The sequence below is a fragment of the Prionailurus bengalensis genome, chromosome D3 (genome assembly GCF_016509475.1).
Source record: "Prionailurus bengalensis isolate Pbe53 chromosome D3, Fcat_Pben_1.1_paternal_pri, whole genome shotgun sequence".
In the NCBI taxonomy this organism is placed as follows: Eukaryota; Metazoa; Chordata; class Mammalia; order Carnivora; family Felidae; genus Prionailurus; species Prionailurus bengalensis.
This window is the reverse complement of record NC_057356.1, coordinates 57,342,535-58,266,949: the sequence shown is the minus strand read 5'-3', so window position 1 is coordinate 58,266,949 and position 924,415 is coordinate 57,342,535. Positions and strand designations below refer to the sequence as shown.

The window sequence follows — 924,415 nt, the reverse complement described above, 5'->3', positions numbered from 1 at the left end:
TGGTCAAAGAGGGTAGTCAGAACCCAACAGAAGACTAGGATTTAAATGGAATGTGCCGAATCATCAGAGGATGCTGAAACTCGTGGGTAAAAGGTAGAAGGGAAACAATACCTACACAGTCTCAAAGTACGCCCCCCCTTCCCAGACTAATACGTTACAAAGGAAAGGTTAATAACTGTACAGTTGTACCTTAACCATGTGATTAACATTAATATGCCCTGGAATGAAGGAAATAGCTGTCATGGGCCTCCTGGTATGATGTGCTGAGAAGGACACAGCATTACCTACTCCTGCTGAAAACACGTCACCTGAATTTAATCATACGAAAACATCAGACAAACCCAAATTGGGGAACATTTTATGAAACAAGTGGATTGTAGGGATGCCTGGGGGCTCAGTCGGTTAAGTGGCTAACTCTTGATTTCGGCTCAGGTCATGATCTCACCGGTCACAAGTTCGAGCCCCGAGTTGGGCTCTGCGCTGACAGGGTGGAGGCTGCTTGGGATTCTCTCTCCACCTCTCTCTGCCCTTACCCTGCTTGCAATTTCTCTCAAAAATAAATAAGCTTAAAAAAAAAAAACAAACAAGTGGATCGTACTCAGAGAGACACAATAGCTAAATGCAACGTATGATTCTGAGCCAGCATTGTTTTTCCTTTGTTAAAAAGATATTTAAGGAAAGGAAACTGAGAAAGTTAATAAGGAAATCTGGCAACATGTCAATTAAGGTCTGTAGATTAGATAACGGCACTGTGTTAATGTTAACTTCCCGATTTTGATCACTGTACTGTGGTTATGTAAGAGAATGTCCTTGTTTTTAGGAAATACATGCCAAACTATTAGAGAGGATTATGTGTGCAACTTACTCTCAAATACTTCAGGAAAAAGGTAATAATAGATGTGTTTATTTACGTGTGGGAAAGAGTGAATGATGAAGCAAATGAGTTACCATGCTAACACTTGGGGAATATGGGTGAAGGGTATACAGGAATTCTTTGCGGTATTTCCAAAACTTCTCTAGAAGTCTGGCTTCAAAATAAAATGGAAAAAAAACAAAACCAAAACAGGTGGCCAGTTTGGAATTAGCTGGGTCAGCCTGAAGATAGCTGTCAGCCACTTGGACCGGGCATTGGAGGGGCCAATTTCCCTCTTCCTTCCCTATTAAGGAGGGATCTGGGAGCCCCAGCTGGGGAGGTGACAGGCAGCAGGGAAGCAGCGATAGTTGGAACCTATATGAGTGTCTTTCCGCTGGAGCCCACCACTCCTCTGACTTTGAACACCAGACCTAGCGTTCAACACTGTCCGCGTGAGCTTACTTTGGGGGTCTCTGTCTCCATGCCTTTGACACACTGCTCCTCCTCTGCCTGGAACACCCTCCTGTCCTTGCCCTGGCCCAGCAAAAGTGCCCTATCTCTGGGAAGATCCTGATGGAAGTCTCCCGCCCAGGGGCTGTTGTTCTGGCCTCTGGGAGCTCTTAACTGCAGCTCGAAGGAGCGCCTGTGTGCTGCTGGTGGTCAGAACCGATGTCATTGAACTTTGCCTAGTGCATAGTGGACGATCACAAAAGGCCTCAGAGCTTACTGAAGACCAATGTGTCCTGAACTTTGGGGATCTGATGAAAGGTATGAACCCTCTGGTCCAGGTGAGCATCCAGGTGAGGAGAGAGGTGGGAGACAGGTGAGGAGAGGGCCGTGTGCAGGGCCGCTCTCCACCCGGGACTGAAGGTTTTGGAAGACCAGGGGGCTTTTCCTTTCGGAGACCGCCCAGTCCGGCACCTCCCCCTGCGTAGGGTGGGACGGAAGCCCCGGGGCCCCTACCCATTTCTCTGCTCTTTTCCTAAGCTCAGGTGGGAGATTTGGGGGTCGCAGCCCTAGCTGGCCCTCCCCTGCTGGGGCTGCACCTGCTTCTCCTCCCAGCAGGTGCGTGGCAAGCAGAGAGGCAGGGAAAAGTTCTGCCTGGGGTCACTGCTCCCGAGACCCTTCTCACACTCATTGTTACTCAACCTTTTCCCCTCCATCGCAGTAAATCTCCTTCTCTTATTCTCCACGTTGATATAGTAAGTTGTGTCATTTTGAGAAGAAATACATAATAGTATATTAGAGGAATCATGGATCTCCTCATTCATGCTTAGAAAAAATTTATTACAATGTAAGAAAGTCTGAATAGCATGAATTTATTATAATGATTTAACACTTCTGCACTTGAGTTAAAAATGCCTCTCCATAAATAACTGTCCCTGGAAAACATAGCAAATTTACACAGTTTACCATTTCCCAATGTTATATAAATCCAACAAGCTTAAATCACCTCCAGCTGGGAGGAGGACACTGAAAGCCAGGGCTGGGGGGGGTTCATGGAGTCTCGGCTGGCAGCAACAAGAGGCGGGACAGCTGGCCTTCCCTTCTTCCAGCCCCTCGTCTCAGCACAGGGGAAGAGAAGGACAAAGAGCAGGGATACCAGGGTTTATAACTGCAGCACAGGTGAAGGACCGTGGGCCTTGGACATTCTGGTGGCGGTCAGGCCGGGGCTGTTGTCTGTGCGGTGGTGCCAGTGAGGTGCGGGCCAAGGCAGCCCAGCTATGGACCGCAGAGGAAGGGGAGGGAGGGGCCGGCGCCCATGCCTTGTGCAGATCTCAGACAGGACGGGACCTGGTCTCCCGGCCGAACGCCTCTTGTCTCCCGCACCCCAACACTGCTCTTTGTTCCTGGGACTTCTGGTCCCTACATTCCAGGGAGCCCCCTCTGCCTCCACTGGATACCCTGCCTCAGCCTCCTTGCATGGGCATCTTTGCCTAATCATTCTAGTTTTCCTCTGGGCTAGTTTTCCCAGGCTAGGTCAGCGTTCGAGGCACCAACTCATAGGGTAGGAATTACCACCCCCTTTTTATAAATGATTTTATAAATTACTGTATTTGAGGCTTAGAAATTATAATTGATAAAGTTTAACTTTATTTTTTTATTTGAAAGAGAGGCAACTAGCGAGTGCAAGTGGGGGAGAGGGGCAGAAGGAGAGAGAGAGAATTCTAAGCAGGCTCTAGGCTCACCACAGAGTCCCTACGTGGGGCTCAATCCCACAACCCTGGGATCATGACCTGAGCCGATATGAAGAGTCAGATGCTCAATGGACTGAGCCATCCACGTGCCCCTGTAAGGTTTAACTTTATAATAAAGTTTAAATTTATAAAGTATAACTTGCCTAAATGTGTACATCTCACAAGTGGTAGAGCTGAGTTGATTCCAAGGTCAATATTTGTCGTCTTTGGACACTCAGCATGCTAATAGGGAGACAAACAGTACACAAGACAATACAGCACAGTTTGAGGTGGGATAGGACAGAAGGTTCTCTGGAGCATTAGCAGAAGCAGAGAGTCTATAAGGATGCCCGGAGGGATCAGGAGAATATGGAAGCGGTGACAGCTGAGCTAGGTCTGAGAAAGTCATCCGTGAGACAGAGATGTGGAAAAGCCACACAGATGGCAAAGAGCAGCGTGTTTTTGGGAGGTGGCCAATAGCTGTGAGTTGGAAAGGTGAATAGAGCAGAGAGAGGAGGGAGGTGAGGTGGATGAGGGAGGTGGGGTCAGATGCTGAGTCCTGCCTGGTAGGTCACTCTAAAGTGCATGCTCCTTGCCCTGTAAGCATCATGGAGTCCTTTGGGTTTTTAAACAGGAAAAGTTGTTAAGTCTTAGATTTGTTTGGAGAGAAAATGTGAGTCAGTGTGGGAATAGAGAGGGAGCAATAGAATGTCCCCAGACCCCTCAGTACAGCCCTATCTTTCTCCCTGTGAGAGAGGTGTAAGCAGCCTGGAGTATTCAGGGTACTGAACTTTGGAGGCACACATCTGTTTAATTTCTTCCTTCTCTCCTTTCCTCCCTTCCACCCGTGCACCTACCTATCCATCTAACTGATAATGATGAGAGTCTGTAACGTGCCAGGAATCATGCTCCTTTCTTGGGACTGAGTGATGGCTAAGACCAACATCTTATTCTGGCCACCATGGGGCCTACCATCTAAAGGAGGGAACAGATAAACAGACAGTCCTAGCACAGTAAGTGTTGTGATAGAGGATATACAGAGAGCTAAGAAAGCTCATGAGAAGCTCGCGAGAAGGATATCACGCTGCCTTCAGTAACTAAGGAAGTTCACAGTGGTTGGAGCACAGAAGTCAAGAGAAAGAAACAGCAGGGAAACGAAGGGGCCAAACCATGAAGAGCCTCATGCATTAATGCTCAGAAGGCCACACTCCCACTTAAGTGCAATAGGAAAGGAAGTACTGGAACTTTCCAACGCTTTAAGCCAGGGCGTGACATGGCAAGATGACCGTGGTCGCTTCACGGGGAAAAATTAACAGGTAACCCTTAGGAGTGCTTATTTACCTGTGCTGAGTGCTCGACATGCTCGCTGCACCTTCACGACAATTCCGAGGTAGCCTCTGTCACGATCCCCATTTAAAGATAAGAGCGAGGCAAAGAGGGTTAAGTCACTCTTTCAAGGATGAGTCCAGGCCATCTAGCAGGGAGCCCAACACAGAGACTGTTGTCCTAGAGACGTGTCAGCAGAGAGGGCGGAGAGGGAAGATTGAGGAGTAGGAGGTGGACTCGTTACTACTCGGGTTTGACCGGAAGACGGGGGGGGGGGGGGGGGGGGAGAAGGGAGTAATGGCCCTCCCACCCCCAGATTCTGAGTTGGAATTCTATTCTTTACTGGCCGATGGCCTCAGTTAGGGTAGGTCAGGCCTCATGTTCGTTATCGGTGCACAAGATAACATGCTAACACTAGGCACGTGTACATGTTTCCCTGTCCTCGTTCCACAAAGAATTAAAGGTGGCTTACAAGAGACGCTTATATACTCAAATGGTTTTGTATTTTTATTATTTTTTTAAAGTTTATTTATTTTTAGAGAGCGAGCGAGCGAGCGGGGGAGAAGCACAGAGAGAATCCCAAGCAGGCTCCGCCCCATTGGCGCGGAGCCTGACATGGAGCTTGAACTCCCTTACTGTGAGATCGTGACCTGAGCCGAAATCAAGAGTCGGATGCTTAACCGACTGAGCCACCCAAGCGCCCCCCTGAAATGATTTTTTAAAAGTACAAATATCATAAGCATTGAACAAGATGACGCACAGGGCTCGGAGCTGGTTGAGTGAGGACTGTGGTCTTGCCACCTCCTCCTCTGAGGGATACCTGCAGTCCCCTTGATCAGGGGGAGGTGCCAGATTGACCTGGGGAAAAAGGGGCAGGATAGAGTCTCTGGCTGTTAATTGGATCCACGAGTCTGATCTCAAAACTGGGCATTTCAGGCACACAAGCCCTCCCCAGCATCTCTTAGCACCTAAAGCCACCTAGACAGGACCATTTTTCCTGTGTCCGAGTGCGGTGATAGTTCTTCCTTGCTGAACAATTTGGGTGACAGGCACGTGGAAGGGACTCAGGGGTGCACGTACATTGAAACTTCCTTTCCAGCAACCACACAGCCTAGAGGAGACTTGGGGTCCGTGATGGGAGTGGGTTGGAGTCAACCAGGAAAACCTAACAGTTTGTGGCAAACCGTTTCCTCTCTCTGAGCTGACCCACGCTCCTGATGTTTAACACATACTGAGGAAAACAACATTTTGATAACTTGTGGTGCTGCTCTTGCTTCCAAGCTACGCCTCACAGGTCTGAGGAGGGGTGTCGAAGGGATGATTCGATACCACAACCACATGAGGAGAATAGCCATGGAGCTAACTGATTAACTTAAAATCTCTCATGTATATGAACAGTTGCCCACATTAGAAACAATATGCACTGAGGGGAGGCTAAAGCACGAGCTGGGAGGAGTCTGCTGTAGCCTCTCCACCTCATTAATGACTGCAGACTTCATCCGGCTCTCTCCTTTAGGCCTATTGCTTCCCAGAGTCTCTGGCTAGCAAATCTCTCATAGGAGCCAGGTGCTGGGAGCTGGGCCAACAGCCAAGGGCAGCTCTGAAGGAGAGAGCCCCTCCTTCCTCGTGACGTTTGGGGTTTTCTAGAGAAGTCCCCACCATGGGGTCTGTTTGGATGAACACAAGTGTGCCTCCAGGAAGGATGACTGTCAGCAAAAGCTTTTTCTTGATTAACCTTAGTTTCCTAAATCAGGCACTTTGGGCCCTTGTAGGGAGCTCTGGTGGACATACTTTGCCTTTTCCCATTTTGCAAACACTGGTTGTTTTTTCTCTCACAGAATAGTGGGTAGCAGGGTAGGCAATGTTGTGGCCCTATGTGCAGCTCTCCTAATACGTATCCAGTCTTGCTTTGAGGAAGCAGCTGGAGGCAGTCACTTTGGGAGTACTTTACCAGGAAGAAAGCCTGACCCCTCTGTGTCTGCTCCTCTTTTCATACGATATCTGCAATTAGGTCAAGCGTCCAGGCTCTACAACAGCCTCGAAGTCCTACAAGAACCTTTTCATATATTATGTATCTCCACATATGTATCTCCAAGACAGAGTAAGATGTTAACATACACTGTTCAATTCATAAGGAAGATACTGGATTAGACACAAATTCACATCCTACTGCCCTGACACACGGGAAATGCCCACAGGATACAGAAAGGCAACTGGTGGGGGAATGTAGCATATGAAAAATACGTTGATTGATGCTCTGCTGAAAATTCATCTTGGCTCTTCCAAATTGCTCATGCAGGGGGAGGTAAAGAAGCAATTAAACTCCAATCTGTGGCATGTGATAGACTCACCCCAAAAGACCTCAGCTTAAATCTCACTTATGATTCTTCTAAAGGCAAACAAGCTTCTTAAAGAAATCATAATCCTTTTCTTGGTCCTTCTGGCACCCTCTTACTCTGGAGAGCTGTAAAGACACCGGCGTCCAAACGGGAGAGTGTTGTTATGGCTGATCCAAGGGGGGATGTACTTAAGGTACTCATGACACCTGGGGCAAGGAAAAGAAAGTTCTGGAAACTTAAATTTAATTGAGAAAATGGCTGAAGGCTCTCAGCTTCTACCCCTTCTGCCACACCAAAAGAAACTCCAAACACTTGTTGAAATGGGATGAAATGGACTCAGTTACTCTCACAGGGGTGAATTTTAAAAGAACATTGTAATTGGCAGTATTTTTTCAACCTTTCAGTTGAATGCCTAAACCTAGTTAATCTTGACCTTGAATTAAGGATATGGTATTGGTAGGTTCCATTCTTTTTTCCAAAGAGCAAAAAGACCCAGGTAAAGGAAGGCTGAGTAGAGATGATATGGCCTCAGCCTGAAGAGACAGTGAAATTGAGATCCATTCAGATGAGGACTCTGCTTAACAAGGCTTTTGTAGGCTTAAATAATCTAGTTTTGATAAGGCCATGCAGGCTCACTAAATGCAGTTTGCACTGGGTGGCCTGACTTTGGCTACCAACGCTCACTAACTGACAAAGACTCTTGGTCCTACTTCAAGCCTGGGACTGGTGAAAGGGAGAGAAAAAAAGCAACACATTCCAGATCAAATAAAGTCATTGAGCATACACATCTGGGGACACATTTTCCCCTTGCTTCCAATGACTGAGAAGTTTTAAACTCACTGGCTCTACCAGGCGCATCATGCTGCCGATCAGCATGAGTGCCCACCAGAGCCCATTGTAAGCTGAAGGACCCATCTCAAGAGCTCTGCTGAATAGGAGAACAGAGAGAAAACGAGGCCTCAAGTGTACTTCTTCCATAGGCCTTCTCGGGTCAAATGGAGGCCCAGTGGGAAAGATGGAGAGACTCTGCCTGGGGTGGTGAAGGAGAATCTGGCAAGTAGAGATGGTTCTTTGAGGTCATGAGACAGTGGGACAGTGATCCTGAGCAGAGCACATAAAAGGCCTGGTCACCAGGGCCTTTGATCCTCATAGGTAGGAGGGAGGCCCGGGGAGAGCCTATCAGCCTGTGGTAGCTGATGCCCCTCTCTAGCTCTGCCATCTTCCCCAGATACAGCCACGGGCAGTTCCGAAGAGTGAAGAATATAGACACGTGGGCCAATAAGACGTACTGAGATATTGCTCTTATTTATCCTGGGAAATGGGTGAACGGCAGGAAAAGCACTTTAGGCCTGTGCCTCCATTTTGTTTCCTGAGGGTAGTCACTCTGTTGTGTGATTTAATGCTGGTTTCCAAGGGTTGGGTGGGTCCCTCCCCCTAGCCCATTGTGCCCCTTGGTTGAGGGATGGGCAGCTGCTGGGCTGATGACTACTGATATTGGCTCACAATTAGTCCCCAGGGTTGCTTGTGAGCATAGGCACAGGAGCTCCAACTTTGGGATTCAATGGCTACGCGTACAAAGAGGCAGGCAGTGAGGGAACAGAGGTAAAGGAGAGGTAAAGGGTCTTTCTGAAACTGCTTATGTTACAAAGGGGCTACTTTGAAATCAGAGGGATCTTTCAGTGAAAACGTTTTCCTTGTATACGAAAGAAAGCCAACCTTTTCCAATAAAGTATTGAGAAGGAAACACTCTTGAAACCAGGCCGAATATGACAAGGCTTGGCCTAGAAAAGATACTACCCTCCACCCCCATAACCCCTTAATGTGTTACCTACTGATTGGTCTGACCAAAACCACTCCGGGTTCGTAGAATGATTTCTGTGTTCAATACACAACAGGATGCTAGTATGGGAGAGACACGGTTACTTTGCCATCAAATAATTTAACAGCCTAGATCAGTACATAAAGAAGCCCACACATTTCTGATGGAAATTTTGTAGCATGTGTTTCAATGTCAAATGAAAAAGATATCTTCCAGAATTTGATTCTCCTCCAGGTCTTCAGGGGTCCTGCCTGCCCCCACCTTGTTCCAGATTGATTTTCGAGGACTAAATCGGCAAGTACTGTGATTCCAGGCCCCAGCTTCTCTGGAGGGATGGGGCTGAGGTTTGGGAGCAGACTTTGGACTCAGAGATTGAACCAAATCCAACAGAGAGGTCTCATACCTGCAACACACACACAACCCAGACAGAAAATGATCAGACTGATGGAACATTAGAATCCAAGAAGCCTACAGAGTTGGGCTGCCTGGGGTGAGAATCAGATCACCTCTCACATCATTTCCAAGAGGGCCTTCTAGGGGAACTTTAGAAAGGTAAACAGCAGAAGGCTCCTGCTGTCTGTCTGTAAGCTCTTCTCTTCTTCTGATCGTTAACATTCTTTTCTAACCTGTGAAGGGAGACTGTGGAGTGGGCAAAGGAATTTGACAATAGTAATGACAGACATAGTAACATTTATTGCAAGCTTACTGTCAGGCACTGTTCTTAATGCTTTATATATATTCAACCTTCACTTAACCCTCTGAACAACCCAGTGAAGTAGGTATTATACTAGTCTGATCTCCACTATATACACAAGGAAACTGAGGCTCAGGAAGTAACTCATCCAACATGAAGCCATTATATGACCAAGTCAGGATTTGGACCCAGGTAGTTTGTCTCCAGTGCTCACATCCTGAGGCTCAGGAAGTAACTCATCCAACATGAAGCCATTATATGACCAAGTCAGGATTTGGACCCAGGTAGTTTGTCTCCAGTGCTCACATCCAGGACACTAAAGCTGCCTCTCAAAGTCTTTGTAGCCAGCCAGACCTGGTTTAGATCTCTGCTCTACCATTTGCAGGCTGTATGATCTTGGGAAAGTTCTTCAACCTCTCAGTTCAGTTTCTCATGCATAAAAGGCTGACAGAACTGCTGTTACAATTAAATTAATCGGTTGGTATAAAATAACATAATAAGTACTCGGTAAATACTAGTTCCCTTCCTGCTATCTTACTCCCACTCTCTCTAGAACCTTGGGAAAAGACACTCTCATGTGAATCCATAAAGAGCCCCCTCCAAAGAAAGTCTGCCTTGGTGTCTAGCATTTTCATCACAAAGGGTAAGTTTAGGGGCACCTGGATGATTCAGTCGGTTAAGTGTCTGACTCTTGATTTTGGCTCAGGTCTTGATCTCACGGTACATGAGATTGAGCCCCGCATCAGGCTCTATGCCGACAGCTAGGAACCTGCTTGGGATTCTCTTTTCCTCTCTCTCTGCCCCTCTCCTGCTCATGTGCGCACGCTCTCTCTCTCTAAATAAAAATAAAACAAAACAAAACAAAGGTAAGCTTAGGGCAGCATAGAGGCAGAGAAACTAGTGGTGGCCAATAATATGTATCCTCATCCACGGCCCATTTGTATGTATGTCCAGTATGGAACGTCAAAGGCATAAATGTATCTGCCTCCACATTCATTCATATGAGGGGCAAGCAATTTCTACAGATATGTCATGAAGCCTCAAACAGGGCATGTGTGACCTGTGCATCTGCACAGGGGCCTGGACTTGGCTTAATGCTCTTCTGTTGTGGTCTTGAAACTCTTGATTTTATCTTTGACCTTGTGTTTTTGAAGTCTGATGAGACCAGGGAGCAGGTGTGTTAGCAGAGGAGATGTGCTGGGTATGCATATGTGGGTTTGGACCCACAGGCACAGTGGGCAATGGGCAGTGCCTATGCCAAACAGCTAGCCTGCCTTCCTGGTGTGCACATTCATACCAGAAGCAGCCTGGGGCACTGCAGGGCACCAGGGGTGTGGCTGGGCTAGGACCTGGGCCCAGATTGGTTACGGTTATGGTGAAGGCAAGCAGCGGCAGCAGCGGTGAGAGACTGGCTTGCCTATCTTTTCCCAGATCCTGTCCCCAAGGCGAAACATTAGCTCTCTGGCCTGAGCGCGGAGATGGGAATGGTGGTGTTTAGGCAATAACACGTTAGTAAATTATTATAAAATAAAAGTATATACATGGACATTGCAATAAAGCATATCGAAGAAATATCAGAATTCTTTGAGGAGTTTAGAATCTGGTCTTAAAAACTGCTGCATCATTGCAAAGCAAATATCCACAGGTTCAGAAATAGCAATTAAATGTTAAAGACTGTCGCATCTGATGGAAAAGAACACTATTTTCACATGCAGCTTCAAATGAACTAGTGAGGAGGGCAGTTTTAAAATTAATTTTCCTACATCATGAAAGATACAGCAATAGAAAGCAAAAGTAGGAGTTTAGAATTATATACAAATCATTAAGTGACTTTTGGTTTCTTGTATGACCTCTACAAGTTATAGGAAAAGCCAGGGAAAAACAACACAGTACAAACTTATACTTAAAATTAGATTTTCTGACACACATAAAGCTAATGTGTATAAAGAATCGAATCTTTTTAGAAAAATTGCTCTGTGTCATCAGCTCAAGAGATACTGAAATTTATATTTTTAAATCATTTATCAGAAATCTATCCCAGTTTTGTCAGAGCCTTTAATATATCCCTAACACTTCCAGTGTCAGTAGTATCAGCAGAAATATTCTTCTCAAAATTAAAAATTGCCAGAAATTATGTGCGCTATTTCATTTGCCGAGAGTGACTGATTTGCTTTTAATTGTATCATTTAAAATAAACTTGCTAAATGAATCAATTTTGATGATCTAATAAATGAATTTAAAGAAAAGCCAGCCAGAAAAATCTTAGGATCAGTCAAGTTATCACATTAACAAAGTATTATTATTTGCTATATAAAATTATGACCACAAAAATATACATTTTTTTGCTATCTGCAGGTGTATGTTATTACTCACGAATCACCATTACTGGTTATGCTTTATACGTTTCTTCTTAAAAGAAAAAGCTTTGCATTTTAGGACCTTTAACTGCACATTTTCATCCTACTTTTTGAACAACGGACCCCACATTTTCACTTTGCGTTGGTTTCATAAGTTATGTACCTCGCCCTGCCCTCAAGTCCCAGGCAAAATCAGATTATATTTCATGCATGGAAATGTCATCATTTTCTATGATATGAAAAACTGTAAACTGAAATTCCTTTTAGCTGATTTTTTTTTGCAGTTTTTATTCTCACAGCATTAAGACACTGTTCAATACAATTATATCTGTCATTCAACACAGTGGTTTCTGTGTTCAACCAAAACATCTTAAAGTGTAAGCCAATGAGTTGGGTACTGCTTCCAAGAAAGTTTATCATAAAGACAGATCTACTTCATGCTCAAGGCATGGGCTTTGTTTGAATCTTCCTTGGAGACACCTGGCAATGGTAACATTCATCTCTTTATACGGACTGCCAAGACTTTTTTTAAAAGTTAGAAACAATGGAAAGCTGTACTTTTCTATACAATTTCATGCTTAAAACAGCTAGGGAGAGATACTCTGAATGAGGAAATAAACCAGCTACTTTCTCCATTAAAAAATTAGAGCCAAAATAATTGGGAATCAGAAAGTGTGTCAGAAATCAATCTTTCAGAGAAACAAGCTGAAACAGAGTAATGATAGGGATTTGTGTTTAAAGACTGATTTAATAGGTACCAACTTATTTAACCATTTGAAAAAAAGTTGTGGGCTTCAAATTCCTTCATAGTACTCTTATCCACATATAATAGAGTAAAAAAAAATCTCTAGAACATGGAAAGAGTGACCCACAAAACCATAGAAAGTTAGATCTGATGTGTTAGGATAAGTTAGGTTATGCACCAGGACAAATTAGCCTCAAAACTCCAATGGCTTAACATGACTCAAATCTATTTTATGCTTATGCCATATGCTTAAAGGAGGTCCAGGCAGAGAGTGGGTTCACTATCTTCTGGCTGCACCACCTGGAACACGGAAGCTTCCCTATTGTCTTGGCAGGCAGGGAAGCTGAAGAATTGTATATAGGTTGCTATAGCCGGGAAATGGCAAACACTTATCCTTATATATGATTGGCCAGAACTAGTCATGTGGCTCCAGAAGGGGAGGGGAACTGGATATTGGCAAACACTAATAATGCTTAGTCATGGAGGACTGGGTCTTAGACATCATTTGGAATAATTCTCTTATTTTACTGATGAGGAAACTGAGGTCCAGAGAGCTATACATGAACTGATTAGGGTCACACAGCAAGTGAGTGGCAGAGCCAAAGGGTTTTTAATCCAGGCAACTTGACTTCCTAGACTTGTGTTCTTTAGTCTCTCTGCCAAGATAAAGAAGATGTATAACTAAAGGAAAAGTGAAGAAAATGGTTGCTGTTTCCAATTACATTTTATTTGAAAAGTATAGTATGATTAGTTGTAACTCAGTGTGAACATATCCACATTTCTAATCAACTGGGCTATCTTTTTGCCAATAATTTAATTTACCCTAAAGTATAAATGCTTATCTTCATGGTTCTGCTGTTATCATATAGACTCCGTTTCTCTAGAAGCCATACTTAATCACGGATTACACTGTGGCAGAGAAATCAGAAAGGCTGTGGTAGACAAGGGCCTCGATTTCAGTGGCACCTCATAGCTGATTTCATTCAACAAATGTTTTTAACAGTACTTTTTCCATCAGGAAAGACCGCATAATTTGCAGATTAAAAAGCAACAAATTAATAAAGATCGTTTTAAATACCACAGCTTGAGAAATCACTCAATTTTATACCAGAATTATATAGCAGTAAAGCAAAATACAAAATGAATTCCTATAGCATTTTACACTAAATACAGCAAAGAGCACTGTTTAGTTATCAAACTGTGTTCTGTGAGCAGTGTGTCTTAAGTGTGCTGAGGTGACATATGACAGGAGATTAAAAAGTTGATTAGTTTGGCCTGGCCCTGATGGGAGTTTGGTATGCAGTTAATTTAAATGGATAAGTAACTAATTCACATCCATAAAATACCATCCCTTGAAAAACTCAGACTCTATTTTTAGCCATAGGCATTGACTATGTGGGCCTCTCTTGCCTCTGTACCTCACCGAGTTGGTAGTCAGGAGTTACCCTGGCACACAGGCTGACTTAACTAGCTTCCTTATGGAGAGGCGATAAGGTGAGAAGGCTTATTTGGTTTATTCTGCCACTCCCATCCAGGAAGCAATTTGAACTTGGCTGTACCGGCATTAATTGTGTCCCTCTAGAACTCTCGTTCCAGTGTTGGCTGCCTCCTGACCTAGCAGGATACTGAGACAACGCCCAGGGGAGGATGCAGCCTCTGGAGCTTTTCCCTCGCATTACCGGTTTTCATCTTTTGTGATTTCAGACCTCTCCTGATTACTCTCCTCTTCTCTTGCCTTTTAAATGATGGCATGTCCCAGGGCTCAATCCTTAGTTGTCATATCTTAGGTAGTTCCACTCATTCGTATGACTTTTAATATCCATATGTCAACAACTCCTAAATGTATAGCTCCAATATGAAGCTTGTTCTCTAGTCCCAGACTCACATGCCCAACCGCTGCCTGATTGGCATGTCAAATTATCCTAAACAGAATTCATTTTTTTTTTTCTTTAAGTCCTGGTCCTCTCCATCAATCCAGCTACCTCTGGGCCTGAGCATGTGCTGTATCCCCCGCTTAGGATGCTCTGCTGTCAGATCTCGCTTGCCCACTCTATTCATTAATGTCACGTCTTCAAAGAGCCCTTCCCTAAACGCTCTATCTGAAACAGCCATCATACCATGGTCACTTTATCTCATTATTGTGTTTTATTTTCTTTATATCACTCAATACTACCTAAAATACATGATTTATTGTTTATCTCTTTCACCAGTCATGGGCTCTGTGAGGGTAGGGTCATTATTGTGTTAACTGATATTATCTCCAGTGTCAAGAATGGTATCTGACACAAGGTAGGTAGGTGTTAAATATTGTTGGAAAAAAAAATGAATGGGCCAGTGGCTTAAATTTTAAATCTTAGTGCCTTCCTCCATAGGCATTTTTTTGACAGCTAGTCTTTTAAAAAATCACCATATATTTCAAACATTCTCAAAAGTATTACCCACCCACATACTCTTCTTCTCATCTTACAAAAAAGGTTACTACACATATGGTTTGTGTAAACTACTTTTTCATTTGGTATACTGGAACATTTTTTTCCATACTAATTTTTTTACAACATTATTTTTAACGAAGAGCACTTCGGTTAGGTGCAAGGTTTTTTGAGATGAAATCAACTATGTTTCTTATTCCTTCTCTCAATTGATCAATGCCCAAAGGTATTCCCCACTCCAATCCATCATAGGTTAGCAAACTACTGCTACCTTTATTATATTCTGTATTTTCTCTCTTTATTCCCACCCCTTCCTAAGGCCTTCAACACTTCTGGAGCTTTTGCTTCATGATATACTTGGCTATATTTGGTACTCTTCTTAGAGAACCTCCTTCAACTTTTATTTTAACTGAAACCTGGCTCTCTTGCTGAGGTCAATGCTTTCCCTCCATTCTTCTCAGTGGGCATTGTTTACGCTCAACATACCCTATGTATTTCATGGTCAAAGGGCAGTACTGGAATAATCACTGCTTCCATTATTGTTTTTTGATCACTATTCCCCCAGTACATTAAGTTCCTATTGCTCTGAGTATCCTGTCATCTGCTCTACCACTCTCAACCTTTCTTCATCTATATCATCTATTTACCCACTCACTCTCAGCCACTGAAGATGTTAACGCTTGGATCAGTCTTTTCTTTCAATTCACCTCTTGCCATCATTCCTGCTAATGTCAACATCACATGGATGACATTGGACCAACACTCTGACTTCTTGGTTCTTTGATATCTCAGGTCAAAGACTCTCTCAGCAAGCCCAACTCTTCATATCCTGTAACTTGCCATCAATTAACATGGCATCTTTTCTGAATTCAGTAATTCAAACATCCTACTACTTCCTGATGCCCACATCTTAACCACAAGCTTACTTTTTCAACTACTTCCACAGTCTCTGCCCATTGATCTCATCAGACCATTAATTCAAACAATTTTTGTTCTAAGAATGAAGATTAAAGTGGTGAACAAGATCACTAAAATTCTCTGTCCTGGTGGGACCATTAACAGCATACTTTCTTCCCAGCCCTTTATCCCTTATTCAACTTCAATTTCATGGTCCGGCATTCCAATCACTTACTTAACAATGCTCTTAATAATGTGTCCACTGTCTTTCTGTCCTCTCCCCTAAACCTGGCAAAAGCACAACAGTGCATGAATGTCTGCCTTTTCTATGAGTTAATAGCTGGGCAACTTAGTGTAAATAAAACAATGTTCAGAGAAACAAGCAAAGAGCAGATCCAATATAAATTCATAGTCACTAATCTTATGTAGGTGCTAAACATTTTCTGACAAAGCTACTGTATTTCTCTCATCAGTTGTTTTGTTCTCATTTCCCCCCTTCTCACTAGTTTCTTAAACAGATGGCCTCACTTCCCATTTCAGAGAAAACAGAGGTCATTAAAGAGAAATTGTCTTTACTCTATCAAGTTTACAAGTCTTTCAGCACTCATCATTTCTTCCTTTCACACTGAAGGAAGTGATCCTTCTTTTAGATAAGACTAACCACTCCATTTATGTTTCTTAGGAACGTTTTTGTATTGACTATCCACTCTAGAACCTTCAATCTTTTCCTGCTTACTGGTTAATCAAGAGTGCTTAAGAAGATCTCTCCTTTCATAACCAAACCATTTCTCAATTTATTACAATCTGGCTTTCATCTTCTACCACACCGCTGAAATTGAAATTGCCAAATTCATCAAAGACCTCCGTATTGTTAAATCAAATGGAATTTTTGTAGCCCTTATTTTACATAATGTCTCTGCAGCATTCAATGTGGCTGATTGCTTCTTTATAAACTTTAAACTGTTTTATTGAAATAAAAAATACATGCAGAAGTTACATGTATTTAAAGCATACAGCTCAGTGGTTTTTAGTTTATTAAGAAATAGGCAACTATTATAATTTAATTTGAAAACATTTTCATTGTCCCTGCCAAAGAAACCCTATACCTATTAGCAGTCACTTTCTATTTCTACCCCCTCTCCCAGCCCTAGACAACCACTATCTATTTCCATAAACTTACCTGGACATTTCATATAAATAAAACCATACAATATATGGCCTTTTGTGACTGTCTCTTTCATTTAGCATATGTTTTCAAGGTTCAGTCATGTTGTACCATGTATTACTACTTCATTCCTCTTTGTTGCCAAATAATATTCCACAGTATGGATATACCACATTTTGTTTATCCATGCATCACATGATAGACATTGGGTTGTTTCCACCTTGTGGCTAGTGTGAATAGTGCCTCATTGTACAGTCATGTGCAAATTTTAGCAGGGACATATGTTTTCATTTGTCTTAGGTAGATAAATAGGAGTGGGATTGCAAACTCTACATTTAACCTTTTTGGAAAGCAGTATGGCAGTTCTTTAAAAGGTTAAATGTAGAGTTTGCAATCCCACTCCTATCAGTATGTGGAGGTCTTTTTTTATGGGATTATAAAGCTTCTTCAGAGAAGAATCTTCCAATATTCTACATGGGAAGGATGTGTGGTATACTTCTGGGGCAGGGAGGGAGCCAACTTTCCCATTTGTAGACTTTGAATCTATCCTATTTTCAGCCCTTTCTGGCATCTCACCTTCCAAAGTATGACATTCCTTAATGTCTCTTCTCTGTTGAATCTCTCCATAGTTAATCTCCAGTCTTCTCTTTGGGACTAATATTCCATATATGGATGGTACTGTGGCAGAGGTACTGGGTTTTTAAATTATTACTTCAAATGTCCATTCCATAATATTTTTAGTCCCACCTCAAATCACTATTTTCCATTGTGCACATTGCTGCTAATTGCCAAACCTTTCCAAAGTTCTGACATCAATCTCTTTTTGTGTGAATACCTTTGTCAGTGCTTTCTATGTGGTAGCTTCTTCTATTCTATTTAGTGAGTTATTAATCCTCCATTCATTTTCCATTTTCCAAAAGTGTACATAAATCTCTGATATATTGATGACTTCTCTATTGCACTTATTTTTGTGACTTTATACCTTTAAAAACATTTACTTACTGTCATCTTATTGGTATCTCAAGAAATAGAAAAGATAAATATTATTTTGCAATTAATTAGCTAGGAAATACATTTTCAGAGAGGTTACATAAATTTATTTTAGGTTTATTATCAGGAATTCCCTAATATTTTTTAAAATAGCTAATGCTGGGGCACCTGGGTGGCTCAGTTGGTTGAGCATCCACTTCTTGGTTTAGGCTCAGGTCAGGATCTCATGGTTTGTGGGTCTGACCCTTGTGTTAGGCTCTGCACTGACAGCATGGAGCCTGCTTGGGATTCTCTGTCTCCCTCTCTTTCTACCCCTTCTCCACTCATGTGCCCATGTGCACATGCTCTCTCTCTCTCTCTCTCTCTCTCGTTCACTCTCAAAATAAATAAATAAACTTAAAAAATTATAAATATGCTGGTATGGAGATTTATAGTAATTAAGTTTTGTACATTATTGAACTCTCTCAATTTCCTTAGGTTATTGTTTCAGTTGATTTCTTATGGGTTTTACTGGTGAGCAATTATATTGAATATAAATAATGACAGGGTTTACGAGTTTTCTATTATTTGCATTATTTATTCTTATATTATTGTACTGGCTAACACTTTTAGGGAAATGCTACAACTATAGGGGTTTTTTTTAAGACTTTTAAAAATGTTTATTTATTTATGAGAGAGTGAGTGCAAGTGGGGGAAGGGCAGAGAGAGTGGGAGACAGAGAATCCCAAGCAGGCTCCATGCTGTTAGCACAGAGCCAGATGCAGGGCTCAAAATCATGAACTGTGAGATCATGACCTAAGCCGCAGCCAAGAGTTGGATACTTAACCGACTGAGTCACCCAAGGGCCCCTAAAACTGTTGGTTTAATAGGCACCTTTGTATAATGCTGATCTAACAGGAATTATCTATTGTTTCACGATTAAGTATCTGCCATCCAGATATTCTTTATTATGTTAGGTATTTCCTCTTTTGGCTTACTAAATTCAAGAATGAAAAATTAATTTTACTTAGTAACTTTTCAGTATATATTGAGGTGATAATAAACTTTTTCATCTTTGATATATTGTTAAGCAATATTCTGGTTTTGGCTTCCAAAATAGAAACCACATTCTAGTTCCTAGAATATATTCTACTTGGTTATATAGTATTATTCTTTACATGTACTATTAAATTAGATTCATCACAATTATTTTAGGGTTTAAAAAATCTGTATTTATAGAGAACATTTGTTTATAGTCTTTCTTTAAAATTTTTTTTCAATGTTTATTTATTTGAGAGAGAGAGAGAGAGAGAGAGAGAGAGAGAGAGAGAGAGACAAAGCGTGAGGGGGGAGGGGCAGAGAGAGAGAGGGAGATAAAGAATCCCTGAAGCAGGCTCCAGGCTCTGAGCTGTCAGCACAGAGCCCAATGCAGGGCTTGAGCTCAATAAATACAAGATCACGACCTGAGCCGAAGCCAGAAGTGTAAATGACTGACCCACCCAGGCACCCGTGTTTATAGTCTTTCTTATGGTTCTTTATATCCCTATATATTATCCTTACCTGGATGGAAGAAAAGTAATGGTACCATTTCAAGAAAATATGGCTTTATAAAGAAAGTAGAAGGATAACCAATTACCATACTGGGCCAGGAGTCCTCACATAGGTCTTCTCAGGAATCCTAAATAGCTTTTCTCAAAAGTTCTTTAATTGCTAAAGCAAACCTAGGCTGCCATTCAGATTTCTAAAGCACTTACAGAAGATATGACGTATTTTATAAGTGCTTTGCAATCACTTTCGAACATCAGCAAAAAGGCTAGTTAGAATAACAGGGTGGTCTTGAACCTGCCTAGGAAACTACAGATCTTATAGAAGAACCACTCATAGTGATAGAGAGAAATTCAGATGTGTGCAGACATTGGATTGAGGGTACTACTCAGAACCTGTGTCTTGCTCTCCAATCAACAGAAGTGCTATCATAACAGGACTTTATTAATTCTAATTTAACATATTTCTTCTTAAGGTGCTAATAAGCTGTAGAATGAACACTATACAAAGTCAGTGTACCTTGAAAGGAGCTTAAAGAATTTACCAGAAAGTCAATGAGTGTATGGAGGCAATAAAGAACAATTTTAATATAACACATTAAAAGACACAGCTAACAGAGTAAAATCTCTTACTCATGTTATAATTTATATTTTTCTGTAATCTTTACTTTTTCATCTAAGGCTCAGTTTCTTTTTTTAAAAAAATTTTGAAATGTTTATTTCTTTTTTGAGAGAGAGACAAAGAGCAAGCAGGGGAAGGGCAGAGAGAGAGAGGGAGACCCAGAATCTGAAACAGGATCCAGGCTCCGAGCTTAAGACTCAGTTTCTTATATGAGAAGGAAAAGGAACTAGAACAGCCACAACAATTATGAAGAAGAAAACAAAGTTGGAAAGCTCACATAACATGGTTTTAAGACTTACTGTAAAGCTATATTAATCAAACAATGTGGTGTCAATAAAGAATAGATAGACACAGATCAATAGAAAAAATAAGAGTCCAGAAATATACCAACACAAATATTAGCAATTGAGGTTTTTACAGATGTGTTAAGCTAATTCAGTAGAGAAATATAATCTTTTCAACAAATAATGTTGCAATAATTGGACACCCATATGAAGAAAGAGGAGGAGGAGGAGGAGAAGAGGAGGAAGTGGAGAAAAAGAGGAGGAAGAGGAAAAGAAGAACAGGAGGAGGAGGTGAAGGAGGAAGGGGGAGAGGAGGAAGAAGGAGGAGAAGGAGGAGAGGAAAGAGAAGAAGAAGGAGAGGAAAGAGAGGAAGAAGGAGAGGAAGGAGAGGAGTGGAAGAAGAGGAAGGAGAAGAGGAAGAAGAGGAAGAAGAGGAAGAAGAGGAAGGAGAGGAAGGAGAGGAAGGAGAAGAGGAAGAAGAAAAGGGGGAGAGGAAGGAGAGAAAGAAGGAGAAGGAGGAGAAGGAGAAGAAGGAGGAGAAGAAGGAGAGGAAGGAGAAGGAGAAGAAAGAGAAGAAGCAGAATTATTTCAGTATAAACCTCATACTTTATACAAAAATTAACTTTACATTCACTAGATAGGTCACATTTGGGGCTGTAACACACACCTTAACAAACTGAAAAGAATATAAATCATACTGATTGAAAAGAATAGAATGTCTACTCTTACCTCATAGTGGAATTAAGTTACAAATCAAAAATGGAAAGATACTTGGGAAATCCCAAAGTACATGGGGATTAAACAACATTACTTCTAAATAATACATGAAGCAAGGAATAAATCTAAAGATAAACTAAAAAATATTTTGAACTAAAGAAAAATGAAAATACAACTTAAGAAAGTTTGTGAGATACAGCAAAAGTAGTGCTTAGAGGGAAATTATATAGCAATAAATGCATATATCAGAAAAAAAGAAATGTAAAATCAGTCACCTGAGTATCCACTTTATGAAACTAGAAGAAAGAATATTAAATCTACAGTAAGAAGAAAATAAACAATAAGAGCAGAAACCAATGTAATGAAAATAAGAAATCAATAGAGAATCAATGAAACCAAAAGCTAGTTCTTTGAAAAGATCAATAATAAAATTGATAAGCTTTTAGCCAGGCTAACTAAGAAAAAAAACAGAGAGATATGACAGATATTACTAATATCAGAAATAAAAGAGGAGATGTCACCAAAGAGCCCATGAACATTGAAAGGATAATTGAAAAATACTATGAACAGCTATTGCCACAAATGTGATAACACAGATGAAACGAACCAACTCCTTGAAAGACACAACGGCCAAAAATCACACAAGAAGAAATAGATAATCTGAATAGGCCTATATCTACTAAGGAAATTGAATTGATAATTAATAATGTTACAAAACAGAAAGCTCAAGGCCCAGAGGGGTTCACTGGTGAATTCCACCAACATTTAAGGAATAAATTAGACCAATTCTCTATAATCTCTTTCAGAAGATGGAACGAGAGGGAATTATTCCTAACACATTTTATGAGGCCAGCATTACCCTAACACCAAAACCAGACAAAGAAACTACAAGAAAACTACAGACCAATATCTTTCATAAACATAGATGCAAAAATCCTCAACCAATTGGTATTTATCCCAGATATGCAAGGTTGATTCAACATTAGAAAAATCAATTAATGTAATCTATCACATCCACAGGCTGAAAAAGAAAAACACATGATCATATCAATAACCCATTAATGATAAAAATTCTCAGTAAACTAGGAATAAAGGGAACTTCTTCAACTGATAAAGAATATCTACAAAAAACCCAAAGCTACCATCATGCTATACTTAATAAGTTGAGAAACTTGCAGGTATGACACATGGATATTTTCTCACCACTTCATACTGACAAACCTAGTTACTGTAATAAGACAGAATGAGGAAATAAAAGGTGGGAATAAGGAAATAAAACTGTTTTTGTTCACTGATGACATGACTGTCCATGTAGACAATCCAAAAGAATCAACAAAAACTCCTGGAACTCATAAGTGATTACAGCCAAGGTTACAGGATACAAGGTTCATATACAAAAGTCAATCACTATATACTGTAATGAACGAGTACAATTTGAAATAAAAAAATACAATACTATTTATGCCAGCATCCCTCTAAGTGAAATACTTCATTATAAATATAACAAAAATATATACAAGATCTACATGAGGAAAACTACAAAACTCTGACGAACAAAATCAAAGAACTAAGTAAATGGAGAGATATTCCACATTCATGGATAGGAAGACTCAATATTGTCAAGATGTCAGTTCTTTGAAGATGATCTATAGATTAAATGCAATCAATCCAATGAAAATCCCAGCATGTTATTTTGTGGATACTGACAAACTGATTCTAAAACTTATATGGAGAGAAAAAAGATCAAGAATAACCAACACAATATTGAAGAATAAAGTTGGAGAGGACTGACACTATCTGACTTTAAGACTTACTATAAAGCTACAGTACTCAAGACAGTGTGGTATTGGTAAAATAACAGACAGATAAATCAATGGAACGAAATAGAAAGCCCTGAATTAGACCCACATTAAATAAAATCAACCGCTCTTTTGACAAAAGAAAAAAGGCAATATACTGGAGCAAAGACAGCCTTTTTAACAAATGTTCAAACATCGTCTGGGACAAATGGACATCCATATTTAAGAAAATAATTCTGGACACAGACCTTTCAACTTTCATACAAATTAACTGAAAATGGGCTATAGACTTGGTATGCCTGGGTGGCTCAGTTGGTTAAGCATCTGACTTCAGCTCAGGTCATGATCTCATGGTTTGTGGGTTCAAGCCCTAGGTTGGGCCCGCACTGAAAATGTGGAACCTGCTTGGGATTCTCTTTCTCTCCCTATCTCTCTGCCCCTCTTCCATTCACACTTTCTTTCTCTCAAAAATAAATAAATAAATCTTTAAAAATTAAAAAGAATAAAATAATAAAAATGGGCCACAGACCTAAAGGTAAAATACAAAACTAGAAAATCCCTGAAGATAAACAGGAGAAAAGCCAGAGAACATTGAGTATGGTGATTACTTATTAGATACAACACCAAAGGCACTATCCATAAAAGTAATAATTGATATGATGAACTTCATTAAAATTAAAAACTTCAGCTTTGCAAAAGAAAATGTCAAGAGAATGAGAAGGCAAGCCACAGACTGGGAGAAAATATTTGCAAAGGACACATCTGATAAGGACTATTATCCAAAATACATAAAGTACACTTAAAACCCAATAATAAAGGGGCATCTGGGTGGCTCAGTTGGTTAAGTGTCTGACTTCAGCTCAGGTCATGATCCTGCAGAGCCCCGCATCGGGCTCTGTGCTGACAGCCTGGAGCCTGAAGGCTGCTTCGAGTTCTGTGTCTCCTCTCTCTCTGCCCCTTCCTCACTCATGCTGTCTCTCCCTCTCTCTCAAAAATAATAAATAAATAAAAATAAAAAAAACCCAATAATAAAAAAACCAAACAACCCAGTTAAAAAATGGACCAAAGACCATATCAGATACCTTACTAGTGTGAAGAAATACAGATGGAAAATAAGCATATGAAAAGATGCTCCACATTTTATGTCGTCAGGGAAATGCAAACTAAAACAATAATAAGATACCACAACACACTTAACAGAAGGGCCAAAATCGGGAACACTGAAAACACTAAATGCTGGTGAGATATGGAGCATAGGAGCTTTCATACATTGCTAGGGGGAAGGCAAAATTGTATCACTTTGGAGAACAGTTTGGCAATTTCTTACAAGACTAAGCATATTCTTACCATATGATCCAGTAATTGTGCTCCTTGATATTTACCCAAAAGAGTTAAGAACATTTCTATACAAAAACCTGTACATGGATACTTATAGCTCCTTTATTCATAATAGCCAAAACTTGACAGCAACCAAGATGTCTTTCAGTAGGTGAATGGATAAGTGAACTGCGGTACATAAAGACAATGGAATATTATTCAGCACTAAAAAAAAAAAAAATCAAGCCATGAAATACATGGAGGGAACTTACATACATATTACTAAGATAAAGAAGCCAAGCTGTAAAGGCTACATACTGTATGATTCCAACCATATGACATTCTGGAAAAGGCAAAACTATGGAGACAAAAAAAAGATCACTGGTGCTGGGGGCTAGCAGGGGGGCAGTGCAAACACTCTGTATGACAATGTAATTGGTGGATATGTGTCATTATAAATCTGTCAAAACTTACAGAATGTAAAACATCATGAGTATACCATGTAAACTATGGACTTTGGCTGATTATGATGTGTCAATGTAGATTCACCAATTGTAATAAAATGTACCTCTCTGGTGGGGTGTGTTGATAATGAGGAAGCCTATGCATCTGTGAAGGTAGGGGATATATGAAAAATTTCTGTATCTTCCTCTTAATTTTACTATGAACCTAGAACTGCTCTAAAAAAAAAGTCTTTAAAAAAATCTAACTCTATAGCCATACTTATATCAGACAAACTAGACTTTAAATTAAAGGCTGTAACAAGAGATGAAGAAGGCTTTATATAATAATTACAGGGTCTATCCATCAGGAAGAGCTAACAATTATAAATGTCTATGCGCCAAATACGGGAGCCCCCAAATATATAAAACAATTAATCACAAACGTAAGCAACCTTATTGATAAGAATGTAGTAATTGCAGGGGACTTTAATACTCCACTTACAACACTGGATAGGTCATCTAGACATAGGATCAATAAAGAAACAAAGGCCTTGAATGATACACTGGATCAGATGGACTTGACAGATATATTTAGAACTCTGCATCCCAAAGCAACAGAATATACTTTCTTCTCGAGTGCACATGGAACCTTCTCCAAGATAGATCGATCACATACGGGGTCATAAAACAGCCCTTCATAAGTATATAAGAATTGAGATCATACCATGCATAGTTTCAGACCACAATGCGATAAAACTTGAAATCAAACACAAGAAAAAGTCTGGAAAACCTCCAAAAGCATGGAGGTTAAAGAACACCCTACTAAAGAACAAATGGGTCAACCAGGCAATTAGAGAAGAAATTAAAAAATATACGGAAACAAATGAAAATGAAAATACAACAATCCAAACACTTTGGGATGCAGCAAAGGCAGTCCTGAGAGGAAAATACACTGCAATCCAGGCCTATCTCAAGACACAAGAAAAATCCCAAATACAAAATCTAACAGCACACCTAAAGGAAATAGAAGCAGAACAGCAAAGACACCCCAAACCCAGCAGAAGAAGCGAAATAATGAAGATCAGAGCAGAAATAAACAATATAGAATTGAAAAAAACTGTAGAGCAGATCAATGAAACCAAGAGTTGGTTTTTTGAAAAAATAAACAAAATTGATAAACTTTTAGCCAGGCTTCTCAAAAAGAAAAGGGAGATGACCCAAACAGATAAAATCATGAATAAAAATGGAATTTTTACAACCAATCCCTCAGAAATACAAGCAATTATCAGGGAATACTATGAAAAATTATATGCCAACAAACTGGACAACCCGGAAGAAATGGACAAATTCCTAAACACTCACACACTTCCAAAACTCAAGCAGGAAGAAATAGAAAGCTTGAACAGACCCATAACCAGCGAAGAAATTGAATCAGTTATCAAAAATCTCCCAACAAATAAAGAGCCCAGGACCAGATGGCTTCCCAGGGGAATTCTACCAGACATTTAAAGCACAGATAATACCTATCCTTCTCAAGCTACTCCAAAAGATAGAAAGGGAAGGAAAACTTCCAGACTCATTTTATGAAGCCAGCATTACTTTAATTCCTAAACCAGACAGAGACCCAGTAAAAAAAGAGAACTACAGTCCAATATCCCTGATGAATATGTATGCAAAAATTCTCAATAAGATACTAGCCAATCGAATTCAACAGCATATAAAAAGAATTATTCACCATGATCAAGTGGGATTCATTCCTGGGATGCAGGGCTGGTTCAACATTCACAAATCAATCAATGTGATACATCACATTAATAAAAGAAAAGATAAGAACCATATGATCCTGTCAATCGATGCAGAAAAAGCATTTGACAAAATTCAGCATCATTTCTTAATAAAAACCCTCGAGAAAGTTGGGATAGAAGGAACATACTTAAGGGGCGCCTGGGTGGCTCAGTCGGTTGAGCGTCCGACTTTGGCTCAGGTCACGATCTTGAGGTCCGTGAGTTTGAGTCCCGCGTCAGGCTCTGGGCTGATGGCCCAGAGCCTGGAGCCTGCTTCGATTCTGTGTCTCCCTCTCTCTCTGCCCCTCACCCATTCATGCTCTCTCTCTCTGTCTCAAAAATAAATAAATGTTAAAAAAAAATAAGGAACATACTTAAACATCATAAAACCCATTTATGAAAAGCCCACAGCTAATATCATCCTCAACGGGGAAAAACTGAGAGCTTTCTCCCTGAGATCAGGAACACAACAGGGATGTCCACTCTCACCGCTGTTGTTTAACATAGTGTTGGAAGTTCTAGCATCAGCAATCAGACAACAAAAGGAAATCAAAGCATCAAAATTGGCAAAGATGAAGCTAAGCTTTCACTTTTTGCAGATGACATGATATTATACATGGAAAATCTGATAGACTCCACCAAAAGTCTGCTAGAACTGATACATGAATTCAGCAAAGTCGCAGGATACAAAATCAATGTACATAAATCAGGTGCATTCTTATACACTAACAACGAAGCAACAGAAACACAAATAAAGAAACTGATCCCATTCACAATTGCACCAAGAAGCATAAAATACCTAGGAATAAACCTAACCAAAGATGTAAAAGATCTGTATGCTGAAAACTATAGAAAGCTTATGAAGGAAATTGAAGAAGATATAAAGAAATGGAAAAACATTCCGTGCTCATGGGTTGGAAGAATAAATATTGTCAAAATGTCAATACTACCCAAAGCTATCTACACATTCAATGCAATCCCAATCAAAATTGCACCAGCATTCTTCTCGAAGCTAGAACAAGCAATCCTAAAATTCATATGGAATCACAAAAGGCCCCAAATACCCAAGGTAATTTTGAAGAAGAAGACCAAAAACAGAGGCATCACAATCCCAGACTTTAGCCTCTAGTACAAAGCTGTAATCATCAAGACAGAATGGTATTGGCACAAAAACAGACACATAGACCAATGGAATAGAATAGAAACCCCAGAACTAGACCCAGAAAAGTATGGCCAACTAATCTTTGACAAAGCAGGAAAGAATATCCAATGGAAAAAAGACAGTCTCTATAACAAATGGTGCCGGGAAAACTGGACAGCAACATGCAGAAGGATGAAACTAGACCACTTTCTTACACCATTCACAAAAACAAACTCAAAATGGATAAAGGACCTGAATGTGAGACAGGAAACCATCAAAACCCTAGAGGGGAAAGCAGGGAGAAACCTCTCTGACCTCAGCCGCAGCAATTTCTTACTCGACATATCCCCAAAGGCAAGGGAATTAAAAGCAAAAATGAACTACTGGGACCTTATGAAGATAAAAAGCTTCTGCACAGCAAAGGAAACAACCAACAAAACTAAAAGACAACCAATGGAATGGGAAAATATATTTGCAAATGACATATCAGACAAAGGGCTAGTATCCAAAATCTATAAAGAGCTCACCAAACTCCACACCCGAAAAACAAATAACCCAGTGAAGAAATGGGCAGAAAACATGAATAGACACTTCTCTAAAGAAGGCATCCGGATGGCCAACAGGCCCATGAAAAGATCAACGTCGCTCCTCATCAGGGAAATACAAATCAAAACCACACTCAGATATCACCTCACGCCAGTCAGAGTGGCCAAAATGAACAAATCAGGAGACTATAGATGCTGGAGAGGATGTGGAGAAATGGGAACCCTCTTGCACTGTTGGTGGGAATGCAAATTGGTGCAGCTGCTCTGGAAAACAGTGTGGAGGTAACTCAAAAAATTAAAAATAGACCTACCCTATGACCCAGCAGTAGCACTGCTAGGAATTTACCCAAGAGATACAGGAGTACTGATGCATAGGGGCACGTGTAGCCGAATGTTTACAGCAGCACTCTCAACAATAGCTAAATTATGGAAAGAGCCTAAATGGCCATCAACTGACGAATGGATAAAGAAATTGTGGTTTATATACACAATGGAATACTACGTGGCAATGAGAAAGAATGAAATATGGCCTTTTGTAGCAATGTGGATGGAACTGGAGAGTGTTATGCTAGGTGAAATAAGTCATACAGAGAAGGACAGATTCCACATGTTTTCACTCCTATGTTCTTCCTGAGAAACTTAACAGAAGATCGTGGGGGAGGGGAAGGAAAAAAATGGTTAGAGAGGGAGGGAGCCAAAACATAAGAGACTGCTAAAAACTGAGAACAAACTGAGGGTTTATGGGAGTGTTTATGGGAGAACAAACTGAGGGTTTATGGGTTTGAGGGAGAGGTGGGTGGGTGATGGGTATTGAGGAAGGCACCTGTTGGGATGTGCACTGGGTGTTGTATGGAAACAAATTTGACAATAAATTTCATATTAAAAAAAATCTAACTCTAAATGGATCATAGACTAAGTGTGAAACATCAACTGTAAAACTTTTAGAAGAAAATGTAGGAAAAAACAACTGTGGCTTGGAGTTAGGCAAAGAATTTTTAGATATGATATCAAGAGCCCAATGAATAAAATAAAAAATTGATAAATTAGACTTCCTCAAAATTAAAAACATTTATCTGTGAAAGACATTTTAAGAGAATGAAAAGACAAGTTCTACACTAGAAGAGAATATTTTCAAAATCACATGTCTAACAAAGGACTTCTATCCAGAATACGTAAAGAAGTCTCAAAATGATACAAGATGGAAATCTGCATGGACACAAAGTGGAGTTCATAACATATGTATGAGTTAAATGTACAATAACAGCATCAGGGCAGGGAAGGGGAAAGTAGAAGTATACTGTTGTATGGGATTTATACCATATATGAAGTGCATTAATATTAAATGTAGACGGTTGTAATTATTTGGAACTACTATAAATGGCACTTTTATTAATTTTGGTTTCTAATTGTTTATTGTTAGTGTACAGAAGTAGTAATAAATTTTGTGTTTTGCCTTTTATCCTACAACCCTTGTAAATTCATTTAGTTCTAGGAACTTTCTGCAGACTCCATGAGATTTTTTTATGTAGACAATCATTTTGCTTGTCAATAGGGACAGTTTTATTTATCCTTTTCCAATCCTTCATTTGTTGAGTTTTAACTTTTCTCTTAGATAAGCTCTGCTAGTGATGAATTCAATTTTCCTTCATTGGAGAATGTGTTCACTTCACCTTAATTCCTCAAAGACATTTTCATTGAATATGCAGTTCTGCGTTGACAGTTCCTTTCCATCAGCATTTAAAAAATATTGTGGCCTTTCCTTCTATGTCCTTGGTTTCTGATAAGGGATGCATATTCATTAGAATTGTTGTTCCCCTATATAATATACATCAAATTTCTGTGGCAACTTCCAGTATTTTTTTCTAGCTTCTAGTTTTCAGAAGTCTAATTGTGATGTGTTTGGAAGAGGATTTCTTAAGTGTTTCTCTTGCTTGGGATTTGCTGAGCTTATTCTTAAGTCTTCTTGTGTCTTTTACCAAATGTGAGAAATTTTCTTCTAATATTTTTCTACTTTATGTTCTTTCTCCCCTTTCTGGTGTTCTCATGAGGCTCTGTTTACATTTTTCAATCTTTTTTTCTTTCCATTGTCCAGACTGAATAAATTCTGATTTATCCACAAGCCTACTGACTTTCCTTTCATCTTTTATCCTGTTATTGAGCCCATCCAGTGGATTTAAAAGTTTCAGTTACTGTATTTCACTCTTTCAGTGCTAAAATATGCATTTGGTTCTTCATATCTTCTATTTCAATGCTGAGACATTTATCTTTCTATTTGAAGAGAGTTTCCCCTTCCTTCATGAAACACAGTTATATGCTCTAAAGTTGATTAACCCAACATCTGTGTCATCTCTGGTTTGGCATCTATTGACTGTCTTTTTTCTTGTGGGTTGAGATTTTCAATGTTCTTCATATGCTAAGTAATTCTGGACTGTATCCAGGACATTTTGAATGCTATGAGACTCCGGGTTTTATTTAAATTCTAAAGAGATTTTCAATTTTGTTTTGTTCTGTTGTAGCAAGCATTCAACCAGGATTAGTTCAGCACATAGTTCCAACCTGGTTTTTGTGAAGTGTTGTTATAATGTCAGTCAAGTTTCCAAAGTATTTGCAGTGCTATTTGGATCAGTACCACATGTACCCTACCCAGTAGACAGTGTAGGACCTGGGCAATGGTCAATCCTGTAGTACAAAGCCTGTGGTCTGCTATCAAGGGAAGGGGTCAGAAAAGTTCTTCTGTAAAGGGCCATATTTTAGGCTTTGTTGGCCAAGAGGCAACATCCATGAGAAGGTACTTTTACATAGCAAGGAAGAAAATAAATTCTACAATGCTTATTATTGACAAAATTTTAAATGGAATACTAATTGAGTAAACTTTTTTTTTAAATTCAGGTCTACTGATAAGAAGAATGGAATTCTTTTTGGGCAGATGCTAGAAAGATAATTTCACTTAATTAGGGTTCAAAGTTAATATTCTCTATCATCTAAATTGAAAATATTCATCTTGCAATGCTGATCTATAATGAATTTTAAAAATATATTTCATCTATAAAAATGTATTTTTACACAGATAGATATTGTTAAAGAGTGATAATAATCCATAAGCATGTGAGTTTAATTGAGAATATATAGAATTCTATTAGATTCTTAATATTTGCTTCTTAGCATTACATTACATTGAAGATTAATCAATCCAATTGATGGTTAGGCAGACTTGCACAATTAAAATGGATTTTACAATATAAAAATATCCTTTGTGTTTGCATCTAAGTAAGAAAAATTTTCCTGGAACTGTAGGTTAAGCTTAGAAAATATGTCCATTAGAGGAGCACCTGGGTAGCTCAGATGGTGAAACATCCAACTTTGGCTCAGGTGATGATCTCATGGTTCATTAGTTTGGCCCCACATCATGCTCTCTGCTGTCAGCACAGAGCCTGCTTTGGATACTCTGTCCCCCTCTTTCTCTGCTCCTCCCCCATTAGAGCTTAATCTCTCTCAAAAATAAGTAAACATTAAAACACACACACACACACACACACACACACACACACACACAATGTTTAAAGAAAATATATCCAGCATAAATTTGTGTGAGAACAGAGGTCTCACGTTTTTTTTAAAATTTTTTTTAACGTTTATTTATTTTTGAGACAGAGAGAGACAGAGCATGAACAGGGGAGGGGCAGAGAGAGAGGGAGACACAGAATCTGAAACGGGCTTCAGGCTCTGAGCTGTCAGCATAGAGCCCGACGTGGGGCTTGAACTCACAGACCGTGAGATCATGACCTGAGCCGAAGTCAGACGCTTAACTGACTGAGCCGCCCAGGCGCCCAAGGTCTCACTTCTTTATTTAACTTTTGATAGCATGGGAAGTATATAAAAGAACTTGATATTACCTGTGATTCAAACAAAGTTAGTTGTTACTGAAATTACTATCATAGTGTAAGTTTGTATATAAATATCTGTTTTGTCTTGTAATTTTTGGTTGAATTCATTAAGAAATATTGTCGGAGCATCTGGGTGGCTCAGTTGGTTAAACATCTGATTCTTGATTTTGGCTCAGGTCATGATCCCAGGGTTGTTGGATGGAGCCCTGTATCAGCTCTGTGCTGAGCATGGAGTCTGCTTAAGATTCTCTGTCTCTCTCTGCCCCTCACCCCAGCTCACACTCTCTCTCAAAAAAAAAAAAAAAAAAAAGAAATATTATCAAACATGTAGCAAAGGCTAATTTTGAAAGTGATTCAGTGTTCAATAATAGAGGTTGAAGAGGATATTTCTTATTCGGAAAAATTTCAATCTCAGTCCTCAAAAAAAAAAAAAACCACAAAACTCAGAAAACTCACAAAAATCACTTCTAAGCCACTGAACTATTGTGTAGCAAGTCAGGATATTTATTCTTTATGTCTGACAAAAGAAATCCATGGGACTGATGATGGTTAAGTCCATGAGAACAAATAAAGTTTACCATTGACACTAGTGGTTCAATAATAAATGACAATTTCCTCAGAGTAACTGTTGCTGAGTAACACAATGGATAACAAAAAGCTTTAAGTACCTTCTAAGCTTTGTAAATTTGGTTAATTAAGCCTTTTCCTGCTTCATACATAATTTTACCACCATCAGTTGTAATACATCTTAGCAGATTCCGCTTCAGGTTGTACTGAAATAGTATTTTCTCAACTTCTTTGAAAATATTGTTGCCTGTAATTGTTTTATACACACTATTCACAGAGGGTAATTCTTCAGTTACTGTCACTGAGTCAGCACTTGATGCTAACTTCAACTGAACAATATTTGTAACATCAGTCAGCTCATTAAGAGTAAAGGAAAACCACCTGAAATCATTTGCTTTATTTTTAAATCGACTATTGATGTGCCTCCCAATGTCAGTTCTTTAAGCAACTTCAGACACTCTATAGATGCCTGCAACTCTCTCCTATCCTGTTTCCTACTCTACCCTGCAAACACTAGCTACCTTGGCTTCCCTCAGATTTCCATCTGCTGCCTCCTCAAGTCAGTAAACGTGTTGGGCTCCACCAAGGTTCCCAAATTATGGTCCAGAAATGTAACTGTTAGGATAAGCTCATTTATTTCTCCTCTTTCAGGGATAAATGTCCTTGGTGTACAATATTTGAAAACAATTATGTCACATATTTTGTGTGTTTAGTTGTTTCAAGTGGGAGGAAAATCTTATCCCTGTTCCTCCATCTTGGTTGGAAGGGGAAGCACCCTGATAGGATCTTGACTTTAATTTCAAAAGCATGCTGTAAGAGTGGTTCCTGGGTGGCTCAGTTGCTTAAGTGTCCAACTACTGGTTTCAGCTCAGGTCATGATCTGTCAGTTGTGAGATGGAGCCTGGTAGTGAGATCGAGCCCTGATTGGGGCTTTGCTCTTGGCATGGAGCCTGCTTAAGATTCTCTGTCTCCCCCCTTTCGATCTCTCTCCCTCCCTCCCTCCCTCTCTCTCTCTCTCTCAAAAAAAAAAAAAAAGAATATGCCTTAAGAAGGTATCCTACTTCCTTATGGTGTTCCAATTTTGCCACTGGAGGTATTTAACTTTGCTTGAAAATGTTAATTATTTTGCTTAGGGTTTAGTAAAAGTTCTGTAAATAGACTTAGGATTTGCGTTCTGGAGGTGCCAGAAAATAACACATTTATTTCCCCAAATATCCAGATTAAAGCTACAAGAAGAAAGCTGCATGCTATTCATGTAATGCAATCCATACTTATAGTTTCTCAGGGAGAAAAAGGACAAGTAAGACATGTGTAGGATGAAACAGATCTCAGAGGCAAATAATCGAATTTTAAAAAGTGTGTATCATTGTGATTCAAATACACATCAAGGATTAACTAATAAGAAAGACAGAAGAGGCATCATTTGTATAACACATAGTATTTAGATTTGAAATGCCAGTAATCCTATTTTGTCCTTACATGTCAGTAACCATAAATTTTAGACCAAATTCTACCTTCATGCTTGATTTATATTGTCTCCTTAAGAGAGATCTCCATAGCAGACATGCAAATGGCAGGTTAATAAGAGCAAAGCAAAAAAGGGCATGATTATCCAATATGCCAATTTGGAAAGAGAATCCTTCTTTGTTGAGAATCAAGTTGAGATCTCAGGAAGAAAGAGAGAAAACACAGAAAAATAAAGTGGAACAAATTATTGATTTATCTTTTCATCAAAGAGATTAGACAGCTTTGAGGGATCTCTTTGAAAGATAACATGTCTAAGAAAAAAATTTTAGTTTCAGAGGCTCCAACAAAGCCATTGGTATTGCAGGAATTTTCAGTTACTTTTTTTTTTTAAGCTCTCATTAAACATAAAAGCAGAATTAAAACTTTTGCTCCTGTACTTCCTTCCACCAATTTCCCCAGCATCCTTGTTAGTGACCTTTCTGTACAGTTCATTAAAAAATATAAGCCACAGAGAACTATATTACTCTTCGGAGCACCAAACTACCAACTTCCATGCATCTGCATTCAACTTTTTTCTCCCCTCTGTTACAATGAAAGGGGTGGATGTCTCCTAACAAAAGCTGACTGTTCCTTATCTGCGTGGAGTTCCATCCCTTGTCACCTTCTTGGAGGGGACCTTCATCATTTAATCATCTCCTTTCTCTTCTTCAATATTACTTCTTCTCTCTCAACTGAATCACTACCATCAGCATTCAAACATGTTCTAGTATCTTCCAATATTAAAAAAAAAATCCTGAAAGTTCTTCTTTTCAGAAAAATCACAGCTAACAAATGAAGAGGGAATAACAATAGCACATTAATCATTTTGCAACCCCTAGTCAGTAATCACCAATGGCTGCTAAAACCTTAAATGGAAGATTGACAGGGACCTTTATAAAAGATGGTTCAAGAGGACATCATCTAATCATACTTATCCATCTTATAATCATGAAAAGTAGGACCATCAGTAATTATTTTCTTCTTTATCTGCTATAGAAGAAAGTACACAGCACCACCTATGAAGTATTCTTACTATAGAATAACTAAATTTTAACCTAATTTAGTCTCTAGACCTGACTGTCAATTCATATGAAATACAACGTATGGAGGCATAGTAAATGACACCATAAGGATATAACCATCCATGTTCCAGAATGTGTGAAATTCTACAAGACAAATGACTTAGTTACTTTGGCAAATAAATGACCTAACAAAAGAAGGGAAACCTGTTACAGATAAAAGATTTAAGAGATCAAGCAACCAAATGGAGTCTCTAGACTTCAACTGAATAGTGATTAAAAAAATAAATTATTTTTAAAGTACAAAACAGTTAACAAGGACAGTGTGACAGTTAATTTTATGTGTCAACTTGGCTAGGATATGCTGCCCAATTGTTTGGTCAACGACTATTCTAGATGTTGCTGTGAAAATATTTTTAGATGTGACTAACATTTTCAATCAATTGACTTTAAGTAAAGCAGATTATCCTCCAGAAGGTAGGTGGGCCTCATCCTATTAGTTGAAGGTCTTAGAAGCAAGGACTAAGGTTTCCCAAAGGAGAAGCAATTCTGCCCTAAGACTGCAACAGATACTCTGCCTGAGTTTCTAGACTGTTGGCCTGTCCCATGGATTTCAGAGTCAAGACTGCAAACATCAATTTTTACCCTGAATTTCCAGCCTTCTGGCTTGCCCTAAGAATTTCAGTCTTTCCAGGCCCCACAACTTATAAGCCAATTGCTTAAAATAATCATCCCTCCCTCCCTTCTTTCCCCTCCCCTTCCTTCACTCCATCTATGTATCTCCCATTGGTTCTGTTTCTATGGAGAACCCCGACTAATGTAGGCAACAAGACCCTGAATGTTCTGTCCCTGCCTGCTTCCCCTTTCTCATTTCACATGACTTTCTGCTTCAATCAGTATATTCCAGTATATAGTAGTCTTCTTTCTATTTCTGGAATGCACAAGTTGTTTCCCGCATTAAGACCTTCCTATTTACCATCACATGTGTTAGAAATGTTTTTTCCTCTCTCAATCTCTCTCCCTTTCTCTCTATCTCCCTTTTTAACCTTTTAACCAAAGAGAGTATATAGTATTTATGTATAGTTAAGAATAATAACAATATAAACACCTGAATATCAACCATCTACCTATTTTTCAAATATAAAGCTTCACTCATAAGAGAAACATTAGTTATAACTACAAGTAACCATGTTCACATCTCAGTCTGGCAAAGAACAAACTTTTTCTTATGCTCTTGAAGATGTAATAAAATAGGTACTTTCAAACATTGCAAGTGGAAGCAGAAGTTGTACAATCTCTATTGAAACTATTTAGTGATATCTTTCAAAATTCATAATGAACTTATGTATGACGAATAATTGAATTTCTAGGAATTTATCCTATAGATATCCTCACACATATATAAATGACATGTATAAGATTATTTATTGCAGCCTTGTTTACAATCACAAAAGACTCCAAATGACCCAATATCCATTGACTAGTGGGCTGGTTAAATGCATTATGGTACATCCATATAATGGCATACTGTATGGATTTAAAAGAATAAGGCAGTTCTACAGGCCACGTTAATATACGTAACCCAAACTGCACATGTATAATTATCCCTGAAAGGACACACACGAACCTGGTAGTGGTTACATCAAACAAAGGGGGGTACTTGGTTGACTAGGAGATAATATCCCTATGAGTTTGTGCTTCTTGAATAAGACAATAATTATAAAAACAATTTAGTTCAATTCTCTGTCTCTGACAAGTGGATATTGAACCCATCAGGATCTGAAATACCTTAATGGGTACCTCTTTGTAATATGTATAGCCTAGCTTCTAGGAGAACAATATGAGAAGATGATTTAGAGGATGGCAGAGACACTGCCTTTTGTAGAGATTCCTGGATTAGGAATAAATAAAAGGTCCAAGAGTGGTGATGTGGGCTTACAATCCTTACCTGTAATTCTGAAATCTTAAGAGTACTGAAAATTGAAAGTTTTTTCAACCTTTTTGGTAGCAACTTATCTGGTTGCAAAATCTGACTTGAGCTGATATGAGGCTATTTATACTTGTCATTTATTCCATTTAATATGAATGATCCTACATTATGCTGTTACTCACATGGTATGTACACCATGCTACCTTAAAAAGTTGTGAATTCTGAAATACATTTGGCTCTAATACTTGTGTGTGAGAGACTGTGGCCCTGTATCATTTCTCTTCTGGCTGTCAGTCTTGAGTTAAGTCTTCATGCAAAGATATCATCATGAACAGCAAGAGTCTTCTGAAGGCCACCAAATCTTCTTTAATAATGCCCACAATCCAAAGTTCATGAGATGCCTACTCCTGGCTTTTTGTTTTTGTTCTTTGGGAGTTTGGGTAAAAGACCCCAAACTGAAGCTGGGAGACTAGAACTGATGGTGACCAAGCTGAAACAGGAATGTGTTGTGCTATGCAAGCAATGTACTTGATCTCAGATTCTGATACGGAAAGCAAATTTTGGAAAATCTGATAATCTGTGCAACTATAAAAATGAAATTATTTACGCAGAATTTTTCTGTCTGTCATTGTAGCAGGAACTATATACAGATTTAAAAAAATCACCACTCCTGATATCCATGCCTGTGCTTTTAAGTATTGAGAAACTTTTTAAAAAATCTTAACTATTTTTAGCATCTTAATTACGTTACGAAATCAAGAGATTAGGTAATGTTCATTTAATATAAAATATTCTATTTTCTATGGATTTGTAACTTCCTACTAATTATGAATTAAAGCCTAATTTAGTATGGCTGGAAGCCACAATGACAAGTGAAATGTATAGACCTCAACCTTGGTTCTCTTGAGAGAAAAGCACTGTTAAGCTTGGAGTTGAAAAATGTTACCTGCTGGGCTCCAGCAGGAAAAGCAGTAAGCTGATTGTCAGAGAACATAATATAGAAACCAAAAGCAAGAGAAGTGCTTTCCTTATAAATTCTATCAGGCCAAAGTGATGGTAGGTTACCCTGTTTATTAGCATGCACTTTAGAAAAGTTCAGGGCACGTATGGATGTGCATTCATTCCATTTTATACTACACATTATTGAAAACACATTCCATAACATAAATAATTCATCACTGCGTTGTTTGAAATTTAAGATTACAAACTGAATGACAGTGTTCTCTGACCGTGTGTACTTTCAAAGAGAAAGACAATATGAATTGATGGACATTATAACCTTTATATGAACCTATTGGGGAGAACAACCTAGCAGAAAAGAAGTAACTCCCTCCTCTTACACACACACACACACACACACACACACACACACACACACACACAATTTCACTGTGTGTGTCACAGGCTGTTCTCTTTAGCTTAAGAGAAAGCAAGTGTTAAGGGCTGCTATAGAGGGGATGGAATGAACTGAAGAGGAATGTCTTCTGCTTGCTTTCAGGGCCACAGCTGAAGTTGGTAGACAAACTGTGAGCAAGCTGCAGCAGGAGGTTGTTGCAAGGAGAGGACTTGAGATTCTTCCAATTTCAGATAGATTATACTCCTCCAACCTCTGGTCACAAAGATGTTCTAGGTTGGCAGAGGGCAAAATCATGAAATAATAGAAACCAGTGAATATCTGGTTAAAGAGCTCACCCAGTTTATTGACAGGTATAGATAGCTCCAGAAGAGTCATTACTTAAATGGTTTGTTGGGATTTTGAACTCAGAGACTGTTTCCCTAATTCTGGATGTGGCTTCATGGAGAGGCATGTTTAGGTAATATGCCTCCCAACCAGCCATTCTATGACACCATAGATGAAAACTAGAGATGGGTGAATATCCAAACTTTTGGGGTAGATAAGCAAAACAGTACACTGTATCCTTAAAAAGGCAATTGCCCAGCTTCCCCGTTAAATGCAAAATGGGCCACCACAGATAAAGTAATTGATATGCTGTGAATGCAAGCCATGTCTGATTGCCATTATGGTAACCAGGGTGTTCTTCCAATGAATATACCTCTGACCTAGATCATGTCAAAAGATGTGATTAAAATGTACCTAATGTTCCTCTCATGTTACTTTGTTCCAGGGGTGGGGCTAGGAGGATAAGAAATAGTGCAAGAAACTATCTGATTTACTGTTTCAACTTCCTTTGATGAGCTTTGCTGATAGTAGGAAAATTAGAACAATTCAGTAGAAAGGAAGGAAAGGAAGGGGAGTCAACAGAGAAAACAAGGGAGCCACATAAGGTGAAAATATTTCAATCATAAACAAATAGAATGGAAAAGCAGAAATTGATGGGAAAGAAACCAGACTTTTTATAGAGCATTACCTAGATTGGGGAACCACTGAGGTTTCTCCCAGTGCTCTGGCCATAAAAAAAACCCCAGAAAGATCAATGATCTATCTCAGTTTGGAAGAATTTAGAAAATTGGATGATAGGGAAAAGCCCAATGAATTTGATACTGAAATACAAGAGGTGTCAATAAGAAAGACTGAATCTGATGAAAATTGACAGGGAGGCCAGGATCTCCTTCTGGCTCATTGTAGTTGGCACCGGGCCAGCATAGTAATTGAATCTGATATCCCTTGTTTGGGTCAAGATCAATGATAAGTGGAAGGAAGGAGGTAAAAGAATAAATAAATGGGGTATGCTGAGGTGAAAATGCGACACTATTTCGGTGTCTTATGAGAGGCTCAGAGCAAGAGAATAATATTATTTCTTAGTGCAAACTGAAGTGCCAAAAAGGTGAAGCAATATGGCTTATTAAAGCCATCTCTGTTCCTGAAAACTGACAAAGTAGAATGGCAACCAGCAAATTCGAGGGGCATTCTCCAGTAAACACCTTACTCCTAACCAGGAAGACTTGATTTAGTCATGCTTTCCTCTACAAAGAAATATATTCTAATTGCATGACTTAAACTTTAACGCATATTTCTCTCATCTCAAAGGCAGATGTAGGAGTTACATTTAGAATATACCATACCCTTTATAGCAGTGATTTATACTACAGATTAAATTTGTGTATAGATCCAATAGAGAAGAAAAAAAGGGAGAAGTTTTATTGGAAACACAATCACATTGTAGCATTCCTAAAGTAACTTATAAGAGAGGTAACTTATTCTTGTTCCAACAGTCAACCTCGCCAACAGGCCAATCTAGGCAGTTTTATTTAGCACTAATTCCCACTTATCTCTTTCTTATTTATGTATGGCTAACATAAAAGAAGTTTTTGGGTTTTTTTTTTCTTCCACATATGTCAGAATTTAGGAAAACAGTCTAAAGAAAGAGAAGTATAAAAAGCCAAAGAAAAAAGATTGGAAGGAAATATTAACAGTATTATATACAGTGTTAAAGTATATACAGTGGATGATAGGATTATAGGTAATATAAATGTTACTTTAAAAATCTATGTCACCACGGCAATTGTCCCAAATAAGCATAAGTGCTTGCTTAGGTGATTGCGGCCAAATCACTGGTGTCAGTTTCTTTAAAAACCTATCAGCAAACACATTCTTGAATGGATCTGTGGTAACTCTGCTGACTCCTATACACAGCCCTCTAAGAAGAGTTACAGTTGGTATTATAAGGGGATGAAAGCTGGGTGCCTATCTAATAGCCAATTGATCTTACTCAGCAGTATAAACCTGATTTTGAGACCAAAGGCTGGAGATGTGATGGCAAGAAAGGACATAGTTCATAGGCCGCACAGTATTTCATAATTCTGTACAGGCTAAATGCATATATTTCTTAGAAGTTAATGTTAAATAGCTTATGGTATTAAATTCTAATTCTAATTCTGTGGTGTTTTTTATCTTACACCTCTGATATGAAAACTTCCCTATATAAGCTTTTTATTTCATCCTTAAAATATTAATAATCAAATATCCAATTTAAATACTAAGTTCTGATTTGTTTCCACCATGTTTGCTTTAGCCAAATTCCAGACTTATCTTTATACTGACAGTTTTCTCTACTATAATGTTTCCTTCTGTCTTTCAAATAAACAGTTGTGTGAAGGAGAAATTTTGATTTTTTGGCCAGCAATAACTGATTAAAAAAAGAAGGTGCCCCCAGTCTGATTGTTTTTTACCCAAATGTTTGAGGATATCTTGTGTTTCAATCAGAAAATTCATAATAATCTGTACTAATGAAACAGAGAGTTTCCTCCCCCCCTTTTTTTGTGCCTTGAGGCCATACTCACCCATATGGAAAGCCATATTAGCTGATAAGAATTCTTTTCTCCTCTCTCTTATATAACAGCTTTTTGCCAACAGATTTTTACCTGTCTTTGTTTGGAGATCTCAAATGGATCAACTTTACTTTTTTTCAATCTAAAATGAACGTGACACAGGGATTTACCCTTTGTGCAACAACAGAACCAGAGAGAGCACACAAGACTATGAGGTTTGCAGGGCATGAAATTAAAGTTTTCACGCTGATGCAAAAACCTCCACTGAAGTAATGATACAATGCTGCAATCTTAGCATGAAACCTGGTTTGAATAAGAGTCATTGCCATGTGACCTATAGTTGCACATCAGTAGAAATATTTTGCTGCTCACAAAAATATGTATATCCAAAGGGAGAAGAGAAAAGAATCGGGGCAAGATGTGATGAAGCATAAACTTTCAGGAGGGTGAGGTTCTGGAAAAGTTACTCAGCTACAGCAGCACCTGAACAAGTGCAATCCTGGAGGGAGGTGGCTTACTGGGGAGCGCCACAGTAACCCCACTGGCTCCTAGCTCTCCTAGCGGTCTCCAGAGCGGTCAGTGTTCCCAGGCTTGCAGGGCCAGTTCCAGTCTTAGTTCTGCCACTACTTAGCTGGTTCCTTTGTAAATCGGTGGGTTATGTCTCTGTTATGATCCACCCAAGATGGTGTAACACCTCAGCTTTGCCCAGAATCTGGTCCTTCCACCACAGTCCATTTCTTTCCGAAACTCAGAAGACTGGAAGGAGTTGGCTGTGGGGTGTATCAACTGATCTACAGAGGAGTTTTATTTTGGGAGTAGTAACTTGCTCAGTCATGAGATGAAATTGTGAAGACAGCACACATGGGGCTGAATGGAATGAAAGGTCATTAAGTGAGGAGTCTCCTCTGAGCTAGCTGGCATAGTACTTCCAACTACCCATGCAGGGGGGTACGCTTCATTAATGGAGGACATTCAGAAGCATCCTAATCAAAGTCCACATAGAATGCCATTTATGGGAAATAGTCCAATCTGCATCTGGTAGGGCAGGTGTCCCAAGGCAACATACTTCTAGCCCTCATCAGGTTATACCAAGTACTAAGTACATGACCGTGGTGGCTTCTGATGGGCAGATTTCTTCCAGGGTGTAGGGAAGAGACAGCCTTCAACAAGAAATAAGTTTAATGTCCTCTCCCTCAGTATGGACTGGCTTGGTGTCTCAGCTCTGGCTTTCATCCTGGCTCTTGAAAGTGCCTCTGCAGGGTTACTCAGAGTCCCAGAAAGAAGAAAATCCCCAAGGTACAGCTCAGCATCTTTTTATGTACTTAATGCATAACATTTACAAATAATCCCACTATAAAATAATCCCCACTCGCTAGACATGCATTTTATCATATCTTCCTTATATATTACTATTATTAAACATAAACACTTAAACCCAGAATATTTTTAAATCATCAACATTTAGAAAGGATGAATTCTTCATGGATGTGAAGAAACACAAGTGTATACAAGAGTTTTATAAGATGTGCTATTGTACAGAAGGTTTGCCAGCTTTCTACCTTGCTGTTCTGATACTGGGTCAGAGACTTTCTTCTAGGCTCTAACAATGGGTTCTGGTTTTCTGTAGCCCATGTTCTGTGACACAGAATGTTAAGCAGGGTCCCTACTCTAATACAAACCGCAGCCCATCTCAGAATCTCCCAGCTCTCCCAAAGGAAGAAACAGCCTCTCACATATAAAACAATAGTCATTCTGCCCTTGCCTGTTAGGAGACTTAATGTTCCAACCAAGATGATGAGCTTTCAATCTCAGGAACAGTCTTACTTCAGTAGGCACCCATGACAAAAAAAAATGTCTTGATAAGTAAACAGGTAGTACATTTGCCAATTACTCTTGAGCTTCAAGATCAACTTGGAATATTCCTTCCTTGGGTAATAGTAGGATTTGTACACTAAATGTCTCCCTCATATGCTCTAAAAGGGTATACGAAGGATGTTTTGGTGAGATAATAGATTCACAAGTCTTAAGGCTAATAAAAATAACAATATTCATGTATATCCCTTTTACTCTTTCTAAAGAATTTTCATATATATCCAATTCTTAATATTTGTAAGCTCATAAAATGTTATAGAAAATATAAAAGATTAAAATGAATTTCTCCTCAATACATAAGGAAAAGGTAGGCTGAAAGAAAAAAGGAGGACTGTGATATCTTTTTGGGGGGGTCATAGTCCATCAATGTGAAAATATGAAAGGTGTTAAATATCAAAACCACAATGAGGGATCACCTTTTACCTGTCAGAATGGTTAAAATAAAAAAGACAAGAAATAACAAGTATTGGCGAGGATGTGGAGAAAAGGAACACTTGTGCACTGTTGGTGGGAATGTAAATTGGTACAGCCACTGTGGAAAAGAGTCTGGAGGTTCCTCAAAAAGTTCAAAATAGAAATACCATATGATCCAATAATTCCACTACTAGCTATTTACTCAAAGAAAATGAAAACACCAGTTTGAAAAGATATAGGCACCACAATGTGTATTGCAGCATTATTTACAATAGTCAAGATATGGAAGCAACCTAAGTGTCCATTCATAGATGAATGAATAAAGAAGATGTTTTGTACGTACACACACACACACACACACATACGAATATTATGTGACCATAAAAAAGGACGAGATCTTGCCATTTGCAACAACATAGGTGGAACTAGTGGGTATTATACTAAGTGAAATAAGTCTTACTAAGAGAAATACCACATGACTCATATGTGGAACCTAAAAAACAAAACAAATGAATAACCAAAGAAACAAACAGCAAAATCAGACCTATAAATACAGAGAACACACTGATGGTTTCCAGATGGAAGGGGTAGGGGCAGGAGGATGGGCAAAATGGGTGAAAGGGAATGGGAGAACTGGTTTCCAGTTATGAAATGAATAAGTCATGGGAATAAAAGGCACAGAATAAGGAATACAGCCAATGGTACTCTAATAGCATTGCATAGTGACTTGTGGTAAGCACAGCATTATATACAGAGAAATTGATTCACTCTGTTATACACCTGAAACACTGTGTGTCGACTATACTCAAATAAAAGAATAAAAAGAAAAAGTGTTAAATATATCAAAAGTGATAATATCCATGTATTTAAATATATAGTATGCAAAGATGTCCATCTGAGCTTAAGATACCGTAACCAATGACCATTAGCTACATTATTGTCTGTATTCTCCATTATAAGTATTCTTTTTTTGTTGTTTGTTTTTAAGAGAGAGAAAGTACAATCAAGGGAGGGGTAGATGGAGAGGGAGAGAAAGAATCCTAGGCAGGCTCCATGCCCTATGTGCGGTAAAAATCAAAATCGAAATCAAGAGTCGGATGCTTAACTGACTGAACCACCCAGGCATCCCATCCTTTGTAAGTATTCTTGCTGATAAAGTCTTTGATTTACTCAGTGGCATTTTTTGGCACTATCATGCACAATCCTGACCATTCTTTCCCTAAGGCAAAGCATGTAGCTTACACTAAAATATGGTCACCTCTTTCAATGTTATTAATGACCTCAATTTGGACTTTGATGGTGTTAACTTTTTTCCTGTTTTTCTCTGGGCATCCTCCCTAAAGTAAGATCTTCTGATGTTTTCCAGACATGGTTACATTTAAACATTAAAAAAGAAAACCCCTCAGTAAACACATCCTCACACAGCATAATCTCAGGAAATGTAAATTGTACCCAGTCCCCTGTCAACTGGGAAGGTCAGAAGATACTCAAGTAACGGCTCTGCACCACGCTGTGAATGACGCTGTACCAAGTTTGACTACTTAATGTTTCTAAACTACTGATCAGTGCAAAACCCAAAGATTTTGAAGGAAAGTTTTAAACATGTTATTAACATGTTATTGTGAAATCAATTATTTTTTAAAATGTTCATTTCCGATTTTATTCTCAAAATGTATAGACTACTCTGCAATCAAGAGGAAGATGCACATGATTTCACTTTGATTTTGTCTCTTAACAAAGGGTAAGGCTCAGGTATAGGATGGAAAGGTGGAGAACTAAAGTTCCATGTGGTCCAGAGACGCTGTCAAGGTTTTGCTGCTAGTTAGCTCTAGAGGCAGGATGGATCCAGGTCTATGGCCTTTGACTCTAATGCCCTTTCCGCTAAGCCATGCTGCCTGTCTGCAAGCAAGGATTTTTAGCTGACAAAACCAGAACAACAAAGTAGCCCAGTCCAAAGCAGAGGCTTACAAGAAGGTGTATGCTCTGGTTGGACATAAGCAAAGAAATGGCTAAGTGAAGAGAACCATGAGACACAATCTGAGCAACCAAATCCCAACGCAAAGAACATGCTGAAACTGCTCACTACTGAAAATCTGTTGCCAACCAGACTTGAAAACCTCCTGAGAGCCTAGATGGTTTCCAATTCTTATAAAATGGAAAAACCCTATTAAAATAGATGAAAATGGGAAGTAAAAGCAGCACAATTAAATGTATAAGCTGGGCACAAACCATGGCTCTTTTGTAGATGTGAAGAAGACAATGAAAAATAATTATCTATAGGACTACTATGAACAAGTAAATTTAAAAGGAAACAGGTCTTTTGTGATCATTCATTCATTCATTCTTTCTTATTGGATGTCTGTTATGTGCCAGGCCCTGCCCTGGTCTAAGACAGGGATATAGCAATGAATATAATAAAAGAAATCCTTGCCCTCATGAAGTTTACAATGTAGGTGGCACAGGAGAGGGGAAAAGGCAGACAATAAATAAAACACATTTTTAGTAGATTATACAGTATATTAGAAGGTGGTAAGTACTATGAAGAAGGATAAAACAGAGAAGGAAGAAAGAGGTAGAAAACGTAGGAATGATTTTCTCAGGAGTCCTTCTCTTGTTACTCAGAGGATGATGGTGCCATATAGGCATTTCATAGAGAAGACTGCCATCTACAATACCTCTTAGTGGTTAGACCCCAACCTCTACAGTTTAGATTGATAGGAGGAATTCTACAAGGTCTTCTTAATCATTTTTGTCAGTGTAGGCTTATTGATGTGTTCTGATAATACCCCCGGGGAGAGGATGACAATGGCTAAAAAAAATTGCTAATGGAAAAGAGAGGCCTGGGAGGGGGGTGGGCTGGGGGCAGAAGGAAGAAAGGGAGAACATCGGAATGCCAGGGTTATGTATTTGGGAGATGTACAGCTCCAGAGCAGGGGCTTCCAAATGTGTGTTTTTAAACCAAGTACATCAGAGTCAACTAGGAAAATAAACATACATTAACTGGGGCCCATTCCTGGCACTTCTGATGCAATTAATCTGGGTGAGGCCTGGAAATAGATACTTTAACAAAGATTTTGAAATGACTCCAATGTGGACAGATTTTACAAACACTGCTCTGAAGGGAATGAAACCCTTTCAGAAATTGTGCAAAGGGTTAATTATGGTAAGAAATCCATTAGCAGTAACTCCATTGAGGACTTGAGTGACCCTAGAAACAGAAGTTCTAGGAACACAACGTTAAATCCTAACTTGATCACTAGCCAAGAATTTTATTCCCCACCCTCGTCTGTTTAGAAAAAAAAACAAATGGAGGAAAAATCTCAAGACATGAAAAAAAGGTGCCAATGGTGCATAGGAAAAATACTTTGAATGCAGGGTCATTCACATTTGCTGTTAAGCCACATTTCTGCAGAGCACTGTCACTCAGTGGAGTGGAGTGCTAATATCATTTATATATACTGTTCTAGGTGCCTAAACAAGTCTTGTTGCCCTGAGCAGAGAAAGAAGTGAACACTGAGTGCACACTATGGCCCAGCACCAAACTACGGGCTTTGCATACCTAGTCAAAGTTAATACAGTGAGCAAATTTGCAAGGTGGCTATTAATGTTATTTTCACCGGAGGACTCAGACTTAGGTAATGTTTGCAAACACATTTGCATGGCAAATATGAAAACAACAACAACAACAGCAAAACAAGCCCTATTGCCTACCTTTGAGATGAACCTAATTCTATTCCTAACCTCTTGTCAGGGAATACACATAGAGTTTGGAATTAGAATAGCAAAGTCCAAATCCTAGTTCCTTATTGCATGTGTGATCTTGGGAAGTTCTAGTGACAACTATTATTTAGGTATATGCTGGGACTGTGCTAAGTACTTTATGTTCACTGCCTTATTTAGTTGTCATGACAAGCCTATGAGGAAGATATTAGTAGCCCCATTTTATAGATTAAACTAAATGACTTGTTCACAGCCACATAACTAGAATTCAAACCTAGGCCTATAAACCCAGGTGCCTCATTGAGCTTTACTTTCTCATGATTGTGAGGATTACATTAGGCAACATATATAAAAGAATTTTATAAAAGCATTAAACTGGGACGCCTGGGTGGCTCAGTCAGTTAAGAGTCTGACTTGACTTTGGCTCAGGTCATGATCTCATGGTTCGTGGGTTTAAGCCCCGTGTTGGACTCCATGCTATAGTTCAGAGCCTGTTTGGTTTTTCTCTCTCTGCCCTTCCCCTGCTCTCTCTCTCAAAATATAAATTTAAAAAAACTTAAAAAAAATTTTAAAAAGCATTTAACTGTCTAGAACACTGACACTCCACAACTGATCCTTAACACTGAAGTGAAGGGAATTTGGTGACCTTGGACCAAATGAACAACTCTAAAACAGCAGTCCATGAGACTAAAAACTGTGAAATAATAACAGGAACTGGCAATGCTGAACAGATGTCACTAATCATACCATTTTCCAGCATTCAGCACCCTGGAGAAGGCACACCAAGGAAGCATGATCCTCACCTACTGCTGGTTTAACAAAGAAATAACATTTATGTCGTATGTTCCAAGGTTAACCTTAGGGTTGTTGGAACTACTTGGAACTATAGAGTAAAAATTTTGAAATGGGTTTACCTCCTATAAATGTGTGCCCTTTGTTTTCTTTTTAAATATTGTTTTTAAAATTATGTAAATAATACATCATTGTAGAACATTTGGGAAATACAGAAAACTATGAATGATGAAGTAGCTCTTATAATCCCTTCACCCAGAACTTAGAAATAATTCCTGAAACTGAGGAATAGAATTCTAAGTGACTAGTAAAGATCAGCTGTTTTAATGTACATTTTCTTGGTGCAGTATGTTTTTCCTAAGGTAAAAATGTCTTAACAAGCTTCCTTAAGCTGAACTCATTTTCTGGAATTATGCTATCTCTTTAATATTTCTACTTGGCCTATTTGTTTCTGTTTTTTTTTTAAACTTATACACTGTATAAACAGTGTGTGTCAGAGTAGTATGGATGATTATATTACTGGCTTTTAACAGTGGGAATTACAGTTCCAACACAGTATCATGGCTTAATTAAAAGCAACATCTTTTCATCAAACACATAGGAATTTCCATGAGTTCAACTGTTCTTGGTAATAATGCACCTGCTGGCAGGGAATTTCAAGTCATCAACTGAACTTAAACAAAACACCATTAGAATGGCTGGATTTTCATCCTCTTTAGTAAAGATGGAAGGCAGGCACATCATACTTCATGTTTTCTTTTATGTACTCAACACATTCTTTTCTGAAGTTTTCAGATTATTCCTTTTTACTGTCATCATTTTATGTGCATCATTTCATTAGGTTTGTTTTTATTTTATTTACAATATACTCAAAATGGAAAAGTTACAGTAGATGCTACTCTGTGTATAGAGTGCAAAATTACTCTGAGGGCATGTAAAGCTAAAATGATAGTTCTTGGCCTAGTAGACCACATTTTAGGAAGTCATTTTTAAAAAAACCTAAAATGAAATTCTGTCTAATACTTTGCAATCAAGTTGTAATAGGCATTAAAGAGAGTTTTGCGACATGTAATTTATATGAACATACAGTAGAAATGGACATACCTGTACAGGCCCAGCACATTACCTGATATATAACAGACATTCAGTGAGTAGTGGCCAGTTTTGTCACATATGGTCATCACTCATATACCCAACTACATAAAAGCAACAAAGTCTGCTTTTCAAACCTACCACATAAACTCAAGTAGTGCCTGTCTGCTCTACTTTGGGGTTTGGGATTTTAGCGTAGCTTCCCTCTCTCTACCCTGGTAGAATAACACATTATTATATGCAGGCACATGAGGGAATCTAGCTGAGTACATAATAGCTGTGTGAATGTATAGGTGAGAAACAATTCTGATTAAAAATAATATTTGGTTACAGTTAGGATTCTAGGCACAAGTGCAAGAAATTGTTGCAATTTGGCTATTGCGTGCAATGGAAACATAGCACTTCCCTTTCTCTGAATGACTGCTTCTTCCTATCAGGTTATAAAAACAAATTCTAGGGGCACCTGGGTGACTCAGTTGATTGTGTCCGACTCCTGGTTTTGGCTCAGGTCATGATCTCATGGTTCGTGAGTTCAAGCCCCACATTGTGCTCTGCTCTGATGACACAGAACCTGCTTGGGAATCTCTGTTTCTCTCTCTTTCTCTGCCCCTCCCCCACTCACTCTCTATTTCCCTCTCTCTCAAAATAAGTAAACTTAAAAAAAATAAAAATGAATGAAAACAAATTTTAAGTCTTTTTTTTTAAGTTTATTTGTTTTGAGAGAGAGTGCGTGCAAGTGGGAGAGGAGCAGAGAGAGAGAGAGAGAGAGAGAGAGATAATCCCAAGTAGGCTTTGCACTGTCAATGCAGACCCTGAAGCGGGGCTCAAACTCATGAACAGCAAGATCATGACCTGAGCCAAAGTCAGATGCTCAACCCAGCCACCCAGGCGCCCTCAGATTTTAACTCTTAAAAGCAAGTTTGTCTCGGGGCACCTGAGTCGCTCAGTATGTTAAGCATCTGACGTCAGCTCAGGTCATGATCTCAGCTGTGAGTTGAAGTCCCTCACTGGGCTCTCTGCTGTCAGCACAGAGCCTGCTTCAGATCCTCTATCGCTCTCTCTTCCTGCTCCTCCCCTGCTGGTTCTCTCTCTCTCTCTCTCTCTCTCTCTCTCTCTCTCTCTCTCTCTCTCAAAAATAAATAAATAAATAAATAAATAAAATACTTTAAAGCAAGTTTGTCTTATTCCTACTCTAGACCAGAATTTTATCAGCTTAGTTCCCATACCTGAATTAAGTTCAAGTTTCAGGCAGAATGAAAAAACACTGAAATTTGGGATCAGAAGAACGATGTTCAGGACCTCTTTTCTGCTTCATGACTGTGTGACCACGGACAGTCTTCCAGTCTCGTTCAGTTCCCCTCTCTTCACTGTAAAATGGGATACTACTACGACTTATTTCACAGGGTGTGGGTGTAATTTGAATGAGACAATGCAGGTGAAAAGCATTCTGTTAACCCTAAGGTACTATGCCAGGGACTGTGAACAGGTAATTATAATTTTCAGCATTATATTTTTGTTACTAGTATGATAGATACATGTTGCTTATGTAGGTCTTGAATCCCTGGCTGCCGCCAATCCAGAATTTTGTTGCCAGAGATAAAACAGATCATTGCTACAATTGGGAACAGCATATTGACATGATTTTTCCTTCTGTGCAATCTAAATGGCTACTGGCAAATAGAGATGGGAAACTAAACAATGCTTGAACTGCCCAGGGGCTAAGGCCTTGGTTTATGACCCACGGAGAATAAAGAGGGACAAATGCAGAAATGTTTGTCTCTCTTCACGGCACAGCAAAGGACCAACATGCCAGTTGTAGTACTTTAAAGACTATATCATATCTGGAGCTGGAAGCAACTGGATTATCATGTCAAGTTACTTAAGGTGTAAATAAAGATTAAAAAAAACCCCACTTTTTAAAAGAAAGTTGAAATTGTTTAATGTATACAACATGATTTTTTGGAAGAGTTGTTCAATATTAGGACATTATTAATTATATATATAGTGAAATGATTACTAAAATCAAACCAATTAACATATCCATCTCTTCATATAATTACAATTTTGTGTGTGTGTGTGGTGAGAACACTTGAAATCTATTAGCAAATTTCCAATATTTAATACAGTGTTGTTAACTATCGCCATCATGCTGTACATTAGATTTCGAGATTTATTCACCCTAAATATTGCAACTTTGTACCCTTTAACCAACAGCTCCTCACTTCCTCCACCTCCCCACTCCTGGGCACCACCATTCTGCTCTGTGCTTCTATGCTTTGAACTTTTTAGGATACACATATAAGTGAGATCATGCAATACATCTGTTTCTGGCTTATTTCATTTCACATAATGTCCTCCAGGTTAATCCATGTTGTCATAAATGGCAGATCTCCTTTTTTAAAGGCTGAATAATATTCTAAAGTACATTCATCCACTGATGGACATTTAGATTGTTTCTACATCTTGGCTACTGTGAATAATGTTGCAGTGAACATGGGGGTGCAGATATCTCACTGTGGCACTGATCTTATTTTCTCTGAATATATACCCAGAAGAGGGACTGTTGGATGATAGGGTAGTTCTATTTTAATTTTTTTTTGAGGGATCTCCATACTGTTTTCCACAATAGCTGTACCGATTTATATTCTCACCAGTAGTATACTAGGGTTCCCTTTTCTCCACATTCTTGCCATTATGTACTTGTTATCGCTTATCTTTCTGAAAATAGCCATCCTAACATTTGTGAGGTGATACCTCATTGTGGTTTCAGTTTGCATTTCCCCGATGATTAATGGCATTGAGCATCTTTTCATATACCTGTTGGCAATCTGTATGTCTTCTTTGACAAGTTCAACATCCATTCCTGACAAAAACTCTTAACAAAATAGAGAAGAAAATTTCCTCAGCACAATAAAGGCCATTTATGAAAAGCCACAGCTAACATCATAATCAATGGGGAAAAACTGAAGGTTTTTCTTTTCCTCTATGATCTGGTGTAAGGCAAGGGGGCTCACTCTTGCCACTTCTGTTCCACAAAGTACTAGAAGTGCAAGCAAGAGCAATGAGTCAAGAAAAAGAAAAGCCATCCAAGTAGTTAATGAAGAAGTGAAATTATCTCTGCAAATGGCATGATTCTATATGTAGACAACCCTACAGACGCTATAAACTATCAAAAAATCCTGTTAGAACTAACAAATTCAGTAAAGTTCTAGGATACAAAATCAATATACAAAAATCAGATGAATCTCTTTATACTAACAATGATCTAATAAAAAAGGAAATTAAGAAAAATTTGAATTTATAATAGCATCAAAAGGAATAAAATACTTGGGAACAAATTTAATCAAGGCAGAGAAAGATTTGTACACTGAAAACTATAAAACACTGATGAAAAGAACAGAAGAAGGCATAAACAAATAGAAACATAGCCCATCTTCATGGATTCAAAGAGTTAATATTGTTAAAATGTCTATACTACCCAAAGTAATGTACAGACTCAGCAATCCCTACAAATATTCCAATGGCATTTTTCACAGAAATAGAAAAAACTATCTCAAAATTCATATGGAAACACAAAAGACTGTAAGTAGCTAAAATCTTGAGAAAAAAAAGTTGGAGGCATCATATTTCTGGCTTTCAAATTATATTACAAAGCTATAGTAATCAAATCAGTATGCTACTGGCATGAAAACAGATAGACAAAGCAATGGAGCATAATTAAAACCCTGAAATAAACCAAAGCATAAGTAGTCAATGAATTTTCAACAAGGATGCCAAGAATATACAAGTAGGAAAGGGTAGTGTCTTTAATAAATGGGGCTGTGAAAACTGGATATTCACATGCAGAAGAATGAACTCTTATCTTGGACTCTTATCTTACATGGTATAAGATTAAAAAAAACTCAAAATGGATTAAAGTCTTAAATGTACCATCTGGAATTGTAAAGTTCTGAGAAGAAAACAGGAAAAAAAGCTCTTTGACATTGGCCTTTGAAATGATATTTTGGATCCGATACCAAAAGGCAACAAAGGCAGAAGTAAACAAATGGGACTGCATCAAAGTATATAGGAAACAATCACAAACTGAAAGAAAATATTTGCAAACTATATATCTGAGAAGAGGTTATTATCCAAAAAAATATAAGGAACTCCTACAATTCAATAGCAAAAACAAAATCAAACCAAAAAACAGTCTGAATAAAAAATGGGCAAAGGACCTGAATAGACATTCTTCTAAAGAAGACGTAGGAAAATACTGTCTTTAAGACAGAGACAAGTTTAAGTTCTAGATTGCAGGGTATTTGAACACTTGCAGCCTGGGCTTAGTGTAATGAGGTCCCAGTTTTCCAGTATTGTCAGCCTGGTTCCTCAGTCTCAACTTCAATGGGCAAAAAGTCTCCACAAGCTTCAAATCAGCTGTGCACAAATAGTTGTCTGTGAGCATGATTGTGTGCAAGCACACTATAGACAGCTTATCAAGCCGTAAACTTACAGCAAATTTTTCAGGACAATTAAGCATAGGGTTTGACAGCAAAGAACCGCAGTCATAAAAAAAAAAGAACAAGTTTAGCTATTTTTGAGCTATTTTTTAAGAGCCCCCAAAGACGCTATTAAACCTTTGAAAATATGTACTCAAATATGTATTCCTACCCCCGCAACAAACAGTAAGCTCCACGAAACCACCCCTCTCCAACATATCTAAAACACAAACAAAACAAAATAAAAATGTTCAACTCTGTGTTGTGGTAAAAAACTAATTTCTTTGAAAAAAGCTGGAGTAGAGAGGTGAACAGTACTTCCTAGAAATAGGCCAACTATAGCTCCAGCTCCCCAAATTCAGTAATTGGGCATAGTTTGGTGAGATTTGCTTTTCTCTCTTCACATCACATCTCTCTCTCTCTCTCTCTCTCTCTCTCTCTCTCTCACACACACACACACACACACACACATGAGGGCAATAGTATCAGCCTTAAGTCTTATGAATCAGGACACAACAGAAAGAAGCCTTTTGATTATGGAGCATAAGGCAAGCTAACACCTCGCACAGCTCCCCTAGGTGGGATATGTGTGACATTCCTCAGGCACTCTTGGTGGCCCAAGACCAAAGGAAAGGGAGAAAACAATGGTTAACTGATAGAGATCACAGTCATGCAGGACATATGAGTCTCCATCAGTTTACAAACGTTTTAGTAAATTACAAGAAAAAGGCAATCTAATCAATAAATAGCGTAATCTCCAGAAATGTATAGACTCAGTTTCCTGGAGCCCCAAGTTAACAAAGGCAAGAAGGAAATGGCAGGTAAAATTAAATTTCCTTATAACTTGCAGCCCATTGACAAATACTTGAGACAGGCAGAGTATAACATTTCTCCAGAAATTCCCTACTGTCTTCATGTTAATGCCTTACTAGAGGGAAAAACAACCCTAGCCTGACAATAGCTAGGCCTCCAGTATTTTAGGAGTCTTCTTTAGCATATGAAAGTGCTTCTGGAAAACTCCCTTTTGCCTTGACCGCCCCCAACTCCATTGTATATAATCAGTCCCTCCTTACCAGCCCAGTGCAGCTCTTTCTGCCCAAGGGTCCTATCCCCATGCTTTAATAAAATCACCTTTTTGCAACAAAGACATTTCAAGAATTTTTTCTTGGCTCTGGACCCCCACCAACACTCCCCAAATCGCATCACTTTTACTTTTTACACCAGGGACTGAGAACGTAATCCTGGTATATGCCTCTGTTTATCAGTTTGGAACAATTACCAATGAGAGTTGTCATATGACTGAGAGAGAGAAACTTCGCTGGCATTTTAAAAAGCAACAAGATTTCTGTTTCACTGAACAATCCCACAAGATACTGTCTTCATTTTAATATAAAGTATATTAGATCTCCATACCTAGATAGAAAAATATACCCACATATAAAGAATATCCAGCTGTTAATATGCTTTTTCTCACTAAATTTGAAATAAAAAATTTGAAGATCCAAAGCTACATTAATGCAAATATCTGTCTGTTGCAAGTATACTTTTTGATTAAATTGGCATACATCAAGTACAATTAGAAAGGTTATTTATAACGAAGAAATACATAATTCTGCATCTTAATGGGGATGACAATTACAGCTGATGGTTGCTAATTAACATGACTTCTTTTGCTTTGGGTGTCAGATATTTCCTGAATGATCTTTCTTGGTGGCAATGGGCATACTTAATTCTGGAAGGCACAAAAGGGTTAATTATCAGTAACAGTTGTGCTCATAACAAATTGGTTGGTAACCTGACCAGCTCTGGTTTCACCTTGGAGACCAGAGAATCAAGTGGAATCTGTAAACTCTGACTCTGGGTCATGGCAGGAGAAGTATTTGTTGAACTCTCTGATCATAGGTGCACCCCCCACCAGGTGTTCAGAACAACAGGGAGGAAAGCCCTCTAGTCCTCTCTCCAGGGGAAGTGGGTTTGTGAGGTGTTACCTGTGCCAGTGAGGCAGAAATGCATGGCACTGTTTGGTGCCACAGCACCACGCTCTTGTGCCAAGATGACTGCCGCGCTCACTCTCGGACAGCTCAGGGGTGTGTGACCAATGCCGAAGGCCCGACAAAGAAGCACTGCAGCCCTCAGCACAGAAAACTATAAAGCCTCCTTTGCTTGTGCTGTAAATTACGTATTTATTTTGTTAGCATGAGATAGATGAATATTTCTACATATAAAGGTGCCCAGCTAAAATCAGGATAAGCGATATTAATGTCCTATGGTCAGTATTATTGAACCTTGAAAGCAATAAACTTTATGAGTCAATAAATATTACATTTGCAACATAGTTAACATTCCTTTACTGTCTCTAGCACTTATTACACATTGTAACCGCAAAGTCTACAATACATTATTCATATTTGGGGTGTCACCAAGTGATGGATTGCTGCAGGAGAGGCTGTCCTTTAAATAAATCAACAAATAAAAATGCAAATGTTAACATTTTCAGCCACAACTTTTTCCATCTTGAATGGGGAATGAAAATTTCACATTATATTGACAGGCAGCAGAAAGAACAATTAACAGCCCACATTGTGAATGAGAAAGATGACTGACTTTGCACGCCTGGTTTTATCACCTGCACATGGAACCATGTGGGACTCTTCTAGGTGTTAGTGCTTATCAGAGAATAAACAAGAACCTTTTTCCCACCAGCATCTGTCCCACCCTCATCCTCTTTTGCAAGTTTTGAAAATTCCCAGAATTAAGGGTGGACAGGCTTTTACTCTTGTTCTCAGTACCTTCAAAGGTTTGTTAGGATGAAGAACTGAGTTTTGTCTTATATTAAGAGTTTGTGTGTAACTGAAAAGTAGTCTATAAAAAATTCCTTTTCTATACTTTGAAATAAAAATAATTCAAATAATCCTGATTCTGAAGTCTGGAAAGCAACCACTGTGCCTTCCTGGTAACTGATTTTCATAGTACTGGATCTTTTTTTTTCAACTCTACGCTTTGTATAATAGACCTATGATATGCCATCATGCACTTCTAAGGATGAAGTCCAGTGTGTTGCACATCGTTTTTATGTAGCCAAGTACTCATTATTTAAGAAACCTTTGAGAAACTATATTCAGCTGATTTGCAGTATTAAGAACTAACAGAGAATCCTTTTTTTTTGGTGTGTAAATATGAGTCTTCACAGCAAATTTAACCTGGGCTTGTAAAATTGTACAAAGTTGATATGGTCCATTCAGAAAACGTGTGCTGAGAATGTTCTACAAAATTCTTACTGGGGAAATATTTTATTCTTTATTTTCATGCTTCTCTCTAAACTGAAATGCAATCATCAAAAACACATTAAAGTAGCATTAAGGATCTCACTTTAATCTTCAATAGGAAAATTCACTAAGATTGAAAATCCAGACCATTTCTTTTTTTATTTTTATTTCTGAGAGAGAGCATGCATGCACAAGCAGGGGAGAGAGGCAGAGAGAGAAAGGGAGACAGAGGATCCAAACTGGTGTCCGTGCGGACAGCAGAGAGCCCGACGGGTGGCTCGAACCCACAAACTGAGAGGTCGTGACCTGAGCCGTGAGATCATGACCTGAGCCGAAGTAGGACACTTAACCAACTGAGCCACCCAGGTGCCCCAGAAAATCTGGATCATTTCTCCTCTTTACCTGTACCTCCTCCAGAGGAAGCCTTCAAGGCAACTGAGATGGACCTTTGAGTACAAGCATTCAGCCACACTGCTAAGTGGTCCAAGGAGGGAGCCCTTGCAACATTTCAGAACGACAGCTCTCTGTGGGTACTTGGAAAATGCTAATAATGGCAGCATTAAAAATAAAAGAAAGGAGTAATGGACAAAGAATGTGGTAAACTGGTTAAATTTTCTTTCAATTGAGGGTCACCTTCAAAATAAGGAGGCTGTCGTTGTCAACAATTACAATATTTAAGATGATGGACTTTGGAGTCTGAAATGCTACTTCTACATCTTATTGGCTGGGTGACCTTAGACAAGTCACTCAGTCTCTTAGTTTCCTAATTTTAGAAATGAGGATGATAGCAGTACCTCTTTATAAAGCAGTGATGAAGATTAAATGAGATAATTCATAAAAAGTGCTGGGTACATAATAGATGCTAATAGATGGCAACCATTATTACTGTCTTCTACATTAGAGTTATTTCCCCAAAGTTCTTTATAATTAAAATGAAGTCTTAAAATCTATATTCATCTGATAAGATGCTGAGAATTTAAGGCTCAAACAATAGTATTACCAAGAAACCCTAAACTATGCCTTTTTGGTGTTGATCTTTATATATTCAGCTTTAAATGAATAATATGGCAGTTGGCTTACTGGATGTAAGAAATTTTAATACCCTATTTCTTTCCTGACTCCAGAAAAGGCTGATCAAACTACTAACTCTTCAGATGTTTCTAGTATCAGTAAATGTTGACAGACCCTTTAAAACTGTAATACAAAACCCACCATAATTTTCAGTATCAATTAATTCAATTAGTTAAACTTATAGTCAAAGTATATAACCATTCTGTGATAAATTGGGAAAGACCTACTGCTAAGCACATTTTCTGATGAATGATAGGATTAGCTTTGCATTTCTTTGGAAATCCTTGCCAATAACCAGTTTCAATCAAGGCAGGGCATGTATAAAGGAAAGGGCTCCATGAGTTCAACCTGGCCAAATCCAGATGCTTCCACATAAGGCCTTTCTTCTGAGTAATGGTTATTAAGAATTGTCAAGACTTTCCACTCCTTATTAAGTAGCTCCTCCCAAATGCTCTTACCTAAAGAATATTAAACCCCCTCTCTCAGCTCCTCCCCTGTTTGCACTCTCTCTCTCTCAAAATAAATAAATAAATAAATAAATAAATAAATAAATAAATAAACATTAAAAGAAAATAAACCACTTACCGGGAAGTGTCATGCTGCAGTGATGATGTGGTTGTGATTACAAGCTCCTTTTGGCTTCCTGTTGTCATAGGAGATGTGGACGCATCTTTTCTAATTCCTGCCAATGTCCCTGTACGAACAATAAAGGAATTAATTTGGGCTTTCACTAAAAGGAAATGGAAAAATCCATTTTGAGTGATATATTAAACATTACAAAAATCCCCAAGCTTGAAAAGTAAGCTATTTCTTTTCTCTGAAATGAAACAATGGCAGATGGAAAAACTCAGTGGGTTGTTTTGATTTTGTAAACATCAGAGATCCACAGTATCTTGTTTAAAAAAAGTACATCTGTGCGGTAACAGACTGGCTAGTGGTTTTGTTTTTAAACCTGATGGCCTGTCATCTTCCTGCTGATTTGAGTTTACTGTGAAAATGCCCAAGAAGGTAGATTGCTTTATTTTGTTCCCTTTCCCTATCCTAAGAAGAGATCTTTCTTCTCTTTGAGCCCAGGACTTTGTACCACCTAGGCCCCTAAGTTAAACCCAAAACATTCAAGGTAGGCATAAATCTTAAATATTTCTTTCAAAGAACTAGACACTGGGCTAAAACAAATGCCTGCTTGGAAGAGATGCTTACCTAACCATCCTAGGGCTGATCTGGTCTCTGTTCCTTTCTAATAAACAATGTTGAGTTGATAATTAGTTTTCTCCTCTGGAGTGCTCAATGAGATGGCATGGACAGAAAGGTTTTTCGTTTCTGTTTGTTTTCTAATTATTATTATTTCTAATAATAATTTTCTCCTTCTCCTTTTCCTTCGAAGACTGTTAGAATCTCATTCACAGTTTTTCTTCTGGTTCCTGGGTAACAATTGTGTAGGCTGCTTAAAGAACTTATATGGGAAGATGTACTTTTTCTTTGAGGGAAGCGTAACTATTCAAGTAAGACCAAGATAGCTTTGATGTGTAGGGAATACCAGACCCTCAAATGCCAAGAATACAGTATGATAATTCTGGGAATGGCACCGTTCAGGTGTGACCAGAGAAAATCAGGTCTAGAGAAAGCAAGAGTCTTCTATCTACAGAGATTAGCATCAAAACAATCACCGTGATCCTTGGTATTCAAAAGCTATACTCAATACTAACTGTTCTTTATTATGTACTGAGGTGAAGGATGAGCCACCTAAATGCACAATTCAGTCCTCTTTGTATACACAAGTTTGTGGGACCCTCAACCCAAACCAATACATTTTCATACTAGACATAAACTCCACCATTACCTATGGTGCATTCAGTCAGTAAATATTTAGCAAGTACCTAATCATGGGCAAGGGCTATTGCCAGGATTAAGCTCAGACTTAGTTTAGGGCAGGGGAAGGAAGGTGTGAGAGCAGGAACACGAGATACTCTAAACAATCTGGTAATCATAAATAACCCAAAGCAGTATAAGGTAATAACAGCTAACAGACACAACAATATGCTTAGTGTGTGCCTGGTACTTCTCTAGGCCTTTGCCATATATCATTTATCTTTTTTAAAAACAGCCTTATGGGGTGGCTCGGTGGCTCAGTTGAGCATCCAATTCTTGGTTTCAGCACCGGTCATGATCTCACGGTTCGTGGGTTTGAGCTCCGCATTGGACTCTGCACCCACAGCACAGAACCTGCTTGTGATTCTCTCTCTCTCTCCCTCCCTCTCTGTCCCTCCCCTGCTCATGCTCCAGCATGCACGCATAAATAAACAAATACACTTAAAACAAGCTTCATTATAATTTGAATGCCATAAAACTTAACCATCTTAAGCATACAGTTTGAGAAAGAGTAGATTTCTATAGCTTATGAAAGCATGGCCACAACCCAGTTTTAAAAATATTTGTCATGAGATTCACTTGTTTCTTTTTACAACCCAGGGTTAGAATATTTTCTCACAGGGGGCCTGGGTGGCTCAGTTGGTTGACAGGCGACTCTTGATTTCAGCTCAGGTTCTGAAATCACAGTTTGTGAGTTCAAGACCCACATCAGGCTCTTTGCTGACAGCACAGAGACTGCTTCAGATCCTCTGTCCCCCCTCTCTGCTCCTCCCCTGTTTGTGCTCTCTTTCTCTCAAAAAAATAAATAAACATTAAAAAAATGAACTTCTAACACATACTGTATAAAACTGAGTATTTCGTCACCCCTAAAAGTTCCCTTACGTGCATTTGTGGCCAGTCCCTTCTCCCTGTCTGTTCTGTTTGTATCCGCACTCTAGCTCTCTCTCTCTCTAGTTTTGCCGTTTCTACAAATTAGTTATATTGATCCTCATAAAAACCCTTTGCAATAGATACTCAGTTTTATATCTCATTTACAGATAGGCAAAATAAGCCATAGGGGACTTACGTGACCTGCCCAAGGCCACAAAGCTACTAAGTGAAGGAACCAATATTCATGTCCAGATAATCTGATCCCAGAGCTTTTCACCATTAAGCTCTTCCACCATAATAAACAGAAAAGTCTGAGGAATTAAGAAGTGGAAGAGATCACATATCGCTATAGGATTTAAAAAGATTTAATGCAGGCGGTGGTATTGTGATAGGAAGGAATAAGGAGCATGGAATCAGCAAAAGCATTAAATTAGAAACCTCAAGGCTAAATATTTAATGTATTCAGGAAGTATTTATTGAGCATCACTACGTCCTTGTACCTTGCTAATCACTTTAAATCACTTTACATGCATTATCTCACTATTCCTTACAACAGTCCTTAAATTATATTATTGCCCTCATTTTCTAGATAAGGAAGGTCAAGCCCCAGGTCCAGTATCACACAGCTAGTAAGAACAAGGCTGGGTTTTGATTTTGTATGGCAAACTGATCTTAAACATTGTGCTAGGTGGCTCAAAAGTAAAACACAGCAGCAACAAACACAATTAAAAAAAAAAAACAACAACCTGGTCTTTGGAGAGATTATTTTCGTGGCAGAACCTGGAATAGGTGGGACAGAGAGAAGGGAGGGAGGTAAAGCAGCTCACAACTCCTACAACTGTCTGGACAGAGTCCTGGGTGAGGTGAGGGGAGATTAATGGGCAAACAGGGATACGACCAACAGAAAGGGATTTGTGGGTGAGGTGAGAGGGAAGAAGAAATGCCCAGCAGTGAAAGAACATCATTATCTCTGTAATCACTACTATAGAAGACCTGAACATTATTTATTCTGTTTTGATATTTCTATCAAAAATTTGGTGGAGACAGGTGACATTTGATGGGGACAATTTAAAGAAGGAATTGTAACAGAGGGCCCAGGGACTTGCATGGCATCCATGGATACACTTTGGATTGTGAGTAACTTGTTCTGCAAGATGAGCAAACATTTCTAATACATTTTCACTTGATAAATGAGCGATGTCTTGCAATACAAGTAGTATGTGATGCCCAATGTCACATGATCACAACTGAACCAATGGTTCTTTTCTCTCTCTCGCTTCAGGATTGTGGGTGATCATCTGCTATGCTCAGATACTCAGTCTCAAGCAGTGGTGTTTGGCAAAAATCAGTGATTTTTCAGAATGTGGGAAGGTGCCCACAACTGGCACTAGTGTATTTTTTTGTCACTTCAAAGCACCTATGGACAGTCCTTTGCTTTTCCATACAAGAGTAAGCTTAGGAATGTTTTGCCTCATTCTAGGTCAGGCTGCCTGCAGATATAGACCTTTTCCTCTGCTGCCTTATTGCCAGTAACATTAAACATAGTATCTGACAAGAGTTTATTAATACTGTACTATAGTCAACATCCATTAGTGATAATGAAAGTCATTCTACATAACAACCCTCCTCTCTCTTGTCTCCTTCACACCAGCCACGAAGGTTTTCAAAGGTAAGTGCAGGTTAATTTGTTTATTTTTCTTTATATTTTGTATTTTCTTTATTATTTTATATTATATTACAATATTGTAATCATTTTTATATGAATATTTTTGGGTTGTGGAGCGAATCATCGGAGTTTCCATTATTTCTTATGGGGAAATTCACTTTGATATACGAATGCTTTGGATTACAAAGCATGTTCCTGGAATGAATTATGTTTGTAAGCCAAGGTTTTACTGTACTTCATGAATGTGAGACTCCGTCATAGCTGCAGGCACAATAATGTGTGTATATGTGCTCATTCATTTTTCTAAGGAAAAGAGCCATAGTCTTCATCAAATTCTAAAAGGATATGAGACTGCTAAAAGTTAAGAACGATTGCTCTAAGACATAGGACAAGCTTATTCCTTTTTCTTGATACTCTAAATTCTATTCCTTACTAAGTTTCTGGGAAGCTAAATATCAGCTTTTAATTATGTTCATTTCTTCTATACAATTTTATTTAATATTAAGCATATCAACAATTACATATAGTTATGCATATTCATAGAACTACACATCTCTAAATTTATACACACACACAAAGACAATACACATTTAAAAAATAAAAGTGCTGTTAAGAATATTATCCATTAGGCTGATAAGTTTCATAAATATGTTTGAATATGTAAATAAACACATACATATATTTTTGCACACACAGAACTGAACATAATGGAGCATATCTTATTTACATCTAGGGGGGTCTATGTCCATCCATCAGTCAATATCTCATGGTAAAATAACTTCTTAGAGTTCAACTTTGAGGAAAACGCTGTTTCTGGGCCCTTTGTTTTATTTTGCATTTTAAAAGTCCCTGAGTTATAGTATATATTCAGTTTCATTTAAAGAATAAATGATAGGGGCACTTGCATGGCTCAGTTGGCTAAGCACCCAACTCTTGGTTTCAGGTCAGGTCATAATCTCATGGTTTGTGAGATCAAGCCCCACGCTGGGCTCTACACTGACAGCATGGAGCCTGCTTGGGATTCTCTCTCTTTCCCTCTCTCTCTGTCCCTCCCCCGCTTGCATGGGTGCGTGTTCTCTCTTTCAAGATAAACTTAAAAAGAAAGACAGAATAAATGATAAAGAAAATACCAAAACAAACCCTTTGCAGATTAAGAAATAAAGTGGCAGCACTGCCACCTGGAAGCATCACTAACGTCCATCCCTGATTATAACCTCTTCTCACTTCCAGGAGCCAGCTACTATTGTCATAATTATTCCCTTTCTATTCTTTACAGTTTTACCACTACGGTTGCATTTCAAAAACGTGACTTAATTTTGCTGCTTTTGAACTTGATAAAAATAGAAATATACTAATATCTACTCTTTTGAAGACTTCTTTTGCTCAATATTAAGTCCATGAGATTTACCCATGTTAATGATTTATGTAGCTGCAGTTTGTTTTCTTTGCTATATAGTATTCCACTCTATGCATTATGACTTTTTATTCATTCTATTGATGGACATTTAGAGTATTTCTGGTTTGGGACTATTATGGAGAATGCTTGCTGTGGCAGAGGCTGCTAGTTACTCACCAAAATTCCCTTCTTCCTGGGCACCAGGTAGATTATATTTCCTTTAAAAAAAATTTTTTTTAATCTTTATTTATTTTGAGAGAGAGACAGAATGTGAGCAGGGGAGGAGCTGAGGGGAGGGAGACACAGAATCAGAAGCAGGCTCCAGGCCCTGAGCTGTCAGCACAGAGCCCGACACGGAGCTCAAACTCATGAACCGTGAGATCATGACCTGAGCTGAAGTCCGACGCTTAACCTACTAAGCCACCCAGGCACCCCGGTAGATTATATTTCCTTTCCCCTTATAATTATGTGTGGTTGAGTGGAAAACCAGTGGATGTGTTCTGTGCCATTTTAAGCCTGTCCTATAAAAACCTTCCACATGTACTCTTCATACCCTTCCTCTTCCTTGCTGACCTGGTATGGCAAGGCCAACAGTTTCCTGGAAGGGGCCGCAGAGTAAATATACCAGGCTTTGTGGGCCATTGAGCTCCTGTTGCAAATATTCAGTTCTGTTGCTGTAGTACGAAAGCATCCACAGACAATATGTAAAAATGGAAATCGTATTCTAATAGAACTTTATTTATGAACACAAGCAGCAGGGCAGAGGTGGCCATGAACAAAGTCCGCTAACCAGTGTTACTATAAAACTCAAGGTGATCTTGGAAGAAACTTCTTGTTCCTTAAGCCATTGATATTTTTTCTATTGGTTACCACAGTTTAGACTACCCAACTAAATACAGCTGCTATGAACATATATATTTGCTATAAATACATTTCTTTCAGAAAACAGAGGAGAGAAAACAATATTTTCTCATTTACTTTTTAAAAAATTGTGGAAAAATAACACATTTATCATTTTAACCATTTTAGGGTGTACAGTATTAGGCATTAGGTATAGTCACAATGTTGGGTAACCATCACACTATCTAGTTCCAGGACTTTTTCATCACTTCAAACAAAAAACCTTTAACAATTAAGCAGTCATTTTCCATTTTCCCATCTCCTAAGGCCCTGGTGACCACTAACCTGCTTTGTCCCTTCTGGATAGTTCATATAAATAGAATCATACAACATATAGCCTTTTGCGTCTGGCTTCTTTCACTTAGCATAATGTTTTCAAGTTCATTCATGTTAAGCACATATCAGAACTTCATTCCTTCTTATGGTTAAATTATATTCCATTGTACAGATATGCTGCTTTTTGTTTATCCATTCATCTGTTGATGGGCATTTGGGTATCCCTGCCTTTTGGTTACTGTAAATAAAGCTGCTATGAACATTTGTGTACAAAATTTTGTTCAAACACCTGTTGTCAGGCACCTGGGTGGGTTAGTCGGTTAAGCGTCCGGCTTCAGCTCAGGTCATGATCTCGTGGTTCATGAGTTGGAGCCCTGCATTGGGCTGTGCAATGACAGTCTGAACCTGGAGCCTGCTTCAGATTCTGTGTCTCCCTCTCTCTCTGCCCCTTCCCCACTCTCACTCTGTCTCCCTCTCTCTCAAAAATGAATGGACATTTAAAACATTAAAAATAAATAAAAGACAATTAAAAAACATAAACACCTGTTGTCGATTATTTTTCTGAGTACAACTGACGGGTCATATGACAATTCTATGTTTAACTTATTCAGGAATTACCAAACCATTCTCCATAGTGGTTCTATTATTTTAAATGAGGGTTCTGATTTTTCCACATCCTCTCCACCTTGTTATTTTCCATTTTTTAAATTATAATAATCTTAGTGGGTGTGAAGCAGTGTCTCATTGTGGTTTTGATTTGGATTTCCTAATAATTAGTGATGTTGCACATCTTTTCATGTGCCTACTAGCTATTTGAATATCTTCTTTAGAGAAATATTTATTCAAACCCTTTGCCCAGTTTTTAATTTAGTTGTTTGTTATTGCATTATAAAAGTTCTTTACATACCCTGGATACCAGACACATAGGATATAGGATTTGCAAATTTTTATCCCATTTTGTGGGGGTGTCTTTACATTCTATAGAAAGTGTTCTTTGACACAATTTTTAAAATAATTTTCATAAAGTCCAATGTATTTTTTCTTTGGTTGCTTGTGCTTTTGGTGTCATATCTAAGAAACCACCGTCTAATCTATGAAAAATGAAGACCTGCACCGATGTTTTCACCTAAGAGTTTTATAGTTTTCATTCTTATTTTTAGCTCTTTGATTAATTTTGAGTTAATTTTTGTGTATGGCCTGAGGTATATAAATGAAGAGTCCAGCTTCACTTTTTTGCATGTGAATATCCAATTAGTTGTCCCAGCACTATTTGTTGAAAAGACTATTCATTTGTTGAATTGTCTTGGCAACCCCTGTTGAAAATCAATTGGCCAGAAATGTATGGGTTACTTCTGGATTCTCAAGTCTATTCCATTGATCTGTGTGTGTGTGTGTGTGTGTGTGTGTACACACACACACACATACACACACACACACACACACACACACATATATCCTCATGCCAGGTATAGGTATAATTTCAATATAGTTTCGATTACTATAGCTTTGTAGTAAATTTCAAAATTAGGAAGTATGAGTACTTCAACTTTGCTCCTCTTTTTCAAGATTGTGTTGACTATCTGGGGACTCTTGAAATTCTGTATGAATTTTGGAATTGATTTTTCCATTTCTGCAAAATATGATATTGGGAGTTTGACAGGGATTGCATTCAATCTGTGGATCACTTTGGGGAATATTGACATCTCAACAGTATTAAATACTCAAATCCATGAACACAAAATGTCTTTCCATTTAGGTCTTCTTTAATTTGTTTCAGCAATGTTTTGTACTGTTCAGTGTACAAGTCTTATACTCTTGGTTAAATTTGTTGCTAGGTATTTTATTGTTTTGATGCTAATATAAATGGAATTGTTTTTTTTTTAATTTCAGTAGTTCATTACTAGTGTGTAGAAATGTAAGTGATTTTTGAGCATTGAATTTTAGACTGCCACTTTGGTGAATTCATTTATTAGCTCTAAGAGTTTTTTGTGCATCCTCTAGGATTTTCTATATGTAAAATAATCTCATTTGCTAAAAGTTTAACTTTTTCCTTTCCAATTTGGATATGTTTTATTTCTTTTCTTTTTTAAAAAATGTTTATTTATTTTTGAGAGAGAGCATGAGAGACAGTGCAGAGGAGGGACAGAAAGAGAGGGCAACAGAGGATCTGATCCATTCCAGGCTCTGCGCTGACAGCAGAGAGACTGATGTGGGGCTTGAACTCACAGATTATGAGATAATGACCTGAGCTGAAGACAAGAGCCAGACGCTTAACTGACTGAGCCACCCAGGCATTCCTATTTCTTTTTCTGGTCTAACTGCTCTGGCTAGAACTTCCAGTACAAGGTTGAACGGAAGTGGCAAAAACAGGGATACTTGTCTTATTTCTGATCTTGGGGGTAAACTTTCAGTCTATTACAATTGAGTATGATATTAGTATGATATTACGTTTTTCATATATGCCTTTTATCATGTTGAGGAAGTTCCCTTCTATCCTTACTTTGTTAATTGTTTTTATTATGAAAGAGTGTTGGATTTTGTCAAATGATTTTTCCATGTTGGTTTGATGTTTTTTTATTCCTTCATTCAATTTTGTTTGAATTAGCCTCCATGCCCAAGGTGGGGCTTGAACTCATGACACTCAGATTAAGAGTCACATGCTCTACCAACTGAGCCAGCCAGACACCCCTCCCCTTCACTCTATTCATATGATATATTGCACTGATTGGTTTTTGTATGTTCAACTACCTTTGCATTCCTGGGCTGAATCCCATTTGGTTAGGGTATGTAATTCTTTTAATATGCTGCTGCATTCAGTTTTGCTACTCTTTGATTGAGGATATTTTTATCTGTTTTCATGAGCGATATTGGCATATAGTTTTCTTGTGATGTCTTTCTCTGGCTTTGGCATCAGAATAATGCTGGCCTCTTGAAATGAGTGAAGTAGTGTTCCTTCTCTTTTATTCATTTATTTTTTTTAGAAGAGTTACAAAATGATTTGTGCTAATTCTTTAAATATTTGATAGAACTCAGCAGTGAAGTCATCTGATCCTGGGCTTGTCCTTTTTGGGAGGTTTTTGATTGCTGATTTAATCACTTTACTTGTTATGGGTCTACTCAGATTTCCTATTTTTCTTGAGTCAGTTTCGGTAATTTGTGTGTTTTTAGGAATTTGTCCATTTCATCTATGGTTGTCTAATTTGTTGGCTTTTGGTGTGTTTATTGTTTGTCTCACCTCTTACTTTTTTACTCCAGGAAGCAATGGTGTGTTCACTTTGCTTTTAATGTTTGCAAGGAATGTCCTACATGTAGTTTCTTCTGTTCTGAGAAAGTTCAGACTTAGGAAAAACAAAGACAGTCCCTTGGATGAACCCTTTAGGAAATAGACAGGTGCAAACAGACAAACACAATTCCTTGAGAACCAGATCTGCTCTGCTTCCTCTGGGACCAGGTGCTCATTCCTGGAACTCAGGATGTTGTCTTCAAGTGTGCTGCCATGCTGGGGATGGGGGTGGGACAACGCTAAATTGAAACTTCACAAAGTTCTCCTACCATGTTTCAGTGGCCTTTTTCCTGGCTAAGCATTTGCTTGCTTTTTGGTAATCTTTCACTATCTTCCAGAGTTCTGATAATGCTGATTTTGGCAGTTTTGCTAGGGTTTTCAGTAGTTCTGGGGGTTGGGGGAGCCTCTCTGCCATTTTTCTGACATCTTCCTGACTCATTAAGCATAACTCACTAGCATAATTCTGATACCAAACCCTGACAAGATCATTACCAAAAAAGGGTATTATATACCAATATCTTCCAATCAGTGTAAATAATCAAATTCACAGAATAAAGAAGAAAATTCATCTCAATAGGTACACGAAAAAGACTTGATGAAATTCAACACTCATTATGATAACAATTCCCAGCAAATGAGGAGGGAACTTTCTTAACCTGATAAAGAACATTTACAAAAAAAACCCGCTATAGCTAATAAAATCATACTAAATGGTGGAAGACTGCTTTCCCTGTAAGATCAGGACTTCCCTATGGAAGTTCACATTAACCATTTTATTTTACACTGTAAAAGAAGTCCTAGGAAGAATAATGAGTTAAGAAAAAAAAAGAAAAAGCATAAAGACTGGAAAGAAAGTAGTTGTTATGGACTGAATTGTGTTCCCCCACTTCATCCAAATTCATGTGTTTAAGTCCTAACCCTTAGTATACCTCAGAATGTGACTGTATTTGGAGATAGAAGCTTTAAAGATGTAATTAAGGCTAAATGAGGTCATATGGGTCGCCTTTAATTCAATATGACCCTTTGTCCTTAAAAGAAGAGAGAAATACACTAGGAATGCATGCTGCTAGTGAAAGGCCATGTGAGGATACAGAAGGCAGTCATGTGAAGACCAAGAGAGAGATTTTCAGGGGGGAATGACTGGAAAAGACCATGATGGAGCTCTCACGAAGAATGGAAAACTACTATATCCTAATTGTATGGATATATACAGTTGTCAAAGTTTATCAGACTGTACATTTGAGACCTATGCAATTTTACAGTATATAAATTAAATCTGAAATAGAGGTGTGCCTGGGTGGCTCAGTCGGTTGAGCGTCCGACTTCAGCTCAGGTTCATGAGTTTGAGCCCCGCGTCAGGCTCTGGGCTGATGGCTCAGAGCCTGGAGCCTGCTTCTGATTCTGTGTCTCCCTCTCTCTCTGCCCCTCCCCCATTCATGCTCTGTCTCTCTCTGTCTCAAAAATAAATAAACATTAAAAAAAAATTAAAAAAAATAAATCTGAAATAGAATAAAAGAAAACATTAAAAACCCTACAGTTTTCTTGATTCTTAAGGCAGTGCTGTTTTTTTTTAAATATATATTTTTGAGAGAGAGAGAGAAAGACAACACATGGGGAGGGGCAGAGATACAGGGAGATAGAGAATCCCAAGCAGGCTCCATGCCGCCAGAGAAGAGCCCAATGCAGGGCTTGAACTCATGGACCGTGAGATCATGACCTGAACTGAAATCAAGAGTTGATGCTTAACCAACTGAGCCATCCAGGCGCCCCAAAGCAGTGAGGTTTTTAAGACCACACTCCATTGATATCTCTTTGACATTGCCAATCATAAGGATTTTGAAGGGAGAAGAATATATATTTCTTAAATCACTAAATCACTGTAGGTACCGAGGATGAAAAAGCTAACTTATTAGATCTTAATGGCCGGGAAACAGGGCAAAGAAACAGAAAGATCTACCTACCTACCTACTTAATGTTATATTAATTCATACAACAAATATATAGTGAGCACCTACTACATGTTAAGCAATGTTCTCATGCGGACACAACTGTAAAATATGGAGTGTTCATAGTCTAGTGGGAGAAGATGTACAATATTCAAAAACAAGTAAATTATATAGTATTTTGAGATACTTCTTTCTGCTGTGGGCAATGGGAAATGTAGAGTCTCTGCTTTAAGTGACAATATTCCATATACAGCAACTTCAACTCTTAATCCTGGTCTCTTGCAGTTGAATTCCTTTTTTTTTTTTTAACGTTTATTTATTACCGAGAAACAGAGAGAGCATGAACATGGGAGGGGCAGAGAGAGGAGGAGACACAGAATCTGAAGCAGGCTCCAGGCTCTGAGCTGTTATCACAGAGCCCCATGCAGAGCTTGAACTCACAAACTGAGAGATCGTGACTTGAGCCGAAGTCAGACGCTTAACCGACTGAGCACCCCAGACGCCCCAGTTGAATTCCTTTTTTAAAGGGACTGAGCAGGACAATTTAATCTACATATCTGGGTTTATTCATACCCCTATATTATGGTTGTCTTCTGTGTTCTATTGATAAAGGCTTCAACTTTTAACAAATCTTTTAGCTCAGACTTCTGGGAATCAGAAGCAGTATCTTGTGATATACATTTCTAATGATTAAACATACAATAATGATGATGATGTTAATAATAAAAGAAATATAAATAAGTGTTCATTAGAGGCAAAATGGAAATGGCTTCTATACTTTGGATACTCCAACTTGTTTATTTCTTTAATCATGTCACCTATATTAATCTATCATGGACTACAAAGAACATTCACATCATTGCAAGCACAAGCTTACTTAGAGGAACACCTAGGAGCTCCAGAGATTATTCCTCACTTCAGATGAGTCTATAACAATTCTCTTTCAGTAAAAGAAAAATATGTTTGGGAGCCCCTCAGGGGCTGTCAACGAGTGATAGCTACTGTATATTATAGAGCCTAAAAAAGCCCAAAGACAAAATGAAGGGCACAGTCAATATCATCAGTTAAATCCAAATTACTTTAGGTTCAGCCTTTCTTGAAGTTTTAAGAAGATTCAGAGGTCCATGAAAAAGGAACAAACAGGAGGTAGCTCTAAATGCAGTAGGGGGCTTTGGGATGGCTTTACAGCCTCACTTAGAAATAGGTGATGCCAAGCCCTGAGGCCTAACATTTTGATTCTGGAACATGTCTGCTCAGTGGCCTCATGGCCTCTGATAGCCTGCCAACATAACAGAATGAAAATGCCCTCAGCTGGGAGGGCTCTTATGAAAGGGAATCAGTGATTGGTAAGAAAAGGGAGGTTCGAGGCAAGTTGGGAGAGGGAAAAAAACACTGCTGAGTAGGGAGGAAAAAAAGAGGAAAGAACAGTGTGTGTTTCCAGATTTGTGCCTTTGGCTGAAAAGTTCTTGACTCAAGTTCAGATTTTCCTAAGTAATGTCTCCTTGTTTCATATAGCTCAATAAAACTAAAATAGAATATTCCAATCATTGACAAGTGAAAAACAATTTATATTTTAAGTAATTCTGACAATACTGTATACATTGTTGTGATCCCCAGGCTGTTTCTTGAGAGAGACAACAGTGAGGTCTATACTTATATACATATACATATACATATACATATACATATACATATACATATACATGTATATGTATGTGTGTGTATGTGTGTGTATGTGTGTGTGTGTGGGGGGGGGTGTATTTAGTATCAAAAAAGTTGATGGAATGGTGAGGAGGATAGAAAATGTAAAGGGATAAGTGACTGATAATAAAGATTAATGGTCCTGAAATAAACATCCTATGTAGTAATTAATGATTAAAGACAACAAAGGAAACAAAGAAGAAAAGTTTGTTAAAAAATTTAGACACGTTAAGGAGGGGAAACCAATTAAAGAGACATTAAACCAAGCGGTATAACTTAAGCAATTAGTGCTAGGTCACTGGCCTTATGATAAACAGGGTGTCCAAACCCCTGGCAACACATCGTGAAAGGCCTGTCTCCCATCTGGCTGGGAGCCACCGTAAATACCAACTGCCCTACTCTGTGATCTATGCACGAGCTCCGCGATAAGCAGAAGGACCCAAAGAGGCAACGTCAGCTCCTCAATGATCAGGTGTACCGTAATTTTGCCAATGGCCTCATATAAGAATAAAAGAAGCAAAAAACACACGACAGTCCTTCTTATAAGAAGGAAAAAAAAAAGGTTAATTCCTGTGAATACTTTAAAACAAACTCTCTTAAAAAGATGAAAAAGGTTCTATTTTTTTTTTCACTGCAACACAACCTTTCCCCATTTAAAAAAAAAAAAAGGAAAAAAGCTAATGAAAAAACTAAAACCATGAGTGAACACTGTTCCTGAAAACTTTGCAGAATTGTAACAGCTTTCTCTTGGTTAAATTGATTGGTATAGCAACATTATAAAATGACTATTAGGATTCATTGTGCACCACAGAAAGTGCTGAAATGTCAGCAGACTATACAGCAAAAAGTAATGGGTTCTGAACCCCTGTTAGTCAAAAATGATTTTGTTTCAAATTAGAAATTGATTTTTTTTGGACACAAGCCCTTTCCAGGCTTACAGCTTCTGTAGCTGGGCCCAGGAGAGATTAACCTCCACCACTGGTAGGGCTGGCCTGATGGTACCTTTCTCAAAGTGCCTTTTCCACTGCAGCCCTAGAATGTGGCTGTGGTCTTAACCAATAACACAAGTCATTTGTCCCTTTGCTATTACACTATATTTTTCTCATTTTGCCATTTTATTTTAGTGCTGACACACAACACAAATTTGTTGACAAGTTAACAGAAAACTATGTTAAGCTTTCCCGTGTAACCACCACACCAGTTTTGATTGGTTCTCTATTCTCCAAAGTACAAGGGCTAAGAAAAGAGTGAAGGGTTTCCCATCTCTCAAGGACTAGCAGAGAAAGTAAAGAAGATTCTATCTCTGATATGAAGTCTCTTCAATTTCATTTCTGTTTCTGGTAGCAAAGTCTAACAAGACAAAAGTTGGTCTAAGTTGTCCTAACACAATGGAGGTCTGCAGAACTTCTGCCTTATGTCAAAGAAAATATACTTGTTTTTGTTTCAAATGTGGATACTTTTTCTTCTGAAGCTTGGACTAATTATCATCTCTCAATCATTTGGGAGAAGATTAAACTATTCCTGGATTAATCATAATTAAAACAAAAAATCATGACAAAGGTGGCAGGTGATAAGGGCACGCTATACAAGATCTAATAAAGCACTGCCCAGTTTTCAAATACATAAATGTAAGAGCGGCTAGAGAGATCATCAAAAGTTGGTTGCTTACTAGCAGAGATGGGCAAGTACCAGCTCAGTAAAAAAAAAGAGGTAAATAAGACAGAAGTCAGGGTTAATGGCTGTGAGCAGGAAAAAGAGATATCTTGAAAAGAGTGAGCAGAGGGGGCTCCAAGACTTTGTGGCCATTTCTTTCCTGTACATCTCCCTCTACAATGAAGCTTAGACTTGCTGCATTCTGCTATGAAGTCCTTCCCTTAATAATTTCATGAGAGGGGCGGCTGGGTGGCTCAGTTGGTTGAGCATCTGGCTCTATTTCAGCTTGGGTCATGATATCATGTGTTATGAGTTTGAGCACCATGTCGGGCTCTGTGCTGGCAGTGCAGAGCCTGCTTGGAATTCTCTCTCTGCCTCTCCCCTGCTCACACACTCTCTCACTCAAAATAAATAAACTTAAAAATTTTTTTTTCGGAGAGATTAAGAAAAAAGCTGCTCCAGAAACAATAGGGAAACATAATTAAATTTGACTGCTTCATTCAACGTTTCATACTGTTACTTTACAATTGATTTATTTAAAAATATCTGTCACATCTGGGGTGCCTGCCTGGCTCAGTTGGTGGAGCATGTGACTCTTGATCTTGGGGTTGTAAGTCAGGGCTCTACATTGGGTGTAGAGATTACTTAAAAATAAAATCTTAAAATATCTGTGACATCTAAAATAGGAAGAATTGCTGGCACTTAAAAGACTATTAGGTAATACATGCTTCAGACTTATGAGGTTTTGTTTTAGCCACAATGTAGAATTGTCCATGACCTCTCCTCCACCCTTCCTATATTTCTAGTTAATTGAGGATTAACTGTAATTGTTAGAGTTTACTCTCCCAGAAGAAATTTATATTCAATTTCCTGTCCTCTTTACTCACTTTGAACATTATTTTGTGTCTATGACCATACTTACTATTGAATCATCCTTATAGTTTGCTGCTTGCAGAGAGAGACAAACTGGACAGTTTCTCAGAAGAGTATTCTAAGAGAAAGGATGATGTGATTCAGTGATCTAGCAAATGTGCTACTTGTGGCCTTGAAGGCACATGTCAGTTTGTAACATACTTAACTCTTGCTCAGGGTTGTAGAAATCGTCTGGAGTTCATGGCTAGCACCCACTAGCAACCACTAGCCCTGGAACAGCTTCTTCTTTTGCTACTTATAAATGCTAAGCTTACCTCTTTGGGGTCGATATGCATCTTTCTTTTGACATGTCCATAGGGCATTATCTTCTGTTTGTGATTGAAACCCAACTGTCTTCTTCTCCCTTCTATTTTCACCACTGTTAGTAGACTCCTGGTACTTTTTGATGGATGATGATGCTCCCAGCAGCCAGTCAGAATATTTTGACTTCAATAAACTAAAAAGAATAAACAAGAATGGGCTGTATGTAGACAGCATACATGGGGGTGTGCGATCACATAAAGGCATATAAATTCAGCATGAGTTAAAATGCAATTCATGGCAGTAAGGACTTTCTTTTTCTTCTTATTTTTTATTGAAATATAATTTGAATAATTTATAGAAGGTCTGTTTTGTAACTTTCCACAATAATTTTGGAAAAGAAATGGTCTTTATCCTCAAAAAGCTTATATTTGGAGTTGGGGAAATGAGACTCAGACTCATGAAACTGCTAATAAAGCCACAGAGTATGACTAAGAACCAGAATATCTGTAGAAATAAAAAGTATGCTAAAACAAGACTTGCATAACTAAAATGTTTCCAAGTACTAAAATTGAACATTAGGGATTAAAATATCACCAATTTGCTTCAACATGCATTTGTGTTTCTCATTTTCAATTGTTACAGTATTTATTATGTGCCCAGAGTATGTAAGGAGCAGTACAATGGTGCATGTGGAATAACTGGTCTCTGTCCCCACATCATTTCATTCTAAAGTCAACAAGGCAAATATGGAGAAAAAGGAATTTTAATGAAAATAAACACATGTACATATGTTTTTCTCTCTAATAAACTGTGTTCTCACCATTAACACATTTCCTTACAACATTTTATTTTTTAGAAAGAAGTGTTAGAATGATGTATATTCATTACTATTCCACCAGCCTCTTCCTTCACACTTAAATTAACCACAGACTCATGACACTTTGGTATTGTCTTCCCCATGCCCATGAAGAATGTGAGTACTAAAGTGAAAAGAGAGAGAGAGAGAGAGAGAGGGAAGACTTTTACTCAAAAAGTAGAATCTAAATATTAAGACTAAACAAACTCTCCAGAAACAGAGGTAATCCCTAGATAGAAATAATTTGACCAGGATTATAATCATATAAACCTATCAAAGTCATTGGGTTTCTGGTTTACGTTGATCAGAATTTTTAATAATGTCTGCCCATATCAAATGTATTACTAAAACCAAGAAATTAAATAGCTTTATGTTTGGAGTGATATAAAGAAACAAAAACTATTAGTAGTATGGCTTTATATGAGCATAATGCAGCATATTAAATTTATACTCTTAAATTTTTTTTTTAACCAGAATTCAGAGATCACTTTCCCATGTGGATTCACCAGTGGCTATATATCTTAGCTCATATAACTTCTATTCATGAGACAGGAAAAAGAAGAGAATAAAACTATCTCACTGTGAATGTAAGATAAATTTACCTTAACCCAGAAGCTCCAAATGCAGGCAAATCCAAGGACTATATCTTTGCTTGTTCTCATATGAAAGTTAATGCGACCAAGACTACTGACTCCCCTAAATTCATTAATTCTCAACTCAGCTGAGTCCCCAATACTAGCCAATGTTTATCCCTCCCAAAGCTGATTGCTTCCTGCTTCTTCACCCCATTTTCCATACTCCGTTTCTACACCTTTATTCCAAACCCAATCCTGGTAATCCACTATCTCAACAGGGGACATGGCTTCTAATTTCTCTAAAATAAAGATGACTAGAAAAAAAAAATCTCTCCTTTCCTTTGTATTTATTTCCAGCTTTACCTATCTACTATTCCTCTATTAATGTCTCCAAAGAAAATCACACCTTTTATTCGTACTCTTGATATCAGTGACCTATGCCTTCTGTGACTATGGCCTATCAGTTTTCTCCTTTTCTTATAATTTACAAATTCCTCCTCTCAACTTAATTCTTTCTGAGGATTACAAACAAGATCAGACTTTCCATTAAAAACCAAACCCTAAATCTAAAACCAGAAACTCTTCCCATAAGTGGGAAAGTATAATACTCAGCGTCAGTGACAGTGAGGGGACAAGAGCATTTTAATACATTACTGGAGGAATTGTAAATTGGTATAGCCTTCTGGTGGGTGATTTGTCAACACAAAATAAAAATGCACCTACCTCCTAACAATTTTGCTTTTAAGAAGTTATTCTATAGAATTACATAAACAACAGTATGAGAATATTTGTTCAAGGATGATCACTGCAGAATACTTGTAATAGGAGAAAATTGAAGGCAAATATTCAATAGAAGAATGAGTGAAAAAAAACCCATGATACATCTATTATAAGGAACAATATTCAGTTATTAAAAGGAATGAAGTAGTTCTTTATACTACTGTGGAGAAACTTCATGACATAATATTAAGAAAGAAAGAAAGAAAGAAAGAAAAAGGAAAAAAGAAAGAAAGAAATAGAAAGAAAAGCAATTTGCAATAATAGAATGTATATAATGTGACCTAATTTTTGTAAAAACAAAAATACACAAAAAGTATTTTTAAACTTCTAGATGAATAGATACCAAACCTGTGGAAAGAAGCAGAAATAGAGTGACTTAGGGAATAGCTTTTATAATTTAGTTTATATATTTCTTCATATTTTCTTTTTAAAAAAAAATTTTTTTTCAACGTTTATTTATTTTTGGGACAGAGAGAGACAGAGCATGAACGGGGGAGGGGCAGAGAGAGAGGGAGACACAGAATCGGAAACAGGCTCCAGGCTCTGAGCCATCAGCCCAGAGCCTGACGCGGGGCTCGAACTCCCGGACCGCGAGACCGTGACCTGGCTGAAGTCGGACGCTTAACCGACTGCGCCACCCAGGCGCCCCTATATTTTCATTTCATCTAATAATCATGTACTTTTTAAATAAAAAGTACCATCTCCTCTCTTTTCCTTCTCTGCCAAACCTCTAGAAAACAATAATCAATTTTAAAGATATACCTACTAAAACTAATTTAAAATGTATTTATTTAAATTCAAGTTAGTTAAATACAGTGTGGTATTGGTTTCAGGAGTTGAACCCAGTGATTAATCATATAATACCTAGTGCTCATCCCAACAAGAGTCCTCCTTAATGCCCATTACACATTTAGCCCATCCCACCACCCAACACACCTCCAGAAACCCTCAGTTCATTCTCTGTATTTACGAGTCTTTTAATGGTTTGCCACTTCTGTTTTTATCTTATTTTTGCTTCCCTTACCTTATGTTCATCTGTTTTGTTTCTTAAATTCCACATATGACTGACTTATTGTGCTTAGCATAATAGACTGTAATTCCATCCACATTGTTGCAAATGGCAAGATTTCATTCTTTTTGATTGCTGAGTCATATTCCATTGTGGATATATACCACATCTTCTTTATCCATTCATCAATCAATGAATATTTGGGCTCCTTTAATAATTTAGCTATTGTTGATAGCACTGTTATAAACATTGGAGTGCATGTGCCCCCTTCAAATCTGCATTTTTGTATCCTTTGGATAAATATCTAGTAGTGCAATTTCTAGGTTGTAGAGTAATTCTGTTTTTAAGTTTTTGAGGAAAACTCAAAATTTCCACCCAGTTTGCATTCCCACCAACAGTGCAAAGGGTTCCCCTTTTTCTGAATCCTAGCTAACATCCGTTGTTGCCTGAGTTGTTCATTTTAGCCATTCTGACAGGTGTAAGGTGGTATCTCAGTCTGGATTTGAGTTGTGTTTGTCTGATGATGAGTGATATTGAGCATCTATTCATGTGTCTGTTAGCCATCTGGATGTTGTCATTGGAAAAGTGTCTCTTCATGTTTTCTGTCCATTTATTAACTGGATTATTTGTTTTTGGGTGTTGAGTTTGGTAAGTTCTTTATAGATTTTGGATACTAACCCTTTATATGATATGTCATTTGCAAATATCTTCTTCCATTCCATTGGTTGCTTTTTAGTTTTGTTGATTGTTTTGTTTGCTGTGCCTAAGTTTTTATCTTGATGAGGTCCCAATAGTTCACTTCTGTTTTTATTTCCCTTACCTTCGGAGACATGTCTAGTAAGAAGTTGCTGCAGCCGAGGTCAGAGAGGTTGCTGCCTGTTTTTTCTCATAGGATTTTTGATGGTTTCCTGTCACACATTTAGGTCTTTCATCCATTTAAAATTTATTTTTGTGTATGATGTAAGAAAGTGGCCCAGTTTCATTCTTCTGCATGTCACTGGCCTGTTCTCCCAGCACCATTTACTGAAGAGACTTTCTTTTTTCCATTGGATACTCTTTCCCACTTTGCTGAAGGTTTGTTGGCCAGATACTTGTGGGCCCATTCCTGGGTTCCCTGTTTTATTCCATTGATCTATGTGTCTGTTTTTGTACCAGACACATGTATCTTGATGATTATAGCTTTGTAATACAACTTGAAGTCGAGAATTGTGATGCTTCCAGTTTTGGTTGTCTTTTTCAACATTACTTTGGCTATTTGGGGTCTTTTTTGGTTCCATACAAATTTTAGGATTGTTTGTTCTAGCTCTGTGAAGAATGCTGGTGTTATTTTGATAGGGATTGCACTGAATGTGTAGATTGCTTTGGGTAGTATCGACATTTTAACAATATTTGTTCTTCCAATCCCTGAGCATGGAATATTTTTCCATTTCTTTGTGTCTTCTTCAATTTCTTTCATAAGCTTTCTTTGGTTTTCAGCATATAGATCTTTTACCTCTTTGGTTCGGTTTATTCCTAGGTATCTTATGGTTTTTGGTGCAACTGCAAATGTGTTCGATTCCTTGATTTCTATTTCTGCTGCTTCATTATTGATATATAGAGATGCAACTGATTTCTACATGTTGATCTTATATCCTGCAACTTTGCTGAATTCACATATTCATAGTTCTAGCCATCTACCATGCTAATGGAGGTCAAAAGAAAGCCAGAATAACCATACTTATATCAGACAAATTAGATTTCAAAACAAAGACTGTAACAATAGATGAAGAAGGGCATTATATCATAATTAAGGGGTCCATCCACCAAGAAGATCTAACAACTATAAATATTTACACTCCCAACTTGGGAGAACCAATATATATGCACATATATACATATATATTAATAACAAACATTAAAAAACTTATTGATAATTATACCATAACAGTAGGAGACTTTAATATCCCACTTATAGCAATGGAGAGATCATCTAAGCAGAAAATCAACAAGGAAACAATGGCTTTGAATGACACACTGGACCAGATGGACTTAACAAAAGTATTCAGAACATTTCATCCTAAAGCAGCAGGATATACATTGTTCTCCAGTGCACATGGAACACTCCATAGAATAGATCACATACTGGGTCACAAGTCAGTCCTCAACAGGTACAAAAAGATTGAGATCATATCATGCATATTTTCAGATCACATGCTATGAAACTTGAGATCAACCACAAGAAAAAATTTGGAAAGCCCTAAAACACATGGAGGTTAAAGAACATCCTACTACAGAATGAATGGGTTAACCAGGAAATTAAAGAAGACATTAAAAAATATATGGAAGTAAGTGAAAATGAAAACACAATAGTCCAAACGCTTTGGGATGCAGCAAAGGCAGTCCTAAGAGGAAAGTATATTGCGATTCAGGCCTATCTCAAGAAGCAAGAAAGGTCCCAAATATACAACCTAACCTAATACTTAAAGGAGCTAGAAAAGGAGTGACAAAGCCTAAAGACAGCAGAAGAAGGGAAATAATAAAGATTAGAGTAGAAATAAACAGTATGGAAACAACAACAAAAAAAACCCAGTAGAACAGATCAATGAAACTAAAAGCTGGTTTCTTGAAAGTGTAAATAAAACTGAAAAACCCCTAGCCAGACTTACCAAAAAAGAAAAGAGAGACGACCCAAAACTACTTTTTAAAGAGCAAATCTAGTGGTCTTTCCTCTTTCAACAGTCTTTTTAACAGGACACTTCAGAGCAGCTGACTCCTTTCTGAAAATTTTTTACCTGGGACTTCAGAATATATTATCATGACTGGTTTTCTAGTTTTAGGAGCCTTCTACTTCCTTTCCCTTAAATGCAGACATTCCTCAAGATTCTGTCTTTGTCTGTAATCTTCCCTCACTTAGCACTTTCTTAGTGATTCTTGTCACATCATTGTATTTTCAACGATGATTTCTAAACAGATTCATCTAGCCCCCATTGCTCTCTAAAACTACTGACCTGATCCACTAGCTACTAGAAAGTTGTGAAGGGAGGTCTTGCCATACCTCCCAAAGCAACTCATGTGAAAGCAATGGCATTACATTTATCCTGAAACTAGTTCCTCCATGCTTCCATTTGCATTTAATGACACTACCATTCTCTCACTTACATGAAAAACATCAGTTATCTCGAATTCTGCTTTCTTTGTGCCTGTTCAGTAAATTACTAAATCAATAATTCCTTTATATATTCATCAGATATTTGTTGAGGACACACTCTATAGGCCTGATAATGTGTTATGGAGCTAGAGTGGACAAAATTGAAAAACAAATATTTATTGAGTATATGAAATATGCTAGGTGCTAAGTATACAAACATGAGCAAGACCTGGTTTCTGTTTTCAAAGTGATTTTAGTGGTGAAAGAGACATTGAAACAGATCATTTTTAATACCATATGATACATGCTATGATTCAAGATACAAGGGTGTTAACGGGAGCATAAAGGCAGGACACCCATCTATATAACTGAAGGGAAATTCCAGAAGCATCCAAACTAAATTTTGGAGGATAAGCAGGGTATACGGAATGATATCCTAAGTAGAAAAAAACAGCATGAGCACATATACCAACAAGTAAAGCCAGACAGATAGGCTCAGCTCAGATCATGAAAGGCTTGCTTTCTCATATAAGGGGCTTAAGCTCTATTTTGTAGGCAAGGCAGAGTCACTGAAAGGTGCTAAGGGGAAAAAAACAGCATTATCCAACTTGAATTTATCAAAAATTATCCTGGCACCACGTAGACCTACAAAAGTGACTACAAGAAGCTGGATGAGTCAGAGAGCTGTTGTAACAGCTCTGGTGAGAGATGATGAGAGTCTGGAATGGAGAAGCAATCATAGGAAATGAAGAGAGATAATTTTAAAAACATATTTAGGATTTAAAATTGGTAGAGGGGCACCTGGGTGGCTCTACTGGTTAAGTGTCCAACTTCAGCCCCAGTTATGATCTCACAGTTCATGGGTTCAAGCCCATGTGCTGACAGCTCAGAGCCTGGAGCCTGCTTTGGATTCTGTGTTTCCCCCCACACCCCGCCCCTTCCCCACTCACACTCTGTCTCTTTCTCTCTCAAAAATAACATTAATTTTTTTTTAATTGGTAGAACTTGACAAGTGTTTGAATGTGAAAAGTGAGGAGAAAAGGGAGTGGGAATGGCAGCATTGGTGGGCATAAGCAATACAGAGAAAAGGACTGGGAGTGTGGGAGAAATTAAATGTAGCCTACGGTACTTATGAAACATCTGGGAAGGTATTTCAAGAAAGCAATTGGATCAATAAGTCCATAGCTTTTTGCTAGCTGGCTGACTGTTGTTAGGGTGGTGGGATTGAAACAGAGTTGAACAAATGTAGACTTCATTTTTAATTCTCTTGGGAAGGAGGAGGTAAATTCATTCTTGTGAGTGAAAGAAATGGGTATTGAGGAGAGAAGTGAGGATGTGGAGTATATACGTATTAAGGGAATTCAAGATAAAAATGATCAAGAACAAGGGAAAAACTATCCTGCAGTGTTGAAGGCCTAATAATTAGAAATCATAAATTTGTACCAAGGCTCAGGTGTACAGAAGTAAAAGAGAAAGCAGCCTCTGAGCTTGATTCAGGGTTAGGATTTTATTGGGAGAGTGCAGCACACTGAAGGTCAAGGTTCAAGTTCCAATACTAATACCATTCCCAGTATGAAAGCCCTCCCTACCCTGCACAAGCTCTGATATTCTGTGCCAAGCTGCCCTCCTCTGAAGATCATGCTCTAATACTCTATGATCACATCAGTTTTGAGGTATGATGTGAGGTAGGAATGAAGGGTCATTTTTTCCCTGTATCTATATCCAGTATATCCAGAATTATTTGTTTAAAAGACTCCTTTTTCCACAGACTTGATTGATACCTTTGTTAAAAAACAACTGAACATATGAGTGTGTGGGTCTATTTCTGGACTCTATTCTGTTCCACTGACCTATTTATCTATCTTAATGTGAATACCAACCTGTATTGATTACGTAACTTTAACATACGTGAAATTAGGAAGCACAAGTTTTTCAATTAATTTTTCTAAAACAGCAAAGACAGGGGCGCCTGGGTGGCTCAGTTGGTTAAGTGTCTGAATTCAGCTCAGGTCAATGAGTTTGAACCTCATATTGGGCTCTGCACTGACAGCACAGAGCCTGCTTGGGATTCTCTCTCCCTCTGTCTCTGTCACTCTCCTGCTCATGCTCTCTCTCTCTCTCTCTCAAAATAAATAAATAAATAAAAACAAAAATAAAAAAATAGAAAAGACTGTTTTTGCTATTCTAGGCCATTCATATTTCCATATACATTTCAGAATGTTTGCCAATTTCTATAATAGTAGCTGATATTTTGACTAAAATTAGTCATTTCACTTGTATTGAATCTAATCTTCAATTTGGGAAAAAATTGGTATCTTAACAATATTGAGTGTTACAATCTAAGAACATGGTATATCTTTCTTTCCATTTATTTAAGTTTTCCTGAATTTGTCTCAGCCATATATTATAGTGATCAACATAGAGTTTTTGTACACTTTTTGTTAAGTTATTCATAGTATTTGATGGCTTTTAATGTTGCTAAAAATGCTTCATTTCAGTTAATATTTTATTTGCTGCTTTACATGTATTTCTATATGACAGCTAATTGCATCATACAGAAATAAAATTGATTTTTGTATGTTGAACTCAAATTCTATGAATGTATTAAATCTACTTAATAATTCTAGTACTTGTTTCTGTAGGTTCTTTAGGATATTTCTTTCTACGTAGATAGTCATAGTATTTGAGAAAAACACCATTTTACTTATTTTTTTCCAATATTTTTCACGCATGATCACACTAGTTAGGACCTCCAGTACCATGTAAATATAAGTGATAAGTGTGGACATTCTTTCCTTATTCCTAAAAGAATTCATCACTAAACAGATACATCTTTGAGGCTCCTGGGTGGCTCAGTTGGTCGAGCATCTGACTCTTGATTTCAGCTCAGGTCATGATCTCATGGTTCATAGGATTGAGCCCTGCATTGGTTCTGTACTTATAGCATGGAGACTGCTTGGGATTCTCTCTCTCTGCCACTCCCCTGCTGAGGTGTGCACATGCACGCACTCTCGCTCTCTTTCTCTCAAAAATAACTTTAAACAAGAAAACTGAGAGAGATCTTTGTCCATACCCTCTATCAGATTTCTAGTTGGATAACAGGTTATCCCCCCCCACCCCGCCATACTCCTTTTTTAAAAAAAAAAATTATTTTTTAAAATTTGCATCTAAATTAATTAGGAAGAACAAATATTGTTAAAATGTCCATTCTACTCAAAGCAATCTACACATTCAATGCAATCCCTATCAAAATAACACCAGCATTCTTCCCAGAGCTAGAACAAACAATCCTAACATTTGTATGGAACCAGAAAAGACCCCAAATAGCCAAAGCAATCTTGAAAAAGAAAACCAAAGCAGGAGACATCACAATCCAAGACTTCAAGCTATACTACAAAGCTGTAATCATCAAGACAGTATGGTACTGGCACAAAAACAGACCCTCAGATCAATGGAACAGAATAGAGAACCCAGAAGTGGACCCACAAACACATGGCCAACTAATCTTTGACAAAGCAGGAAAGAATATCCAATGGAATAAAGAAAGTCTCTTCAGCAAGTGGTGCTGGGAAAACTGGACAGCGACCTGCAGAAAAGTGAACCTGGACCACTTTCTTACAGCATACACAAAAATAAATTCAAAATGGATGAAAGACCTCAATGTAAGATAGGAAGCCATCAAAATCCTCGAGGAGAAAGCAGGCGAAAACCTCTTGGATCTTGGCTGCAGCAACTTCTTACTCAACACATTTCTGGAGGCAAGGGAAACAAAAACAAAAATGAACTACTGGGACGTCATCAAAGTAAAAACCTTCTGCACAGCGAAGGAAACAATCAGCAAAACTAAAAGACAACTGACAGAATGGGAGAAGATATTTGCAAAAGACATATCAGATAAAGGGTTTGTATCCAAAATCTATAAAGAACTTATCAAACTCAAGACCCAAAACACAAATAATCCAGTGAAGAAATGGGCAAAAGACATGAATAGACACTTCTCCGTAAAAGACATCAAGATGGCCAACTGACACATGAAAAAATGCTCCACATCACTCATCATCAGGGAAATACAAATCAAAGCCACAATGAGATAACACCTCACATCTGTCAGAATGGCTAACATTAACAACTCAGGCAACAACAGATGTTGGCAAGAATGTGGAGAAAGAGGATTTCTTTTGCACTGTTGGTGGGAATGCAAACTGGTGCAGCCAATCTGGAAAACAGTATGGAGGTTCCTCAAAAATATAAAAATAGAACTACCCTACGACCCAGAAATTGCACTACTAGGTATTTATCCAAGGGATACAGGTGTGCTGTTTCGAAGGGACACATGCATCCCCATGTTTCTAGCAGCACTATCAACAATAGCCAAAGTATGGAAAGAGCCCAAATGTCCATCAATGGATGAATGGATAAAGAAGATGTGGTATATATACATATATATATATATATATATATATATATATATATACACACACACAATGGAGTATTATTCGGCAATCAGAAAGAATGAAATCTTGCCATTTGCAACTACGTGGATGGAACTGGAGGGTATTATGCTAAGCGAAATAAGTCAGAGAAAGACAAAAATCATATGACTTCACTCATATGAGAACTTTAAGAGACAAAACAGATGAACATAAGGGAAGGGAAGCAAAAATAATATAAAAACAGGGAGGAGGGCAAAACAGAAGAGACTCATAAATATGGAGAACAAACTGAGGGTTACTGGAGGGGTTGTGGGAGGGGGCATGGGCTAAATGGGTAAGGGGCACTAAGGAATCTACTCCTGAAATCATTGTTGTACTATATGCTAACTAATTTGGATGTAAATTTTAAAAAATAAAAAATAAAAGAAATTTAAAAATAAAAAATAAATAAAACATTAAAGAAATGAAAAAATATACAACAGAATAAAATAGAGTTTCAAAATACCAGAGTAAATTTGATAAAGCCAGAGGAAAAAGTAGAGGAATTCACAATCATATTTGGATATTGCAACATCCTCTTGTTACCAATTGATAGAAAAAAGAAAAATTCAGTAGGGTAAAGAAAAATTGAACATAATTAATTAATTTGATTTAACTGACATGTATAGAATATTATACTCCACAGCAGGATATGCATTTTTAAAATAAAAACCAAGATATCTAGAAATATGTCAAGTATTTGGAAGTTATGTAACATATTTCTAGATAATCCATAGGTCAAAAAGAATCACAAGTGAAATTAATAAATATTTTGAAACGAATGAAAATGAAAATATAACATATCAAGATTTGAGGGATACAGAAGCAGTGCATAGAGGGCACTTAAGTGCCCATATTATATAGGAAGAAAAGTTTAAAATCAATGAAATAATTAGCCATTTTATAAAGCTAGAAAAACAAACGAGCAAACTAGATATAAAAGTAAGTAGAAGAAAGGGAATAATAAAGAGTAAAAGTTCATGAAATAGAAAAATAGAAGAAATAAAATAGTTGACCCTTTGGAAATATTAATAAAATTTATAAATCTCTACCAAGACAAACTATGAAAAAGAGAAAACTCAGTTTATGAATGTTAGGAATCAGAAAGGGGATATTACTATGGATTCTACAGATAGTAACAGAATATTAAGGATATTTCATGAGCAACTTTATGCTACTATATTCAATAATTGAAATGGGATAAAATGCACACCTTTCTTGAAAAATATAACTTGTTAAAATTGACTCAAAAGAAACAGGAAATATGAATAGCCCTTTATTTATTAAAGAAATGAAATTCATAATCAAACATTCCCACAAAGAAAACTGACCAGATAGCTTCACTTGTAAATTTTATCATATTTAATGAAGATATATTACTAATATTACACAAGCTTTCTGTAAATAGGAGGGAAAACTTCTCAGCCCATTTTATATTACTGTGTGATATCAAAAGGTAATTAAATTATTAAGACAAAGGAATATTACAAACTACTATCACTCCAGAAGATAGAGACAAGAATCCTCAACAAAGGAATAGAAAATAATATCCAGCAATATATTAAAAGGTATACATCATGGCCAAATGAGTATTTTTCTAAAATGCAATGTTGGCTTCATTCAAAAATAAATCCACATAAAACCACATGATTATATCAATAAATGCAGAAAAAGCATTTGATAAAATTCTGATAAAAACTCTCAGCAAATCAGGAATTAAAGGGAACTTATTTAAATCTGATAAAGAGCATCTACCAAAAATCTATATTTAACATTATATTTATTGGTGAATTATTGAATGCCTTTTCCTTGAGAACAAAGCAAGGATGTCTTCTTTAAACACTTCTATTCAGTATTTTTTGGAAGTTCTAGCCAATGCAATTAGGCAAGAATAGGAAATAAAAGGCATAAAGGTTGGAAAGGCACACATAAAGCTGCAGTTATTCAGACAACGTGTCAGTGAACTTGAAAATCCTAAGGAATCTACCAAAAAAAACAAAACAAAACAAAACAAAACCAAAAACCAAAAACCAAAAATCCAAATCCAAACAAAAACTTTGCTAGAATATGTGCATTTAGCAAGAGTGTAGTATAAGGTAAATATTCAAAAATCAATACTCTTTCTACATACCACCAATAAGTTCAATGAATGGTGCAAAGGACTGGTACACTGAAAACTACATAGTATTACTAAGTTAAATTTAAAAATACCTAAATAAATGGAAGACATACACCATGTTCATGGATTAGAAAATTCAATGTTTTCCGGATGCCAATTCTCCCCCAAATTGATCTAATCAATAGAAATTGGTAGACTGAACCTAAAATGTAAACAAAAGAAGCTAGAATAGCCAAAGGGATTTTTAATAGAAATGCAAAGTTGAAGACATATAGTATCTGATTTCAAGATTCATTGCTTTTACTATAAAGCTAAATTAGTATGGACTGTGTGACATTGACATAAGAATGGACATTCTTTGTTTTTTTAATTTTTAATTTTAATTTCTTAAAAATGTTTATTTATAGAGGCACCTGGGAGGCTCAGTTGGTTAAGCATCCGACTTCAGCTCAGGTCATCATCTCTGGGGTTCGTGGATTCGAGCCCTGCATTGGGCTCTGTGCTGACAGCTCAGAGCCTGGAGCCTGCCCCTCTCTCTCTCTGCCCCTCCCATGCTCATGTTCTCTCTCTCTCTGTCTCTCAATAATAAATAAACATCAAAAAAAATTTTTTTAATGTTTATTTATTTTGGGAACAAGAGAGTGCAAGTAGGGGAGGAGCAGAGAGAGGGTGAGAGAAAATCTCAGGCAGGCTCCACAGTGTCAGTGCAGAGCTCCAAGTGGGGCTTGATTTCACCAACTCTGAGATCATGATGTGAGCTAAAATCAAGAATCAGATGCTTAACTCACTGAGACACCCAGGAGCCCTAGAATGGACATTCTTATCAATGGAATGATAGATCAATGGAATAGAAACTCACAAGTGTGTGTGTGTGTGTGTGTGTGTGTGTGTACATATCCAACTGACCTTTGAAAAGGCATCAGGCAATTCAATGAAGAAAAATTAGTTTTTTCACAAATGGTGCTAGAATAATTGGATATCTGAATAGGAAAAAAAATGAACCTTTGAGCCCTATCTTACACTACACATAAAAGTGTATTTGAAATAAGTCACAGACTTAAATGTAAAAATTAAAACTGTACAACCCCCATAAGAAAACACAGAAGAATACCTTTTTAACCTTCATTAATAAAAAGTCCTGTTCTTCAAAAACACCATTAAGGAAATAAAAAGGCAAGTAATACACTGGGAGAAAATATTCATAATATATAGTGATAAAGGATATGTATCCAAAATATACAAATAATTGTATGTTCAATACTTGGGTTGTTTACCTAATTAAAAATAGTCAAAAGATTTGAACAGGTACTTTTGAATGAATGGCCAATAAACAACATTAAAAGATGTATATCATCATTAGTTATCAGTATACACAAGATACCATTTTATATTCACTAAAATGATTAAGATGAAAAAATCTGACTATACCAAGTCTTGGCAATGACATGGAACAAAAATGACTCTGATATTTTTCTGGTGGGACTGTGAAGTTATATAATTTTGGAAAATAATTTGGTAGTTTCATGTACAGTTAAAAGTAAACTTACAATATGATATAGTAATTTTACTCCTAGATATTAAGAGAAAGAAAACAAGCCTACTAAGAGATTTCTATAGAAATGTTTATAGCAGCTCAGTCTCTCCCCACCCCCGTCAAATCTGGAAACAATCTAAGTGTCCATCAACAAATGAATTGATAAACAATTTACAGTATATTTATACAATAATCTACTACTCAGTAATAAAAAAGTAATGAACTAATGTAATATGAAGCAACATTCAAAAATACATAAAACATATGGTGAGCAAAAGATGTCAGATACATGCATATAGTATGATTTCATTTACATGAAGATTTAGAACATGGAAATCTATTTTAAGTGATAGAAATCAGAACACTGGTTGCCTGGGCCAGGGGTTTGTCCAGGGATTTACCGTAACGTGTTCCAAGTACATCCTGGGTGATGGATACTTCCTATGTTAATTGGGATGTTAGTTACACAAGTGTATCTATTTGTTAAAACACACCAAACTTGATGTGTGCATGTTGCTAAATGTAAATTATATTTCAATACAGTTGATTAAAAATCAAATTGAAAGAAACAGCAGAGAAATTTTTACCAAATAAACTTTTAGATATACTGAGATAGATTAAAATTAATAACTATATGTTATTTCCAGAACTACATAGACCCAGCTACTAAAAGAAGAAAGATTCACTGATTGTTACTTTCTACCATTTATTAACTGTGTGAGAGGCATCATAAAGTCAAAACCTAATTGTTAGATGATCATTGTTTCTTATCACTTCATGCAGTTCAGATGATGTGTACAAAATTCACTGAGGGGCTACGACTAATATAGGGCAACATTATTCACTGATATGATGAAATTAATAGGAATAGTTTCTGTTATTCATATTTAGCATCTGTTGGAGCTGTTAAGGTGATGGTAAAATGATCAAATTCAAGACAGCAGAAGAAAAGAGGTTAAACTCGTGGCATTTAGGACTGCCACACCATGTAAGTCACTTTTAAGTTACTAACATTTTATTGAACTATATCTCCATATTTTACTATTATAAAATAGTAGATGGGAAGCTGAGTAACCCTGACTTAGGATGGGGAAATGGAAAACATTTTCAGTTCTTCAAGTTCAATAAAATTCTAATAATCCGAAGCTTCCTTAACTGCGCTATTTTGCACAAACCTCCTATCGCGATAGTCTGTCTGAGCATGAATGGCAAATATTAAATGTCACTCAGGACCAACTGAATACCACTTGTATTTGCATTCCTTAAAAAGTAGAAAAACATTAACCTTTTGTTTTATTGAATTAAAATGCCACGGAAATGCTGATGTAGTCTTGGGAGACTGGAATACTTTTACAAAGAAGAATAGCTGTCATTTATTAAACACAAAGAACAATTACTTGATAGGATGCCTTCTGACAAAAAGCAGATTGGTATTCTCATCATAGAAAAGGCATTATAAAAAAAATCTAGCCCAGACCTCTGAGATTTGAATAATTTAAAGCTGCATTTGGTGCAATTTGAATTTTTCTTTAGGGAGGCAAAGTTAAATACCTTTAATTTGTTCTAATTATTTCAAATTTGCAAGTTAATTATGGCTGATCATTAAATAACAAAAAGGACTACCGTCTCCATAGAGTTTTACCTCCTACCCTCTGCATTACTTAAGCTAGATTTTAGTATGCATGAATTAACTTTCTAAATAATCACACGGTTTGACTAAATGGCTCAGTAAAATGAGCTCTGATCCTCAGAATAAGCATTAATGGACATTAGAAATGCTACTGGGACTCATGTTACTTACATTATAAGTATTTTTAATGGGGCCTTATTTACTAATCTTTATGTACTGTTCAAGTTAGAATACCATATAGATACATTATTCTGTTTTACTGGAGGAAAAGCCCAATCTTTGAGACAATAAAAACAATGTCCATTTAACACCAAATAAATTCATTTTGAAATTAATGCAGGGATATGATGATGGATTTTAACTTGTTTTAGCTGTTCATCTCAATGAATCAATCTAGCAAAAATGGTCTGCTTGGTCTGTAAATGGGGTATTATGGATTCACTGATGTGCTAAGTAATTCAAGTAGCAAAAGGAGGTCCTATGAGCTAGTATTTATTTTCCACCTGCTATTTTGAAAGAAAGAATTTATGGTTTCTTGTGTTGTGATATCCACTTCTGTGCATATTTGGCTACCAATGAATGTAAAGCCAGATGGCACATAACCCTTTTGCTTAGAACTCTTAAAAATAATTTTTCTAAATGTCCCAACTAGATCTTTATATTCCCCAGAGATGGACCTGTTAGTGAACAAAATATTCTGAAAAAGTGTAAGGAGTAAAATTTGAAAAATTAAATATTTCATATGCTCTTAGATCTTTTTGTTTTCCTTTCCAAAATCATCAATAGAAATTTTACTTCCATATATTCCATAAATATGATCTGAGAGCCTACTATGCATCAATTCTGTGTTTAGTAATAAGAGCACACAAACAAATAAGTGACTGTCTTCGAATAGTTACAGGTAAACCAGAAGAGCTAGCCAGCCCAACAGTGAATACATAATGTGAAAGGTGTTATGATGACAGTATATGCAAAGTGCTATAAGAAGTTGATAAATATAACAGGAAGCTTGCAAGAAGAGAATGGAAGATCATGAAGGGAATGAAGTAAGGAAATCAGTAAAAAAGAATGATAATTTACAAGCATATAGTATGCAAAAGGCACTGGCATAGTCCCTGGCTCCAAAAGATGTGACCATCCTAGTGAAGAATTGATCTATGGAAGTATGCCAAACCCCTTAGGTGTGCTAGGTAGAATAATGGTCCTGGGAAGACAATAGGTACTTCAGAGGCAGAAAAGACATAATTTACATGGGCATGGCACAAGGAAGAGAGTAGTCTAACCCCGAGGGGTAGTTAGGGCAGTTGTAGTAGTTTAGAATATTAGCTTTAGTGTCATACAGAACTGGGCACTGTATAGCTATTTATAAATTCTCAGAGATGTGATTTCTTTTTTTATTAAAAATTTTTTTTAATTTTTATTTGTTTTTAAAAGATATAGAGAGACACAGCAGAGAGAGAGGGAGACACAGATTCTGAAGCAGGTTCCAGGCTCTGAGCTGTCAGCACAGAGCCTGATACAGGGCTTGAACTTGTAAACTGTGAGATCATGACCTGAGCTGAGGTCAGATGCTTAACTGACTGAGCCACCCAGGCGCCCCAATAGATGTGATTTCTTAAGCAAGTTACTCAACCTCACTGGGCCTCATTTCTTCACTTATAAAGTGAGGTTAATAGTAGTATGTAACTCATAGGGTTGTTGTAAGAAATAAATGAATTAACATATGTAAGATATGTAAGAGTGTCCAACACATAAATACTATCTAAATGTTACCTTCTATTATTATCATTATTTTTATTACCATTAAATGACGCAACATTTAAAAGACAGAGCAATATGTAATACATAGTAAGTAGTAACAGACTAGCTGAATAGATGGATGGTATAATTTCTGAGAATTATAAAGAGTGGGTCATTGGCAAAGGGCTTGGGGGAGGTCATTGGTATGGATCTGAAAATCTTGAACTGAGGAACCTGTAAATCATTTGGGCTAGATACCATTATCATGAAGTTATAAGGACAGGTCTGGAAACCTCAGTAAGGAAAAGCTGAGACCTGAGATAAAGATTTTAGAGTTTTCAGCATAGAGATATGATCAAAAGCAACTGGAATGAGTTAAATTTCCCACAGAGAGAAGTCTATCAAAAAGAGGGAAAAGCATTTTTAATATTTAAACAGTAGGCAGAGGCAAAGGAAGCAGTAACAAACTTTGAGGAAGGGAAGCAAAAAGCAACAGGAAGAGAATCTCCCAATAGGGAGATAAGCAGAGAAAGAAGAAAGAATATTGTAAAAAACAAAAACAAAAACAAAAAAACAAAAAACAAAAAGCCAAAAAAAACCCCAAAAAACAAAAAACGAAGGAAATGAAAGAGATATCAGAAAGATTAGCTATGTAAACTGAGAAGTCAAGTAAGATGAGTAATGAAAAGAAAGAGAAAGATTCAGCAATAAGAAGGATACCTGTGACCATAGGTAGTATGGTTTTAGTTGAGTGATACAGTAGATGAGGAATGAAGAGAAGATGGGGAAGTGGAAGCAGAGAGCATAGATTATGCTCTGAAGTTTGGGAAAAAGAAAAGAAAGGGCAGCGATCTGATGGCAAGGCAAAATGGGTTTTTGGTTGTTGTTTTTTAAGGAGAAGGATCTTTGAGCATGTAGAAAAAGACCCTGAAGATGCATGAGAAGAGATATGGATGCAAAGAAATCGTTGGGAAAATAGGGAATATGAACAAGGTACTGATACAGGAGACATTGGACTTGAGACCTTTATGGGACCTCCAAGCAGTAATGCCTGATAGGCATTTGATTCATTTATGTTTTGTATTTATGATTGAAGAATATTGTTATTGAAGTATAGTTGACATAAAATATTATATTGGTTGCAGGTGTACAACACAGTGATTTGACAATTCTATACATGACTCAATGCTCACCATTATTAGTCACTATCTGTAACCTTATAATATTATTACAATATTCCCTATGCTGTACTTATAGCCTCTTTCACTTACTTATTTTATAACTCAAAGTTGGTGCCTCTTAATCCTCTTGATTTATTTCACCCTCCATTTTGATAAACACTAGTTTGTTCTCTGTATTGATGAGTCTGTTTCTGTTTTTTATTTGTTCATTTTTTCTGTTTAGATTCCATATATAAGAGATCATATGGTATTTGTCTTTATCTGACTTATTTCACTTAGCAGAATACCATCTAGATCCACCCATGTTCTCACAAATGACAAGATTTCATTCTTTTTTCATTCCTTTTTATGGCTGAGTAATATTTCATCATGTATATCCATCTCTAGCTAGATATATATAGATATGATTGATATCTTCTTTATTCATTCATCTTAACTTCCAGATATTGGCTATTGTAAATAAGACTGCAATAAACATAGGAGTTCATGTATCTTTTTGAATTCATGTTTTGGTTTTCTTTGGATAATGTACGGGGTAAGGGAAGGCTGCCCCAAGATGGGTCACTTTGGTATGAAGACTATTTTGAGTTAAACAAAATTAAAACCCAGAAGATTCAGAAAAATCTCTTTACTTTCCCCTCAACTGCATGCCTCTAACAGGAAGAGAGCTATTAACAGAGATTCCTCTTTATCTAAGAAATTTATTTGCATAATAGGGTAACCTTTGTTTCCTAAACATCTCCTCTCACCTTCCTGTTAATGCTCTTTCTCCCCTTTGTTTCCTCAGGCCCTAATCTCTCTTTAGCTCATATAAGAATCATACTGACTTGCTGTCTTTGGAATTTCCATGTCTGTGTGGATCCCCCATATGTACAATATTACATTTAATTTTCTCTGGTTAATCTGTTTCATGTCAATTTGATTCTTGGTCCAATTAGGAAGACACTGAAAGAGAAAATTCTTCCTCCTTGGCAGTAAATACACAGCATTGGAATTACTGTATCATATGGTAGCTCTACTTTTAATTTTTTGAGAAACTTCCATACTGTTTTCCATAGTGGTTATACCAATTTATATTTCCACAAACAGTGCACGAGGGTTCCCTTTTCTCCACATCCTTGCTAATGCTTGTTACTTCTTGCCTTTTTTTTTTTTTTTTTTTTTTTTGCCATTCTGACAGTTGTGAGGTGATACCTCACATGGTTTTGTTTTGCATTTCCCTGATGCTTAGTGATATTGGGCATCTTTTCATATGTCTGACGGCCACTGGTATGTCTTCTTTGGAAAACGGCTACTTAGGTCCTCTGCCCACTTTTAATCAGATTATTTATGTTTTTCTTTTTGTTGGATTGTGAAATTCTTTATGTATTTTGGATATTATCTCCTTATAGGATACATCGTTTATAAATATGTTTTCCCATTCAGTACATTGCCTTTTTGTATTGTTGATGGTTTCTTTTGCTGTGCAAATGCATTTTATTTTGGTGTAGTCTCAATAGTTTATTTTTGCTTTTGCTTCCCTTGCCTGAGGAGACATATCCATAAACATGTTTGCTAAGGCTTATGTCCAAGAGATTACTCCTTATGTTTTCTTTTAGGATTTTAATGCTTTCAGGTCTCACATTTAGGTCTTTGATCCACTTTGAGTTTATTTTTTATTTTTGTGTATGCCGTCAGAAAGTGGTCCAGTTTCATTCTTTCGTGTATAGCTGTCCAGTTTTTCCAATACCATTTATTGAAGAGACTGTCTTTTACCCACCATATATGCTTGGCTTCTTTGCTGTAGATTAACTGACCAAATAAGTGTGGGTTTATTTTCTGGGCTCTCTATCCTGTTCCATTGATCTATATATCTATTTCTGTGCTGACAGGCACTTTGAAATATAAACTCTAGAGAGAGGTCAGTGCTTTATGCAAAGATGTGACCCTCCCATGTAATTAGAAATTAGCACAGACTTCATTTAGCGAAGGTGCATTTTATACTTGAAGATGTCAGTAGATCTTAATTTGCTCCCTCGGCAAAGGAAATGTAGTTATAATTTCATTAATTAAAATATTTTTATTTAATTCTTCCCAGATGAGTAAACAACTGAGGGAGTGTTAAGAAAAAGAATGGTGATGGCAATCCCTATCAATATAATACCAGCATTCTTCACAGAGCTAGAAACAAACAATCCTAAAATTTGTAAGACCAGAAAAGACCCCAAATAGCCAAAGCAATCTTGAAAAAGAAAACCAAAGCAGGAGGCATCACAATCCCGGACTTTAAGCTGTATTACAAAGCTGTAATCAAGACAGTATGGTACTGGCACAAAAACAGACCCTCAGATCAATGGAACAGAATAGAGAACCCAGAAGTGGACCCACAAACACATGGCCAACTAATCTTTGACAAAGCAGGAAAGAATATCCAATGGAATAAAGAAAGTCTCTTCAGCAAGTGGTGCTGGGAAAACTGGACAGCGACCTGCAGAAAAGTGAACCTGGACCATTTTCTTACACCATACATAAAAATAAATTCAAAATGGATGAAAGACCTAAACATAAGGCAGGAAGCCATCAAAATCCTCAAGGAGAAAGCAGGTGAAAACCTCTTTGACCTTGGCTGCAGCAACTTCTTACTCAACACATTTCTGGAGGCAAGGGAAACAAAAGCAAAAATGAACTATTGGGACCTCATCAAAATAAAAAGCTTCTGCACAGTGAAGGAGACAATCAGCAAAACTAAAAGACAACTGACAGAATGGGAGAAGATATTTGCAAAAGACATATCAGATAAAGGGTTTGTATCCAAAATCTATAAAGAACTTATCAAACTCAATACCCAAAACACAAATAATCCAGTGAAGAAATGGGCAAAAGACATGAATAGACACTTCTCCATAAAAGACATCCAGATGGCCAACTGACACATGAAAAAATGCTCCACATCACTCATTATCAGGGAAATACAAATCAAAACCACAATGAGATAACACCTTACACCTATCAGAATGGCTAACATTAACAACTCAGGCAACAATAGATGTTGGCAAGAATGTGGAGAAAGAGGATTTCTTTTGCACTGTTGGTGGGAATGCAAACTGGTGCAGCCAATCTGGAAAACAGTATGGAGGTTCCTCAAAAATATAAAAATAGAACTACCCACGACCCAACAATTGCACTACTAGGTATTTATCCAAGGGATACAGGTGTGCTGTTTTGAAGGGACAGATGCATCCCCATGTTTCTAGCAGCACTATCAACAATAGCCAAAGTATGGAAAGAGCCCAAATGTCTATCAATGGATGAATGGATAAAGAAGATGTGGTATATATATACAATGGAGCATTACTTGGCAATCAAAAAGAATGAAATCTTGCCATTTGCAACTACGTGGATGGAACTGGAGGGTATTATGCTAAGTGAAATTAGTCAGTCAGAGAAAGAAAAATATCATGTGACTTCACTCATATGAGGACTTTAAGAGACAAACAGATGAATATAAGGGAAAGGAAGCAAAACTAATATAAAAACAGAGAGCGGGACAAAAGAGAGTCTTAAATAGAAAAAACAGAGGGTTGCTGGAGGGATTGTGGGAGTGGGGGGATGGGCTAAATGGGTAAGAGGCATTAAAGAATCTACTCCTGAAATCATTGTTGCACTATATGCTAACTAACTTGGATGTAAATTAAAAAACAAAACCAAACAAAAGAATGGTGATGAAGCTGTGCTAAATAAAACACTGCACTGCAGTTGTAACCAAACCACTAATTTGGGTTCTGTTGCTCTGATCCCAAAAATGCTTTCATAATTTCTCTATGTCTTCAACAGGGAAAATAGCTCTTTAAGTCAATTAATGTATATTTCAATGTAGAATAAGTACTTTAAAAGAAGGTTTACAGTTGGGAAGATGAAAATGTTAGTTCAATATAAACTAAGAAATACAAATGTAAACAAAGTATGAAGATTATCCACCAATCAGTTTCCTAAGGGCAGATATCATGCCCTGTCTTCTCTGAATCTCCAGTAATGCCTTCCATGTGGATGTACATAGAGAAAAGGCCTAATATACATCTACTGAAGAAATTATTACAATTCAGGAAGCATTTGTGGGATTAAAACAGAGAACTCTGAGTTAGTTAACTATTACCTCTTCCTTACATTGTGGACCATTCAGGGCCATTCCTAGATGTATAATCAATATTTCAATTTCATTGAAGCAAGCATTTGTGAAGCTTCAGAAATCTGGCATAAGATAAGAACGACCTTATGAGGTTATGTTTATATGCCAGAAGACATCTTGCAACTGAACTGTGAATATAATACAAAATTTTAGAACCAAGACTAATCCAATGCAAGGTACCAAAGACCTATAAGTTCATTTGAAATTCAGAAAACCAGGTAGCGGTCAGTTAAGGACTGTGGTTGAAAATCTTTCTAAAAAAAACAAGGCCCAATGATAAATCAACACACAGATAGAGTATCACTGACTATATGAGGTGAGGACCAGCCCATGTTGCTGCTGCTATCTCTATAGCAGTGGTTCTCACTAACATGTTGTCTTTTTAACTTTCATTCTCTCAGGAGTGAACAGTGAAATTTTCTAGGAGGTACATAACATGTGGCATCACAACAGACTGAATGCAGAGCAGTTGTGAGAAAATAGCTGTCTTCTGTTAAGCCAGACATAAAAGAGATTTGTGAAAATGTAAAGCAATGATGTTCTTCCCGCTAAATTTTCTTTATTTTGGAAAATATAGTTTTCATAAAAATACATTATTTGTTTCAATATGTAATGGGTTTACTATTATTTTTAAATAAATGTTTTAATATTTTACTATTATTTTTAAATAAATATTTATAAATTTCTGTTTTAATTCCTAATATATATAATAGATATAACCTACATTAAATAGATACACATAAAAGTTTTTTGGGGTCCTCAATAAAATTTAAGAGTAAAGGAGTCCTGAGATAAGAATGTTTGAGAACTGCTGCTGTTCTACATAGCATGATAAATGATGAGTGCATGGGAATAACTATCAACATGTTCTTTGGGAAAGTTAACGTGGCATCAATATGGAAGATTCCAGAGAATCAATGGTAGGGGAAAACTTTCATGTCAAGATTTTAATTAAAAAAAAAATTTAGAATATAGTAAAATTGACTTTTTTGGGGGGGTATATAGTTCTATGAATTTTAATACATCTATAGATTATTTTAACCATACCACAATCAAGACACAAAATAGTTCTATCACCCAAAAAACTCCTTCTACTCTTCTTGTGTAGTCACACCCTCCTCCCATACCTAACCCCTGGCAATCACTGATATGTTTGCCATCATGATAGCTCTGTCTTTTCCAGAATGATGTGTAAATGGAATCGAATAGGATTCTTTTTATTTTTATTTCTTTTTGAAATTGGCTTCTTTAAGCATAATATCTTTGAGATTCATCTAAGTTGTAGCACGTATCAATAGTTCATTCCTTTTAATGTCCGAATAGTATTCCATTGTATGGACTTACCACAGTTTATTTATCCATTCAGCTACTGAAGGACACATGCATAGTTTACAGGTTTGGGCTATTGCAAAGGAAGTTACTATGAACCTTCAAGTAAATAAAGGAAGCTCCTAAATTTGAGCCAGAGTGTAAAGTAGGAAGTCTTCTTGCTCTTACCACTGATAATAGCATGTATCAAAAGGAACCTTGTTCCTACATTCTCAACAAAAGTTTTGTGACAAACTTTAAAAATATCACCCAAAGTTTCTGAAATCAGACTATATCATTTACATTAAGGGAATGCATATTTCCCATTTATTTAAGAAAAGTCAACTAACCTTCAAGTAGACTCATGAGAATTTATCAGGAGTTACAATTCCAATTCACCCTTCTCCTCATACCCATCCAAGAAGCTCACATTAACCTCATATGATCAACAAGTATTTTTAAGAGTGTTTATTCATTTATTTTGAGAGAGAGAGAAAGAAAGAAAGGGAGAGCATGGGGGAGCAGCAAAGAGGGAGGGAGACAGAATCCCAAGCAGGCTCAGCACTGAGCCCAACACAGGGCTCAATCTCACAAACCATGAGACCATGACCTGAGATGAAGAGTTGTAAACTGACAGAGCCACCCAGGCGCTCTGTGATCAACAAGTATTAAAACTATAATCTATTTTCTGGCGTTTATAGAATCATGTGTTTTGGCATCTGATTGCTGAGTAAAACAATTAGCAAGAGGCCATCAATTGTGAGGGTGGTTCACTATTCACAAACCAATCAACACGATATACCACATTAATAAAAGGAAGGATAAGAACCATATGATCACTTCAGTAGATGCAAAAAAAAAGCATTTGACAAAGTACAACATCCATGCATGATAAAAATGCTCAACGAAGTAGGTTGAGAGGGAACATACCTCAACATAATAAAACCTATACATGAAAATCCCACAGGTAATATCATCCTCAATGTGGATGGACTACAGTCCAATGTGACTGTTCTACAGTCAGGAACAAGACAGGGATGTCCACTCTCACCACTGTAATTTAACACAATAATTGGAAGTTCTGGCCACAGCAATCAGACACAAGATATAAAAGGCATCCAAATCAGGAAGGAAGAAGTCAAACTGTTTTGCAGATGGCATGATAACTCTACAAAAAACCCTAAAGACCCCACCAAAAAAGTGCTACAACTGATTAATGAATTCAGTAAAATCACAGGATATAAAATCAATATGCTGAAATCTGTTGCATTTTTATACACTTATAATAAAGCACCAGAAAGAGATATTAAGAAAAAAATCCCATTTATAACTGCACCGAAAACATTAATATACCTATGTATAAACTTAACCAAAAAGGTGAAAGACCTGTACTTAGAAAACTAAAAAACTTTGTTGAAAGAAATTGAAGATGACACAAATAGAAAATATTCCATGCTCATGGATTGGAAAAACAAATATTGTTAAAATGCCCATACTACCCAAAGCACTTTACAGAATTAATGCAATCCCTGTCAGATTACCAACATTTTTCACAGAGCTAGAACAAAAATCCTAAAATTTGTATGGAACAAAAAAGACCCCAAATAGCCAAAGCAATCTTGGAAAAGAAAAGCAAAGCTGGAGGCATTGGAATTCTGGACTTCAAGTTATGTTACAAAGTTGTAGTGATTAAAACAGTACGGTACTGGCAAAAAAAAAAAAAAAAAAAAAAGATACATAGATCAACAGAACAGAGTAGAAAACCCAGAAATGAACCCACAACTATATGGTCAATTAATCTTTGACAAAGCAGGAAAGAATATCCAATGGGAAAAATTCCCTTCAACAAATGGTGTTGGGAAAACTGGACAGCAACATGCCAAAGAATGAAACTGGATAACTTTCTTATGCCAAACACAAAAATAAGTTCAAAATGGATTAAAGACCTAAATGTGAGACCTGAAACCATAAAAATCCTACAGGAGGGGCACCTGGGTGGCTCAGTCAGTTAAGTGTCCAACTCTTGATTTCAGCTTAGGTCATGATCTCACAGTTCGTGAGTTTGAGCCCTGCACTGACAGCACAGAGCCTGCTCAGGATTCTCACCACCCCCCCTGTCTCTCTGTCCTTCCCCTGATCATGTTCTGTCTCTCAAAATAAATAAACTTTAAAAAAAATCCTAAAGGAGAACACAGGCAGTAGCCTCTTTGACATCAGCTGTAGCAACTTCTTTCCAGATATGTCTCCTTAGGCAAGGGAAACAAAAGCAAAAATTAATTACTGGGACTTTATCAAAACAGAAAGCTTCTACACAGTGAAGGAAACAATCAACAAAACTAAAAGCCAACATACAGAATGGGAGGAGATATTTGTAAATGACATATCTGACGAAGGGTTAGTATCCAAAATACACATAGAACTTATAAAACTCAACTGAATAATCTAAAAAATGGGTGGAAGATATGAAGAGACATTTTTCCAAAGAAGATATCCGGATGGCCAACAGACATGCAAAGCTGTTCAACATCACTCATCATCAGGGAAATACAGGTCAAAACTACATTGAGTTAACACCTCACACCTGTAAAAATAGCTAAAATCAACAATATAAGAAACAACAGGTTTTAGCAACAATGTGGAGAAAAGGAAACTCTCTTACATTGTTGGTGGGAATGCCAACTGATATAGCCACTCTGGAAAACAATATGGAGGTTACTCAAAAAGTTAAAAATAGAACTACCTTACAATCTAGCAATTGCACTACTAGGTATTTACCCAAAGAACACAAAAATACTAATTCAAAGGGATACATGCACTCAGTGTTTATATTTATAGCAGCATTATCTACAATAGCCAAATTATGGAAAAAGTGTAAGTGTCCATCTATAAATGAATGGAAAAAGATGTGGTATACATATACAGTGGAATATTATTCAGCCATCAAAAGAACGAAATCTTACCATTTGCAACAACATGGATAGACCTAGAGAGTATTATGTAAGTGAAATAAGTCAGTCAGAGATAGACAAATGCCATATGATTTCACTCATATGTGGAATTTAAGCAAATGAGCAAAGGGGGGGAAAAGAGAGAGAGATGCAAACCAAGAAACAGACTTGTAAGTATAGAGAACAAACTGATGGTTACCAGAGAGGATGTGGGTGAGGGGATGGGTTAAATAGGTAATGGGGATTAAGGACGGCACTTGTGATGAGTGTTGGGTGTTATTTGGAAGTGTTGAATCACTATATTATACACCTGAAACTACCATTACACTGTATGTTAACTAACTGGAATTTAAATAAAAGCCTAAAAAAATAAAAAGAGACCATCAAGAACCTTCCTTTTCTTCTGGGACCAAACAGAGCAAAGAATCCCCCTCTAGGGCTCTGATTATTATATAGGGGACAACCAACCTGGTAACATAAGACTTAGAATCAATGAGCCTTCTATAAAAATCCTAGGCACACCAGCATGCTATAAGATCTTTCATATTTTCATATACTCAATATGACCATAGGTAGACATGCACCATTCTCCACCACAGAGGCCTTAGAACCAGTTCACAGCCATTGAGAGCACATAGCTTTGGAGGAAATGAACAGCAATTTTGAAATCTTTTTTTTTTCCTGCCAATAGGTCCTTTTCATAAAACCATCATCCACTGAAGTAAATGAGAATGTAATAGAAAACTGGGCAAAAAGAAAACACAACATTTAAGAGGGATTCAAAGAAAAACACTTAAAAGAACCCATAATTAAAGCAGTCAGCTTTGAGCTATAAAACTGTGTATTTCTTACAGTTTGTAAGGGCCATGCCCTGGCACCCATTTGACCCAGAACTCTCCAACAGTATGAAAAGCTCCCGAGTATAAGGATAAAATGAAAGCCTTTAATTACTCCAGTGTGAGTAGTTTAAAGGAAATCAATCATGCTACCTTAATGTTAATAGTTATATATAATTTACACAAAGACAGCCCTTTGCATGTTTTTCTCATATAACATTTGTTGCTATTGACATTACTGTATAGTTACCAAATGAACCATAGTTTTTAAAAATCTGCAATTTAAAATTGGTCTCTTTTGAGTTGTGCTGTTTTACAAAAAGGCTTCTGTGCAGTAAGTGTGTTTCATCAAAAATTTCACTGCGAGGTGTCACGCTGGATTGCTTCTTGGAGAAAAGTGAGAGGTAGGAGCAGAGAGTGACTAAGTATATAATAACCACCTGGCTGTGAAAAACAAATCATGACAGCATATTATGGCTATTAGTTCCTTCATTTAGAGATGCAAGCTCCTTTCACATTCCTCAAAGATTCTGCAAACACAGAAGAGAGGAATCAGAAACCATGGGGTTCTGAACAGCACTTCTCTGCCACCTTTGGCACATACCTACTCTGGAAAGCAATGGCGATTTTGGTACTACTTTGAATCTCCACTGACCATAAAAATATGCAAAAACTATCTGCTAAAGATAATGACAATGGCATTATAATAAAAGGCTTACCAAGCATCAGTTACATTATAGTGGGACATGTAAGACTTATAAATTAACTCTACATGCACAGCCTGAGCATAGAAAGGATCTTGTCTGTTGATCCCCAAACTAGACATTATCAGAATCACGTGGGAGCTTTCTAAAAATAAGATTTCTGGGCCTCATCCACAGAAACTGTGATTGAAAAGGTGGAGGTTAAATGTTCTGGGTTTCTCCCATTATTTCTCCTATAACATGGATTTCAGTTTCCATAGCTCCATGAAGGGACTCTAATCTAATCTCTATACACTCCTCTCTAAACCCTGACTTAGCTGCATCCCACAAGTTTTTATATGTTGTGTCTTCAGTTTGATTCAGTTCTATACTTTCAACTTTAACTGTAGAATCAGCTTGCTCTACAAAATAATTTATATTTTCACCAGATTATGCATTTTAATATTTTCCCTGCAGCCCTATAATAATGGTGTTATCACTCTTTAACTCTTGCCAATATGAAGAATGAGAAGTGACAGTTGATTGCTTTTCCTTAATGAATAAGAAGTCAGTCATGTAAGAATCTAGGGATAGACCATTCCAGGCAAAAGAAACTACAAGTACAGAGACTGGGATGAAATAAGCTTAGCATATTTGAGAAATTAAAAGGTGATTGTGGCTGAAATATCTTGAGAAAGAGTGACAGCACTGCACAAGGATGTCAGAGAGGTATGCATGGACCACATCATGTAGGGTCTTCTAAACTGGGGTAGAGTTTAGATTTGTGTTCCAAGAAGCCATTAGAGAGTTTTGTGCAGAGGTTTTAAACATGATTCTGACATGAATCACCTGGGGGTGCCTGGGTGGATCAGTTGGTTAAGCGTCCAACTCTTGATTTGGGCTCAGGTCATGATCTCACGGTCATGAAATCAAACCCTGCATTGGGCTCCACTCAGGGCATGGAGCCTGCTTGAGATTTCCTCTCTCTCTCTCTCTCTCTCTCTCTCTCTCTCTCTCTCTCTCTCTCTCTCTCTCCTTTTTAAAACATTTTACATGCAACTTATCCATCTTTAGCTCCCCAGTACCTCCACAGTTTCCCACAAATCCTCAATTTTATCAATAAAATTTTAATAGTCTTATCTATAGGAACTCTGACTTCCCTGAGACACAAATGAAGTAAGCTGTAAGAACTGAATTTGTATATCTATATCTATGTATATATGTATATACATGTGTATATCTGCATGTGCATAGATGTGTGTGTGTGTGTGTGTATTTTTTTTAATTTTTTTTTAACGTTTTATTTATTTTTGAGACAGAGAGAGACAGAGCATGAACGGGCGAGGGGCAGAGAGAGAGGGAGACACAGAATCGGAAACAGGCTCCAGGCTCTGAGCCATCAGCCCAGAGCCCGACGCGGGGCTCAAACTCACGGACCGCGAGATCGTGACCTGAGCTGAAGTCGGACGCTTAACCGACTGCGCCACCCAGGCGCCCCTGTGTGTGTATTTTAAAGTAGGCTTCATGCTCAGCACGGAGCCCAGTGCGGGGCTTAAACTCATGACCCTAAGATTAAGACCAAAGCTGAGATCAAAGGTTGGATGCTTAACTGACCAAGACTCCCAGGCACCCCTACATGTGTGTGTATGTATATTAAAAAAAAAATAAACTCACCTATCTTTTGCTTCAGTTTTCTTATACCAATGGTGTTCCACTCTTTCTAGACCAAAGGTCATTCATGTTGGGAGGAAAAATAACTGGGTAGTGTTTCATTCTCTTTGCCATGTATTAACAAATCACAGTTTCTAAATAATAAACTTACTCTTGGTTTGCTCTTAATCCTTTAAACAAAATGAAACAAAGGATGCCTGCGTGGATACTTAACCAACTGAGCCACCAAGGTGCCCCCCCAAAATCCTTTCTTAAGTCCTCAATTAATTTATGTTTACATGCTCAGAATTATACTCTTGATAGTTTCCTAGCTCTTTGGACTTTTACCCTTTTGGGTCTCAGATCAGAAAATTATGCTTCTTTTTCTTTCTTTCTTTCTTTCTTTCTTTCTTTCTTTCTTTCTTTCTTATTAATTTATTTATTTTATGTAGAGAGTGTAAGGGGGAGAGCAGCAGGGGGTTATGAAGGAAGGGAGGGAGAGAGGGAGGGGGAGGGGGAGGGGTGAGAGAGAGAGAGACAGAGACAGAGAGAGAGAGAGAGAGAGAGAGAGAGAGAGAGAGAGAGAATCTCAAGCAGGCTCCACACTCAGCACAAAGCCCAACACAAGGCTTGATCCCACCACCCTGGGATCATGACTTAAGTCAAAATGAAGAGTTGGACGCTCAATCTAATGAGACACCCAGGTGCCCCTCTGCCTTTCTTAAGTTTTGGTCACACATCTGATTACCACCAATTTTCATTTGTGATGAACTAGGCTGAACATGACAACTCTACTGGTTTCCTTCATCTCCTTTTAGGATATGAAGCTAACAATAGGCAGTCAAGAATTCTTAGAGTGGAATAAGATTTCCAGTTTCCCTTTCTCTTTGATTTTATACAAATGCTCTCCAGTAGAGCAGTAACACGTGAGAATGATTCCTCTCTTAAGTCTGACAACCACCTTATGTTTTCTTAAGAAAGGCTGGGGAAACCAAAGCTTAGCAAGGTTAAATGATTACCCAAGTCCGTACAACTCATAAGTGGGAGAGCTGAGATGTGATCTCAGGTCTCTTTACAGAGCTAGAGATATTAAATTATTGTACTACACTGCCTTGTAATCCATTTCCAGAATTATGAAATTCCACACTTCTGTATATTTTCCCTACATATATCGCCCCTTCAATGTTCTAAGAGACTTCTTTTTTTAATGTTTATTTATTTTTGAGAGAGAGACAGAGACAGAGCACGAGCAGGGGAGGGGTGGAGAGAGACAGAGACACAGAATTGAAAGCAGACTCCAGGCTCTGAGCAGTTAGCACAGAGCCTGACCCAGGGATTCAACTCATGACCCATGAGATCATGACCTGAGCTGAAGTTGGACACTTAACCAACTGAAACCACCCAGGTGCCCCGAGACTTAACTTTTCACAAAGGCAGTATAAATTCAGTACAGATCTTCCTCAACTTATGATGGGGTTATGTTTTGATAAACTCATCATAAGTTGAAAATATAGTACGTCAAAAAGCATTTAATACACCTTACCTATTGAACATCATAGCTTAGCCTAGCCTGCCTTAACAAGCTCAGAATGTTTCCATTAGCCTGCAGTAGGGCCAAATTATCTAAAACAAATACTAAAATAATAAAGTTATGAATATTTCATGTAATTTATTGATTTCTGTACTGAAAGTGAAAAACAGAATGGTTGTGAGGGTGTCCGTTGTTTACCCTTGTGACTGCATGGCGGACTGGGGGCTGCGGCTTGCTGCCCTTGTCCAGCACCACAAGAGAGGATCGTAGGATGTATCGGTAGCCTGGGAAAAGATCCAAATTCAAAATTCAAAGTACATTTTCTACTGAATTCATATGGCTTTCACAACATAAAAAAGAAAATCATAAGTTGAATTTTACATTTCTAAAGTCAGTTGAACATGCAGGGCCCCCAGATATCTTTTGTTTTCCTGGTTAGCTTTCTTTCCCTCTTTTAAGCTCTTGGTGGCAGCAATTTCAAGCCTCTTTTACTCTTCAAACCTTCCATCCCACTGCCACTCAGCCCTGTACCTTCCTCATGCTTCTACCACATTCAAGCAGATCATCTAACTTCCTGCCTCAGATGGAAAATTGAGAATACTACATAGGGACACCTTCAACTACCTGCTAACAAACCCGTGCATCATTTTATAAGGAAATAAATAAGGAAATAAAAACCAAAACACCTGACATTTAAGTGTCAGTGGGATTCAGTGCGACTAAATTCTGCTTAAAATCCCATCTTTTTGCTAAAGTAGTACAGCTCCCTTTAGATCACACTGTACAGATATTGAATAATTAATGTTGTAAAATCATGATTTATTTTTTAAAAACCTATGATTTCTCTGATTCATTTGCATAATACACTATACCTTCTTGTTTTTGAAAATATAGTTTCTATTTTGGAATAATTTTAGATTTTCAGGAAAGTTGCAAAGATATTACAGAGACGTTCATCATACTCTTCATCAAGCTTCCCCTAAAATTAACATTTTATAATAAATAGTATGATACATTTGTCAAAAGTAAGAAAACAACATTGGTACATTACTACTTTTTTTCACAATTTTTTTTCTTTTTCTTTATATTTATTATTATTTCTTTAATATGAAATTTATTGTCAAATTGGTTTCCATACAACACTCAGTGCTCATCCCAACAGGCGCCCTCCTCAATGCCCATCACCCACCCTCCCCTCCCTCCCACCCCCCCAGCAGCCCTCAGTTTGTTCTCAGTTTTTAAGAGTCTCTTATGGTTTGGCGCTCTCCCTTTTTTTTTTTCTTTTCTTTTTTTAAAATTTGAATCCAAGTTAGTTAACAAAGAGTGTAATAATGATTTCAGGAATAGAATTAAGTGATTCGTCACTTATATATAACACCCAGTGTTCATCCCAACAAGTGCCCTCCTTAATGCCCATCACCCATTTAGCCCATCTTCCCACCCAACAGCCTGCCAGCAACCCTCAGTTTGTTCTCTGTATTTAAGAGTCTCTTGGGGCACCTGGGTGGTTCAGTCGGTTAAGCATCTGACTTCAGCTCAGGTCATGATCTCATGGTTCGTGAGCTCAAGTCCCACATCGGGCTCTGTGCTGACAGCTTGGAGACTAGAGACTGCTTCACATTCTGTGTTTCCCTCTCTCTCTTTGCCCCTCCTCCACTTATGCTCTCTTTCCGTCTCTCAAAAATAAACATTAAAAAAAAAAAGAGTCTCATGGTTTGACTCCTTCTCTGTTTTTATCTTATTTTTGCTTCCCTTTCCCCATGTTCATCTGTTTTATTTCTTAAATTCTACATATGAGTGAAATCATATGATATGATATTTTTCTCTGACTGACTTACTTTGTCTAGCATAATACACTCAAGGTCCATCTATGTTGTTGCAAATGGCAAGACATCATTCTTTTTGATTGCTGAGTAATATTCCACTATATATATATATATATATATATACACACACACACACACACACACACACACACACACACACACATATACCACATCTTCTTTATCATTCTTCAGTCGATGGACATTTGGGCTCGATCCGTACTTCGGATATTGTCGATAGTGCTGCTATAAACATTGGGGTGATGTACCTCCTTTGAATCAGCATTTTTGTATCCTTTGGGTAAATATCTAGTGGTGCAATTGCTGGGTTGTAGGGTAGTTCTATTGTTAATTTTTTGAGGAACCACCATACTGTTTTCCAGAGTGGCTGCAGCAGTTTGCATTCCCACCAGCAGATCAAATATGTTCCTCTATCTCCACATCCTCACCAACATGAGTTGTTAATGTTAGCCATTCTGACAGGGACACATTACTATTTTTTTTTTAATTTTACTTTTAATTTTTTTTTTTAATTTACATCCAAATTAGTTAGCATATAGTGCAACAATGATTTCAGGAGTAGAATTCCTTAATGCCCCTTACCCATTTAGCCCATCCCCCCTCCCACAACCCCTCCAATAACCCTCAGGTTGTTCTCCATATTTGTGAGTCTCTTCTGTTTTGTCCACCTCCCTGTTTTTATATTATTTTTGTTTCCCTTCCCTTATGTTCATCTGTTCTGTCTCTTAAAGTCCTCATATGAGTGAAGTCATATGATTTTTGTCTTTCTCTGACTAATTTCACTTAGCATAATACCCTCCAGTTCCATCCACATAGTTGCAAATGGCAAGATTTCATTCTTTTTGATTGCTGAGTAATACTCCATTGTATATATATACACCACCTATTCTTTCTCCATTCATCCATCGATGGACATTTGGGCTCTTTCCATACCTTGGCTATTGTTGACAGTGCTGCTAGAAACATGGGGGTGCATGAGGACACATTACTATTAATTAAACTCTAGACTATTAGTGTTTAATCTGTTTTTACACTTATGCCTAAGTTGTTGTTGTTCCAGGATCTGTTCCAGGGTATCACACTGCCTTTAGTTACCATGTTTCCTCATGTGTGCTACCGTTGCTCAGTGTTTGTCTTTCATGACTATACCCGACCAGTTTTGAGGCCTGGTTAGGTATTTTGTACAATGTTCCTCAATTTGGATTTGCCTGTTGTTCTCCCCATGATTAGTACAACGTAAGTGTTTGGGAAGAATACTGCCGAGGTGAAGTTCCCTCCTTATCACATTATATCCAGGGTTACATGATATCAACACGACTAATCATTGGTGATGTTAACCTCAGTGATTAAGGTAGTGCTCACCATATTTATCTACTGTAAAGTGTGACTTTCCTTTTCCATATCCTATACCTTGGGTCTGAGCCACTAAGTCTAGCTCACACTCGAGTGGAGTGGGTACTAAGCTCTACCTCCTAGAAGGAGAAGTATTTCTTGGAATTCTTATGCAGGAACATTTGTCTCTTTTGTTCTATTTGTTTATTCATTCTATCATTTATTTATATTGATATGGACTCATTTGTACTTATTTTATATTTTGGGTTGTAACAGATCACACCATTATTTTGTTGCTCAAATTGTCGTGGGTTTGGCCATTGGAAGCTCTTTCAGGTTGGCTTCTCTGCCCCTTTGACATGTCCTCATCCTTTTGATTTTTGAGCACTTCTTCCTTTCGGCATCCAGGCTCATCTCTTTTTTCTTAGCCCCATCCCAATAATTAGCCATTTCTCTCAGAAGTCCTAGTTTCTTTTATTGGAGAATGGTATTTAGAAACTAAGATCTGGGTACTGAGTGGGCTTTGCCACTGGGGATCACCGTTCATAGGCCCTCTCGGCTGACATAGGTAGGGAATACATGTTATGTGTACTAACCTATATTTATACTTATTTTTGTATATATTCATAAGTGTATACATACACACAAATACTATGGACTGCATTATGTCCCCCCATTCATATGTTAAAGCCCTAACTCCCAATGTGATGGTATTTGTATTTGGAGATGGAGCCTTTGGGGGAGGTAATTAGGTTTTGAGGAGTCATGAGAGTGAGGCCATCATGATGGGATTAGTGTACTTATGAGAAGAGACACCAGAGAGCTTGCTTGTTCTCTGTCTCCACCATGTAAGGATGCAGGAGAAGGTGGCCATCTACAAGCTGAGAGCTCTCAACATAACCCAAACATTCTGGCACTCTGATTTCACATTTCCAGGCTTCAGAACTGTGAGAAAACAAATTTCTGTTGTTTAAGCCACCTGATCTTTGGTATTTGGTTTTGGCAGCCTGAGAGGATTAAGTAAATGAATATATACTAATGTCTCCAACGTTATTCTAGTGCCACACCATTCATTCTAGCCATATATTCTTTTCTTCACTTGACAGACTATAGGTATCTGCTTTTGGTGGCTGTCATGGAGCTGCAGATATATGGTCCTAGAATGAACATTTACTCTGGATATGGGTTTTCTTTATGTGCACACAATGCTTCTACCAAAATTACTATCCATGGACCTATAAAAGCCTTACCAACCCATGATGGTATTTTACACAGCATCACCTCTGATCAAGGAACTTACTTGATAGCAAATGAAATATGGCAATGGGCCCATGCTAATGGAAGTCATTGGTGTTGCCATATCCCCAATCATCCTGAAGCAGCTATCTTGGTAGTACAGCAAAATAGCCTAAAGTCTCAGCAATAGTGCCAGCTAGGAAGGAATACCTTGCAGGGCTGGGGAAATGTCTGCCAGGGTGCTCTAAATCAGTGCCCAATATGTGGTGCTATTTCTCCCATAGCTAGGATTCCTAAGTCCAAAAAATAAAGGTTGGAAATGGGAGTGGCTCTACTCATATTACCCTGAGTGATTTATTAGCAAAATTTTTGCTTCTGTTTCCCACGATCTTAGGATCTCTTGCTCTAGAGGTCTTAGTTCCAAAGGAGGAATACTTCTACGAGGAGATGTAACATGGATTCCACTGAACTGAAAGTTGATATGCCATGTGGCCACTTTGGGCTCTTTGTGGTTCTAAATTAACAACCAAAGAAGAGGGTTACTATACAGGGTGGGGTGATCCATCTGAGAGGAAAGTTGGTTGCTACTACATATGGAGATAAGGAAGAGTATGTCAGCAATATAAGAAATCCCTTAAGGTGTCTCTTAGTTAATATGTCCTATAATTAAAGTCAATGGGAAGCTACAACAATCCAATTCAGGCATGATGGTAATGGCCCTGCCCCCTCGGGAATGAAGGCATGGGTCATCTTACTGGACAAAGAACCATGACCTGCTTAAGTGTTTCCTGATAGCAAAGGGAATACGGAATGGGTAACAGAAAAAAATAGTTATAAATACCAGCTACAGCCATGTGGCCAGTTGCAGAGATGAAGACTAATATTTATGAGTATTTCTCCCTTACTTTGTTATGTTTGTATACGTATATTAAATTTTTTTTCTTTCCTCTAATCCCTTTATCATCTAACATAAGATGCATTAATAATATTTACCTTTGGGGTACCTGGGTGGCTTAGTTGGGTAAGCATCCCATTCCTGATTTGGCTCAGGTCATGATGTCACGGTTCACGAGATTGAGCCCCACGTCGAGCCCCCTGTGAGAATTCCTACTTGGGATTCTCTCTCTCCTCTCTCTCTGCCCCTCCCCCTGCTCATGCATGCACACACTCTCTCGCTAAATAGACTTTTAAAAAATATTGAAAAAATAAGAATTAACTTTACATCACAGCACTAAAATTACAGGATATCAAGAACAATGACCATTACCCAAAGACTTCACATCCTCCTCTAGGGGAGGGGTTAGCATGTTTTCAAGCTGTATGTGTGATAATTGTATCATGTTAGGTAGAAGTATGCCTTTCTAATTATCTTTATTTGGATATTAAGTATAGTTGACGGAGATGTGTATGGGTACTAAGTGGACACTAGGTGGGTTGTGGTGGTGGTCCTTTTGATGTGTCAACTTGGCTAGGCTACGTTACCCAGAAAACTAGTCAAATGCTAATGCAGGGATTGCTATGAAGGTATTTTGCAGATGTGATTAAAATCCATAATATCTTGGAGAATTTGGGCCTGATTCAATGTTTTTAAAAGTCATAAAGGCAGAGCTGAGGCTTTCCTGAAAAGAAGAAATCCCTCCTGTGGACAGCAGCTTCGGCCTGTACCTGAGAGTTCTAGCCTGATCTTCCTGACGGCCTGCCTTATGGACTTCAGACTTGCTTAGTTTTAAGCTAATTCCTTCCAATATATCTCGTAATATATACCTCCAATATATCTCCTACTGGTTCTGTTCTCTGGTTGACCCTGACTAATAAAGTCCTTCACCATGTCACATGATATAACAAAGAAAGATTCTCTTTCCATCAAATAGCTCAGGGCTCAGATTCAAGGTTAAAGGATTAAAGCCTGCACACACTGTTTACCAAAGGAGAAAATGCCAAATAGCAAAAGCAACACAGAAATCAACCCTCTTCACCACAGGAGCAATGTGAAAAACAAATGAGTTGAGTTCAATATGAAATTTTCTCTGTAGGATTATCAAAAATTAGCACTATTTCATATGTAATAGCCAGTCCTTCTGAGACAGGCGTCCACCCACAGCAAACCATGGGGTAATCAAGATCACAACCATATCCTCAGACACTTTATGATCAAAATGTATGCTCAGAAACACAGTCATTGTTTCTTTTCATCTGATCTTCAAACAAACCTCCAGTTACTCCATCTACCCAGGAAGTCCCTGCATACATACTTCTACAAATAAAAGAATGCACTTGTTTTTAAACCTTTGTGTTTGTATGGGATCATCCTTTGTGTATTCAATTGTCTTGAATCCAAAAATCAATTTTTTAACTATATCCAGGCAGTTAGAAAAGCCAGCCGAAGCTATTGCTAATTAAAAATAAAAACCGTTTACGGCAAGGCAATGAAAAACTGTATATCCTTTTAGAGAGAACTCTTAGGGCTTCTGAATACAAGAATAAAAAAAATTGACTTAATAATTACTAATCATAACCTTGCTGCCTCTACCCTTTTACAGTTATATAAAAGTCTTATATGCCGATGTGATATTTTTGGTAAATGTTTCTGGCTTCCATCCATTTTGTCTTAGTTCTTACTCCCTCTTGCCACTACAAAATATCTTATGTGCAACTACTTCAGTTGTATAAATGAAACACAGCAATGTTTGCAGATTCCTTCCAAAGAAAAATCTTACATACTTGTAGAAAGAAAAAAAGAATCAAGACTTAGACTTATCAATTAGGTCCAGAAACAGTCCTTTGGATACTACCAAAGATTTGATAGGACAACTAAAATTGCAGTTTTAGGCTTCAGACTAATCTGTATTTATTGGGGCTTGTAAAAATGATGCTAACAAATAAATTATACTTTTTAAAAGTTTATTTATTTATTTATTTATTTATTTATTTATTTATTTATTTAGAGGCAGAGAAGGAGGAGCAGAGAGAGGGAATCCCAAGCAGGTTCCATGCTGTCAGCACAGAGCCTGATATGGAACTCACAGTTTGTGAGATCATGACCTGAGCTGAAACCAAGAGTTGGACACTTCACTAACTGAGCCACCTAGGCATCCCTGATACTTTTTAACCAGCTAAACTTCCAAGACTATTGTTTTTCTCTATCTTCCAGGAAACAATGCAAGATGTTCAATATGCAAGATGTCACCCTTGTTCCATGTTGTGACAAGAACCCATATATATCAGATTGGAAAAGGATAGGCAGTCACTGTATTAATAGAAATCAAACTGCTCTTATTACAAATAAATCTTGGAATGAGGTTATCAAAGCAAGCTGACTCAAGTAGCAATGAAACTTCCAATTCCCCAATCCTACTAATGTTGTCTGGGTAGAAAATTACTTTTACAAAGATTTGTGTACATTTGTTAAAGTGAAGGGTAAAAACCACCACAACTTTATCCATTTGTGTGCAGCATATAAAATGTAAATGATTATACAATTTATTATCCAGCTCCTTGTATTTAACCAGTGGTAGCAGCAATATTCTTCAGGAAATTACTCTAATTTCTGTAGATGATTCTCGCTACCCCCTACCCCATATGCCTATAAATCAGACCCTAGGAAAATGATATGCAGCCAACTAATTTAACATCCTGAGAATCTATGAAATACCATTTTAGAAAATATTTATCCCACAAACTCACTACATATTAAGATGACAAATATAATTAAAAAATTATTTAGAGTCAAGAACATGTAGATATTACCCACAAAGAAGCTAATTCGAAGGACATGCTACATCACGTACAAGGGGACAGTAGGTTTGTCTTTTCCTATTTGAATTCCATCAATATGCAAAGTAACAAAGCATGCATAGACAATAGCTTGGGAGAACCTTAAGTAGCCTTATGTTTCAGTCTATTAGTTATTTAAAAACCAGTGTTTGTAGCAAGGGTAGAGAAAGGATGTACCCTACTATGGAATGTAAGAATGAAGCTTTGCTCTTAAAGACTAAACAAGGTCAAGTTCAGGCATGGACAGACTAGGCACCAGACTAGTGAAATGCTCCCTTCTTTATTGCTTAAAATGAAGAAAACTTGATTCCATAAATTATATTTATCACCAATTTATCTTTTCAAAATTGTTGGTTATATATGACTTTTAAAAATCAAATTATCAGGGCGCCTGGGTGGCTCAGTCGATTAAGCGTCAGACTTCAGCTCAGGTCATGATCTCATGGTCTGTGAGTTCGAGTCCTGCATCAGGCTCTGTGCTGACAGCTCAGAGCCTGGAGCCTACTTTGGATTCTGTATTTCCCTCTCTCCCTGCCCCTCCCCTGCTCATGCTTTGTCTCTCTCTGTCTCAGAAATAAATAAAAACATTAAAAAAAATCAAATTATCATTCACCAGGACACAGTTCTCATAAAAAGGATCTGAATATTTACTATTACTCGTCTCAGTATTGCATCTGTTATGAAGACATAATAGGATGTTAAGTTGGAGAATTAAGTTTAAAAAAGCAATTAGCAACTAGAGGAAGGTGTATGTAGGCAAAAAAACCTTGAGGAGGAAGAGAAGAAGGCTGATATGGTCTAAGAGCATGTGATACTTTGTAACATTTCTTTTGTTCTTAGCTGTATTTAATTTATTTTGAATACTGAACAGTACCAAAAATAGAGGGAAAAATTAAAAATTATAGTGAGATAAATTTATATACCACGAATTCACCCGTTTATGGTAATTCTTAGTGAGTTGAGACTTGTGCAACCATCGCCACAATCTAATTTTAGAATAATTCTAACACCCCCGAAAGGAACCTCATGCTCATTTGCAGTGGCCCCTCATTCCCCTCTCCCTGCACTAGACTATGACTCATTCACAGCTTGTATCTATAGATTTGCCATTTCTGAGCATGTCATACAAATGGAGGATATAATTCATGGTCTTCCGTGAGACCTTCTTTCAGTTAGCTTTTTTTTTTTAAGGTTCATCCATATTATAGCATGTGATAGTACTTCTTATTGCCAAATATCCCATTGTACGGATATATGGTGTTTTGCTTATCCATTCATCAGTTGCCAGACATTTGGGTTGTTTCTACTTTTTGGCTGGTATGAATAATATTGCTCTGAATTTTCACGCAGAAGTCTTGGTGTAGATGAAGGTTGCCTAGGAGTAGAATTGCTGGGTCATATGATAATTCTATGTTTAAGTGATGATTTTCCTATTTTTCAAAAAGGTAAATGATTAAAAGACTGAAATGTGGATCTAGAAGAAAGTACTAAAAGGAAACAGTTGTTTTTTGTGTTTTGTTTTGTTTTTTTAGTTATGGCTCAAAAGGATTTGAGAGATGATAGGAAGATCACTGTCCAATTCCTGAAATTTCCTCTATTATTGAAGCTGTGTGACATTCAATTAATAGCAAACATTTTTTTTTCATTTTACTTTAGTTATGCTTTATAATGGGATGTCTCTGAGCCCAATTTTACAATTTTATTGATGACTTCTAGGGTATCTATGATAGACAGCAGAGATCCCCACCCATGTGCATCAGTCAGGTTGTTAAAGAACTTTGACCTAGACACTGGAGAAATGTTCTCTTTTTACATGAACAATTCTTTAGGCCAAAAGGTTGTGAGTTTAAAAGAGGAAAGAAATGAAGTTAGAAGGTAGGGGTAGGTAATTAAAAGGGGAGTTGCTGTGTCAATTATCATCGATAATTAAAAATGATTGTAAAATGATATCACCAAATTGACCACCAACATGGTTCTAGCAATCCGCATCCCTAACAGGAGTGCATTAAAATATCTGTTTCTGCACTCTTGTTAACTCTTGATATTATTAAGTCTTTGAATTCTGCCTGTTTATTAATTTAAAAAGTGGTATCTTTTTGTTGCTTTTAATTTTTACTTTCCCAAGATTAGTTGTGAGAAGGTTTGATACATGTATTGGCTGCCTGTGTTTACTCTTCTGAGAGTTGCATCTTAGGGTAGTTTACCTGATCATTTTGAGTTATTTTTTTCTATTATGGATACAATACTTCTCATTCATCACCTTTTGATGACTTCTTATTAAACCTTCTCCTGAGATTATTCCAAGAATCTCTTTCCTCTTCCCAGACACTGTCTTTACTGCCACCTTTTGTAGTAGATGAACTCACTTCATACTTTACTGAGAAGACTGAGATTTTAAAAAATTCATTGCACCAATATTTTATGACCACATACTATAGGCTGAATATACAATATTCATAACATATAGAAGATGTGTTATAATATATCATATATAACAAGACATTTGTGATCCTTGCCCTCGTGAAGCTTAAAGTTGGGTGGTGGTAAATGAGACTTTGGAATTCTGGAATAGGGAACAATGACAGACACATGCTTCACATAAGGTGACTAGGGAAGTACCCTCTCAGGAGACAAAATTTAAGCTCTTATCTAAAAAAGTTAACACAAGGAAGAACAGAATTAAGAGTGCTAAAAACAGCTATAGGTATGATGCAGCATGTACTAGAAACTGAAAGAAGACCAAACCAATGCAGTTGGAACATAGGATTTAAGGAAGAAAGTGCAAAGTCAAGATAGAAAAGCATAAAGGCCATGGTAAGAAGTTTAAATTTTAAGTAAGGGTCACTAAATGTTTAAGAAGGAGAGTGGTATGAAATGAGCTAAGCAGAAGCCAGATCATGTAGAACATTCTAAGATAGCCAAGGAGTTGAGATTTTATTCTATATGCATCAAGGAGTCTTTGAAGAATTTTAGGCCAGGGAGCAGTAGACTGCTATTTTTGAATGATCTTTCCATCTGCTATGGAAAATAAATTGTATGAGGGTAAGAACAGAACTCTCTACAGAAGCCAAGGTTTGTACTATGGTGGGAGGAGTACATACATTTTGGAGGTAGAATAGAAATAAAAGAATATGCTTACAGATTGCTTGGGAGGGGAGAAAGAAGGAAGGAGAGAAGTGAAGGACACTTTTTGACTTGAGTAGCTAGCATTTACTGAAATAGAGTCTAGGATAGGGTGAATGTGGACTGGGGGGATTGGAAAAGGGAAATAAGATTTCTGTTTTAGCTTTGTTATCTGGGAGATGTCTATCAGACAGTTTAGTGGACAGGGTTTAACGGTTGGGGGTGGGGGGGAAGGTCAGGCCTGTAGAAACATTTGGGAGTCAGCAGCATACAGAGGATATTTAAAGCCAAGAGCTTAGATAAGGTCACATAGAAAGAATGTGTAGAAAAAAGAAACAAGGGGTGGGTGCAGGTACAAGCAGAGAAAGAGAAGTCTGTAACAAATAAGGGAGAAGTTGACCAGCGATAGAAATTGATCTCCCTATCTTATTCAGGACTGTGTTCCATCAATTATCCATTTCCTGCAATCTTTTCCTTTACTAGCCACTTCCCAGGATTATAAAAATTTTAGGTCATTCCTCTCCTCAAAATTATACTCTCTCAACCAAATTTCTTTCCAAGGTAACATTTCTGCTTTTCCTCTTTTATTTCCATGAACAGCACCAGCCCACTTTTTGAAAACTTTTCACATTGCCACTCTTGGTTTTTCTCAGGTTCCCATCTACACATTTTCTAAGGTTCTGTTTACATTTCTTTGAACTTTTTCTCAGAAATTAATACCCATTCCTATAGGGCCAACACCAATCTAGATGACTCCTAAGTCTAAACCTCTAACTTCAATTTCTCTTAGGAGGATTAGATTCAAATTTCTACTTATACACTAGGTAGGCTTGGCCTAGAAATCCAACCTGTTTAATAATTAGAGAAAAGAATGTTAGAGATGGAAGAAACCCAGTAAATATCCAGTTGAACTCTCCCATTCATAGGCAAGGAGACGGAGGAGCACAGCATTATCTGTAAAGTCACATGGTTAATTACTAGAAAGACTAAAACCTGGTATTCTGGACCCTCACTCCGATGGTCTTTAAAAGCAAATTAATCATCTTTATCACAACTCAGTTCTTTTTCCTGACTTGTTTATTGTTCGAATCACACAGGTCCAAAACCTTTGGCTTGATATTTAAACCTTTTCATAATCTAACCTAACTTACAAATTTAATCTTTAGTTTCACTTTCCCTTACTCTTCTGGTAAAACTAAAGTATACTTGCTACGGTGCCCTCACATACTGTGTGCTTTTCTTCCTTCACTCAGACTCTCTCCAAGTCTTCACCCACCTGAGACACACACACACATCCATAGATACCCCTAACCAATTAAAATTCTACCTTATGTTTTATAACTTATTTCAAATATTACCACTTCCAAAAACCTCTTCTTAATTTCTTTCTATTTCTTGTGTAGCCCTTATATTATCTAATAGATGATAAATATTGGTATATTTGCCTTACTCTACTATTAAAGTACCCGCTGGTAGGGGATTCTGTATATTTCCTGTAGTACTTTGCAAGCCAGTTTTTTTTAAATAATAATAGATGTTCAATAAAAAATTATTGCTCAGTATTATGTAAAAATACAAAAATGGTCAGATTTTTAGAAATCTGCACAATTACAGAACTAATGTTACTTCAAAAGGGTCATCTTTGCATAGCCAACAGACATCAAATTAACTAAAAAACAGACCAGAGAACATATAAGCAATCAGAGTTCTTGTGACTTTTTAAGTCGTTATCATCTTTCATGTGATAATTATCTTCCAATGGTTTGGCTCAGTTTGTGCCCTACTATTTGCTCTTGTTTGTCATTAAGGTTTCACGTATTATTTATTTTCATTCTATAGCATTTATGCAGGAGGCAGCAATGTAAGCTCCCTTGCCTGTGATTCTTCCCACAGATAATAGAAAATAAATTGCAATTAGATTTTGGTAATTGTATATAATTAACTCAAAATGAGTTGTTAATTATAAAAAAGATGTTTTTCACTTCCTCATTATCTCATTTATTTTAGTTTCAAATTCTTAATGCCTCACTTGAGTAAGTTTAATATTTTAAATGCACATTTTTAATACTAAGATAATCTAAATTTCCAAATAAACAAAATTTAGCTTAAAATTAAATTTTACCTAGGGAGTTCTACCAGCAAAAATCAAAGAGCCTGCAAGGTAGAAAGAAGGTCATTTCCCACAACAATTCTTGATTATATTTTGTGAAATCAACAGACATTTTGGTTTAAACAATTCTTCAAAGGCTGCTCAAGCTGTACGTATTTTCCCTTGCCCCATCTCTACCTCCTTCTGGGGTTAGTGGAGATAATATCATTTTCATAGTCAACTGAATCAAGGAGACAGATGAACTCATCACCTTTACTTCCTTGAATCTCACATTAGATTAAATAATTTAAACACTGTTGAGTAAGAATTCTTGGCTTTCCAAAGACAGTCAGACTTTGCAGGCAGTTGTCAGAGTTTATTCAAACTCTTACAATGTAGATTAACATTTTAAAAGGTCTATGGTATTATAAAACACATATTAGGAAATATTTTTTGGAAGTAGTGTATCGTCTTACCTTATTTTTGTCATCATTGGAATGTGGGACATGCATGCCCAGTGCACCTAAACTTTAAAAGTACATCCATCTCTTAGACTGCAGCACTAGTTTGTAAAGCATTCACTACCCTTACCTGAACAGCAGCGATGAAAACTGTCATAAATTACAAGCAGGAGTATGAATTGCTACAATCTTTTAGAAAATAAAATTGGCAGGGACTATTATAATTTGTAACTATAAATTATACCAAAATATCTTTATGTAAAAATAGCCTTTGACTTATTTATTTTGGGGAATTTATTCTTAAAATATACAAGTACTAAAACAGAAGAATATAAGTACAGTCATGCCTGCTGTAACCTTATGCATAGTAGTAAAGAACTTGAAACAACTTGAATGTCCAACAATAAAAGTGCTAGATAAGTTATAGTACATACAGAAACCACAGACTATTATGCCTTTATAAAAAACAAGTTTGTATTAGTTTTCTATTGCTGCTATAATGAATTAACAAATTTAGTGGCTTCAACAACATAGATGTGTTACTCTGTAGTTCTGTAGGTCAGGAGTCTGACACAGGTCTCACTGGGCGAACACTGAGGTAGAGGCCGGGCTATGTTCCTTTTTGGAGGCTCTAGGGGAGAATGTTACGTTGCTCATTTGTGTTGTTGGCAGAATTAGTTTCCTGGCAATTGGAGGCCCCCATTACTTTGCTGGCTGTCAGCTGAGGACTGTCCTAAGTTTCTAGAAGCTACTTACATTTCTTGGCTTGTGACCTCCTTCCTCCATCTTCAAAGATAGCAATGACAAGTTAAGTTACTCTTATGCTTGGAATCTCTTCTCCTTCCATCCCATCTCTCTGACCCAGAAAGAAAATATTCTCCACTTTTTAGGATTTGTGATTAGACTGGGCCCAACCACATAATCCAGGATAATCCCCCCATCTCAAAGTCTGTTCCCTTGAGCATATCTGCAAAGTCCTTTTGCCATGTAAGGTATCATACTGAGAGTTTCCAGGGATTAGAACACAGACATCTTTGGAGAGCAATTATTCTGCTTTCTACAGTTCTATATCTAAAAATCTGATAGATAACCATTAAGTACTGTTAAGTGTGTTTGGGGGGTAATTAACAAGCAATGTGTTCAGTTTTGTCTCAAATGTTTATTGATGTTATATATATATGATATAGATACAGATAGGCATAAAGAAAGATATAGAAGGATACACATCAGTGTGCTAGCACTAATTCAACCAGGATAGGATAGGGAACAGAATAAGGAATAAAAGATGACTAATTTTTTCTGATGTTTCTTTGGATGTTTTACTTTTTATGAGAAAAAATGTTTTTCTTTTGAAATTTAGCAAAGGATAACTAAAAATAAACTGGAATATGACACATTGGACCAGATGGACATAACAGATGTATTCAGAACATTCCATCCCAAAACAGCAGAATTCACATTCTTTTCAAGTGCACATGGAACATTTTCCAGAATAGATAATGTTACACCAAAAAACAAGTCTCAATAAATTAAAAAAATTGAAATCATATCTTGCATCTTTTCTGACCATAACAGTATGAAGTTAAAAATCAGTCACAAGAAAAAACTGGGAAAGAACACAAAACAAACACATGGAGGAAAAATAACAGGCTACTAAACAATGAATGGGTCAACCAGGAAATCAAATAGGAAATCAAAAAATACATGGAGACAAACGAAAATGAAACCACAATAGTCCAAAAGCTTTGGGATGTAGCTAAAGCTGTTCTAAGAGGGAATTTTGTAGCAATTAGGGCCAACCTGAAGAAACAAGAAAAATCTCACATAAACAACCTAATCTTACACCTTTGGAGCTAGAAAAATAAGAACAAACAAAACACAAAGCCAGTAGGAGGAAGGAAACTATAAAGCTAGAACATAAATAATTGAAATAGAGGCTAAAGAAACAATAGAACAGATGAGTGAAACCAGGAACTGGTTCTTTGAAAAGTTAAACAAAATTGATAAACCTTTAGTCAGAATCATCAAGAAAAAGAAGGAAGACTCAAATAAATAAAATCAAAAATGAAAGAGAAGTAACAATCAACACCACAAAAAATACAAAGGATTATAAGAGAATATTATGAAAAATTATATGCCAACAAGTTGGACAATTTAAAAGAAATAGATAAATTCCTAGAAACATATAACCTTTCAAAACTGAATCAGAAAGAAACAGAAAAATTGAAGAGACTGATTACTAGCAACGAAATTGAATCAGTAAACAAAAAACTTCCAAAAAACAAACTCCAGGACCAGATGGCTTCACAGGTGAATTCCACCAAACATTTAAAGAGTTAACACCTATTCTTCTCAAACTATTCCAAACAACAGAAGAGGAAGGAAAACTTCCAAATTCATTCTACGAGGCCAGCATTATCCCGATACCAAAACCAGATAAAGATACTACAAGAAACCAACCCATTGACCCCTGAAAACCAAAAACCAAAACCAAAACCAAAAAAATACAGGCCAATATCTCTGATAAACTTAGATGCAAAAATCCTCAACAAAATATTAGCAAACTGAATACAAACTACATTAAAAAAAATCATTCACCACTATCAAGTATGATTTATTCCAGAGATGCAAGCGTGGTTCAATATTCACAAATCAATCAATATGACACATCACATTAATAAGAGAGAGAATAAAAACTATATAATCATTTTATTAAAAGGATCACTACCTAAAATATATAAAGAACTTACAGAACTCAACACCAAAAAAACCAGATAATCTGATTAAAATTTGGGCTAGAGAACCTGAATACACATTTTTCCAAAGAAGACATACAGATGGCCAACAGACACATAAACGATGTTCAACAACACTAACCATCAGTGAAATGGAAATCAAAACCACAAGGAGATATCACCTTACACCTATCATAATGGCTAATATCAAAAACACAAGAAATAACAAGTATTGGCTAAATGGAGAAAAAGGAACCCTCATGCACCATTGGTGGGAATGCAAATTGGTGCAGCCACTGTAGAAAATAGTATTTAATATTTCTAGATATTAAAAATAGAATTACCATATGATCTAGTAATTCCACTACTGGGCATTTACCCAAAGAAAACAAAAACACCTGCTCAAAAAGACAGCATTATTTACTGCAGCATTTTTTACAATAGCCAAGATACAGAAGCAACCCAAATGTCCATCTATAGATGAATAGAAAAGAAGATTTGGTACATACATATACAGTGGAATATTACTCAGCCATAGAAAAGAATGAAATCTTGCCATCTGCAGCAACATGGATGGATCTAGAGAGTATCATGCTAAGTGAAATAAGTCAGGCAGAGAAAGAGAAATACCTTATGATTTCCTTAATATGTGGAATTTAAGAAACAAAACAAATGAAAAGGAAAAATAAAGAAAGAAACCCCCAAAGAGACCCTTAAGTATAGAGAAGAAACAGAGGGTTACCAGAAGGGAAGTGTGTGGGAGGATGGGTAAAATAGGTGAAAAGGATTAAGAGTACACTTATCTCGACAAGCACTGAATATTGTATAGGATTGTTGAATCACTGTATTGTATACCTGAAACTAATATAACACTGCATGTTAACTATATGGGAATTAAAATTTTTAAAAAGATGTAGTATGCATGTATGTATGTATGTGTGTGTGTGTGTGCATATATATATATATGTATATGTATATATATATATATATATATATATATATATATATAATGTAGTATATATACACAAGGGAATATTACTCAGCCATGAATAAGAATGAGATCTTGCCATTTGCAACAACACAAATGGACCTAGACAAATACCACATAATTTCACTCACATGTGAAATTTAAGAAATAAACCAAATCGGGGGGGGGGGGGGCACCTGGGTGGCTCAGTCGGTTAAGCGTCCAACTTTGGCTCACGTCATGATCTGGCAGTCCGTGGGTTCGAGCCTCGCATCGGGCTCTGTGCTAATAGCTCAGAGCCTGGAGCCTGCTTCTGATTCTGTGTCTCTTTCTGTCCCTCCCCCACTTGTGCTCTGTCTCTCTCTCTCAAAAATAAATAAACATTAAAAATAAAAGAAATAAACCAAATGAACAAAGGAAAAAAGAGACAAACAAACCAAAAAACCAGGCTCTTAAATATATAGAACAAATGAATGGTTACCAGAGGGGAGATGGGTGGGGGATGGGTGAAATAAAGGTGATTAAGAGTATTCTGATTTGATGAGCCCTGAGTGATGTATGAAATTGTTGAGTCATTATATTGTACACCTAAAATGAATATAATACTGTATATTACTTATGCTTCAATTTAAAAAAAGTAGAATATGAAACAAAATGTATAATATCAACACATCACTTACTCACTCATAAAGAAATGAGATCCAGAAGTTATATACTAAGATTGTCTTTAGATGATAAGATTATGGGTATGTGTTAATTTCTTCTTTTGGCTTATCAGCATTTTATATATTTTCTCCTACCATAAGCAAGCAAGTAAATATATAAGCAGGATTACAGAGGACCCCAGGAGGGATATCGTGAAAAAAAAAAAAAAAAAAAAAAGGAGGAAAGGAAGAAAGCAGAAAGAAGGGAATATAGCAACAAAAGAATGTAATGAAAATATGACAGAATAATTAATGTGTCTAAACATATTCAGAGAATTAAAGTTTCTGGTTAGGTTTGGGAATGACAAGACATGAGAATCTAAGTTACACAAGGTCAGAAATTTTTGTGTTTTGTGCACTGCTGTATCCCCCAAAGTTTAGGATGTATCTAACACCTGATGGGAAACTATAAATATTTGAGTGAACTAACAAATAAATTATTACAAAGAAAATTAAATAAGGCATTTCTAAGCTTTAGAGAAAACAATTATATAAAAATTAAATATTGTAATCATATAGTACATGACCCTGCTGTGTATAAAATATATACAGTCTGATTGTAAATATAATAGCTATACTGAGAGGACAGAAGGAAAAAGCATTATGTGTGGGTATGCACATTAGAGGCAGAAGGGGAAAAGGGAGAAGAGTGGAGAGAAGGAAGAAATGGAGGGAATGGTGAAAAAAGAGAGAGACAGCAAATAGATGGTTAACTATGAGAGCTAAATCATCATCTTTCATAGCAGACAGTCAATAACCAAGGCCCACATAAGTCTGTTATTCAGAAATAAGGATATAATGCTAGAAGAAACAGTTATAAGAAGAAACATCTAAAACAGTCAAAACTTCTCTCTAAGGAGTGAAAGTTGGGAGTACCGCTGCTCCAATGTACAGGCAGTTGCTATTTTGCAGAAGTCTTGTTGAACTGGTTGACTTTTTAAAAAATTTTTTAAATGTTTTTATTTATTTTTGAGACAGAGACAGAGCATGAGCAGGGGAGGGGCAGAGAGAGAGGGAGACACAGAATCCGAAGCAGGCTCCAGGCTCTGAGCTGTCTGCACAGAGCCTGACGCAGGGCTCGAACTCAAAGACTGTGAGATCATGACCTAAGCGGAAGTGGGACACCCAACCGACTGAGCCACCCAGGCGCCCCCTACTGGTTGACTTTTTAAAGTATGTGTATGCTTGCTATCAAAAACAATAAAAATTAAATAAAAAATAGATTATGGCACGTCACAAAGAGGCCAATACTATGTGATTCCACGTACGTGAGGTAACTAGAGTAATCAAACTTACAGAAACAGCAGAAAGGTGGTTGCCAGGTGCTGGCAGGGAGAGGAAACGTGCAGTAGTTTGATGGGTATAGAGTTTCAGTTTTGCAAGATAAAAAAGTTCTGGAGACTGGTTACATAACAATGTAAATATACTTAAAAATGGTTTATATGGTAAATTTTATATTATGTGTATTTTATCACAATTAAAAGATGGCAAAATTGTCTGAAATGAGAATTCTTTGGTTCTGCTTCTAATAACAGCTGAAGAGTTCTATAGGTCCCAAACTCCCATAGTTACTCCCATAGTTACATATTTCTCTATGTAAACAGAGAAAACAAACAGAACTGAAGCACTGACGAGTCACGGAAAACAAGCAGAAACTGGAAGAAGATCAGCACCTGAAGAATGCAGTGGCACTGGGAGGGTTCTCAATTTCTTTTTTAATGGCTTTCAGCGGAAGGCCGGTCTTAAAGACCCAGAGAATAGAATCTGAGCTGACCAAAGCACTTGAAAAGGGAAAAAAACCCTGGAGAGGGCAGAGAGAGAGAGAGAGAGAGAGAGAGAGAGAGAGAGAGAGAGAAGCCTCAAATTCTGTGTAACAACCCTGCCAGTTTGGGCTGACCGCTGAACTACACATGAATGAGGCCGACTCAAGCATCCATCCAAGTTAAAGTTCAAAGGGCTCGGCAGTGATTTTCACTGTTACGCGTGGGAGATAGGGCTTGGAATGTGAATTCAGTCAAGTTAAATGCTTGCTAACACACACAAAAAATTAACATTGTTTAGAGGACTAAAAGTGAATTCTAGAGTCATTCCCAGTACCAGGAAACAATAAAAAACTGCTAAATGTACAAAGGAAACCATGACCAATACTCAAGATTAAAGCTGACCAATGGAGAGAAGCCCCAAGATAAACCAGGTGTTAGAGAAAAGCATTTTAAAGGAAAATAATGAATAAAGGAATTGTAATGAATAAAATAGGAAATTTCAGTAGAGAAATAGAAATTTTAACAAAGATACAAATAGAAATTCTAAAACTGAAAAATCCAATATCTATTAAAAAAAAATCATTCTATGGGCTTAACAGCAGATTGGAAATAACAGAAGAGTTGATGAACTTGAGAACAGATCAATAGAAATTATCCACAATGAAGAAAAAGGAAAAAAAAAAGATTCTAAAAAATTAGGGACTTCAGTAAAGATCTAATATACTTGTAAATGAAATCCAGAGGGAAAGAAGAAAGAAAAAGGTAAAAAAAATTTTTTTTTAACAAATAATGGCCAAAAATTCTTCAAATTTCATGAAAAGAGAATTCTCAAACATAGCTTTGATGGTGAAAACTGATTTAACTTTTATGGAAAGCAACTGGGCCATGTGAATCAAGAATCTTAAAAGTATTGATATGCACTTTGAGTTTGTAGTTCTGTTTATAGGAATCCATACCAAAGACATGCGTAGAGATAAAGTAAAAAATTTATTCTAGCAATGCTCTTCAAGGCATAATTTATAATAGCAAAACCTTGTATTATCCAATAATAGGCTAATAGATAAATATTGAGCAATACTTGTCATACAATAATAGATATTTGTTGAATGAATTAATATCAAGTTTTCATAAAATAAATTATGACATCAGAAAATGTTACAGTGAAAAAGCAAAAATTAAAATTCAGCATAAGTATAATCTCTATTACTCAAAATAGAATATATTATTATAAAAGAAAGATAGAGGGAGAGGGCTCAAAGGATCATCTCTGAATGGTAGGATCATGAATGATTTTTATTTTTTACACATTTCTGTATTGTTAAAAATTTTATAGTGAGAATGTATTTATTTATATTATCAGAAAACTGGACCTATATAAAGCTGTAAAAACATACTAAACATATCCTTAATATCTTTGCCTTAATATCTGTATCCTACATGTTCTTGCTTTCACCCACCCATAACTCAGGTTTACCTTGGTCCAGAGTCATCCCCATTCATATCCAGATTGAGTTCTCGGGGTTTAGTAAACTCTTTAGCAGCAACGAGTTCTCTTGACTTAAATACAGCTTGATTTCTTAACCTGGAAAAAAAAAAATTAGAGGCTTTCTAATCCTGTGGAACCTAAGCAACTGAATGGTAACCCTTGCAGGACCAAATGCTTTCAGCTAGACCTCAAACAATTGTTTTCAAATTAAAACTTGATCTGTCAGAGCACCAGCATGGCTCAGTTGGTTGAAGAGTCCGACTGTGGCTCAGGTCATGAGTTTGAGCTCTTTGCTGGCAGCTCAGAGCCTGGAGCCTGCTTGGGATTCTGTGTCTCCCTCTCTCTCTGCCCCTTCTCAGCTCATGCTCTGTCTCTGTCTCTCTCTCTCTCTCTCAAAAATAAAACAAAACATTAAAAAAACCCAACAACCTCGATCTGTCAAAATAAATGGGCACTTCCTAAATACACACAGGATGTAAATAAAATAAACAAATATCAGTTTTACAGGAATTTCAATTTTCTTTATTTACAGAGGAGTTGGAGAACACTGAGTTGGTCAAAATATCATTTAAAACCTCAACACTATAGATGCTTTAAGAGTACTTTAAGTTTCTTCATTAGAAATTTCAAGTTTCTTTCTATTCACTCCTAAGCAAGTGTATTCTGATTATCAGAGTCTTAATGGGAATTCTAGTAACACTAAGTATCACTGACCATGCCCAATATATCCATAAAAGGCAAATATTTCTCATATTGTCAATTCAAAGAGCTGGGGCTATGTCTCACTGACCAATGTGTTTTCTTAAGATCATAGAAACTGAAAGAAATTCTATCCAGCAATGTTAACTAGCCCCATCCTCGATGTGCTGAGGAGGGAAGGCAGAGAAAGAAATTAGCATGTTCTACCAGAGTCTGGATGGCAATTAACCACTGGTACTTTTTCTACCCATATGTGACCTTTTCCACCCATTTTCTAAGTTTTTTTAGAAATATGCTCTGGCTCATTTTTAGAAATGAAATCTGTAGAAGTATATTCTTTAACTATGAAATAAAACCAGGAAGAGGGGAAAATATTATTAAAACAGCATTATCATTTCCATCATTGTCAAAGACATTCTTATAACTGCAACTAATTATGCACAGTAATAAATAAAGAAAAATATGTAGGGGGCGCCTGGATGGCTCAGTTGGCCAAGTGTCCAACTCTGGGTTTTAGCTCAGGTTATGATCTCAGTTTGTGAGATTGAGCCCCGCCTGGGGCTCTGAGCTGACAGCATGGAGCCTGCTTGGGATTCTCTCTCTCTCCCTCTCTCTCTGTCCCTCCCTCACTCTCTCTGTCTCAAAAATAAATAAACATTTACCAAAAAAAAAAAAAAAGTAGATTAATTACCCTCTAGGAACTTAGAATTTTATAATAATATTTGGTAGTGACACATACATAGGTAGGTAAATGCAGAGAGCAGGGAAGCTATACTTCTATCAGACAAAATAGACAAATCAAAAATTGTAAAAAGACACAAAGAAAATCACTATATAATAATAAAAACGTTGATGCATCAAGAGAATGTTAGCAATTGTACATATATGTGTATCTAACACAGCAACACCTAAATTTATTAAGCAAATACTAACATATCTGAAGGGAGAAACAGATAATTCAATAACAGCTTCAATACCCTACTTTCAACAATGGATAGATCATCCAGATGTTAAAGAAACACTGGACTTGAACTATGCTTTATATAAAATAGACCTAATAGACATATACAGAACATACCATCAAACAGCAGCAGAACACATATTCTTTTCAGGTATAAACAGAACATTTTCCAGGACAGATCATGTTAGGTCACAAAACAATTCTTAGCAAATTGAATAAGACTGAAATCATACCTTTTCCAAACATAATGTTATAAAACTAGAAGTCAGTAACGGGAGGAAATGGGAAAATTCACAATAAGTGGAAATTAAACAACACACTCCTGAACAACCAGTGAGTCAAAGAAGAAATCAACAGGGACACTAAAAAATATCTTGAAACAAATTAAAATAGAAACATAACATACCAAAATTTATAAAATGCAGCAAAAACAGTTCTAAGAGGTAAGTTTATAGTTTTAAATGTCTATATTAAGGAAAAAGAAAGATCTCGGGGTGCCTGGGTGACTCAGTCGGTTAAGCATCTGACTTTGGCTCAGGTCATGATCTCGTGGTTCGTGAATTTGAGCCCTGCATCAGGCTCTGTGCTGACAGTCAGAGCCTGGAGTCTGCTTGGGATTCTGTGTCTCCCTCTCTCTCTGCCCCTCCCCCACTCACAGTCTATCTATACATATCAAAATAAATAAACATTAAAAAAAATTTTTAAAAAGAAAAAAATTAAGATCTCTAATAAACAACCTATAATTACACCTCAAGGAACTATAAAAAGAAAAACAAACCAGGGCCAAAGTTAGCTGAAGGGAGGAAATAACAATGGCCAGAGCAAAAATAAGAGACTAGAAAAATAATCGAAAGGATTACTGAAACGAAAAGCTGGGTTTTTGAAAGGATAAACAAAATTAACAAACTTTTGTTTGTTAGAAGAAAGAGAGGACTCCCAAAAATAAGCAGAAATGAAAGAGAAGCCATTATAACTGATACCACAGAAACACAAAGGATCATAAGAGGCTACTATAAACAGTTACATGCCAAAATATTGGATAATCCAGAAGAAAGGGTAAATTCCTAGAAATATACAACCTTCCAAAACGGAATCATGAAGAAACAGAAAATCTTAACAGACCCAAAATGACTAAGGATTAGATTAAATCAGTGAGTAAAAATCTTATGACAAAGAAAAATCCAGGACTGGATAGTTTCACTGGTGAATTCTACCAAACATTTTAAGACGAATTAATACAAATCTTTCTAAAACTCTTCCAAAAGATTGAATAGGCAGGAACACACCCAAATTCATTGTATAAGGCAGCATTATACTGATACCAAAGCCAGGTAAGGACACCACAAGAAAATAAAATAGGTCAATAATTCCAATTAATATAGATGAAAAGAAATCTCAACAAAATACTGTCAAAGGGAATTTACTACATTAATAGAATAAAAAACAAAAATCATATGATCATTTCAATAAATGCAGAAAAAGCATTTGGCACAATCCAACATCCTTTCATGACAATAGCTCTCAAGAAATTGAGTATAGAAAGAACATAACATAATCAAGGGCCATATATCACAAGCCCACTACTAACATCATATTCAAAGGTGAAAGGTTGAAAACTTTTCCTTTAAGATCAGGGACAAGACAAGGATGTCCACTCTTGTCACTCTTCTTCTACATAATACTGAAAGTACCAGCCTGAGCAATTAGGCAAGAAAAGCAAATAAAAGATATCCCAATCAGAAAGAAAAGTAAAATTTTCTCTGTTTGCAGATGGCATAACCTTATGTATAAAAAACAATGAAGATGCCATCAAACAACTGTTAGAACTAAAGAAGAAATTCACTAAAATTGCAGGGTATAAAAATCAACATACAAAAATCGGACGCATTTCTATACACTAACAATGAACTACCTAAAAAATAAATTAATAAATCAATCCCATTTACAGTTGCATCAAAAACAATACACTTAGAATAAATTTAACCAAGGAGGTAAAAGATATGTACACTAAAACTGTAAGACACTGAGGAAATTGAGGAAAAAACAAATAATGGAAAAATGTCTTGTGTTCATGGATTAGAAGAATCAGTATTGTTAAAATGTCCATACTACCAACAGTAATCTACAGGTTGAATGCAATTCTTATCAATATTCCACTGGAATTTTTCACAGAATTAGAAAAAACAATTCTAAGATTTATATGGAACCAAAAAGACCCCAAATAGCCAAAGTAATCCTGAGAAAGAACAAAGCTGGAGGCTCCACACTTCCTAGTTTCAAACAATACAAAGCTATAGCAATCAAAACAGTGAAGGTATACAAATAGATATAAAGACAAACAGAACAGAATAAAAGCCCAGAAATAGACTTGAGCATATACGGTTGGTTACTCTTTGTTCAGCATACCAAGAATACACAATGGGGAAGGGATAGTCTCTTTCAATAAATGGTGTTGGGAAAATTGGATATCCACATGCAAAAGAATGAAAAATTAACTTGAACTGGATTAAAGACTTAAATGTAAGACCTAAAACTGTAAAACTACAAGAAGGAAATGTAGAAAAAAACTCCTTGACATTAGTCTTGGAAATTATTTTTTGGATTTGACACCAAAAGATCAGGCAAAACTAGTAAAAATAAGTGGGACCACATCAAGATAAAAGGCTTCTGTACAGCAAAGGAAATAAATTATAAAAATGAAATATATATATATATATATGTATACATATAATCTCTCTCTCTCTCTCTCTCTCTCTCTCTCTCTCACACACACACACACACACACACACATATGATAAAGGGTTAATATTCAAAATATATAAGGGACTTACACAACTTAATAGCAAAAAAAAAACCCCTAAATAATCCAATTAAAAAACTGGCAGAGTCACTGAGAAGACATTTTTCCAAAGAAGACATACAAGTTGACTCACAGGTACACAAAAAGTTACTTGACATCACTAATTGTCAGTGACATGCAAATCAAAACTACAGTGAGATATTGCCTCACACCTGTTAGATTGGCTTCGATCAAAAAGATAAAAAGATAACAAATGTTGGGCAGGATATGGAGAAAAGGGAATTCCTATACACAGGTGGTGCAAATGCAAATTGGTACAGCCATTATGAAAAACGGTATAGAGGTTTCTCAAACAAACCTTAAAAACAGAACCACCATATGATCCCACAATCCTACTTTTGGGTATCTGCACTCTCATGTTCATTGTCGCATTACTCATAATGGAAACAACCTAAGTGTCTGCTAACACATGAATGGGTAAAAAGATATATAAAAATATATATTATTCAGCCAGGAGAAAGAAGGAAATCCTGACTTTTGCAACACCATGGATGAACCTAGAGGAACATTACATGAAGTGAACACACCAACACACCAAAATATGTGAGTCATAGTTAAAACCGTGCTGAGAGGGAAATTTATAGCACTAAATGCTCCCACCAGAAAAGAAAAAAGTCTCCAAGTAATGATCTAAGCTCCCACCTTAAGAAATTTAAAAATACAAGAGCAGGACAAATCCTACACAAGCAGAAGGAAGAAAATATTAAGAAATGAATGAAACTAATAAATGAGACCAGGATTCCCTAGGTACCAAAGTTAGACAAAGACAGTACACACACACACACACACACACACACACACACACAGACCAAAATTCCTCATCAATACTGATGCAATGCCCTTAACAAACTCTTAGTAGATGGAATTTGGTAATATATAAAATGTATTTTACACTATGACCAAATGGGACTTATTCCAGGAATGCAACACTAGGTCAATATTTAAAAATTAATAAATACAATCCACCATATTAGCAGGCTAAATTAAAAAAAAAATCACATGATCACATTAACTGATGTATAAACAGGATTTGAGGAAATTTAACAAACATTCATGATAAAAACTTTATATAACCTATAAGGAGAAAATTTGATAAATTAAACCTTATCAAAATTAAAAAAAAAAACTTTTGCTCTGTGAAGGATCCTTTTAAGTAAGATGAAACAGACAATCCACAGAATAGGAGAAAATGTTTGCAATCCACCTATCTGAGAAAAGACATGTCTAGCATATATAAAAAGCTCTCAAAATTCAATAAATCTCAAGAAATCCAAATAGAATATAGACAAAAGACACTACGGAGACAATTTACCCAAAAAGATGGAAGAAAACAAACAAGCAAATGAAAAGATTTTCAACATCACTAGCCATTAGGGAAATGCAAGTTAAGACCACAGTGAAATATTACTACACACAGATTAGAATAGACAAAATAGAAATTTGTGACAATTCCAAACGCTGGTAAGGATGTGGAGAAACAATTTCTTATACATTGGTGGTGAAGACATATTTTATACTAAATATAGTATAAGCTAAGTATACGTTTAATTTTTAAAACTAAATATATACTTATCATATGATCTAGCAATCACATTCTTAACTTTAATTTGTAGAAATGAAAACCTTAGTCCACACAGAAACTTGTATAAAGATGTATGTAGCAGCTCTCCTCGTAATAGGCAAAGAACCAAGTTGTCCTTCAATAGATAATTGGTGAAACAGATCATGGTATAACCATATCATGGACTACTACTCCACAATCAAAAGGCACAACAGATGTTACAACCTAGATGAATCTCAAGAGCATTATACTGTGTGAAAAAAAGCCAACATCGAAAGTTTATACACTGTATAATCCCATTTATATAACAATCTCAAAATGCCAAAGTTATAGAAATAGACAACAGATTACTGGTTTCTAAGGGTTAAGGATGGTGGGGGCAGAAGAGGGTGGACAACTCAAATGGGGTAGTAAAAAGGAAACCCTGGTGTTGCTGAAATAGTTCTATAGTTTGATAGTTGTGATGGTTACACAAGTCCACACGTGGTAAAATGCATGGAACTAGACACACTGTACCAAAGTTGATTTATTAATTTTGATATTGTATTCTAGTTATGTAAGATATAGCCATTGGGAGAAACTGGGAGGACCTCTCTGTACTAGTTATGCAACTTCCTGTTAATCTATAATTATTTAATGAAAAGTTTATAAATCTCTATAAATATGTATAAGCTTTTACAATTTATGCATACACAAAACTTGCTGAAAAACTGTATTTCATAGCTCTCTCATCTAAGCTAGAATGATCAAGATAACAATAAAGACTTTATTGTCATTATGCAGTATTATTTTAATAAATAGAGCTGTTCAAATGAACACAATGTCTATTTATTGTCATTATTTCAAATAGCATTATTTCAGTAAACAGTGCTGTCCAAAGGAACATGAAACCTGTTTTAAAATTATGCAGTCTGCTGGACTATGCCCTCTTTAATGACCACATTGGATTCATTTCTCTATCCTAAGTGCCTATCATAGGCATTCAATAAATGTTAGTTAAATAAAGTTCTCGAGAGAGATTAGACATTAACTGGAGGATTAGAGATTGGGGTCATCAAACTGAAGCAATCTTTTGGCCTTTGGTGAAAATCTTGTTTTAAGAGCCTTCATTTTCAGTTATGTTAAGAGCCTCCAGCTTTCAACATTGAAGAACAGAACTGTCCGATCATGAATAAAGAGAAAGTGGCAGAGCACTTCTGGTTCCAAGCAAAGCATTACACTAAAGGAAAAATTCCAAGAAAGAACTCTCAAAGATATTAGAATCTAAAAAATATTGGCAGAATCTGTGAGTGAGAGACAATTAACTCTAAGAAGTAAAAGAAAATGACATTTGTACTAAGTTGTCTGTATAGGATGTATGTGTCTGCATAGAATGTATGAATGTGTACAAAGGGGAAATGGTAAGTTTGATCAAGAAGGAAATGGCAGAGATATATATACAAGCACTTCTCTCTGAAGACTTGTAATTTATTATTTATTTATTTATTTATTTATTTATTTATTTATTTATTTAAGTTTATTTATTTTGAGAGACAGAAGAGTTCAAATGTGGGTAAGTTTATAGGAATTGGTTATTGAACAGGTTATGTTTCATGATGAGAAAAGGTTGAATTTAGAAGGCTCTTATCATTTGTTACATTTTATATTATGGTGGATAGACATAAATATGGAATGATGACAGTTAATCACTCTGCTTCACAATCTGATTCCACATCCTGAAGTCTCAAATTTTTACTTAATGCCTAATAGTCTCCATAATGACCTCAAATAGCAGAAGATTTTATGTAACAATATCTGTTAAAAATATTCTCTTTAGAATCCAGCAAAAGTTACAATGGACTGCTCAGAGGTAGATATTCTAGGCTAACATTTGGGAAGATGGGGTAATGTTCTAAGTCTTCCAAAGAAGATCATAGAATTTACTTAGTCATCATAGTTAGTATGCATCTTGAGGAAGCCAAGACCCCAAGGAACCTCTGTGCCTTTGCAACTTTATATTAGTACAAGAGTCATTTTACACCGAGTTCTCCAAGCTAGACATTGCTGAGAGAACAGGTAAGACTCACCAATTATAATCCAGTCGAGACTGATGAAGCTGCTGCTGTTTCAGGAGAAGCTTTGTCTCCTGCTGGGTCAGCAGATGCTGAAGGCGCTCTTTTTCAATTTCCAGCTCCATTTTCTGAAGCATAAGTTGCTGCCTTCTATTTTCCGAGAGTTGCTTTCTGACATCAGTTTCACTAGCCTGCTGTGTTCCTTGACCATGCAGCAGGGATGCCCAGGAAAGCCCACAATTATTGCATGATTCCAGATGTGTTTTGGAATATTGAGGGGCCATGTGTGTAGGATGACTTTCATGAACATGATCTTCATTTTCAGAAAGTCTATGACCACAACACTGACTGGATGGAGAAGGCTTCAGGTGTTGGCATTGTTTCATCTTCAATTCCGCTGGTGGGGCTTTCTCTGTAGGGACTGCATCTACTAGTTTTCTCCCTGGGGATCCATAATCACATGTTCTGGTCTCTAATGGCACCCTGTCTTGGTCCTCTTTAGGACAATGAAAATCTGCTGGCTTCAAAGAATTATTCTTAAACTCCACAAGGGATTCTGAAGCGGAGGCTTGGATTCCAGACATAGGCCTCTGCTTGGTTTGATAGCAGGTTTGTGATTTGGCTACACTCAAGTAGGAGCCATCCAGTTCCATAGCTGAAGACCGAAGAGTGCTCTTCCTACTGGATACCTAAAAGGAACCACAAGATCATTTGTCAAATAAGAGCACACTGAAAGGAGTTCTTTTGACTTTTCAGAAATCAGTGATATATGTTTCTCAAAACAAAGCTCTTGTTCTGTCTTCTTAATAAATGATAGTATTCACATAGCTAAACAGACATGTGCCACAAAGCCAAACCCATTTTCAAACAATCTACATTTCAGTAAATCCAGAAGTAAGAGAAAAAGAAAGTACTTCTATTTGGTGTTTAAGCAAGATTCCAGGAGTTGGAAATAATGAGTTTTACATAGAATCAACTTTGAGAAGAGGCAAAAGCATTAAATGCTAAGGTCTTAAAATGTTTACTTTTAAATACTAAGCCAAGAAATCCACTCAGCCACCTTAAATACCCTTTGAAATGTCCTTTGTTTGTCCATTACACACAATGAGATTTGATGTAAAACAGTTCATCTTATACTGAATAGGATGTTAGTTACTGCCAGAAATTTGATGAGTTTTAATAAGTATCTTTAGAACACACAGATAAAACCAAGCACTTTCCAAAAAATATGATTCTAATCAAAAGCGGTTATTTAAATACAAAACATATTTAATTTCAGCTATAAACATAAGTGATTTTTCAGTTAAGCTATTCGAGTGATCATAGCCTGATAGAACTCAGGCAGAAAGGAAGCAGTTGCAAATTACCTTTGGCAGGCCAATAGCATGAGCTTTCCCAGCATTTTAGCCTCACGCCTGTTCTATCAGGGAGAGCAAAGCTTAGCTTATATCAGTGATTCTCTAACTTTAGCATGTATCAGAATCACCTGGATGAGGAGGAATTGTCAAATGTGAATTTCTGGGCTTCATTCTTAGGGTTTCCAATTCAGTAAGTATGGAGCAGAGTTAAGTGAAGCTGTGTTTTTAACAAGTTGCCAGATGATGCTGATGTTGCTAATCTGGCACCACACTTTGAGAACCACTGGTGTCACGGGACATCTGACTCCTCCTGTGTCCCTCTTATAGGACTGTTTTGGTAACACTGGCCTCATCCAGGTAATCCTAGATAATTCCCTCATCTCAAAATCCTTAAGTTAATCACATCTATAAAGTCTCTTGTCATACAAAATCCTTTGTGTCATATAAAGAGACTTTCACAGGTTCCAGGAATTAGGACATGGACATATTTGGGGGGCATTATTCAGTCTGCCACAACTTCTTTTTAAATTAGAACTAAATCATAAACAGTTGAGATGGGTACCTTATTCTAGAGACATGGAATAAATGAATAATTGAGATCCCTAGGAGAAGGGAGAAAAAAAAAATCCCACCAATTTACCTTGTAATAGTTGAGATGATCTGATTGGAAAAAAATGTCAACAGATATACAGCAACACCATGTTTCCTATATTCTTTTTTAAATACATTTTAAAAATGTTTATTTATTTATTTTGAGAGAGAAAGAGAGAGAGAGAAAGAGAATCTCGAGCAGGCCCCAAGCTTGGCTCAGGGCCCAACTCGGGTTCAATCCCACGACTGTGAGATCATGACCCAAGCCAAAACCAAGATACTTAACCGACTGAGCCACCCAGGCATCCTTGTTTCCTATCTTCCGATAAAAGAGGATTATCAGAATTATTATATTATTATAATATATTATATTATTATAATGATTCTTAAGACTTTGAGTTTCTAAAACAATACTAAAGGAGTTCTATTCAAATGAGAATGACCCATATCTAGGAAGGAGACTTGGTCCTCTTCAAAGAAGACACACAATCCTTTACACTGAGCAGGTGACACGGAGTAGATTGCAAGCTACAGAGAAGAAACTAGTCCTAGGGCAAAATTTATGATAAACTACCTCATAAAAAAAATTAACCTCATTTTACAACTAAAGGGAAACTCCAGTCCACATTAATCTCCCCTACTCTGAACTTCTGTAGCACTTACTGTCAAAACAAATATTTAACATTTATCATCTGCTACTCTGTATGGTAAGCTATCTTTTCATAGAATTATATTTAAAAATGACAGGTGAATTTTTTAAAGGTCTGGAAACTTAAATCCACTCTTTTACATTGTCCTATATTTCCTAATCCATGTGTTGGCAACTTAACAATGGCATGTATGTATTATTTTATATTCTTATTTTTGTTCCTCAGCATTATTTACATATGTGCATCTTTAGATATTGATATAGCTGATACTTATGTTAATGGTACTGATTATTAAATTACTCATAAATGTCACATATTTGGAATATTTAAAAATGTTTTTTTGGAAGTGTCAGGTATTTGGAATATTAAAAAAATACTTTTGTTGGTAGTTAACTTTTTATGTTTATGAGAAGCAGTTCAACTTAATGATTTTGATGCACACTTTGCTTAAAGAGAATACTCCTTTGCCAGTTACTGATGTGACTATGCATGTTGGTAGGCAGAATTCTAAGATGGTCCCCAAGATTCCTGTCCTCTTTGTGTGCCCATGTGGTATTATCTCCTCCCCTTGAATGTGGGTATAACTTGTGAACGTGATGAGATATTAATCCTATTATTATGTTAGAGTATATGACCAAAGGGACATTACAGATTAACTCAGGCTCTTCCTAATCAGTAGAGTTTGAATTAATAAAAAGGAGATTATCTTTTATGGGCCACACCTAATCAAGTAAGTCCTTTATAAAAGGGTCTTGTGCCCTCCCTAAGATCAGAGATTGGCTTTGAAGAAACAAGCTAACATGTTATGGGAGGACCAATGAAGGCGGTCATGTGGCAATGACCTCTGGAGCAGAAGGCAGTTTCCAGCCAACAGCTAGCAAAAAATGAGACATCAGGAAACTAAATTCTGCCAACAAGCACGTGAGCTTGGAAGGGGACCTAGAGCTCCAGATGAGAATGCAGCCCAGCTGTTACCCAGACTGCAGCTTTCTAAGACCCCAAGCAGAGGACCCAACCAACCTGCACCTGACTCATGACCCATAGAAATGGTGAGATAATAAATGTGTGTTGTATTAAACTAGTAAATTTGTAGTATTTTGTTGCACAGCAATAAAAAAATGAATAAAGCACCTTTTTCAACTTGCCTGACCCTCAGTTTTCTCATCAGTAAAACAGGGATCAAAGACAGCATCTACCTTAAAACTGAACATGGTGGACAGACAGATGGGCACTTATCAAGGTTGCCATTTCATAAGGGTACTGATTTACAAAAAGGAAAAAAAAACCCTTATATTTACCCAAACGTTTTTCAAGGAGAACCTTATGGGGTATGTGCCGGGGAGGGGCAGGGGGGAAGTGAGATTTCCAAGGGACATGTACAGTTAAAATGATTACCTTAAATTGTCTTCTAAAACAAATGAGTTTGGTTATCCAGCTTTATTTTGCTACAGTGAGGCTTGCAAGTTGGGTCAGTGTTGAAATGCTTTAGATAATAGACAGGTTCTTCATGTTTGTCCTCATTACAAAATATGTCTTACCCTGACATCTTGCCTTGCCTCTTAGGGCTATTGTGACGACTGGATGAGATCATTCACACAAAGTGCTTTGGATATTGCCAATCTACAGTCAGTATTCAAACAATGTTTCCTATTATAATTATTACTACTGTTACTAGCATTGACTTCTCTGCCCCAACAACTTTTGCAGTCAGGGTTCTATTTACTTCCGCTGTATGTATAGCACTGAGTTTTGCATATACTACATTCTCAATAACAAGGGGCTGACTGTATCAGATAAGAAGAAAAGTCAAGTTGGGGTATGCATCCCAGAAAATTAGAAATGAAAATCAGAATCCATGATTAGGCTGAATTATGTGCTACTAAGGAAAATGAAGAGAGGAGAAATAGAAAACTGCCTGTTAGGATCTGAATATAAGAAATTAAGTTATTTTATTAGTGAAGTGAAGACAAATATTGCCTCTGGGACACATGGAAGTCACAACGGGCCCAATGAAACAGATGTGTTTTTCTTTCTGGAGCTGCTGCACCATGCTTTCTATGAGATGTTTACAAATGTAACCTCTTTTAACTAAGGCTTAAACTAACAAATCCCAAACCGCTGTCTCTGGCATATGGGTTTGATATGAATTTTTCAGATACATCACACTAATTTAGGAACCAATAATTTTTTTAATGGAGGCATAATTTACATATACTAAAATGCACACATCTTAAGTGTACAGCTTGATGAATTTTTACATTTGCATATACCCATGTAATCATCATTACCCCAGAAAAGATCCCTGTGCCCTTTCTAGTCAAACCAACCTCCTCATACTCCCAGAGGTAACCATTATTCTCACTTCTATGACCATAGATTAGTTTTGCCTATGTTTAGCTTCACATAAATGGAATCATATGGCATGCTACTCTTTCGTGGCTGGCTTCTTAAGTTCAACATAATTTTGCATGTTTATTTTTGAGAAAGAGAGAGAGAGAGAGAAAGAGAAGGGGATGGGGCAGAGAGAGAGCACAGAGGATCCGAAGTGGGCACTGCACTGACAGCAGAGAGAATATTGTGGGGCTCCAACTCACCAACCCAGAGATCATGACCTGAGCCGAAGTCGGTCACTTAACCAACTGAGCCACCCAGGAGCCTCATTAAGTTCAACATAATTTTGAATTTCTTTTATGTTTCTGTGTGTATCAATAGTTCATTCTTTTATATTGCTGCATAGTATTTCATTGTATGAATGTAACAAAATTTGTTTATTCATTCTCTTATTGGATTAGGTTGTTTCTGGTTTAGGGCTACTGCGAATAAAACTGCTAGCAATATTCTTACACAAAGTCTTTTTTTGACATACATATTTATTTTTCTTGGGTGCCAGGTAGGCATATGTTTGACTTTATTAGAAACAGTCAGAGTGGTCCATCTGTTTTACATCTCCATCAGCAAAGTAAAAGAGTCCCAGTTGCTTCTCATTCACACTTACATTTGATACTATGTTTTTATTTTTAGCCAATCTGGTGTGTAGTGAAATCTTATTGTGATTTTATTTTTCATTTCCCTGATATGTAATGATAATTAATTAACATATGCTTATTGGCCATTTGGATATCTTGTTTTGTGGAGTGCTTGTTGAAACCAATACCCTTAAATAATTCAAAATAATTTTTAAAAATTTAAAAATAAATGTTTGTTTATTTTTGAGAGAGAAAGAATGTGAGTGGGGGAGGGACAGAGAGTGAGGGAGAGAGAATCCAAAGAAGGCTCTGAGCTATCAGCACAAAATCCAACTTGGGGCTCAAACCCATGAACCGTGAGATCGTGACCTGAGCTGAAGTTGGATGCTAAACTGACTGAGCCACCCAGACAACCCAAAATAACTTTTAAAGGACTGAGATGGGAAATGGAAAATGAAGGTCAGAGAAGATACCTTTATGCAAATTTTTACTGATGAGAGAACTGGGTTCTAAATATTCACCTTCACTGACCATTGAACTGAACTAAACATAGAGTTTACTATGTACTATGCTAAATGTCTTACATACTCAACCTATAATTCTTGATCACGACCTGAGCAAAAATCAAGAGTTGGGCGCTTAACTAACTGAGCCACCCAGGTGCCCCTCAGCCTGTAATTCTTAACAACTCTATAAGGTAGTTACTAGAGTTACCAATTTGCATATGAGATAATGAAGTGCACTGAAGCAACACAACTTTCCCAAGATCCCATCAACACTATATTTGAGATAAATGGGAATATGAATGACTCCAAATCTGTCTTCCATTTCTCCATAATGTAGCTTTTTTAAAGAAATTCGTTAATATGAAATGCTATTAAGCATAGAGAAGTTTAATCATCTCAGTGAATAATAATAAGTGAATAAGAAGAAGACAATGTCCACCCACATAACCACTATCCAAGAAACGGAAAGCCGTCTGTATGCAGAAGACCCTGCACAATCTCTACTCTCTACCTGTCCTGTCCAAGGGAATTACCGTCTTGACTTTTATGGGAATAACTTCTCTGCTTCATACTTCCCTACTTAAAAGTCCATACCGGAATTTGGTTTTACCTGTTTATTTTTAAAGTATAAATGGAATAACATGAAATACATTTTGTGTCTGACTTCTTTACCCAGCATTATAATTATGAAGTTCATACATGATATAGAATGTGGCTGTAATTTGTTTGTTTTCATCAAAGATTTGCAAAGGTTAGCAAACTTCTGTAAAGGGCCAGTTAATAGACCTTTTAGTTTGCAGTCCATATGGTCTTTGTCATAACTACTCAGTTCTGCTTTTGTAGTGTGAAAGCAAGAGACAATACATAAATGAAAGACTGGTCCAGTAAAACCTTATTTACAGACACTGAAATCTGAATTCCAGGTAGTTTTCCCATTTTATGAAATATTCTTCATCCCCCCAACCATTAAAAAAGTTAAAAACCATTCTTAACTCATGAGATTGGATTTGTCCTGCTATATTTTGCCATTTGAACCGGATGATTACATTGAGTGCTCCTCCCATTAAAGGATTCCATGAATATACTAAGATACGCTTAAAACCCATCACAATGACTTGTAAAGGGCTGTCAAGAATTATCTGTGCGATGAAAATTAGTTGAATGGAGTGCTTAATCAGAGATGAACAAAATGATATTTAGGAGAAAAGAAAAGCATGCAGAAAACAAATGGTATAAGTGAAAATGGTATATAAATGGTATAAATGAAAAAATAAGTTTAGACAGGATAATGATCTGTAGATCACAACAAATAAAGAAGTTGAGTTCAAGGGGCACCTGGTGGCTTAGTTGGTTGAGCATCCAACTCTTGATTTCAGCTCAGGTCATGATATCAGAGTCATGGGATCAAGTCCTGCGTTGGGCTCTGCTCTAAGCGTGGAGCCTGCTTAAGATTCTACTTCTCTCTCTGATCCTGCCCCACTCACTATCTCTCAAAAAAAACAAACAAAAAATTATTCTGTTAAAAAAATTGAGTTCAAAATGGTAGCATGTTAGGATTTGTATTATATAAAAGGTACCACAAACCTTGACTACACTTTAAGACTCTACAAGTGGCACAAATAAAGCCAATAAAGTCTTTGATGGGATATGATATGGGATCCATAGCACAAAAGAAAGATGAGGAGAAAATGCAGGCATTTTTGGCTTATGACATAATTGGAGTACAATGTCTTTTAACTTGGGTAGATACATACTTATGACAACATAAAAAAAATAAGTAACAGGAGACAAACAAAACATGAGAAGAGTATAAAAAAATGTTTAAAAAATGTGAGAGACTTAGCTTGGACACAATGAAGAATTTTCTGAGAGTGAAAGTTAGTAAATTTCTGAGCTGGAAGAGGGTTTTCTGAATCTTTAAGATACTTTCTTAAATATGCCATTAAAAAGACTTCATAGGAAACAAAGATGTCTCTAAACACTATGATGTGTCATCTTGTATACACATTCACATGTACAGCTATCATGTATGCACAAGCATATACACAAACACACACAATCACATACTATTCCTATGGTGATACAAAGCTTTTCAGTGTTCTCACATGTTAAAAAAAAATCTGCAGTATTGCTTTGTGAAATACAATCAACAAGTATATTTTGTAAGTTTCTGCAAATCATTTTTACAGGCCTGGCCAATCTCTCTGCTATGAAGCCATAAGAAAAGAGGTGAATTAAACTGCAGTAATTATTTCTTGCAACAGGTAGTTATTTTGCATGATTAGGAAGTGATTATTTATAATGCATTTGTGAATTGTTAACCACAGAATTAGTGGTTAACAATATCAATAAATATTATTGATCTATTTATGATATTCATGTCTCTAATGGCAAATAATAATAATTTACTATCCTGGCAAACACCCTATTAACAATCCTCACATTCTCACAGATAGCCTTATAAGAATGAAAATCTCAAATTTATAACTTCAAAATTTCCCCCTGTGCTCTTTATTTAATGAGGAGTCAGAAATTCAAGACCTATATTAAATATTTCTAAACCTAAATTACTGTGTGGGACAGGTCATTGCATTACCCAGAACATTTGGAATGAATGTGAAATAAGGCATAGAACGACATGCTGCATTTTTAAAGTTGGCCTTCCATGGACCAGTTGTCAAGCTGACAGAAGCTGTGTAATGCAACAGCTGCACTGTGTGGTTTGCCAAAGTCTCATCCCAAATAAATGTTCGTTCTCCCCAGTGCAATTAACTCTCCTATACTGGCAGGTTTCGCTAGAAGATCATCAAGGTAGATTACCTTCCAGCGTTATGAACTAAATACTTACAGGTGTTGTATCATCAGTTATAACTTACAAACTTTTGCATTTAGGAAGACATCCAGGCAAATGAATCATCTAATTTATGAATTATTTATAAGAAATTCACAGCATGCTCCTGGCATCATCCATGGCCTTTTCCAGGTCATATGACACCAATTAGAGCTGAATTTTAAATTATTCAATAACCTGAACTCTCTTGTCATTTAACATATAGATATCAATGCAGTAAACAAGTTAAATCTAATGGGCCCTAGAGGTTTAAGCTTCTCTGCTGCTCAGCAGCTGAAGCTGTAGGCTATCAATGGAAGAGAAAAATAACAGAATGCAGCAGTCAAATGCATTTGCAAGGCTCTAATGACTTATTCTAGTTCCCACAGGGATTGTGGCACAACCTAGGATTATTGAATCTAAAAGACATTAAAGTCAATAATTATGAGATTTAAAAGGATATAGATATAGACACATGATAATGTACAGATGACAGAATACTAGCAGCACATACCAAATGCACTACCAACTTTTAGGATGTGTACACCAGAAGTGTGCCCAAATTTCCAACTGTAACTACCAGACTCAGAAAAGGCTAAACCTCATAACATTTAATCATTTCTACCTTTCTTGAAAGTTGGAATGTGTTGATTTGCTGTAAAAATGAATGAGAGCACGGAAGAACTGACAGCATACTTGAGGTGAGGTCAAAAGACCTTGATTAGAATTTTAGTATGCCACTTAGGAGTTCTGTTATTTTTGGAAAGTCACTTTACATCTCTTAGGCAGTTTAGATGTTTGTAAAATAAGGGGCTGGGTTTGACAATTTCTAAAGCTTATGCTATCTTTAAGAGCTAGAAACCCAGGGATTTGATTGTTATACCCCAAGGAGATGAAAGAAAAGAAAAGGGTTAGATGAAAAATTATACCAATCAATAAAGCTTCAGCTATCAACTAACAGAATTACTGCAAAATACTGGATGTCCCTTGATTCTATTTCCCCTGACAAATTCTGTGGGTTGTTTTAGCAATTTTTAAAATGCTTATTCATTTATTTCGAGAAAGTGAGCAGAGGAGGTGCAGAGAGAGAGGGAGAGAGAGAGAATCCCAAGCAGGCTCTGCACTGTCAGTGCAAAGCATGATACTGGGCTCGAACCCATAAATGGTGAGATCATGCCTGAGCTGAAATCAAGAGTGGGATGCTTAACCGACTGAGCCACCAAGGTGCCCTGCAAATTCTGTGTTTTAACACTACTGCCTTATGTGATTTACACACTAGAAAACTTAAATCAGCCTCTTATCTGGTCATTAAATTTGAAAGAGATACAAATGAAGATTGAATAAGACAAATGTATAGTTGTGAAGATAGTCCCAGATACTTGGATGAGATTTAAATATTTTGAAGGGATAGGATAACCATTCACCACAGAAATATATAAGTGATACTGATTCAAATTGCTTTACCATATATGATTATAAATGGTAAAAGAAAAAAAAAGCAGATTTATACATGGTTTTCTAAATCTACCAAAGGAAACAGATGCACAAGGCTAGTTTTAACTCAATGAAGATCAGAAAGAAGATGAAATAATGTTATAGAGAAAATGAAACAAAGACAAATTAGAAGTGGTGAGGACAAACTTCACATGCATAAACATGAAAAGAAAACATACTGGATATTAAAGCCAACTGTACTTAGATTTGGTTACGGATGCAGCACAAGAAAATCATCCTTAAAAGTTCACACTAATTTTCCCGTGCCCCTCTTGGCTTTATGTTTATAGGGTGTATCCTGGGGCTCCAAGCAGAGCTCCCCCTGGTCTGTTTATGGTCCTCTCTTCTGTAGCTCCAGTGACAGCCTCAAGAATGGAAATAAGAAGTGAACGAAGGCAGTTCAATGTAGTTCATTTTAAAGGAAGCAAGCAAGATTAGTTTGTGTCAAATGAAAGGAATTCTTAATATACTTTCTAGAAAACATAAAGTTAACACCATGTGAACATAACCAACTGTCCCTGAAGGGGAGGTCAGGGTTAGAACTATGTTTATGTTGTTGGCTGAGGGAAAAAAGTATCTGTGTTGTATCTTTGAAACTAGCAAGTAAAAATAAACTCTGCTGAAAAAGAATATTTAAGAAATACCAAGAAATATAACCCCTGGTGTACTTGTAGGAAACAGGAGGGAGGGAGAACCAGCCTGTTGTTTATTACACCAAGATTTCCCGAAATGAATCACAGCCCTTTTACTAAAGATTAGAGTCTGCTATATCCTTTTTTCCCCTATATAAGCGGTTGCAGACCAGGGATATTGAAGAGATCTAATGAGAAGCATTTCTGAAAGCACAGGGAACTAGCAAACCAGAAAGATTTAAGGTAACCAACCTTAAAGGGCTAGCCCTTCCTTGGGGACTCAAGATTTATTTTAGAAATCTTAGTCCTTTAAATGCATACAGCTAAGTCCTGACTTTAAAAAATTTAGGACATTACTTATTAGCTAGTTTAGTGTACTACAAAAAAATCAAGAGAAGAGACTTCATTTAGAACTTAATAAAAAAATAAGTGATGCAATTTCCATGTGCTCAAATGCCCTGGCTCCTTTTTAGTCTTCCAAATGCAACTCCGAAATGCTTCCAGGCTGGTTTGGCCTGGTTTAGCACCACTTCCTGCTATTGTGGCTTCCCCACCCCCCAGCTCACCTTGGTTTTGCCTTCCCCAGGAGGATTTTGTTCCGCCCTTTATTGTTGTATTCATTTCATCCTGCTCTGTAACAGTTCAATGTTAGCTGTTTTCACATCTCGAAGTTTCCCTGTGATGTGTAAGTATTTACACTTTTTTAAAAATTTTTCTTAATGTTTATTTATTTTTGAGACGGAGAGAAACAGCATGAACGGGGAAGGGTCAGAGAGAGAGGGAGACACAGAATCCGAAGCAGGTTCCAGGCTCCAAGCTGTCAGCACAGAGCTGGACACGGGGCTCGAACTCACAAACTGTGAGATCATGACCTGAGCTGAAGTCAGACGCTCAACCGACTGAGCCACCCAGGCGCCCCAGTATTTACACTTCTTATGGAAACTATAAACTGTTTGAGAGCGGAGATATCAAAAGATACAGTTACTTTTGTTTATTGTTGTATCTCGATAAGAGATAGTAGGTGCTTAATAAATAATGAGGTTTTTTGCATACAGTTTGGTCCCACTCCAGGAAATACCAGGTGGAACTTCAGGAGAGAGGCAGTGTTACTTTCAACTTCATATTACAATGATACCAGTCTTTATAAATAAAAAATACTTAAATTAATGAACATGTGTTAAATGAACCAATAAACAGGAAGCAGGAGTATCAACAACTAAATGGCCTAGCTTGTATCCTAAGGAGCTTGATGGTAATTTATAGCAAAATGTATTTTACTTTTTTCAGGAGACACTTTTTCTACAAGTACTTTTTCTCAGAGTGTTTAAAGGTTAATAAGAGATTCCATAAATTCAAGAAAAATTCCAACTATACCTTTCAGGAGTCTCAATGCCTATTTAGTTTGGATCTGTGAAATAGTAAAATATAAGGGCACTGTCTCCTTCTGAGATGAGAATTTAAACTTAAAGCAGAACTTTATATTATTTTCTAGAATGCTCCATGGAAAGGTTTTCAAACAAGACACTATATTGAAAGACTGAAAAACATGCATGCTATATCAACATTGATAAGAATAGGCAAACAAGCTCAAAAATGTAATATCTGAAATAAAAGGCAACTGCTACAAAGTTTCCTACTTTGAGTTATTTTTAAAAATCAGCCTTAACATAACTGACTTTCATATTGTAAACAAGGCTGGAAGGTTTTGAGACCACCACATTATGTTCAGAAGAAAGATTTATAGACATTTTGGATAAGCAGGGCTTTTAAAATGTAAAGTTAATTGTGTTTTTCCCCAGAACATTTCTCGGTTAATGCTGTCATCCAATGTGTGTAAAGGATACTCCCAAATACAATCCTAAAACTATTTTTAAAAAATAAACTTGTTTCCCTTCTGTTCCCTGCTTTTGGGTGCTGCTCAGGTGCTAAATGTGAGAAGACATGGTTAGGATGCTAGAGATTGGGGAGGAATGATTAATTTTTTAATAAAGCCATGAAGTGTAAGATACATAGGAATGGATAAAACTTGTGCATCTAAAAGCCAAGTCTTCTATATTTGTCTAAAATATAAGGGAAGCATGTATATAAATAAAATACTATGGATAAACAGATTCAGCATTATAATCCTCCTCCTGTTCTGTAATTTACCCAAAGGTATAGGCTCCCACCTTGGAATGAGTAGGCAGGATAGGGATCTGGCAGTACCTGCCAGATGCTATGCTAGGAGGCAAGAATACAAAGCTTGATAAGAAAGTCCCAACCTTCCATGACCCTTGAATTTTAGCTAAGGGAAAAAAAAACCAAAAACATTTTATGTGATAAGGTCTACTAAGAATGTTATATGCAGAGTTGAAAAGCATTAGTGAGATTAGATTTGCTTCTAGTGGGGGTGGGGAAAGTTGGGAAGTTTTCACAGTAGAGAAGACATTTAAATTTTGGAAGACAGAATAGAGTTTATTAACGATAAAGGTGTGTGTGAGGGTGTGTAGTGTGTGTAGGATAAGACCTTTCGGACAAAACAAGGATTATGAAGATGAGTATGTATGGTAAACTCTAGTCTAGAGCATGGTGGACAGGGGGATGGGGAATGGATGAAGACAGGGAGATGCCAGATATAAATGGTGTGAATGCCATGCTAAAGAAGTTTCACTTTAAATTTTCTATGCCCACCTAATACAGGAGATGACCAATGAGCCAACTGGTAGGTAGATGGAAGGAAATAAAATAATAAAATGCAAGAGAATCTACTCAGTACCTGAAGGAACCAAGACATAAAGTTTATATGGGCGAGACAGAAAAAGACAAAGAAAGAAGGCAGGCCTATGTCAGATGAAAACACTAAAAGAATTACATTGAAATAATATAATTAAAATTAAAGTGTTCAGATCTATACACTATACTGAATGATCTTTGGAGAGTAAGGGTAGGTAGATCTAGGTAGAGGGTGGATGCCTAGCGAAGGCATAAAAAGGAATTATAGTAGAAGGAAGGCAGCAATGAACTTTCTACAATTTGTTGATTAAGTAACTCTATAGAATTTCTTCAGGGTCTAGTACTTCCAAATTCTCAAAAAGGTTGGGCAAAATCCATTGTGGATTAGTTTCTTTCAGTCAGTCTCCCGTCATGAATAAGTATGAGGACAAACTGTTTTAAAAAATCTGTTTGAAGGCACTGATGTGTTACCAAGGTAGTGAGGACATGAAGAGGCCAGGATCCCAGAGTGAAGGTAAACAAGAAAAGATAGCTTGACATTAGTTGTCACTTTTCTGTTCAAGACATTCTAAATTAGGATGCTGGCTGGGAAGCTGAGAAGAGCTGTAAGCGTCTCACAGGGCAGGAAACAAAATTTGGATTTCAGAGCCTGCCAAGAAAGAGGTCCTGTCAAAAAATCCAGGCTTTCCATTGAGACCCCTGAAAAGCTGGTAGTAAAAATGAAAAAGAAATAGAAAAGCCCATGTACATACTTAAGCTGAACTTCAAAATCCACTCAGTCCCAGACTGGGTTAAAGTAATTTGAATCAAAGCTAACTGCCTGCAAGAAGCAAAAGCAAATTCTCTTTGGGTAAAGATAACATCAGAGACCTATATTATAAATAATATATTCATAGACACTGTCTGGCATTCAATAAAAAATAAGCAAACATGCAAAAAGATAAAAATAATAAACCTGCAAGAGAAAAAAGACAATAGAAATAGAACCACAAGAGATTTATGTGTTGGCATTATCAAACATGGACTGTAAAGTAATTGTTATTTACAGTTAAGAAATTAAATAATATCATAGAAAATACTGCAGAGAACTGTCAACTAGAAAAAAAATCAAATGGAAATTTTAGGACTGAAAACATAACAATATAGTTGTACCTATAACAAATATAGTTAAAACTTTAATAGCAGATTAGATGTATCTGAGGAGACAATTAGTGAATTGGAGTAAACGTCAGAAGAAAATACCCAGACCAACATAGAGAGAAGGATGTACAAGGATGGAAATTTACAAAAGAATGTATGGTACCTGATGACAAAAGGCTAAAATAAATATAATATAGAAGGAGGGAAAAGAGGGAATGGGGAAGTAATATTTGAAAAGATAATGTAGAGAATTTTTCAAAATTGTTATCAAGCCACAGATTTAAGAAGCTGTGTGAATCTAAAGGAGATTAAATATAAAGAAAGCCACCCAAGGACAAAACATGCTCAAAAGCCAACCGATAAAATAAGCATCTTACCTTCCAGGAGACAATGAATAGACTTACTTTCAATTGAAAGTAATTCTATTACCTACTGAAAATATTGCTTAAAAATGAATGTGACAGATTTTGCTTCCAGACCCAAGGGAGTAAGTGGGTCAAAAATTAACCTCCAATCTTAAACAAGAAAAGCTGACAAAATGTAGGAAAAACCTATTTCAGACGGTAGGAAACAGGGAGCAGAGATTTTGATGTCCGAAAGAAAAAAAGAAAATCCAGTAAATCCTATGATAGCCTAAGCTTTCTGCCTGAAGGCAACTTCTGAATGGTAGCACAGAGGAGGAGGAACACAGATAGAGCCCAACATTTTCAACTGAACTGAGAAGTCAGAGATTAGAGTTGGAGGAAGCTGAAATGGGTAGAATTTGAAGGACTAAGTATCCAAGGGAAGGGAGCATGAGGGTCTCCCTGATTGTTTGGCTGACTACCAATCTGTACATATATAGGATGAAAACTCATGAGTAACTCCAGGGTAGGATCAATTACAGGGAAGCTCCAGAAAGAAAAATTCACAAAGTTCAAGACAGGGAGGTCACTCCAGCCATAGTAGAGAGGTTTCATTGAATATAAGGAGCATCCAAGATAGATTGCAAAGGAGTCACACCTTAGGTATGTGGCAAAATTACCCCTACAGTAAAGGCTAAATTAGAATCACTCAAAAACAGTTTAGAAATAGACCTTGAATGTATCAAACTAATCCAAAAGCAACTTTACTGCTGGCCAAAACAAACCCTGATATTTTGTAAAGAAACAACAAAATCCAGCACCTGACAATGGAAATTCACAATGTATGGCATTTACTTACTAGGCAAAGTTAGAAACAAAAATGTGACCTATAACCAGGAGAAAAATCAATCAACAGACATACAAAAATAACAGAAATGATGGAATTATCAGACAAAAACCTAAAATGAGTGAGTGATTAAAAATATGTTCAAAAACGTGTAAAACATGATGAAAGAGATGCAAAATATACATTTTTAAACATGGCACTTCTAGAGAAGGGAAATACAATGTCTGAAATGAAAATTTCACTTTATGAGATTAACAACACATTCGATAACTGCGGAAGGAAAGACAAGTTTTTATGAAGATATAGAATGACAAATTATCCAAAGTGAAGTAAAAGAGAGACAGCGAGAGGAAACATGAAAAAAGAAAGAGAAAAATAATATTGGTAATCTTTGTGAAATATTAAAAAATAATAACAAGTGTACAGCTTTTTTTCATGAAATAGAGGGAACAGAAATACCTGTAACTTAATTTATATGGCTAGCATCACCCTGATAGAAAAACCAAAGACATTACAAAAAAACAACAAACCAATATCCTTCATAAACATGGATGTAAAAATTCTCACCACAATATTAGCAAATTATATACAGCAATATAGAAAAAGGAAAAGATAAAATGGACAAATGGGGTTTATCCCAGAAAAGGTAAGTTGATCTAACAACTGAAAATCAATCCGTGTAATACACTATCTTACCAGAATAAAATATAATTATGTCATATTGATAGAAGAAAAATAACCCTTTGACAAAAACTCAATAACTAGTCAACAAATTATAAATAGTAAGAAGATTCCTCAACTAGATAATGGGTATTTACGCAAAACCTATAACCACCATCAGACTTAATGGTGAAAAGACAATGCATTTCATGTGAAATTGAAAAAGAGACAAAAATCCACTCTCAGCACATCTCTTCAGCATTATATTTGAGATCCTAGCCAGTGCAATAAGAAAGAAAGAAAGAAAGAAAGAAAGAAAGAAAGAAAGAAAGAAAGAAAGAAAGAAAGAAAGTAAAAGGCACAAAATGTGGAAACTGAGATATAAAACTGCCATTATATACAGATAATGTGATCATATGTGTAGAAAATCGTAAGGAATTTAGAATATCAAAATTACTTATTAAATTTAGCAAGGTCACAGGATATAAGGACAATACAGATAGCTCCTGACCTAGGATAGTTCAACCAACACTTCTTTCACTTACAATGGTGCAAAAGTGATACATATTCAGTAGAAACTATAGCTCAGTTGAGCTATAGCTCAAAGAGCTATAGCTCTTTGAATTTTGATCTTTTCCTGGGCTAGTGATATGCAGTACAATATTCTTTCATAATGCTGGGCAGTGACAGCAAGCCACAGCTCCCAGTCAGCCACATGATAAAGGGGACAACCGAATCACAATCATTTTGTACCCATACAGCCACTGTGTTTGTCACTTTCAGTATGGTATTCAGTCAACTACATAAAATAGTCAACACCTGATTATAAAATAGGTTTTGTGTTATATAATTTTGCCTAACTGTAGTCTAATGTAAGTGTTCTGAAAAAAGTTAAGGTAGGCTTGGTTAACCTATGATGTTTGGTAGGTTAGGTGTATTACATGTATTTCTGACTTATGATATGTTCAATTTATGATGGTTTTATTGGGACATAATTCCATTACAAGTCACAGAAGCTCTGTATATACAAATAAGGTATATTTTTGTATTGGTAAAGAGCAATTAGAAGTTGAAACAAAAATACTGTTTACAATAGCATCCCCAAACATGAAATATTTAGAGATAAATTCAACAAAATATGTGCACAATTGTACAATGAAAGTTAAAAAGTACTATGAAGAGAAACTGAAGAAGACCTGAATATATGGAGAGAGATACTGTGCCCATGGATCAAAGGGCTCAATATCATTAAGATGTCGAGGTTAGGTGTATCACATGTATTTCTGACTTATGGTATTTTCAATTTATGATGGTTTTATTGGGACATAATTCCATTACAAGTCACAGAAGCTTTATATATACAAATAAGGTATATTTGTATATTGGTAAAGAGCAATTAGAAGTTGAAACAAAAATACTGTTTACAATAGCATCCCCAAACATGAAATATTTAGAGATAAATTCAACAAAATATGTACATAATTGTATGATGAAAATTAAAAAGTACTATGGAGAGAAACTGAAGAAGACCTGAATATATGGAGAGAGATACTGTGCCCATGGATCAAAGGACTCAATATCGTTAAGATGTCAGTTTCCACCAAATTGATTTATAGTTTCAATGAAATCCCATTATATTCTTTTGTAGAAGTTGGCAAGCTCAATTTGAAATCTATATGAAAATTCAATGGAACTAGAATAGCAAAAATAATTTTGAAGACAAAGAATGAAGTTAAAGGACTTAACACTGTCTAATTTCAGAATATTATAAAGCTGTATAATGAAGACATTATTTCCCTGGCATTAGGATTACAGAAAGAGATAACTAGAAGAGAATAGAGTCCAGAAATGGACTCATATATATGTGATCAATTGTTTCTTGACAAAGGTAATACATTAGCTTTCTAATGCCGTGCAACAGAATACCACAAACTTAGAAGCTGAAAACATAAATTGTTGTTTACGGATCAGGATAAATATCCATGATCCTGCTCAGGATCTTACAAAGGCTGAAATCAAAATACTGACCATCATCAAATCTGAGGCTTAGGGCCCTCTCTTACTTAGTTGGCAGAATTCATTTCCTTGTAGTTGTAGAACTCATGAAGCCTTATTTCTTCAAGTCTAGTAAGAGATCTCCAGAGAGGGTCCCACGTGCTCTTCTTGTAATGCTTTTCCTTGATTAAGTCAGGTTTATTCAGGATCCCCTTTTTAATTAACTCAAACTCAACTGATGTGGGACGTGAATTACATTTGCAAAATTCCTTTACCTTTGTCATATCCTACTGGCTAGGTGCAAGTCACAAGTTCTGCTCCCATTCAAGGAGGAGAATTACACAAGGGCGTAACACATTGGGGGTCACCTTACTGTATGTCTGCTAAAGGTAGGAAGTAATTCAATGGGGGAAAAGATAGTCTGTTCAACAAATGATCCTGGACAACTGTATAGCCATAAGGAAAAAATAAATCTTTAACCCTTATGTCACTACACACAAAAAAATAACTCAAAAGGAATTATGGATCTAAACATAAAAACTAAAACTCTACAATCCTAGAAGAAAATACAAGAATCTTTGCAACTGTATGGTAGGCAAAGTAGGGTTTCCAAATTTAGCAAAGGAAAATATAGGATTCCAGTTAAATTTAAAATTCAGATAAACAATTAATAACTTTTTGGCATAAATATGTCCTAAATATTTCATAGAACATACCAGTATTTTTAAAAATTCATGGATTTGTTATCAGTGGACTTGTCTGGTTAAAGATACAGACTCTTTCAAGTGATGCTGAAATCATACAGTGAGTCCATGAGCTGCAAACTAATCTTGTACTGGAACCATGATACAATGCGTGATATTTTAAGAATAGCTTGTTATTTGTATCCTAAAATTACACTAAAATCTGAGAAAATGTTTTTTTAAAAATTACATTATGTTCACATGTAATAACTGTGTTACTGTATTAACACTTGAGATTATTAACCGAGCCTATTTTTAAAAAATTTTTATTAAAAAAAATACTTTAATGTTTATTTATTTTTGAGAGAGAGAGAGACAGAGTGCGAGTGGGGAGGGGGCAGAGAGAGAGGGAGACATAGAATCTGAAAAAGGCTCCAGGCTCTAAGCTGTCAGTACACAGCCTGACATGGGGCTCAAACTCAACAACCAGGAGATCATGACCTGAGCTGAAGTCGGGCACTTAACTGACTGAGCCACTCAGGCGCCTCTTAATCAAGCCTATTTTAAATTTGTGATTTAATGTTAAGTATGTTAGTTAGCAATATTTTAAAAAAATTTTTTTTAATGTTTATTTATTTTTGAGAGAGAGACAGAGCACAAGTGGGGAAGGAGCAGAGAGAGGGAAACACAGAATCTGAAGCAGGCTCCAGGCTCTGAGTTGTCAGCACAGAGCCTGACGTGGGGCTCCAACTTACAGACAGAGAGATCATGGCCTGAGCCAAAGTAGGACGCTTAACTGACTGAGCCACCAGGGTGCCCCAAGTTAGCAATAGTTTACTTATTTATTTTGTATCTCTATTTATACGTGGGGAAACAAACTTCACTAGATGTTTGGTCAAGAAAAGATATCCCTGTGGCACCTGGGTGGCTGAGTCAGTTAAGTGTCTACTCTTAATTTTGGCTCAGGTCATGATCTCATGGTTTGTGAGATGGAGTCCCACGCTGGGCTCTGTGATGACAGTGTGGCAACTGCTTGAGATTTTCTCTCACTCTCTGCCCCTTCCCTGCTCATGCTTACTCTCTCTCTCTCAAAATAAACAAAACAAAACCAAAAAAAAAGAAAAGAAAAGAAAAGACACCTCTTTGCTCAACACAGAAGTAGCTTATTACTATAAGCCAAATGATGACAATGGAAGTGATTCTGAAGAAATGAAGGCCAAGGGTTCATACTAGTTCTATTTCATACCAGTTTTACTTAAAGTGTGATCCCTCATATAAACTGAGTTCAGTTTTGTGTTCATAAGTGATGGGCGAGTGCCACAACTCCAGTGTGTTATTTATTCAGACATTCTGGCTAAAGAAGCAATGAAATTATCACAGTTAAGTAGCATTTACATACACACATAAAGAAATAAGTTAAAAACTAAAAGATGTTTTTGAAAGAGTTAAAAGAAAAATAGCCATAGCATAATTTCAGCAAACTAGCTTGGCTTTAAAATAATATTTTAGTGATATAATAACTTCCTTTCTCCTTTTATTTTATAATAACTATAGTGGCTCTTGATTGTTTTATTAATATACATTCCTAGAAAAAACATCCAGCATTTGATATAGGACAACAATCAAAATCACAAGACTTGAGGGTAGGAATTTTAGAATGGCAGAGTGCAGAGCTCAGTAAATCCTCTCCCACTAAAAACAATAAGAAAACCATATTAACTTGTGAAAAAAGAACAAAACATTTCAGGACAGTGGAGGCTGAATAAAGTCATACAACAAATCAAGAAGCATTTATTAAACTGAGCCTTGAGAAAGAACAGGGAGAGATGGTGACATTTTAGCCTGAGGCTCTGCTCTTGTGCCAGTTCCCGGCTAGCTGGGAAAGGTAAATCTACAAGGCGAAAAAGCAAGCCCTGAAAACTACCAGGGTAACTGGACGGTGCTGACTTGATCTGAAGGTCTCTGAGAGCTGTGGAAACAATACTGACCTTTGTGGCAATGAGGATAACCAATGTGGTAGCTAGCCTCAGGGTGCAAGCCTGGTTGGGGCAAACCACTGACTGGTAGAGAGGTCATAAATTTAATAAGAAAACAGGAGAATGCGACAGCAAGAGAGAGGCTTGATAAATTCTCCATATACCAGGTAGTAAGGAAGGCAGTATGCTGTGTGCACACTCAACAGAGACTAGACAGGGCTTTAACTATTTATTTACCTCTGTCTGAACTCGAGATTTTACACTCATGTGGAGAAGACACGGAAAAGCATGACAGAAAGTAAAGGCATTCCTCAGCTCGTGAACAGATCCATTGGTAAAGGATGGCAGCCAGACTAACTCAAAGTATTTGAGCACAACCTACTACCAATTGTTAGCTGTTTGCTAGTTAAGTGATGCTGACTCAGAGATGCATGTCTTCCTGAAGCTAGATTTAAACACATACAAAAAAGAAAAAAAAAACAACAAAAGAAAAAATGTTGAGTAGAGCATATCTGCGGACACACATTGCAGGGGAGATAAGTTCTACAGAATTAAGCCAAGAAAGTATTTAAACAAACAAAAGAAAGCAAGCAACAACAATAGCCTTCCAGAGAAGGGATCAGAAACCAGAGTTGCTATATTACATAAAATATCCATTTTTCAGTAAAAATTACAAGAAGTGCAAAGAAACAGGAGAGAGTGACCCAAATTAAGAAGAACAACTGACAGTCTCCAAGGTGTACCAAATACAGGAAAACCTTGCTTTGTGAGCATAATTCATTCTGGAAACATGCTTATAATCCAAAGCACTTGTATACCAAAGCAAATTTCCCCATAAGAAAGAACCGAAAATCAGATAATTCATTCCACAACCCAAAAATATTCCTATAAAAATGATTATAATACTGTAACATAATACAAAATAATAAAGAAAATACAAAATATAAAGAAAAAAATAAATTAACCTGCACTTACCCTTGAAAACCTTCATGGCTGGTGTGAAGGAGACAAGAAAAAGGAGGGTTATTATGTGGGATGACTTTCGCTATCACTAATGGAATCACTGCTATCTATTGGCTCGATGGAATCTTTTTCTGTATGGGGGCCATTGTATATACTCACACGGATGTTGATACAGTACAGTATTAATAAACTCTTGTCATATACTATATTTAATGTAAGTGGCAATAAAGCAGCAGAGGAAAGGGTCTATATCTGCAGGCAGCCTGACCTAGAGTGAAGCAAAGCATTCCTAAGCTTATTCTTGTACGGAAAAGCCAAAGATGATCCACAGATGCTTTGGAATGACAAAAAATACACTAGTGCCAGCTGTGGGCACCTTCTAATGTTCTGAAAAATCACTGTTTTCTGCCAAACGCTGCAGCCTGAGACCAAGCATCTGAGCATGGGAGATGATCATCCACAATCTTGCAGCAAGAGAGAGAAGGGCCGTTGGCTCAGTTGTGATCATGTGATGCTCAGCGTCACGTACTACTCGTATTACAAGACATCGCTTGTTTATCAAGTTAAAATTTATTAGAAATGTTTGCTAATCTTGCAGAACACTTGCAAAACAAGTTACTCACAGTCCAAGGTTTTACTGTATTGGCCTTAAAAAGGCCTCAAAGAAGCTATTATAAATATGCTAAAAGACCTAAAGAAAAATATATTTAAAGAATTTTTTTAAAGTACAATATTGACAACAAATGCAGAAGCTTAATAGAGAGGAAATATATATATACATATATATATTCTATATCATCTATATCTATAGTTATAGCTCTACCTATACTTATATCAAATCCTTATCTATATCCATATCTATATCATCCCTATCTGTATCTACAGACCCAAATGGAAATAGTGGAATTAAAGCACAGTAAATGAAAATAAAAATTTAGTCGAGTGACTCCTCAGCAGATGTGAAATAGTAGAAGATCAGTAAACCTAAAATGAGATCAATGGAGATGATCTAATCTGAAGAGCAGGAAAAAAAAAAAAAGAGGAAAATCTAACATTCTCCGAGACCTGCGGGACACCAGGCATATCCACATACATAAAATGAGAGTGCCAGAGGAAAGGAAAGGGACAAAGGGGCAGAAAAGTATTTGAACAAATAATAACTAAAAATATATTTTGATGGAAAATATTAATCCATACACTCAAGAAGCTCAATAAATCCCAAGAAGGATAAATATAAGAGATCCACACTTGGACAAGTAACAGTCAAAAATCCTGAAAGGAGCACAGGAAATGACTCATAACATGTAGGAAACAACAATACATTTAACAACTAACATCAGGAAAAGTGGAGCCCAAAGGAAGTGGGTAGCATAATCAGTGTCTTAAAAGAAAGAAATTGCTAGCCAAGAATTCAATATCCAGCTAACTTATCTTTCAAAAAATGAAGGCATGAAGATATTCCCATATTTAAAACTGAGGCAAAACAAAATGAAAAGACTAAAAGAATAGTTGCTGGTGACCTGACTTATAAGCAACATTAATGAAAATCTTGAAGCTAAAAGGAAATTAAACCGGTTACTTGAATCTACAGAAATAAACAGCAGAAAACATAATTTTAGACAAATATGAAAGAACTTGTGTGTGTACGCATTTGTATGTGCATTCTTAAACACTCTGTAAGACAGTTACATAAATCATAATGATAAAACAATATTGCTGGGCTTATAACATAAAAAATTATATATATGACAACAATAGCAGAGTGGAATGGGCAGAAATATAATGGAGCAAAGTTTATATTTCACTAGAATACTGTTATTATATACATCTTAAGGATATTGTTATAAGTTAAAATATGTATTGTAATTCCTAAGGCAATGATTAAAAAAAACATTGAAAAGAAAACCAAGGAATCAAATGTTTCCCTGGAAGATATTTAACACACACACACACACAAAAAGACAGCAAGGAAGGAGCAAAGAACAAAAAACATGAAATATACCAAAAATAAGAGAAAATGGAACACAAATCGAACCACATCGCAATTATATTTAATGCAAATGGATTAATCCTTCTAACTAAAAGGCAAAGATTGTCAAACTACATATAACAACAAGATCCAAATGAATGCTGTCTATAAGTGCCATACTTTAGAGTCATATTTAAATAGCTTCAAAGTCAAAAGAAGGAAAAAGATATACCATGCAAATAATAAACATATGGGAACTGAAGTAGTTATACCAATATCACACTTTAAGCCAAAAACATAACTAGAGATGAAGAGGGATGTTTCGTGATAAAATGAGCTGAAGAACTAAGTTTAATTTATGGCAATTCTCCCCAATTAGACTAAGATTCAATGCAATCCCTCTCAAAATCTTAGCACCTTTTTTTGGAGAAAGTGACAAGACAAAACTAAATTTTATATAGAAATGCAAAAGCCCCAAAATAACCAAAACAATTCTGAGAAACAACAATAATGTTGGAGAACTTACAGTTTTTAATTTAGAAACTTATAAAGATACAGTCAGACATTCATGATCAACTGGTATTTGACAAAAGCACCAAGGCAATTCAATGGGCATAAGAATGGTCCCTACAGCAAAAAATGGTGCCAGGATTATTGGGTGTCCACATGCCCAAAAAAACAAAATAAAAACAAAAAAACAAAACGAAGCAAAAAAGCCAAAAAAAACTCAACACTAATAAAGACCAACCCTCACAAAAAAACCCAAAAAAAGGAATTAAGACCCTTATTTATACCATACACAAAAGATAACAAATTAGATCAAAGCCTAAACATAAAAACTAAAATTACAAAAATTCTATTAAACATCTAGAAAAAACACACAGGAGAAAATTTTTGTGATTTTGGGGTTCATAGATTTTTCAGATATAATATCAAAAGTACAATCCATAAAAGAAAATATTGATGAATTTTAGCTCATCTACTTTATTTATTTTTTTTCTCAACTTTTATTTTTTTAATTTTTTTTATTTTTGGGACAGAGAGAGACAGAGCATGAACGGGGGAGGGGCAGAGAGAGAGAGGGAGACACAGAATCGGAAACAGGCTCCAGGCTCCGAGCCATCAGCCCAGAGCCCGATGGGGGGCTCGAACTCACCGACCGCGAGATCGTGACCTGGCTGAAGTCGGACACTTAACCAACTGTGCCACCCTGACGCCCCGTTTAGCTCATCTACTTTAAAATCTTTCACACCTCAAAAGATACCATTAAAACATGAAAAAAAAGGGGGGGGGCGCCTGAGTGGCTCAGTCGGTTGAGCGTTCAACTTCTGCTCAGGTCATGATCTCACAGTTTGTGAGTTCGAGCCCCGCATCAGACTCTGTGCTGACAGCTCGAAGCCTGGAGCCTGCTTCGGATTCTATGTTTCCCTCTCTCTCTGCCCCTCCCCTGCTCATGCTCTGTCTCTCTCTGTCAAAAATAAAAACATAAAAGAAAATGTATATTTAAAAAAATGTGAAAAAATAAGCTACAGCCTAGGAGAAAATATATACAAATTATTTTTCTGATTAAGGAACCTGTATTTAAAGTATATAAAAAACTCTTATAATTCAATAATAATAAGAAAAATAACCCAGTTTAAAAATGGGCCAATAAACAGGCAAAAGATATAGACATTTCATGAGTGAAGACATATAAACTGATGATAACCACATGAAAAGTTACTTAGCATCATTAATCATTAGGAAGCATAAAATGATTAGCATGTTAAAATTAAAAGGAAAAAGCACTTCACACCTGCTAAAATGGCAATAATAAAAAATATAGACAATGAGGATTTGGAGAAATTAGAATTCCCATGCACTGATGTTGAAAATGTAAAATGGGGGCACCTGGGTGGCTCAGTTGGTTGAACATCTGACTTCGGCTCAGGTCATGATCTCACAGTTCGTGGGTTCGAGCCCCACATCAGGCTCTGCACTGACAGCTCAGAGCCTGAAGCCTGCTTCAGATTCTGTGTCTCCCCCTCTCTCTGCTCCTCCCCTGCTCATGCTCTGTTTTTCTCTCAAAAATAAATAAACATTAAAAAAAAGAAAAAAAGAAAAGAAAATGTAAAATGGTATGGCCATTTGGGAAAATGTTCAGCAACTTCTTAAAAAAACAAACATAAAATTACCATACTACTCAGCAATTTCTCTCCTAGGTATCTATCCAAGAGAATTTAAAACCTATCTCCACAAAAACAACTGTATGCAAGTGTTCACAGCATCATTATCCATAGTAGTCAAAACCTAGAAACAATCCAAATATCTATTAATGGGTAAAGTGTGAAATAAGAAGTGGTATATCTATAAAATACAATACTATTCAGCAATCAGAAGGAACAGACTATAGATATATGCTACAATGTGGACGGACCTTAAAAACATGATGCTAAAGGGAAGAAAACCAAAGGCAAATGGCTATTACACGATCCCATTTCTATGAAATGTCCAGAACATGCAAATCTGTAGAGACAACAGATTAGTGGTTGTCTAGGGCTGGCAGTAGTAATAGGAATGACTGCAACTGGGCATGAGGGTCCTTCTGGGGTTATCAAAATGTTATGAAACTGGACAGTGATGATTTTCACCTAACTCAATGAATTTACCAAAATTCATCTAATTGGATACTTAAAGTGGGTAAATTTTATTTTTTAAAAAAAAGGCACCATTCATTCATTTACTATTACCTATCAAATGCATACCATATAGAAAGTACTGTTCTAGTTACTGTGGAATTGTCAGTGAATAGAAAGTCTGCTCTCCTTGACAATACTGGGCACCCCACCTCTTCATTTTCCTGAAGATCTGCCTCATCCAACACACCCTCGGTAGGAGTGCATCCAAGGCAGTGTCAAAAGCATGGCAGTGCTCAAGCAGCCCACTGGGAACCAGCACCACTCCACAGTGACCTCTACACCAGGGAGAGGTAACGATAACCGCACACACCAGTTCGACCGCAGCCCTAGCAGAGGGCTACGAGCAGCCAACTGGTGTGACTGCAGGTCCCAACCACCAATGAAATCTTTTCAGGGGACCATACAGGGAGGGCACCCTGCAGTTTAGTGCGACTACATCTCTGGCAAACAACTGGTCTGAACCAACCCGTGCCCAAGGCAGCCCAAGACTGGCTCCTTAATAACACTGGAACCAAACCCTGCCCACAACAGGCCAAGAGAGCCATTGCAGAAGACTGGACTGAAGGCCAATGCAGCTCAGCCACAACAGCGGGGCGCACAGGACACACATAGGAGATGCTCCTGAAGCACCAGGTTCTGGAGCACGAGGGGACACTGCACTGTAGCACACTGCAGGACCTCTTCTTCATAAGGCCACTATCTTCAAAAGCAGAAGATATAGCCGACTTTCCTAACACATAGAAACAGACACAGTGAGTTAGGCAGAATGAGGAGATGGAGGAATACCTCTCAAATGGAAGAACAGGACAAAAAGCATAGTAAGAGCACTAAACAAAATGGAGATAAATAATTTGCCTGATAGAAAACTTACGGTAATGGTCATAAAGATAGCCACTGAACTTGAGAAAAGAGTGGAGAATCTCAGTGAGACCATCAAGAAAGAGACAGAAAAAAACCATTAACAAAAAGATTAGAGATGATGAACTGAATCACTGAAATTAAAAATTCACTAAAAGGAATACATAGTACATTCAAGGAAGCAGAAGAATGGATTGGCTATTTGTAAAATTTTTTTTTTAACATTTATTTATTTTTGAGACAGAGAGAGACAGAGCATGAATGGGGGAGGGTCAGAGAGAGGGAGACACAGAATCTGAAACAGGCTCCAGGCTCTGAGCTGTCAGCACACAGCCCGACACAGGGCTCGAACTCACGGAGCACGAGATCATGACCTGAGGTGAAGTCGGCCGCTTAACCGACTGAGTCACCCAGGCGCCTCAGGATTGGCTATTTGCAGGATAGAGTAATGTAAAGTAATCTAGCTGAATAGAAGAAAGAAAAAAACAACAGATGAAGGGAACTCAGTGACACCATTAAGCATAATAACATTCATATTACAAGGATCCTAGGGGCACCTGGGTGGCTTAGTTGATTGAGGGGCCAACTTTGGCTCAGGTCATGATCTCATTGTTTGTGAGGTCGGTCCCCAAATAGGGCTCTGTGCTGACAGCTCAGAGCCTGGAGCCTGCTTTGCATTCTGTGCCTCCCTCTCTCTCTGCCCTCCCCGCCTCTCAAAAATAAATAAACATTTTTTTAAAAAGTTTAAAAAAAATCAGAGGGGTGCCTGGGCGGCTCAGTTGCTTAAGCGTCTGACTCTTGATTTTGGCTCAGGTCATGATATCCAGTTTGTGATTTTGAGCCCTATGTTGGGCTCTGTGCTGACAGCACGGAGCCTGCTTGGTATTTTGTCTCCCTTTTTCTCTGCTTCTTCTCTGCTTGCTCTCTATATCTTTCTCAAAATAAATAAAAATGAACTTAAAAAGAGAAAAAATCAGAAATAAACGAGGAAAAATAATTGATACCACAGAAATACAAAGGATCATGAAATAATATTATGAAAAATACAAATTGGACAACCTAGAAGAAATGCACAAATGCCTAGAAACATACAATCTCCCAAAACTGAACCAGGAAGAAATAGAAAAATTTTATAGACTGATTGCCAGCAATGAAATTGAGTGAGAAGTCAAAAACTTCCAACAAACAAAAGTCCAGGACTAGACAGCTTCACAGGTGAATTCTATCAAACATTTAAAGAAGAATTAATACCTATTCTTCTCAAAGTAATACAAAAAATAGAAGAGGAAGGAAACCTTCCAAATTCACTCTGTGAGGTCAGAATTACTCTGATACCAAAAACTAGATAAAGATACAACACACACACACACACACACACACACACACACACACAGAGAGAGAGAGAGAGAGAGGGAGGGAGGGAGGGAGGGAGGAAGAGGGAGAGGGAGAGGGAGAGGGAGAGGGAGAGAGAGAGAAAGGGAGAGAGAACTACAGGCCATCTCTGATGAACATGGATGTAAAATTCTCAAGAAAATATTAGCAAACTGAATCCAACAATACATTAAAAAAATAATTTGCCACGATCAAGTGGGATATATTCTTGGGATGCAAGCATGGTTCAATATTCACATATCAATAAACATAATACATCAATCATCAAGAGAAAGGATAAAAACTATATGATCATTTCAATAGATGCAGAAGAAGCATTTGACAATGCACAACAGCCATCCATGAAAAAACTCTCCACAAAGTAGGTTTAGAGGGAAGATACCTCAACATAATAAAGGCCATATATAAAACACCCATAGCTAACATCAACCTTAATGGGGAAAAACTAAGAGCTTTTCCACTAAGGTCAGGAACAAGACAAAGATGCCACTCTCACTTTCTTTCAACACATTATTGGAAGTCGTAACCACAGCAATCAGACAGGAAAAAGAAATAAAAGACATCCAAATTGGTAAAGAAGGACTAAAACTCCTACTATTTGAGGATGACATGATACTATACAGAGAAAACCTCAAAGACTGCAGCAAAATACTTACAAGAACTGATCCACGAATTCAGTAAGATTGCAGGACACAACATCAACATACAGAAATCAGTTGCATTTCTATACATTAATAATGAAGTAGCACAAGGAGAAATTAAGAAAACATTCCCATTTACAATTGCACCAAAAATAATAAAATACCTAGAAATAAACTTAACCAAATGGTGAAAGACCTGTACTCTAAAAACTATAAGATATTGGTGAAAGAAACTGAAGATGACACAAATAGAAAGATATTCCATTCTCATGGATCAGAAGAACAAATATAGTTAAAACATCCACACTGCCCAAAGCATTCTACAGATTTAATGTAATCCCTATCAAAATACCAACAGAATTTTTCACATAACCAGAACAAATAATTCTAAAATTTGTATGGAACCCCCGAAGACCCCAAATAGCCAAAGCGATCTTGAAAAAGAACAAATCTGCAGGTATCACAGTCCCAGTTTTCAAGATAAACTACAAAGCTGTAATCAAAACAGTATGGCACATAGATCAATGGAATAGAAAACAGAGCCCAGAAATATATATACAGTCAATAAGTCTATACGAAAGGTATAAGGATATGCAAGAGGAAAAAGAAAGTCTCTTCAACGAATGGTGTTGGGAAAGCTGGGTAGCTACATGCAGAAGAATGAAACTAGACCACTCTTTTACACCAAACACAAAAATAAACTCAAAAAGGATTAAAGACCATAAAAATCCCAGAAGAGAGCACAGGTAGTAATCTCTCTAACATTGGCTGTAGTAACGTTTTTTTCTAGATATGTCTAGGGAAACAAAAGCAAAAACAAACTCTTCAGACTATATCAAAATAAGAAGATTCTGCACAGCAAAGAAAGCAACCAACAAAACGAGATGACTTACTGAATCGGAGAAGATAGTTGCAAATGACTTATCTGATAAGAGGTTAGAACCATAATATATAAAGAATTTATATAACTCAATACCAGAAAACAAATAATGTAATTAAAAATGGGCAGAAGTCATGAACAGACATTTCTCCAAAGAGGACATACAGATGGCTAACAGGCATATGACAAGATGCTCAACATGACTCACCATCAGGGAAATGCAAATCAAAACCACAATGAGATATCACCTCACACCTGTGAGAATGGCTAAAATCAAAAATACAAAAAACAAGTGTTGGTGAGGATGTGGAGAAAAGGAACCTTTGTTCACTCTTGCAGGTAATGCAAACTGGTGCAGCCACTGGAGTGGTGCAGCCCCGTGGAAAACAGTATGGAGGTTCCTCAAAATATTAAAAATAGAATTAGCATATGATCCAGTAATTCCACTACTGGGGATTTGCCCCAAAGAATACAAAAAACACTAATTTGAAAAGATATATGCACTCCTATGTTTATTGCAGCATTATTTATAATAGCCGAATTATGGAAAGAACCCATGTCTATCAATAGATGAATGCAAAAAGAGGTGGCACGCGCACGCACACACACACACACACACACACACACACACACACACACACTGGAATACTACTCAGCCATAAAAAAGAATGAAAACTTACCATTTGCAATAACATGGATGGAATGTGAGGGTACCATGCTAAGTGAAATAAGTCAGTCAGAGAAAGAGAAATACCATATGATTTCACTCATATGTGGAATTTAAGAAACAAAACAAATGAACAAAGGAAAAAAAGACAAACAAAAAACCCAGATTCTTACATACAGAGAACAAATTGGTGGTTACCATAGAGGAGGCGGGGGGCAGGGGGAGGATAAATGAAAAGGTCAAGAGGATTAAGAGTACATTTATCATGATGAGCACTGAGTAATGTATAGAGATGTCAAATCACTATATTGTACACCTGAAACTAATATAACACTACCTTAATTATACTGAAATTTAAAAAATAAAAAATAAAAATTTTTAAGAGTCTGCTCTAATAAAAACCGATATTCTATTGGAAGACGAGTAAACAAGTTATGAGGTCATTTGCAGGTTGAATAAAGACTGTAAGAATAGGGCTATCTGTTGACTGATAATTGGGGTGAATGATAGAGACCAAATGAATCCCTTCTCCCTCTCTCTTTTACTTGCCTCAAGATTTCTTCTATGATAGGCAGAGTGTTATTAATATAGGAGATCCAGACTTTGTCTTGTTTGAGATGAGCCTTTAGAGCCTATTGGCTGAAAAGTAATTTGATTGGGCGTAAGATTTATGGCACAAAGCCCTGTATTGTTATGACAATACATAAGTAGAACAATACAGTTTGTAGGAAACAGGTAGAAAGAGGTAAAATGAACTATAATAGCAACAGACAATATTAGCACTTCAAATAGTGAGCCAGATGTTGCTTTCTTCACTGCTAAGAGGGAGGCATGATGGAAATTCAAATGAAAAACCACTACAATAATATTCATACTATATGGTTTCACTAGGGTCTGGAAATCATTATGAGGTATTGTATACTGTATAATTTGTGGACATATTTTAGCTGAGGTCATGATTAGGATGACTATTTAAGCTTTTTATTACTTGCAATGGCCTAAAGAGCACACAAAAATAAATTCACTCTTTAATCCAGAAATCTAGAAAGTAGGAGAAGCCTTGTTCATAGGAGACTGTCCTAAAATGCTACTGTGGAGAAGAGGGAAGGGGTTTGTGCGGAAACAACAACATAAACCCAAATTGTTATGGCACTTTTCTTGTGGGAAGGAGGGTGGGCTCAGGCATTTAAACTGGAGATCAGCCCAGGCAACGACTCCAAATAGAAAGAGCAGGTGCCTGTGAGCATGGACTCGCATATTGGCAGCAGTCTTCATGTTTCTGCATGTTTCAACAAGAACTCATCAACTCAAATTGTATGGAATATCTGTGCATGCCAAGATGTCAGCATCTGTTCAACATGGCTGATGTGTCCAAATGAATTGTATGTAAAAGACTTTCACCAGTCGATCTCACCTAGAAAGATTCGGCACAACTTCAACAGGCATAGACAGCACCCAGTCTGTCAGGCTTATTAGCTGAATCCTAATCATCTAGTGATTGAAATGACACGATAAGTCAGCATGAATTTGATTAATCTGTGAACAAAAACATTCTCTTACAAAAAGGAGGACAGGGCAATACACTTCTCAAGAAGTGTTGGAACCTGGAAATCTTGCCTCACTAATATAATATTAATCCTACAATCGTTGTTAGAATTCCTCTCCCAGGTAATTATACCTTTTTAGGTTGGTGCAGTGAGTGTCCACTGTACACTACAGTTGTGAATCCATCAGAGATTTACTACATTTCTTGGAAATATAAATCAACAATTATAAATGCTTACTGACTTGGCTATGGAAGTCTCCTAAATCAGCTTACTTCAGTGCACAAGAAAGGCGTTGCACCTAATGGTCACAAACAAGGTTATCGTTCAGTGCTCTCCAGAAGCCACTCTGGCCAAGTGTGGTCTCCTTCATGGAGCAGCTTTCTGAGGAAAGTTGCCAGGCAGTGCAAGCACTTGTGCAATCAGATGCTTATAAAACCAGGTGACGATGTTTTTGGCATTGTTGGGAAAACAGAAGCAGCCATTAACATTAGCCCTTCCTTATATTCGCGAGCTCAAATCTGACACAGAATCTGAAGGTACACTCTGAGGAAAAGGCATGGGGAGAGAGCTGTGGTGTCATGGAGAAGCAGAGAGGAACAGAGAGGAGACAGAGGAGTAGTGGAGGGAGGAAAGGAAGAGCAGACTTTTCAACCAGGAAAAGCTGTATTGAAAAAAAAATCACTTCAGTACATTTCAGTGTTTATTTATTTGTTTTGAGAGAGAGAGAGCAAGAGCAAGAGCGAGAGCAAGCGAGCAAGAAAGAATCCCAAGTAGACTGTGATGTCGGTGCAGTTGAACTCATGAACCATGAGATCATGACCTGAGCCAGAAGCAAGAGTCAGATACTTAACTGACTAAGCCACTCAAGTGCCACCCTAACTTCAGTACATTTCAAACTGGTTTTTAAAAACAATTTTAAGCTTAAAGGTTCATTTTTTGTGCTAAAAATAGCATTGGGTTATCTCTAGGCAGACATTAATATAAATTCTTTCATCAATAACACAGAAAAATTGCAGAGAAACATATCATGTAAGAATGGATGAAACTGATGACAAAGAAGAGACTTGTAAACCTGAGGATGGATTTTGTTCATTTCCTATCTCATAGACTCTTGTTTTCTAGCACTTGTGTGACTGAGCACACTGATCACATAGAAAATATGCCAAAGCTATCTGTACCAAGAAGATAATTTGGGGAAATGTGTTCATAAAACTGCACGGGATAGGACTCCTCAGAAGTCTGATCAACAGATGATGTTTATTTCCATTACTCTAGCACAAAGTTTCTCTAACTGTAGTGTTCATAGGAATCACCTGCAAGACTTGTTATAATACAGATTTCTGGACCCCCATGCTGGGATTTCTAATTCAGTAGGCTTGAGTCAGGGCCTGAGGATTTGCATTTTTTAAAAAGTGCCCAGGCAATGATGATGCCACTGATCTAGGGAACATATTTAGAGAATCACTGCACTGCAAATGCCTCTTGATTCACAGATAGGTTCTGTCTGGCTGTGGATAGTGTTCAGTTCAGATGTTTTCATTTCCTTATCTCACACGACGGGCTGCATACAATTTCCTTTCCCTCTCCAGCTTCCTCCCTTAAGTCTGGTCTATATCTAAACACCTACCACTGATCCTCCTTTTGTGAATACTGAAACAAATAATTATTTCCCATTATAGTAAGGATCCCCTGCCCACCAGTTATCTATTCCTTAAAGGTCTCTGATGGTGGGTCTCTACGGAACTAAAAAAAAAAAAAAATACATTTGGAGTTCTTTTACTTCTTTTGCTTTCCCCTCTATTCACATTTTATATCCTTTACTTTTCAAAGTATCTTTTAGTCCTGCACAGTACCAGATGTACCTCACTCAGCAATTTTGTTCAACAATGCTGATTAAATTTTCTGCTTCCTAGTTTATGTGAACTTGCTTTTATTTTAAAACCAAATGTATTTATGACAAGAGCACACATAAACCTTTGGGATGCTGGGGATTATTAACCTATCAGTAACTACATTTCACTTCTCTGTCTTTTCAGGGTATTAACAGATTTTTACAAAGCACTGCATCATAAAGAAGGTACATGAGATATACCTGAGGGCACCTTTTATTGGATGAAGTAAAGGTTTATTTTTATTAAGAGTTAAATCTAATTTATGTAAGGAAATGTGCATGAACCTAAAAGACTTGCCCAAAGTAACTGAAGCTAGGGACAAAATCATGGTGTTTGCTTCTCAGCCTGAAAGCCAAGACTTAAGGAAATGTCTCCATTTCTGCAGTTCTTATTTAAATCTTTATTCCCCTTTTATTACTTTGGGTCCGCAATATAAGTGCTCTTTATAAGATTCCTATTATACATCAATTTGGACTTCCTTTAATTACAAGTTACAATAAATCTGACAAAAATTCAGCTTCTCTTCCCTTAAATTTTCCCATTGAGTTTTTTTTTTTTTTTTTTTTTTTGGCCCATGAGGTGTTATTTTTACTTGCTTTAATTTTTTTTTTTATGTTTATTTACTTTTGAGGAGAGACAGAATGTGAGTGGGGTAGGAGCAGAGAGAGAGGGAGACACAGAATCTGAAGCAGGCTCCAGGCTCTGAGCTGTCAGCACAGAACCCGATGCGGGGCTTGAACTCAGGAACTATGTGATCATGACCTGAGCTGAAATCGAACACTTACCAACTGAGCCACCCAGGCGCCCCTATTTTAACTGCTTTAGAAGAGCAAAAACACATTCATTACTGTATCTTCTGTAAGTTTTTTTTTTTTACTGTGAATTTATCAAGCTCATGATACACCTTCTCCCTCCATAAAACCTCTTTGTTTTCCTAAGAATATCACTAAATTTGTATGCTAAAACCTAACAACCACATTTAAAATACACTTTCAATAAGAATTTGCATTTGAGGGTATTTAATACATTCACCTGCCTACCATAAACTAGAAAAGCAGACAAATATATAAAATAGACATTTTCAGACACTGGACAACAACTGGTGCAGGTATACGAATAAAGTAAACAAATGAGCCTACATTAGCCCTAGATTCCATTTGGACAAAAATTCCAGACTATGGTGCAGAGAAAGTAGTCCCAAGCAGAACACAAAAGTCTTGGGGGATTATGGAGACAGAGGTCAGAGTTCAGGGAGGTTGAGGCAGCCAGAAGTTTCAGTACAGAGTCTCAGGGAAGAGACACCTATGCAGAAAAACAATGAAATTTTTAAATAAACAACTGAAACAATTAAAATTTTCAATTGAAAAATTGAAAGGGAGATAGATATTTTCATGAAAACAAAAAAAAAAATTCATTGCCAGAAAACCTGTATGACCATAAAGAATCAGGGATAAACAGAATGATACTAGATGGAAACTTAAGTTTATACAAACAAATGTACACTTCCAGAAACAGAAATGTAAGTAATGTTTTTTCATATTAAATTTTACTTGACATATAATAAACTGTTTAATGCAATAATAACAAAAATGTGGACTTCCTAACATATGTTAAAATGTATGTTAAAGGTATGACAGCAATAGCAGGATGGAAGGGAGAAATGGAAGCATTTTGTTGTGAGATTATACATGGTAAATTATCATTTGAAAACAGACTTGTAAAGATGCATACTGAAAACCCTAGAGAAACTACAAAACAATAAAACAAAGAGCCCTAAATAGAGGTAATAAACACTAAAACTATTTAATTAATCCAAAGGCAGGAAAAACTGAAAAACTGCTGAAAACTACAAAAAAAAAGAAATGAGAGCAGGTTAAACCCAACCATGGTTATAACTGTACCAAGTGTAAAGGATCCAAATACCCCAGTAAACAGCCAGAGATTGTCAGATAGACTTTTAAATGAAAACCCAAATATATGCTATTTATGAGAACTATAATTAAATTATAAAGACAAAGGGTAAAAAAGGATGAAAACAGGATATACTCTAAAAATACAAATTACAGGAGTGCCTGGGTGGCTCAGTCAGTTGAGCCTCCAACTCTTGATTTTGGCTCAGGTCATGATCTCACAGTTCGTGGGTTCGAGCCCCACATTGGGCTCTGAACTAACAGTGCAGAGCTGGCTTGAAATTCTCTCTCTCCCTCTCTCTCGCTCCCTCAAAATAAATAATTAAACTTAAAAAATATTTAAAAATACAAATTACAAGAAAGTTGGAGTGGCCATATTAATATCATATAATGTATACTTCAGAACAAGTGATAATATCAGGGATAAAGAGGAATATTTCAAAATAAAAGAAGTTAATGCACCAAGAAGACATTACAATCCCAAATGTAAAGGCATCTAATAACTGGAATTCAAAATACACAAAGGAAAGATGGACAGAAATGATAGGAAAAATAAACCTATAATCATATTTGGAACTTAAAAATTTGTTGTTGTTGTTAACATTTATTTATTTTTGAGAGACAGAGAGAGACAGAGCATGAGCAGGGGAGGGGCAGAGAGAGAGAGGGAGACACAGAATATGGAAGCAGGCTCCAGGTTCCGAGCTGTCAGCACCAAGCCCGACGCGGGGCTCCAACTCAGGAATCGCGAGATCATGAGCTAGGCCGAAGTCAGACGTTTAACCGACCGAGCCACCCAGGCACCCCCATATTTGGAACTTTTAAGGTTCACTTTTAGTAACTGATTGAAAAAGTAGGCCAAAAAATCAACAGCTATGTAGATAAAATTATAAGCATATTGACCCTATTGATATATATGGAACACTTCATTCAATACTTGTAGATTACATTATTACTACATGTAGTTGAAAAATTTACCAACATAGGCCATATCACAGGATGTAGAACAAGTCTCAATAATTTTAAGGTGTTAAAATTGTGGAGAGTACATTTTCTGACTCAAGGGAATTAAATTAGAAATAAATAACAGACATCAAGACAGTATGGCACTGGCACAAAAACAGACACACAGATCAATGGAACAGAACAGAAAACTCAGAAATGGACCCACAATTGTATGGTCAGCTAATCTTTGACAAAGAAGGAAAGAATATCCAATGGAAAAAACAAGTGGTTTTTTTAGAGTACCACTCTAAAACAAGTGGTACTAGAAAACTGAACAGCAGCATGCAGAAGAATGAAACTGGACTACTTTCTTCAACCATACACAAAGATAAATTTAAAATGGATGAGAGACTTTCTTAAACCATACACAAAGATAAATTTAAAATGGATGAGAGACCCATATGTGACACATGAAACCATCAAACTCCTAGAGAACACAGGCAGCAACCTCTTTGACATTGGCTGTAGCAACTTCTTACTAGACATATCTCTGGAGGCAAGGAAAATAAGAGCAAACATGAACTATTAGTACCTCATCAAGATAAAAACCTTCTGCACAGCAAAGGAACAATCAACAAAACTAAAAGGTAGCCTACAGAACAGGAGAAGATATTTGCAAATGGCATATCTGATAAAGGATTGGTATCCAAAATCTATAAAGAACTTATCAAACTCAACATGCAAAAACCAAATAATCCAGTTAAGAAATGGGCAAAAGATATGAATAGACACTTTTCCATAGAAGGACTCCAGAGGGCCAACAGAGACATGAAAAGATGCTCTACATCACTCATCATCAGGGAAATACAAATCAAAACCATGATGAGGCACCACCTCACACCTGTCAGAATGGCTAACATTAACAACTCAGGCAACAACAGATGTTGCTGAGGATGCGGAGAGAGAGGATCTCTTTTGCATTGTTGGTGGGAATGCAAACTGGCGCGGCCACTATGGAAAACAGTATGGAGGTTCCTCAAAAAGTTAAAAATAGAATTACCCTAGGACACAGCAATGGCACTACTAGGTATTTACCCAAAGGATATAAAAATACTGACTCAAAGGGACATATGCACCCTAATGTTTAAAATAGCATTATCAACAATAGCCCAATCATACTAAGAATCCACATGTCATTGACTAATGAATGGATAAGGAAAATGTGGTATGGAATGTACAATGGAATATTACTCAGCCATCAAAAAGAATGAAATCTTGGGACACCTGTGTGATTCATCCCGTTAAGCATCTGACTCTCGATTTTGGCTCAGGTCATGATCTCACGATTGTCAGATCCAGCCCTGTATTGGGCTCTGTGCTGACAACATGGAGCCTGCTTGAGAGTCTCTCTCTCCCTCTCTCTCTATCCCTTTACTGCTTGCACTCTCTCTTTCAAAATAAATAAATAAGCATAAAAAACTTTAAAAATACCTATAAAAAAAAGAATGAAATCTTGCCACATGCAAAAACATGGATGGAACTAGAGTGGTAATAAGTGAAATAAGTCAGTCAGAGAAAGACAAATATATGATTTCACTCACATGTGGAATTTAAGACACAAAACAGATGAACATAGAGGAAGGGGAAAAAAAAGAGAGGGAAGCAAATCACAACAGACTCTTAGCTATAGAGAACAAACTGAGGGTTGGATGGAGAAAAGGTGTTGGGGAATGGGCTAAATAGTGATGGGTATTAAGGAGGGTACTTGTGCTGAGCACTGGGTGATATATGTAAATGATGAATCACTAAAGTCTACTACTGAAACCGATATTATACTACATGTTAACTAACTAGAATTTAAATAAAATTTTGAAAAAAAAAAGTGACAGAAAGCAATCTGAGAATGCAAACATTTGAAATTAAGAAAGAATCTTATAAATGTTTATCAACTATTCAAAGGGGAAATCACAAATTAGAAGACATTTTCAAATGAATAAAAACAAAAACAACATAAAAATTTATGGGATGCAGATAAAGGAGTTCTCAGAGGGAAATTTACAACTTTAAATGGCTATACAAAATTCCAAACCAGTGAGCTAAATACCATTCTTAGGAAGTTAGAAAAAAATGTAAAATAAACTGAAGTAAGTAGAAGGAAGGAAAAATAAACAGAAGGTGAGAAATAAATAATCCTGAAAACAAACAATAAAGAAAATCTAATAAAAGTTGCTTTGATTTTTAATTTTTTTAATGTTTATTTTAGAGGGAGAGAGAGAGAGAGACAGAGCATGAGCAGGGAAGAGCAGAGAGAGAGGAAGACACAGAATCGGAAGCAGGCTCCAGGCTCTGAGCTGTCAGCACAGAGCCCAACATGGGGATCAAACTCACGAACTGTGAGATCATGACCTTAGCCGAAGTCCGATGCTTAACCGACTGAGCCACCCCAGCACCCCAAAAGTTGCTTTGTTAAAGAAATCTATAAAATTGATCATAAAGAGACAATCATCAAAATAGAAAATGAAAAAGGAGCACATGGATACAATGCCACAGACATTAGCAAGTTAATAAAGTAATATTATAAACAACCTTATGCTATATATACGACAATTTAAATGAAATAGACAAATTCCTTGAAATACAGAAATTACCAAAACTCATTGAAGGCAAAAGAGAAAATTTTAACACCTCAATGTCAATGAAATTGACAATGAAATTGAAATAGTAATTAAAAACATCACCACAATGAAAACTCCATCCCTGATGGCTTCAGTAGTGAATTCTTTCAATGATTAAACAACAATAATGCAAAAATAGAAGAAAGAAAAGAAAAAACTTTCAGTCACTTAATGAAGCCAGAATTACTCTAATACCAAGATCAGACAAAACTATTACTAGAAAAGAAAATGACATATAAATATCCCTTATGAACATGCACAATTTTAAGATATTGGGGAAAAATTAAAAAGAAGAAAAAAAAATCACAGCAATAACAAAATGGTCAGTTGCTTCTTGTTACCTGCTGCCAAGGTGTCCACATTCAATCATTGTCAACTGTAGACCAATTACACACAATGCTTCATAGGTGTTCACAGACATAACACAAAAATAAATCTTCCTTCGGAAAGGTAACATTTAAAAGTTTTGAGGTAGAAATAAGAAAAAAACTAGAATCAAGTTTGCTGCTATCTTATGCCTCCCTCCAATGCAGATTTTAAGTAGTCTCCTACTGGTGTGAAAAAAAATATGAGAATCATCTTTATTTAAACCACAGGAGGAGAGTGTGACTATAAAATTTAGCAGTAGTATTCAGTGAGTGCAAAGCTCTCTGTTTCCTATTCAATATACTCAAATTATTTGCCTGATGGGCTATGGAAATTTTATCCTAAGCCAACAGAATATATATGATGGCTTAGGTTCATACATAGTTGTTCATCTTAACATAGCTCTCATCTCCCCAAACAACAATTTCTTAACAATTTAATGAGAATAAAGCCATAGTAAGATAATGTCTCTATTTCTTACATTCAGATTAGAAATATGAAGTGGCAGAAATAAAGGAGTAAATTTGGGACTCTGACTCATCTCCAGATTTCTTAAACGGCTACATGACAATACAAGGGACCAAGCAGAAGTATCCATAAAGTCTTTTTTAAGAGTTTTTCACTCGAAAGTGTATGCAATTTAACATCCCAAAGTCTTTAATCTCCATGGTGTATTATTAAATAGCAGCCTGTCTAAAGGCACATTGCTATCTAAAACAGCACTGAAACAAACTGCCAGCCTGTCTGTAGGCGTCCTAGACTACAATTCTGAGACTTTGGCCACCATGAATTTTAAAACCATCATTCTAAAATTTGGGTGTATAGTGGGTAATTGAGGGTCTACATCAGGGCTCTAATCCCAGTAAATTCTCATTAGGCGAGTTTTGAAACATTAATATCTATAAACTCATCTGAATATTCCTCATTTTTCATCCACTACACATTTTTCATTCTATACAATCAAAAACTCTATACGATCAGAAGACAAATAGGCAATTCTAATACTGCTGGTGTCACCAAAGCTCTGCCTTTCTTAAAATCCTCTCTGACTTCAATTGCAGTGAGGCACATGCTTGGGTCTCTGCCAGGTCAAGTGCCAACTAAATTCTTCATTAAAAAATCATTTAAGGAACAGTCATGTTTTTTTCTTAAATTTTTTTAACGTTTATTCATTTTTTGAGAGAGAGGGAGAGAGAAACAGAACGTCAGTAGGGGAGGGGCAGAGAGAGAGAGACAGACACAGAATCCCAAGCAGGCTCCAGGCTCTGAGCTGTCAGCACACAGCCTGATGTGGGGCTCGAACTCACGAACTGCGAGATCATGACTGAGCCACCCAGGAGCCCCAGGAACATTCATGTTCTAACTGCCACAAGGTAACTTTCAAGAAACTATCTTCTTAACACCAAAACAAACACAAAGAAATCCTACCAATACATTTTTGAAGCTGTGAGACGCCATCTCTGCAGTCAGAAGTTGGTAGTTGTGCTAAAGACATTTTTCCTCCTTAAAAAGAAAAGTTTTTATACAATAGGTTTCATTACAGGGATGTATTGATTGAAACTAGTTTCATTGCCACTAATGTTCTGCTTAATTTTAAAGATAACATAATATTGAACAGAATAATGTGTTCTATTAATAACATTTTATTGAAACGGTAAACTGATTTATTGCATTTGTTTGTCCACATAAGCACCCAGATCATTTGCCATAAATCTTCTTGAGTCTAAACACAACGCTGAGATGCGACTTGATAAAAATAAAAAGTTATCATAAAACATAATGAAAAATCCAATTGGAAAATTAAACAGTGCACCGCTCAGCTTCATGCTTTGTTTAGGGTGTGAAGCTTGAGAAGAAGATGAAGCAGCTACGGTGGTTACTTCAAGTGGCCATTGTGAGTCTTCCTGTGGGGAAAACTACAGAAATAATTAAAATCTGTTGGAGGAAGTCTGGCCATTTAGCTTCTGAGGCAATTTGCTCTAATCTCATTGTTTGTACATTTTCAAATAGTTTTTATTTCAAAATAGTTTTAAGGTGAACTTCATTTTGTGGGGCTGAGAGGGGACAGAACTTCACACAAGACTTGTGTTCATACACTACAATACTTCTCACAGCTTCCGTTTTACCCAAACCCATTTCTATGTGAGTACGTACATACAGGGGCATAGAAATGCACCAACTATTTTCGGCGGATGATACAGGAAAGGATGCTGTAAGGTCATTCGTCTTGGAGAGGTGACCCAAATACCATTTGGAAGGCAATGTTTGGACTTCATGGCCAAGCGGTAAGGTTACGTTCTACTATATATTTGCCCGTGGTTGTTTATCTGTAGCTGATTTCCCAGATACAGAAAACTGTTAAAGATCTCTTTTATATTATCTACCATTTAGAAAAATTCTTTTCTAAATTTACGTATGGCATTCTGGATATGACGAAGTCTAGTGCTGTAATCTTTCGGGCTAATTTTGCAAAAGAGAAGCAATTTAACTGTTTTCAAGAAATAGCAATGTTTGTAGCACACGTTTAAAAGCAGTATTACAGAAACCATAAGATAGATATTGGCTCAGGTATAAACTAGATTTAAGAGTTCAACATTTAAATAACCCAAATTTATTAACCAACACTCAAGAGTGCAATTATATCCCAGTTTACTGAATACTCACTACCTGGATAAACCCTTCACCTACTGCATAACAAACCCTAATTTATTCAGCAGTCTCTTATTGGTGGAAATTTCCATATTGTGCCGATTAATGAGGCATGGCTCACTCTACCCTCCACCTAATTATAAGATCTGGGAAGCTACAAATCATATTCCGCACTCCTTTGCAGCCATGGCTCTCGGTATCTTTGACGTTCTGCCTACTCCACATGATTTTGGAGGCCTCCTTTTGTTTGTCTCTGCTGGCAAGGACAAAGGAGAAAACATGAGAATTCTCCCCAGCAATAGCATCTCAGGGAATAATTTTTGGTTTTCTGGGTAAGCAGCAGCAGTTGTGGCAGCAGCAGAAGCACCAAGGATCTGCTGATCTGTCTTTCTAACCTCTAGATCTCAATGATGGGGGCCTATTCTGTAGTTTTCTGGCTGTCCACTGACCTCGGAAGCATAGCTCCAGTGATGGTCTCAGAGTATGACTCCCCAAATGTATTAATTTTATATTGCTGTGAAGTCACTGCTGGAATTCCAACACAAAACCTGCTTCTTCAGCCCTTTCAAAGCTTTTATTCCTGGTATTAAATTTCTTCTTGCTTAAAATACCTAGAGTGGTTTCTCTTCTCCACAGAGTTTTTTGCTATTATAGCTGACCCTTGAACAACATGTGTTTGAACCATGTGGGTCCACTTATATGTGGATATTTTTTTCCAACAAATACAACACAGCACAGTAAATGTATTTTCTCTTCTGATTTTCTTAATAACATGTTCTCTTTAGCTTACTTTATTGTAGGAATACAGTATGTAATACATATAACATAAAAAGGATGTGCTAATTGTCTGTTATTTGTAAGGCTTCTGGTCAAGAGTAGGCTATTCGTAATTAAGTTTGGGGGGGGACTCAAAAGTTACATTGCAGATTTCCAACTGTGTAGGGTGTTGGCACCCCTAACCGCCACATTGTGTAAGAGTCAGTTATACTGACAATGTATTAACTTTGTTTCCTTTTAAAAATTATTACAATTTATATACAATATGAATCACCCTTCTTAAGCATACAGCTCTTCAAGTTTTGAGAAATGAATGCAGTTGGGTAAAAATCATAATAATCAAGATAGTTCTATCATACCACAAAATTCTCCATGATCAGAGTCAAGCTTTCCCCCACCCTCAGACCCTGATTTATTTCTGACTCTAGTTTTCCTTTCCTAGAATGTTACAGTAATGCACTCATATACTATGTAGTCTTTTGAGTCTGGCTTCTTTCACTTAGCATAATGCATTTGAGGTTCATGTAGGTAGTGTGTACATCAATAGTCTGTTCCTTTCTTTTCTCTCTCTCTCTCTCTCTCTCTCTCTCTCTCTCTCTTTTTGCCAAGTAAGCTTATTTAGATTGCTGCTGGTTTTTAATGAATAGGAAAAAAGACACTGTAAGCATTCACATATAAGTGTCCATGTGAATATAAATTCACATTTCCCTTGGGTAAAAATCTAGAAGGCAATACAGGTAAAATATGGATCTGGCCTAGAGTGAAAGCAGTGAAGATTGTAAGAAAGGGTAGAAGTAAGTAATGGGCTGGATTTGGTAATGGATTGGATCTGGGGATGAGAGACAGAGAGAGAGAGAGATGTCAATGAGTCCGAAGATGTATTCCTGTGGGACAGAAAGAATGGGAGTGCCATTTACTGAGCTGGATAGATGAGGAAGTTACAGTTTCGAAGAGAAATCAAGAGTTCAGTTTTAGTCATACTAAATTTGAGATGTTAGTGGACAGATCAAGTATATGCCTACTGTTAGCTGCATTACACTGAAACCTTTTAAGGCAGAATCTATATCTTACTAATACGTAATTTCCTACGATCATAAAGGAATAGATTAGAAGATTTAAGGGTGTTTTTCACCCCTAAAATTCTGGAGTGACAATCAGGCTGCCACAGGTGCGAATGTACAGGTGCACTAAGCTTCCTGTATTCCACAAAAGGCTATTTGTAGGGTCCCCATAATTTCGATGAATATGGCATTGCTCTGCGAGAGCTAGGGTGAGCATGTATATAGCAAAGCAATACCAGTTTTGTGAGAGCATGAGGCAATTTCATGGTTAGGGATCTTTTTATGTTGAATTTTCCTTTTATTGTTTCTGTCAATTATTGCTATGCCTCTGCCCTTTTAGGTCAGAACAAAAAGTTTTAGTTCTTGAGCTCTTTCTGTGGCATAATCTCTAAAGACAGCATCATTTTAATTGAGTTCCAAGTCTGGACACAGTGTTTTAGCTTTGATGTTGCCCCATAATCAGAAACGTATCCCAAAGAGCTCTACCAACAGTACCTCTTATTCTTCCACAGAGTACACACTGCTGACCTATATCACTTTCTCTTTAGTGGATCTGCAACCCTAGGCAATGGAGACTAAAGCAGTTACATCCTATGTGATCCAAGGTAAACGCAGAACTAGTGGAAGTTAATGTGACCAAATCCGGGTGCCAGAATGAAATACATTACGGTAGTGGCTGAAAAGTGCTTCATTAAGGAAACCCACAAAATGGTATCAACTTCTTTTAAGATATCTTTAGTCTTCCAACAATTGGCAAATGTATGAGAATAGCCTAGTAATTCTGATGTCTGCCGATTTTATACTCCTCTACACACCAAGTATACTTCCTTCTAAATGTCTCTTTGCCCAGATATAACATGGTAAGTTTTTCCTTATTCTTTTCAAGGACTAAGACCTGCTCTTTAAAAAATATATATATTTTTAAGTAATCTCTACACCCAAAATGGGGCTCAAACTCACAACCTCAAGACCAAGAGTCATCTGCTTTACCGACTGAGCCAGCCAGGGGCCCCCTAAGACCTGCTCTTGAAACTAATAGTCTTAAGTATACTCTTGCAAAGGCTCTTAAGATTTTAAAAACAAATTTTACTCTGATTTGGGTCTTATCAAAGACTTATTCTTTTTGGTAGAGGCTGTTTTTCCCCTTATGAATTAGTTATTCTTTCCTCGTTCTTTGTATGTAATCTCTTATTCTTCCTTCTGGGACTCTGATGATATAAAAGTTAGGTCCTTAAGTCTCTGTTCATTTTTTTTTGTTTTGTTTTACCAACTTTTTTTTTCCTTTCTCTTAAGATTGACTAATTTTTACTGATCTATCTTCAAGTTTAGTGACTTTTCCTGTCACTCCATTATGCTGATGAGCCCACCCAGCAAATTTTTTTTATTTTAGATACTGTACTTTTAGGCTCTAAAATTTCTATTCAGTTCTATTTAATAGTTTCTATTTCTCCACTGAGACCTCCCATCCATTCATTCCAAGCATGTTTACCTTTATGTTATGGAGAATTGCTAGAATAGTTTTGTTACAGTCTTCACCTGGTAATTTCAATAATTGGGTTGACATCTGTTAACTGTCTTCTTCCTTGAGAAATGGTTATAATTTTCTTCTTCTTCTTCTTTTTTTGTAGGTAGCATTATTTTGAATTATATCATGGACATTTAAAATGTTATGTTGTGTTGGCTCTGAGTCCTGTGATCTGCTATAATCTGCTAGAGAATTTGTTTTAGTAGGCAATCAAGTAGGCAAATCAGTTAGGTTCAGACCACAGGTTCTTTCTGACCTTCTCTGAGCAGTGGTTCTAATTTAAGATCAGTTCTTGGAGTCTTTGGTATGCTGCTTTGGGTCTGCCTTATGATGCACAGTCGAGTTCTTACGCTGATCATATACAAAATGAGGGGGCACCCTTACCCAGATCTCTCTTTTCTGAGGTGTCTGTCATGCTCTTTGGCTCACAGGGACCCACCATTTCTCCTAGTTCTTCTGTCAACAAAGGCAGCGTTTCCCCTGCAGCTTAGCAACTGGATCTTTCTTTGGGACAAAGCGGGGAAAGGGGGAAAAAAACAAGGAATTCCCTCCATGTTCCTTAGACAGCTGGGCCCATTTCCTTGGATCTTCTCGCCAGAAAAATGAGGGTTCTATCAGAGTTTTAGTTGCCAGTGCCAAGCCTTGAGAGACAAGAAACAAATAAAAAACCAAAAAGTAGGAAACATCCCCAAACTGCCTCTCCAAGCTCGGAATTCTCATCGTCTTTTTCCTCTGCTTACTTATATAGTAGCTGCTCTTGCATTTTGTCCAGAGCTCTTAGTTCTAATTAGCAGAAAAGGTAAGCTATAAGGTTTTAACCCATGACAGAAGAAGTATAAACTTTCTAAATTATCTTTTATGAAAGTCTTAGAACTTTAAACTTCTATGGAAATCCTAGAAACTACCTGTACAAACCAAACCATAAAATCTTAAGAAGAAAACCGCCCCCCCCAACAGAGAAGAAAACATATCCCTTCCTAAATCATAAGTGTTAATATAAAGCCATCATCAAGATGAAAAGGGATTTTTCATAGCCAAGTGTCTGAAGTAATGAAGTCAGACTGCCAATTGGCCATGCTGTTATAGAGAAAAAGACCAAAATAATTCCTGAAGGATTTTTTGCTATTCTTTTTTTTTTTTAAGTAACTTTTTGTGTGAGGAGTGAAGAAAGAAGGGGACAAACATAAGAAGCAGCGAGGAGTTTAATACTGGAAAGTCAAAGCATCAACCAGGAGCCTCAGGGCGATTTCCTTCCATGTGAACATCTTGCAGTGTCACAGACACAGACAGGAAAGCAAATCCAACGTGTGTGTCCAAGTGAGACACAGTCAGCATTCTGACAGATCCAAATGTCTAGCCCTGCACATAAAGGATTTTCTCCTAAAACCTTGCCAAGATACTGTACCTTATCTTCAGTCTCCTGAAACAGTGAAGGCTAGGTGAAATACATATTATGATCTCTCCTGGAATTAGAAACAACATTAAAGGGTAAAGCAAAATAAAAAGGGCACTTCAGAGAAAATTCTTCAGCTTTCCTCAGTCTGCAAATGCTAATGTCAGAACTCCAGTCCAGAAACACAGAGCACTCCTCCTTTCCCATTCTGCTCCCCACCCTCCTCTCATTTAGTCACTCCTTCTTGATAAGGGCTGGTATACTAAGGGGGGTAAGATGATTCTCCCTCATACTATCTTCTCATAGCTTCCCAAGTGTGTATTTACTTTCTGTTTTTTAAGTTTAGAGCCCCTTTAACAGACTCCATAATCAATGAGAACACATAAACATTCTCATCTACTCTGATAACTAAACAACTATGTTAGGATCCCAGGTCTAGCCGTAAATAATTGATGTTGAGCAACTTAATCTACCTGACCTCCATAAAAGAGGGTAACCATGGTGTCTACCTCCTCAGGTTAAGGGGTAAGAATTAAATATGTCAATATAGGGGCGCCTGGGTGGCTGAGTCGGTTGAGCGTCCGACTTCGGCTCAGGTCATGATCTAGCAGTTCGTGAGTTCAAGCCCCACATCGGGGCTGACAGCTCAGAGCCTGGAGCCTGCTTCTGATTCTGTGTCTCCCTCTCTCTCTGTCCCTTCCCCGCTCATGCTCTGTCTCTCAAAAATGAATAAACATTAAAAAAATTTTAAAAAATAATTAAATATGTCAATATATATATGAAGAGTTTAAAATAGTATCTGCCACAGAGTAAGGGCTATGTAAATATCACCTATCATTGTTGCTGCTGTTATTATTAAAATAGCTATGAGGCTAACAAGGTAGAAAAGTAGAAAAAAGAATATATTTTAGAGTCAGAAGGTTTGATAGCGTGCCTGACACTAACAATGTAACCTTGTATAAGTTCCTTCGCCTTAGAAAAGCTATCTCATCATTTGTGAAAAGGAGACAAGAATACCTACTTATGGAATTTTGAGGACTAATAAAAGATAGTGTTTATAAAACAAATTACACAGAGAGAAGTAATCAATAAATAATAAATAACCATGATTATTATCAATACCATCACCCAGCTTCTCTCCAAACAATAAGGAATTCTTCTGCCCTCTGAAGAAGTCATACATTTTAATTTGAGTTCTTTAAGGGAAGCCAGAAAAATGCAAATTTAATTTCACTGCAAACCACTAGTCAAAGGAGAACTTTCCCATATCCATGAAAAGGAGAAATAGGAGAAAAGTACATTTATCTAACATTTTTCCAAATCAAATCCCTGGACAAAAGCACTTGGAATGATGATCTTGTTAGAGGTCTATGTAAGAACACATTAACAAGGCAGTTTTATTATATATGTACTGTTCATTTTAAGAGCAATCACCTCACTTTGTTGCTTTACTAATGTATCAGTGATTTGTCTGTACTAAAATAGTTTTTGAGACTTGTAAAAATAAAATCAGAGCTTTGATTAAAAGTGGTGGACTGAACAGTAAAGGAATGGTAGGAAAGGAATATAAAAAGGTACAGACACACAGCATTAAAAACATAGAAAATATAATCCTAACAAAACTTTGGATTTTGGAAAGTAGGTAGATGAATCGGTAACTGAGTTAGCACGAACAAAACAGAGTCCTAATTCAGAAGCAGACTGACTGGTATTATCCCAGGAATGGGAAACACTGATCATTACTAAAAATGAGGGTGGTACTGAGGCTGAAAAGAGAAGTGTTGATTCTAAGTCTCTTTAAGGAGACAAGAGGTTTTAGAGGAGATGAGTTTTTGAAAGAAAGAAAGCATATAAGCTAAAATAAGCAGAGTGAGAAGTCAGGAAAGCACTCTAGACTATGGAAACCACATGCAGCAGCAGAAATAAAGAGAGATGAAATTTTTTTCAAAAGTAGAGCATTAAAAATCACAAGATACTAGGAGTCAATCTATGCTCTGCCACTAATGAGCAACGTGAACCACAGTACCTGAGTTTCCACTTCTGTGAATGAAGGACCCAGGGTTCACAACAGTATCACCTGAGGACAGAATACCTTCTCAAAAATCATGTCTGTTGTCCCATCCACTGAAATTGGTTTCTGGCTATGTGTGTTATAGGAAAAGCCCCCCCATCACAGAAGAAGGTGCTCTCAAAAACTTATTTCTAATGTCAACACTTTAAACTTCAAAATAATGAAGAAGCATAACTATAATTAAGCTCACTCAACAGAAACCTACTGTGAGCTTTCCTTTACACAGTCTTTTTTTTTTTTTAATTTTTTTTTTTCAACATTTATTTATTTTTGGGACAGAGAGAGACAGAGCATGAACGGGGGAGGGGCAGAGAGAGAGGGAGACACAGACTCGGAAGCAGGCTCCAGGCTCCGAGCCATCAGCCCAGAGCCTGACGCGGGGCTCGAACTCACGGACCGCGAGATCGTGACCTGGCTGAAGTCGGACGCTTAACCGACTGCGCCACCCAGGCGCCCCTCCTTTACACAGTCTTGAAGCACACCAGGGACAGGCATAGAAGACTAACAATATGAATTCACTCCACTAATGATCACTTGTCAAATGAATGAATGTATCCACGGTAGTATTGTCACGAGTTTAATTTTATAACTTCAATTAAATACGTTCATTTCCAATAAACTCCTATAGGATACAAGCCTTCTTGATGTGGGAAGCTTATAAACGGGTTCATAAATGATATAACTAATATTCATAAGTCTATCCTAGATGTCCAGCTAACTGACTGCTTTTCCCACAGTTGTTTTAATTCTTCTGTCAGAGAATCCCAGCCTTAGCTTTTCTTTGTTTACTCTTCTTTTTACATTATTTGAAAGGTAATAAATGAACAGAGAAGTAAAAATGCAGTTAGAGGAGGAAGTGTCATGAAAAGCAAAAGCTTCTCTTTCCCCTACCAAGAAAATGCTTCTCTTTCTCCCAATCCATTGACAGAGGTAAACCCTTTTCCATTTCTGACTTTAGTTATTCTTGTGTAGCCTCCAAAACTTTACTATATATAGGCCTTTATTTCATCAATTAAGTTATGTATTCATTAAGGAGATTCAGCATTTCCTCACCATGAAAGAGGTAGAATTTAGCTCACTTATGCTACTACAATCTTTTAAATTTTTCCTAGCCATGTTTTTATCTTCAGTTCTCTACATTACCTTTCTAACTTGGAATGATAATTATGAGCTCGACTTGGCCATTCCTTTAGACTGTATCTCCTGACTCCCCAGTCTATAAAATGAGAAAGTTCGTATCCATATTTCCTTCTACCTCTATGCCTCCCCATCACTATCCAGCTTTTAACACAAAGCCATCTCTTTCACATCATCCAGGTTTTAGCACCTGTAATTCTCAGAAACAATGATTGGATCTTCCACACTTTGTTTACAGACTTATTATGAAAGTGGAAAGTCTACAAACAAAACATAGGTAAAGACCTGTCACAGCAGAGACAGCATATGTAATACGATTAATTAGAAGTAAGATGTCAGCATATGGTCACTAAACCAGATACTTGAAAGGGAGTGTTGTAAGTGTAGAGGTCAATGGCATTGCCTTGCTAACATTCAATTCCTCAGAATTACGCCTCATTTTGAACCATGACTTTCCTGCTCAGTTTTTCATTTTTACTACATTTCTAAGTAACTCCTTCTCCCAGTTGGTAAGAATACTTGCTGTTCCTTTTGCCTAAAACATTCTTCCTAGGCTCTATATGCTGGCTTGTAATGTTTGAGGTCCCAGCTCAAGTGCTATCTCCTCACCAAAGGAGTGCAGCTGTTTAATCATATTATTTGTAGAAATCCTCAATTAAATACTGATTTGCTCTTAAGTTGCTTCTTTTCAGAACTGCTGCATGGCTGTGCTCCAGCAAAATAAAAAAAAAAAAAAAAGGATCCAGGAAAGATGAACATACAGCGTGTAAGAAACACTGGAACTAATCCAAAAGTAAAAAGTGAAGAAAGGTCACATGTGGAAAAAAATGCAAGTGGACTCTTGCCTCACACCAATCCCCAAAATCAATTCCAGGTGAATTATAAAGCTGCATATCAAAGGCAGAACTATAAAACATTTAGAAGATGATGTACAAGAGTATTTTATGCCTTGGAGGAGAGAAGGACCCTAAAAGCACAAATCATAAAAGATGTTACATTCAACAATTTAAAAAAAATTTTTTTTTCAACGTTTTTTATTTATTTTTGGGACAGAGAGAGACAGAGCATGAACGGGGGAGGGGCAGAGAGAGAGGGAGACACAGAATCGGAAACAGGCTCCAGGCTCTGAGCCATCAGCCCAGAGCCTGATGCGGGGCTCGAACTCACGGACCGCGAGATCGTGACCTGACTGAAGTCGGACGCTTAACCGACTGCGCCACCCAGGCACCCCTAAATTCAACAATTTTAAAATTAGGAACTTCTATTTAGCACAAACACCAGAAAGACAGTGAACGATAAGCCACAAACTGGCCAAACATGTTTGTTAACACATACAGCCAACAGAGGAAAACATCCAGAGTATGTGAAGAACTTCTACAAATCAGTATGAGAAGACAAACTACCCAAAAGAGAGGTGGGCAAAACCTGAAAGGGTATTTCACTGAAAAGGAAAGCGACAGTATACGTATAGAAAGATGCTCCACTCCCCTAGAAGTCTGAGAAATACAAACGAAGGTGACTATGAGGTACCCTTTGCGCTAGTCTATTCCACAGGTGGCCCCAGAAAAACCATCCCTCCCAGCAGTCCCCTCCAGCCGACCCTGATCTGGCCCAGTCACTCACTTTACCCAACAGCAATATGCCAGTTGCTGTGGACCAAATCTGTAAAAAGACTTGACAGCTTCCATTCCCGCAAGAAGCCCCGAACCTGCGGTAAGAAGTCTAGCCACTTTGCTGATGAACCACAGGGAGAGGCTACCCGGGAAGAGGAAGAGAGACCCAGCCGTGCCAGCATCACAGCCACTAGGCCACTGGCATGCAGCCTCGTAGGTGACCGCAGACAAGGCTGGCAGAATAAATATGCAGCTGAACCTAGCTCAAATTGTTTGTCTAAGTTTGGGGGTGGTATGTTAAGCTGCAATAGATGGCTAAAACAAAAAGTCGTTTGACTGTTTTCATCTTCCAACAACCTGAAAGCTAAAAAAGCTGTCAAATATCCCGAGGAAAGGAATCCATTCAGGAGTCATAACACTTTTTGAGAGCATATACTAATAAGCAGTTGTGGTTAGTTAACTAAATTTCCAAATACTTATTAGATGCCTTTGGTATAGAGAAGAATTTATATGGAAGAAAAAAATGTCAAGATTCAAAATAATAAAAGACAGATTCTAAATCTTAACTGCCAACTATAATGAAATGATTCAACCATGTTACAGCCAATAGAACACTATGAAGACATTATGGAAAATGCCAAAATATAATGTTAAGAATCCAAAGTTGTAAGTACACAACAATTAGAATTATATTTTTCAAATACACAGATAAAATACACGGGGAAATCATAAGGATTATGACTTTTTTCTTAAGCTGGTTTCCAAATTTACTATAATATAGTTAAATTACTTTTATAATTAAAACCCTATATTTTTTAAATAAATGAAGGATCAATGAATGAATGGATAGAACAGATAAGAATGAGGATTAAGGGGAGCTATTAATTTTTTGAAGATCTAGAAATCACTATTAACTGTTAACACAAGGAGCTACCTCAATTGAGGGCAAAGCAAAGGCTACCATTCTTCAACATATCTACTATTAATATATGAGTTACTTTGTTCTTTCAGTAAGCACCCGTGATTTGTCAATATCTATCATTTCAAAACATAATTTTATATTCTTTGAACACATATTTACACTTCAGGGAATTTACCCAATAGAAACACTCAGAAACATATTCAAAACTGTATGTATAAGGAATGTTCACTGCAGTATTTTTTGTAATAGTAGCAAATTAGAAAGAACCCAAATATATATCAACAAGACTGATTAATTATGATACATCTATACACTAAAATACTGAATGGACTTTAAAAAGAATGCCATGAATACATATATGTACTCCCCTTGAAAGCATATGAAACATATTATTAAGGAAATAAAATGACAGAGATTGCATGTATAGAATTAATCTACTTTTCTAAAATTACAGTATTAGATCTGCAGAGAAAAAAATCTGGAATAGTATACATTAAAGTTAACGGTAGTTACTGCTGAGGAAGGAGAATACAGAGGACTTGGAATTAATATCCCATATATTTTTGAATTGCTTGAATATTCTAAGACCAAAATATGTTAGTATAACAATTACACAGAATAAACTATCTTAAAAAAATCTGTCTTTCCTGGCATGTGTTCACAATGATGAAATAATAATTCCTCAGCTTTTTCTGGAGTTCCTGGGGCTGAACCTCTTTTCTTAATGATTTAAAGAAACCAAAGAGCCATGTTTAGATGGGAAAAAAAGCAGAAAAAAATTGGGGGAGAAAAAGCTGAGTGGGGGCTTCTGTCAGTCCCCCCAAACTTACCCACGTTCCCTCCCTGGTGCCCCATCTAAGAGCAAATGCTAGTTTGGATGGACCACAGATCGGAGCTTAGGCAGCAATTCTGATGAACCCAGCAATCTATTTTATAGAATGCCCTTTTTCCTTGTGCTCTAAACCAAATGAACACTGGTGGTTACAAAAATTTTATTCTTAGAAGATGAAAAACCCTTTATTCACCAATCTCAATCTCATTCTCAAAGCACACAGTGCTGGTGACTACAGTACCTCAGGACTGACAGAAATGAAAACGAGGTGTGATAATCAATCCCTAAACTGACAGTACTTCAGGGTGAATGCTATAAGCACAAAAGGTGAATAATTAAGCACAGGGACATTCCCAAACAGATGATGTTTTTGGTTTTCACCAGAATCTACTCCACAATCTCAGAAAAAATCCATTCTAACAATAACAGTGATAACAGTTGGGAAGGGGCTGGATAGCATGTAGTGCATGCAAGGTAAAAATGTATTTGTTTTCCACTTATTAATTCATTCAATCTTGACAGATACCCTATAAGTTATATTCCCTTCATTTTCTGCATTTTACAGATGAGGAAATTGATGCTTGCTGATGTTAAGTAACTTGCCCAAGGTCACAGTAAGTGACAGAGCTTACTGTATAAAAACCTAAACATTCTAGCTCCAAAGTTCATGCTCTTTGCAGGCATTCAGAAGGAATCCTTGAGGAATGAGCAGAAAAATTCTTGTCTACCAAAAAGCAAGCCCTACAGCAAGACTATAACTATAAATCAATACCCCCAAATATAGCTTAAGGAAGTACAATGCTGTAGCTTGTCAAATGGTCACTTATAAAATCTTTCACACCCACAATATTTAAAAACCATGAATTGTAATCTAGGCTATAGCCGAATGCCTAACATTTCTAACTCATGGTGACGGCTGTCTATTCACTGGTCAGGAGAGTAGTAATTTATTGCAGAGTAAACCAATGAATGTGCACAATGTCTAGCCATATCCTGTTAACAGGCAAGGCAAAAAAGAAGAATTAAAACATGGAAGTTTCAGGTTTTATAGCTGTTTCTTCAGTATATATTCCCTTATATAAAGGTGTCATAGTTATACATTTAAAAGTCAAATTATCTGGAGAAAAGAGTCATATAAAATTTACTTTCAGAACTGATTCAGCCTATTGCCATCAGAGCTGATTGCTCTTATATGTAAACTTCAGTCAAGTTTCTGCCAGGCTGAAAATAAAAAGACTGACATTTAAAAAGTGTATAATGTGTCATTACAAAGAAATTAAAATGAGAGCATTTCTACTTGTCAGGAATACACAGTTTGTTAGGGTAATGACTATAGTAACTGCTTACAAGTTTCTTTTATGAGTACTAAATATATCACGTACCGTGGGAAGAGATAAAGCTGAACCAGGGCTGGAGAATTTACTTGGATCATAACAAGGCCAGGCAACTAGAACTTGAAAGGAAAATCATGCAGTTCTTCTTTTAAAAGACAGCTTTATTGAGGTATAACTGACATGTAATAAACTGTACATATTTAAATTGTACAAGTTGATCAGTGTTGGCATCTGTATATATCCAGGAACCACCACCACAATCAAGATAATGAACTCTATAATCTCCAAAAGTCTCTTTGTGTCCCTTTGTAACCTCTTGTACTTACTCCCTTACTCCTGCACCTGCCTAACTGGGCGAACACTAATCTACTTTCTGTCGTTAGAGATTATTTGGCTTTTTCTAGAGTTTTATATTAATGGAATTACACAGTTTGTAATTTTTAAGTCTGCATTCTTTAACTCAGCTTAATTATTTTGACCTTTATCCATGTTTTTGCATGTATTAGTAGTTCCTTTTTATTGCTGAGTAGTATTCCATTATATGGATGTGCCACAATTTATCAGTGCACTTGCTAATAATATGTGGGTTGTTTCAAGTTTGGGGCTATAAAAAATAAAGCTGCTGGGAACAATAGTATGCAGATGTATACTTCTATTTCTCTTGGGAAATAGTAAATAGTAAAATGGATGGATCATACAGTAGGTGTGTGTTTTTGCAAAGTTGTCACACACATTTTGCATTCCGATCAGCGGTGCAGGAGGCTTCCAGTTCCTCCACATCTTTGTTTCATGGGGTAAGCTTTTAAAATTTTGACCAATAGCCATGTTTCTTATAGTTGCGTAGTAGTACATTATTGTAGTTTTCATGTTCATTTCCCTAATTATTAATGACGTTGAGCATCTTTTTGGGTGCCTATTTGCCATCTATGCATCTTCTCTTGTGAAGCACCTGTCTTAATCTTTTGCCTGTTGTTTTAATTCAGTGGTTTGTTTTCTTGTTACTGAAGTTTGTTTTTTGGTTGTTTTTTGTTTGTTTGTTTATTTGTTTGTTTAGATCTTTTTATATTCTGGAGGAATTCTTTATCAGACCTTTGCATTCCAAATGTTTTCTCTCAGCCCGCAGTTTGTCTTTTCTTTCTTTTAACAGATTTTTTAAAAACAGAAGTTTTTAATTTTGATGAAATCCAATTTCTCAATTGTTTTTGTTGTTGTTTTACGGATAGTGTGTCTGACGTTGTAGCTAATGAATCTATGATTAACCCAAAGTTGCAAAGATTTTCCCCTGGAAGTTTTATAGTTTTTGGTTTTACATTTATGTTTATGATGATCCATAAGAGAAGATCTAGCCGGGATACTCAAATGCCCCATGAGTTAATTTTACCCCTCTGGCTGATAGGAGAAGGCACTATTCCTAATTGTTACTTTACTGATACTAATTCTGAAATGAAACAGATGCTTTCTTTGAAAAGTTCCCATCCCTTGCTCCTCACCAATTAGGTTTTCCTTGTTAGTCGGAATGAACTCCAAAATAACAGTACTTCCTACCACCTCTTTACCTTCATTTAGGCCAAACATCATTAGATATTTCAAATTTATAACAATAAGTCTTCTAGCATATGACCAGCATATTTGGAGTCCCTGTTACTGTCTTATTTCCATGGCAACCGTTACTCGGTTTTTAGGGTAGCATCATCTACTTCCTATTCTGTAGACTCCCACAGTGATATTACTGCCCCATCTTTTTCCTATTCCCTTAACCCAAATGCTTTTAACTGTGATTCTGCTTACAAAATAAAAAAGTTTCTTCATTCTCAAATTCTTAAATCAGTTGTAAGTGCGAGTTGACATTTAGACCTGATTTAAAGGCCCAATTTATTTCTCATTTGGCTTATATAATGCCTACAGTTTATATCTATGATAGGCATAAGAGCTTCTCAAAGGTGCTATAGTTCACCTCTAAGGTTTCTGAGATAGCATCCATGCTATCTTCTTTCAAGGCATTACTAGCGTGGAGCTGAGGGAGGAAGAAATCTGTGGTTAAAGGCTCAGATGCAGCTGTGATACCATACTCTTGGAGAACTGATGAAAGTAAATCCAAAAATAAAAAACAGTGACAAGGTTCTAGACTGACCTCTAAGGAAGAGAATATCCATTGTTGGTCACTTCATAAAAGAAACAACAGCAGGAAGGATTAAGAGGAAAGATTTGCTGCTCTATCCTACAAGAAGTTGACATAGCCCCATTAGGCAAAAGAGTAGATGTGCAGTTCAAGATATTTCTAGTAATCTCTAAGGAACACTAATGTTCAACGAAAAGAGAGTAAATAGACTAGACAAAAGGAAAGTTAAAATAGGTTAAAATTACCAAATCTGAATGTTGATTGAGGTATATCCAGATGTAGAAAAGAGTTATTAACACAGCAGGCCCAAGACTGCTATCCTTAGAAAACCCTGCTGGCAAGGCTGGCCCTTGACTGCCACTATGGGAACTTGGATTTGGGGAGGATTTTCACCATTCCCTAACTGATAATGTTATTTTACCATGCCCACATGGCTTACATAAACAATATCGCTTATGCTGGCCATTCGCTTTCCTTCTACAAGTCTGGAAATCAGTACATGCTCAGCAAAGGGAGCCTGCGTGACCAGCCCTCAATAAAAACCTCAAGCACCGAGTCTCTTATGAGCTTCCCTCATAGAGAGCACTTCCTATATGTTAAATGCAGAGAAATTAAGCATCTTATTAACTCCACTTGGACAATATTCTTACAAGATTGTATCTGATTTACTCCAAATTTCACCCCATGTACCTTTTCCTTTTGTTGATTTTGCTTTACATCCTTTCACTGTAAAAAATTAGCTGTGAATATGACTATATGCTGAGTCTTAGGGATTCTCTTAGTGAGTCACCAAACCACTCCCTAGTGGGGTGGTCATGGGAATGCCGATACACTCAGTTTCTGGGTTTAACAGATTAATATGGTCCCTTGTTTAAAAAAATGTGAAGTCAAGGTGGCATCAGTTCCAGCTGGGTGTTCACCTCTATGAGCCAGTGCTCTCAGTACTCGGGCAAATGCTCTGAAAGAAGAGGCACCAAGCAAGCAAGATTCATTTATGTAGCAGAGTGAGGATAGAGAAAAAACAGCAGGCACTCAACCTGTCAAGCATGCAGGCTTTCATCAAGTACTTATTTCATGCCCAAAGTAGAGCAGAATGCTTAAGCCTAAACATCTTTTGAGAACTCTTAACGCTGCACAAAGGTATAAGTCAAACAAAGAAACAGATTTATGAATCAACAGAGCATTAAACTGAAAAAGTTAGTGACTTGACTCAATCTGGAAGAACTGAAGTTATCAACATGGTTAGCTAACCAATGAGAATAGTATTACCTCCCAATATCAGTAAAAGGCTTTATTGGAGGAACAATGGACTGACGCTTCAATGCTAAAAAGTGCTGTATTCAGGGAGACACACAGGTTACCTTTTATGTTTATACTTCCTTCTGGCCTATTCTCTTAACATGCTGCCTCCATAAGTAGTATATTTATATGTGACTGATGAAAAAGCATGATTCTCACTCTTAAAAATACTATTAAAGTAACCAGGAAGGCACAACACTCTAAGGACTGTTTATCAGGGTTTTTTTTTTTTTTCTAAATCAATATTCTATTTCAAATGAAATAAATTGACTTAGAAAAGCAGAGATCACTCCTATGGCCTGGGAGATTAACATCATATAACAACAAAAGTCAAATGTTAAACTCCAATCCCTAAATTTACCTGACTGTTCCACTCAGAGATTTCCTCCAGTTCAGTATTCTTAAGATTTAGCATCACAAGATTTAGAGCTGGAAGGAACCTTACCATCAAATCTATTCCAATGTTTGACAAAAGAGACTTAATGTATCCCTCCTATGGCAGTTAAAATAGAATATCTTGCATTATTTTCTTTTCTATTTATCTATCCAACTACCCATCCTTCCTTCCTTTCTTTCCTCCTTTTCCTGTCCTTATATCCATTCTGTCTCTTTAATCAGAATAAGTCATTAAAAGAGAAGTCCTGCATCTAATTTGGGTTTTCAGTAGCTAATGTTGCAACCCATAAAAATCAGTCTTGCAGTAATTATATTTAATTGTGACACTGGAAATTTCATTGAGTTTGATTCACTATTATTTAACTATGAAATCTGCTACGAATGGAAAGGTAAAAACATATGCAATATACCATAGATTCTTTCTAAAAAGGACCGATCTCACTCAAGCTAACAAGCACAGCTATGACTAGTTCATCTCTTTAAATAGGAAACTTACTGATTATGGGAACTTATAAACTTCTCCTATTTGGGCATTAGTCATCACTTCAGAAGACCACTGTCCAATCTGGTAGTCAGTAGCCATGTGTGGCTATTAAAGTTAAAATTAATTAAAATTAAATGAAAAATTCAGTCTCATTAGCCCCATTTCGAGCGCTCATGTGTTCCCACACTGGACAATGCACACAGAGAAGAGTGCCATAGTCACAGATACCTCTACTGGACACCACTGCTCCAGGTGATATTCCACTAATAAGGTACTTAGATTCACAACTGTTTTGCTTATATTCCATGATGTGCCTAATCCAGGGGCTTTCTGTGAAGACAAACAGTAAGCGTATATCTAAGACACATATAGAAAATTATAGGTATAAAAGATAAACAACAGAGTTTTTAAAGTAGCCATGTAGTAGGACTTTAAAAATTATTTCTCTAAAAGACATAGATTTGGCCCTTAATTCTAACTGAAGGGGGAAAAAAGCTTTATTATTTTTTAAATTATTATTTTTTATTTGTAAAAGTTATTTAGAAACAAGATCAACTGGGTGAAGATGGTCAAAAGGTTTAACTTCCAGTTATAAGAAAATTAAATCCTGAAGATATAATGTACAACATGATGACTATAGTCATCAATGCAGTATTATATATTTGAAAGTTGCTAAGAGAGTAGATCCTAAAAGTTCTCATCCCACAGAAAAAAACATTTGTAAGTATTTGAGGTGATGCACAATAACTAAACTTAGAGTAATAATTTTGCAGCATATACATATCAAATCATTATGTTGCACATCTTAAACTTATGTAATGTTTTATGTCAGTTATATCTCAATAACACTAGAAAAAGAATATGAGTAAGCGAAAAAATGAGTAAGAGAAAAAAAAGAATACCAAACAATAAAAAATTCTAAAAGCAAAGTACATCAAAATTCACATGCCCTTTACCCAGATTTATACATTATCACATTATACCCCATTTTCTTCACCATTTGCATAGACATTTGTGAACACACACATATGCAACATTTTTCTGAATTACCTGAGAATAACTTACATACATCATGACTCTGTATCCTGAAATACTTCAGTGACCATTTCTTATGAATAGGAATATTCTCTTACATAACCACAGTACAGTTATTAATTCCATAAATTTTATGTAATCTACCAACAACATTCTGAATTTCTGATATTTCCACCAACATTAGAAGATATAGTCTAGGGTCAGATACTGCATTTGTCATACTCATTAAAAAACTTTTTTGGCGGGCGCGTGGGTGGCTCAATCAGTTAAGCGTCTGACTTTGGCTCAGGTCATGATCTCATAGCTCATGACTTCAAGCCCCATGTTGGGCTTTGTGCTGACAGCTCAGAGTCTGGAGCCTGCTTCGGATTCTGTGCCTCCCTCTCTCTCTGTCCCTCTCCCACTCATGCTACATGTCTCTCTCTCTCTCTCTCTCTCTCTCTCTCTCTCTCTCTCTCTCTCTCAAAAATGAATAAACATTAGTAAAAAAGTTTAAAAAATTTTTTTTAATGTTTAGTTATTTTTGAGAGAGAGAGAGAGAGAGAGAGAGACAGAAAGAGAGGGAGACAGAATCTGAAGCAGGCTCTGTGCTGTCAGTGCAAAGCCCGACATGGGGCTCTAATCCACGAACCATGAGATCATGATCTGAGCCAAAGTCGGATGCTCAACCAACTGAGCCACCCAGGTACCCTCAATTGTCAGATCTCTTAATTCTCCTTTTATCTGAAATATTTCCACAGATTTTGTCTTTTATGACATTTCCATTTTTGAAGTAGATAGTCCCCCATTTAGTAAAAAGGCTCATCATTTTGTGTTTGATGTTTCTTTGAGATTTAGATTCAGGTTATGTGTTCTCAGTGGGAACAATGAATAGATGATGTGTTTTCATGGTTTAACACAAGAGTCCACCAGGCATTCTTGGGATATGTTAATTTTGACTACTTGGACAATTTTTCCACACTGTATAATTACCAAGTGATTTTACCCTTCCAATTAATAAGCAATGTAAAGGGAGATATTTAAAGACCATGCAAATATCCTGATCTTCCTTCTCATTTGCCCCTAGACTGAGCAGCCATTGATGACTCTTGCTTGATTCAGTTTTTTCATGATGATTTCATAATAATAAGTTTTCAACTTTAGCACTTCATCCACATTTACCAGTTCACACTATATGGTAAATAAAAACCCTCCTTCCTCCACCATCCATGTATGTGTATGTATGTTTGTATGTTCGTATGTATGTTTTTATCTATCTATCTATCTATCTATCTATCTATCTATCTATCTATCTATCACGGGTATGGACCCATGATGTCTATTCCCCCCAATAGTGTATAATTCACTTCTGTTCTTCTGTTATTAATTATTTAGCTTATTTAAGTTATTATGTAAGACAGTTCCTATATTAGGTGATATTGTTTAAAAATGAGGTGATGACTGTGTTATTAACATAATCCCCAACTGGCTGGAATTGTAAGGCCTGGTCCCTAATGACAAGAAAGTGGGGGACAGGCAGAGAAGGGGACAGGGAATGTGGAAGACTGGATGGTGTGGATGTGTTCTCACATGAACATCAGACTCGTGAAAAGAAAGGACGTGGGGGCGCCTGGGTGGCGCAGTTGGTTAAGTGTCCGACTTCAGCCAGGTCACGATCTCGCGGTCCGTGAGTTCGAGCCCCGCGTGGGGCTCTGGGCTGATGGCTCAGAGCCTGGAGCCTGTTTCTGATTCTGTGTCTCCCTCTCTCTCTGCCCCTCCCCTGTTCATGCTCTGTCTCTCTCTGTCCCAAAAATAAATAAACGTTGAGAAAAAAAAATTAAAAAAAAAAAAAAAAAAAAAAAAAGAAAGGACCTGGAATGAATGCAGCCACATGCTTTCCAGCTATAGCTGTTAGCCACAAAGGGAAATGTCCTAATTTATGTTTTGAAAACTGGCTTCTATTTAAGGGACAACATATGGTTAATGAGCTAAGTTTCTGTGCAAGAAAATTCCTAAGAAATTACGATGCAAAGCAAAATGGGGCAAAAATAAATGTGAAAGAATAACAAAAGTGGCTGCATTAATTGCATATGAATAGAATCAGGACTATAGTTCAACACAAAGATATGTCATAGTAGTGTCTCAACTCCACCGTGACTTACTTTTTTCCTCACCCAAACTAAGAACTATGCAGGGATGTCTTGCATGCTCCCCTTCACCATCCAATTCAATCAGTGCTCAAAGGTTCTAAAGAAATGTGATTTTTTTCGACAATTCAGAGCCGCAGGAAAGGGCAGACTTGTCATGGAAGAACTACCCTCAAAAAGGAAAAATCTCATGAAGTAAAGACTGGTTTCTGCAGGTGAAAATTTAGAGGTAAAATTTCTAGTTAGGTATATTCAAGATGACACTCACAGAAATTAATTTCAGTTTCAGAGGATGGTGTGCTTTAAAGACAGAAAAAGTAGAATCAGACCGACAATCCCATTGCCTGGAAGACCAGAAAACAGAGCTGCTGTCAGCAAGGAAAGCTCACTGGGTGGTCTTCTGAGTATGTGAGGCACATGTGTCACTCTGCAGACACAACCTTCACACAACAAACCGTGACACATAAGGGGAGTTCACCGGTGGTCAAACGAAAACAAAGTAGAGGGGAGGACTGCACTAGGGACAGAGAAATGAAGGAGAATTGAAGGATAAGAAAACAGAAGTTGGAATGGAAACAACCTCAGAGGTCTTCCTTTTCCCCTCTGCTTCTCATCTTCTATCAAAGAAAGTGAAAGACCAAAGTAGTTAAATGATTTACCCAAGTGTACACAGTTGAATTACAGAAAGAGCAAAAATTAGGAGCCCAAACTAATTTTCAACCAGGTAGCTGAAGTATAACGGCAAGAACACCAACCTTGAGATCACAAAATCTGGGTTTGAATCTTCACTACCACTGGCTCATTCAATGGGATTGGGCAAGTCATGGCACTTTATTAACACTTTGAAAGAAACTCACTGGCAGTCTAAGAAAACTGAGTTACCAGAGCTTTCTGTGAGTAGAGACTAGGTTAGCATTAACGGCTGTAAGTTAATGTTAAGAGGTCCCTAAAGTAGAATTCTAAAATGTAAGTGGTAAGACCTATAGAAACCAGAGAGAACTTATTACCTCATTGTCCATGAGGGATAAAATTTCAAATGATACTGAGGATATAAACAGAGTAAATATACAGAAAAAAATACATTTGCATTATCTTCCCTGTTCTCTCTGCCCCAGAGTCTTTGAAACCCAACAATAAAAGTCTAGAAGTATTAAGGGACTAGACTCTTCAGGTAGAGTTTTGAGAGTTCTTCATATACTTCAGATACATTTCTTTAAGTTTATTTATTTATTTTGAGAGAGAGAGACAGAGAGACAGGGACAGAGAGAGGAGGGCGGATGGAGAATCTCAAGCAGGCTCCATGCTGGCAGTGCTGACGTGAAGCTCAAACTCACAAACTATGAGATCATGACCCGATCCAAATACTTAGATACAATTTTATCAGACATGCATTTTATGAATATTTTCCCAGAGTTTGTGATTTGAATTTTCATTCTCACATCAGTGTCTTTAAAAAACTAGTTATTAATTTTGATGAAGTACAATTTATCAGTTTTCCTTTTATGAATCATGCTTATAGTATTGATTCTAAGAATTTTTCCTTAGCCCAAAGTGAAAAGTTTTTTCTTTAATGTTTTCTTCTAGAAGTTTTATAGCTTTTATTGTTTTATATTTAAGTTTAGGTACAACTGACTATATATCAAGTCTAATTATGAATGCTATACTCTGTTCCATTGATCTATTTGTTTATCTTTACATTACTACAATACCTTTATTACTGTACTTTAAAAATAAGATCCTTCACATTTCAACATGAATATAAGAATCAATTTCTACCAAAAAAAAAAAGCCTTCTGGAATTTCAGCTGGTCAAATCTATAGGTTTGAGGAGGACTGACATATTAATATTGGTTTTCTTATCCATAGACATAGTATATCTTTCCATAGATATCCAAAGACATGGTATATCTTTCCATAGAAATTTGCAAGTTCTTTTGCAAAGCAGTTGTCAGAGTATAGGTCACATCTATCTCTGAATGTTTCATATATTTTGATTCTATTACCAAATAGTATTGTTTTTATTTAAAAACTTAAAATGTTTTAAAGTTTCAATGTTCTGGGGCGCCTGGGTGGCTCAGTCGGTTGGGCGACCAACTTCGGCTCAGGTCATGATCTCGCACTCTGTGAGTTCGAGTCCTGCATTGGGCTCTGTGCTGACAGCTCAGAGCCTGGAGCCTGTTTCAGATTCTGTGTCTCCCTCTCTCTCTGACCCTCCCCCATTCATGCTCTCTCTCTGTCTCAAAAATAAATAAACATTAAAAAAAATTTTTAAAGTTTCAATGTTTATTGCTAACATATATATAGTTGATCATAAAAAATTTTACTGTGGTAAAATACACATAAAATTTACTGTCTTAACTGTCTTTAAGTATGCAGTTCAGTGATATTAAATTAATAATACTGTGCAAACAGCACCATCATCCATCTTCCTAACTCTTTTCATTTTGTAAAACTGTAACTCTACACCCATTAAACAATAGCCCTCATTCCCCACCCTGCAGCTACTGGCAACAATTTTACTTTCTGTCTCTATGATTTTGATTATTCTAAGTAACTCATACAACTGTTATACAATTAATTTTTGTAAATTGATCTTGTACCTTGCAATCTTCCTAAACTCATACAACTTCTAGTAGCACTTTTGTTAATTAGTAAAAAGTCTCTGTGTACACTTACACTTTATGTAGACTTACATTTTGATCATGTTACGTTACTTTATAGTAAGCTTTAGTGCTTTTACAATCTGTTTGACTTTTTATTTCTTTTTGTATTGGCTAGAACTTACCATACAATGTTAAATAGAAGTGGGAGAAAATAACTATGGCTTATTCCTCATCTTTCACCATTAAAAGTATAATATTATCTATAAGTTTTTGTGAGATGCCCTTACTTGGGCTAAAGACATTCTCTCCTAAGTTTTTGGAATTTTGTCATGAATGGAATTGAGTTTTCTCCAGTTTTTATTTTTTACCTCAATGGAGATGAGTGTACTTTTCATTTTTTGACTAATAGGGTGAGTTACACTAATTGATTCTTGAGATAAACAATTTAGTTATAATGTATTATTTTTTATATTGTTGGATTGAAGTTATTAAAATTGTGTTAATTTTTGCATCTAATTTATGAGGAATATTTGTCTGCAATGTTCTTGTAATGTCTTTGGGCTTGTATCAGAGTAATGTAGGCCTCATATAATGAATTTATAAATATTATCTCTTGAATTTTTTGGGAAATGTATGTAGACTTAGTACTATTTCTGTCTTTTTAGTTATTATTGAAGTACAGTTGACATATAATGTTATATAGTCAGGTAAACAACACACTAATTATTTTTATGGTCACATTGGTATTTTTTATTTTGGAAAGATATATTATAGGTATATCATGTAATACATAACTTTAGATATAATTTCTTGCATGTGTATGGGCTGATAAATGTAAATTTTAAATACATAATGAAAAAATTAATAGATTGTTTTGTACCTGTGTAATGTTAATGGTCATAGCAGAGACTTTTACTAGCTACTGTAGACGACTTCTTCAGGTTTATATTGGACTAGAATTCAACAAAATGTACTTTACATCTTGACTTAGTACAAACATACATATATATGTAGCAGAAACCAATGCATAATACTCATGACCCAGTATAAATTTATTCCATTCCCCTTTAGTATGCCTTTTTTTTTTTTAATGCTGGTAATGGCTACTAATGGCCACAAAAGAATATTATGTCCAATGTGTTATTCTCCAAACAGAAGTCAGAGTTCAGCAGTTGCCCATTCTGTGCCTTGCCTTCCTTCACATGCCTAGTGGATTGATGGTGTAGGGGCCTCTTTTATAAGGATGCTTAATCCCATTCCTGAGGGCTCTACCTCAGGACCTAATCACCATTCCAAAGGCCTCATCTTGGATCCTGGGAAGATGGCGGCGTAGGAGGACGCTGGGCTCACCGCGTGTCCTGCTGATCACTTAGATTCCACCCACACCTGCCTAAATAACCCATAAAACCGCCAGAAGACTAGTAGAACGGAGTCTCTGGAGCCAAGTGCAGACGAGAGGCCCACAGAAGAGGGTAGGAAGGGCGGAGAGGCAGTGCGTGCTCTACGGGACTGGCGGGAGGGAGCCGGGGCGGAGGGGTGGCCCGCTGGCCAAGCAGAGCCCCCGAGTCTGGCTGGCAAAAGCGGAGGGGCCAGACGGGGTGTGTTCTGACAGCAAACGGGACTTGCCATCTGGAAGGTTATAAGCTAACAGCTCTGCTTGGAGAACAGGAGGGCTGGAGGACAACGGGAGGGAGAGTTGTTGAGCCCCGGACGACAGAGCTCAGCTTGGCAGGGAACAAAGGCGCTCCCCAGCACCATCTCCCTCGCCCATCCCCCAGCCAAAATCCCAAAGGGAACCAGTTCCTGCCAGGGAACTTGTTTGCACCACGAAAACACCCAATGCTGTGCTTCTGCGGATCCATCCCTCCGGCGGGACTGACTACCTCCCGGTGCCGCAGGGCCCCTCCCAAAGCAGATCACCAAAGGAAAAGCAAGCTGAGCCTGCCCCTCCTGCCCCTATGCACCTTGCCAATCCACCCCGGCTAATACGCCAGATCCCCAGCACCACAAGCCTGGCAGTGTGCAAATAGCCCAGACGGGCCATGCCACCCCACAGTGAATCCCACCACACACACTGCCACACACCAGAAGGCACACACCAGTCTGACTGTGGCCCCCAGCGGTGGGCTGGGGGCAGACATCAGGTCCGACTGCGGCTCCACCCACCAACTCAAGTTATTCAAGACGCACAGGGGAAGTGCCCCGAAGTTCCGCACCACTCCAGAGACCATCCAAAATGACGAAACGAAAGAATTCCCCTCAAAAAAACGTCCAGGAAATAACAACAGCTAACGAACTAATCAAAAACGATTTAAACAATATAGCAGAAAGTGAATTTAGAATAATAGTCATAGAATTAATCGCTGGGCTTGAAAACAGTATAAAGGACAGCAGAGAATCTACTGCTACAGAGATCAAGGGACTAAGGAACAGCCAGGAGGAGCTAAAAAATGCTATCAATGAGCTGCAAAATAAAATGGAGACAACCACGACTCGGATTGAAGAGGCAGAGGAGAGAATAGGTGAACTAGAAGATAAAATTATGGAAAAAGAAGAAGCTGAGAAAAAGAGAGATAAAAAAATCCAGGAGTATGAGGGGAAAATTAGAGAAATAAGTGATGCACTAAAGAGGAATAATATACGCATAATTGGTATTCCAGAGGAGGAAGAGAGAGGGAAAGGTGCTGAAGGTGTACTTGAAGAAATAATAGCTGAGAACTTCCCTGATCTAGGGAAGGAAAAAGGCATTGAAATCCAAGAGGCACAGAGAACTCCCTTCAGACGTAACTTGAATCGATCTTCTGCACGACATATCATAGTGAAACTGGCAAAATACAAGGATAAAGACAAAATTCTGAAAGCAGCTAGAGATAAACGTGCTCTAACATATAAAGGGAGACCTATAAGACTTGTGACCAATCTCTCTACTGAAACTTGGCAGGCCAGAAAGGAATGGCAGGAGATCTTCAATGTGATGAACAGAAAAAATATGCAGCTGAGAATCCTTTATCCAGCAGGTCTGTCATTTAGAATAGAAGGAGAGATAAAGGTCTTCCCAAACAAACAAAAACTGAAGGAATTCGTCACACTAAACCAGCCCTACAAGAGATCCTAAGGGGGATCCTGTGAGACAAAGTACCAGAGACATCGCTACAAGCATGAAACCTACGGACATCACAATGACTCTAAACCCATATCTTTCTATAATAACACTGAATGTAAATGTACTAAATGCACCAACCAGAAGACATAGGGTATCAAAATGGATAAAAAAACAAGACCCGTCTATTTACTATCTAAAAGAGACTCCTTTTAGACCTGAGGACACCTTCAGATTGAGAGTGAGGGGATGGAGAACTATTTATCATGCCACTGGAAGTCAAAAGAAAGCTGGAGTAGCCATACTTATATCAGACAAACTAGACTTTAAATTAAAGGCTGTAACAAGAGATGAAGAAGGGCATTATATAATAATCACAGGGTCTATCCATCAGGAAGAGCTAACAATTATAAATGTCTATGCGCCAAATACGGGAGCCCCCAAATATATAAAACAATTACTCACAAACATAAGCAACCCTATTGATAAGAATGTGGTAATTGCAGGGGACTTTAACACTCTACTTACAGAAATGGATAGGTCATCTAGACACACGGTCAATAAAGAAACAAGGGCCCTGAATGATACGTTGGATCAGATGGACTTGACAGATATATTTAGAACTCTGCATCTCAAAGCAACAGAATATACTTTCTTCTCCAGTGCACATGGAACATTCTCCAAGATAGATCACATACTGGGTCACAAAACAGCCCTTCATAAGTATACAAGAATTGAAATCATCCCATGCATACTTTCAGACCACAATGCTATGAAGCTTGAAATCAACCACAGGAAAAAGTCTGGAAAACCTCCAAAAGCATGGAGGTTAAAGAACACCCTACTAAAGAATGAATGGGTCAACCAGGCAATTAGAAGAAATTGAAAAATATATGGAAACAAACGAAAATGAAAATACAACAATCCAAACACTTTGGGATGCAGCGAAGGCAGTCCTGAGAGGAAAATACATTGCAATCCAGGCCTATCTCAAGAAACAAGAAAAATCCCAAATACAAAATCTAACAGCACACCTAAAGGAAATAGAAGCAGAACAGCAAAGACAGCCTAAATCCAGCAGAAGAAGAGAAATAATAAAGATCAGAGCAGAAATAAACAATATAGAATCTAAAAAAACTGTAGAGCAGATCAACGAAACCAAGAGTTGGTTTTTTGAAAAAATAAACAAAATTGATAAACCTCTAGCCAGGCTTCTCAAAAAGAAAAGGGAGAGGACCCAAATAGATAAAATCATGAATGAAAATGGAATTATTACAACCAATCCCTCAGAAATACAAGCAATTATCAGGGAATACTATGAAAAACTATATGCCAAAAAACTGGACAACCTGGAAGAAATGGACAAATTTCTAAACACCCACACGCTTCCAAAACTCAATCAGGAGGAAATAGAAAGCTTTAACAGACCTATAACCAGTGAAGAAATTGAATCAGTCATCAAAAATCTTCCAACAAATAGGAGTCCAGGACCAGATGGCTTCCCAGGGGAGTTCTACCAGACGTTTAAAGCAGAGATAACACCTATCCTTCTCAAGCTGTTCCAAAAAATAGAAAGGGAAGGAAAACTTCCAGACTCATTCTATGAAGCCAGTATTACTTTGATTCCTAAACCAGACAGAGACCCAGTAAAAAAAGAGAACTACAGGCCAATATCCCTGATGAATATGGATGCAAAAATTCTCAATAAGATACTAGCAAATCGAATTCAACAGCATATAAAAAGAATTATTCACCATGATCAAGTGGGATTCATTCCTGGGATGCAGGGCTGGTTCAACATTCGCAAATCAATCAACGTGATACATCACATTAATAAGAGGAAAGATAAGAACCATATGATCCTGTCAATCGATGCAGAAAAGGCATTTGACAAAATTCAGCAACGTTTCTTAATAAAACCCTCGAGAAAGTCGGGATAGAAGGAACATACTTAAACATCATAAAAGCCATTTATGAAAAGCCCACAGCTAACATCATCCTCAATGGGGAAAAACTGAGAGCTTTCTCCCTGAGATCAGGAACATGACAGGGATGCCCACTCTCACCGCTGTTGTTTAACATAGTGTTGGAAGTGCTAGCATCAGCAATCAGACAACAAAAGGAAATCAAAGGCATCAAAATTGGCAAAGATGAAGCTAAGCTTTCACTTTTTGCAGATGACATGATATTATACATGGAAAATCCGATAGACTCCACCAAAAGTCTGCTAGAACTGATACATGAATTCAGCAAAGTCGCAGGATACAAAATCAATGTACAGAAATCAGGTGCATTCTTATACACTAATAATGAAGCAACAGAAAGACAAATAAAGAAACTGATCCCATTCACAATTGCACCAAGAAGCATAAAATACCTAGGAATAAATCCAACCAAAGATGTAAAAGATCTGTATGCTGAAAACTATAGAAAGCTTATGAAGGAAATTGAAGAAGATATAAAGAAATGGAAAAACATTCCGTGCTCATGGATTGGAAGAATAAATATTGTCAAAATGTCAATACTACCCAAAGCTATCTACACATTCAATGCAATCCCAATCAAAATTGCACCAGCATTCTTCTCGAAACTAGAACAAGCAATCCTAGAATTCATATGGAACCACAAAAGGCCCCGAATAGCCAAAGTAATTTTGAAGAAGACCAAAGCAGGATCCATCACAATCCCAGACTTTAGCCTCTACTACAAAGCTATAATCATCAAGACAGAATGGTATTGGCACAAAAACAGACACATAGACCAATGGAATAGAATAGAAACCCCAGAACTAGACCCACAAACATATGGCCAACTAACCTTTGACAAAGCAGGAAAGAACATCCAACGGAAAAAAAGACAGTCTCTTTAACAATTGGTGCTTGGAGAACTGGACAGCAACATGCAGAAGATTGAAACTAGACCACTTTCTCACACCATTCACAAAAATAAACTCAAAATGGATAAAGGACCTAAATGTGAGACAGGAAACCATCAAAACCTTAGAGGAGAAAGCAGGAAAAGACCTCTCTGACCTCAGCCGTAGCAATCTCTTACTCGACACATCCCCAAAGGCAAGGGAATTAAAAGCAAAAATGAACTACTGGGACCTTATGAAGATAAAAAGCTTCTGCACAGCAAAGGAAACAACCAACAAAACTAAAAGGCAACCAATGGAATGGGAAAAGATATTTGCAAATGACATATCAGACAAAGGGCTAGTATCCAAAATCTATAAAGAGCTCACCAAACTCCACACCCGAAAAACAAATAACCCAGTGAAGAAATGGGCAGAAAACACGAATAGACACTTCTCTAAAGAAGACATCTGGATGGCCAACAGGCCCATGAAAAGATGCTCAACGTCACTCCTCATCAGGGAAATACAAATCAAAACCACACTCAGATATCACCTCACGCCAGTCAGTGTGGCCAAAATGAACAAAATCAGGAGACTATAGATGCTGGAGAGGATGTGGAGAAATGGGAACCCTTTTGCACTGTTGGTGGGAATGCAAATTGGTACAGCCGCCTGGAAAACAGTGTGGAGGTTCCTCAAAAAATTAAAAATAGACCTACCCTATGACCCAGCAATAGCACTGCTAGGAATTTACCCTAGGGATACAGGAGTACTGATGCATAGGGGCACTTGTACCCCAATGTTTATAGCAGCACTCTCAACAATAGCCAAATTATGGAAAGCGCCTAAATGGCCATCAACTGATGAATGGATAAAGAAATTGTGGTTTATATACACAATGGAGTATTACATGGCAATGAGAAAGAATGAAATATGGCCGTTTGTAGCAACATGGATGAACTGGAGAGTGTGATGCTAAGTGAAATAAGCCATACAGAGAAAGATAGATACCATATGTTTTCACTTTTATGTGGATCCTGAGAAACTTAACAGAAACCCATGGGGGGAGGGGAAGGAAAAAAAAAAGGTTAGAGTGAGAGAGAGCAAAAGCATAAGAGACTCTTAAAAACTGAGAACAAACAGGGTTGATGGGGGGTGGGAGGGAGGGGAGGGTGGGTGATGGGTATTGAGGAGGGAACCTTTTGGGATGAGCACTGGGTGTTGTATGGAAACCAATATGACAATAAACTTCATATATTGAAAAAAAAAAAACAAAGGCCTCATCTCCAAATAATATCACATTGAGGATCAGTTTCAACTTGCGAATTTTGGAAGTACACCAACATTCAATCTGTAGCTTAGTGTTTCATCTATTTCTCCTTACAGTTCTATCATTTGTTGCCTCAAGTAATTTGACATTCTTTTGACAAGCATATACTTATCAGAGATAACAACGCAGTAATTTTGTAATTCTTTTTTTTTTGTTTGTTTATTTTTGAGAGAGTGATAGAATGTAAGCAGGGGAGGGTCAGAGAGAGAGAGGGAGACACAGAATCTGAAGCAGGCTCCAAGCTTTGAGCTGTCAGCACAGAGCCCAATGCAGAGCTCGAAATCATGAACTGCAAGATCATGACCTAAGCCGAAGTCAGATGCTTAACCAACTGAGCCACCTAGGAGCCCCTATAATTCTTTACATTACTCAGTGCTCATCATAGTAAGTGTAGGCGCCACCTATCATCATACAACATTATTACATTATTACAATATTAACCATATTCCCTATGCTGTACTTTTCATTTCCATGAATGATTTATAACTAGAAGTTTATACCGCTTAATCCCTTTTACTTATTTAGCTCACCCCCTCTCACTTTGCCTCTGGCAATCACCAGTTTATTCTTTGTATTTAAGAATATTTTGGGAGGCACCTGGGTGGCTCAGTCAGTTAGGCATCTGACTTCTGCACAGGTCATGATCTCACGGTTCATGAGTTCGAGCCCCGTACCAGGCTCTCTGCTGTCATTGCAGAGCCCATTTCAAATCCTCTGACTCTCTCTCTCTTTGTACCTCCACCACTCTCATGTGTGCTCTCCCTCAAAAATAAATAAACATTAAAAAGGAGTACTTTTTGTTGTTCTTTTGTTTGTTTTGTTAGATTCTATATATAAGTGAAATCATATAGTATTTGTCTCTTTCTGACTTATTTCACTTAACATAATATCCTATAGGTCCAAATGGTAAGATCTCATTTTTTTATGGCTGAGTAATATTCCATTGTGTGTGTGTGTACCACATCTTCTTTGCCCATCTGTGTATCTATGAACATTTGGGTTGCTTCCATATCTTGACTATTGTAAACAATGCTGCAATAAAGAGGGGTGCATAAATCTTTTTGAACTAGTGTTTTCATTTTCTTTGGGTAAATACCCAGTAGAGGAATTATTGGATCATATGGTATTTCTATTTTTAATTCTTTGAGGAAAATCCATACTGTTTTCCAGAGTGACTGCATCAATTTACATTCCCACCAACAGTGCACAAAGGTTCTCTTTCCTCCACATCCTACCAATACTTGTTATTTTTTGTCTTTTTGACATCATTCTGGCTGGTGTTACGTAGATATCTCATTGTGGTTTTGATTTGCAGTTCCCTGATGATTTGTGATATTGAGCATCTTTTCATGTATCTGTTGGCCACTTGTATGTGTTCTTTGAAAAAATATCTATTCAGGTTCCCTGCCTATTTTTCAATTGGATTTTTTTTTAATGTTGAGTTGCATAAATTCCTTACATATCTTGGATATTAATCCCTTATCATTGCAAATATCTTCTCCCATTCAGTAGGCTGCCTTTTTGTTTGCTGACGGTTCCCTTTGCTGTGCAAAAGCTTTTTATTTTTGTAGGCCCAGTAGTTTATTTTTGCTTTTGTTTCCCTTGCCCGAGACAAATACATTGCTAAGACCAATGTCCAAGAAATTATTGCCTACGTATTCTTTAAGGAGTTTTACGGTTTTAGGTCTCACATAGGTCTTTAATCCATTTTGAGTTTATTTTTGTGTACGGTGTAAGAAAGTCTTCATTCTTTTGCATGTAGCTGTCCAGTTTTCTCAGCCCCATTTATTGAAAAGACTTTTCCCACATTGTATATTCTTGCTTTGTCATAGATTAATTGACCATAAGCATGGGTATATTTCCCTATCTTGTTCCACTGATCTATGTGTGCCAGTACCATACTGTTTTGATTATTAGAGCTTTGTAGCCTATCTTTCTATCTGAGATTGTGATAATGCCAGCTTTGCTCTTCTTTCTCAAGATTACATTGGCTATTCGAGGTCTTTTGTGGTTTCATACAAATTTTAGTATTGTGAAAAATGTTGTTGGAATTTTGATAGGGACTGCATTGAATCTGTAGATTGATTTTGGTAGTATAAACATTTTAACAGTATTAATTCTTCCAATCCATGAGCATAGTATATTTTTCCATTTGTTTGTATCAATTTCAGTTTCTGTCATCAATGTCTTACAGTTTTCAGAGTGTGGGTGTTTCACCTCCTTGGTTGAATGTATCCCTAGGTGTTTTATTCTTTTTGGTGCGATTGTAAATGAAAATTAGATTGTTTTCTTAATTTTTCTTTCTTATTTAGTGCATAGAAACACAACAGATTTCTGTATATTACTTTTGTATCTTACAACTTTACTGAAATTACTTATCAGTTCTAATAGTTTTTTTTTTAATGGAGTCTTTAGGGTTTTCTATATTCAGCATGTCATCTGGAAATAGTGACAATTTTACTTCTTTCTTACCAATTTGAATGCCTTTTCTTTTTCTTGTCTGACCACTCCAGCTAGGACTTCCAGTATTGTGTTGAATAAAAGTATTGTTCCTATGTTTTATATATGGCCTTTATTATGTTGAGGTATGTTCCTTCTAAACCCACTTTCTTGAGTTTTTATCATGAATGGATGTTGTATTTTGTCTGATGCTTTTTACCCTTCCTCTTGTTAATCTATCACATGGATTTGCAAACCTGAACTACCCTTGGAATTTATTCCCTGGAATAAATCCCACTTGATCATGGTGAATGATAATTTTAATGTATTGTTGAATTCAGTTTGCTGATATTTTGCTGAGGATTTCTGCATCTATGTCCATCAGGGACGTTGGCCTGTAGTTTTCTTTTCATAGTATTTATTTCTTAAATGAATAGTAACATTTGGTAGCATTTACCAGTGAGGCCATCTGAGCCTAATGTTTTATTTGTGGGAAGAGTTTAGCCTCAAATCAATTACTATTATAGGGCTATACAGGTTATCTATTTCTAGTTAAGTAAACTTTGGTAGTTTTTGTTTTTCAAGGAATTTGTCCTTTATATGAATTGGCAAATTTACCAACATAAAGATGTCCGTTAAACTACCTTGTTTTCCTTTCAACATCTGTAGAAACTGTAGTAATGCTATATATTCCATTCTCAGTTTTGATAATTGGTGGCTTCTCTCTTTTTTTTTTCTTGACCAGTCTGCTTAGAGGTTTACCAACTGTATGGATCTTCTCAAAGAACCATGTTTTGGTTTCAATGACTTTCTGTCTTTTTAGTTTTCTATTTCCTTGATTTCTGCTTCACTTTTTTCTTATTTTCTGTTTACTTTGGACTTAGTTTCTCTTTTTGTACTTTCTTAAGGCAGAAGCTGAGATAATTTATTTGAAACGTCTTTTTCTGATATAGACAATCTTATATGCTTCTAAGTACTGCTTTATCTGTATCCCACAAATTTTGATATTTGTGTCTTCACTTTGATTCAATATACATTATAATTCCTGTTTTATTTCTTCTAGGACCCATGGGTTATTTAGACATTTGTCATTTAGTTTACAAATACTTGGTGATATCAGAGACAAATTTCTGTTGTGAATTTCTAATTTAATCCCATTGTGGTCACAGAAGTACCCTGAATAAGTTGAATTATTTTAAACTTATTGTGACTTGTTCTATGATGCAGAATACAAATTATCTTATCAAACATCTGTGTATACTGGAAAAAACTGCATTAGACTATTGGGTGTTTTCTTTAAAAGTCACATCAAATTGGCTAATGTAATTTGTTCTTTAAATCCTTTAATAATTTTCTGCTAAATTTTTCTACCAATTATTGAAAGAAGGGTATAAAATATCTGAATAAAATTGTCAATGTATCCATTTCTCCTTGCAGTTTTATCATTTTTTGCTTCACATATTTTGAAACTGTTATTAAGTACATGAACATTTAGTATTATTATATTGCCTTGATGAATTGAATACTTTAGCATTATGAAATGACCTTTTTCTGAAATATTCTTTGCTCTGAAATGTAAATCATCTGATATTAACTTAGCGAGTCCAACTTTCTTTTTATTAATATTAGTATGGTACACCTTTTTTCCCCAACTTTTTACTTTTAATTTTGCTATGTGTTTCCTATTTGTCCCTTCGATTTTTTGTTCCCTTTTCCCTCTTCTTCTGACTCCTTTTGGATTACTTTTTTTGATTCCATTGAATCTACTCTGTTAATAGCTATAATTTTTTGTCATATTATTTTGGGGACTAATTTAGAGTTTATAGCAAGTACCTTTAACTTATCATAGTCTACTTTGAAAGGATATTTGTCTTTACAGATATTATTTAAGAAACCTTCCAATAGTATGTTAATTATCCTCACCTAGTCTTTACACTAGGTAAAGTGTAACTTTACACTGTTACACATTTTGCTTCTACATATTATAAACTCCATGGTATATTACCTTTCTTAAAAATATATATTTTACCCTTAAACATAATAAAACAAAGAATTCTTATACAAACTTACCCTTAATAATACAAAGAATGTTATTTTATATTTACTCACATAATTAGCATTTCTAGGATTCATTATTTTATATAAATCTATATTTCTATCTAATATTATTTCTTGTGGTTTGAAAGACTTCTTTTAACATTTCATGTAATGCAGGTTTGTGGATGAAGAATTTTTTTGAGCTTTCATTGTCCAAAAAGTCTTTATTTCACCTTCAGTTTTGAAAGATACTTTTTGTTCAGTATAGAATTCTAATGACAATTTTTTTTTCTTTCAGTAATTTCAAGATTTCATTCCACTGTCTTCTGGTTTGTATTATTTGACCAAAAACAAACAAACAAACAAAAACTGCTTTCATTTTCATCTTTCTCTTTATGTGCCATGTTTTTTTTTCCTCTTACTGCTTTTAAGAATTTTTCTTTATCACTGGTTTGGTTTTAAGTAATTTGATTATGATGTGACTTCATAGAGTCTTCTCCATCTATTTTGTGCTTTTAATTGACTGATCCTCTTAGATCTGTGGGTTTATAGTTTTCATAATACTGGAAAAATTGGGGGTCATTGTTTGTTCAAATATTTCTTTTCTACTCTGCCCCTCTCCCAGAGCCCATTTGGGAACTCAATTACACATATATTTGGCTGTCTGAAGTTCTACAGCTAACTTAGCCTCTGTTCCTTTTCTTTCAGTCTCTTCTTCTTGTTCTTCTTGTTCTCGTTCTTCTTGTTGTTGTTGTTGTTGTTGTTGTTCTTCTTCTTCTTCTTCTTCTTCTTCTTCTTCTTCTTCTTCTTCTTCTTCTATCTCTGTTTAATTGTCAGTAGTTTCCATTACTGTGTCCTTATTTTACTAATCTTTTCCTCTGCAATGTTAAATTCCCTGTTAATGCCTTCCCGTTTATTTTTCATTGCAGTTAGTCTCTACAAGTCTGATTTAAGACTTTAACAATATGTATTGCTTCTAGTTAACAAGCTCATGTTTCCTTAACTTCTTGAAAATATGTGTTGCAATACAGTAAAAATAACCTTAGGGTTGTTGTCTGTTAATTGTATAATCTGTGTCATTTCTGGGTTGGTTTTCATGGATTTTGTCTCACCTGGGGTTATACTTTCCCCCGTTATAGGGCCGGTAATTGTTGTTGTTGTTTTTTCAGTAATTTTTGACTGGAGGTTAAGCATTGTGAATTTTAACTTTTTGGTTGCTGGATATTTCGGTATTTATTCTTGAGTGATAAATACGCTTTATGCTTTATTTTCTGTGCAGTTAACTTGGAAATATGTCCTGCCAAATATTGTTTTTCAGCTTTTTTTTAGGGAAAACCACAGCATCCTTTAGTCTAGGGCTACTTTTGCCCTCTACTGAGAAAACACCCTCCTGAGTACTGATGTCATTTTGGCTGGTAGAAACAATATCAATTCACAGCCTTATGCAGTAAGTTCCAAGGATTTTTCCTCTTTTGGTGGTTCTTTTTCCCGACACATTAAGTTTTCTCATACTTATGCATTAATCATTATTTGGAGATGCCAAGCTGGTCTCATAAACTGTTCTCATGACCTGTTTATGTGCCTTTCCTCTTACTGAGTTTTATTCTTTCAACAAGCATGTTGTACCTCTATTTTTCTTTTTATATTATAATATTCTCAAAGGGCTCATCCATGTATGCCCTATCCACTCTATCACATAGCCTTGTTATTTTCTGAAATTTTAATTTCCTTTTCCTTGTTAAATTGTCTTTTGAGATTATATGATGCATGAGGGCAGGATCTATACCCAGAACACTCAAAACAGTAAGCACATAGGCATTCAATAGACATCTGCCAAATCAATAATTCCACCTTTACCTATCTGTTCCACTTATTTTTTTTTGATATGAGAAAGTTAATCTTTACACATTGACATGAGTCTTAACATTTCAATCAGATAATGAATGTTATTACTATAATGACAAGATTAACCAATGAAATAATGTACTAAGGCTCAAAATCACGTTAATTTGAAAGAAGCAGAAAACAGGTTAGCAAGGGTTCAACTAAAAAGTTAACAAGGGAAGAAATAACTTAATGTTCACGGAATAATAAAAAACTATAAAAATCAGGCAGCAGGGTGTTTGAAATATAGCTTAGTTAACAGGCACGTGCAGGAAGATAAGTTATGCGAAGGTCTGAGTCCATAAATAGGACAGCCAAATACTATACTTTTTGAAGTATTATCTGTTTACCTGGAGGGTGTGTCAAATATCCTTGTCAGTAACATTTGATATATAAATGTCAGTATTCCCATCCAAAATGGGGGAAAGGGTATTTAGGATTTCTTCCAGCTGGTACCTTGGTCATTTGAACAAAAGCCTAGCTCTGGCAGGGTGCAGATAGATAGTAGACTGATTATCAGTGTAGTAATAAAATGTGACCCAGTTGCCTCTCTCCTGCACTTAGACGTCGTATCTGAACGTGTTGATGCTAACTCTGCAAAATCATGTACTTCTATTCTGCAGTCAATGGAACTGGTTGCAGATCAAGACTTTCTGTTCCATGAGTAAAAATTCATTCAAACTTGGGCTGAGACAATCTATGTTTAATTGTAGTCAAACCACAAACAAAATTTAACCATCTTAACCATTTCTAAGGGTACAACACACTAGTGTTTATCATATACATTGTTGTAAAACAGAACTCTGGAATCTTTTCATGTTGGAAAAGTAAAACTCCGTATCCATTGAAAACTAACTCCCCTTCTCCCCACCTCACCCCCCAGCGCATCCATTATTCTACTTTCTGTTTACAATAGTTTGATTTTTTTATTTTAAAGTTTATTTTTGAAAGAGAGACAGAGAGAGAGAGGGATTCCCAAGCAGGCTCCACACTGAGCGTGGAGCCCAATGCAAAGCTTGATTCCACGAACCACAAGATTATGACCTGAACCAAAACCAAGAGTTGGACACTTAACCGACTGAGCCACTCAGGCACCCCAAGAATTTGCCTATTTTAAACACTTCATATAAGTGGAATCATGTAGTAATGAGACAATCTGTTTAGTATTAGATTCTCTTTCCTATTACATGCCCTATGACAGCTAGCACAGTCTTAGAGCCACTTGAAAGAAATTAAATAGACTTCTGAGATGTAGGACTGAGAAATAATGTCAAAAAGTCAGATACAAAGTAAAAATTGACTCCAAAAAGATTGATCATAAACCTAAGTTGTTCAACATATTTTGACCATGTATCCCAATCATATCTAATATAGAGAACATACAAAGTTTAACATTTTTAATAGTACATTATCAGTTTAAATACTTTTGAGATTTAATTTTGAATCTATAACCTACCAGTAGAAAGCCTATTTATTCAAGTTAATAGCCAAGTATTAATGTCTAGATTGCACTGAAAAATAGACTTTCTGGTTTGAAACTAATTGTGTAATATCCAAGTATGTGAAAGACTGTATACTCAGTACCAATTATAAAGCAATTTGATTTGAAAAAATTAACACAATAGTAAATATATGTCTTTCATGTTGATTTGGTTTTCAGTGTTTAAGAGACTTATAGTATATCACCAAGTAATTATTTATTATTATTCAATTTAGCCTGATTTGAAGATCTGATTTAGGTATGCAGGACTTTCAATGGAGTATATAAAGACTGATCTCTCCTCTCAAAATGGTAGGAAATGGTCTATAATAATTTGTATAGTTGTCTGAATAAATAATAAAAAGACCATAATAAATAATGGGCAAAACATACTGAAAAGTAAAATATTGTTCACAGTGGCACCAAAATTCAATCGGCACAGTCATCTTAGGATTCAAAATTCATGCACAGTAGGCCATATGCAGTCAACAAAGTTTGCCTGGACTTGAGACCTTCATTATCATTATGATTCATACCATTGGACCACACTTTAATATTAATTCCCCTCGAAGAGAGATTCTTTGCAACATATAATAATAGAAATTTATGAAGTTCACCTACCTGTCAAGGGTAGCATTTCTTATATTTTTCCTTGGCTATTAAAAGTATATATTTTATTGATGAGCATTATTTCTTGACTTAAGGTTACTACTGTTAAGGTGGATTTGGGAAGCAGCTCTAGAAGCACACTGAATTTACCAGCAAGAAACCCAGACATTTTGAAATGGTCTTAATATGGCTCTGAAAAGCACAGCTCTAGGTACTATTCTAGGATCTCTTGATTCTGTAGTCACTTGAATCTCAGAATATCTGCTAGATTTTTTCTTTCTTGTTAAGGATTTATGCACCATAAAAATAATAGTTTTATCCTCATTTAAAGACAATACTTCTACTTACTATTCATTACATAAGACTAAATGATATATTGTGCCAGTGTTCAAAAGTTCAGGTGCGTAAAATATGCATAAAAAACACTGCACCTAAAGAAACAAACAAACAAAAAAATGCCTGAAAATAATCACAGAACAGGAAGTAGTTCTATGCCCTATGCACAACAAAAACTCTTTTAACAAAACTATATTGACAACAATAGGAACTACCAAAAAACATTAAACATGTACTCAGTAATGATTTATCTTTCATATATTTCAAATTCTGTTTAGTACATGACCCAGATTCAAACTAAGAAACATGGAACAAGTCATCATGGACAAAATGGAAAAGTTATAAAAGGCCTTTTACCAGATCAGATCAGCAGAGATTCATTAATATCTATTGCCCTTGGCTGAAAAGTAATGATGAGTTTATCCATTTTATCGAAAAGGGGAAATCTCAAAAAGATACCAAATCTTCCTTTTTATATCTTTTTGACAAAAAAAGGAGAGGTAAAAAAAAAAAATAGTAAGGTAGGCTTGCATACCAACACTTTTGAATGACAGTGGGAGAAGCTACTCAAAATGCTGCCTAGGCTTTCTCTTACTTTAAAGAATACTTTAGAAATACTGCTATGTAACACTTCAAAAATGGTAGAGCCTGTCAAACACTCAATTGTGGTAAGAAAAGCTATATTCTAAAATGTACATTGGTCAAAACTATGGTTACTAGATCCTTCCACATCCAAGACCAAGGTTATATTGTGGGTAAGTATTATTTCTTAAGATAGGGAAATGGAATAACGGACACACATCAGTGAAATATCTTAATCTCAACAGAGCAAGTGAAAAACATTTCTAGAATCCATAATGAATCCAGGCTGAATGAATTAGAAAATTCATCTTTGAGGCACGGCAAGAAAGAGAATGAGGGAAAAACAAGGGAAAAAGTCACCTTGTAAATGGAGTAATCTCTTTTCAAGGAAATGGTAGAAATCAATGAAGAAAATCACAAGCTAGGGCATTCTTCTGAGAACTGTGGATTTAATAAAACTATAAGCAAAACCTATAATATGCAACCTGAGCCAGATGGCAAACAATGAAAGAAGAAACAGAATAAGTCTCTTAAAGTCAAGTAAATGCCTCATGTAAAATGAACTTCTGCCATCTCCATCACAAAATCTGGAGATTAGTTAAATAAAAAAAAAACCCCTTATTTTCAGAACGAATAAAATTTAATGTTTCCCTGATATTGTGGCTGTTCACAGTAAAAGCAAATAAAGAGTTTCCTACCATTTCTAGTATATTAGTGCTCTGATATTAAAAAAACGAATGTCAGGGGCACCTGGGTGGCTCAGTGGGTTAAGTGTCTGACTTCGGCTCAGGTCAGGATCTCACAGTTCGTGAGTTCAAGCCCTGTGTTGGGCTCTGTGCTGACAGCTTGGAGCCTGGAGCCTGCTTCAGATTCTGTGTCTCCCTCTCTCTCTCTCTTCTTCTCCCCCACCCCCAGCACTCTCTCTCAAAAATAAATAAACATTAGAAAACAAACAAACAAACAAACAAGATTTAATCATGGAAACAGGGGCATCTAAAGGGAATTTTCAACATTTTTTTTTTTTAGGTATCTCAAGTTTTTCTTGTCTTTCTTCAAGAAACTATGGATTCAGACTAGTTAGGTTCACACCTTGATTTGCCAACTTGTCACCTGCCTGACCTGGTAAGTCATCATTCTCTTCTCTGAATGAGTCTGAGCTTCTTCCTCTGTAAAGTAGGGCTCATTTCACTGGTTTATTATGAGGGCTACATGATTTACTATGTGTTCCGAGCTGAGAACTGGCACCCAATATGTACCATATAAGTATTTGTTAAATAAAAATTAAATGTTAAACCAAATGCTGTGATAGGTTCTGAATATATAAAGACCAATCCAATAGGATGCCTGTTTTTTTTAAAAAGCCTGATGAAGGAGAAGGGTAACTAAACAATGATTACAAAAGAACAAGAAAGGTGCTGTGATAAAGATGAGCAAAGCCTATTTGTGAGCACATCAAGGGGACATTTAACTTTACCACATCTTCATTCAGGCTCAGAGTCATCACAATGACGCCCCTCCTGACAGAAAATAAAACTGTTGACCAAAGTTACCCAATTCCCATGAGAGGGAATGACAAGGTGTTTACCTTCGTTCAGGTAAGAGAATCCTATCACAAAGAACAAAGCAGATACCATAAGAAGCAAGATGATAATCTCTACTCAGCATCCAAAAAGAAACTTATTTCCTCTCTAAAGTCAAATGGCAGAGCCTACAAGTGGCCTCAATTTCATTTTCGTTGCATATAAGACATAATGACTTAACTACCAGGCACTTCCAGAAAACATGGTTTTAAAATTTTCTCATGAGTAAGTCTAAATGAAAAGTCAAAATTTCTCTTTTTAGGATGCTCTCTGTAAATACTTGGCCAACATCTTCATTCTAGTGTTAGTGATTTTTTCAGTTTTGTTCCTCAAAGTTAAGGTTAGAGAGTCGGTGTTAATTATGATGGGTCTCTAGTGAAACCTCCAAGAATCACTAGCATAAACGTAAAACACTAGAACAGTAATACCTAAGAAAGTTTTATTTTCCCCCAATTTCAGAAGTAGATAAAAAGAGTGAGCCCTCCTTATCTAGAAGTCTTTAGAGCCCCATACATGTCTTTAGAGCCCTCTAGTGACTATTTCTTCACTCTCAGTCTATTTCCTCAAGGTCCTAAGACCTTAAACTCAGTCTATTTCCTTAAGGTCCTAAGACTCTAAACTGTCAATTAAAAAACCTTCCCTCCCCTCTAATACGCCTGCCAAATAGGTTGCCCTTCACTTTTGTGGCCCCTGACACTATGCCATGCAGCAGGAAGGAGTGGAAATACAAAAGCAAAGGTCAGAAATCTGATACTTTCTGCTACAATTTTCTCTAGCCCACCCAAAAACAATAGACAAGGACCACCTTTAAAACTGCCTTCCCTGGATGCCTGGGTGGCTCAGTGGGTTGAGCAGGCAGAGTGTGAGACTCTTGATTTAGGCTTTGGTCCTGATCCCAGGGTTCTGGGATCACCCATCCTGCCAGCTCCACACCGTGAGTGGAGCCTGCTTATGATTCTTTCTCTCTTTCTCTCTCTCTCTCTGTGTCTCTCTCTGTCTCTCTCTCTCTCTTCCTCTGCCCCTCTTCCCTGCCCGCTAAGAAACAAACAAACAAACAAAAAATCCTGTCTGCCCTGTTTTCCAAGTGGCAGGGAAAATCCAGATAGGATTTTCCAGATAGGATCCAGATATCAAGATTAGCTGCCACTTTCCTCTGCCTCATTTTACACTGTAGGTTTTTTAGAAAACAGAACAAAAGAAAATATTTCAAATTAGAATACAAATAAACCATTCATACTTTGGCCATTTCCTTTTTTTTTAAGTTTATTTATCTGTTTTTAGTAATCTCTAGGCCCAATGTGGGGTTCAAACTCACAATCCCAAGATCAATGCTCTACTGACTGAGCCAGCCGAGCAAGGCCATTTCTTATAAATGTTGTGACTTCAAAAAAAAGGATATGCCGAAAGTCTGAGCTACACAACATTCCAGCAAGTTATTACTATTATATTATTTTAACCTTTCCATATGTCTAAACTTAAGTTCATAACTGAAATTTTCTTGACCCCAATTTTTTTTGTATATATATTTTATCATCCAGTTAGCCAGCATACAGTGTATATGGTGTGCTCTTGGCTTCGGGAGTAGATTCCCATGATTCATTGCTTACATACAACACCCAGTGCTCATCCCAACAAGTGCCCTCCTCAATGCCCATCATCCATTTTCCCTGCCCCTCTGCCTCCCACCCCATCAATCCTCAGTTTGTTCTCTGTATTTAAGAGTCTCTTATGGTTTGCCTCCCTCTCTGTAAGTATTTTTATTTGTTTGTTTTTGTTCTTTTCATTCCTTTCCCCTCCATGATTGCATCCACATTATTGCAAATTCTTGGTCCAGTTCCGAACCTATCTGAGATCACTGTCTCTAGGCTGACCAGCAATGATGTTCCTTAAAAGAGTTGTAAGAAACCATTTACAGGATCTGATAGTATTCAAAGGGGAAGGTAACATGTTAGCACATTACCCAGGCTTTAATACTTAATAGCAATGGCCTGGACCCTACTGCAGTTTTTTCTGCGATGTTTCAGTGTGTAAGATTTATTGTCCTCTTCACTTGAAGGTTTAAACTCAGTTGGATATGAAAAGACAACAAGTATCACTGGCGAGAGGCTGAGAGCTTGTTTCACATCACAACTGGTAGGGTTCTGAAAAGTCATTTAATTGCACAATATACACCATTTGAGGATATGTATATATGTATATATAGATGTTTATATGTAAAGTCTCATCTATATTTATGTGATTTATACATATACACAAATATGAAATCATGCAAAATATTTCAATTTTCTACAATTTAAGATTTTATGAGTCACCAAGTCACTTCTATTATTCTAAAAACGTAAACATGAGTTAGGAAAGGCTCATCAGTGTTTTCTGTAAGGACAATGCATAACAGCCCACCTGATCTTCATTAAGCAACAGAGCAATGGGGTTTTCTTTACTATTCCTGCTGTACTTTCATATAACTAGGAGCTTCTCACTGACCCACAGCCTGCTTCAAGTAATCATTCCTGACCTCTGGGCCCCAGGAACAGGAGGTGAAAAAACAAAAAAGAAGTAAAGGACACTAACTCAATCCCATGCTATATTTGCATGTTTTAAGACAACGGTATATACTGGGACTCGATACAATAAAGGCAAATGACTTATGACATCTTGCTGATCCATTCAAGACAAGAAAAGGTAAGAATAAAGCTGCTTACCTGTGGTTCCTGCATTCCAGCAGCACCAAGTTCTGAGAGGGACATGGTGAGCTTCTCCTGCTGTTCTGATAGGTATTTCTGATAGAGACTGAGAAGTTCTTGGCATTCTCTATATTGTAGCTGAAGAGGTGAGATTGCAAATTAAGGGAAAAAAACGAATAAACTGACTCAAACTGCATCTATCAGTGCTGCTTTTCAGATTCCAGTAAACAAAACAGAGCCAAAAATGCAACCATATTTGGTGAGAGTGCAAGTAGACCAACACAGTACATATATCCACCAAAAAAAAAAAAAAAAAAAAAAAATGAAAGCAATAATTCACAAAGAGAGTAGCAATGGTCATCCCATTTGAGGAGAAATTTCTCTCTCAAATCTTTAAATTTGAATGAAAAAAAAAACATGCAAAAGAAGGAAGTTAGACTCCTATCTCACCCCATACACAAAAACTAACTGGATATGGATCATTGATCTAAATGTAAGAGCTAAAATGGTAAAACTCACAAAAGTAAATCTTTATGACCTTGGATTAGGGAATGGTCACCTGAAAGCACAGAAAACACAGAATAAATAAATAAATTGGACTTAAATTTTTGAAAAAGCATACACACAGAACAACTTTTGCTTCAAAGGAAACTATTAGGAAATTAAAAAAACAACCTCCAGGTTGACAGAAAATATTTGCAAATCATACAGATGATAAGGGACTGGTATTCAGAATACATAAAGACCTTGTATGATTCAACAGTAAGGAAATATCTAACCTAGTTAAACATGAGCAATGAACTTGAATAGACATTTCTCAAAAGAAAATATACGTATGTCCAAGCAGCACAAGAAAATATGCTCAACATCATTAAACATTTGGAAAATGAAGATCAAGACCACAATATGAGATGCCACTTTGCATCTACAAGGATGGCTATAATGAAAAGGACTAACAATGAAAAGCTTTGATAAAAATATAGAAAAATTACAACGCTCCTATATAGCCAAGGGGAATGTGACACGACACTGTTGCTTTGGAAATAATAATATTTTGTGCTCCCAAAAGTTAGACATTGAGCATATTCAGTGCTCCCAAAAGTTAGACATTGAGTTACAAGACTCAGCAATTCCATTCTTAGCAATAATCCCAAGAGAATAAAAAATATATGTCCACACAAAAACTCGTACATGAATATTCAGAGTAACATTCTTCATAACAGTGAAAAAGTAAAAACAACCCAAATCTCACCAAGTGATAAATGGATAAACTAAATGTGGTATATCTATACACAGTATACTACTCAGCCATAAAAAGAAATAAAGTATTGCTATATGCTATAATATGGATGAGCCTTGAATACATTATGCTCACAAAACCAGACACAAACGGCCACACGTATGATTTTTATATAACGTCGCTGTGGTGTTTTTTTTTTGTTAATTATTTTAAATACCTATTCTAATGAACTAGGGGAAAGAATACTCAGTTCTAAGTACATGGGATCACAAATAAAAGTTACATTCATCCATGTTCACTTCCTGTCCTCCAATTTTCTGAAAAATTACTTCAGATCCATACAGAGAGAAAGTACATTATTAGTGTGTGCCAGCAGCTGGGGGAGGGAAGTGCTAGTGGGTATCATTTCAGCAGGGGGGTGGGGAGTGGGTAGGTAATGAACATGATCTGGAATTAGATAGTTGTGCTTGTATAGCTTTGGGAATATTCTCACAACCACTGAATCGCACCCTTCAAATGGGTAAATTTTATTGTATGTGAGTTATATCTCAATAAAACTGCTACAAAAAATGCAGAGTAGAAGTGATAACACTTCTAATTACTGCCTAATTTAGGAAGAAAGTTCTAACCATATCAAACATAAAGGAATTATATTAGATTTTTGTCTTGTTTTTCTATAATGTCAGTTAAGTCAATGTTTCATTAATAAAACGGTCATCAGAGGGCGCCTGGGTGGCTCAGTCGGTTGAGCGTCCGACTTCAGCTCAGGTCACGATCTCACAGTCCGCGAGTTCGAGCCCCGCGTCGGGCTCTGGGCTGATGGCTCAGAGCCTGGAGCCTGCTTCCGATTCTGTGTCTCCCTCTCTCTCTGCCCCTCCCCCGTTCATGCTGTGTCTGTCTCAAAAATAAATAAACGTTAAAAAAAATTTAAAAAAAAATAAAAAAAAAAAAAAATAAAACGGTCATCAGGAAATTTTCTGCCCATATACTTCTCTACATTTTTCACAGTCCAAAATGGAGAACATAGCAATCTAACCAGGGTCCCACAGCTCCTCGAACTTGCAAAGTGCTCAAGACGAAAACCCTAAAGTGGAAAAGTCACCTAACTGCATAGATCAGGTGTTATGGGACACAGCTCTATCCAAGAGAGAGTTCTATTCCTTCTCATTTCCTCCCCAGGCCCACTTTTCTCTCAGATCATTTCCGAATCTCCCCCGTCACTTAATTATGTATGCTGTTGGTATAAAAATTACTGTCCAATAAGATTATCCTATATAAATACTTTTACAACTGGTCATCATGATTAAGGGTGGGAATAGTATTTCGTAAATGTCAAAAATGGTGACTGGTTTCAGTATTCCTTAACATTTTCATAACCTAATCATTGCCTCAGGGCAGGTTCCTGCTCTAATAACTTTTGCCAATCATGACTGCATAAATAACCAATTGCTTCGTTATTCTCATTATTAACCTTTAACAAAAAGAAAGGAGCCACAGATGGTTTATAGAAGGGGAACGGTTCATAATAAAAGGATAGGTTACTAAGCTTAAAGAATACATTAATTAGAAGAGCTTATTGAATCCTCGGTATCTTAAAAACAGTAACGATAGAATGAAGTGTTCTAAATAAGCTAATATTAATATCATTTCAAAGTCACTATATGTCAGACCAGGCTGGTTTTTACATTGCCATGCTTTTTGGCAGTAAGCTTCAAAAGGCGAGAATGATGTGTGGTGGTCCCAAGAGTCCCTGCCAGCTATGACGTATATAAAAAGAATGTTTGATACTGGTTGTTACCATAGGCAGTAATGTTTATAGTAGGTGGACGTATTAGCCTGGATGCAGAATATGAATTGTACTCTGGAGAAAGCCAGCACAATTATACAGCCTAAGAGGTAAATGTCAGCATTTGAAGACAAATTATAGGCAAATTCATTTAAACACACGCTATTCTGCAGAATATAAAAACAGGCAGTCCTATCTTTATCAATTTTTTATATCTGTCTTGATTCATCAGATTTTGCAATGCTCCCCTTTTCCTGGAAAATCCAAAATGTATGTCCAGGAAACACAGTAATTTTCCTTCCTCCCTAACACAATGAGACTTCAACCCTCCATCTGGAGAGAGAGATTTATGTAAGGAAAATGTGGGTAAAATGCTTTCTTCACTGATCTGGGGGAGGGAGTATAGTGAGGGAAAAAAAAGACACATTTAACTCAATCCTGGCCAAATGACAGAAAAGAATGCAACAGATGTACAAAATCCAATCTAAGGGAAGGTGTACATCCAACCATGACAGGAATCTAACACACAGGTAATCTGTCCAACCACCATTCAAGAACTGAAAGGAACGGCAGTCGTCACAACCTCATTAAAGAAAGAAATCTTCATAACATAAATAAGTATAAAGTAATATCACGCAAGATCATACTAAAACCTAAACATTAATTAGCCAAAATGGCTGTGGAAAATGGTCATTTTGCAAAGCTTAAAGCCTTAACTTCAAAATGCATTAATTCAGAAAAATAAAAGTAAAGGTCAAAGCAGAATGAATAGGGATATAGGGAGAAAGAAAAAAAAAAATCATGTGAGTCTCCTGACCAGAGACAGGATATATTGTTAGTATGCTGCCAAAGTAGAAAGTGATCGCCTTGAGCTGGAAGATTTCATCTGGCATAGCAAAGACTACCCTCTTACCCCATCTCACCCTTGCCTTGGATATTTGGGATACTGGGATCTGGTACTTAGTAATCCTGATTTAATACAGAACTCAGTGAAGGAAGGTCTCTATGGGAGGAGAAAAGGGAGAATCATTAAACTAAAAAAAAAAAAATTCTCTATTTTTTGAACAAAGACTCCTTGGAAAAATGGCTGATTCCCATTCTGGCATATGGAAAGTACAAAGTAAGCTATGCTCTAATGCAAAAAAGTGTGCAAAGAGAAGTAGATGGGCGGGGGGGGGGGGGTTGCCAAATGAATAAAAGCAACCCTGAAGGAGACTCTCAGTCAAATTTAGGACAATTTGAGCACTGGAAGGAGTGACTCTAATAGCAAATTGAGTAAATATTTACCAGTTCATGGTGATACTTCAAAACGACAAAAAAGAGTGAAAGGGGAACAAAAAGTAAAGCCCATCTTTATAGAAGAATCCTAGCTAACTATTTAGAAGGAATGGCCAAATTTTTTAAATTGCCATTTTATAACCCCCAATGAAATAACAAATCCAGGCAAGAATCATCAATGGAGACTGAAACCAGTAAGTGAAAGATTAATAAATAAGATATGCATAAAGTGTCAAGATTAGTTACTTAGAGCAAAGAAGAAAATGTACCTTTAAATGGTAAAACCTGGTAGTCATTTCCCAAAGTGAATTTAAGATCACTAACAGTGAAAAGAAAAACCCAGTAATTATATACCCCCTAATGTATAAAGTAGGCAACTTACCTATGAGATATTCTTGCCAAATGCTTTACTTGCATTTAATAAAACATGTAAACCTAACTCCCATTTCACAGAAATTAGAGTAAAAGAACAAGCTAAATTACAGCACAAAGAAACAAATCAGACAGTGTGGGAGATTTTGCAAAGCACTTGGCCTGAACTTGTCAAAAAGTTCATGTCACGGAGGGAGAGTGGGGTCAGAGGTCTATCCTAGTTTAAGAGATTGAAGACCCAAAGAAACGCAACCCATGGACCATGATTGGACCATGATTGGATGCTTGCTCAGGGAGAAAAATAGCTATAAAAGACATTCTCGGGACAACTAGAGAAACTGGGATATTGACTCAAAAGTTGATCTTATGGAATTACTGCTAATTTTATTAAATATCATAATGTGGTTTATAAAGAGAAATGCTCTTAATCTTAGGAGATGAATGTGAAGTATTTAGGGTGACAAATGACCCTTGGCTCAAGGAAAAAAATAAGTGAATAAATGTTTATATATGTAAGAAAATACATTTATTTATATCTATAATTATATACATATATATTTATGCAAATATGTAACAAAAATAAAAGCAAATATGTGAGAGGACACAGCAAATAGAGCAAAATGTAAACTATGAAATCTAGGTAGCATATATATGGTGGTTCTTTGCTTTATTCTATCAACTTTTCTATATATTTGAAAATTGCCATAATAAATAGTTGCAAAAACTTGTTTTTGGTTGTATTTTTTTGTGTCTTCTTTCTACTATTAGCTAGTCTCTTCTTGTCTTCCTACTTCCACCATAAATTATCTGGGGATAAGCAGAACTGGTAGCATTAGGTCAGACTCCCGAGAGCTCTAACTACGTGTATCCGTGGTCATTAAATCAGATGATAAACTGTTAGTATGATCTGATGATACACCAACAGAAACCCATCCCTTGAACCAAAGATAGGCATATGAAAGGTAGCAAAAGATCACTTTTTAAAAGCCTGTCGAGTTTTCTTCCAGTCACGTAATGAAGGCAGTAACGTAGAGTGATTAGCGCGCAGGCTTAGGTGTCACCCAACATTCTTGGCTGAAATCTTAATTCTGGTATTCAGTAATAATGTGCCTCTGGATGAGTAACTTCTCTGACATCCTCATCTGGAGATGATGATTCCTACCTCACCTTACAGGGCAACTATGACTATAAAATAAGCTAATAAATGAAAAGCGCTTAGTATAGTGCAGCACACAGAGCATACATTCAATAGATTTTCTGAAAAGAGATCAAGGGCACAAGAGATAAAAAGTGCTGGCAAGGATGTAGAGAAAAGGGAATCCTGGTACACTGCTGATGGGAATGTAAATTGGTACAGCCACTATGAAAAACAGTATGGAAGTTCCTAAAAAATCTAAAACTAGACTACTATATGGTTTAGCAATCCTATTACTGGGTACATATCTGAAGGAAATGAAATCACTATCATGAAGGGATATGTACACCCCTATGTTCATTGAAGCATTATTTACAACAGCCAAGACATGGAAGCAACCTAAGTGTCTGTCAAAAGATGGGAGTTAAAAATGTACACACACAAACACACACGGGAATATTATTTAGCTTTAAAAAAGAAAAGAATCTTCCCATTGGCAACAGTATGGATGAACCTTAAGGGCACTCTGCTAAGTGAAAAAAATCAGACTGAGAAAGATAAATACTATATTCTCTTAATTATATGTGGGGTCTACAAAGCTGAACTCATAAAAACAGAGGGTAGATTGGTGGTTGCTAATGGCTGAGGGTTTGGGGAAATGATGGTGGTGGTCAAAGGATATAAACTTCCAGTTTTAAGATGAATAAATTCTGGGGAACCCTAAGGGACAGCATGGTAGCAATAGTTAATGATAGGTACATATTGTATGCTTGAAAGTTACTATAAGAATAGATCTTAAATGTTCATACACACACACACACACACACACACACACACACACACAGGGAGGTAATGGATGTGCAAACTAACATTATGGTGTAATCGCTCTGCAATATACACGTATATGAAATCATCACGTTGTACACCTTAAACTTACAGTGTTATATGTCAAATATATATGATATCAAGGGGCTTAGAGAAAGAGATTTAAATAAATAAGAATACCATGTTCTAGGAGAGGCATTTAAACATAGGATACAGCGGAGTTTTTTTTTTTTAAGTGGGGGTAAGTGTTCACTTTAACAACACTGAAGAGGGACAGTCAGGAAAGACTCCAGAGCAGCTGTGACCCCAGAAATGAATTTTGGAAAAGGAGTATACTGATGCACTGGATAGGCAGGATGGGGGAGGTCCGTCAGCTGAAAGATCATCAGGAGCAAAGGCATGGAGAATGAAACTGATATGCACCCTAATGGAACTGCAAGTGGTACAGCACGGATGGGAAAGTGGTCATAGGTAGGGAGGTGTGACGAGGTGGTAGGGGCAAACAGGGGCCAGATCAGGAATGTTACACTAAGTTGCTGGACCTTATTTCTTTTTTAAAAAATTTTAAATGTTTATTTATTTGTTTTTGAGAGAGAGAGAGAGAGAGAGAGAGAGAGAGAGAGAGAGCAAGAACAGGGGAGGAGCAGGGAGAGAGGGAGAGAGAGAGAATCCTAAGCAGGAGCCTGACATGGGCTCAATCCCAGGAACAGTGAGATCATGACTTGAACTGAGACCAAGAGTCAAATGCTTAACCAACTGAGTCACCCAGGTGCCCCAGACTTTATTTCCGTACAACTCACTGACGGATGTCTTAAAATCAATTTGTGTTTTATAAAGATACCTTTGGTAGGCATATGAAGGATGGATTGGGAAGCTTAAGACCAGAATCAAAACAACTGATTAGAAAATTGCTACAATAGTCTAAATGAGAGACACAAGGGGTCTGAATTGAACAATGGTGGAAATTAGGGGGACTGGGGTAGGGAGGAAGATTTAAGACACTGTCAGCTTATGAACTGGAAGACAAGATGTATGACCAGATGCACAGTTGCCTTTACCAGGACACAGAGTGCACAGTAAAGAAAAGGTTTAGGGGAAGGGAAAGCACACTTTAGACACACTGAGTGGGGATGCTTGGGGAGCGTTCACTCAAGATGGCTAATACACGACACTTGGATCCTGGGCCTGGAATTCAGAAAAGAGGTCTCAGTAGAAATAGAGAATTTGGGAGTTAATCACTTTATATGTGGTGACTGAACACAAGAGTGTGTAACATTGTCCAGGGAATGTGTAGCTTCATTCATTCATTTGTTCATTCTTTCACCCATTCAATAAAAAGCTCCACAGAGCAGGAATATTCATGTTGTGTTTATTGCCAAATTCCTTAGCCTACATAATAGGTACTCAACAAATATTTACTGAATAAACACAATTTACTGAGTACATTAGCATTTGAGACTGTGCCAGACGCTAGACATACAGTGATGAACAACAGCAACACTGTCTCCTGCAGGGAGCTTATCATCCAGCAAGGCAGGCAGGTAATCAAGCACATACAATAACGAATGATGGAAATAATGGCAAGAACATTGTGTCGGGCTCTGCTAGCATGCCCTAAGGAAACAAGTGACTGAGGAACAAGGGAAAGCCACTTGGAGAAAGATATTTTCAAACTGAGAGAAGAGGGCCTATGTAACAATAACATAGAAAGGGCAGGCAAAGGAAGAGGAATCAATAATCAATCAAAGGAAGAAGAATCAATACAGTTGACTGTATCCGAAGCAGCAGAGACCATGCCAGTTAAAGACAGAGGGCTGAGAAGGCTACTGGTGACCCTTGCCAGAACACAAGTTTGACACTGCTTGGTTATTCACCATTTCTCCCACTGTTTTGGTGGATGACAGTTATGTTATTTTTCCACATCAAAGAGAGAAGCTTCTGGATAATAAGAGATGTTTTACTCAGGGTCACTTTGAGATAAAAACAAGTGACCGTGAGGCTCCAACTCTGATGCCATCCATTAGTCACAAGACTCCCAAGGAAATATGGGAACTCAAAGATGTTCACTAGAGCAGGTACGCCCTTCACTCTGAACACCGACACAGTGCATAATGTATACATATAAAGATAGCACATACCGCGTATCGTACTTAGAATGTTTTGCCTATCCTTATACCTACAAAATTCCTGTTTATCCTTTCAAATTTGCCCTTATGCCATTTCTTCCTCCATCTTTGAATTCCTAAGCAGAGTTAAGCACCTTTATTATAGTAAGTAGCATACTGCTAAAATTATTTTGTATCACTATCACCTGAAGTGGGCTATGTGTTCCTGGAAATAATAGTATATTAATCTGGCTATCTCTCTAGTACACAGCAGGCACTTCAAAAATGTTAGAGAAATGAATAAAAGAATAAAAGTAAAGGAGTGTCTACTGAATTTCGGGTTAGCTTTGGATTGGCAATTGAAACAAACTATAGATAGACCATATATTGTTTAAATTAGTCAAGAGGATAGCTAAAAATACTGATTCATTAAAATTTTAAATTGTTCTAACTTCATAATATTTTCCCACCTTGAAGCAAATGGCTTTTGACCATGTCATATTTCTCACAATCATTTCCTACCCCTCCCCCCTTCAAAAAACAGTACACATACATTGTCAGAGATAAACAGAGGTCCAAATTATATAACTAGTTTGGTACCCAATGATAATATATACAATTAAAAATGGATTGTTGGTAAAAGAAAAAGTGATACCAAGACGAATTGATTAGCAGAGCTAGACAAGAACTTCACATGACAATAACTTTACACCCTTATATTAAGTTGTGATCTGTGCTGGAGTACAACCTACTGATACAAGTCTGAAATTTTCCCTTTAATTATTTTATGGCAAATTCAGTGCAAGACCACAGTATTTTCCAATTTCCTGATGATACTAATCTGTTGGAGGAAAGGAACATATCTCCAAAACAAACAGGGGAAAACTCAACACTCTGGACGTTTACAAAAAAAGAGAAACGCTTCACCCAGTTTCTTCTGGATTCTACTTACTCTGTTTGAACAATGGCAACAAAAACAGGAGACATGTAAAGAGATCTAATTAGAGTAATTAACTAGCTTTTTTAGAGTTTTTGAAGCATCACAGTTTCTACCTTATTTTCTGCAGAGTTGCAAAACAGGATGGGGCACAACAGACTTGGCACTAAGACACTTGAGATTCTGTCTTTGCTCAGATCATCAGACCCTGAGATTTTCAGGAAACTAATCACACAATGGAGACCCAAGGTTTATTTCTCCAACCTTAAAGCAAGGACATGTATTCACAATTAAAAGTTCACATACAGATATCCTAAAAAACAGGCAATTAATGTGCCAGATTGACCAGAGTTTTTATTTCTTTATGATTTTCTGTTCATGTAACACTCTAATGATATACATTTACATTCGTGGTAGATATTAAAGACAAGGTTGCAAAAATATTTCTTTTGAAAGCCATGCATTTTCTCTTGCTTCTAACTTGCTTAAAAATGTATTTTTGGTTTAAAGGTTCCATGTATCAGCCAGACCCAAAGGAGAAGTATTTTCACCATTTGGAAGGCTGCTTTAAATCATTCAGCCTTTCTTGAGTTACAGGAACCAGTCTAGAATCGGAGAAAAAGAAGGTTGTTATCTCACCCCTCCCCCAACCATTTATAAGGTGAACTGTGGTAACAATGATTTAACACTTGAAAATTTCCAGTTTTAGAGAGGGTATATTCCTGACAATACAGACCACTGAAAACTGCACACTAAGTTTTCTAGACTCTGAAAGGCCAATAAGTGAAGTTGTACGTATAATGCTTTGTGAAGCAGAGCTAAACATCAAGCTGGGTGGGGTCTACTAGCTCAGCCATGAGGAACAGATTAAAAACTCCTTAGAAAGAACTTGTCTCATTCTGTTTCCTATCTTCAAACAGGAGAGTTTCATTCTTGTCATTAAATTAAAACCTTCCACAAACTATCAGTCTCAATATACATGATACTTCCCTTTCTTCATATTCTTCTATTTGTTTACTTGAACTATTTATGCTGCTGTGTAAGACCATTCATTTCCAAGTAGAAATGTACTCAGTTTAAGAGATCTCTTATTCTTCTCTAAACTAAGTAATCCAGTGGCATTATACTTTCCTCATACAGTTCCTCTTCTAGCTCTCCTAAGTTTTGTGTTTGTCATCTCTCACCTCTTTAGATTCCTCATTGGAGTTCTTGTATAGAGTCAGATACCAGCATTACCCAGCATGGAACTAAATGCTTCTTACCAGGAATAGGTACCTGAATTAGAGCATCTGTGCATGGCTGTACTTTGGGGCAGGGCACTTCTAAGTACTTTAAAGACATTATTGTACTTAGTTCTCCTCGAAAGGAAAAAAAAAAACCATTAGATACTATTATTACTCTCATTTTACAAATAAATTTGCTGCACAGAATGGTTAACAATTTACCTAAGGTCACTCTGCCATTGAGCTGGGATTTGGAGTAAAGTCATAGAACCATTAGCTCAGTGTGTTCTAGAAAGTAATGTATATAGGAATCACCTGTAATTCTTGCTAGAAAGCAGATACTGATTAAGTAGATCTGAGGTAGGGCCCAAGATTCTGTCTACGTTTCTAATAAGCTTCCTTCAAATGATCCTGATGGCTGATCTGGGGATCCCACTCTGAGTATGCATATCTAAGTCCCCTCCCTCTTCCTTGGTATCAGTGGGAAGGAAGCCTGTTCTCCTCCTTTATACTGAGGCATATAACACATTATCAGACTCCTTTGCTTCTTCTCTTTAATCCATCTTTAGAATATGATGGGTGTTTTTCCTCTCTTTTGATCAACTGTTTTTGTTTTGGAAAGAAGTATATAGAAAATAAAATAGGAGAGTGAAATAACCCATTTTCTTCTTTAGAAGGAAGCAGTATTCTAGATTTTTAAGCACTATACCATTTCCATTGTGACTGGCTGCTGAAGTAATAACAATTAGCAAACATTACCTGTAGGGCTAGAAAATTTATACTGGGGGAAGAGTCCATGGGAAAAGTAAACAACCACATTTTTCTCTTCTACTTTCAAAAAGATATTCAGCCTCTTACCTTGTCCAAGCACACTGTTAAGCCTATGTGTGCAGTATGGTTTCTGAATTCAGTCTAATTGTTGCTACACCATTCTCTATGGCCTTGGGGGACAGCACTTTTGCCACAGTTGCATACGCTTTTCCATGAAGGATGAAAACATGACCTAGTATAATAATTCTAAGTAAAAACCAAACAATGTCCATAAAATAGTATTCATAACTAGAGTGAAAAAGGAGATTTCTTATAGAATGGAATCATATCTAACATTTTAAGGTTAAATGGGAAAAAGTAGTAGGAATATCTCATTTCTGGCCTCTTTGAAAATGACTGAGGCTACTGCTCACAAATGTAAATTATTGCTCAGAGAAAAATTAAGTAACTTCTATGTGCAGGTTTATTATCTAAACTCAGCAAATGCTGCAAAGACTGAAGGTAATAAAGCATTTTATGAACAACTTTACTTCACTGGTTCCTAATATAATTGAGCTTATGTGGACTGTTTAGCAGAATGATATTTTAAACACTGGTAAAGAACCAGATTATTTGCTTGACCCTCCATTCCAGGAATGTTACAGAGAAGTAGCTGAAAACATTCAAGGAGAAAAGTTTTACAATGTCATTAAAATCATGGAGTTAGGTTTTGACTCAACTATTTTAACACTATTGACTACTAAATAAATCAACCAAGAGGCCACATTTAAAAGAACAATCTCTGAGACCTAAGTTTTTATCTATATATGCTTAACAATAGAGAACTGGATCTATCATAAAATTTAAAAGTAATGAACAGAATAGTTAAAGCCCATGATTTCCATTATATAGTTTTTACTATATTAAGCAGTTCCACTAGGAAGCAGAAACTTTCTACAGTTAGTCTCTGTCTACTAAAACAATTCACCCATGTCTGCACTGGGAGGATGGAAAATATCCTCTTCTGGACTAAGGTAAGACATCTAACTACAATAGGATGTCTTCAGAAAATTGAGTCAATGTCAGCAACCAAAAATATTCTTTTAAAGAAAAAAGTTAGTACAATGGGATTTCTGGTTCCAGATAAGATGGAATAAACATAATTTTCCCTATTCCTCTTACTAAGTACAATTAAAACTTTGGACTTTATATATAAAAAAAAACATAAGAAGACTGAAAATGGAGAGAAGATGGCAGAGGCTGGGGCCTCAGAACCTAGAGAACACAGTGATGAGTTGCCTAGTTTTGTTTTTGGTTCAAATACCTTGAACTGGGTGCTGGAGAAGTCAACAAACCAGAAATGCCAATGGACCCATATGTGTCCCCCCAAAAAAGAGGGAAAGGGATGCCTACCAAAATGGAAAACTTTTAGATAAGAACTGCTTTACTCTAGCCAAGCAGCACAGAAAACACTGCAACCCCAACCCTACCTCCATCAGCAAAAGCTAAATGAGAAGTCTGGACTTAGATGTTCCTCTACCACACACTCCCTTTCCACTGAGGTGTTATCCAAGAAGACTGAGTGAGGAGCCGGATTTTAATCCCTATCTGACAGTAATGACTTCTTCCTCCACCTCATTTATGACTTCAGTACAGGCCTCATAGGGAGCCTGGATTTCAGCTCCCAACTAGCTTTAATGAGGTGTCCCTCCCTAGTGGGGTGATGTGAAGAAGCTGAGTGGAAAGCCAAGACTTTCACAACACTACCAGCAGTAACAGCAGAGGCCATTTGGAAAGCTGGGTGGTATCAGCAGAGGTCTAGTGACGAACTTTCATCTCCACCTAAAATTAAACAGGGGAGGACTTATCTTTCCCCATGGGTATGATGTCAGAAAAGGTGTGCTAAAAGGGATGGCTTAAATAAGACTAGAACATAACACCCAAAATGTCTAGAATACAATTAAAAATCACTTGCCATACCAACAGCCAGGATAATCTCAATTTGAGTGAGAAAAGACAGTCAACAGATGCTAATACTGAAATGACACAGATGTGTGGATTTTAAAGCAGCCATCATGAGATGCTTCAATAAACAATTATAGACATGTTTGAATCAAATGAAAAAAAGTCTTATCAAAGAAACAGAAAATATGAAGAATGATCAGATGAGTTTTAGAACTGAAAAACACAATGGTCAGGATAAAAACAGACAACAACAGAATGGAGAGGACATAGAAAAGAATTAGAGAAGCTGAAGAGAGAACAATACACATTATCCAATCAGAACAAAAGAGAAAACAGACTGAAAAAGAAAAGGAACAGAGCCTCCGGGACATGTGGGACTATAACAAAAGATGCAGCATTCATGTCACTGGAATCCCAGAAAGAGAGCAGAAAGAGGTAAGAGTTGGAAAAAATATATGAAGAACTAATGCCTGAAAATTTCCCACATTTGGCAAGAGTCAAGAAGTTGAGAAAACCCTAAATGGGATAAACCCAAAGAAATCCATGCCAAGACACATCATAAACTTTTGAAAACTAAAGATGAAGAAAAACCTTGAAAGCAAGAGACAAGTGGCACTATTATTTAAAGGGAGGGAAATCGAATGATGATGTATTTTCATCACAGAACATGGGGGCCAGAAGGAAGTGGCACATTATTCAAATGCTAAAAGAACTGTCAACCCAGAATTCTATATCCAGCAAAAATATCCTTCAAAAATGCAGAAGAAATCAAGAAATTCTCAGAAGGACAACTAATGGAATGTAGATCTATTTTAAAAGAATGACAAAAGATTCTCTATAAAAGAAGGAAATGAAGGTAGGGATGCTGGAATATCAGGAAGGAAGAAAGAACATAACAAGGTACAAATATAAATAGGCTTTCCTTCTCTTAAATTTTCTAAATTATGTTTGATAGCTGAAACATAAGTTGTAACATTGTCTGATAGGGATAAAGAAGAAACTTAAAATGGAATAATTAGGGAGTAACAGCAAAAATTTTACCCATTTTTAAGTACAATCTGAAAGTATTTCTCTAAAACATGTATTTCATAATTATTTCATTAAAAAGACAGATGGCCAACATGACCTTGTTAAATATCCACAATTTCTTCACAACTCCCATCTCAATCCCTCAGGTCTGAACATTCAACAAATGTTGAATGAATGAGTGAAAGGAGTGAATGAGTGGATGCTTTCTCAGACAAATTTTTCCATCTGTGTTGCTGACTTCACTCCCTTCTAGGTTATCCAGATATTGTCATAGATATTATTTTATCTTTCTCATGATTTCAACAGCTCTTGGCTCCTTCTTATAACCCTTAAACTAAATGCATCCTACAAAAAGCCCTTCTCAGAGTGCCTTGGTGGCTCAGTTGGTTGAATAATCCGACTCTCGATTGGCTCAGGTTATGATCTCATAGTCATGAGATCAAGTCCCATGTTGGGCTCTGTGCTGAGCGTGGAGTCCACTTAAGACTCTCTCTTTCTCTCTCTCTCAAAAAAAAAAAAAAAAAGAAAGAAAAAGAAAAGCCCACTTCAAATAATATTTTCTTCTTAAGCTGCCAACATTTCTCTCTCTTCCCCATCATTATCAACACTCTAAAAGATTTATACTTTTTGTCTCAACTTCTAACATTTCCAATTTTTTTATTTTTTTTTTTAGAGAGAGAGTGTGTGCAAGCAAGTGGGTGAGGGCAGAGAAAGAGAGAGAGAATATCTTAAGCAGACTCCATGCTCAGTGCAGAGCCCAACAAAGGGCTTGATCCCACAACCCTGGGATCATGACCTGAACCGAAAGCAAGAGTCAGATGCTTAACCGATTGAGCCACCCAGGTGCCTCTTCATTTCCAATTTGATTTTTGGCCCAATACTGTTGGAGGACAAGATGCTGGAGGCACCATAAGAATGTCCTGAAGGAAAGGGACAGAGCAGCAAGAAACTGAATCAGTTTCATTCCAAGGACAGAAGGCCACCAGGACTGCTCTTTCTCTCCAAAAGGACATCATACGGGCACCAGGCCTGGGGATAAGAATGTTTTGTCTGGTGCCAGATGTACTCATGACCCAGTATGGAATACACTGCAGGTGCACAGCCCGTCAAGATGCCAAATACTATGTTGTATGTGCCTGCTGTTATCAGACAATTTGCAAAAATAAAAGAGGCTTGAGCCAGGGGACCAATGCTTTGGCTCCTGGACAGTCTAAACCCCTGCTTTCCAATTCTCTCGTCATCGCACCTTTAGGATGACCTCTCTACACAATACAATACGTTTTCCTGTCCTGTCACAGTTTTCACTGTATTCATGACAAATATCCTCTAATTTTATTAAGTACTAAATATTACAACCTGATTTGGGGTTTCCTCCTTTTTGCTGCCCATTTTCTCCCTCTTCAAAGGATCTCCTCTCCTGGTTTTTGAGTTACTGGCTCATTCTACCTTCTTACTCACTGCTCCTTTTTATTTATCTTTTCTTTTTTATTTTCTCAACAGTTTTTCAAAATTTTTTTTAATGTTTATTTATTTTTGAGAGACAGAGATAGAGACAGAGACAGTGAGCATGAGCAGGGGAGGGGCAGAGAAAAAGGGAGACACAGAAACAGAAGCAGGCTCGAGGCTCCGAGCTGTCAGCACAGAGCCCGATGCAGGGCTCGATCTCACCAGCCATGAGATCATGACCTAGGCGGAAGTCGGATGCCCAACCGATTGAGCCACCCAGGCGCCCCGATTGCTCCTTTTTTAATCTCTTTTACTGACTTTCCCCTTCCTTTACCCAGCATTAAATGCAGATATTCCCTAAGATAATGTCTTAGAACTTACTGTTTTCTCTTCCTCGTCCCATGACCTTATATTCAAGAAAAGCAGTGTAATGTGAGGTTCTACAGCAGTCCCGGAACAAACATGATCATTACCCGGAAGAGTACATATACATATTTGGCATTTATGTAGCATATAAAATGTCAATATGACAATTGTTAAAACTCCAGTTTCTCAAGTTGTTCTCAGTATTTTTAAATCATAACTGTTGGATTTTTACACTTAAATAACAAAAGTTACTGTTCCAAAAAGTTTTAACATCCTATTACTGTTTAGAGCACCATCATAATGTTGAATGATGTCACTTTATTATGAAGAAAGTGCTAATACACATCAGCTTCATTTGAAGGAAAACAAAATTTACTTTGCTAGAGAATATTGCATGATTAGTTCCTGACTTGATTACCCTCTGAAGTGGATCCAGAACGACATATGGTAAAATACAAAAGAATTAAGTTAGGATTACCTATATACTATAAAAAAAGTAATCACATTGAATATATTAAGGACTTGTTATTCATCACAATAAAATTTCTTCTCTTTTTCCAAGTGGCATCAAAAAGATTACAGTAGGGTTTAATTTTCTAACACCCAACCAAATTTTTTTCTAGTTCCATCTGTATCACTTGTATAATTGTTTAAATAAAACTTAAAAGCAATGAAAAATGCTAAATAGCTCCCCACACTAGTAAAATCACTGACATGAACTATTTATACCAACAGAATAAAGATTATAAGCACTACATTACTTTACTGGATTAATATTTTCAAAGATCAAGCAATTTATAAATATCTTTCACCTAGTTCAGGTAATGGCTCTGAAATATATAGATCATATAGAAATGACAGACTGTGTTTGAAGATAGGCAGATCACCATACAGGTATCAACAGGTATTAACGCTGAGCAAGTCAAGGAAAATATCTAAGGAAGGTTTAATAATGAAAATAGCTATGTAACTAAATATTGGGAAAAAAAATTTAGTCCCTTTACTCAAGGAAAATCTGTTCTTTTATAATAGATATGTATTCAGAGTTGAATCACAGTAACTTTCATAGATGTGTTAGGTACCAATGACCTGACACTCTCTTTGAATATACAAGTTCCAAACAAACAAGGCAGGCACTCTGCACATCTTTTCCCTGAAACGTTATTAGTTCCTTCAACTCAAAAAAGGACTTTATGTAAAGATGCCAATGGGCCATGATGCCTGTACCCAGCGAGCAGTCTGTGCAGCACTGCACCAAATCCTAACAGGACTTAGGGAAGTAAATTGGTTTTGGCAGCATTTCTAGGGATGCCTCCTGGAATAAAATTTGGGAATGTTATATTTCTAGGAAATGGTAGAGGATTTAAAAATGCACAGATTTATCAATCAAAATGCCAGTGAAATCTCCCTTTTACTAAGTAGTAGGAGTCACGATGATGTAGCTGAAAACATTCATTCCCCAGAATACAGACATAACCCCTCAGCTATATGTCCCAATGTCTATCGTACACAAGAGATCGATTAGAAATGAAATGCAAGCTCCACTGGGTGGCACAAGACTAAGCCACTGGAGAGTTACTTACTCCTAAAAATTATTTTGCCTTTTGTTTTCTCATTTAAAAAAATATATTTAGATTACAAAATTAAAACAAATAAAAGTAACACTGCATAATTTAGCTGTCATTTTCTACCAAATTGCTTATAACCGTAACCATAAAATGATAATAATCTACCATATGTGCAGCTGCAACACTAAGAAAAGCACTGGTCAGTGCTATTGCGAAACATGAACCTACTACTCCCCCTGGTGCCTGTGCAACTGAATTGCAATAAAATAAAAAGTTTCATTTCTCCAAGTGGGAAATTTCATATATGGTCAGTTCTGCTACAACATTTGTTTTGAAAACATATAAAATTTTAAGTGCATTTGATATATTGGAAATAATCTGAGCACAAGGTGAATATTACCCATGAGAAACACTAAATACAGGCAAAAAACAGCACCCAGCTGACCCCAGCCCAGTATGAATACACAAAACACACCCAAAAGCCACACACCTCAGACAACTACTAGCTAGGTAGTGCTAGGGGCCACACCCCCCTGCAGCTAGTGTTACAACTTTCCATCCAATCTCCTCAACCCTTCTCCTATATTTAATAGTAACTCACAAGCTGCTACACTTTCCATGTCTACTTACACAAGCATATTGCAGGTATTTTCAAGGTAAAGTACTGTATTGTAGTATTTATGCATATCTTAATTTCTTAATATATATAAAACTGTGCTATCATTTTTATTGGTTCCATTTTTATAAAAATGTTTCATTGATGAAGTTTTTGAGTGTACAGTCATTTTTCCCATAAGTCCTGTGGGGTTTTTTGGGGAATGATTTTGCATAGTATGATGACTTTTAAGAATGCATAGGACTGCTACAGCAGAACTAAGTGTATAATAAATAGTAAAACCTAAAATTCTCTACTATATTTGTGTATAAGGCAAGAGTAATTATAAATAATTATCTAATTTTGTAACTTAAAAGTATGTTTTATGTATCTACTTCCATGAGAATATTACTGACTCTGTTTTTAGAACAGCTCCACCCTCAGTTATAGACCTTTATAAAAATTCAGGAGGGAAAAAATACATATATATATATATATATATATATATATATATATATATATAGCTACTTTTCCCATTCAAGCTATTAATCATACCAAATAATTTGTGCCCCTGCTCTAATCTGACAACCAAATTCTTCCCAGAAGTCTGAGGTGAGAAAAGGTCCAAGGGACTCAAAAAAACACCTTGTTTTGCATTCATGTCATTCAAAACTTGAATAAGCCAAAAAGTTACATAAGAAAAATAAGCAATCCATTAAGGAGCCCAGAGTTCAAGGGAACACAAACATCCCAGAGAGATGCTGTCATCAAGATAAATGCAGTTTTCTTACAGGTTTTCCATACCAGCACTGCGTTTAGATAAGGGGAAGCCAGGATAAAACCTTCAGGAATTCACAATCCTTCACTTAGTTAACACTCTTGCTTACGACTAATATTTTACAATCACAGCAAGTTTCAGCAAGTGCATCCCTTCCTTATCAGAGTACATCTCAACAGCTGCAGTTGGTCTACACTGGGTTTCACTTTTCCACATTATCAACCTGCTGTATATAGAGAAAAACTTGCTGTTAGGCAGGAAGTCTAATAGTGTGGTCCATGGACACCAGCATCAGTATCACCTGGGACCTTACAAGTATTGCAAAATCCTGGGTCCCTTTCCAGATATGGATATCAGGGTCTACACTTTATTAAGCTGCCCGGGTGACGAATGTACATATTAAAGTCTGAGAACCACTGATCTAAACTACTGCGAGGAAGTTCCAGGCTCCATTTCTGCCCATCTTGCACTTCTACAGAGTTAAGAAAAATAGCTTTCCTGCCACCAAAGTCATGGCTCTTTTATAGCAAATTAATCAGAATTTTTTTTTTTAATATTTGCTGCTATTTTGTTAGTTTTTCTAACCTTGTTAGAACACAATCTGTTTGGATCACAATAAATAAGGATGGATAAAATGGATCACAAGAGGTATGTGGGATAAAACTGATTAAATATGACTAAATATTAATTTCTCAAAAGGCAAAATTTCCTATGTAAGTATATATAAAATATAAAACATGTTTTTTCACATATAGATGCAAAACATCAGACATCTGTGCAACAGAAACCTTAGCAATTCATGTTTATGTTACATGCCTAGGACATATTTCATTAATTCAAGAAACATTTTTAAAAACTAGAGAGAGTTGGTATTTTCTTCTTCAATTGGACATAACACCTGAGTGTCCTGGTTACAATGAATTAAAAATTATAGAAAAAAAGGTTTAATGATGACAGCTTTATAAGATTTGGTATGACGGGACTATCACAGAGTTTTACTAAAAACTATTATACACCTCATTAGAACATGCGTATTGTCATAAAATTTTAAATGCCAAACCAGAAATTCCCTAGTAACATGACCCTTATTCTCGCAAGCTATCTTCCCTGATCTCTTAACATGCACACACAGAGCATATACTTAACAGACTAGCCTGGCTGCTCTATTAGGACAGGGAGCTGCACAGGTGCTGAGGGATACACCCTCCACTCTCCTTTTTGTGGGTGTGCTTTATATAATTAAAATATGTTTGATGTATAACCCTGTGTAAATTTTTTATTGGAATATATTTGACATCTTATGCTCTGTCAGTTTAAGGTGTACAGCATGTTAACTTGATACATTTATATACTGCACCTCTATCACATCACATAATTATCATTACTAATTTGTGGGGGGAATAATTAAGATCTAGTCTCTTAGCAAGTTTGGTGATTATAATATCATGCTGTTGTCTATATTCACTGTTCATTAGATCTCCGGGACTTATGTATCTACTAGTTCTAAGTTTTCCTATCTCTTTGGTCTGTTTCTTACAAGTGGTTCTGTGTATGCTGCAGAATCCTTAGAAAGGATGAGCGCTCCCCCCAAAAAATCCCATATACAACAATAACAACAAAAGCAATGAAACAAAGTCTAACAGCAACCCAACCCAACCTAAACCAAGCCCCAAATCCTCACTAATGAACTACATGGTTCCGGATACCATCAGGTATTAGATGGCCATATGCTATCTGGGATGGTCAAGATGGCATTATCTGGGCAGCTTTTCATGAAAGAGGAAAACACCCTTTTCCTTAAGGTATAAACTGAAAAGCCTTACCAAAAGAGCTCCAGATTTGCTGTTTTATTAAATTACTTCAGGTCTGGGTAAATAGGGAAAGGAAAAAAGGGAAGAAAAGTGTAGAGTAAAGGAAAATAACGAGGAAGAAAATACGTATCCTCAGGTAAAAAGACTGACCGAAAAGATTAGAAACAAAAATGCAAAAATAAATTTCCTACTTCACTACTTTTCCTTTACTCAGAAAGCTAAAAATACAAAATCTTGAAGTGAAATGTTGAAATTCTGAACACAAGTATTCAAGATCAGAATCAGCAAGACAGGAAAAACAAAATCAACAACTGTGTTGGGTGATAAAAGCACAAAAATAGAGATGAGGACATAAAAGGGAGACCTGTTTTGATCTAGAGATCTTATTTTGGGTAGATGATTTCCACCCAAACTTTGCCAAACTTCTTCCTCTAAAGTGCCAGCTACTGTTTCCGTCTTGTGGGTCATATAGTCTCCTGCAAACTCTGTCATGCAATGTAAAAGTAGCCATAGACAATATATAACCAAACAAGCATGACTGTGTTCCAATAAAACTCTATTTACAAAAGTAGGCAGTATGCTGGATTTGTAGGCTGTACTTTGCAACCTCTGTTATAGCCTAGCTGAGAGCTAGAAAGACTATGGCTGTACCTTTCCTGGGGTTTTATGAAAAATAGATTTAAACGATAAGTGAGAATCACTTGACCTTCAGCAAGAAAGTGGTCTCTAAGAGCCACTCTAAGAGACTGGTTTTAAGAGAGATTAGCTCTTTGAAAACTAACCTCGACTAATTTTTAAATAAAAGCTCATATTATTACACAGCTTATTTTATCATATTGCAATGACATATAATTTTCCTCTCTAAGCTTCATCCTTGTTACTATCATTGATTTTTAAACAAAGAAACAATTCGCCACTGGAGTGCTACCCAGGGCAATTAAGCAAGAAAAAGAAATAAAAGGCATCCAAATAAGAAAGGAAGAAGTAAACTGTCTCTATTTGCAGATAACATATATAACTATATATAACTATATACATAGCTATATATATGTAGTTATATATATGCCTATAAGTTCCACTAAAACACTGTCTGAATAAACAAATTCAGTAAAGTTGAAGAATAAAAAAGTCATATATAAAAATCAGTTGCACTTCTAAACACCAACAAGAAACTATCAGAAAGATAAGTAAAACAGTCTCATTTCTGTAGCATCAAAAATAAAATATTTAAATATTTAGAAATAAATATAACCAAGGTGAAAAATATGTACACTGAAAACTGTAAGACAGTGATGAAAGAAGTTGAAGAGAACACAAATAAATGGAAAGATATTGTGAAAATACCCTTAACAGCCAAAACAATCTTGAAAAAGAACAAAGCTGGAGGCAGCATATTCCCTGATTTCAAACTGTGTTACAAAGCTATAGTAATCAAAACAGTATGGAATTGGCATAAAAACAGACACATAGATCTATGAAACAGAATAGAGAGCCCAGAAATAAACCCACACACATATAGTTGATTAATTTATGACAAAGGAGCCAAGGATATAAGGATATACAATGGGGAAAGGACAGCCTTTTCAATAAATGGTGATGGGAAGCTGGATAGCCACATGCAAAAGAAAGAAACTGAACCACCACCTTATACCTTACACAAAAGTCAACTCAAAATGGATTAAAGACTTGAACATAAGACCTAAGACCCTAAAACTCTTACAAGAAAATACAGGGGGTGAGCAACTTGACAGCCAGTCTTGGTGATAATGTTTTGGATTGAACATCAAAAGCAACGGTAATAAAAGCAAAAAATAAACAAGTGGGATTACATCAAACTAAAAAGCTTCTGCACAGCAAAAGAAATCATCAACAAAATAAAAAGGCACCTATGGAATGAAAGAAAATATTTGGAATTTGAAACCAGTTCCAATCTCATAGCAAGGTTTCATCTTCTAATTCTAGAAGCAAAAAGCACATAAATATGGAGAACCTCAATTGTGTTTCTTTGTTTCTTACCTCAGTGCAAATTTGCTGTTCCCATATGTGCTGCTGAATTTTGTTTCTCTTTCAGAGCTTTAGGTAATTATAGTAAATGCCAGTTACAGAAATACTTAAATAAAATATCAAACTTCCAATGCAAATCAAAGGGTTGATCATTGCAAATGTTCATGGTCACTGAGGTGGTCTGTGTCATAAATACAATAAAAATATCATCATATGCTTACTTTCAATAAACACTTACTTCTTTTGTTCATATTATATATTTTTTTCCTCTATGCTCCATTGAAGATGTAAAATAAACTGACAGAGGAGGTTGAATCACAGATAGAATGTAGAAAACCAGGCTATTACATTTAAGTGCACATGGCTTAAATCTTTTATAACTGCTTTTGTGAAATTATACATCACACTTTCTGTGTAACATAATATGCAAGGTGAAATTCTATGGAGCAAAAAACATTCTTATGGAGAATATATAAAAAATATAAATAAAATGTTAAATGTTAAAACAAAACTAACATTTAAGAAAATAAAATAGCTAGACTATTTTGGTAATCCTCAAAAATTTACACTGTAGCATATATTCCCTAGAGCAAAGAACAGCAAAAACATCACAAAATAGCAAATTACTGACTACTTTGTTTCTGGCTTAAAATAAAAGCTGGAAAATAAATTAATATTGCACAATTCTAAAAGTCAGAAAAAAACAAATCTTCAAATATGTGCTAGGGCAGTTATCTCAAGAGTGAGGCAACTAGAATGAGAAATCCTCACCACTTGCAAAGACAAAGGTCAGGATGCCTTGAACTATCTTCGTAAATACAACTCCTCCTTGAAGACTTCTTTATTGTTTGGAGATTTTGCCCATTTGTTTTTTCAAATGTTGGGTCAAAGGAAGAGAAATCCATGGTACTAACCTCCATGATAGCCCTAACTTGGGGGATAAATGCTACCAATGGAGAAATATACTAAATGGCATAAACATAAAGACATTATTATGCAGCAGAGCCTGGTAACTATGGCAAAGTGTAGGGCACTGTCCTGGGACATTTTTTTTTCTTTTTTTTTTTTTTTTTTTACTTTAACACTCACAATTATTGTGAGTTGCTATGGAATTATGTGGAATTGTTATAGCATCTAAGCTACACCATAATATTCTGATTAATTTTGAATGGCATACTCTTTATTCATCTTGTATTTAAAGTAGAAAAAGAATTAAGACAAAAATGAGTCGCCATTGCTTTGATCTGATTTAATCCAAAAGTAGAACGCTAATTAGAAAGTGGATTCTACAACTAAGTGCCGAGCACGGCAGGAGACCCATTTTTCTAACACTATAGAATCAAAGCATCTTGATGCACAACTAACTACATCACACAGCACACTTTATACCATCTCTCTGTGGTATGCAAAATGCCTATTAAAGAATATGTTCCACTCATTTCAGCATTGCTGCTTTTATTTTTTAAATTATTTTTAAAACTACTAGTTTAGGGGCGCCTGGGTGGCGCAGTCGGTTAAGCGTCCGACTTCAGCCAGGTCACGATCTCACGGTCCCTGAGTTCGAGCCCCGCGTCGGGCTCTGGGCTGATGGCTCAGAGCCTGGAGCCTGTTTCCGATTCTGTGTCTCCCTTTCTCTCTGCCCCTCCCCCGTTCATGCTCTGTCTCTCTCTGTCCCAAAAATAAATAAACGTTGAAAAAAAAAATTAAAAAAAAAATAAAATAAAATAAAACTACTAGTTTAAATGGTTGTTAAAACTACCACTACTTTAATTTAAAAAAATTTTTTTAATGTTTATTTATTTGTGAGAGAGAGAGAGACAGACAGACAGAGTGTGAGCGGGGGAGGGGCAGAGAGAGAGGGAGGCACAGAATCTGAAGCAGGCTCCAGGCTCTGAGCTGTCAGCACAGAGCCTGACGTGGGGCTCGAACTCACGAACTGTGAGATCATGATCTGAGCTGAAGTCAGAAGCTTAACCGACTGAGCCACCCAGGCAGGCACCCCTACTTTAAATTATTTTTAAACTAATACTATTAGATTCACAATGAGAAAAGGCAGTTCTACAGGGGATTATTTCTTCTTAGAACTATTTAACTCATGTGTAAAAGATACATCACGGTTAGAAGGGAGATCCACCCTGCCTAGAATGTAGAAAGTCTCTAGAGAATGTCACTCCCACACTAACAATGAGAAAGAGCCAGACAATCTCTAGGATATAGCTTTTGTGGGCCCATAAAAGTTTAGGTCACAAGACAATCAGGTGAACTGAATTCTAAGAGGTAACAAACCTCTCTAAGGAGACACAGGATACACAGGATACAGAGGATACACACAGGATACACAGGATACAGAGACACAGAGCCCAGAGGAAGCAGTGGTCATCATAAAAGGCAGCGAAGAAGAAAACACCTAACAATTGTAGCAAATTATTAAAGCCTGCGTGTGGGCTAGTGTGATAGTTTACACATTTCTGGGAACATCAGAGACAAGAAGAGTAGGCACTAACTCACTTATAAGAAATAATAACAGAGCTAGAGACCTAAGAGAATCCCATTAGTGGTGCAAACTGCTCACTTCTTGGATCCTTCTCTCATGGAAAGCAAAAGCTAGAAGCTTCTATGAGAAAGAAGGTCAGGAAACATTCCCAGGGACTAGGAACACTAGGAAAAGCCTGCCAGTACCCCAGAATCCACACCAAGTACAAGGTAGCAGAAGGCCACCACTGGAGACACTGAAGAGTGTGGTGCAGCAAGGAGAACTACAGTAAAAATAAAACCCACATCCAATTCAACTACTGGTGAGAATGACTCAAAGTGCACACTAGTTGCCTGCCTGACAGAGGAGAGAGGTGCCCAAGTCCGACGTAAATACTATTTATCTCAGTCTCTACTGTCCTTTAACTAAACACAGTGTCTAAGTAAGAAATAAAGAATCCCTTTTGATGACCTTACCAACAGACTGGATACAGCACAGGAAACAAGCAACTTGAAAATAAGGCAGCAGAAATTATCTGAAATGAAACACAAAGAAGATAAAAAGAACAAAGCATCCCCTATCTGTAGAGCCACATCAAACATGTATGATCAGAATCCCAGAGAGAGATTAAGAGAGAGAAGGGAGATGGAAGGAATATCCGAAGAGAAAACAAGTAAGAATTTTGCAAAATTAATGAAATACAGCAAACCATGGGCAAAGAAGCTCAAAGAACTCCAAGCAGGACACACACACACACACACACACACACACACACACACACACACTCCTAGACTTATCATAGTCAAACTGCTGAAAGCGAAAGCCAAAGAGAAAATCTTAAAGACAGCAGGAAAAAAAGCAAAAACATTTTTTAAAGTACTGAAACAAAAGCATATTACAATAGCAACAATTTCACATTTGTCACCTGATAATTACAAATAATAAAAACAGGTATAACTAACACTTACTGAGCACTTGTTACATGTGAGGCACTGTTCCTAAGTATCACAAAAACCTTATGAAATACAATTAACATTTTATTTTACAGATGAAGAAGCTGAGACACAAAGAGGTTAAGTATATTGCTCAGGATCACACAGTTAGAATCTGTGGGACCAGGGTTCAAACCAGGAGTGTGGCACCATGGTCCCTACTCTTAATCCCTACGCCCTTCTGTTTTGGTCAAGACTTTTATTTCCATCGCATTAGGGTACCACAAACAACAATAATTAACACGCCACCTCCATCACCATACTCGGCCTGCCCCATCTGTGCTCCTAAAAGAGAAAGCAACACCACTGTAAGAATAGAAACTTCCTCTGGCACTACTGGGTTGGCAGTGCATGGTATGTCGTTTTTACAACTCTTTCTGAATTAGATATTTCTAAGCAACAAAAAATCTAACTGTATCAGGTGAATATATTTTTGTGCTGAATTACACCTATTGTTCTTACGAGGGCACTCCCACTGAGAACCACTTCTCTCCTTTCTCTCCTTAAAGCACAGTGAACATAATCACATTACAGAAAAAGTTATTACTACTTCTAAATGGTCTCTGCTCACAGCAGGCAGTCTCCAGGCTACAGTTTTGTCACAGTGTTATGATTAATTAATTTATTTTTAATAAGTGTTTTATTTTAGAATAACTTCAGATTTACAGAGAAGTTGCAAAGCTACTACAGAGAGCTCCCACAGACCTCTCATCCAGCTTTCCCTATTGTTAATACTTTACATTCCAATGGTACATTTGTCACACCCAGGACACCAACGTCGTTACGCTGCTATTAACCCCACTCCAGACTTGGTTCAGATTTCACGAATTTTCCATTACGGTCCCTTTTCTGTTTCACAATCCAGCTGGCAGCGCATTCAGTTACTCTGTCAGTGTCCTCTGGCCTGTGACGCTTTCTCAGTCTTTCCTTGTTATTCATGACCTTGATAATTTAGAGGAATACCGTCCAGTATTTTTGTAGCATGCTTCTCCACTTAAGCTTGCCTGGTGTTTTTCTCAGGCCTAGAGCGGGCTGTGGATTTTTGAAGAGAACACCACGGAGGTGCCACTGTCATCTCCTCACAGCAGGGGCACGTGACAGCCACAAGACACCGCTGACACGAAGCCTGATCACTCGGTGAAGGTGGTGTGTACCAGGTTTCTCTGCTGTAAAGTCATTATCTTTCCCTCTCCACATGCTATTCTTTTAGTGTAAATAACTAAATATGGCCCACTCTCAGGAGTACAGATTGAGAGTGAAACTCCATCTTCTGAAAGGATAAATATGTATGTTTATTACTTGAATTTCTTCCATAAGAAAGAGTTGTCTCTTCTCCCTGATTTAACTAATTTATGTTGATGCTGTTGTTTAATATTAGGTGGACACAAAAGGGTCACGTAAATGTTTGTTGCTGAGATTTCACTCTCTCAAAGACAATAAACAAGTCCCTAGCCCACTCTTCAGCCCCCCTTGACTGAAAAGAAACAAATTTAAAGCATCTCAGTTGAGTAAACAATTTTGCCCAACGTATCTGCATAAAAGTAACCTTAGGAAAAGAAGCAAAGTTCATCCAAGGTATACTGTGAATGGAGGAACGTGGAACAGGACTTGGTCTTCGCATGTTCAACCAAAGTGTCTCTCTCTCTCTCTCTCTCTCTCTCTCTCTCTCTCTCTCTCTGTCTCTATCTCTGTCTGTCTCTCTCTCCATCCCTCTCCTCCTATCTCCCTCTGAGGTAGAAGGTGAGTGGTATGGAAGGAAGAAAACAAAATGAGTGAAATTAATGTTCTCCTTTCCTATTAGTAACACAAAGATGCCTGGTACTGTCATCTGCTATTAGAAATAACATCTCTAGGGGCCATGGAAGACATGATAACCAGATATGTTAAAAGACTTTCCAATTATTCTTGGTTAGGCTATAAATAATTTCTCATTTTCCAGATAATCTGTCCCCCATCCAATCAGCTCCCATGAAACTGAACCCCTTGAGCAGGGAGCTCACCTCATTAATTAGTTTGAACACATCTAAGGAACAGAGATCTATTTGTGCAGTACAAAAAAGGCCCCAAACTTATTTAATGTATTCTAGATCTACGCAGGAAGAAGGTATGTAACCAATGGCCTATAAAACACAGTATTCTATTTCTTTCCCTCATCTGGCCCAGCTCCTCCTCTTTCTTGGCTCATACCTCCACTGTTCATACAACTGTAATGTGTCCTCTGTAATCCCAATATTCTACCAAGATATGTCTTTATGTCTTTTGTCTTTAAAATCCTCTCTCCTGTTTGCTTATAGATTTCACTTAAAAGTAACCATAAGTCTCTAAACTTGAAGAAAAACTTTAGATTAAAAAAATATTTTTCTCTTATTCTCTCACTTGACTTTCATAATAATAAAAACACCATGGTGTGTTATCATTTACAAATAAGTAAGGGTCACTGACATGACTGAAGGCCATATCAGTTCTGGCACTCCCGAGGACCCTTTACAGATTCAACACAAATGAAGGTCTGAATTCACCTGGTAGTTCAGCAAATCGCAGTTCCTAAAGGTTCCCAATGACTTCTGTTCCACAAATCCAATATGTACTTTATGATCCTCTTATATGACTTCTCCGGATCTGTGACTTCCTTGAAGTACTATCTTCCTTCAGCTCTTTTGGCACAATTCTTTACTAATACTATTCCTTTTTTCCTAGCTATTCTTTCTCCTCCTCCTCCTTCTAAGGCCCTATCTTTCTACACTTCATAAATGTTAGGGTCTGTCTGTAGTTTTTCTCTTTCTGTGTTACACATTTTTCCTGGGCAATCTCATCCAAACTTTAAGCTTCACAAACCAATTATACTCCGGCGATTCCCAGAAACACATATTTGGTCCTGAATTTTATTCTCACCTCCAGACTCTATTAAATTGAGCCTATCTCCAAAGCGAATGTAGCCAAAACCAGTCACAATCCTTTTCTCTTTTTAAAACCTGTGTTTCCCTGTTTATGTCCTATACCATCTACTTAAATGACCAATCCAGAAATGACAGCCATCTAGTCTGCCTTTCAAGTCTGCCTTCATTCTATCCTCATGACCTCTGATTTAGCTCAGTCTTCAGCATCTTTCTCATCTGGACTGCTGATCTACTATACAATAAGCTTCTGAACACTAATTTCACCCTTTCAATCTACTTTTTGTCTTGCTGCTACAAAGATTCTTTAAAAACACTAATCAGATCAATTCATCAGCCCCTATCTTCAACAATCAAAACTAAACACTCCTTACCCCCACTCCCCAACCGCAGCCGGCTCAAATCTCACAGGGTGAGTCCAACCTCTTTGCCATGATTTGAACTAAGCTTACTCTTGCAGCATCATTTCCTTCCACCTGGCCTTTGCAACTTCCATGTCAACACCACAACCTACACTCGCAGTAAATCAGATTTCTGAAGTTTCCTAAACACATTATGACAGTGTTGTCCAACAGAACTTTCTGTGATGATGTAAATGTTCTATGCCCATTCTATACGATACCAGTCATAGGTGGGTAATTGGGAACTTAAAAGTTGGCAAATGTGACTAAGGTACTAAAGTTTTTATTTCATTCAATTCTAATTAATTTAAATTTAAATTTAAAATGTCACATGTAGTCGCTAGTGGCTACCATATTAAACAATGCAGCTCTATGCTCTCTGCATCTTGAAATATGTCCCCCTGTCTAGAATGTTCCTTTCTTTACCCTTTACTCACTGGCATGCATATCTACATTTATTACTTTAAATTCTTCTATAAGAAAGAGTTATCTCCTCTCCCTGATTTGACTAATTTATGCTAAAGCTATTGTTTAATATAAGGTGGGCACAAAAGGGTCACGTAAATGAATTTTCTATTCATCTTTCAAGTCTCAACTCATGACTATTTTATATAAAGTCTTCTTTGCCCCCATCAACTCCTACAACAGCTTATACATAAGGAAAAAAAAAGTTACCATTTATCATATTGTGGTCATTCTTTCAAGAAATATTTACCGAGGACCTGTTATCTATTAAATGCTGTCCAAGCCACTGATTCACAAAGAGGAAGTCACAATTTTGTAATAACAAATTTATTACTTATTAGGACAGCCATTGTGCATGAGGTGCTACCTGGAAGTATCTACCTAGACTGTTCTCTGAACAATGTTTTATATCTTGATGCTTTTTCACGTGCTTTCCCTTTTGTCTGGCACTCCCTTATTTGCCTTCAGTACTTGATTAATTCTTCTGTGGTTTATGATTCAGAGCTAAAGTCACTTCCTCTGAGAAGTCTTCCTTGATCCTTGGTTAACCTCTCCTCTGTGCTCTGAACTCTTACCCTACAAATATCTCTATCATACACTTATCATTCCGCATCATAAATATTTGTTTTGTTCCCCCATACAGTGTGTAAGCCAGTGACTAGTATAAAGCTAGCACTCAAAAACAGTTTGCAAAATATGTGTTATATAATAAACAGTAGAGATTATCAATTAACATTATTCTTTGACTTCTGTCAATAATATACATACAACTGTGACTTTTTACCTAAGCCTTATAAGCAAATTCATATTCTGAAAGACCTATATGCAAGTCAAAATGAGCACATCTAAACCTTATTTAACTTATCCAAGAAACTACCTGAGCCTTGTCCTGAGTCCCTGCCTCTTCAGGGGACCAATACCTACAAGGAAAAAAAAGGTTTTAAACATTTTGAAACCAGGTAGAATAATGTTACACATGGTTCACTTTTACTCAAAACACTATAATCCCCTACTGCTAGTAATCATGCACTATCTCTCCTCTTAAATCAAACTAAACAACTTAAGAATTATGTGATGGGCATTTTATAATTTAGAAATAAAATAAAATAAATGACAACAAAACAACAGAAAAAATTCCATAGGGGTAATAAAAGTGTCCCACAAAAAAAAAAAAAAAAAAAAAAAAAAAAGATTTGTTGCACTGAACTATTAAAGTTCTATACATGTATGAAAATAAAGAATCCTAAATCAGCCTAAAATCAGCCTAAAATGATTTAGAGTTATACTTCTAAAAGTTTTTTTTTATTTATTTTGAGAGAAAGAGAACATGAGTGGCGGTGGGGTGGAGAGAGAGAGAGGAGGGAGAGAGAGAGAATCCCAAGCAGGCTCCACACTGTCAGCATGGAGCCTGATGTGAGGCTTGAACTCATGAACCATGAGATCATGATCTGAGCTGAAATCAAGAGTTGGATGCTTAACCAACTGAGCCACCCAGGTGCCCCTAGACTTCTACTTCTAACTTGTAATCTTGCTTCAAATTTTAAGTGGAAAAGTATAATCTTCCTATTTAAGCATGAGGGTAAATACTTTGTAAATGCCCTAAAACAGGTTGATGAAATTCTATTCTATTTCTGGTTGCTAGAGAAAGTTGTAAGGAGGGGATATTACATTTTGTCATTGTTTTTCATCTTTTGAGATAATCGCATAGTTTTTTTTTGTATCAGTTAATATGGTGAATTACACTAACTGATTTTGAATGTTAAACCAATCTTGCATTTTAGAAAAATTTTGGTCGTGATATATGATGGACTTTTATATTTTTGGATTTGATTTGCAAATATTCTGTTGAGAATTACTGCATCTATATTAACAAGGGATACTGGATTGCAATTTATTTTTCTTGTAGTATCTTTGACAGGTTTTGCTATTAGGAAATGCACGTAATGAGTTATCTGTTCCTTTTCAATTTTCAGAAACAGTTTGTGTAGGACTATGTGCAAGATGGAGGCCTGATTCACTTAAAACTCGCACATTTCCAGAAGAGCCTGATTTTCTGACTGGCCCTTAGCTAGCTCTTGGGAACTGAAATCTTAGAATGTACCAATAAAAACTGTTTTGCACATGTGAACTGCACTTACCAATCTATCTGTCTACATACTTTGTGCAAGCAAGGTGAACACCTGCTTTTGGTAACTATAGTTGGCCATGCAGGCAGTATGTGACTGATCCCTAGTAAAAACCCTCAATTATTAGGCTCAAGAAAGTTTCTCTGTTAGACAACATTTACATGTATTGCTGTAATTCACTGCTGGTAAGTTAAGTGCATCCTCTGGGACACCAATGGGTGAGGACTCTTGGAAACTGATACCTGTTTTTTTCCATACTTTGTCTATAGGACCTCTTTCTCTTTTGTTGATTTTGCTGCATATCCTTTTGTTGTTAAAAAAAAAAATGTAGCTATGAGTAAAATGATTTCTGAGTCCTGTGGATCCTTCTAGCTAATCACTATCCCTGGAGATAGTCCTGGGGAGCCCCAACTCAGTGTGACACTGGGGACCATCAGTGAAGACCAGTATTATTTTTACTTAAATGCTTGGCATTATTCACCAATGGAGCCATCTGGGGTTGAAATTTTCTTTGAGGAAAGTTTTTTGTTTCCCCCTTAATTAACAGACTTTATTTGTTAGAGCAATTTTACATTTATAGAAAATTTGAGCATAAAGCATAGAGAGCTCCTGTATAGCATTGCCCCCCAACATCTCTCCCTATTGTTAATAACATGCACTAGTGTGGTACAGTTTTTACAATTCATGAGTGAATCTTGAAACATTATCACTAAGGTTGATAGTTTACATTAGGGTTCACTCTGTGTTGTCTGTGGGATTTGACAAATGCATAACATCAAGTACCCACCATTACAATATCATACAGAATTCTTTCACTGCCCTAAAAATGTGCTCAGAGCACCTAGTGGCTCAGTCAGCTAAGCATGCATCTCTTGATTTTGGCTCAGGTCAGGATCTCATGGTTTGTGAGTTCAAGTCCCGCATCGGGCTCTGCACTGACAATGTGGACCCTGCTTGGAATTCTCTCTCTCCTTCTCTCTCTGCCTTTCCCCTGCTCTCTCTCTCTCTCAAAATAAATAAATAAAGATTTTTAAAAATCCCCTTTGCTCTACCTATTCACCTTCTCCTCTTTCCCTCACTCCAAGTCTGCTGGCAACCACAAATCTTTTTACTATCTCTATAGTTTTGCCTTTTCCAGAACTCATGTACTTGGAATCAGACAATATGAAGCCTCTACAGATTGCCTTCTCACTTAGCAGTATTTATTTAAAGTTCCTCAATGTCTAAGGCCTGATAGCTCCTTTATCACTGAATAATATTCCACAGTATGGATGCATGACAATTTGTTTATCCATTCACCTATTAAAGGACATCTTCATTGCTTTCAGATTGTGGCAATTATGAATAAAGCTGTTATAAACATTTGTGCACAGGTTTTTGTACAGATATATTCTCAGTGCATTTGGATAAATAGCAAGCGGTAGGATTGTTGAATCATATTTTAAGACTGTTTAGCTTTTTAAGAACCTGCCAAACTGTTTTCCAAAGTGGCTGCACCAGTTTGCGCTCCACCGGCAAATTAGAGTTCCTGTTGCTCCACACCCTCATCAGCATACAGCATTGTCCGTGTTTTTTATTTTAGTCATTAAAATGTGTACAGCAGCATCTCATTGTTGTTTCAACCTGCAATTCCCTAGTAACATGTTATATTGAGCATCTTTCCATATGCTTATTTGCCATCAGTATTATCATCTTTGGTGAGGTGTCTGTTCATATCTTTTGCTCATTTTTAAAGAATTGGGCTGTTAGTTTTCTTATTATTGAGTTTTAAGAGTTCTTTGTATATTTTGGATATAAGTCCCCTACCAGAAAATGTGTTTTGCAAAGATTTTTCTCCCAGTCTATGGCCTAGCTCTTCCTTCTCCTAAGTGTTTTGCATAGAGAACTTTTCCATTTTAATGTTTATTTATTTTTGGGACAGAGAGAGACAGAGCATGAACGGGGGAGGGGCAGAGAGAGAGGGAGACACAGAATCGGAAACAGGCTCCAGGCTCTGAGCCATCAGCCCAGAGCCTGACGCGGGGCTCGAACTCCCGGACCGCGAGATCGTGACCTGGCTGAAGTCGGATGCTTAACCGACTGCGCCACCCAGGCGCCCCAGAGAACTTTTCCATTTTAATAAAATCCTACTTATTAATTTTTCTTTCATGGATTGTGCTATTGGTGTTCTATCTCAAAAATCACTACCAAACCCAAGGTTACCTAGACTTTCTCCTCTCTTCTAGAAGTGTTATAGTTTAGCATCTTATATTGAGGTCTATGATCCATTTGCAGTTAATTTTTAGGAAAGTGTAAAGTCTGTGTCTAGATTCATTGTTTTGTATGTGGATTATTGCATGTGGATTATCCAGTTATTCCAGTGCCATTTGTTGAAAAGAGTATCCTTTCTCCATTGAATTATATTTGCTCCTTTCTCAAAGATCAGTTCACTATATTTGTGTGGGTCTATTTCTGGGCTCTCTAATCAAGTTTTACTGATCTATTTTTCTTTTTACCAATATTGCACTGTCTTCATTACTGTAACTTCACTGTAAGTCTTGAAGTTGGGTAGCATCATCTCTCCTACTTTGTCCTTGTTCATTATTTTGTTGGCCCTTCTGGCTCTTTGGCTTTTCATATAAAGCTTATAATCAGCTTACCAATAACGACAAGTAACTTGCTGGGGTTCTGATTGGGATGGCATTAAATCTACAGATCAAACTAAGAAGAACTGACAACTTCAAAATATTAAGTCTTCATATCCATGAACACAGACTATCTCTCCATTTATTTAATCCTTTGATTTCATTCACCAGAGTTTTATAGTTTTCCTCATACAGATCTTACTCATATTTTGCTAGACTTACACCTAGTTCTGTATCTCCCTTCTTCTCTCTCTGTTGCTGTGAATGTAAATGATATTGTGTCTTTAATTTCAAATTCAGTTTCTCATCCCTAGTATACAGGAAAGCAACTAACTTTTGTATATTAACCTTGTATTCTGCAACCTTGACAGGATTATTTACTAGGTTCCAGGAGGTTTTGGTTATTCTTTAGGATTTTCTACAGAGACAGTTGTGTCAGCTGTGAACAAAGACAGCTTTATTCTTTCTTTCCCAATATGTACCTTCAATTCCTTTTTTTTTTTTTTTTTTTTGGTCTTACTGCATTAATAGGACTTTTACTAGGATGTTCCATAACAGCTTTTAACTACAAATTCAAGTTTAAAAATACATATATAGCTACTCAAATACCTATTTCTTCCAGAGTGAGCTTTGGTAGTCTATGTCTTTCAAAAAAATCTATCCCTTTCATTTAAGTTGTCATATTTTTTTTATTTTTTTTATTATTTATTTATTTATTTATTTATTTATTTATTTATTTATTTTGTGAAATTTATTGACAAATTGGTTTCCATACAACACCCAGTGCTCATCCCAAAAGGTGCCCTCCTCAATACCCATCACCCACCCTCTCCTCCCTCCCACCCCCCATCAACCCTCAGTTTGTTCTCAGTTTTTAACAGTCTCTTATGCTTTGGCTCTCTCCCATTCTAACCTCTTTTTTTTTTTTTTCCTTCCCCTCCCCCATGGGTTCCTGTTAAGTTTCTCAGGATCCACATAAGAGTGAAACCATATGGTATCTGTCTTTCTCTGTATGGCTTATTTCACTTAGCATCACACTCTCCAGTTCCATCCACGTTGCTACAAAAGGCCATATTTCATTTTTTCTCATTGCCACATAATATTCCATTGTGTATATAAACCACAATTTCTTTATCCATTCATCAGTTGATAGACATTTAGGCTCTTTCCATAATTTGGCTATTGTTGAGAGTGCTGCTATGAACATTGGGGTACAAGTGGCCCTATGCATCAGTACTCCTGTATCCCTTAGATAAATTCCTAGCAGTGCTATTGCTGGGTCATAGGGTAGGTCTATTTTTAATTTTCTGAGGAACCTCCACACTGCTTTCCAGAGCGGCTGCACCAATTTGCATTCCCACCAACAGTGCAAGAGGGTTCCCGTTTCTCCACATCCTCTCCAGCATCTAGAGTCTCCTGATTTGTTCATTTTGGCCACTCTGACTGGCGTGAGGTGATACCTGAGTGTGGTTTTGATTTGTATTTCCCTGATAAGGAGCGACGCTGAACATCTTTTCATGTGCCTGTTGGCCATCCGGATGTCTTCTTTAGAGAAGTGTCTATTCATGTTTTCTGCCCATTTCTTCACTGGGTTATTTGTTTTTCGGGTGTGGAGTCTGGTGAGCTCTTTATAGATTTTGGATACTAGCCCTTTGTCTGATATGTCATTTGCAAATATCTTTTCCCATTCCGTTGGTTGCCTTTTAGTTTTGTTGGTTGTTTCCTTTGCTGTGCAGAAGCTTTTTATCTTCATAAGTTCCCAGTAGTTCACTTTTGCTTTTAATTCCCTTGCCTTTGGGGATGTGTCGAGTAAGAGATTGCTACGGCTGAGGTCAGAGAGGTCTTTTCCTGCTTTCTCCTCTAAGGTTTTGATGGTTTCCTGTCTCACATTTAGGTCCTTTATCCATTTTGAGTTTATTTTTGTGAATGGTGTGAGAAAGTGGTCTAGTTTCAACCTTCTGCATGTTGCTGTCCAGTTCTCCCAGCACCATTTGTTAAAGAGGCTGTCTTTTTTCCATTGGATGTTCTTTCCTGCTTTGTCAAAGATGAGTTGGCCATACGTTTGTGGGTCTAGTTCTGGGGTTTCTATTCTATTCCATTGGTCTATGTGTCTGTTTTTGTGCCAATACCATGTTGTCTTGATGATGACAGCTTTGTAGTAGAGGCTAAAGTCTGGGATTGTGATGCCTCCTGCTTTGGTCTTCTTCTTCAAAATTACTTTGGCTATTCGGGGCCTTTTGTGGTTCCATATGAATTCTAGGATTGCTTGTTCTAGTTTCGAGAAGAATGCTGGTGCAATTTTGATTGGGATTGCATTGAATGTGTAGATAGCTTTGGGTAGTATTGACATTTTGACAATATTTATTTTTCTAATCCATGAGCAGGGAATGTCTTTCCATTTCTTTAAATCTTCTTCAATTTCCTTCATAAGCTTTCTATAGTTTTCAGCATACAGATCCTTTACATCTTTGGTTAGATTTATTCCTAGGTATTTTATGCTTCTTGGTGCAATTGTGAATGGGATCAGTTTCTTTATTTGTCTTTCTGTTGCTTCATTGTTAGTGTACAAGAATGCATAAGTTGTCATATTTATATACCTGGAGTTGTTCTTATTGTTCCTTTAACATAAAATCTGTAGAAATGAGATCTCGTTCCTGATTTGGTTATTTGTCTTCTCTTTTTTTGCCTGATCATCAGTATGCCTAGAGTTTTATCAATTTTATTACCTTTTCAAAGAACCAGATTGGCTTTGTAAATTTTTCTCTATTGTTTTTTGGTTTTATGTTTCATTGACTTAACTGATCTTTATTATATTCTTTTCCTGAACACTTCATATTTCATTTGTTTTTCTTTTTCTACTTTCTCAAGGTGAAAGCTGAGGTTATTAGTTTGAAACTTTCCTTCTTTTCTAATGTAGGTGTTCAGTCCTAAAAACTTCTAAGTACTGCTTTAGTAATTTTAATATGTTTTCCAAGTAATTTTAATATGTTGGGTTTTTGTTTTCATTAAGTTCAAAATACTTTGTAATTTCCACTTGAATCTCTTCTCTGACTCATGGGTACTTAGAAGTGGAAAGATAAAAGGAACTTGGTCATAAATGTCATTACTTTTTTTTCAGATATTTAAAACAATTTTATTATTTATTTTTGAGAGAGAGAAAGAGTGTGAGCAGGGGAGGGTTAGAGAGAGAGAGAGGGAAACACAGAATCCAAAGCAGACTCCAGGCTTCGAGCTGTCAGCACAGAGCCCAACATGGGGCTCGAATTCGCGAACCACGAGATCACGACCTAGGCCAAAGTCAGATGCCCAACTGACTGAGCCACCCAGGCACCCCGTCATTACTTCTTGACATGGAGACAGCACTATTTCTCCTAAAAAACAAGGCTAAGAATTATGTTCCAAGGCTTGGTATAGTTTCTTCCACTATAACAAAGCTTCTACATCCAAATATACATACACTTTAAACCAAGAGTGATCAAAACACCTGTACTAAATAACACTTAAAAAGTAAATAATTTGTAATAGGGGCAAATGGTTTCAGCAGGTAACATTGCAGACTAAAAGAAAGAGATAAAAGTGCAAAAATATCAGATGAGGTGCTCATCTCATCATGGGGTGGAAGAAGGGACATGACAAAAGGATATTCTTCCCAAATAAGTCACATAAAAGGTATAAGAATAAAAATGGGAATAAGCTAAATGTCCAGCAATCAATCTGTTAAATATAGTAAAGTATACCAATAAAACTGCAATACTATGCAAACATTATAAATGGTATAATAACAAACCCAAAGCTACCAAGACACTTCTTGGGGCAGTATGTAAAATGTCTCCCAAATAATCTCTGTCATGAGAAAAACATTCCCAAACTACATAACTTGAAGGATGAAACCTGAGTATCCTCATATGCTCATTAACTTAACATTTTTCTTCTCTATTAAATACTAGTTTACCTTGTTTAGACTTCTGTTGAGCTAAAAAAAAAGTTTTCTCTTTTATAAAGGCACTCATAAATGGAAAAAAATATTACCTTTAGAAGCCCAAATGTAAACATTTTAAGATATAACCAATTCTGAAGGGCATTCACAGGCCAGCCTACTAAATGCAAACCAATCAAAGAGCAGCCTAAGTCTTAACATGAAACCACATAGAACCACTGTGGCAAAATAAAATTTCTCAGTACCCAAATCAGAAGTACCTGTAACAAGATGTATTTTTAATGAATGATTTTCCATGATGATACTGACCCCAAATAGAAAATTTTCAATTACTGAAAACAAGCACATCAACTCCATGATTTACTTACAGAGGCAGGCCATGTTGACAACTGAGAGATGGGATTGGTGGAGGCGGGCAAACACGTTTGAACCAAATCAAAGCATGGAACCACACACAGGATAAAAAGAAAAGAAAGCAGATCCTGCCTCCTTAAGAACTACATGATCAGAAGGTAAGTAGATAATTATATTCAACACATAGCAAACAAAGACAATGGCATTGATACCCAGAAAAATCTGATAATGGTATTAAATGATACCCCAATTTTGCTGAAATCTATGTAATCAAAAAAAAAAAAAGGAAAGAAAAAGGAAGTACTATGACTTGACTAAGTGATACAATTCACTGTAAAAAAGTATTTTCAAAAATTTCCAAACCACTTAAGAAATAAATAATTACTTTGACAAAAATGTGAAAAAGGTAAAATGAGTACTAGGGAGTGGGTTCCTAGAATAATAATGCAACTGTAACTAGGAGCTTGTAAAAATCCAGTAATTTATATGAATCTTGGAAGATTCTAATAGTGATGAGAATGGACCAGGTTAAGTCATACTAAACCTGTAAGTTGGATATCTGTCAAACTTAAGAGCAGAAATGACCTAAAGTAAAACTGTATCTAGAATTTCATTCAACCTGAACCCAACCAAAAAAATCCTGTTGTAATCATGATCATAAAAACTGTCTTTTCAAAAGCTTCTGCTTCTGCTCATGGGGGATGAATTGGGACAAAAACTGCCCTCCTGTCATTCATAGTTGGAAAAATGGACAAAACATATGAAACAACTGTGTTCAGATGTTGAATAAAAGATATCACAAGATTACGCAGAGAAAAGAGAAGAAAAAGTTAGGTGAGCCCTACAATTACTCCAGCTTACTGCTTACACGAAGTTGCTAGGCTATAGCACAGTGAGAGGTAATCCAAGCGGGAGCTGGTAGGCTTGCTGAGTTATTCAGATACAGACTGACATATAGGGAGGCCACAGACACTAGTCTTTTCAAGGCTAGTACCACACAGGAAGGTGCTGTACAAAGAGAATGTTCAGGAGATCTGCAGAGGGATATAGTCTTTGGCTGAGTATTAATCTGCATACTCATGGAGTAAAACACCATCAAGTCAGTGAAAGAACCACCAGAAAGTAGAAGGCTGAATAACTGCCGGAGCTTGCACATGGATGAATACAGCATTGCCATCAGAGTAGAGAAACTACATAATACACAAGGTATTTGATAGGGTCCTCAGAGAGGTCGCACCTTAATAATGGGGCTAACTAATCCCTAGAATAAAAATTGATACAGACACATTCTAATAAAGCTTAAAAGCAAGATTCAAAAGATGAAAAATGGTTCCAAATAATTTGTAGCATCTGAACAAAGACCGAAACTTTTTATAATCTACACGAAGGTAAACAAATTAAGGTTCACAAAGTAGAGGGTAAATGCTAGTCTATTTTTACAAGTTTCCTTTAACAAGAAGGAGTATAATATTAACTTTAAGTAGATTTTAGTAATTTAAAGTGCATATGGTAATCCCTAAAGCAAACACTAAACAATAAACTGGCAGAACTAAAATTCCAATGGAGGAATCAATATAATATGCTGAATATTCAACTAACACAAAATAAGGAAGGAAAAGAATCTCAGAGACAAAGCACACATATGACCAACAGTAAACCAAGAGCGCAATGGGAGACCTAAATTCAACCATACCAATAATTAAATAAATGTAATAGACTCAGCATTCATGACTAAAATATAGATAATGTCACATTAGATTAAAAAAATACCCAACTATATGATGTATTTAAGAGATGCACTGGAAATAAAAGTAACAGGTTGCAAGTATAAAGAACAGAATGAAAAAATCACACAAACAGTATAAAGAATAGAACAGAAAGAATCACACAAACAGTAAGCATAAGAGAGTTGTTGTGACCATATTAATATAAAATAGACCTCAATAAAATAAGATAAAATAAAATAAAGCTTATCACAGATATAGAGGAAAACTTCATAATAATAAGAGTAAATATATCATGTACATATAACAATAATAATGGCAAAATACCTAGTAACACTATTTCAAATGATACAAACACCTTGATCCAATTAGTATTTAAATTTAGAAAATATTACCCCTCAAATTGTAAAATACACATTTTTTTTCCAAGTGCACACAGAATGTTCATCAAGATATACCACATATTAGGCTGTAATACAACTTTCATTAAATTTTAAAGGATAAAGTTATACAGAGTATGTTATCTAAGCATAAAGGAATTAAATTAGAAATCAACAATACCCTTCTAAATAGTTCATGTGTCAAAAAAGAAATTTCAAAAATTTCAAAAATATTTCAAACTGAATGACAATGCAAATACAGTATTTCACAATTTGTGGAATGTTGCTAAATTAGAGCTTAGATGGATATTTACATCTTTAAATGCTTATGGTAAAAATGAAGAAGGGTTTAAAAATAATAATCTCAGTTTCTGCCATAAGATGACAGAAAGTGATTAGCAAATCAAGCCCAAAGTAAGAGGAAGGAAAAAATTAATATAAGAGCAGAAATGAAGAAAACAAAAATCAGACATGAAAAAGAGTTAAGAATGCCAAAAGCTGACTTTTTGAAAATTGATAAAACTAATAGAACCTTTGCAAAACTAATAGAAAAGAGGAAAAACACTAATTACAAATATAAAAAATGAAAGAGAAAGTATCACTACAGTTGTGACACAAATCGAAAGGAAAATACAGGGAATTGCACTTCCTGTAATGTGAGTAGTTTGTTTTGAACCAACCTTCTCACAGTATAAAGCTCTAGACACAAAAACTCCAGATATAAAAAAACAACAATCGCAAAGCATCAGAGGTTGACCAGAAACAGGGAAAAATGGGAGGGGAGTTACCAACTGGAAGACTGTGTGAGCTTCCTGTTCTTATGGCTTTTTACCAAAGTGTAGGTTCCAATAGATGTAGAGCAGAATGGCTACATTTTGGAAGACTTACCTGTTGTTAAATCAGAGAAGGAAATAAAGGATGATAATGGCAGATGGAAACTGAGGAGAAATATTCCAGTAAGGAGAAAGGAAGAGGACAAATCCTATGTATTAAACTCTGCTTAAATCTCTGGGCTGACACTGGAACTAAATAGACACAGTCTCCAAGCAGCCCAGCTAGTACTAAATGAACTGAGCAAAGAGTTCAGCTACTATCCAATCTTGGAAAGGAGAATTTGGCATCTGAATCCAAGGAAAGCAAAACAAAACAAAATTCAAAAAAAACTCTTTAGAGAAATACAACAGACTACAAACACTCCACAACATGTCATTCATGACATAAAGAAGTTATTCCCAAAAGTCAATAAATGACCCATAAAGTCAAGCAATGAAGACTAACACTAAAATGACCCAGATGCTGGACTTATCCAACACAGATTTAAAAGATCTATTAATGGGGTGCCTGGGTGGCTCAGTCAGTTAGGCATCCAACTCTCGATTTCGGCTCAGGTCATGACCTCAGTATTCATGAGATCGAGCCCCACATCTGACTCTGTGCTGACAGGGCAGAGACTGTGATTCTCTCTCTCTCTCTCTCTCTCTCTCTCTCTCTCTGCCCCTCCCTCGCTCTGCTCTCAAAATAAATAAACAGGGGCGCCTGGGTGGCACAGTCGGTTAAGCGTCCGACTTCAGCCAGGTCACGATCTCGCGGTCCGTGAGTTCGAGCCCCGCGTCAGGCTCTGGGTTGATGGCTCAGAGCCTGGAGCCTGTTTCCGATTCTGTATCTCCCTCTCTCTCTGCCCCTTCCCCGTTCATGCTCTGTCTCTCTCTGTCCCAAAAATAAATAAACGTTGGAAAAAAATAAATAAATAAATAAATAAATAAACATTAAAAAAAATAAATATCTATTATAACTATGCTCATAATGAATAAACAGAAAAAAAATCTATCGATACAGAGGAAGAGAAACTATAAGAATTACAAAACAGATCTTTTAGAATTGAAAAATTCAATATGTGAAATGAAAGTTTCATTAAATGAGCTTTACAAAGCAAATTGGAGGTATCAGAAGGATGAGTCAGTGAGTTTCACGACAGATCAGTATGCATCATCTAATCTAAGTAGCAGAAAGAAAAAAGATTTTAAAATTAAACAGATTCAATGAACTTTGAGACAATATTAGGAGGTATACATACATGCAAGTGAAGTCCTAGAATAAGAAAAGTTTAGATAAAATATTTGAAAAAATGATGGCTGAAATTTTCCCACAGAGTTGAAAGATAATAAATGTAAATGTTCAAGAACTTTAGTGAACCCCATGCAGGAAAGAAAATCACACCTAGACACATTGTAACAAAATTACTTCGAAAAGAAGAAGAAAAACAACTTACTATACCCAAGTAAAAAATTATATGAATTAGAAGTTACTTCTTACCAGAAACTATGTAGGTCAGAAGAAAGTAGAATAACATCTTTAAAGTACTGAAACAAAAGAATAATGGAGTATTATGAACTTCTTATGCCAAAATATTCAACAACTTGGATAAATAGGAAACTCCTTGAAAAACACAACCAACAAAAGCTGAAATGATGAATTAGAAAATATAAATTTGTTATTAACAAAGACAACTTCAGTCTAAAAAGCTTCACTGGTGAATTCTATCAGTAATGCAATAAATGAACCAATCTTACACAAATTTTGGGGGGAAACAGAATGAAGAAACTTTCTGTACCCATTTTATTAGACCTCCATAACCCCTAATATCAAGACTTGAAAAAGATATTACAAGAAAGGAAAATTATAGAACAATATACCCCATAAATAGTAATAAAATAAGCCTGGGTAAACTGAATCCAGCCATATATAAAAAGATACTACACCACAATCAGATAAGGATTTTCCCAGAAATAAAAGGTTAATATTTGAAAGTCAATGAAATCCACCATATTAACCACATAAAGAAGACTGTATGATACTTTCAAATAAATGCAAAAAGGCACTTGACATGTTTCAGTATCCATTCCCAATAAGAATATTCAGAAAACTAGAATTGCAAGGTGGTTTAACCTGATAAGGAAATCTATGAAAAGCTTAAAGCTAACATCATATACAATATGGAAGACTGAATGTTTTCCTTAAGATGAAGAAAAAGGCCAAGAGGTCTATAATATTCAGTTGTACTGAAGGTCCTACCAGGAAAAAAAAATTATGAGAAAAACTAAAGGTATACAGATGAGAAAGGCAGAATTGCTTCTATTTGCAAATACATGATTATTTAAATAGAAAACAGCAAGGAATCAACAACAACAAAAAATCTGTTAGAACTATTAAATAAGCTGAGGAACATCTCAGTGTACAAAATCAGTGGACAAATATTAATTATGTTGCTATATATGAGGGATGCCTGGCTGGCTCAGTCACTTAAGCATCCAACTTCGGCTCAGGTCATGATCTCACAGTTCGTGAGTTTAAGCCCCGCGTCGGGCTCTGTGCTGACAGCTCAGTGCCTGGAGCCTGCTTCAGATTCTGTGTCTCCCTCTCTCTCTGCCCCTCCCCTGATCACGCTCTATCTCTCTCTCTCAAAAATAAATCAACATTTAAAAAAATTATGTTGCTATATGCTAGAGGTAAATTGAAAAATGAAATTTTAAACCATGTAAAGTAATGTCAAAAAACAAAGTACTTGGAAATATATCTAACAAAAAGTACACAAAACTTCTACACTGAAAACTTTAAAACACTGCCAAGAAAAATCAATGAATAACTAAATAGAGAGATGTAACATTTTCAGGGATTGGAAGACTCCTTATTATTAAGATGTCAATGTTCTACAGATTAATTTATGGATTCAATAACCTCTTAGTCATAATCCCAGGAAGTGTTTTTTTCTTTTTTAAATAGAAACTGACACCCTATTTCTTAATTTACATAGAAAAGCCAAAAACTAGAATAGCCAAAACAATCTGGACAAATATGAACAATGATGGAGGATTTATCTGAATTAGACATTTATGATAAAACCACCGTAATCAAGACAGCATTACATTGGCATAAAAGTTGAGAAATGAGTCACAAAGAGTCTAGAAATAGATATTATCAACAAAGATGACACAGCAACAATGGGTAAAGAAAAGCCGGTCAACAGATGGTGCTGAAACAAATAGTTACACGGAAAAAACTACTTCAACCCCTACCTCACAATATATATAATTTTAAATCAAGGTAAAAAACAAAACCTGAAACATAAAAGCCAAAGCTTTAAAACTTTTAGGGGAAAACACAGGAGAATATTTCTGTGACCAAAGGTAGGTAAACATTTCTTTGTGTAGAAACTAGGTTGTGTATCAGTAGCAAGTATGCCTGATCCTATGTATCTCACAGGGTCCACAAAATAAAAGGGTACGTTAAGTTTCCCAACTGAAACAAACCAAAAGATGCAGCCCGATTACATAATAGGACTAAGTAAAATTTAAAATCCACAATTATTTTTCACATAATTGAAAAATCAGTTGCCCAATTCATAAAAATTTTCAAAGATCACTTTGATCCTGATGTTGAAGACACTACTAAAAATGTAAATTCTCAATATAGTCCATGAAAAACAAGAACTAGTAATAGAAATGTGATGCCTGAAGTTGCCTAACATCATTGTTATAAACTATATTCATAGAACATATATAGTTATATGTTCAAACATTTCACATATCAAGTCCAGAGCTCCCTATTTAAAGTCATTTGCTGCTGCTTTTTTTTTTTTTTTATCCTTTGCTACGGTGAAAGGATTGAGCAATTCCATACTCATCTGAAGATTTATCTAAACTAATAGCTCATCTAGGAAGGGGGAACCTTTATTCAGTACATGAATGTTCTTTGTTATGCAAAACTCCATGTCCTTGAACTTAAAAAAAATTTTTTTTAATGTTTATTTATTCTTAAAATGAGAAAGAGAGAGAGAGAGAGAGAGAGAGAGAGAGAGAGAGGACAAGCAGGGGAGGGGCAGAGAGAGAAGACACAGAATCCAAAGCAGGCTCCAGGCTCTGAGCTGTCAGCACAGAACCCCCAACACAGGGCTTGAACCCACAAACCTCAAGATCATGACCTGAGTCAAAGTCAGACACTTAACCGACTGAGCCACCCAGGTGCCCCCATGTCCTTGAACTTTGTTTGAATCATGAAAATATCATGGATTAATCCTGCATTTGAGACTTATCCATGTTGTTGGGTATAACAACAGTTTGATCCTTTTTAGTGCAGAGTAAGCAGTATCATATCAAATGGATTTTCCAGTTTGTGTATTCATTCACTCATTGAAAGACATTTGAGTTGTTTCTGATTTTTGGCGATTAGGCATAGTGCTGCCATACTCATTTACATTCAGGATTTTGTGTGTAAGTTTTCATTTCTCTTGTTTCATTTAATTTCTCATAAATGCCTAGAAGTGGAATTGCTGAGTCATACAATAAATGAATGCTTAACTTTATAAGAAACTGCCAAATTTTTTTCTAACATGGATATGCCATTTTCATAGCCCCCAGAAATGTATGAGAATTCCAGTTTTTCCGCATCATTGACAACACTATTGTATTTTTTAAGGCTTTACCCATCATACGTGTGAAATGGTATTTCATTATGGCTTTAATCTGCATTTTCCAAATGAGTAAAAATGTTGAGCAGCTTTTCATGTTTACTTGCCATTTGTATACTGTCTTTTCGTGAAGTGTCTGATAGGCTTCAGGACACACTACTCCCAAACATGGCTGGCACCTTGGCATGCTGAATATTTCAAGCGGAAGGAAAATGAAATATGGAATGTGCACAAAGGACTTTCTGGACCTTCCTCTGAAGCAGGTTATAAAACCCTTATATGAGAGGTGACTTTCCTATACCCAGAGGAAAAGAACATCTTTATCTCCAAAGATGAAGGGACACAGTGGAATCTGAACAAACAGGCTTTGGTACAAATTTCTCCCAGTTTACTACACTTTGTTCAGGTTTGTCCTATCATACCTTTCCATGACTTTCCACTTTTCATCAAACCTAGCATACAAACACTCAGGTTGAACCATTTCTTCAGGTCTTCATTTCTTATGAAGGCTCCAGCGTCACATAAAACTTACACTAATTAAATTTGTATGCTCTTCTGTTGTTAATCTAGCCTTTGATACAGGGGTCCCAGTTGAGAACTCAAAAGGGTAGAGGAAGAAGATATTAATCTTCTCCTATATGTCAGTTCTAATATTTTCCCTTTTTGAAATGAGGATGTTTTCTTGTTTTGAGGCTTCTTTATATACTCCGAGTTTACATCCTTTGTTGGATATGTAATTTGCAAATGTTTATTCCCAGTCTGTGGTATATTTTTTTCGCTGTCTTTAATGGAGTCTTTCTTGCACATATGAAACTTTTATTCTGATACTGTCTAATTAGTTGTTAATTTTCTTTTATGGATCATTATTTTGGTGTCATATCAAAGAACTCTATCTCTAATTTAGGACACTATTGCACCTTTGTCAAAAACCAGAAGCCAAAACCAAAAACCAGTAGACAAACTTGTGTGGCTCCAGTTCAGTAATCTCTATTCTGTTCCATGAATCTATGGATCTGTCCTTTTGCCAATACTGCATTGGATTACTCTAGTGAAACTGAGTAGTGGGAGTCCTCCAACTTTTTATTTCCTTTAAATAACTGTTTTAGATATTCTGGCTTCCTTACCTTTACATATAAATTTTAGAATCGCCTTGACTATATCTTCAAAGAATCTTGCTGGAACTTTGATAGGGATTTACAATTCCAGGGTAATTAACACCTTCACTATGTTGAATCTTCCACTCTATGAACATGGCTGGTCTGTTCATTTACTTAGGTTTTCTCTAATTTCTTTTGTCAACATTTTGTGGCGTTTAGCCTTCAGATTCCGTATGTATTTAATACCTTATTGTTTCACTTGTGGGGGAGACAATGTAAACAGCAATTTTTTAAATTTCAGTTTCTAGTTCTTCATTGTGATAAATATTTGTACATTGATTTTTTTTTTCTTTTTTTTGTACCTTGATCTTCTATCCTGTAACATTTTAAACTCATTTAATAGCTCTGGGAGTTCTGTTTGTTTGTTTTTTAAGATTCTTTGGGATTTTTATGAACATAAAGTATTAGAGCTTAAAGTTAGTATCTAATCCTCTCTTCCACCACATCCAGGAGTTTTGCTGTCTCATCAAAAGGTCTTCCCCTGTAGAGCACGTGCTGATGTGCTTTGGCACACACACAAAAGAAACAGACTCAACTGAGCAGTCTTTGTTTCTTACATTCCTTTCCTATATCTGTATTATGAAGATATTATAGTAGGAAAATGAAAAGCTCAAGTGACTACACAAATCATCCTAAGAATCTGCGACCACGAAACTGCCTTCATATACATTTTCATCTAAAATTTATACTACCCAGGTGGTGCAAAATGATAATCTAAATTATAGAGATCACACTATATGACAGCACTTTGGGAAAAAACCCAAACCTACTTTGGAAAAACCTACTTCTATCACAAACCTCAAAGAATTCCCAGAGACAAAACTACAAAGCAAATAAGCAATTCACAGAAAAAAAAAAAAATCAGTATCTAGATAGCAACAAATACCATAAGTGAGAATCAGACGACACACAGCAGATACAGACCTACAAAGGTTTCACATTTTGGAATCATCTGTCATGGAAGATAAAATAATTATATTTAATATGCCCAATAAAAGAAAACAGAAGGATGAAAACATGAACAGAGGGTAGAAAACAATAAAGAATGCCCAAATAGATTTGAAGATCCAACTATAACTTTTTAGCTATATAAAAATATGGCTCAAATTTATTTTTAATTTTTTTTAATGTTTACTTATTTAAAACAATTTTTTTAACATTTATTTATTTTGAGAGACAGAGCATGAGCATGAGCAGGGGAGGGGCAGAGAGAGACGGAGGCACAGAATCTGAAGCAGGCTCCAGGCTCTGAGCTGTCAGCATAGAGCCCGATGTGGGGATTGAACCCACGAACGGTGAGATCATGACCTGAGCTAAAGTCGGATGCCTAGCCAAATGAGTCACACAGGTGCCCCAAAAATATGGCTGAAATTTAAAATTCCAATGGAAGCATTTAACACAGTAGCTTAGACAGAAATGAAAAGAGAGATTTTAAAGGAGACTTGAAAAAGCCAGAATGTTGCATAGAGAAACAAAGATAATATGAAAAGAGATGAAAAGTTATAAAGGATAAAATAAAGTGATCAAAAATATATCTACTCTGAGTTTCCTGAAGGCAACGAATGAGAGAAAGGGGCAACAGCAATACATAATAACTAAAAATTTCTCACTAGCAATGAAACACAAATCTACAGACTCAAGATAACAGATGACTCCTAAGCAGGGTAAACAGAAAGAAATTCATAACTAGAATCATCAGAATGAAACCACAGAACAAACCACATATAAAGAAGAGGACTGAGAAGTATGCAAACAGATGGCTCTAGAGAACAAAAATGAAAGCCAGAAGAGAGTAGAATGGTATGTCTTCAATGAGCTGGCAAAATGTAACCACCGACTTAGAATCTTAAGAATGAAGCGAAAACACAAACATTTTTAGACAAAAAGAAGTATAGATGAAACCCGGAAATCCTCACAAAAAGAAATGCTAAAGAATATACTTGAAAAAGAAGGTAAGTGATGCCAGGTAGAAGGTCTGAGATACAAGAAATAATCTGTGGTGTTTCTTTTTTTAAGCTAAACTCAAAGAGCTCTTTTAAAAACTCCTAATTTAAATACATAACAATGGCAACATATAAATTGGAGTAGTGCAGTTAATAGAATTAATGTGTTCTATGCATGAAGAGTAAAGATACTAACTTTAGACTTCGGTAAGTTAAACACGTATGTGAAAATTTACTGAGTAACCAGTAAAAGAAAAATATACACTTAAAAACAAAGTAGAGAAGTTTTCTCAGGGAAAGCTATTTAAAAGTACACACTATATAGTATAAATATTTATAAGTAATTAATAAAGAATTTTAAAATAAGGTAAAGGACATCTCCGAATAGGGTGAGTTACAAAAGATTAATTTCCTTAGCTAGCATTGGAGGAACTTAGCTTGATAGTGAAGACTGCTGTAGCACTGAAGATAGACAACAACATGAATAAATAAAAGGAAATGGAATGATTGAACTGAAGACAAGACTTGTTTTAGGATAAGATGGCTGTATAACACGGAGTCAGCTAATGCAAAGACAAATAGCCAGGTTGTGCATAAATAAAAATAAGCCAATAAAGTATTTGAAACTGTGTCAACTGACTTTTAACCTCTTAAATATATGAAGTGACTATTTGTACAAGTTGGAAAGATTATATATGGTGCTGTCGATATGGCAAAGACTGCCACTTAAACATTGATCTCTGCAATGATACTGGAAATTAGAGGAACCTTAAGCATATAAGCAAATTACCTGAGGCGTGAAAAACTACATATATTTATAAATCAATTAGGCCACCCTATTTCAATACAATACATAATTTATGTAACTTATTTTAGTTTTCGTCTCAAAACCAACTGCTTCTCTAGCATAAAAGTGTCACCGGTAATTGAATAGAGCTAGAACTTCAGGGATAGCAAGAGCTAGAACTTCAGGGATAGCAAGAGCTAGAACTTCAGGGATAGCTAGAACTTCAGGGACAGTTGTATCCAAACTGTTGGGACTACTTACTAATTGATGGACCAAGTTACACAACCTCCGTGAATTGCAGCTTTCTGAGCTATAAACATGAATATAGTAAGTCACTATTCTTTTCTACTTCACCATTATTTATTCTTATCATTACAGATCATCTTGATACATGGCTATTAAAAGAGCCTTATTAGGAGCACCTGGGTGGCTCAGTCGGTTAAACATCCGATTTGGACTCAGGTCATGATCTCACAGCTCGTGAATTCGGGCCCCGCTTCAGGCTCTGTGCTGACAGCTCACAGCCTGGAGCTTGCTTCGGATTCTGTCTGTCTGTTTGTCTGTCTGTCTGTCTGTCTGTCTCTCTCTGCCCCTCCCCTGCTTGCACATGCGTGCGTACTCTCACTCAAATATAAATAAACATGAAAAACAATAAAAATTAAAAAAAATAAAAGAGCCTTATTATACTTCCTTCTTTTCTCAAAATCACATCATAGAGATAACTAAATATATATCATCAATCTTTGGCGGAAACTACTAACAGAGGTGACACAGTGTTTACAACTATAAAAATGACAAATTGTTTCCCAATTCAGTGCATACAAAACTAAGAAACTGTTCTTAAAGTTTTTAGCATTAATGTATGTTTCTAAAAAATAATAATTAAAAAAATATAAAAAAATAATTGATGATACAACTTTACTGTGCCCCTTAAAAATTGTAACAACTCTCCCTAAAATCATTGCAGTGAACATCCACTACTGAATAACAACTTACAACTTCAAAATAAGATTAAAGACTGAAAATGCATTAGATACTGAAATGGTATTGAGTTTTAAAAACGTATTTCAGTGTTGATAATCAACAACGGAAAAAATGTCAAAAAATATCTATAAACTTCCTAGAATAACCAATGCTGAAGCACAAAAATACAAAAGAAAAAATATTCTGCCAGATATTTATAAAATAAGATGGATTTGAAGAGACCAATGGGAAGCTTCAGAACATTTGACAGTAATTTTGTACAATCTAATAAGATTTTGGAAAGTAATATTAGATGAAAATTAGATAAATTAAAACAAAATATAAAAGTGAGTCTGTCAATGAGAATTCATTCTACTGAGTACAGTACCAGATAAAACAAAAAGAAAGTTAAACTGAGACATGTCAAAATGACATTTTAAACTGAAGAGCCTAAAATGTAGTTAAATAAATCACATGTACCTCATGTAACTTATAAAAATGTTTTAAAACCAGATAATGCAAATGTATGCATAAATGACATAGGAAATGAGAAATATACCATTTAATTTAGATTAGAAGTACAGATGGCCTGACAGAAGTCATTTCTACTGTGTTAAAAACAAATTATAATTGGTCAGAAGCCCAAGATGATATATCCAAAATATGTGTATTTCCCTAACGAATAACAGTTACTGCAACACTATTTGGTTGCAAATACCTATATACATACATATGTGGGGGGGGGGGAGGAAGGAGTGTATTATTAGGGATGTACCTGAAATTAAAAAAAAAAAAATTCTTTGAAAAACAAGAACAATACTATGGTAGGCCTAATAATGCCCATCTCCACAAAGATGACCATATCTTAATCCCAAAAACCTGTGACTATGTTACCTTAAATAGCAAAGGGGACTTTGCCCTAAAACATGCTAGGCAACCTTTCCATAGTGCCTTGGGAAGATCAAAAAGTCAGAATACTCAAACACACAGAAGGATCTTGGAATAGATTAGGCATGTGACTCAGACTCCAGCCATTGAGGCAGAACCCAGATGCAGAGATGGGATCATTCAGGAAAGATTTATGAAGGAGCCCCTAGATAACAGAAGGAATCCCCAAGACATACATAGGAAACCCACAAGGTTCTGGAGAATGTTAAAAAACAAAACAAAACAAAACAAAACAAAACAACCAAAAAACAGAAACACTGTTAGCTCTGTTCCAGCTAGGGACAGAGAGAGGACAAAATAAAAGAGGACAAATACCATAAGCTGGAATCAGGCTGATGAAACTACTCAACTGTGAACACGTACTAGCCTTCATGAAAAAGGAAGAATGATTTAAAGAGCCATGAGTCTGTAAGAGTAGAACCTCACATCAGAGACTATCTTTCCCAGGTACTGAAACCTAATGGAGCTGGCCAGGCTGGGTTTCAAAATTGCCTGCCAGGAACTGGTAACTCCATTTTTCTCCCTTTTTGAATGAGAATGTTTGTAACTTGTATCTTACTCCTGTCCCACCACTGTCTTTTGGGAGCAGATAACTTGTTTCCTCAATTCCACAAGTTCACAGATGGATAGGATTTGTGCTTTAAGACAAATCATACCCAGAACCTCACCCATACCTCATCTAGATGATGAGATTTGAATTTTTGAGCTGAAAGGATTTAGAAAAAATTTTTAAAGTTGATATTGTAATGGGTTTAGACTTTTAGAATGTTGGGATGGGGTGAATGTATTTTACATGTGGGACAGGAATGAAGTTCTGGGGGCTGCAGGAAGGATGGTGGTAGGCAGAATAATGGTACACTCAAAGATTTCTATGTCCTTATCCCAAATTCCTGTGAATATGTCACATTACCTAGAAAAAGTGACTTTGTATATATGATTAAATTAAGGATCTTGAGATAGTAAGATTATCCTGGATTATTTGGGCATGCCCAATATATCCACAGGCGTCCTCATGGAAAGGAGTCAGAGCCAGAGAAAGATCTATGATGACAGAAAAAGAGGTTGAATTATCACTGGGCCAGAAGCCAAGGAATACTGGCAGACTCTAGAAACTAAGAAAGGTGGGGGAGGGTTCTCTCCTAGAACCTCCAAAGGATCTCAGCACTGCTGACACCGTAATTTTAGCCCACTGAGACTGATTTTTGAACTGACCTCCAGAACTATAAGATAATAAATCTGTGCCGTGTTACATTGCTAAGTCCATGACAATTTGTTGCAGTAGCTATAGAAAATGAATACTTCGAAAAAATTCATGTAAACAGACACATTTAACTAAAAGATTAACAGAGATATGAAGGGAAAAAAAACTGTTTCACAAGGTCATAGTAGTAATCTATAAGATATTAAATTCTAAAATTCATAAAGCATAGAAAGAGTATTTTTAATAAAGCCTTAAAATTGCTTAGATTTTCCTATTTCCAGTGAAATATTTAGTAACAGTAATAGGAGTAATTAACAATAATAATATCATCAAAGAGCTCTTTGTGAGTGTTTACTATGCACCAGGCACTATATTAAGTCTTTAAATGCATTTTTTATCACATATAACCTTCTTAATAATCACATGAGGTAAAATCTGTTACACAGATACACATACCACATAGGGGGTATATGAGGCTTAAAAAATAATTTGACCAAATTCATGCAGCTTAATTGGAACATATCCTAATGTTGAATCCAAATAGGTCTTACTTCTCTTTTCAACCACTATACTACACAGCTTCATGCAATTTCTTTCTTTGAGTCTGTGTTTCTTTCCTAGATGCTTTAAGAGCAGATGGCTTGCTTTGCAAAAAAAAAGAGCAATTTAAACAGTAGATAAAATACGTGTAAGGTTTTTGTACAAGGTCACAATAAAATAATAGAGAGTTAAAAAGAAAATAGGAATTCTGGTTGACAAATGACCAAAGCCATTTTTGGTTTAAACACTCACTACCAGTTTTAATAGAAAGTCTAACTCTTCTCTTCTGCCTTGGTAAGCTAAGTATTTTGAAAGAAGAATGCCATATCTCCTTAATGGCTAACAAGGATTCACGGCCACAATTCTAATTCCTAAATACAACATTGTCTTGAAAGAGGTAGGAAAACAGGCTAAAAATGCCAAGATCTTGGGACTTACACTGTAAATTTTCTTTTAACATTTACTTATTTTTGAGAGAGAGAGACAGAGCGTGAGCAGGGGAGGGGCAGAGAGAGAGGGAGACACAGAATCCGAAGCAGGCTCCAGGCTCCAAGTTGTCAGCACAGAGCCCTAACGTGGGGCTCAAACTCACGAACCGTGAGATCATGACCTGAGCCGAAGTTGGACACTTAACTGACTGAGCTACCCAGGAGTCCCGGGAATTATATTGTAAATTGATTCTAGCAATTTTTTATAAACTAAACTATTATAGAAAGCATTTTTTTAATATAAAATAGAATACAAAACCAGTGGAGCTTTTGGTAGATTTCTGAAGCCTCAACATGTTGATTTTCCCTCAAGATTTCTGCCAAACAACTGGGAATCTGCAAGGCAAGAGGGTAAAAAGTAAGCTACGGTTTATAAAAGCCACCACTGGTGGGGGGAGGTGGTAGTAATTGGAAGGAGCCACGAGGGGACTCTTCTAGGGTACTGATAACGCGTGATATATTCACCCTGGGCAATAAAGGGCAGACTGCTTCCAAAGACTTTTCATCCTCCTGAGAATGTTTCTCATGACAGTGACAGAAATGCAGTAAGAGAAAACATTCAAGGCCCATTTAAAAAAAAAAAAAGAGGGCGCCTGGGTGGCTCAGTCGGTTAAGCTCCTGACTTCGGCCCAGGTCATGATCCCACACTTCATGGGTTCAAGCCTCACGTCGGGCTCTGTGCTGACAGCTCAGAGCCTGGAGCCTGTTTCAGATTCTGTGTCTCCCTCTCTCTCTGCCCCTCCCTCACTCTGTCTCACTGTCTCCCCAAAATAAATAAACATTAAAACAATTTAAAAAAATTAAAAGAAAAAAAGAAAAGAAATATTTTATTAAGCAATCTCTATACCCAATGTGGGGCTCGAACTCACAACCTTGAGATCAAGAGTCACACGCTCTACCAACTAAGCCAGCCTGGTGCCCCTCAAGGCCGTTTTTTTCAATGACCAGGTTTGAAAATGGCATACTATCTTTCACTTTTGACTCATTCTATTTGATCATAATAATATGATTATATCCCAAATCAACAGGAAGGTAAATATATATAACTGTAAAGTCACATGGAAAGTGGATTTAGAAACGGGTAAAGAACTAGGGCCAAATCTACCACACACACAGACTCTGGTTCAGTCTATGTGGATAATAAAGTCTACTTCAATTTAGCTTTAGAAATAGGGATACTTTTTTGAACTTACACTGGCAATAAAGTTGATGTCACAATACTGTATAAAAAGGGAGAAGCTGCTCAATTTAAATCTAATATACTATTATAAATAATTGGCAATTTTTATATATAAATAATAATTAACCCACTATCCTGGATTCATACAGATGCAAATTCTGTCTTGTAATCTCATTTAATATATTCACAACTGACATACACTCTCCCAAGTCTGCAAAAATATGGTCAGAATCGGCTATAGAAAAGTATCTATGGTTTCCACACAAATTGTTTGTAAATTGATACAATAAATGAAAACAAATTACTTTGCTGTCTTAAGAACAACTGTCACTCTTAAGTTAAGCTATTAGGCTCAAGTTCAAGAAATGACAAACAGCAATTTCTCCATAAGGAGGAAACAACCATATTTTTTTGCACAACCCTTTTTAAGTATATTCCAAAGAGGAGGAAAGAAATTTGCTGACTTTATTCCAAATTAAAATGAACATAATTCAAAAAACCATTGATACTCAGTACTGTAATAGTCCAAATTCATGCATATAAATTTGAAAACATAGATGAGATGGACAAAATCCTTGAAAAACACAAACCATCAAAGCTTACTCAAAAAGAAATAGATAACCTGAATGGTCCCATGTTGATCAAACTTGAATTTGTAGTTGAAAATGTTCCTATCAGAAAGGAAAAACAACAACAACAACAACATCCACCACCAAACAAACAAAAACCACTTCAAGCTCAGATAACTTAATGAGTGAATTCTAACAGAAACTTAAGGGGAAAAAGAGTAAAACTCATTCTATACACTGTTGCAGGAACTAAAGTGAGGAACAGAAGTGTTTCCAGTTCATTCTTTAAGACCAGTATCACATTGATACTAAACCAGATGAAGACATTACAAGACAAAAACAAATAACTGCAGACCAGTATCTCTTATAAACAAAAATCTTGAATAATATATTAGCCAATAAAATCCAGCAACATATAAAAGTATAATACATCACACAACATGGGGTTCAGCCCAAAAATCCAAAACTGCTTCAACATTCAAAAATCAATATAACTCACCATATAGTAAATAAGAAACACTATATGATCATATCGCTTGACATAGAAAGAGCCTCCTACAAAATGCAACATCCATTTGTGATAAGAACTATCAGCAAACTAGAAATAGAGGGAAATTGCTTTAACCTAATGAAGGGTGTATATGTTAAACCTATAGCTTATGAAAGAAATTGAAGACCACACATACAAATGGAAAGAAATTCCATACTCATGGAATGGAAGAATATTATTAAAATGTCGATGCTACCTAAAGCAATGTATAGGTTCAATGCAATCCTTGTCAAAATTTCAACAGCATTTTTCAAAGAACTAGAACAAATAATCCTAAGATTTGTATGGAACCACAAAAGACCTCAAATAGCCGAAGTTATCTTGAGAAAGAAGAATAAAGCCAGAGGTATCACAATCTCAGATTTCAAAGTATACTACAAAGCTGTAATAATCAAAATAGTATGGTACTGGCACAAAAAAAATGACATATAGATGAATAGAACAAGATAAAGAGCCCAAAATTAAACCCATGCTTATATGGTCAATTAATCTACAACAAAGGAGACAAGAATAATCAATGGGGGAAAGACAATCACTTCAATAACTAATTCTGGGAAAAAACTGGACAGCTACATGCAGAAGAATGAAAACTGGACCACTTTCTTACATCATACAGAAAAATAACCTCAAAATGGATTAAGGACCTAAATGTACAACCTGAAACCATAAAAATCGTAGAAGAAAACATAGGCAGTAATTTTTTGGACAGTAATTCCTTTGACTTGAATAAACATTTCTCCAAAGAAGACATAAAGATGGCCAACAGACACATGAAAAGATGCTTAACATCATTAATCATCAGGGAAATACAAATCAAAATCATGATGAGATATCACCTCACACCTGTCAGAATGGCTAGAAGCAAAAAGATAGGAAATAACAAACGTTGGCAAGGATATGGAGCAAAAAGAACACTTGTGCATTCTTGGTGGGAATGTAAATTGGTGCAGCCACTCTGGAAAACAGTAAGGAGGTTCCTCAAAAAACTAAAAATAGACATACAATATGACCTAGTAATTCCACTACTGGGTATTTACCCACTCCCCACCGCCCCCCCCCCAACAAAAAAGGAAAGCACTAACTTGAAAAGACATATGCATCTTTATGTTTATTGCAGCATTATTTACAAAAGCCATGTACTGAAGCAACCTAAGTATCCATCAATAAATGAACAGATAGAAATGTGGTACACACACACACACACACACACACACAGGGGAATATTACTCAGCCACAAAAACATATGAGATCTTGCCATTTGCAACCACATGGATGAACCTAGAGGGTGTTATGCTAAGTAAGATAAATCAGAGTAAGGCAAATACCGTATGATTCCACTTACATGTGGAATCTAAAAAACAAAACCAACCAACCAGACAAAAAGCAGAAAGAGACTCATAAACACAGAAAACTAATGGTTTTAAGAGGGAGAGAAGTAGAGAGATGGGCAAAATGGGAGAGGAGGAGTGGGAGATACAGGCTTCCCTTAAGGCATGAAGAAGTCATGGGATAAAAAGTAGAGCATAGGGATGCCTGGGTGGCTCAGCTGATTAAGCAGGATGATGAGTTCAATCCCCATGTTTGGTTCCATGCTGGTCGTGCAGCCTACTTAAAAATAAAAGGCACTGCATAAAGGAATATAGTCAATAGTACTGTAATAGTGTTGTATGGTGACAGAAGGTAGCTACACTTGCAGTGAACATAGCACATAGACTTGTCACATCACTATGTTGTACATCCAAAACTAATGTAACATTCTGTGTCAACTCCACCTCAATAAAAAAAAAAAGAAAAGAAAAAAGTGCTATAGGTTAAATCATAATTAATGGTGAAAAACTAAAAGTTTTCCCACTAAGATCTGGAGAATGTAATAATGTCCTCCAGCACCACTTTTATTTAACATCATATTAGTGCAGTAAACCCAGTAAACTAGTTAGTGCAGTAAAGCAGGTAAAAGAAATAAAAAGTGTATCAAGAGAAAGTCAACATATCCTTCTTTTTAGACAATATGATTGCCAATGTGAAAAATTCCAAAGACTCTACCAAAAAAAAAAAAAAACATTCATAAACTGGTCAGTAAGTTTAGTAGTTACAGGACACAAGATCAACATACTGAAGTCCATCACATTCCTTTATACTAGCAATGAAAATGTAAAATCTGAAAATATTTTAAAAGTTAATACAAATTAGTACCAAAAAATTACTTAAGTAAAGTCTAACAAAACATGTGTAAGATCCGTAGGTGAAAACTACAAAACACTAAGAGGAAAAAAAAGAAAATCAGATCTAAATGAATTGAGAGATGTACCATGTTCATAAATTGGAAGATTCAATATTGTTAAGATCCGTATCCTTTCCAGTCTGATATATACATTCAACACAATCCCATCAAAATCCCAGTAAACTTTTTTTGTAAGTATCAATAAGATGATTCTAAACTGATGTGGAAAAAAGGGAACTAGAATGGCCAAAACAATTCTGAAAAATAACAAAGTTGGAGGACTCATCATAAGATTTTAATATTATAAACCTTCAGTAATCAAAACTGTGAATTGGTGAAAGAATCAACCCATAAATCAACAGAACAGAAAGAGAGCCTACAAACAGAATGACACAAATACAGTCAACTATTTTTTTTTAATGTTTATTTATTAAGATAGAGAGACAGACAGACAGAGCACAAGTTGGGGGAAGGGCAGAGAGAGGAGGAGACATAGGATCTGAAGCAGGCTTCAGGTTCCAAGCTGTCAGCACAGGGCCCAATGCGAGGCTCAAACTTACCAACTGCAAGATCATGACCTGAGCTGAAGCTGGACTCTCAACCAACTGAGCCACCCAGGTGTCCCTACATTCAACTAATTTTTAGCAAAGGGGCAAATGTAACTCACTAGTAAAAAGACAGCTTTGAGATCTCAACAAATGGCACTGAAACAAATGAATATCCATATGAAAAAAAAAAATTCAAAAACACAAAACTGAGTCAAGACAGACTTTAAACCTTAAAAAATTAACTCAAGGGGGATTATAAACCTAACTGTAAAACAAAGTGGCAAAACTTTTCAAAGAAAACATAGGAGAAAATATGCATAACCATGGATCTGATGATGAATTTCTAGATACATCAACAGGATGAACCATGAAAGAAAAAAAAAAATGGTAACAATGGATTTTAGCATAATTAGAAACACTTGTTCTGTGAAAGCCACTATTAAGGGAATGAAAAGACAGCCATAGACTGGACTGGGAGAAAACATTTGCAAATCAAATCAAATATCTGATAAAAGACTTGTATCCAGAATATATATAAAATGTTTTAAACTCAACAATAAGAAAACAAATAATCCAATTTAAAAATAGACAAAAGATATGAACAGATATTTCACCAAAGAACAAAAGACAGGTGGTCAATTAGCATATGAAAATATGACCAAAATCAAATGTCTTTAGAGAAAGGCAAATTAAAAATCACAATAAACCATTACTACATACCTATTAGATTGGCTAAAATCCAAAAAATTGATAATGATTACTGCTGGTGAGAATGCAGAGCAAGAAGGACTCTTATTCACTCCTGGTGGGAATGTAAAATCTTGTAGCCACTTTGGGAGAGGATTTAGCAGCACCTTGCAAATCTAAACACAGTTTTACCATACAACCCAGCAACCATTTTCCCGGGTATTTACCTAAATGATTTGAAACTTATGTCCACCCAAAACCTTTGCATGTGAATGTTTATAATGCTTTTTTTCAGAATTTCCCCAAACCAGAAGCAACCAAGATATCCTTTAATAAATGAGTAGATTAACAAACTGTGGTACATCCATATAATAGAGTGCTGTTAACTGATAAAGAGTAATGGAGTATCAAGCCCTGTGAAAACATAGATGAATACTTATCAACAATGATGAGATGTTATCTCACCTCTCACCTCATGGTTTGCATATACGAGATACAGTGAGTAAGCTGTGCCTATAGGTGAAAAGTAAGGTGTGAAGACTAAAGGCAACCATTGTTCTCAAGCAGAAATGACAGTGTGATGACGGTAGAGTGACATTTCTAAGTTACTGAAGGGAAAAAAAAAACTTCAAAAACTTTTTCATAAGTTCAAAAACAAAGAATCCAGGGGCACTTGGCTGGCTAAGTCAGTAGGGCATGTGACTCTTGATCTCAGGGTTGTGAGTTCAAGCCCCATGTTGGGCATGAAGCCTACTTAATTAAAAAAAATTAAAACAAAAACAAAGAATTCATAACCACAACTGTTACTGGAAGTCTGACGGACAAACGGATGTGGTAACAGAAATACAGACTTCATGAAGAGCATTGAAAGTGGTAACCACATGGTAAATATGTAAGATATTTTTATTGCTATTTAAATCTCCCTTAAAGATAACTGGTTATTTAACAAAAATAGTAAGGTGTGGGTATAAAATTAAGATGTATCTTGATAAGTAAACAAACATCAGGAAGAAATAAGACTATACTGTTCTAAGTCAGCTGAAGTGGTATTATAAATATCGCTCTAAGGTTGACTATTATTAAAGGTGAATATAAACACCTTGCAGCAACCATTACATACCAAAATAAAACTAGAGTGATAGCTAATAAGCCAACAAAAGAGATAGAAGATAAGTTTTTAAAGATTCAATTAATCCCAAAGAAGGCAGAAAAAAGGAAAAGAGGAGCAAAGATCAAATGGGACAAACTGCAAAATGATAAACTCACACTTAACTGAGTCAAGAATCACACAAATGTAGACTGTCTAAATACCCCAACGAAGAGATATGGATTTTAAATTGGATAAAAAAGCAGGATTCACCTATATGCTGGCTACAAGAAATGTGCTTTAAATAAAAAGAAACAATTGGGGTAAAAGTTAAAATATACAGAAAGATATGCCATGCTAACACTAATCAAAAGAAGCTGGAGTAGCTCAATAAACGTTAGGCAATGTAGAGTTTAGAGCAAACACTACCACCAGGGATAAAAAAAAAAAGTCATTTCATAACTATAAAGGGGTCAATTCATCAGAAAGAGGTAACAATCTCACATTTTCATACACTTAAAAACAGATCTTCCAAATACACAATGCAACAGCTAAAAGAATTCCCAGGAGAGATAGATCCACACTTTTACTCAGAGATTTCAATTTCCTTTTCTCAATAACTGATAGAACAGGCAGATGAAAAAATCAATATGGATACAGAAGCTTTGCATCACACATATGACACTGTAGGAAATCCATCTTATAGCAGAAGACAGGTTTACCGAATACACTCCTCTCACATACACATTCCATCCTATCTGAAGCTATATATTGAGAAGTGAGAACCTAGATGAGAGAATAAAAGCTCCACTGCCCATCTCTCTTACACAAAACACTCGTTTTGCAAGGAATTAGTACAAACAGTGCGTAATATACAGAGATCTTATTAAAATGCAGATTCTGAAAAAATAAAGTCTGGCACAAAGCCCAAGACTCTGCAAAGCCCAAGACTCTGCATTTCTGACAAGTCCTCCTGGGTGTTCCTAGTGATGTTGACAATACAAAACAATGGGGTGCCCTCAAAATGGCAAGGGACTAGAAGATGGGAATAAAGTGAGTAAAGGAAGCGAGGGTCTCCTTAGTTTTGCCTGCTTCTACAAAGTCAATAACAGATAAAAACATAACACTGTTTCTAGTGATTCTAATGTGGTCAGTCATGGTATACAAAGCATACAATACACATTATTTCATTTAATCTTCAAAATAACTTTTTGAAGTAAATACTATAATTATCTTAATTTTTAATTTTTCAGAGATGGAACTTGAAGTTTTGAGAAGTCGGTCATTTACACACATCCCAGGGCTATCTAACTAACTACCTGGCTTAGCAAAGCAGAGGTGTTCTAAGCACTAAATGAGCTCCATGAAAATTTTATTTTCCCAATATTTCATCTAAAATCACATAAATTCCAGATTTCTATTTCTTTTGAGTCCTCTCTCCCCTTCCTCACTGGAAAGACCTAAGCATAATCACAAAACTGAGCAGAGAACTTTCTCAAATACCATTAGACAACCAAACTGGCAAGTTATTACTATAAATAGATGCCATTCAACATCTTCTGGCTACTTTTCTGTTGTGTCTAAAAGAGATGTTTAATATTTTCACTTTTAAAGAGTATAATTAATTGATACAAAATTAAAGGCAAGAGAGCTGAAAATGCTAGCGTTCGTGGTGATGGTGATGTCAAATTAGACCTACTTGCATCCAGGTCGCTCCTCAAGCCATGAGGAAATGGTGACCTGCAAAGAGACAAATGGGATGTATACTGATGGTTTCAAGGAGCAAGCAATATTCTGAATCTTCCAAAATGTTTTATAAAGCACATGTACTGTTTTTAAAACCAGGAAAAAAAAAGGTAGACATCTATAATTGAATAAGGCATTAATTACCAACTATTCCCTTGGCTCTCCCTAGTTCCTCAAATGCTAGCACTAGTCATAGAGTTGAGGAAAGATTAACAGATACATATTTGTAACTATATCCAGAGGCTAGAGAATTCTAAAAGTGCTGTCCTAGCTAATGATGAAAAAATACAGAAAATCTATGTAGTGAGAAATCAAACACCCTAAATTAAAGTTTCTTTGAACAGGTGTCCCGCAGTGAATGCCCGAGAGTCCCTGCAGCTTTGCAGGACAGGTGGTGTTCAGGTGTCTCACATGCTTGGGGGTTATATCTAAGCACTTTCATCATCTCTAAAAGAGAGGTGGTAATGGTGTTCCCCAGCCACAAAGGAGAAAATAAGTATAAACAAACATATAATGTCTTCCCAACCACTTGGCACTTTATGGAAGATACCTGAATTTTCTGAAATTTTTAACTTTACAAGAAACCTACCAAAAACCTGTCCAAAACCAAAATTTAGAATTATTTTATCCTCTAAGTAGGGGTTGGAAACCAATCACAAGGCACTTAAAACACACTTCTTTTGCTGCCTTGAAGGTAGTAGAAGTTCTACTAGTTGTCAGATTAAATATTATGGCACTTTAAAACTGAAAAGGCAGATGAAATTTTCATCTCAACATTAAACCGCTTTCCAGAAAAGAAAGAAATGGGGACAAAGAGGAAAAGATAAATGGTATGTTTTGGCAACAGGGAATGTATTTCTAGTTTTATGGCAAACTGCACCCAACCAAAAAAATCTGTCACTGAAGAAGGTAATCACAAATAGTTTTATGAATAGCTGAAACTATTGCCTTGCTTATAATAAGTGAGGCTAAATTTTCAGCATTTTAAACAAATTTTCACATACATCCGTCTAGCAACAATGAAGGCTACATTTCCCCTGGATAGAAGGGTATGGCCAACGTTTTCAATACGATAGTTCAGAAGATCCCATCACGGTGAGAAGTACTAATCTCAGACTATTTAAGAGATGGTATAGAAAATTCATGAAGAAGTTAGGGTAAAAATGAATGGCTATGAAACTTCACCTCTGTTGTAGTTTTTTCACAATCCTTACCATATTTCTTCCTGGCAATCCCCCAAAGAACAGAAGTCCTTGCAAAAATTTCAGTTGCCTCTTGACCTGTTAAGCCAAATAACATTTCTATGCAAAAAATCCTTTTATGCTGTATCAGTTTTATGCTTTATCAGTTCTAATATATTTTTAGCAAGTAATTTGGGGCAAGAATACTCTTAAAGCTGCTTCTATACCCTATCTTGCCAGATTGCCAGCCTTGCATTTTGAACTTTGCAAAGTCAGCTCTGGCATAGCAGGTCCACTAAGAGTCCACAGCAAACGGCTGCTGCGAGCTGTCAGAACACAAGAAAAATAGGGGCTCCAAAAGACCAAAAAGTGGCGGTACCTTCGTAGTGGGCACCAAAAAGAACTGAGTCAACTCCCAAAACAATTCTTTGCTTTATTGATGATTTCAAATTTTCCAGCCATCTGATTGACAACATTCACAAAACCATCCACAAATGCTGCAGAAACAAAAGCCGACAGTACACATAGTCCAAAAGGCAAGGTTTTTTTATTTTTGTTTTTTTCCATAAAACCTATCCTTCCCTATTAGTTATGTTACCTCAATGACATGCTCTTGGCCTCCCATCCTGTACCCTTCCCCATCAAGTGACTCATTTTTTTTCACACTGGACATTTCCTAAATGCATACAAAAGCTTAGATACCCAAGAGCATTAATGTAACAGTTTCCACCATTGGTATTATGATCCAAGTTAAGAAACTAAAGGAACAAAATTGTAGAGAATACTTTCAGAGCTAACACTGTGGTCTGATAAATTCAAAGGCACCGAAAAACGTGCATCTCAAGATCAACACTGCAGAAGCAGAATTCTAAATATTCATAAGCAACAAGATCTTTACTAAGAATCATCTCCTCAGTCAGGACAACAAAACTAACCCTAGTCAGGTAGATAGCTATTTATAATGAACGACGCATTTTGAAGAGAAAACCAGATTATAACATTTAATCCTGAAAGTTTTATTTCGTAAACCTATTTATATGGAGACAGACTCTATATCTAAAAGTGCAGATTTTTTTAAAATTTCCTTCACCATTTGGGGGATGGAAAAGCATCCCTGATTTGTATATTAAAGCACAAGCATCTGTCCTACTGATGATATTCTAGGGAAGCACATTAGCATAAAATTTAACGATGTCAAATAAGTGGATGTGAAATAGGGACTGCGTAAAGACACTATTTCCAAGGCTGACAGAAACATCACTGTTTAGAAATGCAAATGAAACCATTATGTTCAATAATTATATGAAAATATGAACAGTTCAGCATGTTTTCCAGCCCTGATGGCGGTTAATGGGATGTACGCTTATGTAAATAACTACTATTAAAGCTAATGCTGAAAAAAACTAATAAATTCATACTAAAGCAACTGATTTAGTATGCTTTTAAACCCCAGCAGTGCTCACTTATTAGAAAAGAGTGCATTATTATGTTTAGAACTCATTACTGCTACAAGTCACTGCAACTCCATCAATTACCATGCATTAATGAAAATGGGACACATACAAAAAAAAATTATTGCCTCTCAGCAGTTTTCTTTAAAGACAAAATCTAGGGGTATTACCATCATGGGGCCTTGTGGGGAACTTATCCACACTATAATCTTTATTACTGAAACAGTACTCCCAACATCACCACCCTAGGGTATTTTGATAAGAAGAGCTAACCTGTATGTAAAAATATCAATGTTTTAAAAGACTGATCATTAAACATCAATAAGAAAATTTTTAATACTTAAATTGTGGCACCTGGTCCATTTTTTTTAAAGGGAGGTTAAGAGATGAAAATACACAGGGGTAGTCATACCAGTAGAGTGGACAGATGGTTTCATTCCAAGATGCTCTCTGATGAAGCAGATAAATCAGTTCGACATTTATGCCTCAGTGAATTCTGTGGAACTAAGGTATTGGATTTTTAAGAACAAACCTAAAATTTCCTTTTTGGCCACAAGATGGACTTTCTGGCGATATATTAAATATTTAGTACAAGAAATTAAGAAACTGGAAAAGCCTTGTAGTTTAAAATTCAAGTTTAGCTAGCACCTAACAGCAAGTAAATGCTGACAGGGCAGGAATACAAATTTGGAAATGCCTTTGCTCTCACTCTACTTGTGTCAACTTTCACAATTTATTCTATTTCTTTAACATATGTAATTAGAGTGATCCTTCATCCTTTTCTAGCATCCAGAAAAACATAAAACACTTTGGTACCTCCTACATGTGAAAAGATTTGCTAACTCTCAGACACAGTCTTGGTATATACAGTGAGTATATGTTTATTTCAACAGTGTAAGAGTCACATCAGTCCAAGCATTTGTGGTTTCGGCTCTCACATGTTTATTCATCTCCTAAGAAGCTTTTACTACAATTTAGATACAGTATCACTAGGTGGTGGTAGAGTGCTATGACTGTGCTGCTCCAGCAATGAAGTAGAAGTTTTCTCTCAAGAGTCTGATCCAGTAACTCAGGAATAACAATTCATTCATGTAACCATTATTTTTTGAGTACAGACTGAGTACCAGGTATTGTACTAGATTCTCAGTGTACAATAGTGTACAAGACAGGGGCGCCTGGGTGCCTCAGTTGGTTGAGTGTCTGTCTCTCGATTTTGGCTCTGGTCATGATCCCACGGTCATGGGATTGAGTCCCATGCTGGGCTCCACACTAAGCATGGAGCCTGCTTAAGATTCTCTCTCTCTCTCTCTCTCTCTCTCTCTCTCTCTCTCTCTTTCTCTCTCCCTCTGACCCTCTCTCCCACTCATGTGTCTCTCTCGAATAAAAAAATAAAAATAGTGCACAAGACAGAAATGATGTCCCATAAGGGAAATAGAAAATAAATAAATATGTAAGACTGTTCAAGTGCTAGGAATAATCAATGCCCATTCACGACTAAAAAAAGACAAAAAACAACTTCTTAGCAAACTAGGAAGAAAACAAAAATTATTCCTTGTGGTAAAAGGCATTTATTAAAAATCTATAGCTAATATCAATCTTAAGGATGAAATATATATTTCCCCCTAAGATATAAAACAAAGCAAGAATGTTCTTGGTCATCACTTCTATTAAATACCTAACCAGAGGTACTGCTATAAAGCAAGAAAAAGAATAAAAGGCATAAAGATTAGAAAGAACTAAAATTGTTTTTATTTGCAGATGGCACATTGTTTGAATTAAAAAACCCTAAGGAATCTGTAAAACAATTATTAAAATGAACAAGTGACAATTTAACAAGGTCAAAGGATACAAAATCGATATACAAAAAGCAATTGTATTTCTAACTCCAACAACTGAAAATTAAAACTAAAACTAAATTGAGTACAAACTTTTCAAAACTAGCGGACTCCTTCATGCTGACTAGAATGCCTACATGAGAGCTGAACTTGGAACATCAAGTTAACAAGTGTGGCTCCCTAAAACGTATGGAGTTGTCGTACCTGTCTAAAATTGCCCAAACTCAGATGTTCTTTTACATGAAAAATAAACAAATACATATCTTGTTTTGATTACCTTACTTTGAATTTTTTAAAAAATGTTTATTCATCTTTTTGAGAGAGACAGAACGTGAGCGGGGGAGGGACTGAGAGAGAGACACACACAGAATCTGAAGGAGGCTCCAGGCTCATAGCTGTCAGCACAGAGCCCAACGCAGGGCTCAAACTCACAAACCGTGAGATCATGATGCTTAACCGAATGAGCCACCCAAGAGCCCCTGGCATTTTAAATTTTTTTAATGTTTATTTATCTTTGAGAGATAGACAGCACAAGCAGGGAAGGGTTAGAGAGAGAGGGAGACAGAGAATCTGAAGCAGGCTTCAAGCTCTGAGCTGTCAGCACACAGCCCAACACAGGGCTTGAACCCACCAACTGCAAGATCATGATCTGAGCAGAAGTTGGACACTTAACCGACTGAGCCACCCAGGCGCCCCTGGCATTTTCTGTTATAGACAAAAAGGCTTAATACTGACCCAGATTCATAAAACACCCTTAACTACGCTCCATCCAGTCCTAGTCTTTTCAGCTTTGCTTCTGATTTCTTTTCCTTGAGATCTCTCCTATGCCTTGGAGATTCCTTAGCAATTCCTACCTGATTTCTCTTGGCAATAAGCTTTCTTAAAAGTGCTTTAAAATTTTTAAAGGATATTCCCTCATATAGCCAAAAACATTTTGCTTCAAAATATATATCGTCTCTTCAAAAATTAGAAACCTAGGGGCGCCTGGGTGGCACAGTCGGTTAAGCGTCCGACTTCAGCCAGGTCATGATCTCGCGGTCCGGGAGTTCGAGCCCTGCGTCAGGCTCTGGGCTGATGGCTCAGAGCCTGGAGCCTGTTTCCGATTCTGTGTCTCCCTCTCACTCTGCCCCTCCCCCGTTCATGCTCTGTCTCTCTCTGTCCCAAAAATAAATAAACGTTGAAAAAAAAAATTAAAAAAAAAAAAAAAAGAAACCTAGTTACTCTCTGGGCAACAGAAGTTTGAATACGGACTCTGAAAGGAAAAAAAAAAATCTTCAAATAGAAAATAATATCTGAAATAAAAGATAGTATTTGAAAGATTTGTCAACCATGGCTTTATATCCATTTATGTTGTAAACTTTTTCAGGGCAAGGAAATATTTTTGTAGACCTTATATTTTTATAGAACATTTATAGTTTTGAAAAAAAAATTTTGAAAAAAATTTGCTAAAATATGATCACTTCATGTGGTAAATAGTTCAGATATTATTCACATGTTATATCTGATGAAATTAAGACTTGCAGAGGTTTATCCAAGGCCAAACAACTACTTTAAGGCAAAATTAAGTCAAGATTTCAAGTTGTAGGATTCTAGTGCTCTTTCCAAAATACTACAGTGTTCCTGATACACACATTGAGATAAGTCATATTTGAGACTTCTGGTCTCTAATTAACTGAGAGTTTACAAAAAGGACTTTTCATATGATATTTTTTAAGAAAAAAAAGCTGCCATAGGAGCATAAAGCACTTCTCAGCTATCTCAAATTACTATATAGTACCATATGAAGAATATGCTGTGTTATCACCCAATGATTACACTCACCATCATATGGAAACTTCCTCTTATTTCCTTTGCCTCTATAGACTGCTTAACTAGTTCTTGTGCTTTTAACACTGATGCCTTGGAGTTATTAAGGTGAGGCAGAGGTGGCTATTTGGCAACTTTTCCCTGCATTAGACTAATAGCTATTCTGTCACCATAGCCATAGGTTCTTTTCTCTATTGTCAAACTGTCTCTATCGCAAATTTTCTCTAGGGCAATTACTATGTCTAACCTTTTCTGTTTGTTTCAGCTCTTATTTTCTCCTTTTCCTCTGGCCACTTTTCCTGTGTTTATCAGTTTTTGTACGGAAAAAGGTTTTATAGGCTATGGCCCCAAAATAAAATACACATATCATAAAAACTATTTGAAAAACTGACCAACATGGGGCACCTGGGTGGTTCACTCTGTTGAGCATCCGACTCTTGATTTTGGCTCAGGTCATGATCCCAGGGTTGTGGGATTGAGCCCCGTGTCCAGCTCTGTGCTGAGCAAGGAGCCTGCTTAAGATTCATTCTCTCTCTCTCTCTCTCTCTCTCTCTCCCCCCCCCCCCTGCTTCCCTCCCTTCCCCTCCCCTCCATTGAAGCATGCTCTCTCTAAAGTAAAAAAAAAAAAAAAAAAAAAAAAAGTAATTAAAAAAAAAAACCCTGATCAACAGGAACACAACAAATGTTATCTTTAGATATTTGGATTTTCTAGGCTACATTTATTTAGAAATTCGAGGACCAATTAAGACTGGACACAAAGAACTATTTCTCCATTTGGCTGTGCTCTTCACAAGCCTGAGGATTCAAAAAAATAGATCAACAGATTGGTATTTCTGTATTAGCAAAAGATAATAAAATTGAGAGAAAGCATCAATCCTCACCATCTTATCTATAGGGAGATCTATTTCAGATACTCAGTTAACTTCTGATCATTACATGATTATACAATAATTACTGCTATTACTTCTGAAAACTTAGAGCTGGAAATGCAGAATCTTAGGCATAACTATCAAAATAAAAAAGGAAATGTTACTGTATAAGTCTCTAACTGAAGTGAGGATATTTCCATCTGAATCATTTAAGCATTCATAAATGAAGGCCACACTGAAGAACACTAAGACACATTTGCTACTCCTTAATAATAAAGTCATTAATTACATTCTTCAAGTCTAAGGCAATTACTAACTGTAGTATGGCAAATGGATCTAGCTGAAGAGATTACGTCAGAATAGCCCTTCAAAGATCAGTAATGTAAAAGACTAAACAAAATAATGAACTCTCCCAAATAATAATAATTATGAGATTGATTTACTGAAAGTCTATTCTTCATTCAAGAACTACTGAAACTTCCCAAAGTAATTTTAAATGATGCTAGATTTAGTACTATTCATCCAGTGCAGAACTATCACCGAAAAAACTTTTTTAATTAAAGAGATGTAAATACATATATATATATACACATATATACATAAACATATATATACACGTATATACATTATATATATACATATATATAATATGTATATATGTATATACGTATATATATGTATATTGTATTTCAGTCCGCTAAGCTTATTTACCTGTGGGCATCAAAAACAAATGAATCCCTTAGTCTCAAGGGCAGCTTTCAAGCCCCAGTACACACTTGTTTGAATCATAGTGTTACTCACTATAAAGCAACAAAGCAGTTGCTCTCCAGGGTCCTAAGGCTCCACATCTGGAGCCTTCAACATGCCAAGGAAATAAAAACACTATCAAAATCAAACTGGGAAAGTAAAGCTTTTGTTTCATTATAAAATTGGTACACTACAGATACGAAAAGGATCTCAGACAATAATAAGGTAAAGAAATCCCTAAAAGCAAATATCATTAAAAAATAATACAAAATAATATTTTAAAAATTATTTTTCAAAGTGCATTAACGCCCAACCAGGGGAATAAAAATAAGGGAGAATGATTAGAGAATGATATCTGAAAACATAATAATGTTTAGAAACACTACTCTTGTACAGATACACTGAAAGGCCTTTTCACCTTATACTTTATAGAATAAAGAATAAAATTAGCAAAGAACTAAGTACATGTTAAGTACTGTCTAAATCTGCTTAGGCTGGAATGACAAAATATCACAAACTAAGTGGCTTAAACAATAGAGCTTTACTTTCTCACAGTTTGAGAGCCTGGCAAGTCCAATAAGGCCCTGCAGGGTTTGGTTTTTGGTGACAGCTCTCTTCTTGGCCACCTTCTTGCTGTATCCTCATAAGGTGCAGGGTGGGGGTAAGGGGGCCAGAGAGAAAGAGAGAGATCTCTCCTCCTCTTCTTATAAGGCCATAGTCCTATTGGATTAGGCCTGACCCGTATGACCTCATTTAACTTTACCTCCTAAAAACCCCATCTCCAGACACAGTCCCATTGATGGGGTTAGGACTTACATATATGAATGTTGGAGGGACACAGTTCTGTCCACAGCTAATACTAAAATATATACATACATAAACAAATGAACCTTGCTAAACCCAGAATAGAGGGCAAAGAGACTGAAAAGCACAATCTCATATCTCAATACCCCAAAGCATGTAAATTTAGCAAGTGGATAAATTTATCAGAATTTAAGATTTGTTTCATTTTCTCAGAACTAAAAATCAGAAAAGGTACTATAAGATGGAAAGCAGGTCTTAATCGTTTGCTGGCACATTTGTTTTGACACATAAATATGCTCAAAATTCTCTTCCAGCCTTAAAACAAACTAAAAAACATTCCTTCAAATTTAGATACCCCTTTGGCTGGACAACATCTCCTTTTATTCACAACTTTCACTTTCTCACCCCTACTCAGACTTAAGTCTTAGACTTAAAGTCATTGTAAAGTGCCCGATTCCCATAAAATGCCATTGAAATGCTCCTGCATTCAATGACTTGTATAAAGACACAAAGGTATAAAGTAGCTGATCCAAGACTCTGATGTAAACTTTCTTATTCAAAATCCAGTAGCACTGCAAGAACACCACAGTTGCTCAAAGAAGGATAAGATACACAAGTTAGGGCAGTTAGTACAGGTATGAATTCTTAAAGAATTCTAAAAGCCAAATACTATTAAAAAATTGTCAGAGAAAATGTCTTAAAGAGTTATTGAAGAAGAATCTGAGTAAAAGGAACAATGACACAGAAATAGAAATAACTAAAATAAAGAAAAAAAAAAAAACCCAATGAGGCTTTCCTAATATTTGGACCACACAAGGGAGTCAGAAAAATGAAGGTCACATATATTATGTGATATCAGTAACTGAGTGTTTAAACGTTAAAATTAAGAGCATGCCTTTGATACTTTGGGCCATAAGAAGCCATGGAAAGGGATTTGAAGGCAAGTGATGTAATAAAAATAGTCCTTAAGAAAGACTAGCCCAGCAGCAATGATGGGATGAAGTAGGGTAAAGGGCTGGAGAACAGAGACAGAAATGAAAGGATACTATAGAGTAATGGAGGAGGCACGCAGTGAAGCGTTCAAAACAACAGCAAAAAACAATGGATTCTCGGGGCGCCTGGGTGGCGCAGTCGGTTAAGCGTCCGACTTCAGCCAGGTCACGATCTCGCGGTCTGTGAGTTCGAGCCCCGCGTCAGGCTCTGGGCTGATGGCTCAGAGCCTGGAGCTTGTTTCCGATTCTGTGTCTCCCTCTCTCTCTGCCCCTCCCCCGTTCATGCTCTGTCTCTCTCTGTCCCAAAAATAAATAAATGTTGAAAAAAAAATTAAAAAAACAAAAAAAAACAATGGATTCAGAATTTCAGAAGGAAATGATAAAGGCTTGGTGACTGAACAGAAAAACCAAGACACAAGAAAATCTCAGGAACATTCTACATGTCTGGATTTCAGGATAATTTTAGGTTAAGTACCAAAAAACAACAACAACAAAAAAACTTAACCAACTTTGAAGAGCAAAGCACTGTAAAATGTATTACAAATTTTTGTAAAACTGTGCTTTAACTGCAAAGCAGGCTAGAAAAGCAAGGTTTGTTGATATTTGTATCATTCATTGCTGCAGAAATGATTTGGTGTAAGGGAAAGTCACGGGATGTCAAAAGATTTCACTCATAACTGCAATGGGCTGTTTCAATTACCTCTCCAGACCAGTATCTTTACCTGTAAAATGAGAATAAGAGTATCTGCCTCACCTAACTGTGTTATTGTGAAGATTAAAAAGTATACAAGAAAGTGCTCTGTAAATAGGAAACCAATATATAAAAGTTAGAGGTCTTACTAAAAGAAGTACTAGAAGTACTAAAAAGTAACAAGGGATAAAAGTAATTTAATGTTATTGTTTCGATGCCTCAGGATCATCACTATGAATGTTAACTACTGCCCTGCACTTAATTTATGAAGGCCTTGCGATATATCGAGGTGGAAAGAGTTCTGGACTGATACGCATTTTCAGTTCTTAGGTGGTTTTTAATAGTTTTCCCGTGGAGTCCCCTGTCAGCTTAAAGATTCTCACTGTAGCTCCAAACCTTACTTCTAATTTTCTGCTTTTAATCTGCACTGGACTTATAAACTAGACACCAGATAATGAGTTTATTATTATCCACATGACAGCTCATACAAGAGAAGTGCATACAAAGGGGACCACAGCAGGTGAGGAGTACTTATTATTTTTATTCTTGGATGAGTTCCAGACAAGTAAAGTGTAAATACAACTCACTACCACAGAGTAGCTTAACACCTAAAGGCTTACTGGAATGAAATTTAAATATATGGATAAAGTTTTATAATTTAAAAAAAAAAATTTTTTTTTAACGTTTATTTATTTTTGAGACAGAGCATGAACGGGGGAGGGGCAGAGAGAGAGGGAGACACAGAATCGGAAACAGGCTCCAGGCTCTGAGCCATCAGCCCAGAGCCCGACGCGGGGCTCGAACTCACGGACCGCGAGATCGTGACCTGGCTGAAGTCGGACGCTTAACCGACTGCGCCACCCAGGCGCCCCAATAATTTTTAAACATTCTGTAAACATTTATCCTCAATTCCTCTCTGTAGTCTGCATTAATATCCAAGTATTTTTAAGAGAACAAAATAATCTTTAAGAGCAGTTTAGGCAACAACAATGCTAGTAATAATCAGTTCTTTCCTTAAGCATGCTTATTTTTCTATAATACAAATAGAAAGAGTTATTTAATCTGTTATCATGATTTTAACGACATTCCAGGGCAATATACAATAATAATGGTCCAAAACCTGTTAACTTTATACAGCATCAGGGAGAAAATAAAATGGCCTCAAGAAGCACAACTTCCACAGTATTAGAGATAATTATTAGATTAGTAAAATAATACTGTCTAGGAATTGTTAACTTGAATACACTGACTTTATCCAAGTACACAGAATATATTCTGTCATCAGAGAATTCAATTTGTAAACATAAAAAACAAAAACTTGTCTTTTTTTATTTATTGAAAACAGTTTATTTATTGAAAACAATTTATTGAAAACAGAAAGGCCAAGATTCACCAGAGCTGATAAGGTGTATGGCAATGTACTTTACCTGTATTTGTATATGACACTACCAAACACCAAAGCACCCCCTCCTCTGCTATAATCCTCATTTTAAGGTTAGAATTTTTATCCTCCCAAAACCATTTCTAAGACTAGAGCATCTTCTGCCTTCTCTTATAATGGGCCAGAAAAGTCAATTAGAAAGGAGAAACTTGTCTTTCTTTTGAAACATATTTCCTTTCTCATGAAACTTCTTTCTACTATCCTTCCCTACCCTCCCTACCCACCCAACAGCACTGCACCCAGATCTAGGATAGAGCTTCCTACAGTACGGTTCCTATCCTTGGCAAAATCCAACAGATCACTATGGCAGATCATGCTAGTCTGGCTCCTGTAGTGGAGATGTATAATTAAATAGGAAGCTTTGAATACCTCTCAAGTATTACCATTATTCAAACCAGCGATTTCTTTTTAAATAATTAGATAAAATTCTTATGAATTTTCTCCAATCTATTTTCAGCACACACATACTAAGACCCTTGGCTCATTCTAAAACATTCCTCAAAAAAGTTAAGGTTAGTTATTTAAAAATCTTTTTTCCTACAGGGCGCCTGGGTGGCTCAGTCGGTTGGGCATCCAACTGCGACTCAGGTCGAGATCTCATGGTTTGTGGATTTGAGCTCTATGTCAGGCTCTGTGCTGACAGCTCAGAGCCTGGCACCTGCTTGGGATTCTGTCTCCGTCTCTCTCTGCCCTTCCCCCACTCGCTTGCGCACACGCGCGCGCTCTCTCTCTCTCTCTCTCTCAAAAATAAAACATTAAAAAAAAAAGTTAAAAAAAATTACTTCTTCCTAGAGCAAGGTTTCTAAGATGATCACCCATGCAATGGGCTCAAGGATCTGAGCTATAAAGACCTCTAAAGACCTCTTCAATTTACTAAGTCCTAATCGGAGAGATAATGGTAACAGGTCAGGAAGAGAAAAAAATTTCTGTCTGGTTTCTGGGAGAGGAAAATCAAACCTGGTTTCCTCCCAATGAGGACCCGACAGGTCTAAGTGGTACAGAGACATTACATCTTTCACAGACATTAGAAGATAAAGGAGAGAACAAATCACTGTCACTCTGCTAATAGGCCTCGAAACAGCCTAGACACTTGCATAACCTGATGAAAGCCATCGGAACCCCAGTGAAGAAGGACAAAGAAATGAGAAAGCATTATTAGCTATCCTATTATAGAAGGAAACAGAGACTCAGAACTGAGTTCAGTAGCTTTCCCAAGGTCAGACAGCTAACCAACACTAAAGCAGGATTTTGTCTCTAAAGCCACTGTGCTTTCTTCTCTATCACTTCCCTCGCTACACCAGTTAAAATAGCAAACATCAGATTTGACTTTCCTTCTGTAAGCTTTTGATATCATCCTGACCTGAAACATATGTTCTGAAAATATAATTAGCTCAGATATTAATCAACTTTTCTAATGCCTACATTCTCTATGTCTTATACTATTACGTGTTAACATGTGTCAGAACTATTCCTACTGGACATATTTCTCTCTAAATTTCAGATTTATCTCTCCCTTCATACCCATTTAGTGAGGCAGAAATCTACTAGGTTCATCAGGCTGCTTGACTTTGTAAATGGCATATTCATTTACACAGATAAGTTCTCAGGAAATAAGCTTTGTTCAAAGACTAAAAATTACAAAAATTTTTGTTTTAGTAATAAATTCTCTATTTACTATAAGAGCAAATCCTTCAAAAGCCTGGTCCAAATGCAAACATGTAAAATATCTTTTCTCTTTTTCACTAAGGGTCTGTGTTCATATAATGCCATAAATCAAGTTATTAGAACTTTTAAGACAAAAACCCTATAAATTTAGTAGAACACATTTTAAAACTCCAAAAATAAGAATTCATATAGTTCCTAACACAGAAACAGACTGCAAAATGATCTAAAATTATATGATTTCATGTATATGAAAGAGTCTGAATCATTCATGTATGATAGGTAAATGTATCTGTAGTTAAAATTATATTGTTTTAAGTTATAACCTTGTTTTATGTTTCTAAGTTTCATAGGGTTTTATGTACTGTAAAATTGTCCATATTAACCTTTGACAGGTTTATGCTAGTAAAGGAGATTTGGCGCCTGAGCAATCTACTTGGAATAAAAACCATGGGTGTCGCTGTTTTTAAATCCTATCTTCCCAAGTTAGTCAGTCAGAGAAAGACAAAAATCACATGACTTCACTCATATGAGGACTTTAAGAGACAAAACAGATGAACATAAGGGAAGGGAAACAAAAATAATATAAAACCAGGGAGGGGGACAAAACAGAAGAGACTCATAAATATGGAGAACAAACTGAGGGTTACTGGAGGGGCTGTGGGAGGGGGGAGGGGCTAAATGGGTAAGGGGCACTAAGGAATCTACTCCTGAAATCATTATTGCACCAAATGCTAACTAATTTGGATGCAAATTATAAAAAATAAAAAATAAAAAAATTTTAAAAACAAAGAGTATTAGTAAATAACATAAAACCTCAGGATATATGAAGGTCAAAATTTTCAAGGTCTTAAATTATCTCAACTTTTCATACTGAATTACCATGTATATGATGTTTCTTGTAATTCTTTCATCATTTTGTATTAAAACAAAACAAAACAAAACAATCATGTCTTCCTTTCTCCCTTCTTTGACAACTACAAATACCACCTTATCTTTTGGTGATTCAAAAAATCTTAAACCAATTATATTAACTAAACCATTTTGATTTTTGATAATGGTCTAACATTTGCTCCAATCTTCATTCGCAATAATAATAAATGCTCAAGTCAAATCCTTTTTATAGATCCAACTATGACATCCGTCTAAGTCTTGGACTTATTTACATGCCTTTTCCTTTCCTTTTTAGGTTATCAGACAGATCAGAGGTCAGCAAAATTTTTTTTTAAGTTTATTTATTTTGAGAGAAAGAGAGTGAGCAGGGGAGGGGCAGAGAAAGAGGGAGAGAAAGAGAATTCCTAGCAGTCTCTGCACTGACCCTGGGCTCAAACTCAGCAACCGCAAGATCATGACCTGGGCTGAAGTCAAGAGTCAGACACTCAACCGATTGAGCTACCCAGGTGCCCCAGCAAGCTTTTCTGTAGAGAACCAGAAATAAATATTTTAGGCTATGCGGGCCACAGGGTCTTCGTTGCACCCACCCAGCTTGCAGCTGGAGCCATAAGAGCAGCCATACATAATACATAAATGAATGGGCGGGGCTGGATTTAGCTGGCACCTACTGGATTTGGCCCATGGCAGTAGTTAACTGACCCCTGAGCTAGGTCATGGGAAAAATAGGACAAATTGTGCTACTACAATCACCTGAAGTATCTTACTACTTAGGCTGACGAAAAAAACCATTCATAGCCATTCTGAGTTTAGACGTAAGCACTAAATCCATTAATCTTGATCCAAAGAGTGCTAAAATATAATAGTCCACCAAAATTAGATTTTACTTTTCAGAAAGCCATACATTTGGTTAAGCATATTACCAGATAAATGTGGCCCTAACTGAGGTCAGGCTTTCAAACCTTCTCACCTTGATTCCCTTTCTCACCTTATTTCCCCAACTCACCCCAATTCCACTGGACACAATACTGATTTTGTTGTTGTTGTTGTTCCAGGAAGGCCAAGGCATCATCACCTCCCCCCTACTATATATAAAGTGGTTTCTGTTTCCCTTATTCTGTTACCAGATAGAGTTGAAGGCTGACTTCATGCCCAATTCCGCTTCTCCCTTGCTGCCTTTCACTCTATAAACTGGACAGGTTAAATGCTTACTTTCTCAGCCCTTCTCGCAGCTTAGCATGGCCATATAATAAAGTTCAGGACAATAAATATCTCATGAAAGACTGCCGGCGGTGGGGGCGGGAGGAGGGGGGGGGGGGGAGGGGGCACCAGGGGCAGTACCCTGAGAAAGATTTTACATTTTTTTAAAAAAGGAGCTGGAGTCACAACTGCCAGAATTCCTTCCTCCTCACTTTCTCCCTGCCTTAGAGCAACTCTGATATCTGGAATTAGAGCAAACATTCTACAAGCTGACATTCTGTAACCATTAGAAGAAGCTAAGAGAACTGTAGAGATCCAGTGCTGAGAATTTTAAGCCACTGAAACAATGCCAGAAGCCACTTATCTCCAGAGTGGTTACATGGGAAAAAATAGACCCTGTAAAGTGAATTTTTGTTACAAATGAAAATATTTCTAATCTACCTTTTCTTGGAAGTCCTGAGTCACTACTCCTTGCAAGAAGTGAAGGACCCAAAGTGGCTGAGCACAGTTTGTTATAAATTCTGACCATATGGCACTAACTTTAACCAGGGAGAGAAAAGTAGCAGGAGGAAAATCACAAAAGAGGGTCGAGCCTGAGTTGACAGCCTAGGTACAATAAAGTCAATGAAGGCAAAGAAAAGAGAAAAGCCAAGATGATTATGCAAATGCTAAAGAAACAGAAAATAAATAACTGGAAAAAGTATACCACTAGATTGTGGGGAAATAAACTTAAAAATGCTCTACTCAGCAAATCAAATCTGAAAATTCTGATTAATTTCTAATGATGTATTCCCACTGTTAGAAGAACAGAAGTTAAGAACTCAGCTTTTACAGTTACATTTTTATGCTTTTCCCCCAGTGAATTAATTTATCTTCACACTTCTATTTCCCTGGTATTCACAAGGGTATAGTTACTGTCCATATATGATTATTTTTGACACTTGAAGAGTCTTTGAAATAATTATTAATGATCAAGTTACTGATGATATTGACAGGAAGGACACTGGTCCCTTCAAGTAGTCATATACTAGGTTAGCTGGCTGATCCATCAGCCTAGTTTTAGGGACAGTCACTTCTCTTATATATCAACGCCACTGCAAAAACACCTAAAGATAAGTAATTCCACCCAGTCGAAAGAAACTTCAGAAATATGCTTATTTTAACTCACATATTCCCTAAAGTACAATTCTTAAGTTGAAAGTTATTTTAGTATCTTACAAATAATGCAGTATTTATATTACACACACACACACACACACACACACACACACACACACACCTCTCTCTAGTTCTAGACCCGATAGTCTTCTCCTCCATGAGAATTTTGATGATGTTATGCTGTAGTGTAAACACCTATCAATTATAACACCTACAAATTACAATGGATTTTTTTATCATTATTTATTATTTTTATGATTTCAGAGTAGAATTCCTTAGGGCTGCCAAAGCTTTAGCTGGAAAGAATACCAAACACAAAGAGGTTTCAGGCTCAATTGCAGTAGTGGAACAGAATTTAGGAAAGTTCCAACACTACATTTTAAAGCCCAAACATCTTATTGTCTTTTTTAGTTGACAAATCTGTGCTCCTCAGTGTAACAGCAGCAGCAGAACAGCTGGGTGGCCGTATCAAGCACAAAGGAAGCAACAGCACATGCTGTTAAGTGTCATTTTGATTGCCTAAAAATGGCAGCCCATGCAGATTTATTCCCTGTTATAAATTAGAACAATTATTTCTCTGGAGTTTTACGTTTTCTTCATGAAAGAGTCAAACTCTCTGCACATTAAAAAAGAGGACTTTCAAAAAGGATATCTTCCCTTTCTTTGATGATCAGTTCATTCTGTTCCTCCAACTGCCTGATCTTCTTCTCAAATGATTCCTGCTCAGCTCGGAGTCGTTCTTCTGTCACTTCCTTTTCTTCACTTACTCTGAAAGAAATACCAAAATGGAAAGAAAATGCCTGTGAGGATGAGATAAAATATGTGCATATAGCTGTCATTTACCAAAACTAGATTTCTTCCAGAAGTGTGCTGATTTCTTCAGGGATACTCTTCAGGGATACTCTTCAGTATCTTCAGGGATACTCTTTGCTTTTTCTTTTTTGTTTTTTTAAATTAACCTTTCATGAGGCAATCGTGCATACCTTTGTAATAAAATATGAACATGATTTTTATATCAAAAATGTTCCCAGTCATCAGAAGTATCTTAAATGTGGAAAGTCCTAAATAGAAAATAGGCTCCCAGTTGCAACCAGGACAGAAAAATATTCAATTTTTAAAACACTGTTTCATTTCTTATCAAAACAGGCACAATCACTTTATTTTGATTTGGATCTTTTTAATATTTTTATATAAATCCTGTCAATGAAATAAACAATCTATATATCTCTTAAACACTTCATTAAATATACATAGGCAATTTTACTCTTTTCCTTGGAACTGATACCTTGCATTCCTCAGTAGCATATAAATAACTAGACTGGAATAAAAAGAGGGTATTAACTTAAAAAAAAAAGGTTTACATTACAATTATTCTTAGTACAAAAAGAATTAAAAAGTGTTAAAAAAAAAAAAACTGACCAAAAAAAATCTGTATCCTTAATGTTTAACTGAAAAGTATTCCAACTCAATCCTACCAGAAAGAGGTGATGGTTTCTGACAAGAGCAGAGGGAGGAAATCATTTAAAAACCCCAATTAATCAGCAACAACATTAAAACTTATCTTAGTTTTTTTTTTAATGTTTGTTTATTTTTGAGAGAGAGAGACAGAGAGAGACAGAGCAGGAGTGGGGTAGGGGCAGAGGGAAAGAGAGAGACACAGAATCTGAAGTGGGCTCCAGGCTTTGAGCTGTCAGCACAGAGCTCGAGCACAGGGCTCGAACCCACAAACCTTGAGATCATGACCTGAGCAGAAGTTGGATGCTTAACCGACTGAGCCACCCAGGAACTGCCCCCACCCCCTTTTAAAAAAATTTTTTTTAAATGTTTATTTATTTTTGAGAGAGACACACACAGCAGGTGTGGAGAGGGGCAGTGAAAACTTATCTTAAAACGACAGCCCTAATTTTCATGTTACTCTGTGCACAGAGATGTTAGCCCTGAGTTCTGCTACTGGTGCTTATTCCTCCAAAACATTTATCCTACAAGATCATACAGCAATATGTGTAAGTGAGATCCACAGGGATTCCTTTGAGCTCCTAAATTTACTTCCTTCTAGACCCCCGCTCTACTTGAAATCAATGAGATAACAGAATGAAAATTAGAATTTTGAATGTTTGAGTTGATTGCATCTCATCTTTGAATAATTTGTGTGAAAGTGCACGACACACAATAGTGTACAAAAAAATAGGTTTATTTCTTCTTCCTCATCATGACATTAAAATCATTTTCCCAACTCCTATTATTCATGCTCAGCATACTATTGGGCCCATGAATGGGATTCAGGCCCTTCTTCTATGAGGGTAATCTCTAAAACTGATTACAAGTATAAGGAATCCAGACAACTAAACAAATATACACAAGATGACGATTTATCCTCTGGTCTCAGGTTAACTTGCCTCCATTGTTGCCATCCCTTTCCAGGGCCTTCCCCTTTGTTGTCATCACTGTCAAGCGCACTTGCACTATCTTTCACAGTAATCCTGCCACCTCTCAGTTTTTCTAGAATTGTCAAACATTTGAACCATTAACTATTTCTACCACCCAAATTTTCAATCTGTCAACCAGCTTCTGAAACATTTTTGTCAAAAAACGGTTCCAAATCAGGTAAACTCCCAAGGTATAAAGTAGAAAATCATGTATACATGGAGACATTGGAAAACTGTGCTTATTTCTCTGAACATCATTATTCTTCCTCATAAAGAAAAAAAGCTAGACTAGATCAGGCATTTTTTAAAATTCTCTTGAGCTAAAGTTCTATTATTTCCTTCGCTATACTCTAAATATCCTGATACTGTATATGTGTCCTTCATAAACATGGAGAGCATTTGTAAAGGAATAAGAAAGAAGTTCTCAAACATTTGGTCAAGGTACAAGGAATACAATACTATAATCTAGGCAAAAGTTATAGCCATAGGATGAGAGAAAGTAGATTAAGAGAAATATTAAAAAGTATAAACATGCAAAATTTGGCATAAGGATAGTGCAAAACATAAGAACTGATGAAACTGTAGGATTATGCATAAGATAAAGATGAGGGGCACCTGGCTGGCTCAGTTGGAAGAGCATGCAACTCTTGATCTCAGGATCATGAGTTTGAGCCCCACACTGGGTGTAGAGATTAAAAAATAAATAAACTTAAGAAAAAAAAGATGGATTAAATGATGCTATATACTGTAAGGAGAGAACAAAAACTGTCAAGGTGAGAAAATATGTAGCAAAATCTCTCCCTATTTAGATTGGTAAAATCTTAAACAAGACTAAAGAGGAAAATTCATAAGTAGATAAGCAAATATTTATTTTTTTACTTATTAAAAATTTACTCAAAGCCTACTATAGAAAAAAAAAATAATCAAAGTAACTTTAGCCAGTTACAGGGTACCCAAAAGAAACCTAACAATGGTTCTCTATCATTTCAAGACTATTCATAAAAGTCATACAAATATAAAGAACAGCCCAAAGATTTGTCTTTTCAGCAAGTAATGTACCAGAGTCATAAAAACAGTTAAAAAAAAAAAAAAAGGTAGAATGCCAAATTAACCTTAACATTAAACTAAACAAAGACATTATCTCTAGAGCCTGCCAGGTCAGAACATATAGGTATTTACCAACATTTACTTACTTCCTTTGTCAGATCTGAAGGAGATCCATGAAAAGTCTAAGGATCAGTAAGGGCAGAAATGCTTATACAGATGTCTCATAATGCCAGAGTCCACAATAAGCTTTCCCCAAAACTTAAGGTACTCTATGCAGAAAAATCACTCTTCGAAATTTAGGAGTATGTTTGATAAAATGTGTTGCTATACTACTTAAACAGGGCTTTTTCACTTTAATCTTTTCTGTTTGCTGCTATGATAAGACTACTCTTTAGCAATTATTATGCTCTGGAAGACTATACACTTAAGCTGTGTTAAGCACAAAGGACAACACTTCTTCTCTAGGCCTATCTAAAGATATGTACGGCTTCTTTGTGGCCTATTAGCCTAGTTAATACGAGCACATATATTAATACAACCTTTAAATGCAGAGGAATTACCAATAAAACAGCCTCCAGATTTGATACCCACTCTGAAATCTGTCTTCTTGTTTAATTTATGTTCAATAATATTTCCCTTGAGGAATACATACAAGAAAATATCTGGTATCATGATCTACATTTTTCATCAAAGCATTCACAGACCACAAAGTAACATAAAAAGACCTAATCCTTTATCTCATGTGGAGTATAGCAATAAGTTAATGAAGAAAATGTGAATCTAAACATAGGGAAGGGAAATATTTGACTAATAGGATTAAAAAGTTACAACTGGACAAGAGAATAGTCCCAGTGTGGTTTGTTAATTAACAAGGAGGACAACAGTCTGTTCATGAAGAAATCACCATTTTTGGCATTTATTTAACACCTCAGAGTATTCCTTAAAAACTTCCACAAAATAGGGGCACCTGGGTGGCTCAGTTGGTTAAGAGTCCAACTTCAGCTCAGGTCGTGATCTCACTATTCCTGAGTTCCAGCCCCACATCAGGCTGTGCTGACAGCCAGAGCCTGGAGCCTGTTTTGGCTTCTATGTCTCCCTCTCTCTCCCTCTCTCTGTGCCCCTCCCCTGTTCACACTCTATCTCTCTCTCTCACAAATAAATAAACATTAAAAAAAAATTTTTAAACCTCCACAAAATGTACTCTTATCTATCAATAGAAAATAATTTATATCCTTAGATAATGAAGGATATTCATTATCCTTCATATTCTTCACGGTTGAACTGAAAATTGTGCCAAAAGTACTTAATTTCTTCGAAGTCTTACATTTCAGCTTAAACATCGCTGCATATTTTGTATTTTCCCATATAAAACAATATTTTCTGTTTTAATATAAAAAGTTTTCCCACACTCATCTATTCTTCATTTTCTAAAAGCTGATTTTTTAGTAAAAGATTTATTTTATGGTTTTGCATAACCTTGATGTTCTTCCGTATTCTCCAGGAATGGGTACTTTTACACTAATGTGAAAGACAAGGTCAAGGCAGCAAAGCTTCTATTTTAAAGAGAATTACAGCTCATTGAATGGCCAATCAGATAAATTTCTTGCCCTGTTTAATGTCTTGTGTTTGGAAGCTGGGGATGTGGGTTCTAATTTATAAATTCTGTATATCATCAACCTGGTAAGCTTTAGAGAAGGAAAGAACAGATTTCATAGGACATCTGGCAAACAGAAAGAGACATAATGTTTTCAAACTGAAGTAAACACAAAGTGGGGAAAAAAACTATCATCATTAAAAATATTTCAGTGCAGGGGCGCCTGGGTGGCGCAGTCGGTTAAGCGTCCGACTTCAGCCAGGTCACGATCTCGCGGTCCGGGAGTTCGAGCCCCACGTCGGGCTCTGGGCTGATGGCTCAGAGCCTGGAGCCTGTTTCCGATTCTGTGTCTCCCTCTCTCTCTGCCCCTCCCCCGTCCATGCTCTGTCTCTCTCTGTCCCAAAAATAAATAAACGTTGAAAAAAAAATTAAAAAAAAAAAATATTTCAGTGCAATTACCTTAAGGCCATCCTTACAAATTTTAACATTTGGCTGTTATTTTATTTTTTTATTTATTAAAGTAATTTTTAAATGTTTACTTTTGAGAGGGGTGGGTGAGGAGGGGTTGAGAGAGAGGAGGATAGAAGATCCGAAGCAGGCTCCGCACTGTCAGTGCAGAGCTTGATGTGGGGCTCAAACTCATGAACCATGAGATCATGGCCTGAGCGGAAAGTGGACACTTAACCGACTGAGCCACTCAGGTACGTTGGCTGTTATTTTAAATGTATCGTCTGAAGGAACACAGGTGCTTTAAGAAATCAGAGACATACCAAGCTATGTCAAAAGGGCTCTGAGAACAACAGAGTAATATCAAATGAACATAGATGCACAAATCCTCAACAAAATACTAGCAAACAGAATCCAGAAACATAACAAAAAGATTATACATCGTGGCCAAATGGGATTGATCCCAGGAACTAAAAGTTGGTTTAACACTCAAATATCAATTAATTTAATACACCATATCAATACATTAAACAAAACCCACATGATTATCTAAGTAGATGTGGAAAAGTGCTCGAAAAAATCCAACCATGATTCATGATTAAAAAAATAATAACTCAAAAAACAGAAAGACAAGGGAACTTCCTCAACCTAAAAATATACTATTTGGGGCACCTGGGTGGCGCAGTCGGTTAAGCGTCCGACTTCAGTCAGGTCACGATCTCGCGGTCCGGGAGTTCGAGCCCCGCGTCAGGCTCTGGGCTGATGGCTCGGAGCCTGGAGCCTGTTTCCGATTCTGTGTCTCCCTCTCTCTCTGCTCCTCCCCCGTTCATGCTCTGTCTCTCTCTGTCCCCAAAAAAAGTAAATAAACGTTGAAAAAAAAAATTTAAAAATATACTATTTATGAAAAGCCCACATCTAATATACCATATCTAATTGGAAGAGACTGAATGCTTTCTCTCTATGATCATGAATAAGACAAAGATGTCTGGTCTCGCCACTTCAGTTCATGTTGTACTAGAGATTATAGCTAGGGAAATTAATTAGGAAAAAAGAAATAAAAAGCATCTAGATCCTAAAAGTAGTAAAACCATCTCTATTGCACATGACATGCTTCTAGATATAGAAAATCTAAGAAGTCCACTAAAACACTACAAAAATTAATGAAGGAGTTCAGCAGGGTTACAGGATACATGATCAATGTACAAAAATCAAATATATGTTTATATACTAGAAGTAAGTAACTCCCAAAAGAAATCAAGGAAATAATTCCGACTACATTTGCGTCAAGAAAAATCAAGTATAAAGGAATAAATTTAGCAGGATTTTTCAACACTTGTTCACTGAAAACTAAAAAACATTATTAAAATAAATTAAAGACCTAAATAAATGGAAAGGCATTCCATGTTCATGACTGGAAGACAATATTGTTAGGATTACCCTTCAGATTCAACTCAATCTTTTTCAAAATCTCGGCTGGCTTACTTGCAAAAATTGACAAGCTGACCCAACTACAGAAGTCATCTGGAAATGAAAGGGACCCAGAATATCTAAAATATTCCTGAAAAAGGAGAAAAACATGGAGAACCCATGTACTAAGTTTTAAAACTTAGTACAAAACTATAGTAATCATGACAGTGTAGTACTTGCATGAAGATGGACGTAGAGAACAATGGAATATAAATAAATATTCACCTTCAATATGGTACCTTGATTTTTCAACCAGGATACCAACAAAATCGAAGAGAAAGAACAGTCTTTTCAACAAATGGCGCTGGTACAACTTCCTATCCACACGCAAAAGAATAAAATTGGGCCCTTACCTCATGCCACATAAAAAAATTAACACTTCCTGAATCAAAGACTAAAATGTAAGAGCTAAAACTATAAACTCCTGGAAGAAAAAAAATGTATACATCTTTGTGATCTTGGATTAGGCAATGGCTTCTAAGATATGTAGGACATCAAAAAACAATCTACAAAAGAAAAACAGACTTTATCAAAATTAAAAACTTTTGTGTTTCAAATGACCCCATCAAAAAAGTGAAAAACAATGCACAGAATGGATAAAAATTTTCAAAATAATATATCTGATAAGGGACTTGAATACAGTATATAAAAAACTCCAAAAACTCAACACTAAAAAGACAACCCAATTTATTTTGAAAAAAACTTTTAATGTTTATTTATTTTTCAGAGAGAGACAGAGCATGAGTGGGGGAGGAGGAGAGAGAGAGACGGAGACACAGAATCCAAAGCAGGTTCCAGGCTCTGAGCTGTCAGCACAGAGCCTGACACAGGGCTCGAACCCACGAACCATGATATCATGACCTGAGCTGAAGTCGGATGCTTAACTGACTGAGCCACCCAGGCACCCCAAAAGACAACCCGATTTAAAGCATCTGAATAGACACTGCTTCAAAGAAGAAACACAAATAGCCAAAAAGGACATGAAAAGTTATTCAACATCATTAGCCGTTAGGTAAATGCAAATCAAAACAATTAGACAGCACTTCAAAACCACTACGAAAACATAATTGAAAAGACAGATAATAACAAATGTTGACAAAGCTGTGGAGAAACTGGAACCCTCATAGATTGCAGGTAGGAATGTAAAATGATGCAGCCACTTTGGAAAGTAGTCTGGCAGCTCCTCAAAAAGTTAAACATAGAGTTACCATATGACTCAGCAATTCCGCTCCTAATACATCCAAGAGAAATGAAAATACATGTTCACATAAAACTTTTATACAAATGTTTATAGCTATTATTCATAAGAGCCAGAAAATAGAAACAACCCAAATGTCTACATCAAGTGATAAATGGGTCAGCTAAATAATAAAAATGCATATTGTTTTTAAAACGCTAAGAATAAAACACATTTTCCAAGGAACAAAGCATAAAAGATAGTATAATTATATAATGCCTAAAATGGTGGGATATATGATCATTTATATTCATGTTTAAATGTGCACCTCAAAAAAGTTAGCATTCTAATAGTCATTTGTTACTTTTTTTTTAATGTTTATTCATTTATTTTGAGAGAACACTCGCGCACACACACACACACACACACACACGCGCGCGCGCGTGTGCACATACACACGTGAGCTAGGGAGGGGCAGAGAGAAGGAGAGAATCCCAAGCAGGCCCTGCACTGTCAGCGCAGAGCCCAAATGGGGGCCTATCTCACAAACCATGAGACCATGACCTGAGCTGAAATCAAGAGACAGCTTAACCAACAGCTACCCAGGCCCACCACTCACTAGTCACTTCTTTTTAGTTCAAGTATATACTCATTTCATGAAGTAGCTCTAATCTTAATACTAAAATCTGGCAAAGACATAGAAAACAAAAATTAGGGTCCAATCTATCTAATAAATATAGCTGAAAAAAAACCCAAAACAATTATTAGCAAAGCAAATCCAAAGATCCAGAAAGATAATACATCCAAGTAGAGTTTATCCCAGGAAAGCAAGACTTCTGTAAGAGTTGAAAATTGATGTAATTCACCATGTTAAGAGAATAAAGGAGAAATCTTAAATGCTCATCTATAAATGCAGGGAAGCACTTGTCAAAATTCAACCTATTCACAATAAAAATCTCTACAATCTAGGGACTGACGGAATTTCTTCAATCTAATAAAGAGCATCTATAAAAACCTATAGTTATTATAGCTATAAGGATGGAAAAAAGAACGCCATCCCTAACCTTGTACTTAAAACATGAATGTCAGCTATTACTCCTTCTATTTAATACTGACTGGAGCTCTTAGCCAGTCCAATAAGGTAAGAAAAGAAAGTAAAATGCAAAGAAAGAAAGAAGTAAATTTTTATGTGCAGATAATATGTATGTATGTATGTATGTATGTATGTACGTATGTATGTATGTGTGTATGTAGAAAATATTAAGGAATCTATGGAAAATATATTAGCACAAGTAAATTTAGGAAAATCACAATGTTATTATGGTAGCTAGCCTGTAAAATGGGTCCCAGTGATCCCATCTCCTGGTATTCATATCCTTGTTTAATCCCTTCCCCTTGAATGGACCTAGTGACTCTCAAAACTGACTGGATGTCACTTCTGAGATTAGATTACAAAAGATAGGGACTTCTGTCTTGATTACTCTTGCTCACTCTGGTAGAAGCCAGTTGCCTAGTCGTAAACTACCACATGGAGAAGACTTTGAAACAAGGAATGGAGGGAGGCCTTCGGCCAACAGCCAGTAAGGAACTGAAAAAAGCAGTGTCAGAAAGATATTACTGGAAATTGAAGAAAGGGGAAGCATTGCATATGGTAGTGTACCGACATTTTTAGTAATGTGGAAAGTAGGAAATGGGCCTAATGAAGTGGGCCACAAAAATATCCAAGGAGATTTCCAAGTGTTGAAGGTGCTGCCTAGTTTCTTCCTGGTGCTTGTGGTGAATTGGGAGGAGAAAAGATAAATTCAAGGCAAGACAATATTAAACCAAAATGAATCAGGATTTCTCAACCTTTCCAAATAGCAAACATGATAAAAGTAAGACACGTATTCAAAATAAATTTCAAATCCAAGACACTACCTGGAAAAACAAGCTGTAGAGATAAAGTCAGGGGTGTAACTTGTTAAGACCTTAGAAAGATCAAAATTGATGCAACAGAGTCATACAAAAGGCACTGTGAAAAGATTAAGACTGGGCCTAGCCAATCCTCTCAAACAATAGGGCCTCTATTTAAAAAAAAAAAAAAAGAAAGAAAGAAAGAAAGAAAAAAGATCTCTAGTATTTTAAATGGCTAATATTTTGTGATAATGTTAGGCAGCCATAGATAATACAGATTTTAACATATTAATCAGTTATTTTAAATTCCTCATCAGATCATTCCAACTGCATCTGCTTCTGTTGCTTTGCCTCTTTTCACATTTTCCCTGGTCTTTTCAAATGCTCATAATTTTATTGACATCTGGATATCTTGGAGAGGTCAGTAAAGACTGAGGCAAATAATTTCTATACTTGAAAATGGGCAGACCTTCCCTTTGGTTAGGTTTTCAGTGCAGGAATTGTTTATTTAATCAGAAGTTAGGCAGTTTTGATGTTTACTGTTGCAGTGGCTACCCTCCAAGCAGCAGAGGCTTCAAATTCCCCTAGGTATAACTTCTTTTCACGTGGACCAGATGTTTTTCTCAGTGTCTGCTGTACCCTTGGCTCTGTGTCTTCCATCCTAGGGGGTTTGTGTTTTGTGAGTTTCTTTCTCATCACTATTCAACTGTTACTTTTACTAGACACTGGTTAGCCTGTTGGTGGGGATCTGGGTTGGGGTGGAGTTCTCCATTATTCTAATTAGAGCTGTGCTAATCGGAATGTTAGCCGGTTTAAAAGTGTTCCTCTCTCTCCTCTATATTGTAGTTTTGAAACTGCAATTCTGAGATGTAACCCTGTAATCCCCTGAGGTTATTTTCCCCCACCCCCAGTTCAGTGGTTTCTACCAGTGCCCTAAGGACTACAGTTTATGGTACTCCCCCTTTCTGACCTTATGGGTTTTGCTACATAGGAGAGATACAAAAGCAGGACCTAGGACACATTTGTGTCCTTTCCATAGCAACCGTTGTTCCCCTCTCCCAGGCCTACACCAAGAGAAATGCTTTATCAGGGCTCTCATCAAGTAGGGCTTATGGAGAAAACGTCTGCAAGACAGTTCAAGCTCCATCTATATTTGATGCTCCAGAGGGCTCCCTACTCTCTCCTGCCCACATTTGCTCTCCATCAATTTGTTACCTATTGCAGCTGAAATGTCCTTACCCACTGCCAGCTGTGCCTGTCCCAGATAAGCTAGTGCTCACACTTCATCTTTCCCTGTACGCACATGTCTCTCTTGAGATTTCAGGTTATGGTTGCTTTGCAAATTGAGCTCTTTGATTGTTTCAAGAAATGTCCTGAGTTTGTTTCACATTGGTTTCACCTTTCTTGCTTTCTTTCCTTGCCTCTTCTTTTTTTCCTTTTATAATATAAGGTTAGGAGCAACATCCTCTACAGTCACTTAGACCTACCTACATAATCATTTATATGTACTTACATATTTATTTCATTTGCTTTTATTAAAATAATTCAACAGGAGGCAATTAGACTGAGGTGGCTTTAATGCCTTACAGGCCTAAGTAAGCAAACCAAAACTTACACCTATAATGCCTCAAGGTTAAGAAATCAAAACCTAAGAACAATCCATCTGGAACAGCCACCTAGCCATTCCCAAATAAGGCAATGGCTTATCTTAACGCCTGGCAAATACTTTCCCTGACTGCTTCCACTTGTTCTCTGTAAAAGTCTCTCCCCTAGCTCCTATTGGTGGAGGGTTCCTAATACTTCTGGTTCTAGGCTGCCTGATTTGAATTGATTTTTGCTAAAACTGAGTCTTAAAAATGTAGTATGCCTCAGTTTATTTTTTAATGCTCTTATTTTACTAACATGCCCTCCCAATTTTCAAAGATGGAAAAACTTTAACAACATAAATGACCACAGTATTAAATGATAACCCACAGAACTACTGTAATATTTATTAATGTTAAAAGATAAACTGATGCATATAACATTATGCCATGCATAAGGGGAAAGAATGCTATAGAAAAATTAACCTCTTTTAGGAAGCAGTATCTGGCCAGAAGAACCATTAAAAAGACTGTCGAGTGTATGCTAGTCACTTGAAAAAACATTCTTTGAATTGTAGAGTTCAGAATAGACAATGTGAAAATGAATTTTGGCATACCAACTGTTCTGCAGGGTCACGATACATTGAAGTTCAAAGACTGCCTTTCTACCTAAAGTGAAAAGTTCCTTATCTCGTCTGGAAACATTATACCATCCAACATAAATACTATTTATGCAGAAAAAAAAAAATTCACAGAGGCTTCAAACAGGAAAACATAAAAGCCCCTGAAAAATTAAAGTCTAATTTTCTTATTATACTGCAATGTACATTTAATTACGACCAAAAAATTATGATTAGTTTCAAAAAATAAAAGACCAGAATAAATATAAAATAATAATGATCTACTCATTTTACAATGGGAAACTAATGGCGCTACACTTTCTATTTTTCTTCTAAGAAATGGCAAGTAGAAATAGCAAACTGTCCTCTGGGAAAAATCAAAGTATCTGAGCTTAAAAAAGAACCCTGTCCTCAAATGAGTTAGTGCACAAGTATGCACTGGGGAACCATGCATTATTCGACACTGTAGGCATAGGACATGAAATAGAGGGGGGTTTTTTAGGCTTCTTAGAACATGGCTCATATACATCAAAAACTGCAATTGTAGCCAAGATTATTTTTAAACTTTTTTTTCCTTTAAAGACTATGGGACAGTGTAGTTTCTGCATTAGTCTATGGTACCCCTCCCCATCTTAAAAAGTTTCAATAAAAAAATGCATATCCATATATAAAGAACTGTCACCATCTTTCAGCAGAAACTACAATATTTTGCAAAGCCATTCATTTTTCAAGTCCCCATAAAATGACACTCCTTTTCCCATCTATGCAAACAATTCATTAATTCTACTGTAAAAGACTTTCTGAGGTCACTTAATTCAGCAATCTTGAACCAAAAAAATTCTCTCTTATCCTAATACCTCCTAGAAAGATCAATCAATATTCCACTTATCCTTCTGCAAATGTAAATCAATGCCGGACACCTCAGGGAAACCCCTTCATTTACTTGAAACCCATATATCAAGTCATGTCTTACACTCTCCTCCACAAACTAAATAATTCATAACACTCCTAATTTATCTCTGTGGTATCTATTTTCCGATAGCTTGTAAATTTGGATTTGTATTTTTATTCTATTCTTTTATCAGTGTACTTAACACAAGTGAAAAAGTTCCCTGTGCATATACAGATTATTAAGGACACATCTAAAGATTATTAAAAACTTACACCATTTTTTTCTCTTTTTTAATCTACTTCTTTCCTTGCCAAATAGCACAATATTGCTTGCTCATGTTCAGGTTAAATTTAACTATGAACCATGTATTTTTCTTTATGTACTGGGCCTAACCAGTGAGTCTGTCTCTAAAATGAATTTCTAATTTATTTTTATCCTTAGACATATAATAACCTGTACTTGTCACTACTGTCTTTTATCCTGTTTGAATGAATCCATTTTCCAACCTATTATGCCAACTCTGAATTTTATTTATATCTTCTATTAACATTTATTCTTGTTTAAAAATATCAATAAATCTAATAGGCATCTTTTTGATTCTTTCACCCATAGCACCAACAAAGATATTGACTATAAAGGACCTCACAGCTAGATTTTTAATGGATCCCTCCAAGATATAGATAAGCCAGTCTTGGAATTTAAACACATAGGATTTTCCACTAACATTTTTAAAGTTGAGGCCATGTGTTTATTAAAAAAAAAAAAAAAAAAAAAAAAAAAAGCCTATGCTTTTTAAAGGGTGCTTTTCACCTCAAAGGCACCATTTTAAAGAAGCTACAGTATCGTTTTACCTTTATATTGTATGTCACCTTGTAATTGAAAAACATGCTATTTGTTTTGTATATTGTGCTGAGAGCTAGTGAACGTGATTTTGAAAATATGCTGTTAATGATCAGTTTGAGGTGCTAAAACACTCTCAGTGACTTCTCCCCTAAGTTAACGTTAATAGATCTGCGTAATATCTGAAATTCTTTAAATATGCTATACTTAAATAGATCATAGGACTACATAAGGTTTTCCAAATCTTATGACACTTTCTGCATTTGGTTTGACCTTTATCACAACTGAAGCAATCTTCATTCTTTATACCTAATTTTTACTGGAAAACCTTGAATGAAAACAACTTTTAAAACTTCAGCCTCCTAATAATCCCCTATTAATACTCTTTAAATCATTTTCTATTTATTCAAAAGTCTCTTAGTTAAAAAAGCCATGTACCAGAGAAGGTACATAGGACAGAAAAGAAACAGATGTCATACCTTATATGACATGATTTGGAAAGCAAAGTATACAACAAATTTAAAACAGTGTGTTTATTTATGAACAAGGAAATATATCTAACTATCCTTTACTCAAAGAGAAAACTTTTTCTCTTCTCAAATGAAAGTTGAGCTTTAATTTTCCCTTTTTCTTCTTCATTTTCCACTTTCCTTCTTCTTCCTGAACAATTAATTGACGTGGGGCAGAGTCAGAATCAGAGTGAGATCCGGAGGACACAAGGATACACTGTGCACAAGGAGAACACACTGTGCACAAGGTCTGCCCAGTAGGATGTCAGTGGCCAAGCAGATTGAGAAGGGCGTCAACACATGACAGGTAGTCCAGCATGGGTGTTATAGCCTCAGTGAAATGAGAAGAGCATCTATGTGGAAGAGCTGCCAGGCATGGGTATAAGCATTTGAAGTGGGTATCCTTGTAAGATGGTAGGAAGGACCCCCATGGAGATTCAGAGCCCAAGTGTGGTGAGGAAGGGTCTATGCAGGGCTTGAGAGTAGGTGTTAGTATAGAATAGCCCACAAAGAGTGAAGAGAACACACAAAAACGGTGAACTTTTAGTAGATTATCAGGGTCCAAGGAAGATGAGGAAGACATACACTTATAGTATCGGAGCTCAGGCAGAACGAGAAGGGTTATCCTCAAGAAGGGGCAAGCTGGTAGAATGTCAGAGCCTGAGGGTGGGTGAGGAGGGTATCTACACAAGGGAGAAGACCAACATGGAGGTCAGAGCCAGAGAAGCGTTAGAAGAACATAACTGCAAAGGAGGAGCCTGGTGTGGGTGTCAAGGCCTAAGAAGATGAAACAGGATATCCAAATAGTGGGGACAGCCCAACATGAAGACTCAGAACCAGAATGGAGTGAGGAGGGCATTAAGGCAGAGTTTGGCCCAGACTGGTGTGCTAAAATATAAGCAGGGAGAAGAAGGCATCCATGAGAGGGGGACTGGTGAACTAGAATGGGGAGTAAGAGCTCAAGCAGGATAAAGAAGGCTTCTGTGCAGAATGAGTAGCAGCAGAGGGGGAGGATTAGTTACATGGAGGTAATTAAACAACAACAAAAAATTAAACATATTAAATATGAAATCAGATTGCCCAATGTCAGCTAGGAAAGTTATAATAACATTTTCTCAAGCACTCACAAACATTTATGAATATCAACCATACCTTGGGTCATGAAATAATTTTTTTTTCTAATTTAAAATTCTGGCCAGAATAGGACCAAACTAGAAATCAATAATAGAAAGATAAGAGGAAAATCTCCACTTGGAACACTTGGAAATTATAAAATCCTGTTCTAAATAAAGCCATGGGTCAAAAAGGAAGTCTCAAAGGTAATTTTTAAAATATATACATACTGAATGCAAATGAAAACAAAATCTATGTAGAATGCATATTCTGTAATGAGAGGGAAGATTATAGAACTACATGCTGACAGTAAAAGAGGAATGGTCTCTATATTCCTATGTTTATAGTTTAAGAACCTAGAAAAAGAACAAAATAGATCCAAAGCAACAAGAGAGAAGGAAATAAGAGCAAAAATCAATAAAATTGAAAACACGAAAAATAGATAAACTCAATGGAACATAATGCTGATTATCTAGACAAATATCAATAAAACTGATAAAGCTGGCCTGACCGACTAAAAGAGAAGGTACAAATCAGCACTATCACAAGTGAAGCACTATGCAGTCATTAAAAGGATAATAGAATAGAATACTACAAACAACTTTATGTTCATAAATTTGGCAACTCCAAAGAAACGGAACAATTCTGGAAAACTACAAGCCCCTAAAACTCAACTAAGATGAAACAGACAACCTAAATAATCTTGTAACCATTAAAGAAATTAAATTTGTAATTAAAAAACTCTTTAAAACTACACCTCCAAGCCTGGAAAGTTTCAATGGAGAATTCAATCAAATATTTAAAGAATAATTAACACCAATTTTATAGTTTCTTCTGGAAAACAGAAAGGGAGAGAATACTTAACTCATTTTATAAGGATAGTGTTACCATGATACTAAAGCCAGACTATGCCAGTAAAAAAAAAAGAAAGAAAGAAAGAAAGAAAGAAAGAGAAAAAAAGAAAGGAAAGAAAGCTACAGCCCAATGCGTCTCATGAACCTTGATGTAAAAATTCCAAACAAAATAATAGAAAAACAAACTAGAACTGGATAAAAACAAGGATAACAAGTAAGATTTATTACAGGTATGCAAAACAGGTTCACATTCAAATATCAATTAATAAGATCCACCCTATCAACAGCTAACTCTTCAAGAAAATTCATAGGAAATTAAATGTTTGACAAAAATCTAGCATGCAATCATAACAAAAATTCTTATAAAATGAGGAATAGAGGGGAATTTCCTCAAATTTATAAAGAATACCTACAAAAATTCTACACTTAACATTATACTTAATGACAGACTGAACGCCTTCCACCTAAAATCAGGAAGGATGTCTGCTCTTATCACTCCTATATACATAGCACTGCAATGTCCAACATAAGTGGTCATCAATGGTCATTAGAGGAATACAAATTAAAACCACAATGAGATAACATTAAATACCTCTAAGAATGACTAAAATAAAAATAATTATAACAAATGCTGGCAAGAATGCTGACGACTTAGATGTCCCTTGCATTGCTGGTGGGAAAGTACGATGGTAAACCACTTTTGAAGACAGTTTCTTACAAAACTAAATATGCATTTATTACACAAAATCCCAAAGAAATGAAAATGTTATACTCACACAAAAATCTAATTCATAGCAACTTCATTTGTAACAGTCAAAAACTAGAAAGAAGGGGCTCCTGGCTGGCTCAGTGGGTGGACCATGAGACTCCTGATCTCAGGGTTGTAAATTTGAGTCCCAGGTGGGGTGTAGAGATTATTTACAAAAAATTAAAATCTTCAAAAAACAACAAAAACAAAAAAACCCAGAAACTGGAAAGAAACCAAATATCCTTCAACAGGCAAATGGTTAAACTGTGGTACATCCCCCATGGAATATATTTAGCAATAAAAGGAACAAACTATTGATACATGCAAGAATGTGGATGGATCTAAAAGGAATTACGCTTAAGTGCGGGGGGTGGGGGGGGGAAGCTAATCTCAAAAGGTAGCATACTGTATGATCCCATTTTTATAGGGATTTTATATAGAATTTTATAGGGATTTTATATAGAGTTTTATATAGAATTTGAACACATTCTTGAAATGACAGCATTCTTGAAATGACAACATTATAGAGATGGAGAGTAAATTAGTGGTTGCTAAGGATTAGGGAAGGGTGGTGGGAAGACAAATTAGCTATGTCTATAAAAAGACAACATGAGTGGTTTTTGTAAACAAACCATTTTGTATCCTTATTCTGGTGATGGTACACAAACCTACATGTGATAAAATTACATAAAACTAACTACACACACAAGTGAGCACATGTGAAACCTATACAAGATTGATGGATCCTGTCAATGTCAATTTCTTGGTTGTAATATTGTGCTATGGTTAATCAAAATACTACCATTGGTGAAAACTGGAGAGGGGACATGGGCTTTCAGTCTGTATTATTTCTTACTACTACAGGTGAATCCACAATTACCTCCAAAAAACTCTTTGTTTCTTTTAGAAAATGCATCACCTTGCTATTCTATTTTTGTTTCTGTGAGTCCTGGACTAGAATAAAATAAATGTCCATGAATCTGATACTGATAAAAATAAACAACAAAATAAATACTGAAGTAAGTAAATAAATAAATATAGGAGAAGTGACAGCTCATCCTTAAAGAAGAATTATTCCAAGTAATAAATGAAAAACAAATAGGTTAAACATGAAGTAATCATTAGAACATCACAGCAATGATTGTTGCAGTGAAGTCCCTTTGATGGGTGCTTATAATAGTGGTTAAAAGTTTCAGGAAAAAACAAAAAACAAAAAAACCCAAAAAACAGTGGATTTCAATAGTCCCCATGGACCTCCTCCAATTTATTCATTAATTACAGAAAACAATGCAACTTTTCAGAGAAACCTAGTACACTCTACATCAACAACATTACCATAGTTAAAAGCACCAGCACCAACACATCAACATCATATACCCACACCATAATAAATCATAATGCAATCTATTATGAGAAAACATGAAAAAAAAAAACCCTGAAATCCTACAAAATATCTGAGGTCATGGGAAGCAAAGAAAAACTAAAGTATTGCCACAAATGGGAGGAGAATAAGGAAACATGAAAACTGAATATAAAATGTGATGCTGGAACAGGAAGAAAAAATTAGTAGGCAAGCTTAAGAAATCTGAATAAACTACAGTTAATTAATACTATTGTACCAATGTTAATTTGTGATCATAGCAATATAGTTATTCAAGATATTAAATTTATTTTTTTATAATTTATTTATTTTTTTCCAGAGAGAGAGCAAGTGCAAGCAGGGGAGAGAGGCAGAGTAAGAGAGAGAGATAATCTTAAGCAGGCTCCACACTGAGCATGGAGCCTGATGTGGGGCTCAATCCCACGACTTCAGGATCAAGACCTAAGTGAAAATCAAGAGTCAGATGCTCAACTGACTCAGCCACCCAGGTTAACTTTAAAGCTATCTAGATGAAATGTATTAGAACCCATCATAGATTTTTTTGAAGAGCTTTACTGAATATAAGTTACATATAACAAGGTAACCCACTTCAATGGCTTTTCATATATTCACAGAGTTTCTACAACTATCACCATAATCTAATTTTAAAACATTTTCAACTTTGCCATAAGAAACCTTGCATTCATTAGCAGTCACCACCCATTTCTCATTCCTCCAATACTGTACTATTTAGGCAAGTTTTCTGTAGGCCTAAAATTATTTCAAAATAATACAAAAGAATAATGATCATATTACATTGAATTAAAATGTATATAAATTAAATATATAAAAACATATATAAACATGTACAAAATTATGACACATTACAAATGGCACATAATCAAGAGAGGAAAATGATATTAAAGTTCTTAAGTTCTAAAGTTCTTGAACTGTTTAGAATAGCTAAAAATACCAATTAATATTAGATTGTGATTAGTCAAGAATGCATATTACAAATCCCCAGAATGACCACAGGTTCATTTAAACAGGAAAATGCAAACTATAACAGTACAACTAATAACCACAGCATCAAATATATAAGGAAAAAATTGACAAAACTAAGTAGTGAAATGCATAAGTTCCCAATCACAGTGTGACCTCATTTTACCTTAACAACCACTTTTAAAGGCCCCACCTTCAAATACAGTCACGCTCTGAGAACTGCGGGTTCTCATTTCAATATTCATTTCAATATGAATTTGGGTGGGGGGGGGGGTGTCACAATTTAGCCCAAAAGAAGCATACAATGCATAAAGATGTAATTGCTAAAAGTAACAACTTAAATATTGGGTAACACAGTTGTATAGAGATGGAATTTTTATGTATCACTTAAGCTAAGTTAGATGAATTCAAATTAAATTGTTACAAATTTAGGGTGTTAACTGTAATCCCCAAGGTAACCATTAAGAAAATAATTAAACATTTTACAAAAAAAAGAAACAAAAGACCCAGTCAAAATGGTGCGCGCGCGCGCACACACACACACACACACACACACAAACACACACAAGATCAAACAAAACAAAAAAAGCACCAATGGAGTAACAAGGAAACCAAAAACAGGAAGCATTTTTCACATACGTATTACATAGAAAACATATATGTACATAATGGCAAAATGGTACTTCATTATAAGAAATTACTTCAAATGTACATGGATTATGCTCACCAATGAAAGCAATTGGGAAGACGGATTTAAAAACAATTATTTTTAATATTTATTTTTGAGACAGAATGAGTGTGAGCAGGAGAGGGACAGAGAGAGAGGGGAACAGAATCCGAAACAGGTTCCACACCGTCAGTGCAAAGCCTGACGTTGGGTTTGAACACATGAACCATGAAATCATGACCTGAGCTGAAGCTGGATGCTCAACTGACTGAGCCACCCAGGCACCCCTAGAAAATGGATTTTTAAAATCCAACAGGGGCACCTGGAGGGCTCAGTTGGTTAAGTGACCAAGTCTTGATTTCAGCTCAGGTCATGATCTCATGGTTTGTGAGCTCAAGCCCCACACTGGACCGCATGCTGACAGTGCATAGCCTGCTTGGGATTCTCTCTCTCCCTCTCTCTGCCCCTACCCTGCTTTCACTCTGTCTCTCTCAAAATAAATAAATAAACTTACACACACACACACACACACACACACACGCACACACACACACACAATGTAACTATAAGTTGCCTCTAAGAGACTCATTTTAAATTAAAAGACATAAAAGATTGAAAGCTAAAATATGGAAAAAGATATTCCATGCAAGTATCTTTCAAATAGAAAGAGAGCTGAGTTGGCTATACTAATATCAAACAAAATAAGAGTTCAAAACAAAAAATGTTACAAGACAAAGAGATAGATGTCATATACTCATAAAAGGGTCAAGTCCTCAAGAGTATATTAAAATTATAAAAATGAACACACTAGAGTTACCAAATATATGAAGAAAGTACTGACACAACTGATGAGGAATATAGTTCACTAATAGTTGGAGACTTCAATAACCCACTATCAATAACAAATAGAACATCTAGATGCAAGATGATCAATAATAAAAAGAGGAACTTGAACAACACTATAAGTCAACTAGACTTAAAAGACATATAAAGAACATTCCACCAAACAACAGTTGAATCAACATTCTTCTCGAGTACACATGGAACATTCTCCAGAATAAATCATACATTAGCTCACAAAACAACTCTCAAAATATTTAAAAATACTCAAAGCATGCAAAGTACCTTTTCCACCGCAATGGAATAAAGCCCAAAGTCAATAAGGGAAAGAAAAGTGGAAAATTCATAAATACATGGAAATCAAACAACACACTCTTTTAAATGGATAAAAGGAAAAATCATAAGGAAAATTAGAAAGTACTTGAATGAAAATGAAAACACAACATATCAAAATCTATGGGGTCCATCAAAAGCAGTGCTCATACAAATTTGTGCTATAAATTATAGCACAAATGCCTACATTAAAAAACGAGAGAGATTTCAAGTCAGTAACAACTTTACACCTTAAGGACTAGAAACTAAAACTAAAACCTAGCAGAAGGCAGAAAATAATAAAGAGCAAAGATAAATATAATAGAGAATAGAAATATAATAGAGTGTCTATAAAACCAAAAGTTGGTTCTTTGAAAAGATCAACAAAATTTAAAAATTTTTAGCTTAGACTGATAAATGAAAGATGATGTAAATAAAATTAGAAATGAAAGTAGGGACATTACTTCTAACTATACAGAAATAAAAAGGATTGTAAGAGAACAGTACAAACAATTTTATGTCCTAGGCATTGGATAACCTATATAAAATTAACATTTCTAAAAACACAAAAATTACCAGCACTTACTCAAGAATAAATGTAGGATCTAAATAAACCTTTAACAAGTAAGGAGATATAAACAGTAATCAAAAACTACTCTACAAAGACAAGCTAAGAACCAGATAGCTTCGAGGATGAACTCTACCAAATATTTATTTTTTTCCTACCCAATATTTATTTATTTTTAATTCTTTTACTGTTTTACTTTATTTTTGAGAGAGATAGAGAGAGAGAAGGAGTCAGGGAGGGGCAGAGAGAGAGGGAGACACAGAACCAGAAGCAGGCTTCAGGCTCCAAGTTGTCAGCAAAGAGCCCAACATGGGGCTTGAATTCATGAACCGTGAAATCATGACCTTGGCCAAAGTCAAATGAGCCACCCAGGTGCCCTTCCTAGTCAATATTTAAAGAAGAATTAATACCAATCCTTCTCAAATTCATCCAAAGAACCACTGGTCTCAGAGAATGAGGTAAGTAGTACCTGATAACCTAAGCTAGACAAGGAAACTATGAGAAAATAAAACTACAGACCAAGATCCCCTATGAATAGAGACTCAAAAATGCTCAAAAAAAAAAAGTCAGCAAACCAAATCCAAAAATGTATTAAAAAGTTTATAAACATGACCAACTAACTGTTTATCCCAAAAATGCGAGGATGTTTTAACCTAAGACTATCAATCAGGTTTAACACAAATCTACCAACTGGGTGGCTCAGTCAGTTAAGTGGCCAACTCTTGGTTTTGGCTGAGGTCATGATCTTGTGGTTTCATGGGTTCAAGCCCTGCATTAGTCACTGCACTGACAGTGTGGAACCTGCTTGGGATTCTCTGTCTCCCTCTCTCTCGGTCCCTCCCCCACTCATGCTGTCTCTGTCTCTCTCAAAATAAATAAATAAACTTTAAAAAGAAAAGAAAATCAATCAACACATATTTGACAAACAAACCTACAAAAACATGTGTTCATATCAACTGACACAGAAAAAGCATTTGAAAAAATTCCCCCAAAACTCAAACTAGGAACGGAAGGAAATTTCCTTAACATGATAAAGGCAATCTAGGAAAAACTTACAGCTAACATGTTATCCCAATGATGAAAAACTGAAAGCTTTCCCACTAAGTTCAGGAACAAGACAAGAATGCCTGCTTCTACCGCTCTATTCAACAATATGCTGGAACTTCAAGCCAGAGGAAAAAGAAATAAGAGGCACCCAAACTGGAAAAGAAGTAGAACCATCTCTGTTTGTGGATGACATGATTGATTCTATATACAGAAAATCCACAGAGAACCCACAAAAAAACCTATTAGAGCTAATAAACAGGGTACAAGATTAACATGTAAACCTCTTGTATTTCTATACACAGCAACAAACAATCTGAAAGGAGTATTAAGAGAACAATTCTATTTATAAGAACACCTAAAACAAAATTCTTAAAAATAAATTTAAACAAAAAAGTGAAAGGCTTGTACAGTGAAAACTACAAAGCATTGCTAAAAGAAATTAAAGACTTAAATATTGAAAGTCATTTCATGTTTGTGGACTGGAACACTTAATATTGTTAACATGGCAATATTCCCCAAAGTGATCTACAGATTTAATATAATCCTATCAAAATCTCAAGTGCCTTTTTTTTTTTCCAGAAGTGGAAATGCTGATCTTGTAATTCATATGGAATTGTAAAGGACTCAGGACAGCTCAAGTCATCTTCAAAAGGAAGAACAAAGTTGGAGGTCTTGTATTTCATGCTTACTACAAAGATACACTAATTGAAACAGTGTGGTATTAGCATTAGAATAGACATATAGAGCAGTGAAAAAGTACTCAGAGTCCAGAAATAAACTGGTATACTTTTGGTCAGTCAAATTTTGACAGTTGTGCCAAGACCATCAAATGGGAAAAGAACAGTCTCTCCAACAAATAATGCTGGGACAAATGGATTTCCATATGCAAAAAAAGAAAAAAAAAAGTCGAAACACTACCCCTTACCATATACAAAAATTAAATAAAAATGGACCAAAGGCCCAAATATAAGAGCTAAAACCATAAAATGCATAGAAGAAAACATAGGGTTAAATCTTCATGATCTTTGATACAGCAATAATCCTTAGATATGACACTGAAAGCACAACTGACAAGAAAAAAAATAGAGAATTTAGACTTCATCGGTAGTAATATCTTTTGTGCTTTAGAGGACACAACCAAGGAAGTAAAAAAAAAACAAAACACCCACATAAGGAGAAATTATATGCAAATCATACATCTGTTAATTAAAGTAAATTAAACATTCAAAAACCAATCAATGTAATTTACTACATTAACAGTTAAAGAAAAAAAATATCATACTATTAGCTAATAAAGAAAAATCATTTGACAAAGTTCTACTCCTATTTATGATTAAAAAAACAAGTCTCAGCAAACTAGGAACAAAAATAAATTTCTTGGGCCTGATAAAGAACATCTACAAAAATCCTACAGCTTGGGGGCGCCTGGGTGACTCAGTCAGTTGAGTGTCCAACTTTGGCTCAGTTCATGCTCTTGAGGTTCATGGGTTTCAAGCCCCAGGTAGGGCTCTGTGCTGACAGCTCAGAGCCTGGAACCTGCTTCAGATTCTGTGTCTCCCTCTCTCTCTCTGCCCCTCCCTCACTCGCACTTTGTCTATCAGAAAAAATAAATAAATACTTAAAAAAATTTTTTTTTAAATCCTACAGCTTACATTAAAATTAATGATGAAAGACTTAAGATCAGGAACAAGAAGACAAAGACATCCATTTTCATTCAACATTGTAGCACAGGTTCTAGCCAATGCAAAAGGGCAAGAAAAAGAAAAAAAGTATCTACAAACAGAAAGGAAAAAATAAAATTGTTTTTATTTGTAGATGACATGATCCTGAATATAGAAAATCCAAAGTCTTATGCCAAAAAAAAACTATCTAAAAAATAAATTAAAAAGTCTGAAGGAGGGGGCACCTGGGTGGCTCAGTCAGTTAGGCATCTAACTCTGGATTTCGTCTCAGGTTACGATCACAGTTTGTGAGATGGAGCCCCCTGCGTCTGGCTCTGCACTGAACAGCACAGAGCCTCTCTCTCTTCGCCCCTACCTTGCTTGCGTGTGTGCACTTGCTCACTTGCTCTCTTTTTCAAAATAAACATTTAAAAAATTTTTGAAGGAGACCAAGTCAATATTTAAAACACTAATTCTAGTGTGCCTGGGTGGTTCAATTGATCTTTACACATCCAATTCTTGATTTTGGCTCAGGTCATGATCTCAAGGTTCCTCGGTTCCGGCTCCACGTGGGGCTCTGTGCTAACAGCAGAGCCTGCTTAGGATTCTCTCTCCTCTCTCTCTGTCCCTGCTCCTGTGTGTGTGTGCTCTCTCTCTTTCTCTCTCTCAGAATGAATAAACTTTAAAAGATTCTGTGTTATCATATAAGAAATTATATAAAATTAAAAATTAAATGTAAAATAAAAATTTTTAATTACAACATCTCCAATAGTATCAAAAACATAAAATACCTAAGGACAACATATGTGCATATATTATAACCTGTACCATGAAAACTACAAATCACTACAGAAAAAAATTAAGAAAATCCAAATTAATGGAGAAATATGACCTATCACAGACCGCAAGTCTCAATAACGTAAAGATGTCAATTTTCCTCAATTTGATCTACAAATCAATACACTCTAAACAAAATTTAGGAGGCAACTTTCTTTTAAAAATTGAAAAGCTAATTCTAAAATTTACAGTGAAATGCAAAGGACTTCAAAAAGCCAAACTAGTTTTCAAAAAGAATAAAACTGTAGGACTTACCTGATTTCAAGACTTACTATAAAATTACAGTAATCAAGTCAATTCGGTATTGGCATAAGCGCAACACAAAGATCAATGGAATGGAATGAAAAGCCCAGAACAGATCATGCATGTATGGTCAACTGATTTTTGACAAGGAGGCAGAGGTAATCCTGCAGAAAGGGTAGTCTTTTCTAACAAAGGAAAAAAATCATCTTGGGATGGGCAAGATCTTTTAGATAGAACACTAAAGACACGAACAACAAAAGAAAAAATTGATGAAATAAAAACTCTTCCTTTACAAAAGAAAACACTAAGAAAACCAGAAAGCAAAGTTGGGGAGAAAACTACATATTTGACAACTTGCATCCACAGTATATAAAGAACATATCAGTATCAAGAAGAGAATGGGGTGGGTCAAAAAAAACAGGCAAAAGATTTTAACAGACACCTGAAAGAAGAATAGTCAATGATACTATTAATCTTAGGACAACACAAATTAACTCCACAAGGAGAGATCACTATACTCATTAGAATGGCTAAAATTGAAAGAAATGACGATACCAACAGTTAGTAAATATGCTGAATGATGGAATTCTCATCAGTTGCTAGTGGAAGTGTTGAAATAACACAACCACATTAGAAAACTGACAATTTCTTATAAGGCTAAATGTACACTTAAGATATAACTGGGCAATTCTGTATGTAATTATTCACAGAAGAAAAGTTAAAACATCATATCCACACAAACACTTGTACGTGAATGTCATAGAAGCTTCATTCATAAAAGGCAAAAACTCAAACAACTCAAATGTGTATTAACAGATGAATAGCTAAGCAAATTAAAGTACAGGCCAGCAATGAAGACTACTCAATAAAAAAAAAAAAAAAAAAAAAAAAAAGTACTACTCCTGCACACAACAAATTGAAAAAAAAAAAAAAAAACCTCAAAAATATCACCCTCTGAAATAAGCCAGATATAAAAGGACAAATATTCTATGATTCCACTCGTAGAGTCAAATTCACAGACACACAAGGAACAGTGATTACCAAACAGTTGGGGTGAAGGGAGGGTGAGGAGTTATTTTTAATGGATACAGGGTTTGAATGATGAAAAAGTTCTGGAAATGGGATTGTGGAGATGACTGCACAACAATATGAATGTACTTAATACCACTACAGACTTAAAAATGGTTAAGCTGATAAATTTTATGTACATTTTACTATACACACAAAATCATCTCTCAGAAGGAAAAAAAAGCCAGAGAGAAGAGGGTACATACTGTCTGGCCATTTATGTGGCATGTCAGAACAAGTAAAACTAAGCAATGATGACAGAAATCACATTAATGGCTGCCTGGAAGGAAGAAACAGACTGTAAAAGGTCTCAACGTAACTTTTAAAAATGACCTTACAGGGGCGCCTGGGTGGCGCAGTCGGTTAAGCGTCTGACTTCAGCCAGGTCATGATCTCGCGGTCCGTGAGTTCGAGCCCCGCGTCAGGCTCTGGGCTGATGGCTCAGAGCCTGGAGCCTGCTTCCGATTCTGTGTCTCCCTCTCTCTCTGCCCCTCCCCCGTTCATGCTCTGTCTCTCTCTGTCCCAAAAATAAATAAAAACGTTGAAAAAAAATTTTTTTTTTAAAAATGACCTTACATTTGCTAAAACTCACTGAAATATACACTTAAAACGTATATGTATCAAAAAATGCATACATATTATTGAATATAAGTTGCACTTCTATACATTTTAAAATAAATAAATAAGCTTGAGGAGGGAATGAAATGCAACAGGTAGAAAATTATACTATAGACTAGGGGCACCTAGGCGGCTCAGTCAGTTAAGTATCCAACTTCTACTCAGGTCATGATCTCACAGTTCACAAGTTCAAGCCCCACGCAGGGCTCAGTGCTGACAGTTCAGAGCCTGATGTCTGCTTTGAATTCTGTGTCTCTGGTTCTCTCTGCCCCTCCCCCACTCACAGTCTTTCACTCTCTCTCTCTCAAAAATAAACATTAAAAATAAATAAATAAATAAATAAATAAATGAAAGAAAATAATACTACAGACTCTAGGAAGGAGGCTATGTTGTGGTGTACAATGAAGGTAGTAGCTGAAAGGAAATATGTGGTCAGAGGAGTATTTTATTTCTCAAGATGAAAGACAAATGATTGTATTTAATGACAACAGGAAACCAGTTATTTGAAACCAAGCTAAAAATCCAAAGATAAAAGAATACAGGGGCGCCTGGGTGGCGCAGTCGGTTAAGCGTCCGACTTCAGCCAGGTCACGATCTCGCGGTCCGTGAGTTCGAGCCCTGCATCAGGCTCTGGGCTGATGGCTCAGAGCCTGGAGCCTGTTTCCCATTCTGTGTCTCCCTCTCTCTGCCCCTCCCCCGTTCATGCTCTGTCTCTCTCTATCCCAAAAATAAATAAACGTTGAAAAAAAAAAAAAAAAAAAAAGAATACAAAAGGTAGGAATGTTTTGTTGCCAGTGTTTAAGGAATATGGCACTTCCCCACTTCAATATAAATGAGTCTTGTAAAAGCAAGTGAAAATGGTTTGGGCAGTATGAGTAGAAACAAGTAGACTGAAATATCCAATAGAGGAAACGTAGCAAACTCAAGAAACCTAGAACACGTTATTCCCATGTATCTGTACATTAATGGTAAATACAGTAATAATGGAGTTTTCTAGCAATATAAGCAAATTTATACTAATACCCTGTAGTAACATACTGACCCTCTACCAAGAAACCAGCATTTTCCTGGAAAGCAGAAGGTTGCTGAAACCAAAACAATATGCTCTAATATTTCAGGTATTCTCCAAGCCTGGCAACTGAAATAAAATGGATCACTAAGGGCGCGCCTGAGTGGCTCTGTCAGTTAAGCTTCTGACTTCGGCTCAGGTCATGATCTCATGGTTCATGGGTTCGAGCCCCGCGTCAGGCTCTGTGCTGACAGCTCAGAGCCTGGAGCCTGCTTCCGATTCTGTGTGTCTCTCTCTCCCTGCCCCTCTCCCACTCGCACTCTGTCTCTGTCTCTCAAAAATAAATAAATGTTAAAATGGATCACTTAGGACAACCATGGCAACTCAGGACCATTAATATATGGAATCAAACTAATGGTAATAGTTTTCAACGCCATCAAGTGTATGTAAGGATAGCCACAGCCATCTAAGTGGTAAAAAGTTTTGTGAAAAGGTCATTTGCAAGTATGGAGGGTAACTAATGGTTTCCCAACACAAAGAACACTATTTGAAGTTGATGAAAACTCTACTTGGGGGACTAAAACAGCCAAAGAACTCTAGTGAAAAAAATTACCGCTTATCTCAGGTGGGACATCAAATTCAGAGTAAGGTATGTACTCTGAATTCTCACACCCTATATCCTAGCCCCCAAAACATCACTGATGTTATCCTTTATAACTGCAATTACATGATTTGGTAAGGTAATTATTTTTTAAGTTTACTTATTTATTTTGAGAGAAAGAGAGAGGGGGGGGGAGAGAGAGAGAGAGAGAGAGAGAGAGAGAGAGAGACACAGCCAAGTGGGGGAGGGGCACAGAGGGAGAGAGAATCCCAAGCAGGCTCTGCACTGTCAGCACAGAGCCCGATGCAGGACTTGATCCCACAAAACACAAAATCATGACCTGAATCGAAACCAAGAGTCAGATGCTCAACCAACGAGCCAGCCAGGCACTCCTAGCAAGGTAATTTTTTAACTTCAGTCTTTTTAGAAAAGCTTCCACAAACATTATTTTATGGCCTTGACATTTTGAAACACTTCATACAGTCATCTTTAATTAAAAGTAAAGACGGAAAAGATCTATTTCCAAACATGCAATTCAAAGACAAAAATAGTACTATTTTAATCAATTTTTAGGTACAGCCTTTCCTTAAATTTGACTTTTACAATTTGTATTAATACATTCCTCTATATAGATTTTCATTTATTAAGTATTTTAAGACCCCCAAACTGGATGTGTGTGTTGACGACTAAGTCACTCCAAGTAGATATGCTTCATACATATCATTAATAAACTGAAATATTAAAACCGAATAGTTACAAACTATCATTCTCGAAATTCAAAATCCCTTACTTTGAATCCTGAAAGCATCAGGAGTTAGCAGAATGACCACAGATATTCTTGTGATGAACTACAGTAAAGTCAATGTTCATTTCTGGTCAAATGCTAAACCAAAACCAAAGGTAGTTGCTATGACACTGATTACAACATATCAACCTATATCAACAGCAGCGCTAAACTCCTACATTTTCCCTTGTGATAGAGGACCACTGCACATATGTGCACGAAACAATTTGGGAAATTAAATACACAAGAAAATGTAAGTTGGAAAGTGGTTTGTTCTGGTTTTTCTTTTTTTACTTTTTTCCTACTTTTCTTTTTTTGGGGCCACAGAATACCTTTTTTTCTAAGTCTTTGCTTTCATAAGATCAATGATACAATGACATCAAACCATATTTTCGGTTTCTATTTTCAAAAAATTGTCTTATATAATAATACATTTCATATAAGATTTTATCTCACCTGGCCAGTTCTTTAATTAAATTTGCAATGCGTCTTTTGTCTTCGAGACATAAATCCTTCAATGATGCACTCTTTATTCCTCCCTTGCAGAAATTCTAATACAAAACAGAAAAATCTTTTGGTTAAACTTTGGCTAAAAACAATTTTTAAGACTCTATGAGAAGTCTCTTAAAATTAGCCCAGGAGGTAAAAAATTTCTCATATATCTTTTCTTTGGCGGTACACTCATTACCTGTTTCATTCAAACCTACTATGAACTCAAAACAGGCTAAGGAACTGTCTGTCCAACAGGGGACATCATAATGTTTACACAGAAAAGCACACAGGAAGAACTCAAAAGGCAGAAATGTCCCTGCTTAAATATTAGGGAATATTAAGGAAACAATGTTCCCTTGGTGAATGTCACAAAACAAACACCTACTGGAAGTTACTGAGAACCTTTCCTACATCACAGCCCCTAGGCTGCTTGAAAGCACACTAAGGCTGGCAGCAGAGGCACCAGTTTCTAACCTCTCAGTATATCCTAAAGTTCATTGCACTGGGTACTAGACCAAAGAATAATAAAAGTAGCTAACACATACCTCGTGCTTACTGCATGTCACGAACACTGTAAGTATTTTACACTTACTAATCCATCTCACTTTCACAACAGTGCTATTAGGTAGGTATTATTTCTATTAACAGCGAGGGTACATGTCTTGCCTAGGATACCAACAGTTAAAGTAGCAGAATGAGTATGTGCTCTCAACCACTGAACTATCTCCTCCCTCTCTTGTGCTATAAGAAGTTCTCCCAGTACTTGAACATCAAGTACTTGCACGTGAACATCTTTAAAGCAATGAAACTTAGGGAACCACAAGGAAACTAGAGGTAACATGTAAATGGAAGGAAACTTTGGCATTTGGACAACCACAAAGTAGATTAGTCCAATTTCTTCAGGTAGCCAAGGGTAATCCAAGACCTCTAAAATGAATCCTGGAAATACTGATAGTCTCAGATGGGAAATACTGATAGTCATAGATGGGGAGAAAAAGGAAATTAGATCAAGGAGATGGTAAAAAAAAAAAATGAAATGAATTTGGTTTTGGTCAACTCAAGATGCCAGGAGGAGAGTCATACAGAAATGTTTAGGCAAGAAGTTGGAAATGTGGGTCTGGCTCTCAAGTCAGAGAAAAATATAAAAGATTTAAACTTCAGCCATACTGTGGGGGCGCCTGGGTGGCTCAGTTGATTAAGCGTCCAACTTCGGCTCAGGTCGTGATCTCGCAGTCCCTGAGGGTGAGCCTTATGTCAGGCTCTGCGCTGACAGCTCAGAGCCTGGAGCCTGCTTCAGATTCTGTGTCTCCCTCTCTCTCTGCCCCTCCCGTGCTTGCTCACGCACTCTCTTTCTCTCAAAAATTAATAAACATTAAAAAATTTTTTTAAAAACTTCAGCCATACTGTATTATGGATGATGTTTAGATTTTTATTATTTTCTTTATACTTTTCTATGTTCTAAATTTTCCTTAAAATTAAGAAAAAATATTAGTTTTAAAAAATTATCTACAAATCCAAGATAATAAATTAAAATTGGTATTTGAAAGGACAAGATGAGAATCAGAAGGATATAATATTGTGGGAGAAAAAGAAACGTTTCAAGAAGAGTTTGGGGATAAGAGTGGTAAGGAACAAAAAAACTACACAGAATGTGAAAGAAGTCACTCCATTTGGCAATGGAAGAAGTTGCTGAAAACACACGAGAAGACATCTGAGTAGCGGTGCTGTGAGTAGAATAAACAAGAGAAACCCCTGCACGTAGGCAAGAACCTCAGCAGCATTGTGTTTAAGGCACTTGAAAACACAAATGTTGTCAACTAAAGAATAAACTGTAGCATATGTATACAATGGAATTCCATAGGCACGGGTTGTTATACTATTAATTGGCTTCCATATTCAAACCCACCCTTCCAGGCTCTGCTTTGTGATGCTGAGGCTGAGACTCAGAAACCTTACTTCTTTGCCACATGGCTCTCTGTTAAAATCTGCGAACAGGAAGAACGAGAGGGAGACCAGAGGTTGTCAGAAGAAAAGACACTGTCGTCCCTATTGGCGTCCTGTTCCCACCCATGTTCTGCCCCGCCCCAGGCCCAGAGTGTACCCTGGCAGGCACAGCAGGCTGCGGTTCACAATTTTCCCAGCCCTGGCAGAACCAGCCTTTAGCATGTCTCCTCAGGAACAGCAGTACCACTGAGGCTGGTTCCCCCTCATCCGAAGTCCAGGTTCCAGCTCTCACGGGCCCCTCCGTCAAGCTTCTAGGTGTTAATAACTGCAACTTGCTCTGGCTGTTTTCCTAGCCCGAGAGATGGGAACTGTTTCTTGCAGTTACTGCCTACATGAAATCTTGATGAGGTCTGTTTGCCTTTGCAATTTTCCAGCACCAATTCAGCGGGTCTTTATATTAAACATGCTCAGTTAAAATAACTGACTAAACTCTGATTGAAATATCAGTGAAAATAAAGGACATAATTATATAACATAAGTAAATTTCATGAACATTAATATTAAGCAAAAAAAGCAAATGATGCAACATACTATTAGCTCATTTATATAAAGTTCCAAATACATATAACACTGAACGTTGTTTAAAAAACAATTATGTATTAGACTACATAGGACAAGGGTTGGTAAACTACAGCTGCAAGCCAAATCTGGTTCACTGCCTATTTTTGTAAATAAGGGTTTATTAGAACATAGCCATGTATGTTAATTTATACATTGACTCTCTTCACATTACAGTGGCAGAGTTGAGTAAGTGAGACAGAGACCACATGGCTCACAGAGGCTAAATATTTACCATCTGGCCCTTTACAGAAAAAGTTTGTCAACTCCTGACATAGAAAAACAAAAGAATAATGGGGCACCTGGGTCAATCAGTCAGTTAAATGTCCAACTCTTGATTTCACCTCAAGGGAACCAGGTTGGGATTCTCTCCCTGTCTCTCTGCCCTCCCCTGCTCACTCTCCCTCTCTCAAAAATAAATAAGTAAACTTTAAAAAGAAAAGAAAAGAAAAGAAAAGAAAAGAAAAGAAAAGAAAAGAAAAGAGAAGAATGATAAACACAAAGTCCAGAATAGGTATTACCAAAGAAGATGACAGAATACAGGAAGGACATACCTCTACAGCCGCGTGGTTTACAAAGGCATCACTGCAATGCAGTGGGGAGAAGAATGGTCTTCTCACTCATGGGTGCAGACCAATAGACTGTCGGTATGGAAAAATGAACTGACCTTAACACGATACACGTAATAATTCCCGATGAGTAGTGGATTTTACTGTGAAGAGTAAAACAATGTGGCTTCTCAAAGAGAGAGAGAACCTGCTGCAAACAGTACAGTTGGCTAAGTGCCTCACCTAACTCCTGCCACACCTTCAGATCCACTGTGGTGTTCACGCCAATGCCAATGACTGGGAATGGCAGAGATGCTAGAACTGAACCATTTCTGCCTGCGAGGGCATCCTTAAAGAACAACATGTGCTCTGGGGTTCCCCATTAGCCTGACAGACACTGCTTCACACTGCAAAGCATTACCAAGTCTGAGGTTTTTCCTAGTCAATATTTCTTCTTTCTTTGTTCTCTCACTGATGCCAGATGTAGAGTAAAATCCCAAGGCTCTCCTTGTGTATCCCTGTTCGCTTTACTCTCTATTCTATGTCAGCTTTTCCTCCACTGAGTCTCTGCCATTTCTACTTTCATCATAGCACCTACTTCCCAGAAGACTTGAACTGGCACCATTACCATTTTGAAACTGTTAATGAATTAAGGGCCTAGCTTTTGGACACCAAAGATCACGAGAACACATATAGAAAAACCACAAGCCGTCATGTTCTCCAAGGAAAAATGCACACATCTTCCTAGTTTTGAGGAAAAAAAAATGCATACACACGCACACACACACACACACACACATCATTTCTAGTTTTGAGACAAAAATACATCCCATACACTTACATTCCACCTTCCAGGCAAAAAGGAGTAACAGGAACCAACTTATTCCAATGCCTAAAACAACCAAAAAGTCTGACCAAATATATCAAAAAGCAGTTCTCAAACACTGGCTAGCAGGCAGCACAGGAAAGTGATCGCTGAAAGAGGGGAACCAAATAAGATGAGGCATACCATTATCTTAACTCAACTGCCTCTGGAGTTTCCAATGTGCAACGTGGGAAACCCAAACGAAGCCCAGCAATCTCCTCAAGTTGAGAACACAGAGCTAGGCATCCACGAAGGCCAAGGTGTCTAGCGTTTGCAGGGCCGAGTACTGGAGAAGACAGAGCTGCACAGAAAGTGAGCTCCAGGGATCTGCAGAGGGGTCCCTGCACATCAACCACTGAGTACTGATCAGCATACGTTTATGAGGGGACCCACCAAAATCCAGGGAAAGAACAACTCAATGTGAGAATAATTTTTGCAGCTAATACAGTGCCAGGAATAGCTCATGCTCCCACCAGCCAGAGTGGAAAACCTTATAATTCTTGCAAAAGCAAGAATACTCAGAAAGGTACTGCCTACAGTAGGCAAAATTAGCCCTATATTAAAAGCTGCTCTGGTGTCATCTTTAAAATCTTAAACCCAAGCTTCAGAAAGATCAAACTACTTCTAAATAACTTAACTCAGTCCCAGAAAAACAGCTCAAGATTATTTATAGAAACACAAAATATTCAAAACTCAAAAAAAGGTATGCTTCACTTTGTTTGGTGGTATCCAATAAAAAACAAGCAGGCAGGTAATGAGGCAGAAAAATACAATACATAATTCGAAAATGGACTCAGTTGAAATCTCCCCATAAAGGACTCAGATGACAGAACTATAAACAAGAACTTTAAAAGTTACTATATTCCATATGCTCAAGCAACTAGAAGACCAAGCCTGTTAAGTAGACATGAAATATATAAATAAAAACAAAAGACTCAGATTGAATTTCTAGAGATAAAAACATGGGCTTATATAAAAAATACACTGAATGAGATAAGTGGTAGATTAGACACTTCAGAAGTTGATTAATAAATTTGAAGACAAAGCAATATAAACTATACATAGATAAACACAGAACAATAGCAACAACAAACTGAAGGAAAAAATGAGCAGAAAGCTGTGGGGTAAGCTTAAGTGGCCTACTGGAGTCCTCATAAGGCGGGGGGGGGGGGCGGGGAGCGGGGGAGACACAGTAATATCTTAATATGTAATGGCTGAAAATTTTCCCAATTTTATGAAAACTATAAACTGTCAAATCGAAAAGGCCCAACAAACCACAACCAACAGACATATTTAGAAAATTAGTCAAGGTATACTATAATCAAATTGCTTGAAACCAGGGAGAAAACAAAAATCTTAAAAGTAGCCAGAGTTTAAACTCACACATATTAAATGCAGAAGAACAGAAGCAAGGGTGATGGCAGACTTCCCCCTCAAAAACAGTGCAAACCAGTAAATATATGCAATAATATTATTAAAGTACTGAAAGAAAGAAACTGGCAACTCAAATTCTATAACCAGTAAAAACGAAAGTGAAACACAATTGAAATAAAAGAAATCCAAACTGGAAAGGGAGATGTCAAACTAACTCTGTTCACAGATGGCATAATCACACATATAAAAAACTGTAAGAAATTCACCTTAAGAACTATTAGATTGAAATTAGTAAGTGAATTTAGAAAGGTTGCAGGATACAAAACCAAGAGACAAAATCAATTCTATTTCCATACACTAGCGACAAATAATCCAAAAATGAAATTAAGAAAATAATTCCATTAATAATAGGATCAAGGGGTGCCTGAGTGCCTCAGTCCATTTAACGCCTGACTCTTGATTTCAGCTCAGGTCGTGAACTCACGGTTTGTAAGACTGAGCCCCGTGTCAGGCTCCTGTGCTGGGTGTGGAGCCGGTTTAAGATTCTCCCTCTCCCTCTGCCTCTTCCGCCGCTCTCCCCAACTCCCCCCAAAAAATAGCATTAAAAAGTATGAAACACTTAATCTTTAGAAATAAATTTAACAAAAGGGATCTTTGGAAATAAATTTAACAATTTAACAAAAGATATGTACACTTTAAAACTGTAAAACATTGCTGAAAGACACTGAAGAACTAAATAAATGAAAAGGTATCTCACATACCATATTCAAGTACTAGAAGACTTGATATTAAGTTGAGAGTACTCTCCAAATTTATCTAAAGATTCATTGCAATTGCTATCAAAATTCAGGCTGACCTTAGTGCAGAAATTGCCAAATTGATTCTATGATCCCTACAGAAATTCAAGGGCCCAGAATAGCTAAAATCTTAAAAAAGAAGAACTCAGAGGACTTACATTTCCTGATTCCAATACATAATTCCAAACAGTAATTAGCTTGTATTGGCAGAAAAATAGAAATGTAAAGCAATGGAATAGAATTGAGAGTCCACAAATAAACACTTACATTTACATGGTAGGAGATTTTCACAAGGGTGCCAGGATGATCAGAGGGAAAAGAATAATCTTTTCAACAAATGATGCTGGGACAACTGGATATCCATATGCAACAGAATGAATGTGGGTCACTATATACAAAAATTAAATCAAAATGGATCAAAGACTAAATGTAGCATCTCAAATAATAAAACTCTTAGAAGAAAATATTGTTGTAAATCCTTGAGAACTTGGATTAGGTATTGATTTTTTAGATATGACAGGAAAGCACAGGAAACAAATGAAAACAAATGATAAACTGGACTTCAAAATTAAAACTTTCATGCTTCAAAGGTCACCAATAAGAAAATGAAAGAATGCACAGAATGGGAGAAACTATTTGTAGTTCATAGATGTACAAATAGGGACTTGAAGATGGAATTTATAAAGAACTCTTTTAACTTCCTCAGTAAAATGACAACCCAAATGAAAAGTTTCTGAATGGACATCTCTCTAAAGAACATACACAAATGGCCAAGAAGCATAAAGAAATGATTATTATTAGTCATTAGGGAAATACAAATCAAAACCACAATGAGATACCACTTCATACTCACTAGGAGGGTTGTAATAAAAAGAATAGCTATAAAATGTTGGCAAGAATATGAAGAGACTGTAATCCCCAAACATCATTGGTAGAATATAAAATGGTATAGCCACTTTGGCAGTTCATGCAAAGGTTAAACATAGAATTACGATTTGACCCAGCAATTTTACTTCTAGGTAAATACCCAAGAGAAGTGAAAACATATATCCACACAAAACCTTGTATGTGAATGTTCGTAGTAATGTTATTCATATAGCCAAAAAGCCTAACAGCCCAAAAGTCCTTCAACTGGTGAATGGATAAACAAAATATATATTCAGCCATAAAAAGTAATGAAGTAATAATACATGATACAGCATAGATAAACCTTGAAATCGTTATGCTAAGTGAATGTAGCCAGCCACAAAAGGTCACATATTATAGGATTCCATTTACATGAAATGCCCAGAATAGACAAATCTATAGAGACTAAAGTAGATTAGTGGTTGTTAGGGGCTAAGATGAATAGGGAATGGGAAGTGACTGCTAATACATAATGGAGTTTCTTTCTGGGATGATGAAAATGTTCCAGAATTAGACTGAGGTGATGGATCCACAACTCTGTAAATATACAAAAATGAAACAAAACAACAACAACAACAACAAAACACCCAAACACCCAATGAATTATACATTTTGAAAGGGTAAATTTTATGATATGTAAATTATATATCAATACAAAAAAAAAAAAAAGACCGCTGACTATTTAAGCAAAAGAAATAACAATGTATTGGGGGGTTTTACCTATAGAAGTAAAATGTATGACAATATCACAAAAGTCAGGACATAGACTGCTGAAAGGTCCTCAAACTTCTAGGTGAAGTGGAAACTATAACTTAAAATAGGCTGTGATAGGGGCACCTGGGTGGCTCAGTGGGTTAAGTGTCTGACTCTTGATTTTGGGTCAGGTCATGATCTCACAGTTCAAGAGATGGAGCCCTGCATAGGGCTCCATGCCGACAGTATGGAGCCTGCTTGGGATTCTCTTCCCCTCTCTCTCTGCCCTCCCCCACTTACACGTGTGCACACACAACATAAATAAATAAACATCAAAAAAAAAAAAAATAGGCTGTGCTAAGCTAAAGATGTATACTATAATTCCCAAAGCCAGTGAAATAGCCCAAAAAAGAATTATAGTTAATAAGCCCTCCCAAAATATGGACTTAATCCAAAAGCAGGCAATTGTTCAGTATAAAATGCACAAATCATCACATGAAAAAAACACTTTCAACTTTTAATAAGAACTTGCAAATTCAACTACTATTCACATCTCAGTGTAGAGTGGGTACAATGAGGATACAAGTAACACAATTAGGGCTTTTGGGCTCATCCCAGGTAAATCCTATAGATTTCTAAACATAACGATCAGCAACAAACTAGATATTGGAAATGTACTCAAGAACTGAACTGGGAACCCCTTCTCTAAAGGGGTTCAATAGGAAATATTTTGGCTTTGTGGGCAGACACTATGGTAGCAACTCTACCATTATAATACAAAAGGAGCAATAATATTAAAAGAATAAGTGCGTGTATTCCAATACACCTTTACTCACAAAATAGGCAGCAAGGAAATTAGGCCTATAGGTGATACATTGCCAAACCCTGACTTACCCTCTGGCTGGGGAGACAAAATGTAACAAAAAGTAAAATAAAATAAACCTATCAGGTAAGAGTCTACAGCAAAGGAATGTACAGATACTATTACAAAGGCAACGATGAAGGAGGAATCAATGACTGGGCTGTAAAGAGTCTTTATGATATTTTTAAAGTAAAGGAAATAATAATAATGTAGGGGAAATTTTCTTTTAACAAAATTTCTTTCTTATATATAGAGGTTTATCCACCATCACCTAACAAATTCACATGAACAAAAATATAAAGGACACTATTATTAATAAAAGAAAAATTAAATGTCAATTTGATTTACTAACTTCACATATATCAGGATGTAGGTCTTTTGAGACATACCAAGATAATAAATTTTACTTAAGTAAGCCTGAAGGCAAACCTAGACATTTTAGATCAAAACCTTTGAGTAATCTACATACTTTATATTCATACCATGTAAAGTATCCCAGAATCCTCTGTACCTTTTAAGATTGCTTGTAGATTATCTAACGTTCTTTCAAGGACTCTTCTACCCTTATCTATCAGATATTGGTCAGCATTTATAAAGATTGAAGAGTAAGGGAAAAAAAGGGAAATTACTGACCTGTTCATCTACCAAGTCTCCTGCACCTTTTAAAGACTCCATGGAGACTGAAGCAGCAGTAACCTTGGAAGTCTTAAGTTTGACATCAGCTTTTGGACTCAACTTGTGTCTTGATCTGGCATTTCCTTCCGTAGAAATTCCTAAGGATTTCCATCAAACAAGATACTAAAATTATACCTTATTCTCTTAAACTCGCCCCCCCCCCCCCCCAGTAAGCACTTCTCCAATATCCCTCCTTATGGGACCCCACAGGGAAAATTCTACTTTATAAACTTCATTTTAAACCTCTTAATAAATAATGAACCATGGAAAGATTATGTTTTGAATACATTTAAGGTTCAACTTAAATATTTTTAAAAGGTGATGTGGAAATTCATAAGTCACATTAAAACTTATAAATCTTAAGATACAGTCAATATATACCTTAATGTAGGGGAAATTAAAAATCTGATTTTTCACATAGTCAGAGTACCTTCAGTGGTTCAGTTTAACACTCATTTAGTAATAACCGGTAAGCTTTAAGGAGTCTATCACATAAACCCTGTATCAAGAAGTTTTCACATTTTTCTTTGAACTATAAAATTTAGTCTATTATTTGTAATATAAAAAAATAAGAATCTCTTGCTCTTTAAGAGATGAAATGAAATGTTCTACAAGTTCATCTAAAGCTTACTTGCCTGACCAGCCCATAAAATAAGGCAGTATTTCAAACCTTAGTAAGGTCAAACCAAGTTGTGTTTTTTTTTAATTACTTTCCAATGAATTGTTCTGCATCTAGTTATATCCGCAAAATGGTCCTACTGTTTTATTTTCTCCTAACACTTAAGAAGCAAAGGAAGCTTACAAAATTAGTACAGAAAACCATACCTGGAACATACACTACTGATTGCTCTTCATCAGAAACTGTGAAGAAGGACATGAAGGAAAATACTAAAAAAGATCGTCCAATATCCAAATGGTGCCTCTGTTCTGTACTTCTGTTATAATTTCTAATTTCTTTTGACCTGGGAATTTATAACTAGCTTTTAAAAACAAAATTAGAAAGCAATGCAACTGAAATAAAATGTAGTAAACTTAATCTTTTAAAGTTCATCTTTACATAGTCCCACTATATGTTTTGTGAAATTTTTGGGATGTCTTCTTCCATAAAACTTTCACCCATGCTTATTTCCAAGTGAGATATCTTGGAATAATAAATTCTGCTGTGAAGTTCCTTTCATTACCTTTCCTTTTGTAAGCAAGGAGTTAAATGCACCAGTTTGTTTATTATTGGAAAACGGACAAGTTATTTTAGGCATGAATAAATAATTTCAAAATGAGCTTTAGCTCTGAAGAACAAACACTGTTTGAGGGCAAGTCCATCATGCAAACACAAAAAGGTTTTACTCTTCTGCAGTGCATTCATGAAATGTCCCAGAAGCCCTATGATTTAACAAGTAGAAGAAACTGAAGACAAAAAGAACTATTTTGAATTTCAAAAGGAAAAATTTAGAAAGGCTAAGATCATAATAGTGTTATAGAACCAATATAATAAGAAAGCTTTCTTTAGGAAACAAAATCTTATTCAGAACTATATCTAAATCCAGATAAGTCCACAATTTGATAACCTTCGATTACACTTCCGGGAAGTAAGTGTGTAAACAATTTTTTCCAAATGACCTACAAAATTCCTGTTTTCTGTTCTTTCATAAAATGCTTTCTTCTCCGAGATTTCTAGACAAATCAATTATTAAAAATTTCCTTCCAGGCAAAGGCTGGAGTAAAATAGTAGATTTAACAACATGTTTAAAAAAGTCAATATACATCAGTTCAGGGTCACTCCTAGCTATGGAATCTTTTCAAGGAGGCTGATTGTTAAGTGCTCAGAATCCCCATAGGAATTTAGGAATACAAAAGGGGTGCTACTATGTGAGCCGCCAGGTGATTTCCAACAGCTCTCTGCAGCAGCACACAAATACTGCCACAGATTCAAGATTTGCGCTGATAACTAGTGCCTCTACACTTCAAATCCTCTCAGACATCAGGTATGGAGCTCAGAAAATGTTAAGGGGCACAGAAGACAAGTAAACAAACAAAATCAGACCCCACTAGTCTAAGGAAACTGACAGCAGCTAACACGGGAGCAGAGAAAAAATTTACAAATTCACTGACACCCAATCTAAAAAAAGCCTTACAAAATGAAATTATGCAGCCTCTTCAACAGCAAAAACCAAGTCGTTTTTTATATCCCTTGGGACTAGTGCACATAGTAGGTTCTCAATAAATAATCTGCTGTTAGAGATACCCACATGGGAAGGTACCCAAGGGAAAAATATTCAAGATGATTCAGGACAAGCTCCATTTGACAACGTCTTCAATTAGAAGATACAGTAATGATGAATTTGCAGAATATTCTCCAAAGACAACCTATGGAAAGACTAACATAACTGAATCCTGGGAAACACACTAGACTTTCCTAGAACATTCATGAAGAAGACTGCTCACAGCTGGAACAGACCAGCCACTGAGGAACCAGCTCAGCTGCATCATGATTTGGAAGCTCATCAAGTATCTTCTCTCAAACCTGATGCCACCTCCCACATCCTTACTCTGAGCTAATAACTTTGTTTCCTCTTTAGGAAAAGCAAACTGTAGAGATCTTTCATAAGATTTATTTGCAGATGACATATTACATATAGAAAACCCTAAGGACTACAAATAAAACCATAAGAATAAATGAATTCGACAAAGTTGCAAGATGCAAAATCAGTATAAAAAATCTGTCATGTTTCTCTACATGAATAGAAACAGAAAAAGAAGAAAACAATCCCATTTACAACGGCATCCAAAAAGAATACAATACCTAAGAATTTAAAATTTAAACAAGCAGGTGAAAGACCTATACACTGAACACTGTAAGACATTAAAGAAATTGAAGACACAAACAGAAACTTATTCCATGCTTATAAAGTGTAATAATTAATATTGTTAAAAATGTCTATACCAAAGCAATCTACAGATTCAGTGCAATCTCTATCAAAATTCCAATGTGATTTTTCATAGGAATAGAACAAACAATCCTAAAATTTCTATGGAACCGCAAAAGGCCCTAAACAGCGAAACCAATCTTAAGAAAACGAAGCTACGGACATCATGCTTTATGATTTCAAACTATATTACAAAGCTATAGTAATCAAAACAATGTGGTACTGGCATAAAATCAGACAAAAGATGCCCATGATAGCTACTCTTTTCCTGCTTTTTCTTTATATGTCACCTATAATCATTGGGCATACAACATGTTTTACTTATTCATGACCTCATCTCATCTCACAAAAACGTAAGCACCAAGTGGAGGAGGATTTTTCCCCTGGTTTTTGTTCAATGTTATATCCCCTAATGTCAAATGCCCAGCTCGTAGTGAATCGTCTATGAAAGAATTAAAGTGATATTTAACTCTATAAAGAACTAACAACTTTTCCGTGTTGTCTTTCTCCCTTTATCCTGTAGGGATTCAGAACTGATCACCCCAAATATCCACTTTGGCATGTGGATTATTTTGACCAGAAAACAATCAAGGCCCAAAAGACTCAGGAAGAATCCTTGTCCCTGCCACTAATTGCCTAAAAGAATTTAGATGTAGGACCTGCTCCCAGAAGAGAGAATCACCATAAATAACTATGTATAACATAAACTAGGAGTGGTAGATAGGAAGGAATTTAGCAAAGTCTGTTTGTTAAATTCCTTTCTATGTCCCATTGTTTCTATATGGCCCAGGAAACATTTGTTTACCAAACATTTATCCCTTTTCACCTTCCTGTGAATTGCTTTCCTTGCCTTTAAAGTCCCAGATCCCTATTCCCTTCCCCTTAGTTTGGGATGACATACATACCTCATTTCACTTGTCTTTGGAACCTCACACAGATATATAGATTCCCCATATATACGTAATTAAATTTGATTTTCTCCTCTTAATCTATCTCATGTCATTTTAATTCTTAGACCAGCCAGAATTACCTTGAAGGGTAGAGGAAAATGTCAAAATATGTAGGCAAAACCCATTAGCCACATTCATGCTAAATATCTTTTCAAATATAAAAATGCTAAATTAACCTTAACATGGGTTTTAAAAAAAATAAACATAAAAATATTTGAAATTGCCTCCATCCAACCTATCCTTTGTAATCATTGGTAATCTATCTTCATTCAAGAACCCAAATAACTTACTTTCTTCAAATACAAAGTCTGAAAAATATACAAACATATTTCACAGGAAAAGTCAAAGAGACACAGTATATACCAAATGTCTACTGGACCTCTTACTGGATTCTATGTGCCACCTCAGTTCTACCTCGGCTTCTTTGGAAGTTCTTATCTAAGACAAGTACAGCAAATTAATCCTTAATGCTAGTACCAAACTCCAAATCCCCAGAATTAAAGCAGTATTTAGAAACCAAAAGTACAGAGGAAGGAGCACATCTATTTCAGATCAACAAAAGCTGAAGAAAATAAACTTGGTGTTGCACAGCCTAATCTAACCTTTTTTAGTTTCACTTACCAGCAACACACGTATATGTATGTAATTATCATTGACCCAAATGACTTTCCGGGCTAGTATATTCTCTTAACATCAACATAAAGTCTCTATCTGTAATTGAATATTCAATGGCAGAGATTATAGCTACTGCAATGTTTTGACTAAGTCCTTTACAGTTCATATTTGTTAATATCAAGTTAAAAACACAGTTAATGAGGGGCGCCTGGGTGGCTCAGTCGGTTAAGCGTCCGACTTCAGCTCAGGTCATGATCTCGCTGTCCGTGAGTTCAAGCCCCGCATCGGGCTCTGTGCTGACAGCTCAGAGCCTGGAGTCTGTTTCAGATTCTGTGTCTCCCTCTCTCTCTCTGACCCTCCCCCGTTCATGCTCTGTCTCTCTCTGTCTCAAAAATAAATAAACGTTAAAAAAAAAAAATACAGTTAATGATAAAACACTGGAGTGTATTACCCAATCAAATTTAGATACTGCAGAAACATTAATTTCTTTTGACATTACCAGGAACTATACTGAAGAAAAACAGTTTATGGCTGAAGGGGCATATTTTACTCGTAGATTTAACCCATAAAAATGACAACATGGGATACTCACTGTTTACACAGTAGGTATAAAGACATACCTTGTGCCAAACATTACTGCTGAATCATACTGTGCAGGAGATGCAGAACTCATAAGAACAGTAAAAAAAAAAAAAAAAAAAAAAAAAAAGTGATGTTCAGTCACAGATGATCTGTCCTCACATGACAGAAACATCTAGGACCAGGAAATTTCCTAGTCACATTTCTCTAATTGTTTAGGCAAAGCATTGAAAAACTTTCTTTTAACGGTGTGAAAAGAATACCAGATTATACATACATTCTTTTTGTTTTTTTCTATTTAAACTTCTATATAAAGCCTATGAGGTGGTCTAGGAAGTCATTAGTGTAATAAAGATCCAAAGACACATGATTAAACCAAATGATTCATAACTATCCTTATACTTTTTAGCAAAGATTCAGTAGCAAATTTATATTTGACATTGCTTTTGTGTCCTATGAAGATTTAAAATGAAAACATCTGAGGCTGGATGATAACTGGGCATTTTATGCAATAGGTGAGGGAAATAGGTAATACTAGTAACCTTGCAATTCATTTCAAATTACGGAATTTCTATCAAATTGAATCACCACTATCTTGCCCATTTGATTTCTACTACTCACTTTGAATGAGAAGATAAGTATTTTACATTAATTTTCAGAGTAAGGGTGAAAAGAGAGAAAAGAGAGAATATAGGACTTCTATGTGAAATAAGGAATAATAACTATATGACTAAGTGAGCATACAGGGCTGCTTAGACCAAGAATACAGTTTGTTTATTTACCTATTAACTTAATTAGTGGCACAGCAATACACTGCCCCCCCCCCCCACTTATACCAATGAGGACAATTCCCTTGGTCATAGAGAAAGTTAAGGAATAACCACTGAAACCACATAAGTGGTTATGAAAATGACTACACTAAAAAAAGCACCTTAGAAGCTGCTAACCTTCAAGTATCCATTGCAGGCATAGTGTTTCATGAGAAAAGACTCATCCCAATTTCCTGACTTCCTAATTCAGCCCAGTTCCCAATGCACATATTCTCTTTGCATCCTTCCTGATAAGAAAAAAAAATATTTAATTTGCACAGTGCACTACTGTGTTTTCATCCACAGTATACGTGCATGATTTTACTTGTCACCCACCTATCAGAGACAAGTGGTAATTATGTTTACAAAGTATTAAACACTGAGCAAGGAATGCAAAAATATCCCTCTCTACACATGACACTGTAATCCTAGTTCTATAACTCAATCAGTAAAACTGATAATATAATTTTGTAAGTTTCACAGGGAGCTAAGTAGAACGTGCAGAAAATGATTCTGCCAAAGTTAACAGCAATGCCTCAAACAATGCTCTATCAATCCTAGCAAACAGACCAAAAGACTTGCCTCTGCAGGCACTCAGTACACGGACTGCCCTCTCTTCATGTAACACTTCTCGAACGTAATGTAACTTACTAGGACCAAAGATCAGGCGGGCACCGTCTATCCAAACCCAAGAAAGAATCAGTCTGTCACACGTCTCATCAGTTACTTAACTTGGAACACCACCACAGCGGTAAAGCTCCACAGCTTCTCCACCCCAAAACAACTCAAAAACTTCAATCCTGCCAGTGGGGACTCACAGTCCACATGAAAATCAACACTACTTCCAGCAGCAAAGACTTGCAACGTAACCAGTACCACCAGACCACGTCCAGCCCCAACCTCTCCGAAAATCCCAGCAACAAAGTAAATCATCACTGACAGGCCTTCGAAGTCCGACAAGGTCCTGACTTGCTCCTAACAACGCAGACCAAGGACAGTCCTAAACCAAGACAAAAAGGCTCCCTGTCCAGCCCACACCCTACCCCTCCTCCGCAGAGATTCAGCCGGCCCGAGGTCACCACGGTCAGAGGGACCCTCCCAGCCCCTGGCTGGACCAAGATTCTAGGCCATCTTTCCAAAGCTCACCGCCAAGGAGGGCTGGAAAACCTCAGTGCTGAGTGCTGGAGCTCCAGCCTGGAGACAGAATCTGGCTCCCAGCTACCTAACACCCAAGTCAGGGGGAAGCCCGGCACCTACACGACGGCCGGAAAGGACGGCCCCGCCCCCAGAGATAGCATCGAGCGTCGCCCCTCCACTCAGTCCCACGCGACCTCTCGCCGCGCGGTGGAGGGCGCCGGCGCCCCCTGCCAGGCGGGCAAAGGATACAGTCCCGGCTCCAGAACGCCGCCGCGCCGGGGCGGGAGGGGCCCGCCACGTCCGCCATCTTGAAACAACCGCCACTCGGGGCGTCGCGCCGGGGCCGCCCCGCCCCAGCCTCCAGGCCCAGGCCGGATTGGCCGCACGGCGCAGAGGCCCGCCCCCGCTTGCGCGACCGGCCCCGGCGGGGCGGAAGGGCCCGGGCGGAGGAGTCGCTCTGTCCAGGCGGCGTGGTGTGGCACGACCGCCGGGGCCGCGGGTACGAGCGCCGCACGGAACCACTACTCCCAGAGCAGCCGGGGCCCCCCATCTCCGCCTCGCCGCGCTCTCGGGCGCCGAGCACTACAACTCCCGGCGTGCCGTGAACTGGACGGCCGAGCTTCTGGGGCGGCGTCCAGCCGTCCCGCCCACCCCGCTCGCCCGCTGCGTCCCCGCTGCTGCCCGCAGCGCGCGGAGCCGGGACGCGAGTCATGGAGGAGACGCCGCCCCCAGGCTGCAGCAAGCCGCACCTGGAGAAGCTGACCCTGGGCATCACCCGCATTCTAGGTGAGTGGGGCTGGGTTCCGTGGGGGGCGACTGCGGGAACAGAGGATGTACACTAGAAGCAAGGAGGGGCGTCGCGACGCGGACCCTGTGTGCCAGTGGGCACCGCTGCTGTAACTTCCGTTGTTAAGGAGGAGAGGGGTCCCGGTGCGTGACTAGGCCAACGGAGCGTTTGCCGGTAGTGTGAGGACGCAGAGCTGGGAAGCTTGAAGGTTCCAACCCCCTCCCACTCCTCAACCCAGGGCCCGGGAAGGACGAGCAAAGGCGTGCAAAAGGGAGAGAGCGGGCACCTGACTGAGGGGCCGTTGGGTTTCCGGAGAGGCATTCTTGGCCAAGGAAGTATCCTTGAAACGCAAGCCCTTCCTCTGGTAGCAGAGAGCTGGGGAACTGTGCGTGCAGCCTTCCAGGGCAACAACTCCCGTGCGCCTCCGGGTACCGCACCCCAAGTGGTTGGAAGGAGTCAAGGCTTGTGCCACTGAAAGGGTTAGTTTTTCCTTTATGGAACCTTTACTTAGCACCCGCCACTGTGTTAGACTCAAGGATTACAAAGATGGGGGGTGGGGGGGGGAAGCAAAACACAACCTAGGTAAAAATCAACAGCCTAGGTACCCCTAGAAATGTGAGAGGCGGCCAGTAGTAACCTATTATTGCTCAGAAGTAGCACACAGGAGGAGGTGATTGACCTTACCTGGGGAGTTAAGAAATATGGCCTACAGGAGATGTTGCTAGATTTTGAAAGACAAATTGAAGCTGGCCAGATAACCAAGGAGGAAAAAGCCGAAGCAGGCCAAATGTTATGCTTTGATGCCTTCCCATCGCAGTTTTAATAAAATGCAAATTCTGTACTGTGACCCACAAGTCTGTTCTTGAGCTACTCTCCTCTCTTTCTGACCTTATTTTTACTCTTTCAGCCGCAGTGGCCTCCTTGTGTGTACCTTAAACTCACCAAGCTTGTTCCTGCTTCAAGGCCTCTTCTAGACCCTCCCCTTCTCCCTCCTGCCTCCCGCGCCCCCCCCCCCCCCTTATCTTCTTCTAAATGTCTTTCCCTCACTTCATTCAAATCGCATCAAATATCAGTACCTCAGAGAGGCCTTCCCTGAATGTAACTCTAGTAACGCCCTTCTCTATCATTGTCTTCCCTTATCTTTTATATATATATTTTTAATCCTTGTGGCTTTGTCACTACTTGGAATTGCTTACTTGGCTGCTTTTTTCATTTGCTGGTCTCTTCTTTAATAGAAGTCCACGAGTCTAGGAACTTTGTCTTGTTCTCCCTGGGGTTCCCCAGTGTCTGGTAAATGTGCAGTGAGACATGAAACACTATCATATGTTTGGGAGAAATGGTGAACTTTAGAAATGAAGTTGTAGAATTGGGCAAGGAGAGATCTAATCATCAAGCGCAACCATATCCTATCTCCTCATTTAAAAAGTTACTTTCTTTTGATTAATCTATTCAAGTCAGGCCGGCTAAATTTCCCTTAAGCTGTCAGTTCAGTTTATTTATTATTATTTTTTTTAATTTGTTTTTTTCAACGTTTTTTTATTTATTTTTGGGACAGAGAGAGACAGAGCATGAACGGGGGAGGGGCAGAGAGAGAGCGAGACACAGAATCGGAAACAGGCTCCAGGCTCTGAGCCATCAGCCCAGAGCCTGACGTGGGGCTCGAACTCACGGACCGCGAGATCGTGACCTGGCTGAAGTCGGACGCTTAACCGACTGCGCCACCCAGGCGCCCCTGTCAGTTCAGTTTAAAGCCCTAAATAATTAAGTAACTGTCAACATTTCAAGTTTAATTTCTACATTTAGTATATTCTATCTGTTATTAAGCATTTCAGATGTCTGACACATCTGGTAACACAAGGCAAAACCTACCTAAGGAATTAAACTACTCTGGTAATTAAATTTATAGTGAAGCCGGTCTCCCATCAACAGTGTAATGCTCTTTGTAAATTTAACCACAACCTCATAATTTCGGTTAATCACAAGTCAAATATCAATTATATTTTTATTTTTTCACATTTGGCTTTTGTTTTAAAAACATATTAAGAGGATTTTAAAAAAAAAAAGCTGGCTGACATCCGTGGTGGGTGTGAGGTAAGCAAAGTACCATACCAAAATCTGCTCCCTAAATGTTGTGTGAAATGTTGTCCATAACTATGACAATTCTATCCAGTTCCAAACCCAACATTATTTAAAGATAGAGAATGCCAAAAGTGCAAAATAACTATGAGTAAAAACAGAAAACAACAACAAATCCCAGCACTGTTCCAGTGCCAGTTGCTCATTGCTAGAAGATTCTGTGGCAAGCAAAGGCAGACCCAGAAAGGATGCCAGCAAAAGAGACTAGTTAGAAAGGATGCCAGCAAAAGAGGCTAGTTGGAACAACAGAAAGATTAAAACCTGCCCCAATCTGAAAGTGCAACAGTAACAAGTGGTAGAACAGAGTAGGGCTGCAGTAAAGTGACTTCAAAGTAGGCGCTATCTAAAGGGTTGGCCGTACAATTTAAAGGGACCGTATTCCAAGTGCATGTATTCTAGAGAAGAATATGTGCAAAATGGAAGAGTTTTTTTGACAATTGATAATAAGAGGACAAAGAAAAAGCTCACATCACTCCCCTGTACACAAAAAACCTGCTAAAATATCTGGACTTTGCTTCAACTGACTGGAAACTGTCATTAAAGTAGACATCTTTGTTAAACACCACAGTTTCACAAAATGGACAAGAGAAAAGTAGAACCCGTAGAGAATTAATGCTGAAGTCAGGAAATGAAATGCTAAACAATCAACTGAGGGAAAAAAATTTTTTTTATGATGACAAAATGTTTTCCTACTCAGTGGAACCTGGAGTAGGCAAATGTTACATTTGATAACAGATGATTATACGTACAGTGTGAAAAATGATCTGCATGAGATGCAACAAGATCAATTACAGCTGACCTTTAAACAACACAGATTTGAACTGTGTGGTTAATTTATACCTGGATTTTCTATAGTACAGTAGTTGAAATGTATTTTCTCTTTCTTATGATTTTCTTAACATTTTCTTTTTTCTAGTTTATTTTAAGAATACAGTATATAATACATATAACATACAAAATGTGTGTTAATTGACTTTATGTTATCAGTAAGGTTTCCCATAGTAGGCTATTAGTAGTTAAGTTTTTAGAGTCAAAGGTTATACACAGGTTTTCAACTTCGTGGGGGTGGGGGGGTGGTCAGCATCCCGACACCTAACCTCTGTGTTAACTCAAGGTTCATCTATATAATCTATATTTCTCCATCTTAAACTTCTCTACTTTTTTTTGTAATTCTTTTTTTATCATTTTATTTAATTTATTTACTTATGTTCATCATGATAAGTGTACTCTTTAATCCCCATGCCAATTTCCCCCATTCCCCTATCCACCTCCCACCTGGCAACCATAAGTTATTTCTCTATAGCTAACAGTCTGTTGGTTTGCCTCTTATTTTTCCCTTTTGCTTGTTTGTTTCTTAAATTCCACACATGGGTGAAATCATAGAGCATTTGTCTGTCTCTGACAAACTTATTTTCTTCTATCCATGTTGTTGCAAATGGCAGCGTTTCATTTTTTATGGCTAAATATTCCATTAGGTGTTTTATATGTATATATATATGTATATAAATATATATACACATATATATGTATATATATGTGTATATAAATATACATACACATATATACACATATATATGTATATATATGTATATAAATATATATACACATATATATATACACACATATATATACACATATGTATATCATGTCATCTCTATCCATTCATCAATGGATGGACAATCACTTGGGCTGCTTCCGTGTCTTGGCTATCGTAAATAATGCTTCAGTAAATGTGGAGGTGCATGTATCTCTTTGAATTAGCATTTTTGTATTTTTTGGGTAAATGCCCAGTAGTGCAATTACTGGATTGCAGGGTAGTTCAATTTTTAATTTTTTAAGGAACATACTGTTTTCCATACTGTCTGTACCAGATTGCATTCCCACAAACAGTGGAAGAGGGATCTTTTTTATCTACAGCTTCACCCACACCTTCTTTCTTTGTTGTCGATTTTAGCCATTCTGACAGGTATAAGGTGATACCTGATTGTAGTTTTGATTTGCATTTCCCTGATGATAAGTAATAATGAGCATCTTTTCATGTGTCTGTTGGCTATTTGTCTGTTGTCTTTAGTGAAATCTCTATTCATGTCTTCTGCCCATGATTGGATTGTTTTTGAGTATTGAGTTATATAAGTTATTTACATATTTTGGATATTGATCCTTTATCTGGTGTCATTTGCAAATATCCTCTTCTAGTCCATAGGTTGCCTTTTAGTTTTACTGATTGATTCCTTCACTGTGCAGAAACTTTTTATTTTGATGTAGTCCCAGTAGTTTGCTTTTGCTTTTATTTGCCTTACCTCAGGAGACATCTATAAAAATGTTGCCACAGCCTGTGTCAGAGAGATTATAGCCTGTGCTTTCTTCAAGGATTTTATAGTTTCAGGTCTCACATTTATTTTTTTTAATGTTTATTTATTTTTGAGAGAGCGAGAAAGTGTGAGTGGGAGAGGGGCAGAGAAAGAGGGAGACACAGAATCTGGAAGCGGGTTCCAGGCCCTAAGCTGTCAGCACAGAGTGTGATGTGGGGCTCAAACCCACGAACTGTGAGATTATGACCTGAGCCAAAGTTGGACACTTAACTGACTGAGCCACCCAGGTGCCCACGGGTCTCACATTTAGATCTTTCATCCATTTTGAGTTTATTCTTTTATGTGGTGAAAGAAAGTGGTCCGGTTTCATTCTTTTGCATGTTGTCCAGTTTTCCCAACACCATTTGTTCAAGAAACTGTCTTTTTCCCATTGTATATTCATTCCTCCTTTGTCAAAGATTAATTGACCATTTAATTGTGCATTTATTTCTGGGTTTTCTGTTCTCTTTCAACTGATACTTTTTCCCAAAAAACAAGTATGAAGCAGAAGAAAACAGCAAGTCTAAACTCCAGACAGAATTAAAATACATAAACAAGCATCTGAGGATATGAAAAACTACCCAGAATCAGACACTCAAAAACTAAGAACAGAAATAGAGGGGAAAAAAAGGAGGGAAAATGAAAAAAGAGTTGAATAAACTCAGACTATAATTTGAAGGAAACAAAGTTCTAAATAAAGGGTAAATTATAAGGTATCATAAGGAGACTAGATTGAAGTGAATTTAGTCTAGAGCATTGAAGAAAAATAGGAAAACAACCAAGAAAGCAACATAAAAAAGAAAAAGGGTCAAGAAGGAAGGGGAAATGGAAGATAAGCAAATAGGGAATGCAATTCATATTATTAGAGTCTGTGAAGAGCAAAAACAAAATAGTGGAACAGAAATAATATTTAAAATTATATTAAAAACTTTCCAAAAATGGGAAAAGATCTGATTCTGAAAGGGCTTCCTGAATACCTGGAAAAAATTAACCAAGAACTATCAACTTTTTTTTTTTTTTAACGTTTATTTATTTTTGAGACAGAGACAGAGCATGAACGGGGGAGGGGCAGAGAGAGAGGGAGACACAGAATCAGAAGCAGACTCCAGGCTCTGGGCCATCAGCCCAGAGCCCGATGCGGGGCTCAAACTCATGGACCGTGAGATCGTGACCTGAGCCGAAGTCAGATGTTTAACCGACTGAGCCACCCAGGTGCCCCAAGAACTATCAACTTTAAGACATACACTAGTAAAAGTAAGATCAGAAATAAAGATGAAATCCTCAAGTCCTCAAAGCAAAAACACAAATAACTTACAAAGTCAAAAGAATTAGACCAGCATCAGACCTCAAAAACCAGCATACCAAGCAAGGTAAGAATAAAACAGTGTTTTTAGGAAATTCAATGAAAGAAGATGTGAATCAAGGATTTTATAACCAGCCGAACTATCTTTCAGATAAAAGAACTTAGGTTTCTGTACCCATGTGCCCTTTCAGAGGAAGTTACTAGAGGGTGACTTTTATGAAATCACACATAGATAAGGAAAACCTAAGCAAAATGACTGATGGTGAGCAGCATTTTCATACACATGCAGACATACGTAAATACATACAAAGATAAAACAAAAGTGGGATGAGACCGAGAGATTAAGGTACCGATGATGATTATGACAAACTAAAGACTCAAATTCCAGGGGTTTTTGTTGGGGCTGGTCACATAGGCAAAACAATCAGCCACAGCTAGTGAAATTGTAGACTCCTAGAAAGATAGCGACGTTTAGTAGGTTAGCCAAAGGTGGGCAAACTAGCCTTGTCAATATTGAATACATCCAAAGGCCAAATTCCCAGGTACGACCAAAGTTGAACCCTGCAAGCTGATCCTTCTAAAGATATTTACATCACGTTGGCTGTTAATTTTTTTCTGTGCAATTAACCCCACCCTACTTCCCCGTGCTCCACACACCCTACCTTCAAGCCGTGGTTTCAGGTACATCCTTACCTTATTCTTTGATTTGCATAATAGATTAACACTCTTCAGTTATTCCCTTTGAATATTCGTATTTAGTCAGGGAGATTTCTGCATTATTTTTTCTCTTCTGGCTCTAAAGACCTTTAATGTCTAAAAAATAAAAGACCTTTATCATCACATCTTGGATTCCAGAATCTCTCATACTTCAGCTCTGTGGCCACAATTTTTAAGTCATGTAAATGACCACTTTCTCTGACCTGTACACCTTTGCCTCTATTGAAAAGTCACCTCTGAATCCACAAATGCAGACTGTGTGTCAGAGTTCTTGGTCGCAGACTATGGAATACACTCTGGCTAATTTAAGGCTAGAAAAACCCTTTAGCTAGTCGGGCAGCAGTGGATCGATGAAGGGACATTAGCTCACAAAATCACTGGGAGAGCTAACGGGAGTGGACTCCAGGTTGAGAACCATCCTGCAGAAGGGGGGTGCTAAGAGGGAAGTACCTACAGCTAGTGTGCTAACGAAGCTGCAGACTTGCGAAGTGCCTTTTGCAGCTCTGTTTGTGAGAAGATCCAATCTCACATTTGCCTTCTGCCTCTCCTCCTCCCAATCTGTAGGAGAGTGAGTTTCCGTGCAGGAATATGGGTCTCCTGAGGGAGCCTAGCTGCAGGGGAATCTGAGAAATCTAGCCTTTAGCTGTCAAATCTCTAAAATACAGGAAAGCACACTAGGAGGGAGCAGGAGTAGGTGTTCAGTGAGCCAGTCACTTTTTCAGTCTTTATCTACCTCCCTCTCTGTCTTTAACTCCTGAGGCCCTTAGGGTCTGTATCACTCAGTTTAACATATATATTGTCTTAAAGTTTTCACTTCCGTTTCATGTTCGTAATGTTTAGGCAGTATTTCTTGAGACAGTGTCTTCTACTTAAATTCCTAATCTCTGGCAGTAAGTCTCCCAAGCTGAGGACATAGCAGGTCCTCATTAATTACATCAGAGATGTTGGCTTAAAGATTTGTTTTCTGTTAGGGTGTGTGTCCCAGTTATCTATTGCTGGGTGGCAAACCACCCCAAAACAGCAATTTACTGTTTCTCCCAGTTGACTGGGCTCAGCTGAGATAGTTCTCATTTTGGGTTTCTCCAGTGGTTGCAATTAGATGGCAGCTGGGACTGGAATTATTTGAAAGTTCGGCTAGGCTGGAAGTCCAAGATGGCTTTTGCACTCATTTCTGGCCTCTCAATGCTTCTCAACATTCTCTCTTCAAAAGAGTAGCTTGGATTCATTGTGTGGTCCCTCAGGGCACAGAGAGGAAGAGAAAAACTGCCAGTCCTATCTAAGTCCAAACTGGCACAGCATCTCTTTGCTGTATTTTATTGCTCAAAGCCGTCACAGGCCAACCCCAAATTCAAGAAGGTAGAGAAATAGACTTCTCCTGGTATGGGCTGGCAGGAAAGGAAGGAACTGATAACACCCGGCTTTGGAATAAGCTACCACAGAGAGTTTTCATCTGTGGCATGTCACATAGTTACCTGGAGTGGACTATTGGGTCTGAAGACCTGAGTTTCATATGCATGCTGTTTAATATTTCCTACTCTGCCATACAGGTTATTCTAGCCAGGCTGCTCACAAATGCTTGCCATTGATCACAAAGGCCGGAGAGTGGGGATAACTGTGTCTCGTCAGATAGTACTTATCCTGTTACATCTTAATAGACCAAGGACAGCTTGTTATTGCTATTGCTTTCTAAACATCTTCATAGTGCTTTCAGCTATCTGTGATATTGTCATTTATAATAAGAAATACATATTTAGTCTTCCTGGTTCTAGCAGACTTTCTAAGACCTTTAGAATTTTCTAAGTGAGGAGAGTGATAAAAAGCTGTCCTTTGTTATGTTAATGTACCTTCTGGAAAGCCCCTAGGTAACCTAATAAGGATGGGGGCTGGTGGTCTGGGCAACCAACTATGATTAGAGGGTTAGAACTTTTGGTTCTGGTCCCTGATTTCCAGGGAAGGATGAGGGGCTAGAGATTGAATGAATTGCTAGTGGTCAGGGATTTCCTCATCATGCCCATGTAATGAAGCCTCCATAAAAGTCCAAAAGGAACAGGCTTGCAGAGCTTCCGGGCTAATGACCCAGAAGGCTTCCACTTGCCATTGTGTCGGGCCCCAGACACTTGAGGACAGAAGCTCCTGTGTTTGGGACCTTGCCTTATGCATTTCTTTATCTCACTGTTGATTTATAACATCCTTTGTAATCTGTTAAGAAAATAGGTTTCTTAAGTTCTATGAGTCGCTCTAGCAAAACTAATTGAACCAAAGAAGAGATTCAATAAGGGGGAACCTCTTATTTATAGTCAGTCAGAAGCACAAATAACAACTTGGCTTTGGAACTGGCATCTGAAGTGGAAGGCAGTTTTGTGGGACTGAGCACTTAGCCTATGGATGCTGTCTCTAGGTAGATGATGTCAGAATTGAGTTGAATTGTAGGAAACCCAGCTGATGTCTGAGAATTGCTTGGTGGTTTGGGGAAAGCTCCCTCCCATCCCATGTCGGAATTAGCTAAGACAACATGGTAGAAAAAGCATTAGGCTTCATGTTGCAGTTGTGGTTAGAGCTTTAGTTCTATGAAATTATTTAATGTTTCTCATCCTGTTTCCTTATCTTTAAAAAACATAATAATAAGAGTAGGGGCACCTGGGTGGCTCAGTCAGTTAAGTGTCCAACTCTTTGTTTTGGCTCAGGTCATGATCTTATGGTTTGTGGGTTCAAGAACCACATCAGGTTCTGCACTGTCAGTGTGGAGCCTGATTGGGATCTCTCCCTCTCTCTACACCCCACTCCCCACTCACTCACTCTCTCTCAAAAAAAAATAAATAAATAAAGAATAAAAGCATTTTAAAAAAATGAGAGTAATGATGCCTGCTTTACAAGATCATTGAAAGATTAAACGATAATTTATACTACTTCCCTGAAATAGAGCATTGTACAAATGAAATTTATTTTATATCCCTCTCTTCTCCATCCTCAGCACCTCCTCCCCACCAGTGCTGTTTGTATTGTATAACGAAGTCCCTACAGTGGGTACATCTTAAACAATTTATTATAGGATGGTTTCTAAAGCCAGCATATTGACCAATTGGCCTATCCTGGAGGTGTTTAAAGTATCATATGTCCTTTTTGGCCCTAAAAGTAAAACAGCCAGTTATTTTATCAGCAAAATGATTTTTTGGGAGGGAGGGGGAATAGCAGAGAATTTCAATTCTAGACATACAAGCTGTGGCAAACAGGAGGCAAGTGTAGAAATGAAAGACGAGAAACAGAGAAAAAGGAAGGAATTGAAGGGGCTGCTTTGAAGGTAGTTCATTGGCGGACAGTGAGAGTTCAGAGTAGTGATGGTTTTTCATTGGCTGGGTTGTTGCTGGGCAAGGAGAAATTCTTTCCTCCTACTAGAGTAACAAAGGCTTCTTGGGAATGCAGGGTACTTCTCTTCCTGCTGAAGTGTGAAGTTGACAGAGTGGTAGACCTTGCAGGCTCCCGCTTTTGGCCTCCTGACTCCATTTTAAATGAAGTTTCTTTTATTCAGTTTCATACCCTCATCTGTAATAGCATCACAGCAGTTCTGTTTAAGCCTTGTAGACCCTGAACCTGAACCTGTTACCCACTGAATCATTGTGTGCTTGTCTGTCTCAACCTATTCATAGTGATGCTATCGGCTAGGAATGCCTCAGGCACTCACCTGGGCATGTAGGATTGGTGATGAGCCCCCACATTTTCCTGACTGGAGCCAGTGTTAATGTTGCACCTGGACTGGCACCTGTGGTTCTTACTATGCTTGCAAGCTGCACCTCAGCGACAACAGTTAGGGAACTTTGAAGAAAGGATTTATTGTGCACAGGTCCTAGAGGGCACATGCCAGGCCTGAGGGCCACACAGCCCGATGGCGGGGATGAGGAGCAGACCTGTATCTTTTATTGGGGCCCAAGGGTGGGGAGGCCAGGGTTTCACAGAATCCCTCTTTATTGGTGAATTTAAAATTTAGGTGTGGGAATTTGGGCATGGGAGGAGAAAGGCAAGGTCAGTCAAACCATCAGTTACCCCAGTTACTCAGGGCTTTTTAAAAGGGGAACTTAATGAGTGGGGTGCCCTGGTTCCTGATTGTTTAGATTGTAGCTGTGTCATATAGCTGGCAATTCGTTTATTTAAGATGAATGTATTTGAAATGGGTGGGTTGGCAATCAAAAGCTTAATGTCAGGTGCTTATACTGGTTTATATGAAATATGTGTCCTCCAGCAACCCTACGCACTAGACTGCCTCCTGGGTGTAGTTAGATGACATCATTATGCAACCAGTGGATTGTTGACAAAGAATTCTGTATTGTGCTGTTTTACTGCAGTTGGAGTAATAGGCTGCTAAGACTGATTAAAGCTAGAGTCTGTATTTGCATAGGTTAATTGCTAAAGGGCTTTGCTAAGGGGCACACAATGAGGTTTGTACATAAACTCTTAACTAGACCCATACATGGAGTCAGCCTAGCCACTTGGAGTGGCCTGTCCTCACCCTCTTGTCCTCGCTATAAAGTGTCAGTAATAACATTTATTTTTCACTGTCTTACCTTTGGTGGGAACATTACCAAATGGGCCACCCCTGAAGGGCGAGACAGCATCTTCCATCCTAATCAGTCAGGGGCATAGCAAGGACTTAGCCCAAGTGTAACGGCTTAAAGCTCACAGTGTTTTTCCACCTTAGTACTGTGCTTCACAGTATCTTAGAACATTGACCGGAAAGCAGAAAAAAAAAATTGTGTATATGGTAGTTTTTATGTTTCCAAAGCACCATTATCTCTGCTTCTTCAGCTTCCATTATCAAGGGAAATATTCTTATAAGTCTTGTCTCTCCGAATGCTAAGAAAAGTGAAGACTCATCTAAGGTCACACAAGTGGTGAATGTATAAAGCAAGACTAGAGTATGTGGAGTCCAGCATTCTCAGCCTCCTTTATTGGGCTGTTGCTGTATCCCAAGATTTGAACTTTGTGACAACTTGGAGGAAACTATGATGCATAGAAAGGGCACTAGCATAATTACAGAATCAGTGAACCACATTGTGATATGCTGACTTATAAGAAATATATATTTGCTCACTCAGGTGAAAGCTTGAACAAAGCGGGATTAGGGCTCCTCAGTCCTCCACCCCCAACAGTGCAGTAAAACATCTGCATATAACTTTAACTCCACAAAAAATGTAACTAGTAGCCTACAGTTCACCAGAAATCTTACCGATAACATAAACAATTAACACGTATTTTGTATGTTGTGTGTATTGTATTCTGTACTTTAAAGTAAGCTATAAAAAAAAGTTAAAAAAATCATAAGGAAAAGAAAATACATTTATAGTACCATATTGTATTTATTCAAAAAAGTAAGTGTTCAGGTGGACCGATGCAGTTCAAACCCATATTGGTCCAGGGTCACCTGTATATTTTGTCTTAGTCCACAGTTCCTGGTTTACAGCTCCTAAAACCCTTGTAATTTCATAAGTGTTAAGAGTGGTAAAGATTTTTCGTTATGTTAATGAGGTGACTTTTGGAAAGCACTTAAGGATGAGCACTAGTTACCAGTGGATCCAAACATGGAATTAGAGGATTGGCATTTTCAGTCCCATCCCCTGACCTTCAGGCAGTGAGCAGCCCTAATCCTGCTTTGTTCAAGGGTCAGCTGTCATCTGAGTGAGCAAATATATATTTCTTAGAGGTCAGAATATCACAGTGTGGTTCACTGATTCTGTAATTATGCTAGTACCCTTTCTATGCATCATAGTTTCCTCTAAGTTGTCACAAAGTTCATATCTTGGGATACAGCAACAGCCAATGATGTAATCATGCCTGTGTAATGAAGCCTCCATAAAAACCCGAAACTTCCAGGTTGGTGAACACCTGGAGATTTGGAGACAGTGGCCTGCCTGGAGAAGGCATGGAACTCTGTGACCCTTCCCACATACCTTGTCCTAAGCATCTCTTCATCTGGCTGTTCCTGGGTTATATCCTTTTATAATAAACCAGGAATCTAGTAAGGAAAATGTTTCTCTGAGTTCTGTGAGCCACTGTAGCAAATTAATGCAACTTGAGGAGGGGGTCTGAGGAACCTCCTGATTTATAGCTAGTCTGGGCTTTTGACTGGTGTCTGAAGTATGAGAAGAGGGGGTCATGAGAACCCCCAGTCTTTTGCAGATCAGTCAGAAGCACAGGTGACAACCTGAACTTGTGTCTGGTGTCTGAAGTGGGGAAGGGGAAGGTCTTACAGACTGAACCCATAAGCATTGGGATCTGATGCCATCTCCTTGTGGGACATCGGGGTATCAAGAATTGCTTCTTGGTATGAGAAAGTCTCCCCACAAAAATGTCGGAGGGATTGGGTCCAGGAACCATTTTACACATTAAACTAGTTTAGAAGTCTCTGTCATATTCTTAGAAATTTTAAAAATTAATTTGAATACATTCCCTGATTACAGTATTTACTCCTAGTAAATAACCAAGATATGGCTCAAAATAGAATATACTTAAGTATAAACATATGTGACCCCAACCCTGCATGTGATGGGTTAGGATATCAGGGAAAAAAAAGCATCCGAAATGGTTTCATGGAGAAGGTGGAACTTCAGCATGGCCTTGGAGTGTGAGTAGGACTTGCGTAGGTGGAGAGACACATGGACATATTTGGGTGTGTATAACAGGAAAGGGATACAGCATAATCAAAGATGAGTGCAGATGTAGTTTGTGGGGTGGGGGACAGAGGGGTGGAGGCAATGAGGGAACTGACCCAACTGGAACAGAGGGTTTGGACTAGAGGGTGGAAGGAGATAAGACCAGAGCAGTATAGTAAGGGCCTTATCCTTCAGATCACAGGGAGAACTGAAAAGATCAGATAAGAAGCAAGCCGAGGTATGGACAAGGTCCTTTGGTGGTATGCTGAGGGTGGCTCAGGCACACAGAGTTTGTGGCTTTGATTGCGTCTACACTTGCAGTGTCCGTGGCCTAAAATACTGGTGACATTGGGGACAATCTGTGCAGTATGGCAAAGAGAAAAGAGTAGAGGCTTTGTTCGCTAGGGCTGTCATAAAAGTACCACAAAGCAGGTAGCTTAGAACAAGAAATTCTCACAATTCTGGAGGCCAAAAGCCTGAACCCAAAGAGTTGGCAGTGTCATGCTCATTCTGAAGCCTGGAGGGGAAGAACTCGTTTTGCCTCTTTCTAGCTTCTGCTGGTTTGCTGGCCGTCCTCAGTGTTCCGTGTATTATGGATGTGTCACTCCAATTCTCCACCTTCATGTGGCCCTCTTCCCTCTGTGTGTCTCTCCACAAAGCATTCTTTTTATAAGGACATCATCATACTGGATTTGGGATCCACCCTACTCCAGTGGGACCTCATCTTAACTAATCACGTAGTCAATGACCTCATATCCAAATAAAGTCATGGTCTGAGGTACTGGCGATTAGGACTTCAAAAGTGTATTTTTTTGTAAGGAACACAGTTCCACTGATAAAAGATTTTGTGTCTGAGATTAAGGACTTAAAGATCCTGAGTATGGGTAAATACAGACAAGTGGAGAATGTAGGAGGTCTTAAAATCTGTTGTATTCCAACTCAGGTGGCTTCTCTTTTACCTCAGAATGAATGATGGAACATATCTCCACAAAGAGATTTAAAGACCTTTTCCTGCTTTAAAGATGTAGAGACATGATTTATTTGGCTTTCAGTATATTTCTGGATAGAGTCCATTTTCCATAATGTTAGCCTAAACTTCTAAACCCTGGATCTCATAGAGTAGAAGATGAGTTTTATTTGGAAGAAAAATTAGCAAACAAGTGTTGTATCTTGTAAAAGTTTATTGGGGTGCTTTTCCTTATTCCTTTTGACCATGTCATAAGTGCATAAATTCAGCTCACTGAGATATTCAGTATGAAATCACTAGGAACATAGAATCTCTGATTTTTGTTCAACAGCTGAATTACTAAGCTGTGACTGGGTGTAGGGGGTATTCGATGATGTCCTTTCGGCCAGGTTGACTCCATGGTCCTAGGTTGTGGGACTGAGTGCCTTCAAAAGACTGAGCAGTTCTTCCTGTTTTGTTTTTTGTGTTCTTAAGTTTATTTATTTATTTTGAGAGAGAGAGAGAGAGAGAACCCAAGAGGGGCAGAGAGAGAGGGAGAGAGAATCCCATGCTGACAGCGCAGAGTCCAATGTGGTGCTCAAACACGTGAACTGTGAGATCATGACCTGAGCTGAAACCAAGAGTCAAATGCTTAACCGATTAAGCCACCCAAGCACCCCTCTTCCTGTTTTTATCACATGGGTAATAAATGCTGCTCAGAGGAATCTGATATTCCTAGAGTACTCATCAACAGTTAGTCAGCCTCTAGTATTGAAATATATAAGAGCGGGCCTATTGCAGCTCTACAGACTCTTTTTCCTCTTCCAGAATCTTCCCCAGGTGTGACAGACGTGACTATCATAGAAAAGCCTCCTGCTGAACGTCATATGATTTCCTCATGGGAACAAGTAAGTGTTGCCCTTTTGAATCCTTACATCCCCACAAAGAGAGGTCAACTTCAGTGACCCTAAAGAAGGAAAAATTAGGGCAGGAAACCTGTTCTTATCTCAGGCCACAGCTGCCTTCAAGGAAGAGTTCAATTTTCTCTTTTATGTTCAGGCCATTTAACATTCCTTTCAGTTCCATACCATTTCCTCAGCCTGGAGCATCTCCTGTGAGCCTCACTATCATTTGGAGGCAGTGGAACATTCATAGTTGTATACAACAAAGCTAAAAATTCAGGAAGGAAAGGAAAAATTAAATATTAATAAGCATGCTGAGCAGAATGTGGATAAGTGTTACAGGGAAGTACTTAACCAGATTAATAGCTACTGCTTCTCCAACCCTCCTCTGAACTTTTATTCATTTGTTCAGTAGAAGTTTTAAGCTCCTAAACTGGGCCAGGCATTGTGGTTGGTGTTGATTCCTGGGGATTCAGTGGTAATCAAAAAACGGTTCCTTACCTCTTAATGTTACTGTGTAAGACATAGTGTAGATCGTTATGAATATAATTACCAAGCAGACTTAGCACAGTAGAGAGAGAGGTAAAGGGAGCATTGTCAGGAGGACTGACCTAGTTTGAGGTTAAGAAAGGTTTTTCCGAAAGAAGTTATGTGGAGTTGTTAACCAGACAGATGGGCTCTGAGAAGGGACTTTCAACCTGTGGGAAGGCTTTGAAATGGGAAGGATTAAATTTTCTAAGAGCATAAAGAAGGTCCCTGTGGCTGGTGCACAAGAGAGCAAGGGAGAGAGATTGGTAAGGACCAGGACATGCAGGCTTCTTAAATCATCATGAGTTTGTGCTTTATTTTTCTTTTTAAGTTTTAATTTTAATTCCAGTTAGTTGACATACAATGTTATATTAATTGCAGGTGTACAATGTAGTAATTGAACAGTTCCATACATCATCACCCTGCTCATCATGACAAGTGCACTTTTTAATCCTCATCACCTATTTAACCCATTCCCCCAGCTCCCTCCCCTCTGGTAGCCATCAGTTCTCTATAATTAAGACTATTTCTTTCTCTCTCTCTCTCTCTCTCTCTCTCTCTCTCTCTCCCTCCCTCTCCCTCCCTCCCTCCCTCCCTCCCTCCCTCCCTCTCCCTCCCTCTCTCCCCCCCCTCATATTTCCCTTTGCTTCTTTATTTTGTTTCTTGAATTCCATATATGAGTGAAATCATATGGTATTTGTCTTTCTCTGACTCACTTATTTCACTTCGCATGATACTCTAGCTACATCCGTGTCCTTGCAAATGGCAAGATTTCATCTTTTTTATGGCCAAATAATATTCCATTGTATTTATATACCACATCTTCTTTATCCATTCATCAGTCCATGGAGACTTGGACTGCTTCCATATCTTGGCTGTTGTAAATAATGCTGCTGTATAAACATAGGGTTGCATGTGTCCCTTTGCATTAGTGTTTGTGCATTCTTTGAGTAAATACCCAGTAGTGCGATGGCTGGGTCACAGGCTAGTGCTATTTTTAACTTTTTGAGGAACTTCCGTACTGTTTTCCACCATGGCTGCACCAGTATACATTCCCACCACCAGTACCCAAGTGTTCCTTTCTGTCCACACCCTCCCCTGCACCTCTTCGTTTCTTGTGTTGTGTTATTGATTTTAGCCATACTGAGGAGTGAGACTGTCATAGTGATGATTTGAGTATCTTTTCATGTTTTGGTGACCATGTCTGTACATGTCTTCTACCCATTTTTCTAATTGGATTATTGGTTTTTTGGGTATTGAATTTTATAAGTTCTTTATATATTTGGGATATTAACCTTTTATTAGATACGTCATTTACAAATATTTTCTCCCATTTTGTCAATTGCCTTTTAGTTTGGTGATCGTTTCCTTTGCGGTGTAGGAAGCATTTTATTTTCATGTAGTCCCGATAGGTTATTTTTCTTTTATTTCCCTTGCTTCAAGAGACATATCTAGAAAAAAGTTGCTATGACTGATGTCAAAGATGTTACTTTACTTACTATGTTCTCTTCTGAGATTTTTAGGTTTCACATCTCACACTTAGGTCTTTAATACGTTTTGAATTTATTTTTGTGTATAGTATAAGAAAGTGGTGCAGTTTTTTCTTTGACACGTTGCCAACCAGTTTTTTCAGAACCATTCATTGAAGAGACTGTCTTTTTTGCATTGGATATTCTTTCCTACTTTGTTGAAGATTTATTCACCATACAGTTGTGCGTTTATTTCTGGGTTCTCTGTTCTGTTGATATATGTGCCTATTTTTGTGCCAGTACCATACTGTTTTGATTACTACAGCTTTGCAATATAACTTGAAGACCAGAATTATGATGCCTCCAGCTTCACTCTTTTTTAAGACTGCTTTGACTACTCAGGGTCTTTTGTAGTTCTCTATGAATTTTAGGATTGTTTGTTCTAGTTCTGTGAAAAATGCTGTTGGTATTTTGATATGATTGCATTAAATCTGTAGATTGCTTTGGGTAGTATAGACATTTTAACAATATTTGTTTTTCCAATCCATGAGCATGGACTGTCTTTCTATTTGTGTTGTCTTCATTTCTTTTATTAGTGTTTTATACTTTTTGGACTACAGGTTTTTTCACCTCTTTGGTTAGGTTTGTTCCTAGGTATCTTATTATTTTGGGTGCAGTTGGAAATGGTATTTTTTAATTAATTTCTCTTTCTGCTGCTTCATTATTGGTATATAGAAATGCAACAGAATTCTGTGCATTGATTTTGTGTCCTGTGGCTTTACTGAATTATCAGTTGTAGAAGTTTTTTTGCTGTCATCTTTTGGGTTTTATATATGGAGTATCAGGTTATCTGCAAATAGTGATTTTACTACTTTACCAATTTGGATGCCTTGTATTTCTTTTTGTTGTCAGATTACTTGGCTAGAACTTCCAGTACTATGTAGAATAAAAGTGGTGAGAGTAGACATCTTTGTCTTCTTCCTGACCTTAGGGGAAAACTCTTTTTTCCCATTAAGGATGATGTTAGCTGTGGAGTTTTCATATGTGACCTTTGTTATGTTGAGGTATATTCCCTCTAAACCTACTTTGTTGAGGGTTTTTATCATGAATGGATGTTTGGCTTTGTCAAATACTACTTCTGTGTCTTTCAAAATGATCATATGGTTCTTATCCTTTCTCTTAATGATGTAATGTATCAGGTTGATTGATTTGCAAACATTGCAAACTACTCTTGCAATCCAGGGATAAATTCTACCTGATCCTAGTGAATGATTTTTTTAATGTATTGCTGGATTGCTTTGCTAATATTTCTTTGAGTATTTTTGCATCTATGTTAATCAGGGATGTTGGCCTGTAGTTCTCTTTTTTCAGTGGTGTCTCTATCTGGTTTGGATGTCAGGATAATGCTGGCCTCATAAGATGAATTTGAAAGTTTTCCTTTCTTTTCTGTTTTTTGCAATAGTTTGAGAGGAATGGGTATTAAGTGTTTAAATGGTAGAATTCACTTGTGAAACCCTCTGGTCCTGGAATTTTGATTATTGGGAGTTTTTTGATTACTGATTCAGTTTCTTTGCTGGTCTGTTCAAATTTTCTATTCCTGTTTCAGTGTTGGTAGTTTATATGTTTCTAGAAATTTATCCACTTCTTTTAGGTCATCCAATTTGTTAGTATATGGTTTTTCATTTTATTCTCTTATGATTGTATTTCTGTGGGATTGGTTGTTATTTCCCCTCCCTTGTTTGTGATTTGAGTCCTTTCTCTTTTTTTTTTCCTGATAAACCTGAATACAGGTTTGTCAGTTTTATTGATTTTCTTCAAAGAAATAGCTCTTGATTTCTTTGATCTGTCTTACTGGGTTTTTTTGTTTTGTTTTGTTTTGTTTTAGTTTGTTTGTTTACCTTCTATATCATTTATTTCTGCTCTAGTATTTATTTCCTTCTGCTAGTTTTAGGTTTTGTTAGAGTGTTTAATATAAACACTTTCATAAAGTTAGAGTGTTTATTTGGGCTTTTTCCTGCTTCTTGAGGTAAGCCTGTATTGCTATAAACTTCCCTCTTAGAACCGCTTTTGCTGCATCCAGAGGTTTTGGACCATTATGTTTTCATTTTCATTTGTTCCCATGTACTTACCTCTTCTTTCATTTCCTGGTTGACCAATTCATTGTTCAGTAGCATGTCTTTTAACCTTTATGTATTTGTGGTTTCTCCAGATTTTTTCTTGTGGTCGACTTCTAGTTTCATAGCATTGTGGTCAGGAAATATGCATGGTATGATTTTCATCTTCTTGAATTTGTTGAGGTTTATTTCCTAGACCAATGTGATCTATTCTGGAGAATGATCTGTGTGCACTTGAAAAGAATGTGTATTCTGCTGTTTTAGGATGGAATGTTCTGAATGTATCTGTTAAATCCATCTGTTCTAGTGTGTCATTCAAAGCCATTGTTTCCTTGTTGATTTTATGTTTAGATGATCTGTCCATTGTTGTAAGTGGGACGTGAAAGTCTGCTACTGTTATTATTATTGATTACTTCCTTTAAGTTTGTAATTAGCTCTTTTATGTATTTGGTTGTTTCTCTGTTGGGTGCATAAATATTTACAATTGTTACATCTTCTTGTTGGGTTGTCTTCTTTATGATTATATAGTGTCTTTCTTTGTCTCTTGTTACAGTCTTTGTTTTAAAGTCTATTTTGTCCGATGTAAGTATTGCTAGTGTGGCTATCTTTTGACATCCACTTGCGTGATAGATGTTTTTCCATATCCTCACTTTGAATCTGCAAGTGTCTTTAAGTCTAAAACGAGTCTCTTGCAGATAGCATATAGATGGATCTTGGTTTTTAATCCATTCTGTCACCCTGTGTCTTTTGATTGGAGTGTTTAGTCAATTTACATTCAAAGTAATTATTGATAGAAATGTATTTATTGACATTTTCTGAAGATTTTCTGTGTTTGTTTCTGAAGATTTTCTCTTATCCTTTCTTTCATGGTTTGATGATTTTCTTTAATGATATATTTGGATTTCTTTGTCTTTATTCTTTGCGGATTTATCAGTGTTTTTTTATAGATGATTACCATGGGGTTTATATATAACCTCTTCTGCCTATAGCAGTCTGTTTTAAGTTGATGGTCGTTCAAGTTTGAACCCATTCTTTTCTCCTCTCCTCCCTACATTTTCAATACATATTATTATATTTTATAACCTTTTTTGTGAGTTCCTTGACTGATTTTTTTTATAGCAATATCCATTTTTACTGCTTTTTTATTTCCTACTTCTATACTATCACTTTTGGTCTTTCCATTCAAAGGAGTTTGCTCTTTATTAAGAGAGCAAAGGAGAGCCATTGAAATGTTTTAAGTACGGAACTGGGAAGTTCAGATTTCTGCTTTGGAAAAGTCACTGTGTCTGAGGAATAGCAAATGGATTTGACCAGGGGAGAAAAATTAACCTACCATTTAATAAGTGCCTACTAACACACATCATATAATTTATTTTAGTTAATCCTCATAATAACCCTGCAGGGTAGATATTGATATCTTCATGTTACCAATGAAGAAAGTGAGGTCCGTGCAGGTTAAAGAGTTTGTCCTGGATCACAGAGCTACCAAGTGGCAGAGCCTGAATTTGAACTTAGAGTTACCTGCCTTATCTAAGCGTGACCATGTCTGCTCTGGCAGACTGCCCTCATAATGGAGGGCACCACTATGGCAGCCTTCCCCTGGGCAGCAGAGCATCCCACGGTATGTGTGCATGTTCAGTCTCTGCCAGCAGGGCTCACCCTCCATGGACTGAGCCAGTGGCACCTTCTTTGGCAGCTCAGTAACTGGTAGTTAAAGTTTCTAGGACCTCCGCTCAGTCAGCACTCCCAACTTCTCATGGGCTCACTTAGCCCCAACCCCCATTTCCACTCATAGTTCACAACAGAAAAGGAAATTTAGAACAGTGTATATCTGCTGAACTCTTGCTGGCTGATCAGGGAGAGCCTGCTTCTGGTGCAACTGTGCCAGCCTGGCCTTGTTGACATTGTTTCAGCCCTCTGATCCTTTATAGGCCTAAGTCAGCCCTTTAGGGAGTGCTTCAGAGTGCTTTTTTGTGAGTGAGATCCTGGTGTTTTCCTGTCTGCCAAAGAGAAGGAGATTCCTGGCTTGGAAGCCTGAGTTCGTTGACCTGGATGGGAGGATGAGAGGGCAGGAATGCCTTGTCCTAGGTGGAACACCATTGAGGTGGTATCATATTGTGTCACTTATTTAATGAAGTAATTTCTGAGGCATATTCTTCCTTGTGTCTTATACCAGATATTCTTCAGAACTCTCTAAGACGACTATTCATTTGTCCTAGTTTAACTTATGCTGTACTTTATTCATTGGGAGCATGCCTTCCATGGCTGCTTTTTAGGTCTGGAGTCTATAGCTGATCTCATTTAGATTTAATTTGCCCCCCTGGACAATGCATCTTTATTGGGTTCCCTTGAGCTTAGAGTGACATTAAGGGGAATGGATAAATCGCCCTCGGAGATCTGAAAGGCATAATGGGTAAGCATGAGAGAAAGAGATTTTTAGCTAACTGAGACAGTCAATGGAACATTTTCTTCAAACATACTCAATTGAGGTAATTTCTGTGAAAGCACCTGGAATAATAAGATACAGTGATTTGGAATTTTCCATTGAGTGCTTTACTTGAAATATCCTAGACTTAATTATGGTAAAATATGCCATATGTAAAGTACAAACAGTGTTAGGATCAGCAGCATAGAAATTCACTTGTGCAGTTCCATGGCTGAGCTTTCTGGAGGCTTGTTGGGTAGATACTTAAAAGCTAATGTATGGACACAGACAATAGAAGAGTTTTGGGTATGTGCTTTTGTTTTTAAGATTCTGTTTTTGTCTAGCACATTTTTTTTTTCTGGTTGTGCTGGACAAAACATGGTCACTATAGAACATTTGGAAATTAAAAAAAGATAAAAAATGAAAAGTCCTCTACGACTTTACCACATAGAGATAATCACTATTACTATACTTTTAGTTGTGTGGGTGGGTGGAGGTGAGCAATGAATAGTATGGTCTAGGGACCCCCTAAGAGTCCAAAAATGGGAATTGGGACTTCTTGAAATGTATGTCAAATTTACTAATGTGTACCTTTTTCTGCAGAGCTGTGTCTTCCAATTCTGAAAGGGATTCATAACCCTAAAAAGTGTAAGAACAGGTTTTTGTAATAATTTTTTTTTTGAAGCATAGTTGACATACAATGTACATTAGTTTCAGGTGTACAACATAGTGATTCGACAAGTTGGTACATTAGGCTATGCTCACCACACATGTACCTACTATCTGTCACCATACAAGGCTATTACAATACCACTGACTGTATTCTCTGCTGTACTTTTCATCCCCATGACTTACTCATTCCATAACTGGGAGTCTGTACCTCCTTCTCCCCGTAACCACTTTTGCTCATACCTTGCCCACTCCCAGCAACCATCAGTTTGTTCTTTGCGTTTATGGGTCTGTTTTTACTTTTTCTTTGCTTGTTTTATTTTTTAGATTCCCCATATAAGTGAAATGATATGGTATTTATCTTTTGTGACTTATTTCACTTAATACAATAACCTTCAAGGTCCATGTGTGTTGTCGCAAATGGCATGATCTCATTCTTTTTTCATTCTTTTTATATGGCTGAGTCATACTCCATTGTGCATATATACTACATCTTCTTCATCCGTTCATTTTTTTAATGTTTATTTATTTTGAGAGAGATAGCACGCATGTGCAAGTGGGGGAAGGACAGAGAGAGGAGAAAGAGAGAATCCCAAGCAGGCTCTGCGCCATCAGCAGAGAACCTAAAAGGGGGTTCAGTCTCACAAACCATGCTATCATGACCTGAACCAAAATCGAGATTCGGACACTTAACCAACTGAGCCACCCAGGCACCCCTTCATTCATCTTGGCTTTCATATCTTGGCTATTTTAAATAATCCTTCAACAAACATGGGTGCCTATATCTTTTTTAATTAGTGTTTTCATTTTCTTTGGGTAAATACCCAGTTGTGGGTTTAGTGGATTGTTGGGTGGTTCCATTTTAATTTTGTGAGGACTCTCCATACTGTTCCACAGTGGCTGTACGAATTTACATTCCTACCAACAGTGCACCAAGGGAGGGTTCCTTTTTCTCCACATCCTCACCAACACTTGTTGTTTCTTGTGTTTTTGATTCTAGCCATTCTGACAGGTGTGAGGTGATTATCTGATCATAGTGTTGATTTGCATGTCTCTGATGGTTAGTGATGTTGGGCATCTTTTCATGTCTGTTGGCCAACCGTACGTCTTTGGGAAAGTGTCTTTTCAGGTTCTTTGCCTGTTTTGTAATTGGATTGTTTGTGTTTTTGATGTTGTATAAGTACTTTATATATTTTGGATGTTAACCCCTTATTTGGTATACCATTTATGAATAAGCTCTCCCATTCAGTAGGTTGCCTTTTTGTTTTGTTGATGGCTTTCTTTGCTGTGCAAAACCATTTTATGCTGGTGTAGATGATAGTTTATTTTTGCTTTTGTTTCCCTTGTCTGAGGCGACATATCTAGAAACGTAATAATTTATTCATTCAAAATAGACACAGTGCTTTATGTGTTATTTGTTGATACCTACTTTTGTCATTTAAGCAGTGGAGGGCAGAAGTCTTGAGCGGATCTGAAACTCCCTTACCCCACTTATTTACCCAAGTGGTTACTGAAGAGCATTTTTCCACAGGATCAGGCTTGGCAGGGCCCCCTGACTTGTGCCTGCTCCAGAAAGTGCCTATACCCGAGGAGTGGGAGAGCCCTCAAGGGCTGATAGTTTCCACTTCTCTGGGGGACTGACTCTAGAGACTTACCTGCTTAGAGACACCCCAGCCAGGGCCCAACTGCCACGCAGTAGACCTGCTGTCCATAGCTGCGTGAATATACGGGGGCCGTAGAGGCCCCCCAAGAAGAGGCTCCCTACAGCTGCCCTGCCCCTCTGGGCAAATGCAGTCCTCGGGGGAAGCCCCTGGAGATAAGATACAGGAGTAAGGCTGTGGAGGCACTGACTAGGCAAAAACAGCCTGAAGTAGAAAGGAGTCTCATAGCCGCGCTAGGCCCTTGGCTAGATAATACACTTTCTCTGGGTCTCATATTCATCATGTATAAGTGTTTTGAAATAAGTGTTATTGAAGGACTCATCCAGTTCTAATATTTTGTGATTCTTTGGTGAAAACACAGGAGGAAAAGGCTGAAAACTAAAACTTAAATGACCACATACCTGTGGCAGTCTCCTCAGGTTAGAGGAATAGGAAAACCACCTCTTTCTGTTTTAATGTATTGCACCCGTTTTTGTTCCTTAAAAAGCAGTTTCAATCTGCCTGGTTTGTGTAGTTATATGATTCATGTTCACCGTGTGTGCTGCCTGCCTTCTGTAATGATGGTAGTTAGTAAGACCTAATGTCTGTACTGGGCTTTTCATCTCTCAGGCCTGTGAAAGCACCTGCCTCCTGATACTCACAGCATCCTGGTGTCAGGAGACTTCTATTATTAAGTATTCCGGTGACATTTCATAGTTGCAGAGTGCTTTACAATTCTTGATTGGTTAGACTTTCCAATCCCCAGATAAAAATTCAATTTACTGGTGGTGAAACTATGGCCCACAGAGACCAAATGATTTGGCAGAATATCTCCTCTCCTTTTAGGCTCGCTTTTTCTACAGTCTACAGAGAGTGGGTTCTGAACCTTCTTGCGGATCTGTCCCTCACATGCCCTGCTATGAATCTATTGTAAGCATCCCTGGTGGGAGGGAGCAGGCTGTGACACCTTGTCACCAGGGAGCCCCTCACCTCATGCCCCCTCTCCGCCCTGGGAGCCCCTCTGTGTTCTCTGTGGGTTAGTCTGTCCCTTTCCAGTGCTTCACTTTCCTGCTGCACTGGCAGCTCTCCTGGAGGGCCTTCCCATCTCTTTAAAATTAAAAACAAAACCTGTAACCTTGTGTCTTCCTCTGGCTACTTGGCTATTTGTTCCTTTGTTTGCACAGCCAAGCATATAGAAAAATTGTCTAAATCAGGGGTCAGCATGTGTGTGTGTGTGTGTGTGTGTGTGTGTGTTTAAGGATCTAATAGTAACTATTTTAGATTCTGGGGCTGTATTCTGCCTCAACTATTCATCTTTGCCATGGTAGCACTAAAAGCAGCCATGGGCAGTGCTGAAATGCACAGGTGTGACTGGGTCCCAATAAAACATTTACAAAAACGGGTGGCAGGGTGGAGATATTCAGGGGGCCACAATTTGCTAACCCCTGGTCTAAATTACTATCCCCGTCCTTCACTTTCCAGTCAATCTTCACACTTCCACAGCCTGTATTTCTCCACCACCATTCCCTGGACACCGCTCTCACAAATCACCAGGGACCCCTGCGCTGCTAAACCCATATTCCTCTCATGTGACATCTCCTGCATTTCTGTCCGTCCACCACTCCGTTGTCTACCCAGCTGTCTCTGTAGAGTCTGTGGCACCACCCTCTACCCCTCTGTCTCCACAACACTTACCTGTTACGTATTTGTCTCTGCAGAAATTAGAAATATGTTTGGCTCACGGAAATATAATACTAAACTAAGAACAGCTTAAACACGTAGGAATTAATATTTCTTGCATAACAAGACCTGAGATGGACAGTTACAGTAGGTTCATCAGCCTTAACATGTTAAGCCATTATCACTAATTCAGCCTGTTCCTTTATGCAGCCAAATGACTGCTGCAGCCACACCTGCCACCTGTAGGCTCAGGGCAGGAAGATGAGGTAAGGGAGGTTCCAGCCACATCTGTCACCTTTTAACAGGGGAAGGAAAGTTTTCCTAGAACCTCCCTCATTGGACTTGGGCTTACAGTTAATGCCCCACACTTGTTGCGGAGGAGGGCCTTAAGTCCTGAGCCGGGCACGTGGCCATCTTAGACAAAGTCAGGGCTTGTCACAGAGGAAGATGGATTTGAATCAGCAGCCTATGTATCTGCCACAGCTGCCTCTGTACCTGGCCTTATTCCTTTCTGTTTTTAGTGCCCAGCACAGTATTTATTCCATAACACTTAATAAAAATGCGGAATGAGTGAATTAGATTTAAAAAAAAAAAAAAAAGGTTACAAAGACTATAGAGCCTCCCCAAGGTGACCTGTCGCCTTTTCCATAAGCCCTGAGAGTCCAGCTGCTGCAGCCAACATCTCAGAAGCAAGGAGGCCTCAGGTGCAGGGGCTTCCCCCACAAATGCCTCCATCTGTAGAAACCTGCTGACTTGTTAAGCTGGGGGCATTGCCATTTGAAAGTTGTGTTGGCTGATGTCTTACCTTATACAGAGCTTCACCAAAACGTGGTGCCCCAGACAGGTTGATATTTAGGTATCTTTTTCATTGCATGTCTTTAGAGGAACACTTGATGGTTGTATGTGGAAAGGGTTTGGGGAAGAATATGTTGCTTCTCCTCTGAGTTTTAAGCAACTCAGACCCAACCTTTCATACACCACCCACCAAGACAAAAGATTCCAGTTCACCAGGCCCTCCCACTCTCTTTAGGCAGGGTGTTGAGAATATATTTGAGAATTCTCCTGCAGGCCTCGCCCTATCCCTCCACAGCCCCAACAGATACTCCTTTGACTACATGGGACATCCTTCCTGAGAAGAGTTTCTGTTAGATGCAGCTGTCCTCATTGCCTCAGGTTTCCAGTTTGATTTTAGCACGATGGACCTCCCGGGCAATTCTTCCTCTGCTGAGGTTGCAGACGGGCGCGGAGAGCCTGCCCAGGATGGACAGGCACCTGCAGAAACATTAATTTCTGGCCCTCGCCCCTTTGCCTGCCTCATCCTGCATCTGCTGCCCAGCCCGCTTCCCCGGTAAAGTGGCCTCTGAAAGGGAGGGAGCAGAGGGGTACAAGATTCCCACAGTAGAGAAGGTGAGCAGGAGAAAGTGGACAGCTCTTACTAGCCCTTCCCTCAAGGTTCCAGGCAGTGCTCAGGAACGAAAATGAAGCTCTGGGAAAGAAGCTGATAGTTCCCCAAATAGCGGAGCGCCTCAAGTCCTTCAACTGATAAAGCAGTGATACCGCTTGTGGTAGCCTCTTTCTGGCATAGCCTAAAGAGGCTACTACAGAGAGCCTCCTCTGGAGAAGAAAAGAAGAATGAAAACCAGGAACCATGTGACAGAATCAGCCTTGGGGTACACAGAGTAGCAGTACCACACTGATGCCACCTGATAATTTCAGACACTGATCAGCAGTATGATTCTCCTTTCTTGACTTTCTCCCCAAATCCTTCCAATCCTCATACCTCCCCCTTTTACATTCACTTTCTGCCAATCTTCTTCCTCCCTGCCGCGCCCCACAAAATAAGACACATGAACCTGGTGTGGAGAAGCCCTCTGAAGTTGGCAGATTGTTACCTAAAGAAGAGCCGTCTCTTTCCAGATTGGGCAGGAGAGAAATTGAAATGTCAGTAGCTCTGAGTTGCTGGTCAGGGTAGAGGATCCACATAAAAGTGGCACCCTGACAGCCCTGCTCAGAAGGAAGGGAGTGAAGAGCTTCAGGACCAGCCACAGTGCGGGCTTCCTGGTGGTGACGTCTGCAGCAAGGACGCAGCAGAGCCAGGACCCACGGTGATTCATGGACGGATGTCAGTGTGGGCTTAAGATTTTCATGAACACTACTTGACATTTTGTAGGTTTATGTTAATATCTGAATGTAGTAAATACTTGATTTCACTGATTTTAATGTTTATGAATCCTGAATAATTTTTTAAATGATGGTATAAAATAATACCAAAATTTCTTCCTTGAGCAAAAATAAATATTATAATAAATGTTATAATCATTACTAGTGGAATTCTCCAGCCTAACTTAAAGATGGGCTTGGATTCCTTGGGATCTCCATTAGGTCAGATAGACAGTAGTTTCCACATTTCCACCACTAGATGGCACTAGTGACCAAAATCTCAGAGTAGATGCTGGACTTTGGGGGTGACAGAAGGAACAAGGATTTTGTCAGAAACCTGACAACTGTAGACTTCCTGTGCTAGGGTTCTGGGGATGGAAGAAAGGCATTCTGTGTGCATGCTTTTCCTGAGAGCACATAGGATGTGCCATTCAGGAGGCACTGGGAGGAAGCCCTAATTCCAGACAGCTTACTAAGTATGAAAATAAGTAAGTTAGCCAAGGAGTCAGAGAATCCCTTAGGTTACACATCTGTGAGACTGGGAACTAGATGGTGAAGAGATCAAACAAAAACTGATCACAATGCATATTTTAGTTGTTAGATCAGGAAAATGAAAAACCCATTTCATTAAAATGACAGCTGTTGTGCATTTAATAATTTAAAAATACTGCTTAAAATTACCGGCAAGGTTGAAATTTGCTCCTCACCTATGGTTGTTGAAGATGTTATGTCCTAAAATTTTAATTACCTAGTCTTCTCTCTTCCTGCCAAGCTTACACCCTCTCCTGCCTCTGGTGTCTTTTAGACTCTCTTGGAGCTTATTCTTGAACCTGGGTTCACAGAGTTTAAGTGACACTCAGAGTTACTTAGCTAGTGGCAGAATTGGGAAGTAAACTGATTGTCCTGCTAGACTCTAATTTGCCCACACATCACCTGCCTAAAGTAACCAGCAACATGACTTATAAGAAGTGTTCAGTATCACATCTCAGAGGGGTCTAAAAAGCAAAAAGTTTTGGATAGAGTTGCTAATATATTGCCCCTCTATGTAACGATGACGAGAAGTCTGCCTGAGGGCACCAGGAAAGGAACTGAACCCATCCTTCTGTACACTCCGAGGGCTTGATTGGCTAGAGAAGACTGGTCCGTCATGTGCACAGATGTGAGTTACTTAGAATTTAGGGCATGTTCCTAATACCTCCTGAAAAGATACTAAGCTATTCCTTTGTTCTTTCCACCACCAGACTAGATGATTTGCTGTCCATATGAAGTACTTGTTCATGTCTTGTTATACATTTTTACTTTCCAAGAACTTTCAGAATCATTAGGTTCATTACATTAAGTGTTCTAGAAGTATATACTCTTCACTTTGAAGATGTTCTCATTTATCCAATGATTTGTTTCAGAAAATAATTTATGAGAATGGGTCTGGAATTTATGCCAGGGATTATTTTCCTCCAGCACCATCAGAACTTTGCTTAGAACCTCCTCTCACACTTTGTTTCCCTAAGCCGCCGCCTCAGCTTCTTCTTCTGCCCCTTCCCCCTACCTCTCCACCAAGGCAGTCACAGCAGAGCAGACACTACTCTGCCTTACCTGGTGAGGCAAAAAAGAGATCAAACTGGTAACTCTGCTCTGCAGACTGCCTAATAGAATTGTTTTTGTTTTCAGTGTTATTGAGATATAACTGACATATGACATTGTATTGGTTTTAGGTGTATAATATAATGGTTTGATATATGTGTATATTTTGAATGATTGCCGCAGCAAATTTACTTAACATCCATCACCATACATAATTTTAAGTTTTATTTTCTTACGATGAGAACTTTTAAGATTTACTCTACGAGCAACTTGCAAATACACAGTACAGTATTGTTATAGTCACCTTGCTGTATATTATATCCCCAAGACTTATTTATAACTGGGAATTTGTACTTTTGAACCCACTTTTGCCCACTCCTAACCCCTGCCTCTGGCAACCACCAGTCTGTACTTCGTAGCTCTGAGCTTGGTTGGTTGGTTGTTTAGATTCCACATAAAAGTGAAATCAGGGGCGCCTGGGTGGCGCAGTCGGTTAAGCGTCCGACTTCAGCCAGGTCACGATCTCGCGGTCCGTGAGTTCGAGCCCCGCGTCAGGCTCTGGGCTGATGGCTCAGAGCCTGGAGCCTGTTTCCGATTCTGTGTCTCCCTCTCTCTCTGCCCCTCCCCCGTTCATGCTCTGTCTCTCTCTGTCCCAAAAATAAATAAACATTGAAAAAAAAAAAGTGAAATCATACAGTATTTGGCTTATTTCACTTATCATAATGTCCTTGAGGCCCATCCATGTTGTCACAGATGGCAAAATTTCATTCTTTTTATGGACAAATAGTATTCCATTATGTGTGTGTGTGTGTGTGTGTGTGTGCATGCATGTGTGTGTTTACCATTCTTTATTCATCCATTGGGGGACACTTGGGTTTTTTCCATATCTTGGCTAGTGTAAATAGTGCTATAGTGAAACAGGGATGCATAGATCTTTTTGAATTAGTGTTTTTGTTTTCTTTATTTAAATACCCAGAAATGGAATTGCTGCATCATATGGTAGTTCCTATTTTTAATTTTTTGAGGAGCCTCCACGGTTTTCCATAGTGACTGCACCAATTTATATTTCCACCAGCAGTGCACAAGCATCCCCTTTTCCCCACATCCTCACCAACACTTGTCTTTTTTTTTTTTTTTAATGTTTATTTATTTTTGAGAGAGAGAGCGAGTGAGACCTGGGGAGGGGCAGAGAGAGGGAGACAGGATCTGAAGTGGGCTGTGTGCTGACAGCAATGAGCCTGATGTGGGGCTTGAACTCATGAGCCATGACATCATGACCTGAGCTGAAGATGCTTAACAGACTGAGCCACCCATGTGCCTCTTGTCTTTTTTGATAATGGCCATTCTAACAGGTATGAGGTGATACCTCATTGTGGTTTCAATTTGCATTTCCTTCATGATTAATGATGTTGAGCACCTTTTCATATACTTTTGCTCATTTGTGTTTTTTGGGAAAATGTCTATGTAATTTCTAAACCCATTTGTAAATTGGATTGTTTTTTCTGTTGAGTTTTATGAGTTCTTTATAGATTTTAGATTTTGACCGCTTATCAGGTAAATGATTTGCAAATATTTTCTCCCATTTACTAGGTTACCTTTTCATTGTGTTGGTGGTTTTCTTTGCTGTACATAACAAGTGATCTATCCCACTTATTTATTTATTTTTGCTTTTCTTGCCTTTGATTCTGGTGCCAAAGAGGAAAAAAAATTGCTAACACTAATGTCAAGGGGTTCACCCTATATGGTTTGTTCTAGGAGTTTTATGGTTTTCAGGTCTTACATTCAACTCTGTAATCTTTGTTGAGTTGATTATTGTGTATGTTTTAAGATAGTGACCGAATTTTGGGGCATCTGGGTTGCTCAGTCAGTTAAGCATCCGACTCTTGATTTTGGCTCATGTCATGATGTCGCAGTTCATGAGATTGAGCCCCCATTGGGCTCTGTGCTGACAGCATGGAACCTGTTGGGATTCTCTCTGATTCTCTCTCTCTCTCTCTCTCTCTCTCTCTCTCTCTCTCTCTCTCTCTCTCTGTGTGTGTGTGTGTGTGTGTGTGTGTGTGTTCCTCCCCTGCTAGCTCATGAGTGCTCTTTCTCTTAGTAAATAAATATTAAAAAGAAAGAATTAACCAGTTTTCCTAACACCATTTATTGAAGAAACTATCCTTTCTGCATTGTATTTTCTTGGCTCCTTTGTCAGAAATTAATTGACCATGTATGCATGGGTTTATTTCTGGGCTCTCTATTGTGCTCAATCTATGTGTTTGTTTTCATGCTAATACCACACAGTTTTAATTATAATAGCTTTGTAGTGCAGCTTCAAATCAGGAATTGTAATGCCTTTAGCTTTGTTCTTAAGATTGCTTTGGCTCCTTGGGGTCTTTTGTGATTCTCCTTAAGACTTTAGGTTTGATTGTTTATACTGTTTCTTTGGAAAACACCATTGGAATTTGGTAGGGATTACATTGAATCTGTAGATTTCTTTGAATAGTATAGACATTTTAATACTGTTCTTCCAATCCATGAACACAATATCTTTTCATTTGTTTGCATTTTCTTTTGTTTCTTTCATCAGTGTCTTAAAATTTTCAGTGTATAGGTCTCACCTCCTTGGTTAAATTTATCCTAGGTATTTTATTCTTTTTGATATAGTTGTAAATAAGTTTGTTTTAATTTCTCTTTCTGATAGTTGGTTATTAGTGTATAGAAACACAACAGGTTTTTGTATATTGATTTTGCATCCTGCAAGTTTACTGAATTTGTTTTTTAGTTCAAAGAGGTTTTTTTGGTGGAGTCTTTAGAGTTTTCTCTAAATAATAGGTCATCTGTAAATAGAGACTTTTGTTTCTTCCTTTCTGATTTGGATGCCTTTTATTGTTTTTTCTTGCCTGATTTTTCTGGCTGTGACTTCGAGCACTGTATCAAGAGTGGCCATCATTATCTTGTTCCTGATCTTAAAGGGAAAGCTTTTAGCTTCTCTTTGAGTATGATATTTGCTGTGGGTATCCAGTTTGTTGAAAGTTTTTGCCATGAGTATATATTAAATTTTGTCAAATGCCTTTTCTGCATCCTTTGAGATGGTTGTATGATTTTTATCCTCATTTTGTTAATATGGTGTATCACATTGAGTGGTGAATGTTGAACCATCCTTGCATCAGTGGAATAATCCCACTTCATCATGGTGTATGGTCATTTCAAGAATGTTGAACCATCCTTGCATCAGTGGAATAATCCCACTTCATCACGGTGTATGGTCATTTTCATGTATTGTTAATTTCAATTTGCTAACATTTTGTTGAGGATTTTTGCATCAATGTTCATCATGGTTATTGGCCTGTAATTTTTTTTAAGTTTATTTATTTTGAGAGAGCGTGAGTGAGCAGGGGAGGGGCAGAGAGAGGGAGAGAGAGAATCCCAAGCAGATTCTGTGCTGTCAGTGTGGAGCCCTACATGGGGTTGAACTCACAAACCATGAGATCATGACCTGAGCCAAAATCGAGAGCTGGATGCTTAATCAACTGAGCCACTGAGGGGCACCTATAATTTTCTTTTCTTATAGTGCTTGTGTCTAGTTTTGGTATCAAGGTAATTCCAGCCTCATAATACGAGTTTTGAAGTGTTTCTTTCTCATATGTTTTGGAAGAGTTTGAGAAAGATTCATATTAATAATTAGTTAAATGTTTGGTAGAACTCAATTATGAAGCCATCTGGCCCCAGACTTTTGTTTGGAAGTTTTTAATTGCTGATTCAATTTCCATACTAGTAATTTGCTTATTCAGATTTTCTATTTCTTCATGATTCAGTCTTGGTAGGTTGTATGTTTCTAGCAATTTGTTCATTTCTTCTACGTTTTCCAATTTGTTGGTATATAATTGTTTGCATTAGTTTTTCTAATTTCTGTGGTATCTCTTGTAACGTCTTCTTTTTCAATTCTGATTTGTTCTCTCTTTTTCTTGGGGAATCTAGCTAAAGGCTTATCTATTTTGTTTACTTTAAAAAAAATAGCTCTTAGTTTCACTGATCTTTTGTCTTTTTAGTCTTTATTTCATTTATTTCTGCTCTGATCTGTGTTATTTCCTTCTTTTAATTTTGGTTTAGTTCTTATTTTTCCAGTTCCTTGAGATGTAAAGTTTGATTGCCTATTTGAGGACTTTCTTATTTCATAATGTAGGGATTTATCACTACGAACTTCCCTCATAGTACCTCTTGTGCTAAGTAGGGGCACCTGGGTGGCTTAGTTGGTTAAGCGCTGAACTTCACCTCAGGCCATGATCTCACGGTTCGTGGGTTTGAGCCCCACATCAGTTTCTGCACTGATAGTGGGCTTCTCTCTCTCTCCTCTCTCTCTTTGCCCCTCCCCCATTGTATGTGCTCTCTCATTGTCTCTCAAAAATAAATAAAACTTTAAAAAAAAAAAGAACTTTTTGTGCTAAATCCCTAAATTTGGGCATCTTGTATTTCCAATTTCATTTGTCTTAAGATATTTTTTATTTCTCTTTTGAGTATCCCTTTTGAGCTATTGGTGGTTCTGACCAAGTTGTTTAATCTCTACATATTTGTGAATTTTCCAGTTTTCTTTTTCTAATTGATTTCTAGTTTCATACCATTGTGATTAGAAAGATACTTGATATGATTTCAATCTTCTTAAATTTATTAAGACTTGTTTTGGGGCTAACATATGATCTGTCCTGAAGAATGTTCCATGTGTGCTTGAGAAAAATGTGTATTCTGCTTTTGGATGGAATTTTCTGTGTCTGTTGTTCATCTGGTCTAATGTTCATTTAAATCCATTGTCTTTATTGATTTTCTGTCTGCATAATCTATCCATCAATAAAAGTAGGGTATTGAAGCCCCCATATTATTATTTGTATTTCTGTCTACTCCCTTTAGTTCTGTTAATAATTTGATTCATATATTTAAGTGCTCCTTTATTTGGTCCATAAATATTTATAAATGTGATATCCTCTTGTTGGATTGACCCCTTTGTCATTAAATAATGATCTTCTTTGGGGTGCCTGGGTGGCTCAGTCGGTTGAGCATCTGACTTCAGCTCAGGTCATGATCTCATGGCTCGTGAGTTCAAGCCCTGCAGCAGGCTCTGTGCTGACAGCTTGGAGCCTGGAGCTTGCTTCAGATTCAGTGTCTCCCTCTCTCTGCCCATCCCCGCTCATGCTCTGTCTGTCTGTCTGTCTGTCTCTCTCTCTCTCTCTCAAAAATGAATAAACATTAAAAAAAATTTTTTTGTAATAAAAACAAAAATAATGATCTTCTTTGTCTCCTATTACAATCTCTGTCTTAAAGTGTGTTTTAGTCTGATACAGCTACTCCTGCTTTTTTTGGTTCCCATTTTCATGAACTGTCTTTTTCCATCCCTTCAGTTTCAGTCTGTATGTGTCCTTAAAGCTGAAGTTAGTCTCATATAGGCAGCATATAGTCGGGTCTTGTTTCTTAACCCACTCAGCCATTTTTTTTTTCTTTAATAGCTGACAAACAGCATTATGTTAGTTTAAGGTGTACAATGCAGTGATTTGAAATTTATATACATTTACGAGATGATCACCACAATAAGTCCTTTTACCATCTGTCACCATAAAAAGTTACTACAGTGTTACTGACTATATTCTCTTGCTGTGTTTTACATCCCTGTGATTTATTTATGTTACACCTGGAAGTTGTACTTCTTAATCTCTCTCACCTGTTTTATACATCCCTCACTTCCCTCCCCTCTGGCAACTACCAGTTGTCCTCTGTATTTAGGATCTGTTTCTGTTTTGTTTGTTCATTTTGTTTTATTTTTTTAGATTCCATATGTAAGTGAAATCATATGGCATTTGTCTTTCTCTGATTTATTTTCACTTAATATAATTACTCTCTAGGTCTGTCTATTCAAAATGGTAAGATTTCATTCTTTGCTGTGGCTGAATAATATTCCATTGTATAGGGGCGCCTGCGTGGCTCAGTCTGTTAGACATCTGACTTTGGCACATGTCATGATCTCATGGTTTGTGAGTTCGAGCCCTGCACCATCTGTCAGCACAGAGCCTGCTTCAGATCCTCTGTCTGGCTCTTTCCCTGTCCCTACCCTGCTCACACTCTCTCTCTCTCAAAAATAAACATTAAAAAAAGTATTCCATTGTGCGTGGTGTGTGTGTGTGTGTCTGTGTGTGTGTGTGTGTGCGCGCACACACACACACACACACCACATCTTTATCCATTCGTCTACTGATTAACACTTAGGGTGCTTCTATGTGTTGACTGCTGTGAACTTACGAGTTTTGCATTAGGGTCTTCATTTTCTTCAGCTAAATACCCAGAAGAGGAATTGCTGGATCATATTATAGTTCTGTTTTTAATTTTTTGAGGAACCTTCATACTGTTTTCCGACTACACTAGTGTTCATTTTCACGAACATTGCACAGGGGCTCTTTTTTTTCCACGTCCTCACCAACATGTTTTATCTTTTTTATACTGGCCATTCTGACTAGTGTGAGGTGATCTCATTGTGGTTTCGATTTGCAGTTCTCTGATGATTAGTGATGTTGAGCATCTTTTTATGTGTCTGTTGGCCATCTGTATGTCTACTTTGGAGAAATGTCTATTTAGGTCTTCTGCCCATTTTTAATTGGATTATTTGGGAGGTTTTGGTGTTTATTGTGTGAATTTTTTTTAATAGATTTTGGATATTAACCCCATTTTAGATGTATCATATGCAAATATTATCTCCTAGTCAGTATGTTGCCTTTTTTTGCTGATGTTTTCCCTTGTTGTGCAAATGCTTTTTAGTTTGATGGAGTCTTGTTTATTTTTGCTCTTTCTGCTCTTGCCTGAGGAGACAGATCCAAAAAATTATGGCTGAGAACGATGTCCAAGAGTTTTACTACATGTGTTTTCTTTTAGGAGTTTTATGGCTTCAGGTCTTATATTTAAGTCTTTAATCCATTTTGAGGTAAATTTTTTGTATGGTGTAAGAAAGTGGTTCAGTTTCATTCTTTTGCCTATAGCTGTTAGTTTTCCCAACACCATTTATTGAAGAGACTGTCTTTTCCCCATTGTATATTCTTGCCTCCTTTGTTGTAGATTAATTGACCATACAGGAATTGGTCTATTTCTGGGCTCTCTGTTCTGTTCTGTTGGTCTATATGTGTGTTTCTTGACTGTACAATATTGTTTTGATTACTGTAGCTTTGTAGCATAGTTTGAAATCAAGGAGTGTGATACCTCCAACTTTGTTATTTCTCAAGATTGCTGTGGCTCTTTGGGGTTTTTGTGGTTCCATACAAATTTTAGGATTGTTTGTTTTAGTTCTGTAAAATGCCATTGGTGTTTTTATAGAGATTGCACTGAATCTGTAGGTTTCTTTGGGTAGTATGGACATTTTAACAATATTAATTCTTCTAATCCATTAGCCTGGTATGTCTTTCCATTAATTTGTGTCATCTTCAGTTTTTTAAATCAGTGTTACATAGTTTTCAGAGTACAGATCTTTCACCTCCTTTGTTAAATTTATTTTTAGGTATTCTTTTTTACATAATTGTAGATGGGATTGTTTTCTCAATTTCTCTTTCTGATAGATTGGTAGTAGTGTATAGAAAAACAACACTTTTTTTTTGTTAATTTTGTATTTTGTAATCTTACTGAATTAATTGTTTCTAATAGTTTTTTAGGTGCAGTCTTTGGGGTTTTGTATGGAGTATCATGTCGTTTGCAAATAGTTCAGTTTTACTTAGTTCTTCCCAATTTAGATGCTTTTTATTTCTTCTATTGTCAGATTTCAAGAATTATGTTGAATAAAAGTGGCAAGAATTGGCATTCTCGTCTCATTCCTGAGTTTACAGGAAAAGCTTTCAGCTTTTTCCTGCTTAGTATGATATTTGCTGTGCATTTGTTATATATGGCCATTTCATTGAGAATTTGTATCATAAATGAATATTGAATTATGTCAAGGGCTGCTTCTGCAAATATTGAGATGATCATATGAGTTTTATCCTTCATTTTGTTAATGTGGTATATATAACTCATTGGTTGATTTATGGATACCAAACTATCCTTTCATCCCTGGAATAAATTCTATATGATGGTGGTATATGATCCTTTACACGATCATGGTATATGATCCTTTAAATATATTGTTGAATTCAGTTTGCTTATATTTTGTCAAGGATTTTTGCATCTATGCTCATCAGGGATTTTATATGATTTAGGTGTCAGGGTCTTGTAGAATGAGTTAGGAAGTGTTCTTTTTCATGTTTTTGGAATAGTTTGAGAAGGATAGGTATTAAGTATTAACTCTTCTTTGAGTGTTCTCATTCACCTGCAAAGCCATCTGGTCTGGGATTTTTGTTTATGGTGAGGATTTTTGTTACTGATTCAAGTTTATTGCTAGTAATTGTTTAGATTTTCTGTCTTCCTGATTCAGTCTAGGAAGATTGTATGTTCCTAGGAATATATCCATTTCTTCTAGATTGTCCAATTTGCTGGCATATAATTTTTTGTAGCAGTACTTTATAATCCTTTGCATTTCTGTGGTGTCAGTTGTAATTTTTTTTATTGTTGTTTTTATTTGAGCCCTCTCTCTTTTTTCTTGATGAGTCTCACTAAAAGTTTATCAATTTTATTTATCTTTTCAAAGAATTAGGTCTTAGTTTCATTTATCTTTTTTATTTTTTTCTTTTTAGCCTATTTCATTAATTTCAGCTTTGATCTTCATTATTTCCTTCCTTCTACTAACTTTGGCCTTCATTTGTTCTGCTTATTCTAGTTCCTTTAGGTGTAAAGTTAGACTGTTTATTAGAGATTTTTTTCTTGTCTCCTGAGTTAGGTCTATATCACTATAAACTGCCTTCTAAGAGCAACTTTAGCTACATCATATATTTTGGAATGTTGTGTATTCATTTTTATTAGTCACAGTATTTTTTGATTTCCTCTTTGAGTTCTTTATTGACCCATTGGTTGTTTAGTAGCTTGTTGTTTAGCCTTCCTCATGTTTGTGGGGTTTTTTTTCCAGTTTTTTTTCCTTACTATTACTAGTTTCATACCACAGTTGTTTGAAAAGATGCTCGATAGGATTTCAGCCTTCCTAAATTTATTGAGATTTGTTTCATGGCTTAACATGTGATCTGTCCTGAAGAATGGTCCATATGCATTGAAAAGAATGTGTATTCTCCTGTTTTTAGATGGAATGTTCTGTATATATATCTATTAAATCAATCGGGTCTAATGTGTCATTGAAGGCCACTGTTTTATTGATTTTCTGTCTGGATGATGTATCCACTGATATATGTGGGTGTTAAAATCCCTAATATTACTGTATTTTTGTCCATTTTTCCTTTTAGCTGTGTTAATATTTGCTTGACATGTTTAGTTGCTCCTATTCTGGGCACTTAGGTATTTACGATTGTTAGATCTTCATGTTGTATTGACCCCTTTATCATTACGTAATCCTTCTTTGTCTCTTTTTCCAGTCTGTTTTAAAGTCTGTTTTCTCTCATACAAGTATTGCTACCTCAACTTTTATTTTCACTTCCATTGATTTGGAATATCTTTTCCCATCCCTTCACTTTCAGCCTGTGGGTGTCCTTAGGTCTGAAATAAGTCTCGTGTAGGCAGCATATACATGAGTCCTTTTTTTTTTTTTTTTTTAATCCTTTCAGCTACCGTGTCTTTTACTTGAAACATTTAGTTCATTTATATTTAAAGTAATTATTTTGTAAAGGTTTTATTTTAATTCCAGTTAGTTAACATACGGTGTTACATTGGTTTCAAGTGTATAATATAGTGGTTGAACAATTCCATACATCACCCATTGTTCCTCACAGGTGCACTCCTTAATCCTCATCACCTGTTTAACCCATCATCCCATCTCACTCCCCTCTGGTAACCATCAGTTTGTTCTATAAATAAGAATCTTTTTCTTGATTTGTCTCTTTTTTCCCCCTTTGCTCATTTGTTTTGTTTGTTAAATTCCACATATAAGTGAAATCATATGGTATTTGTCTTTCTTGGACTCATTTGGCTTAGCATGATACTCTCTGTTCTCTAACTCTACTTATGTTGTTGCATATGGAAAGATTTTGTGTTTTTTTGTGGCTGAATAATATTACTGTACATTACATCTTCTTTATCCATTCATCAACTGATGGACACTTGGGGCTGCTATGTCTTAGCTATTATAATAACGCTGCTTTAAACATAGGGGTGCATGTATCCCTTTGAGTTAGTGTTTTTGTATTCTTTAGGTAAATGTGCAGCAGTATGATTGCTAGATTGTAGGTTAGTTCTGTTTTAACTTTTTGAGGAAACTCCATACTATTTTCCACAGTCCACAGTGGCTGTACCAGTTTGCATTCCCAAGTGCGCAAGGGTTCCTTTTTCCTCGCCAACACTTCTTGTTTCTTGTGTTGTTGATTTTAGCTATTCTGACGCTTATAAGGTGATATGTCCTTGTGGAGTTTTTTGGGGTTTCGTTTGTTTGTTTGTTTGTTTGTTTGTTTGTTTGTTTGTTTTGAAAGTAGGCTTCATGCCCGGCACACAGCCCAACGTGGGACTTGAACTCATGACCCTGAGATCAAGACCTGAGCTGAAATGACTAAGCCACTGAGGCGCCGATCTCCTTGTAGTGTTTTTTGGGTGTTAAGTTTTATAAATTCTTTATATATTAGGGATACTAACCCATTATTGAATATATCATTTGCAAATATTTTCTCCCATTCTGTAGGTAGCCTTTTAGTTTTGTTGATTGTTTCCTTTGCTGTGCAGATGCTTTTTACTCTGATGCAGTCCCAATAATTTGTTTTTGTTTTTATTTCCCTTGCCTCGGGAGACAATAAAAATTGCTATGGCCTATGTCAGAGAGATTACTGCCTTTGTTCTCTTCTAGGATTTTTTTTTATGGTTTCAGATCTCACTTTTAGGTCTTTAATCCATTTTGAATTTGTTCTTGTGTATGGTGTAAGAAAGTGGTCCAGTTTTTTTTTTTTTTCCTTTCACATGTTGCTGTCCAATTTTCCCATCACCATTTGTTGAAGAGACTTTTTCTCATTGGATATTTTTTCCTGCTTTGTTGAAGATTTATTGACTGTATAGTTGTAGATTTATTTCTGGATTTTCTGTTCTATTGATCTATGTGTCTATTTCCATAACACTACCATGCTGTTTTGAACCCTACAGCTTTGTAATAATAACACTTGAGGTCTGGAATTATGATGCCTCCAGGTTTGCTTTTTCTTTTTCAGGATTGTTTGGCTCTTCGGGGCCTTTTGTAGCTATGTTCAAATCTTACGATTGTTCTAGTTCTGTGAAAAATGCTGCTGGTGTTTTGATAGGGATTGCATTAAATGTGTAGATTGTTCGGGGTGATACAGGTATTAACAATATTTGTTCCTCTAATCTGTGAGCATGGAATCTTTTTCCATTTCTTTGTGTTGCCTGCAGTTTCTTTCATCGGTGTTTTTAGTTTTCAGAGTACAGGTCTTTCACTTCATTGGTTAGGTTTACTCTTCAGTATCTTGCTATTTTTTGGTGCAATTGGAAATAGGATTGTTTTCTTAATTTCTCTTTCTGCTGTTTCATTATTGGTGTACAGAAATGCAACAGAATTCTACGCGTTGATTTTGTATCCTGTGACTTTATTGAATTCATTTATGAGTTCTAGCAGTTTTTTGATGGAGTCGTTCAGGTTTTCTCTATGGAGTATCATGTTATCTGCAAATAGTGAAAGTTTTACTTCTTCCTTACCAATTTGGATGACCTTTATTTATTGTTGTTGTCTGATTTCTGTGGCTAGGACTTCCAGTACTATGCTGAATAAAAGTGGTGAGAGTGGACATCTTGTCTTGTTCCTGACCTTAGGGGGAAAGCTCTCAGTTTTCCCATTAAGGATGATGTTAGCTGTGGAGTTTTCATATATGCTCTTTATTATATTGAGGTATGTTCCCTCTAAATCTGCTTTGTTGAGTGTTTTTATCATATGATTGGATGTTTTACTTTGTCATATACTTTTTTCTGTGTCTTTTGAAATGACCATATGGTTCTTATCCTTTCTCTGACTGATATATCAGGTTGATTGATGTGCAAATATTGAACCACCTTTTTAGCCCAGGTTAAATCTTATTTGAGATGGTGTATCACTTTTTTTTTTTTTTTAATTCTTTTTAGTGTTTATTTTTGAGAGAGAGACAGAATGCGAGTGGGTTGGGGCAGAGAGAGAGGGAGGCACAGAATCTGAAGCAGGCTCCAGTCTCTGAGCTGTCAGCACAGAGCCTGATGCAGGGCTCGAACTCACAAGCTGTGAGATCATGACCTGAGCTGAAGTCAGACGCTCAACCAGCTGAGCTACCCAAGCACCCCTCACTTTTTTTTTTTTTAATATTTTGTTGGATTTGGTTTGCTAGTATTTTATTGAGGATTTTTGCATCTATGTTCATCAGGGATGTTGACCTGTAGTTCTTTTTTTTAGTGATGTCTTTATTTGGTTTTGATATGAGGGTAATGTTGGCTTTGAGAATGAATTTAGAAGTTTTCTTTCTTTTCTGTTTTTTGGTATGGTTTGAATAGAATAGGTATTAACTGTTCTTTAAATGTTTTAAATGTTTGGTAGAATTCACTGTGAAGCCCTCTGGTCCTGGACTTTTGATTATTGGAAATTTTTTTGATTACAGATTCAATTGCTTTGCTGGTTATTGGTCTGTTTAAATTTTCTGTTCCTTCCCATGTTAGTTTTGATAGTTTATGTGTTTCTAGAAGATTATCCATTTCTTCTGGGTTGTCCAGTTTGTTGGCATGTACTTTTTCATAATATTCTATTATGATTGGGTTGTTAATTTCTCTTCTCTCATTTGTGATTTTATTTATTTGAGTCTTTCTTTTTTGATGGGTTGTCAATTATATTGATGTTTTTCAAAGAAACAGCTCCTGGTTTCTTTGTTCTATTGTTATTTTAAATTTCTATATCATTTATTTCTTCTCTAGTCTTTATTATTTCCTTCCTTCTGCTGGTTTTAGGTTTTGTTTGTTCTTTTTCTAGTTCCTTTAGGTGTAGGGTTAGGGTGTTTATTTGGGATTTTTCTTGCCTCGTGAGGTAGACCTGTATTGCTATAAGCTTCCCTCTTGGAATTGCTTTTGCTGCATCCAGGGGTTTTGGACTGTTGTGTTTTCATTTTCATTTATTTCCATGTATTTTTTCATTTCTTCTTGATTTCTTTGTTGACCCATTCGTTGTTTAGTAGCATGTTTTTAACCTACATATATCTGTCTGTGGTCTTTCCTTTTGTTTTTTTTTGTGATTGATCTCTGTATTCATAGCGTTGTGGTCAGAAAATATGCATGGTATGATTTCGATCTTCTTGAATTTGTTGAGGTCGTTTTGTGGACTAATAATGTGATCTATTCTGGAGAATGATCCATGTGCATTTGAAAAGTATGTGTTTTCTGCTGTTTTTCGATGGAATGTTCTGACTATATGTGCTAAATCCATCTGTTCTAGAGTGTCATTCAAAGCCATTGTTTCCTTGTTGATTTTCTGTTTAGATGATCTGTCCATTGATGTAAGTAGGGTGTTAAAATCCTCTACAATTGTTGTATTATTATTGATTAGTTCCTTTATGTTTGTTATTAACTGTGTGTTCCAGTAGTGGATGCATATTTGTAACTGTTTTAGCTTCTTATTTTGTTTTGTGGTTTCTGAAGATTTTCTCTGATCCTTGTCTTTCTTTTGTTTTTGGTTCATTTTCTTTACTGATATATTTGGATATCTTTCTCTTTGTGCTTTGCATTCTTTGTCTTTGTGCTTTGATACATGGTTACCATTGGGTTTATATGTAATCTCTTCTGCATATACCAGTGTATATTAAGTTGATGGTTGTTTACGTTTGAACCCATTCTTTACTCTTCTCCTCCCCATGTTTTAGGTATATGTCATTGTATTTTACATCCTTTTATCTTGTGAATTCCTTGAATGATTTTTTTTATAGCAATATTCATTTTTACTGCTGTGTTTTCTACCTTTATACTGTCACTTTGGTCTCTCCTTTCCACTCAAAGAGTCCCCTTTAATATTTCTTGCAGGGCTGGTTTGGTGGTCAGGAACTCCTTTAGTTTTTATTTGTCTGGGAAGCTATGCTTCTGTTCTGAATAATAGCCTCACTGGACCAACTATTCTTGGCTGCAGATTTTTCCTATTCAGCACTTCCAATGCCAGTCCTTTCCTTCTTGGAAAGTTTCTGCTGAAAACTTCCCTCCTAGACTTATGTGTTTTCCTTTATATGTTAACTGTCTTTTGTGGACTAATACGCTTTTTTTTTTTCCTTTCTTTATCATTATATTTTGCTAATTTAATTATGTCTTGTTGGGTAACTGTTTTTGTTGATCTTGATGGGGGTTTTCTCTGCCTCCTGAATCTGGATATTTGTTTCCTTCCCCAGATTAGGGAAGTTTTTAGATGTTATTTCTTCAAAAAAAAATTATCTTCCCCTTTTTCTCTGTCTTCTTCAAGGACTCCTGTAATACTAATGTTATTACTTGTGATTGAGTCACAGAGCTCTCTATTCTTGTTTTGCGTTTTTTTCTCATTTGTTTAGGTTACTTTTCATTACTCTGTGTCCTCGGTCATTAATTTATTTCTCTGCTTCTTCCAGCCTGCTGTTCATTTGTCAAGTATATTTCTCATTTTGTTTATCGAGCCCTTTATCTCTGCAATGTTGTTCCTTATCTCTGTGTTAAGGGTCTCACTTATATCCTCCACTCTTTTCCCAAGTCCAGTGAGAATCCTTATGACCATTGCTTTAAATTCTCTGATACTTATATCTATTTCACTATATCACAGAATGATACTTATATCTATTTCACTTAGATCTCTGGCCATGGCCTTGTGTTGTTCTTTCATTTGGGTTACATTTCTCTTTCTCCTCATTTTATCTGCTTTTCTGTGTCTGTTTCTGTGTATTAAGAAGGTCAGCTATGTCTTTTGCTTTTGAAAGTAGTGACTTTATGAAGAAGAGGTCCTGGAGCGTCCTGCAGTGTTCTCTGTGCTGTTCATCTGATCTTGGCACTTCAAGAGAGTGTCCTATGTGTGTTGCTTATCTCCTGCAGTTGTGTCTTCATCACTTTTCCTTATAGTACAGTCATCTACACTGACTCTCTGCCTGTTGTGGGCTGTGCTGAGGTCACTGTGGTGTTACCAAAGTTTGCGCTGGGCCACTAGTTTTACGCCAGATTTGTACAAGCACTGTGGCAGCTAGGACCTGCATGCCTGGTCAGCTTGGGGCCTGAAGCTGGGCGCAGTGCCTGAGGATGGCTGGGTGCAGCCTGGTGAGTGACACTCACCTGGTGAGTGACAGTAGCTGGGGGTGTGCAGAACTGGGTGGGGTGTATGGTGGCAGCTGTGAACCCAGCAGCTTGGTGGGGCATGAACAAGTTTTACAAACTTTGCCCTGAGCACAGGGCCAACGGTAGCAGGCTTAGAGTGGGCAAGTCCTCAGGAGAACTCATTGGCATGGTGCACCGCTTACAGGTTAGGTAGCTAGTGTGTAGCTAGTGTCTGTGCAGCCCTGCCTCCCACAGATGGCCCTGTGTTTATGCTGGGGAAGGGGGGAGAAAAATGGCACCTGCCAGTTCCCTCGTTTTCGTAGAAGTCCCCCAACGCACTCTGAAATCCCTATGAACAGATATGTCTCCCATTTTCCCCTGGTGTTGCATTAACTGCTGTCTTTATATTGCCTGTCTGTGCTGGCTGCTGTGTCTTTAAGGGCAGGAACCCAGCTGTCACTTGCCTTTGTGTCTCCACTCCCCCAATGCTGAGTCAGCTGATTTCTAAAGCTCTGGGCTCCAAATCCTGCTGGTTATACAAACTCACACAATTCAGCCTCTCTCGTTTTCAAAGCCAAATAAATGTTAAGAGGATTTGTCTTCCCCTATGAGCTCCCTGGTACATGGGCCCACAGCTCCCTCTCCCTTGTCAACATCCCTTGCCCATCTCACCTTCCTAACCTTTCAGATGCAGCTTTTTTTGTTTTGGAGTTTGTTCTGCCAGCCTTTGAATTGCTCTCTAGTTTAATGACTTACATGTGGATGATACCTAGTTGTAAACGTGGGAAGGGTGAGCTCAGGGTCCTCCTACTCCACCATCTTCCCAAGTTCCTCTACAGTAATTGTTGATAGGTGTTTTCTTATTGCCACACTTTTCTGATTGTTTTATAATTCTATTTTGTTCCTTTCCTGTTCTTGTGATATGATGATTTTCTTCAGTATTATGTTCGGATTTCTATCTCTTTATTTTTTATATATCAAAGGTTTTTAGTTTGTGGTTATCGTGAGGCTCCTGTTTAATACCCTCTGTATCTAGCAGTCTGTTTTAAGTTGATGGTTACTTAAATTCAAACACATTCTACAAGCATTGCATCTTTACAATCCCCCCCCACATTGTATATTTTTTATGTCATATTTCACAATATTTTGTTTATCCTTTAGTTATTGTAGATATAGTTGCTTTTACTACTGTTGCTTTTTAACCTTCATACTAGCTTTATAAGTAGTTGATGTACTATCTTCAGTATATGGTTGCTGATACCAGTGAGATTTTTTTTCTTTCATACTTCTCATTGTGGCTTTTCCACTTAAGGATGTCTCTTTAAAATTTCTTTTTTTTTTTAATGTTTATTTATTTTTGAGAGAGAGACAGAGCATGAGTGGGAGAGGGGCAGAGAGAGAGGGAGACACAGAATCTGAAACAGGCTCTAGACTCCAAGCTGTCAGCAAAGAGCCCTACAACGGGGCTTGAACTCACAAACTGTGAGATCGTGACCTGAGCTGAAGTCGGACACACTCAACCGATTGAGCCACCCAGGCACCCCATCTCTTTAACGTTTCTTGTAAGGCCAGTGTAGTGGTGGTGAATGCCTATAGCTTTTGCTAGTCTGGAAAATTTTTTATCTCTACTTAAATTCTGAAGAATAGTTTTGCTGGATAGAGTATTCTTGGTAGGCAGTTTCTTTCTTTCAGCACTTAGAATGTATTGTGCCACTCCATTCTGGCCTGCAAAGTTTTTGCTGAGAAAATCTCATAGTCTTTTGTAGGGTTCCCTTGTATGTTAAAAACTTATTTTTCGCTTGGTGCCTTTTTTTTTTTTTTTTTTTTTTGCCCCAGCGAGGGAGGGGCAGAGAAAGAGGGGGACAGAAGATATGAAACAGGCTCTGTGCTCATAGCAGAGAGCCCAACACAGGGCTCGAACCATGAACTATGATGAGATCATGACCTGAGCTAAAGTCAGAAGAAGCTTAACCAACTGAGCTACCCAGGTGCCCCTTCTCTTGCTACCTTTAAGATGCTGCTTTTCCTTAGACAATTATTTGTCTTGGGGTGGGGCTCTGGATTCAACTTATTTGGAACTCTGCACTTCCTGGATTTATGATGTGTTTCCTTCTCCAGGTTGGAGAAGTTTTCAGCCATTATTTCTTCAAGTAATTTTTCTTCCGCATTCTCTCTCTCTCCTCCTCCCAGGACCCTTTTGTCTAATACTAGTCTGCTCTGTGTTCTTTCATAAGTCCTTTAAGGTATCTTCACTCTTTTAAATGTTTTTTTTTCTTTCTTTCTTTCTCCCCACCCCCACCCTCCACCCTTTTGCTGCTCTGATTAAATGAGTTCCACTACTCTGTCTTTGAGCTCACTGTCCCTTCTTGCACTTCACTTAGTCTGCTGTGGAACCTCACTAGTGTATTTTTTGATTCAATCATTGTATTCCTCAGCTCTGTGACTTTCATGTGTTACTTTTTTTTCTAATTTTTTTTTTTAATGTTTATTTATTTTTGAGACAGAGGGAGACAGAGCGCGAGTGGGGGAGGGGCAGAGAGAGAGGAAGACACAGAATCTGAAACAGGTTCCAAGCTCTGAGCTGTCAACACAGAGCCCAATGCGGGGCTCGAACCCATGAACTGTGAGATCATGACCCGAGCCGAAGTCGGATGCTTAACCGACTGAGCCACCCAGGCGCCCCATCATGTGTTACTTTTATATTGTACAACTCTTTGTTGAAATTTTCACTTTGTTCATGCATTCCTCTTTTGAGCTCAAAGTGAACATATTTATGAGTGTTATTTTGAACTGTTAGGTAAATCGCTTATCTCCATTTCATTATGGTCTTTCTGAGGTCTTATGTTCTTTTGTTTGGAATGTATTATTCCTCTCTTCTTTTTTTCTTCCTTGGTTTCTGTGTATTAGGTAAAACAGCCACCTCTTCCAGTCTTAAAGGCAAGGTCTAACGTAGAAGATGAACTTTGTTGTTCTACTGTGCCCTTGTTCTTTGTTGTCTCCCAAACCTGATGTGATTGTGTAGGCAGGCTTCTTTGTCCTTAATAACTCCCAATGGTTCAGGGTTTGCCCAGACTTGTAGTGTTCCAAAGGGGAGGATCTCTCTCAACACCTAGATAAAGCTGATTGGAAGCTGGGCCCTCAGGCAGCAGCTTTTAAAGTATGTAAATACAGTTGACCCTTGAACAATGAGGGGGTTAAGAGTACCAACCTGTCTGCAAAGTGGAAAATCTACATATAATTTGACTCCCCAAAACTGTTGAGAAGAAGCCTTATTGAAAACATACAGTCAATTAACATATATTTTTGTGTGTTTTATGTATTATACACTGTATTCCTACAATAAAGCTAAAGAAAAAAATCTTATTTAAGAAATTAGAAAATACATTTACAGTACTGTATCGGAGAAAAAAGTCTATATACGTGGACCTGCACATTTGAAACCTGTGTTTAAGGGTCAACTGTATACATCCTTCAGGGAAAGAGTATAAACTGGCTGTTTTTCTCTGTTCCCTCTACACTGCGCCCTGGGTGGATAGCCAGTCATAAACTGTTTGCTTACCATCCCATTGAACCCATAAGCACAAGCCCTGCTGGCTACCAGAGCCAGGCTATTGAGTACTGTGCCCTTTGGGCGACAGCCAAAATAGCTGGGGTGCCATACGTATACATAGGTGCTTTCACGGAGACACTGGTGACCTGGAGCATGGCAGAGGGGTAGTGCATGCGAACATGGTGCCCGCTGGCATCCCAAGTCTGTGCAGAGGAGAGACCCTTAGGCCACGGTTTTTGGAGATCGACAAATCGGCGTCTTTCATGGAAAGACTGGGCTTTTCAGTGTGCTGCCTCTATACTGTACCATGGTGGGATAGCCGATTCAGAACGGTTTCTTTGTTGCGGTCCTGTGAGACCTGGAAACCTAAGTCCCTTGGGCAGTCAGTGCAAAAGCCACTGCATCAGTTGGATGCATAAGCTCTTTCTGGGAGATACTGCTGACCTGGAGCAAGGCAGAGAACATGAAGATGGTGACAGCCAGCCACCCCATTCTCTAGAGAGTATTTTTGTCAGCCCCTAGATGTGTGCTAAATTAGGTAACTGCCACTCAGGCTGATGCTGTCAGATAAGCAAATAAGCCTCTTACACAGAAAGACTGGAAGTCTGGGTACTTTTCAGTCGACTGCCTCTGCGCTAGGCCCTGGGTTGGTAAACCCGCATGCATGAGCCCTTGGACAACTGTTTCTCAGTTTCTGTAGCCTTGTGGGTCTTGTGGAGCAAGCCCTTTGGCTTACAAAGCTAGATGTTGGGGAGTTCACCTCTCACATGCAGACCTTAAAAGTTGGTGTGCCAGATATGGAGTTCAAACCTGTCACTCTTTAGAGGGAAGATCGGGTTCTCTCCTGATTGTGTGTTGCTGCACCAGTGGTGGGGTTTATGGTGAATTGTGTCTCAGCCTCTTACGCATTTCCATGTGGGGTTTTTCTCATTCACCCAGTGTGTAGGAGTTGCTAAGTCAATTTCTGATTTTCTTTCAGAGGAAGTTGTTCAATAAGTAGCTGTGGGTTTGGTGTGTCTATGGGAGAGGGTGAGTTCAGGGCCTCTGGTGTTGCCATCTTGAACTCAGTAATCGAGTTTGTAGATAATTATCAGAATCTTCCTATTTGGGGTATCTGAAACATGGTAAGTAGTATCCCCATTTGCTTTGGGGTATAGCCTTGTGCCCTTTTTCTGCCCTAACACTCAGCTGCTTTGTGATTCTAGAAAAATAACTGCATGCTACCTGAGGATGTGAAGAATTTTTACCTAATGACCAACGGCTTCCACATGACATGGAGTGTAAAGCTGGATGGTGAGACAACCTTCTTGCTATAGGGTAACATTTCCCTGGCTGAGAGATTGGGTATCTCGATAGTTTTCGGGAGTTCTCTGAAAGTGTGATGTCCAGAATCTAGGATTCTCTCCCAAAGCCAATACATATCATCGTTTCACCCACCACCCACTATGCCAGAGTCTAGCTGGTACTTAACTGGAAACTCAATCTAGAGGCTTCCTTTTGGTACGAGCAGGTGAAAAACATTAATCACTACACAAAATTCTTGTACTACTTCAAACTTAAGGTCTCTGAAGGCTGCACCTCAGAGCAGTCTCCTCCAGAGTGAGGGAAGGAACAGCCACTGATGGTCCTAAGATGGGCAACTCCCTGGGGCACATGGGTGGCTCAGTCAGTTAAATGTCCAACTTTAAATCTCAGCTCAGGTAATGATCTCAGCACGTTACTTAAGATTCTCTCCCTCCATCTTCCCTCTCAAAAAAAAAAAAAAAAGATGAAATAAGAGGGGCAATTTCCTTCATTCCCAGATTGGCAATGATCTCAAGAGCTATGTCCCTCACACCAGATCTTAAACTTCTCTCCACATCTCCTCAGCATAAGTTGCCAACCACCTTACTTCTCTAGTTGTCATCCTAAGTATTAAATGTGTCTAGGACAGACATTCGTGTTGTAGATGTGGGAACTCATAACTTAGTAGTACAGATACTACGTACACATGAAAGGCGATGACGCACATTAAGTGACGACTCCTGTAAAATTTCATAAGCCAGGAAACCCTGTTCTAGCCATTCCTTCCACAGACTTTCCTGGCCAGAAGAGGCCTTTATTGCCTCTGGACTCCAACCACCTCCCCATATCTACTTTCATCCTCAGGAAGCATCCTGCACCTCCCCGTGCTGTCACTAAGAATGCAGAATTTTTATTGCACAGCGGATCTTCAGACCTGACTTCTGTCCTTCGTTTCCTCCACCTCCTGAGTTCCTTTTGGTGATTCTCAGAGCTGTCTCTCTCTCTTTCTCTCTCTCTCACCTGACCAGAGGCACTTTTTATAGCTTATTATTGAGCAGTTAACATGAACTTTTAGCTTTGAATTATTTCCTCCATTGACCTGAAACCATTCTTGTCACCAGCATCAGAGCCCTTCTTTGTAGCATGGCCATGGCCTTTGCAGTCTGGAGTAAGAGAGAGAATGGACAGAGACTAGACCGACGGACAGATTTTCCCTTGCCCACATCATGAAGACAGACTAGCCCCTTCACAAGTGCCCTCGGACAAAAGTTTCATGAAGTTTTCATGAACAAGTCCCTGTTCATTATTCTAATATCTAATTTAATTCTCCTAATCCCAGTCGTCTTATGCGATCCCCAGTTCTGTCCCCATTTCTGTCCTTTCCTGGAGAGCTAAAGTCAACAACAGGGAAGGCAGCAGAGGCAGCTTCTGAGGTTTACCTCTTGGTCTGTCCTGCTTGGACTTTCCGTGGTCTGTATACCAGCTGTTCTACGGCCTTCAGTTTTTTCAGCAGTCAGATTTCTAGGTCTTCGTGTGCCATCCAGTGTCTAGTATCCTATATGACGAGGATGCTGTATAATTGTTAAGGAAGATATGTGTTTGCCTGTTTCTTATTTATAGCCTAATCCCAGAAGACTAGAATCAGGCAAGAATGCCACCAAGTTCTCTGCAATAAGTAAGGAAAAATGACACATAAAGAGCTATCTTCCATTGTGGAAAGCTTAGAAGAAGAGAAGTAACCCTTCATGCAAGGGAAAGAGAGAGCAAAAACCTTTTTAGGTCCTTTGCTCTTCAAACAGGGTCCCTAGCCCAGATTTCCGAGTTCTTTTTGAGCGTCCCCTTTGTAAATTCCTTTAATACTCTGTTCCAATGTGTGGAGTGGGGGTCTCTTCACCCATGATCTGTTGCCTTTTTTTTTTTTTTTGCATGAAAGGTTGTTGCTCTGGGGCATATAGTCCACTGATCCTCTTGCTTCCTTTCCATCAGATTCCTCAGCCCTGGAATCAAACAACAGTTGGGCTTAAGTTACTCAAGCAGAAGTCCTTATGATGATACGGTAACAAGGCTTTTTCTCTTTGCTAATGTTTCCCTAGAGCACACCATTCCACTGGGCAGTATGGTTATTAACAGCATCTCAAAACTGACTCAACTCAACCAGTCTTCTGTGTATTCACTCCCTAATGCACCAACTCTGGCAGACCTGGAGGATGATGCACTTGAAGGTACCTGAAGGAACCTCTGCTCTGAGTTAGAAATTAACGTGTTTGTTTCCTTCTATAATGTTGAAAACGGTAGGAAGACGCTGTGGCATTATAGTACTCTCCCCAAACCAAAACCTTTCCCCTGTGTGACTTCTTAGGACCATGGGAGTGAGGTAAGAAAACAGCCTGTATCAACAAAGGAAATTTTCCTGAAGAAATGTCAGGGTTGAGATTTTTGTTTTGTTTCCAGCACTCGCTTCAGTGACTGGCACAGAGTTGGCATTTAATGTATGCCTAGTAAATGAATGAATGTTAAAGATCAACTTCACTCAACATTTCTGTGTCAGGAGCTTTCAGGGAACATGGAATCTAAATGCAGCTCCCTTCCTCCCCAGGCTCTTTGCCATTCCTGATTTAAATTGCTGCTAAAAGCTAGGAGCAACTGGGCATAAGTGAGAACTTTATCAGAATCGATTTGGCTGCATGTATCAGAGACCCCTTACAGCATCTAAACTAAATAGGAGTTTATTTTTTTCATAACAAGAAATCTGGAACTAGGCTGGTGCAGCTGTTTGAGAAAGTCAATGATAAAGTCTCCCTGTGGCTTCTTCCACCCACCTTTGGATATGGCTTTCATCCTCATCATTGGGGAATGTGGGCTCTACTTCCTAGCTTCCAGTCTATGTTCCAGACAGGAAAAAAAAAAGTAAAAAGCAAAGCAACAACTAAAACTGTCTTTTGGCAGAATCTCTCTCGTTTTATCAGGAAAACAGTAGTTTTCTCAGAATCTCCTGAAGCCACTGGCTAGAAGAGAGTCAAAATGTTATCCATAGTTGCAAGGGAATCTGAGGAAGTGAGTATGTTTACCTGTTCAGCATTGTCTCCTCAAACAGAATTGGAGTTTAAGGAAGAGAGGGAGAATGAATATTGAGCAGGTAACTAGTGTCTCCAATGCCAAGGACTTGGGTGCATTTAAGGCCATTCTCTCACTAGAAAACCGATGCAAGGCTTTCTGCAACAACTGCATTGGCAGTTGGACACTAGCATAGGCATCCCTAGGAGATCCCACGGGTGCACAGTTCCAGACTGTTTCAGTTTCTTAAACATTAAAACTTGAAATGACTTCTTGATCCATGCGTTGCAATATGGATGTTGTGTTAGCAAGCATGAGAACATTAATCTCATGGTACATCTCCATCAGATGGACCAAGTGCATTGTCCATAAACAGTGATATTTTGAGAGTAATCTTTTTTTCTGAACAGTTGGTCTCAACAATGGGGTTAAAATATTCAATAAACCATGTTGTTAGCAGATGTACTGTCATCCAAGCTTTGTTGTTCTATTTTTAGAGCAAGGCAGAGATGATTTAGCATAATTCTTAAGGGCCCTAGGATTTTCAGAATGGTCAGTGAGCATTGGCTTCCACCAAGTCACCAGCTACAGTAGTCCTTTCAAAGAGAGTAAGCCTGTCCTTTGAGGCTTTGAAGGTCCTAGGTGGTGTCTTCTTCTAATAGAAGGATGTTTGGTCTACATTGAAAACCTGCTATTTAGCCAGCACCTTCATTAATTATCTTAGCTAGATCTGGATAACTTGCTATTTTGCCTTGCACTTTTATGTTATAGAGACAGCTTCTTTCCTCAGACCTCATGAACTAACCTCTGCTAGCTTCAGACTTTTCTTCTGCAGCTTCCTCACCTCTCAGCCATAGAATTAAAGAGAGTTAACGTCTTGATCTGGATTAGACTTTGCCTTAAGAGAATGTGATGGCTGGTTTGATCTTCTATCTAGATCACTAAAACTTTCTCCGTATCAGCAATAAGCTGTTTTACTTCCTTATCATTCAGGTGTTCACCAGAGTAGTACTTTTAATTTCCTTCGCACTTATGACTGGGCTGTTTGGCAGAAGAAGCCTAGCATTCGGCCTGTCTTGGCTTTCAACATGCCTTCCTCACAAAGCTTAATCATTTCTAGCATCTGATTTAAAGTGAGAGTCATGCGACTCTTCCTTTCACTTGAACCTTCAAAGGCCATTCACTGTAGGGTTACTGATTGGTCTAATTTCATTATTGTTGTGTCTCACAGAACAGAGAAGCCTGAGGAGAGGAAGAGAGATGGGGGAATAATAGCCAGTGGTACAGTCAGAACACATACGTTAATCGTTTGCTGCCTTCTGCAGGTGTGTTTCATAACAATTACAATAATAACATCAAAATCAGTGCAAACCTCACCAGCACTGTATCTCCCCATCCCTGCATTTTGCAGGGCCTCTGTCTCTGCAGCAGCGACTATGACAGCAGCTGCAGCAGGCCCTGCAGAAGGCTGAGGGGTGCCTTGTTAAGGCTGAGTGCCCCGCCCATGCACACTTGGCAGAGAAGCAGTAGCAGCAGGTCTCATTTTGCAAGCAGACTGGTGCATACCTTGTTAAAACACACCTCTACCCTGGCTGGAGACCAAACACTGCCCACAGTAGGCCAAGAGAGCTTCTGCAGATGACTGCACTGAAGGAAAAGGTACCTAGGACACCACAGGACACACACAACACATACAAGAAACATACCTGAAGTGCCAGGTCCTGGTGAACAGGGGACACTGTACTGTAGGGCACTGCAGGAATGTTTCTTCATAATGCCATTACTTTGAAGAGCAAGAGACATAGCTGACTTTCCTAACACACAGAAACAGATACAGAGTTAGACAAAATGAGACCGAGGAATATGTCCCCAGTGAAAGAGACCAAAGTGAAACAGATATAAGTAATATGCCTAATAGAGAATTTAAAGTAATGGTCATAAAGATACTTACTGGAGTTGAGAAAGGAGTGAAGAACATCAGTGAGACCCTTAACACAAAGATAAAAAAGAATCAGAGATGAAGAACACAGTGAAATTTAAAATGCACTTAATGGAATGAATAGACTAGAGGAAGCAAAGGAATTAATTACCTGGAAGACAGAGTAAAGGAAAGCCATCAGGCTAAACAATGATATAAAAAAGAATTATGCAAAGTGAGAATAGACTTAGGGAACTCAGTGACTCCATCAAGTTGTAAGAACATTCATGTTATAGAGATCCAACAAGAAGGAGAGAGAGAAAAGGGAGCAGAAAATTTATTTGAAGAAATTGTAGCTGAAAACTTCCCTTGTCTAGGGAAGGAAACAGATATTCAGATCCAGGAAGCACAGAGATCTCCCCCAGAAATCAACCCAAGGAGATCCACACCAAGACACATAGTAATTAAAATGGCAAAAGTAGTTATAAAGAAAAAACAATTTTTTGAGAGAGAGAGAGCATGAGCAGGAAAGGGGCAGAGAAGGAAAGAGAAAAAATCTTAAGCAGGCTTCCCGCCCAGCATGGAGCCCGATCCGTGGGGCTCAATCTCATGACCGTGAGAAAATCAAGAGTCGTTCGCTTATCCATCTGAGCCACCTAGCCATCCTGATAAAGAAAATATTTTAAAAGCAGCAAGAGAAAAGAAAACAGTTCCATATAAGAAAAACCCCACAATGCTATATGCAGATTATTCAGCAGAAACTTTGCAGACCAGTATGGAGTGGCATCGTATATTCAAAGTGCTGAAAGGATAAAATGTGCAGCCAAGAATACTCTCACCAGCAAGGCTATCATTCAGAATAGAAGGAGAGAAAAAGACTTTCTCATATAGACAAAAACAAAAGGCGTTCGTGACCATTAAACCAGCCCTACAAGAAATATTAAAGGACACTCTTTGGGAAGGAAAGAATAAGTAAAAAATATGAGAAGTAAAAACACAATAGCAATAAAAGTAACATACCCATAAAAATCAGTCAAGGATTCACAGAATAAAACAATGTAAAACATGACCCCATATACCTAGAATGTGCGGGGAGGAAGGAGTAAGAATGGGTTCAGACTTTAAAAGTCACTGATCAAAGATCATCATAACAAATATAATAATACAAAAGATTGAAATATCGCACAAATTACCAAAATGTAACACAGACACAAAGTGAACAAGTGCTGTTTGAAAAATGATAACAGTAGACTTGCTCAACAGGTTGCCACAAATGTTCAAAGCACAACAAAGCAATTTATGCCTGTACTAGAGGAATTCAGGAGCAAAAACTGGGAAGAGCCTGCCACTCAAGAGATGTATGTAGTTCTCAAGAGAGGAAAGGTCACGTCTCCTTCTTATGTGTACTGGGGCTTTGAACCCCTGAAGGCAAAGAAGTTGTTAAATAAGTAGACTGAGTCTTCCCCGCCTTTGAAGTTGGAAGAATAGAGGTGAACTGGATACCAGAGAGGATCTCAAGAGCCCTCAGCAAAGGACACAGCTAGGGAGAGAGACCACATTGTCCTACATACCCATAGAGATAGGGTATGTCCTACATACCCAGTTGGCGTTGGGGCACCTTCTAGGTTCACGCCTTTTAGGATAGTCCAGCGGTTAGAGCCAAGTCTTATTTAAAACAAACAAACAAAATTAATGTTTATTACTTTTGAGACAGAGCTGGAGAACATGTGGGGGAGGGGCAGAGAGAGGGAGACAGAGGATCCCAAATGGGCTTCATGTTGAGAGCAGAATGTGGGGCTTGAACTCATGAGCCATGAGATCATGACCTGAGCCAAAGTCAGATGCTTAACTGACTGAGCCACCAGGCTCCCCTAGACCTAAGTCTAATTGGAGGAGTGCCTGGGTGGCTCAGTCAGTTAAAATCCAACTTGTGATTTCAGCTCAGATCATGATCTCATGACCATGAGCTCGAGCCCCACATCAGGCTCTGTGCTGAGCTGTGGAGATTTCTTAAGATTCTTTCTCTCCCTCTTCTCCCTTGCTTGTGCTCACTCATGTGTGCGTTCTCTCACTCACTCTCATAAACAAATAAATAAATACTTACAATGAGGTAAGATTAGAAAAACAAAAAACCTAATTGGAAAAATACTGACTCTTTTCAGGGTACTTAGTATTCAGAAAGAGGCCAGTCAGAAAGAAAGATATATTGGGAAATACAACCAGAGAAATAAAACTGCTAGAGGATACAGATGAAAACCTAAGTAAAAACAGGAATCAGAATAAAGACATTAAGACAGTACAAAGGGGGCACCTGGGTGGCTCAGTCGGTTAAGCGTCTGACTTCAGCTCAGGTCACGCTCTCGCGGTCTGTGGGTTCGAGCCCCGCGTCGGGCTCTGGGCTGATGGCTCAGAGCCTGGAGCCTGCTTCCGATTCTGTGTCTCCCTCTCTCTCTGCCCCTCCCCCGTTCATGCTCTGTCTCTCCCTGTCTCAAAAATAAATAAACGTTAAAAAAAATTAAAAAAAAAAAAAAAAGCACAAAGGATTCCTATAGAAGAACAGTAAAGATTCTCAAACAATTGATGAATTGAAGAATATAAACATTATTGAGATTTGAGTTAATAGCATGATAAACCGAGTACAAGATGTATTTAAAAGGGGAAAATTATGAAGAAAACGGTGGAAGGGTAAGAGAAGTAGAAAATAGCTCCAGAAGACCTTCCATTGGTATTACAGATGCTCAAGAAAGAGAAAAACACTAGATAGAAAGCCAGTAAACACTGACACAAGAAAATTTCTCTGCAGATTGAAAGGGCTCTCTGAGAGTGAAATTGAATTCATGAGAAAAGAGACACCTAGGCGTTACATAATATGGGAAAGAATTATAGGCTTCTAGGCAAAAAATTTAAGGTACTTATGAAGAAATAATAATCAGACTGACATCAGACTTCTTGCAGCAGTGGAAAGTAGAGAAAGCATATACGGGTTACAGAGAGACAAGGAGTAAAAATCAAAAGGCCCACATATATAGACCAAACATGTAAGGATGTGTAAAACTTCAGAGACATCAGTACTCTAACCAAAAGACAAATGCAACTGAATGGAGGTCCCAAGATACGGATATAAAAAGGGAAGGAAACAAGGGATCAGCAAACCTCCTCTGAAAGAGGTGTCTAGGAATCTTAATGTCTAGGAATGTGTTCCATAGCTCTTACGTAAGAACTCTTGGAAAAGGGGACAGACGCAGTGCAAGGAATATTGTAAAACCTATAGTTGATATTTGAGCAATGCAGAAGCTTAGGGGCCGTGACCCTCCATATAGTCAAAATCCCCTTATAACTTTTGACTCCCCCAAAACTTAATTACTAATAGCCTACTGTTGACTGGAAGCCTTACCAATAACAATCAGTAAATACATGTTTTGTATGTTATTTGTAAATGTACTCCTATAATAAATTAAGCTAGAGAAGAGTAAATATTAAGGAAATCACAAGGAAGAGAAAATACATTTATAGTACTGTAAAAAATCCATGTATAGGTGGACGCATGAAGTTCAGATCGTTTTCAAGGGTCAACTGTGTACTGTCTCAGCTAAACCTAAAAGAAAGGAAAGAGGAAAGATGTAACAGTGTTACAGGTTAAATTATGCCCCCCCAAATTCATACTGAATTCCTAACTCCTAGTTCAGAACGTGACATTGTTTGGAAATAGGGTTATTACAGATCTAAGTAGTTAAGATGAGGTTGTATGGGAGTAGGGTGGACCCCAATTCAATATGACTGGTGTCCTTGAAGACATAGGAAGAATGCCATTTGAAGATGAAGGCAGAGTTGGGGTAGTATTTCCACACACTAAGGAAAGCTAAATTGCCAGTAAACTACCATAAGCTAGGGGAGAAACATGGAACAGATTCTTCCCCCATAGCCATCAAAAGGAACCAACTCTGCCAACACCTTGATCTTGAACTTGTGGCCTTCAGAATTGTGAGACTACAAATATCTGTTGTTTAAGCCATTCACTTTGGTACTTAGTTACAGCAGCCCTAGCAATTAATATAGAGAATGTTCCTGAGGTCCCTACTAGTAGAAAATGTAAGACAAAGGAGGAAAAGAAGCAGAAAGTAGATGGTATCCTCCTACTATAGGGAAGAAATAGTACACCTTGCTGGGGAAAACAAGAGTGTCTTGATGTTTGAATTTTCTATTTTTGTATAATAGATTATTATCTAACAGTTTCATGAATCAAGAATTCATAAGAGAACACGTAAGTAGAGTTCTCTACTTAGGGTCTTACTTACCAGGCTAAAATCAAGATGTCAGCTGGTGCTGTGATCTCATTTATGGCACAGTGACCTCTTCCAAGCCCCACTAGTGGTTGGCCGTACTTAGTTTCTTACAGCTGTGGGACTCAGGTCCCTGTTTGTTGCTGGCTGTTAGCCAGGGATCACTCTCAACTCTGTTAGGCTGCCCTCAGATTATAGCCACATGACCCTCTCAAAACATGGCAGTTTACTTCTCAGCTAGCAGGAAAATGTCTCTCCAGTCTGCTACAACAGTCTCCTATCTTGTAACATAATCAAGGGAACGGCTACAACATAGTCACAGGTCCTGACTATACTCAAGGGCAGAAAGTCATGAAAGGTCTGTATATTAAGGAGCAGGAATCCTGGGAGCCATCTTGGAATTCTGCATACCACACTTGATTAGGGGAGATAATGGTCTATTTTCAAATAAGGGTAGAGTCCTATGAATCTAATAATACAAACAAGTGAAAATAAGGAAAGTAATATAGAAATAAAAATGTATAGTAATATCACCAACCTAATAATATTGAATTACATGAGTAAAAATGAGGGAAAAGAAGAAACATAAATTAGGAAACAAAACATTAAGAGAAATAAAAGAAGACAGATCAATCACGATATTAAATGTTCTGGGATTGTTTCCCTTTTTTTTTTATGTTCATTTATTTATTTTTGAGCAAGAGAGAGCACAAGTGGGGGTGAGGAGGGGGGCAAAGAGAGATTGGGAGACACAGAATCCGAAACAGGCTCCAGGCTCTGAGATGTCAGCACAGAGCCCGACACAGGGCTTAAACTCACAAACTGTGAGATCATGACCTGAGCCGAAGTCAGATACTTAACCATCTGAGCCACCCAGGTGCCCCTAAATTTCTCTTTTGAAAACCAAAGGCCGTCAATATAAAAAGCAAAGCTCATCTATGTTATTTTTAGGAGCAGAGCTAAACTGATGAAAAGACTTCCTCTTCTGGTAATGGCAGACAGGTAATTCACAAGAGCCTTCCTGCTAAAGACAACTGAGAAGTCAGGCCAAAATACAAAAACCATCTTCCTAAAATGTTTACCAGAGAGCTAACAAGATGATGAGGTAATGTCAGATCAACATCCAGAAGACAGAAATCCAGGGAAGAGATGCAGCATTTGGAGTTGCTTTTGCCTGGGGTACATTGCCCTTTTCAAACAGGCACTGAGGATGCTGGAAAGCTGTGAATTGGACTCGTCTTGAAGCCGGGGGAATAAAACAGAGTCCAAGACTTAGAAAAGTTGGCACCCATAAAAACTACCCTGCTTTTCAGGTTGGCACCATGAGGAGCAGTACCAGAGGAGACTGAATGAACCGAAAGTAACCATTTTTCACATGGATTGAAGCTCACGTGTAAGTCCTATGTGTGTCCCAGAACATGTTAAATCCCAAAACTAAATTGATTCCAGATTACTAAGCTCCTCAGGGGCCTAGCAGAAACAAACAAATTCACTCTAGAGAAATGTTCTACAATGGATTGTCTTAATGGTTGCATAACTGTAAATATACTAAAAAACCATTGAATTGTATAGTTTTAACGAGTAAGTGGTATGGTACGTGAATTATATCTCAGTAAAGCTCTTACATAAAAAGAAAATTCTACCCTAGAGGAAGATAACATTAAATTAGACCTCAAACTGTTTTATAAATAATTTTTCAAAAAATACTTTAAAAAATACACACATGAAGAAACACAACACCATGAACAAGAACCAGCACAAATAACAGGTAACAAAAAAGAGATCCACTGGTACTCCCAAGAGTGAAATTATTGGGCACAACAATATGCTAATGTACACACGAAGATAAAACCGAACTAAAATTTCGGTGAGGAACTGAAAATAGGTGACACTGTTTATTTGGTAAAAAAGGAAGCAAGACTCAAATATTGACCTTTTGGTAATGGCAGAGTACATTTTACCATACCAAGACTACTCTGCGAAAGCTTTTTCTTTTATTTTTCTTTAACATTTGTTTATTTTTGAGAGAGAGAGATAGAACACAAATGGGGGAGGGGCAGAGAGAGAAGGATACACAGAATCCAAAGCAGGCTCCAGGCTCTGAGCTGTCAGCATGGAGCCCAATGTGGGTCTTGAACTCAAGAACCCGGAGATCATGACCTGAGCCAAAGCCAGACGTTCAACCAGCTGAGCCACCCAGGTGCCCCTCTGTAAAAAAACAAACAAACAAACAAAAAAAACACACACACAAGTGGGAGTGGGCAGAAGGCGAGGGGGACAGAAGATCCAAAGCAGGCTCTGCGCTGACAGTTCTGGTGCCGACAGTAGTGAGCCTGTTGCAGGGCTCGAATTCATGAACCAGGAGATCATGACCTGAGCCAAAGTCAGACGCTTAGCCGCCCAGGAGGCGCCCCTCCTCTGGGAAAGCTTTAAAAACTGGAGTGGCATCTATAAGTGGCAGAAGGGAACCACACTGAGTGAGTTTCGTGTTTTTATTACTTTTCTCCAGAGGACAGACCCTGGTCATCATCAGTCAGGGCTGCTGAAACTTGGTGGGACCCTACAATCTGGACTTTAGATTTCACCCAAGATGGAGTAACAGACCTGATTTATCCTCCAACCTGGAGATACATAGATATATAAAAATGGATTTCAAGACACTGACCATCAGGCAGTGGAGGACAATGAGCCTGAAAGATGGATATAAAGAAAGGGAACCTCAGCTTATTACTTCAAGAGAGTTTTCCAGCCTACAGCATAGAGAGGGGAAGCCAGGCAGAACTTGTACTCCGTGAATTGATCAAAAAGAGTATGAAAGTATAACCTCTAGGAGAGAGGAAAGCCATGTTTAAAATTTTTTTAGTTTTGGCACAAAAACAGACACTCAGATCAATGGGACATAATAGAGAACCCAGAAATGGACCCACAAACACATGGCCAACTAATCTTTGACAAAGCAGGAAAGAATATCCAATGGAATAAAGGTAGTCTCTTCAGCAAGTGATGCTGGGAAAACTGGACAGCAACATGCAGAAAAATGAACCTGGATCACTTTCTTACCCCATACACAAAAATAAACTCAAAGTGGATGAAAGACCTAAATGTAAGACAGGAAGCCATCAAAATCCTCGAAGAGAAAGCAGGCAAAAACCTCTTTGACCTTGGCCGCAGCAACTTCTTACTCAACACATCTCCGGAGGCAAGGGAAACAAAAGCAAAAATGAACTATTGGGACCTCATCAAAATAAAAACTTCTGCACAGTGAAGGAAACAGCAAAACCAAGAGGCAACTGATGGAATGGGAGAAGATATTTGCAAACGACATATCAGATAAAGGGTTAGTATCCAAAATCTGTAAAGAACTTACCAAACTCAACACCCAAAAACAAATAATCCAGTGAAGAAATGGGCAAAAGACATGAATAGGTACTTCTGCAAAGAAGATATCCAGATGGCCAACCGACACATGAAAAAATGATCAAATCACTGTCAGCATCAGGGAAATACAAATCAAAACCACAATGAGAAACCACCTCACACCTGTCAGAATGGCTAACATTAATAACTCAGGCAACAACAGATGTTGGCGAGGATGTGGAGAAAGAGGATCTCTTTCGCACTGCTGGTGGGAATGCAAACTGGTGCATCCACTCTGGAAAACAGTATGGAGGTTCCTCAAAAAATTAAAAATAGAACTAAAAATAGAACTACAGCAATTGCACTAGCAGGTATTTAATCAAGGGATACAGGTATGCTGTTTCAAAGGGACCCATGCACCCTAATGTTTATAGCAGCACTATCAACAATAGCCAAAGTATGGAAAGAGCCGATGTCCATCGATGGATGAATAAAGAAGATGTGGCATATATATAGAATGGAGTATTACTTGGCGATCAAAAAGAATGAAATCTTGCCATTTGCAATTACAAGGATGGAACTAGAGGATATTATGCTAAGCAAAATTAGTGAGAGAAAGACAAATATCATATGACTTCACCCATGTGAGGACTTTAAGATACGAAACAGATGAACATAAGGGAAGGGAAAGAAAAATAATATAAAAACAGGGAGGGGGACAAAACATAAGAGACTCATAAATATGGAGAACAGAGGGTTACTAGAGGGGTTGTGGGACGGGGGATGGACTAAATGAGTAAGGGGCATTAAGGAATCTGCTCCTGAAATTATTGTTGCACTATATGCCAACTAACTTGGATGTAAATTTAAAAATTTTTTAAGAAATAATTTTTAATTATTTAAAAATTTTTAATTATTTCTTAAAAAATTTTTAGTTAGAAATGTAAATAAACACATTTGTATAAAATTATATGTATGGCTATATGTATAAGTGAAAAAATAGTATTTCTAATTGAGCCAGACTTAGCACTAATTATAAAATAACATTAAATATTATAAACATGCATTTTAGACAGAGGAAAGGAGATTCTAATCAAAAGATCATAGTGGGGCGCCTGGGTAGTTTAATCAGTTGAGCGTTCAACTCTTGATTTCAGCTCAGGTCATCTCACGGTTTGTGGGGTTTGAGCCCCACGTCAGGCTCTTTGCTGACACCTCAGAGCCTGCTTGAGATTCTTTCTCCCTATGCTCCTCCCTGCTCGCTCTCTTAATAAACTTCAAAAAATTTTTTTAAAATTCTCTCTCTCTGCCCCCTGCTCACATGCTCTAAAATTAAATTTTTTTTTTTTTTAAAAAGTGCTATAAATGAAGAGAAAGCAGTTATCTGGGGAAAAGAACAGTTGTGTCAACATCGGGCCAGATTACTTAGCCTTTATGTATTCCCATTCTCAGCAAGTTCAGGTTGTTTTCCTTGTGCCACCTTCCCCCAGATTGCGTGATACTGTCTTTTGGTGATGGAGAAGCCCAGACAGAAGGCTTGAACCATGGATACGATCCTGGGCATTTAGAGTATAGAATTCATTTGGCCCACATTGGAAACAGTCGTTAAGAATATGTCTGAGAGGAGCGTCTGGGTGGCCCAGTCGGTTAAACATCTGACTCTTGATTTCAGCTCAGGCCATGATCTCACTGGTTTGTGGGATCAAGCCCCATGTTGGGCCCTGCTCTGTGAACGCAGAGCCTGCTTGGGGTTCTCTCTCTCCCTGTCTCTCTGCCCCTCCCCTCCACATATGCACACCCGCTTTCTCTTTATCTCTAATATTTTTTTTAAAAGACTATGCCTGAGATAAGGTTTTTTCCGTTTTTGTTTTTGTTTTTTTTCTCACCCTAGCAAAACTGGACAAGTAAGTATGTATTTGAGTTGAGTATGTTTGAACATGACCATTAACTTCTGGATTTGCAGCCAGTGAGAACCAGCCAGAGAAGCCTCACTTTGATTCTCGAAGTGTGATATTTGAGCTGGATCCTTGCGATGGGAATGGGAAAGTTTGCCTTGTCTACAAAAGAGGGAAGCCAGGTAAGAATCAGCGACAAGCATGGGGCTGCCATTGGGTGTGGCATGGATGACCCTGCTGTCCGGTCCTCACACAAAAGGCACACTCCTCTCTGGACTCATGAGATGCCACTGGGTCTCTTGGAGATGCCAAGACTGAGAAATCCCCTTTGGTCCTCCCTGAGCATCTCCTTCTAGGCCAACCACTAGAGTCTTTTTAAGCTGTCATCATTTGTGAGTTACTACAAAATAGTGGGAGTAGGATACTAAGCAAGTAAAAAGTAAAAGAAATGGTCATTCTGTTTATAGGCTCCTCTAGCAGGCTCACACATTAGGAAAGCATCCAGGAAAAGCATTATCCTTCTAGTATACTTCTATACATAGGCAAGTTGACAGCACTAAAAACCTGAATTAGTAAACCTCAAGCTAAAGACCTCAGATGAGAAATCCAGAGTAAAAGCCTCCAGCCTCTGTTGAAGCAGCTATTATCTGCCCCCCGCCCCCCAACAGCAGTTCAGGCCCTGGCTTAGGGACTGTAGACAAGGCCGAACCCTCTTTTAGTAGCTCTCTGCCTGGTAGGGGTGAGAAGATACAGACGTCAGGATTTTGCCCCTGGAGAAAAGAGGGGCCATCTTTGCAAAGTAGCCTTCCATCTACATATTGGGTTATGGGAAGGTGTGGTACAAGAGGAGTTGTGAGGTAAAGGAAGCATCCAGGCAAAGACACACAGTAAAGTTACACCATGGGAAAGTACAACTGATTTGGAAGGAGTGACAGATAACTTCAGTTCATTGGGCTGCCCGGTTCATCTTGTGGGTGGGGAGGAGATGAAGCCAGAGGCCAGTTGTTCCCCTTCATGCAGAGCTTGGCATGTGAAGTCAAGGTTGTTCAATAGAAGAATGGCAGAATTGAGATGCAAGTGTATGTGACCACAAGCAGTCTTGGAAAAGGAAGAGATTGGAGGGTTGGGGCCACTTAGGGAGACATTAAGTCCATTAGACAGGAGATGCACTAGATTAGAGGTCTGCAGTAGGAAGAGTGGAGTGTCAGAAGCAAATGAGGTGGGAGCTGGTGTGATGGTGCCTGCTTCAGTTCAGCCAGGACCTCTCGCAGCAGCACAGGTGGGATCCAGGACGGGTGCTGGTCTGGGCTCCTCCGTAGTGGCTGCTCATAGCCCCTCAGATTCCTGATGGAGACCTCTTCAGAAGATCAGAGCCATTCAGAGTCTGCTTCCATCAGGAAAGCTGAGATCACAGTATGTCCCACTGGAGCAGGGGTGGCTGAATGGAGAGCCTGAGTACACAGAAGGCCAGCGCCAAGCACACAGGGCAGTCGGCTGACTGATCAGGAATCTGTAAAAAACAATACCAATGAAATGCCTAACAGTGGCCACTGGAGCATAGGCCTGGGAGGTTGGGGGGAGGGAACTTTAATTTCACATCCTTGAAGTATTGGAATTTTTTTTTTTTTGACGTTACAGATAAAAGGAGAAAAGTGTGGGGTGCCTGGGTGGCTCAGTCGGTTGGGCATCCGACTACAGCTCGGGTCATGATCTTGCAGTCCATGACTTCGAGCCCCACATGGGGCTCTGTGTTGACAGCTCGGAACCTAGAGCCTGCTTCGGATTCTGTGTCTCCCTCTCTCTCTGCCCCTCCCCTGCTCACGCTCTCTCAAAAATAAAAGATTTAAAAAAAAAAAAAAAAGAAAAGTGTTACACCATGCATTCGTTTCTTTTGTCTGCTATTTCAGCATTGGCACAAGACGCTGAGATTTGGTTCCTGGACAGAGCATTATACTGGCATTTTCTCACAGATACCTTTACCGCTTACTATCGCCTGCTCATCACACACCTGGGCCTGCCACAGTGGCAGTACGCCTTCACCAGCTACGGCATTAGCCCACAGGCCAAGGTAAGGGAGGGACACCTATCATCTCAAACTGGACTATCAGAATCTACGGAGATGCTTATGTTGCAGATTCTCAGTTTCCCTGTCTGATTCAGAAGACCCGGGATGGAGCCCAAGAACCTGCATCTTCATAATGCAAGGCAGATGATTCCAGTATAGGTAGACAGCCTCACTTTATACTGAACTAAGTGGTTCCCAAACTTGACTGATCCTCAGGATCACCAGGGAGTTTACTTTCTAATTAAATTTTATTGAGGGCTTAGGTCAAGTTGTTTTGCATAGTATGTAGATACAGGAAAAGTGAAAAGTCAGTCTCTTACTCCCAGATTCTCCAGCCTCCCAGCCTTCCCCAGAGGCAGCCACTGTTCCCCCTTTTCTTGTGCCTTTCACAGGACACTTTACTGCCTAGAAAGTATGCATGCATGCATACGATTTTTGGTTCCTTTTTTCTAAATCACAACTGCAATAATACACCTTTCACATCGTTCTGCAACCTTCTTTTCACTTAACATTCCATCTTGGAGCTCACTTCCTACAGTACATACAGAGCTGTCCTTTTTAGTGATACAGAATATTCCACTGTGTGGATGTGCCTCGTTTATATTACACATCTGGGCAACACTTCAAACATACGATCGCCAGGTAATGCTCATATGCCACCTGGTATGCCCGGAAGAACTTAGGCTGGGTGGCAATAAATGAGGGATTCAGCTCCATGTATGTATTCATCTGGTGGGCCCCACTTTGCTCAAATGTCGCATAACACTATCATCCAGTCAACCCTGTGATGCTCTGTGATTGATATTATCACATCAATAAATGTGATGCTCTTTGCCCAGAAGGGGAAGACAGCACCAACAGGCACCTGCCTTCAGCCAAGGCCTGCTACTGGCCTCTGTTATGCACCTTCCGTGTGAGGAAGGCACTGCCCAGTCTACCTGATGGGCAGTGGCTGGTTTGAGGACAGAACAATTAGAAGAACACTGATGATCTGGGACCTAACATCCCACACTCAGGGCTCACTAGATCAGAAGGAAGGGTGTTTACTTACATTCTTAGTCCTCGCGCTACATTTATTGTAAAGGTTATGAGACCTCATGAAGCAATGTGTGTGCCATCACTTTCACTTAAAGGAAGTACTAACAGATTTTCAAGGCAGTTTTTCAGAAAGCCTTTTGCTCTCTTTGCCCCATCTCCCCAGCCCTCTGTCCCCTGGGTCCCCACTAAAAAGCATAAACAGTGGCATTTCTCCTTTGAATTGTGACCGCTTTCCCAATTCTGCCTTACAGCAATGGTTCAACATGTATAAACCCATCACCTACAACACAAACCTACTCGCAGAAGAGACCAACTCCTTCGTGAACAAGCTGGATCCCAGCAAAGTGTTCAAGAGCAAGAACAAGACCTTAAGCCCCAAAAAGAAAGGGCCTGTCCAGCCTGCAGGTGGCCAGAAAGGGCCCTCAGGTCCTCCTTCCACGTCTAAATCCTCTTTTAGTCCTGGAAACCCTGTCCGCAAATGAGCACCTCCACATCCTTGCCAGCCCCACAGCGATGATTTCCATGCACAGATGGCCCAAGCCTCCGATTGTGTGTGTGGTACCACAGGCCTCTTCGCCGTCTAAGTGAGCCAAATCCTAGTCCTTTTAGTCCTGCTGGCATTAGCCAGGAGTTCAAGGGCATTCTCAGGTCTCCCCCAGAGTCCTTTCCTCACGCCCAGCCTCCAAAAGCTGTGGAGAGCTTCAGAACTTACTAAGTAGCTAAATAATCTGTTCAGGGCTTTCCCCTCTCCCCACCCCCACTCCTCTGCATCCCTCAGCCGTGATTAGAGAAGGCCCCTGAGGAAATCGCTGGTTTTGACCCATGAGACATTAGAACTGTATTCTTCAGTTAGTAACCACTAGCCACATGTGGCTGTTGATATGAAAAATTCAGTTCCTCAATTGCATTAGCCATGTTGTGAGTATTCATGTGACTAGTAGATTCTGTATTAGACAACACAGAGATAATGGGACATTTCCATCATCACAGAAAGTTCTGTTGGGCAGCACTGCGTGAGAATATTTTCATGCTGCCCTTTCTTGGTTCATTTTTGTTAGAAAATGTGGATACCTTAATTTGATGGGTCATAATGGTCCATGAAAATTCTTGAAGATACAATTGTACATGTTCTTTTTATTTTTCATAATTCTGTGCTCCCTTTTCAGATTGCTATAAAGTTTGTCAACACTATCTTTTTTTTTTTTTTAAGAGGAAGTGATCTGCTGTACTTGAACCATTTAAAAACAAAAACTCCCAAGTATTGTCTACAGGACTCTTCATAAAGAATTTTGGTAAAACCACTGTTGACAAGAGCTTTCCACCTGCTCTGCCTTCTAACTGCTTCCAACAATTCATGGAGTGGCAGAAAGGGACAAAGAGGGACCAAGCTGTCAAGGATGAGAGCTGAAGTCTTAGTCTTTTAGAAATATTTTTCTTCCAAAACTGATCAAACCAAAGGGAGAACCAATAACACCAGATAAGTGATTCCAGCCTGTGGCTGCTACTCCAAAACAAGTCAGGGTCAGAAGGGGATTGAGAAGTCCTGTCATCCTCTCCTGTGGCAAGCACCCTTCCGCTAGTGCTTGTTGAGTCCCCTGAGTTACTTTGAAGTCAGGCCTGGCCCCGTTCTGCTTTCCACAGGTGAAGCAGCAGAAGACCCAGGAGGGCAGTGGAGCCCTTCACATCAGCAGGAGCCCTCTTAGGATATAGCAGAGGATGGGGGTTCTGGTGAGGAAAGGAGAGCATGAAGACTCGGGCAGCTAGCTGATGTGTAGGACCCAGCACAGAAGATGTCCAGAAATTAGGAAAATAGTACCATTAAAGGCATTGAAATGTTCTCCCTTTCTTCCATGGTCTCTCACATCTTGTTATGGTGGATTTTTATTTTCTGCTGAATACTGTTCTAAGTAACGAAAAATTTAAATTCTAAATTATTAGCATTAACTTTATTCATCTTTGTATTATGCAATTCCAGTTTTAAACTACAACTAGAAGGGCAGTGAACTCATGTAGAATCACCAAAATTAGATAATTTGCATTTCATAGTTTATGTGCACATAATTGTACGTATATGTATTTTGTCCTTACTGGAACACTGGAAACACTGCCAAAACAAACAAAAAAAACCCAAAAAAACCTATCTCAATTATTCACTTCTTCGTATGTACACGTTCTTATTCTTTCAGCTTACTAATGAGTAAGGAAGGACTGAAAGAACTACGGGCTGCCTTTTGTTTTCATTTTTTCTTGTCATCATATTCAGCATAAGTGGATGGCTAATGAAGTGAGTAAATGGCTAATGACATGAGTACAATAAAAACTTTAAAAAAAAGTAACATGAGTAAAAAAGGATATGACAGAGTTCCATGTTCATTCATGCTGCTTAGAATGCTATTACCTTCTTTTTGCGTTCAAATCAAAGTCTGGTTTAGTGTGGCCTCTTAGGGCTCTTGGGGCCCCACTTAGTTGTAGGAATAACTTGCTTATATTTACTTTGCATCTCAACTCATGCATCACGGGTCTGCTGGAATTTTGTGCATACAGACATCACGAAGGCTCTGAGTGGGTTGGTGAGGAACAGTGGGCACATACTGCATGAGACTTCACTTACAAAACACAAGTTCAGAAACATTAAGAACTTCAGACAACAGGAGAGCATTAAACCAAGGGTGTGGCCCATTGAGTGCAGGGCCTTCTATGCTGCTGCCCTGGTAAAGGAAGGCAGGAGCATTCCTGGGGAAAGACTTCAGACAACATGTAAGTTGAGTGTGCTACAGGAGAGATAAAAACTCATCCATGAGATTTATGTTTTGAAACAAAAGCAATTAAAATGGCAGTAGGCTCTATAAATCAGTTGCCCAAGAAAAAGACACTATGCTGGAATCACAAAATGAGAATGAATGGCAGAATGCCATATAATGCATTGATGTAGTTAAGATTGGTGCTTGGGGTGCCTGGGTGGCGCAGTCGGTTAAGCGTCCGACTTCAGCCAGGTCACGATCGCGCGGTCCATGAGTTCGAGCCCCGCGTCAGGCTCTGGGCTGATGGCTCAGAGCCTGGAGCCTGTTTCCGACTCTGTCTCCCTCTCTCTCTCTGCCCCTCCCCCGTTCATGCTCTGTCTCTCTCTGTCCCAAAAATAAAATAAACGTTGAAAAAAAAATTAAAAAAAAAAAGATTGGTGCTTAAAGTACCACATCATCATGCTGCTTGAGTCCTATAGCAGGGAAGGACCCAAACCAAGGATATTATGACTTGCATATAATAATCCATAGAATCCCTTGACGCTGTGCTCCCCAAACTTGAACATGCATCAGTGTCACTGGAGTTGGAAGGAGTCACTAGGAGAGAAGACACTCAAATCCCTTTCCAGACCCACTAAATCAAAATTGCAAGGAAATACATCAGGACTTGTAGTCAGCTGGAATTCTGACAATAATGCTTACCGAGTCTGAAACTTTCTACTTATGAGTCTAGGTGGTTGTGTCTTCCTTGCATGGGAAAGAACTTCAAGTCTGTTTTTAATCTAGTAAAGCATGTACAATGATTGGAACAGAAGGACCAAGGGACCCTGTGTGAACTATGTATTTTTTTAACTTTTTATTAAGGAGAATTTTAAACATTTACAAAGATATGCAGAATAATGAATCCCATGTACACATCACTTGGTCTCAACAATTCTTATGACCAAGCATGTTTTATCTATATATCTAGTCTTTACCCTTCCAATTTTAATTTTTTTACATAATTCTAAGTTACAGTTTTTTGCATTACATTTTCACAATTCCTCTAAGGATTATGATATATATTCTGTTTTCTATTCAATACAGTATCCACTCACATGGCATCCCTAGTAGCCGTATTTGTGTAGAATTCGGTCCCCCTCCCCCACCCTTGATCACAGGTGACTGGACAGTGGGTAGATACCAATTTAAATTGACTACACTTTAACCCTTGGGGTCTTGTGACGCATTTTCTTCTTTGGTTTAAGCTAACCCAGACTGCATTGTTTTTCTAGCTAAGCATTCCCTGGCTAATCCACAGCCTCCATTATGGAGCTATTGTGAAGATTAAATCAGACAATAAATGAGAACTCAGAATAGTCTTTTTCCCTTCTTCCTTTATAATATGACTCCAACCTTTCTTTCCAGCCATTAACTTTCTACATGCACCATCTGGCTCTGCCTCCTGATCCACTCACTTTCCTTCTAAAACACCACCATGGTTCTCCTTCCATGACTATATAGTTTCCTACCTGCCAGTGCTGGCCAGATGTCCCTGCTCTTCCTCCCAAGGCTCTGCTCCAGTCTCCTCCACGTCGGAGCTCTCCATGAAGCCCTAGTCCACCAGGAGAGCCCTCTCCGGAGTGGAACGCCACATACCAGTACCACTCAAGTAATCTCAGGTCATCTTGCCTCGTTTCCTGTCTTTGGTGGTTGTTGAGACAGGGACTGTGTTACTGAGGGAAGCCATGCTGCTTGGTGTGCAACTCCGTGAACCATTAAAAAAGATTGAACTTCAGTTAATACATGATTTTGCTTTGTGCTAAAATATTGAGTTACCTCATATTTAAATCAGGATAGACCGGTGGGAACAGACAACCAAGCAAAGCAAGTTAAAAAAAAAAAAAGTGCAAATGCTAATTTATTTCAATGCTTATGCAAATTGTGAAAAGGCAGCTACTACTTTAGAGGCAGGACCCTCCAGTTCAGCTCATAGACCGCTTCTGTCAGAAGACCTGGCCATCACGAAGTCTGTTGCTGATACACTGCAAAGGTTTTGGCATCCAAACAGTATCTCCCAGACTGCCTCTTGCCACTCACTGGCTGTGGCTGAAAATCTTTTACCAATGTGCCTTGGTTTGTAGTTTCAGAAATGTAGTCTTTGTGATTACCCATTCTTAAGTTTTTTTTACAGCACCTAGTCCCCAGGCCTTGCCCAGTACCTACCCTTGGTACATGTAGCACACAGAATGAAAGACCATCTAACTGGTGGTCTTCAGTATCCAACCGGCTAGTTTGACATGGATAAAACCTGTTGTGAGCAGACTTCCAGATGATATGGGTGAGATGCAGTAGTGAGGACCAGCCAGAGGGCGACAGGGTGAAGACAGGCACCACAGGAACTGAAGCGGTGCTTTATAAAGATTTATTGCAAAAGTGGGTTTAGCAGTTGTCAGAGATGGGTGTGTTGGGCCACAGCATGTATGACAAGTTCATAAAGCCCCGATGTAGACTCAGAGGAGAGTGTGCATCTAGGCAGATCTGTCAGGGGACCACACTGAATACCATTCTCTGAGGACAAGAAATCCCAAGGCTTGGAACACAACGTGGGCAGTGGGTAGACCTAGATCTGTAGACGCTGTTTGAAGTTTTTGGAGTAAACATAGTCCAAAGCAGTTTTACAAGCAAATTTTACAAAAATTCTCCTTTATATAAAATGAATATATAGAGAGTATATATATAAATGTGTTTTCTCTCATATCCGTGCTCTTTAATACACTAGTGATTAACCACATGTAGCCATTTAAATTTAAAATTCCACTCCTCACGTCTCTACCCACATAGGTTGAGTAACCACATTCGTCTGGTGGCTACCACACAGAATGGGGTATAGAAATTTCTGCCACCACAGGAAGTTCTCCAGAGCAGCCCTGTCCTAGACCACGCATGACTTATTTTCACCTTACGATTTGCAGAATGATTTTGCCGCAAAGTCCCTTTATACCGTACTCTGCTCTGCGCACATTACCTGGAGACACTTTAAGACACAGCATCCTCACATCCTTTCCTACTTTGTATGCTCTTTTTATAACTCCTGGCTCACGGTGAACACCAGGGATGCGCCAGCATGCCACTGCACACCCTGGAAAGGGGGCTGTTGTCCTGGCTGCACAGTGGACTGTGCACCTTCTGGGCTTTGCCCCACGTGCTGGTCAAAGGGCCCAGGGCAGCTCAGCCTCTCAGCGTCTACACAGCGTCTGTCCCCGAAAGCAGATGGAAACGAAAGAGCAGGTTTCTGCATCTTTGAACAGCTCATCTCTGCCCTTACAGGGAACAGGTGGGCCTGATTTGAGAACACTCTCCTGAGCCCAGAAATAAAAAACGTTTCTCAAAGTACCTGCCATTATTTTGGAGATCGGTTACCTCTTCACAGCAGAGAGCCTGGCAAAGGATAGCTTGGAGACCAACCAGAGCAGGGACACAGACAGCCCTCAGAATCCTTAGTTCAAGTCCAACCAAGGGATCAAAAGTTGCAAATGAGGGATCATCTATTCGGGATAAGATTAAACCTCTGGAAAAACCGCTTACCTTTACCACAGCTCCAGTTCCCAACTGTCCACTTTTAAACTTTGTAAATAAGGTTATCCCTTGGGATAGAGGTGGAGGCATAGATTGCTCTTGAGGGTCTGCATTTACGTGTCTGGAGGTTCCTGAGGCACATCTCCCATGGATGGCTCTAGACCATGGCCACACACAGGTTCTAGAACAGAGTATTGGGATTCCAGAATATAGGCTTATTGAGCAACTTTACTAAGAATTATTTTTCTTTACTGATTCTAAAACACTACTGTGGCCTTTATTATCTCCACAAATTATATTTTAGACCATTTTTTTTAAATGGGGAAAAATATTAATCCATTAAAAGCAGGAAGAATTCAGTCAAGTACAAGACATTTAAAATTTGTCTTAATACATCATTTTTTCACAAATACAACCTTATAAAGTTTAATTTAACCCAATCCTTGGTTGGTTTAGGAAGTTGTTGATCTCGGGGTGCCAATTTCAGATGGCTCAGTTAAGCTTCCAACTTCGACTCAGGTCATGATCCTACTGTTGGTTCGAGCCCCGTGTCGGGCTCTGTTCTGGCAGCCCAGAGCCTGGAGCCTACTTTCGATTCTGTGTCTCCCTCTCTTTCTCTGCGCCACCACCCCCCCCCCGCCCCCCGCCATTCTCATTCTCTCTCAAAAATAAAACATTTTAAAACTTTTTTTAAAAAGTTGTCAATTTCCATAACCTTTACAATTTCAGGACAGTTTTTCTTCCAAAGTGATGCAAATTATTTTTTTTCATACCACCTGCTGGGAGGGATGCTGGATTAGAATCCATTTCCTTCCATTGAGTCTGTATTTCTAAGGTTGGGTTGAGCTGGGAATCGACTCTATTCCCTTTGCCATTTCCAATCTTATGCCTTAATCTTCTAAATCAAGGGCTCTGACATTGATTGAATTGCTCTAATCCTGTCCAGGTCTACCACCAGCTGCTATGTACAGAGTTCTAGTGTAGATGATTATCTAAATCAGTGTTTTCATCCAGGATGTTTTTTTAAGAGACCAGATAAAGCAGCTATAAAAGCTTTCCCAAGCACCCAGCTCTTCCTGTATAGCTACCATGTTTTTTATTCTTTATTTGAAAGTTGAGGTTTGCAAAAGTATATTCCACTGGGTACACAACTCGAGTATTGTTTGGAAAGGGTGACTGTCTCCATTTCCTAGCCCACTTCCGTTTTCAGAACCATCTGGCTGTCCCTCATTGGAACCCCTTCAGAGAGCAGTGTAGGTTTAAAAGCATTTTTTTAGGCAGATGCTATTAAGGGGCAGGGATTCTGAAGGAAAATGAGCTTTCTGTTTTATTTTCCAAAAGCACGAGAGACCATGCCCCTGCTTAGCTGGATCAACGGAATAGTCCCAATTATTGCCATAACTTCTCAAAAGAGAGGAAAACCCACTGCCGACATAGTGATAGAAGGTGCCCTACTTACCTTGTGGTTGATTTAATGTTGTTTATCTGTAACATGCCACACAGGTCCTCTATTTGACCAAAACCCATCTCTTCCCGTTTCCACCTAAATCAGATTAACTTTTAGATTATTTCAAAATGAATAGAAGAAAATGTGTCAAGTAGACCCCAGATGTCTAGCCCCTCTAATGGGAGATGAGGAGGTGAGTGTCTGCAGACTTGGTGAGTGGTACATGCAAACCTCTTCCTGCCCCACCAGCCACAAGCAGGGAACCTGGCGCACCGAGCCCTGGAGGTGCAGTGGGCCTGGCCCACGCGGGTCCTACGTGATCCTGATGAACCGCTGGTCACAGTCCTTCCCCACTGATGGCCAGGATGTGCTGTTTCTCATTCTCAGCTGCTCTAATTATCCAGCCGATTTCATTTTCCTGTACATGGAATGCTCTACTTCTAAATTACAGGACGTTTTGGAAGAAAATCATTGTTACTAATCCAGTAGTTAGGACCAATTTCCACTAAGTCAGCAACTGAAAATGGTGTTTGAACTACAAAATCATAAATTGGTACTTCTTCAGGTGGATCATCTAAATACTCTTTTTAAGGGCAATAATTCAATAGTGCTTATTAAGAGAGTAGAAGTGGCTTGGCCCTCACTTGGTTGAGTAGCAGCAATCTGAATAAACTCTCACCATGTGCTTTCACCGGAGTGGGAATCATTCTATCATAAAATCTCAAAAGATGATGCTTTGGAGCTCCTGAACCTTTCCTACTTCTACTAGATGTACGTGGATGGATGGGCAGGGGTGAGGTGAGTGGATTATCAATTACCGATGTGAAATTTGTGCAGGATTACGAACCTTTATCAAAAGGAGATTAGATGGTGCCGCCACCTGTACACAACCTGGCTGCCAGGGTTTGGGCTTAGTCAAGGTGGGGAAGACTGCCCTCCACCCATGTGCCGCACCCCTGTTCAGTCTGTGCCACAGGTTTGGGCCAGAAGCAGAGTTATTGATATCCAATTACCAGGACTTCTTAAGGATTCTAGAAGAACAAAACCAGAACTAGCAAAAAGTGACAAGCCAGCAAATATCACTTCCTATCGTTTGCCCTGGGAAAGTCGTTCAGCCTCCCTCATCCTCGCTTCTATGTAAGATGAAAATGCAGAATGGCTACGTGGATCCTAGGTAAGAAAATACACAACGAGTACCCACACAGATGCCGTCAATATTTTAGCTCTTGTAAAAATCATGCAGAAAGTCCATTCCCCATAATTGCCTAGCAACAGAATTTTTTTCTACCAAATAAACTACCTTTTGTGACAGAATTGATGGGGCATTTTAATATCACGCACCCTAACCGCACTTGCAAAGATCTTCCATCATTTCTCTGAGGCAATCGGATGTTTTTATTTTTAGTTACCTCTCTGGCAAAATGTATAAATAGCTGCAGATTAAACCAAATTTTCATTTTAGTTGATGACTACCTCTCGTGGCCCTAAGGGGAGGGATCATGACTCTCCTTTTCCCAGCTGAATCCCCAGCTCCCGGCACAGGGTTACCTCTATAATAAGCCCTCAGTGCCTATTTGTGATAGATGGTTGTGTAAATTTTCTAAAGCTGCCATAACAAATTCCCACCCACTTGGTGCATTAAAACAAAAGGAATTTATTCTCTTACAGTTCTAAAGGCCAAAAGTTCAGCTTGAGTTTTACAGAGCCAAAACCAAGGTGTCAACAGCACCACGCTCTCTGGAGAGGCTCGGGTGGAGAATTTGTTCCTGGCCTCTGTTTCTGGTGGCTGCTGGCATTCCTTAGTATGTGCCCACATCACTCCAATCTCTGCCTCTGTCTTCATAGTACCTGCCCCTCTGTTGCGCGTATGAAAGCCCCTCTACCTCTCTCTTACAAGGACATGTGTGATTAGATTTAGGGTATGCCTAGATAACGCAGGATCATCTCTCCCTATCTGGATCCTTACTTTATTCACCTCTGCAAAGACCCTTCCTTGTAACATTTACAGGTTCCTGTGATCAGGACCTGTTCTCTTTGGGTGACCATTATTTAGTCTACTATGGTGGTATTTGGTGACACACTATCTCAGGGACATGAGCACAGAAACGGTGGATTTGGGAGCAGTGGACGATGACACAGCCACTCACAGGTTAGGAGCTCAGAAACCAGCTTTCCTAACTCTCCTCCCTGCTATTCCTTCCTGTACTGTGTTCAGTGATGGACTTGGGAGAAAACAAAACTGGGTCTTCAGCCCTCCTGGGCCCTGTGCATCCTCCCTTCCATCCCCAAATCCCTCAGTAAGTTATTTTTAAAATAGAAAAAAAAAAAAAAAAACAAAAAACCTTATGATTCCAAAGAAACTAAACCTCAGGCATCTTTAAAAGAGTTCACCCTCCTTTACTGGCAGTTCTGTAACTTCAACCTAACTTAAGAAATACACACAATAATATCTATAGTGATGACCAGCAAGGGTAGCAAAGCATCTCCCAAGGGTAAGGTACCATTCATTCTGCTCCTCAAAGACCTTTCAGATACCTGAACATCCTGAATTAAAAAAAAAAAAAAAAAAAAAAAAAAAAAAAAAAAAAACACTAACACAGTGGCACCTGGGTGGCTCAGTAGGTTAAGAGTCCAACTTTGGCTCAGGTCACAATCTCCTGGTTCATGAGATCAAGTCTCGAGTCGGGCTCTGTGCTGACAGCACAGAACCTGCTTTGGATTCCATGTCTCCCTCTCTCTCTCTGCCCCTCCCCTGCTTGTTCTCATTCTCATTCTCTCTCTCTCTCTCTCAAAAATAAAAATAGGGGCGCCTGGGTGGCTCAGTCAGTTAAGCGTCCGACTTCAGCTCAGGTCACAATCTTGCAGTCCGTGAGTTTGAGCCCCGCGTTGGGCTATGGGCTGATGGCTCAGAGCCTGGAGCCTGCTTCCGATTCTGTGTCTCCCTCTCTCTCTGCCCCTCCCCCATTCATGCTCTGTCTCTCTCTGTCTCAAAAATAAACGTTAAAAAAAATTTTTTTTAATAAAAAAAATAAAAAATAAATAAATAAAAATAAACACGGGGGGCCTGGGTGGCTCAGTAGGTCAAGCATCGACTTCGGCTCAGGTCATGATCTTGCCATTTGTGAGTTCAAGCCCCACATAGGGCCGACTCTGTGCTGACAGCTCAGAGCCTGGAGACTGCTTCGGATTCCGTGTCTCCCTCTCTCTCTCTCTCTGCCCCTCCCCTGCTCGCACCGTGTCTCCCTCTCACTCAAAAATAAACAAACATTTCAAAAAAAAAAAAAAAAAAGAAAACAAACATTAAAAAATTTAAACACACGCACATACTAACAGAAGCAGCCAGACTAAATAGCAACAAGGAGGGAGGAACTGAACAACAGGAATAACCCCCCAATTTCACTAAAAACTACTAAACCAAGTTCTCAATAAAATGAGACTCTCTACCTGGCTGTAACCCAGAAGTTAGTTGACCTTGGTTGCTTCCTCTGAGAACTTTTTAATTCCTAAAATAAAACTACCTTCAGATTTATTCACTCACCTCCTTCTAAATGTGACCTTTTATTCCAAAGCAATAACTCCGGCAGAAGGCCAAGGTCCCCTGGAAGGACGCGAGGTATCTGTTCACCACAGGGTGCAGCAAGGATGCATCTTCTCTTTGTTTGCACTTCCCCATCCCCAGTGATACACATATCCTTTGTATTCAGTGCTGAGGTAACAGGCAAATGCTCTGACAAACTACGAAATCGTATCAGATTACTACACGTTATTTAGAACCATAAGAAAATAAACATCAATACCCTATGTATCCTTTTCAATAAAGTGATTAAACTCAACTGTCTGTAATATACAGACCTGCTCTTGGCAGATGCCAGGCTTTGCTGGGGTGCTCACATTCATCACCTATTATCTGACCAATACGGGCTTGAAGGAGCATCCTGTCTCCCAGTAGAGTGGGGGGTACAGAAGAGGGAGGACACAGAGGCCTGTGGGGTGAATAGCTTATCTTTAGCTCTTCAGACAACACAACTGCATAGGAACACAGGAACACAGAGTCATAGAGGTTTTCCAAGTGAGGCAAAGATGGAATTAATGGCTTGATCTTTCGGCCCCCAAATACCTGCTGCAGCGGTTTATCTTTTCCCTCTTTCCAGAGACATTCTTCACAGGGAACCGTGCGACACCGGGCTGCGGGGTCCCTGTGGAGGCTCGGCCACCACCTGGGCACCAGCCACCTCAACACGCCTTGCAGTCACTCAGAGCCCCTCGTGGGCAATGCCTGTCCCACTGGATGCCTTAGCTTCTAATGACCTGTACCCGACTGCCAGGGACTGCATTTGTCCCTCCGAGGTACTCTGTAGACAAAATTTTAAATTTCCCTTTTGTTTTGGGGACTTGTTTTTTGAGAAAACGAATTATTACACATGAAGCAAGGGAGAAGGTGGCAGAATAGTTCAGTTTGTAAATACCACCCTAATTTTTGCTTCAACACCAGGTTGGACCAAAGCAAAGCTCGCGGATAAGGTGATCTATACGAGGTCATTGCTAACATGTCGCACGACAAATACTGATGCCTAATTGATAAGGAGTTACAGAGAGCACATTGTTGGGCACTTCTCACTCTACTAATACTCACAAAAAAACAGACGACAACAAGAAAGCCAAAGGGCCCAGAGGCCATTCCACGCCAGGGTCCTTCTGATGAACCTGAGAAAAGGTTTGGCTGATTGAGAAGGAAGTGCATCTGTGGAGCTGTGTCAGGCCCTTACACCCGAGAGAAGAAAAGTTTCCAGTTACGGCATTAAACTCTATTTATTTAGTATTTGAAACATGGTGTACATTTATGAATTTGTATAAACATTTAGTACATCTAAAATCCACAACTGGTAAACAATCTGTGCTTTCTTTTTGTGTACAATTTTGGAGTTTACATCTGGATATTTTGGTGTTGTGGAGAAACCCCGTCTGTGAATCTAATCAAACTGCCTCACAGGACCACAGTAACCGTGACAGAAGTGATCTGCTCCTTGCACAGAAAAGGTGTCACGCTTTGGAACTACTAAACCAGGTGTCAAGGAAACCAGAGAAACACAGCGGACACAACGAAGGAAGTGTGTGCGAGAGACTCCGAGAGAGCCCCATCTATGCCCAGCGGGCCATGCGCGGACATTAGAAATGTGGACACTCCCCTTCAGAACCTTCGGATGTTAACGTTGAGTCTCTTCCCCTCCCTCATCTGGAGGGGTTCCGTCCAGCAGGAGTTTGCACAATCTTGGACACACTTCTTAGGGCGCCCACAGGTGTCACAGCTGCAACTCTGCGGTGCCAACCAGGCCCAGAGCTCGGGCTTCTTCTGGAGTCAGGCCGCTCTTGAGGGTCCTTCGCACTTCAGCAGCATCCGCAGGTCACAAAGGAATGAGAAGACAGGGGGGTGTTAGCAGCCAGCACATGGTAGTCCGTCTGCCCCACGCCTTACCCGCCACCCCCAAGGATTCCCAGGGTCGTCACGGGGCTCACAGATGCTCAGCCGCATCCTGCTTCTGCTGAAGCGCCTGGCCATCTGTCCGTAGGGCAGAACAAATTTGGGGGCTGCAAGAGGCTGGCTTGAAGAGCCAAGTGGAGGGATTGACCTTGTAAGAGGGAAGAAGGGAGGCCCACCCTTACAAGGTTTCTGAGAAACGGGTGCAATAGTCAAGTACAGAGGGCATGTGGACCAGTGTAAGGAGTGGATCAGAACTGGATCAGTCACTACAGAGCATAGGAAAACGCAAGTTCCAAAGATTGCAAATGCTAGATAAGATAACCCCACAGATCTACAGGATGAGCAATGATGACCCGGCCCCGCAGAGCAAGGTGTTAACAGAACCAGGCAAGGGCAGCAGTCAGGAGGAGTCTCCCCATGAGCATTGTGGGTCTTAGTCTCAACTCATCAAGGGGCCTCTGGAGACAATAACCATTGACTCCTTATGGACTGGACGTCAAGGAGCAAACTGCCGAACTTCTGGCTGGATTTGTTAAATGTTCTCTGTGAAACACACAAGGCTCAGGAAGGACCAGTGACCCTCTTCTCTGGGGCTTACAACTGGCAGGTGGAGGAATGCTCACATCTAACCAAGAACTGCTTGTGCTTAGCTTGGCACGCTGGGTTTTCCCATTGTTTAGTGTTGATCAATTTTGACGTCAAAATAAAGGCTGGATAAGGGTGACTGGGGAGGCAGCGCCCCTTCCAAGACAAGTCCTTTCATTTGAAAGGTTGCCTAATTACATTTCCCTTGATTTCTCAGTTGTATTTGGCCTACTCTCTACAAAAGGTCATGCGGAGTTTGGGGTATTTGCTCTATTTTCAGAAGAGATGTGTTATGGATCTACCTCAATCCTAAATCAACCAGAGGACCTGAGGTGAACACGGCAGGCCCTTGATCAGAATGCAGAGAAACTAAAGCTCACCCTTCATGCCTTCCCATCGTCCAGTGCCAGACCCAATTCCTCGCGCCCCCTGTGACTGGGGGGCCTATAGCCTCCCCCTCGTGGGGGGAGCCTCAGAGGATGCAGACAACAGGATCACAACTCATGTTCCTGCCAGCAACACCCCATATTCCAGTGCCTTCCCAACCTCCCCTAAGCAAAAGCCCGCTTAGCCCGTGTACAAAGGATCTGAAAAGATCTGGTAGAAGGTACAGGGTCTAAGTACCTATTAACAAATGGTTTCTTCTCTCCCAGGAATCAGCACTTTCAACAGGAGCCAACACCGAACCCATCAATTAGTCAATCAACAGATACTTCATAGAAAACCTACTGTGTTCCCAGCACTTAAAGAATCAGAACACCAACAGAAGACTCAGAGACATCAAGGATGGATTGAACACAAATAGAGACACAAAGATCTGTGCCTAAAGTTGCCCTCAAATCATGCCACCCCCACACTACTGTATTTCCAAGCCGAGCTCTGGGCTCCTAAGCCATCCATCTACAGCCGCTCCTGCACTGGCTCACCCTCCCCCCCACCCTTGGCCCCTTGGGCTCCAGACTGTCTAACTCGTCCAGACAAAATGTTTGGCTCCAGAGCCTTGGCTGGAGGCAGATTGCGTTTAACTGAGTAATGGAATTTGTTCTATGGGGCAGCAATAAAAATACAAGTTTGTAATAACCTTTTATGTTCTTTAAACACTCCTTCAAGTGTTTGTCAAAGAAAGATAATTTTAATAAGGCAGAAAAGAAGATAAAATATTTCTCATTCTTGACAAGGACTGCTAAGACCTCTCTTCCAAAACACAAAATTCTGCCTTGAAGAAGTCCAGGCTGCACTAGCAGGGCATCTTAAATTTCATTAGTCGCAGAGGTGGCGAGGACATGTGTCTATGAACTGTAATCTTTGAGCCTTGAGGTATGCGTGCTTGGCCAAATGACGACAGAAGGCTTCACAAACTGATGGGCATTTAGAGATGCTCCCCTAACATGTGTTCACGCATTTGCTTTAATCTGTAACTGCGGTGTTCAGTTCGGTTCATGTAAATACTTGAATAAGGACCTTGGCACCTTACAGGGTGTGCAGTGATCTCCTAATTGATATGGGCATTGGACCAGCCTCTCTGAGGCTCAGGGAATAGAACAAAGCTTACTAGAACAAATGCTACCTTAGCCTCGCTGCCTGACTGTACAGAGTGCGCCCTTAGCCTGGTAGCCTCCTCTCAGGTTTTATGGGCCAGACCCCCTGGGACCCTCCCGTGCCCCCTCTGCTTGGGTTCAGGTGTTCTCTGCTGTGGTTTCAGAAAAGCCAGTATTGGCTAGGTCCCTCTGCTTGTCAGCTGTGTCCCTAGAAAGGTATTCATAGAAAAACCTGCCCCATTAATGGAATCCTACTTTCTGTGGGACTTCATGACAATTGAGATAAATTCTCTAATAAACATAAAATAAATAAAACCACCTCATAATAAATACAGTAAATAGATTAACCCCAAAAGACCTTAAGAATCTGAACCCTTCCTCTGTTAAAAAGTCAAAGTTAACTCACATTACCACTTGAAGAGAGGTGTGAAATGAAGATAATCAGTTGAAATCAGCTTTGTGCTCCAATTCCAATTATGCATAGAAAGAACCTTTTTGGGTATCCATTTCTCTGTCTGTTCATCAGTCTTTCCTTCCTTCCCTCCTTTCTTTCCTTCTCCCTCCCTCCCTCCCTCCCTTCTCCCCTCCCCTCCCCTCCCTCCCTCCCTTCTTTCCCTCTCCCTCCCCTCCCCTCCCCTCCCCTGCCTTCCCCTCCCCTCCCCTCCCCTCCCTTCCCTTCCCCTCCCCTTTCCTTCCTTCCTTCCTTCCTTCCTTCCTTCCTTCCTTCCTTCCTTCCTTCCTTCCTTCGGCAAATGTTATTTGAGCCTCTACCCTGAGCCAATATTGTAGTCAGGGAGGCAGGGGGCTGATAGGGACATAGTATGAGGAGAAATGCTCAGGGTAGCAGACCCTGTCTGGATAGGGTGTTGGCTCTCAGAAAGTTTCTGGAAGGCAAAAAGGGACAGAGGACATAAAACGAGGGGACCAGCAAAGGCACTGGCAGGTTATGGAACCTGTACGATAGAAACAAGTCTTCTCTCAAATAGGGGATTTCTCAAGTACTAGGCTGGGGGCAGGCTGGCATATGTCTGATAAGATAATGTCTGGGCCCCTCTCCACCCCCCCCCCATTCCCACTTCTCGCTTGAACGCTCTGGCTGCAGTGTAACTGCTCCCCAGCCTGTCACATGTGACTGCCTTCCCTCCCTGCAGCCGCTTAACAGAGAACAGACCGTGGAAATGTTTATCCCTGTCTGCCTTGCAGCTCTTCCATAGACGGCAAGGGTCACTTTGCTGGCACCAGCAGCCACTCGTTGCCCCAGGCACTTGTGACAGCTCTCACGATGTGGCAGTGACAGCAGTGGGATCAGACACAGGAGTACCTCTGCTGTCAACATGCAGCACAAGGGCGTCTGGGGACCCAGGGAAAAACCATAAGCTCCTTTTCTCTCCCCACCCCCAGCACAGAAAAAGCTTTTAATTCTACAAAGTGCTCTCGGGTGAGTCTTTGCAAAAAGGAGTTGAATCTGAAAATAACAGTGGTCTACAGCCTGCAGAATAATAGCAGTCTGCATCTACTGAGGGTTAACCTGGATTATTCCATTTATTCACTATGGAAACCCTATGAGAAGTGTCCTGTTATTACCGTTCCAGCAAGTGAGCAGACGGCATAGAGAGATCAAGTCCCTGGCCCAAGAGCACACAGTAAGCAGTGCAGAAGGATTTAAGCCAGGACACTTGAGACGCAGCCCACCCTAGAAACAGCTGTACCCTGCTGATGCCTAGCAGGACACATTCTGACAATTTTTCATATCTTATGGGACATGCACTGAGTTTCGCTTCCATATGCCAGAAATCCATTTGTATTCTTATACCTTTATTAAAAAAAATTTTTTTTACATGTACTTATTTTTGAGAAACAGAGTGAGACAAAGCGTGAGAGGGGGAGGGGCAGAGAGCGAAGGAGACACAGAATCCGAAGCAGGATCCAGGCTCTGAGCAAGCAGTCAGCACAGAGCCTGATGCGGGGCTCGAACCCACAAACTGTGAGGTCATGACCTGAGCTGAAGTTGGACGCTCAACCGACTGAGCCACCCAGGTGCCCCAGTATTCTTTTACCTTTAGATCACTGACAGACAGTTTTTCTATCTTCTGTATGTAATGCCAAACAACTTGGAAATAAGTTAGCTTTGTTGTAATCCCTATGTTTCTAAAGATCTTCTACCAAGTATACTGAGAATAGAGCGCTTAGGACTATAGGGACTAATATCAGAACTTCAAGAGGTCTTAAATGTATCTTGTGGTTGGCAAGTAACTTGCCTACTGCTATTTACTCACTCCTTGTTCCTTGAGTGACCCGTCTGCTGAGTGGAGTCAAAACGGTGGGTTCGGTCATGCCTCTTTGTACATCAATACAGGGAACTGTTTTAAGCTCTATCATTATGGATTTAATATTAGACTTTCCGTGGGTTGGTTTGTTTTGTTTTGTCAATGTCCATCATTTAGCCATCTGAGTTCTTGTTTCCACCCTCCATCTTTTTTTTTCCCCACATAAAATCTGTCCATTAGAAGCAGAGATCTCCCAAATTGACAGGAATGCTACACAATAACTGACCAGTACTTTTCAAAAGTGTGAAGGTCATAAAATGTCCTCCACACATCAGAGGGGGCATGATGTCTCAATGCAATGGGACAGCCTGGGGAAGACAATGGGACAGAAAGAGAACATTAATGGAAATATTGGTGAAATCCAAATCAAGCCTATAGTTCAGTTAATAGTATTGTACCAACGTCAATTTCTTAGTTCCAATAAATTGTCCTAGGATGTGCAAGGTGTTAGTTAACATTAGGCGAAGCCGGGTGAAAGAAGGAAAATGTCCTTTTTTTTGCAACTTTTCTATTTTCTAAAATTCTTTCAAAATAAGTAAGTAAATAAATCAATAAATAAAACCCAGAACAGCAATAACAAAAATTAAAGGTTCTTAAACCTGGTTGATTTAAACTCAACTTTAGACTCAGCCCAGATACACTGAACGGGAGTGTCAGTGAAAGGCCCTTATGTTGCATTTTAATCTTCCCCAGAAGATTAAAATGGCCAGCCAGGTCCCGACTTAAATCACTGCCACCTAACTAAGACACAGGGAGAGGCAGGCCCTCAAGAAGTGATGGCCTTTGTGACAACAGAGTTGAAGTCTCTGAGTTCTGCCTAATCCAGAAGTATGTTCACCCATGAGGAGATGGTTCTTGGAAATACTTAGGGCAGCAGGCGATTTCTATAACCACTGGTCTGGTCACAGTCTTGGCTCCACAGAAATACCTCTGCCTAGTCCTGCCTAGTCCGTGGCTACATTTGAATCCAGTACCCCCCAATACACTTTGTTGCTCCTAGTCAGGCCCTTACCAGAAAGCATTCACAGTTCAGATGTAAGAGCAGACTGTCTCCTATGTTGTGTGCTATGGGTAAGGGAAGGGAGTCAGGAAACAAGTTCTCTCCATTGTTTATGGGACAGCATGCATGAACTTGGGGGATTCTGCAGACAAGAAAGAAGAGTCTTCAAGATTCACAGACTCTGGGGTCCTCAGCATTATTTCATGGGCAGGACAATGCCTCCCCCCTTTCCAGATGAAGCCCAGCACATCCGCTCTCCATCAGAGATGCACCAGACAAGTACCATGGTGACAAGCCAGCCTTCGGTGCACAGGTATAAGTCCACTGAACGAGCCCCCTGGGGGTAAAAAGGGAGGTGAAGGGGAGTCTGGTCTAATCCTGGATGGCCAAGTGAGGTGGGCAGTGGTGGGAGGGGAGTGAGACGGGTGATGGGAGTGGAGCAGCAGCTGGATAGATGTGGTTTCTGTGCACAGGCTCCCCTGAAACTTCAGCACAGCAGCCCAAGCACCTGCAGGCAGCTTCATATTCCCACCGGGCTGGGGTCCCTTGGCAGTAGCATGACAGAGCTGGGGAGGGAGAGTGGTGGGAACCTGTCATAGGCACCTCACTTAATGCCCACAACATCCTGCGAGGTGGCACCTCTGGCCTCAGTGGATAGCAGCACTCTGAGGCTCCGTGAGGCCAGGTAATTTACGAGGGGACCCCCATCTCCTTCTCTCTCATATGAATGTGTGCATTCCAAACATGGAAACCAACTCCTTTGCTGCCTGGGCAGCAAAAGCAAAGAAATACAGTAACTTCTTGTGGGGGAGGTGCTTGGCATTTTTCCAAAGCCCCTTTACAGAAACCCTCTGCTCTGCTCTCAGAACAGCTCTCAAAGGCAAGACAGATTCCCGGATTCCTCTTTTCACTGATTCTCCCTCCTCTTGAACCTCCACTCTGAGCCAAATGGGTGCCTGGCACCCAGCCTTGGGGGAAGACACACGAGCCAGACTCCTCTCTCCCAATGTGCTGGTTCCCAGTTTGGGAGGGTGATTTGTCTGAATAGGAAACAGCTGGAGAGCCAATGCAATAAAACATTTCCAAACTCTCCCTGCATCTGCCTCTTTGACCTGAGGCTTCTATCTGAGCTTAGTGCTGCATCAGAGTCTTGACCTCTGGCCCGGGCCATGGCCTTGTTCCTCTCTTGGACTTCCTCTAGTTATCCTCCTGACCTATGTCCCGGGCACATGGGTGGGCTCCCTCAGCTATCTTTAGAGGCAGGTCAGTTCAGTCCATCCATAATGAGCTCTAAGAATAATTCGGCACTGAGTAAATAGGAATGAGGCCGTTTTGGAAAAGACAAAAGTTTGAGAAATTTTGGTCCTTCCCACTAACATCTTATTTGACTGTATTGCAAAAGCATTAGTTCTAAAGCCTCTGTTTTATTGCCATTGTTAGCTTGTCTTCTAAGAGAATATAAAATTGATTCATGGTCAGTAAGGAAAAACTAAACAAAATGCAGGGAAATTGTTCTCAATGGGACTTTAATGGGAAAATTGCTGGATATTTTCAAGTGCCACCTTGAAGATGTAGAGACAACTGAACTAAGTTCTGTACCGATCAGATCCAGGGCTGGATCCAGTATTTTGTGAGGCAGGTCTCTTGTTTTCCCTAAAACAAATTCAGTAATTTTTCAGGTTTGATATTTTTTTTTCCATGAAATCCTATTTAGTACCTTATTTAGTACCCTATTAGTGTGGGTACATCCCTCAAAAGTCTATAAAAGAAATAAGATTTTAGTTACATCAAATCAATGTGAGATATGCCACATGCTCTTTGAGAGGGATGTTGAAGCTTTATGACATGATGAGGAGGCAGTCGTGGTTGGGGGGAGGGGGATCAGATCAAATCAAACTTCTGCGCTCCTTTCCCAGCAGCCCTTGGAACTGGACTTCCAGCTCTTTCCACTGAGAAACTATTTTTATAAGCGTGACCAGCCTTAAGATCTTAATTAGCTAAGAAATTGGTCAGTTATTTGTGAGTCATATCAAAGTAATCACATCTTTATAGAAATACAGCTCTGTGCCCAGGCTTCATAGTCATGTCACAGGTGGGGCCCAGACCCCCACCTTAAAAGGAAGCTCAACAGGAAAATGGTACCCAGCCCCTTTCAACCACGACAAGACTCGGCTCCCCTGGGAAAAGAGAACAGACTATGAGTCCCTCACCCCAGTTCTGTTCTGTGATAGTCTGGGCTAGTGGCCATATGCAGACAGCCAGCTGGGCAGAGACCTTCTTCCAAAGATAGGTCCAAGAGAAAAGAACGTGGGGAGCAGCTCCCCGTCCCCTCCTTACCAGCCACCAGGGCACACCCTACAGAATCACACTAGTAAGGAGATCTCAAATGCCATTCAGCTTCAGGATTTTCCCGGGAAGGCCAACATTTACGAGGCCGAAGAGAACAAATCGCCCTGGGACAAAACAGATGCCCCAATAAGATGAAATGAGAAACCAAAATAAGAAAAAACCAAGAATCTCCCAGAATGTTCTCCCTTGGTCTGATTCACCAGCCAGTTGGAGAATCTTGGCCAGAATCTGGGGCAAGCACATGAAGTGCATTGGATCAATCATACCACAGGCTAGAAATCAACTGGAAATTCAAAACAGTTTACTTAAAGACAACTGGATTGTCACAGGCTGGAAACGCAGCACGGAGCCATGGGAACCTGCGAATCAATTAAGATGCCCTCGCTGTGTCCCAACTGGCTGCATATTTCAAGCTTTAGCAGGACTTCTGGCGCGCGCAGTCCTAGTCACCGGCACCAAACACGAAAGCAGACATTTAATTATCTTGGAGGATTCTCAAGTGGCTTGCAGGTCATAAATTTCTAGGTTATGGGATGGATTCTGTTTGGTTTCCTGCAACAGCTGGACTATTATTGCCTTTAGCCAAATGACTGATAGCAGAAATACGCTGGTTATTCATTACCCACTTGCCTCATCACCACCATTAAACAATCAAATCAAATACAGCGTTGTTTAAGAGGGAGGCCCACACCAGGAAACCTCACATGGATTTTGCAAACTGGATTTTTTCTTACTCCTTTAACCTCTTGCAAGAAAGCTGGAGTTTATCATTCCTCTTAAACAGAAATCAAAATAACTTTCCCCCATCTTAAATTTCTGTTGATGGTGCCATTACTAATAAGTTAAACCCATCACAGACAAACACTTACATACATGCAGTCTTGTATTTGTTGTAGTAACTGCATTGCAGAATAAAATGTGTTTGGCTAAATAAAAAGAGTATACGGCTGTTTTGCATAAGATTGGAATGGAAACGATACCACAGGAAATGAGTTTACGTCGGCCACAAAAACAGGCAAAATATCTCTCTGGCCAGATTGAAAAGGAAAATTAATTATGACTGTGTTATTGTTCCCAGTGACATTATGTGTCTCTCTAAGAATCTGGTTCTCTCTAGACCAGAGGGCAGGGCCTACACTCTTTGCCAATATAGACATATAACCTGGAGGCAGAACACGTACCCTGGGCCTCTGGGGACTGGCCAGGCCACTGGGTCATGCAGTTTCCTTTTCCGAGGTCTCTGGCCCAACAATGCTCACCTCTGTAAGGACGCTCCCTTGCCTGGCCTCCTTTCCCCAGCCCTCTCTCTCAGACATTGCAGCTCAAACCCCAATCACCTCCTGTGTGAATCTCAAAGGTGGCACCAAACACTGTGAATTCTTACTGAACTCCCGCCTACCTGGAGCCACTCTCCTTTCACTTTTTGGAGCCAGTACAGGCAGACGTAATCAGGCTTCCTTCTTGTGACGGTCATAAATCCCTGTCCTAGTCACCATCCCTTATTCCTGGAGGCAGAGACGGCGGAGACTAGGTCTCCTGAGTGACCCAGCATCCCCGGCCCAATCTTGGGGGCTGAGCTCTCTCCTGAAACATGCAAGGGTCACAGCTAATGCAGACCCATATCAAAGGATGCAGAGGAACTGTGTTTCTCTACAGAGTGCAGCCCCTTTGAGTGCTAGCGAGGTGTCTGCAGAGGCAGCCCCACTCCTTCATTCTGTGGGCAGAAGTAGGCAGTGGGTTCAGACAAAGGGGAAAAACAGGTCCTTTGATTTAGTAACAAAAACAAGCTGGTCAACCTAGGTTAACATTAAGTATTTTAAGCACCCTACTCCCCATAAAATCACTGGTGTTCACCTTTGACATGTTTGGGAATAGCAGTGAATTCCGAGGGGAACCATTTTCAGCTAGAAAGTGGCCCCTGATGCAGAAATATGGCCTCAGCAAAGCATCTGCAGCAGAACTTGGCAATGGCCCCCCTGCAGCCACCCCTGCACACCAGAGATATTTCAGGGTCTTTTGGACACTCCTGGGGGCAAAGTGAGAATTGAGAGAGGCCCGCCCAGAAGTGGCAAATATGCCGGACAGGTGTGGCTGCAGCCCCCCTCCTCCACAACAGCAACATTGATTGTCGAGCAGGGAGCCTTTTGCCGGCGAGTTTGGGTGGACCCTCCAGGCATCGTCTGACAACTGGCTGGAGCCAGCCTCACAGTGGCTGCCCTTCCCAGGGCATACAGGAGGGCAGGTACCTGCAGGTAAGTCCCTCACCCCAGCTCCAAAGCACTTACAAGATTTCCGGTTGGCCCGGGAGCGCTTCCTCTCCCGAGGCACCACTCGCTGACTGGGCACCTGGGTGGCCGACTTGACGATGCGATCCATTATTTCATCAGCCGCATCATCTGTGACGTTAGGGGAGTCATCCGTTCCCATAGTCCACGAACTAGCAGATCCTGAAAGATTACACAACCAGAGAGAGAGATGTACTCAGAGAGAAGGAACATACTAGAGAAAATACCAACACTACTCTTCCAGGCACGGAGCTCTGTCAGCAATGGATCACAGCAGCAGATCCCAGGCACTCACCCGCCCCCCCACCCCACCCCACCCCACCCCACCCCACCCCACCCCACTGCAAGGGCACCACTGTGACCTGTGACTGCTACCCCTCCAGGCACTGAACTCCCCCTCAGAGCACTTACCTAATACTACCCTGTAACAGCTACTGAAGGCCTCCACCCAATAGGCCCCGGGATCATGGGAGGGCAGATACCACACCACAGAGTGCATCACAGATGCTCAGTGATGTATGTCCACTAATGTCTGGAGTTCTGTGTTAATTCAGCTCTCTATCCATGGCTGTATATGCCTAGTAAATGTCAATTACCCGTAACTTCTCTTCCAGTTAAACAGAAATCAGTGGGTTTTGTGGCAGTCTATCTTCAGATTACTTAACCTTTAAAAATCATAATAGGACAGGGGTGCCTGGGTGGCTCAGTCGGTTAAGTCCCTGATATCAGTTCAGGTCATGATCTCGATGTTCGTGAGTTTGAGCCCCGTGTTGGGCTCTGTGCTGACAGCTCAGAACCTGGAGCCTGCTTCGGATTCTGTGTCTCCCTCTCTCTCTGCCCCTCTCCTGCTTGAGCTTGCGTGCTCGCTCTCTCTCTCTCTCTCTCTCTCTCAAAAATAAATAAACAGTAAAAAAATCATAGCAGAATAACATTCTTCAACTAACAAAGGGGGAACTGACATAAAATTTTCTCTGCTCCTTGCCCAGGTAAACACATTTATAAATAACTGTATATTAAAGCAGAGCAGGTCTAAGTCTGGCATAAAAGCATCTGCCTACAGACAAGCAAGAAGAAAGCATCATGAAAACATGCACTACCAAGCAATGTTCAACAGTTAGAAATGAATGGTATTTTAACATATCAAGAACTATGCCTTTGTGATAGATCAACTTCCTTGTGAAATCTCTTCTCTAAGATGGGAAATACATTTCTGTAAGAAGAAATATGTGCAATGGGCTCAAAACTGTGTTTCCTCCACACACACTGCCCTTTGTAATAAACATACGACTTCAAAAGCCTGTAGGTGAGTGTTCTCAGACTCTGTGCCTACGGAACACTACTCAGAGCCTAAGGTCCAGCTGAAGAGGAAAAAAAAGCCAGCTTTTCTTAAACCACAGGCAAAAAATGTTAGTAAATATACATCTTAAATTCTGGAGTTCTACTTCCATACTAATTTTTTAAAACTTTTGGCGTTTGGATGCTGATGACAATAGCTGTGAATAGCTGCTCACAGTTGAGTAGACTGTGATTTTTGTGGCTACGTGTTTGTGGTTGAAATTTTACAGCAAATATGTAATATGCTATAATTTAGTTATAATTTCAGCCAGTAAAATGCATATCGGTGAAGTGCGTACATAAATAATTCACACTTTGCAAAAGGAGTAGGATTCCTGGGGCTCCACCACCTGCATGTATCTGAGACCTGTGGTTAGATAGGTCCGTATGTTTTCGGGTGACAAGGTTTGTGTTGTTGCCTATGTTATTTTAAACATTTATTTTACGAATGGGAGCGTAGCTACAGCACTGGCATGTACGAAAACAGTAAATTGTACTTTCTCTGCTTATGCCCAAGGGCACCTGGTCTACTTGCTCCCATAAGACTAGATTTTTCAACATCATTAAACCCTTTAAAATAGGTTCCTCTCAGAAAAGAACTTTTGAAATTGCTGAATGTTTCTGCATTCTCAGGATGGTCCAGGTGGTCTAATTGGAGGCAAGAGGCGTCATACGGGCACAGCTGTCTCACTGGGACCCTTCAGAGCTTCTGAACAATGGTCCTCCTCAGAGCAGACAGAGCAATCGATAGTGCAATTGTGTTTTGCCCAGCAATTTCCTGTTTTCCCTTTTACCTACTGGTTTCTAATTCTGCGTCTCATTTTAAAACGCCAAACTACCCTTCCCAAAACACACAAATTTCAATCAACTGCATTTGCTCATAATATATTCTCAGAGCACTGGGCCAGAAAATGAAGGCATCATGTGATCTTCCTACCAAGAATTACCTATTCTTCCCATCTTATACATCCCCAGAGAGCTGCCTTCACCTTAATGTGTCAGGAGATGCTTCAAAGGAACATGCTGCCATATGTTCAGGATTGCCAGACTCAGTTTTGTGATGATGTCATTCTTTCATGACCTCAGTCCTTGTCCTGTTTTTTTTTTTTTTTTAACCTCCACCCCTCCTTGGTTATTTGCCTGCCTGAGAGCTGTTTATATGCATTTATCCTGGTCATGTACAGGTTGGATTTTTTTTTCCTGGAACCCTTGGACCCACACATGGCATCAGGGAAACACTGCCCATACATTTTACAGACCCAAAGGACCACTGGCTCGCCACAGTCTCCCAAGTGTTAGCAAGACATTTATATACTGAGACGAAATAGAAAGAATGAAGTATTATAGACTATGATAGCACTGTATCACTTTGACTTCATTTTTAAAAATATGTGAGTTGATAATTTAGACTTGCTGAATCACAATGTTGTACACCTGAAACTAACGTAATGCCGTATATCAACTACACTTCAGTTAAAAAAAAAAAAAAAACAATGTAAAGCGTAGTTTGAAAGATAACACTGTAGTTTATTTTTCCCCTTAAAAATCTAACCTAAAGAAATAGTCTAAAAGGGAAATAATTACATCAAAATAGAGTGTGATACAAGTTTGCCTTTGTTTCTGAAATAATTTCCCTGGATATAGACTTCTAGGTTTAAAGCTTTTCTTTCTGGCGGTTTGAAGATGTCATTTCTCTTTCTTCTAACTTCCAAGGCTTCTGTTAACAGTGAGCCCTCATCCTGACTGTCGTATTTTAGAAGGTAATCTATCTTTTCCCTCTGGTTTTTTTAAAAGAGTTTATCTTTATCTTTGGTTTTCTCGCAGTCTGCCTACATTGTATGACGTATGCTTTCCTCTTTATTTATTCTCCTTGAATTTGCTAAGTTTCTTAAATATGGGGGCTGATACCTATCATCAGCTCTGGGAAATTCTCAGCCATGACCTTGTCAATTATTGCTTCTTATCCATCTCTTCCTGCTGTTCCCATTATACATAGGTTACACCATTGGACTGTGCCTCATTCCTCTTACATTTTGTTCTGCTCTTCCCATTGTTTTCCTATGCTTCACTTTGTACATTTTCTAATAACTCATCTGTGAAGTCATTAATCCTTTCTTTTGCTGGGATGAGTCTGCTCTTAAACCCACTCAACGAGTTATTTCAGACATTTCTTTTGCAGTTCTTGAATGTCCATTTGATTATTTTTTTTTAATAAATTCCAATTTTCTGTTGCAAGTGTCCACCTTTTAATCAATTTGTCTATATTTTCCTTTGTGTTAACATTCGGAATGGTTCAACCCTGGCTGCAAATTTCAACATCCGGATCACCTGTGGATCTGCTGCTAGTGTTTCCTTTTCCTTGTCGGGCACATTTTCTTATTCTCTTGGCTTGTAATTTGGACTCTGCACTGGACTTTGTGTACAGAAGGATGCAGACACTGGAGTCCATGTTATTTCCCCCAGCCTTCGCTCTTTTCTGTTAAGCAGACATGGTGAAGAACGGAATGAGGTCGGGACCAGACTGTAGTTTTAGTGAAGAATCAGTCCACCTCTGTGTTTAAATATCTGTATGTATTTGTCGAAGGTGCTTACTCAAGCTCGTATTTGTTTCCTCGGCCCTTCAAGGCTACAGGAGATTTCCTCCAACTTTTCTGACCCAGCCTCCCCCTCATCATGCTGCCCCAGCATTTAGCAAATGCCTCATGGAGAAAACAGTCCTGGAGTTTAGAGACCCTCTACTTCCAAACCCTTATGCCAACTCACGTAGCTATTAGACATTTGGCTGACTTCTCTCTACTATTTGAGTCTCTCTGCCCACGGTAGGCCCAGTTCTCGGGTCTGTGTCCAGATTTGGCAAATAGTCCTAAGGAGGGGCTCTCAGCTCATCTACAATTCTAGGTTGTCTAGTCCTCTTTCCCTTACCAGTTTGCTGATATCTTTTAAAAGAAAGCTTCTGCCACTGTATTAAAACAAATTCTAGTTGTCTCAGCAGGAGTGGTGCACTGACCCTCCCTACTATGTGCCATCTGGAAGCAGAAGTCCCTGAATGTGCAGAGAAACTGAACAGTCTTCCTTTCTCATCTCTTTCTCTCTTAAAATTTGCAGCCTGTTATGTTCCATTAGACAAACTAGGCTCCATCTCCGCAGATGGCTTCCATCGAGCTACCCTTGCAGCCACACAGGTATAGGGCTCCAGACCCCTGATGGCTGCGGTCAACTCCATGCGGGCATTGACACTCCCCTTCATCTTCCTGGTGGCCACGTGCAGGCCAGGACACAAAGCCTGCAAGAGCTGCTGGGCCCAGAGAGTCTAGACTCATCCGTGGGATGTCTTAGGTCGTTTTGAGTACCACAGGTATAAGTGATTCCCTTCCACACACCCCACCACACCGCAAAGCTGTTCTATTTACTCTTATCCTTGTTTTATGCTTCATAAAAGCAGCATTGAGAAGGATAGTCTCTACTGCTATGCCTCTAATGCTACTACCTTCTTCACCATCTCACATTCAACACTTTTTTTCTCTCTTCTTAGATTCTTTCTTGTATATACATTCTTCCTCTGTGTCACTACTTGGCTTTTCTGAGAAATGGAAGGCCTTTTATAAATAGCACTGGCCAAGTGGAGGATACCTCTCCTTCCTCATAGAAAATCAGACAATCAGAACATACCCCATAAAGTGCTCAGGGCTGTGGTTGTTCACAGCTGTGTCTCTCTGCTGTTGGTTACCAAAAGGCAGCCCTTTCATTGCTACAGCAGAATATTCATATATTCATTTATTTTCTCCTAATTCCATATCCAAGACTACCTAGAAGTCAGGGGGTTTGGAAAAACCAAATCCCAGAGAACCCAATCTTTGATTCTTTGATGTAATCATAGTATATGAAGTATTTGAGGTATAGTTTGGGAATCAAGGTTGTAGTAGAAGATATGACTTTCCTGCTTTGCTGTCTGTGTCTCAGGATACCACTGGGGCAAGGGTGGAGGGAGGCAGCCCTTTTTCTGGCATATTCTTAGCTGCATATCAAAGTAAAACCCCCGCAAAAAGGGTAAAAACAAAGTCCAACATTAAGAAACAGACAAAGGAGCTAGAGTGATATTGAACTCACACGAAGTAAGAAAAACATGTGGTAATTTTGTAAAAATCCTGAAGTGCAGCTCCCCTAGGGAATCCCACATATGCCTTAGGGACCTGGAACCCTGCCTGGAAGCCCTTTCAAGACTCCTCCTTGGATGGCAGCTTATGGTCCTTGGGTTGGCAAGAAGTTCCAAGAAACCAAATGTAATGTGTGACCCATTTTCTTCTAAAGAAAACTTGAAACTGCATTTACTTTGTCTCTTATGTCAAAGTTCTTGTTACTATCATTACTATTTTTTTCTTACATTTAACAGGGTTGACAACAGCAAAATTCCAAAAACACAAAGCCAATTAGAAGTCACTGAAGGGCCTTCTCAGGGGTTTCTCCAGCTCACAACTCTACTTTGTAGCTGCCCTCTGTCATCCTGTGAGTCTCGATGTTCTCCAGAGTCTGGGAGGATGCCTGATGGGCATCGCATGCACGCATTTCCTTACCGAGTTTCCGTGATGTGGAAGCCAACCCACAACCCAGTTTTCCTGGCCTGTTCTATTTTTTGCCCCTCTCTAATTACTACTAGAACTGCTCTCAGGTGCCAGAGCACCCCAGTTTGGACAATAAATGATATGCTTTCTGTTAGTTGTTCGCAGTGTATGTGCGAAGCAAACACCAAGAGGAGAGACAGCCTGTCTATCAGGAGCTCATTCTCTTTAGTGATAAAGTTTGTAATCTTTAGGCAGCCTGAAGGGGGGTGCTCAGGAGCACATGGGAGGAAGGATGGGCCCAGTGAGTTGAGGAGGACGAAGGAGGAGGCGGATCCTGGAGGTGAAGGGGGGCTGGACAGGCAGAGGAAAAGGGGACAGCATCAACAGCGGAGGGGGCTCAGGGAGATGCGGGTACAGAGAAGGGTGGTGCCCGGTGGGAGGGCCAGTGAGTGCCAAGTGTGGGAGACAAGCTGAGACCAGGGGCCTGAAGTGACAGGGGCCTGAAGCGACAGCATGAGCAGTGTGGGCCACGTCTTGCAGGCAGTGAGGAAAGCGAGGAGGGGATCACGTGGTGTCAGACTAGACTAGGGGACACCAGTAAACATTCTCGGACGAAAAATGCACCTCATTCTTAATTACAATAAAATATCCCTTCCAAGTTATGAAACGAATCTGGAAACTCTTCTCTGTCTTTACCATCTTCAGTTTTCATCGCTTCATTGCCTCTAAAGATTTAAAAAGGCAAAAAAGGGATAGTGCTTTCATCTGGGGGCCGGCACGCTTCTTCTATACGGGCCAGCTCATGAAAACTTTAGGCTGTAGGGTCCTCACAGTCTCTCCCACCACCACTCAGCCAGGCCACGGCTGCCTTCAGGCGCCACAGACAACACACCAATGGGTACACTTGGCCGTGTCCTAGAGAAAACCTCATTTACCAAATACTCCGCTGGCTGCATTTGGTAGTTTCCTGCCGCCCCCCCCCCCACTTTAACCCGTAAGGATTCATTCATAATAATAACTCCTCTTGTGTGAATTCAGTTATACCTCTGGGAGGATTGGTCTTTGGGACGAAGCACTACAGTGGGTCACAAACGTGTGCGTGAAGGAACGTGTGTGGTCAGCACTGGAGGTCCCGGGGAGTCGGAGGCCCTGAGCAGATACTTCCTGGGCCCAGTAACCTGTACCCTCGTGCTGGGAACCGGGTACCTGCGGGTGGTCATCTGGGGAAGCCCCCCTCAACTGCCCCCGGCCCAGGAGTTACCTCGGCTCGCTCGGCTGCGTGTGCGGACGCCCAGCACCGGGGTGGCATCCTCCACGGCGGGCGACGAGGTCTTCAGCACGGCCTTCATGTTCTCGTGCTCTGTGGCGTCCTCCGCATAGCTCAGGCCCTGCGGCTGGCTCAGAGGCGCCGGAGAGCTGCTGGAGAACTTGCCGGACTACGAGACCAAAGTAGGGGTGAGGGGTGAGGTGACTCCCCAAAACACCAACTCAAGCCCACAAAACGTTTCGTTGAGGAAAACCTCCCTCTTCGTTGTTTGTGTGCATTCTGCAGATGCATTCGCTAGGGCAGTCACTGAGGTTGTCAATGAACCAATGACACCCATCCATGTATGCCTCAAGTTCTCTGACCAGAAAGAAAAGCCATGGTCCCAGAAGGACCACACCCGGCCCTCCCCTCTCCAGGCTCTCCCGGCCCACTGCAGATTCCCTCGGTAGCTGCCTGCTAGGGACGACTGACATCAACCCTGGGAAGCACTCAGAAACCAAATCTGTTTCCAACCCCAAAGCTCTGATGTGAGAATTCAAACATGCCCCGTTAATCACATTATCAAGTTTTTAAATTTACCACCAGAAAGCACTTAAAATTTTCTTATCTACCACTTATGATGGTTTAAAACATGGGATTCAGTCACACAATCATACCACGGTAAGCGATGGGTAGAATCTTTCCAGATCTAGTCCCATCTCACTTTACAGAGAAGGAAACTGAAGATTCAGTGACATGCCAAAGACCCCAAGGGAATCAGCTGCAGGGCCCAGACCCGAACATGACACAGAAATTCATGCTGAAACTGAGTTGGGCAACACTCGCTACTTCTGGCCGTGTCAGAAATGTAGTTGTTTGAACATGCAGTACATGTACGTGGTGAAATTCTCTAATTGTAGCTGAGCAAAGAATCAGGGTTTAGATGTTTTAAAAGAGGTATGCTAGAACACTGGGCCATATGTACACAAGGGCAAACATCTGGAGGAGAAACAGAAAGTCAGTCAGACTAATGTTTGCAAAGAGCAGTTCTACAGATTCCTGGCTTCCTCTTGTCATCGAGTGTCTCAGCCATGGCAGCAGAGCCCAGGACTCATCTGCTCATGCCATCTGCACTGCTCCCTCCTCATCTCCCAGGGCCCATCAGCCCTGACTTGGACTCTGGTTCTCCCATCTGTACCGGACCCAGGAGGAGGAGCCCTGTCATCCCACCCCTGCACATGTGAATCCCAATGAACCCGATGGATTCCGGCTGAGAAAATAGACACAAGTCAAAGGCTGCCCATGAGAGGGGACTGCTTTCGTGGCCACTATCCCACTTCCTGTTTGGTTTTAGGGCTCTTTCTACGGTTATTCTAGAATCCAGTTCTCATATTTGAGTTGCCAAAAGGCTCAGACAGGGGGCTTGAGGGTAAATTCCCTGTCCACTTCTCCAATATTGGAGAGTATCTCCAATATTAGAACTTGGCCATTCCTGACAAGGCCTGGGACTCAGGCACAGCTTGGAAAATGCAGGTAACCCTTGATTCCTGGCATACACAGCATGATGAGAACCCATGTCAGGAGGTTAGTGATCACACGAAAGCAACCAGAAAACAACCATGCATGGTTTAGAGCACTGAATGGTGCTGATGCCTCATGCCGCTTATGTTAAGTTAGACTCTACAGCACGCCTGGGAAGGCCAAATGTGGCATTCTTCATGTTTATCAACAGTCCTACCTCCACTTCATCCTCTTCGTCAGTCTGCCCGAGAGGACAGGACAGGATGGAAAAGACAGAAGGGATTCTTAGATGGTGCAGAAGTCAGCAAAGATGAGAGCATCTCAATGTCATAGCAAATTCCAAATACAGAAACTGGCCATCAATACCAGGGTGCGCCCTCCTGATTTGGGAACTGCCAGGCCCTGACTGCACAACCCTCCTGCCCTCGTCCAGATATTCCCTCTGTGAGCCCCAAGGCCAGTTCTGACCAAAGTCAGGAGGAATCTGTGGGGCTCCAGACAAACCTCCTGAGGCCGCCCAAGGGCTGATAGCCAGCATACCTGGTTTCCGGACAATTAAGATCTGACTCCCAGCTCTGTGGCCTGCGATTCAGCTGGCCATGTCCTGTGGAACCCACCACAACCTGCCAGTTACCAGGGCTCTCCGTAAGTGGACCAGCCTCCATCTGCCCAATGCTCTCTGCCAGCTACTGTCCTCCCTCTCATCCCGAATGCCAGAGCCCTCCCCACCTAGGCTGCCAGGTCCTTCCACACATAGGGAAGGCAGAACACGCAGAACAACCACCCAAGTAGAATGGGTCCTGTTACCCTTTCCTCCGAAACATGAAACTCAGTTCTTCTAAAACTCTTACCTGCCCCTCATGGAGGCTTTCTGAGCTGACACGCCAAACTTTTAATTATCACCAGATAAACTTCTTTAAGTAACTTTTAAATAAAATATCTTTTTTAAAAGATAAACTGAGGGCAGGGGAAACTGAGTGGCTCAATTAAGCGCCAACTTCAGCTCAGGCCATACCTCGTGCTTCATGAGTTCGAGCCCCGTGTCAGGCTCTGTGCTGACAGCTCAGAGCCTGGAGCCTGCTTTGGATTCTGTGTCTCCCTCTCTCTCTGCCCCTCCCCCACTCATGTGCATGCTCTCTCTCCTTCTCTCTCAAAAATAAACATTAAACAAAATTAAAAAAAAAAAAGACAAACTGAAGGTGAAAGTCATGCCCATTTCTTGATTTTAGATTAAACACACCCTCAATTTAACCTGTTTCCACTGAGGTTACAAGACCAGGCCCACAGATCAGACACAAGGATTTGTGTTTTTTTTTTTAATATATATAATTTATTGTCAGATTGGTTTCCATACAACACCCAGTGCTCATCCCAACAGGTGCCCTCCTCAATGCCCATCACCCACTTTCCCCTCTCCCCCACCCCCCCATCAACCCTCAGTTTGTTCTCTGTATTTAAGATTCTCTTATGGTTTGCCTCCTTCCCTCTGTGTAACTTTTTTCCCCCTTCTCCTCCCTCCTGGTCTTCTATTAAGTTTCTCAGGATCCACATAAGAGTGAAAACATGGTATCTGTTTTTCTCTGACTTATTTCACTTAGCATAATACTCTCCAGTTCTATCCACGTTGCTACAAATGGCCATTGCATTTCTCATTGCCAAGTAGTACTCCATTGTATATATAAACCACATCTTCATTTTTTTTTTTAACATTTATTTATTTTTGAGAGAGAGAGAGAGCATGAACGGGGGAGGGTCAGAGAGAGAGGGAGACACAGAATCCGAAACAGGCGCCAGGCTCTGAGGGGTCAGCACAGAGCCCGATGCGGGGCTTGAACTCACGGACCATGAGATCATGACCTGAGCTGAAGTCGGACGCTTAACCAACTGAGCCACCCAGGCGCCCCAAACCACATCTTCTTTATCCATTCATCAGCTGATGGACATTTAGGCTCTTTCCATAATTTGGCTATTATTGAAAGTGCTGCTATAAATATTGGGGTACAAGTGCCCCTATGTGTCAGCACTCCTGCTTCCCTCAGACACAAGGGTTTTGAGAACAGACTAAACTTTCAGCAGCTGAAATGACAAAATGCTTCTGATTCATCAAGTTCCACACCATCCCCAGGCAAATAGCACCACACTCAGAGATAAGAGTCCTGCTCTATTTTTATTTCTAGTTTAGAACTTATTATTTTACCAGGATGATTGGCATTTTCTCATCATTAGCACATGTATAAGTTGTTACCTATACAAAATCTCGAGCCCTCTCAACATCCCCCAAAGTAACTAGCATTCCCTGTTTCTAGAAGAGGAAGCTGGGGTTAATGGAGGATAAATGTCTGTGAAACTGAAGGAAACATTTAAAATAGGAAGCCAGAAGGGGAAGCTCTCATGCCTTAATGCTGTCATCAATTGCAGCCACCAACAGGAAGAAGCCTACCTTAGCACCCCAGCAAGAGGGAAGAAGATTTCCTTCTTGCCTGGCAACAGCCCAGCCAATGAGAGAGTACCGCAACTCAGCCAATGAGAAACCACCACCACGCCGAATTCTCACTTTTTTTCTAATGGACTTTTCATTGGAAGTAGCCTCTCCCAATTTCCTCTTTTGTCTATAAAGTAGCATTCCTTTCCTTTGTTCTCTGGACTTGCCCTATGGTTTTGTCATAGCTTACATGTCCCAAATTGCAATTCCACTGCCATTCCCAAATAAACCCATTTTGTTGCTAAAATAACTGGCTGGTTCATTTTCAAGACCTCCCCACTGTCCCCGGATGTGGAGGTCATGGGACTGATAGCCTGAGTTCTTGCCGCCCATCTTGAGTATGATGACAGTAGACAGGCCACCGCAGTCTTGTGCTGCCTTGTCTATGTCACCATTTTGTCTAGAACTACTTCAGGGAACAAGGAGGAGGAACTATTTAATTTAATATTGACCCTTAGCTGGGAGGACTCCTGGATTTTGAGAAAGGAAGCCTTTTTCATTTTAGAAACAGAGAAAGAAGAGGAGGGACAGGCACACAAGGACAGATACAGGGTTGACTCTAAACACAGGGTCTTCAGATTGTACCCAGATTTCACTCTATCTTGGAAAATAATTGCTTTTTCAGGGCACCTAGGTGGCTCAGTTGGCTAAGTGTCCGACTCTTGATTTTGGCTCAGGTCGTGATCTCACGGTTCCTGAGATTGAGCCCTGCGTCGAGCTCTGTGCATGGTGCAGAGCTTGCCTGAGAGTCTCTCTCTTCCTCTCTCTGCCCCTTCCACGTGCGCTCTCTCGCTCTCTCTCTCTCAAAATAAACAAACATTAAAAAAAGTTTTTCCGCCAAATCATGTCTGTTTGACTGCTACCACTTCCACCTTCATTTTACCCAGAATCTTTATTAAAAATGATTTACTACACAGTTTTCTCTAAAAATCATTTACAGCCCTACTGTTCAGGGACTCAATCTATCGCCTATGTTTTTAGTAGTGTAAGTTGTGTATATGTTGTTTTCTAACCAGATCATGAGGATACCCTTGGGGTATAGCTTGTCTTTTATTGCAGTCACATCTTCCTTAGTGCCCAGCGCAGTGCTGGGCACATAAGTGAGAATTGAGAAAAGAAGCTATACACTTTGCCTTAAGTGACAATATCCTAGTTTTCCAGCAGATGGCAGTCTTTGTACGTGGATGATGCCACTCTGACCACTGAAAACAGGGACTATGTTGAGGATGAAGCCTGTACAGCCCACATTTTAATGGAAATTTAAATATTTTTGAATCGAACTGCAGAAACATTTACCCATTTATAAATAGGCAAGCTGAATGTTTTTGGAGAAGGACAGAATTAAAAAATTAGTGGGATCTGTAAAAAAAAATCTCAAAAATTTGGCAAGAAATTATCATGTGTTTTCATAACTATAAGCATATTGGGCTTTTATTTTTCACCCTCCAATGTGTCTCATTTCCACAAAAGCAAGTAAGCCCCTTTTAAACTTTTAAAAATAACACCGTGGAATGCAAAGTGGGCCACAGTTTAACCAAATGGATTCAGTTTGCTTCCTGTTGCTGTCCTCTGGGAGGCTAAACATCCTATTGAACCCAGATTTCAGGAGAGGAGAAGGAAAACTCTCAGTGATGGCACTGGCATTCAGAACTGCCAGGGGGCTGCACAGAGGACTCCCTCCACAGACAAGTGAACTGAGTACTCTTTAAGGGTCAAGAAAATTCCAAGGGAACAAGGAGTTTGGGTGAGGGGGTTGGTCCCTGGTGGTCCGCAGAACTGCCATAAAATGACAACATTTCTAAGATGATGGATTCGGTCACCACATAAATGTCAGATCCTTCAAGAATGTGGACAGGAATCGTGTGCACTCCGTTTTTCCCACAACACACACACCCATCGGGGCGCAGAAGGTAGCCTGGGGTCTTCTTAACTGCTTTTATTCCTCCCTAAAGAAATATGTCTGACTGGAGTTTCACTGAGAATTGCAACCCCCATGACGATGACACTCCCTGTTGCTTGGTCCTTTACCCTCTCCAACCTCTGTATCGCAGAGCCAGTGTGCTTCTCGAGTCCATGCACAGATGGGATCAATTTCATAAAGACACATCAGAAAGAGGCACCTGCATGGTATGTCTTTGTCTCTGGCTTCTTCACACATCCCTTTCCCCTCTACTTATAGAACATCTCCCATCTGAATGCCCATGGCACCCGGGACCTGGGGGGCTCAGGGCTGAGGTGGGAGAGAGAAGCCCAGGAGTGAGGCAAGCATGTAAGTGTGCAGAGGCTCCCCCCCGAACGCCCCCCGAGGGGCTAAAGGGAACTCCTGTTGGATTCACTGTTGTCCAGATTTCTTCCCACCTGAATATCCTCTGACTCAAGGGACTGCCAGGAAGCCCTCAGATTATGTCTTTGACCAACCTCACCAATTATTTCTCTATTCAGAGGCCTAGAATGGGTTGCCCATGGGTCAACTGGTTGGTTGCACATAGCATCGTTATGATGATGAAACTCCTGAATCAACTCCCAAATCAGTAGTATACCTGTCTTCCTATGATAAGTGGCATCACCATTTAACTGTTTTCTTTTCTTCCACTTTTACCCACATCCCAGAGGTTGAAGAATCAAGCCTTTAATGACACCACATCCCACAACACCCCAATATGGGTTAAAGTCCCTCCACCAGCCACACATCCTTAATTTACATGTATTAGTCCCACGTATGTTATATAGATTTTCGCAGAAATAGTAGAGGAATAGTTTACGAGCACTATTTAAAAGATGGACATTTTTTTCACAGTGGGGGGTGGGGAGCACAGCTCCCAAACTGTGGGGAGATTTTATGGTTGATCTACTTTCACAATAAATGACATGAAACTTACATCGGTGATCATCTTCCCTCTGGTCTTATTTCTTTCTCTGTGGTTGGCCCGTTTCTGTTTCTGCTGCAAAACCCTTTCCCTGGTGGTGCGATACTCCAGTGCAAATTCACTAAGGATCCTGCAGAACTTGTTTATGTTCACTTCCCGAATCGCGTAAGGTGGGTGGCCCATAAAGAGCAAAAAGGAATGGAACCTGCGATAAAACACACGATAATGGTGATGGCTTCAGTTTTAAAGAACAAAAACCAACGGTCTCAAAACTTTCAGTAAGAAACCAACCAGGCAGGCATCGTGCTTTGGGGTTGAAGAGACTTGAGTGAAAAATGCAACCAGAAGTCAAGTTCAACTCGCTTTCTCGCTGAAGGAGGATGTCTAGGTGTTAGGATTTTAGGAGATTACTGTTTTCCTTTTGCTTATCAGTGTTTTAATGCTTTTCTAAAATGTGTACGCAAATCTTTCGTAAGAGAAAGGATGAAGCACTGTCTTAAAGACCGCAGTTTCTAGATTATGTAGGAACTGAATAAGGAATAAGGGAATATTGCTTAGTGATTCCTCGATGACCTGCTTTCACGACAACTGGAACACACGTGATCACATGAGTTGTCAACAGGTGGTTTGTAAAAATGCTGATAAAATTTTTTGTGAGTAAATATTCCGAAATATTTTCTCATGATATCATATACAATCTTAATTTTATTAGGAAGCACCAAACAAGCAGCACAAAATAAATTTCAGCTATTTAACTTCTAAATTAAAAATTAGTGGATTTTAGTGACTTAGCAATTTTGTAAAGGAAATTAAATAAGCAAACATGTACACGACTTTTAGTTATCCGGAAATGAGAAAGAAGATACGAGAAGACAGAGGGACATTTTTATGTAGACGGAACAGTATTATATAAAGGATACCACTATTTATGGACAACTACTTTGGATTTTGATCATTCTAATTTTTACTGTTTGAATAGGGGTTTTGATAGGTTTTCAAATGAGAGAAATTGGCTTATTCCTTATGTGAAAAATAATAAAACATACAACTTATAATTAAAGGGGCTGAAAAAATGTTTACTACCAGAGAATTTAGCTACACCTATAAAGCTGTTTTCATGACTTTGGATTAGGCAATGATTTCTTTCTTATATGTGACACTGACACCATCGGCAACCAAAGAAAAACACAGATAAACTGGACTTAATCAAAACTAAGCACTTCTTTAAAGATGTTTATTTATTTGGAGAGAGAGAGAGCACGAGTGGGAGAGGGGCAGAGAGAGAGAGGGCAAGAAAGGGAATCCCAAGCAGGCTCTGCGCTGTGAGCACAGAGCCTGATGCGGGGCTTGATCCCACAAACTGTGGGATCATGACCTGAGCCACAATTGAGAGTCAACCCCCCAAGTGACTAAGCCACCCAGGTGCCCCCCCCCAATTAAACACTTTTGTGTGTCAAAGGACACCATCGAGAGTGAAAAGACAACCCACAAAGTGGAGAAAATATTTGCAAATCATGTCTGATAAGAGATTTGTATCCAGAATATATACAGAAATCTTATGACCCAACACTGAAAAGACAAATGAAATATGGACAAAGGATCTGAATAGACATTTCTCCAAAAAAAGATACACAAATAGCTAATAAGTGCATGACACGGTGCTTGACATCATTAAGCATTGGGGGAATGCCAACCCAAACCACAAGGAGATGCCACTTAACACTCACTGGGATGGCTATAATAGAAACACACACAATAACAAGTGGTGGTGAGGGTGCAGAGAAGTTAGAGCCCTCAATCAGTAGCAGACGGGAACATAAAATGGCTCAGCTGCTTATGGAAAAGTCTGGCAGTTCCTAAAAAGTTAAACATAGGATTACCATATGACCCAGCACTTTTGCTCCTATATATATCCCCAAAAGAAATGAAAATATGTGCCCACACAAAACCTCTACAGAAATGTTCACAGCAACATTAATCATAATAGCCAAAAAGTAGAAACAACTCAAACGTCCATCAATAAATGAACAAAATGTGGTCTATCCACACACAGTACCACATAACTGGCCCCACTTCCTGTCTCACCTCCAATGACCCCAGCTGCACTAGACTCCTCAAGATCCCTTGAACAAGCCTCGGACTCCAGGTGTGCTATGTGGACCCGGAGATGGCCGAGCCAAGAGCCTGCAGGGCCTGTGAGAGGGGCAGAGAGGCATTCCACTGGCAGGACCACAGGCTCTGAAAGGTGTCCACTCCTAGCCGTTCCCGCTCTCCCATCCTAAAGGATCCTGCCCCAAATATCACCTCCTCAGAGAAGCCTTCCCTGATGTATTTTGTAAAACAGCACCGTGTCACTTCCTGTCTCAATTATACTCTTAATTTTTCTTCCTGGCTCTTACTACTACCTGACATTATACACTGGCTGTATAATACATGATGTGTTGAGATAGGAAGGCATGTGCAAGAAAAATCAAGGGGACAACCAGTATCTTTGATCGGTCCCATCATCCACCCTTTCCATCAAGTGTGCCACTGAGTAGAGGGTCTGGCCCAGGAAGGGGAAGGGTGGATCTGGGGGTACCAGGAAGCCAGTGAGGGTGTCACTTGTCTCTGTGCCGGCCAGCAAGGCCTTCCTCCACACTTGCATCTGGGCCCCCGCACTCCAGCGCCCACCACAGCATATACAGCTCAGCCTAACGGGTCTGCGGGAGCTGAGTGAGGGGCTTGCAGGTGAGACAAGGCAGCTGGAGGGGCAGCACGAAGGGAAAGGGTAAGACGCAGATTCAGCCACGCAGAACGAGATTTTCTCAGCCAGGCAATGGTTTTGAAAGCTAAGTCTTACCTAAAGAGGACTAAGTTGTTTCATCTGCCCCTTTATCAAGAGGAGACCCACTGGACTAAGGGAGGGCCAGACAGGACAGGGAGGTAGAAGCACCTGCTTCTTTAGCTTCATGAATGAAGGAGCAGGGAAGGTGGGAGGCCCGATGTGCGTTCTCATCTCTCCCCAAGAAGGTCCTGGAATGGGGAGAAGTCTGCTGAGAGGCTAAGGGGTGCCGAGGGCAAGAGGAACTTCTGTCCCACCAGGAGGCCCTGGTACGAAACAGAGGGTTCCGGGCCCAAACGGACCCCCCCCCCCCCCACGGCAGAGAGGGAAGGGCAGCCTCGTAAGGTGAGGAAGCAGTAGGGTCCGGCCAGACTCACTGGCCCTCATGGATCCTGTGTGGTGGACAGTGGACCCTAGGGACCCAGGGGGTGAGAGCAGAGAGCCTGCGGGGTCTGAGGACACAAGTGGAGCAGAGGGGGGACCTGATGAGCTGTCCTTTCAGCCCATCAGTCACACCAGGAGGTGCTGAGCAGAACTACCCTGGCCTGTCCATGTGGGAGGCTAGTGAGTTTCCAGAGGGCTCCGTCGGAGAACCTACCCCCGTCTTCACCACTGGGCTCTAGAAATCACTGGACTTCCCCAAGGTCAACTTCGGGAGGGGTAGCTTGGAGGAGTCGAACTCTTGAAGTCCAAACATTCGGGAGACTAACAGTTTAGCTGCTTATCCTTTGACTAGGTCGGCAAACTGCTACCCAGCCAGGCAGTGGGTCATTGAAGAGGTGGGCTGAATGGCAAAATAAGCAAAAGTTATTTTGTCTGTGCAGCTGAGCGTCCTCAGAATAGAACCGCAGCTCTGCTCCCTGCACAGGCTTGAGTTAATGCCCCAGAGACGGATGACCTTCATACTCGGGGAGCCTCAGAGCCGTGTCTGTGTCACCACTGTGTCTTTTAAAAAGAGCCCTATTAAATGAATTCCTAATTACACAGATAAAAATATAACTCTTATATACTTGCAAGTGAGGGAAAAAAATGAAGGCCTAGCTACTTCCAAGTTTCTGATCTGCAATATTTAGGCTGACCTGCAAGCCCATAAGGCACCTGTACCCACCTCACCTAGGGTTCTAGTCCTTTCTGGGTCTCAGTTTCCTAAGTGTAAAGGGAACATATTAGACCACAGCAGTGAAGGCTATGCTCCTGGGAATGCTGGGAGCGAGGGAGGGAAAGAGGAAACACAGCCACTGGGGCTCTCAGTCCCCCAGCGCCATTTCGACAAGATATTCCGGCTTTAATCAGTTCTACATATGGCCTTCCGGCTAACCACTTCATTCAAACCCAGGGTTCTGTGGCCTAGATGCTTTGGCTTGGCCACTACCTGGACCTGCCCTTTAGCCCTGCCTCCCCACACACCCCCAGCCCCGCCTTTTTAAAAAATGTTTGTTTATTTTTGAGAAAGAGACAGAGACAGAGTGCAAGTGGGGGAGGGGGAGAGAGAGGGAGACACAGAATCTGAAACAGGCTCCAGGCTCCAAGCTGTCAGCACAGAGCCATGCTCTTTTACCATCCACAATAACTACGGTGGATTCCTAGCTCGTGCTGGTCATCCCGCATGGGATGGCCAACAGTGAGGAGACAGGGATCTAGGTCATGCAACAGCAACCATCATTTGGGTGACCAGCTTACCAGGGAGAATAGGACAACCAGGGCAAACTATATACATTTTATACACACACACACACACACACACACACACACACACACACACACTAGGTTTAAGGAATCACCAAAATGAGTTTTTACCTATCCAGGATAATATAGCTAATGTGATCAGGCATAACAGCTTTCCAAGACTTTCAGAAAATTACTCCAGTTTCATAACATTCCAAGTGGAAACTATTTGTTTATTTGAGTAGTTTTAAGTTGGAAATTGCCTGTATCACACAAAAGCAGGGAGGCCCAAAGCAGCTCACGTTCCCTGCCTCCACTTGCTCACTATGTTAAAAGCATGGTGTACTTTGATTTCACTAAAAAATTTGACCAAATCTCTGATAAGACCCTCCTCCCCAGAGGGCACTAAGAGGTCAAGGTGGAGTGCAGGGAGAGGGATTTACAACTAAATTCCAGAAGTACTGAGTAACGGATGGTCTTCAACCTGGAGGGAAGATTCTGTTCCCTATTCTTGTCTTGCCTAACATTTTTATTTTTTTAAGTTTATTTATTTTTGAGAGAGAGCGAGTGAGCGAGAGAGCGCTCGCACAAGTGCGCCCAAGTGATAGGGAGGGGCAGAGAGAGGGAGAAAGAGAGAATCCCGAGCAGGCTCTGCACCATCAGCACAGAGCCCCACTCGGGGCTCAAACCCATGTACCCTGTGATCATGAGCTGAGCCAAATCAAGAGTTGGATGTTTTACCAACTAAGCCACCCAGGCGCCCTCTAACATTTGAAGACTACCACCACCTTGTTTGCCCTACAACAGCCTGGACCAAGACCCAGGAGGTACAATTCCCAAAGCAGCAAATGGCACAAGCCAGGCAAGAGCTCACATGCAGGCAAGACAATTAGGTTCCTGATGTTCTGGGTGGATTCAAAGAAAAGCTAAAAGATGAAAGAGAGGAAGAGAAAAAAAAGAATAAAAAATAGGAAATGTACAGAGATAAATGAAAATACGGTCGATTTGCTTAAAAAGATAATAAAGTGCTCAGATAGAGGTCTGGGAGTGTGCCCAAGGGGCAGGTCTCTGGGAAAGGCCTGCAGTTGAGCTGGCTCCAAGGGGCTCTCTTAACAGAACCACAACGAGGCCTGTTTCAGAAGGTCTGTCACCAGAGCACCTGTTCCAGGGAGACCACGGCCTGTAGGTCCACAGGCTCAGTAGGCCCAGGACAGAGCATTCAGACCCTGAAGGCCCAGATGAGAAGCCTACAACCATACTCTGTGATATCGCAAAGAGAGGAGAGTGGTGGTGCGTGGTTAGAAATGCCCTGGCCCCGGAAGTCAGAAGACCCAGGTTCTGGTCCTGGTGCTGCCTCTGCTCACAGCTGAGACAGCCCTGGACCCCGGCCAGCCTCCTTGTAGGCAAGAAAGGCCTGACACATCCCTGCACATCTTCCAGGCTCCTCTTGACTCCTGTGACCCTAAGGAAGGCTGGTGCAGAGGGTGGCACCCATTGGGGGGCCCAGGCCTCATCCAGGAGGGCGGCAGTGGAGCAGCCATTGGAGAATCAACAAGGGGAGGGTCTTAGAGGGCATGCTGCACGTTATATAGAGAAAGAGCTTTTCGAACGAGTCAGGCTGCCTTGCGACGACACGTGCTGTAGGTACGCAGAACTGTTCAAGCAGCTCCAGGGATAGATACAGGGGTCAGCTTGTCAAGGATCTTATAGATGCAGTTCCTACTCAAATGGGATGTGTGGATCACATGATCTCTAAGATTCCTTCCAACCTCAAAATTCAATGGCATCATATTCTTGGGTGTGTGTGTGTGTGTGTGTGTGTGTAAGAAAATTAAATACCCGTGAAACAAACATGTACAAAGGTGTATTTTCTATGTAGCAAGGATTTACAGTACAATTTTTGGAACCTTAACCTTCAGATCTTGGTTTGTAGAATATTTTCAACATGCCATTTTACAGGTGTTTCCATTAGTTCCTTGATCTACTTACCTGTTAATTATTCTTCTATGGACAATCTTTAAAATTATAATTCGCTCTGCACAGTCTTTTAGGAACTCTGACATTCGTTGTTTTAAAACGGGTTTCATTTCATGTTTTGCAATTGCCTTGAGGTGATCCCATGAAGCTTTGCATCTTCTCTCCATCTGACATAAATTATCCTGAAGTTGATCAAAGTCAACCTGAAAATCAGAGGGAGAACATTACAAATGCGCTGAAACAACCAGACATCGACCTGAACCAGGAAAGTGAACTGCCTCCGGGAAGAAACAAACATCAAAACCAAATTTACATGTTGAAATACAAACATATTTATAGCCTAAAAAGTATCTACATGTGTATTTGTCATTATCTTGACATCAGATTTTTTAGTGATAAAACTGTTCTCCAAAAGAACCCAATGCAAATATCATTCTTCCCTCCCCCACCCCCATATTTGGAAAGAAATCTTAGGAAAGTCTTTGGGAACTGTAAATTAAAACATGATATGAAGGAAGCCTAGTACAAGATGAACTGAGCAGATGTCTCATAAAATTTTTCAGAGGACTCTTGTTCTTCAGAGATGATTTTTCACTTAGGGTTATAGGAATACACCACTCATATCATACATGGATGGTTCTAATATGGTGGGGCCGGCTAAGGGGCAGGCAGCTTCTCTTCGCAGCTGGTCTTTTGTACACTGTGTGACAAATACTATTTATCCACCCATTCATTCATTCATCCCACACCCATGGAGAAAGCGGTATATGTCAGTTCCTATACCAGGCGCTAAGAACACCAAGACAAATGTTGACTGAGACCGAGATGCTGTTCTCGAGGAGGCTTATTGTATAAACAGGTGTACAGACCAAACCCTGAGGATGTGCAGAACCCACCAGGTGTGTGTGTGTGTGTGTGTGTGTGTGTGTGTGTGTGTGTGTGTTTGGGAGAGAGAGAGACATGCACACACAGCTCTTGTTGGCAGCTGGAAGCCATGTGTGCAAAGAACAGATGTGTCATAGCACCCACTATGCTCTTCAAGGAAGCGGGAACAGCTTGGCTTAACGGAGGTTGCCTCAACTCAGTCTTTCTAAAGTGATTCTTTTACTGAATTGCTAGACTAGAAATTACGTGAATTAAAGAGTCATGGAAAAAAATGCATTTGAGGGCATTTAATGGAGAGAGATACAAGACGGGAAACAAACGAGAAGGCTAGGAGGAGAGGCAGAAACAGATAAACCTAGGGAGGAGACGAGGGCACAGAGGTAGATGCAGAGTGGGAGTTGGTGGGAAAAGGTGAACACAGGGCAAATCAAGGTCAGAAGGAGAAAGCAGATGCCTAGAGGTGAACCACCATTCTTAGATGATGGAGGTCAAGAGATGTGAGTGCCCAGGGCACTTGCGGGAGTGGTCCCGCTCTCCTTGAGACAATGGAAGAGATCCAGTCAAGAAAGGTCAATTCAATGAGGGGATCTTTCACCAGACAGGATAAAGCCTTGCTGAGCACAAGAGATGCCCTGGGGGCCAGGCAAGACTTTGCAAGTCCTGGGTTTCTTGGGTGCTGAAGAGCCAAAAACAGAAGGCAAGTTTGGGCGGAGTCCTGGGATTCAGGTAAGCAGGGGATTCATGGGACTTTGAGAAAAATGATTTGCTTGAAACCAAAGGAATTCTGGGTCCAGATTAGATGACAGATTCTGGGTCTTAGTAGAGCTGAGAAAAAAAAAAATGTATCAGGTGTTCAGCTAAGAGGGGGGGAAAAAAAGCAGATTTAGAAAAGGACTAAATAGTTCAAAGAATAAGTCTAGCAAAGGATGACCTGGGACTGACAAGTAATGTCTAGGAGATTTTAAGGCAATTGTAATAGGTCTAACCATAATTCTCTGGATCTGTCCTCATTTGCATCTGGCAGGGCCCGGCTACACAATAAAATGACTTCTGTGCAGCTCAGATCTGCACTGAGCAGCCCTGTGCAGTCTGACCAGGTGACGCTTTAGCCCTTAAGGTGGGGGCAGAAGAAAGAAGCCTATTGCCGACAGGAGCCAGGTGGGAGGCTTGTGAGGAAGTGCCATTTCAGGGTTGGAGCTTAATGCAGCTTCTTTGGAGGGGGGCTGGAAGGCTGCCTCATCTGGCTGGCTGGCTGCCTGCCTGGCCGAAGGCCTGCTAGGACACGCGACCTGAGCCTTCACAATTCCCTCATGAGCTCCGATTCTGCTACTAGCTCCACTTTGCAGGGGAGAAACTGACGCACAGAGAGGTTAAGTAACTTGTGAGAGACCATACAGCTGTAAGCAGTGGAACTGGGATCTTAACCCTCAATCTCTCTGGCTTTCTCTCAGAGTTTCTTCAGTCTAAGTTCTCAACCGGCATGCCTTATGCCTAGATTTGCCCCTTTAAGATTCCACCTCAGAGGGGCACCTGGGTGGCTCAGTCAGTTAAGCGTCAGACCTCAGTTCAGGTCATGATCTTATGGTTCCTGAGTTCAGGCCCCACGTTGGCCTCTGTGCTGGCAGTTCAGAGCCTGGAGCCTGCTTCAGATTCTGTGTCTGCCTCTCTCTCTGCCCCTCCTCCACTCTCTGTCTCTACAGTAAATAAACATTATAAACATTTTTTTTTTTTTTAATTCCACCTCAGTTAGAGAGCTGGACTTGTTGCCTTCTTGGAGAAGGAAGTCCTTGCCAGAACACCTCTCCTGAGGACTGCTCCATACGGGCCACTTGTGTCTGTAGGAAGACCCGTGAGCTGTGTTCTGAAGCAAAGTCAAACCTTATCAAGTCAGACTGGGATGCTGTGGGACGGCTCAGGGACACAGTCATCCTGCAGACGCCAGGGCAGTCTGCCCCTTGGGGGTTGTAATGCTGAGGCCTGACGTGTGACACCACAGGACAGAGTGAATGCAACTAGGGCTGAGGTCTCTTGAGCCTTATTTTGTACCGGTCCACGTAGAAGGATCCCTCAATACCCACAAAGGCTTTGGGAGTAAAGGCGGAGTAGCGGTAGACACCCTCTTGCAAGCCACAGAGAGCTGGGTCAATAGTCATCTCTAGTAATTGCCGAAGTTAATAGGTAAAACCTACCTGCACTTTTGGCTTGTGTAGCCAATCTTCAGACCAGAATAAGTTATTAGTTTTTATTTAACTAATCACCAAGCATCCTTTGGGGAAGGCCTGATACTGAGGGGGGCGCTGGGCCAGTCACTGGGGGTCAGCCCGGTATCAGGACTCCTAGGCCAGGGCTACTTAGCTAGAAGCAGGCTCCACCTAGGAGAAGGCCCTGGGAAAGAACAAAGGACCACCTATAAAAAGGGAACCGATTTGATCTGTGTGGGTCCCGTAACAAGACCAAGATGACCCTAGCCACGCAGCAGACTCTGTCTCAGACAGAGGTGTTCCTAACAAACTGCCTTCTGAGAAGGTGCTCGTGGTGGGTGTCAGAGCAGGGATTGGAGGACCCCCTGTTGAGACACTCAGAGGGGCTTTTTGTCTTGGTTAGGATACTGAAGTAATATTTGTAAACACTTCAGAACAGTGCCTGGCACAGAGTAAACGCAGTAAGGCTGCCTGTGAAGTAAAGGAGTCTGTTCTTAGAAGCCTGTGGTCAGCTGTTGAGGCTGGGAGATCTCCGGCCATGCTTCCTTCTGCCTCAAGGCAGGTGCACCATCAGGCCGGCCCAGGACCCCCTGCTCGCTGTACCCGGCAGCTGCCAGCCTGTGGTCCGGAGGCAGGTGAAGGAGGGTCCCAGCCCCTGGGGCCCCACAGGCCAGTTCTGTGGGAGAAGGCAGAGAGAGGGAGTTCCGTGAAGGAGGCCTCAGCAAAGCCCCCTCCCCATGTGTCCCCTCTTCCCACCACTCTCTCTCTCCTCTTCTTACACTAGAGTCCAGTGTGTCCCAGAGCTAAAGGCTGTCTGCTTTCAGCTCCTCAGCCTGCCCAGGTTGGGTTTCTAGAAGTTTTCTCCACACTGGTCTCTGACTCCTGTTGCCCTATTCAGCCCCTCCCCATGAGTTTCCTGTTGCTCCCAAGACCCTCACATCTCCCAGTTCTGCTGTGTTTGGGGTTCCTCTGGGGCTGGTCAGCCTCAGTGATGTTCCTACAAGTGGGGGCAGCTGGGTGCCCAGCTACTGCGACTGTCTTTGTTCTAATAAACACAAGTTCATGAAGCTCTTTAGCTCTGCACTCAATTTAAGAGTCTGCAGCCGAGGGGCCAATGCTCTATACTGTTTACAGCCCTATAAAACGGTTCCCTCTGTGAAAGATCACAGGAATAGCCAATCTATGTGTGTGTGTGTGTGGGGGGGCAGCAGGAGGCCAGGTGTGCCCTGTTTCCTGGCTCCACGTTTCACAGCAGGGTCCCATGGAAGTCTTAGCGGGAGCCAAATTGCATCTTTTTGACATTGCTGCCTGAGCTGGGAAGTTCCGAGCAAGCTGGGAAGTTTTAAAGCTTGGGAGAATCCAGGCCTGGTGAGTAACACTGCTCAGCCGTGGATGTAGCAGTCAGGACTGGGATGGCAGGCTTGCCTCACATACCTCAGTAGGAAAGAATCTGATGGAGAACCAGAGATGGGAAAAGGATCTTAAAAGTCCATTACCAACAGCATGAGACAGGTCATATCCACAAACTCTAGAGCAAGGGTTGCAAGCAGCACTTGGACACTTTTACTTCATAGAGCCTGTGCCCCTCAGAGATGACTGGCAAAGATCCAGCATCTGAGGGAGAGACACGACCCACTCCTCTGGGCCCACAGACATACCTTGGCTGACCTGGTGACGGCCCCGATCTCCGAGTACAGATCGGAGCTGTCTGGAAAGTTTTCCACCACCATGGTGCACACGTGGTGGAGAAGCGACTGCTTGTGCACGGTGTCCTTGACTTCTGGAACCTTCTCGAGGTAGCTTAACTCAAACGCTTTGGCCTGTTTGGTGAACATTAAATAAAAGACAAGGAGCACAAGTTTGACATGGGCTCTTCGAAAGGCACAAATGGCTGGAATCAATGTCCTGTTGGAGTAGCCTAATATTTAGTTCCTCTGTGACTGGAGCTTCTCAGGCCACATGCTCCATTATCCTTAGCTGATCACACATAGACCAGCCATACTGAACATGAAATGAGCCTCTAGCCCTTTCCCAGACATGAGCTACCCCAGGCCTCTATGCCTAAATCAGAGTGCTGGGAGGCTGGGTCTCTGGCATCTAGGTATCTCAACTTTCTTTCTCTCTTTGCCCTCTACTTTGCTGCTTCCTGACCAAAGATATGCCATTTTTTTTTAAGTTTGCTTTATAATGTATATAAGTACAAACATTCAAGCAATAAGTTCGGGGAAAAAATGGGGGAGGAGGACAAAAGAAACTCTCTCCAATGTCATTTTGAGAGTAGCAATTTTTTTTTTCTAAGTTTTCCTATTTGTACAGCAAGATACAGGCTCAAATAAATAGGCCCTGATAAGTTTAGGACAAAATTCCTTCTAGATTTTCCAGCAATACAAAAGTTAACTTGTTCATCTGTGCTTTAGAGGACCAGAGGTACAACCTCCCTCAGCAAATGAAAGGCAGGAACTTTGTGACAAGGGAGGTAGGAGAATGAGGAATATAAAAGACTTACATTAGTTCCATTTAGAAAGTTCCCAATGGCTAAGAGAGTAGACAGGATAAAGCCCAAGGTTTTATTGTTCTCCAGTTGGTCTATTCCTTCCTTCAGATCCAAAAGTGGTTCTGCCACTTCCTTTCAATTAAAAAAAGTTGGAACGTGATGATAAAGAATGGACATTTTGGCTTTACTTTGGTTTTGTTTAACTTTTGTACAAAGTAACCACAGCGGAGTTCAGGGTATAAGGCAATCCCATGTTATGAGCACATGCTCTTAAGTATGGAAGTGCCAACGGGCAGCAGGGAAGTCTAGTCCCCAAAGTCTCCCCAGTGGAGACCAAATAGGTACCTGTGGCTACTTGTGCTGGGGTGACAAATGCTCCATCTTCCGCTGTTCCTACCCATCTGCCAAGCTCAGGCAGGACCCTTAGACCACACTCCCCTCTCATTCTCTCTTCTGACGATGGTTAACTTCTAGGACCCTCTTCCTTTGCATGTTCCTTCAGCATCTTCCACAGTCTTCCTCTCACCTTTCTCCTTCTAGGCAGATGGCACCAGAAACTGTCCCTCACTGTCCCCTGACCCCTCAGGTCTCCTAACCTCCCCTCTAGGACTCTATGGCTGGTCACTTCATAGCTGGGCTACTTTCTGGAAGGCTACCATCTTCACTACCGCCACTCCCTTCCAAATACCCACTCTCAGACTTCCACACTGGTTTTGAGACCATGTCATGCCAAGTTGTCTCAGTCCTACGCCTCTTCATCCCTGCTTGATTCCTGAATGAATCCAAACACCACGGTCCCTCCTGAAGCCCCTACGCTCACTGCCACCTATTTTGTCCTCAGCATAAGACCTTGCTGCCTCCTTTGTCAGAGGATGGAGACCACACAGCCTCTCTTCCTATGCTTTCAGTCTATCTCCTTTGGGCATTTCCTCTCAATTACGCTCATTCCAGCTCACCTTCCACCTCTTTCCTCTCTACTGGTTCCTTCTACTCAGCCTGTAAATTTCCCCAGTCCAGAGGACACCTGCTCCTTCTGCTTCCTACCCAGATGAGTCTCCCCATGCCTTCACTGTTAAGGCTCTTTCCTTCTGTTCTCCTCCAAACCTCTTGCACTGTTTCATTCTCAACTTCCTACAGAGATACTCTCTCAAAGTGACCCGATGCTGGCTAATCGCCACAGTCAATGACAGTTGAGGTGATTATTATCAGGTGGAAGGATTACAGGTCACTTTCTATATGGGCATTTCTAGGTTTTCTAAATTTTCTACACTGACTATATAGAGTCAAACATTGTTTATTTTTTTAACCAGTCATCTGATGCCCTCAAGCAAATGTCTGAGGCTGGTGCCAGGCAGACATTGGAGAATAATGCCTCACCGGCCAGCTGCCAATCCCTTAGTGTAGACACAACCTCATAATTAACTTGCCTTTCAAACCCTCACTTAAGAATGATAGCTCACTGCCTTCACAAATGAAAAACTGACTTTCTCAACACTGGGGATGAGGACTGGCTGCCTCCCTTCCTAAATGCATACCTTTTCTGTCGTTTCATAGTCCATTTTGAATGCCCAGAGGTGAAGCCGAGCGGAGAGCTCGCTGATGGAGGAGAGGGTGAGGAGGAACTGCTCAGCACTGCCCAGTGGCACATCGGGGTTGGCCAGCTGTGCTTCTTGGATTTTCTGCTTCTCCTCTTCGGTGGGAATCATGGTTAGGATTTTCTGGAAAGATGGAATGATATCGTATATTCTTAGCCATGGACCCTCTCCCAGCCCTTTGACATTTCCAAAATCATACTGTAATTTTCCAATCAGGTAGTAAAGAGATTCTGTCATCAATGTTCATATCATTTATAAGTGGTACATCACTATAAACCAAATACTGTAGAGAAGAGCCCCAGGTAGGGTCAAAATTCACATTCATTTGTTCTAAAATGATCTCTCTCTCTCTCTCCTTTAACCTCCTATTCCATAAGGAATTTAAACAATTTGCCCTAAATTTTCTGGGTCTTGTATATGAAGGACATTCTAGACAAGAAAGAATAAGATGGAAGGTTAGAGAACAGCTCCCTGCTCCCTAGGAAACAGGAAAATTTGTCAAGACAGTATGAGAACTCAGACTGGCTTTTGTACATGGAGCATACTAATATTTAAACTGTATTTCGCATTTTATGTAGAAATGAAAACACTTGAAATAATACCAAACTCAAGTCTGGTTGGAGAAAAATGATGATCGTATTTGCAAAACAGCAAAACCTACCTACTAATGAAAAAAATATCTTATGCTTCTTTTTGTTTCTGGTTAAAATTAACAATGGAAGGCAGAGGTGGTAAAAAGTCATTGGAAGGATGATGATTCCTATAGGTTCAAACTCCTCAGTGATTATGAGAAGTATTTTAAAAGAAGGTAAAAATTCCTATTATGTAACATTTCACAAGCAACATTATTAAAAGTAAGGGGTCATTATTTTTCTCTCATTTCTCCTTCTCTAGCATTATGCCACACTTTTTCGTAACTTCTATTCATTCATTAATTCTAAATGGCTTTTGTTGCTGCTCTCCAGTAGCAAGTATCTGGATAGAAGTGGATGGAGCCCTGGTTCTGGGTAAGATAGAGTAGACATACTCTACCCCATCTCACTGAATGCAAGTATACACCCTGGTCCGCCTGAATGGAGCAGATATTTGAAGACCCTAAAAAGTATACAGTGGTAGGTGGACTAGGGAAGAAGATCAGAATTGGAAGTTCAACTCAACTGCAATGAGTTGACTCTTTGTCCTCTGGCATTCCCCAGCCTGAGCTCACATAGCCCTAGACCTGGAAGAGGGCATCAGGTACAGACAGAGAGAACTCCAGGGAAATCTTCTAGTGCCCAATTATGGAGTGGGAAAGGGTTTCTTAGTAGTGACACTAGTGGTAGCAGAGGCTGGCAAGACACCTAAAGCTCTGAGGGAGGAAACCTTCCTTTCCAATCAAAGGTGCTGTGGTCCCAAAGGGTGGGACTAAGGGAGTAGACAGGATAAAGACCAAGGTTTTATTGTTCTCCAGTTGGTCTGTTCCATCCTTAAGGTCCCAAAGTGGCTCTGCCACTTCCTTTAAATTAAAAAAAGAATCAAAATAAGATAATAAAGAATGTCCATTTTGGGGGGTGTCTATGTATCTCAAGTCGGTTAAGGGTCATCCGAGTCTTGATTTTGGCTCAGGTTATGATCTCATGGTCTGTGGGATTGAGCCCTGCATCGGGCTCTGTGTTGATGGTGTGGAGCCTGCTTGCGATTCTCTCCCTCCCTCTCTCTCTCTCTACCCCTCTCCCGCTCGTGCGTGCTCGTGTGCGTGCTCTCTCGACATAAATAACTTAACTTAAAAAAATGTACATTTTGGCTTTACATTGTTCTTTTTAATTTTTGTACAAGGTAAATAACAGGTGGAGTTCTCCTCAGTATAAGGCAGTCCCATGTGATGGGCACATGTCCCTAGGCACGTGTTGTCTTCCCTCTGCTTGACCCCACACACCGGCACAGAAAGTGCATGGCAAAGTGAGGTAACCGAGCCCCAGCTTTCAGCTGGAGAACCAGAAAGGTAAGCCCCCAGGGAACTAGAAAGTACTAGGGAGGTAAGGGAAAAATGAAGAGCCTGGCAAAGCAGGTACAAAATATGGTTTAAGAACCTCTGGGGTGATCCCTGAGCTGTTTATGTTTGAGTCTGACCTTAAACAATGTATCAAAGGCTGTGAAAGCTGATACTGGAATCACAGTCCAAAAAAGGCAGGCCAGAGCCTGTGGCCTGAACCCAAGCAACTGGGGGAATAATTTTCTTTTTTTTTCCCCCAAACCAGAATTACCCCAATACAAAAACTAGACAAAGATACTACAATAAAACCACAGACCAACATCCCTGAAGAACTTAGATGCACAAATCCTTAACAAAACTATTTTTAAATATATTAATGTCAATATACTAAGACATATAAACATTGCTGTATTTTATGAAGTAATAGGTTAAAAACAAGAACCACAAGGCTGATTCAGTACAAAACAAAAACAAAAACAAAAACAATCAATGAAAGTAATCGACCAGATCAATGATCTGAACAAGAAAATTCACATAATAACATCAACTGATGCAGAAACAGTTCTGATAAAATTCAATATACATCCCTAACAAAAACCTCTCAGCAGCCTGGCAATAGAAGGAATCTCCTCCATCTGATAAGTGACATTTGTAAAACACCTACAGCTCATATCATACTTGATGGTGACAGACTCAATACTTTCCCTCTAAGATTTTGAAAAAGTAAAGTTTTTAAGATTAAAAAAAAAAAGACTTACAGATAAGAAAGGAAAAAGCAAAACTATTCCTACCACAGGAATTCCTACCACTACTTGCCTAGATAGAAAATTGTGAGGAACCTACAAAAATTTATGAAACAGTGAGTTTAACAATGTTGTATAATTTAACGTTAATACATAAAAATTCATGTCATTTCTCTATTAACAGTAAACAATTACAAACTGAAAATTAAAAAAAAATACCATTTATAATGAAAGACTTAGGTATAAATCTAACAAATCATGTACAGGATCTGTATGCTAGAAAGTAAAAATGCTGATGAAAGTAATCAAAGACAATCTAATATAAATGGGGAATACCATGTTCACAGAAAGACTCAATATAGTCAAGATATTAACTTTCCCCAAACTGATCTATAACTCTAACTCAATTCCAATAAAAATACCAGCATGAATTTTTTGTGGATATAGACAAGCTGGTTCTAAAAGTTATGTGGCAAGACAGATGAGCCAAACAACAAAAACAATTTTGAAAACAGGTAAGGTCTCCCATATAGGTATAGGAATAAAACAATGTGGCGTGGACAATAGGACAAACACATGGGTCAGTGGGAAAATACAGGGAATCCAGAAAGAGAGGATACAAATACAGCCCAGTGATTTTGACCAAGGTACAAAAGCAGCTCAATAGAGAAAAGATAGTATTTTCAACAAATGGTGCTGGAACTGGAATCCATGTGCAAAAAATGTTACATATAAATTAACTCAAAAGGTTCACAGATCTAAAAGTCAAAGGTAACACTACAAAATTTCTAAGAGGAAGCACAGAAGAGGGGTGCCTCGGTGGCTCAGTCGGTTAAGTATCTGACTTCAGCTCAGGTCACGATCTCATTGTTCATGAGTTTGAGCCCTTCGTCGGGCTTTGTGCTGATGGCTTAGAACCTGGAGCCTGCTTTGGATTCTTTGGAGTCTCCCTCTCTCTCTGTCCCTCCCCGTTTGCACTCTGTCTCTCTTTCTCTCAAAAATAAACATTAAAAATTTTTTTCTTTAAAAGAGGAAACATAGAAGAACATGTTTGCGACCCACGTTAGGCCACAAACTCTTAGACACAACACCAAAAGAGACTAGGGTTGAGAAACTGAACTTTATCCAAATTGAAACTTTTTTATCTGTGAAAGACATTGAAAAGAAAGACAAATTACAGTTCCTCAAAAGGTTATGATTTATCATGTTACCCAGCAATTCCATTTGGAGGTATTTACCCTAGAAAAATGAAAACTGAAGTTCACATAAAAACCTGTACGTGACTATCTGTAGCAGTCTTATTCACACTTGCCGAAAACCAGACCAGGCTACATAATCCTTCAACAGACGCACAGACAAACCGTAGCACATCCCTGCAATGCTACGGTGCTCAGCAATAAAAAGGGACCAGCTATAGATACATACCACAACTTGGATGAATCTCAACAGTGCCCATCATGCTGAGTGAAAGAAGTCAGTCTTATAAGGCTATACTGCATGGTTCCAAAAAGAATTTTCTGTCTTTCTCAAAAAGACAAAACCATAGTCATGGGAAGAGATCAGTGGTTTCCAGGGGGCTACAGGTAGGTGAAGGGCTTAACTAGAAAGAGCTAGCATAAGACCTTTCCTGGGACATAGGGCTGTTGTGAATCCTGACTGCCATGGTCACTGCTCATGAATTTATAGATTTTACAACTCACAGAACTAACTGGACACCAAAACAGGTCAGTTTTCCTCTATAGTAACACACACACACAAATTAAAAATAAAATTAAAAACTGGACACGACAGCACAATCCACAAACACGCAGATGTGCGCACGATGTATCCGAGTGCGGTGGCTGGCATCCTGGGTCTGATGAGAGAGTCCTCAGGATGGTCATCTCTGGAGTTTCTTAGAAGGTAGAGAGGCCAAACTACACTCAGCTGTGTCTTCTGTGCATTAGTCGCAGTGAGGATGCAGAAGGGAGCCTAGAAGCCTCCTCTTCCAATACTCCCTTCATCGTGGCCCCGACACAGACTGAGTGGGTGGAACGTAGGCATCAGGGCACTTATTCAGCAACAATGCTCTTTGCTCCCACCTGTCCACACAGATGGTTTAAAAAAAAAAAATAACCCAAACAATGCAGGCAGATGTCACCGCTTTGAAAACATTCAGGATCTGAATTTAACACGCCTTCAAAACAAAAACTAAAATTTGTGTTCTCATTTTCTTACTGCTTAAGTTGTTTAAAGTATGCACAAGAACTCCAGAACAAAAAATTGCCAACACTTTTCCTCCTTCCTCAGAAGGCATTTTCCGGCAATGATTTTAGTTGCTTCTTTCCTTTGGGAAAGTAATCAAACACTCTTACTTTTGTTTTGTACTTCTCTGACTAATTTAAACCATTTGCTCACCGCTGCAGATTTATGAGGTTGCCAGCTGCCGGTTTATTTCACTTTATTTTTTACACATCCCTGGCAATAAAAATAGCCATAAGACAGTGGAAGGGCAGGTCAAACCCACCTTCTAGGAGCTGATGGCTTTCTTCCATGAGCAGATGCTAAGGGGATGAGCACAAAGAGGTACCTTTAATTTGCTCTTCTACCATGTGGATGAATTTATTGATGATTTTACGGTCACCATTTGGTTTCCCGGGGAAAAAGACATCAAACAAAACTACTACGTAATAATCCCAGCGTTTGTTTTCTTTTTTTGCTTTCTCCCAGACAGTATCCTGCCAGCACCGCTTGAAGTATACTTGCTTTGCTATCTGAAAACCAGATTTCAGAGAAAAATGGAGAAGTCTCATTTTTTTATGAACCCAAATGCTTTGGTGTTTGGCCATCTCATTCACCTGCAGATAAGACTATAACAAGGAATTATTTTGCCCTGTGAGTTTTGAACAGAACCCTGGCCCCAGCTGTGGATAAGAATCCAGCCCAGGGATTTTGGTGACAATCACACAAAGGTGGAGCACTTCGAGCTGAGGCTGGTTTGTGCACACCTTGCATAATCTCCTGAGACCATAGCTTTCTATTCATGTCCTTATTCTTATGCAGGGATTTTTTTTCCCCCTTTACTTCTCAAGGCGTCTTGATTGTATTTTCTTTCATTCTTAGGACTACTCAGTGAAGCACGTGGGGCAGAAAGTATTGCATCAACTCTGCAGAGGAAGTGAGGTGCCTGAGGCTACGTTGGATCAACCAAGGCAGAGCTGGAGGACCACCAAGGCGCTGCTCCTACTTTTCCAGCACCGTCTCCGCAATTCAGGGCTTTTCAACCAAAAATGCAAAACCACCAGGGTTCAGGTGGCTCAGGAGCCCAGCTGCAGGGATATTCTGGTTCCCTGGCACTGCTGATCGACCATGGTTCCCAGGCTCAGGTTTGTCTGTGTGTTTGGCACGCACTTGGACAGGGACTGAACAGCACGAACTGTCTGAAAAGGTGCTATCATTCTGTATATGCAGCCAAAGGGACTGTTTCTTTCTTTCTTTTTGTTTAATGTTTATTTGTTTTTGAGAGACAGGGAGAAAGCATGAGTGGGGGAGGGGCAGAGAGAGAGGGAGAGAGAGAATCCCAAGCAGGCTCTGTTCTACCAGTGCAGAGCCCAACGCGGGGCTCAATCTCCCGAAGTCCAAGATACTTGTCCTGAGCAGAAATCAAGAGTTGAGCTCGAGTCAGATGCTCAACTGACTGAGGCACCCAGGCGCCCCAGGGACTTTCTGTTTCTAGGATGCTGGCGGGCCTGGCAGCCAAAATGAGCCACGTTAAGTATCACTTGGGACCATCCAGTCATGCTACCCTCTGTAGACACAGACCGTATAAAAATTAGAAAACCACAAGAAAAAAGGAAACCCCTTCATACTTCCATTTGTGATAACCTGATGACATTTTACTTGGAAAAATATCATTAATACTACTTAGAGATGGCCCCCAAAATGTGTTCTCAAGTTTAATACTCTTATGAAAAATTACTTCCTTAATGAAGTTAGTCAACCGCTCCCTCAGGTTTTCGTGGCACAGCCGGATACATATCACTGGGTTGCTAAGCAAAGCCACAGGATGTAATTTAATACATCCTAATCACATTTGGTACCCAGAGGTTTCAAATGGCCCTATTAAGCCGTGGTGCCAGGCTACCGTGCCTGTGTCCAAGAAGCAGACAGTTTGGCGAAACGCCCTTTGGGCACAAGCTCGAAATCTTATTAGTAAAGATCTGTAAATACACAACAGCCATCGCTTCTCAGTCCTGACTTAGCTCCTAAACAACAAGCCCAGAAAGTAAGCTCTGGCTAATGGTCCAGGACATGGATCTAGAGTATCTAGGCCTCTCAGGTCCTGGAGATCAGTGGCCAGAGATGGCAGGTGACAGATGAGTGTGTCTGGTTTCCACTGGAATCTCCTCGGCATGGCTGATAAGAAGTGAAAAATACACACGGGCAGCCTTCAGATGAGACATTCTCCATTAGGGTGAGGTTTGCCTCCAGGGGATGTCTGACAAAGTCTGGAGACATTTTTGGTTGTCGCTGGGGTGGTATCACTGGGTGGGTGGAGGCCAGGGATGCTGCTACCCGTCCTACAAGGGAGGGGACGCCCCCACAATAAAGAACGGCCCCAGCCAGAATGTCAGTAGTGACAGGGCTGAGAAATGCTGTTCAGATAAAAACTGGTAAAAAAAAAAAAAAAAAAAATGTGCAAGTCCATTTGCTGTTGTGACTCAGGATGCATTTAATGAGCTCGCATAGCACACTGAACTCCCAGGCAGGGTCAGCAGTGATTTCGACGGCTGTGCCCTCCCACAGAAAACCATTCCACACATCAGCCACTTCTGGGGCCACGCCACAGGTGGCGCTGTCGGGGGGCCTGTGCTCCTCCAGGGGGCTCTTCATGACCTTTCAGATTCCTTCTTGTTCTTTCTGTCGCACGAGTTCCGGCACAGAATACACTCCATTCCCAAGGCTCAGGGTCTACACTTCAGACTCAGACTTCATACTGGCTTGTGGAAGCCAGGCACAGACTGGTACTGGGACTCTCTCCTCATCTTGAAGGTGGGGAACAAAATAGCCGTACCTCCTGAGAATCTGTGTAGAGCACCCGGCTTGCGCCCGGGCCCACAGGAAGAAAGCTACGGAAGTCAGGTTTAGCGCTGTGGTGGTGTTTCTGTACGATCAGCACTACTGTTGTTATCATTATTCCTGTCTGGATCGAAAAGATATTCAATGGGGCACCTGGGTGGCTCGTTGGTTAAGCGTCTGACTTTGGCCTGGGTCCTGATCTTACAGCTGGGGAGTTCGAGCCCTACATTGGGCTCCACACTGACAACGCACAGCCTGCTTTGGATCCTTTGTCTCACTCTGTCCCCCTCTCTTTCTCTCTCTCTCAAAAATAAATAAACATTAAAAAAAAAAAACAAACCAGGTACTCATCTGGAAAACAGGAAAAAAAAAAAGTGATTTGAGTTATTCTAAAATCTCAGTAACTTACTGTATCTGAAACTTTCCCTACCCAAGGAGAGCTACATTTCAGGAAAGAAAAAGGCAAAACCCAAAGGAATCAATCTCTCCTGATGGACTTTCAAGTTCTCATGACAAGAAGGGGAAATATTTTTAAAAGGGGAAGCTGTCATTTTTTCCTTCAATCAGCCTGGCTCTGGCTGCATTTGAAGCCTCTCTTTGTATGAATCTGAAGCTTTTGCAATCGCCGAAAGACACTGTTAAGTAAATAGGACGGCTGGAATGTGTGCGAGGGCCCACCACGCAGTTTGTTCTAGATGAAAGACACGTTGTACTTGGTTCATCCAGGCTGGCAGCCCCCATCTGCCTGGGGGCCAGCCAATGCCCTTCTCCTCCCTTACTTCTCCGGGGGCCCCAGAGTGGGGCAGCCTCACACTGAGGCCTGGCCTGCCTCCTTCTCACCGTCCAGTAGCTGCCTCAGTGTCCCTCTCTGTATCTGCCTGCTGTCACCTGCTCTCTCTCCTTTATACCCCTGCCTCAGTGGGCCACATGCCCTCACTCTGTGGCTGCGAACCTAGATACATTCACCTGCTCTGCTTCCTCGCCTGACTCCAGGGCTCCCGGCTCCACTTTCTCTCCAGCCAGAAGGCAAATGCAGGCCCCACCTGAGATCCGGCTCCTGGAACACAGCATGTGTCTGTTTCTCAGAGTAGAGCTGCTTAGGCCTTGTACTGGTTTCCTAGAGTTGCCATCAAAATACTATAAACTGGGTAGTTAAAAACAACAGAATTCTCTCCGTCTGAGACTACAAATCTGACATCAAGGTGTCAGCAGGGCAATGTTCTCTCTGAAGGCCCTGGGGGGGGGGGGCGGCGGAATTCTTCCTCATCCCTTCCTAGTTTCTGGTAGTTGCAGGTGGCCTTTAGTGTCGTCCCTTGGCTTGTAAACATCACTCCAATCTCTGCCTCAGTCATCACACAGCAGTCTGTTCTGTGTGTGTCCTTGTGTGTTCTCGGTCTTCACAGAATAGCATTCCCCTCTCTGTGTCTCTGTCTAAACTTCCCTCTTCTTATAAGGACATCAGTCACTGGAGTAGGGCCCACTCTAATTGAATATGACTTTATCTCAATTACGTCTGCCAAGACCCTACTTCCAAATAAGGTCACATTCTGAGTTTGTGGGTGGATGTAGATTTTGAAGGGATACTACTAACCCAATATAAGCCTCTAGGAGCACAGTTTTTCCTGAGGGGCCTCGTCTTTCCAAAGTACAGAAGCACGCCTGGCCTTCTGGGTTCAGACCCACTTGGCCCCAAGGGCTCCACTGCTCCTTCCCACACTTGGGGCCATGGGTGTGCCTGGCAGCTTGGCCCGGGCCCTTCCTCACTGTCAGGGGCTCACCCTCCCTCTTCAGCCAGCCTTCACTGGTCCCGTCCACTCTCCAGTGCTGCAGATAAGGCTGTGCACCCATGAACCCCAACTATGGGAAGGCTTTAAAGGAATCCAGGGCTCCTTGCCACTAGGAGGATGGTGAGAGTGTCACCTAACACCACAACGCAACACCCTCACATCCCCACGGTGACCCAGTCAGGGGGCCCCAGGCTCTGTCGCCCATCTGGCAGAACCTGCAGGGTCCCTCGCTCCCCTCACGTGTTCTCCATGATTAGAATAGGAGCTTTAACTTGCTGCAAAGTCATAGCAGCCCATGGTGGAGGCAGAACGGGGCCTGGATGAAGAGCACTGAGCCCAGCAGACCACGCAGTCACAGCAAGTGACCCGTCTCCCTCCACTGCTGCCATTCAGATCAACACCTGCTCAAGGGCGGGTGGCATGGGTTCTTCAGTGTGTCACACAAAACCTATCTCTGCACGTCCCAACGAGCACCGAGAGTGAAAGAGAGCCATTCGCGTGGGTGGGAGCACACAACGAAATCCCTACTTGTGATTAAGCTTGTTTGGTTGGAAAGGTTATTCTTCTGTGCTGAGGTAGGCGAGCACGGTCAGAAAGCAGGCAGTAAATGAACCAGACAGTGAGGATCACTGAACTTCATAGGCCAAGCAGGGCTTCCCCCCACAATCCAGAAGTTAAAAAAAAAAATGTGCGAATTATTAACATTATTCAGAGTTTGGCTGAAACAGAAAAATGGCAAGGCACCCTGCGGAGAAAGTCATATTGGACACAGTAATGCTTTACATATGGGACATGTTAACAGAGCACAAATAATGCTTGAGAGAGCTTCTCTTACCTCAATTCCTTCTTTGTTTAAGGCGTATTCATCGAAATTCAAAATGGCTATCTTAATCGTCCTCGGGGGGGGCAGCACTGTCAGACCGATATTAATAGCATTGCTCCTCTTGGGGTCCAGGACGATGACCTCCTGCCTTTTTCCATCTGCAGCAGTTTTCTTGGTGATAAAATAAGGAGAATCCAAGATTAATGCATCATCTTTGGTCCTTTCTGTGTTTCATTATTAAAAGCAAACTCACTACTTATTTAGAGATGAAAACAAATGGCCCTGATTCAGCTCAGGACTGGCTACTGCTCAGCACAGAAGAAAGAGATCAGGGATTAGCTCTGAGAAGCCGCCAAGCATGGGTCAGCAATGGAACTTCACGAGTCAGACACATTACAAAATAAAATTGATTTTCCTTCAATTGGGAAAAATGTGATATTTGGCAAGGAAAAAAAAAACCTGTTTTTTTCCATAGAGGCAGTGGAAACAGAACTAAAACCTCTCAAAGTTCCCTTCCTGCAGGCTGCAAGGTGTCGGAATGTGCCTTGGTTGGCCTTAGTGCACATGGTGTGTGCCGAGAAGACAGGAGTGGTGAGGAGAATCCGGCGTCGCTGGCCTGCCAGCCCCCCTGCATCCCTGGCCACACTGTCTCAGGGAATCCCCTCACCATTTAAACATCCTGTGCCCCTCATAATGGAGCACCTGCCACACTTAGACATCTGGGTGGCTGCCCATTGGGCAGCTGAGGGGGCGCCTTCTGAGGAAGGGAAGCAAAAGGGAACCTGCTCAACAAGAATGAGAGATGAATGGGCACAGAGGCCAAAGAGGGAGACAGGGGACAAGAAGCGTCCAGGTGTCCTCAAAGAGCCCTAGTGAGTCTGGCTTCCCTGCTGACCTGGGTGCTCCTTGGGGGCAGGTTCTGGGCTGGCACATGACTTGGTAGAGCCTACCAAGTATGGGACTTGGTAAGCCAACATGTGTCCAGAATCGAGATGACAAAGCCCCCACCCTTCAGCTCTCAGGGAGTTAAGGGCAGGTGGCAACGGAGGAGAGGGGAGGAGTTCTGCCTCAGCTGGCACCCTTTGTGCGCTCAGATTCCTCCCCTGGGACAAACAGAGCTGGAAGGATGACTATTTTCACCTATGTAACAAGCCCAAGCCCAGGTTGGTAATGATGAGCAAGGCACAAGGGATGTCCGGAAGGAAAAGACACATTCAGCACGGTGATGGGTGTGCTCCCCATGGACAAGGGCTCAGTGGCGGGGTGGTGGAAGAGGTCAGGCTCTGAAGGAGTTGACGTTGACCTGGACCCTAGGGAATGTCTAGGGGAGAGCCTGGAGTTGGGGAGTGAAAATAAGGAGATAAGAAGTGGCTTTGTCTAGCTTGCTGGAAACTGCCAGGGATGAAGCAAGAGGTTTGGGGGCCATATGCAGGGACCTCAGGAACCAGCTGCTCCGATTCTGCTGCACACAGGCCCCAGCCGACTGGCTGATGCTGCTGTCAGTCTCTTGCACTGAGGACCTCCCTACTGGCTGGGCCTTCGAACAGCTGAGCTTTCTGGAGAAGCTGGCCTGCTTTAACACTGAAGGCTGCAAGCTGGCAAGGAGAAATGGACTGTGGTTCCTTAAGCCCTACTAAGCCCTTCCAAACTCAATTGCTAAAATTCTATTTTAAGTCTTTAAATATGCATTTGGGAATAAATTAAAATTTCCTCACGAAGACAATAACTGAAAGCATCCCCAGCTGTTTTGCAGCCTGGTGGCCAGGAGGAACAATTCTTGTGGGTGTGATCAGGTTTGAATGCCCAGGGACATGTGGCCTAGAAGCATTCCACTCTGCAGGGCGAGCTTATCTGCTGTGTATTTAATCAAGTAAGCTTATTAGGAGCCCCTGATATTCAGCTTTTAAATCTAACATATTATTTTGTGTGTGGAAAGCTAAGAAGGAATGAGAAAAGGCTTGGCAAAATGCTGAAGGCAGGCAACAAAGAGGGATGCCAGGACACGAGGCCTGAAGATGCTTCAGTAGACATCCTGTGAGCATAAGGAGGGCAGCATGGATGGCAGAAGGAGCCTGGGACCTGGCATAGGAGAGGCAACTACCCACAGCCAGGCTCCAATACAGGAGACATTTCCTGGAAGGCAGGGATTCCCTGGGAATCATTAGCTCTTAGCCCCTCATCTATATAGGCCCTCTTTACTCCAAGAGCCTGGAAAGATGCCTGAGCAGACTCAGCCCAATCTAGCCTTTGTGCAAATGAGAAAAAGATGCCTTCCCTGGGGAGACACAGCCCCATGGCAGCCTGCACAGCACACAGACTGCACACACCTATGTGATGGCTCTGAGCCGGGCATGTCCTTGTCTCCATTCCCAACAGCATTCAGTTTATACCAGTGAACACACCCACATACTCTCCTATAAGTCAGGAAGAAGCAAGCCCCTGAGCATCCTGAAATAACAGGGACAGCTGTCCCCAAAGGTGACTCCAAGTGTTTTCAGAGCACTTTGACCCACTTGGTAAGGGAAAGAATAAGAATTAAGGTAATATCTGAAATTGAATTGTTCAATCTCTGGATTTTATCCAAAAGGTGTTTTAAATGCTGTTCCTCATCATTAACAAACTCCACTAGAGGCCACTGAGCACCCAAGTGCCCTGGCGTCCGTTCTGCCCAAGATGAAGGAGGAGATCATGTGGGGATGCCCGACTCTCTCCTTCCCTTCCACGATAACCTAGAGCAGTACCTGCAATAAGCCAAAGTTTTCTGTGCCCAGGAGCACATGCCCATGTCTCAGGATTAGCAGTCATCAAATTCAATCCATTTTAATTGTCATTCTGTGATCAAAGTCCCAGCTCAGCAAGTCTGATCTTTACTATGTCCTTCACATGATCCTGCGACACTGTTTGCAGGGCCCTATGTCTTAGAGCAGGGCCCTATGGGTTCTACAGAGTAGACCCCATCCCAGGAAGCTGATCACTAGGTGAATCTGGGGCTGCAGGGAATGGTCACAGCCTTCTCCCCAAGCATTGGTAGTTACTAATAACCACTTAAATTGACCATCTCCTCTATGCTTCTCAAAAATCCTGCAACTCTATGGTCTTGGATGCTGCCTATTTGAAACCTCTTCCTGGGGGGGCACACTTCTGTCTTCTTGGAGGCTAGACCTTCAGTCTTCTTGCACAGCTTGGGAGAAAGGAGCTGAATTGCCTTAGTGACCTCCTTCCTGACCCTTATCCAAGGTCTCTGCTTGCCTTTATAGCATCTCTTTCCATGGAGGGTAACCTCTTCTCTCACCAGTTTGGACCTTACACCGCCTCCCCTCTCCCTACAATCTTCTTGGCTGAATCAGAAACAAAAACAAACAAGCCCTACATGGCATACAAGACTGAAGCATTTCCCCAGAGACAGTATTTCTGGAAAGGCAACTGTTGGCACACTATAGGATCCCTGAAAGTTGGGGCTTCAAAGGTGGTGCTATTCTATATTCTGGGCATTACTGCCTGGTTCTGGTCAAGAGTTCAGCTTAACCAGGTTTTCTGGAAGCAAAACAGAGCCTGGCTTCTTCCCAGGGTGCCCCATACCCCTTAAACAAGTTCCTTTTCCCCTGAACACTTATGGACATATTTGGAAAAATGGCATGTACAGAGACAGATCCACAGTGGTTTCCCCCACACTACCTTACTACCACTCTTGCTGGGGCAACTATCTCATGCCAGAGTCCAGTGTTCCCATTTCACTTTCAGCCAAGTCCTAATCTAACATGCTATGCCCAGAGCCTGGGCCCAAGGGAGCCTCTTTCTAGCAAGCCTTTCTTCCCTGATGGTTCTCGAGACTCACTGAGGTGGAGGACCAAACTTTGGCTGATTGACCTTTTTATCAAAAAGTAGCAGAAACAAAATGGAATCCAAGGATCACATGGACAGACTCGGGAGCCCTGAAAGTTAACTTCAGCTGGGATGTGACCATTCATGGATGTGTGACTTTGGCAAGTCACTGGACCTCTCTGTGCTTCAGTTTCCTCTCTGGCACATATCTTGCAAGGTTTGCTGTGAGAATGAAACGCGACCATGGATGTAAAGCAGCAAGAACAATGCCTGAATCACGGTAGGCACTACAGAGGTATTTGCTAGAACTATCAGAATAGCATTACTGGAGAGTGTTATGCTAAGTGAAATAAGTCATACAGAGAAAGACAGATACCATATGTTTTCACTCCTATGTGGATCCTGAGAAACTTAACAGAAGACCATGGGGGAGGGGAAGGAAAAAAAAAAAGGTTAGAGAGGGAGCCAAAACGTAAGAGACTCTTAAAAACTGAGAATAAACTGAGGGTTGATGGGGGGTGGGAGGGTGGGTGATGGGTCCTTGGGAGGGCACCTGTTGGGATGAGCACTGGCTGTTGTATGGAAACCAATTTGACAATAAATTTCATAAAAAAAAAAAGAATAGCATTACTGGAATTAATACATGTAAAGCACTTATGACAATGCTTGGAATATATTACTTTCTAAAAATTAGTTCTTAGCTATTTCACCAATGACTCCTTTTTATCATTTCTGTTCAACTGACATTTTAAAAATACATGGTCTACCAGTATATATTTTTCATGACTAATGTGTCTACCACATTTGCTGATCAAAGACATCTACATAAATAAGAAGGTCAGATCAGATCAGTGTCCTTACCCTGGAGAGTGATAATTCCAGAGGAAAGTATAGAGACTCAATATTCAATTTAGCCTATAAAGCTCTTGCCATGGATACGGACAACTCTCAAGGGGCTTTCTAAATGACTGAAAATAGCTCATGGGTGCTTATTAGAGTCTGCACAGACCTCCAGGCACATGGAATCCCAGAAAATGAGCATTCCTTGAATGGTACTAAAGATCTTGCAAAAAAGAATGTAGAGAACACCTCGGTTTCTGTTTTTAACAAAGAGAGTATCATGGTGATTTCCACAGGCTAAATTCCCTTCTGAGGCTAACAGACTGGTCTCTAGGACTAATTGAAAGGAGCATTCTGGAGAAACAACAGGAGATTCTCCTTTTCCAGGAGGCATGACTGCTTCCATGACTGATGGCAGATGGGTCAACATTAAGTGACTCATTATCACTAGATAGGAGAAACTCAGCATTATGTATCTGAGAAGAAAACAGGACTGATCAATCTCCTGACACTTTCTGAAGGAAAACCAGAAAATGTAGTTTATTTAGATCAAAGCACAATGGTGAGTGCACAAGAGAATCTTCAGTGGTACTTCTAAACATCAGTGATGCCTGGGCATCATCCTCAGAGATTCTGATCTCCTTGGTCTGGAGCAGGGCACAGGGATCATAGATGTTAAATGATCTCTCATGCATCTAGAGAGACTGATTTAGACTTTTTGAAAGTCTAACGGCTTTTGAGACAGGACTGCTGAGTAGAAAGTTGTTCTTTAAAGAGGAATGCAATTTAAAAACAGGAAACAAAAGGGAGGGATAAGAGAACATTTCTTAAAATAGAAAACAGTAACAGGGTCCCCTATCCATTCGAAGACACAATAAGGACTGGCCCTGCCATTTTTATGAATGACGTAGGATCAAGTCCCCACAGCTACAGACAATGCAGGGAGTTTTTCTTGATGTTAAAACGACCCTGACACCCAACAAATGCCGAGCTCATCCCAGTACCGGGAGCTAAGCTGTCGATGACGGAGAAACAAACAGTTTTTCCAGATTCAGGGGTAAACCAGCTTGCAAGGCTCTGGGGTTGGGTGCAGCTGACTGCTGAAGGCAGGGCCACACATCCTGCTACAGCTAACTCCATGCAACCACATCATGGGTGCGGTTCTTGGAAATAAGACAGAAAACCTGGATCCATGTCTCTACACAGCCCTGGGGCTTCTGCCCGTGGCACATGCATAAGGAGGTCCAAGGTCCAGAGAAGGACCACAGTGAAGGCGGAAACTTCCCCATGAGGGGACAGTATGAAATGAGAAGCACACGTGGAGGCATGCCATCTGGGCAGGTAAAAGGGCTTGCTTTCCAGTGTGTTCATCCTGCCCTGAAGAATCACCCCCTTCGACTTTTTAAAGACTGATTTTACTAGAAATAAAGGATGCAACATTTAAAGAATGGATATTCAGTATACAGAACTTGCCACCCCAGAGGGTGCTGTGACCGAACACGGAAACTGGACTAAGGATGTGATTTAGTCAACAAATACCCCTCAGCTGGAGAGCACTCCCATGAAATGCACGACCTCTCAAAATGCTTCTCAGCATCGCAGTCACAGACCCTGGGTCTGGCTCAGCAGGGCACTGGCTTTGCAATGATAAATCATTCCTCCTCACTCTCCACTAACTGCCAAGAGAGTGACGCCACTGGATATTTTCAAAACTGCCTGTTGAGAAAGTGACAATGACAATGAGACCACAATACAGATGTCATAAAGATGTGACAACTGTGGAATATTCCTAAGTCCTTGTAACAAGGGAGACTGATACACATGGGCAAGCATTAAGGCAACAACGACATCACCCAACTATGTTTGCATAAAGGCTGACAAACCTGTAGCTAGGAATAGAGTTTCTGAGGAACTTGGCAGAATAGGCTTGCCTTATCATGAAGCTTAGGGAAAAAAAGCATTCATTTCCCAGTTCTTCTGCAGCAGTCTTCCATAGTTGAGGCCGGCTGCGACACAGCTGCCTTACTGATGGTAATGGAGTATGTCTAGTACCCTAACCAGAAGACCTCTGAGAGAGAAAGGGAGTGCTCTACATACATGCTGGGACAACAGGCATACACCGGGCCAACCTGGATACATTAGATGTATGGTCACCCCACTGAAGTCCCAAAGTTGGGTATTCAATTTCCATATGATAGAATTCAGGTTTTATGAGGGTGATGTTAAATAAAATAACATTTCAGTATGTCCTGAACTTGAGTATAGGGTAGGAAAACTTGACTCCCTTCTTGGGAGAATAAAATGGATTGGGGGATGGGGGAGTCAACGTGGAACACAGTGGTGAAGGGATCAATGCCTCCCTCCTTGGTGCCTCATTTATCACTTTAAATCAATGGTGCACAACTTTGGTTGAGTCCCTGAGGTGCTTTTAAAAATAACCCAGGCTGGGGCTCACCCCAGACCAAATAATTCATCATTCTTTGAATTTTCTTAAAAAGTCACTGTGAATAGCTTCTGATATGTTTTGAAATGTCAGAGTAAATAAAGTTGAAAAAAATTCTCCAAACCCATTTTGCAATCCCCTCCCCATGATAAACTTAATGAGCCCAGGGGAGGAAGACAGCATTGAGCCCTCAAAGGGGAGACCAAGTCCCTTTCTTCCTTCCAGTTTTCTCTTCCAGTCCACACCTGTCTTGTGTACTGTCTGTAACTTAGGACATAAAAACTGCCTTTTGGGAGCAGGAGGGACTTTGCTGCTCTTGATTAGGCACATAGGATGAAGGCCACTTCCTGGGGCTCCTCAGGATGATACGAAGTCCATGAGGGTACATCCCCATACCTCCAGGGGCTTTCTGCCCTGACATCATTCTCTGGGGTCACTCCTGTGATCTTCTATGTGATTCACTGCATCTCAGACCAGCAGTAGGAACACAACACGATGAAATTTAGCACAGGATTTCTGTCTTTCTCCACAAAACATAATTAAAGTCATCTTACTAAAAAGCTATATATATTTCCTTCTGAGACAGAAAAATAGATCCAGTTCCAAAAACTATTTGGAAAGGAAATACAAAAGCATATTTTCCTGTTCTTATTTCCATTAACTGGTCACCCAGCCTTGGATCTGGAACATGAATCTTTATTTTGAGGGGTGACCTGGATGGTCAGAAGGATGCTCTGGAGCTCCGGTCTGGTATAAGTTTTCTGACAAAAACCAAAACCGATTCCCTTTGCTCTGTGCTGGCTTGTGAAGTCTATTTCATTTTTATTTGTGTTGCTATTGTGTTTAATGAATAATGAATGAATTCACAAGCCAGAATTCAGAAGTGGTTGTTTACAGCTGTGCTGTATGAAAATCATAGTCAAGGATTAGAAATGGAAGTAAAATTGGTTATACCTGCATTAATAGCATACACATAAAGATTCAACTCTCCAATGTGATGTATTTTAATCTTAATGTGCATTTTTTACCTTTTGTAACATTTGTAAATTATTTCCTTCTCACGTTTCCTATCTCCGCCCACCCCGCTCCCAAGAACAGAGGTATGGGTTCCTAGGTCCCACTGTAGGACATTCTGGAATGTTTGGTAAAATTTTCAATATATTACTTTTCTCTTATGCTCTCATTTTAGAAAAACTAGGCAAACATTTGTTCTTTAGCCAGGCAATCAAGCATTTTAAGAGGTCACCACCTACTTCAAACAAGAATAGAACTTCAGGCTACTGAGAGGGCAGTGACCAGACTCTTGTCACCAACCAGAGTAGAGTCAAGAGAAGGAGGGAAGCGGGTGAACTGCCCATTTTGGGTCCCCTCAATGAAGTTTTTAATCTTGCTACTTCCTTTTGTAAAAACAAAGTCAGAAAGAACTTCACTGCCAAACTGTTACTCCCTTTACTTCCTCCAACTCAAATCAAGGGCCAGAAACCTAAGGGTGTTGAGCAACCCGTGGAAGCCCAGAGGGCGTACCAGCCAGACCAGCCCATGTGAGGAGGTGGTGGCTGAAGGAGACCAGCCAACTAGATCAGTAGGTTGGAGGGTGGTGCGAGTGAGGGTGGGCCCTGGATAACTCCGGGCCACCAGAGACTGCTGTTTTAACCAGCCAGGAATAGTTTCTCCCAAATGCCATGCTGCACTGGAAGAACTCAAGGGGACACACGAGTGGCTCAGCACAACATGCCACCAGTCCTGGGAAAGTCAGGACACATAGACACTGAGAGGGGATGCCCAACCTCACTTTCCTAGGTGTCATTTTCTGGAGAGGACAAAAGGGGGTCTACTTTCAGTGGAAGGAGAGGACTGACTGGACATGATGTGCTGAGTTGGATCCTAGCAGTTTGGATTTACAAACAGGAGGAAGCTTTCATTTTGAACTGAGTGGGGGGTGGGGGGGAGTGTTCTTGAGGCTAGACCAGTTGAGATTCACATCCTTGCGGAGACTAGGCAGAAATCGACACCAGGGCGAAGGCCAATTCGGGAGGAGCAGCGCCCCTGGTTCCAGGCCCCCCTAGTCCCACCCCTCCCTAGGCATGAACTCTGTCATTTGGCTCCTTGTCTGAAGGGTCCTCTTGTCCTGAGAATGTTGCACCTACTTTTTGATCCGGAATTGGTCAGGGAGTCCAGCTCAGGCAGCCGTGTACTCACCCGAAATGATGATAAATGGAACACATGGAGCTAAAACTAATTTATGGTAAGTTCTTGCAAGTTTACTCTAAATTACCGTGTGGTTACATCGGAAGTTCAAACTACCACTACCATCCACTATAACCAATCAAGGTGAGAGTAAATAGCCACATCTCCTGGATAAAGTCCAGGTGGTCGATCAATTAGCAAGACTACTTTCCTCTAGTTAACATCAGCATCTACTGGTGGGCTCAGCTAATATTCCCTGGTTAATGTTTTTGTCTTTTCCTCTGGGTTATTTGGTCCTTTGAAAGCTACTTTGCCTAGTGGTGTTAGGAAGCTGCTGTCCATGTTGGCCATGAAGGGTCCCATACTCGTTTAGGGTATGGCACAAAGACTCATCTCTTAAAGGTGTTTATACCAACTGCCTTTTCTTTCTTTCTTTCTTTCTTTCTTTTTTTTTTTTACCATATAGCAAAAGCAGCATGAAGGGAATTTTATATACAACACATCTCCCAGTCCTACTCAACAGCGGAAAGTAACTCTGCAGATCAAGAAGCATTTGGGATGCTAGCGGTACCTTTGAGACGGACAGTTCCTTAGACTTGGACTCAAACAGGTGCTCCAGCCTGGAAGTGTCCACCTTAATAGGTTCCAGTTTCGACCACAGGAATTCTCGGCAGCGGCGGTTGTTCTTACATGGCCACTCGAACGGCCGCACTTCATTCCAGAATAGACGGATGGTCTTCTTTTTCTTTGTGAATGCCGGCTGACCCCGGGGTACCTGGGGCCACCCTAAGCCCTGAGGAGCGTTGAACACTGGAGGAGGAGGAGCCAATAAATTACCGGGGACAGGAGGGGGAGGCACGCTGTCCAAAAGGGGTGGTGGGGGCGGGGGAGGCAAACCCAGAAAAGTAGGTGGGGGCGGGGGCGGTGGCCCCGGAGCCTCCCTAGGACCCAGGTCCACATCCAGGACGTCGACGTCATCCTCCTCCCCCAGGTCGGTGAAATCCATGTCTTGGATTCTCAGCTCCCTCGGATTGGCCATGAGCTGGTCCCAAATGTAGTCAGATTCCGTCTTCTGCTGTGCGGATGCTTTCTCTGGGACTTTGTCATTAAGCTCGGCATCAGGCGAGATGGACCCTCTCCCCAGGTCCCCACTGTTGAATTTCTCGGCGAAGGCTTTCACGCTGCCCCGATTGTCCAGACAGCCAACGTCCACCCTCCTGACGCTGTCATCCTGGGCCAGAGAGTTGGCCTGCAGGGTGGATATCCTGCTAGCCAGGCTGGCTACCGCCTCTGCGCCTGGCTCAGTCCTCCCGGTCTCGCCCTCTCCCTTCTCCTCGTCATCCGTGGGCTTTCTGTTATGGGCATACAGCATGTCCAGCATGAACCGTTTGTTGGTGAGGATGTCGCCACACTGTTCATTTACACCGGCATCCTGAACACCTGCGGACCACAAACCTGAAAGCATACAGGAGGAAAAAAAATGAGCAAGTGGCAGGTGCCTTAATCCTGTGAGAAACCAGTTAGGTAATACAGAGGCTTTATACAGAGAGAAAACACTGAAATGAAGTGACTGAAGAGGAGGTGGTCCCGGTTGACAAGATGCCCATCAAAGTTGCAATGACCTGCTCCAGGACCCGACTCTGGTAGGTAGGAAGCTGCTCTTGGCTTGCACCTTGGCTCATAGGAGTATTTCCCCCACTTTTCCTGCCTACCCAGGACAGCTGGTCAGGACCCACCCAGCCACAGGTAACTAAGGGGCTGCTGTCCTAACTAGACACAGGGAGGCAAGGAAGATGCTCCCTCCCCCGCCACGGGACAGGTGTTGGAAAGGCTGTAGAGTTATGTCCATCTCCCGGCTACTCCACACGTGCACCAGTGTGGCTCAAAGTGCCTGGGGGGACGCACAAACCCTTTAAGTCCATGGTCACCGGTCTTTGGGAAACCCTTACTGCTGCCTGGTAACCTCATCACAATCTCTCCTGGGTGACTCTGCCTACCTCCTCTCTCTCCTCCAACCTTCCCACTGTCACACATCTTCACACAAGCATGGTCTTGCTTCCTGGTTCAATAGCTTAACAGAAGAAGTCAGGGGAGATGTTCCAGGGCCTCATCCAGCCTCCCCCTGCCCGCACCTGAACCCCAGCCATGGCCTCTCTCCTGTGACTAGCGAGAAACTATCCCTCCTAGCAGGGTCAATGTTCCATGTGTGCATTTGGAAGCCATTCCAGTGGTTCTCTGTCCCGCATTTCCCATGCTCCCCCCACTAGACCTTCCTGCTGGCATAGAAGCATGGCATAATTTCACCCACCTTAAGACAAAAACATCTCACTTGACTCTCCTTAGCCCTCCAGCTATAACCCAACTTTTCTCCTTTCCTTTAAAGTAAAGCTGCTTAGCAGAGTTGTTTTGCTCACTGCTCCAATTTTTCTCTCTATTCTCTCTCTTGAACCCAGCCTAATGAAGTTTCTGCTCTCACCACCTTTGAAAGCTGCTCTTTCCCAGGTGGTCGAAGACTTTGCTGCTGCACTAGACCCAGCAGACGGCTCCCTCCTCGACTTCTGTTCTTCACTTGGCTTCCAGAACATTGCATTCACCTGGTCTGCTTCCTTTCTCCTGGCTGTCCTTTCTCAGTCTGCTGTGCTGGTTCCTCCTTATCTTTAACCTTTAAATGTCTTTGGACCTCTTGTGTACTTGGACACTCCCTCTCTTAGACACCATCTCATCCAGCCTCAGGGCTTTAGGGACCACCTCTGCTCTCACCCCCACCTCATCTCGGAACCTGCTTCTCCTGAAGCTAGCTGTTCCCTATCTCAGACATGGCAACTTTCATCCATCTTGCTGCCAATTCCAAAAATCTCAGGGTCATCTGATTCCCCCTGTTCTTTTATCCCACACATCCAACACAACAGGGTGTCTTGTTAGCTAAATCTTCCTGTCACATCCAGAATCCAACCAACTTTTCTCATCACCTGCCCCGCCATGGCCCTGGGCCGACACAGCATGGTTTCTTGCCTGCAGCACTGGAGGGGTGCCCCCCAGCTGGTCCCAACTTCCACTCTTGGCCCCTAGAGTCAGTTCTTAACACAATGGCCATGGGATATATTGAAATGGTTGATCACACCTTTCTGTTCAAAGTCTTCTAACGGTGCTACATTTCACCAAGACAAAAAGCCAGTGTGACCTTTCAATGTTCACAAGCCTTGCACGAACCCCCCTTACTTTTCTTGACAAATGTGCCTGAACCTCTTTAGCTAAAGTAGCTGCTTGACATTCCTAACCTCACCAGGCATGATCTGGCCTCAGGGCCTTTGCCCATCCTGGGACAAACTGCACCCATTTAAGCACACAGTTTGCGTCTCAGCCTCCTTTAGGTCTTTGCTTAGACAGTATCTCCTCAGTGAAGTCCTCCCAACTACCTCGTTTAGAATTATGCAACACTCCCTCCCTCTCCCCAGAGCTATTTATCACCCTTTCCAGCTTTAGTCACCAGAGCACTTATTACAGCCTAATTTTCCACACATTTTCTGTATTTATTTTATTGTTGCCTTTGTCCTAACACTAGTAAGCTGTCCTCTTCGTTGTAATGTAAACTCTCCAAGGGCAGGGATTGGGTTTTGTTGTTGCTGCTCACTGTTGGATTCTCAGCATCCACGATGGATCAATGAATGAATAAATGAACAGTCAGGAATGTTATTCCTCTGAGTTTGCTTCCTAAGGGCCAGCAAGGCTGTTTGGTAGGCATTCAGGAAATGAGTTTCATCAGATACCCAGGGCCTCTGTGGATACTTGTGTTGAGGGATGGCAGAGACCTAGGCCAGAGACTTGAGCATTTGGAGCTCTTGTTCCGCCAAAGAGGATTGTCCTGATCAAACACGCCAGGGGATGCACTAGTCTGTCTCACATGGCTCTGACTTCATCTTAGAGGAGGCATTCACTGAGGAGGCACAAAGGCCTCCTGGTGCTCTGTTTCTTCCAATGTAGCTTTATCCTCTGTACCTTGCTCAGGAGTGGCCTGACCTCACCAAAGGACCAACACCAGAACAAGGAGCCCTTGAACCCTCTTGCAGGTTTCACAAAATACACTTAGGAGACAACCACCATCAAAGAGGGAAGAGATGGCACTTGAGGACATGATGGGAACATCTGGGTATTTGCAGTCCCTATGACTGGCCAGACAGTCCTGTAACTAGGAAGACAGTTTTGAGGTCACGGGGCTGCTGCAGGTGGAGTGGCTGACTGGTCTCCTTCCCCATTTACTGGGAAAAGTAGAAGTTTTTTATTTTGCCAAAAAAAATCTCTTCATTCACTTAGGTCTTCTTATATTGCTATGTAGTATATGCTTCTTTGTCTCTAGCAATTTCCTTGGCTCTGAAGTCTACTTTGATCCTAATATAGCCTCTCCTGCTTTTCTTTGATCAATGTTAGCATGATGTATCTTTTCCCAGCTTTTAACTTTCCATCTGCCTATGCCATCATGTAGGAAATGAGTTCTGAACACATGGCATATAGCTGGGTTGTATTTTTGTCCACTCTGCACATCTCCATCTTTTCATTTAAATTATTGATATGTTAGGGCTTCAGTCTGCCACTTTTTTTTAATTCATTCTGTTTGTTTTAGTTCCTGTTTCATTTTTTTTGGTCTCCTTTTCTTTGAACACTTTTTTTTTTTAGAATTTCAATTTGATTTATAGTGTTTTTGAGTACCCTGCTTCATATAATTTTCTCGGCAGTGGCTCTAGGTATTACGATATGCACACTAACTTATCTGTCAGTGTTGATATTTCACTAGTTTGAAGCATAGAACCCTTACTTCCATTTAGAGCCCTTTACCCTCCCTACTTCAAAAAAATGTAATTGTCTTAAGTATTTCATCTACGCATAGTGGGCACTACATCTCATGTGTTACAGTTTTTGCTTCCACCATCACATACTAGATTTAAGAAACTTACAAGGCAAGAGACAGTCTTTTCTACTTACTACTTTTATCCATTCCCCTGTTCTTTTTCTTTCTGAAATTCTGAGCCTTCTGTCATCATTTCCTTTCTGTTCAGAGAACATTCTCTCATCATTCCTTAAGAGTAGGTCTTAATTTGTCTTAGTTTTTCTTTAAATTCTCTTAGTTTTTCTTTAACCGAGTATGTCTTTGTTTTCTCTTCATTCTTAAAGGCTACTTTTGCTGGAGTTGATAACTCTAGTTCAAGGTTGATAACTCTAGTCTTCGAGCGCTCAACAAACGCTGCGCCACTTCCCGCTCACCTCCATGTTTCAGATGAGGAACTGTTTTGCCATGGAATTGGTGTTCCTCTATAGGTAACACTTTGTTTCTTCCCAGTCCCTTTCAAGACATTCTATTTTTGGTCTTTAGTTTTCAGAAGTTTGCTTATCATTTGTCTTGGTGTGAATTTCTTTGGATTTATCCCCATTAGTACTTGCTTAGCTTCTTAAATCTGTGGGTTTACACCTTTTCCCAAATTTGGGAAATTTTCAGTCATTATTTCTTCAAACATTTTTCCAACATTGCATACTTTCTTCTCCCCTTCTCAGACCCTGATGAAATGAATGTTAGCTCCCTTGACATAGTCTCACAAGTACATGAGGCTCTGTTCATTTTTTCAGTCAGTTTTTTTTTCCCTCTGTTATTCAGGTTGGGTAATTTCTACTCATCTGTTTTCAACTGTATATATTATTTCTTTTGTTGTCTCCAATCTACTATACGGCCCAAGTGTTTTATTGTGGCCATTGTATTTTTTCAGTTCTATAATTTCCTTTTGGTTCTTTTTTCTATCTTCTATTTCTTTGCTAAGATATTTCATTTCTTTTACATATTTCCTGAATATTTATAACTGTTCACTGAAATATTATCATGATGGCTGTTTTAAAATCCTTGTCAGGTAATCCCAACAACTGGCTCATCTCAATGTTGGCATTTGTTGCTTGTCTTTTCCCATTCAAGTTGTGAGCGCCCTAGTTCTTGATATGATGAGTGATTTTACAGTGTATCCTAGACATTTTGGGTATTATTTGTTGGACTTTGGATCATGTTTAATCTTCTCTTTCAGCAGGCAGTCACCCTTTTTAGGTGTGCTGTACAGGTCTTGATGGGCATAGATGTTCAACTCCCTACTAGGTCCAACTGTCACCACCCTAGCAAGAGGGTTGATTCACACTGCCTCACTGCAGATGGGCAGGGTGGGGGTTGAGCAACCTCTTGACCCCACGGGCATACTTCCAGTGAAAGTGGAGCACTTACATTGCCTCCAAGTGGAGGGGAAGGCTCGGCTTCCCACTGGTCCCTACTGATTCTGGGTTGGGGAAAAGAGATCGCAGACTAGTTCCACCTCCAACCACATCATTCTACCTTGTTTATGTTGGGTGGGGATGGAGGTTGAGCTCCCTGGCTGGGCCCAAATGGTGTTAGAGAAGGAGGGCAGGGGAACGAGAATTCTGATCAGTCTTCTTCCACTGCTTAAGTCTGTCTCCTGCTGGCTGAAGGTGAAGTCTTAGATCTCTACAAGACCCCACTGACACTTCCCCAGTAGGGAAACTGGGATGCCACTTGCTTTTGCCCTGTAGTGGATAGAATATCAGTTCCCCATTAGGAGAACTACTCCAGCAAGGAAATGAGAGAACACCATCTGCTTCTGTTGGGCAGGGGGCAGAGGACTGCCTCTCTACTAAGTATGTTGACAGCACAGTGCTCATCCCAAAAAGTGACCTACCTAATGCCCATCACCCATTTAGCCCATCCCTTCATGCACCTCCCCTCCAGAAACCCGTTTCCATAAGGTGGAGGTTATAGAAGATCACCTCCTCTTTGGTCCCACTAAAGCTACTGGGTTGGGGAGGGGCAGGACAGCAGATTTTCAATTAGTGCTTGTCTAGGGTAGGGAATGTATTAACAGCCAAAAAATTTTCTGTTCTGTTAGGCAATCCTTTCGCCAATTCTTTGGCTATGGGAATAGGATTTAATTAGAGCTTTACTGCCATGTCATTCTAGCCCAAAGGTCCTTAGACAGTCTGTCTTCTTTCCACTTTTCAGAGTCCCCCTATAATTGATTGTTCTGTTATGCCCAGGGTGTTGATATTTTAATTGTTAGAGGGAGGAACTGGGAACAATAGAGCTGCTGTATCTTAGCCAGTTGTCTCTTCATTCAATTATTCATCAACAGTTTTGTGAGCCTCTACTGTGTTCTTAGGCCTACCGCAAGGAAGTGAGGACTCACGATAGACAAGACAGAAATCCCGTCTTCACAAATTTTATATTCAAGTGGAGGTAAAAGACAGTTATACAAGTCATTTTTGCCAACTGTAACGAATGCTACCATAAAGTCTCTCATGCGGATGCCATGGAGCGGAACATGGGAAACAAAAAGAAAGCCACACAACCAGAATAAGTTGAGACTCTTTCAAGACCTACAAACTCATTTCTGAGTAATGGATACTATCATCAGAAAGAAGACTGAGTCTGGGCATTGAAGAGGGCACTTGTTGAGATGAGCACTGGGTGTTGTATGTAAGCGATGAACCACGGCAATCTACCCCAAAAACCAAGAGCACACTTTACATGCTGTATGTTAGTCAATTTGACAATAAATTAAAAATAAATAAATAAGATTGAGTCTCTTATAGTTTGCCTCCTTCTCTGTTTTTATCTTATTAAATACAGAGAACTGAGGGGTGGTGGGAGGAGGGACGGGTTAACTAGGTGACAAGCTTTAAGGAGGGCACTTTTTGGGATGAGCCCTGAGTGTCATATGTGAGAGATGAATCACTAGGTTCTACTCCTGAAGCCAAGAATACACTGTACATTAACTAACTTGAATTTAAATGAAAAAAGAAGAAATAAGATTGAGAATCGTTATGATTGCCTTTGTGATTTGAGAACACTCTGAAAGGCAAGAGCTATGATGACAGAGCCACCCTGACTCCACAGCTGCTGATTGTGCCTGTGAGCAGTGGGATTTTCTAGGAGCTAAAGTTGCAGCAAATAAATATGATCATGTCTCTTAATAGCACCAGACTAAAGCAGAAAAAAAAAAATCACTGCAAAGCACTAACTCCTGAGTCGATACACTTGGATACTGACTTTGGTAGGAAGTCAGTGGTTCTTCACTGGGAGTAGAGTCTCCATTTTTGGAAAGTTGCCCTTATTTGGAAAAATACTGGGCAATCTGATCCAAGAAAGTCCTGTTCCTTGGCTTCTTTTCACTAATGCAACTTGTTGATATGTTTTAGGCCTGCTAAACCTAGTGACGACGAATAATTCCTAGAGCTATTTATAATGACTTAAACATGATTTAAGGCCAACCTGAGCAAGACGACTTACCCGACTGTACTATGGCCCTAATCCCATTGAAGGAGAACACGAACAAGTAGAATTTGGGAGACTAACTGCAATCTGACTTGGAGAGAAATTAAGTAAATATTAATATATGTAATACTTTCTAGCGATACATCTCCAGCCAGACACAAGATTTTCAATGCAATAATCACTAAGATACAAACTAATAAAGTCCTCAAGTCCCATTTTCAGTGCGTCATAGGGACTAGCAATAGAAAGAATAAAACTTAATAATATAGCTGGTGAAAACTCAAATATTAACTAAGACCAAGCTCTTGACTGATAGTTCTTGTAGCAGACATTATGGCTTCATTCATTCATTCATCCATTCATTCCATTTTCATTCATACATCCATGCTTCAGAGACCATGTATTCTTTATGTGTGAACTAACAAGCCATGCATGGGTCATGCCACCAGTTGGTAGGCCCCTGCAGAGCCTTCATGCTGCACTTTGGACCCAAGGCATAGGCTCCTTGAGTGTGTATCACTGTGTAGCTTACTGAAGGCTGGCTAGTAGGACATGCCCCCACTGATGAGGAGTGATAGGTGAGAGAGGGGGCACCCTGTCATCTCAACAGCACACATGTCATGGGCAGGACAACCAACCCAATGGTGTTGCATATGAACCATAATTCAAATGATTATGTCAATCTTTTACAATTCCGATAACCCTCTATGGCACCCTCCCCGAGTCCCCAGTGAGGATTAATGTTCCATTTGGCCCTTAACCATAGAGTCACCATTACACAGATGAACTGAATAAATATCAGCTATAATACCAAAAAAGAACAAATTCCATAAAGAAAAGCATATACTTTATACCAAAGAAACAAGTGGCCCTGAGTATATTGTAGAACGTTACTTAAATTATATATATTCCATTAAAGCACACCAAATTGACCTCAGCACATCGTGAACTGCCACTTTTTGGAAATACTCATTCAGTTCATTTTAGCGCATTTGCTCTGGTCTGAAACGCCCATCATAATGGTTTTAGCACACTTCACCGAAGAAACTTTCAAGGGAGCAGATGGCAACACGACAGATCTCTAAATTTAAATCAGAAAAAGAGCTGTATTTACTCTTAACAAGCAATTAGAAGGAAGAGAGGAATTTCTCTTTGGGAGCTAATTCCTCAGGAAAAGTCCTTTGCTGCCCTCATTATCAAGCCCTTCTCCCACCTGTAGAAGTGATGGTGCGACAGCATGGCAGAGGGTGTGGGGCCATCTCCACAAGGGGCAGGAAGCTGTGGGCTGCCGACAGTGTGGCCGCATCCTTCACACCTCCAGCCACCAGGTGCCACGGCCAGTGAGTGAGCTGAGCCGGGAGGTCACCTCAGTGGCCAGCAAACCAGGTGTCCCACCCCAGGGTTCCCTGGGACTTATTTACTGAGAAAAAAGGGCTGTGTTACCAGGTCCCCTGTCCCTGGAGAGCTTGTCTTCCTTCTCCTCCCTCTCTAACGTGCTGCTGGAGGATGAGATGCTGGAGGCGGAGCAGTTGTCCTTCTCGTTCACCTCCTCGCTCTGCCTCTCTTTCTCACTGAGGGAGGCCCGCTCTTCTGGCTCTTGCTCCAGTGCTCGCTCCGCTTCACTCTCTGCTCCCACGCGGGCAGGGGCTACTTCAGGGCTGGCCTCGTCCGCACTCTGCCCTACCTCCGCCTCCGGTCCAGGCTCGGGATCCCCAGCACTGGCTGGTGGAGACAACAATGGAGATTATGATCACAACAGGAACTCCCTGGGAATGTCAAGTGAGGTATGAAAGCAGACCTGAGGTTGATTTCTCTTGGCTGTCTGCTGTGGGCGACATTCTAAAGGCGACCCCCAAGATTCCCATCCCCTGGCCATTCAGTTAAACGCTAAACACTAACACTGCTGGGAAGGGACCGTGTAGCTGACGGTGCGGTCTCAAGTTACGTGACTTCAAGGTCTAGAGGTTATCTAGGGGGGCCTGATTCGATCTGGTGAGACTTTTAAAAGCAGGGTGTTTTCTGATTGGCAACAAAAAAGAAAGTTGAGAGATCAGACGTGTGTGGCTTAAGGGGTGCCTGGGTGGCTCTGTTGGTTCAGCGTCTGACTTTGGCTCAGGTCGTGATCTCGGGGTTCATGGGTTAAAGCCCCGTGTTGGGCTCTGTGCAGACAGCTCAGAGCCTGGAGCCGGCTTCAGATTCTGTGTCTCCCTCTCCCTCTTCCCTTCCTCTGCTCGCGCTCTCTCTCAAAAATAAACCTTAAAAAAATTTTTTTTTTAATTTTAAAAAAAGCATGTGGCCATAAAGATGGAGGGGCCATATGACAGACAAGGAACGCGAGTGGTCCCTAAAACCTGACAGCAACTCGCAGCCAACATGAAATAAAGAACAGGGACTTTGGGGCTGTGAGCATAAGAAACTGATGTCTGCCAACAACCGAAATGAACCTGGAGGTGGTCTTCCCAGGGCCTCCCTCAGCTCCCAGTAAGAGACAGGCCAGCCACAGCCTTGACTGTGGCCTCGTGATACCCAGGGCTGAGAAAACAGTTGAGCCATGCTGGCCTGCTGGCCTTCTGACCTGTGGAAACTGTGAGATAATAAATGGCTATATTTTGAATCGCTGTGTTTCTGGTAATTTATTACACAGCAGTAGCAGCCTGATGTTTTATCGGTTGCCAAACCAGTGAGGACTGCCCCCACTTTGCTTGAATGAGGTTTGCTCATAATTTGAAGTTAGGCCCTAACTCTGAAAGTTGTTCAGGAGAATCACTGCTGGGCCCAGAAGTATTTGCAAACCTATCAAGACTGGAGATCTGATGCTTGTAGCAAGGTAAAATGCTCACGCTCCCCTATGTGACATCCTCTGAGGAAAGGGAAAATGGCACAGTATGGCTTTGCATGGTTTTACACAACAAATCTCTCAGCTGTGCACAGTGTATCCATAGCAAATGATAGAGAATACAAAAAATTCTGAGCCAACTGTCACGTGTGAAGGCCAGAGGAGGACAGGTCGGTCCTGAGAGTGTGACCCTCACGGCTGGGAAAAACTACATTGCTGGAATCCTGGCAATGTGCCCCCGGCCCTAGGCAATTGTTACTCAAAGCAATATGGAAATTCAGCAGGATCTGCCTGGGGCAGGACCTGGAAGAGACCCCAGAAGAACAAGCAGGTCAGGGAGGTGTCTCGTGGAGGCATCCTGCTGGCTCAGGCGAGTGGGGACTGGCTGGCAATGAGATACCAGAACAGGCCCTCCAGGAGGCCAGGCGGGGCAATTGCTAAAAGGCAGAGGAAAGCTCAGGCCTCACTGGGGTGGGGGTGGCGGGGGAGGCAGCTGCCCTCAGCTTCCCAGCCAGAAGCCATGCTGCCAGTTCCAGCTGGGTCCAGTACCCTCACCCCTCATCTGCTCTCAGCCTCCTTCCTCTGAGAACGAGGGAATTGAGGAAGTTGCAACGTCAGCTTTTCCTCGTGTCCTTGGGTAACTTCCAACTCCAAAGGGAAGCAGGACCCCTCCGTGGGAATCTCCCCAGGGCCCTTCAGGTAGGAAGTGGGTGCAGAGGTCACAGAGCCTCTACCTTCCACCTGCCCGGGGCCTCACGACTGTCTGTATATCTTCTAGCCTAGTACAGGAACCTGCTTCCCTGGGACACTGGAGGAAAGGCAGGCTGGGGTGGCAACGGGCCTCTGCTGTCTGCTGGCTGTCCCTGCTGGGCGTCCCCAAGATGGATAGTTATAAGACCTGGTGATATGAGGACAAAGTTTCCAGGCAGGGATATGCCGCCTGGCAATGGCAGGAGAAAGCCAAAGGACGCACGACCCTGAGCCCACATGCCTAAGAATGGGCATGTCGGATACATTTCCTTAAAAGCAAAGACTGAGCTGAGTACAGGCAAAGAGTGAATATGTCCTGGAGAAAAATTCCCTTTGGTACTGAAGGAATTATTATGGCGATCTCTTTCTCATCCGATAATGAAGTATTTAGCAAGGAGATACAGCCCTTCATTCACAAGCACGGCAGAAGCACAGTGTTACCAAGAGCACTGTCATCCTTTGGTTGACAGAAGGCATGCATCCTTGCACACATTTACTCCAGAATAGCCACATCAAAACGAAAATGTGTTTGCAACAGTCTAGCATGTGGCACGCATTTGACTTGCAATTGGTGAGCATATGGCGAAAACTGGCTAGGGGGCCTCCACGTGGCTTTATCACTGACAGGGAGATGGCCGCAGGGGGCTGTCATAAGCCTGTGTCTACTCTCTATCCCCAGGAGACTGGCAGACAGAGCAGGAAAGATGCACGATTTGCTGGTTTGACTTCAGCCTACGTGCACCCCGCCACCACACTTCCTTCCGGGGAAGCGGTGGCCGTCTGGACAGTTACGGGAACGGGTGTGCAAATGCTACAGAGCCACACATTCTTGTGCCTAAAACGCTACACAATTTTATCCCCATCCGCTAGGGCCTCACTTCGTGGAGTCAGACATTTCTTTGTGTGATTCGACCACTGGGTGGCTTCTCTTTGTCGTCACTGCTGGGGAGGTGGCCGTCTCCAGAACCACCTCCCGACCAGAATGCAGACTCAGCATCACAAGCCCTGCCGGCAAATCTGTGGCACGTAAGGTTGTCCTAACGATGAACAAATAATAGTCACACACATTTTGGGGCACCTGGGTGGCTCAGTCGGTTGGGCTTCCGACTTTGGCTCAGATCATGATCTCACGGCCTGTGAGTTCGAGCCCCGCGTCAGGCTCTGTGCTGACAGCTCAGAGCCTGGATGGAGCCTGCTTCAGATTCTGTGTCTCCCTCTCTCTCTGACCCTCCCTCATTCATGCTCTGTCTCTGTCTCAAAAATAAACATTAAAAAAAATTAAAAAATAGTCACACACATTCAAGTCAAGCAGAACCAGCAAAGATCGAGAGTGACAGTGGGAGAGCAGACACACGTAGTTGCTCCTTGTACCACACACGCCAGGCTGCACGCGTGTCACTGACATAACACACATCCTTGCTTTCAGAAGGCTCACTCCTTGGCTGAGGAAACAGCCATCAACTGGGGTCACCATGGTATGTGGCCAGGTACCCAAGAGAGGGCACTGGATAACAGGCGACAGGGGGTTCCTGGAAGGAACAGCTGGGACCCATGGCAGAGCCCTTCTGCAGCTCTGCTAATCAAACACGGGAACGACAAGGGCAAAAGATCCCCGAGGGCTCAGACCTTGCCTTCTTCTCATGTCCATGAGCCCTCCGCATGGTACTGGGCCAACATCTGCTCACAAAGTTCCAGAACGTTTCTGTTCCCCTTTCCCATTCTCTTGCATCAGGACCTCCCTGTCAGCACTGCCCCCACCACGTGAATCCCCTATCCTTGAGTTGCTGCCCCATGCCAGCCTGGCTGCCCCCTGGGAAGACAGGGGAACAAGTATCATCTACCCACCCTGAGTGCCCAGGAAGCAGGAGGAACCATATCATATTAGTCTTCAGGAACAGCCCTACAGAGAACTAAGGCATCTGTCAACACTGAGGGGTGGAGACTGCTCACGACTTCCCATCGCTGCCAGTCCCTGCATTTAATGAGCCTTTCTCTGCCCCAATGGTGTTGGTGGTGAAAGACCCAGTGATACATGAGTGACACAAGTGACAGACCCAGTGCTTGTCATCACAGGGACTACAGAGGAGCAAGGAGAACCTACCTGCCTGGCATTGCAGAGTTGGGGGAACCCTACCACCAGTGGACGGGGAAACCCCAGCCCCTCACCTCACCCAGACACAGGTAAAAATATCTACATGTGACAGTGTCCTAAGATTAAAAGCACAGTGCCCTAGGCGGGGGGTTATGGCAAGGGACTTTGACAAGGCCTGGGAAGGAACATAAAAGCCACTGTACCAAAATGACATTTAAACAGGGTCTCCAAGAATGAAAAGGAGTTAAAATGGGGGAAAAGTAGGGGCGCCTGGGTGGCTCAGCTGGTTAAGCGTCCGACTTCGGCTCAGGTCATGATCTCACAGTTCGTGAGTTAGAGTCCCGCACTGGGCTCTGTGCTGACAGCTCAGAGCCTGGAGCCTGCTTTGGATTCTGTGTCTCCCTCTCTCTCTCTGCCCCTCCCCCACTCACGCTCTGTCTCTCAAAAATAAATAAATGTTAAAAAAAATTAAAGAAAAGCAGGGTAAAGTGGATATAAGAATGTTCTGGGCAGAAGGAGAGTATGTGCAAAGACCAGGAGCACAGGGGACACTGGAGGAATGAGAGCTGTCTTGCCACATGGCTGTGGTAATGGGCCTTGCAAGGGGAGATGTTACTCTAAGGGCAGTGATGGCTGCTGCAGGTAGAGACAGACAGACCACACCTCCCAGTGGGACAGCTGAGGCATGTCTGGTGCTATCAGTGAAGCTCCTTGTTAGCGTGGAGCAAACAGTCCAGAAAGCAAACGAGACGAATGCCAGACCCCGGGGCTCAAGAGAAGATGATGAATAAAAACATGGCGCCAGTGGGAAGCTGTTTCCAATCTAAGAGCCACTGGGACAGGTAGCATGTCAGCCTCTGAGGGGAGCGTGGGATGCTGTCTCCTCAAGATCCCTCTATGGTAAGGCCTCTCTTATTGCCCTCAGAAAGTGAGGCCAGGAGGGAACAGTGAAGGCCCAGACCATGGTGCTGGGCAGGAAGGGGCAGGGCACCCACTCCCAAGCACATGCCTGCAGCCCTGTCTTTGAAGGAGGGTCAGAAGCGACTGCAATATACCAAACCTACAAGTCAGGAGCTGCCAGGAACCCCCCACTCATCTCTCACCAGCCACACCCGCCCATCACCTTGGATGGAGGAAGGACGTAAAGATCTGCCGCATCTCTGGGGCTGGGCCAAGGAGAGGAGATTTGAGAAGTTCCTGTGCCAGGTGCCAGGTTACCCCTCTCCTCGCAGCGGGCATGAGTGTGGAAGTGAAGGGAGGACATGGCAAGAAACTCCTGGCAACACAAAAGGCATCCCAAACTGGGACCTGTCTTCCTGGACCACATCCTAAGTGAGCAGACTGATGGGATCCTGGCATTGCCAGAAGGCACTTAGCAAAGTCCAGAAAAATGTATTTGGCCAGAACCGGCACTGACCTGATTCAGAGAGCTTTAAACTAAATGTTAAGGTCAGAGCAGGGAGAGGAGAAAAAAAATCAAAATGAAACTGTATAAAAAGATACAGGAATGGACAATTTACTTAATATGGAAGAAATCGTTGAAGAGGTTGCCAGTATATTCAGAAGGAAGTAATGAAGAACCCGGTTGTCGCCAATGCTGTGGGAAAGAACCCGTAGCCGGAACGCAGACACTGAAGGGAATTCTCTATCCAAAGAACACAGACGTTGCAGGACAGAGAGGTTGGGCATAGGAGCCGGATTGGAACCCATCAACGCGAGAACCATAGGGAAAGAGGGAAAACTCCAGTGCTACTGTCGAGAGAATATAAAAGGGTGCCCAGTCAGATGCTGGTACTTCCCTCGTGCAGATCACAAAACTGGGAGAGAGAGGAGGGAGAGTAGGCCCTGAGTAGTGAGCCAGGGCAGACATGGGCTCCTAGCAGCTACTGCTCTCTGCCCCTCCAAAAGCCCAGCACCAGCTCCTCATCTGGTCCCCCAGATTTCACTAGACGCCAGGCCCTGCACACGAGGTACCAGGTACCTTCTATACACTGGTGCCTCCCAGGAACCACATACACATCACCCTGTGTAGCCCTCATACCAGCAGGATGATTAATGTCCCTGTGTGAAAAATAAGGACACACGTCCAGAGAGGTTAAGCAACTTGTCCAGGGCTACACAGTCGGCTGGAAGCTCACGGCTGCTCCTCCAGACCCGTTTTCTATTCTGCTCTGTGCCCCAGGAGGCTGGCTCCCTCTCAGTGTGACAGAGGTCAGCTTCTGGGAGGTAGCAGCACAGGAGGGAGAAAAGAGAGGCTAGACTATGCCTCCACCCTCTTCGCGTGGGGCCTCCGGTTGACAGAGATTGTCAGGCCACTATTTCTGTCCCATGGGCTCCTTCCCAAGGCTACAGCTCTCACCAGTCCCAGGCACTAAGCAAGTTCCCCCAGGCCTGGAAGTGGGAGTAGTGTTGACAGTCTCCCAGTGCTGCTAGTCCCTGGGCACTTCCCCACCTGACAGACCTGTGACGCTCTCCACACCTCTGTGAACTCTCCCTACACTGGCTGCCCCCAGGCACCTTCTGAGCATGTCCATCTCCTTCCGACCTCACTGATAAGCAGACCTGGGATTTGAACCCCGACGGGCCTTGAACCTCTGTTAATCACGATGTTACACTGTGAGGTTGGTGACTTATGCTGCAAGGGAGAAGTTCATCATCATTCCTCAAAGGACAAACACACACACACACACACACACACACACACACACACACTCAACATACGGTGTGCACAAACATTCCAGGTCGGCTTTCATCGATGTCCCTGACAGCTGAATCCAGAATGTCCGACTGGAATCTCCTGCCATGCAATTTTTCTTTGAAGAGATAAAGTGCTGGTAGAAAGATCTGAACTTAATAAGTCTTTGGGTGGCTTCAATTGATTTCAATCTGTCATGGTGTCTCGACGACTCTGCCAGGACTTGGCTCTCTGGCAGGTCTTACGAAACCAAGGGCTGGGCCAGACAATTCTATAATAGTTGCTCCAACTCATGTACATTCCAGGGACCTCCCCAGTTCAGAGCTAATAACTAACACCATCAACTTTAAACTTGTGGTTTAGTCACATAAATGTGAAAAAGGTCCCACGAGAAAAAGCTCACAACTTTGAAAATTCTTTAGACTTTGCCTTTGGTGTTGGGCCAGTTCTTGCTAAGCCGTTCGCTCAGATTCACTCTAGAGCAGGGTTTCTTGACTTTAATACCATGGATATTTGGGGTTGAATAATTCTTGGTTGTGGGGGGAGGGGGGAGGCTATCCTGTGTGCTGTAGGATGTTTAACAGCGTTCCTGGCCCTCTACCCACTAGAGGCCAATGGCACCTCCTCCTCAGTTGTGACAACTAAAAATATCTCCAGACACTGCCAAATGTTTCCTGGGGGAGTGAGGGAGGTATCAGGGATTGTCCTGTGTTGAGAATCATTACCCTAAAGGAATAGTTTCATTAGGATGGGCTCAAACTCAGCCTACGCAAACTTTACAAAAACAAACAAAAAGCCCACTTTGTCATTTGCAAAATACTGATTCATCAGTCTAGTGAATTTGCATGCCTTCAAAATTTAGCAGCAACTTGTTCTCAAAATTCAGCCTAAGCTACCTCTTAAAATGAAAACCGTACATGGCCAAAATTACCTTCGGAAGACATTTTGGAAGATGCCACTTTATAGATACCATACAAACTCTCATGGTTCCAACAATCAAGGATTTCCTTTAGCTTCAATGGAATGCCATAAAAAGTACTGGGTTTGTAGTGGTGGGTTATGTCATCAACAAATACAAACCCTTATACTCTAAAATCACATTTGATCCAGCAAGTTGTTCATACTACAAAAGGCACATGAAGGTCAGGAATGACTCTAGAAAAAAGCAGAGCTGTGGCCCTCATGTCATGCTCACAATGGAAACCTCCATCTGAGGTGGGTGTTGGGAAAGATTAGAAGCACTATTCAAATTGTAATTTTCACTACCCCCCACCTTTACCCCTCAGAATATGCTTCTGATTGAGTCCACTTGGTTAAACATGTATAGAATATAAATTCCACTGTATTATCATATAGGACAAAAAAGAAGCCTCTAGTTTCAGGTCCAATTATTTTAATATTGGTTAATGAATAGATTCTATTTCACACTATAAAGAGAAAATTTTTTAAAAAGGGCAATTTAAGATTATTGTATCCTATATCATTTCTCTATCTGTATTGTATCATTGCCTTATCATTATCTTGAACTCAAACCATATAACCTCAAATATCAACCCCTGGATACGAAGACTTTCTTTGAGCTTAAATTCTTACAAAATCAGACAGATCTTGTCTTGATTCAACCAGTGTCAAACATGATTAATGCCATTATCCATTTGTCTTTCCATGCCCCGTAGGGCTAGTAGAGCTCCTGAGTTAACTACATGCTCATTTTCTTACAAGAGCACATAGGAAGACAAGTCTTTCCTCAAGGATGAAGACATGGTCTAATTCCAAACTGGCAATGCATTTCAAGAGCACCTCTAGTGCTTGTCAAGTCCCAGACAAGAATATCAATGACATCAAAACAAAACAGTGATTTTGGAAAGTATACACTAGCACTAAAATGGATAGTCCCGGGTAAGAACAGCTAGCAAATAAATGGAGTGAACTTGAGGTTTTTTCTTAATTCACTTTTTCAGGCTTAGCAGCATCTAGTTACTTTTAATTACATGTTAGATGGTCCTAATGTAATTAAATGTTCTAATGTAATTAGTAGCAACACTCATTCATTCCAGCAATATTTATTGATATGCCAGGCACTATGCTAGGCATCAGGAAGTCAGATGTGAAAAAATATCTTCCCTGAATATTTTTCAAGATAAAGTGGTCTAGCCAAGAGACATTATGATATCAAAACAACTAATATCTAAAGAAAATATTAGATCTTCTTGCCAGGAGAGTCTGACCAAGCCTAAGCAGAACCAGGTGGCCTACAACCGGGATACACCAGAAACCTTACTTTTATATTCACACACCAAACAGTTGACTCTTCTTCATTTATACCTAGTCAATAATCCACTTAGTCAATATCTCAGTTGATCTGAACTTGTTAGCAAATTAATTCACAAAAAAATGGAGAAAGATCCACTTAAGGGGTATTTTAATAGGTGGTTGAATAAATATCTTAACTATCAATTTATCAAGAATCATCCTCTAACTTTTCTTCCTCTTTTAGTGTTAGATTCTCAGAAGGAAATGGCCCACATAATGTCAACTTTCTGTAAAAGTTCCCTTTCTACATTAAACCACCATCTATTCTTTGGTCTTTATAGAGTGGCCTATATTGTCAAATATGTGTCCTCCATCATGATCCATGTAATAAATGTCTGGGTATAGGGGAAATAGCTGTCTCTATAGAGTAATGTGTCTGCCTTCTTTTTTTCATGCTGTTTGTTCATTCTAGCTCATAAAACGTTTACTGAATGTCTATTCCGCTCCAAGCATTGGGAGATAACAAAGGTGAGTGCAGGCATGGGCTCTCCTCTGGGAAACACAAAGTGGAGGAGGACGGGGTACCATTTATTGACTATTCAGTGAGATAAGCCCCTGTATCCTTGGTATGTACAAGATGTAAGGGAAATACAAAAGAGGAATCAAAGATGACTTTAGAGAAGATCCTTCAACTAGATGGGTAAGATGGATAAGAGTCCATTGGGCACCCAGTGGAAAAGGGCTCTCAAGCACAGAGCACATGTGAGAAAACAGAGCACCTTTCAGGTACTGACAGTGGTTTGATGCTGATGGAACATAACATGTAGGGGTGGTTGTGGAGGTAAAAGACTGGTTGTAGGGAGTGGATAACCAAAGTCTTGAGTGCTGTAAAAGGTCTTACCTTTTTTCTATAGATAATGGACAGCCACTAGAGCTGTTTAAAACAAGGTATAGATAGGATTTTTTTGGAGGGGGGGGGATTGGGTTGCTAATAAGAAGCTGGAAGATGTGAGGTCTATTAGAAGTTACTGAAATGGTCCAGATGAGAGATGGTTAAGACGTGGACTAAAGCAGTGGCAATGGGGAGGGCTGAGTTGAGAGAAAGGAAGCCATAAACACTAGGTGATTGACTGCATACAGGTGTGAGCATTGAGGGAGGAGTCAAAAATTACAGGCATGCTTCCAGCTTAAATGACTAGGCCAAGAGATATGGTCTAAAATAGATGAGGACTGGAAGGTATAAGCAGGTTTAGGGGGTAGGGATTTTACAGGTGAGAGACAGGTGACCCTCCCATCTGAATGTCCCAAACTGATACCTATTGAGTGTGACATGTCTGAGGAGTAGATACTGATGTCTAAGGAGGTTAGATACATGTGTCCTGAGCTCAAGAAGGCCAAGGCTGGAGATACAGATCTGGCGATTTTTATCACACGGTAGGTAGTTAAACATCACAGGTGAGGATGTGAGAAAACAGGCACAGATTAGGCATAAAAACAGAAGGTTGCTAGGAAAGGACCCTTGGAAAAAACCAATACTTGAGGGTCAGGCAGAAGAAGAGTCAGTAAGAAGACTGAAACAAACTGATGAGAAAGACTGAGATAAAAGATGAGAAAATACTGATGAGAAATGCAGAAAATATGAAAGCCAAATAATACACTGAGTCTGGAGATTATCTAGAGGATACATAAGGACCAAGAGCTGCTCGATCAGAAAAGTCAACAAAAATCTACTGGAACTTCCAAATGTATCTGGTGGAGGCAGCTTTCTCAGATGTTCCAGCCTCAGAGGGCTCTAAATATTCATGTCCTGTTCAGAAGCAGATAAGATGCCTTGCAGGGTCACTGACCCCAAGAGTTCTCTTGAAAAAGCATACTTAGGCAGTACAGCAGCTTTTTATCTTGATGAGGTCCCAATAGTTCATTTTTGCTTTTAATTCCCTTGCCTTTGGAGATGTGTCAGATAAAGGGTTAGTATCTAAAATCTATAAAGAGCTCAACAAACTCCACACCCGAAAAACAAATAAACCAGTGAGGAAATGGGCAGAAGACATGAGTAGACACTTTTCCAAAGAAGACATCCAGATGGCCAACAGGCACATGAAAAGATGCTCAACGTCACTCATCATCAGGGAAAGACAAATCAAGACTACAATGAGATATCACCTCACGCCGGTCAGAGTGGCTAAAATGAACAAATCAGGAGACTATAGATGCTGGCGAGGATGTGGAGAAACGAGAACCCTCTTGCACTGCTGGTGGGAATGCAAACTGGTGCAGCTGCTCTGGAAAACAGTGCAGAGGTTCCTCAAAAAATTAAAAATAGATGTATCCTATGACCCAGCAATAGCACTGCTAGGAATCTACCCAAAGGATACAGAAGTGCTGATGCATAGGGGCACATGTACCCCAATGTTTATAGCAGCACTTTTAACAATAGCCAAATTATGGAAAGAGCCTAAATGTCCATCAACTGACGAATGGATAAAGAAGGTGTAGTTTATATATACAATGGAATACTACTTGGCAATGAGAAAGAATGAAATCTGGCCATTTGCAGTAACGTGGATAGAGCTGGAGGGTATTATGCTAAGTGAAATAAGTCAGGCAGAGAAAGACAGATACGTTTTCACTCATATGTGGATCCTGAGAAACTTAACAGAAGCCCATAGGCGAGGGGAAGGGGAAAAAAAAGAGAGGGAGGGAGGCAAACCATAAGAGACTCTTAAGGACTGAGAACTAAGGGTAGATGGGGGGTGTGGGAGAGGGGAAAGTGGGTGATGGGCAGGGAGGAAGGCACTTGTCAGGATGAGCACTGGGTATTGTATGGAAACCAATTTGACAATAAATTGTATTTAAAAAAATAATAAAGGGAAACCTTCTGGAAAAAAAAAGAAAAAGCATACTTATAGGGACTGGAAAGCTAATTTGTGATTATTCTGCCACACTGTAAGCAGTGTACCATTTTGCACAAACGCCTTATGAGGGTGGGGGAAAGGTAGGGGTGGGGAGAGTTGGGGGCAGGGGTGCTGGAAGGAAAAGTGGAGATGGCAGAGTGGTGATCAAGGTCTTGACCACAGATAAGAATGCTAGAAGGAACCAGGTAGTTATTCTTCTTTGTTATTTCCCAGTTCATAGTCAATGACTCTGGAAATTCAAAGTACCACACTGAAGGATGCTCAATGTCCCTACTTGTGGAGGTCTCCTGAATGTCCCTGAGAGCATTTACCCAAGGCTCCCACTTCGGATGAAAGGCACTGATGTCTTTCCAGATTCCCTTTTAGCACCTCCAGAGGAAGACAAGCTCATTAACCCCCGGAGCCTGCTCCAGGCTGTGTCTTGCAATACCTGATGTTCTTTTTGTCAAGTAAGATCAAACAAGCTAATTTCTGTTCTAAAGTTGAATACTTCGTTTCCATTAAACAGATTTTAAGATGCAAATTTGTAAATGTTGGTTACACACCATTATAATCCAATGCTTGGAAACAATTCTCCAGGGGTCTCTTGTGTTTCTGCAGTCTTATAAGCAGAGACAGTGACAGTCTTTATTCTGGGATATCCAAGGATGTGTGCATAGCAAATAGCTGTGGAAGACAGAGACCTTGTCTCCCCCTGGAGCAATAGACTGGTTGGTTTATAGCTTACTGTGATAAAAATAATGTCTCTCTCTGGGACAAAGGGAAGACAGATTTACTGCCCAACATAAAAGATTTGGGGTCCCCAAGCTCAAGGTTCCTCTCTGTGTATGCAGCTATCATACCAAGCTAACACTTGGGCCTATTCACATCACCTTGCAGGAACTGGGGCTTGGAGAAATGGCACAAATGCTGATACTCTGGCTACTACTATTGCTATGAGTAACAAAGTCTGTTGTCTCTGACCCTGGAGTTTCATGTCTTGTGCCCACATCCACAAAATTGTGGCAGGCTGACTTACTAACCTAAAAGTCAAGTCAAGCCTTAGACCCTTTGGAGTTTTTGATACCTAATTGCCACCTATGAAAGTACCATGTTGATCACCTAATACTGCTCTTTAACAACTATTCCAACACCATTGTGTACCTTGTCTTTACTTAAGCACACTTAAGATTCATATTTGGTTTACTCCAAAAGGATTCAAAACTGTTTTAAAATATGGTGCATGAGGAGTGCCTGGGTGGCTCAGTCGGTTAAGCATCTGACTCTTGGTTTCGGCTCAGGTTATGATCTCATAGTTTGAGTTCAAACCCTGTGTCAGGTTCTGAGCTAACAGTGCAGAGCCTGCTTGGGACTCTCTCTTTATCTCCACCCCTCCCCCACTTCAAAAATAAATAAAATAACATAACATAAAATAAAGTAAAATAAGATAAAATAAAATACGGTGCATGAAAACACACTGCAGGCAACTGTCATTTTCTATAAGAGAAAAAAGGGAAAGTTTTGTCCTTTTCCATTTTTAGAGACTGAGAAAAAGCAAGGCAGGAAAATCCAATGATTTGCAAAGGCTCTTAAAGCCATTCCATGGCAGGTGTAGCAGGTGGTGCCTTGGCCTTGGGTAGAGTTCCTGAGAGATTTTGTCTCACTGACCAAATGGCATCAAGTAGCAGCAGTCAGGTGAGGTGTGGGGAGGTGGGGCCATCCTGAGTCACAGAACCACAGGAATCTAGTTTCCTGCCAATTTGTGAAATACTGGACTGGAGGTGTCCAAAAGCTTTATGCAAGGGAACCAGCATGCATAAGGCTGATGACTGATGATATTCCATTGCTACTGTGCCAGTTGGAAACAGGATACCAGATGTTTCTGATTTCTGCCACGAGGATTGGGTAACTTAGGAGAGTGTCTACACCTGAAGGAGACTCAAAACATGTCACACAAGGAAGGTGACAAAGGTGCTCAGTCAATGGCTAGGAACAATGACAACAGCTGTGATGATGAATGACGCCCACGTGAAAAATGATCATTCATTTAAACCAGCAGAACATTTCATGATATTACTATACAGCTACATTTTACTTCTAGGTGAGAGGGTAAGGAAGCTAGAGGAATAGTCCTAGTTACCGGCACTTTATATGCTTGGATCTGTGAGAGAAAATAATCCGTTCAGCAGGTCAATAATTTCTGTAATGCCTCTGAGTGAATACTGGTGAGTAGGCCATGGCCACATCAGTCATATTTTGTATCTCCAAGGCCCAACAGTAAGATATTTGGAAATAATCTAGGAATCCAGGTACAGGTAGAAAAAAATCACCAATGAACTTATTTTTCCCTGACATAAAGTTAATATAGCATGGTAAAAATTTTAAATGCATCTCTAAAGTATTACTTCTGTGTGCAATATAGAGACAACTGAGCTAAAAATAAGAAAAATAATCTAGCCAGTATGTAGCCTTCCTGGCTGCATTAGTGGGTAAAAGCCACTTATAAGTGCTTGACAGCAGCTGCTTTCTAATAGGAAAGGTAATTTCTCTCCACTAAGCCTTAGGATGGACCCAGGTGTGCCAGCCAGGGGGCAGGAAAGCCACACAGCTCTAGCCTCCGAGGAAGGCAGTTCCTAACAGGGATACCCTGCAGGGACCGTCATCAACACCTGGTTTTGAGATGAATGGTTTCTCCATTCTGTTTCCATGAAATAGGCTCCCCGGATCTGACACCCACTGGGATAATAGGTTACTTTGCTAAAATGACTTCACTTGTGGGTACACAGATTATTGTTTTTACTCCTCAGAGAAACTTCCCCAAGAGTCAAATCATAGAATTCAATTCCAGTAAGAATACTGCACCTTTTCCTCTAATTAACAAAAATAACTTATTTCCTGACACATCGGTTTCTTAAAGTAACAGGAAATAAACTGGTGAGATATTCTGATGTATGCCATCAGGGCTCAGTGAAAATAAGGAAAGGCTAATTAAAGCAATGGATGGAGAGAGAGGCCCTTCATGTTTCCCTAAATTGGGGTAACATGTCTCCATTAATTGCAGCCCAGTGCAAAGGAGAACACATGCATGTGTTTGTCCCTCACTTGGGCCTGGTAGTTTCACACAGAGGAAAAATACTCCGACCATCACCAGTCTAGGCAGTATTGGGACAAACATCTGCTAGGAGCCACAAGAGGGCCAGATGGAAAAATAATTCAAGCACACATTGACTTGATGGTGGGGGTAGTGGCATAATTTATACAAAAGTTACAGCAGATTTAGCTGGGAAGGTTTTTGGCTGAAAGTTCTCACTCGATAGCACATAATGCTATTGGTCTTTTCACATTTACCCTTCTTTTGAAATATATTTTGTAAGGGCAAAGGTAAAGAAGTTTTTAATGTTTTCCTATCTTCTGCTATTAAAAATTATCCAGAATCCAAGCAAGGAGTTTCAATAAAAGAACTTATAAAGTGACCTTTAATCCTGAAATATATATAACTCAGTAACAAATAGCTGTTTTTCCTTTTCTTTGAAAATACAACTCTGAAAGGTAGGCTGCGATTTATGCAGATATTGGGGAAAGGGTAGAAGCAAAGGGATCATGTGGCGTTAATGTGCACGCCACCACAAATACTGGGGTACCACGATGCCCTGATAAATGGCTAGGTTGACGGTTAAAAGTGGGTTCTACCCCCAATCTCCCCCATTTACTCAGTTGCTCGAGTGGGTGTTAAATAGTAGCATTTGGGAGGAAGGGGCAGAGCATGACAGAAAAGTGAAGATTATCATCGTATGATTCCACAAGCAGAGAGAATGAAAAAGCGAGTCAACCCCTGGCACATTTGGACCACATAGTGCCAGGTGTTTGGAGCAGGACAAACATCTGGATGTGTGATTATATTTTTTTATTCTTCCCCCAGATGTTGTGACGTTGTAAATGTTAGGGCTAAGCAAAAAAATGCCTTCGAGCATTTAAAAATGGGGCCTGGTAAAAAAGAAGAGATTATTAATGGGATGCTGGCAGAATGTTTCAAAGAAGAATAACAAGCCAGGCTGAAAAAAAAAAAAAAAAGGTCATTCCATCATTGTACTTCTGTCATAGGGCAAAGGTGTCCAAGTCAGAAGGAAGTCTCAGCACCTTTCGGAGACAATCCTCTCATAGCATGTCTTCTTATACGTTTAAAATTTCTAATTGTATAATTCAGCTAGGTATTAGGACATAGACATCAGATTACTTTGCTGATTCCAACTGCTTTGGATAATTATTTAACCTATGATGAACACCTCTTGTAGATTCCACAAGAACCCCTGCTTTTTTTTTTTAAACAACCCAAACATCACACAGTGCTATTTCATTAATTTGTAATCGTGTCTCAGTTCAAGCCCAGTATTCCTATTTCAGATGCTCGCATGGTGATTTCAGCCAAACATTCTCTCAGTCTCTACTAATCCCTTCTCCATAGAGGAAAATGACATGTACTCTTTATCTCTCTGAAAGCATACATAAATAACTTTATTTCCCCCCAATGCATATTGCATATACCCCAAATAAGTGTTTTCTGTGTTCTTACTGGAGTTTCAAATATTCTGCCCATTTAATTGGATAGAACAGCCTCAAGTTTGATCATAGCTGGACAAAATACTTGAGGAACTGTCTTTTTGTCACAAACATCAAGGAGACTAAAAGCTTGGAGGACAAGCGATATTTATAGATACTGACACTTCTCTCTCAGCCTGGGGACCTTCTGTATTTCACAGTTTAGACAACCATTCTGGAAACAAGAGTGGGTACGACTCTTAGAGTTAAAAGTTCCAAGATTAAGTGCTGAACCGTCGCTTTGCAGGGGAATGTTTTTCGTATCGCCTCTGGAAATACCACAATTTAGATAGAGCAAGGATACCAGGCAGGGTCTGGAAAGCACAGAGCTGTCAAAGCACAGTCTGTTTTCTTGATTCTCAGAGTCTCAGTATTTTAAGACCGACATTACTCATCTATGACCGAGCCATCTGCCTGGGACAATCTTCCATGGCTCAGGGACCAGCAGGAACTGGACATGATGGAAAGCTGTGGCGAAGCCAGCCCGCTTCTGCAGAATGAGCCCTGAGGCTCGGAGAGCCAGCGGAGAATTGGACAGACAAGATTGTTCCGTTACATCCAGTTCTGCTGAGGTCATGCAGTCCTGCCTTGTTGAAATTAAGCTTTACGCCATATTTAGTCAGCCCTCCGAGAGTTAAAAGTTGAGCGTCTCTGTTGTCTTCAGTTGGCTAAGTTTTGGTCAGGCTGCAAGCCATAACACTCGGTTAAATTGAACAGTGCTAGCTGCAGGCTCGTCAACACGCACTGTAGACGCCAGTGCCCAAGACCCATCGTCTCTGTTAATGTGAAAGAAAACGGTCCCACCATTCTCAGGGCAATCGGGAAAACAGCTGATGCTCCCCGGCTGCAATGTACAATATTGTTTCTCTCCAAATAAAGCTAAGATGACAGACAATTTCCCCAGCGAGAGCCTTTCTGTCTGCACACAAGCATCTACAGCCACACCACGTGCCAGTAATCGTTACTATATTCCTTTTTTTCTTCTTCAACATTTCTATTTCCACCAGATCCACATTTTTTTTTTTCTGCTGGCTTTGATTAATTTTATTCTCCATCAGTTTAATTTAAAACAGACCGACAATTCCTAGGGCAAGAACATTTTAAAGTGGTCACTTTATTGGGCAGACCCAATAAATAAATAATGTCCAAATTACAGGGTACTAAGTTAATACCCTGTGATTTAGAAAGCAATGGCAAAGTAAGCCTTATTTTTAATATTCTTCCTTCTCAATGACCATGCATTGACAACCATTATACACAATTCTGCTTTAACAGAAGTGGCTCTCAAGGCATCTAATTTATCAGTGCAGTGAAGTCGCCCTGAGTTTACCCTTAGTTGCCCCTCAGTACTAGTTTGCACGTAGTAATGGTTCCTACTTCCCAGAAGCCTAACATTAATTTCCCTCTGCTCTCCCAGCACTCACCTTGGGGATGCTGAGATGTTCCCAGAGAAGAGGATGATGCTGCAAGAGCCTCTTGTGAGTCTAGAGAAGGAGAGCTATGGCTCAGAGGGGTGGGGGAGGCAGGGGCCGCCGGGGAGGTCAGGTCCAAGGAGAGGTCACCTCTGCCCCGGCTCGCGCTCCGGCTTCTCACTTCTCTCTCGTGCGCCTCGGCTGCCAACTGCTCCAAGTATTTGTATCTGAAAGTTAAATTCCAAAGGGTTTCCGTAAAAAGAAAGAGGAGCCCGTGGCCGATGCTTGTTTATGGATGAAACACCTGCAGAGTGAGCTGGTTTCCTGATGCACAGAGCACAGCACAGGGCTGGCTGGAGGACCAGTCTGCCAAAAACAGCCAGCGAAGCCAAGATGCTAATGATTAAAATCCCCGCATCATTCATAACCAAACAAATTGGGAGAAATGGCAACATCACACAGTCTCCAGGGACTGGATCACTGCTGCAGAATCCTACTTTGCTCTTTTAGGAAATGTGTACAAATAAGCAAAACAGCAATAATGCCCATTACAAAGCCCCAACAGTGACAGCTGAAAACCACACGCACTCAGAGCTTGCAGCTGTGAAATGGGAGGGCGCCTCGGTGTGGGGGAGAGAAACAATGCCCCCAAAATACCGAAAGGGGTTGCTGGACGGAGGCCTCTCTGAATTTCTGAACCTGCTTCAACGCTAACAGCAACGCGACTGGAATTTGCTTTGTTCTCCCAGTGTCGACCATGGAAACTTTTTTATATTCTAAAATATTTCTGAGTAGGACTCAGACATCCAATAGCTTGGACCTGACGTCACATATAGTTTATTCATCAAAGTCAGTTTAAAAGAACAAAGATACATCTGTTTTGCATTTCAGGCAGGCAGAACCCACTAACTGTTTATTAAGACCAGCTACCAATCATATTCCTCATAGTGTGCTTTATAGATCAGACCAAAATAACTTTGAAATATGTGCCTCTTCCAGATGTCTGCTAATTTTACCCACCATTATTTGTTCAGAAGTGAATTTATGAATTCAGCTGTAGCAGGTTTCTGTCTCACCAACCACTAAACTCTGAGACCGGTTATTCAAGACCGTCACTCAGATCCATCGGGATTCACTGCTTCTTCAGTCCCTCCCGGTGGGCAGGCCCCCCCAACCCTAGCCCACCAAAGCCCCCACCACACACGGCATTCCGGATTCACGCGCCCAAGAAAGGCAGAGCATATATATGAAACCCTTAAAAAGGATGCATTTAAAAAGCATGCATTTCTTCATGCATCCTTAATGTGGGCGTGGCTCCCCAACGTCTGCCACGGGTACCCCTGCTCCCTGCCAGGCCCGAGGCAATCTGCCCCGCAGGCCGGGCTCGCACGCGTGTCTCCCTCTGCGAAGCCTGCCTTGACCACCACAGCTGGAAGTGATCTTAGCCTTGCCTCTGAACTCATGTCGGATATGTAGTCCATTCAACTCAGATGGCATTTTACATTTACTGCCTGGCATATTTAGTCATCTTTTCACATGTGTGTGTCTGTTCTCAACAAGCAGATAATAGAATTTCTGAGAACAGAAGATTACCATCCTTTGTTCTTTCCCTTGGCGCCTTGCACTTGCCGGGCCCAGGGGAAGCAGGCAAGGCATGCGGTGAGGAACCCGCAAGGCGGCACCTTGCTGCAGGGGTCTACCCGCAGCAGCGGGGGCCGAGGGTGGCCGACGCATCTATTTCAACTACCTAGGGAAGGAGCTTACTTTCATGGTGAATCTCTGAGAAAAAATGCGTGAGGGGTCTGCATACACATACGTCTGGGCGAGGTTTGGAGAGCCTCACGGTTATGGGGCGAAGGAACTCTGGACTTCTCTTGTCAGCAATGTCACCTCTCAAAAGGTAGGAGAGGTGACAAAAGGAAGGTATTTCTGAACTTAATCTGGACCAGCAAGGAAAACCACCTGGCTATGGAATCTTGGAAGAAAGTGACCTTGAAGGCAAGAGTCAGAATCCCAACAGGAGGCATGTTCTAAACGAGATGGTGGCACAGTCGAGGCCAGGAATGCCGTGAGCCCAGGAGGAGCTTGTGAGGCATCCCCACGCTGAGTCCGAGCCTTCTGTGACAGGAGAAAGGGGCAGGCAAGGGAGGGTGTGCAATCAAGGGGACCTGCATAGGCCCAAGGCTTCAGGCCAAGAGGACAATCCATTTATGACCTTCATTTCAGGTGATCCAGCCCTGGCCCCTCGGTACCCTTCCCTGTGGGCAGCCAGACTGGCAGGTATGTGTGGGCAGAGATTTCACTTCACTTTCTGGGGGACTCCAGGGGTTATTCCTTCAGAGTCTGGATACGACTCCAAGGCTTCCTGCACACCCTTCACCTCCTAGATGTCATCCTCAAGGATCTGGGGGACATGGGAAGAGTCAAGGATTTCATAGGAATTCTCCTGAGGATGTTTATCTGGTAGATAAAAATGGCAGGGGAGGGGGCCTGAGGACTTGTTTGATGGGTGGAAAGTTTCTTTTACAAGATGAAATGAATGCCAGAGACGGGCCACACAACAATGTGAACATACCTAACACTACTGAATTGCACGCTTAAAATGGTAAACTTGATCTTCTGTGTATTTTGCCACAGTTATAAAGACTTTAAAATACAGCAGGGATGGGGGAGGGGCACCAAGGTCAATTGTCAGTAAATCTTTGTGGAAAAAGCAGTGCCAGTGGCCATCTGCAATGGGCCGGAGTGGTGAGGGGAGACTGGCATGCCTGGGAAGAGCCAGACCACCGGGCATTTAGAGCTTCACAGCTTAGCAACCTCTCCTGACCCATGTCAACCTCTGGCAGTTCCTGGGGAGGAAGCTTGCCCTATATCACAACCTTGTCTTACAGACAGACTCTAAGTGCACTTAGGGGCCCAACAGTACCTACTCCCCCTGGAGCCTAGCAGCCCACGAAATGAGGGTCCTACGTCCCTGTGGCTTTGCAACACAACCCCCAGCTGAGACTCTCCTGAAGCTTCCTGTATGCAAAGCACTGGGTTTTCTATCCACAGGCCACAGCCTTAAGAAAAGACTTTTCACTTTTCCTACTTTCACCTAAACACTCCCATTTATCCCATCTCTGCCCATATCTTTTGTTTATTCATTCATCTTTTCATTATTTATTGAACATTTGTGGAGTGCCTGTCATGTGCTAAGTGCTGCAGTAGGTACTAGAGATTTAATAATAAACACCCCCTCCCCCCGCCCCATGGAGCTCACAGTTCAGTGGGAGAGATAGGCAAACAAACCTTTTGAATGAATTCACACATCCACGAAGGTGGTGGGCTGCAGGGCTAGTGTTACAGCCGAGGGAGCATATACGGGCTTGGATGTCGTTCCCCAGGGCCCTATAGAAACTCTGTTTGATTTTACATTAACTAAACCTACTTACTGATAACTTTTCCTGCCACTCTTCTACTTGGGAACTCTTCCTTACATTAAACCAAAATCTGACTCCTTCCAAGTTCTATTCTGTCCTCAGACCAGTTAAGCAATGCTCAGAATCCTCTCTTACTGCTTCATTGATCACTTTCATGCATAATTTCCCAAATCCTAGCCTAGTCCTGACCTTCCCCTTGCACTCTTTCCCATAACCCCTGCCTGCCATAGGCATTTCCTATGCCATCCCCCTGAGACAAATCCTTGCCCTGACCCTACCCCAACCCCACCCCTAGCCTCAGCCTGGATCTCATTCCTTACTATTCCCTTAAAAAATTATTTGTGAGGGGCGCCTGGGTGGCTCGGTCGGTTAAGCGTTCGACTTCGGCTCAGGTTATGATCTTGCGGTCCGTGAGTTCGAGCCCCACGTCGGGCTCTGTGCTGACTGCTCAGAGCCTGGAGCCTGTTTCAGATTCTGTGTCTCCCTCTCTCTCTGACCCTCCCCTGTTCATGCTCTGTCTCTGTCTCAAAAATAAATAAACGTTAAAAAAAATTTATTTGTGAATGTCACTGAATCATGATCAGATAAAGCCTTTCTTCTAATGTTAAAGAAGAAGCAGCACCTCACCAGAATCTTACTCTGGATCTGCACCATTGTCCATAAACTAGTTTGCCTCAAATGCTGGAATGAGATAATACAAAATAAATCAAAATGAAATCAAACATGACTGGATAGCCTTTACACTTCAAAATAGCAAAACCACACTCATCTTGCTACACTGGATGACACAAACCTTAAAAAACCATCTGCTGTGATTCTGGCCATTTTTATCTGAGTCACTGCATTTCGAGAAAGAGACATGGGACCCAACAAACACACCTGGGTCTACCTTGAAGAGTTTCTAGAGGGAGCCCTCTTCCTTCTGAAGCTCTTTCCACCTCTGATCTCCAGTTACCCCATCCATTTCTGAATCCCATTATACTTGGAAATCTTATCTATTCCTGGTCTGCCAGGAACCCAACAGCTTTCCAAACAGGGGAAAAGTTTATACCCTCTCTCCCATCTTCACCAGGTAATTCAAGAAGCAAACTAATCAAGAAAAGTGGCTGGTCCAAACTAAAGGGAAATTCTTGGCTGCTTCCACAATCCTCCATGTAAACAGAGATGGGGCCCACATGAGGCCACGGAGAGGCCACCCCTGCACCAGCGAAGAAGCCCCAGGCAGATTGGTGACATAGGGCAAGGACTGAGGTCAGAACAAGAGGTGACAGGAGAGGAGCGGCAAACACCTCTCTCTCTACACAGGTCTTCCAGGCCTAAGTGATGCTATGCTTTGGTGAAAAAATCAGTGATTGCTATCCAGAAAGAGGTAGACTTCAGTGGTTTGGGACAATTTTGAGGTCAGTCTGGACCTTGAGATCTTCTCAGAAGCTTTAAAGCCTTGCTTGTGGAGACAGAACATAACAGTCAAACTGTCCAAAGTTAAAAAAAAAAATGCAGAATCTGGAGGGAAAGCTAAAAACTAAAATAAAATTTGGTTTCTTAAGCCTGGACATGAAGTCGACAGCATTTTCAGTCAAAGTCTATGCCCCCAATGTCAAAAACAGGTATTCATTAGAGAAATAGAAGTTTCTTATTTCTTCCACTCTAAATTTGCTGGCCACCACTGGTTATTATGGTGGCAATAATCTAATAAAACACTGGAATTAAAGCAATGCCATAGTTTTGTTTATAAGGCTGGCCTAAGCATCTAATTTTTTAATTGAACACAGACAGACTGAACTTTTCTTGTCCTCAGACTGTCTTGAACTATTTAGCTGAAGGTGTCTAAGAAAACTCAGCAAAGTTCCACTTATTGGCATAGTTCAGATTGTGAGGTTCCCAACTGGCTCTAGTAGGAAAATCAGCCTTTCCATTGCTCCATGTAGTATCGCCATCTGGTGGTAGAGGGAATAACTGCAGGCTATGGTGCTACAGGGTAAAAACTTGCCTTTTGCTGGTTTACTTCCAAAAAACGGTTTCTTTTGGTGACCTAAGTTTATCAGACACGGAATATATTCACTGTGTATATTTTAGTGATTTGAAAAAATAAAATAGCTTACAGCTTAAGTATTTTAAGTAAAGCTGTTGGTTCATTTGCTCCTTTATTACATACCTCCTTCTTAAGTGCCTACTATGTGCCAAGCACTGTGGAGGGCACTGGGACAACCAGGAAAACAAGACATGGTTCCTGCCATCCAGGAACTGAGTATAGTTCAGTAGGGAGACAAAGTAAGTGATCAGGCACATCGTGTACGAGTCTCAGGAATGTCTGGCACCTCAGCCAGCGCCTGGCATGGTTTGTGTGTTCAAATATTTGTTAAAGGAATGCGTGACCTGGAAGCACACAGTAGGGACACGTAGCCCAGACTCAGCAGTGGTCGTGCAGGGTATTTAAAATATATACCATATGTCAGTATGCTAAACTAACGTCCTCATTTGGTGAAGAGTATGGAGGAACAGACATACATTTCACACCACAATGGCACTAATTACTAAGTCTGTACTTTCTTGGAAAACGTAGATAACTAGGGCATCCTATTCCACAAAATACCAGTTACCCAAAGTCTTAGGTGACTTGAGTGAGCTATTTTAATTAACAATTCTCTTAGCATGCTTGGTTAAGAGTGCAAAGTCAAGTGCCATTTGGTTACAATGGGAAAGAAAATATATACAAACCTTTCTTCTCTTGCTTGTCTTTGCTCCTCTCTTTTGTCTAAATACTCTCGGCTAACAGAAAAATGCAGAAGAAACAAAATAGGGAAGGAAAAGAACAGAATTAGATGCTCATGAAATTGCCAAGAAATTATTAGTGTTTCATGAAAGACTGTTGCCTCAGAAATGGAAAGTGGTTGTGCTGGATTAAAAAATATATATATATATAAAGGCTACCCTTTCAAACTACTAAATGCAATGGATTTCCTATCGAATCACAGGGATGAAAACATGGGAAATCCTACAAGTTAAAGAAAGAAGAATTTAGGTATATGGGTGAGAGAGGAGGCGAAAAAGTTTTTTAAAAGGTGAAACAATACATAAATAAAATACGGCAACTGCAAGCAAGCAATAGCTTTCAGAGATGATTAACGTCCAATCAAGTCCTGCTAGCTCCACAATTTTCATCTCAAGGATTAAATCTAGGTGGGTCCAGGTATCTAGGCCATTTTGTGTTGCACTCTGCAGTTTGGACATTCATGCCACAGTGCAGGATTCTTCCTCTCCATCCCTACGCAGTGATCATGGGAAACTCTTGCTTTGTACATTCTCTTGTCTGCACTCGTGAGATGCCCAACTTTTGTCCACTTCCCACGTTTGTTGCTCTGCTCCTGCTGATGAGATTCCAGCTTGAATCTAAGTTTAAGACTTAGGATCAGCAACTTCTCAGTGGACCACTTATTTTTCTGAAAAATTATGACTTCGTGGCTTCCTAAACTGGACATCACAATGTAGCTTAAGTATTCTACCCGCCCCCCCCCCCCATGCACTGGTAACAGGATATAAAGGGACAGTAGGTCAAAGCAACTAAAGCAGCTTAGGAGACGGAGAAAAAGAAACAAAGACCCAGATTTGTTAGCATTTATGAGCACTCATCCTCATCACCTTCCACATTAGAAATAATATGTCCCATAACCCAGGAATCTTAAAATCATATTCAACAAAAATAAGAACAGGTAAGGATGCTCTCCAAGGGAAAAAAACAAAAGAAGTACAAATAACTTAAATCAATAAATGGCTGAATTACTATTTCCTTTTTCGAAATTCGTTTCATTCACATCCTCAGACTTTCAGGCTGGAACTAAAGTCATCATAATTAATAGTTGTATGTGGTCTGTCCTGACGATTGACCAGCACTCCTTCTTGGACAGGGTTCTTTTTTCCAGGATCTGTGTCTTACATGGGAAGTGAGACCCACTCAGGACGAAAAGCAAATAGTGGATAGTTACAAGCACGGTCTGTACCTAGACACACAAGCATATGAATGCACAGCTTAGTATTTGTTACAATGCACTCTTGTCCTATTCTTCTGGGGCTTCAATGATATGAATGCAAGGCATTTTGTTACTGTTCTATAGGTCCCTGATACGCTACGTTTTTTTCCCAATGTTATGCTTCATTTTTTAAACTGGATAATTTCTGTTGTTCTACCTTCAAGTTTACTGACTTTTCTCTCATCTCCATTCTGCCATTGATTCCATCCAGTGAATTTTTTATTTTGATTACTGCATTTTTCAGTGCTATATGTATTTCCACTTGGTTCTTCTTTACAGCTTCTATTTCTTTACAGAGACTTATTTTTTCACTTGTTTCAAAAGTATTTGCCCTTACTTCTTAGGACATGTTTATAGTAGCTCCTTTACAGTCTTTGTCTGATAATAACATCTATGTCCTTTTGCAGTTAGCACATTTTGATTCTCTTTCCCCTTTAAGAGCCTTGTGGTTTTTTTCTGTGACACGTTACACTGGATTGCATCCAGAACATTTTAAATATCTTGAAATGAGACTCTGGGTCTTCCTTGAATTCTATGAAGAATCTTATTTTCTTTAAGCAGGCAATCAACTGGGTTAGGTCCAGCCTGCCAGTTCTGACACTGGCTCCAATATTAGCTCAGCTTTCAAATATTTTTAATGCTATTCAAAATGAGCCCTTGTGTGCACCACCCAGTAGCCAGTCCTGGACCTTGAGTGGCGGTCCACTCTGTATTTAGTTCTCAAAGTCTGTGGTATGCTCTGGAAGTGCTGAGCCACATGTGCACAATTGGGAGATGAATCCAGAATGCTCTCTTAATTTCTCTACCCTTTGTGACTTTCCTATAATTTCTCGGCTTCCTTGGGTCTCCACTCTTGGCCCTGTAGCCAGAAAGCTTGGGCTTTATTTTCCATGCTCTGGTGCATACTTTGAGTAACTCCGTCTGCACCCAGGGCAGCACAGCAGGACGCAGAGAGAACGAGGGCGATTTGCCTAGTGCTCTTGGAACCACAGCTCCTTTGGTCAGAGGAGGGGTGCCCTCCCTCAGAGTTTCAGGCACCTGCCTGGACACTGCTGCCATCATTGTGCTTCGGTAATAATACAGCTTGGAGACTGGGGTAGGGAAGAAGGGGAAAAAAATATGAAAATACAGGACATTTCTCCAGTCTCTGACTCTTAGGAACTCCGTTTTCTGCTCCTGAGTTCAGAAAGAGAGGCCTTCTCTTAGAGCTCTTTCAGTTCACACTTGGTACGCACTTCTGGGTTTGGGGGTACCTCTGAGGACACGCCAGGTGATGAAGAGGAAAGAAAAGGGTAAACTCTCGCTGGTTTGGAACTCTGAATGCTAGCCTCTGTCCCCAGTTCACTGGCTCCCTTTTACAATTCAGAGTCTTCAGAGCTCTGTGTGTCTGTCCACAGCTTCGGGTGGCACTCAGTGGCACAGAAGAGATGGGAGGGAGTGTGCCGACTCCATCTTCCCCTGAACTGACACCCTGTTTTAGTAGGTTTTCAGCCCAAATCCTTGTACGTGCAAACTATCCTCTGAATCTGCTGTGTCAGATTCGCCGCTGCTCTGAATCTGCTGTGTCAGATTCGCCGCTGCTATTTGGTGGCAAACTATGCAAACTCTCAGAAAGCCCTGACCAGGAAGGATTTCACCTGTTCCAGTGGTTTTACAAATTGGTCTTTCCAGAAGTGACGACTCGCAGAGTTACCTCATGAGAAATGGTGCATACAGGTCAGGCATTTCCACATATAATTTGGTAAAAGTCCAACAGTTCAGGGTCTGCTATGCAATCACAGTGGAGGAATGATGTTAAGTTGACTTCGTGCCAGCCACTAACCCAGCCTTACAAAAGCCAAGATTAGCGTTTCACTCAGACTTGGGATATTTGTTGCCATGTAATAGTGAATTATAGTTAAGGCAACTTTACAACTCAGCTTCTATTTTGACCATTTCATACTTACCTGGGTCCTGGAAAAATGTAACAGAACCTATAAATCCTTATTGACACTGCTTTACATTCTTTGTGGGTTTAAATGGGAGTCATTGAAAGGGGATACTGTTTGCCAAAGAAACTAAACTGACGAAACAGGAAGTGAAGATGGGGTGAGAAAGGAAAGCAAGAAAGAACACAGAAGGTCTAGGAACCATGACTGTGCCGGTGACAAAGGCAGCGATGAAGAGGGGGAGAGGATGCGAGAAAAGAGCAGAAGGAACGAAATGTGTAAGGATGGTCTCAGCAAGTGTTTTGCATAGAGCACTGCACAGCACGGAGCTGGCGGGGAGAAGGAGAAGTGGAAGGAGGTTGACCAGGAGGTTGGTGAGAACAGGTGCACAGGCTGGAGGAGAAACGGAGTGACATTGAACTCAGCTGGGGCAGACAGGCTGAGACTGGAACACAGCCTGGGAGCTGGATGGAGACCAAAGAGATCAGTGGGATAATGGGCTGGGAGTAATCGGCAGAATGGCTTTCTCCTCCATAGGAAGAGAGATTATTGTTTAAAAAAATACATTGAAGATTGCAACAGGGAGCAAGGAGCAAAGCAGAAAGTGGGAAATGCATTTTCTTTTGGCATCCAATGGAATATGAATAAAACATGAGTAGCTTTAGGGGGAAATGACAAATTAAGTTAAGACAATTAGGCTCTCTGTCTTCAGGAAGGCCTGGATAAGACCGTTTTAGATAATGGAGGCCCCAAAAATACACAAGCTCCTAATTGTATTTGGCTGGCTTTCTGTGCTTCCTGCCATATGGTTAGAGGGAAACGGCCATAACAAGCCAGAGCTAGTCCGTTTCAGGAATGTCTTACAGTTCCTTAAAAACAGAGACAGAATCTAAAGCAAACATATTACTATCAAACCCTTCACACCAGTATTCATCATACAGAGCACGAAGGCATGCACTTCGATTTTCCATTATTTAGAGAGTCTTGAAATTCCTCTTACTTGAATTTGTTCCTTTCTTCCCGTTCTATTCTCTGCAACCTTTCTTCTCTCTCCTGCCGCCGCCTCTCTCTCTCTGCTGCCAATGACTCTTGATGCTGCCTAAAGGATGATGTGAGAAGACCACTCAGTGAAGACCTAAAGATACAGAGTTAATGTTTTAGTGGCTTGGCCTGTGATTCAAAATACCCAAGTAGGAACCAGCCAGACTTCGGTTTCGAGTGAGGGTCCAGTCCGCTGGTACCTAGGTATTGCTGGGGGGAAATTACTGAGCGTCTCAGATCTTCATCTGTAAATGGAGGTAAGTAGCCTGCTTCGTGCGCCAGGAGGAGAAGAAGGTACTAATGTGCATACAATGCTAAGCACCATGCCTGGCACATAAGCAGTCATCAATAATAGGTGCTGTTATTACCAAAAAGAATTCTCATAAATACAGATTCATCCTCTCTCCCACTCCCTTTCTCTCTCTAGAGAGAGATACACACACAGTTTTTTGTAGAGGTTAATTCTTTTTTTTTTTTAAATTAAATCCAAGTTAGTTAACATACGGTGTAATCATGACTTCAGGAGTAGAATTTAGCAATTCATCACTTACATACAACACCCAGTGCTCATCCCAAGTGCCTTCCTTAATTCCCATCACCCATTTAGCACATCCCCCGATCCATCTCCCCTCCAGCAACCCTCAGTTTGTTCTCTGTATTTAAGAGTCTCTTATGGTTTGCCTCCCTCTCTGTTTTTATCTTATTTTTGCTCCCCTTCCCCTATGTTCATGTTTTCTTAAATTTCACATGAGTGAAATCATATGATATTTGTCTTTCTCTGACTTATTTTGCTTAGCATAATATACTCTAGTTCCACCCACGTTATTGCAAATGACAAGATTTCATTCTTTTTGATCACCAAAAATATTCCATTATATATATGTGTGTATATAGACATATATATACACCCACACACAATATACACACCTATACACACACATTATGTATATTATATTATACACACACATCACATCTTTATCCATTCATCAGTCAATGGACATTTGGACTCTTTCCATAATTTGGCTATTGTCAATAGTGCTGCTATAAACACTGGGGTGCATGTGCCCCTTCAAATCAGCATTTTGGTATCCTTTGGTTAAATACCTAGCAGTGCAATAGCTGGGTTGTAGGGAAGTTCTATTTTTAATTTTTTGAGGGACACTCCATACTGTTTTCCAGAGTGGCTGCACCAGTTTGGAGATACACACGCATTTTAAACTTGATCTATGGAAAGACGTTATAGAATCAACATTCAATCTAGAACTGTTTTCTATTTTACATATGCTAAAAATATTTTACCATATACCAGCTTCTTGATATACCTTCTCAAAATAATCATGTCATCTTAAAACAAGTGTTAAGATAACAGATGAAGAAAAAAAAGACACAATACTGGTCTGAAATCTGACTGAAAATAAAGAAATCTTATTCTATGTCAAGAAGCATCCAAGAACATACAGCATGTTCAAAGGACTTGACTGCTGGTGATACCACTCAATATGGACTGTTCACTGAAGATGGCATTATGGGGACAACTGGCTGCGAGAGGCCTCAGTGAGGGATCAGGGTGGTGGGAATCACAGGAAATGTTAAGTCACAAGAATGGGTGGGAAAAGAAAAAATTATGTAAACTCATGAAAAATACAAAAGGGGGTTCACTGGGAAGAGGGGTCTGTTGGACCTCTGGACAAATCTGTATGGACAATGAGGCCTTCATTTGTTGAAAAAATTCTAAAACTAAGATATAAATATTGCTGAAATATAGGTGGGATGAAATCCTACTTGAATCCAGTGAAAATATGCCTCCCTGGTGGGGAACACAAGGTTCCTTAGTGCGGGAGAAAGATGGGACTCTGGTATCACTCACATTCGGCCATAAGTCCCACAACCATCCTCCTTAGCAAAATGGAGCTGCCTCTGGCTGTCAGTCAGAAGCAGAGGGAAGAAGCCACCATTCCTGCCGGCTACAGGAAGGGAGTAACCAAATCCCATATTCCAGGCTCTCTCGGGAGCTACTTCATCAGCCCTGGACACTTGGGCATGGATAGAATGTGAGTTCTCCTTCATATAAATGAAATCTAGACTATCTTTCTTAAGCTGTTACTTATTTTTTTCTGTCATGTGAGGCTAAATCTAATCCATAGAGTGTTCAGGTTTACTGTACCTCTCACGCAGTGACTGACAAATTGTTACAGACATAACAGATTGTTTCAACCTGATTAATAAGTTTAACAAATGAGCATATATACCTACTATCCCAAAGTGGAGAAAACACATTCTTCTCAAATACAGAGACCACCAATCCTGCCACAAAGCTCATAAATAAATGCCAAAAATTGGTTTCATATGGGCTACCCTCCTCTCAACAATGTAAATGAGCTGGAATAAGATAAACTTTAAAAATTGATATAATTGGAAAACTGAACACTTCTAAATAGTTCAAGCCAAAGAAGAAAAATACAGAAAATTAGAAATGATCCAAAGGGTACTATAATGAATACAATATATATCAAGATTTATAGAATACTTCTACAGTAGTATTTAGAAGGAAATTATCACCCGAAGTGTTTGTATTAGAAAAGAAGTAAAAAATAATGAGTGGTCAACTCAACAGTTTGAAAAGCAACAACAGAATAAATTCAAATAAGGCAAAATAAATTCAATAAAGATAAGAACAAACATGAATGAAATAGAAAAATATAGAGAAAATTTAAAAAACCAAAGCTGGCTTATAATTTTTAAAAATAATAATACATTCTGTCAAAACTGTTTAAGAAAAAAGCTACTAATAAGCAATTTTCAAGAATGGCACATAGATACAAATATGAACATAACAAGAGACAAAAATATTTATGAGAAAATGAGAAATTTCGATGACAATACATTTGGAAACTTTGAAGAAATGATGTTTTTCTAAAACTGATTGAAATCACTGAGGAAGAAATAGAAATTTTAGAGCTCTATTAACCTTTAAGAAATTGAATCAATTAATTACAGATATATCCATACACACCAAAACAAAACAAAAACCCCACGAGGCTCATATTTTTAAAGGTGATTTCTACCAAATAATCAAAGAAGAATTCATCTTAATCATATACAAAGTTTCAGAGAATATAAAAGTTCCCCAGCTCATTTTATGTGATTAGTAGTAGTCTGACACAAAAACTAAACAAGAACAGTATGAGGATAGAAAGTTATATACTGATTGCAAATATGAACACCACTGCAAAATCTGAAATAAAATCATGCTGTTTGTCCAATGAATCCAAGGATGTTTAAGATGAATACATCAATGAATGTAATTTACCACATTAATAGGTTATAGGAGAAAAACCATGACTACCTCCGTAGATGTAGAAAAAGCTTTAAATACAATACTCATTCATTAAAAAAAAAAAAAAAAAAAAAAAACTTTAGCAAGCATAGAACTGGAGACAATGTTCTTAACCTGACAATGGGTATTTAGCCAACATATTTTTTTAAACTATGGTAAACATTACTCAATGCTGGAACATTAAGTGCATCTTAATGTTAGAATTGATCAATCAGCGGGGAACTGATGGACTATTTAACAATTGGTACTGAGAGGATTATTAACCACATACAACAAAATACAGTGAGGCCTTCCACATACCAAACACAAAGAAAAATTCTGGGATTGGAAAATGTAAAAAGTAAAAACTTTGCAATATTTATCTCAGGAAAGAATTTTTATACCAGAAACAAAAAAAGTGCCATCAAAAAGGAAAAACTTTTTCCTTTACATATATTAAAATTTACATATATTTACATATACATCACATATACACATATGTGCATATATGTATATATACACATATATACATATGTGCACATATACATATATGTACATATATGTATATACACACATATACATATATGTATATATACATATATGTACATATATATACATCATTTACATATATTAAAATTTAAAATCTGTATGCACTTAAAAGAGTACAGAAGTTAAGAATAAAGAGAAGCCACCACTTAGGAGCTACTTATAACACATATAAACCACAAGGATTAGTATACATATAACAAAAAGAACCACTCCACATTAGAAAAAAAGAAACCACTCATGGAAAAATGAGCAAAAGATAATGGGCATTTTGCTGAAGAAGAGAATTAAATGGCCAACAGATATATAAGTGATGCCCATCTTCACTAGAAATCAGGGAAAAAGAATACAAGTTAAACCCATAATGAAATATTATTTCAAACGTCTCAGATTGCAGATTGACCAAAACTAATGCCTGATAACCCAAAGCATCGGCACAGAACCAGACAACAAGAACTCTCTTCCATACCTTCTGGGGGCCTAAGTTGATATAATCATTTTGGAGAAGCACTCAATACAACTGAGGATGTGCATATCCTACAATCCAGCAATTCTACTTCTAGGTTTATACTAGAGAGTAACTTTTGCATGCTGAAGATGGCAGATACGTACGAGAATACCATGTGCTACGCTGTTTTGCACTGTTAATGGTTAATAACTAGAAACTATATAGGAAAACAAAAATATGGTATGTTTTTACAAAGAAATACTTTATGCATGTGAAAAAATAGAGTGAAATGGACTAACATGGATGATTCTCAAAAGCACAATATATTGACAGCGAAAAGCAGTCTGAAGAATATGAACGATATACTTTCATTTCTATGAAGTTTAAATACATGCCAAGCAAAACCATACACTATTTAGGGGTATGTTTATATTTAGCAAGAATATAATAACATATATGGAAATGACAAAGCCAATTTCAGGTGGTCATCACTGGGGAAGAAAATAAATCAAAGGGACAAGGGCTTCAATTTTATATACAATAGCTCCATAATTTTCTGTCATTACCTAAAATTTTCTGTAAGCCTGGAATATATTTTTGAAGCTATTCTATTGCTCTTTAAGAATCAAAAATACTTCTTGGGGCGCCTGGGTGGCTCAGTCGGTTAAGCATTCAACTTTGATTCAGGTCACAGTCTCACGGTTTGTGACTTCAAGCCCTGCGTTGTGCTCTGCACTGACAGCTCAGAGCCTAGAGCTTGCTTTGGATTCTCTCTCCCGCTCTCTCTGCCCCTCTCATGGTCATGCTGTGTCTCTCAATAATAAACATTAAACAAAATTTGTTTAAAAAGAATCAAAAGTACTTCTCTTTTAACATCAAGTATCTTTGAAGCCCCGAGCTAGGTGAACCTCAAAAGTTAAGTCTAGCTCCAGAATTTGAAAACAAAACATAAGGTATTCTACACAGGAGAGTTATTATTTTAGGACTATGTGGGGAATTTGAATCCAGCCCAGCTTCCCAGCCTGCCCTGTGCGGTCGTCTCCTCAAGTGCTAGCATCTTTACCTTCTGAGTTCTCTTTCCAGAACAAAAGACAGGAGCATGCTTGGTGGTCTGTGCTCATGCTTTGGTGAAGAGCAGAATAAGGACCTTGCCATTCCCCCTTATCCTTCTGACTTTAGTTTCTTCTAAATGTTTGCTCTGATCTCAGGAAAGACTTAACACGTAACTTAATAATGGGCCATTAGTGGCTGCGCTAATGAAGTCAAAGTGAAGCCTCTCTATACCACACATTAACATCATTTCCTTACGGAAATTGTGAATATTGGAGCCTGAATAAAATTAAAGTAGTATTAGAACTTGAGAACGTTAAGTAGTGTGTCCAGTTTAGTCAGGTCGGTATGTCATTCCCTCCTGCAGATTTTGACCCTGCCCACTTGGACCACCTCGTAAGAACAGATCTCATATTGACTTGCTGGCCAGAACGCAACAGCAAACGCACTGATGAGCAGCCTTAACAACACGGGAAGTCTCCTTCCTTGGTTCCTCTGTTCTGAAAGAACTGAAATGCGAGCTAGCTCAAAGCGAAGCAGAGTGGTTCCTCTATTCTGGACATGAAGCAAAATGCCTTGAGCAATTCAAGATCCATTCTCTTGAGCACACTAACACAGATCCCTGTAGCAGGAAGGGAGAATTTAAAGACCTCCCATGGGCTTTTCTGTCCTAAATGAATAGAAGTCACTTTGATCATACTGGAAACAAAAGGCTATAAACATCATATTAATAAATTTCCCTAGGTTTTCTGGAGAAGCCCAACATGTGAGAATATAAACTGTGAGAATATAACATGTGAGAATGTAAACTGTGGTCCTGTTTCTGGAAATGGGCTCAACCCATAATATCAATGCCAGAATTCACTCAAACCATACAAAAGGGAATCCCAAATCAACCTTTAAAAAAAAAAAAAACCACCAAAATTCAAGTTAGTATGGTAAATTCTCCTTAGAAGGGCATCATTAACAAATTTTTACCTTTCGTATTAAGTTTTTCAGGAACAATCCTTACAGCGATTGGAAGGTGCTGTCATGTTTAATCTTGGCTGGTCTGAGGACCAGCTATGGCAAAAAAGGAATGAGCACAAGAAGGTTTAGAGAAAACCAGAGCATGGCCAATCGCTGAACCCCGGTGAGCCTAGTTTACTTGTTTGTAATTCGTGATAATAATACTTGAAACTCATGAAGCACCATCAGGTTAACATGAGTTTATGTATGAGCTTGCTTAGAACAGCATCTGGGCTGGAGCACCTGGGTGGTTCAGTCAGCTAGGTGTCTGACTCTGGATTTCTGCTCAGGTCATGACCTCACAGTTTGCAAGATCGAGGCCCTCATCAAGCTCTGTGCTGACCGCACAGCTTGCTTGAGATTCTCTCTCTCCCTCCTCTGCCCCTCCCCAGCTCATGCGCACTCTCTCCCTCTCTCAAAATAAATAAATAAACTAAAAAAAAAAGAACGGCACCTGGGCCATCCTGGGTATATGACACATCTTGTTTTATGCTGGGAGCCTAAAATCTCTGGGTGCAAGGGAAGGCTAAGCTGCAGGATCAGGGCCAGATCTGGAATGTGACACTGGCAGCGCCCAGCCTGAGAGGTGAGAATGGGCCGGGGATTGACGTGAACGTTCCCACCATGGCTACCAGCTGGGTGAGTCACCAGGGCTGCGCGCCACCCCGGAACACATCTGGAAAGCTGAAGTTGTCTGCGATACAGCCGAGGCAGCTGCAGCTGAGTGAAGCCACGTAAGAATGCAGGTGGAGAGGAGCCAGAGAGAGATTTTGCAATGGAGCGGATGATCTACTCTGAGTGAGAGGAATTGCAATATTTAATCCTGACCATACCAGGCTCCAGGGGCTTCCCCAGAAACCCATCTGGTTAAAGCCTCCCTCACCGAGATGTCTGAAACAAGAATTCCATTTCACTGAAATGTGTTTGGTAATCACAGTTATCACTTACAGAGACAATACCACGTGGTACTATTTTACATGAAATGACTCTTTAAAAAATTCTTTAATGCTTATTTATTTTTGAGAGAGACAGAGACAGAATGAGAATGGGTTAGGGGCAGAGAGAGGGAGACACAGAATCCGAAGCAGGCTCCAGGCTCCGAGCTGTCAGCACAGAGCCCGACGCGAGGCTTGAACTCACAAGCTGTGAGATCATGACCTGAGCCAAAGTCGGATGCTCGAGCGACTGAGCCACCCAGGCACCCCTACATGAAATGATTCTTTTAATGCCTACAACCTCTTGTACTCAGTTCTACTATTCCCCTCTTTATAGAAGAAGAAACTGAGGCCAGAAGAGTTACATTGAGGACACAGTAGAGGTGGGCATTTCAACAAGCCTGTTGGCCAGAGCCCCAGTGTTAACCAATGTCTTACAGAAAATAAAAGAGAAAGGAATACACTTCATCTCATTTGATGAGGACAGCATTACTCTGGTGTAAGACCATTCTGGAAGACAGCTTGGCAATTTCTTAAAGAGGTAAACATGCACCTACAATAGGACTCAGCAATTTCATTTCTAGGTATTTATCCAAGAGAAAAGAAAGCACATTTCCATACTAAGACTTGTACACAAATGTTCATAGCCAAAAATTGGAAACAACTCAAATGTCCATCAACAGATAAACAAACTGTGGTATATTTGTATGGTGGAGTACTATTCAGCAATAAAAAGGAATGAAGTATTGAAACATACAACAAAATGAATGGATTTCAAAACAATTATGTTATTTGAAAGAAGTCAACCCCTCCCCAAGAGTACATATAGTATGATTACATTTATATAAAACTCTAAAAAGTGTAAACTAATCTATGACGACAGAAAGCAGACCAGTGGTTGCCTAGGATGAGGAAGGGCAGCCTTGCACAAAAGGGCATGAGAAAATGTTTGGGGTGATGGATATTTGCATTATCTTGTGATAATGGCTTCATCTGCATATACATATGTCAAAACTTCTGCTCAACTTTTTTATGTCAATTATACTGGAAAAGCTGTGTAAACACACATGCTCCCTTGGTAAGTTTGAGTTAAGTAAAAGTCTTATTTGTGAAAGAAGCAAATCTTCAACACTTTTTATTTAAAAAAATGATCTCTGGTGAAATAGTAACAAAAGTCACACTAAGTTCACAAATTATCCGATATTTGAAATTATCACTGAATTCACAAGCAGTTAATTTCACATAAGATACAGAGGTCAAAGAATGGTACTGAAAGGGCAATGCATTGGTGCAAAACCATGAGGTTGTCCTTACAACCTAGCTGTGAAAATCGGGGGTCACTTGATCTAAAGATCACAGGAGAAGAGGTAACTCTGGGTTGTGCCAAGCAGTATTTGCTTGCCCTGGAATGAGGAAATGTCAGAATCTTCTTTCACCCTTCAGGGCTACATCCCAGCTCTCAAGGATGAAATGAGCAAGCCCCAGAGGCAGCCCTAAGAACCAGGCAACTTTTCTCCATCATCGTGGCTACAATCATGGAGACATCTGCCGTCAAAGAGGGGGACGTGGGTTTAAGGCTTCCTTCTGCTCTCTCTCCTCCCAACTGTCACACACGGCTTCAGCGCAGCTCTGAGGTTCCCAGCCATGGGAAGCAAGAGCACGGCTCACATTGTGCGCTGTGGACACGGGCCCCACATGCAGTCTCACGTGACCGCACTCACTCACGTGCAGGGCACGTGCCATTCCCCTAGGCATAGCTGGCATCATGCTTCGACCTGTCCCCTGACCCCCTCTGCAGGCTTTGACCCCAGGCTCACAAGCAGTTCTTGCCAGTTTGTTCTTACTTTCCACCCTCCTGTCTAAGACCAAGCGAGTCCTCCAGCGAGGAGGCCAATCCTCCTGTCACAAGTTCCCGGGCCACCACAACGTGGCTTCATGATTAAACTATTCTTCGGGCAGCTTCCAAATCACGGACTGCCACCAGCACCTCCTGAGTCATGGCTTCCTGGCCTTGCAGGCCAGGACCAAGGTTCATCCTTCCCAGCTTCTCTCTTCCTCTCCTGTCCAGGCCAACTCATACCTCCTATGCATGCCCACCCCTTCTCTAAACACCAAATCTCTTCCAAACATAGTCTTCCAGCTCAGGATCATGTTTTAAAGAAAAATATGGACTCACTCAATTTTTTTTTTTAATCTCCCTCATCTAAGGGGCTTGCTCATCTCATCACGAGAGCTGGCAAACCTAGGGATAAGTTGCAATATGTCTTACATTGGTGACTCAGTTTCCCAGACCTCTTATTAGAGGTGTCCCTCATGAGGACAGAACACTTATGCTAGGCTCTCGACTTTGATGGCCTCTCTACTTCTATGAAATTTCATTTCCTTCACAAAATTTACTGCAGCGGAAACTCTCCATTTGCTGATGATTTGCTTATCTTCTGTTTCTGCCAGTACAGTGTAAGCCAGGTGAAGCCAGGGGTGGGTCTAATTAAATCAACGTCAGATTCTCATGGCAGCATAGGTGGCACAAGGTGAGCACCCAATAAATATTTACCGAATGAAATATAGGAGTCATTATATGTGTGTATGAGTGTGTACAGACCCAGAGGCTAGGTTTCCAGCTGTCGCTGGATATTTTGGTTTTACACTGGCACAGCAGAAGAACAGAATGTGAAAGGGTGGGGATTCCATCTAAATATCTAGCTGTCTACACACACACACACACACACACACACACACACACACACACACACGCTCACTCACTCTCTCTCTCTCTCAAATCAACCCAGGAAGAAACTCAACCTCTCCCACCATAATAGTAAGACTTACTCATTCCTGGCTGGGCTATGTGGAAACAAGTGGGAGAAATGGGAGAAGGGACCCAGGAGTACATTTTCTGAATGAGGAATCTCTCCCTTGTTCCTACCCCTTTTCACTGCGTAATCTTTGAACAACGCTAGTGTGAAACCAGAAACCCAGCCATCAGGGGCTGACCCACTAGGACAGGGCACACACGAGGGTGTTGGGCCAGGGGTTCCGCTTGCAGCATGGAATACCTGTGAGTGTCTACAGCTCTGTGGGTGGAGGTGTTCCATCTGCATTGTTTGATGAGTGACCTTTGCACTTCCTTGTTCTAGGTCTCACCTAACTCTGTGACACGCACTATTCTCACTTCCCAGTGGAATTACGGTAGATACGCTTAAGGTTGCTATGTTTACCTTTTATATAAACAAGGATGAGAGAATTATGTAATTAAAAAAAATGTATTCTAATCCCACTTTCCAAAGGAAGAAAACAGGATTCTGGGAGATTCAAACTGGTCATGCATGTGCTCGCCTGCTTAGGTGACAAAGAGGTTTGGGGCAGGGCGGTGAACAGGAGGCTGGAGAATCTCATGCGGGAGACACAGAAGTGGCTGCTGCCCAACAGCAGCGACAAAGCAGTAAAGATGCCCCCTACAGGAGAAGGAACAGGAGAACAGCATAGAGTGTCTCCTTGCAGAAAGAAAAAACTCGCTTTTACGAGTCATGTGAACACAGATCCTACAGGGCACAGTCTTGCTTGTCTTAAAGATTTCCCCCCATATGTTTGAATAAAATATCCAATCCAGGAAAGTTAACCATCTTGATCCCATGGCTTTGGGGGACCCAAACCTACTACCACGGACCACTGTAGATTGATGAACCCCATTTTAGGAACAAAAGGACAAACACATCAAAGGGCTGAGAGCTGAAATAGAGGTAGCATATGAACCCACAAAGATGTTACAATTCATCCTGTCTGAGGAAGTCAGAGGAGTTTTATAGGACAGATGTCATCTATGTGGCTCTTAGAGGACGAGAAGGAGTCAAGTGGATGAATAAAGGAGAGGTTGGCCAAAGAACAGAGCAAATCGGAAGGAAGAGTCCCCAGGAGAGTCTGGTATGTTCATAGTGGCATCTCCATGGGGTTAAAGTACAGTGAGGCTGGGGGACGTGATGGTTGATGAAGCTGGAAGGTGCCTGCAGGACCCAAATGTGAGAGATCTTCTTGATGATGTTAGTCAAGTTGGGCTTCACTGGTTGGCAGAGGAGTCATTCAAGGTTTCTAAGTGGGAAATGTCATCCGCTCAGATCTACATTTCAGAAAGACCTATATCACTCAATAGATAGTCCGGGCATGACATAGATCTTGAACTAAATCTATGGTAGGAATGGTAAGGAGTCAGCTCCAAAACACACGTGGGAGAAAGAGTCCCTTGAGTCTGTTGAGGACTCAGAGTCCTCCCGCAGGACAGAGGGCTGATGTAGAACCCAGGTCCCCACACACCCAGAGTCACAGCAGATAGACGCCATCGGGGAGCCAGACCTACTGTATACTCACTCTGTCAACGGACCAGCGCGTCTCCCCTCCTGCACTTTGGATGCAATCACAATCGATTAATCAGAACCACTTTGTGCCTTACAGGAACTCATTGTGTGTAACAAGACTGGTATCAGGAACTAGCAGCAGGCAAGTGGGAAGGAGCAGGCAAGGTAGAAGGAGAACACAGCTGCTGTGAATGGTAGGGACTCAGTCCACATTGGTACCTTTATTTCCTGTCACTGTTTGTAGACTGGGTGCCACTAATTTTGATCACATAAAAAGAACATGCCTTTGATCTTATTTTATATGCTCTTCAGAATTTTCTCAGTGATGTCTGAGGTGTCTTTTTTAACCGACTTCGACCAATTTAAATTGAAAATTAAAAAAGAAAATTAACTAGAGCTCCATTGCACGATGGTGCTCTTGACTCCACAACACAATTTTGTAAGAAGTACGGTGTAGATCAAGAGATGGAACACAGCCAGCAAGTATTTGAGACCCAGAAAAACATATGAATCACCTATTTGGAAAAATCAATGGTTTTAAATCCAAACAAGTAAAACCTCGAGGCACACGTAGATACGAGCGAAGGCAAGAAAAGATAAAAGCCAAAGCTGACTAGGACAAGAGGACAAGCCAAAGCTGACTAGGACAAGCACAAAGATACATGCACAACAGACAACCCACACAGAGGAGGAGATTAGGATGAGGAAGATACAGGTACCAGCAAGTTATACTCAGGGCGATAGTCAAAAGGCCTGCCAGGCAGGTAATATATACAAAACCTGAAGTAACTGAAAACAGGCAGGAAATGCATGGAAACGGACATCTTCATCCTGAGGGAGGAGTTACCACCCCAGTGGTGGAGACAGGTGTTGAAGGGGGTCATAAGAAGGGAGAGCCCACAAGGGGAAGCTTGACTTGGCAGACAGAAGTCACAGCTCAGCAGAGCAGGCTCCCCTCCTCCCAGTCCTAGCTGCTGGGTCCCAGCTTCCCCAGATATTGCCCATCCTGTATTCTGGCACTGTCCATCACCGTAAACAACTGCACAATAGCAGAAGACAAAAACAACAGGACTGTTTCAAGTTGGCACATGACAAAGTCCTACTTTAAAGACTACTGACCGCATGATAAAGACAAGAATTGGGAGGAAGGAGAGCTCCTGACAGCCTCACAGAAGCCAGGGGGTGGGACACACTCCTAAGGGAACAGTTTGAACACAGACACATACGTGAATCGGGATTCCTGTAGGTACATGACAAATCAGTAGGGACATGATTGTTCATTCGATAAATGGTCTGCAAACAAGTGAAAACACTTAAGGTGGATCTCTGCCTACACTATATGCCAAAATAACTTCCAGCTAGATAAAATATTTCAATGTGAAAACTGCAGCTTGAAATTCTGGAAGCATGCAGGGGAGAAAAGGTGTCCTCATGAGGAACACAAAACCAGAAGACAAAAAGATGAATAAATTTAACTCATAAAACTTCAATTTGTCTGCCTGGCAAAAGCACCAGAAATGAAATAAAAGACTAATGACTGAGGAAAATAACTGCTACTCTTATCAGAGTTTATAAATAACCTCTACACTTCAGTAAGAAAAAGAACTCAATGACCATGAGCCAAAATTTCACAGAAAAGGAAATATTAAATGCTTGTGGACATAGGAAAACATGCTCAACCATATTAATAAGGGCAGTGCACATTTAAATTTTAATACCAGAGAACTCTTCACCACCAGGTGGCCAATGGTTGAGACTGTGAATGGTCCTTCTGCATGGGGGTGGGCAACGAGCTCTCTCACCCTGCATGGCTCACAATCAAAACTGGTACAATCCTCATGAAAAGCAATTTGATAAAAGTCAATAAAAATTTAAAATGCGTAAACAATTGACTTACTAGATCTATTTCTAGGAACTTATCCTATGGACAACCACACGTGTGCAAAGTGACACATGGACAGAGAATTATGCTGCAGTATCATTGGTCACAGCAAAACACTGGGGCCCATCAATACAGAATTGGGTATATGAAGTAGCATCCAGAGAAAAAAGTAGGATGCAGACATTAAAAACAACGCAACAACTCTAAGTACCGCAGGGGGGAAGAACCCAGATGCAGGTTTTAAGGGAAAAAACAGAACGCACAATAGTTTTGTGCAGGGTATTACCATGTGTGTAAAGATAGATGAGACATGTCTACGCTTACGTGAACATAAATGTCTCTGGACACACACGTAAGAAATCGCTAGCAGTCATCACTTCTGGGGAGGGAGCTTCACTTTCATTGTACAGCCCTTCACCTTTTAAATGCTCTACTGTGTACATGCAAAGCCCATATAAAAATAAAATGCAAAGCTGCATCCTTTACCCATCCTTACTATCCATTATCACTCCCAACAGAGGTGCCACTGCTCATATGTGGGTTTACTGTCCTCCACGAAGTAGGGAGACTCTCTCTGCTGGGGCCATGAAACAGGGCAAACAATTCCCAAGCGTTTCTTCTTTTTCAACTTTTTTAAAGATTTTTTTTAATGTTTATTTATTTTTGAGAGATAGACACAGAACGTGACTGGGGGAAGGGCAGAGAGAGAGAGACACACACACAGAATCTAAAGCAGGCTCCAGGCTCTGAGCTGTCAGCACAGAGCTCAGCACGGGGCTCGAACTCACGAGCCACGAGATCATGACCTGAGATGAAGTTGGACACCCAGCCTTAGACTAAGCCACCCAGGCACACCCCCCCCCCTTTTTTCACTTTTTATTTAAATTTTTAAAAATTAAAAAAAAACTAATGTTTATTTTGAGGGAGAGTATGTGCGCACTCACAAGTGGGGGAGGGGCAGAGAGAAAAGGGAACAGAGGATCTGAAGTGGGCTCTGTGCTGAAAGCAGAGAGTCCGATGTGAGGCTCGAACTCACAAACCGTGAGATCATGGCCTGAGCCGAAGTTGGACACTCAACCAACTGAGCCACCCAGGCACGCCATCAAACTTTTCTGAAGACTCTTGATATTAACCTGTAGAACAGGCAGGGTATTGTCATTTACAGCAGTGTCATTTACAACCAGCGGTACTGTTGTAAGTGGAAGACAGAACAGAATCCATACTTAAGGCACACACTGATCCTTCGGGTTTCAGCTCAATGAGTAAAGTCCTTCCTGGTCCCTAAAATCTGGATCTGGGGTTCTTCCAGTGTGCTTTTCCACACAGAGCACTCACTGTGTTCACCTGCTAATACCCCCTTTCATGGTACAAGCTGGGCCTCATTATCAGCGCACTCCCCAGACTCAACGCCAAGACTGATGGCCTCAAAGCACCTTCAGCCCCAGGCACTTGACTTGTGTCTGATCCCCTCATGGTCATTGCTCAGTAATTGCGGTCACCACACCGAACAAGCATCTGGCGCCATTTCTGAAAAGGCCCACAAGATGGAGATGTCACTGCAGGGATGGAAAGAGACGGGCTCTGCCCTTCCCAGCTTCCCAGACTCATTTGCTGTGGTGTAATTATTGTTTGCTTCTTTGTTTCATTTGAATATTCGACATGAACGGTTCAAATATTCCTGTAATTCTTCTTTTAAAAATATTGAGAATGTTTCCACTCAAAAAGCACAGTTTCAAAATTGAAACAATTAGAAAGTCTGCTTTCATTAAACAGTGGCATCTTGTATCCCAGAGGGCCTTTGCAAATAGTTTGGGATTTCTTATTTTCTTTTGTTTTGGCACAGCTCAACTTCCAATTTCATGAAAATTAATGTTACATTGTTTCTGAACGACAGCCCTATAAACAAAGTCATAATAGGAGATGTGGGGATGGATTCATTTTAATACCCTTGACTTGACTTAATTTTGTATATTGTTTCTTTAGTTCTTCCTTTCTAGGTCAATTTATCATTCTAAATTTGATTAACATCCAACATACTAGCATGCTTGGGAAAAATATGGAAAACACTAAACTCACAATGATGGCTAGCTGGATTTCCAAAGTGGGCTGACCTGCTTGAAGGGGTGTTTTAGTTGGCCTGATTTTCCTAGGACTTAAGGGAAGTGAGTCTTATTTCCAAACCAAGGGAAAAGAGTTCTAGATCTTTCCAGTACTGTACGGCACCCTGACATGAATCTAATTTTTCAGGAGTGTGTTAACAGAAAACGTGGGTTCTCGGGACACCTGGGTGGCTCAGTCGGTTAAGCGTCCTACTTTTGGTTTTGGCTCAGGTCATGATCTCGTGGTTCCGTAGGTTCGAGCCCCACATTAGGCTCCGTGCTGACAATGTGGAGCCTGCTTGGGATTCTCTCTCTCCCCCTCTCTCAAAATAAATAAATAAACTTAAAAAAAAAATAGCATCAAGCTTTAAAAAAAGAAAAAGAAAATGTGGGTTCTCACTACAAGAATGCCACTATTGTTCATAATACTTTAATGCCTTTCCTGAGTTTTTCTTTTTGGTTTCAAGAATTATAGGTATATAAAACATCTCAACAATCTTACAAATTACTGAAGTATATACTTCAGTAAAAACAATCACACACCTTAGTAGGGCAGAAAACTGTTGTAAATGTGAAAATAGATGAGTGACATCCAAATAATTCAGTTGTCAAAAATGAAAAAAATTAAACTGTATAAAACCACATATTATAATAAATACAACTTACATTGTACATTTGGGTGATGTATACAAATACAAGTTGGAGTTGGGACCCCTCCTTCTTTTTCTTTTTTTTTATATCATAAATATAAACCAGTGAGGACAGAGTAAAACGTGGTGGGGTGGCCAGGCTGGAGGGCTTGCTGGTCTTAATAATGAAACTGCATAGCTGATGTTTCAAATGATTGGTCACATTGTTTAGTGAAGCCATAAATGGTGATAATTGGGAAAAAAACATGCGAATGTAAAGCAAGTAACTCTGAAGCTTTCTTTGCCAGTGGATACAACAGATGGTTCAGGTAGAGAACTTTCTGTAGCAGAGTATGCTGTAAGAGGGAATTGGAAAGGAAAGGCTACCATTGGGGTGCCTGGGTGCCTCAGTCGGTTAAGCATCTGACTTCATCTCAGGTCATGATCTCATGCTTTGTGAGTTTGAGCCCCGTGTCCGGCTTTGTGCTGACAGCTCAGAGCCTGGAGGCCGTTTCGGATTCTGTCTTTCTTTGCCCCTTCCCCGCTTGTGCACGCTCTCTCTCTCAAAAGTAAATAAACATTAAAAAAAAAAAAGGAGGGGGGGAAGAAAAGAAAGGCTTCCATTACTGGCTTCTCTGGTGGCCAGATCTCAGCATGCAGGCTGGCTGGAGGGATTTCATGTAAGTAACTTCTTCAAGCCAAGGACCACTGAGTCCACCTATCCCCAGGGACCCTCACTGTGTCCCTGGTGTCATACAGACTCCTGATGACTCGCATGCCCCAGGCTGAACATCTCCACCTGTGATTTGCTTTTTTTTTTCCCAGTAAATTCTGTCTCTGTTCCTAGTTTCTAACATCCTCATGCTTGAGCAAGCCTGAACCCTCACTCATTCTGCTTCCCCTGCTCCCACCTTCCTCCAAGTTTGCCCCAACTCACTGCTCCTCTCAAGTCCCATGGCCACTGCCCTTCTTAGGCATGGTCAGCCCTCTCAGACTCAGAGATAGCAGCCCCTGTCCCTGTAGCCTCGACCCACTGGCTCCACTCATGGATAGATTAGAGCACCCCACCTGCTGCTTCAAAACTCTAACAGCCCCTGATGTCTCAGGATGAAGCATCACCTCCTCCCCAGGGCATTCAAGGCTCTCTGGGATCCAGCCCCATCCTGCCTCTTTTAATGCTCCCGCCCAATGCCCCCCCACTTCCCAGGCCCCAGGAGACACTCAGCCAGATCAAGCAGGGAAGGAGACACAGGCAAGAGTCTTTCCAGAGCCTACACCCCTAACCCTCCAGCTCAAACCTGGACCTGGGTTTCCAGGGGATGGGAAGGGGACCCATAGGGGAATCTCCCCTAAAGTCCAGGGCTTTGGAAACCTATAAACTTCCCATCCTGATAACCTGTCAACTTCAGGGACCTCCACACTGTTCCCCAACCAATGAGTGGGTAATTCACCTGATCCTGCAACTAGTGTTTACTGTGGCTCTGCCATAGTCAGGCCCCAGGTACCAAGGGGGACACAGCAATGAAGGGGACCTGGTTCTTGTTCCCAAGGAGCTGGTAGACTAGCAGGAACAAGATGTGAGATGTAACATCAGTAAAACTTAAATCTTCCTGACTTTGGACCCCGATAACCCATCCCATTAGATAAGGACCCTCTTCACTGGTGACCTCTCTGGGACCACAGTGATTTCAGCTGATCCCAAATAGAGGTGCCCTAGGGCGAAGGGTACAGTGTCTTCAAGGAAATCAACTTTTTATCTTATGGACAAGATCTTACTAAGCCCAGATACACCCAGCCCAGGGCCATGCTGGGCTGTGAAACCTGAGATTTTGACAATGTGGAGCCTATGTGTCATCTTAGAAATTAACACCATGTGTGGGGAGGCAAAATTCATTGGACAGCCCCTCTTCCTGGGGCTGTAAGGTCTTGCCTGCTCTACATCCCAACCAAACCTCTAATCACCAGCCACGTTCAGCAAAACACACTTCAGAATACACAGATGATTAGAGTATAGAATACAGGTCGAGTTTGTTTTAAATTCAGGATTTGAGGCAAATGATCATTTTGAATTGCTCATGTCTAGATTTCTGATCAATCACACGCTGCTGGGTGTTATATCTTGTCATCATATATTGTCACTTCCCACTGGACCCACACGGTGGGGTTCACATAATGCTTTCATGAGTACCTTTTCAGTGGCTCATCAAAACCACCCTCTAAGGTAAGAGTTGTCATAACTGGCATTTTACCCTCAAGGATTAAATAACTTCCCAGTGACTAATTGGAACCCCAGCCAGTCTTCCCTAACTCAGCACTCTTGCCATATAAGGGTAACTGTTTTTAATTGTTCTAAAATTACAGATCTTACCTTTTCCTTGTAAACACATCCTTGTGCAATCACTCACTTCCAGAAGTAATAGTTAGTTAATTTCTAGTGGTCTAATACTCTTGCCAAGTTAAATTCCTTCCACGGACCCATGCAATTCTTTTCCCTTCTGGTAGGTCCTGGATTAATTACATTAAGGTACAGACCTTAATAGGCCCACTACCTCCTGACTTATATAGAATTGTTCATTCAAAGATAAAAACTGGGGGCACCTGGGTGGCACAGTCGGTTAAGCGTCCGACTTCAGCTCAGGTCACGATCTCGCGGTCCGTGAGTTCGAACCCCGAGTCAGGCTCTGGGCTGATGGCTCAGAGCCTGGAGCCTGTTTCCGATTCTGTGTCTCCCTCTCTCTCTGCCCCTCCCCCGTTCATGCTCTGTCTCTCTCTGTCCCAAAAATAAATAAACGTTAAAAAAAAATTAAAAAAAAAAAAAACAAAGATAAAAACTGATGTTTATAGGACCAAATGCAGACCTTACACAAATTCGAGAACAGTTTTTCATAGGTCAATCAAACCCTTCACATTTAAGTAACTGGGAACAAATTTTTTTAGACTTTCTATGGAAAGAACATAGGGAGATGAGACATTAAAAAATATCACTTCTAATAAAATATTTACTTAGTAAATAGTGTGAAAGAAAATATTATTGCCTTTGGACTATATTATGTACAGAAAAATACTTTGGATTATGCTTTGTATTTCTTTTCCTTTAGTCATTCTTCATCAAACTGATTTCTTCCACCGGAGGGTAAAGCCATCGGCTTCCTTCTTATAAAACTCACCTTTCCAGCCTGGGCTCCTGCGGAGGTGAAAGAGATGACGTGGGGGTGGCGGGCACAGCAGATCCAGAAGGTCTTGAGTGATAAGAGGTGTTGCCAAAGCTGTTGTATCTAAACAGTGCAGAAGTTTAAGGTAGGGAGGAGGGTGGAAGGAGAGAGGAATGAGTACAAGTCAGTAACTGAATAACACTTAGCAAACTATCTTCATTTTTGCAAGAAAAACAGGCTTGGAAATGCTAACACCATTAGTGATTTTTCGAATTTCAAGAGAGTTACTAACTGCTTCATTTTATTTCTCATGAGAGAGGTTTCCCAAAGGCCAAAACCATTGGGCAGAGCGATTTATGACAAGGGGTTTAAATAAAACCTTCATATTTCCTTGTTTGTCCAATGTACGTTAAAATTCTTTGCTAACATAATCCCAATTATGTTCATTTGAATCTATGAAAATTCTTCTTGCCTCTCATGGCGGTACAATTAATGTTAAATCCGTCAAAGATCTGTAGAAAATACCAAATGATTAGCTAAACAAACATCTTATTAAAAAGTCTGTTTTAGGTATTTCCAAATCAGTGTCATTCATTAAACATAATCTTGTCACCTGCCCAGTGATCAAGGAGAAAATGTCCTCAGACCTGCTGGACTGGCCTGCTGGCTAGAGGTACATGTGTTTACACTTTCATCCAATGCTGCTTTTGAACCCAAAGTACAGCCACCGGGTCTAAATGAGCCTTTATCATTTCCCAGTCATCTCTGACAAGTTTCTGGATGAGTAAAGTTCTAGAGTCTTCTTTCTGGTTTTCAGAATAGCTGTCCTTTAGCTTATTATCACTCAGTGTGTTCCCAGAAAACAAATCATCACCTGAAGCCCTTGTGGCGGGGCGGGGGGGGGGGGGGGCGGAGGGGGGAGACACTCATGATTAGTTACAGATGAGACCCAATGATCTGCCTCTCAACCTACTCAGCTCCAAGTCAGGGCTGACTGCTTCTCCTAAACTGGTTGGGGACACTTGGGTGCGTGAGACCCTATGGGTCACTATGCAATAAGTGCACAAAGACCTTCCTGCACACAGTGAATCCAGTTCAAACTCCCATCAACAGAAACCAGCACTAACCATTCTGGGAAGCACCTTAACTTCAAATGTGGATATCCTTTGACAGAGTAAGCCTCCTTTTGGAAAGCTAGCATAACCTTATGGTTATTTGTATACTGAAAATGTCATGCATGGCAATACAGGAGCATTATTGAGACTATGGTGAAAAAAACCTGGAAATTACCCAACCAGGTAACGACGCAAGAATGGTTAAAACGTGTGATCCAATATCCGTGGAATATTATGCAATGATTAAAAATGATGGCCAATTCTGTAAATGATAGTATAGAAAATGTTCATATACAGGCTGAAATAAAACATCAGAATATTTATAGTCTGATTTCAACTGTACAAAAATATTCACAAAGGTCAAAAGCTATGTGTAGAAAAAAATCATAAACAGGCTATTTTACAAAGTGGACTAGAGAGAGATATTTTCCATTTTCCCTCATAAATTATATCATTATAATGATAAATAAAACATTTTTATTACCCCAACTCTACCCTGTGCTGCTAAGTCTGGTCTGCTTAGCTATGGGTCTTATTATTTATTTGGCATCACAGGTCAGGCCTGTGTCACTACACAGGCATGCCACCAGGCAGAAGGAGACTCCGATCACACAGTTTCACTACATCATCCTCAGCCAACACATCACTCTCATGGGACATGGTTTCTGGGCATCCCTTTTCTTTTCTCTTTAAAAACCCAACATGCTACATGCCTAACAGGTTAACTGCTTCTCCATGTGAGGGTTGGACTGAGTTTTTAAGAGAGCTCCCAAACCACAGGGCATAGAGAAGGCAGAAAAGCAAAGGGTGAGAGGAACATACAAAGAAAGGAAGCAGTAGAGAAGGGAGAAAAAAACCTCAGGAGCAAAGAAGAGGGAGAGAAGCAGGCAGAAAGCACTGTGACATGGGCAGGGAAGGAGGCTACCGTCAAGAGCTTGGAGTCCTCAGGGAGACAGAGCCCCCGGGCCCAGACACCAGCCCTGTGTCACCCAGCTGCCTGGACCCTTGGCTTGTTATTCCCTGCAAGCATCTAAAACAACCCCCTTCTGACCCAAAGTGGACATCCTGTAGAATGTTTTAAGAGGGTTACATTACCATAACCGAGTTTAAATGACGTTATGGAAATAAAACCAAGCATGATGCATATTCCCCCTGCTTTGGTTTTTCTAATGGCTGAGCAATTAATTCAAATACCTCACAGTCTGTTCAATTTTGCTTCTCAATTTCAGCCAAACGAACTGGATTATACATCTCACTCAGTTCACTGTACTTTTTCCTGTTGGTTCTTTGTACTGACTAATCAGTTGGTGCCTGCTATAACCGGTTCCACTGCACTCAACCACTAAGCAGTTACAGACCCCATGAAAACCACAGTGAGTGAACATCAGAAAACTAATAGGTGCAAACAGTATTTATACAGCATTCGAATTCCTGTCAAATAATTAAAAATTGTAAGAATTTCTCGGTTAAATATAAGTCAAACCTTATTCACAAGCATGAGGCTGTTTTTGTAAATTTATGTGTATATTCATTCATTTATATGTTTTTCTTACTCCTGTCCCCTAGGACTGTAAGCAGTAGCAAAGACCAAGTGGAAAGGACCTGGATCCAGGAAAGCCCCATCAGAGGCTCTGAGACCATCACTAGAAAGTCCAGAATGACCATCATGGGCTAACACCACCCTGCTGGGGAAGATGAGGTTGCCAAGTTATTTTTATTCCTGTCAAATGTACAGCTCTTAACTTGTACACAGATACTGTTCTTGGAGGACATAAGAGCCATGTTGGACGCCCTCCATAAAAGTCATGTGAATGATCCAATAAGCCCGGAAGTTTAGACCTAGAAGAGACTCCTAGAGAACCTGTAGTTTGAAGGTACTCAAACTGGAGTTCACACACTCCTGGAGGCATACAAAGCCATCCTGGAAACAAGAGGAAATGTGTCTTAGAGCCCCACGTTCCATAGCTGCTCTTTTCTTAAAAACGGGTCTGCCTGTGGCCACTCCTAGGGTCTCCAAGTTCTCTTCCCTGCCTCCCCTTCCACGATGGCCTTCCACTCTCAGGGGGAAAAAAGCAACACCTTCACCGAGGCCGAATCAATGTGGGGCAATGCTTTGAGCTGAAAAACCTCCAGGGTGCCAGGCAAAGGAAGAGTGTAGGAAAGCCTCACTCCTGAGGGAATTCCTTAAGAAATACTGAGGAAGGGGCCCCTGGGTGGCTCAGCCAGTTAAGTGTCTGACTCCTGGTTTCAGTTCAGGTCATGATCTCACGTGAGTTCAAGCCCCATATCAGGCTCTGTTTTAAATATATATGTTTTATATATATATATATATATATATATATATATATATATATATATGTGTGTGGCTCTTTTATATATATATATATATATATATATATATGTGTGTGTGTGTGTGTGTGGCTCTTTTATATATATATATATATATATATATATATATATATATATATATATATATATATATATAAAAGAAATACTGTGGAAGGAGACAGCGCTGCTGTACCCAGGAGTAACCTCAGAGCAAGCCTCACATGTCATCTCTATCTACCTGCCCATCTACCTATGAATTGTGTTGAAATGATATTATGGAAATAAAACAAGCATAATGCATTTTCCCACTCCTTTGGTTTTACAAATACCTGAGCAGTTAATTCAAATACCCCCCAGTCTGTCCGGTTTTGCCTCTCAATTCTAGAAGTGAGATGGTTGTCACAGGGATGCATAGGTGCGTATTTGAATTGAAATATGATGTTGGACTTTTTCTGACAGAAATAAAGTCTCATTTGTCTGAGGACAGGCTTTGCCAATTAGGCATACGTAGGTGTTTCCTAAAATTTAATCACTTAAATGTGAAACCCCAAGGTTTTCACAAAAATGAATTTATATATGTTTTTAATGTTTATTTATTTAGGTGTGCCCGGGGGGCACAGTAGGTCAAGTGTCTTGACTTCAGTTCAGGTCACAACCTCATGGTTCATGAGTTCCAGCCCCACACTGGGCTATTGTCAGCACAGAGCCTGCTTTGGATCCTCTGTCCCACTTGTGCGTGCATACATGCTCTCTCTCAAAAATAAACATTAAAAAAATACTTATTTTATTTGAGAGACAGAGAAAGCACAGGGGAGGGGAAGAGGGAGACAGGGAGAGGGAGAAGGAAAGGGGGAGAGGGAGAAGGAAAGGGGGAGGGGGAGAGGGAGAGGGAGAGGGAGAGGGAGAGGGAGAGGGAGGGAGGGAGAGGGAGAGGGAGGGAGGGAGAGGGAGAGGGAGGGAGGGAGAGGGAGAGGGAGGGAGGGAGAGGGAGAGGGAGAGGGAGAGGGAGAGGGAGAGAGAGAGGGAGAGGGAGAGAGAGAGAATCCCAAGCAGGTTCCTCACTATCAGTGAAGAGCCCAACACGGGGCTCGATCTCATGAACCGTGAGATCATGACCCGAAAAGAAATCAGACACTTAACTGACTGAGCCACCCGGGTGCCCTTTGACAAAAATGAATTTAAAGCACATGTACGACAGAAAGATCACGTCTTTTACAACTTTAAAGTCACAACAAAAAACTTCAGACAGGCTATTTAAAACTTTGAGGGAAGTTCAAAAATATTCTTAGGTTGTATGTAGGGAGAAAAGGTTGATGATCACAGTTCTAGATTAATTCTTCTTTGTATTAGATGGAAAATCTGACACACACCGCAACTGGTTCTATCAGTGGTGTGAAAGAGCCATTCTCCAGGTCTGTGTCCGATAAGCCTTCACTCAAGATAATGCGTAACTTCTTACTGGACACCCAGGCCAAGGGTACCCCAGACCCAGACTCTCTGGCAAAAGCATTTTGCTGACAAGGACTTGCCTCAAGAACCCTGGCAGGGAGAGGCCAGGGTTCGAGGTCTGGCATTTGGTCTGGCATCTGTAGATGACCCCAGAAAGGAAAGAGACAGACTCTCTAAAAGAGAGGCCTGTACAACGCACAGGTTAGGACCAGAAGCTGGGCCAGGATGCTTGTGGCAGAAACCACTCCCCACTTCCCTAGCTCTCTGTGCCTCAGTTTCCTCATGGTAAATAAGAGATAGTAATATAACCTACTTCTTAAGGGTTAAGTAATGCTTTGAAATGCTAATTTCATGGAAAGTACAGGGCCTGGCTCATAATAAATAAATGTTATCAATTATTATTACTCTAAGATGGGAGCAGCCACAAGTATGATCAATCATTGATTTTGAACAATTGATTGTTCAAAATATTCAAACCCTTGGTTGCCCATTCCCCGCTCTGTAGAGCTCCTAACCCAGGCAATAATAGTGTCGGGCAGGCACACAAGCATGGGACAAGCACCTGCTAAAAATTCCTCGTGCAGTTCCGATTTGCACACTGCCCTCCCTCTGCTCCCCTCTCCAATTGTTGTAAGAATTATTGCAGTGCTCACACTTCAACAATGTAATTGTGTTCATGCCTGTGAAGGGATTCCAAGGGCAACTGCCCTCTCGCAGGGAGCTATGAGCAATCTGTGAAAGAAATATGCATATATTAGAATAAAAATGGGCGCCTGGGTGGCTCAGTCAATTGTCTGACTTCAGCTCAGGTCATGTCTCACGGTTTGGGAGTTCGAGCCCCACGTCGGGTTCTGTGCTGACGGCTCAGAGCCTGGAGCCTGCTTCGGATTCTGTGTCTCCTCCTCTCTCTGCCCCGCCCCCACTCACACTCTGTGTCTCTCAAAAAATAATTTTTTTTTTTAAAAAGAATAAAAGCAGAAAGCTGGAGAAAAGAGAGAGAAAATAAAGACACCCACCTATTAGAAGAGAAAGACCGGAAGTTGTAAGGCTCAGAGGCAGAGTATGTGCTCAAATGGAGAGAATCAGAGGGACTGTTAAAGGAAGGAAAATCCCACTCAAAACGCTGCATAGGAAGGGGGCAGAGCACTTCACTGTATTCGGTAGGTCAAACGAGATGCACCCCACACAGTTAGGTGTGAAATGCATAGATTTTGTCAGACCATGCATGTTTTTAAAAACCTTAGGTTTGGGGCGCCTGGGTGGCGCAGTCGGTTGAGCATCCGACTTCAGCCAGGTCACGATCTCGCGGTCCGTGAGTTCAAGCCCCGCGTCGGGCTCTGGGCTGATGGCTCAGAGCCTGGAGCCTGTTTCCGATTCTGTGTCTCCCTCTCTCTCTGCCCCTCCCCCGTTCATGCTCTGTCTCTCTCTGTCCCAAAAATAAATAAAACGTTGAAAAAAAAAATTAAAAAACCTTAGGTTTAAAAATCCATTTTTAGTAATTGTGTTATAACAGAAGAGCTCTTTGATTCAAACACACGGCACTTTTCCTCTGCCTCCTGCCTAAATCCTGGTAATTGTTTAGTTAGTGGCCAGGGAGTTAGTTTACACCACCACCGCCCTCTGCTCAGATTGGAATCCACACACACACACACACACACACGCACGCACAGCAGAGGACAAGCCAGTCAGTACAAGTAACATGCTGTCTCCTTCCCTGGATTAAGCTCACACGGGCCTCCAGGTGGCTGGATCTACCTGCTTTCCTTCTGGGCCTCAGCCTCCTTTTCCTTGGTGGGTAAGGGCGAATCCTCAAAGTCATAGGAGAAGAGGTGGAAGGGGCTGTGGGGCACATAGGGCAGCTTTTCTATGGTCGGTGATGCCTTCGGGGGGCCAGGCGCGGAGGAAGAGGGCCGGGAGGCAGAGGCAGGGGTCAGGGGTGGCAGCACGAGGGCAGGCCCAGAGGACCTGCTGCGCAAGGGGCCCCCCACTGCAGTGCTGGCTGGACATCGTTTTCCCTGGGAGGCGGCATTCGAAGCAGTAGGGAGAGCTGAGCTCTGGGGAGCAGCATCCTTTCCAGCAGGGCTCTGGTCAGAGGCAGAGCGAGCCTCTCTGCCGACCCAGCAGGGTGGAGGGCAAACAGGGAAGGAAAGGGAAGTGAAGGTTAGGAAAGAGAAAAACAGACACAAACCCCCCACTACTGCTACGGCCACTTAACTTCAGAATCCAGCTATGTTTTTTGAGCTGCAGCATGAAAGCTGGCCGGCTAACAGAAGCTTTGGTTTGTTCAAAAATCCTGGCGCCCTGAGCCTGTCCATCTGGGAGGCAAGACTTGCTGAGGGCAAGGACACATCCTTGCAAACCAGTATGGCATCTGGGCATTTCGGAGGCTTTTGTGTGGAGAATTTAACAGAGCCCCTAAGGCTCTTCTTCAATGGCTTCCCAAGCCTCCCCAGTTTCTCCCCAATGGTTGTGCTGGCACCTGAATTTCCACAATTTGAATTTCATTTCTTTCTCTTGGTCAAATCAAGGTTCTGTCCTCCTCCTAAAAAGCCCAGTCTTAAGGAAGAAGCATCCCCCAAGCCCCATACTTTAGGTCACGGCTTTCAGGTGCATTCTTGAAAGGAAGTATGGAAAAGGAAAAAGAAAAGAGATGCTAGTCTCTTGCCAGGAGTACCAAGAGCCAGCAAGGAGGGACTGGCATGATGAAGTCAAATTTTGCCCATTTCACACTTTTCCCACAACCTATCTCCACGACTAAGCCCATCTGGACTCCTTCAGGCAGCCCAATTCTGCCACAGTTATAAAACTTTTCCACCTTCACAGGACTGGATTTGGACCACTTAGATATTTTGAAATACACCCTTATAACCCGAGCATCTCCGTTAAACTCTGCATTTTTCAAAACCACAGTCCCTCTCTCAGAGAACTGGACTCCCAGCCATGCCCATTGGGAATCGGATGGGAGCTGTTTTCTCTCCTAGCTCAGATTCAGAGCTCCCTCTATATAGAAGGGCAGGGACATACCAGTTGCCCTGGCTCGAGGGGAGAATGGGATGAGAACTCACTGCAGTCTCAGCCCAGGTCTGGCACACACACACACACACACACACAGTGGGGACATGGGGTTGGCATACACAAAGCAGCAGGCAGGGCAAGCTGTGAAGGACACCAACCCAGCAGAAGTAAGCAGAATCTTTCTTGCCACTCTAAGGTCTGGTGGGATTATGCCAGGAAATAAATATATCCAGCTCAAAGTTAATGAGTGCCTTAGTAACTGTCAAGGTCAAGCCCCGGTATGCACAACTTCATTTCCTAAAACTGAAAAGCCTAACTGCAGTTTGTTCAAGAATGCCCTCCAGCATCAGGTCATAAAGAAAACAGACCTTTCAGGGGTGCCTGGGTGGCTCAGTTGGTTAAGTGTCCGACTTCGGCTCACGTCATGATCTTACAGCTCGTGAGTTCGAGCCCTACCATCAGGCTCTGTGCTGACAGCTTGGAGCCTGGAGCCTGCTTCAGATTCTGTGTCTCCCTCTCTCTCTGCCCCTCCCCTGCTCGTGTGCCGTCTCTCTCAAAAATAAATATTAAAAAAATTTTTTTAAAAGATCTTTCAAAACAGTAAATAACCATCTACCTATGTAAGTAACAATCCTATGTTAAGACAGCACATCAGGAGGGATGTTTTGAAGGTTACCCTTCAAAGTCAGATTCTTCTCTCTGGTCCTAGGTGCTGTCCCATGAGAATAGCCAAGGGGGGATGGGTTTGTGTAGGTGGGACAGAACATGTACATTTAAACACATATGGAGCCATACCAGTGTATTACTGATTTCTACATGATTCCCTGTGGTTAATTTTCAACCTAAGGTGGGACTACACACCAAACTTCCTCCCTTCCCAGAGCACCCGTAACTGAATACCATTCCCTTCAGGCATGGCAGCTCCAGATAGGAGAGGGGCTCTAATAGCAACCTTTCTTACCCCCCTCCCCCATTCTGACCTGTGTGGCTCACTCTTTGTGACTGGGCCATTCCTTCCCTCTCTCGGCACCCGCACCCTGCTGACTTCTTCCCAGACATTTATTTCCAAAGCAGGGAAACAATCACTAGTTTGTCAGATCACAGAAGATTCCACGGCCCCTGGGAATGGTGGGTGTCTCAGCACATCAAATGGCCACTTTTATGTGCACTCATGGTCTGGACAGAGAGGCCAGGCGGCAAAGAATCACACCGACTTTGAAGTTGGTAAGAAAGAGGTTTCACCCTAATTTATCTAAGATCTCTTTGATTTTGCTTATTTGCAGAAAAACAGTAAAGGAGTCCATTTGCAGTGGTAATCAATTAAATGAAAAAACATTCGACTTTAGAATTACTTTTGAATACTAGAAAATGAGATTGCCTGCGATCAATTTTTATTTTTTATAAACACATCATTTGGGGAAAATATCTATAAAATTAAAAAATATCTGCAAGGTGCCTGTATCTGTTAACGTTGCCTGAAGACAGAAAGAATGTATATTGGAAAGGTATGAGCAGAGGACAGTAAACTCCCTCAAAAGGCCGTAGAACCATGTTACTTATTCTGGGTATGAAAATAAATAACAGGAAAATTTTCTGGGCTGCAGGGGATGAAAAAGTACTCCTGTCCACTTGGATAAAAAGCAGAGCTGCATCATTAACATCGTAGCTACCTGTGCCAGTTTATCAAATATTACATTAGTAAAATTAGTAGGAAGAAGGAGACACATGGAATTATCCTTATTACAATGCTGGAAGAGTTAATAACATTTTCTGATCAGAGATGAACATCCTTCTAGTCACTGTCAATCTGACTAAGCCAAAGCACTAATGAGGGAGGGAGGAGCAGGGTGAGTTTTCCATAAAGCATCCTAAGGAAGGGAAAGTGTGGTTCTCTAATGAACACATGCTCAGTTATTTCTACAAAACTAGTCGCTGTGTGGCTCCGTGCTCAGGGAAAAGGTTTGCCAGTGGGAGCCAGTGAGGAAGGGAGACCTGAAAGGTGGCTGGCTGCAAACTACCTATTAGGAAGGAACCTCGGGCTATTAGTGGGAGCCTGGGAGTGTCCAGGCTCGGTACCTGTCCTTGCCCTGACAGGGGGCATCATCCTCTCTCTCTTCCTCTGAATTGGGCTCCGTGACTGGTTGCTCTTCTTCCTCCTCCTCCTCCTCCTCTTCCCTGAGACAAGGCAAGGCAAAGAGAAATGCACAGAGACAAGATGGAAAAGCAAGGTGAGTGTTACAAATGGGAAGATGAAACAAAAAACCAACCGGGCCAGCTGGCTGAGATGAAAAGGACACAGTCTGAGAGGAGACAGTTCTGAGATGAGGAAATCTGAATGTGGGCAGAGATACAATAACCCGGCACAGGCCGAATTTCTTTGTCAAGTTGGCTGGCTGCCGCTGCCCTGCTCCCCCCACCACGTGGTTCCGAGCAGGTTCCGGCCTCGGGCAGGACCCTGCTGTGGTTTTCCTCCTCCACACGGAACCATGCAGGAGTGTCCTTGGGGATGTCCAGCTCCCGCAGAAGGCACAGAGTCCTCACCTCACCATGCTGGTTAGAAACCACTGAGGGTCAGGCCAATCTGGAACTCACCTTCATGGCAGGGTGGGGGTGGGGGGACACATGGTTTACAAGCCACTCCCTCACTCTCAGTGTACGTGGTGCAGGGCACGCGGATCCACTTCCACCTGGAGGGTGGACAGGTGGCCCGGGTGGAGTCACAACTGTCACCTCTGGGATTTCTCCTGGTGCCTCCGGCGATGAGTAACCGTGAGGGTGGCCTAAGTGCGGGGCCGCCTGCTGTTCCTGGTGGAGGAAGGCTGCCTGCAGCCGACCCACGGCCCACGGAGAGCAGAGTGTGGGCGTGGGAGGTGGTGCAGGTAGCAATCCCACGACAAGTTTAACCCTTGGATCCGGTACTGCTGAAGCTCCGCCCTCGCCTTTCGCTAACGGAAGATAGTAAATTCTCACTTTTGCTTAAGACAGTTTAATTTGGGTGTTGTCCTTGCAGCTACATGAGTACAGGCCTCGATAACCGAGTCACTACCCTCCTTTGGGCTCTACGCCCTGTCAACACCTGACTCCTGCCATGGCCCACACGGAACACCTAGCCCAGGCCCCGTGGACATATCAATCCCTCGCGTTCTTGAACTCCAGTAACCTTCACCTTTTGTCACTTCAGCCCCTCCCACCCTGGACCTCACCATCAAACAGAACTGGTCCACCTTGGAGATCTTACATCCAAACCTCCTCCCCCACCCCACCCCTCCACGACCACAAGCCCTCATTCACCCCCTAGCTCTCATTCACCTCCCACCAGAGCTCCACTGTCATCTCCTCGTGGCCATCCTCTACCCTCTCAATGCTGCCAGCTCCTTCTCGCCCTCAGTCCTCCAGAATTCACCACTCCCCACCCCAGGCATCATTTTCCCAACATCTTCAACCCTTTTGCCCCCCACTGTCCTCCGCTTGTTTTCTCTTTTCACTGAAGTATAAAGTACATTCAGAAAAGTACACAAATCACTGAAGTTTCGCAAAATAAACACATCCATAAAACCAGCACTCCTCTAATGCTCCCTTCTGACTGCTTCCCTTCCCTCCCTCACTTCAGACAGCAGAGGTCAGTTAGCCTGGCCTGGTTTTCTTCTATCTACAAGGAATCATACCATATCCAGCTTCTTTTGTTCAACGTAACACTTGGGAGACTCATCTACACTGTTATAGGTCATTGCAGACCATTCATTCTCATCGTTATATAACACTCCCTTGTATGAATAGAGCACAATATAGTTTACCCATTCAACTGCTGATGATAACCAGACACTTTTCAGTTTGGGGTTATTTTGAACAGGGCTATTACGAACATTGTAGCACAGGTCTTTAATAGAACACATGTACATATTACTATGCAGTATGTTACCTAGGAATGACATTTATTGGTCATATGATATGCTTGGGTTCATCTTTATCAGGAACTGTTAAACAGTTTTTAAAAATGACCTGGTAGGGGCGCCTGGGTGGCTCAGTCAGTTAAGCGTCCGACTTTGGCTCAGGTCATAATCTCACGGTTCGTGGGTTCAAGCCCTGTGTGGGGCTCCGTGCTGACAGCTCAGAGCCTGAAGCCTGTTTCCAATTGTGCGTCTCCCTCTCTCCCTGCCCCTCCCCTGTTCACGCTTTGTCTCTGTCTCAAGAAAAAATAAACATTAAAAAAAATTTTTTTAAATGACCTGGTAAATTTAACTTCCCATAAGTAGTATATGAATACACTGCCTGCTCTACATCCTTGCCAAGATTTGGTGGTTTTTGTTTTTCTTTTTGAGTTTTGTCTGTTTCATTTTAGCCATCTAATCTGTGTGTAGCAACATCTCACTGTGATCTGAGTTTCCTTTCTCTGATGACTAGGGAAGCTGGGCACTTTTGTCATACTTTTCGGGATTCTCCATTCAGATATCCTCTTTTTGAAATATAAGTACTTCGCCCATTGTTTTAAATCCAGGTTGTATTTTTATTTTTGATTTGTACTTCTTTATATAATTTGGGGACAAGTCCTTCTGTCATACTTAATGTGTTGCAAGAATCTTTTCCCTCCCTGTGGGTTGCCTTTGGACTCACTTCACGGTGTCATTTTTTACTTTTTTTTTTTTAACGTTTATTCATTTTTGAGAGAGAGAACGAGAGAGAGAGCACAAGCGAGCATGAGAGGGTAAGGGGCAGAGATAGAGGGGGACAGAGGATCTGAAGTGGGCTCTGAGCTGACAGCAGAGAACCCAATGCAGGGATCGAACTCATGAACCATAAGATCATGACCTGAGCCAAAGTCAGAAGCTCAGGTGCCCCTCATGGTGGGTTTATTTATTTATTTTTTAAGTTTATTTATTTTTGAGAGAGACAGAGACAGAATGCGAGGGGGTTAGGGACAGAGAGAGAGGGAGATACAGAATCAGAAGCAGGATGCAGGCTCTGAACTGTCAGCACAGAGCCCAATGTGGGGCTTGAACTCACGGACCGCGAGATCATGACCTGAGCCGAAGCCGGCAGCTCAACCGACTGAGCCACCCACGTGCCCCAGTCATAGTGTTTTTTTAATAAACAAAAATTCTTAATCTTAATGAAGTCCTACTTATCTTTTTTGATAGTTAGTACCCTTTGTGTCCTGGTTTAAATTGTTTTGCCTACACCAAGGTCTCAGAGATATTCCCCTATGTATCCCTCTAAGCTTATTACCAAACTGTCTCCTTTGGGCTCAGCAGCTTCTGAGTCTGCACCAAACTGTCACATGACTTGTGTGTGCCATGGCTTTACTCTCATGAGTGGCAGGACACGACCAGGGCAGGCAGCACAATGACCTACTTGGAGGGCCCACTTCCAGAATGCCCCATGGTCAAAGCACTGGCCTTGCCCTCCCATCCAAATGGATGGAGAAAGAAATACTGCCTCACGGTATGCGGGAATTTCTATGCTTGATTTTAGTTTCAGACCGTGAAGAAATTAGTCAAACAGAATCATTTATGCTGATCATATTTAAGATGAAGAATAAGTTCAGACAATTTTGCTTTTCCCCTCACTGAATTTTCTCTTAAAGTAGAACTTAACTTTGTTTATATTTGTGCAGAAAGAATTCTGGGCCTTTGGGCCTTGTTTTTCAAATACCACTAGGGGTGTTTTGTTTTTAACTGATGGGGAGTTACTGCAGGGGACAGGTCTACTGTGAACCCAATAGGCACTTTCCTTTTTACAATAGTCTCAAACTGGAGACCACCCCTTCCACGTTGGAAAAGACACTGAGAGGCCCATAGTCTGACCAATTCTGTAGGGCAGAGTTTTCTTCAAAGCCAACCTTACTTCCCAAATTTGGGTCTCAGGCTGATATCACATTTCTTAGGCTTCAAAAACCAAACAACCAAACAACACAAACACAACCAAACAGGAGCACCTGGGTGGTTCAGTCAGTTAAGCATCTAAATTTGGCTCAGGTCATGATCTCAAGGTTCCTTAGTTCACCACCCGAGTCGGGTTCTGTGCTGACAGCTTGGAGCCTGGAGCCTGCTTTAGATTCTGTGTCTCTCCCTCTCTCCCTGCCCCTCCCCTACTTGCTCTCTGTCTCTGTCTCTCTAAAATAAATAAGCATTTAAAAAAAATTAAACAAACAGGACATTGAATGTTGCTGAGCCTTTCAAAAGTACAACAGAAACATTTAAAACAGTATTAAAGTATATTCTAGGGCCAAAATACTATGGGTGAGGAAAAGTAAAGCCACAAATTCAGAGAAGGCATTTCAGCACACCTAACAGACATAAACTCATATCAAAAATATACAAAACATATTTTAAAAATAAAAACACAACTATAAAATTGTGCAAAACATATGATCATGGCCCATAAACATGTATGAAGAGATAGCTTAACCTATCAATCAGGACATATAAATTAAGACCACAATGAGATACCATCTTATCTCTGCTTGGAAAAATTAAGATGTCTGGAAACACCAAGCGCTGAAGAGACTATAGGTCGTCTGACTCACATATTGCTGACAGGAGTGTGCACTTAGGAAAAAGAACGTATATTTTTTATCATGTCAAGTTAAATTCCTGTACCATGAGCCAGCAGTGCCACTGCTTGATGGCACTACTATACCCCAGAGCAGTGCTTCTGACTAGGGTGATTCATCCCCCAGGGGACATTTGTCAATGGAGATCTTTTTAGTTGTCACGACTGGGGAGCAGGTGCTACCGTCTCCTGGCAGGTAGAGGCCAAGGATGTTGCTAAATATCTTGCAAAGGTACAGGACCATCCCCTGCGACAAAGAAAAATTCAGTCCAAAATGTCAGTACTGCCAAGGTTGAAAAACCCTCCCTAGAGATACTGAAACACTCGTGCACCAAGATAGGAGTCTAAAAATATTCTCAGCAGCACTTTTTGTAATTGCCAAAAAATGGAAACAACCCAAATGCTCACTGGCAACAAAAACAATCAACAGGTTGTGGTATATTCCAAGCAGTGAAAATAGAGGACAGTTGACTTCACGTGACAATATGGACAAACAGGAGCTGCATAATGTGGAGAAAAGAAGCGCAAAAAGGAACAATAAATATGACCTTCCTGAAAGTTCATAAAGGCAAAACTGTAGGGTGGGTTTAGTTACATGTTTGTTACTACTACGAAACAACAAAAAACCTGATAACGATAGACAAGATTTCAGAGTGCGGGTTACCCAGGCACAGAGATGGGAAAGACGGAAGTGCATGGATGGATAGAAGTTATGGGAAACGCTCTGGGTTTTTAGCCAGGCCATAGTCTCATTGGTGTCCTTTATACCAATAAGTAAATTGTACACACAAATAAGCTAGAAGAGGAACACATCTGGACCAGCAAATGATAAAGTACCATAAACCAAAAATTATGAATGATCCAACGCCATACAATTGTGATTTTTACAACAATTTTTTAAAGTTGTAGGTTCACAGTAAAATTGAGATGATGTAGAGATTTCCCATAAATAGGTAACAACAATTTTTTTCAAAAGCAAAAAATTTTAACTACAGGGCAAGAGGGCCCTCTCCCTTTATCCAACAAATATTTATTGAACACTTATTATGTGCAAGACTCTGGTTCCCACCCTTGGAGCTTACAGACCCATGGGGGGAAAGACATTGAACAACTAAATGTACCAAGAAGTATTCACCTGGGGAGTGGGGAGCTGACTGGCCGTGAAAGTGAGAATTCCACACAATGCTCTTGGGGTGAAACTCAGAAGGCCAAGGAGGGACTGACCAGAGGACAAGAAGAACTTTTGCACATGACATTGCCCTACTCAAGCCTTAGGATTCAGTCCAATTTACCCAGCCAATACTCTAACCCCCTCTACCATCTCTCCAACTTCATCTCCTACGCTCCCTTCCTGTACCTCCCTATTCCAGTCTTCATCAGTCTGTTGAGGTTTCCACCCAATGCCCACAGTATGTCAGCTTCAGGGCCCCTGCAGGAGCCACTTCCCTGACTACAATGACTCCTCCAGCTACTTTTCTGGGGAACCAGACCCCCAGGGACATCCAGGAAATATGTGCTGTCTGTTGCAGTTCTTTGGCACTGTGGACCTAGCATGACGCACAGCACAGAGGCACTTGCTAAGGGTGGTCAAAGAACAAGATTGACAAGAACAGGGGCACCTAGGTGGCTCAGTTGGTAAAGCGTCTGACTTCGGCTCAGGTCATCTTGCAGTTTGTGAGTTCGAGCCCTGCATCAGGCTCTGTGCTGACAGCTCAGAACCTGGAGCCTGCTTTCGATTCTGTGTCTCCCTCTCTCTCTGCCCCTTCCCTGCTCATGCTCTGTCTTTCGCTTTCAAAAATAAACATTAAAAAAAAAAAAAAGACTGGCAAGAACAGAGATATAATCTCAGAGACCTCCCGCTTTGCAAAAGAGAAAGATGAGGTCCAGAGAGAGCAAGTTCACACAACCGGCCAAGAAGACCTCTAGTCTCCTGATATCCAGGCTAATGTCTTTTTTTTTTTTAAGTTTATTTATTTATTTTGAGAGACAGAAGAGAGTGCAAGCAGGGGAGGGGCAGAGAGAGGGAGAGTAAGAATCTCAAGTAGGCTCTGCACTGTCAGCACAGAGCCCGAACGCACGAACCATGAGATCATGACCTGAGCCGAAATCAAGAGTCGAAGCCTAACCGACTGAGCCACCCAGGCACCCCCAGCCTAAGGTCCTTCCTACCAGCCAGCTTACCCCCTGAAACCAAAGCAGAATCTCCACTGGTTTCATCACTCTACCATCACTGCACTATTCTTCCAAAGCAACTATTCTTCTCCTGCACTGTGCTCAATCCTCCCTCCTCTTGCACGGCACAGACAACATGATACACAGCATACTAGAACAATGGGCAAAGCTGCTTATGGGGCCCAGTTACCCCAGACCTGCCCGGTTGCCCTGAGGAGATCAGTGTCTTGACATAAGTACGACACTTGACATAGGTATGACATTTGAGGCAACTAATTGGAAAGCTCTGTCAGAAGGTTTCGATAAGATAAGAAGGTTTAGATAAGAAGGTTTAGATAAGAAGGTTTAGATAAGGTTTATATGCTCCATTTAGTTCTGTAAAATGTACATGACTTATCAAAATTAGACGAAAAAGAATCTCTTAGAAATGTTTTGTTAAATTTATGACAGAGAAAGCGTCCCCTTGGGCTCCGTCCGCATCACTCTGTGTTAACAAATACTTAAACCAGTTTGAATTTAGCTTTGTGGTGACTCACACTTTCTGTTAACTTTAAGACTGTTTCTAGGTTACCAAGGGCCAAGATGAGATTTGAAAATTTCCAATTAGTGATCTTAATCAGTTAAGACACATATCTGACCAAGTGAAGCAGTGATTTCATTCAAAAATAGTTTTATTAGCCACTAAAAAAAAAAAAAAAAAGCTTCCCTTAAAAGATTTTTGCCAGCCAAAAGAATGAAAAGACATTTAACTGAGCCCAGCTGTTGCTGATGTTTCCATGGTGAGAACCCAAAGTTAGACAGGAAAGTATTTATTGTCCCTGTAGCATGCAAAGTTTAGAAGGAGTATGAAGCACAGGCCATGGATACTGAATATACCTAAGAAATGGACCACTGGCCAGAATCTTCATGCATAAGCCATTATTTTGTTATTCTGCTTTATTTAAGTTTATTTTGAGAGAGATAGCCTGCGCAGGAGGGGCAGAGAGAGAGAGAATTCCAATCAGGCTCTCCAGTGTCAGTGCAAGGAGCCTGATGTGGGGCTCAAACTTACAAGTCATGAGATCATGACCTGAGCCGAAATCAACAGTTGGACGCTTAACCGACTGAGCCACCCAGGTGCCCCTTGATACTGCTTCAGAATAAAATACTAATGGATCCAACACACTCTTTCTGCTGAAAACAGTTTAATATAATAGAATTCCAGTCTGTAGAGTATAAACAACAATAGGAAAAAATGCATTAGCTAAGTTGCAACCAATTCAGGTGTAAAGCAAATCAATTCAATGATACCTATAGGCAGTGAGGTGCCTCACTACTTTATGCAGACTTTGATTTTATGTTAAAAAAAAACCAAAAACCTTTATTCTAAGCCACAGATACTAGTAAACTCTGTTAAATGTCCCTTAGAGGTCTAGGAGAGAAGTGAAACCAGGATAAAGGGAGAATGGAATTCTCTATGAACTTTTGAAAACAGAAGAGACGCCAAGTCCGAGGCTGAGGTTTCAAGATGGCTGCCTCCAGAGGTGAAAACAGCCCTGCCTTGGGTCTGGCTTGGCTTCCTACTTATCTCACCCATACAATAAAGTGGAAAAGCAGAAAGGGAGCCCCCAGCTCTGGCAGCCTGTGAAAGCTGAAGACACATAATCGTGTGGCCATGAGACAAGTTCTCCCATTTCCAGAAGTTATGCCACTATATGTAGTCTCATATGTGTTTACTGGTTAAGCTTAATTTTAAATATTTCAAGTAATGGCCCCTCTCACACACACATTCTGTGTCATGTTTTTCACAAACGGGAAGAGAAGTATACTGAAGAGTAAAAAACCTTTAGTTGTCAATCAGGGCAACAGGATGTGTGTGTGTCTTTGAGAAGCACACCCCAAATGTAATCACCATAAGGAAGCCAATGTGTTTCAGAGTTTGTGTGCAGTAATAACTTTCTAACTCATGACTCAGTTTGATTCTAGAATTCTAATGGCCTTTTCACATGCTTTGGACTTGAACCCACCAGAGTCAACTCTTAATATGGCAATAAAGTACACATAATTGACACCTGGAGATAAACCTCAAATCTTATATTTCAGCCAGGGTTTTTCTCAACAACCTCATCTTCTATTTTCTACCCCCTCAAGTCATGCCTCCAAATTACCAAGAGTAACCACATGACCTTGTCTGGGTAGCATTCGCTTTCCACTTCACTGGCCGTCCACTGGTGAGGATGCCAATGAAGAATGAATTGTACAAAAAGGAGGTAATAAGAAGAGAAAAAAAGAACAGCAAAGGGCCAGAATTACCTACAAAGATTATTGCCAAAGGAACTGGGCACGTGCCACCAGTCCACACGTTGCCCTGCATAATCACACAGTTTCCACAATGTTCCGGTTTGGGGCGCAGCCTTGTCCGAGAGGGAGGTCCAGCCAGCAGTGATGACCACTGAGTCTTTCTCTACTGTGGGCCTCAAATTCTCCACGGCAGAAAGAAACCTCCAGCCTAGTGATCCTCACCCTTGAGATACATTATTTTAAAATGTTAGTGCTCAGGTCCCACCTTCAGAAATTGTATTCAACTAGTTTGAGGTGTAGCCTGACCATAGGTGATTTTCAGTGCTGCACACGGTTGAGGACCACTGCCTTAGTCCAAGGTACCAATGTTTTTCAGTAGTTCTGCATCAACGGCTACCACCCAGGGTCCCACGAGCCACTTTTCCTCACCTCCAATCGGATCCCCACCAGGAAGACAAGCATCTCTTCAGATGTGCGTGGCTAAGCTTTACATGCCAAATAACCACCAGACTCTGTGCTTTGGTTTCCAAGGTCCTCATGACTTCACCTGTTTTCTCTGTAACCTCATCTCTGTGTCACCTCTCTGTCCCCATCCACACTCTATAACCTTGTCTCCTCCTAAGACTCCTGTTCACTACCCGGGGCCATCAAGCTCTTTCCTCCCTTTGCCCTGTGAACGTGGCATTCCCTCGGCCCAGTGAGTTCTTCTTAACCTTGAAAATATAGCCTAAATGCCAGAAGAGACATCTTGGACGACCTTCATCCTACTATCCTTCTTTCTAAAGAACCTTTTAAAATTAATATGCAATTACAGGAACATCTGCTTCCTTCAAAAAGTTGAATATTACTGGGGACCCTGGGTGGCTCAGTCGGTTAAACCTCCAACTTCAGTTCAGGTCATGATCTCGCAGTTTGCCAGGTCGAGCCCCACATCGGGCTCTGTGCTGACAGCTCAGAGTCTGGAGCCTGCTTCGGATTCTGTGTGTTCCTCTCCCTTTCTGCCTCTCCCCAGCTCATGCTCTCTCTCAAAAATAAACATTAAAAAAAAAAAGGAGAATATTACTGATAAAAATGAAGTCCCCTTGCATCAGAGATAACCACTGCTAAAAATCAGGTGAGAAAATAAGCAGGTTAAAAAATTTTTAACATATATTATACTACAATCTTTTTATACAGCAACTGACATAATAAGTGGGTTGGTACTTCTGAGATGGTACATTTCCTGTAACCGCTGGCTGCATTCCATAATCTGTTTAGTCCATGTGGCACTTACCTAGCCGTTCCTCAGCTCTTTGCCCTTACAACTGCTCTTCCTGTCCATAACCTTGTGTCCTTCTGCAAGTTCTCCTCAAGGGTATATCCTCATACCCCTAAGACCCTCCATCACACAGCCCTGTTTACTTCCTTCAAAAGCCCTCTTCCCAAGCTTCCCACATTTACTTGCTGCAATAATTACGCGCCCACTGTCTGAGGCTTCAGGAGGGTCATTTGTACCATTTCGGCTCAGAACCAGGAAGGTGGCAGGCACAAGAACATATGAGCTGAGTGAAGAATGCATCAATATGATTCTTCTTTCCTTTAGCCCATCAATTAGTATTTCTGCCACAAACTCAAGGCAGTAATCGTAATATAAAATTTCAATACTAAGAAGTCGGTTAATGTAAGGCTACTCTGAAATGACTTGCTCAGTACTGGGGATTTCTCTCCTGGAGGCATGGCGGCTTGCTCATTTCCTTACAGACATGAGCTATTATGATGTGGACCCAAGTCCCAAGTCCCAGCCATTTTTTTTTTTTTTTTTTTTTTTTTTTTTTTTTTTTTTTTTTTTTACAAACACAAAGGTACCTCATCTTGGTTTCATGTTTTTTTCTCCATGATCAAAATTATTTACCTTCCTATTTGGAAGAGCATTTTACAAAGCTTGTCACAGGTGAAAAAAAAAGTTTTTAAGTATCTTCTCAAGTCTAGGAAGTCAGTATTTGTTTCAGTTTGGAGGCTTGGCACGGACAGAGTCACAATACCCTCTGTCCCACTCATACTCTGCCCTGTCCTGAGACCTCTGGGAGACAGATACCTGCACGCAGCAGGCCCTGACCGCCACTTCCCCCGTGGGGGCCCATCTCTAGCCATTTTTAATCTCATGTTTATAAAATCAGAACCACATAGTTGGGGGGGGAAAAAAACTCTCAGGAATGGAACTGTTTTTCTGGGGCAATGTGAATACCGTAGTTGAATATTCCTGAAGTGTGATATAATTGTCTCTGAATTCCTGAGTTAATGTGTCTTTGGGAAGCATGCTCCATCACAATCATCAAAAGGCATTTGGGCTGCAGATACCTGTCCCAGATGTGCCCAGGCTTCCTTGAATTCTCCAGGGCACTCTCAGAAGACAAGGCTGGCTTCCCTCTTGGCTAAGCCTCCCTGGGATCCCTCCAAGGAAAGCAGGCTGGAGGGTGGAGGATGGGGGTTGGTGGGGGAGTAAAATTCACTCATTTACTCTTTTTATTTAACATACTCTAGGGGTGCCTGGGTGGCTCAGGCGGTTGAGCACCCAACTTCAGCTCAGGTCATTATCTCACAGTTTGTGGGTTCGAACCCCGCATCAGGCTCTGTGCTGACAGCTCAAAGCCTGGAGCCTACTTCAGATTCTGTGTCTCTCTCTCTCTCTCTCTCTCTCTCTCTCTCTCTCTCTCTGCCCCTCCCCCGTTCCTGCTCTGTCCCTGTCTCTCAAAAATAAATAAATGTTAAAAAAAAATTAACATACTCTGTGCAGAGCATCCTCATGCTAAGCACTTTACCTGGCTTACTCCTTGAATTCTCACAGGGGCTTCTGACGTTGGTACTATTATTGGATGAGGATCTGAGGCACAGAGTGGGTAAGGAGTTTCCCCAGAGTCACACAGCTAGTAAGCCAGGATCTGAGCCCAAGCAAGTAGTCCAACTCTAGCATCTAAGCTCCTAACCACTATGCTACTTCTGCTATGATAATTTCTTTGTGGCTGGGGGGTGGGAAGCGTCTTCTAGGTAAGGACAGGAAGAAGTCACTAATCCTTCCTTCTTCCAGATTCTTTCCTGAACATCCATGGTTTTCCTACTGAATTCATGAGCAATGGTGTGCCTACCAGCTCTCAGTCCTTGCCCATCTCACCAAGGTCCCTTCCCACCAGGAGGTTCAATGACACCTTGACGTAGGGCACCATGAGACATATTTGGACCATAACTACATGAGACATATTTGGGCCATGGCTACAGCCCATGTTAATTTTGGTCAGTTTCTGAGCTGTAAAAATAATCTCACTTAGAAGTAAATATTTTTTCAGCATGAATACAATGCTCCTGAGATCACAGTCAGCATGTTGAGCACGTGCTGTGAGACAAGAATGACGTCAGGCCAGGTCTCTCTTTCCTTGGGCCTTCCCTCTTCAATTTCCAAAGCCTATTCCCAAAAGGCTCTCTTGCAAAACGAGACCAGCCTCACTTCTGGCTGCTCTTTCTTTTCTGCCATGTCAGATTTGGCCTCTTCAAGCTACATTTTCAGGGTTTTATCTCCCTGTTCGTTCAACCTTTATCAATGCAGAAATACCACCAAGCTTCTTCCACAGACTCTTGTCAAGCAGAGGCAATCGCGTTCCTCCTTGCATGACTGGATTCAAACAGCTCCCTCACTAATCATTAGAACACCCCTGCTCCATTTCCAAAGGGATCCTGGGAATTGCATGAGACAGACACGCACTCTTTGGAGGGGCCACCCATACCCACACCAGCATGGACTACCAAGGAAAATCCAGCTCCGCTAGAAAGGGCTTTGAACATTCAGAACATGGATGGGTAGGTGTGCATTATAGGAAACATGGTATATGTGTAGGTCAAGGGGAAGCAGGCTTGACACTGAAAGAAAATTCCCAAAGCAAGTCAGAGATTTAACGAGACACAAGGACCTTTCCTTCTCTTTGAAATGTACTCACTATGGCTCCCACAGTAAAGGCTGTCTCTTCCTGAAACATCGCACCATGGCGGCCCACTCTAGCTTGAAAAATATTTACCCTTGAGAACAACCAATTTCAAGGTTCATTGACTTGAACTTCTTGGCACCAGCACGTCACTAGATGCTGATTCTACACGTTGTTTTCCAGGGTTAGATAACCAGCCACTGCCACGCTCACTTGCTCTTTCCCTGGGTTATGGCGTCTCAGTCCAGACTTCAACTGTCACCTACACGTACTCGAGTTCCAGAAGCATCTACCCAACTGACTTGTGACAACCCACTGACACACTTAATGCCCAAAGCTTGCAAAGTGGCCTGACAGCCACCTCATGATGCTGGACCACTGGCTGCCTGGGAATCCCCCACAACCCTTCTTCTCACCACAAAATGCACTCGCCATCCTGCAAACAACAACATCCTCCCTGAGTCTCCTCACCTGCTCCTACTCGCCACTCTCCTGGTCACAGCCTGAGCCAGGCCCTTTCCTGACCTGTTGGCATAGCCTCACCCATCTCTCTGTTTGCCATCTTCTCTCCACTCCTCAGAGTGGTCTCACCGGAACACAACCCTGATCACACATCACTTAAAATTCATCAGTAGCTATGTTCAGTGTTAAAGATAAAATATTGCCAGTTTCTTCAGAACCTAGAAAGATCCCCAAATTCAGTGTGGCAAAGTTCCAAATACATACAGATACTGGTCGAATCACTACGTTGTGCGCACGGAAATAATATAATAGAGTATGTCAATTATACTTCAATTAAAAAAAAAAAGCAGCAAAGGGGGTATATGTGTGGCTCAGTCCGTTGATCATCTGACTCTTGAGTTTAGCTCAGGTCATGATCTCATGGTTTGTGGGATTGAGTTCCACATCAGGCTCTGTGCTGAGCATGGAGCCTGCTTGGGATTCTCTCCCTTCCTGTTTGACCCCTCTCCCAAATATATATATATATTTTTTTTAAGTTTAAAAAAGCAGCAAAGTCCAGGGGCACCTGGGTGGCTCAGTCGGTTAAGGGTCTGACTTCAGCTCAGGTTATGATCTCGCAGTCCCTGAGTTCGAGCCCTGCATCGGGCTCTGTGCTGACAGCTCAGAACCTGGATTGTGCTTCGGATTCTGTGTCTCCCTCTCTCTCTGCCCCTCCCCAACTCACACGCGCTCACTCTCTCGCTCTCTCGCTCTCAAAAGCAAACATACATCAAAAAAAAAAAAAAAACCACTTAAATTTAAAAACCAGCAAACTCCAAATCCCCAAGAAATCTGCAATCTAGTCACAGTGACATTTTGAGAAACCAGAGATCCTGCAGATCCTGCCCCAGAAACCAGAAGGAGCTTTGCAAAGCTGCTTCTTCCTCAGGCCTCAATGCTGCTGCCTTTTCCTGTAGTTTCTGCCAGTTTCAAGCTCACACCCCTTGGCCCCCAGGGCTCTCCCCTCCTACCACCCCTTACTATTCAACACTCAGGAAACCAGAAAGAGCCTTCTGGACACTAAATGGTAAATACTGAATGGCTGGCTGTATTCCAGTCGTACCTACCTCACAAGGTCACATCCCTTTTGTTGGTGAAGCCTGTTTATAACAAATCATTTGCCTCAGATAAATCTTCCTAGGCAGCCACTTGCCGCTCACGGTACCAGTGGTTGTTAACCTGGCTGTTGTGAAATCCTCTAGCATGTTTATGCCAGTGCACAAAATCTTCTCTCCAGCTCACGTCCATATTTATTTAACAATTACCTTCTTTAAAAGGACAACATCCAGGAAAGCTCCAGGGCATGGAGTGACTGTGGTAAAAACACTGAGCTAAGCACACGTTTGTGCTGCTTCTCATTCCTCACCCACCGCCCTAGTAAGGAGGTACTATCATCCTGAGCTTCCAGGGGAGAAGACTGAGGCCAAGCCCAGAGAGGAAGCGTAGTCTGTGGCTGTGAAGACTGAGCAGGTGCTCTCGACCGCCTCAGCCACTGCTCCCTTTAAACCGCACTTGGCCAAAGCCACCCCCAGGACCCAGGACTGCACGAGTCACAGAGTTGTAGATGTTGCAGGTTAATACCAATTACACAACAACTACTTGCCTCAAGTGTTTTGTCTGAAGATCATTGCCGTTGCTAACTGTTTCCAAGAAGGAGCTAGGACTACTCTGCTATTTCGGCTACAAACCCTCCAACTAACTGGCCAAAGAACTCTGTCACCTCTGGCAATGAAGTCCTGTGGACAAGGCGTGAGACAGACCACAGAGCAACACGCTGCCCTAAACTCAGCATCCAAACACGCCTCTTCCCGTCGAAATCTCAGAAGATGAGCTCACCCACCCTGCATGTTTCCATAATTAGGCTCCCCCTTTGCTCACTGGTTCCTGTGGCTGATGGACAGGCGCCAATACCCCTTCCTACTTCTGCAGGAAAACAGAAAACAAGTCCTGCTCCAATTGCCTCCCTCCAGTTCCCACTCTGAGGCCCAGCCTCAAGACTTGGCTCTCCTCTTCCCACCACCCACTGGGCCACTAACTGGGCCTCACATCAGGCATGAGCCCCAAAAAGGTGAGGACAGCCTCGTCTCCGATAGTTGTTAACTCTGGCTTCCTCTCAACCAGATGACCTCTATCACCAAGATAACGGCTGCTTAGTTACACGATTAACAAGAAAGGCTTGTTCCATGGTTGTAGTTATTGCTCTGAACGCTTCAGAACTCTTTAGGAACCGTCTTGTCTTCAGTGCCAATTTTTGAGAAAAACAAGCAAATCAGTATGATTATCTCAGGATCACAATCTAACAGTGACTGTAAACAATACAGCTCATTAGGACTACCAAGTCACAGTAAATATTTGCTCTGAATGATTTTCTGTCTTTTCAACAAATCCGATTCATCCTTGAGAGAGGAAAAACTTGTTACTACTGAACACATTCTGTAGGTTCAGAGACTAGTTCCAGGGGTGTTTGGTTCTGAATGCACACCCCGGACAAGGAATGAATGGGTTCAAACCCAGCTGTGCCGCTTGCCACCCGTGAGATCGGGGGCAAGCTCTTTAACCTCTCTCTGCCTCAGTTTCCCAGCCTGTAAAATGGGGAGGAGTCTTCTACTTTCTTCATGCCATTTACAACACATGTAACTTTGCTTAGCACAACAGCCGGCACCAAGTAAGTGCTCCATAGCGCTAGCTCCGGCTATCACTACTTACCTCCTAGAGAGTGAAGAAGCAGCACAGCAGCCTCCCAGCACAACACAGAGGCTCGTCAGGAAGAGGATACACCTCCCCGAATAAACACGACACCGAAAAGATGCACAGGCAGATACCAACATGTGGCATACCCTAGCAATATACCTTAGGCGTCCACCCAAAGGCATCATAGAAGGTATTTAATAGACAAGGAAAAATATTTATGACACAGTTGTCAAAAGTTAATGCCTAGAATGTATCAAGAGTACTTACATTCTGCCTGCTTTTGTATCTGAAAATTCCCGTACTGAAATATGAAATATTGACATAGAGTAGCCGTTCATCAATGAAAATGGACGAACCATTCAGGAGACAAATAAGCCAAAGATATAAACAGGCCATTCTCAGAAAAGCAAAGTTCAACAGCCAATGGAGCAATTAAAGGCGAACAACTTCAACAGTAATTTAAAAAAAATGCAAGGTGAAATGCTGAGGCACATTTCACTTTTCAGAAATACTAATTTCTGAGAAACTCCTAACATCCAGGGCTGGTGATGGTATGAGAAAATGGTCAATCATATGCTGAGGGTGGGACAACAAAGTGGTAGATAAAGGCCAATACGGTGGTACCATTATTTAGAATGTAAGAGTCCTTTGATCTAGAATCTCACTCCTAAGCATCTCTCTTAAAAGAATGCTAACATACGTGTACTAACACGTTTGTATATGCTCATCCCAGAAAGTTTAGTACTAGAAAAAAACTTCAACCAAACCATGGCAAGATGCATGAAGGCGTCCTGTTTTTACAGTATGTCCCTATAACGGAACACTAAGCCACGATTTTTAAAAATGTACGAACATGAAAATCTGGAAGTAGTAACGCATAAAGATGGCAATGTGTACTTGATAGTTGCTTACTAATTGCCAAGTCTCAGGGATGTTTTTTTCTTTCTACAGAATCACAGGAAAAAACAAACGTATTTTACAAAAATGGGGAAGGACAGGGACTCTGGAGGCAGACCACCTGAACTCGAAATCCAGCTCCACTATGTATTAGCTGTGGGCTCTGGACAGTCCTTTCAACACCCTGTGCCTCAGTTTCTCCTCCTTCCACATGGAGATAGTAACCACACGTAACTCACGGGGCAACTTAGTGGAGTTGGTACACTGAAGCTCTTCGCATAATGCTTGGCAGATAATGAGGTGAAGCCACTGTTGCAGCTACTGCTGGTATTGTTGTCACCTTTGCACTATATAGTCTAAATACTTCTGTTGTGGGGGCTCCTGGGTGGCTCAGTCGGTTAAGCGCCTGACTTCGGCTCAGGTCGTGATCTCGCGGTTCGTGAGTTCAAGCCCCGCATCAGGCTCTGTGCTGACGGCTTGGAGCCTGGAGCCTGCTTCAGATTCTGTGTCTCCCTCTCTCTCTGGCCCTTGCCCTCTCGAGCTCTGTCTCTCTCTCTCTCAAAAATAAATAAACTTTAAAAAAATTAAAAAAAAAATAAATACTTCCGTTGTATATTGCATAGTTGGTACCACACATTTACATCCTATACCTTTTTTTTTTTCGAGAGAGACCGCGCGCGCACCTGAGCACTCTTGAGCAGAGGAGGGACAGAGGAAGAGGAAGAGAATCTTAGGCAGGCTGCGCGCCCAGGGCTGAGCCAGATGCAGGGCTTGATCTCACGACGCCGGGATCACATCATGAGCTGAAATCAAGAGTTGGATATTTAACCGACTGAGCCACCCAGGAGCCCCACCCTGTATCATTTTCATTTGGAAACACAGAGTTGCTCAGTATTGGCTGCCCCCTATGTGCCGGAGGTCATATCTAAATGCACACATGGCTATTGGTGGCAGAACCAAGCAGCCTCTTCCATGCTTCAGTACCTCCATCCTAGGTCCCCTGCTGCAGCGATTCCAAATGCCACGCTGGGGAGGACTGTGCAGACTGGGTGCTTGTGTACTCTTTAGGAGCCACAGCCTATTCTCCACCAGCAGGTGCAGACTGAGCTTCTGATGCTGGGGTCTGCACTCTGTCCCCACATGATACCCCGGCCTGACTCCTCTTCCCTGAAGCACAAGCGGACTGACTAGCTCCCGGGCAGCCCCTGTGGCCTGTAGCCCACCTGGGCATGGGCCCTCCTGGTTTCCCCTTCTCTGGGATTAGCTGGAGCCAGGCTATACCATGCCTCTGCCATTTGCCGGTCTGTCTACAGGGCAGACTGTGTCCAGTCCCTCCCGGCAGCAAGCTCAAGGCCTGGCCACAGTCCGTTTACTTCCTTATTGCTTTCAACGTATTAGAATGAGTGCTTTTGTGCAACACACATTAAGCCTTTAAAATGTTTATCTCTTATCTAACTTACATGACAAAACAGCAATTCTTGAATTTAACCTTTTTACTTCCTGACCACCAGCTGAGAACACCACCAGCCAAGAGGAAAGTGTCCATTGCTCCTTCTCAGCCCTGAGTCCTCAACTCCACTTGAGCATCTGTCAGCCCTAGGTAGACAGACGGTCTCTAGAGAGCTGGTCCCATGTTCCTATTCTTGCGAATAGATCCCTGAGCCTGGCTGAAGAATGGCACACCTTCGGTGATATGACCATTGTTCTGTCTTGCCGCTTTGTTGTATGGCTGGTGTCACGTTCCATCATGTCAATTTTGGGGAATGTGATAGATGTGAAGCTGATTGGAGGTGGGTTCACTGGGCATGTGGGTTCCTGAGAAGATCATGAGATTTAGTCAAATCTCCGGTCCCCCCCAAAGAGGGTCCAGCATATTCCCTAAGAATTGGAAATGTAAAACTTTGCCAAATGAGTTAAGACAAAAACAAAAAAGGGACTCTACTTTCTAGCTGGTAGCCCAGAACTTTGAGAATTATCTTCTTCTAAAAAAAAAACTTCAACTCATGCACATGAACATTTGAAGGCAGACCCACAGAGTTCCATGTGCCTCTAAGAAAAACACTCCCTTTCCAACAGTCAAAGTACTTCCTACCTCAGAATCACCCCTAGGAAGAATTGAAAATTGGAGCCAGTTACATGCTGTCCTTTAAGGTGGGGTTTCTCAGATTCAGCACCACTGATGTTTTAGAACAGGTATTTCTTGGTTGGAAAGGGCTGTCCTGAGCATTGTGGAATGTTCAGCAGCAGCCCTGGACTCTACCCATGAGGTGCCATTTGCACTCTGCACCCCAATTATGGCAACCAAACATGTGTCCAGACATTGCCAAGTGTCCTGAGGGACAAAACCGCCTCCGGCTGAGAACCATGACCTTATGGGAGCACTGGAACTGATTCCAGGATGCTCCCACCTCCCAGAGTAGCCTGACCTTTCCTGAACTCATCGCCATATCGCCTTCTCCCCACTGGCTTTGTGTGTCTCCTAATCTAACTCATCTCCTGCCTTTTCCAATCCCTTCAACCTTCTGCTATGCCCTGGAATTTACAAGTAGCTCTCAGCAAGATCCCCTACAGTCTCAACCTCTTCATGGAATATTCCTTGCTCCTACCCTGAACTTAGGACACCGTTCCCCACAGCTTTCTCATATCACATGATGGGCTCTTCTCTCTTACCCCACATACTCCTCTTTGCCAATTCCAGATCATTTCCCTCCCAACCTCCTTCTAGAAACCCAGCCCCTTAAAACAGGAGCTGGCAAACTATAGCCTGTGGGTCAAATCTGGCTTACCGCTTGTTTTTATATAGTCTGTCAGCTAAGAACAGTTTTCAAATTTTTAAATGGTTGAAAAGCAAACCAGAAGAATATTTCATGACATGTAAAATTCAAATCTCAGTGTCCATACACAAGTAAACGCATTTGCTTACCTATTGTCACGGCCGCTCTTGTACTACGCAAAAGTGGAATGTAGTCGAACGGTTGCAACAGACTGTCTGACCTGCAAAGCTTAACATACGTACCACCTGGCCCCTGACAGAGAAAGTTTCCAACCCCTTCCTTTGAGGCACGCGGCAGCAGTCTGTACCATCCGCTCCCAACCAGTTGTCACCATCTACTACCCGCCAGGTCACTCTTCCATGTGTATTAAAATATACACAGGACTGAAGGCTGGATGGCACAACTGCTAACATTAGTGGCTGAAGTTCAAAATTACCTCTACAGGTTGGAATGTTGTGTGGAAATTGACAGGGTGAAAATTTTCATATATTAAGTCCCATGCGATGTTCATTATCAGAAAGACCGGCATACAGAGCAGGAAGAAGATCTGCTATGTTTTGACAGAGGGGAAAACCACGATGAACAGGGAAACATTATGGGGAAATTTTATCCATGTGAGAGAATGCTAAGCAGCAACAGAGCTATAAGATTATGGAACGCACTTAGGTCAGAAGACCTTCCTTAAAGAGGGAAAAATTCAGGACTAGAGTGAGGTGTCCCAGAAAGGAGAGTGTCTGTGAGTGGAAGTTCACAGAATGGTCTCCTGCTCTAGGCTTTAAGACTTTTTCTCCTAAGATTATATCCTGTTACAATTTAAACCAGAAACACTGATCCTTCTGCTGATTTGAGGCTAAAAGTAATTTTTTCTTGGCAAAAAATGACAGCACCACCATTTTTATTCCTTCCAGTGCAAAGATGGAAATACAAAGATGAAATTTATAATTTAAGTGCAGGGGCACCTGGGTAGCTCAGTCGGTTGACCGTCTGACTTTGGCTCAGGTCATGATCTTGCTCATGGGTTTGAGCCCTGTGTCAGGTTCTGTGCTGATGGCTCAGAGCCTAGAGCCTGCTTCGGATTCTGTGTCTCCCTCTCTCTTTGCACCTCCCCTGTTCAGACTCTGTCTCTCTCTCTCTCAAAATAAACATTAAAAAAATTAAACAAAAATAAAATTTAAGTGCAGAGATAAAACTCATTATGGCACACACAGTCACAAAAGATACTTTTAGGTGACAGATGACCAATACTCATACTTGATTTGGTAAATGCTCAGTGTAGAAGTGTAGGTTTCTTAAGAAACCAAAACAACCCAAAATGTGTTTGGAGTCTTAGTCCTTACTGGAACTAAAACACATAGCCCGGTAGGCTTAAGTCTTAAGGAGACTGAGATTTTTCTGCTTTTCAACTCTTCGAATTTTTATATTTACATCAAAAAAACACACCTACATGGTATGTAAATAAAATTCCCGCTCCAAAAAGTCAGAAGCGCTAATCTCACTCAGTGACTATGTTTGGGAACGGTGGATTAGGAAGTGGTCCTGTGTGATCTGGACATTGAAAGGCAAGGGCCAAAGACTTGTGTTTAACCCACAGCTCAGCCCCTTAGTCCTGGGATCATCACAAGTCACTGACCCCCAGTTTTCTCACTTGTAAAAAGAGGATGAAGACGCTTGTCCTGCTAGATCCTACAGAGAAATTCAGATGATGTACAAGGACCACCTGAGTGGAGAGGCACCATATGCATTTTAGGGCACCATGAATCTCTAACCTCTAACTCATTCCTATCTTCTTTTCAAAAGTACTGGCATTAGTTGCATCAGAATTATAAAATCCAGCCTAAAATTCCTATGTGGCATATGCAAGGCACATTGCTACAAGTTAGAAGTAGGGCCAGAATGCTCACACAGATGAAGAGCAATCGAAATCAGGCAAGGCCTATGGGCACAATGAACTACTTGACACAATGAACTACTTGATTCAAAGATACTGTTTTGAGGCTCAGATGTTGAGCAGGTGACTAAGCTATGCATGCAGGGCTTATTTCCCATTTGGCTTCTCGTCACCTTTTCCCCCTCTATTCCACTCCCACCTCTGCCAAAACTCTACTGTTGTTTGGGGACCATAGGGCAAAACCCCTCCAATAGACTTCATGGATGAAGCCACTTCATAATCAATCTGTAAAATGTTATCTGTCTTTCTAAGTGGGGAAGTGTATTCTTCTCAAATAAATGCACTAAATTTCCATCAAAGTACCAATGTCAGTAAAATGAAAAATCAGTCCTATTTGAAAAGAATGAGACAGGAAGCATGCAGGGCTGCATGTGTGACCTCGCATTCGAGATCCCTCCAAGCCCTGCACCTCAAAACCAGGTGCCCATGGTGGCTCACTGCACCTCTGTCATCCTTGCCAATCTGTCACAAGGCATGGCCATCTGAACTCACAACATGGGGATGGGGATCTTTGAAAAGTGTAATAGCAAGAAACAGACCAGCAACATACAGGACACAAGTTGAACAGAACAAGAGAATGCCAAGTGCTGCTGACGGAGACTTCAAATAACCGTCCCCAGCATCTGTGGTGGTTTTACATAGAGATTTTTAATCTACTGTATACACTTTTCTCCATGTTAATTTCTGAAGCCATTAGCTAGGAGCAGAGCTGGAGAGAACTTTAAGTGCCCTTTGAGCACTGCCTAAGTTTCTTGAAGATCTTAGACTACAAGGTGTGATGTTTATGGTGGATGTTCTCATTCCTCAATTTGTTTAGAAGTTTTAGTCTTTTTTTTTTTTCACTTAAGAGAGCTTGCTGTACACAGATTCTCAGAAACAGAAAAATCTGTAGATGGGCAATTATGTGGTAGAGAAGGGTGTCAACACAGACTGTGGTTCACACATCACTCCTACTCCATCTGTGATAGGAGGCACCCAAAGGCGTGGCTCGTTAAGTGATTCCACAAGTACCAGACTGCTTGGGGCATCTGGCACGGTGGGTGTTCCCTTAGGGATGAAAGGAAGGGACATATCTTGATCACTCTCTTTCTTAAGGTCATCCAACTGATTCTGAGTTATTTTCTTCTTTACCAGGCAGCCTGGTGACCCGCACTTGGCTCCCAGGTGGATCTCCACGATGGCAGAAAATGCTGCGGTCAAATGAGGTAAGCAGGGCTTCTGCACTCCAGCAGCAGGAGGTGATGCGCTGGCAAACCAGTGTCCCAGTCAGTCCAGGTGGACCTGGCTGGCATGGACTGGTCCACAGAGCTCCATCATCCTAATGAACTGACAGCATTCACTTGGGAAGAGAGAAGTGGACCCAGACTCCAGAACAGCATGGCCATCCTTTTGCTGCACACTTGTTCTACAGAACCATTTCTAAGTTCCTATAGGTTGTGTCAAAAGGTCTTCCTTTGTATATCTGTACATAGTTTCTTATGAGATTGTCAACCTTTGTATTTCTTCCTATCTGCCAATCTCATTCTTAGTTTCTCCCAGCCCAAATGTGAGGTTCGTAAGGACAGAGATCATACCTTATATCTTCACAGCATCAGAAAGTGCTGGCCTATAACACATTCTCAACAAAAATGTTCGCTAAAACAAACACTGAAAAAGTGACGGCGATAGTATTGACTGAAATTTACATATGCTTATATATATATCATATACCCATATATAAAATTTAACATAATATATATTTACATATGTTTATATTCATATATTTAATTCATACAGGTTTCTTCTATTTAACTAAAACCAACCTCCACCATCTACTGCCACAGTATCTCAAGACTCTTACAATCTTGCATTCACATGAGGGCACACCATTTACTTCCAGGTAAAGTTTTGGGGTTTGGATTCTTTTCTATTTGATAAAGCACAGCTTTTCAGACATTACGGAGATACGGATATAAAAACACAAATGGGTGAAGAAGAGCTCGTGGGGTTAACAAGATCACATCTACGTGGGTCACCAGGGCCACCTTGTCCCGGGGTGCTCCAAAGGACTTCGGGGTGGTGTTTCAAGGGTAGAGAAGAGGCAGGGAGGAAGTCAGGAGGGGTTAGGAGGCCAGCGGGGAGGGGGTGGTAGTGGGTGCCTGTGGGGATGGGACCCCTCCCACCTTTTCAGGATCCTTGTGCCCGCCCCCCTCCGCTCCACGGATGGGTTAATGCTTACTTTTCACAGTGCTCTCGTACTTGACCGGGCTTGAAGCCAGGAGCCGACTGGGAGCTGGGACTGGTGGGGGCCGACACAGGACTCCTGATGCTTTGCACCGAGTGCCTGCGGCTCCGCCTGCGGTCCAGGCCCCGCTGCTCGCCCTCTCCGCTGCCGCCTCCAGAGCACACGCTGGCCCTCCTCCGGTCCCGGCGCCCGCTGGGGGGCGGCTCTGCGGTCTCGTCGCCATCCTCGTGCCGCAGTGCCACCTGAAAAAGCAGACAGCGCCCGGTGCAAGGTCAGACTTGACATCCTCTCCCAGGCCTTAGGTGTGACTTTGCATTCCACGCTCCCCTTAATGAGCATTTAACACTGTCATTCCATCCTGCTAACTCAGCTTCTCTGCAAGATTGTCACATCCGCACGCGTGCCAGAGCGCAGTCCGCGAACTTAAAGATGCTTGCCACCGTGTATTTTCCCAAACGGGTATGAAAAAGCCAACAGAGATCATGAGTAGGTCCGAGAAATATTTCGTAATTAGACAGGATCTTTACCCTGGAGCCCAGCACTGTCATTTCCGGGGCCGCGTCTCTCCTGGACCCCCCTCGGCTCTGTTCTGGTCCAGGAGGTGAGGTCGGTCCTGAAGCCCAGCGGCGGGGAGCCCTGAAGTTCCTGATCATTCCTGAGCTTGCTTCCCAACGAGGGTGCTCAGAAGAGCACAGCAAGGATTCTGCCCAGAGGCAAGAGCCACAAGGCGCCTGGTGAGCGGATCTGGCCTCACCCACGGATCCGTTGCAGAGGCCTATTCGGCAGCACGTAGGGCCTGATGTCAGCACCTCTGCTGGGCACTGCTATCAGGCTACCCTCCCATCCCGGGCCGGGGTTGGGGGAGGAGCCCGGAGTTACATTCGAGAGCCTGCATATGCTAGTCACAAAAATATATACCCAAAATAGACTTCACCTCTAGATTAGTTTTTTTTTCATCTCCTCTTAAAAGTAATGCATATTTGTGCAGAAGAATAATTGCCTTACACTTTGCCACTGTGGATTTCCCATGGAAACCTGAGCCAACTGGCAGCATGCCTCCATACAGCTATCCTCCTCCAAAGGGTATTTTACTCCTGCTCCTAGTTGGCGCCCTCTCAGGAGGCCCTGCTCTGCCATCTCCTAATCTCGCTTTGTCCTGGATCCTGCTCCATGGCTGCCTCATTTTAGGTTAACACCATCTGCCTATGTGTTTGCTTGCCTCCCTGCTTCTCCACGCCTGTCCTTCCCAGCCAAGGGCTACACTCACCTGTATCTCCAGCTTCTGTAAGGGGTGTGTGCGTGCGTGTGTGTGTGCGCGCGTGCGCCCGTCCTCTCTAAAACTAGACAGTAGGAAAAGCACAGGTTGTCCTTAACTAGATCTGTGCACACTGGCTGTGTGGCTCACGAGCCAGCTATGACCCGTAGCTAATTATTTGCCTTCTCTCTAGCTCACCGTATGAGGATAACAGTATTGCATTCGTGGGACTGCGTTAAGAATAACTTATGTAAAGATGATCTATGTGACTGGTACTCAATAAATACCCCCCAGTAAACATGCCCACCTATTCCTCCCTCTCACAGATATGGCACGCCCGAGCCAGCCCCGGCCAAGTCCAGCAGCCTCTCTGACCTGGCAACCGAGGAACTACACAGTCCTACGTCCCCAAAGGTGCCAATTCTCCAGCCACATAGGTGCTCTTGGTCACATTTTACAACTCAGACCTGACGGATGAGAGAACGGAGAATATAAAGACCCAGATGGCTAACCGTGCAATATGACTCTAACATCACCTATCTATAGAAAACCGACCTATTGCGAAATCAGTGGTGTCCCGTGTCCAAAGTGTTCACACCTGTGCTCATCTAGCAAGGTGAGCTTGGCTGTGTCAAGACCAGGTGGGCCACTCTCGTCCCAGTTCACAGGGATGAACACCTAGGCCACGCGGCCTGTTTCACAGGGGTGCACCCACCATCCACATGTCCCAGGTCTAGTTTCCTCTGGGTCCGGCTTTTGCGTGAGATCGATTTTGTGAAACCTCTCCTATCTTCGTGCCAGATACATTTTATAACAAGCTCACACAGAGGAGGACAATTTGATAATACTGTGACTATTTGTTCTCCCAGAATTTACTAGTCAGACATAATGTTGGGAGGTTTGACGTAATAATTGAGAAGAGTTCAGGAAAAGCCCTGTTATAAAATGTCATTGGAAAGTCTGTTTCCTAGGGGTCTCCTCTCCAATACAACTGCAAGAACTAAGAATGAAGTTATACATTGGGTTAATCACATTTACCATCTCAACATTAACACTTTATACTGCATTCTCTGGGCAAGTTTGAGAACAATTGTACACCTGATGAAGGACAGTCTTTTTAAATATTTCTAGCCAATCGTTTTTCCTTCGGTTTTAGACGTAAAAATTCTAGACCATTTGAACTTATTCTGACCCGAAGTATTGATTCTGCTTCTTATTAAGCATGCATTTGGAATGATAAGATTAGGGGCTAAAGTAGAGTTCAGATATTTCTAATTCCTTGTCTAACCTCAGAGATCCAGGGATCAAATAGTGTTCCTTCCCAAGAGGCAAACTCTGTGTGCACAAAGTGAAATCCACTTTAACTGCCTTTTGTCAGAGAAGATGGAGACAATCAAAACATTTAAATGGAAAGAAAAATCTGGAAAAATTATCAAAGCAACCCCATAAGATAAATTTTAATGGGGGCTTTCTAAAGTTCAGATCCTCAGCAAAACATTCATCTCTTAAACAAACAAACAAACAAAAAAACCAGAGGGGTGTGCAGAAGGGGTAAATGGGGCACCGGATCCAAGTAGATTCAATGACAACCTCATGCTTCACAGTGAGCAACAAGGGAACTTGAAATTTGGGGCTGGTGTTCACTCATGACTTTGTTTTTATAACAAGAATTGTAGAATCACCGGTATCTCCCGAAGACAGGAAGAAAGGCTTTACTTTCACACGCAGGGCTAGAGCGGCAGTGCCCAGGTCCTTAGATTCTAGGGAACACAACAAATTAGAGTCAAGAACATGCAGAACTAGCAAAGATCTGGAGAGAACAGCACTTACCACCACTCTGAATCTGTGGTGTCAGATCTGAGTAACTACATGTGCAAGGAGTGTCCCCACCAAACACGAGATGAGATCAATAATGTCCCAAAGAATCTCTAGTCTCTCCCTAATAATGCAGTGTTTCACTTGCTGGGCCCCTCAGCAAGTGCTAGTTCTTTTCTTTTTTTTTTTTTTTTTATGTTTATTAAACATTAAAGAGAGAGCGCAAGCAAGCACGGGCAGGAGTGGGGGGAGGGGTAGAGACAGAGAGGGGGACAGAGGTTCCCAAGCAGGCTCTGTGCTGACAACAGAGAGGCCAATGTGAGGCTCGAACTCACTAACCGTGAGATCATGACATGAGCGCCAGTCGGACACTTCACTGACTGAGCCACCCAAATGCCCTGTAATTCTTTTAATTAAATGTAGAACACTACTCATAAAGTAAAACCCACATGAGGAGCAGTTTCCAAATCCAGCACTGACTTGCTTACATAGTCTACCCTACTTTACTAGGAAAGCAATTAGAAGCAACTTAGGTTGGCATCTGTGACAACTTCCATCAGTCGTCTCAACGACTGTGAATGATCTGAATACTCTTTAAGTTTTTATTAGGGACATTTTCAAACATACACACAGTGTACAAAGAGAGTACAAAGACTGTGATGTGTTTATCACCCATGACCGTTCAACAAGTATCAACCCTGTCCAACCTTGTGTTACTTACGCCCCACTCCCTGCCCCAACCCCAGACTTTGAGGTAAATCCCAGATCACATCATTTCATCTGTAAACATTTTAGTATATATCCCTAAAAGATAAGGATTTTTAAAACCCATAACCACCATATTACCGTTCCACTTAAAATAATTTTGTTTATTAACTTGTTTTATTTTTCATTTTTTTAAATTTACATCCAAATTAGTTAGCCTATAGGGCAACAATGATTTCAGGAGTAGATTCCTTCCACTTAAAATAATTTCTTAGTATCATCAAATATCCACTAACGTGAACACTCTTGATAGAGGTCAAAAGCTATTACATTTCTGGGGCACCTGGATGGCTCAGTTGCTTAAATGTCTGACTTTGACTCCAGTCATGATCTCATGGTTCATGAGTTCAAGCCCTGCACCGGGCTCTATGCTGACAACTCAGAGCCTAAAGCCTGCTTTGGATTCTGTGTCTCCCTCTCTCTCTGCCCCTCCCCTGCTCATGCTGTCTCTCTCTCAAAAATAAACAAACACTAAGAAAAATTTTTAAAAACTACTTCTTTGAGTTTATATTATATTACTACTCACATCATGACAGGCAACCATTGTTACATAATAGACACAATCTTGTTCCATATTGCTATCTCACACCTTCTTTGTAATCCTACACATATACATCCATACCTATACATCCTGGTTCAGCTTTTAGGTGAAGTGATACCAATGCCAGTAGCATTTCAAGAAGGAACTACGCTAATGACAGCTTGTAGAATATTGTCACGGTGCTGGGCTCCCAGAGAACCACACCTCCCTGTCTCCTCACTCTGGTGTAGCCCCCTCCTACACTGAGTCCATTTTCTATGGGACTTGCTTTGGTCAATGGGGTATCAGCCAACATGATACAAACAAGGCCTGAGAAGTGTTTGCACATGGGGACTTGCCCTTCTGAAATGCTGCTACCATGTAAAGAAGTGCAGGCTAGCCTGCTGAAGATACACAGCCTAGCCAAGAGCCAGCACCAAATGCCAAAGCAAGTGAATGAGGCCATATTAGACCATCTCTCTGCCCCTTCCCTGCTCACATGTGCACATGCGCTCTCTCTCAATGAGTCAATAGCCAGACTCACAGATACATAATACAAGTTCTCAAACAAAGGAGCTTCTGTCTTCATGGAACTTGGTGGTATTTGGGAGCGTTCTACTTCCCCAAGAGTGGAAGCTCTCCAAAAGGGATCAAAAATCTGTCCTCTTGGGTTTTTATGGTGGCTTAATGGTGGAGTCATAATTGACTAAGTCACTGGCCACTGGCTGATTCAGCCTGCCCCCATCCAGAAGTGCTTTCCAAAAGTCAGCTCACCAATATAACAAAAGATACCTTTATCACCCTCAACACTTAGGCAATTTCCAGGGTTTTGGGAGCTATGAGCCAGAAACGAGAATAATGACCAAATACATATTTCTTATAGTAAATCACAATATCACACTCTCATCCCCAAAGCCTTCAGCCTTAATATACTTTTCCATTACTAGGACCGCATTTTCAGAGTCAAAAGTTAGAACATATAATCTGACAAAAGATTTTATATCTTGATTTGTGAATTTGTATATTTGAAAACTCATATGAAGCTATAAAAATTAAAATGAATTTAATTAAGCAGGGATTAAATCACCTTTCTGAAATGGAATTAAATTACATGGAATTGGGCCTGTCCCCAGAAAGTCCAGGACATGTGGTCACCAGACATCCTCCACTGTTAAGAAGAATTCTAGAAGCCCAACCAAGTTCTCTCAATTACTTGAAAACATTCATAGCTTTTGTGAGGAAAAGACTGGCTCTGCTTATAGGCCTCTTTGCTGCTCCTGAATATAATGAACTTGGTTGTCCTGTAATAGTAAATATTGTTCAAAACATTAACTTTCAGAAAGGAATAAAAACCCTGTGACTCTCCCTGCTATCTCAAGCACTGAGTTGTCACCTTGAGTTATTACTCAGGGCATCTCTCCTTTAAGGTAGCTGTACTCTGATTAAATCATGTCTTTCCTTCAACCCAGCATCTGGCAAATACAGTCACAAAACAAGTGATATTTAAGAGAGACCTTCATTCAAGCCCTTACTGAACTTCTACTCTGAGCAGGCATACCGATAAGCCCTGGGGCCAAAGAGGGAAATGAGACATGACTCAGAGTAGCAACTCAGAGGCAGACTGACAGGCAAGTATGTCCTGAGGACTTCTCAGTCCGAGGTATAGTCATAGCGAGTTCCCTTTCGTAAGTTGTGAACAAAGAGGAAGGGACAAGTGTAGGAACTCTTTTGATCTTGCCATGAAGGCCTGGTGGACAAGGGGACAGCTAAGGTGACTCCTATAGGAGTAGGAATTTGCCAACTATGAGAACAGGAAGGAAGAACACTCTAAGCAAAGAAAAGAGAATAAAGGAAAGCCCACCCATCCCACCCCACAGCACTGGTGCAAAGACCTGTCTTTCATGTTCAAGAGCCAGAAGAAGTTGAGTATGGCTGAAACTTCAGAGACATCATAGGAGCGACCAGAGACAAGGCCACAGGGGCATAAAGGCCACACACTGTGTAGTAGACCCCTGTATCGACTCAAGCTGTGTGGGCTTCATCCTGTTGGCCACAGAAAAGGTTTTTCATTTATTCATTCACTCATTTGCTTGCTCACATTTGTTCTCTTAAACAGAGAAATGGCCTAATAGTCAGATCTGACTTTCAGAAGGATCCTTTTTTTCAGTTGCTGGGAGTTAGGAAGGGAGAGAAAGTAGAGAAACCCCCAGGGGAGGCAGCCCCTGCAGGATGCCAGCCTCTCGTGGCTCAGCTCATGTTGCTCTCCCAGCCCCTACCCCTCCAGTCACACCCTCTTTTCAACCCTTCACACCTGCCAAGCCAGAGCTCCTCCACTGCTTTGCCCTCCATCACTGTCTTTAGGCCATCTTCTCAGAAGGGTCTTCCCTACTCTTGCCTCACTTTCTCACCTCTACCTCATCCTGTCTCTCTTCATAGACATGTTTGGAGGCTCATATTCTCTGCTTGTTCATGTAATTGGTTACTGTCTGCATCCCATCAGAGTATGCGCTCCCTGAGGGCAATGACCTTGTCTGTCTAGTTCACTGCTATGTCCTGGGGCCTAGAATAAGTGCCCAGAACATAGCAGCACTCAATAAAGTTGTGCTGAATAAACAAATTCACAGAGGAACAAATGAATGAGAAGATATTACAATAATCCAGGTAAGAAACAATGGGGCCAGAGCTGTGAAATAAACAAAGTGAGGTTTTCAGAAATCAGATTTCTAAGTGGGGGGCAGAGGAAAAGAAAAAGGAGTCCAAGATAGCTCCAGGTTTGTAACATGGGAGACTCCACTGCTTGTCGAGGTGGAGAAATGAAATGCTTACATGTCATGTGCAGCTCCCAAGTAGCCATGGCCAACACAGAACTTCCCTGGCAGCGTCCATATCCCTCGGCACCACTATACTGAGCTGCTGGGGGCAATCAGCTACTTGCTTGTCTTATACCATAGATTTAAAGTTCCTTGGGCAGGGACTTCTCTCTGTATTTTTAGCCCCAGCAAAGTATGTGACATATAATAGGCTTCCATGAATGAATGTAACATAAGAAGAGAAGCAGGCAGAGGGGCAGGGAGCCAGGGGCCTTGGAAAAAGCTCAAGGTCAAATATCAGCCACAAAAGCTCAAAAGCTGTGGAACTCATTAGGTAAATAAGAACAGGCCACATAGACTGAGAGTGGAGGCCTGATAAGGGAAGCCCAACACTGAAAAGAAGGTCAGAGAAGAAAGATTCAGGGGAGGACCCTGAGGAGGAATGATTAGAGAGATATTCTGGAGCCGTCTGTACACACAGCCAGAAATACAGAAACAACACATAGGAGTAGTCTCATGAACATTAGCATCATCCTTTCAAAATGTTAGCCAAACAGTGATATCTAAACTGATAAAGATGGCATACAGAAAAAGAGAGGAAGAGAAGAGATAGAGGGAAGATGAGGGGAAGCCAATCTTATGCTTAAGAATACTTGTGTATACATTCGAAATAAGTTAGTAACAAACAATTTCCACAGCACATTTTAAAAAAGGATACATCATGACCAAGTGGGTTATAGACCAGGAGCACAAGGATGGTTTACAAAAGTAAAGAAATGAATTAAATAACCAACTCAAAAAAACTAGAAAAAAAATACCAACAAAGTAAACTGAAAGAAAGTTAACGAAGAAAGTTATAAAGATAACAAAGAGGAAGTAACACTTCCAAACTCATTTTACAAGGCCAGGATTATCCTGTTACCAACACCAGATAAAGACACCCCCCCCACACACACATTACAGGCTAATAACCCCAATGAACATTGTTGTAAAAATCCTCAATAAGATATTAGCAAACCAAAATTCAGTAATGCATTAAAAGGATCATATACCATCATCAAGTGGGATTTATTCCAGGGACTCAAGGATAGTTCAACATCCATAAATCAATCAACATGATATACCATATTAACAAAGGATAAAAATCATATCACCATCTCAATAGGTGCAGTAAAACATCTGACAAAATTCAACATCCATTTATGATGAAAACTTTCAAAAAAAAGTGAGTATAGAAGGAAATACTTCAAAAAGAAAAAAACAGAAGGAAATACCTCAATATAATAAAGGCCATATAAGAAAACCCCATCATACTCAATAGTGAGAAGCTGAAAGCTTTTCCTCTAAGATCAGGAACAGATAAGGATGCCCACTCTCATCACTTTTAATCAATATAGTATTGAAAGTCCTAGCCACAGCAATTAGGCAAGTAAAAGAAACAAAAGGCATCCAAATAGGGAAGGAAGAATTCATTAACAGATGACGTGATACTATATAAAGGCCTACAGATGCTATTAAAAAAAATGATCAGAATAAGTGAATTCAATAAAGTTGCAGGATGCAAATTTAGCATACGGAAATCAGTTGTGTTTCTATATACTAATAATGAGCTCCCAGAAAGAAAAACTAGAAAACAATGCCATTTACCATTGCATTAACAAACACCTAGGATTAAATTTAACCAATGAGGTGAAAGAACAAATATTTAGAACAAATTTAGAACATATTTAGAACAAATATGTTCTAAAAACTATAAAACACTGATGAAAGAAATTGAAGATGACACAAATAAATGGAAAGAAGAACACTGGAATGGAAGAATGGAAGAACACTGTTAAAATGTCCACAGTACCCAAAGTAAGCTACAGATTCAATGCAGTCTCCATCAAAATACCAATGGCATTTTCACAGACTTAGAAAAAAAGAATCCTAAAATTTACATAGAACCAAAGAAGAGCCCAAACAGCCAAAGCAATCTTGAGAAAGACAAACAAAGCTAGAGGTATCATGCTTCCTGATTTCAAACTATACTACAAAGCTACAGTAACAACAACAGCATGGTACAGGCACAAAAACAGATACATAGATCAACAGAATAGAATAGACATAAACCCATGCTTATGCGGTCAATAAGTCACTGACAAAGCAGGTAAGAACATACAATGGACAAAAGACAGTCTCCTCAATAAATGGTGGTGGGAAAACGGGACAGCTACATGCAAAAGAATGAAACTGTACCACTATCTTAGACCATATACAAAAAGAAACTCAAAATGAAGTAAAGACTTTAATGTAAGACCGGAAACCACAAAGTTCCTAGAAGAAAACAGGCAATAAGCTCTTTGACATCAACCCCAGCAATATTTTTTTGGACCAGTCTCCTCAGGCAAGGTTAACAAAAGCAAAAATAAATGAGTGGGACCACATCCAACTAAAAATCTTTTGTAGAGAAAAGGGAGCCATCAACAAAACAAAAAAGGCAACCTACCGCCTGGGAGAAGATCCTTGCAAATCATACATCCAATAAGGGGTTAATATCCAAAATACATAAAGAACCTCCACAGCTTCTCAAACAACCCAATTAAAAAGTGAGCAGAGGACTTAAACAGACATTCTCCCAAAGAAAACATCCAGATAGCCAACACACACATGAAAAATCCTCAATGTCGCAAATCATCAGGGAAACACAAATCAAAACCACAGTGAGATATCCCCTTACACTGATCAGGATTGGCTGTTATCAAGAAGGCAAGAAATAACACGTGTTAGTGAGGATGTGGGAAAAGGGGAAACTTTGTACACTGTTGGAGGGAACATAAATTGGTGCAGTCTGGGAAACAGTACAGAGATTCCTCAAAAATTGAAAAAAAGAACTACCATATGATCAGCAATCCACTTCTGGGTATTTCTCCAAAGAAAATGAAACCACCAATTCAAAGAGATAAATGCACCCCTATGTTTACTGTCAGTTTTCTTTATAGCCAAGATATGGAAGCAACCTGAGTGGCCACTGATAGATGAATGGATAAAGAAGATGTGGTACACATATACAATGGAATATTACTCAGCCATAAAACAGAATACAACTTTGTCATTTGCAGCAACATGGATGGACAAAGAGGGTATAATGCTAAGTGAAATGAGACGGAGAAAGACAGATACCCTACTATTTCACTTATATGTGGAATGTGAAAAACAAAACAAACCCAAAAAACAGACTCATAGACACCAGAAACCAGCTGTTGGTTAACAGATTAGGGAGGAGGTCCAAAGTCAGGGGAAATAGAAGAAGGGGATTAAGAGGCACACACTTCCAGTTATAAAATAATTCAGTCATGGGGATGTAATGTACAGCGTAGGGAATACAGTCAATAATACTGTAATAACTTTGTATGGTACAGGTAACTAGACTTACTGTGGCTATTTCCTAACATACAAAACTAATGAATCACTATGATGTACACTTGAAACTAACAGGATGTTGGATGCCAACTATACCTCAATTTTAAAAACAAATATTGAGTTACAAACAGAAAAGTAGTGCATGGGGTGCCTGGGTGGCTCAGTTGGTTGAGCGTCCGACTTCAGCTCAGGTCGTGATCTCACAGTTCATGAGCTCGAGCCCCGTGTGGCCTCTGTGCTGACAGCTCAGAGCCTGGAGCCTGCTTCGGGTTCTGTGTCTCCCTCTCTCTGGCCCTCCCCTTCTCAAAAAATTTAAAGAAAAGCAGTGCAAATCATACGTAAATCAAAATTATTTGAAAAAAAGCCCAACAAAATAGACAATCTACTAGTTAATCTATAATTACAAACAAAAATTATTCAATAACAAAGGGAAATACCTATTGGAACAGAGGAAGTTAAAATCACTCATAAGAGGTTTATCTATCTCTTTGCTAGTCCATTTAAAATTCCAGAAGAAATGAATAATTTCCTCATAAAATATAATTTAGCAAAATTGATCCCACTAAATATAAGGAGTTTAAGTAGACCAATCACCATAGAAAAAAACAGTTACCAAAGACTTTTTTCTTCCCCCCAACAATGCATGCGTGCACATGCGCACACACACATACTCCTCTTCCTCGCACAGGCCCACACGTTGGATAGAATTTCCCGAATTTCCCAAATTTCCCAAGGGAATTCTATCAAATCATCAAAGACCAGAGACAAGGGCAGAGAGAAAGAATACAAACTTCTAAATATTTTTATAAATCAAGAATAAAAGTGATACTTAAACATAAAAAGGATCACATACCCACAGGAAAAGAAAAGTACAAGAATACTCGAGGTCGCGTGGTTTGGCGTGGAACAAAAGTTCAAACCAACCAACACCCAATGAGAGAACAGCAAATAAGTAAACTGTCCTACAGTCACCAGCAGTGAAAATGAATACACGAGAAATCCACACAACATGGGTAAGTTTCAAAAACAATAAGCCGATGAGAAATTGTAGAAGGATACAAATGATAGGTTTCCCTTTATAAAAAATTTGGGAACAGTACGCTGTTTAGGGATACAGACTGGGAGAAAGGAATTAAAACAGCTGGACTAAGACCTCCTCACTCCTATAAAGCAATGAGTCTGGGGAAAGAAAGAAGGCAAGTGACTCCTTCTAATCTTTTGTAAGTATGCTAATAACCAGACTACCTAATAAACAGCCTAATACTATTTGCTAAAATGAGAGCTCTTGTTTCTGGAATTGCTCTTACCAGGATGGGACTGGTTAAGGATCACCTGACTAAGGACTACCTATGGTGCAGAATGTATGGGCTCACGAGCCATGATTCTCTACGCTATGCAGTAGAGAGGTCTCATAACCGAATACTACTCACTGGGCAGCGGGGGTGGGGAGGGGACCTGTGATCCTCACTTGGAGACCTCACCTATTTTCTGGGTCAGAGAGCATATGTCTGATGCATGAGGAAAAGACCTAGGAGTCCAGGGATGACCCAGACCCCTCCCTGTTTCCTCTGCACCTCTATAGTCTGTACTCTTGAAATTATTAGCATAGCTAGATTAGTACAGCTAGATATCTGTCAGCTCTGATTTAATAATCTGACCCTTTGAGTTAGTTCAATCATTTATCACAGGATAAGAGCTTTTCAGGTAAAAGTATAAAGAAAACAAAAGAATAGTGCTGGGGTTGGTGGGGTGACACCAGGGAGGGCTACAAAGGATACTTCCAAGTTACTGGTAATGTTTTAGTTCTTAAATACATGAGTGTATCAGTCAGGATTCTCCATAGAATAAATAGGATATGCATGGAGACTGACTATAAAGAATTGCCTTGCATGATTGTGGAGGCTGAGAAGACCCAAGATTGGCAGTCCAAAGGCCTGAGAACCAACGGTGTTAGTTTCAGATGGAGTTCAAAGGTAGTGGTCACCTATGTCCCAGCTCCTGAGCATCAGGCGGAGAGAATTTGTTCAACAGATAGGCTGAGGTCTGCCCACACTGGCAAGGGCAATCTTCTTTACTTCATCTACCAACTCAAGTGTTAATCTCATCCAGAAACCCCCTCACAGACACACACAGAATAATATTGGACCAAATATCTGAATACCTTGTGGCCCAGTCAAGTTGACACAGAAAATTAACCATCACAAGGGGTGCTTGTTTCATTGTTCTTTGAATAACAGGTATATGCTAAGTTCGTGAAGGATATGAACTCGATGCTAAAAGTAGTAAGCAAATGCAATTTGACAAAAGGAAGACGGTGAATACAGAACAATTTCTGAAAAGGTTGGTATGAAGGAGAAGAGGGAGACGGGGAGGTAGCTTGATAGGTCAGAAGTGGAACAACATTATACGGGGTGTAACCCATATAATGGGGAAAATGTATGAAAACTTCTATTTGACAAATAGATTATATAAAGAATATTCAGAATATATAAAGAACTCCTACAACCCATGAGTAACAAAACCACCCAATTTAAAAACATCCAAAGGATGGGGGCATCAGGGTGGCTCAGTTGGTTAAGTGACTCTTGATTTTGGCTCAGCTCATGACCTCAGGGTCATGACATCGAGCCCCAGGTTGGGCTGCAAGATGGGCAGGGAGCCTGCTTAAGATTCTCTCTTTCTCCCTCTGCCCCTCCCCTGCTCTCATGAGCCCTCTCTCTCTCTTTCTCTAAATAAATAAACAAACAAAGCGAGACAAACTTTAAAAATGAGCAAAAGATCTGAATAGACATTTCTCCACAGAAAATATAAAAATGGCCAGTAGGCACATGGAAAGATGCTCAATGTCATTAATCATTGGGGAAATGTAAATCATGACCAAAATGTGTACCACTTCACACTCCACTGAAATGGCTATAATTTTTTTTAAAAAGACAATAACGAGCATTGAGGAGGATGAAGAGAAATGGGAAGCCTCATTACACTGTCGGTAGGAAAGTAAAATGGTGCGGCCTCTGTGGAAAATAGTCTGGCATTTCCTCAAACAGCTAAACATCAAGTTACCATATGACCGGCAATTTTACCTAGACATATACCTGAGAGAATTGAAAGCATATGTCCACACAGAAAGTTGTACACGCACGTTCACAGCAGCATTATTTGTATTAGCCAAACTGATGGAAATAACCCCAATGTCCATCAAGTGATGAACAGGGAAATAAAATATGGTGTTATCCAAGCAACGAAATATTAGCACAAAAAGGAACAAAGTACAGATACATACCAAAATATGGATAAACCCTGAAAATATGTTAAGTGAAAGCTAGTCACAAAAGTCACATGTTGTGCAGTCCCATTTGTAGGAAAAGTCTAGAAAAGGCAAATCCATACAGAGAGTAGATGAGTGGTTTGGGGGCAGGAAGTTTGGGGGGGCAGGGAATAACGGAAAGTGTCTGCTAACAGGTATGGGGTTTCTTTTTTGGGTTGATGAGTGGATTCTGGAATATGATAGAGGTGATGGTACGCAACCTTGTGAACATGCTAAAAACCCCTGGACTTTAAAGTTTTAAGTGGTTACTTCTGTGGTATGTGAATATCAAGGGGAAAACAGGGAAATGTCACAGATGGAACGTCCTCAGCTATAGCCTCATTCACACATTATGGGTAAGCACGTGTCTAAAGCAACAAGCTTTCCTGTTCAGTCACACACCCAAACGGAATCAGATCTCTGGATTCTGCTCCCTTCTGGCCATGGAAGGAAACAGTGAGGATCAACAGTGAGGAATGCAATTTGCTACTCACAAAGTGTGCTCTAACCTTCAATTAGAGGCCAGACAATAGTTACATCAGATAAGTAACTTTAATAAAGGGGCATGGGACCTAAAACTAACCCACAGCAAACAGTCTGAACTCAAGTCAACAAAGCCATAAAGCCATGATGCATAACCCAAGTCAAGGCCACCTTCATGGAAGCGGGATGGGTGCGACTGGTAGAGGGCTCCGGGCTCACACTCTGCGGGGCTCCGTGGTTTAATGCTCTTTTACCAACTTGAAATTCTTACTAATTCTATCTTTAAACTTGTGTTTTAGAAGTGATGTCCAATGGAACAATGGAGCAGGTGCACAAGTCGGGGAAGTAGATGCAATACGTATGTCTGCCATTCCCTGCACCCATGAGCCTAGAGTGACGGTAGGTGCACAATATGTAAGAATTCAGGGAGCCTCCAACAGAGTACAAGGTAAGTGTGTTACCTTGTAACTAAGCAGAGGTACTGAGAGCCTTGGAGGTCCCCCGTGCAAACCAGAACTGGCTTTGAATGCAGACAGATGGTAACCCAAGGGTCCTACGAAATCCTTTCTCACCCAGGTTATTCTGCAGTACAAGCCAACCACTTACACTGAAATGACATAGAAAAAAATGGAAAGATATGGTGGTCCACGGTTCCTTTTCCTTTCAGCCCTTCTGTACTCACCAGTAACGTGAAGATGGAGTGCTGATAGAAGGAACGTACACCAAGAAGTGAAATAAAAATAGCTCAGTTCGTCTTATATAGCGTTTACACTGTTCCAGCAGAAACAAAATGCATAGGCATGTAGGAAGGAGCTACAAAATGGAAATTGTATGATTCTGCATGGAAGTTAAACGCTCTTATATTTGCATTTTAAACTGGCATTTGTTGTACAATATAAAGAACAGTAAAATCTATGCTAAAACTTAAAAAATTCAATTTTTACGTCCTTACAGTGGCATTAAATAGCAAATAGACCATAAAACCCCATAACGAGGCAAGAGAGATTGCAGAAGAAAGGGAAAAGCTGGGTAGTATCTTTAACTGTAAGCCAGTGACCATGCATCTCCTCCATCAGGGGTTCTCACATTTGAGGAAGGCCAGAGACACCGGGAGGCCTCCACAACGTGGATCGCCAGACCTCCTCTTGGACTCTCTGATTCGGGGGGTCTGGGGTGGGGCCCCAGAACCTGCATTTTGTGAAGCTCCCAGGTGGTGTGGACACTGCTATACCACACTCACAACCACCGGTCTAGAATGTGTTTATCTCAGCCTCTGACGTGTGTCCAAGCTAGGCAATGCCATACAAAAGGAGTGTGCTGTTACCTCATACATGTTCAATTGCTCTACCAAGTCCAGGTCGGTCCCTTTCTTGTTCAAGTGCCGCTGGGACACGGCCGCAATGCCCAGCTCCTCCAGGCAGTCCACCACATCGTAGAAGCTGTCTTGGTCTGGCAATCCTGACAGCGTCTGGATGAAAAAAGAACAGGACACAAACACGTCTTAGGGGGCTGTCTCAAGGCTTTCAAAGCATTTTTTTTTTGCAGGGGAGCCAGTAAGCCAGGATTATAACTCTATAGGACAAAGCAAGACAGATGACAAGATCATTTGAGAAAAAAAACTCTTAGGGTGGTAGCAGAATGCACTCCAAGAGCCCACTCCCTGGTATACAGGTACTGTCTAATCCCCTTCCCTTGAGCATAAGCAGGACACTTCCAGGGTTAAATTACATTATATTGCAAAAGTGAACAGATTTTCCAGGTATCCTTCAGGTCCCAAGTCAGCTGACTTTGAGTTAAAGGGAAGATTAACCTGGGTGGGTGGGCCCGACCTAATCAGGTGGGCCTTTTTAAAAGCAGGTTTAGGCATTTCCGGAGCTCAGAGACGAGTAGAGAGATTATCCTGCTGGCCACGAAGAAGGCAGCGAGCCACCATGAGTTCTCCAGCTGCAAGGAAATGAGCTCTGCCAACAACCACAAAAGCTTGGAAGAGGATCCCGAACCTCAGACCAGACTCCAGTCCTGGTCGACACCTTGACTACAGCTTTGTGAGATTCTGAGCGGAGGACCCAGCTAGGCGGTGCCTGGAACCGGTCCCATGGAAATTGTGAGCTGATAAGTCTGTGTTGTTTTAAGCTGCTAAATTTGTGGTAATTTGTTACCTAACATGCTCAGTGATTAGAAACTCCTGTTACGGTCAATCTACCAACAGCTGGAGTTATAGCAATTTAATGATTCCTTTTTCTTTCAATTTGGTAGACCTTCCCCTTGGTCTATGAAATTTAAGCAAACATGAGAAATTTCAAAGCAGCAACCAAGAGACAAAAAGATAGCCCACGACAGAGGGCGAGGTGGGGGGAAGCTGACTTCTCTTTGAATTCTGTGTCTCTTAAAGATGATCTCAGAGCAGGCTTCTGCTCAGAACTAGAGGGACCTTGAGGTTATTTACTGCAAGTCCTTATCTTAGGAATAGGGAGATGAGAGCTGGGGAGGAAAGGGATTTGCCTGAGGGAACAAGAAGTTCCTGCCGACCTGGGACAAAAGCCTAGCCTCTCCTCACACACTCTTGCTTCTACACAAATTATTCTGGCCTGGAATCTCCAACACAGGTTTTTACTCCCTATTTCACTGCCTTTGCATTTCCAAGAACCCTACAGATAGATTTCAAACTTATTCTGAACTCGCGGAAAAGAAAAGACCAACACTGTCTTAAGACCAACGTCTCCAACACTTCTATTTGGGGGCTATTAACATTGGAAAGAATGTCTCCGTTCGTAACACAAATAACGGCTTGCTCCTTTCTATGCTGACCAAAGAGGACACAACTCGGTGCTGTTGAGATCAGAAATGAAGGAAAAATAACCGGGATGCAAGAGCTTAATTAACCAGGGGCCCCAGCAAGGACCCAGAACAGGAGGCTGTGAACCAGTCAGACTCCATAACAAACAGGTGCTCCCAGGCGAGCGGCCAAGTGTGAAGGCACCCGCCAGCGCCTGCAGGTGCCAGGTGAGGTGGGGCCTCTGCCTTAGCAGGCAACCACAATCCTGAGCTGTCCCTGGCTCCTGAGGCTAATTGAAAAACTATGCAGCCGTTCAAAGAATCCTATCATCAGAACAATCCATCTTTTGGTTTTAGTGAAAACCCTTGAACTTGTTAAAAGATGAGGAAGTGGAAATGGGGCCCAAGGCCAAGGACAGGGCTGGTGATCAGAGATGCCCTGACTGCAGACTGCCAGAATTGCAATTTGAGGAACCCAGGTGAGGCGATATTTAGTGTTTGATTGACAACTTCCTACTCAACAGTATGGGGGCCACGATGAGGCAGACAGAAGCCTCCTCACCTCTCAGTTCCCTTCCCTTTTTTCCCTGAGAGTCAACTGAAGTTCTTACAGAACTTAGCCCAGGGAGTTAAATTCCTGAACCTAATTCCTGTGGCCTTAGCAAGTCCAACCATGATGCCAGCTGGGGGGGGGGGGGGGGGGGGGGGGAGGGGGAGGAGTACTATTAAATAAACAATTAGGTCCATAGAACTGAACAGATTCAGGGAGACTTGCTCAAAATAGGTCCGGAAGTGAGGGTATTAAGAGGTCATTTGTCACTTCCACTGTGACATTTTGGGCTGGAGCCAAGCCCACATACCAACCCCTTCCATGTGTGGCTGCAGGGGTAGATGGCCTTTTGCCACAAACAAATATGGCTTCTTTACTTGCAGAGGAAGAGGACATTCACCTATTTTCAGCTGATTCTCTAATATCTCCACAAACTGTTCCACAGCCCCACCCCTCCCTGGCCTGTCCTCTCCCAGTTCCACCTGGACACCTCGCCTCTGAGTTACCTCCTCCTGGAAAATGTGGCAGCCATTTCAGAAAGTCTGTGAGGCAAAAGTCTCTTGATGCCTTGACTTTCAGATGACACTCCTGACTCCCCTTCCTGTTTTCTTTCAGACCCTGTCTTGCCAGGGCTTGTGACACATAAATCTTCACAGGCATCTCTCAGAAGGAGAAAGTTCTGTCCTAAAGGGCATTTTATTTTTCTCTCCTAGGTTCTCACTGGTCGCATCAAATCTTTCTTACAGAATAAAACCAGTGTGGCAAATGCCTGCACACAAATTTTTTTTAATGTTTATTTTTGAGAGAGAGAGAGACAGAGAGAGCATGCAAGCGAGTGAGCAGGGGAGAGAAAGAGAGAGAGGGAGACACAGAATCTGAAAGAGGCTCCAGGCTCTGAGCTGTCAGCACAGAGCCCAACACAGGGCTCGAACTCATGAACTGCGAGATCATGACCTGAGCTGAAGTCGGATGCTTAACCAACTGAGCCACCCAGGCACCCTGTGCACACAGATTTTCATTGCAACATTACTTGTGAAATCCAAAAGCTGTAAAAACCCAAATCTCCTTCAATGGGAGAATAAGTTGTGGTGTATCTGTATCATAGAATACTACACAGCAGCAGAAAGAGCAACCATTAATACACCCGGTAACGGATAAATCTGAAAGAAGGCAGCCTCAAAGGGTTACATCCTCTCTGAGGCTATTTGACGTTTTGGAAAGGAAAAAACTATAGGGATAGTGAATGGTTGTCAGGGGTTGGAAGAGGGAATCAAGATATCACTAGAAAAGGATAACCTGAGAGAGATTTGGGGGGAGATGGAAATGTTCTACATTCTAACTGTGAAGGTTATGCATCACGATACAAGTGTTAAAACCCACACAGCTAAATTCTTTAAAAGTTTATGGTAATTAACAATAAAAGGAATGTAAAAATAAAGGCAAATACTCAGCATGAATCTCAGCCCTTCCCTGAAAGCTGCAAGCCAGCCCCACAGTAACACCTCTTGTCCCTCATCTACCTCTTCCTGTTCTAACAAGGTGGGCAATATCTGAGCCCCTCAAAGTGGGGGATTCCCACTGCGGGGACTTCAGCTGGATGAAGAGAGGGCATTATAGAACTTCCGCTTGCAGGATGAGAAGGGGTTACTTTGCGATACTCGTTCAAATCTGATAACATGGGGTCAGGGGTATGGACAAGATTGGTGGTGGGGGGGGATTAGCCTGGATCTTGGAAATCCCCCATTAACGTCTCTGTTTAACAAAGAGAGCAAGCGTCAGTCTCAGAACCATACGCAGGCTAAACTTTAGTGCCCCTGTTTTGTCATTAAAATGTTCATGTTTTGAATTCCACGTTATTAGTCCATCTTTTATTTGCTTAAAAGAAAACTTAGAAAAGCAATATAGTAATTTCCCAGATTTCAGAGCCTGAATTTTTTCCAGACCCATATTAACATTTCAATTTACTTTTTTTGTTTGTTTGGGATCTCAGAAGATTTTGCTCACTGGGGCAATAAACATGACTAAAATTCAGCAAAAGAAAACAAACCCAGTGTGGATTCTAGTGGTTTATTGACCTTGAGGAAAGGATGACATTTGGAGCAATTGTCCATAGGACGTTCCTCAACCTCCCCTGAGCCAGAACTAACACGAGAAGAGACAGAACTGCCAGAAGAGAAAGAGTAAGCGAGGAATTCCTGGACGTTAAATGCCATCTGATGCCAAAAAGAATGTGACAGGCACTGGGTCCTTGCCAGCGCCCGGCAGCAGAATGGCCACACCCGCCCCCGCTGTTAGGACCATCGAACCACCCGAGCATGGCCTCCGCCAAGAGGATGGGTAGCATTACAATGGAAACACCAGCCAAGAATGAAAATTCCATTTTTGCTGAAGTCCACATTTTCCAAAACCAATGTCACTGACTGAAAAGGACAGGAAATAGATGACCCTGATCTTAAAAATAAATGAACAGAAAATTGCTTTAAAATTGCATGGTAAGGTATACTCGCCAATCCTTTGAAAACATAAACAAAATTCTTAGGATTATCCTACAGAAAAGGATGCCCATTCCCCACCATGACCATACTAGAATTTCCCGGGTCCTTGTCAACAAAATGACATTTCATTAAAAAGCAATCCCTGCCAATATGACCTGGGAGGAAATGTCTGTTTTACTATATATTTATTTTCATCTGAATAGATTTAATGTCCTTCATTTTTCAACTGGGTTCTTGATAAATTGGTAATAGTATAATTTTCTGCCCTGTTTTTTTGCAAACCATTTCCCAATGTGCTGCTTGCCCTTAGCTTTTATTTGTGGTTTTAATTTTATAAATAACACCTTTTATAACTTAATGCAGTGAAATATTTAAAAGCCCTTCTCTTTGGAATATTTTTGACACGTTTGATTATTAAAATAATCTTCATCTACCAGAAACAAATTAATCTTCCCCTCTCCTTCTTTTTCTACTGTTTCATGTGTTACATTCAACTCTTTAATCTGTCTGGAATTCATTTCGGTATTGGTCAAAGCATGTATGTTCATTTCCATTTAGCACACCCCCTCCCCAGTCATGAATGAAGCTAACCCATCCCCAGTGATTTCAACCCTAGGGTAAGTTGCTCTGTGAAGTGAGGTCTGTTTCATCTGGCCGCCAAGGAAAGGGCCAGGACCACATTGTTTTAATCTTCAGAGTTTGCATGACATTTTAATAACTAGAAGAAATTACTTCTCATAATGCTTTCTACTATATGTTCCCAGCATCAGGGGAAATGTTTCTCTAGTTATATTTCATGAAGAGATTCTCAGTCTTCTTCTCTGAAGAACCATCCCTCACTATAGCTGGTACTATAGGCCTGCACCCAGCAGCTTGAGGAGTGAAGGCAGGCCCACGGGGTGGTTGGTGAGATTCCTGGGGTCTAGGGCACAGCAATCTGCAGGAGACACCCCTCCAACACACACACCACCTCAGTTATAAGGAGGAAGGGACACCAGTCCCGAGGGTGGGCTGGCTCAGGGCATCGTGGGGTCAGCACCACCTCTAGGGATGGATGCTGAAGACTCATATTACCCTGCCAGGTGGTGACCAGGAGGGATGGGTTGGGAGGGAGGAGAGCATAAGGGTGATGTCACTTTCATAAAAGGAGAATGAGACCCACTCCCAGCAGTCAGAATTCAATACACAGTGGAACAAGAGTGCCTTCATTTCTCCTGGATTGTACACTATTTTCATAGGGTACCACTTGCTCATTTATGCTCTTACAGAAAAATGTTTTCAAGGGGACATCTTGATAGGAAAAGCGGTCAGAAAATTCTCACTGCCATCTCTCTGGTTTTGTTAGAAAAGACCATGCACGCACATCGTATGTGGGCAGAAAGGGTTTTCTCTCGCAAAGAAGAACACCGTAGCCATGGTTCCAGCCACCATGATGGGGGTGGTCTTTGCTCAGGGGGCAGATTTTAGATTTTCACATCGTATTAGTTCCCTGGGGCTACTATAACAACATACCACAAACTAGGAGCTTAAAACAGCAGAAATTTGTTCTCTCACAGTTTGAGACTGGAAGTCTGTTATCAAAGTGTCAGCAGAGCCATGCTGTCTCTGAAGGCTCTAGAGGATGATCCTTCCTTGCATCATCCTTGGCATTCCTTAGCTAAGAGATGTATTCTCCACTCTTGGACTGTTTACACATGGCTGTCTTCCTCATATGCATGTGCATACATCATCTCCCCTCTATGTGTATACCTCTCTTTTCCTCTTCTAGGGACATCAGTCATATGGGATTAGGGTCCACCTAACGACCTCATCTTACCTTGATTGCATCTGCAAAGACTCTCTTTCCAAATAAGGTCACATTCATAGGTATTCACAGGGATTAAGACTTCAACATATCTTTTAAGGGGACATAATTCAACCCTTAACAATCATCAACCAACCTTGTTCACTAAAGTCATGGCATAAACCAGCAGCTCTGTGTCGACCCCATCTTTTTCCTCCAGGATTTCCATGATATTTGACCAGGGTGTGACTCCTAGGAACAAAGCAATAATCATCAGAAACAGCGAGTCAATGTTCCTTATCCAACTCATACCATAGTTCATCCGAAGACTCATCACCCAATGATGACAATGTCTTTCATTCACCAAATTTCAAAGGGTAACACTATCCTCAGGGTGGACTTGAACACGCTTCTCATTTGGCAATAACAGACCACATCGTTCTCGTCCACTTGAAAATGTACACTCTTTAATGTCAGGATGGCTATCAATTTGCTTCAAAGCTCCCTTTATGTTAAATATGTAATTTGAAAAAAATCCATTCACGTGCTGCTTTTTAAGCCAATGAATTTCACTCTCTGAGCATGGAAACTCTCAATAAATCCTCTCGGAATGTCCCTCAGCATGTTATGCTCTGACCTTCCGCAAGGGAAAGGGAACGTGGGAGAACCTTATATTGACTCCAACAGTGGACTCCAAAAAGTAACAGTGAAACGTCCATCTGGCAAACATTTTAAGAACAGAAGTATATGACCTGTGTTCAGTCAAGGCACAAATACTGTTTAAGCATCAACAGGTACAAAGAACAGGGTCTACTGGAGCCTGCCTTCAAGGGCTTTATAATCTAGTGGAACACTTAGGCATAAACTCAAGAACACACCTCAACAGAAACTAAAAGTATTTAAGAGGCAAAACCATTTAGCTAAACCTGTCACTCAGCAAGGGTTGTCTCTTGCAGTGCAGATGGTCAAGGAGAGCCCGAGGCAAGAAGTGGCACTTCACTGGGGCTCTGCAGGTGAAGGCTCAGGGGTGGTTAGTCCCTGGCTCCAGGAGAGGGCAGGAAAACCCATCACATTCAGGACTGATAAGCCAAGGCCAACGTCACAAGGTGAACACAAAACGGGACACAATTTCCTACGTCCGAGATAAACATTTGAAGTGAAATACTGCCTTACCCTTGGCACGGTGGTAGGGAACATGAAGCCTTTCCTGCTTTCTCTAAACAAATCTCAAAGGGAGATTGCTTATTTTTGCTGATAAAAGTAAATTCTGATATAATGGAAAGGCAATGGCTTCCAAATGCTAGTTCTTGGATGGGTAACGTCAGAGCTGATTTCCTGGCCTTGCAAACAAAGCTCCCCAAGGTCAGCAACGTTATCTATCTCACCTCTTTGCTGTCAGCACAGTGCCTGGCCCATAATAGGAGCTCAATAAAATGTCTGAAGAGTAAATGAGGATCTCTGAGAGGGCATGAACTGGGTTAAGCTGGAGCAGTTTTAAAACAACCAGAGGGCAAATGCATACAGTACGAGAAGGAAGGAGGTAGGAGAATTTTTAAAAAAAGAACAGGCACGGGGCGCCTGGGTGGCGTAGTCGGTTAAGCGTCCGACTTCAGCCAGCTCACGATCTCGCGGTCCGTGAGTTAGAGCCCTGCGTCGGGCTCTGGGCTGATGGCTCAGAGCCTGGAGCCTGTTTCCGATTCTGTGTCTCCCTCTCTCTCTGCCCCTCCCCCGTTCATGCTCTGTCTCTCTCTGTCCCAAAAATAAATAAACGTTGAAAAAAAAAATTAAAAAAAAAAAAAAAAAGAACAGGCACCTACTATACGATGTTAAAAATGCAGATACAGCTTAATATGGAGGTCTGCTGGCTCTCCTAGCTCGGGAACAGAAAGCTTCCTCTTTTGCCAAAATTGCCCAGTTGGTCAGTACTAGGGAAGCTTCCCTAACCTTTCCCAATTCCAAACACAAGACCACGATCTTTTGCCCATTAACTTCTAAAATACCTCCTTGCTGATTTTTACTATCCAACTATTCTGAAGTCCTCACCTGCCCAGCAAAATAACTGTTTCTGCCCTCATAACAGTCAATCAATGTGGTCAGTAGGTCTTGGGTCCCACTGTCCAGGTACTATTCGAGCACTCCAAATGCTTCTGCTGTGTTTAGGACAAGTGCAACTTGTATTATTCACACTCAGCACCCAACCTCAGCATAAAACACAGGTTCTAGTGGGTTGTCCACCTATGGTTAAAAGGAAGACCAGCAGTGAAACTAAGCATTTCCAATGGCACTAGGGGGCCCAGAGAAAGCTTCCTGGTTGCATACCTTGGAGTCAAAGAGGCCAAACAGGGCCTGGGGAAGGAAAGGCCAAGAAGCAGAGGCAGGCTTAGAGGGAAGAGGGGAGTAGGCAGACCATAAAGACATACCCATGTGCACACCTTTTAGTCCTTTATAATGAAACATTCAAACACTGGCTTAACTTAATGGAAAATGGGCTCTTCAGCTGTGACATCTGATTACCTTTTAACGATTTCAAGTCCGGAAAGTTGCATATATTCCTACACTGTTGAGATGAGTGTTAACTCTCCTGTGATTGTTTGGGGACCAGAAAATAGGTAAGATGTAAAAGAAAGAAGGTAAAGGGGAGGAAACATTTTGGTGTAACAAAACAGCCTTGGCAGGGCTCAAGGTGGCCCATGTGAAGCACCAGCAGCTTCTGCTTCCCCAGGAGCCGCACCTGCTGGAACTAAATGGTACAGGTCAACCCCTCTCCCCACCGACCTCTGCTTGCACCATACAGAGTGTGTGTGTGCTTGTGTGGGTAGGGGGCTGTCCTGTATTCGAATCATCAACTGTATGATCTTATCCCTTCACAGGACAGAGAAAGAAACTGAGCCCCAAAGTAGCGGAATGAACAGAGTCTCAAGAAATGCATCTAAATAGGAGCATTCGTATCAACCTTGGAAAATTCCTGAGATAGAGCACTTAGTCCTTTTGCCTGGGCACTAACGAAGCATATTAGAAGACAGTAATTTCCCTAATCATTGCCTTCTCTCTCCAGCTCCACCCCCAGACACTGGCTCTGTGAGTAGAGGCTCCACGAGAGCCCGTTTTTCCTCTGATGTTTCAAGTACATCACTGGCACTTAAATATTTATTGAATAAATGGATTTTATATGAAAAATACTTAGCACAGTATCTGTTACGTAATGTCAGTAGCTGTACCCGCCATGGTGGTGGGGGTGGTGGTGACACTCACGCTTACGCACAGGCCTTCTACATGGACTCCCAGGCAGGTCCCCTTTTCCCGCCAAACCACAGGGCTACTCTCTCAACCCAGAAGAAGCCAGCCCACAACGGATGACTCAATACTTTCTTCCCCTTACTCTCCTCCTAGGTCTCTAGGGTAGCTGCTCCCCGACCAAAAAAGAGATTTAGCACAATGCCTCATAGAGTTGGTCTACCACTCAGTCAGAAGGTCCTTGCAGCATGTTCCACATCTTTCTACGTGCCTGACAAACACATGTAACACAGATACTTCTGCTGTAAATAACCACAAAAATGAGCTGGAGTTTTCTCTACCATGCTTTGGGAGTTCGTCACAGATCAGTGTATCCTGGGGCAGACGTCAGAGACAGGATGGCTTCAAACGATGGCTGGATTTTTTTCCCTGTTAATCCCGTGTGATACACACATTTAGGAGTTATGCCATATCTCATTACACCAGATTCAAATGAAAATAGAGCTTCTTCAAGAGCAGTGCTGACCCAAATTAGGGGGACTCAAGACTTGTAAGTGAAATTTCAAACTAAGTTACCCGGTCTGGTCACTTGCCCCACCCTCGGAGAGGGGAACCCATCTAGTTAGAGGGAAGGGAACCTTCCTGGGGAGGTGGGGGGCGGGGGCAGAGCTCTCTCCATCAGTTTCCTGCCGACCCCACAGGGACAATCTTGATGAAAGGGAGTCTCTGATGATGGCAAAATGACAAAGACAGTCTCCTGCACACACTCACTCTCTCTTCCTGCCACACCCTGTCCACTAGGAAGCGAAAGTGACCTGACAATTCAAGAAAAGAGAGGACCCAGCAGTTTGAGCAGATGGGCATTCCTGCACCATGCCCCAGACAGTAGCACCAGCCCACCTTTCGTTCCAGCCCCCGGACAAATGTGCCAATTGCCTGGCTCAAATGGGGCATTTTTAATATTCCTTAACTCATCAAATATTTATTAGTCCCTGTGATGGACTATGACCCATCAGCTCTTTTCCCTGCCCCGCATCTGGCCTACTCCTGGCCAAAGGGCAAATCATCCCCACTCACAGGACGAGCCCTACTGGTTAACCTACGTGCATCAGGCATGATATTCACAAAGCAGCCAGAGGAATTTTTTCTGGACTTCATCTGCTGTAGGTGGTAGTAACTGCTGAGGACTCATAGCTTATGTGCTGGTTTTCTTTGCTGATTATTTAAATCTGACAGTTTTCATCATCCAAAAGAATTCCTTTCCAAGAACAAAAACCAAAATGCCAGCCTACACTTCAGCACGCCCATTCTCCACCCTACCCCACAGAGGAATAGCTCTGAAGCCACTCTGAGGAGTACAATTTATGGCTTATTTATAAACCCGTGCACAAACGGACATGCTCGGTTGGCGCTCAGTCACCTCTGGCATCTCTGTCCAGCCCTTCACCCAGCTGAGAGGGAAAGAGAAGGCTGCTTCGAATCCTATGAGGTGGAAACACACCTGGAAGTCACGGTTCTCTCTGCAGAGCGCCCTGACATATTTATAGGCTTCATTCCATCACAGGGCTCAGGAACAATTTTACTAGCAGTAAAATAGGATGATGTTATATGTATGCATTATAAAATCATGGCCAAGACCACACATGTCCACAGAGAAACATGCTATTGAACCACGTGATATGCTATGTCTGAGTTTTTCCATTAGTGTCGCTTTTTTTTTTCCCAGCTGCTAGCGCTCAGTAGCAGACAGATGGCAGTAGCTGCCAAGAAGTTAACAAATTTTATAGGCAGACCATCAAGTTGAGAAAACAATCCATTAGCTGCTTTTTTTTTTTTTTTTTTTTAATTGGGAAAAGATGGCCATCATTTTGTCTTGGGGAAGACAATGAAGAGAACAGAGAGCCTCGGGCTGGGCTGGTAGATGGGGTCTTAAATGTGGGTACCAAGCCCTGGGTGATCTCAAGATCATTCCTCTATCCACCGCCCCCTCCCCCCGCCAGCCTTCATGCAAAGTTAAGTCCGAGAAAGGAAACTCTAAGATCTCAACTAAATGAAGCCAAAGGAGGACCCCCAAGGCCATGAGAAGACTTATCCTTTGAATGCAGCCTCCATGAGAATGGTACATGGGTTACCTGAAATCTAGGACAGGATAACAAGGACTCTATTAACTGCCCCAAAGCAATCCCCAGATATAATTGGCAGATGGAGTATGACCCCTCCAAGGACCAATAAAAGGGTCCACCTCACTATCTTCCCATACACCCACCTTTGGCCCTAAACCTCATTAAATGGAAACAAACCCTGGTTTCTGAGTCACTGACTGTCTTCATCAAGGATTCTCAGCTGGTCCCATAATCTGCTCTTGGCCATAAGAGATTTAAAATCTGGCACCCGATGGAAACACGCTGTTGTAGAAAGAAACACGCAGGCCTGCCCTGGTCTGGGATCCATCTTCCAGATTCACGGCCCCTGTCCATGCATGAGGGTTTGTCTCTCTCACACAACCTGTGATCCGCCATGCCTGGTGCTAACATCTGCCTGGGCATTTGTGGGAAAGGCATGGGAGCTCAATTTATGGCCCTAGATGGCTTTTATTAACTGATATTCCAACTTCCAAAGTAACTAGTGAGCTACTTTCTTTCACCTGGAAGGTGAGTCTCTGAGCAATGCAGAACCAGAGACACAAATGGCTTGAATCAAAGAGTGCAATTTAGGCCCCTTGTTTCTTCTTGACAGTTGTGTCTCGGCCGATTTGTGGATGAAGTGTATGCACAGAAACACATAAACGAAACTCTAGGGAAATACACCAACATGTTAACAATTATTTCTGTCTGTTGAGATTAGAGGTGATTTGTTATCATCTCCTTTATATTTTCCACATTTTCTACAGAGAGTATTACTGTTATAATCATAAAAAGAAAAAAAATGGCATGAAGTTTTTGATTTTGAGTCTTAGTGGGGATGACAATAGCGGTAAATACTGTCCTACTGAGAGAACAACCCCCCAAAAGTTTTTAAAAGGACAAAACAAAAAGCCCCTAACATTTTAGCTTCAGGCTTCACAATATTATTGGAGCCACAGCATGTTATACACTAAACCAAATCCAAAGGCCTTTTTGTCATCAAGTATGTATGGAAGGCCCGCATGCTATGGGGCAGTTATGAGCCTGGAAACCAAGAGGAGAGCCAAAGACCCTCAGGCCGGGCACATAGTCATGGGAAACATCAATGCAACAACACAGCAGAGAAGGGGACATACGGGGCTCTGAGTGCCCAAGATGGACCTGAGATAGGGAAGGGACAATGCAGGCCAGGGGGGGAGGAGGTGGGTGACAGGTGGACAGGGGCTGGGTGGTGAAGGGTCAGTTGCAGGGTTTGGACCTAATCCTATAGGCAGGGGGAAGCCACTGGCAGGGAAATAATAAGACAAAATTTGTGTCTCAGAAGACTTTCCAACAGCAGAGGTGAGGGATGCCAAGTGTAGATGGTAAAGGCCCCTAGTAGGAAGGGCATGGGATGGAGGGAAGGAGGGGAGAAGATTCAAGAAACAGCTAAGGGTCAGAGCCAACAAACCAGCTGTGAGAGGAGGGGGAGAAAGGAACCAGGGTGACCTGGACAAGATGGGAAAAGGGGAGAAGGAGCTGGTTCTATGTGTTCAGTGGAGGGGGTGGGTACAGGGCATAAAAATAAGCTCAGGGTTGGGGCAGCTGGGTGGCTCAGTCAGCTGAGCATCTGACTTCAGCTCAGGTCATGATCTTGCGGTTGGTGGGTTTGAATCCCATGTCGGGCTCTGTGCTGACAGCTTAGAGCCTGGAGTCTGCTTCAGATTCTGTGTCTCCCGCCCTCTCTACCCCTCCCCCACTCACTCTATGTCCCTCACAAATGAATAAATGTTAAAAAAAAATTAAAAATAAAACGACATAAGCTCAGGGTCTGACCTGTCCTGGACAAGCCCATGGGTGTTTTGTTTGTTTGGTGTGGTTCTTTTGGCACTGTTACAGCAGGTTCCATCCCTAATCTTTGTAGATGTACTATTCTAAAAAATACGTTTCCTGCAGTGGGAAGTTTGCACAATTGTTTGCACTCAGTTCTGTTTTGAACATGTTAAAAATGGAAGCCTGCCTGCAGTAGACACTTTTGCCCTGATGCAACGGTGGATGGGGGCCACTTACCCCTTTTAGTGTCGACAGCAGAGACGGCCTGAATCAGAAGAGGTGCATTGGACTCCGAGTACTCCACAAAGACCAGCAGCAGCTTCAGGGCTGTCTTCACCACCAGGCGGAACTGCCCAGAGAAGAGAAAACCAACATATAGCTCTGGATGGTCAGCAAACACCCGGAGGCAGGCTGGCACCCGGCACTTGCTCTGGCCGGGGAACTCTTCTCAGTGAGCACACGGAGGCCTTTGCTGGGTGCCTCAGAAACAGGAAGTAGAATTATGCTCACCTCACAGATCAGGAAACGGAGGCACTGATTATCCTGCCTGACCCAGAAATAGAACTGGAATTTGAACCCAGGGCCTCTGGCTCCAGAGCCCATAGCCTGTGGTCTCTCGACCAACAAGGTAGCATAGCACTTGCCAGGTCGGTTGCTTCATTTTATCCAGCCTAGAACAGTGCGAGGTACGGATGATCACACTGCTCATTTTTCTGGTGAGGAAGTGGACCCAGGAGGTTAAAGGACTTGCCCAAAGCCACACCACCCAGCTGAGGCAACTGGGAATCTGAACCAAGTCCCGTCCTGGTCGTCCCAGGGCACAGCATTAGTAAGGAGGCACCATTAGCCCAGGGGCCTTCACTGCACAGGTCACAGGTCGCCCACCCAAACTCCCAAACCTCCCAGCTGAAGATCAGCTGGCCCTGGGGGCCACCTGGCAGCCTGGTGGGGGCAGGGGGTTCCAGGTCACCTCCCTCCCAACCCTCTGGGGGCTCCTGCTGCAACTCATCACCTATAGTCTCCCTACCCTGAGCCTCGATTCCCTCCCAGAACCTCCTCCTAAAGGAACTCACCCACCAACTCTCTCTGGGAAATGGGGTCAAATCACACATCTAAGAAACAAGGAGCTCACGTCAACATACCAGGAACACATGTAGATCTTACAAGGAGCTTGGAACATCGTGCACTCCAGTGAATACTGGAAATTACCCTTGTTAGGGTTGCCACTGGCCTCCATGTTGACCAATCTGATGGTTACTTCTCTGCTCATTTCAACCCCTAACAGCACATGACACAATTGCTCCGCTCCCTCCAAGGACCATTTCCTCTCACCCTGGCCAACCTCAGCCTCTTACCTGAGTGGCCACTCCTTTACTGGCTCCTTCTAGAGTATCCAACCTCTAGGTGGGGGGAGGCCTCAGAGTTCACTCCTGCATTCTTTCCTTCTCTTTCCATACACTCCCTCTAAGTGAGCCCTTCCAGTCTCTTGGCTTTAAATTCTGTCTACCACCTGATGCTAACTATTGCACTCCAGTCCTGACCAAATTCCTGGGCTTTGGCATCGCTCCTCATATGCTAACAAGTTCCTCAAATTCAGGTGGCCAAAAGAGAACCCTTGATCTCACGTGTGCTCATTCCATCCCGTCGACCATTCCAGCCTGCTCCCTCCACTCCCCACGTAGCATGAGGCCCTGCCACCCAGTGAGTGGCCAGTGGGGGGTCACCCTGTACTTCTCTCACCCCGTCCCCACAACAGATCCATCCACGAGGGCTGTCAGATCTTCCCTCAAGAACCGCCCTGAATCCATCCACCTCTCTGCTTCTCTGTCCATCCTGGACCACTGTAAGAGCCTCTTAAGTAATTCCAGACTGGTCCCCACCTCCCCTGATGTCCAAATGGACAAAATTTAGCTGGAGTGACCACCACACTCTCAACCCTCCCTTCCCTGCCCACCGAGCTCGGGATGGAATCCACTCCCACAGCCTTTACAGCTTGGCCCACCTGTGACTCTCTTTCCTGCCCAGTGTGCTCCCTCCATCTACCCTTTTGCAGTCATGTGATGATGTGTTTTTAACCTACTAAAGCTTGTTCATGACTCGTGGCCTTCTCACTGGTTATTTTCTGCCTGGAACCAGTCACCACAGGGCTGGCCTTTCCTTATCCTTCAGGTATGAAAAATTTCCCCTCATGGGAAATGCCTTCCTAACCCCCTTCATCCAAAGGGACTCCTTGGTGACTCTTACATTGGTGCATTATATTCTTCCCATCCTTTACCACGACCTGAAATTGCTACATATGCACCTGACCTTCCTCTACTGCCCCCAGCCAGGACATAAGTTACCTGGCGGCAGAGGTGCTTTATGCAACACACCAGAAGTGTCATCTGCCCTGGAAAAGCTGACTGGTCAGGACTGCACGTGAGGCTTGTTCTTCAAATGCAGTCCCCCTCAGGTCACGTGGAGCACTCACCTTGGCCCAAGCTTCTATCCTCCACACCAGCCTAGTCCTCAGCGATACTGCCCACCCCCCATCCACCCACCGCAATTGTCTGGAGGGCAAGCAGTGCTTTCGGCTTCCGTTCTCAACGTTACATCCTTACCCCAATGAACACTGAATTCTTTAGAGGCCTTTGACCTCTTCAGAGGGTTTCTACTTTCATAACTTGAGTCCTGCATTCAGTCCCCTGCTCCCGGACTGAATTCCTGAGTATTTTTTTTCAACCACAAGGCTGGGGGTAGAAGGGGAAGGCAAAGCATAATGAACTGTGCTATCTTTGTATGTTTAGAGCTACAGACATTTCTTCAAGTAAATAAAATCTAGCAAGCCCAGGCGACTTCCTCAGTGGGCGGCCTATTATTAAGTATATTAAGCCTTCTCAGTGCCTTCCTGGGCAAGATCTGGGCTGCTGCCCTCCTCACTCCCCACCCTGCAGGGGCCCTCTCGCATCCCTCTCATCAGTGTTCCTCCTGAGCATCTCTGTGGTCACAAGATCTTGGCCAACACAGTCCCAGGGACCCAGAACCCCTTAGCCACTCTCCCTCATGAAGCTTATTTTAAGAAACCACTGTTTTCTAGCAAAGTCTTTTTTTTTTTTTTATTGGTTTCAACATGTCTATTCATGTCTACTTCTCCTTTGCTGTAAAGGTTCTGTTTGGAGTTCTTTTGGCATTGTATTTGTGTTTAAAAAAAAAAAAAAAAAAAAAAAAAAAATATATATATATATATATATATATATATATATATATATATATATCCCAAACTCTTCTGATTCACGATTTTAGGCTTCTATGAAATTGGCTTCTATTGAGCCTAAGTGTGTATTTGTGTGTGTTTGGAAGGCTTACTCTGTGAAATTAATAACAAACATGTTCGATAGTTAAACTACTTTAGAAAAAAAGAGCAGAATGTGAATTTATGGAAATGCATGGTACTAATTGCAAGCATGTCCTAACTAATCACCAAATACGTCCAGCAGGACTTCTCCCCAGAAATACCTTATTAGCATTACTGTAGAGACTTGAAAGTAATAAAAACACATGACTTTAAAAGGTTTCTACATCAACCCTTATTTATCCAGAAATCATTTAATTTGATGCCCACAAGTATCTGGAATGCAGTCAAAACCCTCCAAAGCTTTGGAACAGCCACAGTGGAGGCCACACACCCATCCCTCCAAGTCCAAACACGCTGCTCATCTCAAAGCTCTTAAAAATCTACTCCAGGTTCCACTGCACTTATCTTGGACACATCCTAATAGAAATGGCTATGGGGATTGCCAGCCCATATCCACTGGGAAGGGACAAACCACAGGATGGTGACAGGTAAGGAGAGGCAGGCCCAGCATGGTGGCAAGAGCAAGGACCGTGAATGAGGAAGGTGGGAACAGGTGACACAGGTGTCCGTGCACACACACCATGGCATGGCTCAGCCACTGAAAGCCCCTCAAAGGGACAAGGCGGCGTCCCTGCAATCTGAACTGCTGGATTTTCAGCTCTGCCCCGTGCTCCTTCATGTTCTAATGACACATTCCAATGCAGTGACTCACAGGCTCACGCACTTGCCCATCTGTCTACGACCGAAGGAAAATCAGTAAGAACTGATTCTCATTCTGAAGGTACATCAATCACATGAGAAGGTGAAGCAACCAGTCATAAAACAGTTACATGAGTACAGGGCAAAAAGGAGTCCGTCTGAAAAGCAGCGGCTGTAAGACAAATGGGCAAGTTCCTCGCGCACCTGGAGGATCAGAGGGGCCACCCGTGAAGGCTACCAAGGAAGAAATTCAGAACACGGATGGCAGTGGAAGGGTTGACCCCATTTAAGGTCCCTCCTGCCCCAAGATGCTGTGCTGCTTCCTTTGACAATGTTGAGTGCTTTCCAGATGCCCACCACCTGTGAGGGAGTGAGAAAGTCATGGCCCTGCCTTCAAGGGCATGGTCATCTCACCGCTGAGACAAGACTCAAAATACCTCCACACCACATGACTGAACATTATCTGCACTACAGGCTCTCAGAGCCAGGCTGCTGAGGACAGAGAGCACTTGCCAGAAGACAGCCGTTTACAGTGGGGAGGGAGAGTCGGGGGAACAGGGTCGGAGCTGATCCAGCCGCCTGTGGGCTTCCGTGCAACACAAGAGCTGTGTGTCAGCCTTTGGGATCGTACTCCCGCAAATAATCCCACTCCCTTAGGGACAGAGGGAGCACACCGGGGGTCCAGATTCAGCCTTTGAGCTACACGTTACCTACATTTTCTGTAATTACATGCTAGGGGATCCCAGTGCTCTATTTTAACACTGTCCATTATAATAAACTATGCTTCATATCGCTTTAAAACACGTAGCTAAATCATAGTCTTTAACAGGACTCTAGACAACCCCTGTGTTACGAGGGCAGGATGAGAACAGGCGGCCAGCTGTGAATTGTGCTCCTCATAAGTATTTAGCACACTTTGGGGGCGACAGGGCTGAGGTTTACTTTCAGCTGCAACCAGCATCTTGCACTCTGTTCTTACTCAGCATAAAATAGAGGCCATGAACCTTCAGGGGAACAGAGCTGCCCCAGGGATATAACATTTGTCAGGTCAAGCCTCTGTCTGGGGACTGAGCCTCCGGGTTCCATAAACGACTTGGGGATCCAATGTCACCTCCATGCCAGGAAGCTGGGCCTGGGGGAGGGGTGGCAGGATACTTTCGACATAGGACTTTCCCTTTTTTTAATTTTCTGGGCTAACCCACAGAGAGGGTGTGGAGTCAGCCAGTACAGAACCCGGGCAGCTGCGTTTTAAATAAAATATAACTACCAGATGTACAGAAAAGGCATAAAAGCCAGTTTCTCAATAATTTTGCACATTAGAGCAAACGAACTCCTTTCGTGTTTTATTGTACTTAGAGAAACACAAGAACTATACTTAGAAGGTCAAATATGCTGCTTATTAGGTAGAAATAAAAGTATTCCAAACAAAATTTCCAAATTCCTACTCTTCTAAAAATTCAACAACTATAAAAAGAAAACAATTTCCAAACCTCAGGATTTAAATTACAAAGGGGGTTAGAAAAACATGCTTCATTCTATTTGTTTCATTTTCCACTAAAAAGCATAGATACATGTTCTGGAAGTGGATGCTGGTTATTAAAACTGAATTAGAAATTGGTAAGATGACTTGACTTATAACGCTTTGCCACATTGGTTACCAGGTTACCAGAACTAAGAATATACGGACTGTTTTTTTTTTTTTAATTTTTTTAATGTTTTTATTATTTATTTTTGAGACAGAGAGAGACAGAGCATGAGCAGGGGAGGGGCAGACAGAGAGGGAGGCACAGAATCTGAAGAAGGCTCCAAGCTCTGAGCCATCAGCACAGAGCCTGACGCGGGGCTCGAACTCACGGAGTATGAGATCATGACCTGAGCGAAGTCGGATGCCCAACCAACTGAGCCACCCAGGCACCCTGAACATATGGACTATTTTAACAACAACAAAGAGTCAAGCGACTTAAGATACTTTTAAGTCCTTCACACTTAAATACTTTATCCCAATGACATATCCTTGAGCTCAGAATCCCTGAGCCAGAAGCTCAGAATGGGCCCTGGAGCCTTTGTAGCTGGTTATCAAACAGTCCAACAGATACCTCTGACCCTGAATCTGTCCCCTTCTAAGATGCTGCCTGCAAAATGAACTGGGTCTGGTCAGAAATACAGTGTGGGCCCAGGCAGATTACGGGAGTACAGAAGTCTGGGCCAGGGCTTTGTAGGTATCTGGCACAGGGAGAGGCATGTAGAGACCAGGGCTGGTGCCTCTGCCTGGACAGGAAGTCACCTGCACTAAATCCATGTGCTATGGCCTCCAGGCCTGATGGCTGACCTCCTTATGACCTGATGGAATTTGCAGAAAGGGAACCAAACTACATTTGTGATTCATGTAGTAGCCAAGTGTGAGTCTGGGAACCCTGTAAGTGTTTACGAGCTAACGGAGAGGAAATCTTGCAGAATGTAACACAGCAGAGTATTCAGAAGTAATTAAATATCAAAATAATAAAAAATGCTACCAGTGAACATTTTCTTTCTATTGAGATAAACTTCTGGGGCTTAGCAGGTTTCTTTAAAGAACAATGAATAAAAGTGGACAAAGTCAGAAAACACCCCCTTTGCTAACTCTCTCTTGGGATACTCAATGTAATTATGAAGAGATAGTTGATACGAGGGAACATATATGCACTGATATTGTTAACTAAGGAATACCAAAGCCTCCACACTAAACTACTGCCTTAAAGAACACCCTGGTAACATCTGCCAAATGAAGGAGGGAAATCAACAACTTTGGATACTTGTCCCGTTAGTGACATCCCTACTCTCAGATGCAAAATCTCATGTTCTAGAAGGCTACCTAACCTGTCACACGACTAATTTCTGAAAGACGTCAAAAGAAAACACAAAGGCGAATCTGATTCTTTCTGCTATACTATGGGGAGTCCCATCTTTCCCTCCGGTGCAAACACATAAGCCTTGGGGAAATGCTACAAATATTCTCTCACGAGCTATAATCAAGGTTAAAGAGCTTTCCTAACTAAATAATCAGCCCTGGAAACATGACAAAGGACACCACAGCCAGCTCCCATCTCCTTAGAGTGGGTGGAGGAGGGCTGGCCGGTGGAGAAAGGCTGTGGGGAGCAGGGTTAGCAGTGCTGGGAAAGCAAACCTGAGCTGATAGGGCCACTCCCAGGCTGGCTTGCGGAAGCCGACACTTCCTCCGGTTCTCCAGCCCATCCAACTCTCCCAGAGCGTTGCTTCCCGAGGAACAGCACATGGGCTGCTCTGGGATGTCTGCATCACTCCCAGATATTCTCCCGTCTTAGAACCACCCATCCCTAGTCTCTCCAGAATCTAGAACACAGCTGCTAGTCCTTGACCAAATGCCCTAAAAAGGCAGAAAGGTCAAAGTCCCCCTGCTTCTGTTTCTCTTGTTCATGGGGGATCTTGCTTGCAGAAATTAGTAAGCTACAATTCCAGGTTATCCACAAGCCTCTTTAGAGTTATGGTTCCTACCGCCTATCAGCTCCCTGAAGATGATCATCTCAAAGTGGATTAAAGACACTGCTGTCCAGTCTTGTGGCTGGAGAGCCTTTCTGGACCAGATCCCCTCGGCACGCTGGCTCCTGTAAGGTCTGGCTTGAATCTCTGGTCTCTCTCCCTGACATCTTCATAAAATAACAATGAGTCAAACTAGGTCTTCTCTTTTTTTTTTTTTTCTTTTTCTTGCACTGAGATTATCCTCATATGGACATCCAAGAGATCATATAGGTGAGAATTAGTTTTCCAGTCATATGTACCCAAATAACCAGAAGGACAGAAACAGCCCTAAGGGGAAGAGAGCCTTTGTGTCCCCTATCCCTCTAACACAAATATTACTTGAACATTCCATTGAAACTTGTAGAATTTTTAAAATTCTTACCTAACGGAACAACGATAAACATGGAAAAACATTCAAACACAACCTCATTTACTAAACATGTTAATATCAAGTTAGTAACAAAGCTCTTTAAACGCTATAGCATCAAACAAATTGATTAACACAAGAAAAGTCCAGTGAATTTACTACATTTCTATAACTATTACATAAGCATTTAACATGTTTTTAAAATAGTATGATGACCCAGGAAAATGCTTGTAATGTAGTGTTAACTATGTAATAAAGTTTTAAAAAATTAGAAGAAAATGTACAAAGTTAGTCATTGAATCTATATAGAAGTATTTCAGGTGATTTTTTCTCTTTTTGTATTTCTAAAGTTTTATACAAAGAGTATATTACACTTATGATCATAAAAAAAAAATCAAAGGTTTACAAACGCGAAGTCCTCATGCCTGCTGTCAAGAAAGTAAGCAATCAACAGGGGTGCCTGGGTGGCTCAGTAGGTTAAGCATCCAACTCTTGATTTAGACTCAGGTCATGATCTCACATTTCTTGAGTTTGAGCCCCACATCAGGCTCTGCACTGACTGTGCAGAGCCTGCTTGGGATTCTCTCTCTGCCTCTCTCTCTCTCTCTCTCTCTCTCTCAAAAATAAATAAACTTAAAAAAAAAAAGAAACTAAGCAATCAACAGATTTAACTTAACTTTGGAACTCTATGATGTACAACAATCGATATGTTAAAAAGTCTGCTGGAAAAGGTGGACAACGTGCATGAACAAATGAGAAATTTCAGTGGAGGGAAACTAGAAAGAGTCAGATGGAAATGCTAGAAATAATAAGCACTGTAAAAGACATAAAGAATGTATTTCCGAAGTTCCTCAGGAAGACTTAACGAAGACAAGCTGAGCAAAGACAACAGAAACTGCCCAAGATGCAACAGAGGAAAAGAGAGTGAATCAGTTTTAACCATGTGAAGCATATTTTGAGGTCAATCACAGACAACACTTTAAAGTCCCAAACTTTCCCTTCCCGGACAGAAGCCAGTTGCAAGAACATCTTAACAAGCATCCTGCTGAAGGGAAAATGATTCAAATGAAGGTACACAATCTCAATTTCTTCATGTCAAGCTCCAAAGATGCAGAAATTAAGAATCTTGGAAAACTATGTCCCTCAAACAATAGCACATCTGATGTTCCATTGGAGGGACAACAGGTATTCAAATAATGGCTTATCAACATGGCAACTATATTTTACTTTTCACATTTGAGCATATAAATTAATATACTCCTGCATAATACTTTTAAGAATAAGTGAGCATAACATGTGACGTTCTGAGAATTTACAATGCAGGCATCTCACACAATGCAGAGTTCATGTCCCAATTTTCAGAAAGAAGGATTATAGATGAAGCTGAAAAATTTATATCCTACATTTCATTAAACCTTCTAACTGATCCCTGGCAACATGCTCCAAAGGCTTTCTGGATGAAAGTCTCATAAGCACTTAGAAAAGAGAGAGAGACACCTGGGACCAGCAGTTTCCAGGTGAGCAGGTTCTGGCAAGCTGAGGCCACCTCCTTCTTTAAACAGGAGGTTGAGGGAAAAGAGGTGAGGGAAAAGAGATGTTGATTTACAACACTGGACACTTGTTTGCAGATACAATGCTCAGTGTTCTACCTATTCTTCACTATTATTATCCCCATTTTATCATTTATTAAACCCATTCTATAGATGAAAAAGCAATCCACCCAAAGGATCATACAAGTGTATTTGGTCTCAGGGATCTGCACTTAACAGCAGATGCAGCATACGTTGACTTTGGCTTTGGAACTCAATGAAGAAACGAGGCTGGATGATCAGAGTGCGCCTTCCCACTAAAATGGCCTAAAAATGACTATCAGTGTCAACCTGCAAGCTGCACGGGCTTATGCATTCCTTGGCTCTATCGATGTTTTGGTTAATGGCAGAGAAATTCTGCTCATTAAATTTATGTTAAATAAAACTAGGACTGGGGTGCCTGGGTGGCTCAGTTGGTCGAGTGCCAACTTTGGCTCAGGTCATGATCTCCCAGTTTGTGGGTTCAAGTCCTGCATCGGGCTCTATGCTGACAGCTCAGAGCCTGGAGCCTGCTTCAGATTCTGTGTCTCCCTCTCTCTCTGCCTCTCCCCTGCTTGTTCTCTTGCTTGCTCTCTCTCAAAAATAAACTAAAAAAAAATTTTTAAACAAAAACAAAAACCCTAGGACTAACAGTTAACATGATGAATAGCCAAAGCAAAATGCAAAATCATTTTAAGGCTGGAACTCTGACGATACCAACGGGGAAAAAAATGCAAAGCTCGGCATCTAGGTGTAAGTCAATCACGGAGATGCAGAATGGAAGAAGCTGGCATATCAAAAACAAAAACCCTGGGAAGTTTAGGGCATTATCAGTCTAATTTGAGCTAGCACCCAGGGCTGCCGGTGAAAAGTCTAATCAATCAAAAGTGGGATGTGTAGAAGAAGGATGCTATATCCAGTATGTTGAGGAACCGCAAATTATGTCACCAATGACTATCTGTGGAAACAATCAAGCTGAGCTTGGACAGGGTGACATGCTAACTGCCTTTAAATACTCAACGAGTTTCCAGGGAGGAAGTGACATTGTGTTGCTCCAGAAAGCAGTGCATGGTGTTTGTTTAACTCAACAAGAGGCATCCCTGGAAAACCCACAAGGAGGCGGGTTTTTTTGTTCGTTTTTTTTTTTTTAATTTACATCCACGTGAGTTAACATCTAGTGCAACGATTTCAGGAGTAGATTCATTAATGCCCCTCGCTCATTTAGCGCCCCCACCCCCCACAACCCCTCCAGTAACCCTCTGGTTGTTCTCCATATTTATGAGTCTGTTATGTTTCATCCCTCTCCCTGTTTTTATATTATTTTTGCTTCCCTTCCCTTATGTTCATCTGTTTTGTATCCTAAAGTCCTCATATGAGTGAAGTCATATGATTTTTGTCTTTTTCTAATTTCACTTAGCATAATACCCTCTAGTTCCGTCCACATAATTGTGAATGGCAAGATTTCATTCTTTTTGATTCCCAAGTAATACTCCATTGTGTGTGTGTGTACACACACACACACACACACACACACACACACCACATCTTCTTTATCCATTCATCCATCGATGGACATTTGGGCTCTTTCCCTACTTTGGCTATTGTTGATAGTGCTTCTGTAAACACTGGGGTGCATGTGTCCCTTCGAAATAGCACACCTGTATCCATTCAATAAATACCTAGTAGTGCAACTGCTGGGTTGTAGGGTAGGTCCATTTTTAATTTTTTGAGGAACTTCCATACTGTTTTCCAGAGTGGCTGCACCACTTTGCCGTCGGAGGTGTGGTCTGTTTAACGTCAGAGAGGTGGGCGTGGGTCCCAGGAAGGAAGGCTTCCCACCAATTCCAGGGCCCAACAGTAACACTCCCTCTGCCTCTAGAAGTATCAGGAATGTGGCTGGTGAACATGAGTAACATCTTTAACAAGACTTCACCATTTCTTCAAGGCCAGGATTCCATGTTATGTTATGTTATGTAACTCAAAAAGAGCTTCAGATCTCACTCATATGTGGGGCATCTGATGGATCAGATGCCATGCCAAGGGCTTGAGACCAAAGCGTGCACTCAATCTCCTCCCCTCCTCCTGGAGCAAATGGCACTACGGAGGAACCAGTTTAGCTGCCCTTGTGGACACTGCCTTCACCTCAAAACCAGCATGTCAGGTGCCTGGGTGGCTCAGTTGATTGAGCGTCCGACTTCAGCTCAGGTCATGATCTCACAGTTCATGAGTTCGAGCCCCAAGTCAGGCTCTGTGCTGACAGCTCGGAGCCTGGAGCCTGCTTCAGATTCTGTGTCTCCCCCTCTCTCTGCCCCTCCCCTGCTCACTCGGTGTCTGTCTGTCTGTCTGTCTCTCTCTCTCTCTCTCTCTCTCTCTCTCTCAGAAATAAGCATTAAAAAAAACAAAAAAACAGTATGTCAAAGCTCTCCTGCCAATGAATCTCAATGTCCAACTTCTCTATTCCTACCAGAGGCAATGCCAGATTCCTGGCCACTCCGATTCAAAGCTGTGACCCTATCTTTGCTTTTACTTATCTATATCCAGAAACCCAAACCGAGGAAGCTATTCCTCAAGATGTCCCCATATCTCCATTATTCAGTTTCCCCTGCAACTTGCGACCAGGTGTCACCACCTCACAGCTTTGCTACTGTGCGAGCATGCCTACCTCCAAACCATCAAAAAGGAAGTCCAGAGATCTGTGATCAGCAACCTGGGGCACAGCTGAAAAAAATTAGATTCCGTGGGGGTAGGGGGCAGAAAAAGAGAGAGCAGGCTGAGCCAAGGTGGACAGCAATCCAGAGAGGGAAGATTCCATGACTACAACAAGAGGCATCCCTGGAGAACCCACAAGGAGGTGGGGGACCCTGGGCCTCCCCCATAGGCCAGAAGGAGATCTATAAAGAGAGACAGACTTTCTGTGTTAGAGCGACGAAAGGCCATGCTGTACAAGCTGAATCATTTCACCCCAATTTATTGGACTTCAGATGTATGAAGAGAAAAAACTCCATACTGTGTGCGAAGTCAAGAGATGGGCATCTTCTCCCTACCTCTGACTGCGGAGTTTAAAGACGGGCTTTTGTAAATAAAATGAAACACTTTATTGAAAACACTTTCTTTTCTTTCTTTTTAAAAAGTAATTATTTGGCTGCAAATGCATCATTTTCTCCTCTGGCTATGAGTCTCAAATATCTGCAAATATGCATTGCATAATGACCCTCTGGCAGGCTGCAAAATCACATCTTGTTGCCTTTCATGGAAGGAAAATGAACAATTATGAAAACAGAAGGACAAGGTTTCTCTAACCCAAGATTTCATTTATCAGCTCCATTCCTGTTTAAGGCCAAAACAATACGAACTCAAGGTAAACGTTTTAGGTTCTGAGAAATCAGACTCTTAGTCAAAAGAAAGCCCTAGGACCTCTGGCTTTCCAGATTTCTTAATTTGAACTTGGAAAACCTATGTGTAAGGAGGGGACAGAGGCTTCCTTCCCCAAGCCTAAAGGTCTCAGGTCTGTGCACCCATGTTTCTTGCAGATACCTTACTATCTAGACCTGGGGGTAAGGGGGATGTCAGGGGCCTCCATTACTGGTTTGCAAATAAGAGGTGATCTCATCAGAACTACACTGAAAATCAATCTGCTGGCTGCTCCCACTGCTGACTTTCAGCCACCAGCCTGGAACTGAGCACACCCTGCAGAACAGAGCGAGTCCTTTAGCTGACATCACAGTGGGTGGATATAGGCTGCAAGTCACCCATGGTCCCCCTTCTAACAACACTGCAAGTTCCAAGGCTCAGGCTGACCATGGGCTCTATTTTCTTGTCTTCATAGTGACCGGCTCAGTGCTGAGCACAGGAGCTGGAGACTACTATGGACCCTCCTTTGAAAAATCAAAGATGGAGAAAAAACCAGCACCGATCCAGTGCTGATGCCCCATGTGGCTGGGGAGGAGGAGAACACTCCACCTCAGACAGAGGCCTCAGGGAGAGATGCCCAGGGTCATGAACACTATGTGAAAGGAGGCTGGGAAAGCATAATTCCTACAAACTTATTCTTGAAGACTTGTAATTTTAGGATTTCTCCATGTTACACAGAAATGCAAGAAGGAGGTTCCTTTCATTTGCTTTTCTTAAAAGAATGATTCCAAAGAAAAATCAGCAGCATGGTGTTGCAACACCAAAGACTGAGTCCTCCTCCCATCTACTGAGCAGAGAAATGATCACTGTTGGGCCTGTTTCCTCTTTCTCTTCTCCTCTTTTTCTTTTCCACCCCTGGGATCTCTCCTCTCACTTTTCTCCATCTCCCTGTCTTCCCTCGGTGACATTCCCTCTGTATCCTCCCTTATTTTCTCCTAACCCACCACCTAGATCTTGCCCTCACTCTATGCCCTTCTTGCTGATGAGCTAAAAGATGGTCACTTTTCCTACTGTAAGTATGTTAGGTTTTATTTCCTTTTAGAAATAGAGCTGGCTATTGGTGTTTTATCATGACTATAAATAAAGCTATAAAGATTTATTTGTCTCTAACATGTACCAAAAGTCCATTTCTATCACAGAATCTCCTCCCATCTCCCTAGATTGTGGGGTCTTCGAGACCATCCAGGGAGCCTTGGGAAGGGAGCAGTTTCCAAATGAACATGAAGCTTGGGGAGGGTTCCCAGCATAAGGAAAAAAACAGAAAACACTGTAACAGGATATGAGATATAAATCTTCCCTCAGCCTGGCTAAATCAACCTAGTAAAGCCAGCATTTCATTCAGCATCTAAGGTCACCTACAGCAGTTTGTAAATAGATTCATTGCCATTTTCCATAGAAGACAAAACCAAAAACAAGAGAAAGAGAGAGAGAGAGAGAGAGAGAGAGAGAGAGAGAGAGAGAGGAGAAAAAATTATTAGTCTTCTGAGAGAAACCATGGCTATTTCTATTATGAAATGGGGAAAAAAATCGATCATCAATAATATGAGAAAAAGGAAAACTGAGAAGGAGATGTAAGGGTCAACCAAGAATCTGGGACGCAATGAGTCCTGCGTATCGGGGCCATCCAAGGAGAAAAGGCCCTTCTCACGACACAAGGGCACCATCACCAGGACGATAGTCTGTAAGGACGATAAACCTCAAATGGAATCTGTTCTCGACACAAAGTCAAATCAGGGTTGAGTGTTCCTGAAGCACAGCAGAGTCTTTGGGAAGCAGGTAACAGGAGAGGTCAGGCCAAGGGATAAGACTCACCACCATGAGCTCGTCGCTGGCGCACACCAGCCTTGAGTGGCTCGCCAGAGTGGCGGTGGCAGTGAGGACAGGGATGGGAGCCATTTAGGCTGACCACGTGCTCTCCAGAGACCCCCCCCCCCGCCCAGAACATTATGTTGATCCTGTGACCTGTGCAAGTCCTCTAGTTGCCCCATGCAGGCCCCCTAGTTGCCCCTCTGCCTGACCCTGTTGCCCACTATAGTCAATTTCATCTCCTCCATGCTGCCCCACCCCACCCTCGCCCCAAAAGCTGACCACACTCCAGCCTGATCCACTTGCACCTACTCAGGACTGGATCCCTTCTTACTCTTCCTCAATCCCCCCTCCAAACGGCCCCTCTCGTGGCCCCACCTGAGGATGCAGGGAGGACCACGTCAGAGCCTTGCCCAGCTCAAGTGACGGGGTAGGTCTGCCTTGTTGGGGCACTTCCCGAGTGTGGGGTTCACAGCCAAGTCATGGATGGATCAGGTTATCACGTGCCAAGATCCATGGGGGAAATCAGAGGATTCTCCCAACTAAGCACTCTTTTTCTCAACTACAAAATGGGGATGATGTTATTTATCTCATCATGGTCTCATTTATCTCATCATGGATTAAAGGAGATAATGCTTATAAAACACCTACTATGGTGCCTGGGGCCTGGTCAATCTTTACTAACTGCTACTTTTATAACTGATGGTAGAGTTGAAAGGTGGTCTCAAATTCCTTCAACTACACAGAAGAATATGCACATACATATGCACAACACACACATATGTCCTTATGTAACTGAACATAAATGAACATGAAATGAAACAGGTAAGATTGATACTATATCTCTAGCAAAAATTTTAAATTAAACATTAAAAACTAGAGGTGCCAAAAGCATCTGATTAAAGCTTGAAAGAAGAGAACATAAAATGCATTAAAACTCCATAAACTTTTTGCAATTTGAATGTATTTTAAAATCTGTAAAACAGTCATCCTCACTTCTACTGTTACAAGGCTGGAACCAAGCTAAACAGAATTTGTTTCCACAAAGCCATCTCAGAGAAAACAAAAAGAAAGGTATATGATATGCAAACTGAGTAAAAGTTCGACCATAACCTTCTCTTACCTTTGACCCAATGAGCGTGTACAGCCACTGAATGGTTTCATTGTGGTTTATTACTCCATTCATCCCATCCACATACAACATAATCTGGCCCAAAGCTACAGAAGAAAAAAAGGAGGAGACGTTATGGTTTTACATGTATATGCAATCTTCAGTGATCATAATGTCGGTTGAGATTTTCATATTTTAAGTGCACGGTGTGTTACAAACTGAATCTGAAGAGATTTCCTGAGCTCTTCTGAAATTAGCTAAATCTCATCTCAGAGAGAAAGTCTTGACCATGGCAGAGGAAGCAAGGGCTATTCCTGGTGTCTGGAAGATGCAATTAAGGTACCAAATACAGTGATTGTTGTTTCTGTGTGTCTTGATGCATAAATGCATGCTTTTATGTTTCTATATCTGTGTGCAGTCCCAGACGGGGCAGCCATACCCCCGGGACGGTGTCTGGATTGTGGCCTCCCACTGGGGCCAAGAGGAAAAATCAAGTTTTTAAAAGCAACCTGGCAGGTCTCAGGTGCTATGCAACCCTCCTGATTATCATTTTAATCCTTTAGATAAGAGATAAATACGTATTTTATTATTTGTAATTCCTTTGAAAGACTGTTCAGATTCTTTTAAATGTCAGAAAGCATGAAAAAAATAATTTTTCAGACACCAAGTCCCAAATTCTTAGTTAAGGAAAAGACAGTCACTGCATATTATCATTTTTCACCAGAAAGAAAAGATAGGCCATATTACTGCCTTGTAAAAAAAAAAAAAAAGTATTAACTCTAATTTTTCAGTTCCCTTAATATCAAAATCACTTGGGATTCTAGATAATGAACAAGTAAGTTACATACATGACATAAATAGGCTTTCTTAAATCGCAGGTGACCTCCTAAATCCTTTCACCCATCATTAACTGGCAAAGGATTAACATTTTCAGGCAACGCTTTTTTTCGTGGTCACAGGACATATCATTTTAGAAAAGTGGAAAATACGGAAGAGTGAGGTGAAAATAATTCAATAATGCCACCATAATTCAAGGATAATCATTCTTAACAGATATATTTTCTTTTATTCATTATATGTGCACACATACACGTTTATATGTAGGCTGTAGGAAAATGGCGCTGAATGAAAGAGTAAAACATGAAATAGTGAGCATACACTAATTCCAAGCATAGAAATATATGTGTGATGTTAGAAAATACTTTCCTAGCCAACAAAAGATCAAATAACAAAAACACACAATTGCTGTGAGAAAAAGGATGCTCTTCAACATGCAAAAACTCAAATTTTCAAAAAACTGAATATATGCTTGGCACAATAAACACTACATTTGTGAAAATAACTGATTAATATTCTACTTAGTGGTGCAACACTGGAGATACTCCTGTTAAAATCAGGAAAATTAAAAGATGGTGCCCACTAAGCCCCATGATTATTTAGCCCTATTATAGAATTTCAGGCAAATTTAAAAGACATGAGAATTAATGAGGGGTAGGAAGGTTGGAAATGAATATATAATACTGTCATTCTTTGCAAGAAATATAGACCTGATTAAAAATTCATCTACAGAATTTACAATGAAGAGATCACAATTACGACCACTTTATCATCTTCATGAGAAAGGTGTATGTAACATACAAAGAAAATCAAAGTTTAAGGTAAAGAAATAATAGATAAACAGCCATATGATGGTATGATAGTATGATAAAGGCTTAGATGATTTACTGTATACACAATTCATACAAATTTCTAAGAAAATACTAAATGCCAAGAGAAAAAAGTCAAAAGCATTTCGTAAGACAGACAACAAGCTATTCTACAATAACACACCAATTTGTCCATCATCACTATACTAAAAAAATTAAAAAGATAGTGAGGTAGCGTTTTCTGTTAAATCAGCAGAGGTATTTTTTTTAAAAGAAATAGTTAGGTATCAAATGCTTAAGAGGTTCAACAAGTAACCTCACACATTACAGGTGGCAAGGCAAACTGATACAAATCCTGTAATAAGGCTACTCAGTGCTGTCATTGCTTTAAAATAATTTCATTTAATGCCCACTGTGTGCCAAGCTCTAAGGGGGCACTTGAAATGTTACTCCCATTTGACAGAGGGGAAAAAAAACACAAGGCTCTTGAAAGTGCAGGAACTACTCTACAAACCCCATTGATACCAGGGGGGCCTGGGTGGCTCAGTCAGTTAAATGACCGACTTTGGCTCAGGTCATGATCTCATGGTTTGTGGGTTTGAGCCCCCCGTCAGCTCTGTGCTGATAGCTCAGAGCCTGGAGCCTGTTTCGGATTCTGTGTCTCCCTCTCTCTCTACCTCTCCCCTGCTTGTGCTCTCTCTCTCTACTTCAAAAATAAACAGACATTAAAAAACAAAACAAAACAAACAAACCATTGATACCAAGGGGCGGAGGCCACCTCCAGCCAGGGTAGGCAGGGTAGGTGGGCTCCTTTATGTCATTACTGAGAGCCTTAAAGTCCTCTCTGAGCTCTTCCCCATCATGGTGATTTCAGGCATCTGTACTAAGAAAAAAACCCTTAAGTTAAAAATAATAATAATAATAATAATAAAGCAGTGAAGACAGTCACTGAAGTGTCACCTCTATTAAAATATTAACTAATACCTGGGACACTTGGGCAGCTCAGTCAGTTGAGCATCCCAATTCCTGATTTCAGCTCAGGTCATGATCTCGCCATTACTGAGGTCGAGCCCTGCACTGGCTCTGTGCTGAGCGGGCAGCCTGATTGGTATTCCTCCCCCCCACTCCCCTCCCTCTCCCCCTCTCTGCCCCTCCTCTGTTCTCTCTAAATAAACAGTACTAAAGTAAAATGAAATATTAACTAAGACCTAAATATCTATCATAGTTCTAGAACTCAGCTCTAGTAAATGACTGCATAGGTTATGTCCTAACCCATTAAATGCTTCTGATAATTAAAAAGTAAAAAATTATAAACATGACCTAATTCAACAAAACAGTCAAATCTTCATGCATAGAAGGGAAGGAAAATACATGAAATATTAAATATTAATTATTAAATATTAAATACATGAAATATGATTGGTATATGTTCTTTGGATATGTTTTTTTCCCTTTTGTATTTCCCACTATGGACATCTATTACATCTGTAATAAAGAAGTAAATAAACAGACAAGAACAAAATATGATTGTTTAATAGAAAGTATCAGGTGTTTTTCTTGGATTTTAGAATTTATTTCCTAGCCCATCCCTCTCCATATACCTCCCTCCTTCAGAAAGGTACAGCCCACACCTTCAGGGAATAACGCTGAGAATTCAGCACATTCTACCCCCATTTTTTCCCTTTCCCCCTTTCTTTCCTCCTCTCCCACCCAAAACAAACTGGCAAATCTCCAGGGAAGGGAAGCGTGTGCCACTGTCCTCTTCCTATTCTACTTCACTGTTGAAGCAAATCCTCCAGCAGATTTTAATACTTTCTTCTAAATTGGCCTAAAGGCACGGGGAAGCAATCTACCCTCTACCCTTTGGAGAGATGCACCCCTAAAGAGGACCCTGCCTCTAAGGCTGAAAAGCTAGGAATGAAGATTTTCACCCTAACAGCTCAGGGCCACCCACAATGCAGGAAGCCCAAAGGCCAAGGCCCTACTACAAAAGAAGATAGCAAAATGAGATTTAAAAGCCAACTTGAATTTCTGTAAGTTTTCTGTCAGCGGCTTCCCTCCAAGATTCTATTCTTATTGATAAATCACATGGAGGCAACTCACCAGAAAGTTCACGTCTAAGGGAATTCAAGTTTCTGATCACACCAATTTATCACATTTTGATCCTCAGAAGCTTTCCCACTAGATCTTTTGTATCCCAGCCCTAATGCGGAAGCACTGCTTGCTGTAAAATCCACTGCAGACACAAGAGGGCGCTAAATGGATTGAAGTGGGTTAACGCTGCTCTGATTCAACCACAAAAACCCACCAACCTAAATGTGGGCGGATGAATAGAATTCACACAGAAAGAAAAAGTAGATGGCCTGGGTTGCGGGAGTCATGAAAATCAGTGATTTGCATTTTCAAAAAGAATGAGGAAGATGAGGATGTCAGAACAGAGGAGTGGGTAACAGCCCAGGTCTGAAAACAGAGTGCTGAGGGCACTTGCTGTTCTGCTGCTGTGGAATTTACTCTGGTCATACTTATGAATATTTGTGCTTCAGTTTCCTCATCTCAAAAGTGAGATAGTAAATATTATAGTATCTATTTTGCAGGGGTGTTGTAGGGATTGAGTTAGAACAATGCCTGACTCAGAGTAAATGTTCAATAAATGTTAGTCCTCTAAATTACCTCACTGAAGTCCATTATCCACTGAACAGAAGCACACATTGAAAGAATCTCAAAGACATGAAGTAGGAGAGTAGACCTCCTGCCTAATGCTAAGTCATAAAAATTTCCTCCAGTTTTCTCTAAAAATTTTATAGTTTGGGGGTGCCTGGGAGGCTCAGTTGGTTGAGCGTCTGACTCTTGATTTTGGCTCAGGTCATGATCCCAGGGTCGTGGGATCAAGCCCCACATGCTGAGCATGGAGAGTAAGAAATGGGCAGACGACATGAATAGACACTTTTCTAAAGAAGCCATCCAGATGGCCAAGAGGCACATGAAAAGATGCTTAATGTCACTTCTCATCAGGGACATACAGATCAAAACCACACTGAGATACCACCTAACGCCAGTCAGAATGGCCAAAATGAACAAATCAGGAGACTACAGATGCTGGAGAGGATGTGGAGAAATGGCAACCCTCTTGCACTGTTGGTGGGAATGCAAACTGGTGCAGCCGCTCTGGAAAACAGTGAGAAGGTTCCTCAAAAAATTAAAAACAGATCTACCCTATGACCCGGCAATAGCACTGCTAGAAATTTACCCAAGGGATACAGGAGTGCTGATGCATAGGGGAACATGTACCCCAATGTTTATAGCAGTGCTTTCAACAATAGCCAAATTATGGAAAGAGCCTAAATGTCCATCAACTGGTGAATGGATAAAGAGGATGTGGTTTATATATACAATGGAATACTACTTGGCAATGAGAAAGAATCTGGCCATTTGCAGCAACATGGATGGAAATGGAGGGTATTATGCCAAGTGAAATAAGTCAGGCAGAGAAAGACAGATACAATAAGTTTTCACGCATATGTGGATCCTGAGAAACTTAACAGAAGACCATGGGGGAGGGGAAGGGGAAAAAAGAAAGCTACAGAGAGGGAGAGAGGCAAACCATAAGGACTCTTAAATACTGAGAACAAACTGAGGGTTGATGAGGGGTGAGGGAGAGGGGAAAGTGGGTGATGGGCATTGAGGAGAGCACCTGTTAGGATGAGCACTGGGTGTTGTAAGGAAACCAATTTGACAATAAATTATATTTAATATAAAAAAAGAAGATTCTCTCCCCCTGCCCCTCCCCTGCTTATGCTTTCTCAAAATAAATTAAAAAAAATAGAGATGTCTACTATATGACAAAGTCATTATAATACACTTACATACACCTATACATATACACAATCCTTCTCAAAATATATAAAAATTTTTTTTTTAATTGTAGTTTCAGTTATTTAGATATATGATCTGTTTTGACATAATCTGTGTGTAAATTGTGAGGTTTAGATTGAGGTTCACTTTTTTTCCCATACACATTTCCACTGAATCCAGCACCATGTTTTGAAGAGACTATTCTGTTTTTATTTAACTGCTTTCACAAATTTGCAAAAAAAAGAAAAAAAAAGTCAATTGGCTATGTTTGTGTGTTTCTATTTCTGGACTCTCTCTTCCATTCATCTATCCCTTTGCCAATACCACTCTATCTTGACGACCATAGCTTTAGAGTAATTCTTATAATCAGGTAATAGGATTCCTACAATTTCACTCCTTTTCAAAATTCTTTTGGCTATTCCTGTCCTTCGGCCTTTTCATATAAATGTTAGAAACAGCTTGTCTAAATCTACATAAAATCTTTCTGGAAGTATTAGGATAAATGCATTATAAACTTTAAGAACAGACATCCTTACTATGCTGACTTTTCTAATCCATGAACTATTTATTAATTTAAATCATCTGATTGCTTTCATCAGTGCTTTGTAGTTTATAACTACAGATTCTGTATATGACTTTTTGCTAAAGTTTGAGGTTTTCACATTTTTTGGAGCTACTGGAAATTATATTAAACAAATTTCCATTCTCAACTCTTTATTACTCTCATATAGAAATAAAATTGATTTTTGTGTGTTGACCTCGTATCCTGTAACTTTGCTAAATGTATTAGTTCTAAGAGTTTTTAGGTTTTGTTCTTGTAGATTCCTTCAGACTTTCTACTTAGACAATAATGCTGTCTGTGACCAAAAACAATTTAATTTCTTCCTTCCCAATGTATATCTTCCTTCCTCCCCAGCCCCCATCTTGCCTAACTGTACTGTACAATGTTGAACAGGAGTGATAAAAGTAGACACCCTTGCCTTGTTCTCAATAATTTGAGGAAGGCATTTAGTCTTTCACAATCATGACATCAGCTGTAGTTTTTTTTTTTTACATTGTCCTTTATCAAGGCAAAAAACTCCCTCTAATTTCTAGTTCACTCGTTTTTGTGGTTTTTTTTTAATAAGTAAATGCTGATTTTTGTCAAATGCTTTTTCTATTTCAACTAATATCATGTGGATTTTCTGCACATAATTAATGTCGTGGGTTACACAGAGTGAACTTCAAATATTGAACCGTCCTTGCATTCCCTCTTGGCCATAGTGCATTATTCTTTTTATATATTGCTGCATTTACTAATATTTGCTGAAGATTTTTGCTTCTTGGATCATGAGAGATACTGGTTTATAGTATCCTATCTTTATCTCTTTCCCTATCATGGTAATTCTGGTCTTATAAAATGAACCATTTGGTGAAGCATCCTCTCCTCTTCTACTTTCTGGAAGAGACTGTATGATATTGGTTTTATTTTGTCTTTAAATGTTTACATTAACCAGGGAACTACCTGGGTCTGGAGATTCCTTTTTAAGATTAGTAACTGCAAATTAAGTTTCTTTAGTAGACATTGTTAGTAACAGTTAAAAATAGGGCTAATTGGGTTACCCATTTTACCTTGGGCGAGTTTTAATAGTGTGTGGTTTTTAAGGAATTAGACCATTTCATCTAAGGTATCAATTTTAGGTGCTTAGAACAGTTTACAATTCTCTTATTACTCATTTAATGTCTGTGGGGTCTATCATAATATACTGTCTTCATTCTGGATGTTGGCAAATTGTGTCTTTTTTTCCCCATCATCATCGTCATTTTTTTTCAAAAAAAATCTATTTTTATTTTTGCTTCACTGTTTTCTTTGTTTCCAATTTTGCTAATTTCTACTCTTTATTATCTCCTTCCTTCTACTTGCTCCAGTTTTTTTTTCCATTCTGTTTTCTTTTTCTTCTTCCTTTTCCTCCTCCTCTTCTTCTTCTTTTTTAAGTTTACTTATTTATTTTGAAAGACAGAGAATGCCAGAGACAGAGAGAGAGAGAGAATCCCAAAAAAGAATCTGAGAGTGAAGAGCCAGACGTAGAGCTCAAACTTATGAACCATGAGATCATGACCTGAGTGAAATCAAGAGTTGAACCTTAACAAACGGAACCACTCAGGCATCCCTTTATTCTGGTTTCTTAAGGTGAATGTTTGCATTATTTTTTCTAAGATAAGCATTTAATGCTAAATAGTTTCCTCCATGCATTATTTTAATCACATCTCACAATTTCTGCTATTTTGTTTTCAATTTGTTCAAAATATTTTCCAATTTCCATCAAGAAGTTCTAACATCGAAATTATTTAGAAGTATGTTAATTTCTAAGCATACAGAAATACACCTGTTATCTCTGTTATTAAAAAGTTCAATTCCATCATGGTCCAAAAAGCTATCATACGGTTTCGTTTCTTTTAAAGTTGTTACCATCTGCCTTATGGCCCAGGATGTGGTCCATCTTGGTGAATGTTTTACCCACATTTGAAGGATGCGAGTACTCCACTGTAGTTGGGTGAAGTGCTCTGAGATTCTCAATTGGAGTCAGTTGGCTGGGGGTGCTATATAGTTCCTCTATAGCTTTGCTGACTTTTAGCTGACCAGCTCTACTGATTACCGGAGAGGAATGCTGAACTCTCCAACTATAACTGATGATTTTCCATTTCTTATTTCAGTTAAGCTTCTGCTTTATCTATTTTGAAGCTCTACAGTTTTTTTTCATTTCTGGGTGAACTGACGTTTTCATCATTATAATGTCCTTCTTTACTCCTTGCTGTTTTATTATTACGATGATGATGATGATGATGATGATTCTGGAGTCCACTTTCTCTGATGTTAACATGGACTTCTTTTAATTAACATTTGCATGGTATTTATTTCTGTTACCCTTTGCTTTTAAACTACCTATAGCATTTTAATTAAAGTAGGTTTCTTTCAATTTATTTTATTGTTTATTTTTTTAGACAGACAGAGCTCAAGTAGGGGAGAGGCAGAAAGAGAGAGGGAGACACAGAATCTGAAGCAGGCTCCGGGATCCAAGCTGTCAGCACAGAGCCTGACATGGGGCTCAAACCCACAAACTGTGAAATCATGACCTGAGCTGAAGTCGGAGGCTTAACCGACTGATCCACCCAGGCACGCCCTAAAGTGGGTTTCTTGTAGGCAACATTTCATTGGATCCTGTGTTTTCATTTTGATTATCTCTGCCTTTTAAGTGCTATGAGTAAGCCAGTTATATGTAATTATTGGTGCATCTGAAGTCAGGTTTATCATTTCTAATCTGTCACTGAGCCCATCTAGTGAGCTTTTTATTTTGGCTATTTTCAATTCTATACTTTCCATTTGGTTCTTCTTTATATCTTCTATATCTTTCTTTACTTAGACTTTCTATCTTTCCATTTACTTCAATAGCATTGCCCTTTCCTTCTGATGCATTTTTAGACTGGCTGCTTTAAAAGTATTTAAAAAGTCTAGTATCTATGTTGCCTTGGCACTGGGGTGTGTTGATTTATCTCTTCCCATGCAAGTTGAGATTTTCCTATTTTATTGTATGCCAAAATAATTTTGGCTTATTTCCTGGACACTTTGAAAATTTTAAGACTCTGAATTTTGTTTAAATATTCCAGAAAATGTTGACATTTTTGTCTAAGCAGGAAATTAACCTGGTTCAACTCAAGCCACAAGTTCTGACCTGTCTTTCATGGGCTGTGGTTCTAGCGCCAGTTCAGTTTTCAAAATTCTCGCTGTGCCCTCTGGATTGTCCCACCCAGTGACTGGTTTGAGACTTGGGCATGACCTACCTTGTTGCTCCATTCCCACATTCTGCGGTATGCTGTTTAGGGCCAGATTCATGCATGTACAGTTTGTGTGAACACAGGGCTTCATGAAAAAAATCTTCAGGTAACTTTCCTGAGCTCCTCCTACATAACTCCTTGATACTTTTAGGTTCCCTGGGGTTCCCCCTCTTAGTCCTTCAGCCAGAAACCTGGGCCATTACATACCCTGATCTGCCACTTATTTTCTGTGACTGTGTCCATATCTGGAGTCAACCTGTGGGAGAACCACGGGAAAGAAACAACATGTGTGCCTCCGAACCCTCTCGTGACCACGGTTCTCCCTCCCAGAGAAAGTTTACGCCTTCCCTCCCTCTGAGTTTTGGGTGCTGCAGGCCCCAATTGCACACAATTACCAGGGCTATTCTCACTATGGAGTCACCTAGGGACTAGGGTGCAAGATAACACAAGAAAGGAAAAGAAACATGGGTAGCTTTTTTACTCTGAGTGTCTGGAATCCTTTTTCCTCCTACTCAAGCCAAAAGCAGAAGGCTGCTTCTGGAACGCTCTCTGTCCATACCAATGCCCATTTCTGGGTTTCAGGCTGATTTGAGTCCAGACCAGAGAACACAAGAAAAACATCAGAAGTACCATCAGTTCAATGCTATTTCAAAATCTAGACTTTTTCCTCCTCTGCCATTTACTCTTCAGGGCCCTCACGTAGTTGCCCTATGTTTTGCCCAAGCTTACACTTGTATTTAATGGGAGACATGGGATCGCGTTTGCTTATTCCATCTCACCCAGAATCCAGTCTTCTCCCTGCTCTGCTTTTAGAACAAGAACCCCAGGGATGCTTGGGTGGCTCAGTCAATTAAGCATCCCACTTCAGCTCAGGTTATGGTCTCACTGTCTGTGGGTTCGAGCCCACGTAGGGCTCTGTGCTGACAGCTCAGAGCCTGGGGCCTGCTTCACATTCTGTGTCTCCCTCTCTCTCTACCCCTTCCCCACTCACACTCTGTCTCTCTCAGAAATAAACATTAAAAAAAAATTAGAGTAAGAACTCCAGCAGCGACATGGAAGGTGGCTTGGAGAGAGCAAGTCCTATGGGGTCTTGGCCTCTGGAATCTAACCCCATGGTTTTCAATACCTTCTCTCTTCTTCCTTTTTTTTCCCCTCCCTCCCTCATTTTTACTTTCCTTCTTTCCTTATGTTCATTCTTTTTTTTTTTTTCCTAAGTTGGAGGTCTTTTATTCCAAGCAGCCCTTACAAGGAATCCTTGTCAATAGGTAATTCCCAGACACTTTACTAGATTTTGATTACTTCCCGCACCTTAACACTAGCCCCCCACCCCCACCCCTGCAGTGGATCCCAAAGGGCCCTGTTAACAGCACACAGCACCCAATCACCCAGGCTAGATACTGGAGCTCTGGGTGAACCTGCATCTTCAAAGACCCTTACTGGGTTATGGAGCCAACCTAGTGAACCTGCACTGCTTCTTTCAGGAAACAAAACACAATAGAAAATAGAATAAATTTCATTTATTCAGATAAGGACTATCTTTATTCTATTGTAAATCTGATTTTTTTTTCCTGGAGGCATCTGGCCACAAGAGTTTAGAATCTACTCTTCCAGATTCCTTCCCTTCCTTTATCCTCCACCTCTAAAGAGTCACCTGATTCCCTCATTTCTTCTTTGAAACAGGCTTCAAATTCATCTTGTCTTCCCTTCATCCCTGCCTCAGGTCTGGCTTCCATGATCTTTACCAAATTGCACCAAATGCTGATCCCAGCTGGTGTCCCTACCTTGACTCTCACTCTTTAGGCTAATCCACGGTAGATATTGTTACCATTCCATTTTCCAAAGTGTCAAACACATCAGCTAAAAGCTGGAAAACCTTCCGGCTCCCTCCTGCCTTAAGAGGGGGACTGGAACCCTCACCTCCCTAATCAAACTACCTGCCTTTCAGCTTCTTGCCCAGACCACCTGGGCTTCTGGGACTCTAAACCTTCTGCCATTATCTAAGGGCTTCAACGCTGAACCTATCAACCTTGAATTAGTTACCTGCACCTCACATTTAAGAGAAGTCACTACATATAAAATATACGTTCATTCTACAAACCAGAGTTAGATGTAACTTTTCTTGAAGAAATTCTTATACATCACAGAGAGGTACAAGAAAACAATCCCTAATTGGTTATTTGCCTTCTTATACGTGTCCTTCCTTTTGCCCGAAGTGCCATGCCAAAAAATGCCATGGAAGAAGCTGAAAGGTGATTCCTCCCTGGCAGAGTCATCCTGACTTTTTCAACAAAGCACTCCAATGTTACTGCCCTGTGTAATCTTTTAATAAACCCTTCAACCATTCTTTCTTCTTATTCAATATTATAGTGAAATTTAAGGTCACACATATTCTAGAAACAGGTACAGAGATTCAAGAGCTGTATTTATCTGCTTAAGGGAGTTGGTTAAATTTAGGCCTAAGTGTTTTTAATGCAGTGTTGTTGTTGTAGTTGTTTAAAGTGCTGTTGTATCTATACAACACAAAGTGCTGTGTGATATACCTATATCACATAATTTACTATAAAACAGCCCTTTTATGTACTAGACAAGGCTTCAGTTTGTAAACTAAGGTATCTACTTGCATACTTGACCCTACAGTTCCATCATGAAACCAAAGATTCCTCCCACTGAAGTTTGACTATTTCAATTTACCATTCTACATCACCTTCCCATGATTTTTTTTTTTTATTGCATGTTTGGGTAGCTTTTCATTTTGATTTGTAATTTCAAAATTACAAGAAGTTATAGGAACAGCACAAGCAACCCTTGTTTACTCACATACATGTTGCCCAAATTCATTAACTGTTCACATTGGGTACTGTGTACTTTATCTTTGTATCAGCTTAAAATTTTTTAAATTAAAAAATGGGTATATTTAAGGTGTATAGCATGATGATTTGATACACATACACACAGTGAAATGATTACCATAGTCAAGGTACTTAACCTACCTCTTCACATAGTTAACATTCGTGTATGTGTGTTGAGATCACTGGAAATCTGCTCTCCCAGAATATTTCAGGAATTCAACAATAGTATTAATTACAGTCATCATGCTTCTACATTACATCTCTAGAATTACTTATTGCACTTACCCATTCTTGATTTTCTTTTCACAAAAGCAGGAGGAAGGAAAGCCTATCCTCGGCCATTTCCTAACATCGGATATTTTACCATTTAAAAATGTGACTGCAAATTACTATTATTTATTTAACCCAAAGCACAGAAAACCAAACCAACTCTATGAAAAATTAAAGAAAAACTGCCTCACAACAAGGGCAACTGTCTGTGACCAACAATTATTAGTGGTCACAAAGGTATTTTCTGGAGTGGGGGGAGGGTGACCTGTGACTTGCCCATTGGAAGTGAAGATAGATGCTGTCGTGTTCTTGGATACAATTCGTTCTTCCCGGAGGCAGATGTAAGCCCAAGACCGACACTGCTTTCTTCAAGCAGAACACAGTGGGTGCTCTGACAGTCTGCAGTGAGAGTTCTTAAATCAAAGTTATCTCCAGAGAGGGAAAAACCACTACCACTAAAACCTTATCTTCTGAAAAGAGCTAATTCATCTGAGACACAAGACTTCAACTTATTTTAATCAGACCATTAGAACTCACTCTTCTTAATTCTGAAATGGATTTGCAGACCCCCAATTTCCATTATTCACCAAAGTCCGCAGTAAATAGTGAAAAGAGGTTAATAATGTGGACATTCTTGGAACTAAGTGGAGACCGTGGAGTCTGAGTTACTACCGTCGTCGGCCCTAAATAGCAAGCCCGGGCCCAGTTTTCCCCAAGGGCAACTGTCAAAGAAATACTCTTTCGACACTGATTACTGCATGAAAATTAAGGAGAATAAGCTGCCAATTCTAGACTGGAGACAAGAATTTAATCAGCACAAAGAGCTCCAACAAGGTGTCAGAGTTTCAAGTCCCCTGCTGACATTTAGTAGTATTTGCAATGCAAATTTTCCAAAGCATTCTTGGAAAAATTACTAACCTCTCTTCACCCGTGAATGCCCCAAAGGTCCCCAAGATAAATTCTAAAATAAATCAGGACTAAGGGCCTCATTTGACACTTGTAAGTTTAATGACTAAGTCTCAGATAAGGGAGGGCCTTTCACCCAGGCTCCCTAAAACAGGATCATTGGTGTGGTTCTTTCTGACAGACCTTCCCATCAGGTCATTTCGCAGACAAGCCCTGTCCACATCCCCCTTTCCCATCTAAGACCTCTCACACAGGATCAAATTGTTTCTGGCCGATTCCTTCACCTTCCAAACCCCAGCTTCTCATGCTGCACATTTAAAAGTAGCCCTTCCCCAGCCATCGCTAAAGAAACAGCCTCGTTATAGCCAGGGCTGTTACGGCCTTGATCACCCCTCTGCTCCCTAACTTCTCTCAATCTCTGCCATTGTACATCCCATTTTTTTAGATAAGGAGAAACCAAAGAAATGAAGAAAAGTTTAACACATTAGCATCTTTCGAGCTTCTAAAAATTTTTAACAGACCACTAATTTTTCTATGAAGAGTCACTCTAATGATGTGCTCCAAGATGATCTCCCAGAACTCATAGGCAGTGACATAACAGCACATGCACACACCCTTCCTGAGGCGTCACAGAGCCAGAGATGAAATAAACCACAAACTCCACAGGCCCAGCAATGACTCCAACTTCCTGCTCATCTGAGGTGTTCCATCTAATTCTGCTTTTCCCACAGGGTCCCAGGGTGGCACCAGGAGTCTGTGGCAAGGCACTTGAGTGCCTCTGGGGAAGGAGCTCCTCCCCTGGGCTAGAGAAGGGACACACAGGAAGCAAACACAAGAGTACCACCCTCCGAGTGATTTACCTGTACACTGGGGTGACAGAGGCAATAGGCATGAGGCTTGGGGAGACCACTGAGACCCAAGCAGTGGGTGGGATGAAGTGGGATGGAGCTCATAAACACCCCAATTTAGAAACGGGTGGGGTTGGTAAAGCCTAATTAGAGAAGACTTCACAGAAGAGGGCAACATACCTCTTACACCTTATACATAAGGTATAAGCCATACCTTAAACACTGGGGCACACTTACCTGCAAGGAAACAGAAAGCTTCTAGGACATGAGAAGAGAGAACTTACATCAATGCTTCCCCTGATTTCTGGTTTCAGGACAGTGTAGCATCAAGGAAAACTTCTAGAACTTTCCATGTTGCCTCTGCCAATTGTGCCCAGGCTCCTAAGCCTCAATTCACACATTTCTAAAATGGAAAGCAAGTCCCACCTGGATCCCATGTTGTAAGGATGAAACAAGGTTATGTATTAGCCCAACACATGGCTGATGGTCCAGGAGTTCTCACCGATACTGTTGTTTAACTACATCTCTCGACTTCAGCTCTGTCATCTGGGATATGGAAGGGTTTAACCTAAAGACCTCCAAAGCCCTCCAGCTCCAAAATCCTACATTTTCATGACATTATAGCCCCTTGTGGGGACGTAATATGAAGTGTCTGGCACCAGGGGGAGCACTCCTAATGGGTGTTTATATATGCAGTCCCAGGCACCCGAGATCTGACTCCAAAAAAATCAGAAATAAATGTTTGGGCATCAGTTAGAGCAACCAGAGTATATTCCGGTACGCTAATTTTGTACTTCTATTTAGAATTTCAACACCTTTAAAATTTTAACTCCCTAAAAAAAAAGCCTCAACTTATGAAACTTTCCAACTTACTAAAATTCTACCAACTACTAGTGAATCTGCATTAAAAGGGGACTTGCTACTGGCCTCCTGCATGGTGCTGGCCTTCTCCGGGGTGTTGCCTCTGCACCCCCTATAAAGCACCTATGCCCTGTAATTAAGTTGGCTCCCAGTATCCCAGGCAGTGAGCCTCTCCAGGGCTCTCAGGCAGGACTGCAGGAGAAAATCATTGCCTAGGAAACCTCAATCATTGCCTAAGGCCCCTAGGGCCCTACCTCCAGCACCTGATTTAATTGGTCCTGGGTGTGGACCCAGCATCCATGCTTGTCAAAGCTCCATAGGTGATTCTCCTGAGCAGCCAGGGATGGAAACCACTGGTAGATACTAAACTAAACCATTATCTAGGAGATGTGCTTGGGTTAGGCTCTCTCCTGGCTCACTCTCAACACTTGTTTTTAAGCAAAGTCAAACTCAAAGGCAAACACAGGAAAAACCAAATTCCCATGTCCAATAGCCATTTTCCATGCTTTCCAACAGAGCAGAGGACTGTGGAGAGGAACAAGGTGGATGACACTATTTTCTACCAGCCCAACCTACTTCCTTCCTCCCCGAACTCCAAATTTCTAGAAAAGGCTTCCAGCACTCACCATGTTTGATTGACAGTTTCAAAGTTTCAACTTTTAAGCACTATTTTAAAATCATAACATTGTGTGGGGCACCTGGGTGGCTCAAGTCCCTTAAACATTCCACTTCAGCTCAAATAATGATCTCATAGTTTGTGAGTTTGAGTCCCATGTCGGGCTCTGTGCTGACAGCTCAGAGCCTGCAGCCTACTTCAGATTCTGTGTCTCCCTCTCTCTCTGCCCCTCCCGTTTGTGTGCTCGCTTTCAAAAATAAACAAACATTGGGGCACCTGGGTGGCTTAGTTGGTTAATCATCCAACTGCGGCTCAGGTCATAATCTCACAGTTTGTGAGTTCAAGTCCTGCATCAGGCTCTGTGCTGACAGCTCAGAGCCTGGAGTCTGCTTCAGATTCTGTGTCTCATTCTCTCTCTGCCCCTCCACCACTCATGCTCAGTCTCTGTCTCTCAAAAATAAATAAATGTTAAAAAAAATTAAAAAATAAAATATCAAACTTCCTTTTAAAAATAAACATTAGAATAAAAATCGTAACATTGTGTAACGCAGTAATGTTTTTATTTTTATTTAAAAAAATTTTTTTAATGTTTATTTATTTTTGAGACAGAGAGACAGAGAGAGACAGAGCATGAATGGGGGAAGGGGTAGAGAGAGAGGGAGACACAGAATCCAAAGCAGCTCCAGGCTCTGAGCTGTAAGCACAGAGCCTGACACGGGGCTCAAACTCACAGACCGCAAGATCATGACCTGAGCCAAAGTCAGAAGCTCAACTGACTGAGCCACCCAGGTGCCCCGTAAATAATGTTTTTAAATAAGAGAATCCTTTAGTTTCTTCTCAGAAGACGTTATTACTTTATTGCAGATCTCTGCAATGAGATTTCAAGGATGTTTTAAAAATGTGGATCCAGTGTAGGAGTTATTTGACTAGAACTTAAGTTCTTTGTAAGTATTACAAATTTGCCAAGTGTATTTTTATGATATTTTACATGTATTTTAGGACTAGAACAAAACCAAATATGCAAAACAGTCCAAGAAAACCTTCCTACTGTGACTCATCCATACTTGTACCTGTTGCCTCTATATTGGGGATGTTCAAAGAAGGAAGAGAAAGAGAAATAACGAAACATCCTTTAAAGAGAAAAATAATCAAATCCCTTTTTTGATTGTAAATATCCAACCCAATATCTATATTCCAAAAAGCTGAAATAGATATGGATACCTTTTTAAAATTTTTTTAAGTTTATTGATTTATGTTGAGAAACAGATGAGAGAGCGTGAGGGGGACAAGGGCAGAGAGAGAGAAAGGGAGACACAGAATCCCAAGCAGGCTCTGCAGAGCACACTGCCCACGCAGGGCTCAAACCCACAAACTGTGAGATCATGACCTGAGCCGAAGTCAGACACTTAACCAACAGAGCCACCCAGGCGCCCCAGTATCGATACATTTAAAAAATCATATCAGGTGCATGCTACAACACGGATGAAACTTGAAAAAACATCATACTATGGAAAACAAGCCAGATGCAAAAGGACAAATATTACATGATTTCACTTATATGAAATATCTAGAATAGGCAAATTCAGAGAGGAACAAAAGGGGTTGAGGAAGGGGAGAATGAGGAGTTATTGCTTAGTGCATACAGTGTGTCTATTCGGAGTGATGAAAAGTTGTTGAAATAGTGGTGATGGTGGCACAACATTTTGTAAAGATAATGCCACTGAATTGCACCATTAAAAATGGTTAGAATGGGGGCGCCTGGGTGGCGCAGTCGGTTAAGCGTCCGACTTCAGCCAGGTCACGATCTCGCGGTCCGGGAGTTCGAGCCCCGCGTCAGGCTCTGGGCTGATGGCTCAGAGCCTGGAGCCTGTTTCCGATTCTGTGTGTCCCTCTCTCTCTGCCCCTCCCCCGTTCATGCTCTGTCTCTCTCTGTCCCAAAAATAAATAAACGTTGGAAAAAAAATAAATAAATAATTAAAATAAAAATGGTTAGAATGGCAAATTTTGTCATACATGTTATTTATGCATTGTTATAGGAGATATATATATTTTAAAAAATAAACAATAAAAGCCAATGGCCTAGTGTCCACAGCAGAAAATCCTAAAAGCCACTAAAAGGTCTTAAGAGTCAGGTGACCTGTCCTCCGACCCAGGTGTGTGCTCTGTAAGTTCTGGAGGCAATTCCCTGTGCACAAATAGGCAGAAGATGAGATCAACCCTTGCAGAGCTGACAGAGGCCACCAGGCTGTGCATCCATGATGCCGCTGCCACCCATCCTGTCTCCTTAGCCAATGCGTTAGACTCCCATCTAATTAGTAGCTATTCCCTGGCAGCTGTCATCACATCACACGCTCCTTAGAACTGGATTGTTTGGTCATGCTAACAGTCATTACAGGCCGTCCACCATGAGTACTTCATTTTCCTTCCTATAAATCTAGGAACATTTCACATGTCATCAGCTACTGAAGCTAAACAAAGACTCTAGGCCATGCATTCTCAAACAAGGGCAAGAACCAAGCAAAAAATTAGTTCTTGGGCACAAAATATCTCAAGTATTACAATGGCTCAGGGTCTTCTACAGGGACATAGTACACAATAGATATACAGTATGCTTGCAACATTGACATATCATGGGTTTTGAGGACAGGGGTGATCAAGAAAAAGTATCCCAGGGTGCCGGGATGGCTCAGTCGGTTAAGCATCCAGCTTTGGTTCAGGTCATGATCTCGCAGTTCATGGGTCTGAGCCCTGCATCGGGCTCTATGCTGACAGCTCAGAGCCTGGAGTCTGTGTCTGCCCCTCCCCTGATCATGCTCTGTCTCTCCCGCTCTGAAAAATGAATAAACTTTAAAAAAAAAAAAAATGTCCCTAGGGGAATGAAAAAAAAAAGGTTGATTAACATTGCTTTGTATACTATAATTAAAGATTTTTCTGAAGCCAAAAATAAACAGAAACCAGCTGCTCTTCACAAAAAGAAAGAAGACAAAAGAAAAGGAAAGCAAAGCATAGAAAAAGGAAAGCTCTGAAAAGAAGTTTACAGGGAAGGCTAGTGGATGGCTTTGCTGTAGACCTCCCTCCAGTCTTTTCAGCTGGGCATTACTCTCCGTTTGGTCCAAACTCCCTCAGCTTTCACTAACCCTGACATGCGTCTTCATTCACCAAGCAGTCACGAGCATTTGTTAAGAGTCAGGCACTCCGCTGGGCCCATTTGGGCAGGATCCCCCTCATCCGAATGGACAAAGCCCCACAGCCATTACAAGTGAAGGTGCCTGGACACCTGGCCCAAATGCAATCTTGAAGAGAGGTAGCAGGTGGTAGGCCAGGGAAGTGGTCACAGGCATGGGAGCTGAAGCCAAGAGACCCAAGTTTCAAGTCACGTGGCAAATGATTTTGCTTTGGGCAAATGATTTGACCTCTGTTGCTTCAGACCCCTCCTCTGAAAAGACACAGTGGTATTTCAGAGAGGGTTACATAGAGAATCAAGTGAGAGATAACACAGCACAGCGGGCTCTTGCAAGCTCAAGCAAGAGCTTCACCAGGGGAAATAGGTAATTCGAAAGTACACAGCCGGTCGTCACGATTTCTGTCAGTGGACAGGACACGCCAATGCATTCAACACGCCTGCTAGGGCCCTGCAACTCTCCTGTGGAGCAAACTCTGGCTTCAAGGCCAGCTTACAGAAGAATGGGCTCTAGGAGGTTGGATGCAAAGCCCAACTTGAAAGACCCAAGGACTAACAGGAACAGCAGCAGGCAGGGGATCTAAGTGAATGAAGACTTTCAGCAACGTGTACCCCTCTTTTATGCTAATTCATCGAGCCAAGGTCTAGCCAGGTCACTTACTCTGTGTGCCCAAGGACATACTGAAAGGACACACAAGTTCACTTCTCACAAACTAAACTAATAAGCAGTTTAAAAAGTTGTCTGCATCTGGGGTATGGTTTGAGAGGCTCTAGAAGGAATAAGGCTTTGAGAAGTATGCCTCTTGCTAAGACTATCAGTGGATGCATGCTTCCATTCCACAGAGAAAGGTAAGATTCAAGCGTACCTTCCCTTGCGGGGTTCATTTATGCTGTAAAACTGATGTTCCAAAGCCCCTCACTCCCGGAGGCCCCTTCCCAGATCCTGAGGGGTTCTAGCAATGCGTTCTCAGGGTCCTGTATTTTCACACAATTGGTAAGAGGAAGGTACTTTAACAGCAGTCACTTAAGACCACTGCTGCTTTACAAGCTGGTTCCATTATCCTTTTCTCGAGTGACAGGTAGAAGGATGATCATGGGCATTTGGGGAATTCAGATAAGGGAGGGAAAGGGGGTGTGTGTGGTGGGATGTATTCACATAGCTTACAGTCTCTTCAGTGTACAGAGATTTTTGTTTGTCGTCTGATGAAGGAATGACTCCCAGAACATTCCGCTGCCCAACGGGGCAACTCACCTGATTGAGGCACGTCAAGGATGTGAGTAGGGGTACCAGTGCTTCAGATGAAAGAGCTAGAAGTTTGTGATAGACTGTTCTAGTTCCTATAGCTCCCATATGGAAGAAAACTAATAGAGGTTTAATGCCCATTTAAAGAAAATCCTAGACATTTCCAAAAGATTACCATGAATGAACTGTGAAGGTAAAAAGACCAGTCTAAAGCAAGAGTTGGCAAATTATGGTCCCGCAAATTACAGTAGCCCACTGGCCAAAACTAGTCTATTGCCTGTTTTTATAAATCAAGTTTTACTGGGACACAACCACACCCATTGATTTATTTATTGCCTAGGGCTGCTTTTGCCTATAAAAGTAGAATTGATTAGTTGATACAGAGGCTCCCAAGGCCTAAAATACTTATCATCTGTTTCTTTGCAGGAAAAGTCTGGTGATCCCCGCTCTAAAGTACCAATACAAAACAAATTTCAATCAGTCATACTAGAACAAAGACTGAATTACCTTCCTGCTTTCTCCATTGAAAACACTACAAAATCACTGTAAAAAGAGTGTAGAAAGCTACAAGCAGAAAATGCAGGGAAAACTATATCATAGAGGCATGTTAGTGTAATAAAAATATTAAGATAGCTTTTTCTGGGTTTTGAGGCGTTTATGGTATCCGTCAGCCTCCTACAATCTGTAACTTGTCGTGATTCATTTTCTCATTCAAAAATAATCACTTTTGTACCCCCAAGTCATATAAGCTTCAGTCCACACAAGCTGGATAGTGTATGCCTACTAATGTATGAAGAAGTGACACCGGCCATTTCTGTGGATCCTAGTCACCCCCATACAGAACTCTCCTGGGCTTTTCTGGGGGGAGGGGGCGGGGAAATAAACTCTGACAGGATGGAAGAGGCCTACGGAGGACAAAAGAGCGCAGACTAAGACAGTGATCATAACCAAAGTAGACACATCCTCAGCGAGTGCCAGCCTCACACAATGAGGAAAAAAATCACTGGGCAGCTCTCTTTAAAACGTGTGTCCTGTCCGAGCAAGGTGCTAAAATGAATTGCAGTCAGGGGTTCAGAGGAGCAGAGGCATTGGTAGGCAAACAATAGATTATCAGTGAACAACAATCACGTGCAAGATGCCACCTATTAGAAAGGAGGAAAAGGTGAACCAGTTAGTCCTTTTTCAAAAGCTTCCTTCTGAGCTGAGGAGGGATTTTCGTGGGAGCAGGTGTTGCTACTTCTTCTCTTTCTTGGCTTTTCCGGCTGAGCCAGGAGAAGCAGCAGCAGAGAGAGGGATCCCAGGAGGACAAACAACGCCCTTGGGCCGGCAGCCGGTAGGTGATCCTGGAATAGCAGGGTGATCAAAGGCAGAGAGTTTTGAAACCCTCTGCGTTTTCTACACCATCCTGCCCTGAAAAGCTCAGTGAGCATGCCCAGAAAAATCCAAGTCCCAGAAACCTTCAAGGAACATTAAGTGAGGACTGTAATCCAAGGAGAAGGCCAAGAGAGAAGACAGTGCTTTCTACTAGGTAAAGATGAGCGAGGTGGGGGGGGCCAGGGTTCTTCCTGTTCTGTGAAAACAATGGTGGCAACAGGGCAGGCCGCCAGGGGCAGCAGGACTGAAAGCTGAGAAGGTACAGAGGTGCGAATGTGAATGTGAGCACCGGCCTGATACCCCTCAGCTCACAGCTAGGGCAGGGTGGCGAATTTAGCCTCAGGGTGGCCCAAAGGAAACCGCCAAGAGTCTCATTATACAAAGATTCAATGCAGAAGCAATCACTTAGGAATGGTATCAAAATAAAATTCTAAGTGACTCCCCTAATTCTAAACTTTTTTTAATGTTCATTTTTTTTTTTGAGAGAGAGAGAGAGAGAGAGAGAGACAGAGCATGAGTGGTGGAGGGGCAGAGACAGAGGGAGATACAGGATCCAAAGCAGGCTCCAGGCTCTGAGCTGTCAGCCTAGAGCCCAATGCAGGGATCGAACTCACAAACTGTGAGATCATGACCTGAGCTGAAGTCAAATGCTTAACCGACTGAGCCACCCAGGCGCCCCAAAACTCCCCTAATTCTAGATAACTAAGGTATACCTATAAAGATTACCCACAAATGTTCCAGAGTCTCATTTCAATTTCATTTGATCTGATTAATAACTCAATTTATGGTGCTTTTATTAAGAATCACATAAAAATGTTCTTAACATGTACCTGAAGATGTAAGGTACCCCTTCTCCCAGAGAACATGTAAAATGAGACAGGTTATGAAACTTAGCTCCATAAAACATAATTATTAACCTCATGGGAGACTGTAACTTCTCCCATACCAATACATTCTTGTCTAGGGAAACTCTCACACACCTGTACAAGAATTTTGTAACATCCAGGTTTGAAACCGTGAAAATTTGAGGCAACTTAAATGTTCGTCAGCATCAGGAGGTGGCTCATGAAGCTATGTATCCATACACAAATATGTCACAGGACAGTGAAAGTAGGTACACATATAACACACACATACATATAATATGCCCACAGGGATTTACCTTATTTTTCTTTAAATCTCTGCATGCTTTTAATATTTTGTAATAATTTAAAGGAATAATGATTCAATGAATCCCAAATTGACAGATTCTAATACAATAATGAATACATTCTTTAAAGTAGAGGAAAACGGTCAATCTCCTTAAAATGCTCTGTCATTTTGGGTATTCTCTTTGAGTGTTTATATATACGAACGTGTAATATGGTTATAGTGATGGTATACCATGGAATGTTTTTATATATCATTAATGAGTTTAACATTAAACATATTTAATGTTGAAAATCTTTGCCATAGTCATTTAAAGTGACCCAACATTTTACTGCATAGATATGCCTTAATTTTAACCAATCTCCTTTTCCTAAACATAGATTTCCATTATAAATAACTCCATTTCCATTATAAACAACACCATACAGAGTATTTTTGTGTGCATAGCTTTTTCATTTTTAGAATTATTTAAGATATGTTTCCAGTAATAGGATCACAAATCAAAAATATTGATCATTTTTTCATGATTTTACACATTGTCAATACATTTTAAATATAACTGGTTGCAAGACTTCTGGTTCTGGCCAAGTTTGAGAAACAAGTATCAAAATTTCCCCTTCTGCTTAAAACATACAAAACCCCAATTTACTGCCTTGAGAAAATTCCCAGGCATGTCATAGGGAAGAGGACCCAAAGCAAAGCTGGGAAGTCATCAGACTCCCTGAGTTGGGAGATCTGAAATATCAAGATGGATGGGGTTCACAGGACAGAATACAAAAGAGAGCTGCACAGAGAGAACTTAGGAATCTATAAAGGATTCCCTCTGAGTATATAGCAGAGTACTAATCAAAATACCTGAAGCCAGAAGAAGAACCATCCCAAAAGGATTAGAAGGAAAAATATCAGAGGTCATACAGGGCTATTTCCATGTGCCAGACTAAAAAGAAATCTCTTAATTCACAGGAATTGGGTACATACAGTAATCAGAAGTATCTTGTCCTAGTCATGGATAATTGTTAGCCCTATGCTACATGCTTCTCTGATACCACCTAATTAAGCTTAAAAGCAAAATCCAAAGGTTCAGACTATTTCCAAGTAACTGTGTTCCAGAACAAACTTTGCAAATATTTATAAAAATACAAAAGTATCAGCATGCCAATAAGGTAAAACTCATTCTGGAATTCGATAAAAAATTACCAGGCCTGCAAAAAAGCAGGAAAATATGTCCCTCTGGAGAAAATGTAATCAAAACTGAAACAAAACTGACACAGATATTGGAATTATCAGGCAAGGACATTAAACAGGTACTAAAACAGTGTTCCTTATATGCAAAAAATAAAAGTAGGGACGTGAAAAATATCAAAGAGACCTAAACTGAACTTCTAGATGAAAACCCTAATTTTCAAAATGAAAATTAGACTAAATGGAATTAATGGCAAATTATATATAGAAGACTAGCAAAATTGAGGACAAAGCAATTGAAACTGTCCAAATGAAGGAGAGCAAAATAAAAAACAATTTACAAATAAACAGAGCAATGAGTTGAGAGGCATCTTCAAGCATTGCAAAGTCCCTAGGAGAAAAGATACAGAAAGTGTCAAAAAAATACTTGAATGAATTTGATGAAAAATTGTAAACCTACAGATCTAAGATGCTCAGCCAAACAAAAGTCAAAGAAACATTAAGAAAACTACACCAATGCACATCATAATCAAATTGATCAAAATCCGTGATAAAAAAAAATATTAAAAGAGGAAAAATGACAATATATACAGAGGACCAAAGATAAGAATGACAGCAGACTTCTTGCTAGAGACAATACAAATGAGAAGACAATAGGATAACATATTTACAACATGTAAAGGGAAAAAAACCCTGTCACCCTAGTTTTTACACCCAGTGAAACAAAAGTGAATAAAGACTTTTCCAGACATGCAAAGATGAAATAATTCAGCAGCAGCAGACTGCACTACAAGGGATCCTGCAGTCAGAAGGAAGATGATGCCAGATGGAAATAGGAATCTACAAAAAGGAATAAAGAACACTGGAAAACATAACAATGCGTAAATATGTAGTTTTTTAAAATATTGAAATCTTAGGGCACCTGGGTGGCTCAGTCTGTTGGGCACCTGACTTCAGCTCAAGTCATGACCTCGTGGCTCGTGAGCTCAAGCCCCGTGTTAGGCTCTGTGCTGGCAGCTAGGAGCCTGGAGCCTGCTTTGGATTCTGTGTCTCCCCCTCTCTCTGCCCCTCCCCTGCTCACGCTCTGTGTCTGTCTCTCAACAGTAAATAAACTTAAAAAAAAATTAAATAATAAAATAAAATATTGAAATCTCTTTAAAATATAATGGCTGCTTAGACAGAAAAAAACAACAATGTAGTGTGGGTTTATAACATATGTAAAGGTACAAGGTACGACAACAGGCAAAAAGACTAATAGGAGAGAAATGACACTATATTGTGAGTTTCTTCTATGGTACACGAAGTAGTATATCACTTAAAGAAAACCTGTAATGGATTAAAGATGTATACTATAAACCTAAAGCACCCGCAAAAGTACCAAAGATTTATAGCTAAAAAACAACAAAAAAGAAATCCTAAAAAGTAATCTAAAATAAGCCAAAAAAAAGTACAGCTAGAAAACAAATAGCAAAATGATAGTTTAAACCCAAACATCATTAATCACATCAAATATAAATGTTATAAACAATAATTTAATGTCAGATATTTTTAAAAAGAAAAAAATGCAAGACCCAAATGCTTTCTACAAAAAAAGATTTTTTTCTATAAAGACAAAAACGAGATAAAAGTAAAAGAATGATAGAAAAAAAACATGCTAATGTTAATCCAAAGAACAATGGAGTGACTACATTAAAACCAGATGAGATAAATTTAAGATAAGTGATTATTGCCGGGGATAAAGGATGTAATTTCACAATAATAAAGAGGTTAATTTATCAAGTAGAAATAACAATCCTAAATAGCTATGCATGTAATAACAGGGCTTCAAAGTACCTGAAGTAAAAACTCAAGGGAGAAGCAGAAATACATACAATTATAGCTGGAAACTTCAACTCTACTCTCACAGTAATCCATAGAACAAGAAAACAGAAAATCATAAGAATGTAGAAGACTGGAACAAAACTATCCATCAACTTGACCTAATTGACATTTATAGAATATTCCACCCAACAAAAGAAGAATTCTATTCAAATGCCTAAGGACAGACCAGATTCTGACCGACAAAAAAAATAGTCTCAATAAATTTAAAGGATTTGAGTCACACAGTATAAGTTCTCTGATCACAATAAAATTAACCCATAAACAAATAGAAAGATCTCTGAAAATTCTTATTTGTATAAAAAACAACACTTCTAAATAACCCATAGGTTAAAGAAGAAATCAAAAGGTACATTAGAAAGTGTTTTAAAATTAATAAAAATACAATATACCAAAATTTATGATACTGCCAAAAGCAGTAGAGGGAAATTTACAGTACCCAGTCTATAAGTTCTCAAGTCAATTACATTAGCTTCCACCTTAAGAAACCAGAAAAAAAGAGGAAGTTAAGCCCAAAGTTAGCAAAATAAAGGCAATAATATCTATTGGGAGAAATCAATGGAAATTTTTAAAAAAGGAAAACAATAAAGAAAACCAATCTGGTTCTTTGCAAAGATAAATAAAATTATACATCTCTAGCCAGCCTGATGAGGGAGGGAGGGAGGGAGGGAGGGAGAGAACACAAATCAAAAATGAGACAGATGACAACATTATACACTCTGCTGATATTAAAATAACACTATGAAATTTATGCCAAAATATTTTGACAACTTAGATGAAATGGACAAAGTCCCTGAAAGACACAAACTAACCAACCCTCTCTCAAGAATAAATAGCCTGAATGACCCAACATCCATTAAATAAATAGAACTTTTAGTTAAGTTCTTCTAGGAAAAGGTCTCCAGGCTCAGATGGCTATACTGGAAAATCTAGTGAATATTTAAGGATGAACATCAATTTTACACAAACTCTTACAGAAAATTAAAGAGGAGACTATTTTCTCAACTTATCCAATGATATAAGAATGAACATTACCACAAAGACAAAAGCAAACACATTAAAGGAAAACTATAGACCAATATCTCTCATGAACATAGCTGTAAAATAAAAAAAAAATTAGTAAATCAAATCCAGCATTAAAAGGCAAATACATCATGACAAAGTAGAGTTTGTCCCAGTTTAATAATTTTAAAATGAGTATAATTCCCCATATTAACAAGAAATTTTACACATATCTCCATATGTGCAGAAAAATTATTTAACAAAATCTAATGTTATTCCTGATATATTCCTGATTTAAACTCCCAGCAAATAAGGAATGGAAGGAAATTCCTCAAGCTGAAAAAGGATTTCTACCAAAAATAAATAAATAAATAAAAACTACAGTAACACCATGGTTATCTCTTAAAGACTTTAACCATGGTTATGGTTAAAGACTGAATGTTCTCTCTCCTTTTAAGACAGAAAACGAGAAGAATGTCCACTCTTACCACTTTTTTTATGTTTATTTGAGGGAGAGAGAGAATATGAGAGAGCAAAAGCAGGGGAATGGCAGAGAGAAAGAGACACACAGAGAGAGAGAGAGAGAGAGAGAGAGAGAGAGAGAGAGAGAGAGAGAGAATCCCAAGCAGACTCCATGCCGTCAGTGCAGAGCCCAATACAAGGCTTGAACCCACAAATCCTGAGTTCATGATCTGAGCCAAAATCAAGAGTCAGCAGCTTGACAAACTGAGCCACGCTCAGTAGGGTGCCACTACTCTTACCACTTCTATTCAACATTATTCAACCTTACAGACAATAAGGAAAGTAAAAGATTTAAAGGCATCTACAATGGAAAGAGAAAATCTAAACTGTTTTTATTCACTGACAACATGATTATGTAAGTAGAAAATCCGATGGGATCCTACAAAAGGGTGGCAGAACAAATAAGTGACTAACAAGGTTGCACAATACCAAGGTCAATACTCAAAATTCAGTTTTCAGGTCTATGTAATACCAGTGAGCAACTAGAAATTGAAATTTAAAAACACATCAAAAATATGAAATACTTAGGGATCCACTACAAAATATTGTTGAGAGATATTAATGACCTAAATAAATGAAGAGATAAACCATGTTCATGGATTAAAGGACTCAATATTTTGAAGATGCCAGTTCTCCCCTAATTGATCTAGAGATTCTATACACTCCCAATTAAATCTCAACAGGACCTTTTTTCTCTAGAAATTGACAGGCCAAATATAGAAATCACATGGAAAGGCAAAGAATCTAATATGGGCCTTTTGAAAGAGAAAAACAAAATTGGGAGACTTACACACTTCAACATTTACTATAAAACTGTGTGGCATTGGCATCAAAATAGACAAATAATCAATGGAACAGAACAGCAAGTCTAGAAATAGACTTATATGTACATGGTCACCTGATTTTTAATAAAAGTTCAGAGGTTATTCAACAGAGAAAAATATAGTTGTTTTTTTTTTCAGCCAATGGTGCTGGAACCATTGTTTATACATAAGAAAGAACTTTGATCCATACCACATGCAAATACTAACTCAAAATGTATCATAAATTTAAAACCTAAAGCTACAAACCTAAAAGAAAAAGTCAGAGTAAATCTTGAAGACCTTGAGTTAGGTAAAGATTTCCTTGATAAGATGCTAAACATACAGTCAATAAAAGAAAAAAAACCCTGATAAATCAGGCTTCTTAAAAATTAAAAATACCTTCTTTGAAAAATACCCTTAGGAAAATGAAAAGACAAACCACAGACTCAGGAACATATCTACAAATAACATTTGATAAAAGACTTCTATCTCAACATATCAAGAACTCTCAAAACTCAAAAAAATAAGAGGCGCCTGGGTGGCTTAGTCAGTGAAGCATCTGACTTGATTTCTGCTCAAGTCATGATTTCAGGGTCCTGAGATGGAGCCCTAGGTTGGTCTCTGTGCTGAGTGTGGAACCTGCTTAAGATTCTTTCCTTCTCTCTCTCTCTGTCCCTCCCCCACTGTCTCTCTAAAAATATATATATATATAAATAAAAATTTTAAAATTTAAAATCCTAAAAAAACAGAAATAGGAAATACACTAGTTGACAAAATAAACAATCCCATGTTTTCACTCATATGTGGATCTTGAGAAACTTAACAGAAGACCATGGGGAAAGGGAAGGGGAAAAAAAATAGTTACAAACAGAAAGGAAGGGAGGCAAACCATAAGAGACTCAAATACAGAGAACAAACTGAGGGTGGATTGGGGAAAAGGGGAGAGGGGAAAATGGGCATTGAGGAAGGCACTTGTTGGGATGAGCACTGGGTATTGTATGTAAGCGATGAACCACGGAAATCTACCCCAAAAACCAAGAGCACATTTTACACACTGTATGTTAGCCAGTTTGACAATAAATTATATAAGTTACATAAGTAAATAAATTTTAAAAATTGGCAAAAGATTTGAACATCCAAAGATAGGCAGATGGAAAATAAGCACATGAAAAGATGTTCATCATTAGTCATTAGGTAAATGCAAATTAAAACCCCAAAGGAATATCACTACTCACCTGTTAGAAATGGCAAAAGTTAAACAGACTAACTACATCAAGTGTGGGAAAGGATGTAGATGAATTGGACCCTCATACAATAGTGGTGGGAATTAAGATTGTAAAAACACTTTGGAAAAATGTCAAACATACATCTATTTTGTAATTCAGTGATTCCCTCAAGAATATCACACAGAAATGAAAGCACATGTTGGGGCACCTGAGTGGTTCAGTCGGTTGAGTGTCCAACCCTTCATTTTGGCTCAGGTCATGATCTTACGGTTTATGAGTTTTAGTTCTGCCTCAGGCTCAATGCTGGCCATGTGGAGCCTGCTTAGGATTCTCCTCTCTCCCCCCTCTCTCTGCTCCTCCCCAACTCGGGCAGGCTCTCGCTCGCGCTCTCTCAAAATAAAAAAAAAAACTTAAAAAAAAAAATGAAAGCGTATGTCAACAAAAACACTTGTACACAAATGTTCACAACACCTTTTATTTTGAAAAGTCTAAAACTGGAAACACCCAGATGTCCACCAACATGTGAACGGATAAACAAACTGTGGTATATCCATACAAGAGGCTGCTACTCAGCATAACGAAGAATGAACTATTAAAAACATGCAACATGAATTTCAAAATAATTATGCTAAAGAAGCTAGACAATAAAAGGGGATATACTATATGAAGTAATTTATATAAACTTGGAGAGAATACAAACTAATCTAGGGTGATGGAAAAGCGATCAGTGGTTGCCTAGGGAAGGGATGGTGAGTTGGGGATAAGAGGAATTAACACAAGCAAAGTTTTGGGGGTAAGGGATACTTTTCACTATCTTGATCATGGTGATGGTTTCACTAGTGTATATATATGTAAAAACAGATCAGATTGTACATTTTAAACAGGCACAGTTTATTGTATGTGAATCTGACCTCAAGAGTGGTTTTGAAACACACGGTTGCACCTAACAGAAAAAGAAATATTCTCCAATTAAAAGGAACCAAAGGCATAACAAGTCCACTCTCTTCCTCAAGTCAGTTGGAAGCTTCTTGCAATCTCACTCAGAAATCTTTGCACTCCCAGAGCTGTTCTTCCAGTCCCTGGGAACGCCTCACAAATTGTCGATTTTCAATTGATGGTTTGCTCAATACATGCACAAACCCATCAAACTCAAGTATCACTCCTTCACATTCTTTTTTTGCTCAAGGAATACCAACTTAGCTCAGGAATACCAACTTCATGAAGGCACGGTCTCCCGAGGTGCCCCCACACTGAACTCCTGCTGGAGGCTGACAACTCACCACAGGGAGGAAAGAACACAGAATGTATAAAGCTACCAGCAGAGGGCCAGCTCCCACAAATGTTACCTCCCTTTTTGAACTTTTCTAGAGTCTGCCATCCGTGATCTCTCTCTCTCCCCTTTTTTCTTGTGTATTTGTGGGGCTAAATGTTTAAGGTCCTTATCCTTGGTGGGTTTTTGTTTTTTTTTCCCCATATCCTTGGTTTTAAAATTAGACTATTTAAACTGTTGGGAATCTACTTCACAGTAAGAGTAACCAAACAAAATGATAATCTCTTTTACCTTTGACTGTTCTCCTATAAACCTTGGCTGTTATGTTTTGAAACAATAACCTTGAAGAGAGTGACAGGGAGAGGCCCTCCCACCCGAATCAGTGCATCAGACCACGGACTTAACCCTGTGTGCAATGGCCCAGCCCCTGTGCTGCCAGAGGGGTACCCTTTCCTCACCCATATTCTCCTGTGCCCTCTGTCCCCACAAGGATGCCACTCCCCTCCAGTGTCACTCTGTGCCTGCAGGCAGGGGGGCAAGGGGACCAAGGTGAAGGCTGCCCCCGGGAGATGGCTTAGAGCAGGGAGGGATCAGTTCTGTGAGGCAGTATGAGTCAACACGTTAGTCCCTCTGTCACAGGCTGCCCTGACTTTCAAGTCCCTAGATCACAATTCTTGCTTTCAGCTTCTATAATGATTTCCCCATAAATGAAAAAAAAAAAAAAAAAAAAGGAACAGAAGGCCTGAGGGAGTCTGGATTTGAGACTCCAAGAGAAGCATTAAACCATTATTCGGTGGCATTGCTTTTTTTCTCAGGCTGTTTATTGGGTGTCTCCTGCAGCACCCAATAAATATTACACCAAAATGCCCTGGGTGTACTGGAGATCCCAGTGCACAAGCAAATATATCCATGTTACACTGTTATGAATCTACCTCACAGTAAGAAAAACAAAACAGTATTCTCTTCTACCTTTGTTCTCCTGTAAGCCTTGGATATAATGTTTCGAACACCTTGAAGAGAGATCCGCATGTCCAAGTTAAAAACAACCCGCTTCATCCCGAAAGGGAAGAACCTGAACTCTCCTTAATGCACATTCCAGCCCACTCCTCTCCCTTCCAGCTGTCAGATTAGGAACACAGGGAACGTCCCTGAGTTGCTCATTAATGTGACTCTAAAGAAAACAAGAGACCAACATCTGAAAGAACGCTTTGCTCCAAAGACAGCCATTCTCTGTTAGCTGCACCAAAGCTGAAACTCACCAATCAACACACACATGTTGAAAGTCGCTGTGACACTGCCCGGGTCAGTTTTTTTAGAATTATCACAACAACTGAGGTACAAATGACAAGAGCTGGTACAAAGCAACAGAAAAACTGTGAGTAAGTAAATGCACAGATGTGAAATAAAAACAGCCGAACTACCACTAAGACCCTGTGCAGTTAGGTATAGCCTAGGGTGGTAAGCTACCCTAATTGGTAGTAACACCGAAACAGACGATTAGCAGAAACGGCTCAAGATGAAATGCGGTGGGATGACAGCCTAGGGAAACGCGCCCTGACAGGGACTTCTTCTTCCTTTACACCTACACAATAGGGCTTCTCGTCCACTGAGCTGCAGCCCTTAGTTCTTCAGGGGGAAAAGCCTGCCATGATGCACCATCCGACACAGATTTCACATGGCACACGGCGGGCCCTTCCAGGGAAGAGGCTTCCAAGGCAGCTGGTCCTTGACAGCTCCTTCCCAGCAGCCAGCTCGGTGCTCTGACAGTTATAGGGACACAAAACTCCTTTTAAGTGGCATTTTTTTGAACATCAAAGTAGCAGATTTTTTAAAAAGGTATATAAAGTTTTTTATCTATTTCTACATGTCAAGGAAGCAATAATAGTTCATTTCAACCTCTGCTTGAGGGGGTACCAAACCCCAACATCACCCAAATCCTCTACCTACAACATAAGCTCTGCTAAATCGTGCCGCTGAGAAGCTTTTCTTTCAATGGTGCCTTCATGGGGGAGAGTGTAAGCCATGCTGAAAAGGCAGTGTCCCCATTCATCAAAAACACACATGTGTGCGTGCGTGGGCACACCCCCCACCCCAATACACACACACACAGAAACTACTTCCAGAACCTAGAAACGTTTCAGGATAAATATCTCTGAGCTAATATGTTATCAACAGCATTATTGGCTGTGGAGGATTTCAGGAATTTATTTCAAATGCCTGAAGCCGTCTATTTTTTAAATTTAGATTAACCCCCAGCTTGCTCCATTCTTTAGGTGAAATGTCACCTCTTCAGAGTGGCCTTCCTTGTCCACACTATATATAATATAGAGCCTGCCCACATCACGTCCACTACCCTCCATCCCTGTGCCCTGCTTTATCTTCATTCACAACAATTCTCAACACCTATCATCACGACATACACCCTTTATATGTTCTTATCTATCACCTTGCCCAGAATGGAAAGTTCCATGAGGCAGGGCCACATCCAACTCACCACTGTATACCCTAGTTCTGGCTCCATGGCGAGTGTTTGTTGACCAAAGTGAGAAGAGAAAGGGGTGAGAGGGAGGCTGAGCATGGGTAAATTCCAAATTTGTCATTCTAACATATACAACACTGAGATAATCTACAAGCACTGCTTCATTGAATCCTCATGGCAATATTTGGTTGATAATATCATTAAGCCTAGTTTTAGAGATGAGCAAACTAGAAAGTTATGTTGCCTAAGGCTTTCATCTAAGAAATCCCAACTTCTGAAGATACTGTTTGTCTAATTCTTAAGTTAAAATCATGTGTAAAGTTTCTGTTTGGAGGTTGATATATAGTTGGAAAGGTACCCGCCACTCTGTTCAAAGAAACGCCTAGGGAAGATGCTAAGAAAAGAGGAGACATGTCTGAGAGGTTCAGCAGGAAAGGGGTGAGCACGCTTGGCCTCCAAGCCTCAACTTGTCCACCGATACTCACTTGGTTTTTAGGTTTCCTCCAAAACACATTTACTGCTCCACAGCCCTGGTTGGTTCTCCTTGGGGTTTTCAATCCGTGGCCAACTCTTCAGCTTGCCAAAACTTTTCCACATCCAGAGGCACTGGGGTAGCTGGTTACTGTGACCGTGACTGGGCACTGTGGCGTCTACAGCCACCCAACCTCCAAGTGACTCAGGTGCCCAGGCACCTCACAGCAAGAGCTGACTTGAGACACAACCTGATTCATGGGGCCCAGAGATGCCTGGGCTTTGGTCCCAACTAATAAAGCATTTACCCATAGACTAGGTGCAATTAGATGAGAAACAAGGAGACCTAAAAAGGAAAGTCAACACATGATGGGCAAGCAGTGGATGCTCTTCACCAATAACAACCTGTGAGCAGGCTGGGTGTAGCACTACAATAAGGAGCATGTGTGGGGACACAGGGCAGGGAGCCTGTGTCAGTTTCTGGTACTAACTCTACAAACCTGCATCTCACTTTTGAGAAGAACCTGTCATGAGCCTTTCTTCCAGGGTTACACCCCACCTCCTCTAATATTCAAAGATAATACTACAGATATAAATATATGGATCTCTCTCTCTGGAGAAGAGCTAGAGAATTTCTCATTTACACGACATATTTAATGAACACCTATTATGTGCCAGAAGCCCATAAAAAGACTTTAAAACAATTTTATGTTTTGCGTGAAGACTTAATTTGCTATAGCTATATTCAAACCCCTCCTTCCGTCCTGTACAATTAAACTTGGATTTGAGCCATGAAGTGCCCAGCTTCCATCATGGAGATAACTGAAAGAGATTAGAAGCATGATCTTTTTCCATAAACATTTTTATTTTAAGACGAACTGTTTTTGAAACACTAAGCACTGGCAATATCACGAAATACTATTTAAAGGGTAGAGAAAAAGCTTTGAGGAGAATAAGCACATTGTTCATTTTGATGCCTTCCTCCACAGCACTCAGCTGGACCTCAATGCCGACACACCAGCCCCATTTCTTTACCTCTACCCAAGTCCCCAGTGAGGGGCAGGACTCCTAAGTCTTCAGAACCTTAGCCCAGCTTGGCTCAAAAACTTTGCAACACCTGGAAACTTGAAGAATATTGTCTTCTGCTCATCCTAGGTAGATTAATTGATTAGAGATACTTCTTGGTTCAATGGGCAGCTATTCCCAAGTGCCATGAACTTTCCTCTTTGGACATAAGCAGGAAAAGTGCACACATGATGGCATACGGTCCAACCAGGGTATCAAGGAAAACATCATGCAATTAATTACTTGATCACTGATTTCTCTGTTGGTAGATTTCTCAAATGGGGAATGTATTAGTCAAGGTTCTCTTGAGGAACAGAACCAATAGGATGGGTGGATGGATGGATGGACAGACAGACAGATGGACATACACACACAAATATATGAATTATTTTAGGAAATTGGCTCATGCAATTGTAGAAGTCAGCAAATTCAAAATCTGCAGTGTGGGTTGGCAGTCTGAAGACCCAAGAAGAATCAATGCTACCGTTCAAATCTGAAGGCCACCTGCAGCAGAATTTCCTCTTGCTTGAAGGAGGTCTTTTGTTCTATCCAGGCCTTTAATTGATCAGATGAGGCCCACCTACATTATGGAGGGTATTCTACTTCCTTAAAGTCCACTGACTTAAATACTAATCTCATTCACAAACACCCTCACCAAAACATCGAGAATGGTGTTTGACCACATATCTGGGCACTGTGGCCTTGTCAAGTTGACATATAAAATTCACCAGCACAGGGAATTAATGCACTCCCCTCTTCCTCCTGGTCAACTTACAAATTTCTCCCTTTAAAAAGGAACTCACCCAAATCTCACGTTTAAGAATTTTTTTGTCCCAGATAAACCACTTTTTTTTTTGAGAAAAAAATCAAATTTTTGAAAACAAACAAAAAGTGTTTTAAGACACAGTGGATTTTTCCAGCATAATTGTTTTTCAACCAATTTATTCTGGGACAAAGATGATCATTCAGGGAGGACCACATATATTTAGCAGGTAAAAGGGTAAATGTCAAAGCCAAGAAACCTAATACAGAACACTCAATGAAACTGAGTGGTCTTTCCTTTACCTATTTTTTGTTTTTAGAAAATATTAGCGTGAAACAATTATCTATTATTTTTCTTAGTATTTTTAAAAAAGTGCTAATGCTCATTTTTTTAAAATCCTTAAAAATAAAAATTGAAGAGATAGCAATCTATAAAAGACATCAAGGCACCTCCACCCCTACCAACCCATCCGCCTTGGCATCCGTGGGATGAAAAGCGTGTCGACTGTGGAAATCATGACAGGTTGTACTTCCTGTTTGGACTCCAGCTCTGATCCATCTAATTTTCACAGGGCATCTGTCTTCATAAAAAGGCAAGGATGGTACTAACTCTACAAAGGGCTATGGGGAAACCCATTAAAATCATCCTCATTATAAAAAGCTCTATACGTCAGTACATCAGCCTTTTAATCCTAGCATTATAAACTGGGATCCAAGTTCCCATTTGTGAAATAGCTTTGATGTGGAGCTGGTGAGGACTGGACTGGCAAGTGCAGATATTTCCTGAGAGCCTTTAGATGCTGCCACAGATCTCCAACTTCTCCCTTGGGCTAGTGCTCTTGTAAAGGATCCTTTATAAGCATAGCCTATTGTAATCTGAAGATCTCTAAGTGCTTAAAAGAAAGGGCATTAATTTCTCAGAATTCTCAAGGGGGATAACCTGGAGATTTGGCTCAATTCAATTCTGAGGTTCAACACCAACTGTGCTCCATAAAGAGGCACATGAGATCAAATGCCAACTCTAAAAAGGTTAAACTTTAAAAAGGTTTTAGGAAACTTTGGACTCAGAACCTCAAACACAGTAACAACTTTCCTGTTATCCTAATGTCCTGGGGCTAGTTCTACATTTTACTGACTACCCGATTAACTTCCCACGTTACTTGGAATGAATAAACATGCATACATCTATATCTTGTTTCAGATTTCTGACTGCTTAAAATGGAAAGCAAAACAATAAACTCACAGCAATATTTCTTATAATGATCTCCCTCTGAAAAGCAACATTAACAGGAAAAGAAATGAAACAGAACCCAGCACACTTCCTGTGGGTAAGGGCAAGCCAGCCTTGAGAAATAAGTTGGGGGACAGAGAAGTCAAGGGAATGGGCACAGGATCAAGCAAGCCGTGCCCCACTGAGGTAGAGCCTGGTGACAGAGTTGCCACATGGAGTCACCAGGGGGCTGGGGATTGGGATGAGGACGATTTTAGCTCTGTCCCTGAAAGCTGCTCTCTAACCAACCAGGCCTTCCTGTCCTCACTTTATACAATTCTCCCTCCTCCTCCCACCCCCTCTCTCCCTTATGCCTGCTTAAATCACTGGGTCCCGCTCAGTAAATGGAAGTCAGGTGAGGGCAGGCCTGGATGCAACAGCTCTGTCAACTGCATTCCTTCAGACACGTGAACTTCAATTAATCCATAAGACTCCCAATGTCTCCAGGTTGAACTGGCACCAGGAGTGCCTTTCTGCCCAAGTGCACCTGTCTACGAACATCCTTCCTGGAGTAACCCTCAGTTCCGCTCCTGAGGGTTCCTGGTACAGCAACGACGATCTTTGCTCTAGCAACTACCTCTGCTTAGGCAGTTCCGGAGTCATTCTGAAAAGAAGAAATGTTAAGGGAAACTATACGTGGCTGCTCTGCACACTGGCAAAGAGAAGTATAATTGGATCCTGTTTCCTTGACACACAACTTTACCACCATAACTGGAACCTGGCCAAAGTGGATGTACTCGAGATGCACAATTTGTTTTCCTTTCTCAGAGGTCCTAACATTTCAGGCCAACTGCACTCACGCCTACAGTTCCACGTGTGTCATCAAGGAATCTGCTTTGATCTGTAGAAAGCGTGCTTGTTGGAGCAACATAATGAAAGGGCTTATTATTGAAATGTAGGCTATGTGAAGCCAGAGGCAACAGAGAACATCCTATAGGGTTTCTCTTTGTTGAAGTCCAAGGCTTCACAGGGATGTAGAGAGCTGCATGAACATCATCCTCAAATCCTGCCATTCCTACTCGGGAGCCAGTATCCTCATGGGACTAAAAATAAGACCAGAAAATTATGCTTTGATTTTTCTCAAAACAGTGGAGATAAAACAATGGCCCATTTTAAGGTTTGGTCATCCTTGATTGCACCTACCTAGTGATGAACTCCTTTAATCCCAACTTGGCCAACAGCCTTGGTATGCCATTGAAAGGAGTCACGGAGTCCTCATTTCTGCCACTGCAGTCAGCACCTTGACAGCATCCCTGATGGATGTTTACCAAGTCTCTGCTCGGCACGTCGCATGTGTTTGAGCAGTGGGAGAGCCGCAGCCTGCCTACCTCTCTGGACAGTGACTAGATTTCCTTATAATGAACCCCAATCTCACTCCAGATACCTGCCATCCACTGGCAGTGGTTCTGGCCTCAGGGCCTACACACAGCATAGCTGTGTGTCTTCTATACCTGTGAACTATTCAAATAAAGTCATAGCATTCCCTCCCGTGGTGAGCTTTATGAAGGTTCCTTCAATGCTCATCATGTACTGGATTTGGGCCAGATCAGCCCATGGGCGTTTAACGTGCAGAAGAACCTCAAAGTAGGCCTAATCAGCATAGACAGCCTGAAGACTTCGTGACATCCCTTTATCAGACACAACAAATTCATCAATGCAGCCCATGCTGTTTGTGGATGCTTTGGGGGCAGGGTCGGGGGCTGGAAGGGGTCTATCATAATAGCTAAGTGACAGATGATGCCCACTGATCTTTTTTGCTCTTAACTTCTAACTCTGAGATATAAATACACAGGAAATTGCCAAGGTAGCACAGAAAGGTTCCAGGTGCTCTTCACCAGTTTCCCCCAACAGTTACATTCTACGTGGCTGTAGTACAATATCAAAACCAAGGACTTCACATCAGTGTGACATGCATGGAGAGTTCTGTGTCATTGTATCGTTGTATCACATGTGCAGATCTGTGTCACTACCACCACAGTCAAGATACTACTCCATCACTACATAGATCTGCTTGTGCTACCCCTCCACAGACACGTTCACTCCCCTACCCCAACACCAGCATCTCTAACCGCCCCTCCCCCACCAACCTGTCTTTCATTTCTTCAACAATGTTGTTTCAACAATGTGATCTTTTAGGATTGGCTTCAACAGTCAGCCTAACACCCTTGAGATCCATCCAAATTGTAAGTGCCAGTGGTTCTCATTTTGTTTATTTCTGAGCAGTATGCCATGGTCAGCATGCACCAGATTGTTTAACTACTCACCTACTGAGGGACAACTGGGCCATTTGATTTTTTTTTCATTTTTATTTATTATTTCCTTCCGTTTTATGCTCATTTTGCTCTTAAGTTTCCAGAAGTGGAAACACAGAATACTGAGGCTTTTCTTCCTTTCTAATGCCAACATCTAGTTCTATAAATTCCCCTTCCACACCTTTATTGCATCCCACAAGTTTTGATAAGCTGCATTTTCATTTTTTACTCAATTCAGTATGTATATTTTTTTTATTTCCCTCGAGACTTGCCTGTGAATCATGGATCATTTAGAAGGGTGTTGCTTAGTTTCCAAGGGTTTGGAGATGCTCCTGTTAGCTCCCTGTCACTGATTTCTAGTTTGATTCCACTGTGGTTTGGAGAACACCCTCTGTACGACTTCAGTTCAGGTTTGTTGTGGTCTGGTTTACGGCCCAGTATATGGTGTGCTTGGTGTACATTTCATAGGTCTTTGAAAAAAATGTATATTCTGCTATTATCAGTTGGAGCACTCTTTAAATGTTTGATGCTATTATTGTATTCTTCTGTATCCTTGCTGATTTCTCCTCATTCTGATTGTTGAGAGAAGGGCAATGAAGTCTCAGGCTAACCACGTCTATTTCTCCCTTCAATTTTATCAGTTTTTGGTTCACTTACTTCATATCTCTGTTGTTTCTTGCACAGTTAGGAGTGCTGTGCCTTCGTGGTAGACTGAACTTATCATTATAGAATATCCTTTTCTGTCTGGTAATTTTCTTTGACTTGTTTCAGCACAGCAGTAAGAAAAGTTCTGACTATCCACCTGGCTCTCTCTGGCTCTCACCCCAGCAAGGCGAAGGGCTCACATTAGGTAGGGGTAAGTGTCTCGAGTCCTCATGTAGTCTCCACAAACTCCTGGGGAAGGGACCCTCCTACTGCTAGGAAGGGAGAAATGTCCCAGCTCCCCATTTGAGAACAGTGTGGAGATCATTAGGAAGCGACAAGACCTGACAGTGGAGAAACGCAGAGCAACAGTTTGCCATGATGACAAATGGGGATGCCAAGAAAGTTGGACACCTTGGGATCCTTGGCCCATAGCAACTGTGAATGATGGAGTTTCCAAGGACCTCAGAGGCCAGAGCCCCGTCCCTGCAGCGAAAGTACAAGGCTGGTGGGGGAAGGGGAGTTGATGTTGTATCTACAGCAAAGACAGGCCAGCCTGACCACCAACAGACCCGACAGACCAGCTGCAGCCTGGAGGCTAAGCCTGGAGCAGCAAGCAGGCATCGAGCAGAAGCCTTGGCTTTAAAACAAGACAGGGTAAGGAGGGTGAGGAGTCTGTACTTAGGGGAAGCCAAGGCCATGTCAGATGGTAGTCATGTTAAAACATTTTAATCAAGCTCTACTCTGCACCCATAAGTTTACCTTTCTCTACTTTTGCTTTTCTTTCCTTTTTTATTGTTATTTCTAGAAAAGATTCCATTTGAAAAATTACTCTATTTTAGCTGAACTAAGGGGAAAAAGGAGTATTTCCTGGACATTTGTATCGGGGCCAGGATTACGAGCAGAATTAGTGTGTCCCGACTGGCCCGGTGTGATGCTGTGTCCCTGCAGCCGAAACAGACAGGGGTGTGGGAACAGGGCCTTCCCTCCTCCTCCTGCTTTGATCCCCACCAGGATGTTGTGCAGACTCACTTTGCGTTCAGCAGGGAGTCTGTGCTCAGGGCAGCTCCTCAGGCAGGTGGCTGAAGTCACAGAGGCAGGGCAGAGGCACATGCATGCATGTGGGGCCAGCACGGGTCTAGCTGGAGAAAACACACAGGGAGCCAGCCATGCATATAGTAGGAAGAGCCCAGTGAGTGACCCCCTCTCTACAGCACACTATAAAACATCTAAGTGGGCACAGTGGGACACCCACTTCCTTAAATTCATTTTTGTTAATGATGGCAAGTCACCAAGACTTATTGGTAAAATTACATTAACACACAGAGCAATGGTTTAAAATCAAAGAGTCACAAAGTTCATCATCATTAAAAGACCATTAAGTTTAGAGAAAATTGTATTTGTGTAAGAGCAGACAGTTACCTTGGCCCCATTCATGAGGAGGAGGGATGAACTTTCTAAGCAAACCATTTGTACGAATCAAAGTCGGTCAACTATAGCCCATGTGCCAAATCCAACTCACCACCTGCTTTGGAACAGCGTGCAAGCTAAGAACAGTCAGTTTGATGATAGAAAACACTAATTTTGAACCTCAAGAGAAATGCTATCTCTACCCACCAAAATTCTATTTGTATCATTAGACTTGCGTTATAAGACCACTGTACTTATTGTATTTGAACTTAGCCAATAAGATGTCTGTGTAAATCTGCCTTCTCTATCATCACAGAAGTACCTACTCAACATCCTTCATTATTTCTTTTGGTCTGCAATGCCTAAAACATCTACTTACCAGCCCTATACAGAAAAGTTTGCTACCTCTGACATGAACTAATAATATAAAATAGCAAAAAAGAAGTTTGAAATATTGTTAAAGCTGCCACACACACACACACAAAATGTATGAATTTTAAATAATTACCCATTCATTATAGCACAATTAAGGTACACTCAATGTGCCCATGTGGCTCTAACCTAGAAGCAACAAATCCATTTATTTTAAATCATTCTCTAACCCCAACTTTTTCTAAGGGCCCTTCTGTTTTCAGGCAAAGGGAAATAACACTGAACCTGATTAAATGGATTCCATCTAAATGCTTGCCTCACTGACCCAGCTTTTTACTTTTGATGAGCTTCAAGCGGTCAGCCCTCAGATTAACCCTTTCTTCTCCCAAAAAGTGGCTGTGGGAGAGAGTAGGGCAAAGCGTGGGGAGGGAGAGGAAGCAGGGAGCTGGACAGTGGCTTCCACGGGCTGAATAGGAGCATGGGCTTACAGGCTCCAGGACAGGGTGAGAACCCTTGGACAGGGGACACATTCTGGATCTTCTAATCTGGGATAAAGTCTTCAGCCTAGAACAAATAATTCTCTCCTGCAGAGTGGAAACTGCCCATGTGACCTATTTCACCAATTTACTGAGCCTTGCATATCACTTCACAGCCCAGCGTCCCAGGCAATGCCTGCTTCGGTAATGCTAATTTTTGTTTGTTTGTAACACTGCTATTTTTTCATCTGAAAAAGTAGGCTTCCTGGGGTAGCAGTGAACTACAGTTTGAAGGAACAAATGGGGCAAGTTTGGAAAACAAGAGACACAAGAAGAAAAACATGATAAAGACATCAAAGTGGCCCAGTGGCCCAGTAGGGTCTCCATGCCTCACCGCCCCCGTGGCGGGGCAAACTTTCACAGATGGTCATGAGTGTTTTGAATGGCCTTCTGAGGACAGCAAATCTTACACAGTCAAGTAAAAGCTAGCCCTGGAGTTTGCATGTTAGCACCAGGAAACCCACCCCCTCTCACGTGCTGGGCGGTGTCTCAGGAGCCACCAGGCCAAGCAGAGCTTTGCAAAAACAGTTACAGGTGAAGGCACTTGGGCCACCTTCAAAGGTACTGGTCAACAGTAATAACCCAAGGCAACCAGATAGGCAGATGCTGGATTTCTGCAGCACACTAAAAAAATTCCATCTCTGATGGTCATCCTGGGTGGACAGTAGTCCCGTCCCGCCCAGGACCAGCTGCAGAAATGTCCCTTCTTCCACATCACACTGTGCTCCGGTCTCCACCACAGCTGGCCATGGGAGGCTTCCCTCCTTTTCGCTGTACAATACTATGCACACAGTTCCTGCTCACACATGGGCCTGAGGAGGATTTTGGCAGGCCCTGCACTGCATCGGTCACACTCTTGTCCCCATCTGTCCTCAGGACGAAGGCGGGAGCAGCCCACCAAGGCCTCGAGCCCGGGCTGGTAGGGCTGGGGCTGCCCTCAAGGGCCCCGCCTTGCCTTGCCAACACCTAGGTAACCTTGATGCCACCCTAACCTGGATGGCCCGTCCCATGTCCCTCTTGCATGTTAGACTCAGGGATCCAACCGCCTGCTGACCGTTCCACATAACGTCCACAAGCAGCTCCAACCCAAACACCCCACCCCCTAATGCACTCTGCCTCCTTCAGTGATGTCACTGCGTGTCTTATTACTACCGCCGGGGCACCCGTCCGTCACCTGATGCCTCTGACTTCCTCAAGAGGCACACCAGCAGGCACTGAAGAGTCTACTTCCGTTTGGGAAGCAGCTGCACCCCCTCTTACCCCACTGCTTCGGTCAGGGTCTTCTCATCTCCCCCCTCTCTCCACACTGGCCCCCCCCTTCTCCACCGCCGTCCTAACATGATCTCCCCAGCCCAAATCCTACCACACCCCCTCCTACCCAGACCCCCTCCTACCCAGAGCCCTGCTCTCTGCTGTATGTCTGAGTCGAGCATCTCTGCAGAACAGCTGACACCTGCACTGTCCGGCCCCACTACACCCACAGCCTCCAAGCTACTCGCCCCTGCCTCGCACCTGCCCTGAGCACACAGCAGCTGGAAGCTGTTGGCAGGCATCATGCTGTCCCTTTACTTTGTGCCTTTATTCCCCTGTGCCCTTGCCAGTCGTCGTCATCATACACGCCTCCCTCCCAAACCTATTATTCTCCACACTCGCTTACCACCTCTTTGCGGCTGCCCTCTCCTCACCCCTAGCTGGGATAGTTGCCACCCGGATAATTGTGGGGTAATTCCCCCTAACACCACTGGGGATTCTGTTGTGCCAGCGCAGACCCCCTACGGACAAGGTGGCCAACTTATGATGCATCAATTTTCCCCAGGCAGACAGAAAGGTGGGGGCTTTGTCTTATTTCTTTATCTCTAGGCCCAGTATCCAGCAGGCTCTCAGTAAAGGTCTCTGAATGAATTTCATCACTACAGTTAAGAATGGCCTCGACTGAATGACATGAGGCAAGAGAATAGCAGCTTTAATTCTTTCTCTACAGCTAGCAAAACAACTGATTCCTCAGTGACACCAAACCATTATGTCCACACTTGGGCATAAAATATAATTTTCCTCTCTCTCTTATCTTTCTTCAAATCCTTCCCTATTCCCCTGAGACTGTGGGCATGAAGACCAAACACACAGGACTCCTGAGTAGCTCCAGCCAGCAACGGTGACGTGGTGACAGAGAGGCCACCCGCAGGAGGCTGCTTCAAGGAATGTGCACAGCGTTTCCACACTTGGGCCAGGGTCCAGGCTCTGGGAGTGGACCCATGGGCAGGGAAGTCCCTGACAGGGGCAAGGACAATGACTGCTCCAGACCCCATTTCTCGACCCACAGGCATGGACCTAGATCCTACATGACAGTACTTGGGGAGGAGGGACAACACTGCGCAGAGGACACATAGATCAGCTTCACACAGGGAGGGTCCTTCCAAAGCCCCCACTACCATCACCACAGGGAGCCCAGCTGGGCAGACCACTGAGCAGGCATCATGCTGGGAGCAGTGAATGACCATCCATGTTGGAGACCAGTTACAGACAGCCTTGAATGATGGGATGAAACACTCCTTTTTGCCTCACAATGGTTTCTAACCTTTAATTGTTTTAACAGAACCTTTTTCAAAACAGTGCTTACACACAAGCCTGAAATATATAACACACCAAAAAACGAGGCCTTGTGGTTATAGTGGGTCCCTTAGAAGGACCACAGAATTTTTAGAGTAACACGTAGAAAGCCCTGGTTCCTTATACGAATGGGAGTCTGAGAAGATCTGAAAATGACACAGGGGTTCTTGAGAAAGTTTTGGTTCCCCGTCTCCCACCAAGAAGAGAGCAGGTGAGAATCTCAGAAATGTTTCTGGCAGTGAAGGAAACCCACCCTCTGCCAGGTTGAGAACTAGGCCGGTAATGTAGTAGCCCCTTCCACCAGCCGTGACACCCCAAATATGTCTCTGGTGGCCAGTCTCACACCAGGAGCCTGCAGAAACCACTGTGGGCATCTGCCCTCCTGCCTCGTCTCCTCCAGGGAGGGTGGGACTAGAGAGCAGGGGCTGGGAGAAGAGGAGAAGACGGGCCCTGGAGTTCCTCAAACACATAGACCAAGACCAAAGACTTAGAGAATCATGGCAGTCACTGCTGTGTATACACTGCAGACCTACTGAAAAATGAGACGCTCCAGACTTTAGCCGACTTTAAGCCTTAAAATTACAGAGCCTTGCTATGTCCTCAATTATAGTGATGGAGAACACACATTCAGGGGCATGATTTAGAGCATGGGCGGAACTCCAGGTTTTCCTCCAATGATGACTTAAGAGCCTCATGACAGGGAGATTTTTCCAGAGGCCAAGGGCAGAAGCAGGCAGGCAGCAAGGCCAAGGGTGGGGGTGAGGGCAGGAGAAAAGGGCGGCAGGGAGGCCTACTTCAACAAGAAAGTACAAGACCCGGTAAAGGATAAATGGAGTGCACAGCACATGCGTACATGTGGAAACCCAGGGAGGGGCCAGCCTGTGGGCCAACATCTCTGGTTTGGGGCACCTGACACTCAGTGGATGGCAGACTGTAGACAGCTAAAGACGTGGGACAGCGGTCGAATTAGGAGTCAACCCAGAGACTTCATCTTGGAGACATTTTTCCTGACTTGGGTAGGTTTTAACCCATTCCTCAAAGTTTTGCTGCAAAAAGCAGGGCTTTCAAGGCACAATTTTTAAATACCAAACAGGTTCCTTTTAAACTCAGGAGTCCACATCATCTGAGGTAATGCAAATGAGTCCTGGGGACATCCCTCCTAATGATGACACAAGCAGTGCTCTTCAGAGGTGGGAGAGGAGAGCTGGTGACCACACAGTGGGGGGAAGAGTCCCCACAGCCAGAGCAGCATGGAGTGAGCAGGAGAGCTAAAGTGAGTCCTGGCTGGAAAGAAAGGCAACAGGGCCAACAGTGAAGGCAGGGTCTCCATGGAGAAAGCAGGTGAAGGGTCACCAAGGGGAGGGAGTGAGGTGTGTTTGTGTGCACAGGGCCATACACTTCTACCAGGTTGGCCATAGACACAATGAAGTGCAAGGTTGGCCACAGACAGAGAGAGTGGCTGTCTGCACCTATTGTGTTGGGCCCATTGCTCACACTGGAAAGCACCTTCCTGTAAGACATCCACAGCTCAGGCACTATGCAGCTGTGAGGCTGTGGGCAAGTCATGTCGGCCCTCCAAACCTTAGTTTCTCCATGGGTGCCATGGCAAGACCTGATTAGGAGGTTTTAATTTTTTTTTTTTTTTTTTTTTAGTGTTTATTCATTTTTGAGAGACAGAGTGCAAGCAGGGAAGGGGCTGAGAGAGAGGGACACACAGAACCTGAAGCAGGCTCCAGACTCTGAGCTGTCAGCACAGAGCCTGACGAGGGGCTCAAACCCACGAACCATGGGATCATGACTTAAGCCAAAGTCGGAGGCTAGCCAACTGAACCACCCAGGGGCCCCTGACCGTGAGGCTTCTAAGACATCTTCTGGCTCTAATATCCAGTGGCAGGCAGGCCAGCCCAGAACGGGACACTGAATTAGAACAGGCAGGGTCACAGAGACAAGGCCCTGAGAGCTGCTGGCACTAAGCCAAGGAAAAGTCTCTTCCCAGCCCAAAGAATCTGGTACTAGGGTCCCCAGCCATCCAGGTCACATGGCCACTCACCATAGGGGCCTGAGGGAGAAGGAGACTCAGAACAAAAGCCCCAACTACTGAGAAGCAACCCACTGTGAATGCAAGATGGCTGTGTTCAATAGAAACAGTTCTGACTCAGGCTGGAAAACACACAGCCTGTGACAGAATAAATACAAAAACCCCCTTGGCCCAGCAATTCCACTCCTCTGCGTGTACCCCAGAGAAATTCACACAAATGCACAAGAATGTGCACATTTACATCATTTACAATTCCAGAGAAACCGGACTCAACCTAGGTGTGGACCAACTTGAGAACCCATAAGTAATCTCAATGCACTAAAGTACTACCAAGTAGTGAAAATGGACAGACCAAGGCCACATTAGCAGTTAGGTGAATCTCACCTAATTCTCTTCACTCCTTTCAACAAGTACCCACAAGCACAACACTCTGTGCCCAGATGCTGTCCTAGGCAGTGGGGACACATGACTGAATAAAATGGATGAAGCCCCTGCCCCACTGCAGGAAGAAAAGAAACTGATGATGTTTTGAGGGTGATGGGGGGTTCATAGGGTCCAGAGCCAACGACCAAGAAAGAATTCTTGAAGTCATCTTTGTGCAAAAAGGTGATTTTATTAAAGCATGGGGACAGGACCCACGGGCAGGATAAGCTGCACTGGGGTCATGACAGGTAACTCATTATATACCCTCAGGTTGGGAGGGGGTCAGGGATAGAGTAAGTCTCTAAGGAATTTTGGAAGCAAGGTTTCCAGGACCTTGAGGGGCTAGCTGCTGCTTGGAAAAAGACATTTATTACCGTTTAGTAAAACCTCAGTCTTAAGACCCTTTAGCTGTATATGGGGGGTAGGGGGGGATGAGCTTGGAGTATGATTGCCAGCATATATCTTGGGGCAATTCAGATAAAGGAAGTTGACTTACAGGATCTCCCAGGTTGGGATAATGTTGAGCTAAGGTTCTCTTTTGCCCCTAGCAAAGTATCATCATCTAAGCAGCTGACCTCCTGGAGGGAGGTCACTCTGCCGGTTTCAAGGATTTGTCAGTGGGCTGTAGGAAGTAAGGGAATTTAATTTTTCATTTGCCTTAGTTTCCCACATCACCTTGGCAAGCACCTAAATGCCTCTCCTTTGTTCTTCGGTAGCCAGGCATGTCCGAGGAATATCACACATATTCCATATTAGGGGAGGGGGTGTGGCAGCCTGTATCTTTCACTCAGCTTGCCCCACGCTCCCTCACCAAGACCACCATCAAGTAACACACATGGTAGGACACACTATGCTGTACCCTACAGAGAACCATGAAGCGAGAACGAGCAAGCTCGGGAGGGGGTACTATTTTACACAGTGGCCAGGAAAAGCCAAATTGTGCATCAGTAATGTTCCTTACCTTTAGCTGAGCACACCAGGGTCCATTTGTATTACTCTTTATACCTTCAAGTCTGATATATTTCAAAGTAATTTCAATTACAACTGTGGCTGAGAAGGAAGCAGTTAACAGATGGCAACATAGGTGGTCTTCTACCTTAAACTTAAATATATCCCATCCTCATGATCCCAAGTCACCTGTCCTGCCCACACACACCCCTTCCCTGCACAGATAGCCTAGTGTGCACCGGGGGTAGGGGGAGCCCCTGAGCCTCTATGCCTTTGGTGGGTCCAGGCATAGACACTGCAAGTCACAGTTCCTGTCTCCCACCCCCACATGGCCAAACCTCCCACAGGGGAGGCTGGTGTCTCCCAAAAATCAGAGACTCTCAAGGTCAAGAGTGATGTTCCTGGAACGCAGCCAATCCTCGCAGCACCTTCTGCCATAGATCCCTACAAGGAACCACGTCAGACACGTGACTTCCAGTGTGGGCCAAAGGGCTTCCACTCCAAATTACTGAGGCTTTCAGACCGTAGAATGCCTTCGCCTTTTCGCTCTTTAAAACACAAGTGATATGAAAATATTCCAAAAAAAAAAAAATTGTCTCTTTAGTTTCTCACTGAAAAGAAAAATCAGAAAGCAAGATGCAATTACTCAAGGAAGGCTCTCTCCCCCTGGAAATATAAAGTGTCTGAAGTAGACCGCTTCCCAATTTTAATCACTGGTATGTTAGAAAAAGACATGGCCACTGCCTCACTGTATGATGCTAGCAGCCAGCTAAACAAAAAGCAACAGAGAAAATCACATGTCAAAGTCTATCAGTCTGATAGAGGAATTTGAATTTAAACCCATCTGTCCTTGAATGCTGCCACATTTCCAGAACCACAGGAACTTCCCCGTCAAAAGGATATCAAAGCTAAACACCCTCATATTCTGCTGTATCTAGGGAACCAACATCCAAAGCCAGCCTGAGTATCACCAACAGCCATATATACTTATAAAACTCCAAGTGAGAAACCTGCCTCCAGACCCCCTCTTTATAGCAAACGATGGGGACGTTTTCTGGGGGTCAGAATCTCACACACCCACACACACGGCCAGACTCGATGCACCGCATTCTGTCCAGCTGACACCAATCCATCAGCAGAGCCCAAAGCATGTGAGAAGCAAGGTGAGTGGGGATTTGGCACAACACACCGGCGTGGAAACCGGTGTGGGAATAGGTGAGAGGCTGTCAAGTCCAGCTCCCCAAGAGGGCAGAGGCTATGCAATGAAGTCAGCTTTTTCAGCACCCTAGACCTTCAAGGCATAATCTGATACAACAGCCATGTTCCCTTGTTAATACTACACTAGCCCAGTTAATAGAGGAAGCTGATGGCATACGGCTGTACACGCGGTACAGGCTTCACGTAAACACTGAGCAAATGAGATCACCTAACACCCAGACCACCAGGGTGAACCTCCTACACTGCATGAGGCTAAAAGGGAAAAAGCCACAGAGAAACAGGGGACGTCAGCTCAGATACACAGGCTAGAAAGCTTATCGTCTCGAGGGGAAAGGACCAGGACATCCTGCAATTGTCTTCTGGATCTCTCAGCACTGTGCCCTCTATGTAAAGGAAAAGGAAAAAGAAAAAGAAAAAGAAAAAGAAAAAAGGGAGCCCCCAAAGGAAGACTTTATTCCTGAGAAACACAGGGCTCTCATCGGGAACACAGAGCATTCTGTTCCCAGAAAACCATCCCAAATACCCAGAATGGGGCTCATCATTCCAGATTCCCATTAGTATCTAATACAGCAGCCTAAATGGGCCAAGCCAAGAAAGCCAAGGTTTCCACCTAACTGTCCACATGTGTGGACATGGTTTTGGTTATGACCATGTTCATCTCTTGTGGGTCTTTCCTTCTGTTTTTCTAGCTCTTGATTCTAGGACTTCTCTGCCTTATCTTTGTTGCACAGATTTGTTCTCCCACCAACAGTGTCTGGTCAACGGGTTTCCTTTATGAAGGGCCAAGCGAACACCAGGCACTGTACAAGGTGCCTGCTCAGAGTGGGACATGGGTGCAAATTAGAGTGCCTTCTTTTCCAATTTTTTTTTTTTAACGTTTATGTGTCTTTCAGAGATATAGAGACACACACTAGAGTGCAAGCAGAAGAGGTGCAGGGAGAGAGGGAGACACAGAATCGGAAGCAGGCTCCAGGCCCTGAGCGGTCAGCACAGAGCCCCACGTGGGGCTTGAACTCACAAGCTGTGAGATCGTGACCCGAGCCCCAAGTCGGACGCTCAACCGACTGAGCCACTCAGGCACCCTGAAAGAGTTATCTGCTTCTTAAAAAGGACACTGCCCATGGTGAGGAAGGACAGGGGGGACAAACAGTTACAAATATTCTGTGAGGTAGGAAGGCCACACCCACAGACAGCTTTAGGAAGGGCTCCCCCGAAGGCATCACAGAAGGGTGTCATGGAAAAGGTAAAGAGAAGCCCAGCAGTAAGCCAAGGAGGATGAGGCAGAAGGGTCAGCATGCCCAGAGCAAAGAGGTCAAGTGCCCAGCAGATACAGACACTTCCAAAGAGTCCAGTCTACATATGCCCCTTCACAGAGCCAAAGTGGAGTCCATCTTCCCCACTGGTGGGGTAAATATTTTCTCCCTTCCGTAGCCATATGCCTTGAAAACGAACATGTCCTGAAAGGTGTTTGTGTGGCAACTTTCAGGAGACCCCACTGCATTCGGGTGACAGAAGCCCGAGATGTCGACAGAGACAGGGGGCTTGCACACCCCTTGCGGTCAGCTGCATGGGGAAAAACAGCCCCAGGCTGTCTCCCCCTGTGGACAAAGAATGAAGAGGAAAGCACTGGTCAATTGACCCAGGGGGCCCATTAGGTTACAAGACAGGTTGCAATGTGAGCATCTCTCCAGAGCTGGCAGATTCAAGCACACTCCGTATACGTTCAGAACCTTTTAAATAAATCCCTTTTTATGAGCAATTATATTTATTTCTTAGTGCAGGACTAGTCAGAAAACCTAATTTAGACCAGATGATTCAGAGGATGATACACCTCGCCTTTCAGCTTCAGGGGAAGAACAGCAACCACCTGCTCACGTGTTGGCCAGGCACAGCTCCCCACGGGAACAGGGAGAAGGGCCTTCGGCCGGAGCGTGCTCCCAGGGACTGGAAGAGCAGCCAGTCAGCCATTGCTCCATTCCCAGAGCCACCGAACCCAGAGGCGGCCTCCACAGAGTATCTGCTTGTCCAAGCAGGTGGGGAAATGACCACACCACTCAATAGGTCTGGAAGACTGCTACTATCTCAAATTCAGTTTACACAACTGTTAGCATTTCTTGTTCCAAGCACCTTTCACATTAGGACTTGAACTGATACAAAAGGGATTTTGAAATCCACATAGAATTCAGAAACAAAACCAGTAAATTACATATTTATTTCAAGCCTGATAATGCCTAAAAACCTCTGTGCTATGTTTTGCATACATGAGAATAGTTGATTCAAGTACATTTCAAGTTTTATGAAATTCTCATGAAACCTGATACAGTAAGCTGATTCTGTAAAAAGAAAAGCTGAATTCTGAAAAGCAAACATCTTGAAAGACTGAGCAAGAAGTGAAAAATAGTTTCCTATGTCTTTGAAATGGATCATATAGGACTGAACTATGTACAATTTATCAACCACCTTAGGAAACATAATGCTGATGCAAGCAATGTTGAGGGGGAAAAAATGATCATTTCAGGATTTTCATCCAAAACCTAACTTAATACAGTGTTTTTTGTATATCCATCCTTACTCGATGGCTCCTATCCTAAGGCCACTGCCAAGTTCCTTGTGGTGAGGGGCCTCAGCTGGAGCCCGCCCTCCCCTCCCCCAAGCTGTAGTTCTCTGCATAGGACACGATGCATGAACACGTGAAGCAGCGAATGGTGCAGATACAGAGAAGGATGAGTCAAAACCATCTCTGGAGAGTAGCAAGACTTGTCCCAGAGCCCTTGTGCCCCCATTATCCATGTCAGACTTAACCAGCATGATCACCCCAACACGACCCAAATGATGCTTATGAGCTTCCCTTGTTCTCCCTGAAGTTCAGCCCAATCTGAAGACCACCATGGTTTCTCATGACAATGGCATACTGGAAAACACTGAACTTTCTTCTGAATCGCCTTCTTTAGTTACCTATTTGTGTACAGCAGAGATTCCTTTACTTGAATGGACGTGAGTGTCACCAAAGCTGACAGACCCAAAGGAACCACCACCAGCTGTGAGCAAAGGGTCTGAGCAGACCATGGGAGAGGCTCACACCCAAGCAGCAGTAGTGGCATAGAGGAGAATTCAGTTTGAATGGATGGCACGTGGTTGCCTAAAGAGCCCAGGAAGAAAATCTGAAGTCAATGACCTCATGAAACCTTTCTCTAACACCCCAGCAGAGACCTCTGCCTCGAGTGTTCACATGGTATCTTGTACCAATTTGAGCATGTCCAGATGGCTTTGTATTGTGATTCTCTGTATGTGACCAAATTTGTTTTCTGTTGCTGTAGAACAAACCACCACAAACTTAGCAGCTTGAAACAACACGTATTATCTCACAATTTCCATAGGGCAGGAATCCAAGCACAGCTTAGCTGGGTCCTCTGCTCAGGGTCTCACAAGGCTGCAATCAAGGTGTCAGCCGGGACTGTGGTCCCATCTGAGGCTTGGGGTCCCCTTCCAAGCTTATGTGGTTGTTGGCAGCATTCATTTCCTTGCAGCTGGAGAACTCATGGCAACTTGCTTCTTCGAGATCAGCAGGAGAGTCTCTGACTTCTAGACTCTCTTTTAGGGATTCACCTGTTTAGGCTCATCCCACCCAGGATAATCTCCCTTTAACTGACTCAAAAGCAACCCATTCAGGACTGTACATCTGCAAAATCCTTTCATCTTTGCCATGTAATAAAACAATCACAGTTCCCTGATATTCCCACATCCGTCAGAATCACAGGGGCCATCTTAGAATTCTGCCTATCATAGTGTGCACGTCACTTCCCTTACTAAATTCTAAGCTTGCTCTCCTTAATACCTTATTCTTGGACTTAGCAGCACAACTTGTAACTGTTTGGTGTGTACTCTTCTCTACTACCCTATACTCAGAGCCCAATGTGACTGACTCATAAGGTAATCAAGTCACACTAATAAATGAATGGACCAGTTGACCCATCTTTATTGAGGTCTCCAACCATAGAAAAATTGGGACCACGAACTGACAAAAAGCAATGAAATCTAGAATTTGGGAGAGATCAATCTTAATGCAACCCTCCAATTAAGACCTGAGAAGCTGAAAAAGATAGGAAGGAAACATGGAAAAAGGGATGTAAGCCAGAAAAATGCATGTGGTGAGAGAAACTATTCAGACCATTGTTGGTAGTTTGATACCAAGGAAAGTCAGGAAGGCAGCAGAGGCAGCTCAGCCAGTGGGCACTCTTGTTGCGACTACCAACCTACTTCTCCAGTCCTACCTTGCTTTGACCAAGGAGTCCAACCTCATGGTGTCCTGGCCCTCAAGCTCTGGAGAAACAGCAAACCCACCACTGTCTCCTGTGCTCCTGACCTCACCATGTACATATGAAACCCTGGGTAGAAACCAATTCTCAGCTGTGCTAGTCCTCTGAAATTCTATAGATCAACACGAACATCAGCCCCTTAATGATGGGCAGTTCATCCTCCTTTTCAATGACTTGGCTGGGCTCTGTGTCATGCAACCAGATGGCCTTCTTTGATGCTGAACCATGACAATATATACTTGGTGATAGCCTGGGAATATTACAGCAACTAGCACAGAGCACACACAAGAGGGAGAGCCAAGCAGCTCTATTTTCATTCCCCATCTGCTTTTTATTTTTTACCGAGAATCACAGAATCTTAGAACTAGAAGGGATCTTAGAGATCACCCAGTTTCACCCTTCCCCAAGTCTTACAACTCTAACAGGTCATCTGGTCTCCACTGGAGCATTCCCAATGCAAAATAGTGTGTTCTGTCATTAGAAAATTAATTGGCACACACCTGTCTGAAATCAACCCAACCAAGATTCTGAAAACCCCGAGGATTCCCCAGAATAAACAAATACCATATATAGTATTCCTATTCAATCCCCACCTCTCAGGCTGTTGACAGACATCACTAATCAGTTGTGGCACTCTTTTCTGCTGATGCTGGATGTGGCTTCAGAATCCTCAACAGAATGCTCCAGAAAGTCACCACTGATCAGTTTATGTTGGCAAGAGAAATAAACGAATTTTCCAACTCTGTTCTTGGAGTTTGTCTTCAGTCAAAAACCACTTTCCTATAACTCCTACCCATTGCTCCTAATCTGCCTTTAAAAGCAACAATTTTGTCCCCTCCTCCAAAAACAGCCCCTTACTTATCTAACTACATCTAAAACTTATCCCCCACTTAAGCCCCCACAGGCTCAAGGCCAGCTCTAAGGAAGAGTTACCTCGAAGGGAAAGGAAGGGAGCTCTAATACTTGGCTGATCAGGGCACTCCAGTCATGTTTCTGGGAATTCTGGAGCCAAAAAGGCACTGCGGGCAGATATGCTGGTGTGCAGCAAGGGGCTGTGGGGGCCATCCTGCCTGCAGGAAATGGCTCCAGAAAGGAGTCAGGCCAAACTAGCATAGGAATGGCTTTGGGGGAATCCAAGTTTAAAGAGCTGGGGAAAGGAGAGGCAAGGCAGAGGAAGCAAGAGATAATGTGGTTGAGATCATGAGAATATTGAAAACCAAATCAAATGAAAACCCTCCAAATCACACTTCATCATTTACTATAATACTACTGTCTCACCGTTTCACATCTTAGGACCCTGCAGGCCCAATTCTCAATATAAAGTACACACTGCCGACAATCACTCATAAAACACGAACACCAAGACAGAGTTCCCTTCCACTCATTCATTTGTTTTTTCATCAAATATCTGTTGAGCATCTAACAAGGGATCAAGAAGCAGGCTAGAGCCGGGGCCACATAAGCTATGACGACACTGTTCCTGCTACCAAGGCACTTCTGTTTCAGAGGCAGGTAAATAATTCCTTGAGATATAAAATGAGTCATACAATGTAAGCCACTTTGCATGTATTTTATTTGCAGAAATCATGGCATACTTAAAATCAAGCTATATACCATCTTGACCTACTGACCTAGCAAAATTATCAAAAGGAAAATTCAGTAACTTGGCATTCTTTTTTAAGTACTTAAAACAAATCAACTCATGCTATAGTTCTTCAGGAACAAGAGATCTGTTGGGCTAAAGCTTCAAGATGAGCAGACATGAGCTCTCTCAAACTCTTAGCACAGATCAGCAGCTTCCTTGAGTGTCATGAGCTCTCTTCCCTGGAGACGTTCTATCATTCATCTATCCTCTCCTTCAGCCAATCTTGCTGAACTCCTAAAATGAGCCTGGCATCAAGGATGGAAACTGACAAGCAGGCACCCAAATATCATCCACAGAATTATCCTAAGGTCTCTGGTCCATAGCAAATGCTTAACAAATACAATCAGGGAGGGAAATGTCAGGACCAAGCTATGCACAGAGGACCCAAATATCAGGGGCAGAGAAAGGTCTCCTGCAGAATATTGTACATAAGCCCCATCCTGAGTAAGAGCAGGAATCAAGGGATAAAGTGTGAAGCAGGTGAGGAAGGGCCTCGTAGGCAGATGCCCCAGTCAGAGACAATGCTGAAATGGGCTGGACAGACACATACCCTGCAGGACCAAGGTGGGTGCTATGCACAGAGGAGAGCAAGGGCTCCATCCTGAGGATGAGAGGACCCTCTGAAGGATCTACACCAAGGACTGAGGAGACCAGATCGGCACTGCAGAGAGTCAACCCAGGCAACGGGGTACAAAATGGCCTAGAGAGTAAAAGCAAAGAGACCAGTCAGGAGGCTGGTGGCACAGATGGCGAAGGAACAAACGATGGTCTGAAGTCAGAAACTAGAACTGGGAACAAAAATGATGAAAGCACTTGAAAGAGTGAGGGGCAGAGAAGTCCAGATGTGGCGATTGATGATTACAGAGGCGGCAGTGGTCCTGAGCATGATGGAGGACTGCTGTTCACAGACACGATGAATGGGGCCATGGGAGTGCTGACCAAGGAGTAAATATGGATTAGGTTTGGACATAGTGCACTCGGGACACCCAGGACATGGCTGACTCTGCAGGTCTGGAGACCTTGCACACAAGGATGGCAGGGGAAGCCACAATGCCAAGAAGAAGAGTAGCATCCCGCTGGGAGGCTGGCCCAATCTACCAAGAGATCCCCAAACTCCAGAAAGCAGGCATCTCTGAAAATGGCAACTGACATTTCCCCAGAAAATCCTAGGCCAGAAGATAATTTTAATCCATGTTTGGGGCTGGGTTTAAAATTTGCCCAAGAGATTCTGTTCTATTATAAACCTGAATTTGTAGTAGAAGCCCTATAAAGGAGATCACATGTGAGATTGAGTTACAGCCAAGGAAATAAAGATTATGATTCAAGGTACCCCTAGCCTGCAGTTCTTCTGGAAAAGTCTACTGAGCAAGGAGGGAAGGATGGGGTGAGGAGGCACATCTTCAGTATGAATAGAGTGGAAAAATTCCTGATGAACACACAGCAATGAGATTTGGTTGTGGAAAATTCCACACACACGAATGGCCAAGTAACTCTGTTTGTCTTTCTTCTATCTCATCTCAGATAAAAGGAAGAAGATGGAGGTTTCTGGTGGAAATGAAAATTCTGGAGAAATCTCTCTGGCTGAAACTGTGACTGAAAGGACTCTTTAGATCAAAGGACTCAAATGTGACAGCAGAAAATTTCAAGGTTTTTTTTTTTTGTTTTGTTTCATCTGCAAACTTGCCTGAATTTCTGGAGGGCTATGATTCTATATAAAATGCAAGGTGGTCTGTGAGTTCAAGCCCCGCCATTGGGCTCTGTGTTGACAGCTCAGAGCCTGGAGTATGCTTCAGATTCTCATTCTCTCTCATTCTCTCTCCCAAAAAGCAAATAAACATTTAAAAAAAAATTGAAAGTTTAAAAAAATGCAAGGAAAATTTTATTTTATTTTTTTATTTTTTGGAGAAACAGAGCATGAGCAGGGGAGAGGGGCAAAGGGAGAGAGAGAGAGACAGACAGACAGACAGACAGACAGACAATCTTAAACAGGTTACACAGTCAGCATGGAGCCCAAGGCAGGGCTCAATCCCATGGCCCTGGGATCATGATCTGAGCTGAAATCAGGAGTCAGGTGCTCAACTGACTGAGCCACCCAGATGCTCCAAGGCAAATTTTAAAGAAGCATCTAGTAAGTCCAGGAATGAATCAAGATTAAACTACGATACAAATATTACATAAAACCATTCAACTCTACCATTTCTTATAAGCAAAAATGGTCCCCTGTCAGCAATTTCACCTGATTCAGCTTAGATGCTCCATGTTGAAAATAGTGTTTGCCAGGTAGACCTAGCAGTCTACTGCTTTGTAAAGACTGCGTCATGCAAAGTGTTCCTGTTACTACTTAATGTTTGCTATATTCAACAGTATTAATGACTGATTTTTACTTTAGGGAAATTAATGCTTGAAAGATAAACCTTATTAACCCTAAAGCAAAATTACCAGGAAATAAACATTCTCTAATTACAGGGGAACGGGGAAACACTGGGGTTAGAGGGAAAATCAAAATCATGTTTACAGCTGAAGTGTCCACGTAGAGATAGAAACTAAAGGCAAGCAGGGGCGCCTGGGTGGCTCAGTTGGTTAAGCAACTGACTTCGGCTCAGGTCACGATCTCGCGGTTCACGGGTTCGAGCCCTGCATTGAGCTCTGTGCCGGTGGCTCAGAGCCCAGAGCCTGCTTCCGATTCTGTGTCTCCCTCTCTCTCTGCCCCTCCCCTGCTCATGCTCTCTCTCCCAAAAATAAATAAAACCTTGGGGCGCCTGGGTGGCGTAGTCGGTTAAGTGTCCGACTTCAGCCAGGTCACGATCTCGTGGTCCGTGAGTTCGAGCCCCACGTCAGGCTCTGGGCTGATGGCTCAGAGCCTGGAGCCTGTTTCCGTTTCTGTGTCTCCCTCTCTCTCTGCCCCTCGCCCATTCATGCTCTGTCTCTCTCTGTCCCAAAAATAAATAAACGTTGAAAAAAAAAATTAAAAAATAAATAAATAAATAAATAAATAAATAAATAAATAAATAAATAAATAAAACCTTAAAAAATATTGAGACAAAGAAACTGCAGGCAAATAGCCTACTGGCTGCCAAATGTGGTGAGGGGCTCAGGCTGCGGCATGTCACCTGCAGTCTCTCCCAGTAACTTCCTCTCCCACCTGAGCACAGAGAGGAAAAACACCAAGGACACTTTGTCTCATTGGAGGTCAGGACCCAGCTCTGGCCTTTCACTGCCTCCTCGAGTTTTTCTCCTCTTCCTGACACATCATTCCTGTGTATGGCCCTGCAGACCAGCGCCGTGCCAAGGCACAGACCGCCACCAATAATGATTCAGTAACGTAACCAGAAAAAATGGCACCACACAAGCAGCCTCCAAGCTATCTTCCTACCAATCTACCCAGATAACCAAAGAGGCGCCAGTGGACAAGAGATTCCATCAGCCGTGAGACGAGGGGTAGCCAATCACACACGGCTGGTTCTGAGGCCCATCGACATACATAAGAGATTGCAATGGGTTCAAGGGGAACACTGGGCCCAGCATCCAATTCCCTATTTTGGAAAACGCAACGTTATAGAAGATCATGGAGAAAAGTTGAACAAACCCACGATAACCCATGATCTGGGCAGGCCAAGGGAGAGACGTGAACTGCCCCAGTGTGAGCCCATTTTGGGCCTCTGTGCACAAATGGACTGGAAGGGAAGGACAGTACTGCATCTCTCAGCTATTCTCTGACTCAGTTTCTGTTGTTGTTGTTTTGAGAGACAGAGAGAAAGAGAGAGAGAGAGTCAGAGAAAGAGGGAGAGAGAGAATCCCAGACAGACTCTGTGCTGCCAGTGCAGAGCCCGACACTGGACTTGATCCCACAAACTGCAAGATCATGACTTGAACCAAAACCGAGAGTCAGATGCTCAACCAACGGAGCCACCCAGGTGCCCCTCGCTGACTCAGTTTTTTTAAAAGGGGTGCAGGCCTGATGCAGGGTAGAGATGGCAGAGGGACAAGAGGGCCACAGATGGGACATTCAGAGTGCTCTGGGGGTGGCATTTCTGCCACCATACACCAATAGCAGCAGCCAGAAGAATTCAGCCTCCCTCCCCAAGCAGGAAGAGCTGTGGTTTTCCCAGCCCTGACCAAATTTCTCAGCAGTGTGGCTGGTTCCGTCTGGAGGCCACATCACCAATGGCATGCCAAGTGCATGAGCAAAAGGATTAGGTTGAGGTCAGACACAGCTAGGGCACAGAGAAGGTTAGACGCGAAAAGCATAGGTTTCAACATGGGGAAAGATAAAACCAACAAAACAAGAAGACCATATCCTCCAGCCTCAAGCGGCCCACCTTCGGCCGTGGGCTGGTGAATGCCCCAAACCGCCACACCAAACCTCCATCAGGCAGGCTACTGGCCTAAGTGCAAAAAGAAAAGATTCAGACATGTAAATACAGAGGAAAAGGAGCTAACTCTCTCACTGTCTTCACCAAGTTACTGCTACAAGTAAGGAACCCCGGCCCCAGACACAGAGTGTCCCTGTTTGCAGCAAAACACACCCAAGGATGGGGGCATGGTGAGCAAGACCCTTCCCAGGAGACAACACTCCAAAACCCAATTTACGAAACAAGTAAACAAGAAAAAAACCCCAAAACAACTTTCTCACTCTATCAATGTGGGAAATATCAGGCCCAGTTCAAAAAGACGAAACAAGAATGAATATAAAACACCCGAGAGGATGGGGTGCCTGGGTGGCTCAGTCGGTTAAGCGTCCGATTTCAGCTTGGGTCATGATATCACGGCTTGTGAGTTCGAGCTGCGTGTCGGGCTCTGTGCTGACAGCTCAGAGCCTGGAGCCTGCTTTGGATTCTGTGTCTCCCCCTCTCTCTGCCCCTCCCCTGTTCACGCTCTCTGTCTCAACAATAAAACATTAAAAAAAATTTAAAAAAACACCCAAGAGGAGTATACACAAAATTCTTTACCAAAGTCAAAGGAAGTAGACATCTCACACAAGAGTCTGATGCACACATACTGGAGTTTTACTCCTGAGGAGGATTTGCCCCGGGGACACAGAAGGGCATGTAAGCAGTAGTTTTGAATTTTCAAATAAAGATGTCAATTCTTCCCAAATTAATCGACAGATTTAACACAATGACAACCAAAATTACAAACCATTTTTTAAAAAGGAGTATAAAATTCATTGTTAGTAATAAGAGTGCCCTAATCACCAGGAGGAACAAAGATCACAGAGAAGGATCACCTCAGGCCTGGAGTAAATGAACAGAAAGGAACATGGGTGGGAGCATAAATTTCCATATCCTTTCTCAGGACAATGATTCAATCCCAAACAAGGTGCACATGTACATACCTTCTAACACAACAACTGTATCCTCAAGACTTTCACCCCAGGTAACATACAAGCAACTCCCAGAGGGTTGTAGGCTACAATGTGTATCAGTCTGCTGAAGCTGCTGTAACAAATACCACAGACTAGGGGTATAGGCAGCAGAAATTTCTCAGTTTTGGAGGCTGCAAGTCCAAGATCAAGGTGTTGGCATGACTCATTCCTTCTGAGACCTCTCTCCTTAGCTTGTCTGTCTTCTCCCTGGGTGTTCACATCCCCCTCCCTCACAGATCTGTCTTTATCTCTTTTGATAAGGACACCAGTCATACTGGATCGGGGTCCACCCTAATAACCTCATTTTAAGCACCTCTTTAAAGGCCCCATCTTCAAATACAGTCATATCCAGAGGTCCTGGGGGTAAGACTTCAGCAGACGAATTTGGGGGAAGTACACAATTCAGCCCATAACAGGTGGTTACTACATTGATATCATTGACTATTATTGATAATAACTGTCAGAGTTACAACTCAATCCTTTAGTCAGGTCTTTCTATGAGCCCTGTAACCTTCATAACACTCCTAAAATTAGATATCTCCCTGGAAGCTGCACTTTAAAGAAGTTAAATAATTGCAGCGAGGTCTAAGATATGTCACAAAGCCAGCTTCCAAGGTGTGTATTTTCAAGCCACTCCCTTCTGTCAGACACAGCTGACAATGTACTTAAAGGACACTTCATTTTTGCAAGAGGCATGTGGGAAGCAGGCATGTATATATGAGAGTAGAAAATGGTTTTCATCTTTGTTCAGTAGGATTATAGGTGATTTTTATGTTTTTTTCCTTTCTTTGCCATTTGCTTTCCATACTCTTGTGTGTCCACGGACTGCACGATGAAAAGCAATTATAAAAGGCTATTTCCACTTTAAGAAAAATCTGTATATCACTCAGTTTTACTCTCTTTTCTTTTCAGACACGTCCATCTTGGATTGTCTCTATTCTGCTGGCCTTGACACTCTGACATTCTCTCCAGAACATACCTGGACCCCTCCTTTGATGCGTGGACAGTGAGGACTTTCTGCCGTTGAGTCCAAGGCACATGATTTAGGACATGAAAGCCTTGCTTTTATCACCTTACAAGTGCAACCAATGCAGCAAGTCTCCAACAGCAATCTTCTGGTCAACACACTCTTGCCTCAGTCAGCGGCTCCACCTACTCTCAGCCTGTTTCCCAAATTCAGAACTTTGGATGGAAATTCAGACTGTAGGATGCCACTACCTGTGTGGTGCCAGGATTTCTCTCCCCAGATATTCACATAATAGCTCGGATGGGGAAGGTGACAGAGGACAGTGCTGATCGCATATTAAGAAACGCCATGGTGAGGGGCACCTGGCTCAGTTGGTTAAGCATCCAACTTAGGCTCAGGTCATGATCTCGCTGCTCATGGGTTCAAGCCCTGTGTCACGCTCTGTGCTGACAGCTCGGAGCCTGGAGCCTGCTTCAGATTCTGTGTCTCCTTCTCTCTCTCCCCATCCCCCACCCACTCATGCTCTCTCTCTCTCTCTCCCTCAAAAATAAACATTAAAAAAAAAATGCCAGGATGGGATAGAATAAAAAAAAACAATGTCGTGTTGGACTTGAGATCCAAGTTCACAAAGCAGCAATGACAGCACAACGTATGCCCAGCTAGGACAGATCTAGACTCTTCTACTTTACATCACTGTAACCCTGGTTTCACAGATTGCGATTTCATTAGGCATGTGATTTCACATGCCTCTGGGGCACAGAGGCAACAAAGCGGAACAACCCTGGGGCAACACACAAAAGAGTGGTGGAAACGGAGGTCCACAGAGCCCATGAGCTCCCTGTGAAGGAAACTGCTTCTTCTAACTCTCGCTAATTATGGCCACGCAGCGATAAAGACCCTGTGTTGGCCTGAGCTTTCAGTTTTACAGAAGAAGCCATATACCCATAATTTTATGTCCAATCCCTCAATTCTTAAATGTTCATAACTGGGCCACCTGGGTGGCTCAGTCTGTTAAGCTACCGACTCTTGGTTTCACTCAGGTCATGATGAGTCCTTCAGTTCGGGCCCCACATCGGGCTCTGTGCTGACAGTGTGGAGCCTGCGTGGCATTCTCTCTCCCTCTCTGTCTGCCCCTCCCCCTGCTTGCATGCTGTCTCAAAATAAATAAACATCAAAAAAATAAATAAAAACGTTCATAACTATTGTAAAAAATTTTGAACATACTCTATGAGGCAAATAAAATACCTGCAGGTTTAGTCTGGCCTCATGGGGTGCCAATTTGTGCCAGCCATCATGATTCCCTCCTGGGAATAGTTCCAGTCATATGGACGTAGCATGAGGAGGGACATCTGATGAGAAAGAACTCCATCACTGACAGTGGCTTCAACCCCCAAGGGCTGGTGAGAGTCTAGGGGGTGACCCAGATACCTGTGCAACTGTGTCATTGTCATCCACACCAAAGTCTGGCCACGTGGCTGCCATGATTGATCCCTTAAGTCCTGACCAAACATCCTGATGTACTCATCTCACAAGAGGAAGGTTTCTCCAAGACAGGTCAGGTGTGCCCCAGGACCAGCGTAAGGGAGTCGAGAGTAAGGCCCAGCCATTCAGGAGTAAACACGGTACCAAGGACCTGAGCTTGGTTCAGGAGGTGAGTAGCTCCCCACTTCTGCTCCCATCCTCCCACTTTGGGGCCGGTTTGGGCCCCTTCCTATGCTCCCAGTCTATAGTCTGAACCAAACCTCTGTCCTCCTCCTTTGTTCTGAAATGCCAAAAACACAGACTTCTAAGTTCTGCCAGGGTGGAAGATTTTGTTTTAAACACCATTTGATCATTTTGCACCACCACCTAAGATCACAGATCTCTTTGCACTCTGTCTATAATGTGTCTGTTCCAGATGATGCTGGTGCTGACAACCCGCCCCCCCTCCCACCGGGCAGAAGTCTTGAACCTCATTAAGATATCCCCTGACATGGAAGGCATTTTCCCCCCAGAGTAGAATACAGTTAAGTGATATTTGGCAGGGCACTGAAATTCTCTGGTTCCAGTTTTCCCAAAGCCACCTGAAATCTGGATGTTGTTGTTGTTGTTGTTGTTGTTTAGGTCAAATGTTCTGATTTTTCAATGTTGACAGGCATGAAAACATTTTTTAAGACGCATTATAGGGACAGACAAAATATCTGCAGTTTTCTCCTAAAATGAAAGGGTTGAGCTATAGGAGTTCTAAGACCTTATCCAGCTCTGATAACGACAGTGGTGTTTTTTTGATTAATGGGTACTTTGCTTCAGGTGAAATGATCAAATCAGACTTCTCCATGTAAAACTAGCCCTTACGAGGCAGCTTCCCTTGAAGTACAGCCAGAAAAGGCAGCTGATCTCACGGATTCTACTCATCTCTTTCTCATCCCCCACCCCCGGCCCCAAAGCTGATCCCCTTATACACACATAATCTCTAAATATGTAAGGTGTATGAGATACAACAGGTGAAGTGGCCATGGCATGCCTGTACCTTGCTGTCATCGTCACATCCCCAGGGCTTAAAGGGGCCCCCCATGAAGGCTCAGTATGTGCGCAGAAAGTTCCCAGGAATATACCATTCGAGGTCCTACTTGAATAAGAATAATTGCGAGGTACAAAATTCCACAGGAGACTTATGTTAAATGCTGGCTATCTTGAAAAACTTTAGGTCATTAGCTAGAACGATCCAAGAATAATAAGTCAGATAAATATTATTTCTGCATGTTGTGCATTTAGACTTCTTCCCAGCAGCTGGCTCACATTTTCAGAGAGCACTGGGCTACACCATAACTCAAAACCTATCTTTACTGCTCAGCAGATACATCCTCTACTAAAAGCAACACATTCCTAGGCCTTAAAAAAAAAAAAAAAGCTGACAGACAGCTGAGCACAAAAATAAAGATAAATTAATCGAGTTCTAAAAGCAGATGTGGAAAGCACTGGGTTCTCCAAATGCTCGTTTCCTTTGGATCTGGGGGACTCACACATGAGCACAGCTCCGAGGTAACTTCATGAAGGCACACCCTCCCCGACAGGATTTTGACCACTAATCTACTTTTGAGGTTGTAAGACTTTACAGTGATGCAGTTCTGAGGCTCTGGGTAGAGGTCGCTCAGCTCTTCTCCAGCAGCTGAAGTGCACACCCTCAGCCACCTGACATGTTGGGCTCTCACACTGTAGGCCATGATACTTCTACTCTAACAGCTCCAGGGCTCACAGGGGTAAGTTGGCTTACCCCACCCTGCCAGCTCCTTCCTAGGGAAACCACAACAAAGGTTCTTGCCCTCTCCCTCTGCCTCATGACTGACCCCCATGCTTCTCCTGAGTAGCCTCTGTGGGGCACTCTGTGTTCTCCCCAGGAAACTGTGAGTTACAAAGCTATAAAACACTCTGCACTTTCTCTCTGGATCTGCATCTGGCCTCACCATACTTCACCCAAGGTAATAGGGTTGAAATGAGGTTAAACAAAGAGGCAATTCAAAGGTTTTCCTTGATTGCAAAGGTCTGGTGTTCTGCCGGCGGCTGATCACCATCTAAAAAAGCCTACAAGAGAAGTCCTTCAAAGTCAGGAAGGGGTGACTCAACATGCGGGCTGGGAAAAATGATAGTTTCCTTATATAAAAACACAAAAGTCACACCCTGAGAAATCTGTCATTTACATCCCTCAGAAGGTACCTTCCTGGCATGGATTCTGGTCAGATACATCAAAATGTGCTGATGTTTGCACACAGCGCCCTGGTCACACCGAGTCTACTGAGACTTAGCTCGAGCGAGGCAGGCAGGGAAAGGCAACTCCATTCCATGGAAAACAGAGTGCCTCGTAGTAACCCCAATGGAGGGAGAACTTGCTCATTTTCCAGGGAACATCTGGGGAGCTTCTGGTCTTCAATCAACAAACACAAATGGAGAGGAAAAATCTGAAGGCAAGGCCCTGGTGGTGGCAATGAAAGGGTAGAGCCTCCTGCTATTTTAGGAAGAGAGGTCTGCAGCAAGGGTTTGACCTCAGTGGCATTTTCTACACAGACAAGCAGCACATGGGTGACAGGACTCTCCCCTGGTTGTGTTTAGGTATTCTGATTCTTAAAAATGTGGCAGTTGACTTTGGCACCTTCCCAGTACTACAACTGCAAGTTAATAAACCGTTGCCAGTTTAACAAGAAGCATTAAGGTGGAGAGCCTCACTAAAGTATTCTACATCAGTAACATCTTTCCCGACCAGGCAACACAATTCACACAGTTCACCATTTGGGGGCCTTGTACAGCCACTGAGATTACCCTGCCCTCAGTCAGGAGGGAGTGAAGGCTGAACTCTTTCCTCCTAACTTGGTCTGTGTGGTAGGCACTGGTGATGGTCAGGCCCAGAGCCACCCCCTTTCTCTCTTGCTGTCACTCCGCCCTGCCCTGAGAGTCCAGGAAGCCAAGTCAAGTCATCTGCCAGCCTCCTTTGCAGCTACAGGTGCTCATGTGACCCAGTTCCAACCTGTGGGAGACGTGTGCGAGGGGCTTTCGACAAAAATGTGGCCTTCTTGCTAAGGGCTGACCCTACCTACCAGGGCCATCCCCCTCAACCCAGGCTTGGCTGTAGATCAATGTGGAGGTTTACACTGATGGTTTACCCCATAAAAATACACACACACACACACACACACACACACACACACACTCCTAGATGAGGGTCACAAGAAATTAAATACATAGATGGTTATAATATTCGTTCTATAGAGGTGTGTGTGTGTGTATATACTTTAAACATAACAAAAAACCCTACTGTGTGGACCCACTATTCAGAATTAGGTAATTTTATATTTATTTCCTTCCAGGAGGTTCAACTTATGAACATCCATATGTCAGGTGGAAAATCAACTAGACAAGTTTCCCTTGTCCTTGTCTTGGTGCCTTCCCCCCCTTCTAGGTATTAGACCCGTGTGAAACAAAAGCCTAGGATGAGAATCTCTTCAGACACCAAGCTGCACTGACAGGCAACAGTGGGACCAAGTGTGCGGTTCATTTGTCTACACAAATCCCACAAGTTTCCATGTTTTCATTATGGGGAGAGAAATCATCAAATTCATCCTGAAGCCATCTCTACTGACAACTTGTAATGAGGATCAACCACACGCCTGGGAAAAGATTGAAGATGGGTAGAAAGAGGTGACTTTCCAGCCTCCCCAGCACCATGGAGAAGCAGAAGGCTGAGGAACACTCTCTCACACACACACTTGGCATTTATCAAGAAGAACAGAAACCATGACCACTGCCTTGAAAATATGTCCTTAATTTTTTTTTTCTTAACAAGCCCTAAGTTTTCTTTCTCGCTTTTTGCCCCTGTGGCTCCCCAGGGACAGGGTCTAAGAGGGCAGGACTCAGTTCGCTGTGCTGGGTACCAAGACAGGTCAGGAGACTTCTGCTCAGGGTGAAACACAACAGGAACTGCAGGAGACAGTTTCACTTTGCCTGTCTCATTCAAGCCTGACCATGGATATCTGATACTAAATCGTGTTTCATGCACTTGTCCTTCACCCAAGGGAAAAGGAAAAGCAGTATTTCCCCCCTATGTGAACAGGGAGATAAAGCTGTGGGGTTGCAGGTATATGTGAAGAGGAGATGAGATGTTCCCTCCGGGCCCAGGCATGGCCCCTGCTTGACCATGCCCAACAGAAAGGGACTTGATTGGGTAACTACTCCACATCTTTGAGTCTCAAATCTTCCAGTTGTAAAAATGGAGATAATATTGAACTACATTAAATCTCTCCTTTGGCCTATAGTTCAAAACTGTTGATAGCAGTCATTTCTTAGAGTCCAACCTAATAATTCCTGCTCTCCCTTGTCACATTTTTATGGGATCAAGTAAAACTATTTATATGAAGGTGGACAAAAATACTATGACCAAAGAGCATTAATTTTATGAACGGGAACAGTAATCAGTGCTTCAAACACCACATGTATCTCACTTAAAAAAAAAAAAAATGAGGGGCACCTGAAAGTCTGACTCTTGATTTTGGCTCAGGTCACGATCTTCTGATTGGTGGGATAGAGCCCTGAGTCAGGCTCTGGGCTGACAGCACAGAGACTACTTGGGATTCTGTCTCTCCCCCGTCCCCCCACTGTCTCCCCGTCTCTCTCTCTCTCTCTCTCAAAAATTAACATTTTTTTGAAAAATGAAATTATACAGATAGCTTTCCGGAATCATTCCTTAAAATCCAAGTTGTGGGCCCAGCCCAAACCTACCGAGTCACAAACATGAAAACCCAGTGAGGAGTGTATGCTTCTGACAAGCATTCTCAGTAATAACCCAAGTTATTGATTTCCCAGGAAAGAAATTGGCCTCTTTGGTTTGGGGTGACTTTCTGCTGAAATGCAGGCCCCCGTAGTGTGTTTCTTTCCTCACCAAATAAAAGGGATTGTAGAGAACCTCCTGAGAAGGAGTATTTTCCTTAATAACCAGGAAGAGGTGTGGGGCAAAAATTAGCTCAGTCACCGATTAGTTACCAGGAAGTGATAAAACCTGAAGAAAGTGTCATCTTTTGTTCGGGAGTGTCTTTATCATCTTACTCTGTAATCCAAGTCTTTTTCAAAACTCTTAGTATCGAAGTTTCTGGAAGCAATGCCAGGGCCCCCTTGCAGTGGGCACATCAGAACTTACCCCTCAGAATGTAGTTCTGATAGTTCTGGTCTGCCTCAGCTCCCACCTTGATCAAACACGTCAGACCTTCAGCCACTACAAATTCATGCACCAAATCCTTGTCATCCTGGGCAGGAAAGGAGAGAGAAAAAAGACTTCAAATACTGTCCCAGTCCATGCTCTGTCCACGCTGTTAAAACTATGTACGAGCCTTTGAAGCCAGACTGACCTCTAAAGAGTGTTCTGCTCTATTCAAATGAGGCATCTTAACTGTTGCCAGAGGAATTTTACAACCAGTCTCCACGTTGTTGTTTGCCAAAGACCAATTATTGCCTTCTGGGCAATCTAATAAAGATAAAGCAAATGAATCCCCTGTCAAGAATATTTATAGTGTTCTGTTTTTCATTCTTTAAAAATCACCAGGCTCTGCTTCCCCACAGGTCCCTCGGGACGGGCCACATGAAGCTTGCTGGGTTTTAGCAACAGGAAACATTCGATTGCAGCACAGACCATCAAGTGGCGGATTCAAAGCCACTCGTGTGTTCCAAAAGACCGTCCTTAAGGTCAGTGGTTACAAGGGTCTTGCACATGGTATCTGAGTGAGGAAGCAGTTTCTCCTCCTCCCAAGTTGCGTTGCAGGACAAGCCAGGAGGCACATGACCAGCCGTGCATCTGGAGCAACCACATCTGTCTGCAAAGGGGCCGCTTCAGGAGGCCACAGGAAGTCACAGGAGGCAGGACGTGGAAGGAATCTCAGGGACCATCTAATGCAGTGGTTCTCAAAGACAGGTGTCCAGACTCACCGGCAGCATGAGCATCACCTGGGCACTTGTTACGAATGCAAATACCCCAATTTACTGCATAGAAAATTCTACCATGAGGCTCAGCAATCTGTGCTTAACGCATCCCCCCAGGTGACTCAGAGATGTTCCGATGGTTCTCACCCCTGACTCCTTCACATTAGGATCATCTAGGGAATCTTTAAAAAGAAATAGGAAGCAGGATCTGCCCAGATGAATTTCATCACAATTTCTGAGGGCAGGGCTCTGGCTGTGAATAACTTCCCCAGGAAATCCTTAAGGGCAATCACTTCGAGGACCATTGATCTAAGCCTACCTTCTCTTTACAGAAGACTCAAAACTTGGGCTGAGATCACCTATGTCCAGCCAGCACCCAAGCCCAATCATTTTCTGCAGTACCAAGTTCTACAGAGCTCTATGAGAGGGATTTTTCCACTACTGTTTCAGGAGATGTCCTGAATTAGACAATGCCTGGTCTCAGAGGCAGCTAGCGTAAGACTGGAACATTCATCTTCAATTATAACAACAGAGCAAAAATTAAAAAAAACCTCAGTGATGTAAATAGTAGGAAGCTTAATGGAATAATGAATGGTTATTATTATAGGAATGGTCAGCAACCATAGTTTATCTCCAAAAAAGAAAAAAATAATTTAGACAAATGGGCATAATTCTCCTGTCCCTATGTGAAATCAGCCCCTCATTTTGACTTTATGGCATTTTCCAATTATATGGATGGAGGACTTGAGCTAAATGTGGGCAGGCCAGGCGAAGGCTCCCTTTGAACCAAGAAAACACTCTCAACGTTCAGAGGGCACTGGTGGGGGTGGGAGATGCTTGTGCCCTGAAGGTAATGAAAGACAGCTGTGTTAACTCAGACTTTAAGATAATCACGGCTTTAGAAGCAAGAGAAAATGGGACAATATCATGAGTTTTTGGAAAATTACTTTACACTCATATGTATAAAGGAAATAAAAATAATTCTCCCTCCATCCATATCCTTTTCCACCAGCATATGTGAAAAGTGAACATTTAGATGAGCTCATGTCTAGTCAGAAGGTTTTTCCAAGCATGTAACAAATGTTTATTACTTGAACTAAAGCTAGATTCATACATGACTTCATGGTGAAAAAGTGAGAACAAGCCCTCGAGAAACCACTCAAGCTAATCACTAATATTAATACAGCCGAGAGTTGGCTGCTGGGCCAAGGTACTCAGCAACCAAATCCTCGGACCAGGGAGACAGTGTTTATGAAGATTCAGAACCTTAACTAAAAGGTATGGACATATGTAGATAAGGCACTTAAGAAATAGGCATTTGTGGCTAATAAATTGTGGAGAATGTCCTCCAAGTTGGCAATGTAGATTTTGAACACATATCCTAAAATATTTAGGCATCAATAAATGATATTTAAAACACTGGTTTCCAACTAGAATGAAATCAGAACGTTAACACCAACTGATCAGGGATTGTCCCTGCATTTCAGAATTTTCTACACTAGCCATACTTCAACCTGTGATCTTTTGTTTGTTTTTCTTTTTAATGCTCATTCGTCAAGGAAAACTATTCAGCTCAATGCAAAAGACCAATGGCTTGGTATTTTACACCCTTATACTCTTAAGTTCCAGAAAGAAGCCTTGCATGTAGAAAACACAAGATGACTTAAATGCAGACTACAGGTATGGGAGAAGGTGATCCAAGCCCCAGACAGTTTACGCCTGTGTAATCCATTCAATACCCAATGATGCCTGCCTGGTTTAGAGCTATTGACTACATAATATCAGCAAATGCTATTCAAAACTATCCGTGTGATGAATAAATGGCAGAAATAACATCCCTGAGAATTCAGAGTTAACACCACAGAACAAACTCAGTGAAGGAATGTGCAACAAGACCTCAACCACGTTCATTTTGTTTTTGAATTTTTTTTCTCCAAGGAAAACTTGAAACATATACAGAACAGTTGAGTGACCCTCAGGTGCCAGTCAACTCCTACCAGTCCTGTTTCCCCTACCACCCCATATTAATTTGTCTGTCTGCTGCTGCCCTATTAATTTAAAGGGAATCCCAGACATCACATCACTTAATCCATAAATACTCCAATAAGAATCTCCCAAATACAGAAACTATTTTTAAAGTTATGTACTCACAATAAAAAACTGATGCTTTAATATTACTAAATGTCCAGTCCGTGACCAAAACTCCAATTGTTTCATAAATACTGTTCTGTTTTTTACATTTTGTACCAGGATCCAAACAAGATCCACATGTGACATTCAGTTGATAAGTTTTAAAGGTCTTTTTAATTCATCTTTTTTGTTTTCCTTGAAATGTAGGTGTTTAGGAAAGTAGGTCATCTGTCCTGTAGAGTAGCCTACAGTCTGGACTTTATTCATTACACCACTGTGGGGAAGATTAGCATGTGCCTCTATCCTAGATCATTTTTAAACTGGTACTGCACAGGTGGACATGAGGAGATCCAGAGTTGGTTTTGTTGGCTTTAGCACACCACCGATGGGAGTGCGAATTCCCACGAGGAACGACACACTATCTGGCCTTATCTCTTTTCCACCATGTCAGCGCAGGCATTGATGTTCAATACCCAGATCAATTTACATAGGGCTACAAAACTGTGATATTTTAATTCTATTATTCCTCCCCATTAGCTAGAAGATTATGGTAAACAAAACTTCCGTTCAACTACCATTCCATTACCCTAAAGTTTATATAGAGAAGGGTACAATACCTAGGTATTTTATTATGTTTAGTGCAATTGTAAACCTCCTGGAAGAAAACATAGGTGGTAATTCCTTTGACAGCAGTCCTAGCAACATTTTTCTAGACATCTCCTAAGGCAAGGGAAGCACAAAAGCAAAATTAAACCATTGTGGTTATACCAAAATAAAAAGTCTTTGCACAGTGAAGAAAGCCACCAACAGAGCAAAAATGCAACCTATTAACTGGTAGAAGTTATTTATAAATGATATATCTGATAAGGGGTTAATACCCAAAATATATATAGAACCTATACAACACCAACACCAACACACACACACACACACACACACACACACACACACACACACACACACACACACACGATTTGATTTAGAAACGGGCAGATGACCTAAATAGATACTTTTCTAAAGGAGACATACAGATGGCCAACAGACACATGAAAAGATGTTCATCACGCATCATCAGGGAAATGCAAATTAAAACTATAATGAGGTATCACCTCATACCTGTCAGAATGGCTAAAATCAAAAACAAGAAATGACGGGTTGGTGAGGATGTAGAGGAAAAATGGAATCCTCGTGCACTGTGAGTTGGTACAGCCACTGTGGAAAAGAGTACGGAGTTTCCTCAAAAAATTAAAAATAGAGTTACTATATGATCCAGTAATGCCACTACATGGTATTCATCCAAAGAAAATGAAAACACTAATGCAAAAAGATATATATATACTCCTATGTTTATGGTAGCATTATTTACCATAGCCAATATATGGAAGCAACACAAGTGTCCACGGACAGATGAATGAATAAAGAAGATGTGGTATATCTACCTATATATAGACATATACATCTATATATACACATACATATATACATACAGTGGAATATTACTCAGCCATAAAAAAGAATGAGATCTTGCCATTTGCAGCAACACAGATGGATCTAGAGGCTATAATTTTAAGTGAAATCACTTGAATTTAAGAAACAAAATAGATCCAGAGTAAAAAGTATAGACTCAAATACAGACAGCTGGTGGTTGCCAGAGGAAATGTAGGTGGGGGGATGTATGAAACAGGGAAAGGGAATCAAGAGCAGTATAGATGAGCATATAAAATTGTTGAATCGTTATTTTATACACCGGAAACTAATATAACGCTGCATATTAATTATACTTGAATTTAAAAAATTTTAAAGGCAAAGGGTAAGATAAATGTGATATTCTTAAACTTTACCCTTTTTCAAAATAATCAGCTGATTCACTACCATCTTCCTAAGGTGACCTATTCATCATTATTTTTTAGTATCATTATGAACTCATCAATGCCAACTTTCCCGATGTCTTTCAATCCATTGTATTTATCATCCTTATTGATGTTGCTATTTTCCAACCACCAGTAGAAGACCCTTCAACATGCTCCTGAGTTCTTTGTTCTTTTGGCAAGAATCCTAGCAGGACCTGATACCGTCCTTGCTTTAAGGTTTTTTTTGTCTTTTTTGGGTTTTTTTAACCATTTCCTACTCCAGACTTCAAATCAGCTATTTCTCCAAGGATCTATTGTTCCTTTCAGTATCTCAACATCACAACCTTGGGGCTAGTGGTGCTTTAAGTAATAGGCTGACCATTGTTCCTAGTGTTTTTTAGTAAACTTTGAGCTGGAAATATGCTTAGTTGCTTGTTAGTTAGACAATAAACATCATGGGTTCATGCTGATACTTTCAATTAAATTCAGGAATACAGAGTTCTTAACCTCTTCTACCTTTCTATCTCCTTTTTCCTCACACACCAAGAATCTTAATGCTTAACAACTCTAAGAATGACCAAATTAGAACACATACACCAGTCTTAGAACAGCAACACAACACCAGCAGCAGCAATGGGACTATTGCAAACAGTTGACTGGGCGTGTGGTTCCTTTCGTTCTTAGAATATATCTACTCATGGGCGCCTGGGTGGCTCAGTCGGTTAAGAGGCCGACTTCACCTCAGGTCATGATCTCACGGTCCGTGAGTTCGAGCCCCGCGTCGGGCTCTGTGCTGACAGCTCAGAGCCTGGAGCCTGTTTCAGATTCTGTGTCTTCCTCTCTCTGACCCTCCCCCGTTCATGCTCTGTCTCTGTCCCAAAAATAAATAAATTAAAAAAAAAAAGAATATATCTACTCAAAGCACACAAATCACAATGTTTTAAAGTCACTTGGAATAACTGACTCCTCTCTCTTCAGTTTCTGCCACCAACTGGGTACTCAATGAGGTGAACACAGGTTTTGAAAGAAGTCAAAGCTGAACAGAACATCAGGCAGGCTGAGGGACTAAATGAATTAGGACAAGGAATGGCATGAGCCTGGCCCTCTGGTGGTACAGTGAGGGTCCAGCCCAACTGCAGCTGGGAATCTGAGTTAAAGAGAAGGATGTCATCAAAGGTAAACAAGTTTCGTTTTGTTTGGCTAAGGAACAAGGAGATACAGATGGAACTTTGGGACAATTAGTGTTTACTAAATTAGAAACCAGAAAGACTAACGACATACACATCTGCTAGAAGGTTATCCAATTCACCCATTGCTTACACAGCCCCAGATACTGTGCTTGGCCCCAAAGACTCAGTGATGAAATCCAGGGAGCTTGCAGACAGCTAGACTCAGACAAGTGCCATAAGTTCTATACTACAAGTAAGCTCAGAGAACTTCAAAGGTATTTGGAGGCACTAGAATGACTCATTTAGGGAGAAGGGCACTAGCAAGAGGAGACACCAGGAGGTCAACCAAGAGACATGGAGAGTGGATGTGGGGTGGCAACACATTATGGGATAGAAGCAATAGATCCAGGGGAAAAGGTGCAGAAAAGGAAGGGTACAGCTTGCTCCCAGAATGCACCCATGAATAGAATTTAAGATGCAGCCAAGAGTAGAGAATTGGGCAGCAGAGGCTTCCATGAGGGCTTCACATTAGACTGAGAAATTCAGATGTAATCTAGAAGGCTACATGGGACCAGCAAGAGAAGGCCTTCCTCAAACCCCTCTGGTAGAAAGAACAGACTGAGATGGAGAGAACAAAAAGCAGGCAGTGCCCATGGACAGATGTTGCCATTTTTCCAGAAGAACCAGTCTGAACCACGGTAGACCCCAAACGCAAGGTGTTTCAGAGACATTGCAGCATGAGGAGCAATGACAGGGTAGGTTCACCACCATAACTGTTGGAAGAGCCAAAAGGGTTCACGTCCAGAAATGTTAACACTGAGAAGGGACTCTGCTCTGGGAGAAGGTTAAGGGCATGACTGAACACCTTTCAGGAACAACGGGATGAGAATGTGCAGATGGGATGGATTGTTGGCCTTCTTGCCAGTCCCCTCTCAGGAAGACATCCATGAAGGGGAAGTGCCACTCTGGCAGAACTATCACTGACAGGGGTGCCTGGGTGGCTCCGTCAGTTAAGCATCTGACTGTGGCTCAGATCACGATCTCATGGTGTGTGAGTTTGAGCCCCGTGTCAGGCTCTGTGCTGACAGCTCAGAGCCTGGAGCCTGCTTTGGATTCTGTGTCTCCCTCTCTCTCTGTCCCTCCCCGACTTGTGCTCCATCTCTCTCAAAAATAAATATTAAAAAAATAAAAATAAAAAAAACTATCACTGACAAAATTTTTTAAGAATATGGCTAAGACAGGAACTGAAGAGAAGAGGGATATACCCTAGGAATATACAGACACTCAGTGCACGTGCTACCTCCTGACTCTGCCAGACAGCAGTCTCCCCCTCCTCTCCTGGCTCTGTCCCTCTCTCCTCTTGGCTGCTCACAAGTGAGAGTCTCTCAACTTGCCTGCTCCCCTGTCCTGGCCTTCTTCACTAGGCCCAGGACTTTCTCAAGGCAGGGGAAGAGGGAAGGCTTAGGAATAAAGGATAAAATGGACCCTGCATGTGTGCACAAGGGACACATCCACAGCAGCATGGTTTCTAAAATAGCCAACATTGGGAATAAACCAACAGAAGAGTGAACAAAGCCAATTATGCTTTATTCATACAATAGACGACTCAGAGCTACGTCAGTCATGCCTACATCTATCCCGTTTTCACTAAATAAGCTGGAGTATGATCCATGCAGCATAATATGTATGAAGTTAACAAAGGATATACATACTCTTGGTGAATATTCACCAACAGCATGGAAAAATGGATACAGAGGGGGCCTGGGGTGGGAGGAAGATGGTTAGTACTGGGGACAACGCAAGACCTCAATTATATCTGCAGTAGGTTTTTCTTTTTAAAAGTCTGAAGTCAGCATGGAAAAACATGATTTGGTAAAGTCGTCTTTACTTATGTTTGAAATATTTAATAGGGTAAAAATAGTCTCAACTGAGACTCTGACCTAATTGACATTTTAATCGAAAGGAACTTTTCTTTCTGTAACCAGTAAGAGGCAGAAATAGGTTTGTATCTGATTCCATAAGCAATACAAAAACAGGACCTGTGAGCACACGTGTCTTCTTTTTTACCTGAAATATCTGCTTCAGGGAGAAAAGGGCCCTTCTTAAATCTCGCCCACTGGAGTTGTACAGTTTTTCTGAAATAAAAAACATAACATATAAAATTAATTAAACTGACGCAATCAAGGGTAAAGACACAGAGAGAACACGAACAATGAACAGAATGTCCACTGCAGAGGTGAGGGGACTGGATCCAGTTAAGATACAGACCTCACCTCAGATGGTACAAGGAACAGTCCAGGCTGCTACAGGTGGCCGGAAGAGGGGATGAGTGAGTTTTAGAGACCAACACCCCACGTGCACCCTCAGCCACCACCCTCCCTCTCTCCAGACTTCTAGTCCCAGCTGTTTGTAGACCACTGTACTCGATAGCCAACTATATCCGGCAAATGAACACAGTCATGATGGAATGCATCCTCCCCCCTCCCTCCTTCCTGGCCTCACAGCCCCAGCACCACTGTGCTTTCTGCAGCTGGGCTCAGCTTTGAGGAACCTCTTCTTCCTGGGATCTAACGGTCAAGGGCCTTAAAGATCCAAGGGCAGCACAGGACGCTGTGCTGGATTAAGGACTGGATGTCTTGGTGATGGCCCTCTAAGCAGCCTCTGCTCTGCCTGCTCCTGGGCTCTCACTCATGTTCAAGAACAGGTCTGGCCCTGAGCCAGACAGACAGAGGAGCCCTGTGTCAGGCTTCTCTGGCTCAAGATGCAGGCCAACTCCTACAACCCCCGTGTTCCCCTCAGTCATATTTAACACATTCTCGTTAGGTCAGGCCCAGCGAATAAGGAGGTGACCCCAACCTAACACCCAACCTCCAGAGGTCCCAACATGACAGGAAGATGAATGAATATGCCACAATTACTAGTTAGCCAGCGGAGGAGAGCTGCAAAGTGCCGAGGGCACATAGGAGGAGGGGAGAAACCAGTTATCCCGGTCTACACAGAAGGCCTGGGAGTGCAGAGTACTCAGCTTCACACAACTCAAGTGTGGCCCTGACCCATGTGATTCCGCTGGCAGGTCAGGTTCCTCACATCGGGCACCAGGCTTTCCCAATACACAGCACCCAACATGTATTTCCTGAGTGTCTGCCAGGAACTGTTCTAGGCACCAGGTAGTGAAGAGTGAACTTAATAAGAGCAACAACTAAGCAGTCAGCCTGCATTTCAAAGCTGGTGTCACCACCTACTTGGGAGATGACCTTGAACAAAGTAGTCTACTTTTAAGTCTTGGATTTCCTGGTCTATAAAATGAGAACAGGTAACAATAGACTTAGAGGATGAAAGTTTTGTGTTATGCCAAACACTGATAGGACAAAGGGAGATACCAAAGCATTTAAAACGTTAAGAATAAAGTAGTCAATAGCAGTGTTATTCTGGTGGCTGGCCACTCTGAGCTTCAATTTCAGCATATGGGGGGCAATGCCCAGAATCACATTCTCTGCTTATGTCATAGACTTGAGTGGAAGGCCATGGAATACACAGGTCTAAAAGAGTTGGCAGAAGTCTGCTCATGAGAAGAATATTCCCATTTTGCACAGTAGCTCTGAAAGTGAATAGGCTCCCACTTTAGATTCAGAAGGATGTAGGGCAGGTGGGACTCAGCAATTATGGTGGTAACTTCCCCTAAAGGCCTCCCCACAGACATCTTGACCTCTTCCCATCCACTTTCCAGACCAAGGCCAGAAGGATTGGGTGACCACCTGATGATATCACCGCTCCTATTTAAACCCTTCAATGGCTGCCCCTGCACGGAGAATGAAACCCAAGATCCTCTGTATGACCCATCAAGCCCTTGATCATGCAGCCTTGGCCGCCTCCCTCACTGCGTTGCAGACACTGGTTTTCTCCAGGCAACTTGGGCAGGGGTCAGGTTCCTCCAGACTCAAAACCTATGAAGACACCCAGTAAGTGGCAGAGGCTAGATTACATCAGATTGGGAGGTCTGTGGTGTCTGACCCCAAGGCCTTCTCATTGTTTGACCACCATGGAATCTACCACATCTATACAACATACAGTTGATGATCACTTATTATGAAGAGTTTTGATTAAGAGAGTATGCATTGTCTTCCTAAAAACAAGTATCTGAGGAAACTCTAGAGGAATCAACCACCCCTAAAATGAACATCTAGTTTATCATAGACCCTAAGACATGAAGCCCAGGCAACTTTAAAGTTGACCTCTAAAATGTCTGCATGGCCTCAAAATACATTAAATAATAAATAAATGGAGTTAACTGCATCACCCCTGGGTCTGGTCCTCGGGACGATCACTTGTTCAGTTTCCACAGCTAACATCTCAGATTTCTCAAAGTTTGGGTTTTGCCACTACCACTTCTAATAAATAAGAACAAATCTATCAGATGCAAGTATGGGGCTATAGAAATGAAGAAGAAGGGCAGATTTATCTTATCCAGGAAGAGGATCAGAAGACAGAGTCAATTCCAAGTACCTCTTTATAAGGTGGTAAGGCTCGCGGTAGACTTTCTTGCATATATACCACTAGGTAAACAGCAGAAATAGTCTTAAGTGAATTCACACTATCACAGAGCCTCCTTTAGTTACCAATGATCTGTCCTGGCTTCTGATTCATGTGAATGAAAATGATGGTTAGTTGTGTTCAGGTTGTTAAGGTTTTAGTACTTGGTATGATAGTCAAAGTCAGGTAAAAAAAAAAATCAAATTTAGCTGAAAATGACAATATTTTGTTGAGGATTTTTTACATCTATATTCATGAAGCATATTGATGTGTATGTAGTTTTGTTTCCTTTTAATGGTGCTGATGTTGAGGCAATGCTGATCTCATGAGTTGGGAGTATTCCCTCCTCTTCGACTTTCAGAGCAAGTCTGTATAGAGTTGGTATTATATATTCCTTAAATGTTTGGCAGAATTCTCCAGTGATGCTACCTGGGCCAAGAGTTCTCCTTATTGGAAGGTTTTCAAATATGAATTCAATCTCTTCAATTAGTATAAGGCTCTTCTATTTCTTCTTGAATGAACTTTAATAATTTGTATCTTTCAAGGAATGTTTTCCAATTCACCTAAGTTGTTCAATGTATGGGCATAAAGTTGTTCATAATATTCCCGATCATCCTTTTGACTTTAGCAATCTCCTCTCTTATTCCTGTTATTAGTAATCTGTGTCTTTCTTCCCTTTAACTTGGTCTGGCTAAAGATATATCACATTTTATTGCTCTTTTCAAGCAACTTTTGATTTCATTGTTCTTTCCTTTCCTAATTTTTATATCATTTTCCTCCTTCTGCTTGCTTTTGGCCTAATTTGTTCATTTTTCCTACTTTCTTAAGGTGGAAATTGAAACGACTGATTTGAAACCTTTCTTCTTTTCTAATGTAAGTAGTTATTGCTATAAACATCTCCCTAAGCACAGCTTTGGCTACACTCTGCAAAATTTGATACACTGTTTTTGTTTTAATTCAGTTCAAAATTGAATGAATGATGAGTATTTCATTCCACTCAAAATGTGTTAGTTTGTTTGTTTACACCTATGGCTTATTTAGAAGTACACTGTTTAACTTCCAAATATTTAGGAATTTTCCAAGTATCTTTTTGTTACCGATTTCTAGTTTCTTTTTTTAACAAGATGATAAGAACTTTTTATTTTGCCTTTCTTCATTTCTCAAACTTACATAAGAGAGTATATCACCCTCCTTTTTTTTGGAATTTTTAAAAACATTTAGATTCGAGTTAGTTAACATATAGTGTAGTATTGGTTTCAGGAGAATTTAATGATTCATTGCTTACACATAACACCCAGTGCTCATCCCAAGAAGTTGCCCTCTTTTTGTTCAAGTTTATTTTGAGAGAGAGAGTCTGCACGTGAGGAGGGAGGGGCAGAGAGAGGGGACGAGATAGAATCCCAAGTGGGCTCTACACTGTCAGAATGCATCCCAATGCGGGGCTCAAACCCACAAACCCTGAGATCATGACCTGAGCAGAAACCAAGAGGTGGACGCTCAACCAACTGAGCCACCCAGGCACCCTCAATAAGTGCCCTCTTTAATGCTCATCCCCCCCCACCCACCTTCCCTCCAGCAATCCTCAGTTTGCTGTCTACATTTAAGAGTCTCTTATAGCTTGCCTCCATCTTTATCTTTTCTCCCCCTCCCCTATGTCCATCTGCTTTGTTTCTTAAATTCCACATGAGTGAAATCATATGATTTGTCTCACTGTCTTTGACTGACTTTGCTTAGCATAATACACTCAAGTTCCATCCATGTTGTTGCAAATAGCAAGATTTCATTTTTGTTAATCACTGAGTAATATTTCATTGTATATTGATAAACCGCATCTTCTTTATCCATTCATCCATCAATGGCTATTTGGCCTCCTTCCATACCTTGGCTATTGTTGATAGCACTGCTATGAACATTGGAGGGCATGGGTCCCTTCAAATCAGCATTTTGGTATCCTTTGGATAAATACCTAGTAACGCCACTGATGGGTCGCAGGGTAATTCTTTTTTTTTTTTTTTTTTTTTTTTTTTAACTTTTTGAGGAACCTCCATACTTTTTTCCAGAGCGGCTGCACCAGTTTCATTCCCACCAACAGTGCAAAAGGGTTCCCCTTTCTTGGCATCCTCACCATCTGTTGTTTCCTCAGTTGTTAATTGTAGCGGTTCTGACAGGTACGAGGTGGTATCTCAGTGGTCACTTTTGGTTAGTATTTGCATGGTGTAGAGTTTCTCGTAGTTATAGTTGCAATTGTTTTTATCTAGTCTGATAACCTCTCTTTTAGTTGATACGCATCCACCACATATTTTTAGCATCTAGGACATCACAAAGGACTCTGTGGTGGCACTAGAACAGAAGACCTCAGGGGGGCCTGATGGTGCCTTCCACCCTTTGATGAGAAACATGCTTGTACAAATGCCAAAAATATCTTTTAGTGGTGCCAAAAAACTTTTTTTTTTGCCAAGTCTCTCTTAATTAAAACAAACCATAATTTCTATTTGAAAAGTCTATTTCAATTGTCCTTAATTAAAAAATAAGACTATTTATAGTTATTAACTTTATTCATTCATTCAGCTTTGTTTGGAATAATTATTTAATGAAATAGAAAAGTTCCCAAATAATTCTTTAATGCCAGAGAATTCTCACTACAAACTTCAGAGAAAGATTCACATATTTTAATGTAGTTTTGCCTTTTTAATAACAAATCTCAAAAGATCAGCCATCTTATTTAAGAATATTACATATTTTGGCTGAAATGTCCTTTAAAGGGCAAAGTGTTTTTATTCCATATGTTAAAAGCACTCCATGAGGTCTAGACCAGAAATTCTTCCAATCTGGCATCTGTTAAATTGTAGTTTTTTGTTTTTTTTTTAACCATTCATGGAAGTGATTAGCAGTGATGTTTCACTTTTATGGACCAAGGTATCTTCTCCCCAAGTACTGTAAAACCTTTTTTGTTTTTTCTATGCAACTGATATTTTTACAAATGTCATCCATCGGTCTCTATAACATGAAAACACGGAAATCCTCACCACTGTGGTTGAAATTAAAAGGACCAATTAGTTATCCCAAGAGGTATTACTCTGATTTTGATAAGATCATTTATATTGCCTTTCTTAAAGCACCAAGATCATGGGGTAAAATGAAATTACAGTGCTTAATTAAAACTCAAAATTGCCCTCTATTTTTAAAACATAGTGATACCAGATAGCCTCTATACTCATCCTAACATGTTCTATTGTTTCTTCACATACATTTTAGGAGACACCAGTGTTTACCTAGAACAAATAGGATTAGGAACCAAGCACATTTGTAAGTGACATACAGGCATACATTGGCGATATCCCAAGTTCAATTCCCAAACAATGCAATCAAGTAACTATCACAATAAAGCAAGTCAAGAGAATTTTTTGGTTTCCCAGTGCATATACAAGTTACGTTGACACTATACTATCATCTATTGAGTGTGCAATATTACATCTAAAAAAAACAATGTACATATCTTAATTTAAAAATAACTTTATTGCTAAAAAGCTAACCATCTGAGCTTTCAGCAAACAGTGATCTCTGATTCCAAATCAATGTAATAGATGTAACAATAAACAAGTTTGAAATATTGTGAGAATTACCAAAATATGACAGAGACATGAAGCGAGCAAATGCTGTTGAAAAAATGGCACCAATAGACTTGCTTGACACAGGGTTGCCATAAAACTTTCAATTAGTGAAGAAAATCGTACCATCTGCCAAGTGCAATCATGTGCAATAAAATGAGGCATGCCTATATCCTTTATCACATTGAGAGGCACACACAGCTCCTGCTGGCACAGATATTGGGCTCAAACCAGTGACTACTGATAGCCTTTTGGTGTCATTCAAGAGCAGCCCACACAGGCCAAAGGAGAAGCACTCCTTCCTACCACCCAGGTCCCAGCTTCCTCGATTCAGGGCTACCCATGCCACGGGAGGCATGGGCTCGAGCTTTAACTGCTGGCCACTCTCTGGAGTTCAAGAAACTAAGTGTTCTATTTGTGTCACATCCAGGCCACACCATACGGGAAGTCAGACTCACCATGGTTGTGCAGGCCTCCCTTTCAAGTTAGACTAGAGTGTGCAGGGCTCACCTAGGAATACGACTGGCCTGGTAGCTTCTCGAGGGTATGTCTGACATAGCTCCTGGATGCATCCACATCAATCACTCCTCCTTTAGAAGCAGCAGTCTATGCAGAATTCAGGTGTGAGTCTTAATCGGGGCTTACAGGAGTACACGCAAGGCTTCCTTACAGAGGGGTGACTGAGAACCGTGGCACTCCCTTGCTCTGCCCTCCGTGTCCACAGCATCTGCTCTCTGTGTGCATCCTCATGCATGCACATCCATGTGCACACTGGGCTTCAGCCTATGAAGGAGGAAACAGAGCTCGGAGGTCCTCTTACTATCCCACACACCCAATCCACTGTGCAGACTGTTCTAATGGGTCCCAAATCCCGAGAGGGAATTTCATACATCCCTACTACCTGAAAGTCAGCTAACACAAAAGAGAGAGGGCATCAAATGTAGAGCAGGGAGAGAGGCCCAGAGCCCACCCTATGCCAGCAAGAGGGCAGCTCCAGAGGCTTCTTCCAGGAGTTCACAGAGCCTCTCTCCCTTTTCCTCTTTGTCCGCCTACATTGTGAACACATGTTAAAGAGCATGCAGCCTCTACTGGGGAGGATGGGGGTACAAGAGAAGACAGATCTGGCTGCCCCAGACTCAGCTTAAGAGTCCTAAGTCAGAGCACTGGGGAAGAAGATGCCCATGTAAAAAGTGGCAAGTATCAAAAAAAAAAAAAAAAACAAAACATGTCAACTCAAAACTGAAACCTTAGTGTAAAAAGGAGGGCTGGGTTCAGATTGGAGTCCAGAAGATTTGCCATTCTCACCAAGCTTGGAGACAGCCAGGTGGGAGGTATGCAAAGAGGAACCCCGCCTTCCATCAGCATGGCCCCAAGGGTGGACAGAAGTCTTGAGAGCTCTGGTGGCAGAAGGTCCCATGGGAGAGGCCAGGCCAGCTCCAGTAGTGAGCAAGGCTGTAATGGGCCAATGATGCATCCATTCTTATTAAAGTCAAGTACAGCCCGTGGTTGGCCAATATGTGTTTATTCTCCACCTTCTTCCAAACTCAATCTGCCCAGGATGCAGTCATTTGTATAGCACTAGCCTTTGAGTGAAAGACTATTTTGAGCCTCCATTTGGTGGGGAAAGGAGGCATCAGCAGAATAACCACCCCTATCTTTTCTCTCCATAATTCATGCCTTTTAAAATGAAACCTGTTCCTTTAAGAGACACAATTAATGTATCATACTTTAAACCAGCTTACAATAATGAGCCGAGGGCAAATTAATTAAAGGCCGTTAGGGACCATTCCTGTTCCATCACTGGGAAGGAAAGCTGCATGGCCCACAAACATCAGTGCTGACAGGCACAGCCAGAGAGTTCCTGTGCTGCCTGCTCAGCCAAGAGCACAGGGACGAAAACCTCGTGTGAGGAAAGCAGACCAGGACGTTAGAATGAATCAATAAAAAGGAGGGGGGAGGGGAGGAAGGGAGAGAGAGAACCTATTTAAGTTAGGGACAGAATGTGGAGGGGAGGAACCCAAGGCATCTGTGAGTGTGACAAGGGAAGTAGGAAAATGAAAGATCATTCTAGAACATCATGCTTCAAGACCCATAAAAATCACTGACTTAGGGCTAATAATTTCAGCACCCTTCTCTCACCAAGTGCCAAACACATTAAGCAAGCGTTCTATGGGAGAGCTTGGACCAAGACCCAGGAGGCCCTCCTCTGCACAGAGTAACAAGATAGTAAGTTTCCTCTTAACCTTGGGCTGCCACAGGGGTGGTTCAGTCAGTTGAGCGTCTGACTTCGGCTGAGGTCATGATCTCACAGTTCGTGAGTTCAAGCCCCACATCAGGCCCACTTCTGTCAGTTTGGGACCTGCTTTGGATCCTCTGTCCCCCCCTCTCTCTGCCTCTTCCCTACTCTCTTTCTCAAAAATAACCATTTTTTTAAAACTTAAAAATAAAACCTTGGGCTGCCACAAAAGACATCATACCAAGAAGATTTATTCATAGACAAAATGCTCACACCTCCATTTAAAACTCCGTTGGCACCAGCTACAGAGAACACAGCCATCGTGATTTTTCAGACGGAGCGAAGAGAAGCGACCCAGGCATTGGCTGGGTGACATTGGCTTTTCAGAGCCACCCATCGGCGCGCTAGTGAGGAACTCTGCAAAGTGACACAAGACCGCCTGCAGAAGTCGCTGGCCAGGCTGACGTTACGCCCCGTTTCCCCAGCAAGTCTGCAGGCCCAAGCACCCATCAGCACTGAGTGAGTCCAAAGAATTCCACTCTGGCCATTCTTCCCATGACTTTCAATGTGCCACTGACACACTGATAACCATCAAATAAAACCCACTTCAACCCGCAAGTGTTGCTTCCTTAGAATGTGTTGATACTTAAAAAAAACCAAAGTGGCATAGTAGAAAATTTGCCAGGGAACACACTGATACTTTAGAAATCATCTTTTTCCAGCAACGTATAAACTTTTCAAAGTCATGGTTTCATTGGTAAGTTATATACAGGTCATCAACAACGTTCATGTCAGAGGGTACAAGTACTTCCCGTGGGCCTCCCAGACATTGTGTGGACCACGGCTTCTCAGCCTGATCTAACCCAGCATCTTTATTTCACAGGTGAAGAAACTAAGACCTGAGGGGTATGGGGTTGCTGGTCCCAGCACTGGGATTGGAGGCCCTACGCAGCGGGGCAGGGGAAGGAACTGAGAAGGGCTTGTAGACATGGAACTAGCTGTGTGTTCTGTTTGTACAATAAAAATAAACTGGGCCACAGAAACTCATGTCCTAATCATGACATTCATGTCACTGTGTAAAATGAGAAAACTCACACACATACAAAAGCAAGGACTTCTGTTCTGGCCATCGGTTCTGAGAAGTGAGTGGTGGTGATGATGGTGAGGAGGGATGCATGAGGGCACCCCCCCCCACCACCGAGGCAGCCCATTCAACCTAAAGAGGCTACAAGCAAATGATAGCGAGGTTGTGAGTCCTGAGCAGACAGAAGACGGCTCAAGGCCACCTTATTAAACCCAAATTCCCTTGGAGTGTTATCACAGTGTAAATATTCATGTCACGTAATCTTTATACGAATCCTTTATTGCTTCTCTACTAAGCAGATGTTATGCTGAGCAGCAGGGTGTCCAAGGTGGAGGAAGACGGTCTCAGCCATCAAGAGCGGAGTAAGGGAGACAGATGCCCCCAAATAATGCCAAGGCTATGTGAGAACCTGATGGTGATGCTAAGGGACCACCAAGGAAGGACAGGCAACACCTGTGCCCCCTGAGGCTAGGGAGCAGATTCAAAAGAGGTGACACTGAACAAACTTCGAGGACTAAAAGTTAACCCCAGTGAGAAGCGCGGTGCAGAGGGGAACCCAAGGAAGAGAAGAGAGCAGGTGGGAAGCCTGGATGCTGCAGAAGGAAGCACTAGGTTCCAAAAGCACAAAGCACTCCGGCAGGCTGTGGCTGTGAGGCCGGAGACAAGGAGAGTCCTCGCAGAGGGGGGCTCATGCTGCCAACACCGTCACACGTCTCTCAGGCAGGGACGGAGGGCTCCGGAAGAATTTCCAAGCAGGAAGGAATCTACTGACACCAATTTTTATCAAGCTCACTGCCAGCACAGGCAGCCAGGGCAGAGGAAGTGGAATGGGGAGTGGGTAGGAGCTGAAAAGCAAGTAAAAGGTCGCCTGAGCAAGGGATGGTAGGTGGGGACAAGCAAGTGGGAATGGCGAGGAGGGGTTGATGTGGGAGTGATCTAGGGACAGAGCTGAATGTGGGCTGAGATGGGTGAAGGACCCCCAGATCTCCAGCTTGCCTACCAGGCTCATGGGGAGACCACTTCCACAGACATGGGACACTATAGGCAATCGCTGCAAGCGAGCAGTGCCTCTGCCCCGACATGGACCCCCCCAGGACAGCTGAATACCATCCTGGAATCTCCGGGGTCAGAAGAGGCCACACGCTCCAGCCTTCAAGCCCTGGCCTGGACCATGGCTTCCCTGCTTCCTCCACCTCGCCCCTCGCCAGCCACCTCCTCCCGATGACAACCTCCTGCATCTCCCAAACCCTCTGAGAACCCCTAGTATTCACCTATATTGTGATGCCTGTCACGCAGGGCCCCCTTCAAGTGGCAAACAGCTTCCAAGGAGCTGTTGACTAAGGAGGCTGCTCCAGACTTAAAAATCAGGTGACCGAGTGCACGTTTGGCTGCTTGCCCGCCATCACCATCGCCATCTGCCCAGCTCCACACGCCTTCCTGCTTGTTACATTGGGAGTCACTGTGCCCCTTCCTCATGGTCAGAAGGTGGTCCAGGCAGAGCCAGGTACCTTCACTTCCAACTTCATTTGTAGGCAACTGTTTCTCCCTCTGAATTTTAGAGAGCCGGCTAGCTTTTGGCCCCCAGGGAAGCACACTTCTGTCTGTTCCTATCTTCGCTTTCACAAAAGTGTCCCTTCTCAGATGCAAAAAGGCCGGATCAGCCACTGCAAGACACTTAAGATGTGCCTTCCTGGCTCAGTCAGTTAAGAATCAAACTTTGGGCTCAGGTCATGATCTCACAGTTCGTGAGTTTAAACCCCACATTGGCTTGTCTGCTGTCATCTCTGAGCCTGCTTGGGATCCTCAGTCCCCCCGCCCCCCACTCTCTGCCCCTCCCCAATTCATGCTCTCCCTCCCTCTTAAAAATAAACATTAAAAAAAAATTTTTTTAACGTGACTTCTTTTCTCCCCAGTATCAAAGAATGTAGAGACAGAAGGATCCACAAACATGCAGTCCCACCAGTCCTTGGAGAAGCTGAGCCCCTTGACCAATCCAGAGAACCCCCTAGGAGGCAAGAGGGGTCAGCACTTTGACAGTGCCCCTCTAAAAAGGCTGCTGACCCGGGGGTAATGAGATCATTATCATCTGAAAAGCAGCACCAACACCCTGAGGCAAGCAGTGCTGTGAAAAACAGGTGACGGGGACCTTTTACTTCAGAGGTCACTTCAGAACTCATTGGCCCACACCTCTGCCTCTCTAATAAATGGCTTGGCTGTCTGCCCCCCTGCTTTCTTCCTCTCCTCTCCTGCTACATCTTCTTCCTTTGTGCTCATTAGGAATCTGGAGAACCTCAAGATATTTTATTTACAAGCTTGTATCATTCCCTTTCTTTTCAAATTCAGTTAAGACATTTAGATGTATGTTCTTCCAAAGTTACATATATTTCTCTTTCTAGTTCTCTTTTCTTAAGGTTTTATTTTTATTTATTTTTGAGAGAGACAGAGCATGGGCAAGGGAAGGAGACACAGAATCCAAAGCAGGTTCCAGGCTCTGAGCTGTCAGCACAGAGCCTGATGTGGGGCTCCAACTCACGAACATTTAGATCATGACCTGAACCGAAGTCGATTGCTTAACCGACTAAATCACCCAGGTGCCCTTCTTTCTAGTTCTCTTTTAGTAACAAGGAAACCACAGCGCTAAGCTGATTTTGCTGGAGTGGAGGGTGTTTTTCTCCTGAGCTGGCCACAACATAATGGCAGTCACTGCCCTGCCATGTACCCTGCTCACCCCCTACTGGCAGGGCGCAAAGAGAAGGGAGGTTGCCTAAACAAAGGAGTCTTGCTCTGCTCTTCTGGAAGCTTCCAGAGTCCCAGGTGATATATACAGGAGACTATCCCTCCAAATCAGGGGTCAAGCCCAACCCTACTTTACTCTCCAGGGAGAAAACTTAGAAGAAGAAAACCACCTCAGGACAAGGGCCAGAAACCACATACCCACCCCACCAGCTCCTGAGGACACACGTGGAAAACACTCAACCCTCTTACCCAGGTATCAATTGTAGCCAGGACTGTCCTAGCCTTGGTCTCTGCAAAGTACCTCATTCTTCCCAGCCTCTGCTCATAGAAACTGCCACCCTGGGCCCCTGACCTCCTCTTTTGCCCACTCATGGGGCACTGTATTCCCTTCACCTGCCCTCCCCTGCATCACCAGTTGGCAAGGTCCTTGCCCTGCACCGTGCGCTGCTATGGTTTGCCCTCAGCCTTCTGCACTGTTTCACCATAGCCTGGGATAATATCGCTATGCAGACTCCTAAATTAGTGTTTGAAACTCAGAAGAAATTCCTCTCTGTGCCTCGGTTTTTTTGTGAGCGAAACACTTTTAGAAGTACACATCTGACACTTTGAAGTCATGTGATAACACAATAACGTTGGCAAATCACCCGGCAAATCACATCTTAATGCTCAGTAAAGACTACTTTTCCTTCCCTCTCCACCCCAAAGGCTTCAATGAGGTTTCTAAAAAATACCCAAGACTCTCCATAGGAAGAGGCAAGCCTTTCATGGGACTGGCAGGGAACCTAACGTCATCTGTCAGGGCTTTCTAACTGTGTGCTGAGAGGGTCGCCTGAGCTCAGAGAGCCCTGGCTGGGCCCTGGGGGTGCCTTTCCAACCACGATCACTGCCCTGGATCAAGAGATAGCCTCTTCCTTCCTGGGGTCAATGGTTCTTGACAGGGAAAATGTTCACCATCCCTGTCCTAAACATTTTGAGGAAAAGAAGTGAATGTCTAATCCCTTGAGAAAAGATAAGGATCATTAGCTGGGGTCAAAAGGGAACAATCTGGCATCAATCATGTCACCGAGCAGAGATGGCAAAACTCCACAGTTCACCTGACCCACCCCATGGGGCCAGACTCTTCCTTTAAGTGTCTTTCAAGATGGCAACAGCCATTCATCTATGGCAAGTATCCTAGGACACAAACAAAACTGCACCCAAGACTGAGTTTTTAAAATGACTGTTTTGATAAGAGTTTTATTCACTAACCAAGGGGTGAGGACCAGAAGCACCACAGCATTTTTTCCTAATAATTTATTTTTTAATTTCCATCCAAATTAGTTAGCATATAGTGTGACAATGATTTCAGGAGTAGACTCCTTAGTGCCACCTACCCATTTAGCCCATCCCCCCTCCCACAACCCCTCCAGTAACCCTCTGTTTGTTCTCCATATTTATGGAGTCTCTTCTGTTTTGTCCCCCTCCCTGTTTTTATATTATTTTTGCTTCCCTTCCCTTATGTTCATCTGTTTTGTCTCTTAAGTCCTCATATGAGTGAAGTCAAATGGTATTTGTCTTTCTCTAATTTCACTTAGCATAATACCCTCCAGTTCCATCCATGTAGTTGCAAATGGCAAGATTTCCTTCTTTTTGATCGCCGAGTAGTACTCCATTGTGTATATGTGTGTGTGTGTGTGTATATATATATATATATATATATATACACACACACACACACATACACACCTCTTCTTTATCCATTCATCCATCGATGGACATTTAGGCTCTGTCCATACTTTGGCTATTGTCAATAGTGCTGCTATAAACATAGGTGTGCATGGCATTTTTACAATTAAGCACAGCCAACCTTAAATACTGGTTTTGTCTCCTGAAAAAACTCACATCTGAACTGAAGGTTTCTACACATCAAAAGCACAAACTGCATGCCAGTCCTTCCTGAGCTCCTGACACTTTCCCTCTGTGTTTATTTCCAGGCTGTGCCAAGGAGGGCTAGGCCGAGGTCCGTGCCTCCGCAGCAAGGAGCTGCAGACAAAACGCAAAATGACCCAAGCATAGCTTCTTGCCCCCTCCGTGGTAACAGCTGAGAGAGTCCAATATAGTGGAGAACAGAATTAGGAAACACTGTGCATGTGGCTTCAAGTTTCAGGCAGACTTCCACTGCACAGAAGAGAACCAGAAAATCTAGGGATAGAAGCCTCTGTGGAATCAGTCTTTCTAAACCTAATATTTCATCAGTATCTCCTAATGAAATAAACTCCGCCTAGCTAGCTTCTCCCATCATGGAGCACAGGGGCTACTGCCTCCGAGCCACTTGCAGGAAGTTACCGTAGCAGGAAGGAGGAGTGCATCTCAGTCTCAAAGACGTACAGAAGACGGCGCGCCCTTGAGGAACCGAGAGTCTAATAGGACAGATCTGTCAACAACTATGTTCAGTTCAGTGTGGGAAGGGCTTGGCGGGGAAAGGGTGTTCCGTAAACTTGGCAGTTCAAGGAGGTTTCCAGAAGCTAAGACTTCCAGCCCAATTCTGGGGTCAGAGTCATCCAGGTAAATAAAGGCAGGAATAGATTTCAGGATGAGGACACAGATGCCACAGACCCCAAGAAGTCAGAGCATCTGGGGTCACCAGGCAACCTTTGCAAGCCTATGACGCCAAGGAGAGGAGCCACGAATGGGCAGGATCGTTCCGTGTCTCCAGATGAGACACAGGCTGACTCCAGGAGCAGTCTTCAATCACACTCATGGTAGGCTGACTCACTGACCAACACCATGTCAGCCATTTTGTACCAGTAATCATGCTAAGTTTTAGGTTCACTGAATGTGGGTGGGGTCTTACCATGGTGGTGCCATTTGTTAGCAAATTAAAGCACTCCAGCGGCGCTCTCCCCATCTGCCTATTAGGCCCACTGCTCACATCTGGCGGACTCTGACTCCCTCCCCCTCTAGGGTCTCTGCCTCAGAAGCAGGAGCTCCACACTGGGGTTCACCTGCTCCCCCTGAGTCACCGCAAAGCGAAAGTACTAGGGCAGCCCCTGGATCCACAAGGACTTGTGGGGAGCGAGGGCTGGGAGCAGCTGAAGAGCCCAACTACCCACAGGACCGTGATCAGCTCCGCAGGCAGGCTCTCACCCTCCCAGGGCCTTCTCCAGCAATCCCCCACTGGAGGCTGAGCCAAGGGAGCCTTTAAAAGCAGGAGTCACAACCACAGGCCACTGACCGAAGATGACAAGCAAAAAGGCACGTTCTTCTAACACCACAGCGCAGTCCTCACATCACCAGGAACTGGGCCGACCTACCGCTGGTTCGAGGACTTCAGGCAGGGCAAGTGAGTAAACTTCCGAGTGGTACACAAGAGGCAGGGCATGTTGGTGATGAACGGGGCCTTTGTAAGCGCTCAAGTTCTCTTTGCCTCGTGGCGATGGACCATCCACCCACCCCCTCATGCCCAAGCTCCATGCACACTCCCGCAGGCACAGATAGCAGCCTGCATTCCTTCCCAAGGGCAGATGTATTTCCAGGAGTAGAAACTCAAGTGAGTGATAAAAGCTATGGGGCTGTCTCAGCCACACCCTCCATGTCAACCATTATCTCTGTGGCAACCACTGAGAGCGAGTGGCACTTACAGTGACAGAACCAAGAACGGGAAGCTGGCAGGGGTGGCTCCATTTGGGCCCCCAGCGGGCTCTCCCTTGGGCTCTGCCCTCACTCCAGAGCCACAGGCATGGAAAACGTCCTCAGTAATCTTTGTGGTCGGACAGCAGGGCCCCAGCCTTCGCCACACCCCCCGAGGGGCTGGAGCTCTTTCCCCAGGAAAGAGACATGGAGACCCGTCATTATACCACACTTAGAGGCTCCCTCCAACACTGACTGTGGATAAAGGTGCCATTAGAACAAAACCAAGCACCCTAACTGTTGCTTTGTGGTGCAAGGAAGTAGAGATTTGTTTCATTTTTCTCCTAGCCTGAAAATTAGGAGGTGACCTGTTGTTGTTTTTTACCCCCCTATTCTCTTTGGGATCTAAAACTACTAGATTTTAGCCTTATTTCACCAGTTAATACCTGTATTTAGAGGACACTTAAATTTAAGCAAAGTCAGCCGTTAAGTCATGGAGGCACTTTTCGGCACCTCCACGAATTAAGAACTTAAAGAGCAACTCTGCCCTGTCCAGTCCCGTATGTGGCGTATGAGGGACACAGAAGGGATACAGCCACATCCTATTTTTGGTTGCAAAGGGAATCATCAAATTCGCACTGCACACTTTCTGCAACACATAATAAAAGAATTGCACAAGTCAACAGAAAAAGGTCTCGAGAAATCAACAACAAAAGGAAGCAATGAGAGGCATAGGTTGCCCTCATGGCTGAGAATCATCCACAGATGGAACAGTCACACGACAGGGTTTACTTTAACATTTAATTATTTTGAGAGAGAGAGAGAGAGAGAGAGAGAGCGCGCGCGCAAGCATGAGCAGGGGAGGGGCACAGAGAGAAGGGAGACACAAAATCTGAAGCAGGCTCCGGACTGTCAGCACAGAGCCCGACGCGGGGCTTGAGTTCAAGAACCACAAGATCATGACCTGAGCTGAAGTCGGACACTTAACCGACTTAGCTACCCAGGCACTCCGACAGGGTTTACTTTAAAACAGTCCAGTGTAGGGATGCCAGGGTGGTTCAGTCAGTAAAGCGTCCAATTTCGGCTCAGGTCATGATCTCAAGATTCATGGGTTTGAGCCCCACATCAGACACTGTGCTGACAGCTCAGAGCCTGGAGCCTGCTTTAGATTCTGTGTCACAGACTGCCTCTGCCTCTCCCCCATCCGCACTCCATCTCTGTCTGTCTCTCTCTCAAAAATAAACATAAAAAAAACCACAGTGCAATGTAAACAGTTGATGCACATTACCTTTAATCTTCTCATGCTGGAATGTGCACAGAAATCTAGGGAGTCGTCTGCTGCAGATCTGGATTCAGTAGATCTGGGGTAAGCCCAACTTTCTGCATTTCAATCAAACTCACAGGTCCCAGGACCACCCTGGGAGAACCACTGACCTTGGGGCATTTAGTTACCACTTGAAGACCCTGAAGGAGAGGCCACACACCAGGGGGACTAGTTAGAATTTGAAGGAGTACATGGAAAGTGTAGCTACTACAGGTGCTTCTAATCTTGCTGTCTATACCTGATCCTCAGGGCTCATTAACCAGCAGGGGAGAAGACAAAATACTTCTCCAACCACACAGTGTGTGGTTGTCAAGACAGGTCACTGGCTAGACAGACCGGGCTGGCACCTCCATCCTTGAACCGCAGTTAATCTTCAAGCCAGCCCTTCACTAGAAATATGAGGGTAAAATAAAACCCGCCCTGCTCCTGTGAAAATACTTGGTAATGCCCTTTACCAGTGTTACAACCTTTTCACCCGGGAATAGAACAAAATGAGCCAGTAGAGGGTAGACTCTCCTGAAACATACATGATTTCCCCACTCAATGAAGAGATTAACTCATCTACAGCACAACACCAAAAAATGACAAGCCAAAAAGGGAAAAGAACAGGTGTGAACTGGTACCACTTGTCCTTTCCTTTTTCAGCTCATAGACACTGTTGGCTGGCTGAGTGGAGCAAGGAGCTGAGCCTGATTCCACTGATTCACGTCTAGCGGCACTGACCCAGACTGCTCCGGCCTCTCCATGAGCCACCCTGCCCTGCTGCCTCGTCCTGGGTTCCAGCTGTGCTTAAAAAAAACCAAAAACACAAAAAAAACAAAAAACCGTGGGTCACTTGCAGCGACTGGCCTTCCAACCAGAAGTCACTACCTGGAAAACCCCAAATTCTTCCAATCCTTCCCTCCCAAAGCACAATGCTCCCAGGCCACTCTGGAGCCAGCACAGGGAGCCTGAGGGATGCATTTAAAGGGAGGTTCTGGGGGCGCCTGGGTAGCTCTGTCAGTTAAGCGTCTGACTTCAGCTCAGGTCATGATCTCACAGTCCATGAGTTCCAGCCCCGCATCAGGCTCTGTGCTGACAGCCTGGAGCCTGCTTCAGAATCTCTGTCTCCCTCTCTCTCTGCCCCTCCCCCACTCTCACTCTGTCTCTCTCAAAAATAAAGATTAAAAATAATAATAAAATAAAAAATAAAAATTAAAAAAAATAAAGGGAGGTTCTACCCCTCTTCCCGGGGTTCTAAGTTCATACATCTGTTCCCAGGGCATGAGCGCAACTGGTTGGCTCTAAGAAGAGCCCATGGTGGCCCTTGGCTATCATTCTTACCACATGTGACTCATGCATTTTGAACCTGTAGGTATTCTACAGTGTTCTGTCTCTTACGTGCTGATCTTGGAATATTCATTTCAGTTCAAACCAGTATTTACTGGACTCAGGTCTGAAAGAAAAATAGGCTTGCTCCCTAGGAACTTCTCAACTAGTGTCAAAGCAATTCCACAAGTCTTAGGTGACTGCTTCAGAGACCACAGCAGAGGGACCAGGGCCTGCTCCTGATGCTCAGACTAGAGTCCCATGGCCAGCCCTTCTGCTTCTCCCTCCTACGTGCACAGTCTCATCTGGCAGGGGGCTCATCCAACCCTTTATGACTGCCTTTCTGCACCCCCGGTCCAAGCAATCTTCCCTCACCTGGGTCATGCAATGGCCTCCTATCTGGTTGCTCTGCCTTTCCGCCCTTGTCCCCACTTGATTCATGGCCTCACATCTTCAGACCCTTAAGAAGACACTCCTTTCTGGATGAGACCTTTCCTGGCTACCCTATTTCAAATCACCAATGTGCGTTCAAATATACACAACTCAGAACCACTCGCATATTGTTCCTAACACAGGCTACCCTCTTTACTTTACTTATTTACCCTGTTTACTATCTGTCTCCCCCAGTGCAATGCAAGCTCTACAAGAACAGAGATTCGTGCCTGCTTTATGCATCGCTATAGCCCCAGGATCTTAAACAGTGACTGACACATAATAGGTACAGAATACATTTTTGTGGAGTAAATCAAAGAATCAGTACCTTCCCTCCCCTCCCTCTGATCTTATGAATAGGGTGTTTGAAGTTTGTTTCCACCCCCTTCTTTTATATAATTTCTGGGAGCTAGGAATAGCTTTCAGGATCTTTAAGTGTCAGACACACCCACTTTCTGCCTGATTCCTTAAAACTCCAACCCAGATCCTGACGTCAAATAGTGTCTAGCTTCCTTCACATCACTGTTTTGAATTAAGGAAAAATGAATTAATTTGTTCTCACCCTCAAGGAGATTAATGGCAGAAGTTGCGGGTTCAGAAAGCTTGCCTAGGATTGGGGAGTATAGAGACTTTTTCTTTAGTGGGTAGGAGGGGAAGGAATGCTTTTTAAAATGCCAGCTGTCTGATAAAAATACTTGTCTTTGGTGGTTTCTATTGTGATTAACCTATCCCCAACATTATTTTCCATGTTTAATTAACTTGGGAAGAATGAAAGTCACATCTTTATAATTTGCATTTTGGGTTTATTTTGAGGCGAGGTGTTAATTCAAAATATCAAGACAAAAATACTTGTTTGGTATCTGTCCATGGTACCAGTCCCCACTTTCAGAACCACATAAAAAAGCTCTCTGTGGCAACCAACTTGGGTGAAAACAAGGTAGAAGGTGACAGGGAGAAAGGGAGGGTGGTGAACACTGCCTTACCAAAAGCAGAGTTTTCCACCTTTTTCCCAGGCACCAGTACAACAACGTAAGGAAAATTTGCAATCTCAATAGAAGGACCACATGTTAATACTCCCTCTCTTTTCATTGTCTTCTCTGAAATTCTGTAGTCCTAGAGAGTTTTGGCTCACTTGAAGAGTTTGGTCCAAAAGGAGGCCTTTCAAGAGTAGATTACAGCTGACTGCAGAAATTCCTGAGGCAATTTACTAAGAGAAGTAGACAGCAAACACAGAATGCAACAATGATTTTCTACCACTCCCCTCCTTCCTTCCATCCCGTTGCTTTTCTCCTTCGGTGAAAGAAAAAAAAGAAAATCTATGGGAAATTAAGTTTATTTCCAACACTAGCTACAGAATGCTTTAAAAGCCCTAACAAAAGGAACTGCACTCTTCAAAAGCAAAAAGACTCCCAATGCTGCCAGCCCAACGCGGCACAAGGAAACTATGGTTGGAAAGGACTTGAGCTTCCAGAGAAGTCTGAATGCTCTCTTAATGCCACAAGGAAGGAAAGGGTTAAAACAGGAGAAGAATACTGATGCAATCCCAACTTTAGGTTTTGGGAACATTTTGGAATCCCAAAGCAGAGCAGGTAAATGGAGGCCATTCATGGCATCATGATGACCCTTAACTGAGATCATTACTAAAATCTGTTTATACATAAGAAATGCCAATTATGCGCTAATGTTGAAGTTGGTCTGTTCTACTGAACTGGGTTGCTACAAAGATATAAATTAAGGACCAAATGCTATTTGCTGCAATTTCTTTTGTGTATAATATCTCATCACAATAGTGAGCAAGATGATTATAGTCATTCTCCCTTCACTAGATTGTCACAGGAACTGCAAGCCTCCAGAATAAAGTTTAAAAACCAGCCAAGTAGAAAAAGTCTTTGAATAACTTAAATGGTTGTCAATAGTAATAATGTCATTGAAGCCACAGGCAAGAGCCTCATGTTTGGTGTTCCTAAGACAAAAGAACCATAATTAAGTGGCATTTCCTCTTCTGGGAGGACACTCTAGCTACCCCCAGTTTTTTGCCATGGAAACCTTTGATGGACAGTGGACACCTCCATGCATGTGTGCAAATACTTCTCTTCAGAATTACATCAAAATTTGTCCATGGTTTTAATGGTGTCCATGGTGATGCGGTGTTAGAACACAGCAAATTGGAGGCAGTACACAAAGCATGGCATTGATTATGGTGGCTCAATATGTCTAGAGCAGCACGGAGGAAGAGAAGGCTCTGTCCAATGGACCCACAATGTCTGTGGCTCACAGAAAAGCCATCTCCTACTAGGCCATCAAGGTGTGCCTGCATGGAAGCAGGCCAATTTGAAAAATGTCCACTTGCCAAACCCAACCCGTGGAATTTACATGTCTCTCTTCATCACTTAGGACATGCTGGTAATTTGGTTGAACATGATGGTTTTAACAGCTACTTCTACCTGGATCTGGATGACCATTCTTAGGAAAAAGAATTTGTTTCTGACCCAGCCCCCTGCAGCTGCAGCTGGGAAGAGTCTTAGGGGAGTGGGTAGAAGGGAGTAGGGGCATCAAGCACAGCTTAACTGGGCAGTCGACTGGAAAGGCAGGTCAAAGGAGGAAGGTTGGGGGTGGGGACATGTAAATAGAGGCAATTCAAGGCATCATGAGGATCCTTAATTGAGATCATTACCAATATGTGCTTATGTATGAAAAATGCAAAATTTTCCCTAATACTGACATCCTTTTTTAGGACAAACATTTGTGCCTCCCATACTGCCTAGCACATTCCTAATACACACACACACACACACACACACCACAGTGGTAGTATACATACATTCGGACCATTTTCATTTCACAGGATAAAAACCACTTGATCCCTTAGATCTCAGTTACCTCCTCTGTAAATATAGGGCTTTAACTACCTCTTTAGTCATTTGTTGCCCTAAGATTCAAGGAGAAAGGATTCAAAGGCCATCTAGTCTCCTTTAATATCTCTTTCATCCCCCTTTATCTATTTATTCCCCCTTTAAAAAACTATCAACTCCATTTCTTGCCTCCTGAGGAAGAGTCTCTCCTTGACCAAACTCTGGCCAATCTCCTCTGAGCCTTCTTCTCTACTAGGCCTCAACCTTGGCCTGTAAAAACTTCAACAGGGAGGCCTGGCTGGCTCAGCCGGTAAAGCATGCAACTCAATCTCAGAGTCGTGAGTTCAAGCCCTACATTGGGCATGAAGCCTACTTTAAAAAAAGAAGAAAAAAAAAAGACTTGAACACTGACAGTTTCTAACATTTCAAGGTCACATTCCTAGGATGACTCAAGCCCCCCACCCCCCCACTTAAAGTGCCTGCCTGAGAAATCCTATGGCTGCCAAAAGAATTCAGTTTGTTCCAGCCAACACCTGAAGACGGGGCCCCTGTTTCCCAGCCACTACAGGCGTAAGAGCCTAACTTTGCTAAGTGCCATTTCACAAGTTCAGATGGGTTTAGCACAGACCAATGTCTCCTTCCCACTTTTTTTTGCAATGTTTTACACCCCTGACTCTAATGAACCCCCATTCACCTCTCCCTATTACCTCACCCATTCTTTAAACTGCCCAGCCACCTCTGCACAAATCAAAGTTGAGTTCCGTTCCCACTTGACTCTCTTCCCTATTGCAGTAGATTACTGATTAAAATCTGCCCTTATTACTTTAGTGTCTGGCTTTGTCTTTTGACATTCCATCCAACCACAGAGACCCATCCTTAATGGGGGCCACTCCACCCATCCAGCTTCACCCTCTTCCCCACCTGAGAAGTCAGGTCTGACTACCCTCAGGCACACCATGTACTTCACCCTCCTCCTTCTGGGTGCCTCACCCTCCTCTAGGCTCGACAGACCTTCACAGGCCTGTTATGAAATCCCACTGCACTGGACAACCCCCACCAAGCTGCTCTACCTCAAGTCCCACAGCACATCACATTGTAGCACCCAGCTCCCCCATTTAACCAGACTCTGCATGGCAGTTGTGTTGTGGGCTGCTCTTGCTTCCCCAACAAATGGTAAGTACTTTGATGACAAAACCCTCACCCTGTGCTTCTTCCATATTCTGGCGGCTCCAAGAACATTCCTTGGTAAAGAAAGTGTTCAAGGAGTCCTGTGGTTTAGTTGACTTCCATCTCCCCATACTGAATTGGCTATATCCAGTTTGGACCTTTACACTTAGCAACAGTTGATCAAGGAAGGAAGAAAGGTCAAGAGATGTTTTTCTTTGATGTGTAATTCAATTTGCTTTCAGATTCCTAATTTTTTCCATGACTTGCCTCGAAGTAGCCAAAAGAGGTGAAATTATTGCCTTTGATCGCAGGGATTCAGTGACTCAAACTGGCTTCGTATCTGACTTAAACATAAAAGCGCCAAGTACTCTACAGACCTCTCCCAGCTACAGGGGGCCAAAAGCCAGAGAAGTTTCCTTCGGCAACATCTTGGAGAGGAAGTACCAGGATCTCCTCATCTTCGGTCTCAGGGGGCTTGGAGAAAGGGCACTCAAGGAACAAAACCCCGTTATGCCATTATTAAGAAACTGCTGCCTCTGGCATCTCCATCATCACTCTAGGCAGGTGTCCCAGAACCCAAGTCCTCATCCCCTTCCCACACACCCAGGTCTCAGGGCTGTGGGCAAGGGAGTCCCCTCTGGGACAGCCCACCCTGGCCTCTCAGCTGTCTCCTCCGTACACCATTGATGGCTTGGCCTCCACCAGGTCCTGTCTGGCCATCAGTGATTCACGAAAGAGCAAGGCTTTACTTACTGCCTCATTAGTTTAGAGAGAGTTACAACTTGTTCCTGCAAGTTCCTGGTCAGGAGATGAGCCACAAAATCCTCATCTGGACAACCAGGAAATTTAGATATAACCATGCTATAATTTTATCACTTTATCTGGCCCAAAAGTCCTTCTTAGTCCTTTTTCACCTAAAAATTATTAACCCATAAAAACAAACGCAATGGTAAAGAAAAATTTCTTTCCTGTAATGAAAAATATTTCCAAGGGAAAAAGAGAAAGCAGTATGATTATTTATATCTTTAAGAATAAGAAGCTTCAGGGCACCTGGTGGTTCAGTCGGTTAAGCATCCGACTCCTTGTTTCCGCTCAGGTCATGATCTCACAGTTTGTGGGTTTAAGCCCTACACTGAGCTCTGTGCTGCTGATGGTCCAGAGCCTGCTTGGGATCCTCTCTCTCTCCCTCCCTCCCTCTCTCTCTCTCTGCCCCTGCCATGTGAGCTCACTCTCTCTCTCAAAATAAATATATAAACTTAAAAAGAATAAAAACCTACAAGCTATTCAATAAATATGACAAGTAAGAGAACATGACATTTCTTTTAAAAAAATTTTTTTTTACATTTATTTATTTTTGAGAGACAGAGGGAGACAGAGCACATGTTGGGGAGGGGCAGAGAGAGAAGGAGACACAGAATCTGAAGCAGGCTCCAGGCTCCCAGCTGTCAGCACAGAGCCCGATGCGGGGCTTGAACTCACAAACCGTGAGATCATGACCTGAGACGAAGTCGGACGCTCAACCGACTGAGCCACCCAGGCGCCCCTAGTAAGAGAACATGACTTATTTCAATATCATGACAACTAAGGGCAAGCAAAGAGAATCAGGAAGGGACAAACTGAGAGGCAACGAGAGGAAGCTAAACACCCCTCCCTCCATCTCACCATTCCCAGACTTCCCATGGGGTTGAGACTCCTCCAGGCCAGCCCTTGCACAGGCAGCCCCTTCCAAAGAGCCCTTCTTGGATGACATCAGCTGTTGGGCTCTCCTCAGAGCCAGGCCCCCTTCCCCAGTGGAAAGCCAGAGCACCAACCACCATTCCCAACACTGGGCTCTTTCACCCTCAGTCTTGCTGCCTTGTACACCCTATGCCACAGGGCCAGGAGCAGCTTACCCTGTATAGCAGAATGGGCTCCATAACACAGTCCCAGACCCTGTGGCCAATGGGGGCCACCATGGACAGGACACAGAGATCCCTTCCTGCCCACTTGATGGCATCATCTTTCCCACCCCTGCAGAGACAAGAATGCCTTTCAAGGTCCCTTGTCAGCCTGTGCAGACGTTCCCTACCAGCGGCATCTGGAGTAAACAGGGCTATCATCATCAACAAAATAATACTTCATGGGGCCAGGAACCATGGCCGGGCACCTCAGCATCCTTGGAACGTACCCAACACTGACTGACAACAGGGCTCAGTAAAAGACCGACACACCAAGTAAGTGAATGGATGAACTTAGAAACTTTAAGCCACTATATTAAATGATTTTTAAGTTAAAGTTCTTTTGAGGTGCCTGGATGGCTCAGTGGGTTAAGCAGCCAACTCTTAATTTTAGCTCAGATCATGATCTCACAGTTCATGAGACTGAGCCCCACGTTGGGCTCTGCCCTGACAATGTGGAGCCTGCTTGGGATTCTCTCTCTCCCTCTCTGGCCCTTCCCTGCTCACTCACTCTCCTGTGCTCTCTCAAAATAAACATTTAAAAAAAAAAACAAAAGAAAGGGGTGCCTGGGTGGCTCAGTCAGTTAAGCACCCCGCTTCAGCTCAGATCAGGATCTCACAGTTTGTGATTTCAAGCCTCACATGGGTCTCTCTGCTGACAGCTCAGAGCCTGCTTCTGATCCTATGTCTCCTTCTCTCTCTGCCCCTCCCCCACTCACACTGTCTCGGTCTCTCTCAAAAATAAAACATTAAAAAATAGTACTAATAAGGGATACCTGGGTGGCTCAGTCAGTTGAGCATCTAACTTCATTTCGTGGTTCACAAGTTTGAGCCCCATGTGGGGCTCTGTGCTGACAGCTCAGAGCCTGGACCCTGCTTCAGATTCTGTGTCTCCCTCTCTTTCTGTCCCTTCCCCACTTGTGCTCAATCTCTCTCTCAAAAATAAACATTAAAAAAGGTTTTTTTAAAAAAATAGTCATAATAAAAATAAAAATAAATTTCTTTTGATCAATCATTGGGTCATATGTTTGCTAACATATCTAGTGAACTATAGATTCTATCAGTCACATGTTTTTTTTCAATTCATAGCCTTTAGGTAACATTAGTTAGGCCATCACTTTTTTTTAATGTATTTTCTCTGATTATAAAAGTGCATTTCCACTGCAAAAAAGAAGTGCTATAGTTATACAGACAAGAGAATAAAACACTATAAATGATATATCTACATATGAAATAAAATTCTCCTAAAATCCTAACCCTGTAGATTTTGAGATACACCTCCAGATGTGTTAAAGGAATAGAATAACACCATCTATACATTTAAACTAAGCAGTATGAATGATACTATCTGTACCTAATGACATTAGGGAAAGTTTCTCAGAAATTGGTTTATTTCAAAGCAGGTCTTTCCCATTAAAGTTCCCAATTCCCTTTGTGTTTCTTCACCCCTAAGATTTAAACTATCAGACTTACTTAAAACACCCTCCTTGGCAGCTAGTGAGGACACACATTTTTCATTATCAGTGAGTGGAGCACATAAGCCCTTGATGTTTCACAAAATGCAGAGGATGTGAAATAACCCAGAAGACTTCGATCCCCGGAACATTCTGGTACTAATCCTACACTTCTAAGAGCCTTAAGATATTTGGCTTCCTCAAAAGATCCTGAAGACTGAGCTAAGCCCCAAACTAGCTAATAAGGCCTGCAACTCTACACAGCTTTGACCTTATGTTGAAGGGAAATGCCACACTTTCCCAAGTCCAGAGGGAACAACCTTCCAGGGGACCACAGGTCTTGGGAATCCACTCTGGGTCAGGAGAGAAACATCTGGCCTTCCTGGTTCTGTGAGCCTTTTCCACCCCAGTGTCCCAGGCCAGGTCCAAGGCAGAGGTGGGGGGTTGGGGAGTCAACAAGCCAGACCTCAGCCACCTCAAGGTTCTTCCCTGGGGTTTCCAGGGCTGGCCCCAGCCTCCCCTATTCTCTGACCCATATCTCCTCAGGCATCAGCTTTCCTGGCTTCGGCCCTTTGGAATCCTCATCTTCCAAGGACCGTCAGGCTCTAAGCCACCTGCTGCAAGGAAACAGCCCTAGCTCTCAGTCTACAGTTTGCCTCCTATTCTAAACATCGGGCTTCCCAATTATAAAGCATGGCCCACATGGTGGCCGGGATAGGACGAGAATGGTCCTTAAGGCACTTGCCAAATATTATGGGAGCAACATCAGTGTCTCAGTCCTACTTGACTCCCTCCTACCGGACATTTCTGTGACCGTTGCTGCATCTCTTTTGTAGGGAATGAATTTATGGGACAAAACAAATGGAACCATGCTCCCCTTGGACATACTCAAAGAGTCCATAAAACCAACAGGTAAATATCCTGGAGTATAATTTATAAGGCCAACCAACAATCATGACTCCTTAGGGATCGGAGTCCCTTCTAAGCTCTTTTGAATTTTATATGTTGCATAGATATTGAAAGAAATACGTTTTCTAAACTCCACCTTTAATTGTTTATGGCCAATGGAAGAATCAAGTTGGAAGGAAAAGAATCACTTAGACATCACTGCTTATGATTTTAACACAGGGATGGGGAGGGGGTGGTCGCCTGGGTGGCTCAGTCGGTTGGGCAGCTGACTGCAGCTCAGGTCATGATGTCACAGTCCATGAGTTCGAGCCCCGCATCGGGCTCTGTGCTGACAGCTGGGAGCCTGGAGCCTGCTTCCGATTCTGTGTCTCCCTCTCTCTCTGCCCCTTCCCTGCTTGTTCTCTCTCTCCCTCAAAAATAATAAACATTAAAAAAATTTTTTAAATGATTTTAACACAGGGGAAGGGTGGGATGTGGAATCAGCAATATTGGGATCAGATTTACTTTTCAAAGTGGGTTCCAAGTTGTGTTGGTCAATTTTATATGTCAACTTGACTGAGCTAAGGGATGTACAGATAGCTGGTAAAACACTGCTTCCAGGTATGTCTATCAAGGCATTTTTCAAAGAGATTAGGCTTTGAACTGGTAGAGGAGTAAAGAAGACCACCCTCAGGAAGGCAGATGGGCATCATCCAATCCTTTGAGAGCCTAAATAGAACAAAAGGTAGAAGAAGGGGAAATCGGCTTTATGTTTGAGCTGGGATATCCAAGTTCTTGTCCCCTTGGACATTTATGCATCTGACTCCTGGCTCCTCAGACTGAGACCAGGACTTACACCATCAGCTCCCCTGGTTCCCTGGGCTTTGGACTCAAACTGAATCATACCAGCAGCTTTCCTGGTTCTCCAGCTGCTGACAGCTTATGTTGGGACTTCTAGGCCTCAGCAATTGCATGAGGCAACTCCTATGAGAAATCTTTCACATATACAACAGTTGACTTTTCAACAACACAAGTTTGAACTCTGCAGGTCCAGTTATACATAGATTTTTTTTTATAGCATGATAAATATCTTCTTTTCCTTTTTTTAGCAGTTTCTCTTACTTTGTAAAAATACAACATATAATACATATAACATACAAAATAGGTGTTAATCAATGCTTTGTTATCCATAAGGCTTCCAGTCAACAATAGGCTATTAGTAGTCAAGTTTTTGGGGAAATCAAAAGTTATATGTGGATTTTCAATGGTGCAGGGGATGGCTACCCCTAACCTGTGTTATTCAAGAGTTGACTACATATCCTATTGATTCCACTTCGTTGGAGAAACCTAACACAAGCATATCTCATTTTATTGTGCTTCACTTTGAGTTTCACAGATACTGCGTTTTTACAAATTGACAGTTTGTGGCCACTCTACATTGAGCAGGTCTATCTGAGCAATTTTTCCAACAGCATATGCTCACTTTGTGTCTTGGGGTCATGTTTTGACAATTCTTGCAGTATTCCGAACTTTTTCATTATTATTATATTTGCTATGATGATCTGTGATCAGTGATTTTTGATGTTACCATTTTGTTTTGGAATGCTCCAACCATACCCACATAAGATGACAAACTTAATTGGGGCGCCTGGGTGGCGCAGTCGGTTAAGCGTCCGACTTCAGCCAGGTCACGATCTCGCGGCCCGTGAGTTCGAGCCCCGCGTCGGGCTCTGGGCTGATGGCTCAGAGCCTGGAGCATGTTTCCGATTCTGTGTCTCCCTCTCTCTCTGCCCCTCCCCCGTTCATGCTCTGTCTCTCTCTGTCCCAAAAATAAATAAATGTTGAAAAAAAAAAAGACAAACTTAATTGATAAACACTCTGCCTGCTCCCCCCATCAGTAATTCCCCTTCTCTCTCCCTCCCCTCCCCATGCTTCCAATCAACCCTACAATGGCCTCTAGGTATTCAAGTAAAAGAAAGAGTTTCATGTCTCTCACTTTAAATCAAAAGCTAGAAATGATTTATTTTAGTGAGAAGTCATGTCAAAAGCCAAGATCAGCCAAAAGCTAGGCCTCTTCCACCAGTGAGCCAAGTCATGAATACAAAGGGAAAGTGTTTGAGGGAAATTAAAAGTGCTACAGCAGTGAACACATGAGTGAACAGAAAGCAAAACAGCTTCCTTGCTGATATGAATGAAGTTTTAGTGGTCTGGATAGAAGATCCAACCAGCCACAACATTTCCTTAGGCCAAACTCTAATCCACAGAAAGCCCCTAACTCTCTTCAATTCTATGAAAGTTGAAAGAGATGAGGAAGCTGAAGAAGAAAAGTGTGAAGCTAATGGGGGTGGTTCATGAAGGTCAAGGAAAGCAGCAGTCTCTGTAACATAAGAGTGCAAGATGAAGCACCAGGTGAGGACGCAGAAGCTGCAGCAAGTGATCCAAAAGATCCTGCTAAGATCATTCATGAAGGTGGCTACACTAAATGACAGATTTTTCCATGTAGACAAAATAGCGTCTATTGAATGATGCCATCTACAACTTTCATAACTAGAGAAAAGTCAATGCTAGGTTTCAAAGCTTTAGAGGGCAGGCTAACTCTTATAAGGGGCTAATGCAGTAGATGGCTTTAAGTTAAAGCCAATGGTCATTGACCACTCTGAAAATTCTAGGATTCTGACAAATTGTGCTAAATCTACTCTGCCAGTACCCTATAAATACAACAAAGCCTGGATGACAACACATCTGCTTAAATCATGGCTTACTGAATATTTTAAGCCCACTGCTAAGACCTACTGCTCAGGAAAAAAAAATCCTTTCAAAATACATGGGGCACCTGGGTGGCTCAGTTGGTTACACATCTGACTTTGGCTCAGGTCATCATCTCACAATTTGTGGGTTCAAGCCCTGCGTTGGGCTCTGGACTGACAGCTGAGAGCCTGGAGCCTGCTTTGGATTCTGTGTGTGTCTCTCTCTCTACCCCTCCCTTGCTTGTGCTCAGGCTCTCTAAATAAATAAATAAATAAATAAATAAATAAATAAATAAATAAATAAATAAATAAAATAAATAAATAAATCTTTTAAAAACTCTTAAAAAATATTACTGCTCACTGGCAATGTACTTCATAACCCAAGAGCTCTGATGGAAACATTCAAGATTAATGTTTTCATTTCTGCTAACACAGCATCCATGGATCAATGAGTCATTTCAACCTTCAAGTCTTATTCAAGAGATACATTTCTGAAAGGCTACAGCTGTGATATAATGGTCCTTCTGATGGATCTGGGCATAGTAAATTGAAAACCTTCTGGAAAAGAGTCAACATTCTAGATGCCATTAAGAACATGTATGATGGGGGGCGCCTGGGTGGCTCAGTCGGTTGAGCGTCCGGCTTCGGCTCAGGTCATGATCTCATGGTTTGTGAGTTCGAGCCCCGCGTCGGGCTCTGTGCTGACAGCTCAGAGCCTGGAGCCTGTTTCAGATTCTGCATCTCATTCTCTCTCTGTTCCTCCCCTGCTCATGCCCTGTCTCTCTCTCAAAAATAAATAAACATTAAAAAAAAAATTAAAAAAAAAACATGTATGATGGGAAGAGCTCCAAGTATCAGAATTATCAGGAGTTTGGAAGGAGGTGATTCCAACTGTCACTTTGAGGGGCTCAAGACTTCAGTGGAGGAAGTCCCTGCAGATGTGGTGGAAACAGTAAGAGAACCAAAGTTAGAGGTGGAGCCTGAGGATGTGACTGAATCACTGCCATCTCATGATAAAACTTGAACGTATAAGGAGCTGCTTCTGATTGATGAGCAAAGAAAAGTAGTTTCTTGAGCTGGAATCTACTCCTGGTGAAGATGCTATGAAGATTATTGAAATGACAAGACAGGGGTTAGAATATTACATAAAGTCAGTTGATAAAGCCGTGCTGGGTTTCACAGGATGGACTGTAATTTTGAAAAAAAATTTACCGTGGATAAAATTCTATCAAACAGCATCACGTTCTACAGAGAAATCACTCATGAAAGGAAGAATAATTCAATGCAGCAAGCTTCATTGTTGTTCTATTTTCAGAAATTGCCACAACCACCCAACCTTCAGCTGCCACCGCCCCAGTCAGCAGACATCAACATGGAAACAAGACCCTCCATTGCACAAAGATCCCAACTCACTGAAAGCTCAACTGACAGCATTTTTTAGCAATAAAATATTTTTAATGAAGGTATGCACATGGTGTTTTTACATAGAATACTAATGAATACTTAATAGATGCAGCACTGTGTAAGCCTAACATTTATGTGCACTGGGAAACCAAAAAATTCATTTGACTCACTTTATTGTGATATTCCCATTAGGGCAGTGGTCTGGAAATGAACCCACAATCTCTCTGAGGTACGCCTGCACATAAGTATTACTAAGGATGCTTCTCAAAAAATGTGTCCTAGAATAAAGAGCTTTCTTTACCATGCTATTCTCAGAGGCATGGATACATTCCTGTGGAATGGAAATTTAGCAGAGGGTGGTTAGACACCGCTGACCCAGGGGACGTGAGTGGTTAGCAGCACACTCTGCCAACCATGAAGGGCAATGCTTAAGTATCTCCCCTTGCATTTCATCTCTTCCAATGCATCGATGCTTATCTCATTTTTTGATGGACTGAGGAGGTTGTTGGTATTTTACAGAACAATGCACTCTAAAAATGTCCAGATGTGATACAGAGGGGGAAATCCCCTAGATTAGGAATTTTAGGCAATCACAGCTCCTGCTATGAGTCTCCAAATTTAATGAGCTGACACATCACCCAGGGATCGAGTGAAAATGCAGGTTCTGATTCAGCAGGTGGGATCTGGGATTCCACATTTCTAACAAGTTCCCAGAAGAAGCTGGTGCCACTGGTCTGAAGACCACAATCTTGAGTAGCCAGGATCAGAGTACCTCATTTCCTTTCACTGGGCTTTTGTTCTGACTTCAAATGAGGGAAGCTTAGAACCAGCTTTGTTAATCCTATTCTCTTCAGTGTAGACGCAGAGCACTTGTGACAACCACGTGCAGACAGCTGAGTTAAGACCCTGGTTCAAACTCTAGCTCCTTATGCTCACACGATGTTCACAGCAGTGTTTTGTGGAACAGCCAAAAGGTAGACACAACCCTAATATTCAAATGTGATAAATGCCTAAGTGAAACATGGTATGTGCATATTATGGAATATCAATAAAAATGTTAAAACATCAATGAAATTCAAACACATTAGACTAGGTGAAAGAAGCCAGTCACAGAAGACCAAGTATCATATTATTCTATTTTATGAATGCCAAGAACAGGCAAAGGCATAGAGACAGCAAGGAGGTTACCTAGGGCTGTGGAGGGGAAGACACAGAATGGGGAGTAACTCCCAATGGACATGGGGTTTCCTTTTGGGGTGATGGAATGCTCTAGAATTAGACACTGGTGATCGTTGCACAATTCTGTGGATGTACCAAAATTTAATTTTAAGGTGTGCAAATTATTTCTCAATAAAGCTATTTTTAAAAGTTCTAGCACCTTCACTTGCTAAATGCATGACCTTAGACAAGTTAGATGGGTTCTTTCTCATCCATAAAACAGGAATGACATAAGAGTAACCCACAATGAATCGCTGCAGAGCTGGTTGCCATCCTAGTAACACCAGCATTTCGAACCTGCCCACACAAAGCCTCCAACAGCATTAGCCAAAAACATTACCAGATGCTAATTCACGCTTCAAAGTTCATAAAAGTTGCATCTCTGATGCAAACGGTGTAGGCAAATAGTAACTTGAGATTATGACAATATATACACTATAGAGAAATGGGGTTTGCATTTACCACCCTTCGTTTTGGGTTAGAGACTTCTAGTTTTTTTCCAGTGCCATCATTACCCGAGTCTGACAATTTTTATCCTCTCAACCATTATTTGCTGTGGCACTGGACACCCCAGGTGCTGAAACGATGGAAAACAGCGATCGGTCCTCTACCTGGTTTGGATCCTGTTGTTACTAACCGTAACATCTAGGAAAGTCATTATTCATATCATCTGATTTATGTAAAACCCCCTGGGATCGAAATAAAATTGCACTCTGAAAGCTATGTCCCTAAAACTTTCCGTGCACTGCAAAGAAAATATCCCTTATGCTGTAGCTAGACAAGCAATTGTAGCCTAGTGGAAAACCAACCACCTTCAAACAGGGTCGCTCTCCCACGGGTAGGTTCTCTTTTACTGTCTTCACCCTGGTGATTCTAATTTCCTACAGCAAAACCTCAAGAACTTTCCAAAGTCAGCAATCAGGACAAAAGGAGCCTTTACTTGGAGAAGCGCTCAATATGCCATTGTCTGGATCCTAACCGCATGGACTACTCTTTGTTCTGAATAAGACCAGTGCTCAGGAGAACCTGGGGGCCACTAGTGACAACCACCTGCCATAGACACAGGATGACTGAGGAAAGTATAAGGTGTGGTTTCGAACCCTAACGACCTTGCAGCCCCTGGGAAGATACAACTACAGGAAAGCTTGGGAAAGTGTGCCAGCTGGGGTCAGGGAGCAGGCACCAGGGTGCAGGGCTCTGGAAGGAGACCGGATATATCAGGAGGCAGCTAGGATTCACCAGCTCACAACACCTGTGGCAGCACCGGCACGGCATGGGTTTGCATCCCCTGCCTCGTGGAGCTAGGCAGAGGAGCGGGGAGGGCATCCTCACCTCCCCCAAAACTGCTCCCTCCAAAAAGTGCATCCCCTCTGTCCTCGTATTTTATAGCAGAAAAGCATTAACATGGTTAACTCTGGGATGCTGCAGTACCTGAGTCACAAGGAATACTTGTGAGCCTTTAAAGCCAGGACTACAAGCCCCTCAGGTCTCCTCCCACACCAGCTGCCACTGCCTCTCCCTAAGAAGGTGTGATCAGTCAAGGAGGTGAAGCTGTGAGTTCCTCACCATCCACTCAGTGTCAACCACCTGATGGTTCTTTGTTTCTTCCCTTCCAACCCTGTGACTTTGGCTTTTTTTTTTTTTTAATCCCTTACTGCCAGTGAGAATATCAATGTCCAGGAGACTTCACTCTGCTTGATGTTCCACAGCTAAGCAGGAATCTGGCTAACTTTGTCTGCCTTGGCCCTCTGGAAGCAGGGCCCTGAGAGGCTCTTGTTCACCAAGGAATGTACAAAGTCACTGAAGGGATCCAGTGTGTCTGTACAGGTCATCGAGCACTATCCCAGTGAACAATCTCTTATAGACTTTAAATATGTGCATGCTATGTAACTATAGAACCATACATGTTTGAGAGAGCACAGAACATGACAACGTCCCCTTAGGAAGTGCACGCTGCCTCCCCTCCCCCACTTCCACACCAAATCTGTCTCCTAAACCTCTCCACAAAGCAAAGCTCTCCTGTCCTCCAAGACAATGGCACAGACAGGAATGATAAAATCCTTTTCCATTTCTGAGCGAAAGCAGTTAATGTAATACTCGTCCATATCATGAATATTTACTGAGCATTTACTATGCCCCAGGCATGTGTTAAGAACTGTGGGGACAGTGGTGGGCCAGAAAAAAAGGTGCAGTTTCCTCTTGGTGGCAGAACAGAAATCCCATCCAAGAGGCTCCCAACCTTGTTTTTTAATGTAGGTTTATTTTTGAGAGAGAGAGAGAGAGCACGCGCGCATGCAAGCACTGGGGAGGGGCAGAGAGGGAGACAGAGGATCTGAAGCAGACTTTGCACTGACAGCAGAGAGCCCTATGTGGGGCTTGAACTCACAAACCATGAGATCATGACCTGAGATGAAGTCAGATACTTAAATGACAGAGGCAACCAGGCGCCCCAAGAGGCTCCTGACGTTAAAAGTGGGTGATGGGCACTGAGGAGGGCACTTGTTGGGATGAGCACTGAGTGTTGTATGGAAACCAATTTGACAATAAATTATATTTAAAAAAAAAAAAAAAGAGGATGCTAACTGCTGCCCCAGGTTCATATCCTCTTTGTGGTGCCCGTTCTGCCTGTGACCTTTGTCAGGGTCCCAAGGGACAAAGCAGCACAGACCAATCCCCTCCCTCAGGGCACTGCACCCTCTACCACCATCTGGAGTTCCTGCCAGCTCTACGCTACAGAATTTCCTCATACCCAATTTCCTAAGCTCTTAGGTCAGCCTCTTGACAAAGAACAGGAACTCGTTTTCCAAAGCCTCCTTCCCACACATATGCATTCCATAATTACATAGATCAGGACACAAGGGGGAAATATGCATGAAAATGGCTTGATTTGTGGAAATAATAATGCTTATTCTGGCTTAGCCACAGAGCACTGGAGCTTTCCCCACAGACCCACGGCCACCCCCTTAACCTCCAACAACTTCCCTGGAGGCCTGCTAGAGCCCACAGCTCCGGAACCCTTGAATGCACTTTGAACCTGGATGGAGCACCAACTGGTTTCACAGGAGGATCCCACCAAACGCTCCCATGAGGCCTTGCAGCCCCTTGTGAAGCCGAACCCTCCTGCCAACTGATCTTTGTGCTGGCATCAGCTGCTTCTCGGTCAAAGGATAGAGTAGGAAGGCTTGACTTCTGGGATCTGAAGAAGCAGTCTGAGTTCCATGTCTCAAACAGAGATGGCACTTTGTACCCTCACTCCCAAAGGAAGGGTGGTGGCTATGTTGAGGGGGGGCTTGGCTAGTTTGCAGGGTCTGGGGACAAGGGAGGGAACAGATGCTTGAGAGCTGCTACCAGCCTCTCCATCACAGCACCAGCCAGACAACTGTCCACACCGCCATCCACAGCATCAGCGAGGCCCAGAGATCTGAGTGTGGCCTGCAAATGCCCACAGAACCCAACCGTGGAAGAAACGTCTAAGTTTCAGAAGTGATCGGTAACCATCTCGTCCCATGAGGCTCATTCCTCAGGGCAGCTAGCTCTGTACCTGGTACTAGGCTGGGGACAGGGGCACATACAAAACAGGAAATTTCACCCCAATTCTTGGCAAGCATCAGAGTGGTCACAATTCTAAAAGGAGAAGACCCCCCCCCCTCCCCGTCCCCCTCCCAACTAGATACAGCAAGGCCAAAATGTGAAGCAGGATCAGGCTCAAGCCCCACATTACTGTTTGCCTCCCAGGGCTCCTCACAATCTGAAACCAACATAACCACGCGCTTGTTTACTTGTGTAATCTCGGTCTTCTGTCCTTCCCCAAGCTCCAGGAAGCCACAGGCCTGATCTATTTCCCACTGAATCTCCAGCAGCCCAGAGCTGCTGCCCAGAAGGTCCTCCATATTTATCTGCGGGGTTACAAATGGCTGTACCCTTCCTGGCTCCCACTTGGAGATGCCTTGCACTCTGGGAACACAGCAGAGGCCACGGGAGGGCCTGGCTGGGGGTGAGGGGCAATGGGGAGGAGCCCTGCAGGGTGATCTGAAGAAGGAGCAGAGGTCAGGCTAAGCCTGGCCACCCACCTTGGAGGGATCGGTGTCTGAGTCAGATTTCTCCCCCATCAGGTACTGGTTGGGCAGGTAGGAGTAAGACCAGAAGATCATTAAAATCCTGCTGGTTCTGGCATTCGGCAACTGCCCAGTCTGTGGGCTTACCCTTCCTTTACACCGGCTTGCACCCACAGGGCACTCCCAGGAAGGGCTCTGGGCAGCTCCCTCACAGAGAGTTTCAGCAGGGGCCTAGGGGAGACCTTGTTGGAGGCATGCTCCCATAGCCATTTCCAGAGCCCAAGCTGTGCCTGCCTGTGTGCAGCTCCTATCTTATCACCCTGTTCTTTCCCCACCACCTCCGCCTTCCCTGTCCCCAAGTGACACCCCTGACCATCTGGGCCCTTATCACGGAGTCTGGCTGGCTATTCTTAGTATCACTCTTTCCCTAGCAGTTCTGTCCCCCTGGCTCCTATCTGGGCCTCCCTGCTACATTACCCAGACAGACCAGGGTGGAGGCACCACCATTCATGTGGCTTCAAAAGTGCAGAGCCTGTAAGGTGGAAGGGACATCAGAGGCAATCAAGTCAGACTGGGGCCCCACAGAGCACGAATATGGCTGCTACTGGGTCAGCCAGGGTTTGCTGGTTCTCACTTTGTTGTTCCCTCCACAGCCAGAAGCTCACACAGGAGCACCTGTCTTCATGCCAGTGTAGAGTGGGGGTGGGAAACGTGACAGACCTTGGGACCACCCTAACCATCCAGCTCAGGACAAACCCAACCTCACCTGCAGACTGTGCACATCTTCTGGGGTTTCTTGGCATTTGGATTTATTTTGGCAAGTATCTCCATTTCTGCCAGGTCTGCAGTGTGGGCATCCATGCCACAGAGGACAGTTGATGTCCTCTCCCCACCTGCCCGAAGTATGAGAGGACCCAAGTCTTATGGGATCAAACCTTAACTAGGGCAAAGCATGTCTTGGAGAGGCAGAGGAACACAAAGGCCAGCACTGTGTGCTCCTAGGATGCTAGACGGTTTAAGGAGCACTTTGCACATGATCTTAATTGGCCTCCCCATAGTCTATGAGTAGGGAATGGTGTTTTCTTGGTTTTGATAAAGTAACAAATGGAGGATAATGGTGTCCCATGGCTGTCCCCGGCCATAAGCTAAGGAGCTGGGATTTGAATTCAGGCCGTCAGAGCCCCAAGGCCTTACCGCCTCACTCCTTCTGCCCACGCTGTGGGAATCATGTCCCATGGCTGTCCCCGGCCACAAGCTAAGGAGCTGGGATTTGAATTCAGGCCGTCAGAGCCCCAAGGCCTTACCACCTCACTCCTTCTGCCCACGCTGTGGGAATCAGCCAGGACCACCTCCCGCCTCTGCCCTGGAAGCCAGTGGCCCCTGTTGGAAAGCATTGAGGGGTAGCCACAAGCCACCTTTACCTGCAAGGTGCTTCTCTCTCTCTTGTCTCTCAGAACACAGAGTACCCAGGAAAGGGCATTTCTACTTTTATCTCAAGAACATGCTTCACGCCATGACTTTCTCACCACCCCGGGAGAAAGTTAATTCACAGCCTGTTGGAGGTCTGTCAGCATTACTACGGGATCACGGGAGGGCCCAACACAAACCAAGAGGATGCTCCGTCTCCCAAGACAAAGGCGGAGGTGGGAAGCACACAGGAGAGGTTGGGACATGCAGCTCCTAGCAACCTAGATCCTTCCAGGCCCGGAAGGCCAGGTCTCCACCTCATTTAAAGGGCTGGAATTGCTGGTCAGCAGGAGTGGATGGGGTCTGGGAAGACCAGGCCAGGAAGCCAAACCCAGACAAGCACTCATTCAAAGCCTGAAGGCAAACTCGCCCATTTACAGTGACCTCCGTCCCTGCAGGTGGCCTGAGAGCGTGGCAGCTCTCTGCGGCAGAATTGACAAATCTTTAGTTCTTTGCAGTGTCAGCACTTCATGACATTTTGTAGGTATGGAGAGGTGGGGAGGCGGCAGGGGCGAGAGAGCCAGTGTCCACAGGAAACTGACAAGTACTATCTACTTCAAGGACTTGCTCTAGTTTTATGGTTTAGAATTGAGGTCAGATCCAATCTCAGTCTGAGCAGACGCAATGTACCTATGCATGGACAAGAGGGAGGAAAATCTAAGTTTAATGGGATTCAGAAGAAGGGAAAGAAAAAAGAAGAAAACCAAACTTCTCTCCCGCTATCCCCATGGCAGTCACCGCTTAACTGAACCCACCAGGCCTATGCACAAGCTTAGCATCATTCTTAACGCAACATTCTGGGAATCCACTATCCATAAATACGTGTTACCTTTTGAGATAAAACTTACTTGGGATCCTAGGTTTCAATCTGTGTGTGGACGATCCATCTCTAGCAGAGGTTTGAACCCGGAAACATTAGGAGGACAGCAGCCAAGCCTTCTCCCATTACATCCCTGAATGAACATGTCAGGGACAGGAGAAATGAACTAGAAGGACCTCCACCAGAGCTGGAAGGCAGGTGCTGCACTGCCTGGCCCCCACCACAGGGCTCTGCAGAAGCCAGCCCAGACCTCTGGTCACTCTAGCTCACGTCTGGACCCACGGCTACAGGAAGATGGCCACAAAGGTCACTGCGTTCTGATATCCATATCTATTTTGTGCCTGAAATTGTCACACTCGTTTTTAAAATTTACTTTTAAAAGTTTTAAGCATGGTAGTTTGCCTGTGTACGTGTGTTTTTGTACCAGAGAGAGAGACATACACAGAGAAACAGACACTGAAGGGCGGCGGTCCTGTGGATGTTCAGGGCCTATGGTACTGAGGGGAGCAGGAGGGAGGGGGCAAGAAAATAGGGAGGGATGGACAGAGGAGCCCAGAAATGGGTCTTTGTTCTTGCTTCCACTGAAGCCAAACCACCACCACCTACTCCTTGGGGCCTCTGTCCCCCTCTCCTCCTCATCCCGAGCCTCCTGCCTCCCACGGGGCCTATCAGCATCTCCCTCCCTGACTCTGGGTTTCTAGCACTCTCTCTTTCTCCACTTGCACTCAGATCCTTTCTACTTCTGCAAGTTATCACACTGGCAGTCTGCAAAGGAAAAGAAATGCAATGTCTCTTCACTGTGAGTTGATGGAATTTTTATCTTCTTGACCCAAGTTTCCCTGGCTGGGCCTGACTCACCCCGCAGGAGCCGATCTGTCCCTGGCCTCCAGCTGCTGGGTGCCAGGGCCCAGGCTGCAGCACAAAGTCACACAGCACGGCTCGTGCGAAGCCCACAGGGCTACCCAGAAGTCGGCCTCGCTGAACACCTCACGCAGCAGGAAGCATGCTGCTACCATTCAGAGCCTTTACTGGAAGAATTTTAAGAGGAGCAAGACGTCCTCAGGAACCACTCGGACATTACTAATGAAAGGAATGTGCATTGCTCTGTAACGGACTTGTCCGTTTCTAATCCTTTCCCCAGATACCTTTTATCAGAGAGGCATGCAGTCCATTTCTTCGACACGTCAATATTGACACAATCATCTGAAAACTCCAGTAGAGTGGCATGTTTCCCAAGAGAATTATCAACCTGGCCACAGATATGGTCCAAGTTGAAGGCCAGCTAGTGAAAACAGGAGGTTTTTCTGACTAAATACAAATTAAAGCAGGTTGCTTTCTCCTATTTAATCTCATTGCAAAAATTACCAGCCACATCATTGAGAACATTTCCACCAATACCGTGGGTTTCTTTTTAGCTTAACCCATTTTCTGAATTTTATTTAGGTCTTGAGTATTTTATCAGTAAACAGGACCCATAGAAGGAAAAAAAATACTCTTTTAAAGACAACTATTACATTATTAATCTATCCACCCATGAAACACTTGCAAGAAATTACTGGATTTTAATTTCCCCAATTTCTAATGTCTCCTAAGCCTAAAACCACAAGAAAGCACTGAGAAATTTTATTTTTTCTGCAGATAAACTGGCACTTGGGCTGGTCACAGCCTGCAAGGCTATCAGGAAGAATTTTTAGGTATTCTGTCCTAAATTCTTAGGTATTCTGTGCAGAGATCATAGACACCGAAGATTGCCACCTACCTAATTTAGATTTTACTGAGAACGTTGTACTCTGGAGGAAAAAAAAAAAACAGTTAATATCTAGCAATAAGAATTCCCATTGACAAAGTTGTCAATCTTAAAAATCCAGAAATCATGCAAATCAGAGTTGTAGGGGGCGGGTAATGTGCACCAAGAGACACATCACTATTTGTTGCTATCTTTAAGTTACTGGGAACCTTCTAAGTCCAGTAACCAATAATCCCAAAGAACTGAACACCAATTATTTTGAGCCATCTAACACAAAGACCAGAGAACTAAAAGAAAGTATCTAGAGGGAAACCTACATTTGCTTGTACCCAAGCAGCTCCACCAAGGGGACCAGAAGGTGGATGTCCTTTTTCTATGGCACCTGGCCAGTGAGCAATCCTACTAGGCACGTGGGTTGGAGTATAGGAACAGTTACAGTAGTCAGAACTTTCTACTGGGGTGGGGGAGAGGACATAAAGTAACTTTAATGAAAACGGGTTTGTATAAAATCATCTAAAAAATCACTACAACCGGGGCGCCTGGGTGGCTCAGTCGGTTAAGAGTCTGACTTCGGCTCAGGTCATGATCTCGCAGTCCGTGGGTTCGAGCCCCGTGTCGGGCTCTGTGCTGACAGCTCAGAGCCTGGAGCCTGTTTCAGATTTTGTGTCTCCCTCTTTCTCTGACCCTCCCCTGTTCATGCTGTCTCAAAAATAAACAACGTTAAAAAAAATGTTTAAAAAAAAATCACTACAGCCAATACAACCAATTTCACTTTTGCATACCTTTCTATAAGTGGAGCATAAGTTCTCAGATCTGAGAGAGACTTTCAAGATCTTCTAGTCCAACTTGATTTTATTAAAAAAGAAAAGTTCAAGCTTAGAAGGGATTGGCACGGGCTCCCCATAATTTGTGACAGATCCATGACTAAGGCAGAGGTATTCCAACTCCTAGGGAAGCTCTTTCCACCACATTACCCTTTCCCTGCTGGAACCCTGCTTTTTCTTACACAACAGACAGGCAGAACCCCAAGTCTGCAAGGAGAAAACTACCTTTGTTCCAAGAGCTTACTGGTAAATTAGTTACTTGAAATTTAAAAGCAATTTCCCTATGAAAGCAACATTGCCGATGTTGGATTATTTCCCAGGCCAGCCCACAAAAGTGAATTGAGAAGCAGAAGTGGGTAATCCTTGAGCCCTTGGGGACTCCTTAAGTCCTCCAATACCTCTAAGTTCAGGTACCAGGGCCGCACAAGCAGGGACTCATGAGCCAACTCACGGTCAATTCGCAGAGGCAAAGTGGGTCAATACAAAGGCTTTGGAAGGAGACCAGCCTGAATTCAAAATCAGGTTTACCCAACCTTAGCAGAGAGTAATAGAATTTATTCTTTCAGTAGGACTCTCATGGAAAAAGAAGAGGATGGGTTGAAGAAATCCTTTCACTGCTCCTCGGTATACCTACTGTATTGGTGAGTTAGAAGTCAGAACAGTCCTTCTCCCTTCAGGAATGAGGGAAGAGAGAGAGGATGGGGTAAAGACGCCATCCCACAGAAGAAGGAGGGAAGCCTTGCTCCAAAGCAATGGTGGCGGCAAGGGAAAAGGACGTGGGCAGCCAGCCCCAGTGCAGGGGACAGGAGCAGAGCGCCATGTGAGGACGTGCAGAAAGGTACTGTGCAAGCCCTGCCCCTCCTTCGTTCTGCAGGGAGATCACTGCCACTAGCTATTTGGTTTCCCTCATCCCCACCCCCCATGCCCACCCCCCCATCCTCATCTTGTGCTCTTTCCCACTTCTACCAACTCTCACCTGTTATCACAGGAGGGCTCACCACCAACACCCCAGATCCTGGGGCAGTGGGGGTAAGGGGTTTCCCTTTCCCTGATCAGGTGAGGGCATGGAAGAAAGGCAAGTGGGAAATTGAACAACCACCCTCTCCATGTCAAGTGCTTCACAGGTACCTCTTTCTTGACTGCCCACAACAACCCTCTGACACGGGTCTTAATGTCCTGATGTAACCAATGAGATGCCGATGCTCACACAGATTTAGTGACTTGTCCAAGGTTACATGGCAGGCAAGAGAGGAATCAGGACTCAAATCTACCAGTGACTGACCACATGGCAAAGTGGGAGATGTGCCATCGCCACCAGCCAGCACCCTGAACGCTTATTCCCATAAGCCACTGCACACAAAAGCTACGAGTTACTGAACTGCACCGCCCCAACTGTGTGCTGCACAGGTCTCTGGGACCATTCAGGAAATACCTTAATAGCAACTCTTCATGGGGGAAATGACCACCAGGTTAGCATGTAACATACTGATTACATTAGTGCCTCGCGTCTGCATAGTGATTTGTGGCTTCCAAAACCCCTGCTTAAAAGTAGTACAAAGGATTATCAGGGGCACGCCTGGATGGCTCAGTCGGTTAAACATCCGATTTCGGCTCAGGTCACGATCTCACTGTTTGTGACTTCGAGCCCCACATCAGGCTCTGTGCTAACAGCTCAGAGTCAGATTCTGCCTCGGATTCTGTGTCTCCTTCTCTATCTGCCCCTCCCCTGGTGCACATTTCCTCAAAAATAAATAAAAAAACGTTTAAAAAATTACAAATAAATACATTTAAGAAGTAGTACAAAATTATAGTCTAAAATATCAAGTAAATATCCACAAGTCTAAACTGATATAAATAAAAGACTGAATAACTAAAGAGGAAGAACAGACAAACAGGAAGAGAACTCCCCACCTTTGAATTTGGGCTACATATAGTGAACTACTTCCTTCCAGAGGGCCCAGTATGGAAAGGAGAGAAAAAGAGTAACTCTTCAGTAGAGAAACCAGACCAACACTACCCTCAGCCAAGTGATCAAGCAAACATGTAGATATAATAATGCAGTTCAAAAACAGGTCAAGTTCGATAGAGACTGATTTTTTTTTTTTTTAGGCTGGAAAGAACTAAAATTTATTTGAATATTAAGGTGAAAAATAAAAGGCGAGGAGGATTCAGGAGATTCAGTTTGGCCAATTCATTCAGATGGTGTAACAAAGCTATTTGCAGGTTTCATGATGAGACGGGGTTGGGGCGGAGGGCTTTCCACCAAGCAACAAGTGAGCATTTGCTTTAATGCCAGGACTGTCCCACCTCCCCTCGCTGTAGCTCAAGGTCCACAAAGCAGGGGAGGCAGGGAAGCGTCTCTCAGCAGAGGAGAGCACAATTAACGGAGACACTTCCATCCTTGATTCTCGTTTTCAGCCTTCTATGCAGCAACCCCTGATGTGCAGACACTTCATCATAAAGTGACAAGGGGTAAGTGAGCGGCGGTAAGCTGCATGCTACCAAAAAATATCTTTGAAAACTGTTCAGTTCTCTTATTTCACTCCTTGCACAATTATCAAGGGGTATGGGTTTGGACGGGGGTGGGGGAGACAGCCACCTAAAAAAGGCAGCCAGAAGGGGCACTCAGACTTTTCTCCTCACCCCCAGTGCCCAACCCGACTACTCGGGCTCCCTATCTGTCCTTTCTTATTTCAACGTAGTCATTCTTGTGAGTTTAATGTGAACTTCCAAATACCTCCAGGGAGGACTGTGTTAGTTGATCATTCACACCAAGCAGATGATTGCTTTAATCCAGTCTCAGAGTAAGGACCCTTTGCTGGAGGTCCTTAGGAAGATTTGGGATCCAAGGAGGGGAAGGGACTCTCTGTTGCTCTTGCTTCTCCCATTTTCCTTTAATTTTTTTTTTTTTTATGGATTCTCAAGTGTTCTCCTCCCTCCTCAGGAACTGTAGTACTTACCCCTTGGTAAGCCCAGGACTCCCTATGCTATCCAAATGTTAAGAACAGCAAATGGAACAAACAGCACAGAGACCGTGAAGCTATAATTTGTCTTAGGTCTTTGCTAACTACATGGCATATGATGAAGCAAAAACCAAATTCTGTCTTTTACTGTTTCCAAGCTGTGAGGTCCTGAGCTAAGTTGACTGTACGAAGCCCTTAAGATGTGTCAGAGACTTCAAGAAAGAGCAGGAACTGACTCAGAGAAGAAACACTGGGAGAGCAGACACCTCCCTCCCCACCTGCTGCACAAGCACCGTGGTTTCCCTCATTCGCATCCTGGCAAGCCCAACTGTCAAACCCTATGCCATCAGTTTCAGCTCTACCAATCAAGGCAAATTACAAAAGCTGCTCCTTTTTCTTTTCGCATCCTCTGCCTTTGAATACCCTGATGGATTCAGACGACCTTAGTATTTGCCAAAATTCTTGCAAAAACCAGATGTTCTGTACAGAAGCTTGTGCTTACTGTTGAGCCAATACTCATCTCAGTGGATAAGCCATCAATACTGATGGCTGTGACGGTCACCACGAGGTGTGTAGGATGATCCACCACAGGAGGACCCTAACCAAGCTGAGGGACTTGTGCAGCTATACTCTTTTTTTTTTAATGCTAGTCAACATCAAATTAATCCTCAACGGTTTTTTAAATCCATACTGAATCTCTTGAACGGGCATCAACACACAGCCAAACATTCTCAAGGTTTTCTTCACCTGTCTTTCTCACTCAACCACATGCATCCTCGCAGCTCTTCCCTTGAAATCTCTCTCCTCCCAAAGCACTCTGGTCCTTCCGGCTCCCTTCCCACTTCCCCACCAGCCAGGTCCAACTTCCATGCTCCAAGCGGTCTGTCTCCTATCTTTCTAGTATTTCTCTTCAGGGTTCCACAAAAGTAATACACAGTCCTTCTTTAATGCATTTCTTTTTTTTTTTAACACTTTATTTATTTTTGAGACAGGGAGAGACAGAGCATGAACAGGGGAGGGTCAGAGAGAGGGAGACACAGAATCTGAAACAGGCTCCAGGGTCTGAGCTGGCAGCACAGAGCCCGACACGGGGCTCGAACTCACAGATCGTGAGATCATGACCTGAGCCGAAGTCAGACGCTTAACCGACTGAGCCACCCAGGCGCCCCCACAGTCCTTCTTTAAAAGAAGATCCCTTTCAAGGAGAGTATTTATACACCAGGGTCTTCCTTCTCAGACTCATTTATCGGCACTAAATGGTGCTGTAACAAGTCATCCCATGACAGAGGGAAGATGCAGTCACAGCCCTGTGGTCCCACTTCACATGGATGGGCATGAGCTGGGGCCTGTACAAAGTCCTGGTCTTCAAGCAGCGCTCTCTCGGGAAGGTTGGTGCAGCCCAGAGAGCTCAATGCAGGAAGACAGAAGTGAGATCCCTTCTCTGACCCCGTCACTGACACTGTCACCTTTGGGGGAACCCACAGGCTGTAAACCTTTTTCTACCCCTCTCATCAGCCCCCAGGGGACACTGAGGGCCTCAGTGAGTGGTTGGAAGACTATAGCCTGGATGATTTCGACAGCCTTTTCCTCCTCCATTCTTCCCTGGGATCTAAGAGCACATGTTTGTTTTTATAAGAAATGGTCATCTCCTTTCAAAATACTTTCTAATGCATTGTAACCAATTGCCTTCCCTGTCTCAAGAAGGGAAACCAATAGCACATTCAACCTACAAACCCCCGAGCTGGTACAAGTCTCCAGCTTGAACCCCCAGTTCTCTGAGCAACCTTTTACATTCGTCAAAACATACTCCTTTCCAATCACTGTCAGAAGGGGATTCGTCACAGCCCTTCAAAGGTTGCACAAAGATGGAAAATCATGCATGGCCCACTGTTCATTATAACCGTACCAGGGGCCCAGGAGCTAGACTGACCTGTCACTGTTCACTGCTCCAGACAAAAGGAGTTCAACAGGAACAGAAGCCCTATTAACTCACGGGGGAGACCAAAAAATAAATAAATAAACAAACACTGGAAAAGTACAGGCCCTCAGGGATGGGGATCCAAATGCCAGTGCACGTGGACCTGGCAGTATTCACACGGAGAGCCGCCGCCCTAGGGTTCAGGACCCCGGAGACACTCACGTCTGGCAGGTGGCTCCCGCCATTAACACGCCACATGGAGAGGGTAGCACCCTACAGGGGCAGAGACTTGGAGGGAAGGGTAGAACCAAACCACAAATGCCAAGAAATGAGGTTGCCGCTCTCCTGAAGGCTGCAGCCCCATCTGTTTCTACCTTTGCCTCCAACAGTAGCTGCAGTCAGAATCAAAGCTTGGGTGGCGAGCAGGAAAATGTATGCTCTGCTAACTGATGACTCATCTCACAGAGCTTGAGGGAGGCAGGACCCAACGTGCTGCTTATATAATTTAATAAATTCTTTGGCCCTTTCCCATATTCAATGCATTTACCTGTGGTCCTTAGACAGCTTTTAAAAAAAATGGAAGTTTAAAAAATATTGACAGCACCTGTTCTACATGGAAAACAAGTCTGTCTTAATAAAACTGTATTAAGAAACTTTGCCCCAACAGGCTCTTCCTGGAGTCGATGCTGGTAAACCAGCACACTGGGTGGGCTCCATGCCAGAAGCAGGGAGACAGGACTGCAGGGGCTCTGCAGAGGCTGGAAGGTTCTGGAATTGTTCCTGCAAGGCATCAGCTAGAAAACTGCTAAGAAGCTGAAGTGCATTCCAGCTAAACGTGGGCGCTGGACACAGGCAGTCCGGTTTTCTAAATATTCCCAACACGCTTACCCTGCTGCTACTTCCTCTCCAGGTTTTCTTTGTTCTTGGGGCTTTAGGCCTTTGCTCCACAAACAGCAAACCTCACACTGGTGGTTCTGAGCAAGGAGGTAAACGGGCACGTGCTTGGACTTTGCGGACTAGGGGAAGCTCCCACACAGGAGCATGAAGAGGGTGCAGAAAGGTAGATGCAGGGCAGAGCTGGAAAGAGGACTGGCGTCAAGTTTTAAAGGAGCTGTTAGATACTAGGATTCTCTTTCTGTGCCCAAGGGCCAGGAAACCAACTGTGCCCCCATCATAAGACCCCCCCCAAAAAATAAATAAAAAACAAAAAAAAATTCCAGTGGGGGACTGTGGAGGAGAAAAAAACCCAGTGGGGGTAGAGATTGCAGGGATGGGCACCAGGAAGAAAGTCCAGAAAAAAAATTGAACAGGTGGAATTTCTGCTGTGTCCAAACAGATTGAGGAATTTTTCTTCTTTTAAAGTGCTATCAGAATTCTGGGATAATTTCACAACAGACACAGAGAAAAGCAAGCAGGACGCCGCATGTGCTGACATGCCCCGGCCCCCTATCCCAGCCCTTCCCAGGCCCCACGATCACCCCGCTTCGAGGCTGCGGGCGGTTAACATACATATGTGATACTCCTATCCCCTCCAAGGTATAGGCTCCGTGGAAGCCAACACCAGGTAGAAAGCCTCTTGAAGAGGCTCCTGTGGGGAACACAGAGGATGCACACGCCCACTAGCGTAGCAGACCATGGTAGCAGAACTTCACTGGAGGTCACAGGACTATCTTGAAGACCCAAGTTCTCCTTTTCCACTAGCTCTGTGTCCTCAAGGCTGACTCTCCTCAGAGCCCCTTTTCCACAGCTCTTACCTGATGGATCAAATCATCACAGAAATCGAAACCTCTGCCTAACAAATGGTGTTTTTATACCCAGAACCGCTTTAAGCCAATCCCTTGATCCTGATGTCTCCATAGCATCTGACCTAAGACAGGAAAGTAACAGAAAATGAATATGTGGTCAGAGCAACACCAAGCTAGAATTAAGCTGCACCGCAAAGAACTCTGGCAAAAGCAGTGAGTCGGTATTTTTAAATTTTTTGAGGAGCCTCCATACAGTTTTCCATAGCAGCGAATACCATTGTATCCAGCAATGTTGTTAGTATATACCTAAAAGAATTAAAGTCAGAATCTCAAAGAGATATCTGCACTGCCATATTCACTGCAATATTCACAAGAGCCAAGATGTGGAAACCTAAGTGTCCACTAACACATGAACGGATAAAGATAAGTGGTATATACATACAGCGAAATTCAGCCTTAAAAAAGGAAATCCTGGGGTGGCTCAGTCAGTTAAGCGTCTGACTTGGGCTCAGGTCATGATCTCACGGTTCGGGAGTTCAAACCCCATGTTGGGCTCTATGCTGATGGCTCAGAACCTAGAGCCTGCTTTGGATTCTGTGTCTCCCTCTCTCTCTGCCCCTCCCCCAATCCCTCCCTCCCTCCCTCTCTCAAAAATAAGCAAACATTAAAAAAAATTAATAAAAGGAAATCCTTCAATATGCAACAAAATGGTTAAGCATGGAAAATATTATGCTTAGTGAAATGAGCCAGTCACAGAAGAATATTTCACAATTCCACTTATATGAAGTATCTAAAATAGTCCAACTCAAGGAAGCAAAGCACAGAAAATGTTTCCCAGGGGCTTGGTGGAGGGGGAAATGGGGGATTTGCTAATCAATGGGCATGAAGTTTCAGTTACTCAAAATGAATTCTAGAGATCTGCTGTATAATGTGCTTATAGTTAATACTGTATTATACACTTAAAAATTTGTCAGAAGGGTTGATGTCATGTTAAATGTTCTTACTGCAATAAAATTAATCTATAAACCTCAAAATCCAGAGACCTCTGGTTCTCTTTTTGACTTCTCAAATTCTTTGGGCTTCTTTTCTTGACTCACATTGACAACAAATGGTGAGTAATTCCAAGCCAGACAGGCTTGCTTTACAGGCTGACTTCATTAACTCTCTGAGGAAAAATACCGTTAGATCCTAGAGCTCTGGAAAGGCAGCATGAACACCGAGAAGGCTCATGAGATGCCTTTATGATTCAAGTCCCAGTGTTCGCCGCAGCACAAAAACGTCCAGAGGCCCTCTCATAATCCTAATTCCTGGTGACAGTGAGGTGCGATCAGAGTTTGTGATGGTGGCCAGTCACTCCAGTGACTGAGTGAGGGGGACCCCCGGGTACCCCAGAGCCTGGTTCAAGGGAACTTGCAAGCAAATGAGGTTGCTGATTATGGAGGGGCAAAAGAGACGCTTACGGGGCTGAATCTGTGAGAAGGAACCACAGGCAGGAAAGAAAGGAGCTGGGAGAGCAGGGTGGTTGGAGGCTGAAAAGGAGCTGACACAAGACCACAGGTGTGCTGAGCAATTGTGGTAAGCTGCATTTTTACCCGGCCAAGTGTATTCTGTGCACATGACATCTGACCAGGAGGAGCAATGTGCAGGATGGCACAGAACAGTCAGCCTGGGTAACCGTGAGCAGTCTGGCTTTCTTCCCACCCCCTCACCCTACCATGGCCACAGAGAAGCTGCACCTTGCCCTGAGGAGGGCTCAGCTCCCATCAGGCAGCCTTCCGGAATACTGGTGTAGACAGTCCAGGACACCAGGAGGACAAGAAAGGAGGAGGGAGGCACGAGGCTGAGGAATTACCAAGCTGGTGAGGCCGATCTATTACCTGCAGCTCTAAAGCGGGGGGGGGGGGGGGGGGGGGGGCACAAAAACAGACACATAGACCAATGGAATAGAATAGAAACCCCAGAACTATGGCCAACTAATCTTTGACAAAGCAGGAAAGAACATGCAATGGAAAAAAGACAGTCTAACAAATGGTGCTCGGAGAACTGGACAGCAACATGCAGAAGATTGAAACTAGACCACTTTCTCACACCATTCACAAAAATAAACTCAAAATGGATAAAGGACCTGAATGTGAGACAGGTAACCATCAAAACCCTAGAGGAAAAAGCAGGAAAAGACCTCTCTGACCTCAGCCGTAGCAATCTCTTACTTGACACATCCCCAAAGGCAAGGGAATTAAAAGCAAAAATGAACTACTGGGACCTTATGAAGATAAAAAGCTTCTGCACAGCAAAGGAAACAACCAACAAAACTAAAAGGCAACCAACGGAATAGGAAAAGATATTTGCAAATGGCATACCAAAGGACTAGTATCCAAAATCTATAAAGAGCTCACCAAACTCCACACCCAAAAAAACAAATAACCCAGTGAAGAAATGGACAGAAAACATGAATAGACACTTCTCTAAAGAAGACATCCAGATGGCCAACAGGCACATGAAAAGATGCTTAATGTCACTCCTCATCAGGGAAATACAAATCAAAACCACACTCAGATATCACCTCATGCCAGTCAGAGTGGCCAAAATGAACAAATCAGGAGACTATAGATGCTGGAGAGGATGTGGAGAAACAGGAACCCTCTTACACTGTTGGTGGGAATGCAAACTGGTGCAGCCACTCTGGAAAACAGTGTGGAGGTTCCTCAAAAAATTAAAAATAGACCTACCCTATGACCCAGCAGTAGCACTGCTAGGAATTTACCCAAGGGATACAGGAGTACTGATGCATAGGGGCACTTGTACCCCAATGTTTATAGCAGCACTCTCAACAATAGCCAAATTATGGAAAGAGCCTAAATGTCCATCAACTGATGAATGGATAAAGAAATTGTGGTTTATATACCCAATGGAGTACTACGTGGCAATGAGAAAGAATGAAATATGGCCCTTTGTAGCAACATGGATGGAACTGGAGAGTGTGATGCTAAGTGAAATAAGCCATACAGAGAAAGACAGATACCATATGTTTTCACTCCTATGTAGATCCTGAGAAACCTAACAGAAAGCCATGGGGGAGGGGAAGGCAAAAAAAAAAAAAAGAGGTTAGAATGGGAGAGAGCCAAAGCATAAGAGACTGTTAAAAACTGAGAACAAACTGAAGGTTGATGGGGGGTGGGAGGGAGGAGAGGGTGGGTGATGGGTATTGAGGAGGGCACCTTTTGGGATGAGCACTGGGTGTTGTATGGAAACCAATTTGTCAATAAATTTCAGAAAAAAAAATAGTATGTAACATTTATAAAAAAATGTAAAAAAAAAAAAAAAACAACTGAGAACAAACTGAGGGTTGATGGGGGGTGGGAGGGAGGGGAGGGTGAGTGATGGGTATTGAGGAGGGCACCTTTTGGGATGAGCACTGGGTGTTGTATGGAAACCAATTTGACAATAAACTTCATATATTGAAAAAAAAATAAAATAAAATAAAGCAGAGGTGGGAAGGGTGGGATGGGCCGCACCATGGGTGCCAGGTGTGAAAGAAGGTCCAGGTTTTTTTTTTTTTTGGCTTTTCTATCCTAGGCAGCTTTGAGTTCTAACAGACAGGGAGAGGTGAGAAAGTGAGTTTCTGGTCATCACTTTCAAGAAAGCCAAGACCCAATGGCTCCTTTGAAATGACCTTTGGCTGCTGGAGCCTTTTTTTTTACCCCCCACCCCAGTACCCCTCCAGGAGGGGTCTGTGGTGTCCTGGCTTCCAAAGGTGATACACAGCACCCAGTTCCACCCCGCTCTGTGACCTGGGCTGCATGTTGTAACATCACATACAAAGTAGTTCTCTTTCCTGTACCCATCACATTTCAAGGAGTGATGACCAGCAGAAGACATGAGACAGGCACTAGGTTAATTTGGGATGCCGTAACAGGATGATATTTTATTTTTCAGTTGATTTGGGTATTCTTTCTCTGGGATCCAGCAATGAAAGTGGTTTGCCAGGAAAATTTATAAGGTAGACGTGAGTACATTCAGTGTGTGAAAAGAAACTGAACTGAAGGGTGGTTGCAGCAGGAGCAAGTATGTGAATGAAAAGGACTATAAACTCTTTTTCTGTAAAGACCCCACAGATTGGAAGCCAGAGTCAACCTCTCAGGGTTTACTGCTCATTAAATAGTTATTTCCTATGCTTAAGGTTAAAGTTGTTTTAAACAATGTTTTCTAAATATTTCTAAAACCATATTTTCTAAATATTCTCCAGTATAATTTTCTTTAAAAAAAAATACTTGTTATGAATCTTATTTGTCCAAATACTCCTCCTTTAACCACTTCACTTCAAAACACCATAGATGATGTCACCTCAGACCCGTGCAGCCCTGTCTCCCCCACCCCACCAGGAGCCCCACTTCTCACATACGGTTCTCCTTCTAGATTTATCACTTGTTGCTTGTTAAGCATGGAAGTTTCCTTAACTATAATAAAAACCTGATTCTAAACGTCCCCCCAAATAGAGTATGTTCCTTTTCATGGTTATCAACTAAAATCTTTAGTGTTTAGTGGGCCCCCATTCAACAATAAACCAATAATGAATTTGGACTTGAAAAGTATTTTTCCCTAAGTCATTCTTATTTCAAAATACATGTATCAAGGAAAACTTACTGGAGTAATTATTATGCATATCAAAACAAGAGGAAAGAAAAGTCATTTTTAAAATTCCAAGAATTCTAGCCAAGCATAAAATATCGCAAGTTCTTTAGGCTTTACATTGTGCTGCTATTTTAGAATGCATGTAATTATCTCCTGCAGGAAAAGTCTGGGGAACACGCTGGGGAAGAAAGGAATTCAAGTGAGGGAAACAGTTAACGCAGTGACTCAAGTTCTGGGGTGAGATGGACCTGGGTTCCAATCCTGCTTTCTGGGTCTACAATAGTAGACAGGTGCCTTCAGCGCTCCAAATCTCCGCCCTACACCTACAGCATCGGGATCACAAGGCCATACGCAACACAGATGGAACGTGGGCATGTAAAGAACATAAAGAATAGTATGAAAAATTATTACAGGCTATATACTCAATATTCTATGTCTTCCCTGTATGTTTGATCTTAACATAATAAAAACTTAAGACCTATATATACCATTTCCTCCCATGAATCTAGCAGTTAAGTGCATGATAGAACTACCTTCAAATAGGGCATGTAGGTAGTTTCTAAGGTGGAGTGATTTGAGAGCCACTGAAAGGAATTCAGTGTCCATGCTATCTACGCAGCCCCAAATTTTCCCATTAGGGATTAATTCTTTTGTTAAAACCCTGTACTCTTCCAGCATCTTTTAAACACAGATAACGTCGTGAGGCCTCAGATTAAAGGAGTTCTTCCCATCATTCCCAGAAAACACAGCACTGATAAATGGCTGTCCTGGAGGGGCAACTTGGGCAACTGGGGAGGTAGAACAGGGGAGAATGGGGACCTCTGGGTCGAGTGAAAGAGGACAGAGGCTGAATGTGTGGTCACAGAGAGTACAAGGAGGTAAGGCCTTGGGGGGGGGTCAAGAGGCACAGCAAGGAAAGCAACGAGGACAAATTTCCCAACGGCAAGACCAACTAAGGGTAGCCCCCAGGGGACAGCCACAGATAGCATACGAGCTTTCTTTCTGCACCTTGGCAGACACCCCATCCTGAGTCATCCCACACACCATGCCTGTAGCTTCACTGGGCCCAGCCAGAAGTGGAAGGAGGAAGGGTGCTCAGACGTCCCACCCCACCCCCAGCCTGGGCCTGTTCAAGGCTATCAAAAGGAAGCACTCTTTTATGCAGGTGGAAGCAGAGAATCTCGTGCACAAAATGTTTGGGAAACTAGGTCAGCCCGGTCCCAGCGATGGAAAAGGTGCAGTCCATCACCATCCACCTCCAGGCCTCAGTAGCCCAGGCAGAGGCATGTTGACAAGGGGTGTTGGCAAGGGTCTGCGGAATAGGGCTTCATTGCTATAATGTGTATAGTTCTGCAACAAAAAATTCAATCCAAACTTCCACATTATTGTCACAGACCCCCCCTGGTTTTGGATTATCTGTGAGATGGCTCCTCCCCCATCCTCCACGCACCAACACCAAAGACATAGAGTGGGTTCTGTCTACTTTGGACATTTGAGCAAGTTCAGGAAAATTCTTCCTGCCATGTATATACTCATGCTTGATCTTTTATTTCAAAACAGTAGTAATAATTCTTTATTATCTTAAGGAGCTTGGGGTTTAATGAAAGCATGCTTCATGGCATCGTCTAACACAAGGACTAACCTTTTGCTCTATTTCCTTTTAGTTGTGACATATTTCTTATTTTTTACTTTTGAAAAGGAAATACTTTCACATGCTATAAAAGTCAAAAGTTACAAAAGCCTACACAGTCAATCTCTCACACCCCTCCCCCATCTCCCCAGCTATCTGATGCCCCTTCTCAGAGGCAGCCAAAGAAACCAGTTTCTTGTTCAGATATCAACTTTATGTGCTTCTAAATTAAGTTCTAAAAACGCTTTTACGTACCTTAAAAACCCTTTTCCAGGTTGCTGCACTAAGAATCATGTTAGTGACTACGTGATATTCCATTAGTTTGAGAGTTTCAATAAACATATCCCGTTGCAATTAAACAGTAAGGTTGCTTTCCGACTTTCATGATAAATAATGCTGCAATAGCCATCTGGGGACACTGGTTAGCTTTTGCCACATTGTGGAAAACCGCCTGAGGCTGGAAACACCTGTCCTCCTCCCCACGTTCATCAACCCTTTTAATAACCACACTGAAGGTAAAGGCAAGCGTGAGGTCCACACCGGCCTTGCTTACCTTTGTGGAACAGACCAGCTCATATGGAAAAAACACACCTGTCGAATGGAGCCTGGTCAAGCTGATGATGCCTAGACACTTGTCACACGCTGAGGCCAAACCAAACACCAGGCTCCCAGACAAGCACGAAGGTATGTGGATAATGGCATCCTGAGAGATGCTCTGGTCTGGCCCCTTCCGACACGTGCTCATGCCCCAGGAACCCACAATGGCACAGCATTAGCCCGCGGGCTTAATGGCCCCCCATCCCCCTAATGGCCCCCCCTCATTTCTACTCAAACATCTGGGATTCTCAAGTATTACATTTATATGAATCAGTGATCCTTAGAAAGTAGAAGGCATAGTCCAAATGAGTTTGTAAAATAAAGCCAAGAAAGAAAGAAACAAACAAACAAACAAAGATTTCAACATTTCGGTAGAAGCAGGCAGTTAAGGCGTGGACCCGTCCACCACAGAGGCTCCAGTTTGAGCAGTGCTGCCCTAAGGACACACGACTTCCTCCAAATTCTGCACTGTAAAGGCACTCATCTCTGATAGAAGTCAAGCTCAAATCCAAAAGAGAAGGCACTGCCACAGGTGCGTGGAAAGACCTTTTGGGCGATCGCAGCACATGCAGGGGGAAGACCGATCCACCCCTCCATCAAGGGAGGCTTCGTTGTCAAAGACCGAAGGCCGTGCATGCACAAGTTAAGTAGATGAAAACGACATTCACCTTGCAGGAACTCTATCCTCTCGGAGGGAGGCAGATACCTAGAACCACTTGGGGAGCACCCATGTACATAGACTAAGAGCTCAGTCAGGACATGGGGAAGGGGGTAACGAGAATGCCGACCAGGGCAAATGGGCAGCTCTCCTTCAGGACCCACCTCCACAGGAGGTCATTTCATAACCTCCCCAACTGGGGTGCCCCCCTCGGTCCCATGTACTTTCAGATCCTGACGGACTTGCAAAGCCTTTCCATTCAAAAAGGGTTCAACTTGGGACGTGTGGATTTAAGTGAGGTAAAACTTGCCAGTGAGAAATTATCCCATGACCTCCCTGGGGAACAGTCTCCAGGGCCGATGAGCCAGCACGTTGGAAAAGAAAAATGCCCACAGAGGCTCATGCTGCTGAGAAGGAGAAATCAATACGGAGATTTAAAGCTGTTAAAAGACAGCCTGACTCTGCTGCTGGCTTCTCATGTTGCTGGTGACGTCAGACTGTCACTGCTGATGATCCATCATTCTGATAACCCCCAGGGCCCTTCTACACTGCAGGGAAACCAGCTTCCCAGTGTTCTGGATCCCCAAGTGGTGGCTTTGGGTGACAGCATCACATTTTGAGGTCTGGTTTTCCAACAGTTCGCTCACCCTGCATGGGTCGGTCGTGTGTCTGCAAGCAGGATGAGCCACAGTCAATTCTTCAGCAATTCTAAACCCTTTAACATCTGCTGTCCAGCAACACGTTCCTGCCATCAAAGCCTAACCCAGTATAAGGGCCAGGTCATCAGTTCACCAGCACAAGCCTGGAGGAAGGCTTTTGTGTTTCGGACGCAACAAAAACACCGGAAAACCCTGGAATAGGGTCAAGAAGGCTTCATTAATTGATTTAGAAGAAATCTGCAACTTCGGTTTCAATCTGACTTATATTAAGATCTGGGAGACCATAATCGCAATCATGGTGGCTAACCAGATAAAAAGCCTCAGTGGTCACTGCCTGGAAATGCCCCAATTCCTGGAACTCAGCAACAAGGCATCCTCAGAGGGAAAGACGAAACCCAAGGGAAGGCAGAGGCCCCAACCTTTGTGATCATACCCTTAGACAGGCTGTCAAATATTGAAGTGAAAGAAAACTTATTTTTGTAGGCATTTTAAACACAGCCTCACGGTCAGTGGAATGATCTAGACTCTGTCTTCTGATCTCAAATAAATTGAACGGCATTTGAGAGTGGAGAAGGGCAATATGCTTCAGTGTGTACAACTCCATTTATGATTTGTTTACTCCTCAGATCAACCCTATCAACCCTACTGGACACATGAAATGTATTTTCCATACATTAGGATTTATTTCCCCCATTTTTCAGGTGGGAAATGCCTGCTTAGGAGTCATACCACTAAAACTCAGGGCAGGACTCAAACTCAGAAGTTTTTAACCCACCTCCCATGCTCAGTCCATGCTCTTTCCTTAAGAGACCACTTCATGAACAGCAGCCCGTATGATCCTGAGGTGGCCTGGAAAGGATGACTAACTTAATCCTGAGCTGGCCTCCATTCTCTGTCCACTACACTGTACTCTTGCCCTAGAAGACAGGAGGAGAGAAAGGACAACAGGTCCTCCAGGAGAACCATTCACGCTCTCCATCACATCTCTGCAACCACTCAATGTCCTCACACCCCACCATGTCAGTCTGCCAAGCCTGCCTACTTAAATCATCCTACCACATCAAAACTGTAGAGGCACTGTATCTTTTACGCCTAAGAATCCACCCCAACAATATGCCTCCCACAACATGAAAATACACATGTAGGAGGCTTACCCGGTGCAGTAATTGCAATGTACTGAACACAACCTCAATGCCTCGCCTAAGAATTGAATAAACTGTGGCACATCCACACAATGGAATACGAGGCTGCTGCAAACAAGACTGGGAAAGATCTCAATGAACTGATCCGAAGTGATTTCTATAGCATTCTCTGAAGTAAAGAAAAAAAAACAAACTGCAAGAGTATCCACAGTATTGCAACCTTTCATGTGAGAAAGGGGAGGTAAGAAAATACTCGTGAATCTGTTCATTTGCACAACAGGAAGTACAGAATAACCAATGAAAAACTAAAGAGATTGGTTACCTACAGGGTATGGCTGGGAACAATGTGGCAGGAAGGGGGGGGGGGTGGATGGCAACACAATGGATTAAGGGGGAGTAATCCTGCTGAGTGTCTCTTTTGAATGGTTTCATTTTTTATAACTGTGCCTAGTTTCTCACATATTCCCAAAAATGAATAATTAAAATCAACCAAGAAGTGAGAAGCACCTGAAGTGGTGTACAAAAAGTAACCACCAAAGTTAAAGGTACTACAAATGAATCATTTAACCACACTGAAGGAGAGGGTAGGAGATAAGTAACTTTGGAGAACAGTATCTTGACGGGACACTGTCAGGCTAACGATAAAAGGATTGTACAGTAATTGTCATATTCTATTTAGCTTTTTCCCCAAAAGTACATGGGTTAGTGATTCAGAAACTATTCCACTTTATTCTGTTTTCTAAGACTGAGAAAATAGGTAAATATATTGTGGCTAACAAGATCCAGGTTTCTTTTTGATGGAGAAAGGAGTTACATATAAGACAAAGGGGAAAGACTATAAGTAGCCCTGTGTGGGTAGATTAGAATAAGTCCTATCATTACAAACTCAAAGATTTTGAAACATCGAGACAGGGAAGTATGTGAATTTACACACACACACACACACACACACACACACACACACACACACACACACACACATATTCTAGCTCTGTGCTCTGAAAAGGTATAAAACCAATGACACTCCAGTATCAATGAGCACACCTAGCTTCTTAAGATCTTGTTCTCTAAACACCATTCTCCACTGAAGCAAACAGAGCTCCTTGGACAAACAACAGCTTCCAGGACTGAACACGGCAAGCACAAGAGGAGGATAAAGCATCTTGAGATGGGAAAAATTTTTAAGTCCAAGAAAATATAATAACAGAGTATCTAAAGGACACAGGAGTCAACCTGTGGGAGAACGATCTCCCAATGGTCAAATCTGGAGAGACCAGACAATAAATGATACTAATGGGTTAGAACCCATAGAACAAAACAAATATCCCTAAGCTCATACTGATATTACTAAGTAAATAGAGAAAGGAAGATGCTCCTTACAGAATTTTGATTCATAAGTGCATATAAAATGACAGAAATGGAAAATTACTATTAGGCAAACATCACAGTAATGACTGTCACAGGCAAAAATTATCAACGGATTTGAAAGTATGATGAGAAGCAGAATATTTGCATCATCTCAAAGCACTTCCTGACAAGATATTAATTACAAGGGGGAAAAGCTTGCAGATAGCACCTACCCCACATGACCAGAGTTACCATCTGCAACAGTGAAACTTACCCAATCATGTGCCTCCCTCATCTGATGAACTGAGAAAGACACAATATTTCTACCATATTTCTGTCAAAAACACAAAACTGCAATTCAATCATGAGGGAACATCCAACGAATCCATTTTGAGAGTCATCCTACAACATCGCTGGCCAGTACTCTTGAAATGTGTCAAGGTCACGAAAGAAAAACAGTAAGAAGTGGTCACAAAGCAGAAGAGACTAGGGAGAGGTGACAGCTGAAATGAGATACGGGACACTGGAATGAAGGCTCAGCTGGGCCCTGGGACTGAAAAAAGATAGTGGAACAATTGACAAAATTTGAATGAAGTGTGAAGAATAGTTGGTAGTATTGTCACAATATTAATTGCCTGGTTTGGATGTTTGTACTACGGTCTGTAAGATGTTAACGTTTGGGGAAGCTGGGTGAAGGCCACACGGAAAGTTTATGTAGTAGTCTTGTAATGTGGGGGGAAGGTCCCAATTATTTCAAAATGAAAGAGTTACAATATAAAAATAACTTTCAACAAAACTTCCCCAACAAATCCTCATTTGGGGGGAATTTGCCTGTATTTCTCTATCTTACCACATAAGGTAAGACAGAGAAACAGACTGAAAAAGAAGCTTATCAGTGTAAGAAGTCCAAATGCCAATGTAACAAAATCATCCAATAAAAAATCTAGGAGGGAAAATCCATTTAGAAAGAAATGAGGAATAAAATCCACCGCTTTTGAGCTAAATATGGAAATACATTCCTGGGTATGATAAACATTATCATGAATATACCTTGTAAGAAGAAAAAAAAAAAAGAACAGAACAACTGTTAGCCTCCACAGACTATTTTCAGCTCAAAGAATGCCATATACTTAGAAGAATGCTTCAACCACTATCTTGCAAACACATTACATGAAACAGAGCAAACAGGAAGGGGGATGTGGGGAACTGGGAGCAGGGAGGGGGCGATCCAAGAACACATGGAATGTGGCTGAGTATTCCAGTCACTGGCAATGTCATTTCTAAATTGTGAAAAATAATGACGCTCTCGCACACCATGACTCATAGAGGAAACAGTCTGTAATCAGTCATTTTTTATTCTATTCCTCAGCTTTATTCACAGACTTTCATGAACTGAAGTAAAAAATCCTAACTTAGCTTAACTTGGCTTAGCCTTTCTAATTTTGACAGTGGGGGCAGGGGAAGGGGGACACTTTTTTCCATCAACCAGTGTGTCAGTAACTTTACCAAGGTCCTTGCTAACTCCACCAAACAAATTCAAAGGGTCCCCCAATCTGAGAAGGTACATTTTGTTCCCCAGGGCAGGCACTACATCCAAAATGTGACGGAGAGCTGGTGCTGGACCACGTGGTCTGTGATTAAGGCTCATGAAGGCAACTGCACAGCCAACTGTTTGAGTGACGTTTCCACTGTGACGTGTGGTTTCCCAATGTACCATCCCTATAATGACTTTAGCAATCAAAATAAAGGAGCCCACTAGAAAACACGACACTAAGAGGAATCCTGCCAGCAAGGGCTCTGCCTACCAAAGCAGTGATCACACCTTGTCCACAACTGGACTATCAGGAAATGCGTTGAAGTCTTCCACACCCCAATTCAGGCCTCCTGGTCTCCAAGTAGACTTCCTTTGGACCCTAAGTCTCAATCTGGTCCTCTTCCTCCGTGTTCCCAAAGATCCCTGTGCTTTCACTTTTTCTGGCCCTTGAAACAATGAAGTCTCCCAGCTGGAACTGAGCTACCTGAAGGCAGGTCCACGCAAACCCTTCTGCACCAGCGTCCGACATGACATCTGGCCCATACAGGCACCTAATGCCTACTGGCAGCCAAGGAGAGCCCGGGGGGGGGGGGGCGGGGGGCAAGCAGCACCTGACCACACGTGCAGTCCAGCCACAGAGCACACACTTCTTCATGTAACCCGCTTTACGGAGCTCCCACATGTCAGGCAGCGTTCCAGGCACCAAGAACGTCACAATGGCAAAAGTAGAGAGGCCATCCTGTGGAACTGAGATGTTCTCTGGTGAGGGAGACAGACTTTGAACACGTAACCATGCAAATGATTATGTAACTACAATTGCAAAAAACACCATGAAAGAAAACAAAAGCATAGCAGGGCTATAAGAACATCTAACCAGACGGGCCAGATCACATAAACTCCCGATTTCTGAAGGTTGTCCAAGGCAGTAATGGGGGCTGGGAGAATCTCGGCAGAGACAACCCCATCGGTGAAAATACAAGGAAAAAAACCTGGAGGTGAGCCAAGCGTCAGCCTCAGGGGAATGACCACACATGGCTTTACCCAGGCAACCTGAGGGAACAGAACTACTGAGCCACTTAAAAATGACAAGTATGTAAACTATGTTGATATGTGGGAAGATATTCAAAGAGTTTATGAATTGGGGTGTTTTTCCTACCATAAAGGTGCTTAGGTTCATTAACAAAAATTTCAGAACTCAACTTCAGCCTCCCCTGCCCCAAGGTAATCTACACCCCTGGGGCCTAGCAGCAAGTGGCAAGCATCAAGGTCCTGGTGGCAGAGTAGGAGCACCAGGAGAGCTTTGGAGCTTGGCCGGTGGAATCCTTGTTTTCCAAAGGCAGACTCAGGCAGCTGGTCCCAGCACCCGAATGCGACAGCACCTCAGGCCCTTCCCATCCCACTTGCAGCCCTTTCATGGGCTACTCAGACAAGGAAGGGAGGTTGGAGATCAGGTGGGTAACCCAGCCCCCCATCAGGAAGCAAAGGCTCCCCCCAGATGAATGCAGAACAGCTTCCTGGAGCTCCTACCACAGAAGGTAACAGCTCAGCCAGTCCTCAAAACAAGTGGCTGGCTGAACCTGAATGTCCCCAACCCATAGCTACTCAAAGCATGGAGCCTGGACCAGTGCCAGCACCATCAGCTGGGAGCTTGTGAGAAGCACAGAACGTTTGTGCCACTGGACCTACTGAAGCATCACCTACATGTTGACAAGATCTCTGGAAACATCACATACACACTAAGATCTAAGAAGCAATGGTTCACTCTTAAGTGCAGGAATGTTTTTTAATGTTTATTTGTGAGAGAAAGAGAGAGCATGAGCAGGAGGAGGGCAGAAAGAGACAGAGACAGAATCTGAAGCAGGCTCCAGGTTCTGAGCTGTCAGCACAGAGCCTGATGTGGGGCTTGAACTCATGAACCATGAGATCATGACCTGAGCTAAAGTTGGATACTTAACCAACTGAGCCACTCAGGCACCCCTTAAAGTGCAAGAATATCAATCTGTTTATTCTTCAAGCATTCATTGACTTCTCTGCTAAACCCAGGGGCTGGGGCACTTGGATGGCTCAGTCAGTTGAGCGTCTGACTTCAGCTCAGGTCATGATGTGGGTTCAAGCCCCACATCAGACTCTGTGCTGACACCACGGAGCCCGCTTGGGATCTTCTATCTTCCTCTCTGCCCCTCCCCTCCCCCCGACCTCAAGAATAAACATTTTTAAAAAATTTTTGGTAATAAAAAAAATACCTCTAGGGGGCAGATCCAAAGATCTGACAAGGCACCTACAGGTCCTCAGGAAGAGAAAGCCAAGGGAGGGGGGTGATACAGCTACCCTTATGCAACCCCAGAGAGGAAGTCCATGGCTGATAAACTTTTGAGAAAGCAGCCAGAGGGTCCAAGGTTCAGGATGGATCTTCATTAAAGTCTTCAGAAAAACCACACGTTAGCTGCAGTCAAACAGCACTCTTAATAAAAACCATGAGGGGCCCCTTACAGCTTCCATCAGTCACTAAGGTGCCATGTGTTCTTTCCGTTCAGCAGCCTCTGCTGGCTACAAACCTTCCCATCCTCTCTTGCCCAAAGTTTCCATGACATGGTAGATTCACTTTGTTTTGTTGCAGAAAACACGGACCCTCAACAGCCTCTATCAGCATCTGACTGTGATAGGCATGACGTGGGAGTTCGATCTGGACACAGAGTCACCTGAGGTGACACCAGACATGCTCAGGCCAGGATGTGGAGGGTCTGGGCCTCACCCCAAGGCCACAGAGAGATTAATTCATGATCACAACTGGCTTAAGAGAAAGCTCAGGTGTACGAGTGGAGGGGGAGCTAGAGGAGAGAAGCAGGGGACAGAAATAGAGAGCTGCGTCTGTCAGAGAGTGAGGGCCAGAGCCAAGTCAGGCTGTGAACTGGAAGCAGAGAGCAAGGCCGGAGGGCTTCCAGGCAGCAACGCCACGTGTGGATCTCCAAGACTGAGCAAGTGGGCAGGGAAGGAAGCTGGCCAGGCGGGGGGCCACCGGCAGCTCTTGCCGACAAGAGGGGGACTGAACTGTGCAGTTAATGGATAGGCTGAGTCTGGGGGGGCTGCTGGATGTGACATCTGGACAGAGGCGCAGGCCAGAGAGGAGGAACTTGGGTCTGGTTACAAAGGCTACTGAGAAGCCACAGGTGGAGGAGAACGGTCACAGATCTGAGGAAAGGGCTGAGGGGGAATGTAACCCCAAGCAACCAAAAGATGACTCACAGAAGCTGCCAGAAAAGAGAGGGAGAAAGCAGGGAAGCCTGTTATCTGGAGAGCAGGGGGAGAGGGTAATTTAAAAATCACAGATGGCAAACTGCCCCCAGTGCTTCAGAGGAAGGCAGGAAACAAGAAAAAAGGTCCCTGCGTTTGGCAAGTATGCAGTAGCTGGTGACCTGCAAGCACATTCCCTGCTGATGGTGTCCGTGAGGAAATTGCCGGGGGTGCTGGTCTGTCCTCAGAACAGAGGCAAACAGAAGCAACTGTGGACAACACCTGCCATATTGGTCTGCTTGGTATACGTGAAGTGAAGTGTATTTCTGAATAATGCCTTCTACTGTCCAGTCTTCACTGAGGCTCCCCACAGCCTCCTGCTATCATGGAACCTTCTAGTAACAAGCCCCGAGGCGCCCCTGGGAACCACCTCTTAGAGGGGAGATATGGCAGGCAGCCCAGGGGACTTGCCACCTAAAATACGTGCGCTTAAGGAAAAAACAAAACATTCACTCAAGTGCTTCTCTAACTATCCATGTTGAAGGTACAGTTTTTTAGGAAATTCATTTCCAATCCACTGTTGACCAATGCTTTGGTCAATTACAACAAAAAAAAAGTACCAGTAAAGGAAATCAAACAGGACATACAGTACCAAATGTTTTACCACTAGACTCAATGCACAAAATTCTGTATTAGTAATCTAAAAAATCTAACACAAAGAGAATTACACACAGAAGCATCTAAAAGAAAGCATGTGGGCAATTAATGTACAAAGTGACCAGGACTCTCACAGCTTTGTTGTAGTGCAAAAAGTCACATGTGACAAGATTCCCACATTAGAACCTAATACACACACAATGAAGAAAAACTACATGTATCAGTATTCAAAGTCTTTAATGAGAAAAACTAACTGAGCTTTCACTTGTTAATTTAGTCTGGTATCAACCAAATTACTCTCAAGGGATAATACGTATTCAATGTACCTACATTGTTTCTATATTTTGTTTAGTAATGCTCATCATAGCAACCAGTCTCACAGAGTCATGTTGATGGAAATGGGAGGGAAAGAGAATTTAGCGTAATTGTGACAAAGTCAGAACATTAGTTTTTAGCTTTCATTCACAATGAAAGCAAATGATGCTGTATTTCCCAACTGCATCTTTATTCCTTCAGCAGTTGCCGGTTCCCCAATCCAACCTGTGCAGCTATGGTTCAATTTAAAGTATCGTTCAATGAAGTAAGTACATACCAGATCCATAAATTTCCCAAGCATGAATTCCTTTGATAGAAAATCACATTCAAAATGTTGAAACTCATGAGGTATTCAGCGGTAATATTTCCTAGATGTTCAATGTCAAGATTATTACCTACTTCACTACTAACTGTAGCTAAATCACGGAATATAACATAGCAATCTGCGGACTGTTCTTATAAAGTTGTTTTTGTCCTTTGATCTTATCTGCCATTTAAAAACATGATGCATTGCTTTGTTGCATGGAACTTTTAACACCTAGGATATCAAACAACTAAGGAATCTGGCTAACTCCTCTCTTTAAAGAATTGAGACCAAACTAGTTGCTGGTCAAGAAACACTGAAACTTATTTCACAGTTCATTTTCCACAGAAGTTTTCCGTAGATAACCATCATACCTCAGCATACAGTAACAGTTTTTAATGATTAGAATCCATAATAGCACATAAAAGGAAGGATAATCTTTAACACCTTTGCTTTTATACAAATTACAATCCTTACATCATCACTAAGCACACCATATAGTTCAGATGACATTTTTCCATACTAGTTTCTCAATGGACGAAGGATGCCATGATTTACACTGTGTTGCAAGCTCCTTAATCCACGTGGCGGCTCTAGAATATTCTCTCCTTCTATCAGAACACATTCTCTTCCATAAAACCAATTCCAAACTATACTTGTTGACCATGTAATTGTTCAGTTTTATATGGTTCAGAGTTCGTTGTGTTCATCAGCAATAAAGCTGAGAATGCTTCCCTTTCTACATCATGCTCAAATTACACATCTACTAGAATTGCCACATCAGCAAATCTGCATATTTTTCAAGCTGTCACGGAAACTTCTCTACTCTTTGTTCTATGGGCTGTTTTCTGTACCACTAGCCAGTTTCAGAATACATCACTGGCAATTGATACTTGAGTAACTACTTTGCCCTAGATTCAGCCAACATTTCCAGTGTTTTTGATGCTGGTCTCAACAACCGTATATTGTCTTTTCATTTTTAGTAAATCAAAGTTATTTAATGAGAAGCCACAAAATACCAATGTTGACATGTGAAATACTGAACCCCTGCATCTGTCAACTGGCTTAACTGGATGCTTTCAAATAATTCTTTTTGTTTTTCAATGTTATTTCTTTGGTTTATCCACACATGCTTGAAGTATGGATGCTCTTATTTCTTCATCAGCCAGTACATTCTCACAAAGTAACACTTTGTGCTTAGGCTGTTTATTTGGCTAACTATGGCTATAAAATTAAATGTACGAAGGTTCCTACTGCCAATTAAACTGAATATTAAACCTCTTGCTCTCAACATGGCTTCCACCATCACCACTTTGTTTACAACTAACCATGCATTCAGATAAGGAGGTTTATCTTTGCAGAAGAAGTCCAGTGGCATGTGCTTTGCCATCATTAAAGTCAGAATTCATATACATTTACTGAAAAATATTTAGTTCCATTTAAGCTAGAAGATACTACTTTAAGTTTTTTTTTTTAATTTTTAATGTTTATTTGAGAGAGAGAGACAGAGACAGAGTGTGAGCAGTGGAGGGGCTAAGAGAAAGGGAGACAAAGAATCCAAAGCAGGCTCCAGGCTCTGTGCTGACAGCACAGAGCCTGATGTGGGGCTCGAACTCACCAACCAGGATATCATGACCTGAGCTGAAGTTGGACGCTTAACCCACTGAGCCACCAGGTGCCCTTTAGATACTATCTTTATTCACTTGGGATATAATTATGTATTTAAAATATCCAATGGAATTTTAAAAAGCTTCTATAAAGGAATGTAGCAAAACTACAGGATACAAAGCCAAAATACAAATAGCAATTTTTTCAATTTATTTGAAAGAGAGAGAGCCTGCATGCATGTGGAGGGGAGGGGCAGAGACAGAGGGAGAGACAGAATCCTAAGCAGGCTCCATGCTGTCAGCACAGAGCCCGACATAGGGCTTGATCCCACAACCATGCGATCATGACCTGAGCTGAAACCAAGAGCTTGACACTCAACAGACTGAGCCACCCAGGAACCCCTATATAAGTATCTATTTTATTTCTGTATAAAGCAATAAAAATTGGAAATTTAAATTTATACTAGCATCCAAAAATGACATACTTAGGGATACATTTACAGCCTGTGTTGAAGCCTGTACCCTGACAACTATAAAGCACTGGAGAAACTGAAGATGGCCTAAATAAATGGAGATACCTATCTCAATAAAGGCAACGGAAGGCCAATATTAAGATGTCAGTTCTCCTCGAACTGATCTATCGATTCACTACAATGCCAATCAAAATCCCATGTGTTTGAATAGCAACCTGATGTCTACAATGCACACGGAAATGCAAAGGGCACAGAATAACCGAAATAATTTTGAAGAATTTGAAGACTTAGGCTACTTAACATCCACACATACTATAAAATGACAAGACAGTATGGTATTGCCCCAAGCATACAGAGAGCAGTGGAACAGAATCCAGAATCTGCACCTAGAACCTCCTACACTGCCAGTTAATTTTCAACCAAAGTGCCAGTCTAATTTGGTAGACAAGGATAGGATTTTTAACGAACAGTGCTTCAACACCTGCATGTCCATACCTGACGTCATCCATCAAAATTAACTCACAGCTGGATCACACACCAAGACACATAACTAAAAATATAAAGCTTCCACCAGAAAACAGAGAAAGCGTCTTCAGAAGAGCAGCACAGGTAAACATCTCTTAAGTAGGATACAGAGAGAGAAAGCTACTACATTGGACCTGATCAAAATTCAAAACCTCTGTTCTTTGAGGAGGGGTACAAGAAACATCTAGGAACATAGATCGTGGCAGTGGTTGTTACGTGGAGGTATACGTTTGTCAAACGTATCCAACTGTCACTTAAATGGGTGGATTTTTCTGAATGTAAGATATGCCTCAATCAAGTTGGTTAAGAATAAAACACCTTGAAGCCTAGTTGTAAAACACATGACTAATGCACAGCTTATGGGATATGTAACTCTACAATACCCAATCTGTTCTATACTCTGGCACACAGGATCTGGCTACTGATTCCTTGCCGGGATAGTGTAACACTATTAAATTATTCTATAGGCATACCCTGGAGAGACTGCAGGTTCCATTCTAAACCCACCCATAAAGTGAATATCACAAAGTGAATCAAATGAATTTGTTGGCTTCCCAGTGCATATAAAAGCTATGTTTACATTACACTCGTCTATTAAGTGTACCATAGCATGATGTTAAAAAAAAAAAAAGAGAAACTAAAAAACTGTTTAGCCATCATCTAAAAATCCTAACCATCATCTAAGCTTTCAGTGAGTCAATCACAGATCACTGTAACTAATTATGAAACAGTTTGAAATGCTTCAACAATTATAAAATGTGACACAGAAGACATGAAGCATCCCAACAAATGCTGTTGGAAAAATGGCAGCAATAGACTTGCTCTCTGCTGGATTGTCACAAACCTTCAATTTGTAAAAAAAAAAAAAAATGCATTATCTGTGAAGCACAATTAAGCAAAGTGCAGTAAGAAGAGATAGGTCTTTTTCAGATAGGACTGTTTCTAAATGCTTACTCTCAGGTTCTATACTTATCTCTCTTGACAGGGTAGCCAACAGTTCACAAATCAGCAGTAATCTACAGATGACACTTTGAGTAGCCTTGTCCTGATCACCTGCCCAGAATACTTTATGTTCAATAAAATCCCAACATGCTTTAAAACTGAAAAAAAAAATGTTAACTTCTTCACTTAAGCTAAAAGTAGTGCTGAAGCTCATTCCTTTATAGAGATGTGGGTGACATTCCTAATAAAGTACTAATGAATGAACTTGAGCAGGCAAAGCATGTAGGTTCTGTAAGGAAAAACTGTTACTACCCTGATGCAATTCTTTGAGGTTTAAACGGCAAATGTTTAGAGAAGTGTGGTAGATAGAATTTTAGGATGGTCCCCCAGATTCCCTTCCTTGCTCTACAAATTCTATAATCCCCTCCCCTTGACTCTAAGTGAGACCAGTGAATAGGACAGAATATCACTCCCACGATTAGGTTACACTGTAAGGAAAAGAGAAAGAGGTTTTGTACGTGGAATTAAAGTCCCAAATCAGTTTGAGTCCATCCAAGGGGAGATTATCCTGGGCGGGCCTGACCTAATCAGGTGATTCCTTGAATAGTGGGTTTGAAGGTAGAGACAAGTAGCAGCAGAGGACCTTTCTTATTGGCCTTGAAATAGTGACTGCTCTGTTGACAAGAGCCACGTGATAGACAAGGGCAAGTAGCCTCAGCCTGTAGAGGCTTAGGACCTCCAGCTTACAACCTCAAGGAATTGAATCCTGCCAACAACCAGTGAGCCTGGCAGAGGAATTTGAGCCTCAGATGAGAACAAGGCCCGGCTGACCCCTTTATTTCAGCCTAGTGAGATCCCAAGCAGAGGACCCAGCTAAGCGATATTAGGACTCCTGCCCTATGTAAATTGTGGGAAACTAAATCTGTATTTTTCAACCACTAAATTTGTGGTAATTTACTATGCAACAATAGGAAACTAGAAGAGGAGAATCCAAAACTGTAATTCACATTTATACAAATTTTCGACAAGTCTCCACCCCAAGGATGTGGGAGTATACAGAGATATCCTCATGAAAGAAAAGCAGATGCGACCAAGTTGTAACAAAGAAACAGGCTGTCTCAATATACACAGGAGTCCAGGGGCGCCTGGGTGGCGCAGTCGGTTAAGCGTCCGACTTCAGCCAGGTCACGATCTCGCGGTCCGTGAGTTCGAGCCCCGCGTCGGGCTCTGGGCTGATGGCTCAGAGCCTGGAGCCTGTTTCCGCTTCTGTGTCTCCCTCTCTCTCTGCCCCTCGCCCGTTCATGCTCTGTCTCTCTCTGTCCCAAAAATAAATAAACATTGAAAAAAAAATTAAAAAAAAATATACACAGGAGTCCATGAAGGGAGGCGACATGGCCAATTGGTGACAGCCATCTCTGGCCCAGGCCAGATCTGGTTTCCAGTTCAGCCTCTACCCTTACAGACCCTAGACCTGTGGAGAATCACTTGATTTTCCACACCCCATCTTGCTTATCAGAAAGACAGAAGGTTAAGCACCTAGTAAATCAATTAAGTCTCTAGGGTCCCAAGCAAGATAGTAACCGGTAAAATAAACAACAGAAACATGCATGAACAATAGAAGCTAAGCCCTCAGAATCAGAAGAAAGGCTAATGGCTGGGCCTGGGAGAGCGCTAGAAGCACAGCAGCCCTGGGGATGCAGCTAACTGATGACTCGCCAATTTTCCAGAGCCTCTGCTGTTGGATGAATACACTCCCCACCACCTTGTATCACTCCCCACAAAATCAGGATTCCAATGAGGCAGATGATAGATGTCCCAGCAGGACCCAGAGTCAGGGAGTTGTGGTGTAAGATTCACACCTAAGCCTCCACAGGACCTCCCCAAACATCAGGCTCTACGGAAGGCTGGTCCCTCAAGGGGGAAGGGAGTGCTGCTACCAGAAGACGGATGGGGGGGGGGGGTGGTCAGATAGGTGGAAACATCACAGAGCAATAGGTCTCTGTGCTGACAGCTCCAAGACTGGAGCCTGTTTCAGATTCTGTGTCTCCCCTCCGCTCTGCCCTTCCCCTGCTCATGCTCAGTCCCTCTCGCGCTCTCAAAATAAACATTAAAGACATACATATGTACATACTCAATGTTTTATAGTCAGCAGTACTAAGCATTCTGTAAGAGGAGGGTTTTCAAAATATCCCGTTTACCATACTGCCAGAAACAGAAGCCCCAGGGCATACATTCAAAAAGTAGGAGATATTTTAAATCAAGCCCCCTTTTTTTTTCTTACACAAGCTGTGCACACAAAGTAATTTAAACCTCCTCTAGTCTTAGCCTCTCATCCATAAAAGATCTGGTCCCGTGACTTGCTGGAACACATCACATGATCACATTTAACAAGATGCTAAAAAATACAGACAAGGGGAAAGAAGTAACACCCATCCCCTTACTATTGGGCACAGAGTTTGTTTACACTATTATTAGAATTCATTATTACAAATAAAGCTTTAAAATGGACATGTTTAGGGCTTGCATTTCATAAGATTTCCTTCAGATTGATTCCTGGAAGCTAAATTACTGGGACAAAGAATATTTTCTGAAAGAACTGTTCTTCCAAAGCAAAAGCAGATTCCGGAACATCCACTTCACAATGTCCTATTTAGTTTGGATTTTATAGACGATTTTGTTCACAAGTCCATGTGTGGGCCTAAGACATTTGAATAATTAAAGGGAATGGGCAAGAGCAAGGCTTTCATCTAAATTGAAAACGCAGAGGGGCTCCTGGGTGGCTCAGTTGAGCATTGGACTCTTGGTTTCAGCTCAGGTCATGATCTCCAGGTTCGTGAAACAGAGCCCCGTGTTGGGCTCTGCACTGGCAGCGTCGAGCCTGCTTGGGATTCTCTCTCTCTGTCCCTCCCCCACTCATGCTCTCTCTCTCTCAAAATAAGTTTTCAACAATAAACTTAATTTAAAAAATGAGCTGAAAGGCAGAGAATCATAAAATCAAAAAGAAAGCCACCCTCTACCAAATACAGTCCAAATATAGGATAAAAAGCACTAAACAAAAGACAGAGCCATTATTATATGTAAGTTAAGCATTTGCTTTTCAAAAACTGCAAGAAGGTGCCATTTACTGCCCTCTGTGGCTGACCGTGACCTGTGAATGCGAGCACTGTCTCGCCCCGCCTGCCTTCCACGTGTGACCCCAACGTGCCCAGAGAATGGCAGGGCCAGGCACCCACCGTGCATGCACGCACACGTCCCCTGAGATCACAACTTCTCAGGCTGTAATCAGAGGACCAATTCCAGAAACCTGCTGGTCCTTCCCTCCTCTATGTCAGATGAAGTTGGCGAAGTATTCCAACCCTCTTTTCTAGGAAAAGAAAAAAAAAAAAAAGACTTCAACATAAATCTTCAGCTGGTGATTTTTGTTTTCAACCTTCCCCGTCCGCTGAAGTTAAGGAGACCAAGAGACGCGTCTCACCAATTTCCAAACAGCAAACACCAAAATTGACAGTCCAATTTAAAATTTTAAAAAATAGAGAAAGAAGAGAAAGTCTTTCAACTAGCATCCAGCTGGCACTCTGTAGACTCTTTGTATAGTGGATTTTAAATTACAGATTAGAGTAAAACAACATGAGCAAAAATAAGAAGCAATCAGGGTCTCTTTCTGAAGAAAATCTCCAGGCCAGCCATGGGCCATGGGTCTTTAGCCACCCATGCCAGCTGTAATAACCGCCCTGAAAAACCCAGCTCCCTGAGAGGCACAGCGTTCCAGGGAAATCAAAGCTATGATTACTGGAAAGCGGACATGCTCAGAAAGAATTACCAAAGGGAGAAAGGGCTTTTTGATCTTCAAGATTTATTGAACGGAGTCAACCTTTACGGACTAAATGCCAACGCATTCTCAGAGACCCATTCCGCACGCCACTGCCACACGTGTCCTCTTGCCCTCTCTCCACTCACTGTCCTGTTCAAATAACATGCTTGTTTTATCCTCCCAAGCACATTCCCCAAGATTCACTCTCTGCAAAAACAGACATGGTTTCTCTCGCTTCTCTGGAAATTTCCTTGAGCCTTCCCACTTAAAGGACAGTCATATCACAGTTTCCTTTTATAGTATTACACAACTCAAATTATAATGATAAACCCATCTCTAAACCATATGGTAGTGACTCCAAAATTAAAATGTAGAATGTCCAGTACTGCAGAATCTCCGATTTAGAGAGGCTACTGAATTCTGCTCTCCACCCACTGAAGACACACCCGAACCCAGCCATCAAGCTTGCTCAAAACAGAGTTCGATCTGTCCACCAGTAACCTTGACCCACAGAGGTAGTGCTGCCCTCAGGGGACAGGCCTGCTGCTTCCCCAGCACAGATGGGACCATCAGGAAGAGGCTTCACTCAACCCTACCAGGTTTCCAGGCCAGGCCTCCCCCGGCCCTCTGGGTGTCCACTATTGTCCTGCATGCTCCCCGGTACACCCTCCCAAGAGTCACGGCACAGCCCCCCTAAGATAGGACTTGCAGGTCACTGCAGCTAGCAACACTTCATATCCCTTTACCGGAAAGTAAAGATTTGTAGGCCGTCTCATCCTGCAAAGCGTTATATCCTGTCAATGCAGCCAACTAAAACATACAGGTCTTTTACACACCTGCTGTTTTTTCAAGGCTCTATCTATACTCCTGTCCAAACATTTGACCCAGGAGGCAAGACATTTAGTTCAATTTTCTTCCACGTTTTTGGTGGACTTAACCTCCTGAGACCTCTGCTTGCCATGCAAGTTTAGGAAGCTGATAGGAATACCTATCACTTGTAATTCTTTGAGCATGTCCTTAAGATATAGGACAGGTTTTCTTATTAAATAAAGCCATGACAGCCTGGTAGCATCCATTGGGTCTGCCTGTTCCATTCTGAGGACTTTAAAAAAAAAAAGTTTTTTAAGAAGTGATTTCTTCGACACTAACCTCCAGACCACAAGGACACTGCAAGAATCCCTCTGACATCGATTCCCCAAAATGAGACCCACCAACCCACTGTTATCTCTGATCCAAGGTTGGCTTAGCACAATTTTCTCTCAGCTAACCCACCATGGTTCCTACTAATTCTCTATCATTCAGAAATGCTCACAACACGCTTACCACAGTTTGCCTCAACATTTCACTCTTTATTCAATAAATTATTATCTACTAAGTGCTGAGTGGTACGGGTTTCACCGCACACTTCTGTCAGACTGCCAGGAGCACAACATTTTGACCTTGTTTATTTTCCATTTTTAAAAACTGGCGACTTGCCCAACCGGGTCTTCTGGCAAACAGATCTGTCATCGTGAAACAACTGGTAATTTACATCAACACCACTGAGCTGTCAGAGTCCCTTATCTTTGTTCTCTTCCAAAGGAATATCCTTCAACTGTAAGAAGGGATGAGAGCATCTCCTGTGTTCCGAGATCTCTCGGCTTCACACCCGGGACCTTGAGGCCTCAGGAGATAAACCCAGAAGTCTAGAGCCTGCATGAGGCAACAACTGTGTACTCCCACCAGTGAGCTCCCAGAGTCTGGTCAGGCCCTTTGCCCCACGGGGCCAACAACACATGTGGTCTGCTAGTACGTCAGCTCTCTCGACAGCTTACTTCTCACCTTTTCTTGCTCCAGAGCAACAAGATCCCTTCCCAGTGGTGGCCCCATCAGGCTGCCTTCTGGACGCTCCAGGACCAGGAGGCACCGCTCGCCCAAGAAACACACTTCCCCCTGCAGCTCCACAGTGCCAGCTGCTTTTTCCCTCCCTCAATTCAGCCATGCCCTCCCCTTCCTGCCCTCTACGTCGCGTTCATCTCCCGTCAAGCCTTGGACCCCCTTTCTACCTTGACCCCCACTATTTTTCCAATCCTAGGACTTCCGTAACCTATGTTAATAAGCTAAAATTAGACATTTTTAAAAGCCATTCTTTTTCCCCACAGCCAAGGAATGAATTTCATTCCTAACAGTTCTGATGACTGCTTCCAAGTATGAAGGCTGTGAGGAGGCCCCTCCACAGCAGACCGATCATGTGTGAGAATGGAGCCCTGGGTGGCTCCCACCGGGGCCGGTCACGCAAAGTTGGGTGTTCTCTACACCCGTTTGGCTAAGGCTCTATCATTAGTTGTAAGCCTACTTAGTTCTTCAGCTCCCTTCTCCCACTCAAGTGGGCTAATTTTTTAAGATTGGTAGTGATTCATACCATGCTAGTGGTCACTCCCGCTAGCCTCCCACAAATGTAGCAGACACACATCCCACCCCAAAGAAGCCCTTGGCCTCAGAGCACTGCCTCTCAGAGCACAGAAACCCACCTAAATGGCACTCCAGTTACTGTCTGCCCCGCTACTTTGTTTTTCCCAGATGCCCTGCCATGAGCAAGTCTGCCATCTTCAATTTCTGGTTAGATGTCAAAACCCTCCTAGGCTAAAGGATCATGTTCCAGCATGGTATATCCCTAACTTAAGTCTGGGCAACATGGGCCCCTTCATTTAACATTCTCCTCTCAACTGACTCCTGCTGAAATGTTTTTTGCAGAACTCTACCAACCTTATTCCACAGTTTTCAAAATTTACACATGACAATAGTCAAAGCCAAAGTTCAAATGTACTAGAAATATACACTGGCTAGAAGTGACTCAATGTTCTATTTAGTTAGGCAATGCCCACATTCAACTGTAAGAGCTTTACATGCATTCTTTAATCCTCACCCACAATCATCTTCATGTAACTCCATGAACACACCTGTCCTTGTGAAGCTTACATTCTAAAGGGAACAGACAATAGGTACACCAGAACACTGAAATAATCTAGTTTGTCTTCAGCTTCTTTAGCAGTGACCATGGTACGGAATCCAAGGGCCAGTGGCTATTAATCAAGTTTCACTAGAGAAGCCTGGAGTGTTGCAATAGAAGATCTGCATTACTGTAAGTACACGTTTCTTTTTATTAAGCTTTATGGAAATGTAATCACTTCTGTTCAGATCTCCTGCCCTTCTTCTAGAAACATGCCTCAACTCAACATGTGCCTTATGTATAACAGAAAAAGAAATGCTATCAAGATAGACCTGAGTTTAAATCCTAACCATGCTACTTTCTCCCTGTGTGTCGTCCTCTTGTCTCAAATAATTCCTATCTCACTGGTTGGGGCTTGAGAACTGACCAAAACCAAAGTGATCTTGGACACATTCTGTGAGTTTCATGGAAGATGCAGATAACAGAACCAACCTCAGGAATAAAGATTACATGAAACAGAACAAGTAAAAGCACTTATCACCAAGTCAGGATCCAAAATTATCAGTTATTAACTCAATGTGTAAAAATCAACTCGTCTCAGAATGAAGTAGAAATAGAATAAATGTTATTTCCTTCCTGCATGTACACACCTGTGCTTTTTTTTGGGGGGGGGGGGGTTGGCTCCTTTTGCTGTAGGCCACCTTCCAAAGCACCTAGTTAAAGGATAGAGGACCCACCACATAAAGCAGCTAGGTCCCTGCTCCCCAGCCCCACATTCCTTGTGCGCTGCTCCCATGGGTACTAACCCCACCATTATTTCTTATTTACATCTCCATATCCTCTGAGGGAGGGCATGAGACAAAGATTTTTCACTGGAATCAGCAGGACCTATGCAATGCCCTCAGTGCAGACAGACAGGGCTCGGAATCCAACATCTCCAAATCCCAGCTCCCCACTCACCAGCTACATCATCCTCACTAAATTACTTAGCTTCTCTGGACCTCAGTGTCCACGTCTGAGAGAGGACAAAATAACAGCTGCCATATAGGGCTATTGGGAGGATAAACTGAAATCAGTATATAGAGCACTTCCCAGAATTGCAGCAAAGTTACCTGTGTGTACGTGTTATACATATGCACTTATCTCTGGGTCTACAATTCTAGCCAATGGTTTTACATGCACACTTAATCCATGCCTTTCCTGAGCACGAATACATTCATATTTTAAGTAACCATGATAGGTGCAAGGCAATCATCGAACGACTTAAGAATTTTAGTTTAAGGTACATGAAAAGATGCTCAATGTCGCTCCTCATCAGGGAAATACAAATCAAAACCACACTCAGATATCACCTCACGCCAGTCAGAGTGGCCAAAATGAACAAATCAGGAGACTACAGATGCTGGAGAGGATGTGGAGAAACGGCAACCCTCTTGCACTGTTGGTGGGAATGCAAATTGGTGCAGCCGCTCTGGAAAGCAGTGTGGAGGTTCCTCAAAAAATTAAAAATAGACCTACCCTATGACCCAGCAGTAGCACTGCTAGGAATTTACCCAAGGGATACAGGAGTCCAGGTGTATAGGGGTATTTGTACCCCAATGTTTATAGCAGCACTCTCAACAATAGCCAAATTATGGAAAGAGCCTAAATGTCCATCAACTGATGAATGGATAAAGAAATTGTGGTTTATATACCCAATGGAGTACTACGTGGCAATGAGAAAGAATGAAATATGGCCTTTTGTAGCAACGTGGATGGAACTGGAGAGTGTGATCCTAAGTGAAATAAGCCATACAGAGAAAGACAGATACCATATGTTTTCACTCTTATGTGGATCCTGAGAAACTTAACAGGAACCCTGGGGGAGGGGAAGGAAAAAAAAGAGGTTAGAGTGGGAGAGAGCCAAAGCATAAGACTCTTAAAAACTGAGAACAAACTGAGGGCTAGTGGGGGTGGGAGGGAGGGGAGGGTGGGTGATGGGTATTGAGGAGGGCACCTGTTGGGATGAGCACTGGGTGTTGTATGGAAACCAATTTGACAATAAATTTCATATATTAAAAATAAATAAATAAAGCTAAAAAATAAAATAAAAAAAATAAAAACCTCTTTGAGTGACATCTAAAAAAAACAAAAGAATTTTTGTTTAAACAAACAAACTTGGGTCCTTCCTAACAACTGATCAAATGGTCTTTCTTAAAATCCTTTCTTCAGGGTCGCCTGGGTGGCGCAGTTGGTTAAGCATCCGACTTCAGCCAGGTCACGATCTCGCGGTCCGTGAGTTCGAGCCCTGCGTCAGGCTCTGGGCTAATGGCTCGGAGCCTGGAGCCTGTTTCCGATTCTGTGTCTCCCTCTCTCTCTGACCCTCCCCTGTTCATGCTCTGTCTCTCTCTGTCCCAAAAATAAATAAAAAAAAAAAATCCTTTCTTCATTTATTGAATTCTTTTGGAGTCAAACACCACCATTAAGATTGCTTTGTTTTTCCCCCCACTATTTTTACTAAATGAACATAACCACTTTTATGGGTCTGGGCACTTTTATTATTATTCTGATTGTTCTTACTTTAATGGACTTTTAAGATGTTAGAACATTTCTTCTCAAATTCCAATTCTAAAAAGCTGTGTGACCTATATTCCACACTTCCATTTTTGCGCCCCCCCCCCTTAATCAGCTGTCAGCCAAAGGGCCAGACAAGTTTGCCAAAATCATCCACTATACTATATCCCTTAAATGTAATAATTTTAATAGGGCCATTACTTTGCAACAGAATGTGGCTAGAATGCTATTTCAATAAAAGATCTCACATCTCATTCATTCAACCAGTATTTGTTGAGCCCCTACTCTATGCCAGAGCCCCTACTCTGTTCCAGGGGCTGGGAACACAAGAGTGAGACAATGACCAAAACACCCTGCCCCCCTGAACTGACATTGTTGGAGGCAAGGGCCAGAGACTAGACAACGAGCATAAACAAGGCAGTCAGACTCGGTTCTGTGAGAACACCACACACGCATGCCCTAAAAATCAGCACACTGTGCAAAAATCACACAATCAACACCAAAGGCCAGATGAATGGAAAAGGGAAGAACCTAATAAAAACTAACACAATTTTAAACATGCCAAACGATGAAGGAATGCCCCAATACTACACTAAATGTGGCACTCTACTGCAACAAACAAACAAAAACAACCTAAAATGTGCTTCAGAAAGGTGGACATTGGGACTGAGCAATTGTGAAGTGGTAGGAGGAGGATCCGAAATCAGACAGAAAGTTCTAACTCACGGGGACAGAACATGCCTCACGCAACAGGATGTGAACTGAGGCGGCCGGTCGAGGTTTGAGGGGTGTGTGCGCGTATGTTGTGTATTCCCGCGTGTCTTGGCTCAGCTGGGTGCAGTTTCCTGCATTTATCTAGTGCTTTCGCAAAGAAAATCACATATAAGCAAACACAAAACCCATGTTTTGCTCCAATGGTTCAGTAATATATCCAGCATGTTGGAACAAATAGGAATTTTAAAAGCAAGGGTCATACAGAACTGAGTGTATAAGGTGAGAATTGCCATGAATAACTATAGCAAGGTAAGTGCAACCTGAATTAGGATATTGTTTCATTTCTTCATGTGTTATTCTATAGTACTGTTTTTATTCTATACCTTTTTTTAAAATTTTTGAGAGAGACAGAGTGCAAGTTGGGGAGGGGCAGGGAGAGAGGGAGACACAGAATTGGAAGCAGGCTCCAGGCTCCGAGCTGTCAGCACAGAGCCTGATGCCAAAGGCAGACGCTTAACCGACTGAGCCACCCAAGCACCCCCATACCTACTATTAATAAAAAACTACACATGCACTTCCTTTATGCGCAACCCTGCCATCCTTTTGGTGCTTCTCCCAATCTTCAGAAGTATGTGCTGTGGTCACAGGGCCTCCGAACACCGTGCTCACTGCTCACAGCCCTTCAATGGGGTTTCGGGTACTTTCTACTATTCCTCACCATCGTAAGCCAATAGGATTCAACACATTGCAACAACAGCAGAGTATTTCCAAGTCAGCACCACATGTGATGCTGAACACATTCGGAGTGTCCGCCATCATCTTGTTGTGTGTTCAGGAATTTGCAGATTCACCCTTGCCAAAACTGGTAGACTATCTTCTCTTCCCACTTTCCCAGTGGCCAAGACTCTGTTGAGCTATTTCAGCTGTTCCACATACTCTGAGAACTTCCCTCCAACTCAGTACAACCCATTTCCAACTTCCTTTTCCACATCTGCTCATTCCTCACTCTAACCCAAACTAACCTCTAACAAGAGTCCAAAATCATAATCGCAGCTTTCAATCCCAAACTGCACACTTACTATCATAGACGTGTATTGCTCTTATTACCAGGAAGTTTTCAGTTCGTGCATTTTAAAGTTCATAGCAGAACGAGGATTTGGACACAAAGGTTCAGGAGGAGGAGGAGAAGCAGGCAGAGGGGCTGCGGGAACATGTGTGCAGTAAACCCTCCAGGAGGCAGGATCTGCAGCAAGGAATGGCAGGGGAGAGGGGGCAGGGGGACACCCAGGAAGGCTCCCTGAGCCATGGTTCCCTGCTTGCTGGTTTCCGGTCTTCATGTTACAACGATGCAAACATTCAATCTTTTGTGCTGTCAAAATACTGAGATTTGAAGATGATTGCTCATCTCCCTGTGCCACCCTTCTTACACAGCTGATCAAGACAGCTTCTGTCAGTGTTTAATTAAATCAGATTTGATTAAGGGCTTACTCGGGGGCCCTACTTTGTGTTTTCTAATCTGAATTGCATCTTGTTTTGTTTCTCAAAAGGCTTTTTCAGCCACAGCTGCTGCTGGGGAATTAGAGAATGATGCCCCATCTGGGCAGCCAGGAGGTTGAGCTGAATCACAGGCCCATTCAAGCTTCCCCAGGCGGGGGTGGGAGGGGTGGCAGGGGAGAGGGGTGTCCTTGGGCAGGGTGGGCTTCTCTTATGTGACATCAAGACCCGCTGGGTCTCCTGCACTGTTGGCAAGTACTGCGATCCCATTTCTGATGGTGCTTTTGGACCGGACCCACACATAGAATATGTCTTTCCCATTACTATTTGACATGCTAAAAAGTATTCCAACCCATTCAAATTGATCAGTCTCATATTGCCAATGAGAGAGAAAATTAGAACAAGTCCTATGAAAAGCAATCTGGCAACATGTATCCAAATTCTAAGTGCACAGACCATTTGACCCTAGAATTTATCCTCCAGATGAACTTGCACATGTGCAAAATGGCACACATACAAAGGTATTCATTGCAGCACTGTTTACTATGGCCAAGAAGAGACAACAAACCAACTATTCTTCCAAGAGGAGGTATATTGAATAAAAGTTTCTACGTACATATAAATGCAGTATTAAGCAGCTGTTAAAATAGGAAGTGCTTTATTTGTTAATATGGAAAGAGCCTCAGGAAATATTACGTGAAAAATAGAGCATATGACAGGTTATATTTCTTTATCCTAAGGAGGAGGGAAAGTTTATTTCTTCTCCATGCATAAAAACACAGTAAATTAGTAACACCAATTAAGTGTGATAGCCAACTAGTGATTTTTAAGAATGGGAGTACAGAACTTAGGCAGAGAGAAGAGGGTAGAATATTTTACTGTACTATGTATTTTACTACACTGTTCAAAAGTCATAGCCATGTGAATGTGCCATTTTTTAAAAAATAAAACATTAAACAGCTTTTAAAAATTAAAATAAAAGCTGTACACCTTGTTGAAAAGCCATCCCCACTCTGAAAGTGATGGTTGTACACCAATCTAGCAGGGAGGCTCTGGGCACACTGGGATCCAGGGGACCCCTGCTCTCCTCTTCCTGTCTCTATCCTGGTCCCGCCCATTCCGATGTTGACTCCCTTATAATTCTCCAGGTAGCACACACCCTCTCCCCATTATAAACAGCCTACTCACACAGGTGCTGCCACCCAGGAACCAGCATGGCCCTGCTGTACCCTAGAACTGGCACGTGACTCAAAACCACCACCGACATCCATGGCAGCCCTGGCTGGATGACAAGGTTGCACACCTCTCCTGTGTCCTTGTCAACTGCCAGTTGTGGAGAATTACCCCAAAAGACCTGCCAGCAACCTCCACTGGACTTGGGAGCCACCTTGTAGGTTTTCAACAGTACATACAACACTTAGTGTTCTGAAATATTTTCTACAGAAGAAAATTAAGCCAGTCACCACTTTACTTACCATATTCTTCCTTCTAGAATTTACCCCATACCAAAAATTAACCATATACAACCTCAGTCTTGCTTTAGGTTGCATTATTTAAGATCCTTGAGACCTCAGCTCTACAAGGTCTTGGTTCAACTCAAGTTTTCAGGGCCAACTACTTTTATAAGAATGACAAGTCTTCCAGAAGATGCTATCCAACTTCCCCATTGGTTATTGCTTCAATCAGTATTTGAAAACTCAAAAACATTTTCCATCATCTAAGCCTAAAAGCTAGATTTTGTTCAATTGTGTGTATTTATTCATACATAAACATCACATGGTAAGTCCAACTCATCTATATTTTTACTTAAAACAGGTCTTAGAATTATCAGCTGATTGTCAGAGTAAGTTCTAATAACAAGCTATTAAAACCTTAGTGAAAACTAAGCCTCTGACTGTAGGACATCTTTCCTGATGGTCATGATTGGGCTTTTGCCAACCACTGGCTGAGTCACAGCCTCATTTAACCTCACCATTTGTCTTTTTGGGTAAGGAATGGGTGGGAGTGATAGAAACCATGATAAACATCAAAACCCCAGCACTACTGTGGAGTCATCAGCTGCAATCAAAGACCAGTAAGACAGGTCTCCACTTCCCATTCACACTACCCAGACTGTGTGACTTCGTACTTGCTACCCTCAACTGCCACCAGACGGACTCCAATAGTCATAAACCTACTGAAATGGGAAAAGAATTTATCAAGCATCTAAGCTAATCACAGATGAGCTAGGGAGGCTAGCCAAATAGTAGGGCTCCTGCCCGACCCATTCCCAGAAGCTGGTTCTTCCTTTAGGCAAAGGCTACTTTTTCAAAAACCCTCAAGTGTGAGGATGAGAAATATTACCACCGAATTTAAAACTGTTGGTATCTAAAAGCTTGTTAGGAAGCCAGCTGTCCTGCCCTAATAAAGACCAGCCACATGTACAACGATGAGCTTATTTATTCAATAGACCTGCTCCCTGCACCCCACCCCCACCCCGCCAATGGATCTCACAGGGCCACCATTCCGAAGCAGCACACACAGACAGCACTGGGGTTTCAACATGTGTGAGCAGACTGGCCCTTACGGGTAGTCATTCACACAGGAGGGGACAGCACCACACCAGGTGGCAAGCCAGAGACATGATTCTAGGTGGGCACACGACAAACAATCCGTTCCCTAAGTGTCTGCAGTAGGTTCATGACTTGTAGGCCCTACCTCTCAGTCCGCGTGACACCTGACTCTGTGTGGGTCATAGATGACCCTCAAGTTGTGGTTTATCTGCTTATGAATGTGCACCGTCCATTAACTCAACAATGACATGTGCCCAGTACGGTCAGGGGTAGATCCGCATAACTTTAAGGAGTATCCAGGGCCTACCTCCTTCCTCTCTAGCCCCTATGTTCAAAGAAAAGATGAGTTTCATCAAGCAGTGAGCCCAGGAAGAAACCAAAGAGCTAAGTGTCACTTAACAGGATAGCCTGTGGGGAGCCCTCTGATGCCTCTAAAGTCATAGAAGCCATTATCTTAAAACAAAGGGGCAAACCCTTCCTCAGTCCTATTTTTAGAGCTTCCCAGTGGCCTGTGCTCCAGACCTAATGCTCCTCAGCAGACTAATTTTGTGACTCAAGCGTCTGTCTGTTCTTCTTGGCATGGAAAACAAGCGAGTACCCTCTTCCCTTCAGCCACATGGGCCCATGCTGGCCCAAGGAAGCCATCCTGTCTGAGGTCCATCAGACACACGAGCTCACTATTTATAGATGCCCCGTCCACCCATTACTCAGGCACTTCAAAGAGCATTGGTGACTCCTAAGCCGGGGTCAGCACACATGCGTGGCTGGCTTTCAGCATTTGCTCTTACAGTAAACCTAAAAATTACAAGTAACAAGCTGCTACAGGGTGACTATTGAGTATCAGCATTCTTTCCTTCCATGGTTTATGTCGATTCATGAAAACATGTGTGAAGCATCTGCTTTTTTATTTCAGCAGCAAGCAAGAGCTCAGATTGCTGTGCTGTGGCATTTTACGCACAAACCCAACGGCTAAATTGGGAGCTCCATCGATGGGAGGGGCACACCGGAGTTAGGTCAGCACAGCTGCCCTGGCCACCAGCTGCCCAGGAGGCCTCCCCATGAACCCGAGGGGGAGACAGTCAACAACAGAGCATGGCCAAATGCTTTGAGAAAGAAGGACAGTTCCTTATGACTGCGCTGTTAGGGAGTCAGATTCCAAAATACTCTTGACTGAAGAGAAGATGGCAAATTATAACTATTTTAAAATTCCTTTTACTGCATCCAGTGTTATTTCACAACATTTTCCTTAAATTTGATACTGGTAAGAATTTAATATGTTTATGGCCAGACCTACTGTAAAACCAATAAGCCTCAATTCTATTCAAAGTTCTTCTGAGAGCCCTATGCTTTTCCTTCCCTTCCTCTCCCAGTAACAGGGACCATTCCCCTTCCAGACCACCATTTCAGTCCTCTTTAGAAGAGTGAAATTCCCATCTGGCAAGAGAATATAGGTGCTGAAAAAGGGTCTGACTTCCGCATGCCTTTCCTGAACACATTTTCATCATAAACCTCAACTCCCGTTACCTCAGTTTCACCTTGGTGCCTCCCAATCTTAGCCTACTTGTGGTGCACAAAGCATTCAAACTAACATGAGGCATCTTTGAACTGTTTTCACAAAAGCAACTTGTGGGCTTTCTAAAAACGAGCAAAACGGAACACTGCAGTATAAAGCGTTTTATTCCATCTTTCTACCCTAAAGTCTTCACTTGGAATGAGACACATTCTAGACGTTAATCTCTGTGAAATTCCTTTTCAGAATACATGAAAACATGAAACTGTGGGGAACATCCCTCTATACTGTGAGCTAACCCCACCACTCTGAACCCAGTCAGAAGTGGTGATGTTTGCCAAAACGAGATGCAGCATTTCCAAATTCCATATAACAACCTACCTGCTGAAGCAAATGTCAACAAATCGTTCAGATGAAAACTGACAATTTCTGGTGGGAAAAATCAAACAATATCATTTCTTACGCTATGCCTAATTATATGCATTAATGTATCTAATGCTTTTCTTTTGTTAAAAGTAACATTATCCAGAGTAAATTTTAATTTTTTAATTTTTTGTAATGTTTATTGATTTTTAAGAGACACAGAACACGAGTGGGGGGAGGGGCAGAGAGAGGAGGAGACCCAGAATCTGAAGCAGGTTCCAGGGTCTGAGCTATCAGCACAGAACCCGACATGGGGCTCAAACTCATGAACCATGAGATCACGACCTGAGCCGAAGTCAGACACTTAGCCAACTGAGCCAATGAGGCATCCCAACCTAAAATTCTTGAACTCATAGTTAACTATTAATAATAATTTTAAAAAAAAGTTAAACCAAAAAATTTTCCAAGACTGTAAATAGTACTTGATTAGACACACTTCAAGGAAATGAAAAGTTGGTAAAAGAAATTAAGGTCAACATTATAATCTGCTCTAAGGCAGTTCATTTTTTGAGTGGTTTAATTGTTTTCCAAGTATCTGGGGGAAAGAATGTCACTGAAAGTTCCATATCTGTTTTCTTCCTCTCTTATTCCCTTGCTAGCTCAGAAATCTATACAAAGGCAGTAAGAGACAAAGCATGTAAAGAAGTTTCTGAAGTATATAATCTCATGAAATAAAAACATTTGTGTACAGACATATTCTGGTTGCTCCAGTATCTCTCACCCAAGGGGCAAGAAATTGAAACGGAATGAAGGAAGTAGGCCTCTTAGTTTTTGAACGTTTGGACAGACAAGGGAAAGCTGGGCAGCCAAGGAGACAAGAGGTGGGGATGCCATTGCAGGCAGAGGGAGGGGCATGGGAGGGGACAGGACACCGGCCAGCAGGACCAAGTGCTTGCGCACCAGCCTAAGGGCACAGATGTGGTTGGAAGGCAAGGGTGGGGGTGGGCCATGAAAGGCTATCAGCAGCAGAACGTCCGGTCAGATTTGCACTCCAGCAAGATCACCTCCAAGAATGAAGGGCTGGCAGGGAATTCTGCTGAGAGAGAGAACCCAGGGGGAGTGTTACCAATATCCCAAACTGAGGTGTCAAGACCCCAAATTAAAGTGGTAGCAACTGGAACGGAGAGAGGGAGCTCAGGGGAACAGCTGTACAAATCCGAATTATTTCGTTTTAGTAAGCAGAAATTAGAGATTAACCAAAGTAAGCGCTATTAACCCAATAGTTGTGGAAGGAGGTATGCTAAGTAGTAGATTACGGTTCACTCCATTACCTGTGTCTGAAGCATAGCCCACAGGCCCCTCGTGCTAAGGAGCATGCCCAGGATGGGGGTTAAGGACCCCTCACACTTTGCAAGTGACATCTAACCCACTTTTCTCATACTTCTGTGTAGTGACAGATGGTGAAGACACGACATTCGTGTCCATGATACCCAGACACTAGGGTGTTGGAGATTTGTGTGAAAAGCCGATTTATTTCCAGCTGGTTCACAGGTTAAGCAATATGGAAGGCATTAGCTCATCAACCTTCATAGAACCAGATTCCTGTCTCTTTCGGGATGCTGCAGCATGGAAAGGAGCTACACCACCCTTATCGTGTGGTCTTGGAAAAAGGATCGCTTGTTCATAGAACAAAAATGTCTGTCTGAAATTGAGAATAAACAACTGTAAATATCCAGAGTTTGGGATTTCTTTCAGGGTTAGAGAAATATGCTGATAGCTTTAATCCTATTGGAAATGGCTGACAACGTTACTGGGGTTTACGCTAAATATAGATTTACTGCAGCCTGGTAAACTTTAAAACATCTACCAATTAAATATTTACTGCCTTAATAAAAACAGGTCCAATAAAATGAACCGAAAAGACACCTTTTGTCCTCAATGACAACCTAAATCATACAATTTAAATTTTTTTTTTTAATTTTTTTTTCAACGTTTATTTATTTTTGGGACAGAGAGAGACAGAGCATGAACGGGGGAGGGGCAGAGAGAGAGGGAGACACAGAATCGGAAACAGGCTCCAGGCTCTGAGCCATCAGCCCAGAGCCTGACTCGGGGCTCGAACTCACGGACCGCGAGATCGTGACCTGGCTGAAGTTGGATGCTTAACCGACTGCGCCACTCAGGCGCCCCTAAATTTTAACGATGTACGAATAAATCCTTGCATACCAAGTCATTTTTACAAAGTCAAATCTTCCCATCTTTTCTTTCCCTTTCTCTGACCACCCAATCAACTCTCCCTGCACCCCTACTTCTTGCTGTTGTGACTGTCCAAAGGAGCCTTACTCCTAATTTGATTTTGTTGATATTTTGGGAAGAAATGAAATCAAAGCTGATAGCAATATGCACATGATAATACACAACTGTCACGTGAGAACCTTTCCAATGTACAAATTAGCACCAACATGTAGAATTGTGGCAGATGACTTTAACTTTCTGATTGCCCTGGCCAGGAAGCCTTCCTCCAATTTAACCTGTGCTGTTCACAAGAAAGGGGCTCTCAGCAGAGGCCCAACATCTCCCTAAAACACTGAGGATCTTCCAGCCAAGGAGTCCAGAAATGGAAACGTCCAACACTCCTCCCCTGCAGTCTCTGCTCAACCAGGCCCCCAACACTTCCCTCCTGCTGGCCAGGTCCCTCAGCTACTCAGGTGTCTGTCTTGCACAGAGGAGTGACCTGGGAGAAGGAGCCTGACCCTACCCACGCCCCCGACACAGAGCACAAGGTGGGATGCAGCAGACTGGAAGGCTGACAGCCACCACTGAGGCTCTCCTGAGTCCCACGCTGCCACCATCAGCCAAGTGCTCTCCTGACAACCTCAAATGACTTCTGGGAGCTTCCGCTGCCCCATGCTCAGTCCATTACCATCTCTCTTACAGGCTGTGTGAGTTCTAGAGAATAGAACGAAATGCCCTACCCAGGTCCAGCCCGTCGAATGTGCTTGATAAACATGGCAGGGGGGAGGGGGTGTTGCTACCGTCCCCACTGCTGTCATCACCATTGGCAGCCAGCCGGGACCTTTAGCTCACCTCTCAGGGCCTAGCATCAATGACTGACCGGCGATGAGCTGACACGGGTAGACAAGTGACAGCGTGGCTTCAGGTAAGGCAAGACCCCCCTCGCCTTGTCCTTAGTGTTGCTCAGGCCATCCCTGTCACTGCTGTTACCTTGCGCTCTGGAACTCACTCTGCCAAATTTAATAAAGGGGAGAAACGTGTGCCCCCCCCCTACAAAACGTCCTCTATGCACTCTGGAAGACAGAGGACCTCAGAGGGACACACTGAGATCAGAAGGATTTTGTTTTCTAACTCCTCTATTAATAGGACTTTCATATGTCAATGAATTTCACAATGAAAATCGGTTTCATCTTCTTAAAGCAGGAGTGAGTCACTGACTGAGGTTGCCATGTGCAACTGCTCAGATGAACATCCACACAGTTCCTCCTGTGCTTGGTACAGGATACCTCCTCCAAATTTCAGTCCCCTTCTGTCCATCTTCTGTCTCTCCTAGCAGTAGTCTAAGTGTGGAAGTGAGGTAGATTTGCTGATTTAAATGTGCTCCGCTAAAATACTATAAAACCTGAAGTGTTGTTTTGAAGTTTTGAACTCATTCATATAAACTTAATTTCTAAGACCAATTTAAAATAGTATTTTAAATTAGGTTTTAAAATTATATAGGCAAATCCATAAAGTCAAAAAGTAGTTTCAAGGTTACAGGGCTGAGAGAGGGGAGAATGCGGAGTTATTGCTTTTGTTGCAAAGCTTGTTTGGCAAAATCAAAGTTTTGGAAATAGAGATGGTGGTCGTACAAAATCGTGAATGTAGTTAATGCCACTGAATTGGATGCTTAAAATGGCTAGAACAGCAGAGTTAGTTAGGTATTTCTTACCATAGTAAAGGTTAATTGAATCAGAGATATGGTGAGTGCTGGAAAATAAGGAGAATATATAGGTAATTTGATAAATTTAAGTGGTGTGCCTTAGAATTGACCATGAATGAAATATATAAACCTGGGCTGCTGGACATTATGGGTGTGGCTATGATTAGTTAATGGAGATCTGACGTGGGACTATCTTGACTCTAAAAGCAACCCCCATCCACAGGGCAAGGAGCCCTTGTCATCCCAGGCAATGTCATCCCAAGCAGTAAGGGCTCACTGCCCCTGTCGGCAGGCCTGACCTCAGAGGACGGCCTGCAGAATCACCTAGTCTCATATTCCAAGGCTCCTAGGCTCCCAGTTAAGACACGTCACTTTCTACTTTTCAATTAGGACCAATATTAAACCTCTGGGAGGGTCCATGGGTGGCTCAGTTGGTTAAGAGTCCAAGTCTTGGGGCGCCTGGGTGGCGCAGTCGGTTAAGCATCCGACTTCAGCCAGGTCACGATCTCACGGTCCGTGAGTTCGAGCCCCGCGTCAGGCTCTGGGCTGATGGCTCAGAGCCTGGAGCCTGTTTCCGATTCTGTGTCTCCCTCTCTCTCTCTGCCCCTCCCCCATTCATGCTCTGTCTCCCTCTGTCCCAAAAATAAATAAACGTTGAAAAAAAAATTTTTGTTTAAAAAGAGTCCAAGTCTTGATTTCAGTTCAGGTCATAATCTCAGAGGTTCGTGAGATCAAACCCTGCATCAGAGCCTGCTTGGGATTCTCTCTCTCCCTCTTTCCCTCTCTCTGCCCCTCTCCCACTTACACGCAAGCTGTCTTTCTCAAAATAGTCTTTAGGGGCACCTGGGTGGCTCAGTCGGTTAAGCGTCTGACTTCAGCTCAGGTCATGATCCTGCGGTTCATGAGTTCAAGTCCTGCATCAGGCTCTGTGCTGACAGCTTGAAACCTGAAGCCTGCTTCGGATTCTGTCTCCCCCTCTCCCTAAAATAAATACACTTTAAAATAAATTATAAAAAGTAACAGTCTTTACAAAAAAAAAGCAAAGCAAAGAAAGGAACTTCTGGGAAGGGAGCCACAGGTTCCTGGGGGTCTCTGTGCATGCACCTGCAGGAGAACCTGAACACAGGCAGTACTGAGCTACTTGTGTGAGAAATAAGTATCTTTACCTCTGGGCAGGTAGGACATCGCCAGCCACCCACCACCAAGACATACTCTTAAGTCAAAAGTCTACAGTCTGGTTGTGTTTGGAAAAAGAGACCTTATGATGGAAAACATGAAGAGCCAAACTTTTGGTAAGTTTTTGTTGAGTATTACTAAAAACTAGGGTGTTTCAATTATACAACTGAGCTCCTGAGACTGTGCAGCCCTCTGGTTCTGGCCCCACCCAATGGTGGCCGCTCCATGGAGTCTTTCAGGGAACCAAGGTTCACCACGTGGACGTGGTAGGCAGAAGCCCTGACCAGTCTCGAGGGACAGCCTCACTGGTGAGACATCTGGGACACACGTGCCGTGGCAATGGGCCACCAGGCCGTGAGAAAATTCTGTCATTCACTCTTTTTTCCCATATTGGCTTTTCATGCTCTTTTCCCTACTAGATTTCCATGCCTAGTATTTTTTTTTTAACCACTCGTGTTATTCAGTAGTGAGTTTTTACTAATTAAACCAAAACATCCGGAGTGACTGTGGTAAAAGCAATTTTGACTTTATAAAAGTGCTTTAAAAGGAAAAATTTCTCTCTACTTTAAATCTTGCTTTATGGGGGGGGGGGGCATAAATTCACCTGGGCACCTGTTCTCCAGAATCACCTTTACTTCCACGTGAAGAGAACATCATAACCTTCCAAGTCACGTCGATAGCTTTCCCAGCTGTTCAAGAATAAATGTGATTTTTTTTCTGCATCACTTGTCCATCATCCTGATATTAAATTATGTGCACCAGGGGCACCTGGGTGGCTCACTCAATTGAGCATCCAACTAGATTTCACCTCAGGACATGATCCCAGGGTTGTGGGATCAAGCCCTGCATAGGCTCCCCCACCCCCACGCGGAACATGTAACCTGTATAAGATTCTCTCTCCCTCTGCCCCTCCCCTGCTCACACATTCTCCCTCTAATAAAATTAATAAATTTTTAAAAATTATGTATACTTAAGCCACATTTAGTTGTGTTTTCATGGCGTCTTTTCCCTTTATAGTGAGCTATGTTTCTATATTTTTTAGTTTAATTTTAAATAAATTAGTTTTTATTTTCTTGCTAAGTAGCTTTATCTCAAATTGTTCTTTACATGTGTATATTGAGCACACACACGGGAGGCCCTTGCATTTGTGCAGACACTATTTTGGTTGTTCTAAAAGTGCTCAAGAAAGGGCTCTGCTTGAGAAGCTTTTCTGTCCTTTGTCACCCTCCCCCTGAGGCCACAGTCCCAACACTGTCAACATCCCCCATTTGCTGCCTATGTGGGGTAGGGGGTGAGGGGCAGTCCCGGTTATAATTAGCCAAGTACAGAGCACACTTTATACAAAGGGGTCAATTCCTACTCTACAACTCCAGTGATCCATTTGTCACCCTGCAGATGGCCCATCAGGGCAGTATCTATTTTAGGAGCAGTATCTGGGTGGGAGTGAGACAGCAGGCGCTACTCAAAGGCAGCAAGTCAGCCGACAGGTCAATCTGCCAATGGCTGAACAGTGGCCTTTGTTTAGGTTCTAGAGCCGAAGAGTGTCAGGAGACTCAGGAGTAAGTTAGGTCCTCTCACTTTGGGAAGAGGAACCAGAATCTTGGTTCTGCTCTTTTTGAAACTTGACCACTGCAGTATTCTCCTGTGTCACTGGGGCTAGGTTATAAAGATAAATCCATGGGCGTACCTACTCCACATTGGGCTCCAAACACTGTAAATGTGGGCGCTCTCTATTATACCAACAGAAAGCAGTAATAAGGAAGCAAATACATATAAAACACAGTGAGTAAGATGAAAAACACCACTGAAAAATGGGAACAAGGTGCTGAAAGGCCAGACCTCTGTGTGCTTTAAGAACTAAAATTCAGTCATTATCTTCTTTTCTTCATGTTCATTAAAATATAAACAGAGCTATGAAATTGATTCTTCCTTCAGGATCACATTATTTCTGTCTGAGAAATTACATTATTTTTAACAACTGTCTTTAAAACAGATCCCAAGGAAATTAACAAGAGCACTTAAGTTATAAAAGCAAACCTTAAAAATACATTTGCTGGGGCATCTTGGGGACTGAGTCAGTTAAGCATCCAACTCTCAATTCCAGCTCAGGTCATGATCTCACCATTGGTAGGATCCAACTCCACATCACTGGGCTTTGCATTGACAGCACAGAGCCTGCTTGGGATTCTTGCTCTCCCTCTCTGTTCCTCCCCTACCTGCGCATCATGCATGCACTCTCACTCTCTCTCAAAATGTATCAACATTTTAAAAAGTAAACACAATAAAATACTTTTATTAATTCATCAAAAACCTATGAGGATAGTCTTTTCAACAAATGGAACTAGAAATGGATATTTATATGCAAAACAATAGGTTGGACCCCCTACCTCACACCAAATGCAAACTCAATGGATCAAAGACCTAAATGTCAGAATTAAAATAAAACTCAGACAAAAAGATAGGAATAAAGCTTTATGATATTTATGATTATGATATTTGATTAGCCAACGATTTCCTACATGACACAAAATCAGAAGCAGGAAACTGATTAGTAGGGGATGGGGCCCCTGGCCAAGGTCCTCTTCCTCTGGTCATCTTTCTCATGAGTACTATTGGTCTGCTAGGTCTCCAACACCAGTGGTTGAATGGACAGAGGTCTTCAGGGCAAAGAGGACATTTGATTTCCAAGTCTGGATTAAGAGTTGGACAAGCTACCACCAAGGCACCACTTTCCAAACAGGGAGCAGGACTTCTCTGGCCCCACCAGGCCATACCAGCAGAGCTGTGGCACGGACACCAAAGCTTTGGCTTTTCCAGTAGCCAGAAGTTTGTGCCTGATGGTCAATTCTGAAGACTGAGGGCAAACTATGTCCTCCTCATTCATTCACTCAAACATTGATTGTCTACTCAGTACCAGGCCCTGAATTATACATAGTGCTTGGCACTGAGAGCATAAAGGTTAAAAACAAAGTCAAAGAGCTCAGAGACTAGTAAAGGAGAAAGCAAGTCAACAATAACATGTAAGGGCACCTGAGAATACCAATGTGGGGCATCCAGACCAGGCAGATGAAATGAAGGAGGTTTGCTGGAGTAACGAACATGGAGTTGAACAGTGAAAGACGAGAGGCAACCAAGTGAGGAAAGCAGGGAAGCGTGATCAGCATGGAACACACATGACCACCAACAGAATGGATGAAGGGCTTTTATAGATTCTTGGAACTGCCAACCATGTGTTATGATCACTCCTTAAAACAGCCACTCTGGTCTGTTTATTGATATCCTGCCTACATGCTTCAGACTAGCAGCTTAATTCTTCCAGGCCTTAAAAAGCAGGAGCTCAAAGAAATGAGCACATGTCTCAGCCACAGTGGAGGAGTTACTCATGGTCAATGGAGGATGGTCTCCTTCTGGGGGGAAAGAATTTGGCAGGCTTCCAGGTTCAGCTCCCTGAGAAGCACTGGCAAGACCCCAGCTCAAGTCTTCGCCCTGATTTTAACTGGTTGTAGGACCTCAACCCAATGGCCAAAGCTCTCATCAGGCCTAGCTCCCAAGCAGTCAAGTAAGCAAAGAGTTCCAGGAGCCCCTCCCAGCAATAAGGATTGCATAACCTGGGCGACTTAACCACAATGGACCACCTGCCCGCACAGTCACCTCTCACGCACTCTTTACTTAGCCAGCCCAGTAATGCATCCCTTTCACTGCAGAGTCATGAGACCCACCCTTTCCAAGGAGATTAGTCACCACATACTCTGGGCTTGGCTCCTGAGCCCTGGACATCCTTGGTGTTCCTCACAATGGACACTCTCCAGCCTCTGGCTGCTCCCTGACAGCTCCCCAACGATCCACCCTCTGGGTACCTCTGGGTAGCCACTGGCACTGCATCCGGGATATGAGCCAACTCAAGGTGTCAGTCCTCAGCTTCATCCTCTGGTGAGACAAGGCTGCCACCTCTGTCTGCCAACAGATCTCTTGATGGCATCTTTCCCACTTGCTGTCCCACCACCCCATGCTCCCTACACCCTCCACATCTCCTCCTCAGCTGCTAACACCAGACAGCCCCGTCCACAGCACCTCCACCTAGAGGGGTTAACCTCTACCTTTTTAAATACCCATCTCCTGGATATGCAGGACTATCCACCAATGCAGGCCCTGCCCTGGACATCCCGTCAACTAGGACTGATGTGGGCACATCCTCCTAGTGAATAAGACAATCTTTCAGATTCCTCATTTACACCCCCCCAAGTCTGCACACCATTCAGCTCTTTTCTTCCTTCACAACACAGCATCACCACCACCAACTGAACTCCCTAGTCCTGTTTTTAAGGTTGGTAATGCGCAGGACCGAGGATTACCATGGAGAAGGTGGCATCATGTACAGCCCAAGGACTCTGCAAGGTGGTCTCAAAGCTGCGGGATCTTTCTCCGCAAGAGGTTGAGCAGCCAAGACCTCATACTCCTCAGCCTCAAACACTCCCAACCTCATCTGCCTTTCTTGTCTCTTCCTAAGAAAGGACTGTGCTACTGAAAATATTCAACAATCACTGATCATTTAACCCTGCAAGCATTATCATTACCGTTTTACAGATGAAGACACTGAGGGGCACAAGTTAAGCAGGATGTTCAAGACCCAACCAATGAGTGGCAGAGCCAGGTTCTGAATCCAGTCCACGCTCTGAAACCTAGTCTCCATTGAATGTGATTTAATGTCGGAAGTCTGCAGAGCTCAAAATAGGGTTTAGTGAGCCAAACTAACCTATGCAAAAAATATGGCTCTGGAATCAGGCAGACCTCCCTACGAACTCTTGCTCAACCACTGACGCCTCTGTCTTTGTCAATCTGTGAATCTTTTTGAGCCTCAGTTCTCATCTGCAAAATAGGAATGCCAGTATCTATTTTGCAAGGCTGATAGTCTTGAGTTAGACTGAAATAATAAGCATGAGCCTCCCAACACCAGGCTGACAGCCCATGACAGATGTGCTTCTCGAGCACCGGGGCTATTACTACCATCGTTGTTCAGAAGCACGGGTAACAGAGACAGCACCAGTGGCGAAATGCAAAATCGGGGAGGCTCGAGGAATTTGTGGAGACTGGAGCCAAAGGAGATTTGTGAAGCAGTAATTCTTATTTTGACTGCACATTGGAAGCTCTGTGGTCTTACAAAAGCCCGTGGGCCTGCCTTACATCTGCTTTTTCAAAAAGCTCCACATACTGGGGGAGGAAGAAGGTGAGAGGCAAGTAGAGAGGCAGACCAGAAGATGGCAGACATAGCCTTAGCCCTGTGTGATCCCAGCAGACCACACACTTACGCTGCCCATCAATGGACCCTGGAGCCTACTATGCACAAAGCACTAGACACCTACATGACCTCATCCCTCAAAAGGCACATAAGCGTGTATGCTTAGTACATGCCTACAGGTGGGAGGGTGCCAAGTGGGTGGGTGGGTGATGTGACAAGCCCAAATGAAAAGTCACATGTGGTCTGATTATACTCAGTGAGAGTCCCAGTGGTGGGGCCGACCATTAATACATAGCCTCCTGCCAACAGCCCTTCCTCTTCACCAGCCCATGAAAATGGTTTATAGACTGTTCTCTAAAGCTGCCGGCCAGATCATGCAACATCATTAACTCCAAAATTCCCAGTAACACTCTGAAAATAAGAGTGCCCAGTCCCAGTGGGCAGCCGTTCTCAGGTTAGAGACCATCAGATCAAATGGATTCATTTCAAGGTGAGAATAACTGCCAGAGGAGACGAGGCAGGTTTTCAGAAGAGTTTCCTAGTCCAACTGTACCTCCTCTCAGTGTTAGGTGTCAGAGCTATCTGTATCCCTCTCTCACATCCCACCCCTAACACTATGCCAGAGGGTTCCAATAAAACATGCCATGCTCATCCCCACACGTGTCCAAGGCTATGTTCACAGGCACACGTAGAAACCCAGAAAACTCTCACAAAGATGTAAGATTTAGCATTCAAAAGCACGAGAATGCCAAACAAGGCAGGAGGGTGGGTGGGTTTGCGAGCGCTCCAGCTCAGAGAACCTCAGTCCTTGTCTTTGTATTGGGCCACATCTCCACAAGTCCATATGCAGTCGCAATGCCTGCTCGATGCCGAATGCAGCCAGTATGTGACCCAGCACCCGTTGGCAGCATCTGTGAAAGCCAGCACTCATTTCCCACTGCTTCCAAGAGCGTTTGCAGGTGCCATCTTGCTTTTAAAAACAGACAAGGCCACAATGTGAGTTTAGGGCAGATGACCATCTACCCAAGTATGTACTCCTGAAATGCATTTCCCATCAGGCCATCATCAAGAACCTACTAAGTGCTTGGTAATGCTGGGCAAACCCCTGCGCAGCTGATTCAACTTCCGGAAACCACCGTCCAACTTGACATACCATATTTAAATAGAAACAGAATCTTCTCTCCTTGTTGGTGAAATGAAGCAAAAGACAAAATAATTATTATGCAATTCCCAGCATACATGAACCTTACAGCCACAAACAAGAGTTGTTCTTCCATGTGGACAAGAATCACATCTGTTCCGTATTTTGACACATTCACAGTCATATAAAAATGTCCTCACAGCTGGTTCCTTGGGAAGCGTATGAAGATGTGTTGTTTGTTCGACCCAAGTTCTATAAATATAGCTCCTGAGCTTTATTCCCCTGGTTTTTTATTATCCTATTTTCACCTGCATCTTACTTGTTCAAAAAAATCTTTCATTAACATGTCACAATCCATTAAATAATGTAGGCAAAGAAATTGGAACTTTTAGATATAAACTGTATCCTGCAAGCATCCCTTGTCTATCAATTCGGCTCCTGGAATGACAGCACCCCCACCCCCGACTGCCGCCACCTCCTGAGAAAGCAGGGAGGGGGCAAGAAAAGAAGATGTCCAAAGCTTTAAAAATAGGTTTTGATCTTTGAACAAATTCCTTCCGAAAATTTAAACTTTTTTCCCTTAAAATACAATTAGACAAAAATGGTGGTATCTGTGCCTCTGGGTTGTTTCCATTCAACAGCCTGGTACTGTCGGGCCCATTTTACAGATGCACAAGTGGAGGACTGGAGAAGTCCAAGGAAACAGCTACTAACTGCCAGAGACAAAAATTAAACCCACAACTGCCAACCCCACGTCCATTTCTCATTGTGCTTGATGGGAACTGAGGTTTTACAGGACAGAAATGAACAGCAATGACTTCACAAGAGCCAAAACATGAAACAGAGCTTTAGATATGTCATTTAGTAGTCCATTGATTTCATGTCAACGTGTAAATAGATCATTGATTTTACAATCCTTCTAGTGACCGGTAACTCAAAGGACTGAAAAACCCTCTAGGCAACAGCTAGAAGCACCCAGGGGCACACCAGAAGGAAAGCAGCAATGGCAGCCCCAGATCCAGGAACGCGAGGGCCAACGCGGTGAACACACACCACCTCGACTCACCCCACGGCCATGACTGCAGCACCCTGCTGGCCACTGCGCTGGCTGCGTGAGAATCCCAGGAGCAGAGTCGGGCAGCCTTAGTGTCATCTAGGAACTTGTAAGAAACGTGGCATCTCAGGTCCCATGCCAGACCTACCCCATCCATGTCTCCAGGTGACACACAAGCACACAGAAGCAGGGTGTGCAGCCTAGTAGGAGGTTGGGCCACATGACATACAACCCTCATCTTTGTCACGTGTTGGCCACTATGCCAAATCCTCCTTCTGGCTCACGTAATTCCCCCCCATCAACCCTCTAAGGTACACACTACAATCCCTGATTTACAGATAAGAGTGGAACCCTCAAGAGGTCAGGTGAGGCCTCACAGCAGCAAAAGCCTAGGTCCATAAACCAAGCCAGCCCCCAGGCCCTGCCACTTCTCTCCTGGGAGGTAGGTCACCAATACCTGGAGCAGACAACACCTTGTGTCTGCCTGACCTGGGGCTGGCTCTCCTGGGGGGCTTGTTGAGGGAGACAGTCCCTGCAGCAGGCAGGATCGCCCCCGGAGCTGAGGGAGGCTTGGGCTGGGAGCCAGCACTGTCCAAACTTTCAGGGGGCAGCTGGGAGCTGGAAGGGGGGCCCTAGGTTACTTAACCCGGCTAAGCTCAGTTTCTGCCGCTATATGGAAGGAATAACAAAACCTCTCTGCTAATGAGGCAGAAATGTGATCCCCATAAGTAGACTGCTTAGCACAGGTGGGACACAAAACAAGCGACGGCTTATAGTTACCCTGAGGGCCCCGGAGCTTGAATTAGCACCCTTGAGAATTACCTGAGGAAGTTTAATAAATTTCTTTTCCAATGTTTATTTTTGAGAGAGACCAAGCACCACAGATTTTGAGCAGGAGAGAAGCAGAGAAAGAAGGAAACACAGAATCTGAGGCAGGCTCCAGGCTCTGAGCGGTCAGCACAGACCCCAACGCAGGGCTCGAATCCACGAACCGTGAGATCATGGCCTGAGCTGAAGTCAAACGCTCAACTGACCAAGCCACCCAGGCACCGCCACCTGGAGAAGTTTTAAAGGACACCAATGCCCAGGCCCCAGCCTCAGAGAGTGGACCGGACTGCAGCGGGGTTCAGGCCCCAATTCCTTCTAGAAATTGTTCAGATATACTAACACAGTTAGTAATAATCCTACCTTAAATTGAAGTGTCTTTGACAGGGGTGCCTGGGTGGCACAGTCGGTTAAGAGTCCGACTTCAGCCACGTCACGATCTCGCGGCCCGTGAGTTCGAGCCCCGCGTCAGGCTCTGGGCTGATGGCTCAGAGCCTGGAGCTTGTTTCTGATTCTGTGTCTCCCTCTCTCTCTGCCCCTCCCCCATTCATGCTCTGTCTCTCTCTGTCCCAAAAATAAATAAATGTTGAAAAAAAATATTTTGAAGTGTCTTTGACAGATGCTGAGGAAACTCTGGAATAATTTACAACATGAATTATTCCAATGAAATTTGTAATTTTTGCACTAACATCTTTTAACTTTTTATTTATTTCTTAACAAAATTTCCAGTTTTTATTATGACTAAGTGTTCCAACTCTTTCTTGGGGCCTATCCTCTGTTGTAAAGATGAACAGTGAGGTCCTTAAATGATAAGTTCCACTTTAAGAGAGTGCAGTATTGGGGTGCCTGGGTGGTTCAGTTGATTAAGCATCTGACCCTTGGTTTTTGGCTCAGGTCATGAACTCCCCCCGTTTGTGAGTTCCAGTCCCTGGTCGGGCTCTACAGAACCTGTTTGGGATTCGGTCTCTCTCCATCTCCGCCCCTCTCCTGGTGGCACACCTGATCTTGCTCTCAAAAATAAATATTCAAAAAAAAAAAAAGTTTGCAGTATTGGTAAACACACCCTAACACCCCAGGAGGGCTTCTGATGTCCCCAGCCTGGTAGGTGGCACAAAAGGAAGGCTTGCCACTCGTCCTGCACATGGTCTCAGAGACATTGAGTTAAAGGTACGAAGTGAATTGCAGGGCTTTGTGAACTAACCAGGATTCTTCCTTCTACACCCACACCCCCGGGTCCCTGTCACCTGAAGCAATGCCCTACTCTATTCTGCCAGACTTGTTCCAAAGGGGGGGCTGTGGGAAGCCTGCAGAGGCCCGCAGACAAGCTTGGCCAGTGCCGGGGGAACAGAAGGGCAACCCAGATGCCCTTGCCTACACAGTCCACTTGCCCAGTTGAGCTGGGCCAGGGCTCTGCCAGCTCCAGCGCTGGAGGACTTTCACTGAGCCGTCCATGCTCCCTGCACCTCCATAGCCCCCTTCCTGCCCAAACTGTCCTGGCAGATTTTCACTTCATTGTCATGACTTAGCAGAGTCTAACCAAGAGAGCTTTCCTAGCACCGAGCCAGCTGGAGTTTCTAACTTGCGTCACCGCTGGCCACAGCTTCGGGCCCGGCAGACACGCCTCTCGGCATATGTGAAACAAAAGAGGCTGTGAATAACTGTTGGGTTTTCTGCAGCTGATGGAAACTCACTGTGGTTCAAGCTCGGATACTCGGAAAACTGGAACAGATTTGTCAAGGCCTTAAAACCCAGAAAGATGAAATCCCACTTGGCACAAAGCCATTTCCCTTTCAGACATAAAGGAAGGGAAAGGCTCACAGAGGCCCCACGACGTCGCATCAGAGGAGATGTCAGGCAAGGAGGACTGATGGAAAGTCATGGAAAAGTGGACTCCAGCCCTGGACTTGCCAGTGCTTCTTGTGTGACCTTAGATAAGTCACCTCTCCTCTCAGGCGACATGGTCATCATATCCGTACCTAGATACTGACCAAGAGAAGCACTCAGGTTCCTTACCATCTTCAGAGCTTATGAATCTTTACTGAGGAAGGCCTCTTGGCTGTCATCAAAGAAAGGGAGACATGCTGGCCTTCTTCGGCCCTGTAGCTTCGTCAGACTTTCTGCTTTTAGACACAAAAAGGCAAAGCCCTGTTGGCTCAGTAATTCCATCCTGCCCACTGCTCCCTGTCATCACCTCCTGGGCTCAGGGCTATCAGTGAATCATGATGACTTCAAAAGCTCCATGTTTAAAAGACGTCTGCCTTAAGAAGCCAATGGATTTTTTTTTTAATGAACTTTAAAAGCATTTATCTAAGAGACCTGAAAACGCGTCCATATGTGAACATTCATACCTCAGTGTCCATAGCAACATTATTCCTAATAACCGAAACTGTGGAAACCACCCAAAGGTCCATCAACTGAGGGATGGAGAAGCAAAATGTGGTATATCCATACAATGGAATATTGTTCAACCATAAAAAGGAATCAGGTACTGATCCATGCTACAACACAGATAAAGCTTAGAAATATGCTCAATCAAAACCAGATACAAAAGGCCACATATCCCACAATTCTATTTATGTGAAATTTCCAGGCTTGGCCAATCCAGACAAAGTAGATTCATGGTTACCAAGGACTTGGGGGGAAGAATAGGGAGGAACTGCTGGTGAGCGCAAGGTGTTTTTCAGCGGGTAAATGAAAACATTCTGGACTTAGCCAGGAATGATGGTCGAACAACTCTGAATGTACTAAATAACCAGGGAGAATAAATGCTTTCTCAGAAGTAGGGAGTAAGTTTTACGGTGTGTGAATTTTATATCAAGATATAGAATCTCGAGCAGATGTACCTGAATATATGGGACACTAACATCAGATCTCCTGGCAGCATTACAGAGGTGAAACCTGTCCGCCCCCCCCCCCCTCAGTCCCTAGGATACAGGCTGGTCACACTCGGCTACCTCCATCTGACACCATCAAATATCTGAGGAATGCCATTAACGAAGATCCCCCCAATACCCAACTGCCTCCACCTCCCAGCCAGCAGACCTATGAGGACAGAAATGAGCTGACCACATCTGTGTGCGCATCGTCTCTTATGTGACTGACTTGTTTATACACGTCAGTCAGTAAGCTGGCAAAATGGGCGTTCAGCTTTTTGTAGCCAATTATAGCCATCCTGCAGTGCACCCCATGTGAGACGTCCTGTAGGAGCTGCCTCGTCACTAGAAGCTGAGGACTAAAAAGAGTGCTTCACAGCACTCTTACTTCCTTTACCATATCTGATCTTCACTAAAGCTCAGAGAGCACAAGGTATTATTGCGCCCATTTCACAGACTGGAAAATTGAGGATCAGAGAGGTACAATGACCCAACCAAGGTCTCACACAAGTAGAAAATGGTGCCCAGCATGAATCTGGGGATCCAGCCTCCTAGTCCAGGGCTCTCTAGAAAACACTTGCCTGCCCCATCTCCCCCATGTCCTTGGCAGTGGAGAAAGGACCATGCATCCCATCCTTCAAAACGCTCCCTCACCACAACCCATATTCAGTGGCTCACCTCTGGAAACAATAGTTATCCCACTGTCCACCTAGATCAAAAGGTCAGCCAAGCTCCCATCTTCACATCTGAGACACAGAGACAGAAGCCTGTGGCCCTAGCTCTCCTCCTTAAAACTCCTCCCTCAATGTCAAATGCCTTCACAATCTTTTCTCCTCTGACCATTCACTCTATGTATGGACTACATCTTCTCCTCTGTTCCATGGAGAAAAAGAGAAGGATTCCACCCCGAAGAAGATGGCCATAGACACTTACTTCCTGGTCACATTTGGTTAGACCTCCACCCCTCCCACCCCCATCACCCTCATTGTCCCAGTACCAGTCTTGCTGTCGTCTCTGTAGATACACTAAGAAAAGCGAGGCACTTGGGTGGCTCAGTGAGTTGAGCATCCAACTCGATTTTGGCTCAGGTCATGATCCCAGGGTCGTGAGATTTAGTCCTGCTTTGAGCTCTGTACTGGGTGTGGAGCCTCCTTAAAATCCTCTCTCTCCCTCTGCCTCTCTCCCCCTCTCTCTCTAAAATTAAAAAAAAAAAAAAGTGAAAAAGAAAAGAGAATCACCTCCCTCATGCCAGTCCTTTCCCCACGCTACAGGTCTATGGCCTCACAGAGGCCTCCCTCACAAATCAGCCCAAGAGGCACTTCTCAGACTTGAATGTGCCCACCACCCGCCCAGAAACCTGGAGAAAAAGACATGGGTGGGGTCTGAGGAGCTCTACCGTAACTTTGTCTGGAGACTGCATTGTGAGTAGCAGGTCCTCGGGTCTCCATCCAAGAGCCAAGAGGTACGGGCAGAGAGCAACCAACCAGATTTTTTTTAGTGCCCTGCCCATATACAAGGGAAGTGGGCAGGAAAAGTGTTTCCATCTCATTGTAGGATTCCACTTGCTTGCTTATAGCAACCTGGAGGAAGTGGTCAAATTCACGGAGACAGGAAGTACAATGGTGATTGCCAGGGGCCGCGGGGCAGTGGAAATGGGAAGCCACTGTTTAATGGGAACGGAGTTTCAGGTTTGCAAGATGAGAATAGTTCTACTATGGCTGGTGGCGGGGTTGCACAACAATGTGAATGTACTTAATACCGCTAAACCAGACACTTAAAAATGGTTCAGACAGTTACCTGTGTGTGTTTTGCATTTTTAAAGTGGTTACAGGGGTAAATGGTCCATAACTTGCTTGCAAATGTGTGCCTTAAAACCAGTTTGCCAAGAAGTGTGGCTTAGGTTGGAGGGTGTGGGGACGCATTTCAAAATAATTAGACCAAGCAAAGGGAACGAGTAAGAACAGACAGGCCACAGGGACAACAAAATAGAAATGATGAAGAAACTGAGAGCCAAGACATACTGTTTTATTAGAGAGAACTTGTCCACTAAAAAAAAAAAAAAAAAAAAAAAAAAAAAAGCCAAATTTTCTATGGAAGATTCTGGGTGTTTCTGACCAAATGACTTAATTTGTATGATCACTGAGGGAACTGATCAAACCCCTCCCCCCAACCAAAGTGATTGAGATATTAGTTATAACACATCTTCTGTTGAGGGGGGGGATCAGTATGGATAGTACAGTATTTAGAGCCTAGTATCTCACCCACTTCAGCAGAATGTTTATATTCAAACTTTCAATAAACAGCAAATAATTTTTAAGCAAGCAATGGCAAGACCTTTGCATTTTTAAAATTTTTTTTAATGTTTAGTTTTGAAAGAGAGAACACGCACATGGGCATGAGGGGGGAAAGGGGCAGAAAGAGAGAACACAGAATCTGAAGGAGGCTCCAAGCTCTGAGCTGTCAGCACAGAACCCAACATGGGGCTCAAACTCATGAACCATGAGATCATGACCTGAGCCAAAGTCGGACACTCAACCATCGGAGCCACCCAGGTGTTCCCAAGACCTTTGCATTTTCAAGAAGCCAAAATATTTCCATTATGCTTCTGAAGATTCTCTATAAAGGTAATTCACATTAGCCTCTGTGCTTCCACTGTACTTTTTGCAAAAAAGACACAGCACAACGGCAATGCGGTAACAGTTTCAGTGAAGAGTTGAAAAATGACTCCAGGAAGCACAGAGGTGGCTTCTATCAGCCCAGGTGGCAGCACTAAACCACCTGAAAACCCGTAATATTCCAAAACAACTACTCTTTCCACAAAAAGAATACCCTACGATTTCTCCATTTAAAAGAGTGAAAGAAAGGACTCAAAGATTTAATGGCAGAAATTCAAATTAAAACTTCAATGAAAGATCAGCTCATACTCATCAAAATTGCTATTAAAAAAAATTAAATGTGTTGATGGAGATGTGCAGAAAATGGAACCTCATGCACTGATGGTGGGAATGTAAAATGGCACCACCACAATGGAAAATCCAGCTATTCTTCAAGAAACTAAAAATAGAATGACTCTATGATCCAGCAACAACACCAACCAATATCTGGATATATATATATATCCAGATATATATCTGAGCATATATCCACAAAAAAATTGAAAGCAAGGTCTCAAAGAGATACTCAGACACCAATGTTATTGTAGCATTATTCACAATAGTCAACACACATAGAACAGCAAAGAGTGTGCTTTTTCATTTACCTAAGTCACCAAAGACCATCTGTGGCTCCTCACACTTTACAGAAAAGTGAACCCAATACAGATTTTTCCAACCTAACATCAGACTCAGATTCTGCCAAGTTCTGTGACTCTAGTTAGTCCAGGAAGTGCAAAAACTCCCATGAGGACATCCCAGCAGCTTCAGTGTGAAATGGAAAAGTCACCCAGCACTTTTCCCATGATACGTACGTTTTAATGGCTATATGGATGCTTACCTATCTAAATAAAAAAGAAACCACAGAATCCTTAAATCCAGCCGTCACAGCGTGGATGTACTCAGGGTTTGGCATAATACCACAGTGAAAAGACAGACTTAGGAATTACTGCTGGAAAGGCAGAAAGGAGGGTCACCTGTCCCCTCCCACCAAGAGACTCAAGATCTTCACTGAGATGCCATCAGCATTCCAAGATTTGTGCAAAAAGTTCAACTCACAGCACTGAAATGTTTTCATTTGAAGAACAGCATAAATAAGAAAAATATGTTAAAGATTAAAATCATACTCAAAATGTCCTTTCAACTTCCTACATATTTATTCACTTTCTGTATGTTTGTTCATGTACACAGCAGGAAAGATCCCTTCACTCTCCCTTTCCTTCTCATGAGAAGAACCCCAGTTTTACTGAGGGTGGCCCTGAAGTCAGTTGGAAGCATTTATTTCCAGGACTCCTTAACAGCTATATGTAGGTACAGAACTAACTTCTGTAGGTGGAAACTTCCAGAAAGGCACTTTTTCAGAGCTCCCTCCTCTCTGCTACCTAAAATTCAGAAGCAATGACTCGAGCTCAAGTGGTTATTTTGGACAGTGAGGGGATGTTCTGAGAATGGCAGAGCCAGCAAGAAAGAGGGAACTATGTCCTTGATTACCTTGGAACACTTGGACCTGCCATACTAGCTCTGGCTTCTTTTACACAATAGAGAAGGAATCTTTTATCTTCAAACCATTCACTATTGTTTTGAGAGCTTTGTTATACAAAGGTAAACACAATTTTAAGAAACAATTTTGAGTAAATTTGATCTTTAAAAAAGCAACCAGACCAAAAAACCCTACATCTCTTCCTATCAAATGACTTAATGTCAGCTACAAGTGGGTAAGGGAAAAAAAAAAAAAAAAACCCAAAACACTAAAATATAAGTGGGTGAGGACATTACCACTAGCCTTAAGACATGCATGGTATCGTCACCTGCTTAGCAGAAATAGAGGAAACAATGAGACATCTGACAGACATGAGAACAGGAGAACCCAAAATAGCTAACAGGTATTCACTGGAAAGTATGGTAGGCCAATTTGAGAACAGCAGCAGAAACTGAGATGGGTATTGACCAATCCCATACCAGGCGAGTCCATGAGCCCATGGTCAGGACTGAATGACTTGGAGCAGTCTAGCCCCTGTGAACTCTTCAAACTGGCTGCCAAGGCACCCTTCCAGGATAGGAGAAACTGTTGGGAGTGGCATCAAAACTGAGCAAGATAGGAACAACACAAAGGAAAGAGATGATCCAGTTAAAAATAGACAGGAATGGAGCCCAGAAGTCTAAGAATGCAAGCAGCCATGTCTCTGAACACTATACTGAAATAGATGTGGAAACTGTGATGTTAGGAAAACAACACTGAACCAAGCTGCCTTCTAAAAGCTCAGGAAAATTAATGTCACATAAAAACGAGCAACATAAAAGTATAAAAGGCCAAATCACATGCAGAGTTACTACAGGGGAAAAAGTGATTAAGGAGCTGAATGACCATTTTATACACAATGTAAGCATGCCAAAAAGGCCCCCCAAAAAAATCCATGGCCTACTTTTTAAAAAATGATATCAAAGATACAGAGAATTAATATAATACAAGAACAATATAGATCAGAACTAGGAAAACTTCTAAATGAAATGACAGAACTTGGATGTTTGAAATTAAATCATTTCAGAAATGAATACTAAACTGGAAGAAACCAGAGTAAAGGAACACAACAGATATTGCTTAAAATATATGTAAATTTCAAGGAGAACTTTTTGTTAATTCGTAAAGAAAAAAAGGATTCAAAACAAAGTCAATTACTGCAAGGAGAAGGAGAAAAAGAAGATCTAACCTACAGAAAATCGGAGCCCCTGAAGCCCACAAGGAAAACAAGAGAACCAATATTAAGAACTGTAATATAAAAAGGCTTTCCTGAAATTAATCTGTATATTTGAAAATACATATTCAAAGAGCCCACTATGTACCTGAGAATACTGGCCTGGAAGAACATACATCAAGACACAGTCTAATTACTGAATTTTACAGAAGAAAATATGGGGGGGAGGAAGGAGTGTCCAAGCAAAAACAAGTGACTTATGAAGTAGATTATCACCAGACTTTTTTAAAGCAACATTTGATATAGAAGGAAATGGAGTAACAAGAAAACGAGAGCCGAGTATATTACACAAAGCAACAAATTTCAGTATCAAGTGTACCAAAAAACTGTGAGTGTGCAAAACCTCAAGCCCCTTCCTAAAGAATCTACTAGAGTGAGGATCCTCAAATTTTAATCTCTGACTCTGTATACTCTAAATTATCAAGGAGCCCAAAGAGCTTTGTTCATGATAAAAAACAAAGGTGGGTGATATGCACATTATTTACCTTTTAGAAATTAAAACAGAAATTTTTAAATGTTTTACTCGTCAAAAAATAACAGCCCCATTTTATGCTAACATAAATAACATTTTAGGGAAAATAACTGTTTTCCCAAACAAAAATAATTAGTAAGTACAACAACATTGCAGGTTTTTTTTGTAAGTCTCTTAACATTCTCTCTTAATATACAACAGCCTGACTCACCTACCTGCTTTTGCAGTTTGTGGGGAGATCCTAAGTCATAGCATCTGGAAAACTCCACTGCATTCTCTTAACAGAAAGAGGTGGGGGTTGGAAAGTAAACATTTTAGAATTATTACAGAACCAATTTTGACCTCAAGGACTCCCTAAGTAGGGAATGAGCTTGGGACACTCAAAACGTCTAGAAAGGTGTCCACATAGGCATTGGTGGTAAATGCAAACAGGAGGATACTGGGCAACTCTAAGTATATCAGGGCTACAATGGAGAGGATGGTTGAAAATGGGTCTGTGATTTGATAGTGTAGATTCAGAACTATAAAAGTGAGGAACATAGAAGCAGAAAAGAAAGAAAAAAATTTAATTCTCCTAGGTAATTATATTGCTGGCGCTAGCAGTATTGTTATTCTGGTACCTCCATGAGTGTGAGTGTGATGTAAAGTGAATGGGTCAACCTGGGCTATTCTAGTTGTACCCACCCCTGAGTTTGTGGGTAGCATCAGAAGAAACCCTAAACTCACAGCCCACTTCTCCCCTTTCACATGCCTGCAGTACCATCTTCCTAAGTAACAGATCTTGTCCTTATATAATCTCAACTCAGTCTGCCCAATACTGTATGCACAACAGTTTCCCCAAGTCAGCCAACCCTCCCAGGCTGGCCATGCTCCATTGGGCACCAGCTGAGCTTCAGAAAGGGATTTGGAAAAAAGCAAATGACACCACTAAGACCAATGAAGCAAGATTTTTCAATGTGCCTCCATTTTTCCGAAAATGGCTCAATATAAGAAATGCCCATTTTAACAAGGTTTGGGTGGTTTTTTAAAACCTGTAGCTACAAACATTCTGTGCCTTTGTATAATAATCCAAATCAGAGCCCAAACACTGGTTTCACCCTCTACATAATCTCAAAGAGATATTTCAAACAAAGGGAAACATCTAGGTTCTAAGGCAGTATTCACCCTTTGCATTCAACTACCAGCAAGTTTAGTGCTAATGTTGAATGACCAGCTACAGGAACTAATTCATCCCATATCCTAGTATCATTTGTTTCTTTGTTCTTTCTGATTTGTCATGATCCACATTTGTTTAAAATACTTTTTTGTGTTGTTTTAATACTACACATCACTTTCAATCAATCTGGGCAGCAAGAAAAGTATAACCATATTCAGTTCATCATGGAATCAGGCCCATCATTGCATCCCTCAACCACACTTCTCAGTATAACCCTGGAGCCCCACCACCACCACCCAGAAACCCTGAAATATTCTGGCAGTGAGGGAAGGCGGTCAGCTACACCAGCCTCCTCTCCTCCACCCTCATGTTTTGGCTTCTTTCCATACTATTCATTCTATATACCATTTCTACAATATTCTTCTTTACAGCCTATTTCCATCTTATTCCCCTGCTAAAAATCTTATTCAGTGATTCCTTGATTTTCTACTTAGTAAATAAAATTAAAATCTCATCTATTTGAAGACTGTCTATACAAGGACCTTAATAATAATCTTTGGGCAACCCAATAATTTAAATTATTATCTCGTTTGAACCAAACAATGAAGCCTTGAAGCAGTGGGTAGGTCAGAAAACCCATGCATTTCTTTGCCTAGTATTTCTCACCCATACCTATCCCCACCCATGGTGTTTCCTGCTTCTATCCTCTGTCCAAGTAGAGTGGATTCCCTCTACTGCCAAATTCGCTCTGCTCCTGCCCATACCCATTCAGGTGTCTTTTCTCCAAGTGTCTCTTTAGCCCCCTTCTATGTTACCTGTAAAGATCCTTCCAGGTTTTTATCAAACCACTCACCTCCCAAGACCTTCCCTAAGACCAGTTTATCTGTAGACCCTAGGCCTTTAAATCCATGTGGCTAGCTCTCTATGCTCACATAGTATATCCAGAGATCTCTTTTTTCTGAAGGTTGGGGCCCTAGTATCAACACACTTAACAGTGAGGAATAGACCCAACTGGCACAACGTAAGGGGGAAAAGTCAATTCTGCCCCCCAATGGATACTTAGCAATGTCTGGAAGCATTTTTTTTTTCTGTCACAACTAGGGGTGTTGCTCCTGGCATATAGCAGGCAGAGGCCAGGCATGCTGGTCAATACCCCACAATGCACAGGATGACCCACAATAATTAAGTATCCTGCACAAAATATCAACACTGCTGCGGTGAGGAAATCCTGCTCTAGAAGGAACAAGACAAAGTACCCAGAAGACCCAGGCCCTCTACAAGTGATGGGAACATCACCACATTAGATCCAGACCCATCACAAATGCTTTCAGCATTACATTACATTACGTTTCATTACAGAATTCTAAACTTATGCAGCACAGCCTCCTGCCCTGCAGCCATCCCAGAAGCATGTGGCAGCACGGCAGTGGCTCCAGAATGACCACATCACAAACTAAGGGAGCTGGCTGCCACACGGCTGCCTACTAATTTTAATCTCCCTTTCTCAAAGGTCATGAATATTTTCAGACCTCTTAGCACACACATATTGTGGACAGACTTGATCTATGTTGCTTCCAGTTGGCAAAGCATTCATTTGCCAGCACCCTGAGCTGCGTTACAGGCTTAACTTTGTCCCTGTCACTTTCCAAGGGACTTTCTAATCCATTATCCTAATTGGCAAATGATATCTAAGTACCAGAAGGCTAAGTGTCCACAATTATATATATAATGAAAGCTTAATCTCCAAAAGAAAACAGTAATTCATTAAAACCACCCTTCCCATGTGCCATTACAGTAGCCAGAAGTAAAAAAATGTGCTCCATGGTGAGGTACAAATTAGCTGCCTGAGCATGAAATGCAGACAAGACCAGAGGGGAACTAAGAGATGCATCCTGCTTGGTTCCAGTAAAGTTTTGTCCTTGCTGTACGCAGCCTTGTCACATCCCTAGGGGAGGGGCAGTGGAGGAGACTGGGGCTGAGGGTCAGGGTCTTGGAGGGTGGGAAGCAGTCCTTCTGTGCCCTGCTCTGGCAGGCTTTTTTTTTTTTTTTTAAAGCAGATACATCAACTTTGGCTTCTATATCTTAACAACATTACAGGGAAACTGGAGAAGGTTTCAGGAAGAAAAGGAAGACAAATCTATGGGTCTAATATTTCAGCTTGACTCACCATAATCCCAAATTCTTCTGACCTTCTTACTCAAAGAGGTATTTTAGGCCCCACTATGTGCTGCGCGTTGTGCTAGGGAAGCTAATCGTAGCTGCCCTACCATGCTTACATAGGTCTTACCAGGTGCCCAATGGGGTTCTCAACACCTGATGTGGATTAACTCATTTAATGCCAACAGCCTTATGACTGTGTTATTTTACAGAGGAGAAAAGGGAGGCAGAGAGAAGTAACTTGCTCAAGATCACAAGCCTTTTAGTGGTAAAGCCAGGGTGTGAGCCGGGTGGACTAGCTCCATCCAATGTCTACCCTCCTACACGGGGACCAGCACTACCACACAAGAGCCACCAATTACCACGTGCAGGGGGTTATGACAAGCACTTGATGTGCCCCATCTCCTCTGTAGGGGGCATGCAAGGTCATCCATCATTTTCCCTGTGGTGTGGCGGGGCATGTGAGGGAAGCCCCAAAGTCTGAATAGAAGTCAACCAACAGGGCACAGAGTCATGGGCCAACTGGCCTGTCTGGGAAGTCCCTAGGAGTCCTGCAGAGCTGAAGCTGGAGGGGCAGGACCTACATCATCTTACCCAGACCTCCAGCCCACCCCATGAGATGCACACAACGAGGACTCCCCCTTTACAAGAAAGTCACCTGAGGCCTGGGAAGATTAAGGAAACTACTCAAGGTCACATGCTACTGGAGTGATAAGACCAAGGCTCAACACATGCATGTCTCAGGACTTCTTAAGACCCAGGCCATGCCCCCTGTGGTTGGAGGCCTTGAACTTGCCTGAGCTCCAATTCCCTGAATTTGCCATTGTCCACAGTACCCCCCCGCAGCACCTACCCCTGTTATGAAGAAGCCTCCCTGGGCAAGACCGCCCCAACCTGGCTGAGGGATCCCTGTCTGGACTCTCCAGCACCCATCAGCACCCCTTCAGATGCAGGGACCCTAGTGTTTGTGTGGGAAGAGGGCCAATAGCTGGCAAAGTGACTTCTCTCCACCTCTTCCATGAGCCCTCTCCCTCAGAAGCAGGTTGCTCGAGTGCCAAGGGCCTCTAAGGTCCTCAAAATCCATACCAAGGAAAGGCTCTGAGCCTCAGCATACTACACACCTCTGCCTGAAGCACCCCCTCCTCAGGAGTATTGGCCTCATCACACGAAACCAGGCATTTTGCTCATGGGAAGAGGCTCCAGCATCAGAAACTGAACCCTGACTACAACTCCAGTTCTTGGGCTCTCTACCCTCCAGTTTCTCATTTCCCATGCATGGGCAATACCACTTATTGGTTAGAGTATTCATAGGCCATGTGTCACAGGCAGGAGGAATGAAAGCTAAGGCAGTGTTACTTCCTGTCCACACAGGTGAACTCCTGATCTTTCCAAGTTGGTTGCATTCATGAACGACACAGGTCATTCATCTATGTGGTCCTGTCGTTATTTCTCCCCAAATCTTGCCATCAGTCAGTGCTTCCATAAATTCTGTTCCAGGATTATTCCAGGTCCCAGAGTTTGTGAGTTTAACTTCCCACTTTGCCCTCAGAACGCTGAGTGGAGAATCATGCCAGGCGTACTACAACCGTCACCATCCAGTTATATCAGTCTCTAAACAAAGGGACTTTTCTAAAGCAAGTCTGCCACAGATGCTCTCGTCTCAAAGCCGTGTGGGGTTCACACCTTGACACACCAAAGCCAGAGATCAGAGGACGATGTCCTACATCGCTTTTGTTATTTAAGGAAGTGTTTACCAAAAATATCCAAGTATAGAACGTGCTCCCAGATAAAAACAGGCAGAACTAGAACAATGGCCATCATGCATGTCAGAACAAGACCCCAGCACGAACCAGGCTCCATCTCTTCTAGAACAGTGAGCCCAAAGAGAGCATCTGGCTGCACACCCCCCAACAGAGTCACATTTTATTTTAGATTCACTCCCTCTCTTTCACCTCAAATACTCCAGCCTTAAAAAGAAGAAAGCTCAGGGCACCTCCCGTTTTAATTTAGCCTGGCATGGCCACCCTACTCCAAGCTGGAAACCCTGCAGAGAAGGCAGAAGCAGCTGCCGGTCATCTCCGCTCTGGACACATCATCCCTTTCTGCTGCACACACAGCTCATCTCTAAGCTACTTGGCAATGGCATTCTAGGCCTCTGGGAGAAGGGGAAGAGCTCAAGTACCGACATGCCTAACTCTTGAGCCTCATATACACAGAACTTCTCTGTGGGGCTCTAGGGGTCCACAAACCACACTGTGGTCTTTCCCTCCTGAGTTCAGAGGCCCATGGGAAAAGAGGCATGCCAGCCACACTGATGCAGCCTTACCACTGACGCCCCCCTGGAGAGAACTGGCCTCCCATCCATGGCCAGACAGGCTTCCTAGTGGTTCAGGCAATGACCCCTGGCCCATGCCGAGGGCAGGCTGCTCACCCATGGCTAAGCAAGGATCTTGAGGATTCTTACACTCAAAGAAAAGGGAAAACCTGGGCCTCACTGGATCACTGCCTTACCCCATGTCCACCCATCTCTCCCAGGGCAGGAGTGAGGGCAGGTGAGGGCAGCCCCAGCGTCCTTCTGAGGAGCCAAGTAGAATTTCCTGCTCCTGTGCAAGTAAGGAAAGCAGGATTTAAGGATTCCCCTAAGATGTACCCCTATCAGAATTAGGTAAAAATCCATGCCACATCATCCTAGGGTCTATGTGCACAGGGAAGTTGTTTTTTTGTTTGTTTGTTTGTTTTTAAGTTTTTACTTATTTTGAGAGAAACAGTGAGCAGGGGAGGAGAAGAGAGAGAGTGGGGGGGGGGGGGGGGGAGGGAGGGAGGGAGGATATTCCAAGCAGGCTCTGTGCTGCCAGTGCAGAGCCTGACTCAGGGGTCCAACTCACAAACTGGGAGATCATAGCCTGAGCCTAAACCAAGAGTTGGACGCTCAATGCGCAGAGCCACCCAGGTGCCCCGCAAACATATTAAAAAAAAAAGAAAATCAATGCTCCAGGAAAGGACAATAACCAGTAACCATGTGAGTTCATTTGGGCACAAGGTGAGGACTTCTTCAACTCTTGGGTCTGGGACTGTTGCCCTCCTAAAGGGGTAAGGAAAGAAAAAAATGCACCTTGCAGCAACAGGCAACAACAAAAGCTGCCCATCCCACTCTGACATCCTGCCTTTTCATGGGGCCGAGCTCCAATCGCAAAAGTATAGTTTGCCCATTTTCTGTTTGTATCTAAGAAACAACAGACCTGGGAGAGGCACTGGGGGGTCACTGGGGGTTTGTTTTTCCTCTGCTTAGCTCAAGCCTCACATCTAGTTTAAGAATCATAGAAGTCAGATTCTGTACACTTCAGGATCAGGAGAAATCAAGGGTACCATTAGAATTTTATGTGCAAACTTCCTTGGAGAATGACAACAAGGACGAGGTTCAAGAGAAAGTTCAATGTAACCATCCTATTAAAGAGACAAAATATATACACATACACACTTTTTAAATGTGCATAGAAAATTCTCCACCTTTGAAATGAATTCTATCCCCAAGTTCAAGTGGAGAAATCGAGACTCAGGGGTTCTAGGACTAGCTCCTTGAAACCCAACTCCTTGTTCCTTCAAGGCCCCTTTACCCTTCCACCCTGAGAGAGAGGAAGGACCTCCATTCCTGCTCTTAAGAGTCACCTAGCATCCTTGGGAAATAGGACACAGGTCACACAGTTGGAGAAGAGGTGAATGGTCAGTATCCCATGCTGAACACACTGGGGACACAAGGCATGGGTGAGCCGAGCCCTTCTGGTGGGGGGTGAGAAATAGGAGATGCATGTGGGATCAAGCTCAGGTATCCAGTGGGCACAGCACACAGCAGATCCAGAACTCTAAGAGTTAGAAACTCCAAGCACACAGCTTCTAGTCAGAATCATGAGAGTGGATGGAAATGCCCCCCTTTTTGTACTGCGTGTACTTAACATGCCTATTTCCCTTACAGCACTTACCACGGTAGTGGCACCCAGTAGGCACCTAAGTAGTGATGAGTCACTCTCCAAAGCAGGTGGAAAGCTAGACATTTCCGACATTACAGTAATATAAACAACAGTGATGTTTTCAATCCCACCCACCAGACACTGTTGACTCTTGACAGCAAAAGCATCAAAGCTCAAGTTCATGAAAATGGTGTAGCACTGCCAGATGCCAGGTTCTGGACCTAAGACAGCTGCATGGCTCATCAGTGCTTTCCGCAGTTCAGAGGGGAAGCTTGAGGGTCTCCTGTCTTGGAAAAGTCAATGCCACGTCCCAGGTCTAACTGCCTGACCATACTGATTCTGCAGTTAGAATCCTGCCTGTCACTGCTCTTCCCTCACCCACCTTCTCCCCTAAACTAGGACACCCCTAAGAGGAGCCAACACCCTCAGCTACAATCTGGATGCCCAGATCTTAGCAGGACTGCTCCAGGATATCTGCTTTTTCATTTCTTATTTATTTTTGTCTCCTAAGCCATTTAAGTCACATGAAAACATCCTAAAGGAGGGTTATATTTTATACAGGTATATAAATATATTTATATGTACATATTATATAGTATGTATTACATACTGTTACATTTTAAATATTTAATCTTGGACAAGAACCATATGATCCTCTCAACAGATCCAGAGAAAGCATTTGACAAAATACAGCACCCTTTCTTGATAAAAACCTTCAAGAAAGCAGGGGTAGAAGGATCATACCTTGAGATCATAAAAGCCATACATGAAAGACCAATGCTAATATCATCCTGTGAAAAACGGAGTTTTCCCCCTAAGGTTAGGAACAAGACAGGGATGTCCATTCTCACCACTATTATTCAACATAGTATTGAAGTCTTAGCCTCTGCAATCAGACAACACAAAGAAATAAAAGGCATCCAAGTCGGCCAGGAGGAGGTCAAACTTTCACTCTTCGCAGATGACATGATACTCTATATGGAAAACCCTAAAGATTCCACCAAAAAACTGCTAGAACTGATCCATGAATTCAGCAAAGTTGCAGGATATAAAATCAATGCACAGAAATCGGTTGCATCCCTATTCACCAACAATGAAGCAACACAAAGAGAAATCAAGGAATCAATCCCATTTACAGTTGCACCAAAAACCATAAAATACCTAGGAATAAATCTAACCAAAGAGGTGAAAAATCTATACACTGAACGCTATAGAAAGCTTATGAAAGAAATTGAAGACAAAAAAATGGAAAAAGATTTCATGCTCCTGAACAGGAAGAACAAATATTGTTAAAATGTCGATACTATCCAAAGCAATCTACACATTCAATGCAATCCCTATCAAAATATCACCATCATTCTTCACAGAGCTAGAACAAATAATCCTAACATTTGTATGGAACCAGAAAAGGCCCCAAATAGCCAAAGCAATCTTGAAAAAGAAAACCAAAGTAGGAGGCATCACAATCCCAGACTTCAAGCTATTCTACAAAGCCATAATCATCAAGACAGGATGGTACTGGCACAAGAACAGACACTCAGATCAATGAAACAGAATAGAGAACCCAGAAATGGACCCACAAGCACATGGCCAACTAACCTTTGACAAAGCAGGAAAGAATATCCAATGGAATAAAGACAGTCTCTTCAGCAAGTGGTGCTGGGAAAACCGGACGGCGACATGCAGAAGAATGAACCTGGACCACTTTCTTATACCATACACAAAAACTCAAAATGGATGAAAGACCTCAATGTAAGACAGGAAGCCATCAAAATCCTCGAGGAGAAAGCAGGCAGAAACCTCTTTGATCTTGGCTGCAGCAACTGCTCACTCAACATGTCTCCAGAGACCAGGGAAACAAGCAAAAATGAACTATTGGGACCTCATCAAAATAAAAAGCTTCTGCAGAGCAAAGGAAACAATCAGCAAAACTAAAAGGCAACCAAGAGAATGGGAGAAGATATTTGCAAACGACATATCAGATAAAGGGTTAGTATCCAAAATCTATAAAGAACCTACCAAACTCAACACCCAAAAAACAAATAATCCAGTGAAGAAATGGGCAAAAGACATGAATAGACACCTCTCCAAAGAAGACATCCAGATGGCCAACCGACACATGAAAAAATGCTCAACATCACTCATCATCAGGGAAATACAAATCAAAACCACACTGATATACCACCTCACACCTGTCAGAATGGCTAACATTAACAACTCAGGCAACAACAGATGTTGGTGAGGATGCAGAGAAAGAGGATCTGTTTTGTATTGTTGGTGGCAATGCAAGCTGGGGCAGCCACTCTGGAAAACAGTATGGAGGTTCCTCAAAAAACTAAAAATAGAACTACCCTACGACCCAGAAATTGCACTACTAGGCATTTATCCAAGGGATACAGGACTGCTGTTTCAAAGGGACACATGCACCCCAATGTTTACAGCAGCACGATCAACAATAGCCACGGTATGGAAAGAGCCCAAATGTCCATCCATAGATGAATGGATAAAGAAGATGTGGTATATATACACAATGGAGTATTACTTGGCAATCCAAAAAGAATGAAATCTTGACATTTGCAACTATGTGGATAGAACTGGAGGGTATTATGCTAAGTGAAATTAGTCAGAGAAAGAAACATCATATGACCTCATTCATGAGGACTTCAAGAGGCAAAACAGAAGAACATAAGGAAAGGGAAACAAAAATAATGTAAAAACAGGGAGACAGGGAGGGGGACAAAACAGAAGAGACTCAAATATGGAGAACAGAGGGTTACAGGAGGGGGTGTGGGAGGGTGGATGGGCTAAATGGGTAAGGGGCATTAAGGAGTCTGAAATCATTGTTTTACTATATGCTAATTTGGATACAAATTTAAAAAATAAAATATAAAATAATAAATATTTAATCTTGGATTCTAGGTACAATCTCATCTGTAGGTGACATCACAAGTCCTTCCCATGAGGCCCAAGTCAGCAGCACCCCCACCCCCCGCCCCTTGAGCTGGACTCAGTACTCCATATCCCCCACACCCCTGAACCAGATGCCACAGCCTGGGACCACTTAAGAGTCCTGATGAAGGCCAAGCCTGGAGTCAGATCCCAGAAAGGACTGAACTGCAAACTCTGGATGACAGCTGAGGAAAGGCAGGGCTACAACTTGAACCCCAACACCAAACTGCCTTGGGAGTTGGGAGTTGGGAGATGGGAGGATCACCATCCCAATACCTGCAGCAAAAGCATATACCACCAGTTCCACCCTTGAGAAGCCTGGCCTGAGCTCTTCCAGGCCATCTCAACAGACATGTCTCACTTCTAGAATCTACTATCTTCCACAAAAAAAAAAAAAAAAAAAAAAAAAAAGTCCACAGCATGAATCTCATCAGTGACTCACTCTGGCCTTGGCAATTCCCAGTCAGGACAGCTTTGTGGAGCTCCTTGTCAAGTCCCTAATGGGCTGGTAATTGTTTTTATGGCTTTCTGATGAGGTGTGAAGTGCTCCAGGCTCTCTACATGCTTTCTGGTGGCTTCTGAAGCCCAGGAGCCACTGCCCAGTGATGGCAAGAAGCGCCTAGTCTACCCATCCCCAACCTCACCAGCCCCAGGACCCAAATTGCAGAACAGGAGATAGAAGAAAAGCTAGTGCATGCATTTTAGTGCATCACTTTAAAGTACCATCATTTTAAAGTACCCTGTGCCAGGCAAGTCATTAAAAAATCTTCCAGATACAGTCCACTCACAATTACTATTCCAGGTTATTTATGTGTCAAGAGTTTACCATCACTAGTGGAGTTGTAGACAAAACAAACTTAAGTTTCTATTTTTTTGGTGCAGTTTGAACAGCTTATCCAATCATTCTGTAAATATCAACTCAGAATATTTTGACTACCTTTATAGGGCTTAGAACATAATTTTCCACTTTCAAGTTACACAATATAACTAGCACTTGGTATTATGTTATGGTGTTTTCACTCCTTTTCACGCACCCAACTGTCTTATTTAATGGCGGAGCACATGCTCAGAAGCTTCACCCTCCCTCTCGGCGGTACCTTCAGGAGAACACCATCTGGGGACACATAGAAGGGTGCCATCAAGCTGCCTTCACTTTCGCAAAACCCATTTAGTTTCAGTGAAGATTGGAGTATTTCAGCAAACATGCTGATCATTCGATGCTTGCCCAAAGTGGAACACCCTACAATGTATCAAAACCAGGATAGCTGAAGAGAAGAAAACCACAGAGTGCAAGGCCACTAGTTCAACAGGAATTGTGGACTCAGGACGGCCAACTCCATCCCACAGCATCAAGTAACATGTGAACAGAAACATATTGACCTGTAGTTTCAAACCTGTCGGCGAAGCAGAAAAGGATAGGGGCTATATCACACATTAAACACCTTAGTTGAGCATTATTTGGGTTTTATATTTAAGAATTTGACAATGTCTTTCCCTAGTTTAATATTTAATACAGTTCTGAGATACAATTCTGGATAAGGAAGGTCCTTCAAGAATTGGGGGCAAGACATACATGGCATCCAAGTGAGTTCTGTCTCTAAACACGCCAGACACTCCCCACGTACCTTCCTTTGAGAACCACTGGGCATTCCCATCGCTCTAACAACTTGTAAAGCAACAACACACAAAACTGCTAAGAACGATGATGATATTTACCACCATTTGCCCCAGGTAGTACCCCCTGAGCACCATGCTTGTACTGTGCACATACTAGCTCCATCACTGCCAGGAGGGGGGCACCAGGGCTCCCTTGTCCTTCCCGTTATCAATAAGCAGACAGACCTAACAAGGCTGAAGGTGGGAGAGGTGGCAGTGGATGCCCCAGGCCCCACTCACAGTGCTCTGCCTGCCACACCTGCAGGCCACGAGCGGTCACAAGCACTGTGCTTCTGGATTCACACCGTACCCCACAGAGCCCAGGGCTCTCCTGCAAACTCTTGAAAATGACACTCCGCCCACTCCCCCAGATTTGTTACTTTCTATTTACTTTCGCGGTCCACTTACTGCCTTTTCTTCCTAAGAAAATACCAAACAAATTCATTTCTTAAATAAATGCATTAAATGCCCATCAGTACCATGACTCTTTTAGCAGCTCTTTCGGGTTCCTGGACCAGATCGCAACATAGGCGTGTGTAGGCTTCCCCGCACCACATACCAGTTAGACACCAGCTAAGTGCCCTACAATTCAAATCAACTTGGACACCATCTACCTGTGGAGAACTTCAAGTACCACAGGTTAAAGGATCAGTCTTACAAGACTGTGCACCCTACTTCAAACACTAATAGTCAACTCAGGTTGTCATCTGTGCCCCTGATCTACCAGCTTTTGATCAGAGGTTCGAATGAAGCTCTCGCTGAGTTTGATGAATTCGATACACAGAACTCAAACATTTTACTTGACTACCAGTTTATTAGAAAAGGATGTAACTCAAGAATAGACACGTGGCAGGGATGTATAGAGCAAGATGAGAGAGGGGTACGGCCACTCCATAATCTCTCCAGATGGCCACTCTTCCTGAATCTCCCTGTGTCCGCCAACCAGCAAGTTCTCTGAACCTCATCCTTTTGGGGTTTTACAGAGCCTTCATTATAGGCATGAGTGATTGAATCACTCACCAACAGCTAAAAGGTAAGGGACGCAACTGAAAGTTCTAAGCTGTCCAATAACATGGTTGGTAACCCACCCCCATCCTTAGGTGGAGATCAAGACACCTCATTAACAAAAAGAATATTCTGTTGCTCTCCTCGCTTAAATTTCACAGGTTTTAGGAGCTTTGTGCCACAAACAGGATCATGTTCAAATATTTATCCTATATCACTATCACAGTAGGTTTCTTCAATCAACAAATACTATGGGGTCTGCTCCTATGGTGTGGACACAAAACAGCCCACCTTCAAATGCTCAAGAGCTAACTGCTACCTCGAACATAAACCCTACCTCCTATATCTTCCCAGGTAAGGACCAGACCTCCACACCAAGAGCAGGAAGACTCCCAGCCTCCAGCCCAGAACATTTGTGTTCCTTTCCAGGAGCTCCAAAAGCCAGAGCTGCCAGCATGTAGTTCTGGTCAGTTAGGAGCCTTAGTTTCCAGGTCTTCCCAACAAGAAGTCCAAAATGAGAAGCTAAGTCCAGCTGATCAAGATGGAAGTCTGAAAAGGGACGCAGAAACTCCGGCTTCTTCTACAGCAGTTAGCAGCCCGGCTTGGAAAAGGGAGTTTCAGCTGCACAACAAAACATTATCAGCTCTTGAAGGATGAAATCCATTTTTTCCTCAGATCCTAGGACTGTCTACGAATCACACCAGAACTGCACTAGAAAACCGTCCTTCGAAGCCTGGTGAAACTTTGCTTCAGGAAAGTATTTTGGAAGCCCTATCTAGAGGTTTTGTCAGCACTTCAGACCTCTCAGACCAGAAGGGTTGCACCAGGCTCTGTAACCATGTGTACAGAAAAGAGCCGAAGACCATTTAAAAATGTCCTAAAAAGCAAAGAACAGGCCGGTAGAAAGAGCACTAGTCAGGAAATTAAGAGAGATTCAGGCCTTAGTTCCCCCACCTCCCAGGATGGGACCTTGATATCACATCCAGATCTTCTGGAGGCCTCAAGTCTCTTAGCCCCTCCCACAGCTCCAGAGGACTAGTGAGGGTCTATGGGACCAAGGGTGGGTAAAGACCCAACTGCCAAGGTGCCACTCTGTGAACATGGTTCACATTACTTTAAAAATGGCCAAGGTTAACAATCTACAATTTCGTAGACTTCTTCTCCAACTATCTTTGTGACATTTTACAACTTGAAATACTTGCAAATACATTATCTAATTTTCAGGGTGATAGTAAGTCGGCCATTGAATCTAAAGTGGAATCTTCTTAAACGGCTAAGAAATGACTCAAATATCAACCACCTAATGCTGTACGTTGTCACAAAGATTTCCCTGAATCCATGTAAAATGGATCCCCTCCTGCCCACACCATCACAGCCGTTACTAGGATGCAGATAAATCACATCACCTCACAGTACATTGAACAGAATGTTTTCTTTTTTTCAATTACACTAACACGATTGCAATTACGCTCACCTTTTTTATTTTCTCCTTTGCTGTTCTGTCACTATTACCCTGGCATGTGAACTGAGACTCCAGCACTTGTAACCAATTCCCAAACACCTTTATCTCCTTTGAATTAGATCTTGAACCGGCTGCATGTTTTGACTCAACACTAATGTTTTCCATGTGTTTTTATTCCCAAATTAAAATACTTCCCATTTGGTATTTCTAGCGCAACAGCAATCAGTAAAACATGCCCAGAATCCCCACCCAAGAATCCATTTTCTCCAAGTCCCTCAGCAAGACCCGAAAAACATAGGTGCCCACCTAATCCTTGAAGAACCTCCACGTAACAATGTATCTGCAAGCCATCCGACCTGCTACCAAAATCTCTAGTAACCAGACAAATCACTTTGTTTCCTGACATGCTTTTGCTGTTCCATGAGCAAAAATGAAGCGGTTTCTTCACGGGGAGAGCCACAGGTGCAGAGAGCTCGCCACCAGAGGCTGCATTACATTCCCCCAGGCAGCTCAGAGCCGGAAGTAAAAAGCGTCTGTAGCAACACTCTAGAACTTGTTCAAAAGCATGGTGGCTTCCTTCTCAGGGGTTGTTTTTCTGGATAAAACTAAAGGTTCTGCTGGACAGCAACTTTGGAATCTAGCTGACAAGTTTGAACCATATGCTGGCTTGTAACATCTGTTACAGGTCTCCCCACTACTATGACTCCATTCTCCCGAGTCAATTTCTGCCAAAATTTCATGTTCCTTGTCAAGGATGTAAGCCATTATTAGGACAGTGCAAAGTAAACATCGATAATGGTTCTAAGGCAATGCTCAAATTTTATACAACAAACTAGGGATCTTCAGAGATCAAAGGTGACAAAGAAGCCATGAATAATTTAAAGAAAGTCAAAAGGGGAGAGTAAGGACACAAATGTGACCTTAAGAGACCTTGTGTAGGTGCTTTTCTTTCTTGTGGGTCAATCCACATTTGCTCAGATTTCCTTCCTCTTAATTCCCATAGCTGACCTGAGTTTCCAACTGGATCTAGAAGGTTCCCAGGCGAATTCTCTCATAGGTGCATCTCCTTTTTTTTATTCACCCCCTGTATTTATGTTTACCGGCATGTCCGTCAGTAGAGTTATTCTTTAAGTTCATTCTCTACATGTTTTTAGTTTGGGGTGACAAACATTCCTGACTTCTCTGTGTACTGTCCACATCTTTATGTAGATACATTTGACAGAACTGAATGGCTAGGAGTATTTAAACACCAGACCCTGGGGCAGTTTAACCACCTAATGGAACATTCCACATCCTACCTCTACCCTTTCTCCCTTGGGGGAGAGGGGTATGGGCACATCTGTCAATCACTGGCCATACGGCACCTTAGCAGTAGCCACCCACAGAGTGAAGAGTCTGACAAGCTGACTTCTCCCAGCCCAGACCCAATGGCCTTCTAGACTCACGAGCATTCTGTGGGGTCTGCACCTGGGGGCTGAAGGAGATTAATAGGAACCAGATGATGGGAGGTATTTATCTGATTAGCCCAGAGGGCCCATTTTTACCCAGGTAACAGAACTCTGGGTAACAGCAGGTCACAGACCTGATGGGGTGTAAAAGGGAGATTTAAAAAGATTTATAAGCACCAAAAGTCTCCTGTAGCAAAGAGAGACTCAGGATTTCAAATCTGAGCACAATTTGTGCCAAGGCAGTGGCTAGTCACTTGGGGATCCCAGAAAGAAGGCTGGGATGGGAGGGGCACCTGGGTGGCTCAGTTGGTTAAGCATCTGACTCCTGGTTTCAGCTCAGGTCATGATCTCAAGGTTTCCTGAGTTCAAGCCCCATGTAGGACTCTGAACTAGCAGCATGGAGCCTTCTTGGGATTCCCTGTCTCCCTCTTTCTCTGCCTCTCCCCAAATAAACTTTAAAAAAAGAACAAGAAGAAGGCTGGGATGGGAGATGGGCTCCAGGATTTCTGGACAACCAGTGGATCCCTACATCGAAGGACAGGAAATGTGACCCACTGTCCCTAACCCCACAAGGGAAGACTATGACCAGGAAACTAGAAGCCTAGCCACTGTGACATCCACAAACAGGGCAGGAGGAAACCTCTGCCAAGGCCACAGAGTAAAGGTAAGAGCAGAAGCTGGCACCTGGGAGGACATAGGACTAAGTCAGCAAGAATCCCAGGCCCAAGACTTGAAGTCAGACACATCAGGGCAGGGAGGGCCAAAAGGAGAAAGAACGGCTGGGGTGGGGGGCTGCTTCTGGTCAGAGCGCAACCTATTTAACAGTTTTCCCAGTCACCCATCAGGCCTTGGGGACCTGCCACCTATAACAACATGGGGCCAGCAACACCTACACGGACAGAGGGTCAGCACATCCAAGCTAGAAGGGCTCCACATCCACTGCACAAGCCTCAGGTGTCTCAGCACCCACCGTGCTAAGGGGCACCTCATCTTTACTAGCTAATATACAAATACCACCAGGTGTTAAGCCCAAGAGGATCCAAAAGGCATTTTGAGGTTTGCAGAAGGAAACGTAGTTTTCATGGGAATTCCAGAATCAAGAGGCAGTGAGGACCACATTGGAATCCAATTAACAGTCCAAACCCAGTGTCCTCTAACAGCCCACCTGAGGAGCAAGTGCAACATCAAAAAAGCAGCTGTAGGGAGGCCTCCGTGCAGGCCCAGGAGGGCTGGGCCACATAAAACCCCAGCTCAAACTTTACAAGCCACTCAGAAGCGGGCAAGTGGTACTCTGCCTGGTCAGAAAGCTCAGCAAGTGGGGAGAGAATAGGAGCCACGCTCATTCACAGGCTAAACAAGGCAGAGCCTGAGAAAAGGATTAGAGAACAAAAAGGGGGGTGGTCAGGGATCATGGGTAGAGTTCCCCTCTCCAACTTCTAAACACAGAACCCATACTGTAGCCAGAGAAGATTCAGACCCTAGGCAGAACCTGTAGCTCACCGGGAGCCCCTGAGCCGTCAGGCACACCACACAGACTCTCACACCACCTCCATCACTACCAACCAAAGCCAGCCCTGATCCAAGACCTTTAACCAGCAAGGCGGCACACAGCTACAGGAACCTTCTCAACACCGTGCCCCAGGGAGCAGCCCCCTCTCAAACAGCTAGCACCTGAGCTGAATCCCCTCAGTCACTCCTGCTCTAGAAGATTCTTCTTGAAACGCTGCCCACTCCATTTGTCATTAGCCCCGTTGCTGGAACAGCACAGCACAAAGCACAGAGCCGGAGGACTCCACTCCGGAGAGGAAAAGGCCTGGCAAATGCTATATGGAAGCCTCATTCTGTTGTCTATGTTGCTGGAAATGGACTACTTTTTCATCCATGGATGAAGCAGCCTTCTCCAAATGTGCTTTTCTCGCCTCTACAAATGTCCTCTCTCAGTGATTTGACCTTTTACGAGCAAGGAGACTAACCTCATGGAGAGATTAGCCACTTCAGCTACCTCGCCAGTTTCTGCCTTCCTCACCTCTATCTTCATGGGCAGACCTCATCATCTGCTAGGTTTTGGGGAAACCCCTCTAAAGGCTCTAAAAATCCTTTGTACCAGGTTGTTCTTCACAACTACAGTCAGAAATTATACTTTGACATCTTAAGCCAATGTATCCTTTTAATTCAATGCTGGATATCTCAAAGTGTCCACCTTACAGGTTGCAGACCATCACTTGACAGGGATTACTTATTCTCTCAATGAGAAGACAGGGTCTGGTCCAGAAAACTGAAGCAGAAGTTTTAAGCCCAACAAAATGCTTTTGAAGTAAGCCAGTAGAAAACCCTCAGAAAACACCTTTAGAATCCTAAGGATTTCAAACCCTTTTTGTTTTTCAATCCTCAATTCCATTTATTATCCCTACAATTATTCTGCACCTTTTCTCTTCAAGAGGAGATTGAGTCATCAGAGCCAGCTGGCCTTCTGAACATTTTTCTGGTGTCTGGAAATAAGATCACTTGCAGGGACCAACTAATTTATTTTCTCTAGCTAACCTCATAAAAATGCAGACCTTAATGCCAATCAGGTTTTTTTTTTCCTCCATCTGTATCTAAGTTCATGCCTACAACAGGACCATCGGTTTAAGGGATGGAAGCTAGTCATGCATCGTTTGCTGCAACATTTCATCAAGTGGTCATACCCAAAATGTACAAAGAAATAAGAATGAGAGTGGAGAAGAGCAAAGAGGTACAAATAGCTTAAGGGTCTCTCTCCACACCGAAATCCCATTCCAACTTCCTGCTTCAGCACTGCTGCGCTATCAGAAAAGGCCTCTGTTGGCTGCCAGCCATGACCTTCAAAGCAGCGTCCAGTGGCCTTTACTTTTGGGGAGATTGGCTCGGTTGCTGACCACAAAGGCTCCACGCCACTCTTGTCCCAACTGGGTACAGAGTTCCAAAGTTAACACTGGAGAATTCCAACGGCAGGTCACCTCCAATTCATCAACATGCAGTCCTGGATTCTAAACATTCCTATACTTAATAGGAAGTAAGAGGATTGTAGGGTGTAAAAAACGCTTTGGAGAAATTTACTTGATAGCATTTTAAACCCGAGCCCAAACCGATCCTGGATCCTTCCAGCCCAATCGTGTAGCGGGAAAGGGGTCGTTGGGGAAGTGGCATATGGTGCCAGGCCTAAGAACAGTCATTGTCTGATGTCTGTAATAGCTTAACCATGGCTTATATGGCAAGGATGGAAACCATCTGGAAAAGAAACAAGGACTCAACCAACTGTTATGAAAAAGGTTTTCCCCCCACTTGTCATGTTTTCTTTTTCTCCTTTTAACTGAAGATTGTTCCAGGTTTGGTTTATCCATCCCAAAGAAATCTCATCTAATATTGCCATTTGGAAAGGAAAAGAATATGTCACAATGGGGGTTGGTATTTCATACACATCACACATACATTCCATTTTCTATACATAACCAAAGGATAATATTTAGTGCTGTTACAATAAATCTATTCCAGATCTTGCCAATAATAGGAAACGGAACAAGAAAGGGTTTTTTTTGTTTTTTTTTAATACAAAGGAAAAGCTTTGACTCTTGGGTACCCATGTTAAGTTATACAGTCAAGCCCTCCCATCTGACACAATTGGGGCTGAGGTAATGAGTGGTGAGAACTAACTAAAGCACAAACTCTTTTTAAGGTAACAAATACCTTAAAACTTTATTTAATCTGCAGCTATCGAAATTGACCATCCCTGTTTGCCTGTTTTGAGATACGGCACGGTAAGGGTGTACACTTTCACACCCAAGCTATGGGTGTGAAAAGGTCATTTCAAGCTATGACCTTTCTTTGACTAAGAGTCTACTAACTAGAATTATCTGTGGACCTTCTGTCATGAACTCCTCCAATGATGTGGCCTGGGATTTCCAATCCCCGTTTCTGTGAAATCGAGCAAGAACGGAGATACTTGTGAAGACTAGAGCCCTTCTGGATTTTTTCCCATGTTCCCCAACTCTTTATAGATGTCCCAAACCCACCTATGTTGATGAATGCTTTGATAGTAACTAGTTTTGAATCTTGTCCAAACTATTCCATGTATTTTGAAAGCAGTGATTTTTATACTCCTGTTTAATCCGTTTATAAGATATTCACCTACTATTTCATTCCATTACTTAAGTCCAATAGCAAGCGCAATTAGCATAAGGAGGCTGGGGAACAAACACACCGATCCTGTCAGCACCTGGTTCAAGCACTCCAGCAGGAAAGCATGTGTGTCTTGGGAGAGCCCTGGACCAGCTGCTGGTGCTCGGTGCGCTATGGGGATAAGTTATGTGTTTTACATGCCACATGTATTACACGAGACTGTAGAATACCCAGGTTAATGCAAGTCAATAACATAGCTGTTTAAAAAACTGTACTTGAAATATTTATATTCCAAAAAAAGTGCATTTACCTAACAGGAATTAGTTCATTAGGATTCTGATCTAGCCTATTTTAGTGTTCATTTGCTTTGCCCTGCCTACTCTCATGGGAAATACCAATTCATATTCCTGTCCCCTATCTCTACTGGTTATCAGCTATACTTCAATATTTCACTTCAATGGTATTCAGCACCTTATATATTGGAATTTGTTCTAGATCTGGATTTGGGGGAAGGTGGGGTCATGCCAAGTCCTAGGTCACAGACCTTTTCATCAGGTAGATTTATGTATGATGGGAAAAAGTGTCAAGCAGGTGATAAAGCTAATGATTAAATATATATTGCCTATTTCTATAGTACAGAGTTCACGGTCACTCAGTGCTACAGGCAGCTGACACGTCAACAGCCACTACTGAGGCTCCTACAGACCTCACTGTTTCCAACATGATCAGGAACCCTCCCACCCCTGAGGTGTAGGAGTCTGCTATACAATTACTCACTGGCCACAAAAGTTGTCACCGGAGACCCTAACCTCCTTGCACACCTAATACCAGATGACTTTAAATTACACAGTTGCCCTCTACCTTCATCCCCTCCCTCCTTCCATCCCTGGTTCTCCAACAAGGAAATAGGGAGGAAGTGAAGGGACCAGAAACCATCCCTTCCACTCCACTCAGTTACCACATCCTAGGTATAGACTGGGCCTCTAGAAGATGACTTATGCTCTCTTAATTAGTGTCCTGAATTAAGACCACAACCTGAATAAAAGCAAAACTATTCAAACATGGAAAATTTCTACGTATAAAATAATTTATAGTTTTTCTTCTCTTTATGTTACTAGATACTTGCCTCAACTTGACCCGATGCCAGGAGGAAATCAGGCCCCGGTTTTAGATACCTTTCACATAAAAATTGTCTACGTCACATAAGTAACTGCTTTCGTTGCCATTCAACCCACATGTATAGATGGGAAAAACAACAGGTACAGGAAAATGGCTGCAGGAATGGCCCCAGTAGGGTTCTGGTATGATCACTGGCAAACCATTCTGAACCACAAGTACATCCACTTGACACGATATTGCTTTCTATCTACAGACGCCCCATCCTACACTGACCTGAGATTTCCCTGTCACCTGAGCATAGCCTGGAGGCTCAGCCCCCACTTCTTCACAGCAAGCTTCTTGGAGCCACCAGAAGGCATGTGAATATCACTTCAATTGGCTGGAGGTTCACACTAACACAACCCCATCAAGAATCTCATCAACAATCTGTCTTACCTCAAGCTCTGCTGACTAACCAAAAAGCAAAGGAAGTTGCAATGAAACAGGGCTTCAAAAACTATTGCCAAAAATGACTTCACTAAACTAATCACCTGTGGTAAGGACTAACCCCAATGAATAGCATACTCCCAAGTATTTTATTGGGATTAACATTTAGATGACATTTCTTATGACACATTTAATCACTCGAGGACCGATGGCAAGTTCCCCTTCTGCACCTGTCACTCACCAATGCAGGCATGGACCCTCACGGACAGCTGTGTCCTCAGGACGATGCTGTGCTTTTTGCCACGCCTAATGGAGACAGGAGACAAAATATACATGGGTATCAGAGCAGTCACCAAAAAGACACATACATGCTATCAATCAGCTTTAAGGTTCTGGCACACCCACCTCAAAGAGATTCTAGATCAGTAGGGACCTGTACAGAACAAGAATTTATCCAGAAATAACATGTCACAGGGCTTTCCAGAAAATAAAACAATCCGGTTTGATTCTGTTGGATGGGCACCCAGCTTTTATTACCAAACCTGGTCAACTCATCCCGTCCACAGAGTCTGCACATACCCATGCTGGGACAATTTTAAGATCTGTGCCCAAGTGAAATCCCTGGAATAGGACAACACAAACCTGCTTGATCATTCCCCTGACCACGATTACATTTTTGGATATAGAAGAAGGACATACACAGTGGAGTCACCACAAAGAGCTGGCTTGCTGTCCATCAGGGCAATACTGTTACAGCTTTTACTCTTCGCTCACAGGAAGGCGGGAGTCTACCCAGTAGCTTACAGGCTATTTATTCTCAGGAATGCCAATTTACACCATGCTTTGTCTCACCTCCTCCTCTTTCTCACTTCAGGGAAGCAACCAGGATGGCCCTGTGCCCCAACTCTGCTCCCGGGGTCGGGGGGTGGGGGGTGGGAGTGGGGGGGTCCTCCCACCCTGAGCTGAGGACTAAACCACATAGCAGTTAAGCGGATATATGGGAGAAAAGAGCAGACCTGTCTACCTAAGGGTAGCAAAGGCTTTGAGATTTGGACAAAGTGGGGAGCCGGTGGACAAAGATAAAATGGAGCCAGCCAACCAGCACAGTAGCAGATAACCTGCTGGCTCTCGAAGCTGCTGAACCCCCTGCCATCCCTCTTCTGGCAGCTCCTTTATCCCCATCAGGGCTTCCCCTACAGCACAGTCTGACAGTGCTTTCCTGCTTCCTGCACTTGTGGCTGTGTTGGAAGGAAGGGAACCAATCTGACCAAGGCACATGGTTAATATCGTGGTTATAAATTCACAATCACTGAAACAGTATATTTTATTCTCGAGACCAGGTAAGAGGACAAAGAAGTACGGTTTTTAAAATGGTTTCTTTCAAAGGAGAAAGGAAAACCCCTTGCATAGTCCTGCAAGAGAAGGCAGTAGCCTCCACCCCAGCAGCTGCTCGTAAGCACAAGACCTACATTTATGGTCCCTTCAGATCCCTCCTTTCTACTTTGTGTTCATCTGATGCTTTCACATTTGCCATGTGCAAGGCACTGGGCTCAAGGAGCTTGTAACAAATACACAACACTTGACCCATCTTCACAAGGTTGGATTCCTATCAACCCAGACTTCAAGACTTTCTACACACACACACACACACACACACGCACACACACACACACCCTTTTCCTCTTGACCATCTAGATGTTGACACTCCCTCAGTTCTTGTGATCATACTAGAAAGTCCTAAGCACATGGAACAGAATGAGGGAGAAGACTTCAGTGTGTTCTGGGAAAAGGCAACAGGAAAGGGGTTCCGGGACGGTGGGGTAGGGAGCAACCACCAAGTGTGTAGTTTCACCCAGAGATGGGCAGAAGCCATGCTTGGAACAATGACCAGAGAATCAAAGAGTGAAGGCCAGACCCTAATTATGAGTAATAGCCAACCCTAAGTCCACAGATCTGGAAGATTTTCTCTAACTCATGTTATCAGGAGTTATGAGTCAATAAATAAAGCATGGAGACAAAGTACATGCTTTAGACGCCCAGATGTGGAGGGAAAGTAGGGAATGGCCGGGTAAAATATTTCAGAAAACCTCAGGTTCTGGAAAAGTTCAGAAGGGCCAATTGATAGCCCTGCTTTTATCTTTAAACAATGACAAAAATCCAATGTTGAGGAAGTGCTTGTTTTCCCACAGATCTCTCCGGTCCCACAGTAGGCATGCGGTATGGTTGCTCTGGGATTCCAGGCACCTGCACGCAAACAAGGACGGTCTTCCTGAGGAAGCGATGGCAGGCACACCATACTGGAGGGGTCCTCTTTTCTGTGCTTGTACATTGAGAAAGCAAGCAATCGGCTTGGTTATGCTAAACCCTAAGGGAATTTATAAGGCCACAGAACAGGGGTGTCTGGGCGGCTCAGTCAGTTAAGTGTCTGACTCATGGTTGCCACTCAGATCATGACCTCACCACTCAGGCCATGACCCTGTGGTTCAGGAGTTCAAGCCCCACATCGGGCTCTGCACTGACAGTGCAGAGCCTGCTTGGGGTTCTCCCTGTCCCCTCCACAGTGCCCCCCACTAAATCTTAAAAATGACCACAGAAAAAAGGCCTGTTTCATAGTTTAGCACTTACAGTTCCTCTGCTTCAACATTCTACCTCCTTCCCCGCCTACCCCCATACACAAAATCCTCAGTGAAAGAAACCTGTGTGGAATTGGGGGCCACGGGCAGCAGCAGTCCCCTGAGACAAAGGAGGCTCCAAATCCCAGGAATTCCTAGCACAGAAGAGGACTAGCCTAGGCAGAGGGAAGTGGTGATCATGCAGGCAGGTCCACAGAAGGTGTCCTTCACCTCCCACCCCACCCCCCATTTCTCCCACCTTTGATGTGGGTGTCATGGCTATGCCCACTCTGCAGATGAAGAAAGTAAAGCTGGGCAAGATGGCGGCTTAGGAGGACGCTGGGCTCACCGCATGTCCTGCTGATCACTTAGATTCCATCTACACCTGCCTAAATAACCCAGAAAACCGCCAGAGGATTAGCAGAACGGAGTCGCCGGAGCCAAACGCAGACGAGAGGCCCACGGAAGAGGGTAGGAAGGGCGGCGAGGCGGTGCGCACTCCACGGACTGGCGGGAGGGAGCCGGGGCGGAGGGGCGGCTCCCCGGCCAAGCAGAGCCCCCGAGTCTGGCTTGCAAAAGCGGAGGGGCCGGGCGGACTGTGTTCCGACAGCAAGCGCGACTTAGCGTCTGGGAGGTCATAAGTTAACAGCTCTGCTCGGAAAGCAGGAAGGCTGGAGGACAAAGGGAGGGAGAGCTGCTGAGCCCCCTGACAACAGAGCTCAGTTTGGTGGGGAACAAAGGCGCTCGCCAGCGCCATCCCCCCCGCCCATCCCCCAGCCGAAATCCCAAAGGGAACCGGTTCCTGCCAGGGAACTTGCTCGCTCCACGCAAACACCCAACTCTGCGCTTCGGCGGAGCCAAACCTCCGGCAGCGGATCTGACTCCCTCCCGCTGCCACAGGGCCCCTCCTGAAGTGGATCACCTAAGGAGAAGCGATCTAAGCCTGCCCCTCCTGCCCCCGTACACCTTGCCTACCCACCCCAGCTAATACGCCAGATCCCCAGCATCACAAGCCTGGCAGGGTGCAAGTAGCCCAGACGAGCCACACCACCCCACAGTGAATCCCACCCCTAGGAGAGGGGAAGAGAAGGCACACACCAGTCTGACTGTGGCCCCAGCGGTGGGCTGGGGGCAGACATCAGGTCTGACTGCGGCCCCGCCCACCAACTCCAGTTATACACCACAGCACAGGGGAAGTGCCCTGCAGGTCCTCACCATGCCAGGGACTATCCAAAATGACCAAGCGGAAGAACTCCCCTCAGAAGAATCTCCAGGAAATAACAACAGCTAATGAGCTGATCAAAAAGGATTTAAATAATATAACAAAGTGAATTTAGAATAATAGTCATAAAATTAATCGCTGGGCTTGAAAACAGTATACAGGACAGCAGAGAATCTCTTGCTACAGAGATCAAGGGACTAAGGAACAGTCACGAGGAGCTGAAAAACGCTTTAAACGAAATGCATAACAAAATGGAAACCACCACAGCTCGGCTTGAAGAGGCAGAGGAGAGAATAGGTGAACTAGAAGATAAAGTTATGGAAAAAGAGGAAGCTGAGAAAAAGAGAGATAAAAAAATCCAGGAGTATGAGGGGAAAATTAGAGAATTAAGTGATACACTAAAAAGAAATAATATACGCATAATTGGTATCCCAGAGGAGGAAGAGAGAGGGAAAGGTGCTGAAGGGGTACTTGAAGAAATCATAGCTGAGAACTTCCCTGAACTGGGGAAGGAAAAAGGCATTGAAATCCAAGAGGCACAGAGAACTCCCTTCAGACGTAACTTGAATCGATCTTCTGCACGACATATCATAGTGAAACTGGCAAAATACAAGGATAAAGAGAAAATTCTGAAAGCAGCAAGGGGTAAACGTGCCCTCACATATAAAGGGAGACCTATAAGACTCGTGACTGATCGCTCTTTTGAAACTTGGCAGGCCAGAAAGAATTGGCACGAGATTTTCAGGGTGCTAGACAGAAAAAATATGCAGCCAAGAATCCTTTATCCAGCAAGTCTGTCATTTAGAATAGAAGGAGAGATAAAGGTCTTCCCAAACAAACAAAAACTGAAGGAATTTGTCACCACTAAACCAGCCCTACAAGAGATCTTAAGGGGGACCCTGTGAGACAAAGTCCCAGAGACATCACTATAAGCATAAAACATACAGACATCACAATGACTCTAAACCCGTATCTTTCTATAATAACACTGAATGTAAATGGATTAAATGCGCCAACCAAAAGACATAGGGTATCAGAATGGATAAAAAAACAAGACCCATCTATTTGCTGTCTACAAGAGACTCATTTTAGACCTGAGGACACCTTTAGATTGAGAGTGAGGGGATGGAGAACTATTTATCATGCGACTGGAAGCCAAAAGAAAGCTGGAGTAGCCATACTTATATCAGACAAACTAGACTTTAAATTAAAGGCTGTAACAAGAGATGAAGAAGGACATTATATAATAGTTACAGGGTCTATCCATCAGGAAGAGCTAACAATTATAAATGTCTATGTGCCGAATACCGGAGCCCCCAAATATATAAAACAATTACTCATAAACATAAGCAACCTTATTGATAAGAATGTGGTAATTGCAGGGGACCTTAACACCCCACTTACAGAAATGGATAGATCATCTAGACACACGGTCAATAAAGAAACAAGGGCCCTGAATGAGACATTGGATCAGATGGACTTGACAGATCTATTTAGAACTCTGCATCCCAAAGCAACAGAATATACTTTCTTCTCCAGTGCACATGGAACATTCTCCACGATAGATCATATACTGGGTCACAAAACAGCCCTTCATAAGTTTACAAGAATTGAAATTATACCATGCTTACTTTCAGACCACAATGCTATGAAGCTTGAAATCAACCACAGAAAAAAGTCTGGAAAACCTCCAAAAGCATGGAGGTTAAAGAACACCCTACTAACGAATGAGTGGGTCAACCAGGCAATTAGAGAAGAAATTAAAAAATATATGGAAACAAACGAAAATGAAAATACAACAATCCAAACGCTTTGGGACACAGCAAAGGCAGTCCTGAGAGGAAAATACATTGCAATCCAGGCCTATCTCAAGAAACAAGAAAAATCCCAAATACAAAATCTAACAGCACACCTAAAGGAACTAGAAGCAGAACAGCAAAGGCAGCCTAAGCCCAGCAGAAGAAGAGAAATAATAAAGATCAGAGCAGAAATAAACAATATAGAAACTAAAAAAACTGTAGAGCAGATCAACGAAACCAAGAGTTGGTTTTTTGAAAAAATAAACAAAATTGACAAACCTCTAGGCAGGCTTCTCAAAAAGAAAAGGGAGATGACCCAAATAGATAAAATCATGAATGAAAATGGAATGATTACAACCAATCCCTCAGAGATACAAACAATTATCAGGGAATACTATGAAAACTTATATGCCAACAAATTGGACAACCTGGAAGAAATGGACAAATTCCTGAACACCCACACTCTTCCAAAACTCAATCAGGAGGAAATAGAAAGTTTGAACCGACCCATAACCAGCGAAGAAATTGAATCGGTTATCAAAAATCTCCCAACAACGCGTCAGGCTCTGGGCTGATGGCTCAGAGCCTGGAGCCTGTTTCCGATTCTGTGTCTCCCTCTCTCTCTGCCCCTCCCCCGTTCATGCTCTGTCTCTCTCTGTCCCAAAACTAAATAAACGTTGAAAAAAAAATTAAAAAAAAAAAAAAAAAGGGGCGCCTGGGTGGCGCAGTCGGTTAAGCGTCCGACTTCAGCCAGGTCACGATCTCGTGGTCCGTGAGTTCGAGCCCCGCGTCAGGCTCTGGGCTGATGGCTCAGAGCCTGGAGCCTGTTTCCGATTCTGTGTCTCCCTCTCTCTCTGCCCCTCCCCCGTTCATGCTCTGTCTCTCTCTGTCCCAAAACTAAATAAACGTTGAAAAAAAAAATTTTTTTTAAAAAATCTCCCAACAAATAAGAGTCAAGGACCTGATGGCTTCCCAGGGGAGTTCTACCAGACGTTTAAAGCAGAGATAATACCTATCCTTCTCAAGCTATTCCAAGAAATAGAAAGGGAAGGAAAACTGCCAGACTCATTCTATGAAGCCAGTATTACTTTGATTCCTAAACCAGACAGAGACCCAGTAAAAAAAGAGAACTACAGGCCAATATCCCTGATGAATATGGATGCAAAAATTCTCAATAAGATACTAGCAAATCGAATTCAACGGCATATAAAAAGAATTATTCACCATGATCAAGTGGGATTCATTCCTGGGATGCAGGGCTGGTTCAACATTCGCAAATCAATCAACGTGATACATCACATTAACAAAAAAAAAGAGAAGAACCACATGATCCTGTCAATCGATGCAGAAAAGGCCTTCGACAAAATCCCGCACCCTTTCTTAATAAAAACCCTTGAGAAAGTCGGGATAGAAGGAACATACTTAAAGATCATAAAAGCCATTTATGAAAAGCCCACAGCTAACATCATCCTCAACGGGGAAAAACTGAGAGCTTTTTCCCTGAGATCAGGAACACGACAAGGATGCCCACTCTCACCGCTGCTGTTTAACATAGTGCTGGAAGTTCTAGCATCAGCAATCAGACAACAAAAGGAAATCAAAGGCATCAAAATTGGCAAAGATGAAGTCAAGCTTTCGCTTTTTGCAGATGACATGATATTATACACGGAAAATCCGATAGACTCCACCAAAAGTCTGCTAGAACTGATACAGGAATTCAGCAAAGTTGCAGGATACAAAATCAATGTACAGAAATCAGTTGCATTCTTATACACTAACAATGAAGCAACAGAAAGACAAATAAAGAAACTGATCCCATTCACAATTGCACCAAGAAGCATAAAATACCTAGGAATAAATCTAACCAAAGATGTAAAGGATCTGTATGCTGAAAACTATAGAAAGCTTATGAAGGAAATTGAAGAAGATTTAAAGAAATGGAAAGACATTCCCTGCTCATGGATTGGAAAAATAAATATTGTCAAAATGTCAATACTACCCAAAGCTATCTACACATTCAATGCAATCCCAATCAAAATTGCACCAGCATTCTTCTCGAAACTAGAACAAGCAATCCTAAAATTCATATGGAACCACAAAAGGCCCTGAATAGCCAAAGGAATTTTGAAGAAGAAGACCAAAGCAGGAGGCATCACAATCCCAGACTTTAGCCTCTACTACAAAGCTGTCATCATCAAGACAGCATGGTATTGGCACCAAAACAGACACATAGACCAATGGAATAGAATAGAAACCCCAGAACTAGACCCACAAACGTATAGCCAACTCATCTTTGACAAAGCAGGAAAGAACATCCAATGGAAAAAAGACAGCCTCTTTAACAAATGGTGCTGGGACAACTGGACAGCAGCATGCAGAAGGTTGAAACTAGACCACTTTCTCACACCATTCACAAAAATAAACTCAAAATGGATAAAGGACCTAAATGTGAGACAGGAAACCATCAAAACCTTAGAGGAGAAAGCAGGAAAAGACCTCTCTGACCTCAGCCGTAGCAATCTCTTACTCGACACATCCCCAAAGGCAAGGGAATTAAAAGCAAAAGTGAATTACTGGGACCTTATGAAGATAAAAAGCTTCTGCACAGCAAAGGAAACAACCAACAAAACTAAAAGGCAACCAACGGAATGGGAAAAGATATTCGCAAATGACATATCGGACAAAGGGCTAGTATCCAAAATCTATAAAGAGCTCACCAAACTCCACACCCAAAAAACAAATAACCCAGTGAAGAAATGGGCAGAAAACATGAATAGACACTTCTCTAAAGAAGACATCCGGATGGCCAACAGGCACATGAAAAGATGTTCAGCGTCGCTCCTTATCAGGGAAATACAAATCAAAACCACACTCAGGTATCACCTCACGCCAGTCAGAGTGGCCAAAATGAACAAATCAGGAGACTATAGATGCTGGAGAGGATGTGGAGAAACGGGAACCCTCTTGCACTGTTGGTGGGAATGCAAATTGGTGCAGCCGCTCTGGAAAGCAGTGTGGAGGTTCCTCAGAAAATTAAAAATAGACCTACCCTATGACCCAGCAATAGCACTGCTAGGAATTTATCCAAGGGATACAGGAGCACTGATGCATAGGGCCACTTGTACCCCAATGTTCATAGCAGCACTCTCAACAATAGCCAAATTATGGAAAAAGCCTAAATGTCCATCAACTGATGAATGGATAAAGAAATTGTGGTTTATATACCCAATGGAGTACTACGTGGCAATGAGAAAGAATGAAATATGGCCCTTTGTAGCAACGTGGATGGAACTGGAGAGTGTGATGCTAAGTGAAATAAGCCATACAGGGAAAGACAGATACCATATGGTTTCACTCTTATGTGGATCCTGAGAAACTTAACAGGAACCCATGGGGGAGGGGAAGGAAAAAAAAAAAAAAGAGGTTAGAATGGGAGAGAGCCAAAGCATAAGAGACTGTTAAAAACTGAGAACAAACTGAGGGTTGATGGGGGGTGGGAGGGAGGAGAGGGTGGGTGATGGGTATTGAGGAGGGCACCTTTTGGGATGAGCACTGGGTGTTGTATGGAAACCAATTTGTCAATAAATTTCAGGAAAAAAAAAAAAAAGAAAGTAAAGCTTAGAGAAAGGGGATCAACCGCATCAGGTCACATGGCTGGTGGAACAGACCCAGGCTGAAAGCAGGACGACTCCAGAGTCACCTGCACCATCCTGCCCTTTGCTGCAGGGTAACCTCACTAGGTAACCTTCCCCAGGGCTTACAAAGGGTCAAGAGAGGCATTCTTAGAGACTGGCTTAACCTCAAGGCTAAGAACCTAACAAAAAAGCACACGCATTAAAAAATTACAATGCAGGGACACCTGGGTGATTCAGTCAGTGAAGCATCCGACTCTTGATCTCAGCTCAGCTCATCATCTCACGGTTTGCAATATCAAGCCCCGCGTCAGGCTCTGCGCTGACGGAATGGAGCCTGCTTGGGGTTCTCAAAATAAGCATTTAAAAAATAATAAATGGGGGAAGAGAGGTTTTAAAAAATTATGATGCAAATGAAGAAAATATTGGCTAACCAAATCAGGTTTATTCGAAGAATTCAAGAATTACAGCAAGTTTCAGGTTTTATTTAGAGATGTATCAAAGATTGGGGCACCTGGGTGGCTCAGTCGGTTAAGCGTCCGACTTCAGCTCAGGTCACGATCTCACGGTTAGTGAGTTCGAGCCCAGCATGGGGCTCTGCACTGACAGCTCAGAGCCTGGAGCCTGCTTCAGATTCTGTGTCTCCCTCTCTCTCTGTGCCTCCCCCACTCACACTGGGTCTCTTGAAAATAAATGTCAAAAAAAAAATTTTTTTTAATGTATCAAAGGTCAATGCATGGAGGACACCAATCATAAGGACCCTTTAAATCTGATTACTTCCCTCCCTCCACAGCTTTCTTACTGGACATAATAGAGAAAGAGATTTTTATTTAATATGTGACCATCTCACTTTCACTGACTCTACAATCTTTTGGCTAATTCTTTTCGGCTTTAGAGAAATAAAAGCTATCTAATTATTTTATCCCCACTTTTTCCAGTAAATATGCCCGCATCTCCTGTTTCACAGCTTAAAACTGAGGAAATTAAATCACAGATATACTTTTCCTCTGCTCCCAATAGGATACTAGGTCAGCCTGGGTTCAGACAATAATCCTAAATTGTTAACATTTATGGAAAGCTTATTATGTGCCAGGCCTGTAACTACCCTCTTTTTAGTTAGACTTCATTTTTAAAGACAAGTTTTAAGTTCACAACTCCCTTCCTCCAAAGGATCACCCCAGCCTCTCTGGTCCTTAACGCTTCTCACCTGGGTACCAGGCCTCTCTTTATGCAGATTTGGTCTTCACAAGATTACTACGAAGTAGGTTACATGGCCATTTTTACAGTGAGGAACTTAAGGCCCAGAAAGGTTAAGCAACCTTGCTGAGGTCACACAGCTAGAAAGTCAAAGAGCTCAGGCTCCTCCCATCAAGTCTGACCCCAAAGCCTGAACTATCACCTCCCTACATCTGCCTCCCAGATTGATGTTCCTTCATTCCCTTGGTCCACCCATGTTCAAAGGTGTCTACTTTGTGCTGGAGAGCACAGGATATGCCAAGGTAAAAGGTACATCCCGCCTCAAGACAGGTAAAGAGAACTCCTCTCACTTCACAGCAAAGTTATGTGTACAAGGAATGGACACACATCCCGCTGTCCTTTCCCTTCTTCCCAGGGGCCGGGAGGCAGAGGAGAAGGTAAAAGCTGAAGAAACCACTCTGGACACACAGATGGAAGGATTTTGAGGACGTGACAGCTGTTCTACCAGACCTAAGGATGACTGTCTGTTTGAACTCTTAAACAAGAAACAAATTCATCTTACTTTTTTTCCATTTATTTTTTTTTTTTTAAGACAGAGTAGGAGCCCAGGAGAAGGGCAGAGGGAGAGAGACAGAACTTTAAGCAATCTCCATACTCCACATGGAGCCCCAGGCGGGGCTCCACACCACAACCCTGGGATCCTGACCCGAGCCAAAACCAAGTCGGACACTCAACCCACTGAGCCACCCAAGTACCCCCAAACTTATCTTTAAACCTTCCTATTTTGGTTCGAGATCTACCCTAACCACTACATGCTTTCTTGCCTTAATGATGCTAGAAGACGAGCAGCCATATTTGAAGGGTGATCAAATAGGAAAGATGGAAGTCACATCCTAAAGAAGGCAAAGTAGAAGGATAAAATAAGTCCGGGCTCCTATGAGCGTCTTGTCATCAACACATCATCCTTCAAATGGCCCTAATTACCCTCATTTTAATTGGACCTCGTTTTTAAAGAGAAGTTTTAGGTTTACAACTCCCTTCCTCCAAGGGATCACCCCAGCCTCCCTGGCCCTTGATGCTTCTCACCTGGGTCCCAGGCCAATGTGTCTCACCTGGCCACCTCATACCTCGAGTATGGCTCGACACAACCTCATTTGCAGGAGCCCTCTCCCTCTCCCCAGATGGCTCCCACCCCAGAACCTTGCCACTTTTCTCAAGTCACTGTTACCCAGCTATTAATGTCATGTAGCCCATTTTACTCATGTTTTGCTGTAATCCGTCAACTAGTACCAGAGCTCTAGATTCACAGCACCCCCCCCTTCCCACCACATACCCCAAACCACCCCCCAACCCCGCCTTCCTCAGCTATCAGGTTCAGGTACACTAGGTCACAGCGGCCACTTTCCCTGGTACCTGATTGACTTCTGGGAGGGTTCCTTCTTTGTAATTCAGGTCTCTTCTGACGCCCACCCACACCTTAAAGCCCAGAGCCCACCTCAGCTCACCCAGGACCACCTGATGCCATCTTTGTCCAGGGATGCAATCTGACATTTGAAACTACTTAGAGCCTTTCTACTCCCACAGTCCACTCAGCATAGGAGTTCATTCTCTCCTGTCCGATTTCCTATAGAACTGTCTCCTTCACACAGCCCTGAAGGGCTTTAAAAAGCACCACTGCCCGGGCCAACCACCAAAGTTCCTATTTTATTGGTCTGAAGCTGGGCGGGAAGAAAAACTGTTCAAGTTGCTTAGGTGGTGGCCGTATTCTCCAAGACGGAGAGCCTATGCTATAGGCTTCTGACCAAACATCAGACCCCCTGAGGAGCTCTTGAAGAGGCCAGAATCCCAGGCCCCACACCAAGCCTCCTGCAGTAGGTGCCTAGAAGACAACATTTAAAAAAAAATATATATATATATATACATATATATATATATATATATATATATATATATAGTTAAGCTTATTTATCTTGAGAGAAAGGTGTGGGGGCGGGGGGGCAGAGAAAGGGAGAATCCCAATCAGGCTCTATCTACACTGTCAGCAGAGAGTCCAAAGCAGGGCTCAAACTCACGAACCGTGAGATCGTGACCTGAGCCGAAATCAAGAGTCAGATGCGTACCCGACTGAGCCGCCCAGTTGCCTAGAAGTCAGCATTTCTAAGCAGGTTTCCTCCAGGTTACTGATAGGCAGCCTAGCACTGGCCTAGGACTGGTGGACAAGGTTTTGCGTGGGGAGAAGTTTCACAGCCTTTCAATAGATTCTCAAAGAATTCTTTGTATCCCAAAAATGTCAAGTTTGAAGGAATATGTAATCTTCCTGTCCTGCGGTGTGATGTGGGGGTTAAAAACCTTATCCAATCACATCTTTACCTGTGTCTCCTTTGTTTCTAGGTCTAGAATACAGAAATCACCTAAAATACATACTGAACCTACATCTAAAAACCTATTGAACCTGAAAAAACAAACTATACACAAAACTCCTCCCAAGTTGAAAGAGACTCCGGTTAGGGCATGGATAGGAAGCAACGAGCAGTTTTCCCCCTTTTCCTCGTAAGGCATTACCTTCAGCTGAGAGTGCAGGCCTGGGGCCTGAGGCTCCTTTAGCAAATCACTGAAGGTTACGGTCTGCTGTCTTCTCAGTGTGGGCAAGGCTCAAACTGCAGACCACCAAGCCTGCCTGCCCCTGGTCGCCGTGAGGGAGACAACCAGCCCTTCCGAACAAAAGGTGCCATCCTGGCAAGTTCAGTGCTCAGCTCTTCATTGCTGATTTCCCCCATCCAAAACTTTGCATATGCACAAACTGCACAGAAACGTCAGGGGTCCGTGGACCCACACACACATAGTTTCTGGAGGCTCATGAGCTACAGGTCAAGAAGTTAGGCATCTAAGCGTCAAATGAGAGCTCCCCCCAACCCCTTGGGGCCCCGAAGCACATCAACTGCAAAGCTGACGCCCCAGCAGACGGGCTCCCCCACCTGCATTCAAGTGCACACAGAGCCTTCCCCATTGCACTGTCGTCTGCTCAGCGTTGGCTGGGTGGGGGGGGGGGGGGTCACACTCCCTCACTCAACTTCCGGCAGCATTTTCAGGAATGGTCTTTCCAGGCAGTCCTGGAGGGCTTTAAAAGCACCTCTGCCTGGGCCCACCCCCAAGTTCTGATTTCATTGGTCTGAAGCTGGGCAGAGAGGGAACCTGTTAAAGTTCCTCAGGTGGTGCTCATACTCTCCAAGACTGTGCTGTAGGTGCCTGAGCGAACATCAGACCACCTGAGGAGCTCCCCAAGCGGCCAGGATCCCGGGCCCCACGCCAACTTCCTAAAGCAGGCACCTAGAAGCCAGCATTTCTAGGCAGCTTTGGCCAGGAGTATTTGGCTCTAAGTACCTGCGAACGTTCAGCCCTTTCCAGCCCTGCCTGGCCTGACACCCTCCTGTCTGAGCCACAACCCTCACACTGCCAAGCTCTCCCCACCCCCCACCACTACCCCACACGGCTGGCCCCCGACTTCCCCACCACCACTCAGCCCTGTGAGGACAGGTATGGTGGCGGGGAGCAGTTAGCAGCCCCCCTGGCAGATGAGGAACCTGGGAAGGAATCAGAGCTGACCTTCAGACGCAGACCTGAACGGAGCCAAAGGTGAGCACCCTGAGTGACTGAGACAAAGGCAGGAGCCCCAGGAACACATGCCCCACGTGCAACAGCCACACTGGTCCTCAGAGCACTCGGCAGCACTGTGCTCCTCGAGACCCTCGTAGCTCTACTGCGTTCCCTGCAACGGCCCCCTCAACCTCGCAAAGCCACTACCCTCTTCAGGGCCAACCTCTGGCCCCACCTTCTCTGTGACAGATCCCTGTGCCCCCCGGCTGGCACTGGTTTTCTTTCAAAGGAGGTGGAAATAAGCAAAAAAGAGGCAGGGGCAGTCTTTCTGGCCCTGCTCTGCCCTGCGGGCAAGGATCTCGCTTCGGTTGCCCTAACTTAAAGAAAGGAGATTTCAGAGCGGTTCACCCGCCTGGGCCCCTCCAGGTCTAAAATCCAGTGATTCCCGTTTCAGTGTATCTCCTCAAATTCTAACTGTAATTATAGTAGAAGATACTACTTCTGAGTTTGTATTCTATGCTGGGAACTAGCTTAATGTTTCAGATACTACACATCATCATAGCTTTGCCTGCATCAACCCAACAAGGATGTGATAGGATTATCCCCAGTTACTAGGAAGCTGAGGTTCAGAGAGGTGAAGTAGCATCCCCACGGTCACACAGTCATGAGACTAACCGCAGGGCCCATGTCCTCAACCACTACGCCGTGCTGTTCCCCACCGTGCTCTCCTCCAGTGCCAGAGACCTTGTTGGTATCCCCACTGACATGGGGAGGGAAATGGACTTGGGTAATACTGTCCTCATTTTATAAATAGATTTTATAAACCCCTATTAGAGATAAAGTGGCTTGTACCAGGTCACACAATGGCAGGGTCAAGAATAATAATCCAGGGGGTTCAGGGCTTCTGTTTCCACTACACCATGCTGTGGTTGCTGATTTCCCTGGCCTTGGAAGGCAATAAATCGACCTGGCTCCATTTTGGCAGCATAATAATTGCTTTGTCCTTCTACCTTTGAAGGTCTTTCTCCTCTTCTCCAGTTAGCGATAGCTTACGTGATAATTCTAAACAAGCAGTGAGTTAATTTTTAGTCTTGGCATAAAAGAGCAGGGTAATGGACAAGAACAAAGAAACTCCTCCAGCAAGGAAAATTCTCTCAGAACACACTGTACAAAAAACCCTACCGTTTGCACACTACCTGCCACACGTCTTCATTATACGGTCACAACATTAGCAGATTTTTGCTGTAATTCACACAAATCAAGAGAAAGAATGGTTTCGTTTGCCCTTTTCATACCTCAAAAAGGCAATTCTTAACTAGAAAGAAATTATGTTTTAACTGCCATTTGTGGGAGACATGAGCTTTTAGGCACATGACCTTTGCCAAATGCCACACCTCCTAGGAGAGGACTTAGCAGGGACACTCAGCACAAATGACACTGCAGGTGTATGTACCCAGACACGTCCCACCTGTGTGGGAAAACTCAGCCTTCAGGCTGCTTGCAGCTAGTTCCCAGCAATTTGCCACATGCTGCCAGAGCTCAGTGGCGGTAAATGACCCAGAGACAACAGAGTGACCCGGCAATGCCAGGACAGCATCACCCTGGCCTGTCTTCTGCAACCTAGGCCAGGGACAGAGGAGTCTCCCCACCAATGTCAATAAAGGTAGCTTCTTCATACTCTTCTGGACAAAAAGGAATGTCATCCTGAGTACATTCCAAAGGACAAGGGGTGGGTCACCACAGACCCAGACTTTTTCAAAGACGATACAAAGCCCCATCTTGGGTGAGTTTGGAGCCCACCTGCCAAAAGCACAGCTACCCAGCATGGTCTGGCTACCTTCTCCTGTTCACAGTTTCCCACGTATGAGTCCTGCCTTCTTCTCTTGCCATGATTCATCTTGGGTTTAGGGTGCAGAAATGGGGTCATGGCTGGTCCCCTCAGATGGACCGATGGCCAGGTGATGATTCACAAAGGAACGGAGTGAGAAAGTAAAGCCCCAGGATCTCCTCTGGGAGCTTACAGCAGGGTTCCTGGCTCTTGAGGAATGGCTGCACCTGACTGCTGACGCGGACAGTGCCAGATGATGGCAGCAAATGTGTCTTCTCTGGAGCCTCCGTGCAGTGTGCTTGAGTGCTATTTGAACTAAATCCAGCGTTTTAGCCTGGGACCGATGATGTCCTTGCATGAACCAACCTACGTCACCCAAGGTGCCAATGCACATCCTGAGTAAACCTGAAATGCCTTTGCCTGAAGCTCTCGGGATGGCTGGGGGAATACACACTTGCAATCAGTCTACCTGTGTTCAAACTAGGCTCTACCCTCTACCCTCTGTCCCTCTACATAGGACATGTAATCTAACTCCTGACCCTCAGTTGTTTCAGATGAAAAACAGAAACAACCAAATCCAGTCACATGACCACTAAGATGAACTATTAAATGCACATGCCGTGAATAAGGTGGTTGGTATAGTGGCTAGCATAGCAGGCATTCTGTAAATGTTATATTCTTCTCCATTTTTAACTTTTGATACTGGTGTCTAATGTAGTGTTGCTTTTTTCCCCTAAGCTCCCAACTCCAAATAATTCAAATTTGGATAAAGAAAAAAAATCAAACAGGGCATGGTCTTCAACTATAACACCAATAGAGACATTTTTCAGGTTGACAGCAGTCTACTCATAACACTCCTGGAGTGAAGTCATCCAATTAGACGGTCATCCAGCCTGAATTCTCACATCTTATATAAAGGGATGTCATTGTCAAACACTTGGTAAAAACCATAGCAATGGGTGCGACTCCTGAGTGGCTCAGTCGGTTGAGCATCCAACTTTATTTAGCTCAGGTCATGATCTCATGATCCGTGAGTTTGAGCCCCACTTCTGGCTCTGTGCTGACAGCTCAGAGCCTGGAGTCTGCTTCAGATTCTGTGTCTCCTTTTCTCTCTGCCCCTCCCCCACTCACACTCTGTTTCTCTCTCAAAAATAAATACACATTAAAAAACAACTATAGCAATGGAATCTTCTCAAGTCTATCAATCTAATAATGTTAATTTTTTTAATGATGATGAATAGAATCTGGTGTGACATAATAATGATACCCCTCCTGTGTGTACGGCCTATCATAGTTTTCAGGTCTGTTCCCACACACGGCTGGGTCCTCAGAAAACCCTGCTGGTTCCTACCAAGGACCCTAGCCTTAGGGCTCATGGTCATGTTTTTCAGGACTCCATTGTGGAATCCTGCCATTTACCTGGTCACCAATGTTCAGTAAGTACCTATAATGTGTTGAAAAAAAGCTAGATGACAGATATTCAGACAGGCCCAGTTCTGACCTAGTAGAGCTTTAGCAGCAGATAATTGGGGGACAATTAAGGGATAAAGGACTGTAAATTGTGGCAGGTGTTAAGGCAGGGAAAACTAGGGTCAGGTAGAAAACTAAGAAGGCTCCCACTTTCCCTCATTTATTGAGCCCTTCGTGAAGAATCAATATTCATCTGGCTGTAATCTATTTTTAACTTGGGCAAGGCAGCCTCAGAGCAACTTTTGCAGAGATCCTCAAACATCAGATTAATACAGCTAAGCATTATTTGGAAGCAACAAGAAATCTCTGAAGGTTTCTAAGGAGGAAGGTGATGAAATCAGAGATATACTTGATTCTGAGTGGATGAGAACAGAAAGGAAGGCAGGGGGCCCCAATCAAAAGGCTATTTCAATAACCTCATAAATACAGGAACAGCTGACCATATGTTCATATTCCTACTGTGATTTTACTTTCTGTACACATCTCTGATTTTTTATGTGTATTGTTGTATTCAGATTCACAGCAATCAGAAGTATTAAGCATTCTAAATGTAAGCTGAAAGTAACTTGATGTTGATTAACATAATTACTAATTATTTTCCCCACTGTGATGAGTTCAAAAGATGATATAGGACAAAATAAACTACTAGGGCATCTTCCAAGGAAACTAAATACCCAGAAAGATATTATAAACAATGCTTAAAATAGTTGTCAACTACTAAAATCTAGAAAATATTAATTTAATTATATCTGGCTTAAAAAAAAAAAAAACAAGTTAGGGGCACCTGGGTGGCTCAGTCTGATCCTTGATTTCCGCTCAGGTCATGATCTCACAGTTTCACGGGTTTGAGCCCCACATCAGGCTCTGTGCTGATAGCATGGAGCCTGCTTGGGATTCTCTCTCTTCTTTCTCTGCCCCTCTCCTGCTCATGCTCTCCCTTTCTCTCAAAATAAAAAAATAAACTTAGAAAAAACTTACAAGCCGCTTAACTAAACTATGCCAGAAATTTCCCTGCCCCTGAGTGGCCTCGTCAAGAAGAATAACTCAAAATACAAAAGGGTTTGCAAATACTACTGGTCAGTCACTTGCATCTCCCTTCTTTTGCCTGACTGTGAGTGAAGAGACCGTCAAAGCTATGGTGGTTTCCCCTGAATATTTTAAGGCCTTAATGTACCCCCCATATCTTGGAAAGTTGGGACTAGTCAGCAGGGACAACCATCGCTCTTACCCAGCATCATCCTGGAAGCCTTCCAGCTCGTCCCGCTGCTCTGCCAGGGTGGATTCCAAGTCCAGGTAGGCGCCATTGTGGGAGAGCTGTAGCGTGCAGTCGTCGAGCTGCAAGAGAAAGAGCCTTTAAGCCTAGCCTCCTCCTGGGATGGGGACTTTGTATGGAGAAATCACTTCACATTGCCCTCATGTGTCTTTTGAAATCAAGCATTATTCTGAAATTTGGATCATAACTTGGAGAGGTTATGTGTTAGTACAAACAAATTGGAAGCAAACTCCATTGTGAGTAGACAGAAATAACACCTAGTGAGGGAGTGGCACTGACACCGTCTGGTCGATGTGGACAGAGGAGGAGAAGGAGCCCTCTGGTGCCAGTGTCACTTTCCACTCTGAGGGCCCCAGGAATAGCCATGGAGGATGTGCCGCGTGGAAACCAAAATCATAATGCTGATGTGACCACAGATTAAGAGTCACAGAACATGTCATTTCCTTTGATTGAGTGAGAAGCCTGCTCATTCAGATTCTATGGTCATACCTGGCACATTACGATGAGTAGTTGCTCAATGAGCATTTTTACAGTTGAACTAAAAGAGCCATTCTCCACGTGAATGACAGCCGATCCAAATAACAACGTACCGAAGGAGACATTAGGTCCCTTTGTTACTAGTCTAATTTTTTTCAACTTATTTAGCACTTACATGTTGTTAATTATGTTCCATACACAATTCTAAGTATTTTACATATATTACATCATCGGATGCTCACACAAACCCTATCCATTTCTATTGTCATCCCCCTTTAACGATGAGGAAACTAAGGCACAGACAGAGATTGCTACGTGCCCAGGGTCACAACAGGTAAATGGCAGAGCTGGGATTTGGATGCTGGTAGTTTACTTCGAGGCCATGCTCTCGATCACTACACCACTCTGCATCCTTCTATGGCCACGAACCTACAGAGGACTTGAAAATATCATGTTTGTGGGGCACCTGGGTGGCTCAGTCACTTAAGCATCTGACTCTTGATTTCAGCTCAGGTCATGATCTCATGGTTCATGAGTTCGAGCCTCACATCGGGCTCTGTGCTGACAGCGTGGAACCTGCTTAGGATTCTCTCTCTCTCTCCCTCTCTCTCTCTCTCCCCTTCCCTGACTTATGCACTCTAAATAAATAAATAAGTAAATAAATAAATAAATAAATATTTTTTAACTTTAAAAAACATAAAAAGAAATTTAAAAAGACAATACCACACTTGCAAAATGTAGTATGTGTCATCTCAGTGTTCTGGTATAGCCAAGACAATGCCACAGGTGTGCCAACCCCATTCCCTTTTCCTCCTGGGCACAGAGAACACATAACTGAGTACCGACCAATGGAATTTCAGTGAAAGTAAAAAGGGCCCCCAACAGGCCGGCCTTAGCACCCCTGCACATCCACCTTTCTTCTCTTGCCTTTGGCCGGATGCAGAGAAGCCAGAGGAGGACTCCAAAGTCTAGAAACCAGCAGCGCTCCAGACAGGAGGAGCACTGGTTCCTTAATCACCACGTGGAAGAGAGCGTTCTGTCTCCCAGCATCCACTAGCCATCCTGGCTGATGATAAGAGCCAGACAAGAGCCTTCTCTGTGATAAATCATGCAGATTTTGAGGTTGCTGCAGCAGCCAGCATTACAGGACATTTAGAAGGATCGATACACTTAAAATACAGGAAAATATTTTACTAAAGATGAACATTATGAGGAAATCCAACTTCATGCTTGATTTCCTGGGCTGTAAGGGTGGTTCTCAGTATTCATCTACCTGATGAGCCGAGGCTCTTATTCCAAAATGAGAAGAGATTGGGGGAAAGTGAAGGCAAGTATTTAACTACTTTAAAACATCTAGATAAATGCCTGGTAATCCTCCCACTATAAGTGAGATTTCAAACAAGGAATTAGGAATTAGTCTCTTTTGATGGAAAAGCTTTGCTCATTATCCTTGACAAGAGAAAGGTAGGCTGTCGACTTGTCTAGAATTGGCATCTCTAACAGGCTGCTGATTCTTGTAGAGACCCCGCGGCTCCTGTTCCTAGTTATCCTCAACAGAATGAAAGGAATTTGTTTTTTCTTATTTGTAAGAAATACCTAGCTAAATCATTTGAAGGGGTTAATCCTATTCGATTCACTTATTTTATTTCTCCAATAACAAACTGCCCCTCTTAACTACTCAAGGCCTGCTGGTGAGGTTCAGCATTCTTAACTGGCATTTTACAGATAGATCATCTGATCCGAAAAAGAATTCAAACCCAAGGATCAAGTTGGCCAAACTCACTGTATTGTGGCATGAGAGGTGCGCCCAGGGTTTAGGGGAAACACGCGGAAAAACCGCCTCCCCCAGCCTGCGGAAGAGGCAGACAGGAAGGATTTCCTGCAGAAGGCACCTCCTGGGTCAAGGGTCTCCTGTGGACTGAAATCAGACTTGATCACTCCTAGATGGAAAATTCCATCAGAAACTGGACCTATTAACACTAAACCATGTGTCGAGCTAGAATCACCACAGCTCAGTCTTGCTTCGACCTCCTGCTGATGTTAACTAAGAAGACTTACTTAGTCTGTCCTGTTGGGAGGACCAACACTTGTGCTTACCTTTAATCCCACTTATAATCAACAGACCAGAAGATGGGGATAAGGAAAGCCCTATAAGCCATAACAATTTCTTTTGCCTCAGCCCCCGGAAATGTGTGAGTCCAGAGAAAGAGGTTTTTGGATAAAGAGTTTCTGCTTCTCCTCAAGGGGGTGTGAGTCATTCAGAGGCTGGGGTCCACACTCAGGCCAGACAGACAGAACAAAGTCAGAGAGGAAGCGTGCTCTGGTGTGGAAAGATGCAGAACGTGCACATGTATGTGGTATAAATACTCCCACCATGGCCGGTTTCAAGCCACCAAGGTGAAGTCACTGAGTGTGGAGTTGGAAAAAGAGACATAGCACCCCCCATTATACAGTATTTTCACCACAGAGTTACAAGAGATGTCAGGAACCTCAAATGCATGGGTAGCAGTACAATATAATCAAACCATTAAGAAGTGACATTTTGAGTATTTATTACCTTTGTTTTTAAGAGAACTTATTTTAATTGTACACTTACATAATTTCATTTCTAATAACAGCTACACTCAACAACACGCTCACAAAATCCCCCAGAATTGATCTCTCAGCCCCCTCCGGCCACCCGGGCCAGCTCCAGCATACACGGCCTGTGGCCCTCCCACTCATTCAGTTGGGGCACCTAGCGTGGAGAGACCAGGGAGGACCCCGTGCTGGCTTTCACCCCACCCAGCCCTATGCTGATCTCCTCAGTGGGGGCAGAGGCAGGGCTCCCCCGCCACCAGCAGATACAGCCCCATTCTTACTGGCCACCGTGGCCACTTTGCACATCCTCTCCATCCCACACCTTCTGACTTTATTCTCAGGAGCCTGAGATGAATACGAAGACCTGGTTTTCTTCATTCACCTTCACCCTGGCCCACCGAGTATCTGCCTCGGACGCTCCCAGCCAGCCTGGAACCACAGCAGAACACCCCACAATCTCCCAGCCTCTGACAACAGAATCCCAAACGCTTAGCCGGACTGCCTGTTCTCATCATCCCTCTCCTCACATTCAGGGCATCATTACTACCCTTTCCATAGTTCCATTTTAACAAAATTATATGTCAGCCACGGGCTGGGCACCAAGGAACACATAAACGCTTCCTCCCCTCAAAGATCATTTTATGGAGTAAATATAACACACAAATAGAACGCAGGAGAGAAAAAAAAAGCCATTTAAACCAACTGTTATAATGTGTGGACGTTCATCCTCAGTCGTATTCCTTCTCTATAATTAGCAGCCACGGGCTCCCGGGACCCAAGCAGCCTCCATAGAAATGCCCCAGTCCTCCCTCCAGGAGAAAGGCCGCCATTACTCCCTAAGCCAGTGTCACAACCCTGCTCCCCTAATTAACAGATGGGCAATTTGTGCTAGTGAATTTAACTAAAAAGGAAAAGATGAACGTGTGCCTTTTAATCTGTCAGGAAGTGTATGCGGAGCTACAGGAAAGGGTCCACGTCAGACATCACAGCCTTTAGCAAGCGGGATACACGTGCACAACGGGGGTCCCCACAGCACAGGTGGCCTGTGAAGATACCACACAAGTCAACACACACTGCCTGCTCCATTCCATAACACAAGCCCCACCTCATCGGTGCACCCGAGACACATGAGATTAATATTTAAACCATCACATGAGCCAAGGAGTAAGAATAAAGGGCTTCTGGGCTGGACAGACACACTGAAACTGTAAAATCCTCTAAATACTTTAAGGGGGTCAGCTTCGGGTATCACTTTAAAAGCAAACTGATAAGTAAACGCAAATGAATTCTTCGATCTGGTCAGGGATAACGAAGGGCCAGTTACAAAAGAACACAACAACGTGAATGGGGAGTGAGTGGAGGTTCATTCCGACCTGGAGATTCTCAAGATTCAGACAAGGGGCGCCTGGGTGGCTCAACTGGTTAAGCCTCCAACTTCAGCTCAGGTCATGATCTCACGGTTCGTGAGTTTGAGCCCAGCATGGGGCTCTGCACTGACAGCTCAGAGCCTGGAGCCTGCTTCAGATTCTGTGTCTCCCTCTCTCTCTCTCTGTCCCTCCCCCACTTGTGTTCTGTCTCTGTCTCTCAAAAATAAATAAACGTTAAAAAATTAAAAAAAAAAAGATTCAGACAGAACCATCCAAACTTTGCCTACACAATGGAGGACTCAGACACCTCCCTGAAACACCACTTCTTGACAGGGATCCTCAATTCCTACTAACCCCAAGGCAACCTGATCCCCATCCTTGGCCGCTCATGTCAACTGGCTTCCTGAATGACTTAAGGGCCCTGGAATTTCCTGACTCCAACAATTTTCATGTCAACCCTGATCCCCCGGGCAGCATGTCCCCTGCACTCCTTCCTTGGCTCTGGGGGCAGAGTGGCCAGGACACTGCCGGGCACTTCAGGACATAAGACAAAGCAGGGAGCCCTGTGGGAAGATAATGTTACATGGCTGTTCCAGAAGTGCGGCCGTTAGGGAAGTCGAGCGGCAGGGACGGTAGTGTGACAGGAAAACTTTAGATCGGGCTGCAGGCTATAAATCTGTGGCCAGGATTCTGGGGGGGGGGGGGGGAGGGCAGGCGGGGTGCTCAGGAGGAAGTCGCTCACAGAGCCACAAGAGGGGCCCTTCCAAATACCCTGGAATTTTGTGTCACTCCACCTTGACAAACCATTAAAACAGGCCCTCCACGCCTTACAGACAGGTGGCCCAAGGTCACTTGGGTTCTTTGGATTATTCCTACAGAGACAGTGCATTCAAAAAGAAAAGGCAGACTCACCACCCTGGAAAAAACACAAAAAAAGAAAGAAAACATCTAAAACAAGGCTGATGTCACGTCTCAATCTGTATAATCTTTTCTTTCATTAATCCAGCAAAGTGGCATATTACTGGGGGAGCTTAATGATTACCTGGGTTTGGCAGCGGGTCTCCAGTGATCCTTAGTGTAGGCAATAAAATAGATTTGCATGGAACTGTTCTATAAATATACACAAGGGGTTATCCTTGAAGCTAAGTTTGGTAATAGTTCAGAAGCGGGAACACATACACTGATTTTTAAGAGAAAAAAAATAAAGAAAACCCAAAATATCATTTGTTAATGTCATTTCATTGGTTTCCTCCCGTCCTTGGATCCACACCACTTACAAGATGATTTTGTGGCTCCTTCCATAGAGAGGTGGATTCCTTCTCTACTCGTAGACTCTGGGTTGGCCTGTGTATTGCTTTGGCCAACACAGTAGCAAATGTGACATAGTAGAGACTTGAAAAATACTTGTTCCCCTGGGGCTGTCCTCGCTTAGTGCTCTTGGAACCCTGCCAGCACACGAAGAAGCCAGGGTTAGCCAGCCTCCGGGATGTCTGTCTGTTCCTGCTGCCCCTGCCGACATCCTGCCAACTGCCACACGCTGAGGCCAATAGGGATCAGCAAGCCTCCAGATGACCCACCAGCTGATGACAGACACAAAAGAGCCCAGCAGGTGTCAGCCACACTGGCCCAAACTGGAAGAACCACCCAGTAGACCCACAGACTCAGAAGCAATATCTTATGATTGCTGTTTTAGGTCAATTTCCTCTTCCCGTGAGCCGGCCACCTCAACCCACAGCAGACACGCAGCCCCCAGGGAATGAAACTTCACACTTGAAGTGCTTAGTGCCCAGACCAGTGGTGGGTGAGAAGCTCACTCCACCAAGGTGCCCAAAGAACACACCAGGACACTGCCAGCTCAATGAAGGAATGCCACCATCATGCCCAGCCCTCAGATGCCACAAATCATGCATGTCCTTCCTGGAGCCCCTACCGGGGACAGAGGACAACAGCAGGTGCTTGGCGGAAAGGCCTGGAGCATCAGAGAGTGGAGAGTAGTCAGCTGTGAACCCCTTCCAGGGAGGGAAGGGGGCAGCAAAAGGCAAAATGATGCATGAGCTGTGGTTCCAAGCCTCTAGAGCGTGTTCCATCATCCCATTGTACAAAATGTACATTCGAAGAGAAAAATATGAAGCCTTTCAAGATGGCAGCTGCAAGCATAGGGCCCTTCTGACCGCACTGGTCACACACCCACAAAGCTGGCCCCACTACTGGCTCAGAAATGAAGCGTGGCTGTGGGTCCCGTCTCTCTCCAGCACGGTTGACTGTGGGCCCCCTGGATGCCCCACTTTGAGGCTCCTCCCAGCGCTAAGAGCAGTACAAAGGCCGTCAGCACGTTTCCATTGGTCAGTTCTAAGAGCACTACACCCGTTTCGCCCTCAAATGTCGCATCTGTTGCTACAAAGCTTGTGGCTTCCTTAAACTTTGTGGCTCCTTCCAAAGACAGCAAAGACAAGGAACTGGACTTAGGTGACAAGCAAAAAAAGTTAGGGAAGAGAGTTTTCCAATAAGCAGTGCCCCATGATCCTTTCACAATTTCTTAATAAAACCTGCACAAAACCCTGGCTCAGCCATTCAAGCATCTGTGGGCTGTGGCTCCCCCATAACCGATACGGACCGCTGCAAAGGGACAAGATGGGGGGGCGCGCACGTTGTGGCTGCCCTCTGTCATTTCCTAAGATGGATAGCGAGGACATGGCATGCATTTCATTGTCCTTCAGACTGTACAAACCTTTCACATTTATTCCTTTGTATATATAAGACATTTCACAATGAAAAATGATTGGTTTCATCTAAAGATGTCATTTTACATATTTAAAAAATACAAGTAATGTTGGCCCGTCTTCCTAGAGAAAGGCCAAATGAAACTGATTTACGTGATATCAGAAAACAGGTCCTGCTGGCCAGCCCCAACAAATCCTTTTCAAACTTTTAAATCCCTAGGTGCCCATTTAATTTATTCAGAACAACAAATACATCACAGGTATTTTAATAAATGTTTTAGGGTAAAGTACAAGGATATTTTTGAAGATCCAGCCTATATGGATGATGAAGTAATATGAACATATTTACTTTGAAAGAGGCTGGATTTTACTTCCTCAGAAACCTTTAGTAAGTTATGTTATTTGTGGCCACCAACTACAGCAAGAGAAGCAATGTCCTGAAATTGATTTAGGCAGTTTCCAAATCAAGCCTCCGATTTCTATTTAAGTCAACAAAACTGTACAGCTCACTAACCAAAGGCAAGGGCTTCTGCCAAAGTCTACAAGAAAGACAAAGGCAAGATTTCTCCCATTAAGAGCTTAAACTGAGGGGGTGTGATAATCTGGTAAATATTTGAATTATTTTCAAAGACCTTTTTATCATTAAATAAATAACCAAGAACGCATTACACTTCTCTCCTGAAGAGGCTGGAATATTTACTTATGTTTACAGGTGCCTTTTTCCGTTTTGTTTCACTTCAGTCCATTTGAAAACCCGTATCAGCGCTACATTCCAGGATTATTATTGATCCATTATCACTCTTCCATCCCCAAATGCAGATTAATAATCCTTTCCCGAGCTCATTCTCCATGCCAGGCATGGTGCCACGACCCGGGGAGCCAACCATGATTATGACAGTCCAGGGAGCACTCACCCACTGTAGATGGGACTGGTTCCTGAACAGCTGGTGGGAGTTCAGGAAAATGAGGACAATGCGTTAGTCACCTTTGTTGTGTCTGTTCTTGTTTTCATGGCAGGACAAGTTTGGGGAGCAGGGAGCTGAAGTTTGCAAAAGCCCTGATGCGGGAGGAGTGTGAGTAGTCAGAACACTGAAAGAAGAAAGGCCAGGACTGTGGAAGAGGAGTCGTCCTGGCCACAGGAGATTTTAGACTTGATTCTAGGAAAACAAGAAGCCGTGAAAGGGTTGTAAATGGATGCCCGCAGGACCAGCTTTGCAGTGTGGGGACAGAAGGGAGAAGACAAGTGAAAATGCCACTGCAGGAATTGGGGGGCAATTTGAAGGGGTGATGGACAGTGGTGGAAGCTGTGGTGATGGACAGAGGAGAAGGGAGAGGGCTGATTTAGGCCAAGAGAGGGAAGAGAGAAGGAAAAGCCAGAGAGACATGGGGATTGATTAGGTGTGGTGTATCCAACAGAGAGAAGCAAAATCTTGAGTTTCCTGCTGGAGTAAATTAATATATATTGGTGATACCTTTCACAAACATGAGAAACATTAGACAAAAAGCTCTTGGGGGCAGGGAGACAGGATAACATTGGGATTTCTGTTAACATGTCTAAAACAAGTAGAGGTGCTGAGTAGAGAAATCAATTTTGGGAGGTTTGGGCCTAAATACAAACATGGCAGATGAAATCTCACAAACCACTGGTGTACCTAAAGATTACAGCTTTTTGTGTCTTCAAGATCTGCAATGCTATCCCCTTTTCATTCCTGATATTGCTAATTTGTGCTTTCCTCCCGTTTTTCTCTAACAGTTTAGGAGAGGACCCTCATTCATCTATTAGTCTTTTCAAAGAACCAAGGTTTCATTATGTTGCTTTTCCACCATTTTGGTTTTTTTAATCTCAATAATTTCCTTCCTTCTACATTCTTTGTGTTTAATATGCTGCTTTGTTCTAACATCTAAAATCTTAACAATTTTCAGTCTTTCTTCTTTTCAACTAGGTGCATTTAAGACTCTAATTTTCTTCTAAGTCGGGTTTAGCTACAGCCCACAATATCTGATATGCCCTATTTTCACTCTCTCCAGTCCACAGTATTTTCTAAATTCCACTGGGATTTCTTCTTTGATCCATGGGTTATTTAGAAATGTGTTATACTTCCCAAATATTTAAGGATTTTCAAGTATTTTTTTTTTATTGCTTATCTCCAGCTTAATTTCTCTGCAGTCAGCAAATATACTCTGATTTCAATTCTTTGAAATTTCTTGAAACTCATTTTATGGCCCGGTAAATGGAAAAGACATGTCCTCAACAGCTACATGTTTGTTACGCGGGATTCTCAGATTTATCTCCACGTTGCTTTTAACTATCTGTGAATGTTTCTTTTTTTCCTTTTAATTCAATCAACATTGGATTGATTGATTGATTGATTGGTATTTCCTAGTGACCTGACAATCTGAGCAGTATGAGATTGCCTCCTTTTCTCCAGTAATGTTGCTCACCTTAAACATTGCACCATCTGTTACCAGGACAGCCACACCACTTCTCTGACATTAGTGCCGCGTGGCTTATCTTCTTCCAGTGTTTTACTTACAACATTTGGGGTCCATATATTTAAGATGTGTCTCTTTTAAGAAGAACATGAGTTTTGTTAATCCAATCTGATGATCTTAGTTTTTTTTTTTTAATGTTTACTTTTATTTTTGAGAGAGAGAGAGATGGAGAGACAGAGCACGAGCAGGGGAGGGGCAGAGAGACGAGGCACAGAATCCGAAGCAGGCTCCAGGCTCCCGTCTGTCAGCACAGAGCCCGACACGGGGCTTGAACCCAGGAACCATGAGATCATGACCTGAGCTGAAGCTGGACGCTTAACCAACTGAGCCACCCAGGTGCCCCTAGTGATTTTAGTTTTTTAATACAAGTATTTAATCAAAGTCTGTTAACCTAAAGTGATTGCTTATATTTACGTTCAAATCTATATGTTCTAGTTTCCTTTTTCCTCCTTTTTTGCCATTATTTTGGGTTAATCTACTATTCTTTATTATTCCATATTTCCTTTCAATTTCTTTTCTATTATTCCATTCATTCTTAGCTGCCCCCTTATTTATTATTTTAGTAATTTGCCCTACAGATGATCACATGGCTTCCTGAAATCAGAAGTAACCTACTAAAAATGAGCATTATCACTTCCCAATTTAAGGGCACTAGACTATTTTAGTATGGTCTAGACCTTTTGAGATACTGAGAAATGTATTTTGAACCCCATGACATAGCATTGTTTTGAGCAGTCAATATTCATTGAAATTTACCCACGTATTTACCTCTTCTCTCACACTTCATTCCTTCCTGCCGTTCTGTGCTCCCATCTGTGACAATTTCTTTCTGCCTGAAGAACTCTCTTTAGTACCTCATTAGTGAAAGTATGCTGGCAACAAATATCTTCAGTTCCTACTGTCTAGAAACATCCTTACATTACCTCCATTGTTAGGGTAACTGCTTTATTGAGACGTAAGTCACATACCATATAACTCACAGTGTACAATTCCCTGGCTTCTAGTACATTCACAGCCTCATGCCTCCATCACAACAATTTTAGAATATTTTCATCACCCAAACAAGAAACCACATATCCATGAGCAGTAACTCGTCATTCCCACAATCACACTCCCATCTAGCCCCCAGAAACCACTAATCTACTTTCTGTCTTAAAGATTTATGGATTAGGGTGCCTGGGTGGCTCAGTCGGGTGAGTGTCCGACTTCAGCTCAGGTCACGATCTCACAGTTTGTGGGTTCGAGCCCTGCATCAGGCTCTGTGCTGACCGTTTGCTCAGAACCTGGAGCCTGCTTCGGATTCTGTGTCTCCCTCTCTCTCTCCCCCTCCCCCACTCACGCTTTGTCTCACTCTGTTTCTAAAAAATAAATAAATGTAAAAAAAAAATTAAAAAAAAGATTTATGGATTTATCTGCCTATTCTAGACCTTTCATATAAACGGAATCACACAATATGTAGTCTTTTGTGGCTGGCTTTTTTCACTGAGGGTAAAGTCTTTAAGATTCATCCCTATTATAGCATTTATCAGTACTGCCTTCCCTTTATTGCTAAATAATACTCCATTGTACGGATATGGCAAATCTGATTTATTCATTCTTCAGTTGATGGACATTGGATTCTTTCCACTTTTTGGCTACTATCAATACTAATACAAACATTTGTGTGTAACTTTTTATATAGACACATGTTTTCATTTCTCTTGAGTATACTTTTTCAGAAATTGTCAGAGTGTTTTCCAAACAGGCTACACCATTTTACCTTCCCACCAGCAATGCATGAAGGTTCCAATTGCCAACACTTGTTTTCCACCAACACTTGTTTTCTTTTAGATTCTAGTCATCATAATGAGTGTGAGGTGGTATCTCATGCGCTTGATTTGTGTTTCCTGAGCATCTTTTTATGTATTTATTATTGGTCATTTGTGGATCTTCCATGGAGAAATAGCTATTCAAATCCTTTACCCATTCTTTATTGGACTGTCTTTTTGTTGTTGAGTTATCTATTCTGGATACAAGTCCTTTTTTGGAGATACAATTTGCAAAATGCTCTCCCAAACCATGGGTTGTCTTTGCACTTTCTCAATGATATCCTTGGAAGCACAAATGCTTTTAATTTTAATAAAATACAGTTTGTTTTTTCTTTTGTTCTTAATACTTTTGGTTACCATATAACTTTCACTTGGGAAGATATTTTTGAAGGATACAGAATTCTTGGAGTACTAGCAAACTGTTACTCCAGTAACAGTTGAAACATCAGATGCCAATCTTACTGTTGTTCTTTTAAAGAGAATCTATTTTTCTTTCTATATATATATATATATATATATATATATATATATATATATAATTTATTGTCAAATTGGTTTCCATACAACACCCAGTGCTCATCCCAACAGGTGCCCTCCTCAGTGCCCATCACCCACTTTACCCTTTCCCCCACCCCCCATCAACCCTCAGTTTGTTCTCAGTATTTAAGAGTCTCTTATGGTTTGCCTCCTTCCCTCTCTGTAACTAAGAGAGTCTATTTTTCTCAGACTGCATTTAATGTTCTCTTTGTCTTTAATTTCCATCAATTTTAATATGAAGTGCTTATGCATGGTTTACCTTGTATTTATCTTATCTGAGGTTTATAGCACTTCCAGAACTTGTGGCCTGTTATCATTTTTGGTCTTGGAAAATCTTCATCATTATCTCTTCAAATGTTGCTTCCGTCTCATTTTCCTTCTTCTCCCATTCTGGGACTTCAATGCATGTATCTTAGTTCTGTGTAGTATATGCCTATTAGGTTCTTTTCTGAATTTTCCCTTTTTTGCTCTCCACAAATTGCTCTTAATGTCTTCTATTGAGCTATTCCAGGCCATTGACTTTCTCTTCACATGTGCCTAATCTTCAGTTGAACTCATCTACTCTGTTCTTAACTGTTTTATTTTTCATTTCTATAATTTCTACTTGCTTCTTTATATTATATACCCCTTCTGTATTTGGTTTGGTTAAAATTCTCCATCCTGCCTATTTTCTTGAGTGTATTTATCACAATTGTTTTAATGAACATATCTGATAACTCTAGGATCTGTATCACACATACAGATATTTCTATGACCCATGTCTGGATATACTTTGTATATTTTATTGACTGCAATCATTTTTTATGAAGAAACTTTAAGTCTCTGGGTGATATCTTTCTCCAGAGACGATTTTCCTAGGCTCTGGCAAGCTGCAGGAGTAGATGACCTTAATCCAATTAAGGATGGAGCTCACTCAGAACTGGGTTTCTGTCTTGGTAGGCCTAATCTGTTTTCAGTTAACCCTTACTTCTAGGAGTAATCTTTCAGTCTTGACTGAATACACGGAGTGTTTATTAAGATCCATCTACTTCCATAAGCTCTGGGCTCTGTTTTCTTCTCCTCAGCACTAAGAAACTGTTCATGGCTTTCCTTGACTTCCCAGCCTCCTCTCAGTCACTTTCTGCTTGCCTTCATAGTCTCTGCACCTGCCACTGATGAACTGGTAAGTGCATCAAGGTGAAAAGCATGTCAGACTCATTGACTCTGACCTCAATGACTCTCCTTCCTCTCTGGGATCTTGGCTTCCCAAGTCCTGGCTGCCTTAAAACCTCTCTGGGGCCTTCAAGGAGACGTTTTGTCTGCCTTATCTGGTTGTTCTGGATAGGAGTACTGGTCTGCCAGAAGCTAGTTCATTATAGTCAGAAGCAGAAGCCCAAACACCTAACCTTTAGTAGCTAAAAACATTTACTATTCACTTGACATGAATTAAGATGAATTATTTAATCTTCACACCAGCTATGGGGAAGGTACTATTACTGTTCTTACTTTATAACATGTAAAACCATGGAGCACAAGTTCACAGAAAACTGTAACTTCACCAAACAGCTTGGCCAAGATTGCCAACTGAATCCAGTGGTAGCAACTAAACCCAGACAGCCTGATTCTGAGCCTATGTTCTTAGCTACAAGAGAATATAGAGTGAGTTGGAAAGAAAGGCACAGGAGTAAGCCCTCCGAATTCCAACATTTAGAGATTGAGTCAAAGACAAGGAGACTGAGAGAGAGTAGTGGAGGGATGAGAGGAACACCAGGAGAAGCCCATCCCAAGTAGCAATTGGTCAACTGAGGGGCACCTGGGTGGCTCAGTTGGTTGAGTGTCCAACTTTAGCTAGGGTCATGATCTCACAGTTCGTGGGTTCGAGCCCCACATCGGGCTCTGTACTGACAGCTCAGAGCCTGGATCCTGCTTCAGATTCTGTGTCTCCCTCTCTCTCTGTTCCTGCCCCACTTGCACTCTTTCTCTCAAAAAATAAATAAATAATTTTGTTTTAAATTTTTTAAAGATGGGGCACCTGGGTGGCTCAGTCGGTTAAGCATCCGACTTTAGCTAGGGTCATGATCTCACAATTCGTGGGTTCAAGCCCCACATCGGGCTCTGTGCTGACAGCTCAGAGCCTGGAGCCTGCTTCCCATTCTGTGTCTCCCTCTATCTCTGCCCCTCCCCTGCTCATGCTCTGTCTCTCTCTGTCTCAAAAATAAATAAAAACATCAAAAGTTAAAAAAAAATTTTTTTAAAGAAAGTGGTCCCTGAGACACAGACTGTAACAACTTCTATCTGAAGATAAGCAGGCCTGGTGTTATCAGCTGCTTATCCCTTCAAACAATAAAAATTAAAACATTTTGCCAAGACACGGGCACATCCAATTCTCACACTTTTCCTTCTGTATTCCCTGAGCACAACCTGTGTTCCAAGTGCACCATGCTAGGTTGGCCTGCCCAGGTGAGGCAGTGCAAAGCACTCTGGAATAGCTAAACCACATAACCAAATGCAAGCAGCTGAAATGGAACACTTAATAATTAGATAAACCACGCAAAGATTATAGCTTTCACAGATTCTCTTTAAAATCTTCGAAACTCTTACATAAAACTTACAAGGGAATTTTTAACTTATTAATGCTTTGCTGTTCAAAATTTCTTTGATTCACATTCACTGAAAGAAAAAGATTGGAATGTATGATATAAAGAAATTTGACAACATACGGAAGACTTTGAGTATTACAATCAGCAGGAAGAGTTGATAAAATGGGAACACAGAGACCAAGGGAAGGAACATATTATTTCACTAATGTAAGCCACCAGCAAAATAAATCCACTAAGAATATGATTTGTAACTACGGTCATCCAGGCCTACCATAGGATTTACAAGGCCCAGTGAAAACTGAAAATGTGGGGTCCCAAGTTCAAAAAGCAGAAAAAAACCTTTCTCCTTTCTCAGCAGTCTGTCTTCTAACCTGTCATGGTGTCGTGATGTTTTGTTTTGTTTTGTTTCTCTTCTATTTTCATTGCACTTCTTCAGGCTCAGGGGTACTTACTGGGCAGTGTAGACCCTCACCAGCACCCACAGCCTCACCCCCACAACTCAGCACATGGTCATGGGCCTGCACTCAGGCTCCTGCTGGGGTGGAGGGCAGTGGAAATCACCAGGCAGGCAGGGTGGAGTGGAGTGGGAGCCCACAGCAGAGAACAGATAAGACCACCTGGGGAGGTAGAGGCAGATAAGACCGCATATGAGCAGAGGCTCTAAGCTCCATTGTCCCATTAGCCTTCATTTGAAAGACATATTAAGAATTTCAAAAGTGTCTTAAAAAGTATTTTTTTTAGGGACACCTGGGTGGTTCAGTCGGTTGAGTGTCCGACTTCAGCTCGGGTCATGATCTCACAGTTTGTGGGTTCGAGCCCCACATCGGGCTCTGTGCTGACGGCTCAGAGCCTGGAGCGTGCTTTGGATTCTGTGTCCCCCTAACGCTCCGCCCTACCCCTGCTTGTGCTCTGTCTCTCTCTGTCTTTCATAAATGAATAAACATAAAAAAATATATTTTTTTTTAGAGCAGAGCATTAAACCCCAAGTGCAGGGCCCTGCGTGACAACACTGGTCACGCACCAATGAAGGCATTCCTGGGACCATGACTTACCACTGCCCCCTGGGTTCTGGGCTGTGGGCCGGAAAGGGCCGGTTGACTCCCTTGCTGCTCTGACCCGCTGGTGTTCCTGTGTGGTGGGGCCTACAGAGCGTGACTTAGATTCACAGGACCCTACTGCCCAGCGCCTCTGCCGTCCCTAGAAGAGTCATTCGTAAACTTCTGTGTGTATAAGAAACCTCCTGGAACATGTGTCTAAAAGGGAGTGCTGGGTCACACTCCAATATTCTAATTCTGAGGGTCCGGGTGGCAGGGCCCAGAACACTGCTCGTTTCCCACAAACAGTGATCTGATGTGGGAGCCTAGAACACTACTCAGAACATGTGCCACATGACCACGTTAGCCCCCGGGGTTGGGATGCAGGCGGTGGATGGAAGTCTTGGTTAGGCTGAGGACCAAGAGTAGAAACTCAGCAGGAAGGGGGTCCCAATCCATTTGGATTTGGGGAACTTTTCCCTCTTCGTCCAGTCGTCAGCACCTCCTTCCTACTCCACCACATTTGTGCGTGGTGTTCTTCATGCTGAGCCAGTATGTGTCTGGGTCCAAGTATGGGGGTATTAACTCCATGCCCCAAAGAAGGTCCACTGATTCCTAGGAAAACACACAGATGGGCCAAGAATCCAGCCCTACCTGGTGTGCATGCCATGAACACCCAGGAGCAGAAGCCACGCCTCAGGGGAGGTCCAGTTGGCCATGACCGTGACTTCTAGGAAGAGCTTTCAAGAACACTAGAGGGTGAGCAGCCTGCCAGCTAGGAAACCCTGAATACTCTAGTCACTCCACAGCACCCCCAGAAAGTGGCCCATGGGGAGCAGAGAAAATCAGCCACAGAGATACGAAACTGGGTCTCCGGGTCTTGGGCTGCTGCCACACCAGCAGCAAAATCTGGGGCCAGCCGGTTAGCACTGTCTGTAAAACGAGGGAGACGGGCGGACATCAGCTCACCACTGCGCTCAGTCTTGGCCTGCATGGCATTTTCAAATATTTTTGGTTAATTGCCAAATGTGTACAACGGAGGTTGTACATAACAGTCCAGGTTTCCGGCTTCTCTTGAAGAATGGGAGGATCCGGAAACCCTGGAACATCCCTTCCCGGGCCAGGGAGGCTGGGCTGAGCAGCACACATCCTTCATTCGGGGTACACGCTCTTCTGATCCCCCAGGCTACCTGCCCACCCGACTCGTTCCCAACACCAGTCTGGACCCCGGCTCAGGTGACTCAAAGGTCCTTTTTCCTCAAAAAGGAAATAGATTGACTCTGTGATTCAACGTGCAGTTTCTTCGTTTAGTTTTAACTGTGCGGAACACTAGTGTTCGCCGCCTGACACATTCTCAACAACCCGAGGGTTTCAAAATCAGCAGTGTGAGACCAGCAGACTCTGTGGCTCTACTCTGTTCCCTTAGCAATTCATTAACTATGTGACCAGACAGCCCTGGTATGGTGATCAGCTGGAACCCCGCAATAAGACACTCTACTTTTTACTGGCTCACTGAGGTTTGTGCTGCCGTTAGCATCCTCAGCGTCCCAGGTCCCCAAGTCAGCATCCACTGCTCCCCTGTTTCGTCTTTTCTGTCACCATGGCAAATAGGAAGCCTCATCATGAGATGCCTGATGCCCCGGTTACAAGAGCCCTGCCTCCCCCCAGACCTCATGTGATAAAGTATAGGGCCAGAGAGGGCTGTCATTAAAGCCTGGTCCCTGTACTCCTTGCCACCACTTTTTTAAACCCAATTTAAAAATCCACAGGCATTCATGTATTTCTAAATTACAACTTGTCCATTTTTAATTAAAAAACAAAAAAACACTGCCCTTGCTCCTGAGCCGAAGACCACAAGACTCGCAGACCCATCTCTCCTGGAGCCTCTGGACACTGAAGGCCAACCTTCCAAACAGCCACATGCAGGGGAGAGCAAAAGTGGAAAAACTTCCATTCGTGATGCCATATGCTTCAAGTAAATATTCCCTAAAAAAGCCCCAAACGTGTTGTCATGTTTAACTAGTGTTTGATAAATGTTTGTAAAGAAAAATCATCACCTCTTCTGGGATTCCTCACATTATATCGCAGCCTGGAGCAGAGCTATCTCCATGGCCAGGTCTGGGGCATTTGGGGCACTCCTGCTTTATGCAGGTTGTACATTTATGAAACCGAAAATAAAAATCATCAGTACATGACTCCAGCTACATTCTAAGTTAGCTCATTTGAGAGTCTGGAGAATCTTACCTTTGATATAAAAGCAATTTTTTTAACATTTTTTAAATTTATTTTTAAGACAGAGAGAGAGAGAGAGAGAGAGAGAGAGAGAGTGCAATCAGGGGAGGGGTAGAGAGACATAGATTCCAGAGCAGGCCCCAGGCTCTGAGCTGTCAGCACAGAGCCCAACTCAGGGATCGAACTCACGAACTAAGAGAACATGACGTGAGCTGAAGTCGGACGCTTAACCAACTGAGCCACCCCGGTGCCCGATGATACAAAAGTAATTTTTAATCTAAGATGATTCAGGATCAAGCTTTTGGAATCAATGAAAATGTTCAACGTAGTATATGTTTTCTGGTGAGTGAAAATCCACTTTGAAATTTTGAATCTGTAGCTTCAGACCTGTCGTCAGTCATCATCATTTGGGATCTGGAGATACTCTGAAGCTAAAAAGCATACTACGGTGCTGACTTTTAAAAAAAAAAAAAATCAAAATCACAATTTTCTTCAGGTCCCGAAAACAGTTCCAGTGGCTTCAGTTATAAGTAGTGGCACGTCTGTGACAGGACTCCACTCAGGTCCCCTTCTGATGGGGCACTCAGGTAAAGGGACTCTGGTGTTTATGGAAAACAAAACCTCATGCCTACCATTTTCACAGAGGAGCATACATGAGCACGTTTGCTGCTTACTTTTTTAATTCACCTAAATGCGAGCTTCATATGCCCACCTCACAGTATGGTTCTGGCGGAGAGTAATCGCTCCCAGATGCTTAGGAGAAGCGCTCTGGCTTCTCTGGCCAGCGCTCTGGCCAGGCAGACGCTGGAGCACCAGATGTGTGTGAATGCGTAAGGTTGCCACCGACACTTATGCTATTCCTGCAGCAAGATGCCCAGACCGTCGTGTGCGCGCACACACCTGGTCTCACACACCTTCATGAGCCCTCATGGGGGGTAATGGCCGAAAAGGCAGGAGCCACTCACGCTTGAGGCCCCTTGCACTGACCCCTTCAGAGCCACCACTCCGTAGTAACAGAGGTTTGTAAGGAGCACAGGAGCACCCCAGTTTCTGCCCGCCTGAAGGACAAGAACGGTGATGTGTCTGTCCCACAGCATCTACATGAAGCAATCTGGGCATCTCCCTGATACGGCTCTAGCAAAGCTGGCCAAACAGGACAGAGTGGGCTGAAATGAAATGCTGGACAGGACTAGAACCTTCGGGTTATGACTCTAAGGTCACTGCTACTTCTACTAGGTGACTCCCGTGGGCATCCATGAGCCCACACACGGCCCTGGAGACTTGTAACTGCTCCCAGGGCCAAGGAGGGTGGGGACAGGCCTCAGGCACAGCTCCTAAAAGACAGGGCATGCAGCCAGGGGTGCTAGGATGAATGGGCTAAAGGTGGATTCTGGAATGCTTCAGACTGCCTCTCACCAGCTGTTGGAGTTCTGTACAGGATTAATTAAATTAGTCCCTAGGCTCTGAGCCAGAGTGGCAGGCTGAACGATTCCCTCTCTCCCCAACCCCACTCCTGTCTCATTCCCACTGGAGAATTCTAGGAAAACCTACAATCATGTTATCAGTTATAGTTCTCCGAGTAGGTCAGAGAGTGGGTTTCCTGGAAAAGAGCATCTCAACCATGCCTGGGAGCTGCACGAGACAGCTTTTCACCAAGCTTCACTGTCCCTGGCGAAAGCCAGCCATGGGGGTTTCAGACAGGCATTCTGGCCATTGCACCAAGATTTAGAAGCATGAAAAGCTCAGCTAAAAACAGCCTTAATCTACCTTTTTAATACACTGAGACTCCAAGTTCTAGAAAGGAGACAATACCTTACAGTAGTAGAGAACTCTTAAATCCCTTCTTTTGTGTCCTTAAATAGTTACTGAACCCCTGCTTTACGCAAGACATCGTGTTAGCTGTTGTTTAAAGCATGACGCCTGCCTCAAAAACAGGTTATCTGAATATAGCTCCTCCTGAACACAGGTGGAACAGGTACATGAATAATGACCCCCAAAGAGTCTGCTCACAACAGTGTCAGTCTCAGGGTTTTCTGTGTTTGGTGTTTGTTTGTTTATGAATGTATTATTACAAATGTGATCAGTAAAAAAATAATTTTTTTTAGTACACTCAGAGTGGTTTTGATCAGTGCCTCCTAATCCTTAAAGTACACAGGAATCATCTACAGATCTTGTGAAATGCAGGTTCCAATTCACCAGATGGGACAGGACCAGGATTCCGCATCTCTCACAAGAGCCCACTGATACTGGTGTTTCCGTGAGAAGACCACATGCAGTGAATGTCGGAGAGAGGGACAGAGACACAGGGAGAGAGGTAAAGGGGAGGGGGGAAAGCAGGTGGGAAGGGGGAAGGAAGAGGGATGGAGAGGGAAAAGGCTGAGCAAGTCCCATCAGGAAGCAAAGAGCACCTCTCTTGGGGGGTGGGTGGAGTCAGGCAAGGCACCAGGAAGGAAGTAATATCTGACTGTGGCCAGCAATATGGGTATGATTTCAAAAGGCCCACCTGAAGAATGGAGGGATGGGTAGGGATAAAGCCTTGGAAGTTAAAGAAAGAAAAAGAAAAGAAAGCACAAACTGGACCCGTGGAACACTAAGGCATCATGCATCCAGTCTGACCATTGGGTAGGGCAGCAGTTCTCAAACAGGAGCATGGAGAGCCATCCAGGGGGCTTCTCACAATACAGAATGCTGGGACCCACCCCCAAGAGTTTCTGGACCCCTGGCAGAGGGGCAATTTGCACGTCTAACCACTACCCAGGTGTCGCTGAAGCTGCTGGCCCAAGGACCACACTATGAGAACTGCTCAGATAGGGTTTGTCAAACAAAGACAAAGGATTCTGTTCCCCCTCCCGCCCACACTACATTCCAGAGAGGACAACTGGATTGTCTCAAAGAGGTGGACTGTTCCCATCTGGAAATGGCTATGAAAGTTCCTGTTATAGCCTGCCAAGGCAAAGATGGTTATAAATCCAAACGGGCAGAATCATACGTCCCTCTGGATTAGCTTTACAATGGGCTTGAAGCCGTCCCACCGTATTAAGTGGCGACTCCGTAGAACCCTTTCAGTCTGTAGACGAACTCCCAGAGAAGAACTCGAGTTGACAAACACCCACCCTACATGTCAGCTGTTCAAGTGCTCCAGGACAAATATGGATGCCCCACAGCCATCCTCTCCAAGACTAATTTTCCTCCTTGCCTCCTTTGGCAAGTAAAAACTAGACCCTGAGAAAATCTAGAAAATCAGCTCTCACAGATGGAGTCAGTGAGGTTCTGGGGCTGACTGTGAGATAAGCCTGGGGACACCAGCAACTCCACTGACTCGGGGGGAACCAAGGCCTGGTGGGTGAGCAGAAGTTGTGGAAAGGCTGCCACTGGCCAAGGACGGTATGGGCAACAGATACACAAAGAGCATGAAAAACCTCTGCCTTCAAAATGCTCATAGGCCACAGCCGAGTGAGACACACAAATGAACACATGGAGGGATTACGAGCCAAGAGGTGCCTCCCTCAGGGAGCGGAGATGGGCTCAGACCTGGGTCCTGCCTGTACTTTGAAACCACAGGGCGGGGACAGGGGAGCTATGAAAGCCTTATAGATGCCAGGGCCCATCGGGGGTCAGTTCAGTAGAATGTCCAGGAGCTGGGGCCCAGGCAGAGGGATGCTGAAGGACCCGGCCCTTCTCAACCTGCACCTGCCACCTCACCTTTAAGGGCACATCCACCCACCCCAACTAAGCTTTCTCAGCAGAGGGTGCTGGAGGGACAGTGCAGGAGGAAGGCAGTACAGGGTTGGGGGCTGGGGTATGGGGTGAGGACATCCAGCCCCACAGCCAGAATGTTCTATCTCCCAGCAACCTTACAGCCCCTGCACAGCCTACCCCTTGTTGCCCCCCTGCAGCCCCTCTCGGGACAGACATCAGGCCCTTCTGGCCTCCCGCCCACACTGGCACCACGATTTCCTCCGCTCACTGCCTCCTCAGGTTTCTCTCCTTGGTCCTCATGACGGTACAGCCTTCTGGACAGAGACACTTGGGCTCCAGGCCTCCTGTCTGCACTGGTGTCCCCTCCCACCGCACACTCGCACCACCCACAGTTCACTCACCCCACCTCAACTCTGAAGCCTTGCTTCCTATTTGTCCAGCAACCAAGGACCAGCTAAACCAGCAAGCTTCTCTGGCATCTCGTGCAATCAACTACACCTTCTCCAACAGGGTCTATACCCCATTCAAGTTTGTCCTTCCTTGGACACTCTCCCTCAGTCCTGGAGTACCATGGAGAGTTTTCACATATCCTATAAATACTCTTTCATCACAGTTTACTAATTATTTTATTTTATTTTATTTTATTTTATTTTATTTTATTTTATATTTTATTTTTGAAAGAGAGAGAGTGTACATGGGGGAGAGGCAGAGATAGAGGGAGACACAGAATCTGAAGCAGGATCCAGGCTCTGGGCCACCAGCACAGAGCCTGATGCAGGGCTCGAACTCATGAACTGTGAGATCATGACCTGAACCAAAGTCAGATGCCCAACTAACTGAGCCACCCAGGCACCCCATAGTTTAATATTCTTAATAATTAACTTTCCCTGTTTTAATCACTGTGTGGTTTCTACCTCCCAACTGGACCCAGACCATAACACCAAAGGAACTGTCCCTGATGTGTACCCAAAAGAAGCCCTACAGTTTCAAGGGTACGGCCAGGCCAGCAAACTGCTGACACCAATGTACACACAGGAACAAGGGGCCCCCTACAAAGTAGAGACACTAACTTTGAGTGTAGTGTGTGACTATCAATCCTATTCTTTGGTCAACTGAGTATATACAGAAGCCAGGAACAGTGACTCAAGGCCTCTTCTTGAAGGTTCTTAATTTTTTTTTTCAACATTTATTTATTTTTGGGACAGAGAGAGACAGAGCATGAACGGGGGAGGGGCAGAGAGAGAGGGAGACACAGAATCGGAAACAGGCTCCAGGCTCTGAGTCATCAGCCCAGAGCCTGACGTGGGGCTCGAACTCACGGGCCGCGAGATCGTGACCTGGCTGAAGTCGGACGCTTAACCGACTGCGCCACCCAGGTGCCCCTGAAGGTTCTTAAATTGTCAGTCAATCCAGAAGTTTTTTGGATGCTTATTAACAATGAATATTTATAGCCTATTTCTATCAAATGCAGGAAAAATTATGTGTACTTTACTGTCAATAACTTTTTACCTCTTTACAAAAGAAAATAGGAAATAACTGGAAAGACACCTCTTTGGAAGAAATCCAAAGAAGCAAAATCCTTCTACCCCTCTCCTGCTTGTGCTCTCCCAAAAATAAATATTTTTTTAAAAAGCGGGATTGGTGTTGGGGAGCACTTTGGTGGCTCAGTTGGTGCAAGCGTCCGACTTCAGCTCAGGTCATGATCTCACGGTTCATGAGTTCAAGCCCCACATCGGCTCGCTGCTGTCAGCCTGTCAGCACAGAGCCTGCTTCGGATCTTCTGTCCTCCTATCTGCTCTTTCCCCCACTTGCGCTCTCCCAAAAATAAATAAATATTTAAAAGAAGAAGAAGAAGAAGCAAAATTTTGCAAAGTGATTAGCACCCAGAAGCATTTGTGATCTGGATGTAATCAGAACCCAGAGGTCAGGGGAGGGACTGGGGAGGAAATAAGGAATGTCTCCTCTTGGGAGCAGGGATATGATCAGAGCTGCCCGGAGCATGCTCAGTCCCTGGCTTGCCAATGCTTACGGGCCACCTTCATGGCTCCCATTCCATGTGTGCTCACTCCTCACTCACTCACTCACTCACCGAAAGTGGACAGGAATGGAATGAAATACATACTCTGATACTGCATTCACTAAACTGCTCCTGACCTTGATATGATTTCCCAAGGAGACCTCCCTGTTGAGCCCATCAACAACAAGGTACCCAGAAGCCAAAATCATTTTCAGTGACTGGACTGGCCTCCTCATGTGAGGCCAACTTACACAGTTGGAAACACAGCCAATTTTTCACGAGCTGGATTTCTGATGGATGAACTGGCCATCGACATGATGGACAATGGGTCCTACATGGTCACACGGCCCTGCTGGCAGCCTGCCCTCACCAGCAAAACCTTCATCCAGGTCAGGCAAAGCTCATCTTCAGAGGCTGTCTTCAGGTTCCAAGAGGAGGGACTTCATAGGAGGAAGAGCCCTAAGGAAGTCTGTTCGGTGACTGTTAGCATCATGGCTGAACTGGTTTGCCTCAAGCAATGCACAACAAGTCCTTACATTTATAAGGCTCTTTACTCCCTTGCTGCTACTTTGTATATTTTTTTTCTCTCAGATGCTTTGTTTTCATTTCTTTAGAGGCTTCTGTGTAACTGACTCCATCATAGAAAACACAGACCACAACAATATTAAGGGTCACCTCTAAAGCATGAGGAGAAAACCTGTGACTTTTCTTTAAAAAAAGTAATCAATTTGGTTATTTTTGCACTTAAGTCAGTTCATTTCAAGCCAAATCTAATTCAGTGGTTATCTGGTTCTTGCAGCACAAGCCTGCACAGGTGTGTGGGGAATGCCAGGGGCTCCTACAGTCCAAACACCCTCTGTCACTGCAGAAACAGCCTCCAGGAGCAGACAGACCCGCAACCCCAGCCACACACACTCCTAGTAGACATGACTAAGCGATCACCACATTATTCCACCTGAGACCTGACCTCCAAGCTGCACCCCAGGCAGGCATTATCAGTCGATCTGACTTGGCATAAGCAAGAGAAAGCGACTTGCCCCTCCAAAGCCATAGGTGCCCTGGGCGCCCTGCTTAAGGTGTTCCCTAGGACGCCATCTCCTGTTGGGAGGTGGCTCAGGGGTCCACTCAGACATCCCCAAGGCATCTGTAGCACTGCTGGGAACATGCGCACATGACAGGGCCACAATACCAGCTGGTCTCCTGCTGTACCCAGTCCTGTTCTCCTCATTCCCAGTCAAGCTAAAACTCAACTCACCCGCTCCCCCTTTTTGCATCTCCCTAACACAGTCCTATGTGATTGAACCACCCCGTCCCACAACCCAGCAGCCACCAGACTGCAAAGCCACAGCACGTCTCCGATCACATCTCCAACCCCTTCTTCAACATCATGAGGGAATATTTCTAAAAGCTGGACGTCGCTGCCCTGCAATGATTTACATCTCTCTAGACTCTTCTCACACCTTTAGCACAGTGGCTACACCTGTGTTGTATAACGCTGGGTAAGGGAGTGGTTCTCCCAGAAGAAACATGGAGACCAGGACTGGTAAGGAGAGTGACAGAACCTCACTCTGCTTTGCTCACATGCAGACTGAGGGAGGACGTGGGACACAACAGAGGGTGGAAGGACAGGCCGGGGCAGATCGCAGGGGACAAAGGTGCCCACACACTCTTCTGCACACTCTTCTGCAGGCTGTGCAGACACAACAAAGATTTCAGAGGGGAGGGGTTGGGCTGGTGTCAAGTTGCTGGAATCTCCGGTAGCTCTGGGGATAACAGACGGCAGGAAGTGGGAGCTTGCTTCCTTCTGTTGCCGCTGAGAGCTCTGGGTCTGCAGGCCTGGCCACAGGCCATGGGCTGCCTGACTGTGAAACCTGGAGATGGTGGATGACCCCCACCCCCCAAGCCACAGCTTTTTTGTCTCTATGGAGCTGGCTTCTTCGGAGAGCAGGAGGTGGGAGGATGTGAAGTGGTGGTTAGTTTTGGAGTTTTGCCAAATAAAGTAGAATCTAAAAGGGAAAAAGTGCTTTGGGGGCACCTGGGTGGCTCAGTCAGTTAAGCATCCCACGTTTGGTTTCTTCTCGGGTCATGATCTCACGGTTCGTGGTTTCAAGCCCCTCATTCGGCTCTGTGCTGACGGCACGGAGCCTGCTTGGGTTTCTCTCTCTTCCTCTCTCTCTTCCCTTTCCTTTCTCTCTCTCTCTTTCTCAAAATAAATAAATAAGCATTTTTGTTAGTGGTTTCAAGTAAGAGCCTGAGGCATGAAATTGATATGGGGCAGTAAAATCAGGAGGGAGCTACGGCCTCCAGCTAAGCCCACCCTTCCTCTACACTCACTTCCTGGGCAGGCCCAGCCAGCTCCTGACTTCAAAGACCACCCATCCCTATCACATAGCCCCCACCTAAAAGACAAACCTGAAAACCCATTGCCTATTTGCCCTCTGCGCTTGGCTACCCCAACTTGATACATTGAAACGAAGCCCCATGTCTTGCCCACAAACCTGCTCTGGCACAGTACTCCTCCGGTCTCAGCAAGGGGCAACTCTGACCTTCCAGCTGCTCTGCCCATAACCGCCCATCAGCTTTGACTCTTTTCTTCCTCCCTCTTCCCACTGCAACCTGATGGGAAAGCTGCGGTTCTGCCTTCACCCTACATTCAGGATCTCTCACTTTGGCCACTGGCATCCTCCTAACAAGGCTCCTGGTATCACCTCTACTCACCCCCACAGACTGTCTCCACCCAGAGGCCAAAGGGTGATGGCACTCTGCTGTTCAAAACCCCTCAGCGGCTGCACACTGTGGTCCTACAGTGACCTACACAGCCCCACATGAACTTCCCCTTATCTTCCCCTTATATGCCCACTACTCTTCCCCTTACCCACTCTACTCCAGCCAGTCCAGATTCTTGGTTGTTCCTCAAACAGGCCAAGCACCCTCCTGCCTCAGGGCCTTTGCACTTGCTGTTCTCTGTGCCTGGAATCTGGAATACTCTTCCTCCAGAGAGCGACACAGCTTACCCCCTCCCTTCCTGTAGGCCTCTGCTGCAATGTCACCTTTCTGGAGTCCTTCCTTCACTGCTTCTTATAAAATAGCAGCCCTAGCACTCCCTAGCCCCTTGCCCTATTCTTTTTACCTTTCACCACCTGACATAATACCTGTCTGTCTCCCCAGCAAAATGTCAGCTCCAAGAAGTCAGGAATTTCATTCTGGCTACTGCGCTATCCCCACTGCCCAGCATATGGCAGCCAGTGAAACATTAGTAGAATGTGGGACTTTGATGACTGAGAGGTAGAAGAGAAGACTTCTAAGAAAATAGTGATGCCATTAACAGAGACGTGGGGGCAACAAGGATGTAGTACCCTGAAGAGAAAAGAAGGCAGCATGGAATAAAGCAGGGGTCAGCAAACTATGACCCACGGGCCCAATCCAGCCCATCACCTATTTCTGCAAATAAAGCTTTATTGCAACACATACATTTGTTTAAATATTGTCTATGGTCCCAGCTGTAGCACAAGAGTTGAGCGGTTGCAACAAAGATGCTACGGCCCACAGGGCATGAACACTCACTCTCTGGCCCGTCACAGGAAACAGCCTTCAACTTCTTACATAAAGCAGAATCTTTCAACCTATGAACTCACGGGCTACCATCCCACAAAAAAACACCCCACAAACCTTCCAGAAGGCGCAGACCCCAGTTTGCGAGACGGTCACAGACTATGGCAGTGGCAGAGAAGTAAGACTTGGATTCAGTCTCCAGTGCTGCCACTCAGCAGCTGTGTGACTTTACATAAATAACTTCACCTCTCTGGGGCTCTTCCTCCTTATCAATAAAATAAGAAACACTACCAACCACCTTACAGAACTATTATGAGGGGTTGCAATTTTGTAGGTAAAAAATCTAGCAACGGCTGGCTGACACTAGGTCTACAAGACTAGTCTTTTTGACAAGTTACTGCATTCCATGTACAGACTTGACGCTCCACATGTATTAAGTCATCTAACCCTCACAGAGACGCTAATAGGGCTGTGCCAGACCTCCAATGGGTTTTACTTACCTTGATGAGTAAGACTTTTTAAAATAAGGATTAAAAAAATAAATAAATAAATAAAGGGATGAAGTCCATGGTTTCAGCATTGTTGTGGGAAAGGACTGACTCTGGGGCCTCAGGGAAAGCCCCGAGCTGCCTTGGAGAGCCACATGGATCCCGGTGACAGTCAGGACCTCTGTCAATCTCCTCAGCTGCTTCCCAAATTAGCAAGAAAATCTGCAGATTCAAACAAACCTCGTGCCACACTCCGCAGAGATACCATGGAAAGCAACTGATTTGGTGGCTATTTTTGGCTGGTTAGCAGATAACTGGTCATTGCAGAGGCCAAATTCTGGAATCACTGGATTTTCAATGCCAGGCTCAGCACAGAGAAACAGCAGTGTGGCAAAGCCAAACTCTGCTGGGCACCGGCTCCCACTAGGTCTCTGTTTCCTAAGCCAGTGATATCCTTTTGACTTTCTCACAAACCGAATATACGGTATTATTTTCTCAAGTTTTTTCTAAACTTTGAACTACTCTAGGAATAAGAAAAATGTGGGGGGAATTCTGCACCACTGAAACACACTCTGTGAAATCAGAGCAAAGAATTTTCAACTCAGATTTGATACGTGAGAAGCAGCACTCATTAAGAACCAACAGCAAATTCTTCCACGATTATGCTTTTTTAAGAGTAAGTAAGGTTTTTAACTTACTCGGTGAGATTAACAACAAGTAGAATTTAAAGGGAAAGCCTGCCTTGAAAGTCAACTTAATTATGACCCTGGTATGCATAGTTGAATCTTTGAGTTCTCATAAACCCAAGTGTCTCTCATTTCATTCCCCGACTTTCCCATTACCAAGATGGGGTCAGACTCAAAACCCTAATGCTTACACAAGGCATTTTTTATTTCAGCTCGACCACCATGCTCACACAAGATGGACATGCCTAGGTTCCTGAGTGGTCCCAGCTAACAGAACTTCACAGAGACACATCCTCAGGGAACAGGGAACTGTGCTCCAGCTGGGAGGAGCCAATGCCATTAAAGCAAGTGAAGTTTTACTTCCCTGTCTTATCTTGGGCGGCTATAACAAAATATCATACGGGGCGCCTGGGTGGCTCGGTCGGTTAAGCGTCCGACTTCGGCTCAGGTCATGATCTCACGGTCCGTGAGTTTGAGCCCCGCGTCGGGCTCTGTGCTGACAGCTCAGAGCCTGCAGCCTACTTCGGATTCTGTGTCTCCCTCTCTCTCTCTCTACCCCTCCCTCACTCACACTTTGTCTGTCTCTCTCTCTCTCAAAAATAAATAGACATTAAAAAATTTTTCTTAATATCATAAGCTAGGTGACGGAAACGACAGATATTTATTTCCTACAGAGGCTAGGAAGTCCAAGCTCAACAGGCCAGCAGATTCACTTCTAGGACTTCCTGGCTTGTAGATGGCCACCACCTTACTGTGAATTCCCATAGCCTTTCCTTGGTGCCTCTCTGCGAAGAGAGGGATTTCTCCTGCCTCTTCCTCATTTTATAAAGAAACAAAATCCCTATTAGGTAGATATACGGGCACTACTCCCATCATGGGGGTCCCACCTTTATGCCATCATTTAAACCTAATCACCTCCCAAAGGCTTCACTCCAAAAACCATCGCATTAGAGGCTTTAGAGCTTCAACATATGAATTTTGGAGGGACCCATTCAGCCCATAACACTCCCCGAACAAACTTTTTAAAACATCTTTTCATTCAGGTTCTGAAAATGGAATTCTTGCCTTCTCAAAGAAGCCCTCTCTACCGCCCACTGAGTGTAAGCTCTGCTATATTCTGAAATCTTAGCATTTGCGTCTCAGTCTACACATTTACATCTGTCCTTTTGCTAAATAAATGCCCTTCTGTCTCTTTCATCTGTGGGTGTGGGCTCCCCTATCAAGAATTCCACTCTGTGCAGCAGAGGAAGAAAAGAGGAGGGGGATGAAGGGGGAAAAGGGGAGACGAAAAAGAACGTTTGGTTTCCTTCCTTCTGCCCACAATGCTCTGCCCACTGCCAGCATCATCTATTATGGATAAGGCAGAGATGATGGAGCTCTAGTGTCTCCAAGGAAGAGAAAGGGCCACAGAAATGGCTATTTCACTGATTCCTGGTTCTGAGGCTCCTCAGAGACCATGATGCTAAGGCACTCACTGTGCTCCGCGATGGAAATAAATCTGACCCTGGACAATCTCAAAGTCAGAGTATCTGAAAAATATCTGGGACTTTATCACCACCGCCCCCTTTTCCACATAACCAATTCCCGAATGGCAAAAGCCAAGAGATTCTTTACCAACTTCTTCCACCCTTTGTCTTTTTTAAGTACTTGTTTTTTTTATCCTTTAATTATAACACATTTAGAAAAGTGTAGGAAGCAATGAATCTTTACAGCGACTATATCTGTGTAACCACCACTCAGGTAAGAAAATAGAACATTTCCTGGCCCCCAGAGGCCCAAACTGGCCACCAAATCCCCCTTCTCATCCAAAGGTAACTGCTATCTTAACTTGTAAAACCATAAACTAGTTTTCCCATACTTAAACTTGATATAAATCATGTAGGTACTCTCCAGCATCTAGCTTCTTTCATTCAACTATATGTGAGATCCATATTTTCACTGCTGTACTGTATTCTACTGTATGAATATAACACAATTATCCACTCCTCTACTGGCAAATATTGCATTGCTCTGTTATCTTGTATCACACAGATTGTAACTGAACATTTTTATATATGTCTTAGGGAGCATCTATGCATATGTGTCGGGTCTCTATTTAGGTATGGAACTGGTGACTCATGGAGCATGCAGATGCTCAGTTTTTAGCTGTAAGAGAGCATTTAAAAGTGGGTAGGTGAGCATTCCTTTGGTTCCACGTCATTGCCAACCTTTACTTTTATCATGCTTTGAAATTTTAACCATTCTGGTGAGTATGCAAATTAAAATGGTTTTAATTTGCATGTGCCTGATGAATCAAGTCTACTGGCCATTTGGATATCATCTTGAAGTGCCTGTTCAAGTCTTTTGCCTCCTCTACTATCAGACTGTCTGTCTTATTCACTTAGTAGGAGTAGGAGCTTTGTACGTATTTTGAAGATGAGTCCTTTGTTGAATAACATATGCACACAGATAAAGAGCACATAAATATCTTCTCCCATTGTGCGACTTGCCTTCCAACTTGTATTGTTGTCCTCTGAAGAACAGAGCTTAATTTTCATGTACTCCAAATGATCACATTTATTCCTTTACGGCTAGTGCTTTTTGTCTCTTGCCTAAAAATCTTTGCCTACCCAAAGTTGTGAACATATTTTCCTTTATCATCGTCTAAGGGCTTTATTGTTTCACCTTTCACCATTAGATTTATGATCCATCTGGAATTGAGTTTCAGTATAGTGCAAGATAAGAAGCGAGATGTTTTCTTTCCATGTGGATATCCAATTAACCTAGCACCAGTTACTGAAAGGACAAACCTTGTCCTACTAGAATGCGGCATTACCTCTGTCATCAACAATACATGTGTGGGTATGTCTCTGGACTCCATGCTATTCCAAGGTATAGTTATCTGTCCTTGCACCAATACCACAATGTTTTAGGTATTATACCTTTGAAACAAGTCTCCATCCTGGCAATGTTAAGTCCTCTAGTTTTGTCCTTTTTCAAGATGACCTTGGCCCTTCTTGGCTTTGTGCATTTCCATATAAGTTTTAGAATCAGCTTGTCAGTTTTTACACACAAAGAAAATCTACTTGGATTTTAATTGGGATCACATGTATCAACTTGGGACAAATTACATCTTTGCTATGTTGAATCTTCCAATTTATGAACACTGTGTTACCTGCCCATTTAATTTGGTTCTTAAAAATATCTCTCAGTTTTCTAAGGGGTCTAGAATATCTTTGGTCCAATGTACTCCTAGATATCTGATGATTTTACTCTTTAATCATTTTCAGCTTCTGGTTTTTGTCACTATAATACTGATTGTTGCACACTGATCTCATATCCAGTGACTGTTAAATTCATTTGTTAATTCTAGGTGATGAACTATAGATCATTTTGAATAATCTTGGTACATAATCATAATGCCTACAAATGTCAATTTTATTCTTTCTTTCAAATTTATACTTTTTATTTCTTTTCCTGGCCTTGTACCTGCTAGGACTTCCAGTAGCATGCTGAAAAGATATGATTATAACTGACCTCCTTGTCTCAGTCCCAGCTTCAGGGCTTTCAATATTTTACCATTAAATATGGTGTTTGCTCTATTTTTAAAGATATATCATTCATCAATATCTATAGTTTGCTGAGATCCAGGTTTGATAAGAGTTTTTTTCTTTAAACAAATGGGTACAAACTTTAACAAATGCCTTTTCTGTATCGTGAACATGATTTTTCTCTTCAGTCTGTTAGCATATCTAATAACACGAATTTTTAAATATTAAACCAAGTTTTCATTTCTAGAATTAATCCAACTTGGTACATTGTCTTCTCCTTTGAATACACTGCTGAACTTATTTTGCCAACATTTTCTTTAGTTTTGTATCTATATTTATGAAAGACACTGACCTAGGCAGTTTTCCTTCTTGTAATCTCCTTGTCAGGTGTAGGGATCAAGGTTATATTCATAAAATGAGTTTGGAAGTGTTCACCTCTTTTCCCATTCTCTGCAGGAGTTGGTATAAGATTGGTTTAAATATTTGGTAGCGTTCATTAATAAAGATATCTTAGCTTGAGGATTACCTGATAGAAGGGATTTACTTAAAGACTCAATTTCTTTAAGACCCAAATATGGCAAATGTTGGTAAATGTTCCATGCACATTTATAAAGAAGGTATATTCCACCATTATGGGATATAATGATCTCTACAGGTCAATCAGTTTATATTGGTTGATAGCATTCAAATAAAATCATCTGTAGCCAAGCAGACTTTTTTGTCATCTTCTGCTGTCAGTTACTAAAAGAGCATGCTAAAAAGCCTAACTCTAATTGTAAATTTGTCTATTTCTCCTTACAATTATGTCAAAATCTGTGTCATAGATTTTGTAATTAGATGCAAACAAATTTGGGTTTCTGGTATTTCCTTGGTTGACTGTCTCTCTTTGTAGCTAGTCATGTTTTCTGCCTTAAGTTCCACTTCATCTCATTTGCTATGTCACCTTATTTGCATGGAATATCATTTTTCCATTCATTCACTATCAGTCTTCTTGTGTCCCCAATATTTAAGGCATTTTTGTAAGCAGCATTTAGTTGGATTTTGCTAGGTGCTTTTAAAATTAAACTTCAGGGGCGCCTGGGTGGCTCAGTCACTTGAGCATCTGACTCTTGATTTTGGTTCAGGCCATGATCCCGGGGTGGTGGAATCGAGCCCCACATTGGGCTCCAGGCTGCGCACAGAGCCTGACTAAGATTCTCTTTCTCTCACGCCCTCCCTCTATCCCTCTCCCCAACTTGTGCTCTCGTTCTCTCTCTCTAAAAAATAAAAGAGGGGCGCCTGGGGGCGCAGTCGGTTAAGCGTCCGACTTCAGCCAGGTCACGATCTCGCGGTCCGTGAGTTCGAGCCCCGCATCGGGCTCTGGGCTGATGGCTCAGAGCCTGGAGCCTGTTTCCGATTCTGTGTCTCCCTCTCTCTCTGCCCCTCCCCCGTTCATGCTCTGTCTCTCTCTGTCCCAAAAATAAATAAACATTGAAAAAAAAAATTTTTTTTAATAAAAAAAAAAAAACAAAAGAAAGAGAGAAATTTCACAACTTCAGAGTTTTAATTTAAATATTTAACCTATTTTTATTTAATGCAATTACTGATATATTTGGATTTAAATCTACAGTCTATACATTTTCTATTTTTCCTATTGTTCAATTTTTTTAATATTCCCTTCTCTATTATCTTGTTAATTATATATTATTTTACTAATTTAGAGATTATCGTGTAAATAACATCCTTCACTTACTAGTGATCAGTACTTTTCCCATTCTTCAGAAAACAAAATGACTTTAAAACACTTCAGTCCCACTTACGCCCCCTCATTCCTTTTGTACTATTGCTTATTGTGTATTTTGATGTTACATGTACTTCAATCCCATGAGACATTATTATTGTTTTTTACTGTCAATCTTCATTTAGATTTCCTGATATGTTTGCCTTACCCATTTTTCTTCATTCCCTCCTTCATTTCCTTGCTTCTCACTGGTATCATAAATGTTTCCTCTTGAAGAACTCCTTTTAGGATTTTTTAGGATGTACCCGCTGGCAATAAATTCAGTCTTTGTTTCTGGAAATGACTTTATTTCATTTTTAACTCCAAGGAAAATATGGGTATAAAATTCTACTTTCGCATTCATTTTATTGTCCTTGGGATTCTATCGTTTCAGCTGAGAACTCAGTTGTTAGTCTTCCTATTGCTTCTTTGACAGTAATACGTCTTTTTTTCTCAGGCTGCTTTTAAATTTTCTGTTTGTCTGATATTCAGAAGTATTACTGGCATGTGTTTGTGATTTTCTTTACATTTATCCCACCTAGGGTTGATAGCACTTCTTTAGTCTATGGTTTGGTACTTATCATTAGTTTTGGGAAATTCTCTGTCAGTATGTGTTGAAATAGAGCTTCTTCCTTTATCTTTCTGCAATTCCAATGACATGTCTGTTAGATCTTTTCATTATATATCATATATCTTTTGTGGACATTTTCTTTTTTTTTTAATCTTTTTTTTTTTTTCTCTTTCTGTTTTAGGCAGGATATTTTTTACCAGCCTATCTTCTGGATCACTAATCTCTCTTCAGCTGTATCTAAGCCACTCTTAAGTCCACCTACTTATGTTTGATATCATTGATTCTATTTCAGTTGTAGAATTTCTATGATTTTTTATGTAAATAGATTCTAATTCTCTGGTGAAATTCTCCATCATGTTATTTACTTTCTTGAACCTATTAATACTGACATTAAAGTCCCTGTCGGTCATTGCAATATTTGTATCACCTGTGTGTCTGTTTTGAATGTCTATTTCTTCTCTTGATTTTGCCTCTTATTATACCTGGTATTTCTTTAACTGAATGATGGAGATGATATAGATATAGATACAGATACAGATATAGATATAGATGATATAGATATATAGATAAATTTATAAGTATGTATATGTATTTTAAACTGCAAAGGATCTAGATTACATTATATGATTTTCTGCTTTTCTTTAGTTTGTGACAGGCAACTAGGTCAGGAACAGATCTTCTTAGTCCAATCAGGAATTGAGTTGATTTGAGGCTTAGTTTCAGTCTTCATAAATTTGGTCTATTTCTCATCAACTAGTTTGAGGCTGGGTTTCAGTCATTATAAAGTTGGTCTATTTTTAGCAAGCTATTTCTCCTGGGATACAGTCCTTCAGGGTTCCTGACTGAAGTGGAGGGTGTTTATAAACATGGGGTGTTTCCAAGATCTCTCCACTTTTGTAAGCCCTGAGCTCTCATTTTTATCTCCTTAGCATCATGAGACTATTTACAGCTCTGCTCTGCCATTCAACCTCTCAGCCTGTGCTGCTTATGAATAAAAAAAAAAAATTTTTTGGAGAGGGGGGGGTCTCAGAGACTAGACAGTAACGTATGAAAAGATAAGTCTGAGATGGAACTGACCTTTTCAGATTTAGTCTTCAGGTCACTTTCCAACATACACACCAGAAACCCTGAACTAGGATGGAGAACTCATCAAAAACAAACAGACAAAAAAAGAGTAATACTATAAATCTGAAGCAAAGTAAAAAAAAGGAAAGAAAAGGCCGAGAAAGTGTTGGAAAAGGCAGCGGCAATGACTTCAGGGGATACAAAGATGACTGAGAGCAGGATCCTATCCAGTGAATGTTTTTCCACTCCTCAGGGTGAAAGAATTCAAACACATTCTCATAATCTAAAGAGAAGAAAAACCTGAGGACAGTGGAGACCCATCACCGGGAAGGCGAGCAGGAAAATGGTTGCTTCCGGCCACTGTTGACAGACCAGCCTCCATGTAGGTGACAGCATCTATCTGAGTCAGTCCCTGGAAATGGGGAGGATTTGGGGAGAGGGAAATAGCTGAGCACTGGTGTGGGGGTGCAGAGCACGGCTCAGTCAGAGACGGGCTCTAGCGTGGGTGGAGGCAGCTGCCTGAAACCAAGTTATTTCCTGCCTCTCCAAACCTACCTTCACTAATGTATATAGCTTGTGGAATACACTAAGACGCAATGTCCCAGAACCAGCTTCTGTCTGTTTATTTCCGGAGACCACTGCTTGTGGAGTAACATGGTATAGAAAAGAGAGATACCACAAAGGGAAAAGAAACGGCTGTTGGACGGATGTGTTAGGGAACAGAGGGATGGAGGACAGGCTGAAATCAGGTTGTAGAGAGCCATGAATGTCAAATTAAGAATATCAAATTAGGGGCGCCTGGGTGGCTCAGTCGGTTAAGTGTCTGACTCTTGGTTTCGGCCCAGGTCATGATCTCATGGTTCTGTGAGTTTGAGCCCCATGTCAGGTTCTGTACTGGCAGTGTGGAGTCTGCTTAGAATTCTCTCTTCCTCTCTCTCTGCTCCTTCCCCACTTGCACTGTCTCTCTCTCTCTCAAACAAATAAATTAGCTAAAAAAAAAAAAAAGAATATCAATTTATGGGGCACCGGGGTGGCTCAGTCAGTTGAGCATCCAACTCTTGCTTTCAGTTCAGGTCATGATCTCACAGTCATGGGATCGAGCCCCATGTGAGGCTCTGGCTGATAGCGTGGAGCCTGCTTGGGATTCTCTCTCCCTCTCTCTCTGTCCCTCCCCGCTGCTCATGGGCATGCTCACATGCTCTCTCTCTCTGTCAAAATAAATAAACAATAAAAAAAGAATACCAAATTACTTAGGCCTTTGGCCACAGAAACCAAAGCAAAGCTCTTCTAACCAGACCATGTTTCTGCTCTCAACTCAGCTCAGCACAGTTCCCTCATGGGCACCATGTGCCAAGGCCACAAAAGGTGGGGAGTCAGCAGCAGCACGCAAAGCAGATGGCAGGCAAAAGTTAGAACACCAAGTCCAGCAACAGGGCACACCGTCAAGTTCTCCCACTTAACACCATGGCAAAGACACATAGAAAAAAGAAAGAAAAGGCTGCACTGGATGGGATTACCTGTGAGGCCAGACTGCAGATAATGAGGAGACTTCAAATAGCATGTTTTATTACTCACAAACAGCAGTCGTTGCTGGCTTGGGGGTCATTGCCTCAGGTATATCAGGATGCCTCTATTCATCCCTTCTAGCAGCCCCAGCGTGAGTGGTCAAGCAAAGTGAAACTCCGGATCCCCGCAGCAGAGGACCCACTTTACCACCAGGCGCGGTGCCTGTGTCCCGGTTCCCGCCACTGAGGCATCTCTGGCTGCTCCTGCCCTCCACCCCAGACTTGTGTCCTCTCAGAATGAAGACGGAGCCAGCAGCAGCCCTCTCAGGGTGGTATTGTGAGTCTGCTGAATCGCTGTTCCCCAAATACTTTCACCCCCAATTACAACATATATCACGCAAGATCATATTGCCAGTCTGTATTTCTAGATTAGGAATACCCGGCAGACACGTTCTAATGCCTCCCCGGGTATTTGGTCCACATCTGAAACTCAAATTACACTGATTGCATTTCTCAGTTTGCTTGAAAGCCTTGTAGCTTGACCCCCAGGTCTGCTCATCACCAGGACTCATCACTATGATAGTGATTCTGGATACACCAAATCCTGACTCCAAAGGCCAGACCTGAGGCCTGGCATCCACGGCTCTGCATAAACTGGCAGGGCTCATCCCCTTCTCCAAGCCTCTGACCTGCTCTCTACTTCCCCACCCACCTACACTCACGTCTTCTTTCCAGACTTGACTCCACCCTACCTCCGTCTTGGGGCCACCCCCTGACCACATTAGTCTGACTCCCACAGGGGAAGGGACCAGTCAGGGAATCCCAAGCCAGTGATAATACAAGAAAGAGAAGCAGCCGCAGAGGCCTCCCTTTCCCTGAGTGGGCCAAGCACCGTGCTAAATGCTTTCCAAATATAATTTCACGTAAGGCTTCCAAACACCCTCTGGAAAAGGAATTATTATTGCCATTTTATACGTGCAGAAACTGAAACTCAGAGACTGGAACCACGTCTATGGAATCCAAAGCCTTGCCTTAAACCATTGTGCCGCACTCAACAGCCAAAGGAGCATTCACAAAGGGCACCTCCGTGGCCTGAGGGGGCCGTGTGGGGGCACGTTGCTGGGCCCAGCAGCCATAGCTGGCACTTGACAGGCAGCCGTAGGTGCCAAGGGAATGGACGCGTGACTTAACACCAGAACTGACTGGTGAAGAAGACGAGGGTGACCCGGCTAGGAAGAGGTGCAGGGGGCGGGGTGACAAGGGAAGGCAGGGGCAAAGGCGAGCAAGCATGAAGCAGCAAGGAATGTGAGGAACTAAGGCAGCTGGGTTGCTGAAGCATAAAACAGGAGACAGAGAGCAGGAAGGGACAAGACTGGGCAGAGAGACCCTGCCGGGTCACCGAAGGCCCACAGGCCTCCAGGTGTCAGTGATGACCGGGAACGGAGGGAGCGGCCGGCTGGGCCCTGCAGCTCCAACGGCCTGTGCTCGACACGAGCCCGCCAACTCTCCCTTGCAACCTGCTTTTCCTTGCAGGCCCACAGGCTCCAGGACAGCCCAGGTCCCTAGTGGTGCCTCCCCGGCCCCCGCCTTCGCCTTCCTCCTTCCCCCGCACAGTAAGCGGGGCCTGACTGGGATGCAGCCGTGAAGAAAACAGGCACAATCTACTGCCCTCTTGGAGACGTCCCAAGGTGTCCCTCTCCCTGTCACCCTCTCAAGAGGAAGCAGCGTGTCCCCTGGCCCATTCTCTTGGCTCAGTGCACCCCCCCCCCCAGTGGGCAGTCTTCTGGCCCTCAGGACCCTGGCATCTGCTCACAATCTTACCTCCACCCCCACGTCAGCCACCGTCTCAGAAGAACCCCCGCCTCAGTGGCCTAGCATCCCGTGCCTCAGCCGCCACGCTGACACCGGGTCCCATTTACCAGCCACACAAACTCACGGCCAGAAAGTTGACAAATTCACACTCACACACCTCCAAGAGAGAGTGTCCTAGAGGCGGGGGGCTCTGGCGCTGGTCGCGGTCACCGGGACCTCGAGGCTTCGTCGCCTCTCTGGCATCCAGACCCGAGGGAGCGTCCAAGGACACGCGGCATCATCTGCAGCCCTGCACCCTCCCTCGTGGCCCAGGGACACATGGCAGGGTGGACACAGGAAACAGCCCACTCCCCTCCTCCGTGGGTGGGAAGCCGCCCTCTCCGTACATTCACCGGGTCCTCGGACACCTGGTGGGAAGGGCCGACAGCGCTGAGCTCTGCTCCTGGGCACAGGGCCCCCAGAGGGCTGTTTGCTACTTCCTCCCACCCACATCCCACGCACCTGGCCCAGGTACTGGCCTTAACTGTAGGAATTAAACCGAGGGGAAAACAGCAGTTCTATAGATTCCAAAAGTATGACAGTATTGACAAAGGTGAGCAACGGCCCCATTCTCGGAAGATCCCAAGCAAGGAGGGAAAAGACAGATTACTCCACACCCCCATTATCCAGAAGCTGTGAAGGCTGAGCTGTGGCCTGGGAAGGCTCAGGTCCCTCCAGCCTCCCTTGCACACATACACAGAGGGGCGCACCCATTGCTAAGTGGACCTGACCGTCCTCCCACGGACCACGCGTGGGAGCGCCAGGCTCAGCAGAACCCACAGAAGCAGGGATGGGTTCTGGCCACATGCAACATAGACTACGGAGTCACATCACTTCCCACCGGATACCTGGAGATGCACATGCCCACTGGCACCAAAAGTACGACATCACAGAACCATGCAGTTGGAAACAATTCTGTGCTCTCATGAAGCATATCTGCAGGTAGGCAAGATCGCCAGCTCTCCTCATGAACATTGCAAAACAACTGATAAGGAAATCTAGAAGGGAGCAAGGACCACTGGGGTCGGGTCCAGTGTTCGCATTTTGCGGGTGAAGACATGTAAGGCTGAGAGATCGGCACGGCTCACCTACCACACGATGTCCCTTGCTATTTTGTTTTCTCTATCATCTCTCTCTCCGCATCTCTCCCACCAGAATGCAAGCTCCAAGAAGGTCAGGATTTTTGCCTGTTTTGTTTGCCGGTGTTTCTACAGCACCTAAAACAGAGCCTGGCACATAGCAGGAACTCAACAAAAATGTGTTGAGTGAACGGATAAATGACTAACAGCTAATTAGCCAGAGTCACAAGTGATGTACATTGAGGACAACACATTGCCAGTTATTGATCCCAGAAGGATTAACAGTAGCCTCACCTAAACACACCCTAAAAGGAACCGTGCTGCAGAATGACAGAGTGTCAGGGTTGGGGAGCGGAGTCTGCCTTACGGGGTCAGTCCTCAACGCACTCATTATTCTGAGCCTTATATAAACCGATTGGAGACACTAATGATACCCAAGACCCCTCCATCAACAGTGCCTGATCCGTATGACCAAAATACACTGTGGAACATGCAGACAGCTCCAAGAATCCCAAGAGCTGACCTTCACCCCGTCAGACGGGTTCCCAGCCCCAGCGACCCATGCAGTAGAATTAGAGCAATGGCGTGTCTGCTGGTGAACAACGCAAGTGTGGCAGAGCCCCCCTGAGGAGCACCCACCCTCTTCCATGCAAGAAGGGAGAAGCAAAGACTGGTCCTGGGACTGCAGCGGGCAAAACCTCGCTTTGCCCCCTCCCAGATTCCTCCTGCTTTGGCAAACTCTAATCCCCAACACTGCCCAGAATGATGAAATTTAAACCGTTTAGACTTTGCAGAACTGCATACGCTAATTTAATGACGCTCCCGTGTTCTGCTTCGGGGACCAGGCAGACGGAGGAACTCTGGTAAAATGAAAGCGATGGCTCTCCAAGCATGTGGGGAGAAGAAAAGAGGCTTAAAGACACCAGAGCCCTGGGACACAAAGAACTCTTGGCCAGTGTGGGCCCCTCCTCTCCCTTCCCGCTCCTCAGACTCGGATTAGCCCTTGTCTTCCTTCCTCGAGGCTGCCTCACAGGCAGCCCGGAGCCAGCAGGCTCTGGAGGCAGAGAGCTGCCACTTCGGGGCCTGGTAAGTCACAGCACAGGGGGACAGCTCACCAAGGAAGAGACAGGGGACACACACCAAATCAGGAAACCAAAACTATGTTCCCCAAAGTCAGGGTGATGACAGGTGTGGTGGGGAGTGTGCCTGGCTGAGCACTGATGGGGTTCGCTGGGACGGTGCAGACGAGGGGGGCTCTGGTGCAGGCCAGGCGCAGGGCAAGAACGAATGATGCACACATGTCAGCACGGACAGGTTCTGGGCTTTCTTCAAAGTCCTCGCTCCCTGCTGACACCGGGTCAGGCCTTAACCAAAGCCCCGTTCACAGACACTAATGTTACAAGCAAAATTCAAAATCTCAGGATGCCCCCAGAGGCTTAACTCCACATCTCCTCAGAGGAGCCCCCACTTTCATCCACAAGGGAACCTAGCGGAAGCTTCTGCACACTGGGTGAATGAGAAAACCAAGAGGCTCAGAGTCAGGTTGACATATCAGAGGGAGAAGACTTTGGTCACAGGAGGCAGAATCTGGAATACATGGCCAAGGACATGGGCAGAGACCAGAAAACACAGAGGGAGAGAGAGAGAGAGAGAGAGAGAGAGAGAGAGAGAGAGACTGACTTCTCAGGGAGGCAACTAAAGGACATTGTCCTAAACATCGACACAACCAAAATGTCTACTGAAACTGAAACCGGGCCAATCACAATTTCCTCCATAAGCAGACTCAGCTTACCCATGGGTGGCATTCAAAGGTTCACCATGACTTGGTATCTAGAATTCTGAATGCATTTTTCATAGAAATAAAGCGATACCTATAGTGAGGGTATCAGGCCAGCCTGCCACCATCATGGCCCATGAATTCTTGGCAACAAGGTCCATGCTGTATTCTTCTTTGATTTCCAAGTGCACTGCAGAGAACCTGACAAAGAGCAAAAACTCATGGATGTAGGGTGAGTGAAAGGTTTCTGCAAACGTCAGGCATGACTTCACATCTCACGTTTTTGTGTGTTCCTAGAGAAGAGCTGACGTCCTTGGTTGTTTTTTTGGTTTTTTTTTTTTTTGGTGTTTATTTATTTTTGAGAGTGAAAGACAGAGCTCCAGCAAGGGAGGGGCAGAGAGAGAGAGAGAGAGACAGAATCCAAAGCAGGCTCCAGGCTTTGAGCCATCAGCACAGAGCCCAATGTGGGGCTCGAACCCACGAAGTGTGAGATCATGACCTGAGCTGAAGTCGGACGCTTAACCAACTGAGCCACCCAGGCGCCCTCCTCCTCAGTTTCTAAAGATACTCAAAGAATCACACCAAACTCCTTCTATTTAGGCCCTTGACCTGAATTGTGTACTATAATACCCGTTGTTCCCACCACCTTCCCGTTCACGTCAGATCGGTCTCTTCTCTGACTTGCCAGAGGAAGGAAACCACAGCCATCGGGCCACATATCCCCCACCCCCGCTCACTTCATCTGTGTGATGATCAAAGTGCATTTTTCATACTCTGAGATCCTCCAGTGCGGCTTGCTGCTTCGCTGACTTACGGTCTTTTGCCAACCGATAGAACTTCTGATGATCTGCGCTCCATGGGGTTTGCCAAATGGTCCCCACGCAGCTCTGTCACAGGCACTGACTGTCCCTTTGCAAAGTCATGGAATGAGGATCCAGAGTGAATGCTGGGTGATGTCACAGCTCAGGGCAATGAGGCTAAAGGGGGACCCCAGGGCTTCACCTCACATTCCTCCCCATCAGGGCCTCTGAAGGCTTAAGAATAAAGAATTGTCAAATACCTATAAACAATGATTTTTAAATTAATGGTCCTTTCTCTGGGAAGTGTTTGAAAAGGTTCTTAGACTCTGAAGTTCAAAGGCTCGAATAACAAACTCTTCTGACAAAGGGGAATTTGCCTAATAAGTCCAAAGCCCTGACAGTCCTGCTAAGGAGGGTGCCAGGTAATTCTCTGCCAAAATGCAATCCCACTTCCAGGTATTTATCCGAGAAAAATGAAAACGTATGTTCCCACAAAATCCCCACGCAAACATTTACAGCAGAAAAGGCAGTAGGACATCGTGGCTAGGAGATTAGCCTCCAGGTCAAATGTTTATAGCAGCCTTATTTGCAATCACCAAAAACTGGAAATAAGAGTGAATGAATGAAGTGAATGAATGAACAACTGGTACATCCATACAATGGAATACCACTCAGCATTAAAAAGGAACGAGGCATACAACAGCCTAGATGGAGCTCAAGGGCACCCTTGAAGGGTGGAAGAAGCCAGTCTCTGAAGGTTACAGACTACATGCTTTCTGGAAAAAACAAAACCACAAGGAGAGAGAACAGATCTGTGGCTGCCAGAGGTTGGGGGTGAGGGGAATGTCTGACTACAAAGGGATAGCCCTCCGGAATTCTTCAGGTTGGTTCCATAGTGTAGCAGTTAGCACATCTGCTTTACAGAATTCCTCAGGTTGCTGGAATTCGTCTGTATCCTGCGGTAATTACAAGAACCTATGTATGAGTTAAAGCTCATAAGATTGCACACCAAAAGTAAAAGTGAGTTTTACTGTATATAAATGTCTTTTTCAGAAGCTCACAAATCCTGGACGCTCCTCCCATGTAACAATGGAGTCTCAAATGTTGGCCAGCCTTGCTGACTTGTTCTAACGAGCAGGGTACCAGTGAGAGAGACAGAAGAGGTGAGACAGCACCCTCCTGGCCTCTGTCTGGAGCCCTGAGTTGCCAAGGAAGAAGTCCAGCTACCCGGGAACCACCGTATTAGAGACGGGTGGAGAGACCAGAGAGATAATGAGAGATGCCTGAGGAGCCCCCACCCCTCTGCATCTGCCCAGCCCAGAGGACAGCCTTGCCAACTGGAGAAGCCATGATCCGGCTGCAACCTCAGGAGACAGCCGGAGCCAGAACCACCCGGCGAGGTGCTCCCAAGTTCCTGGCCCAAGGAAACCCTGAGAGAAATGTGAATGTTTTAAGCAACTATGCTTCAGAGTGATTTGTTCACAGCCATGGGCAACTAATAAAGGCATTTTCTGAGCAATTGTCCTGTGACAGACACTTGCTCATACATTGTCTTGCCTATTTTCCTTCATTTCATCATTTTCTGGGCACTTTCTATACGCCAGGGACTCTACATGGAACAGGGCGAGAAGTGCCAAGAGCAAGAGAATCACCAGAACCTGAGGGCTAAGAGATGGGCGTCCAGAGCCAGAGAAAGGTGTTTGGTTCGGGCAGCTGGCCAGATGGTATGTCCCTCACAGAGGCAGCACTAACAAGATCCGATCTAGACACAGTGCATGTTCGGCATCTGTGGGACATCCCAAGGGAGCTGTCTAGGGGCAGCTGGATAGTTGGCCTAAGGACCAGAGAGAGCCCTGGACTAGACATAAGAACAAGGGGGTTATCAGAAGGCCCTGGAAGCCACCCAGAAAATGAGGTCAACTGTGAGGAGAAGGCACGGTCTTGGGACAAAGCCCTGAAGAAGGCCAACACTCAAAGGGCAGGAGGGCACAGTGGACTGAGAAGGAAGACTGGGAGGGTGAATCTGTCACTATCGAACTTGGAACAGCATTCCTCAGAGGGGATGACCAGAACTAGGAAGTGCTGCGAAGAGATTAAATAAGATAAAGACAGAAAAGCATCTCCTGCATTAAAGACAATCACCTCAGCAGGGAATTTCACTGCGGTGGGGCAGACAGGAGAGAGAATGGAACAGGAGGGAAAATGAGGTAAGACAGCAGAGCTCAGACGAGGTCTAAGACGCCTGGGGGTGAAGGAAGACTCCAGATCTGGGGACCAGGGAGGAGTGTTTTCCAGATGAAAGAGGCTCCAGCCCATCTACATGCTAAAGGAACCATCCCAGAGGGAAGTTGAGGCTGAAGGTACAAGGTGGGGCAGGGGTTGCTTTGTCTGTGAAGTTACAAGTGAGGCAGGGGAGAGGAGGGACCCGGAAACAGGTGCCCCCCACCGTGGCAGCTAGGGCTAAAGGCCACTAATGCAAAGGTAGGATCCTTTTTGGTTTTGTCCACAACATCCCTGTAAGGGAGGATGCTACAGGTCCAAGGTTTTAGGAGAGGGAATATGGAGGGCGGGGCTGGAGCTGGCCCCCACCACCACTTTGCTGACCCCTGGTTTCCTTTCTCTGGCTTACTGTGCTGGCCTTAACAGAGACTGACACTGTGCAGATACCCCATAAACATTTATGAAACAGAGGAACATGGGCGAGTCCCCAGAAGGGTCTCATCCTAGCCCTCATTGGCTAATACCTCCACTGACCAAGAATAGCTGTGACCAGGGGCCCCGGACAGCAGGAGACCCCATCCTCTAGGCCCAGGTCAGGCCCATCCTGTGGCTTGTCTCTGACTATCCTCCTCCCATGCATTCTTCATAGGTGGCTTTTCAGTGACTGCCTGTCCATCCCTCTCCTTTCTTCTCTTCCTTCTTTCCCTCACCTTTTTTTTGTAATCATTCTCTTCTCATACTTTCATTTTTCTCTCCTCTTTCCTTCCTCTTCCCTTACTTTTATCCATTGTGTGGAATGGAAGTAAACTTCTGAAATCGTTTTGTGCTCACTGATGACAGCCCAGTGTGCCAGCCCAGCCCACGGTCTACCGTCGTGGGGCCCCACCATCAGGGGCTGTTCTCAATTGCCCAGAGCCAGCCAGACCTGACCCCCACGCCACATCCCATCCATTTCTCACCTGCATGGAGTGTCCTCGCCTTTCTATTCACTTCCTCAACCATTCCTACTCTCTCCAGGAGGCTTTTTGGACTGTGAGCCCACACAGATTTTCCCCACTTCTGACATTTCTATAGCCCGACTGCCTATGTCACACGCAGACATGAGTCATATGCTGACCTGTCAGTTGTTACTTCACTCTGTGTTATGTCTATGACTGATTTCCCCAACCAATCATAGCCATAAAGGAGATGATTTTCATGGCCTGGGATCAGTGGTCTTGATAGAAAGTTTCCCACTTAACCAAACTCTGCTCCGCAGCTCTCATAAAAATCAGCAGCAGCTGGTTACATATAATGTCTATGGGCTCAGCTGAGATCTCCCCCTGATCACGTTCACTCCACAAACTTCCCTGGGTGCCGATCTACGTTCCTCATGCTTATCTGTGACGGACTGAGGAGGAGAGTCCTCGCTGGAGAGACTTGGAGCCTGGGGGAGAGAAGATGTATGCTGGACCTCGCCCTGCCGCCCTCTGACAAGCTTAATGAGCATCCGTCGTGAAGCCAACCTGATTTTAGTTTTCTCATCTTGGAGATGGAGCCTAAAGGCCCCATCTCGCCCCCTTTCAGAGTTGTGTGAGGATCAACCAGGCAAACCTATGTCCCAGTGCCCTGTAAGCTGCACAGACACGTCGTGGTTCTATTACTGGCGGATTCAGTGATGAATCACTGTCCACAAAAATGCACCCAGTTCTGGGAACAAAAAACCACTCATATCCTTGACTATTGTTCTGGACAGGCAAGCCAAAGCTCTTTTTTCCTGCCCGCAAACACACGGTGCTGCTGAACTTGAATGGAAGACCCCCAGGAAGACTGGATAACCTCTCCCACGTCCGCGCACTGGCCACTCAGACACTAGCCACTCGGAAACTGCCAGGATACTGCAGAAGCCAGGGGGTTGGTGATTTCTGGAAGCTGTGGTCAGGACCCAGCCTGAGTGCTCCTGCAGCCTGAAAGTATGATCTGATTTGGCCAAGAAGTAATGCATCCCTGGTAGCTGAGTGTCATCCCCTGAAATTGTACCTATCCAGAACCCCCGAGGCTGGCAAAAGGCTGAATCTCCCCGTGTGGAAGGAAGGACAGTTGGACTCTGTGGCCACCACTCCAGTCTCCCAGACCCACCTTCCTCTTGGGACGTCCCACTAATCACAGCCGCGCTGGCCTCCCCAGCTTCAGGGACCCTGACCTTCACACAAGCTCACAACTCTCCTCACCCTCCCCCCGGGTCAGCATGGGCAGAACAGTAAACAAGGCCGTGTAGAAGGCCCGGAACGAGGCAGAAGGGACATCTGGCCCATGACACAGCGCTTCCTCGTCGTGCACTGCAGGCCTCAAATCTGGCCCCGTGGAGGAGACCTCACCACCCCTGTGCAGCAGAGCCGCAGGTCATGTGCACACCCTCCAAACCCAACAGGAGATAGCACTGGCGGGACAGTGGGCCTTCTCTTGCCAACCCCAGGCTTCCTGTCTGAGATCTAGCACAGACCCAGTGCAGAAAAGGCCAGAAAACAAGGTTTTGCTATTCTGAAGAATTGGTTCTACCTCACTCATCTGCAGTTTGTGGGGGAAATTGTAACAGGCAAATCATGTTCACGGATTAGGGATCTGATGAAGGATCTTGAAAGTTAAGGGTCTACTCCACTGTTGCAATCATCATGATATAAATATACCCTATACTTTTCCACCTAACATTCTTTCAAATATTCAAAAATTATCTACTAGGGCTTATTATGTATCAGGTGCTGCCCTAGGAACTCTGAACTGGAAGGTAAGGGAAAATGCATTTCCTGGGGCACCTGGGTGGCTCAGTCAGTTAAGTATCCAACTCTTGATTTAGGCTCAGGTCATAATCTCACAGTTCATGGGTTCAAGTCCCCCATCAGGCTGCATGCTAACAGTGCAGCCTGCTGGGGATTCTCTCTCTCCTTTTTCTCTCTGCCCCTCCCTTACTCATGCTGTCTCTCTCCTCTCCTCTCCCTCTCTCTCTCCTCCTCCTCCTCCTCCTCCTCTCTCTCTCTCAAAATAAATAAAGTTTAAAAAATGCACTTCCTGCTACTGAAGGGGTTATACCTGCTGGGGAGATGGTAACACAGAATGAAATAAGAACCAGAGTGTCATGGGTGAGGGGTGTGTGAAGCACAGCCCACACATGCCTGGGGGAGGGCTGGGAAAGCCTACAGAAGTAACCCTTAGACACAGTCTCATCCCAGACTGGAGGGCTGAAGAGGCAGTCCAGGTAAAGGCAAAAACTTGAACAACCATCCGGGGCAGCCTATCAGGAGAACTGCAGGCATTTTCGCACAGGGTTTTGGAGGGGTAGGAAGGGAAGGACAATCAGGGATAATGTGGGAGTGGCAGACAAAAGGCCAGGTCACAGAGAGCCCTGAGTGTCCCTGTGAAGAGCTGGGACTTCACCTGTAGATACTGGAGAGCCACCAGAGTGAAGGAGGAGGGGGTAAGGAAAGCAACTAGGGTGTGGGAGAATGGATCAGAGTTATTTTCCAGAGCCTGGACTGCTGTCCAAAGGAGAGCCAAGACGACTCAGGAAAGGAAAGAAGGGGGCTGGATGGGTGCAGAGGAATCAAGCTGACTCACAGTTCTCATGGCATTTCTGATGAATAAGATGCAGGAGAGGCGATGTAAGCAGGTCTGGGAGAAGGAGGTCACTCATCCCATTCTTGACATTTCTTATCTACATTTCCATATGCACAATTTTATGATTCCTGGGGTTGTCACGGACTGAATATGTCTCCTCAAAACTCACAGGTTGCAGCCCTAACTGCCAATGTGATGGTATTAAGAGGGAGAGCCTGTGGTTTAGATGCGGGTGGGGCCCCATGATGGGATTAGTACCCTTATAAGAAGAGGAAGTTAAAGGTATAAAACCACAAAGAAGAAGAAAGAAGGAAAGAAACAAAAGAGAGAAAGGAAGGAAGGAAGGAAGGAAGGAAGGAAGGAAGGAAGGAAGGAAGGGAGGGAAAGTGACAAAGAGGGAAAGAAGAGGGAGAAAGAGTGGGGAGACACAAGAGCTTCCTCTCTCTGCCATATAAGAACACAGCAAGAAGGTGCCCATCTATCTGCAAGCCAGAAAGGAGAACCTAACCAAGAACCAAATCTACTGGCACCTTGATCTTGGACTTCCAGTCTCTGGAACTGTTGAGAAAATAAATGTCTGCTGTTTAAGCCCCCAGTCTATGGTATTGTGCTATATAGGAGTTACTTTCATAGTTACCCAATATTCTATGCATAATAAAACATATTTAATATCTTCCTTGTGCTTGGACATGGAGTTTGTCTTATCTTTTCATTATTAAAATAACCCTCAAATACCTTTTATATTTTTATTTCTCTCTTCAAATAATTCTTGCAAGTGGGGTCACCCAGTCCAAAATAATTGTTTTTATGAACTGCATGTGTTGCCAAGTCTCTAGAAAGAGGGAGGGTCATGGACTACACTACCTGCAGCATTTAAGTGCCTTAGTTTTCTCAAAGCATTAGCAACCAATGAGATGTACCTCTGTCTTACTACCATGATACTGTTATATGTACACAAAGTAACAGTTCTAAGTTTAGCATTGACTTTTAAACTATAGTCATGATTTTGTCCCTCAAAATAGGGAGAGGCAATGGGATACACACAAATAATTTACTAGGGGTTTGAACAATCTTCTCTGAATACCACCTGGTGGTAATCCCAGCACTCAAATGTCACTCTCAGCTGTAACGCTAGCTGTGTGTCACACTGGAGCTGGGCTTCAAACTTGGTCTAGCCCTTTCTTCACCAACTCCACACTGATTTAGGGACCATCTTTCCAACCACCTTCTTAAAATGGGGGAAACTGCTTCCAACCAAGATAAATTCTTTACCCTTCTACTCCACAACTAAACACCTAGGAATTCATGTTAAGGAAATAATTAGAAGTGCAAAGATTTTCTTTCTGCAAGTGTATATATATATATATATATATATATATATATATACACACACACATATATATATGTATATGTATGTATATACATGTATATGTATACATACATATACATATATATGCATATATATATATATTATAGCATCATCTGCATTTTTATATTGGCAACTACCTAAACATCCAGTGGTTCATTCATTCCTGAACTTGTTTAATGAATATTTATTAAGCACTAAGCACAGGACTAATACGCACAGAAGAAGACAGAGCCCTTTCCCTCACAGCACAGGGGAATAATGCTTACACGGACCACAGTAGATGCATGTCCTAGATTACCATGCTGTCATTAAAGAAGATATGCTCCAGGAGTATTTCATGGCTCTGGAAAGTATTCATAATATTATACTTTGAAATGCATAGATACTAAAATCCTGGTAAGACACAAAGGGTTAAGAGTGATTGGTTCCCTTTGGGTGGTGAGCAGAGTGGTTTCTATGCCTTCAGTGTGCTTTTCTGTCGTCTCCAAATTTATACACATGCTCATACCGTGACGGGAAGAGATGCCCTGTTAGTTTTACACGGGTATGCTCCTTGCCTCTTGGCCTTTCTCTCCTTGGATCTAGCTTTGTTCGTGGTAACCTCTCCCCGGCAACGTCACTCTGATTCCACAGAGTTCACAGCTAAATGGAACCGCAGGTGTGAAGATGGTTTAGGATATCAAACATACACACAGCAATATAGATGACATTGACCGAAGTAGGAGAAAACAGACTCCATTACTCAGCTTTAACATGAGAAGAAATTAGCTTTCTACCTCTGCTCCCACAGGGAAAAGTGACCAGTCTGTATCTAGGCACTATCTGCAGGTCACAGGTCACTCTACCTACCAAACCCTGTAGTCAGGGTCCTTCTGGTTCATCCATCCTAATTCCACCCTGGTTAGGCACCAGCCAACTGATGAACCGTCCAGACCCATCTCCATCCCCATCTGTGGAGCTACGAAGACCCACTTCTGTAAGTGAAAACCAGGAACAAGTAAAGAATAAATTCTGCAAGTAGAGCTCAAAAATGAGAAAGGCGGCACTTGAAGGGAGGGGCAACTACTCACTCTCGAACTAGAACAGGCTGCCAGAGGCTTTGCAGGAGGAACTTCTGCATGGAAAGAGTTTGAATGAGGCCACTCTTCCTTCCCTCCAGCCCTGAATGTTATGGTAATTCACCCATTCAACAACCATTTGCTAGACGTGTGCTTTGTGCCAGACACTGTTCTAGGCTCTAGGGCTATAGCAGTAAACCCAACAGACCCTAAGAGCAAGCAAGCAACCAACCAACCAGCCAACCCTGCCTTCGTGGAGCAGTGGGCCAACCACTCAAGGGTTTTGGAGTTGACCCTCAAGGACAGGGGGCTGAGGGAGGTTTGGAGCAGAGGAGTGAAGTATTCTGACTCTCTTTTTCCTCTTTAATGGGTCACACAGGTCTGTTTCCTCGGTATTCCTTCACCTTAAACCCATTAAAGGGACCCTCTTGAACCCTTTTTTCCTATCAGTGGCTAGGTTCCAAGGCCAGAGGAGAACCTCTACCCCACAGAGATCACGACTTCCCGTAAACTACAGTCAGTAAGACGGTGGGGTGTCAGCACAAAACACACTGCTGGGCAATGGAGCACATGGCCCAGAAACACCCCTCCAGGGCTGTGGACACAAGTGGCTCGGGGCGGCACCACCAAGACTGTGCTCCCAGCCCCCCCACATTCCCTACGACTGGGGTATCATCAACCTCTGTCTTCAGTCAGCTGCTTTCCAGGGGAGTCCAGCACCGAGCCCCCCCCACCAGCTGCACGCAGCCTGCGTGGGCAAATCAGAGGATCAGACAGAAGTTCCCTCATAATTATTCACAAGGGTTGAAAGCTGGGTTTTTCAGGGTGTGGTACACTGAATACCGTATTTCATTTAATGAAATTACAATAGGAGAGGGGAAGGAAGCATTGTTTAAACCACTTGTCTCCACCTCAGCACCACCACACATGTGTGTTCCTGAGTTGTGAGGGATTTACCTTTGGCTCTGGAGTAACAATTACCACGAGGGGAGGACTGGGGAAGGTGAGCTCAAATCATGGAGAAAACAAAACTGGTACCAAAGCAGTATAAACTCCTCTAGTCAAAGCACTGGCCAGCACGTGCTACATGTGACTCCGGCTTGGCCAAAAGGACCCTCCTCCTCATCCGCTCCCCCAAGGACCCATTGCTCAGTCTTGCACCTGCTCTAAACATGTCAGTGTCTGGCCACTCAGGAGCATCTGCCCATCAACGCATCCGCCACGAGCCCCAAGCCGCTCCTGGGATCTGATATATCGGACAGAAGATGCGTCAGTCACATCTTCTATTCTGAGAACTTCAAAATAATCTTTGGAATGTCCTGTGCACTCTGGTAAAGGCCCCGGGCACTTCATTCGCTGCCATAACACCGGTGCATGAAGATGCAGAGTAGCCTAGTCAGTAACAGCAAAGTCTTCTTCTGGGTTTTTTTTTTCTTTCCAAGAATGTTAAAAATACTTGATGGAAGTGGAGCGCCTGGGTGCCTCAGTTGGTTGAGCGTCCGACTCTTGATTTTGGCTCAGGTCATGATCTCACAGTCCATGAGTTCAAGCCCCGAGTTGGGCTCAGCACTGACATGGAGCCTGCTTGGGATTCTATCTCTCCCTCTCTCTCTCTCTGCCCCTCCCCTGCTCCCTCTCTCTCTCTCTCTCTCTCTGAAAATAAGTAAATAAATTTAAAAAAAAATTGGATGAAGTGATCAACAAATCCATTTTTCTGTGTCCTTTTTGCCAAATCTAGAACCATTGTCCTATATTGAATTGCAAGACGTTTAACATTTTCCCTTTTCCCCATGTGTTCAACAATTTCGAGATTTTTCCCCCCTGATATTAAGTTCTAAACGTTTTCCCTTAGAGTCTGAAATTTTAATTTCTGGTTACAAATCTAAGTGGTGAAAAAGAAAAGTAGGTCCCCAAGTTGTAAACAGATACAATGTAGATTCCATTTGTTCCTATGTGGCTCTAAAAATAGATAAACTTCTGGGTATATAATTTCGCTGATGCATGGTAATCTATTTTTTTAATTTTTTTTAATTTTTAAATTTTTTTCAATCTTCCCCCTTCCCAATAGCTAATCCATGACATGGTTTAATCTCTCCACAGAAATCAAAAGCTGCCGGTACGAATGCCAACGTATACAATCAACTTACATTTTCATATACGTTACAACGTCACTGCCATGCACTGCGTTATGCTCTCTTGAGGCATACTAAAGGTGGAGGTAGAACTGACTCACTGGGAATCAGGTAAGAGCCTGCGGGTGGCCATGAGAGTAAGTCACAGGCTCCAAAAGCCACTGGGAAACCGAGTACCTTTATACCGGTGTCGTTCAGTATAGCCTCAGCAATATGTCAGTTTAATGATAAAAATTTATGGGCAGCTTACTGAAGCTACACGTATAATATCTCTACGTTAATACTTCTTTTACCAAACTAAGAGTTTGTATAACTGATGCTTGCTGACTTCATCTTAAGAACTGACTGAGCCTGGGGGCGCCTGGGTGGCTCAGTCGGTTGGGCGTCCAACTTCGGCTCAGGTCATGATCTAGTGGTCCATGGGTTTAAGCCCCGCATCAGGCTCTGCGCTGACAGCTCAGAGCCTGGATGGAGCCTGCTTCGGATTCTGTGTCTCCCTCTCTCTCTGCCCCTCCCCTGCTCAAGCTCTGTCTCTGTCTCAAAAATAAATAAACATTAAAAAAAAAAATTAAAAAAAAAAAAGAATTGACTGATCCTGGAAAGATACCCTAAATATAAAAAGACTGATGTCCCACACTTGCTTTCAAAGATCCTAAGGAGTACATAAACATCAGGGTAAGAAGATTTTTTAGCTCTTTTATTTTAAAAGTTCCACATCTGTGAAAGTATAGAAAATAGTATAATGACCCACCTCCTGCACCCATATTTCAGCGTTAACTCATGGTCGATCTTGCCCCATCTGTACATTCACCCACGTACTTGCCTCTTGTCCAGGATTATTTTGAAACAAATTCCAGATATCATATAATTTCACCTATAAATATTTCAGGATGTATCTCTGAAAAATGTAAACTTTCTTTAACTATAACCATAATATTATCACATTTTAATAATTTCTAACATCAAATCAATGTATCATTAATTTAAACTTAATAAATTTTAATACCAAATAGTCATTCAAGTTTCCTCAACGATTTCAAATATTTATTCACCGCGTGTTTGTTCGAATTAGGACCCAATTAGCCACGCATTACAATCAGCTGTTGATATATCTCTTGAATCTCTTTTAATCTAAGTTTCCCCTCCATCTTTTTTTTCTTCGCAATTTAATTTTTTGGAGAAACCACAGTTTCCCACAATCTGGATTTTGCTGATTGCACCCCTGCAGTGAGGTTTAACATTCATTGTAGCTTAATTTTCCCCATTCTTTCTTACTTAGTTCAGAACAAGATCCAGAAACACTTCCCAATAAAACAGCTAATAAAGCAAAAATAAAAACAAAAAGCAATCTGCTTGTCTCTCTAAAGGAGCAGATGCTGACAAACACAAGATTCTGAAAATGTCCCCCAGAAGTGGAAGCAGCTACATTGATTAGAAAGCCAGGTTAAACTGGGGACATTCCTGAGCCAGCCACAGACCACAGGGGCATCACCTGGAGATGAGGTGGGGAGGTTGCCAGGAGTGGTGACTGGCTCAGGACAAAAAGGTTCGCAAGCGTCCAAAGTTTCATCTTCAGAGAGAAATAAACCCTGGAGGAGAAAGAAGGCTGGGGGAGGGGAGCTCAGCGTTGGCCTCAGCATGTTAATCAGTTTTAAATCTGCCACCATTAAGAACTAACATTTCAGAGTCCGGAGGGGGAGGGCGGGGGCAGGCTGGCCTGTTGTTTTCCAGAGGGACACAGGTTGGACTCCGAGGACAAAAGGCACGGCCTCACAGAGCTTCAATGCTGGAAGGACTTACCAGAGCACGACCGGTTAAGTCCCAGCCCTGTGACAGGCAGCCGCGTGTGAAGGCAACGCAGGCAGCCCCCCTCCCCCACCTGTGCTTCCCCTGCACAAGAGAGCGTGTGCTGTGCTGCTGGCTTTCTAATAATGGGACACACTTGGCTACAGGCTTTAGAGGAAAAAAAAAAAAAAAAAGACGACCTTAAATCTCAGCTCTTTCACTTAAAAGCGGTGTGGCCTTAGATAACCTGCTTAGTCTCCCTGTGCCTCAGTTTCCCCACCTGTTACTTGCGGATACTATTGTCCATCTGCTAGAGCTGTTATGAGGATAAATGAAGTTATGCATGAAGGCCTACAGTGTAGTGCCCAGCACATTCCCATTGTGTGTTAGCCTTTGCCCCCCAAAGATTTCTGCCAGTCCCTTCCACACCACATCCTTGAAGGAAGCCATGACAGCACCTGCAGGGCGTCCGGCTGGGTTACCGATGCCATCTGTGGCCATGCATGAAGCAAAGCCAACTGACCCATAAAGAGTTCAATCCCATGATCCTGATCTCAATAGCGTGGCTCCAACCAACTGAGCTAATTACGGTACAGTCAGATTCACCTCGGCTTGCACAGAGATGCTCTCAGCACTTCATACAACATTCTTAAACACTTCTGTCCTAAGATGCTCTGTGCCACAACACTCTTGCCAACTTTACTAATGATCTCATCTTCTAAAAATCTTAATGTAATGTAGCAAACAGATGTGTCCCGTAAGAGGATTAAGGTGGAAATTCATTACAGCAATAATACCAGTGGATTTGTGTTCTATAACTAACACCGATCAATCAACTTAGGGCACACTCCATCTTCGCACTACTCAGCTTCAAGAAAAACATGGGAGAACTAGCCAGCCAGGTCTCTCCCTCAAAGAACTGATCTGTAACAGGGGAGACAGTGAGAGCCCCACATACTGAGAGCCTGACCTAAATGACCTCTAATCCATGCTGCTTAGGAATCACCAAAGCGTGTTGGAAAAAATACACATCCTGATTCAACAGGTCTGGGGAGGCTGACAGCCCTTTCTAAGAGGAGTCTAGGTGACGCCCAGCCCACCCTTGAAGGACCAAGGCTCTAATTCTCACTGTGATCTGTTGTTTTGCAGGTGGAACAGCTGAGACAGGGAGGCAACCACAGAGACAGAGGTCGTGAGAAAAAAATGAACACAATACAGTCAAGAGATGGAACTCTGGAAAATGGACAGGCTGCCTGGAAGGAAGACATCCAAGACACAAAAGTGGAGTCATTGAGAGCTGAGGCCTGGTGTGGAATGCCAACCCTGGAACTTCCCACTCATGTGACCAGGTGGATTCCTTCTGTTCTGGGTCTCTTCTGCCACGGAATGCAAGAGTGCCCGTACCTGATCCGTAGACTTGGCGAAATGATGCCTATCTAGAATGCTCCTTGTCTTGGGCAAGCGCCTAGAACACAGTCACTATTATCACTCCACTCTGTCTGGTCCACAAAAGGCACCGAAGTATTTCCTGAACTGAATTACTAAGTCTTAACTGCCATTGTAACAGATAAGCTGGTTATCACTTAGTTTGTAAAAATAGCCTACGATTCCACTTTTGTCTATCAAAAGGAAACAAGAATCCGTAGTCTTTCATAATCAATCAACCCCAAAACATTTAAATTGTGAAAGGCATATGATTTATTAATTCTACTGTATAGTTTTCTACATTAGAGGTCCTATAATTATAATTCCTTAGAACACTGAACCAGAAATAAACACCTATTTATGCAACATTTGAGAACAAAAGGGCTTACCTAGGCCAGACAGAACATATAACCACCAAAATGAACATCTCCCCAGTGAGTCTACAGCATCTGTTTTGACCTTTTTGTTATCACACTCGTCATTAATTTACTTATCTTCCCTGGAATGACTAGCAATTTTGAAAAAGACAAAGCACAATATATCATTTTTGTCCAAGACAGTGGTTTAGTTAACAGCTAACTTCTAAAGGAGTCAGCAGACATGAGCTAAATTAATAGATCATTAAGTTAGAAAAAGATGCACAGACTCAAGTTTTGGCTGGGAAGGGCCTGAGAGATCCAATTCAAACGTTCCCAGCACAGGAGACTCTTAGGGGGTGCTGCATAAATTAGAACCCTCCACAGGGCCTTCTAGATGCCGGTTACACAGGTGCATTCACTAAGTGACCGTCCATCCAGCCTCTCACTTATGCCCTGCACACTTTTCTGTGTGTACAATCTACTTCAAGCAAAAGTTTACTCCCCACAGGGTGTTGAAAGTGTGGGACAGCTGGGTACACTGAGGGTGTCTGCATGTTCCACAGTCAGGCTTCTCCATCCTTTCCATCACACAGATTGCCCTCCCACAAGGAACTCCCCATCTTGCCAAGGCCAGGCTCATTGGGACCTGAGAGAAGCATTCCCTGTGTTTCGGGAAGGCTTACTCAGGGCAGGGGTCTGGAGTGAGAGCTCTGGGTTCCCTCACCATCAGCTAATTCACAGCAAGGATGGTAACTACTTGTTTCCACCTCTGACTCTGAAATCTACCAGGCCAGGAATTCTGCCTCAAGGCTCTTACTCATGCCTGTAACATTCACCTGCCCCAGGCCAAAAAGTACCTGGCACACAAAGGTGATTTGGTGAGCTCCCCAAGGTAATGCAATGGAACCCCCACGACTTCCGCCCACCCCACACTGCTGGTCCAGGGAGCAGAACAGCACTGGGGGCTGAGACCCAGGGTTTGAATCTCAGCTCTCTAGTCCTAGCAGAAAAAACTAAGTTACTTACTTGCTCTCTTCCACAGTTTCCTCATCTGCAAAATAGGGAACCTAAAAGTAGCCTCATTCACAGAGGTATGTAGCATTAAACGATATTGCACACTGACTCACAACTCGTTAGCTCTATCACAGGGGGACCATCCAATTTTAAGATTCTCTGCTGGAAATTAATGAGCATTTTTAAACATGAATGTGCACCGAGGCATATAAATGCACTGAATTCTGCTCTGCAGAGCCCTGGCTAATAGAATCAGCCAATCACTCAGCTCTAGACATGAAAAACAATGTCAAACATCTGAATATACTGCAGGGGTCTTTGGGCAAAAGACGCTGAGACCAAGCATAGCTGGCTGCCAAGATCAGGAGTCAAGGAGTTCTACAGGTTATCTCCAGGTTCTCCTTGTTCTACAGGCAACACCTCAGAACATTCTGTGAGCCAGTGCAATTTCAGCGCTGTGGCTTCTAGCTGGGGGGGGGGGGGGGGCGGTGGGGAAGGCCAATGCTGGAGCATCATCATTTCCTCCTACCAGAACAGAGGAGAAACACTGGATCAGGACTATGGGGCTACTCTATAGAAACATAAAAAAGTACTTTAGCTTCCAGCTTGAAAGGTCAACCTATGTATATAGGGTTTGAAATCCAAGAAAACCACTTCAAGGTCATAGGGCCACAATTATGAGCCTTCTGTGGTTTCAACAAAAGATCACTGTAATCAGTGATCATAATGAATGGAGTATCATGATGCCAAAAGAAGTCCTTTGAAACTTTCAACTCAATCTACTGATTAAGAAGAACCAAATAATTTACAAAAGTGATTCTGATTTGCTGAATTCACACTACATCATTCTGTCCCTCCATCTCCCAATCCATCCTGTTTTTATGGCCAGAAAGTTTCCCCCAAACAGTGATTGTTATCCACTCTACACCAACACAGAGAGAATGAGACAGAACTGCCCCATTCCTCATTCCTGAAAGCAGGTTACTAATTAAGGAGAGAAAGCATTGATACACTAACAGCACTGCCCAAGTACACCAGTTTCCACATACAAACTCCCTCTCTACTTCCAAGGCAGGTGAACATCATATAGAAATCTAAAGAATTTTGAAAAATCAATTTTGTTCTTTTTGGTATCAAGGGTTATCTCTTCCAAATATTTATCAATGTTGATCCTCATTGAATAAATCATCTCCAAGCTTTGATATGAACCCAAGCAAAAAAAAAAAAAAAAAAAAAGTGCCGGTAAGTAATTCTTAAAGGTGCAATCTGTTTAAGTAGGAGGGAGGGCTCTCTTGAGTAACCAAATGGTTAGCTTTCAATGCCCAGCTCTTTGCAACACACACTTTGCAAGATGCCTGTCCTCCTGCAAAGGGTTAAAAAAAAAAAAGAAGAAGAAGAAAAGAAGAAAAAAGCCTCTATCGGGTGGACTGAGAAGCCATTCTTCCCAGGGGACACTCATTTCGGGCTGCGAGGCTCTGGCTTTGTGAGCGCGCCGCCCCTCCGCGCCCCCGCCCCTCCTCCCACAGCTACCGCTTCTCCAAGGTTCCCAAGGCCACCTGCTTCTCCAGAGAAAAGGGGCTACTCCGAGAGCTAGCTCAGTGCGCAGTCGGCATCCCCCGCGATGCCCCGCGGGGGAGGAGGAGGCGGTGTCCCCCAGGAAGAGTGCTTTGTCGTGAGGCTCGCGCGGCCGCCCGCAGCGGCCCCAGAGGCCTGAGAGGTTTAGACCTGAGTCCCCCGGGGCCCGGTTTCTTTCCGCTCCAGGCTCGGCGCCGGCCCAGGTACCAGGGGCCACCGCCGGCATCGGAGCCCCACCCCGCCCACCCAGCCAAGCTAACGGCGCGGCGCGGGGGAACCTTCTCCATCTCGCCTCGGGCCCGCGCGGCACCTGCTCTGCCCCGCCCGCTCCGGCTCTGGGCCGGAGCGCAAGGCTGTCCTCCTCTCGCGCCCGGGAAATCCCGCGCCAGCCGGCGGATGCCCCCGGCCCCTCTACCTAACGGGAAGGGGGGAGGTCTGCCCTTGGGCGCCAGTCCCCCGGGGCCGCGCCTATCCGAGCCTGCCCGCGGCGCCCCCACCCCCGCGCGCCCCGCAGCAGGGGCCGCGTCCGGAGAACCCAGCCCGCATCAGTCGGCCGTACCTTGTGCGGCGCCCGCAGCAGCCGGTGGACCCCGGCCAGCTGGGTGCCGAGAGCGAGGTCCTCGCGAAACGTGAACAGCGGCGGCCGGCTGGGCTCGGGGAAGTTGGTGCTGTTGAAAGGGTCCGTGTCGTCCAAGAACTGCACCCGGCAAGCCAGCGTGGCCATGATGCATCCCTGCCCCTGGGAGCGCGGGCGCCGGGATCGGCGGGGCCGCGGGCCGAGACGCCGGGGTCACACCGCGAGCAGGGGAGGCCGCGGCCGCCGATCGCTGGCTCGCGGGCTCGCAGGCTCCGGCGCGCCCGGCTGCAGCCCGGGCTCCGGCCGCGGGGGGGCGGGGCGGGGGCGGGGCCGACAGGCCCCTCTGTCCCCTCCTCCGGCTCCTCCCCTGCTCAGTCCCCTCGCGCCCGGCCCCGCTGCCCCGACCGCGGAGCCTGCCGCCGGGAAAGGGAAAGGGAGAACCGCTCCCGCGGCATCCGCAGCCCTGCGCCAAGCCGTCTGGCAGACGCGGCGGGGCGGGGATCCCCCGCGGGCTGACTCCGGCAGCGCGGGCGCCGCTTGGGCCGCCCGCTGCACGGGCGTCCCTCGGCGTGGGGAGCCCCGACGGAGCTGCACCCCTCGGAGCTCCGGGTCTTCCCCATCTGCGAGAGGACTTACCCCCTTACAGATGAAGGCGGCAGTGGGGGGCTCCTGCTGCCTGGATTTGGAAAACCCCAGCTGGGCACCTGCAGAGGAGGGAGCTGGCCCCCCCGCAAGCAAACGGGGTGGCAGCCACCTGGAGCCCAGGCGAGGGTTACCCGGAGGTTTCCCTTGGGAAGAAAGAAGCTTAGGAGGAGGAGGGTGAGCCGGGGAACCCTAGCAGCTCCTAACAGATAATCCCAGGGGGCGCTAGGAGCGAAGACTGGGGGACTGCGCCGCTCTGCTCCAGGACCCCAGCGCCAGGCGTGACACCGGGGCCACCTGGTGGGTGCTAGTTGACCCTCCGTATCACCGCAGCCTCTTGACCAGTTAGGTCCCCGAATACCCTAACTGGATCTTGTGGGGCCGCGAGGACCGCTTCGGATGAGGTCACTGAGATGCAGAGGGGCGATGGAAAGCTAGTGACCTGCTCGCAAGCGAGGGACGTGGAGGAAAGGGTTGCACAGCCCACCTCGGCCGCGCGGGAGCTTCGGGGCTCCTCTCGGCCTCCCACCGCTCTCCTCGCTGCTCGCGGGCGACCCCCTTCGTTCCCAATAAGAATTCACAGTTTTCTCCATTCACAGGCTGTGGCCAAGTTCGTGGTGCCTCATACCTCGTACAGATGACCGGGATAATACCCAATCGCTCTTCACATCCACGTCTTAACAAGGCGGCTCTATAATGTCTCTCTCCTTTTTTTGTGGTTTCAAGGAGAAAGAAATCCTTGTCCCATACTTGGCACCTTTACTTTTTTTTTTTCTTTTTAAGATTTTTAAGTAATCTCTACACTCAAGGTGGGGCTGAAACTCGCAATCCCCAAGATCAAGAGTCCCATGCTCCACCTACTGAGCCAACCAGCCGCCCCTCCAGCCCCTTCACCGGCACCTTTAACCTTCCCTCTCCATGTTGCATGTGCAACACTTAACGCCTGGTCTTAAAATAACAATCAGCCAGGACACTTCTATTCATACCAGCAGAACTCCTAGCTCTCCTTACTTTTTGCTCCTTAACCCTTTGAAGGAGTCCTCTGGGCAGACCCCTACAGCAACTTCGCCATCAGCTCATGGCCAGAATACTAAACCCCCAAATTCTATTCCCTCTCCAGGGGCCTCCTACCCTCCTACTTTGAACCCCAACTCCCTGCCCACTGAGAGAGCCCTCTGGTCTTTCTGGCCACCTCATTTCCCATCGTCCCTATCCCAAAATGAATCCCAACCCATCATCTCAACGCCTCCTTTTCACACTGCTCCCTGGGCTTCTCCCACCTGTCAGATCCTGGGCAGGTTCCTGCCCCTGCCCCATCTCGCCAATGCCTGTGGACAGTGGAACCAATCTCAGTGACCCATTTACCCCCACCCCAGGCTCCTAAGCACTGCCCAATGAAGCTGGCTCCCCACTGCCTTTAGGCAGCCAAAAGTTTCTGTCACTTTCCTCTACCTACAGATTTATTCAGTACAGAAACTTGTCTCTAGCACGAAGTCCTCCCCTCCCAACCCTCCCTCCTCTCCACCTTCCATTCCCACCCTCCATCTCCCACATCTCAAGAGATAACCAAAGCCTTGTTTTTCCTCCTCCTGAAGGCTCTATCTCCATCTGGACCCTGAGTCCCTCCCTTCCCAGTTGCTCTGGGACCAGCTCTGTTACTGAAGTAGCCCCCTTCTTCCCTCCTCCCTGGGCTCTTTCCCCTATGCATCAGGGTTGGGTTCCTTGCCTACAACCACTGCTTTGACACAGAGCCCTCCACTTCGAAGAGCCCCACACTGGCTTCAGGCTCTGCTGTTGCTGTCTTAACAATTCTGAATGATGTAGCCAAGACACCCCAAATTTTCATGGTGCAGTCAGCTCCACAAGCTACACAGCTGGTCCTGGTGAAACACACACACACACACACACACACACACACACACACACTCAAATGGTTTCCATCTTAAAAGCTGCACCTTTATGAATCCTGCCTCTCGCTGGCTTATCTCTTCTTTGCTTCCTGACCAGTCTCGGAAGAAAAGAGCTATATTCATTTCTCAACATCCTCACTACCTCTTGGCTCCACCTCCCACAACACCTGGTGGGCAAGCCCCTGCTGTTCTGAGATCATCAGTGCCATCCTAATTGCCTCATCCAGGGGACACCTGGGCCCTGCTGCCCACTTTCTCAGCAGCATCTGTCACCATGAACCACCCCTTTCCCAAACTCTCTTCCCTCACCTTCAATAGTTATACCAACTCTGGGCTGCCTCCCTCCTCCTCCTCTGCAGCGTCTTCCTCCATCCATACCTCTGGGCTCTGGTATCCTTGAGAATAGAGCATCACAGCTACAGTTACTTTATTCCTGTGTTTCCACTAAACTAAAAGCTCCTCTAAGGCAATGACCATACTACATTCAATCGTATTACTCCCCCCACCTCTGCCAGTGCCTGGCAGAGTGCTCTGCACAGAAAAGGCACACAAGAGATGCCTGATGAATGAGTGAACACCAGAGTCATCTTTAACTCCTGTATCTTACAATTGGTCGCTATGACCTGTCACTGAATCCGTCTCTAAAACGTTTCTCAACTCTGTCCTCCTGTCTAGCTCTCACTCCTATGCTAGTCTTCTAGGGGGAGGTCTCCCCTCCTCAGGTGCGAATCCTACATTTGATCTGCCACTGGCTTCCCCAGAGCCAGTGAGCATTCAAGGATGTGCATTTAATGTGTCACACCTTAGGGCAGAATCCTTACACGCCAACTCCCTTAACTTGACTTACGAGAACCTGTAAGATCTTCCGCAGTCTACCACACCAGACTCGTGTCTGGTCATTCCCCCCTTCATGCCCTGCTTCAAGACACACTGAATTTATTATCCTTCCCCAAACATGCTGGGATTTTTCCCAGTGAGCTTCTCAATTAGGAATGTTCTATCCCATCTGGTTGGCCAGCTGAACCAACTTACTCTTCGCCACTCATGTCTAAGGTCAGCTCTTCTAGAAAGCCATCTCCAACTCTACCCCAAACACGGATGGTCTCTCCTTCTTCTGTGGTCCCAGACTACTTTCTACATGTCCTTTTGGTAGCACCTTTCATACATGCTTACCTATATTTTTATTTACCTATATTTTACCTATGCTCTAATAAACTATAAGATTTCCAGGATTGGAATTGCCTTACTCAGTTTTAGTCTTAAAACTTCAAAGAGTAACTGGCATCAGAAGTCAAACCTTTAGGGCGCCTGGGTGGCACAGTCGGTTAAGCGTCCGACTTCAGCCAGGTCACGATCTCGCGGTCCGTGAGTTCGAGCCCCGCGTCAGGCTCTGGGCTGATGGCTCAGAGCCTGGAGCCTGTTTCCGATTCTGTGTCTCCCTCTCTCTCTGCCCCTCCCCCGTTCATGCTCTGTCTCTCTCTGTCCCAAAAATAAATAAAAACGTTGGGAAAAAAAAAATTAAAAAAAAAAAAAGTCAAACCTTTAAAAATTTTAATGATGTAAGTTATCCTTAATTCTTCTAAGGATTTTTGCCCTGACCACTCCTTTGAAAGTGCTTTGAGCAACATTTTTTCTCCTGATTAATAACCAATGTTGTTTTTTCAACTTATTTTTTGAAATCATTCTTTTTTTAATAATATAATGCTTTCTTTTCATTTAAAAGGTCAAGAGTCATAAAACATCATAACAAAAAAAATCAGCTCCCTACTTTACAACTCCCATCCCCCCCCTCACTTCTCAGAGGCACCCATTTTTAAATAATGTAAGTACACTGATATACTCTGATCTATGAATTTTAGACAATACATTGGCTTTTTGTCATGCTAAATGAGGATTTTAGCTTTGTTACAGACCATTTCCCTATCTCCATCTTCCCATTACAGTTTTATCACAGTTTTAATTAAATTCCTATTCAGTGATTTTTTAAAATGACGATTGTGTTAATACTGTTCATTTTTGTGCTACGTAGTGCACATGATTACATGGACTTTCTTGCACAACTTTTTGTTTTTCTGAAGTTAGTATTTGCTTTAATTTTTTCAGTTGCTTATTTTTTGTTCCTTGAACATCTGGTTAGGTCTTCTCATATCCAACAACAGCTCTGCAAATACCTTTTTCAATACTGTCAAAGAATTTCTCAGTGCTGTATTTTCCCGTAAGATGCCCTCTTCAGAGATATTTCTCCAGGTCTCCTCCATGTTCCTGTCCCGTAAGATGCCCTCTTCAGAGATATTCCTCCGGGTCTCCTCTGTGTTCCTGCTCTCAGCCCTATCCTCCTAGAGATTTCCTTGGCTTCTCTCTTGTGTGGTTGCTCCTGGTTCCATTAACTTGTCTTATTCTTCCTCAGTTTATATTCTCAATTTTTATAAATACATACCCCAGCGGTTTCCTGAAAAGATAAGTTTTTGAGAAGTTTTGTATCTGAAAGTATCTTCATTCTCTGTCCTCACACTTGTCTTGATGTGGTTGTTTTTCTTGCAAGAATGACCATAGGAATTCTTCCCTCTCCTTTTATTCCCACCACTTTGCAATCTGACTTTTCCACTTCCTCCCTAAAAAGATGGGGACTATTTCCCCACTCTCTGGATACAAGTGACTTTGTGACTTACTTTGACAAATAGAATATGTTGCAAGTGGCTTTGTGTGACTTCTGAAATTAGACACCAAGAAGTCTTACAGTATCCACTGTCACCCTCTTAGCATTCTTGCTAAGAATTGTCTCAGTTGACCTGAGACTACCTGAGACTACCACGTGAGGAAGCCAGGTCTAGCCTCAGGAAAGTGGTAAGAGAACTACTACTGAAGACCGGGAATACAGTTAGCTGTGTTATGTGGCAGTGAAACAATTGATAAAACAACTGCCCAATTGCCTGCAGTTATTTGTGAGATAGAAAATGTATGTAATGAACTATGGACTTAGCTAAGGAGACCTTGTGACCGTATGCTGGAGGTATGTGTCAGGTGCTGCTAACTACATGTAATAATATATTCTGTTTGGAAGTAGAATTTAGAGGAAATATAGAAGGCTTAAGACTTGCTAGGTTGTAAAATATTATAATCTCATCCTTGGTTCTGTCCAGCTAGTAACTGACTTTCGTAAAGATCGATTTTAAAATATGGCTTTAAGACCTGCTGTGAAGATCTCAGAGACATTTAAGGCAGTGGCTAGTAGATACTCTCATTTAAAGAAAAGGGTTTCTAAGAATCCTTAAGGGTGTTATTGCATAGCAGCCTGGCAGACCCAAATGAAAACGAATCATGGATGTAGTGTTTTGGACAAACCCTAGTAAGATTCATAGAAAATCCACCAAGAATTTAAGATAGTTGTGTTGATGAAATCACAACAAATTTGGACTAAAAGGGAACTAGAATTCTTCAAAATAAGAAGAAACCTCTGGAACTCCAACTTGCGATGGGTAAGAAGCAAGATAAGAAAGCTATTCAGCTGTAATCATGGAGCCATTGTTTTGTATTTGTATTTGCCGGGCTTTTGCTTTGTTTTGTTTTGTTTTGTTTTGTTTTGTTTTGTTTTACATGGGAAAGTAAGGATCTACCAGAATGTGGAGCTAAGAGCTATGGAGAACAGTGAACTTGGGAACCATCACAGGGCGCAGAACTGGGCCCTACTCCCCTGGAGCAGGAGGAACTGAAAACATGCCCCAGGCTGGGGTTGAGAACTGTCGTGGATCAGTGCCTGCTGTGTGTCCCATGTTCTCTTTATTTGTGAATGGGTGTGTCATGTCCCAGTCTCACCATTTGTATATTAGGTGTCAGAGGGGCAGACAACTTGTCTGTTTAAGTCATGGGTCTCTGGATCAGAGAAGCACTACCCGAGGAGGTACCCTTGAAAGGCGTCATCTGCGTGAAGCTTCAAACAGCAGTTTCCTCACCACCTTTCCAGCCTCTGCCCCTGCCCCTACCCCTGCCCAGTTCCAGAACCAGCACCACACATTTGAGGGTTTCCTTATGGTAGCACTTCCTTTTTGGTACCAATTTTTCTTGTAGTTCATCTTTGTTTTATAACAAACCACCCCCAAAAAGTAGTAGCTTAAAACACTAACTGTTTTATCTGTTCTCGGTTCTTTGGGTTAGCAATTTGGGCTGGGCTCAGCTGGGGTCACTCATGCGGTTGCAATCATCTGGAAGCTTGACTGGGGCTGGTGGGACTAAAAGAGCCTCTGTCTGAATCTGCTGACATGTACTGTCAGCAGGCTGGTCTAGGAGACTTCACATGAGATGGTTCATCTCTCCTTTCATGTGGCTTCTCATCCAGTAAGGTAGACCTGGCTTCTTCCCACTGACGGTGTTAGGGTAGCATTCTAAAAGTTCAAGAGAAAAAGTTACAAGGTCTCTGGAGCCTTAAACTCAGAGTGTATGCTGTGTCACTTTTGTCACCATTCTTTGCTTTTCTTTTTTCAGTCAAAGTAAGGCAAGTTCAGCCTAGGTTCAAGGAGGAAGATAATAGATTCCACTCCCTAATGGGAGGAGAAGCAAAATCACATTGCAAAGAGGCACGAACACCTAGATATAAGAAACTGTTGTGTTCAACTTTGCAATAATCGTACACATACGATACATAATTCTAAGTTAGAAATAATTTTCACTCAGAATTTTGAGGCATTGCTGCACTGTTGCCACTAGAAGACTATCAAAGTGGTATCTGTAGCTTTTTCTTTTCCCTCTCTCTGGAAGATTTGGAACCTTCTCACTGCTCCCAATACACTGAAATTTCATATATGAGCTATTTTCCATTTATTGCATTGACACTCCCTTGGTATTTCCCAAAGATTTTCTGTTCTTTGTTTTGTGGGAATGTTCGTTGTTGTTTCACATCTTTGATCACTTCCTTTCCGCAGTTTTATCTGTTTGCTGTCTCTGGAACTCCTATTATTTGGACGTTGGACCACCACGTGAACCTTCTAATTTTCTTAACTTTTCCACCGTTAGTCTCTTTGATTATTTTCCTCTCCATTTCGAGGGATTTCCTCAACTATATGTTCCTTCTCTTTTACTGAATTTTTAATTACAGCATTCATGTTTTTAATTTTCAGAAAATCTTTCCTGTTCTCCATTTTTCCTTTTTAGAAGTATCTTATTCTTGTCTCCAGGATTTCCTTGGTTAGCATTCATTACATGCTGTAATAGCCTTCATTACACAAATGAATGGTTAGCATTCATTTCCTTGATATGATTCATTACATGTTCTTTAAAGTTTTCATTTCATTGCAGTGTATGTGTTCTTTGACGTGTTTCCTGGCCCCCCCTACTTTCAGCCTTTTTCTTTTGTAACAGAGGTCATTCCCAAATTCTTGTGATGCTCAGCTGTTCATTTGTATTAAAAACTGACTGGAAGTTCTAGGATATAGCAGAGACACTTTGTCTGGTGGGCTTCACTGTAGACCAGGCTGGTAGGCAAATGGATTTTTTTCTGGAGTGTCTTTGGGTCTTCTCTGGGGTAGTTTACTTTACCCAGAAAAGTTCTTACCAGTACTGTCCTTCACCCAGAGAAAGAGGGGCCCCTGCCTTAGGTTCCATGGTTTAGCGGGCCTCACCCTGCCTAGCCCTCCCTAAAGGGCAAGGAGTCCATAGCACCAAGAGTCCATGCCCACCTGGTTATTCTCTCCCTAGATTGTTCTCCAGGCAACTGGATGACCCTGAACATATTTCCAAGGCCTATGTGTGCTTTTTCCCTGGAGGCCTGAAAAGAGGTTAAGGAGTGGCTGTTCGCAGTGGAACAGAGGCAGAGTTTACCCATATGAGATCAGGTGTCCACACATCTGGGGTTCATGGCTCACAGGGGGAAGAAAAAGGGTATAGGCTGTGGCTGGCAACCAGGGCCTGGGCCAACCCTCCTAGTGGCATCCTATTCCCATGCAGAGGGCCAAGGAGTCAGAGTTCTAAATTCACATCGGTCCTTCTAAGCTGTCATAAAGGTGTATCTGTCAAAGTAGGAAGAACGTACTTACCATTTTGTTCGATTTATGAATTTTAAATATTTAGACAGATGGCAAATGGGCCGCCATTTGAAGGAGACCATTTCAACCTACGTTGAAAGTAGACCAGCATCTTTCTGCCTCCTTGCCTCACTAGAGCTGGGTGGGGGGAGGGGCGGGGCCACTTGTTCACTCTGCAGAGCGTCCCTTACCTTCCACCCCCACCCCCCACCCACTTCTTAGTGCCACACACTCCTACTTTCTCTAAATCCTGAAGCCATTCTGGCTCATATTCTTCAGACTGCGTCTGCTGCCTCCTAGGAGATAACAAGTGGCCATAAAAACAAGGGGTTACACCAAGGAAGAAAGGGAGTATATTTTTCATGTGATTCACCTGGGAGACCAAGACTAGAGAACTTGAAATAGCCAAGCCAGCATGCTATTGAAACACTGCAGCTGGGGCACCGAGTGGCTCAGTTAAGTGTCTGACTTTGGCTCAGGTCATGATCTCTGGATTTGTGAGTTCGAACCCCACATTGGGATCTGTGCTGACAGCTCAGAGCCTGGAGCTGGCTTAGGATTCTGTGTGTGTGTCTCTCTCTCTCTCCGCCCTTCCCCCTGCTTTCACTCTCTCTCTCTCTCTCTGTCTGTCTCTCAAAAATAAAAAAACATAAAAAAAAAAAGAAAGAAAATAGAGGACTCCAAAAGAATGATCGGTGCGATGCCAGTTGAAAATTAATCTGCGGGATAGAAGGAACATACTTAAAGATCATAAAAGCCATTTATGAAAAGCCCACAGCTAACATCATCCTCAACGGGGAAAAACTGAAAGCTTTTTCCCTGAGATCAGGAACACGACAAGGATGCCCACTCTCACCGCTGCTGTTTAACATAGTGCTGGAAGTTCTAGCATCAGCAATCAGACAACAAAAGGAAATCAAAGGCATCAAAATTGGCAAAGATGAAGTCAAGCTTTCACTTTTTGCAGATGACATGATATTATACATGGAAAATCCGATAGACTCCACCAAAAGTCTGCTAGAACTGATACAGGAATTCAGCAAAGTTGCAGGATACAAAATCAATGTACAGAAATCAGTTGCATTCTTATACACTAACAATGAAGCAACAGAAAGACAAATAAAGAAACTGATCCCATTCACAATTGCACCAAGAAGCATAAAATACCTAGGAATAAATCTAACCAAAGATGTAAAGGATCTGTATGCTGAAAACTATAGAAAGCTTCTGAAGGAAATTGAAGAAGATTTAAAGAAATGGAAAGACATTCCCTGCTCATGGATTGGAAAAATAAATATTGTCAAAATGTCAATACTACCCAAAGCTATCTACACATTCAATGCAATCCCAATCAAAATTGCACCAGCATTCTTCTCGAAACTAGAACAAGCAATCCTAAAATTCATATGGAACCACAAAAGGCCCCGAATAGCCAAAGGAATTTTGAAGAAGAAGACCAAAGCAGGAGGCATCACAATCCCAGACTTTAGCCTCTACTACAAAGCTGTCATCATCAAGACAGCATGGTATTGGCACCAAAACAGACACATAGACCAATGGAATAGAATAGAAACCCCAGAACTAGACCCACAAACGTATGGCCAACTCATCTTTGACAAAGCAGGAAAGAACATCCAATGGAAAAAAGACAGCCTCTTTAACAAATGGTGCTGGGAGAACTGGACAGCAACATGCAGAAGGTTGAAACTAGACCACTTTCTCACACCATTCACAAAAATAAACTCAAAATGGATAAAGGACCTAAATGTGAGACAGGAAACCATCAAAACCTTAGAGGAGAAAGCAGGAAAAGACCTCTCTGACCTCAGCCGTAGCAATCTCTTACTCGACACATCCCCAAAGGCAAGGGAATTAAAAGCAAAAGTGAATTACTGGGACCTTATGAAGATAAAAAGCTTCTGCACAGCAAAGGAAACAACCAACAAAACTAAAAGGCAACCAACGGAATGGGAAAAGATATTCGCAAATGACATATCGGACAAAGGGCTAGTATCCAAAATCTATCAAGAGCTCACCAAACTCCACACCCGAAAAACAAATAACCCAGTGAAGAAATGGGCAGAAAACATGAATAGACACTTCTCTAAAGAAGACATCCAGATGGCCAACAGGCACATGAAAAGATGTTCAGCGTCGCTCCTTATCAGGGAAATACAAATCAAAACCACACTCAGGTATCACCTCACGCCAGTCAGAGTGGCCAAAATGAACAAATCAGGAGATTATAGATGCTGGAGAGGATGTGGAGAAACGGGAACCCTCTTGCACTGTTGGTGGGAATGCAAATTGGTGCAGCCGCTCTGGAAAGCAGTGTGGAGGTTCCTCAGAAAATTAAAAATAGACCTACCCTATGACCCAGCAATAGCACTGCTAGGAATTTATCCAAGGGATACAGGAGTACTGATGCATAGGGCCACTTGTACCCCAATGTTCATAGCAGCACTCTCAACAATGGCCAAATTATGGAAAGAGCCTAAATGTCCATCAACTGATGAATGGATAAAGAAATTGTGGTTTATATACACAATGGAATATTACGTGGCAATGAGAAAAAATGAAATATGGCCTTTTGTAGCAACGTGGATGGAACTGGAGAGTGTGATGCTAAGTGAAATAAGCCATACAGAGAAAGACAGATACCATATGGTTTCACTCTTATGTGGATCCTGAGAAACTGAACAGGAACCCATGGGGGAGGGGAAGGAAAAAAAAAAAAAAGAGGTTAGAATGGGAGAGAGCCAAAGCATAAGAGACTGTTAAAAACTGAGAACAAACTGAGGGTTGATGGGGGGTGGGAGGGAGGAGAGGGTGGGTGATGGGTATTGAGGAGGGCACCTTTTGGGATGAGCACTGGGTGTTGTATGGAAACCAATTTGTCAATAAATTTCAGAAAAAAAAAAAAAAAAAAGAAAATTAATCTGACCAAGAAATAATTCAGGTCCTAACTTTTAAAACATGCAAACGTCAATAACGAAAAGTTTCTCGGAGCTTCCACTAAGGAAGCCAGGCAGAGAGAGATGTTTGCCATCCTTTGGGATTTGCCCACCGAATCTGAACCAATTTTCAGCCTCCTTAAGTAACAAACTCTGTGGTTACTTAATGCTGCCACTAGGTGGTAGACGTGGCTTACTCAGCACCATTTGAGACATGCTGAACACAAACGTTTCATTTAACTCTCAATTTTATCAAGTATTGTCCTTTTCCTCACTTTTCGGATGATGCTTAGAGCTGCTCAATAGCTTGCTCATATACAATGAGGTTTGCTGAGACTTTAATTTGGGAGTTTGCAAAATGCGATACATAGAAATCAATTCTGTCAGCATAAAACAGGGGAACTGGGAAAAGGCAGGCTAAAAAGTGTCTGCCAGCTTTCTTTCTGCTTCCAGTTATGCCCTGAACTCGCCCTGCAGTGAGAAGAGGCCCGGCCTTTCTCAGAGATATCGGGTGCTTGGAACTCTGCCTGCCGAGTGAAGGTTTTATCCACTGCCTGGATCCCCACCAGGCACCTTGCCTCACAACACTCAAGTGCCCACCAGCATTCGGTTCTAACAGTGGGTCTTTGGATGCACTGGATCCCCACAGCCTGTGCTCTCCTCAGCCACTCACCACCTCCCTCCTGGATGAAGGAAAGCTGAGAAAGATGGAGCACCAGTGGTCCCAATGGCTTCTTTTGATCAGGGCAGGGTCACTCTAAAGAGAAAATGGCCCTCATTGGAGCCAGCCTTGCTGGGCTTAACTTCTCTCACCACAGCTGGAAGTTTGGGGCGTGTTTCAAAATGGTCTTTTTATCTCTTCCCTTGCCAAAGGCCCTGGAGGCCGGAGACATTTGTGGGACATGGCCCACATGTGGACATGGCCGCTTCAGCCTGAATAGCTTTCTGTCACACACAGGAGATGGCACTGTTCCAATCACCTTCCTCCCTTCCTCTCACCCCAGGCCAATCCCCACACTCCCAAATGTGCCCCTGGCCCTAGGACATCCATCCAAGCATCATGGTCTTTGTGTATGGTGTAAGAAAGTGGTCTAGCTTCATTGTGTTGCATGTAGCTGACCAGCTTTCCCAACACCATTTGTTGAAGAGATTGTCTTTTTCCCACTGTAAATTCTTCCCTCCTTCATCACAGACTAATTGACCATAAAATTGTGGGTTTATTCCTGGGCTCTCTATTCTGTTCCTTTGATCTCTGTGTCTAGTTTTGTGCCAGTAACACACTATTTGATCACTATAGCTTTGTAACATATCATGATATCACTGATTGTGATGCTTCCAATTTTATTCTTCTTTCTTGAGATTGTTTTGGCTATTGGGGGGTCTTTTGTCGGTCCATGCAAATTATAGGATTATTTTTTTCTAGTTCTGTGAAAAATACTGTTGGTATTTTAATAAATATTGCATTAAATCTGTAGATTGCTTTGGGTAGTATGAACATTTTAATATTTATTCTCCCGATCCATGAGCATGGTATATCTTCCCATTTGTTTGTGACATCTTCAATTTCTTTCATCAAGGTTTTATAGTTTTCAGAGTAGAGGTCTTTCACCTCCTTGGTTATGTTTGGTACCTTATACTCCTAGGTATTTTATTCTTTTTTGATGCAATAGTACCTGGGGTTGTTTTCTTAATTCCCCTTTCTGCTACATTGTTATTACTGCATAAAAATGCAACAAATTTCTGTATATTAATTTTGTGACTTTACTGAATTCATTCATTGATTCTAGCAGATTTTTGGTGGAGTCTTCAGGATTTTCTATATATAGTATCATGTTGTCTACAAAGAGTGAAAGCTATACCTCTTCCTTACCAACTTTAACCCCTTTTATTTCTTTTTCTTGTCCAATTGCTGTGGCTAGGACTTTTCCATACTATGTTGAATAAAAGTGGTGATAGTGGGCATCCGTGTCTCGTTCCTGGTCTTAGGGGGAAAGTTCTCCATTATTCACCATTGAGTGTGATGTCAGCTGTAGGTTTTTCACATTTGGCCTTTATGATGGTGAGGTATGTTTCCTCTAAACCTACCGTGTTGAAAGTTTTTATCATGAGTGGATGTTGTAGTTTATCAAATGCTTTTTCAGTATCTACTTAAAGGATTATATGGTATTTCTCCCTTTTTCTTCTTGATGTGATGTATCACATTGATTGATTTGTGAATGTTTGAATATGCATTTCTCCAACTAAGACATAGAAATGACCAACAGATATATGGAAAAAAATGCTCAATGTTACTAATCATCAATGAAAGGCAAATCAAAACCACAATGAAATATCACCTCACACCTGTCAAGATGGCTGTTACCAAAAAAAAAAAAAACAATAACAATAACAAAATCAAAATCAAAACAAAACAAAACAAAAGACAGCAAGTGTTGGCAAGGATGCAGAGCAATTTGAGTTATGCACATTGCTGGTAGGAACACAAGCTGGTGCAGCTGCCCTGAGAAACAACATGGAGGTTCCTCAAAACATTAAAGTACAACTACCAAATAATCCAGCAATCCTACTTCTGGGTATTTATGCAAAAGAACTGGAATCAGGATCTTGAAAAGACATTAGAATTCCCATGTTCGTTGCAGCACTATGTACCACAGGCAAAATGTAGAAACAATCTAGGTGACCACTGACTGATGAATGGACAGAGAAAATGTGGCACATACATACAATGGAATACTATTCAGCCTTCAAAATAAAGCGGGAAAGTCTGAAACATGTGACAACATGGGTGAAATTTGAAGGCATTATGATAAGTGAAATAAGCCTGTCACAGAAAGAGACATACTGTATAATTCTACTTATATGAGATATCTAACATAGTCAATTCACAGAATCAAAGATGTGATGCTGGTTGCCAGGGGCTGAGGGGAGTGGAAATTGGGAGTGACTGATCAACAGGCATAAAGTTTCAGTTAAGCAACATGAGTACGCTCTCAGAGATCTGCTATGCAACACTGTACCGACAGTCAACAATAATTATTGTACACGTAATATTTGTTAAGAGGTTAGATCTCATGGGGCGCCTGAGTGACTCAGTCAGTTGAGCATCCGACTTCAGCTCAGGCCATGATCTCGTGGTTCGTGAGTTCGAGCCCCACACTGGGCTCTGTGCTGACAGTTCAAAGCCTGGAGCCTGCTTCAGATTCTGTGGCTCCCTCTCTCTGCCCTTCCCCTGATAGTGCTCTCTCTCACTCTTTCTCTCAAAAATAAGTAAACATTAAAAAAAAAAAAAAGAGCTTAGATCTAATGTTAAGTGTTCTTACTGCCATAAAATAATTTTTTTTTTTAATGCAATTCATAGGGTCACCTGGGTGGCTCAGTCAGTTAAGCGTCTGACTTCAGCTCAGGTCATGATCTTGCGGTTCATGAGTTTGAGCCCCGCATTGGGCTCTGTGCTGACATCTTGGAGCCTGGAGCCTGCTTCAGATTCTGTGTCTCCCCCTCTCTCTGTCCCTCCTCTGCTCATGCTCTGTCTCTCAATAATAAATAAACATTTAAAAATTTCTTCTTTAAAAACGCAATTCAAAAGTTCCGGACAACACTATCTGCCACCAACATAGCAAATCTATTAGCCTAGTGCAGGGCACGCTCTCAGAAGTCAGACAGCAGGCTGGGACCCTCTCTTGCTCAATGTTTTGCTCTTAAGCAATGGAAAGAACTAAAGGGACATTTTCCTGAAAACTTTTCTTTAATTATTATTAAACACTTAAGTCATTTGAAAAGATATAAAGAATACAACAACTAATTCCCATGCATCTATTATCCTACAGCTTAAGAAATAAGACCTTCCCAATAGAGTCAATGCCCCTATATACCTTCCCTATTTCTAGTACCTCACCCTCAAAATGCATAATTTATCATTCTATTTCTTTATACTTTTACAGGATATGCATGTACCCCTAAGGCAAAGTATAGGAGTTTTCTGCTTGGTCTGTTTTTTTTTTTTTTTTCATCTTTGACCTTCAATGTTACCACATGAATTCTGCAACTTGCCTCTTTCTCTCAACACCGTGGTCACCCATGCTGACCCATGTGGTTCTAATCCCTTCACTTTCCACTACCACCTTACATCCATTCTCCTGTTAGTGGACATTTAGGCCCTTTCCAACATGGGGTATTCACAATACAGTTATAAATATGCTATTCTATTTTCACTTAGATAAAACCAAATATGGAACGTGTATGGAGGGACAAATTCTAAAGAAATGTAAGCCTGCATGACCTGGCTTGCAGGTCATCTATCTCAGCCTAGAAGTCAAACTATAACACGGGGCACTAATATCCAGGAATATTTGAGTGTACTTGTGACCCTTCTAGAATCTTCTCACCAAAGGACATCTTTGGTAGCATGGTTTTGAAACATTCCTCATAACACCTGAGTATGTACGGGTCTTTCTCCTCTTGCTTTTGTCTCTGTGGTGAGATCGTTGAATGCATGTTCTGTTTGTTGCATTTCTATAGTCTTACCTAGAGGCTGAATGGCACATATTGAATAAAAAGCAAGTAGATGGATATCTTTCAACAGGAGGAAAGAATCACCACCTGCCCCCTCGTTGTTCCCACAAGGCTAAGTCTCAGTGCGAAGAAGTCAACACCACCACCTTCCTCAAAGGAGTTTTGGTACTTACCCCAAGGCATGCAGAAGAGAATCTCTCCCCCAGCTACAAGAACCATGAAGGGAACACCTGGAAAGTCAGTGTTTACACCTAACTCTGCATGCAAAATGAGAGTGCAAGGGCATGGCTCCATCCCAGCAAACCCTCAAGAACAGAGTCAAGTGTTCAAACCCCACATAGTGCTGAAAACATCTTTCAAATCCCACATAGTACTGAAAGCATCACAAAGTTCTGCAAATGATATAATGGAAGAAACCGACCCCTAACCAAGGGGTCTGAGTAAGTGAGGCAGGGAAACCTGAGCCTGATATGCAGACAACTGGGCTGGAAGGAGAAGCAGGACACTGGCTTTAGGAAGACACTGTGGGCAGTGGTGGGCAGGGGTTTGGGGAAGAGGTGATTGCACTCATGAACAATCCAGGTGGGAGGTGCTGAGGGCCTTAGCAAGGACCTGGGGCTCCCATGTGGACTCCATGCTTCAGAAGGACTTGAGCAGAGCGGACGTAGGAGGATGTCATGCTTGCTCCACACGGCTATATATGACAGGACGAGACCCATGGCCGGACGTCATGGGGAGGCAGAGACAAGCTCAATACAGGGAGGAGCTTTTCAACAATTCAGAGGGATAGGTAGCTTCATTAGAGAGTGAGCTTTCCGTCACTGGACGTATTCAACTGGAGGCTGCAGGAGCAGGGTCAGAGGTGGTAGGGAAGGGACCCCTGAACCTCCAAATTTCCTCTCTGAACTGGGATTTGGAGTCTGGGTGGCTCAGTCAGTGGGTGGGCTGACATGGCCCGGTGGGCTTGTCAAGGGAGCATGATTGCTCAGAGAGCACCGCAGTCACTGAGTGTGGCCTCGGGCTCATGAGCACCCCCCAGAACATCAACCCAACATGGGAGAGGAGGAGTGAGCCAGGATAGGAAGGAAGGAGGGGGAGGTTGCCAGCCTGTGCCTTTGCTCAACACATAAATATCCTGGTCAAATCTCCCCGAAAGAACATGACCACAACTCATCAGCCCGCCTCCTCTATGTCCACGAGAGGAAAGGGGCACATTCTCATTCCCTCAAGATCACCGGACACAAGCTCCCACCCTCATTATAGAGGGATTGACAAGCACTAGAGATTCTTTCTAAAGACAAAGTAACCATGTGGGAAAATGGCAAAATGGAGGTTCAGCATTTCCAGGGAGCGTCGTTAAAGATCTCACCTAATTACTTCCAGTTAT

At 41.4% G+C, this 924,415-nt stretch overlaps 3 protein-coding genes and 1 long non-coding RNA gene across 24 annotated transcripts; 1 reads left to right on the top strand and 3 right to left on the bottom strand.

Annotated features, from left to right (window-relative positions):
• Positions 1-4,093: 4,093 nt before the first annotated feature.
• KIAA1328 (KIAA1328 ortholog) lies at positions 4,094-351,111 on the bottom strand. Of its 4 annotated transcripts, XM_043558639.1 has the most exons (11): positions 350,649-351,111; positions 344,211-344,246; positions 343,344-343,483; positions 334,068-334,162; positions 304,437-304,552; positions 223,413-223,540; positions 136,349-137,022; positions 128,190-128,297; positions 74,555-74,736; positions 58,393-58,501; positions 4,094-8,917 (listed from the first exon to the last, which is right to left on the bottom strand). In XM_043558639.1, the coding sequence occupies exons 1-11, from the start codon at positions 351,109-351,111 to the stop codon at positions 8,707-8,709; spliced, it is 2,262 nt and encodes a 753-aa protein (XP_043414574.1). In that variant the 3' UTR covers positions 4,094-8,706. The 4 variants fall into 4 exon arrangements, with proteins under 4 accessions (XP_043414574.1, XP_043414575.1, XP_043414576.1 ...); XM_043558640.1 differs by lacking the exon at positions 128,190-128,297 and having other exon boundaries at positions 350,649-350,748; XM_043558641.1 differs by lacking the exons at positions 334,068-334,162; positions 344,211-344,246; positions 350,649-351,111 and having other exon boundaries at positions 343,344-343,446.
• Positions 346,251-350,634, bottom strand: LOC122470716. The gene is made up of 3 exons (XR_006293979.1): positions 349,401-350,634; positions 348,495-348,523; positions 346,251-347,697 (listed from the first exon to the last, which is right to left on the bottom strand). It is a non-coding gene; the product is annotated as an uncharacterized LOC122470716 (long non-coding RNA).
• On the top strand, positions 351,079-420,538 carry TPGS2 (tubulin polyglutamylase complex subunit 2). Of its 3 annotated transcripts, XM_043558643.1 has the most exons (7): positions 351,079-351,185; positions 366,109-366,188; positions 400,501-400,588; positions 402,673-402,801; positions 415,152-415,265; positions 416,991-417,151; positions 418,438-420,538. In XM_043558643.1, the coding sequence occupies exons 1-7, from the start codon at positions 351,110-351,112 to the stop codon at positions 418,666-418,668; spliced, it is 879 nt and encodes a 292-aa protein (XP_043414578.1). In that variant the 5' UTR covers positions 351,079-351,109; the 3' UTR covers positions 418,669-420,538. The 3 variants fall into 3 exon arrangements, with proteins under 3 accessions (XP_043414578.1, XP_043414579.1, XP_043414580.1); XM_043558644.1 differs by lacking the exon at positions 402,673-402,801; XM_043558645.1 differs by lacking the exons at positions 416,991-417,151; positions 418,438-420,538 and adding an exon at positions 411,145-411,224 and having other exon boundaries at positions 351,110-351,185; positions 415,152-415,248.
• Positions 420,539-430,722: 10,184 nt separating this feature from the next.
• On the bottom strand, positions 430,723-907,314 carry FHOD3 (formin homology 2 domain containing 3). Of its 16 annotated transcripts, none has more exons than XM_043558622.1 (29): positions 906,979-907,307; positions 847,641-847,747; positions 829,300-829,364; positions 701,276-701,343; positions 693,284-693,389; positions 625,358-625,452; positions 609,753-609,864; positions 602,504-602,598; positions 596,068-596,211; positions 580,381-580,628; positions 556,477-556,575; positions 553,141-553,494; positions 552,402-552,476; positions 546,509-546,616; positions 527,039-527,173; positions 522,801-522,851; positions 516,673-516,887; positions 498,576-498,854; positions 489,393-490,276; positions 479,542-479,700; positions 469,087-469,269; positions 467,564-467,683; positions 466,716-466,877; positions 461,984-462,174; positions 455,518-455,710; positions 450,374-450,397; positions 448,651-448,825; positions 441,496-441,657; positions 430,723-431,315 (listed from the first exon to the last, which is right to left on the bottom strand). In XM_043558622.1, the coding sequence occupies exons 1-29, from the start codon at positions 907,141-907,143 to the stop codon at positions 431,233-431,235; spliced, it is 4,857 nt and encodes a 1,618-aa protein (XP_043414557.1). In that variant the 5' UTR covers positions 907,144-907,307; the 3' UTR covers positions 430,723-431,232. The 16 variants fall into 16 exon arrangements, with proteins under 16 accessions (XP_043414557.1, XP_043414559.1, XP_043414562.1 ...); XM_043558624.1 differs by having other exon boundaries at positions 527,039-527,137; positions 906,979-907,279; XM_043558627.1 differs by lacking the exon at positions 522,801-522,851 and having other exon boundaries at positions 527,039-527,137; positions 906,979-907,279.
• Between the last annotated feature and the right edge of the window lie 17,101 nt (positions 907,315-924,415).

Coding starts and splice junctions, on each gene's coding strand:
- FHOD3 (XM_043558622.1), bottom strand. CDS start 907,143: ATGGCCACGCTGGCTTGCCGGGTGCAGTTCTTGGACGACACGGACCCT. Junction 467,684..469,086: donor ACTATGAAACGACAGAAAAG/GTATGCATTTAG, acceptor TTTAATTGAAAG/GAAGTGGCAGAACCACTTTT. Junction 462,175..466,715: donor CCGTCACCAGGTCAGCCAAG/GTATGTCTGTGG, acceptor TCTGATTTTCAG/GTTGACTTTGATCAACTTCA.
- TPGS2 (XM_043558643.1), top strand. CDS start 351,110: ATGGAGGAGACGCCGCCCCCAGGCTGCAGCAAGCCGCACCTGGAGAAG. Junction 351,186..366,108: donor GGGCATCACCCGCATTCTAG/GTGAGTGGGGCT, acceptor TTCCTCTTCCAG/AATCTTCCCCAGGTGTGACA. Junction 402,802..415,151: donor GGAGGATGATGCACTTGAAG/GTACCTGAAGGA, acceptor CTGGATTTGCAG/CCAGTGAGAACCAGCCAGAG.
- KIAA1328 (XM_043558639.1), bottom strand. CDS start 351,111: ATGACTCGCGTCCCGGCTCCGCGCGCTGCGGGCAGCAGCGGGGACGCA. Junction 344,247..350,648: donor GGCGTTCTGGAGCCGGGACT/GTATCCTTTGCC, acceptor CCTTCTTCACAG/TTTCTGATGAAGAGCAATCA. Junction 304,553..334,067: donor TTAATTAAAGAACTGGCCAG/GTGAGATAAAAT, acceptor TATTTCTTTCAG/AGTAAGTGAAGAAAAGGAAG.